Below are 1,153,433 nucleotides of genomic sequence, written 5' to 3'. Positions count from 1 at the left end.
AGATGGGGGACTTTCATGTGAGGATCACTCTTTATGAATACATTTAAAAAAATAAAATTAGGGGCAGCCCAATTTTGCTTAACAGTGGCTCAGCCATTAAGCGTCTGCCTTTGGCTCAGGTCATGATTCCAGGGTCGCTGGATCGAGCCCCGCATTGGGCTCTCTGCCCGGTGGGAAGCCTGCTTCAACCTCTCCACCCTCCTCCCCTGTATGTTCCCTTTCTTGTTGTCTCTTTCTCTGTCAAATAAATAAATAAAATCTCTAAAATAAATAAATAAATAAAATTAATATGCTTTAGAAAACCTAAATGACAGAGCAGTGTCCAAGGGAGAAAGCATGCCACCACTTCTCAATAATCTGTCAGCCTTCGCGTGTGCCACAGCTGACATCTGGCTTCCAGAAAAAAATAGATCAGGATTCTTCTGAACTCTCTCATTAGGTACACTGTCCCTCAGTTTATGTTTGTCTAATGTTTCCCTCATTGTTAAATAGGGGTTATGGGTTTTTAGAAGGAACGCCGTAGAAGTGAGGTGTCATTTTTGTCACATAATTTCAAAGGCACGTGTTATCAATGTGACTTACCACAGTGGATGTTAACCGGGATTACGTTGTGGATAGAAAGGGCTTTAGTACAGTTATTTTATGGTTTTAAGTTAATTTATTGGTGATTTCAGCTCTTAGGAATCAGCGTGAACAAGGGCTAAGTTTTTCGCATCGTAACCTTCAAGTGATGAGCCGGTATCAATAAACAAACGCAGGTCTGTGATTCTGGAAGATACCTTTGGCCACTTCTCTCTCTCTCTCACTCGCGCACTAGTGAGAGGGAGTCAGTTTTATTCTCTCTCACTCCTCTGAAGTTAGAGATGGCAGATAATTTCCCTAATACTCTTAGAGCCTATTTCCCTGCTGAAATTATCCGGGTTTCTTTTTAAGCCATCATTCTTCTCAGTGAAATGATTTAAGAAAATTGATCAATTCTTTCATTCAGGCTCAAGTGTCTGTGTGTGACTTCGCAGGCTGCAGCAGGCTGTAAATCAGGATTTCGGTGGGCGCCCTGCTTCTCCCCTGTTTTTAGAAAAGCCAGTTCTGATCTTGCTCGATTTTTAGGAAAAGCTCCGAGCTTGGGAAATACAACTGCGATTAATCCAGATAGGAACGAATCTCAAGTCCATCCTTCTGGCTTGGAGAGACCCTCTGGGGTACCATTCAGACCTTTTTACTGACATAAATTAACAAAGTGTCTTTGACCATGGAAAAGATAAAAGGAAATATACGAGTCTCGGTAGCTCGGTTAAGACTTACAGCACAACTACTCATCCTCTTAACAGAGCCACGGCGTGTTTGGGTACAGAAACGCTACCCTTGGGCTACTCCTTGATGGTCCGTGGAAAAGGTGAAGCGTGATGTGACGTCACACCCACAAATAGCAGAGAGTAACACGCTGGACCGGGCTTGGGTGCGTTTGGCTTATTTTTTGCTCCTGGTCCGCTGAGGATGTGATTCTCCCTTCCTCCCGTCTACTCTCCCTCCTCTCCTCAGGAGAACCTAGTCTGAAGAGTTACTGGAACACATGCGGGATATGGTGGAGCTCATGGGACTAAGGACAGGGTGCCAGTGGCTTCGGGAAGGAGGCACAGCCGGGGAGCTCCGGACCCACGGAGGGCTAACCTCTTTGGCCTGCTGTCGGAGGGCGACTCCGTGCGAGGGTGCATTTTGTGTGTTGACTTGGCGAGGCCGCCGCACCCAGATATTTGGTCAAACGTGATTCTTGATGTTTCTGTGAAGGTGGTTTTTCATTTTATTTTATCTTTTTAAAAAGATTTTATTTAGTTGAGAGAGAGAGCAGAGAGAGAGAGAGAGGGAGAGAGAGAGAGAGAGCACACACGAGTGGGGGTGAGGAGAAGGGCAGAGCTAGAGGGAGACGCAGACTCCCCGCTGAGCAGGGAGCCCGACATGGGGCTCGGTCCCAGGACTCCAATATCATGACCTGAGCATGACGGTTAGACAGTTAGACAGGCAGACAGTTAACCAGCTGACCCACCCAGGTGCCCGAAGTTGTTTTTAGAGGAGACTACCATTTAACTCAGTAAACTGAGTAAAGCAGATCACCCTCCATGATGTGGGTGGGCCTCATCCAACTAGTCGAAGCTTTAATGGAAAAAAGACTGATCTCCCAGGAGGAAGAGGGAATTTTGCCAACATACCACCTTCCAACTCAATCTGCAATTCATCCCTGGGTCTCTAGCCTGCTGGCCTAGCCTACAGATTTTGGACTCGTCAGCCACCATGACTGCACGTGCCAGTTCCTTAAAATAAATCTCTGCCTCTCTGTCTTTCTGTTTCTCTCGGTCTTGATCTATCATCTGTCTATCTATCCATCTATCTATCATCTCTCTATGGAGAGACAATGAGACATCCTACTAGTTCTATTTCTCTGGAGAACCTTGACTCATACCCTGAGCTACAACTGTTTTATTTTCCATCTCCGTTGGAGAACTGATTCAGAGAACAAGAAACATCCTTTGGTCTCAAGCTACTTTAACTCAGGTGCTATGTTTTCAAAGACCTTTCTGGGTATTGTTAAATAAGAAGGGGATAGAGCATTTCCAGCGCCACCAGCTAAATGAGGAGGCCTGTTAACTGACTAACCAGGCTGAGAAGAACTTAAGTAGCATTAGGTTTGACTATGCTCTGCTACCTCTTGTAAAATGTTACTGATCCTCTCTGACAGGTTTTTCCTGGAATTTGATGTCAAGAGATAGGAACACTCCTGTTTTCCATTGTTTATTCCTCGTGACTGTAACCCTTTAGCCCCATGCCTTCCATAACAGCAAGAATTGCATCAGGTTCTAAAGCTACCGCTTGCTGGGTATAGCATTATTATGCCTACAGTTAGTGACTCCAGCTGCAAAATGACCTCACTGGCCTTGTATCAGTTTAACCAACGACCATAGAATATATGTATCTTACATAAAATCTCTTGCTTGTCAGAAGATTCTCAGACCCTGGGGTCTAGTGTTTCTTCCTTGCACACTTACGAATTGCACATAAATTCAAAGCCCTGCCTCGAATGGATTCTTTACGCAACAAGAAGTCTCGCTCTGCATCCTTTTCTCCCGCCCCCGCTCCCCACCCTCTGCCTTGCTGTTTACCTCTGATACTGACGTCTGTCCCATCTCATCAAACCTAACGTTCATTGCAGGCTTTATCCATCAACTTCCCTAGGCTCTCTGCTTTTATCCCAGTCTCCCTGGGCTTCATTTCCAACTTCTCCAACTTTCACTGAGGTGGCTGGAGAACTGAGTGCTCCTTGAGACTCTAGGGAGCAAGCTGGGTCTGCTGAGGTAGCTGAGAGACAGAAAGGAGCCCTGTCCTTATCATCAACGCATGTGTTCATCCTGGGAGACAGATCCTTCCTAGGGTCCCTGTCCTGTTCCTACCATCCCAGGGGAAGCACTATTGGCTACCAGGCTCTGAGGGTCAATCTAGAAATCTCAAGACTAGTAAGTGATTTATTGCTTTTATAGACTTTATTTCACTCAATAACTATTTTTTAAAGATTTTATTTATTTATTTGACACAGAGAAAGAGATCACAAGTAGGCAGAGAGATAGGCAGAGAGAGGGGGAAGGAAGTAGGCTCCCCACTGAGCAGAGAACCCGATGTGGGGCTCGATCCCAGGACCCTGGGATCATGACCTGAGCCAAAGGCAAAGGCTTAACCCACTGAGCCACCCAGGCACCCCTCAACAACCATTTTTGAGGCCCTACCTGATACCAGGTACTTTTCTAGAAATTGGAGGTAAGGTCTCTGCTTTCTCAGAGCTTATGCTGTAGTCTATTAGAGGCTGAAACTGTGCATAGCGACAAGCAGCGGAGGTAGGCTTCCTCGTTCTCCTCGAAAACAGGCTGAAATGCTGAACAACTCTCCAGTTACTGAAGCTGTGCAATGTCAATATCCTGGGCTGTTTCTGAACAAATATTTCATAGAGGTCCTTGGGACACATTTTAAAAGACAAAATGCAGGTGTCATGTCATTTCTGGTTCTCTGTTCCTCTGTGGGTAAGATCCTTCAGGAAGAAACGCAGGCTGGGAGAGATTGTCTTGGTGTACCCCTTCCCCTTTCAAGCATTGTTTGTGCCCTGGGGTCTAGGGCGCCTCTGGTGGTAGGAGTCCTTCATCCTCCGCAGCAGGGATGGGCCAGCTGTGGCCAACAGACCAACCCCAGCCCACCAGCTGTTTCGTACATTAAGTTTTACTGAAACAAAACCACCCGCATTCATCTGTGTACTGTCTACGGCCACTCTCCTGCTACAGTGGCAAAGTTCAGATATGGTCTGGCTGGCAAAGCCTCAATATTCACTATTTGGCTCTTTCAGAAGGTCTGCAGACTCCTTCTCTAGAGCAGTGGTTCCCCAAGTGTGGTCCCTGTTCAGGAACATCGGCATCCCCCGAAGCCTTGTGAAGAAGTACACGTTCACATGCCCCGCCCCCTGCAAAATATACTCGGTCCGAGAGTTGGCTGGGGCCCAGCAACCTGTGCTTTAGTAAGCCTCCCAGGGGATCCTGATTTGAGCTAAAGCTTGAGAATCACCCAACATATGATTTTCCCCTATGATTTTAAGGAGCCATACATAACCTACCGGGTAGTCAAAGTCCAGCAGCAGTTTTCACATTTTTGGTCTCTCCCTATTTTTTCATGGGATCACTTAGGAAGGGAGCATCACACACTGAGATGCATTGGCTGAGGCATTTTAAGAGAAGCCATATCGAATGGCATTATGATTCAGAACAGTGTTCACGGCAAAGAGCATTAGCTGAGTTTATAACACTTTGGGGGGGCTAATATTTAGCTCATTGATTTATGAACATCACATCAATGTTCCTTTTAAAATTAAATCTCTTTAAATTAGTTTTTGATCACTGTTGAGGAGAAGATGCTGACTGATTGCTGGTAGCAATGCATGCTGACCATCATCCCAGGGGGACTGACTGCTGTGCGAGGCCCAAGAAGGGCATGCAGATGCCGCCCCTTCTTCCCCGCGGTACCAATACCCTGTGGTGCTGCTGACTCTTGCCCACTCTCGCCCTCCTCTGAAGAGGAAAAAACCCTGAGCCTGGGGCACATGGAGTTTATATGTTTGGGATTTCTGAAATGCAGGGACAATGATGAAATAGAAGGTACGAGCTGGGAGCCCTCGGCCCACTGCTCGGCATTTCTCTAGGAACAGGAATCAGTTACAGGCAGAAAAAATGTCATCTGACTCCCTTGAACTCGTGGCTGGTCTGACTCTGGTTTCCAGATGCTCAGACTTGAAGAACTTGACTTGAAGAGGAAGGCTCTTTCTCCATCTTCACTTCAGAGTCAGAAATTATGTTTATGAGCTTTTCCTTCCATTTAGATTATCTGTATCCACCTAACAGATGGGATGTTCATGGCCAGCCCCATGTTCTTTTGTTGTGTCATTAAACAAAAGAAATGAATGGAAGTGCTGTTCCAGGGGATTAGGTAGAAGTTCATTAAGGTGGTTTAAGAAACCTCCTGTCTCACGCCATTGACTCAACAGCCGCACATCTACTAATATTCTAGATGACAAGAGAGTTTGCAGGTCACACGTTCTCTACCTGGATGGTGATTGCCTATTTGGACTCAATATTATTTGCATGTGTTTATGATGAAGCATTTCATATATGTGTCCCCTGAATGCCTTTGTCAGAAATAGTAACATGTTAGTTCTCCTTTTTTGTTGATAATTTCTGTTTTGTTCTCAAATAGACCACAGGCTATTTTCTACTGCACACTTGGTAAACTACAACCTGTGAGTACAATTTTGCCTGATGTCTGTTGTGCGAATAAAGTTTTATCAGAACACAGCCTGGCCCGTTTGCTTACAAATTGCTTAATGCTACTTTTGTGCTATAATGGCAAGGTTGAGTGGCTGTTGCAGAGGTCATAGGGCCTTCTAAGCCAAAAAATATTTACTGTCTGATCCTTTGCAGTAAGTTTGCTGACCCTATAGAGTGCAGGGCGGGGAAAAAAAAGTACAAGCAAAGAGATTTGCCACCCAGTAAATATTTTGATAATGGACTGCTTTAGGATTTTCCATGATTTATTTTAAGCCTTTATTTCTTTTGTGTTTAGAAATATGACCCAGATCCTTCGAGGGAGTGCCATCTTTCCTACCGGTGACATGGTGATATGAGCTGTAAGGAAGAGTTTATGGTAGAACGGAGGAAGACGTTGTCCCAGAGCCATGCTGACATTCTTCTTTGGGTCAGAATATGGGAGGCAGCCTCCGAGATAATGCCCCCACCCCTTCCTCCTTGCGGTCATGTCCTTGTGTAAGCACGCTTCCCTTGACTGTAGGCTGGATCGGATGACTGGCTTCTAGGAAAGAATGTGGCAGAAGGGACGGATGTTGTTTCTGAGATTAGCTCATGAAAAGACCGTGACTTCTGTTTCCCATTCTCTCTTGCTCCCCTGGTTTGCTTACCTCTGGGAGAGCCGGCCCATGAAGCAGTCCTGTGAGGAGACCCGTAGGCAAGAGACTGGGCCCTGCCAACAACCACATGAGTGACCTGCAAGCTCAATCAGGGCCCCCACCCCAGATGAGAGCCCAGCCCTGTCCCACAGCTTGCCTGTAGCCTCCTGAGAGACGCTGAGCGGTAGGAGCCCAGCTTCGCCACCTTGGATCCCCACCCACAGAGACAGTGAGATAACAAATGATTGTTGTTTGAAGCCACTACATTTTGGGGGTAACTTGTGACGCAGCTATAGGTAACTATTACCAGGAAAGAAACACCAGAGCTGAATTAGGAAATGATACAACTTTGGGCGGATGTAACTTTTTCAGTCTGCTTTATTTAAGTTAAATGAAATTGGAAAACATTACACAGGTGTTGTGAAGATAAGATTCACGGCAGCCGCACTCTCAGTTTCGAAGAGGAAGATCACATTATTGATGTTATAAAAATCTCATGGAGACAGAAGAAAAGGGCAGTCTAGCCTCGATGAGGGCAACTGTGAGCAGTGAAGATTTAAGAGTTACAGCAGATCAGGGGCTTAGAGCATCCAACCTCATTAGCGGGGAAAGCTGGTGGGAAGCCCCTCATTAGCTGTGGGGACCCGCCCCCCAACTAGAGACAGCCAGGCTAGAGTCTCGATTCAGAACCTGGTTGGAACAGCTTCCCCTCAGGTGAGACTTCCAACGGACCGTCTCCTGACCATCTCCGTGTGGGTCTTTTTCATACTGCAAATGACCGGGTCAGAGGTTAAACAATTGCATGCTGACGCGCAGTTTGGAGCGAGCTGCATTCCTATGTTATCACGCCTTGACCTCTTCAAGGATGATGGGTTAGGTGTGTTTGCCTTCTCTCCCGGATTCCATTCCTCCAGGCTGGGCTGGAGCTGGAGGGGACGGTGGGTGAGATGGACAGCTCTCGGCATCCAGATCAGAAAGGCCTTTCGTGACCCGGAGGCCAGCTAATGTCAACTAACTGGGCTCCTGAGGTCCCTTCTGTAGCACAAGTCTCAGGGACAACATGCTTTAGCCTGGCTGCCGACGTGCCGGTCAGGTGGTTGGTTATGCAGGACACATCACAGAAACCCCACCCGTGCGATACAGCAGGTAAATGAGCGCTCCTTCCACGTGCGCTGCTATTTTCCATGGGGTCAGATGTCCCCATCTAGTAGCCTTCGTGTCCTGGTGTAGGTTAGCCTGCTGCTCTGGGGCCGGCCAGCCCGTGCAGGAGGGTGTCCACCGATCTTCACGCCCGGAGCTGATGCCACAGCTCCCGAGCGAAAATGGTTTTGATGTATCCGAACTGCCCAATATGTATCTAAACCAAGACGCCGGAAAAGTCTCAGTTTAGACAAAGCTACTAGTTCCTTCTTTGAACATGAACCTATGGCATATCACAAATACAATCTGGACTTGGTAAGAATCCGCACTTGGACCCGTAGGCATGCTGCGGGCCAGCCTGGGCGCTCTGGCCGCTCCCAGGACCCGTCGCGGTCCGGCAGAGGAGAGGTGAGCGGCCGGCGCTGACTGCCTGTGGCTGCCAGGGCTGGTCCTGCTGGGGCTGGTCCTGTTCCGCGGCTGTCCTGGGACCTTGTGGCTGCTCTGGGTCGGGTGGCAGCGGCGTCCGGGGATGCCGGGAGCCTGCCAGAGGGAACCGTGACCGCGGCAGAGGCAGGACCGTTGCTACGGCTACTGGTGTCTGGATGGAAGCCAATTTGGGCAAAGACAAATCCATTGGATTTATATTCTTTACCTTTTCTCACTTACGTTTGTGGACTCTGGAAATGAGGCTCCTTTCTGAATATGGACATATGCTTAGGACACAGGTGTGGACACATGGACACACACACACCTGTGGGCACACACACCTTTCCTTGTCATGCTTTGCCTTTTGTGGATGGCAGACAGAGCTGAAGAAAACTTTGAGGCTTGTCCAGCCAGAGGCTCTAAACCAAGCCTCTGCTCACTGTACCTTGGGCCTGTTTTCCAAAATGAAGATTTGGGGTCCTGTCTGGATCTGATTGAATCAAAGTGTCTGGTGGTGGGGCCCAGGAGTCTGTATGTATAACACAATACTGTTATATTGTATTACAATGTAACAGTACTGGTCACACCCCCTCCCCTGCTCACTCCCCCCCTTTCTCCTGTTGGGTGAGTGGGGACCTGTTTCGGTTTCCCAGCCCCTCAGGAACAAAGAACTGCAGACCAAGGGCTTAAACCACAGACATTTATTGCCTCCCAGTTCCGGAGGCTGGAAGTCTGCCGTGGGAAGGGAGAGTCTGCTCCAGGCTGCTCTCCGTGGCCGGCAAAGGCCATCTTCTCCCTACGTCTCTGCAAGCCCGTCTTCCATTTATGTGTGTCTGTGTCCACATTTCCCTTTTGATAAGGGCATGGGTCGTATTCGATTGGTCAGCCCCATGACCTTAGTTTAATCAGATTTACTTCTGTAAATCTTTACTTCTGTAAAGACTCTGTCTCCAAATAAAGTCCTAGTCTGAAATACCAGTGGTTAGAGCTCCAACACATCCTTTTCCGGGAGACACAATTCGACCCATAGCAGTACCCCTTCCCATAACAGATGACTATGTTGTGAACATCCCATGATACTAACACGATCAGAGCTAATGTTTTGGGGTGCTTACGACCTATGCTAAGTGCTTTACATATACTATTTATTTATTTATCTAAATTCAATTAGCCAACATACTCATTAGCCATCACTAGTTTCAGATGTAGGGTTCAATAACTTATCAGTTGTGTATAACAACCAGTATTTAATCTTAAACTTCATGGCTGACTTTAAAGATGTTGTTATGTTTCCCAATTTGGAGACAATGAAACTGAGGCTTATGGAAACTAGCTAACTGACCCAAGGCCCCACCAGCAGCAGACGGCAGCGGAGGAATCATGTCACACTGCATGCTTTTCTTCTGCTGTATGTTCGGTTGTCAGAGGTTCTAACTGTTGCCCAAGTCTCTGCTTTTTTTTTTTTTTTCAAGATTTTATTTATTTATTTGACAGAGAGAGAGAGATCACAAGCACGCAGAGAGAGGGGGAAGCAGGCTCTCTGGAGAGCCAGATGTGGGGCTCGATCCCAGGACCCTGAGATCATGACCTGAGCCGAAGGCATAGGCTTAAACCACTGAGCCACCCAGGTGCCCCCAAGTTTCTGCTTTGAGCCAGTATTTGCTCCTCTATGCCCTTGGTCTCATTCCTTTGTCCTTTTTTGGGGGCAGATGGACAGTATTCCTCTTCTTTGTTAGAAGCTTGTAGAAGGTTCTAGACCCTTCCAAGCATTCACTATTGTAAGGTACACACCCTGTTCTTTCCTGGGTGACACACCCCGAGTCCTCTGACCACGGTGGCTGCACGTCCTTGGACCTCTCCGGTTTGCTGATGTACCTTCAAGTGTTGTCTGCAGGGTAGCCTGAAACTGGGTTTGGACGCAGCCGTACTCCAAATGTTGGTTCATGCTCATCATACACAAAAATCTCCCAGCTACATGGGTTTAGTGTCTTCTCAAGACAGATGACATGCTGTTTCTGTCCCTTCTGTGGAAGTGTATCGGAATAGAGGCGAAGCACGCACTGCAAGCCAGAACTCAGTGCCCACTTCCTATCAGCTGAAAGAGTACATTCCCACTCTCTAGACCAGGGCAAAGTTAGAAACCAAGGCTTGCAAACCCTAGTGCTCGGGACAGAGCAAAGGACCCTTCTGTTAGGACCCTTCCCCACGTTTCCAACTCATGGGGCTGTGCCAATATCAAATATCCCCCCCCCCCTTAGATAGGCCTCTCACGGCGAGCAAGCCAGCAGCGAGGCTTGGTCCATGGTGTGCCGGTTTTCTCCCTGCCTCCATGACTGCGAGTCTCCTGTGTATCTGAAACCAGGAAGGACTTTCCTCTTCTCCGTCTTCCTGTCTTGCTTTAGCTCATGCTGTTGCCCTTTAGATAACTTCAGAGTTCGAGAGACGGTCATTGTCCCAGACTGGTGGTTTCCTGAACGACTACAGATGAGGCGGACAGAGACTCCGGCTCCAGCCCCTTTCCGTCCCTGGCTCCCCTTTGCTCCTGCTAAGGCCGAGAAAAGACCAAATGGCCATCCCATTTGGCTAAGATAAGATAAGAAGTCATTGCTCCTGCTGAGACAGAAGAAATAGACCAGATGCCTGTCCTGTTTGAATAAAAGAAGAAAAAGAAACCATCCCCGGGGTGATTTAACACTCTCCTGAGACACCTCCACGAACATTATACTGCCACATGAAAGGGCCATTTGGCCTTGAGAGACTGGTTAAGCATGAAAACACCCCGTTACCATCCCCCATTACCCGTAACCATAAAAACTCACTCCTAACCCTGTCCTGTGCTCAGCCTTCGGGAAGGAATCCCGCTGAGCCCACTGGCATTAATAAAGCCAAGTTTTCCCTGTTATCCCGTGTGGCGCTTGAGTTTCCTCGGTCGCTTCAGATTTTCTGCAACAAAGAGGTTGACATCACCACGTTGATTGTGGCCATACAGCCTGGCTGGTCTCCGTGTTTATTATGGGACAGGTGCCTGACCGCTAAGCCTTCCCTTCCTCACCGACAGGGATGGGCTCTGGTTCCAGGCATTGTTCTAGATCCTGGGGATCCTAGGGTTGAACAAGACAGACAAGGTTCCTGCTCTCAGGGACGTTCTAATGGTGGGTCACCTGGCGGCAAGCAAGAAAACCAACGAAGTGTGTTCAGTTGTGATAACAGCCGTGTTGAAAGTGGACAGGACAACAAGGCAGGTGCACACGTGCATGTGTCTGTACACGAGTGTATATCTGCGTGTGCACGTGTGCGCGTGAACCTCCTCCTCCCAGGTTCCTCCAGCACGAATCTTTCCAGTTTCTGGCTTAGGCGCCAGTAGCAGAGCTACATTCTCTTGACACACCTTTATGTCCCCCCTGGGTCACCTATGTCACCTCCCATCATTTGCCAGGTAAAGATCATGCAAAGTAAATTTTGAATTTACCCCAATAGTGGAATTCGAAGTAATTAAATATGCACTCAGCCATCTGAAAATTACAAGTGGTTCTTGCAGTGTTCTTGTTGAGTTGTGCGTGATTGTGGACCCTGGGTATGAAATGACCTGTTTGAAAACGCCTCTGTCACGTGAGCGTCAGTGGAAGCAAAGTGGGGCCTGGAGAAGCCGGGGCGTTGAGCGGGGGCTCCTCCTTCCTGTTTCTCCGCCCTCATCTCCTCGGTGAGGCCCGCTTCCCCCCGGAGCCCCTTCACCCGCGCCCCGCCCCTCCTTCCTTAGCATCCTCCTTCCACAGTTGAGGTAAACCATCTCATTCGTGAAGTGGGAGGCCCTGGCCTCGTTCAACAGGCCTCGCTAGCAGACGGAACGGCCTATCTCTTGGACAGTGGGGGGAGGGTATGGAGTGGCTCTGAGCACAGCCTCAGGTCCCTCTGAAATCTGACCCTGGGTTGGAGCGGTCCTCAAAGGAACCTCCCAGGCTGCTCCTGAGTGGCCTCTGGATGGGGTCAGGTTCCCTTGTGAGCCATTGCTGCTGCCTCCAAGTTTCTGCACACGTGTCCCCAAGCATGGGCTGAGGACGGCTAGGCTCCCTCTGCTGCAGTCCAGGACTGAAGCTACCATTTCCTTGGAGCTCTGCCCTGTGAGCTGGCCGCCTCCTTCCTGGCTTTCCCCCACTGGCTCCCTCCCTTTGTTGCCATCACAGAAGCTGGGGCTCCCCTTATTAACTTTCCTTTAGCCCCTGTTCTTCCCTCCCCCTGGGTAAAGGGTTCCAGCTCTCCAGAGCGCATTGCCTATGAACCTTCTGTCCAGGCCTCTGCCTGGGTTTCCCACCTACTCTGAGGCAGAGGTGCCTGGGGTCCATCATTCCTGCTGCTTTGGACTTCTGGCCAAAACTAAAGCAGGAAGTAGGAAATGGGAAGCAGGAAGCAGGAAGTGGAAAGCAGGAAGCAGTTATTTGTGCTGTTTCAAGTGTTCTTCCTCTGGGGTCCAAGAAACTTTAGCCTGCCCAGGGGCAAGGAGACGAGTGATGCAGAGAATCCTGCCCTTGGGGCTAACCTGTAGAGAACATTCAGGAAAATTGTTGACCAGGATGCTGATGTCAGCTACTAGAGAAATAACAGTGAGAAATTAGAAAAAAAAAAATACTGAGAACTCTTGTAGAGATAATTCCACTAACTGTTATTTGAATGAAATGCTTCTCGCCCAGACCTGTTTGTCACGGGGCAGATAAACACTCGTGTACATTTAAAAAAGTCTACTTAACTTGGAGGCAAGTTTTCTTCAGTTATAAATAGTCAAATCTCTCTCATACGTGTGCCACCGTCCTGGTGTGTTTGGGTAACACGGTCTAAGGAACCGTGCGAGAGACACTGACTCGAGAGAAAGCAATGACTGCAGAGTAGGAAACCCGCTGTGGACATTTTATCAAACGGGCTACTTGTGTTTCTTCTTTTCCAGAGTTGATGCATCATGGAAAAATTGAGCGCAAATGAAAACTTCCCATCATACAGGATTTCAAAGGTCCTTTAAGAGCTGTCTCTAAAGCATGCATTCTCAATGGAGCAACATTGTACTCAAGAGAGCGTGAAAATCAGACTCCTTTATTCAGTGTTTATGTAGATTTTTATGTGTAAAGCATAGATATACATTCAATACATGAATAAATATACAATATGTCTTTAATATTAAAATTTCATTGGGAGAGGGATTTGGGTAAAAATGTCTTAAAACATTTTAAAAGGCTCATTGTGGGATATGGAGAAAAAGGTTGAGAAACACTGTCCCAATGGGTACTTTTCGTATTCTTCTATTTTATAGTATTACCTTCTAATTAGTTTTTCAATAGAAAGGTTGATTTTCGTATCTTGAGCTTGCTTAAAGTCAGACAGATCTATTGAAAGTCTGTTCCTGCTAGAAGGCAACATTCATCCATCTTAGCCATTGTACAGCTGTCCCCAGGAGAGTCTTCTAGCTGGGAAATCTGCTATGCTATTATAAAATAATAAGGCTGCTTATTGTCCACAGCTCGTGGAAGCCGTCTCATTATTATTTTATGGTCAAATCTCTGGCGATAATAGTATTGATAATTACAATGCCATATTTCATCAAAGCAATCCATTGATTGTAAGATGTGCCATTAAAATCTGACACAGTCTGGGATGCTGAAGACTGTCACATGCACTGAAGAAATGTTAAAATGTGGGAAAATGTGCATATGAGGATCAATGAAGAGCAGAAATGATACCTGACAACCTCTGAGTCTTTCGCACATGCCTGGTTTCTCTCACTGAACACGTTCAATGGGGTGATGCCTATTACATGCTATGATACTTCTTCTTATCCCCATTTTTTATATGAGGACAACTGAGATTCAGAGAGGTTAAGTAACTTGCCCAGGGTTGCAGAGCTCCAAAATGTTGGAAGAAAGATAAACTCCAGGGCTCTTAGGCCTCAGCCTGCTGGTGAGCACTAGGCTGTATCTGCCTCTGCTTCTTTTCTACTCCCAGTTACCCCAAAAAGCAGGTGCACCTCAGGGACGCCTGGGTGGCTCAGTTGGTTGGGCGGCTGCCTTCAGCTCGGGTCATGATCCCAGCGTCCTGGGATCGAGTCCCACATCGGGCTCCTTGCTTGGCAGGGAGCCTGCTTCTCCCTCTGACCCTGCCTGCCGCTCTGTCTGCCTGTGTTCGCTCTCATTCTCTCTCTCTCTGACAAATAAATAAAATCTTTAAAAAAAAAAAAAAAAAAAAAAAAAAAGCAGGTGCACCTCAGTTCACTTAGCATACAACTTTCTAGAGAGGGCACAAAACGAGAAGCTTGTATTTTTCAAATTCATAAGGGGAATTTTATTTCTTAAAGAGGGGCTGTGGAAAGAATGCTTTGTTATGTAGTCTCCCCATGCCCTCCTAATCTGGTAGAAGGAGAATTTATCCTGAAGCCAGAAGGACGAGGGTCTGGTCCTCCCTCCTGCACATACCTGCAGCGGTAACGTGGCTCCAAGTTCACCTTTCTGGTGTGCTGGCATGAGTCTTGAAGCATCACAGATCCAGGCTCTCATAGTCACACAGATTCATTAATAAACTCCTGAGGATGAGATGTTAAACTCACACTCCTAATAGGTTTAGAGCTTACTGCTTGGAGGTTGCTGTCACGGGAGGTGTTCTATTTTTATCTCTCTCTTGCCTTTGTTCTGATTGCTATTCTGTAAAGGATCCTGGCCATCCAGAGTGTATCTAGTTCATTCGGCCGGGACACTTCCTTAATGGTATAGAGATAGCCAATTGCACAGTTTATATTGGCATTGAGAATTTTGCCTCCCTCAAGAATATTATAATCTTAACTTATTGTTTGAGGCTCCATTGCTTTTGGATAAATACGAAAATGTGTTTTCTCTTTCTCTATTCCAGTGGGCAGTTTTTCAAATGGACTGTAACAGAAGCTTCTCTGTTTGCATTGGGAGTCATCTCAGGTTTATATTCAGAAAACGGAATAAAAATGTGGGCAGCAAACAACTGAGCTAAAGCAGAGGAATGAAAAGAAGTTGTTTGACGAGGATTTGCAGAACAATGACACAGAACGTCTTTGCAGGAGGACTTGGAGGTTTCTTGGGAAGGTGGGCGTTTGTGTCTGCTCACCCCAGTCGTCATTCCCAAGGATTCTGAGGACCCCTCATCCCTCAAGAAAACTACATACAAAAGGCAGAGGATCCTTCCACACTGGCTTCACTTAGATTGGGGTGCACTTCCGTCAGTTCTTCTTTTCTGACTTATGTGCTGTTTGAAATTATTTAAACCAAACCCAAACAGACCAAAAAAATTTCCATAGAAGTTGTTGGCTCCTGGAGCTTACCCAGTAATATTTATTCTGCTAATCTCTGGACAGAAAAATGTCCTGCATTTATTAACTATACATTTTGCCAAACGCCGAAAGGAAGTTTTTATTTTTCCCCCTAATATTTCTCCATAGTATTGAGTTAGCTTGAGTAAGTATTGTCAAATGAACAAATAAAGTTTGGCCTGTAGTTGGGGAGGTGAGCTGTTTCCGTTCCTTCTTAGAGTTTGGTGTTATGGTCTTTGGGAAGGTAAGTTGTTCCTGTGATTCATACTGTTGCTTCCCTAGCAGCTGAGTGGCTGACAGGAGTCTATTAGAGCTGCTCATACTCTTGTCTCTCCCAACCTGGCTTTCAGCAATGTCATGTTGGTAGCTTGAAACCAGGCTCGAAGAAGTATTTACACCACAGAAATTGACACATCCTACAAACCAGGGCCTTCTCCCTACCCCTTTCCCACCCTGAGATCCTATTCTTAAATATTTGTGGTTCTCCAGTGTCTATGGCTGTTGAATCTTGGAGACAAACCCTAGAAGACACACTATAAATGTTGTCCAGGCCTATAAGAGACTTATTTTAGACCTAAAGACACCTATAGATTGAAAGTGAGGGGATGGAGAACCACCTATTATGCCAATGAATGTCAAAAGAAAGCCAGAATAGCAATACTTACATCAGATGAACTAGATTTTAAACCAAAGACAGTAACAAGAGATGAAGAAGGGTACTGTATCATGATAAATAGGACTATTCAACAAGAGGCTCTAACAATTGCAAATATTTATGCCCCTAACTTGCTAGCACCCAAATATATAAAACAATTAATACCAAAAATAAAGGAACTCATTGATAATATTAATAATACAATAATAGTAGGGGAATTTAATACCCCACTCACTGAAATGGACAGATCATCTAAGTAAATAATCAACCAGGAAACAATGGCTTTGAATGACACACAGGACCAGATGGACTGAACAGATATATTCAGAACATTTCATCCTAAAGGAGCAGAATACACATTCTTTTCAAGTGCACATGGGAAATTCTCCAGAATAGATCAATACTGGGTCACAAATCAGGTCTCAATAAGTGCAAAAAGATTGAGTTCATACTATGTGTATTTTCCAACCACAATGTTATGAAATGTGAAGCTAGCCACAAGAAAAAATTTGGAAAGACCACAAATACATGGAGGTTAAAGAATATTCTACTAAAGAATGAATGGGGCAGGGGAAGGGAGCGTGGGTGACTCAGTCAGGTAAGTGTCTGACTTTGGCTCAGGTCATGATTTCAGGGTCCTGTGATGGAACCCCACATTGAGCTCCATGCTCAGCTGGCATCTGCTTCTCCACCCGGCCCCTCCCACTTGTGCTCTCTCTCTCTCTCTCTTTCTTAAATCAATAAATAAAATCTTTAAAAAAACCAGAATGGATGGGTTTTAACTAGGAAATTAAAGAAAAAAATTTTAAAAAATACATGGAAACAAATGAGGGTGAAAACCAAAATAGTCCAAAACCTTTGGGATGCAGCAAAGTGGTCATAAGGGGGAAGTATCTAGCAATATGGGCCTACCTCAAGAAGCAAGAAAAATCTCAAATATACAATCTAAATTCACACCTAAAGGAGATAGAAAAGGAACAGCAAATTTAGCCTGAAGCCAGCAGAAGAAGGAAAATAATAAAAATTGGAGTAGAAATAAATGATGTAAAAACAACAACAAAAACCCTCCAGTAGAACAGATCAATGAAACTAGGAACTGGTTCTTTGAAAGAATTAATAAATCTGATAAATCCCTAGCCAGATTCATTGAAAAGAGAAAGAACCTAGATAAATAAAATTACAGATGAGAGAGGAGTGATCACAATCAACACCACAGAAATACAAATAATTATAAGAGTATATTATGGAAAATTATATGCCAACAAATTGGGCAATCTGGAAGAGATGGATAAATTCCTAGAAACATGAACTACCAAAACTGAAACAGGAAGAAATAGAAAATTTGAACAGACCCATAATCATCAAAGAAATTGAGTCAGTAATCAAAAATCTCCCAACAAGCAAAAGTCCAGGGCCAGATGGCTTCCCAGAGGGATTCTACCAAACATTTAAAGAAGAGTTCATATCTATTCTCAAGGCTATTCCAAAAGAACAGAAATGGAAGGAAAACTTCCAAACCCATTCTACAAGGCCAACATTACCTTGATTCCCAAACCAGATAAAGACCCTACTAAAAAGAATTACAGGCCAATATCCTTGATGAACATGAATGCAAAAATTCTTAATAAAATACTTGCAAATCTAATACAACAAACACTAAAAGAATCATTCATCACAATCAAGCGGAATTTATTTCTGGGCTGCAAGTGTAGTTTAAAATTTACAAATCAATCAATGTGATAAACCACATCAGTAAAACAAAGGATAAGAGCCATATGATTCTTTCAAGAGATGCAGAAAAAGCACTTGGCAAAGTAAAGCGTCATTTCTTGATAAAAACCCTCAACAAAGTAGTAATAGAAAAAACATCCCTCAAAGGCCATATATGAAAGACCCACAGCTAATATCTTCCTCTCTGGGGAAAAACTGAGAGCTTTTTCTCTATGGTTAGGAACAAGACAGGAATGTCCACTCTCACCATTACTGTTTCATATTGTACTGGAAGTCCTAGCCTTAGCAATCGGACAACAAAAGAAATAAAAGGCATCCAACTTGGCAAGGAAAAGTCAGACTTTCCCTATTCATAAATAATATTGCTATAAACATCACAACTCATGTACCCCTTCAAATCTGTATTTTTGTATCCTCTGGGTAAATACCTAGTAGCACAATTGCTGGGTAGTAGAGTAGCTCTATTTTTAACTTTTTGAGGACCCTCCATACTGTTCTCCAGAGTAGCTATACCGGATTGCGTTCCCACCAACAGTATAAGAGGGTTCCCCTTTATGATTTAAAGGGGGCACATGCTCCCTGATGTTTATAGCAGCATTATCAACAAGAGCCAAATTATGGAAAGAGTTCAAATGTCCATCAACTGATGAATGGATGAAGAAGATGTGGTGTACATATACAATGGACTATTACTCAGTCATAAAAAAGAATGAAATCTTGCCATTTGCAATAACATGGACAGAGCTAAAGAGTATAATGCTAAGTGAAATAAGTTGTCAGAGAAAGACAAATACCATATGATTTCACTTACATGTGGAATTTAAGAAACAAAACAGATGAACAAAGGGAAGGGAAGGAAAAATAAAAGAAGACATAAACAGAAAGGGAAACAAACCATGAGACACTCTTAACAAGAGAACACACTGAGGGTTGCTGGAGGGAGGTGGGTGGGGGATGGGCTAGACGGGTGATGGGCATTCAGGTGGGCGCTTGTGATGAGCACTGGGTGTTGTATGTAAGTGATGAATCACTGCATTCTACTCCTGAAACTAACATTCTTCTATATGTTAACTATCTGAAATTTAAATAAAAAGTTGAAACAAAAAAATAAAAAAAAGTTTTTTTCGTTGTTATTCAAATGAATATTACTTAAATTTAGTAACTGTAGGCTTAGACTGGAATATTTTGCTTCCTTCAGAAATATTTCTGTCACAATGATACTAGCCATAAATGAGTTATATTAAAAAGAAAAGCAGGAAAGAAAGTCACTGTGGAAGAAACTGGTCTGGGCTTTATCAGCAGATGAGTAAGCGGGGCATTCCTACTGCCACCTCCTCCATCAGTCACCTGGAAGTTGTTGCTGTACCTGTGTGTGTGAGCCTGTGTGTGTCTGTGTGTGTACATGTGTGCATTCATGCATGTGTGTTTGATTGACCCTGTGTGTGCACAAGTGTGTATTTGTGTGTGTGTGTGTGTGTGTGTGTGTGTATGTATGTACTTGTGTCCTAAGGCTCCTGCCAGCAAGCTCACAAAGCAGCCCCCACTGGATGGGGCTGGGCATTCATTAGCCAAGGCAAATAGCTGCTCGGGGCAGTACATGGCTTTGTGGGAGTGAGGAATGGCTCTCTAGGAGAATCGGGGATGGGGGCAACTCCCATCCCATTCTTCCTCTTCTCTTGCCTATTGCTCTTTCCTGTCTGTTAAACTTAACATTCAGGAAATGGTGGCCAGTGGGGAGGTTGGTGGGGTAGGACAGGCGGGAGCGCTAATGCTGCTTGTTTACTTGGCAAGATGGGCAGTTGTGGGCTGTCCATATGTCAGAGCCTTGGGGCTTGTCTAGAACCTTCCATCTGGGCTTCCTCTTCCTCCCCAGTGAAAACTAAGACGGAACCCAGGAACCTGTGGCCTTGTGCAGGTCTTGGTTGTTTTCTGGCCACTGTAGCTACTGTTTAGTCTATTAGGCCTGAGTGACCACCCAGAGTTAGAGATGTGGGTAGGAGCTGGGGCTTCTTCTCATGCCCCGAGGCTGGCTTGCTCCAGCCCCTCCATGTGCTTATGGTTTGGCTCTTTGCTCTACAGTCTTTACACAGGGATGCACTGGGGTACGTCCCATTTCCCTGTTGGGCAGACTGACGTCCCAAGACATGAAGTAACTTGCCCCAAATCTAACAGCCAGAAAGTAGCAGAAACATAGGTGAAAGCCAAAGTTCAAGTCGCATTTCTATTTTGTCTGGGGGCCAGAAGCAATTTTTTTTTTTTAGCTTATTTGCAGGTTTCTGATCTTAGACATGGTTCTCCCTTCAGCCCATTTTGTACATCAAGCCCAACCATCAGAATCCTTCCTTCCCAGGCCAACATGAGGATCTTGGTGTGGAATTCGTTATGCAAAGGTCTGCTTCACTGTGCGGCCTTTGCCTCTAGCTCCACCCCATGCCCCCAGCTTTGGTGGGAGACGGCCCCTTGTTGAGACTTGACAGACAAAGCTGCAGGAGGGTGTCCATCCCTTCATCCAGGCCATGTTCTACTGTGGGGGAAACTACAGCCGAGGGAGTGCAGAGATCTGCCCAAGGTAGAATGTGCTCCACCAGCTCAGCAAAGGCCCATCTTGCACCCTTGCCTCTACCTGAAAGTACAGAGTGGGCTCTGCTCGGGGTGGAGGGTGGGTGCATGGAACCCCTTGCAAGGTGACAGGGGATTATCTCTGCAGAAGAACCACAGGAATGCCTGAGAAGAGATGCAGAAATGGCCTGGTGCTTGATGGGGCTGCAGAAGCCACGTAAATGCGGGCGTTGTTGACGTGACCCCAAAACCAGTGACTGCTGGGGCACGAGCCTCTTGTCCTCCCCAGAGAGCCTAGACTTCACACAGCTAGGGCAGGGGCCAGCAAGAGATTTTTACCTCTGAGGCCATGTTCTGCAGAAAGTAGATGCTCCGAATGTGTGGTGACAGATGAAGAAGGCAAAGCAGGCATGTACAGCAATGAGCTTGACAGCTCATCGGTCCGGCTGCCTTCATTGGCTTATTTCCCCGGAAGCAGAGAATTACCGGCCAATATCCTGGATGCCGTTCTAATGACTCTGACCCTAGCAAGGATCAAATAGCGCCTATGGTTGTGTTCGTTTTCTTAACCGGAATTTCCTGTTTGTTTGAGCATGGCTGTCATCTTACTGCTTGCTAGTAAAAGCGAATATGCTAAAATTTTATAAGTTTATGAATTTCATAAATTTTTGATTTTTAGCATTGAGAGATGTCCATTTTTGGCCCACTTGTTCACTGTTCATGGATGTCACATTGAGTCTGATCTTTGGCATTCCATGAAGATTTTGACTATCGGTATTTAGATAATTACAAAAATATATTTAGAATGCTAAGTTTCAGATATTATATTTTTCTAATGGTTGATTTTAGCTTTGAGCAGAGGAATGTCAAGCCTTACCATACTGTATAGCTCCGAGGGGCCTGGCTGGAGATAATGATGTTCTCTGTGGAACACAAAGTGTAGACGAGAGCTTCCTTTTCTCTTTGCTCCAGGTAAAGAAGTTTTCTTGTGCAACACATCTCAGATGTACCTGACATCTGCTCCCTTCAAAAGTATGCTGAATAAAACTCAGTAAATCACAGCATAGTCCTTACTTTTAGATGTTGTGGGAATTACATGCAACAATGTGTGTAAAGCCATCTTCAAATGGTGAGCACAGGCTACTGGATATGTGAGTGTTCAAAACCTCTCAAATGGCATTGTCCCCAGGTGCTGACAGCCCTGACCTTGACCAAAGCCATTGATCTTGGTCTGCTCTTTAATTTCTAGGTGCAGGGACTGCCTTCCTCTCTCACGCAAAAATATTCCCTTGACCTCGCAGTCACCAGCCATGTCTCAAATGATGCTTTTCTAGTGGTCCTACTCTATGTGCATTAACAGGTCATGGGACCAACCTCTAATTATTTTGCACACGGTAGAATTAAGACAAACTTGTAAATGGTTTTTATCTCAGCTTTCAAAATTCAATGCATGGAATGGGCCTCAATTCCTTACCCCTCCTTTTTCCCAAGCCCTTTGTGAAGCGACTGCTTATCAAGGTGTGACATCTATTCCCCCACCCCTGCGTGTGGGCTGCCTTATGATGTGACTTGACCCAGAGACACAGTGGATGTGACAGGGTGACAGAGACATTGGGTCCTTCTGCTCCCTTTTCATGTTACTCTGTTTTGCCATAAGGACATGCCTAGGCTAGCCTGTTGGAGGACTGTCCCAGCCAAAGCCATCCCAGAGCAGCCCGTCCCCAGCCACCCTACCCACTGATCACAGACTCATGAGCATGCCAGGCCAAAAACAGCCTGCCCCAGATCCCTGGAACCACTAACTCAGAAATGACAAATGGTTGTAGTTTTAAGGCACTGGACTTTGGGGGCATTTTGTTACTCATCAGCAACTTACTGATATACTTGGATCATAAGTGTTTGGTACATGTTGCTGATATTTTCAGTTCAGATCAGCTCACCAAGGAAGTTCCGGGAGCTCCGCGTGAGCTCTCCTTCCTGTGTGGTTCTCCTGTCCGGTCGCCGTTTACCCCTGCTCTCTGTGCCAAGCGCCAGCTTCATACACAATGACCATCCTCCACTTCCTGCCTTTCATGTCCCTGTGTAGCACCCAAGAAAAAACACACCAAAGACCTTCTTCCTAGTAGAGCAAAGAGCAGAGTCTATCAAATTCCTGGGACCACGTTACATTTACATGACAAACACAAAGTGAAAGGTGACTCGTTTCCAAGCACTGGCCTTTGGCATCAGTTGAACCTTCTTCCCTGTCTTTTAAGTGTGGCGTGACATAGTCCTCATTCTCACGGTTGAGGGAAGACTGAGTAAATATCTGTGGAACAGAGTTGGGTTAGACGCAGAGATACTCCGTCTAGCTGGATTCGGATCCTCCCTGTACCAGCTAACTGCCAGTTCACCTTGGCCCAACCGGTCATCCTCTCTAAACGTGTTTCTCTTTCCATAAACTAGGAATAATTCCGTTTGCTCTCCTTATGTCATCCTTCACTGCAGGGATTAAATTAGACGACACGTGTGGAAATGCTTTGTAAACTATTAAGAACTGTGCTGTGCATTGTAAGGCATAGTTACAACGGCGACTATTTCAGGTCCGGCAGGGATCTTGGATCTGGGGAGCCTGGCAGAAAGCCCAGGGTTGCAGGGTGGAGAGGCCGAATTGCTTCTTTATCGGCAGATAAAGTAGGAAAAGCATTGTGACTTATATCAGAAAAGAAGCCTGGCAGACACTAAGAACATAGTCTGGAGAAAGCTGATGAGCCCACAGTTGGAATTCTGCATTGGGGTTTAGAAACACGAGCACCAGGATGCCGAAATCTTTGGAAGGAGTCCAGGGAAAAGCAACGGGAGTCACTCCAGAACAGAAGGCCCAGCTTGGGAGGGAGTCAGCATGAAATGTGTGAGCTTTGGCTACCAGGAATTTGTACTTTTTTCCCCAGGTTCTTCCAAGAGGAAGCTGTTTCCGGGATAGGTGACTGCTGGTGTATGGAGCCCGGCCCTGGGGACCTCTAGACTCCGCTCCTAATCTAGGTGGAGGAAACATGCGCCCTGTGAAGAGGAGCCAAACCCTTCCACATGGACCAAAGACGTTATACAGATTAGGGTCCTTTGGGCTGGAAGCCATGAATAAACTAACAACAAAATCAACTGGGACTCAGTTCACCCCGCCTGCTCTCCCTGCTATACTTGGTGGCTTGGCTTGTCCTGTTAGGCTGCCTTCCTTCACAGTTCAAAGAAGGTTGCTACAGTTCCAGCCATGCCACATGGATGGCAGCTGTGTCCTTTTTTATGAACAGTGAATAATTTCCCAGGTATTTCCCAGCAGATTCCCTCTCTCATGGCACTTGGCCATGACGGCAACCCTTCCATACTGTAAGCAGTCACCTACAAGGGGTATAAAATGGTAGTGACTGGCTTAGACCAATCAAGATTTATCATGGAACTGGAGAGAGAACCTGGTCCTTAGAAGAAGCACAGGGCCTTCTACCTCCTCAACACAGTTGAGAATCTGATGGCCAGTAAGGAGGGGAGGAGCTTCTGGGGGCATCAGCCAGGGATGTGACCCATGGACAAGGTTCCTCCAAGTGTGATCCATGACAGATAGGATGCTGTCAGTGCCACAGTGACCCCTAACATGTGTCTGGCAGTTACTCTACACTGGGAGAGGGCTAACAACTGTAGGGGTGTCATGCCATCTGCCCAAAGCCCCCTTGTAATGAGTTTTTTTGGGAGGGAGAGATGGAGGGACCTTTAGTAACTGAATCTCCTTGGGAGAGCTCAGGATTCACCTTCCTTATAGTCGTTGCGCTGTCCAAATAAGTGTTTTGTTGTGGTTCTGGTCAGTTTCAACTTCTTCTTCTGGAAGTTGACCTCACCTTTCACCACTATGATTTCTTCCCTGGGTTGTTTTCTGGGATGGCATCCTCAGCAGACGTACCTGCCTGGATGTCGGGGAGAGAGTCCAGCAATATGGAAAGCCAGCCAACGATGGGAAATCCTTTGAAGTTTCACGATTCATGGAAAATCCTTTGACGTTTCACAGTTATTGATTTTTTTAAATTTTTGTTTTTGATTTTTTGGATTGGTACACATAATTTTTATAAAATCCAAGCAAAACAGAAGTATTGTTAAAAGTAAGTTTGTCTTCCACCCTAGTTTGTGCCCAACTCTTCTCTCTCCCTATCCTGTTCCTGCCTTCCACACCCTCGCTCGCTCCCTCCGCATCTTCCTTCCTTCCTTCTTTCCTTCCTACTTACTGATGAGCTATTATATGCGAGGGTCCATGCCAGGTTCAGATCTACTCATGGCGGCTCATGGGGTTATCTTTGGTTCCTTACCACCCTCCCCAACAATTGATTTTCACAGAACTTCCCCAAGTCCTACCCCTTGGTCCACTCATTGCTCCTCACGGACACATTGTGCCAGCTCCCGGCAGCCTCCCGTGCTCCACGGCCTCGGTGCTCTGTTTTGTCTCCATCCTCTTTAAGGGAATTTTTTTACATAGACTGTGTCATGGGCTGAATTGTGTCCCACCTCCATGCACATGCTGAAGCCCCAACCCCTAGTGTCCTTAGGATGTGACTGTGTTTGAAAATAAGGCCTTGAAAGAGGTGGTTAAGTTAAACTGAGGCTGTTGGGGTGATCTTAATCTGACAGATCTGGTGTCCGTATGAGAAGAGTAGAGTAGGACACAGAGAGGGACACACAGGGAAGAACATGTGAGGAGACACAGGGAGAAGATGTCCATCTGTGGCTGGGGAAAGGCCAAGGAGGGAGACCTCAGGAGAAACCAACTCTGCCCACAGCTGAATCGTCAGGCCTCCAGAATGTGAGAAGGTTTCTGTTATTTGAGCCTACAGAAGTCCAAAAAAGGAGCACAGACTACATATAATCAAGTCCCTCACTTGTTCAAAAAGTTTTTTAATGGTCTCTAGTTTCTTAACATTAAAGCAAAATTCTTCTCCTACACCTTTAAGGGGTCTTATGACCCAGCGCTGACCTATCTTGGCTGTCTTCACTGGTTTCTATCCATCCTCCATGCTTTGCTCATACCAGATTGGCTTCCAAACAGTGGACACGGCCTGTGTCCCCCTGCTCTATTTGCACAGGTTGTCCCTCCATAGAAAATATGTTTGTATTTTCCAACCACGTCCCTCCCATTTCTAACTGTTGAAATCACGGCCATTCCTCAAGCCCAGCCTCAGTGTCTCCAGTGGGTCTCTCTTATCCACCCCTACATCACTTTGCAAATGTGGGAGCAAACGTGGCATCGTATTCTGCCCCACAGTCTACTGAGGTGGTTTTTGATTTACCTCCTATTTGACTGTAAAATTGTTGGGTGTAGGTTCTCCGTCCTGCTCATCTGCAGTCTCCAATCTAGGATGGTTAGACAAGTAGCATATTTTCACAAGTATGAGTGGAATTACAGTGACAGGCCAGATTAAAAAACTGGATCAAAATTAGGGCACAAACATGAAAACCATGTATATAAAAAAAATAAGAAATAAAAAAGACGGACTAAAATAGTGTCAATGTGGGGATAACCCAGAGGAAGGAGTGAAATCCTGGCACAGAGAAACCCAGACAGTAAAAGGACTGAGTTCCTTCTCCTAATATTGCAGCTGTGTTTTAAAACAGAGACGACTTAAGATAGAAGTTTAGAGGAATATTCTGGAATGTTTCCTGAAAGGAAAACCCTTGATCTCTAGAAACAACTCCCCAGTAACTTTGCTTTGGAAAGCTGGCTGGACGGAGGAGCTTCTAGATTCTTTGTACTCTGGAATGTACTCTGACTTGCCTTTGAGATGCATTGCTAAAACGTGCACAGTGGCATTCAGCGGGAAGCAGGCTTCCAAGAGAGAGCCTACGCCCTCACAACCATCCACTGCGCAAAGATGTGGAAACCATTTATAAATTGTAAGCGTGGGTTTGCCGGGACCTGCTAAACCACCATCAAAGTGAAGTGATGTATATAATCTCTCCTTCCCATGTGCTATTAGGGCTCTACTGGAGTGAGGAACCCAATCAATGTTAAAAAAAAAAAAAAAAGAAGCCAAAACACAAGAGTCCCACCCCACCCCCCAGACACTGGCAAAGTGAGAAAAAAATACCTTCCAGCTCCGTGGAATGGGTTGGCGGGGGGCGCTTTGTGTCCCTGGAACTTGCCCAGCGGTGTTGGATGTCTGGGGCTCACCCGTGTCCCAACTGTCAAAGCCATGAGGTTTCTGGGAGGAAGGGAGTCAAGCTGGAGACAATGGAGGGTGGGGGGCTGGGGGGGTGCAGTCCGGACCTGCCTCGATGGTGAGGTCGAGGTGGCGGTGAGGTGGCGGATGAGGTGGCGGGGGCGGCCAGAAAGATCTCCACCCACCCAGACACTGTAACTTCATTGCTGAGTGTAAAGTCAGGCTCCCTCCTCCGCTGGAGGCCAGCTTCAACCTGATCCCGTGGAAGGCTCTAGAGCCTGAGTCATGCCTCCCAGTTGGCTTCTTCTGAGGCAAGAAGGCCAGCCTCTCGTATTTCCATCTTTGGTCACTGATCACCAGTCTTGAGGGGGCCAGTGGTGGGGAACATCCGCTCAGACCACAGGGATCCTCAGGAGAAGAGGCAGGAGCGAGTTACTCTCTCTGTTTGTTTGCTAGCATTTTCATCAAAGAGACCGGAGGGCTTAAACAGCAGACATTTATTGTCTCCCGGTTCTGGAGGCCAGGAGTCTAAACCAAGGTATCTGCAGGATTGGTCTCTTCTGAGGGCAGTGAGGCAGGATCTAGATCTCTTCCAGGCTTTTGTCCGTGGCTTGCGTGCGACTGTCTTCCCCTGCTTTTCCTCATGTCCTCTTCCCTCTCTGTGTGTCTGTGCCCAGATCCCCCCTTTCCAGAGGACACCAGTCGTATGGGATTGGGACCACCCTAGTGACATTGTTTTAACTGGATTACCTCTGTAAGGACGCCATTTCCTATAAAGTCACAATATGAGCTCCTGGGGTTAGGAGTTCAACACAGGACTATTTTTGCAGGAAAGGGAAACACACAAAACACTGGCCAGCATTTTTTCAGCAGCAGGGGGTGGGAGCATCACCTGCCAGTAAGTAGGATCTGGGCAGGGCCCCCGGGCCCTACCCCACACGGAGCCCGGAAAGCAAGCTCCAGAGCTGGGTCCTTTCAGTTGTGCCCACTGGTTGCCCCCCTCGCACCTGCTCTGCAAATGCAGCAGCCTCTGTGGGTGATTCTAAAAAACACTAACAGCTGTTAAACACACAAACCTTAGCATGGGTTTGGTTTGGAAGAGCAGTTTTCTCTCCAAAGATACCAGGTGACTAAGAAGAAGTGTGGGGCGGTGTGTGTGGGTGGGTGGGTGGGGGATAGGGGAGGCAAAGGTGGGAAGAGAGGACAAGGCTTTTCGGACTCCCCAGGGTGCCTCGGGCCAGCTGAGGGGATCACGAAGCAGTCTGGTGCTCCTGCTCTGACGGGAAGGGACAATGAAAATCTGGGTCTGGGGAGAAACAGTGTCATTGTGGAGACGAAAATGTGGAAAGTTGAGGATCAACATTCGCAGTGGGATGGAGAGGGCTGGCCTCAACGGGACTCTGAGTACCAAGGCACCAGATCTCTCCCTCTGTGGGTAGAGCTGCCCAGCTCCCCAGTCCCACCCGTTGCTTGCGCCCTGGCTCTCCCTCTGGCTTCTGTCTTTGCCAGATCCCAGGGCGGTAACCGAGGAAGATGTTGGCAGCAGTCATGGGGATCCATGATGAAAGCTTTCTTATGGGCTTTGCTCAGTTCATAAACATGGGACCCCGGTAACCATGGCCACCTCAGAGGGTCTGAGGGAGGTTCTTGGGCACAGTGGGCACAAGCAGATTCTCATGGGCTCCTTACTTGATGTTGATCAGGTAGAAACGGCTTCCCTCATCTTTCAGGAGCAAAAGGAGCAGCATTTCTGATTGAAGACAGTCTTGGGGGTTTGATTTTTGCAGAGAAAAGATTCTCTTTGAGGGGGTCTTTCTCGGTTCCTATTTGGTGAAAAGGAGACCGTAGTGGATGGAGCATGTCGGGGCAAGCAAGGGAAAGGCCACCATCGGAGATGGGTCAATGTGGTACAAAGGTGCTCACAGCTATAACAGAGCTGGCCTCCCAACTTCAATTACATGTTAGGTGTTTAAAATAGGTAAAGAATATACGTGTGTATTGTACGTCATGTATCATCACCCCTGAACAAAAGTAACAGGAATGACTTTGTATCAGGAATGACTTAGGACCATTACATTCCTAGGTTGTGCTCCTTGCAGTTGCCCAGCCCCGTATGCATTACAGATGTGTGTTTCTTGTTCCTTTCAGTCAGGATGCTAACAAGGCACAGGGGCGGTATCTCTCCTAGGTCGGTGTCAATCCGCTGGGTTTCCCTGCAGTTCTTCCCCAGTGCCGCTGAGGATTTATCCTGGAGGTTCTCCAGCAGTCTGGCATTTGGGGACTCATCCTCCCTGGGACATTGAACAGGTCCCTCTGTCTGCTGTCCTTCCTGTGAAGTGGTAGGAGGGCGGAGGGCCAGATTCGGATTTGGTTTATTTGGCAAGTTTGCACCTGTGTGCTGGGTCTGTGAGCTCTTTTGTACCGGAAGTAAGCAAAAGTTCCCCGCTCCTTCTGGTGCTGGACACCGGGGAGGAAGAGTCTTCGTGTTTTTTTCTTTGACAACAAGTACAGCTGGAGGGCTGTGTGAAACAACCCTCAATTAACGAAACCCGTTACTTAATTAGAGCCTGTGAAAGGGTGAGGGTCTCACTCTTCACTCTTCATTTATTAGCTGGATTATTTCTATAAAGTAAAAGTTACCCCTTATCACTGATTTAATAACCCCAAGGGACTGTTCATTTAGGAATGGCAGGATAAATGCTTGATTTTTTTCTCTTTACTTACTGATTTTAATAATAATGACTTCCTAGATGTTTTTTTCAAAGACAGTCAACACTTTTTAAAAATATATCATTATGAACTAATGGGTTTAACCGCATTTCACATGTTTATTCCAATGTATTGATTGTCCTTATTGAAAATTGAATTTGGTTGTCTTTGACCAGGTTGGCCCCTGAATTTTTAAAATAGCTTTATTGAGATATATAATTCACATACTGTACAATTTATCCATTTAAAGGTTATAATTCAATGGTTTTTAGTATATTCAGAGTTGCCCAGCCATGGTTACAATCCAGTTTAGAACATTTTTGTCATCCCCAGAAGGAAGGCCTGTATCCACTGGCAATCACTCCCAATTTCCCTCCACCCGTGTCCTCCCTCACACCCCCAGATCTAGGCGACCACGTTTGACTTTTAGCCTCTATGGATAAGCCTAGTTTGGACAGTCCGTATAGACAGAATGATACAATATGTGGTCTTTGGTGCCTGGACTCTTCTACTTGGCAAAATGTTTTCGAAGTTCATTCATGCTGTAACAGGTTTCTATACTTTGTTTCCTTTTATTGCTCAATAATATTTCCTTCTCTGGATATCCACATTTCATTTTCCCACGCATCCCTTGATGGACGTTTGGGTTGTTTCCACTTGGACCCCAAGTTATTTTGCTAGAACCCTAGCAGTCCTTAATAGCTTCCTTGCTTTCCTGGTATGATAAGATGTTCGGACTCATCTCATACAATTCTGCTCTGTACCTATAAAAGCCCATTTTCCAAGGGGCACTTATTCTCTTACGAGGGAAAATTGATGTCAAGACCAAAATCTGGGTGCTGGAGATTTTTACTGCTGTTGGGCAGGTCACTGATTCTGAGACTTGCAGTACACAGAGATAGGAAATATTCTGTGTGCTTATTTGCTGTTTAAGATAAACTCTATCCAGAGTTCACGCTGAAACTTCCAATTCAAGTTTAGGGCCATGATGTTTTTCATTAGCCTCATCAATCTTACGTTCAGATCTATTCTTCGATGCTAAATTTCAGGATCCCAGTGACACCAATGCAATTAGTCATTTGCATTATCCCATAGCACACACATACACATTTCAAATCACAATATCAGCATATGCAGGAGCAATTTATTTCCTGAAAACACTTTAAGATTTGTTTGGAGTTATTTTTGCCTTAGAGAGTTGTCACTGGATTGTACAGCTGGGAATATTTTTAACAGCATATGGAATAGTTCCTTTATGTGGTTATACTATCTACCCAGCGTCATTTAAGTTCATTTGGTTCACTTTATTTTTGATTTGATTCTTAGGAATTGTAAGTTAATTTTATTTTGTAACTATGCTCTTAAGTCTAACAATAAGATTTAGTCAGAGACGTCTAGCGTTAATCTCTATCCCGTCTGTCCTCTTCCTTTTACAGGCAACCATAATTTTTTTTTAAATTTTAAGCGAATTCCTATATATATATTTATAGTACCCTTTTTTCTTAGAGTATCATATTTACTATTCTCCACCTTGCTTTTTCCATTTGATCATCCATCCTGGAGATCACTTCAGAATGGAAATCTTCCTGATTTAAATTTTTTTTTTTTTTAATAATCCAGAGTATCCTAGAGCATTATAGATCTACCTGGTTAATTCACTTTGCATCTAACTAATGGACAATTGACTTCCTCCAAGTTTTGCGCAATCTCACAAATAGTGCTGAAATGAATAAATAGAGTTTTCAAATTTTTGTCAGGGTATCATTGGGCTAGATCCTAGAAGTGGGATAGGTCGGGTAAAGGAGAAGCACAGATTGTCCGGTTTGGGAATTTTGCCTATACATTAACTCATTAGGGGTTGCAAAAGAGTGGTATTTCAGTTCCATCGTTCTTCATGTGTTAGTTGGGATGGTTCTGTAAAGAGAAAATTCCCTTTATCAGTTCTTTGATTATATTGAATGACAGTCCCTTTAGGGAAGGCAGGATAAATGCTTGATTCTTTCTCTTCGCTTGCGTTATTTTCCAGAATGAGTTGCTTCTCAGACATCCTCTAGGGAGGAACAGGGAAGACTTTTTGCTGGTAAGTGTCGTTATGAACATATAGATGTAACCATATCCGATGTGTTTCAATCCAATGGTATTTCAGTATAATTTCAATTTGCATTTCCCTTATTATAAGCAAGATTGAACATCCTTTTATCTAAGAGTCAGTCACATTTATTTTTCCACAAACTATCTATTTATACACCTAGAATACTTTTTGGTAGAGTTGTTGGCCACCCTCCACTTATTTTTAGAACCTCTTTATGCATTAGACTTATTGACTCGCTAATGTATCTCTGTGTGTATCATTTGTCTTTCCACTTGGCTTATGCTTTTTTTTTGGACATAAAATTTTTTCCTTTTATAATCAGATGAATCAGTCTGTTCACTTATTGCTTCTGGATTTTAAATCATAATTTAAAAAGTTTTATTCACTCTGGGGTTAAAAAGAAATTCACCCATCTTTTCTTCTAGAGTTCTGTGTTTTATTTTTTTAACATTTAAATAAACACCATTTGCAATTTATCCTGGTGTACAGCGTAAGTAGAGAATTTTCTCCCCCAGATGGCTCTGCAGTAATCCCAACACCATTTATGAAAAAGGCCATCTTTTCCCTGCTGTCTTAAGTTGTTGTCTTTATTGTATACTAAGTTTTCATATTCATGTGTGTCCGTTGCTGGATTTTCTATCCTGCATCATAATATTTATTCCAGCACCAATAGAAGGCCTTTATTTATTATTTATTTACTTATTTAAAAGAGGGAGAGCAAGTGGAGGAGGAGCAGAGGGAGAGGGACAAGGAAACCCTGAGCTGAGCGCAGAGCCAGACACGGGGCTCAACCCCAGGACCCCAAGATCATGACCTGAGCCAAAATCAAGAGTTGGTCCCTCAGCCAACTGAGCCACCCAGGCGCCCCTAGAATGGCTGTTAAATCATAGAAGCTTCATAGTGTGTTTTAAGATTGGATAGGCCCACCCTCCCCTCCCCCATTCCTGTTCTTTTTCAGAGTGGTCTGCTTGCTTCTTTGTTATTCTAGAATCAACTTCTCTCTCCAGAGGAAAAAAATCTGATAATTTTTCATATTTAAACCACATTAAATTTATACATTATTTGAATGACAACTGGTATCTTTTTTGATGCCAAATCTTCTATCCAAGCATGTAGAATGTCTTCCCCCTTGTTTGACACTATTTTTTGGTGTCTATTAGGAATGTTTTCTAGTTTTCTTCACATGGGTTTCGGACATTCTTTGGCTAGATTTATGTCTAAATATTTTCTTCTCTTTTTGCTATCATGAATGGGGTCTTCTTTTATATCCTCGTACTAGCGTTTGTTTATATGTAATGGGTATTTATTTTCCTTTGTTAATTAAACAAAACCACTACCTTACAAAATCTCTAATGGTCACAGTAGCTTTTCCTTTGATTCTTTTCAGTTTTCCAGATATGTAATTATGAAGTGAACTTTTTTATATTAACCACTCTGAGGAAATATTTGAAATCCAAACCCCTGAGCGAGTGCGGCTCTTATGAAGTATGTAAATGGAATTAAAATAATTCCCACAACTTGTTGGCAACCAGGAAAATTCTGCAAAAAAAGAAAATATAGCTTTTTAAATGTTCAAAACTGGCATCTTGACATTATAAAGTTGGCTTGGGCTTTGCAGAAATGCGGTTTTCCCCCCACTTCCTTGATGGCTCTACTCCAGTGGCTCTTCCTTCTCTCGGTCCTTTACCCCATTTTCTTACATAATAACGTGCATCCAGAAATGCTTTTCCTGCACAAACCCTTACAGGTTTCTCTCATGGCCCTTCAGCATGTCTCTGATTCCTTTTATTGGTCTCTCTCAATCTCCCTTTTAGTCTTACTCATTTATTTTCCACATTTTCTCCTTTATAATTCCATTGGCGAACACACTGGAGTGTAATTAGGACTCAACAAAAAAAATACATTTTCACCCAGGAAATGAGGTCTTAAAACTATTATATGAAAACTTTTTACTGTACATGCTTAAGGCTTTGTTCCTAGAAAGGCGGCTTTTTATGTGTAATGTAGACCACACAGTACATAATTTAGCTTATCCCACAGATCCTTGATGGTAAGAATAAAGGTGAAAAATCTCCATTTAGTTAGCAGCTCCCATGTGCCAGATATTGTGCTAGAAACTCATCTCTTCATTTAACAAATATTTTTTGAGTCCCAGGAACCATTCAAACTGCTGTGGATAAAGTGTGAATTCTCAGTCCTCACTGAGCTTACATTGTAGGAGGAAGACAGAAAATAAATGACACAAGTCAACAAGATACATAAGCTCTATCTTCGTTCTGCTCCTCCATGAAGGAAAGGTTGAGGCCAGGGTGGGAAGAATATTCTCATAGGGACATTGGCTTTTGCTTGGCATGAGGTGGGAAGCTGTTGGAGGGAGGTCTTAGAGCAGAGGGGTGACATTAATCTGACTTACGTTTTTCACAGGATTGTAACCTCCGTGCAAAGTCAGTGATTCAGGCCCCAGAAATGTGCTAATTTCCTGACGGTCACACAGGGAGAAGGTGGTAGAGCCAGGACGTGAAACCAGCCGCTCTCACTTGGAAGTCCTTGCTGTTTCTACCAAGGGTATTTCCTTCCAAATATTTTAGTTGCTATGTTTTTATTCTAAACATCCCATTAATGCCTCCTTTCAGGCCTGCATATTTTTGCTTGATGGAGAGTGAAGTGGTGTTAAGTCTGGGTTCTTTCACTCCTTCCAAAAGTCTTTTTTCACTTCCTGCCCTGTGTATGGCACCATAAATTCCGCTCGGAGACATAAATGAGGGGGAAGACAAGTCTCTACTCACACGATGTGTATAGAGAGCTATAAAGAGAAGACAGATTTGTATTTAAATTATTTAAATCCAGTGATTTTTATTTGGGAGGAGGTTCTCACTTGTTTCATATAATCACTAAAAGAAAATTGCCTTTTTTTTTTTTTTTTTTAAAGAAAAGCCTCATCTAAGAACTGGAAACAGACAAAATATAGGATTTCCTCTTCGATTTTGTAGCTTTTGACTTCCAGCTTGACTACTCAGTTAGTACATGAAAAGATGACTCCCCCACTTCTCAAGCCTAAGCCTCCACAAATCCAACTTGGGACCCGAAAACCCAGCTGTGCACCTGCTATGTCTCACCTCATTGCCAGGAATGAAGATTCAGCAACCCCTGCCCAACCGACAACGTTGCCAGGGACACCTGAGTCCAAGTAAAAAGCATCTCAGCAGTTGTGCAGCCACTGGAGCTGCTGGGGCAGAGCCCAAGTCAAAGCAAGAAGTTCCCTGGGCTGCCTTTGCCTCCCAACACCTCACTGGGGCTGCGGGGAAGAGCTTCCATCACAGCGGGCAAAGATGTTCAATATCAGAATCTGCCCTCTCTCTCTGATAAGAAGATGTGACAAGGCAAGTGTTGGACCAAATGACCGCTCTGTTTGCCTTCGGCCACTGTACCAGTGGTTTTCAGGACATAAATCTGTCAGCCCTTCCCCTGGCCTTCCTGCTGGAGACTCCAGAAAGCATTATGCTTTAGAGAACCGGCTCTGGGTATAGACTGAACATGCAAGGGGTTGAGGTCTGCTGCCCCTGCATTCTGTCTGGAAATTGCGCAATCTCCAAGAAATGATTCATAGAGTCATTCAGTTTTTTAAGGAAGTCATTCAATTTTTTAAGTGATCCACAGGAGCTCTATTTAGGTCTTGTGAAGTCCACAATGGGAAGCCAACAGAACTGTACCTGGGCCTCGTAGCTCATAAAATATTCCAGTTTAAAAAGTCCATCTGGATTCTGGTGGAGTTTGCCTCCTGTTCTGTGGAAACATGCACAATTTCTCTAGCTTTACAGATTAGAATACATCCATGACCTCTGCTGGAAACAAACAATAATCTCCATCTTTTCTAACTTTTTCTCAGATAGTGTGTCCTTTTAAGTGGGTCTTCACACTGGTTTCTTAGAGCTGTTAATTAATGTCCTATAGGCCTGGAGTCCTTTGCTTACCACAGCCGCTTCTTCCATGGTCATGCAAGTCATCTGGTCATCCGTATCTCTGTCTAGTCGAGGAATAAACATTTTTAAAATTTTTTATAAAGATTTTTATTTATTCATTTGATAGAGAGAGACACAGTGAGAGAGGGAACACAAGCATGGGGAGTGGGAGAGGGAGAAGCAGGCTTCCCGTTGAGCAGGGAGCCCCATGTGGGGCTGGATCCCAGGACCCTGGAACCACAACCTGAGCCGAAGGCAGCCTCTTAACCAACTGAGCCACCCAGACGCCCCTCAATGAATAAACATTTATTAAGAGCTTGTTACTTGGGGCGCCTGGGTGGCTCAGTGGGTTAAAGACTCTGCCTTCGGCTCCAGTCATGATCCCAGGGTCCTGGGATCGAACCCCACATCGGGCTTTCTGCTCAGCAGGGAGCCTGCTTCCTCCTCTCTCTCTCTGCCTGCCTCTCTGCCTACTTGTCATCTCTGTCTGTCAAATAAATAAATAAAATCTAAAAAAAAAAAAAGAGCTTATTACTTGCTGAGTGTGATGAAATCTGGTATCCATCCCTTCCCTTTGGGAAGCTGATGGTTCAAGGGATTCATACTTATACTATTTGCTTCTTTATTTGAGTGTCTTTGCTCTGGTAAGTCTACCAAACAGGAAGTCTTCCAAGCAACTATGTTTTTTTTACTCATCAAGTTTCCATACCTTAGAAATTCTCCAAGATTTGGCATTAGAAGTCTTTACAATCAGGAAGTCTTGATTTATTTGTATGGAAATATCTACTTAGTAATGGCGAATTTTCATTCCTCTTCCCCCAAACCAAAAAAGATAGAAATGATTTTTTTACGATTACTTTCAAGTTTTAAAAAAAGATTTTTTATTTATTTCATTGATAGAGAGTGAGAGAGAGAGCAGGAGCAGGGGGAGGGGTAGGGGGAGGAGGAGGGAGAAGCTGGTTCCCCACTGAGCAGGGAGACCAACGTGGGGCTCAGTCCCTGAATCTGGGATCATGACCTGAGCCAAAGGCAGACACTTAACTGACTGAGCCACCCAGGTATCCTTAAGTTTTTGTTTTTTTTTTAAAGTAAGTTGTTTGCTCAAGTTCCTCTTGGCTCCAAAAATAAAAGCAATATTAGCTTCACATTTTGAAATAAGTCTGAAGATAGGAGTGTTATAGTAACTAGTTGGAAATACACTTGAAGCATGCAGAATTGAGTCTGCCAAATAGTTTCACATTGATTATGAAAAAAATTAAATTTTTTAATGTGTAGCAATTGAATTTAGATGTGGATCTACCAAAGAGTATACAAGCATAAGAATTTGTTTTTTTCCAATTCTCATATCATTTCACTTTGTCATTAAAAATGTATTTTTACTGTCAATTCCCATTCAAATTAAATTGTGTGTGTGTGCAAACTGAGTATTTCAATGAAAGTGACATAATAGATTGTGGTACTAGAAGCATCATGAAGCTTGGGATGAAGGGTTTAATGGGGTTCACACTACATTATCCTTTCCAGTGAGAGGAGCCCCAGGGCTGCCCTGAACCAGCAAGCACTTTCAGATTTCCTATCCTGCTCCTCTGTGTGTGTCAGTGGCAGTGTAGTGATAGAAGACAGAGCAGAGGAGAATGAGATGCAGAAAGAGTTGAAAATGCCATCTCTGAAATGAGACTATGTCTTATAATCGATGTTTCTTAGATTTGTTGAAATACGGTTATCAGTGGCTGGAATGCAGAAGTCTTTTTAAAAAACATTTATTTTTTTATTTCAGAAAGAAAGAGAGTTGGGGGACCAAGGGGAAATGGAGAGAAAGATAAGCAAACTCCCTGTTGAGCAGGGAGCCTGACATGGGATTCTGTCCCAGAACTGAAACTGAGTCGGAGGCTCAACCGACTGAGCCGCCCAGGTGTCCTTTGAATACGGGAATCTTGATGCCGACCAGTGATCAAATGCAGCAGTGTCTGTCTCAGCTTGGAATTCCCACCGTCCCTAGCACAGTGTCTTATGCACCCACAGTAGGCTCTCAAGCATGCGTTATTAAAGACCCAGATTGAAGAGCTATGGCTGAAGAATGACCGGTTACTCTAGAGATTGGTGTTAGCTAATTTAACCCATACAAATAGAGGGCCATTTCTAGAGGACATTGATAGTCCCATTCAAATACTTTTATCTGTAAGTGGTCCTTCATGGACTAACCGATTATGGACTCGGTATCGAATGAAATGTACTCATGAACACGTTTCCACACTTCCCTAACTCTGAAAGTCTTCCTTCAAGTTTCCAGGGGATTCCCAGGTATGATGACTCCTGAGAAGCCAGTTGGTTTCTAGGACCACCCAGCAGGGAGAAAATACTTTGGATTCTACTGGACCCAAGGATGGAGAGAGATGGCTCCACAGGGTCATGAGGCCGCTTCCCCAAGCAAGCATTGTCTGCACGCCTCCCCTGTGTGCTGGGGATATAGCGGCGAGCAAGACAGATGACGCCTCCACTGTGACGGAACTGAAGTTCTGGAATGCACGTAAATGCTTCGTAATGGACATAAAGACCTTCGGGCACTACCCAGCACTGAGCGGGAATGCCAGGAATGTTAGCTGCTTTTCTTTCCAGGTAGAGCTCCCAAGCTAGAAATGGCAGTGAGGCCCTCACCCCCACATTCACGCTCTCATCTGGCTCTTCAACGTCCTGGCATTGTTTTCTTAGAGAAAACGCCTGCCTTGGTGCACTAGAGAAACACATGTGGTGGCTGCTGATGGGAGCCTGTCTGGAAGCAGCTGTGGCAGACGTCCTTAGACATATTAGTCTGAGAAAGTGTTCCCAGTCCTTTAAGAAAACCATTACTTGGCTCACTGCAAGCTAATTGCGTTTGTTCAGTCATTGTGAAATGGATGCAGACGGGATGAGGGAGCTAAGAAACATCCTACTGTGAAATCAGACATAAAGCCACTTGCTCAGGAGACACTGTTGCTTGGGATGAGCTTTTCACCGAGAAGTGGGAAATTGCTCGGTAAATTTCTTTTTTCTGCTCAAGCAACTCTTTTAATTAATTTTTACTGACCGACGCCCCCTTTAGCGCAAAAAAAGTGTGAGCGTATAAAAAACTGGGCTTGTTGACAGTGACTTACAGGTTAGAAGCTGAAGATGAGGGAGACAAATCTGTTCCTTTAAGTCTGGGACAAAGCTGTGCTGTGTTAGGCTCTCCAACTTTCATAACGGGCCACAATGGATGCACTGTTGTCTTATTATCTTATGAAGGCTGTGTGAGTATGAAAAGATCTTACTTTTTAAGTAAATACCATTGTGGGAGTAACAACCCAAACCCGAGAATCACGTATTAATGGGAAGAAGCACATAACATTTTGATAAAATACATGAGATCTATTTAAAGGAGACAGGTTAAAACTGTAGCATAGTGGGGCGCCTGGGTGGCTCAATCGATTAAACATCTGCCTTCAGCTCAGGTCATGATCCTGGAGGCCCGGGGATTGAGCCCTGCATCGGGCTCCCTGCTAAGCAGGGAGTCGGCTTCTCCCTCTGCCCTTCACCTAGCTCATGCTCCCCCCCCCCTCTTTACCTCTCTCAAATAAGTAAATAAAATCTTAAAAAGAAAACCGTAGCATAGTTTGTTCTGTCCCATAAAGGCATCTTACCTATTAGTTTGATCAAATGATGCTGTATTGTTCTGTTTTCACGAGTTACTTAACATAAAAGTGTAGTCTCATTTAGTAGCTTACTTCCCTGCTGTAGGAATTCTAAAAGGGTTTCAGAGTTTGGGCAGTGAAGTTAATCCTATCGGGGAGTAACTGTTCTAGAAAACTGTTGTTCACTAATCTTATCATATCCCTAGCCTGAAGAGAAATGTCCTATTGAAGCTTTAGATTATTGACTCAGGTTGCCCAGTGTCTGAGACACACAAGCTTATGAAGGTTATTAGAGAGGAGCAGGGTTAACAGCACGCAGCTGGGAGGGAATGATACAAAGACTTGGACTCTTGGGAAGAGAACCCCAACCCAACCTATCAGTTGGGGGGTCAACCAGTTGGCTAGTCAACCACATAGGTGAAGTTTGTCAAGGTTTCTCAAGGCTAGGCAGTGCATCCGAGCAGCAGCAGGGCAGGAACCTAGGTCTTCTGAATTAGTCAGGGCTGCCTCCACCTTTTAAAAAAATGTTATGGTCACGCCTCTTATACATCCTACAGGGCCTGTGATGAAGAAACATTCAGAAGCCTTGTTAATTTCCAAGTTTGTTTGTGGGACTGGTTTATGGACTATGTATTCTCTCTTCAGTGGTTTGGCTTCCAGCTCCAAATGGAAAGTAAGCAAAATTCCTATGTTAGGAACAGGGGATAAATGGGTTTGCATGGCTTCCTTAAGGTGCCAGACACTTCTATCAAGAAAAAAGGCTCTATTGTGAACGATGGTGTGACAGACATGAAGGTGTCGACATCTCTTCAAGATCTTGGCTTCACTTCCTTTGGGGTATACCCAGATATGGGATTGCTGGATTGTATGGTCATTCTATTTTTAATTTTTTAAGAGCAACATAGATGGCCATGGATGGCTTTGTGCTAAGGGAAATGTCAGAGAAAGATGATTACATATGGAATTTTAAAAAGCCAAACTTATAGAAACAGGGAGTAGAAATGGTGGTTACCAGGGGTGGGGGAGATGGGGAGATGTTGGCCAAAAGTACAAACTTTCAGTTAGAAGATGCATAAGTTCTGAAGATCTAATGCACAGCACTGTGTTTATAAATTTGAAAGTTGCTAAGAGAGTATATCTTAGATGTTCTGACTGCATAAAAGAACTAGCAATTATGTGATAAGATAGAGGTGTTAGCTAAGCCTGCAGTGGTAATCACATTGCCATGTATAAATGTATCAAATCAATACTTACATCAATTGTATCTTGATAAAGCTGGAAAAAGACTCTATACCACTTATGGCAGCATCTGGAAGGGTTGAGCCTAAGGCTCCTGTGGCTAGGGTAACTATCCATCCTGGTTTGCCTAGCATTGAGAAATTTTCCAGGAAACTGGAACTTCCCAGTGCTAAAACGGGGAAGGTTTTGGACATACTGGGGCTGGCAGCTCGCCCTGCCTGTGGCGGGAAGGAAATCTACATTTCGCACTGGGAATTCACACGCTCCCGCGCACACGTAAGATTCGAGGGTCTAACCCTGGCACGTTAACCAGGTAGTTAGCATCCTAGATACTGGATCACACAAAAAATAAAAAAGATCCTAAAAACACTGTAGCCAAAATTCTGTTCAAAGTTTGCAAATACACAAATGTCTGTTCTCTGTACCGTGATTTGAAAGTGATGAAGGTTTTCTAGGACTAACAGCATGAGACACAGAGCACCCAAGTTTCTGGAGCACAATTTTATCATTCTTGAAGCTTCTCAGAGTTTTAACGATTCAGTAAAGGAGACAGACTTTCCAAATTGCGGCGTGGCTAAAAATTCTTCCTTCCAGGGTAGCAAAGCCCATCTGTTTTTAAACTGTGCGGGAGCTGCTACCGCTTGACTAGGCTGTTGTTTTCCTCACAGTGCAGTTGTCTGAAGTGACCCTTCCCCTCCACTCCTGCTTCCCAGAGCGCAGTAACCATAACTACCTCTTATTTGGGAAAGTGCATGTGGGCTGCTCCTCTTCTTGATTAATACACGGAGTCAATATTTTTGCTGCATTTTATGGCGTCCCCCTGGGGGGCCAAGAGGCTTGAATATTCATGTTCTCCTCTCTCTTTCCCTTCTCTCCTGCTGGAAAACAGGGGACCCTAGACATTCTCTTTCTAGTAGAAGGGAGAAACTGGTGTTTAGAGGAAGCCTTGGCTGTTGTTTATTGATAAGATTTCTGGGCATACAACCTGCCGTGTCCACAGGCTCATTTATTACTGCAGTTCTCGAAATGAAGCAGAACACGGGAGAGTCAATGCTCAGTTGCTCGACTGTTTCGTGAAGAACACCTCCTCCTGAAATTTCAGCTTCCTTCTCGCTCTCTCTCTCTCTCTCTCTTTTTTTTTTCTGACTTACTGGTTTTCCTGCAGATCAGCCTCCCTTGATCTGGGCCGTGAACTTGTATCCCTTTTCTTTCCTACTCGTGCTCATGGACATTGGAAACATACCCAGCGTGAGGGGCTTTAAACGTCACAGGGAGGCTGAACCACTGCATCTAGAAGAGATTGCGGTGGGGGACGGTGTTCACAGGAATCATCAGATGCTGGAGTTAGAGTCTAAGGTTCATGCTCTTGTTACTCATGTGTTTCTGTTTTAGAGATTTCCTCCTTTTACTTTTAACCACTGTATTCAGAAGAAAAGTGAGAGACGTAAAATAAACTGAGAAGTGGAGTGGCCTTGGAAGGAGCAGAGAAAATGAGAGCGCCTGTGTCTCTGAACCCTGTGTCTCTGAATGTTGGGGTCTTCCCTTCTCTCTCTTGAGCTTCCTTATTTCCTTCCTCTTCACCTGGTAATCACAGCCCGCACTCGCTGCGGTGGGGGAGCCTCCGGCTTAGGTGGTGATGAGGGACCCTCCAGGCGACAGGATGGACAGGGAGCACGTGGAAGGGGTTCCGGAGATCCGGGCAGGTGAAGGGTGGGACTTGCCGGGAGAACCTGGATCATCTCATGGAGCAGATTTCCAGAAGGACATGCCTGCTGCACGGAGGCAAGTCCCCTGAGTGTGTCTGGGGGTGTGGGAGTCCAGTGACTGGAGAGCCAGCAAAGCAAGCCCCAGTCTAACAAAAACTCATACAACTAAACTCGTGGAGTTCTTACTGTTTATTCCCAGTTATCATGAAGCCCAAATATGGGTGTGGTGCATTAGATTTACCGTGCAGCAAATTCACTTTGCAGGGGACCGTTCTAATGTGTCTAGCTCCTGCGTGTATGGAAAAGCACACGAGTCTCCCAGATGGGTGGACCCCAGGGATGGTGGACTTCGCAGGCCCAGGGTCCACACGAGATTCTTCACACGCCCAGAACTGCACCCACATGTCCCGCCTCCCAAGCCTTTGGGTGGGAAGGGGGATTCAGAGAAAGGGAGGCCAGGGGGGTAGGGAAAAAGGGCAACGTTCCACATTCCCTCTTCTGACCCAAACACTTTCTGACTTTCTGAACTGACTAGCCAGGTTGTCCAAGGACACGGCTTAACAAGTGTTGGAAGAATATTCTTTTTGCACATCAAATCTCCACTCTTAGCTTCAGCCGAAACTCCATTTGTCTGGATTAGAGTAGACACAAAGATTTGTTACTGAACTATAACGGGAGACCATGAGTTGGTATAAAAGGTGTCACGCCAAGGTGCAAATGATGTAATCAGATCCATCATTTGGGGGAGAATGAGGCACTGCTTGGACAGAAAGGGGGAGAAAAGAAAAAGTGGAGGTGATAGGGATCTCAGTCAAACTTCAAGGATCCGGCTCTCTTCTCTTCCCCTGGCCTGCCTTATTGATGTTTAAGGCAAAAAGTGACCTTAAAGGCCAGCTGGTTCAATACAGTCATTTTACAAGTGAGGATCATGTGCCCCCAGAGGTCAATGCTTTGCCTAGGGTCATCGGGCCGGTCAATGTCAAAGTACACCAGAGAGCAGCGACCTTGACTGGCAGTCCTGTGCCCTTTCCACTGCAATATGTCATTTCCAATGTCCGTGAGGGCAAAGTAAACACCAGGGACCACATTCCCTGCCAAGGCTTTGCACAGAGGGTGGTCCCCTTTGCAGGGATGGAAGAGTGGTGGGTAATGAATTACCAGCTGTCCCTCAGCTACTTCTTCCCGAGAATCCTCCCCGGGACCCTGCACCATCTACAAGTCTGCTTGGGGCTTACTGTGGCCCTATTTGCAAACTTCATGATTTCAGTGTTCTCATTCTGGTCTAGAGTTGATATTTGGGGGATATTCGTTGTAGCTAGAATTTTTTTTTTCTTTAATTCCGATTTTGTCTGGACGGTTGTGTTCTGCCTATCCTCCCCATCTTTCCTATCTTCCTTCTTTCTAAGGTGTTCTGTTAGGTCCCATTGTTCAAACTCAGCCGGAATCTACCACTTCCCCCACACTCAACCCTGTCTGTGTTGAGAAGCAGTCTCGAAATAGGGCATCAAATGAATGCAGACCTGGGTACCACAGAGCACATGGAGAAGACGCCTTCTCAGGCCAATGCACACTCTTTGTCAAGTGATGGATGCCTCTGTCCGGGTCCTGAGGTGGCTGTCCCCTTGGCACTGTTTTATCACGTGACGGGAGGCAGTGAGCATACACTCTCCGGGCCTCAGGCTCTTCACTGAAGAGTGATAATAGCTCAGATATTTCTGTTCAGCTCAGTGTTGGGAAGTTAAAATGTAGGTAACAAAACAAGGTCACCCATTAAAAAGCGCTGTGCAAATACTAGATAGACACAGAACAGGGTCCTATGTGTTCCTGCTCTGAGAACCTCAAAGGTCTATGGAAAAACACTTAAATTTAACACAGATTTTATTTTAGAAAACAAGCTATTTCTTTTCTTTAAAGAATTCATGTTGTTAAAACAACAACAACAACAACAAAAAAAAACGAGATAGCCCATCCTTTCGGGCAAAGGAGAAAGGTTCTGTTTTATAATTCCCTAGTTATCCTCTGCCTCCTCCGAGTATAATTGAGTGCTATAATACTGTTCATTGCTCTCTGTTCCTCTGGGTGTTGCAGTGTATTGAGTGAATTGACAGAGTGCTAGGGAGTAGCCGGCCCCTTCACTGGGGTACAAATGAGAGGTTGAACAAGCTGCTTCACTGCCCGTTTGTTCCAGGGGCTCCCATTATGGGGCCATTTTGACGAGTCTGTCAAACCAGGGGCGTGGTGGAGCAGGCAGCTGCAATTCGTGCTTCAGAGACACATTCCCTTTCTGGATCCCCGTCCTCCAGGTTATTTCCATGTTGTAAGAGCATCACATGATTTCAGAGTTGGTAGAATCATCAGATGATGTCTGATCCACGTTCCTTTCAAGCCTACCGGATGGAGGTGGAGAGAGAGAGAGTGCAGAGTCCCGCGGAGACCACAAAGCTGCAGTCCTCACCCCTGAGCCCATCTCCTGACGGCGCTTTCATGGATTCAAGGACAGAGCTGTAGCCTTTAGTTTGGGGATATAGGAAAATACTCCGGAGTGGTGGTTCTCAATCAAGGGGCTTTTATTTTGACCCCCTTTACCTTCAGCAGATGATTGGCAATGTCTGGAGACATTTCTGCCGTGATTGCGTAGTCCTGCATCCTTGGATGTGGGGGTCCAAGGACAGGAATGTTGTTCGATATCCCACGGTGCCCAGGGCAGCCCCCACAAGAAAGCAGGAGCCAGCTCAAGATGCCAATGGTGCTGAGGCGGAGACACCCTGGTCTCGATGATCTCTTCACTCTGGAACTGGAAAGATTTTCACTCAAACCCTGGGTCTATATTCTCTGTCTTCCAAAGTAGGTTAACTAAGCGCTCTGTGACTCAGTTGCCTCATCTGTAAAAGGAGCACCGTCATAGTGCCTCTTGCATAGGATTGTCAGGAGGGCTACATAAAACACTGCACATAAAGCAGAGGAAGTGTCATGTGTTGGTGCTGAAGAACTGTTAACTAGGATAACGCGATGCCTGTTGATAAAATCAAGCTGCGCCCTGTCAACACCTGAAGGCACTCACAGCTTGGTAGGGCGGACGGATCCTTAAATTCTGTTTCCAGAACCCTGAAGGGAGGGGGCAGCCCAGTCAGCCTGGAAACGCTTGGAAGATGAGAATCGTCTCTTTCCCCTCCCTGTCCTCAGGATCTAGCGCAGGATCTCACGAACTGGTGAGCAAGTGAGTGAGTGAATGGAGGAATTAGGGAAGCTTCTAGAGAATGTGCTCTTTGCTTGAATTGGGTAACAGTAACATAAAACAAATAATAAATGCTAACATAAACAAGAAACCATGGGAATATTATCTATGTGTGAATTATCTGAGCGAGGGGAGATGGCAGTTTGGGCCAGGACCCAGTGCTCACAGAGCTCTGGCCTTGAGCTCCTCAGGGAGCGTCAGGTGCCCCAGCTGTGACCTTTCCACTCTTGAATTTTTACGGAGTGCACAAAGTTGAATCCAGAAAAATGCCTCTGTTCCTCTGGTCTTTAGCTGGTGACACGACAGCCATACGCTCGGGTCACCCAGCTCCTGGAGACTGATGGATTTAGGAATACATGCTTTTTGGAACCTAACCTGCTTTCAAGGACATGGCCCTTGGCTGGGCAGTTCACTGAGGCTGAAGATGTACTCGTGTGGGAGTTTGAGGGGTTAGGACCGGAAGAGAGGGCAGATGGTGAAGGCTTAGTTGCCAGCCCAGGGAGATTAAACTGGACCAGAGGGCTGGTGTTGTCCCGTTGCTCTGTATGAATCAGTGATGGCTAACATAGACTTGCATATGTCACGTAGCGATGGCTACCCTGTGGCTAAGCACTTCCTAAGTATTTGCTCCTTTAACCCACACAAGGACTTCACCAAGCAGGCATTATTTTTTGCCTTGATTCACAGAGGGGCCAACTGAGGCACAGGGGTTCAGTAGCAGCTGGTTAAGAAGTGGATCCAGGATTCGAGCTCTCACATTCTATTCCAGAGTTCATGCTCTGAATCCCTATGCTGTCCATGAATTTGGGAATAATGCCCAGTGCACATTAACAGGGCTCCTGTAGGCCATGGGGAGGGGCAGAAGAAAGGTTTGGGGCACTAGCATTGAGGCAGGGGTGGGGGGATGATGTGGGGAGGGAGTCCGGAGCAGTTATGGAACCACTGATCTTACGGGAAGGCGGCCCGAGGTGGAGGCAGGGGTCAAGGGTACTCTCCCGGCTTTCAGCAAAGAAGATCCTGGTTTGCTACTTTGATTGTATTTTTCTTACGGCTGAGAAGTTTAACGGCCAGGGTGAAAGTTCCTCGACATTTCAGTGGTGAAGGGATGGAGTCATCCCCAAGGGAAGCTGGCTTGGCGTCATCACGGCAATCTCTGCTCTGGCCTCGCTCTCGTGCAGCCCGTGCATCTACTTCAGCGACTGTGATGCTAAGGCCACCCGGGGCCAGGGGCAAATAGACCGAAGGAAGGACAGAAGTTGGCAGACGAGCCACTCCGTGGACACTCCCGTCACAGCAAGATGCCTACAGGCAGATCTTTTCAACATAGAGCTAGGATGTATTTTGGTCCTTGGCTTCTACTTATTAAAAACCCGTTTATTGTTCATGTGTGAATTATATGATTGAGTTCTTGACAAGCTAGGTTTACATTTTTATGATGCCAGATCTGTGGATGGTGTTGTTGAAGGTGCTTCTCTTGCTTTTTTGTTGATTAGAAAGTGATTCTTTGTGCAGATTCATTTTTTCTCATACTTTCTTGAGTTTCATGTCTCTTGCATATGTAATTCTTGAGGACATCAGCAACCTTTTCAGTATGAAGATTTCTGTACCTGATTTTCTCCGAGTTCCATTTATCGAGAAATCGATAGCCCTTTGTCTCTTTCCAGCATCTGCTTAAACTCTACGCCTCGCCTTCCATTCATCTGTTTAATTCTTTCACCACACCTCGTTTTTCCATGTTTATAGTTTAAAATATGTTTTAATATTTATTAATGAAAGCCCCTCCCCCTCACCTTTAAAAAATTTAATTACGAATGCTCATTCTGTTGGGCTTTCATATTTTCTATTTTTCATATTTTTATTGGTGTTATATATTATTTGTAAGAGCTATAGGTAGGTAGAGTGTAAGGATCTGATCCTATGGCTTGGGTATAGATGGATGAAGGAGCAGTTCGGGGAGCTCCCGGGTTCCTCACTTTGTCCCTAGGAGGAAGGTAGGACAGTTCCTAACAGAGAGCAGAAAGGAGACCAGTTTGGGGACTGGGTGGACCCAGAGGACTGGGGAGGAGGATGTGGGAACTTGGCTGGGGGACACAATGTAGTCAGTTTTAATATTTGCTAAATCATCCAAGAAGAAGGTTTTATTGGGGAGTCCTGGACAGACATCCAGGTTTGGGAGACCCCAGCATTCAGTGAAGCCCTGGGTTTGTATGGAATTCCTCGCCTGAGCACAGAGGGCTCCAGGGAAGGGCTCTGAGCAACACCTTGAAGAAGCCAGTGGACGAAAAGGATCTAAGGAAGTAGACTGAACACAGCTACGGAGAAAAGCAGGGAGAGGGTGGAGGCGCCAAAGCCCATGCAGGACAGAGGCTTAAGGTGTTGGCCAAACCTGCCTCCAGGACAGACGGGACAAGGAAGGAAGAAAGGCTGTTGTATTTAATAGCTCTGAGGCTTTGGTGGGGGCTTCAGGGGAGTGGTGAGCGCAGAAACAGGTTATCAGTGTTGCGGACAGAGGGGAGAAGGAAGAGAGACCCAGCTGGGAGTGAGGGGCAGGCGAGTCAGCCAGCCAGGCAGCCACCTAGACGCTGGCTGGATTATAAATGGAGGGCATTCCCATCTCCTGGGGCTCTTGGGTGATCAGTGCCTTCCGGACCGAAGTCCGCCTTCAGAAGGCTACTTTTCTGACATGGTCATTGCCACGCCAGCTTCCTTTTCCTTATTTTCAGCTCGCTGTGTCTTTCCATCCCATGCCTTTCAGCCCGTCCGTTACTATCTCATACGTTATATTACGTTAGAGTTTCTGCGCGGGCACGCGTCCGCTGGTCAAGTGCAACAGTCGAAATCTGGTAAGCTGATGGTCTCAAGACTCCTCTTACTTGACCTTTCCACAAATGTCAACAATATTTTCCATACTTACTCACTCCTTTATCATTGAAACACAGCCTGGGCGTCTGCGTGGGGAATGGGAAAAAATTATAGGCCTCCTAAGAGAAAGTAAATCTTTTCCATAAAGTGGCCTGACTACAGCATCCAAACACACACTCTTGATGTGGTTGAGAAATCCCAAGCTGAGAGATTAGTTTAAAACAGATGCCTGGGCAGCGAACCTTCGGGATGCTCAGCAAAACAAAGGGTAAGCCACTTGGCAGGGACATTTCCACAACCCAGAGAAGGTGGGAGTTGCATGGGAGATAAGCTCATGATTAAGTAAAATGCAGAACGCAGGGAAAGCGATCTTTTGCAATAGGTGCACTTGACTTTATCTTGCAGGAGTCTTGGAGAGCTTTTTTAATCTGAACTGCCGAGTTCTTAGCCAGTATCTTTCAAAATGTTATATCTGCCCCGTTTTCTCTATTTCTTCTTCTGAAACAATTTTCTAGACATATTGAACTTTCTCATTTTGTTCTTCATGAATCCTAATGATATATATATATATATGTAGTTTAAAATTCATTTTTTAAAAATTCACTTTTGTTAAAGTAATGTATGTACACTATTTAAAGCCAAATGGTTCTCTAAGACTTGTGACAACAGAGGGAAAAGTCCCTGCCTTACAGTAGATTCCAGCTTCCAAATGCAAGCATTTCTAACTCTTTTATTTCTTTCTTCGGATATTTGCCTCTGTATTGCTATAATACAATATCTAAACTGGAGGGAATGAGCTCTTTTTTTAAGAAAATTAATTTCTTTGATGTCTTTCTCTTCCTTCTACTATCTTTCAAGCTTGTCATGGAAGTTTTTCTTTCTACTGTCCTATTTTCATTTTCCAAGAAATTATTTTTTTCCCCCTGGTGTTTCCTTTTTGATTGGGTCCTGTTCTTGTTTAATGTACACGCTGTTTTCTCTTATAGCTCTGAGGATACTCGTTATAGTTGTGTTTTTTGTCTTTGCTTCTTCTTTTTCTAGTCTGCTTCTGCTCACTGCTTTCCTTTTCTCTTCCCTTCCTTAGCCTTCCCTACTCGTCCCTTCTTCCTCTCCTCTCCTTCCCTCTTCTTGACACACAGAGCTTCCAATTAACTTCGAAATTATGAGTCTTAAATATGAACCCAGCCCCAAATGACCAGATTATTAGAGGAGAGCATTTTTAAAAAAGTATTTTATTTATTCATTTGACAGACAGAGATCACAAGTAGGCAGAGAGGCAGTCAGAGAGAGAGGGGGAAGCAGGCTCCCCGCTGAGCAGAGAGCCCGATGTGGAGCTCGATCCCAGGACCCTGAGATCATGGCCTGAGCTGAAGGCAGAGGCTTTAACCCACTGAGCCACCCAGGCACCCCTGGAGGAAAGTATTTTATATAAAAAAGAGTAGTTGCTTTCTCTGAGGCTGCTCAGTTTCTCAAAGGGCACATCATGCACTTTCCCTTCTGAGGGGCAGACCTTGGCTGCCAGTTTTCAAACTCAAATGTGGGCAGGGGCCATCAGCCCATCTTGCAGTATACAGAATTTCACTTACTCCATTTATTAAACATGGTCTTTGCCAGAGGTTGAGCTGGGTTTTGCTGAGTCCAGAGTCTGTCTGGTTCAACTTTTCCAGAGAGTTTTCTGCTAAGGAATGAGAGGAAACTGGATCCCAACTTCTCTGATTCATTCTTCCTGCCAGTTCTATTTTGAGTTCTACACACACCCCTGCTCTCAGAGGTACCAGAGGCTTCACAGTGTGAACCAGCCTGCATTTGGGTTTTGCCACTGTTAGCTTAGATTTGAGCTTTCTCTGGACTAAATATTTATTACTCACATTTTAAAAAAAAGTTTTTATTTAAAATTCTGGTTAGTTAACATACAGTGTAATATTACTTCAGGTATACAACTTAGTGATTCAACATTACTCACATTTTATTACTGCATCTTCTCTCCCATTCCATTTGTCCTTTTGAGTTCCTGCTTTCTTTTACCACTATCACTGGAATGGAATTTTCAGAAAGCAGGGGTGATAAATGTTTATGTTAAAGCTGCCATTTTTAGCTAGAGATCCACTCTCCCTCCATTTCTGGAAAAGACCTCTTATCTCTCTTCTGCATTCTGGATAATTTGTCTAGATCCAGAGCTTTCAGTTGGTAAATTCTTTTTTTTTTCTTTTTTTAATTTATTTTTAAAATTTCTTTTCAGTGTTCCAGAATTCATTGTTTATGCATCTCACCCAGTGCTCCAAGCAATACGTGCCCTCCATAATACCCACCACCAGGCTCACCCAACCTTCCACCCCCTGCCCCTCCAAAACCCGCAGATTGTTTCTCAAGAGTCCACAGTCTGTCATGGTTCATCTCCCCCTCTGATTTCCCCCAACTCCCTTCTCCTCTCCATCTCCCCATATCCTCCATGTTATTTCTTATGCTGCACAAATAAGTGAAACTATATGATAATTGACTCTCTCTGCTTGACTTATTTCACTCAGCATAATCTCTTCCAGTCCCATCCATGCTGATACAAAAGTTGGGTATTCATCCTTTCTGATAGAGGCATAATACTCCATAGTATATATGGACCACATCTTGCTTATCCATTTGTCCATTGAAGGGCATCTTGGTTCTTTCCACAGTTTGGTGACTGTGGCCATTGCTACTATGAACACTGGGGTACAGATGGCCCTATTTTTCACTATGTCTGTATCTTTGGGGTAAATACCTAGTAGTGCAATTGCAGGATCATAGGGAAGCTCTATTTTTAATTTCTTAAGAAATCTCCACACTGTTTTCCAAAGTGGCTTCACCAACTTTCATTCCCACCAACAGGGTAAGAGGGTTCCCCTTTCTCCACATCCTCTCCAAAACACGTTCTTTACTGTCTTGTTAATTTTGGTCATTCTATCTGGTCTAAGGTGGTATCTCAATGTGGTATTAATTTGAATCTCCCTGATGGCTAGTGATGATGAACATTTTTTCATGTGTCTGTTAGCCATTTGTATGTCTTCATTGGAGAAGTGTCTGTTCATGTCTTCTGCCCATTTTTCGAAATGGTTATCTGTTTTGTGTGTTGAGTTTGAGGAGTTCTTTATAGATCCTGGATATCAGCCCTTTGTCTGTATTACCATTTGCAAATATCTTTTCCCATTCCGTGGATTTCCTCTTTGTTTTGTTGACTGTTTCCTTTGCTGTGCAGAAGCTTTTGATCTTGATGAAGTCCCACAAATTCATTTTTGTTTTTGTTTCCTTTGCCTTTGGAGACATATCTTGAAAGAAGTTGCTGTGGCTGATGTTGAAGAGGCTACTGCCTATGTTCTCTTCTATGATTCTGATGGATTCCTGCCTCACGTTGAGATGTTTTATCCATTTCAAGTTTATCTTTGTGTATGGTGTAAGAGAATGGTTGAGTTTCATTCTTCTACACATAGCTGTCCAATTTTCCCAGCACCATTTATTGAAGAGGCTACCTTTTTTTCCACTGTATATTTCTTCCTGCTTTGTTGAAGATTATTTGACCATAGAGTTGAGGGTCCATACTTGGGCTCTCTACTTTGTTCCACTGTTCTAGGTGTTTGTTTTTATGCCAGTACCATGCTGTCTTGGTGATCACAGCTTCGTAGTAAAGCTTGAAATATCTATGCAAAACCCACAGCGAATATCATCCTCAGTAGGAAAAAGCTGATAGCCTTCTCTTTGCAATCAGGAACAGGACAAGGATGCCCACTCTCATCACTCTTGTTCAACATAGTATTAGAAATCCTAGCAACAGCAATCAGACAAAAAAGAGAAATAAAAGGTATTCAAATTGACAACAAAGAAGTCACATTCTCTCTCTTCACAGATGACATGATACTTTATATGGAAAACCCAAAAGACTATACCCCCAAACTACTAGAACTCATTCAGCAATTCAGTAATGTGGCAGGATACAAAATCAATGTACAGAAATCAGTTGCTTTCTTATACACTAACAATGAAAATACAGAAAGGGAAGTTAGAGAATCGATTCCATTTACCATAGCACCAAGAACCATAAGATACCTGGGAATAAACCTAACCAGAGAGGTAAAGGATCTGTACTTGAGGAACTACAGAACATTCATGAAAGAAACTGAAGAAGACACAAAAAGATGGAAGACCATTCCATGCTCATGGATCAGAAGAATAAACATTGTTAAAATGCCTATACTGCCTAGAGCAATCTACACTTTCAAAGCCATTCTGATCAAAATTCCACTGGCATTTTTCAAAGAGCTGGAGCAAACAATCCTAAAATTTGTATGGAATCAGAAGAGATGCTGAATTGCTAAGGAAATGTTGAAAAAGAAAAACATAACTGTGGACATCTGTTGGTAAATTCTATCTTGAGTTTTATATCTGTAACCTGACCACTAACTTTTTAATTTTAATGGTCATGTTTTTATTTTCTTTTCACTTATTAGAAAATTCTACCTCTCTCCCCCCATGTTTTCTTGTGTTTTTCATTATGATTATTTTCTTCTATCTTTCACCTGTCTTCTCTTTTATCCTTTTAACAGATGTGCTTTATGATCTCTTTAAGACTTTTCTAATCTCTCAAGCTCTTGACTCTGCTACTTCTGATTTCTCTCTTTCTTTTCTTCTGCTTTCATGATTGCTGAATCACCATTATGGTGAACCAGGTCCTCCTCTGTTCTTTAATTTTTGACAATGAGCTCATCTTTAGTGGAGGTTTCTTTCTTTCCGTGGGAGGCCCAAGTGTCCTGAGTTATAAAAGAGCTCCTGCTGAGTGTCATCAGTTTGTTCCTGTGGGTAACCATGGAGTTCACTTGTCTGAGATTTTTGTTATTTGTTGAGATTCCTGTATTATTCAAATGGTTATATTTAGACCCCACATCTATGCCATGTACAAAACTACTGTTTTGGTTTTTCACTGGAGACTTTGATACTATTTTTCATTCAGATCCCTAGGTAGAGATAAGCCTTGCCACTTTCTATTTTTTTATTTAATTTTTTTTATTTATTTGAGAGAGAGAGAGAGAGAGCTTGTATGCTGTTGGGGGATGGCCAGAGGGAGAGGCAGAGAATCTCAAGCAGATTCATGCTGAGCATGGAGCCCATGCTTAGCCTGATGCAGGGCTTGGTCTCACAGCACTAAAATCATGACCTGAGCCAAAATCAAGAGTCAGACACTTAATTGATTGAGGTACCCTGGTGCCACAAGTCTTGCCACTTTCTTAGGCCAGGAGGAGAATATTTTTTATTGCCATTTTTGCTGGTTATTCAGGTATGGGCTTTCGGCTTCAACCTCCTGTTTCCATATTCTGTTTCTGATGCTGGCAGTGGGTTTCTGCAAGCTGCAGTTCCCCTCCACCATCTGGCTATCGTTCAACTTTTGTCAAAGGGGCTTCACAGAGAATAGAAGGCAGGAGGAGAGAGAAAATACTTCCTGTTTGCTCGCTGTTCCTGAAGCATCATTTTGGCAATGGTTCATCATTCCAGTGATCCAATGGTTCTAGCTTCTAGTTTCTTTTTCTACCACCAGTGCTAGTGTCACTCCAAGATACCACTATCAACTGGGTAGCACTTCTTCCTTTAACCTCTGGGTCTTAGGTCTGCAAGGATCCTCCTCCAAAATTCTAAGTTCTAATAACCCCACTTCTGGGCAAGAGTATATGGGTCCAGACCAATAACTATGTTAATTAAGCAGTTTCTAAGATGATCCCCAATCATCTCTGTCTTCTGATATTCATGGCCTTGTGTAATTCCTACCCTTTGAACATGAGCTGGACCTAACAAACAAGGAGAATGCCACAAAAATGATGAGATGCCATACCTGAGATTGGTTATAGAAAGATTTTGGCTTCTATCTTACTTCTCCTCTTTCCCTCTCTTGCCTTCTTGCTCTGTTGGAAGTAGGCTGGCATGTTTCAAGCTGCCTAAAGGGAGACCCAGGAATGAGGCCAATATCCAACAATAAACTGAGGTTCTCAAGCTAACAGTGTATGAGAAACTCAATCCTGCCAACAGTCACAAGAGTGAGCTTGGAAGCAGATCTGCCCCCACCTGACACTTCAGTTGCAGCTTTGTTGAGGGACCCTGAGTCAGAGGGCCCAAGGAAGCCACACCCAGATGCCTGACCTACAGAAACTGTGAGATAATAAATGTTTGTTGTTTTAAGCTAAGAGGTTTTGGGGAAATGTGTTAGACAGCCATACATAACTAATTCTACCTCATTTCTTTCTTTTTTTTTTTTATTTAAGTGTTTTATCTATTTGACAGAGAAAGACACAGAGAGAGAAGGAACACAAGCAAGGGGAGTGGGAGAGGGCGAAGCAGACTTCCCACCGAGCAGGAAGTCCGACTTGGGGCTTGATCCCAGGATCCTGGGACCACGACCTGAGATGAAGGCAGATGCTTAGCGACTGAGCCACCCAGGTGCCCCAATCTATCTCATTTCTGATAACAGAATAACTTTTTGAGGGAGCTGAAGAGCTCCAAAGGTGCTAGCACTTCCAGTTTTCTCTAAATGGAGAGGTCCCAAGGCCTCACTACCTCTCCCAATATGATAATCAGCACCCTGACCCTTAGGTGTTAGGGTTCATATTTAAGATCCACATACACAGCATCATGTCTCTGCAAGCTCCCACTTAGTTTCTGACAGCCTGGGAACATTTCTCTTATGTTTGAACTTAACAACGTACTTCAACATATTTTGTAATAACTACCCAGGAGTTTCTCTGCGTTTCAGGGAGAAATGGACATGCTCCTCAGTCCATTTCCCCTTGTTGCCTGAAGTCCAAGGTCAAGGAGAAGACGTTGGATTTTTACATATAAAATTGGGATGTCTTTGTATTTTAATTCTTAATATTTAAACAGACTGATCTTTACCAGTTGTTAAAATACAAACTCTAGTTCATAATATGAATGGCCTCCCAGGATGAACGCCATTAGGGCAATCTGGTGGCTTAATTGCTTCCTCCCTGATGACTTATGACTTGGAACAGCTACAAAAGTAGGGTATCCAAACAAATACTTGAAGGCCAAGGATAAAAAATGTTAATAATTAGTAACAGCTAGAAGCGAAGTTAATTCTCAGTGGGCCCATAATGCCAGCTATTTAATGTAAATTAACAAATGACATCTTAATGTAAAGAACTTGAAAGCTAATATTTTAATTTTCTATGTAAGATCAATAATTCAACAAACAATAATGTGTTAGAGGAAGGAATTTAAAACTAGAGTGATAACTTCATTTCAGAGATCAGTGAAATGCTATATGAAGTTTATATTTGTGGATCTAAAATTAGACCAGATTAAGCTTAGGTGCCACATGCATTGGAAAGAAGTCCTCGTAAAAATGAAAAGTGCCAGCAATAGCTGATCACAAAGTGATAAAATTGGTCTTATAATGCTAGATAATGAGGCAATCTCTTATTATTTTTTGAAAGATTATGAAGGATCATTCTGAATTAAAGTGGTGTTATTTTCAATTCTTGGGTCTTGTGCTTTAGGTGAAAGTTTAATAAATGAATAATGGACCAGAGTTTGAATTTTTGCACCAGGTTGCACTGGATGAATAACTGTGACTTGAAGTGCAAAGACACAACCCTGTATTCAGACTGGATCCTCCCTGTGGCCAGAAGTGGTGGTACTTTTGTGGCTGGTTTGTACAAGATGTTGAAAGAAACCACTCAAAGATGATAACTTCCATTTGTGAAGGACCCTGGCAGTTGACAAACATCTTCCCACATTTTCTCTCATTTGATCTTCTTCTTCTTCTTCTTTTTTTTTTTTTTTTGAGAGAGAGAGAGAGAGTGTGAGTGGGAGGGGCAGAGGGAGAGAGAATCTCAAGCAGGCTCCATGCTCAGCGTGGGGCTCCATCGTACACTGCACTGAGCTTCCGGCCCCATGTTAGACTTAATTCCATGACCCTGAGATCATGGCCTGAGCTGAAATCAAGAGTCAAAAACTGTTGACTGGCGGAGCCACCCAGATGCCCCTCATTGATCTTTAGAATAAGCCTGCATGGTTGGGTATTCTTAGCCTCATTTGATCAATGAAGGGATTGATAAATTATGATTTGCTTGGGGTCATATCACGCGCAAATGCAGAATTCCTCCCGGGACTTCAAGTGCATTACCATATTCTAAGTGGTTTTCAGGGCCCCTGGAATTACACTGTTTTTTTCAGGTCTGTCTGCATTTTGCTCTCTATAATGGCTGGCAAAGCCACGCAAGTGGTCTCCGTTATCATTCTTCAGTGTTTTGGAGTGTGTTCGCCCCCCAGCTATCTTAACATTTGCTTACTGTCTTTGATTTTGAATTATTTTTTATCAGACAGAATTCTAAGCAACTTCAGAGACAGTAGACTGTGAACACCTTTCGTGGTGAGCTCTGCCTTCCTCTTCTCTGGGTATTATTTTATCACTCTAGTTAAAGAAAGGAAAATTTTTTCTCAAAGTATATCCTGTATATAGAAAAATTTCACATGACAAACTGTTAACAATGGGGCATGCCCCAGTATTTGGCATTCTGAACAAGACACAGGAAGTTTCCCCAGAAACTCCTCCCTCCCAGGGCCTGATTTCTTTCACACACATTAGCTTTACCTACTTTCATACTTTGTGTATTGAAATCTCTCATGGCTGGCTTTGCTTGTTTTCTAGTATGTTTGAGAGGCTCATCCATGCTCTAGAACGTAGTTGTAGAAGATTTGTTTTCAGCGCTGCATAATATTCCATGGTGTGGACTTTATCATTTTATCACAGTGTTATTATTATTCTATGTAAAGTAATATCTTATAGTGGAGTCTCAAATAATAGACTAGAGAAATATTCTAGAATAGCCGTGTTCATCCATTCCACTTGACGGGCATTTGGGTGGTTTCCTGTTTGGGCTATTATTAATAGTCTTCACCTGAACATTCTAGAATGGGTTTAATGAAGAAAATGGTACACAGCTTTTTTTGACAAATATGACCCAAGTTTTGGATCCCTGACATTCCTCTACTGGCTTAAATAAAAAGATATAAAGAGTAGAATTTTCCATTTATGCATTTTATGTTAATAATTTAAATCATAATTTCCAGAAAGTTCAGATCCCTGATGGCAAACATACTTCATTTATGTAGACTTTGTTAGTTTAAAATTTATAATCATTCAGACTAGAACTCCACCGACATCTCTTTCATTGTGCAAACATTTTCTTCACAGGTAATGTCAATTAATATTTCAATATGAGAATATGAGAAGTATATTTCAGACTCAAGATCTAGTCGTCAGATATCTAGGAACTACATTTATTCTATTTTTAAAAATTAACATATAATATATTATTTGTTTCAGGGGTATAGGTCTATGATTTGTCAGTCTTACACAATTCCCAGTGCTCACCATAACACTTACCCTCCCCAGTGTCCATCCGCAGCCATCCCAACCCTCCTCCCCTCCTCCCCTCCAGCAACCCTCAATTAGTTTCCTGAGATTAACAGTCCCTTATGTGTCTCCCTCTCTGGTTTCATCTTGTTTCATTTTTCCCTCCCTTCCCCTATGATCCTCTGTCTTGTTTCTCAAATTCCTCACATCAGTGAGATCATATAATAATTGTCTTTCTCTGATTGACTTATTTCATTCAGCATAATACCCTCTAGTTCCATGCATGCTATTGAAAATGATTTCATTTTTTTGATGGCATAATATTCCATGGTATACATATACCACATCTTCTTTATCCATTCATCTGTTGATGGACGTCTAGGTTCTTTCCATAGTTTGGCTATTGTGGACATTGCTGCTATAAATTCGGGTGAATGTGCCCCTTCAGATAATTATGTTTGTATCTTTGGGGTAAATACTCAGTAGTGCAATTGCTAGGTCATGGCTCTATTTTCAACTTTTTGAGGAATCTCCATACTGTTTTCCAGAGTGGCTGTTCCAGCATCCATTCCCACGAACAGTGTAGGAGGGTTCCCCTTTCTCTGCATCCTCACCAACACCTGTCATTTCCTGACTTGTTAATTTTAGCTATTCTGACTGGTGTGAGGTGGTATCTCATTGAAGTTTTGATTTGTATTTCCCTGACGCCAAGTGATGTGGAGCACTTCTTCATGTGTTTGTTGGCCATTTAGATGTCTTTGCAAAATGTCTGTTCATGTCTTCCACCCATTACTTGATTGAATTATTTGTTCTTTGGGTGTTGAGTTTGAAAATTTCTTTATAGATTTTGGATACTAGTCCTTTATTTGATATGTCATTTGCGAATATCTTCTCCCATTCCGTGGGTTGCCTTTGTTTTGTTGACTGTTTCCTTTGCTGTGCAAAAGCTTTTGATCTTGATGAAGTCCCAATAGTTCATTTTTGCCCTTGCTTCCCTTGTCTTTGGCAATGTTTCTAGGAAGAAGTTGCTGTGGCTGAGGTCAAAGAGGTTGCTTGTGTTCTCCTCAAGGATTTTGATGGATTCCTTTCTCACATTGAGGTCTTTCATCCATTTTGAGTCTATTTTTGTGTGTAGTGTAAGGAAATGGACCAGTTTCATTCTTCTGCATGTGGCTGTCCATCTTTCCCAACACCATTTGTTAAAGATACTCTCTTTTTTTCATTGGACATTCTTTTCTGTTTTGTTGAAGATTACTTGATCATAGAGTTGAGTGTCCATTTCTGGGCTCTCTATTCTGTTCCCTTGGTCTATGTGTCTGTTTTTGTGGCAGTACCATACTGTCTTGATGATTACAGCTTTGTAATAGAGCTTGAAGTCTAGAATTATGATGCCACCTGCTTTGCTTTTCCTTTTCAACAATCCTGGCTATTCGAGGTCTTTCCTGGTTTCATACTAAATTTAGGGTTATTTGTCCTATTTCTTTGAAAAAAAGTTAATGGTATTTGATAGGGATTGCATTAAATGTGTAGATTGCTCTAAGTAGCACAGACATTTTCACAATATTTTTTCTTCCAATTCATGAGCATGGAACATTTTTCCATTTCTTTGTATCTTCCTCAATTTCTTTAACGAATATTCTATAGTTTTCTGAGTACAGATTCCTTGCCTCTTTGGTTAGATTTATTCCTAGGTATTTTATGGTTTTGGGTACAATTGTAAATGAGATTGACTCCTTAATTTCTCTTTCTTCTGTCTTGTTGTTGGTTTATAGAAAAGCAACTGATTTCTCAGCATTGATTTTTATATCCTGACACTTTACTGAATTCCTGTATAAGTTCTAGCAATTTTGGGGTGAAGTCTTCTCTCACTCTTTGAGAGATGATATGATACTCTATATGGAAAACCCAATAGAGACTACATTTAAATACATAACTTATAGGGTAATTGCAAACAGGTCTAATCTAGAAATAAAAGCAAGGTATCTCAGAAAATGTCCTTTATAATAATAAACTTTGTTAGTGGGTCTGAGTTGGCAGTACTTTATTTTTTTTTAAAAGATTTTATTTATTTATTTGACAGAGAGAGATCACAAGTAGGCAGAGGCAGGTGGGGGTGGGGGAGCTGCCTGCTGAGCAGAAAGCCCTTTGCTTTCTGGACCCTGGGATCATGACCTGAGCTGAAGGCAGAGGCTTTAACCCACTGAGCCACCCAGGCATCTCTGGCAGTACTTTCATATAGCTGACAATTTCTTTTATAAGTAATCTTACATTCTGTCATTTCAAATTATCTGATTTAGATGTGGCACTGTCCTAGAGTCATAAACACAGCATATGTAAGTAAGCACAGCATACTTATCAGCATGTAGAACTTTCCCCCAATTAATCAAGAAAGCATAGGTAATAAGGTACCCCTACGAGGTTGAAATAGTCATTGAGCAATTTGTGCATGGAAGGCACTGTGTAAACTGTGAAGAGCTCTGTTTGGGATAGTTATTTGTCATTATAAGATGTCTTCTTCTCTCCTGCCACCACATTCTTTTCTAAATGCTTCCTCCACAGAGTGACAAACATAGATTTCGGCCATTTCCAACATTTTCTCACCAAATACCAACCCCGCCCCCTCTTCTGTTTTTTCACCCTTTGTTATTACCCAGCTCCTTGGCTTAGCAGAGTTCTTTTTTTGACTAAGCCAGGCTCTCAATGCTTCTACCACCTCCTGAGAATAAAGCTTTCTCCATCTGCTACACAGTGAATTGGGAGAAGTGCTGATTCTGAAAAGTATCTTGTGCCCTGGGAGCACAGGGGAGAAGCATTAAAGTTGCTCCAGGAGGCAGGGGAGGGAGGTCATCCAGGAAGATATTTCCAGATAGAGTGATTTTTAGATCAAGAGCCTAGAGTGGGACGGAGGCCAGGGTGGCTAACTCGGTTAAGTGTCCGACTCTTGATCTCGGTTCAGGTCTTGATCTCAGGGTCAGGAGTTCGAGCCCCACGTTAGGTGCCATGCTGGGCATGGAGCCTACTTAAAAAAGAAAAAGGAAACAGAACCTGGAGAGTAGGTATACATGCAGTGGTGGTAGGGTACGAATTAGCCAGAATGCTTAGAGCAGAGAAGGCTGTGTTTCAGATACTCTAGATGAACCAGACAGGGATTCTCCCCTTTGGCAGCATCCTTGGAATGCCCTGGTACAGCAGTTATCTCTTGCCCCTGTAATGCTGTGTAACAAACAACCATACAACCACAGTGGTGTCCAACAGTGAGAGTTTGTTGCCCACACATCTGAGGTGGTTGGAGAGGTAACTCTGTGAGGTGTAGACATAGTAAAATTAATCATATTATTATAAATCTACATTCATAACCTGGAAATGCAAACCTTAAAGGAGGCACAGCAGGGGACTGGACTCCCAAACAGTTAAGCTCAAAGTCTGACTCACTATCTCTGGGAAGCATGGTTCTGGGTAAGGCATTTATATACCTCTTTATCCTCTTTGTAAAATGGGAATGATCATAATATTCACCTCATAGAACTTTTCATTTTTCTTTTTTTTAAAATTTATCTATTTTTGAGACAGAGAGAGTGAGCAGGGGAAGGGGCAGAGGCAGAAAGGGAGACAGAATGTCAAGCAGACTTCCAGCCGATCTCGGAGCTCGACTTGGGGCTTGATCTTGAGACCCCGAGATTGTGACCTAAATCAGAATCAAGAGTCTGGAGCTTAACCGACTGAGCCACCCCGGGGCCCCCATACAACTCTTCTGAAGGGTAACTTGAGATAAACCATGAAAAGGCTGGGCACAGCACCTAGTCTTTTGTTAGCACTCAGCAAGTTGTAGCCTGTGTTATATGCTGAGTTGGAGAGTGAAATTCTTAACTGTTCATTACTAACTTTTGGTCCGTAAGTTCTTTCAAACTTGGTTATTTAGCTTGGTCACTTAGAACAATACCAATAACATTCATATAGTGCATTAAAATTCATAAAGTGCTTTCATATACCTTCTTTGATCAACACTAATCTCGATAGTAAATAAGGATGAGAACGTTGAGGTTCAGAAATGTTAGGAGTTTCACACAAGGTTATTTAGCTAATACAGCTTGCAGATGGAATCCATCCCCTGGCTGGATTATAATCATGCTCCAGATGTTCAAATTAGAAGTTTAGAGAACACACTGCCATTCCCTTAATTCCCCGCAGAAGGCAGGATCACGCAACCTGGGCTATACCCTGACCGTCCCGTAAGACGTTGGCAGCTCAAAGGAGATAATATTTGGAGAATCACTTTCTACATTGTACTGTACTACGCATATTAATTGGAACAATGCAGTCCTTTTTGTTTAATAGAATGTTAACCTATTGATGTCATATGGCTCATATAGCAACTTTTAAGTTCTTAAAGTTTTGCAAAGAAATTTTGAAGTTTTGCACGTCAAGAAAGGTAGATGGTAGTAGTGACTTAAGTTGACGAGCATTTGTAATGACTAGTTTTCCTGGCTCACAGTATCCTTGCTGAACCATGACAAATGTGATTTACCACAGCCATTTTAGGTTACAGTCGGGGTACAGCCAACTAAAGACTCACATTTTAATAGAAAATGTCCTTGTCTTGGGCACCTGGGTGGCTCAGCTAGTTAAGTGGCTACCTTTGGCTCAGGTCATGATCCCAGGGTCCTGGGATCAAGCCCCAAATCAGACTCCCTGTTCAGTGGGGGGTCTGCTTCTCCCTCCCCCATGCTTTTGCTCTCTCTGTCTCTCTCAAACAAATAAATAAAATCTTAAAAAAAAAAAAAAAGAAAATTTTCTTGTCTTGTCTCTTCTTCCTTATTTCTCCCCTTTCTTTCTTGAATTACTGATGATGTGCATGTGTGTATGTGTGCATGTGAACGCGTACATCCTTCCCCTATCTCTGAATTCTAACCTCCCTGCATGTGGAAAGCCCAGTCCTGCCTGTCTTACCTCCCCTACCCTCTGTAGCCAGAAGGGATCTTTTCTTCCTACTGATGCCTGTCGTTTCTTACCAGAATGGCCCTCGTGGTACTTACCTGTCAGCACCAGGCAATCAGGAGGCACTGTATTTTTAGATAATAACCATCACAACAGCAAATTGTATTGAGCACTTAATTTGTACCAGATATTATTCTAAGCACCTTGCTTGAAAGAGTTCATTTAATCCTCAAAACACTCCATGAAGAAGACGATAATTTGCAAACACAAATGTTTTCACTCCTCAACAATATTTTATTTTGAGCCATAACTATGTTCTTTTGGGGTGGTGGATGCGGGGGGGTGGGGGCGATCAGTGAGCTGAAGTGTGGATGTCGCAGGCACAGGATAAATGTTAAGTGACAAATTTAACAAATTTGACCAGAGGAAGAAAACTTTCTCCATCTTTGCCATCCCCTTTCCTTGGCAACATGTTATTAAAATTTTTTTTCAAATATACAGAGAGGTGGGAAGAATAGTACAATAAGACGTAGATTCTAAGTTTGGTAATTTGCTAACATTGTATATGTAGAACTGCCATGTAATCTATGTGTATGTATGGCTTTGCTGAATCATTTATAAGTGAGTTGTTAATATCCTGACATCCTATTCCTAACGCTGCAGCAAGCACCTTCTTAAAATAAGGGCAACATCTTACATAACCACAGCACAGTCATCACACCTAAGAAAATCAACAATAAAATTGAATATGTCTTGTCTTTTTTCTCCATCCCTATTTGACTAATAAAAGACCATAAAGAAAAACATTTATATATACATTCTTTTAAATTTAAATTTTACTTAGTTAACAGACTATGCAATATTGGTTTCCAGAGTAGAAGTCAACGATTCTTCACTTACATAAACACCCAGGGCTCATCACAAGGGCCCTCCTGAATGCCCATCACCCGTCTAGCCCACCCCCCACCCACCTCCCTTCAGCAACCCTCAGTGTGTTCTCTATAGTTAAGAGTCTCTTAGGGTCAGTTTCCTGCCCTCTCCTCTCCCTCGCTGCTTCTGCTCCTTCCTTGTCTTCCTCCTCCTCCTCCTCCTTCTTTGAGAAAAATGTTTTGAATTTGAATTCTGACAATCTAGCATTCTATATTTTTTTGGTGATGTATAAATACTGTAGTTAGCCTTTCTTTTTACTTGGAAAGCATTTGCTACTCTGATGGGAAGAGAGACTAGTTTTTTAATAGTTTGAAAATTGGAACTCACTCTCTTCCTAAGGTAAATCGGAACATGCCCACATATGACTGGGAAAATTAAAACGGAAAATTATAGTTTCAGCCTCTATGGATCAGAACTCTGGATTTTTTCCCAAAAAGTCCAGCTTAATTTTGGGCTAATCAATAATTCACAGATGAAATCCCTCACCAAGAGATTTAACAGTTTAATAAAGAAAAAACTGTACACAGGTCCAAAATTTAACAGCTGATGCATGGGACTTCAACCTCCATTTTCAAGACTGTGCACCAGTAAAGATCCAGTTATATCAGTGAGCTAGTGACAGATCATGGCTTTCTTTTCCCATTTATGAAAGAAATCTCTGTTTTTGCTGACAACAGAAAAATGTAACTTTAAAAATCTTTAAAAAATAATGTTTATTTTTGCTTCTTTTATATTTTGCTTTTTGTTATATTTTGCTTTAACTTCGCTTCATATTTATTTCTTCCAAGCCAATTAGTGCTTCAAAAAAACTTTTTGTGTGGATAAAGTTTTCCAACATTCTAGATTTTCCTCCAAGTATTTGATGATACTTGATTTAGTTGCCTGACAATATTGCCATTAATGACAGGATTTTTAAAAAATTACTTTTTATAATAATGACTAATATTCACTTGTCTCTGACAGAGGTAATGTTTACTCCTTTAGTTTGAGGTTTGCAACCATGTTTGGTCATTTCCTCATTCTTGTGGAGAGAGGAAAATGTTAGGTAACATTTTATACACGGACATCCAGATGACCAAGAAATAGTCAATAATCATATTATGGTAGCATTGGAAGATGTATTAGTTTTGCTTTCGTGGAAAGGCTGAACCAGAGTGATGAGGGAACAGAAGGCTAGCTGAGGACAAAGCAGAAGCTGACACCCTACGACTCCCCCAGATGGGAAAAATGTGACATTCTTCAGGCACTACTGCTCTAAAGCTAAGGAAAGGAAAACAAATAGATTTGACCAGAGGAAGAAAACTTTCCCCATCAATAACCTAGCTTCCAGAAGGAAATGTAGATACAATTAAATGTCCTTATAGCCTATAGCCCATTGAGTGTAATGTTCCTCCAGGAAGCTCCCAACTATCTTCCTGTTAATACCTTGCTAGAGGGAAAAACATCCTTAACTTGACAACAGTAAGTCCTCAGGTATCCTGTGGGTCTTCTTTAACACATGGAAATCTTTTTAAAAACCTCCCTTCTCCTTATCTCTCCCAGCCCCATAGTTTGTAACTGTCCAGCCCTCACAACCTTGGGGCAGCCGCTCTTTTTGCTCCCTGTGTTTTAATAAATCACCATTTTGCATCAATGACATCTCAAGAATTCTTCCTTGGTTGTTGGCTCCAGACCTCACCCTACCAAACCCCACCTACCTTCCAACACCGCATCAATAGCAGAAGTGTTCCACAAGGGAATAATGACTTTTATGCTAAGATGCTACCATAAGACATGAATTTTAGGCAGTAGAGACTGGATTTTAAGTGTTCTTAAAATACCTGAAGAGGAATCAGGCTTTTTGGGTTGAATTGAGGACCTCCAACATGATATATTGAAGTACTAAGCCCCAATACCTCAGGATATGATCTTTTTTTAGAAAATGGGATTTTTTCAGAGGTAACCAAGTGAAAATAAGGTCATCAGGGTGGACCCCAATGAAAATAAGAAAGAGGAAATTTGGGATACAGAGATACACACAGGGTGAATGCCACGTGGAGATGAAGGCAGAGATCAGGGAGATGTGTCTACGAGCGAATGAGCATAAAAGATCGCCAGCAAACCACCAGGGACTCAGAGGGGTACATGGAACTGATGCTCTCCCCCAGCCCTTGAAGGAACCGGCCTTACTAACATCTTGATCTCAGACTTTGGCCCCCAAAACTGCAAGACAGTAAACGCCTGCTGTTTAAGCTGCCCAGCTGCGGTACCTGTTCCTGAAGTCCTGGAACAGGACTGATACCCAGGCCAAGTCCTTGAGCTGAAATGCACGAGAGTACGGGGTGTGTTTTTCCCTCCATGACTAGGTTACTTCTAATGTAGTAACCTACATTAGTTCTCTGAAATTGCCTTCAGAGAACTATAGTATTCCATATGTTTACTTAAGGAGCCTTTCCCTTGAGTTCTTTTTGGAGTTAAATTGATTGGCTCTTTTATTTTAAAGCAAATTCTATAGATATCCACATGGAAATTTAATTAGAGAACATAAGTGATTAGCTATTGACCAGTGTAATATTAGCAATGATTACATCTTTCTGCTTTGGGGTATTTTTGGTCCGCTCCACCTCTCCTTGTCTGGGAAGCATTCCTCAACCGCAGGACAATTTCTGTTCTTTCCACATCATGTGAGCGAAGCTGTGAACTCCGGCTAGGCCCACGGAGCTCTGATAAGAGCTCTTCATTTCTCTGGTCATGTGTTTAGTTCAGGGATGAGCATATAACCCATGCTAGACTAATCTGAGTGTTCCAACGGAACTTGCCAGCATGATCAGGAAAAATACTTTTTTTTTTTTTTTATTCATTAGGGTTTTTTTTTTTCATTTTAATTTTTTATTTTTTTATAAACATATATTTTTATCCCCAGGGGTACAGGTCTGTGAATCGCCAGGTTTACACACTTCACAGCACTCACCAAAGCACATACCCTCCCCAATGTCCATAACCCCACTCCCCTTCTCCCAACACCCCTCCCCCCAGCAACCCTCAGTTTGTTTTGTGAGATTAAGAGTCAATTATGGTTTGTCTCCCTCCCAATCCCATCTTGTTTCATTGATTCTTCTCCTACCCACTTAAGCCCCCATGTTGCATCACCACTTCCTCATATCAGGGAGATCATATGATAGTTGTCTTTCTCTGCTTGACTTATTTCGCTAAGCATGATACGCTCTAGTTCCATCCATGTGTTGCAAATGGCAAGATTTCATTTCTTTTGATGGCTGCATAGTATTCCATTGTGTATATATACCACATCTTCTTTATCCATTCATCTGTTGATGGACATCTAGGTTCTTTCCATAGTTTGGCTATTGTGGACATTGCTGCTATAAACATTTGGGCGCACGTGCCCCTTCGGATCACTACGTTTGTATCTTTAGGGTAAATACCCAGTAGTGCAATTGCTGGGTCATAGGGCAGTTCTATTTTCAACATTTTGAGGAACCTCCATGCTGTTTTCCAGAGCGGTTGCACCAGCTTGCATTCCCACCAACAGTGTAGGAGGGTTCCCCTTTCTCCGCATCCTCGCCAGCATCCGTCATTTCCTGACTTGTTGATTTTAGCCATTCTGACTGGTGTGAGGTGATATCTCATTGTGGTTTTGATTTGTATTTCTCTGACGCCGAGTGATATGGAGCACTTTTTCATGTGTTTGTTGGCCATCTGGAGGTCTTCTTTGCAGAAATGTCTGTTCATGTCCTCTGCCCATTTCTTGATTGGATTATTTGTTCTTTGGGTGTTGATTTTGCTAAGTTCTTTATAGATTTTGGACACTAGTCCTTTATCTGATATGTCGTTTGCAAATATCTTCTCCCATTCTGTCAGTTGTCTTTTGATTTTGTTAACTCTTTCCTTTGCTGTGCAAAAGCTTTTGATCTTGATGAAATCCCAATAGTTCATTTTTGCCCTTGCTTCCCTTGCCTTTGGCGATGTTCCTAGGAAGATGTTGCTGCGGCTGAGGTCGAAGAGGTTGCTGCCTGTGTTCTCCTCAAGGATTTTGATGGATTCCTTTAGCACATTGAGGTCCTTCATCCATTTTGAGTCTATTTTCGTGTGTGGTCTAAGAAAATGGTCCAATTTCATTTTTATGCATGTGGCTGTCCAATTTTCCCAACATCATTTATTGAAGAGGCTGCCTTTTTTCCATTGGACATTCTTTCCTGCTTTGTCGAAGATTAGTTGACCATAGAGTTGAGGGTCTATTTCTGGGCTCTCTATTCTGTTCCATTGATCTATGTGTCTGTTTTTGTGCCAGTACCATGCTGTCTTGATGATGACAGCTTTGTAATAGAGCTTGAAGTCTGGAATTGTGATGCCACCAACTTGGGCTTTCTTTTTCAATATCCCTTTGGCTACTCGAGGTCTTTTCTGGTTCCATATAAATTTTAGAATTATTTGTTCCATTTCTTTGAAAAAGATGGATGGTACTTTGGTAGGAATTGCATTAAATGTGTAGGTTGCTTTAGGTAGCATAGACATTTTCACAATATTTATTCTTCCAATCCAGGAGCATGGAACATTTTTCCATTTCTTTGTGTCTTCCTCAATTTCTTTCATGAGTACTTTATAGTTTTCTGAGTATAGATTCTGTGCCTCTTTGGTTAGGTTTATTCCAAGGTATCTTACGGTTTTGGGTGCAATTGTAAATGGGATTGACTCCTTAATTTCTCTTTCTTCTGTCTTGTTGTTGGTGTAGAGAAATGCAACTGATTTCTGTGCATTGATTTTCTATCCTGACACTTTCCTGAATTCCTGTACAAGTTCTAGCAGTTTTGGAGTGGAGTCTTTTGGGTTTTCCACATATAGTATCATATCATCTGCGAAGAGTGATAATTTGACTTCTTCTTTGCCAATTTGGATGCCTTTAATTTCCTTTTGTTGTCTGATTGCTAAGGCTAGGACTTCTAGTACTATGTTGAATAGCAGTGGTGATAATGGACATCCCTGCTGTGTTCCTGACCTTAGCGGAAAAGCTTTCAGTTTTTCTCCATTGAGAATGATATTTGCGGTGGGTTTTTCATAGATGGCTTTGATGATATTGAGGTATGTGCCCTCTATCCCTACACTTTGAAGAGTTTTGATCAGGAAGGGATGCTGTACTTTGTCAAATGCTTTTTCAGCATCTATTGAGAGTATCATATGGTCCTTGTTCTTTCTTTTATTGATGTGTTGTATCACATTGACTGATTTGCAGATGTTGAACCAACCTTGCAGCCCTGGAATAAATCCCACTTGGTCATGGTGAATAATCCTTTTAATGTACTGTTGAATCCTATTGGCTAGTATTTTGGTGAGAATTTTCGCATCTGTGTTCATCAAGGATATTGGTCTATAGCTCTCTTTTTTGATGGGATCCTTGTCTGGTTTTGGGATCAAGGTGATGCTGGCCTCATAAAATGAGTTTGGAAGTTTTCCTTCCATTTCTATTTTTTGGAACAGTTTCAGGAGAATAGGAATTAGTTCTTCTTTAAATGTTTGGTAGAATTCCCCCGGGAAGCCGTCTGGCCCTGGGCTTTTGTTTTTTTGGAGATTTTTAATGACTGTTTCAATCTCCTTACTGGTTATGGGTCTGTTCAGGCTTTCTATTTCCTCCTGGTTCAGTTGTGGTAGTTTATATGTTTCTAGGAATGCATCCATTTCTTCCAGATTGTCAAATTTGTTGGTGTAGAGTTGCTCATAGTATGTTCTTATAATAGTTTGTATTTCTTTGGTGTTAGTTGTGATCTCTCCTCTTTCATTCATGATTTTATTTATTTGGGTCCTTTCTCTTTTCTTTTTGATAAGTCTGGCCAGGGGTTTATCAATTTTATTAATTCTTTCAAAGAACCAGCTCTTAGTTTCATTGATTTGCTCTATTGTTTTTTTGGTTTCTATTTCATTGATTTCTGCTCTGATCTTTATGATTTCTCTTCTCCTGCTGGGCTTAGGGTTTCTTTCTTGTTCTTTCTCCAGCTCCTTTAGGTGTAGGGTTAGGTTGCGTACCTGAGACCTTTCTTGTTTCTTGAGAAAGGCTTGTACTGCTATATATTTTCCTCTCAGGACTGCCTTTGTTGTGTCCCACAGATTTTGAACCATTGTATTTTCATTATCATTTGAAAATTGTCATTTCATTATCATTAACACCAAACCAGCTCTACAGGAAATATTGAAAGGGGTCCTCTAAGCAAAGAGAGAGCCTAAAAGTGGTAGATCAGTAAGGAACAGAGACAATATACAGTAACAGTCACCTTACAGGCAATACAATGGCACTAAATTCATATCTCTCAATAGTTACCCTGAATGTTAATGGGCTAAATGCCCAATCAAAAGACACAGGGTATCAGAATGGATAAAAAAACAAAACCCATCTATATGTTGCCTCCAAGAAACTCATTTTAAGCCCGAAGACACCTCCAGATTTAAAGTGAGGGGGTGGAAAAGAATTTACCATGCTAATGGACATCAGAAGAAAGCAAGAGTGGCAATCCTTATATCAGATCAATTAGATTTTAAGCCAAAGACTATAATAAGAGATGAGGAAGGACACTATATCATACTCAAAGGGTCTGTCCAACAAGAAGATCTAACTATTTTAAATATCCATGCCCCCAATGTGGGAGCAGCCAACTATATAAACCAATTAATAACAAAATCAAAGAACACATCAACAATAATACAATAATAGTAGGGGACTTTAACACTCCCCTCACTGAAATGGACAGATCATCCAAGCAAAAGATCAGCAAGGAAATAAAGGCCTTAAACGACACACTGGACCAGATGGACATCACAGATATATTCAGAACATTTCATCCCAAAGCAACAGAATACACATTCTTCTCTAGTGCACATGGAACATTCTCCAGAATAGATCACATCCTCGGTCCTAAATCAGGACTCAATCGGTATCAAAAGATTGGGATCATTTCCTGCATATTTTCAGACCACAATGCTCTGAAGCTAGAACTCAACCACAAGAGGAAGTTTAGAAAGAACCCAAATACATGGAGACTAAACAGCATCCTTCTAAAGAGTGAATGGGTCATCCTTCTAAAGAGTGAAATTAAAGAATAATTGAAAAAAATCAAGGAAAAATACTCTTTTTAACAAGCATTGTAAGTCCTAATGTGAGTGCAGACGGGGATGGGATGTTTTAGGCTGGAGACCTCACTGAAAATTATGGAGCTAAGAGGGGACAGGAGATAGAGACTCAGTCAGAATTCTTACTCCCTGGATCAAACTAACTCAAAATCAGAAATATTCTTTTGATTTTCTATTTATATGAGCCTATAATGTTTCTTTTGTGTTTGAAGCCATTTTGGATTGGGTATTTGACCCTCACAATAGAAAGTTTCTGGATGATTCTGCAAAGTATAATTTTAGTTTTTGACCCCTATGGAAGTTTTGGAGAGTGTCTGTGCTGGAATGTTCTGGAGCATGGTGAGCCCTCAGTAAGATTTGATTCTGTTTTTTTTTTTTAGATTTTATTTATTTACTTGACAGAGAGAAATCACAAGTAGACAGAGAGGCAGGCAGAGAGAGAGGAAGGGAAGCAGGCTCCCCTCTGAGCAGAGAGCCCGACGCGGGACTCGATCCCAGGACCCTGAGATCACGACCCAAGCCGAAGGCAGCGGCCCAACCCACTGAGCCACCCAGGCGCCCCTGATTCTGTTTTTGATTCTACATTGTTAGAATAAAATTGATGTCTAAATTCATCAAAATGGGAGTGGGATGGTTTTCCTTATAATGTGGAATAATCACAGTCACAATTTACCAACGTCCTTGTGGTGGGTTGTGTTTTTCAACAGCTGTATGTATGCATATATGTCACCCCACAGACTATTACTACAATGCAATTGTCTGTCTTCCCACTGAGAGGTGAGTCTGGGTGAAGCTTGTCCCAGAACTTCTCCCGCCAAGAGAATATAGTGGAAGAGATGCTACATGACCTTTGAGACTCAGTCATAAAAAGGTTACGGGTTAGAGCGCATGGGTGGCTCAGTGGGTTAAGTCTCTGCCTTCGGCTCAGGTCATGATCCCAGGGTTCTGGGATCGAGCCCCGCATCGGGCTTTCTGCTCCACAGGGAGCCTGCTTCCTCCTCTCTCTCTCTCTGCCTGCCTCTCAGCCTACTTGTGATCTCTGTCTGTCAATAAATAAATATAATATTTTAAAAAAAAAAGGGTTACGGCTTTCACCTGGCGCTCTTTCATATGTTTGCCCATGGAAGTGAGTCACCATTCTGTGAGGAAGGCCAAACCAGGAGAAGAGAGGAGCCGGGCCCTCAGCCTCCCGCCAGCACCACCCACCAGACATTTGCGTGAACGAGGCTTTGCACTGCTCCAGCCCCCACCTTTGGGACCCCAGACGTCGTGGAGCAGAGATGAGTTGTAGCCACTGTGCCTCGTCAGAATTCCTGATCCCCTGAAGACATAACAAATGGTTGTTTTACACGAGGAAGGTTTAGGGTGGTTTATTACAGAGACATGGTGAGTGAGATCATCTGTGATGTGTCAGAATTCCTTTCCCCATATGTTTCTGGTCAGGATGAGCCCCCATAGAGATTATCCTGGAAGATTTGGCAAGGATGTGCGAAGTGACAGCCACATCTAACTCACACGTGCTGTCACTGATGGCTCATTGCTGTAAGGCTGATGTGGGGCCTGCATCTGCTCTTCTGGGCTAGTGTGTTCAGCTGCACAGTGATGGCACAGAGTTCTTCAGGACACCTGTTATCATTAAGGTTAGAGGCCATGAAGCTGACACCCAATGGGATCCAGTCTGTGCTGTGGGTTTCCTTTTACAGACCCTCCATTTGTCCCTCATGTGCGCAGTCACTTGCCTCTGGCTGTCACTCACAGTGGCCTGCACCTGTCCCCTGCTGATGTGAGTTTTGCTGAAGTCCTCGCTGATTTGAAAATCTGAATACATTTTAATGATGTGAACAAGCTTTGAGTACAAGCTGTGTCTGAGAAAATTTTCCCAAGTGTATACAAATAGATTTATATTCCCAGTGGACCTGGCAAATATTCATATTGAGGAAAATGCTCACTTGTTCATCTTTATTTCTTGGATGACTCTTCTCCCAACTTTTTAGGCCAAGGTGTCTTAGTCTGCTCAGGCTGCTCTATCCAAGTACCACAGACTGGGAGGCTTAAACAATAGACGTTTATTTCTCATAGTTCTGGAGGCTCGGGGTCCAAGATCAGGCTGCCAGTATGGCTGGTTCCTAGTGCGAGCCTGCCTCCCGGCTTGTAGACTGTCACCTTCTTGATGTGTCCTCACATGGCAGAGAGAAGACTCTGGTCTCTTCCTATTCTAATAAGACTCCAGCGTCATCATGGAGCCCCATCCTTACAACTTGATCTAATCCTAACTATCGTCTAAAGGCCCCGCCCTTCCACTGGGGAGTTAGCCTTCACCATATGAATTTGGGGGTACACAAAAATTCAGTTCATAAGACAAGATAAAATAAAATTCTATTAACCTATGAGGACTTCTCTTGCAGGATTTACATGTTTATTCATGGTTGAGTGTATTTGGAATTTGACAATCGAAAGTAGACTCTGCCTGCTATAAATGTACGGGGAAGGTCACACTAGAGAACGGTTGATCGTCTGCAGTTCCTTCATCGTCCCTGAGGCTGACTAAGTTGCCTTTCCATCATATGTATTTAGTTGTAAATACCATATGTATTTAAATATTGACAATACCATATGTATTTAGTTGTACATAATGGGGATCCCATCACATGCTGCGAAGCTTCCTCATGAAGAAAGAGGCTAAGAAAGCCAAGAGCACTAGTGGACAACGTGCTGATGATTCAGAGTGAAACATGGCCAACTTCCAAAGAAAAACAACCATATTCTCTGGTAGTGAAGGTGCCAAAGAGACATGTCCTTGCACAACCCACTATAATATATATTATATTCTTAGTTCCAGATTAGCAGCCTCATGGACACACTGAGAACATAAACCAAGTAGAATTACTCTTTGCTCCAGGAAAGGCCAGGGAAGGTGTCTAAGCACTGACACATTGGGATAAATTGTATATGGGCTATGCTCGCCTGGCTTCCATGGTGCCCCCTTCTGCTGGAACTGTTCATACCCATGATGGTATTACAAACCCCTCTAGCAACAAAGTTGGCTAGACCAGATTTAGAAATATGACCCAAGATGAGCCAAGAAAATTATTTTTTTCCTTGGAGTTTAGATTTTCATTTTCACTGAGAGATACTCAATCTATGTGTATTACTAGAATGATGTTATGGGATGAGTTATGTCCCCCCAAATTTATATATTGAAGTCTTAACCCCCAGTGTGGCTATATTTGGAGATAGGGCCTTTACAGACGTAGCTAAAGTTAAACTAGGTCATAAGGGTGGGGAATAATCTGATAAGACTGACGTTCTTATAAGAAAAAGAAGAGATAGCAGAGATGTCTTTGTGCCTGCGTGCACAGAGAAAAGGCTACTGAGGGCAGGGTGGGCAGGTGCCGGGTACAGTCTGAGGGCAGGCGGTGGCCTCACCAGAAACCATCCCATTGGCATCTTGATCTCAGATGTCCAGTCTCCAGAACTGTGAGGAATATGTTTGTTGTTTATAATCCAGGTGGTCTATGGTATTTTGTTACAACAGCCCAAGTGGACAGACAGACATTGGTTTGTAATACTTGTGACCACTGACATTAATCCAAAGAGCTCACCAAGCTCATACTCTTCGAGGACCCTTAACAAATGGAATGTTTCTCAGCCGCAGGACGGTCTGTCTGCATTGGCAGGAAAGGTAACCAAACTGTGTGCCATAATCTGAGACAGAATCCTGGAATGTGTTGGTTTGGCCCCCCAAATCCTCTCTTTGCCCTGTGCAATCACTGCCTCACCATTTTCAATGCTCTCTTTTGGGTCAAGTTTCCATAATGACTCTACGTGTTCGCCGATTGGCATCTTCCATCCTTGTGATTGGGGTGCCTGGGTGGCTCAGTAGCTTAAAGCCTCTGCCTTCTGCTCAGGTCATGATCCCAGGGTCCTGGGATCGAGCCCCACATCAGGCTCTCTGCTCAGCTGGGGGCCTGCTTTCCCTTCTCTCTCTCTCTGCCTGCCTCTCTGCCTGCTTGTGATCTCTCTGTCAAATAAATAAAATCTAAAAAAAAAAAAAAGAATGTAGCTTCCTGGTGGTCACAAGACACAAATCCTGCCCATCACGGCTAAAGAGATTCAATTCCCAGCCTTTCGTTGTCATCAGGGAAGCATACTTCCTTTTCTTGTTGGTGCACAGGTGACAAGATGATGGCACTGGAATCGTGGCAACTAGCTTGTGAGCACATGAGTCCTGAGTGAGGACTGAACATCAAGAGAGCAGAGCTGAGAAATCCAGAGACAGAAGCTCCATTTCAGTGAAATCATTTGAACCTGGATCAAATCATACCTGAAGCAAGAGCTCCCTCTGGATTCTTCAGTTCTATGAGCAAAAAAAAAATTCCTTTTCCTTTTCTTCAGTTGGTTTGAGTTAGGGTTTTCGTCACTTGCAGCAGAAAGTATCATAACTAACTAATACAGTTATTCAAAGTTAGATTTCAGGTGTCAGGCAATGTATAAACTAGGGGTGGGGTGCTGAGCTACAAACAGGTTCTAAAACTCTATTAGGCATGCTTTTCCCTTCGTTTGAAATCGTAAAACACTCTACTACTACATTCGATATGGCATATATCACCTATTGCCTTGGATTGCAATTATAGTTCTCATATGGTGGGTACAAATTTCACAACCATAAAACTCCGGTGTGCAGAAGTGTAACTTTCTTTATTGTTTTATAATTGAGCTTAATTTAGCTCACAAACCCTCATTTCTGCTAATGGCAGAGAACTTAATCTTGCTGATTCCAGGCAATTCTGTCAGTCCTTTTTTAAAACATGGTATCTTTTGGAGGGAGTACCTAGTTAATTCAGGATTCCTAATCCCTCATGCCTATCCCTTTTCCCTGGTGGTGCTCTATATCCTAGCAAGCGTGTTTAGGAGGCCAAGTAGTTGGTCTGGGAGTGACCTCTGACCTGACACAGACCTCTGTGATTGACCCAGCTGAGCTGGGCAGCCACTGCTGCTGGCTATGTCCACATCCAGCTCTCAGCTCAGTTTCTAGAAACTTGGCCATGCTGTCCATCCAGTCCCCAGCTTAGGCCCACAGGTCCCTGATTCCACAGCACAGTTGCCTCCCTGCATGCACGCCAGCTCTCAACTCAGCTCCTCACGACATCTCATTGCAACGCTGGAGGAACTTTGACTCCTCCACATCCTGCAGGAGTGAGAGAGACCAGCGGATGGGGATATCTCAGCATCTCACATTTTTAAGCCAGCTCTGCTCCCATTTCCAGGCCATGAGAACCACCCACGTGGTAAAGAACATGTGGGGAGTAGCTTCCCCTATTCTCAGATGTGCCCGCTCTGTGGTCCAGCTGCAAACCCATCGTGGGACAGGGGTAGTCTGATCTCAGGAGCAGGTCCAGAGCCTTCCCCTCCCCTCCTTGGCTTGCTCTCCTCTCCATGAGCTCCGCACCCAGCTCAGAAAGGGCTCTCTGTCCTCCCCTTGAGCTGCGGGTCAAGCTCTTCACTCTGGACACCCCAGGCTGGCTCGAGTAACATGAATAATAATAAAAACCCTTTTCTCTCTTACCTGTCTTGCTCTTACAGCAGAAACCTATTGCTTCCAAGACCAGCCTCTGTTCTTGATTTCTCCAGAAGTTCAGCTGAGAGCCCTCGATGGAGCGCCCTATGACTTGTTCTGGCTGCCTCCTTGGGACCAGCTCTTCCTGGCCCCTCGCAGCATGGTTCAGTAGAGGAAGGGCTGCAGGGCAAAAAAAGAAAAGAAAAGAAAAGAAAACCACAAAGCAGAGTTAACAGGAAGGAAAAGCACTCGGGGACTATTTCACAGCCCAGTCTGGCTCAGTGAGCACCGTGGCTGTTCGCCACCACGGAAGTATCCTGTCAGGCTGCCAGGGGACGTGGGACAATCATTGGCTGCCACTTGTGCTGGCACTTGGACACCTTGGCCAGGGCCAAGCCGCCCCCAGCGTACCGAGGAGCACAAGCAGCAGAAGGAGCTTACCGGGTTAGGCTCGCTGGCCTCCCCGTCATCCCTGCTCTTTCAGCTTCTGGAAGGCGGCCTCCGGATTTTCCAGTAGCAGCTTCCTGCTCAAGGAACTGACACTGGGTTTCCTGCAGAGTTGGCGTGGGGAGTGGTGGCCTTGGGGGCACTCCAAGTCATCCTCAGCGGATTGTGGGTTGTGTCCCCCGGAAGTTATGTTTTGGTTCCTGGCACCTGTGAAGGTGGCCTCATTTGGAAATTGAGTCTTTGCAGGTGTACATAGTTATTGATGGAGATGAGATGGCAGCAGCTTAGAGTGGCCTCTAAGTTCAATGACTAGTGTCCCTACAGGACAGGAAGAGACGCTCAGAGACATGAGAGGGAGAAGGTCCCGCAGTGACCAAGGCAGAGACAGGAGTGGTTTGTCCACAAGCCCAGGAGTGCCAAGTGTTTCTGGGGCCCCCAGAGAGTAGGCAGAAGTAAGCGGGATGCTCCCCTCCAGCCTTTGGAGGCAGCACGGTCCTGCCGACCCCTTCGTTTCAGACTTCTGGTCTCTCGACGGTGAGAGAGTAAGTTTCTGTTGTTTAAACAGAAACAACAGTTGGTGCTGCTTTGCTCCAGGAGCCCCAGGACAAGAACACACTCAGGACGCTCCCTCCCGCCCCACTTCCCTCTCCTCACTGCCAGGGTCGGATATTCCGAAAGCTGTGACATTTCAGGGACCCAGAGGAGGCCACATGGAGAACGGTCCCCAGCCTGATCCCCTTTAGTGCGCTGCTTCCCCCAGCTGCTCTGGGTCCCGGCGGCTGAAGGCTCGGGGCCGTTCTGCTCTCTGAAAATTGTCCTCCACAGAACAGAAGCTGTGGCTCTCACCCAGGGCGCTTCGCACCACCCCTGGAGGGAGGGACCATTCACAACTGCGCGACTGAGGTGGGGAGCAATGCTGCACCCCCTTGCCTCCAATGAGACTGGCTCTGTGGTGCTATTCCTGCCCCGGAGAGCTCACCCCAGCCCGACTGCCCTGGGGTCCGAGACCACCTCCCTGTTTGCTTCTGTGGCCCCTGTCCTGCTGCCCTCGCAGGCGTGGCTTTCAGGGAAGCGGACCCCAGACACCCGGCCATGACTCCGCAGGGGCACAGGCTTTCTTCCTGTGGCTCTATCCGGCACTGGGTAAGGCATGGCCCCGGGGCAGTGGTTCTCAAGCTGTGGCATCCACAGCGGGCACCTGGAGAGTCGCTTAGGTTTCCCAGTTTAACCCGAGATTCAGATTCAGAAAGTCTAGGGTGGAGCCCGGGAATCGGCATTTCCGTGACGCTCCCAGGGGCCACTGTGGTCGCTGTGGCTGCCGCTGATCAGGGACGGCCCTGGGAGACTCAGCGACCCAGGCCGTGTGGCTCGGTGGGGCAAGACGGACGGCCTGAGAAGGCAAGGGTACCAGGAGAGTTCGCAGCCTTTAGTTTGCACGTAGGAGTTGGGACATTGGGCAAAGGATGGGAAGCATCTGCGTGACGGGGTGACGGTTGGGGACGAGGTAGGGAAGCCTGTCCGGTGGGCTTTTGAGGGTTTGCGCCTGGGCTTGTGGCTCAGCCCTGGAGGAGCGAACAGCTGCGGGCAGAAGCTGAGGGTCTCCGTGAGGCCAGGGGGTCCCCCTAACAGCTCTATCGGGCAGGGGATACTAGGTTAGTTTAACCAAGAGGAGCTGGGCGTTCCCACGTGCGCCTGTGCCTCCGCGTGGGCGTGAGCACGCACGTGTGCGCACACACATACACACACATAAACACGGCAGCTCCCGGTGCGAAGGGGAACAGAGCCCCACCCAAGACGCACACACCCACACCCACACCCCCTACACACACACACGCACGCACGCCAGTCCCTCCCGTTTGAACGCCTCCTTCTGTGCAGCCGACTATTTTTGCACGGGGGCCCTCACATCTGCACTGGCGGCTCCTGGCCCTTGGGGGTTTGCTCTCTCCCACCTCGCTGTCCCGCCCAGCCAAGTCCAGGGTTTCATCTTGCTCTGCCTTTTCCCTGTCGATGACACAGAGGGAAGTTTTGGATCTTCCCGGCTTTTGTTGTTCTGTTCGCCTCTCTGATCATTGGCTTCGCGGCTACAGATGTTCCGCTTCACAGAGAGGGCATTTGAATGCCTCTGATTCTTTGTTCCCACGCGGGCCCGGGCCCCCCCACCTCTCGGCGGCCCACACATTGTCTGCCTGCCGGCAGGTGGCACACTGTCCACCCTTCTCGTTTCTATAACAGGTCCTAAGGGTGTGCTTCAAGCGCCAGTCCGTCGCTGGGTGTGCCTTTTCTCTCTCTGACAAATCACACAGAAGGGGCTTTAGGTTCAGAGGTTCAGTTAATCATATTCCTAATTCCGGCATATTCTCAGGGTCACTCTGAAAAGCTGCTCTTCCTCCGTCAACCCCCTCGCCACCCCCCACCTCTGTAGGTTCCTATTCTAATGTATTCCTAAGAGTTTGTATCCGCAGTGGATGCTGATGGCGCCCCACCTGGACCCCTTCCCAGGTGGAGTACCTGACCCCTTCCAGTTGAGTGCCGGCTGCTGGCAGCTGACGGCTCCAGCTGCCCCTCCTGAGTGCTGAGAGCCGCTCTCCGGGAACTTCCTGGCTGAGAGTTCCCACACCCCTGGGCTAGGGGGAGCCCCAGCCAATGACTGTCTGAAAAGGGGTACAGAAGGCCAGCCCCTTGCCTCAAGGGGGTGCCTGGTGCTCCAGACACCCCCATCAATCTTTCTAGACTTTTCCCAAGTCCATATCCTCACTGAGCTCCTTCCCCTGCTTGATTCTGCTTCTTTCCCCTCTTCTCCCAAAAGTCTCCATCAAAGCATCATATGCATCTGAATCCTGTCTTGGACTCTGCATCTAGGGACCCACATTAAGACAGTGTCCACACAGAATGTGGAGTGCTCTCTGTGTGTGTGTGTGTGTGTGTGTGTTCACATATCCGTGGGATTTGTCCTCTGGCCACCGTAGGAGAATTCTGACCACCTGGGAGGGGTGTGGTTGGTGAGGGGAGACCCCGGTATTGGGATGGCAGACCTTTCCTGTTGACTGTATGCTCCCGGGCATGTATGAGCCTCAGTTTCCTCATCTGTAAGATGGGGCAGTAATACCTCCTCACCAGCATGTTGCGAGGATTAAATAGGATGAAGATAGGGAAAAAAAGAGAAAGATGCTTCTTTTTGCCCTGTGCAGATTTCATCGTGTGTGCCCCCACATTTTAGCTTCCCCAGGGAGAAACAAACTTTGATTGCCTCTTCTTGCGCATGACCATAGGTGTGACCTCAGTGGACATCCTTGTACATGGCCCCTGGAACTTGTGTGATGATTTCTCTGGATAGACGGTTGGGAGTGGATCCTGAGCCCCAGGCACCTGCAGACTCATCTGTACAGAGTCTTACACGTTACTCCCTGGAGCTGCACTAGTCCCCCGAGAGCTTGGTGACACACGAATGGTCCTGTGTCCCCACATCTCTCCATCTCTTCCTTTCCTTTTTTTTTTTTTTTTTTTTTGCCATTTTATTGATGGTTTTCCATCATTACTTTGGGACTTTAACGTCTTGGCATGTGCTTGTGGCTATCAGTGCCTCCTCTTTTGGGAACCACCATGAACTTTTTTTTTTTTTTTTTAATTTAAGGAACTTTATTTATTCTAGACATTAATCTCATGTTGTTTTATACAGTGAAAGTATCTTCTTTGAGTGGGCCATCTGTCTCTTTTCCTTGTTTATGGCATCCTTCATTGAGCAGAAATCCTTAAGAGATTCTGCACTGTGCTTTCATTGTCATAAGGAGATTTTGACAAAATTGCTCACAAAATATTTCACCTGCCCTCTGTGGCAGCCCTCCAACCAGGACTTGGGCATGAATCCATAGGGACCTGTGTTAAGAGATGCTTGGAGTTACAGAGAACATTTTCACACAAAATCATGGACACTTTTTATGTTGATTCATAAATCAGCTTTTGCACCCTGGCCCTCTTCTCTATGAACCTGAGCTCTTTTTCTGGAGCTTTCTGGTCCCTCATGCATGGGGACCGCTGATGGACCACCCCTCTGAACCCTAGAGGTGCCTTGACTCACTTGAGCTGCACAGAAAACACATGTTAGCATGCTAAGCTGATCTCAGCACTACAACGTAAACAATATGAGTTTAATTCCTCGACAGACCCTCCTGAGAGGAACTTTTCATTTTTGTGCGTCTCAGTAGGTCCCCAGTCACACACTGTTGCTCTTATAGTAAACAAACAATATTATAGCAAACACCCAGGTGGATATGCCATGCTGAACAGCATGAACTATATTCCAAGGGTTGAGAAGAAAGGTTTTTCCTATTTCTTATTTTGCTTTGGGGGCTCCTAGTAGGATTTTGACAGACGCTGGTAGGTTGATGCTCCAAGGAAGGAGAATTGAGAGGATGACCATGGTTTCCTATGTAAATAATTACAAGACACCCACATACTAGGCTAGTGGGTAGTGGGCACAGACACTGGTACCTCTTGCTTAAACCTTGCTTACCCAAGGCTTAAACCTGAGAAGATCCCCGACTCTTACTCCTGAGTTACCACTTGCAGGGAAGAGAATAAGCAGGGGTCGTGGAATCTGGAGTCATGGAAAGGATCTTGTAGTAGCTACTCTTGACCAAAACGGCCAATGCATGTGATGGCTCCAGCCCGTTCACATAAGGCTTTCTTCTCCTCTTCCTTAGAACTTCTTTTTCACTTATGTTATCACCCATCCCACATTTCTGATCTCCAACGGACAACTGTCCCAGTACTCTCTTTCCTGGTGTGCTGCTGGGTACCTCGCTGTGTACTGACTATTGTGGAAAATCCATGTAAATGTCTGTTATCTGTTTTTTATATTCAAGACATTTTTGCTTGAAGGCAGGGATTTGATTACCCATATTAGAATAAAGTTTGAGTGATACTTACTAAGGAAAGTCTCTGTATCCTGGGATGCCCTTTTGTGGCTCAGATTCATCAGAAAGTTCACTGTCCTTGACTCAACGTGGAAGAGTGATACTTTTACACCAGCATGATGCTCTAAAAAGTGGGGTAGCAACCTTTTAGTTGTCTGGGCATAGTTTATGAGTTTCTTAAAGAGACAGAGAATTTTCACCCAACTAAACCATACACTAAGCTAATCTCAGGAATTTTACTTTTTATATTTTACTTAAGTAGTCTCCACGCCCAGCATGGAGCCCAATGTGGGGCTTGAACTCATGATCCTGAGATCAAGACTCAGATGTTTAACCTACTGAGCCACCCAGGCATCCCTGATCACAGGAATTTTTAATCTACCATTACTTGATGATTACAATTAGTAAGGGATAGAGCCTGGCAGAACTCTATTTTTTACAAAGCCACATTGATTTTTCCTCCACTTTTTAAAGTTGTTACAGACTAACTTGATAGTAATTCTCCTTTAAGGATCATTCTTAATAGAAAGTAAATTTACACATGTGACAAAAAGCCAGGCTACTAGGTATGCCTTGTAGTAATGACTGTTACTACTATGACTGTTACTACAGGACTTAAAAAGCCCTGTACCTTCCTTTAAAGGTAAAGGGAGAGTACAGGGCTTTTTAAGGTGAGGTCCACGGAAAAACCCAGGAGGCATGGCTAAAGTGCAGACTCCTGGGTCCTGGGTCTCCTGAATTGGGGTGATGTGGAGGTCCGTATTTTAGAAAACATCTCAGGTATAATTTGAGCACAATTAGATTAAACTGTATTCATTATCTACTGTCTTCCAGGTGTGCTCACGCCTTTCTCATTTAATTCCATAACTACTTTGCATGGAAGGTATTTCTAACCTTATTTCACAGGTCTGGCAAGTAATCCTGAGATTTTAGGAGGTGAAGCAGTTTTTCAAATCTCTGTTTATCCATCTACAGAGTGCTGGGCTCTAAGAATAAAATCTATAGAAGAGTTGGAAAGAAAAGAAGCAGTTGCTTTTTCAAGGCAAGAAGGAGTTTTAGGGCAGCGTTTCTCTCACCTGAAAAACTGAGGATTCTCTTAGTGAGAGCCTTGGTTTTAGTCTATATCAGTTAGGAGAGCCTCAGTTAGCTGCTGTAACAAATACTTTTCAGAATCCTGAGATCACAAGAGTTTATTTCTCACTCATGCTACGAGTCTACTGTGGTTTGTAGAACATTCTGCTCAACATACTCGTTCAGGGATCTGCTCAGTACGGTGTTGTGGTCTGGAATATTGCCAGTTGTGAGTGAGAAAAAAGAGCAAGCAGGAGGGTCTTGAACTGGCAATCACATGCTTCTGCCCAAAGCTGGCAATCATCACTTTGTTCAGACCCTATGGGTCAGAACCTGTCACATGGTCTTACCCATGTCCACAAGGGAGCCAGGAACCACAATCCCACCGTGTTCCCAGAAGCACTAATAACCACTCACGATCACCACAGAGTCCCTACCAGGGTAGGGACTAGGATGGAATAATGTGGCTGAGTTAAAATTTTAATATTTTATTCATCACAAATTCTTTTTTTATATTCATTTTTAAAAAGATTGCATTAAGACATTGTTTGTCTTCCTTACTAAGTTTTTTGGTAGCTTTATCAATTTTGTACCTGAGTCCCCTTCTTGCTATGCATTGAAGGAGGATTAAAAGTGTCAGGAATTTAACTGAAATTTTGTTTTCATGTTAGAGCCCTAGAGAAAAGCAATATTTAATGAGAGATATAGAAATAGCCAACATCTACATAAACACTGGCAACATCAAGAAGGAAAAAATAAGGAGACATACACTCTAACAGGACAGAGAAGGCACAAAGAGGGTCAGTTTGAGATTGAGATTCTTGAGGTTCATGCTGTCCAGGTTCCTTATTTTGTCAGCATTGTGTGCAGGAAACCTTTTGTGTTTAATTTCCCCAGTGACTTTCCAAGTATATTAAGAAGACAATTAAAACCTGTATCCCAGAACCACAAAGTTTTCAGTGACTGGTCTAAGGTTAATCAGTGAGAATTGAATGAAGCAGCTTGTTCAAGTAAAATTGATTGAAATCTTGATGAGCAAAAATGGAAATTTCGGCTGCCGGTCTTTTTTTCCCTTTCCTAAGAACACTGTTGTGTCAGATTTTTTAAAGTACTACTAGAATCTCGTGGAAGCTTTTGTAAGATGTCTTAGAAATTGATTTGGATAGAGACCTAGGATATTTACCATTTATGAAACTGTAAACATACAGCAATTTAACTTATTTTGATACTGGGTATGATTTTTCTTTTAGCCAATGTCTTCCAAATTTTGTACTTATGTGGATTTCATGTGGGTGTGAATCTATAAAATTGACCCAGATTCTCTCTCAGCAGTAGAATTGATCTTTTTTTTTCTATGTGCTTTGTAAAACATATCCATGAGCTTGCCTGATGAAATTGTGAAGAGAATTTCTTTAAAGACCTGAATTATTTGCTAAGTGATTTCTGCTTTGAGCATCAGTAGAATGTACATCTACCTATGGAGTCAAAGTGAGTGAATCTTCTTGACCATGACATTGCTTTGATCTTTGGTATCTTACGTTCTCTAGAAAACCCCAATATCCCTAGAGTGTCCCCATAATGGATGGGCTCACTACATAATTGCCTATGAAAATAAAATTCTCAACTTTTTGAGAAACTCTCTCTATAAGATTCTTGAAACACATTGTGTTAATCTCTGAAGAATGCTTTCGATATAAAGTTTTTTTTTTTTTTTAAGAAACTTGTTCATATGGTTCCCTTCTATATCTTCAAAGAAAGCCTTGGCAAACAAACTTACTATAGCTGGAGTCATTTATTGCTACATTAGTAAATCACAGCTAGTGGGCTAGCTTTTCCCCATTGCCTCCCTGGGGATAATTAGGGTCTTGGGGAGATGCATTAATATCTGCTCCCTGGGATCAGATTTACTAATAGGGATCCCTGTTGGCTCTTGGGGAAAGAGTCATTATATTGTAATGATAAGTACTACTCTAGAAGGTTATTCCAGGTGATGCAAGAGCATAAAAGAAAAGGTCCCCCACTTGGGTTACCAGTTATCAGAGAATGTATCAGTAGCATCTGGACAGGATTTTAAAAAATGGATAGGAGTTCTTCAGTAGGGAGCACCCCTTTCCAGCAATATGAGCTTGATGTCTGCAACCTTGCACTTCATAGCTGCTCATCTGAGACCTTCAGGCGATTACCCTCTGCCCCCTCCTCTGGGCACTTGACCTCCCTTGTCCATAAACAAAGATGGAAACACCTGGATGTTTCAGCTGCGCCCTAACCCCTGGGCCCCAAGAGCCAGTAGAAGAGCCAGTCTGCTGAAAGGTGCGATAATTCCTGAGGCATAACGTGTACTTCAAAGACCCCCTGGAATCAGGCTGAATTGGGGGCTTTAGCTGCAATTACATCTTGGCTTGGCTTGTCCTCCCTGGTGGGTTCCCTCCCGGCCCCCCCGTTATGAGTTTCTGTGGCAGCACCCCTCGATGAGTCACTCCTGCCTGAATCATTGGCTCAGTGTGTCCTAGCAGAACAGGAACTCTGGGGAGGGCTGCAGCAGCTGCATGTTCCAGAAATCATAAATACGACATCAGATGAATTTATACTGCGCGTGAAAACACTTTGTACACCAGAAAGTGTTTTACTATGTTAGCAATTATATTATGTTCTCCATATCTTCCAAAACAGGCCTGGAGAACTTCCTCAGCATCTCTTCCTCCTCCTGCTGCCCATCAGCACCTTGAATAACATTCCCTGTGGCTTGAGTGAACGGGGGAAGTGGGTGGGGGCAAGTAGAAGGAGATGGCTGAAATCCACGTGACAAATCGCTCCTTTACTCTCTTTGATTCATAGCTTTCACTTGGCCCATTGGAGCTTTTCCGGGGCTCATATCTTAGTACTTTGCTTACTACTGCAGAGTGATATGTTATAAACCCACCTCCTAAAGCCAATGAAAAGCAATTTCTCCAAGGTGGTTTTTTCCATTCTGTGAATATGAGGGTGGGGGTGGGGGAGGCAGTAAATCAGGAACTTTTCGTCTTAGATAGTTATTTTATCTTCTTGGCTCTGGCCTGTGGAGATCAGGGGCCAGAATCAGATAGCACTCCTCTACTCATTCTGGAGTCTTCTGCCACTTAGGAGACATCCTGGCTGCCATCACACGCGGCTGGGGTCTGGCCACTGGCTTGATTTAATGCTCTCCTTCGCTGTGGTGCATTTGCCCCAGGCTCAATCAGCCCCGAAAACCAGATCCTGTGCCAATCGGACAGCCTCCGCTTCAGAGATGTGAAGTCAATGGGAAAACCTCCATCAGGGTGATTTTCCTTCTATTCTGTTTATTTGGAAGAATTATCATCAAATTAGTGATCTGTTATAAGGGAAGGTAGATAGACACTCAGGCCATTGAGAGAATTTCCTTGGGTTTAAAATAACAGTTACTCAGTTTCCCTCCCCCTCCCCCCTCCCTCCCTCCTTTTGTCCTGTCCCCTCCCCTCCCTTGCCCCCTCCCTTCCTTCTTTCCTATTTTGGATTTCACTATAGCTTTATAATTTGTGTGAAGTTTCGCGTGAATTCAGAAGTGAATTTGTAAAAATTTAAAAAATCAATTGGAACCCCAACTCTGTAAACTCTTGCATAAAATCTCTGTGTCGCTGCTTCTCAGCCAGGAGGCAAGTGTGTTAAAGGCTCCGGGTTTTCAGCAGGGAGCGAGGGCTGGCCCCTCACTTGCAATCTGACTTTGAGTAAACTGAAGCCTCAGAATCTCGCTTTCTCAGATGGAAAGAGGAGATAATGATCCCTCCCGCAGGGGGCAGTGGAAAGGAAAGAGATCATGCTCTAGCAGGGAAACTCGCGCGTACTAAGCTTAATAAATGGTAGGCATTATTACTAGACAAACTTGCGTAAACAAAGAAGTTTGGGCTAGCATGGAAAGGGAAAGGAAAGGAAGGGAAAGGAAACTTTGGGGAAAAAATGGAATTTAAAATTGTAGTCTTGAAGAGGCACTGAAATGGCTTCTTTGAGTCTTGATAGGGAGAGATCAGCATATGTGGATGGGTTTGCCTGGGAGGGGTGGAGTTGGCCTCCAAGACCCTGCTCAGTGGGTGGTGATTACTCTGCCAGCCTCTAGCATGAAGGTGTGTGTGGGGGGGTCAACCATTCGGGGGTGCTGGAGAAATCCCCTCAGTGGACATGGATTCCCTTTTGCAATGCCCAGTTGAATTGCACCCCAAGGAAGGAGTCAACATTAACAACTGTTTTCTTCTTAAACACAGTCTTCTTCCAGTCCAGTTCCTCCTCCCTTTTTGTATCAGCCTCTAGTTCAGGGAACTATTTGAAAAATAGTCCTCCATGTTGCAGATAGAGTCAGCAGGTGCCCCTTGGAGCCTGTGGCATCTGAAAATGCAGGTTATGTGCTGTGTCCCTGTGTGGGGATTTAGGGTGACTCTTGATGTTTTGAGCTGGAGATGAGAACAATAAAGACCCAAGGCCTGGGATGATGAAAGGATGCGGGAGAAGGAGCTTTGTCCCAAGTGCAGAAGGTGCTTTGAAATTAAAACTCTTGCGCAAACACTGTTGACACGTGCATGTTCTGATCCTCATGGTGAATGCCACCAGGGTATTACTGCTGGAGTGAATGTCTTACTAAATCTCTCCTTCTTGAACCCCCACTTTATACACACCTCCCTGTTACACTTTTATAAAAATCAGAGCCTTTCCAGAAGGGAGTGCCTTGCAGACTCACATGGCCTTGTTCCTTAGGGAGAAATTTTCAAATGCTGAAATACGCATGAGAGAGAGAGAGAGAGAGAGAGAGTGGTGGGGCTGCAAGGGAGGACTGAAACATGAACCACAGAGAAAACAGTAAAAATTTACCACTGGAAAGTCTGGCTTTTTAAGCCTCTCCCTTTTCTAGATTCAACTTTTTAAAAGGAGAGGTTAAAAATGGTGCTTGAAAGGGAGAATCTACAAACTAAATCGGGAGGGAAATCCTAGAGCATGTATGCACCCCCCCCCCCCCCTTATTGTAGCTAAACCGATGTTTCGAGTAAGTGTGTGTGGGGATTGCATCTCGGGAGAGCCGCATGCAAAGGGAAATGATCGATTACAGCTAGTGTCACCAGCTGGACACTTCTTAGTACTCCTCAAATTGATTTATTCTATCAAATTAAGAGTAGCTTGAGGAATGCACACGGCTTAATTCACACCTATTTGAAAATTGCGCCACTTATTTTTCATTAGCTTAGAATGAAAAAGGTAATAAACCAAGGAGATCTCTGAGAACAGAGGTGATTTCAGCAGATATTTAAAAATGGCCTCATTAAGACCCACATTTATTAATGATCTACAGATGTTGGCCCAAGTTTGATCCTGAGTCATAGCATTTATGTATTGATTTATGAACTTGTGTTGGATTGTTTCCCGAACAGAGAAATTGTATTCAGAGGCAGAATTCAATCTTTGCATTTCAAAACTCTATCCAGAGTCCAGGAAATGTCAGTAGTGAAGGTAATGGGCCATACAGATAACGTCCCCATCATGGAGAAGCAGGCAGCATGATCTCATGCTAGCCTGGCCTTGTGAGTTTTCTTTACATCGGATACTTGGATTCTTCACACGGCAAGCCTTTGCCCACATATTTTTATTTAGAAAGCATGCATCTTGGCATTTGAAAATTTTATCTTATGTATTTTTTTATTTACTGAAAAATTATTGAACACAACAGAGTTGCAGGTGTATAACATAGAGATACGATATTTACATAGATATTTACATATGTTATAAAATGGTCACCATAGTAAGTTACCTTGTGTCACCATACAAAGTTGTTACAATGTTATTGACTATATTCCCTATGCTGTACATTACACGGCCATGTCTTATCTATTTTGTAACTGGAAGGTGGTACCTCTTAATCCCCTTCATGTAGTGTATCTATCATCTCTCCCACCTCCTCTCGGACCACCATCAGTTTATTCTCTGTTCTGTAAGTCTGTTTCTGTTTTGCGTTTTAGATTCCACGTAGAGGTGAATTTGTATCTTATTCATCTTTCTTGGTCTGTTTTACTCAGCATAATGCTCTCTGTGTCCATCTATGTTGTCACAGATGGGAAGATTTTATTATTTATTTATTTGAGCCAGGGGAGAAAGAGCAGCACAGTGCGGAGGGGCAGAGAGAGAAGGAGAGAGAATCTTAAGCGGACTCCCTGCTGAACCCAGAGCCCGATGCTGGCGCTCGATCCCAGGACCCTGAGATCACGACCTGAGCCAAAGTCAAGAGTCGGGTGCTTAACTAATTGCACCACCCAGGTGCCCCATGATTTCATTTTTATGGCTGAGTTATAGATATAAATACACTGCATATGACATCTTCTTTATGCACGCACCTATCAACAGACATTTAGATGGCTTCCGTAACTTGGCTATTGTAATTATGTGATGAGGGTAAGGGTACATATTCTTCATTTTGGGGGGTAAATACTTTTAGTAGATGTGGAATTGCTGGATCTCAGGGTAGTTCTTGTCTTAATTCCTTGAGGACACCCGCACTGTTTTCCACAGTGGCTGGACCATTGACATTCCTACCCACAGGACACGAGGGTTCCCCGTTGCTCCACATCTTCCCCGTCCCTTGTTCTTTCTTGTCCTTTTGATGCTAGCCCTTCTAACTGGTAGACAATCTTATGTATTAATTTCCTATGAATGTTGTGACAAATGACCATAAACTGGGTGGCTTCAAATGACACAGATTTATCCTCTCACAGTTTTAGAGGTCAGAAGTCTGTGGCGGTTTCAGTGGACTGTAATCAAAGGTTTGGCAGGACCACATGCCTCTGGGGGCTCTAGGCAGGAACCAGTTTCTTTGCCTTTTCCTGCTTCTAGTAGTCGCCTGCCTTCCATCTGCTTGCAACTCCTTCCTCCACTCAAAGGCAACGATCCAGTCCCTGCTCTGCCTTTAATTGCCTTGTCCTCGAGGACACTTCTTACGGAATACATGAGATTCACTTTAGAACCCATCCTGCTAACCCAGGTAATAACCTCCAGATCCAGATGTAATTTAATCACATCTGCAAAGTCACTTTTCCATAGAAGGTAACATCTGGAGATTTAGGAGTCAGGACTGCGTATCTTTGTGGTCATTATTCACCTTACCCCATCTTGTAATGCAAATTATTAAACTTGACCAGGGTCACCACTGTGTCCTTTTTTTAAAAAGTAGTTACAGAGCATTTTGCATTTCATTTAATTAAATCCTGTAAACTAAGAAAATATCATGCTCATGATAAAAAAAAAAAATCCAAACTGGGGCACCTGGGTGGCTCAGTTGGTTGAGCATCTGACTCTTGATCTCAGATCAGGTCTTGATCTCAGGGTCGTGGGTTAGAGCCCCCCACCGGGCTCCATACTGGGCATGGAGCCTACTTAAAAACAATCCACTCAGGACAAAAGATGTGCAATGAAAAGTGAGTGGGCCTTTCCAGACTAAGTTGACCTCAGTGGCCAGTTCGTTACCTTATTCCAGCCCCAGCCCCTTCCCCAGAGCTAACTGTAGTTACCTGTTTCTTCGGTGTCCTTCCAGAAATTTGCTACATTATACAATGTATATTTTTAACACCAATGAAAAATGTTATACATGTTGTTTCATACTTGAACTTTCTAGTTCCTTCATTTTGGCGCTCTTTCTGTATTAACCCATCCAGCTTTATAGCTTTTCTTTTGACTCTTGGGAGGTATTGCATTGAATGGATGTACCATAATTTGTTTAAATGTTCCCTCTTAAAAATATAAACATTTAGGTTGTTTCCAGATTCCCTTTGCCATTACAATGTAATCTCCATCATCATGTGTATATTTCTTTCATTGTATTCATCAGTATTTTATTACTCAATAGCATTCCATCGTATTGATATACTATAATTTGCTAATTTTTCTCCTGTTGATAGACATTTGATTGTTTCCAGTTTTTAGCTATTAGGAATGAAGTTGCTCCAAACAATGGGGTATAAATTTTTGTGTGAACGATTTTTACTTCTTTGGGTCACTATTAGGAATAAAATTGGTGGGTCATGGGGTTTATGTGTGGTCAACTTTAGTAGATCCTTTCAAGTTATTTTCCCAAGTGGCTTATAAATTTTCTTAAATAGCAGCACAGTGTGAGAATTCTAGTTGTTCCATGCTCTTGCCAACTCATGATGTTGATACCTTTTCCATATTAGCCATGCTGGAGGAGGCGCAAAATGATGTCACTGCACTTTCAATGTGCATTTCCCTGATTGTTAATGAGCTTAAGGGACTCTCCATATATTTATTGGCCATTTGGTCATCCTTTTAATGAATGAGTTGACTGTTCACATATTTTTCTTGTTGTTCTGTTGGTTTGCCTGTCCTGCTCTTATTTATTTGAAAGAGTACTTTACATATTCGGGAAACAACTTTAACAGATATATATATTGAAAATATTATTTTCCCTCTCTTTGGGCCCCTATTCACTCTCTTAATGGTGGTTTTTCATGAACAAAAAGTTCTCAATTTTAATCTATTCCAGTTTATCAAGTTTTTCCTTGATGGTCTGTGTGCTCTTGTGTAATTTTATCAAATCTTTGCCTGTTTCAAATTCAGAAGCACATTCTCTTATGTGATCATCCTTGCATATAATCACCTGGAATTGATGTTGTGTATGATGTGAGGGGATAAAATCCATTTTTTGAAAATATGACTCTTCAGTTGACCCAGCACTATTTATGAAAAGGATCATCTTTTCGTCATGACTCTGTAGTGTCACCTCTGTCATAAATCAAGGGAACGCATATCAATGGGACTATTCTGTGCTCTCTACGCTGTCTCACTGTATGTAATTTGATTTAGGAAAAATAAAGAATTGCGACCTTTCTTGCATGTGAGTTCTTTGGAGCAAATGTGTACCATTAGCATAACTCTGTCTTGGGCAGAAACTGCCTAACAAGTATTTTGAGTACTTTCGCTTATTCTCTTCAGTAAGATGTTTCAGTTAATGCTATATAATTCCCCTTCTTTTTCCTAGGTTTTTGGAAGGAATAAGCTAGTGACAGTTTTGGGGTCGAATGTCCTATGAGAGGTTCTGCTGGGGAGAAATGAGGGGTGGGCCCCTTTCTACAAGGGGGTTCCCGCTGTTGCAGGCTGCTGGCCTGTTCCACAGCATTCCTCTTGCTGTTAAGCCCCTGCCTGTTCCACCCTGCCTCCACATAACCCGGATCGATGTTTCTCCAAGCCACCTTCAGAACCCCATCTTGGCTTCACAGTGGTCTTTCCAGGCGTGTCTGCTGCACTGGGTCTCTACAAAGCTTATCTCCCAGTTCTGATACCTTCTAGAAAGCCTCTCTTAATCATACTGGCCCTTACTGATCTTTCTGTCTTCCGAACTCTACAGCTGCTCTTATTTCTGAATCACTTGTTTTGGCCTTTGGTATCATTACAAAATATTTCAAACATGTTTGTCTTGTCTCACAAGCTGGAAGCCCAGCTCTGCCGGAGGTCAAAGCCCCTCTCTTACTCAAAGCATTGCTTGATAAATATTTCATCCTTGATGGAAGGGAGTGTGGGCATGGAGGCAGCCTAGTAGAGGGCAACTTGGCTGGGTGCCAAGAAGCAGAAGGGCCACTGCTTTCAGGGCCCATCCTCCCGTGTTGGATACCTGGCCCTCCTAGGCGTCTCACTCTGACGTCAGCTGACTGAGAACTGCCCCAGACCCTCTCTCCCTGTTCCCAAATGCTTGAATCAGAAACACACCAGCATTCACAAGGACAAAATGGGGCATGACCGAGGGTGGGAGGTGACTCTGTGCGGAGTCAGAACTCCTTTTAGTGTTTTAGCAAAGCTGACAGTCTCCTTCTATCCGACAGCAAGCCTGCGACCAGGGAAGCCGTCAGCCACGGGGGCCGGGCCCACACCACCATCAGGCCGCATGCTCTGCGGAGACAAACCCGCACATCTGCCGGCTCTGGCTCTCCTTTCAGTGGCCGTGAAACAGGATCGCCCGGCCATGCATTCAACGTCATGTCCTGATTAACTGTGTGGGCAGGCAAAGCTGGTGAGTGCAGGTAAAGTGAGAAAAATACGCAAAGGTGTCCCGGTCGCGGGGGATTTGTGTCACTTGCTGCTGGCAGGTGTGTTTAGATGTTCATCCCTGGTTCTTGACGGTTGCTCTCCGCTTAACTTTCCCGAGGTTTCCAGCAGAACAGAAGGGGCGATCTACTGCAGTCGAGGTTCTCTTTTTAAAAACATTTTCTGAGACTTGTTTTTGAGAATATAACGATTGCCACCCCTGTCTCTTCTTGTTGATTTCTAGCAAGTGCACAGTGGAAAATAAAAGCCTTGGCTTGGTTTTGGGGAGCACCTGGGATCACACGTAGTCCTCTGTGTGCCGATGACGGGCTTGCTCTTGGCTGCGGGGACCTTCCAGGGAGTGCCCGTTCCCTCCTGGATCTCTCTGAAGTGGCAAACAGAGCCAAAGGGAGTCGAGTTACAGGGCACGGCACACCCTCAGGACTCAACAGTCTGAACGCAAACTCTCCCCAGTGTTCGCTGAGGACAGGGAAATCCCAGGCTGTGCATGGCTTTCCCATCTGGCCAGATGGGGTATGTGCCCCAGGGGGCAGGTTCCCCTAGAGGTGGTATGAGTGTGTGATCAGGAAAAATGGGCCCTCAGAGGCTGCCAGCCCCTAAAAGCCGGAAAGAGGGAGGTACTGTCTCTGGGTTCCTCACCCTGGCCCAAACCTGAGGCTTTTCCTGGTCCTGGCTCAGAGCCCAAGTCCCAGGCCAGGTCATACATGCCACATGTCCCCCGTACAAACTCCCCCAGAGTGCAGATGTGCTAACAGAATGTGCTCGGGGTGATTTTGAGACAGATCTGGTTATTTAGGATCTTTGGTTATAAAGCAAACACGGGAGGCTCCTGATAAGCACCCCCACTGAGACGGGAAGGTCGGATGGTGGAAGGTTCCTCAGTAACTTCTCTTGGGGTGCAGAAGCCAGGTTGCTCTCAGCAGCCATTCCCACGTGGGTGGAGGGCTCTGGCTCCCTGAAAGCGGCACCTTGTTGGCGCAGTGATGAGGCAGACCCCCATGTGTCGTGCAGCCCTTCCACCCGCAGGACCAGAGCTAGTTGAGATGCGCGGGGGGCAAGGGCAGGGTATTCGTAAAGTGTTTACAGTTAGGTCAAGGTAGGTCTTCCCACGCCAGAAAGGGAGAAGCTGATTGGCAAAATTTGTGATAGCATCATTCAGGCACTGCAAAACAGGAGTTTTGAACAAGGCTAAGAGAGTAAAATGATGTTCGATAACCCTGAAAAGAGTGATCTGTTTTTCTTTACTTACTTTTTTTTTTTTTTAAGACTTTATCTATATATTTTGGGAGAGTGAGTGTGAGCTCTAGCAGGGGGTGGAGAGGAGGGGGAGGGGGAGGGAGAGTCCAGCAGACCGCACTGAGCACGCAGCCTGAATGGGGCTCAACCCCGCCATCCTGAAATCACGGCCAGAGCTGAAATCAAGGGTTGGACGCTTAACTGACTGAGCCACCCAGGTGCCCCGAGTGATCTGTTTTTCTGAGAAAAGGCTTTCTACCCTGATGAGGGCTGGCTGTGTTTTATCGTTTGTGTATATAGGTTTTTAGGAAGTTCCTGCAACAAACAAGGAAGTAACTTGTAAACTGGTGTCCGTGGGCAAGAATATCTTGGAAAATAAAGTCATAATGAGAGTGTGGAATGGTGAAATCATGTCAGTGTATGTGGGAAGATGTGGGGGCTACAGATGGTTCTGGTTCTCACACGCTTTAGCTACAGCTTTAGGATCCAGGCGGAGGGAAGAGCTATTCCTCTGGTTCTTAGCCACATAAGAAGTATGGAGAAAGGAAGGAAAGACATTTCTCAAATGGGACACGGTGAGGAAGACAGTGGCCCTGTGCTGACAAAAGCTATTGTTTCTCTCAGGGCGCCCGAGGGCTCAGTCAGGTAAGAGGCCAACTCTTGATTTCTGCCTAGGTCATGATCTCAGAGTCATGAGGTCAACCCCTGCATCAGGCTCTGTGCTTAGCAAGGAGTCTGCTTGAGTGTCTCCCTCTCCCGCTGCCCCTCCCCTAGCCATGTGTGCACTCTCTTTCTAAAAACCAAACAAATAAACAAATAAATATAAAAACAACAACAACAACAAACTAATGTTTCTTTAAAGGAGAGGTATGAGGAAGATGGGCAAGAAAAGAACTTCTCTTGGATATCCACCATGTGACAGGCACTCTGCCTCATACTTTGCAATTTTTTACCATTTTAATCTTTACAGTAATCTCTTAAAATAAATATTATCCCTTTAATTGATTGGCAAAACTGTAACTTGAAAAAGGTAAGTAGCTTGCACAGACCAGGAAGGATGATGCCAGGGCAGGAACGAAGTCTGCGGACATCGGAGCCTGTGCTAGGCACCATGCTGCCACTAAGTGGCAGAAGAGAGCCTACTGTGGGCCATGCTCCTGCCGAGCGACCCCAGCATGGTGGCCAGCCTCCTCTTGCACATTCCTGCGGCCCTTGAGCGTTGGGCACGGATGTGAGCCTCGCTCTCCAGGTCCATTTGTCTGCTATTGCTTGTGCCACTCTTGAGGTGGGGTTTGCTTTTGGAACTTCAGTTGCAGTTCTCCACAAGTCACCCTGCCTCAAACCCTTTAGAAGCTCTTTATCGCTGGACAAAATCCAAGGTCCTTAGTACAACTTTGGATGGTAAAAGAGCCAGACAAGAGATATAGAAGTAAAGGGACCAAGTGGCATAAAGATCACTTTAAACTGAAAACTTTTGGTTTATAGCAGATGCAGAAAAAAAATCTTACCTGAACATCCCGTATCTGAGTATATAAGGGCTTCTTGGGAATTCGACGGCTTTACCCCCTCCTCCTGCCTTCCAGGGAGTCTACAGACAGAGAGGCGACTGACCTTTAGCACTTTAATATTTCAAGAACATTGTGTAAAAGGGTCCAGGATCAGAACCTCCTGTACTTTCCCACCGAGGCAGTGAGTTCCGTTTCCCCACCCACACACTGCCACGTGGACCTACAAACCCTTACCTCTGGCTGTTCACGGAGCCACTCCTTTCGAGCAACTTTTCTCCTTATAGTCTCTCTGTTGTCAATTACTTCCCAGGCTCCCAACTACTTGAACAGAAGTTGATACTGGAAAAGTTTTCTTCCCAACAGAAGGAAATGCAAAAGCTAATGGGATATCATTACGATGACAATATGTTTGTGCTGAGTTATAAAAACCCACAGAACTCGTATAAGTCGCGATGAAAGTGTCTGGCAAATCATCCTTTCCTGTACAAAACCTCATGTCTTGTTAGTCGTACCCTGCACTACCCTGGACCACTCATCATGCTGACTGCTGCTTAAACTCTACCTTTTCTTCTATTGATTCAAACCTTTTTTGCTTCTAAGAGATTTCCTTCTGGAAACATTTAAAGGGTTTATCGTGAAGTCCTCTGCATCTGTGTTGCCTTCTGCCAGACAGAATTAAACCCTCTTGTCTCTGTTCCTGTAACCGCGTGACCGTATAATTGCCCCATCTTTGTGTCTTTATCCAGCATCACCCATCCAATCAGCAACCTCTCCATTCCTTCACGGAGCCGCCGGCCCACCCGTTTTCCGTTCACCTGTGCGTCTCTTCATCCGCCTTCTGCCTGTACTTGGAAGAAATAATTTCTTTCAAAAAGCTATCTGTGTCTAGCCTGGATTTGATCTTTAAAGGGATCGGATTGATTTCATTTGTTCCCAGGCCAAAGATTAGAAAGCCAACTCCAGAAAACACCCCAAAAGTATAGCTCTTAATCCCATGTTGAATTTTATGTTGGATTGGTGGAACCCTCTTCAGAACCAGCTCTGGGTACTTGCCCCTTTGACCAAGGGAGGCGCAAAGATGGAAACGTTCTGCTTGAATTTGGGGTGAAGAATCCAAGAATCCTGGGTCCTGCTTCTCCTGACCTAGAGGAACCTCAGAATATGTGTGGGGGAGCCCAGCGCTGAGAGAACGAAGCCATCATTACATCCACGATTTTACCTTTAGGATGGTTGTGAATGTGGAGGGGCATGTATGTTTCATAATCATGTGTGTTTCGCCATGTATTCACCTTTTTTTGTGTTCTCAAGAGAAAATGGCCTCTGGTAAGAGAACAAAAGCTTTAGAAAGTGACACCAGGCAGTCGGACACAGAAAAAAAAAAATCCCACACACAAAGTTTGGACACTTTTAACTCATCATTCTTCTTCAGATGTGTTACATTGCAGAGATAAAAAGAACATGACATAGTTTTTGACTCTGCTCTAAAATTTTCTTTCTGGGAAGGGGCTCCCACTCTGTCTCCAAAGGTGACACGTTAATGACCATGTTCCTCATAAAACATTTGCCAGCTTCTGTTAACGCTTGTCAAACCAAAAAGATCTGGCCTCAGAATAGCACTAGAATTTCTGCCCGCCCCCTCCACCACCGACCGCCATTTCCAAGCTCCCTGTGGGAATTGGATGCTGGTGGTTATTATGAATTAAAGGCCTCATTTTCATAGCAACAATTTCAGCCTATATTAACAGATATCAATGTTTCTCTAAAAGGCAGGTGTTATTTGTTAAGGAATCAGCGTCTTCTCTGACTGTGGCACCCATTACTTAGAGCCTGCTAGTGGAGTGATGTATAGCTCATTTTCCCTCCTCAACTGAGGTTGGCCGTCTCACTATTTTGTTCATTACACATGAAGTGGGAGAAATGCACACTTCATTTTCTTTGTGGCCACTACCTTATTTTCCCTCTTTGGGCCTGAAGAGAACCAATAAACCTTCTATCTTCAAATTTTCAGAGGAGTGCTTTCCATCTAGCTGATTCTCAAATGCTTTTAAATGGAAAAAAGAACTGAAAACAGGCTGCTGTTTGGGTGATTTGCAAGCTCTCTGGAATTACTGTTTTTCTGCTTCACAGGCTCAGTGATTGACAGTGCCTTACCCTAGATAGACAACTAGTTGGCATAGGCTGAGGTGGCGTTGTTCAAAATTACTTGTCTTTTTTTTTTTTTTAAATGCCAGTTACTACTGAAGGAAAACTAGAATTAATTTTTCATGGGCCAGTGGTCTTGCACAGTCTGTGTACTGTGTACTGTGTACCTGGTGAGTTTATGGACTTTGCAAATGACATTTTCTCTCTCTCTCTCTCTCTCACACGATCCTTGGTTTCTCTGGAATTTGTTTTTCATGCTTTTAGCCCTTCCTTGTATCTGGCTTATTTTGATAAGAGCACATCACCTAGCCAACCTGGACTATGGTTTGCAGATGAGGTCCAGCGTTATAGTTAGCAACTGGTACATTGCACTGGAGCCCAAGTTTGCACAGAATCCCCTCTGCTCCCCGTGTTCAGGGTGAGAGGCCGCTGGCCTGAGGCCACTGCAGCCCATCATCCTTCCCTCTAGACCATGCTTTCTCAGCCTCGGCACTATTGACATTTGGCCTTGGATAATTCTTCCTTGTCAGGAGTTGTGCTGTCCTGTTCATTGTAGGGTGTTTAGCAGCATCACTGGCTTTTATTTACTGCTTCCTCAGTGGGTGAAAACCCAAAATGCCGCCAGACATTGCCAAACGTTCCCTGAGTGGGGAGGGGATTATTTCCACCGAAAGCCCAACTACAGATAGCCTGTTCCTGTGCTCCTTGAGTGGAGGGAAGTTCTCAGAGAGAGTCGGGATAAATGGAGGGAAGAAAATCAGGAAGATGGACTCTGGGGCACTACAGTGTCTGCTCAGAACGCAGATTAGTGACTTCACTGGTTGTCAGCCCTGGCTGCATGTTAAAATTCCCCAGAGAGATTTACACAATATGCATCGTCTGAGACCAGTCCCAAGATGCTAAATTAATTCACTTGAGGATGTGCCCTGCATCGGGGTGTTTTTTTCCTTAAGCTCCTTAGGTGACTAACATGTAGATGGTATTGAGAACCCAAGATGAGTACAGACAGAGGCCCACTGTGAAGGGGTGCTCAGCCCTATAGCCACCTGTGTTGGCTTTACATTTTGCTGCAACTAAAACCTGGACTCTGTAGGCTGCGCTACGGAGGTGACCACTTCACCTTTCTTGATAAATAGGCCACTCCCACCCAAGGGAGCGACCAAGCCCCATACGTGGCTCCCACACCTGCCCCCTTCCCTTCACTCAGGGTAAGGCATTCTGTTTGACAAATGTACACGCACTTACCTGCCTGCAAAGAAAGTGAAGGAGACCCTCTGAAGAATACAGAAGAAGCCCATTTATGATTGTATTGGGTCTGTTTTTCTCACTGGTTGAGGCTTTTTTATGATTAATTGAAAGACATCCCTGAGGGGGAACAAAATTGGCAAAGCACAGGATCACAGCTTTGACCTAAAGGATACTTGTTGAGAAAAATTCAAGGGAAAAAAGAAAGAAAGAAAGTCACAGGATAAAGAATAAACGAAAAGAAAAGGGATGGAGAGGAGGAGGATCTAATATGATGACTTGAAGGTATGTGATTCTGGGACATTTCAAGAAAACTTAGATTAGAAGAGAATGCAGAGAGACACCAACCAGGGCTTCCAGGCAAGCTGAAGAAGACACTTGGTTCCCATGAAGGAGAAAGACTTGAAGCTGACTCAGTTTGAACCAGAAGTCAAGTGAGGGTTACTGAGTCCAAAAGAGGGAAGGTCACCTCTTCCAAATGTCCCTAGGCAGGCAAAGGCAATCACTTCATTAGACCTAGAGGATGGGCTAAGGTTGGCTAGTGAACAAAGACTTGAACCTATGAGGAAGGTTGTTACCATTAAAGGTAGGGGACAATTAGAATCTCCTGGAAGGAAATTTTAGTGCCTTAAACTTGCTAAAGAAGAGGGACTGAATGAAAGCATCCTCTGTTGTGACATCTGTATGGATACTAACAAGTGTTTGATATTTCTCAGTCTGACAAGCTGAATATATGAGATGAATTGGATTACTAGGTCATATAAAGTGTAAATCTTCAAGCTCTGGGCATCTGATGTACTTTATGGCTAGAGCTAGAGAACTGTAAGAAGCAGGAAACCAGTGACAATGAGGGTGACAGGTAACCAGGCATGTCATCTATGATCATAAAAATACAGTGTTCTAATAAGTATTCAATTAATTCCAATAAAAATAAGAACAGAGAAACCAAAAATAGATGGAAAAAAACACAAGGCAAATAGTAAAATGGTAGACCTGAGTCTCACCATATAAAAAAGTACACTAAATATAAATGTACTAAGCATTCGAATTAAGAGGGATAGATTGGGGGCACCTGGGTGGCTCATTTGGTTGTGTCTGAGTCTTGATTCTGCCTCAGGTCATGATCTTGGAGTCCTGGGATTGAGCCCTGTGACAGGCTCCATGCTCAGTAGTCTCCTTGAGGATTCTCTCCCCGTCCCCTCTATGTCCCCCCTCCCCTGCCCCGGTCTCGGACTCTAACTCTCTCTCTCTCTCTCTCAAATAAATAAATAAATAAATAAATAAATCTTTTTAAAAATAGGGAAAGGTTGTCAGAAGAGAGAGAAAAAATAAAAACTCCACTCCAAAGTGAAAAATATGCTTTAAATGTAAACATAGAGATAGACTAAAGTAATGGGTATTAAAAGATGCACCATGTAAACAGCGTTAGAACACTGGGGTAGCTATATTAATGTCAGATAATAGACATCACAACAAAAGATATTACCAAGTTAAAGAGGGACATTTTGTAATGACGAAAGGTCAATTAATCAGAAATGTGTATGTCTCCAAACAATCATAAATGTATATGTCCAAATGACAGATCTTCAAAATAAAAATGCACATTATTAATTGAAAGCAAAAATTCTATCATGGTATTGTGAGATTCATAATGTATATAAATTTAATACATTTGATAACTTTATAGAGATTAATCTACCTGTAAGTTCTACCTGTAATTAATCTATTTGTAAGTTTGCAAGACTCTTTGTGTTTTGTTTAAAGTGGTATGGCATTAACAATAAGTAAGCTGTGAAAAGATAAAGATGTATGTTTTAATCCCTGTAAAAACTATTTAAAATGCAATAGATAGATTAAAATAGAATTCTAAAAAATACTTATTTTACATAGAAATATACACATATCCCCATTCTTCACTTACCTTTTGGTTTTGGAAGATGTATGTACCAAACTGTAAGAGAGGCCATCTTTCATGAAGTTAAGTGCTTTCTTAGTTTTTCTAATATAAAATATTTTCACAACTAGTTGTAATTTTGACCAATTATTACCTGTCATAAACTGTTGTTCTAATACAAGTGTTCTCCTTTCTGTAGTTAGTTTAGAAAGTCTTCACAGTGTGGTTTGTTCTGGTTTGTGAGTTTTATGGATATTTTTAAAAGTTCAAGCTAGTTAACATATAGTGTATTATTAGTTTCAGGGTGGAGTTTAGTGATTCATCAGTTGCATGTTTTGTGGATCTGGTGTTTGTTTGTTTGTTTGTTTGCCCCCGAGAAGGGTCCAGCTTTCATACCAGGCCTTAACAGAAAGTAACCCGGTCAAATTCTCACTTTCCTGGAGATCCTCATAAAAGTTCTTAGAATTCCGAGATTTCCTGGATAAGTTTTACTGGAGAGAAATCTAAGCAACATTAATATTCTTAGTATTTGTAAGGAAAAAGAGTCGTCAGAACCACTGGGGAACAAATTCTCTCACACATACAGAAATGATGTGATGCCATTGTATAATCGTGTCTCTGGATCTGGTGACCATTTCCATGAGCATTCTCCTGGGTGGTATATTATAATTCAATACGGGATGTGCACATGGAAATAAGAATTGGCATAAAAATGACTGTTACAGCTAAATATCAAATGAAAGGAACAACTAAGAGGTGACTGGAGTAAAATGAATGAGGAAGCACAACAGATAGGGAGGAGTCGGTGAGGTGTCTCAAGAGTAGCTAGCTTATGAAGACTGGACAGAATTTTAACAGAAGGAAATGGAGGAGGTGGAGAAAACAGTGTAATCGAAGATGTAGAAGGGTGAGCTCCAGTGATCCAGGCTCAGTAAACAAAAGGGTAACTCACAGGAAAGTGATCCAGGCTTAGTAAGCAATGGGACTGGATGAGCACATGGTGATAACTTCAGAGATTTGTGGGAGGTAAGGCCAGAGGGATGGGCCCATGTTCTGCAGTGGGGGGGTTCTGAATACTGAGTCTGGATTTTTTCTTTTTTTCCTTATCATAATTTGCTCCACTAAATAAGAAAATAGTATGTTTTTAGGCTGGACAGTGCCTTGTTTGGGGTTAGGCATTAGGAAGATAAATGTGTCACCAGTTTGTGTTGGAAGAATTAAAGTTGTGGGGGACTGAAAATGGAACTAAGGTTTTAATATCTGAGCTGGCTCCTCCTTTGTCCACATAGAAGTGTTTCCAAGCAATCAGTCTCCTTCCTCGCCTGCTTTCTTGAGGAGAGGACTTCCATCTTGAACAATGGAAACAAGAAGATTCAGAATGTCAGATGTGGGAGCCCACAGTGCATTGCAAGATGGTGATGAACGCTTAGGAAAGAGCCCAAACAGTCCGTTTCGGTGAAGGGATCCTTGAATCGTTGATTCCTAAAATCACACTTTCTTTGTCTACACAGTTGCTTCAATGCTGTTTGGCAGTAGACTGGGACTCCCCAAGGCTTCTTTCTTTCTTTCATTCACGAAGGTTTATGGAAACTTTCCACTGTATCAGGATTTGGGATATTCTATTTCATTTTTAAGCGTCCATTAGCTAAGATTATTATTATTATATACTTTATAATATATTCTGTAAAATCATTATTATCACTTCACTTTATTTGCGAGAAAACTGAGGGTAGGGATGTTAAGCAACTTTCTCAGTGTCCCACAGGCAAAACAAAGCTGAGATCTGGTTTTCAGTAACCTCTCTGGATAAATGAAATACTACACACAACACAGCTAACTATCTTCACTTATCAAGAAGTATCATGTCCCAGCTCTTTAGATACGATACATGTATTACGTCTCACAACAACTCCATTATTGGGTATTATCATTACACACTGAGGTGCAGAGAGAGGCAGGTTTACCTAACGGTTTTTTAACAGGCAACCGGTGAGTTGGGTTGAGCTCTCAGGAAATGGGAGAACAGAGTAGACACTGGAATTTGGGTCTGTCTCATCCCAAGCCCATGCGCGCAATGTGTTTGTACCCCTTCTAAAGGTCCTCTTCTCCTCAGTCATTCGTCTAAGGTCTCCAGAGCGCCCACAGAGTGCTAGCCACCTTATGCGTTACAACCTTTAATCCTGAATCCTGTGAGGCAGATACTCACCTTTCACAGAGTGAGAATCCAGGCCCCACAGCAGAGGTTACTCACCAGGATCACTGGCTAGGAAGTGACCATCGAGAAGATCAAAATCCAAGGGTGTCCGGTGAGAAATACTGCTCCCTACAAAATTCTGTCTTTCACGGGGAAGGTCCGTGCCTTCCCAGAGTCGTCCTCAGTCCGCCATCTTTTTTCCCCGCTGGACCAGGGGAGGAGGGGCTGCCAGTGGCAGACCCTCCCAGGGAGGCTTCCAGAGTAGCTCTGTCCCTCTCTCACTGAGAACGTTTAACGCTTCATGTGCCACGCTGTGTGCAAAAATATGAAATCTTTGAGATTAAAATTATAGCAACTAACTTGTGGGAAAATACAACATAATGTTCAGTAGGAAAAGTGGCCTTCAAGCAGGTCTGCCTAGAAATGGAAACACACATGCCCAGAATCTGGAGTGTAGTGCCCCAAAACGGAGAAGGGGTTGACACCCGGGAGATATGTTTTTGTAAAGAGGTGCCACCAGAGACACGTGGGAATGTTTTCTTTTCATGGGCTGCACTCTAGTTGATAAGGTGCTGTTATGAACTGAATTGTGTCACCCTTAAAAGTCATACTATGAAGCCCAGGGTCCCAACATGGCTGTATTCGGAATAGGGCTTTCCAGCAGGTAAGGAAGCCTAAATGAGGTCTTAGGATGCGGCCCTAATCCAGTATGGCTGGTGGCCTTCTAAGAAGAGGAAGAGACACCAGGGTTGCTGGCACAGGGACAAGACCATGTGAGGACACGGTGCTAAGATGTCCATCTGCATGCCAAGGAGAGCGGCCGCACAAGAAACCAAACCTGTCTGTGCTCTGAGCTTGGACTTCCGGCCTCCAGAACGATGAGAAATGAATTTCTGTTTCTATAACCAGCCTGTCTGTGCTGTTTGGTTGCGGCCGTCCGAGCTCACTAATACTGGGGCTCTGTGTGTTCTGTTTTTGCTGCTATTTCTTTCCTTTTCCTTTTTTCCTTTCTTTTTATTTAATTTATTTTCTTGTTTGCTGCTATTTCTAAGAGAGCATGCTCTTTCGCCTTCGTTCCTTTGCGCTCACCAAGTGTCGATGATGAATCCACTGCGATGTGGCTTACCACCTTTCACACCATTGTCTTCATAACCCACTTGTTCAGAAATATTCACAACTAGGGTCTGATTCTTGAAAGAGAAACTTCGTGATATCCCCGTATATGGACCCACAGGTAGACACCTGCTTCGACCTGCAGTTTCGATAGAGTGTGTTTTTGGTGTTGGCTTTTTTAATGGAATAATTGAGTCATTGATCTAGAGCAGAAAACCCAAGTGATTCAGAGTTCATTTTTTAAATATTAAAATCATTTTTATAACCACAAATGCACTCAAATCTCAGCTATTGAAATTCCCTGGCTTCTTAGAATACTGGAACATCCAAAAGCCCACTTACTGGCTATGTGATTGGGAGGAGGCATTCTGAGTTTCTCTGAAACCGCCTTTCTGAGCTAGGAAACAAATGCGTATATTGCAAGATTGTGATCAAGATGAGTGAAAATGTACGTGAAACGTTGGTGAAGAGTTAGGCTGGTGGGGGGTGTGGGGCCGATGCCTGCTGCTGTTGTCTTGAAAGAGCAGGAAATGAAGGGTTTTTCCAGGACGTAGGAACACATGGGAGCCGTCCGGGCTGAAAAGTCACGGGCCTGGGAAGCCTTCCCTGAGGGCTTTTTTGTGGAGCCGAGGAAAGCAGAAGTGAGCTTGGTTGAAGCTGCCTCTGGCGTCGCCCAGCTCGTCTGGCCAGAGTCACCGCGGTCAGGGCTGTTTCTTGTGTGATGATCTGGCTGGTCTGGGACCTGAGGCTAAGGGCTCAGCAGTTCCTGCAACTCCAAGTGAATAGCAAGGTTGATCCAGTGGGAGGTTCTCAAACAATCGCGCACTGAAGCAACGCCGTGCGGAATCCATTGTGTCGTTGAGGATGGATTTGGTTCTGCTCCAACTTTATCCGCTCAGGAAATGGGGGCAGAAGAGTCGGGACAGGCGCCTTTCCATCTGTTCCTACTGGTGACATGTTCTTTCACTGAGCCCATCCGCAATCTTGTAACACGAGGAATCATCTGGAAAGCTCACGTACAATACCAATGGCTGAGCCCTGCCCCAGGAGGACCTGCCTCCACGGGTCTGGGAGTCCACAGCTGAACAAGCACGCTGGTCCTTCTGGTCTGCAGTCAGGTTGGGGAACCACAGCTCAGGCCGACTGGAGAGATAATGAGCTCTCATTAGGTACACGGATGGCAAAGAACGCATTAACTAACTCATCTGCAACCTCTTTAGAAGACAGTCTTGTGCCAGGGAAAAGCTCTGAGGCCCTTCAGGAGTGGGCTAAGTTGGAGACCTCACTCGCTGTGTTCTGGGCAGTGCAGGAGGGACACACGGCGGACTGGAAGAGCTTTGTCAAGCCGCGCCAGTTAGGAGGGTTATCTGTGGGATACAGATGGTGAGGTTGTGAGGACGTCTGTGGTCCCTTCTAGATGCAATTCTCTGTGTCCGCTGCCATCCCCCGCACCCCCACGCCCCCAGCGGCCAGGGCAGGAGGAAATGTGAATTCTGGAAACGTTGCTCTCTGCGGTGTGTGGGCTGCGATGGAGCGTTGGGACCATCCTTCCAACTGTTCATTCTGGATGGAAATATGAGATAAGAGAATCCCTTTAAGAATAACTTAGGGGGGCGCCTGGGTGGCTCGGTGGGTTAAGCCGCTGCCTTTGGCTCAGGTCATGATCTCACGGTCCTGGGATCAAGCCCCGCATCGGGCTCTCTGCTCAGCGGGGAGCCTGCTTCCTCCTCTCTCTCTGCCTGCCTCTCTGCCTACTTGTGATCTCTCTCTGTCAAATAAATAAATAAATCTTAAAAAAAAAAAAGAATAACTTAGGAAATTCTCATTCAGAGAACAGTGACAATAATTCCCAATAGTAGAAGTGGTAATAAACAACTCCGTGTTTTCTGCCTCACTTTCTGTGCTGAGCTGCACAGCACCACCATGAGGCCATGAGGTATGATTTTGCTGGTTCCGGTAGTCTGCCCGCCTGCCGATGGCTCTCCATCCGGGCCCACGCCATGCCAGAAATGCTGCCATTAGATGTCCCGTGCTGCCAACGACACTGTCCACTAGTTCACTTAGGCACTGGGTCCGAGTCAGGCAGCAGAACCCCTGTGCTGGGGCCTCCTCTCCAGGCCTGACGCCCTACAGCCCACTTCCCGATCTCCACAAGCCACAGAAATATCCGGGGGTCCCAGCCTGAAGAATTCCCCTCATCTCTCGGGCTACTCCTGGCACCCGCAAATTGCCCACAACTCTGCCTCTTGATTCTATTTTGGAAACCCTGATTACCCCAAATTACACAGAGCAGAATCTGTATTTCTAGACTTCACCTCCTATCCCGAAACGAGTGGTTGAAAAGAAGTTTCTGAGGTGCTTGTCCCTCTGCTGGGCGGAGGGGGCGTCCACGTTGCACAGCAGCCTTATTTGCTTTGCAAGGAGACCAGCATGTTCTTATTCTATATAACACGCATTACACTCTCCCTCTCTTAACCGATTCTCCACACCTCCCACACACTGTCTTTTTATTTACTTTTTTAACCCAGAAGAATACCGTGTTCCCTGGTCTCCTCATATGCACGTTGGAGGAACAACAACACGCTGGCGGACGGAGGTGGCTATTAATATATTCTGGATAACAAGCACACAGCTCAACCCAAGGCTCCCTCAGGGAACTAGACGGCGTGGAAGAAATAATGCCGTGCTGGGGAGGTTGGGGGAGGAATAGCCCAGCTAACCCATCACACAAACATTAAAAATAAAATTAGAATAGATAGCCTATGATTCCTCAGCTAGGCAGAAGCCACAGAAATTGAAAATATTATTTCTAAGCGTTAATGGCTTGTCTCCAAAGAATGGCTTCTTTCTCCCATCTGATGGCAGCGTTCTTCCCAAAGGTCAGCCTCACGCTCGTCCAGAATCAAGATGTGCAGGGCCTCGGTTCTTCTCTGTCTGACCAAGGTGGGCCGTTTCATCAGCTTGGGGGTCGGAGGTGAATGATGAGGTCAGTTCCCAAGGCTCATCTGGGAAACTGGTGCTGGGGTGTTCTAGAATAGTCAGGATGGTTGAACTTAGAGTCGGGGTACAGAGTAGTAGTTCCTGTTGAAGTTTCTATAACGTGGTGGGCAGAGCCCAGGCCAGGGAGGCAACCTGCCTCATTACGAAGTCCAACCCTACCTCTTACTAGCATCTCTGAGTTGCATTACCTTTTGGTTCCTCAGTTTGCTCATCTGCAGAATGGGAGTCAGGTAGATGCTACTGTATAAATTTGTTGGGAGGCTTAGGGGAGTGGATGCATAGAAAGTCCCGAAAGAGCACGGAGCACAGAGGTGTCATGACTGTTGGTTGCTATCACTATGTTTACCGCTTTAGAAACCCATTGTACTGAGAAGCCACGTGGCTCGGTGGAAGGCGCTTTGGGGCAGCACACCGGGGTCTGCAGCCCAGTGTCTGCACTGCCCGGCTGTTCCGTGTGTGTGGAGTGCTTCCTGACCTTCTGGATCCCGTGTTGCCGATCTGCAAACTGGGAGCGCAGACGCCTGGCTTATGCACGATTTCTCTGGATTGTGGGGAAGATAACATTAAATGCAAAATGCCCATGATCTAGGCGGACCTAACAAAGTATAATTTCTCTACTCCCGATGTCTGATGTATCTTTCTTTCCTTCCTGTGAACTGGATCAAATCCAATTCGGGCATCAGACTGGATTGTAAATGGTCAGACACAGGGATGTTAACTCACTGGTGTGCACGACCGTCCAGCTCCCCGGACCCCGTATCCTCTGGATTATTAGCAATCTCATGAGTTTATCTGGAATCCTGTCTCAAATTTATGTTGCTGTCTCTGATATGACATGTATCCAGTATCCAAACTTCCCTGGTCACCATCGGACACCATGTATACGCACGTGCAGTATACTTTCTCCTCCATCTGGAGCGGAAACTGCATTTATTTCAGGGATTTTTGAGGCAGGGGCATAGGAGAGAGTCTGGCTAGAGATGGGAACTGACCCTTCTCCAGAGACGGGAAGAGGGTAGCCTATTTACAGCAGGCCCGCTGGCTGAGCCGAGCAAATGAGGGGGAAAAGCCACTCTCCTCCACTGACAGGACGCCTGCTCAGCGCAGGGGAGCAGGGTAAGTGTGGAGTCAGCCCGACCAGCGCTGTGCCGACAGAGGAGACTCGTGTTTATTTAGGAGCAGGTTGGCTTGAGTCCATCTGGTGAGAATGACCTACCCCACTAGAGCCGGCATTGTGACTTCTCTCTCATTCATCAGCTAATTCCTACAAGTGCTGTATCCTGGGCTAGTTTTTTTCCAAATACATCTTTTCTCCCCTTCCGTGAAATGGAGCAGAGTTGACAAGAAGTTCTGATAATACTCCCTGCACAATAAATCACTGTGTTGCTGAACTGCGTTCACTCAGCGTGGGGCACGAATGTGTTTCAAGGGAACCTCTCTCAAGACAAAGGGCACCAAGAGCTGTGGTTACAACTCAAACAGACGTGCCGACAGGGTTGTCTGGAGGCCGGTGCGGACGACCAGGCTGGCGGGAGCATTCCAGAACAGCCAGTGTGGCAGGACTGGACAGAGAGAGGGAGGAATCCTGTTGCTGCTTGTCCTTGGGAGAAGTGGAGGGATGGGCAGAGAAAAGAGAGCCTTTGGTGTCTGCTCATCCACTCATTCTTTCCCTGGCTCATCAGACCCGCCGACATCCTGCCGGCGCATGGCCCTGTGGGTGACCCGTGTTTGTAACCAGTGTCTGTCGGATGGGTCTGTCCTGACTGCTGCTGTCTTTGCTTTACCAGATGGTAATTATCGTCAGGACTGCCCCGTTAATAAAATCTTGTTGAGCACCCCCTATTTTCTAAGGACGTTGGAAAGTCCTGGAAGTACTTGTCCTCAAGAAATAGACAAACTGGGCGGGGCTAGGGGGAGGCACATAGCTGCTTAACTTTTTTCAGAAGCTTAAAATGGATAGAAGGGGAAGTAGCACCAAGCCCAGTGTTCGAAGAATCGAGGGAGGCTTTGAGACCAGACACAGAGAGTGGGACCATTGAGGAAGGAAAAGGGGGTGCAGAATCGTAAGAGTGTGGCCTGCTTGGGAAATGGCAGGGGTGTAGACTGGGTCAGCGTAGGGAACACCAGTGTGGCATGAGCTGTGTCTGGGAAAGTGACAGCATAAAGGAGTGTGAATTGATTCTTGTAATTCCCTTGATAAAATTTTAAGCAGTAAAGGATGAGGTGATATTTGCAACTTAGAAAAACCTCCAGCTTGAGACTAGAATAGCAGAAGGACAAGAGAGGGAGACCAGTAATGGAACACTAGTCATTCATCCATTCAGCGGATATTTTTTGGTTGGCGACCATGTATCAGGTGACAGCCTAGGTCCTGAGGATATGGTAGCGACCCAAACAGCTTACAACAAGAAAGTCCAGTTCCAATAAACAGACACGAAAATAAATAGATTTACAGATTGCGGCGAGTGCTTTGGGTGGAATTTCGTGTCACAGTCAAACATGAAGGGAGAGGAGCCCCACCTCAAGGGGTGGCCAAGGACGGCCTCCTTAGGCAGTGGCATTTATTTGGGGACCAAAGGGCGAGCAGGAATTCTCCTGGCTAGTCTGCAAAGCGCATCTGGAAGCAGGGAAATCTGCTGGGAAGCTGGTTCAGTTGTCCCTGGCAAGGAAGAGGCAGTAGCATTGGAAATGTGGGCAAGACCGCTGATCGATGTGTGCTTTGCAGATCAAGTTGGCAGAATCTTGGCAATCTGGGTGAGAAGAGATGAGGCTATGAATCCATTCAGTGGGGGGCAGCATGGACTTGAAAGAGGTTTAGAGAGGAAGAGGCAGAGGGCTTGATCATGGGTGGGATGGGCGGTGGGTTGTGAAGGGCAAAGGCTAGGATGCTTTATGGTTTTCTGGCTCTGTAACTTGGGTAGACAGAGGCGCGGTGAACCATAAAGAGGAATGGGACTTAACATTGTGTCAGTCCCAAGACGTGTCTGAGAAGCCCATGGCTTCTCCGGAGAGGTATGTCTGTCTGTCTGGTAGGCACACAAGACTTGGGTTGGACATTGTAGCCTATAGGAACCGAAGTATGAGGGTGAATGAGTTCACCCAGAATGTGAATAAGATTTGGGAGACACCAGGTGTCTAGAATGTGAACCAGTTCTGCGGTGCTAAGTGCAACCCTTTAATTGAATGTGAAGGTGAAAACAAGACAAGAATGGTGGAAAATTAATAATTACATCTTGATATTTTTCTTTATTTTCCAGTGACCCAAGCTTGGGGTACAGGCTTAATTTGATGCAAGTTCATCCTTTTTATTGAAAGACCATTATCTAATTAACAATGCTTTTCTCTGGGGATTGAGTTTAGGAAGAGAGGGTTGAGGGGAAAACGTTACTTCTAATGTTATAAAATTCTTTTTTTTCAATTTTGTGTTGCAGCAACCAAATTTATTTATTTCTTATATACACAAAAGAACCGAGTTCTTTGAAATACTCAGTTACAATAGATTGGGCTTCCCCTCAAAAAAAAAAAAAAATGCACCTGCCTTGAAGACTGAAACATGTCCCTCTTGCATAGACATTAATTCTTTTTAAAAAATTTTTAAATTTTTTTAATAAACATATCATGTATTATTAGCCCCAGGGACACAGGTCTGTGAATCACCAGGTTTACACACTTCACAGCACTCACCATAGCAGATACCCTCCCCAATGTCCATAACTCCATCACCCTCTCTCGACTCTTCCCCCACCAGCAACCCTCAGTTTATTTTGTGAGATTAAGAGAATAGACATTAATTCTTTTTTTTTTTTAAGATTTTATTTATTTATTTGACACAGAGAGAGAGAGGTCATAAGTAGGCAGAGCAGCAGGCAGAGACAGAGGGGAAGCAGGCTCCCTGCTGAGCAGAGAGCCCGATGCGGGGCTCGATCCCAGGACCCTGAGATCATGACCTGAGCCAAAGGCAGAGGCTTAACCCACTGAACCACCCAGGTGCCCCAAGACATTAATTCTTAAGGAAGGAAGGAAATGACTCCCCGATGGCATCATAGTTTTGATTCCTGAATTAGCTGCTGCAGGTGAGATCCAGTGACTTAGAGATGACGAGCAGTAAGGCCAGGATACTCCAGAGTCCTTGCCCAGAGCCTAGAACTTGTTCAGGGGCATCTCCTCATTCCAGAAACGTACTGAAATGTGTTCAGCATGTGGAGGACTTTCTCTGAGGTCACAGGTGGTAGAATTCTTTGGGTGGCAGTGGCTTGTGTGGAAGTAGAGGGGGAAGTAGGAACCCTCCAGTGACTATCCACACGACTCCACCTTATCTCAGACCCAGGGACATCTGCCGCTCATTGATGACACATTTCCCAATGGTCACTGTGCGTTGGAGTGGCTTGTTGAAAGACAGAAGAGCGCATGCCCGTGTGTGTAATGAATTCTTTCCTAGCGGAATCTGGAGAACCCTCAGATCTTTCCTTCTTTAATGGAGGATCATTGATTTGTTTATGACTCCGGGAAACTTCCCCACCAGACTCATTTCTCTGACTCGGCTCAGGTTGGTGGTTGTTTCCTTTTTTTGAGGGGGGGAGGGGTCAAGGATTGTTTTGATGATCTCATTCCTTCTACAAACTGAGGGAGAATATTCAAAGATTGTGGCTGATTACAGAGTTCCTTTTGTTATGGTTAACACTCAGTAACATTCTTAAAGAAAGACAAAATGTGCTAATGAGATTCTTTTAAAAAGAAAGATGAAAGGAGTTTTTGCAGACAGAAACTTGAGAGTTGGGTTTGCCCTTGAATAAAAGAGATAAAAGCAGCAGGTGGCCACTGGGCCAGATTCAACCGGAGTCCACAGTTCTCTGATGTGACTTAGTGGTGCTCTGTATTAGTTCAATTGCCTGTTTTATTCTTCTTAAGCAAAGAAAACTGACAGAAGCTGCTTTAAAAGAAGATCAGGGTAAGGAAAATGTGTTCATTCCCATGAAAGCCGTCTTTTCTTTTTGAGACCTCGACTTGTCCTGCGCCATCTTGCTGCACAGGCCATCCTGACTGGCCTTGAGGGTTAGCGGTGGGAGGAGCAACTGACAAGTTGAATGAGGCAAAAGAGAAACCAGGCAATTGGGTAACTGGTTTTTTTTTTTTTTTTTGTCATCTGTGCCTTCGATTTGTCATACCTCACATGTACGTTAATAGGTTGGCAGATCTCTACCGTCTGTGTAATAGCGCGCTGGAAAACAGGGGGAGAGAGGAAAAGTAAATCAAAGAAAATGTCCTTTTCTTCATCTTACAGAGAGATAATTTCACTCAAAATGACTTTTAGACATTTCTGAAACTATTTCAAATGAAGTCGGCTGCTAAGGAATGGCAGAAGTTGAATGTAGAAGACAGGGAAGGGAGGAAATTAGACGATTTTTTTTTTTAAAGATTTTATTTATTTATTTGAGAGATAGAGATCACAGTAGGCAGAGAGGCAGGCAGAGAGAGAGAGAGAGGAGGAAGCAGTCTCCCTGCCGAGCAGAGAGCCGGATGTGGGACTCAATCCCAGGACACTGAGATCATGACCTGAGCAGAAGGCAGAGGCTTAACCCACTGAGCCATCCAGGCGCCCAGATGATCTTTATTTTATGATTCCAAACAGGGGCTGAGGACCACGCCCTCACTCCTAAAACATGGGCAGCTCGTGTTGAACAAGGGCAACCAAATGAATAAAGCGTTGATCCCCTCTTTGATGATCCTGAATGACTGCCACCTTGCATGAGCCAGAGTGACAAAAACTTGCTCAGTCACACAGCTGGTGCTGGACATCTCAAGGTCTCAGGCTTAGGTAGTGAGTCACCAGACCAGGAAGTGAGTTCCATTCAGGGATGCAAACTCTTCTTGGGTGTCTCCTCTCTAGCAAGCAGTCTGTTGGATGCTGCAGATTCAGGTTTTCCTCCACACGTGGGTCTCTCTAGAGCCCATGAATTTTCCAAGGTAGAATCACTTGAATCCCTATTCTGCTCAGTTACAGGAAAATCCATTCCTCTCCCCAACAATATCTGAGAGGCCTTAGGAATGTCTTCGATGTTTCCCCATGTCTGGGGGTTGTCAGCTGCCAGCCGGCTCAGGAGCACGGTGTGATCCGCTCTGACCGAGATCTGCTCCAACCATGGTCTCCATTGGCTCTCCTGTAGCTTGCCTCCTTCTGCACTGACAGCTTCGTTCTGCCTACTGCTGCTTCCTCCATGTCTTCAAGTTCTTGTCCATTGTGAACTTTGGCCAGTTTTTCTTGAAGGTTTGGGTGCAGGTCACCCCACACACATGCCCCAGTGACAGTGGGCAACTACTGCTCCCTTCAAAGGAATTGCTGAACCCGCAACTCCTCTTTGAGTGGTTTTATCTCATGTTTCCCCGAAAGAAATGTCAATTACATGATATAACCCATCATCAGTGTTTCCCCAAGTGTATGAATTAACCTGAAATGACCCCATGGGTAGGATATCAGCCTGAATGGGTCTCAGCCAAGTCTATTTGTTTCCTTTCTGTTGACTCTCTCTCAGCTGCAGGTGAAACCCGGGCTGGTTCCTTCATTCCAGTGTCTCTGGGCTTGGAGTTCTCTCCCCCCAGGGGAGATTTCTTGAGCTGAAGCACTGATGTACACCGCCCTGCAGGACCAGTGATGGGTATCTCGGAGAAGTCTGAATCCACACAGAGGAGCAGTAAGATTTGCTGAGATTAAGTCCAACTAACATCACAAACATGTTCATCCCCAAAAAGAGCACTTGGGCCTCTCCCGGTAAAGCATGTGTGGTTGAGGACCTCACGGTGATAAGGCAACACGCTCTGCGTTTGCCTAGCCAAGGGATGTGTTGGGGTGGATTCCTTGGAATGAAGGGCTGCCCACCCTCACAAGCACATTCAAGTTGCACCCTTTCAGTCCTCTCATTTGAGTCTCAAGAGTTTCAACGATGACGACTTGTCAGTGTTTGCAAATGGCCAGCCCAGCCGTGAAACCCAGTAGTTTCCCACCCCACAGCACCTACCCATGCATCTGGTATGGAGCCTGATCTGCATGACTAAGTCATAGGTGCTGCCGTCTGGTGGCTCATGGACAAGGGGCTAGGGGGGTTCATGGGGTCCGCACAGTGCTGCCCGCTGAAGCGTTAGTTTCCAGCCCTCCAGCAGATATTGCCAAGTTCTCCTCCTCAAGCCCCTTTCTGTTTTGCTTTGTGGATCTTCAGACTAACAGCCCTTGTGGTCATGACCAAGTCTTGGTTGCTTCCCCATTGCCATCAGCCATGGCCAAGTCCTGATCCTGCCTGGGCATGTGGCCTTTGCTGCTGCTGGCACTGGCCCTGCTTTCCGTCTTGCCACTGTGCCACTGTGGCCACCTGTGCTGGACTGGACAGGACTGCCCCTTGCCCAACCCAAGATGCCTCTACTCTTCTAGGTTTTCCTTTACCTCCAGAAGAACAGGTTACAAAATGTCATCCTCCTCACTGTTTTAGTGTTTGCCCACTTGACTTCCCCGGAACTCGGGCGCCAGGGTGTTTGTGCCTGAGCCTGAGTAGGACAAATCTCACCCCATCCTTTCAGAGCTCTTGCTGCATTTATTTAGAGAATTAGGAAGATTGCCAGCACAGAGCCAAGCAGTAGTTCAGGCTCTTCCCATATTGTATGCCTCATGAGCCAACATATCAATTGCTGCCTCTTTCAAAGCATATTGCAGTCTTCTGTTTTTGGCAAGATTCTTGCCAGAGTTCTGTACCATCTCCAAACAGCTTCATGAATCACCTTGTGGCTTTGGTCCACAAAGCAGCACATGCTAATTGCTGCGTTCTATGGTAACTGTGGGGTACCGTATCTGAGATTTAGCTTGTATTTATGGTTCCAGAATAATTAATTTATGCAATTATTCATAAATTGCAGGAGGGCTTACTATAAATCTACTATAGACTAGGCCAAGTGGCAGGAGGGTGCAAACAGACCAGTTCACACTGAAATACGTGACACCACCTCTGCTTCCATCCTCACTAGCAGTGTGACCTCGGGAGGATCTTTTAAAGTATCTGGGCCTCAGTTTCCTCAGCAAAATGGAGATTAAAAGCACTTGTGATGGGACGCCTTGTTGGCTCAGCAGGAAGAGCATGACATTCTTCATCTTGGGGTTGTGAGTTCGAGTCCCATGTTGGGTGTAGAGATTAATGGGAAAAAATTAAAACACACACACACACACCCCTGTGATGTGTGCCTCCCTGAATTATTGGGCAGAGCAGGTTTGAGTCAACACCAGAGAGCAAAACTGGACTGAGTGAGGCAAAATGGCAGACTCTCAGCCTCGGGAGGGACTTCTTAACCACCCAGGGTGACTGTCAGAAGCATGTTGCTTCACCCTGCAGTGAGCTCTCATCCCTGCAGGCTCAGAGCAGCTGGGTCTTGGTGTGGATGCTGCAGTGAGACTGCAGAACTTGCCCTCATCCCGCAGGAGGCTGTGAAAAACAGCAGCTGAATTCGCAATGCACAGTGTTCTCAGTCTTTGACTGGGTGTCTTTTTAACTGCAGACATTCCTTGGGTACCTGCTATTTCCCAAGCCCTGTGTGGTCTTTCCAGAGGGACTGAACTGGTGAGGAGGGTGTTGTCCTTTTTGTCTTTGTGGTGAACACTCCCTGTGAGGAGATAGACACATATATGGCGCAAGGGAGTGAAAAAAGGCAAAGAAAATTACTGGGGGGTTGGGGACACCTGGAGTTCAAAGCTCTGGGTTTCCACTCTGGAGTATGGCCAATATAGTCTTCCACATTATTTTAGGGCCATGGTTTAGGGAAAGAAAGAGAATTTTACTAAGCCTAGGAGCAGGAAGAATATCGTAAGTGCCTAAGTGAGTGAGCTAGACAGGAAATATTATAATGCCATGTACTCAAATTTGGGGTGGATGGTCTGTATAAAATATTTTGGCCCTCAAGGTTTGACTTAAACTATTTTTTAAAAGATTTTATTTATTTATTTGACAGAGATCACAAGTAGGCAAAGAGGCAGGCAGGGAGAGAGGGGGAAGCAGGCATCCCGCTGAGCAGAGAGCCTGATGTGGGGCTCCATCCCAGGACCCCGGGATCATGACCTGAGCCGAAGGCAGAGGCTTTAACTCACTGAGCCACCCAGGTGCCCCTTAAACTATTTTTATTATAAAGCTACTTTAATAAAAACATAAAAGCAAGTATAATTTTTAAGAATTATAGAGTGGCACATTTATGAATTATATATATGAACTAAATTATGAAACCAATAATATTCACGTCTAATTTAATTTTCTTTGGTGGGTAATGTTTTCCTGAATCTAAATTGCTTACAGGGAACTTAAGAAAGCATTTATGATTCTTTCTTGTCAACTTGTCTGATGAATTTCCCCAAGATGGACCATCGGTTGAGTGACTGTCATTGTGGAAGGTCGACTACATGGTGATTAAAATCATGGGTGTGAAAGCCTCAGGTTGCCACTCAGGACTTAGTCAGCCTTGGACAAGTTGCTTAACTTCTCTGTTCCTTGCTGTCCTCAACTGCAAACTGATGGTGAAATTGTAAGGCTTACTTCTTATGGATTTAGTCAGAATTAAAGGATGTGAAGTATGTATGTGAATAAATAATTATACAAAGCACATGGAAGGGTGTCTGGCACAGAGCATTAAGCAAGTGCACTATTAGTATCAATTATGATTGTTTAAATATTCTTCTTAAATTAGGATCTTATTTTACATCCATGATATCTCGGTGAGCCAATTAATGAAAAAGTATCCCCAAATATAATGATGAAAAGTAAAGATACTAGGTAATGAAAAAAGTCATCATTGCATATTTGTCACTATGTCATTGCCAATGAATTGTCCCAAGAAGGTGAAACTGATCCCGTTCTGTCCCCATGCTTCTCTATTCAAACTACTGTAAAATCTCTGTGTGGTCTTCTGCCCAGGGATTTGTTCTTCCCTTGGCACAGATATCAACACAAGAACAGTTGCCCAGCCTCAGACCATGCAGTCCTACATCATCAACTTCCTTCACATAATGATACTTTTTAAGAGATAATAAATATATCAAGAACATAAGATTCTTATAGACTGTGGCTTTTATTTGAAATACACTCTTCCTGGAATTCAGGCAAAGAACAGAAAATGTTGTTTAGAGTTATTAGTCAAGGCTTTTGAAATATTGTTTAATTACCATTCAAAATGCTGAACACTATGCTAAGCCCTTTATAAATGGTATATATATATTTTTAAATCCTCAGAACCATCCTATGCTGGGGACATCTTTATGATGGGCAAACTGAGTTTTAAAGATTCATCTACCAAACGTCATTGAAGTAAGTGGAAGAACCAAGAATCTTCAGGTTAGTGGCCTGCGAAGCCACAACCATCACCCATCAGTCCAGCACCTCCCTTGGGAGGGACAGTGGGATGTTTCCCCTAGAGTGAGAGCTGGCCTGATTCTGGTTTTCAAGACTGCAGTGAACCTGTTTTCTCTGTCATACTTGGCCTTTGCCTACTAGTCATTGTGTTACCCCACAGCACAGGGCCCAAGAAAGCTGACCTCCCAAATTTGAATTAGAACAAAGGGAGAAGGAGAAGCTGATTATCTTAATGCAATTCTGAGCACATCCAATATTCATTCAGGCTTAAAGAGGTTCACAGTCAGTATTCTAGAAATACATGTTGAAAAGTGACAATGAACCTCCAATTACATGAAGCTTGGGTCTTATTATCATTTCTTGGAATTACTAAACAACAAGATAAAGATTTTTAGTGAATATTAACTGGCAAATTTACAAAATAATAATAGCCTTCATAATTACTGTTAACAAAGACTGTGTTGTAAAACAATATGAGGCCACTTTAAAACGTTAAGAATTGTTTACATCAATGTTTTTCTGCTACTGCACAGAACGTCGTTGTTCAGAATGTTCCACAGGTTAGCTTTGACCCTGTTGCTGTGGCTGAGATAATTGGATTTTTTTATGCCTCTGCCTGAAACTTTTGCAACCAATGGTTCCAGTTGGCCTCTACTCTCTTCCTCATGGCAGGAACTTGTCAAAAATAAGAAAGAAATATGACTGTGAACAGAGAAAGGAGATGTGTTATATTTATAAAATGGAATACTATTCAGGTATAAAAAAGAGTGAAATCTTGCCAATTTTGACAACATGGATGGACCTTGAAGGTATTATGCTAAGTGAAGTCAGCAGGTGGAGAAAGGTAAGTAGCAATGATTTCACTTTTATGTGGAATCTAAAAAAAGAAAAACAAAGAAACAAAGTAAAAGAAAAACAAACTTGTAGATAAAGAGAACAGACTCATGGTTACCAGAGGGAAAAGTAGTTGTGAGGTGGGTGAAGGGGACAACTGTGTGGTGATGGATGGCCGCTGAAGGTGGTGATAACTTTGTAGTGCACACAGATGTCGAATTATAAAGATGCACAGCTGAAACTAATTTTTTAAAATTGTGAGGGTTATTATTGTCACCTTTTAAAAATTCTACTGTAAAAAAGACTATTTGCACTTTAAAATATTTCCCCTGAAACCTCTTCATTAGTTTTCCTTTCTTAGCAAGAAAGTAGCTAGTCACTCTATGGTTCTGTGACCAGCTGAAAAACATTGTTAACCATACTGAGGTTGTCATAACTCGGATAAAAGACCGGCAATTTCTCTCCAGTCTGCTATCTTTAACTTGGGTAATTGTAACAGGAAGACTGAAGGAGGTGGTTTTATTTTATAAAAGGGAAGTCTGGAGAAGAAAAAAACCCAGTTTCCACAAATAAGACACACATCATAAGGTGAAGGTTGAATATGCCTTCAGTTTATACAGGAATGACTTTCTCTGTAGCATTTTCTCTGCACCCCACTCTGTGGGGTGTTTTAACTGCAGTTACACTGTAAGACAAGGTCACCTTTAGGTGTCATTCTTAAGGATAAAAAGACTATCACAGAAAGGAGAAAATTAAGGAACTGTCAGAGAAAGACTCCCCCACCCCCCACTGCAGAATACATGCTTTCCCTGGAGAGTTCTTTCATATTTTCAAGGAACTGACAATTCATAGGCTGTATAAATTGTTGCAGAACAGAAAGAACAAAGCTTCTCTCTTCTTTCCTGGTGTCATTTTGGCCCTGTCACCAATGGGGAGAACACAGTGGACTGCCTCCGAAATGTAGAAGCAAACACCCTCACTATGATGTGGGCAGATAAAACACAGCAGCATATTTAGAAAAAGAATGCCCAGAGATCAGGCTCCAGGGATGTAAGTATGGTTTAATATGAGAAAATCTATTAACATAGTATACCCTTTTAGTAGTTTATTTATATTATATGTGAAAAAAGGATGATATTTAACATGTATACCGGTCCCAGATTCTCATTAAAATGGATGACAAGCTGTCTTACTGTAAGATGTGAGATATGAAACAATAAATGATACACACATGTTACACACACACCAACCACATGCATGCGTGTAACATTTCAAACATATCAGCCACCCTCATACACACACTGTATCATGCATGTGTGAGCATCTTATACAACACATGTGACAAACACATGTATGTTTATACTGTATCACACATGTTGTAAAATGGTGTGTGAGCACATACCACAAAACATGCATAAAACACACATATGTGCATATCATAAGCATACCAATCACCTGTGTGAACACACCACATCACATACACTAGTGACGTGCATGTGATATTATACACATGGTAATCACAAAACATCTTCCTACAACACACCACCCACATGTGTGCTCATCATATTAGACACGCACATCAATCATGTGTGTACGCATCATACTTCAGGTTTAAATCAGCGTTCCATACCCGGGTAAGACAAAGGCAGTTAGTATTATCAGGTGATATGATCATCTACCTGGAAAATCCAATAAAATCTAGTGAAAAGCTCCTAGAAACAAGAGGAAACCCAAATAAACTTCCTGGTTACAAAACGAGGGTACAAAAACAACTTATAATTTAATTGACTTATAAATTAATATAATGTAGTTCAGACACACAGAACAGTATAAGAACATCTGTGTATCCACTGTCTGGCTTCAGAAATACAGCCCTGCTCTTGCCGTTGAAGCCTGTGTCTTCCCCACCAGTCACATCCTTCCCTCAGAGGTAATCCTTATTAGGAGTTTGATGTGTATCACTTTTGTGTAACTTTTAACACTTTTGTTAAATCTATCTGTATTCCTAAGTTCCTTACCGTTTGTATGATGCCTCCACAAGGTGACGTCTTATAGAAAGGGTTCTTTTTTGGTATGCTTGTGAGGTTCACTCGAGTTGCTTCATAGGCTTCTAGTATGCGCATTTCATTGCAATGTATTATTCCAGTGCATGAATACAGCTCTACTTAGCCCATTATTTGCTGTCATAAACATTCATGTACATGTTCTCTTTTTACAAATGCGAATGCTCCTATTGACCCCAGTGATCTAGCGTTTGCACCAAGAATTGGAGAGAAGTCCGGTATCTTCACTTTTTCTATACAGAGGTCAATTGTGCTGAATTCATGTTTGAATCACTGTATATACAAATACTCATTGTTTCACATCCTCTCTCAATCCCTTGTTTTGTTAACCATGTTTTTTACTCTATCATCAGTAAATAAGTAGAAAATATAATGGTGATAAAAGGTCTCATTCACAATAGCAGTGATACAATTCTTAGGAATAAGATCAACAAATCACACAGGATCTGTATGAAGAAAACTAAAACACTATTTATTTATAACACTATTTATTTATTTATTTATTTTCAGAAAGACAGAGAGGGAAGTGGGGGGAGGGAGAGAGAGGACCCCAAGCAGCCTCCACACCTAGTGTGGAGCCTGTAAGGAGACTGTATCTCACAACCCTGAGATCATGACCTGAGCTGGAACCAAGAGGCAGATGCTTAACTGACTGAGCCACCCTGATGCCCCCTCAAATAGTTCTTAAAAGACTGTAATCCAAGATTTGAATAAATAATGACAAATATATTTTCCTTCGCTGCAAAGATCGTAAATTAGAAAGATCACATTTTTATCTAAAATTTTCTATAAATTCAAATTTTAAAGTCATTTCCTCCTCAATTTTTTGAAAGAAGGTATTACAGTGGAAAATAGTAAGGAGGCTTCTCAAAAAGTTAAAAATAGAATTACTCTATAATCCAGTAATCACACTATTGGTTATTTACCCCCAATTATAAAAAACATTAATTCAAAGTTATATATACCCCTATATTTATAGTAGCATTATCTACAATAGTCAGATTGTAGATAATTGAAAAAGAGCCCAAGTGTCCGTCAAGAGATGAATGGATAAAGAAGATATGATATAGGGGCACCTGGGTGGCTCAGTGGGTTAAGCCGCTGCCTTCGGCTCAGGTCATGATCTCAGGGTCCTGGGATCGAGTCCCGCATCGGGCTGTCTGCTCAGCAGGGAGCCTGCTTCCTCCTCTCTCTCTGCCTGCCTCTCTGCCTACTTGTGACTTCTCTTTGTCAAATAAGTAAATAAAATCTTAAAAAAAAAAGAAGATATGATATATATACAAAATGGAATATTATTCAGCCATAAAGAATGAAATCTTGCCATTTGCAATAACATGGATGGAGCTAGAGGGCATAATGTTAAGTAAAATAAATAAATAAATCAGAGAAAGACATGATTTCACTCCTATGTGGAATTTAAGAAACAAGATAAATGAACAAAGGAGAAATAAAAAAAGAGAGAGAGACAGATCAAGAAATAAGTTCTTTTTTTAAAAAGAAATAAATTCTTAACTACAAAAAATGGACTGATGGTTACCAGAGGGGGGTAGGTGGGGGGATGGGTGAAATAGGTGATGGGGATTAGGAGTACACTCATCATGATGAACACTGAGTAATATAAGAATTTTTGAATCACTGTATGGTACACCTGAAAGTAATACTTTATGTTAACCAAACTGGAATTAAAATAAAAAAAAGTTAATAAAATTAAAAAAAAGAATATACATGAGAAAATAGCTATGATTTTTTTAAAGGAAGGAAGTGTGAGAGGGAGTAAAACTACTCCTACCAGATTATAAATTATTTTATTATGCATTTAAAAGAGTACATTGCTGATGCAAAAAGATTGATCAGTGAAGTGACTCTAGAAAAAGACTCAAATATACATGAAAAAAATGGCATTTCAAATATACTTTATAAACATTGCTTAGAAGTGTTGGCTAACAATTTAGAAATAAACAAATTTGGATCCTTACCTCACAATTTTTACACACACATGCACAAATGCATAATTCAGAGAACTGAACATTTTAATGCAAACAAAGAAAAAAGAATAAAATGATTAAAAGAAAACCTTCAGGGGTTCAAAACTAGAAGTCAACAAGGAGAAGATTTGACTATATCAAAATGGAAATCTTTAGTTCAATGATAAAACCTATGCATATAAAGACAAACAAAGAAAAATATTAATAAAGTTCAAACAAAGAGTTTCTATGGATATAAGAAAATACATGCCTCAATAGAAAAACAAGACCTCCACCCCAAAGAAACCAAGCCAAGTTCACAATTTATAAAAGAATTATAAAAATTTCAGTTATAAATATGTATTAAAACAATAATGAGATAACCAAAGATGGTTAAGTTATGGGAAGTCAGCAATATAAACTCACAACACAATCTTTGAAGAAAGTTTATATATGCTTAAAAAGTCCAAATGTGTACAGCCTTTGACACAGAAATTCTATTTCTAGACATTCTTCACCAGGGCAACCAAGATGGGAGGAAATGTGTGGGCAGCAGAGTGAGGTATATAAGAGTGGACACTGGGAGTCAACAGGCCTGGTCTGAATCCCAGCACATGACTTTCTAAGCCTTGGTCTCTTCATGAGTACAACAGATATGATTAACTTCATCTTACAGTTGTGAGGATTAAATGAAGCAATGCATGTTGAATGCTTAACAAAATACCCGGTGTATTATAAGTGCTCTATAAATTTTTGCTACTGTCATTGTCATTACGATTAAAGTCTATTCATATTGTACAGCCTTTCAGGCACTGAAATGATGAGGCAAAATTGACACAGGAAGATGTCTAAGATATACTATTAGGTGAAAATGCAATTTATAAATAGCATTTGTAATAAGAATAATTTTCTGAAATATATAAAGTCTTGTTACACCAGGATAAGGAATATTAGAGAGTAGACATTTGACATAAATACTAGAGAGTATGCATTTAGAGTTGTAAAAAAAAATTGAAGTAAAAAAAGGAGAAATAAAGAAAGGTATTTTATGACTATCTTAATGATAAGACCTAAAACTGTTGACAAATTTTATATTCTATTCTTTAAAAAGTTTAAAATAGAAGGACAACTAAGCTGTAAAATTTTAAAACAATGAGTACTAGAATGTATTGGCATAACTTTCCCTACAAAGTGTGTATGGATAAAAACTATTAGCGGCTTATTATGTGCACTTTGTAAACACAGAGGATACAGCAAACAGCTAACCAGATAAAGGCTTGCTTGGATCTCCTGTCTCGAGGGGATGACAGACAGGAGCAAATCACCCAACAAGCAGGTAAATGCTGCCAGGAGAATAGATCCAGGTGATGGTTATAGAAAATCCCTGGGAGAGAAAAGGGAAGGACTGTCTGATAGAGGAAGTTGAGAGGAGACCCACAGAAAGAGGGGGTTCTGGGCAGAGGGAAATGCTGGTGCAATGGGGGCCAGCGTTGATGCTAACATGTCTCAGGAGCAACACATCCCACATGGTTGGACCAGTGCGGGGACACTTGGAGGAAACATAATAAACTGAAAAGAGGGGGTCTGTGAGGGAGAAAAACCAAAAGAATGGTCACCTGGCCTCCAAGTGGAGGAAGTATCTCGGGAGGGAGGGAGAGATAACTTTGTGCCAAGAGATCAAGTAAATGAAGGCCTGAGAAAGACCGTTGGATTGGCAGCTTGGAAGTCACTGGATGAGGCCAGCTTCCCTGGAGAGGTGGTGAAGAAAGCTTTATTGCAATGAGAGAGGAAGTGGAGATAAGAGTAGACAATTCCTTTAAGGTGTTTTCCTAAAAAGAGGAACGGAGAAACAGACAGAATCTGGAGATACGAGTCATAAGACCAGGAAAGCATGCTTGGGGGAGGAGGGAGAAATAACACCATGTTTGAGTCGTGCTGATGGGAATGATCCAATAGAAGGAAGAAAATTGCTGACCTTGGGGAATAACACAGCTGGAGCCACATCGTAGAGCAGAAGGAAGGACTGGATCTAGGGCCCAGCATGGGCTAGCCTTAGCGGGGAGGATGGACAGTACACTTACCACATTTCTCACTCTGGCTGCACATTAGAATCACAGGGGGACTTTGAAAAACATCCACACTCAGACACAGTTCAGTTCAGTTCATTTAAATCAGCGCACTGATGTAATGAAATTTGGCACTTGTTGCCATAATTCTAGTTCCAGTTTAGAACCAATTTGTGTTTTATTTGAATATCCCACAACCAGTGAGAGACTGTCCAACAAACATTCTCGGTTGACAGGTAGTGTTATGAGGGAGGGAATCTCAATGAAGACCAGTTTCATAAGCGGTTGTTTCATGAGTTGATTTTTGTGGTTATTGTTAGGTATGGTATTTACTTTGTTTTTAAAATATTTTGATTATGAGGAATAAGGTAGTAAACTAGGAAAAATTATAAAATCTAGAAGGCAATGTTCTATATTAACATTAGTTTTTTTTTTTTCTGGATAGTAGTATTATTGGTCTTATTTACTTTCCACTTTTGCTAGCTTTTTCCATGAGCATATACAACTTTCATTGCCAGAATAAAACTCAAACAAATCTATTTTTATTAAAAAGAAAGAAGAAAGTATAGAAAACAGTATGGTAATTCCTCAAAAAATTAAAAATAGAATTACCATATGATTCAGCAATTCCACCTTTGGATATATAGCCAGAAGACTGAGAAACAGGGTCTCAAAGAGATATTTGTAAACCCATGTTCAGGGTAGTGTTATTATTCAGAACAGCCAAAAGGTGGAAGCAACCTAAAATGTCCAACAATGGATGAATGTATAGATAAAATATGGTCTATACACACAATGGAGTATTATTCAGCCTTAAAAAAGAAGGAAATTCTGACTCATACTACAACATGGATGAGCCTTGAGGACATTATGCTAAATGCAATCTTCCAGTCACAAAAGGACAAAGATTATATGATTCCACTCACAAGGTACCTACAGCAGTCAGACTCATAGAAACAAAGTAGAATTGTGGTTTCCACATTGAGATACCACCTTACACCAGTTAGAATGGCCAAAATTAAGAAGACAGTAAACAATGTGTGTTGGAGAGGATGTGGAGAAAGGGGAAACCTCTTACACTGTTGATGGGAATGCAAGTTGGTGCAGCCTCTTTGGAAAACAGTGTGGAGATTCCTTAAGAAATTAAAAATAGAGCTTCCCTATGATCCTGCAATTGCACTACTGGGTATTTACCCCAAAGATACAGATGTGGTGAAAAGAAGGACCATCTGTACCCCAATGTTCATAGCAGCAATGGCCACAGTTGCCAAACTCTGGAAAGAACCAAGATGCCCTTCAACAGACAAATGGATAGGGAAGATGTGGTCCATATACACTATGGAGTATTATGCCTCCATCAGAAAGGATGAATACCCAACTTTTGTAGCAACATGGGCAGGACTGGAAGAGATGATGCTGAGTGAAATAAGTCAAGCAGAAAGAGTCAATTATCATATGGTTTCACTTATTTGTGGAGCATAAGAAATAACACAGAGGACATGGGGAAATGGTGAGGGGAAGGGAGTTGAGGGAAATTGGAGGGGGAGATGAACCATGAGAGATGATGGACTCTGAGAAACAATCTGAGGGTTTTGAAGGGGCGGAGGGTGGGAAGTTGGGTGAGCCTGGTGGTGGGTATTATGGAGGGCACGTTTTGCATGGAGCACTGGGTGTGGTGCATAAACAATGAATTCTGGTACATTGAAAAGAAATTAAAAAAATAATAAATTAAAAAAAAAAGAATGGTGATTTCTAGGGTAAATGGAAAACTATTGTTTCATAGGTATTAACTCTCAGTTTACCAGGATGAAAAAGTTCTGGAGATTGCTTGCACAACAATGCAAATATAATTAATACTACCAAATTGTTCACTTAAAAATGGTTAAGATGGAGGGGCACCTGGGTGGCTCAGTCAACTGAGCATCTGCCTCTTGATTTTGGCTCAGGTCATGATCTCAGGGTCATGAGATTGAGCCCAGAGTGGGGCTCTGTGCTGAGTGTGTTTAAGGTTCTTTCTCTCTCCCTCTCCCTCCCACCCCTGCTCCCATTCATGCACACTCTCTTTCTTTATAAACCTGGTCAAGATGGTAAATTTTATGTTGTATATGTTCTACCACAATTATACATCTAAAAAAAGAAGAAGAAAGAAGGAGAATATTAGCTAGTTGTGTTTCTGGGAAGAACTGGAAAGGTCAAGTTGTCACTGGGACGAGGGGATTCTATAGACATCCTCTGAAGGTCTTTTCTAGTTTTGCTGATCTGTAAAATGTTAGAATACTTTTGTCATTCTTGAAGAGAATTCAATTAATGAAAGGAATTTTTTTCCTAGCATGATTTGTAACCTATATTTTGAGTTTAGGCCAAGAGCACTTCAAAAACCCTACATGGATGCAAGTTTTTAAAGGTTTGGCAAGTTCAGTCAGAAGAAAAAAAAATAGATTTTTTGGATTCATTTTCAATGTAATCTATTTTTCCAGTCTCTAGTGTACAGTGTGATTCATTTCAAAGGGGCTCTATTTCAGGCAATGTGGCTTTAAGCAGGACTTACATAAAATGAAGCCACTGCATCTAATTAATCATTCAGGAACCCAAACTTTGTAATTATGTGGCCAACCATTTCCAATCATGAGTCAGTTGTGAATCTAAATAGAATGGTTCACCCACTGCAATTACCTAAGTTCCTCTTATTGGAAGGTTGTAATTACTTTGACAGTGCTCATCACTGGCTCTCTTTCAACTTTTAGAGGATACTTCTCTTTGGATGTGCAGCCTTACTTCCAGCCTCTGCGGTCTGCTTGCTAACTCCATCATGGGTGGGGTGCGTCACCTCAGGACAGGAATCATGATGGGTCTTCTGGTCAGCCAGGAGTGTCAGCCTTCCCTGGCCCCCCATCATGGTACTTGGGAGTATGGACATTATTCAGCCACTGCTCTTGGAGAAGTACATTCTTAAGAGGCCACATCGCCAATGTGGTATATATATAGGACTTGTATATTACTTGGACATGAATAGCACAGTTGTGAATTACAGGTTTATGCTTATTTTCTTTTCTTAGTCAGTTATTGGAACTTCTAAAGTAATATAGATTCCTCATAAAAACTCCCAATAGTGTAAAAGAGTCTAAAGTCAAGCTGAAAATGCCCCCAACCTTCCTTCTGGCCCTACCCCGATTAATTGACAGTGAGATACATTTTCTTCCACACTCTTTTCTTTGCTCATACAAACATATGTTTGCATATTTTTTTTATGTTTTATTGTACTACATATGGTATTCATTAATTTACTCTTTTGACTTGACCACATCATAGGGATCTCCTATGAACTAGTGTGTCTCCCTAAAAATCATATGTAGAAACCCTAACCCCCAATGTGATGGTATTTGGAGATGATGCCTTTGGGAATAATCGGGTTTTGATGTCGGTTCTACCTTCATAATGGGATTCGTGCCCTTATAAGGAAATGAAGGAATCCTAGGTTTCTCTTTCCACTATGTGAGAAGGCAGCCATCTTTGAACCAGAAAGAGGATCTTCACTAAGAACCTGACCTTGATCTCAGACCTGACACTTTAGTCTTAGACCTCCAGCCTCCAGAATGGTGAGAAATTAATGTTTCTTGCCTTAACCCACCCAGTCTGTGGTATTGTCTTACAGCAGCCTGAGCAGACTGAGACAGCATCCTTGAAAATAATGGATGTTGTTGACCTTATTCTTAGCAGTTGCATAATAGCCATGGTTGGAGGCTCCCCAGTGCACTCAGTCATCCAGGTTTGGAAGGATATGTTGGTCATTTGCCATTCTGGACAAAGTTGTAACATCACCTCTTTGCCTACATTCCTGTACAGTGACTCTTTCATTTCTAACAGATAATGTCCAGGAGTGGCAATGCTGGCTCAAAGATATGTGTGTTTTTTACTTAAGAAAAAACTTGTATGTTCATTTTTAATCTTTTTGTTTCTTTTTGACAAATACCGTGGACTTGATGTGAGTAAATATAGACAAATTGAGGGCCTTCGTGGGAATAGAATCTCTCTTTGTGCAAGCTAATTGCCAAATATTTTCAAACATCATAGTAAAATTTCAGAAAATACAAAGCTCTGGGAGACATTAATACCCCTCACACACCTCAACATTTTTGCACCTAATAGTAATTTAACTGCTGGGCTACGAGAACTCTTATTGGGAGTTTACAGACGTGGAGAAAAGTGATGGATTGGTATGTATGCATAATGTAAAGAGGGTAATATTAATAACCTGGGCTGGCCTTCATCTGGGAGACACTGCTACAGCAGTTGAGGTATTTATGGCTGGTGTTTATTCTGATTAAGTGGTACCTCTGTTAATCTGCTTGTCAAATATTTTTAGTATCAGTGCTGAAAAGAATACCTTTTATTTATTTTAATAGAGCACAATAATCTCATGTAAAGCTTACACCTCAGATGGGAGGCACTGTTACGTTTTACAGATGGGGATGTTGAGGCACAGAGATTGTACAAGTTGCCCTAGTAGATGAGGCTGTTTGAGCACATGACCCTGAATGTGGAGCATGCATTGGAGCAATTAATAGATTTCACAGAGTAAAGTGACTTGGAAAGTTGTGTTTAGAGAGAGAGAGGGTATCCCAGGCATGGTCTGGACAAAGCCTCCATGCTGGCAAGGAGGATGTGCTATCTGGCTAGTCTCCTTCATGAGAAGACAAGGAGTCTTTAGGATTTGGCCCAAAGCTGCTTCTCTGAACTTGTTCCTCACCACCATGCTTCATGTTCTCTGGTCAGCCCAGCAGAACTGTAGATTTCACTACTCTGCCTCTATGCCTTTATACTTGAGTGTTAGTGGTCACCCTGGCCCTCTTTCTAGATCTGCAACTGCCTGCATCTTAGTGACCCTTCAAAGCATATTCAAAATTCAATATCCCTTTCAGAGCTCACTACTGTCCTCATAGCCAGAAATAAGAGCTCCCTCTTGGGGTCCCTTTGGTCTGTTGTTTGTCCTTCCACTAAAGCACTGATAATTTTCATCTTGAATTAGAGCAATCTGTGTGCATATTCATGGCCCTTATTCTGTTATAAGGTCCATCTTGCTCTTCGTATCATACATAGCATTAGGCCCTAGCACACACTGTATTCGTAACAATGCCCAATCTGAATAGTTCAGAGTAAAGACAAGTAAATTTTGAAAGAAAATCTTGGGCTTGAAATGAAAGGGTCAGTCCAAAAATCTTTGGACTTATGCAATAGTTACTGGGTGTCACTATTGATTTTTAACCAAAGTTAATAAATACAAATGTTAGCATAATTATTTGGATAGTGGGGTGAATCTAAGAAACAAAATTTTCTCCCTTAGAAGGAGTAGAGTAACAGGACTTGAGGAGATTGTTGTATTGGAAAGTACTTAGAATACATATAGTTCAGAGAGAGTTATGAGGAGGATTGGGTAGACGGACAGCTCTCTAGGCAGGAGGCAAAGACTCTCAGAAGTGGGCTGAGGAGAAGCCCTGGGGTGGCTCAGTTGGTTAAGCATCAAACTCTCGATCTCAGCTCAGGTCTCCATCTGAGGGTTGTAAGTTCAAGCCCCCCGCTGGGTTCCATGCTGGGTGTGGAGCCTACTTTAAAAAAAGAAAAGAAAAGAAAAAGAAGATGTGGGCTGGAAAGAGAAGAGATGGTGATGAGTTGAAGTCAAGATATAGGAAACTGTCATAGAGAAATTGGAACTGGGGAACAAAAGGGGAGAGGGAGAGAAATGTATTTCCCAATTTCCATGCTTTTCAAACTATGGCCTCCAACCCTTAGCATTGTGCAGAGACCTATGAAGTTACAGATAAATCTGACACATTTCTGGGGAGTTCATTTTGATCAAAGTTTGGGAAAAATACATTGTTATTCTATTACAGTCACAAATATCTTAGGAGCATGAAATCTTAACATAAAACACTAGACTACAAAAATTTTTATTTTAGGTTTGGGACCTTTTGTGCTCCAGACTCAGACTATCCGGGGTTATAAATTCACTTTGCTGCTGCTATAAGGATTTAATGGGAGCAGCATTTGGGAAGTGCTGTTCTGACCTTGGAGACCTCCAGGAGGAGATGTCTGCTACCCAGGGGAAAACTGGGGGGAAGGCAAAGACTGTAGAAGGATCTTTCCCCAAGGTAGGTGCGATATTGTGATTTATGAGAAATGTGTATTTGGTCAAGTCCCTTTCCTGACAAGAGTTCCTATAACCCTTGGAATTTCCCAAGTGATAATGGCAGTAAAGGTATGTTTTTTATGTTAATGAGGTGACTGCGGAGGCTTCTAGGTACCTAACAATCTGGACTTGTTGCCAGTGGATCCAAACACGTGATTAGAGAGTTGGAGATTGCCCTCCCATCCTAGACCTCTTGAGACACAAGAGGGGCTAGAGACTGAGTTCAGTCACTATTGGCTGATGATTTAATCAGCCGTGTCTCTATAATGAAGCCTTCGTAAAATCCCCAAAAGGGTAGGGTTGGGGGAGTTTCTGAGTTTGTGAACATGTGGAGATTCAGGGTGTGTGGCGTACCTGAAGAGGGCATGTAAGTTCCTTGTTCCTCCCCATACCTTGTGCTATGGATCTTTTCTACTTGGCTGTTCTTGAGTTATATCCTTTTATAACAAGCCAATAATCTAATAAGTAAGCTGGTTTCCCAAGTTCTGTGAGCCACTCTAGCAAATTGCTTGAACCCAAGGACAGGTCATGGAAACCTCTAAATCATAGACAGACTTGTGATTGGTCTCTGATTTGGGGAGTGGGGCATTCTCGTAGATCTGAACCCTCAACCTTGAGATCTGATGCTATCTCTAGGTGGATAAGGTCAGAATTGGGTTAATTGTTTGGTGCTATTGGAAAAAACACACATCAAAATGGGTCAAAACAGATCCTTGCCTGTTATACCTGTGTTTACATAAGCTTGTCAAGGATCGAGAGCAGCGTTCCTTTACTGAGTTTCTGCAAGTCTTATATATGAAGAATGAGCAGGCCCAATCCCTTCTACAATTCCTCATGTTTACTCCTCATGCATCAGTCATTCGATGAATATTCATTTAATCTCTAACATGCCAGGCACAGCCTGATTGACACATCAGCTTGGTTCTTTCCCTGAATGCCTTCCTGTCTTGTCTATACTGCTCCTCAGAGGTGCATCTAAGAGTAAGCCCCATCCTCAGATATAGTTTGGACAATTCATATTGGGAATGAACACTCACCTTCCATGTTCAGGACATATGACTTCCGTCTAGACAGGCTAATGCTGTGTTGACTTACAGGAGGCTGCCTCTTACTGTGATTTCACTGTTGATTTGTAAGTCTGGATATTTCCCCCACTTACTCCTGTGGATTTATGTCTTCTCCTGAATTTGAGCAATTGCTCTTTCGCAGAGTTGGAACTTATACTTATCTACATGACAGCTCTTTCCGAGGCCCAGTCGGTGGCCTTAACCTGATGTGGTCCCTTTGGGTCCTGACTTGGATGTCAGTCTATTTGCCTACACCCATGGGCTGATGGGCAGGTTTTGAGCTTCTGCCTCCCTGTGCAGGCCTAGTGAAAGGTAGTGAAAGCTGATGAGCTGAATAGGAAGCACACTAGAGTTAGAAACCTTGTTCTTTGGGGAACTTAGAGCACACTCAGTCCAAGCAGATTCTGTGCTTTCTCTCAGTGACAATGGGAATTGTTAGCTGTTTTGCTGGCAAAATATGTGGAGTGATTTCACTGTGAATTTTTGTGAGGACAATGAATTTTAGAAGGTTGTAGAGGAAACACTGATGAAATGTGTTATTTTACAGATGACTGACTCTAAACATGTTTGTGTGTTTTTTAAATTTAGTACAGGTTTAAATTAGTTCTTTATCTTCATTAAAAATTTTTATTCATTACGAAGAAATGAAAAGTTCTCTTAGGTTCAGAGAAAGCAAAATAAAGATCTCTGATATAGTCATTTATAGGCCTACTTCGTCTCTATTTTGGGCCTTCAGCAAGATATTAATAAGCAGCAGCTGACAAATATTCAGACAATTTTGCCTTATTATGTTGGGAGACTGGCACAACAGAAAGGGCGCCAGGAATAGGTAATATCAGTCAGCCACGTGATCCTGGACAAAACCCCCCAGACATCAGTTTCTCCGGTGGTTTCCTTGTCTATTTCATGGGGTTTTGGTGTGAATCAACATACTGGGTATAAAAGTACTTTGCAGACTGCAGTTTGCTCTTCCAATGCCAAGGAATACCTACCTTATTCAGAGCCCCCATGCCTTCACATGTGATTGACTCACAAGCTTACAAAAGAGCATTTTATTATTTTTTTTAATTTTTAAAAAATTTAATAGCTTCAACAACAATAGTTTTTTATTTAGTAGCTTCAACAATATTTTTCTTACTTTTAAAAAATAAACATATAATGTATTATTAGCCCCAGGGGTACAGGTCTGTGAATCGCCAGGTTTACACACTTCACAGCACTCACCATAGCACATATCCTCTCCAGTGTCCATAACCCCCCAACCCACTCCCTACCCCCCCCACCCTCAGTTTTTTTTGTGACATTAAGAGTCTCTTATGGTTTGTCTCCCTCCCGATCCCATCTAGTTTCATTTATTCTTTTCTACCCCCCAAAGCCCCCATGTTGCATCTCCACTTCCTCATATCAGGGAGATCATATGATAGTTGTCTTTCTCCAACTGACTTATGTCGCTAAGCATAATGCCCTCTAGTTCCATCCACATCGTTGCAAATGGCAAGATTTCATTTCCAAAAGAGCATTTTAAATGGATGACATATTCCACTCAGGTGATAGAAAAGAAGAAAATTCAAATTGAAGACAAAAAGGAGATTGGTAATTAGAAGGAAAATGTTAGAAGAATGAGCAATCAGAAGCTCTTGGATCAATCAGCTTATGGTGTCAGGAATCTGAAGGTTGGTATGTCTCTTTGATGACATTTCATCGAAACAAAAAGGAAGAGTATTGGTAGTCGGAATAATGGCCAAGCTTGGTGTTTCTCTTTTTGGTGCTCAAATAGACGCTGCTGTTTTCCCGCCCCTTTGAGCTTGGTTGGTTTATCTTCCCTACAGCTCATTAATTTAGCTTGCTTCTTCACTTCTCAATACTGAAACACCTATACAAGCCTTTAACAACCCAAGTGTTGCAAGGAAAAGGACGCGGAGGAAAGGGGATGAAGCGTAGGGTCAAGTAAACAAAGAACTAAAGCCGATACATAAAAATGATCACAGCGATGCTGGTGGTTTGTCTGTAGGCCTTTGGCTCCTGTTTTTCTGTTCAGAGTCTGTGTTTGTCCACATGCCATGAAGTGATTGAATATATGTCCCTAGGCCTTATGCTTTTCAACTAGGGAGACCCTGAGACTCCACGAGGACACAAAAGAAAAGCATATATCCAACCCAAACTGTGAAAGGTGTAATTTCAATGTGTGTTTCCCTTCCCTTAACTTCAGGGAAGATGGAAGAAAAGTGGGACAGATTGAACATAAATATACTCACAAAGCAAATGCCCATATCCCAACACATATCATATTTTGACAAGTTTTGTAGGCCTTAAGCTGTGAGATGTTTAAGGGTCTTGTTTTTCATTCTGTTGACTTTAATTAGGCCCACAAGTTGGACAATTTATTGCTATTATCACTATTATTTTTTTTAAAAGATTTTATTTATTTATTTGACAGACAGAGATCCCAAGTAGGCAGAGAGGCAGGCAGAGAGAGGGGAGGAAGCAGGCTCCCTGCTGAGCAGAGAGCCTGATTCAGGGCTTGATCCCAGGACCCTGAGATCATGACCTGAGCCGAAGGCAGAGGCTTAACCCACTGAGCCACCCAGGTGCCCCCACTATTATTTTTTAAAGCCAATATTCTTAATAGGTAAGTTTCCCCAAACTCACTCAGCTCAACTTCACAATATTTAAGAGAAGATACAAACATATTTTTGTGAAAAGTCAACAGTATGGCCATAATGAGATATAGTAGAACAGTAACATATAAAAGGTCCTTTAGAAAATGGCTCTTTCAGGGGCACCTGGGTGGCTCAGTGGGTTGAGCCGCTGCCTTCGGCTCAGGTCATGATCTCAGGGTCCTGGGATCGAGTCCCACTTTGGGCTCTCTACTCAGCAGGGAGCCTGCTTCCTCCTCTCTCTCTGCCTGCCTCTCTGCCTACTTGTGATCTCTGTCTGTCAAATAAATAAATAAAATCTTAAAAAAAAAAAAGAAAATGGCTTTTTCAGAAATTCATAAAACATTTGAAAATGAGCCAAAAGGTTTCAGACTGTGGAGAGAGTGGAAGATTGCTCAAAAGGATGCATTTCAGCATATTTTGGTAGATTTAAATGAAGGGGCCAGAAATTCCTGATCATTTGTCTTATTTGTCTGCTAGCTATTTTAATGAATGTTCTCAGCATTTATTTGGATTTCTGATTTCCTCACCAATCTGCCTGTTAAAGATGATATTTTTAAAGCAAAAGTTCATGTACATAGGGTACAGTGGTCAAATGTGGGAATGCATTACCTTGTCTTCACCCCCTCTCCCTTTTCCCCAAACTCTTAAGTCTTAGAGATTGTAAGTGCCTCTCCAGTGGGGCTCTAGAACACTACAGAATGTGTGGGGTATGTCTGAAGGGGCTCTTCTTGGCCAAGGAGATTTCAGGTCTTTTATGAAGCTACTTGGGGTTCCCAAAATACACATCCAGAGTCAGCATCAAAGAACATGGCTGGGTCTGGGAAGACATCAGTAAGATGTTTGGAATACCCCTGCCAAAATGTCTCACCCATCTGATTTGGCCCAAGGAGTTTATAGCTTCAGAACTTTAGTTCCAATTCAGTACCTTGCTGGCTCCTTGCTCAAGGAGAATGCTAGGGACAGCAATCAGTCATTGGCTGGATTTTGTTTCTTCTGTTTTTGAAATCTTCTGGCTTTTTTGTTTTCTTTGAAATTTCCTTTCTTGTGGTTTTGTTTTGTTTTCTGTGGGAACTATTTCTGTTCTTAATATTTACAGATGAAGACTTCTTGGATGCATGGACTTAATACATGATTACTTAACACCCCTCATGTTTTCCCAGTTGGAGCCACTGAGCAAGTTCTCCTGTGATGAAACATTTCAGGACTGTAACATGCCTTGTAACTAATTGCCACCTCATGCTGATACAGGATGGTGTGTAATTTCAATTTAAAGGACATTAATATGGAACAGAAACAATATCATTAGGAGGGAAATCCAGAGCATAAAATTTCTTCAGAACATATGAAAAAGAATTTAGCTTTACCACATTTTACATTCACATATTATGATGGCAGGGCTGACATAGACATGGGAGAAGAAAATTTACAGGCATCTCCTAAATAAGAAATAATCTAATTGTTAGTAAAAATGATAGGCCCCTGAAAGTATAGAGTCTGCTTACATGAGTTTGTAGATGCCTTCTGGAATCAGAAATGCCAAGAAGTTTTAGCTTTCTTTTCCCCTACCACATTTCTCGTCCTGTTGTTAATACATCTCTTTTTAGGGATACCAGTTGAGACCTACTGGTTTCTCTTGCCTTGAACAGGTGTTTGTCTTTATACCCACTTCTGGAAAGAGAGAGATAAGCAAAAACATTTGTAATTTGCTCTTTCAGACCTCAGAAGGTAGAAAGGCCTGTGGTCCTCTGAGGATGAGAGAAGGAATGGCTAGAGTCTCAGAAGGAAAGAACTCTTAGGAGGTGCCATGTCCTGGGGTTGATCATATTTTGCCAGCTCAAAGATCTTGGTTGGGGCAGTTGGTCAGAAAAAGAGAACTTCTATACAGCTGTTTGATTTTCCCTCTTTAGATGATACATGTAGGTAATTACTTCTTTCAATAAACAAGGATACAACTAGATTTTGGCTGAAGTAGCCAGTTGTCAGCATGGCGAGCTTGAAGGCTTCCTTCTGATCCTGTCTCCTCCTGTCTACTCACCACAGGCCCTTCAACTATTCCAGTTCTCCCCTTCTTGGGATAGGCAGTGATTTCCAACACCCCACTTGACATCTGAGTCATGTGGAGAGGATTTTTAAAAATATACTGGCATCTGGGTTCCACCCTGGAAATATTAAGTCAGAATATCTATGAATGGGCATAAGCATTTGATAATTTTTGAAGTGCTTCCAATGATTCTAATGTGCAGGGCTGAAAATTCAATTAATCTCTTCTTTTAAAAGGAAACATTTTCTGGCAGAGGAAATACATGATGTCACTGTAAGCCATCAAAATCATTGATGCCTTTGCTGGAAGCCTCTGGCAGGAGATGGGCCTAGGGCTCCTTAAGACAGGTGGTTGAGGTTGAGGAGAATTGTACAGGAAAAGTGAGAGAGAAAATGCCCATGATTCTGGGACATCAGGGGTCCTAGAAGACGAAGTTGAAAGTCAGGGCAGACAAGAAGGAAGATTTGAAAAGGGAGGGAGAAAAGGCCCATGGAAACACAATTCATTTATTTCACAGTTTTTCCAGGGCAACTAATTACTGGAATAGGAAGTGGGGGTACAGGGAGGGAGATTAATTTAGTACTTCCTTGGCTTGGAGGTCAGGTGATGTAATTCACTGTAGAGGCTGAAAAAGATATGGGCAAATAGTTATCTTCAAAATTTGTTTGACTGCAGGCATACCACCCAGGGAAAACCACCCAGGATCTTTTTTATTTTCAAGGGAATGAACAGTCATCATTAGTGTACTATAGGCCAGTAGGAAAAAAGAAATTTCTTTCTTACCTAAAATATAGGCCTGATAAAATTCTCTTTTGGGGTATGGTTCTCAATTTTACAGTTCTGAGTAGCTAAATCAACCATTCTCAGAGTAATTCAAGGCGGATTGGCAATTTATTTCGCAAAATATAACAGGGCTCCATTGTAACAGTAGGTTAAAATGAGGGGCTCTGTGGAACGTAGCTAGAAAAAATCATGAAGAGCAATCAAAGCAGCACTAAGCAAAAAGCTAAAATCTAAAGAGTCCTGCTCTCCTGATGAGAAGTTTTAGAAAATCAGGGATATTTCATTAATGTGGTTATTTGTAGATAATTTTTCTTTCCATTAATATCAATTCAATTAGTTCTTCATTTTATCCATTTATTTTCCCCAAAATATAGGCTAGGTCATTGAAAGTAGAATTTAAGGATGCCTGGCTTGTGTATTTATTTATTTTTTAAATTACTATCTCTGAAATTGGATGTGTCCTAAAATAAATAGGGCTCTTATTCAGAGAAGGAGGGTTGCTCTCCCAGGCCTTACCAATCTTCTCTTTCCTCCATGTTCAAGATCCACTGTGTCCAAAAGCTTCAACGTACTCTTCTAATTGACTCATCTCTGGTGGCAGCATTCCAGCATAAATGCTGAACTTCACTCCTCAGAGAATAACAGCTGCTGGGGTCTTGCCCTTTGTGCCGATACACCTCCCATTAGCTGGTCTTCACACCAGGTGCCATTGTGGAGCAGTCCTGGACTGATGTCCCCAAGTCCTGGAGGTGGAGAGAGCTAGATGACTGTCATAGAAGTTCTCAAGGCATGCGGTTGACCTCCTTTTTATATTTCAGAAATACTTTTCTATGCTGAAGTTTAAAAGCTTAGAATTCTCTTAATGTTGAACATATAGGATCTAATAGGTTGCCTGGGAGACCTCTCCTGTAGCCATCAGTTTCTGCTTGGACGCCATAACAGGAACCTTTCTCTTGCTGAGGCAGTCTGTCTGTTATTTTATAGTTAGAAGGTTTCCCCCCCAAACACACACATGTTATTGAGCATAAGAGGGGTTCCCAGGGGTGCCTGGGTGGCTCAGTCGGTTGAGCAACCAAATCTTGGTTTCAACTCAAGTTATGATCTTGGGGTCCTGAGATTGAGGCCTGCATCATGCTCGGCACTAAGTGTGGGGTCTGCTTGAGGTTCTCTCTATCTTTCTCTCTCTCTCTGCCCCTGCCTTCTCTCTAAAATAAGTAAATAAATCTTTAAAAAAAAAAAAAAAAAGAGGGACCCCAGTGTCCCAAGGCCTCTGGACTCCCAGGGAACCTCCCTCCTTGGAATCACCAAATACCCAGAATCTAGGACTTTATCTTGACTGACAGCAAGTGTCCTGTCCCTTTCTCAAATTCTTCTGAGGAACCCTGGGATTGTGCACATTCTTCTTGGTTCACTTCTCACTTCCTACTTCATAGGCCTGCTTCCAACCTCTTCTACCATTTTCCATGTACCATCTTGGTGTTTCTGTCCATGCTTGCAGCTCTCTTGGATTCATTCCATGTCACATTTGGACACTGACCATTTTTCAATTCCCAAAACACGGTACCATCCAGACAGTTGTAAAACTTTACCAAGTATCTGAGAATGACATAAGGGAATTAGCATGCTGGAAGGACCACTTGCCATGGCTTAGTACTCTAGTAGTACTCAGGCTCCTACCGGTTGTGCTCTTCATTGGTCCCCGTGTGCTGCCATTTTGCTGGGCCCAGCACTCCAGCTTAAATTTCACTTCATCATCTGCAACCCCTGAGTTCCAGAGGCCACAGCTACCGCTCGCTATCTCTCCCCCTACTTCCATTATAAGACTCTCTTAAAGATGTCTACAGTGAAGGTAGCTTTTCACATTAATAAGCAGAAAAATTAACATCTCTGTTTGAAGCATTGCATTTGGAATACATCCCAAAGCTGAAGGCTAGCACAAGGATGACAAATGGGTACTTGCCTTAAAATTACTTACAGAAATTACACTGGGAGCTCTTCCTATGGATAAATTCTATCTTTACCTTTAGAAGCACAGGAAGTACATTGCTGGCATTTTATCCCAGTTCAGGCTGTCAAAGGTTCAGAAACACTGGGGTCTGGTCACGGGCTTACCAACTGCAGGTTCTGTGTATTTTAATATTATGCTAATAATACTGATATTATATGTTAATATTAATCACTTATAATAGAATTAGATATAATTATATTAATATGTTACTATGCTATTAGATTCAATTAATGTCATTAAATTAATATTACATTAAAATTAAGGGAAACTAATTTTGACTTGAAATCCTCTTTCCATTATTTGCCACATTTGCTTCTAGTTTTGCCCAATGAAATTAAGATTCGATCAAGTCTAATCCCTTTTCTATGTTCAGATATGAAGAATAAACTCTTGTCTCTCCAAGTCTGTTCTTGAAGAAATTTAACCTCGATGGGAATGAAGGAGGGCACTTGTGGTGAGCACAGGGTGATGATGTATGGAAGAGTTGGACCACTATACTGTACACCTGAAACTAATACTACATTGTATATTGACAACTGGAATTTAAGCAAAAACTTGAAAAAAAAAAAAAGAAACTTAACCTCACGTTGTCACAGTTTTAGCATGGGCGTTAGGGCTATTTTATACTGTGATCATTAATCCAAAAAAATATAGAAATAGGCCAAATTAGGATTTAGGAATAAGCAGAATCTTAGAGGCGAGGTCATCTATTCTAGCTTCCAGCTTATTGGTATTCATGGTGTGCTTGAAAATGTAGAATTTTTTGTTTTGTTAAAAGAATTAAAGATCTATTTCCAGAAGAATTCCTCTGCAATCCTGTAAATGTTGTACTACAACCTTTATCTTTTAACTTTGCTAAAGGAAAAGAGAGATTTCCAAAGAATAGCTTAGTAAATGTTATCGCAGTGCTTTCACATGATTTTTAAATATTTGTTATTGGTACAATGTGAATTAAAGACTTTATGGTTTTTCTTAACTTAGAAAAAGCCTGTAGCTCCGTAGCTTATGTGAATGCACAATAAAGAGCATACACAATATAAAGTGATGACCATGGATTATTTGTACACGTTGCTTAATTTTTTTAAATCTGGGACTTTCTGGTTATTTTTTTGTGAGTGATTTTTAGTTAAATTTCACTGAGTTCAGAGATTACAGATTATATAATTTTAATAATTTGAATTTTGTTGAGATGTTCATTATAGCATAGCATATGAATATTTTTGGTAAGTATTTCTTATGCGTGTGCCAGAAAGTACATGAAGAGTGCCGTGTAGTGTAGTCTAGTTTATATGACAGTTACTTCATATTTGTTAATTGTGTTGTTTCTATCTTTGCATCCTTCCCCCACCATGTGTGCTATTATTTACTAAAAGACGTTGTTAAAATCTCTCACTGTGATTGCACATATGTGTATTTTTCTTTTCAGTTCTGCCAATTTTTGCTTTATATGCTGTGAAGGTATGTTATCAGGTATGTATTATTTTATTTGCTTTATCTAACTCATGGATTGACCTATTTCTCCTTAAAAAATGTTTCTTTTTACCTCTAGTCCTTCTTTTTGCTTTTTGGAAGTTGATTATTTTTCCTTCTCTAGCTGCTTTTAAGATTTTCTCATTGTCTTTGATTTTCAACTGCGATATACTTAAATAATTTTCTGTAGATTTTTATTGCTGAGTTTATATTATCTTTTAAATCTACAATTTGATTTCTTTTATCAATTCCAGAGCATTTTCATCCTTTACTTTTTTCAGATATTACTTCTGTCCCATTGTGTGTCTCCTCCATTTCTGAGATTCTGGGTATATATATGACAGGCCTTATCACTGTATTCCACAACTCTCACTATTCTTTTTTTATGTATCCTCTTTTTCCTCCTCTGGGCTTCAGGATGGACATTTTAAATGTTCCATATTCAAAATCATGACTACTCTTTCTGTCTGTTATTGAAACACATCTGTTATTGTTAATTTCAGTTATTGTATTTTTTGGTTCTAGAAATTTTATTGGATTTTTTGAATAGATTTCAGTCCTCTGGTGAGATTCTCCACATGGTCATCTGTTTTCTTGAAACCTAACAGTTAAAATTCAGGTCTCTTAATTTCCCTTAGCTTGGATCACCTGTGGGTATGTTTTTATTTTATTTTCTTCCCTTTGGCCTGCCTCTTGACATATCCTAGTTCTTGGTATATCTTCTAGTTTTTAATTGAACACTGGAAGTTCACATACATTCATAGATATTATGAGAAACTATTAGAGACTCTGAATGATGTTACCTTATTCTGGAGAAAGGTTTTTTGATGTGCAATGAGGGTAGGAGCATATCGTTTCTATCCAAATGGGGACTAAATTGATTATAGTCTGATGTCTTTGTAAGATCTAGTTTATTTCTAGTTTGCCCTTACTTCTAGGTATACTCCCTACAATATTTTCCAGGACCCCTCTAATTGGGCAGGGATTCATTCCTGAGTTTTACTTTCCCAATACCATCCAAGAGGCCTACCTAACTTCTTACCCTTTTGGAAGCTTTTTTTGTCATCTACCTTGTTTGGCCTGCACATCTTACATTGAGAGAGTGTTTAAAGGGAAAAGTAGCTGAGACTATTGTACTCAGTTGTCTTTACTCTCCTTCAGGATCTTGGTTTCTCAAGTACTGGTTCCTTTGGTAGGCCTGTGGTTCAAATCTTCTTCTTCCTCATATAGAGATACCAGTTGTTTGAATTTATGGTCCACCATAAATTCAGGATGATCTCATCTGAGATTCTTAATCACATCTGCAAAGAATCTACTTCCAAATAAAGGTCACATTCACAGGTACGTGGGGTTAGGATTTGAACATACCACTTTTGGGGATACTCTTCAATCCTATGCACTCACTTACACAAATGTGAAACAAATTATAGAACATCTATGTCAACAAATGTGTCAACATCCCATGCTCCACTGGAAGATCATGGTATATGCCTAAGAATTTTACCCTCCCTAGACCGTCTATAGCAACTTGAAAGTTGCTGATAGGAAATGCGCTGGACAATATTTAATTTCTTACCAAGCTTGGCTTAACTTAGAAGCTGGTTTCACATCAGCTGGAGGAACTTCTTTAGCCTCATCTAATGCCAACTCTGGTGGCTCCCCACGGTGCTGGATATGGTTTTACCACCTGCTGCATAAAGCAGTGATTTCATCTAAGAAGTAAATGTACTTGCAAGCCCCAGGCCTGGCTGAATGGCAAAACCCAACCTCCCACTCTACCTCTTATGAATGCCTACTGTTATGGGTTGAATCATGTCCTCCCAAATTCATATGTTGAGGACTTTACCTCTAGCTCCTCAGCATGTAACTTTCTTTGGAGACAAAGTCTATAGAGAGGCAATCATGTTAAAATTAGTCATTAGGGTCGGTTCTAATCCAATATGACTGGTGTCCTTATAAACAGAAGAAATATGGAGATAAACAAGCACATCGGGAGAATAAACGTTCTGTGAAAATGAAAGCAGAGATCAAAGTGATGTTTCTATGGGCCAAGAATCATGAAAGCTTATTATAAGAGAACCAGAAGTTCTGGGAGAGGCATGGGACAGATTCTTCCTTAGCCTGGATGACAGCTTGATCTTGGACATCAGGCCTCCAGGACTGTGAACATAAATTTATGTTATTTAAACCACTCAGTTTGTAATATTTGCTTATAGCAGCCCTAGGAAAGTAATCAGATGTACATTTCTCATTTTCAAGTTCTAGAGTAATGAATTTTCTCATTAGGATTGTATGGCAGAATAGTAAATTCAGAAATGTATAGACAGAGCTATATTTTCCACACTGTACATTTCTTAGTCATTCAGGTTTATTTTTCTTATATAGCAACAGGTTGTCATTGTTGATAAGATGCAAGGGATTTGCCAGGTGCTATTCTACCTCTGGTCACTGGAACATGTGGTTTGCCCATCTCCCCAGCAATAGAAGAAGTGAGAGAATGTCTACCCAGGCTCATAATGCTTTTGTAATTCTGGAGGTTAATAAATTACACTAGTTTTGAATAGAGACAATTTTGCACAGTTAATGCCATAGAATAGATTTCCAAAAACACTGCAAGGGTATCTCTTACTGCCAGTGGTAGGTTTGCCAGTAGAGAGATGAGTAATTAGAACAATCTAAGTCTTGCTGTTATTTATTGAAAATTGGATTTAGGCAAGGCTTGCAGTGCTTTATAGTTGCTTCCAGGAAAAAAAAAAAAAAAAGACAAAGTAAATGCAGTGTCTGTTTTGCTTTTAGGATTTTGGAATGGTGACCATGAAAAGACTCTCAGGTTAAGTTTTGTTTTGTTTCTCTTCCAGAAGACTTATCCAATAGTTACTTCACCACTTTGGAGTTAAAAAAGAACAAAAATATTTGGCCATACTGAAAAAGGTTTCTTTTTCTTTCTTTTCTTTCTTTCTTTCTTTTTTCTTTTCTTTTCTTTTTTTGGTCTATTTAGTTATGGATCCCAAACAAGTTTTGATACAGCAGTTTTACTTGATACTTAAAGGAAAACGATTTCCACATGTAAGAATTGTCTCAAACTTAACAGGGTAACACTCAACAAACAGGCACAGGAAATAACATTGGGACAAGATATTCACATGTGTTGTAATGACGTGCTTTCACATGGAGTCTTTGAAGTTCTCAGCACAAATCCTCTATCTGAACTTCCCTGAAGATCAATGAACAGTCTAAAGGAAAATAGCAGAGAAGACATTTTCAGATGCAGATTCCATTTTGTTTCTCAAAAAAATTTATTCTAGAATAATACCACTTTGTCAGGGTAATGCACCTGGCAATCCAAAAGTGGTCTTAAAGAAACATCTAATGTGAACCCAAAGAAAGGGAGATGTCAACTATTTTTAAATTTCTCTGAAAAATAAAGGGTTTATTACCAGTTATGATTTCCTTGATGAATGGCAAGCATGGTGGCAATAGGATGATGTATGATGAGAGTGAAGCCTATTCTTGGCTAAAAGGAGTAAGGACTGATGAAGAACTGTTATCTGCTGGCCCAATGTAACCAGACACAACACAGGAGAAAATGCAATGACTGAAATTATACTGCAATGCTAACAATTAATCATTATATAGATGGAAAGGAAATGGAGAAGAAAAATGGAAGGACAGGTTTCTGTTGTTCCTGGGTTATATCTTTAAATACAACCACCACAAAGAGAAGTGCACCTCCTTCACTGAAGGCTCTTGGGAGAAGCAGGGAAGGGAGTTCTCCAATTCCAATCTTACCAGAAAATTCCTCTTGCCAAGGGTAGCACTGTATGAACACAGCCAGCCCCCCATAGTTCTCATAAATAGGCACATTTCTCATCAAATCTGTAAGACACCAATAGTTTTAATATGCTTTCTTGGTGACTGCTCAAGGCTTTTGAAGGTGGGACCTCTGGAGCTCTCAAAAGCACAGTTCAACACACACTAACTCCTGAGTTCTCATAGTGGTTTCAAGGAAACAAATTTCAACCAAGATTGGGAGAGACTGTCATTGTATGGTTTCCTTTGAATACCAAATAGAACTGTTTTGATCATTTCAAACCAACCTGGATAGAAAGAAAAAAATGTACACATAAGCAGATAGTAATTGTTGTTTGGACTTGAATAAACATCGTACCCAACATGTGAAATAATGTATTTCTGTATGGATGGAATTAGAAGCTTCATGTTTCAAAGAGCTGCTCAGAAAACTCAAAATGAATAACCCAGTGACCCTGCTTTACATCTTTATTTTATGCTCTCCAGAGGAAAGAGTTTAAGGCATGTGTTCAAAACCCTGGTGTGGGAGCACCTGGGTGGCTCAGTCAGTTAAGCATTTGACTCTCAATTTCAGTTCAGGTCATCATCTCAGGGCTGTGAAATTGAGCCCCACATTGGGCTCCATGATTCTCCCTCCTTAAAGTAAATAAATAAATTGTAAAAAAGATTCCAAAAGCATTTCCAGACCTTTGTCCAAACATATATATTTAATAGAGCTGTCATCAAGGTCTATTTATTTTTCACTTAATATGATTATAAATATGTTGTGTATTTGGAGGTGGCCATCTAAATTGCATTTTTTAATTGGAGAAGAATATCTCTTTATGGTTAAATAATATTCCATTTTATGTATATATATGTGGTATATTTTTATGCATATTATGTATATATATATTATGTATATTGTGTATATGCATCTTCTTTATCTTTTCATCTAAAACAGATGCTTGGGCTGTCCATAATTTGGCACTATAAATAATGTTACAATAAACATAGGGGTGCTGGTACCCCTTTGAATTAGTGTTTGGTACTTTTTGGGTAAATACCCAATAGTGCCATCACTGAACTGTAGAGTAGTTTTATTTTTAACTGATAATATAGAGAATTGTTGAATCATTATATTGTATGCCTGAAACTAACATCACACTGTGTGTGAGCAGTGGAATTGAAATTGAAAAACAATAAATAAAAAACTAAGAGTATCTTATTGTGCAGATGAGCCATCACCTACTTAACCGAAGGAATGTCTTTGTGTTTTTCACCCCACCCACCTGTCTTTCTTCCCAGGGTTGATGATGCTTCAGAGAACAATGTCCCATGCATGTTCTATTCTCCTGCAGAAACACGTTCTTGGCTTGTCCTCTCTGCATGATGCAACAGGCATGGGTGTTTCTGGTGTTCTTTCTGCATGCTGCCTGTCACCCCTGGGTGACATTCTGGGCCCGTTAGCTATACTTTCATGGTGGCAAGGTTTACCATGTTGTCTGTCTTCTTTACGATAGCTCTGTGTTGGAATTTGTCCTTTATGCTCCTGTCTCTTACCATACCTCTTTTTCTCTACCTCCAGTTTGGAAAACCCGTTTGGTAAGTGTCTTGGAGTGACGGCTTTTTACCTCTCCAGCGACAGTGTTGCATCAAGAACAGGATGCCTGCAGGAACAGCGGGGTGGGGGGAGGCGGGGAGGGGGAGAAGAGCATTCCTGGGAATGTGCGATGTGATTGACATCCTCAGACTCCCTGTGGAATCTTCAGTAAAATCTCATCGCTCACTAACATCTGTTGTGGTTAATTTTATTTTTGAGGAATGTGAGCACTGAATACCTCTTGAGTTCAGATGACTTGGAGCTGGACAACAGCCATATCTACATCCGTGGCCACACCCTCAGCCTCAGGAGCCCCCGTCAGCCCACAACCAACACTCAGGCTCGGCAGTGCTGGCACTGTTGGAGACTCTGTATTTTGGATTTATCCTCACCCTCATGAAATCGTTTCCTTTCGTTCGTTCCTCTTTGTCCACACTTAGGTTCATCCTGCAGACATTCTGTTGAGTTCTTACTATGCGTTAAGTGCTGAAGGGATGATAAAGGGAGGTAATGTTTGTATTCTTCTTTACAGCTTAAAGTGCCGTCATGTGCATTAATCTCTTGGGTATGATATGAGCTCTGCTCAAAAGTAAATTAGGGTGACATAAGAAAAATGCCTTGTGTAACTGAAGTCGGGAGCTTGTGCCAAATGAAACGGTATGCAGTGGGGCAGGTGTTAACCTTATCATGAGAGCAGGGTTTTAAATAAGCAGAAGACAGTTCTTCAAAAAGGCAAAATGGATTAGACTTAATGCTTTGTATGAATGAAGGGATTCCAAATGAGTGGTCATGTGTTTTTTAATAGACCAAGAAAAAGACGCTATTCAGAAAAATAAAGAATTAAAATGACGGACAGCTTTACTTGCCTATTTTTGTCCTTTCCTAAATGTACTTCTTTATGGAGAAAAGAGTGATAATGACAACCCATGGAAGTGACAGGCACTTGGGGTCGAGGGGTTGCTCTGGGCCTGCCAGGAAAGCTTTTGTTTGCATTTGCTGCTCTGGCCTGCAGCTAAGCAAGTCTGTAATTTTAGCTCTTGAAATAGCATTCAGTTCAAGGTAAGTTACCAAAAAAAAAAAAAAAAAAAAAAAGAGAGAGAGAGAGAGAAGCATCTGTCTCTTCTGAATACATTCTGGTTTTGACAAACTTGTCTTCTCTATTTTGTGGTTCATATGGGCTCAGGCTTGCATGGGAGCCACATAAAAATCCTTGGATATTCACTCTGAAATTAAAGCTCTCAGGAAAAAATAATCCATGGGAAAACGAGGGCCATGGAATAAGATGTCTCTGTTTGGTGGTCCCTAGGATTCAAAAAAATACTTTTGGCACTGCAGCTGAGACAGAACATGTCAGGACACTCTATCGTGAGGCTATTTCTGTGTAGTTAGGAGGGTACTGTATTTCAGTTTGGGAATCATGAAATGCTGGTGGCTGGCTTCCAGACAGAACCTGGTGGCCATGGACGTTCCAAGGAGGGTTTGGAATTGCTCGGTGCCCTGGTAGTCCAAGAAAATCATCACAAACAGTTCTGGCAATTGGTAGAATACGCATCAAATTCAGAGAAATTGAGTCTGTTGAATATAAAAAAGGAGGAACAAAATCCACTCCTTTATGGAGGGGAGAACTCTTCCATTTACAACGTAAAGCGGATGGTCTGTGTGCCTTCTATGTAGACTGTTCCTCTTCCTGGTCCAGCTCACCAGCAAGGCGGATAGTTGGTTTATAGCCAACCTGAAGAGCAAAGGCCACAAGGTTTGCTTTGCTAAGTTGTCCCTCCTGTCACATATCTACACGACTGCATGACTGCAAAGCGAGGCTACCAGCTTCCTCCTTAGCATTTGTTCATGCTGGCAAAGCAACCAACACACACTTACTGAGAGTCAGTGATGCGCTAGACACCTTGCTAGGGTGACTGTGCTGCCCACAAAGGCCACAGTCCCCACCTTCATGGAGGGTACGGAGGGATCCACTTGTCTTGCCTATAATGGATGGTTCAACAGCTTCATTTTGTGCATTCATTTAAGGATGTGAAGGAGCAGACAAGAATACGAGGAGTGCCTAGTGGAGTGGGGGCTTCCCAGTGAGTGTGCCAATGCCAGCTGGCTGACAGGGGCACTGAGACACTGCCCTCCTCCCCTTATCAGTGGCTGGATGGGTCCCGGAGGGACCACAAGCAGGGTCTGGTCTCACTGGGCTCTCTTTCATCTCAATCCTCTCAGGACATGTCACCAGTCAAGTGTCATTTCTCTGTCACTGCAGAGAGTGTGGGAGGTTGGGAGGTTGGGAGGTACTGTGCAGAGGACTGATTCTGGGAGAAGATGATGGCTAATCCAAGACTTCAGTTTCAAGAAAGAAAATCTAGGCAGAGGCTAGAGCATAGGGTGGAGATCAGAGATCGGTCCTGTATGATGTCTAGGCAGCAGTCAGACTTTGATCCAGATCGAACGAAGGGGCAAGAATAAGACGGGAGGGTGGGAGATGTGCTGACAAGGGGATGAAGACCCTGATAAGGTGCTCGGACTTTCTAGCCAAGTCTGAGTGGCGTCACTGAAGGATCACAACCAGAGTGACCACTCAGGCTGGTCTGTTTCGGGGCGGAGAGGGAGGATAAGAACAGGCCAGCACGTGAGCTGAGTGAGCACACTGCAAGGTTCGAAAGGATCCAGGGCAAACGTGATCAAGGCCTCAACCAAGACAAAACAATTGTTAGTTAAACATCTTTTGCAAATTGCACAGTGAACCATAAAATCGGACTTTGAGATATGTTGGGGAAGAGCGCCTGTATGAATTGTAGATAAGATCTGTATCTACCAATTAGGGCAGTTGAACGTGTTATTGATTCTTTAATTTCAGGCCACAAAGAAATCACGACATGAAGTTAGAAGGTTTCAGGCTAAATTAAAAAAATCCCCTTCTTCCCCTCCCCCCTCCCCCTTCTCCTCCCCCTTCTCCTCCTCCTCCTCCTCCTCTTCCTCCTCCTTCCTTTCTTCTTCTTCATAAACAGTGGATTTGGCTCAACAGAGGAGAATGCTTCTCTAAAACCGCACAGAAAGTGTCTGATGTAGACACATCAGGGATAGGTAGGACAGTCAAACTAGAAGGAAAAAGGAGGGGGTGATCTCTGTGCTGCTTCTGTCCTTGGGAACTTTATTCCTCAAGTGTGATGGTTAATCCCATATCTGAGGATTTGTGCCTTCTTTCTCCTCACTCTCTGGTGTCGTGGCCGACTGCATGTTCCACATCCTCACTGAGACCCTGGACGCCACTGGCATGCAGACCTGTGGAATGATGTTACGTTAGGACTATTCTGGAACTTTTAGGCAAACCTAAGTCTTGGACAAAAGTGTATCTGCTTCTAAACCATACTGTAGTGGAATTTTATAGAGTCTTGGTGAATGCCTCAAATATATTAGTGTGAGGTTCCCTAGTTTGGTAGCATCTGGAGATTTTGTGACCAATGAAAGTGCCCAAACCAAAGATGATAGCACAAGAAGAGATGATTTGGTTTTATTTTGATATGAGAAGCCCTGTTCTCACTGAAATTGCTTAGAGCACGTGCTGGCATATTCTGCTCGGGAGGTCTTTAAGAACGGCACGGAGCCAGTTCCTGTGTGCACAGAGGCTAAAACAGGTCTCACCTAAAGAAGAGGAGTGGACCTCATGACCTCTTAGCTATTTTTCATCCTAAAATTTCTAATTTTTTAATGAACCTTTTATTCAGCCTAACACAGGATCCAACAGAATAAGGTTTTTGAGAATAAGCTTTTGAAATTAGTATGTTGGGTTATTGCTAGAAGCTCTTTGAGTAATGAAATGTTTTCTTTCAGGAGCTGGGAGTGAAACACTCACCAAGAGATTTCTTCCAGGCAAAGTCGCCACCTGTGACTATTGTTACTTACAGTCACTTGAAGGCTGTTGTAATTATTAACTAATTAGGAGGTGGAAAAGGAGACCTGTCATTTTCATTTTTCTCCAGGCACATAGCCCTCATCAATGTTGGCTGTTGGCATAGATAAAGAAGACTTCAGTTGGGTCTAAAATGGGGGCACATTTTGGAGGCAGATCAAATGGAGGTTTAGTCTCTTTGCCTTAAGAGTGATGTGTGTCATCTTTAAGTGAGCTTCGTGACCAGTGATGGGGTTTATAATCTCTCTGGAGCAAGAGGTAAGTGCTAACTAGGAGCAACTTTTGACATGAGCTTCACACAGTAGGCTGGGGGACGGGGAGGGAAGGGAAAGGATACATCACAGAGGGAACAAGCACATGGATGTAGGCTGTTGGATATTTATTCCTTCAACAAATATTTATCATGGTCAACTAGATGCCCGATCTCATCCTAACCTCTGGACACAGCAGCAATTAGAAGAACAAGTTCATACCTTTCTGGAGCTTCTTTTCAAATGAGAGTGCTCCAAGAATGTTAGTCAGTATGATGCATTTGGTACCAGACATGTGGGAGATACCTTGGGTTCAATGGTGAAGGGCCATCACAGGTTGGGTCAAGGAACTCAGGCTCCACTCAGGGAGCTCCCCTAGGAAATAGCTCCACGGCCCTGGCTTTGGTAGTCACCAAACCTGTAGTCGCTCCCTCCCAGTTATTTCTGGGAGCAAATCCCTTGAAACGGCTCTTAGGTGTCCACACAAGTTTTCAACAGCCATCCCCACACCAAATTTACCCAGTTTTGCCTTTCCTGTTATGGCTTGGGCTCACACTGCCCGTGGTAGAACCTATCATGTTCCTAGGGAAAATGTTGGCTCCACCATTCAATCCTTGCCAAGATGGGGTAAGAGGGCTCCAATCACTCCCGAAGTTTTCACTCATCAGGACATGCCCATTGGGCTGGTTTCCCAAGAAAACTGCCAGCTTTCTGCCCATATGAATTCTACCCTTACCATTCCAGAACGTGCCAGAGGGTTGTTAAGTGAGCATGTGTGTTTCAGCCTGAGGGCTTTCTCTTGGCTTCTCTGTGCAGGTCAGAAATTCTGTGAATAGGGGATCTAGGGGCACTTCTCAGCTGATGATGGATGGGAGTTGAGGACAAATACCTCGACTTCATTTTGACTTTGATATTTTGCTCTGTAAATTCTAGTTGCACTGGCTTCCTGGTGTGGACCCCTGGTCTTGTCAACTCAGGGAGACTGCTGGTTTTATTTAGGTGCCCTTTCCTGCAGACAGGAAGCTTTCTAGGCCATAACCTGGTGCCATTGTAGTGTTCTTCTCCTATAGTCCTGATCCTGAACTGCCTGTTGTGTTGTCCAGCTTTTCCGTTACTTAAGATCAACTTCATTCCTTATTACTCCATCATGGTTGAAAGTGGAAATCTCTAATGTCAGTGTTCAGTGAAGAAGCACAGTCTTCCTAACAAAGGTACTCTAACGACCGAATACCCAAGTGGGGCAACTGAGCTTTAACCTTTTATCTTCATCTTAAATGGAAGGAAATGGAAATGTTCATCTCAAATGAACAAACAAACAAGGAAGCCTCCGAAACAAACAGAAACAACTTGAAATGGATCAAAAACCTAAATATAATAGCTAAAACTGTAAAACCCTGAGAAGCAGCACAGGAGTAAATCTGCACAGCCTCGTGATAAGCAAAGATTTCTTAGAACACAAAAAGTGCTAATCACAAAATTAAAATACTGATCAATCTCATCAAATTAAAAAATTTGCTCTTCAAAAGACACTATTAAACAATGAAAAGATGAACTACAAATTTGGTAAAAATATTTTTGTGTATATACATAGCAAAGGACTTGCATCTAGCAAGTAAAAAAGCACTCTTATGACTCACTAACAAAAAGATGAACAACCCAATAAAATTAAGGTTAAATATTTCATTTGTCTCCTAAAAGGGGGAAAAAAATTGTAAGAGCCAGTAAAATCTGGCTGAAAAGCTCATGAAAAGCTGCTTGATATCATTATTCATTGGGGAAAAGCAAATTAAAACCACAGTGAGATACGACTGGTCCCCTACTAAAACGGCTAATATTTGAAACCGGATAATATCAAATGTTGGTGAGGATATGGGACAGTTGAGGCTCTCGGATATTTCTGGTGCGTGGGTACACCAGCAACCTCTGTAGAAAATAATTTGGCCATTTCTTATGAAGTTACTCACATGCTTACAATAGAACCCTGAAATTCTATTCCTAAGTGTTAGCCCCAAAGAAAAGAAAATATGTTCACCATCCCCCACCCCTCAAAAAACCTCTAGTATGCAATACTCATAAACGTTTAATTCTTAATGGTCCCAAACAGGAATCATGCCAAACGTCCATCAACAGGTGCATGGGGGAACAAATTGCAGTGTGTCCTGTCAATGGAATACTCCTCAGGGACAGCAAGAATGAAGTCTCCGGCATGCGTTAGAGAAAAACCAAAGTGGAGGCCACATCTTGAGTGCACCCCTAAGCCAGCCACCCCTAGCCACATCACCAAAACTTAAACTACGTGATTTCCCCAAAGTGCTGACTGATCGTCAACAAGACTTCGACTTTCTTCATGCCTTCATGACCTTGAAGCTTCTTCCCAGCCAATGGGCTGAGGTTTATGCTGTGTCATTGCCCCCAGAGGACTGTCAATTTCTGGTTGCCAGTCACAGTGGAAAAGCTCTACGCTTCTTCACTCAGGCTTTTTAAACTGAGTGGGAACCGAGAAAACACAGCTTTGTTGGTCTCTGTTTGGAGGTCTCCCTGTTTGCCAATCCTTGTTTCTCGAGCAACAAAATATTCTTATCAAATAGATCTTCTTCTGACACACGCACCAACGTGTGTGAGAGACAGTAGGCTGAGCAAAAGACACAAGAGGACATACTGTGCGATGTTATTTCTTGAAATTCTAGAACAGGCCAACGGATCTATCATGTCAGAAAGCAGATGGGTGGTTGCCTGGGGTTAAGGGTTAATGACAGATGGCTGGATTGCAAAAGAGCAAGATGGGACCTTAGGGAAAGTGATATTTTATATTTTGATTGCAGTGGTAATTACATGAGTGAATATATTTGTTGAAAGTACTCAACTGTACCCTTAGATGAGTACAAGTTTATTGTATATAAATTACACCTTAAAGTTAATGTAAAATTTTTGTAACCTCAGATATTTTTGTTTATTAAGAATAATTGTGATTTACATATTGTATGTTTACTACCAGTTAGATGCTAGGTACTTTCCATTAATTTGTTCCATACTGCATCTAAGAGGTAAACACTATTTTAAGTAAGTGCTTTAAGTAAGCACTAAGAGGTAAACACTATTATCATTCCCATTTTGTAGAGGGAAAAACTGAGGTTTCAAGACAGAAAGTAATGCAGGAAAGGACCTGATGTTACTGTAACATGGGTAGGAGGATATGAGCACATGTAACATGAGCACTATAACAGGATATGAGCACATGCTTTCTGCCTCTAAAGTCCTTTGACCCTAACCGTCCTATGAAAGAGCCCCCCCCTTTTTTTGTCACAAAGTTTGTAATATTGCTTCCTCAGTGAAATAAAAAATAACTCACCTCTTCAGTTTCCATGCTCTGGGGTGCTGGTTGGAACACCCCAACCATGCTGGAATTGGCCAGTCAGGCATGATGGACAAGTACCACTTGGTGAATTCATCCTGCTATGGACCCAGGGAGCTGGAGGAGCCACAATTCATGGCACCTGCAAGACCTATCAGGCAGAGAGGCTCAGATTTCCTTTACACCTGAATTGCCACATTCCCCTTAGTGATATCCTTCTTCACCTGTGGCCAAAGCTGCCTCAAAGTGGGGCCAGAACCAGACTCTTGTTCCGCTTGTAGGGACTGGAGTCTGTCTTTGCAGGCTCTGCTTCCTTCACTGAGCGCCCTGTAATGCATGAGCCTGCATGCAGTTCTCACCTTTGGGGAGACAGGACTAGATCTGGCACACTCTTCTCCCCGACCCTGACGCCTGCTTCTGATTCCACTGTCCCCATGATGGACCAGAGAGTAGTGATGTTCTGCAACCTGAAGACTGAGGTTACCCCCACCACCATCTTTGAGGAATTGAAGGGCACTTTGAGTTGAAATCAGGTTGGATGCAGAAAAAACTGTTACAGTTCTTGAACAACATCTCTATCTACTTAGTGGTCTGGTGTGCTGGCTTGGAGATTTTGGTAGACCATGAAGGGATGGTCCTTCTACAGTGTACCTTCTGGGTTCTAGAAGAGAAAATGGGATAGGAAGTATTGGACCCCTTGGGTGAGTTACAACATGACTGCAATAGCCCTGAGCTCCATGGGGGGAGAGGGGGATGTCTCAAAGAGGCTCAGGGACTAGAAAGAGAGGGTCACAACTTCTTTAGCAATGGCTAGGCTGCACAGGAATTGTGTATTCTCCCAAACCTATAAGTGCACCCTAAACCTGACTAAGTGAGAGACATGCAGAGGTATCTGGAAATGGAGATCCAAGAAGATTTGACACACTAATCAAATGTTCTTTGAACTCTTTCTCTACATCTACCTTAATTCCGACTCAAAGTACAATGTACTTGAAATATACTAAGAGAGAATGGCTTGTATGAGAATGTTGACTCAAACTCTGCTATTCCTCTCAAGGCAACATTCCCATGGGAAGATCCACATCACTTCCCTCTGCACTCCAGCTCCCAACCTTGTGACTCGTAGCACAGACAGTGATGGAAGAAGGATAGGAAATGAGGAAGGAATGAAGGAGTCAATAGGTACAAAAGCAAAGATCAAAAAGAGGAAGGAACAAAAGAAACCAGGTCTATGTAGGACTGAGGGAGACTGAAGAAGGCTACGGGTTTAAGAAGAACTCAGTTGTGGTCTCTTCCAGTCTCTCTTGAAAGGGGTCACAGATTTTCCTCATAGGTCCTTTTCCGAGCCACCCCTCCTATTCAAAACTCACTTTCTTTGGATCCTGTTCTTTTCTGGTTCCTCTTCTATGTGTTAAGTGAAGTGCATCACTCTCCTGCAATGGTAGAGGGAGAAGACAGGATTGCTAAAGAGCCTTGATTCAGCCTAATTAACAGGCCACTTCTGGTGGTTCTGTGTCTTTGTGTCAGCAGTTCTGAGTGTAGGTTGCTTTTCTCCCCAGGAGCTATTTTTTAATTAAGTTAAGATTGTCCACTGTCTCACTGTTGATTTTCATTTTTTTAATTGTGCCAGTCCTTCCTGTAAGCAACTTGAGAATATCCTCCTTTCGCATTTAAGGTGGCAGTAATTAGGTCCAGATTTGCTGAGCCTGTGGGAATCTTCCAGCCAAAGTCATCTTAATGGTGTTTTAATGTCTGAACTCTTCTGTGCTGATGTGTGAGGTTACCAACTGTGTCAAAGAAATGGCTTGGATGTCCTGGTGGTTATGGGAGTTTGGAACCATGCCCCCAAAGCATGGAAGGTTTGCGAGTTTTTCTTACTAACTGAGAAACAGTTAAACCACCAAACCTGTATCAGGATCCATAGTGCATTCATGTTTTTTTGGTCTCTTCATACTTGTTGAGATATTCTGGGGTAAATGCTTGTGTCAGGAGAAATAAAGATCTTATGGACGACAATATCTTGCATATCAAGAAACAATAAAAAATGGAATTTTTCAATGGTTTTTAATAGGAGATATGTTGTGTCTTCAAAGGAGAGGTTTGTGTCCTTCAAATAGAGACTGTAGTACTTGGGGCTTATTTGAGCAGACACTAATGAGATTTATTTATTACTTTAGAAAGTCTCCTAAAAGAATCTCATTCATAGAATGGAAGTTAGTTTTATTGATGTTACCTCCACACGTGATCTCTGAGAGACCGTATGAGTAAAATGGAAAATAAATAAAAAGAAATCAACCAAAGTGTTAAATCATCTTTTTTTTTTTTTTTTTCAGACTGTTACCTCTCTTGAAATCTTTCCTATTTTAGAGAACCAAGAACTGCTACCTGGCCAATTTGTCTGTCAGAGGATGCTCCTGTTACCCAAATTTTAGACACTTCACTTCCAATTAAACAGGACTAAAATCCTTTGCTGATTGTTTCCTTCATAAGTCAAAGTCTTTTCCAAGTGTGAGAATTTCTTTTTTTTTTTTTTAAGATTTTATTTATTTATTTGACAGAGAGAGATCCAAAGTAGGCAGAGAGGCAGACAGAGAGAAGGGAGGAAGCAGGCTCCCTGCTGAGCAGAGAGCCTGATTCGGGGCTCAATCCCAGGACCCTGAGATCATGACCTGAGCTGAAGGCAGAGGCTTTAACCCACTGGGCCACCCAGGCAACCCCAAGTATGAGAGTTTCTGAGCAGAGACCCATAATATTATTATTATTATTATTATTGTTATTATTATTATTATTATTTGTAACCAGTCCCTTATCTCAGTAACTTCCCTGCCTGAGAATTACACAGCACCACATGAATCGAGGACCCATTATGTACCAGGCATCATACCAAGAGCTCAAGACATCAGTATGCCCAGGCTGGAGCTCAAGTTGCCTTCTCTGTTGGAAACAGCAAAGCAAACTAATGATTACAATAGAGAGTGGGGAGGACATACGAGAAACACACAGTAGGTGCAACAGGAGGTGAGGAGAGGGGTCCAAATCAGATCATAGCATCAGAGAATCATTGCTAAAGGTGATGATATTTAGTCTGAACCTTGAGGGATGCCCGGGAGCTAAATGGCAATGTGCATTCCAGATGGAAAGGACAGCAGGTCATGAAGACTTTGCATAATGACCACTGATTGGGAAGGATGGAGGGACAGGGATGGGGAGGAAGTTGCAGGAGCTGCTACAGAGGAAACTGCTGATTGTGGAGGGTCTTGAAATTCAAGGTTTATGTTGAAAATTCCCAGAAAGGAATTGAAGAAGGAAGCGATATGCATGGATTTATGTCGCGGAAGGATAGATCTGGCCAAATTATAGGATACAGGTTGGGAAGGGGAACCATTTTAGAGAAAGGGAAGTCAATGAGGATGCTGTTTCAGAAATCCAAGGAAGAATAAGGGCTAAATAAAGGCAAAGACAGTGGAAGAACAAGAAAGTGTAGGACTGAGAAATACCAAGACAACTGAATAGGTAATTGATGTGGGCAGGGGTGAAGAGAAAGGGTTTAGAATGACTCCCACTGCTGCCTGGATGGTAGGACCATCCTGTGAGCTGGGGAATGGAGAGAAGGGGTGATTTACAAGGGGTTAGAGGGATGCAAATGAACATATATGTGAAAGAAATTCAGGGGAGAAGTTATGAAGGCAGACTTACATTTAAGTCTGGACCTTGGGGCATGGGTCTTGACTGGAGATATGGAGATACAGGTACTCAGCACTCGCTGATGGTTGGAATTATTGATTTATGAGAAGGGATGGCACCAATAAGAAAAGGAGAGTTTTGAGGATGAGCAATATTTAGGAAGCAAATGGAGGAAGAAGAATCCAAGGCAACACCAGGAAATGAGTTGTTGCGGAGTTACAGGGAGGACCAGGATTGTTCCAGAACTTCCATTTCTTTCTTTTTTTTTTTTTTTTTTAAAGATTTTATTTATTTGACAGAGAGAAATCACAAGTAGACAGAGAGGCAGGCAGAGAGAGAGAGGGAAGCAGGCTCCCCGCTGAGCAGAGAGCCCGATGCGGGACTCGATCCCAGGACCCTGAGATCATGACCTGAGCCGAAGGCAGCGGCTTAACCCACTGAGCCACCCAGGCGCCCCCAGAACTTCCATTTCATATCCCAGATGAATCCCTGTGGAGCTGCCGTGCTTCTCTTCACTACTGACAGCTATGTATCTTCTCCTTTTGTGAGCTCCTCAAGGACAATGGAAATATTTCCTTTTCACTATACAAGTCCTCAAATTTGGTTAACATTCTCTGTCATAATAGGCCCTGTCAATGACCTAGTGAGTATGTAGGTCTTCAATTCTATGCCTGAAGTCCACCTTCTTAGACTTGGGATATAATTAAAATTACCTTCTATAGTAACAGACTGCACAGGCACATTTCTGATCACCAAAAAATATTTTTAAAGAATGGTACACAGTTTAGGGAAACATTTTTTTTAAAGATTTTATTTATTTATTTGAGAGAGAGAGAGAGATACAAAAGACAGCACAAGCAGGGAGGAAAGGGAGAAGCAGGCTCCCTGCTGAGCAGGGAACCCAACACTGAGCTCCATCCCAGGAAAGTGAGATCATGACCTGAGCAGAAGGCCAGATGCTCAACTGACTGAGCTAGCCAGGTCCTCCTAGGGAAAATTTAAACAAATAAAGACATTCAGGTACAACTTACCAGAATGTACCTTAATACATCTCACCTTATTGTATAACTATTGTGAATCACAGTCTTATTTTGAAGATAGTTCTGTCCCTTTCAGAAAACTTACCCATTCCAATGTATTTAACTTGAACAGAGTGAGTTAAGTAAAATTCAAAATAGAGGTGGAAAAATATTTCCCACTGTTATGTAGTGTGCTTTAATGTACTCTAGGTAAATTATTAGTTAAATAGACATGCACAAGGGGTGCCTGTGTGGTTCAGTTGATTAAGTGGCTAACTCTTGATTTTGGCTCAGGACATGATTTCCCGGTCCTGGGATGGAGACTTGCATAGCATTCTGCGCTCATTTTGGGAGTCTGCATATGGATTCTCTCTCTCCTCTCCCTCTGCTCCTCCTTTGCTCTCTCTCTCTGAATTCTCTCTCTCAAGGAAATAAATAAATCTATAAGATAGGCACATACAAGAGGAAGTCTAGTGGGCCCGGAGGGCTAGAGTCTGCATTAGTTTCCTACTGATGTTATAACAGATTACTACAACCCCCAGTGGCTGAAAACATGACAAATTCCTGATCTAACAATTCTGAAAATCAGAAGCATGTAGTGAGCCTTATAGGGACCAAATGCATCAGTATCACTTTATTCTTTCTGGAGGCTTTAGGTAAGAATGCATTTCCTTTTCTAGCTTCTAGAGGCCACCTATATTCTCCATCTCTCTCTGCTTCTGCCTTCCACTTCTGCTCGCATCTTCTGTTCTTATTCAGTCATGTTAAGAGGACCTAAGCAGGAGTAATGATGCTATGCCTTCAATATTTCAAGAGAATATACAACCTGTACATGATAGCATGAACTCTCAAATCGGGATGAGTAATGAGACAAGATAGGCGAGGATAGGGGATCATAGAGGCCTGATGAATACCCCATTGTGCACTTGGCAGCCGGCATGACAAGTAGCACAATGCCACATCTCCACTGCAGTCCCAGAGCAAATGCATTTATTGATTTTTATGTTTAAAAATCTCATCTGTTCAAGTAGCATATTTAATGCTACAAGTACAACTGAAATAAGTTAAAACTCCAACACAGAAAGCAAGTCCTAAAATATCTTGAAAAAGAAGTAGGAAGTTGTATCACTATTTGCAAGTTGACTTCTCAGCTATCCATCCTGTTTCTCTCATTTCTCAGTAAACAGCATAAAAGCTCTGGTTCAGTTTAAGAGCAATCGCTCTTAAAATCACACAAAATCTTGTTGCTGGAGAAAATTCTTCCTGCGCTGATGATTATTTATCAGAGTTTCTATTGGAATGAGAAAGACCTTTGTCAATAAATATCTGGTTTTTTTAAAGTCATTTAAATCCAAGGACTTGGAGTTAATGAGATTGAAGTCCAAAAAGAGAGTTGCTGGTCCTCTTACCAATAAATATTTCTAGAACAAGGAAATGTCTATTTGTCTGTTATTCTCACAGAACAACACAAGATAAAGTGTTTCCCCACCTTCCCTTTCCTGCTCTTTAATTCTCACTCTCTCAGATGTCCAGATGTTATTATGTAGAGCCTCCCCTGGGCTTTCTCTTCCCCTCAATTCTCCTCCAGCACCTTCCATGAAGCTTTGAAGATCTTTGCTGGAGAGCAAAGTTGTCACATTCTTTCCCATTATCACACGTTTTGTAACCCAGTTCTAGTCAGTGTATCTTATTCTGTTATTCTTCCTGGAATGACTGGAAATATAATACCTTATCTAGGATTCTTTTTTTTAAAGATTTTTGAGAGAGAGAGGAAGAGAGAGCAAGTATGAACAGGGGGAGGTGCAGAGGGAGAGAGAGAATTCCAAGCAGACTTCATGCTGAGCCTGGAGCCCAACACGAGGCTCCATCTCACAATGGTGAGATCTTGCCCTGAGCCAAAATCAAGTCAGATGCTTAACTGCCTGAGCTACCCAAGACACCCCCAACTAGGATTCTTTCGAACACAGTTTCCTAGCATGTGATAACTGTCATATGAAAGATATGTTGAGTTGCCAAACAAACCTTGGAAATTCATGATGTACATTGGCACGTGTATCAGAATATCCTAAATAACAGAATATCCCAAATAACTTGCCTAATATTATTCATTTCTTTCCATCATATTGTTTAAAGAACCTGGGACACTCTGAGACCACACTTAAAAGAAAAGATCTTTAAAAATGAACTGTCTTCAAATCAAAACCACAATAAGATACCACCTCATGCCAGTCAGAATGGCTAAAATTAGCAAGTCAGGAAATGACAGATGCTGGTGAGGATGTGGAGAAAGGGGAACCTTCCTACACTGTTGGTGGGAATGAAAGCTGGGAAGCCACTCTGGAAAACAGCATGGAGGTTCCTCAAAATGTTAAAAATAGAACACTACTGGATATTGCACTCTTGGATATTTACCCTAGAGCTATAAATGTAGTGATCTGAAGGGGCACATGCACCATAATATTTATGGCAGCAATGTCCACAACAGCCAAACAATGGAAAGAATCTAGATGTTCATCAACAGAAGAATGGGTAAAGAAGATGTGGTATATATACAATGGAATACTATGCAGCCATCAGAAGAAATAAAATCTTGCCATTTGTGATGGCATGGATGGAACTAGAGGGTATTATGCTGAGCGAAGTAAGTTAATCAGAGAAAGACAATTATCATATCATCTCCCTGATATGAGGAAAAGAGAGACAATGTGGGGGGTTTGAGGGGTAGGGAAGGAAAAAAATGAAACAAGAAAGGAGACAAACCATGAGAGACTCTTAATCTCACAAAACAAACTGAGGGTTGCTGAGGGAGGGGGATAGGAAGAGGGTGGTTAGGTTATGGACACTGGGGAGGGTATGTGCTATGGTGAGTACTATGAAGTGTGTAAACCCGGTGATTAATAAACCTGTACCCCTTGGACTAATAATACATTATATGTTAATAAAAATTTAAAAAATTAAGAAAAATGAACTGTCTTCCTCAGTGACGAGCAGGCATTGAAGCATTTTGGGGAGAATCAGGGCAAAATGAGGCAGAAAAGTTACTTGTTTGGTGTATCAGTTAGGAGGATTTTAATAGCAAGTTTTGGAAAATACAACCCGAACTATATAATATACATTCATGTACTGAAAAACTTAAGAGTTAGACCCATTTCATGTGGGACCTGGCTCTACAATAACAAGTGATTTAAAAAAGTCAACTCAAAGTTAAGCCAGAAAAGGGGCAAGATTAGGTCATTTATTAAAAATCTCAAGGTGAGGCTTGGCTAAGGCATACTTCTCATCTTTTCTTTTCTTTCTTATTTTGGTAAGATTTTATTTATTTTTTTATTTATTTGAGAGAGAGAGAGAGAGAGAGAGTAAGAGAGCATAAGAAGGGGAGTGGCAGGCAGAGGGAGAAGCAGACTCCTCACTGAGCAGGGAGGCTGATGGGGGTGGGGCTCTATTTCAGGAACCCAAGATCATGGCCTGAGCTGAAGGTAGATACTTAACCAACTGAGCCACCCACGTGCCCCAGTCAAGTCATTCTAACATGGCCAGGAGAGTAAGGTTTCTCTTCACCTCTGGCTCCGACTTCTGGCACTTTGGTTTCATCCTCAGGACTCTGTGTGGTGATCTCTGCCAGCAACTGTCTTGAGTATCTTTCTTATTGCTAAAGAGCACTCAGGAAAAGTCTTCTTGCATTTCATTGGCTCTGATTAGATGATATGATCATTTCTAAGCCAATCACAGTGACCAGAGAGATACCATACTCTAGTTGGTCAACTCTGAGTCCTGGGACCTGGGCCTGGGCCACCTGCACCCAGTGCAAGCCATCAGAGGGTGGGAGAGAAAGTGGTATTACTGGAAGCAGAGTGAGTGGTTGCTTTGCGACCAGAACCCAACAAGTATCTAATGCACCGGAAAGGAAAACATTAGCCGGCATGTGTGTTTGTACGTATTTAAAGCAATTTAATTGTACAGATGAATACAAAGGGAAAATTCCCAGAGTGAATTAGCAGGTGGGTGCAGCAGATAGTCAAGATGCCTGCAGTTAGCAGAAAATGCTAGAGAAAGAAGTTTGTCCTTGGATATGGAGCGAAGGTTACCCTCTGAAAATAAGACCACCAAAAGCTTCCCTTATAGGCTATGAGTCACAGCTATGCTCCTTACTAGACTGCTTTCCTTAAGGGTTAAGGATGTCATCTTACTTTCTCCACTTAGCATAATGCTTGGTTTAGAAGGGCTGACGAGAAGACCATTTTAGACTGAATTAATGAATACATTTGAAAAAGTAGATTGAGGGATGATCTTTCTTTAGAAGTATGTCTTAAGATGCTCGGGAAACACCCATGTCCAGTCAAAAGGTGTACAGTTTTTGGACCACACTGTGCTAATGGAGGGAATCTCTAACCTAAAAGCTGTTTCCTAACATGTCTAAAGACTCTGAAAATAAGGGGATTAGTTTAGGAGGAGTCTAGGAAGGGAGAAAAAGGGCCAGAACTTTTCAGGATCAATGGGAGAAAGGCACTGTCCAACCTAACTCCATGCAACTGCCTTCTCTCCTGTATTTGTCCTACAAATTCAGGTCTAGACTTGGAGATTTCCTCTACTTATTCAATTCCGGTTTCCTCTCTGCCCCCTGGCAGTGTGATGATGTAATCACTGAGCTCACTTTGTTTCCTTTTTCTTGTGGACCATAAGCCTGTGAAGACCTTTGTCCAAACTCTTTGCATATATTTGGTCCAGTCTTCTAGGTATTTAAGATTAGGAGCAGGGGTGGTAATTCCAGACATTGTTACTCCTTCTTGGTCCTGGATATTTACAGTGGACTCACTGCATCTGGCTGGGAAGGAGGTTGGGCCTTAGGAGACACATGGAATAGGCAGAAGCAGCAGGGAAATCTGCCTATAGAATTCTGACCACTGGATGTCTTCCTCGGAGCTCTCCTGGTTCGCTGATGAATGCCTGTGGGTAAATGCGGGCCTTTGTCATTTTTTCTGGAGGAAAGCACTACTAAGAGAGATTTCCTTGGACTCAATCTAAGTCCAAGCCTTCTTAAGGCAGAAACCCAAACATTAGAACCTCGAGCAGGCTTTGAGGTAGCAGTGTAGACATGGGGCTTGAGTTCAACCGAACAGCCTCTGCCATGGGATGTTTCAGTTGGAAAGTGTGTAACCCAAGGAAGGAGGCTCTGGGCAGAATCCATCCTCCCAGATGAGAGGGTTGCACTGCTGTCTAACAAGGTCCCTCCTTGGTGCATAAGTTGCATGGGTAGACTGTGCCATCATAGGCATGTCCTCTGTGCCCGGAGTCAGCAGCAGAAGCAGGGGTTCCTCACCAGGCAGCTTGGTGGGTGGGTTTTAAGCATTGCATCCTGAGTCTTACCCACAATTCCATTTCACTAGTCCTCCCAACAGTCCTGCAAACACCTCCTATTTCTCCTCCAACGGCCAGAGTTGGCTACACTTATTTACAAAACTCATTGTCTTGATTGTATTATTATTTGACTGGGCAGTAGAATATTACCAAAGATGTACACAAAAAATTGGATATTGCTTTATCAAACAAAGGAAGGTCAAATTTAAATAGCTTCTTCCAAGTAGATCAGAGTCCTTACATACATGCGTATGTCATGGACTAATGCTGAAGATCAGAAAAAAGAGAAGGCATTACTTATTCTGCATCTTATCTCGTGCTCTTGTCAAATGTACGAATTTTTCTGTTTGAAATAAAACCTCTTGTTAGTCAGTGATTGTTATTGGATATTTCAATGACTGTGTCAGCACTATACAAATCATGTATTTTCTAAACAAGTTTCCAGGCTTCATCAACACTTCCATAGATGGACATTTGTAATCAAGGTATGGGACTGCTTCAGTTGACAAATGGCTTTCTCTAATAGGAGATTTGAAACAGCATCTGGTTTCATTAATTTTATAACTTCTCATTCCTTGACATTCAGAACATGTGCCCACTGCACTTGTAATTCATTCTTTTGAAAGATGAGCACACTTGGCATGGTGCAGAGATGAGGGCCATTTTTATGGATAAAGGCTCATCCTTTGAAGGCAGCATGGCTAGTGGTGGCTTATAATGGAAATCCTGACAGACTCTCAAGTGTGTCAACTCTGAGCCAGGATGCGAGTGGGGCAAGCAGGTCCCAGGAGTCAAGTAGACAAGATCTGGTCATGGAAGATAGGAAATGCTTTTTTAATAGAGTACCATTGACTTTTTCCTCTTTTTAACAGAAAATAGCCTATTTCTGGCCTGTAATCAAAAGCAAAACACTTGGAGTTTCTGGTGTGAAGTGCGTGGGCAGAAATATATATTCAAATATCTGAAAGGTATACTTCACTCACCCTCAGGAATGACTTGGTGAGATTTTTATGGACAGGTCAGAAGCTATGTTTGTTATGCAGAGCTTTGAAAGTGGGTGAGAGAGAATGAAAAAAAAAAAAAAACCACCAACAAGCAAATAAATGGATGGGCTGTGAATATGAGAAGTGAGGTGCTGAACTAGTGGTTGTTTACGCTTGCAGGAAATTGATGGTATTTTCAAAATCGTGTCTAAATTCAAAACCAAGGCATTGTAACAAGAATTGAACCCATCGTTGAGGTTTTGGTTATGTGAAAAACAAAACTGTAGGTATCAGAATAAATTCATGAGAAGGGATCTTAGATGTTTGTCTAGTACAGTAGTTTTATTTTGCCAATGGGGGGAGGACATGATAATTTTCAAACACTTTGTGTCTCCAGAACTTTCCATTCTTCCATGTACAATAAGTCATTCAGGAATGAGCATTTGACTCCATAACAACTATGGAGATGCCCCAAGACTTTTGCCATGGCTTCTTAGAGTTATTCTTGCTTAATGGATTTAAAGCTGAGAAGACAAACTTCCTAGAGTTTATTACAGCTGAACCTGGATATGACATCCAGGACAGGGGGAGACAGTGGAGAGATCCAGACAAACATGCCCATGATGACTTTATCTGGTCCCTGATTTGCTAACTGAAGCCTGGGTCAGGTTTTAAGTCCTGTGGATGCCGTTCAGGAGAGGGACACTCTCCCATATTTGGAGATTTAATATTATTGCTTAATGTAAAGCCTCAACCTGGAAGCCACTCCTTTCTTCCATGCAAGGAGCTATGGAGTCATGGAGACCAGCACTTTCCTTAATCATCTGTGCTTAGAGCTCAGGACAGCCAGCTTTGACATATGAAGGACCAAGGACACGTAGACCTGAAAAGTTTGCTTGTTATTTTTGGTGACTCTTAGCTTAGAGATGGTACCTTTGAAATCATAGCTGCTGCTTCTTTAATTCGTCCTCCAGGTGCCTAAAAGTCCGATCAATAATGAAGACTTGAAATGTCTTCAAACTTAATTTAGCATCTGGCCCGAAGAGGAGAATGCCAAGTCTGGGTCTTGTGGCAAGCCAAATTTGGAACAAAAACAGAAATGCTGAGATGTGCTCAGACACAAAATAGATTTACATGACTTGCTTCTTCTTCTTCTTCTTCTTCTTCATGTCACATTGCTGCCATCATCTGCTTGCTAATTGAGTTAACGTTGTCAAGTTTGATATGACACCAGGTCTATGGTGCCATCATTGGGCAAGGTTGTCAGAGCCCCTCTTTCAGCTCTTTCTAGTGTCAGCTTGATTTAATGACCTCTGGAATTCTTCTCATGAACTCCAAAGAGACAGGTAGTTCTATGTTTGACTTGCACTTGAAGGCTAATGGTGCAGATGCTGGAGAAAGAGCTTTGGGATCCTACTGGTTTTGGCACATGACAGTCAATCAGTGCCATATCTTCCCCAGAGAAGCCTCTCCCCTCTGTTAGTGTCGAGTGTCCTCTGCAAAAGCACCAAGGACCCCCCATCCCAAATTTGGCTTGGATATTGAGGTTGATGACTCCCATGCACCGAGAGAATTTGAGAGGCTTATTACTCACTCAAAGGTCTTCCAGGAAGAGCTGGGTAGGCACAAGCAGGCCAGGCTGACTGAGGCAGAGCAGAGGGAATGGGTTTGAAGCTTTCTTAATAAGTGGCTAAGGGCTGGGATTACAAAAAAATCTCCCAAGTATAGGAGATTTGAACTTCTCACTGTTTCAAAGGAGTGTGTGAGCTCAGGGTCTTCCCACTGCTCTGGAAGGGAGGGTATGACTGAAAAGGAGTCAGCAATGAAAGGTCAGGAAAAAGGTCAGACTCTCCCTTACTGTTAGATGTAATCTTTCCTAAACAAAGTATGTTAGTTTCCTGGGACTGCTGTTACAAATGATCACAACTGAGTGCCTTCCAACAACAGAATTGTATCCTTTTGGCGTTCTGGGGGCTAGAAGTCAGAAATCAAAGTGTGGGCAGGGTGGTTCCTCCTGGACGTTGGGAGAGAGGATTTATTCCAGGTCTCTTCTTAGCTTCTGGTGGCTGCTGGTGATGGATGGCATTCCTTGGCTTGTGTCCCTCCTGTCTCTGCTGGAACCCTTCCATGGATTCTTCTCTGTGCCCATCTTCTAAAAGGACATGCTTGGGGCACCTGGGTGTCTTGGTCTTTTTAAGCATCAGCCTTCAGCTCAGGTCATGATCCTAGGGTCCTGGGATAGAGCCCCACATTGGGCTCCCTGCTCAGTGGGAAGTCTGCTTCTCCTTCTCCCACTCCCCCTGCTTGTGTGCTTTCTCTGGCTGTGTCTCTCTCTTTCAAATAAATAAATGGAATCCTAAAAAAATAAAAAATAAAAAGACATGCTCTTTGGATTTGGGGCTTACCCTAATTCTGTATGACTTCATCTCCACCCTGACTTTTATTGTATCTCCAAATAAGGTCATATTCTGAACTTTCAGGGGCACTATTCAACTCAGTACACAAAGTTAAGGCACTTTGTTAGCAAATCTTAAAAATATCACATTCTTGATCACATTTATCACATGGCAAAACTTCTGCATCCCCAAATGGGACCAGAGAGAAGCTTCCCAGGCTCCTGGGGTTCCCAGGAAAGGCATGATCCTTGGAGAGGGCTGGGGGCTAACGGAAGGGTTTGCACAGAGGCAGATTGGAAGGAGCAAGGGAGAGATGGGGATGCCATTGGCTCAGCGCTCACCTAGGGCTGGGGATGGAGAGCATCGGGGAGCCTTCTGGCCTGGCTTCCCAGGAAGGACACGGACTGGGTCAGGGAATGCTGTGATGTTTGCAGAAGCGTCACGAAGCCCAGTTTGGAAAGCTGGCAGGATCCTCTGTCGCCTGCTGAGTGGCCTCAGGACGAACTGTCAGCCATGCCTTCAAATACAGTTCTCATGGTGAGTACCCCATCAATACTAAGACATGTTGCTTGAGGGCATGTTTCATTTTAGAATTTTCCAGAGGCTGATGGGCTTTATTGTTGCCACCTTTGATTCTCGTATTAGTCAGCTCGGGCTGCCATAGCCAAATAGCACAGACCAGAGGCTTAATGTATTTTCTCGAGTTCTGGAGGCTGGCATTTGGAGATGTCAGCAGGGTGGGTTTCTCTTGCGGCTTCTCTCCTTGGTTTGCAGATGACCATCTTCTCCCTGGGGGCTCACGTCAACCTCCTTCCTTGCTTGTCCATGTCCACGTTTCCTCTCATTTCAAGGACACCAGTCATAAGAAACAAGGTGGATTGGTGTCCACCTCGAGGATCTCATTTTAGCTTACTTACCTTTTTAACAATCCTATCTCCGAATACGGATACATTCTGAGATACTGGGGTTTGGGGCTTTAGTATACAAATGGCAGGCAGATTTCAGGGCAAAGCAATCTCTTTCACATCGCAGTGCTGAGTGAGCCCAATGTATCCTACCCCCTTCTTTGCTGACGTGCTTCTCTTATAGGAAGCTGTTCTCTTTCAAAGAAGCATTTAGACATGAGATGGTAGGACAATGAGGCAAAGCTAGAGTGAAGCCCCAGAATCAGGCCTCCAGTCAGAAAGCACAGGCCTGCGGGAACGGTGGGGGTGGGGGGTACCTCGGGGTGTTGTGAGACCAGCTTCTTGCCGTCTTCTCTTGGAGAACCAGGCTTGAGGGATCCCCTTGGGACACTTATGCCTCGACTTCTGCCCATACTGGGAACTTTCATCCACCTCTGCGGTCAGTAGACCAGACTGCAAATAAGCCGATTTCATGGCCTGAGCCTTAAAAATGGAAGGCTCCTCATTATAGTTAGGATTCCAGTTCTGAGCAGTATTTAATGCAAGCCATGTTTATCAACCCTATGCGGAGGGGATTCTTTCATAGATGATACATCATCACATTATATACTTTGAATATCTTAGAATTTTGTAAGTTACACATCAATAACACTTGAAAGAATTCAAATGCTGGACCTTTTGTTACACTTATGCAAGGGCTTCCCTTTTCTTCTACCTCCTGTTCCTTTTGTTTTATTTGCTTTAACTTATCCTACACCCCCACCTCAAGATGCATGAATATTAATTAAAATAAATACATTTAGCAACAGAAGACTTTCTTCTTTTTAACCATAAATTTAAGAACTGCCTCCTGTTCAGGGAGTCTGGAAGTATAGCACTATAGGAAATAAATGAGTTTATCCCTCTCCCCAAGAATTTAATATAAACTAGATTATTTTAGGCCCTTATTCTAGAAATCTAGGTATCAATACAACAAGAAGCTATTTTAAGACTATCTTTTACATGAACTCTATGATGGTAATATAGCAAAATCTTGATGTGATGGACTAACTAAAAGACATCCCCCCCATCCGCCCAGAGATATCCAGGTGCTAATCTTCAGAACTGGTGAATATGTGTCATATTCACACCTTACATGGCAAAACGGACTTTGCAGATGTAAGTTAAAGAGCTTGAGTCAGGAAGATTATCAGTGTCATCGAAAAGTTCCCTATAAGAGAAAAGAGGGTGGTGGAAGACAGAGAGACGGAGAGACAGAGAGGCAGAGAGAGAGGAAAGATTTGATGGAAGCTGCTACTTTGGGCTTTAGAGATGGTGCCATAGAAAACAGGAGGCTTGTAGTCATTGGAAAGAGCAAGGAAATGGATTTCCAATAACCACTGGTCCCTCCCATCCCCCAACACAAGAACACAACTCTGCCAAGCCATCGTGGACTTCTCACTTCTGGACCTAATAAATCCCTGTTGTTTTAAACCACTAAACACGTGACAGTTTGTTATAGCAGCTGTAGGAAACAAATACACTTGGGTAATTTATTTACCCGAAGCAGCCGTAAGTAACCGCGTAACATCATTGCTGGTATTGCAAGCAATGGCCACAACACCCTCAAGGCTGCAAACCCTGCTCTATTTATTGTTCTTAAATAAGAAATGTGGCATGTCATTTTCGTGGTTGCTTTCTCTTCTGTGGGCTGTTCCAGAATCCAAGGCTTACAAGCCCTACAGGGTGGATAGGCTCAGGCTGGGGACCTGTCCTTGTTCCACTGGCTGCTGGCCTGGAGCGATAGGGTGGAGGGGCAGGGAGGCGTTCCCTGGGCAACACTTTGCCCTCTCCTCTGCCAGTCCCTCTGTAACATGGAGCCTTTCCTGAATTCCTCTTCCCCTCCTGCCACCTGAAGCCTTTCCCTTCCTCGGTCCCCCACAGAGCCTGCAGCCAGGCTGACTGCTATACCCCCAGCCCAAGGTCTTCCAGCCATCACCCTCAGTTTGGCTTTTCCTTGCGGGGGCAGGGCATCTGATTTCTGGGGCAGAGCGTCTGACTTCCGGGGCAGGGAGTCTGACTTCCGGGGCAGGGAGTCTGACTTCCGGGGCAGGGAGTCTGACTTCCGGGGCAGGGAGTCTGATTTCCGGGGCAGGGCGTCTGCCCCATCCCTGCCGCTCCCCACTAGCTTGGGTCGTGGCCGCACTGCTCTCCACCTACCTAGTAGGGTTCTTCTCCTCCTTGCAGACCTGGCCCCTTAGAGACCCTGGTGTGTGTGTGTGTGTGGCAGGGGGTTATTCACAGCACTGCTTTCCTGGTTCCATCCATCTCCCAAGGAGTTTGGTATCGTGCCTCTCACATGGCAACTTCAGTAGAGGTTGGCTGAGTGAGTGAGTGTTAGCAACACACATTCGGGCTGCCCCTTTCTGGGATCATCGCAGGGCCGTGCAGGGGCTGCTGGCCTGTAACGCTCAGCTCGTAAGACCAGGTGGTAAAATTTTCGGGAATATGCAAGCCGGTTGTTAAATACAGCCATTATTAAGTTATCACATTACATAAACTTGGGGTTAAATGAATTATACTAAAGAATACAGGTAATAAAGGTAAGAAATAAAGGTAATAAATACTCAGTACCCTACACAGTATGATTATTTTTACTACATTTTATTGCCTGTGCTCTTGGAAGCTTTCTGCCACGTACGTCCATTTCATAACAGAGTTTACTGTACCCTGGAGACAATGTGTTGCTCTGTTACTGAGCACCACTTCCCGTTTCGCGTTCAGCGGCAGCAAATCGGCAATACGCAGTTGGTGGTGGTGTGTGCACTTACTTACAGACACTGACAGGTGCTCTAGATCAAGGAGGTCGGCTTCCCTCCCTCCCTCTCTCCCTCTTCCTTCCTTCCTTTCTGGGTTCCTCCCTCCATTCCTCCCTTCCTTCCTTTCTCTTTCTTTTATCTCTCCCTCTCCCAAGCCCCTTTCTTCTTGGCTCCATGTTTTTTATTTATTTTTTTTTTAAATTCATTTATTTATTTTAGAGCGGGAGATTGCACAAGCTGGGGGAGGGGCGGAGGGGAAAGGAATCTCAAGCCAACCCCACGTGGGGCTCGATCTCACCACCTGAGATAGGACCTGAGCTGAAATCAAGAGTCAGCCGCTTAAATGATGGAGCCGCCCAGCCACCCCTTGAAACTCCATTGTTAAACATTTACCACCATGCCATTGGTTATTAGCCGGATGTGATCTTTGCAAAAACTGCAAAATGGAAGCAGACCAGGTATTATCACCCCGATGTGCTACTAGGGAAATGGTGACCCAGAAGTTAACTAGTTTACACAAGTAGGGCTTCTGAGTCCTATTCCTGTTTATTTGCTATTATATATGTATATTTCTGCCACATCTATGATGATTGAGATTAATCAAGTAGTTGATTCTTGAATTTATTTAAAAAAATGTTTTATTTTTTATTTATTTATTTTTTATTAACATATAATGTATTATTTGCTTCAGGGATACAGGTCTGTGAGTGATCAGGTTTACACATTTCACAGCACTCACCATAGCACATACCCTCCCCAATGTCTATAACCCAGCCACCCTATCCCTCCCTGCACTCCCCAGCAACCCTCAGTTTGTTTCCCCAGATTAAGAGTCTTTTATGGTTTGTTTCCCTCCCTGGTCCCATCTTGTTTCATTTTTTCACTCCCTACCCCCACAACCCCCTGCCCTGCCTCTCAAATTCCTCATATTTGAGAGATGTTATGGTTATTGTTTTTCTCTGATTAGCATAATAATACCCTCTAGTTCCATCCATGTTGTTGCAAATAGCAAGATTTCAGGGTTTTTTTGATGGCTGCATAGTATTTTATTGTATCACATCTTCTTTATTTATTCATCTGTTGATGAACATCTAGGTTCTTTCCATAGTTTGTCTGTTGTGGGCATTGCTGCTATAAACATTCGAGTGCACGTGCCCCTTTGGATCACCACATTTCTATCTTTGGGGTAAATACCCGGTAGTGTGATTGCTGGGTCATGACTCTTGTTTTCAACTTTTTGAGGAACCTCCATACTGCTTTCCAGAGTGGCTACTCCAGCTTCCATTCCCACCAACAGTGTAGGAGGGTTCCCCTTTCTCTGCATTTTCACCAACACCTGTCATTTCCTGACTTGTTAATTTTAGCTATTCTGACTGGTGTGAGGTGGTATCTCATTGAAGTTTTGATTTGTATTTCCCTGATGCTAAGTGATGTGGAGCACTTTTTCATGTGTTTGTTGGCCATTTGGACGTCTTCTTTGCAGAATGTCTGTTCATGTCTTCCACCCATTTCTTGATTGGATTGTTTGTTCTTTGGGTGTTAAGTTTGAACAGTTCTTTATAGATTTTGGATATTACTCCTTAATCTGGTATGTCACTTGCAAATATCTTCTCCCATTCTGTCAGTTGTCTTTTCATTTTGTTGACTGTTTCCTTTGCTGTGCAAAAGCTTTTGATCTTGATGAAATCCCCATAGTTCATTTTTGCCCTTGCTTCTCTTGCCTTTAGTGTTGTTTCTAGGAAGAAGTTGCTGTGGTTGAGGTCGAAGAGGTTGCCTGTGTTTGCCTCAAGGATTTTGATGGAGTCCTGTCTCACATTGAGGTCTTTCAATCATTTTGAGTCTATTTTTGTGTGTGGTGCAAGGAAATGGTCCAGTTTCATTCTTCTGCATGTGGCTGTCCAACTTCCCAACACCATTTGTTGAAGAGACTGTCTTTTTTCCATTGGACATTCTTTCCCGCTTTTTTGTAGATTAGTTGACCATAGAGTTGAGTGTCCATTTCTGGGCTTTCTATTCTGTTCCCTTTGATCTATGTGTCTGTTTTTGTGCCCGTACCATATTGTCTTGATGATTACAGCTTTGTAATAGAGCTTGAAGTCTGGAATTGTGATGCCAATGACTTTGATTTTCGTTTTCAATGTTCCTATGGCTATGTGGGGTCTTTTATGGTTCCGTATAAATTTTACGATTCTTTGTTCCATTTCTTTGAAAAAAGATGATGGTATTTTGATAGGGATTGCATTAAATGTGTAGATCACTCTAGGTAGCACAGACTTTTTCACAATATTTGTTCTTCCAATCCATAAGCATGGACTATTTTTCCATTTCTTTGTATCTTCCTCAATTTCTTTCATGAGTATTCATTAGTTTTCTGAGTATATATTCTTTGCTTCTTTGGTTAGATTTATTCCTAGGTATCTTATGGTTTTGGGTACAGTTATAAATGGGATTGACTCCTTAATTTTTTTTTTCTTCTCTCTTGTTGTTGGTTTATAGAAAAGCAACTGATTTCTGAGCATTGATTTTATATCCTGACACTTTACTGAATTCCTGTACAAGTTCTAGCAGTTTTGAAGTGGAGTCTTTTGGGGTTTCCACATAAAGTATCATCTGCGAAGAGTGAGCATTTGACTTTTTCTTTGCTGATTCAGATGCCTTTTATTTCTTTTTGTTGTCTGACTGCTAAGGCTAGGACTTCTAGTACTATATTGAATAGCAGCGGTGATAGTGGAGAGCTCTGCCATATTCCTGACCTTAGGGGAAAAGCTCTCAGTTTTTCCCCATTGAGAATGATATTTGCTGTGGGTTTTTCATAGATGGCTTTGATATTGAGGTTTATACCCTCTATCCCTACACTGTGAAGAGTTTTGATCAAGAAAGAATGTTGTACTTTGTCAAATGCTTTTTCAACATCTATTGAGAATCTTATATGGTTCTTGTTCTTTTTTTTTTTTTAATTCATGTATTGTATCACATAGATTTGCAGATGTTGAACTAATCTTGCAGCCTAGGAATAAATCCCACTTGGTGGTGGTGAATAATCCTTTTAATGTACTGTTGGATCCTATTGGCTAGTATTTCAGTGAGAATTTTTGCATCTGTGTTCATCAAGGATATTGGTCTGCAATTCTCCTTTTTGATGGGGTCTTTGTCTGGTTTGGGGATCAGGTAATCCTGACCTCATAAAGTGAGTTTGGAAGTTTTCCTTCCACTTCTATTTTTTGGAAACAGTTTCAGGAGAATAGGTATTAATTCTTCTTTAAATGTTTGGTAGAATTCCCCTGGGAAGCCATTTGGCCCTGGGTTCTTGTTTGTTGGGAGATTTTTGATGACTGCTTCAATCTCCTTATGGTTATGGGTCTTTTCATGTTTTCTGTTTCTTCCTGGTTCAGTTTTGGTAGTTTATATGTCTCTAGGGATACATTCATTTCTTCCAAATTGTCAAATTTGCTGGTATATAGTTGCTCATAATATGTTCTTCTAATTGTTTGTATTTCTTTGATGTTGGCTGTGATCTCTCCTCTTTTATTCATGATTTCATTAATTTGGATCCTTTCTCTTTTCTTTTTGATAAGTGTGGCCAGGAGTTTATCAATCTTATTAATTCTTTCAAAGAACTGGCTCCTAGTTTCGTTGATTTGTTCTACTGTTCTTTTGATTCCTAGTTCATTGATTTCTGCTCTGATCTTTATTATTGCTCTTCTCCTGCTGGTGTTGGGCTTTCTTTGCTGTTCTTTCTCCAACTCCTTGAGGTGTAGGGTTAGGTTGTGTACTTGAAACCTTTCTTGTTTCTTGAGAAAGTCTTGTATCACTATATACTTTCCTCTTAGGACCGCCTTTGCTGTGTCCCAAAGATTTTGAACAGTTGTGTTTACATTTTCATTTGTTTCCATGAATTTAAAAAAAATTCTTCTTTAATTTCCTTGTTGATGCATTCATTCTTTAGTAGGATGTTCTGTAGCCTCCATGTACTTGAATTCTTTCCAACTTTCCTCTTATGATTGAGTTCTAGTTTCAATGCATTGTGGTCTGAAAATATGCAGGGAACAATCCCAATCATTTGGTATTGGTTGAGACCTGATTTGTGACCCAGGGTGTGATCTATTCTGGAGAATGTTCCATGTGCACTGGAGAAGAATGTGTATTCTGTTGTTTTGGGATGGAATGTTCTGAATATATCAGTGATATCTGTGATACACCATCTGGTCTGGTGTATCATTTAAAGCCTTTATTTCCTTGTCAATCTTTTGCTTAGATGATCTGTCCATTTCAGTGAGGAGGATGTTAAAGTTCCCTACTATTATTGTTGATGTGTTTCTTTGATTTTGTTATTAATTGGTTTATATAATTGGCTGCTCCCATCTTAGGGGCATAGATATTTAAAATTGTTTGATTTTCTTGTTGGACAGATCCTTTAAGTATGATATAGTGTCCTTCCTCATCCTTATTATAGACTTTGGCTTAAAATCTAAGTTTTCTGATATAAGGATTGCTACCCCAGCTTTCTTTTAATATCCATTAGCATTTTAAAGTGTTTTTCACACCCTCACTTTAAATGTGGAGGTGTCTTTGGATCTCAAATGAGATTCTTGCAGATAGCATATGAATGGGTCTTGTGGTTTTGTTTGTTTGTTTGTTTGTTTGTTTTTAAATCCATTCTGATACCCTGTGCCTTTTGATTGGGGCATTTAGCCCATTTACATTCAGGGTAACTTTTGAAAGATACGAATTTAGTGCCATTGTATTGCCTGTAAGATGACTACTACTGTATATTGTCTCTGTTCCTTTCTGGTCTGTTACTTTTAGGCTCTCTCTTTGCTTAGAGGTCCCCTTTCAATATTTCCTGTAGGGCTGGTTTGGTGTTTGCAAATTCTTCTAATTTTTGTTTGTCCTGGAAGATTTTTTTATCTCTCCTTCTATTTTTAATGATGACCTAGCTGGTATAGTATTCTTGACTGAATATTTTTCTCATTTAGTGCTCTGAATATATCATGCCAGTCCTTACTGGCCTGCCAGAGCCCTGTGGATAGGTCTGCTCCCAATCTAATATTTCTACCATTGTATGTTATAGACCTCTTGTCCTGAGCTGCTTTCAGGATTTTCTCTTTGTCATAAAGACTTGTCAGTTTTACTATTAGATGATGGGTGTTGACTTCTTTTTATTGATTTTGAGGGGGGTTCTTTGTGCCTCCTGGATTTTGATGCTTATTCCCTTAACAAATTAAGGAAATTATCTCCTATAATTTGTTCTAATATAACGTCTGCCCCCCTTCTCTCTTTCTTCTTCTTCCTCTAGGATCCCAATTATTCTAATATTGTTTTATCTGATGGTATCACTTATCTCTTGAATTCTCCCCTCGTGGTCCAGTAGTTGTTTATCTTTTTGTCACCTTCTTGATTCTCCATCCTTTGGTCTTCTATATCACTAATTTTCTCTTCTGCCTTATTTATCCTAGCAGTAAGAGCCTCCATTTAAAAACACTTTTACTAATTTTTATTTATTTTTTTAATGATTTTTTAAATTTACTTGACAGAGAGAGAGAGAGAGATATCATAAGTAGGCAGAGAGGCAGGTATAGAAAGGGGAGAAAGCAGGCTCCCCGCTGAGCTGAGAGCCCAATGTGGGGTTCGATACCGGGACCCTGAAATCATGACCTGAGCCGAAGGCAGAGGCTTAACCCACTGAGCCACCCAGGTGCCCTAAGCCTCCATTTTAGATTGCACCTAATTAATAGCTTTTTTGATTTCAACTTGGTTAGATTTTAGTTCTTTTATTTCTCCAGAAAGGGATTTTATTTCTCCAGGAAAGGATTTTCTAGTATCTTCCATGCTTTTTTTGAGCCCAGCTAGCACCTTGATAATCTTTATAATTGTCATTCTGAACTCTAGATCTGACGTTACTAATGTCCATATTGATTAGGTCTCTAGCCATCATTATTGCCTCTTGTCCTTTTTATTGAGGTAAGTTTTCCCACCTTGTCATTTTATACAGATAAGAATAGATGAATGAGAGAACAGAATATTAAAAGGGTAGCAACAACCCCAGAAAAATATATGCTAACCAAATCAGAAGAAACCCAAAACTGAGGGGAGGGTGGGGAGAAGGGGGGGGGAAATATATATATATATATATATATATATATACATATATATATATATATATATATATATATATATATGACTGGTAAATAGAACAGAGCCACACAGTTGATTTTGGCTATATTTTGGTCTGTTAGAAGAAACTGTCTCCCAAAATTTTAAATAAAGAAAAAGTTTATATATATATATATACACACACACACACACACACGCACACACACACACACACACACAATAAGGGTAAACATGATGAAGTGATGGAATATGACTGTAAAGATGAAAATTTAAAAAGATTCTAAAAAAGGAATTGATAAGAAGTTGGTTGAAGAAAGAAAAAAAAGGAAAGAATGTGATCAGGCTGGAGACTAAAACAAAACCATGCGCTAGATTTAGGGTATATTTTGATTTGTTGGAAGAAACTATATGCCAAAATTTTAAAGAAAGGAAACCTACGTGTATACAAAAAATAAGGTTAAATACAATGAAAAGATAGGATATGACTATAAAAAGGAAAATTTAAAAAGACTTTTTAAAAGGTATTGATAAGATAAAATAGTTTAAAATGTTAAAATAGGAAAGAGGAAAGTTTTTGAAAAATAGGATAAGAAAAAAATTAAAAAATTTTAACTTTGGAAGACTAAAGAATCATGGGGAAAAAGCCATGAATTCTATGTGTTGTATTCCCCTAGCTCAGAGTTCCACTGTTCTCCTTGATCGGTACTTGGTCTTGACTGGATATTCTTGCTGATCTTCAGGGGGAGGGGCTGGTTGCAGTGATTCTGAAATGTCTCTGCCTGAGGTGAAACTGCACCTCCCTTGCCAGGGGCCAGGTTAAGTAATCTTTTTGGGTCACTCTCAGAGCCCTGAACACTTTCCATAGAGCTTTGGAGGATGGGAATGAAGATGGTGGCCTCCCAATCTCCGGCCTGGATGAGCTGAGAGTTCAGGGTCCCACTCCTCAGTACACCCTCAGAGAAAAGCAGTCGATCCCTCCCATCTTCCTGGTCTCCACCTGCACTCTGCGCCCACCTGGCCTATGACAGCACTTCTATCTTGGTGCATGGACCTGTTTGGAGTCACCAAACCCAGTAGATTTCTGCCAAGTGCTCCCGTGCCACCCCTCCCAGAGGAGGAAGGAAGGAGTCTCTCTGGATCTGCCGCTTGTGTGGTCCCTTCTTGAAGGGCAGTGGCCCAACTGGGCCTCAGATCTCAGTGTTGTAAGGTAACCCTGAACTGAGAGCTCGCTCCTCGGCTTCCTGCTCTGGCTTCCCTGTTCTAATACCTGGCAGCTCTGCCACACTCAGACACCCCTAGTCTTTCTGTGTCCCCATGGGTCCTGAGATCACACTGTCCCTGTGAGGGCTCCAACCCCCCTTAGCCTCTGGAGTGATGTCCCTCAGTGGAGCAGAGTTCTAAAACTTCTGAATTTGTTCTCCACTGCTCCACTGCTTGTGGGGAGCCAGCCCCTCCCCAGTGGTCTTTCTTCCTGTATATCACCTTGGATTCACTTCTCCACTCGTCCTACCTTCCAGAAAGTGATTGGTTTTCTGTTCCTAGGATTGTTACTCTTCTTCTCTTCAGTCTCCTGTTGAGTTTGTAGGTGTTTAGAATGGTTTGATAACTATCTAGCTGAGCTCCTGGGACCCAATGATATTTTGATCTCCTACTCCTCTGCTATCTTGCTCCTCTCCTTCTCTTGAATTTATTTTCACTTTTTCTATAAAGCATTACTCCCTAGAAAAATAATGGCTGAAATTAAATTTGCATTTCAGATAACAATGAAAAAATTGTTTAGTGTAAGTATGTTCCAAATATTGTGTGGGACATATTAAAAAAATCATTGGCTGTTTTCTGGAAATTCAATTTTAACTGAATGCTCTGTAATTTTATTTGCTAAATTTGGGAACCCTAATTAAATACTACCTATGTATACATATTTACAAGATGGGAAGATTTCTTGCTATAGTCCAATTCAGTTTACAAAATCTGATCTTCTCTCCTACTTACTCTGGTCAGCTCTATCTTTCCAAATTTGCTAGGGTCAACATTAACAGCATACAATTGCTCAAGTTACTTAGTAACTGGGTTAGTGACTTTGAACCCCCAGTGAACTTCCACTTAAAAGGTACTGCCAATCTCGTTTCTGACTTTTTTTGGCATCTGTGGTACAACTTAAAACAAAATGGAGCCACTTAAAAACAGTTTCTCTTCCACTTCTGTCCATTCCATAACAGTTTACTGGACGTTTCTCCTAGGTTCTGACAGCACCCTGTCAATGCCACTTGGCATATGCTGGCGTAGGTCCTGTTATTGCCAGCTGTTGCTTTTTAAGTTTAAAAATTCTTGGGAAAACAAGCAATGCTTCCCTTCAGAATATTGTGTTTTGAGTGAATAGGAAATCTGTTTGGAAATCTTCCCTGAATGTATTAGGACCAGGGAAGTAGTTATCGGTGGACCCAGGGGAGCTCCTATCCTTGGGCACCTGGCAATTAAAAGATGAAGTCATTCATCTATATCAATGATTCATTTGCTGCAAAGGTTCTGGATGCTCTTTATCTTCAGAGGGTCCCAAGGACCAGTGTTCCTGAGCTCATCTCAGAAGTTGTGGGGCTGGGAATTGGGAAAAGGAAGGTGATAATTATGCTGTATTGATAATGGAAGGGGTGTCTGCTAGCATAAGAAGAAGTGGTAAAGTGCCATATAACTTGGAGACATTCCCGTTCTCAAAACTGTGCATTTCCAAAGACAGCCCAGTCCAGAGAAAAGCTGTGTCACTGCTCAGTACACCGGCCCTGTGCTCCTCCTCACCCTTCCAAGCCTTTAATCATCCTCCATTTGCTCTCTTTGTTATAGATCGTGAACATATGAAGAACATAATTGCTTAAAACCCCCAAGTCATCTGATATTGATAGTGTACTGAGGCAATGACATAAATGTCAAACCCATTCACAATTATGAATCTGTAGCCCGTTTTACTAGGGTTAAAAAATAAGATCTATTAGGACAATAGCTAGAAAAATTGTCTGTGGAATGCCTTTATGCTTACCAAAATTGATGCGTCAGTTTTTTTTATTATTAATTCTATTTTACTAAATTTTAGGATATGTAAGCTTTTATTCTAAGGAAATGGTGTTGGGAAAATTTAACTCTTTATCATGAGATTGCTTTCATCAGATCAGCCTTTGGTTACTTCCTATATGAGGGCAGGAGAAGAATCTCTAGAATGTGGATATGAGTGCTTAATGATTGCCTGTTGTGGAATATCTGGGGGATTTGGTGGTTCTCATGTGCTCTGAGAAGAGAACCAGGTTCTTTCTATATATCTACCCTGCCTTCCTCAGCTTTAACTTCAGCTTTTTCTGGGCCCCTCATGGTTGCAAGATGGCTGCCAGGAACAAGAGTCATCACATGCTTTCTTGCTCTCATTCAGCTGGAGGAAACACAAACCCAAGATCCAAACCCTTCCTTCTGACAAAATTACATGGCTCTTTTATCCCAATTTTGTGAGTTATAGTATTAATTTTTAACTACTTATAGTAAAACTTACTGCTTTTGCCATTAAGAAATCCTGATCAAAGTTTGAAAGGTAAAGTGTTATCAGTTTTGTAGAAGATTTTTTCAAAAAGCCAACAATCGTGTTTCCAATCTTGCATGCTCTTTCAGAATCTTGCCTCCCTCCCATATCAAGAGAAAGAATATATTTTCTCCCCCCTCCCTCAGGAACTGGGCAATATTTTGCTACTGCATTGACTAATAGAATGCATTTTGAATTTTGTGCTGGCTTCTTTCTCTTGGGACAGATTTTGGGCAACTTGAGACAATAGAGAAGTTTGACCCCATGAAGCATCTCTGCTGGGCAGGAATGAGGAGATAGTTCACAGAATGCCTGAGGGGCTGCAGCTCTTCCTGCCCCCAGCTGCTTGAGTTTTCTCAGCAGAAGTGCTAGATACTTAAGTGACTGAGCCTTTAAGTGGCTCCAACCCAGCGCACCTCTGTCGCTGATTCTGAGTGGAATGGAACTGAGCTGTCTTCATGGAGCCCCGTCCAGACTGCAAATTCTTGAACAAAGCATTTCTCTCTCTCTCTTTTTGAAAAACCACTAACTTTTGGAGTGGTTTATTTCAATTGTTCAATTGTTATGTGTGTGATTTGCAATTGTATCCTTCATAATTAAGAGTTAGTCATAGACATACACACAGTCAGTGGTATTGTGATAATTTTTCCATTCACGAAAAGTTAGTTCATGCAGTTCAAGTTCACTTTTCACATGGTCAGTGATTTGGGTTTAATTCCCATAATGACCAGTTCACATTTCTCTGCTCTGTGACTTAGCTGTGTGGTCATCTCATAGCTGTCTGCTCTTTAGTATGAGAGCATAAAGACAGGCAGCCATTTGGAAATGGGCGCCAGACTTCTCTGCTGAGTCGGTCACTAAGGGAGGCTGTGGTCATGGAATGGACATGCTCTCGAACTAGAATTTCTGAAAAAAAAAAGCATCTTGTTGGCTCCACGAAGTTCAGGTTTAAGCAGGTTGGAGCAGATGGAGGTGGGAGGGATATTAAGGACGAGCATCTGGAAGTGAAATCAATGGTAGCAGCAACTGACACGGGAGGCACTGGTTGTGTAGGATGTAAGGAGAACCAACACACTGTGGGATCAGCAGACAGACAGCCTTCCTCTTGGACTTTGGAGTCCCACTGCCTGAGACAAGGTGGGACTAGTGCTGGGTAAAGGATGGATCCTGGGGAATCAGGCTTTCCTCCACCTGTGGCCCCTTTGCTTCATGGACTCCTGATCCTATCTGAAGTCACTGCTGGAAGGTCACCTTTCTTCAAAGAGGCATCTTGGTATTATGGTCTTTAGTAGAAAAGCCTCAATTTTAAGTCCAGTAGCAAAATTTGCCAGCTACGTGATATCGCTGCATCTTACTCCCCTCATCTCAAAAACAGGGCAGGTTGTAATAAGACCCCACATAGTGGTAGTGGGTAGGACAAGCCAAATGACCATTAAAACACAGTGAAAGTGAGAAAATGCTGCGCGCAAGGAAGGGTTTGTTTTTAAACCATTTGTCTGAGCATGGGCCCTTGCTTTACAAGTTTCCAGTGCTATCCTGAAACAAGCCTTCATTCCATTTGTGACTGTCTCAGGCCAGAGTCTCATCACAATCAATAGCTCATTGCCAAGCTTCTCAGGCTTCTGCCCCCTTCCCCTGGTATTCACCCTCCCTAACCTGCTATTGGAACGACACACTTAGGCCCTGCATGGTCTCCAAATTACCATACTCAATGGCTTCTACTCAGTGGTCTTCCTCCTTGTCCTTCTCTGTGCTCACCAGTGACACTTTCTACTCTCTTCCTATGACATTCTCTCTGATTTTGACAACAGTGCACTGGTCTTGTTATCCCCAAACCCCACCTCCAATATGCTATTGTGTCCTTTGGCATCATGCTGGTTGCCCATGAACATTCACCAACCCCAGCATGCTTGCTTCTTTATATCCCCCTCTCTATGGATGCTCTATCCATGCCACTTTCCAACTCTCAACCCCGAACTGATGAGGCCTAATTCTGTGACTCTAGTTCAGAGTCCTGGCTGCATTCCCACTGTCTGCTGTGATGTTCTCCCTGGATCTACCATCAACCTCTGTAATATGTCGAAAATGGAGTGGATTTTCCTTGCCAAGAAGATCTTTCTTCCTTTTTGCCAGTGGGTCATCCACTGCTGGGCTTTTGATCACCCAAGCTCCAGTCTTAGAGGGATCATTGGGTTCTTCCATCACACCTCAAGTGGTCACCAAGTGCTAGGATTTTATATCTGCAACATTTCGTCTTAGTTTTATTCATTTTATCTGCCATTCTCCTAGCTCAGATTATTATGTTTTATGCATCACTGTTCTCAAACATCAATGTTCTTAAGAATCACCCAGGAATTTTATGAAAATGCAGATTCTGATGCAGAAAGGATGGAGTGGGACATTTCTGCTACGCTTCTGGGTGGTGTTGATGCCAGTCTTGATTATACCTTGAGAATAAGGTTCTAGATTATTCTAATCATGCAGAAGTGATCTCCTTATAGACCAGGGGTTCTGAAAGTATAGTCTCTAGACAAGTAATATCAACATCAACTTAGGAACTTGTCAGAAATTAAAATTCTCAGCCAGTCCCAGCCCTATTCAATCATATACTGAATGTTTGAACACATTGTTCAGATGTACTTTGGGTGATTCTGATGCCTCGTGTGAGGGCCACTGATCTAGACTTTACCTTTACAACCACCATGCACCCCCAGAAAGTCTGCAAAGATGCTGTGAAAAATCTTCAGAGTTTCTGTAATATGGCTTTCAGGAGCCTCAACTTTGTTTGCAGCCTGACCTCTCTCTCTCTCTCCCCAAGCTCCCCTTCTTCCTCATTTTAAAATTAATTTTGTTGCACGTTGTGCCCTGTCCATTTCCCTATACTTCCCACATCTTTTTGGCTCATGTTCTTCCAGAAATGCTTCCATTATTGCTCATCAGAAGTCTATCCATTCTTTAAGTTCTAGCCAAACACTGTCTTCTTTTTGTGGTGTTCTCAGGTCCCCCAGCTGGGAGTGCATCTTTGTGCTCAGTTGCAACAAGCATTGCACCGAAGCTGTGGTTCTAACTGGGGCTGCTTGAGCCTCCCAGGGGATATCTTGGTAGTATCTGGAGACAATTTTGATTGTCACAACTGCAGATGGTGATGTTATAGGCCTCCAGTGGGTCGAGGCCAGAGATGCTGGTAAGTATCTCACCCTGCCTCCCACCTTTCCCCCAAAAGATTATTCAACCCAAACCCCAGGAGCGCATTGGTGGAGAAATAAGTCTGGAGCATTATGTGTATCTTCTACCATCTCTCCCAATGGCTGTCAGCACACCCGGGGTGACAGGTCTCTCTTATGTATGCATGTTCTAATAGAGTACCAGGCACATCATCGAAGCATTTGTCTTCATTTTATTGAGGAACCAAGCAAGGACATACTGTGAAAAAGTGTTCAATGTGTGATGCTAATGTAGCCATTGTTGGAGTTCACGTCAAGAATTCCATTGTCTTAACAGTGGATTAAACTCTCAAGACCCCACTTTGACCATTTCCTAGTGTGCTTTATTGGTTTGCTTTTTTTTTTTTTAGCTCCTCCTTCCTCTGTGGCTGATAAGACAGTAGGTGCAGCCTGGTGGGTTGTTGTGGAACTGACGGAAGACACGGAGGTCAAGTGTCTGCCTTGCCAGACCTGAACTGGGTGTTTGTATTAGTTCTCTGGTTTGGAGAAGAATGTGAGGTCATCGCTTGGGAGCACAGTCATTGTTGTTTGTAAGTAACTGGAGGTCTTTGTCTCTCAACTTTGTAAGGCCAAGGATTGTCCCCACATCTCAGATCCTTCTTCTTGTTTAACTCTACATGTTACAAAACAGTATGTTGCCTTGAGAGGAGCTGATGTGCATAAAGTCTTCCAACGAGCTCTGTCCAAGGAATGGAGACCATCGCATTTTAATGAAGATCCTGACCTGAGAGCTGCCACTTTCCCTTTGAAGGGACCGAATCATCAGTTGAAAGGAAATTGATTCTCAAAGAGGAGCTGAAGTAAGTGGAAGAAACAAACCAAAGAAACTGAAATTTATTTTGCTATTGAATTTAACATTGCTTTTTTGATAAGAGCTGTTTTCTGTAATATATGAATCTTGCTAGTATGAAATGGGTCATCAGTGGTTAACCTTCACCTAGTTGGCACCAAGTGTGATGCGACATTCTATGTCACCCTATTTCTTATAAACCTGTTTGATATTTTATTGTCAAACTCCCAATTGATAATTTGGATTAAAGCATGATGTGTGGTATGAAACCTGAATCAATATTAAAAGATCTTATTTTTAAATATTAATATCAGTCGAGGTGGTAATAGTTTAAGTATTCCTTTCATCAGTCCCTGGTGATCAAAACTCTCAAGTGAAAAAAAAAAGGGTCTATTTTTCATACATAATGTGAAGATTTTACAACCTATTAAATGCATTGGGTGTATGTATATGGCCCACTACAGGGATTGAGAGGAAAAAATTTCTAGTTCCTTTTCTTCCTTACTTTTCACTGAAAAACACCATTCCCATCTCAGTAGAGAATTCAAGATCTGGAGGCTCTTGTAGACCCAAGAGGCAACTATTTGCAGGGGGCCAGGGGTGGGGTGGAGGTGTTGGACCTGGTCACTTTAGTACCATGTAAACAAAAACAAAAGTTTCTTGCCACTGCAGGCTTTTATCCAATACAGCCCTTGTTAGGAATAACAAATCACCAGCTGATCAACCTTTATTACCAAGGGAGCTTGTGGGGGCTTTAGGTCATTTTGCAATTTATGTGACATCTCATCTATCTGTCTAGGATCTGTCTACCTACCTATCTCTCATATATCTAGATCATCTATCACCTTCTATCAATCACTTCTCTCTATTTATTTGTGTGTATGTATATGTGTGTGGATGAAAATAAGAGGATTGCTTTGAATAACAGCAAAATTTTTCATTTTCTTCCTCCTACTTCTGCCTCTGAAGCCAGAGGCTCCCAGCTGAATTGGTCATCCCAGCCCCACACAATGTGCCATCAGAAGTATCATGGGCCGCAGAGGCATCTTTGGTCTTCCCAGGTCACAAATGCAGGGAAGGCGTGGACTCAAAATCATCAAGAAAACATGACATTTCTGCTAGAAGGACATTTTAGGACATGTAGTAATTCCCCTGTGCACAATCCAGCCAGGAAGGAGTCCCACTGTTTTCTTTTGGACAAGTTCAACGAGGTCATGCATGAGTCCTATCTGCCTTGATGAACTTCACTAGTTCATTCTATGACACGAATGAAGTGGACACGTTGTTCCCAGTGCTGTAGATTTCTCTCTCTCCATGGGGGCTGGAACATTCCTGTGAGGAACCCACCAAAACGTGGAGTCCTGGAGGAAACGATGCAACAAGCTCCAGCTTGCTGGTAATTTGTAGGAGAATTCATATGTAAATTTCCATCTCTTGCTCTATTCAGGGAAATTAGCTTTTTGTTTGCAAAAACACACATGAGCAAAAAATCTTTTGATTGTTGTTAAATTTGGGGAAGGAACCGCTGATTTTGGACTTAGAGCTGAATTAAGCTGTGTAGCGTGAAGGGGAGCAAGTTTTAAAGGAAGATGGCAGCCAATTTCTTTTGTTATTTAATTTTTATTTTTTCCAAGAACAGTTAACATTTACTTAGGCACCTATTGGCCTCAGTCACTTGCATCTAGAGAGCAAAGCTAATTTACCCACAGCCCGTGTTCTTTTAAATGGTTAGCCTTATTTCTTAGCTCTGTTAACCACTAGTCTAACATTAGCTTCAAGTTCAATTTTAATAATCTAATCCATAATGGTCCACTGCTCCCTGCCACATGAACAAAAAGTTTGGGGGTAATAAGGCGAGCAGTTTACATTTTCTGTTGATACTTCAAGTAATTGGCCCCAAAGTGAAATTATTGAGTTGGCCATGGTTTATTGTGTTCTGAGGGCATAAAACGTGGAAGGAAATGGACCTGTAGAAAGAGGTGGTATCCAAGAATGTGTGAAAGTGTGAAAATCCTATAACTTCACTTCAACTGGCCTAATATCCTGAGTCACTAGATGGTCAGAAAGTAGATGCAGTACAAGAGGAACAAACCGATGTACATTGATACCAAAAACCAGAAACAAAGCTTGTACAAGATGAACAGCGGATGAAATAGCTTCTATCAAAATAAAATCTCACACAGGTCCTTTTTACACATACGAGGACATACACACACCCACACGCGCACAGACACACAAGCAAGAATGTGTATTTTGTAAGATAGGTCCTTGGAAATAGACATTCTTAGCAAATATGGATGACAGATCAATTGTAATTTATTTTCTTTTAACACTGTATCATCATAAAGAAAACTGGTATAAATGAAAAAATCTATTTCAAATATCTACATCTAAAATTTTAGGCAGTGAAAAAGCACTTTGTTGACAAGGAGTGTGGAATGATGGATGTTAATTGTCAGAAACTGCTGAATGCCTTGTTTAGTTGCCACAAACAAATTCACAGATCAGAACGAACAATACTGCTAAATATTCCTTTTTTTCCCATTTTTTTTTTGTTAAAACATACTGGGAGAAAGAAAAGAGAAGAAAAACTGGAAATCCATACATCTTTCAAAAGTTTGAAATCGAAGCAATATTTAGAACCGTAGATGAGGAAACACTACGCATGGTAGAATATACACGATGCGTTTTTCTCCTTTAATCTGTAATGTACATCAAATACTTTACAACAATGCATTAACAAAAGGCAAGAAACGTCTTGCTGTACAGAGGAACCCCAATGCAACTTGAAGCCTAGAATCACAACGGATGAAGAGAGAAAACAAAGCGTGAGAAGCCGTCCCTCTAACGTGTGTGAACTACGCCGCCCCTTGTGCTTAACGGTACCCTTCACGCCCTACCACCCCGCCCGTCTCCTCTACTGCCTTCTGCCACGTTCAAGGCAAAGCACTTTTTTTTACACCCTACAGCTCCAACTAGAAAGGTGTTGTACAGTGTCCTGGTCAGGATCACTCCAGCTTCCTACTGACTTCCAAGCTAACGTTCGGTTCATTTAGCTTTCTAAAAGAGCTTGTAATAGGTCCTTACTGGTTATCACAGCCTTCCTACGGAACAGGCTTTAACAAACTAAATTTGCAGGGGGGAAAAGAAAAGCAATGTCTTGTGGTATGCATGCACATGCATTGTTCCCGGAGCGCCTCGCGCCGCCCGCTCCTCACACCCAGGAGTCGGGGGAGGCGGGGTAGTGGCTCGTTTCATAGTTCAGTTCACTGTAGGGACGGGCAGCTGAGTAGAAGTCGACATAGTTGCCGGTGGACTTGAGTCCCAGGTGCATGGTGTACTCACTGGCGGGAGGGCGATGGTGGACCTGGTCCTCGAAGAAGGACTCGTCGTAGTTTCTCGTGGAATTCTGAAATGGCTGGTAGGTCTCGTAGTCTTTCCTGCTGGGCTCCTGTGGGACTGGCTGTGCTGGAACCTGCACAGAAAAGAAGATCCACCTGGGCTGGTTCGCTCTCCCAGGACGCAGCCTCCCCATGCCCGAGGTGCTCAAGCCTCCCAGGAAGGCTGGGCCTCCACCCGCGCGACCGCCAGCACCGCGTGTCTGCAAACACTGCGAGCTGCTGATTGCCCTTCCTTCCAAAAGTTGGTTCCTGGGTCCACATGCCAGCATTCTTGCATAATCTTTATTAAAAATTATGATTATGCTAAAACAGACAGAACATGGAATTTGCCATTTCGACTGCTTTTAAATGGACAGTTTGGTGGCATTCAGTACATCTGCGGTGATGTGTGCCCATCACCAGTATCCGCTTCCAGATCTTTCATCACCTCACACAGAAACTTGACACCTATGGAACATAACTCACCACTTTCCCCTTGCTTCAGCCCGTGGAAGCTGTCATCCCGCATTCTGTCTCTGAACTTCACCACTCCAGACAACTCAGAGAAGTATTTAGTATGTGTCTTTTTGTGTCCAGCTTCTTTCCCTTACCATAATGTCCTCAAAGACCATCCACTTTGTAGCATGGGACAAGATTTCCTCCTTTCTTAAGGCTGAACAGTATTCCATTGTATCATTTCACTACATTTTGTTTATCTGTTCACCTGTTGATGGCCACTTGGGTTGTTTGCTCTGTTGGCTGTTGTGAATAATGCTATAATGAATGTGGGTACTCCGGTACCTGTTGGAGTCCCTGCTTTCAGTTTTGGGGGTATGTACTTAAAAGCGGCATTGCTGGACCCTTTGTTTTTTTATTATTAACATATAATGTATTATTATCCGCAGGGGTACAGGTCTGTGAGTCACCAGGTTTACACACTTCACAGCACTCACCATAGCACATGCCCTCCCCAATGTCCATAACCCAGCCACCCTCTCCCTAACCCCCTCCCCCCGGCAACCCTCAGTTTGTTCTGTGAGACTAAGAGTCTCTTATGGTTTTTCTGGACCCTTCGTTAATTCAGTGTTTAACTCTTCAAGGAATTGCAGAACTGACTTAAGCGCTGGACTTTTTGGCTACATAATCTGTTTTAAATGGAAGAGGACAGACTAGAAGCTGTAGAACACGAGGGGTTGGTTTTCCTTTCCTGCATTGCTTTCTTACACCTAGGCGCTGCAATCCCAGACAAAGAGACAATGAAGATTTACAAGGTCTAATGGTCACTTGGGGATCGTCCTGCCGGCGCAGTGGGCTGTGATCAATACCTCCCTGGAGGACGGAGGCTTCCCACTGGTAGGGCCATTCCATCACACTCACCTCAGTGAGCAGGGAGCGTGGCCTCAAAAGGATACGCAGAAAAGCACATGATGAAAAGAGGGCCTCCACTCCAAATATAACATACTCCGAAGGACTGACATGTTTCCCAACTTGGTTTAGTTAAGAATTGATTGAATTTGAGACTATTGTGGGATTATGAAGCTCTTGGTTGGCAGAAAGGGGCCTTCGGGATTCTACGGTGACCCTCAGCCCACCCCTACTCCTTGTTTTCCCTCTTGTCCTTTGCACATTGCTCTCTGATGTCAGGGGCCTTGAAAGGCTAAAGGGGTCACAGGAGCCTCTGAGATATGTATGGTCAAGTATTAGTTCCCTCTGCTTGGTTTTAAGGACAGTAAGACCAAGAGTGTTCATGGCTGACAATTAGCACTTACATGTGGGGGGTCTGGATATCCTCTGGGGTACTTTTTTTTTTTTTTTAAAGATTTTATTTATTTATTTGATACAGAGAGACAGAGAGGGAGGGAACACAAGCAGGGAAAGCGGAAGAGGGAGAAGCAGGCTCCCTGCTGAGTGGGGAAATGGATGTGGGGCTCGATCCCAGAACGCTGGCATCATGACCTGAGCCAAAGGCAGACACTTAACGACCAAGCCACTCAGGTGCCCCTGGGGTCCCTTTTTAAGCACCGAGCCTCTAACGTAAGCAGAACCACCCCCCCCCCCCCACCCTGCCCACAGCTAGATCATACAGTCATGCATGAAGCTCTGCTCATGGCAATAATTGGGGAAGAGGTCTGGTGTGAATGATGGAATGCTCCTAATGAAACACGATTTGATCAGCTCTGAGCAGATTCAGTAATTCCCTATTAATTTAACTAAGGCTTAGCATGGAAATGTCCTATAGAAATTGGTCCTAGTTAATAGGTAATGATTTGTAATTAGCACGTTGCCTGTAAATGAATGCTTCTAATGACCCGCACATAATTCTTCTCTCAAGTAAGTGAAACTCCCTCTTTTACATGTAATTGATTTACACTAGTAATTGACCTGTTCTTCAAAGAAGTGGTGAACTTCATCCTAGCTGCCCCCCACTATGTCCCACACTTCCAGTTAGCGGAGGGTGATGAGTGAGGTGTCAGGCCACCTGCAAAACATCTGTTAGCCGAGGAGCTTGGCCACGAGAGGGACATTTGGAATTAATCTTTAGCGTCTGTAATTAAACAAGACCAGGTATATGAAATTACTTGGCTAGGCTGAGGTGCCCTGTGCTGTTCTTTGAAGAGCTGGGTGCTATGCTGAACGGCACTCCAACAACGAGTTGCAGCTGAAGCAATGAGCATACAGAGGGCTGGAGCTGGGTGGTTTAGAAAAATCACATGGGAAGGAGCTAGTGTCTGCTGTGTTTCTCTGTCAGTGGGCACTATACCCAACACTTTAACAGATTCTTCTTATGTTTCTGACTATTTAAAGGTTAAACAATATGTAAGTATATATGTGTATATATATGTACATTTACTTATATGTTTGTATGTACGTATGTAAGCGCATCTGTCATCTGTATCTCCTTTCCTTCCTCCCTCTTTTCTCTATCTTCCTATCCAACCATCCGTCCATCCATCCATCCATCCATCCATCCATCTGTCTGCCCGTCCATCCATCCAATCCCCCCTTTATAGATGACAACACTGAAGCTCAGAGAGGTAAAGAAACTTGTCCAGGATGTCACAGCTAGTGGGGTTGTGAGATCGGGATTTGAACCCGTGTCTGGCCGACTCTGAAGTCCACATTCTCTCCACCACATGAGCACAGTTTCAGTGGAGCCAAACTGGCCGATCCTCAGGGGGCCAGCCTCACTGGGTTGACTCCAGGCTCTATAATAAGAAGGGAGGCCAGTGGACAAGGGAACCCCAGGAGAGCTCTCACTTCGCCGTGTCGGTCTCAGTGGCTGGGGGTGGGGAGGTCTGCCGGGGATATCACTTGCAGGCTCGTGGCTCTCCCCCACAGTGGCTGCTTCTTTCAGGCGTTTGCATGACATGTTTCAAATTTCTTAGTGTCACCATCTTCTCTCTGGTTGGTGGATGTCTTTAGGTTGGGCAAAAGCTTATTTTAATCTCTTACCTTGAGGAATTGCCTTTTCAGTTCCCCTGTATTGGTTGTAAAGTCTCATGCCAACCCCTTCTGAGGTTTAGTCCTGCAGCTCTGAGAGCGTGTGAGAGCAGACTCTCCAGAACTGGGTGACAGGTACCACTACTGTCTGGAGGGATTGAATTCACTCCCTGGCCTCCTGGTGTAGATGTTCACTGTGGATGTACATTTGCACTGTAGGAATGTTGGCTGTATTCAAAATTAGATAAAATGCTCTCAAATATAAGCCCTCCTTATGGAGGAGCTAAAAATAAATGCATTTTTAATGTTCCACTGTTCGCATAAAGCAGATTTCTATGAAGGAAGCAGAACAAGGTATAGCAGGGGTATATTCCGAATTTGCGTGTCTGCTGTGGTTCAGAGAAGCCCTGACACACCCAAGGAGCCTGAGGCTGTTGCCTGCTTTTGCCTTAAGGCAGCATCCTTTTTGGGGTCGGGGGTGCAACCAGCCAGCTCACGTAGGGATACTGGCTGGGGTCCATGTTCTTGGCGCTCGGTCCTATGACTCCTGCTCCCATAAAGTCATCGCTATTGAACTTTTTCCCCAATAGTTGGATGTTTAGTTTAAATTAGGAAGGACCCTGCCACTTCTCTACCCCTCACTACCCACATACAGAAAACTGTGTTTATTCCTCACTGGGTTTGCCTACAAACTGGACTGATCACTAGTACAGGAAAACAGCTGCCCATTACAGATCTTCAAACTTCACCATAGGCTGAAAGCTGAAGACTCAGGCTGTTAATAGACAATGAAAAAGTTCACGAGGTAAGGATTCATGGTTCTCAGAGTCTAGTCCCGAGACCAGCAGCTCAACATCACCTGGAAGCTTTTTAGAGATGCAAATTTCCTCATCTCTGGGGACAACTTTACCTGCCCTGCCCCCTTGGCAGTGAAACTGAGGACACCAACCAGGACCTTAAGATGCTGTTTGATGTAATAATTTGATGGTTGTCATCAAAACACCAAACCCCTTTATCTCTAGTTTATGAACACAAAATTCTGTTGCTAGATACGGTTATCTACATTATAACTAAGTGATAGATATAGTTGAACACGTTTTCTTTATAAGTAGGGGATAAACTAGTAGAAGGTCAGTTGGATTTTGGGGGGATTGAGGTAGTTAACTCTTAAAATGACTCCTGCAACCAGCTGATTGGAGACCTACAAACTGAGGACCATGAACCTTACTTCACACCCATGGCTGTTTCCTCTAGGAGTGCTGAGGCTCAGAACTCAATGAAAATGAGGCAGGAGTCCCAGGTGGTGTCACGGGCAGTGTTGCAGCTGAGTAGCTTCCTGGCTCCCTTTCCACTGCGTCATGGAAAGCCTGGCTCCCAGTTATTGCCCTGGACCCTCACTTGGCCACTGCATTCTGGGTTGGGGCCTCGTTCCCAGCTCTCACTGCCTTTGTCTCCTCTTGTATGCCTACCTCAAGCCTGTTTCCTTCAGTGCAATGCTTCTTCTTGGAGATGAGTTGCTGTCCAGCCTCCTCTATGAAGCTGGTCAGGCCCAGCTAGGGACCAAGTCAGCCAGGAGACGAGCCCTCAGCAGGCATCAAGCACTGAAATGGAATGGACCCTGGCACGCCCCTCCTGGTTAGATTGTTCAAGCTGGTCTTTTACTAGCTGTGAGGTTGGGAGGTCATTTTTAACCTGGGAAAGTGTCAAAAACGAAAGCATTCCATAAATCTAAAGTGTTGGCCCTGCCCACATGGCCAGAAAATCTAAATCATGAAGGCTGTGTACAAGGTTGTCTCTAGAACTGCCCAGCTGGAAGAGAACCACATCTCCTCCTCTTTCGAATGGTTAGGGTGGTCATACCTTCCAGATTCCCAGCAAGGAGGGCTAAAAGGAGGGCCAGAGTTGATTCCAGTAACCAACCAGAGTGGCCTGCAGTGTCATAAGGATTTACTTGGAACTTGTTTTAGGGAAAAACCAGATCTTTCAAATGGATATTTTTAAATGTTGCTTGATATTAGAGTGGGGTTAATAGTCCACTCATCTACTTCCCTCTGCTGGACTGCTCAGGGAATAATGATGGCCCTGAGCTATCACCTTGGAGCTCAGCTCAACAGGTGGCCTGCCAGGAGCATCTCCCCTGTGTTGACAAGGGGCGCCAAGCCTGAACTCCATCCAGGCCGGGCTTCCCAGCATTTGCCTGGGGCACCGTGGCCTTGACAATCCCCACTGAGTCTGAGTGCACTCTGGGGCACCCTGGGGAAAAGGCCACACTAGGTTGTGCTTACTCTCCCGGCAGGGATGCCATCTTAGCGCATTAATTTCAATTTGCTTAATTGTTCATCATAGGCTCAGGTAAAAAGAATGCGCCCCTTAGAGCCACTGGGGGACCATCTTATAAATCTAGATTGCAGGCAGTCTTAAGGAAACCAAAGTAAGCCATCCTGTAAGTTGCCAGGGACCTCTGGGCCACACCTGCGCATGTCTTCACTGCCAACGACAGTGGAATCCAGGGAGAGAAAGGCTGATACAGAATAAGCCAATTCTTGGGATGAGCTTCTCTCAACCTGCAGAGACTAAAGACTACTCCTACACTCTTGGATGCAAAGTCAGGGTCCAATCACATCCTGACCAATATCTTTAAGGGCTATAGACAATTCTCACTGTTCCTGGTATTTACTAAAAGATAAAGGTTGGTTTTCATAATTGAAATTGGCATTTCCCATACACTTTGTTCCCGTTTTCCTTTGTGTTTGAGCGGGCATGTTGATATGCAGATTGCTGCTGGCCACCCCTGGTGAGCACTTGTCTAGCACTCTTGCACTTATTTATTTATTCATTGACCTCTTTGCTTTTAGCAAAGACCAGAACTGAGGGAGGTGAAGTAGATGTTAGCAACGTGTCAGGCAGGCCATGGGGCCTGGGCTTTCACCAGGGGCTTGCAGACAACACCAGATGTCTTCCAGAGTGGCTGCGTATGGCCTGGAACATTCAAAGCAATGGCATCACCCCTCTACCTACTACCATTTCTCCTGTGGATGAGTGATCAGAAAAAAAGGTAATTTAAGGTCGAGGAGATACTCTCCATGTCCTCCTCCTTCCTCTCTTGGAAATGGTCCTACACAAGACACTCTATCTACTAGGGCAGGTCCCTTTCCTTTACAAAGACGCTGCCCAGCCAGGTGTTGAGAAAAACCCAGCACATTCCCCCCATGTTTACTGTCCTCTGGTCACTTTGATCAAACAAACAGCTTTCAGATGTACTTTCAGCCCAACTTTCCTGACACAAGGCGGGAATCTAGAGCATCTACAGCAGCCAGCTCTGGCGGTGGTTACCGGCAGCCAACAGTTACGAGGAATGCCTGTCTTCCTGTAGTGACCACTACAAGGGACAAACGAATGAAGTTATCAATCAATGAGGCAGCCGTGGCTGTGCTGCTTGCTTCTACAGCTCCCACAAAACCACAGAGAGAGAGAGAGAGAGAGAGAGAGAGAAAAAGAGCCTCCAGTGAATGCTTGCCAAAGAAGACAAACACACACACACACTTAGCCCAGTTCTTGAAGGGGCTACTCTTAGCATTCCTCAAACTGGAACATGTACACGAATCACCTAAATGTCTTGATGAAAGGCAACTCTGATGCTTTTGTTGCATCAGATAGATTAGGGGTAGGGGTCCGAGAAAAATCTCTTCCAACAAGCTCCTTTGGGGCACTGATGCTGCCAGTCTCCCCAACTAGACTGAGCAACAAGGCACTCCTCAATACACCCATTTAGTTGTTCACTCTTGAATGTGTCATCTCTATTTTATTAGTAACTATCACATGTAATGAATGCTTTCCTCCAAACAACACCTGGCTGGGTTACGGGAGCAAACGAATCCCTGTCTAGTAATCACACAACATTATCTAGAAACCAGACTCTTCCACTCATGTATTTGAGCTTTTTGTTTTGGATCATAGTAGACAACTTGCTTGCTACCACCCAATGAAGTGAGTGGCTGTAGTGAAATCAAAACCCATTTTTAAATTTGAAGCCATTCCAGTGACTGCCAGGACCCCACGCACACACGCTGTGGCAAATGTGAATGGGACAGCAGCAGGGAATGTTATTTTCTTTTTTCAGTCCTTTACGTAGGCTATGTAGGAGCTAATTTATTTTTTTTCCAATTCCAGGATATTTCACGCGAGTCAAAGGGGAAATGGACCCAAACGTGCCCGTCTCCTCTACCTGGTTATGTTTGATGTCTTCAGCGGGCGCACCATAGGAATTCCTGTACAAAGTTGAAATTCCAGTGTTTTGAGCTGAAAAGGGGGGAACAAAGAGGGAAAGAAAAAGTATTAGCAAAGAAGACAAGGTTTCAAGTGAGGAATAATGGGGATTGGGGCAAGTTCTTGCCCTAACAGAGCTTGGTTTCTCGGGGTGCATTCCAAGTGCCATGGCACGTGGGAGAATCCCTTGGCTCTGGACTCTTCATTTTATATGCAGATATAAGAAAGAAGAACAGTTAGGGGTTCTATCAAATCCCCATAGCCCGGGAGTCTCTTGCAGTCACGTTTAGACTGCACACAGGGTTGGGCCGGTCAGCAAACAGATGGGAAGCTTGCCAGGATTCTAGTCTCTTTCTCTGGTGAGAACCGGCGGCTAATAAAAGCTTGTCTCCCGCACGGAGGCATGCAGGCATCTTTATGAGCGACTTAGAGTTGAGCTGGAGAACGACAAGGATGAAATTTCTAATTTGGGCTCACAGAGTGCTTAATCATCACGCAGACAGTTCATTTCTCAAAGGCCCAAAGGCCGGGCAGGAAGCACCATCGGCATCTGTCCGGCACGCCTCGGGGGCTGCAGCTCTGGAACCCAGCTAGACACTGGGACAGGAGCCGCCCCCCCCCCCCCCCCCCCCCCCGCTCTTGAGACTGGCCTGCAGGTTAGCCAAAAGGAGGGAAGGTCTGCTCTGCTGGCCAGCAGCTTTCAAAGGCGCGGGCAGGGTTTGCCCCCTTCCTCCCCTACAATCTTCAGGTTCAGGCCGCAGGCCCAGAGGAAGGGCCCAGGATGCCACTCCCCTCGTAATCATTTTTATGATTAAAGAATGTTCTGGAAAGAACTAAGTGTCAGTGGGGGTATAAAACACTCCAGAAACTAAGAAAGCCTTATCTTTTGCTTCCAGTGTCTACGTAATGGTAAACTAGGATGACGCACCCTAACTACTTTCTTACAGACACAGTTCCTGGAGACACAAGGTCAGTAATATCGACCACTCCACCCATGACTATTAATTCAAGCACCTAACTCCTGTGCAGGAAAAGTCCTCTTGGAAATCTGTGCTTAAGAAAGTGAGAGCTGAGGGCCCATTCTGGATTTTAAAGGCCCCCCTGACATCTCCTCTGGTTGGGTGTGCGTAGCTCCTGTCTGCATTTTTCCTGGACCCCTGCCAGCTACAGACTCTTCCCTGACAGCCCACCGACCCTGCTCTTCCACCCTCGCCGTTCCCAGGAGCCAACCCATCTTGCTGGACAGACGGGATTAGGTCACTGCAGTGTCCTGCCAAGGTACGAGGCGCGGGATCGGGCCCGGATTGATATCCTGCAGGATCTCCCTCCCTTCTCTCGGCCGGGGAGTCCTAGCCACACTGGCCTCTTTCCTTGCTTGACCCGGGCCAGCCGGCCTTGCTTCCGGGATGTGGGTTTGCTGATCCTTCTCCCTGGAACTCATTTCCCACAGGTTCTGGATTGCCTCTCCCTGTTAGGGTTCAGTCTCTTGCTCAAGCTCCTGAGAGCAGCCCTGCCCACCTGGGATCCCGTGTCTTCGGAACCTGTTTATCTTCTCCATCATACACAACCTCACGTGGTACTACCTTGGTGGTGAGTTCGTTCTTTTGTCCACCTCACGTGGCACCTCCCTTCACCTACGACAGCAGATGTACTGGGACGTCAGAAATCGGTCTGTCCTGCCACCTTCACCAGTACATTTGGTCTGGGACAGCACCTGGCCTCGGCAGATGCTCACAGAGTCAGGGCTTTATTTGCTGAGGCAATGAGTGAAGCGTAACCCTGAGAATATATGTCCTCAGCACTGCCATGTGCTGATGAAAAATGTCATTGCAGGGTGAAATTTTGTGGTTTTCTCTTTTCTGTTACTTGGAACAAAATGCATTTTTTTATTTGCTGGAACATGCACTGTTAGACCCTTGTGCCCCTCTCTCTGTCTCCTTAGAAACTAAAGAGGCTTCTATTAGAAGTTCTTCCCTCCTGCCCTTTGGTCCACTTCACCTGTTTAAGAGAGGGTGTGTAGCCAATATTGAACTTGCGGCTTTTGCAAACACATGAAGCAGGTGTCTTCATGGACACTCTGCTCTTGTACGTCTGACCAAGAGGACACATGTAAGGAAATGCCTTTCTTCTTTTGTATAAGCCCCGATTTCCAACTGAATCAACACACGGAAGATGAGAATGGCTTTAATAAGGCATAAGAGAGACTGACACAAACGGGCTAGACCATTTGATGTAAAGGCATCTGGGAAGCTCAGATGGGAGGGCAAACTCCCCTGGGTGAATTTTAAAGTCAGGCCGTGTAGCTGCTGGGATCACACAGCCCTTCCCTGATGCAAGCTTCTGAACACGTAATGTTCCCGGGGAATCATGACCATGAGCAATAGCTCTCGTCAGCCTGCATGCCTGAATGAACAGCTGATTCTGGCCTTCTGAGGGCTCCACGATAGCAAGAGAACACTAAGGGGAGAAGGCATTTTGAAAGATTCTGTCTCAGCTAGATAATGAATCCAGAAGAGGTGAGTGGGGGAAGCCTGGCACAAAAAACCCAGGTGGATCTGCACGTCTAAGGGCTCAGTAGAGGAGATTCAAACCCAGCAAGAACCTGCTCTCCCTTTAAGCCGTCCCACATGGTGTTTTGAGGGTGAAGCTTCCCATGACTTTCCCATAGCTGAGGGAGCGTTTTCTTTGGGGGAAATGGTAGGACATCCTCTGATTTCTTAGAAACAAGGGAGACGGCAGTTTTCAGGTATTTTTCAATGTACTATATGGTAAGTGTCCTCCGGATATTTGTGAATGGTAACAAGTACTGCTCTTGATGTGGAGGACACGAGAAATCTGATGTGCATGTCAATGCTGAAATGATGGGCATGTGCAAAAGTGCCATGGAGCCGGAGCTGGCCATTCATCCTTTCCATTCCTGTGCGAGATGGGGGCTTCCACCGGTTAGCTGGGTGCTTATTCATGCCAGTGTGGAAGGTAGTAAGTAGACACCTCCTCCATCACCAACTCCTCCAGCACCAACTCTTCCTCCACCATCACCACTTCCTCCATCATCACTACTTCCACTATCACCACCTCGACCATCACCTCCTCCACCAATACCGCCGCTAACTTCTCCATTACCACCTCCTCCATCACCACATCTTCCACCACCTCTCCCATCATCACTGTCTCTTCCATCACCATAGCACCTCCTTCATCACCAACTCTACCTCCACCATTACCACCTTCACCATCTCCTCCATCACTTCCTCCACCACCAACACCTCTTCCATCACCTTCTTCACTATTACCTTCTTTATCTCCTCCATCACCACCTCTGCCATCACCTCCTCCACCATCACCAACTCTACCTCCACAGTCACCACCTTCACCATCTCCTCCATCATCATCACCATCTTTCACCATTACCTCCTCCATCATCACCGCTTCTATGTCCACATCGCCACCTTCACCTCCTCCATCACTTCCTCCATCACCACCTCCACCATCACCATCTCCACCTCTTCTGTCACCTCCTCCACTATCACCTTCTTCATCTCCTCCATCACCACCTTGACCATCACCTCCCCCACCCCACCAACTCTACCTCCACCATCACCACCTTCACCATCTCCTCCATCATCACCACCACCTTCTACCATCACCTCCTCCACCATCACCACTTCTACTTCCACATCACTGCCTTCACCTCCTCCATCACTTCCTCCGTCACCACCTCCACCATCGTCAGCTGCACCTCTTCTATCACCTCCTCTGCTATCACCTTCTCCAACTCCTCTATCACTTCCTCCACCATCACCACCTCTACCTCCACCATCATTTCCTTCACCCCCTCCATTATCTCCTCCACCTCCATCACTGCCTCCACCATCACCAACTCTACCTCCGCCATCACCACCTACACCATCTCCTCCATCATCACCGCCATCTTCTACCATCACCTCCTCCACTATCACCACTTCTACTTCCATGTCACCACCTCCTCCATTACCATCTCCACCATCTCCACCATCACCTCCACCATTCTACCACTACTTCCACCATCATCCCCAACTTCACTACCTCCACCACCAGCAACACCACCACCATCTCCACTATATCACCTCCACCACTACGATCACTACCACCAACACAGTAGATAATAACAACTGACTTTTGCACAGTACTCGTTGGCTTAAAGGGAACCTTACTGTATACACATATGTTCAATGTTTTTTCAGGCTTGCTAGGTGATCATTAGTGTAGTTTTGAATTCCTTTTTTTTTAATTGCTTTTTTAAAGTAAGTCAGAGCAAAGATGCTTAAGCCTCTTAAATAAGTGCAAAAAGTGACATATATCTGAATACTGGAATTATCAAGATCCCTGTCATTAAACTTCTAGAAACAGGTCAGATTTTATTTTTCAGTCATTATGTGTGCCTGGCATGATTATGTACCATTGGAACTATGCCAACAGAAACACTCCCACATTCAAAAGCCTTCTGAGTGATTTTACTGGGCAAGAGAGAAAAGTTACATAACAATTCAGTCAACTTCAGAATTGTTTTTGTAACTGTAGTCTCAACTGGCTATCCCAGAGTGCCAGCAATGTGGCTACTGGGGGCGATCATAATCGCAGAATGAATGAACTAAGGGAACTGGGTGTCACTACTCTAGAGTAACTGGTACAAATTAGATTCTCTGCTGAATGTGTTGACTCTAGGGACTCGGCATTCAGCTTCCCAGCTTCCTCTGTTCATGCTTGTCTACAATAGGGGCAACACTGAAGGCAGGAAAAACAGTGAATAAGAATAATAAGGTATGTTCTGTGTAATGAGTGCAGACGTGAGGCTGAGACATTCCCTGGGAGGTGTATACGTGGAGGGCAGAGTGCTGACCCTGGGGCTGTGCATCAGAAACGTCTTGTTTACTGTGCTTTTCTCTCTTGCAGTCATGCAGAGCTACCATGGAAAACACTGCCCTAGGGGTAAACACATTTACCATTAGAAAAATGTATCTTAAATGGCCTGGGACTGGAAAACATCTTAATAAATCATCCAATTTTTTTCTCTTCTGCTTCCCTGTAGGTCTACACCTAAATAATACTTGAGAAACTAAAACTTTTAAGATCCTCTTGATGCGAAGGTCTCAGTGTCTGTTCAGGATTATGGCCTTCATACTTCCCAGGTTCATGAACAGCCTCATCTGGCTATGTTCTGTTAAAACCCTATTCCTCATGGTCTATTTTCATGAGAGACCCACCCACACTTCCACGTGGCAGAGAAGGCAGTGGAATCCCTATTAGAGAGCCTGTTGGCTCTGAAAACTCGGCTTTCAAGGCATAACCCCCCTACACCAATACCCCCAAGTCCTGCTTCTTGGAGGAAGGGAGAAACTGGGGCAGGGGAAGTGTATGGAAAGCAAGGAGGGGATGATGAATGGGAACAAGGAGAGTCGCAGAGAACAGAAAGGAGTCAGGGGCAAGGCTGGTTATTAGAAAGGCTGGGCAGCGCATGTTGCATGGGTGGCAATGGGTACCGATTTTGGCCTTGCTGGAATCACAGTTGATGAGGAAGGAGAGACAAGGGGTATGACTGGGGTAGTGAAGGATGGAGGGCACAAGACCTCAACGCATCCATACAGAAACTGCGATTATTGGTTCTCATGAATCTCTTTGGTGGTCTGTCATGATAAAAGATGGGTTTCATGTCAAGAAGAGAAAATGTCTCAGCAGGAGTTCTGTGGGCCCTGGAATTCTTTTTTTTTTTTTTTTTGTTCTTTTCCCCTCGCTTCCCCTTCTGTTCTCATCCATTTTCCCTTCCTTCTATTCACGATGGCCAAGCTTGGCTACGGCGCACCCACCATCTTGAATCCTCCCCACTCCAGATTATGGCAGCTAAGAAGAGCTCTAGCGTGACTCCTCTTTCTAGTTTGAGGGAACATTATGAGCGGGGCAAGCAAGAAGGAAAGGGGGAGGTGAGAGGTGAAAGACAGAATGAAGTGTGCATAGAGAACATTTTCCCTCAGTTATTTTCAGGTATGAGATACTCCGCTTTTATTCCTCTGGCTTAATCTCCCTGCCCCCAATTCCTGAGACTCCTTGCTGTCAAGCTCTCAAGTGAGCTGCTAGCTGCTCAGTCCTGCTGAGCTGCTGAGCGTGACTTGTAGTCTCATGTCCCAGCCCTCGGCCCTGTCCCAGATCACGTCACCAGCTCTGAGGAGGAGAGGCACATACATGGTCACGCTCACCTGTCATGGTGTCTTTCCTGGAAGTGTGTTCTCCTGTAGTTCCGTGGTAAGTGGCATTGCTGCCAGTGGATTCATAGTCTGTTTTCCTTTCTTTGAGGCTGATCATTTCCCGAGGTGAAGCTGGGGCACTTGCTACATAAAGAAATCAAAAGGAAGACCTTCTGTGTCTCATTCCACAGCCCGGATAGCTTTCCGCAGAAAGAGCTAAGGTCACGAAGACACATGGCTCAACCTGTACCAGTGTGTGTACGCGGACCTGCTGGTTCTTTATTCTTTGGGCTCTTGTCTTTACCCCTTCCCGAACTCCTTGTCATTCGGTGCTTTGCAGTGAAGGGGGCACTCGGCTTGGGGGCTGGTAATTAAAGACTATCTCCTGGGGCCATCTTTCTTAGGAAGGTATTCTGATGGGGATATGACCTACCGAGTACGGGACAGTTTGAAGAATGAGATCAGACTTGTTTTCTTTATTTCTCTTTCTCTGCTCTGCTCTTCTCTTTCCCTCCCTTCCACTCTCCCCTTCTCCCCTTGCTTCTTTTCTTCCTTTTTTCCTTTGTAAAAATCAGATGTGTTTCAGAGGAGTTGTTACTGATTTTGGAGAATCCCTGATTAAAATAAATGCAGTCTTGCTTGAATACTGAGTGACCCAGAAACTGTCCTGAAGGAAGCCAGATGAACACCTAGGATGTTTTGTGGGGCTGAAGTCACCCAGCCCGCAAAGTTCAGCCCATGGTGCGGGCTGGGCAGGGCGTGCAAAGAGCTCGCTCCCCATTGAGCTGTCCCTGATGAATGTCCCCATCAATCTCTCTCCCCGACACCTTAGCACCCTGGCCACTTGCTGCCTTTTGCACCCGGGGAGGGAGCCCCATCTTCTCTTTAGGTCCCTGTCATTAAGTTTAGTATCTTCTATGAGCAAATCCCTATACTAGACACTGGGGAAAAGAAACATGAATCATGTCACTTTCTGAACTTGTGGAGGACAGGAAACGGACATGCAAATCAACAGAAGCGGGGGAGGAGGGGATGGACAGTAGTACACATTGTAGCCACGGCTGGCGAGAGGGAGCCTTTACCCATCCTTTCCTGAGAGGCAGCCTGCTGACTTCTCACACCTACTCAAACAAAATCCAGGCTCGCCATTCAGCTATCAAAACCCCGAGAGGTTCCCAAACCTGGCTTCCCGCTACAATTAAATCCTTGGAATACTTTAAAAAATACTGATACTTGAGCCCCACCCGGAACTAGCTGGATCAGAAGCTCGGGGTGTAAGTTTACTGGGAAGACAGAGAAGAAAAGGGCATTTGCTCCACATGACTGGACTGGGCTGTGTGTCCAGTTCGCACGTGTTCTCAGCACGTGGGCCGCTGGCTTTCGCTCACCGTGTCCACCCTCTACCACTCTCTCTCCTGTCCTCCGTTCTCTGTCACCCTCTCCTGGGACAGTCCTTTCCCTGACCCTGCTCCTTTGCTTCTATGCCCTCTTGCGTAAAGCTTAGCCTTTTACAAGTCGCCGCCAGGCCACCACGAAGGTACAATATTTTGGAGCCTCTTGACCAAAGCTTTCAAAATTAGCATCTAATAGAGTGCAGATGGTGGGGTTTATTAAAGTATGTCAAGTGTGTAATTACCTTTCAAGACCTCAAACACAGTGGTCCGAAAACTAAGATTACACTCCTGGAAAAAAATCAAATCACGCAAACAAGTGTTCACTTGGTGTCTTCGATGTGCCTCAGGAGGAAGGAGCAGGCAGTGCCCTTGCGGAATGGCTGCGGTAGCTCTTGGACCTCTGCCCCTTCTCCTTCCAGCACCTTCTGATCTACTGCGTCATTTCATCTCTCTAACACCGAGGTGTCGTAATAATTAGGGCTTTTAAAAAGACACCATCTTTGTGCTTCCCACACCCACTATGTTTTATCTTTTTAAAAATTTTATTTTATTTATTTATTTGACACAGAGAGGGAGATCACAAGGAGGCAGAGAGGCAGTCAGGGAGAGAGAGGAGGAAGCAGGCTCCCCCCCGAGCAGAGAGCCCGATGCGGGACTCGATCCCAGGACCCTGAGATCATGACCCGAGGTGAAGGCAGAGGCTTAACCCACTAAGCCACCCAGGTGCCCCTATCTTTTTAAGATGTATGGGGTAATAAACATGAAAGGTCACCCCTGTGCTTCCAAAGGTGGAAATTTCTTCGTCTCACGGTGGTGTCCGGTTCTTGTCTAGTGCAGAATGGAATGTTAGAAGCCGTTACACCACACTAGAAACAGAGGCTTTCCCGCGGCTGGGAGAGTCATTTATTTCAGTCAAATGTTCCCCATTCACGTCTGGTTTTCGTCATCATCCTGACAGTAAAGTGTGGTGTAAAGTTCAATGACCAGTGATCTCAAGGGTGGACGGGCACTCTCCTGCCATGCCCTCTGGGACCGGTTCCCCAGCAGACAGAGGGCAGCAAAGAGCAAGGAGAAACTCTTCTTAAGTAAAAACCTAGATAGTGGTGTGTGCGTACACGCGTGTGCGTGCACACACATGCACATGTATGTGTATATACATGCACACCTATCTAGGTATTTATATATTTATTTATTCATCTTTCCTTCTCACAACAAAACTCCAAGTGCAGAAATCAAAAGCTTGGTTTTTAGACTTACACTTGGAATAAAGACAGTGGAGACTATGCCACTTATATATTAAATGATGGGCTCCTACTTGGTCCTTAATTTTTTCCTTCATCTTAGGCATTATCTAATGTGACTGAAAAGGGTATAAAAATGAAGTATTTTTATAAGTAAATAAGAGTAGATAGTTGAAAATTCAAGCAATAGAAACAGGACAAAATTAGAAAAATATTCAACTGAGTGACTTAATAGTTCCAGGTGGTTGTGATAAGACTTTATCAAGGATTTATTGGCTGGTTTAAAGGTAATAATAGCAGGCTAATCAGGTTTGGAGTAGTAACGAAACCCTCAATGGGATATTTCAAATGTATGTCATTTTACAGCTGGAAAAGCATGCCCTTTCTCCCTCACTCTGTTATTCTAATTGCAATCAATACAATGCAACTCAAACTATTTTAAGTTGGAAAGTGTGCACAGAAAACCCTGATTTGCAAACATCTAACGCTATCTTCATTCTTGTTGTTTGATGAAGGCAGGCGCATGACATACATTTCGTGTGTGTAACACCTGTTAGAGATCTTTAGAAATCTGTTAGAAGGGCTGTGAGTCTGTATGAACACGACACAAAGTTACCACTGCTAGGAAAGGAAAAGGGACTCATTTGGTGTTTGTAGCCAATGTCCAACTGGGACGGCTCTCCTTCCGGGGGGGTCAGCCAGGGCTGGAGGGAGGGCCCTGGCACCAGGAGAAATGAGGACTGGCGGACTCTGGGCGTCTCTTACCTGAGCGGTTGTTGGGAGACACTCGCACAGGGGAGATGGAGGGCGTGCGGGAGGAGGAGTAGGGCCTTTGCCGATCCCTCTCGATGGTCGACGATGAGGCTACGAAGTGATACTGTGACCATCCGTCCTGCAATAGACCGCATATGCCCATTAAGTGGGGAAGGTAGAGTGATTCTTCATCCCCTGACATTTCGAAGTTCCCAACATCTGATTTTGTAAAACATTTCCACTGTCTGTCAAAAGCGATCATGGAGCCTGAGATCGCGGAGCCCTGCTTGATCTTCAAGGTGAGTGGAGAGGAGGGGTGTGACCTGAGACCCACCTCGCTCCCTCTAGACAGTCTGCCACGACGAAGCCTGCTTTTAAAGGGCTGGCTTTCCTTTCCAGATGCTGAATAAACAGACTCTTTATTTACATGAAAATACGGTGCTTAGAATGTGAGATGACCCTGAAACTGTCTATTCTTTATGGACCCGGGTCCAGCTCTGCCTGGCCCACTTCTCACGACCGTCACTGTGTATGCACACCCAGAGGGGTATGGCATGTTCTCTGGTTTAATCCAGAAACCGTATTTTTCACTTTAGAGTCCATACAGAATGTGTCTTACCAACTAATCCTCCATTAAGCCTTCTCTTTTATAAAGATTTTTAAAATTTATTCATTAGACATCAGACAGAGAGCGAGCGAGTGAGTGCACGAGCAGGAGGAAGGGTCAGCGAGAGAGGGAGAAGTGGGATCCTGACCTGAGCCGAAGGCAGATGCTTAACTGGCTGAGCCACCCAGGCACCCCTGGATTAAGCCTTCTAATATCTAGTAAATATGCAATAAGACACATATACTGGTTTTCATTTTAAAAACCAAAGACATACACTGTGGATCATTTCATGAATTTAGAAACCATAAAGAAGAAAAAAACTGTCAGTAGTTCCACCCTGCCCCAGAACTCCTGTTAACACGCCACAATAACTCCTTCCAGTGTTTTCTCCTTTTTAATTCAATTTATAGATATCAAAGTCAGATGTCAAATAGCAGTGACACTACCCCAAGGAAGAGAAGACTCGTCTGTCCCTTCATGCTCCCCCCCACACCATTCCTGCATCACAGAGGCAACCAGTGAAACTCTTCGGGCCTTTTTTTTTTTTTTCTGGTTATATTTAGACTTTTAAGAGACTCAACATTCTATTAAAGAATCATTGCAGGCAGAAATAGATGGAAGTTAATGAAGAACAAAATTCATACTCATTTCAGTATTTGTGTCTTTGTTTCTCTAATTCTGATTCTTATTCTGTTTGGCTGGTAGGATAAAGCCAAGGTTAGACGTTTGCTATTTTAAAGCTATTACTTAGCTCTTAATTGAGAATTTACTACAAGGCGATATTTTCTCAACAATCTCATGGGCTGGATGCCATTAGCATCCCATTTTACTGAGGCTTAGACAGTTAATAGGCCACCTAAAGTCAAACACTAGCAAGTAAAGAAATAGTGATACTGAAATGTGGCACACTTACAAGTACTTGAAGGTGAGCAGATCAAGGAATTCAGATCAGAAAATACTAGTGTTTTTAGATTATGGGATGTGGCAATGGACAACTTTGTAGCAGGGACCTGGAGGATGACAACGACCCAGATACCCAAGCCAAAGGAAGAGCAGATGAGAAGAGCAGATGTGCTATGCACAGATGAGAGCCATCGGAAGTCTCCATGGCTGAGGCGTGATCAAGGGGCACCAAGAAATCGAGAAGCCTTCCGAGTGTCTAGAAGAGTTTGGGGAGAGTAGAATAGAACCAGGGATACCAAGTAATAAGCTATTCCACTGGAGGAGGGAGACACAATCCTGGCTCGGATAGGGGCCGATGATGAGCTATGGGCAGATTTGGCATCTGTGTTGGAGGATTTGCTGATGACTTGGCTATTGGGTGAAGGAGAGAAGAATAAAGCTTTACCCCAGGCTTCTGGTGTGAACCACAGGAGACTGGAGTTGCCATTTCCTGAGATAAGGAATACTGGGAGAGAAATAGCTTTCGGTGGTGAAATCCATGCTGCCCTTTGGGACAAGATGGGTAGAGATGTCTATTTGGACATGAAAGAGAAGATACAGAATAAAGCAGAATCTGCAAATCGGGATTTCAGGAGCAATGTCAGGGCTGGAGATAACACTCTGGAGTTCAGCATAGAGATGTTATTGAGCGCAAGGGGAACGGAAAGAAACATGAATGAAAATAACGGCAAGCAGGAGATAGGTGGGCGAGCCCTGGGACACTCTAATATGTAAGGGGTGTGCAAAAGAAGACTCAGAGGAGCCTGAGAAGGGACAGAGAGAGCTGGAAGGAGGGCCAGGAGGGTGTGAGGTCAGGCAAGACAAGGAAAGCGGATGCGTGACGGAGACCAGCTGAACGACAGGCAGGACCGGGAACTGACCACCAGCCTGGGGAACATGTAAGCCATCATGACGGGACAAAAGTACTTTCTTTGGTCAGGCCGGCATATGTCTAACTCAGGTGGGCTCCAAAGATAGTGAAAATTGATGAACGGAAGAGTAAGATCCGGCCACTTTGACAGAGTTTTATTATTACAGAGAGTGGAGAAATGGGGCTTGGAGAGATTGAGTGACCAAGAGATGTCTTCAGAGATCACCTGGGAGATAGAGTGTTTCATTCGCCATTGGGAGTGACTCAACAGATAAGACCAAGGAGCTGGTGATGCCACAGAGGAAGCAAGCAGTTGCAGGAGGGAATTTCAGAGAGGACTGCTTGGAAGATTAGGGAACAAGGGGCTCGTGGACCATGAGAAGAGCACGTGGTCTGCTCGTGGACCAGAAGAAGGAGGACAGCTGGGCTGTGTGGGCGGGGGATTTGGTAGCAGGCAGATGAGGCCGTTCTCTTGTATTTTCTTGCATGTTCTCCAGGTGGGGTGAGAAGTGAGGTCATCTGCTGAGTGTGAGGAAGATTTGGAGATTAAGGAATAGGACGGAGGAAGGGAAAGGAGGAGGGGGACAGAGAAAGGAAGAAGAGAAGGTATGAAATGGTTCTTGGGAGGGGGCAAGGTGACCACAGCCCAGGGTCTAGTGGCCAGGGTGCCCAGTACAAGGAATTTAAAAAGAGACAGCAGGGCAGCATGTTGCTTGTTTTTCTCCAGCCAAGTTCAGCTACCCTGTGGCGGGTGGGGGTGGGTGGGTGGGTAGATGGACTTGGATGGGAGTGGTCAGGAAGTAGCTTGAAGGAGACGGGGACTGCAAACAGAATGCCATGGAAGCCCATGGAATCCAGCCAGGGATAGAAGCAAGGGAAGATGTTGGGGAAGAGACGGAGAATGAAAACTACATGGTGGGCTACAGATCCTAAAACCATCCCAGGCTGTTGGAGTGAGGGTACTTCATAGATGCTGGGGTGTCTCCAGGGGAGTGAGGTGGGAAATGAAACAGCTACCACAGGAGAGGGCAGCAGGGAGAGGGGGAGGGGGGCATGTGTTCAGGGACAGCCCAGTGTCAGAGTGAGAAGACGGGGGTGGGTGATGCATACGGGGCTTTTCCTGAGAGCAGACCATGGGTCAAAGAGGGAGACGAAGGCAGGTGCATGTGGGCAGGTAGGTCGAAGGCAGAAGGTAGAAGCGGGGAAGCAGGTAGAAGAAAGGTGGGGTATTGGGGCAGATTACTAGACATTCCCAAACTTTAAATGATGGTTCCAGTAACCATAGATGACTCAAGAGTCTTGACTGAGGTGATGAGGGTTGTAAGGCTTCAGTGCTCCTCAGGGAAAGGTGGGAGAGGGCACACTAAGGGCTAGGTGTGGGGACAGGAGGAGAAAATGTCTCCACGGGAATTCTGTGCCTTTCCCTTCAGTCCTCCATGGGTGGTGGCAAGCACGGGGAAGGAGCAGTCTTACAAAAGCATGTGCAGGATGGGGGCCATTTCAAAAGTGTATATGGGGGTGCCTGGGTGACTCAGATGGGTAAGCAGCTGCTTTCCGCTCAGGTCATGATTCCCAGGTTCTGGGATCGAGCCCCATGTCTGGCTCCCTGCTCAGTGGGGGAATCTGCTTCTCCCTCCTCTTCCTCTGCCTCTCCACCTGTTTATGCTCTGTTTCTGTTTTGCAAATGAATAAATAAAGTCTTAAAAAAACAAAACAAAAATAAAAACAAAAAATGTATATGCAGGGTGCTTGGGTGGCTCAGTCAGTTAAGCGTCTGCCTTCGGCTCAGGTCATGATCCCAGGATCCTGGGACCGAGCCCCGCACTGGGCTCCCTGATCAGTGGGGAGCCTGCTTCTCCCTCTCCCTCTCTCTGCTGCTTTCTCTCTCTCTGTCAAACAAATAAATAAAATCTTTTTAAAAAAAGTGTATGAGCATCCATTATTCATATCTGGGAACAACTTGAAAAATTATTTAAACAGGTGTTCTTTTCTTCTAAGGATAATGCTTGGTTGACCACAAAAAGTCCTTAAATATAACCAACAGAAGTGGATCATGTTAGGTTTGTCTCACAGTTTAGAAGATACACTCTGGGGTTCCAAGCAATGGCTCAGGAAACTGCTTTAATCAAAACCTTGGCTTCTTTAATCATGAATAAGTCATGACACGCCATATGTCATCAAGGGCAAAGTGTTTTCACGATAAGAACAGCAGCTAATACTTCATACGTTCTAAGACCAAAGGAGACTCTAGACATCAGTGCAGCATGACTCTAGGTTGGGTTTGGTTTTCTGTGGCGAGACAGCGATGGATGAGTCAGCATCTCTTACACACGTGATGGGAGACGTGTTTTGTTCAGCGGTTCGGATTCCGTGATGCTTCGATTACACCAGGACCATGCAAGTACTTCCATCTCTGGAAATGTCAGGAAGGTGAGTATAATACTAAAACTGCTTACCAAGGAAGAAACCCTTATAAGATGCACCAAAAAAATCCTTCATAATACCCAATTCCTAGCATACAAAGGCATGGCGGAGGGCGATCTTGCAGATGGTCTGTCTGTGAGGGATGGAATCAGCACATACTTGAGGATGATGTAGAGCATGTTTAGAGGCATCGAGAATGCCACCCCAGGTCTGACACCTCTGCACGCGGCCCTCGATTGTATGCATATGGACACAGAGACTTTAATGGAGGTGGGAAGGGGGAGTTTAGGGAACAGGGCCAAGTGGAAACCCAGTGAAAGTTCTTGAGAGCAGTTTTCTGAGCCACAGCAGGAGCCAGGAGAGGCAACCCGGCTCCTGCTTATGGCCATCTTCCCTGTCATTCCCTGTCGCGGAGCGAGAGGCACCATGATGGAAACATGGAACTCCCACATTGCTACTATGTTCAACAATGCCCAGGAGGGGCCCCGCACTTTTAATTCTGCGCTCGGAATTCCCCAGTGTTATGGAAAGCAGTGTATCCGATGCTAGACAGGAAAGTGCAGATCAATCAATAAGTTACACTGAATAATCAGTTACCTTGAGGATAAGTCTCAGGACCCTCCACATCTTTTCCTGCGTGAATTTTCTTGGCATTCAACTGAAAAATCCGCTTTGCTTTCCAAAGAAGAAGGGATATGAAGATACATTTTCCTTGGGAAGTTATTGCTAAGCTAACATTCCTTTTATCCAACTAGCCATGTACATACTCGTTAGCTAGCGACCTTGCAATCAATGCATTGTTCATTTACGTCCCATTGTCACTCAGGAAGGCTTGAAAGTGGTTTCCATAAATAAAGACAACTTGGGCACACTTTTTTTTTTTTTTTACATCATTTGTCTCTTTGATCCCTAAAAAGTTTAACTCACTGTAGACTAGAAGCGTTTTCCTGAATTTTTTTCTATCAGCTGCTCAACCCACTACCCCCTTCACTTTATCCCTTTGCCTTCTAGAGGTTCGATAAGAAACCTTGGGGAAGAAAAAACAGAATGAAGAATAGTCACAGCACCTGGGAGAGGGCTGTTAATCCTTAATATGGACGATAAGGGACCCCTTTAATATCTATCTTTCACCTCCAGCAGAATGACCGAGACCTTGGTGCCCTTCAGCTTAAGATCCAGCCAAGCTGTCAAAAATGTGATATGATATCTGCACCTCAAATTGGTTTTTATTTTTAACACATTAAACTTAAAACTGGAGGTTGTTAAATTGTTCCGAATAGATAGAGATAGAAATCCGAAAGAGAAGAGGAGTTCAAAGTCATTGAACTTTAAATTGCCACCAGGAATAATCTGATTTTCTTTATCTTCTCCTTTTACTGTCCTTCCAGCCCATTTCAGCTTCTGTGTTAAAGTTCCCAGCTTGCTTCTTTGAAACTGTATTATTCCCCAAAGCTACGACCCTCCGCGTCGGTGCGCTCAAGGGTCCAGGGGACGTGAGAATCAAGGTAGAGTTGTTCTTCACGGGCTCGAAACGGTTTGGTTTTCACCGTATGTCCACCTGCTGGGCACTCTGTTCTGTCCCTACGCATCTTCCCCTCAAGTACTGGAAGGTCTCCGAATGTGCAGCATTTTATGTTTTTGCCCATTCTGGAAACATCGCCAACAAGACTGTGCTACAGGAAAGACTTCCACGGGAAGATTTCAGAGGAAGGGACAGAGCGGCTTCCACACTGGTCCACATGAGGTTAGCGTGACACACACTTGCCCCGTGGCTTCTTACTCAGGAAAGTGCCAAGGGCACTGAGTGCAGATCAGCACGTGAATCTGTTAGGTCTGCGCACAGAGACGAGCCAGAGCTGCGGCCCAAGGCTGAAAACTGCCTTGACCTTGGGTGTCTCTGTGGGCAGAGGGCTGGGATGAGAAGGCCGCCAGGACTGTCAGCCCTTCTCCCCGGTCAACGTCAGTATCACGATTACTGGTGAGCTCTGCCTTGGTTTCTTCTTCATAAATCAAGGGCAAAAATAATCAGCTTGGAGACTTTTGAAAACAATAATTCCTGGGCCTCAGGCCCTGAGATCCTGTCCGGATTGTTCTGAGTTTCTGTTTTCAAAAGCCCCGGGGGTGATGTGACTGAAGAGCAGCGTGGAGAACCCCCGGCTTGGGGTCTCCGTGCACAGGCCGCTGTGCCCAACGAGAGTGCGTTTTCAAGTGCTAAATCCTAGGAGGCCCTCAAGGCTCTGAGTCCACTGGGCAGCGTCAGGTAAGGTGTTCTCAAGCTTGACTTCTGAGGAACAACAGTAGATCCCAACCTCCAAGCAGAGAGCTGCCACATACACACAGCCCTGGGCCCCAACCATCCCTGATGACCCAGCAACCACGGCCACGTGATTCAACGTCACACGTCCACACCTCTGATCAGGCAGCTCCGCCACCCCGCACCGCCCCTACCCTGCGGCCCCCGGTTGAATCTCACTTATCCTGCCCACTTCCGTGCTGCGTAAACAGGAAGCAGGCACTACATGCTCATTAAATCCCTACTGCTCAAGGGATCACGCCTGCCAGGTTCAGGGCAGCTTTGGCTGCATTTTTTTCCCCGCCCCCTGTGAACAAACCACTTGGAGACCACACTATAGACTACTGTAGTCGGCGAAGCACTGTTGGGCTTTATTTATTTCTGAAGCCCTGGTCCCTGGCACAATGCCTGCAACACAGAGATGCTCGATAAATTCTTGTTGGATCCAGTGATTTAAAATGCCTGCATTAATTACTGGAAAACAAATGATAATGTCATTGGCTTTGCAGCTGGCCTCGCAGTTCCTTTCCTCTATTGCCCCGTAACAAACGAAGGTGATCAGAACTTTATGATTTTTTTTTTTTTAGTCTTAGCTTTGAGTGACCTTGCCAGTATCATCTCCTGCTGTGGGCATATCTGTCTTTTATGACATGCTCACTGCTGCGCTGAACGCTGGCTCAGTTTAGGTAAAATGGTCCTTAAAAAAAAAAAAAGGGCCTCCGGCGTGTCTGCTCCATTCAACGGTAACATTTCCCTCAGCTGCTGCTGTTTCGGGGTGAGGAATTATGAAACTGCCTGCTCATTATGCAGTCTTGTAGATAATTTGAAACACAATCCTACCTGTCGCATCTGGCCCGATGGGCGCCGACCCCGCCGCAGCACGCACCCGAGCATGGATTGCACCGCCCATGTCTCCTGCTGTCCGCATCCTGCAGCTCCGACGACACCAGGCCCTCTCCACAGCTCAGGCCCCTTCCGTCCCCACAAATGCTAATCTTTCCCAGAGCCAGGAAGAAAGGGGAGAAGGGGAGAAGGGGCGAGCGCCTCCTGTTCTCCGTTAGCTTTGCTCTGATTTCTTTTGAAGCTGGACGCCCAAGTCCACGCCTAGTGCAGGAACGTGACTCTCCCCCCGCCCCCTCCAGAGACTGAAGGGCTGGTGTCTGAGTGGGTCCCCTATAGGGACAGTCCTGGCCTCGGAAGACGGACACCCAGAGTCACTGCCCCAGAAAGAAAGTGGGATGCAGGGCATGCCAACGGGGGGTGTGGGTGTAGTCTGGTAAGACGGAATGACGTGGAACCACGGGGAGTGTCCAGAGATTGACTGCCCCCCCAGCCCAAGTCCCCCAACCCGCACTGCCAGGAAGCATCCTGTCACCCAGCTGAGCCCCCATGCCCCCCGCCCCTATGCTGAATCAGAGCAGTGAGGCCCAGGACAGAAAGACACTGTCCTGAGGCAGAGGCAAGAGGAGGGAAAGGATGCGGGCAGAGGCTTCTGTGTCCGTACACTGGCGTTTACAGAGATGGGGGAGAGGCAGAGAAAACACCTCAGGGGCTGGCCAGAGGATTTGGTGATTACAGAGAGAGAAAGGGGTTAAATCCTCAGTCATGGACTTTAGGAGATGCCATGGGAGGAAATGGAGTTTCTCCTAAGTTCCCCTGTGGTCTCTGACCTCGGCAAGAGGGTGCTCTTTGGGGTGGAGGGTGACGGGGTTCCTGAATGTCCATTTAATGATACGTTACATGCGATGATCCCATTTACAGGTCCCTTTCCAAAGTGCTTCTGGAGGTTTTATCTTCTACGCTTAGGGTTCAGGGTTAACGAATCTTTTCTAATGCTAAGTGACATCTCTGACTGAGTCCCTCGGTATATGGTCATTGACGTTTTTCCTCCTTTTTGAAAACAGCTCCAGAACCTCCTTAATCTGGTGAGATTTTCTCTGCCTCTAGACAAGGATTTCTCAGTGGGCACACAGAGCCTATTCGATTCAGGAGTAACAAACACAAGTTTTTGGCGTTAGCTGTCCTTGAAGGCTCTCAGACCATAACGCCTGTCAATTCTAATTTGCTGTGAGTGACTTGAGATAGAAAGAAAGCATGGTAGAAATCCTTTGGGCTTTCAGCAACCCAAGCTCATCCACTCATTCAAACTCGAACTCTTAGAGCTTGTTAACCGCATTCACTAACGGGACTTCTTCATCAGGAACCTATTTTTCAGATGAAAGTCAAAACAAGACGTGTTGTGATCCTCTGAAAAAGGTAACCAGCTAAGATATTACGGCTCTCTTATGAAAAACCTGATTGCTCACAATTTGTGCTGGTTTTCTAGTCATTTTTCAGTGGACGAAACCTATTAATGTCATCACACATGAAGCAGAGAAAGAAGGGATTCCAGATTAGTGGTCCTTATGCAGACACACTTATTTCAGTAAAAGGTATTATGTAGAAAAAAAGCTGAAGTATCCACAGTCTGTGCGATTGAAACCGAAGCCAGATTTTTCCATGTCAGTGAAACTTCAGCTTCCCTTTGCTCTAATAAAACAAGCTTCCGCCTCTTTCTAAGGTGAAATGTTTGTTAAAGATTCATTAAAATGAATTCCTTCAACAATTCTACAGCAAAAGCTGGTAGAGTTAAATACTGAAGTGAAAACTTAAGGGCCAAGAGGGAGTATTTGCAGTTTAATACAGAAATAAATACCTCCTGGCGTACCAGTTGTTTTCATATTAGTTTGTTTCAGCTCTGGTGCTTCTAATGGAATTTAATTAAATTGATTCGGATGCTTAAAGGTACAGTAAATGTGGAGTCTTCCGTAGTACAGGTTCTCACCACTATCCGAAAGTTCGCTTTATGCCACTTTTCTCTTACGAAAAACCTATTTTGGTAACCTGTTTTCACTAACTGAAAGAAATCTGATGAGGATTTTGGCTTTTATGAAATGATAATTGTTCCTTTGCTTTTCGCGGTTTCACTTTGAACAGTTTCATAGGAGCATTCTACTTTCGGATCTGGGGGAAACTTGTACCATCTTTCAAAAAGCAAATACCACGTACATGCATTTCAGGAATTTAATTTACTGCCATGGGCCTAATTCTAAATCAGTATCACCAAGATTTGACAAGTTGCAAAGAAATGTATGTAATTTGGTCAAAGAAAGCATACCATTGTTAACTACCAGGAGTTAGCTGTAACCGAAGGAATGCGGAAAAAACACAAAGGAAATGGAATAAAGACCAATTTGGTCTTTTGTTTCCTGTTGTCACTTCTGAGGCCTTAAAACAAAGGCCTGGGGTGGATGATCTTTAAGAATGAATGCCCTTTGTGTTCTAGTTCGTGCCGCAGAGTTAAATTAGGGGCGAATAGAAGAAAGTCCAGTCTTTAGGTTTAATGAATCCAAACGGCTCACTTCTAGAATGCCCCACTCTGACATCTGAAAAGTCAAGTCTCTTATATCTGTACTCATCAGTGGTCAGTACGCTCAGAGCTCACCCGGGGCCTAACCTCGAGGTCGCCACATCCCACCCTACCTGAAAGCGCTGCAGACCATGGACAAGGAAGAAGAGTCACTGTGTGTGTCTTCTGCTAAGCTCCAGCTCTGGGGTAGTGGCCTTGTTGGAGTTATTTCAGAAGTAGGAATAAGTACCTGGAACTGTGCTGGGAATGCAGCTAGAGCAGAGGGAGGTAGGAAGGACTCCTGAGAGGGAGATGGCGGGGAGATGGACATTTAAAATGTGATCGCATCATGTTACATTTTCAGTAAGAGCCATGAAGAAAAAGTACACGTTAAGGAAAGGGCTCTTTCCCAGCCTTAGAGGATTGGAGAGAGGGAGATTTTCTTGAACCAGTGACAGTTAAACGGAGATGGAAAGAGCCAGGTTTGGTAGGAGAGGAGGGAAGGCATTTTTCTGTGCCCGGGCAGTGCAAAGGCCATGAGGTTGGCACAGCCTTGTGTCTGCCAGGAAGAACAAGGGAGACAGTGTGGCTGAAAGAAAGTGATTGAGGGGAGGGCAGAGGGAGGTGATCTTTAAGAGATGGGTAAGAGAGATACTGCAAGCTACTGAAGACTTTCAACCAGCACACTGACGAGGTTAGATTTGGACTTATCGAAGTGGATTCGGAATGGTTAATGGAAAAATAGATTGAAGATGGTAAAGTAGATTCCACAAAACCAATCAGGCAGTAATCGGACACGCACTCGTGACAGATGATGATGGAAATAAAGACAGGAGAGGTTCACTCCACAGGTCTTGGTGCAAAATATGGTGGAGATAAGGGAGGAAGATGTACACTTAGATAACTACTGGATTTCTGAAAAGAACCACCAGGTGGGCGAGGTGCTAGTGGCTGAGATGGGCAATGAAGCGAGAACAACGGATTCGGGGAAGGTCTGAAGAGCTGCTTGTTAGGTGTGTGCCCTGTCAGAACTTGTCATCCGCTGAAGTGGAGACATCACAGGTGTGACTCTAAATACAAGCTTTGAATTCAGGAGTGAAGACCATATAGAGGAATAGATGCAGATGCCATTGGCATTCAATTGTGTTCTAAGGGCATGGGAGCAGATGAGATCATCTACAGTAGAAGGTAGAACGTGGAAAACAAAGAAGCCTCAGGGAAGATTAGGAGTCTGTAAAACAACAACAACAACAAAACCTGAGGTGGAGGGTCTTGCAAGGTTGGAGAAAAACCAGGCTGGAAAGCATGGTGGCAGAAAGGCAGGTGGAGATCACATAAGGGAGCAGGATGTGGCCAGGACTGCTCACTGCTCTTCCAAATCCACTTCCTTTGTTCCCGGACACACATCTAGGCCCCATGTCCTGGCTTTCCTTGCAGCTGCATATGGCCATGTGATGGAGGTATCACCCATGGGACATGAGGGGATGGGGATGGGCCATCACCAGGTACAGTGGCGGACCTTACAGCAGGCAGTGGGGACTCTGGGCTCCTGAAAGTGCAGAGAAGAGCTGAGCTGCCCGCATGCACACCTGTCCAGATGGTTGCATGAGCAGGAAAATAATCTATCACGTGGCATCACTGCATGTTTAGGTCTGCTTGTTACAGCTGGAAGCCTTCCCTGATTAATATAGACAATGGAGCTAGTTGAACACTGCAATTAGGAGCAATTTCAACAGAGGCGTGGGGACAGGCATCATCATGTCAGACCTCAGGGGTTGAAGCATAAAATGGAAAGTGAGAACTCCAAATTTTCCAGAAACGTGTCCGTGATGCGCGGGGAATGTGAGGACAGGAAGTGGGAAGGTGGAAATGGAGGAGGATGTTCAGGAGAGGACATTTCTCGTTTTTAAGACAGAAGTACAAAGAGAATGTGTCCCCACAGAGCAGGAATGACCAGTGGGGGAGGCAGAAAAAACAAGAGGAAAATCAACACCGAAGAGTTCTCACTCAAAGAGGATAAGTCTTCAAAAAACCTGGATATTAAGTAAGAATTTTTTAAAAAATATTTTAGAATAGAACCAGAGAAAGATAAGCATAAAATAAAGCAACCAAGAAATAATGCATAAAAGTGCTAGTATGTATGTGGAAAGTTACTCCAATATGTAGATATTCACTTCTGTATTTCCAATACCTAAAATGGAGCTTAAGGTAGACGAGGTACTCAATAAACTTGTGTTGAATGAATGAAGTAATTAGGAATGGTCATTAAGAAGACGGCTCCAGTTTGTTTCCTATAGTTAAGAGTCTCTTATTGTTTGTCTCCCTCTCTGATTTCATCCTATTTTGTTTTTCCCTCCCTTCCCCAATTATCCTCTGTTTTGTTTCTTAAATTCCACACAAGTGAGATCATATGATAATTGCCTTTTTTTAATTGCCTTATTTCATTTAGCATAATACCCTCTAGTTCTACCCACGTACATCATTGCGGGAGAAGAGGGTTACTGGGGGGAGATGGGTAGGGGGATGGGGTTAACTGGGGGATGGGCATTCTGGAGGCCACGTGTTGTAATGAGCACTGGGTTTTCTATGCAACTGATGAATCACTGAACTCTACCTCTGAAATGAGTAATGCACTATATGTTAATTAAATGAATTTAAATAAAATACAATAAGCTAAACAAAGAAGATGGCTCCAAGAGGATTCGCATGCTATTATACAAAGAGGGAGAGACACTGGGGGTATGACAGTACAGACTGGGACAGAGGAAAAAAACTATTGGTGTGCATGTTGTATTTCTGATGCTGTGGGTTTCAGCCTCATCACAGGGGACTGTGGACAGCCCATTAGGGGCTCTGTACCTACCGCAGGTCAAGGAGCAACCACAGGACACATCTGAGGTGTATCCCCATCCTGTTTCCTCCTCACTTCTTCTCTGGGGCACCGCTCATGTACTTTCTACTGCTCAAGCAACAAAAAGAGTCTGAAAACCTACAGTTCTTCCTCACTCCCCCACCGAACTGGTCTCTCTGCATGGACTAAGGACACTCATGGACTTGGGACAGTTTTTATAATTGAAGTCAACTGGAGGTTACTGTAGGTGCATTTTCAATTAAATGAAAGCACTGGGGGATCTCTCAAGAATGTGGTTTTCATAAAAACTGATACCAAAAGGACCACTGGTGTTGGTGCCCACATCACGTGAATGTTGTAGATGTAAGCATCTCGGGGACCCTTTCTTTCATTTTTTCCCACTGTACAATAAAAGCTGTTTTTTCAGTCAGGCTCATTCCCAGCTCCCCCACAGGGAGATCTGACCACGTGATGAAGACCTGAGAGTATTTAAGCTCTGCCCTCCTCCGCTCTTTTCCTTTCCAGCTGCTTGTAGCATGGACAGAGTGCCGACCAATGCTGGAGAATGCACAGGATGGTGAGTACTGATAGAAGGAGCTAGAATCCCTGATCTGGGACATGTGACATCAGACCAGGACTGTTACACTCTTATGTGAGATAAAAGACAAAATAGAATCTGTGGGATTAGCACACGTCTCATTTCTGGATTCTACAAAATTGGGCTGAGGAAAAGTGAAAGAACTTGCAAGCGGGGAGAGCTTCCTTGGAGGTGGTCAGCACACTGGGTGTTCCTGATCTTCTCTCTCCTGAAGCATGAGAGTGAACTATCTATTCATCGTGACCATGAACTCTCTGGAGAGTGGGGGTTGCAGGGCCTGGTGTCTTCAGTGCCTCCTGGCAGGGGGACACACAGACTCTGTGGCAGGGGTGGACAGACCATGGAGCTCAAACACCTTCTGTTTCAGACCTATCCACCGCCTGGACCCCTTCCAAGGCCTGTGAAGAACTGTGTATTCCCAAAGTTTACTCTTCCTCTTCCAAAACTACCTGTGTGACAGGGGCACAAAATCTGCATCCCCCTGGCTCAGGCTGATGGAGAAATCAGAGTGGTAGCTGGAGAAGACAGCTCCAGAACAGGGGTTCTCAGTTGGGAGGTGGTACTTCTGAGCACACCATACCACTGCTCCCATGAAAGAAGGAACTAGAACATGAGCATCTCTTGAAAGCAGAGTGGAGCAATGTCAGGCTACAAAAGCACAGGGCAGGCTCAACTCTGCTCTCCTCTCCTCCACCTTCCCTCACAGAGCCTGGTGGGTGGGTGACATTGAGGCACAGTAAGAACAGCTTAGGTGAGGGTGGGGAGAGGGGAAGAAACCAAGCACACTCTTCCTGCTCAAGCAATGAAGGCTCACATAGACATTATGTTATCCCAACTACTGCTATCCACTGAGAAAGTGGAGTAGGGGGTGGCGGTAGTGGCATAGGTTACAGTTAATTGCTTCAAGTTCAAAACAAGAATACTTGTAGACTTACATCAAACTTTATGAGTTTTCTAGCCCCTGATTCAATCCTTTTGCCCTGCATTTTGTCTCTGGGGTATTTTCATAGGTTTTGGTATAAAATGTTATGGGTAAAGCCTTGTGGAAAAGTGGAGGCATGGAGGAAATGTTCAATTAGGGTGCTGTCTGCAGGATTGCCCAACGTGGAGATTCATCCCAGGAAGAGCTATAACTTAGTCACTTCTTGTTTAGCAACTGCCATGTGCATTGATTTCCACTTTTGCACAATTGATTTTTGCTTCTGTTCCCATTTGTGCCTTTGTTTTTGGACAGATATCATATGATGAGTGTCTGAGAAGTGTCTCAGAGAGGTCAGGGGACCTCATGAAGGAAGACCTCTTTGTCGATACAAACGTCAGCAAGCAAACACCTGGATTTATGGAGCAGACAGTACCAGGGCTGAGTTTAACCTCTGCCTTTTTGTTTTTTACCCCAACTTGACATTAAGTGATTTAGAACAGAAAGAACCCAAGGAGTTCCTATGATAAGTCTTCAGGACACCGGACTTGGGTTGTTTTAGAACCTGGCCAAACGTCCTTATGTCCTTCCAGTCATCTCATGGTGGAGAATTTTCCGGCACAGCAGAAAGATTAATGAATTCCTGGCAAGCAATTTCCTTGGTAAAATGACAGCTCTACATTCAGTGGTTTAATTTATGATCATAGAGGATTTATGGCTTCTCCAACAGCATCTTAGATACTCTCAAAGTGAAAACCTATTAATTCTCAAATGGCAACAGGCGAGAAGTCCTCTTTACCACAAAGCTTAAAGGTCAAAATTTTGAATTTTGACCAGGTGTGTTTTTTTCTTGACCGTCTTCCAGAACATCTGTCCAGGCCTCAGTGGGACCCAGTACCGATTTTTTTGTGTTCAGAAGATGGGGGTGATGGAAGGATAAGCATGAGCCAACGGCTTCCGTTTGTGGGCATCGAGACTGCGTGTCATGGCCTCTGAAAGAAGGCTGTGTCCACTCTCTCTACGGTTTTAGACATTGGAGGAAATCCGCAGGCATTCCTCACCTATCCATAATTACTTACTGATTTCTTGTTTTGTGAGTGCGGTGGTGGCAAGAGCCAAAGAAACTAATATAGTAGGGGTAAGAGAAGGGAGCCCCATGCGAGACAGGCTGTGAAGGGCATGACTCCACTCCTACCCAAGCTCATTAGTCACCGGCTGAACGGCGCGCACAACCTGAGAGTCTATCTTCTTGACAATAAAAGGAAGGAATTTAAAGATAGCTTTATGTTCTGCTTCTTTCATCCAAATGACAAGAATGAATACAATATCTCCATCCAGAGAAACGTGACCTAACTCGGTCTCAAGCCCAAGCAGCCTGACGTTCTTCGAGACACAAGCTCACTGTGAAAAACGCTGATGTTCTGGGTGGGGGCCGCTATAGGAGCACAGCTGTAAAACACTGGGCAAGGAACACTAGTGGAGAAGGCTTAGTTTGCTTTCTAACCCAGATTATCACCAGGAGTGTGATTCCAACATTTAATCTGGCTTTGATTTGACTGGAAAAATTGTGACTTCCTACTTACCAGTAGGGATGGCCCTACCCTTTCCAGGGTAACTTTGCAGGGTCTGTTTTAAGAGCCCCGCATGTTTTCTCAGCAGGAATCCAGGCAAAAGAAAGCAGATGAAAGAGCAGAAAGTCCTCTCCTTCCTGCTCTCCTTCTTTTAGTACCCAGTACTCAGAAGCATTTCCGCTGTGGTGCCCTGAGCCTTCCTGCTACCTTCCCTTCATCTCAGGACACGTCTGTGTCTCAGAGGACAGAGCAGGTCCGCTGAACCTGGAGATCCATGTCTCACTTAGTAATCACCCTGAGGAGGGTCCCCTGGCATCACACAGGATGGCCTGGGGTGACTCCAGGTTGCTACTGATGCTTTTCTCAGAACTCTCTGGGGTAGTCTTTATGGGGCCGCCTTTCCAGCTGAGACCGCCAAGACCCAGAGGCCAGCACGTGGTTCTGGAAGTGCAAGTAGACGCTGGAGAATAACAAGGACCTGCTGTGCTGAGCTGGAGCTCTAGGAATGAGTCCCACACAAGACCGATGTCATGGCAGGTGGCAGGGGACCACCTGGCTGACAACATGACCGAGGCACCAACCACAGCCAAGGTGGGAACTCATCGCCAGCCAGTAAAATGTCTGGGCTTGCTTGCTAGAATTCCTTATAAAGAGGTTATTTTGCCCCAATATGGGTGCCAACATGAAGATCTCATTTGCTTTTTTAATGATTAAATATTAATGTAATACTATTTCACTAGAATTGGAGAAAGATCTGGATCCAAAGCCTAAAAACAGTGTGCTAAAACCCATTCAAATCTGAGTCCCAGTGGTAAACAAGCTAAGGTTTTAAGTGATGGCTAAGTAAATAACACTTGAAAGCAAAACAGGCCAAATACATTTTAAAGCCAAATCCTGTTACTGAATTTTGTGTTCAGGAAGATTCCCCCAAATTGGTCTTAGACCTAATGCCTCATCAAGACCAATAAAACAATGATCTCTACTGGCTAGGAATGCAATAAATTCCAATTTTCTATGTCATTAAGCTGTGTGTTACATTCAAAACCTTCAGACACTGGCAGCCAAGAGGGGAATTAGAAGTTTGGAGAACAGAGTAATCGGAATAGTTCAAGTAAACTGAGAACTTCAATTTTTAAAAAAGTTAAGTCCTGTACTTTATTTTTGCCAGTGGGCCAGATATGATTTATTTCATTTTCTTTATTCCTATTTTCTAGCACATAGTAAAGCAGGCTCTTTCACGCCGTGTTTGCTCATTTTGCATGGAATTCAGAATTTTGCTCATTAGGAGTTGGTATTTTAATTGTACTAAGAGTTGGAGGCAAATTTCATTGCAATTTCTCTTAAGAAATGACTTGTAATAGAAGTTCATAATTCAAATCCTCCCACACTTAACATTTGAACCAAGGAAGAAAATTGTTTTCTATAATAGTACAAATAAATCCTACCTACATGTTAAATATTATAGCACATTCTGTGGTGACATTTTTTGCTGTAAGCTCATAATTCTATTCATAATGCTTAAAAACCATCCTTTACAAGTTTGAATTAAAACTTTTTTATTCATTCAAACAAATATACCTTCCCATCATTTTAGATTACTAAGGAATGACCTTAATGCAGCCCTGGTGAAGAGGTCAGGGAGATGATTTCCAGGGAGGGTAATACAAAACTATAGGAAAAATGAAGAAGATTAGGTGGGCAAGTAGGGTGCTGATTGGAGTACTGGTGGGGCAGACCATGGAGGGTGGTGGGGAAGGGGGAGGGAAACTGAACAGGGGACACAGAGATTCAGTATAGCTGGTGGGCAAATGTAGGTAGAAGGCCCGGGATAGGCTGGGGATGAGATGCTCCTGGAAGGTCTCATGGACTGTGTTGAGATGTTTGGACTCTGTCCTAAGGCAAAGGGAGCCATAGGAACGTATGGTCCCAAAGAGTCATTTAGTCAAATTTGCTTTTTAAAAAGCTCGCCCTGGCTGTCCTTGGGAGACTGGCCTGGAGAGGAGGGAGCCCGAAGGTGGTGAGTCCACTTAGGGGTCTGTGGCAATGATCCAGAGGAACAAAGCCCGCTTCCTGGCCATGACCATAGAGAGAAGTGGATGGAGGCAGACGTGTGGCACTGGATGCAGACACGTGAGGGAGAGGTGAGAGCCAGTGATGGTTCCCGAGTACGGGTTTAGGGGAAGGAGGTTGCAAGAAGAGGACTCGAACCCAGAGCCGTAGGCTGGTGTGAGATCTGGTTTTGTTCAAGGTGCTCTGGGGAATGTGAGTAAGTTATCCAACAGGTGGCCAGATATATAGAGAAACAGATTTGGGAGACTCGTAGAGGTGGGTGGTAACTGAAGCCAGGAGAGGAGGTCGTGTGTGAGATAAGAAAGGTCTAGATACAAAACCTGGGGGGATATCAACATTTGAGAATGAATGGGAAGATGAATCCAAGAAGGATGGAGAAGCAGCCATCAGACAATTTGAGGTAACTCAGGGGACAGTGATGTCCTAAGAGTCGCCTGAAGGCTATTTCTGTGAGTGAGGCGATTTTACTACATGGTGTTCAGACTAGAAACGTACAGGATCACAGCAGGACCTCTTATCAGGGAAACATGGCATGCTCTTGACTAAGTCAGACTGCTTATTGCAGTCCTAGATGTCTCTGTGATCCTCCCTAACATTAGCCTTTGGCACAGCTGACCCGCACACACACAGATTAGCACTATATGAATAGCACATAATTCTCTTCTAAAACCGTGGCAACTAGCATTGTCATTACTGGCCTTCTTATAAAAGCCTATGTAATCTGATTTACTTATACCCCTGGAGTGCAAGCCGGGCACTAGAGAGGTATCTACGGGTTGGCAAGAGAGAGGGTGGAGAAACCAAGGGGGAGAGAGCTGTGAAAATTTGGAAGCAATAATGATGATTGTGATGACAACAACAAAATGAAACCCCTGCCTCCAAATATCCAGCTCCCAGGGGACAGGATGGCAGAGAGCATTCGGCAGCCAAATGGCATGAGCGGTTTTCAGAACTAACAGCAAGAGCTCCCATTGGTACATGACTTTCCAGTTTACAGAGTTCTTTGATGATGACTACTGTCCCATCAGGCACAACCACCAATCCCACTGGGCCATGTGTCATGGCATTTACTTCATGACTGAGAAAAGCAAGGGACAGGGATGGGACCGCTGGGGAGATGCCCGCCATGTCCATGAAAGGATGTGCAGGGTCTCTGACACCCAGGCTGAAAGTTACAGACTGGCATGCAAAGCAGAAGGCAGGCATCAAAGAGGCCCCAGCCTCCCAAATCCATAGGGCTCTGAGGACATTCCAGATGCCCCAGCACATCTGTGAGCACTGACAGTGAGACCCAGTGAACCAAAAGTCTACCCACTGTCCATCAGCAGGAAGGCGCCACAGGCTGCCCGAAGTCAGTCCCTACCTGATAGGCAGGAAGCTTGCCTAGTTATGCTGTACGTTGAGTCTCTGGCCATTGATTCTAAGTCCTATGCTTTTTGTACTTCACCGGATCCTTCCGGCACTGACTTACTCTCAAGCCTCGTTAGCAGGTGAGTGCCTCACATCAGGGAAGCAGTTTCCCTCTCTTTCTTCTACTTGAGCTAAACTTGGAAGAGTATACTCATCCTGGGGTGCGACTTTTCAGAAAGGATCTGACAAACCCGCATGGGTGTAGCAAAACATGAGAGTCTCTGGTGAAGGTTGTGGAAATGCTGATATATTAGAACTGAGCATGTCGGGCCTGAACAGGGATGACCTCTTGGAGACAGAATGGCTACTTCAAATGCAGGAAGGCTATCACAGAGAAGAGAAATTAGGCTTTTCAGAATGGCACTGGAGGGCGGAAGCTGCTGATAGATTTTTACTTAATGCAAGTAAGAAGTTATGAATGACTACAGCCATCCTGAAATGGAATAATAGGCCTCATTAGACGGTGAATGCAATTTATATTAAATGTATTTGAACACAAGGAAATGACTATAGGAGCTGATACCACCTTCTTCTTTCAGTAAAGGAGCCACCTTCCTCCCGCCATAAAGTTCAGCAAGGATCCTGGCTGCCCACTCTTCCTGTCCTGCCTTGCAGCTGGGTGTGGTCATGTGACTGAGTTCTTGGTCCAGGGATGTGAGCAGAAGCCCAGAAAATTTTTGTATCACTTGCTTACAAGGACATAACTGGTCCTCACTTCTCCTTTCTCTCTCCTTGTGGGCTGGAATGAGAGATGAATGAGATAGGGAACTTTCCTACAAAGGCAAGGTTTTATATAAGGGTTTACAAACAATGATTTCTGTAATCTTATAATTCTATGTCTCCTTCTCCTTGATTTTTGTCTCCTTTCTCCCAAAACCAGCTCTCCCAACAGTTCTCAGCCTAATCAAACGTAAGCACCCCATTATATCAGTGACCTTATTTTCTTAAAGTACAGTTTCCCAAAAGTCAAGAACTGATGACCTCCAGTTTCTCTTCCATCCCTATATCAAGTCTCCTCCTAAGGGTCACCTTATTTTCCTTTAGAAAACAGTCTCTGGGATGATGCAGCTGAAAAAAAAAATTTTAAGGTTGTATTTGTGGTTATCCAAATTTAAGGACTCGTTAAAAAAAAAAAAAACAAGTGGTGATGAAATATGTGATAACATTCTTCTACAATTATATATTTTCCTTTGGGGAGAAAAGTCAGAAGTCCAAGCCTCCCTGAAATTGAAGGTTCAGACACCACAAATATGTTTTGCTCACCATGTCTCAGGAATCAAACATAATTTTGTATTGGTCAACACACCTGGTTGGAAGAATATTCTGATTTATTAAATGTGTCTCTCAAAGTAAAATAAAGTCATTGAGCTAATGAAATGAGATTCTGGCCACTGTGCCTGAGTCCTGGGAGGAAATTAGCTAGTGACAGATGGATCTTTAATTCTGTCCAATAGATATGCCATTTTCATTTCAATTTCTCTCTCCCTACTCAAGTTTTCCTCTTATGCATAATGCCCTTAAGCTTTATGCAACCTCCAATAATTCGTCGAGATTTTGCTCGGTAATTTTCCTACCCCTAATTCATTCAGCAAGTCTATAGAACATATTTCTGAAACTAATGAAGTTACCAGTAATTATTCCATACTTCATTTTTACCCACATTCGCTGCTTCCTTGTCTTAGGTTTTCCCTGAAACTATTCTTTCTTTAAGCCTATAATAGATGTTTAATAAACAGATTTGAAGCATAGAGAATTAAAAGATATGGATCAGAAGTTTTTTTCAATGATATGTAAATTGTCAAGAAAGAACAAAAAGGAAATCTATTTCCCCACTAATTAACAACAATTCATAAGGATGAATAAATTTGGTCTTCTTACCAAAAGATTTTTCAAAAAAGAAAAGCTTTTGAGAATTTTGATCTTCGCTATTATGATATTGAGCATAAAGGTCCTCATTTCATTTCACAACTGCATAATTTGGAAATTATTAAGAACGGCTCTTTCTCCACCTTTTTAAATCAAAGGTCAACTAAAAACATCACCATGGGTCCACTGAAAACATCAGCATCAGTTTCTCCAGATCATCCTCCTTGAACGTCCTCACAGGAAACACATTTTAAACCATCTTGAGCTCTTGATTTTTAGCTCCATTAAATTCCTGTCAACACATTCTTTTTCTTCATGAAAACAAAAAGACAATTACACTTTTGAACTCTACTACCAACCTAGAAAAAAAACTAAGATGGAAAACTCACACTACCATTCAACAAATAACTTGTGGAGTCTCTAAAAGCAGTTTCCCTTCAATGCACATAAGTAGGGTAAGGTGTATTTCAGCAAAGAACTGTTCAAGATCCAAGGGAAAGTGGAGCTTATTTGAGGCAGTAATATTTCTTCGAGTTTCTGGAGCCAGTGACTCAGAACAACCAGTTCCCTTCTCATTTATATCAAGTTCTTCTTGTCCAGCTGCCTGTTGAGCTGAAGGATCCTGCCCTGGGAGAGAATTCATTTGGCTCCTGGAGGAGTCCATGAAGGAACTAAGTAGGGACACTGGGATGCGATTTCAAGCAAAACAAAATGTGACTCAAAACATCTGAGAGAAGGGCTTATCCAAACATGCAAAATATTTAGAAAAGAATATAATCTATCTACAACACTCCCCGAACACTATATTTTGCCATCTCTGTCTCAACATAAACATACTTGCTCTTAACAAATGGGAGAATCTTGAAAGAGAAATATATAGGCTAAATTTGTTTAAAAAAAAAAAGGTGCAAAGTAATGAGAGCATAAGGGAAATAGAAAGGCCTAGGGGAAAGTCTAGAAAAAGACTCTAACTTAGTAGAACCCATTATTAAATATTTACTGTTTCCCACTGGGTTAGAAAAAGACAGATTTTCCCTCTGGCAAGACGGGTCTTACTCTCTGTGGTGTGAACCTTTTGCAGCATTCCCATATGCCCACCTCGAGACTCATAGGCAGAGGATGAAAGAAGCAGTGACTCTGGCTCCCTCTCCTCCTCCATGGAGGTGGCCAGGGGGCTGCAAGGAGGTGCTCTGGGCAGTTGGTGAGGAAGCCCAGGACCCTCTCCCAGACCTGCTTAGGTTTTCTACTCTCTACCAAGACCCAAGCCTACAGGGTGCTCCCTGTGACTAGGGATGCTCTCTATGCCTATCTGTTCCCTCAAATCTATCATGTGATTATGAGTCATTTAAACTACCCACATTTGCCAGTCTGATCACAATAAGAACAACTTCTGGATACACTTAAAAAAAGATTCTCCCCTTCTAACTGAAAAGAGTTACACACCCTTTATTTAGCATCCCTTGGAAATGAGGTATAGAATAAAAGTGTCTAGATGTGACATTTTTCCTTGATGATATTATTTTTAAACCATTTTGGAGATGAACATCCCTGTGAAATGTATAATATAAACTCCCTCCTGACTTCTGAGAGTGTGCTGGACAAATGCCAAGCTTCTTCCCCTAATATGCAGCCACCATCAGGAACATCAGCCCTCTCCCCATGTGTAGTGACTCAGTGAGGGTCAGGGCTAGGCACATAGGGCCGGCTCTCAGGTCTTCTCCTCCTTGTTCTTGGGCTATGATACTTCTCAGCTTCCTGAATTGCTATATATACACATATTTTTTCATCTTCTCTCCAACATTATTGCCAATGTCTATGCTCTTTTTTTTTTTTTTTTGCAAAATTACTCAGTTCATAAATTTTTAGTCTATTGTATAATATGGACACTGAGGAAAAGATGCTTATTTCCTTTTCCATAGGACAATCTAGGGTAAGACCCTGTGAGCATAGGTCTGTCCAATCCAGAAGATTCATGGATTTTAGTGTCTGTCCAGGGACCCTTAGTGACCCTCGCTTCTGCTTCTTCATTGATTGTCTTGCTTTAGTTGTGTTTCAGTTACTCAGATTGTTGGACAAGTCCTTTCCATATCTATGATGCACCTTGTTATGATCCAATACTGGATCTGTGGTCTCAGGACATGTGTGAACCATGAAGCAAGAAGGTAAGACAAACATTACCTTTTTGTAGAGACTCCTCAGATCTCGGTACTGCCACATGCTGTTTAGGACCTGAGATGCAGCCTTGACCACTTTTGGAGAGTGTCTGGAAAAGAAACAACAAGACATTTAAGGTAGTGAAGTGGGGCAGCTGGGCTTCAGATGGACGTTGACTCATCAGGAATTTACAAAATTTATAGGAATCATGTCCTGATGGCTTCTGGCTCTTTCCTTCTCAGTCAGGGGAGTGCAGGGGATGGTCTACTAGTCTGCAACCTTACTCTCCTCAACACACCTATGAGGGCAAGAGAGAGGAATGCATTCAATTTGGCAAAGGATTTTCCAAATGCAAAAGGAAGAGCAGAGCCTTGAGTCTGAATGCAGATGTAGTGGAACAGAAAGAAGAGAAAAACAGTGATCAGTAAGGGCCAGGGTCAGGTGTTTTAATTGCTATGTTGTGTAACATCTGTGTAGTAAAAAGAAAACAAAATATTCATTTTCTCAACTGAAGCAGGAGGGCATATAGAGTGTTGGCTCTACATGCCTGTGAGGTGATGGGGAACTGCTCTCCATTTGCCTGAGGGATGGACAGCAGAGGAAGAGGTGTGCACATCCTCTCTTATGCTTACACAGAGAAATGCATCTATAGATAAAGGATAGATAAAGGAACATCTATAGATAAAGCCCTGCGTGTAATTACAGTTCCTTCCTGTGGATCATGGGGAGAAACTAAAATCACATAAACCTTTGGACTAGTGGTACTTAGCATTTTCTCAAGTCATGGCTTTAAAATTGCTATGCAATGCTAGCTCAATATTTTGACTTTGGGGTCAGTGCCCATCTGTGTCTTAAAAAAGACATGAGGTCCGGGTAGTTGGGTTATGGACACTGGGGAGGGTATGTGATATGGTGAGTGCTGTGAAGTGTGTAAGTCTGACGGTTCATAAACCTGTACCCCTGGGGCAAATAATACATTATGCGTTAATAAAAATAATTAATAAAAAAAAGACATGAGGTCCATAAAGTAATGTTGATTTCATTTGATCAGATCCTTGGTTTGAACAGGGAAACTGTTAATTACCTGTAGATGCTCTATTCTAACTGCTCATTCCACAACCAGCAGCACAACTCTACTGGTTGCCAGTGACACCATGGCCTGTCTCAGGAGCTGGCATATTATTTTTCCTAAAGGGTCAGATAATAAATATCCTCCACTTTGGGGGGGCCATATGGTCTCAATCGCAGCTACTCAGCTCTGCAACTGTAGCATGAGGGGCATCATAAATAATATGTCAGTGAGTGGAGATGGCTGCATTCCCAGCAAATGTTATTTACATAGGTAGGAGGTGGGTGGGATTTGGACCCTGGGCCATAGATTGCTGATCCCCGGTCTATGTTTATGCTGATGCCTAGAATCAGGCAGGACATAACCATTCACAAGGACCCCAATGTAAAGTCCGCCCCTGACCAGTGCTGTGGCCGCCCAAGAACTCCCAGAAGGGAAAATCTGAATGGAGACCAAAAATGCCTTTGAAATAAAATGGCTTTTGAAATAGAAAGTGAGCAGATGGTGAGATGGAATGAGGTTGAGGTTGGATTCGAGAGCCAGACTAAGTGGCTGTTGTGAAGCTATGCACGTTGGATTGGAATTATACGATGTTAATAAATCGTCCATGATGTGTGTCTACATTCCTGGATCTTTGAGCTTGCAATTTAGACCAAGTAAGCTTAAGGTTCCTTCCTCCATCTACTTACTGGTCATGGTAACAATCATTCTTCCTATTTTTATTGCTGAGATGGAATTCAACTTGGCTGTGTTTGAAAATGCTAGTCATATCATGTATTTTTATTCATTCATTCATTCATTTATTACTTTTGGTTTTCTTTTTTTTAAATTTAAATTATCCAACATATAGTACATCACTACTTTCAGATGTAGTGTTCAACAAGTCACGCATTGTTGCATATATCATGTACTTTTAAAGGAAAAAAGAAAGTAAATTCCAAACATTTTTTCTCTATGAAAGATGAACTATATCTAAGTAACATATGTATTTTCCTTTACTAAAATGGATGGCCACTCAATGACTGTATAATTTATGCTAGTGTCATGCTCTAAATGTAGTATTAAATTCCTTTGATTTAAAGACAGACTTTTAGAGCTTTTCATGTTTGCAGCTGCAGGGACATGTTAATCTTATGTAATCGATGCTGAACAATGCTGTTATGTTTTGCTATATTTTATCACTGTTAGCTAGTTATTTATCCATGACAATAGTCAAGCAACTCTTGAGGAACATACATGAATATTCAGGTAGTGGTAAGGTAGTTGAGACATACTTAGTATGCAAAATTCCTTGAAAACAGTGTAATTTTTTGTTCTACTTCTTGCTTAGTTACAAAACAGAAAAAGACTATGAGTGTGTAATGAACACTCGGTTTTAACCTCTCAATTAAAATGCCAATATACTACAGTGTCATACTAGCATGTGAAGGTCAAACAAACATTGCTTTTTTTAGACTTTAAAAGTCCATCACTAGACTGGTACCATAGCAACTTCTGCTTGAACAACTATAACTGTTGACTGAAGGACTTGAACAATTGAGAGTTTCTAATGTGACAAGTGACTATAGCCGAAGCCACAATAAAACAGTTCCTTACTGACAAGTAACAGTTGAGAATGTTAACAGCTTCTCAGTCTTATGACAAAATACAGTGACACATTCAACACACTATTTCCTATATAATTTTTAAAATTAGAAAAAACACAAATGTACTTTTGAAATAAATGGATGTGACAGGATGTCCATAAATGTGTATTTAAAATGATGTGAAAAGAATAGTTTAAGTTATCAAGACATGAAAATGGTAGTATAAGATTCCTATAAGATCATAATATCAGGGGTGACTGAGGATATCAGTTGTTGCAATTGGTAATAGGTATTCACCCCAGTCCTGGTGGCTGTATTAGCAAGCTCCAGTTCAAACAGACTGTTACTGGCACCTCACTAGTCTGATTCATTAATAGCATGGCATGTTTAAGTTTGTGTATATTTAGAAATAAAACACACAAATGCATTAAAAATGGAGAATCACAGATAGGCACATTTTTCCCCCTGTGTTTTATCCTACTATCTGAAATTTTAAAATCATTAAACTTATGTCTGATAATAATTCTTTAAGGACATTTTAGGGAGCACATACTTGCAAGGATTTTGTAAATTAACTACAGCAAACTGCTATCCCTCCCTTTTCTAGTTATTAACTAATCTCCAGTTTCAAAAACTCTCTTTTCAAGAAAGAATTCCTATTTCACTGAAATGTGTCCAGAAGGCCTTGGGAATCTCGGTGACTCATGTCAACAAAATTGAATGAAGTGGTGAGTTTTATGTAAAGATTCAAAATAATTCTTCTGGATTCCTTTTAAGGCTGTTGAGAAGCAATAACAAATTGAAGTGTAGGCAGGAGTTGAGGCTATCTGCAGTTATAAAAACCTGTTTTGATCCTCAAATTAGTCATTATATACAAAAGAGTTAAGGGGTGCCTGGGTGGCCCAGTTGGTTGAGCACCAACTCTGGATTTCAGCTCAGGTTGTGATTTCAGGGTCATGGGATCAAGCCTTGTGTTGGGCTCTGCATGGATCATGGAGTCTGCTTGGGATTCTCTTTCTCTCTCTCCTTTGCTCCTACCCCTACTTTCTCTCCCCATGCCCCTCTGAAATAATAAATAAATAGATCCTGGAAAAAAGAGGCAAGCCACATCGAAGAATGGATGAGATAAGCAAGAGAACTGGGAAGATGCCTAACTCCACCCAATTCAACACTTTTCATTAAACTTGGTGTAAATCTTGACTATTAACATTGGGAAAAAAGGTCAAGCAGCAATGAGATGAAACATGTCACTATTCCTTAAAGAAACTTCCAGTCAAATCAGCAGACAGTTATGAGATCATCCATTGTGGAAGAAACTTCCCATTAACACTAATCAAGATTGGACAAGACATAATAGGACCATTTTCTGGATTGGTAATATGGATATATGCTCCTTCATGGATGGTTTCCTCAAATGACTTTTGAATTAGTTTCACCAAGTAATTTTCTTTTACCACAGGACTGATAAAAGCCTCTTTTCTCTTTAAGGCCCACTGAAGGATGTTTACTGCAGTAGCAATGCCCAAACAGGTGGAAGAAATTAACATATGCCAGACCATCCCTCAAACTCTCTAGTCTTACAGTTCAGAGAAAACAATCTTTGAATATCTCACCAATATGCACAAATATGTCAGAGCATTTCTGTGGACGATGGTTTCATTGCCTGTGTGTATTTGCTAACAAAAGCATTAACACATTAAGCTCTTAATGCTCAAAACAGGAAAGCACTTCATTAGAGATTCCAATGTTCTACTGAAGGTACGTGAAGAAGACAACCATGTGGTCTGCTGTCCATGTAGATCAGCCATTTATCTGATGTCCAACAGAACAACATATAATTCAAACCAACCTCCATCTTACACCATTATTACACGAGTCCAGTGGGCCTCCTCCACTTGATATCAAAAAGTTTTTGAATACTAATACTAAATTGCTGATTGAACCTAGTGGGAGGTATCAGGGTGCTTACATAGAAAGCTGAGACTTGGTAATATCCTGAATCAAATGAAATAATGTGAGAATTTCCAAAAAGTCTCAGAGCACCCCTGTCACAGCCTTGAACAAGAGAAGAAAAATTATTTGGCATTTAGATGTAAAGAAATGAGGGAGGCAGGGAATGAAAAGTCAAGAAGTAGCCTCTGATAACAAAAGGTTACCCTCTTAATCTCATTGATTACATTGAGGGATTTCTAGGAGGCAACATTTAATTAAGGTTTGTGAATGTTTCTGTAACACTGACAGCTTGCTGATATAAAGACACTCTGGCTGCTGTAGATATGTTTAGGTTGCATGTAGCAAGATACCATTGATTCTTACATCAAACTGGGGACAATTCCATTCTTGGAGGTGCAGATGCTTGGACACAGAGCCTTATCTCTCTTTATGCTACCTGCAAACAAGTCCTTCCTCACCACTGACCACTATGCTCAGAAAACTTCTATTCATTCTTTAAGATTTGATCATCACTTCTTCTAGGATATTATGATGGCCTTTTCCTCAGTTTTAGACTGGAAAGTATATGCATAGTGCCTCATTCAATTAAACAATTTGCCCCAAATGTACAGCTAACACAGGAGGATTTTGGGTCAGCACTGAGATCTCGCTGACTCCCCCCGACCGTTTGCTCCCCTCACTCTCCCTGCATGACTTGCTATGCACAGCTGAAGAAGCAAAGGGCAAAAGGATGTGGACCTGTCATCTATACTTGGACCTGCAGCCACAAAGGAACAGTAACCACAAAACACCTTCACATACTCACGTTAAGCTGGTTATCTAGTCCGTGTTGGAGGAACACACTAGTGTGTGCATGCTGGAATGTCAAGTCTCTCTTACCTTAGTAACACAGGAGTCACCAAGTCATGAGTTATTCATCAAATTGAAATTAGCAGGAAGATCAGCTTTCATCATGGGGCGGGAAGACTGGAAACCATATGCTATTTCCCTTCTCTTGATTATCAGAGACAAGTGTTTTCCAGGGACATTCAGTTGTGTTACCCACAACCAATGGGATGTTGAGCACACTTAGAACTAACTCTACCAATGCCAAATTCTACAGAGATACAAAGTCTGTCTTTGACTTACTTATCTCCTTTGCTTTTGGAGATGCCAACCAACTTCTCAATGCCGCCGGCATCCCGTAAGGCCTTGGCGTTCTCCATGTTCTTGGTGATCACTTCATGTAGGGTGCAGCAGACGGCTGTCACCGTGTCATCCGACATGGCCTTACTTGCCGCATTGTTGCTGTTGTTCCCACCTGGAAGCCTGTGGACGAGGTCTCGCATGGCATATTTGCCTTTGGGGGAAAAAAAAAAAAAGTCAAGGGAAGAGTTGAAATGAGGCCAAAATGGAGGAAGAGGGCAGAGAGGAGCGTAGGGGTAGGGGAAAAAAGAGGACATGGGAGGCCACATGAATGCAGTATTGTCCATTTCCCATCACTGAATATTCTCTGTTGGGTCTCTGTGAACACACACAGAGAACAGATATTCCTCACAGTGAATGTGTAGACTTTGGGGGCTAGATGGATGTAGGATGGAATTTCTGGGCAAGTTACATCATGCCTGTAAGCCTCAGCTTTTTAAAACCTGTAAAGCAAGAATAATAATGGTACTTATGTCACAAGGCTGTTCCAAAGATGAATTGAGTAAATGTGTGGACAGCATGTAACCCACGAGGATTACTGACATAACTTCAACATTACCTCGATGGGAACTATGTTGGGAGGTGAACTATTTAACAAGAAAGAGTCAAACCACAAACATGTGTAGTTCATGATCATATACATAACTCCTGAGTTCCGGCCCGGCCCGTATGAAACAAAGAGAAACATTTAAAGCAAGGGAGAGAGGTTTTCACAAATAATGTGTAGCTAGGTGTCCTTTGAACCAGGATAACCCAAGGAGCCGCCCGTCTCTTTGATGGGATTTATCGTATGGCTCTACCATATAACATTTACTCATTTGACACATTCCCCTTCGCATGAAAAACAAAGAAAATAATATCCAACTTTGCTTCCTTGACTTGCTTCATCATTATTAATCTTGCTACTCCCAGTGATAAAGGTACTTAAAATGACATCTTTATGGAGTACTTTTCGTTTACAAAGCATGTGGGGCATTACCAATAACCCTGCAAGACATTAATTCATCCCACCTGCAGCTTCCGATTCTGTTCCATTAATTTACTTCTGGAACTAAGTAAATGAGTGCCTGTAGCAAAGTTGGCTGTGCTTGAATTTTTCAGATGGAACTGGCATGTGTCCAAAGTTAAAGTCCTTTCTTGTCTCCCATCCCCCAATCGGACATGTTTAGCTAGCTCCTGAAAGCCATCTGAAAATGTTTTGCCTCCATACATGTCTCTAAAGGAGAGATTCATTGGCTGTCTAATCCTCTGGTGTGTGATGCCTAGGAAACGCACAGGGGAAGGCAGGGATATCTCCATTCCAGGCATTAATAAATAAAACAGACCCTTGTAATTTTGGTACCTGCTCTTACCCTATGTTTAGGTAGCTTATTTTAGCTGGGACAGAAAAAAATGCTGATGGCTAAATTACTGAAATAGGAAAGTATCTTCACTCAGTCTGACAAAAATGGTTTGCCTGAAAACTTCCCAATGTAGCCCCCCCCCCTTTTTTTCCCTAAAGACAATACTTAAAATGGTTTGGAGACGATCCTTTGTGCCTGGGCAGTCCTCTGAGCAGCTTGCTGTATTTGTTTATCATGAAATCACACTCAGCACTGGCTAAGAGTTTACTTTTGCTGAGCTCAGCATGTTGGGACATCATCCGTTCATTAACCTGCAGAGACTCTCTTGGGCAAACCTGAGTTCTATGGATGTGAGTAGATGGATGAATAGGGTCTTAAATTTTTTCTTCCTAAGGGGAGGGAGACAGAAAGGAAACAGAAAACTGTTTCAGTCACTATGCATCCGGGGGCATCCATGCTCCCAGTATGGTTTGTGACCCTGGACATCACTGAGGCTGAAAGCAAAAACGAAAAGAGGAAGAAGATTCAGCTGTAGCCTTCTTCAGTTTTTGTTGTTACTGCCATTTAAAAAATTATATCAGATAAATTTGAAGGTGTGGATTCATCCTGCATGTTTTCTGAATACATGAGTCGTGAATGAAATATGAGGTATTCTCATCGGGGGCACACGCAGCTGCTTCCCCCTCCCCCAGGTGGCCTCTCCGACTTGCCCCGGGGTGCCGTACTGGTGTGGAAAATGAGGAGTCACTGCTGTATATAACCGGTCATAACCCGTCAAGAAATCCTTTAGAATGATTTTATTTCTAATATTCCCAATAGAGTTCACTGACATTTTACTGGACAAGTGGAGATTTTTCATTTAGTCTCTTTATTAGCCTATTTGGAATGATACACTTTAATTTATATTTTTGACTATCCAACTGGAGAAACAAATCAAGCAAAAATTATTCCATAGAACAGAAGACCTCTAGACAAATTTTATTTATTCTTTTAAGGGCCTTCAATTCTGTTTCTGAGAAAAGCTGTCTTCTCGTACTAGAAATGGAATCCTATCTTCATGTGAAATTTGGGTAGCAAGAATAGCTTTTTTTTTCCTTGTGTTCATAAACTTGGAGGCTAATTGGATGGGAAAAAAAAGAAAACAGGAACACAGAATAATTACAGCCACCAGCGACCTTCTGTGGCAGGATAATGACAGGAGTCCAGGAAAGGGAGACATCAGGTTGGACTGGGCTTGCCACAGAAGGCTTGAAATAGGAAGTGAACATTCAGGATTTGTTCCACAGGTCAGGGGAGCCCCAAGATCTACAAAGAGAATTCTGGTGCCTCAAGAAGGAGAAAGTTTCAGGGGCACCTGGTGACTCTTGGTTTCAGTTTGGGTCATGATCTCAGGATCATGAGACCCATCTCCACGTTGGACTCCATGCTAGGCGTGGAATCTGCTTAAGATTCTCTCTCTCCCTCTGCCCCTCCCCACTCATGTGCTCTCTCCCAAAACACACACAAAAAAAAAAAAAAAAAAGAGAAGAAAGGTTTCAGAATAGAAAGACCGAAGTTTGGAGAAACACGTGGTCTTTTTCTTTACAATAAAATCCTCTGTCTCTGAACTTCTACTGAAATTGTAAGCATTATAATTCAAGATAATTTGTGCCCATAATTGTTCTATGTCACATACTTCCTTTGTTCCCTAAATTTCTAAACAATGGAAAGAGTGAAAAAGCCATTCTTGTTACTAACGAGGAATTTTGGCACCCACCACCCCAGCTTTCAAGCTTTTGGGTCTCTACAGTCTGAGAGTTCTTCAGAGGTAAAAGGAGTTCTCCCTCTTTAGAAACTAATTCCCTTTTTGTGCCACAGGGGTGATGAGGAAAAGTTCCAAGGTGGGTGAGTCCAACTGCAATTTTCACAGCCTAACACCGTGAAGGGGATCAAAAGGTTTTTGGTTTGGTTTGGTTTGAGAGAGAAATGAATTGAGGTAATTTCTTCCTGGGCTAAGGAGGAGATGGATGCCATCTCTTCAGGAACCACGAGGAGGAATGTTGGAGGTTCTGCACAGGTCCTGGGGCATCAAGGGCGCCGGAGCCCAGCAGCACCCATGTGGCACAATGGGACGCTGTGTGGAAGCAAGGAGATCACAAGCAGACAGGCCTCACCTTGAGATGGAGTCTGGCAGGAGGCAGAGGAGCTTCCTGTCTCAGGATGAACTGCTGAGGCCCACAGAAAGGCCCGTGGCACCAGCACCCACGGCAGACTGAACCACTCCCCCTTTTCTCTGGATTTAATTGGTTTAAAAACAAGTGAACAGTATGGCACAGACTGAAAGTCACAGAACGATTCATGCCATTTAACAGGCCACTGTAGTATATCAGGACAAATCAAGGACTTGTGACCACAGAGGTGGCCCAGGGTCAGGGGCAGGATAGCAGCCATGAAGCAGAACTGTAAGAGGAAACTGACAAGTGAAATGCTGGGGGTGATGGAGCCCAGAGGATTCAGGAGTCTCTAGCTGGGACAATGAGGTGGGTAGTGAAAAACCAAGCGCATTTTAGAATTTAATAATAATGGACAAGTGAGGTTTCTATTGTAATTATTCACGCACAAGAAAACCATGCAAAATGGGTTACCCTTGTATGAAAGAGTAGTACAACGATTCCCTTTAAGGCAAGAAGCTGCTCATCAAGTTCCAAAGACACCTAGATTTGTGCAAACAGAGTGGACACCTTAGCCTCCCCCCATTTGCAAGAAATATGCTCGCCATCATCCAATGTCAGGGAATAATACGTTAAAAAAAGATAAGCATGAGGCTCCCTCAGATTGAAACAACACAAAACAACTTCACCACCACCAGCACCACAACCCACCAACAGATCACTCTTGTTTTGCTTAAGTTCCCAATAGAAATATTTAGGTCCTTTCTTCTGAGTTACTTAGTCTCTGATGAAAATAACTTTACTTCTGATCTGCAAGACTGGTATGAGAACACCAGTGGAGATCCTGTCACTGTGGTCCTTGTGTGAACAATATATAGTATATCCTTCAATGACAGACTAACTGTAACCTTGGAACTCTGCTACCCTTTCCTCTGGGCACACGTGTGTGTGTGTGTTTGTGTGTGTGTGTGTGTGTATCCTTTAAATATTTGTACATAAGACTGGTTGAACCAGCTTTCTAAGTCCAGAACCTCTGGAAAATTGTAAATAACACTTATTTTCTCTTTATAATGCTTCTTTCTGGAGCCTTCTGTTTAAAGAGTCAGGCCCATGCAGGTACAGATGGCCTCAGGAGATCTAACCAACTGTGCTCCCCTAGAAAGACATGCTTAGCAGAGTTCTCATGCAGACAAGGGCTGGTGGAAATTTCGGGATGGTGCAACAGGGCTCTGCTTGCTGACTTCTTTTTTGTTTGTTTATGACTCTGTTTCTATTTCTAGTAGCCTATTTCTGGTATTGATTTGTGGGCCACCACTTAGTTTCCACATTGGTGGCAGTGATATTGAGTAATGGTTTGTGGTCTAACCACCTGAGCTCTGGAAGGTGGCAAAAAACAGAGAAGTCACTCTTTATGATTTTTGACTACTCTAAGTCCCTCATATAAGTGGAATCATAAGGTATATATCTTCACGTGACTGATTTATTTCACTTAATAAAATGTCCTCAAGCTTCATCCATATTGTAGCATATATCAAAATTTCTTTTCTTTTTAAGGCAGAATACCACTTGATTGTATAGCCCATTTTGCTTCTCCATTCATTAGCTAAGGACACTTGAGTTGCTACCTCATCTTAACTATTGTGAATAATGCTGCTGTGAAAATGGGTGTACACCTATCCTTTCACTTTCCATCTGTTTATGTCTTTATGTTAAGTAAAAGCTAGACAGGAGTGGTGGAAGGAACACCCCAAGGCAGAGTCTCAGAGTCCTTGCAGAGTCTGCAAGGGACTGAAAGAGACATGAACTGGAGGCAAGGATGGTGATCCACTATACACTGGAAGCCTAGGGACACAATATCGTGACTTTATGGTGTCCAAGACCCTGGAGGTGATGAACCAAAGAGCCACAGGTGTGGAGTATGCACTCTCCTCTTCCACCTAACCCCTAGACTCATTATAATACATTTGCATTGTGGGAACAGCCCTGGCAGTTGGAGAGATGGCGGAAGGCGGCCATGACAGTTCCTGTCAAACCTTGTAGGGTAGCAAAACTCTCCCTTCCAACCTGTGGGAGAAGTTTCCCAAATGACTGGAAATAGCTTCCACTAGAGACCACCCCACTGTTAAGTCACAGCTCCTGCCAGCCCAGAGAGATCCAAAAATATCTAATCCCAAAACAACCTAGGGGCCATTTCTACCTCATGGAACCTGTCCAGCACTCCTACTTTGAGAGTGTACTTTCACTTTAATAAACTGCTCTGTTCTTGCTGCTTTCCTTCTGGCTATCTTTATTTTGAGCACCAACACCCACAGAAATCAACCCCTGGGGACCTCAAGGATCAAGATCTCCAGCCATATAACAAAGACTCTCTCCCATAACATCTGGATCTAAAATGAGTCTCCTATAGACAGCATATAGTTGGATCATGTTTTTTAAATCCTACTTTATTCCAAATTGCAGGATTACTTTTGTTTGCATTCTCTTTTTGATTGGAGAGTTTAATCAATTTGTACTTAAATAATTTCTGGGGTGCCTGGTTGGCTCGTCAGTTGATCCATCTGACTCTTGTTTCCAGCTCAGGGTTATGAGATCTAGCCCCTCAGTGCAGAATCTGCTTAGAAGACTCCCTCTCTCTTTCTATATCCTTTCCCCTGCTCTCTGTCTCTCAAATAGATAAATAAATCTTTAAAAAATGGGGGAAAATTACTGACAAGGAGGGGCTTACTTGTGTTAGTTTGGTATTTGTTTTGTATATACCTTGCAGCTTTTTTTGTCCCTCATTTCCTGCATTCCTGTGTCTTTTGTGTTTATATGAATTTTTTTTTTTTTGGTAGTGAAATGTTTTAATTACCTTCTCATTTCCTTTCGTATATATTCTATAACTATTTTCACTGTGGTTACCATGGGGATTACAAATTAATATTCTAATGTTATAAAATTCCAATTTAAATTTATACCATCTTACTTCAATAGCATATAAAAACTCTGTTTATTTATAGCTTCATCCCCACCCTTATCAGTTCTGGATGTCACAGAATTCCATCTTTATAAATATCACATGTCTAAACACAAAAAATAATTGTTTTTTAAAAATGCATCTGTCTCTTCAATCACTCATAAAACACGGAAAATAAGAGTCACAAACTGTCATGACAATAGTACTTTTGTAATTACCCATGTATTTATCTTGACTGAGCTCTATTTTTCTTCATATGGTCCTAGTTACTTTATTCCAAATTGCAGGATTACTTTTGTTTGCAAGGAAGTTCTAGTGACAAACTCCCTCAGCTTTTATTTACCTGGAATATCTTTCTTTTTTCTGTACTTTTGTAATAGAGGATTCTTGATTGGCAGGTTTTTTTCCCCCCTCTCAGCACTTTGAAAATACAGCCCATTGCTTTGTGACCTCCAAAGCATCTGATGAGAAATGTGCTTAGAATCTTATTGAGATCTTTTTAAATGTAATGAGTCATTTCTCTTTTTTTTCTTCTCAAGATTTTCTCTGTCCTTGTCTTTGGACATTTTGGTTATGTGTCCCAGTGTAGGTCCCTTTGGTTTATCCTACTCAGAATTGGTTGAGCTTCTTAGATGTTTATATTCACATCTTTCATCAAATTTGGGAAATATTCAGGCATTATTTTGTCAAATAATCTGTCTGACCCTTTCTCTTTCTTTCCTTCTTCTGGGACTGACACAGTGTATATGTTGGTCTGCCTGATGGTGACTCACCGAGCCCTCAGACTCTGTTCACTTTTATTTTTTTTTCCTTCCTGTCCCTAGGACTTTATGATTTCAGCTGTCTTGTCTTCAAGTTCATGGATTCTTCTGCCCACTCAAATCTGCCTTAGAATCCCTCCAGTGAATTTTTCATATCAGTTACTGTCATTTTCAGCTCTTGAATTTCTTTTTTTTTTAAGCTTCCTTTAGGTTTTCTATCTCTTTAACTATATTTCCATTTTATTCAGACATCATTAGCTTGATTTTCTCTATATCACCTTTTAGTTCTTTGAGCATCTCTAAGATAGTTGTTTTAAAGTCTTTATCTAGTTGGTCTGCCATCTGGTCTTTTTCAGGGACAGTTATGTTGGTTTATTTTTTTTCCTTTGAATGAACCATACTTCCATTTCTTTGTATGCCTTATGATTATATGTGTGTATGTGTAATAGTAGATAGTGGAATCTAATAATGTAATTCTGTAAATCAGATTTATCTCCTTCCCCAAGTTTATTGTTGTTGTCTTTGGTTTTTGTTTTGTTTTTGATTTTGGTAGGCTATCTCTGTGCAGAGCATCAGCCTAAGGTATAAACTTAAGGTCTTCTCAGGTCTTTTCTAAACTTGTGCCTTTCTCTGGGCACATGCAGGACTGTTAATCTCCTTTGCCTATCCATTTGCTTTAGAATGTCCTAGTCTTTAAAGTCTGGTTCCCAAAAGGGGAGAAAAATCAAAGGGGAAGGGAGGGTGCCAACCCTTTAATTTCCCTAGAAGTCACCTCAGCAAGAGGGAAGGGGCTTGCAACAATGAGAGGTGTGCAAAAATGGCTCTTGTCCTCTTGTCTGCACTTCCATGACCAAAAGCAGCAGTGATCAGAATGCAGATCCCTGATATTTGGAGGACAGGGCTAATGCTTCCCACCCTGGTTCCCATCCGCTGCATGCAAGCTGCTCAGGAACACACACACAGCTGCCAGCCAAGTTGATCTGGGTGAGGGCTGATAGCTGACACTATGTTAAGAATTGAAATGGACCAAAATTAATCATCATTTACCCTCCAAGCTTTCCCTTGAAAGTCGCAAGCCTTCGTTAGACTCCAGAGTTCCAAAATATATCAGACACATTCTGCCAATCTGGGGAACCAGATACCTGTGCTTCCTGCTCTGCCATTTCACCAGAATCCCCTCCCCAGTCTGAAGTTACTTTTGATCAGTGGCGGAAGATATGAAAGCTGATCTCCAGGTGATTATATGTCTGTAGGTAAATGTGAAAAGAGCCTTTCCGCCTTACCAAAGGGAGGTTATTAGTCTTTTTACAATGCTCTGTCAATAGCCATAGCTCCTTCTGTAATGTGCCTGCACCTTTTCTTCCTTTTTGGAACTTCTGGAGCTGATGTGACATAAGAATGTCATTGTGTAACTATAAGGGTATTTAATATAAACACTTTATTATAAAAGAGGAGAAAACATACAAAAAAATCTGTATTTTAAAACTGATTTATGTGGCTTACAGACCAAGAAGTGAAACATTCAGGAGCATTGTTTGGTTACAGAAAAAGTTTGAATATTGCTCAGATGGGAAAATTCTGAACCAAGCTGCAGTTTCTTCTTGTTTTTACACACTAAGGACTTGTACTCATATCTTGTGTGTCCTGAGAACTCTTTCTTGAAACTGTCTTCCCCAAATCTTCACCCCACAGTCAAACTAATAAATATTAAAAAAAAAAAAAAGTCTTTTACATCTAAAACCATCTTAGGGTTTTCCTGGACTATTGTTGGGTAGTATCAAAGAGTTTTCTTCTTCACTTAATGAAGCAAAGGTGCTACAAATGCCATTCTTCAGGTTTTTATTTTATTTAATACTAGTGTGAAAGACGGCCTATTTACCAAGCTTCCAATACAAAAAGACCTGGCAACTAAGAACAAGAGAAACTCCACCTCCACTAAATCATGGAAAGTAATATGATTATGCCTCAGCCCTTATGAATCTTCCACTTTGGTTAAAAGCATGCTAATGGTCAACAAGCTTTTGAAAGAAAGATTCCATTTCTAGGTTTAAAAGAGACTTTTCAGTTGGTGGTAATCCTAACATAATCTCTACAGGATAGATCATGAGATCCCAGAGATTTTCAGTGCCTCATTGTTCATAATGTGTACTTAGATGCTAGCCACCAACCCCGTATAAAACTAAACTTGTCTCAATTTTGTTATTACTGGTTGTGATGAGTAATCAGAGCCATTCAGCCTTATCGTCAACAGGTGGGTTCTGATTTTCCCTCATGCCTGCCTGGAGACGCCTACCAGAGCCACATATCTATAATTGGGTCAGTTAGAAGAAACATCAAAATAGCCCGATTAAAGAACTCCAACAGGTACTATCAACACTTGAGGCAATAAATAAATAGGCTCTTGCCTACAGGTGCCCCTGTAAAGGTGGTATCATCACCACAGATGAACAACTCTCAGACTGTTAGAAGAGTCAGTCAGGATTTCCAGAACTCATTCACTTTGAAAGGCTGCTAACTAAGCCATGATCAAGAGAATGAGGATTAATTACTTAGGCTAACTGAAACAAATTTAATTGTGGCTGATGTTCTGTTTTGAATTAGGCATGTTACAAACGCTTCCTTTTTTCTATTTTCTCTATCTTTAATGCTTAATTTAATAGGTTATGTTTATAAAAACTAGATGGAACATTCTTTAAATGGAATCTTGTTCTAATTAATCCTTCCAAATTTAGAAAAACCTACATTAAAAATTCTTAAAATAGGTAAGATAATAAATTATCAGGAAAAGTTAATGATAATCCTGTAAATATAACAACACATGCTGACTGATCTTGTCAATGCAACTAACAATGGTAGTTAAATAATATAAAAAATGCCTTGACTAATCGATTTACTTTCTCTGACCCTAGGATTTCATGGACTGAACTAGAATCTATCCTCCTTTCTAGTAGAACATAATTGAAAAAAATCAAATCTGTATCCCTAACTATGCCATAGATGTCAGATTTAAAGGCAAATATAATTTAATTAGGCATGACAAGCCTATTAAAAACAAAAAAAAAAGTGCATTTCGTAGGTGGAATTAACGTCCACAACAACCTCCCAAACTTGGCTTGTGCTGTATGACTTAAGGAACCCTGTTCTCAGCTAGCGTGACCACAGCACTGAAAAGTTACAGCTCAGAGAGATGGAATAATCCGGGTTCTAGGGAGTGGGGGTGAAGACTCGCAGAATGGACTCTGCATTTTCCTTGCACAGAATGGAAAGTAGTTGTGGCCACACTAGCCCTCTTGTCTAATCCCCTTTCCCCAGAATGGGACCTGTTTATTTCCACCTCTGTCCCTTTGCTCCTGCTGGGTTAGAATAAATATTTAATGAGATGCATTGATTTTCTAAAAAATGAACCATAATGAACCTTCTTTTATGGATCTGCCAGTTGCTCTAATTGATTAAAGATTTATCCAAATAGAGAGAGCCAAGGTATAGAACAGGACCAGCTGGAGCCAAGGAACAAGTAGTGGGCTGTGAACAGAGGTTGAGACAAATTCTGGAAGGAACACAAAAATTCCTTATGCTTTTTTTCTAATAACTATGATTTTTAAAAAATACTGACTTACAACACATATAAGGACCAATTTCACATGCCAGTATTGGTAAGCAGTTGGTCTGAGAAAATGATTCAAATGATAATTCAGCCCTCCGAATGAAAATAAAAAAGCAGAATTTTATACATTTCTAGTGTATGGTGTGTAGTTCTCTCAAGAGTTATTACCTCCAAATAAATAACCTATTCCATCTGTTTGGAAGACAAAAAGAAGAATTGTACTTTTTAGCACCTTGAGATCTTATCCAGAGGATTTCACTGAATGAGATTCTGAGAAATTCTTATACTTGTTGAGAAGTAAGGTAATGACTAGAAATATGGACAAGGAGGTGGTTAAGATAAGCATATTTAATTTGTGTAAGAATTGCTCTAAAAATAAAAATGACAGTTAATTAAAAGGAAGTTTGCTGAAATGCCTTTTGAAGTAGAAATAAACTGATTTTTGAGAAATATTGAAAATGAGTCAAGTAACTGATAAGACACGTTATAACAGGACTTAAGTAATTTGATTAAATATTAAGCATGATTAATATTTAAGCATGATAGCCCCCCAATTTTTTTATCTCAATTCATTGTCTAATTTTAGCAGTAAGGACGTAAAGGTGAAAACTGAAACTCACTGATTCTTGCCTCAGGGGAGAAACCTTGGAGGACGTTTTATTTTTAGGTCAAGATTGTCATCCAATGAAGACCCAAGAACTCTCCCACGATGAAAATTTCAGAAGACAAGGGTGTGAGACAAGATGAGTTTGGCATTTTCATAAGCAAAGTTTGTTTTCAGGAACAGAAGCTGAAGGTAGTCCTCCTAGCTGACTTTAGCACACCGGAATCACAGTAATGCACTGATTAATGCAGATAATGATGGATTACAACACTTCTTTCACTTCGTGTTGCCTTCTCAAATTCATCAACCCCTCCGGCAAAATAAAAATTCGTTTCAATAAAGGTCACAAAGAAAGGAAGTCAGCTACAGGTTTGTTTGTTTGTTTCTTTTTAAATTTCCTCTTTGTGTTTATGGCAGTCTCTTTTTGATATACATTAAAATCTAACCCTTTTTTTCAGATTTTCTTCACATGCTACTGCTTATAGATTATATTCTAGAGTAGCTTATGTTTTTCAAGAAAAGTCTCATCTATTGTTTCCATTTCTGCTTTGCATCTCCCTAGAGGTATAACAAAGGCAGGTGCATTTCTAATTTATAGAGAAGACAAAGGCAGTCCAAAGAGATTAGAAAATGTGGGTAAGGTTACAGAGCTGTCTTCTGGGGTTGGTACCGCTCTATGGTTAGAAATACTTGGCTAGAAGCTCCTTGCTCGGACCGGCCCTCCTCCCTCCTGCCTCTGAACTCTTTCCACAGATATAATCTTCTTTTTTTAAAAAAAAGTTTTTATTTCGCTCAGCATAATCTCTTCCAGTCCTGTCCATGTTGCTACAAAAGTTGGGTATTCATCCTTTCTGATGGAGGCATAATACTCCATAGTGTATATGGACCACATCTTCCTTATCCATTCGTCCGTTGAAGGGCATCTTGGTTCTTTCCCCAGTTTGGCGACCGTGGCCATTGCTGCTATAAACATTGGGGTACAGATGGCCCTTCCTTTCGTTACATCTGTACCTTTAGGGTAAATACCCAGTAGTGCAATTGCAGGGTCATAGGGAAGCTCTATTTTTAATTTCTTGAGGAATCTCCACACTGTTCTCCAAAGTGGCTGCACCAACTTGCATTCCCACCAACAGTGTAAGAGGGTTCCCCTTTCTCCACATCCTCTTCAACACATGTTGTTTCCTGATTGCTAATTTTGGCCATTAGTTGACACACATTACATGACTTTCAGGTGTGCCATTAGGGATTAACAATGTATGTTATGCTGTGTCCATCATACGTGTATAGAGAGGTCTAATCATGTCACAGGTATAATCTTCGACCCCAAATGACACCTGCCCTGAGACTCATTGACTCTGTCATTCTACACACACTCATTGGAGTTGTGTCTAGTTAGCTAGCACACGTACCTGATCTTTCCAGCGATAACATAAACTGAGGACAGTGATCTGTAATAACACATTAACGGATGCATCAACAAATGATTTACATTTGCCTCTCCAATGTAAGAAGATGGACCAATTGTGCTCAGATGGATGAGAAATGGCTTCATACCTATCCTGCTTCTATTACCACCTCTATGACAGACCTTCGGAATCCTCGTGCTCCAGGACACTGTGTTCTAGAAAGGGTTTCTCTGTAGGGTTGCATGGGAAATGCAGTGCTTGACACTCAACTCAGTGGTTTACAATCTACACTAACAAAGTAAAGGCTCTGCCAGTCCTGCCGTTAGATAATTGAAGCCCCTACTGGATGTAATTTAAAGAGAGTTTCCCCCAATGTATCTGGAGAAGGAAATCTTTTTGCACCCGCCACTCATTCCCTTCCCAGAGAACTGGGGTGCTGGGGTTTCACCTGGGGTGGGCCTGCCAAATAAGGGCAGTGATGTTACTTTCCTGTTACTATGCTTACATATCACTGGTACCCCCAGATCTTCGGCTGCAAAGAAATCCCAGTTTCATAACAACTTGATTAATGTTGGTGAGATCAGAAGTAAAGAATTGCTCTGGTTACATAAAAGAGATGGCCGGGGAGAGACGACGTACAGTAGTGTATTTTAAAAGTATTGGCTAATAGGAGCAGCTCGCCCTGCACACACCTTATTCTTAACTGCATCCATCGTGTTCTGATTTCATACTCCCCCTACCTCCACACTTGTTCACAGAGGACTTCATAAACCGGAGAGATAAATGTCACAGAAGAAGAAGATACAGTTCTTCAGCTATAATTCACCTTCTCTCTCAACCAATGAGCTGCTTCTGGAGGAATTCCCTATACAGGTTCTCAAATAGAAGAGGTTCACGGATTGAAAGTCACTTAATTTTGTTTCCCAAGTTGGTTTTCTTCTTAGTACTGACATGCCAACCCAAGTGCTGATTTCCACTTGGCAATTCTAATTCTAATTTAAATTACTGAGCTGAGCTATGGAGGTCAATGGATCTTAAGGGGCTTTGGGTGATGGGTTCGCTAGGGTCTGACTTTGCTTATATGATCTACCTTCACAGCTGTAACAAACCTCAGACGACAAGAAACTCGAGGCAGCGGGGCTGTCTGGATCACAAGTCAGTCTATCCCTCTAACACACATCATGGGCTCTAAATTATATGCCCAGGCCTGAACATGTTCAAGATCTTATAAAATTCCTGCCTCGCTTATATTTAGGAGACAATGTCCTTCATTACACACATGAGGATTCAGAGCAGTCCTTACTAACGAAAGAAAGAATACTTCTGCTTTAAAAAAGCTTCTCATCATTTGTCCTCACATTGAGGTTGGTTCTTAATAGTATTAGTTTACAAAATCTCTGGGCCAGAGCTTATTTTCTAGTTTCTGTCTGTGGATTTTTTTTTTCCCAGAGTAAAGAAATGTGGCATGTTTTGAATTTTTATTGTGCACAGAATTCCAATTTCAAAAAGAACATCAGAACCCAAAGATATTGACAAATTATTTTAATAAAAATTGGTTTGTGTTTTAGCTATTTCTCTAAATTCCCTGGGTAGGGAAAACATTTCTCTGATGAATTGTAAAGATATCTTGGGCTATATAATATTGCTTGTTTTCCTTTATTAACTAACCATGGCAAACATTTCATATGGATTTCTGGCCTCTCTAATATACTCAGAATGCCAGTGTTCATATTGGAGGCTTATGTTTTGTGTATAAAACTAAAACTTAAAGTACTTATATTTTGATGAGTTTGAAAACTTTGGTGAGTGTGTCTGTCCTATACTGAAGCAACAGTAACTATGATGTGGATGATTCACAAGGCAATAAATAGAAATGAGACATGAACATAAAGAATTTTAAAAAGACAAAGAAGTTTTAAAGACAAAAACAAAAAACAAGGAGAAAGGAGTTGGGGGAAATTGGAAGGGGAGGTGAACCATGAGAGACTATGGACTCTGAAAAACAATCTCAGGGTTTTGAAGGGGCGGGGGGTGGGAGGTTGGGGGAACCAGGTGGTGGGTATTATAGAGGGCACGGATTGCATGGAGCACTGGGTGTGGTGAAAAAATAATGAATACTGTTATGCTGAAAATAAATAAAAAATAAATTAAAAACAAAAAACAAAAACAAACAAAAAACAAAAAATGAGCCTAGAAAACTGAAAGTGGACTAAATTTTGTTTCCGTGAATCTCAATCAAAATAATCAGTATTAGGGGTGCCTGGGTGGCTCAGTGGGTTAAAGCCTCTGCCTTCCACTCAGGTCATGGTCTCGGGGTCCTGGGATCGAGCCCCATATCGGACTCTCTGCTCAGCGGGGAGCCTGCTTCCTCCTGTCTCTCTCTGCCTCTCTGCCTACTTGTGATCTCTGTCTGTCAAATAAATACATAAAATCTTTAAAAAAATTTAAAAAATAAAAATAATTTTTTTTTAAAAAAAACCTCAATATTAGATCTGAACCCAGCTGCTGACATATTTATAGCAAGCAACATTTAATACTATAAAATTCTAGGAAAGGTTGGGGAGGGAAGCTGGATAGTCCTCTGGCAATTTCTTTATTGTTATGGGGTTTCATTTGCAGCAAAGGAGAAAGGTATGACATACAGAAGTGATTGCACAAAGGTTTTAAAAAAGCAAGAAACAATTTCACTCAGAGCTGCACCAGGTTGCCCTAAAGCCCAGCAAAGTGGCTGTTGTTCGAGTTTTAGGTTGCCCTAAAGCCCAGCAAAGTGGCTGACCCATGCTTCTAAGCATGTATGGGCTGTTAGCTTGTCACAGGTTTTGGAAACTCGAATGCGTATTCATCGCACACACTACGGTGCCCCGGCAAGGGAGAAAGGCTGTCATGTTCCTTTGAGAGGGATGGACTCACAGGCTGTACCATGGACAGCACCCTCCGCCTGGCAGGAATGTGATTTTCCTGGCCGGCGCCGCTCTCACTGCAGTGAGGTTTGGTGCCATGGGTCCATTCACTTGGTAGGGATGACTTCTTGGCAGTGTCACTTCTAAAACAGCGACATGAAGCACGCTCTGCAGACTCTGCCCAGGGACCCTGTTGAGCCTAATTCAGCCTGATCCAAAAGGATCGCCCAGGAGCCTACCACTAGTCTACACACAGTTTAATTATTGTAATTAAGGATCATGGTGAGCATCACCAAATCAAACCAAAACAATCGAAACCATGCAATTCTAAACCAAGTGTCAAACAAAAACAATGAGGAGTCTTCCCATTTTAAAAATGCTTTCTATGCACATTTTGTAATCTGTGATGAGCAGTCTCTGCTACCTTCTCTCCCAGTCTGTAGAAACTTCGAGTACGCTTCTAAGCATGTATGGGCTGTTAGCTTGTCTGGAAGCATGAAGATTAGAGGTGTGTGTTTGGCCTCACATAAGTCCGTGAAGCTACAGAGAGTTCTTCACAGCAACTGCTTTCCTTCCGGAGACAGATTGGGAAGGTCAAGACAGGAGTGGAATGACGGGGAGGGACTGGAATAAATAGTGATATTCAAGGACGGGGCCCGGATTCCTCTGGTGCATCTGCTCTTCCTCAAGGAAGTCAGGCTAGAGTACAACTTCAGAGGGTTTGGGGACTTCAGGGCAATGCCCACCTTGGCCACCGTCGGTGATACCTGGGCTCCCTGGGGCTTTTCTTCTTTCCTTTTCGTTAGTTTCTGTGATTGCTTTAACAAATCACCACAAATGGGGTGATTTTAAAAATAAGAAATTAGGGACACCTGGATGGCTCAGTTGGTTAAGAAACTGCCTTCGGCTCAGGTCATGATCCTGGAGTCCTGAGATCGAGTCCCTAATTGGGCTCCCAGCTCAGCAGGGAGTCTGCTTCTCCCTCTGACCCTCCCACTTCTCATGCTCTCTCTCTCTCTCATTCTTTCTCTCTCAAATAAATAAATAAAATCTTTAAAAAAAAACTAAAAATAAGAAATTAATTTTCCCACAGTTCTTGAGGACAGAAGTCTGAAATCAGGGTGTTAGCAGGGCCACACTCCTGAAAGCTCTTGGAGAGACTCCTTCCTGCCTCGAGTTCCTGGCGGCTCTGGCATTTCCTGACTTGGGGCAGCACGACTCCAGTCCCTGCCTCCATCTTCTCCGTGCATCTCGGCCAGCTCCAGTCTGCCTCTTAAAAGGATGCTTATCCTCAAAGTCAGGGCCCAGCTGGGGATTCCAGGAGGAGCTTATCTCAAAATCCTTAACTTAATGATATCTACAAAGACCCTTTTTCTAAATAAGGTCCCGTTCACATGCTCCAGGGATTTGAATGCAGGCATCTGTTTTGGAGCCACCATTCACCTCACTCTACCTTCCTTCCCTTCCCCAACCCTTCATTTTTCCTAATGAGTGTTCTTTTCCCTTTTCTGCATTCTCTCCTTTCCTTCTTCTCTTGAGTCAAAGACTCAGGCCTGCCATCCTTGCTGGTTTTAACCAGAGAAATTCAGTGGCTCACCCAGCCCTGGGGTGAAGAGAAGCTGATGGTTTACATGGTGTGGGATGGGGGTGAATTCAAGGTGGCATTGTGCCCCCTGACTCATCGTTGAAGTCCTGGGCCCCACTGTCTCAGAACTTGGCCTTATTTGGAAATCGGGTCTTTGCAGATGTTATTAAGGGAGGCCGTACTGAAGCAGGGCAGGTCTCTAATCCAATATAACTGGTGTCCTTATACAAAGGAGTAATGGGACACACACACACACACACACATTCCCATGTGAAGATGAAGGCAGAGAAGAGGAGATGCTTCTATAAGCCAAGGAATGTCCCAGATTGCCGGCAGACCACCAGAAGCTGGGGGAGACAAGGAACAGATTCTCCTGCAGAGGCTCAGAAGAAACCTGCCCAAATCATCTACCATGAAACAAGAAATACGTGCTGTTTAACCCACAAATTAGTGGGGCTTTGTTACGGCAGCCCTCGCAAACTGATACACTGTTCAATGACTTGTTGGCCCAAGTTTAGAATAGCAACTTTGAAGAAACCACAAGTAAAAGTTAACTGGCTTTTGTCTTCTTTGACAAATATTCACACGTCATCAGTCATAGGCAGTCCCATGTAATTTGTCATTCCACGTCGAGAACATTTGGGCATCTCCTTGAGTGACATCCCCACCTCCTGGGTCTCTAACATTAGCGTGTAAGACAAAATAACAAAAGTAAACAAACACTAGTTAAGTAAAAATGATGATGGATCAGCCCACACCATCGGCTGCAAACACTGCAGTCCTACGACTGGATTCTGCTTCATCCTAACGTGCTAAAAAGACAACTGGCTTTGCATTCCCCAGTGTCAATGACATATAGACCCAGCGCTGATGTGCTGGTGAGTTCAAGACAGAATTCTCTAGAAAGTCTTGAACAGCAACACAGAGCCCAGGAGTCTTCATAGGGATAATCTCCAATATTATTGGGAATAGAAAATAAAGTTTCAAATTCTGTCAAAATAAGTTACTCCTTTCAACAGTGTCTTCATGAATTTTTGGAGGGCTAACTAGACAGGTGTCATCACTGCTAACAGCTCTGCAGAGAAGGTGTAATTCTCTCAGGAAAGTGAGTGGTTAAGTAGGATCTCTCTATCTTGGAAATCAAAGACCACCAGCACGCAGAGCTCTGCATGCTTCAGAGAAACCAGGACGCACCTCTACCTGTCCAGGAAGGTGACGTCACAGGAAGGGGGCTGGGACGTTGATTCTGAAGGAACACGGGGAATAAGTCATGTAACACAAAGTCTCTGCCACCAACAGCAACGATAATAAAATTCTTTTGGGTTTTTCCATGTTTTTCTCCATTGCGCTGGGCTCTGGGTTTGGGACAAGGCAAGCAATTATCCACCAAGGTAGTTTCTTGTCTACCTGAGTGAGGGACAGAATATATACAGGTTTAGGGATGTGGAGAAATTGGAAAACATACATAAATACTATGACTTTGCTCACTCGGAGGTCCATAAAAACAGAAAGACCCATCGATGTCATTGTGTGATACTGTGGTAGGGGTCTGGATGTGCCCTAATAGATACAAATGAATTATGTCTTTGTCCTAGCCCAAGTGAACTGGGAGCAGGGCTGGGCATGCCACCCCTGCTGACCACATCCGTGGCTCTGGTTGCTTACCAGACAAAACACACGTTCCTTGGAGCCTCTGCAGGTCACGGGAGCCTGTCCCCTCCCACCAGGAGGCCCTGCTTATAATTTTGTGAATATCATACAGGAGTTCGGTGCTCGGGTTTAACTCCCTTTGTTCTTGTTTCCTGCACTGTGTGCCCCTTTGTCTGGTGAACTCCCAATTTTTCCAGGCTCAGCTCAGGGGTCATGTCATTTAGGCAAGTATTCCAATTTCTCCATCTTCTGAAGCTGCTTTAGCTGCCCCCTGCACCCCCAGGGCAGGCCTATTTCTAGCAGAATGTGAGGGTCTGTTCACCTCAGGCACCTCCTGGAGGCGAGGGATACAGGTGCATACCACCCGAGCTCCTAGCACCTGGGACAGGCCTGGACCAAGGTAGGCATTCATTCCACAAACACTGCACTAAGGGATGCATAATCCAATTTCTGCATCTGGAAAGTAGCCATGAACAAACCCACCAGAACCTCACACAGCCCTACCCAACCACAACCGCCACAAACACCAGCCAGGCCTCCCAAGACAGTATTTAAAACCGAAGCCCAAGCTATTCCCCAAGTGAAAGTAGCTGCTTGTTTTATTTTCATCATAAAAATCTTGCATGCATGTGTTTTTCAGTAACACATTTTGTTGCCTAGGAAACCAAAAGATTCTATGCAGAGTGAGAGAACCAGTTTGGAGATAACTGGCCACACAGTGTTTCTGGACCATTCTCTCACAGTGCAATCACCGGCCCCAGGAGGAACATCTTACTTTTGTGAGCTGCTGGGACTCCCCCGCCCTGCACATTTTCCGTGGTGAACCAGCAGGAACAGGGAGGCATGGAGTCTTGTGTGTGTGCAAGAGGACACAGCACCATCATTTGGAGGGGCCCACCTGTGCTTTTTCCAGATGAAGTCATCTGGCCTGCCAAGAGTCATGCTTTGATGGGTTTCCTGGTGGGGGTGCTTTTCTGAATCAGCAGAGGAAGTTAGGAAGCAATTTGTTATTGGGAAGAAATGGGATATTCGGGTTTCCAAGGCTTCTATGCAGACAACTGCGTAGGATCTGGAATTGGCTTCCTGCCCTTTGGCACCATTGATATTCTGCCCGTATCCTGCTTTGTTAAGGGGGCTGTCGGGCCATCCCATGCCCTGCGGAATGGTTAGCATCATCTCTGGCCTTTACTCACTAGATGCCAACTAGAAAACCCACTATACCAAGAAGAACTTTCTCCAGATGTTGCTGAACATCCCCCTGGGGTAAGGGGGCAAAACCGTCCCTCATTGTGAGGTAGGGCTCTAGAGATTCGCAGCAAGGTGCCACAACAATGTCCTACAGCCTGGGTGGCTCAGAAATAGACAACAGACATTTGTTCCTGGAAGACCAGGTGATGGTAAGTTCAAGATCAAGATACAGCAGATTAAGTTCCTGGAGTTCCAGGCTCATAGACAGCATTTTTCTCTGGTTGTGCTCCCTTAGCAGTTTCTCAGTGCCTGTGGGTCCTCGTCTTACAAAAGAGCACTAGTCCCATTATAACAGTCTCAACCTCATGATCTTCTCTAAACTTGATCACCTCACAAAGGCTCCGCCTCCAAATACTATCACACTGACGTTTAGAACTTCACCATATGAATTTTTTTTTTGGTGGTGGGGGGGGGACAGAAACATTTACACCAGGTAATGGCTAGAGACCGGTGGAGGGTAAGTCACTTTCTGAAAGTCACAGGACAGTTGTCGTCAGCAGCTGACAGGAGGACCCTCCCTGCTGACGTCTGCTCATGTCCATTCTCAACGTCTCACTCTGCCTCAATAACCTCGTAAGTCCCTGGGACTTCACGGCTCGTGGGCTTTGGGAGGCTTTCGTGCAATGAGAGGGGCAGACGAGGGGTGTGATTTGGTGTAACTGACATAACACAAGTTGCTTGTCACATTTCTCTCTCACTTGTCTGCAGAGTGCAATGGTGGGAACAGGCACGTGAGGGGAGAAAAAAGTCTACACAGACATTGGCACGGGTGGCGTACTAACTTTCAACCTGACAAATGAGGATGGAAGAGTTGTCAGAGGTGTTCTGAAGACTCCCTAGCTCACCAGCGGCAAGCAAACAGCCCCCTTCCCAGGGAGAGCCTGGGAGCACTTGAGCTGACATCACTGGAGAGCCATGTTTGCCATCTAGCAATGCATGGCAGATGTGGGTCTATTCCTCATCTACGAGGCTTCTCCATAGTCTTCCAAGTCCAGAAATACGTGCCATCCTCCCAGCCCCCAATCCAGCCCCTTGGGTCTCGTACGGATTCCATGAATAACTGGTTTCATTACTCTCTGTGTGAGAAAGTAACATAAAGAGTGTTTTTCCTTAAGGAGGAAATCACTTGCCATTTGCTATCTTCTAGGAGTCAGTCATTCTGATTAAATACCAGGTTTGGAAGGCATGAGCCATGTATTGTCTCAGGGAAGCTGCACGCGGGTTTTCTTGTGTGGTTACAAACAGCTGTTCACAGATGATAACAGAGATATTTCTAGGGCCGGACTCATCGCAGGGCCCAGAAAGTGTTCAATGAAAGAGTCTATCAGGTTGGATAAAGCAGCACTTGAATGATCTCTTCTTAGCAATTTGCTATTTAAACGGTTCACACTGTAGAATTCTGTATGTGTTTTTCAGGCCAAGAAATGTTAACTCCGCTCTTTACTCGTCCTTCCTTCCCTATCAATTTTCGATGTGTTTCCTTTTCCGACAAAGCCAGGTTCTTTCTCCACGCAGGTCTGCTGGTTCCTAGACCTTTTGACCACGAGCTCACAAACACTTCCAAGAAGGAAACACAGCATCCATCAGCTCAGGCCCCAGTGGAAAACAGATCCAAGGAGACATGGAGTTAGGTCAATCGTTCCCATTGGCCAGCTCCTAGTTCTTATACTTCCCGTGCTTTCCTTTACACTTCGTGCCCACTGTACAGACTGGCTTAGATACTTAATATCAGAGGGAGAAAAACCCAGAGTAGATAATTGATTCCAAATAACCTGGCTATGTTTAATTTTATTACAACTCTAACGAAAGACTAATTTATAGTAAAGTATAATTTAGAATCAGAGCTCTGTTACATTATAACTTCCCCACAGATCACCATGGAGAGACTGAATTTATGAACAGACAATGGCCAGACTGTGTAAAAAAACAGAACTTGGGGAGTGCCTGGGTGGCTCAGTGGGTTAAAGCCTCTGCCTTCGGCTCAGGTCATGATCCCAGGGTCCTGGGATCGAGCCCCGCATCCGGCTCTCTGCTCAGCAGGAAGCCTGCTTCCCCCTCCCTCTCTCTGCCTGCCTCTCTGCCTACTTGTGATCTCTGTCTGTCAAATAAATAAATAAAATCTTAAAAAACAAAACAAAACAAAACCACAAAACAAAAAACCAGAACTTGCTCCATAGCCTACAGCAGCCTGCCCCAGAAACCAGCCCCTAATCCTCAGTAAACTCAGGAAACCAGTCTGCTACAAGTCAGACTTTCAGGGACCTATCTCCAGTGACAATCTAGGAAGCTGAACAGTAAATGTATAATAATTGGCCCCAGATGGCCAGTACTTGATTAATAACTGTCAGGTTCCTTAATTTAGTGATCAGTTTTGGGTCAAGTAGAGAGAGCCAAATACGTGCCCCTAACTAAGCTCTTCTTATTAATCCTCCCTCTCTCCTGCCAACAGGCAGTTAGGACACAGCTGATCCTTCCCTTTTCTCGACTATGAAGCTTTCCATTCTGCTGCCTGCTTTGACTCTCTGCCAAATACAAGTAGGTCCTGTGGCTGACTCCCTTGCTAGAGGGAGCTCAGAACAGATAGGTTTTGCTTCTTCCTATTTGCTTGGTCTTTGTCTGTTTCCACATCTTCCTCTCCCCCTGCCACCACCAGCAAGAGAACGTGTGCATTTGTCTAGATTGGCTGGTGGCTTTGCTTCTCGTGGGTCTCAAGGACGCTCCTTACTGAGAGTTGCTGCCATCTCTCGGATGCAGCACAACATCTACCCATTGGCTAAGAGCACGGGTGGGCACCCACGGGGAGTAGGACCTGCAGAGAGGTACGCAAGCTCACTGACATTTAAGAGAATTCTGGATGGGGTACGAGCAATCAGCCATATGGCAGCTTGGCCAGGGCCATAAGCATGTAAAACATGGAGACGTGACTCCCTGGTCAATCCCACTAGTTAACTTCCGTGTTGGTAGTCAGTTAAGATGGACTGAGAACAGCCCTAAGTGGGAGGAGCTTTAATCACATCGTGAGCCACTGATTCAGTCCGTGCATTTGGACCTTCTTCTTTCGGCCTAATTCCAGGAGAAAACAAGTAATAGATTGAAAAATGTAGACATTTGACACTAATAAATAAGCCTGTAGGATATATGAAAGTGTTCTCCTAACTGGGAAGTTAGAACTGCTAGAGATTTTTCCCCCTGCTTTTTAAAGAAATAGATCTTTTAAAGCTATAGATCCTGTAATGTCTCTATGAATTTGAAGCACAGATACCAACTGTGTGTTCATTTGGCAGGTATTTATTGATAATCTGAGATTTTGTTTGCTCTGGGACTTATTCAACAGGCAAATAGTAATGACGTGTCGAGACCTATGGTCCCCCCGAAAGCACAAAAAAACTTCAAAATAAATTTTACTTAAAAATACTCCATTTCAGGGGTGCCTTGGTGGCTCAGTCATTAAGCGTCTGCCTCCAGATCGGGGCATGATCCCGGGGATCTGCTCGGCAGGAAGCCTGCTTCTCCCTCTCTCACTCACCCTGCTGTGTTCCCTCTCTTGCTGCGTCTCCTTCTGACAAATAAATAAATAAAAATCTTTTTAAAAAAATACTCAATTTCAACTTAAAGCTGTGAGTTTAATAAGTAATGCCACCCCATATTGTTTCCTTTCTGTGAACTCCAACAACACTTGAAGTGCGCGCTCTTATTCGCACATCTGTGACTATTTCGGTGTGGTCTGAAATGGGCTGGTGCTGGGTCCCCAGCTGAGTGACCCACTCCCTGAGAGCAGATATCCCTGGTCACACTTCACACACCAGTTTGGGAGGGAGTGATTGCGTGCGGGTAGAGAGCTGGGGACCTTGGAGCCCAAATCCTGTTAAAGTTAAATGCAAACGCATTTGGATCATCATAACTTTGTATCTTCGGTGCCTCTGTGAGTTGTGCATGCCACCTGGCTATCTGTCCATAATGAAACAGCAAAAGACGCATGTCTCCTTTTAGGCCATGGAGAACCGAAGCCCCCTCCCCCAACTACCTCCCCATCCCCCTACCTACATACAGCTTGGACCGGGAGGGGACACGCACAGACTCCTGTCCTCCCTGACAGCACCTTACTGTCTCACTGTCCTAACGAAGAGCACTATCCAAGAGAATCTTTTCTGGACAGATAACTTGACTGCTCAATCTGGAAACTTGTGGAAAGACCTATCGAGTCTTCAACTGAAAGCATCAACAGAGGCTTTGTACTCTGTCACTCTTCGAATTCCTGTTTCTACCACTCAGAAAGTCTTGGCATTGGAAGCCCCACCTTACATCCAACTTCAGACTCCCTGGAAACTCTGGTGGCCCCTCACCCCTCTCAGACATCGGCAAAGCTCCCTGAGTGATGTCTCCCCTCACCGTGTGCAGTAAACTCAGCTTCATTTTAGCACAGCCTGTGCCAATGATGCCTGGGGAACCGGCATGACATACCATTGACGACCACTTTTTTTCTCTAGAAATACAAGTTGATAAGAGCATTTGAGGCAACAAGCCTTTTGTGCTTGCCCTTCATTAGATATGCCATAAAAATGATTGTATAACACTTAAGGTTGGTATATTTTAATTAAGGAGGCATTATTTTGGTCTGTGCCTATGGCGTCTTTTCTCTGTTGATCTTCATGTTCTTAAATAAACAAGACTGGAATAGGGCAACAGCTAGTTTAGGTTCAGACTTAAACAGCCTCTCTTAAAGAGATGACTGCCTGTAGGCAGTTTACTCACAGTTTCAAAGAGAAATCAGAATAAGAAGAGGGTGAGAGACAGGAGCCACGGTAAGCTTACCTCCGGACCACCTGATCTCAGACGACTACTCACTTGGGTATCATTGGAAGCTTAAACTAAAGGTGCTTTCCTTTCGCCTTTTCTAATAATTTCTTTCTGGGCTTTGGTGTTTTTATAAGTGGAGGCAAGCTTATCAGAGAAGTTCCAGAGATGAGGGAGGAAAAAAAAACTTAAAAATGATGCCATAAGTAAAACAGGAATTGGGACATCTGTAGGAAGAGTCTGAACTCTTTGGTAGAAAGCAGAACATATTTAATACCGAAGAAGGAATTAGACCACACTAGATCATGCACTCAAATCCTTCCTCAGGATCCTTGTCTCAAAGGATTTGTCTAAAAAATGTACTTTTTACCTAAGGTGTTTCATTGTTCCCCACAGACACCATGAGAGGGCTATTTTTTTGGCACGCCATTTAGACAGTGCAGCCTTTGTGGCGTATTAAAGACAGACACAGTTACTGGAAGGAGGGAACCCCTTGACAAGGGTCCATGTATGAGGCCACAAATTATATTTGATCTTCTAGTTTGTGTTCATGCATCTGGATGTGTTTCAAGCGAGCTTGTTTTGGTAATTAACGCCTGGAGTTCTTGGCAGTTTCTTCCTCTTAAAATTAAGGAATAACAGAACGGGCTCCCTCTTTTTATCAAAGTCTGCACACGGGTAGGAGAATATAATTATAGGTATTTGGGATTCCGGCTCCTGTGTCATTTGCAGAAAGCTCATTATTGTCAATACTTCCTCTCACTGTTCTGTTATTTACCAGAGGGCTGCTGGGAAGAATAGAGAGATGATGCCCAAGCTTTAAAATTTTGGTGAAAAAAAGGAGTACATTTCTTATTGGGAAAAATGAAGCATCTGCGTAAACAAAGATGTGTGCTGCACTAAAACGAAAAACGTGCTACGGGAGAGAGTCCTCACCCTAACAGGCATGCAAACACATCACGCGGCACGTTCTTCACCCCCTTCTCATGGAACAGGGGCTCGGAACACGTGGGATCCTGCACGGAACCACGAGCAATCTAGGAAGGAGCCGAAGCAAGTAGGAAAGAAAGTGCTGTTAGAACTAGAACGAGTTCGTCCCGAGGCAGAGGAGGAACTACGAACGGTGAGGGTCGCCCTGTTCCTGGTGTTGTTCTAAGCGCTCCGTGTGTCTTCACTTACTTCTCGGGACAGCTCTATGGGGCCAACACAGTCCTCAGCTGCAGGAGGAAACCAAGGCAGAGGTACAGAACCTGCCCAAGGGACTCAAGCTGGAAAATGTACACCACCACCTGTCCCTGAGCCGGAAATAAAAGATAAGCCAAGGATAAAGATACCAAAAGGAATATCAGTGGGGCTCCTGGGTGGTTGAGTGTCTGACTCTTGATATCAACTCATGTCATGACCTCAGGGTTGTGAGATCGAGCCCTGTAATAGGCTGCTTGCTGAGAGAGGAGCCTGCTTGAGATTCTCTCTCTCTTCCCCTCCCCCTGCTCATGCTTCCTCTCTCTCTCACTAAAAAAAGTAGTTATATATATATATATTTATATATATATATATACACACACATTTTTAAAAGATTTTATTTATTTATTTGACAGATAGAGATCACAAGTAGGCAGAGAGGCAGGCGGAGAGAGAGGGGGAAGCAGAGTCCCCATTGAGCAGAGAGCCTGATGCTCAATCTGGGGCTCGATCCCAGATCCCTGGGATCATGATCTGAACCAAAGGCAGAGGCTTAACCCACTGAGCCACCCAGGCGCCCCAATAATATATTTTTTAATCATGTTATGTTAGTCACAAATGGTATGTCATCAGTTTTTGGTATTTAAAGTAATAATAATTAAAAATAAAATAAAAGGCATATCAGCTTAGCAAGGGAGCAGGTAAGAGACACACTTCCTCTTGCCTGCCTTGATTCCTTGCAAACCTTGCAAACATCACGTCCAGCTTGTTCTCAAAAACACCACTTGCCTTTTACCAGAGCTGCTGTACGTGAAGTTTTAGAGCCTTTTCTGTGTTAAAGCCGAAGGCTTGCTAGACAGGATAATCAACAAAACCCAACCCCTTCTAGAGGACTCAAGGCAGAGGTTTCTGCTCTGGGCATCATTTGTTTTTGTGTTTCATAATCCTATTCTTACGAAGAGCTGTGCGTGCCTTCCACGAAGCGGTCCCACACACCCGATGTCGATATGTATAGGAAGAGTAGTCACATTTTCATCCTCTAACTTTGCCCATTTATTTCTGGCTTCTTACTTCTGGTATCCTCTCCAGTGTTTAAGGACAGACCGAGAGCCTCGACATGCTTCCTCAGAACAACGCACAGGCTTCATGGCTGCTCAGTGCTCAGCTGAAACTCAACAGGGTGAATGGGCCTATTTTCTCCCTGCCAGGTGAATGCTTGCTTGGGGTCTGGCAAGACCTTACTCCTTTCTTTTACTCCACAGGCTTGACAGAGGCGGGGAAAGAGTAAAAGGGTCTGAGAAAAGGACAAAGTTAAGGACATTGGAACTGCAGCCATAAGGAAGGCTGAACAAGAACTCCCGAGGTCTCGAAGGGACCCAATGGAATGACATAAAGATTACTCTGAACTGGAGACAACTGAAACACAGCAGATGTAGAAAGAAGCCTTCTCTGAGCTCCCCTTATCTGAAGAAAGGCGGAGGTTGCTGAGAAGGAAGATGCCATAAATCTCTTTCTGGGAAGCTCCCCCCCCGCCCCCGCCCAAGAAGAAGCCTGGTTATTAGCACTGGGATGAGAAGTTGCATAAATAACCTTTATGGAAGTACCCTCCATCCGTGTCCCCTAGGAGTCCTATCGTCCCCCAATCTCCTTACTGAGCTGGTGTATAAACAGTTCCTCCGAGTGTTTCAGTGACATACTCGGATTACTGAATAGCTCACTTGCACGTGAATAAACTTCGATCTTTTTTCCTGTTAACTCGTCTATTGCCCGTGAACTCACCACTCGCCCTGCTCCCCCATCGCTACATCATTGGGACCCAAGTGGGCAGACAAAAGTTTTCCCCTCGACCACCAGAAGCCAGGAACTGGGCACGCACAGCTCCAAGTCCCTGGGTGTGTTTGAGGTAAGTTGTGCCTCGTGTGAGATGGCTGTGGCTAGGGAGGTGTGACGGGAGCCCCAGTGGGCAGGGCCACGAGCCACATGACCAGATGGGGAGGTTTCTGCAATACTGTTGGGTTTGAGCAGGTTTCCTGGCCGCAGAGAGAAGCGGGCTCTGTGGTCGCAGTCCACGCGGTGGTGTGGGATCTGAGATGCACCTGCTCAGTCCAACTGAGTTTCACGCTGGAACTCTGGACCATGGAGGAGAGAGACGTGGGTGTCTCCCACTACCGGGCCTTTGCTAGGTACGTATCTGAAGTAAAATTCGATGTGTGAACAGTGGCGGTCATTTCTGAGAACAAGCCCTTCCCATCTCAGGGCTATCTGTGAATCTCCTTCCGGGAACCTCAATGAACACCTGTCCCTGAGTCACAGCCCCCAACACGACGCCTTGAACGTGGTGGTCACTCAGCTTGTGTTCACTGAGTCAATGGACTTAGACTCTTCCTGGAGAAATACTGACAAAGGAGATAGAGAATAAATGAGTTTAAATAAATCCAGGGAAAAGATTGTAGCTGTAGTCCTCTGTTCAGTGTATAATGCAACCTGGGGCGGTTCTCATAACTTATTTCAGAATGACATCATCTCTCCTCCAAATTGCTTGTGTAATTTAAATTCATGGCTTCACTGCACAATCTTCATGGCACTTGACTTGAGTCTGTTGAAGGTGCTAATACTCGCTGTAAACAGTAATTCAGAGCTCAGTAAGAAACGCCCCAGGAAGAGTGGAAAGGGCCGTACGTGTTCATAAGCAGAAATGGCTGGCCTGGTGAGAATTAGCACAGTACAACAGATATGATGCCCAACCTTGACCGTGCATCAGAACTGCCTGCAGAGCTCTGAAAACAGAGTCAAGCTCGCTCAGGCTCCATGCCAGAGACGCAGACATGGGCTTCGGGGTCAGGTCAGGACGTGGATCATTCTGAAGATGTCTGAAGGCGAATTCCTGCTGAGCATTTTTCACTTCATCTCTGTGTGTGGAATCCCTGCCTTGTGTTCTATTGCTGTGACATATGCCTATTTATACAATTACGCGTGTCCTTTAGTCTGCATTCTAGAAAACTGCATGCCTTCGCCAACGTCCGTATTCTGGCTCGTGCCTCTAAGTGTAGGACAGCTCTCCCAAGGCTGGCCTGCTGGGTTTGAGAACCAGAAAGACTCTTCAGTCCTAAAGCAGCCAGGAAATGAGGGGAAGTGGGAAGAGGGAGTTGGGGGGTAGTGATCGCTTACCAGGGTGGGTTTGTGGACCATCCCAGAGCCGGGGCTCGGTCGGGAGTGAAAAGACATGAACAATCTTTGTTGGGACTATGAAGGCAGAACCAACATGATTTTCCAAGGCACACGAGTCACATACATCTCTGAAAATGTCCTGGGCCAAAAAAAAATCACTTTGCTTATAAAAATTCAGGTGGCATACAAAGACCCAGGGATACACAAGGTTAGGAAAACCATTCACCCATAGCCAACCAAAATTCCAATGAATGGAACAAAGTATTCAAGTCCTAGGAAAAAGTATCCCTGAAATTCTCTGGATCCAATTTCCGTATCTACACCTATGTCTGTATCTATATGCACATCAAGCCATAGAAGGGAGACTGTGATTTTGTGGAGCCATCCCTAAAACCAAAAAAGAAGAAGGAAGCAAAATATTTCTTCCTGCCGAACAAGGCGAGTTGGACTACAAGGTGTCTCGAATGGTCCTCTATCAATTAGATTTCCATCTCCTGCAAGCGTCCGCCTCACTGCAGGCTACTGTCACCTCTAAATGTTTGACAAAATTTCCTGCCAGGACCTGTGCACAGCTGAAAAATGGAAGATAAGTTGACGACCCCAGCGTTTGCACACATCGTGTCGAGGGGAGGGAGCTACCCCTGTCGCATTTATAAATATACTAGCAGCATTTCCCATAGAACATATTCCTGGGCTAAGTAACATGTAGAGCCCCGGAAACCATTCCTGCCACGTGGGGAACAGGAGGCAGGATGACTGGTACGCGGTTCTGTTCACAGGGATCCGTCAATTCCCAGAAGCCGCATAATAGGGTATGACTCCACATGCACACGTGACTTGAAGGATGAAGATTTCAGTAGTAAAATATGACCGGGCAGAGTAATGAGCCTCGGGAAAGAAAAGTAAAACAAATAATACCCGAGAAGAGAGTCTAGACCAGCGGATGGAAACCCAGGGTGCTCGTCAGTCTGAACGGGCCGACCTTGGTCCTACCCCTCCCCCCAGCCTTCTAATTTTCCCCCTGGGGGAGATGAACAGGCACCGTCGCCTCTCCTGTAGTGTAGGGACACGTGACTTACTCTCCTTCAACAAGGAAGACAAACGTAAGAGTGCTTCACAATATGACCTACAGATAATGTTAAAATTATTTGAACATATGTGGGTTTATATTTTTCAGTCGCACTCATGCAAAGAAAGAACATTATCTCTTGTCTGCTCTGTTCAAAGGAGAAGAAAAAAAAGAAGAATGAAATTATGTAAGAAACCTATCTTTGGTTAATGAGCCAAGAAATGCTTGTCTACCTGTGGCTAGGCATTTTATTTTCAGATGAGGCTTCCCGGAGCTGTTTCTGTATTTAGAGAATTGAAATAATTGGACTGTGACTTTAAATATCTTTTTTTTTTTATCACTGATGATGAACCAATTAATGTATCAGTCCTGAGCTTCAAACGTATATTTCCAACTCCGTATGAGGCATATTCCCTTTCATGTCCAACAGACATTTCAAACTTGCAGTCCAAAACCAAACTCTGGATTCTGCCAGCCAATCTCCTCTGTCCTTTTGCTGTTTACTATTATTATCCCTAGTTTGTACCCCATCCACCAAAAAATCCTATTGCTTCCACCTTCAAAATGCTTTCCACATGCTCTGCTACAGCTCTGGTGCAGGACAGCATGATCTCCTTCCCAGACTATGGAAATCAAGCTCCCACTGGCCTTCCCAAGATCTACAGTCTCCAACCAGCAGCCAGCCAGATAGGACTCCAAGTCTTGTAAATCCCACCACACTCTTCCCCTTGCCACAATCTTCAGCTTCTTTATCCAGGCTTAAAGGGATTTCTCCCTCACCACCCTCCTCTCCCACCTTTCCTGTCTCATTTGCTGATCGCAACAACGTTGACCTCACCATTGTTTCTGCTGCAGGTCAAGCTCCCTCCTGCAGCAGGCTTTTTGCTGTGGCTGTTCCCTTTCCCCAGGAAGCTCTTTTTCCAGATGGCTTAATGTCGGGCTTTAGTCCATCACTCAGGAGTTGCTGGATGTGACCTTGTAGAGGCACTCCTGACCACCGCCCGTCCTCACACTACATTCCCTTAGACTCGTTTGTTCACGTCCAGAGCACTTAGTTAATACTGCTAGCTTCTTCTGGAAGTTGTTTCTACTTCTAGAGGAACCACAAGCCCCACAGAGCAGATACTCAGAAGGTCTGTTGAGATCGGCACATAGGAGACATTCAACAACGATTGGTCAAATGAATGAATAAGGAGATAAATTAATTCTGCACGTGGAAGGCACTACACAAGGAACAAATTATGCTAACCTCTTGAAATATCCAGCTAGTTCTTATTTCAGTATCTTGGAGACTGTAATTAAACATCATATTAGATTTTTATGGTATGAGAACTGAATCGTGAAGCTTCTAGTCGAGAACTGGACTTCATGTTAATTAGTCCCCAGGAAGTTTTAAACATGCTATACTCATTGTCCCAATAATGATATTTTTATATGTAGATAAGAAATTACGGTCTAGCGTAAAATTCATACCTTAGTCTTAATTAGCTCCAAACGTAATCCTTAAATCTTGCCTGGTGCTTCTTACCACGCAGTTGGCTGCTTTTCTCAAGGCGGTAAGCTCCCTCTGGGGAACTGTGGCCCCAAACTGGTCCATGTAGAAACGGCTTGTGGAAACGCAGCTAACTCATCAAGAAGCACATCCTTCTACTACCGACCCACAGTCATGTGGGAACAATGCAGAGCTAGAGCTCCATCAGGGTCAGGCTACCTTGGGGCAGTCGCTCCAAACCGGGCCCTGTGCACCCCGTCATTTCATGAAGGCTTCCCAAGGGGATGCAAGATTTGGAATTTTCAGGGAGCCCATTCGCAGTTCCTCGGCTTCCCTACGCATGGTTACAGCAAGACCCATCTGCTTGAAGGCATGCCCACATGCACATGCACAGCCTCCCTTCCCTCTCCATGAGCAAAACCAAGTCAAATCTCTCTAGAGTGGCCAACATTTGCAGAGTCCAGATCCAGGCTGCTTGAAGAGTGCGAGCCTCTGGGTTGAGAAGGGAGCACTCTGATTGTGGGCAGCTCATCTTTTTCCCCAACAAGGCAGTCCCTGATTCTTTACCCTCTTCAACACTGAAGGAGAACTTAATAGAGTTGTCATTTGAGAGGTGATTAAAGGCAACTTCTGATGATTAATCCCAATGAGATTTTTGAAATTAAAATGTGTAAGAAGGTCCAAGAACCGAGTGATATTGCTATAGGGAAAGATCTTCTATTCCGTCCACCTTACACATGTGAGTGATGTTTCTCAGTATTTGAATCTATTTAAAAACTGAGAAATGATTGATACTGAATCTTGTTCATTCATGCAATAAGTAATCTTCATTTCTGACTCTGTGAATTGATTGGGATAAGGGGGTTCATCCATCCGGGGAAAAAATTTCCAATACGATTTTACTTTTTATATTAGAAATTTTAACCAAGATTTATTATACATGTTATTTTGATCAATTATATCCTGCTAATAACTATAGTAACGACTTAATCCATAAGACAATTTTAACTTAAAACCGAATACTATATAGACATTTTTAAAAATAAATTTTAATATATATATATATATATATATATATATATATATATATATCTTATTTGCAGAAAGAATGATCAATGAGAGACTTTTAAGCATAAATACATCAATCAGTGTAAAATTCTGGAGGAAATGTGGAGTGGTCACGTGCTTAAAGAGCAAAGGAATGATGTACAGTTTCTAACATTAATGAAGAACCTGTTCATACATTATTAAAAGGGATAATGGTGGATATTAAGCCACTACGGTATTCAGCTTTCTTAGCTAGATTCAGAAGAGGGATGCGTCAATTTTATTTTTAAAATGTCACACAGAAAACTACATCCTCGGCAACAGTTTAAACTTGAAAGTGTGAGGGAGCTAAACAGTCACTCCAAAGCCGTTTGAGAAAGTTCCCGCGCAAACAGTAAGTAGCAGACCCCTGACTCTCAAGAATTCTCGTAATGTTTCCAACTGCTTGATTTGATCAATAAAATGTCTCCTCCAGTCCGCGGCGATCAAACCCCCTGTCAGGCAGGGCGTCTACCGTCCTGGGTGGGAGCGTGGGAAGGCCAGACCCCGGAAACGCCAGTGGCATTAGGCAACAGAACAAAAGGACTTTAGAACTTCAGGGAACTGTACTTAAGAAATAGAATCTTTTGTATTTCAAGAAAGGTAAATGAATAAATGAATACCGGTGGATGGCTTTTGTTAAAAAAAAAAAAAAATTCTTAAATTTTCCTTAAGCAATTTAACAACAAAATAAACATCCTTTCCTAACCTAATGGAATCAAGGGCAGTCAGGCTGTCCCCAAAAGGCTCATAATGGTTGCACCGGGACTACGACAGTCATACTTGAGAGAATGAAGACGAATTGTTGATTCTTATAATTTGTTAAATTTCCGGATTTAAGAATTAAATAAAATCCCATATACTCTTTGGGAAAAAAGGGAGAGAGAGAGAGAGAGAGAGAACTTCAGGGAACATCAGAAAAAAGAGGAATGTAGTCCTTCCCCAGGCTTTTAAAGGAAGCCTAAGAGGAAGGCAGGGCCCATTTCATTCCCTTTCTGACCTCCTAGTAAATGTACCGGCTTGCTTCGGCCCAGTTACAGAGTTAATCTTATGCACAGATTTGAACCATCTTTTTTCTGTGTTTCAACTAAAGAATCTCACAGGTCTCTGAATTAAAAAAAAAAAAAAAAGAGAGAGAGAGAGAGAAAAGACTGAGCAAAGACTAGATAACAAGTATGATCTGTGAAAGGCCCCGAGCCTGGAGATTTCCAAACAACATGGAGGCTGGCTCCCACCATCCATGCGCAGAGAACCGGTAAGATGAGAAGACACAGCCATGAAAGGAAGCATGGCAGGTCCCAGAAGATGTGTGTCCATGATGGGCATGTCCATTCCACACACCTTTCCCTCCTTTCCCACTTCCTCCGCTCCCCTCACATTAAGTAGGAGATTACTGGAACGTGAGTCCTCTCTCCCAGAGGACAGGACTGCAGCCGGCCTGTAGCTGACCGAATTCCTACCCCAGGCCTGGGTCCACCTGACTTTGTCCATCCCATGAGTTAAAAATCTCTCACCAAAGCAGCACAGAAATGCAGTATTTTTTTCAAAAATTTAGCAGAATATTGAGAGAAAAATAATGAGTTCATCAAATTTTAGCAAAGTCCAGCTATATTTCAAAGCCCTTACTCCTTGTGAGACCAACCAACGGATTTGTTAGTCCAGCTAGCCTGGGGTTCTGTCTGTGTATGTTACGTCCGGTTTATTCCGGGCTTCAGGGAGCAGGCGGGCACAGGTTGACCGGTGGAGTACTGGTTCTACTTACTCCTGTCATTAATATTGTCTCTTGTCTGTGGTTTCCTCTTTTCCGCAGCACTGCTCTCCAGATATGGCTTCCATTCCAACACCCGCCAAAACCTTCCCTCTGTCTCTGCCTCGAGCCCGGCAGGCTCAGCTGGGGTTGCCTTTGGAACCAGTGGGAAACTGGAAAGCAGTGTTGTTGGCATGCCCCCCTAAACCAAGGTGGCAAAATGGCAAAGCACGACTCAGCTGGTCTGTCCCTTCCCATGTGCACCCAATGACTGTGGATGCAATGACATTTACCATGTGAGCTCACTCACCCATATAAGGGGCACTTTGTTACACGTTACACTTCATTGCTGGGTGCTTGGTATTCGTCGTTTGTTGCTCATAGATCCTTACTGTCCAGTTGGGTAGCATGGTCACATGCGTACCACTTAGAACAACAGACCCAGGGGAAGCCATCTGCTTTGCAATTCATGTTTTTGGCTAGCTCTCGCCCTCTGTTTCAAAGAAGGTACATTTTTCCCTATGATGATGCTTTAGAAACAACACCATTTTCCCTCATCAACAACTATCCTTGCCAATAGTCTTTCCCTACCTGACCTATTTTTATCCATCTGACCTCTTTTTTTTTTAAATTTTATTTGTTTATTTGACAGAGAGAGATCGCAAGTGGGCAGAGAGTCAGGCAGAGAGAGAGGGGGAAGCAGGCTCCCCGCTGAGCAGAGAGCCCCGATACGGGACTCAGTCCCAGGACCCTGAGATCAGGACCTGAGCCGAAGGCAGAGGCTTAACCTGCTAAGCCACTCAGACACCCCCATCCGACCTCTTTTTATCCCCGAACCTGGACCAATAGCGAGAGCTGGTGACAACAGAATGCAATTCCAGTACTGCTCTCCTGTACGTAAGTGAGGTGTCACAGAGGGAGGTGACACTCACACTGAGATGTTGAGTATCAGGTCAACTGAGGAAGCTCAGCGTGGCCAATGGAATTATTCCTTGGGTCTCCTCACTGCCTGCCACTCCTCAGTTGGGTGGATTAGCATCCTGCCCAAAGAGCAAAGGTCAAAACTTTGGTCCTCGAGGGAACCCGTACTTGTCCCCGTACCAGATGCAGCCTCCCACCAAACCCCAGAGAACCCTGCACCAACACACGCTGATGGCCAGGGTGGCGAAGGGGACCAGATGGAGAGGCGTCTGAGGAATCCTGTCACAACAGACTCAAAAGCAACTGAAAACACACACTGCCTAGCATCCCTCTGCGTGTCCCGGAGAACGCATTTTAAAAATCATTCAGGCATAAGGTATAAGGTAGCAGCCAAGAACGGTATATTTGGAAAGAGATAAGTAGCTTCAGTTCAAGAAAAATCGCTCTCAAAAAGGTAATCCTAATACTCTAGCGTTTTTGAAGGATGGTTGTGAGGCAGGATTACATCTCAAAATATGAATCTGTGTATTTCCTGTTTATTTTTCTTCTCCTTTGCTTTGCTTGCTAACATCCTTTTTTCTTTCTCAACCTACACACCTAGGCAGACACGATGTCAGAGGCCACAGACCTAAGTAGGACAGGGAACATCTGGATGCTGCTTCCAGGATCCGGGATTTCAGGTTCCAAAAATTAGCCAAGACTGGAGCTGGGGGCAGGGGGCGGTAGAGAGCAGCTCAGCGCCTCAGTCCTCTCAGCTAGCCATGCCCCAGGCATGCAGGGGCCTGGAGGGCAGGGAGCTCGGATGCCCTGAGTGAGTGAGGGTGACATCAAGGGAAAATCCTGCCCCCTGTCACAATTAAAAAAAAATTAGAAGGCATGCAATGTGGGGGGCTGGGCAGAGGGAGAGGGAGAGAGAGAACCTCAAGCAGTCTCCACACGCAGCACGGAACCTCAGCACGACCCTGAGATCATGACCTGAGCCGAAGCCAAGAGTCGGAGGCTTAGCCCACTGGGCCATCCAGGCAGCCCCCCGACATGAGAAAATCTGAGACCCTCCCTGTGGTCCTCTAAGTACTGACCTCTGTTGTCAGTGCTACCCTTTCATTCTACACTCATCCTCTTGATTACATCCGGCTTTAAGCATAAGCTTTATTAAGCGAAAAGGTAAAGTTAGAGCGTTTTGCCAAGCCGGAGAAGCTCATGATCTGTTCACCTAAGTATGGTATGAAAAATTATACTAAAACAAGGGAGTCCTAATGTCCACTGGACATTCCTGTGCTTTGTCTGACTCTAGATATCAATGCCATTAGTGGCACTGTTCCCTGAAATGGGCTGTTTCAAAGCCATTATTAATGACATAAAATACTGTAAGGGAAAGGTTGGAACAGAATAATTTCTGGAGAATAATTCTGTCCCAATCAAAGAAGTGGGATGTCTCGGAGAAAGATCCTTAGGGTTAAGCTCAATATTTCAAAATTGAAAGAAGACAGCTTGGCAGGAGGCCAGCAGGCTGCCTGATTTATGACGAGCTTTACTGGACTTTAGAGGAGTGGTTCTCAACCGTGGCTACTTATGACAATCCCCCAGGAAGCCTCACAATAAATGATCATACCTGGGCCTCTCTGGGGATGATGCCAACGTAAAACCGAGATGAAGAACCACAATCTCACAAAGTGCTTCTCATCTGCTTTGGCTGACTTAATAAAAGTAAGGCACGTAGCTCTATGTTTAGGGCTGTCGTGGTTGGTGGTGGTATGTTCAAGGTGAGGAAGGATGAGGGCAGGTAGGTCTCAACGGCCGAAGATGCTGCGGTACAGGTTAAAACTACAAACCGATTTTGAATAATTAGGAAAGTCTACACATGACCGCGGGAACTTGGTTTTTGAAACCACAATATACAACTTCAACCTATTATTCATTCAAATAAAAGTTAGTATCTATCAGATATCAAAATAACCCTATGGCCTTTGCTCTATAAAAGTTAGTCTGGAAAGCAGGGAGGGGTCACCCTTTCTTGTAAGAGGTGCGTCCCAGAACGTTCAGTCTGATTCTTGATGCTTGGCGTGAAATAAAGCTTTGCTTGACTTTAAAAAAAAAAACAAAAAACAAAAAAAAAACAAACCCTGTTCTGCAGGTGCTCCCAGCAAACGAGGATGATACTGTCCACATTCCTCTAGAGCTCCTGTTGTTAAAGAACAGTAACAGCATAACACCTGCCTGTGACTGCTGCCCCATTAACACAATGCAAGGCATTGTCCGGGCTTTCCAAAGCAGCAGAAAAGGAGGAAACAGAACAAGACGCTCTTGGTTCTAAAAAGCTATCATCTTGGCCAAGGAGATAGGTCAACTTAACTGGACGCATTATGCGTTACTACAGATCTTGGACATGGACTCCTTACGTGCTAAATTCGGGGGGTGCACAGATAACCACGAAAGAGTTCAAATGGGGCAAAAAAAAATTAAACGTAGAGTTCGGTGAAGTTTTGCGAAGGATGGCCGGGGAAGCCGATCTTGTCTTGGAAGACGGGTAGGGAGTGGAGGAAGTGGGGGGTGGGTGGGTGCGGGACTCAGAAGAGCTGGAGGGATGGAGACGGAGAGAGAAAAGTAACAGCGGGAACCCCTGGGAGTGTGCCCGACTGGAAGGGAAGCTGCGAACTTAGGAACAGCAAGTACGGGGATAAAGAGAGAAAGTGAGAGTAAAATGATCTGAAAAACGTAGGTAATGCAATGATTCAAGCAGCTGGCAGCTGAGCTCTCCAGCAGAACAGGGTGTGAAGGGAGAAGGAGGGATGAGGGGGAGAGAGACGGATCCTTTTAGAAAACCGAGCAAGGTGCTCAGCTTCTCAGAGCATCTACAGGTTAAATCCTGATCACATCTTGAAACACTTGAACTCAGGGGTGAAAACCGAATTTAACTAAAAGATGCAGCTAAGCTGAATTTGAAGTCCAGATATCGCTCAAATATATATTGGATTACCTCAGCCCTCCACCTTAGCAACCTGATAAAAGAAATGGGGTGTTCTTTTTTTTTTTGGAGGTGTGTACTATCTACCTTAGTCAATTCTAAGTCTTTAACACACAATGTCTGGCTTATATTAGGTAACAGATCACTCATAGGCAAAGAAGCAAGGAAATGTGACTCACAATTAAGAGAAAAGATAGCCAGTATAGACAAATCTACAAATAACCCAGAGAGTAGAATAAGCAGACAAGGACTTTATCGGAGCTATACATGCTATCTAGGGGAACATGGACAACGTACATGAAAAAAATGGATACATTCTGCAGAGAAATGGAAACCGTAACAAAGAGCTAAATGGGAATTCTAGAATTGGAACACACAGTATCAGAAATAGAGAATTTATATGATGGGCTTTATAGAAGATTGACCCAAGACAGTCTAGAGACAGAGTGGAGGAGAGAGAGTCAAAGGGAAAGAAGAAGGAAGAAAACCAGGAAAGTTTTGTCACAGAAACGATGACATACGAATACATCAAATGCTCCTGGAAATGTTGAGCAAGATCCAAAGAGAGACACGCCCACAAGAGAATGAATGGAGCCTCCTGGGGGGGGTGCTTAATAAAAATGGTTTATTGAAAAAAAAATCAGGTAGCTGAATTCATTTTGTGTCATTCACATTACAGAAACACTGAATTGTCCTCAGTTGGAGTGCTTGTCCAGAGCTCGAGGTGAACAGGCATGGGAGCCCAGGAAGGCTGAAGGGGGCAAAGTGCCCCAGGTGGGAAGCCACGGTGTACACTGGACCTGTCCTGCTATGGGTGAAACTCAAAGGCGAGATGCACAGGAATTACACAGAGAATTCAAGAAATTCCATGAAGAAATACAAAGAAGGCATTGTAATGCATTTACCGGGCTAAAGAAAAAGAAGGAAACAATCCCCAAAGTTTCTATCCATTTCTATCACTGGAAACAGGAAAGCAGGTAAAAGACTAGGGTTTGGGTTGATGATGACTTGAAAGCCCAAACTTTTGAGCTCCAAAGAGAGCAACATGGTGAGGCTAAATTGTGCTGGAATGTGATGGTGGGAGTCCTGTCTTGGGCAGAACTTCCCAATCGTGTCCTTGGCCTGGTGCACATAGAGGACAGAAGCCCTGCAACGTGCTGGGGGTAAAAGCTCTGTTGGACAAGAGCTATGCCCCATTGGAGGCCACAGATCAGGAGGATGGGGAGACCCAGGTACCCCCCAGACTTGCCTGGGCTGGAGGGCATCACAATTTCAACACACTTGTCACCCATTCCTGGTGCACATGGGAACTCTAGTCCGAAGGAGCAAGGAGAAGCCTTGCTCACCACAGTATTTCCACTGGTCACAGTAGCCAGTGGCCCTCTGTAACCATCTGCTGGCAAGAGAAGCCTGTGGGTCATCTCTCACACCTACAGTGCACTCTAACATTTTAGGAATAACAAGTTCATTCCTGAATGGACCTGACACTCACACAGACACTAGGTAGTATCAGTCTGTGGAGTTAATTAACTGTCAGTTAAAAAGTTGAACCCCACCATTCTCCATTTCATGGCTACAACTTTCCCTTCTGACGAGCAAATTAAGCCATTCAAGTCTCCATGTGAGGACCAGGGGGATTTTTTTGTCATTTGATCTCTCTTATACATCAAATACCCTCCCGTGCTGATGTTAGAGTATAAGGGACTCCTAAGTAAAAGCAACACGTTGCACATTTCTGTATGCCTGAGCCATCCTGGCTGGTAACGTGTCAAGTTCAGTCGCCCATTTTCAAGAATAAGGATGATAAAATTTGGTGCTCAAAGGATATTAGGTACTTCAGGAGGCAAGCCACTTATCCTTTAGGATTCTTCTCCAAAGCCTTTTATTTTATGTAACATTGTTCAAAGACACTAAAATGGACAAAACTGAATAAGGAAATGTCATTGTAAATTTGAGGGGGGGAAAAAAACCACTACCAGTCTTTTCCGATAGACAATAAATGAACTTTCATGAACTTTCTTGGTTGTAAGAGAAGAAATCTCTGAATTTCAACCAAGTTTCTTGAAATCAGGATATTTTGGCAAGGAGCCATTGGGAATGATTCTCTGCTTCCCCTCGCCTCTTACCAAGCATCCCTTTGATTTTAGTCTGACGGGATGAACAGATAAGTTTTTCTTCCCAAGCTTGATTCCTCTCTGCTCTATCAGCTTATGCCCCTTCACAGACTGCCCAGATGCTAGGGCGCTGAACCCCCAACCTCCATCTGCCTCCTGGGTTCCCAGACTCTTGCCCAGAGCTTGCTGTCTTCTACTTCCCAGAGATGGCTGGTCCACTGTTACAGTTTCTTTCTTCTTTTATTGCCTGAGATGCCCTCAAGGGCAGAACCACTGGTGCATTCAATATACAGTGCCTTTTCTTTAGCAGAACCCCTGCTATGGCTATCCTTGCCTACTGTGTAATTCTTCAACATCCACTGCAACAAATACAACAAAATATAAGGCCAAGTGGCTCAAAGAGTGTTCATTTTTAAGCTCTTATTAGGTAGTAAAAATAATTTCTTTCCACACGATTAAAACCTTTTTTTTTTTTTTTTGGAGGGGGTAAGGAGGAGAAGATGGTAGTCTACATAGAGAAGAAATACAATTTAAAAACCTTATCCTGCTAAAATCCCCTTTCCTTCTTTTAGATTCTCAAGATCTGGGGTATTTGAGGAGATCCATTTCATTTCTCATGCATTCTCTTCTTGAAAGCGTTCTTCTGAAACCGTTTGGCTAGGCATAAAATAAATACCTAACCCATCAGAGTAAAGTTAGGTGGATTTTATTACCTCTTTTCTTTGGGGTCCTGAAATTTGGATCAACTGGAAATTTCAGTCAAGTCTGCCTTTTCCCCGCATGGTGTAGTTCTAAGGGGGGAATCATTAAGTCTTGTTTAATAAAATAATTATCGGCTCTTCAATTTATTTACAACTCCCTTCCAAGCAATTCTTATCTGCCAGGCCCAGCCACCAAAATTCCCCAACAGGTGCCCAAAGTTAATTAGCGAAGAACCCATGGCTTAGCTGGAAACCAAGGCAGCATTCACGAGATTAGGTTCTTGGGTTTGTGGGGGCTCGCACATGAACCTAATCTGAAGATACCAAGGCTTGGCCAAAGCACACACTTTTCCTGCTGCCTAGATTTTGGCTTGTGAAATCAAGTTATTAAAGAGAGCCAGCAAAGAGTGCTCTGAAAATCACCTTGTCCGGGAAACCGGGCTTCTTTTTAAAATACTAATTGAAATTGCATGTGTTTTAATTAAAACAACATCTGCCAGGGTCTGAAGAAACACATTTTCGAAAGTAGAGAAGGTATGTTTCTAAAATGTCCTCAAAACTACTTAATAAAGTGAGCCTTACACACGCCCAGGAATGCAAATATCGCATGGCCTTCCAGTTGCATGGAGGTCTCCAGAGCTGCTGGTCTCTCCCTGGGCAAAGGTGGGATTCCCCAGGGTCAAGAACATGAGTAAAGAAGATGTCCTAAGCACTGGTGATGACTGACCTGTGAGATGGCTGTCCTCCAGAATGGGAGGCCCATATCCCAGAATGTTCCGCCATATGCACGATCTCTACATGAGATGAGAAACTAAACCACACACACACGCTCAAATTTCTTTTCTTTTTTTAAAGATGGAGAAGGGACGGGAGGGGCGGAGGGAAAGGGAGAAAGAGAACCTTAAACAGGCTCCAAGCTCAGCGCAGAGCCCAACGTGGGGCTCGATCCGGCGATCACAACCTGTGCCGAAATCAAGAGTTGGACGCTTAACCCACCGAGCCACCCAGGCGCCCCCTGCAACTTTAGCTGATGGGTGGGCCATACAGTTTTAGAGCCCACTGTTCTCTGGTTTTGCTAGGAGACACTATGGGTGCAAAGTAGTATTTTCAACACACGGGGGATAATGACCAAGATGTCTTTCACTCCTGGGCCAAAGAATTCAGACAAACTTTGAGGAACCACTTCCTGAGGAACGTCTGAAATGCCTCTTCTTGCAGATGGAGACCCTGCTTTAGGTATCTCTTTACTTCCCTCATAACCTTCTCTTGTGATTAGAGAACTGAGTAAAATTGTATCCCAAAGTTTGGATGAAGATCAGTACTGGCAGGTTGATGATTCCATGGATAGACATCTCAGGAAATTCAGCTGAGATCACTAAATAAAAGAAAATGTTTACAAAGCTATGCAACATTCAGGACAGTCCAGACATAATGAAGATATTTCCCCTTTTCTTTCAATTTCTTCAAAAGAGAATACACTGCTCCCTAGGTAACAATCTGGCATGGAGGAGGTCATTCTATTGACAGAGCTGACTATCCTTTTCTTTATTGAGGTGTTACTTTCACTTAAAAGGAAGTTTTTATGTTGTCCTTTAAATATAACCAGCAACAACTGTCTATAAAAGTCTTTACAGTGGTCGGATAAAATCTTTGACCTAAATATTTAAAACATTGTGGCAAGAAAAAAATAAAAAGCTAGGAAGGGAATTCCTCCAGTCCCTTGGCTCCTACTTTCCCAAATGAATGAAAAAGATAATCTGAAAACCCCAAAAGGGGAGAGAAAGAGCAATGCATTTACTACTTAAATAACAATTAACTCCCAGGTAAGAAACTACCCTTATTCTGTTCATGATTTCATTAGTGTGGGAAAGTACCCGCAGATATACCTGGAAATTTAGGTTCCTTTCATCTCCATCTCTCCTGGTGGTTACCTGTGTTTGGAGCCAGCAGACCCCTTTAAGGAGATTGTCCATTCCTGACTCTGGAGAGTCAAATTTTGTCTGATGTGCCCTCAGAACTTGGAACCGATGGACAGCATGTTGCTTAGACAGAAGCTCAGCTAGGTGATGGGGTGAGTAGAAGTTTAGCTGAATGAGAAAGATGGGTCTTGTAATATGAATGTGTGGGGCCATGAGTCAAAGAAACATTCTTATAGATCATTCCAGATGTGGTGACCCAACCATCCAAGTGATAATCAAGGGAAAGGGTCATGAAAAGCAGAGAGGGTAAGGTAAACCAGCGAAGGGCCAGGTTCATGAGGCAGTGGAAGGTCCCTCTCCTCAGTCCAAGGAGGGATTCGGGAGAGCAGGGAAGATGCTTCCAGATCGCCTGCCGGAAAATGGGGCAAGCGGCCACCGCCCGGGAAGAGAAGGGAGGGTGCTCCATTAGCTCTGCCAATGCGACCCGAAGGGGGTGCAGCCATTCTGCCAACACGAGCTTCTGGCGGTGATGAAGGCACACACACAAAACGTTACTGTTTCCTGCCCAATCTTCCCAGGAGGCAGCAGCATGACTTTGAGCTTGACAAGAGTCCTGGATTTCCGGGAGCATCTTAAGCTGTCTTTCCTTCTATTCCCTGGAAGCCGTGAGAAGCTGAAACAGACATTTCCCCTACCCCTTCCTCTCTCTATCTAGGAATCCCCAAACCTCCTCCAGATCATTCTTCAGAATAAATACCAGTGTTTTTTCACCCACCAGGGAATTAGTTCAGCAAATAGGTGCCAAGTCCCTGCTATGGGCACAGGAAAGTGTTAGCCAAGGCCCTGGAGGGCATAAAAATAAATATGGTACCCAACTCCTGTATCTTATCTCTTAAGGAGAAGATGATGCGCATATACACGAAAACCTAAAAGGCACCGCAAACATGAAATTACATGATAGAAATCTAAGATAAATTAAAAGGTTTCTTATTAGGTAGGTGCTACCCACTTCTGCTCTGAGTTCAAGGAGTAGACTACATTGGGAAGGCCACTCCGAGCTGAGCTTTGAATGGCAGGTGGGAGGTCCATTAGGGCCGAAGTGGGAATGATGGTACAAAATCTGGTGTGGCTGAGGGATTTATGAAAAAGCCTTGAGAAATAAGAGGCAGTATGGGGTGGCATGGGCAGGGCCTCAACAGGGCACAGAAGCATTTACAGACTAGATGATTCTGCCTGTTGGAAAGCCTGGCAGGGCCCATGCTATCTGCAGCAATGGTTCTGATGTAGTCTGGACTTTCTGGGCTGTCTAAAAACACAGCAAAACAAAACTACACATTCGATGAAATTACTCTCTTGAGGATTACTTTCCTTGGATGGATACCAATGGGAAAATGACCAATGCTTGCCAAGCGATGGCTCTCTCTCTCTCTCCTCTGGTGTTTGTATACACTTGCAATTTTTTTTATTGTTTGGAGTTTCATTTGTTTGTTAGCAGAGAAGGTGGAGATTTGGCTCAAATAAGTATCTGCCATCTTTATCAGGACTGGCAATGTGCTGAAATGGATGGCATTTTATTGTACTTGTTAAAGGCATATAATATTGTTTGCTCTTTTCACTGAAGCTAATTATTACCAGTCTTTATAAAAACCTCTCTGAGTGATGAAATAACCCTTCACTCAGAAGGATAATTAACATTTTTGTAAGGCGGCAAAGAAATGCATGCATGTGCCCTAATTTGGACGGTCGAACCACATCATTGAGAAGATCAAGAAGGTCTATCTGTTGAGACAGAAAGAAGTAGATGATACTTACTGCCCAATGGCAGAGACAGACACAGAGCCATGGAAACCCATATGAGAAGAGGACATTCTTTTTAGATGATCCTCATTAGAGCTGAGGAGTAAGAAGATGGTTGTTCAACAGTTTATTGGGAGTCTTCCCAATAACGGAATCCCGGAAGATGAACTGCGCCTTCACCAAAAGGTGGCAGCGGCCTCTCCCCCACCTTAACTAAGAGAACCATCTCCAAAGAGTTGCAATCCAAGTGGAAACACTAAACCAGTGATGGGGAAAACGCAGTTTCTTCCAAAACTGTGAGTGTCTGCGTACATCTAGCAAATTTTAGGAGGAAGATGAGCTAGTTTTTTTCATGATTTTCTTTATTAATATAAAATGCTTTTCTTTAATGTTTAATTGAATTTTCTTACTTAATGTTTTGCTGATTGTGGTTCACTTTAAAATGGTAGCCAGACAGGAAAAAATTTACTTTTGTTATTTATTCAGCAAAAATTTATGAAGTCATTACTATCGATCTAGGCACCCTTCTAAGTACATGAGTTACCCCAGTGAACCAACAAGCCTGAACTCCTGCCCTTGGTGGGCATACTTTCCAGTGGCAGGGAGATGGACAAAGAACAAGCAAAAGGAGTGCTATGCTATATATTAGGAGGTGATTGGTGCTGTGGAGAGAAGCAAAGTGAAGGGTGGCCAGAAACCGGAACATAAAGGCTGAGTGGGATGAGAATAGAGGCTCACAGACACTTGGAGAAAGAGGACTGCAGGCAGAGGCGTGGCCAGTTCAAAGGCCCTGAGGCAGGATTATGGCTCGCGTGATAAAGGAACTTCAGGGAACCAGTGACCGCAGCACATTAGTGACAGCAAGAGGGGAGATGGCGAGTGTGGAGGGGAACCAGAGAGCTGGGTCAAGTAGAGCCTTATCTGCCTGGCAAAGATTTCACTTAACCTGGGGTGGACAGAAGTCCTGTTTTGTGTTGAGAGTGGACAGTAGGAGGTGATGGCAAAGGCAGGGAGACTGGGCAGGTGCCAAGTTAATAACTAGATAGATGAGCGATGATGGGAGTTTGGGGGGAAAGTAACGAAGATGAGAAGTGGCAGGTTCGGGGAGAACGCAGAAGTGTGATCAGATCTGCTAACATTCTGGATATGGGGACTGAAGAGTTAAAGAGCGCTGCAAGGTGCCTAGTGTGGCCCACTGCAACGAGAAACCCGTTTGCTGTTGGGGGAAGACTGTGGAGGGACTGGGGTCGGAGGGGAAGTCAAGGAACTCAAGTCTGGAAATGTATCTGGGATGCCTGATGGACATCCAGCGGAGATGCTGGACAGACAGTTGGACCCAGAGGTGTGGGATTCACGCTACAGACATCCATCCGAGTCGTCAGAATATAGATGATCTTTAACACCCTGAAACCATAGGAGGTCATCAGAGCTTCGGGGGAGAAGAGATAGAAAAGAGAAGTCCAAGTTCAACTCTTTGTCATTGTTGCCGTTCTTTGTTCAAAGACACTGCAGCTTCCTTTTCAATATACAAAGTTCTGTGTGGCATTTCCTAAAAAAAATCACTATGTCGATACAGCATGTCAAGTAAAAGGTTGGCAGAGATCACGTTTCCTTTCTCCTAGGTAGAATAGAAAGGTGTGTGGTTGTTTTGTTTTGTGAAATTCTGCTTTTCTCATTCAAGAAAAAAGTTATTGATGCCATAAAGTCGGTGACTTGGATATTTTCCCTTCTATTTTTAAACAGCTGGCTCCCTTTCCTGTCTGGTGACATTTGATAGTAAAGGCTTAATTTAACAAGGGCAATATGGAGCTCCAAATGTTCCTGCCTCAGAGAGAGTACTAGATAACTGGTTTCTGAGAAAGAGATGCCTGCAAGCTAGAAAAGCAATCAATAGTTCCCTATTTTGTTATATTTTAATCCACCAAAAGAAATAAAACACACAAACGCACAATACCTAGTAGTTAGTATCCAGGCAGTAGACTGATTAGCTATTGATTTTTTTTCCCCTCTATTTTATACAGGAGCACCAGGATTTTATTGGAAGCCCCAGTTCTGTCCCGTCTGAAATGACCATGTAAGGAAAGGAAAAGCAGATACGGAGAAGGTAGACTTCTGAGTTAATGGCCTCGTTTAAATATATAAAACCCATGACAGTTTTTAAGCCATATTCGAACTAAGTATAAATATCAAATTGTGAGTTTATTTTTCAGGCCTTATCATATGCCGCGAACTTAAAAAATATCACTGCATTATTTGGACACAGATTGGAAGTCTGGTTTCCCTGTAAATAAATAAATGGATGAAGGTCTGCAAATGCTTTTGTTTTTCCTGGAGGATATGATGGGTATTATGAAACGGCAGGAAAAAGTAGCCGGTTTCCAGATCCCAGAGGGCTTAGAATGCCACGCTCAGGAGCAAGGACAGCAGAAGGACCCACGTATTTATGTGAAATCTGTGTATGAAGTTAGGACCCATGCTTGGTACTCCAACTGTCCCCAGAGTGGAATCTTGCCCCTTTGTCCATCCCAACCTGCTTCCTCCCTTCCCCCAGCCCAGAGGCTGCATAATGTGAATCTTTGGCATGGGGGGTGGTCCAGCTCCCTGCTTCTGGAACTCATATGACACCTGTTACCTGCAAGCAGGTTTTCCAGGCTTCATGCTGCACTGACCACAGACCCTACTGGAATCATCTCTTTAACCCCGGATGCCCCAGCAGGGGGACAAATGTCTGAGGAGGCTTGTACCTCTCCCTGGGCAGGCCCCTCTTTTGACCACTTCTCCAAGCATCCGTTGGCCTTGGCCCAGGATCTTCTCACCTGCAGAGGGAGGAGCCAGGAAGTCTCTCTGATTGGGCTCCTTCCACTCACATGAGACCCCATGAAGTCCTTGAACCCACTGCACGGCTCCCAGCTCCCCCACCAGGGGCTTCCTGCAGAAGCTGCTAGTAGCTGCTTGTTTGCTACTTCCTCCCTAAATATCCACACGATCCACTCTCGCCTCCTTCATGTCTTCGCTCAAATGTCACCTTTCCACAACTCCTATCTTGACCTTGACCTCCCACGTAAAATCACAAGCCCTAGGCTGAATGAATGAAGCCAGACACGAAAGCTCACATATTATGTGATTCCGTTTACATGAAAGATCCAGCATTGGGATGTCTGCAGAGACAGAAAGGGGACTGTGGCTTCCAGGGACTCGGAGGAGGGAAAATGCAGTGCCTCCTTAAGGGCTATAGGGTTTTCCTTAGGGTGAGGAAAATGTGTTAGAACTTGACCGATATGGCGGTTGTAGGACATCGTGCAAATGCTGAATACCATCAAGATGGTGCACCCCGAAGTGGTGAACGCAACGTTGGGTCGATTTCATCTCAATGAGAAACACTTGCAGCCTCACAACTATAGTTTCTTTTACCCTGTGGAAGGTTCTTAACTCGCACAGGGTTCATGTGTATGTTTTGTTTGTTGTACCTACCCCCCTCTCCCGAATGTGAACCCCACAAGGGCAAGGCTTCTGTCTGGCTCACTGATACACTCTCTGGGGCCAGAACAGGCCTGGACCAAAGTAGGTCACGGATAAATCTGTGTTGAATAAGTAGATGAATCCATGATCTCCTGAATGCTTCATTAATAAAATATCCTTCTTATTTCTTGAATACCGAATCAGAGGGAGTTGAGTCTTTTGAGATAGGTTTAGAGAGCCTGTATGGTCTAATCCATACTGAATCTTAAAACAGCGGTGGCGGGGGAGGGGTAGGAGGGAGGTATGGCCTGCATTCATTAGAATTCCAGTCCACCACATGGAAAGCAAACAACCCGACAGAGGTTTAGAGGCTCAGGACGGTGGTATCCAGTGCTGAGGATCGAGGTACCTTTCAGTTTGCAAGGACTAGGAATGTCAACAAACATCACCTTTTCCTCTACATTCCAAGGGATAAATCAGTGCATTGGATTTAAAGCAGACGGGACAGCTGGGAAAACGTGGCCTCTGATAAACGCACCATTTCTCCACATGCAGGTGTCCCGCCCATGGATTTGACCACATAGGCCCACCAGGAAATACTTTCTACTTAAAAATCTGAGATGTTGTGAATGTGGCGAGAACGTACCAATGAGCTCCTTGTTTCTGACGTCCAAGGCCATGTTCCGGAGGGCCGTGGCCACCGCGCACACCACCCGGTCGTTATCTATTCGAAGCAGCTCCACGAGGATGGGCAGGCCTTTCTCTTTTCGGACAGCAGCCCGGATATATACTGACCACTGCAACAAGACGGAAGGCAAAGACTTTAGACGCTGAGCAGGGAGAGAACCGATCAGCAAAAGCACATGTGGGTTTTCAGACTGCTGTTTACAGGAGCCGAGAAGGTTGTATTTCAAAGACCTCATGGTGGGATGGGTTCAATGTGGTAGGCACGTACTGAGATGTCTTAACTTTACTTTCTGCCTTCCGTACATGAGAGGTTTCCAGGTTAATCAGTTAACCGTGCATCATCTCTCTGCTGCCGGTGTCCACTGTCCTTGACTTTGCAAACCCTTTGCATGACGTATGCACTTGACCCTTTCGGATTTGGAGGTGGAAGACAGGAAGGGCCGGGTTTTGGTGGGAAGAGGAATAAAAAAGAACCCCAGAAATAGTAGAGAGTGATAAAAATTTGAGAGTAGATAACTCTTTTTTAAAGAAACTTGTGTCTGGAGGCGGGACATGCAGGTGAGTGGGCGACCATACTGCCGATACGTTGTTGGCTAAATAACACGAAGGACAGGAGTCAGAAAAAGGGAGGGGTGACAAGAAGTAAATACGACATTTAAAATTTTAAAATCAAGAGAAAAAATAGTAAGAGATTTTGAAGAAAACATTTAGATCAAAATATATTGTGTCTCGGGCCATCATTCAGCGTCCAATTTATAAGGTAAGACAATTTGTTTACAGTAAGACAATCTTTTTTGGACTGGGGTGGTTGGCTTTGATGGAACACATCTCCTCTTACTACGCAAGTATACTTGCATCAGCAGGATGATAAAGCATTCAGATCCGTTTAACGGAAGGCAGGCAGGCCCAGACTTCCTGGACATTTATATACATACTTTATACTACCGTCTGGTGTTCCAGAGAAGAGTGTGCACTATAGAAATCGAGCAGTAGAAGGGTTTCAGCCTGTTGCAGTTTCATTTACAATCTAAGAAAATGACATTCACGACATGAAGTTATGGAATCTTCTGTGGCAGAGTCCTCCAGAGGACCACGGAAGGCAGAGGCAAGTCCCCACCCCTCCCCCACCAGACCCCTCCATCCCCCTTCCCCATTGGGGCAGGCACCCCAGAGCTGGCTCTCACCTGTGGCAGGCAGGGAGCCCCCTCTGGCAGTGAACGTAGGGCATACGCCATGCCTGCCACATCCTCAGCCCAGCCCTGCATGAAATATGAGATTAAAAAAACACACAACTTCATCCTGTCCTACGTCAGAAGTCACATTCACATAGTTTCTTATCACCATCCACTCATGCTGTCTGTTTTTCTCCTGCCACCACTCTGTGCCTCAAGCTCTAGGAAACCTGAGGGGGTGGGGAAGCAGAGAGAATTCACTAAAGCAAGTCCTGCTTGCCAGGAACCATTTCCCAGCCCCTCTCTCAGGGAGCAAAGAAATCCATAGTCAGAAAGTCCTAGACATGGAAACTTCGGGGTTTGGAAGCTGCTTATTGGAATTTGGGTGTCTGGATGGGATCCCCCCTCTGAGGGAAGAAGGACCTTCATGAAAATAGTACAAAACCTCCTTTAGTGTCATTGGAAATTTCACTTCTAATTCGACATGCTGAGATATGAGTTTCATCCACTTCCTCCACTAACTGTGAACCTTCTTGTCTCCAGTGCATGCAAAAGACTAGAAACCTGAGCTTGTGCAGCCCACTCATGGTTGGTTCTCTTCCCTAAAACTAAGAAGGGAAGCGAATGGAAATCAGATATAGGGTCAGTGTCTACATATTGTAAGATGAACACCAAACATAAACTTTAATTCTGGGGAGATAGTCAGGACCTTTTAAGAGACCACAGGGAACATTCTTGATAAATTGAGCAGGCTGAATCATAAGCCCTAAGGGGACCCCTTTTGTAGTAACCCCCTACTCTAGGCCAGGGATGTTGGCTTGTACATCAGGGATGTCGTCTAGTCCCACAAGGCCTGGGGAGTTTGGCGTTAGTAGTCTTATTTTACAGATGAGGAAATCTATAAACAAACCTGTTAATAATCTGCCCACAGGGTAGATTGATTCTGGGCTTGTTACTCCACACCTGCTTCTCTTTATGATGGTAAGGATACTCCCTTCTTTGCCGTCACCTCTCTCTCGCCTCTACCTCTGTGCTCAGTCTCCCAGACATTGCCTTGTCCTCCCCACCTTCTTCCAAATGTAGACAGAGGGGAACAGGGCCATACTTGAAATGAGCCAAGAAAGGGAGGCTCTGGATTTATCTTCTTAGAAGTTTGGCTATTATATCCCTCCCAGATTGGGTGGAAAGATGACTTGGTGTTTGGAAAATAGTGACAATCCTTTAGCTTTCTGGGAAGTGATTTTAGTGTAACAAAAAATGTCTGTGTATGGCTGAAAATGTGTATGAAGTATGGATATGCCTTTTTGGAATGCAGAAATGGTCATTTTCTCCCTAAGATATGTTAGGTGATATGTTCTCCCTAAGGGAAAAGAGATAATCAGATAATGGATGTGATCTTATATTAGTGATACACAGACAGTAACTCTTATTTTGAAATATTTAGTTCTTTGGGTTTGCAGGTAGCACTGACTCTTGAGCAACACATGAATTAGGGATACTGGCCCCCTGTGTGGTCAAAAAATTTGCATAAAACTCTTGACTCCCCCCAAATTTCACAACTAATAGCCTGCTGTTGACCTGCAACCTTACCAATAATGTAAACAATAGATTAAAACATATTTTGTATGTCCTATGTATTTATACTATATTCTTCTTATAAAGTAAGCTAAAGAAAAGAGAATGTTATTTAGGAAACCATAAGGAAGAGAAACACATTTAGAGTACTGCTATATTTGTTGAAAAAAAAATTATGATTAAGTGGGCCTACACAGTTCAAACTCATATTGTTCAAGACCCAACTGTATATGGAAAATTCCCAATATTGGCTCAATTTGAGACAACTCAGAATAAATTATTTAAATTTCACACAAAGCATGTTGCAAGTTTCCACAAGTTTTCTTGACATGCAAATCTATGTAACAGTGATGGTTTCTAAGTAGTCTTGGAGTAGATCATGTGTAACCCATGCATGTAACTTACATGAAATCTAGCAAGGAGTAAAAGCCTACAGGGCCTGAGAGAGAAAAAGGTATTCAGGAAATGGGGACTGTTTCATAGGTGCATTGAATACAGAAACACAAAGCTCATATACAGGTTCTTCCAGAAGGGTAGTGATCTGCCTTGGAAAGCATGGCGGTCTTGGTGGTGGTAGAAAGGTATATGGGTTGCCAAGAGTTTTGCAATAGAAACAAAAGTAGGAGTATCACTGGCATAAAAATAGCTGAACAAGAGAGAAAAATGTATCGTAACTCATTGTGGTTGAGGTGGAAGTCTCTGGATGGAACCTCAACTTTCTCTAAGTGGAATGAGAACTGTGCACTGAGCACACTGCTCTAGAGGGAAGGGTGTGGACCGGGATAACTCTAAGAAAAATGGTCCATGAGCTGAAGAGAGGATGTTTTGTGATTCAGAAAGAGAAGAAGGAAGAGGGGAAGGAAGAAAAGGAGGAAGTGGAGGAGAAGAATGACAAAGGAAAGATGGAGGAGGAGGAAGAAGAAAAGGAAGAGGATCTTGTCCAGGAAAAAAGAGCAGAGACATGTTTCAAATTGTTCCCAGTGACATGTTTTCCTAGTGACGATCTCAGGAGAATTTTGAGCCCTCAGAATATTTAAGCAAAAACAAGTGTGACATTTTAAGCAATTGTCAGGTACTGCTCTAATGACTCTGTGTGATTTAACTCACTTATTTCCCATCTCAACCCTATGTGGTAGGCACTCCAGTTCCTTCTATCCATTACAGAGGAAAGGGAGCCACAGTGAGACTTCACAGCCTGTAGATGCTCAGTGAGGTCTCGAACCTAGAGGGCACTGTCCCAGACTTGGTGTGCTTGACCATCATTCTCATCTGCCTCTCAGAAAGGCAGGATAAGTTATACACATCTGCACTCATAGTTGATATAATCCTTACAAATGTACCCATTAATTTTGGCTTAATAATTGATGTTATTATTTTGGACTTGCAATAGCTGATTGGGCACACCTCGAAACTCCTAGGTTAAGAGCCTTCAAGTGCTGTCAGTGGAGCTCCTGGACATTTCAACCGAGCCTTGAGAAACAGCTTGCCCCAATTTAGCAGACCAAAAAAAGAAGTTGTCTATAACTGGAATTACAAAGAGAAAGGCCTTGTTTGTGTCAGGAAAGGATTGCTTTTATACATGTAATGGGACAGCAGTTCAAGCCACTAAAAGCTGTTTCTCCTCCTTGTTGCTCATAGCTCTTCCTGGAGAAAGGCTCCACCATTGTCTGGTCCAATGACAACTGCTGTTGTCAGGATGGGACAGAGCACAAAACAGTGAATGCTGAGTTTTTGTGTTTTTTTTGTATTTTTTTTTTTTTTTTTACAATTTGATTGATTGATTGATTCATTTAGAGAGTGTGAACAGGGGGAAAGGCAGAGGGAAAGTGAGAGAGACAGTCTCAAGAAGACTCCATGCTGAGCACAGAGCCGGACAGAGTGCTTGATCTCACCACCTTGAGATCATCATGTGAGTAGACATCAAGAGTTGGATGCTCAACCAACTGAACCACCCAGGTACTCCATGTGAAAGGTCTGGACAGTGCCTGCCAGGGTTAAGGAGTGGATGTGGCTGAATCTAGGGAAGCTTAATAGTTGGAGGGCCAAGTGTGGGCCAGGGCAGCACATTGGACCAGAGACAGCCCAATTACCTGTCATTATATCCCATCTGAGACCCCAACAGGACAAGGAAGTTTTTCCTGGATGAGAGGTGGCTTAGGACAAGAGATAACTCCACACTGAGAAATGGACACCCAATCCCTGTCCCTGAAGGAATATGCCTGCAAACATGCCCCCACTCCAAATTTAGCATCAACTACAAGGGACAGGAGTGGATGAAGCCTGATAGACATCAATACAGCCCAGTGTAAGCCTGAAGAGACTGAGAAATAGCTGCATACTCTTCAGTTTACCTAGAAATGTCTAGTTTGTTTTCTTCTTTTCCCTTTTTGTACTGGACAAAATGAGAGCTCAGAAATTAACCCAAAATAAAGTTACATGAATTTTTATATAATAATGTTCCTTGTTTTCCATACAGAGAGTTTGGTAATAAAGTGAAGTCAACAATTTCTAACCTTTCAGACTCCGTCAATCCAATGTGGATTCTCAGGAGCTTAATTCTTAAAGATTTTATTTATTTATTTATTTATTTACTTGTTTATTTATTTATTTGAGAGAGAGAGAGCACATGCATGTTGGAGGAAGGGACAGAGGGGGAGGAGAGAGAGAATTTCAAACAGACTCCCTGCTGAGCACAGAGCCCAACATGGGACTCAGTCTTATGACCCTGAGACCATGACCTGAGCTGAAACCACAAGTCAGACTCTTAATTGAATGAGCCGCACAGGTACATCTAGAACTTCACTTTTAAAATTCCCAGCCCATCCATAAACAGGAAAAAAATTTCTGCCTTGCTTAAGCTGATTTATGTTCCTAAAAGGAGATCAACACTAATATGTAATAAGCTTCTCCCTCTTAAAATCCCAATAATTTGCTAAATGACTGGGGATAGTGTTCTCTTTTCAGTACTAAATATTATATTTAGTGGCTGAACCCATGATAGGGCTAAACTTCTGAATTTGTTGATTAACACTTTTATTCATATTAAACATTAATACTTTTGATTAATATCTTACAAGGTCTCCTGCTTTAGAAGGATAGTCTGAGATTAAGTGGTTCTCTGTTGCTTGACTATTGTCCCATTGAATTCCCTACTCTTTTTCTTTTGATTGGTTAAAAAGCCTCATATTTTCAAACTAAACTCTTCCAAATGTTAATTTTACCTTTTAGAAGCATTTTAGCATTCTGTAGTGTCACAGGACCACAATGTGCTAAAATCCTACAGCTATAAAATGAGGAACACATTGCAATGAGTTTCACACAGATTACACAGGACTTTGAAATTTGTTTCTGAACTCGTTTATGATACCATGTTATTTACCATGGCATATCATTCTCATAGTAAGACAGCAGAAAGTACCAAAAAAGTTTTACTTATTCAATCTCATTTTAACTGTCAGCTTACTATAATAAGAATGTTCGAGATATTCAGAAATGGTGTGGCTTTTGCTGCACGCCTCACATTATTCTCTCCAGCGTGGATCTTTATCTGAACTACCATGTTCATCTAGGGCTGTGGTTGGATTTATGAAGCAACTGGGCAACTTTACCACGAGGCCCTTCACATGCTCGGTTCTGTTGCGGTGAACATAGGACTTAGGTGTCTGCTGTTTATGTATTTTATCTGTTACAGGATTACATGTTTTTGTTTTCAAAATACCTTTTAAAAAGTTATATCTGTAATGAGGAGGACTGGGGAAGAACTTCCTTGTGTCATTGCACCAAGTAAATCATTTTAGTAAGTAAAATTTTTAGTGACAGTAATGGCAGCTATTTTGTGTTTTGTTTCTTTGTGTTTTATTTTTTGTTTGTGTTTGTGTTTTGAAAATGTAAGTCAGGTTAGTACAAAAACTGAATTTTATTGCAAGTGTTTATGCAATGCTGAAAATATTAATGGCCAGGCAAGAGAACTTCCTGGGGGGAAAAGCATTTAGATATACTTTTGTCGTAGGAACAAGTAAAGAAGGTCAAGCTCAGGTAAAAGTGATGTGGGAAAAGCATTCATCCAACAAATCGCAACATGAACACTCTCTAACTCTCAAATCCTAATTCTCAAACTATCTCAAGGATCAGTAATTCTCAATGAAAAAAATGGACCTTTAAGAATGAACTTTTCTGAAAACAGAAAGGTGGTTTTTGTTTTGTTTTGTTTTGTTTTGGTAAGTGTTATTAAATATGTCTTCACTGTGTGCAAATGGCATTTAGAAATGCCTTCTGGGCAACAGAATGGCATGTCTGAGAGAAAGGATGCCACAGATCTTATTCTGAGACTCCTGTATGTTCTTTAGTGAGAGGGCTATGTAAATATCCCACGGATGAGGGGAGATAAACAAGAATGGGGGTTCAAATGAAACTGTCTACACCCCTGCTTTTTCAATAATGAGGAGGATTGACTGAGAAGTGCAGGTAAACTTGATTTTTTATTCAATGTCAGAAAATAAAAGTAATTTAATTGTTTTTCATCCTCACTTATTAGACCCCAACTCAGAAAGTCTTTTCTTTAATATATCCCTCCCTTTTTTCTTTTAATTATGGTACCTCATGGGGAGTGGGAGTTAACATCTCATATTTTCCCTTTGGAGCCAGAAAACATGTCATTCTGTGGATGTTACTCATAACCTGGGGGGACCATGCTGATATAAACACTTATGCAAATACAGGCATAGCTTTTATTGAAGCCCTGGGTAGTAAGGTAATGGGAGTACCATTGGTTTTTACTAGGATATTAAGTGTTTTATTTTGTAACATAAATTGAATATATTAGCAAATCTCTGTCCCTTGACAATGGAGAATTCTGCTTTTCTTGAATTTGGATTTAGACTACCTAATGCCTGAGAATTGTTGTTCATTGTCAGTGGTGTACGAGTGTATGGAAAGAATCTGTCTGCTGGAGGCTAGGAGCTAAGCCCAGATAATGAGAGAGGTGTGACCTTGACTCTTATAAGAGAATATTTCTGGTTGTGAATTTGTATTCTTTTTCTGCTTCCTGCTGGTAGATGATAACCACAAGTGTAGCCTTGGAAATCAATGTTAAAGATGGCAGAACAGCCATGAACGTAGGTGAATTAATTCATGGTGGGGAGCTTCCCTCTGCACACACCTGCCTTCACATGTTACATTAGAGAAAATAACTTCTGTCTTCTATTTTGTTTTAGTCCTTACATATTTAGGGTCTCTTTGCTATAGCCATTAGCATTATACATACACCCTTGTGTATATATTCTTATCATAGCATCAATAATGGTTTTTGAAAGTTTTGCTTTCATGGTTTTGTACTGGAAGGTATTAGGGGGAAGGTACCAAGTCAAACTCAGCTTCTTATGGCAATTGTCTTCCAGCTAACAGCTCATAGTTGGAGATGAAAGCATATTTAAGAGATGAAGGATAATATCGGGTTGATTTCTAGAATCCATGCTTATATTTAAGAATAGCATTCTCCACTGAAATGAACTATATAAAAAGAATCAAAGCCACTGAGATTTTTCATAGGGCCACAAGTTCTAACCACTTCTACAAAAATGTTGTTAGGGCTGGAAGTGATCACATGCTCCTTAATTAGTCTCTTCTAAAGCCAGACTAATCCTTGAATCTTGTGGTCCCTGTCTGTGGGGTTATAACCTGATGCAGAGATTATGAACACTTGCTTGTCCTCAGGACTGGAAGAAAAGAATACTGAGTGGCATATCCTGAGCCCCACACTTCTGATCATGCTGGGACAGTTAATCTGAAGTGTTTAAGTTCGAATCCCCTCTGCCCCAACTGCTCAGGTAATTAATAATGCCAGTTCCCAGATTAGCACATGTCTTAACCTGAGCTCAAATGGGGATTGTTTTTACAGATTGTTTTACAACTGCTGTAGGTCTAATATGTGCCCCAGGGGTTCTTTTAAGAACAGGCTGCACCTGTTCTTAAACACCAACCCAGAATCACCTTTATATGTAATGGGGCCCAGCAGATTCCATATGTTGCCTCCCTATCTTCTCACTGGCATAGTTGATTATGAGAAATCAGCTGTCACTCTTCTCTTTGTATGTACAAGTCTTTCCCCCTCCAGCTCCTTTTATACATATGTATGTATGTGTATGTATACACACACACACACACACACACACACACAATGTTTCTTAGTACACTTGACATACAATGTTATTCTCTGGCTGATTTTAGGATGCTCCCTTTACTACTGATTTTGAGCACTTTGAGTAAGATGTATCTTAGAGAAGCTTCTTCATGCTTCTTCCACTTGAGTTTCCTTGAGCTGCCCTGCTTGTATCTGTGAGTTTAAGGTTTTCATTACATTTGGGAATTTTTCAACTATTAAGACTCCAAATATTTTTTTCTGTTCTCTTTCTCCTTTCTCTCTCCTTTCTTTTGGGTATTTCAATTACACATATATCAGTCCACCTGACATGGCCAGTTGAGGTCACTGATGATTTGAGATTTCTTCTTTTTTCTCTGTGTTTTGTTTTGGGCAGTTTCTATTGAGTTCATTAATCTTTTCTTCTGCAATATCTAACCTGCCACTAATCTTTTCCCATGTGTTTTTCATTTCAGACATTGTATTTATAACTCTAGAAGTTTTATTTGATTCTTACTTATTTTCCATGTTCTAATTAACTTTTTGAGCATAAGAAATATAGTTACAGCAACTGCTTCTCTGCTAATGTTAATATCTGTGTCAGTTTTGAGTTGATTTCGAAATGATTAATTTTTCTCCTCATTATGAATTACATTATCTTCTCTATTGGCTTCTAAGGTTATTTTCAATAGATGCCAGACATTCTTAATTTTAATCTGTTGGGTGCTGCATATTTTTTGTATTCCTTTAGACATTTTTAAGCTTTGGTTAATTTACTTGGAAATGATTGCTATTTTTGGATCCTACTTCTAAGATTTGATAGAAAAGACTGGATCATATTTAGTCCAAGGCTAATTATACGCTCAGTGCTGGGAGGCAAGACCCTCCTGAGCACTCTACCCAGGGGCCCATGAATTACAAGGATTCCCTGTCTGGTTCTCAGGAAGGCACACTATACCCATCCCTACATGAATGCCAAGTTTCATTCTCTCTAACTACAGGAGGCTCTTTCTTCAGGTGTGGGCATTTCCCTCACATGCATGCATCCAAGAGTTGGTATTTCCCTCACATGCATGCATCCAAGAGTTCCCTGCAGAATATTTGAGGGGGATACTCTGCAGATCTCTAGGCTTCTCTCTGTGTGTGGTTTTCTCCTCTCTGGTACTCTGTCATGGGAACTCCAGTCACCTTCAGCTCCCCAGCTTCCCAGCCCCATCTCCTTAGCTCAGAGTCTGCCAAACTCCTCTGGAGTTTCCAGTCCTGGTGCCATGGTGGGCAAACTTGCTCAAGGCAGTGAGCTGGGGCAGTCAGAGGGCTCATCCTTGCTTGTTTTCTGATAATTGTTTCCAATGATCAGAGACAATTGCCTCTGTGTCTTAAAAACCATGGTTATATTTCCCTAGGTTATTTTATTGTTATTATTCTGCCATAAAGGGAGGAAAATCTGGACCTTGTTCCTCCATCTTGGCATCTTGCTGGAAGTAGGAGTCCCTCAGGTGTAGCTGTTTCTACAGCTTCAGAATGGAGTTCTAGAACTCACAGCTTTGGAGATCAGATTATTCGATGACAGTGATGAAAGTAATGCCCCAAACCGGGTTTATTACACATATGGCATTTACAGTAAAAGTGCAGTCCTTGCTATCAGGACTACTTACTGGGGTCTTGTGAGGAAGGCATCACTAAGTCATGTGTGATTAGGGTCAATGACTTGGTTATGACCTGGATTCTCTCCATTTCTTCTTTCTTAGGTTTGACCCATCCAAGTCCTGCTTCAGGTTGGTCATCATGTCCCACTTGGTGTGTTGTCTCTAGGAGCCTGCTGATTGGGCGGGGTCCTCAGATACCCTCTGTGTTTATTCTGACCCAATTTCTAACCCATTAGGGATCATGCTTCAGGGCTCGTTTTCACCATACTCTTTTAAAACTTTGGTTTTTTTTTATTTAAGCCTTATGTTTTATATCACACCATTAGGTAGAACAAAGACAACTGTCAAACTATGATTTCTACTTTTATTTGTTGCATTCCACTGATACCCTGTGGTTCTCGTCTATGGGATACTCCAACTGCTAAGCTACACTAAATTCATTGTCCTTCTCAAGGCTGTTACCCTGACTCTAGTCTCAAATTTCCCAGTTCTCTTATTTTTTATTCATATTGGCCACATGGCCAGAGATTCTGTTTCCTTCTACACTACATCTATGTTGCTATCATGTTATCTCATTAAATATTAACAGCTTAATATCCAAATGTCTCTTTATTCTATCTTATTTTAAAAGTAAATGGGCACAAGAATAGGTCCTTTGAAACTGGTCACATTTTAGCGGAAATTGGACTGTACAAAGATACCTAATATATCTGACTTAATAATAAATACAGATATATTTCTATAGTTCAAACTCTTAAGTTTTCACTAAGTTGAATTACAACAGAAATAACCCATAAGTGGTTTTTGAAAGAGCATTTACTCACATTTTGGAAATCTTTAAACTACTATATCCAATTGTTTTAAGATTCTGTGACAAACAAAATAATTGTACTGTACATAGGAAAAAAAGTAACTGAAGTCCATATTGGCCATGAAAAAAATACATTACTTTGCTTCTGCCATAATACCATTATGTTTTTCTGATGCTCATAAACCAAGTAATGAGTCTCCTAAAGTTTAAAAAGTATTTAAGACCATTATGAAGATCTAGTTTACTAGTCAATTTGTTGCAAGAAGAGTTTGCATGACCTTCCTATAAAGAAAAGTTATTGTTTCAGATGATGAGGTCTATAAAAAGCTGCTTCCATGTAAAATTCCGGTCTTTTACCTTCTCACATTTGTGCTTTTGTTTGGGTCATAAAAAGTTAAGTACACCAAAAAAAAAAAAAAAATGCCACTAAATTTCAACAGTCACTATAAAAATACATTCTTAGTACTCTAGATTTCAAATGATACCACTGTCCATATGAAACTTGGTGCTGTTTTGTGTCCTAAATCCATCTTTTAGTCATTCAAGATTTTTTCTTAAATAAAATAAATTTTTAAAAGGAAGGATTTCTCTGTTTGGTTTTTGTACAAGTTATTTTCGGTCTTTAAAAAATTATAATCATTTATCAATTTATAAACAATTTTTTAAAAAATTATAATGATTTGGCTTAATGATAACCTTCTTAAGTCATCCCTATGGATTATCTATCTTCCCTTTTCATTTATTTCCTTACCATTTAACATAGCATGTTAATAACATATACAATAAATGATGATAATGTGACTATTACTCATGCTTCTGTATTGTGTTTTGATAAGAAAACTCTTATGTAAATAAAATATATATATAACACTTATGTATATATATACACACACACACATATATGTAACTATATACAAATATTCTTTAACAACCCCTTGCCTGCCTGAGGACTATCTCACTTTTCTAGGGTTATTAGGATGGTGAATGCTTCTTATAGAGTAAGGTTGACAAAACTCTTGGCCCAACTTAATGACAATCCAATGGCCTATGGCATCCTGCTTCCATCTTTGCATCTAGTGCCATGATTGATCTGCAAGCTGTGACATGAAGCGGCCACAGTCTTTTCTGTCTAAAGAGGACCCATCTGAGACAATGAAGTGCTATAATTTGCTCAGGGTCACAGGGATCGGAAAAGGCAGAGACTGGGTTTGAATTGTGATTTGAATCAAAGCCTCTTAAATTTAGAGGGAGAGAAGATCTAAGGGTTAGTTCAAGGAAGTGATTCCCATTATTATCTTTCTCCTTGTCTTGCAAGGCCCTATTCTGGAATTCTGCCTGATGTGATTCTTCTTTTGAAGCTTTTCTCCAATTGAGAGCAAGAGATACCTTCCCTTCAAGGCTAACTCAACCTGAATTCTTTCAGGACAACATCAGGGACACCTATGGACAGACAGGAAAGGGATGATGATGTTCATTCCTAAGACTCTCAAAAGAAGGAATGCGCCCACACATACATCAGCAGCCAGCTCCTGGGAAGGGTTGTTAAGGGCTGGCCCTCAAGAGCTGTGATGTCCCAGGTGAGAAAGAAGGCAGTTCTGTAGCTGAGACCATAGCAGTGGAAACAGAATGATAAGTGAGAGGCTACATGAAGGCAGATGTTGGAAGCTCTAACAAGAAGAGAGGATACAACTGCATGACAATGCTGAGGGTAGTACGTGTGGTGCCTACGGTCCTAGCCTGAGAATTCTCCGCAGCCATGTGTCTTATTAACATTGTTTTGAAGAAAGTGAACTCTAGATAGTGATTTATGTATATCTTAAACCCCAGGCTTTGAATTAAATGAGTGAAAAATGGATGGCAGAGGCCCTTTGATAATTTCATTTCTTGATATTTTCTTCATATGACCTCATTCTAGATGGTTACACTTTTTTATGTGGTAAAATAAGTTAGCTCATGTAATGGCGAGTGACCAAACTCAAGAATTCTTTGCTAGGGTGAATCCTTTTCTACCCAAAATGAGGGTCATGGAAATTTTCTGTTAAAACCAATCAGGGATAGCCCATGTTTATAAGAATTCAGAGAAAAAGGCTCTCCTAATCTCCTTCCCCATTGTACATTTGCTTTAACATTCTGGCCAAAGAGACTTAGGAATACTATTCTTCTCTGTAAGCCCATGGGTTAAAAATGAAAGAGGTTCTTTTCCTTTGAGGAGAGGACCAACTACAACATTATAGGGATTCACATGGGTTTTGATACAAAATGCTTGGGTATTAGCTCTCGTAACAGTCAACAATAGAGCTTTGAAAAGCATCAACATGTCACAATCTCCCCTGAAAACAAAATAGCTCAGCTACATACCTAGAATGGAAAGTATATCACAGCATTTTCAATGACTATACTTACATCTATCCATCTATATTTTGTAGTGATTTTCAAGGACTCCTGAGCCCTTGAGAATTTTTAAAAGGGATACCTTTCTATGTCCAAGAGTCCAATGTAACTGGTCTTTCCCTAACATTCTCAAAGCCTGTATTGGAATTGCACATCTCAAAATTGGACGTCTAATCCTTTCTAAGGACGTGCTTATAACTCCAGATCTCTTCTTTACGGTAATGAACTAGTCATACCTTCCAGCTCCCTGCAGCCAAGTTCTGCAGGGCGCCTGCTGCCCCTTCCAGCGTGTCTGCGTTTGAGCACTCAGAGAGCAGTGTGAGGTAGGGTTTGACTATAGATGGGTGCCACAGCATCTGGATCCCTTTTGGTGGTTCTGCACAGTCTGGAAGAGGTCCTACTCCATCCCACTGGTGGAAGAAAAATAAGAGAGTAAACACCTTTAACATCGTTACACTTCCCAACTTTGTCTTCTGTAAATATAGACAAAAACAAAAGCAGGGTGTCATAACATTTGGTGAACATCTATGGCAGATAGGGTAAAGCCTTACTAGACCAAAACCAGGACATCCACACCTGCCCACCCAGAGCCTATGATGGAAAGTGGAATGTGGCAGAGCGTGTACATAAGTAACTGTAATTGACAGTAGAATAAATGTATAAGTTCTCTAAGAATGGTGCCAGCACATTTCTATAAAAGGAAGAAGAAATATGTTAATTTTGGTGGGCAGAATGGAGAGCATTAAACAACAAGGCAATGTATCTTACAGTTAGCATACTACTAGCATAACACGGTACACATTAATAATCAAATACCCTCACTTCTTAAACCTAAATACCAACTGATAAATTCTTATATATAACTTAAAAAATACCTATTTTTGTTTGCTTTTGCATTCTATCATTGCATTACAGGCATCAAACGGTTGTCAGAATGGACACAGAAGAGAAAATTGCTGTGGTTTATTAGATGCATTGACCTAGCTAAATACAAATTAGATCTTACAGCAGTTCTAATAGTTCAGTTTGCTCTGAATTGGATCTAATGGATAATAGGAGAACATGTAATTAAAAATTAATGCCAATAATTTAAAAACTATCGCTTATTGAGCAAGGGAGTATCAGTAGACCATTAAAATGATAGTTATGAAGACTACGCTGTAGCAATGCGGACAAATAATTATGATAAAAAGTGAAATGAATAAAGCAGGATGCAGAGTAGTGAGGGGTGTGGGCTTTATACCATGTAAAATGCACCAGGGAAACACGTATGACCATAAAATCTTCTTAACAAAATGGTTATGTCTTTCGTTTTTTCTACATTTCAAATTTTGTTACATTTTTATTTTTTTAAATGTTGTGATTCTGGGGGCGCCTGGGTTGCTCAGTGGGTTAAGCCTCTGCCTTCGTTTTGGGTCATGATCTCAGGGTCCTGGGATCGAGCCCCGCATTGGGCTCTCTGCTCAGCGGGGAGCCTGCTTCCCCTCTCTCTCTGCCTAGCTCTCTGCCTACTTGTGATCTCTCTCTCTCTCTGTCAAATAAATAAATAAAATCTTTACAAAAATAAAATAAAATGTTGTGATTCTGATCTACTTAAAAATAGTGATTCTTGGGGCACCTGGGTAGCTCAGTTGTTAAGCATCTGCCTTCGGCTCAGATTGTGATCCCAGGGTCCCCAGATAGAGCTCTGCCTGGGGCTCCCTGCTTGGTGACAAGCCTACTTCTCCCTCTCCCACTCCCCTGCTTGTGTTCCCTCTCTCACTGTATCTCTCTCTGTCAAATAAATAAATAATATCTTTAAAAAAAATAGTCTGATCTTTGATCACACATAGTCTTTGTCTTTTGGGAAAAATGGAGCCAACAAATATAATGAGGGTAGAAATGAAGCAAATTATATGTTCAGAAAAAATACTCCAACATTCACTGCTGAGAAAAATCATAGTAACACAAAATAATCCTTTATAATTCAGGACGGGAGCATCAAGTTATTTAACTGCTTATTTGTGTTTCTTAATGGTTACTTAAGATATAGTCTAAATGACATATACTAAACCTTCCTGCAGATATTCGTGTAGGTACATACACGTGCATGAGTGTGTTTGTGTATAAATACAAAAATTACAGCTATATTTCAAAATCTGTGTTTCTTGGTTCTGAAAATTTTACTGGACTATAGGCTTATTTCATCTTTGTAACATAAAAATGGAAGAGTTGATGAAAATGTAAAGTTACTTAACTATCACAAGTCATTTTCATTATTTATTATTATATATTCATTATATATATATTATATATATTCATTATATATATGATATATATTCATTATATTCATTATTTTCCATGAGAAAAATTAAAAACTCTCATCTTCTTTTTCTCATTTATGATACAACTTAAGGCCAAAGCTCAGAGATGAATATCCCATGGGCAGAGGTTGGACATACCACGAAAGGTCATTTTCTATGAGAGTGTCCCTCAATTTTAACTCTGTAACAAGGACACTCAAGATGGAGGAATCTGCTTGTTCTTTAAGCCCAAGCCACTTCAAACCATTCTGAAATGTCTTTGCACCTGCGCAAGCGTGAAACCAGCAGGTCCCTTTTAAATACAGAAAATAACAGAATGGGATGCGAACGGTCTTGTCACGTGGCTCCCTGCTCATGCGTGCAGCTGGGCTCACTACCCTGGATAAAGCAGGGCTAATGCTGGCTTGGCCAGGGAAAACAGCTTGGGTGTTGAATCTTTCTGCTGGCACAACAGGAGATGGTAAATTCTTTATTTTTTTTTCTTAAGATTTTACACTTATTTGAGAGAGAGAGAGTGAGCGCAAGTGCGCGCGCATGTGCGCATGAGCAGGGGGGCGGGGCAGAGGGAGAAGCAGACTCCCCGCTGAGCTGGGAGCCCTATGTGGGGCTCCATCCCAGGACCCTGAGATCATGACCTGAGCTGAAGGCAGATGCATAACCGACTCAGCCACCCAGGCGCCCTGGAAATGGGAAATTATTTCATGTGGGCTTTTCCCCATTATTTATATTACCATCTCCTTAAGATTTTAAAGCTATGGCGTTCATATAAAGATGTGATGATATTCAGAAAAATCAGACTATGCACTTAGAACTCAAGGGGATGACATTTCCGTCTCCTGCAGGGCGAGCTCCCTCAACAGCAGGAGTCGGGCAGAAGCGGTATTTGCACACTCATCACAGAACGTGAGGGCCGACTGGAAGAGCAGCAAGAAGCGGCTGTGTGTCATTTGCTGGGTTTCATCTTATTCTCCTTTCCTAACTTCTGCCCAATAAAATAGGATAATTGGTTGAATCAGTAGACAATTTTCTTCGGCTCTGACATGTGATCTATGTAGCTCTTAAATACCTTTCACTACGGTCCTTTCTTAATAGCTACAGAGAGAACCTGAAGGAAATAAAAGGAAAACTGATGTGAATACGGGTAATCTTTGATGGCACCTAGAAATGGAGTTCAAAGGGGAAGTCTCTGTTATTTTAGAACATTGATGGTACCCTGGTATGTCGATACTGGAGATGAAGAGTTATTTCAAAGCCAGTCAATGTATCTGGCCTTTATCTGGGTACATTATTTCCAACTTTTGCTGAGTTAATAGGGAAAGAATTATCAACTGTCCATGAAAAATAGATTTTCACCACCTATAAAAAGACCAGAAGTCTTCTCGAAGAGAGTGTTAGCATGCCCAACACTACATTGCCTGGAAAATCAACATCAATGGGACCCCAGGGTGCAGGTGACATCAGGATCTGACTTAGCTGGTAAAAATTCCACACATGCAAATTTCTAGTGCTAAGCTTCTTCTAGACTGAGGATCTATGAGAAGTCATGGGATCTGCAACTTTTTCAGCAAAGTAGACATATGCCATCTATAAATGTAAATATGAGATGCATGTATCCTAAAATTTGAAGTGAAGGGACCAGAGCTTTCTCAATTTCCATCTTTTAAGGGCACAGCAAGACAAGGTCATTTGTGAAACAGGAAGACAGCTCTCAACAGACACCAAATCTGTGAGCACCTTCATCTTGGCCTTCCAGCCTCCAGACCTGGGAGAAATAAATGTCTGTTTAAACCTCCCAGTCTGTACTGCTTTGTTATGGCAGCCTGAGCAGATGAAGGAGTAATCACGGTAAGCACTAAGGGAATTCGGCGTCATAGGGTCCTTGAGCACCTCCACTCACAGCCCTCTAGAATTCTCTCTGTTCTTAACTTCTCATCCAGATCTCAGGAAGCTTGGTTCAGGAATCTCCCCATGACCTACCTTTCACTTATTTTTTCCATTACTTACGTTTTAAAGGAGCTCTGTCCTTGACATGCCAATGCCCCCCTCGGGTAATCCCGTAGTCTTGTTTTGTTTATATCTTTGGTGATACATCCCTAAAAGCCAGTATAATACAGTAATTCTCCACGAAAGGATTTTATCATCCAAGGGGACAACTGACAATGTTGAGACATTGTGGATTGTCACAGCTGGAGGAAGGGGTACTACTGGCATCTAATGGGTAGAGGAATGCTGATAGAACCCTACAATGCACAGGACAGCCCCCACAACTGAGACTTATTCAGTTCAAAATGTCAAGAGTGACAAGGCTGAGAAACCCTGACCTAGTAGTATAAAACAGAGTATTTTTTTTAAAGATTTATTTATTTCTTCTAGAAAGAGAGAGAGGAGGAGGTGGGGCAGAGGGAGAGGGAGAGAGAGAATCCCAAAGAAACTCCCCACTGAATGCAAAGCTCCACGCAGGACTTGATCCCATGACCCTAAGACCATGACCTGCATCCAAATCAAGAGTCGAATGGCAAACCATCACAGCCACGCAGGCACAGAGTACTTATTAATGGCATGAAGCACTGAGTGGTAAAATGTCAATAAGGAAAGTAAATGGGAAGCCTATGTTGGAGTTTTAAGTCTGCAAAGTCACTCAAAGTAGAAGAACAGCATTTTTAGGTGATAGGCTATATTTCAGAGGAGACAAGCAGCGCAGGAGGAGAATCTCATTCATCCATGGGCAGTGACCAAGGAGAGTTGCTGCATAAACACGGGCGGCTGTGGCCTTGCCGCCTTGTGTGACTTGCTGCTTGGAGGACATGAAATCTCATGTCTTGAGTCACCAAGCTCGCGACATATGGTGACATGAAGGCACAGTGAGGTCAGCCGTGAGGAATGAGCAGCAGCTCAAATAAGCAGATGGTTGGTGAAGAAGTGGTATTAAGCAGTGAAGGAAAAAGCATGCTTACTAATAAAATGGAAACTGGAAGAAAGTCAACCCATGATATTAAGAAATGAGAACTTAGAAAGCACCAAGAATGCCATGAAGGGCAGATCCATCCATTACGGTAAATTGAATCAGCTGTCACCGCCACCCGGCGTGATTCAGACACAGTTTGGCTTACGTCCCCAGATTCATTTGGTCTCGAGAGTTCACTTTTAAGAATTTATCTTGGAAGAGCGATTAAGGGTGTGCGCAAGATTTAGCTACGCAAGTTTATTACAGTATAGTTAGTTAAAACTGGGAAGCAACCGCATTTTCTGATCGTCAGGGAGTGGTTCACACATCACGGTACAGCCCCGCAGTGCGATTCCTGGCAGCCCTCTCTCCATTCTGCCGGCGACAATTTGCTGGCAAGGAGAAAGGTCATGCTGAGTCACGGGATAAACTCTTGTATGACAATACGCAGAGTGAGACGAGTGGGTGTCACGCCCACACCTGTTCTCCCCATCCGTGCTGTGCCAAGGTGGGCGGCGGGGGCGGTCACTGAGGGCAAGTAATCAGGGGCTGCGCTGTTGGCAGAGAATTTGCCAACAGTGAAATAACTCAAAGCCAATTTTTCATTACCGTGCGCAGACGACTTTCAATAAATTCAGTAATAAAGGATTTCCCCTTCCAGGGACAGAGAGCTCTTGCTGCACTCCGAGGCATGCGACTGCATCCCCTTTCCCCTCAGTTAAGAGAACGCCCTGGGGTCATGGTGGGGCAACAAATATGCTACACTTCCTGCTCGTTTGCACTCCGGGTTTTAACATGACCCCATACAGACCATGGTGGGAAGGGGAAAGGTGCGGAAAAGGATACTTCCCCCTACCCTATCTTCTTTATGCCTTTCCTGCTCCTGGTCGATGGACGTGAAAAACCATCGTGGACCATCAGAAGGAGGAATTATCCCAAAGAGGAGAATACGCTAGATCTTAGAGCCACTGAAGACCACAGATCAGGGCTGCCATCCACCTTCACATTAGCAGGAAGGACACTTACCTACTCTCAGGACACTTAGCAACTCTAAGATTTTGGCTGTCTGACATGCGCCCTAATCCATACTCAGATCAATGTAGTCAACCTGTACTTTGAAGGGTTAAGCAAAGCTGTGCATAAATATGGAGAGAGAAGATGGGAAAAGATATCTGCCTGGTACAAATCGCAATTGTGGCTCTGTCTAGGAGGGGGTGGTAGAGGTTTGCGTATTCCTTTCCTCTTACAGCTTATTGCTATTTTACTCATATATAATTTTCATGTTCTATATTTGTGCATTTACATGCATGCTTATATTTGCTTATAATTAACATCCATTTTGTCCAAAATAAGGAGAAACTTCTTTAAAATTCTAATCTCCAGTGTGATTCAAAACAGCAAGAAAATTCACATGTGTGCCTTGGGATACTGATCACTGTTGAGTGTCGGGGTCTGGTTTCTGGGCCAACAGCAACCATAGGATGCTCACGCATTAGTGATACCAGATACAAAGTTCTGGGAGGAAACCTTTCGGGCAATGGGATTTCGTGGCATCTAATACGATTTAGGTGTCATGCGCTAACACCTTCAGAACAAGGCACAGTCAGAAGTATTACTTCTCCAGGAGAACCTTGAGATGCACCTGGACACACATGAATCCCAAGTCCTCAAATGACTGTCATGACACAGAATGCTTGTTATGTGTGGTGGTCCTTCTAGAGGCAGCAAGGTGACTAACATAATAAGATGCAGCACTGTATGAGAACCTGGGTAACAGTTTGAACCACAAATGGAAAAGAGAAGGTCTACAGAACATTCTGGGCCCACAGTGGCTGCTGGAGGTAAAGCGTCATCAAGAAAGAAATGGACGAGGTTGGAACAAGTCACAGCTGTGGACTTCTACTCGAAACACCTCCCCAGCAAAAGGTAGAGGGTGCCGTGAACCCCAAACTAAGTGTCACTCAGCATAGCTCATTCTGGGTGTTGGGCTAGAGGTCAATGATAGAATCGAGACTCACCCAGTCCCTCCCCTTAGCAGATCCCTTCTCCGTGGGAGTCAGCTACTAGAGCAGATCAGCACTAAAGGGGAAGTTCAATAAAACCAGGTGAAGGATTAGAGGATGAGTAACTCTTTACTTGGAAGAAGTCTTGGGCGGATGTAGGTGATGTTTTATTTGGTCTTAGAGGATTATCTTCCAAGTAGTGGAAGAAGGGAGTAGAAGGCCAGAAAGAGGAAAAGCATGTACAAAAGCTCAGAGGCTGGTCTATGGGACAAAGGACAGGCCAGGAAAGCATGCAGGTGGACAGCCCTGGTGGTTCTGCCAAGACATGTCCATTATCATGGAAAAAATAAGAGGGTATTAAAAGTGTTGTGCAGAATCCCATTACTATGCTTTTGCGTCTAAAATATCATGGTGATACGATAAATGGAACTTCCTGCTGTTCCATGCGTTTGGCATCCACAATGTAAGCAAGAAGTGGAAACAGCAATAATACTTACTCTTAAATTGAGCACAACTCACTGAACTGTGAAACAAAGATTATCAGGAGAGCCAAAGTCAACCATAGATGACCGAGTCATCTTCAAATTCTGACAGGTTTATGTCCTCACCCACATGGAGACACATATATCCACACAAACTACAACATTCAGAAGCGATACTCAAGCAGAAAAGAGAAGTTCTAGGTTCTAGTACATCTTATTTGTTTTGCTTTGTTTTTTCTTTTTTCTCAGCAGTTCCTCTGCACTGTCAAGTTCACACTGAGTGGGTCTTGAAGGCTCGGGTCTGCTCTGGCCAGCAGCCAGCAGTATTCTTGACCCTGAATTCACTTTGAGTACCACCAATCCCAGGATATCATCCCAGGAACCTTGGCCATATGCCAAATAGAGAAACAAAAGATGCTTATTTCTACAAAAGGTGGAAAAGTAAATGTAGCAATTTTGTCTGCTTGCATTTCCCTGGACCCCAATCTTCGTAATGCTGTCCCCATCCCTGCTGTGCCCAGTGCCTGGCACGGAGCCCTGCTAGAAGGCAGTGGAGACCCTGACAGGTGAGATGTGCCTCTTGGCATGTGACGTGTAGATGGTTTGGTGGGGTGGGGATGCGGTCAGCCTGAAAAGGGCTAGAGAGACAAGCAATTTCCTATAATTTGGCAACAGGCACTGAACACAGAGTCAGAAATTAATAAATTTGCAAAGCCATTTTGGATCAGAATACGATGCCCAGAAATGTTAAATCCTTCTACACTTGGGGGCTCGTAGTCAGATGGTTCCAGGATGATTCGATAGCAACCATTTCTTTCTTTAAAAAGAATATTTTATATATTTATTTGAGAGAGAGAGAGAGAGCCCACACGAGGAGGGAGGGAGAGTGACAAGCAGACTCCTCACTGAGCATAGAAACCCATGTTGGGCTCGATCCCACAGCCCTGAGATCATGACCTGAGCTGAAATCAAGAGTTGGATGCTTAACTGCCTGAGCTACCCAGGTGCCCTAATAGTAACCATTTCTTGAATTAAGAGCACAAAGGAAGCCTATTTTTGTATCATGTATTTTCTTGAATTATTCTAATTAAGAATCTAAAGGATAAAGTCTCTGAGATTTTTTATTGTAACTAAATCTGACCTTTATAGTCTCACAGCATTTTCCTCAGGTATAGAATTAACAATGCCAAAGGTAAGAATCAACATAAATTTCTGGGATACTGCAAGCTCCAGAGGCAATCATTAAACTAATTATGCTTTTTATCACTTTGACTTCCTGGTAAAACCTCTGGCTCCTCTGTCCTAGGAAGTATGTGTTGGGATTTGACAACCTCTCATCCTACAGAGCTCCATTCTTGGATACTTCTCTCTGGGCATCTTAAATTTAAGAGAAGAGAATGAATAAGCATACATTGACTTAATCAGTTCCTGTTTTCTAAAATATTATTTTCTAAATGGTATTTGAAAGGATTACAAATGTAATGCCTATTAGAAAATTCGTAAATACCCAAGTACAAAGAGAATCACCATCCTCGCTCTTTGATGTTACTGTGCTTTCTCTAGAAACACATAATATACATACAGATACAAATATATAAAAATATACCTATTTTATACTTGCATGTGACACACATATGGCAAAATCGGCCAGGTTTTACCAACATCCTAGCTATCGCTCTCTCTATATATTCTTGCTTTTCTGTTATTTTTCTTCATTTCACTTTGTAATATATAATTCTCTCCAATAACTAGATATTCTTTGAAAACCTGACTTTATGAGCAACAGAGACTCCAGAGAATGGATATCTGACCATCTTGAAAGCTGTAAACTTAGAACTTTCTGGAAGCTTCTAGGTGAGTTACATGGTCTGCAAGCACTGAAGGCAAAGATGGGGATGCTTTTTGTCCAGGACAGGCCTGGGGACATTTCCATTTCTCACCTTGCTGCAATCTGTTAACAGTGATGAATCAGGGCCTTGGTTCCTCCTCTCACTTGAGAGAGCTGACCTTTAATTTCTTTAGACTATTTGGAATGGCCACCTGCGTTCCCGAAGTGCAGAGCACATTCTCCCTGCTGAGACCCCAGGCTGGAGCAAGTGCCCATCCTTCCCAGCAAGTGGCGCCATCTAGATTTAGTTCTCTCCGGGGGACCAGTGGGGGGAGGCCAAGCAGTGTGCCGGTGTCACCCTATCTCAGTCCTCCATGTCCAGTGCTCTCCTCCCCATCTCCAGACCAGTCCGTGCTGCCTCCCTTCCATCGGTTTTAAATGCAAATGCTTTTTACTCTTGACTCTTTTTAAATATACTGAACTTGACAGACACGAAATGACTTGCAAACAGACATAGCTCCTATCTGTTTACATTAAAATTTTTCAGAAAGATATGTTTGTATTATATTAGAGCACAGTTTAGTCCTTTACAAAACTATCACTTGACTGAAACCATAAGTTTGAAGTTTCCTTATAAACAACAATATTCTACTGTATTTAAAAGTGGTTGTTTTGGCAGAACTTTCTAAGAGATCCTTTTTGTTTCCTTAAAAGAATATCATGAGAAAAAGATGGGATTAATGACCCTTATAAATCTTCACTTAGACTTTTGGCAAAAATAATAAAACTGCATTAATCTCTTCATCTTACTCAACTTAGAAAATAGCTCATCGATGTCATAAAATATGGCTCAAAATACAACATTCTAAGGTGGGAAGTTGTTCATTGTAAGATCCTATGGAAGCAGCTAACCAGCTTGGAAGGAGGGCTATCTTTTGGAGGGATGTCCATGAATATTCTCTTCTGACTCCTGACTTCTCTGGACCCAATCAATACCTAATCCCACCTATCACTTGAAGGGCTTCAGGCTGTGTGAGCATACCTTGCCAGTGTTGGAGAAAGGGCTGGGTGTTTGGGGCCGAATTTTACTGATGTGACACCAATGACTGGTGTGGGGGTCCTTGGAAGGACGGTCCTTAAAGTTCAAACAATAGACTGGAGAGAAAACCGTGAAATCAAGCTCAGTTTAAAGTTTTGCTTTTGTTTTTTTTAAAACCAGGGCTAACATGTTAGTACAATTTCCCAAATCTGCTTTCCAAAGTTATCTGGGCCTGTCCTGGAGATTCTGAGTCTGTAGGAGGTGGGTGAGACCCTGGGGGCTTATGATCACTGGACAGAGGGGGAAGAACCACATCCCTACCCATATGCTATTTTCAGTGTTTATTCTGCTCATTCACTTTCTGGGACGAAGCAGTGAAGGGTCAGAGCCCTCTGGGATACAGTAGTGCAGCACGAAACTGTGAGAAGGACCCATTATACCTTTGTTAGGCCATGTATCACTTCTCTGATATTGAAAGAGTTAGGAAGCCATCATGGTCTGGGTAGTGCCGGGAAGGAAGACTGAGGTATCTGACATTATTTGGTACAATGCCTGGCACATAGTAGACATTCAATAAATACCTGCTTGTTAACCATTGCATTCACCTGATGGGAGGTTTTTAAGTGGCTGAATTAGGAACTACGGCTCAAACCTTTCAGAAGACTCAGGGAGACAGTGGACACACAGCACTGATCCATGACGGGAGAGAAAGCAGGGTTGGGAGCTTCTCAGACTGGATGGTGACTATCAGAAAGGCAAATGGCATATGTATGTTTTAAATTAAAGGTGTGATTATGCTGGAACATACAGATCTAAAAATTGTAGATGTTCCTGGAGGAGCCCTCAGGGGCCACAAACAGCAAGAGGACTAGATCCTAAAAAATGCAAACACGAATGCATTCAAGTTATATTTAAGAATGGATTCCCACGAATCCTTACTCCAAACAACATAGCTTCCCTAATCCTTCCTCAGAGCAAAATGATTTTGAACATACTTTGAAAAATTATGTGCTGTGATCTGAACAGATACTTCTGCATATTTATGTTGAATTAAAAACCTGCCAGGAGAGAGTGTTGTGAGTTCTGTCCTGCTTTCTTATTTGTCGATACCTGAGGAGAGTCATATCTTGGGTCGGTAGGATCTTTAGTGGCTGGTATATGAACACAGTGTCCAGGGGAAGGTTGAACGCATGGTCATATGTCCAGGAAGGTTGGACCGGTGACCCCACTGTCCAGGCCACAGTAAAACAAGACAACCTCCGTAGCTGGAGTTTAGGGCTGGCAGCTACTACTCATACTATTCCTTTACCTGGGGGACCACTGGGTGAAAGCTTCTGCCTTCCAGAGGCTCCCAGGGTAAGGACTAGAGGCTGTCATGATTCTGCTAAGGCTGAGAGTAGCTGCCTACTGGCCTTTACTGCACTGCAGGCAGCCTATTTACGGCAGCTCGAGGTGAAGTCCATCCGTTTTGAAGAGATCTCTCCAGCTGGACAGCTTTGTGAATTTATCAGAATTGCGCCCCAAGGCCTAGCTCCTAATGTCATTCTGTTGGAGAATTGTGATTCTGAGCTCCCCCACTTGTAACATTAAGTGCAAGGTTACATACCAAAATGGTTCAAAACATGCAATGAACAATGTGTTAGGTTTTTGTGCATTTCTGCTCAGGTTCTCTTCTGACGTCACACCGACTGTGTGCATCTGTACCACCGGCCGGGCACCCCGCCTGTCCCTGGCAGGGTCTCCATCAGTGTGTGGACCAACACCCGAGGAACTCGTGCCCGGGGTAGACACTACAAGCTGGGATCTTAGAGCCTGCCTGGGACTCGTGAGACCTTTTCGAAGTTCCTGTCTGGGCTGGGCTGCGGGACAGGGGGGCAGCACGTGATGCTCCCCATCTGAACCATGAGAGCCCCACGGGAAAACTGTGCAGATGCGCGTGTGATTTTACCTCGCGTGGGAAGTATAGAGCCCCGTATCTGTCCGAGTGGAAGAAACAGTAATGCTGTCATTAGGGAAGGGGTCACTGCACGCCGCGGCGAGCCACCGGCATTACCTGATCTTGGGATTTCTTTTTCTTCTTCTTCTTGCCCCAGCACCCGGAACTCTCCGTGTCTTTGCCATTGGCCTCCCCACAGAGCAGCCCGTCCAGCTCATCCGTGCCCATGTGCTGTCCCTGAGACGTTTCTGCTGCCAGCCGGTATGACAGGTTCCTTAAAATGCACACACAGTTTTCAACGGTCTGGAGAACCCAAAAAAAGAAAAAGAAAAAAAAAAGGAAAAGAAACAGAGGAGGAATGAATAAAAACTAACCAGCACTCCTCTACCCAGGAAAGCACATCCCTGATTCTTTCTGGAGACATTAAGCTCCTGACTCCTGCAGGCTCCCTTGACAGCGATGGTGGAAAGAATTGAGAGAAGCCTGAGAAGGTCCTGAAAAGCTTTTCTTATCCATGCTAGTTACTTTTATAAACAGCTGTCATTGCTGACTGGAGTTCACCAGTGAGCGGTTAAGAATCCACAACATGGGAGAGGTCCCAGATATGGTGCACACATGCCCTGCTCCCCCCTGGGACTGGGGCTCAGATGGCATACTCACATGCCCGTCAGCTCGGGGAGGGAGACCCTAGTATTTCCCACCCACTAGGGTGCTTTCTGGGAGTAAAAGGAGATACGGATATAAAGCTGTGGGGTCCCAGGCAAACCGAGTGCCAGGATCACCGGGGGCATGAACGTTCCCACGCCCCTGGTTTGTTTGGAGACGGCTGGAGCTCCTGCTTTCCTAGTATGGGGCTCACCGGGTGCTTGAGGACACACACTGCGGGGCTGGACACCTGTAAGGCCCTTGATCTCCATGTGTTGGCTGTGTGACTTGGACAATATACCCATCATCGGACTCAGTAACTTCCTCTGTAAGATGGTCATAAGAGCACCCGTGTCTTGGCTTGCTGTGTGGACCAGGGGAGCCGAGTATGCATGAACCGTGCCCCCTGCCCCCAGGGTCCACATCCATGTCTGTGACCTGTGAAAAGGCTGGGTTGTGTGGCCAGGAGGAATGGAGGCTGCAGACAGAATGGTGGCTGTTCACCCGCTGACCTTCTGTTGGGGAGACTGTCCTGGATTATCCTGGTGGGCCCCTGAGGGTCCTATACGTGAGAGAGGGTGGCAGAGGAAGTGCGGTGAAGTGGTGGGAGAAGGTGTGACCTCCTTGCGGGATTTGAAGATGGCGGAAGGGACCACAGCCACAGCCAAGGAATTGTGGGCGCCTCTAGAAGTGGGAGAAGACGAGAGAACGGATTCTCCCCTGAGCTTCCAGAAGGAACGCAGCCCTAGCGACATATTGGTTTTAGCCCAGCAAGACCCACTGGGAACTCCTGAGCCATAAAACAGTAAGATAATCAGTTTGGGTTGTTTTAAGCCACCATGTTTCTGGCAACTTGCTAGAGCAGCAACAGGAAACCAACCCAGTGTTTACATATTGAGAAGTGCTCCTGGTTCGCAGTAAACACCATATGAGCCCTCAGACCAGAAACAGTGGTCTAGACGGCCCTGCTGGCAAATCTAGAACATAGGACCAGGGCCCACGAGTCTAGGTTTGAGGCCTGGCTCTGCCGTTTCAGGAGCTATGTGACCTTGGGGCCAAGTGCTTAATCTCTCTGTGCCTCCAGGTCCTTCCAAAGACCCTTCCTCTGAAATGCCATCACATGGGAGGTGAGGCTTCACACATGAACTTCGGATCAACCTTTTGACCTTTGTCCCACAACTGATGAACGGTGGGAAGAGTAAAAATATACCCAATTTAAAAAAAGTCCCAATGGGGAAAAAAATTGAACGGAGCTAAGTTTTATTTAAAAGCTTGCCAGTTTGGTTATGGCTTCTCAGGCTTCTGCCGTGTGCAGCAGCAAGTGAGACAGAGAGCATGGCTCCGTTTCACAGGTCAAGGGGACGAGGCCGCTGGTACAGAGGACCACCTCTGTCTGGTCCTGGGTCCAGCCTGGGGTGGGGGAGCGGGGGCCACACTGCTCTCCTCCCAGGACAGGAATCTGGGCCAATCTGTGTGTTTGCCTTGGCTACTGGGGGGCAGGACAATCAACCAGGAAAACTGGTTTCCAGGATCTGTCTCTGGAGCCTTTGCCATTCCAGATCTGTCTTGTCAGCTTTTTAAGGTTTCATGGCAGCTAATCCCACAGGCCTTGAGTCAACTTGATTTTCTATTTCAAGCATCCTCTCAGCATCAAAAAAGGAACCGGCATGAAAGCAGGTAAACACAGGACGATGCATGAAAGAGAGAAAAGTCTCTCCCTGAAAGGAAATGTTATGGCATAAGTCAGAACGATTTTTAAATCAGCTCAAACTGATTTTTCTTACATCAAAGACTTGGGAGAATCAACTTCTTTCTCAGCCTGCTGTTCGTCTTCCCCGGGGGCATCTCCGTGCCTCTGTTTAACAAATGACTACCGGGGAACACATCCACAGCCATTTCCAGAAATGCTTTATAATCTACCCGTGGCTGGGGGCCATGTGGGAGAAGCTGGAGGGGGAGAAGTGGGGGTGGCGGAGGGAGGGGGCTGCAGAGGAGAGGACAGGACGGGACGGGCGAGGGAGTCGCCGGGCCTGAGCTGCTCTCTCTAGCCAGGCCTGCCGTGGAAGGGTCACCCACTCGAGCTCTTCTCTCTATGGGAGTGGGGAAAGAGCACAGAAAAGCAAGGCGGCTACTGCCCTTCTCTGGGACACCAGGAGAAGGCACACGGCCCCTGGTGGCTCTGCTTTGGACATCCATTGCTGTCACCAGTGCTTTTAGCCGCTCCTCTGGGACACAAGCATCATTTTGACTCCTTATTTTCTATCACAAAGGGCTGATTTGGAAGTTGTCTGTGGATTGCACTACGGTAGGGTAACCCATTCAGCAAACAGTCCCAATTACAGGTGCTGAGCTGAGTTTGCATGGATTCTAGGCCCTTTAACACTGGCCTTTAAGAGAATGTGTGCTCCTTCCTCTTCTACCTTGTCCTTGTAAAAGCTAATATGGGACCAGGCAGAGGGCCAGGTGGGACACTGGGGGACCATAATATGTTAGACCTTCATGGAACGTTCTGGCCAGAAAGTCACTACTAAGTCACTTGGGACTTCTGGTCCATTCAGAAGCTGTAACGATCCTCTTCATCCTGAAGTTGGGGGTACCTGGGGACAGTCCCCAGTGAGCACGAGCGGGAGGTGACACACCCACACAAGCCTGGGTCTCCTGCAGCTTCATCAGAAATCACCGTGTCTTCTCCCTGCCGCCCTCAACACTCCAAGAGATTCCAGGTTCCTCCTTTGAATACAACGTGGACATTAAATGAGGGGGTCTCCCAGGGGCCCCAGGGGTCTAGCCGTCTACCACATCAGAAAAGAGGCGTGGGGATTCCCAGCACTTTGTTTCGGGACCATGCTTCCGAAGGCTACCTTCCCACCAGTGTTGGCCTGGGCACCTGGCCAAGGCAAGAGGCGGTGGAGTCCGATTTTATTTTCAACCCCAAGGTCCAGTCTTAAAGCTCTCTTTGTATCCATCCCAGTAGGAGTCTTCGGATCCCGATGCTGTAGTTTGTACTGTTCTGAATGTGGAGATCCTGGGCATGGCAGCCTTCCTGAATTACCTCCTGCAGCTCGTTTAAAGATCTTTGGTCTATTATGTTAACAAGCATCTGTAAATACTCAAGATATCTCGACTGGTCAAGTTTTTTTAGGGACTTAACTTTCTTATCAGCGATATTAAAAGTTCTAAAATGGCTATAAAGGGTGTTTACAAGTGGGGTTGATTAAATTTTAGTGCTTCATGTTCCGTCTTCGAAACCGGTAACACTTGCAGTCAGTTCACGGATGCTCGTGTAACTCGCCGGTGGTGACCGGATGGCAGACCGCGTTCATAACTGCAGCAGACTAGTACTCAGAGGGCTGGGGTTCCAGAAGGTGTGTGCACCCACGATGACAGGGAGGAGGGCTCGGCTATCAGCAATTGTCTCAATTTCTCAGCCATTCCACCGTGCAGGCAAGGTGGAGAACTGGGAAGTCTTTCCCCATGCCCGTTGGTAACGTAGGGGATAAAACCACTCTTACCTGTTCTTTACCTGACTTTGTAACTTAATTACGTTTCATTGTCTTCCTGATCAGAGTCCATTTCAAAGCTGTAGCTAATCTACCGATGTGGGCTCTCAGTCGAGGACACACAACCAGATGAACTTTTAAAGGAACGCAAATCTGAGAGCAGAGGGGGACCCTCCAAGTCAGAGGGCTGTGACGGCGTCTAGGCACATGGCTGGGGGTTTACACCAGGACGAGGTCTGTTCCCCTGGGGGACACTGGGCAATGGTCAGAAACACTTTTGTTTGACATCGCCGGGAAGGGAGATGCGATTGGCATCCAGCAGGGAGAACCAAGGTTGTTGCTCAACTTCTTACAAGGCACAGCCGGCCCCACAACATGGAATAACTTGGTCCCAAATGCCAAAATGTGGCTCTGGAGAAATTCTCATTGAGAATGTATCACATGGTTCACTTAAAAAGCATCAGTAAAGTCTGTGTTTATATCAGGATGTTATTCCTGACGATTTTAGATCGAATCAAAACCAAACAAAAGGCAAATGAAGGCAAAACAAAATAACCTCCCACAGTGGAAAAGCCCACCCAGTTCTATTCTGGTTTCTGACCTGAAACACTGACTAGATTCTGCGTGAACATGTGGACATTCCTATTCACTTAGATTGTGACCAAGGTTCTTCAGTCTTAAGGCATTTTTAAAATGGCATTCGATACAATTAACCAAAAAGCTAACTTGTAAGCAGAATTATTCAAAGCTCAGGTAGTTTTAATATTCCTGTCTCTTGAAAGCAGACTTTATAAACTAAAACTGGAAGCTTTTACACAGTGGATAATGTGGTGTGCAAATGTTTACACACTCATCTGGTTGGAGGAGCTCAGAACAATCCATGCTCCTATTCATTATTAATTGAGATGTAGGTATCTAATTCTAGGCTAGGATTAGAAGTCATCCAGAAAACGCTGGATTCCTGTGGGGAGAGTGAAGGCATTAAGCACAGCATTAGCTCTCCGCTGTTGTTAGCCATTGCTTAGTCCCTTGGGCATCTTTAGTCTCTAAGATGTTCAATCTATGCAAACACAACAAACCTTGCTGTCGATCTCGCTGCTCCCCAGCGCGGACTGGATCACGTAGAGCAGCGCGTCTGTGAGCCCGTCACATTCCCGCATCCTCCTGCGGGCCTCCTCTCCGGCTGAGCTAACATTCCTGCAAAGCAAAAAGCAGCGTCAGCGACCTCCGCGGGGGTCCCCCAGGGAACCTTCTTCCACTCCTGCCTCCATGTTTAACCAAGAACACAGCATGAACGAGGATGGCTGGCTGGCACCGATGCACCCTGGAACCGGCTGAATCTCGGGCATCTGCCGTACAGCTAGCGACAGGGGGAGACAGACTCCCGAACGTGTGATCTAGGATGGTCCCGTGACCAAGGAGGATGGAGACTCTTAGAAAGTCTTCGAGGTTTACTCCACTGACAGTGGAAGAGGGAAACCAGAAACTCTTTGACTCAAAGCCTTCTTCGTTGAGAAATGTGAAAGACTGTTTTCCAGAGTCAGGGCTCCCAACTTACTGGAATATTTTAGTGATCTGATTTCACCTGCCTCAATACACCTACCTCAGTCCCGCCAGCAGTAAACTTCTAGGATTTTATTCTAAGAACATAGGGAGGGTTTTCTGTGAAAATTTAAACAATGGGATGCCCATGGTGCCTTTGATGGGTGGGAGTCCACTTCCTATACCAGCGGACATTGAGCTTAAGCCAACAGAAGCGGGGGACAGTCAGGGAAGATGCAGTGGGGAAGCAGAGAGATCTCCTACCCCTACAGAAGACATGAGACAAGCCTCGTCAAGGGTTGGGGTGCTTTTAGTGACCCCCGCCACCTGAGAGCACATTTTCCCTCTCCTACCCAGGGGTAGGATTTGGCTCAGGTAGAGAACTTCTGCAGTCACTCACAGAAAACACAGCCTGTTGGAGGGATGCTGGAGGTGAGTTAAGAGAAGGTGCAAAGGGGTTGAAGGAATTTAGAGACCACGGGGAAGCGTGATCTCTCAAGAATGACCCAGCAGGGCAACGGCTCTCCAGCCTGGCTGGTAGCGGGATCACCTGGAGGAGACTGCCAGGCCCCACTGTGGGCTCTTGGGCGGAGCTGCAGAGCTTCCATTTGGTGATGCTGAGGTTGAGAACTACGGCCTGGACCCCGGCTCCAGGGAGAGGGTTCGGTCGGGGAGGGCGGCGCTCTTTGCTGACTGGTGGGTGCGGCCACGTGGCTGGACTCAAGAACCAGGCGCTGGGCAGAGCCTGCGGCAGACACTGACCAGCGTGAGTCTCCCGCCCACACTGTAACAGACACAAGTCTTCCCGTCTCGTTCTCAAAATGTCCTTCAAAGTTACACTTCATTCTGTTTTACGGATGAGAACACTGAGGCGCTGAGGGCGCCGAGGCAGTAAAGTGGAGCAGCTGGACCAGACCCCGGTCTCTGGAAGAGAGGAAGGCGAGGCCTTCAGGTTGACGCCCAGCGTGGACACACCACTTTTTTCAAGGAATGAAAGTAAAAGAGGCCGAAGGCTAAAATGCTAAATGCTAAAATGCTACCGAACATAAATGTTCTCTTCGATTATCTAGAAGGTTCTGCAGGATGTGTTTAAATAGGATCTCTCTGCATTCGAATGTAAGACTGGGAAAGGTTATTGAATTCAAATTAGTATTTTTGGCATTTGCTGATCTTAAAATATAAACAAAATTTCTCAGTTCCTTAGATAATATAACTGGGCAAACACTGATGGTATTTTTATGTAAAGTGTTATGACACCCCCTGGGGGGCCCACCCTCATTTCTGACAGGATGGGGAGGAAGGAAGAACTTCCCGCAGGAAGAAGCTGGAAAACTGTTGTTCTACGCTGGAAGGATGGCCTCTGTGAGAGAGCCTTTTTAGACCATTCCTCCTTGAGACGATTTTCGCCAGGTCGAGCATTGAGGCTGTCAGAGTAATAGGCTTGTCAGAGATTCAGACCTCTTTGGGCAGAAGAATGCTGGATGGCCACGTGCGCCTGTGTGTTTAAGTCTTGCCTCCGTACTTTGAGGGGGTCGTGTTTCCCATGACAGAATGATGGCATTCAGTCTTGAAAGTGCCTTAGGGGTAGCTCTGGACACCCCAGTCTAAAACCCCTCCTCCATGGCTGATGAGTCCTCAGTCTTTCTCCTGAGTAGCCTGACGGTCAGGACCGACCACAGCCTGGTTCACAAACACACTTGGAAGTGATCAGCCCATGTTCAGTGGTAATCAATGAACAGGTGGGCAACCGAGAGAAAAATCAGGAACTTACAACTCTGTCAACTTTACGAGTTGTGAATGTTAATCTGAGCAGTCTTCTTTATTCTGTTTGATTCTAGTCTAGTCACTTCCAAAATTAAAAAGTTATTACCTGTCTGCTATATTAAAATGTGCAGGATGTTGAGGGCGCCCAACTGGCCCCGATAGTGGAGCGGACAACTCAGTCTTGGTGCTGTGAGTTCGTTCGAGCCCCATGTTGGGTGTCAAGGTTACTTAACAATAACATCTTTAAAAAATGTGTAAGATACTGAGAAATGAGAAAGACTGGTAAGTTAGGGTCCCCGTAGAGAAGGAGAAATGAGGGCACACATGATGAAGTTCTAGAACCTAGGTGAGGTTCGGTGGGCTGAGGTCCAGAGCCGATGACCAAGAAAGAATTCTTGAGACATCTTTGGTGCAAAATGATGGTTTATTAAAGCACGGGGACAGGACCCGTGGGCAGGAAGAGCTGCTGCCCCGGGTTGTGAGGGATGGCAGGCTGTGTACCCTGCAGTTGGGGGAAGGGGAGGGGAAGGAAGGGTTCAGTGGAGTTTTCATATGCTAAAGAGGGCCTACAAGGTGCCAGGATGTCCGAGACCTACCTGAGGCCTTGCCCTTGCAGCTTGATCAATGTTGTCTTTAGACCAGCCATTAACATTAAGATAGTTGGGAGACTTTTTGGTGGGGTGTCACAATCCTGCTATCAATCGTCTTTGTTAGTGAGATTTAGGACATTTGTAAGCCAAGGGAGACTCCTGTCTTGCAGGATTGTGAGCTCTGCAAGTTAACTATTTGCTTATTGTTCATGGCAGTCAGGGCTGCCTGAGGGATGCCACACATATGATTGAGGGGGAGCGGATGGAGAGGGGGTGCAAGGCGCCAGCTTTTGCTTTGTCTTCAGCCAGCCTCGTGCTCCCTCATCACACACACATATACACACAAACGTATATGTGTAAACACACACAACATACATAAGTAAACACACACATACACACCCCCCTATGATACAGAGGGAAGGGGGGAGTTACCACAGCGTCTGCCGGTATGATGATGCTCAGTACATATTTTTAAACAGAATGAGGTACGCATGTGTCTTTTAATCAATGATGTCCCAGAAACCTTTGGGGTTGGGTTCACTTTTAAGCCACTATTCCTGAATGAGGAAACATATCAGAAGGTACCCCTGGCTTTATACTCTAAAGGGGAGGAGAGTTTCCTCTCTCTCCTTTCCCCCCACAAAACAGATCTACTATATTATACATGTTTCATTGGTTAACAATTTAAAAAACCAACTAACTTTGTGTATTGGTCACCGTAACAGTTAACTGTAATTATGGTCCTAAGTAAGTGACGATGAGCTAGTGTTCAACCTACAAAGTTCCTCCCTCCTGCTGCACTTAAAACCATCTTCTGCCCTTCTTGACGTCTGATGAGAAACTGGTACAGCAAAATTCCACACGTAAACATACCATCAAAACAAATACTTAACAGATCATTTATAAAAAGCACACAGACGGTACGATCGCTTTTCCTTAGAAATGATCTTCATAATCTTGATTGAATTGTCAGTTTACATGTTATTTGGAAATTTATGCCTAAAGTAGTTTCTACCATCTTTTTATCTAATTGATAAAAAAAGAAACAATTTATTTTTACTTCTTACAATTAAAAGATATAAAATCTCTTACGATCTCCTCTGTTCCAGTGTAACTTGTTAAACTGCTTCATTTTCCCTATCTTCGGTGCTGTTTGACATCTCGTTTCTCAGCTTCCGTCACTCACTGAGCTTATTAAGAACAAATTCAATATACGCCGCTCTCGTAGGATCCCAAGTGGCCCTTGTTCCCTAAGTTCAAAGGAATGAATGCTGCCTGGCACACGGAAGACCTCATCTTACGTGTCTCTACTTCTGATAGGAGGATATACACAGTCAAACTGCAGAGAAGACCCACGGATGAGGACTTTAGCAACGACTCCACTTGAAATCAGCCTCTCTTCTCCACACTGCCCTTGCTCTGTGACTCTTACTGGTCGCCCCTGACTTCAGATTAGAGTTATTTCAGCTGTGACCTTCTTGCTGCATGGGAACCTCTGGAGGGCAGAGAGCGTGTCGTTGTTGTCTGTATACCCAGGAGGTAGCTGAGTGCCCGACCCCAGCTAGCTGCTGGGGCAAGTTGGTTATAACATGTGCATTCGGCTCTTCCATTGGGCTGGAATTCCTGTGATGGATTTCCCTCTGCCCTCTGTACTCTTCGGATGATATCAGATGTCGGTTACATCAAGAATGTGGCTTCTTATGCTGTGGCGGTGCTCTGCCACTCCAGTCCCCACCCTGCATTACTCAGGTCAGACTCAATTTGGGAAGAAAGAAAAAAAAAAAAAAAGACAACTGAAAATAGCATGTGGTCTCTCAAGCCAGTATCATATCTCAAACTTAACCAGTCTAAGATATAAGCTTTCTTAGGACTGTTGACGATATCGATCACACGCACTGGAGAGCACTGCACCACGTTGCAGCTAGAGCCAGTCAGTTTCTCAGTTTCTCTTCCTGTGCTCTCTGCTACCTCCTTGCCTCTCCACTCCCCCGCTCCTTGGCCTTTATGATCTCCTCCACCTGGGGTCATCTCATACCAGGTCCATCCCCATCACCTTGACGCCTAGGTCCTTCCGGCCCATCTCTGGGCTGGGGCTCCCTGGGCTACTTAGTCTCATCTCACCAGCAGAGTCCAGATGTTGGGTCTCTGGGGCCCTGGGCTGAGCTTCTGAGACCACACACCAGTGTGAGGAGTGGGATGGGGTTGCCAGGATTTTCAGAGAGCAGAGCTCACACTGTTTCAAGAAATATGGGTGGTCCCAAGTCAAAGCTGAAATACAAAGTGACACACTCAAGAAGGCCTTGATGCCAACACAGCAGGGCCGGTGGGGGAGGGGCAGAATCCATCATGGATGACGGCACAGAGTAGACCAGGAGTGCCAGACCTGGGTCTGGGGATATGAGGGACTCCCAGGGGCTTGAGCCTCTGTACCCTCAACCACAGATAAGGAGAGTCTGTCTGGGGATCGGAGGCTGTGTCAACCCCCACCCGCCACCCCCAACAGCAATGCTTTCCTTCCTGCATCTCGGCCCACTGCCTTGGAGCAGTCATGCTCAAAGGTCTACAGTTGGTCCGACCTCTGCCTCGGCCCTTCACCCCCTCTTTGTTGTTCCAGGCACAAGCTTCTAGGACACCTGCAACACATGACGTTTGAGGCTGGTCCCCAGCGATGCGGGCAGCATCACTTCTTTTCTTTCTGCCCCTCGCTTCCTGCTGTACAGCACTTAGTAGGAACCAAGCGGATAATGAGGAAGTGCACGGTGCCCAGCTGTTCGCAGGCCTGCCTGCCTCCTTCCGGACCAGCAGCCGTTTCCCGAAGCCATGTGGCTACCTGGGAACATAGGCCAATGTCTGTGTGTCCGGGAACACTGTGGTTCTCACAAACAGGCCTCCCCAACGGACGATGTCCTGTGTGGAGGCTGAGAAGCCTGCTCAAGTTAGCTGGGCTCCTTGAGGGCCTAGTTTTTGGTATATTACCTAACACCAGACCTGTGCATAGCCCAGAAGTTCTCAAACCTCCACGGCACCCAAATCATCTCTGCAACTGGATTAAAACGGAGAAGCCCAGGTCCTTACCCTCTCAGCGTGCTCTCTTAGCTCTCTGGGTGACGCCCCGCACGCTGGAGCATGAGAACCTCTTGCTTCGCAGAAATCCAACAGCAGGAAATTGAAATATTTGTTAAATGACCATGTAACTGTCCACTGTGTGCTACATGATCCATAAACTCTTACAGATACTCCTAAAGGTTTCCTCTTCCTAACGGGGGCAGGGTTGGGTGGTGGGGGTGGGCACATGTCCCACGACGACGTATACATTTATTTTAATTTAAAATCAATTAATTAACATAAAGTGTGCTATTACTTTCAGTGGTAGAGTTTAGTGATTCATCAGCGGCATCCAACACCCAGGGCCCATCACAGCATGTCCCCTCCTTAACGCCCATCTCCCAGTTAGCCCATCCCCCACCTACCTCCCCTCCAGCAGCGATGCATTCAGACCGACTGTCATAGGGTCCCAACAGGCAGACTGTGAAAATCTTGGAACTAACTCTACATGTGTGAGGGGAAATCTAAGCAAAGCACAAATGTGCATCATCTCAACTTCCTGACCACGTGATGACCAAGGAACTCTGTAGCTTCTCATAAATGACCTGGTCTGAGTTAAGCATGAGAATGGGAAATAGTAGCAATCATGTTCAAGCCATGCTCCCATGAAGTAGGCTTGCTTTTGCTTTAGCTAAAAACACTCCATGTTAAAGAGATCCTTCCATCCACACATCTAAATCAGGAGTTGAGAACTTTTTCTGTAAGGAGCTGGAGAGTGAATATTTCAGGTTTGGGAATCCCATAGGTCTCTGTAACTTCTCTTCCTCCTCCTTCTTTTAAGAACCTTTTAAAAATTTAAGACCCACTCTTATCTACAGCCATACAAAATCATATCATGGGTGGGATTTGGCTCATGGGCCCTAGTTTGCCAACCCCTGACCGAGATTCTCATCGGAAGCCCCATTAGAGGATTCAGGAGGAGTCTCTGAAGCCCTGATACTATCCTCAAAATTTCATACCGTTTTATACAAATGCTACGTGCATGGGTTTTTGTTTGTTTTTGTTTTTTTCTGTGATAAAGGAATAGGACTTGCATTGTATTCTGAGGCTGGGACCCCGAAATCCCAAGAACCTCCAGTCAAAATCAGCAGTGCCCTTGGTCTGAGCAGAACATTGCTGTCCTAAATCTAGAACTCTAGCTTCAAGATTCAGACACATTTGTCTCCATGGGTAAATAGTAACTATGCCTTCTTCTGTCCTTCAAAAATCCCTGGGAAAGCTTGTGGGTGGGTTCCAAAATCACTGACCGAGAAACCCCAGATCTCTTCTTCCATGTGGGAAAGCCAAGTGTGCAGGGTTGGGGAGGAAGGGGTCTTCTGGCCAGTCAGCTGGGTCAACACAGCGACCCATGTCCAGCCCAACCACTCACTCCAGGTCAGTGGTTACAGGGTCCATGGGGACAGTGTGAGCCCTGCCAAGTCTCAGAGCAGCCACCACAGAGAAGGGGTGACCACCACAGAAAACATTAGAGTTCATCCTCTTCATCTATAGCTTCTCTGCAGAAAGACAGAGCTTATTTCCTTATTAATCAATAACTTCAACAAAAATGGATTCTCTCGTGCACCTGCCATGGTCTCATAGCTGGGGCTCCCCAGGTGTGAAGGCACGCGCCTTGCCTGGGTCTACTCATCTGTAATGTGCGGATGGGGATGTCTGAGTCACTAGCTCGTGCGGTGACACAGTCCAGTGCTCTGGACCTGGCACTGACTCTTCGCAGTAAATGTCAACCACTCCAGCTGCTTCTCACTCAGAGACATCCACACAAGAGCGAAAGAGACCCCCTACCTGGAACATGGACGGCAGGCACACGGAGAGGATAAGGGGCGAGCACAGAAGAGACTGGAAGGTTTCATGGCGACAGTGACAACCTCATTGTTTACATGTTCATCACTCATTTAAAAAAAAAAAATCTGAAACTATTGTAAAAGTATTCAAACAATGGGGAAAATAAATGAATAAAAGTGAACATCCTCACTCTTTTCTTCCCCTCTGTCCAAGGGAATCACAGGGACTCTGTGAGGTTTAACATTCAAGATTATTTTCTATTCCTGCAAATAAACTGTGTAGGTATGTTTTTGCTTTTCACCATAGTGGCGCATCAGACACCTTGCTTGATTTTATCCCGTATTTTCTTTTAAAGAGAGAGAGAGAAAGAAGCAGGTGTATGGCAAGGAGAGAGGGAGAAACTCATGCAGGCTTCATGCTCAGTGTGGAGCTCGACATGGAGCTTAGTCTCATGATCTTGAGGTCATGACCTGAGCCAAAACCAAGAGCTGGATGCTTACCTGACTGAGCCATCCAGGCACCCCTTCTTTTATCCTTTAAAAGCCTATCTCTGCCTCTTTTCATGACTGTACCTACCTATTTACTCTATTCAAAGAATGACTTTGGATATTCCATGTATAAATATTTCATAACTTATAATTTAAGAAATGATTACCCTATTAAAAGACATCCAAGTCATCTTTAATTTTTGGCCATAATAAGTAACATTGAACAGAGATTTGGAGGAGTTATGGGTTTTGTGAGATGGACCCTATGGAACCAGAAGAAAGGATAACAGATCAATTAGTTCAAAGCAACAAACCAATCCACTTGGACCAGGTACTGACACTGCTCTACAAGGCCAAATCTTGGGATAGAAAGAAAAGAATGACTGGCCCTTGTCCTTCAGAGTTCACAGTCTGGCAGGGAAGCAGACACATCTCTGGTGTGCCAGGATCTTGTCCACGTGAAACCAGCGGTAGGAAGACATGGGAACCAATCTCCCTTGGAAATGATGCCTGGGTGTGCTTAGAAAATAAACCTTGGCTGAGATGGATGGAAGTCTTACTACTCAGCTTTAAGTTGTAGTTAAAAATCTTTGCTGAGGTTGTACTTCTGTAAATTTGGATATCAACTGTTTTCCTTAGCATCTGTAGAGCATGCCATGGGTTGGATTTAAGAAGGCAGAGTACAGTAATGAGTTCTTAGCAAGAAAGCATTGTATGCATACTTAGTGGAATGGACCTTGAATTTGAAGGGCAAGATGTAAACGACACAGGCTCAGGGGCAGTTTCCAGTGAACAGCCTGTGTTAATACCAACCAAGTACATCCATGATGTGTGGGGGCTCCAGGCCACTCTTGGCATGGGCAGAGGGAGGACGCGTCGGGAGAGGTGGCAGTCTGTGCAACTGCCAGTTCCAGCATGTGCATCTCCATCTTCACTAAGCCTGGCACGGTAAGCCAGCCCTTGTGCGTAGCAAATCCACAGACTCCTGCTTCACCAGGGTCAATCTTCCTGATGCTCTTTGCCTAAACCACATGACTGGTGCTGAGTCCTTTTTGACCTCCAGCTATCAAGAGGGAACCAAAGCAAGGTTCCCCTCACCTGCCTGGTGAATTCAAGTCATTCAAGAGGCTCTTCCAGTGTTGCCGTTTTCTGATGTGGTACCCTGAGTGCGGAGCCATGGATGCCAGAAGAGACATCCCTGGCCTTGAAACTTCACGGGGTTGTGCTGGGCTGGATTTCCAAACTTGGAACCAGTTCTCTATTTTATTTTCCATTTCTCCCCCTCTGGAACTGGCATGTCTCTAATTATCATCCTATGCCTGTCCCACCAGCGCTTGTTGGGAGAGATTAGCTGTTCTTTTGGTATAATGGCCCCCAGAAGATGTTTATGTCCTAATGCCTGGAATGGAGGGCATGAAAGGTATGGATTTTACAATAGGGAGATTCCCCCTGGATGATCCCCATGGACCCAAGGAGCATTAAGAACGGGGTGCATTCTCTGGGTGGAGCTGGTGCGATGCAGTAGAAGGGAAAGTCAGAGAGAGCTCAGGCATGAAGGATTCAACTCCCCATGGCTGGCTGTGACCCGGAGGGGGCCATGTGCCAGGCTGAGAGAGAGGCTGCTAGCTCTCAGCTGACAGCCTACAAGGAAACAGGGACTGTGATCCCACAGCCAGAAGGAATTAAGTTCTGGCCACAACCTGAAGAAGCTTGGACAAATCTCCCAAGAGCCATTAGTGAGGAACGCAACCCTGCCGACCCCTTGATCTTAAATTGGTGAGGATGGTGTCGGTCTTCTAACTCACAGGAACCATAGTATATGAAGTCTGTGTCGTCCTAAGTCATTAAGTTTGTGGTCATTTGTTACAGCAGCAGTTGGAAACTAGTACAGTACCTTTTGCTTGTTTTACTCAAGAGTAAATGAAAATCTTCTTGACACATGCCTATGCATTTCACAGCCCAGCCTTTCCCTGGAAAACGGCTTATCTGTCGTGGACGCACACAAGTTTTGAGAACGTATTTCCAGATGACCAAAAAAAAAAAAAAAAAGTATTGTTTTGATCAAGACCAAAATGCTACCTATATGAGGTTCAAAATTCTTCCTCGGGGCATGTGTGTAGGAGACACCGTGAGCTGGTGGCACATGCAGCATCTGTCCTTAATGACGCTGGGCCAGGTGATGCTCTAGCTACCTCCAAATGCTCTACATCGGAAACATGGGTGTGATGTGATGATGCATGTTTTGAGACAAAAGTACATTAGCTTTCGGGCCACCTGAGTGGCTCAGTGGGTTAAGCCTCTGCCTTTGCCTCAGGTCATGGTCTCTCGGTCCTGGGCTCGAGCCCCACATTGGGCTCTCTAATCAGCAGGGAGCCTGCTCCCCCCTCTCTCTCTGCTTGCCTCTCTGCCTACTTGTGATCTTGCTCTCTGCCAAGTAAATAAATAAAATATTTTTTTTTTTTTAAAGTACATTGCTTTCATTGGTTTTGCCCTCTCCCTGATCTGATCAGCCCTGAGGGAGCTACCAGATATGCGGGCATCGGCTGGGACCAGACAGCTTTCCTGCTTGGTCGCTACCTTTCACTCCTGCCAGCCGTCTTCCTATAAAGGGGCTCCGACTTCTATAGGAAGACTTCACAGCTTCCGGGGAACAGAGTGGGCAGCGGGTGGTAGTCTATTCTGGGGGGATAATGAGCACGCTGGATTATAAGGGAGAGGAACAGGCGATGTCCTAGCTCTGCTAGAGTGAAGTCTCTGGCGGGGACTCATCATTTGAGTGAATTCCTGGAGCATTATCGGAAATGCCCACCTTAAGTACCCATCGATATGAATAGTCCGGGTTTCCTCTGCTGTGCCAAAGTAGAGGGCTCCCAGGAAATCTCCCACAAGTGGATGTGTAAAGCAAAGAAGCAATTACCATTAATTTATATGGATACGATTTGGGGGCCATCCCAGACCCCCAAATCTCCTCTCTTAGGCTCTCCTGACACCTGAGGGCACACGGCTAACAGATGCACAAAGTGCTTGGACATAAAGCCCAGATGCTCACGTGCTCACAGACATTGTTCAAAGCTCTGGGGGCTGGACGCGGAGATGCTGGGCATGGTGCAGAGAAGGAGCTAGGCGGGACCCTTGTCCCTGCTCTGGGTGTCCTGCCTCTACCCCAGGTCTCTGCAAAACCAACACACAACGCTCTTTTTGCTTTTCACATTTTTTCTGTAAAAGCAAAAATCCTCTTTGGAATTCTTTTTGTTTGTGAAAACAGCTCCTCATGCAGGTTTGTTTGTTTTGTTTTGTTTCGTCATTGGTAAAAGCAAAGTGGTCTAATGCATACTTTCGAAAACTGAGGAACCCCGTTTTAGGATGAGCCACACCTCTGAACGTTTTGATTGGGTACAAATAACAAAGCTGAATTTACCTGAAAAGCTCTTGAGTTCTCTTTACACATATGGGTTTCCTTAGCGGGCACTTGATCACAGCCAAGTCAGAACAATTTCCAGAGAAATAAATCCCCTTCCCCTTTTTTAAAAAAGATTAGCACAGTCTTGCTTGAGGATTCCTGCTATGCACCTTCTTGTCTCTCTCAAGGAGGGCGATTTCTTTATAAATCCGGACAGTGATGGCTTGGTAGTTGCTTTGTTGAGCTGCAGGGACAGAACGCTTCAGTGGCCTAAAGACCAACTACCTACCAGGCTGGCCGTGAACTCGGCTCCCGAGGGGCCCTCGGAGCAGTGGTCCCTACATGCACACACCCCACCCACCCTCTTAAGTGGAAATCAGCAGAGAGAGATGGATGAACTCCTCCTTTGTTGGCTATTCAACACTGCCCCCCTTTTAAGAATACCTAGATCCGTGCCTTCTGGAGCTAGCCATGCATCGGGCACATTGTTCCAAAGCAGCCCAGAGTGGAACCAAAAATACCCGAATTAAAAGATGCCTTGTGTCTGGCAAGTACTACCTAGGGTTTTAGCTTCATGATTTCAATTAAAATTGATGGACGCCACAGAGTTAACTGCTCTATGAAATGTCTGCTGCGAGTTTCCCATCGGGCTAAATTACAAGGAAATCACAGGGAAAAAGAAGTGAGTGTTGCGTGGCTAAGGCCGTTAACTGTGAACCTAATTGTGCCTGCGGTCCTCTGTGCTCGGAGAACATCACTGTTGTTTCCTAACTTGCAGGACTTAGGAGCGAGCTGTGCACACCGTGCCTCAAATCTGGAGTTACCTAGACCACGCATCAAGTCTGGAGCCCTGCCATGTGCCCAAGCGTCTGAGCCAATGTCCAGCTACCCCAATTCCGCTGATGCCCCAAACAGCTCCCTTTGGCATGTTGGTGGCAGGCCCTTTGTGCTGACTCAGAACCAGGGAGCATCTCTGCTCCCTTCTGCAAGCCCCACATCCAACCTCAGTCCTGGTACCTCTGTCTGCCATTGAGGGGGCTTTCAGTCAGAGGTAGGTACCACACCTTCAGCAGGCATCCCCCCCGAAACAAAACCATGGGCCAGCCATGGCCTGATTACAGATGCAACAGCAAAGAGAAAATATCGTGGTTAAATGCAAATGAAGTTTAAAAATGAATAATAACACAGTGTTGTCTTCCCTTTTCTGCTAGGCTAAATTATTCCTTATCAACCCAGACACAAATGAAAATACGTCACAAAACCTGAGCTTTAAAAATGTATGCAATAGGGACGCCTGGGTGGCTCAGTCAGTTAACAGTCTGCCTTTGGCTCAGGTCAGGGTCCCAGGGTTCCAGGATCGAGTCCCGCATCGGGCTCCTCACTCAGCAGGGAGCCTGCTTTCCCCTCTGCCTTCTGCTCCCCCTGCTTGTGCACTTTCTCTCTCTGGCAAATAAGTAAATAAAATCTTAAAAAAATAAAATAAAAATACATGTGATAAATTAATATGCTAGGGAATGCTGCAAACGAGAAAGGTAACATTCAATTCACCAATGGACGGTTTCCAGGAAAATGAGCCTTGTAGCTACATAAGTAATGACCCATCCTGAGGCCAGCCATTTCCTGGTATTTTCAGACCTTTGTCTTCTAAGAAATAGGAGAACAAACCTGACTAATAAGGGATTACAGGTAATTGGCTACTTGCCTTTTAAATGTCAGATTGTGGGTTTGAAGACTTTCATGATTTGGCCTTATGTTCTGGATTATTAATAGCTATTATTAGAGTAACCCTTCAAACCTCATTTCAATTCATCATCTAATTCCCTATATGCACTCATGTAATCTTTCAATTTATTTACTTGCAGGAAATTTTAACAAATCATACTTCAAAGACTTATTAAAGCCAGGAATGAATGTGATTTCTGAAAGTTCACTTATCTAGATGATGAGTTGTCCTCAAGGTGTATTTCTCATGTTCGTGATTGCTTTGATCACTCACTGATACCTCGTTGGGCACCAATAATAACAACCCCTGATCCGAAAGTATCTTCGGAGGAAAGAAGTGCATTCCCTCTGCTTCTCCCTCAGTCTTGCTCCTTGCAATTCCCCAGCCCCTCCCTCGTAGCCTTTTATTTTGGGTGTTTACTGAGTGTTTACTGGGCTGATCCCAGTAGCATTTCTCCCAACTGACTGCTCAAGGTCCTTGCCCAGCACAGAAGGATGAGTGATCGGAACAGACTGCCACAGGACAAGAAAGAAAGAAGAGGAAATTCCTATCATTCCCTTGCTCCAGGCTGGTCCCCCGTCATCCATCTCTGTGGGGTTTTTTTTTTTTTTTTTTTGGCTTTTTAAATTTCTTCTTTGGAAAAAGTCCCCTGAAATTTGTGGCCACGATGCTAATAAAAATAGTCCCTGGGTCAAAACAGCAGAAGCCTCGTGAGCAAAAGGGAAGGAAAGAATGAAAAATTAAAACCACCTTTCTTTGAATCTCTTAGAAATGCTTCCATCTTTCCTAACTGCAGTCCTGGGAACTTAGAATTTTTGACGGCTCACTTAGTAGTTTTTTATTTGGACCAAAGAACAGGATTAAAAAAAAAAATCCATACTCCAATTACTTAGGCCAGAGATCACTGTAGTTCGAGCTAGATGAAACAAACAAAGCCAACCTTTGGCACAAGATGAATTAAAGCTACAGAGGGTATCTGTGGACAGCTCTGTTCTCTCCTTGTTTTGAAAAGAAAATATCTAGCGTGGGGGTGCTGGGTGACCAGACAGGAAACTGTAAGAATCCCTATCAAGTTCTTTAAGAAAAAAATACACAGAAAACTCCATAAAACTAAGATCACTCAGGCTTTTTATTTTCTGAAAGGGAGAAGAGTATACATTTATTCCTAATTATTGAAATATATTTTTACATTCTGGAGGAAAGTTCCAGAAGACTTATGGAAAGAAAGTGTGTGCCAGTTTCTGCAAGAAGCAGCAGCTTAGGCACTAGTCTGAACTGCAATTTAGGAATAAGTGGAAAAGTCAAAGCTGTCTGAAGAGTCTCTGTGTTTTAAAGCCAGGGCTGCTTAGCACCTAGGAATCTATCTTTACTCGTCTGCCTCCATTGTTGTCGTGACTGGACTTTTTCTTCTTTGTGGCAGAAGGGAGAATTTGAAAGATGTCCCTTTGAGTTTCCTGCTCTGGGGTTGTGGAGTCAAGCACTCATGTCGGCACTGCTGTGAGGGGGCTTCGTGGATGGCATTAGGTTCTAATCACTGACCTTAAGGATAGGGAAATGATCCTGCATTACCGGGGGTCCCTGTGTCATCACATGAGTCCTTAAAAGCAGAAGAGTCAGTCCAAGACATGTGGCTGAAGAGGGAGCAGAGTGATGAGGGAAGGTGAGGGGAGAGGGCCTGAAACCCCGACATTGCTGGCTCTGTAGGATGCTGGAAGGAACCACAGGGAATGTGGAGGCTACCAGAAGCTGAGAGCAGCCCCGAGACAGCAGCCAACCAGGAAATGCAGTCCTTCGTCTACAGCCACAAGAAACTCAATCTGGCCAACCTTCCTGAAGAAGCCAGCAAGCAGATTCTCCCCAGAGCTTCCTGCTGGCAGAGACCCTGACTCTGAACTTGGGAGACCAGCCACGCCCCCCGCATTTCCGGTGCACACCGCTGTGAGACGTGAGCTGTTCCAGCCCATCGAGTGTGGGGCACGCCATGTGCCTGTGCCCAGGAGACCAGAAAGTCTCACTGTAAAATTTTCCATCAAAGCTTGTTTTTAATATTTCTACTAAAGTATTTCCAAACCTTCAGATACACTTTCTGCACCTTCAAATGAAGATGTTTTTAGATGCTCTGAGAAACAAGAGAAAATGTGGTCATTAGGCCTTTTGGCTGCCTCTTGTTGCCGATATGTTGACTGCCATGGGCTTCTCCCCGACTCCGGGTAACCTAAGAATGACTGTTCTTGGTTTACTACAACCAGATGGCTAGCGCTTAACACAAGTGTAGGCTAACGGCACCACTGGGTGCACAATTTCCTTTTACTGCTTTAGCTGCGGAGGGAGTAAGGTTTCAAACATGTAAGAATTATAATACTGCACAGGGAGGTCACCTAACAAGGACGTTTCGAGGAGCCTCACGGCATCATTAAAACCAGGTCACAAGTTGGCCATGAAGAGTTTAGCTTCATTGTTTATCCTCGTCACACTAAGTAAGTGCTGGGATAAAAGCTTTCTTGCCTGCTGTGGGACCGGGGTTACTCTCTTTGATGTTGAGCAAGTGTTAAAGATTGCGTTTAAAAACTGTGTACTTATCCCACTCAGTGGACACATCGAGACTAAGCAGAAGCCAAAAGGGAAGGCCTGTGTCTCCACCATTGCCCCAGGGTGCATGGGTCCTGCTGGCTTCTCAGCTCTTTGTGAGTGATAACGGTTTCTGAAGCTCTGGAACAGACCACAGAAAATGAGTTCCTGGGGGAAGTGTCGAGGCACCCATGCACCATGAAAATTATTTGGAAGATACAGTCCGGAAACGCCAGGTTTTTCTGAAGCTCATCTTAATACAATTACTCTTATAATTTGTCCTTTTATGCGTGCTGATATGGAAAGGTGGGAAGGTCTGTTCATCAGTAAAGAAAACACAGTTTTGGAAAAGATGGAGTAGAACGATTCGATTTTTGTACAAAATAGAAGCAGAAAGAGGATTCTTATCGAGTATGCAAACTGCTATCAGGCCAGTGGGTCTGCTGATCAAATCCACCATTTCCAATAATTCACTATTTCCCTAAAATTCCCCCCAGAGATACAATGTACTATTTTAGTTTTAATCACAAATACTCACCATAGAGTGTTTGCGACAGAATGTGCTAAAAATCTAACCTGGAGTGTTGGTTTACCTAAATGCCAAAAAAACTGAACTGCTGTGGTCTTAGGACATGGTGTCCACTTGTGCCACGCGGTCACATAAGGGGGACACGGGCCGGTGCCTGGCGCTCTCCCAGCAGTGCTGGCCACTCACCATGCGGTGAGACGCTGTGGGCAGCAGGTCAAGCAGTTACAGCCAGTCAGTCTCTAAATGAGTGCTGGTTAGCTTTTTTGGTTTGGTTTCAATGCTGAATTTCTCTCCCCATGGAGTCCCTGAATTATCCAGGGGATGACCAGAATGGGAGTGACAGTGAGGGGGACAAGGGATCTTCACACAGCATAGCTGTGGTCATAGCGATCTGGAGAAGTGAATAAGAAGGTAATTAAAAGGCAAAAAGAGATGAGAGTGAAATGGAGGAAAAGAAAAAGAGTGCTAACTGAAACTGCTTTGGGACTTTCCTTTAAAGGCTATTTTGCTCTGCTTCCAGACACTTTGATTGACTTGCTGGACAAATACTCCATCTTTCTCGCACACCTGCATCCACTCAGCTGTCACACGCGGGCAGCTCCGACCACAAAGCATCTCCAGAAGCATCCCATGGCTACTGACAGGTCTATACCACCACGTCCTGTTTCTTCCTTGGGTCCCTGTGCTTCTGCCCTCAACCCCCATCCCCCTAGGAAAGCTCCTGTGATTCTTCTAAACTGTGCATCACAGCACCAGCCCTCTACCCTAAGACGTTCCATCTCACTCAGACTCCATCTCCCGAGCACAGCACATGCCCAGCACATGCTTCCTCTTGTTCACTTGGCCGTCTACACATCCTTCCACGTCTTTTTCAGAGGAAGCCTCTCCCTGTCCCCCTGAGCAGGTTACCATGTCCTGTGCTCAGTAAAGGTCCACGGGCATATCTCACCGCCCCCCCACCCCCGTGTCCCTTGCTCACTGCCCGCCAGCATTCTGCGCTCAGATCACAGGGCATCACGCTGCTGGGGGGAGGAGTGAGAGGACCGGCAGTTGGCCGGCAAGAAGGCAAGCCGAGGGGTGAATGGGCAGCCAAGCAAATGGGCAAAGTGAGGGCAAACTCAAATCAGGGGGAGGCGGAATCAGGCAGATGGGACCGAGGCCAGCAGTCTGCACTGGGGAGCCCAGGCTGGCAGCAGGCAGCCCTCGATGGTCCCACATTTTCATCCAAGGCCAATCTTGGTCTGTGCCAAATCAATATGCACGGTTGCCTGTGATTGATTTATTTGCTTGTCAGAGAGATGAAAACTTGCTAGAATGCAAGGAGACAGAAGGACTAAGGGACACGAACAGACTCTTGCCACTGTAGGAACTATAGGGCGCCTGCGTGGCTCAGTGGGTTAAGCCTCTGCCTTCAGCTCAGGTCATGGTCTCAGGGTCCTGGGATCAAGTCCCACATAGGGCTCTCTGCTCGGCAGGGAGCCCGCTTCCTCCTCTCTCTCTCTCTGCCTGCCTCTCTGCCTACTTGTGTGATCTCTCTCTGTCAAATAAATAAATAATATCTTTAAAAAAATTAAAATTAAAAGAAAAAGAAGGAAATATAATTCAAAGCCAGCAACAGAACGAGCCTTCCACTTTCTGCTCCTTCTCCAGCCCTACTCCACAAGAGTTCACAGACGGAGCAGATGCTATTCTCATCTCAAACATGTTAAAGGAATTTCAAGCAAGAGACTCTGCGGTTGAAAGCAGTGGGGATTCTGGAGGAGCCTGGGGAGAAGGATAGAACAGTGGGAAGAACATACCAGAGATACTGCCACATCCTACCTTAGCAGGTCCTGATTTGCACAATATAGAGTTCACGCATACTGGCATTCACTTGTAAAGAATGGAAGTATCTTATACTCCAAAAGACCGTCCAGGGGAGTAGAAAAGCTTTTTGGTGTTCAATTTTAACTCTGTTACTATCAGCCTGGCCTGGGGCAGCATATGAGTATTTCTGAGCCTCAGTTTCTCCATCTGTAAAGTGGGCTAATGCTTTGGAAGGATCAGATGAGGCCAAGTCTGTGCAGTCCGTAGGAGCCAGACCTACGGCCATCCACTGCCTTTCCCCCAGACATCTGCTCACTGATACCTGAGCAAAGGAGAGAGGGACCTATTTTAACAAAGAGAAAATGAGAACTAAGCACAAGAAGATTCTAGTGTAGTGCACAGGAGGACTACTAGATTAGTTTTTGGAAGAGGAGAGCCTTTTTTCCTGGCTTTGTTTTTCCATGACTCTCTCCAGCATTTCTACTCCCCTTTCCACATGCTTTCCCCCCTGTATGAGTCTGCTCAGGCTGCTTTAGTAACACGGTAGCACAAACTGAGTGGCCTGAGCAACAGAAGTTATTCTCTCCTGGTTTGGAGAAGCAAAGTCAAGATATTAGCACGACTGGTTTCTTCTGAGGTCATGAGAACCTGTTCCCTGCTCCCCTTGGCTTCCTGGGGTTTGCTAACCATCTTTGTTTGATGTTCTTTGGCTTGGAGAAGCGTCCCTCTCAGCTCTGCCTTCACCTATGTGTGGTATCCTGCTGTGTGTGTCTCTGGGTCCGAATTTCCCCTTTCAATAGGGACACCAGTCATCTTGGATGAGAGCCCACCCGAATGACCTCATCTAATGTACATCTGATGTACAATGACCTATTTCCAAATAAGTCATATTCAGAAGTACTGGGAGTTAAGACTTCAATACATGAATTTTGTGGGGGAGGATTACAAAATTTAACCCATAACGGCCCCCAGCAGAGCGACTGTGTGACTGGCAGGTGACAAAGCTCTGCCATCCCCTGGTTGAGATTTCTCACTTGGTGGAGTTAACCCACCAACAGACCGGCCCAGGACTGGGAGGCAATGATGTAGGCTGTGTGCGTCAGCTCTTCAGATCTCGACTTTTCCATGGGGTCAGTCCCCTGGTCTACACCGACAATCTACACAGTGCCATCCGCAGGCCCTGAGCCTGCCTCTCGGCTGAAGATAAGAAGGCAGGATCTGCACTCAGCCTTCTCGGAGGTAAACGACCTGTCTGGCTTCCATCCACCAGTTTTGTCTTCCTTTTCATTTTGTTCTGAGAAAAGGGTTATGTTTATTGGGCCCTCATGTCCTAACAGAAGCCCTCAAGGAGGTATCAGTGAGACAACAGAGGCTCAGGGCACCTTACAAAGGCCTGTGGCCAGACATTCTTCCGCCTCCTGTCCAAGTCCAGACTGCGAATGGGAGCCTCATTTTTCCCACTCAGATGTGCTGGCTGCTGCTTCCTCTAAGGAGCCGCCTGTTACCCTCCTTGTGTCTTGGGGCAGGAGGGATTGAGTGAGTGAGGGTCAGGGTTCTTACAGGTAACCAACACAGAAGATGTGGAACCTTGGGGCTCATCCTTTTGGGGTGAAGAAATGAAAGCGCTAGGTACATGCGTCATGTGCCATGGCTCAGATCTCCTTCTACCCTTTTAGGCTGTAAGTATCATGTCTTATTCGTGTTTTCTTCCCTGGTACCTGGTAGAGTCCTGGGCATGTAACAGAAAGTCACTGTATGTTTGTGTGGTGTAAGAGACGCCGTCCATTTTACCAGCAGGTTGATTTAGCACCAGACCAAGGAGGAGATGACGCAATGGTTGTGGCTATTCTCATTGTTTAGAACAGGGCAGACTGGCTGCAGGGTTTGGTGCTCACGGGCTGACTCTGAGGCCCATGATGCCATCGGGCTGCACTCCATCTGGATTCTGAGAGCCCAGGCCTGAATCCGGTTCATGACTCCCCACTGCGGGCTCTGGGACAAATTGCTCAACCTCTCCCGGTTTCAGGTTCTTCTTATTTTTTAAAATTGGGGAGAAAAAAGCCATAATAACCTCTAATTTATAAAGCTGTTATGAAAATCAGATGCTGATTGGCGGTATTAAAGGGTTTTTGTCCGCATTTATTATTTGACTGTGCTGATAAATCAAGAGTCCAAGAGCATCTTCAGACGAGGTCGACGACGGACTCGGTATCATGGGAACCAAGGGCACTACAAGCAGAGTTCAAGGACAGAACCCACCTCATGGGCCTCCGACGACTGTCCAAGAAAAAAGAGTTTCTGCTGTCGATGGTGACACACATGGAGGCGGGGGCTGTATTTAGCAGAAACATCACAGACACGCATGCCGGAAAACAAGCAGGCATGGGGCTGTAACCAGGAGATGGGTCTCAAGTGGGCACTGGAGCTCATGCACAGTATACAGGTTATCTGTGTGACTGGGGGGGTCTTACTCGTCACTGGGAGTTTCCTTGCTTTGGTGAAGGTTAGCACAGGACAGTTACGAGGCACGCTGGGAAGGCAGCCGGGGAAGGGCTGCTCACTGGTTCTCATCGACTCCCTCATTCAAGACCTGGTTCTCGGGGTGGAAGGTGGGGGGGGTGGCGGGCACAGGGTGCCTACTGCTGTTTAGGGCTGAATAAGCCGGGCTGAATAAGCCAGGCTGATAAAGAGCTAATCTCATGAGAATGTAGCTCTCTGGCCTTAAACACACAAGCACATAGGCAAGGACGTCACCCCAGATCGTCAGAAGGTCATGTGAAAAGTTCAGAACGCTTTGTAAAGACATTGGGGAAGGACTAATTTGTATGGTAGGAGAAGGTGTTGTGGAAAGTCTCTCTGGATAGGACACTTTTAAGTTGAGATCTAGGTAAAGGGGAGAGGAGAGAGTCCTCTAGGTGTCAGAAATCACATGGGAAGGTCCTGAGGTAGCAAAGATCCAAGTGGACAGGGCAATGAAAAGAAGGCCAGTATTGCAAATACAAGGGCAGAGGGGCTCAGCACAGGGCTGGCGACTCAGAGGATCTGGCCAGCTTTGACCACAAGCTGCAATGAGTAGACATCAATCCTTAGAATTTCAAAGCAAACCTGCAACGTTCATACAGTACCTTTCTTCTAAGCACTCATGCAGAGTGATATAAAGACAAATGGCCTTAATAATCTAACAGCTAGAGAGAAAACTTGCCTGACATAAAAAGACAAAGAAGAGGCAAATAATTTGAGACAAAGAAAATAATCTAGGCTGCAAGGGAAACAAAAGCAAAAATAAACTATTGGGACCTCATCAAGATAAAAAGCTTCTGCACAGGAAAGAAAACAGTCTACAAAACTAAAAGGCAGCCTACAGAATGGGAGGAGATATTTGCAAATGACATATCTGATAAAGGGTTATTAGTATCCAAAATATATAAAGAACTTATCTAACTCAACACCCCAAAAACAAATTATCCAGTTAAGAAATGGGCAGAAGATACAAACATTTTTCCAAAGACCTCCAGCTGGCCAAGAGACACATGAAAAGTTGCTCAACATCACGCATCATCAGGGAAATGCAAATCAAAACCACAATGAAGTATCACCTTACACCAGTCAGAATGGCTAAAATTAACAAGACAGGGAACAACAGATGTTGGCGCGGATGTGGAGAAAGGGGAACCCTCCTACACTGTTGGGAATGCAAATTGGGGCCACTACTCTGGAAAATAGCATGGAGGTTCCTCAAGAAGTTAAAAATAGAGCTACCCTACAACCCAGCAATTGCACGAGTAGGTATTTACCCAAAGGATTCTAAAATACTGATTCAAATGGTCACTTGCACCCTGATGTATACAGCAGAATAATCTATAATAGCCAAATTATGGAAAGAGCCCAAATGTCCATTGGCTGACGAATGGACAAAGAAGATATGGTATACATACAATGGAGAATTAGTCATAAAAGAGAATGAAATCTTACCATTTGTAAAGACATGAATGGATCTAGAGAGTATCATGCTAAGCAAAATAAGTTATTCAGACAAAGAAAAATATCGCATGATTTCACTCATATGTGGAATATTTTTTATAACTATATTTTGAAGATTCTATTTATTTGAGAGAGAGAGAAAGAGAATGAGTAGGAGAAGGGGCAGAGGCAAAAGGAGAGGCAGAAAATCTCAAGCAGATTCCACGCTGAACATGGAGCCTGACATGGGGTTTGATCTCATGACCCTGAGATCATGACCTGAGCCGAAACCAAGACTTGGACACACTTAAAAAATTATTTAATTTAATTTAATTTAATTTATTTAGGGGCGTGAGCACAAGTGGGGGAGGGGCGGAGGGAGAGGGAGAAGCAGACTTTCCGCTGAGCAGGGAGCCCCACCTGAGGCTCAATCCCCGGGCCCTGGGATCATGACCTGAGCTGAAGGCAGATGCTTAAGTGACTGAGCCACCCAGGCGCCCCACTCCTATGTGGAATTTAAGAAACAAAACAGAAGAACATAGGGGAAGGGAAGGAAAAATAAAATGAGATAAAAACAGAGAGGGAGACAAACCATGGAGAGTCTTAACCACAGACAACACACTGAGGTTGATCGAGGGAGGTGGGCAGGGGATGGGCTAGACGGGGGATGGGCATTCAGGAGGGCAGTCGGTGTGACGAGCACCGAGTGCTGTGTGTGGGTGAGGAGTCACTGGCTTCTGCTCCTGAAACCAGGGCTGTGCCCTATGTTAACTAAGTGGAATTGACATTGAAAGGAAGGAAGGAAGGAAGAGGGGGAGGGAGGGAGAAAATAATTGAGGCCAGAAAACATAACAGAGAGAGATGCACAAAATTGAGCAAGTCCTATGAAAAAGAGTCTGTTCCTCAAAAGTCCTGGATTGAGGAGCCGTGTGATTCAGCAGCGCTGCTCCTAAGGGCGTCCTCTCACCCCAGAGAACTGAAGACAGGGACCCAGACCCCTATATGTACATACCTGCCAACAGCAGCCCTCGTCACGGTAGACAAGGGGGGGACACAGGCCAAATGTCCACCGGCGCGTGAATGCATAAGCAAAATGTACTCCGTCCATACAATGGCATATTATTCTGCTCTAAAAAGGAATCCCCATCACAGGTGAACCTTGAAGGTGTTATGCTAAGTGAAAGAAGCCAGTCACCAAAGGCCCTATAGCCCGTGACTTCATTTCAGTGTAATATGCAGAATGACGTCATTTCAGAACGTAGACGGGTGGCTGTCAGGGCCCGAAGGAGGGTGCGTGGGGAGGGACTGCTTAATACATGCAGAATTTCCTTTTGGGGAGATGAAAAAATTCTGGAACTAGATAGAATGGGCAGCCCTACGTCATGAATGTACTAAAAGCCTCCGAACTGTTCACTTTTAAATGGTGTATTTATGTTACGTGCATTGTGTCTGAAATTTTTTTAAATGAAAGAAAGAAAAAAAGAATAGGGGGGAAATGCCAGGGATCTGGGGGCTCCCATGAGCGTCAGACAGAAGGGGACCCTTGGGTAGAAGGACACGTTTTTGCTGCCAGACTGACCTGTGGGTCAGGTTAATCTGATTTTTGTGGTTCATTGCGTGTCTTGGCCTTTGGCTTCACTTGAGTTAAAGCCTTCAGAGTGTCAAAAGTTTCTAAAGGAGGAAGCTTCTAGGCCCTGGAAGGTGAGAGCTAAGGGATTCCCTTTCTCCAACAGGGTTCTTGTCCTTCCCTGACACCCACAGCTTTGCCTTTCTGAGCTACAGCGCTACCTCCCCCACCTCCTCTGAAGGTGTCCCTCTAAGCCTGCAGGGGATCCTGGCTGGGTGCTTGAAAGGAAACAATAGGACAATCTGTTTCAATTATCTCTCCTCAAATAGGAATGAGCCCTGAAAATGGTAATAAACCCCAGCACCAGCTCCTTTATGAGCTCTTACTGAGGCTCTGGGCTGAGGACACTCGGGCCCCATCTAGATTTGGGAGGCTTTAGCCTCTTAATCCATTTCCAATGCTTAGGAGTGACAGGGGTCAAGGACAAATGACATTTAATCTCGTTTGCTAGTCAGGATGACAGTGCTGCCTGCAGAAGAGAAAGTAAGGTTCCTTTCTGCTCTAGGAAGACACTTCTTGGTGCTGCTCTCTTAGATGCTAAGGAGAAGGACCCTTCACGTCCTGTCAAGATTCAAAGCAAAGGACAAAACCAGTTTTCTCCAAAACGTATGAGCACTCATTCCATGAAAGAGACCATCAACCACGCTTCCTGGCAGGCCTTAAAAGGACATAATTTTTTGTTTTGTTTTTTTTTTTTTTGTACCTGAAATAATCATTTTTTTTTTTTTTTTTCTGCAGTAAGGCTCATTGGCTCTGACCACTTGACCCAAACTTGTACCAAACAGAGCTCTTGGAGCAGTGGGTACCAATCACAGCGATGATGCTTTCACTTAGCAGAAGACCTGTCTGTTTATAAAAATTAACCTGTAATGACCAATTATATTGTTGGTCCAAAATCAGGTCAGGGCCAGTGTAACCCTGGGAAGAACAGCAGTCTGGACACAAAAGTCCAAGACAGAACTATGCTGGAGAATGATGAGGGATAATGAATCAGCTGGCCTCTTCCTGAGCACTGCCACTCTCACGTCAAATCTCGGTGCTAATGCAGCTACTTCCTGGTAATCAGTTACCTTAAGAGAAATGCAATTCGTTGTTGGGATTCATTAGCTCCAGTCAGTGCTCTTGGCTCGGGATCTCCCTTGCTGGTTGAGAGCGTATTGATTTGGAATAAGGATGTATCTGTACCTCCACGGGATAACAGTGAAGGGCAGAGGGTTAATCTGAAGTCTTGACATGTCTGTCCTTTTATTTAAGCAGACTGAAAACCTGAAAAAAGAATTTATGATGTGGACAGAAAACCACCATATCCTAAAAATCAAGCGTTGAAGGCTGTCAATCCATTAGCACATGGAGGCGCTTACTAACGTCTGCTTCTCTTGCTTCAGTCTTGCGGAGGCAAGAAAATGTAGACAAAGCATGAAATCTACGTAGGGCTGCCCTCCCTTTGGCTCTTCTCTGCCTTAGGAAAACATGTGAGTTCATACTTCCAGAATCTTCTGCCAGCTCAGAACAAGGATAAGAATGAAGAAATGATGATTCTTACATTTTGTAGCTTCCCCAATTTCTTGGTTTCTAGAACAAGCAACTTGCTAGGAGGTGGTGAAGATCCCGCCACAGACGGGTGACCAGGAGCTCTACGATTTCATGCAGGGGACCATGGGGTGCTTCTATTCACCCCACCTGCAACTCTGCTTCCTGTGATCCCCCCACCCTGCCATAGCTCTCTGAGTCAGAGACCCCGCCTGTCACCCCCACTGTCATAGCTCTGAAGGGAAGGGCGATGGGGAGGAACTCAGGGAACAGGCCACCCCGCTCAGCCTCGACCCACAGCTGCCCATCAAATGCCCTGAAGCAAACAGTCATGGACTGGCTCTAAATGCTGGCTCGGTGACAGGAGGAAGCCACTACCCCGGAAAATGGTGCCAGGGAGAAGAGGATGGCGATTCAAGCCTGCTCTTCCAGAGTAGGATGAGTAGGAAGAGAAGGAAGAGCAGGAAGAGTCCCTTGGTCAACTAAAAGACAAGGGAAACTTACTTCAGATATTCTTGTTCAACAAAGGATCACCTAGACTCAAGAAAAAGAGTTGAGAAGTTGGCTGTGGGAGCAGATCTGTGCACCTGGAATTCCCAGGATGAAGGGTAGGAGGCTTGATCTCCGCACCAGTTCTTTGGAGAACGCGATGCATGGCTCTCACCGGTTATGTTTCCCTTTCCTCCAAGAGGAATCGTAACTGCAAGCTGAGGTCTTTGTTACTGCCACCTGGTGTGGGCTAGCTTCCACGCACGTTCTGTGGCTTCTCCTGTGAGTTGTCCTCATCTCTTTGGTGGTGGTGTCACAACTCTGGCAAACACTGGCTTTATTTATTTTAAAATAAGTGCCACTTTGAAAAGGGAAAGGAGAAATGGTGTTGAAAATAGATACGTTAAAATACTGGAAAGGAGTAGCCTGTAAGTGAAACTGTTTGGTGAGCTCTTTCTTCTTCAATTTGTGGATAATAGACTTGTTCTTTGCTTCTTCTCCAGGGAAGCTGCTTCTGATGCAATGTAATATAATTTGGGAGGGCAGCGGGAGGAAAAATTATATTTTTAATATCAGGAAGTTATGAAGGATCTGAAGAATGATCCAACTCTTGCAATTTGCTTTCTATTTATCAGGGAGTTAACACCCTACAACCCCATGTTTTATAGGGATAAATATTAAACACCATTGTCTACCGATTGGGGATTAACTAAGCTTTTTTATTTAATCTTTTTCTAAAGGAAGTAATTTGTTCATACTAATGGAAAGATCTGAATATTCATATTCTAATAGGAAGAATGACTACTCATACTGAAGAGATAAAATTTAACATTTGCTTGTCCTTTTAAAAGGAGCCCATATTTGCAATCAAATTATAGAATAAATAATTCAAAACAAGTTTTAGTTAGATCCTGCAAATTTTCATAATTAAGTAGATCAAATTTTGCAGAAATACGTTGTGGAAACTTTAAGAAGGAATAACCTGATAGGGTATCTTATATTAAAAATGAATATTTAAGGTGAAATCATTGTAGTCTCACTTCTTCTAGCTTAGGGAAACAAAACAATGTTTGGGGAGAAATGATCCCTATTACTATTTCATGGAACATAAGATATGAGAATGCAAAATCCTGAAGAGAGGGAAAGCTTTAAGACTACAAGATGTAGCAGCAAATCAATTAACAGTAAACAGCTTTGTATATATAAAGAAAGAATCTGTTAGAGAGAGGTAGGTTAGCCATAGAAATGCTGAAAAAAAAAATAAAAAAAGAAGATAGCCTTCTGAGGCATTATTTAAGAGAGACCCACTCCACTCTTTCCAGTTCTGGGGCGGCCTAATGGGACTTAGATGCAATCAGGTTGTCTCAATGACATTATGCATTGCTTTCAGCAGCAAACTCCACAGACTGTGTCTACCTGTTCTTCATCACAGCCCCCAAGCTTACCACAGGGCCAAGCACGTGCTAAGGACTCAAAGGAATAGACGCTGAGAGTGAAGTTCCAGCCAACGTAACTAACTCCTCTGGTTTGGATTCTATAATACCAAGCAACTTTCTGATTATATAGTGACTTCTTCCTGGCTCGCCTCTAGAGAATGAAAGCACTGGGAAAGGAGTAGGCTTATGTAATGTCCATAAAAATGCACCCACTCAAATCTCTCACTGCAGGAGCATTGCTGACTGAGGGTCCAGCTTCCTTGCTTTGTGATTTGTCACTATGTTTGCCTTCATGTTCCAGTTTCGCTCCCCAGGGTGCTCCCAGCCGGTGACCCAGCTCAGCAGCACTACAGGATAAACCTGGTTCTGGGAGATGCAGGACTTCTTAGAAGAGACCTGGGCCCAAGAACTCTCCAATGGTCTTGCCGAGCTCCCTGAGAGCCTAAGAGAGCTTCACCCAACCAACCAACATTCCTTCCTTCTTTTCTGCTCCCCTGCACTTGGGGGCAGACCTGCTGCATCATAGTTGAAGGCTCTTCCAGGCCCTCTGGTTGCCTCCCATTTTCCTTTCCAGTGTTGCTCTTAATTAAATACCTTGCATGGACTCATAATTCTGTCTTGGTGTCTTCTTCTCTTAAGATCTGCTCCCTAGTCTCAGTGTAAAGAAACGTAGCTGGTCTTGGGCTGCTCCTGGTCCCTGCCTAATGGTACGTGGTGGAGTGGGAGGAATGCAGCTGAGGCATCACACAAGCCAGGATGTCTATCACCTTCCCTTTGCTTCCTAACTGTATGACTTGGGTCAAGCTACTCTTATCCTTCTAAGCATCAGCTTCTTGATCTATAAAATGGGATAGGGAATCCTACGTCACTAGATTATAGGGACAACTGTATCAAACAGCATTTCACAGGTGCTAAACCAAAGCTAATTTCCTCCTGATGCTATTGCAGCTTTAAGGCCCAGTTTCTGACCAGGCAAGGCCAAAGGCCAGGCCTTAGAGCCTGTGGTATTCAAGGGTAGTGTCCCACTTGGGGACTCGTCATTCGGAGATCCCAACTTGGAGACTTGTAAGAAGAGATCAGGGCACAGGGGCACATAAGGAAGACCATGTGAGGTCATGGTAAGAAGATGGCCTTCTGCAAACCAAGGAGAGAGGCCTCTGAAAACCAGCCCCGCTGATATGTTGATCTTAGACTTCTAAATTCCAGAATTGTGAGAAAATACATTTCTGCTGTTTAAGCCACCCAGTCTGTGGTATTTTATTAATTACAGTCCTAGGAAATTAATAAAGGATTAACCTCTTAAAACCCATTAATAGAATACAGACCTAGTATAATAAACTGCTAGAGTATAAACTGTCCCAACTGGGTGGCATGGAGTGAGCTAGAAGCTTGGAGTGCTCCCTGGGAGACCAAAGCCCTTGTTACCAAGGGAGCTTCTGAGATGGGCAGCCCAACTGTCCTCTCTCTCTCTTTTTTTTTTTAAGATTTTATTTATTTATTTGACAGAGAGAGATTACAAGTAGCCAGAGAGGCAGGCAGTGTAAGAGGGGGGAAGCAGGCTCGCCGCCGAGCAGAGAGCCTGATGTGGGGCTTGACCCCAGGACCCCAGGATCATGATCCGAGCCGAAGGCAGAGACTTTAACCTACTGAGCCACCCAGGCGCCCCCCAACTGTCCTCTCTAATGGGACCCTAAGATCACCTACTCCTTCTGCCACTCCCCATTCCCCAACTCTGTTCCCTTCCTCCAAAGAGGACCTTCAATGCTGAGTCATGACTCAAGAAAACTATTCACTCTGCATCCATAACAGGCACAGTGATCAAAAGTAGAGAGCTGCACAGGTGAGGAATATTATCTGCTTTAGGGCCAGGTGTGGGGAAACCAAGTGTGAGTGAGTGAGTGGTTCTCCTCTGCTTACAGCATCCACACAGATTAGGTCAGTCCCATTTTAACTGCCTGGATAAAGAGTGCTCAGTTCAGCAGCAACACAAGACTGGGATAAATCCAGAACTCATTATATGGGACTTAAAAAAAAAAAACCTTTTTAAAATATATATTTTTTAAAACTATATGCCCTATGATGAAGTAGGTCAGAAAGTGAAAGACAGATACCATACGAGTGCACTTACAAGTGGAATCTAAACAAACAAGCAAACAAAAAGAGAAGAAGCCACCAGCCCATACATACAGAGAACAAACAGGTGGTTGCTAGAGGGCAGGGTGTGGGGGATGGGCAGAACGGCTGAAGAAGCGTGGGAGAGGCTTTCGGTTATGGCATGAATGAGTCACGGCACCAAAACAGGTTATTTTAATGGTTGAATAATACCGGCAACCAACTGAACTTAACATACAAGTGATAATAATTCCTCCTCTTACCTGTGGCTAATGTGGGAGGTAGACCAGATAAAATAAACATCCCTGGAGCTTCCCGGCTGGAGTGCCATCATTGCTGGTATTACTTTATGAACGGGTTTTCTCAAGGTCACTCCAGAATTAGTGGCTCCGTGGGACCAAATGCTCATCCATTATATGGGTTAAAATGACTAATTGAGGGTTTGAGTTTAATTATACTCATAAGCAAAGGCACAGTGCAGCTCCTTTGATGGGCTTAATAACATTCTCGTGCACGCAAGATAGATGGAAAAATTAGGGTTGTATATTGTTGTCCTTCACGACAAGATGCTGAAGTGGGAATAGAATAATAAAAATAAATAAATGAGTCAGCGGCTCTAGGAAATGAGCTGTGGAAGTTAGCAAAGCCAGCTTTTTGCAAATACTCTGGCTGGAGAGAGAGTCCTAAGCACGCATGACTCAACGGGACACGGCCATACAGTAACAGATTGGAGTTGTCTGACTGAGCTGGCAGATGAAATGGTAAAAAGGGATACTCAGCAAGGCTTCACCTACAGTTCACTCTGAAGTTAGGATAACGGCAACGACAGGGATCCTTAAGATATTGATTTGGGCTATTTTAAATGGGAAACACAGTCATGTTTCATGCAAACTCTAGAAAGCATTCATTCTGCACTCAGCTCCAGGAGCCAGCTTCCTGAGATGATCCTGCCATCGTGTCGTGAGCCCTGCTCAAGAGCCCAGAATGACTTTGGCTGTCCAGAGCATCACATAGAGCCACGAAACTTTCAGAAGGTAAAGACTGGAGGAAATAGGACGTGGGTTCATAAATAGAAGTAGAAAACCTAGAAACCAGGTCCACATGTGGGGAGATCCTTATTCAACTGCTACTCAGTAGAGAGGCTTCAGGGGAATCTCCCTGGGCTGAGGCAGCCACCCCTGGGCTCACAGAACCCGATCCCGTGCAAGGGACGTTTGACCTTGCACCCGAGCTGTGGAGGACCATGGCCTAGAGAAGAAAAACAACACTCCCTATCTGGGTGGTTTGTTCCTGGGCTGAACACGGGTTTGGGAGGGGCACCTCCTCTCAGTTATTGGCAGTTTTTTCCCCTCCTCCTGCTGTGTTTCCTGGTGGCTTGCTGGCTTTGAAGGCCCTCCTCTGGCCTACTTCCTAGGGTGACTGTAGGAGGTTCCTAGGGCTGCTGGAATAACATACCATAAATGGGGTGGGTGAGGGCTAAAGAAACAGAAACTTACTCTGAGAGTTGAGAGATGAGAAGTCCAAAATCAAGGTTGTCAGCAGGGTCACGCCTCCACTGAGGCCTCTGGAGAAGACTCCTTCTCTGCATTTTCTTAGCTTCTAGTGGCTTTCCGTAATTCCCGGATATCCCTAGGCTTATCCCTGCCTCACTCCGATCTCTGCCTCTGACTTCACGTGGCCCTCTCCTGAGTGGGTATGATGTCGTCTTCTAAGGACACCATCCATTAGATTTGGGCCCGCTGTAAGTCAGTATTATGTCATCTTAATTTAAATAATTTGATCTGCAAAGACCCTATTTCTTTTTTTTTTTTTTAAGATTTTATTTATTTGAGAGACAGAGACAGAGATAGTGAGAGAGAACGTAAGTGGGGAGGAGAGGGAAAAGCAGGCTCCTCCCTGAGCAGGGAGCCCGATACAGGACTCGATCCCAGGACCCTGAGATCATGACCTGAGCTGAAGGCAGATGCTTAACCAACTGTACCACCCAGGCATCCCCGACCCTATTTCTAAATAGGTCACAGTCTGAGGTTCCTGGTAGAGATAAATTTGGGGGGGCACTTAATTAACCCATTCCAATGATCTCAGCCTAAAGAGCTTGTCCACAGGCTGAGCCAGGCTGACCTTCCCTGTTCAGCAATCAGGCTGTGGTTGGTCAATATGTATTCCGGTTGAGGGTGATTACTTTGGACAAAAGTTAGGGAAAGTATTTGATTATACGTTGTGAATCATGAATACAGAATTGAATTTCCTTCAAGGTCTGACTTGCCTGATTGAGGCAAAGGACAGTAGTGTCCTGGAGGACTCTAATCATAGGGTTGAGGAAAAAGAACTAACCCAGTAACTTCATGGATACTTCCGGCCTAAGCCTTATCTAACATTCTATCGCATTCATTTTAGGCCATATTTTAAAATGGCTTTTATTAAAAAATTAAAGCTTAAATTGCACAGCACTGGGGCAACGACAAACACTGGAAAAGAGGAAGGGATGAGGAAGAAGGGGAGTGCAGGTGTGCGTCAGGGGTGGGCACTTCCTTCCAAGAAGGAAGCTTGCAGAGAGGAAGCCCACCGTGCACTAACCGCCATCGGCTGTATTTTCTGCTGGCCCCACCTGTCACTACCACCTGGAACCCCACCATCCAGCCACCATCATTCTTACCAACTCACTCTGCCAAAAAATGTAAAAGGGTTTTTGTTTGTTTGTTTTTTTGTTTTTTTTTTCCATTTTTATCCTTTCCTCAGTGACAGATAGATACTTTAGGAACAAATAGAGATTCGCTTTTGAAAAATTCCATTTCCTACCCCAAAATGAATTTTAAATGGAAAAGGATGAAGGGCATTAACTTTTCATTTTCTATTCTATATGTGCTTAAATGCAATATGTCAACATGATATGACATCTTTCCATGAAGATTTACCAGGCTTTTTTAGAGAAGGCAAAGGCAAGAGTCTCTTCTCTTTGGAACACTCCTCATGAGTGTGCCCTGTGACCGAGGGGAGGGGACAGTACCACCATCGGTTTTGGTACAACATCATTGCCAAAGAGAAGGTTTGGGAAACTGGACAGAGTTTAGTAAGACTGTCTGGAATTATCCAAAGGTTGGACAGCATTAACGTTCCAGATTTTAGCTTAGGAAGGCTTAGGCTTTTTATCTAACTTAAATTTCCCTCTGATAAGCTTTTGAACATTTATGAGTGGTACAATTTGCATTTATAATATTTTTTTTCATTCTGAAAGATGAAAAGGTGATCTCTTTTAGAATAGTAATTGCTGAAATTCTTAACCTCGGCTTCCCACCCTGAAGCGACACAAACAAGTTTGAATCCTGCTAGAAACAAAAATTTAGAATGATTGTCTCCATTAGTGAGAAGCTACCAGAAGATCTTACTGGAGCTGAAAGCCACCTGGGGTAGGAAATACCACCCCGGGAAAAGAGTGGAGACATCAGTGAGAGAGAATTAAGTGATCAGTAAGAGAATAGGAGTCTGAGTACTGGAAAAATAACATCAACTTTATTATCCAGGGTATATTAAAATATAGCCTTATCTTTAAAAAAAAAAAAAAAGCATCCATTGCTCTGACTAATTGTCTAAATTAGGATTTAAGGTGGAGGTGGAGAGAAGGGACTGACGTGGGGCTCCTGACTAACTCTCCAGGGTGCCTCCCACTCCAGACTTGAGCCCTTCGGAGAGAAGCCTGGGGAGGAAGAAAGGAGGAGGAGGGGGGAGACAGTTGGCAACTTAAGCCAACTCAGATGGATGCCGGCTGAGCGGATGCTGCTTAGGAGCTGTTGAGAAGCAAAGTAAAGGAGCCAACACGAAGAGGAGTGGGTCCATCCACCAGTTGGGTGGTTGGTTGAGTTGCTCCAAGAACAGATCGGTTCCTGTCACCTCACAGGGCACTGTATTTCCTCTCCGTGTGGAAACAGGGAGGAATGTTCTGGACCAGGAGTCAGGATGCAAGTTCAAGTACTGGCTTCCCAACCGACTAACCATGAGCTATTAAACATAAAATAAATATAAGAATAAGCAATGTATTCGAAGCAGAAATTTCTGGTCCTTGGAAGAGAGGGATTTTAGGAATCAAAATATTTCTTTGATTTTATTTGAAAATCTTGTCTCAATTGACAATGCATAAAAGTTGTTAATAAACATCTTGTTGCCTCGTCAAACCTTGGAATGAATGAACACACGAACACACACACACACACACACACACACACACGGACAGACACACGCAACAGCTCCAATTCTCCAATTTCTCTAGAATTCATGGGAAAGGAGACTTTCCATTCCAACTCAATATTAATGAAAATATCACCCAAGGACAGCTAATGGAATTAAATTTAACTGATACCTAACATATCAAAAATATTTAAATAGTGACTCATGTACATTGCTACTTGTAATTTTTTAAATTCCAAGTGTTATTTGATATTGAATGGTAATGAGTAAATCACAGTCTCAAAATAAATTTATAAAATGTATAATTATGACAAGGATTCAATTATATGAAATTCCTGATTCTTAAAGGCTGTGGAGGATTTCTAGAAGTTGAAATATGTAAAAGTAAATACTTGAAAAGAATTTTAATACAACCGGATGTCCTCAACAATAACACCTTAGCTTTTAAAAATGGTTCCCTTTTTTATTCCCAATAAGGAATAAGATCTAAAAAAGGAAGAGAATAAGAAATACTGTGTGCATATTTTATATTATTTTTTTGAAGAGTACTCATTTTCTTTGCCTTCACAGTAAAATACCCAGAAACCACATGAAAGGAAGTGACTTGTTTGCCCTTTGTGACACTTAACGTGGTTTGTACCAACTTAGTCACCATTCTTTCCAGAGTCATCTGTTGAATTCCTTACACACCCATGAGCAGGCAGATCTGTTTTGTAGACCAAAAGCAGCTTCTTGTCAGTTACCAGCTAAACACGTTTCTGAATCATATACTTAGCGCTCTAGCCAGAGTTCATGGGATTTGATGGAGGTGGTCATGACACATTCAAAAAGAATGAGAACATGCAAATGTGGCATTTTATACAATTTAGGCAACTTTCAAAATCAAAGCTATAAATTAATAATCTGGATCAAAGTATGCAAAGGTTATACGGACTCACTATATCCTTTTGCGCACAAACTCACCATATCAGTATATACAATATACATTTAGTAAATGAAAAAGGACAGTTGCTGTGATTTTTTTTTTCTTTAAGAAGCATGAAAGCACCAAATTCTTTCTAAATATTTTGATAGAAGAAAATGTTCCTTGCAAGGTACAAGCTCGGATCCAGTTTATAAATTCAGACAATCTGGTTGTTAATTTATATTTTAAGGAGTGTATTCAAATCATTTCTCCAGTTCTGGGAGGACTTTTGCTGGGACTTGTTTTTTCCTGCCTCCCAGGTCCCTCCAGGGAACAGAGAAGACTCTCAGCAAATGCTCGTGGATACCACTGTTGCAAGGCAGGAGCAGCACAAGAAGTAATATCTTTAATGTAAATAAAGAGCTAAGCTTTCTTGGAAAAATCAAGAATGTATATAACCTCAAAACTTACAATCTAGAAACTTCCATCATGATAAAAAAACATTTGTGACTGTTCCGGTGTGTTGCCAACACCAAGTATTAGTAGAAATTTCTGGAAACTTTGTATCCACTAAATATATGGCAAATGCCATTTAGCCCTTTCCCAAGGCTATTTTCTTCCTCTGGGTTCAACCTGCTTATTATCACTGTGGAATGATTTGCAAACACATTCAAACAAGAGGAGAAATTATTCTTTCTTTCTGTAGAAGGGCAGAAAGTCAACGGATTAAGGCGGAAGTTAAGTATTCACCATTCACCATATACTGTTGGATTTTGTTTTGCCAATCACAAGGCAACTCAGAACTAAGAGATAAAACCCTAAACCTGGTTGCACCTTAACTAAGGAAAGCCAACTTGGCTACATGAAACTCTTTCTAAATGAGATGTCTCCCTTTTTTGCTTCCTATGTTGTGGTTGCTGCTGGCCACATTCAGCAGCTGAAGCCAAGCATCTATCTGTGTGGGTGAACAGAGAGGGACAGAGATTCAGTCTGATCTGACCTACCTTTGCTCTAGGTCACGTCCAGATGCTAAACTCAGCCAGACGACCTGCCAGGTGGACCCATGAACCTCCTCGGTCTAACTTCTTCATCTGATTTTTCATCAAATAGTGCTGAATGTACACTCTTAATGGCAGTGGCCTACCTCCATTAGGCAAACATCTTGAATGTGTAATTATGTATCATTGCATAATGTAATGACATTACATAATGATAATTACTGTATCATTCAGAGAGAATTTTAACTGACAGAGTTAACCAGGTCTTTACTGACCATACTTCTACAATTGATTCTGAGGTACTTTTCCCATGATTAGGAACAACAGACCATTTTCTTTTCCCTGCCCTCCCCCGCTCCCTTTTTGTCTTCCTCCCTCCTTCCCCTCCCGACTACAAGTCGAAGATGCTCAGAAGGGGGGAAAAAAAACCCTACTATAATAATTACAAATAACTGAACTAGAAAAATCAGGTATAAAAAAGCGAGAAGGGCCTACAGTTTTAGCTTTGGAAGGAGTTACAATTTTTCTGGTGGGGCAGGAGGTTTCTGAAGGATAACAGAATGTAAGAGGTTATAAAATAAATGTCGGAACAGGGAGTTTTGGAGAACTGTAAATTTGGCTTATGGTAAAGCTTTGCCATAGAAATCATGTCCAGAGATCATTATTTCATGACCTTGAGGAAAAGCAAAATCGTTAGAGGATTTCCCACTTCTGTCTGAGAATGCACGTCGATATTTAGGGAGGCAGACTCACTTTATCTCCCTCTATGTACGCACATTTACACAAACACACCCCTCCTCTCAAGACCAGAGGTTGGGAGCATTGCTATAAATATTCATGAGATAATTATTATTAATGTCACCAAGGTGATTTTGTTCCTCCTCAGGAGAGACTGGTTTTGCACCTAGAAACCAATCAACTGTAGGAGAAATGACAGCTTTGAGGCAGCCCAGCTAAAACAATCCTGTACATTTTATGTTTGAAATATAGATTATCTGACTGGGTGTTCTTCAGTCACCCTTTTGCCCTCAACTCATCATTAAGTTTATCCAGCAGAGATTTCCAGCTTTGGTAAAAAATACAGCATCCCTGGGAACACTGTTCCAGAGATGGGAAAAACTGTACCTTGATGATTACGTTCTTTTCTAAGAGCAAAAATTAAACAGAAGTAAAGATGACTCTAAGACATCTCCAGAGATTTCTGGGGGATGATTTTTGTAAAAACACATTGAGAGAGAATGAGAACATATTTGCTACTCTTATTATTTAAAGAAAACATTTCGTACAATAGGCTTTATTAAAAAGTTATCTCTAAGCAATTATACATTCTGGCAGTCACACAGAAAATATTTTAAAAATAAAAAACAAAACTAACAAAGATAGTTAATTAGATCCCCATGTGTATACATAGACTCTCCCAACCAGTTGGCCTGCCTGGATATTCTATAGGCATAATATAATACAACATGAGAAATTAATGCAAGCTATTGTCTTTAAAAAACCATTTTTGGTGGGAATGAAATGTTGATTTTTTGCTGCAGACCCAAGAAAACATGTTAAGTAAGTCAAAATATTATAGCGGAAGATGCCTACCCCTCCTTCATTCCTCCTTAGAAATGGTTTTTGCTAAGTTCTTATCCTCTATTACCACTCAACGCTCATCCTTCTGGGACCGTCTGATCCTCCGTGAAACGGCAGTTGAAGTTATAGAAACAGAAAGCGAATGACAGAGGGAGGAGGCTGCCAGGATGGGACTCACCTTAGGCATCCAGTGGCATTTCGCAGCACCTGTGAGGAATGCAGCTGTATCTTCCGATCATCCTGAAGAGGCGAATTCTCCCAGCCAGAATGCGGGATAATCACGGCGTTGGTCAACACCGCCAGAGTGTCCTGGATGATTGGCATTTTGAGTGCGTCGCAAGATGAGAGGTTCCAAAGGACTCCTGCAAGACACACAGACACAGAGCTTTGGGATGGCCACACTTCTCCTCTCCAAAGGGTTTTCCCTCATCAAGTTAACAGCATGGGCAGGACGGACGAACAGAGCGAGAGTACATGCCCTAGAGCATACCCTTAATTTTAAGACACCTGTGAGAATCCATGGAGGGGCACCGTGAAAATCTGACAAGCGGGCAGAGGACTTGTGTTATGATTGTCTTGGTCCCATCCTGATGAGTAACAAGGTTGAACTCTGATCTGAATGGACCAGCCAGACTTCTGTTTACCATTAATATAATGGGGCCAAGTATCCAAAATCTAACCAAGATGGTTAGAGCTGTGAAAGTTCTCTAAGCTACAAACCAGTAGGACATCTTAGTTTTATCCTAGACTTCAGTATGCACATACGGACATTCTGATGGACTTGGCCTCCATTCAAAACCAGCCACCATGACATGGGACCTTAGGAACATCCAGGACCAGGTCTGATGACAACGGGATCAACAAGCAATTTAAATTTACTGTCACTTGTGACAGCTTTGTCAGTTCTTCTCAAAAAGCAATGCTCATGGAAGACCTGGAGATTGGTCTTGCTGATGTAACTTGAGGACCTAGAGCAGTAGGAAGTGGAGGGCACGTCTGCAGTGGACAGACTATAGCAGTCATTAATGTAGGCCGAGTAAAAGCAAAAGTCTTAGGTTGGGTGGAATTTTTTAGGCTTTTATATATTTTTAAACAAAACCTTAAAATGGGATTAAGTTTAGAAAAGGTCATCAATATTGCATAGAAGTGATAATATTTGAAAATGCTTTTAAAGTATTTATTGTTATTGTTCAAAACGAACACATACAGGTAAAAGAAAAAGAATCATATTTGACTTTTTTATGCAAGAAAGACTGTATTGTCTCTCAAGATTAATCTAAACAGACATCATCACTCCAAATACTGAGAATAAAATATCATAGCTGTCTTTGGAAACACAACTTCCACGTTACTTGTTTATTAATAAGCTTTCAATAAATTTTAAGACAAGATTATGTTTTATCTACTGTGTTATGAATTGAACAAAAAGAACACAGGTATTTCTGAAATTTATTAGTATTTTTCATGGAATATATTGAACTTATCAAGGGCATTAATCATATTAATCTGAAAGCTGATAATGTTGGGCTGTTAATCACTGAAAAGACAGTTTTAAATCAGTTCTATAAAAATGTGACAAATCTTAGAGACAAAATCTTTTTTTTTTAAGATTTTATTTACTTATTTATTAGAGAGAGAGAGAGAGTACAAGCAGGGGGAACGACAGGCAGAGAGAAAGAGAAGCAGGCTGTCCACTGAACAAGGAGCCTGATCCTTGGGATCATGACCTGAGCCAAAGGCAGATCCTTAACCAACCAGCCATCCTGAGACAAACTATTTTCAACTTTCTTTCAAAATAACATTTGCTAGGAATTTTATTGAGGTAAATGCAAGGGAAATAAAATGGTTTTGGTGCCCAGTATATATAAATCAGTCCTTTACTATAGGGGGTTGGCTTGATGGCAAATGCTGCCTGCTTGTTTTTGTAAATAAAGATTTATTAGAACATGCTCTCCCTATTTATTTACATACTGTCTTTGGCTTATAAGGGAAGAATTGAATATTTGTGACAGGAATGTATGACCCACGAAGCCTAAACAATTTATCATCTGGCCCTTTACAGAAAGGATTTTTCCCACCTTGCGTTAGCATATAGACCGTTTTCTAGAAACTTCTGTGTGCAGGTTTGCATTGCCACTAGTATTGTAAATTTGGGACATAAAAAATGCTCCATTGTACACAGAAAGTACCCCCAGATATATCCTGATGCAGATGGATTTGAAATGCTAGCAATATTATCATATACATTTATCTTGTTTTAAATGATATGTAGAGCTGTGTATTCATTCTATTAAGAAATATTTTATTAATTTTAGATAATCAAAATACATTGATCTGCAATATTTCAAAAACTTTTTCTAATAAAAAAGATTTGCAAACTGAAAAGCACATTACAATGAAATTAATATCTACCCCAGATTTGAGGATAACTTTCCAAAGTATCACATTCAAGGGTTTATGTCTGTTCTTCTAAGTATACAATGCATGCATACACACAGAATATTAAAATTTCTTCATTCTGAAATCCTGACTTGAAAACTCCAACCCATGAAAACTGAGGCATGTAGGTGCACCTGGGGCTCTCAGACGGTTAAGCCACTGCCTTCAGCTCAGATCATGATCCCAGGGTCCTGGGACGGAGTCCCGTGTTGGACTCCCTGCTCAGTGGGGAGTTTGCTTATCCCTCGGCTCATGATCTCTCTCTCTCAAATAAATAAATAACATCTTAAAAAAAGAAAATTGGGGCATGCAAATGTTCTAAAATATGGGTGATATGTTTTGCTGTAAAATTCCTCAAAAAACTAAATAGTAAGGAGAAATTTTTGCATTTTTACATGCAATGATTTTAAAAGAATCTAAAGGCATTCTGTGATAATAAAACAATTTTTGCTGTTTTATTTTTTTAATTAGAGAGAGAGTGAACGAGTGAGTATGGCAGTGGGGAGTGAGGGCAAAGGGAAAGGGAGAAATAGAATCTTCAGCTGAATTCCCACTGAGCATGGAGCCCAGTGCGGGGCTTGATCTCAGCACCCTGAGCCGAAATCAGGAGTCCAGACCCTTAACAGACTGGATGCCCCTACTAATTTCTAAAAATCAGAAAAAAAGATCAGGAAAGGGGAAAATCAAAGGAAATGGAATGGCCTAATCTAATACCTGATAAGAAGTGAACAGATGGAAAGGAGATGGTCCAAGATAGCTCTTTACTGGGCTCTTCTCTCCATTACTTTCCTCATTACTCATCAATTAGTGTAACCTCACTCCGAACCGAGCATGGTCAGAAGTCTCCTACTCCCCGTTCATTGTGCCTTTCCAGGCTGACTTCCTCTGTGTTTTATGTGCCAGAGAGCTTATCACAGTGCTTGACCCTGTGCTGGAACTTTCTAGAATAATTCACTTCTGCAACCCCGAAGTGCTTCCTGACCCAGGAGAGCTGCAATGGACCTCTAACCAGAGGCAGCTTTTATCACCTCTGCTTGGGTGACAACTTGGTCAAGTGGAGGTCATGTGGCAGAATTTCTTTCGGGGGGAATTCAGACAACCAGCTGCAGGGAGCCCTCAAATCTTGGGGTTTTGTATAGATTATCTGGACACAGAGGCAAGCTTGCGTGCAGAACCACAAGTCTCCGGAGGCACTGGAGATACAAGCTGACACGTCGGCAGAAGTCAAAAGTAGGTAACAGCCAGGAATTCTGTAGCGACAGCTACAGACAGACACACACTCATACACCCTCACATACAGATATGCACACCTACACACAAACACACACCCATTAGTCCTGGCAGACGGGAGAGAGATTAGTGAGAAAAATGGCCATATCTGGGCATTCTCTATAAAGAAATGAAAAATGATCAGCTCACATTTCTTTATTCCTTCCTCTTTCTTCTGTGCTGGTTCAACATTTTTGCTATTCTCACTTTTGACATCCCCTGCTCCTGGTGGAGCTCAGTCCTTCTCCCTGTGACTGGGCACTGGACGGAAAGACTTGCTCTAATCAATAGAATATGGTGGAGATGCCAGTGGGTGGCTTCTTCTTCTTCTTCTTCTTCTTCTTTTTTTTTCTTTTTAATTTTATTTATTTATTTGATAGAGAGAGAAAAAGCCCTAGAAGGGGGAGGGCCCAAGGGAGAAGCAGGCTCCCCGTCGAGCTGGGAGGCTGACTCGGCTCGAGCCCGGGACCCCAGGATCATGACCCAAGCTGAAGGCAGTCGCCCAACCAACTGAGCCACCCAGGCACCCAGGTGGGTGACTTCTGAGATCGGGTCACAGAGCAGGTGCTGTGGCTTCCTCCAAGCCCTGTCTCGGATTGCTTGTTGAGGGGGAATCTGCCCTCATGCTGCGGAGCTTCAAGCGCCAGCCAAGGGAAGACCTCCTTGATTGTGGGAACTCCAGCTAAGCCTTCAGACGCCGCAGCCCCCTTGAAAGACGCCGAGCCAGAACCACCCAGATTTGTCCGTCCCGGACTCCTGACACTCAGGCACTGGACGGGACCCCTTCTCCTCCCTCTCCTTTCTCTTTGTCTCTGGACTCATTCCCCCCACCCCCTCCACAACAATTATTTCCTAGTTACCCCTGTCATTACAACTTAGATCCACTTGCCCTCTTTCCTCTTCATAAAGTGTACCGTGAGAGAGCGGAAGATCTGGGAAGGAGGATCCGGCTAAACACTGCAACCAAATAAAAAATGCATTTTAATTTAGATTATAAGTGATGAATTATTTTTACTACCGTGCTGCTGAAGGGAGAGCGCTGAGTGATTAACTTTTAAAAATGTATCCATCTTCATGTTTGCAATTTATTAAATGGCCACTTTCTGGAATGTGGAATAATCGTGTTTTATTTTACCACAGACTTAGGGCTTCAAACAACACATATTTATTATCTTACAATTCTGCAAGCCTGAAGTCTAAAATAAATCAGCAGGGGGGTGCTCCTGGAGGCTCTAAGAGAACTTCCTTGTCTTTTTTAACTCCTTCTGTTTTTTTTTTTAAGATTTTATTTATTGATTTGAGAGAGACAGACAGTACAAGCAGGAGTGGGGGGAAGGGGCAGAAGAAGAGTGGGGGGAGGGGCAGAGAGGGGGAGGGCAGAGGGAGAGTGGGAGGAGGGGGCAGAGGGATAGTAGGGAAGAGGGGGAGGGGGCAGAGGGATAGTGGAGGGGTGGGGCAGAGGGAGAGTAGGAGGAGGGGCAGAGGGAGAGGGAGAGGCAGATTCCCTACTGAGCAGGAAGCCCAGACAGGGGGCTTGATCCCAGAACCCTGAGATCATGACCTAAGCTGAAGGCAGAGCCCTGTCTTTTTTTACTTCCTTTTTTTTTTTTTTAAAGATATATTTATTTATTTGACACACACAGAGAGAGAGAAAGAGAGAGAGAGAGAGATCACAAGCAGGCAGAGAGAGAGGGGGAAGCAGGCTCTCCACTGAGCAGAGAGCCCTATGTGGGGCTCGATCCCAGGAGCCTGAGATCATGACCTGAGCTGAAGGCAGAGACTTAACCCACTGAGCCACCCAGGCGCCCCTCTTTTTTGACTTCTAAAGGCTTGCCCACGCTTTGTCTTGAGGACCATCTCACCCTGACCTCAGCATCCATTATCATTATTCCCTTTCTGGACTCTGATGCCCCTGCCTCCCTGCTGTAAGGATACTTGTGATCTCACTGAGCCTACCTGGGTAATCCAGGATAATCTCTCCATCTCAAGATCCTTTAATCCCATCTGCAAAGCCCCTTTTACTATCTAAGATAGCATTCACAGACTCTGAGAATTAAGACACGGACACCTTTAGGGAGCCAATATTCAATACCATACAACCTGTTAAAAATACTGCTATGCTTCAAATAAAATTAAACATCTTATTATAGCTTCATGGCCAGGCATTCCCCTACATCTCCAGATTCATCTTGAATCATTCATTCATTTATTCACTCCATGCATAGGAAGGATCTAGGTCCCAGGCTCTGTTTGATGCTGTGGTTACATTACTGAATAAAACAAAAAGTTCTTTATCCTCAGGGTCCTTCCATTGTTGTAGTAGTCCTTCTACTGTAGCCAAAATGGCCATATTTCTTCTCCTTGAACATATAAGCTCATCTGTAGTTCAGATCTCTTAGATTTACTGCCCTCTTAGCCTGGAACATTCTTCTCCAGACCTTTCCAAGGCTGATTGTTATTTCTGCTCACATGTGCCTTACCTGTGCAAAACTCAGAGAGGTTTTCTGGATCATTCTAAACTACTTCCCTAGACGCTTGCTATCAGATAGGAGTATTTTAATTTTCCTATTGTCCATTATTTTTTATTATTTGATCTTCTGCCCTTTGCTCACTGTTCTTCCCCACAAAAAGGTCCCAGCCAAGACATGAAAGCAAGGCGTCTGAATGTTCATAGTATATAGAGCACATATAGCACACAGAATATGGTGTGACACATAGCAGGTGCTCACCAAACAGGTGCTAAATAAACACAACTCAATAACTAGACGATCGACCCTTATAAGATGACATGTGCTCCAAGCATTGTACGCTCCTTAAGTACTACAGTGCAGCAAAATGAAGTCATGAGTTAAAGAAATAAAGTAGCAGACGTTACAAGTAATAAATCCAAATGAGAATACAAAATGTTACTTCAATGAGATTATAACCCTTGACTCTATGGAAATTCTACTTTTAGCTAGTAGAGAAAAATTTATATCACTAGAAAACATTAGTCAATTTAGCACTAGAAGGCTTATCTCTAATGCTTCATCTGGACAATTATCTTCTATGAACTTCCTGATAATTCTAAATTAGCCAAGGTAGTACTAAATTCCAATTTGTGGAAAAAATGGAATACACTCAGTTGACAGTAGTATTTATTATCCATGATAACTACTTCATTTATTCTTATCTGAAAGTAACATAAAGAAGGTTTAGTATTTTTGTCGATGGTCACTAGAAAATTTCAATTTACCCCATGAAAATATGCTAATTTCTTTGAGATTAAAATCTCCAATAAAATTGTTTTATAGCCTCTTTCCTTTAATTATATGTATTCAATAGCTTTCCCTTACAGTATAAGATTATTACTGCTCCAAATAAAATTTTGACAGTAGGTTCAGTTGAGAAGACATTTAAATAACTAATTATGTATACTAAATATATTTAAAATACAGTTTATTTTTATTTCAGGCACAGGGTGGCTCTTTTCCTTGAGGTTATCCATATTCATGAGCAGTAATTGGTTTATTAAAATTTCTTTAATAAAATCTTAATTACTTTCATTGGATCCCTTACTTTATTTTAATCGAAGGTAATTGTGGGGTTTTTTTTTCTTCCTAAAAGAGGTACAGGATATCCTTAAAAAAAACTCAGTTTGACAAAAAATGTATTTTAATAATCTTAAGTCTTAAATCATGACAAAAGCAAACATTGCATGTGGCTATGCAAGTCTTTCATGTGACCCCTCATTTGCTTTTAATTTTTAGACCTAAAACATAATCCCTAAACATGGGTATGGCTCAAACCAAAGACAAGCTGTACTGAATTCTTTTTCAATAAATGCTTTAAACATTTTTAATTCATCAGCTAATTAAAAATTAACTTTATGTATTTGTGAATATTTATTTTCAAATGAATCCGTCATTCATCTTATGCTGAGAGTGAAAATTTTATGCACCTGGAGAAGGGAGAGAAGACAGAAGAATGGGGGCAAATGAGTTCTGGACTTCCTCTATCACCACCTGTTCACACTAGGAGTCCTGGGTGTGTGGAGGGTGGATGATTGAAATCCGGAGGCCCATGACACCGTGTCTACACTTGTTCTATGCTGTGTGCATGAGTGTGTGCATGTGTGCACGCAGGTACCTATGTGTGTGCATCTGAGTCTTTGGCGACATCATAGAAACACTTACAACTATCCCTGTCTTGACCCTCAAGGTGTGGTTCTGAATTAGGACTGTCTTGAAAGTCCTCCCAGATGGTATATGGGGTAGCCTCAACAAGATTTGCATACCACCCTCATTTAATATTTTTAAAAATAAAACCACTGACCTTAAGTCAATGATAAACTTTACCAAAATGTTGCTATAACAACAGGTAGTTCAAAGTAAAAAAAGCAACTAGCGAGACTACATCACACTAAAAAGCTTCTGCACAGCACAAAAAGAAAAGGAAAAAAAAAATAAAGGCCACTAAGGAATGGGTGAAAATATTTGCAAACCATATATCAAGCCAGGGGGTATAGCCAAAGTATGTAAGAAACCCCTACAACTCAGTAACAAAAAATAATTTGAATATATATGGGCAGAGGAACAAAATAGATATTTTTCAAAAGAAGACATCCAATGGCCAACAGGTACATGAAAAGATACTTGACATGACTCTTCAAATCAAAATCACAGTGTGATCTCACCTCATACCTGTTAGAATGGCTAGTATCAAAAAGACAAGAGGTAAGGGTTGGTGAAGATGTGGGGAAGAGGGAACCCTTATTCACAGCTGGGGGGAATGTAAATTAGTGGGGTCATTATGGAAGACAGTATGGAGGGTCCTCAAAAGGTTAAAAATAGAAATACCATAGTATCCAGCAATCCCATTTCTGGGTACATATCCAAAAGAAATGAAAACAGGATACAGAAAAGATATCTACACTTCTCTTTTTTTATTTTTATTTTTTAAAAGATTTTACTTATTTATCTGATAGGGAGGGAGAGAGATCACAAGTAGTAGAGAGGCAGGCAGAGGGGGTGGGGGAGGCAGGCTTTCTGCTGAGCAGAGAGCCCAATGAGGGGCTCAATCCCAGGACCCTGAGATCATGACCTGAGCTGAAGGCAGAGGCTGAATTCACTGAGCCACCCAGGCGCCCCTACATTTCTCTCTTTATTGCAGCATTGCTCACAATAGCTGCAATATAAAAACAACCCTAGCCTCTGTCAGTGGATGAATGGATAAAGAAGATGGGGCATATATATATGGAATATTACGTGGCCACAGGAAAGAAGGTGATCCTGCCATTTGTGACAACATGGATGGACTTTGAGAACATTATGTGAAATGAAATAAGCCAGAGAAAGACAAATATCCCATGATATCACATGTAGAATCTAAAAAGCCACACTTACAAAAACAGAGTGGAATGGTAATCATCAGGAGCTGGGAGATGGGAGAATGAAGATATTGTTTAAGGGCATAAAAAGGCAGCGAGCAAATAAGTAAGTTCTGGGGATCTGATACACAGCTTCGTGATCATACACAGCAATACTGTATTATAAACTTTAAAGTTGCTAAGAGATTAGCTCTCTCTCTCTCTTTTTTTTTTTTGAAGATTTTATTTACTTATTTGACAGAGAGAGAGAGAGCACAAGCAGGGGGAGCAGCAGCACAGTGAGAGAGAGAAGCAGACTTCCTGCAGAGCAGGGAGCCCGATGTGGGGCTTGATCTCAGGACCCTGGGATTATGACCTGAGCCGAAGGCAAACACCTAACCGACTGAGCCACCCATCGAAGGGACTAGATTTTAACTGTTCCCACCACAAAAGAGAAATGATAGTTATGTCCCATGACAGGTGCGTTAGCTAACACTAAGGTAGTAATGCTGTTACAATATACAAATGTATTTAATCAACACCTTATGCACTTTAAACTTACACAATGCATTATGTGAATTATATCTCAAAAAGAATAAAAATTATTTTTTAAAAATGTGCTATGTGAATGCTACCTTGGGAAGAGTAATTGAGGAAGTGGATGTGACAGTCATTCTGTTATGCGTATGGAAAAGTGTTTTAAAACACATGTAATAAAGGTGGTTGTAACAGTACTATAGAGAAGAATTTAAACACTTAGTGTCACACATCATAGGAAATCTTCTAAGTACTTGTATATATTATTGTTTTAGAAAATTAGGATTGGATGCTGGATAGTGTGACAGAACCTTTGTGGATTTTATCAATGGAATTTCAGTATTTCTGGGATCTACATGGGCAAAAAAAATTCTTTGTCAAGATTGGAGGCTTTGTCTTCCTTTTTTTTTTTTGTTTTTAAGATTTTGTTTATTTATTTGACAGACAGAGACCACAAGTAGGCAGAGAGGCAGGCAGAGAGAGAGAGGAGGGAGCAGGCTCCCCGCTAAGCAGAGAGCGCAATGCGGGGCTCGTTCCCAGGACCCAGGGACCATGCCCCAAGCCGAAGGTAGAGGCTTTAACCCACTGAGCCACCCAGGCGCCCCGGAAGCTTTTTCTTACTTTTGCACACCTTCCCCCAAGAGCAATCCATTTTTTGATGCTAAGTGATTCCTACCACCTAATTTATAAAGAACTTAAATTTAGGCCATGAAAAATGATTTTAAAAATTAAAAGAAGATGGGTAATTCCTTAGGCCAAAACTCCTTAGGTTTTCTTTCCAGAGTTCCAGGGGTTGGCCGGCCGGAACAAATGACCTCTGAGTTCTCCTCTTTAATATTCCAGGAGAAGAAACTGCAGTGACCACAGTGCTTAGGTGAAGGTTAATCCTTTTAGAATTCAACTCACCCAATCTTTCTGAGTTGAGAGTCTCACAGAGGTGGTGTGGAGATGGGAGAGTGCTGCAGAGGCTCGTAACTGTGGGGGGGGAGTAGGCAGAAGAACTGGATTGTCAGACTCAATAACCATCAACTGTCACCCTACGATTGCCACTGACGGCTTCTAGCTCCAATACAGAATTCTTTTTAAAAGCATCCCACGTGCGTTAAATGCTGAGAATCAAGCAGAATTATCCTTGCTTATTTTCAAAATAGGAACAGCATTTGGTTAACTCCAGAATGGATGAAGAGTGAGCTGTTTCTCATATTAGCAAGTAAATCAGATCCGCTTTTACAAAGGAGACAAATTCTGGTTTGAGTGGGTTAACATTAACATCTGCCAGGGCCCTGCTGAGAGGTTCTAATTCCTGAAGTTCTAAAACAATCCGGTTATTGACAAAGCCATGGATGTTGAGGTGCTGTCTTGTTCCAAAACTAAAATGTTCCCAGGAGCACTCTGCTGTTCAAATTTGAGCACCAGCGGTGCACACTTATCCCACTATAGATTAGTACAGGCAAGAGGCCCATATTCATTTAAATTTTTTATGAATAATTTAAGAAATGATCTTCACTGGTTTCAGAGCAACTAATTTTGATGAAGACAAGGCAGTTTTATAGTCAAAAGATGGGGACTTTTTTTGGAGAAAGAATCAAAACTTAGGTGTGTCTGTGAATCTCTTTCCATTTCAAGTTGAATGCTGTAGATTTAAGTTTTTGGAATTACAGTAAATGTTTACAATAAAGGAATAACCAGTCAGATTTGAGTCACAGAAATGAGGCTTATCTTCAGCTGAGGCAAGGCAGTGCAACTCGTGTCTAAGAAGGTAGAGCTCTTCCCACGGTATTTTATTTTTTTTTAAAGATTTTATTTATTTGACAGAGAGAGAGATCCCAAGGAGGCAGAGAGGCAGGCAGAGAGAGAGGAGGAAGCAGGCTCCCTGCTGAGCAGAGAGCCCGATGCGGGACTCAATCCCAGGACCCTGAGATCATGACCTGAGCCTAAGGCAGCGGCTTAACCCACTGAGCCACCCAGGCGCCCTTCCCACGGTATTTTAATTTTAAGTAAATTTCAGTTGAAAATAATTTGGAGGTGAAGGGTACCAAAATATTCCATCCCCAAATACAGTTCATTGGCATATGGATAATTTTGAGCCAAAGATCACTGAGCCCCAACCACCAGGTAGAAAAAACTCTCCAGTCTGCACAAGTCGTCCTTTTGTAAAGGAAATTTACATTTATGAAGGAAATTTCCATTTGTCAAGATGTCTCCCTCTTTCGTACCAGGAAGAGGAGGACTCTTAAGGACTCTTACTAATGAAGAAAGCACCAACTTAAATCAGTAAACAAACATAAGCATGCAACCTTGTTTGACCATACTCTTCTTAATCACCTTTCCATAACTTCTCTCCCCCTCCCTGAAGCCCCAAGCCCTTTTTCCTTTGTTTAGCCGATGCTCTATAAGCACAAGCTCTAACCACCTCTTTGAGCTACCCATCACTGGGTGCTCCCGCATGTATGTGCCCTATGCGTGTTAAGAGACTTCTGTTTTCCTCTGGCTAATCTGTCTTCTGCCTGTATAAATGACAGGACCTCTGCTTGAGAACCCAAGAGAGTTAGAGGGAAAAAAGATATATTTTCCTCCTCTCCAGGATGTCAACGTCTGTTACTTACAACCTGTGAAAGTCATGCATTCATGCTAGAACACAGCATTTTGTAAATGAACCACAGAATTCTTTATTGTTCAATTCCCAAGAGATGAAGAGTTAGGAATATAAAATTGGGCTTGCTTGAAACTAGAGTCTCCCTCAATGACCTTGGGTAAGCCAGACCTTGAAAACAATGTCACCAAAGTAGCCATGCTGAGTTTTACAATCTCTGGAACCTGGCCCTGGGCCTCTTTTTCTAAAAATGACTGCAGTTAAAGAATATGTCCTTTTATCTGACAACTGTCATAGTCTTCTGTGTAGTAATAAAGACGATTTCTTATACTTTGGTTGTGTAGTTTTGTATAGTCCAAATCACACGTATTAAAGTAAGTTAAGTTTGCCTTTGCCTCTTTCAAAAATGATTGAGGAAGGGAGGGAGGGAGGAAGTGCGAAAAAAGATGGGGATCAGAGAGGGAGAGGAAGAGAAACATTCAGAGACAATCAGCTCCATGAGATAATGATTTTTAAGAATGTGGGAGGTGAAAGCACCCTAATTTCGGGCCCTGGGTTAAATGATATGGAGACAGACTAATCCAACTGCTTGCTCCAGAAAACATGTGCCTCTGGAATTCAGACTGTAAACTTATCAGCTTGCTTATCAAGAATAATAGTTTGCTTATCAAAACCCCTGTCTCCCCACACCACCAGTCCAGAGCCATTATGTTATAAACTCTGCCCAATCCCAGTTATTTCCAACCTGGGAATACCCAGCTTAAAAACACCCAGCCAAGGACTACGGCCTTATAAATAGGCTCCCTAATTTTCCTCTCACAAGATAGTATTCTCCAGTACTATAGTAAATCCAATAAACTTAGCTTTGCTTGATCTATAGGATTTTCTGGTGGTCTTTGGAGGAGATGACAGTTGGTAAACCACGCATATTACTCAAAATGAGTAGTTAAGCTAATTTCATCTTTAATAAACACAGAGCCTGGCAAATTCCTGAACCTGCAGGGTATCCACTGACCATAAGGTCATGACTTTATTTGTGTGGATGACCATGGGTATTATGCTGTTTTTACCTGTATTAAGTACCATAACCTATAAGTTACAAAGCCCTACATGTTTCTTGGTAAGTCCCCACGTTGCCATTCTAAACGCTCTGGTCTTAGAGTGAGTAGGCAAATATGAGATCATAGAACCTTGCACAAAGATAAGGATGGCTATCTCCTTGAGGTTTTCTTTATTTCTATATCCTCCCCACTCCTCCTGCCAGGAGTCAGAAAAAGACTCAAACCGAATTGTGGGAGCATCCTTAGCTAAGAATCACTGCAAAGAAGATACCTAGGGGCACTCTTCTATATTGGGGCCATTTTAAAGTGCAGCCTTGGTTCCTATGGTTCTCACCAAGAAGCTGCCTTGATGAAAACTGGTGGCAGAGTGAGAAGAACAGGAGTTGGGAATCATACTGGAGGTTTAATTCAGCTTTCACATCATCGGGATTAAAGAGAGCTCAGTTCCCAGTGGGCTACTGAATGAAAGAATATGGAATGAATGACATTATCAAGTCATGATGATGTTCACGTACAGGGATCTCAGATTTTCAGAGTGTGACTGAACCCGGCATCCAAAATAAAAGCACAATGAGAAAAAAGAAAGAAAGAAAGAAAGAAAGAAAGAAAAATAGCCAAATATACCTAACAGTTTTGAGTTCTTGTTATACACCAGAATTTTTGCTATCATCTTGCATGTATTAATTCATGTAAACCTTCGACACTTTCCATTTTACAGATGAAGAAACTGAGACACAGAGTGGTGAATCGCTCATCTAAGGTCATTGCCCATGGAGGTGAAAGTGAAGGTCAGCAGTCTGGCCATGATGCACAGGAACAATCAGACAGATGTCAGGCACGTCAGTCTGCTACTTGAAATGGGAGAGAGGAGAAGTGGTTTGCAGTCCTTTGAAGCACGACACACATGAACACAAGAGAATGTTCAGCCTTTCATCTTCCACCGGTTTCTTTTTAGCCTCAGGTCATGTAGCTTGAGAAATTTTAAGAAGTCATTTGGGTTCATAGAATGAAGAATATTCCACTTTGAAACAACTTTTGCAAATGATTTCTCTAGCAAACCTTAGTTCTGTTGACCTCTACTAAAAATTTGCAGCTATAATCGTCCATGGAGAAAATACTGAACAAAACCCAGACTGAGATGAAGGGCAGTTTTAAAACAAATCCTTTCTGTATCTACCGCACTAATTTTAAAACAAGGTCTTATTTTCCATTAAATCAAAACTGTTTCATACTGCTGCCCCATCATAACAATACCAATGGTAATCACAAGTCCTCATTTACTGAACCATTACCATGTCACATGCATTGTTTTATTAATTCCTTACCCCAATCCTGGGAGAGAGGTATTGCTATTGATTTCATTTTACAGGTTCGTAACTCAAGATTTAAGAGGTTACAAAACCCTCCCAAGGACAGGTAACACACAAGAGAGAAAGAGCTAGGATATAAATATAGGCTCTCATTGTCCAAATTATCTTGCCTTTCAGAGACACTCTATTCTGAGGTTATTTTTCATGGAAAATATGATGACAGTGGATAAGAACATTAAGACTCAACTATTATCTCTGCTGACCATTCTCAGGTTTGTATTTCTGAGTTGCATTTCTAGAACTCCATATAAATACCATCTGTAATTTGTTACTGCATATTTTCCTCCAAACATATTTCCTTCCCCCTCATAGTCCCCATGCTAATCTTCTACCCAAATTAGAGATTTGGGGAAACTTCCATTTCCTTGTGCCATTTCTATGATTTTAATTTTTCAGCAGATATTCTGTGAATGCTTATGAAAACAAAAGACTGCTACGCATGCTGGGTAATATACTGTGAATGAAGCAGAGTCTACCTGGGGAGAGAGGAGAGACAAAGCATGCCTTTGTCCAGTGAAAAGTGAAACTCACATGACTGGGTTGTGTATGACAAAATCCACCAACAGTCAGAAAAGATGTACCACGAGAATTCACGTAACAAGAGATCACCAAGGGAAGGGAGCTCAGAAGTCTAACCTGGAAGAGGGGAGGGTCTTTGGTTGGCCCTTGAAGGATGAGAATAATTAGACATGGAACGGGGGTGAGGCGTCCAAGGATCCAGAAAGAGAGAGAGAGCACAAAGACTTATAGGAATGAAGATAGGCTTAATGTCCACAGGATCAGCTGTATAGTAGATGCCCACTAGTAAGTTAATTGAGTAAAAAAAAATGCATTTCTCAACAGTCAGAAGGAAATATCATTTGGGCAATCATCGTCTTACACCAGAATGGTAGTTTTCCTATCCACCATGCAAAAATACGAATGTGTAGGCACCATCTCTAGGGATTCTGGTGTAAGTGGTCTAAGTGGGCCCTGCCACTAGCATTTTTAATTTAATTTTTTTGTTTGTTTGTTTTTTTGTTTTGTTTTGTTTTGTTAGACTAGCAAGGTAAAGAACCAGTGGAAGTTATCACATCTCAGCTATGGAGAACTTCACTGAATTCATCAATATCACCTTCTTGCACTGTGACTTCTTTGTGAAGAACCCAGAAAAACTACCTGTTTTGACAGAAGGGAGTGATTAGTGAGCTCCTGACGTCAGATTTTGTGCTCTGATGTCATCATGACATGGTCATGATGACCCAACTACTTCACTCAGTCCTTTAGTTGTTCATTGATTTGATCATTCATCTGTTCAGTAAACAGAATATTCTTTGTCTAGTAGAACACTTTCAAGCCTTAGAGAGAGTAAGCCAGCCCGGAATTCAATTCCACAAATCCTTGGTGATTTTGGTGAAACTCCTCTGCACAGCTGGGCAGAGAGTAGGCAAAGGGGCAGGGGTCTCAGGTCTCGAAGGAACTTTCATGGGACTGCTGAGATCAGGACAGCAAATCTCTCATAAAAGTTAAATCAGGCAGAGAGAACAGCCTAATTAGGAAGTACAAGAAAGGTCTGCATGGCCAGATAGGGTGAGGGGTGGTGGAATGGACACATTACTTGTTCCCTCTGTGCTTAGCTGGATTTTCAGCAAGGAAGAACTTAAAACTTCAAGAGTGGGTCGTAGACACTATGCTTTAGCCTCAAGGGAACCCCTTGTGCTTTTGTTTCTAGGTTTCTTAAGAAAACTGATGTTCAATTATGAATTCAAGGCATTTGATTTTTCCAGTTTCCTACCAACTCCCATTGCTTTTTTTTTTTTTAAGGTTTTATTTATCAATTTGATATATAGAGAAAGACAGCAGGAGCACAAGCAGGGGAGCAGCAGAGGGAGAGAGGGAAGCAGGCTCCCCAGTAAGCAGGGAGCCCTAAGCAGGGATCAATCCCAGGGCGCTGAGATCATGACTTGAGCTGAAGGCAGATGCTTAAGCGATTAAGTCCCTCAGGCACCCCTATCTTTGCTCTTAAAAAACAAAACAACCCCCCCCCCAAACCCAACTGTGCCCCTGGGCTGAGTGTTCTAGGCACCCAAGCCCTCTGGCTTGCAGCTGGGTTCAGCCAAAGGCAGAATTGCTGGTAGAGCACGAGGAGCGAGTGCTGGGACGTGTCTGCTCCCCTGCTCCCCATCCTCACGTAGGCCCATAGGGCTGAGGCCTTTTGTGGGTACAGCACCCCATCTCCATGGCTCCTGACTGCTGGAAATACTGCTTCCTCTTCACTGCTTCCGCCGGTGATAGTCACTAGCTGCCTGGCCACCCGTGGCTTGGTCCCTTGACTCGTCCACACCTTGGAAAAAAGGACCTTCATTAAATTCTCTCCAGCATCCTAGCTGAGTGTGTCTTACATGTCCTGCTGGAACCCTGATTAAAGTGGGTGAGCAGGGGACACAGCCTAAGAAGGGCCTCAGATGCCTTGGCCAGAAATTTCTGTTTTTATCAGTAAGTGCAGTGGGGTAAACCATCACAACATATTTTATTATGTTTCATTCCATCCTGGAGCATCCACGGCGCTAAAAAACAAAGTATAAGACACATTTCCAACTAGTTACAAAGAGAGCTTTAAAAACAACAACAACAAAACTTTTCCTAAATTAAGAGGATATTTACATAACCTACAATAAACCATTTTAAAGCGCACCAATCCACACCATTGTACATTTACTAGAATGTGCAACCATCTCTCCTCCTCTAGTTCCAAAATATTTCCATCACCCCAAAAAGGGTGATTGGTTTTTAAAGATACCATTCCGGTGGAATGAGGGAAGAAGTGAGCTGACCGGGGAGAAGACCAGCGGTCTGCAGAGAGGGAGGTAACCATGTATGACACAGAGCCTTTGGCCGGGCTAGATGGACTGGAGGGGCTGGATGGAGGGCTAGGGCAGAAATCGGGGATTGCACTTTGGGATGTGCTGACTTTGAGATGCCAGTTAGCCAGTGGCAATGTCAAGAGGCAGCTGGATGCTCGAGTCTGGGCACAGGAGAGAGAGAAAGACAGAGAGAGCAAGAGCAAGAGCGAGAGAGAGAGAAATTTAGAGCCCTCTGCATTTAGAGGGCCTTCAGAGCTGCGGGATGGGAAGTCACAGAAACAGAATTCCAATAAAAACCCAAAAGCCCAGGGCTGGACCTTCAAGAGTCTGATGCTGAAGGCGGATTGGCATAAAGAAGAAAAGTGCTATAAAAATTTAGGCTGCACAAACTGTTTACCTTGAGAAACAGGGCTCCTCTTCCGTCTGGGCTGACACCTTCCTGTTAGTCCCTGAAGTTTGTTTGTTTGTTTGTTTGTTTGTTTATATCACGGGTAATCAGAAAGGTTAAGTTCTCCTTTTCTTATGCACATTCACGAAATGCCTCCCTGCGGTTCTCATTTAAAAGCATCTGTTTTAGGCCCATCAAGGGGTTGATTGAGGACAAAGGAAAAGGAGTTATGGCTGATGTTACAGGCTGTATTCAGTGACTATAAGCAGAATGAACAAAAGGAGGGGATGAAATCACTTATTTTAGGTATTTCTGGAATCAAAGCAGCAGCAACAGAACCAGAGCAGCGGCAAAGCATGCATGATGGCAAAGCCTCTATTATGATTGCAATGTAAAGTGTAATAAGATTTTCAGAAAACAATTTAGGAAAAGTGACAATCTTGCTTATTTAAATGCTAGGTGACATTCAGCATTGCTCCTTCAGGTAAAATTACAAAATTGATAAAATGACTTTTACAGAGATTATTGAATATGCGGAACACATGTAATGCATTTATCTGTTGACTAACCCTCAGGTTAGTATAAAAACTACATTGTTTCCTGAGAACTGAAGGCGACTTTTACTTAGTCATTATGCCAAAAGTGTGGAATTTGTAGGTTTGACTTCAAACCATATTTTACAATGCATCTGTTTTGGGTTTTTTTGACATTAACAATTTCTCTGTGTAGATACAGAGTTAAAAAAAACTCCCTTTCAAATTATATAGTTAATTTTTATCAAATTTTAAGTTTCCCTAAATGTCTGTTCTGGTGTATATTTGAAAATTCCCTGAGATGCTAATAGTATTATTTTTTCAGATTATAAAATTAACACGTGATAACCTTAAAATCTTCAGTCTGTATAAAAGGAACAAAAAAGTTAAAAAAAAAAAAGGAAAAAATAAATCCACCCAAAGAACACGTTTTTGTACATCTCTCTAGGCTTATCATACACTGATGTGTGTCATTTTACAGAAACAGACCCACAGGACACTTGTTTAATTTGCTTTCGGCATTCAACAGATGCTAAGGGTATTTTTTGATATCAACAAATATCTAGCCAAATTAATTTTTAATGTGTGGTCATGTTCTGTTTGATGAACTATTTTATCCAGTCTTGGACTGATATATATTTAGGTTGTATCTAATTGTCTTGCCAACATCAGCTCTTACTGGGTGCCAGAGAATGTTTTAAATGCTTTCCATTAATTTATTTGCTCTGGAGGTCTTCAGTATAAATTCCTAAAACTTGAATTGCTGGGTAAGGAGTCTGCATTTTTAATATTGAGGCACATTGCCAAAATGTTTTCCAGGAAGAACTCACGACTTTCATCAACAAGATGGTTTTGTGGTCCCCAGCCAAGGCTGCTCGCCATCTTTGGAGACTGAATGCCAAACATGGTGCCTCCTTCCCATTGGCATTCCTTTTAATTAAACTTCTTTTTGTGAGCATATTAGCTGCTTGCCTGTTGTTTTCTGAAATGCCAGTTCATATTTTTTGTTATTATTTTATTCCCCAGTTGGGTCATGCATGGGAATAAACAGATAATAAAGCTACTAAAAGTTGCCAAGTTAGGAAGACCCTAAAGAATTCAGAAGTTATCTGAACCAGTACTGATGCCTACAAGCATCTACGCTTTTTGTGACTCTTTGTCTGCTGACACCTACATTCCACTTTTAATGACGTCTTCTAATTAATTTGTTTCCTAGGACTAATCTTGTCTTTTAAAATCCAGGTGACAGTTGTCTTTACTATTTCCCACCTTTACCTGTTCTCTTGGTAGGAGCAAACTTAAGCAATTATAAACAGTGTATATAAAGGTTTTGGAAACCTGTAGCTGACAGACATATACATTGTTGACAACGGATACTAACATTTACACAGTTTCAAAGGCAAACTCTGTTCCCTGTTGCCAGAGTCTGAGAGCATAAAGCTCTATCCGTCCACTTCAGTAAGTATATCCATCCCACTGTGTTTGTTGATTGAGGGCAGTAACATGGATAGGGTTGAAGAGCAGGATAAACTCACTCAAGGCATGAGCTCCTACTTATCTATCTAGTAATTTTCACCCCTCTCTCCAACCACACTACTGCAAAAGCCCAGTTTCCTTAGCTTGCAATAATGGGAACTCATCTGAACTGGATTCTGTTTTCATGATTCTGAAGCATTATTTCCAGTCTGAAACACCATAATACCCTACCTGTTCTCACCACTTTTGTTTATCCTAAACCAGGCTATTTATTCCAATCCATCGTGTCATTGCTGTCAGATTAATGTTCCCACCCCACAGTAGGGATCATGTCCTACTCAACAACCATTTGTTTCTCCCCATAACCAACAGCTATAAGAACAAATGACACCACTGAGAGCAAATGACATAATCAAAGACTAAGTTAGTAGAATCCGCTGATAAGTTTTTCAAATAAGTTTGTTATATAACTCTTACTAAGAGAAAGGATAATAATATTAAAGTATAACTTCTCTTCTGGGTCTGAGCCAATGAGGTCTGGGCACCCATTCCTCTGGCTGAACATTATAAACTGATGGACTTTGTAACACCTATAAAAATGCTATATTATATCCCGTAGCTAACCTCAACAAATTCCAAAACACTTCGATTTTCAGTGAGGACTATTCAAGTTGAAGTTAGGGTTCCAAGCAGACAGTGGGTTGTAGATATTCTGTACCTTACACTTAAGGGAAATCCTTGTGCTTTTGTTCCTAAGTGTCTAAATAGGAAAACTGATATTCAATTAAAAACTAAAGGTATTTGATCTTTGGGTTCTTACCAATTCTATATCTACAACATTGTGATACCCAACGAGCTATCTATAGTCAGGACTCACACTGTTATTTTAAAAAATAGCAAAAAATTCTTGGTTTACTCAAGAATCTAAGGCACTATTTATTTGAGACTCTAGAGTTTCTCAATAGAAAAATTAAATCAAAACATATCTACCCACGCGTGTAGAAAATAAATGTACAAGTAATTATGACAGCTTTTACCTATCAACTCATAGAGAGTAGAAAAAAAATATTTAGGGGGAGTAAGAGTTTGAGGGACATCATTTCTTTTGGTCTTGTTTGGAGCTATTAGATCTATGATATGCCTTCATTAAGTGACATACAATTAATTATTAGGTAGAAATGCTTATATCTTCCATTAAAATTCTGAAAAATATCTTGCAAAAACAATCTTTGTGATCTTTGAAATTGAGTTGTTCTTCATGGCAATAATTAGCACTGTCAATGATTCCTTTAGTTGAGTTATCATTTGTGATGAGAGTACACATTAGTTGAAAAGTATCTTCAACTCGGGTATAGGAAAATATGTATCAGTTAATTTGAAAACTCTGTTGTTTATATCAGATAAATGCAGATAAGGTAACATCAATTCCTGGTAGCTACTGGTATGATGGTAGTGAAGGTGTCGATGGTGGCGGAAGTGGTGATGCTGGTGATGATGTTGGTGATGACGGTGGTGGTAGAAATGGTAGAGGTGGCGGAATGGCAGTGTTTGTAGAGGTGAAGGTAATAAAGGAGAAAAGGAAGAGTTGAAAAAGACAAAAAGAAAATGTCCTTGAATTCAAGATAGGTTCCTACTGTTGGAGAAGGAAAAGTGATCCTTCTTTGCCCATTCTGAGCCTTGCAATCACGTTCTGGCATCTGCACGGCAATGTTAACACCTGCCCCCAGGACAACTCACATAAGCTCTCGTTATGAAATCGGAGATGGATGAGCAGTCAGTGAACAGGCACATCAGCCGCTGTTGTCATCCTCTCTCTCAGTAAGCAGAAAGGGAACGCGGCAATGGTCGCTAGCTGCTTGTCTGAGTAGGTGTGAGGTCTGGATATTATATAGGCAGCTCAATAAATAAGAGGGAAACTGGAACAGAGTTTCTCACAGCTTAATCCAGGAGAAATTTACTGAACTTCGTCTATGTGCTGGGTTGAGCATCACCGTGACAGAGATGACCATGACACTGTCCCTGCCCTTGATGAGCTTATGGGTGAATATTTGTGGTAGAGGGAGTTGACACCCAATCTCTGTTACATAGCGTGAATGGGAAATCTGCCATATCGATGCTGGAGGGGGAGTATGATTAATATGCCTCCTGCTGAAAGATGTACCAAGAAAATGAAGGGGAGAGCAAATGAAGAAGCCTAAAGTATTTGAAATGAGGGAAGTCAGTACAGCCTAGAATTTTACTATTTTTAGAAGTGTCTGTAAAATTAGAAAATTATAGTATATAAAATTTTATCACTAAAATTTATTAGACCCAGAGGAATCATATTTAATCATTTCTACCTGGAGTTTACCAATTTTGGGTACAACAAAGATAAATACACTATAGATCTTATATTTAAATTTATCTGCTAGAAAGATCTCTTAAAAAAGAAAGACCTGTGTCTTACTTATCCTCTGAAACTCCAAAGCTACAATATTTCATAGCTCAAAAATTCTTATTTTAAATTTCTTTTCATTGAGATGACATTTTATATTTATTTATTAATCATGGAGTTGGTGTATTTGGTAATAAGCCTTTTTTTAATGGCTTGATTAAATTTTCTCATTCAGAAGGCCACATTTCCCTGCATGCTTAAATGTTTCAAGATAAATCACATAAATATTTCTTTTTAGAGATAAAAGCAGAGCAGTACATTATATTACCTAAGATAAGGCTATCACTTAAAATATGAGTTATGCCTTTAAATATATGTATTTCCATATAGAACACTGACAATCTATGATACCTCCAATTACTTTCATGAAGGGATTTTTATTATAAGAGATGTCGTGTTTAGAAATCACACTCTGATCTTTAAATTTGAGCTCTGGGGACCTTTCACCTAGTTCACATCCTTTCATTAAAAGTTTAAAGTATTCCTCAAATAAGTAAGCCTGGATGACTTCTAACTTTACACACACACACACACACACACACACACACACACACAGAGTTGGAGAAAGCACATATCTGTATTCTAAATGGATTCTGTTTAAACCAGGAACAAGGAAACACTTTTGGCTTGGGACAGGTGATGTTAGTCCTTGGATGTTTCCGCCTCAACCCCATGTGGGGCCATGACTGTCCTTTTCACTTGCCAGGAATAATGAACTCAGTAAGGGTTCTGTTCTTGGAGGAAAAAATTCAGAACACTGACCTCGTTGGAAGGAAGGCTGAGCCTAGGGCACTGATTTTGTTACTAGCAAAGGAAGTAGGAAAATGTGGGCTGAACTTGTTACTTTGCAGATAGAATTATAGGTTGATTGTTAAAGCATTAAAAGAAAAAGAGATAATGGTTGAGAACTCACTTATAAATGTTACATCTTAAACCATAAATGACGCTCATGCATCTCCTGTATTATAGTGTCTGTATCACGGTGCCCCCAAGGAGGTGGGCTGGTTCCCAAGCCTCTAGTCCCTTCTCTGTCTTTACCTGAGAGCTCAGCTTGGGCAGCACCGCTGGCTGGAATCTGAGCTGATCCCTGCTTCCACGGCTGGGTTCAGACAGGACTGAGGACTCCCGGCAGCCCGAAGGTCTGGGGCTGGCAGAGGCTGGCAGGATGCAGGCCCGGGGTCCTGGGGAAGGCTCGAGCCCTGTGCACTGTGGGGATCTGGACTTAACTGGGCAGGTCAGGAGAGCTCGGCAGTGACTGACAGGTTGGGTGGGGAAGCCCTCCAGGAGAGAGCTGGTTTGAGTGAACACCAGGTCCCGTGAACACAGCGCAGTGATGTGAAATACGGACTTGGGACCTGGATGGGAGCTGCTACTTGACTCTGTCTCTAGCCCAATGACATAGAAAGGCACAGAGGTAAAGAGGAAAAGGCTCTTTTTGTAATGCCCGGGGTATAAGAAGTGCTGTTGAGGGATTCCAGAACAACCCATAATGCAAAGGGCAGTGGGCCGTGCTTCTCTCTGGGTTGCACACCGCCTCCTAGCTCTAGCCTCCTGGGGGCTCAAGGCAGACACTTGTGGCAGCACTCTGCCCAGCGAGCCGCAGGTGACACTGTGACAACCAGCAGAGCAGGACAGGCCATGCTCAGGGGAGCAGCGCTTGGTGACCAGCAGGGAAAGCTGCAAAACCCAGCTGGGGCACAGTGCAGATTCCTGCCAAGTCAGTGTGTATCACGCAGATACACCAAAGGAAAGCTGGGGACAGCAGTCCTCCTAACGTGGAACTGTGCCCGGGAGGGAGGCAGACGAGACTGTGTGAGGAATGCACGTGTGTGCCAAACCCAGGGGCTACGTGCCTGTTGTGCATGTGTAAGCCCACCGGTGTGCCAGTGAATGTTTGGGCCCACGTGTGTTCCATGGGAATACCTGCATGTGCACGCCGCGCTCTTTTATTTACTGGAGGGGGAAGGTGGTTGGGAGACAGCTGGCATTTAAATAGATTTACCTGCAGTCTCTTTATTTCCCCCATCTGTGCCCAGGAAATCTGATTCCTCCACAACCCACAACCCTCAAAACCGCGACAGGAAGGGATAGCCCTCCACTGACCACCCCTCAGCTCTTACTGCTGGTGATCTCTCGCAAGGATTCAGTGGTATTTGTAGAAAACAAGCAATGGCCAAAGAAGCTGGCGGGAGTTGGAGAGGAGAGACAATGCCAAGGGTAGCTGTGGGCCGGAGTCCTTGCAAATTTCACACGTCAGGCAGACTTTTGGTGGGCTAATGATTTTTTAAAAAGTAATTTGCATAGATATAGCTGTTTCCATAGCAACTCAGAGAGTGTTACATTTAGCAGAGCTACCTAGAGATGCTGAGACGACTCCCTGGAGGTTAAGGGACTTTTAATAAGACCCTGGTGGAGGTTCATCAGCAAACTGTACAGAGCAATTCCTTTCCTTTCACTGACGGTGTGCCTTCCTTAATCAGACTTGCTTGCTTGTGGGAGAGTGCCCATCCTGGGGTCACGTGATCACTTCTTCCTTTGCAATCCCATTTTCACTGGGTTCAAGTTATAAATACTTAGTTGGGCTCAATGTGAAGTTTATACATGACAATAAAATTTCACATCTGTGTTTGCACACTCCAATAGCTAAGTTAATAGCAAGGGCAGTTTTGCAGAAAATTATTAAATTGATAAACTGCTTGAAAATCCTAAATGATCCATGTTCGTCTCATAACCACAACTGTATGTTAAATACAAATTTCTACTTCCTGTTAATTTAACAAAACATTAAGAAGTCTACTGAAAGTGGCATGGAAAGTAAAGCAAATTAACACTGTCCTGCTTATGAATGTTCTTAATGACAGTTACATGTGATGGGTGTTAAATGTGATTACTTGTATCCAAAAACACCTCCAGGGTCACCAGCAAAAAAAAACCTTCTACACATACCCTGTCTGAGAAAGATACCCCCAAGTTGAGACTCCAGTGCCAAAGAAAAGCAAATGCATTTTGTTTTCTTCTCTCTTTTTTTAAGTCTCTTTTCTTTCATTGTTGTGAGCAAGCTTGGAACTCATATAAAATTAAACATCTGCTCCATCCAGACTATAAAATCACTTAAAAAGATGCCAAAATCCTTAACCAAATATTAGCAAACTGAATCCAACATTACATTAAAAGAAATAATTTATCACGACCTAGTGGGATTTATTCCAGGGATGCAAGGGTAGTTCAATAATCACAAATCAATCAATGTGATACATCATGTCAATAGGAGAAAGAACAAAAACTGTGCATCATCTCAATAGATGCAGAAAAAGCATGTCAGAGTCATTCATGTTTTATCATGTCATTCATGATAAAAACTCTCATTAAAGGAGGTTGACAGAGAACATACTCAACATAGTGAAGGCCATCTATGAAGACCCCACAGCTAACATCATACTCAATGGTAAAAAATCAAGAGCTTTTCCTCTAAGATCAGGAATAAGACAAGGATGTCCACTCTCACCACTTTTATTTAACATAGTACTGGAAGTCCTAACTGTAGCAATCAAATTAGAAAAAAAGGAAAAATGTACCTGGATTGGTAAAGAAGAAGTAAAACTTTCACTATTTGTAGATGACATGTTACCATATAAAGAAAACCCTGAAGACTCCATCAAAAAAGCACTAGAACTGATAAATGAATTTGGTCAAGACACAGAATACAAAATTATTATATAGAAATCTCTTACATTTCTATACACTAATAATGAAGTACAGAAATTTAGAAAAACAATTCCATGTACAATTGCACCAAAAAGAATAAAATACCTAGGAATAAACTTAACCAAAGTGGTCAAAGACCTGTACTCCAAAAGCTATAAAACACTGATGAACAAAATTGAAGATGACACAAACAAGTGGAAAGATATTCCATGCTCATGGGTTGGAAGAAATAATATTGTTAAAATGTCTATACTACCCCAAGCAATCTACAGATTTAAGCAATCCCTGTGAAAGGAACAAGTGCATTTTTCAAAGAACTAGAACCAATGATCCTAAAATGTATATGAAACTGCAAAAGATCCTGAAAAAACAAGGCAGTCTTGAGAAAGAAGAACAAAGTGGAAGGTATCTCAATAGTAGATTTCAGGATACACTACATACAAAGCCAGGGTGATCAAAACAGGATGAAGCTGGAACAACAGACCCAGATCAATGGGACAGAATAGAGAGAAGTAAAGCCATGCTTATATGATCAGCTAATCTATGAAAAAGGAGGCAAGAATATATAGTGGGGGAAAACACAGACTCTTCAACAAATGCAAAAGAATGAAATAGGACCACTTTCTTAAACCATACACAAAAATAAAATCAGAGTGGATTAGAAACCTAAAGCCATAAAACTCCTAGAAGAAAACATAGGCAGTAATTTCTCTGACTTTGGTCATAGGAATGTTTTTCTAGATAGGAGTCTCCTCAGGCATGGGAAACAAAAGCAAAAAAAAAAAAAAAAAAAAAAAAAAAAAGTACACTAAATAAAAAGCTTTTGCATAGCAGAGGAAGCCATCAACAAAACAATAAGGAAACCTACTGAATGGGAGAAGGTATTTGCAGATGATCTATCTGATGAAAGGTTAATATCCAAAACATATAAAAAGTTTATACAACTCAACACCTCCCAAAATAAATAATCTGATTTAAAAATGGGCCATGGCCCTAAATGAATATTTTTCCCAAGAAGACATGCAGATGGTCAGCAGACAAATAAAAAGATGTTCAACATCATTAATCCTTAGGGAAATACAAATCAAAACCATAATGAAATATTACCTCACACATGTCAGGATGGCTAGAATCAAAAAGACAAGAAACAACAGATGTTGGCGAGGATGCAGAGAAAGGGGGGGACACTCTTGCACTGTCGGTGAGAATGCAAGCTGGTGCAGCCACTATGGAAATGAGTGTGGAGGTTCCTTAAAAAATTGAAAATAGAATTACCATACTATCCAGTAATTCCCCTACTAGCTGTTTACCCAATGAATATGAAAACCCTAATTCAAAAGGATATATGCACCCCTATGTTTACTGTATCATTCATTATTCACAATAACCAAGATAGGGAAGCAACCCAAGTGTCCATCCATGTCTCTCTCTCTCTCTCTCTCTCTCTCTCTCTCTCTCTCTCTCACACACACACACACACACGCTGGATTATTACTCAGCCATAAAAAGAACGAACTCTTGCCATTTGCAGCAACAGGGATGGACGTAGAGGGTATGACACTAAGTGAAACAGGCCAGATAAAGCCGAATACAATCTGATTTCACTCATACGTGCAATTTAACAAGCGACACAAAGAAAAAAAGACACAAAATACAGACTCTTAAATACAGAGAACAAATGGGTGGTTGCCAGAGGGGAGGTGGGTGGGGGATGGGTGAAACAGGTGATGGGGATCAGAGAGCGCTCATTCTGACGAGCCTGAGTAAAGCATAGAAATGGGGAGTCACGTATTACACACTTGAACCTAATATAACACTGTATGTCAATTGGTACTTCAATTTAAAGAACAACAAAACTTTAAAAAAATAAACATTTGCTCCATCCAGCCTAAAAAGTCACTTAAAAAACAAAAGCCCCTATAGTTAATACTGAAGGCTTCTTTTTATTACTAAAAGTGATTTCTGACTGCTTTGTAATCACCATTTCCCAGCCTTAGATTTCTGAGCATTTAACTGTCTCTCACTAACTTTTGAGAGAGCGAATTTTGAGGGAAGAATAAAATATGGAAGTTAATGTCTTTCAATCTAAAAAAGAAAAATCTCAACATAAAATGTGAGGAATGGAAGTAGACTCTTTGTGCTGATACTAAATGAATGTCAAGTGTGGTTAAGTATTAAATAGATCTGGAATCCAGATTGGAGTCCATGGCTATTTTTAAATTAAGTAACTGCAAAGATAGGCTTCAGCAGGTATATTTGTGAACAGAGCAGGTATGACATTTAAAAATGGAATTGAGTTTATGAATTAAAATCCATTTTCACACACACACACACATACACAAAAGATCCAACAGGCATGAAAGCCAAATGGAGTGTCCGGCGAGTGGCACTTTGAGCCGATGTGTATCATTATTTTAAGTACTAAATGTGTTTGTTAAGGAACTGCTATATGTGGAGTGTTGAATACCGCTTGCTCAAGTTTCTATCTTTTTAAAATTAGTCGAAAAAATTCCCAGACTTTGAAGTCGGACAACTGTCATTTGTGTAGTAAGTTCATTCTGGCTCACTATGGTGAATTAATAGCGTGGGACCCAGGGACTATCTCTGGTAAGAGTTGTGTGAAGCAGATCAAGTTGTGCAGATGATTATAAAGCACCGTCCCCATGACTGCTTTCCCCAAAAAGTCGCTTGGCTTCATCAAGGGTATTAGATTAAAAGGCAAATAGGGATGGAGAGAGAAGACCAGAACTGTCTGAAGCCGGCAGCATTCAAGGAAGGTTAGCAACAGCAGATATGCAGAAGGTGCCTACTTTGTGTGGGAGCATGTGGGCAAGACTGCACATGCTTCCTCACACATGCACAGGAGTGACACAACTGAACTCATTCTTACAAAATGAGGAGCGATTCTGTAATATATTTTATTATCCTGCTATCATTATCTGAAAGCCAAACTCAACGTCCATCTTTAAAACCCACTATAAATATTAATTTCTTCATTAAGCCTTTCTTCCTTTCTTGATCTCCTTGACTGAGAGTTCTCTTTCCTCCTTGAAGCTCTCCTGGCCCTTTCTCAGGGCTTACTTTGTAGGACAGCTATCCATGTGTAGCCTCTCTCAGACTTGACTGACAACTCCTTGGGGAAGGAGCTTATGGAGACATCAGTTCTCTGTTTTATTACCTTCCCTCCACTCTCCATGTAGTGTTGCTTGGACATATACTGGGGAACACAGGAAAGAACGGAGATGGACAGGGAGGCCGGCTCCTCAGGACAACTTCCTTCTTTCTCTGGTGTCGGTTTCTATGGTGCAAGTCCCTGAGCTCGGAAATCATTTCATAGAGATTCTTCTTCTTAGCCCTCCCTTGGGAGGGTACCGCCAGGATGGCGCCTAGCTTTCTGGGAAGGCAAAACCGCCCTGGGTCATGATGGGCAGCCCACTGGGAGACGGAGTCCCTAAGGGAACATAGGTTAGCACACGCAGAGCAAGACGGCACCTTCTCCCCCAGCAGGCTGAGTTTCATCCTCTAAGGGACAACCAGCAAGTTATGTTGAACACTTCACTGGGAATAACAAATAAAAACATCTGTTGAAAAGGCAGCCAGGTGTTGGGCAGGGGATGCACGCATTCTTTAATTCTCCCCTTTCCTCCAGGATCCAGTGGGGATTTCCATGTTGTGTTCATTAACACTAGTTAATGTAATTTTTGTGATAATTGTAGAGCAAATAGAGCAAACTCTCAAATATAATTAGGGAAAAGTGTTTCTAATTAACTTGTAACTCGTGAGTCGCAAAGTAGAGCCACAAATCAGTTCTGCATTGTCAGACCTAACAAGTCAAATTCGCTGTACATTTCCATCCGGGCAAATAAACAGAACAAAACAAAACGCCCCTGGCAATACTTGCCTTTGAACCTCTACAACGTTTGGGCAGGCTCTGAAACTTAATTGTAGGGAAGCCCAGGTACGTTTCACACCATCGGCACCCGTGATCGCACAGCTGGGTGATGAAAGCAGACTCAGGGGGCCCGGGAACATCCAGCATTTACCTGGGCAGCGTGCCAGACAGCGTGTGGCAATGAGTGCGTGGAGGTTCTAGTGAAACCCCAGTGGCTTTTGCAGGGAAGGAGAGAAGCGAGTTGCAAGCCCCGCCCCAGTCCACAGCATCATCAGTAACCGCTGCTTAGTGGGCAGCAAGGCAGGGGACTGTCACAGGCCACTACTGCTATTCTGTTAGAAGTCACTTCTCTTTCTCTCTCTCCCATGAGCAAGCAAGCACACAGAAATAAGCAGTAACCTCGAATTCATTCTACTCTGCAGAAGTGACACACGAGCCAGAAGTTTTCTTGGGATAATCTGGCTACCGTCAGCAACAAGTGAGGGTGACATCTCTCCAAACATACCTGCACTTCCCTACCCCCGCCACTCTGCTGCTCGAGGAGGCTAATTGTTGGCTTGGAGAGAGCAGAAAGCGATGTTCCTCCAACAGGCATGATCATGAAAACTGCAGAGGGGCTTGTAAAATATATGGATTCCCGGGCTATTATCTTAGAGATTTGGGGTCCAGAAATCTTTATTTGACTGCGGGAGCTGGGAAATCATTGGTATAAAGCGAACGGGTTTTGAGAACAGAGGACTAGGGAAGGTACTGCATTTCAGCTGTGACACGGAGACCAAGAACAAGTTAAATCCCGCCTCAGGGGTCACCTGGGCGGATGGATCCAGGGCACCTAGCGCAATGAGTGAGTATTCAGGATTATTTGCTTATCCCTTCTTGAAATACAGGAATGCAGAGAATATCTTGATTTTCAGATTAAGCACCCTGGGGAGCAATGAGAACATCAAAAGAGGAAATAATGTAACATATCAGCTCTGTAAACAGCTACTGGTATCCTACACTGGGCTCGATCCCAGGGCTCTGAGACCCTGACCCAAGGTGAAATCGAGAGTCAGACACTCAACTGACTGAGCCACCCAGGTGCCCCACTTTCTCATCCCCATAACCTGCTCCATTTTTCATCCTAGTACTTGCCACTCCCTGAAATTATTGGTTTATTGTCTCTGTTGTCCCTCATAACATAAGCCCTCCCATTCCACAAGGGTTCTGTTAATAGATATTAAAATTACGCTCAAAGTTTCGATACAGTCCACCTCTTTCCATGAAATGCGGGACCCTCCCAAACATGCCTTTCTTTCTCCCTTCCTCCACCTGGCTCCCTGGAACACAGGCACCAGCATCCTGGCCCTTAAGAGGAGTGCCATACCCTATGGTAGGGCTATGGTCTATGGCTACAGATTACCTGGGTATTCACCAATCATCTGTAGCCCAAGCACCTAACCTCACTGCCACACAGTAGATGCTCAACATACATTTGTTTGATGAATGAATTAGACTTAAAGCCTACAGAGTGGTTTTAAACTCTGGAATGAAGAATGGTGTGAGCGGGAAGTCAGTGGTGTGAATTTTCTAATTTGATTACACTTGGCCTGGCTGGGGAAGAAATGAGGAATAGAAGTGGTACTCTGCGTAGGGTTTTAAGTCTTCCCATTTGCTTTTGGATCTAACTGGGCTACCTGCTATAGAGAGAAAACCTTCTAATGGTTAAAATGACCATTTAGAGGAGACAAGAGCAGACATCTCTGCAAAGAATGTGTGATAGGGAGCTGGTTAGGAAGTGAGTTGGGGTCAAGAGGCAGACCCGCTGCAGAAAACCGTCTCTTCTTCCCTTCAGTGGGGCGCTGCTGAATGCTCCTTCCCCAGGCGTGCTGTTTCCAGACTGTGGGTGGAGCACTATTTGTGGGCTGTTTCCAGACTGTGGGTGGAGCACTATTCGTGGAGCATCTTCACTCCTTCTTCCCCTGCAAGGAGGAGGAACTTGCAGAGCGTGGCTTTGGCTCAGTTCTGTCTGTCCTTCCTTCTCTTTGGAATGAGTGGCCAGAGGAAACTCTGGTTCCCACGGTCTTCTTGGGAATGTGTCCAGCAGGGCAGGTAGAGGAAGAGAAAGCCCTCCTTGACCCAGCTGCTGCCTGTGGGATGGTGGACACCTCTACCTAATCCTGGGCCTCAGGATTAACCGACCCACTTGGCCAACAGGCCTAGAGCCTGGCCTCCAACCTGACTTCCAAGAGTAATGAGTTGATAATGTGGCTTTCCTCTTCATTTTTGTTCAGAACTTGGTGTGGAATAGGGCACAGGAGAGGGTTCTATAAACTATGACCTAAGAGCTAGCTTTTGCTTTTCTACAGAGTTTTATTGAGACCTAGCTATGACTCATTTTGTATGTACGGTCTATAGCTGTTTTCACCCAATATAGGTAGAATCAAGTAGTTGTAGCAGAGACCCTATAGCTTGCAAGCTAAAACAGTTATCATCCGGCCTTTCACAGGAAAAGTTTGACAACTCCTACTCTGGAATCTAGAGAAAGTTGGAAAGGCGTGTTGTTGCCAGAGCAATGTGTTCAGGGTTGGAAGCAAAGGAAAAAGTAAAGGAAGGCAGGACTCAGTGCCATTAAACACTGCTCTCCTGAAGACAAAACAAAACAAAAAACAACAACAACAACAAAAAACCAAAACAAACAAAAAAGCCCACCAAAAAAAACCCCAAAAACAACAACAAAAAAACCCCAAAAAGACAAAACAACAGAGTCCAAATGCAGAAGCAGAGCCAGCCAGCTCAGTTGAGCTTCTGTGAAACTTGTAGCAGAGCGACAGAGGGAAATTGAGCACAGAAGTACCTCCAGTGGAAGCGGCAGAAAGGGCTGACAGAAGATCTGATCCTGGGGCCTGGAACGTGGACAAGCAGGGAGACTGGAGTGGCACAGAGCAGATGTGCTCCTAGATGCCCCAGCTGCTATTGAGGGCGACTCTGCAGGTTTGTTGACGGAAAGAAGTCACCTCAGTAAGAGCCGGTGTGGGGGTCTGTAGTGTGTCACCCTAGCTGAGGTGGAGCTACACCTTCCTGAATTCTCTTCCTGGTTTCTGGGATAAGGATGTTCACAGGAGAAATCTGCAGGCCATGTGGCAAGTGCTAGGGAAGAAGCAGGCGCTGGACTCTAACAGCTGTAGGTAGGTCCAGGGCACCAGGCCCTACCACAGGCTGGGGAACAGTCATGGGTCGGTCGGCCGCCTCACCTTCTCCGGGTGGGACAATGGCAGCCAGAGAGCGGTCAGCTCCCCACACTTCTTAAACAGCTTCCCCCATGTCCTGGGCCAGGAGCATGTGGAACTCTGTGGCCAAAGGAGCCAGCTTCTGTGTTTCTCTCTGCAGCCAATATGCAGCCAATGAGAGGCAGAAGAGAGTACCTGTCTATCCCCATGGATGCCTGCTGGTCCTTGCTCTCTCCTGCTTCCTATCCAGCTTGTCTTCCTGATCTCTGCCTCCTGGCCTATGTCAACTTCCCGCTCAAGGAAGGTGAAGGCTTCCTTGGACTACTTTATCAGCTCCTACATGGTGCCAGGTCTCAGCTTGATAATAAGTCCCTTTACCCAACCACCTATACTACTCATGCTTTTCTAGTCAAAGCCCCATTGAGATGCCTAGTCATGGGATTGCTTCCACTGCCAGGAACTAAATGTTGCAAGATGGCAGCAAATGTTTCCAATTCCATGGGTAGACTCATCTTCCCTTCAACTGGTAAATACATAGTAACAAAAGTAACCTTTTGCTGGGATTTTATCTCCTCATTCATTTTAAGTTCACCAATGGTGGATTCTAGAAGCCAGGCACCACCGGACTGACCCCTCCTAACTGATTAAATCCCAAAACATCTCTAATTCCTCATCTTCCCTCAAATACAGTGGTTGGCAGAATAATGGTCCTCTAAAAATGTCCCTGTCTTAATCTCCAGAACCTGTGAGTATGTGACCTTTTACTGAAGATGTGATTAATTTAAGATGGGAGGATTATCCTAAAGATTCTCCCGGATTATCCAGATGGGCCCACAGAGGTCCTTAAAAGCAGAGAACGACTCCTGGTGTTAAGTCAGAGGGAAATGTACCTATGGAAATAGAGATGTAATGCTGCCACCTTTGAAGACAGTGGAAGTGGGTCTCCAGTCAAGGAATGTGGGCAGCTCTATGAGCTGGAAGAGGCAAGGACCATACCCTACAGTCTCCAGAAAGGAAAACAGCTGTGTTGACATCCTAATTTTAGCCCAGTGAGACTTATGTTGGACTTCTAACCTCCAGAACTAGAAGGTGATGAACTTGCACTGTTTTACGTGGCTAGATTTAAAAAAATATGTTGTAGCAGAAATACATGACCACAGCAGACTTCAGTGAGTGGCTGTCATGGCCTTGGGGTACACATCTGTGTCTGGGATAATACATACACATCTGTGTCTGGCTTAAAATGGCTTCTTTTCTATGGTGATGGGCATGGACCAGGGTTCACACCTGGGTTAGATGGGTAGCAGTTGACACTGAAGTAAAGTTTCTGTTAAGGCCTGGAAAGTACCTCAACAATTCCTGCATAAGGTAGTCCTAGGCTACCTAAAGAGGGAAGAAGGACAGAGAAACTTCTGACAGAGGCTGTGCAGAAGAGAAAAGCTGAGGAGGATGATTTTCATACTTGAGTTAACTTAAGAAGTGTGGACTTTGAACTTTAACACACAAGGGCAAGACATATTGATTTGTAGGCTTTAATTCCTTTGAAGTTTTTGGACTTCAACATAAAGTGGGTTGAAACTTTGATTTTTAATTTCTCTTTAGGAATTCAATATTTGGTGGGGTTTGTATTAGCACTTGAGGCATCTCTACATTGTTGACATTTCATTATTGAAATGTCTCTATTCAGTTTTATCTCTGGGATGCTGTTTAATCTTATGGCAGAACCTCTGATATGCTATGATGGTCAACATGGCTGGACATTATTTGGGATATAAAATAAATCTGGGATTTAATTTTATACTTTGGGAACACAGTGGCCCTGAATTTGATTTAAATGGTGTGCTATCCTGACCTATTTCAGCACCTCTTAATATAATATATGAAAAACTCACTAGGAGTCCCAGGTGATCTCCAAAAAGCTCAGGAAGGTAGAGGAGATGCTCCCTTGACAAAATGCTTACCTCCTGCTTTGGAGAGATGAGCCATGCTTGTAGGTGATCACAGAAAAAGGGATAACAGGAAACAGACTAAAAGATGCCAGTAGGGAAAAATGCTTCCCCTCTCTTCCACGGTCTCTTTCCATGAAGGGTGTTTAGTTAACGTTACACCCTAGACTTCCTTCGAAACAGTGAACTCACTTGGCTAACAGACCTAAAGGAATGCCTCCAACTTGGCTTCTAGTCAGTAAGAGAGGCCATGCTTAATAATATTTACACTTTGTGGTATCTGTGAAACTGTTCAGAATTCATGCAGGGAAGAGATTATTAATAGGAACATTATGGAACAAAGAAGAGAATGGAAGGAGCAATCCAGCAGATGAGATACTGTATTTCCGTAATATGTAAAACAGATGGAGGTGAGCTGGCTGGTGAAGTGGTAGTAGAAGGCGGCACAGCCCAGGATAAACATAGAGGGGCCTCCATCCCAGTGATCCAAGGAGGTGGCTGACTGTCTTAATGGAACCTAAAGGAGATTCTTCCTTGGAGAAGACAGGCATAGGGGATGTAGAAATGAGAAGGGGGACTATCAAAGGGTGATTGATTGAAAGGAAGCAGTTGCCCACCTTCTCATTCTCCACTCCTGCCTGTGCATGGAGAATGCCCTGCCCTCTCACTATCCACTCCTACCCAGGTGGAAAGAACACCTGGCAACCAGAAAATGATTGACCCCTCCCTATAGGCCAGACATATAAACAACCCAGAAGACTATTCTCCAAAGAGACTGTCCCCACTAGGGAGAACAGAAATGATATTGTGGATATCTGAGCCTAAGAGAAAAGCTCTCCTCCTCATGAAGATACTTGAAGGGCTCCCCATTACAATAGCTCATAACTACCTGCTCATCTGAAGCCAAGCTCACAGTTAATAAGTTTCATTGATGTGCACAGAGCTCAACTCTCTACTCTTTCTGTTTTAAAAATAAGCAGAGATTTCATCCTTTTTAATCACTGATATTCCATTGTGTGTGTGTGTATACACTCTATTATGTGTGTGTGTGTGTGTATGTATATGTATGTATGTGTGTGTGTGTAGTTTCTATAATCTGAAAGTTCATTGAGTATATAACATCACTCAAGTAGTATTGTTCCTTAAAATATATGGTTTTGTAAACTTATATGTAGAAGCATATAGGAATAGCAATGTGTTCAACTGCTTGAAGTTATACTATGTATAAACCTTCACTGAAGTAAAAACCTCTTTCATTAAAAAAAAAAAGAACAGAACTGAGGGTCTTTCCACATTTAAAGCATGCCAAATCAATGAGAAAGACTCCCATAAAAACAAACAGGAAGAAATGATACCCGAGAAAGGTGAGATGATTTATGATAAATGGAAAACAAACCTTGGTTCTAAATAATATCCTTAGAGAAATGCAAGAATAGTGTACATTCATAAAATAAGAATAGACGTTATAAAAAATAACACAAAAGAGAGTTCTTAGAATTAAAATAATGATCTATTAATATTAATAACAGTAATATCTCCCTAGATCCCTGCAAACAAAACAAAACAAAACAAAACAAAACCCTCATTGATAGGTTGAGAGAAATTTTGGATACTGGAGAACTCTCTCATGGTAAAAAGACAAAGGGCTCCAAATCATATATGAAGATACGAGAGTCAAAGTCCAAGAGGTTCAAAATCTGCCTATCAACAATTCTAAAAAGAGAGTAGAGAAAATGAATCAATTAAAAAAAATGATAGTATTCTGGCAGTGAAGGTTATGACTCTTTAAAATGGAAATATACAATTCCAGGAAATTTTTAAAAAGCACAAACCTAGATACCTCATCATATACTTTTATATATCAGGGATAAAATTAAGTTGTAGAAAATAGTCCTCAGAAAAATTTCTATCCAGTCATATCTAATAAATATCAATCATGTATGAGGATTTAATACTGACATACTCAGAATTTCATCTCCTAAGCACTTCAGTCAATTACTTAATATGTGAAATTTACATATTTCAGAATAAACCAAGAGAGAGGAGGGCCTGGAATCTAGGAGACAGATGCCCCAACTCTGGAAAGCAATGCAACAGTTGCAATCATTGAATTCTACTCCCAAAATAGAGGATTCTGCTCCTGAGATTTTTGGAAAACCAGGGAACTGATGACCAAAATCACAGACAAAGTTGAGTTGGTAGGCATTGTAAACGATGAAGGATCTGTAAGATATGATCCTAGAAATGACTCCTTTGACAAGAATCATCACTTTAGACCCACTGGGAAATAAATGTGATGGCTGGGTAAAGCAAAAGCTACTCTCTGGCTTTCAACTTTTGAAAGTTGAGCTTTCAAATTTCAAATTGAGCTACAGAAAACCTTGGAAGACCAACTATGATTATAGAATAGATTGCAAATATATTCAAACTTGACAATGTAGAAGACAAGTATGATGACAGAGATTGTGAAGAAGGGTGAAGATGTAGAACACTAATATTCTTATCTTATAAAATGGGTGATGAGATAATGTCTTTATTAGATGCAAAGGACAGAAAGCTGAACTTTGATGTACTGATGCATTTGCTAAAGATAATGATCCCAGGGGCGCCTGGGTGGCTCAGTGGGTTGGGCCGCTGCCTTCGGCTCGGGTCATGATCTCGGGGTGCTGGGATCGAGTCCCGCATCGGGCTCTCTGCTCAGCGGGGAGCCTGTTTCCCCCCTCTCTCTGTGCTTGCCTCTCTGCCTACTTGTGATCTCTCTCTGTCAAATAAATAAATAAATTAAATCTTTAAAAAAAAAAAAAAAGATAATGATCCCACCATTTTGGAAAGTAGAAGGCATGAGTGGTGAATATGTGAAAAATCCTTCTCCATCACAGTGGAAAGTCAGTAAGAAAAGCCCATGATAATTGATTTACATAGAGTGAAATAAGCATAGTATTTAAAGACATGGAGTAACTATGAGAAAACTCAAAAACAAAGCAAAAGCTGAGGCCTGAAAGCTTCTGAGGGACTGGGAGTGTCTAATACTAGAGGACAAATGAAGCAGGGGACTATTGTTTTCTTATAAGCATCTTTATACAATTTCATCTTTTTTTTTTAAATTTTATCTATTTATTTGACAGAGAGGGAGAGAAAGAGCATAAGCAGGGGGAGGAGCAGAGGGAGAACAGGCTCCCTGCTGAGCAGAGAGCCTGATGCAGGGCTCAATCTCAGGGCCCCGGGATCATCATCTGAGTTGAAGGCAGGCCCTTAACCAACGGAGCCACCCAGGGGCCCCGATTTCATCTTTGACCATATACAGCCATTACTTTGATTGAAAATATGAAAATGCATTTAATTATCATCTTTCCCACTTCCAATTCTTCACAAGTAAATACTTTAAAAAAGATGCATTAAGAAATCAGGCCAACTGATTTCTAGACCAACTCTTAAGCCCTCATGGTTCTACACTTATCTGTACTGCTTTATCTCCTTGACCAACAAGTGTGTCTGCACACATCTGGAAAAAGATGAAGGACCTTTGGATCTGGGTATATATTAGTTTCCTAGGGTTGCCATAACAAAGTACCATCGATTGAGTGTCCAAAACAACAGAAACTTACTGTCACAGTTCTGGACGCTAGAAGTCAAAGATCAAGATGACACCAGGATTTGTTCCTTGCAAGACTGTGAGGAGAATTTGCTCCTTGCCTCTTTCCTGGCTTCTGGTGTTTTCAGGCAAGCTGTGGCCTTCTTTGCCTCAAGGAAACATTACCCCATCTCTGCCTTCATGCTCACATGTCTTTCTCCTTGTGTGTAGCTGTGTCAAAAATTTCTTCTTTTTGTAAGGACACCAGCTATATCAGATTAAGAGCCCACCCTACTCTAGTATCCTAACTTCACTTATTACATCTGAGTCACATTTTGAGGGGCTATGGATTAAGGCTCCAATATATGAAGTTGGGGGGCATGTAATTCAACTTAGACTTGGAAATTAAATTAACTGACCTAATGCTAGTAAGTAAAATAGTTAAACTGAGGCCTGTCTCTTTAATTAAAAGGACATTTGATGTACAAAATGCAAGAATATACTCTGCTCTTGGAGAATCAGAACTCTTAAGGACCCTTGCTTTCAACAGAAATAAAAGTTACTTATTAAGTTTTATGGTTTAATAAAAAGTGGTTTATTATGATTTGTAAGGCATTCTGAAATCTTTAGTTGGGCACTTCAAAATTTAGGTTGATTATTTCCATATTTAGAGAGAGAAAAATTATATTAGTCAAGCCCAAAGGACATGCAGCATTTGTAACCAAAGTTTATTTGCTTAGGATGTTTCGAGTAATGGCTAGCATATAATAGTTTCAACTGGATTTAAATAAAATTCTGATCATCATCTCATAGTAATTATTGCACAGGAAGAAAATTATTTATTGCAAGGCCTACCAGGCAGAAGTAAAATACATTTTGCTGTGAATAGATACTGCGTGCAAACAGGCAGATTTTTTTTTAAGTGTGCGTGCTTATGTGTTGAATGTAAATGCATGTAAAGAGCTAAATTTCTACATTTTATTATAGTTCAAACAGTTTGCCAAGGCATACTCAGTAAATAATTTAAAGCTCTGCAGGAACATTTCTTTCTTTTAGTCTTTTATTGTTTATAATTTGGTTCTACAACCGTCTGGTTATATAGCCTAGGTCTAATCTAAAATCTCATTTAGAAACATGCTTTATTATTTTTTAAAAATCACTAACATTGTTCTTTTTGATATCTGTTTATAAGACATCGTGGTTTGTAAATATCTAAAAGAGGAATTCAAAGGGTACTTCACCCTCCCTTCCCCTATATATATATATATATATACAGATTTTTTAAAAAAAGATTTTTATTTATTTATTTGACAGAGAGAGATCACAAGTAGGCAGAGAGGCAGGCAGAGAGAGAGGGGGAAGCAGGCTCCCTGCTGAGCAGAGAGCCTGATATGGGGCTCGATCCCAGGACCCTGGGATCATGACCTGAGCAGAAAGCAGAGGCTTTAACCCACTGAGCCACCCAGGCATCCCTATATATATAGATTTTTAACACACATTGATTTTCATGCATTTGCTGGTATTCAGGGTGGAGAAGGTAGAAGCGTAAGCTCCCTTGTACTGAGGGGTCTGTCACATACTGAGTCCTTAGTCCTTGCTGGACTCTCTCTTAGGTCTGCTGCAGAATTACAATGGAAGTAAAGGGGATAGTTGTTTCACTTAAATCAATGCTTTATTAATGCATGCATGCATATCTAACCTAATTCCGAAAAGGCTTTGAGAAGTGTCCCTGTGACAAAGTGACAACAGCAGTGAAGAGAGGCTTTTTACTCTTAGGGCTACATCCTCCAGAGCCATCATGAGCGTCGGTGCTCATCTAATTAAGTTCCTAAAATGTAGACACGTGTGTCAGCAACAGCCCTTTTCACATTTAGCTGCCAGCAAGGCATGGGTGGGGCAATTTCCAACAGCGCCACCGAGCATCCCACTGGGCTCTGGCAGAAGCATCATGTGGGTCCGCTGGACATCAGCACTGCCCGTGCAGATGTCCACGGATGAGCACACACCGGACACCCGCAGAAAGTCCAAAGCACATGAAAAATTAAGGATGAATGGACAGTGTGAGCTTAGCGTAGCAAAGCATTTACCAGACTTGGGGGGAGACCAGAGTCTCAGAGGAGGAGTGGAAAGAGAATGACAGATAAGACAAATGGAGGATTTGATGTCCTCGAGGTTAAATCAGTTAGCTGTACTAAAATGCTGGATTCCCAAAGCTCCCCCGGAGCCAACGGAATCAAGGCTTTCATAGCTCACTCGGGCAGAGGAGGGCTGGGCTGGTGCTGAAGGTGAACATGACCCTCTAAGACTCTTTGAGGTGAATTCATTTGCCTCATTTTGCTTTTGCTCAGGCAGCGAGCAGTCAGCCTTGGCTCGATCTGCATCATTCATGCCACGTCTACACAGAAGTTAGCAGAACCAGTTTCCAGGCACCCTCGGATTTCTGCCAGCACGGGAGTTACGAAGGCTTTATTGCTACGGACTAGCACGTGGTGGGTTCTCATGTCCTTTTCTAGAGCGGAGGGTCGGCTAAGGTGCTTACCATGTTTCAATAGTGCCCACCACGGCAACTCCAGAAACCATGAGCTTCAACCCACTGAAATGTTTTAACAACTTGTGTCTTTGAAAAACTTAAACTTCATGCTCGGAGTGCAGCCGTGCGCAATGAGACCGTGCCTCTGGAATGGCATAAAACCTCTACTCAAGTAGCAGGGACTGCCTCCCTGGAGCCAGTCAGCGCAGTGGTTTGGACGGAGTCATGACAGAAGTCAGGAGGGGACGCGGAATGAGTCTTGGCCACTGGCACATGCTGACGCAAAAGCAGTGGGTCACCACGCGACAATGGGCAGGAGCCTTCGTTTTTCCCCCGAGGAGCAGGAGAAAGAGCGTGTGTGCCCTGTCTGTATGTCGAGTACTCCGCCATCCGCATAGCCAAACGTGCGTGGGAGACGGTGCTCCTCTAGTTCTGTGGGCCTCAGGCACCCACTGACGAGGCCTTCACGCACAGAAACACCACAGTGGATGTTTTCCATCGCACACATGGAGGCCTTTCTCTCAGTCGGAAAGTAGGGAAGGGGTCTCCTAACCCTAATGGTAGCATGTACTTTCAATTATTTACATCACCCCCCGAACTATCCTATAATCATAATACGTACATAACAATAGTTTTGCCTTAACAGATCCATATTAGTTTGGTGTGAAACATCACTTTAGTAACACTGTAACCTTAACTAATTTTTTTTTTCTACAAAGACAATTCTCCACTTAGAGAAATGTAAAAAAGAAAGCAAAAGGAAAGTAATTGGGGTCTAGTTCTAATTTAGCTAAAAGTGGAAAGAGATGTGACAATAATCGTAAAGAGTGTAAATTTAAGAAAACAGACTGCACCTGGGAGATTGCATCTCAGCCTGAACAAGTATTTAGGACTCTCAGCTTGCGTAATGTGTTTTCTTAAAAAATAACAAGATCCCGTGTATCTCATAAGCATAGCTTCAAGAAAGTTATGGGATCAAGACAGAAGACCAGTGGCAACGTGACAAATTAAGCGATCCTTTTTTGAGAATCAGTCTTGCAACCCACGGGCCAAACACTTAAAGGGGAACGTCGATGAACGAAAAACCAAATGTGACGTCAAACGACAGTGTGGATAACCGAGAAGAGTACTCTAGCCCTTACTGAGGCCGCTCACGCTGCGAGCCCTCTAGCGAGTAAAAGTGCGCATGTAGAAGGGTAGGGACAAGAGGGAAAGCTAATGTTTACACGTTATTCCAATGTTCATACAGATGCCAGGAAAGGTACAGCTGAATGCTTCCCTGTTCTCACTCATCAGATCCTCATGGCGTCCTGAGGTGCCAGTGATCTCTACTTTACAACACTCAAGAGCTCTGTGTTCCCAGAAAGGCTTGCTGTCCTGTTCACGTTGGAAAAATTCCCTCCATGTAAATATGTAAATATAGACTATAAACATATATGCAAATATAGTATATGAACATAATATGTATGTACATATATAATACATAAATATATATGTATGTGAGAGAAATTCCATATGTAATGTGTACGTAACATGTAATATGTATGTAATATGTAATCCTATAACCTAGGGACTTCTAGTAGGCATAAATATGTTTTTCAAGAAATTAGGTGTTAAGTATGATGAGATCACATTCTTAATCACATTATAAACCAGAAAATACACCTTACTAATAACAACTCACATATCTTATCCTTTTATCAATTCTTATTTAATGCCATTTTCATGATCACCTCTGGGTGTTGTACGGTGCTGGGCTACTTCTAAATCAAGTGACAAAACTGAAACCAGGTCATAGAATTTTAGAAGGGTTATGTTGGCTGCATTCTAACAATCCCACTTGGTCGATCCATAGGTATTAAATCAGATAGCCTTTTATTCTCTCGTTCAGCTCATGTGTATTGGGACTGCCCATGGTAGCAGCCCCCCTGGGAAGCCCTGCAACCACCATCCTCGGGCAGCATGTTTGTTACCATGTTGCATCAAGGAGACTTTATCTTGGGAGGCAGGTGTGCTGTTAATAAGGACTCTAACCTGTGACCAGCTCCCGGATCTCCAGGTCGGTGGTCTTGCGGAGTAACCTCACCAGCGCTGGGATGCCACCGCAGTTTTTGAGGGCAATTTTGTTATCATCGTTGGCCTTCCCATACACCAAGTTTCTCAAGGCTCCGCAGGCACTACGGTGGACTTCTGTCATCCGATGGTCCAGCAGGTCCACCAGGAGCTGGATGCCTCCTTGTCTCCTTATCTGCAAGAGCACAGGAAACAACTTTGGCCTTAGAGAGGAAGCTTGCAGCATTTAGACCCAAACAGGTTTTTCGTACGGAGCCGTGGCTACAATTAATGTCAATGAACTGACTTAGAGCACACAAAGGAAAAAGGAAAACCAACCAGTGTTCTCCTTAGATTTGATTGCCTTCACATGCTTTCATAGCCTACTGATCACATTTCAAACATATCTCCTTTCAAGTCACAGATTTTGAAAAGGTGATTTTCACTCAAAAGAGAGGTCTTGGACATTTCTCTCTATTAAATATGGCCCATATTCATGGCATGAGGCAGACGGAGGAGCAAGAGAAGCTTCTCGCTCCTGGGACTTATTAAATTTAACCACTGTCTTAAAGGGCTGTGGGACTGAAGTACAGCATGTTAAAACTATGCTTAATCAGAACATTCTCCCAACATTTTAAAGAAACCAGAAGCTGAAGAGAAACTGGAAAAACCAACACAAGGATTTTCATCTAAGAAGCCCAGGAAGGTAAGACAGTCACAATGACAGACCACTAAGACCAACGCATGTTATGCTTAACTCAGGTATCTGCTTAATACCAAAATATCACATTAAATTTTGATGTTCCTTTTATCCATAACAGTTTTGATTTTTCAAAATAAGCAAAGGAAAAAAAAACACCACCTTGCAATATGTCCTTAGATAAGTCTTCTCTTTGCTGTCCTTTAATGCTTAGACCAATTTTTAAATTAAAATGGAAAACCAATGGGCTAGTTACCGTATTGACCATTTCATGGAGCTTTCATTAGCAAAGCTGTATCTGAACATTTATTATTTATATGGAAAAAAAATAACATGATTCATTCAGTAATAGCATCTTCATTTTTTTAACTTCCATGTCCCCCAGGGATTGAAAAATTATGGTTTGTAAAAAAAAAAAAATTATGGTTTATGGCAAATGGTTATAATTTGGCACTTTCCCTACTTAGTTTTCTTATCACAGAAAACTCATTCATCCCACAGATGTGCTGGACACATGGCTACATCCCCACCCTTTTAAAGGTGCGAAAATATGACTTTCTCTGTGAAGTTACTCCAACCACACTATTTAAAACTGAATCCTGAGCCAGACCCTCATCCCAGGCCGACATTCTTGTTTGACCGTAATCTGTTAGAGAATTCATCATATCCCATATCTATCATATCCCTGCCCTAACTTCTTTATTATGTTCATTGTCATTGACTCTTGGCTGGAATGTGTGTTCTTGGAGGGCAAGTCTGTTTTTGTTCACGCCCAGATCTCTATCCCAATCCCAAGAGCAGTGCCAATCCCATAGCAGATGTTGAACAAAAATTCTTTGAGTGAATGGAGAGGGAGACTCTTTTACCAGTGACAGTCAAGTTTCTAAGATTCGTTGGAACTTGGCTTTTCAAAATCAAGTGATCTCTGTCTTTTCAGGAGCACCACCCCCTTTTGCGAATGGCTAGGACCGTCTCCAGGTGGCTACTGCAGCACTTCCCACGCCAGTCTCCAGATAAAACGGGGGCCTGCATCATCCACGTGACGTGGGCCATCTGAGAATTCAGATTCTGCTTGTAGGACTGACTTTCATCCATCCCCAAAATGAAAGAGAGAAAGCTGAAGCTCTCACAGAATTCCTGGGCTGAGTCCCTGACTTGGAGAACATGAATATGGCGTTTCACGTATCTCACGGCCCGTGGGAAGGACCAGGGATGGAAGAGGGAAGGACAGACAGCAGGACAGGAGGACAGGGCCGTGGAGGAGGACATTAGCTTTGTGAGGTGTCAGCACAGCCTGTGATGGTGAGTGCACGCTGGGAAAGTGGCTACGGGTGTTACTGGGTCCATTAAAAAAAAGTGAGAAAGAAGCAGAGAACAACTTTTCCCCAATGTAGAGTTTCACCAGTGTTTGCTTGGCATCCACTCAAGAGGGATGCAGTCTGTGGTCATTATACATGTGTCCCATACATGTATCTAGGTTGTAATCACACCCCCACTAGGGTAATACTTCCGAAAGGATGTTCTACTTGTACAGAAGTTTAAACTGTAAGTGTCGTTTTCTCTCTGCGTGTGTATTTACATGTGTATGCTTTACTCAAAACTGTTTGGGTTTGGGGTACCTGGGTGGCTCAGTGGGTTAAGCCGCTGCCTTCAGCTCGGGTCATGGTCTCAGGGTCCTGGGATCGAGCCCCACATCGGGCTCTCTGCTCAGCAGGGAGCCTGCTTCCTCCCTCTCACTCTGCCTGCCTCTCTGCCTACTTGTGATCCCTGTCTGTCAAATAAATAAATTAATTAAAAAAAAAACTGTTTGGGTTTAATGATCTCCATAACGATGAGGCCATTAAAAAAGAGGCAAAGAAGCCATTTTTCAGTTCACTGATTGGTTATACATTAAAAGCAGATGGTGTAGTAAGTCAATCAATCTATCTTATCTGTATCTGTATATTTAGCTATATTGTATACTACAATTAGTATCCCCAGTTTATAACTTATTTTCCCATTCACACATGACTTAATGCATTAAGCTATTAAAATATTATTTCAAAGCATTAAAGGAAAAATGAATTCAAAACAAATGCAGTATCAATTCTTAATGGTACAATGTGAACCAAACACACAGTGTTTTCTGTGTGAGCCTAGTTAATGTCATACATCTAAAATTACAATGAAATCTTGAGTTTTATTTTAATCTATTTAGAGAAACACAACTAAGATGATAAGCTTATTTTGGGGGGCATCACCGGACCATATATATATTTTTTCATATATATATAACTATAGTTTTCTTGGGTTGAATTTTACCTAAGAATTTAGGAATCCTAAAGCCAAACCTGAACGAGAACTGAGTTCATAGACATGAAAGGTGATGGTCAGGCGGCTGGTCCTGCCACCTCCTGCTGCCCCCGCCATCCTAAAAGGATCAGGGAGAAAGGCGACAGGTGGGCTCTCAGGTCCCTTGCAGGGTCTCTATCCATGGCAGGACTTCCAGGCGCTGTGGGTTGCTGTGGGTGGGTGCGGACGCTGTCCTCTGTGCCTCCCCACTGCTTTGCTTTTCTCCTGGACCATGCCTCCCATTAACTTCTCCCTGCTCCCAGTTCTTCTTGTCTCTCCTTATAACGAACCCTAAACTCTTAAAAGACTCCAAAGAAACCTATGTTAAACATTAATGTGGTACAACTTCTCTTTGAAAAATGATCAGGGGAAACTCTTTTCTTTGAAATGACACCTTTACTCCCACTAACTGGCCAGCGATCTCTTTTTCATTTATGCTCCCCACTGGGCACTCCACACCCAGCTGGTAGGGCTTGTGGTCTAGTCCACACGCTATCATTCCAGGCGAGTTCCCCCTTTCTCTCCTCATCAACTTCATGCAAAGTGCTTCAAAAGTCGACATCTAATATTTATTAAAACAATGCTAATCCAATGTCATATAATATCAGATCTAATATATGTAAAATCAAATAAAATGCACGCACAAGAAGAACATCTGCAGATGGTAGTAAGTTAGTAAATATTTATCAGACAAATGGAAGAATAGTGTGGTTGGCTGTCATGTTCGTTTCCTTCTCCCTGTTATTTTTACTACTTTAAATAGACATTATTTTTAGAGCAGTTTCACATTCACAGCAAAACTGTGCAAAAAGTACAGAGAGTTTACATATTCCACTTTTCCCACCCATACACAGCCTCCTGCATTATCCCATGTACTGAGTGGTACATTGGTTACAGATGAGGACACGTCATAGTCATCCCAAGTCCACGGTCTCCAGGACTTCACTCTCCAAGTTGTGCAATCTCTGGGTCTTGAAAAAATATATAATGGCACGTATCCAGCATTATAGTATCATACAGAATAATTCCGCTGCCCTGAAATGCTCTGTGCCCTCCTAGTCATCCCTTTCTTCCCCTAACCCCTGGAAACCACTGATGATGTTTTTCTCCCATGGTTTGCCTTTTCCAGAATATCACAGAGTAGGAATCACGTAGTATCTACCCTTACAGAGTGGCTTCTTTAACCGAGTACTACGTATTTAAGATTTCCTCATGTCTTTTCGTGGCCTGATGGCTCATTTCTTTTTAGCATTGAATGATATTCCTTGGTGTGGATGTGGTGCACTTTATATATCCATTAATCCACTAAAGGACAGCGTGGTTGCTTCCAAGTTTGGGCGATCATGAATAAAGCTGCTATACATAATCATTTGCGTGTTTTTGTATAGACCTAAGTTTTCAGATCCTTTTTGTCAATATCAAGGAGCACAACTGCTGAATTGTATAGTTAGAGCATGTTTAGTTTAGTAAAAAAACTGCCAGTCTTCCACAGTAGTTGCCCCATTTTGCATTCCTACCAGAAATTAATGAAAGTTCTTGTTGCTTTACCTCTTTGTCAGCATTTAGGTTTGCTAGGTTTTTTTGTTTGTTTTGTTTTGTTTTGCTTTTGGCCATTCTAATAGTTCGTAGTGGTATTTCATTGTGTTTCCTTCTCTTTTAAAACTGACTTGTGTGGGCGCCTGGGTCGCTCAGTCATTGGGCGTCTGCCTTTAGCTCAGGTCATGATCCCGGGGTCCTGGGATCGAGCTCCACAATGGGCTCCCTGCTTGGTGGGAAGCCTGCTTCTCCCTTTCCCATCCCCCCTGCTTGTGTTCTCTCTCTCACTATGTCTTTAACAAATAAAAAAATTTAAAAAAACTGACTTGCAATTCAGATTTGCTTACATTAATACCAATGACTGAATAAAAACCAGCAATGTTGAAATATACATAGGCAAAACATGGCTTGAATTAGATCTGGAATGAACAAATTTCCTATCTGCTACTGTTCTGAACTGGATAGACTCAAGGAATGACCGGAGAGGCCTTTTCATATATAACTGGAGTAGACAACCACAAATTCGTTAACTGAATGATCCTTGATCGATGGTCCACTTCAGTCAGCGGCTCCTAAGTGAGCAGCTCACACTGATTTGTATGCCTTGCTGTGAACTTCAGGTACCGAGATTGAGAGAGTGGTCTCCTAGAAGTAAGGAAGATGGAAGCTGATGAACCCCACAGCAGGAGAAATAAAAAGATCAACCAATCAAACAAAGCAAAAACGATGCCCTTCTGCCTGTCCTTTCAGGTCATTTAGAGAGAGAGCATTCTTCAACTTGACACAGACAGTCTCTTGGGGATGAAGGCTGGGATGCGTGGGCACAGCGCATCAGTGAAGCTCACCCAGCTCGTATCGGGGGACAGTGACAGTGGCCTCCACACCCTTGCCGTACAGGAACCCCCCGTTTTCATAATTTAAACTCTGGAACGAAAAGTATCTAAAAATCATTCAAGAGTAAGATGCAGGGGTTTTCTTCCTTATCTTTTCATGATGAGCTAGAATATATACAAGCCTTTTAAATCAGGAAACAAACGGATGGGCAGTTAAATACAAGAAAAATGCAGGTAATGCAATATCACCTGCTGCACAAATAATGGGCCCTTGCCACTTGAAGAACTTGTTACTCTTACCATTATCTGCATTTATTTGAATAAAATGTATTTACCAATGAATTAGCTATTATCCTTAAATTGATAACAACATCGAGGAATAATCTATCCAATCAGAGCAGTGTTTGCGAGCTCATGGCAGTCTTCATACAATGATGATGATGATGATGATGATGGACAGTGGGTAACAAAGTACTTTACCAGGAAATAGAACTCCTCTTGGGGGGTAACTATTTTCATTTAGAGAAATGCTAGGAAGAGTTGCTTTGAGGATAGTGAGACCCACAGGGCATGGGTTACAGGTGTTCTTGACAATAAGAGGCTCCTCACTTACTCTGCATCTGAAATGAGTAGGAATTTGGACCTAGGGAGGAGAAGGAAGAGGCTGGAGGAGTCTATGTTTTTAACCTACAGGTTATGAAATAAGATCCTTAAATAGCTAAGGACCTGGGTAAACATTTCTGTACCTCTCAGGGATCTACCTGGTGTTAAAGTGGGTATGTCTTTGGGTTTCTGGTTTAGTGTTAAGAGAAACTAAGCTGGATCTGTAAATTTTAATAATGGGCTGCGGGATTAGTAATGTAGAGCACCTCCTCTCACGTTACTAATTAGTAAGCAATCAATTCACAGTGTTTGCAAGAGGGTTCACGGAAAGCTGACTGAAAACAGGTACTTTGGATCCAGTGATTTTAGTCAATTCTTAAGTAACTGTTATTTTTCAGTGGTGTTGGTTGAAACAATAAAAAATAGATATAGCTGTTTTCTGTTCCCTATTGGTATTTAAAAATTAAAAATCTTCTCTGCTTAAGAAACTACTGAAAGATACAAAGTTGGTGGATGTGAAGCCAGAGGCTGGACCAGAGGTAACTGAAACTCACTTTTCCATTTTAATGTAGAAACTGCAAAGTTATCAGCTCGTAAAAAACCATTTTACCTCAGTGAATTCCACCCCTTGCCATTGGAGTAAAGCCAGTTAACGGGTCAGTGTTTCCACACAGTCTGAGCTGATGTGCGTACCTATAGTTTCCACCAAGCAACCCAGAAGGACAACTGATAAAGGCCAAAGTCTTTTTTAGTTTTTGTTTGCTTGTTTTTGTTTGTGTGTTTTTTTTTTAAGATTTTATTCATTTATTTGACAGACAGAGATCACAAATAGGCAGAGAGGCAGGCAGAGAGAGAGGGGGGAGGCAGGCTCCCCGCCAAGCAGAGAGCCCGATGTGGGGCTTGATCCCAGGAACCTCGGATCACGACCCGAGCCAAAGGCAGAGGCTTTAACCCACTGAGCCACCCACATACCCCCCTTTTTAGTTTTAAGGTAGAAATTGTTTTGGGGAATTCTGAGAGAAAATATATCTCTCTAGTTGTGAAAAATGATCTGCTTTCTCCATTCCATAGGTGAATCAAGATGGATTATGTTTCTTTTAAATTACGTGTTAGAGAGCACATGTACTGCAGTGTTTGGAGGGGGATGCTGGCTTTGAGGCGGGAGCAACAAAGTTCACATCATTCTCCCTCTCTTCAGCTGGTGTCCCCTAAGGCACGTTACTTAAATGTCTACAAAACATGAGGAAAATGTGAACCTGTCTCATGGGTTGTTTTCAGGAGTCAATGAAACTTCAAATGTGAATTATTTAACAAAGAGCTCAACAAATATTATCTGTCAAGGAACTACCCACCATATTAACTCGTTAATGGGTATTCCTAATTGACTTATTGCCTGGTCAATATATGAATTAGCTTAGTAATATAATGATATATAACGTATGATAGAGTCAGTTCCGAGTTATAGCTTTATAAATTTTATTTAGTGTGTAGACTGTTTATTATCTGATAGGTCATTAATCTCATCTGGTGTATAACTAATGAGATTAAATAAGGAATATATTTATTCTAGAATGAATTGCAGTCATTCTATTGTCATTTAAAAAATATCAAAAGGTACTCCATTAATATTGTACCCATGACCTATTTTGCTAGGTTTATTTCCAAGGAAGTACAGGAGTGAATTAATCTGTATCTTTAAAAAGAACAGAAGTGCAGTGGTTTCTCTTGCTATGGTAAATTTACTGATTAAAAAAAAAAGGCACTGAAAAATAATTCTGAAGTGATACTAATTGGAAAAAAAAAAAGAAAACCCTTTTCTGAAATACAGAGAGAATTATTAAGCAAAGAGAGAATTATTAAGCAAAGAGAGAGGAAGACCATGTTTTGATTTAACATGTTAGTTTCTAATAAACAAATTTAAAAATGCAACTTGTAGCAAATGATGCAACTGGTAACAAAAGATCTAACTGGTAACAAATTAAATGACTAGGAAGGTTCTGGTCTCATGTAGATCTCCCAGGTGATACTCATGTGTCCTGATGTAGAGTGTGGAGGGAATTGGGCCTCATCTCCATCTACATCTAGCAGAAAGCTATTTGGGTTTTGAACATATGGAAAAGATGAAGAAGTCTGCAAATACATTGTTACTGTTGTTTCATGTTCCCTTATTCTTCCCAGTGCAAAGACCTCCACGTTCGAGAATCTTTGTCACCTGACAGATTTCCAAACCCAGCTCCCACCCCATTCAACACGTCCTCAGACGGCACTGAGGACCATCACCAAGGCAACTGCCTACACCTCTAACAACAGGAACATCTTGAAGGGCGATTCTGGACATTTTTCCTTTTTTAGTATCCTCAATTTTAAAGAAGTAGCTGATATTGTATTTGGTTATGGATTTGGTAACAAGTTCCTGGTTAAAGAAAACCATTTCTCATGAAAATCTCTGAAATGATCTATTTTATAGCAATTCAACATTTCCACTTCTCATGACCCTCATGATACCATTCTCTAAAGACATAAAGGAAAGAGAAGAAAGACCTTTATTTTGGTCTCAGTGTGAATCATGATTCCACACAGTGATGCATTTTACAGGACACCAAAAAATAAAACAAAAACCAAAATCAAAAAGCAAAAAACAAAAAAACAACCAAATTGCCTGAAATACCACAAACATTACTTTTCCCACAGTCCTCGGCCTTATCCATCCCCCTTTTTGCTAACTGATCACGAACAGTGAAGTTTTCTAGACATCTCCCTGAGAATGAAGTACAGTTTGTCTACACGGATGAACACTGAAAATCCTGCTGCCCACCAAAGAGGCCAGCATGGAGGCCAAAGAGCCTCAGAACTTTCCATCCAGTGGCCAAGCTGACATGCCGCATCCCAACTAGATTCTCAGAACAGCTGCGTGCCAAAGGCCAGCTTCTACACTCCTTTTCAAGAGCACCCTGGAAAGGCCCCCACTTTTCTTTTCATCATCTTTTTTTTTTTTTTTTTAACAAGAAAGAATTTCAAGTGATTCCATACATTCCTTTTCTGAAGACCCCACTCAGACACATTCATCATGTTTCTAAGAAGTCTAATGGCTTCTGTTATCTGGCGTAATGTTTGTGCTGTCCTTGTAGGTACGGAATACAGTATCGCAGTGACAGTCACAGAGAATGCCTGCCATAAGAGTCTCCCTTACTACAGTCTGGATTGAATTCAGTCAATCTATTTGCGAATGACAAAGTTACAGTCATACATTGTTCCACATCTCAAAGAGAATTTTAGGTGAACACATCAATTCTGAAAATGCAAACCATGTAAGGCAATTATTTGGAAATTATTAAAATATCTTAGAATGTGCACATCAGAAGCCCACATATATCACCCCCAAAACTTTCCCTGTTGTAGTGATGAGGTAGTCCCTCATTGGATAACGTTTACGGAGCACTTAGTCTGTCGGGAGGCGGATGAGATGAATGAAACCCCTCCTTCAAAGGAGCCCACATACCTGGAGAGGAATCAGAAGTAAAGGAACCAACCAATGGGACCATGTCAGTAGTGAAGAACAGAGGCAGCTTTATCTGGAGAAGGACTTCGTAATTTTCTATCTATAATGTGGATCCTTAAAGATGATCCACCACAATGTATAAGGTTTAAGCTCCTCAAAGACCGGGATCTTCTCCAGCGATTAGAACAATAAAGAAGAGAGAGCAGAAGAAAAGGATGGGGTGTGTGGAGTGGTGTGAAGGTGGTGGGTCAGGGTACCATGGTCAGGGGACATTCAGACACAGACCAAAGGCCATGAGGGAGTGACAGCAAGTCCCGAGAAAGTGTAAGGACAACTAGGTGGCTAGAGTGCGGTGAAGGAGAGAGGAGGTGAGAGGGACTGCCGGGCAGAGCAGCGCTGGGTCTGGCGGGGGCTTTTAGCTGCTGTAAGGGCATTGGGTTGACCCTGAGGAAGATGAGACCAAGAGGGGTGACCGAACACACTTGTTTAAAGACACCTGTAAGTGCCATGTGGAAAGAAGATGGTCGGGATCCAAAGGCAGAAGCAGGGACACCAGGTAGAGGCCTGAGATGGTCCAGGGGCAAGAAACATAGTAGCTTTGGATGGGACTGATGGGAGTCTGAGTGCTAAGAAGTGGTCAAATTCTAGCTCTGTTTTGCAGGTAGGGAACAAAATATAACTGGAAGCATCGTGATTGACTAAGACTGTTGGCCTTTAATTTTAATAAACAAGTGTGTTGATAATCATCACATAGTAGTTTTTATTTGACTGACAGATGGCAAAGCATTTATGAAAGACACAGCCTCTCATTTAAATTTCCATTTCATTGGCATTATAAAAGGACACATTTAAAACATTGCTATTCTTTTGTTACTGCAAAATGGAAAATAACACCTGTCTAAAATATAAAATTATGCTAAATATAGACATAGAAAAATTATTTGTATCTTAGATAGCCTATGGTTGTAACAAATAATAAGTATTAAAGTAAATGTAATACATTTCTCCAAAAGGAGTTATAATAGATAAGTAGAGAAAACTTTCCTATGCATTTATTTCAAAATTAAATACCTACATTTTTGAACCTTTAAACTGTACCAAGTAAGACCTTCATTGTACATCTAAAATTGTATGGAATATAATATTTGCTTAAGTGTTTTCTTGCCATGCAAATGTCTTTTTTATTTTAGGTTATGAAGTTACCTGTATGTATGTTCTGAAGTTGTATCTGTTCATACACTCTTCTGCGGTAGTAATAGCCAGTATTTACTGGACTAAAGGCTGATCGAGGAAAGAATTTCAGTCTAGTTCAGCTCAACTGATACTTAGTAATAAGCATTGTTCTGTGTTCCTTGAGGATCTCAAGGACTAATAAGTGAGAAACTCACAGGAACAAATAAGGTGAAATATAACAAATAAGGTTTTTTACAAAGCCCACAAGAAGGGCATGGAAACCAGCCCCCTTGAGAAGTGAGAGTGGGCTAAATAATTAGTTCAGAAGACATAACAGTTGAACTGATTCTAAGAAGTTTGAAAACTGGTGGACCATACAGTTAGAACATGATTAAACTCTAAAATGTTTGAGATGCAATGGGTCCATGCTTCTTACGGTGGGATATGTGTACAGTATGGCTGGGGGAAAAGAATAAGCATCAGTACATTGGATGGTGGGACAACTTCTTTGTCCTTAAGTTTACCCAAAGACTAGGGGTATGTGGGTAGAAACATTGTTATTCTTTTTATAATTGGATGTAGATACTTTATGAAATAGAATATAAGATTTATGGGATTTTATTTATTTATTCATTCATTTATTCATCCAAAGCTCTTATTTATTTAGAGAGTGTGTATATGTGTGTGTGAGCAGAGAGAGGGCAGAGGAAGAAGGAGAGAGAGAAACTCAAGCAGACTCCCCGCTGAGCACACAGCCCCATGCGGGGCTCAATCTCAGGAACTTGAGATCATGACCAGAGCAGAAATCATGAGTCAGAAGCCTGACCGACTGAGTCACCCTGGCACCTCAAGATTTATGGGATTTTAAAGAAAAAAGCACAGAATTGAAGAGAATGTTTGCAGAAAGCTTCTTTGGCCGGTCGTCCAGAATTCCTGTAGCCTGTATGGATGAGGGCTCTGAAGATGGACCCGCACGAGAGGCTGGAGAAGACAAGAGTCAGAGAATGGTGTCTCCCTGCATCGAGCCTCTCCTGGAGGCAGGATGCAGGAAGTGCTGTGGGATGCCAGAAGAGGCCAGACTGAGGCTGGCAAGGAGCACCATGTAACAGGAAATATTGGAGGGGACAGGACGCCAGGATCCACTCATAGTTTCTGAGCAGGAGAATGAGATAGGAAGTTGTAATGAGGCAAGAGAATTAATTTGAGAGACATTCAAAGGAAGACATTTGGGTAGTAGAGAAGTGTATCCTATATAGGAAACATTCTCGACCATTTTCCCGGCACTGGGGAATTCATGAATAGTTTGACACACCTATGCCGTTTTCCACAACTTTGGGTCATTTGTTTAAATTTACTTTGTTTTTCTTATTCAAACAGCTCTGTGCTCTGAGTCCCCGCAAGGTGACTGGAGAAGCCCATCTTGTGATTCTCCAGTTAGCTCTCCCCATGGAACCAGTGGGTGGAGGCTGTAGGGGATCCTAGAAGCTGAGTAGAAGGGAAAAACAGAGGTCCCCGCACTCAGAGCTCCCTAGAGCTCCCCCCAGTCGTCCATCAGATGCAACCACTGTGACCAGCTCTTTTGAGCATCCACAAACTGGAACATGTCAACCTTATTTTCTCACATATTTCTACGGAACACAAAGAAAGCTGTTACCAGGGAAATCCGTCTGCAACACGGCATCTTGAAATCTGAGTTATTGGGTGATACTTTTCAGCTGATTAAATGTTATTCACTTTTCATTTTGTCCATCAGCCCAAGCAGAACATTTCTATGACACTTGGATCTTGGCATAATAAGAAAATACACTTGTTTTTGGTGCATCTGTGACCTCTGAATTTTAAAAAATTATGTTCTAAGAAATCCCATCAAGGGCAGTGCAATGTATCCTGAACCTCTGTGTCATCCTTGATGGAGATGGAGAATTGGATATTCTAGGTATCACATGGGCGCTTATCTCAGAAATTCTCTCTTGGTGATTTTAGTAAGAGAGTAGTACTAAATCACATATGTCTCTACATTTACACATCTACATCTGCACATACATTAAAATAAGATACGTATGTAACAATAAATAATGTATGCATAAATAAATATACATATGATAACATAATAAGTGTGTATAAATAGTGTACTGCCTATGTATATATTCAAGAGAGAAAGTAGTTCAGAAAGTCTCCTCTTCCTTCTCCCATAAAAATGTGATTCACTCACTTCTTTCAATAATTTTATTCCAATTTACACTGTGTAGTAATGATAATTTTTTTAAAGATTTTATTTACTTATAGTAATGATAATTTTCTTTTTCTTATAACTCCTGGAGACTTGTGGGTTTGGAGGACCTACCCTGTTGATATTCTATCTTCCAATAAATAGCTACAGAGATTGAAGGAGATCGTTCTTTCTTTTTTTTTTTTTTTTAAGATTTTATTTATTTATTTGACAGAGAGAGATATCACAAGCAGACAGAGAGGCAGGCAGAGAGAGAGGGGGGCACACGCAGGCTCCCTGCTGAGTCCCAGTGTGGGGCTCGATCCCAGGCCCCTGGGACCATGACCCAAGCTGAAGGCAGAATTTAACCCACTGAGTGACCCAGGTGCCCCAGGAGACTGTTATTTCTTTACATTAATAATTTCAGTTCAAATATCTGCAGTCCTGGCATATACCAGATTAGAAGGCTGGCATCCCAATTACAAATAATAAATACTCTGATTTTACTCTATTTTCAGATGTTAGCTCTCAGCAGAGTTTCTCACTTAGATTCGTTTAAAAAATCTCTAACATGGAAAGCCTGCGTGGCCTAGCCAGTTAAGCAACTGCCTCTTGGTTTTGGCTCAGGTCATGATGGCAGGATCCTGGAGCCCTGCATCAGGGTCTCCGCTCAGCAGGGAGTCTGCTTGAGGCCTTCTCTCCCTCTCCCTCTGCCCCTCCCCACCCTCGCTAAAAGAAATAAACCTTAAAAAAAACTTCAACATATGAAATTCCCGACTTAAAACATTCAAGTTTCTGTATTTTATTTATCATTTTCTAATTATGCATTTAAAAACTACTGAATACATACATGCTTTGGTTTGCATTTTTAATTGTTTAGTAACTTTCAAATGAATTATGTGTATTTTTGCGTAAAATTTTTCCAGATAAAAGGAAGGCGATAATTATAATTTTGAGGGTTTTTTTTTAAAGATTTTGTTTATTTATTTGACAGAGAGATAGAGAACACAAGGAGGAAGAGAGGCAGGCAGAGAGAGAGGAGGAAGCAGGCTCCCTGCTGAGCAGAGAGCTCAATGTGGGACTCGATCTCAGGACCCTGGGATCATGACCTGAGCCGAAGGCAGATGGTAACCCACTGAGCCCACCTAGGTGCCCCTACACTTTCAGTTTTTTATAGGCTGGTAGAGGCAGGGGACTTAGGGAATAATTTCATTTTGTTTTAAAATTCTGCACACATAGTAAGCAGAATCATTTATTTGTTTTTAAACATATGTGTTTTAAATCTGTATAAAACAGGTTTTGTAACACCATGTCACTTCTGCTCAAAATCTCCTAATGAGGGGCACCTGGGTGGCTCAGATGGTTAAGCCTTAGGTTCAGGTCATGGTCTCCAGGTCCTGGGATTGAGCCCTTACTTGGGCTCCCAATTCAGTGGGGAGTCTGTCTCTCTCTCTCTCCCTCTGCCTCTCCCCCTGCTTATGCTCTGTCTCTCTCTCTCTCTCTCTCTCAAATGAATAATAAAATCTTTTTTTAAAACTCTCCTAATGACCCCATCACATGGAGGAGATCATTAACCTTGGCCTTTGGTCCTATGTGACCAGTCTCTGTCCTCTTTCTGCTTCCACTGCTCATCAGTCTTTCTTATCCACTTTTGGTTTCTGTTCCTCCGGCTTCTGGAATTTCCTTAGTGGCCAGATGTGTTCTGCCAGACTCCACAGAATGGCCTCCTTTCTATCATTCCAGTGTCCACTCCACCTGATTAACAATCAAAAGTAGCCCATCCACCCCGCAGCTCATTTCCTCTGCTGCTGGTCTACCTCCCTTTCTCAGTATTCCTCCTTCGCTCCCATTTGCCCCTTGATATATTTCACACACTTGGCTGTTGATTTCTGCCCCGCCCCACCTAGAGGGATGTATGCATGGTGAGAGCAGAGATCTTGTCTAATTTGCTCACCGCTGAATGTCCAGGGTCAAGAGGAGTACATGGTACGCAGCAGGTGTACCATGTATGGCACATATTATTTTTTGACAGAAAGCTGTTTTGATCATAAACTTCAAAATTGCCCTTCAATAGATGAATGGATAAGGAAGATGTGGTCCATATATACTATGGAGTATTAAGCCTCCATCAGAAATGATGAACACCCAACTTTTGTATCAACATGGACGGGTCTGGAGGAGATTATGCTGAGTGAAATAAGTCAAGCAGAGAGAGTCAATTATCATATGGTTTCACTTATTTGTGGAGCATAACAAATAACATGGAAGACATTGGGAGAAGGAGAGGAGAAGTGATTTGGGGGAAATTGGAGGGGAGATGAGCCATGAGAGACTATGGACTCTGAGGAACTAACTGAGGATTTTGGAGGGGAGATGGGTGGAGGGTTGGGTGAGCCTGGTGGTGGGTCTTATGGAGGATACGGATTGCATGGAGCACTGGGTGTGGCGCATAAACAATGAATCTTGGAACACTGAAAAAATAAAATAAAATAAAAAATAAAATTTTGAAATAAAGCCGATTTTCACAGTCTACCCTTTAGAAAAAATGTCATGTGCCAAGCAAATTAATACTTCAGCACAAAGATTTCTGGTGCCAAAGAAGAGATCAGACGCCTTAGAATATTATACGGCTATAAATAGGACACTAGTTCAGCAAACATTATACACATTTTAAAGTGTTTTTCTTATAACTGTATCTTTTTATTTCATGAAGTGAGAGTAATTTTTCCCACAAGTGAAAGCCAACACTACAAACAAAACGCTTCAGCATTCTTTACACCTGCATCTTGTTTACAGGGGCCAATGCTGAATACATTAGCTAATTATAGATATGCAGATGGCTTGTTTTCCTTAATGCAAAAAAGATATAAAACCATGTGAAACAGTGTGGCGCTCAGGCCCACAGTTGAATATCCAATTTCCATTAGGTGAACTTGGGCTCAGTGGTAGAGAAACAGATAAAAGTCAGTACAATGAGGAAGATTATTCATAATTCAAAATCTTCACATTCTGCTGTCACTCTTCAGGGTTTATGACACTAAAATGAAAAAAAAATCTAAATTGCAAAACAAATTATCATCTAGAGATTCATTTCTTATTGCAGAAAAATTAAATCTAGATCCTGGAGACTAGCAGAAAGGGGGGAAACATTAGCTTGGAAAACTCTTAAAGATAATATAGAAAAACAGTGTGATATTTATTAATATGGATATCCATGCTTGCAGGGGTGGGGAAATAGCAAATTTGAATGAGGAAATTATGATTTACTTTGAAAATTTTGAAAGGAGGTTTTCATGAGAGTTGGTGTTCTCCCAACATCTGACCAGCACACTTGCTATCGAGGCCAGCTGGGCATCAGGATGAAATGGACCTGTGAGACAAAGCCAACCAACTAGACAACAGAAAAAGTCCTAATGTGGCAGGTTGCACCCTGGATAGTTGACCCTGTCTGTATGAGTCATGAATGACTCACTATCACCAGCCCCTTTTCAAGAGATCATTGGAGAAAATACAACCTAGGAAGACATGCTCTGGTGTTGTGGTTCTGATTTCTGTTCTCTTCTATAAACAAGGTTGGAAGGAAACAGCCTTCCAAAGGTGTTCCCTTCATTGTTTCTTGCTCTTTTCTGCTAGTCTTATTACTGCTGGACTTGCTCCGATAAGGACTCCTAGGCTGGGATCTCTTCTGTAGAGAATGAAGCCCCACAAGAGATAAAGCAGGAGAATCTCAGGTCTGAGGGATCCTCTTCATGCCTCTGGTGGACATCTCTGGAATAACCAAGCTTGAGAGTGTTCCTAAAGCAAATCCCTGACCCAGACTCTCTTATGTCCATGTTTTCTGATATTCTCCAAGGTCTAACAGGGATCTTGGGTTTCAAATAACTCTCAGAGATGCAAGCAATCTCTGCTAGCAAACCACTGGTTGCCTTTCTAAAACAAAATACCTGATGATGGAAACTCAGTCGGTATGTTCAGTCAAGGCTGTTTTCTGTTGCCACTACTGGCTTTTGCCATGAATTCAAACCTCTTTGAGCATCTGTCAGTGTTTGGGTAAAGCAGCTTGTGGGTCTTAGGCATTCAGGATTATACTCAACTCTTACCAAATGAAGATCTAAAGAAGTCTTTGCTCTTTGGGATCATCTTCAAAAGTGACTTTCTTTATTTTTCTTTTTTTCCTTTCTTTTTAATCCCCCCCCCCTTTTTTTTTCCCTAAATGGGACTTAATAATATCCCATATAAGCTATGACTTCTCCAGGACCCAAGGAGTTCTACCAAATATTATATTTCTTATTCATTTCAGGGGGGCATGTGGGGGAATATTTTTCATCATTTGGGAAAGATCTCCAATTCTTGAAATTTTCCTTGTCGGGTTATCCCTTATAATTCTGCAGAATTTATAAGCCAGTCTCATTTTGTCATGAATCCAGGCCAGCTCCAGTCTTGTCAGCCCATTGTTTTATAAGCCCAGTAATCACTAATCATCAAAGCTGTAGATTAGAGTATCTTTTATATTGGTAAGCTTGAGTCCCTTTATATGAGTTCTGGTCATAGGTAAGGGCAGTAACATATCCTTGTCTGAGAACTGTTCAAATAGATTACATGGTCTTCCAGGGAGAGGCAAATCAAGATCGACTTCCTCTCAGACCTGGGATTGGAAAAAATTCTAATTTTTTGATTCCATATCAATGGATTGATTCCAGATCAATGACAGCACCAAAATCTCTAGTGCCTATCGAGCTTCCTCATTAGCCTGAACTATACTGGATACTGTCAGTGCCAGTGGGAGAGCCATTCTGTTTAGACCCTGATAATCTATAAAGCCAACCTAGAAAAGCTAACTGCTTTGGTCAAATAAGTCTTTCATATAAGGAGGCGTTGTGGGCCAGGGTACCAGTCTCTACTGCCCCCATTGTTAATGCAGAAATTGCCAGAACCTCTCCAAGAAATCTCTCTTGGTTTAGTTTTGAGATGTTGGCTCTTGGCTGGCTGAGGGGCTCTCATGACTTTACACAATCTCAACTGGCTTAATGGCACATTTTTACCACAGCTGTTCCCCTCATGTGTTACGGGAGCATAAAGTCGCTGTGTCTGTTCCTGTGCTCTGTCTGAGCCAGTGGTATGAAAAGTTACCTTTTGTTTTTAAAACAGCTACCTTCCCATTCACTTTTCAAACAACCTCCAATTCTTTAGTTCAATGGCCAGGTAAGATCGTATTGATGAAGCTCAGAAACGATGGTTTCCCAGCCTCTTGCCAATCAAGTGAGGCTCAGCCTATGGCCTCAACTCTTCTGCTGGGAATGTGACAAGAGTAACCTCCCCTCCCTGCGGTGGGGTCACCTGGTCACCAGGTCCTCCTCACCCCTCCTCACACCATGATTCCTGCCACTCGCATCTGCCCTTCCTGCTACGGCAAGAGTTGAATCCAGGTCTTTTTCCAAGATGACCGCGTCTCATCTCTCTCTCCGCCTCCACCAGGATCTTTTCCAGATCAATGAAGTTAAACATAAACACACGACATTTTCTAGATGCTGCAAGAGAGGGAAGAACACCTATTCTGATTTTTTTTTCCTTCCGAGACATTGAAGTTTATCTTATCAGTGGACAAGGACTTATGCGGTAGGCTAAATAATTTCCCTCAGGCAAAGATGTGAAAATCCCTGAAACCTGTGACTATATTACATATAAAGCCCCCACAGAGCAGAAGGGCCTTAGCCGCTGCAATTAAATTAAAGAATTGGAGACGCAAGATTATTCTGGATTATCTGTGTGGGCCCAGTGTAATCCCAACAGTCCTTACAGGAGGGTCAGGGTCAGAGAAAGGACATGTGATGACGGAAGCAGAAGTTGGAATAACATTAAAAAGATGGACATCCTGAGGGTTTTGAAGGGGCAGGGGGGTGGGTGGGTGGGAGGTTGGGGGTATTAAGGAGGGTACGTATTACATGGAGCACTGGGTGTGGTACAAAAACAATGAATACTGTTATGCTGAAAAGATTAAAAAAAAAAAAAAAAGGTGGAGGAAGAAGCCACAGAGCCACGGAGTATAGGCAGCCTCTAGAAGCTGGAAGAGCAAGGAAACCAGTTCTCCATATAGGGCTCTACAGCACAGACCCTACAGGGCTCTATAGCACAGCCCCACTCACACCCTGACTCCAGACCAGGGAAACGATTTCAGATTTCTGACCTCTGAAGAGTAAGATCATAGCGTTCTGTTGTCGTAAGCCACCAAGTCTGCAGTGAGGTGTTACAGGGGCCAGAGGAAGCTAATATAACTAATATAACCCATATTCAACGGTTTTGCCATTTCTTTCTTTAATGACCTTACAAACAGCTCCCTAATCCAATCTATTCTAGGCTGCCTTGCCTTATTTTTGCCCATCTTTTCCAGGGCTGTGATTCCTCATTTTCTCATGGCTGCTTAGGCCAGTTTAACCCACTTGCCCCCTCCTTAAGGTTAAGTCTGGATAGAGGGCCTTCGCTTTCTCTAGGACATCTTCAACTAGTCACAAAATTAAGAAATATGTGGGTCTGCTTAGAGAGGTCTTCCTAAATCACCCTACAATCCACTATCTGAGTCAAAAAGATATTCACTCCCATTTGATTTGGGGCAGGGTCACAGATTGATCAAGTTGGCCTCCATTCTCAATACGGCCATTCCTTAGGGGCAGTGATGGGGCTGGAGAGAATACAGATGATTCCACCTGTTGGGGTAAGTTGCACATACCACAGTTTTTACCCAGCCCACAGGGGCAGGGCCTTGGATTGGATGCAAAAGCATACAGCAGCATAGCTGCCACCTGTGACTACTACTTCTTCCATCAAACTCTGATATCGCCACTATTCACTGGAGATAGTCTTTGATTCACCATCTCAAAATCCCTGGCAATAATTTTTAACTGAATCTTTGACCATATTCATTGGAAGAATTGCCCAGTTCTTTTGCCTTCAAACCTCTACAGTCCCACATCCATGGCCCTCTGGTCATGCCTAATAATGACAGGTGAGAGTAAAGGAAGGCAGATTACTGTTTAAAGAGAACATTCTATCCAGAGGCAAGTTCACCCATCCCATCTCTGACTCACCTGTCTGCAATGTAGATACTGACATGCTAAGTTGAGTTTTCATATTTTTTGTATGTCAGATTTTATTTCCTTGTTAAATAAACATCAGATATCCCTGCTTGTCTGGTAAGAGTCAAGCAAGCAATCCTTTTTCTTTGGATTATTACTTCTATACAACATAATGTTGCAAACCACTCACAATCAGGGGATAAAGGACATATTCCCCTGAAAGTTGTTTTCCTTTATAGATACAAGGTTGTCTGGTCTCACACTAAGAAGATGACATCACAGAATCCTCTCCTTTCCTTCCAGTTTCCACGTTTGCCCAAAAGCACCTTAACAGAGTCTGGAGTCTGTGTATCAATTCCACTCGACACTTAACCTACATGGTCGGCAGGAATAGTGGTGTGTGTTCCCCCATAAGAAACTGGAAGGCTGGGGAGCTTAGCAAAAGTCCCTACCTACTAGAGGTGAGACAAGTTCTTCTGCTTTGGACAGCTAAGTTTCTCTGTAAATCAAAGTACATGGCAAGGGATGTGAGCCTAAATGATGCAAGTGCTGTTCCCAAGACCTTTTTGGGCATGCCAAACAAGCTTCGGGGCCAAGATTCCAGAAATGTGCTTGTAAGAGGAACTGAGAAATGGGAGAGCCAGGCAGCTGGATCCAGTAGCAAAGCCTTACTGGTTAGGAAGAGGGATCATTCTAGACAGAACATGGTTTTTAACTCTTGGATCTGTCTCCCTTGGAGCCTTACCTGGACCATACAAAATGTGGAGGTTATAAGTAAAATAAATGGTCTCTGCTTTATTTTGGTGTGTGTGTGTGTGTGTGTGTGTGTGTGTGTGTGTGTGTGTGTGTGTGTTTTGGTTCATATGAAAAAACACAAACATTAAATCAGGAGTGGTACAGAGATGTTCTCACCATTTTGGATATTCTTAGGCTTTCAAGATCACATGCACCATATGAGTGAGGGTTGATGCAAGGGTAAAATGGTACCCATTAGAAAGGGCAATGGTGCCTGGGAAAGGTGGTAGAGTTTGGTGAAATCGTGTGATAGAGTGTCAGGTGTGCTTGGCAGGCTGAGCCAGGAGGTAGCAACTGGTTTGCTTATGGGCACCATCATTGCCTCCATGGGTATGAGCTCTCTTCACTATGCAGCACTCATCAGCAGCAAGAGAGGAAAGGAATATTATTGCCTCGCGTACCAGAGTTGATAGGTGTGTTTCTGAACAGAGATGCCTTCTAGGAGACCACCGGAAAGATCTAGTTGTATATGCGGTGGCGCCAGGGATGATTCTGGAATATCTTTATCGGCAGAAGGGATAGCCAGTGAACAGGAATTCAGATTCACCCTTTACTAAAAGAACGTTGATGGAATTTTAGAGTCTCTGTTGATAGAGTTCTTTCTCCTGTGATCAGATTTCAGTATCTCCTTGAATAGGATGGGGGTTATTCCAGCCTGCGAACAGGGGACCCAGTTCTTACCCTCCTCCCTGGCTCCATCTTGCTTCTCCCTGGGAGTCCCTGGATGGCTCCACCCTGAAGGGAGAACTCGACGAGACAATCTGAGGGAAGCTCTCTGCTCAAATGTACAAACCACTATTTTACCATTTGCCAATGTGACATTATTTGTGTCTTCAAGATGGAAATGAAAAATAGAAGGGTGACATTTATGAGGGAAACATTTTATTCCCTGTATGACTATTATCACCTGTGAAAGCAGTAAAAAAAAAAAAAACTCTGTGAAACATCAAAATCAGGTATGTTTGCATTATAAATAAAAGAACAGAAGGACAGCTGGGAATATAAGTCTCTTCTTCCCTAGTGGACCAGAATAGAGAGAAACTGGCTCAAAAGCTGTAAGTGGTAGAACCAGAAAGGACAGCGGGGAAAGCAGAATTAAATGAAGGGAGTGGCAGGGCATCCGTGAAGTCTGGGGGGGGGTGGCCAGCGGGATTTGTGGGTGATGCACTGAGGCGCTTCCATGCCTCACGTGGTTGATTTTCTGGTCTCCAGTTTCTGGCCTTCATCCCCAGTCCCTCTTCATTCAGTCCACTTCATAGAGTCTCTCAAACCTTACCCACGCCTACCAAAAATGGCACTGTCATGGTCTCCCTGCTCTCTCTTGTCTGCTTCTGTCCTCCTTGGGCCCCTGCCCCAGATGGCAGATTCCATATCCCGTGGTTTGCGACAAGGATGGTCTCCATTCTAACTCCAGAACACACGGGGACTGTGTGGGGATCACTGGCTTCTAAGCAGTAAAGCACTAGAGATGAGTTCCTACCATTCCGACTGGAACACTTTTTGCTTCCGCCCATGAATACAAAGAGACTGGGTATTATGGTGTTATTCACCAACTGCTATAGTCCAAGGATGCTTTGGGTTAATGAGGCTTTTGTGAGCTGTCCCGGGGAGCCTGGTCTTCTTATATACCACTGTTTCTAAGGAAAATACATTGTCAATTGTAGGATTGTTTCTTTCAAGCAGTCTTTGGAAACTGAAGACAGCCTGTATAGGTACAAAAGAAATGCAGAAATCTTTCCATACATAAAATTAAATATGAATAACAAAAGACTTAATACCTACTCAGTGTTTTACTTTTTATTCAAGAGGCAAATTAATTACAAAGGACTGTAAATACAGGAGAGCAATCTGAATTTTGAAGGGCTCTTAACAAAATAAATGTTTTTTTTTTTTCTTTGACTTATATTAGAGGTTTGGTTAAAAAGTGCACTGGAGTTACCAAAAAGGAACAGTCATCATATAGTGATCACCTACAGCTTTTCTTGAAACATCTGTAATAATGAAGTGTCCCTAATAGGGAAGAGATATGGCAAAACACATATGGGAGAGTTTGGGTGTAAAGACATTATTTCTTCCAATAAGAATCTGATTTTGAGTGACTGAAATGTGGGTGATTAGAAATTTGCCTACACTTAAGTCGACTGAGGCTCTAACTCAAGTCAGGGGGTTCTTATCCTCCATGGTATCGTGCTCCAGTGGTGTTAAACACTTCCAAGATGGCGCACGCAAACACAAAGGGAGTGTGTCATCAACACACTCGTAAATGCCACCACTGCGGGGAGATCATAAGCTTTGGATTTAGATACAAATGGAAAAATAGCCTTGGTGAAGTTAAAAAAGTGGCCAGAGGCTCTTGGAGGGCAGGTGCAAGGTCATTTACTGAGACTGGATCAATGCCCCAGAGATTATGAACATACAGGAAAGCCCAGAGCTGCCATGAAATCTGGAGAGGGAGAAGTGCGTACATTATAATCCATGTCTGCACAGACATGATGTGCAGGGTTGTTCTTATGTTGTTCCTATCAGTGTTCTGACAAAATTTCTCTCTAGTCTGTGTGCCAGGAAAACCTGGAGACTGGAAGGGAAAAATCAAAAAAAGGACTACAGATCAACAAGACCCCTCTTCCTTGGTTCAACAGTTGAGAAATTTCTCATTCGGAACGCTAATCGGCAAATCACCAGCCCTGAGAAGCCAAGAGTCAGCAGGAGGACAGAGGTCTGAGACCTCTCCTAGGAGTGAAAAAGAGGAAGCTACCGTAACAGTGAAGGTAAGCTGAGGTTGAGCTGAGGTTGAGGTCATCCTGGACTATGCCCCTGAAGGAAGGATTGGCACTTCAGCTATAGGTCTTCTCTAAAACACGACACAAGAGATGCCATTCAGAAATGTGCCAAGAAAAGAAAGGCATAGTGAGCACCCCTAGGTTAGATCCTGGTCCCCTACCTGCTCTATACATGAACGGACTGGCATTTAGATGGGTTATTTGTTTCCTTCATTAATTACTGGAAAGAATATGAACCATTTTGGCTGGAGGGTGGGGGTGGATGAGAAGATAAGCTGCTAAAATAGCAGGAGAGCATGACCCAAAGATCAAATAAAGTAAAAACAACCCAACATGAATTTTAGGAAACTTCAGGCATTAGGAAAAACACCTGCTACATCACTGCTCCCAAGTCATGACCCACTTTTGGAGCCTGCTCTCTGACTCATCACCGTCTTGCAAAGACAACCTTCTGTACCTGGTGGTTGTAATCAGGACTCTCGCTGTAGGCTGGTTACACTTCAACACATCGGTCTGATTTCTCAACTTTCATTCACTTTTGTTTATGAAAATAGTCTCACTCCGGTTATAAAGAATGAAGCCTGTCCATCTTTACAACCTCCATCTTTGCCCCTCCCCCCCCTCCTCTACATGGCACTCTCCCTAAGGGCTGGACCCAGTTCCAGCTTCCTGGCTCACTTCCCACCTTCTTCTTGCCTCCTTGTTCTTTCTCTTTTGCTGTCAGAGGGTGGGGAGAAGGGAGAAAAGAGGTTTCTTCATATAAAATTGGGCTCCAAGACTGTCTTGCCTGTGTGCCCCACACTTACAGAATTGGGGCAGCAGGTGGTTCTTGCTCCCTTTGCACATTCTGATGCTGTCTCTTCTCTCCTGTCATGGTTGGTTTTCCTCGAAGGGACCTTAAACTTGAGGAAATAGGGTTCTTGCTCATTAGATATGACGGAACCTCTGTGCTCTATCTCCCCTTGCTCTGGTGTCACTGGGTCATTCGCCAGCTCGGAAGCTGAGTGGGTAGACAGGTTAGGAATGAGAGGTGAGTCTTCCTTTTTGCTGCCACCTACAAACTATCGCCTGTTCCTGTCCTATGTCCAGTCTTTTCCCAACATCTTTTCCTTCTGTCTCCCACGTCTCTTGTGAAACTTCTCAATGGAAGTGGCCATTAAACCAGTGAGGTCCCTGTGGCTGGCGTCTCCCAGCAAGAATTGGGCTCTCTTTCAACTGGATTCTGGTAATGATCAACTTACTTCCCTGCAGGGAGCTATACCTACTGAGGTGTCTACTGACTGACCTCTGGGGCTAGGAGAAGGCACTTATCTAGTGTATAACACAGAGCTGTCACGCTGATGTCTGACGGCCCTGACAATCAGGAGGAGAGACTTTGTCAGAGAAAGCCTCAGTCTCCTCAACACTTGGAGAAAGTCACCAAGGTCAGGACAAACTTCCGGACAGTTGACAGATGCCATGACAGGCAGAGGTTTAGGAGGAGGGTGAAAAGCTAAAAGGGGCAAGAGATGGAGCTGGCAGGGCAGAGAGAGAGAAGCGTGAAATGTGGAAGAAAGAAAGGTACATGGCAGGGAGTGACAGAGGGCCACCAAGCTCCAGACATCTTTGCCGTGTCATCAAGTCCTATTTTCCTTGAAATAAAGAAGGTCGCTGCTTTCCCACATTTTGATGTCTCTGGATGCCTTCGTCTCTGCTTCTCCCCACATATTCCAAAAACACTGTACTTCTGACTTGGCTCCCACAGCATGGGGACCTAGGCATCCGGTTGATGTATACCTCTACGCGATCCTATCTGCCCTCCTTAGCTGTAAGTCTGTCTTGGCCCATTAGCACTACTGCCCACTTACGATCCTCCACTGAGGCTGACTCATGGCCCTTTCCACCAGAAGCACTGGCCCAATAACTCATGATTCAACCACTTCTATCACTTTCTATGTGTGAAAAGCCAAACCCATGTGAAAATGAAAAACATATATATTGGGTTGTCTTCATTCATTCAGGCATGGATCATATACCACCTCTCCTGTGTTCATAAAAGCTGAAATCCCTGAAAAACCTTAACTTCTCCATGGCCACCTGCTTCCTGGGACCCAGAGCCCATCTTCCCCCTCCCACTGGTATGCACAGCTGGTACCAGTCCGCATTCTTCCTCCTTCTGCTATGATGATAATGAAACATAGCAAGATCCCAAAGCACTTTGGAAATAGGTCTTAGAGCCACCGCCTCCTTCCTTCTCTTAATTCAGGCCTATCACCTGTCATCCAGAAATTTCCAGCTGGTTGTAGAGACAGGACACTACTGCTTTCCCAGTCTTTCTTCTTTATGCCACTGTCATTCCAAATGCTTCCATGTCCTCTCAAAAGCTACCCAGATTTCCTTCAGACCTAATAAGCCACTTGGTTTTTATCACAATTTCTTAATCACTTTGAGATCACTACAAGAGGCTGCCTGAGGTCCCACCTTCCTCCTTTTCTGACAGCTCCTTCGAAGCACCCGGGCAGTCCTACCCACCTCATTTGTCCACTCACCTTCTCCTGATCCTTCATATCACCAGCTACCACCTTCGATGACCATTTAGTGCATTCTTTCTTGAAATGTGCTACTTTCTCAACCACTTGGCTAAAAAACAGGTCCAGATTTCTCCTTGTTGGTGACAAGGCCTTTGGCTTGCAAGGTTTCCATGATCAAACCCTGGATGCTGACTTCTATGATCTGATCTTCTACCCCTCTTTCTAGGTTCCATCCACACTCCTGGTTACTCTTTGTTATGGGTTGGATTACGCCACCTAAATGAGAGGTTAATCCTAACTCCCCATACCTGTGAATGGGACTTATCTGGAAATAGAGACACAGACTTGTATACAGAGGAGATCCTATCATGTCAGAGGAAGAGCCTGGAGGGATGCAGCTAGAAGTCAAGGAACACTAAGGACTGAGGGCCTTCACCAGAAGCTGGAAGAGGCAAGGGAGTATTGATTCTACCCAGATCTCAGAGGGAGCCTTGCCCTGCCCATACCTTGATCTTTGGCTTCTGGCCTCCAGAATTATGAGAGAATAAATCTGTGTTGTTTTAAGTTACCCTGTTTGTGGTTCTTTGTTACAGCAGCTGCAAGAAACTAATGCACTCTTGCTACGCAAGCAAGCACACTCTTGCCTTGGGCGTGTGGAGAACTAAGTCCATTGTTTTTTCTCCCTTTCTCTCTCTCAGCCTTCAGGCACTGCTCTGACCCTGTTTCCCGGAGACACGTTCCCAACCACCTCATGGAAGATAGCAGTTGTCCCTCCCTCCCCATCCCCATCACCCTTTGCCCTCACCCCTGTGCTGTGCTTTCTCTGTGACGGCATCTGATGCAGCACGGGTTTCTGTCTCTGTGTGCTTGTCTCACCACTGCTCACCTAAGTCTAGCACATTCACTGCTGTCATGTCAGGAAGAGAGCCCGGAATGGGACAGCTGATTTGTGAATATCTGTCAAGTGCACATACTCATAAATTCCACCTTCATCTAATAGCAGCGTATTAAGCATTTGGACCTGTTTCTGTGTTCTGCTCTGTTGGCATACAGAAACACTTTTTGGATTCTAATTTCCTAAAGGCCTGTGGCTGAGTCTACTTGTTTAGACAGTGGCTCAGCGGAGGCCCACACACAGCATGTGCTTCCAGTGTCTTTAGTTGACAAAAGCAGATTTCAAAACGTGAATGATAAAAATACACGTAAAGCAGCATACATAAACCATTCTGTCTCGTTTTACATTTACCGGTTTGGAAGAGATTGCCTTAATTTATATTTTCAACATAGACTAACAATAACCCGCCTTCCTTAAGCAATTACTCTGGTTGGCAGCCTGTGTGCTTTTTCTCTGGAGTGTTGTGGGTTCTCCATGTCATTTGATGGCGTGGGAGTCTGAGGCTCAGACAGGTAAAGAAACTAGCCCAAGATCCCAGAGCCACGGAGCAGAAGAGCCGGGTTCAGGGGCAGGCAGCCCGGCTCCAGAGCCCACGCCGTATACTCAGTGGTTCACTGTCTACTCACATCTAGCAACTAATAGAGGCTCTGTCTTCAACAATGCAGAACAATTTATGATGAAGAAAAGAGAAGAAATGGCTCAAAGGTAACCAGCTGAAAAGATGGATAGCACCTTCTCTCCAACTATATGAGGTAGAAAGAACCAAGATCAAATAGAAATTACGAAGCTCTTTAAGTGTAATAGACAGGAACAAGTCAAATTTTTCTTAACATATGGAATGTTCTAAATCATTCTGAATAAAATAAAAATTACGGGGAAGGGGGATCCTATGCATATATACGGAAACAAATTCTGGGGTACCTTGGGGGCACAGTTGGTTGGGCATCCGACTCTTGGTTTTGGCTTAGGTTTAGGTTTAGGTCGTGACCTCTGGGTCCTCGGATAGAGCACTGCGCTCAGCGTGGAACTGTCTCCCCATCCCCCCTTTGCTCCTACCCCCATCCCTCATTCTCTCTCTAGAAGAAGGAGAAGGAGTGAAGAGAAGAGAAAGGAAAAAGGAAAAGAAAACCTAATCTCTGTTATCATCACTCAGGAAAGATAGTGCTAATTTGGAAAACAGATTAATGTAAATGGTATAAAAATGTTGCAAATACATGGACATGTACACACACACACACACACACACACACACACACACACACACACACGGACTCCCAAGGACTGATATTCTTAAATCCAAGCCCTCTTCTGTTAATTCTAAGTGGATATGGCTTAGGCTACATTTTTCTGGGATCTTCTAATTTAAAATTCAGTGTAATCACTGTAGGAAGCAGGGCGCTTTCTCTGACTGCCCAGGCTTGATTTTGAGCCTTTTGTTAACATGCTGGGGTGGGGGGTGTTCCCTTGTGCTTAACACAGGGTGTCATATTACCTGGTTTAAACTGTCTGTCCTGTAGGTTTTAGATTCCTTCAAAATAGGATCTGGGTATGCCTGGGTGGCTCTGGTGGGGTTAAGCTTCTGCGTTCAGCTCAGGTCAGGATCTTGGAGTCCTGGGAGCCAGCTTGGCATCAGGGAGCAGGGGGCCTGCTTCTCCTTCTCCCTCTGCACCATTCCTCACATGCTCTCTCTCTAATAAATAAATAAAATCCTTTAAAAAGTAGCATCTATAGGTGCGCCTGGGTGGCTCAGTGGGTTAAGCCACTGCCTTCGGCTCGGGTCATGATCTCAGGGTCCTGGGATCGAGTCCTGCATCGGGCTCTCTGCTCAGCAGGGAGCCTGCTTCCTCCTCTCTCTCTCTGCCTACTTGTGATCTCTCTCTGTCAAATAAATAAATAAAATCTTTAAAAAAAAAAAAAAAGTAGCATCTATATATTATTAGTATTCGGTTCCCCTACTAACTCAAAACAGGATTTGGTAAATTCCTTTATTTCCCCACTGGAAATGAACACGCCCCTTCTTTAAAAACAACAAATTAAAAAAGCTTCACTGGTGTCAGGATGCTAAGGAGACTCCCCAGAGTTAAGCCCGGAGTTAGGAGAGTAAAATCAGTAGTGGTTTCCTCGAGCAATCGTGCTGATCACTGCAATGTGAAAGTTTACTGCGTGAGATTTTCGAACACTTTGGCTGCAAATTTGGTAGTCAAAGCCAATTTAATAAACTTCTCCTATAAGAAGAGGTGATCTGGTCAAAACCCTAAAAATCCTTCATCAGCAGGGGTCAGCGGTCCCCTCCATCACAGACAAGTGGACACAGTCAGTTCATAACAAAGTCCTACAATACAGTTCCAGTTCTGTTGAACCGGCACGTTGTTTAAAGGAATGGTCCTCTGCTCAAAAGAAAATACATTTAAAAACTGTTTGAAATTTTTAAATTTTTATTAAGTTAATTTTAAAATTCCATTAAATGTCACATCTTAGTTTATTTTTTAATTATTAAAAAACATTTTACTTATTTATTTGAGAGAGAGAGTGTGCAATAGACGGCACAAGCAGGGGGAGGGGCAGAGGGAGAGGGAGAAGCAGGCTCCCTGCTGAGCTCGATCCCAGGACCCCGAGATCATGACCTGACCCAAAGGCAGATGCTTCACTGACGGAACTATCCAGGCACTCCTGTCAGTTTATTATAAAGTAAATTAAAATAGCTAAGATTTTGAATTTTAAGGAGAATCTTCTTCTCACTTGAAATTGTAAAAATACGTTAAAAAAAAATTTCTAGGAGACAAATGAACTTGAATGCTGCCATACAGCGTGTGTCTCATGATCTTTTTCTGTGTGTGATTTTTCATGTGTGAGGTTGGAGTGCCCACCTGTGCGCCATTCTTAGTCGCACACGGGCAGAACATAAACAAACTCAAAGCATTATAATCCATGAGAGGTACCTGGGATTCCCCCCAAATCAATGGGTATTCTTAATATTCCTAGCTGAGGAATTCCCAGAAAGAATGAAGAAAGGATTTATGAAAAATGCTAAGAGATTATCATCATGTAGGCACTTCCTAAATGATGCTGGTGGGACATACATGTGAGCAAGTTTTATTTTGTTTTGTTTTGTGTTTGAGTGTTTGGGGGTTTTGTTTGTTTTGTTTTTCTCCAAATTTTTTGTGTCTCACAAGTCTGTAGGTGATGTAAAGCTCAATGGATTGTGACGTTCCCAGCCATGTAGGAGACAGTGTAGTAGCAGACATAGTTCAGATATTACCACACCCATCGGGGCCACTGAGGTCTCTGCCCTGAAGCAGGAGGACACCCAAATATCCTCAGGGGTCCGTAATAATGAGTGGTACAAACTCAGTGTGTTTGCGGGAACAGCCCAGACCCTATCCTTACCCCTTCCCCTTCCCCAGGCCTCGTTAGTGGTCCTCAACTGCTTTTGTTCTGGTCTCATCTCAGTCTGGCTCGGAGCTCTTTGAGGAATATCTGCTTGTCTCATTTGTAACTGAATGTTCCGGCTTGGGTCCGTGCACCCCGTGTGCGCAGACCCCCCAGTCACGGGTGGTTGCCCAACTGGCCCAACCCAGATCTCTCCCCTCGACTCCACCTGCTCCTGGGGGGCTGTGGCCAATCCGCGTTCACCAGACCCAGGGGAAAAGTTAGGGACGGGGCTTTCACCTGCTGATGTACGGAAGTGAATTCTCAACTCTGTACCTATGAGATCAGGCATCACTTGGAGCAGAACTGAATTTCTTAGCTTCATTACGTGAAAACCATACAAAGCCCTGTAATGAGGAATGTCGAAAGGCATGATTTATGACCCTCCACATAGAGGAGATTTAATTCTGCCTTTTGTCCAATGGTCTATCCATTGTGTGAGTAAAGTCAATACCAATAATGAAATGTAGGCTGAAGAGCTAAATCAATTCAATAAAATGCAATTGGAAGGCTAGGAGCCAGAGCACACCGGCAAGGCGAGTGCCGTAGGATTAGTATCTGAACAACAGGTAATTACAAAAATCAATACCTGTGTATGAAAACATGACAGGCAGCCATCCTTCACGAAGGGAGAACCATCCCGAATGGTTTGGGGCCTGAATTGGGATGAGAACGCAAGACACAACTGTGCCAAGTCCCGATCAGGGGTAATGTGTGTGTAAGTATGCGTGTGTGAGTTTGTGTGTGTGTCTATACGCGACTGAGTTCCCCACGTGACTGAAGGAGCAAGAAAGGGAATCTCCAGATGGCTCACTTGGTGTTTTATTTAGGTGTGTGCTGGATGCCGGGGGGTTCACTGGGTGAAGCGTCTGCCTTTGGCTCAGGTCGTGGTCCTGGGGTCCTGGGATCCAGCCCCGCGTTGGGCTCCCTGCTCAGCAGGGATCTACTTCTCCCTCTTCCCCTGCCCCCCGACCCCACTCTGCTTTCTCTCTCTCCCAAATAAATAAATAAATAAATAATCTTTACTTAGACGTGTGCACCGTCCCTGTCCCTTTGGCTTATCTTTGCCAACTTCACTCTCCTTCTACCCACGTGGTCTCAAGTGAGCTCAGTCCCACACCATTCTTCCTGACTTTCTCATCCGAGCCTCCCAGGGGTCAGGACAAGATTACCATGAGGCCCTGGCTGTGTCTGGAGCCCTCGGGGAGCGGGGCTGAGCAGTGAAGGGCTGACCTCCATGAGATGAGCCACTGCTGGAAGATGCTGGCTGCTGCAGGACCCTCCCGGCAGCCTTGAAGACACCCATGGCAAAGGAAATCAGAAAAATAAACACTTGTGCCCACACAGACATACAATACAATAACTGGTATTTTAAATACAGTAAAAGAAAGGAACTTAAGGTGAACATAAAAAAAGATACAAAGTAACTGGAATGTTCTGTGTTCCTGGCCAAAAAAGAACACGAATGGGGGAATGAATATGGGAGCACTAAGTGGTCTGCATACATTAAGTTGTGTAGTTCGCACAAAGACTTCACAACAGAGGTTTCAGTCTATTTTGAGAACTGAGAGGACAATCAGCTTGTTCAAGAACTGAGAGGCACAGCTGGTGAGTGGGGAAGCAGGTCTGCGAGACATGTCTGTGTGACAGGGACTCCGGGCCAATCACTCCCCCACCCCCCTCCGCTGCTCCTTGTCTTGTCCATCCCAGGGACCGACCGATGCCCAAGTCCACAGCCAGCCACTGGGTGTCCCTGCCAATGAGAGGCTTCAAGGCCAGTCCAAGGATCATGGAGACAGAGCCAGCGGGACCAGTGACTTCACAACGTCTATACTGTCTAACCGACTACATGACTCTTGATAATAAAGATTCAGACTCTGTGTTGAGATGTTTGGCTTCTGACAACTTTCAAGAAGTTTAAACTTTCCCTCTGCCTACATCTGAGCGAGGTGATAAGAAAGCTCAAGTCTTCCTCCTTTGGCCTCAGTAGGAAGTTCAAACCACCTCAGTACCGAGCCACACGGGAGAACCCTCACCCTGGCTCCACCCCCTCATCATCATAAAAACCCAAGCCAACTTTCTTTCTGGCTCTCAAGTCAATTTCAGTCCTGCTTGGGAGCCCTCCCACCGCCCAGACCACTCCAACAAGCCTCATTATGTGAGTAATCCATACTCACATACTCAATCCTTTTCATACTTTATGGCTGTATGCATGGTGGCCACAGTCTTGACTTCAGAACCATGTTCTCACTTTGGTGGGAGTCTCACAATACTCTTGGATCCAACCTGATGCTAATCATAGACTCAAATGCTTCTGTGGCCTTTCAAGAAGCCCTTGAGGTTGTGACCTTGCAAAAATGATGGTATGTAATCCCCTAATCAGAAATCTGTCTGGCACATTGAGTGGCGATTCTGTTTTCTATTAAAGGCACAGAAGGACTGAGAAAATTTCCATCTGGGACAGAAGCTATGTAACCTTAATTTATTTTTAGACCATTTTATATAATTGTGAAAGCAGTTTCTGACCTTTTAAATGCATCTTAGATAAATAATATTTTTCTTTATCTCCACGTTGGCACCGCTGACCTTTGGGACTGGAGGATTCTTTGTCGTGGGTGCTGCCCTGTGCATGTGAACTTTAGGGTGTTCCAGAGGCCCTAACCCGGCCCACCGCAGCCCTCACCAATCATGACAACCGTCAGTGTTTCCAGATGTTGTCAGCTGGGCAAAAATCACACCTGAATGAGAACCACTGCCCTATATTCAATCCACAAAGACAGGTATACTTTTCTGGTAAGCCCTCTGAGTCCCAGTGGAAGACAGACAGAAACGATGAAAAGCTGTTAGGCTATTTCTACCCCAGTGCAAGCAAGCAACATCTATAATAAATTGCAATTTTATCTCCAAAGATCTTCTTTCCACTCTTAAACTAATTTCAACTCATCCTCAAAATTGCTTCCATGCTATGGAGATGACTCTTTATAGCATAGCAAATCTTTTTAAAAAATTGATTATTCAGCAGCTTGTATGCAAACACTTGTCCCTTGTCTAAAAAAATCAGAGTTAGCTATGCTGACCACTTTGCTTTTCCAGAAGCATCATGCAGCAAAATTATACAAAATATTCCAAGTACCAAAGCACGTGAACAATTGTTTACATAATGGGCACAGACAATATGCTCATTCATGGACCACATATATCCATATTACACTCACTAGTACTTTTGTAAATGGCTCAAAATTCTTGATTATAGCACAAAGCTTGTTTATGGCCTAAAGTTCTCCTCCTCTAAGTGAGTTTTCCAGGAAGGACAGATGATACCATAGGTTGATTGTAGTAATCTTGTAAAGTAAGATTGCTTTGTATTTCTTGAAGATTTCAAGGCAGAGATAACTCCAGAGATGGAATCAGCAGGAGGGAGGCAAATCCCACAGAAAGTCTAGTGTTAATGCTCACAGGGACCTTGGGTCACCTACTCCTCAGTATTCAAATATTTAAAAAGAAGACTGTATGTATACACATGCCAATTAATTAGAGAGAAATTGCCATTTCAGTTTTAAATATGGATCTAAACTTTGGAAACAGAGCTTGAGTTTTCCTTCTTCTTTCCCCTTTCAACACTACTCTGTAAGACCTCGGGGATGATGAGTCTGCCACCAGGCATGTCTGAATCCAATGAGTGCTTACCTCAGCTTTAATTTTATTGTCTCCAAAGCACAGGTGTTGTAAGTAGGCTGCAGCATTAGACTGGACCGAAGGAAACTGGTGTTGGAGCATCTGAATCACTTCCGGCAGTTCCGGGTCTCTCCATCCAAATTCTCTGAACAAGAGGAAGGCAGGAGAACATGAGAGAGGAATCTTCCCATGGTGTTAACACACCATTAACCCATTTACAAAATGCACTTAAGAGTCTATGAGAAACTATTTCACAAATGGTGGTTCTGGTCTTCTTACACACATATCCACCGAAAGCACTGGAAATGACTTCTGTAAGTAGATGGCTTAGAAGTGTATATGTGTATAAACATATGTATCATATGTAGAATATATATACATATATATATACACACACTTACATATGAACTCTTCAATATATCAATTAAAGTTACATGTTTACAAAGATTACCAAAAAAAGTGACTTAAAGTGTCACATGATTTTATTAATATATACATTTTTTATTGGGGCCTAAATGGAGAATTTACAAGGTCTTCTTAATTTCCTAATATATGATTTCAATGGTCTGATTCAGGTACAGCATTTAGCTAAATTACCAGACCAAAGAATATATAACTGGATGGGTCCAAACCAAAATCTTGTGATAGCACTTGACACCATCTTTATTATTTTTATGATTAGTATTGTTGCTGATGTTTTCATAATCTCTTCTAGAAAAATAAACAGATTCCATAATCAATTCTCTCAGGATAAAATGAGAGCAACAGGAAGATGTCATAAAAGGAAATTCAAGAATTAGATCTATCCATACAATGTTAATCATCAGTTTTTTGCATTACACAGTCTTCTCCTGTATTTCCCTTTTCACATCTGAGCTACTCCAAGAAGCTGGTTGTTTATTTAATGTAACAAATACGCTCTGAGACCTTTAAGTCCATCCTAAAACACAAGATTGATGGTACCATTATGCAAAGGAATACTTTTTATGAAATAAATCAGCTCAGCCCTCTAGAACACGGAGGTAACCAGGCCAACTGTAGGGATTCCATTCCTGTAGCAAGGAACCAATTTTTAACAGAGAAATAAAAAAGCAACCTCTGAGACCACAGATAAAAACTTGACCCACATGCCACAGAAGGGTACTATTTATCCAACGGAGAGGGCGGGAGAGAAATGAGATGGCTTTACAATAACCACTCTACTCCTGGAAAAACAACTTAAAAGCGTACATCCTGTTGATACCAGGTCAGTGCTGTCATCTGAGAAGAGAAGTCATGAAAAATGGGGCAGAGAAGGAACAGACAAAGGTTAAAAGTGTCCTCATAGATTCTAACCTGTTCTCTTTATCTTCCCTTTATCACAACTAGCAGAGGTTGTCAAGCAAACCTTGAATCACACTAGCACTGCCTTTACGGGCTCTGAAGACAATAGGCAATAGGACTCCTTTGGATTTGGCTCAGTTTTTATTGGAGAAAAACAGCATTCAACTGAATGTGCATTAAGTATTTAATAAACTCATGTAACATTTTAGACAGCCACACATATTCTCCAAAAGACATAAAGTACAGTAGTATCTCCGCTACAAGATATCCACAAGTGATTGCTGATAGTAGTAGGCAAACTACTGAAACTTTTTAACTATGTGATCAAAGTAAAAAAACAATTATGGATTGAAACACAGGAAGCCTCTTCTTCTTTTTAATTTAATTTCCTTCTCTTGTATGATCTAAACCACCTTGGCAACATCAAGATAGCACAGTCCCTCTGCTTAGAAGAGCAGCCAACTGAAATTTTATTCTTTGTTCAAATAAAATAAAAATCTACAGAAACCTACAAATTCAGATTAGCAGTGTCATATAGACCCTTGATGGCTAAGATGAATTCAGGTGAGCCTGTGCTATCGGAAAGTGATTAGCAAAGAATTCATTTCAGCCTGTTTTATTAACCAGATAATAACCTCTCTATTTGGTTTAAATTTTTTAAAAAGATTTTATCTATTTATTTGAGAGAGAGGAGAGAGAGAGCAGGAGAGGAGAGAATGTCAGAGGGAGAAGCAGACCCTCCCCCCCAACCCCCGCCCGCCACGGAGCCGGGAGCCCCATGTAGGGCTTGATCCCGGGATACCGTGACCTTGACCTGAGCTGAAAGCAGTCGCTTAACCAGCTGAGTCCCCCAGGCGCCCTGCTCTATTAGGCTTATATGGCATATATCAATAGTGTCTTTCGAACAAGAGCTCTAGTCTTTGGGACAGAACGGATGCACGCCCATGGGTTCATCTGTGGAAAGGTATAAATATACACGTGTGCACATACACACACACACAGCCCCATACACACACACAGATGAACTTTCTAAAGAATCATGTGTCCAGGAGGGGTCTAAGCTCTTCATTTTGGTCAAAAGCAAGGCTGTTGTCAGCCTCCGCTTGTAACTTCCGGAATCCCAGACATCCCCGCTACCCTACCACTGTCTCCCCAAACCTATTCCTCACCTCCCACCACGCTGACCAAGCCAGTCACCTCCCACCCACCCTTCTTCCTCTCGAAGGCCTCTAAATAGGCAAAAACCCAAACCTCACCGCACCACATCCCTGCCTCAGACCCTTCCCTGGTTCTTAGTGTCGTTGGCATGAAGACCAGCTCTTCCCCCGGCTCGCCGGCCATTGCTGGAGCTGCCACCTCCCACCTCACCAGCCTTGTGTTCCCTGGGCTCCCTGCACGGGCCACACTGGCTGACAACTGGGTGGTCTCCCCCACGTCTGCTCCTGCCACCTGGAATGGTCTTGGCCCCGGGGGCCTCTCACTCAAATGCAGAGCCTTGGGTTCTTTGTGATTTCCTCAGCAAAGCCCTCCGGGAGTCCCTTCCACACAGTCCTGGTGGGAGTGCCCTGGCTGTGTTGTGGTCTGTGACCAAGCACTACCCCCTCTCCGCCCTGTGGTAAGTTCCAGGAGGCCAGGGCCACAACTTTCTGGTCATGTTGGTTAACTAGCACATAAGGTAGCCCTGGAACAAAACGAAGATGACATACATGGGCTCTGAAGGAATAAAGGCACAAAGGAATGAGGGAAGAAAGCATCTTGGCAGGGACAGTGTTACCTCTGTTCTACTCAGGTCATTTCCCCGGCCAACTGGTCATTCTGGAATGTTCTCCCTTCCTCCGACACGCCTCTACACACACACACACACACACACACACACACACACACACACACACACACCCCGTTGTTCTCCATGTTGCCCATCTGAGCAATCTTTTCTATGTATCAGTCTCATATCTCTGTGTCTCCATCAGCTTCCCATTACACCTAGGAAAACAGCGGACTCCTCCGTGGGGCCTGGGAAGACCACACAGAGGACTCTTCCCTCTTCTGAGTTGCCAGCCCAACCTCCCCACAGAGTGTCCTTCCTATTGAGAATGGTACTTCCGTCCCCCTCTCGAGAACCTGGTTCTTCAGGGAGGCTTTCTCCTTGGGTCTTTGCCTGGTGTTCTCTCGTCTCTATTAGGTCACAGGTCATATGTCTTGGAGGGCAGCTCCCAGAAACTTCCAGCCAAGCAAGGCTGACCCCCGGAGTCACCTTACCTACTGCCCTATTTTATCCACAATACTCAGGACTGTGAAATTCTCTTCCATTACTTTTGTGACTACGTCCCACCCCCACACTCTCTCTGTTGTAAGCTCCACGGGAAAATGATTTTTCCCACAGTGTGAAGGAATACCTGGAGCCACCATGTCCTGATCGAGTGAAAGTGCGGCTCCGGGGCGGGGGTCCCCTGGGACCAAGTGAAGGGGGCAAGAGAGGTCAGAAAGCCAGGTAAAGACCGAAGACAACAGTGAGTTAGTGTTTAAAATGACTGGATGTCTCCCAGCCAAAACCAGCTTTCCAGGAATTGGGCCGGAGTGGGTGGTACGTCCAGGACATTTGCTTCTGCATTCCCCGGCCTCAGCCACGGCAGTGGGTACGGTCGAAGAGGATACTAATGTTTCCAAATGTTCTCTTCAGTTTCACAAGAGAGATGCTGAAGGAGCACCCCTCCCCCCAAAGTTTAGGGAACGATTCATATTGAAGGCTCTTTTTCTGGAATGGTTTTTTTTTTCACTTCGATGAGATTGTTTGGATTTTTTTTGTTGCTCATGGGGAGAGACTCCAGGGAAAGAACTAGAGGCCCAGAGGAAATAAAACATTCATCTCATTTGGGCCAGAGTTTGGTATACAATATGATTTCTTCACATCAGGTCTTGATGCTCAAGGATTTGTAAGACAAGCTCGGGAAAAGGCAAATACCAACAAAGGAGCAGTGCGGGTGGACACATGGGGTCGTGGAGGCGTTGGCGGATTTGGGAAAGGTGTGTGCTCAGTCTGGCTGGGCATGGCTAAGAACAGGCTGTGGGGAGGAGGGCTGACTGGGAGAGGGGACGCTGAGCAAAGGCGAAAGCAAGTCCGGGATGAGATCATAAAGGGCCTTTCATTCAGATACAAACATTCTGGCTCTGGTCTGTAGTCAGGATTGTGAAGAAGAAAGCTAAGAAATACTAGGTTTGTTTGGGCTTATGGAACAGCCAGAAAAATCACCTTAAGTAATAATGGGAGCGCACTAAACGTCAGTTGCCATGGTTCCCTGTTCGCACCTTTAACTCTTTCATCCTTAAGTAGTCTTATGTGGTTTATTTTCATTTTACAGAGGACTAAATTTGACTCACAGATGGTACAAACTTAAGTGGTGGAGACGAAATAACACTAGCAGTCTGCTTTCAAATAGATAAATTTAACCCCAAAACTATGTTGCCTGGTGGGATCACTGCCGTGAAATAATGTCTAACCAGGGGAATTTTTAAAGACAGTGTCTCAAAAAGAAACATGTTTAATATTCTTTTTTTTAAAGATTTTATTTATTTGACAGAAATCACAAGTAGGCAGAGAAGAGGCAGAGAGAGAGAGGAGGAAGCAGGCTCTGCTGAGCAGAGCGCCCAACGCGGGGCTTGAACCCAGGACCCTGGGATCATGACCTGAGCTGAAGGCAGAGGTTTTAACCCACTGAGCCACCCAGGCGCTCCCAAAAGAAATATGTTTAAAAAAGTGTCCACAGGAGCATTTGGCAATGCTTGGTGACAATTTCAGTTGTCACTACTGAACTGGAAGATACTCTTGGCATGCGGAGGGGAGAAGTCAGGAATCCTGTTCAACAGCTGACCATGGACGGGATGACCGTCCCCAACAAAGACTTATCTGTCTCCAAACTGTCATGAGAGCCAGGCTTGAGAAACTCTGGTCTAAACACGGACTGGATCTGGCCCCTCGTGCTGAGTAAGCATGTTGTAAGTCTTTCATTCCTTGATTTTAGTAGAATGGACCCAGGATTTGGTGTCAAAATTAACTGAGAAAGCATTTAGAACTTGAACATCTGACTTTCTCCCTTCTAGCCCATAAATACAAGAGAGCCCCCCAGTGCTTGCTGGTCTTGATTTCCATGGATCGAATACAGCAAATAACACCACCTATTTCATGGGATATGGTCTTAAATGACACATGAACTAATAAATGTGAAAGTGGTTGGTAAGGTATTGACAGCTGGAAATATACTAGAGATAGTTACCCTAAGACCGCTTTAAAGGAAATTCATCTGCATTTTGGAAATTTATATAATACAATTTAATTTTTTCAAAATAACCATTTACTGATGGTGTTTATTGATACTTACTTGAAGGAAGATAAGGATAAAGACAGACACTACTTTAGCTTGTCGTAAAAACTGTTAATGCAAAGGTGCCATTTTGAAATGATTTTTTTCCCCCCAATCGCCCTCCAGCGGCAGAGTACCCTGGTGGGCAAAAGTTCTTTGGATGCAGTCAGGATTGGTTCCAATCCTGCTCTACCATGAACTCTCTCTGTAGCCTTGGGCCCCTCCCCTCTGTGTCTGATTTGCTGCAGAATCTCCACTGGCCGGCATGTTCTTTGTTTGGAGTAAATGTTCATTGGGTCCATCTCTCATAATGATGTAATAATTCCAACCACAGAGGATTGATAGGATGATCAGAAATATTATACATGAACTCCTTAGAGCAATGTTGGGCATGCAGTGTGGACCCTTGAGAAAAGTCCAGTATTATAGACAACTAGAAGAAGAAGAGAAGAACAAGAAATAAGAACCCTCTACCATTTTCTACCGGAGCAAACACATAATTCTCTCGTTTGTGACTGGGCTTCACTTTCGAAATGTTAATGGAACTGGAGAATATGCAAATGTAACCTTTTCTCCATTAAAACTTGTCACATAGACCAACAATATTGTGACAAAATCCTCACTCTTATATGGACTATCTGAGTTGTTAAAATTATAAGCACTCAGCTTAGAGCTAAATAGCAAACAGTTTGAAATCGGTTTCTATGATAGGCTGGCAGAGAAACTGAAAAGTTGATACACTGTTGCAACATTTTAGCAAGTTTACCTCTGCACTGAAAAGAGCCCCTGGACAACCAGAGTCTTTGGGAGTTCAAGATTTGATTTTCTAGCAAAAATCAGAGGCACATGCTTCAACTTGGTTCTTAGTGTTGGAGGGTCATGACTCACATTCATTGTAGATTCAATAATTTCCACTGGGACGTGGCTGTCTGGACATTGCTTAAAGGTAGGAAAATCCCTGCCATTTATAAACTTTGGAACTCTAACCAAAAGTTTTAAAGACCCTATTGGCTTGAACTTTTGCATCCAGAGCTGTGAGACCAACTGTCTTGTTTTCGATTTAGGTCTTGATGATAAGGTTGGGGGAGTGGAGCTGGTGGTCTGAAGAAAGTCAGATAGGTGGAAATGTTTACAACAAAATGGAGATATTTTAATTGTTGTTGACAAAGGAGATCTTATACAGCGAGAAACACATGGAAGCATCAAAGCCTTCATCCTCGCTCCTGGATATTAGACAGCACACACTAAAAGCTGCCCTCTGTGGTTTATCAAATCTAAACAACACATCTTAGCTTTTAAATAAACAGCAGCTTTGGAATTCGGACTATCTAGAAAACAAGCTCAATCGCTTTAGTTTTTAGGAAAAAATGGCTCTCCCCAAGCTTTACATTTGGGGAACGTATAATTCCCCAAATGGCATCATAAGCATTAGTTCACTCAACCATGATTTCTCGACTTTTCTCCGCACGGAGCAGCCACAATACAGCTTGTAGACATGTTCGGCTCCCAGGGACTGGATTCCCTCGGGAACCTCCCAGCCAGCTCTTCCCCCGTGGGGGCGATCCTCTTTTATCTAAGATCTGTATGACTAATTATACCTTCTCTTTTCACGCACTATTGAGGCAACTCACACAAATCATCTATGATGATATCATAAAACATAAGAAAAATCAAGTACAAAAAGAGGGAGAAATCAAATGTTGGGAGCACAAGGTCAGCATACCTGCTTGTTTCAAATTTGACTCTTTCCTTACAAGTAGGCCTGCCATCAGCAGAGAAGTTCATGGGGAGAGAAGGGGCCATTCCTGTAGTTAAGTGGGACCACAGGATCCCACTGCTTCCTGCACAGGGAGATCAGGAAGGAAGACTCTTGGACTCCTTATACTTGTCTCCGTATCTGTGGCTGGTCTCCGGTTAGGATACCATGGTAGGCTGATTAAGGGCCCCCAAGGGTCCCGGGTTTTCATCCCCGCAACCTGTGAAATGCTACCTTATTTGGCAACATGGACTTTGCATAGACTAAGAAGGCGACACACCATTGAAATCAACTATGTTGTTGTCTGGAAGGACTGAGGCAGGGCCCACGAGCCGCAAAATGTAAGCAGCGCAGTTCCAGGAGGAAAAGGCAAGGTCAATAATTTCTAGAACCTCAGGATGCAGCAAGGCCCTACTGACCTGCTGATGACGGCCCAGGGAACCTGATTACAGCCTTCTGGCCTTCAGGACCGTGAGAGGATCGGTGTGTGTTATTGTAAATCATTAACTTTCTGTTAATTTGTTACAGCCCCAGGAAACCAGACGCAGACGTGGCCTTTCTAAGCTGACAGGAGACCATGTGGCTGGCGAGACTCCAGCAAGGCGGAGGGAGCTGTCCGAGTCATCCCAAGAGGCACCACCTCCAACTCCTGCCTCTGGGAGTCCTCCCTGTGATCGGGGTTGGCCCGGGATATACTCTGACTTACCAACCACCGTCTCTCGGTTGTATGTTTGAATCTGCCACCTCTCTGACCTGTGGCTTATTTCTAGAAGCCTGAGCAGCCCTCACTTCCCACCATATTCCTACAGGCTGCCTGGCTTCCGGCTCTGTCCAAGGATTCGGCTCTAAACCACTCACTCTCCAGCCCTTGTTCGCGGAGGGGCCACCGTGCACCCAGCTGTTGGAGATCCAATACTGAACATGGTGAAAGTTCCAGTCCTTGGAAACGATTTTCTTATGGAGATTGGCAATTTACTAAATGCAAAATATATTATTTGTCATATAGCGTTAAGCATGTGTTGGGTTGAATAGTGTCCGCTCAACAATTCACGTCCACATGGGACTTCGGAAAGGAACCTTATTTGAAGTAGTCTTTACAGATGTAATTACGTATCACGAGGAGATCTTACTAGATGAGGACAGACCCTCAATCCAATGACAGAGTCCTTATATGACACGTAAGAGGACACAGAGAGACACAGGGAGGAGAAAGCAATGTCCAGACAGATGCAGGAACTGGCGTGATGTGGCTCTAAGCCAGCAGGTGCCAAGGGTTGTCCAGCGCCACATGAAGCAAGGAGGCATGGACATTCTCTCCTTCAGAGTCTCTGGAAGGAGCCAACTCTGTGGACACCTTGACTCGACTTCTGATCTCCTCAACTGTTAGAGAATTAATTTCTGTTTCAAGCCACCTTGTTTGTTGTATTTTGTCACAGCAGCCACAGGACACTAATACAAGCGTAAGGGGAAAAATAAAGCAGACAGAGGCAATACTGGTATATGCATGCTCGTGCCCCAAGCTACGACCCATGTGCTAGGTGGGGGTTGTTACTGTGACTACTTTGGCTATGGATCAGCTCCTTGAGAAGCTGACCCTGGAGGTGGTCCTGGGTGGAAGGAATGTTCCAGAACGGGAAAAGAGTGACAAGACCCTCAGGCAGGAATGTGTGGGGCATGTCAGACAGGAGGTGAGAGGCCCTTAAATAAGTCGTAGCCGAGCAATGGGCTTTTTCTCAGAGTTCAGTTGATTAGGACCAAGGGGGGAAACAATGAGAAATGATTAGCCATAATTTATGCTATTATTTATCATTTTAAATCTCACGTATTTTAAGTACCAGGGAATTTCTGCTTCTATTAAGGGCCTCGATATTCTAATAGTCTGTTAGATTGCAAAGAATATTATCAATTACATTGTAATACCTATTCAGTATCAATAAAATTCAAAACACTATTTTTTATCTGTGAACACAACTAGACTTTTTCAATAAAATATGTTCCACAATGAAAAATCAACTTCCTACATATGAGCATTTAGCTGTGTAATTCTAACAGGCTGTGTATGGTGGTAATAGCCCAAGGGAACAAAGGACAAATTAGTACCATAAACTTTTCCTTGTAAGCCATAATGACTTTACGGAAAATGTTTATATTCTATGCCTATGTACCCATTTTAAAACTAATAGCCTGCAATACTTCCTAGAAAAATCACCTGGACCTGTGAACTTCCAGTGGGAACACAGGGAGGGATCTGATGCTCCCAGTCCAGGTGAGGAGTGGGTGAGTCTAGGTTTCTAGAGCAACGGTGTTTACTTTGTCAATACTGGCAGCGATCAGGATTTTGCCCCACCATTAGATTAGGAATTTAAGAAAAAGCCAGAAAGGCCTTGATCACCCTCAAAAAGTTTTATTATAGAGCACCTGGGTGGCTCAGTGGGTTAAAGCCTCTGCCTTCGGCTCAGGTCTTGATTCCAGGGTCCTGGGATCGAGCCCCGCATCGGGCTCTCTGCTCAGCAGGGAGCCCGCTTCCCATCCTCTCTCTCTGCCTGCCTCTCTGCCTACTTGTGATCTCTGTCAAATAAATAAATAAAATCTTAAAAAAAAGTTTTATTATATGTATTAAAGGAAACATAATATTTAATAAAATTAAAAATGACCTAAAAATATACTGTGCCTAAATCATAGAACATAGCACGCTTTCTTATAAATTAGGTAATGATATCATCTGACAGTTCTCTAGGAAAAAAAAATCTTTAAAAAGGAGCTTTTAATGATTCTTATGAAAAATTCTGAACTTCTGATAAAAGCCATAATTATACCGGTAAACACATTCTATAAGCCAGAACACCATCTGCAAAGACCGCATGCTAGGCTCCATGATTCTGGAAGTGAGAAACAGTCCCACGGCACCTATCTCGGAGTCTTAGGAAGGAAGCTGTGAGTATATATTTGAGGAGTGATTGCTAAGCGGAGTCCAGCGGTGGTATCTAGTGATACTTGTTGTTGGTTTTGGTCCTGCAAATGCTGGTAGCATGTTTCACACACACAATTTCATCTTTGTCACCTCAGTTCAGTCCTCCAAAGAATGACAACTCAATTTATTGGAGATAACACTGAACAGAGGTACTTTCTTTAAAGAAAATCTCAAAAGAATCTAACAAAATTTGGTCCAGAAGAGGTACCAAGTGCGAAAGATGTTTGAAGATATTCTTTAAAATGAAGTAACAAATCATCTGAAAATATTACCCATGTTTTGTCACCTTCATGAGTATTTAAGAATTCTTTTTATGAATCAGGAAAAGCTTTAGGTCCTGGGGATAGGAATATTGACTCCTGACCTCAAATTGTTTATAATTTAGCAGAGAAGACAGATTCTAAGTAAGCAATAACCATACATCAAATAAAAGATGTAATTCAAAAAATGCCAGAACTGGGGCACTTGGGCGGTTCAGTCAGTAAAGCATCTAATTCTTGATTTTGGCTCAAGTCACGATCTCAGGGTCGTGAGATGGAACCCCGCATTGGGCTGGGTGTGGAGCCTGCTTGGGATTCCCCCATCCCTCTCTCCTGACTTCCCCACTCTCTCTCTCTAGGAAAAAAAAAAAAAAAAAAGCCACAGCTGCTTTTAAAGCCCTTCTGACTGTCTTCTTTCCTTATGCATTTTTATTTGCTTTTCTTTACACTTCAGAACCGTAAGGGACTTCAGCTAGCATCTCCCATGCTTATTGTGTAGACTGAGAAACTCAGGTCAGACTATTTGGTGACCTGACCAAGGTCACAAGCTGATTAGTGCATGGGACCTTGTCAATTATCAAGGTTCAAAGCTTATTCACAGTTACATTTGGCCAAGATACCGCCTCCATCAGTCTGCTCAGCAATGCACACAGACTTTAGTTCCAAATCTTGATTTTTGCATCTGGACTATAACAGTGGGCAATAACGTGGGAGCAGACTTATCTAACAGAGAAAGTATGTTATTTAAGAAGGAAGAAGACCCTTATTCTAATGGCCTAATGGATTAATTTCCTGATAAGCACAGAGTCATGTGGTAAAAGGGAAAGGTATTCAAGAAAGGTAAGCTTTTTTAAAAAAAATTTTTAAACTTAATTGATTGACTGATTGATTTATTGATTGATTGAAGTAATCTCTATACACAATGTGGGGCTCAAACTCTCTGTCCCAAGATCAAGAGTCACAAGCTCTAAGGACTGAGCCAGCCAGGCACCCCAGGAAGGGTAAACTTTAAAAATCACGTCAGTAGCCATGTCAACGTGATCCAACCAAGACCATCAGGTTCACACCTGGGGTTGAACAACATTGGCCTTATTGTTCCTAACAACAAGAAAGAACACTTCCCCCACCCCCTACCCCAAACGGAACTGCAGGGTATTTCCATAAGATGGTGTTAGAGCAGATTTAGGGAATCTGGGCTTGCATTAGCCACTTTGGGGCAGGAGTTGGTTCTGGATTGGTTGCTGTTGGATGTGACCCAGTATCTTCAATCTAGGAAGGAAGACTAAAGCAAGGCTCCAACTGTGATTGGTGAAGAAGGAGCCGTCATGCCAGTCACACGTCCCAGTCAGCCTGGATGTGATGTGGACAACATTCATGTTTGGTCCGTGTTCAGACCTGACTAAGGAGGGGTCTTGATTTTGCCTTGACCCATCATCGTTAGTGTGGCCTTGTGTGATCCTGGTGTTCTGTGAAATTGTTTCTGTTCAAAAGAACACTCGGGCCAGCTGTGGGTGCCGGGCCAGCTCCTGGCTCCCAGCGGCTGCCCAGTCAGCAGACCCAGGGGGTCTCAGAAAAGGAAGCGAAGGTGCCAGAGCTCAATCTTCCTTTCCGCCTCTGGAGCAGTGGCATTCTGGGGGTCAGAGCAGCGTTGTTGAACCCTGTCAACGTGATGCCAGAACCACACGTGAGAAGGCAAGAGAAGAGAAGGAGCCAGTTGCTTTGTCCCCATGAAGCCACACCCTGGCTACCTCTTTTTTTTTTTTTTTCTTTTTTGTATACTTGGCTGGTTATTTTAAAATTTCAGAGACAGCAAGTCTGACACTCGTATGTAAGTACTGATAAGTGACTCTGTGGGTTGCATCTCTTTGCATTTTTCTATTGTTGTTTCTGCTGAAATGCATCAGGAATGGGAGGGAAGCTTTTGGGCATAGTCGCTGTTTAGCTGCCAGAGAAGAAAAAAACCAAGTGGTCAACTCCAAACAATTAGTCACCAGCGCCTATGTCAAAGCACAAGCCAAACACACCTAGGCAGGTTTGCTTCAATTTGCCCTTAGAGGAAGCATAAAGAAGCTATGAATAAACTTGGGCACAGTCTTCATACTAGAAAAAGTGAAGTACAGTGTCCAGTGGCCATTCACACGTATTTCTCGTGTCTAGACATTAAATCCAAAGGCATCCCATGTACAGGCATTTTCTTTTGCCATATTTCACTTTACTATTGTGTCTGGATTTTCCTAAATATAAAATGTGGAGGGGATACATACATATTTACCCTGCATTTTGAATAAGATAACCAACAAAGGAGTTTCATTGGTAGTCCCTGCAGGTCATGGGTAAAAGAATACGGACAGAGCAGCTGTATACCACTACCGTGGGAGATTCTGTATCTGTGCAACTGAATGCATTAGCAAGCTTCTTTTTAAAGTGCCATCATTAAAAAATAAAAGAGAGAGAGAGAGAGAGAGATGGTATTCATTTCCAGATAACAGTATCCCATTACCTTTAATTTCTATCCATTGATAAAGTCTTAGACTTGGCTTTTATTACCTCTGTGTCTGCCTACCTCTCAGCAGAATGGCTGTGATTAATTTGAAAATTAATTGAAAAGTTTGCAGTGAGGTTAAAGATATTTTCTGTTATGGCTGCCATAGACGTTTATAATTTAAAACGGGCAGGATGGCTGACAGGGCTGATGGAATATGTCAGATTACTGGAAAAAAGAGCAAGGGGCAGATAAGTTTAGTCTTATTTATGCAAACAATAAAAGCGCCACAACATTTCTTTTATCTTTTTCACTAATGAAGAATTATGAGTTCTTCATTAAGCATTTCTTTATTTCCTAGCAGAACGTTTTAAGTTCCATCCACAGCTGTGAACTGAAGCCACAAGGAAACAAATCACTTGGATCTTGAAGAATGCTCATTTAATATCTAATTGTTGAGCACATTTATGTTTTTGTCGTAGGAAAGGACGGAATACAGAAACTGGGCAGAGACTGACTTGATGTAACTGGAGAGGCTCCCAAACCTGCTTGGCTCATGGGGTCCTCTATAAGTAGTTCGTGATGCTCTGGATGGAAGGTCTGCACGGTTATGACGTCATCAAAAGGAACACTGGCAGAACAGAATTTTGAAACTGTCACTGACTCAAGCTCATGTTTCTGTTGGTGTCCAAAGACAGAGACTCTCTGGAGGAGCCCCTCTGAGTTTGCCTGGTTGTCCTGGGCTACCTTGGTATGTGGTTTGGGAACAGTGGCAAATGAAGGTCCTTCCCCATGTTAACGGCTGGAGGTTTTATCTTGTAAGATTTAAATTCAGATTTCAATGAAGCGAAACAGTAGTTAGGTTCAGTGAACATAAATTCTGGTCATTTGGGAAAAGGTTGTTCCTCCTTTGTAACAGTTGTTCTTTTGGTAAGTGTTTGGAAAGGTAGTGTTTTAGGACTTTTAAGGACCTAAATTAAAGCATTCTTAATGGTTCCTTACCTAGTTAACAAATGCTTACAATGGAATTCAGGGACGGCACCAGCATATAGCTTGCCTTCTCTCTCTCTCTCTCTCTTTTACCTTAGCAAGAGTCCAGTAGGATGGAATGTGATGTTCTCGACAAAAGTACCCCGTCTTGGTGGCAAGCACAATTACTGAAAACACTGACTACATCTGGTGTGCCCTTCACCGTCTGAAATGACTGTCAAGGTCTTCCTTCTTGAACTTAATTTTAAGGGACCTCTCTCATACCCACTTCCAGCCTTTTCTCCCGGGTTTGTGGGGCTCTACGGCCTTAGATCACAGAGAAAGAGGTCGCGTAAGAAACACGAGGCCCACAGAAAGCAAACAAGTTCAGTGATGTGAAGACTGTTCTCAGGTGAACGTGATAGGCACTCTAGATTGACTGGCACTGGAATTACAGATGTATTAATGGGACTTTACGATAAGCACTGACCTGACTTTCGTTAGGACGAGGAGAAGTCAACATGGTGGGAGCTCCCACTTTTCCGGCGAGTCCTCTGTGCCCCCCACAGCCCTGGGGGTCTCGCCCGCTTCACACCCACCACATTCCGCCCAAGGGTGGTCGCATCAGATCCCATCAGATCCCCTATTCTGTGGCACAGAAGCCTTAGAAACTTGCCCGAGATCGCAGAGACAATCAAGGGATGGAGACAGAGACAATCAAGGCATGGAGACAGAACTAACATTCGAGCAGACTCACTTTGAAACCCACCTTCCCTACCAAGAGGCGGCACTGTCCAACCAAACACCTTTCATTATCATTTACAAATAACTAGAAGCTAGAATGCACATCTATCCCTCAGAAATTTCATCAGAAGATAAAATCCATTTAATTTAGCACCAACCCCACGTCGATTATGTATGTCTCAAGGGCAATGGCTTTCTGTCTTTAAATCAGAGCTTGGGGGCGCCTGGGTGGCTCAGTGGTTAAAGCCTCTGCCTTCAGCTCAGGTCATGATCCCAGGGTCCTGGGATCGAGCCCCGCATTGGGCTCTGTGCTCAGCGGGGAGCCTGTTCCCCCCCTCTCTCTGTCTGCCTCTCTGCCTACTTGTGATCTCTCTCTCTCAAATAAATAAATAAAATCTTAATAAATCAGAGCTTGTATCTTTTGAAAATTATCAGTGAGACACAGAAACATTTTATGCCGCTGACTTTGTGAAGCAATGACATTATGTTTAAGCAAACATCTCTCTTATGTTTTGTCCATTTACAGCTTCACGCAACCTCATTCCAAGGATTCCAGGGCCCAGAGTCAGGTGGTGGAACAGCGAAGGAATGGGTCTTACCTGGAGAAAGACCAACGTTTCCCATCAGCTCTTAAACACGATCCTTCTCCTTTCTTTCCTGACCTGGTCTCTGAATTTTACTTGCTCCCACATGGGGCGCATTCCTCCCAATTCCTTCCAAACGTATTAGGTTCTGCATTTCTCTGGCTTTTGCAAGTCACATAGGATTCATTCAATTAATGACTATGATGTCAAATACAATTGGCCGTCTGGAGGTTTATGTCTGTAAAGATTTATTCTGCTTGAAGTGCAATAAATAACACCGTCCGGATAGAAAACATTTTCTTAATTTGTGTTATTCTACTAACCTTAGTGTTTTCCTCTTTAAAGTTTTCCATAGGGATTTGCTATGCCAATCAAAATCTGCTGGTTGGAATTAAAAACAGGTATTTTCTTTAAACAAGGTCTGGTCTAAAACACTTATCTTTCCATATCTTCAGTGTGTTCACATTATATTCATCTGTATTTATTGGTGTCATATATTACCTCGTCCCAAAACTATTTAATATTTTCTATCAAGATCCCCCAATGGGGCGCCTGCGTGGCTCAGTGGGTTAAGCCGCTGCCTTCGGCTCAGGTCATGATCTCAGGGTCCTGGGATCGAGTCCCGTATCGGGCTCTCTGCTTAGCAGGGAGCCTGCTTCCTCCTCTCTCTCTCTGCCTACTTGTAATCTCTCTCTGTCAAATAAATAAATAAAATCTTAAAAAAAAAAAAAATCCCCCAATGGCCAGCAAAATGCCTTCCATTGAAAGGATCTGGGAAATGACGCCTGTATAAATCGGATAAGCTAAAACTCTGACTGGGTTTATAAAATTTACATACAGTAACCAACTTTAATATACAGAGTAACAGGGACACCTGGGTGGCTCAGTGGGTTAAAGCCTTTGCCTTTGGCTCAGGTCATGATCTCAGGGTCCTAGAATCGAGCCCCACAACAGGCTCTCTGCTCAGCAGAGTAATTACAGAGTAATAAGCCTTTTTCATCATTCTATAAACATTGATGGGCAATTAAGTTTTCTTCCCCATGACTCTGTGAGGCAGGGCCCGTGATTATCTCGACTTCATAGGTGAGGAGACTGTGGTTCAGAGAACTTGAGAGACCTGCCCAGTTTGTTGGAAGGAAGATGGAGGGTCACCTTGGGTTTCAAGGAGTCCATAGCCTGCTCTGGCTGCAGGAAGCAGAGCCCCTTCCTTCCATGGCTGTGGTTCTCAGGGATGGTTAAGGAAGGCGGACTCTGCGTGGGCACAAGGGAGGAATTTAATCATACAGAGTGCACTGAACGCTGTCCTCTTTGCCATAACAGAATTGAGCACACTTGAACTTCCTGGTGCTCTTCAGAGAGAATCTGACTTTAAGTATCAGAGGTGTAGACTAAGCTCAGAGGCAAGATCTCCAGGAAGGTTCTCTTCCACTAAGGTCATGGAAAGCGTGTATTTCCTTAAGCTGCAAAATCATTCAGCTTTATTCTATGCAGGTAGTTACAAAAATAAGCAAGCAGAGATTTGGTCTAGTTTTTTTTTTTTTTTTTTTTAAACTTCAAGTAGAAGTGTGTAAGATTTAAAAATATTTCCTGAGTTAGGAAAAGCAGGTATCATCCCCCTTTGCAGGTTTGAACGTAATTGGTTAAAATGTTGGTTAAAACACAACACACATTCTGGTAGTCCAGACAGAAACTGCAGAAGGCACCATCCTAGGTGGGAAACAGGCCAGCCCGGCTGAGCATCTCCATTTCAGAGTTGAGGCGGGTGGCTTGGGTTGCTGTTACCCCTCCGAATTGGTATTCTGCTCCTTTCTTGACTGGTTTTTTGGTTGGTTTGGTTGGTTGGCTGGTTGCTGAGTTTGCGAAGTTCTTTATTCTGGATGACACCGGAACTAGAGGTTTATGGATACGTTTTAAACACCTTCCCTTCCTCTCCGCTGATGTGTGCCATCTCTGAGCTCTCCTACGTATGCCTTGATCTATTTCTGTTCTGAGTCTTTGCAGTATCTGAGACTTTACACTTACTGCCTATTGTGTGATTCAGTACTTCCTTGAGGGTTAAATAGAAGATGGGAAAGAGGCCTGAATGAACAGTGGGGGGAGGGGATGAAACACAACCTTACTTTCTGGGGAATGTGCCCTTGTCCCAATGGCAGCAAGGACTCCCAGGCTCCTTTTTGCTACTGGTGGGCCTCTTGCTACTGCCGGACATTGTTCCCAGAAAGAAAATGCGTATTTGCTGGTTTCACACACAACCCCACCAGAGCTTTCGGGAGGCAAGTGTGAGACAAAGTAGCATCTTTGGATCCTGGCCTTTATTAGTGTTTGTTGTGCAGCTAGGGAGGAATCATGTATTTTTGGGAAAAGATTCTTGGAAGGAAAATTGCCATATTATAACCTAAAGAAAAATTGAACCTTGTCTCTTTTTCTCTGAAATGCAAAATCCATAAAGTTGTCGAGAACATAAAAGTGACCCAGCCTGGGTGGACGGGGACAGAAGGAAGGACGGACACTGTCATCTCGGGAGACCATAAATACGTGTACGGGCCTGTTCTTCAGCAGGTGTTGGGGAAAATGACACTGCAAATCAAAGAATAATATCCCAGTTCTTCCCTCTCGCTGACCATGCTGCATGCAATCAGACACGGGAACTGCGAACTCGATTTCCAAGGCAGTCTTGTCGCCGGAGCCACACCCCACAGACTCATTACCTCTTGCTTTGAAAACTGTGATATTTCCTAATGGGCTCTGTCTCTCTCTCTCCAGGCTGGAGAAACCACCGGCCCCCAGTTTATCCCGCATACCACCACTGCTGCGATGCTTCTAAAGCAAACTAGACTGTCTTACTGACCTTCTAGAAACTCTACATTGTACGCGGTGCCTCACAGAAAACCGTGCTCCAGGACAGCCCCGTGTGCCGCCCCCTCCTTCCTCTGCTTCCTTCTGCACTGCGTGTACGTCCCTACACAGGTCGGTCACTTCCTCCATTGCTCACGTGGGCCATTTCCCATCTGCTGAAATGCTCTCCTGCTTGACAATTAGGACCTTAAAAGCTCTTTCCCAGTGACAAAGTAGTTGATAATATCCATAGGTGATATTGGAATGGGAACACAGATACTGATGCTATCATCCGCGGGGCACAGCATTCTGGAGAAAATACTGTCTAGTTCTTGGCACTAGGGAAATTTCCCAGGCTTCTTCTGTGGTGAGCCAGCAGAACATGTAGCACTGCTCCTGCTGAAATTTCACATGGATCTGTTTAATTGGTTGATGATGGCTTTCTCCACTAGGGAAGTGGATTCTGGGGACAGGAGTCATGCCATGCTCAACTCATTTTAATGTTCCCTCTGGCTTGCAGACTGGCTTATTTTACTGTCAGGTGCTCAGTGAGCAGATGAAACGATTCCAGGATAAAACCATTTCAAAGATAAAAGCAGGGGCGCCTGGGTGGCTCAGTAGGTTAAGCCGCAGCCTTCAGCTCAGGTCATGATCTCAGGTCCTGGGATCGAGTCCCGCGTCGGGCTCTCTGCTTGGCAGGGAGCCTGCTTCCCTCTCTCTCTCTCTCTGCCTGCCTCTCCATCTACTTGTGATTTCTCTCTGTCAAATAAATAAATAAAATCTTAAAAAAAAAAAAAAGATAAAAGCAATAACAAGAATAGAAAGTACAGATTGTTTATGCCAATATCATGTAAGGGCTAACTTGATAGTTATTTGCTCTCTTGTCTACTGTCCCTCCCTGACCTCATTCATTCACTCATTTGCTCCCTGAGTATTTAGTGAGTGTCAATGAAGCATTTTTCGCTATAGTGAGGAACGGTCCTAGAAGTTTCCATCTGCAAAGTTGAGGGTGGCGTTAAGAGAGAAGAGACACACAAGTAAGACAGGGTCTCTCATCCTTGGGGCTAGTGACATTTTGGATAATCTCTCTAACTAGACACCAATAGCATCTCCCTTCCAGTTCTGACAACCAAAAAATGTCTCCAGATACGGCTCCATATCCCCAGTGGGTAGGGGCCCAAATCACCCCCCTGCTGAGAACCACCGGTAAGGGGACTATTTCTGATGGTACCACAGAAAGCTCACAGGCAGACCAATCTTTTTGGTCCCATTAATGGGCCTCTGCTGAGTTCTCTTCTGCTGATAAGGCTGCCAAAAGGCAGAGTAGTTTTCCTGAAAGGATTCCAGTGAGTTCCTGGTCTAGAACCGTGAACATGAAAGAAAGACAGGCGCGGGTGTAGAGTGGTTCCCTCTTGCTACCTGTGTGTCGGGTACAGAAGTGACTGAGAGGGGTCAGCCCGGCGTGAGGTTTGGAGGACCCCAGGCCACCTGGTGGCGGGTGGAGTGTGATATTCCAGAAGGTCATTAGGCACCCTAGTGCAGCCTGCTGGTTGACAAGCCTTCCAGGGCACGTCATGCCTTCTTCGTGCTGATAAAACTGTAGGAGAACAGATGACTATTTTATGCCAGTTGCTCACACGTCGCTCTGCAGTCAGCGCACATATTTGCAAGAAGCAGTGTCTGGGAATCCCTGTACTAAATGACTCTTCTCATGTATTTTAACGTCTTTGTCATTCTCCTATTACCCCACCACATGCTTTTCGATCACAGAGTAGAGCTGGCGGAGCATTTTCAGTCCTTACATTCCTGGGGAGAGTAATGCTCTTCCCCTGATCTGGCATCTCAATCCAACTTAGATTTCACTGGAAGTCAGATCCTTTCAGAGCTGCTTCCACGAGCACTGTGGCGGCAGGAAGCCAGCCCCATACCTCAGGCTTAATAGATTTTTCTCTAATAAACCCCAGACATCAGAGCAGCGCAAAACCCTTCCCATCAGGGAACCCAGCATATGTTGCATTGTAACAAGGTCCACCGGCTAGGCAGGCGACAGACATGCAGGGCGGCGGGGCTGGAGAGCCGGCAGAGCAAGAACATTTGGAGGGGCTGGCTTGGACCCTGCTCTCCTCTCCCTTCTCCCCAGAAACACAGTGGATTCCATCTGGTCACCCCAAACCCCTCTAAAACATTGACTTGTCAACACTGCACGATGAGCTTATGCTCAGACACCAGGTGGGGAAGCAAATTATTCAAGGTCACACAGGAAAACCTTAAAGAAGCTCGGAAAAGGCTTGCGTGTTGCAATTCCTCCTCCAAGGCAAGAGAATCTGGTAATCATTAATTCCTTAGGGAAATAAAATGAGCCAATCGCGGTAAGTATCACTTTGCCTGCTCTTTTCACTGTCATGTGCATGTGCCCACACATGCACACCTTTTTTTTTTTTTAATTGAATAATTTACAAGAAGCATTACATTTTTTCAGCTTTGGAGGAAATCACTGCATCTGAGATACCCAGAAGGTAGAAAGAAGGAAGGTCATCTTTACCATGACTAGGAGAAATGGCCAACATGCTTCTAAAGTTCGGGAAATTAAAAACACACTACCACCACCCCAAGAATTTTAGATCATATTTAAAAACATTCCTATGTCGATACTTTGTAAAGTTTTGACTGAGGTGTATTTAAACAGAAACATTCTGTACATTCGCTATAATTTTCATTTATTCTTTTTCTTCTACTGATCTTTCCCAGAAAGATCATACAGAAGATTGGCCAGTGAGAAGATTCTTGGGTCCCTGTCCCGCTCTTCATGTATCGCACTATACGAACTAGTGTGTCTTTTTTATAGACGTTGTGATGGTTAGTTTCAAATGTCAATTTGATGAGGTGACACTACCCAGTTATTGAATCAAACACTAGTCTAGGTGTTGCCTTGAAGGTATTGTGTAGATGTGGTTAACACTGACAGTCCAGTTGACTTAAAGGGAAGGAGATTATCTTCCAAATGTAAATGGGCTTCCTCCAAGCACTGGAAGGTTCATAAGAGTAAATGTGAGCTTTCCTGAGGAAATTCTGCAGCATGAACTCCTGCCTACGATTCCAGCCCACCAGCCTGTCCTACAGATTGAAGAACTTGCTAAGCCCCATGACTGCACGAGATAATTCCTGAAAATCGCTCCATGTATGTACATATACGTATATATACATACACATGTATACCCATTTGCATACCTATACAAACTGACACACACACACATACTTGTATACAGATGTATAATATAAAAGAACGAACGAAGAGAAACTCAGAGCCCTCTATTGAAGCTCTTGAATGGTGGCTCTGTCCGGTAGAACAGGAAGTCAAAGAAGCCTCCAGCTCCTTCCCAGCACAGTCCTCACACCTCTTCCTCACGTCAAGAGCTGGAGTCCGTTCCCATGAATCCAGCTGGGCTAAGGGATTTGCCTGAACTAACAGAGGCCTCGAGGCTTCCACCTCAGGCTCATGGGACGTTCACTCGGCAACTGTCCCCCTTGAACCCAAGCCACATGGAGTACGCGTTCCTGTCAGGTGTCCCAGCCACCAGCGCCAATGGCCTGCATAATGGTGCACCATCTCAGAGGCCTGGGGGCCGCCGAATGGGCCGCCCCAGAACAGGCTGCCTTGACCTAGGGTTATTTGATCTGATTATTTCTGAGAGACTGCAGATGCAGGAGAAGCTCTGAAAACAGAGTAGAAGTTACCCGTTGGTGAAGGGAAGTTTCTCTTTTTAAGTTCCCTTCTCTGTACCAGGAAGAGAGGATGATTGTAAGTTACAAGACATTTGCCAACAGAGGAGACAGGGGCTTAAATCCGCATCACAAACCTTCCCCTTGCTTACCATGCTTTCCTGGTACCCTCCCCCAGCTTCCCGAGCTCTTCTCCCCACACCCCTCCTCTAGCCTTATCCTCAGCTGGAGATGGTCGGTGACACTGGGGCTCGGGCCATCTTGGGGAGTGAGGATTCCTGCGTTTCTTCCACGAGTATACATGTTAATAAACTTAGTTGTTTTTCTCTTGTTGATCTATCTTTTATTATGGGGTAGGAAGCGTGTGTCAGCCAAAAACTCAGAAGGGGAACGGGAACATGACCGTTTTTTGCCGCCTCTGTCCCGTCCGATAAGGCCCTTACAGGACTGCGGTCCTGCCGGCTTCCTACATATCCTGTGAGGACACCAAAGTGAGGATGACCCAGCCAAGCCCCAAGGACCCAGAGAACGAAGACGTTGTAACACCTTGTTGTGGGAAGCCAGCAGATTTTGAGGGGATGGTTGTATGGGAATAAATCACTAGAGCCCGTAGGAAGAGCTTTCTTACATTGTTCTTCAGTCCTCTGCAGGTGTTTCAGCCAAGGACACGCTTCACACTAATTAATGAAAACACCCACGCGACAAGAATTCTGAAAATACCCAGAAAGCAATGTGTCCAAATGCTGTAGTGATGTTGTCAAATTCTTTCCCACCAGACAACAGCGATAGGTCTCCGAAGAAGCATGTGAGACACTCTGTTGTTAAGAACACCCAGGCCGGTGTTGAATGGTTCTCGCTCATCTGCGTTAAGACTGTGGCCGAGCAGGGAGCTCACCTCTGATGATTTTTGATAATATTTTAAAAGGGGTAAACACATTGTACTGCATATTTTAAAATTTTTTCGTATATTATGATGTTCTGATGTCTCAAACACTTTCTGGCTGGGGAGAGACTCCTCCTTCGTGGGAGGGCTGGCTCCTTCTTAGAGAAAGCAAACCAACCCAAGGCCATACCTCCTCTGTCTGAGTTGTCTACCCCAGGATATTAATTTTAAGGCAGTATTCCTCTACCTCATCATCCCAGGGCCAGGTATCAGGAAGCCAGAGACTTAGGACCCACTGGAATTGCTCAAACTCGCCGGTCCTATAAACTGTTCACCCTGCCCTGCTTAACTTTCCCATAGGAACCTCAATAAAGGTGTTACAAAACCCCCCACAGCTCCAAAATGGAGTCATCAACCTGGGGCTTAGAATCTAACCAAACTGTAGTTTTGATTTCTTCCAGAAATGCAGTCTTAACAGGTGAGAGGAATTTCTGGTCCGCACCAGTGAGGTAATCTGTCACATGGGCCCTCTCTATCCTCCAAGGGACGACGACAAGGCATTCCACCGAAGGAGACCCCCAAACTTCCCCACAGGGAAGTGACCTCACCTCACACAATCCTTTACGTTTCTTTTGCTAACTGTCGCACCCTGTTTCTGTCTATACAATCCTTCCATGTCCTACAGCTCCGGAGAACTCCTTTCTGCTCGCTAGGGGTGATGCCGCCCAATGTATGAATTGTTTAAGAAGCCCAATTTAATCTTTGAATTTAGTTGGTTGAATGTCATTTTCTAACACAGGCCATGGCCCGAGTGCTATGCTCCCCTACCCGTCTTCTGCTTCCTGACCACTCTGGTTTCTCCCACATGGACCCCGTACGGTGTGGAGGGCCTCCCGTCCCCAGGACCTGGGATTATAATAAACTTTGTTTTCCCGAGCCTCTCCTCGGTGTCCTCTGTGGCCACGTCTGACTAAATATTTCGGAAAAGAATACAAAACACTCTTTTAAGCCACTTGGAAATTGCCCTAAAATACAGATACTGCAAATACCACTTCCCTCATCTCTGCCGCGCTCTGGCCCTGGGCTACACTGGGTTGTTTCACTGCAAAATGAGATGGCTCTTCCCTGGGAGGTGTGCTCATGTCTAATATTTACTGTCTGAAGCGCCGTAGTTAGGAGCAAAGAGTAGAAAACAAAGATCAGAATGAGAAGAAAACAGAGCAAGAATACAAATGTGTTTTAAACAGACTCACTCAGGCAGAGGTTAAAAGTTACACAGTGATACTTCCTGGTGGTGAGACTCTGTGGAAGGTCTGGTTCAGAAGACGCTGTTAAATAACATGTTCCCAACATAATGTATAAAATAATTATACATTATAATGTATAATGTTAAAAAAATACAAAGCCTCAAGTGTAGACTCTATGCAAATCGATACAATAATTTTTCTGAAATATAAAAATATTTTCAAATGCCATGTAATTTACATTTTTGTATAAAAAGAGGGCAGTCAATAATCTGAAAAACAGGCAAGGTGACAAATAAAGATTTTGACGTTACTGGTGACTGTTAGGGAAGTAATATTAAATTCGGTGTTAGCAAGACGTATAACGGATGAGTTAGTAGGCAAAGAATTAGTCTGTGCAAAGGTTATTAAATCACTCTGATATTTCTCTAATAACAACTCGCCCAAGACTAGGACTCTAGATATTTTAACTGTCACTGGCTCACACGTCTTGGAAAGAAGGGTCTTGCTCTGTATGTGAGTTGATGCAGGGGGTGGGGGGAGGGTGCATTTTCCGTGGGACACCCAGCCACAATCATGCACTTGCCTGTGTGTACTTGTACTTCACCTTGGCCCAGAAGGGATTCAAGGTGGTTTCTTTCTCTCTGACAAAAAGTTTAAAAATTACTAAAATGAAGGTTCTGAATATAGAGACAAAGTGACCCATTACACGTTAGAAACAGGGTAATGGGGGGGTGCTTGGGTGGCTTAGTTGGCTAAGGTCGTGACCTTGGGATCCTGGGATCCAGCCCTCCCCACAAGTCTCCTGCTCAGCAGGGCATCTTCTCCCTCTGCCCCTCCCCCCATTCCATTCATGTGTGTGCCCGTGCGTGCACACATTCTCTCTCTCTCTCTCAAGTAAATTTAAAAAAAAAGGAAGAAAGTAACAGGGCCATGGGTGTGCATTCTCTCCTGGCCTTTGGGTATACAGGCCAGGTCTCTTGGTTTTGCCCCAAAGTGGGAAAAGCAGGCGGGCGTGAGCTTCTTTATATTCTGGGAATTCCCTCCACCAAACCTGCCGATGGAATAATTCGTTATTTGTAGCATGCTGACACTGAGCTGAGGCCCTGGCCAGCTACCCGGTGTCCTCCCGGTGGTGTTCGACGGAGACTGACAAACACTAGTTATAAAATCCACCGCTGAAAAGGCAGTGAACTCTCCCAAGGACAGAATCACTCAGCATTTTTATTTGGCTTCCAGATATTAAGACAGCCTCTCAGGATCCCGCTGAACAAACCAAGGGACATTTGTTTCCTCTCTCTGGACAGCAGGACTCCCTAAGGGCCAATCCTCTGGGCTTCTGAGGTCGATGCAGAAAGCTGGGAGCGGGGGCGCCTGGGTGTCTCAGTGGGTTAAAGCCTCTGCCTTCGGCTCAGGTCATGATCCCAGGGTGCTGGGATCGAGCCCCACGTCGGGCTCTCTGCTCAGAGGGGAGCCTGCTTCCCCCTCCCCCTCTGCCTGCCTCTCTGCCTTCTTGTGATTTCTCTCTCTTTGTCAAATAAATAAATAAAATCTAAAAAAAAAAAAAAAAATTTAAAAAAAGAAAGCAAGCAACCAAGCAAGCAAGCTGGGAGCCCCCAGCAGGCTTTGGTCTTTCCAGCCCACAACTAGTATTGGTAAATGGGAAAGAAAGGAAAAGCAGTGTGGAATCCACTGGATTTTGTAGCTCTATCAGCGAGTTAATGCGCTCACAATTTCCCCTCCTAAAAGTCAGCTTGAAGTTGAAATACTAGGATGGCAGGCCTTAAAACAACTTAGGGACTCCCCAGACCAGCACAGTAGACAAGTACTTAACATAAAAGGCTTACATCAAAGGCCCAAGTTAACCAAATTTTCTGAAATTCATTGAAAAATCACTCTGTGTCACTGTACAGATTCTCGGTGTTGATAAAAGTTACCTCTCGTTTTGCAGGCAGAGGTAGCACTGAGGAAACACACCTTACTGCCAGACTTCCGAAATTTTAGCTGCGAGGATCTAATGACCAACTTTGTCCTCATGTGACCCCAGCATCATGGCCATCTGTCTCCGACTGCGGGAGCCGATCGCTTTGGAACAAAAGACACAGGACTACCAGTTGAACTTACTTGATTCTAAGTAAAAAGAACTTATTTTCCGAATGCAGCTTTAGTTGAGCACCGCCAATCACATCGGGACGACGGGTCCCTGGCCTCGTTTTCATAATGATCATAAGCGTCCACAGAAGCGCAAATAAAGAATAAGGAATTAACTTCACAAATGCGCTTGGAAGAGGACATAAAGGTGCAGAGTGTCCCTGCATTTAACTCTCTGCTGTAATAAATGCCACAGACAAACAGAGTTAAATGGGTTAATTAGTCGCCCGCGGCTGTTTTAATTGGGGTGTTGAAAATCTGCGATAAAGCGGTCGGAGAATTCTCATTGGCGGGTACCTGCGCTTTCATGGGACGGTCCGCCTGGGACGACGGCGTCTCTAAATCATCGCATAACTGATCACCTCTCTTCTTCCTTTACTTCTCATAATTAGCTGCACACTATTAAATTAATGCACATTTATCTACAACAATTCACTTCAGCCTGCAAAGAATCTTTCTAGTCCATAATTACACCCCAGCTTAATGAGCATCATTTCCACTGCACATATTTTAATAAAGAAGCTGCCATCATGGGTTGGCTTCCCATGTCGAAACTCTTCCTGGAAACACCACAAGGAGAGACAAATGCTTCCTACTCGTGAATTGCCACAAATGCACGCGGATGATCGGAAGTCTACTTTCGATGAATGAGAATGTTGGAAAGGGCATGTCTCTTGAGCAAAGGATGTGGGGGACGCTCCCACACCCCCACTGTCCAGAGGGCATGAACATCAGGGGCCTCCCCGTCCATCATTACCCAGGCCGGGTTGACAGGTCAGTTGTGCCATGTAGTACTGGAGGGTTGACCTCATTAGTCTTTAAGTGTCTAGCCCGAGGTATGAAAACATCTACAATTTATTTGGGATCTGTACCCCCAGGGAATGGCCTTTTGAGTGCCTCAAATCCTGCCACCACTAGATGTCATAAGTTATTAACTGGGACACTGATACATGAGACCTTTTAGAGATTTTTATTAACTTGAAAGATCTTAAGCAACTAGGACCTTTCTCCAAAGCTCCCTTGTGGGAGACCAACTAACTGACAGTAAGAGAGAGCCTTCCTACTGGCTTGCCACCGAAATGGCAAACACTTAGCAGTGCGACTTAATGGGACTAAACACATTTTCCAAGTATTGTAAATCTGTCCTAAGAATAATAAAAATCATCTGATTTAAAGGAAAATAAACAGTTCTAGTAGGTCATTATATTTTGCATAAACATTTAACCATTACGATGATTTCACAAAAAAGTTCTGCCCATGTCTTTGGTTTAACATTTTAACCAAGCAAGCCCTTCATTGGTTCTGTTTGTTATTCTGAGGAAAGAACAAGGCATTTGCTTGCTCTGAGTTTGCAACTTAGAAAAGGAAGAAACAGCATCCTAACAACGGTTAAGAAAATGAGCCTTGATGGGAGTGAGAAATGGCCACTGTTGGGCAGAAAAATATAAAATAAGAGAACAACAAAGGAAGCAGATTATCACACCAATGGCAGCAAAACCCAAGGAAACATGGCTTGGGATGTGCTCCCAGAAACGGCAGGAGGTGGGATTCACGGATGCTGCGTGAAATGGGGGCTTTTAGACATGCCTGATGTCAGTGTTCTTCTCGACAGTTCAGGTATTCCATGAGACACAGGACATGTGTCTCCTATCTCAAATATTTCTGTATTTCCTTTTCTAGATGTATATCCGAAACTTAAAGCCAAAAAAATTCTGAGTAAATTTAGAGTCATTTCAGTAAAGTCCCTAATCAATTCCCTCCATCACCAAAGGTACAATTTGAAATGAACAATGAAGGCATATAAAGCATTATCACACTATTTACACTAAATGGAATAAAAATTATATAATGAAGGCTCATTTATATTGTCACAGTATGCATTTTTCCATAGTGTCAGCTTTCAACCATTTAGAACTCATGTGTCTTGTGTGAAGAGTTACTTAGATTTGTACTTATTTCTTTGAAATGATGGGTTAGTTTCTTTTTTGGAAATAGGATTTCTGTAACAGTGAGTAAGGTGCCTATTGACATTTTCCACCTTCATACTGTTCCAAAGCTTTTCCAGTAGTATTCTTACAGGTGTCTGAAGATGTGTGGGATGTTAGATAACAGAACTGGCCTGAATTCATTTTGATCATGGCATTAATGCTCACTCTGTGTCTTTTCTTTTATGAAACTGTTTCATTAAAAAAATATATAACACAGCTAAGGGTGTGGCGTGTGAAGGCAACCTGTCTTGGGTTGAGCTCAGGTCCTTCACTTAATGGCTGTGAGACCATGAGCAAGGTACAGGGACTTAATTTGCTCACCTTCAAAGTGGGGGTATGCCAGAATGTAGCCTACAGGCATGCAGAGGAGTGAAGGAGGTATAGCCGGGAAAGGCCTTAGAACGATTCCTACCCCAGCAAGCAATGCTGATTCACTCACCTTTCCTTGTTCCCAAGCCTTGACAGATATAAGAAAAGGACTTCATAACACTTTGGGGCCCTTATATCTGAAAAAATTTGAAATCCATTATGTGCTATAAGGGGAATGTTGGAAAAGTGTTTTCTCCAATTTACTGATCTTGATCAAAATAGACAGTCTTCCATTTGGAAAGGGCACACTGTTTCTTCACTTAAGAATTTCGACCTAAATATACGTTATGTCCATACCTCATATTTAACTGAGCCACAGCACATATTTATCTTATAGTATTGTAAAAGGATCAAAGGATCAGACATAGTTTTGTGTGTTTCATACAAAGGAACCAGTGCTCTGATCTCAACAATGACTATATGCATACGAAGTTCACAATATATGTTTGCCATTAATGTAAATACTTAAAAAAAGTGCCTCTTTTTGAAATTGCTGCCAGAGTCCTCTCTAGACTTGCCCTTTGGAACCCTGCAGAATGATTTTTACAGGAGTAAGCCCTCCCCTTCAGAATACGGAGGACACCATCAATATTTACATTCACAGAACAGAAACTAAGAGGCAGAAACCTTCAAAAACTACAGAATACAAAAATTATACTAGTGATTGTAAATTATAAACCACGGAGCCTTGAACTTCAAGATTATGTTAATGTTGGGAATGTTAATCTCATAACAATTATTTTTCAAAAGGTGCCATGTTTGGAAAACATGGACATTCACAAACATTTTATTTCTCCCCCCCTGAATTCTAAGTCACAAATTCTTCACAATGAACTTGAATAAAATTTATATCTAAACCTTCAATTTTGAGTTTACCTTCCATGAATGCTGGAATGTACTGGAATTTGTTCTTACTGGAATGTACTAGAATTTGTTCCCTAATATGGGGCTCTTTTTTTTTTTACAAACAAAAAAAGTACTAGTATGGTAGGATTTTTGCCACTATGTTACTTCTTGGTTACTTCTAAAGTTCTAGCAAGCAACTACTAATTTATACACCCAGAGACCCACATGGTAAGTAATGTATTTACATGTAGTTAATATACATTAGCTAAAAACGAATGATGAAATATCATGCATAATAGTTTTGCAACTTGTCAGGTATATTACCGTATTTTTAAAAGCCCTCTTTTTGTATACATTCAAAGGAAAACAATATGGTAATAAAATAAATCCAGCCATTGTGACATTTAAACTGTGAGAATTCTCATGTTTGTGCAGTGTCAGATTTCTGGCTGGCTGGATTTTTATTCAATAGGGAGACAAGAGATTATGGACTGTTCATAAAAAATACAAGATCCCTGCTTTAACACGTGGTAACTTTGAAAGCCGTATCAGGGAGGGATCAAGTTCTTTTCTCTCTAAATCAGTGTCTTATATTCTACTTCTAGACTTTTCTTGGTTGGCATTATTGGATGATGGCAATCCAATTCCCAGACTTGTTACTGCAAGAAAGTTTAAAATAGCAGATGAGAAACCTTCGGTAACCAGCAGATAGAAAAAGCTAACCAAGTAATAGTTTGTGTGAATGCCATGTGGAGCCAAACATAAAAATATTTATCTCAAATTGTATGATACATTTCCAGGAAGCAATCTACTAATTATAATGCTCTAGCACTTGGCAATAAAATATAAAATATCTACAGGAATAAAAGGAACATGTGAATCATTGTCGTCCCTAGGACTCTAGCACCGCTTTTCCAAAGTTTTTAGCAATGAGCCACAATATGAGATATTTCTACTGTAATTCAGTTCTCACAGACCCAAGCACATGCACAAATATATGTATAGTGAAGAGGGAAAGAAAGGTGTCCTTACTGCGGCTGATGACTTTTGAAAGATGTCCTTTTCTGATCTGTTCTATTCTACTCTGTTCTATTCCATTAAATTCTTTTCAAAACACAGGTCTTGACAAACAAAAGCATTTTACTATCCACTGATGTGTCACAATCTGCACTTTAAAAAATCTCATATGTACGTAACAAAATTTACTTATTTATTACACATATGTACAATTATATGTGTATGTAATACTTATATACACACATGTATATGCGAGTGTATGTATATAGCTATGCATATATATTAATATAAGAGAGCTAGATAATCATGCATACTCACTTATCACATATAAAATTTTGTATATCAAATATAAACTGTTTGACAATTTGCATAAAATTACCTTTAAAGGCTAAAGTTAGACTGGGGGAGAAAGCTTTTATTTTTAAAATTGTTTCATTTAAACTCTTGCTTCACTCAACCTTTCTCCCTTTCCTGTTCTCCATACACATGATCTACTTTTCAGAGACACGTGAAGATGATGAGGATAACCGTGTATTATTGGTAAAACTGTCCACTTTTATCTGGACACTCATCTTGGTTCTCAGGTGGGCCCACTGCCCTTCTGAAATATTTTATATTCAAATGAAGAAGGAAAGGTTGTCTTAGATTATCCCTGGGGAAAGATCATGTTGTCCCTTTGGGCATCTGCAACTTTGGCTCCGATTACCAGGTGCGTCCTTACCAAGGACTGGCTCAATGAGAAACGAATGAGAGGCTGAAATACAGAGACAGAGAAAAAAGACTTCATTCTGAGAATTGGACCATGCCACTCAATCTAAGAAGAAAACAACTTTTACTTGAGGGAAAGGGATAAATTTAGTTGTTTTCAGAATGCAAGCTGAAATATTACAAAACTAATTTTCTTTGCAGCTATGATTCCCATTCACTAATAAAGATAAGTGGTTATCACTTTTAAAAATATCAATTCCTGACAAATAAATAGAGGAGGAGTTTAGACTATTTTTGTGCTAAAATTTATGCTTTAAATCAGAAAATGCAGCAATGTGAGATTACTGTCCTGACAGAAATATGTTATTTCTTCATCTGATCATTCACCATCTACAGTAGAAAACACTCCACAAACACTCAAAATATTTTATACCCATCAATTATGATGTAATTTATTAGCATCCACCTGCTGGAGGTGTTTGATAATGTTCCTCTGTCAGCATCCAGATTTTATTTCATTGTTTTAATATGTTATTTTGGAAAAGGTAAATACTTGTCAGTGTTTTGCATATATTTAAAAATATATTATGAAAATGTATCTTAGGTGCACACACACGCACACAAACCTAGCACTCCTTTTCCAAAACAGCAAACCAAATTTCCTTACTGTAGGAATTGTAATTAGTCTATTCTATTTTGTTTTATCCATCGTTCCTTTTAGATGCTGGTCAATACCCTCTCAACTGATTTTACTACTCACTCATGGGAGGTCCCCAGTGGGAAAACAGAATTGTGCTAATTCAGTCAGGCCACAGACTCATGAATTCTATCTATGAGACAAAACACATCTCATAAAAATACTGTAGAAATTCATTTTAATCACTGACTCAAAGGGCTACCTTACTAAAACATAGTCAGACAAAGAATCTACCTTTGTATCTCAGGGAAGAATACTAGAATTATACATGTGAGTACAAAAAAATCAGTAATATATTAGAGCAGGGTCAGCCCTGGGCCAAATCTCAGCCACCTTATGCTTTTGCGTGGCTTATAAGGTAAAAATGATTTTTTACAAATGAACATTTACAGTAGATTTGATGACAGGGAACACTAATTTTGAACCCAGATTAGGCAAAATGTTGTCTCTCCCAAATAACCCCATTCTTTCTGAAAAGCCCATATTATAAACATTATTAATGTTTGATTATTGTATTTTAGAATTCATTAATAATAATTTTGCAGTAGCTACCTATTATTCACTAACTGCCTTTTGCCCATAAAGCCTAAAACATTGACCACATAACCCTTAACAGAAGGTCTGCCAACCCACGCATTCATTAAAGCATCATTTTAAACTCGCTACAATTACGAATAAGGACACCTGTCAGCTCAGGTTGTGATCTGGTTGCAACCCTAACCGCACGCAGGAGATAAACACAGTGGGTGTGTGATTGACAGTCACCTACAGGAACCTCCCTCCTTGCTTCAGGTGCAAAACTGTCCCCTTGATTCCTGGGAGAGCTGTTCCTCTAAAGATGAGTCCTTCTCTTTCACCAAGGAAGCCAGATGCCTTTGTTAAAAATAACTCTGCTTTTTATTTTATTAAGAGCCATAAGCTCAGTGGAAAATTGGGCTTCTCATTCAATGAAATTGCTTTTCACCTAATTCCCACAGTGTGATGGGAAGGTGTGCCAAACTGTAGTGGGAGACATCCGACTTAATAAGCATCTCTCAGGAACATGAGTAGCTCCTGTCTGCCTTGCGACGGCTATGGCGTTCTGAGTAACTGCCACTTTGGGGCACAGATAAATGGGATTATTGCACAACCTTGAATCTATTACGTTTAAGAAGTCCTCCTTGTTTTTAGGCTGACACAACACAGCATGGTTTAGCTCTCTGTGTATATTTTCCACTAGAAAAATAAGTTTTACCCCATTCTGATACACAGTGTGTTTATCTAAGAAAGTGGTTTTGGCTGTTTGGAAGTTGAGACTTTTGAATTTAACATGAGAAACACATAATTTGAATGAATACATGGATATTCTGGGGAACTGTTTTCTGCTTTCGATTTTTACCAGGTTTTACCTCCCTCTTTCACTATCCCTGCTTCTTCTCTCTCCTTTCCCACTGCCATAAGACTTCTCTCTAGAACATGCTTAGGAAACAATAATCCCCACCAGTGTTCACCACTAGTTCTCTTGTTAACTAGGGGATGAGCCAATATTACCTTTCTGGTATAATCATGATGGTTTTACTTATCCGGTAGACAATATTTTACACATTTTTGGAAATCTTACTTAATTTTCACAGGACATATATTAATCAAAGCCTTGTTCTTAAAGCTTTTGGGTTAATGGGGGGCAATGTGTATGACTGCTTTGGCCCCTTTTAAAACTTTTGTTGGGGCGCCGGGGTGGCTCAGTCGGTTAAACATCTGGCTCTTGATTTCAGCTCAGGTCGTGACCTCAGGGCTGTCTGCACTGGGCGTGGAACCTACTTAAAAAATATATGCATAAAATTTTTGTGGGAATGTGTGTCTGCTCTAGCTATAAACAATAACTTTTTCTTGTGAAACTATCAGCTTATTAAATCCCCATTTTAGGTGAACACGCAGTAAAATAAATAGCATTCATCAGTAAAAATGTTAAACAAGCCTAAGGTAGAAAAAAATGTTCAGTATCAAATTGCAAACATATTTTGGAGAGTAATTAGAAAACAAATATGCAGAAAGAAATAAAACAATTTCCACAAAAAGCTGGCTGATTAAAAAAAAAGACAGTAATAAAGCATGTTAAGAATTTCCCTGAAACAAGGTTTATTTAATACACTCTTGCCACATAGATTAAATAATATATGAGCTATCTGGAAGTAGATTATAAATTCAAACAATCAAGTCTAATAATGATTATTTTCCCCTTGAATACATGTTATAGCTCATTGTTGTTCTGAAGCCTCTGATGAAAATAATGTTGTTGGTTTTTTCTCCAAGCAAAGATTATTTCTGTTTGCCAAAGACTTTCATTTCAAGGACAAAGCATGAGGCAAAGCTAGAACCACAGATGTAAAAGAAAATCTAAAAAAACCAAAACCAAAACAAAACAATAAAATTTCTTTGCCTATACAGCTAATGCACACTTCAAAAATCACTCTTTTGGAAAAAAAAAAAAAGACGTTTTGGGCTTCAGTGGCATTGGTCCTCTCAGGGCATTTCAGCACCACGAGCGATGTGAGCTACATAAACAGTCTCACACAGAGTGAGGCGAGAGGAGGAACAGATCTCCTCCACTGGGCTTTGTAAGCACCACTGCAAGTGTTTTACCTATAAATCCCTCCCCGTAATCCTCCCACAAGGCTATGAGACAGAGGCTAATATTAACTCACTTTACAGATGGAGAAACTGAGGCACAAATGCACAAGTAAGGGACCCCAGGTCATGCAGCTAGCAAATAGCAGAGCAAAGATTCAAAGCCTGACTCTTATTTTTGTTTTTAAGTCATCTCTATGCCCAATATGGGGCTCAAATTCATAACCCTGAGATCAAGGGGCTCATGCCCCACTAATTGAGTCAGGTGTCCCGAAACCCTGACTCTTGACAGAGCACCATATCTTGACTGGTGCCCCGGATCAGTAAGAGCTTTAGTGGTGAAGTCAGTACAGAGCCAGGCTCCTGACTCTCGCTCTATTTTCATGTTGCAAGCTTGTGAGAAGAACATACTGAGACAGGAATGGGACAAAGGTACTGGGTTCAAATTCTGCCTCCATTGATTCTTAGCTGTGTGCTGGCCTTTTTTATGCACATGTCCTGCTTCTCAGTGCCCCTGACTATAAGACAGGTAATATGTAATCCATCCGTCTGGGCTGCCCTACTAATGAGTGGTTCCCCTTGATTCCAGTGAGATTCCAGGGTTTTAATCGAGTTAGATGGTTAACGAACATCATTTCCTGCCTCACATCCCATATCTTCAACTCTCCTCTGTTCCCCGCTTGTTTATACACTCCTACAGCTCTATATTCAAGGGAAACAATCATTCGAAACAACCAGAATTAAAGTTTGACATGACTTCAAATTAATCAGGATTCTATTTTGTGCCGATCCATGAGGGAATGCACTGAACAAAATGTATTTCTTCAAAAGACATTTTACTAATTGTGTTTTCTAGTCGATTTAATGTCAGCAAGAGAAACATACAATTTGTAGATTGCTGGATATCTGATTTTAATTCCCAAGTCATCCATTATTTGTGCATGATCTAAAAAATACAATTGAAGAATGGTCTCCATTGTTTTCTTTGAAACTGAAACAGCTTTATTTATCTATATTATTATTTTAACTGAAGTGACTTTTCAAAACAAAAAATAATGATAGACCCCCAAAATAAATCCCATCCCAAATTACACAATTACATGTAGTGGGGTGCAAAGTGCCTCCCTCCGATATATATTTCCAAGTCCTAATGTCCAGTACCTGTGAATGTGACGTTACTTGAAATTGGGTCTTTGCAGAGGTAACTAAACTCAGGGTCTCAAGATGAAATCATCTTGGATGATCTTGGGCCCTCAAGCCAAGGACTGGTGTCCTTGTAAGAGAAAGGAAGGGGAATCTGGACAGAAAGATACACAGAGGAAGAGGGACATGAAGATGGGGGCAGAGCTAAGAGTGAGGCAGCCACACGCTAAGGAACACCTGGGACCATGGGGATCTGGAAGAGGAAGGATCCTTTCCTAGAGCCCTCGGAGGGAGGGAGGCCCCTCTGACACCTTGGTTTCAGATCTCTGGCCTCCACAATGTGAGAAAAAAAAAATGTGTTACTTTAAGCCACAGATGGCAATTTGTTACAGCAGCCCTAGGATGTTAATGTACTATGTTTTTGAAAAGGAAGAGAAAAGCAATGCTGAAAATCCTTTTTAATGTAAGAACAACTTGAAAGTACCCCCCTGCCTTTTGTTTTCCTTTCTAGACCAATGAGAACAAAGATTTTTAAAAAATAATACTAAAAGCACAGTCTAAGCACAGCTCAAAAGAAATTCTAATTCTCTAGCATTATTCAAGAAAATGGAAGCCTTTAAAACTATCAATTTTATTAAGAACAGACATTACTGTTTTTTTTTTTTCTGATTTTATAATGTCTTTCTTTAAAGAAGAGGAAGTAACTGACCTGGAAGAGAAAACATTCTCTTCTCACTTGTTAATTAGAGAAAAAACAAAAGAACTACAGGGTATCTTTGGTCCAAGAAACTACACAGGGCAGCTTCCAGATACTGCTTTAGGCGCCATGAAGCTGTCCTGGTCCTCTCTGCTTCCTTGCTTCTGATTCAGGGGACAGTGGCTCCCAGGCACACACTCTTTTTTTTTTAAAGATTTTATTTATTTATTTGACAGAGAGAGTTCACAAGCAGGCAGAGAGGCAGGCAGACAGAGAGAGGAGGAAGCAGGCTCCCCGCTGAGCAGAGAGCCCGATGCGGGGCTCGATCCCAGGACCCTGGGATCATGACCTGAGCCGAAGGCAGCGGCTTAACCCACTGAGCCACCCAGGCGCCCCATCAGGCACACACTCTTTATGAGACTCCCTAGGCCACCAATTCTCTTCTCCCTCTCAGCAAACTCTCACATCCTCCTTTGTGCTGCAAAGTCACTGTCCTCCCTTCTCTGTCTCTTTTCTTATTAACTTCACCTCCACACCAATGTCTCTGTTCTGCATCAGCATCTTCTCATGAAGGCCCCACATCTCACACCAAGCTTCCTGTGAACTCAGGTGTCTCTGTGCCACTGGCCCTGGACACATTCACATTCGTATGGGTGACATACGAAGCCAGAGCTGCTTCTCAGTGGTCAGTCTACTCAACCTCTTGGCAACACTAAGGAGGGTCCCCTCTCAAGTGTCTGTCTCTAGACAATCTTCAACTCCTCCTGCCTCCGAGTGCTCACAGGGCCTATTTCCTTTTCTGTCATTCATCCATTCAACAAACAGTCATGTAGCACCTAGAAGTGCCAGGCACGGGACAAAGAAAAGAAGTCCTTTCACCATGGAACTCACATTCTGTGATGGCCCAAGCAACAGGAAGGATAAAAATATGCTTGGTTGTCCTAAGTGCTCAAGGGAATGAGCAGGGAGAGATGGGAAAAGGCATTCTAGTATCCAGAGGGACTTTGACAAGGAGGGGACACAGGAGAAAGGTTATGGCTACTGTCATGAGAGGGGATGGGAGCCCAGCCGAAGTAGGGGTAAATACATGTCCAATCGCTGTAACGCAGATGGTGATTAAAGCCTTCACTCCATGTGAAAACACCAGGGAAATAGGGAAGATGGACAGAGAAGAGGCCAAGTGCTGTGCCGGGGCTTCCCTTAACTGAGCGACCTTCTCCAGAGGTCTCTCTATGCAACTTCTGGGGGCCCACCCTTTGCTGCTGTCCTGCTCATGGGCCCCTGCTGTTTCCTGGACCGGTTTTCTCTCATTGCTCATCTTCTAAATGACAGCAGCCCCAAGCTCATCCTGGTCTCTCTCTTCCTCACCTTCATCCACTCCCATGGGCTCCTATCCTGTCCCATGACTTCAGCCACACTAGGGTGCAGACAAGGTGACAATATAATTTGGGGTCAAAACTGGGGAAAAGGCAGACATCGGACTGTCTTGGGCATATGAGAACGTACGTTTGCTTGATTCTATGTGCCATCTTCCTGAATTAACTACCACGGCTTAGATGTCTATGATGTTGCAAACTTAACATGACCAAACTACGGCGGTGACATCACCTCCAGAACTACTCCTCTTACCATCTTCAGTATCTCAGTTAATGACTACTCCATTATGCAGAACCATGGGCTGAGAGCCTACATGGACCTGTCCATGAAGTCTGCGCCTCACCAGCAAAATATATCTATAATCTGACCTCTCATTACTTCCACCCTGTACCACACTGGCCTGAGCCACCATCCTCTGTCCCAGATTATGGCAACAGCCTTTCTGCTCATCTCCCTGCTCTGAATCTTGCTCCTGAGTCCACTTTCAAGAAAGCAGCCAGAGTGATCCGTCTCAGAGCTAAGATCCTGCCACTCTCATGCTCAACCCCTCTGCTGCTTCCCCATCTCTCTTGGAGGAAAAGTCGAGGTCCACACCTCAACCACACTCAATGTAAAATCTGATGCCCTCAATGATATCATTAATTTCTGCTTTTTTCTTTCTCATCCATACAAGCAGCATTCATTGTGAATTTCAGAGTACTTATAATCCAGCCATCTCTTATGGCAAATAAAAAGGAATACTGGCCAGGAGGGGTTAATATTGATTTACCCAAAGCAGGCCAGATATCAATTACTGCACTCCAGCTGCCATAACAAAGTACCTTGGACTCAATGACTTAAATAACAGATGTAATCTGTCACAGTTCTGGAGGCTACAAGTCTAAGATCAGGCACCAGCATGATTCAGTTTTGGGGAGAGCTCTTTTCCTGACTTGCAGACAGTTGCCTTCTTGCTGTGACCTCACACTGCAGAGAGAAAGAGAGAGAGAGAGAGAGAGAGAGCGAGCACGCTCTGACATCTCTTCCTCTTTTAAGGTTTTTAAAAAAATTTATTTGACAGAGATCTCAAGTAGGCAGAGAGGCAGGCAGAGAGATAGGAGGAAGGAGGCTCCCCACTGAGCAGAGAGCCTGATGCGGGGCCTGATCCCAGAACTCTGGGATCATGACCTGAGCTAAAGGCAGAGGCTTAACCCACTGAACCACCCAGGCACCCCTCTCTTCCTCTTCTAAAGAACACCTGGTCTATCAGATCAGGGCTTTGCCCTAATGACCTCATTAACCTAATCTAACCACCTGTTTAAAGGCTTGGTCTCCAAATACAGTCACTTGGAGGAGGTTAGGGCTTCAACACATGAATTTTGAGGAGGCACAATTCAGACCATAGCAAGAAATTCTCTACTTGCCCATCTCTCTTCCACAGTCCATTGCAATCCCTAGATGTCTTCCAGTTGTGTTCCTTGGGCTTCTTCTTCCCCCAGTTCCCCCGAAAATTTCCCTCCATGAAATTAACCAGCCCAGTCTCTTCCTTCCACCCCTTGATCCCTTCCACAGTGCGTCTTCAGCGACCTGGGTACAACAATGAGCAAACATGGAAGGGGTGTGGATAGCAGCGGCTGGAGAGAGGCTCATTCCTGACCAGGTGGGAGCACATGCAACAGCTTGCATTGTCCAAAAAGTGATGGCAAAAGAAGAGGAAGAAGAAGAAGAAACCAAAACAACAACAACAAAAAAGAGGATTTATCATCTTTGAAATAGTAGGTAACATGTTCACCACACACAAAATTATCAAGGTAAATCAGAATTAGTGGACTTGTAGCTAGCCAACTGCCACTACCCACCCCCAAACCCGAAATATATCAAACATTATAACTTTTTGGCCTTATAATAGCGGCTCTTTGGTCCTTGGGGGAAATGTTTTCTTCACCTTTCAGAAATAATTACACAAGCCCAGTAAATTCCAGAGAAGATAAGCTAGAGAGTAAAAGGAAAGGTCATGTATGTTTACACTGCAGACTGAAAGAGGCTTGGGTAAGCCATGTATTAGAAGTTCATGACATCCATCAGCTTTTATAAAATGTTCTTTTAACTGACTGACACTGTTATCCCCATGAAAGATGTGACTGCTACTGAAACCAGACGATGCTAGGACAAAGTATTCTATGAAGCAATAGGAAATGAATGGCCAATAGCGAAAACTTGAAGGATTCCAAGAATAAAGTCAATGTTTGGAGACTGGATCTGTTTTCCAATCATGTGTATCGGTATTGTAAGGGCTTCCATAACAAAATCCTACAGACTGGATGGCTTACACAAGTTTTCTCATGGTTCTGGAGGCCGAAAGCCAAGACCAAGGTGTCAGCAGGACTGGTTTCTTTGGAGCCTCTCCTTGGCTTGCAGATGGTTGACCTCTTGTTGTGTTCTCACGTGGTCATTCTTCTGGGCATGCCCATCCCTGGAGCCTCTCTTCTGTTCAAATATCCTCTGATAAGGACACCAGCCATATTGGATTAGGGTCCACTAATGACCTCATTTAAACTTAATCACCCTTTTTAAAACCCATGTCCAAAGGCAGTCACATTCTGAGGGACTGGGTGTTAAGGCCTCCAAGTGTGAACTTTGTGGGTATACATTCAGTCCAAAAAACTGCTCCAAAACTTAGTAGGTTAAAACAACAATCATTTATTTTATGTAAAAGTCCTAAATGGGCAGAGCTCAGAAGGGACAGCTCCCCTCTGTCCCAGGCTGTTTAACGTGGGGCCACTTAGCTGGATTGGACCCGGTAAGTTAGTGTGGCTGGGTCAGTTGTGCACTAGATGTGTGTGGGAGGGCTGTGGGTTAGGGATCTTAGGGCCTAACAGCACCATCAGCCCATATCTTATGAGCACAAAAGGAGGCAATTCAAGCCTCTTGCCTGATGATTCTAACCCTTCTACCCCAGCACCCAGAGGAGGGACTGGCTTGAAGCAGAGGCTAAACAAATACTGATTTTTTTAAAAAGAGAGTTAATTTTTTAGATCAGTTTTAGGTTTACAGCAAAATTGAGTAGAAGGTATGGAAATTTCCTATATACTCCCTGCCCCCACACATGCATAGCCATTATGAACACCCTCATCAGAGCGGTACACTTGTTACAAATGATAAACCTACCCTGGGACACCACGATCACCTGAAGTTCAAGGTTTACACTAGGGTTCACTCTTGGTTGGGGCGCCTGGGTGGCTCAGCTGTTGAGGCACCTGTCTTCGGCTCAGGTTGTGGTCCCGGGCTCCCTGCTCAGTGGGGAGTCTGCTTTTCCTTTTCCCCCTCCTCCTTCTTGTGTTCTCTTTCTCTCTCAAATAATAAATTAGAATCTTCAAAAAAAGGGTTCATTCTTGGTTATGTACAGTCTGTGGGTTTGGACAAATGTAGAATGATAGGTATTCACAATTACAGTATTTTATAAAATAATTTCATTTCCCTAAATATACTGGTTTTTAAAGCACCAAAGAGGAGGTACTTAACAGTGAGCCTCAAAGGGTTGAACACGGATACCTTTTCTCACTGGAAAGAAATATCTGCTCTTGGGGCTGGTTTGGTCTAGAGAATCATGTGTCCCTTCACAAAGCCTTTTTGGAAAGCACTGATAAAAAGTGGTTCTGATAGGCTGCAAGCCCCCACTGATTTCTGTGGCCGCTGTTTACGGACAAACGACACAGCCACTGCCGGTGAGCGCCCAGACACACACACTGTTAAGGTGTAACTGTTGTGTATTTCCTAAGCACTGGGAATGAACATTTACTTAGGTCACCCAGGTGGGTATGATTTCCACCTCTTTTTCCAGTCAATTAATTAGGATAAAACTAGGCTTTCATAAGTAAACTCAAGTCCTGCACTTAATATTTACATAACGATGAACCATGAGTAAATGTAATACTTACAAATTATTACTGTTCCATCTTTGTTATATGGGTTTATCCACAACCTTAACCAACAACAATTCACGTCTCTGCTCCTGTGCCATCCACATATCATACAGCTTGGCAGGGAACCGTTACTTGTAACTCAGAAAACCATGTTAAATATTGCCCCCATCGAGCATTCCCTTTTCCTCAGATCTTTTCAAGATCAAAGAGTGTTCACTGAAGGCCCTAGAGGCACCGCAGCAAGCTCACCTCATTGAGTCCGCAGATGCTGGCCCTAAAACCTTCCCCAAACGCTGCGACCTTTACAACCATCACTGGCTCTTCTAGCAGCCCTTCTTCTTAGCCAGGTTTATTGGAGAAATTCTGAGCAATTTCTTTTAACCAGACTGCTTAATCCATTAGTTAACTTTTAGAAAAATCCTGTGTTTTTAGTAAAGATACGGTATGGATTTTGTTCCCTTCTTGCACTGGAGCTGTAATAACTTGCCTGTGCCAAGTGTACAGATCAAGAAACTCTCGGTATTGCCTTCTGTAGAAAGAGAGTTAGCAAACCAAAGAGCAGTACCTGCTTCCTGCCGCTGTGCACATGGGAGGCAAAAGGGAGAGGGGTAGCAATACATGTGGAACCCAAAGAGGCCAATTTAAAGAAATACATCTGAGGTGGCTTATTAATTTCTAAAAGAAGAAGAGGCAGAAGAAGGAGGAGGAGGAGGAGGAGGAGGAGGGGGAGGAGGGGGAGTTGGAGGAGATTTAGAAGAATTAAAAAAGAAGAAGAGGGGGCGGGGGAGGAGAGTGGGGGAAGCCTGCCTCTCTCACTGGCTGGCTGAGGCAGGGTGACAGCAGAAACTAGGACTGGGCTGCCTTTGTGTCCCAAAGAGGAAGAGGAGGAGGGGAAGGGAAAGGAGGGAAGGGGGTGAGGAGGAGGAGGAGGCCGAGGAGGAGGAGGAGGAGGAGGCCGAGGAGGAGAATTAAATCAGGTATAAAAAAAGTTCGGTACTGAGTTGATTTCTACCAAACTAAGGAAAATGAATGCCTCAGACTAACCTGGCAGTTAGATAATACTGGCCTCATGCACCTGTTCACCTCCTCTGGTTAGTACAGAACTGTGTTCTGTTGGTTTCCATCAAGTTTTGGGAACACAGGCTATTGGGACACTTTACCGTAAAACTCTTCCTCTAACATGGACGCAGTCAGTCTGCCCAGAAAACCCCACAGGTTCCCACCGCAGCGCACAGCACAAAAGCCGGGTCTGCGCCCCCTTCCCCCACCGCTGTGGGTAATGCCAGTGGGATGGTGTCCAACAGGTGGTGTGGGAGTTCTTCGGCCTCACAGAGAGCATGTGGTACATGGTAGCCCTTTGTAGTGTTTGATGGTAGGAAGAGGCAGCACAGAGCCTTTACTACCAGTGCTGGCTGAGGGCATGCGTGCCATAGAAGGGGTATGGGCCAGGGGGTCTGGGGCAGGCCACAGCGGTGCAGGCCAGAGGGGATGGTGCAGGCTGGGTGGGTGGGTGTGGGCCAAGGAGGGTGTAGGCTGTGTGGATGTGGGCCCCAAGGTTGGGGGTCGGGTGAGGGTATGTGGATCAGGGAGCTGGTGCAGGCTGCAGGGGTGCGGACCAAGGGTGGTGTGGGCCGAGAGGGGTGCAAGCTGTGCAGGTAGGGGTCACAAGGTAGGGGTGGGGCAGGTTGGGGGGCAGAGGGCTCAAAGGGGCTGATGCGGGCCACAGGGGTATAGGCCAAGGCAGGGAGCAGGCCAGGTATAGGTATGCCGGCCTCTGTGAGGTTGCACAGGAAGGCTTCCCTCTCAGGCTCCAGCAGACAGGCACACATGTGCCCTTGGTGGCAATGCTGCCTCTCTCACTGGCTGGCTGAGGCGGGGTGACAGCAGAAACTAGGACTGGGCTGCCTTGTGTCACAAGCATCTCTAGACCGTCAGAGACTCTCCTTGATGGAGCTCAAGTCCATCTACTCTGAGTCCTTTCTCAGGTAGGCCTTGACCTTGGCCGAGTCGGTTTTGGCAAGAAGCCTATCCTCAGCTTGGAGAGAATACCTCACCCTTGATATCTGATCAAATTCCTCCTCTCCACACCCTACCAGGTGAGATTTGAGCACCCTGGTTGCCCTCTGCAAGGATCCTGCCATGTCAGTTTGGCAGGAAGCTCTCTACCCTAGGTTCCTGCTCTTAGGAAACTTCTGTTCCCTGACCTCAGCCCCACTCCTTGGCAATCCCCACTCAGGCGTCTGTACTCAGAATGGAGCTGGGTTCTACACTTGGGCCTCTCTTCCCCTATTGCAATCTTTTCTGGATACTTGCTGCTTTAACTACAGTCCAGAGTTGGTTCTCTCTGACAGACCCCAGTCTAAAAGCCCTTCTGAACAAGAGCACAGAAAGGACAAAGCTCACGGGTACCACATACTTATTAAACATCCACACATGTACAACCTTCTGAGTCCCCCCGCCCAATCAGGGAGGAATGCCTGAGTGGTTTCCCCATTCCAGACTTCACCTGTCTCTCTCCTCTGAACTTCAAAACATGACTTCGAAAAAGGAAGTACTCTTCACACTGGTGTTTCCCTTTATTGTTAGAGCATGTGACTGGAAGGAGAAATTAAATTGGGCCTAAACACCCTACTGATGTGTAAAGAAGCTGCTGGTACGTGTGGATTAAATCAGAAGATGCCAACTGAGAATGAGCTCGTAAGAATCAGAATTGGAAAGCCATATAATGTGTGATAATAGTTTTGGTCTGATTCTTTTATTAAATGAAATCTGTATTGTTTCTAATACTCCTCTAGGATGCCTTTTACCTCCTCTCTTTGCAATGTATTCTTATGAGTGTCGTTATTATTTAATTTTAGGGTAATTTGCATTGGCCATCCCTGACTTTTAGGAAATACTGGAAGATAGGTACTTAGAGCATTAAGGAAAGGAGCTCACGTTACATCCTTTGTACAATGTATGCTCCAACGTGTTTTGGGTTTCAAAGAAGAGTTTTTGAAGTGAAGATATTAGTCTGACAGCCGAAGCGTAGTGTATTTGTTAAAAGAGCTCTGACAGGGAAAAAAAAAAAAAAAGCCCAACTCTTAAATTTGGAATTTTAAAGAAAACCTTGGTTTTGTAAATCAAACACAAGTCTGGTTTAGAGAAGCTACCAAGAGCCACAGGAGTGGGAGGAACAGGCTGCAGGTGGGAGGGAGGAGACCAGAACTCCCTCCGGACCAGGGACAAGAGTTCTGGAAAAGGCTGGAGGAGAAGAGCAAGAGTACATGGATGCTAGTGTGCAGCGCTAGTCTGCATTTTCTGCCCCCTTTAAGTTTAGGGACCCAAACAGCAGGGGGTTTTCCCTCCTCCCTTCAGAGAGCAGGCAGGTGGTCACTCTGAAACAATGGGCGTGTCAGTAGGAGAACTAAATAAAAGAGAACCCCTGCTCCTTGCTCCAGCTCCCTCCTCTCCTTCCAACCTGGGTCCTCCTCAGGTTCTATGAGCCCTGGGGCTTTCCTGTTCACCATAGGAATGAAGAAGGAGTTGAAGATTGGAAGCAGGCAGGGGTGTATCACATATGTATTAAACCCAAGGTCATTTTAAAAATAATCAAGGATGGGACATCTAGGTGGCTCAGTGGGTTAAAGCTTTTGCCTTCAGCCCAGGTCATGATCTCAGGGTCCTGGGATCGAGCCCAGCATCGGGCTCTTGCTCAGTGGGGAGCCTGCTTCCTCTTCTCTCTGCCTGCCTCTCTGCCTACTTGTGATCTCTGTCTGTCAAATAAATAAAATCTTAAAATGATCAAAGATCACATCTTAATATAAGTGTGTATAAGATAGCATAGTTGGATATAGATAAATAATGATGGTGCATTATAAAGGAAAAAGTAATATTACAAATTAAAGTAAAGGTGCTGAAAAAACGTTTTTCTAGGAAGTGATTTTCATATGAAAGAAGAAAAATTAGATCCCCACCTCACACCATACCCAACCAGAAGTTCAAGATACATTAGAGAACAAATCTGAAGGATTAAATCTTAAATATTCTGATAAGAAAATAAAGGAGGAGGATATGATGAATTTAGCAAAGGGTGTGATTTCTTAAAAACAATTCTGACAATGGTATTAGTCTTATTTTGAAGATTCAGTGAAGCTACAGACAATAAAGATTAGATTTGAACAGTTTCACATGACTAGTAGATTTGGGATCCTCATCCAGGGGCCTGATTCCAGTGCTAGTAAAATGGGAAAGGGTATAAAACAGGCAACTCACAGACAACGGACAATTTTGAACACATGCTAGACTCTGGGGATAACTGGGGAAATGAAAACTGAAACAGAGAACTGGAACATTGAGGGGCAAAGATTTAAAAGGCCGACAATCGCAAGTGTTGGCACATATGGAATGAAAAAGAACTGCTGTAATCTGATAGCAGAGTGAAAATTGGCACAACCATTTAGATAACAACAACCTCCTAAATTTGAAGTTGCACATCCCTCTGGCCCAGGGATTTTGATGCCCCACATTTATTCAAGGACAGTCATTATTTGCTAAATATCCATCAAGAAGAGCATGGAAACCATCTAAACATCTATCAAGAAACTGATAAAAGCACTGTGGTCTGTGCATGCAGTGGAATACTATACAGCAGAGAAAATGCATGAAATCTGCATACACACACAGCCACGGGGATGTTCAATCAAAATAGGAAGTTTCATGTGGATCTGTGTCTCCAGCTATACCCACACTGATGTAATATGATGCTGTATGGTTAACTTTATGTGTCAACTTGGCTAAGCCATGATACTCAAATATCTGGTTGAACATTATTCTAGATGTTTCTGCAAACTTTTTTTTTTTTTTTAGGTGAGATTAATATTCAAGCCAGTAGACACTGAGTAAAGCAGAGTGTTCTTCAGAATGTGGCCGGGGCTCATCTAATTAGATGACGGCATGATTAAGAAGACCGACATTTTGGGAAGAAGAGGGACTTCTGCCAGCAGACTTCCCCTGGCCTCAAACTGTAACTCTTTCCTGGGTCTACAGCCTACATAATTTCCAGGCTAATCCCGCTTACTTGGGTCTTGCCAACACTTCACAAATGCATGAACCAGTCCCTAAAATAAAGAGTTCTTCTCTCTTTCGCCAGACACCCTGTTGGTTCTGCTTCTTGGAAGAAGCCCAACATGGAGAGATGCTGAAGATGTAAATGTGTGAAATGCACAAAGTAGTAAATGGGCACATGCAGGTGTGAATGACATAGTAAGATGGTTTCCTGCTTAACTGACAGTGTGCATAAAGACAGCTGTCGGGCAGGGCTTAAAAAGTCCTATTAACATGAAAAAAGGGCTGGGGGACAGACTAAGATAATTCTGAGAGTTACATCTAAAGTGACCTTCATTTTTTTTAAGAAAGTGAGTATGCTTCACTTTCTAGTATAAGAAGCTGAGTCGATTTTCCTCAATTAGAATTTGAATCACTGGACCAGCTCCAAAGACTATACCAAAGTGTTAGATCAGAATAAAAACTCCGTATCAGTCAGTTGTACAATAAATGCAAATGACCCATTTTCCTCAGGCTGTCATATTTTATTTTTATTTTGCAACAGATAATAATTTATATTCTGATGCGTATTAAAATGTACAATGTGTTCTTTCATTATGAATTAGAGAAAAATATGCTGTACTGATTTTTGGACCATATCAGACATCATTCAGGTATGACAAATAATTCAGTGCATTCTAAGTTATTAGGCTATTGTCAGCAGAGCCATGGCTGCAAGTTGTTTTTTTCTTTTTGCATAAAATATTATGGCAATAATTTCAGGGGATGTGGCATGGAGACCACCTGCTCTGTATTTAAGGTCCTATGAGATCAGGATTCACAAAGCGACACAAACACTAAATGACGTGGCTATACTGAAAATCATCTATGTTCGTGTTCTTCTTTTGTACAGAAACAGCTCATGAAAGATTTTCTAGTGTGCTTTCAAGTAATTTCCTTAAAGATGACTGGGGAGAAACAATGGCTAATAAATTTTAATACCACGTGGGTTATGTTACTAAAATTCTAATTAAAATCCTTGTGATGTTAATCAGTCTTTCTTTGTGTGTTGTGTGAGCCTTCGTGTGTTAACTATGATACAGGCTGGCAGCCATCAGATACTTATTAACTTTATCATGAATCGGCGCAGTGGGCTTGGCGGTGTACGGATCTTCTGGCCTACATAGTTCCGCAGGCCACAAGCACTGGACGGATTCAGAGAGGTAGCCCAGCATTTAAGGTACCACAGACGTAAGCTAATTGATGTTCATTATGGAAATGAAACTGCCCGGAAGGCCAAAAGGGACTGAGGGTTAAGAATTAGCTTTTTAAAGGAACTATGGAACAGTGGCTAGGGCAATTTGGATGCTATCATATTTCAGGTTGATTACATGCGATCACGCAATGAACGCAGATGTAAAACTACAGCAGGGTCTATGCTGTAAGGTAGAAGGACTACTTGGGAATGTCAAGGTGCCATGACTTCACCCGCTGCTAAAGGTAGAAATGTCCCTGTCACTTGCCCGGCCCTGTGCTAGGTTCTGGGGACACGGCTAAATAAGACACAGACCCTGCCTTCCAGCACGATGCTGCCTGGTGGGGACAGAAAGGCAGAGACGGCCCTTCGGTCTAGAAGTAATGGGCTCCTAAACCGTCACCTTCATGGCACAGGAAGAAAAAGAACGAGCAGATCAGCTGTCTCTTCCAAAACAGAACCCTTATTTTGACGATCGGGGATCCAAGCCGAAGGCCAAATGCTGATTTTTACACCTATGACAGACATCCGTGTAAGACGTCAGCTTGAGTTTCAGGAAACATGAAGGTTAATGGGTTAACCAAACTCCCCTGCTTCTCCATTATCTGCATATAAGGAACGAACCAATCTGTCTAAAAAAGTGAGCTCTGGACAACTCTGCATGACACGTATTTGTTTATAAACCTGAAAAGTCTGTAATTGGGATTGTGCACTTCTAAATTCCTCCCAGGAAGAAGAAAACATTAAAGCTTAAGCAAGAGCAGAGGCAGGTTCTAAGGCACTAAATCTTCCTACATTTACGAAAACACTTTTGTCTGAGTCCTCATTTCAGGAGACAAGCCTGATAGATGAGTGTTCTGGGAAAGCCCATCTGAACACGGCCTCTGCTGCAGGAGGGACACGGGCCCCCGGTGCTTTATCCTGCCTGTCGGCAGCTCGCAGAATTTCCAGGCTGCCTTTACTACTGGATTCCTGACGTGATCAGTGATGAGAAGCTGAGGATGTAAATGAACCTTTATGTTGAGCATTCTTCAAAGAAAAATAAATAATTCAAATGAGATAGAAAAAATGGCTTTTCTGTAGAAAACAAATAATTTCCACTTGTAAATACAGTTTTCAACACCACAAAACAAGGGCACTCAAGGGAAGAGCAGATAAATTCGTTTCACGAAAGAAGAATATGCCAAAAAATCTGTAAACTACAATTTGCTGTGGTGGCGGGAGAAGGGGGCAGTGGAAGGCACACGCTGTGTTGGGACTCAGGGTCCTGACTGCCCTCTGACCATTCTTATTTTACTAGGTCAAAAGTGCCCAAGCCCCCATTGTGGGACAGATGTTCTCGGTGCCATGGGGGGAACAGTAGAAGATTTGGTGCCTCATGGTCTCCTCTGATTTCAGCTTCCATTGCAGGGGACACTTCCCTGGGAGCTCAGAGGAGCACGTGGGCAGCTGCCATGGTCTTGGAGCTTTGTGCTGAGGGCCTTCAGCAAACCACGCAGCCCCCTTGCTAGGGGCACACACAGTCCCGAAGTGCAGGAAGTTAACGCTCCCAGGCAACCTGCAGCCTCTGGAAGCTGGTGGTAAACACCCCATGGCCCTCGCCACCACCCCCGAGTCACCACGACCACAGGCACTGCTCATGCTGCTGAGAACGACTAGCAGATCGGGCCCTCACTCCACGCCTTTGGCAGTGACCTTGATGGTGGACGCTTAGGCTAGTCTTCCCTCCTTCCTTGTCTCACTCACCCCTGCTTTCTGGGATCACCTCCTAAAGACATGACCTGCACCCAAATTCTTGGCTCAGGTTCTGCTATCACGGGTCCAGACTTAGGACAGAGCTTCAGAGGAGAGACTATCAACAAACCCATGAGGCTGCCCGGTGAAAGGGTGGTCACAGAGGAGAAGAGAGGACGGGCCCCACCATGGAAGCAGGGGGAATCACGGCCCAAGAGGTAAGGAGATGTCAGCCTGCAGGGGTGAGGGTTCCCCGCGGTCAGACCATCAGCCCGGACTCCTCAGAGTCCTGATGTCTGACAAGCAGCTAACTGGTCCGCTGACCACAGTTCCGCTGGGGCTCTGGCCACAGGACCTAGCTGCCATTTTTTCCCCCACGACTTTTTCCCTGCAACCTATGGTAAAAAAGTACATTTTGCTTGACAACCAGAGGCACACGCATGTGCATTCATATACCTATGTTTATCTGAATTTACTAGATAGTTATTGGATACCTAAACGAACAAAAGGGTCACAAAACTTGACTCCTCCTCCATGAGCTACAATCTGGCGTTCCCCATCTGCTAGAATCTCTCTCTCAGCACTCACTATGTTTCACGAAACTGATTTCACGACCGTAACTTAATTGAAATCTGCAGTTTAAAAATCACTAGACTAGCCATCCTGGGAACTTGAAGAGCCCATACCTCCTCTCTGTGTCTCCCCATCTTCCATGGCAAATGACAAAGTGGACACGAATGACGGTGGGAGCCCTCCCTGCCTCTCAGACACTTTTGTGATTCTATGTCAAGTTCACGATAAAATATCAGATCCTACGCTCCATATTCCCTTACTGTTCACAGCTAACAGAAGACAATTTAAGTAAAAGACTGTGTGTCTTGTTATTTTTTTCATAAAACTTACTAAGACGGTGTCTGCCCTCTCAGTAATATCCTAGTTTCATATTCAGAGTCCGACTATGCATTAAACGTCAAAGAGTTGCAGAACTATTGCTTCAATTCGATTTCTTTATCCCTTATTGACTTGAGCATTGTTTCCCCTTCCAATTGTCAGCTCTGTTCCTTATACTGCATTCTTCTTGCTCTGTGGCCCCAGGAGTGACCATAAGCCTTTACGCGCAGTGGCCCTTGCGCAGCTGGCGCCCACCCACCCGTCTGGGATCCAGCCTACTCCACCCATCCCCTGCCACCGTTGGATCCCACAGCTGGGGCGGTGCGGGTGCGCAAGATGGAAGCTGTTTCATTCTTCTTAGTATGCAGAGCACCGAACACAGCACCTGACCCCATCCTGCAAGGGATCAGCAAATGTCCACAACAGGTACAAAATACATTCTCCCTCTTGTATTTTCCATCAGATGGTCATAGACGTCCATACCCTGACCTCGGGTTCTGATGCTGTTTCTCCACGACAGAGCAACGGTTTAGTAGCCCAGATGAAAACACTGTGCATTTTTTAATTAGACGGCCAATTACCAAAGGAAGCTTGGCTAAAAGAGTAGCAGTGGAGAACTGAGGGAAGTCATTCATAGTCTACTGACAACAGAGCCGCTCCTCACCATCGAAGCCATGCTCTGCTCACGGGCACCGATGCTTTCTCCCACAGCTCCAGTTCCCGAGGCCTTGTTTGGATCAGTCAAAATCCTATAGAGGCAAGTGGCGATAACATGTGGAGAAAACGCAGCAAGCAACAACAGCAGCAGTTCCACCGGAACCCATGCGTGTCCATGACCTACGAAGAGCAGGCTCAGAAGAAGCCCTACGGTCCCTCTTTCCTGCTCTAGTCTCTGCTTCTCCCATCTCTGCAAGGCCACTCTGGGCTCCCGCTCCCCAGCCCTCACCACTGGAGATAAATGCAGACCATCTTCTTTGGTTCCAAGCCCGAAAGGGAAGGGCTCTTGGGGACTCTGCCTGGGTGAGGTGTTGAATCCTGGTGGGGTCATGACCTGGACTGACCCCAGAGCATGGGATACAACCATGGGTCACCTCTGGAAAATCACCATGACCATATGGCCTCTAAAAATGGCCACAGTCATTAAAACCACGTGGAGAGACTATGGAGAAACATGAATTTTCAGAAGGAAAAGAGCTGCTACTTTGGACACATGAACCCAAGGAGGTCTACTGCACGCTCCTAGAGAACATCTTTACTTTTACATCCATAATATTAATTTGTAGCAATTTTCCTCTACTCAGAGCAATGATTCACTGTTGCAAAATAAGTCTCTTTAAGTAAGTTAAATTTGCATCCTGACTCTTAAATTGTGTGTGTGTGTGCTTTGAGTGAGTTCCACACCCAACATGGTGCTTGAACTCACAACCCTGTGACCAAGAGTTGCGTGTCTTACTCCCTGCGCTGACTGGGCACCCCCTGTGCCTTAAGCTGCATTTTTAAGCTATAGGAGAACCAAATAGGTTTTTAATTTTGTTGAGAACTACGTGTGAGCTGTGCAGCTGGGAGCTCATCCTGCAAGAGGAGCTACGCGGAAAACACCCGTGGGGGTGTCTTCCCAGCACCTGCAATCTGCTCCCAGTCACAGGCAATGCTTTTCGCACTCACCTTCCAGCTCAACAAGAAAAATCATGGCTTGCCTTTCACCATTTCTACTTCCACCATGTTTTATTCCTTTCAATAACCATCACTTTCACACTGAGAATGTTTGATCCATATACAAATGACCTCATCTGAGTAAATACCTCTAATTTCACCATGTCCGATGAATAAATAATCCTGAATACAACTATCATTAACTTCAGAGAGGACCTTTAAAAAACTATAAAAGGAGTATATAAAAGGATATCTTTCATTGAGAACATCTGTGTTTCCCATTTTCAGTCCTTTTGCATGATCTCTGAAGTCGACCTGGTGCTTTGGTCTGAGTCTCATGCTCAGATCCCTCTTTTACTTTAAGAGATGAATCAGCATCTGGGTCTTTTTAAAAAAGATCCTTATGGTTTTAACAGAAAGCAATCTTAGTTGTTTTTTTTTCCCTTCATAGAGCAAAGCGGGATACACGGGGCCCCGAACAAGGGACAGGGGACAGCAGTTGGTTTTGTGAAGTTTAATTAAACTGTTGATTTTAGCCGAGTCCTAGAGAATTAACATTTCACCTGCACGAGAGTCTTGACAGATTAAGCTACTGGGAAGAGAGAAGCGGGATACCTGCAGAACAGCTCAGATCAAGTAAGCGGAGATTAACCATCTGCAGGCAACGGTGATGTTTCCTGGCTGGGGTCACGTGTTCTCCTGACACTCTGCGACTGCTCCTGACCCGGGTTCACCACAGTTTCGAGATTAGTCCCCTGGCACTTGCTGCCAGCTGAGACGAGCCGTCGAACCCTGAGAGCCACTTCTTCCCACAAATCCTCCCCCCTCCCAACCCCCCCCCCCGTTTTTTCTATCCAGCCATACCACATTTTCCCCTTGTCCTAGGCTACAAATCCTGTTGTCGACTGTGACTGTCCTCTCCCTGTTATGTTGTCCCCACACAGCGTCATGATTTCCTTCCACGGATTTTGTCCTAACCACTGCCCCGAGCTGTATCCTTCTTGTGGGTGAAGCTCATCCTCTTCTGAGCTCCCCGTCCCAGTGCCCCCCGCTTCTGGTCCATGACACGGTTATTTCCGGATTGCTCTTCCACAAACATTGCCTAGCACATGCCGGTTTTCTGCTCAAAGCCCTCAACAGTTTTCCACTGCCTTTAGGAAAAAAAAACCCAAATATTAAAAGACCCTGGTCCTCCTCTACCTGCTCCAACCTGTCTCTACAGATGAATCTCTTGAATTCCCTGGTGGCTACTGTCAGATGAGTCTATTCATTTTTTTTCCCCCAAAACATCTCTAGTTTTATGAATTGTCAGCTTCCCAAACCTCTTCAATACCGGATAACTTGGGACAAAATTACCTGAACACCTGGTACAAAACAGGCAGCAGATCAACGTCTGTGGGCGGAGTGAAAACACGTGTATGTGACATACAGGGAAAACATTTCTTTTCTGACGACTGACAAAACCATATCTTAATCCCATGTTTCCCCCCTGGTTTGAAGTTACAATTTTTACTTGATATGCCAACCGGATACACAAACTTTCCCTAAATTAAAAAAAAAAATATGCACACCCTGACTCCTGTTCCCTGCAGCCACACAGACCCTGCTTCCCCCTTTTCAAGTCCTCTCTTGGTTGCTGGCCACATGACTTATCTTTCCAGCTGTCCAAACCAGAAACCTCAGAATTAGTTCCAACTTCTCCTACTCTCCATTTAGAGTTGTCTGCATTATAACAGAACAACAAAACAACAGAAAAAAAAAAATCTTACAATTCCTGAGGGTCTGCTAAAGGTTATGGGTTGAGTTGTAACCCTCCAAAATGCAGATGTTGAAGTCCTGACCCCCAGTCCTTCAGAAGGTGCCCTTATGGGAAACAGAGGCATCGCAAGAATAATTAGTTAAGACGAGGAGTCATCCTGGAGCAGGGTGGGCCCCACACCCAATATGCCTGGGGTCCTTCTAATAATGGGGCAGTTCAGGGAAAGAATGTCGCGTGCAATTTGGGGTTTGCTGTCATAAGCCAAGGAACTACCAGAACTCCTTGAGACACCTGCCTCAGATCCTTGCTGAGCACCTTCAGGAGGAGCGTGACCTTGTCAACACCTTGACTGCAGACTTCCAGCTTCCAGAACTGTGAGTCAGTCAGTGTATTTCCATCGGATAAGCCACTCAGTTTGTGGTCCTTAGCTTTGGCAGCCTGAGCAAACTCATAAGCTAAGTGCCGGCTAAGGGGCCAACACCCTTATTAGCCCTCTAGTCACTGAATGCTCAGAGTAGCTATGGAGTCATCTAGAGTTGGGGGTTCATACAGGGATTAGCCCATGTTAACGCTGTGAAAACAAGCCTTAAAAAAATGGAGTACTGAGTCCAACATCACCCAGATAATAAACAGCAGCACAAACCAAAACGTCCATCACCCTAAAACCCAAGTTCATAACCACTCCAGTCATTTCCTCTGAAGAACCTGTCCTCACACCTTTCCAGACTGGGACAAGGTCACACCGTTGGCTCCCGCACCATTCCTGTGGGCTCCTCTGCAGAGTTCAAGATATCGCTTAGGCACACTCTATGAAAAGAGAAACTTGCGTAAAATAATTCATTTTCTTTTAGACGAGACCATGTTTACAAAACGTCCCAAAGGACCTTATTTTTATCTAATTTATCCAATGTGTTATTTAAAATAAAATGACTCATAAACAAATCTAACATGCTTGGCTGCACATTTAGAACTATTTATTTTATAACGCAAGCAAAGTATTACCATCGCTCGAAGAAATTAAAATTGTAGATCACGCTGTGTACAAATAAAAATTAAGTTCTGAAAACATTTCCAAGTTTGTATTTACTCTTAACATGTAGAATACAGCTGAATGGAAAAATAGCCAATGGTTCAAACAACTCCTTGCTATTCGTAGGAATTCTGTAAACTGCACGCAGAATGTAAACTGCCATTTTCTTTAAGCATTAAGCAAAGTAAACACCACGATCCAAGAAATGGGTGGTGTGTATATATATATATATATATATATATAGGCAGTGTTGTCAGTTGTTCTATAAAATTCTCCTTGTATCCAAAGCAGTCATGGAATGGCACAGACCGGGGGTAATCTAGAGCACAAGTTCTTAAAGTTTGGTCCAGGAACCCCCAGACTCCTTCTGGACATCTGCATGGCTAAGATGCTTTTTATAATGATACTAAGATGTTATGTGCGCTTTCAATTTTGTTGATGTGGGCACAGAAGTTGTGGCTGGAACTGCTGGCATCTTAGAAGGGAGTGAGACAGTGAGATCAAACTGCTCTCTGGCCAGTACACGCTGCACTGTCACACACCCACCCTTTAAAAAAAAAAAAAAAAAAAGGCCAGTTCCAATTAAGAATGTCCTTGACACAGCAGTAAAAATTATTAATTTTATTAAAGCTTGGCCCTTGATTGCACATCTTTTTAATATTCTGGGTGATAAAATGCAAACACACATAAAGCGCTTCTGTCTTCCAGGCTTCTCCTAGAAGACGGAAGAGTACTCACGTGCGTGTTGAGTTGTGAAATGAACTACCTGCCTTTTCAGGCGGCACTAATTTTACTTGAGAGACTGACAGAGAGGGGCGCCTGGAAGCTCCGTCGGTTTAGCGTCTGCCTTCAGCTCAGGTTGTGATCCCAGGGTCCTGGGATCAAGTCCTGCATCGGACTCCTCCTCGCTCAACAGGGAGCCTGCTTCCCCCTCTGCATCTCTCCCCGCATACTTCCCCCAGCCCGGCTTGTGCTCTCTCTCTCTTTCTCTTCCCCACTGTCAAATGAATAAATAAAATCTTAGGAAAAAAAAAGACGGACAAACTATGGTCATTTAGGCTTGGGGATTTGCAGGCATTTTCTTAAGGACAATGGTGGGCAAAGTGAACTTCTCACTTTTAGGAAAATGACTGACAAAATGCGCTGCCAGGGCTAGTTTCAACTTTCGTGAAAAGCGTGAGAAGGTGGGAAAGCCTACATTTAAAAATCTCTCGGTACTTGAAGACCTTCTGATGAGATTGTTGGTAACAATGACAAATCTGACTTTATAGAGTGAATATAAAGATATAACATATAATGAAATACATCAACATGTAGAAAATCTGTGTAACTCAGCACAATGTTTGCTGATATCACCCAAGGGTAAAAGATCTCTTCAAAGCATTCAAAATCTATTCAAGACCGAGCAACTGATTTTAAGCCCCAAACCTCAGAAAGTTCGCTGCTATATTTTTAAGTTGTTTATTTCAACGAAGCTTTACGAATCTACAGCTTAGTTTTGTGTCATATAAAAAAGATGCACAATTACCCAAAAAGCTATGAAAGTACTCCTCCTTTCTTGTCCAAGAACGAGTGTGCATAAGGTCAGATTTTCTTCATAGACTTCAAAGAAAATATTTTACAACAGGCTGAACAAAGAAGCAGATAAAAGAACACAGTTGTCCTCCATTAAGCTAGACAGGAGAGATCTGCAAAGTTATAAAAGAATGCTGTATTTGGAAAGACAGTTATTTTATTTTTATTAATTTTAATTGAAATCTATTTGACACACAGCTTTGTTAGTTTCAGGTTTACGACACAGTGATTGGATACGTTGGTATTTTTGCTAAGCTCATGACTGTAGCTACCATCAAAATAGTTATCTTAAATGAAATATTTGTATCACTAGGTAATGGGTTTGTTCTTATGACTCTAAAAGTAATTCTTCATGAATATATTAAATTAAGCGGTTAAGCACTTTTCAATTGTGCAGTAAATACAGATAGATGTGACTCATCTAGACAGAAGACCTGCGATCTCCTGTCACTGTTAAGCATGTAAGGGGAAGGGAGGGTGGGAGACCAAGGAGTTTAAGGACCTCAGTCCCGGGGGATGTGAGTGGGAGGGGCAGGGACAAGGAAATGACAGGCCCAAGTGGGCATGAGTCTGGATTTCACCCCCGGATGCAGAAATTTATTCCACCTGCTGTCATCTAAAAATGTCCCAAGGATCACATTTTTAGTTATTCTCACCTCAAGATTCACAGTGATAATTGAGAGTAAATGAAAACTCCACTGTCCTCGTGTTAACAATACCAATTAGTGCCTTACCCACTGGACAAGTTAGCTAATCAAGTGCCTCGGCAATGGGCACAGCCCTATAGTGTTCCCTGTCTTCACTTTCTCCAAGTGACACTGCATTTCTTTTTTCTTTCTTTCTTTTTTTTTTTTTTAAGATTTTTATTTATTCATTTGACAGAGATCACAAGCAGGCAGAAAGGCAGGCAGAGAGAGAATAGGAAGCAGACTCCCCGCCGAGCAGAAAGCCCAACATGGGGCTTGATCCAAGAACCCTGAGATCATGACCCTAGTCAAAGGCAGAGGCTTAACCCACTGAGCCACCCAGGCACCCCATGACACAGCATTTCAAAGCCCACAAATTTTACATAAGGATCTAGGCCACTGTTATCACCCCCAGTCATCAAGACGTCATGCCTTGCCGACGTGTGACAATTTTTACATTATAATGAAATCCTCAGGAAATGGATAGCTGTCTTTTGCTTCACAATTACACACTGTAGCTTGGAAATTAATGTGTATGTCTGGAAAGTAAAATTCCTTTTCTCCTAAACCCTTCATGCTTTGCTTTAAAAAAAAAATGTCTAAGTAATTGGATTATCACTCATTGAGTTTTGTCTCTCATTGAGCTAGTCCTATTAATTCTGTGATCCTGGTTTCTGGCAGTCGTATCTACAAACATGTTCCTTAAAAGGAACTTCTCCCTTGCTTAGGTGCCACGGGGACAGTTAGCACTGAAGGTGTGCTTCACGGCACGGACTATTACCTTGAACCCAAACTTCATCCCATGGTCTAGATGATGCTCAGTGGGTTATACGTGCATCTGGGTCTCAGTTTTCTTAGCTGCAAAATGGAGCTCATGATCCACTGATCCACTTCACAGTGTTTGGTGAGAATTACGATGAGTTGCATCTGGTTAACCCTTGAGAACAGTGCCTGGTGTTTGGTCACTTACTAGAATCCACGTGGTAAATGCATTTACTTGGGTCATCTTCCTCTCACGATGGCACAGGAACTCATACGGTACAAATGTATACATGCTAACCCTGGGTATGAGTTGAGAGTCTTCTCAGTGAATTGTTCTATTAGTGAACAAAATGATAGCAACACATTTAAGCCAGCTCCCCACCAACTCTTTTAAGTCTCTTTCTACTTGTCTCTTTTCTGAACTGATTATCTAGAGTTGGACCTTGAACAATGTTGGGGCTAGGGGCGCCAACCTCCACCGTTGGAAACCCATGCCTAATTTCTGACTTCACCAGAAACTTAACTGCTAATAGCCTACTGCTGACTAGAAGTCTTACCCGTCACATAAACAATCAATTAACACTTATTTTGTAAGTTATATGTGTCATATACTGTAGTCTCACAATAAAGGAAGCCAGAGAAAATGCTATTGAGAAAATCACAAGGAAAATACACTTATAGTCCCATACTCTGTTTATCGAAAAAAAAAATCTGCCTAGAAGTGGACGTGCGCAGCTCAAACCCAGGTTGTTCAAGGGCCAACTGCATTCTGTTTACCCACTGGTTCCCAGGGTTTGGACTTTTCTGCATCAACTTGTCTAAAGGTACCATTTCATTATTCAACTTAGGAAAGCCTCGCTACTGCTTGTGTATTTAGCATTTGCAAGCATATTCCAAGCTCTTCTAACGTATTTGGTCTCAACAGGCTAAGACCTTGATACCGTCATCCCCATTCTGCAGTGGGAGAAAATGAAGGCAAGCTTCAAGTAGCAGAATGGAGCCAGAACATGAGTTTTTTTTTTTTTTTACACTCCCAATTCCACATAAACCAAGGAAGCATGGTGGGTCCATTGTGTACCTGAAATTCAAATATGCCTGGATGCCCAGAATTTTATCTGGCATTCTTCGCCCTACCCTGCTCTCTGCTGGGCAGCCCCTCTTTTGAGATGCCCGACCCCTGTCCCATCCTCACAAGGGGCAGGCCTGGAGATGGACAGCAGGAAAGGATGCTGTCCTCAGAGAGGAGGGTCAGCAACAAAGTGTCACCGTGAGGTCACAGAGAGAAAAAGATGCTGGTGGGCCAGGAGAAGAAGACACTCAACAGGAACTCACATCTTAGTATACGGACCTCCCATACCTGCTCCTTTAGCGAGGGTCCAGCAAACAGAAACTACTTTGGCCCTCTCAACCAGAGCGGCCAAAGAAAACACAACAGATTCCTAAGCACGTGGTTCCAAGGTTATGTGGGGACTATGGACCACGGAGGGTTTGTATCATTTTTAAAAATCTAACACGAACAACCACCAGCAGCCCATTTTGAAAGGAATCCCTCAAATTTATGATCTTCCCCTCTTTTTGTTCTTCTTCAACACCTCAAAAAATATAAAGCATTTCTTTTCCCTTAAGAGTCATTGAGACAGAAGAAATGATACTTCTAAACCCTTACTCTTTGCTCAGCACTATAATAAAGGACAGTTTGCAGAAGAACAGCGAGTGGGTGAAAACACGTTTAATCCTAAAGTGTACATTTTTAATATTAAAATCCCATCCATGTCCCTTGGAAGCCTTACCCTTTTCTGCCCCCCTTGTACCCGAGGGAAAAAGCAAAGATTCTGTTTTGGAAACTCAACTGTCCTAGATTTTTCTATCATCTCTCTATGGAAATGACACTTCTCCTGGAACACGCTGACCGCTTACTGACCTGTTATGTTCTATTGTCTTGGCTTCAACGTGAATGACAGAACGTGTCCCCAGGCAAACTGGTCAAATCAGAGGAGGGCAGGGAAGATTCTAAGTCGGAATGTGGGAGCTGGATCCTTAGAGAATTTGTGGCTGGGACTTGTATGGCAAATTTGATCATTGTTGAATCAGAAATCTACATGAAATTGACTTTCCTTGGCTTGCTTGACTGGCTTTGGCTTTGTAATTAATTGATATCTGTTCTCCATCCTTTTGGGAAAATATCTTTCCCAAAGACTGGCTCGTCTCCTCTACCCTGAGAGAGTGAAGGGACGGGGTCGTATTTCTCAGAGTAAGTGGTGGATCCTAGCAGCTGGGGATGACTGTCAGCCCTAATCAGAGGGAAAACCACTCCCTGGAGATGGCTGTTCTTCCCCTGGAGAGAGCCCCCCTGGGCTCCCCTTGGTTGAAATCTTGGAGGTACATTTGCTTGTTTCAACAGAAGGCATTGTTTTCATATACCCCATAGCCCCTGCTTGTGCTACGTATCTATATGGGGCCATGGGAGAGAAAGGAAGGTGCACGCACTTCTAGAGGGCAATGCTAGAGGTACGTGATATATCCTATAAACACTGAATGTGGGCAAAAGAAGCTCACGGCTTCAGGATACTCAGAGAAAGGCTGCAGAGGAAAGCAAAGGTTCCCCAGGTGCTCAGTGATTTTTCCACCTGCTCTCTATGGACATTGAAGAAGACACCATGCTACAGAGTCACCAGGCCAGCACGAATGTGGTCTCTGCATCCTAGCTCTGTGAAGCCGCTTCAAGCTATTGATAGCAGCAGGTGGAAGATCTGGGCAAATGCAGGAGGTAAACTCGTCCAGCTTATGCTACCTGTTCCATAAGGCATCAGCTGGCAACGATATAGAAAGGAGTCAGGAAGGCTGTTCTCGATGCAAACCCCTACCCCCCTTTCTCTGCCCCAGTGAGTTGTCTTCGAGTGTCCACACCCACAGCGATGGCTGCTTTGAGCCCTGGTTGAATGCACTGTCTTCATCACTCTATCTTCAGTGGGTGGTGCTGATTACTGTTTCCTTTGTGTCTTTCCTCTTTAAGACGGTGAACATCTTGAAGCCATTGGAATGTTCCAGAAACTTCCTTTCTTTTCCATGCAATGCTTAGTATAGTGTCTGGTATTCAGCAGGTTTTCAAAAATACAGCTGATCTGAACTTTAGTCTGGTATTAGGGATATAAACTGGGACTGGTGTGGGTAAAGAGACTACAGGTCTCCTCACGGTGGGGTTACGTTGTGATAAACCCATCATAAATTGAAAGTCCTGTAAACTGAAAATACGTTTAATACACCTTACCTACTACACTACTGTAGCTTAGCCCAGCCTACCGTAAAGGTTCTCAGAACACTTCTGTCAGCCTTACGTTCTTTGGGCAAAATCCTCTAACAGAAAGCCTATTTTAAAATTTTTTTAAATTTTTAATTTTTTAATTAACATATAATAGATGATGTGTTTCAGGGGTAGAGGTCCGTGACTCATCAGTCTTACACAATTCACAGCACTCACCATAGCACATACCACCCTCCAAAGTCCATCACCCAGCCAACCCATCCCTCACACCCCCTCCCCTCCAACAACCCTCAGTTTGTTTCCTGAGATTAAGAGTCTCTCATGGTATGTCTCCCTCTCTGGTTTCATCTTGTTTCATTTCTTCCTCTCTGCCCCTCTGATCCTCTGTCTTGTTTCTCAAGTTCCCACTTATCAGTGAGATCATATGATAATTGTCTTTCTCTGATTGACTTACTTCACTTAGTGTAAATACTACATGAAAAAGTCTTCAGCATCACTCGGCATCAGGGAAATACAAATCAAAACCACAGTGAGATACCACCTCACACCGGTCAGAATGGCTAAAATTAACAAGTCAGGAAAGGACAGATGTGGATGAGATTGTGGAGAAAGGGGAACCGTCCTACACTGTTGGTGGGAATGCAAGCTGGTGCTACCACTCTGGAAAACTGTGGAGCTTCCTCAAAAAGGTGAAAATGAGGATAAAATTACTCTTTTTGATGGTTGTTGGCAGGACTGAAGGAGATAATAGAGATAATGGTACCTGATCTACTGGTCATTGAGGATTAATACTTTATTAAAATACTTTGTGAAATGTTGAATGGGCAATTTTGGATTTTTTTTTTTTTTTTTGAATTGGTCTTTCTCCCACGGGCACGTGCACACACAGACGCGGTCAGCTGCCCTGCACACACCCCACTCCTTGCCACACAGGCTTGTCTTCCCTCTCGAGTCCCTCAAGGATGCTCAGCAGTGCTTCCCTTCCCCAGATAAATTGAGGATTTTGTGGATCTAAACTTATATAATAATTTTGGGTCCTGCTATAAAAAATATAAAACTGCAAATACAAGACTGGGCTTCTGGAAGGGATATTTACTTACAACGAGAACAGTGGCAAGAAGTAGCAACGGGAGGGAGGGTTCCTTGCAAGGGAGGGGCAGGGGTCTCAGCTCTAACACTACCCCTCACTCCCCCTTTCTTCCAACCCTGCCTTCTCCCTCCTTCCCCCACCCCCGTCCTTCAACCATTAGGATCTTGGAAGGTGCACTTGTTGCCTCTTGTCCACTGAGGTCAGAAATCAGATCCTCTTTTTCAACACGTTTCATGCATCCAACCAATCTCTCCGTCTGCATTTCCCATCAGCCCAAATGGTGAGGATTAGAACTGAGCTTGAGTTGGGGACCCCCCGTCTCCCTAGTTCCTTGCAGTATGCGGGAACTATGTGTTTGTCAAGCGAATGAATGAACGAATGAATGAGTCTCCGCATTCTGCGCACTGAGCCGCAGTCGGCGGTTCCGCAAGCATCTCCGGTCCCTGGGTTTGCCTGCCCTGGCCGCCTCCTTCCCTCACATCTTTGCTCCCTCTCAGAGCTGATTTAACACAGGTGAGCAGCTCTTGCTACAGACAAGGCATTGTCCTAAGCCCGTTTCCAACACTGCTTCTTTTCATCTTCATGATGGCTCAATGGGGCGGGTCCCAGTGTTATCATCTCTACCGGACAGAGGAGGCACCTGGAACATACAGCATTTGCGTAGATGCGCCGGGATCACGCAGCAAGGGAGGAGTAGAGCCAGGAGTGCGATGACGGCATCTAGTCTCTGGCACCTGTGCTGGTCCCCCGTCTCCCTCCTGTGCTCCCTCCTTCCTTCTGGAGTCGAGGGTGGCCGCTCCAGCTCTCAGGCTAACCCTGAATGAGCGTCTCATGTGTGTCCGCATGTCACCTACTGCACACGTGGGAAGGCCGTTGGGTAGACACCTGCTGGCCCAGTCAGGGCACTGAGAAAAGGCCACTGGGGCTGCCCCCCAATGCACGGGAGGCAGGAGTACATGACACCGGGGCGAGAAGGGAGGCGGGCAGGCAAACAAACCCGCAGTCCGATGGGGCGTTTTGGGGACGGTGTCAGGCCTGATCTTAAAGGTAAGGGCAGACTACGATGGTCTGCGTGGGGGAGGGGCACGCTGACCTCCATAACAGAAAAAGGAACGTTCCATCTGCTGGGAGAAGAACGGGGGGAAGGGACTGAGCCCGAAGTGTGGCTAGGAGGCTGTCACAGGGGCACAGGCGGGGGCGTGTGTGTGTGAGCTGACACGGAGGTGCGGCCGGCCGCGGATGAATGGACGCACGCGACAGCTGGAGGGAGCGCCGGACACACGACAGTTCTCCATCGACAGGTGCGCGGACTAAAGAAGGGGCTCTCGGCCTCATCTCCTCCTCCTTTCATCCGCGCTGCTGGATTTCTACTTCTACAGTGTGGCTGAGAGCACCCTGCCTGCAAGATAACGTCCGTATTTCCCAGAATGAGGGTCTCCCAAACCTCGGCACTGTCCTCCAGCTTCCCAGTCCTTCCCTGTCACGGCCACGCCATGGGCAGCCCTCCTCGAAGCAGCGCTTGGCCGCCGCCCCCGACCAGCTCCCTCACTCCGTGTCTGCTGGGACTACTGTCCCTCCGCTCGCCGGCCCCGTCTACTCACCCTTCCAGGCTGGTTGGAAATGTCTGACCTGGAGCCGCTCTCATCCCCCGGTCTCCTCTTTCCCCAGCAGCATATTTTCTCAAGAGCTTACAGACTGATGAGGAAAGGCACTGGGACATTGCAACCAGTCTCATAAAATGAGTGTGAGAATGCAACGCGTACAGTTATCATATTCTCTATTTTTTTCTGCCCTCCTTTTCTGCAACAGATCAGAGGCTGAGTCAATGTTCCATCAGTGATGTTAGGGCATCTTTTCGGAGGGCTATTAGGAAAATGGGCTCCTTGAGCCAGCATGGGGCGGATTCAGGAAGGTCTGTTTTCCCAGCGTCATTTTCTAATTGAAAATGTACCAGAATCATCATCTCATCTGTTGGATTAAGACTCAAGCTATTTGTCATTCAGTTGCCTTGGAAACAGAAGGAATTTAGCTTTCTTGATCTGCTATCTTTTGGGAATGTACAGTTCACCTTGGGCCCTGGAAGGCAAGGCCCGGCTCCCTTTAAAATGGGTGGGTATGTTTTACATCCACCGCAAACACAGGGCTGGGGGGTGCCTTGAACGTTTACCTTGTTGCTGAGTCAAATGCCAAAATATCTCAAAGGTTTTGACTTGCATTGTGGCAAAGGAAAGGCATGGAGAACCAAGTCTGATCTTCAGTTCATACTGTCCGGTCTTCTGTCCTTAGTGACAACTCCCACACTCAGCCTTGAAATCGAAGACTGCCACCTTCACTGGGGATGCGTTTCCCTTTCGAGTGCCACTCCAGGAGGGGGCTCACGGTCTGAGTGTGGGCTCACCTCTGAAGCCTAGAAGCAGAGCTTTGACCAGTGGCTGGGACATGTGCACGGACGCGACCGCGGTCCCCTGGAGGCGGCCACAGGGTAGTTAAATGAGGCCACTTTGTTCAAAGTGGGATCTCGAAGCCCCTTTTCTGAACTGCCTTCCGGAGTCCTCTATCGGGGCCCTGGATCAAATGAGTCTTCACGGCTAGAGGAATTCTTTGCACATCCTACACTCAGTGTTTTCCTGCCTTGCTCTCCCTGCTTTCACGTCAGTAATGAAGTGAGAGATCAGAGGCCTCTACCCCCAATCACACCCAAACCACAAAGGGCCATGTCTGTGCGTGCCTGTGTGTGCACGTGTGTGTTCATGGGCAGAGAACACAAAGGAAAGAGGCCAACTGGTGGGGGCAACCTGCTGGAGGGGGGAGCCCTCTTATTCCCAGCATGAGACAGACCACGTGAGGCCCACTTTTGGAACAGAGGTATTGCCACAAATAAAAAATAAATAAATAAATAAATAAATAAATAAGTAAATAAAAAGGGGCCAAGAGGCTGAGGAAAGCTCAACTAGTTGCATAATGTCTGTGTTTTTAAGTTTGTTCTTACTGACAACAATTTGTATTATATTAATTCATTATTTAAGAGGATGGTTTTATGCTCATTTTAAACTACTGTTCGCTCACTAAACAATTGTCTAGGGGGAAAAAACCAAAAAAACCAATGTGATTCCATAGAAGACATGAGTAGTTTGATTTGCTTATATAAAAAAAAATGTGAATTATAAAAGACTTTTCAGAATAAAGAAAATGTATTCCTCTTAAGTACATTCATTACACTGGATCCAGAGCGCCGCCTATTAAAAGCCTTGTTTTAATTACTGTACAGATGTGTAATTAGCGTTTTAAATTGTATGTCTAAGCAACATTACCCTCTGCTTAGATTACAATCACATTTCCTTTTTTTTTTTTTTTTTAAGAAAGCTGTCAGTCTACTGAGTTTACAAACCTACTGCTAACTTACCACATACTGGTTTAGAAGCAGGGGTCGGCCAACTTACTTTAGAGTGCTGGACTGTAAGCACCTTAGGCTTTGCAAGACAGTCTCTCACAATTACTCCTTCCTCTGGGGTATAAGAGTAGCTGACAGCAATACATACACGAATGAAGGGGGCTGTGTTACAATAAAACTTTATTTAAACCTTTTTTTAAAAAAACAGGTTGTAGGCTGGACCTGACCTGTGGTCTGCACTTTGCTAATCCTGATTTAGGGAAAGCAGGCTCTCTTGTCCCCGGGATCTTTTCAGCACAAACTTAAAATCAGTGGTGACGTGTGATGTGAAGTCTGTTTCTTTTATAAAAAGAGGTGTTGGTTTCACTCTTATTTTGAAAAATAAATATAGCTTCATTCAAGACAGAAATAATCAGAAGGAATCAATATTGACGCTGATCCCAGCATCAACAATTGCTTAGACTTTTCCATTTGGATGTACACGTGTGTTCGTAACGCTCTTTATTAACAAATACTCGAGCCCTTCCAATGCGCTTACGACCTGTGCTGGGGAGAGGCTGGAACAAACTCCATCAAACTAAGTCCTCCTGAGGCTCCTGCTCCGGAGGAGTCCGAATGCTTTCACTGCCTTGTTCGCTGTAACCCCGGCACTGAGCCAGGCCCGGGGCCCAGGAGGTGTTCGAAACATCTTTGTTGGCTGACTGAATCGCTACCTCCTATCTGACACCTCTGAAGTGAATCCTTTTCTTCCCCTCAAACTTAATTTCTCCTTCTGCCTTCATTGCTTCTATTTATAACATTGTTTTCTCAGGTTTAAAACCCCGAAGTCATCTTTTGTGACAGCTCACGGATTCATCCCTTCACTCCGTCCTACACGTTCTAATCACTGTAATCTTCCTACAACTCGGTTCTGATTCTGTCAGTCCTCGCTCATAACGCCTGCGGAGTCAGCCTGTACTTTCACAAGCAAAGCCCACTGTTCTTCCATGTGGAAAGCACCCACGGGGCCCAGACTCCCCTGTCCTCTCTCTCTCTTTCGGACTTTCCCCTGTTGGTCCCAGCCGGGTCCCTCTCACAGCTCTCCTACCCTGTGACACACACGCGTGCGCGTACACACACACACACACACACTGAAATCCTCCCTCACTACCCTGGACGACCTGCCTTTTTCACAGACTTGGAGGATTTGGTAAGTGAATTTCATCTCCATTTCAAAACACCAATAGGACCAAGTTCGCCCACCTCCTCCGTGGAGACTGACCATGTCCTGTTAGCACCTGGGATTTACAGCTCCTTTGCCCTTGTCACTTGCCACCGCGGCAGGCTGAAATCTACACACTGTTGATCCTCGGTGCAGAAACGTGACTCCCTTTTCCCTCTGAACAAGCTCCCATTTGTCCCAGAGCTGCGTCTGCTGGGCCTGAAACTTTCTTCCATTTTGTTCAGAGTCTAGTGCTTTTCCTGTTAGAGTCGACTCTGTCCCCAGGAGGAAAACGCTCTGTTGTTGAGAGCGTCTTTTCCCCAAGCAGAACCGGGGTCATCGGCAAGCCCCGAGTGCCATAGTGCTCAGGTCAAGGGCAGTCCAAGGCCCGAGCAATAAGGTCCACACCCCTCTCAGCCCTTCTGGTCCTGAGACCCTCTTCCGAGCCTCTGACCCTCTGGGCCCTTCTGCAGGAATGCTGTGGAAACATCTGAAGTCCCAAAGGCTGAGGGCAAGTGGAAGTCTCCTGCTGCCGTGCTGCTTTCCTACACCGCGGCTTGGGTCCCCCCCAGAATTCCACATGGGAACAGTCACCAACCCCTTCCTGGAGTTTTCATGTCTCCTACCGCCCTGGCTGAAGCTCAGGGAGGGGGTTACGGGGGGAGCAAACAGCAAGCAAACCCCAAACTCATCCCGTCTGAATCTCTCAACTCTCTGATTCTTGTTCCATCTTTACATTTCTTTTGAAAATTCACAAAATCTGCTCTTGGGTTCTCTCTGGATTCCTGCCTGCTCTCTGGTCCATCTCCAAGCTGTGGTGTGGGGACCCCATGGGTCTTTGCCCACCTATATCACAGCCTGGCTTTTTAAAAGCGAGGAGTCTTGCTGGCATACCCAAACCCACCAACTATTTTTAAATGTCGGTTTGACACTTAAAGCTAAGCAATGATTTCCCCTCATTCTGCCCCCCCCCCTTAAGAAACAAATAACTTGGCCATCCAGGGGGAGGAGGCTACCAGTGTGTGCCTTGCAAGGCTGCTAGATAAATGCAGGACAGGACACCCAGTTAAACATGAATTTCAGGGGCGCCTGGGTGGCTTAGTGGGTTAAAGCCTCTGCCTTTGGCTCAGATCATGATCCCAGGGTCCTGGGATCAAGCCCCCCATCGGGCTCTCTGCTTAGTGGGGAGCCTGCTTCCTCCTCTCTCTGCCTGTCTCTCTACCTACTTGTGATCTCCATCTGTCAAATAAATAAATAAATAAAATTGTTACAAAATGTGAATTTCAGATAAACAACGGATTGATTTCTAGTGTAAGTATGTCCAAAGTATTGCACAGATCACTGCTTATCTGAAATTTAGATTTAACTAGAGAGTACATATTTTAAAGGATTAACACAAATAACTATTAATTCTAATTTCCCAGTTTCTCAGTTGCGGTCACAATGAGAACCCTGAGTAAAAACAGCCATCTCGGGCGCCTGGGTGGTTCAGTGGGTTAAGCCGCTGCCTTCGGCTCAGGTCATGATCTCAGGGTCCTGGGATTGAGTCCCCCATCGGGCTCTCTGCTCAGCTGGGAGCCTGCTTCCTCCTCCCTCTTTCTGCCTGCCTCTCTGCCTACTTGTGATCTCTCTCTGTCAAATAAATAAATAAAATTTAAAAAAACAAAACAACAACAACAAAAAAACCCAGCCATCTCCAGTAGCTGATGCTCACTGGGAATGAGTTTCATGTTTTCAAAATTATGGTCCTCTTTATACCACATTGAACTATTAAAAAGTAGAGTAGATAAAGGGACGATCCCATGCGGCAATCTCTTTAATGGAGGAGTATAGTTTTCCGCTATCACTTTACTAATTTAAGGACGATGCAATTATTTTATACTCATGATTCTAAAATATTAATTTATAAATAATTATATACTGTTGAATTTGTTTTGCATTTTGCTTTCATCACAAAAATGGATATCAAGACAGTTTTTATTCTATAATTCTCATTGGTAGCACAACCTCAGAGTGACTGAGAAATTAGAATTGATGCTATTTTCATTTAAAAGTATTTTTAATATGCAAATATATGAAGATATACATTTATAGCAAACACAGAAAACTCAGGGAGTAATGGGTTTTTGTAGCTGAGCAATGAAAATACACAGCTTTTGAACTTTTCCTCTTTCCCCATCTGTTCTCAGCCCATGCACCTGCCCTGCTCCTTGATCACCAGCTTCCTGGGTTTTCCTCAGTGAGAGAACAAGAGCAGTCCCCCTCTCTTCAGCAGACTGTCCGACCCTACTACATCTGTACTCATCTGCTCAGCCATTTCTTCCATTAAAATGGATAAAGTGTCCCAGTTTCCTTTTATTCCACTAAACCCATCCCTTCTCCCTGATGCAAGGACCATACCTTTTAATCCTGCTTCTGGGGGCATTCCCACCAACATTAAAATATGCTGTAAGGGGCGCCTGGGGGGCACTCAGTGGGTTAAGCCTCTGCCTTTGGCTCAGGTCATGATCCCAGGGTCGTGGGATCGAGCCCCACATTGGGTTCTCTGCTCAGCAGGAAGCTTGCTTCCCCTGCTCTCTCTCTCTGCCTGCCCCTCTGCCTACTTGTGACCTCTCTCTCTGTCAAATAAAAATATAAAATCTTTTTTTAAAAAGTGCTGTAAAATATCTTACTTGCAATAAAACACAGCAAGAAAATATATACACACAGACATACAAACCCTCTTGACCCCATGCCTCCTTGTAGATACTGTCCCATTTTCTTTTCTTTGCCCTCATTTAGAGCAGAATTCCTAGAAATGTCCATGAGGATAACGGCATCAATCATTACAGCAAACACCTATATGATGCCAGGCACTGTTCTAAGTGTTTTGCATATATTAACTTAATTATTCCACGTGGAAATCCTCTAAGTGATCATAATGAAGGGCTGTTATTATCCTCATTTTAGATCTGACCAAACTGAATCACAAAGAGGTGAAATGACTAGTCCAAGGTCATGCCAGCCAGGACCCAGATGAGCTGAGGACGGCACTAAGGGGGCTCACATGCTCTCAACAGCACACTCTACTGCGTTTCTGAATTTTATAATCACTTGATGTCTGTGCTCCTCATCTAGATTTTGGTGAATCCAAGAAATGGGAGTTTTAGCACCTCATGCTCTCTCCCCTCCATAACCCATGCTGCAAAATCAAACGGTTGATATTTTATAATTAAAAAAGAAAGAAAAAAACAAACAAACAAACAAACAAAAAATTCAAAAGGTCGATCCTTGGTCCTCATCATACTGGTCTTGCCAGCAGCATGTGGCACTTAGGATTACTTCCTCCTCCCTTAGCTACTTTTTTCTCTTGCCTTTCAGAACACAGCACTCTCCTAGGTCTCCTCCTTCACTCTGGACACCTCCTCGGGGTTTTCTTGGTTGGATTCTCTTCTCAAAACTTTTACAAGCTGAGAACTGGCTCTGGCACATCCTCTCTTGCTTGTCAAGAGAGTCTCGAGTCTGTTGGGATTGACATGCTGATGACTCACCACGTTTTTTCTCCCCAGCCAACCTACCCCCGAGCTCCAATTTCACACCTCCACTTAGATACAAAGTGGCATCTCAAAATGGACAAGCCCCAAACTGCTTCCACACGTCTGCTGTCCCTGCCTTCCAACCTGCAGATCTCCTGGAATTTCCCATCTCAGCAAGCAGAACTCTTGCTCTTCTCAGCCACTCAGGACAAAACCCACTCCAGTGGTAACATCTTGCCTTCTCCCTTTTTCTAAAACCCCAAATTCATGTCATCGGCAAATCCTATGGGTTCCACCTTCAATAAACTAGTTCAGATCTACCAGTCAGGTTTGTGCCTCAGGACTCTTGCACTCCCTCTCCCTCCAGCTCTAAGACGCTTCCCCAGACACCTGTTGGATGATACCACCTCTTATTTGGGTCTCTATTCAAATGTCACTTCCACGGAAAGGCTTTCCCCCACCACCCTGTGAGAAGTAGCAAACTTCTTCGTTCTCAATCTCCTGGTCCCAGTTTACTTCCTTCAGAACATTCTCTCTACCTGTATTTCTTTGTTTAATGTCGCTTTCCCCAGACACTATAATGTGAGCTCCAGCAGAACAGAAACTGTGTCTATTTCCAAATACCTGGAACAAAGCCAAGTCCATGGTTGATGCTTGATAAGCATCTGTCAAATACAGTTAAATACTTACACCGTGATTCTCTGTGATAAACCATATTTTTAGGAGTATACAAAATAGGGGTGCCTGGGTGGCTTAGTGGGTTAAAGCCTCTGCCTTCATTCAGCTCAGGTCATGATCTCGGGGTCCTGGGATCGAATCCCGCATTGGGCTCTCTGCTTGGTGGGGAGCCTGCTTCTTCCTCCTCTCTCTCTCTCTCTGCCTGCCTCTCTGCCTACTTGTGATCTCTGTCAAATAAATAAATAAAATATTTTTTAAAAGAGTATGCAAAAAAATCCTGAGGAATTAAAATGTATTTTCAATAGACATGCCATTTAAAAGTAATCCTTCCAAGCCATTCACAAATTATTTTTGTGTGACAAATCACAGATTAAGTCCACTGCTATATTTAATTTCTCATTATTTCAATTTTCTTCAATTGATCAGAATATTTTAGTATATCATATTTTACTCAGCATGGCTAGTGTGTGTCCTATTTCCACAAAGCCATCAGGTCTGCGGCCCCACAAACAGAAGCCACATGTGTGTGCGCGCACACGCACACACACACACACACACACACACACACACTCGCACTGAGCGGATCCTTCAGGGCACTCACAAATCGCCTTTGAAATGGCCTGCGCTGTTCTGCATGGAGTTGATATTCAAGCCCCATAGTCACAGGCATCACTAAATCACCTTCAACTGGCATGGTCAGTCCACTTACAAGAGAAGCAAATCTCAAAAGGAAGCTACATTCAAGGTCAAATACAATATTTTATGTGACTCTTTTTTCTTTGGTTTTGTAAATTCAGTTGACAGGTTTGGGCAGGAATAGAGTTTTTTGGAGGGATATTAATATATTTCACTTCTGCTCCCATGAGAAAAGTTGCTTCATTTTTTGTTTGTTTGTATTTTTGCCAGGTTTTTTGTTTATCTAAATATTGTTGCCCTCACATAAACTAGTGACTGAGTTAAGACTTTAAAAAACCTCCGTGGGTGGAAAAAACAGTACACAACACTGAACGTTTAATCAGCCCAAGAAATGAAACGGAAAATTATCTCGAGGTGAAACTAAAAAAAGGCAATCTTTGATCTTCTGAAATTCTGAAAAGTGGCATCAGTTCTGAAGATGAAAGAAACAGAACTTAACACAGTTTCATGCAATCTGTCTTTTAGCTTGATGAAATGAAGATGCCTTCTAAGTCTCATGCAGTAAAAGATATCTCCCATGTGAAAAGTCGTATCTAATATCCCTTTTTCCCCCTCAAATAAATGCAGGGATCAACAATGCATCCTAAAAATCATTTGTGTTATTTTCCTAACACATGTAACATAAAACTAAAATGGGAATGTGTCCACCACGAAGCAAAAGAGAATTAAAACACTTTAAACTATCCAAAAAATAGACATAAAAATGGATAATATTTTTAAAATTGGGATTTTCTACAATGTCTGTTGCTGCATTAAAAAGAGTAAAAAAGGTATTTACTCTTCCATTTTGGTCACTTGCAGATGTATATGATAATAAAGGCTGTTACTTCAAATCAGCATTGCACTTTATAGAAGGCCTACTATGCTCCCCATGGTGGAGGCCGGCCCAGCTGTCATCTGGTTTACCACCCTGCTTTGCCCAGAGGACAGGGACTTCTGGAGACATCTTTAAAGGCTTAAGCAACAATTGTCAAGCCAGAGACAACTGCTAGGGTTTACTGCTCATCGTACAATCTTTCCCATCATGCCTGCACATACTGCCATTTAAGAACATCCTGGGATACTGCAAAAGACATCCAGAATTATGGCCTTATCACCACAAGACATTTTGATAATGATGTAATAAAAATAGGAGGTTGGGATTAGGAGAAGTTCGTAAAACCGGTAAAGGAATACAGCTGAAAGAGAAATGATAGGAAGCGTGAGGTCACAGACTGTCTTGCTGCAAAGATGGTAGAAAAATCCCAACTCCCGCCCCTCCCGATACACAAGCACTGGGTTAGGACGGGGTCATAGGTTAAGAGATTCTAAACAGGGAAGGTTGGCTCGTGGCACTGTCCTCGCATGTCTGATGGGAAAGCAGAGGCCAGCTTCCAGATTCCAACCCCATTTCTACACTCTCTGTCTCTGTCTCTCTCTCTGTCTGTCTCTCTCTCTCTCTCTCTCTCACACACACACACACACACACACACACACACACACACACACACACACACACACACTGCGCCCCCTGGTGGCACCCGTCCTGCCCTCCCCCACCCCTTCTGCATCTCCCATAGCAGATAACTTGTGCTTCCTCCGTGGTGCATCACACCTTTTGAGGGAAACTCATTGTGAGCCTGACTTAGGAATCATCCTTCCTCGTGCCGTTAGCTCCAGAATGTCTCCCCCACCTCCCAAGCTCATTAACGCTCCTGCCCAAACTCCCAGAGCAGCCGTGCTTAGCATTTTCACAGCGTGTATTACAGGACCGAAACTGGAGATCTGTCATTTCCCACAGACATCCCGAAGTTTCTTGAAGATGTGGATACATCTTACTCATCTCTGTAATTTTAATGTTACCACAGTATTTGCTGCAGAAAATCTCTTGACATAATGAAGGCGTAGTTGCATAATAATATTATATAATAAGCACTTGTGAATTGCTTCCAAAAAAGATTGGCGACAGACATAAATACATTATCCCACATGAGAGTTTCATTGAAGTGTCATTTGTGTATATATAAAGGCGGCAGAGTTACACTGGGGTGATTAATGTTTTCAGTATTGTAAGGAATCACTCAATGATATGTATTTTGAGTGGCCTCGCGAATGCATTTACTATGTAAGCTCTTTTCATTTTGACAGCTATAGGATAAAAAGGTATTTTAATATAAGCAAGAGACTTAAAAATGTGCATGGTAGAAGACAAAATTTATATTCAAAGTCCAAATAAGTTTCTATCAAAGTATGAGTGTTCTCCTTTGGCTGGAGACAAAGCACATGTACATTTTTTTTTTTTTTGAGTGAATGAAGTACTTTAAAAATCTCCTCTGTGAACCCACTCTGTGTATGTGCCTACTCTTCTGCCCCAAGAGAAGGCTACAGAGTATTCTGTTAAAAGGGTTACTTGTACAGTTACAAATTAGAGGACACAAAGTAACACAGTCTTTAGTTTTGTGGCCAGAAGTTGACAATTTTTGTCCCTGGTATAGTTTATTTCACGGATATGGGAGGCACCCTCTTAGCACAGGTGATTTATTTCTGATTTCTTTTTCACACACAGACTCTTAAATTCAAAGCCTCTCCAAAGTCATTGAGTCACATGACCCATGAAGGCAAACTAATAGCCAGGGAAGAATCACTCTGCCAGGTGCAAGAAGCAGGAAGCAGGAAGCAGGTAACCGACTAGGCTGTCCTCCCCTCCACCCGGCCGCAGTCGGGGCGTTTAGAATGGATCCGTCCCCCTCGTTTCTGAACTCGCCCTCCAGGAAGAAAACTTCCCGTCCTGGCAACTCACTGAGAGCCTCGGATAAGGCTCCCGGTTGATACTTTCACTTCATGTGATTCATCCAAATATTTCATGCTTTGTGTTTGCGTGTCCTTACCTTTAAGAGAGTTTGAGAGGATGAGAGACAAGAAGGAAAGTTCTCTTTCAGATTCAAATATTTTAAGATAGCTCTCGGTTTCTCTTCTGTAGGAGAAGGAACGGTTTCAAGAAGGGGTCTCTTGCTGGCTTGGACTTTGAGGGTGGTCCTCTCACACACCATGGTGAATTTGGGGAAGAGAATCATGAGTTCTCCATACTGTTCTATTGTTAAGAAAGTATGAAGGTTGTCAAATGAAAGATTGAGGAAAGTGATGTGCCAAAGAACCTATAAGGCTGCCTGTACCATTGGTAAATGGATCCAGACAGGGGCAAGAAAGAAGTTCTTAGGGAAGACCATGTTAGTTTAAAGAATATAATGTTGACTCTTGGATGGTCACACTTGATGACCACCACTTGATGCCTCCTCCACACTTTTTCTTACACATAAGAAACTTTTTCAAGGGCTTTTTTGAAATAAACATATGGCATACCTATGAACATCTCCTAATGTTTGAATCGAATTACTTCGTTAAAAACCTAAATTGTATTAGTTTGTCATCATGCAATCTCAATAAAAATATGATGGTTGTTAATGGTCCATCTTTTCAATGTGCTGACCAACATTCCTTTTTTTTTTTTTTAAAGAGAGTGCAAGCACATGAGCAGGGGAGGGGCAGAGGGAGAAGCAGGCTCCCCGCTGAGCAGGAAGCCCAATGTGGGACTTGATCCCAGGACCCTGAGATCATGACCTGAGCCGAAGGCAGATGCCTAACTGACTGAGTCACCCAGGCGCCCCTTTTGACCAACGCTCTTAGTATTTTCCAGAATTTTTTTCCCTAAAAGAGAAATCTCAACCATACTGGTCTCTTGTCTCCAGAATCAATCTTTGTGCATGTTTGTGTAAAAACTGGGCATTTGCCGAGTCTCTGTTCCTTTGGAACATCTTCTTTGTGCTTCAAGATTTCTCAAATCCTGTAAGGCTCTGGGTTTTTCTCTTTCTTCTTCCGTTCTCCCTTCCCTCAGACACAACTGCAGATTTCGGCAGCCCCTCCAGGGGGAGCACAGAGAGAGGCAAAAGAGATTATACTTGAAATTGGAAGCTGGTTTGAATCTTCCAGAAGGAAAAGAAGGGGTGGGCAAGAGGACTACGGAGAGGTGAGCTTGGGAAAAAGTCATGCTGTAAGGACATGTCACCTCACGTAACGGCAGTATGCTGGACCACGTGGCAGACGGGTCGGGGAAGCCGGGGGTGGGGGGGGCAGGGTTAGACGCTTGGATGGGACATAGTTTTATTTCAGAGTGCGGATTAACTCTGTAGGTGACAAAGCATGAGTGGAAGCTCCCAAGAAGGCGAATGCCACAGTCAAGTTAGTTTTGAAGATGGTGTTTCTGGTGTGGCGTGGCGGCGGGGGGGGATGCCTCAAACTGAGTGAGATGGGGCGTGTGGGACCAGGTGAGAGGCTTCGCATCCTTCTGGGTAAGTGATAAGTGATGACAAGGGGCAGTGGGAGTGGACCAGGACCTCTGGAGATATTGCAGAGATAAAGTCCATGGCCAGTGTTGTCGTTTGTGAGGAGGAGGAGGAGGAGGATTTGACCACCACGCTGAGGTTTTTAGCTTAGGAAGTGGAAGGCTACATAGGGTGCAGACACAAGGAATCAGAACAGATTTTGGGTCTTTAGAGATGAAATATGATGCTTTCTAAGTGCCTGGAGCAATTATCCAGTAAGCGCAAATCTAGCACTCGGGAGAGGGGCTGGCACTGGGGACAGAACCTGGCAGGTGGGCTTTGGTAACAGCAAGAAGCACGTGGCAGCACAGAAACCTGACTAGCAAGGATCAAGGTCCAAGAACAGGATTCCAGCCCCCAGAAAGGAATGACGCCCGAGATGCTGCAGAAGCACCTTGCCTTACGGGCGCTGAGATGTGCTGTTGTGTTTTCAAGGTGTGGCTCAGGCCCAGGGAAACATGCCGTCACCTGGTTATTGGAAGTAAGGGATAAAATGGAAATTGACAATGCAGAAAAGGCCAGGTCCTAGGTGACAGGTGGCCCCGCGTGATGCTGGGTCCTTGCAATATGAGGACGAGGATCTTAGATATTTTCTGACTCAGGACTAGACAGACACAGGGTCTGCAGGAGGCTAAACCTCCCAGTAGGAGGCAGATTAATGCTGGAAGCATTTTACAGGTAATCTTCCCGCATCAGGTTGAAATCCTACAGGATAATACCAACATGCAACACTCACTCCCTGCATAGGGTCCAACCTTTTCTAAGTGACAGCCTGCCCGTCGTTCTCTGCCACTTGAAACAGCATACGAACTGTATAGAGCATATATTAAAAAGCAACTGCATGCCCTTTTCTGTTGTTACAACTTACTGAAGAGACTTTTCCCATCAACTGCAATGATCACAGAAAGAAAGCGTTCTCTCCACAGGCATTAACAGTCTAGGAAGGATTTGGGACTGTTTCCCTATGCTTCTCTTTTTTCTCACAACGATGAGAAAACTCAAATGGTGGCTCTCCTAACAGGGCTGGGGGCACATCAGGTTACTGGCAGGGGAGAATTCTGGCTTTCTTGAAAAGATGCAATGCCCCACACTTCTCGGCCCGAGGGCAGCCTGCCACTGCTGTGCCCATGGAGAGGGTAACAGGATGGGGAGACTATAGTTGGCCCATTGTTTAAAAAGAAATCCACACATCCTCATGTGCTGTGTATTAATTGAAAGAAACCATTTGTTTTGCGGCTAAAATAGTTTGCTTCTGAAATTTGCTACGAAATGGGTGCTGATTTCTCAGAAAACTGGGGCCAAGTTTAATTTTTTCAGCTTTCAAACTAACACATGATCCTTTTTTTCTAAAGAGTGAAAGCCTTAAATGGAAATCAAAGTCTGAGGCACAAGAACTCACCCTCTTTGCCTGAACTAGTGTTTAACAAGAGCCGACACTAGGCATTTCCTTTCTTCTGAGAAACTGGTTCAGGGGTCAAGTCTAATGGAAGTCTTCAGAAGTTTTATTTTCCTTTGCAGGCTTAATGAAAGGCTCTGAGCTTGACCCAGTAAAATTGAGATTATGAAGCACTCTCTGTTGTTGAAGAAACCTCCACGGTCTTTCTCTTTAAAATAACCATCTATTGGAGATTAAAAGAGAGCACCTTGATATTTCACTGGAACAACACATAGGGGAGCCTGGGTGGCTGAGTCCTTAAACATCTGTCTGCGGCTCCGGTCGTGATCCTGGGGTCCTGGGATCAAGGCCCGTAGTCAGGCTCCCTGCTCAGCGGGAAGCCTGCTTCTCCCTCTCCCATTATCCCCCCGCCCCCCGCGCTGTGTCCCCTCTCTTGCTGTGTCTCTCTCTCTCTGTCAAATAAATAAATAAAATCTTAAAAAACAAACAAAAACCAACACATAAACACATCCGCCCTACCCAGATGACCTCTATCCTTTATTTCCTATGCCCATGAGCGTCTAACTGTGAATTTCTTCTTTTGCTTTGAGTCACTATGGTGTTGTCAGGACACAGCTGATCAAAACAGGGGGTTACTGATGCATACAAAATCTGATAGGTTGCTATTAAACATGAAACACCATTTTATGGAAATGCATCCCTTAATGAGATGGATGTGGGGTTTTAAAAATTAAGTTTATGAATCCACAAGTGAATATTGTTTTGCTAGAATGAGACAGGTCAGCACTAATCTTTCTATTGCCGGCTTTTATAGATGCAAGGGTGGAGAAACTTGGTTCATAGAAATGAGCCATGAGGCTCTGAATGAGAAGGTTGGCCTTTATTTGTAGAGAAGGTGATGAGAAACCGTGAGAGCTGAGGGTACAAGGCAGAATGGGTAAAGAGCCGATAGATGTTGGCGAAAAATGAGTGTCTTGAAATTGGTTGCCTTGGAATGTTCAGTGAACTCACCGCAGGGACACGCCATCTCAGCCTGAAAGCCAACGGCCCAGAATTGGGGGATACGACTGCAATTTCAAAGCCCAGAAAGCAACATGATTAGAGAGAAGAAACTACCGCTTCCTTCCAGGTGAGTCTTTCTCTCTCTTCCCTCCCAAGGGCTCTGATTAGCCGTGTGGCCCCACCCTGCAGGGCCCCACGCTCCCTAATAGCTAAACCCCAGATTCTTCACTGGGGGGATGCAACCTCTGCAACCGTATGTGAGAAATATTAAGGCGCTTTCTTAATGAGGCAGAAAGAAAGTACTTGGACGGCACTGACCTTCTGATTGGGGCTCCTGAAACTTCAACGTGACATGCATATAGCTTATTAAAGTGAAGATTCTGGGCAGTAGGTCTTGGATTCTACATTTTTTTTTTCCTATTTCTAAGTACATTTCTTTCTTTCTTTTTCTTTTTTTTTTTTTTAATTTCTTTTCAGCATAACAGTATTCATTGGTTTTGCACCACACCCAGTGCTCCATGCAATCCGTGCCCTCTCTAATACCTACCACCTGGTTCCCCCAATTCCCACCCCTCACCCCTTCAAACCCCTCAGATTGTTTTTCAGAGTCCATAGTCTCTCATGGTTCACCTCCCCTTCCAATTTCTCTCAACTCCCTTCTCCTCTTCATCTCCCCTTGTCCTCTATGCTATTTGTTATGCTCCACAAATAAGTGAAACCATATGATAATTGACTCTCTCTGCTTGACTTATTTCACTCAGCATCATCTCTTCCAGTCCCGTCCATGTTGCTACAAAAGTTGGGTATTCGTCCTTTCTGATGGAGGCATCATACTCCATAGTGTATATGGACCACATCTTCCTTATCCATTCATCCGTTGAAGGGCATCTTGGTTCTTTTAAGATTTTATTTATTTATTTGACAGACAGAGATTACAAGTAGCCAGAGAGGTAGGCAGAGAGAGGAAGGGAAGCATGCTCCCTGCTGGGCAGAGAGCCGGGGGGCTTGATCCCAAGTCCCTGGGATCATGACCTGATCTGAAGTCAAAAGCTTTAACCCACTGAGCCACTCAGGCGGCCCGGATTCTACATTTTTAAGAGCTCCACACTGCACTGTGAGGCTGGGGCGTCCTCTGGGATGTGCTTCGGCTACTGAGAAGGGTCTTGAATCAGTCCCCATGCCAGAGAGGTGTGCAAGGCTGAGCGTGCCTGGTGTGCCCACCTGGTTTGTACGGAAGCACTCACAGAGACACCATCAAAGCTCTTCCTGGCTCGCGACGGAGCACAAAGAGCTATGACTGTGTTGAGGGATCGCAGGCTCGAAGGAGAAGCATCGACTGAAGTGCGTCAGGGACCCGATGTGGCTGAACATTGCATTAGATCTGACAGAGGTCAAGGGCAAAGAGAGGGGAAAGATCAAGGCTCTGAGCAAGTCTGAGCAACAGTGGCAGGATCTGTTCCGAGGACCTCTGCTCGCGGAGACAGGTTCAGCAGGAGGAAAAAGGAGACATTACGGGGATCTGGCTATGGATGGGGGAGGGGCAGAAATGCTGATTATCTTTGAAAGACAAACTGAAAATTTTGACGTTTTAACGTGGGCTGCAGCCTCTCATTATTCCAATACTCAGATAATAAATGACCAAAAGAAAATGCTCCCCGAAAAGAGTCTGTGAAAACAATCTACGAGACAGTGATGACATAAGTCATGTTACATCTCACGCTTTAGACGCCGTGGTTACATGAATAAAGTCAGTCTCCATGTTCTGACAGAAAGCACCAGCAAGACAAATTATGTGAATAAAAGAAAATTGCCTAATGATAAAGATGTAATACAATTATTGTAAAAATAAAAAATAAGGGGAATCGATCCCGGTGGAGAATTTAAGAAAAAGTAGGTGATATTTTCATAAATCTATACTGTGATTTGTAAAAAGTGAGTTTACATTTTGCTGCTCATGTTATCAACTGTATTGGACACCTGTGTTCCTAAATTCAGAATTCTGAGCAAATACAAGAAAACTCAAAATCTGCAAAAGTCAAATGATCCTATCATGGCACCAATTTTACCATAATAATAAAAAGCCCATTCGTAAGGTCAGATATGACTAGCACCTTAATGTCAAGGCTTGATTTCTAACTTCTGCAATAAAGCAGATGTGGTATTTGTGAAAAGTTTCTCACTATAGATTAGTGATGCAGATCTTAATGTGCACAGAAATCATCTGGCGTCTTATTAAAATACAGATCCCTCTGCGGTATGTACACTTCTAACCAGCACCAAGGTCCTGGACCACACTTTAGATGGCAAAGCTCTACAGAAGATGCTAGAAAGTTTCACCACAGCCTGAACATTTCTTTTCTCCCAATTCTGGAAACCAGGAATCCAAGGTTGAGGTGTCGGTGGGTTTGGTTTCTTCCAAGGCTTTTCTTTCCTCGGCTTGCAGATGGCTACCTCCTCACTTTGTCCCCACGTGGTCCTTTCTCTTAGAAGAACACCAGTCAGTCATACTAGAGTAGGACCCCAACCCGATGGCCTCCTTTTAATGCAATCATCTCTTCAGTGAACTCCTCTCTCCAATATGGTTACATTCTGAGGCCTTGGGGGTTGGGACTTCAACATTTGAATGGGGTTGGGGGGGGATACCTACTTTATTCTAAAACAACCATCCTGAGCAAGTTTGATTTCAAGGTACTGCAGAGTGACCCGCAATTGGAGAGAGGTGCAGAGAGAAGATGGGCAGAAGGGCAGAAGCTGGGACAGGAGCGTCCCTGGCAGTGAGTGCTGAGACACACGAAGGAGAGGAGAAAAGAGATCCGGGAAAGCAGAGACGGGGAAGAAAGACCCCACACCGCAAAGCCCTGTGCGAGGGCCCAGCGAACACGTCCTGGTGCCCTGCTCAGAGTTCCTGCTGTGGCCCCAAAGCAGCTTTTGTATCCGTCTCCGTGATGTGTTTTTCAATGAGACCTGCTGGCTGGGGCTGTGGCGGCAGCTTCCTGTGTCTTCCACAGCCCTCTAGAAGCTTACAAGCTCCTATTGACTGCGATCACCACAGCGCAGTTTTATTTGTAGCAGTTTGTGAGCTCTCATGTTGGGGAATGAGCTCATGTTGCATGTTACATACAAGCACTTCAGTAGACGGCTTGGACAATCTGCACATGCCATGCCAAGGTATGGGGGGTCCTGCTATATGTTGCAAGCTTTGCCTTCATTTTTATTAAAGCAACAGGAGCTCCTTTCTAATGGGTAACAGTGGAAGGGTTGGCAGCTACTTAAACAGAGCAGGTCGAACATGTGTGTGTGTATGTGTGTGTGTGCGTACACACATGCATGCATGTTCATGCTCTGTGCGCTGCAAAGCAGACACGCCCAGCGTCTGCACATTCCTCCTGATGGCCACTTCTACAATATCACCAATATTGCCTGGTACTTTGAAGCTGATTTACAGCAAATTTAAATCTGCTAATGTTCTAGTAATCTTCAAAACAAAGCACAGCAAATACATTGCGAGGCCCCCTACAGAAACATTTTGGTTTATCTAAAAGAGCCCATGTTTTATATTTTCTTCTTTACTGTCAGAAGCCCTTTTATTGTGGCGTAGATGTTAATTGCCACTTATCTTAATGAGTTCTTTTCTAATATAAAATGGCCTGGCTTGAAATATAGCAGACTTCTTTGTCAAAAACAGATAGGGACAGGAATACTATTGGTTCTTGGGAGAAACAGGACGTTTTTTCCATGCTGCTTTCTTTATGTTGGTTGAAGGCTTCCCGATTTAGGGCCTCTGAGGTGTGAGTTACTGCCTTCATTTTCAGTGCAAGAGGAAATTAACCCCAGTAAAAGTCATGAAATAGAACTTGGGCTCTGAAAGGAAAAAACACAGTAGGAGAGCCTGAGGTTATTACAATAGAATTATGCAGGAGCTCGTAGAATGAGTTACTAAGGGCAATTTTTAATAAAACGTAGCAGATAGTTTTCATTTAAATTTGATTTAGTTTTAAGTTTATATGATTTTAAATGACATAATCTCCTCCTTCTTTACTAGCTAATATTGCCAGCTCATCTCCTATCCGAAAGTTTCTAGCATCCAGAATGCTGCTGCCAGGCTGGCTGTTGATACTCAACAGAAACTTGTTGAACAGAAGAATAAATGAATGAAAATATTTAAAACTGATCACCACAAAGCACTAGTTCTCAATAATGTTAACAATTATTTTTATTCTATGGAATAATATTGTGTCAGCTCATTGAAAAAAGTACTTCACATTCATTATTTTAACAAAGTCTGATAGCTGATATATTAGGTAACGTTTATGTTATTTAATCATAAGAAAATGTGGACAAGAGATTAAATAAAATGTAGGTAACATATTTGGCAAATAATAAATGGGGTAGGATGCGGTGTATGTTCCACTTAAAAATGGGCTTGAGAGAACAGATAAAGAAGATGTGGTACACACACACACACACACACACACACACACACACACACGTACAGGCACACACGATGGAATATTACTGAGCCATCAGAAAGGACATGGATGGAACTGGAGGGTGTTATGCTGAGTGAAGTAAATCAACCAGAGAAAGCTGATTATCCTATGGTTTCACTCCCATGTGGAACATAAGAGACAGCACAGAGGACCATAAGGGAAGAGAGGGAAAACGGAACAGGAAGAAGTCAGAGAGGGAGACAAACCATGAGAGACTCTTAACTCTAGGAAAGAAACTGAGGGTTGCAGGAGGGGTGATGGGGTAACTGGGGACGGGCATTAAGGAGGGCACGGGATGGGGTGAGCACTGGCTGTTACAGGCAACTGACGAATTGTGGAACACTACATCTGAAACTAATTGATGTACTATGCATTGGTGAATTTAATTTAAATTTTAAAAATAAAAAAATATATGTTAAAAATGGGCCTGAGAGCCCCTAAAGTAGTGGAGGGCACTAAGGATGTTTTGTTTTTATTTTAAAGGCTATTTATTTATTTATTTACTTATTTCAGAGAGAGAAAGAGAGCGTGCATGTGAACAGGAGGAGGGATGGGGGAGAGAGAATCTCAAGCAGACTCTCTGCTGAGCGCGGAGCCTGGTCCCGGGGCTCCATGGATCCCAGGACCCTGAGCTCAGGACCGGAGCTGAACTCGAGACCGGGATGCCTAACTGACTGAGCTGCCCCGGAGCTGCGGGAAGGGGCTGTTTTGAAAGCAGTCATGTTCAAGGTCCCCAGGGCCACTGCAGCTCGGTGTTCCTCCCTGTGCCCCCCCCCCCGCTGTCACTCTGAATGGCCTTAGTTTCCGGATAGCAGGAGTGCCGCCCGCACAGCCTTTAGTTGGCTCTTAGCTTTCTCCATTTCCTTTTCGCTCTTTTGGTTGTGGCGAGGTGTACATATAATTCAGCATTTCGACCATTTTAAGCACAGAGTTCGGTGGCATTAAGGACCTTCCCATTTCTGTGCAGCCGTCACCACCGTCCACCTCCAGAATGTTTTGCATCATTCCAAACAAAACTCCGTACTCATTAAACATGAACTCACCATTTCCCCTTCCTCCTAGGCCCTGGGAGCCTTGATCCTAATTTCTGTCTCAGTTATTTTGAGGACTCTGAGTACCTCCTGTGTGAAATTATGCAGCATCTGTCCATTTGTGACTGGCTTCCCTGGCATGATGTCATTAGGTTTTATCCGCACTGGAGACTGGGGCAGAATTTCTCTTTCTTGAGGCTGACGGATACTGTGCTGCACGTGTACGTACCCACTCATGTTGATGGAGGCTTTTAGGTTGTTTCCGCTTTCTAGCTCTTTTTTCTTTTTCTTTCTTTTTTTTTTTTTTTTTAAAGATTTTATTTATTAATTTGACAGAGAAAAATCACAAGTAGACAGAGAGGCAGCCAGAGAGAGAGAGAGAGGGAAGCAGGCTCTCTGCTGAGCAGAGAGCCCGATGAGGGACTCGATCCCAGGACTCTGAGATCATGACCTGAGCCGAAGGCAGCGGCTTAACCCACTGAGCCACCCAGGCGCCCCTGGCTCTTTTTTCTTTTAACAATTTTATTTACTTGAGAGAGAGCAAGAGACAGTGAAAGGACTAGTGGGGGGAGGGGCATAGGGAGAAGCAGGCTCCCCGCGGGGGCAGAGAGGCCGACTCGGGGCTGGATCCCAGGATCCTGGGATCATGACCTGAGGCGAAGGCAGACGCTTAACTGACTGAGTCACCCGGCGCCCCTGGCTTGTTTCTCTTAAACAAGAAAGGGAAAAGGGAGTTTCACACGAGATGCTGGGAGGAAAGCAGACTTTGGTGAGATGACCAGTCCCTTTAGGCATAACGTATCATCCCATAATTCAGTAGTTAAAAATGAGAATTATTTATGATCTCACAGTTTCTTTGTCAGGAGTTCCAGACAAGGAACAGCGGGGGGGATGGGTCTTTGCTCCACGATGTCTAGGATCTAAGCCGGAAGCCCAAAGGCATGAGGGCACGGGCAGTCACGTGCTTGGAAGGAAACTCACGCACATGGCGGGCAGCTTGGTTCCCCTCCACAGGGGCCTCTCCGCAGGGCTGCTTAAATGCCTCAGGACATTGAACTGGCTTCCCTACCCACAGAAGTCACACACCGTCACTCCTGCGGGATGCTGCCGGCTTGGATTCAGTGCGGGAGGGGACCACACGAAGGTGTGAGCCACCAGGAGATGGGGGTCACTGGGCGCTGGTTACCACAAACCTTATTTCTGTTCATTCCAGAGATGGTGCTAGCTACCTGGAGATTTTTCAGAAATGATGATTTTAGCATACTACTGCAGCTTTGAAATATGTGAAAATATTCAGAAGAAATACCTTCATTCTAGTCATTCATTTGTGCAGCAAATATACTCAGAGTAGTACCTATAGTAAAGTAAGGCAAAGAGCCAGGATCTCTGTCCTACCTTCACTGGGAGGTACGTGAGTATCTTGAGCTAATTTTATACTGCTCATGTGTTCAGAGAAGTGATTTCTTTCTCACTGCGGCTTATAAGCCACTGATTGTCAAACATATATTTACAAACCACTTTGGTTTTTTAAATAAGGCCCATTTTATTTGATTGAGAACACCATCCTATATTCTAAGGTTATTCGTGTTGGCTTTTCCTACGTATTAAGCAGTGGTTGGAGGAGACCATTCACAAAGTAGGAGACGGGCCACTCTACAGTGGTACCCCGCAGCTCTTTTGAAATGGAACTAGCGTACAAATTCCAAAAATGTTGGGGATCACTGTACCAGGTTTCAAAGTTGACAGGAAACATCCTGGTCTCATCGCGACATCCTTCAGGAGAGAGAGGCTGAGGGGAGAATGAGGCCCTCGCACGAGGGGCCGGCCTGCAAATATCTGGCCCAGAGTTTTCTTGGTACAGTGGGTTCCTCTCTCAAGAGGATCCCAAAACACGTGGCCCAAGGGCCATGTTTTAGGATGAAATTTTAAGTGAGGACACACATTTCATCTCATTCAATGAGATGCACTTTAGCATGTATTGTGTATTGCAAGAGCGTTTCCTCCTGAATTTCCCACTCGGTTTCTTTCTTGTCCTTCTCCTCTTCGGGCTTCCTCCTCTCTGTCCTCCTACTCTTCCGAATAGAATGACTCGGTTCTAGAACATACTTGGTTCAGCAATCCAGCTCAGACGGTGGAACGTGATCACCAGCCCATAAAAGAATTTAGGTTACTAGACTTGTCAAGCCGGAATGTATCAGGAGAAGCGGAAATTTCAGCTTCAAATGTATCTTTCTTACTATAAAATGCTAATTTTATCTCTATCGATGTCAGTACCCCCAAATTAATGAGCACTATTAGCTGCAAAATATCTCAAGAAGCAACGAAAATTAATTCCCATTAGTTACAAAGTGGCAGACAACTACCACCTGCCTTGTAAGACAATAAAGTTCCGATGCTCCCTTTTTGTCCTCGATGAAATGTTTAAAGTCAGATGGTGAAGAAAGGTAACTTGAGGCATTATGAAAAGGGGCGCCTGGGTGGCTCAGTGGGTTAAAGTCTCTGCCTTAGGCTCAGGTCATGATCTCAAGGTCCTGGTATCAAGCCCCACATTGGGCTCTCTGCTCAGCAGGGAGCCTGCTTCTCTTCCTCTCTCTCTGCCTGCCTGTCTGCCTACTTGTGATCTCTGTCTGTCAAACGAATAAATAAAATTTAAAAAAAGACATCATGAAAAAATATTAAAACTGGTTTGTACATGAAATGACCAAAGGGGATTTCAGATTTTGCATGCAGTGGAGTCAACAAGGAAGGCTTTGAGGATTGATTAATTGAGATACGCTGAAAGTGAAATAGGGTTTGCACAGTTATAGCAGGATAAGTTGGAGATTTAAAAAAGGGGAGGGGGTTTCTTTGAATTAAGAACGAGTTGAATTCTACCAAACATTTAAAGAAGAAATAATTCCTATTCTCCTGAAACTGTTCCAAAAAATAGAAATGGAAGGAAAGCTTCCAAACTCATTTTATGAGGCCAGCATCACCTTGATCCCAAAACCAGACGAGGATCCCATCAAAAAAGAGAATTACAGACTAACATCCTTGATAAACACAGATGCGATTCTCACCAAAATACTAGCCAATAGGATCTAACAGTACATTAAAAGGATTATTCACCATGACCAAGTGGGATTTATTCCAGGGCTGTAAGGTTGGTTCAACATCCACAAATCAATGTGATATAATACATTAATAAAAGAAAGAACAAGAACCATATGATACTCTCAATCGATGCTGAAAAAGCATTTGACAAAGTATAGCATCCCTTCCTGATCAAAACTCTTCAAAGTGTAGGGATAGAGGGCACATACCTCAATATTATCAAAGTCATCTATGAAAAACCCACCGCAAATACCATTCTCAATGGAGAAAAACTGAAAGCTTTTCCGCTAAGGTCAGGAACACAGCAGGGATGTCCTTTATCACCACTGTTATTCAACATAGTAATAGAAGTTCTAGCCTCAGCAATCAGACAACAAAAAGAAATCAAAGGCATCCAAATCGGCAAAGAAGTCAAACTATCACTCTTTGCAGATGATATGATACTATATGTCGAAAACCCAAATGACTCCACTCCAAAACTGCTAGAACTCATACAGGAACTCAGTAAAGTGTCAGTATATAAAATCAATGCACATAAATCAGTTGCATTTCTTTACACCAACAACAAGACAGAAGAAAGAGACATTAAGGAGTCAATCCCATTTACAATTGTACCCAAAACCATAAGATACCTAGGAATGAACCTAACCAAAGAGGCAAAGAATCTATACTCAGAAAACTATAAAGTACTCATGAAAGAAATTGAGGAAGACACAAAGAAATGGAAAAATGTTTCATGCTCATGGATTGGAAGAACAAATATTGTGAAAATGTCTATGCTACCTAAAGCAATCTACACATTTAATGCAATCCCTATCAAAATCCCACCCATTTTTTTTTCAAAGAAATGGAACAAATAATGCTAAAATTTATATGGAACCAGAAAAGACCTCGAATAGCCAAAGGAATATTGAAAAAGAAAGCCAAAGTTGGTGGCATCACAATTCCGGACTTCAAGCTCTATTACAAAGCTGTCATCATCAAGACAGTATGGTACTGGCACAAAAACAGACACATAGATCCATGGAACATAATAGAGAGCCCAGAAATAGACCCTCAACTCTATGGTCAACTAATCTTTGACAAATCAGGAAAGAAAGTCCAATGGAAAAAAGACAACCTCTTCAACAAATGGTGTTGGGAAAATTGGACAGCCACTTGCAGAAAAATGAAACTGGACCATTTCCTTACACCACACATGAAAACAGACTCAAAATGGATGAAGGATCTCAATGTGAGAAAGGAATCCATCAAAATTCTTGAGGAGAACACAGGCAGCAACCTCTCTGACTTCAGCCGCAGCAACTTCTTCCTAGGAACATCACCAAAGGCAAGGGAAGCAAGGGCAAAAATGAACTACTGGGACTTCATCAAGATCAAAAGCTTTTGCACAGCAAAAGAAACAGTTAACAAAACCAAAAGACAACTGAGAGAATGGGAGAAGATATTTGCAAATGACATATCAGATAAAGGACTAGCATCCAAAATCTATAAAGAGCTTAGCAAACTCAACACCCAAAGAACAAGAAATCAAGAAATGGGCAGAGGACTTGAACAGACATTTCTGCAAAGAAGACATCCAGATGGCCAACAGACACATGAAAAATTGCTCCACATCCCTCGGCATCAGGGAAATACAAATCAAAACCACAAAGAGATACCACCTCACACCAGTCAGAATGGCTAAAATTAACAAGTCAGGAAAGGCCAGATGTTGACGAGGATGCGGAGAAAGGGGAACCCTCCTACACTGTTGGTGGGAATGCAAGCTGGTGCAACCACTCTGGAAAATACCATGGAGGTTCCTCAAAAAAGTTGAAAATAGAGCTACCCCATGACCCCGCAATTGCACTACTGGATATTTACACTAAAGATACAAACGCAGTGATCCGAAGGGGCACATGCACCTGAATGTTTATAGCAGCAATGTCCACAATAGCCAAACTATGGAAAGAACCTAGATGTCCATCAACAGATGAGTGGATAAAGAAGATGTGGTAAATATCTACAATGGAATACTATGCAGCCATTAGAAGAAATGAAATCTTGCCATTTGCGACAACATGGATGGAACTAGAGGGTATACACTTAGCAAAATAAGTCAATCAGAGAAAGACAACTATCATATGATCTCCCTGATATGAGGAAGTGGAGATGCAACATGCGGGGCTTGGGGGGTAGGAAAAGAATAAATGAAACAAGATGGGATCAGGAGGGAGACAAACCATAAGTGACTCTTAATCTCACAAAACAAACTGAGGGTTGCTGGGGGGAGGGGGGTTGGGAGAGGGAGGTGGGGTTATGGACTTTGGTGGGGTGTGTGCTATGGTGAGTGCTGTGAAGTGTGTAAACCTGGCGATTCACAAACCTGTACTCCTGGGGCTAAAAATACATTATATGTTCATAAAAAAATTTAAAAAGTACACACACACACACAAGAATGAGTTGAGTTCTCTGAGAAGCACAGAGCACTTTAAATGATGAGTAATTCCAAAAGGTTGAGCTTAGCCTCATGCATGCCTATTACATACATACACAAACAACCAGAATGCATTTTTCAAGGTTCTTATAGCTACTCTGATGGATCCATATTTCGGCAAAAGAAACAATCTTGAGTTTCTCTGGTTCTGTGAATTTATAGTTTCCATTTTTAATACTCTATCGACATTGATATCAACAATGGACTATCAATGGCATATTCCATTCCATCGGTTCTGAAGAATGGGATATGATATTCCAAAGAATGGAATATTTTTAGAATGACTTAAAAAAAAGTGGTAAAACAAAATAATAGCAAAGCCTGGGACCGAGAGAGCAGACCCACGACGGATAGATAGGAAGGAAAATCAGTTCCTTGTTATTGTGTGTCTTTTGTCACAGTAACAATGGTGTATGCTTATGGAAATTCTGTTAGTCTTATCTCTGGATAGATATGTGCAGAGCCAATAAACAGATAATTTGTACATATACACATGTCCTATGTGTGTATGTGTATACACACATAAACTTTATCTACCTGTATCTACAGACATACACAGAATCCATGTGTACCCAGACCCATAATCTATCCAGCATAACTGGGAGTACCAGTACCCTCCCCAGAGCAGAGGATGATAGTCCTTGAGAAATGACTGACTAACTGGGCTAACTCCATCACTCTCATCTCTTGGTTTCTCTTAATGGGTCGGGGCTCTTCCCATCAGAGCCAGCTCCAGAGAGACTGGCCAGGGGCCAGGGGGCGGGGGGAGGGGGCGGCAGAAAACTTCACAGAGAAGAATATATATAATAGCTTTCATTCCCATTTGCTGGCTCTAGCTAGCTTGGGTTTGGCTTTTTGACCCAAACGAGGAAGGGACCTCCAGAACGCATGTGGGCTGCTTTAGAGAGATGGGTTTCCCAGACTCTCATACACCCGGAGGCCTGGCTACTGGGTGGGGCCCCACAGGTGGTCAGCTCTCATGGCAGGGTGTCGGCTGCCTGCTGATCCTTGAACTTGGGGCAGAGTCTGTTTCACCAAAAGCACGTGGAGGGAGAGGAAAGAAGCGGTTGGTTCTCAAGAGTCAAGCCTGTACGCCAGAAAAGCACGAAACAGACTTCCGCCACCACAACTGATGAGCTCTCTGTTAAGGATGAACTCGTTAGTACTCTGGGCACAGCTGCTCGTTGGTCACGACTGCCGGTGTTTCATCCCTCTTTACCGCGCAGTGTCACGGAGGGCCCTGGCCGGAAGGTGCTTCGGTATAAACGAGGTAGGGGTGCGGTACTAGAAATGAGCTGCTGTTGTAAAAATGCAGCTGTTAACTTCTACAAGTGGTTTTTAAGACAGGAGGCAAAATGAGTATTCTGGGCGGTGGGAAAATCAATACTGGCACACGCCAAGTACTGTGCGGGAACATTGCTTTCCTTTAAACTGATAAAAGGGATCCCGAAAAGGAGACTTTTGTAAAATAAACAAACAAAAAAAATCCTTCTGCAGTGGAATCTGCCCTCCCATCTTCCAATTCTGTTTCCTGCTACAAGGGCCGGGCTCTCAATTACTCCTAGCCGCCTGGCTCTGGGCTCACCGGACCCCTTCCAGCCTGGCCTCCCAGCTCCTGGGCCTCCCCCGTCCTTCCAACCAGACAGCCCGTCTCTCTGCCCTCCACCATGTTTCCATCTTCTGATGTCCTGATGACGGGGGTGGGGGACAGAGGGCCCGGGGGGGGGGGCTGGGGGCTGAGGCAGGAAGTCTGCCTTACTGAGGCAGCTGACCATGGGCCCCTCCCCATATGAGGAATGATTCCAAAGGTGCTAGAGTCAACACATCTTACCTCACAGCTTTATGAGGAAGGCACTTTTGTTATTTCTGTTTTACCTACAAGGATGCTAAGGGCAGAACCCATGAGCGTCACTCCCAGAATGGCAACTTGCTGCAAATCCCTTTCCCTGTGTGGGCTGTGCTTTACCCAGGAGGAGAGTGGGTGGTTTCCTTCTTAAAAGGAGCCCCACACCCAGGGCCCCTCTGCAGCTGTTGGGGTGTGTTGGCCCAAGTGAAGTTTTGGATGATATTATCTGGCTTGAAAACAGCTCTCACAACATGGCACTCAAGCATGCCCCAAAGCCAAGAAAAGAGCTCGGCTCACCCATCTCTACTCCTGCAGCGGTGAACACCCACCATCTGAAGCCGTGACAGCAGAGGTGACACACTCAGACCTTCCACATCCGGCCATATTGCTCTTTCCGAAGAAAGGGTCTTTCTGATGAAGACCATGAGCCAACCCAAAAAAATTCTGTTTTACCTTTAACATAGCCTGTCTTAAGTTCTAGCTTTGGCGTACAACTATTGTAGAGGGTAAAGAGTGTAAGTGTGCACGAAAGCACGTGTCATTCGTTGAAGAAGGTCCCTCCCCGGCCCCCCAGAATCCATGTCTCTGTGGAAGCTCAGAAGGTGACTTTCTCTGAGAACGGGGTTTTGGTGGATATAAGGAAGCAGAGGCCACGCTGCGTTGGTGACGATGAACACGATGACGGGCGTCATTACAGGACATGGAGAGGAGGCCGGGAGAGAGAGGAGACCGGGTGTGAGGACTGGACAGAGATGGAGGGATGCTGCCCCGACCCAGGGGACAGCCAGGTCTGCAAGTTGCTAGACTGTCCCCTGGGGCCTGGGGTCCATGCCAACACCTTGGTTTTGGACTTTTGCCCTCGAGAACCACGAGAGAATGAGTTTTTGTTGGTGCGAGCACTCCGTTTGTGACAAATTTGTGAAGGCAGCCACGGGAAATTCATACATTGTATTTATAGTTTCTAAGGAACAAATCCACATTGGGGATGCAAGCAAATTTTCCATTCTGATTGGGAGGGTGGATGGTAATACTCAGAGATAGTTTCTTACCGGAGCCTCTATACCCCCAACCCACCCACGGCCTGAGAGCTTCAAATGGGCCCTGCCCCTCCATCATCAGCAGCCCCCTTTCCTTTCCAACTCTTATCTCTGTCTCAAAACTTCCTACCACATTTATGTAAATATCACCTCTTGCTCAAGGTTTGTGCCAAACACTCAGTTTCTCCAACACGCTTCTCTAATTGTGTCTGTCTTATTTACCCAGGGCATTGCAGTCATTTCTAGATATGCCTTTCTCTCTCGTGTAACTTTGAAAGCTCCTTAAAAAATGAAGCTGTTTTCATGCTGTCCCTACACCTCCAGAGCTCATCTTAGAATGGATGGGTGACTACGGGATGGATCCTAGAATGGATCACTGGAAAGTCACCTAGAGCACAGGTGCCTTCCGATAGACGTGGAGGGAGGGGTCCAAGGAATGAGAGCTACAAGGTTCTCCCCTTGGGCCAGCTCCAGCCGTGTCTTAATAAAACCTTGCTGAGGACATACATGTGTGTCTTCCTTACTTCCAAGGGCCATGGAGCAGTGCATTATAGTAGTTATACTGTGTAACAAAATTGGGACCCAGAGATTTCTGAAGTATCGAATAATGTAATCACCCAACAAGAAGTAAAAGTAAAGCCCTCAGTTAAGTTAAAAAGAAAATTAAAAATTCAAGGTTAAGTATCATTAATTCATAGCTTTGCAGAATTCACAGGTGAAAAGACTGCATTTTATTTCATTGTAAAGTTAATACTGATATCAATATTCATGGAAGTTATAAACATAGGGTTTGAATTCGGACAGGCCTGAATTCATTTTCTAGCTCTCTGAGCCTTAGTTTCCTTATATGTAGAATGGGCACTATAAAGATTCATATCATAGGGATTTAGGGATAATTAGATTAAATAATGAGTGTTTAAAAAGTTTAATGTTGTTTTACAGTCAATTAATCTTCAATAAAGCAGGAAAGGATACGCAATGGGAAAAAGACAGTCTCTTCAACAAATGGTGTTGGGAAAATCAGACAGCAACACGCAGAGGAATGAAACTGGAGCACTCTTACACCATACATACAAATAAATTCAAAATGGATTAAAAACCTAAATGTGAGATCTAAAACCATAAAAATCCTATATGAGAACACAACTTCTAGATGAGAGCAGCAACTTCTCTGGCACTGGCCATAGCAACTTTATTCTAGCTATGTCTCCTGATACAAGAGAAACAAAACCAAAAGTAAACTATCGGAAATTCAGCCAAATAGAAAGCCTTTGCCTAGTGAAGGAAATGATTGACAAAACCCAAATACAAAACCTGAAGAACTGGAGAAGATATCTGCAAGTGACATATCTGATAAAGGGCTAGTATACAAAATACATAAGGAATTTATAAAACTTAACACCCAAAAAACAAATAATCCAATATAAAATGGCAGAAGACATGAACAGACATTTCTTCAAAGAAGACATCCAGATGGCCAACAGACACATGGAAACATGCTACACAGCACTGAGCATCAGGAAAATGCAAATCAAACATGCAATGAGCTGTCACCTCCCACCAGTCTGAAAGACTAAAATCAGCAACACAAAAAACGACAGGTGTTGGCGAGGATGTGGAGAAAGTGGAACCCTCTTACACTGTTGGTGGGAATGCAAGCTGGTGCAGCCACTGTGGAAAACAGTATGGAGGTTCCTCAAAAAGTTAAAAATTGAGTTACCCCATGATCCGGCAATTGCACTGCTGGGTATTTAGCCAAAGAATACAAAAATACAAATTCAAAGGGATACATGCACCCTGATGTTTACAGCAGGATTATCACCAATAGCCAAGTTATGGAAGCAGCCCAAGTGTCCATCAATTATGACCATTCATCAAAAAGATGTGGTGTATGTATATGCAATGGAATATTACTCAGCCATAAAAAGTGAAACCTTGGCATTTGCAAGGACATGGATACAGCTAGAGAGTATACTACAAAGAAAAAGAAGTGAGTTAGAGAAAGAAAAATACCACATCTCAGTCATATATGGAACTCAAGAAACAAAGGAAATGAGCAAAGGAGAAAAAAGAGAGAGAGGCAAACCAAGAAACCGATTCTTAACTATACAGAACAAACAGATGGTTACCAAAAGGGAGGCGGATGGGGGGAGGCAGCAAATAGGTGACGGGGACAAAGGAGGGCGCTTGTGATGAGCCCTGGGTGACGCCCGGAAGTGCCGAGTCACCATAATGCACACCGGAAGCTAATAGTGCCCTGTGTGTTAACTAACTGGAATGTAAACAAACTAACTGGAATTTTAAACAAAAACTTAAATAAAATCAAATAAATATTCAAAAAATGTTTAATGTTGTGTATAAAATATATTGCTTATTTTTAAAATCATGGTTATCGTCGTCACGGCCACCAACATCATTCTCATCTCACTCCCAAGGAAACGTAGTAGGAGCCTAGGTTGCCCCGAGGGAACCCTCGCTCCCTTCCTGCACTTCTGGGGACGCAGGAGCCGACCAGCAAGGCCACTGCACGACTCCCCGACGAGGGTCCCGGAAATGACTGCTCAGGGAGGAGACACAATGAGCACAGGGACAGCAGGCCTGGGTCCTGCAGAGGGGCTGGAACTGGCCTCGAGGGGTGTCCTGGAGAAAAGGGGTAGGCGTATTCTCACATGATTTCCAAGGTCAGGAAGAAGATCAGGGTGTGAGCTTAGAAGAGGTGCCGATTTTATGTCAATATAAAATTAATTTACAAGGCTCGAGTTCCTCAAAGAATTAATAAGATGCTTTCAAGACATGGTGAGTGGCCTGTGGCGAGAGGCATTCAGGCCAGCTGATAAGCTTGCTTTTAGTCTCACTGAGCAAATGGCTTCCAAGTGCTCTTTACCCTCTGATGGTCTTGGACTTGTGAATCCTGCATTTTCCCCCGGTTAGATGAAAGATTACAGAGCAGTCAAAGTGAAAACTGAGCTCCCCAGAGATCTCACCATTCAGGAGAACTGGACAATGAAAAAACCAGGTAACTGCTTCACTAGAAACACTTCGGCCATATTGCTTCCGTTACATAATAATGCTTTAAACTTTAAGAAAGTTTTAAAAAATATTTTTCAAATCTTCACCTTTTATAAAACATTGTTGTGGTATATTTTGTTTCCTGTATGTTTGGTTTCGTAATGGGTAATGGAGAGACGGTATCTGGAAAACAGTCTTAATCTAGGCTTACCCACTGACGAGATATTTATAAGCAGGCTTATTTAATAACATTTACTAATACAACACCCAATAGTAAAATAACTTCAGTAACATCTTAAATTAACCGATAAAATAGAGTCAAAATGCAATTAGGCAATTCCTTAGAAAATGCATATTTTAATATTATTGTTCAAATATTGTGACTTGAAACAAAAGATTCTATGGACTACCAATCTGATGGCATCAACAGAAAGGCGGTTACAAATCTGGGCCCCAGCTTGGCACTGAAGATGTGTATCTCTGCTACGTTGAATAACACAGAGAAGATGGAGTTTAACTTTAAAACATGTGTATAATCAGTCGGATCCTTCTAGCACATTTGCAGAATCGCTAGGGATGGTATACATCAGGAGCTACAGTCATCTTGGAACGTGATGAATTGAACAGGATTAAGAGACGCTATTCCTGTTGCGATCCACAACCTACATTAAGTTCTGTCAGTGAATGTCTAAGTCCTAACTTTCCTTTCATAGACAAGCACATTTATAGTACTTTCATTTTTTTATTTTTATTTTTTTAAGATTTTATTTATTTACTTACTTATGTAGAGAGAAGGCGTGTGCCAGGATGAGGAGGGGCACAGGGAGCAGCAGAGAGAGAGAGAGAATCCCAAATACATTCTGTGCAGAGCATAGAACTCAGTGCAGGGCTCGATTCCAGGACCCTGATATCATGACCTGAGCCGAAATCGATGTTAAGATTTATATGTGACCTAGATGTCTAATAACAATAGCTGAGAAAATTCAGCATTTGGTAGAGCATTGAAAATATATTAGCTGTGTCAACAATGCTTAGGAAATTCACATTTCATGGAAAATAACATGTAATTCAAAAATAAAAACTTCTTGACAAATGTTGCAAAATTTATATATATATGTATACATATGGAAATTTCCTCAGTCGTGGCTGACTTTAAAAAGGAAATTAGATTTTATCATCTCTGCATAAAAAGGTATCTGTGCATTCTTTCTTGGAGCACACCATGGGGGCAGCCTAAAAGCAAAAAGACCTAAGTTTTGCCACAGTATATGACTGAGGCAAGCAAGCGAGGAAAAATCCAAGCTTTTAGAATCAATTTTTTACATCTTGTGGCCTAGATGAATTAAGAGCTAATGAAGTCTCTTGTTTCAAGTCTAATGACTGAAATGGGGTTATCTTTTTTTAACTTAATTTTATATATTTATTTGACAGAAAGAGACACAGTGAGAGAGGGAACAGAAGCAGGGGGACTGGGAGAGGGGGAAGCAGGCATCCCGTCTAGCAGGGAGCCTGATGTGGGGCTTGATCCCAGGACCCTGGGATCACGACCTGAGCCGAAGGCAGATGCTTAACAACTGAGTCACCCAGGCGCCCCTGAAATGCGGTTATCTTGATCTCAAAATCTTATGTTAAAAGACACTACTTTCTAGAAAACTTCTCATCAAGTAATACTAAAATTCTTCCATAGAGAAAACACACAGGTCTGCAGTAAGATGTATAAGGCGGGTATTAGCAAAGAAAGTCAAAGAAATCAAAAATAAGACAAAGAACCCAGACCCAATAAGCAATTAGCAGAGCAAGGAGAGAGATTTAGGCAACCTGTACCATTTCCTTTATCACTCCAAACTCCTACACACGCCCATACCATCATTCACTCACCCTCTGAAAAAAAAAAATAATATTTTAAAAAGATGGGAGTCTATTCCTTCATTTTCCTTTTTTTTTTTTTAATAAAAAAAATGAAACTGTTCATGCCAATGCATGGTGCTGTGTCCTAAGAGTGCGGGTTCTCGCCCGCACACCCACCTGCTGGCAGCGTGATCGCCAATGCCATTTGCCACGAGGGTTCTCCGTTTATTTAAATCACGAAACCTATCCACTTCCTTCCTCAAAGGAGAATTACATCAAAGAGGTAAGTAAAGGTACTTTGAGAATTACAATGTGCTAGAAACATATGTTCGAAATAGCAGAGGCTTAGATGGTCTGGTATTTAATGATAAATAAAACAACAAATTCTCTTTAAAATCGGAAGCTTGAAAGAAGCGTAAAGACTGTAAAAGTGTAAATCATAAGTCCTAATGCTAAAATAAACAATTTTGAACCCCAGAGGTTAAACCTATTAGCTCTGGTATTGGTCACCTCATAACAATCAAAATTCATTATCCAATGGAAGACACAAAAATCTTCTCGTAAAAGAAGCATTAGATTTTGGACTTGAATTTTAGATTTGAAATGTTTGTCAATTAAACCTGAACAGGTTGGCATATTCCCCTATTTTAAGACAACTCTTATGGCTTTATTTTATTTTAAACCCCATCCATTTTGTGTGATGCTGGATGATTAGTTCCTTTTGCACTAATTAAGTCACAACAGAACCACAACAGCTCTGGTTGTACAGATATGGTTCCCTTTTGTTGATATTTCTGAGCTTAAGATGGTGGTATGATTCTTTTTTTCAGATTTAACACATATTTAAGGCTAATGACTAGCGTTCCTGAAAACAAGAATGAATTTGTAATTCATATAGTGCAACGACCTGCATATACATTTTGCACATACAAAGAAGTAATAGCCAATATTCTCTTATTTATGGTAACATTTTTTACTGGTTATCCTGTTTTGTTTGATAGTAGGCACGCAGTAAGTATAATTGTTATAATCTGTAACTTAAAAAGGTAAGAGAGCTATGACAATTCACTAAAAGAAGAAAAAAAGTTACCAAAATGAAAGTAATATGAAATGGGAAGGATACAGCATTTAATAAAATAAAATGCACTTAATATACAGTACAAAATAAAGACACTGAGCTGTGGCTTGAGAAACAAATAAATTTGGCCTCTTATTAAACCAAATTCCCCTAATAGGAAAATGTAAAACCTTTCCATCGGAGATAAAATGTTTGTCCTCATTTAAACAGAAAATGTTAAATACAACAAGGCCAATTTCATTATGTATTTTTCTATTTAGCGATTTCTGTGTTTCCTATTCCTTTATTTCTATAGGTTTCCAGGAGCATGTAGAGAAAAATTACTTAAAAATAGACTGCTGAGGTGTTATCTGAAGAACATTCTATCCACATGAGCCGAAAGTACTTAAGGATTTGGGGCAGACTTCAGGACCTTTGAAACTGAAAAACCTGGATAAGCAGATACTACACAATGTAAATGCAGGTATGCTTCTTATTTCCAGGAGTTAAGATTGAGTATTTGCTACAATTTATTTTTATAATAATGGAGGTTTCACCGAATATAGTATGTAACACGGACCCTCCAAGCCAGTTTGAATAATGCTGAAGTAGCTATCTCAAAAACAAAACAAAACAAAACAAAACAAAAAAAAAACACCAACCATAAAACGGTCCCATTCAGCCTTTTATGTTTGTAGGAGGGATTTCTTTTCACAAAATAATCTATGAAACCCAATACAATATACACATACTCGTGTGCTCTATCAGAGAAAATTCCTTGAGACGAATTTTAAGTATCCTACCAGAGCCAAGTGACATGCCCGGCTATAAAGAAATACCAAAAATCTGACATGTGTATAATATTCACAGATGCAGATATATATTTATGGGACTCTATCAGCATAAATCAAATGGCTATGAATAAAACATCATTTAACCAATTCCAACTTCACGAGCAGAGCGCCGTTAAATTTCTCACCCCTGCGGGAGAAAAGCAAGCCAAGAGAAACACAGCCCGGTGAGAAGAATTTCTTTGACACATTCGGCCCAAGTTTTTATCAACACCCAAACTCCTTCAACCTCACGTTTACTTTCAGACATAGAAGAATACAGGTAATCGGATTTTCTAAACTTTCCATTTTCGGTATAACCTGGAAGATGGACCACTTGACACTCAGATACCGGGAAACACACATGCACGGGGACAAAGCGTGGTCCTGCTGGGACAAGCGAGCGCCCAGACGGTGCCACCTGAAGTCAGGTGACGTAAGCCCCCAATCCTCGATCTTCACTCTACACAAGAGAACCGCACCCCATCTTCTCAAAGAGCTCCTATCTCCGGCACCTGCTGATGCTCCGACCAAAGGGCCACAGAAGATACTAGAGGTCCACGATCCATGCCCCTACTCCAGACCAAACCAAAGATTATAGAACCCAACGTTCTATAACCTTATAAGGCGTCAACACTTTCACGCGCTCAGCCAGTGACCCAAAGGCCACAATGGGACGTCAATGAAATAACGCCGGAACAGTACCAGGCTGGACAAGCGCTTTAGGCATCACGGTCGGGAAAAGAAAAGGTTTGGTACCCACCTGGGATCTTTCTGAATGCTATCGATGGACGGGGATCTGGCCAAGGTGCCTTCGGGCGGGAGGGCAGGGCCGGATTTGCTGTACGGAGACTCGACGGAGGGACAATACTGCAGCTGTCGGTAGGGGTCGGCGTAATTGGAGGCTGGGCCGGCGGCGTAGCTGGCCCTCTGGAAGGTGGCCGCGGCGGCGTTCTGGGGACCATGCTGGCTGCCTGTGCGCTGCAAGGGGATGGAGTCGACACCGGGGGAAGATGGGGCTACGACAGGAAAGTAGGGACAAAGTAAAAAATTGAGGACCTGCTCACAGAAATGGTTAACCAGGTCTAGGCAGGGGGGGAAATTACACACATAAGATAAAAAAGGGGGGGGGGGAAGGTTTGGAAGAATAAAAAAAAAAATCTGTCATATTTGAACCAATACATTCAGTGTGATCCAGGACCGTGATCACCAGCACACTGTCCCAGATAGAAGCCTCTCGGCGGCCGGGAAGATGCACCCCTGTGTGTTCACTGTTGACCAACACCCCAGAGAAGCTTTGTTCATCTCACACGTAAGCTCCGCGGAAGACACAAACCCAGAGGATCCCTGGAAATCTTTTACGAGGGGTCACGGAGAGATGGTTCTTTGTTGTGCAAGTGGAGAAAATGCAGGAAGTGTGATTGTTCAGGTGATGTTACATTAGTTTTATTAAGAGTGTAAAACAAACTCAGTAATGTGGTTAATTTTCCCGAATAAAAGGGAAAGAAAACCACACGCATGGGGGTGGAGGGTGCGAGGGAGAGGCAAATCTCTCATTTCCACAATTAGTCCCGGGGCGTTAAACACGGGACTGTTCTCGCTCCTGGAAAGCGGCTCCCCCGAGATGTTCACGGCCCTCTCCCTCGACTCAAGCTGTCAGGGTAACAGATTCCGTGAAGGGCCGGCATGCTGGAGAAGGCAAAGAACCGCCCAGCAGCAACGCAGACCAACGAAGGAGCCGGCGTGCCTTTTCCAGAAGTAGGTGCATCTTTTCAAAACGTCTGCATTGTTTTGAGAAGATTTTGTGCATCAGTGGCTAAAGTCAGTTTGACCAGTTTCCAAACTGCACTTCAATTCTGTTTGCTGCGTGGATTCTCTCCAGTTCGTTTCACGGCATTCTTTGTATCTGATTCTCAAAAATATTTGACATCAAGGTGTAATGCACATAAACAAGGGAAAGATGTTTTTCTTGTTAATGGCATGTGACCAGTTTTGGATTGTTGCAATAATGGCGAGCCAGGCCCGATCCTAGACAGTACGATGGCTTCCTGGCACCGCAGACCAGAAGACAGCCAAAAGGCAGCCAGTGTTTGCGTGCAGCTGTTTACACCATGGGGGCTCTGTTATAGAAGAAGGTTTCAATTATAAGTCAAACCTCTCAACTCTGACTTCCTGAACGCTTAGGATGACAGTAAAGCTTATTTTGTCCCCTGTCACTTTAGGGGATGTATGCCAAATCAAACACATCCAAAATGATGTCACACTGAGCAAACAATTTTTAAAAGAAATTAAGGAAACTGTGTCAAATAACAAAAAGGTTGTAAGGTGAACTGGAGGAAAACATTCTCAGGCTGAGAACTGAGTTTTAATGAAGAGGTCAAGGCTTCTCATTGCCAACAAACAGAAATACTTAACCTTACAATAACCCAGATTAGGAGACGAGCCACTGTCACAAGGTGAAGTGTAGAAGGATACTCGGGAAAAACTTTCTAAACAAAAAATATACATATATTCCGAGAAGCAGTCTTCGAAATGACGAAGACGGTCCTGATGGATTCGGTTTCAAAATGATCACACGAGACGATGAACATTAAGTTTGGAAAGAAAAAATGTGTCTTGCTTCATTTGCAATTTCTGGAAGAGTTATATTTTCTCCAAAATAGTACAAACATGTGTAATTAAAATTCAAGTCTTAAAAATTTATGAACAACGTACTTTATATTACAGTGACAGGGGCTGAGAATTTAGGCCAGGCATAACCTTGCTTTTGGAAGAACAAATGCACAGGGGCAAATAAAATTTCATTTTCTAGAGGAGTTGTGACAAGCTAGGCAGCAAATCCAGGGCAAAAGGGGAAAACCAAATACACGTGATAGTTTCCAGATAAATGCTTTTTTTTTTTTCCTTCAGGAAAGTAATACCTACATTCAAGCTTGCCAAAAATGGTTCCTAATATCAGAAAAGAAACCCTTTTCTATATGAAAGTGCTGATCATTACTTCAGTAAGTACGATTAACCGGAAAAGAGGACAACACAGCAGAGATCAGGAAATAATATTGAAATCTTAGGGAAAAAAAGTACTTGTTAAAAAAATAGTATAGATAGGGAGAACCAATTGACTAGCCATGCCCAAAAACTCTCAAGGGACCTTAAACCGAAAAAGAATATTATGAGAGTTGCAAAAAAGACACTCCCAACAGCAAAGGCTCTATGAACACTGGATTCAAATGGGAAAGCAGGCTGTGAGATGCGGTTTATCAAGCAAAACCAGGAAGGCGACATCCCAGTAGAGGAGGAGAAAGACAAGGTGGAGGTGAGTTTATGAGTAGTGGTAGGCTCGTCTGTGTGCTTCCCTTCGGCCCATTTGGGGTCAGGCTTCTGTAGTTAGCATATTGGGTTCCCATCCAAGCCTTCTGGGCAATTCTTGGGATAGGATGAGTGAGTTATTGAGTTTTGTAAGCTCCAGCTTCCTAACTACGGCACAAAGAGAGCAAAACGGCCTCTGGGACCATTATTTGCTTTAAAGACACACGAGAGGCATTAAGCATCTCATGCGCAGAAAGTGTTGAACAAAGGAGCTCTGGCTGTTTTTACTATCAACAATGTCGAAATCAGCTAACATTAGAAAAAGAGAGTGTCCACACTGTACTGGGGTGAAGACCCTTGCTACTGGCTATCAGAGTGCAGAGCTCCTGCTAGGGCTTCTTTCCCTCCAACAACCCTATATGAGAGTGAACATGTCATTCACACTTCACAGATGGGAAACTGAGGCACGGAACGATTATGTAACTTGCCCGAGTTTGTGTCGTATATAGTTAGAGAAGGGATTCAAGCCCTCGCACCCTGCTTCCAGAGTTGATACTTTTAGCCACCACTGTACACTGGACCGAGGCTTAAAACTTTCAAACGGCAAGTAGTTCATGAACTACTTGCGTTGTGAGAAGATTTATAAGAGGCTTAAAATTAAGGGAAGTGTCTGCTAGAGGCACATAGGAGAAGTGGGTTTATAACAGGAATTAACATGAATATTATATTGAAGAATTGTTAAAAATGAGTGTTAATTTTCACCATTTCTTCCTTATGTTGAATTTACTGGGAAAGGCAGAAAAATATTGAGAAAAATTCTTTACACCGAAAAATCTAACTTTGTTCATTTCCAGAAAAATCAAAAAATAGGGATACCTATTGTTATATTATTTTTAAAGCAGTTTGAATCTTAGTTTCGTCACTGGTATCACTATATTAACAAAAAAGAGGGTGGACTATGAAATCTAAGGTGGGTGAACAAGTTCCAAAAAGATCTTAACAGAAAATCACAATCGCCTTTGTGGTCCTTGATAAATGGCACTACCGAAGGATCATTCCTGAATCCACACGTTAAACTTTTAAGTCACTCTAAGCAGGATACCTGATGAGAATTTAAAAACATAAAATTAGAATTCACACTGGTCCTGCTGAATTAAAAAAAAAAAAAAAAAAGGAAGAGACTGATCAGTGCAACAAAAATAACGTAAAATGGCAGTATAAACGGGGAGAAAACCGCCCCATATTCAAGTGCAGGTCATGGGAGCATCTTGAAAATGTGCGCGAATCTAAGAGATCTCAGACCAGCCATGTGTCATGTAACAAGACAGTGTCATATTTTTTTTTTTTTAAGGGTGACACAGGAAAATGACTTAACATTATACAGTAAATTCTCCCTTTGTGCCCTGAGCGTGGCTCAGCAAACCACTGCTATCCATTGGTATGGCTAAGCAGATACTGGCCACATTATTAAAGACTTCCCTGGACACGACGCTTCCTGGATTTCTGTCTGGTTACACATTTTCTCTTATTTGAGCTTCACAGCTCAGCTGGCCAGCTCACCCATGTTACAGGATGGCTCAATTCCACGGAATCTTCCACTGAGGTGGAAGGAGCTTCGTCAGCTCTTTAAACACCTCCCACCTGCTCTGCAAACAGCCCCTTCTCCTCTCAAGAAGCTCTTAGCGCTCGCCGAACCATGCTGCTGGTCTCTTTGGGGAGATTTTAAAAGCAGCCTCTTCAGCAGCTGACTTGATACTTCACCTGACATCTATGCGGTTCACGAAATTACCTGTTTTCCTTAGAGCTACACAAATAAAGGTCTACTGTACAAGGTGGGGGGTGTTTTATTTGTTATATTCGCTTGAAAGAGGGGACGAGGATGCTGCTTAATACATCAGGCTTTCTACTTTGATGATGATGGATGGTTACATCCATTCTTCACTGACAATCAAAATAAAATGTAAGAATCTGGCACATGAAGAAACTTAGGGGGGATATAAGGTAGGGTTCAACCAAAAAGAAAAAAAAAACACTAATTTTTGTTTTTGTCTTACTTATCTTTGCTTTTCTGTGTATTTGCATATACGGAGGTAGGAAAACCTAAATTATGTTTCTACTCATTATATAAATAGAAAATGAGCACACAATAAGCCAATTAAACAGTATTTCCTCAGTACGCTCAGAAAGTGAGGATGGCTTAGGTCCAACAGGTCCAAGAACTTGGCCATGAACTCTCTTAAGGAGAGTTCAAGTCTGTTATTTTAGGACTCAGGGGCCCCGGGCACTCAAGTCACTCTACCTCCAGCAGTATTATTATCTAGGACTGATTGTGAACATCTTCCAATTTTCTGCCCTGTGCACAAGCTGACCCATGCTAAACTCAGAGGGAAAATAGTCCAGGGTAAATTTAACGGAATCTTTTTATCTTCATTTAACACCATTTTAACTTCAATTTATAGGTCACATACAGTGTTAGATGAGTCAGGTGTATGATACAGTGATCAACACTTCTATACATTACTCAGATCTCAGTATTAACACCACCGTTTAACTTCATCAATGGTCACCTTTGTGGGAAGAGGCGTTGCAGAATTTTTGGTGGTTACAGAATCATTATGATTGGTGTGGATGTGGATGTTTCTGGATTTTGCCAATGAACAGTTTCTACGGCAAACACGATGCCTTCCTTCGGCTGAGCTCAATCACACTTTTTATGTACAACACTTTAGGTGGCCTGATACAAGAAAGCATCTGGAAGCTTCTCCTGGCTTTAAGACGATATTTATCATTGGGTTCATTAAAAATTTCCAATTGGCTAATAACGTGCCCCTGACTTTCTAGACTTAAAAAAAAAAAGGCAAAACAAAACAAAACAAAACAAAAACAAGAGGTTTTGGAGGATCTAATTTGACTGCTCTACGGGGATGCAATCATTTTTACAGTTTGAAGTAAAAGCATTTAAGAAGTAATAAATGCTAATATTCCACGTTTTTGTGGACCCTAATGATGATTTTCATGGAAAATGTTGTTTATATGTTACTGAACAATAGTAGTAAAATTTTATGGATAGGAAGAGTCTATGAAATGCCTCTGTAACTTTATGAAGCACTGGCTGCTGTTGCAGAAAATTCAGTTTTTTAAAAATATCTTCTCCATACGTGCAAATTTTTCATCACATTCTTCTTTTTCTTTTTCAGTTGTAGCATTTGTCATCCTCAAAGATATTTAGATTTTCTCCTTGCAATATACCTTTGATTGTTCTTTCTTAAAAACAAACTGACATGTTCATCGCAGAAAGCTTGTTTTCTCCACTCACTTAGAAACCAATTCATCCCAAAGTGAATTCCTGTGACTATCAGTCCAGCAAACACTGGCCATTTTCATTAGGTTAGAAAGATGGGTTTTGGGGGGAGGAAGGGAGTGTCAGAGTCAAGCATCTGTATTAATCACTGACTCCTAAGTTGACAGTTATTGGTATGTTCGAGTTTGAAACAAAAATTCATGTTAGTTTCTGCTTAATAGACTCCACCATCAGCAAGCTCAAGAAGATACCATATTCCTTGTCTGGCTCTGCCTCTTATTATATAAGCTCCAGTTTTGACAAGTCTTATCCCAGATGAAAGGTATGTTTTATTTAAACAGACATCCAAGTTAAAAGTGTGCCTCTTTAAATTTTCATCATGCCAGAAAGTAAAGCGTCAGATGCTGGGTAGAGATCCCGCAAGAGCAAGTGGGCATATTCCTGCCACCATCGGGCTCACTGGCCTGCCTTTTCTGCTGTAGCTCACACAATTCCACCTCCCTGCACATGGAGGGGACATTGATGGTGGCCTCCCCTCCCTCATTTCCTGGCTCCTCAAGAAATGAGGGACTGTCACGTCTGGTGAGGAGATGCTCTCTGGGGCGCCCCGCTGAGCCGATAACGCTGCTGATTCAGGAAGTGACTCTTTTACCTGCTCAGAGGCTGCTGGATCTCTGGGGCCGCGACGCTGGCTTCTCTCTCAATCCTGTCCTCAGGCATGCGGGCAGCGGCTCTGCGTGCCCTCTGCCTTCCTACCAGAGCATGTCTGGGCCACCCCCAAAGCCTGCTCCCTTCTGCTGGAGGTAGGTGGGAGAAAAGGTCTGTATTTCTCATCTCACAAAGGCCGGGGGCGCAGAAGCATGAAGTGTCGGTGTCAGGAGCAGAAGACCCTCTTCAGAGGCCAGGATCCCTGGCCCAGCCCTGCCCGTTCTGCGGAATGAAGTACTACAGATTTCCAGCTGAGTACTGGACCAAGTTTGTATGTTTCACCTCCCAAAGGCTGGAGCAGAAGAGAGGCCCGAAGCAGGAATGTAGCACCCGATTCCCTCACATGTACGTAAGCACACGTGTGTAAGACCTCTCACCACGTGGTTAGGTAGCTTTTTGGTTTGAGAAAGCCCAGAGGGCCTTTCGGCACACCCAAAGGCGGATCGTTGTCTTTGTATGAGTTGGTGTCTGAGATTTGAATCGGTCTTTCAGTAAGTAACAGGGGTGAGTGGCTGCTCTGGCGGCCCAGGAGACAAGGAGGAGGCAGGCAGAGAGGAGGAAGCATGAGGACGGTGGCGGGCTGAGTCTGAGGGGGGAGAGCTAACGAAGGCATCTCCCGGTGCACCCCCTTTGGCGGGGAAGACTAGGAAGCTTTAACAGGTCTCAGTTTCAACGCCTGCAGCTGTGTCCCGAGTGTCTCCAAGTAGCCATCTCCCCGTGTCTCCCAGCTCTATCACTGAGGACAGCCTTCATGGTGTTTGGGTAAGGGAGACGCAGGGATAGGGTCAGCACAGGGCCAGGCAGGGCAGGGAAAGGAGAGAGGCCATAGAGCCGAGAACAGTGCCCGGGAACCAGAGCCAGCGGGGAGCACAGCCGCGGCGCCGAATGACCAAGGGCCGATGCGGATGAAGAAAGCGCACCTGCCAAGCCTCTGCTTGCTGCCGGATAACAGCGGAGCGTGGCTTTGGGCCAGGGTGGGGCGTGGGGAGGTTACCTAAGGCACAACCAGGAGTTATGGGTTATCTGGGAATTAAAAGATACTATGTATTGTTTAGTGTTTTTATTCACACTTTGTCTTCAGCTTCATCTGGAATGTTCTAACCCGTAAGATATTACCTTCCATTTAATTTTCCTTATGTCCATGTTCCATGACGGAACGAGACTGAATGGGCTTGAGGACAAGGAGTAAGTAGAAGCTTCTTTGGCTCTGCCCGTGTATCTAGCACATGGTGAGTCTTCAACAGGTACTATTTGATTGACAGGATACAAAAACCACAATGAACATGGATGGGTATTCATTTTCTTTTTAAATGATGACTTTAATACACACAGTTCCAACCAAGATGGCTGTTAAGAGTCCAGGACCCGGGGCAGGACGGCCTGCATGTGCAGGTTTGAAGACGGGCTCCACATAAGCTGTGTGGCCTTGAGAAGAGGACCCCGTATTGCTTGCCTCCGTGTTCTGTAAGGTGAGCGTCCTATCAGTACCTCCTTTAAGGGGTGGTTCTGAGGATCTGTAAACACATTCAAAGAATGTGGAACAGTTCCCGGAAGCAGCGCCACGCTCTGTGCTCTGTCTTCCTGTCTCGCCCGCTCCATATTATGGCGCCATCTTGTAATTTCTTAATTTTTTTAGGCAAGTCCATTTGTCTTCCTTCCTGAGTCTTGAACAAGACTTGAACAAGAGCAAGCGACCTTCAGCCCCTTGGCTTACTCTCCTTGAGGTATCATCTGAAAGTGCTTGAGGGGTCAAACTGAAGAGAATCCAGTCAGTGTCCTGCTACCCAAGGGCTAAGACAGGAGACGGGTGGCTCGAGCCACCTCAGCCATGGATGTGAGCCAGAAGTCAGTGGCCCTTAATACTTCAAGTCTACCAGGTCTGTAAGAACCTGTCCTCTCCTCCAAAGAAACCGGGGTATCGGCTTTGGCCCCAGAAGCCTCTTAAAGTTCTGCATCAGAGGTCTCGAGTGTGTGGTGTGTACAATACTGGATGTGGAATACGGGAAAACAATCTTAGAAAGTTCCTTGATATTTAATTCTGTTAAATATTTAATTCTGTTAATTCTGACTTTTACTAAATATAATTTGATAATATTATCTAAGACCTGTGTAATTTACAAGGAAAGGGTATACCCCCATGTTAACAGCATATTCTCGAACATGTGGGTTCTGGGTTCTGATAGAGAGAGTTTCTGGGGTTGCGGGGTTAGCTAAGAAAGTGTAAGGATGTGAAATAAAATACATTAAGTGTAGAAACAGTGAGTAACCTGAGCTGGTGAAGAGAGAGAACTTGTGGCTTTATACTTGGGAGCTGGAGAGAGGCGGTTTCTCTCCACCTGTCACCCCATCCATTCATGCATTTCTGGAAATTTCCCTATGATTACATAAATCAGCAGATGTCCTCAAAAATGCCTCAAGTTCAAAAGGGCAGGCTGGGGTGGGGTCTTAGATATCCGGATGTCATAACCTCAGCAGCTCACTGCTGGGGCAGAGATTACTGTTACTGAGAAAACTCGGGCGAACAAATCTTCTCGGATACGCTTAGAGGACCTGCTGCCTTCCCTCATAGGAAGGATGAAGCCCTTGTTCTTTCATTCAGTGCCGTGCTCTGCTGATGGCTTAGAGCAAGGGTCGGCAAACTTTTCCAGAGAGTAAACATTCTCAGCTTTACCAACCATATGGTCTCTGTCACAACTACACCTCAGCTGTGATGGCCTGGAAGCAGCTAGAAATGATACGGGCACAAATGGGAGTGGCTGCGTTCCAGGAACTTTATTTATAGACGCTGCAATTTGCATTTCCTATAACTTCTCCACCTCAGAAGATATTACCCGTCTTTCATCCATAAACCGTTTAACAAGGTAGTAATCATCTTTAGCCCCTTAGCCCATGAGCAGGATTCAGACAGAAGGTCCAGCCGGGTTTGGCCCAGAGCTGGAGTTTTCAGACCCCGGGCTCAGAGAAAACACCAGTTTTCTTTTGTTTTAATTGGTTTTTAAAGTGTGAACATCCCATGTCATTAATGGGACATAGAAGAATGAAATACTTTTTTTCTTAGTGTAGACAAATTTTTGCAAAACTCCCAAGTTTATTAAGAAAAGAATTCTAAGAGCCTATGAATACAGGAGAGAGAAATGAACATAATCCCCTCTGTGGTCAGTGTCTTCGCAAATCACAGACTGAGCATCGCTGAGGTTATCTCTGTCTCTTGTAAGGGGTGCGTGGACATAAAACCACCTTTGTTACTAATATGTGGCCAGCTCAACATTAAAACAGCCCAACCTCAGACAGGAGTGGTTCTAGCAGGCCAAAGGATGAGAGAATTCTGACAGAAGAATAAATGGGTATTCTTTTGCATCTGAACCAAGATACATATTATTAACATTAGATGGCATTTATGATGTCAAAAATGAAAGAAAGCATTTTGTGCCTTTCTTCTTATGATGCAGTAAAACACTGAAATGTACATATCAATAATCAACCATAAAAGCAACTTCGTTGGCCTGAATTTCAAAACGTGTAATTTAGTATCATAATGCAGTTAACAAAATTGCTATGCTCTGCTTTGTGGTTACTGGAAGTTGCCACAGTCTGAAGATGCAGGGAGGTGTGTGCCAAGTTCTGGAGCAAAGCTTCAGTTTTCCCATGCCTGGGGCCCTGTTCCAGGGTAATACGGGTCATTTGAAGTGAGGGACAGAGCTCTGCTGTGTGCAAACCGGCAGCATCATATTTTCTAAGTTTACTTAGCCATGGGAGGCTTTGTAATAAGTGTAGTTCTCAACATCTTAATTATATCAATTTTGTAGTTAGATGAAGGCTCTCTAGCACATTTAATCATGACATTTGACTGGTTATTTTGCAAATGGCTACATATTCTGGAAAACACTTGCCTTTCTTCACGCAGCCTGTGGCTGTGCTCAATTCAAAATATATATTTAACCCAGGAGAGCCCTGTGGTTGATTGAATCATAGGCAACTGTCAATATTCAACTTTTAAATAATAATTCCATCTGATTCCACCTGATAGCGTCTACGAAGTAAATTCTCAGTTGGCCCTACAAGACATGCTTCATTTTTAGTAAATACGGTTTCCCCAAGCTTGCCAGCTAGGGAGGCTATTGTTAAAGAACATTTAGATGCCTTAGGCACATGACTTTTATATCCTGTGTAATGACGAGGCGTTGTTGCAGTACTTAAATTCATTAAATATGTGGATGATGACATACAAAACATCAGCACTCTTTCTTTCAGTGTGCCTGTTAGACAACAGAAGCATACAGCCCTCATTAAACTTCTTCCATTTAAAATATCTTCAGGTAGCTAAACGAGTCGTCCTTGGTTTCTCTTTATCATCCCAGACGTTAGTGATAGAAGCAGACCATATGCTTGTGAGCAGAGAGGGCACGGATGTGGACGGACACACACACACACACACACACACAGCTCTTTCATGGGGTCCCGAGCAGCCTCCCATGTCCCCGCCCCTATGGTCGGGCCACCCAGAGGTGTCTTGAATACACACCTGTGCTCGTGCGGTACGTGCCCGTGTGTGCTGGCGGCAGAGGGTCCCCCTGGCTCTGGCTGAGACTCCTCATAGGGGGCTTCTGGTAGACGCGGTCCTCATAGATGGGGTCTATGTGGTGCTCCGGGGACTGCAGAGCCCGAAGCTCCGGGCCCAGGTGGCCGTGCTGGCTGCTGTACGAGGCCCGCGACCCAGCTGAAAGAAATTAACAGGCGACATTGAGCCCCGACCGACATCCAAACAGAACTCGCTTTAGCAAAGCCATATTTGAATTTTTTTTTTTTTGCACAGAAATGTTGAAATCTGCAGAAAATCAAATGAATAACATGAAATGGCAGCAATATGTCGAGCTAATCGGCTTATCGGCATCACCCAGCTGCCTCGCTCGGCTCCCAAACCTGATCTCCCTATAAGGATGGTAATGATTCCGAGATAAAACCACCCTGCACAGGGCCGGGGAGACATGGCTTGTCTCGGCCTACCGAACGTGGCTGGCTTCCTCACTAAAGGAACTGGGCGGACCAGTCAAACCTAAAATCTTCTTATTATCCCAGAGCCCTTGTACCTTCAAGTTTGCAGCAGAAATGATAATTTGAAAGGATGACCCAATGAATAAGCTATGACGGCAAGCCATCCTGATGGTGTTCCTGAAAAGTGAAGCAGAATTTCTTCTCGTCAGCAGTTTCCTCCTGGAGAATGAATGGACTGAAATATCCTGACCTACAATGGCCTAATTCCCTGAGAGAAGCAGAGTTTAAAGGAACAGACACGCAAGTCCCATTTTTACTCTTACTCGCCGCCAAACCGAAGCGCCTGCATGTACTTTACCCTCCTCTGAAAAAGGCACAAAGGGCCGTCCCTAACTGGTTTAATTCGTAAGTTGAGGCTACATGCCCCTGGCCTGGTAGTCTTTGTAAATCGTTATCCGTGTCACTTCGTTGCATTGTACGGGGAGAGGTGTCACTTCGAAGTGATGCTGGGGGCCAGGGAGCTTCTGCAGACATGAGCAAAGAGCATTCCGGGAGGGCTAAGAGTCTGACCTGATACCCAGGCAGGAAGACGTTGACTGAGAGCCAGTATTTTCCCCTAGGTACTGTCAGAATCAGAGGAGCCGAAGTGCCCAGAGAATGTTCTCCACCGGGCCAGCTGGGCCGGAGGACACCGAGGGACCAGGAAGGATGTGGGGCAGCAAGCAGAGATGGTTATCGAATGATGGTGAGCAGAGAGCACACACAAGAACCCAGGGCGGCTAAGAGCTGGTGCTAGGAAAGACCCTTCGGCTAAGTCTTCAAAGCTGAGATCCAGAAGGCATGCTGGGATTGAACTGCCACCTGCCTCTGAACGGCCCAAATTCGGAGCTGTCGCTTCCAGTCTGAAGCAATGGGGTTGTGGAATTCCTTGATGTCGCTGGTGTCTGCGGGCAGCTCTGTCTCTGTGAGCTGGTCCAAGGCTTTCCCTAGTGACCACATCAGCGTCAAATTCCTCAATGCTCAGCGACTGCCCTGCTTCCTTGGGATCATGTGACCCCAAGGATTTTAATACTCTCACTGAGAATTTCTGAGGAAAAACCCATTTGAGAGTTCTGAAGTTGCTGGCAGAGAAATCCATTTCAACCATAGGTTTTACACAGGTTGTTTAAATAAACAAAACAGAGCACGTCTGAATGACTGAGAGTGCTGGGAATTCTACGAATTCAGTGTTAATAAAAATTACTGAATGTTTTGAGGAAAGGGAAGGAATAGAGCTAGCAAGTTCCTTACCTTCCCGTTTCCTAGTAATTAAATAAGTTCTGATTTAAACAGCATTCAGATGAATGATAGATTCAAAATAACTGTTTTGCATAATTAGGTTCATTGCATCTGATTTATCAAATGCCAACATCACACTGAATATTATCTCGTGTTCATAGTTTCCAGGAATATATTTAAGGATGGGATGCCTTGAGTTCCTGCTGTCAATTCTTCTTTCTTCTGGAGGGTTTGATAATATTGCCAAAGACTTAACGAGTGTAAAAGCAAGGAAACAGTCATTATATCCAAATGTTGTAGAGTTAAATGAAAGTTATCCATCACTGGTAGATTTAGAATTGTAACTTTATCACCATTCTTTGACTCTAAGTCTCTAAAAACACCCAAAATAAGCAACCAAAGGATCAGATGATCTTCTGAAGGGTGGCGTGATCTGAGGGCCATGTGAAAATCTTCTATTATAAGCATTAACTGCACTTGAGGAAATCTACATTAGAACCACGAATCAGACATTAATGACCAAGGGTCCCAGGCAAGGAGCAAGAATCTTTTTTTTTTTTTTTTAAAGATTTTATTTATTTGACAGACAGAGATCACAAGTAGGCAGAGAGGCAGGCAGAGAGAGGAGGAAGCAGGCTCCCCACAGAGCAAAGAGTCCGATGCGGGGCTCGATCCCAGGACGCTGAGATCACGACCTGAGCCGAAGGCAGAGGCTTTAACCCACTGAGCCACCCAGGCGCCCCAAGGAGCAAGAATCTTAAAGTTTACCTTAGCGTTGCTTTTTAATGGGTGATTGCAAAAATCTCAGGAAAGAAGTCCAAAGGGCAAAGAAAGATTGAAATGTCCAAGAAGAGGTGTGATCCTTTTTAGAAAGCATAAATTAAATCTGCAAATTAAAGCTTGCAAACATTTGCTGATCCGGGAGGAAGCCAGCAACAGATCTGCAGGGAGTCCTTGACACGGGAGATGATCATGGAGCCGGAAGGGCTTGTCTCATTCCTCCACACCGCACCTTCCTGGGGTCAGTCTGGCAGGCACTGTTTTCTTCTGACCAGGAATATGAAACCTTTATCACTTCTAGACTGATGTACACATTTCTACATGCTGAATTTTATATGTGTTGTTCCTATGCACCGGTTAATCCTTACCAATCAATAGATTCATTCACTCAATACATATTGGCCCGGTGTCTGGGGAACCTCAAGAAATGGATTATGCCCGGATGCCTGACACAAACAAGGTCCCTGGCCTTGAAAACAAGTCATTCCACTCAAGGAGGTGCAGAGATAAAGGTATGGAAAATAAGTAGGGTAAGGGGAGAACAGAGTGTTGGTGGGGGACTACTATTTTGATAAGGGGGCCAAAAAAAGTTCCTTTTGCTTATCTGGCATTTCAGCAGAAAACTTCACCAGGCCAGAGAAAGAGCCATAGTGGAGGAAGACCCACGTGTTTCTCAGAGAGAATCAGCAGCACGAGCAAAGGCCCTCTGTAGGAGATTCATTTCATGGTATTTACAGAAGTGATCTTATTAGGACCTACTTAATCCATATTGTCTTTAAAAAGAAACACAGTTAGTGTATGGACACTTCGTGAGTTCAGACAACAACTGGTTGCATGAGCTGAACAGATTTTCTTTTTAACTCAATTTCACAATCCCAGCAACCATATGAGCAAGAGGAGTCAAAATATTCGATGGAAGATCACACCTGGGAAGCGTATGAGAACTGTACAACCCAGAATTCAGCCCAAATTTTACACACACACACACACACACACACAGTCTTTGAATCTTCATTCCTTGGAACATGATTAATTCTCAAATCTTCATTTGGTTCCCCAAGAATCATCTGGGGAAAACCCTTTGAAAGACTGATTCGTGGACACAACCCCATTAGATTCAGACTTGGTCCCTCTGAGCAGGTAGAGGCAATGTGTGTTTAATGGGCAACACCTCACTTCATGATTCTGAGAGATGCCTGTTCTAGATAAACTAGGGAGAGAAGATATAGGCATATTTAAAAGAGAGAGAAATAGCTAATATGTTGCAACACTCAATTTATCATTTCTTGCTTTTTCCAAATAATATAATTTACTACTACATTATACGAATTCCTTTACTGGACAGAACGGAAGAAGTGCATTCGGATTTCCGTTGGGATCCATTTGTGTTCTTCTATCTCCGTACTATCTAATTTATTCCTCTTTCATGTGAATTCACTTGCTCTTGCAAAGAAAAAAGCGTCTGCATGTTTTCATTTGGATATATTAATACGAGGCTCTTAAGGACATACTGCCAGTGGTCTCTTCTCTTCCAATCTGGGAGCCAGCTGCAGGAGCTCACTGGCAAAGACATGGAAGGAGAAAATAAAGACTTAAATGACCCAAAGTTCAGCTGGCCGGAGCAAGCCGACTCAACATGAGTGTGAACCGGAGGCGAGACAGGGTTTTCATTTCTGAGATAAAGAACTATGTTCAGAAAAAGAGCTATGAGCTTCCTGGGCTATGCAGGAAAGTCCAAAGTAAAATCTCAGCATTTGGTTTTCCTAAAATTTGTGAATCTAGTTCATACATCGATGTTTATTAGTGAAACTGCATCTCGGAAGGGCAGAATAGAAATTCCAAAGAGAGCTGTGGTTTCTGGAATGGGAAGAGATTTTCCCCTCGCAGATCGCCACCGCATCTCTTCCTTATCCAAATACTGATCTCAGGGATATGACCCCTGACGGCACATTGACATCCCTGAGTGACGAGGCCAGGCAGCTTGGCCCATGCAGGCAAAAGGCCTGCGCTCTTGGGTAGTTTATGGTCCTGGAAGAGTTATTCTGTGGATTCTGAAACTCTTAAAAATTCTGGCTTGGTGTTTCGTCATGATGAAACTCAAGAGGGGAAAATGATACCAAGAAATAAGCACTTTTAGAAATAAAAAGCAATTTTGGTTAACAGTTCAGTATTATAAATGTGCGCTAAGTAAATTGCTGAAAGATACAAGTATTACATCCCAGATCTGAGGGATGCCTTGCCATAATAAAGACTTAGCTTGTTTAATTCTTGGTTTTTGCTTTTGATGTAAATCAAAATTCCAAAACCTACTCCCTACCTTCATGCTAATTCAAAAGTTAATTTCAGTATTTAAAGAAGCCCCAAAAGATTTCCTATGTACCTCAAGTTACATCCATGTGCTACATTTCATTTGCAAATGATCGTTAGTTCAGTGAATTAGTTTGACATCTTATCGTAAGTTGTTGCAAATGTTAAAATATATGAAGACACTTCCTATACCGGCTATGAGCCATATTTCAGACAGACGTCTGGAAGGGAGACTATTAATTCATATAAACTGAATGATAAAATCTGCATTGGAACCTAATAATTTCAACGTAAGAGGCCATCTGATGATATAAATTGATTCTGTGGAAAGTCTGTTTTGGAAAGCTTTGGAAGATGCCCTCCTGTTTCATCGACTTCATAAATCCTACATTTTCATATATTATGGAAACTTTGCTACTATCACAAATGACTTAAATGCTCATGCGGTTTCTGACAAGGTATAAAGCACAGCATTTGTTCCAGTCACTTTATGATGGGCTTTCTAACTTAATGTAATTATGAAATCTCCCCACACCTCTTACCAAATACTGTAATCTATTGTGACCCCAGTATTTTCCATGGAGAATAACTTAAAAGTGAAAATCACTTGGCCAGGAAGCAGCAATACAGGTGCCCATGGGAGTTGGTCCCCTATAATAGCAGGTGTCCGTCATTCTTGGATTTCCTCTCCAACCAAGAGCATCTCTTCCCAAGCTGTGAGAAAAACAGGCTTCTTTTGTCTAATTCCTTTCGTGACAGGCTGTTGTGTGGAAAGTAGCAAGACAGTAGTCACGGGGTATAATGAGTGATGTCTGATATCTCTGCATACTTAGGGTGGCCTGTTTCTCTGTTTATTTGCAGTCGTGGCTTCTGTGCCAGCAGTGGAGAGAATGGAGTACTATGCAAAACCCACACCCAGCTCCAAGTTAAAGAAGAGCCTGCGGAAACACACTTGTCTAAGATGGGGACCAGTACCAGTGACACACAGCAGCTAAATATGGTGGATTGGCACCTGTCCTCGTTTCTGGCTTTTATTTCAGGGTAAAAAGTAGCTCCAAATGAAATAGCCATATATTTCAGGGCTTCTCCGAACGCCATCGTCATGGGTCTCCTGATTAAAATTTTGGTTCTGACTCAGTGGCAGTTGGGGAGGCCCTGAGGTTCTGCATTTCTAACAAGTTCTCTGGCAATGCTGGTGGTGCTAGTCTGCAGACCATCTTTTGAGGAGACAGGGCAACCTAGTTTAGCTGTGGACACATTATCTTGATGGCTAGAGGAGTTCAACTTCGGCATCCTTCTGCAGCCATATGGTTTCTGATTTTTCCCTGCCTTAGGAAGCAAGCACGAGTGTCTCAACAACGGTGCAGGTGCAAGGTGTAGCCAGATGATGGACCCTGGAACCTGGCTTCAGCGTGTGGCTGTGCTGGCTGCTACACGTGGGTGTCGTACTGGCTGCCTTGGTTTGCCTTGGCTGGGGTCAGCCTTCCCCATGTGGGATGCTGCAGAGTGACTGATCTTAGCTCTAGGTGCCCAAGGCCCAGACACTAAGGGACGTGTAAAAGGCTTTGTGAGAAGGCTAGCTTTTAAGGAAAAAGACAAAAAAAATCTTTCCTGCAGAGGGCAGACTTTTTGGATCTGGGTGGGCTGGAGTGTGTTTGCTGCTTTGCTATGCTTCCCGGTGGATTCTGGGGAAGCGGATGTCTAGGTTCCCTGCCTGCCACAGTGCATGCCTATGTACGGGTTCGTTTCGGTGCTTCTCAACCCTGGGGGGACACACGGGGCGTCCACCTGGAAGGCTTTTTAACAGTATTGCTGCCGGGGATCCACGCCAGACTACTGAAGTAGGACCTGAGGGGATAAGCCCAGGGACTGGAAGGGCTCAAACCCTTCCTAGGTGTCTCTAGGAAGGGCTCTAGCTCTCGATGGTCAGGGTCAGAGCTGGTAGATTTGGGGCCAGATTTGGGGTCTTGAAGAATGCATGTCAAGATCTGGTCTTCAGCAGAGTCCGTAAGGCTGGAGATTTAAAACATTCATAGAAGTATCCATTCTTGAATGTGGCAGGAGGGAGTAACCCCTCTGGGAGGGAGGTGGAGTTTCTGAACTTTGCAGGAAGGCCACCCCCCTGCCAAGTTCACAGACTACAGACATGCACACCCCGCAGGGCATTTCCTGCCTCTCCCATTCCTCTCACTTCTGTGGGTCCTCAGAAAATGTCTTTCGGTTGAACGCTCTGTGATGCCTGGGCAGGGACACTGGGGCTAGTGGTTGCCGGATTTCCTACCTCCGGTGAGCGAGGGGCCCTTGCAGTGACAATCACAAATCCTGTGAACACTGAGAAATCTTTCTGACAGTAACCTCACTGTAACCACAACGATCCCAGTAAGAGACGTTCCCGAAGAAGCTGATAGAATGACACCCAGAAACACTCCACCTGGACACCTCAAGTCCTCAGCAGACACATAGCAGATAAGAAATTAGCAGGGGTGAATTGTGAATTGTTAACACCTTTGTATAGAAGGGCAAGGTAATTTGCCTTCAGACTTGTAATTAAAGTCTTCTGACATTAACTTGTAAACAAGTTTAATCTGTGAATGCTAATTTTACCCCGAAGGGGGTCTCCTGTTTAAAATTTGCATCTAACTCCATCTCCACCCTGAGAGTGAAAGCCCTGTTCTGGGTGGAACTGACAGCAGCCTGGCCACACTGCTACCTATTGTCCTAATTAACTAGTGATGCGGAGCGGTCTATGATTTGGTGCTTTATTAATTAGTCACTTGCCAGAGTTTTTAATGGCCAGTCTCATATTCACATAGATGCTCTTCTCTATCAACAAGGCAGATAAAATTCAATGAGTGTCATTTTATATCTCGACAGCTGCTTCTCAATACCCCATCAGTGCAATACACGAACAGTACATCTGTGGTCTGGCTTCAGGACCTAATTACTATGGGTAACGATGGATATTTCCATGGAAAGGAGCCAAAACAAGGTGCTCCTGACCCATCTTTTTTTGTCGAGATGCAAAGCAGGACAGACATACCAACTTTGGCTTCTAAAGACCACAAGTCTTCAGAACTGAAGCAGAGTTTTCATTGTTTGTTGTATGTGCCCATTGAAGGGCACAGGAGGAACTCTCAATGCACAGACAAGGAGAAAGGCTTTATCAGACAAAAGTGGGCTTAAGTAGTTGTCTTCATTAAGTGGTTTAAATATTTTGTAATGTACATGAACTAAGGTGTTTAGCATCTCAGCATCTCAAACTCAGGTCTTTTTTTTTTTTTTTTTTTTTTTTTTTTTTTTTTTTTTAAATCAGATTGAATTAGCTATAGCACAGAGAGGCTGTACAAATTCCTTTCCAGAGATTATTTAGCTTTTATAATACAAAGTTAAAATGTATTCTCCCTGTATCATTCTCCTACTCCTTTATGTATCTGACTAACCCACAAAGAGGCTCTGCTGATAATTCCAGAAGAAGATACCATTGACTTTCAACATAATTTATGGGTGGGTGGGGTGCAAGTAGACTGCTTCACAGATTACTCATGCTCTATATTTACATTTCTAAAATCCCTTGAATCAACACTTTATTTAATTTTCATCATTTTACTTGACATAATATTTGGCATGTAAGAAGAGAGTCTGAGAAGAGATGTTCTGTTGTGTAATAAATAGTTTTTAGGAGGATTAAAAATTTTCCTTGATTCTTTTCTGGTTAAAGGCTTAATAATTGTGTGTTTTAGAATCTAATCAGTAACTACATTCTATATGCATAATTATCACTGGAATACCATTCCATTTATTAAAAAATTAATTCCCCCATACAAGGCAACTCTGATGAGACCTCTGTGTAGTTATAATTCTCCCAACCTATTTCTCACCCATTCTCTCTTTATCCAAAGAAGTTACGACTGCACCACCAATTCGTATGGTTCGGTAGTGATGTAGGTAATGCTTTCCCAGCAAAGAAATCGATCTGTGTTGACTCATGCAGTGCAAAACAAATACTACGTATTTGCTAGAAGGCTGTCAAGGTGACGGGGGCTGTGTGTGGTCATGTCAACAATGACCAACTAATTGGCTCAGTCATGGAGGGACCGTAGTATGATATGCTTCTAACCAGCTGAGCGTATGAGCGTAAGACCCCAGTACCTGTGTGTGTGTGTGTGTGTGTGTGTGTGTGTGTGTATTTTCTTCATTCTAAAGAGAAAAGTATACAGACTTCCCTTTTCTGCATCAGCTATTAAAGGGAAGCTTATCTTGTAAAGGAGGTTTTGACTTTATCGCATTGTCAGTCCATTCTAGGGGAGCTAAAAGGCTGAAGTCAGAAACACCAGGAAATGCAGACAACATCTGAGATTCATTGTGGGCAAGGGACCTCTGTAATGGCATAACACCTGTGTGCCCAGACACCATCTAGGAAGCCCAACAGGACAAAAATCAACGCTATCAGATTTATTTGAAGATACTTACAGAGCAAGCAGAAATCTGAGGGACCACTAAAGTCTACTCAACCAAAATAATTAATAGTTTTCTTTGGGTTCCCTTTGCTGCCAAGTTTCTCTAACTGCAGGATCCTAGCCGGGTCCTCAGTATACAGACCCCACAGAATAGGCGTAATCGGTTTTTATGATCTCTTCTCGTGAGCCATGTACAGAGCTGTTTGCTCTATAAGTCGGCCTGTGACATTCCACGGAATGCTGTCCTTGCCTCTGTGAAGGCAGCAACCACAGCCTAAAAGATCCAGGAGGCCACTTTCTAAAGAGTTGGGAAGCTCAGAGATGAGGAAACACTTTATCTTAAAGATGTTTGAGAGGCATTGAACTGAGTCTCCCTGGCAGCTGTTGGTACGTTTTTAACGGCTCACTCATTCTGAGAACTTGGAACTGCTGTGCTCCTCTCTATGCTAAGAACGACTTCCGGTTAGCAGTGGGATGTAACCCTTGCACCGGACAGTGGTCAGTCAGAAATATCTGTGGAAGGGTTCCTGGGGGGGGCTCAGTCAGTAGAGCACATGATCCTTGATCTTGAGGTTGTAAGTTCGAGCCCCACGTTGGGTGGAAAGGTCACTTAAAACTAAAATCTTGAGAAATGTATTTGTTGAATACCTACTAGAAGAGGCTTGCTGAGGAGTTCTGAAATATGCAGGGGTCTCATTAGCTTCCCTCGGAGAGCCCATATGCCCACGATTCAAACGCTCTGCCTGGACTGCAAGATAATTCAGGGGATTTTCTGCTTCGTATCAAAATCAGTTCTTTGGCAACACCCAGCACCACAATATATACATACAGACCCGTTTGGGATCAGGCTTTAGAGATTCCAGATATTTCCTGTTAGTTATTCCACAAGAAATGCACAATGTTACATGTATCTATAAATACATAAGAGTATTTATAGTATGTAAATATATAAGTATATAAATAGTAATTTTTTTCCTACTTTTAATATGTAAAATATGATTAGCAAAAATGGTAGATATTAGAACATATATACATGAAGTAAATACGGGGCAAATTCTTAACAACTACAAAATGCACCTTAGTTAAATACAGTGGCAGGAGGGATTTTGATGTAGCCTTGGCTGCAAACTGACTGCGTTTTGAGAGATGTTTAAGTTATTAATTATTTAAGGCTATTTGTATACCTACTAAAATAGCTGGTCTCCACATAATCCCGGTTGCTTAGATAAAAAGAAAATAAATATTGAAAAGCATCGTGTTTATTAAGGTAGACCTCTCCGTTAACATGCACCATCCAACTGGTGCTCCCATGTGAGGTGAGTGGCGAGCACGGATGTCCGTTTGCTCAAGTTAACCGACACTTGGAACCTAAAAGGAGTAATCAATGAAAACTGACCCAGGAATATTTTACCTCCATTGTCCTGCTGACTTGAAGTTCAGCAGCACGGAGCCTGGAGAGCAGGAGAAACCCCTCACCCCCGGTGGGACATCCGCCAGGCTCTCCCCACGGCTGAGTCCTGGGGACTCCGCTGGGAAAGCACGGTGGGCGTGGCCAAGAGCGACCGGTACACCTGTTTCTGGCTTCCAGACCTAATTACTCCGTGTGCGTCTCCACACATAGTCTCCTCACGTTCTGTCGTTCCCCTCCCTGATGGCACAGTATATCTCAAAGCAGCTGCCCGGGAGACAGCCGTTTCTGCTTGCCACCTCTCGGATCTGCAGCGCTGAGGAAGCGAGACGGATTCTCAGGGATCAGGACCAGCAACGCTTCTGGTGGCACACAGCCTGGCCCGGCTCGCAAAGACGGAGAAGGGAAGTGCCCGTGCGCTGGTCCATTTCAGAGGTGGGGGGAGCAGAACTGGTCCCATTTTAATCCGCTTCTCTTCAAACGTCTCCCACACCCTCACCCTTCCTCCAATCAGTGTCTCAAATGTCCACGTGCAGGCTTCTGGGATCCTTGACCTCAAGCGAAAAGAAGCTTACAGGGCCTTCCAGATAATTTATACTTTCAAAAAATGTCTCATGACCCCTTATTTAAAAAAAATAAATAATAAATAAATAAATAAGTGAGGGCACCTGGGCAGCTCAGTCAGTTAAGCAGCCACCTTTGGCTCAGGTCATGATCTCAGGGTCCTGGGGTCAAGTCCAGCATCACGTTCCCTGCTCAGTGGAGAGTCTACTCCTCCCTCTGCCCTTCCTCCTGCTCATGCTTTTTCTCTCTCAAATAGATAGATAGATAGATAAATAAAATTTTCAGAAAAATGATAAAAAATTTTTTTTTTTAAGTGGGATAAAGAAATCCTTCTCAGGAAAGCTGTCATTAGCTCCCCAATACCTCCCCAGTGGGGTTAGACCTTCTCCGAGGGAATGCAGGAGAACAGACCCTGGACAGTGTGCAGCCGGCATGCCGTCAGTGCCCAAGCCTGACCTTAAAGCCACCAGGACTCATGCACCACTGGGCAGTTCACTCATAACTGAGACCCGACCCTCCCAAGCTATAGGTCTCTTGTGTTTGCATCTGTCACAGTGGTGTTCTGTTCAGCCCAACCTCAGATGCTGCCTCCACCAAGAATTGTTTCCTTTCCTGATCTCCCCATCAGGATGTGCCTTTCGGGATGCTCCAGGCCTTGGGCCTCTCCCCTAGCTCGTATCACAAGGACATAGCATAAGCTACTCTGGAACTAATGGCACTCCCACCCTCCTTCCAGTCCTAAAAGACCCCTGAAATGATCACTTCCATCTTATTTACATCTGACATTCCAGTAGAGCTTGGCTGGTGCCATGGTTGTCCACAGTAACAATAGTTAAAATCCACTGAGTCCTTTAATGTGGGCGTGTTAATGAACAAGTGGTAGGAAGCGCTCCATCTTATATGATCCTTGTGATGTCTTGTGTAATTGTCACAGGACTGTTATCCGCACTGAAGGATACACAATCTCAGAGAGGGCCCATTTTGTTCCCCAAACAGGCCAAGCATGGTTTCACCTCAGGACCTTTGCAGTAGCTGTTCCCTCTGCCTGGGCCATTCCTCCCCAGATACGCACAGAGGTGCCTATCTCATTGTTTCAAGGGTTTGCTCAATACACCCTATCATGGAGAGCTTCCCACCTGCCCAACCCTCCGACATCCCTACTCTTTTTCCCCATGACTCTTCATACTATAGGATATCCGACCCACAGTAGACCATATCTCCAAGAGGACAGGGCCTTTGGCCTCTGTTGTTTACAGATGTGTGTCCACCACCTAGAACACTCAGCACAAAACAGGCGCTCAGGAAAGACTTGTTGAACTGAACCCAACTCTCTAAGGTAACTGATGGAACCAACTAGTAACCAGGCAGACACACACACGTCTACCTGGCCTCAACCATGCTCTTAACCATCGCCTCCTGGATTTGTAGAACCCAAAGCAATGCATGAACAATTCTTCCTCCCTCATCTGCAATTATACTCATTATTCTTCCTCATTCTTTTACTCGTTCAGCCCTCAGATACTAAAATTACCCAGACTCTTTGGGACTTAGGCCAACATTCACAACCGTCAACATGTACGTGGCAGGTCCCACCTTTCCTTGTTGCGAGCTTACTGCCCAGCTATGTACCCCCCTTGCCCCCCCGCCGAGACTTCTCCGCACCACCCTGCTGGTCAGCATGCGCAGTTTCCTGGGCACCGTGCTCTCGCGTTTTATGCCCTTATTTCACCTGGGACACAGCCACCGAATGCTGCAGCTTTCTAGGAAAGGGGCATAGGAAATCCATTTTATCGGTACCAGCAAGACTGAAAATCTTTGATTCTGCCTTTAGGTGGATAATTTAGATGGGTAAATCTAGGTATAGATTTCAGGTTAAAAATAACTTTCGCTCAGAACTTTGAGGGCATCACCTGCTTGGTCTTTACCCCTCCCCCTCCACAGTGTTGCTAATGCAAATCTGGAGGGGGCATCTGTTCTATTTGCTTCCAGTGGCCTTAGGGTGCTTATGCTGGGGCTTTGAAATTTCATGGCATAGAATGGGAAAATGTCCTATTCTGAGCAGGAGAGCATTTCCTATGAAGGTACAGGTCCCTCGGCCCTGAGGAACGGTGGCCATGTTACTTCTTGGGTAGCCTGCTTCCCTCCATTCTCTTTCTGGGGCTCCAGTGTTAGATTCTTGACTGTGTCTCGTGCACATTATCATTGCATTACTCTCAGAGCTTCTGTCTCCTTCCCTATATGGCTACCTTCTGAGGACTCCATTTCCTTGACTATTTCCCCACTCGTTCTATCAAAGGTTTTATTTGGGAAGCGATATTTTTGCAGCCTATAAAGATTTTCTTGTTCTTTGATCCTCTCATGCATCAGCCAGTTCTTATTTAACAAACACAAAATCTTCTTAAATCCTTCTCAGTACCGATTCTAAAGTTTTTCCTTGTTTCCTTTAATCTCTTTTATTCTGTAAATTATGTGTTTCTTCTGAGAGGTGGTTCATTTTCCTATTTCTTTTTTTTCATGTCACTAATTCTTCCCAACTCCTCAGCAATCCCTACTAATTTATCATATTTGAGAAAGAAAAACCAGGCCATTGTTTCTCCTACTACAACATAAGTGCAAGTATTCCCCACTAAACAACCCTGAGTTAGAATTCATGACAGGGAGGGTTGGAATCCTTCCTTGAGCATGAGAGGGTGAAGGGCAGCGCAGGCTTCTTCCAGCACACCGCCTACGTGCCTGTGTAATACAAACTTCATCCAGGCCACCCGCAGCCAAGCCAGAGCCTAACTTTCCCAGTTTGTCCAGTTTCTTCAGGAGACCACGCCTGCGCTTCCTCTTGGCCGCAGGGTCGCCATCTTGGTAGCAGAGAGGATATGGGAGTGGGAGGAAGAAGCTGACTTCAAGTTGGGTCAAGCACCGACTTTCAGTGAATCTTTCCATCTTTAGCCCCATGTCTCTCCCCAGATCCCAGCTCAACTCTGACAACGGAGCCTGTCTAAGAACTCACAGAAGACCGGCATGATGACAGAGCTGATTCTTGGGAGAAAATTCTATGTTTTAATTGCTCATCACGCCTGTCTATTTTGCTTTCTAGAAAATTTATGGCCTGCTGGCCCCTGTGTTTTTGTCTCTCTTAGGGCTTACCCATTGCAATTTTGTACTTTTCTTTTTTCTGAGGGTCTGGACAGAGGGGAGCCCAATGCATGGACAGAGTGTGCCATCCTGAACCACCGTCCAAGACTCAGTCTCATTTTTTAATTTATACTTTCCTAGTTAAATTAAAGCATGATCAAAGTCATATAAGTGTCGCTGATACTGGAAAGGCTTTGTTAGAATTCTACATAAAGTTGTCACTTTCCTACAAAGGTACAAAAAAGACCTGTTGGCCCCACTTTAACTAACAAGGCTGCCATGGGGTAGGAAGGGAAGGGAAGTATTAGTTTCTGTGCATCAAAAGAAAAGCCATCAGGTAGGCCTTCTGGGCCACCCAGCATCCCAAACACTTAGTTCCAGGTCCAGCCACTAACTTGTTATAATGGGATGCTAATGACCGTATCCCTTGCTGCCAGTTTGGTGTGGACGTAGAGAGGTCGGAAATCAGATGCCAAAACAAGAGTGACTTTATGAAGACTGTCTGATTACCATTTCTGTCCATCCTGGGCTCTAGGAAGATGGAGGCAGGGATCCACAAGTACAGAGGACATTTGCTGAAGACATTTTTGTCTCCGTGCTCTCCGAGGGAAAGCGTGGAAACAGTGGGCTTCCACGAGACCACTGGGGTGTGAGTTCCCTGCTTGTAAAAGCAGGTTCCAGAACTCTAAAGGCCAAACAGCTGACTGAACAATCACTTTGTTGGCAGAGGCAGGGGAAGATGGTTGGGAGGCAGGAGAGAGACTCTATTATGTACTCGTCTAGAACACAGCCGGGACTGGGGCTGAGCTTGGAGATCCAGAACTTCTGAGGAAGAAGCTGGGCCTGAGGGGCATGGCCAGCAGGGAATGCCCTAGAACTTCTGAGACTGGGTAGGAGATCCCAGGGAGGTCTATTTCCAATCCCACCCCCCCAGGAAGTACTGGTTGAAAATTAGCCTTTGCCGCTCCTGAAAGAAGATTAAAGTGTTGACTTATATCACAGGCTGATCGCATTCAAGTTAGTAAACCTAAACTAAAAATTTTTGTTTTACTTACAGGTAAGCAGAAAGTTCACGAAAACTGATGGAGTGACTATCAGGGAAAGATCACCTCCGGGAAATGCGACTGAAAGGAGCAGCGACCGCCAGACACTGTGCTGCATTCGGCCCACGCCCCCAGGGTTGTGTGTTAAACAAACTTGCTTAGTATTTGGGTAGAATTCCAGTTTCCTCTGAAACCTGACAGCAGAACCTGCAAAGCTTTTACATGGAATTGGGTGGGGCTTCTCCCTTTCTTACAACAGGTGCACCCGGCATCATTAACAAGTCGAAGAATGGAGTGGAAATCACCAAATATGTGGCATTTGGGATCTCTATCTAGTATGTGATACTCTAAATACTCAGTTTAAGTCCACTTGGCAGAGGTCAGAGATGGACGTGCCTTGATCAAACTCTTGTCCCTATGAAGCCAATTTTGACTGTAATCATTGGTTAAGAATTTGCCTTTAATTCATCTCATTTTTTGCCTGAAAATAAGCATCTGAGGTTTGACTTAACTTTAATATGTATTTACAACTAAGATTTCTCCTTCTAATAGGATTAATTTTACTCCAAAGCAGAAAATGAAAGGCTCACGCTGTTTCCTTTACAAAAGAGAACAAAAAAATACATACTGGTAAAGTCATATTGAACGGGATATTGACACATTGTTGAGATATTTTTTGCTTTCTTTAAAGTCGCTAGTTACTTAAATAAGTTAAAAACTGGCACTGTATTTCAATATTCTTGGTGTTTCTCTTTGATAACAAAAAAATATACTACCTCTACTCCTGTATCATGCATGCTTAAGAGTTTAGAGAAGCTGGACTCAAAGTGATCTAGGTTCAAATCACATCCCCCTCACTTCGAAGCCAAGTAAGTCCAGGCAAGGAATTTCTCACTGAAAAGCCTCAGTTTCCAAATCTGTAGGATGCGGCAAAAATCACACCTTCCTCCTTAAGCTGTTGGAAACCACATGAGATACAGTTTGCAAAGTGTCCGACACAATGCCTGGCATGTAGCAAAGGCCTTATACGGCAGTATAGGGTTTTTAAAAACATACTTTTATTCATCATGCCCAAAGGGAATAAATTTAACTCTTAAACTCTCAAAAAGAAAAAAAAAATTAAGCCACCTATCTGTCAAGGGAGAAATGTAAGAACTAGTTATGCCGTTTATTTCTCTGTCAAGGGAGCAATGTAAGAACTAGTTATGCGTTTACTTCTCTGTCGAGGGAGCAATGTAAGAACTAGTTATGCATTTATTTAGCTTTCTTCCTCTACCAGTTGTAAGTCGCGATTGCTGAACAGCCACGTTCCAAAACAGGTGTGTGGAGGGAGTGGGGGGTGGGGCAGGAGGAATTTCTACAACTAGCCCCAGGAGCAGGGATGGGCTACTCCAATGCCTTCCCAAGTGTTTCCCTGCCTGCTTTTTGTAAATCTACCCTCCACTCAGTCCCCAGAATGGAATTTTTAACGTGCAAACAGGATCATGTCAGCTGTCTGAGGGAGGGACCCAATCACACGCCTTTTACTACTCTACTCATCTCTTCTACTCTCTACTCTTTCCCCCTCCCCTGCACCCTTTCCCCCATGACCTCTGCCATCCATTTCTGGCACAGGAAACCCTGATCTGCTGGAACTCTCTACCCACCCCCCTCTCACCCCCCCCCCACCTTCTCTACTCTTGGACTTGACTCCAGCTACCATTCCGCACTAGTTCCGTCTACACCACTCAGCCCTGGAGCTACCACGTCAAGGAGGCGTCCACAGCCCACATCTGACACCACTGTAAGATGTCCCTGCAGGAGGTTCCCCCAGAACCCACATCTACCGCATCTCAGCATGGGGGTAAGACTGTCCATTCATGTATCTGTTCTGAAACCAGGTCTGTTGAGGGCAAAGATGATCTGTCACCCATCTCTGTCTGTCCAACACAGACACGGATATGTTCTCAGACTCAACGATCTCTGTGTCTGAAGCAAAAATGAAGGACTTCTTTGGTACACACCCAAGTTAGTATGGCGGTATTATTAAATGAAACGAATTGACTTTTACTGAGGCCGGTAGTATGCTAGTACCTTCTACATGTTACATTATTTGTGTCTAAATTAGACAAATAGATACTACTCTGACCCCCCCAGATGGCAGAAAAACTTCAAGAGGGTGTGTTATGCACACCCTGGACAAGGCAGAGAGGGGTTTCCACTCGGGCACCATTGTATGATGAAAAGACATACCAAGGAGGAAGAGAAGGAGGTAGAAAGAAAATATTTTAAGACGTCTTCACATCCTGATGACCTAACAGCTGAGAAAGCACACTTTTCTAGGATTAATCTGAGTTTGGTGTTTTCCAAGAGCTGGAACTCCCAGATTTCTGCCCACACTTTATAAAGTTCGGCCACTGGGAAGATCTAGTGGAAAATGGCAGGGAATGTTCTTTACCAAGTGCCCCTACGACTGATGGTTTGAAATCCTCAGACAGAACCTTGAATCTCTGGAGAGGATTGCGCTAAGCAATAAAAACTGCTGGAAAGAGTATGCACATTTTTTTAGTCTCCAGTTTTCCTCTTCCCCCCGTTTTGTGGACCAGCCCCCACCCCATCCCCCATCCGGGAGGACTGCCCCACCCCCCATCCCCACCCCCCATCCGCCATCCGGGAGGACTCCCCCACCATCCTTCACTGAAACTCTTCCACAAAGTCACTGAACGGTCTTCCTTTGCCTTGACTTCTTAATCGCACTCGACATAGTATCCTGATCTTCTGCCCCGAGACGCTCTTCTCTTGGCTTCTCAGAAACGACACTGACCTACACTTCAGCTTATGTCTTACTTTTGCTGCCTCCTTCTCAACTCCCAGACCTTTGCATCTGTGGGGCCAGTCAGTTCGGTCCGTGGACCTCTTCTCTCTACGCTTTCTCCCTGGGCGATCTCCTGCAGCTCCATGGTCTTCAATACCATCCACCTGCTTACGGCTGGCTCCCTTGTGTCAGTCTCTAGCCTGGGCTTCATCCCTGAACTCTGACCTACGAATCCAGTTGTCTAAGTTCACGTATATTTTGAGTCTGTTGGACAGACAGCCCGTGTTCAAAACCAAGATCTTCATACTTACCAGCACCGCCTCTCGTCCAACTACATCCTCTAGCAGGCCCCACCTCAGCCCACAGGGACTCTGCTCTGGGTGTTGCGTCTGTGAGACAGTCTAGCCTGTGAGACCATCTGGTCAGCTCTACTGTATAGATGAGGCCGAATACTTCTTTTTATAACCTCCCTTGGTACCATCCTGACCCAAGTCATAATTCTCTCCTGCTTACATTTCCTGCCATAACCCCCTACTGGTAATCTGGCTTCTGCTCTCCATCCCTTACAATGGATTCTCCACAGCAGCCTGAGAGACGCTGTTAGAAACGAAGTCAGCTTGTGTCACTCCGCTGCTCAGGTCCTCAATGGCTCCCGCGGACTCGGCACAGCCGGCCACCTCAAGTGCTCAACAAGACTTCGAGGCTCTCCCTCTCACTCCCACCCGGCGGCTCGGCTGGCTGACCTCATGTCACTTCTTTGCCCTCCTTCTGTCTGATCCACCCCCACTGGACTCTTTGCTCTTCTGCAAACATATCAACATAGCCTGCCTTTACCAGCCTTCGAACTTGCTAGTCCTTCTGTTCAGCATGCGGTTCCCCAGGTATTAATATGGTCAGCTCCCTCACTTCCTTCATGACGGACTCAAAAGTCACCTTCTCATTACAGCGTTCCCTGGCCGCTCTACCAAAACTACTTATCTTGCTGATTTTCTGTCTTCTCTATTTGAAATGAGGCCAAGCAGTTGGGTTGGTATCGGTCACTGCCGTATCCCCAGGGTCTGCATCAGTGCCGGAACGCAAGAGGTGCTGAATTGTTATTAAATGAATGAACTCATTCAATAGTGAAAGTCACTTTCTAGCCCATATTTGTACTTTGTAGTTATCAGTGACCAATCTCCAAAATCACAACCCCGAACACCCAAAAGCTATTTTTCAGCCTTGACTTCAATCGTGCTTTCGATTAGCAAACTAGGTGGCCCCAACCTTTCCGATGCCTGGAATGGTATCAGGCACACAAATTAGGGGTGGGGTCCCCAAGCTACACTCTTCCGGATTTCTTGCAAATGTTAGAGTCTGTCCCCAGACCTTTCCTGGGGCAATAGGATCTTCTGCCACTCAAGAATGTATGCGGAGTTACAGAGTAATTTTAAACTCAAAAACCATCAGCAGCAATTTGCATGAGAAAAACCTTTAAATGCATATTTAAAAGAATGCATTTGGAACAAATAACTCAAACATTAAAGCGTTCATTGTAGCTCTAAAATTAAGAATCCTCCATGGCACGTTGATTTTTTTTTTCCCCTACCAGGTCGCATGATGAAATATGGTCAGAAAATCTGAGGAACACCTGAAAGTGCAGAGACAAGAGAAGGCACAAAGAATTGTGGGGAGCTCGGGGAAGTGCTCCTCTCTCTGGCCAGCACCTTCCTATCCCCAAACACACACACCCCGACATCAAACTCTCAAACACTCATTCAAGATTTTACAGAGGGTAAGTGATTTTCACCACATATTTACTTTTAAAACCTCTTCCTAAATTCAGTGCTGTAAAGAGCAGTGAGGCTTTCCTTCTGGCCCATTCACACTCCCCAAACCCTCCAACAGACCCATACTCCGTATTTGCACAAAGACAATTGAGGGGAGCAAGCACGTGGTCAGGACATATAATCAGCTGGGGAAAGAGCTGGAAGCTAAACTCTTGGTTTCTTTCTCCAGGTTTGCGCAGGAAATGAAATGGCTGTTGGCAAGCCACAGGGCCCTCTGGGACTCAGGATCTGCCCCCTGTGGCCACTGAGAAGGGCAAGGAGGGCGGTTTCAGTCCCCTACAAGCTCTGAGGTTGGCTCCCCACTCCTTGCCTGATCTAGTAACTTATTTTACAAGTGTATGAAACAGTGCTTCCAAACTTACATACACAAAGTTTCCCTGCGTGGCTCCTAGCCACCTGTGCCATCCAGACTGCTAATCCCCAGTCCTTAACTTTGGTTCAGCCCCTGGGTCGGCATTAATGATCAGCTACCTCCAAAACTCTGTCTGAGAGAGAATATTTCCATTTCAGTAAAACACAGCTAGCTTAATTTGGCGGCAGTGGAATTCCAGCCTGCATCCTGTTACAACACGCTGGTCCACACTGGCAATTACTCTGCTGAATTACAGCAGCCTTTGGACACCTGCCTCTTGTATGCAACAAGTTCCTTTTTTTTTTTTTTTAATCCTATTTATCTTCAGTCATCTATTTATGTCAAGAAAGGAAACATATGAGCACAGCATCTGTTACTAGAGTGACACAATTACCAAATACTTTCATAAGAGGAAAAAAAAATCAACAATAAATCTGGGTTCGTTGTCAGGTGCTTTAGGAGACAAAACATTAGTCTTTCAATCACAGTGGCTTGCTTGAGCGGAGCAGATGGTGATACCAGCAGAGAATCCCCAGCACAGCCTGGTATTTGATGGTCATAAGGACCACAGAAATGTCACCTCTTCCCAACTGGCAGAGAAAAGCAGGTTTCTTATCACAAACGCAGCCCAGCCCAACCCCTTCTTCCCTTAGTAAGCAGGAAACAAGTTCAAGGACTTCCTCATGGTTACTTTCCCCCCTTGTTGGAAACTATGTAAATGCAACGGGTATGGGGGAGTCCTTTGCTTCTCCCAGTAACTAAATTTAGACAAAATATTTTTAAAATTTTTGAAGAAATTAGAGCCATAACAAAGTAGTACCAATTCAAGGCAATGAATCGTTGGTTACTTTTTCACTACTCTGCAAATCTATGTAAACTGAATGGCTGCTTTGGGAAAACTCGCCCATTTTTCTACAAGGGCATGTGGGTAACTACAGGTGATCACAGAGATTCTGCAGTTTTTATTTGCTTTGCTCTTCTTCTGGATATCATCAACAGGTCTGCGTGGGTCTTTGTTAAACTTAATTTTATGGATGTCTTAGACTTCGGATTGGGGCACGAGAGAGAGACTGAGAGGCGGAGAGCCGTTAGTTTGAGACTGCGTTACTTCCCAAAGAAGTAACTGGCATGTTTTAGTCTAGACACTAACGTAGCCTGGGGACGCCCTGGCTCTCCCCACGTCCCGCGGATGCGGCACCCCGGCCCGCAGACACGCCCAGCTCGAGAGCGGCTCAGGGCCCGCGGCCCGCGGCGTCCCGCACGCTCCCCTGCGGAGCGCCCGGGTTGCGTCCCACCCCCCCCCACCGCCTCCCCCCGTCCCCGCGGGCGAAGCCGCGCAAAGTGCCCGGCGAGCGGGTTACCTGCCAGGCTGCCCGGCCTCTGGAGGGTGGCCGTGGCATACAGCTCCTGCGAGTGCTTGCTGTACTGCTCGGACGCGTGGACCAGGCGCTTGGTGGGCGACAGGGTGGCGTACGTGCCGATGGTGGAGCTCAGCTGGTGGATGGGCGAGGAGGAGATGGTGGACTGCACGGTGGGGGGCGAGGTCACGCGGATCGGGGACAGGCCGGCCGAGGACACCACGATGTTGATGGGCGAGCTGGTGCTGTAGGACTTGGCCAGGCGGCTGGGCGACTGCTTGGGCGAGGAGCCGCGCGGCGCGGCGTAGGCGGCGCCCTCGGGGGCCGAGCCGCCGCGCTGCAGCTTGGTGGGCGAGCCGCCCTGCGGCGCGGCCAGCGGGGAGCCCCCGCGCGGCGGCGCGGGCAGCGTGGAGCTGGAGTAGTAGAGCGCGGCGGCGGCGGCGGCGGCGGCGGCGGGCGGCGCGTCGGGCAGGTGGAAGGCGCTGCCCAGGCTGGGCGCGAACGGCTCCCGCGGCGGCGGCGGCGGCGGCGGCGCGGGCTCGGGCCCCGCCAGGTGCGCCGCGCGGCTCGTGGTGCCCTGTGCGCGGGAGAGGAGAGGACACGCGCGCTCAGCCAGCGGGAAGCAAAGCCCCCCGCCTCCTCCCCTCTCCGCCCCCCGCAACCTTTTCCCGCGCCGCCCCCCTCCCCCAGGCCGGGGTTGGGGGGCACCTCGGGCGCTCGGCGGCACCGCGCGCGGGAGCGGGACGCGACCTTCTCGCGCCCGGGCTCTTCCGCCAGGAGGGACCCCTGGCCGGCCCGGGCCGGCGACAGCGGCGCGGGAATCACGTCTGGGAGCGGGACAGTGTTCTAAGGCGTTTCTGGACTAGCAGAGGCATCGCAATAGGCACCTCAAGGTTTTAAAAGGCCACCCCTAGGGCTATGGGGATCTGCTTGAAGGCAGTCAGGATCCATCCGCTCGTTCTGATGAGACTTCGAGGCGCCAAATCCCCCGCCCCACCCCCACGGTCATGTCACTGGATACAGTGTCGACCTCCAAAATGGGCTAAGTTGCATACTTATCTGGAGAACATCAAGAATAACCTACTTCCCAGAGTTTATTCTGTTGCTATTGTCGTGGTGATTCTTCTTTTTGGACCAGAAAGGTTAAAAGGAGGGGAAAATACCAAGTGAAAATAAATACCCTTGGTCTTAAATTATTAAAAAAAAAAAAAAAAAAGGCATTTCTAGAGGAATCAGAGCAATTGCAAATAAAAGACTAAAAAAGCTTCCCTTTTCTAGATTTTAACGGTGGGCAACAAATCTTTCGGCATCTCTCTCTCTCTCTCTCTAGCTGGCTTTTAAGAGCCCCCTGCAGCTGTGTCTTCAAACTGAAAGCCAGTTGCCTCTCATTTATTTACAAGAACACAAAAGACAAGAAGGGCTGGGGTGGACTGGAGAGGCGGCTGGAGGGGAAAGCACTTTCCTTGAATCTTGTCCAGAGACAAATTTGCATCCGAATGAAAACACTGCTTTGTCAGCCACTCCTGGGCAGGAGGTCTGGGGTCTTCCAGGCTTTCCCGGAGGAGCAGAAAGGTTTTTGAGAGCAGGCTGGTGTGAAAAGCGGGTAGGATTGGGCGCTGAGAGAGAGAAACTGGGAAGGAAGGTTTTGAAATTAGGGGTGGGAACGGAGTGGGAAGGAGGCAGTGGGTCAGGTGGCGGGAAGGGGGCGAGAGACGCAACAGATGCCGTCCATTAAAAGTTTCAGCGCTGCCTCTCCACCCGTTTTGGAATGACCATTGGCAAACGAACAGCCTGGGCACCGCCATCAGCACACACAGCGCATTCCAAATGTTATCTGGATGTCTGGTTCATGGGAAGATCCAAGGGAGTTAGTCGAGTAAAATAAAAATCCTTTATTAAGGGCAGTGGGATAAGAGGAGGTAGAGTGTCGAAAGGCTGTGCGTGTGCATGTTGTATGCATTGTATGGGACATGTGTATTCTACCTATTTGTGTATATTTTATATAAGTGCACTGACAAAGATTCTCTCTAGTCATGCTCCTTTGAACTCTCTACTCCATTAGCCCCTGGTTTGGGGAGTTTCTGTGCTCATCTCTGAGTTACCTGGTTTTAGCAAGAATCTCGCTGAGTCGGTTTACCCAGAGACCCCTGTGTTCTGCTGGGGGATCACCCTGCAGGTCCCACCTGGTTCCTCATGCTCCCTCCACCCGCCCCAACTATCAGGTGCCTTCTCAGCAAGAATCCTGTGACACAGATTTAATCAGAGCCCCCTGCCCAGATGTTTCCCCTTAGCAATTTTCTCCCCATTGACTCTACCCTGCCCCTTGGCCACAAATCCCACTTTTCCTTGTTGAAGTAAGGATAGAGCCTAGTTCATTACTGAGGTCTCTTTTCTTCTACTAGGGAATTTTTTTTTTTCCCCTGAATAAAATCTGTGTTCACCACTTTACTGTCCAGCTCTAGTTTCCCTTTAACACCACTGAAGCAATTAGTTTGAATTTAACATTAGGAGTGAAAGGAAAATGGAAATACCAAAGCTTCATTCACTAAGGTGTCTCCAGACACTACAGTAAGGCCTGACTCATGGTAGAGGTACCACGGATATTTGCAGAATAAAGGAACAGTTAATAAGGCCAGTCCCAAGTCTTTGGCAATGGGGCTGGGTTTATGTGAGGATTATATGGGTGGAGAAGCTTGATAGAACCTGTGAGCTCCTCCTGAGCCCTGAGATATCTTCCGGCATCCACCAGAGTCGTCAGAAGGGAGCTGCTTACTTCCAATGCTGCTTCCATCCCTGTAGAAGTTCTGAGCAAGAAATGCACAGGCCAGGCTTCTCGAACCTGACTGTGTATTATCATGAGTGGGGAGCTTTTTTAAAAAAATCTCAGTATCCAAGCTATACCTTAGCCATTCACACAATCTCTGGAGGTGGGACTCAGGAGCAGGCTTTTAGGAAGCTCTCCAGGTGATTCCCATGTGCAACCACATAGGCAAACAAGTTCTCCCTAGAGCACTGGTTTTCCGAGTGTGGTCCCACCACAGTCAGCACCAGGCCACCCTAACTGAATCGGAGGCTCTGGGACAGGGGCCCAGGGGCTGTTTTAACAATTCTGAAGGTGGTTGCTAGTTTAAAGCCCCGGTCTAGAAGATCTAGATCTGATGCAGGGGTCTGGAGAGAGCCCGAGAGCCTGCGTTTCTAACAACCTCCCCAGGGAGGCGGATGGGGGTGACGGAGAACCACCACCATAGCAACAGACAGGGATCTTCTTCCTTCACTTTTCTCCTGAAGCTCTCCTGGGGCCTGAGCTACATTCCGCTGTGCAAAACCCAGCTGACAAGTAGCAGAAAAGCCTACGATAGGAAGTTTCTCTAAACCTTTCCCGCAGGAGCAGAAGGAGGAGAGAGAACCCCAGAGGCTCTAAGGAGAGTCCCCTGCTTATAACGGGACAAATATTTTGTGTTAATGGCTTGGAAATGGACCATTCATGATAACCCTATGTGACATTAATGATGCCATTACCAAGTTGCATGATTTCTAATACAACAAATACTAAAGTATACTTATTAGTATGTGTATCAGTATACAAATACTAAACTATACTAAAGTATATATATATAATATAAATTAAAGCAATGCCATGTAGAACTCTAGGATTTAAACATTAGAATGATGGGGGTCCTAGGAAAACCGCTGAACAACCTGGGCACACATTTAATTTCCCTTTCAGTCTGTTAGAACACCTAGTCTCAGGAGCGCTAAATGCTAAATATTATTGTCTCCAAAGAGTCCTTAATAGCCTCCAATGCTGTGGAAGTTTTGAGAACTGCCATATCGGCTCCCGGTATTTTGACAGGCTCTAGCAGCCAGTTCAGAAATCTTTTAAATATTGTAGGATCTTGGTGACATTTTGCCATTTTTTACATGAAAAAAAAATTAAGACACAAGAAATAAAAATTTTTACAAGCTCTTTAAGATTGTTCGAAGTGTTTTATATCTGCACTGCCCAGTATGGTAGCCAGTAGACACAGGACCCTACTGGGTTCTTAAAAATGGCATTGGATTTTAACACATATTTTAATTAATTTGAACTTCAATAGCGGCTGGGCCACCTTACTGGACTGTCATATAAGCTCCTTTGCTGTTTATAGTAAATAACATAGGGGTGTTAGGCTCCCTTCGGATGGAGTCATAAAGGCCCAGGAACTATTCTTTGGTTACAAAGAGAATTCCGTTATTACAGCTTCAGTTGGACAAAAGGAGTACTCTTTGGGGAGCTTGTTTCCACTCTTGTGTTTGTTTTGTTCCATTATGTAATTTTATTTAGCAACTCTTAACTAGTTAAGGATACAAAATCCATGCCTCAGTCCTAGGCTTATTACTACCTAGGTCATTGGGTTAAAAAGAATATAAACAGATTTTAACATGGATAAAATGTCACCCACTTTACTGTCATAGAAGCTCAATTCTACCTTAAAAGTATGTTAACACTGTAAAACTGTAAGTCTAATTTTAAAGGTAGAGTTCCAAAACTTAAACAAAACAAAACAAAACAAAAACAACAACATCAACCAAAAACTAATTACTATATACCTTCTTCCCTAAGGTTATCTGGAAATGCAATAAGAAGTGAAATAATCTTTTTATGATGGGACCCTTAACATAATATAAAAATTCCTACATATTTGGAGCAGATCGCCCCCTAATACTCTTGTCCTTTGAGAAGGACAAATTCTTTTTTCTTTTTTTAAGATTTTATTTATTTATTTGACAGACAGAGATCACAAGCAGGCAGAGAGGCAGGCAGAGAGAGAAGGAAGCAGGCTCCATGCCGAGCAGAGAGCCCGATGTGGGGTTCGATCCCAGGACCCTGAGATCATGACCTGAGCCGAAGGCAGAGGCTTAAACCACTGAGCCACCCAGATGCCCTAAGAAGGACAATTTCTGTTGGTATTTTCATTCTCAGCTCTGTGAACAGACCCACACAAAGGGCTACTTTGTTTTTCCTAACCCCTCCAAAATGGGACGCTCACCTATGTGAAATTAACAAGGAAGTAGAACATTGTCAAGTAAACACTTTGATTAAATAGTTTCCAATAGGCTGACTTTGGTGTAAGCTAAATGTCTTGCCTTCCTTACTTCTCATTGTAGAAATTTATCAAGAGAAAAAAGAAACATTCTAGTTCCAATGGATACTTTATATATATTATATCTCAAGTTAAAAAAAAAAAAGTAGGGATTTAAAAAAAATGAGCACCTGGGTGGCTCAGTCGTTAAGTGACTGCCTTCAGCTCAGGTTACAATTCCAGGGTCCCGGGATCCAGCCCTACACTGGGCTCCATGCTCAGCGGGAAGCCTGTTTCGCCCTCTCCCATTCCCCGTGCTGTGCTCCCACTCACTGTCTCTCTCTGTCAGATAAATAAAAATCTTCTTTTTTTTTTTTTTAAGATTTATTTATTTATTTATTTGACAGAGAGAGATCACAAGTAGGCAGAGAGGCAGGCAGAGAGAGAGAGAGAGGAGGAAGCAGGCTCCCTGCTGAGCAGAGAGCCCGATGCGGGACTCGATCCCAGGACCCTGAGATCATGACCTGAGCCAAAGGCAGTGGTTTTACCCACTGAGCCACCCAGGCGCCCCCTAAATAAAAATCTTTTAAAAAAAAGGAGATATGAACAATACATATAGCTTATCAAAGCTCTTATAAATTAGATATTTCATTTGCTTAAAATTTTACATATAAGTTTTAGTTGGGGCAGATCCAGAACACATTACAGTTGTGATTTGTCATAATTTGTACAGAATAATTTCAGGCCTACAATTATGACATTGTTCTTTTCTGGAAGTCTGAGCCCCTGAAAATACGGCGGTCTCGGACCAGAACGTGGCTTTGGTCTCAACACCGAGCACAGTTGCTTCCTCAGCCCTTCACATTTTATCTTCTGTCCAGAGATGGGCATGGAGCGACATGGGGGAAAAATGCCCCAAACTCAGAAACTTAATGTTCATTCTTTGGAGACCTGTCAGTGACAGAAACAAACAAAAAGACACAAAAACAACAACTAACAAACAAAACCAACCCACAAAAACAAAAACAAAAACAAACCAAAACAACAACAACAAAAAAAACACCACAACTCAACAAAGGCCTGCTATGCTGCAGCCAGTTAACAAAAGACTTGACAGCTCAGGCTGTCTCGGGAACCTTGACTTTAGATCATGAGTAAGCCGTGTCACCGTGGTAAGCACCACATTTTATAAAGCAAGTCCATGATTTATGGGCAGCCCTCGTGAAGATGCATTTAGACCTGCCAAGTTTCCCGGAATTGTCAGCAAGGTCCCCAACTCTGGGTCAGGAGGAATATTTGCCCAGAATGCCAGGCAGCCAGGCCCACGCTGTCAGGAATGGGCAACGGGACACCCTGTCCTGAGGCTTCCCCGAGGGAGCCTGATGACGTGGGGTCAGCTGTCTGTTCCCCTCCAGCTGTCTCATCGTTTTCATATTCCTGGGATTACCATCAGACGGGTGAGCCTAGTCATTCCTGGCGCAGAGATTGCTGGTTGTGGAGGCTAAGGAGGTCCTGGGCAAAAACAATGCCACGAGAGGCAAAGCCAGAAAGCGCATTTCCAAGGAAGGCAGAGGCAACAGGGCGAGTCCGGCCAGGCGTGGAAGAGCAGTGACTGGGGAGGTGACACTGATTGGGGGAGCAAGGGGCTGGGCAGCTGTCTCCGGGAATGCAGCTAAGAAAATAAAAGCGAAGACGGGAGAATATTTGTCCGATGAGTTAAGAAGCCTGATAGTACTTAACTACTGAAAAACTGGATGTGGTTTTAAGATGACATCTTTGAAGAAATACATTTCTAAACCAGGACAAGCTGGTAACCTGATTTAGAAATACTGGCTACATGCTGTTGGTTAAAACATCTGAGAGCATGTAGAACTTTCCTAGAGTGAGTCTGCACACTCAGGGGGACAGAGTCCTTTATTCTGACAACTTGGAAATGAAGAGAAATCACGCCTCCAAATGCCAAACCGTCTCATTTAGGTATTGTCTGAAATGCTCCTATAACACAACACAATCAAAATGGCTCTACATTCCCAGGTAAGTTTTGTGCCCTTGAACTCACCCTCTGGGATGAAATGTACTTGCTTGAACACTACAATCATTGCCCACCCCCCACTCCCCCGTTTTGGTATCTTCTCTTTTGAAATTAACTTTAAAAGGAATGCCACTCTTTAAAATAAGTCCCAAGGTAGAAAATCCTTGCACCGTGAGAAAGGTTTGATTTTGGAAATAGCCAAATAAAATAAAGAGCCTTGTCCAGCAATTTCCCCAAGGAGCACTGGTTTTGGGAAAAACTAACATGAAACACAAAGAGACAGCTTCCGTTCACAGTTCAGGCTATCCCTGGAGTCATCAGTGCTGGATGAAGACAGAAGGGCAGGGTTTACCTGGCAGTGACCTTGTACTAGTACTGAAAGGTAGTGCCCAGAGCAAAGTAAACTTAATTGAAAAACCAAGGAGTCTGGATGGAATTCCTTCCCCAGAAGAGAACAATTCAATTAAAAGGGCCATAAGCGCTATAATCTTTGAGATAAAAATGGAGACCACTCGCACTGCTTTCTTTTCAGACGAGGCTCCCACGATTAGAGAGAGAGTGGGAGGGAGCAGAGGCACTTGCAAACCTCTCAGCCCTTCACTGCAGTGAGAAGGAGGGAACAGTGCACCTATTTTCTCAGGGTTTCCCAGTCACTAGTACAAACCGGGTGGTTCCGATTTTTACATCCTGGGGGATGGTTTTTCCTACGCTGTGCCCTCCCTTTAATAAAGGTATGATTAGGGTCGTTATCAATAAATATTCAGAAGATGATGTCATATGGCCATTAAAAGGCTCTACCAATGGAGGGGCGCCTGGGTGGTTCGGTAGGTTAAGTGTCTGACTCTTGATTTCGGCTCAGGTCACGATCTCAGGGTCCTGGGATTGAGCCCTGCGGTGGGGTCCGGGGGGTGGTCCCTGCTCAGTGGGGAGTCTCCTTGAGATTCTCTCTCTTCCTCTCCCTCTGCTCCTCCTGCCCCCTGCTCACAAGCTCCCCCAGCAAATAAATAAATCCTTCTAAAAAAAAAAGCCTCTACCAGTGGAAAAAACAAACAGACAAAAACAGAGACATGTCTTATATAAATTTATCTTAAAGAATATATAAGGAGGGGATTTCTGGGTGGCAACTTTTTCTAAAAAACTAAATAAGCCTTGGCAAAAATATACTACAGAAAATTTTTATTTCAGCTAGAGGTTCATTCAGTATTTGCTTTAAGAAGCCAAATATTTGCTTAGAGGAAGAACTGCTCTAGTACAATAAACACATACCCTCCCTGCCATGAGAGATGTTTCAATTACTGAAGCCAGATTATAGATATTTATACTGAAAGCAGAAAATGGAGGGGGAGGATTTTAAAGCAGAGTAATGAGGAAGGATTTCTTTCTTCTTCTTTTTTTTTTTTTAAGATTATTTATTTACTTATTTGACAGAGATCACAAGTAGGCAGAGGCAGGCAGAGAGAGAGGAAAGGAAGCAGGCTCCCGGCTGAGCAGAGAGCCCGATGCGGGACTTGATCCCAGGACCCTGAGATCATGATCTGAGCCGACGGCAGAGGCTTTAACCCACTGAGCTACCCAGGCGCCCCAGAAAGGATTTCTAATAGTGGTCACCTGAAAACTATCTTAAAAACAAAGGAACCGCCCGTTTCCCACAAACATGCTAAGAAAACTATACAAAATGGCATGATTTCTCCTCTGAATGCTTGGTACAGTATATATTCTATACTAAATACGTTCCTGTGATTTTGTGTTTTCCAAGTTCACTGGTGACTTCACTGCTCCTAAATGTTAACAAGCAACAACTTCGCTCATAATTAAGCAAACCAGAGCGCTGTCACCCCACATGTCTGTATGGCCCTTTCCATTCAACGGCCAATACAGAGATGTTTATTGGGGATTTGTTCCTCCTGTGCACCATGTGGATCTCTGTCCACCAAGCCACCATCCACAGAACTCTCCATCACCTTGACCTTCACAATGACCTGACACGAAACTGCACCACTTAAGTGATGATCCAAATTCAACGAACGCCCGGCCATGAGCACCAGGGAGCAGACGATGTATTTATAATGATGATATAGTTTAAATGAGCACTTTTAAGACATAAAAGTCAATGCCACATTCAAAAAGTAGGCCAGATCGAAAAGAAACGGCAAAGTTCCTTCTAAAAAAGTTTACTGCTTTTGTAGGCTCACCACTGTTATCCAGTTTTATTTTGCAAAATTATCATATAATTCTTCATTCTGGTAACAAGCAGGCATCTTCTGGGATTATAAATGTGCACACACTTACTTTCATTCTGCTGAAGGACATGAGAGTGGTTTTAAAATCTGTAGGCTCCCTACAGGCGCTCCCTTTCGTATCTCTCACGTATTTGGTTTCTTTGCGGGAAGAAGTGCCTGGTGAGACTACCGCATGTGTGCACAGGGGGAGAGACCAGCGTTTCTCGAGGGACTCCTCTATGCCTAAAGTCTTGTATTCGGCATTTCATACAACCCTTGGAAATGGTATGTGAGCAGAAGCAGGCAGGGCTGGAGAGGGGCCGGCTTCTCGGTCTGCTCCCCGCCCCCCACCTCTGCGGCGGGAAAATACAGAATAAGGCTGGGGCTGGAGGAGCCTGATGAGCACTTGGGGAACCCCGGGCCAGTTATTTGCCACGTGGAGATCAGCTGGGTCTGCTTTCTGCTCCTGCATCGAGGCCATCTGAGGGGAAGAAACCCCGATGTGACTAAATTTAGGACGTTACCTCTGCTAGAATAGAATGATGCTTTCAACCCCCAAGTCAGGCCATGCTGCGCCTCCTCCAGGAAAAGACAAGACCCTCACAATAACCCACAGGGAGTCCCATCCCTTCGAAAATTCCTGCGCCCAACTTTAGCCACCTTGGCCTCCTTGCAAAATGTTCTATCAGGGGCGCCTGGGGGGCTCAGTGGGGTAAAGCCTCTGCCTTCGGCTCAGGTCATGATCTCAGGGTCCTGGGATCGAGCCCCGCATCAGGCTCTCTGCTCAGCAGAGAGCCTGCTTCCTCCTCTCTCTCTGTGCCTGCCTCTCTGCCTGCTTGTGATCTCTGTCTGTCAAATAAATAAATAGAATCTTTAAAAAAAATGTTCTGTCAACATGCCAGGCCACCTCATCCGGGAGCCGCTGCATTCGCTGTCCCTAGGACAGCCCCACACCCGCTGGTTGTCTCTCTGCCTTCAGCTCTTTCCCAGCTGTTACCTTCTGGACAAGGCCCCCCAGGCCACACCCCGTCCCGCACCTTGGATCCTCCTTACCCTGTTCTGCCTCATCTCCTCCTCAAAGACATCATCGCTTTCTGACGAGCTATGTAATTTACTTATTCCCGGAGTCGGTTTTCTGAGTTTCCATGGCTGCTGCTAGAATTAGGGTTCCTTGAGGGTGGGGACCGCGTCCCTTTTCTTGACTTCTTTATCCTGAACCCACGACAGCTCACGGTGTGCAACAAACACAGGGAGCATCTTGGATACATTAAAGAATAACCCACAGAGGCACAGAAGTACCTGGAAAAGCAGCTCGCCTTTAATTGTGGGACCTCACAAGAGTCACAGAAAGGCCAAGGTTAACTGGGACGGAGAGAAGGAGGGGTGATCTGCGCAGCGTATCTGAGGCTGGGGCACGGAGCTTGCAGGGTTGGGGAATGAGTAACCATAAATTGTCTCATGTTACTTCCCCAAAAGGCTTTGGGGTCTGATGGGAAGAGTCTTACCTTCTGTGTCTTCCTGCCCTATGTACTCAACTTAGAGTCTGAGGAGAATGTCTTTCAATGATTTTAGTTTGGGTAACAACAAAGAATTAATATATTATTGCACCCTCTATGCCTCATAATTTTACCTGCGGACAGATATGATAGGGCAATTGGCCTCCTGTAGACCCTGGTGATAATTATTCCACAAATATTTATTATGTTGAATAAACTAGAGTATTTTTTAGTTGAAATTAGAATCTTTCAACATGCATGATACTCCTTTGAAATTGCATTCTGACATGATTTATGAGCCAGACAGAAAACCATTTGCTTTCCTTTAGAATTACACATATTTTTTAGACTAAAAAAAAAAAAAAAAGAAATATTTTTGTGTTGATTGATTATTGACCTTATTAACTTGGTCTGGCATCGGTTGGCAATCATTTGAATTTCCCTAGCCCTTTTGGCGCTTTCTAACTACAAGATATTCTAAAAATTAATCCAGCCTTGAAGAAATGACCTTTCACACCACTCCGAATATTGAAAAGAACGTGTCACGGGGCTCAGCAAAACCACTGGAATAGAGGGGTTCCACGATGATCTGAACAAAGGAGATGTTACCAGGATGGGAAGCGGCCTCCCTACTTTCAAGGTACAATGCTAGATGCAGAAGAAACATACTGGTTTACTTGCTCAGCCCTTCTCTGACGTTATTGGGAAGTCACAGTGCCTATGGGGTGTTCCATAAAACGTGCCTTTCATCCAGCAGCACGTGAAAGCTAACAGTAAATCACGGTACCGACATCTACCACTTCGTAAAATAAACAGTATTTACATATTCGCCAACAGCCTCAATCCTGTTCATCGAGTGGATTGGAACAACCCCCTGCTTTAAAGGTTCAGACTTCTCCATCCCATCACCTGCCACAGTAAACGAACACACCAGTCACTCTCGCCTCGAACTTACGTTATCACCTTGAACGTGAACATTTATAGATGTCTCCAAACTATTAACTCTGATGCCTTCAAATACAGAGCTTTGATATCTTTACAACTTTGTTACACTTTCTGATTAAACTTTAAAACAGACTTTTAATGTGAGGCCCCATCCTGTCCTTCTGAGCCTCTACTGTTTCCTTCCCGTGTTAATCAGCGGATGACAGGATTAGCTCCAAGAAGAGCTCCTGCCACACGGAAGGAGATAAGCCGCCATATTGCTTGCCCACATTTATAGACCTGTTAATAGGTTTGAGCTGCTGACGAATTCAATTAAAACGGTCAATAGTAAAAAGGAAACCTATGAAACATGGCCAGAATCACTAGACTTCAACTCAGTCAAGATTTTGTGCCCATTTTCACTACTGCTGCCGTAAAATGGCATGGGACAACGTCTCTACATGTGATAAGCCTGAGTCCCCCCATCTCTAAGGTGTAGAAGCTAATACGGCCCCGTTGTGGAGAATAAGAGGATGCATGTAAAACAGGTTACATCTTCATGCTCAGTAAATGGTAGCTATTCATTGTATAAGAAAGCTTTGCTTTAACAGTCAGCCATACAGAGCTATGTATGAACCGAGCTTACAAGATGCTCACAGATGAGTTGGTAAGTTAACTGATTTTTCATTTTATATTGACATTTCTATTTTCCATGGTGCTCAGCTATGGGAATACAGATTTTTAAAATATTTGATTCAATGTTTTCCACTCAAATTACCAGAGTCTTAGATATTTATGGGGAAAAATAAAAAGAAGCCAAACATGAGTAATAAGGGAGTTCAAGATTTAAAAAAAACAAAGTAGAAGTTTATTGTTTTACTACTTATATGTCTTAGAAGTTCTAGAACACTGGTAAAAGCCCAAATCATAGCTTTCAGAGGTTAATTTGAATATAAAATATTTATTTCTGCCTGTGGTCTGTTGGACCTAGAAGTATAGCCAGATACAAGGAAAAATGAAGGGCTATGACCCACATGTATGCTTACAAAGAATTCAAAATCATGTATGTTCTGCCACAACCAGTGTATCATGGTCAAAGAGTCCATATAGATGGGAAGAAAAATATTTCCTTTCAAGAATGGGAGCTTTTGGGGTACCTGGGTGGCTCAGTGGGTTAAGCCTCTGCCTTCGGCTCAGGTCATGGTTTTGGGGTCCTGGGATCGAGCCCTGCATCAGGCTCTCTGCTCAGCGGGGGAGCCTGCTTCCCTCTCTCTCTCTCTCTCTCTGCCTGCCTCTCTGCCTACTTGTGATCTCTCTCTCTCTCTGTCAAATAAATAAATAATAAAAATCTTTAAAAAAAAGGGAGTTTTTGAGAAAAAAGAATATAAACCTACAGAATGAAATCATACAGCTTCCATTTCATCTTTTAATAAAATAGATTGAAAAAAATCTGACGGTATTTCCTATGCTAATAACACCCAATATTTCAAACATCATATAGTGTTCTGTCAAGAAGCAATAAAGACTATTTTGTGTTTATGATAAATGCATGTTTACTTGTACCTACAATATTTTTCTAATAAATTAAAAACCAGTTTTGGGTATTCCCTCAAATACCCTTTCACATTTCTTTCAGGGAGGTAGAACGGACCAGTGCTTTTAAAGAACAGTGATCCTGGATCTGGGAAACAGTAGAGATCCAGGGGCCGCCTCTGTGTATGTGACCTGCCCTCGTGACTTGGGGACCATCGCTCTCCAGCCCCACACACCTCCATTCTCCATCCAAACAGATGCATCGCCTGAGCCAGGGCCCATACTGGACCACAACAAGGGATCAGGCCATTCTGCTCCGTGGAATGTATTATTTACCACTCCCTTTTAGTCACATACCCTATGGCTTGGCATCACAGGAAGATAAAAGTTAGAACACCACAGATGGACAAGAGTGTTGCTTGAAGAAGGTGCTCAGGTTTTTAGTACCTTGCAGAGGCAAACATTTAATAATTGAAATGCACTGAGACCTTTCAGTGTATGCTTCACTTGTGCCCATGTCACCTAAACTAAGCATCTCCCGGTGACTGAGTGAGCTATGCCATTCCTAGCTCATCTTACCCCCTACCTGTCTGCAGACATTTCTTAGGGGCCATGGAGAGGGCCAGGGGCTGCTGATAAAGGATCAAAACATCCCTGCCCTCAAGTAGCTTTTAGTTTAATTGGAAAGATTCTTGGATGCCTAGTCACAATAAACTGGTGACAGAGACGGGTGGGTCTGGTTGTTCTAGGAGCCCGGACGGGGATTGAGGCTGGGGCAGGGTTCCTGGGAGAGGGATTATGCATTAATGCAGAAAGTATGAAATGCAGCTCATTAGCTGGAAGAGATACTTTCAGGGTTGTGGGTTCTTCATCCCAGGAGCAAAAATGCAGAGATTAAAGTAAATTTAAAATAGCTGAAAAAACAACATAGCCCGCCGATCAATATATTAATTCTGGTCGGTCAATCCAATACAGCCTGCGTGCCCAAATTAGCATGCAAACAACATTTACATCTTTCTTGAAAAAAAAAAAAAATTCGGGTTCGTAGCTACTTCTTTTCACCAAGATCTGATCTCAACGGCACCTGATAAATCTGTGTTCCGAAACCACAGGAGTAAGGGCACAATGCCAGGAACATCTCAAAAACCCACTCAGCAAAGGGTAACAACTTCTAAACCCCTATCAGTTATCTTCAGAAGAGTTCTGCATACTTGATTAGCCATTAATACCATGGTCCTTGATGCGACGAGGCCCCCAAATTATGTCATGCTTATTATTTTATTTTATTTTTCCAGGAGAAAAAACTTTGTTCCTGGTGCCCTCACAAACTCATAATGCACGTCGTCGTTAAGCCACGCAGAGACACAGGAACAGTAACCAGACACACATTAACGGAGATCCGTAGGTACAAGGTGGTGCAGCGCGAGCGATACCCAGAAACTCCTGGAGAAAAGATCTACAGTTCAGTGTTACTCGATCAGCTTATTTTATTATTCATTTCCTTCACTCACAGCCCTGAAGGCATCTCTCCTAAGTTCCAAGTTCCGGGGCATGCCTAAGAAAGGCAGGAGGGAACCCCCGCCGGCTCGCAGCAGCCCCTGCTCCCCTACCGGCTCCCTAGGAGCCCACGGACACCCCCATCCCCACACGTACCTGGCTGAAGGTCTGGCCCGCACCTCGGGCTTGCGTGCTGCGGGCGGGGAGCTGCGAAGGGGCTGTCTCACTCAGGGCCAGGGTCTGGTTGCTATGGTAGCTGGCCGGATACTGGAAGGACCCTTCAGGTTTGGAATTGAGCTGAAGTGCACTCTGGGAGAGCAGGCTGGGCCCTGCATTGAAAGTCATTTAGAGCAGTAAGTGACAGCCTCAGTGAAGCAGAAATGACATGTATTATTTATTGAGAGTAGCCTAGAATTATCACACGCACACGATTCCAGCCATCTATGCTTTGAATTCTGAGAACTAAAATGACCATATAATTTGACTCCGGCTCTTAAATGAGATTTTTTTTTGGCGGTTTAAAAGTTCTCAAAAAGAGTAGATTTTTTTTTTCCCCCAAATGATCTCATCCTGACCTACATAGAGACATTTCTTTTGAGACAAATTGGTTAATCCCAGTAGTTATTTCTGGATTACACAGTATCAGAAACATTTGAAATAATTCCAAAGTATATCTTTTGGTTCACATTAATTGTATTAATATAATTATATCTCCTACTTAATTATCAGGATGCTAAAACATGCGAAACCTTCCCACCGGTGGCAGATTGTATTGTATAGTGATGTAATACCTCAGTGCCTGAAGGGTACACAGTGTTTAAAATATTAATAGGTCTTCAAACAATGGAGAATTCACCCTGATTTCACATGATATCTGACGGCTGGTTATCTTTGCCATCACAGCAGTGCACAGTAGGAGAACAATGAGAAGATACAGTGTTAAAGCTGGTGCTGTTAATGTGAGTGACGGAGAAATGAGATCCAGTGCCTGGCCGTACTATTTAATTATGTTGTTTAAGAGGCTGTGCTGGATCTTCTTCCATTCTGTTTAGATGGGATCCTCACAAAAGTTTGCCCATTGTCTTTTTAAGCAAATTTCTTTAATCTCATTTCCTACTCACTATGGGGGTTCAGAGAAGGAGGAAGCGTGTATGCACTTGCTATATCCCCTTGTGTGGCTGGAGAGGGGTCTGGGGCGAGTACAGGGAGTTGGGCAGGAAGGACTCGGCAACCCAAGTTTCTCGTGCTCTCTTAACCATAGTGAGGCCGCTTCTTTTTTGAAAGAGCATAATTATATACACATCGACTATTGTATAATCATTAGCCCATCCTTAATTTCCCTTGTTGGCTGGGAACCAGAGTATCATTAGACCATAGTATTATTTCTAATCAATGTGGGCAAATTTCAAGTTCCTTACGTCTTTCTTCTCAAGACTATAACATGGCTTTCTTTCCAATGAGACCACAGACTCAACATGCAATAGCCCTTTCCTTTTTTATATTAAAATAAGGCTTCTTCCTTAAAAAGCATCAGTTCCTGTAGCCATGGCCATTTAAGAACTTCCCCCACCTTCCCTCTAATTCCCTGGTGAGGCTTCTGAACAATGCAAACATACATTCTCACCATTAGATACTGAATAATAAGCCAATTAACCAACACAGGTAAGACCGGGTATTTTGAAATCTGGAAAAAAGTCAAGCAAGGATATAAAAATGTTCCCATCCCGTCCCAGTTTCATCATGAAGAGCATAACAAAAGTACAATTGCAATCCTTTTTCGTGTAATTTAGAAAATAGAGTCCGAAGCAAATAGTGTATAACAGATGGTGAAGTTTGCAATAGCCTGCAAAAAATCATTGAATCCATACTGATAGTATTATAGGCCTAATCACCAGAAATACGACGTCACTATGAGGAGTGCAGTCAAAGTTCCATTGTGGTTGCCAGAACATATTGTCCCCACTGCTGCTGGGGAAACTTCGAGGTGCAGAGACAGAGTCAAGAGACCCAGGCGAGGGCCAGGCTGAGAGAGAGGAGAGCCTGTGTGAGGAAGAGGAGCCGGGGGGACGTGGGCAGGGCCAGAGGGGGACACTGCAAGGAGGAGGAAGAAGAGGGAGGTACTGGGGAAGCAGGAACAAACTGTGGCCAAAGACCTTCCCCTTGGTCGCTACCCTCCTGAAGATCACAGCCCGGTGGAGGCGAGTGGGCGCTCCTGAAAGAGCAAAGGCCCTTTAAAGTCACGGGTCACCACTCTACCTGACAATGGGCAGCTTCCCACTGAGACTTCCTTGGGCTGCTTCCTTCTCCTCCGAGGTAATGGCTTTCCCTGGCCATGCCCCCTCCCCTGTGACAGCACATCTCCAGGGTGGTGAAAGTTCAAACAGATTCAACAGTGCGCAGAACTTTGGAAATGTCAGTAAAATGAAATCAAATAAAGCAAAATCTTTGGCTTCTTCTAAATAGTTGGACATAATATTTTAAAAAAACATTTACTTTGATAAATAAATATTAATAATTACTAATCAACATATTATATAATTATATATTATGGATAATGTATTATGTATAAGTAATATAAATATTTATTTATTTATTTGAAAGAGCGCAAAAGAAAGAGCGAGAGCATGTGCACGCAGAAGCAGTGAGGAGGGACAGAGAGGGAGAAGCAGGCTCCCCGCTGAGCAGAGAGCCTGATGTAGGACTCCATCCCAGGGCCCCAGGATCATGACCTGAGCGGAAGGCAGATGCTTAACCAACTGAGCCACCCAGGCGCCCCAGTAATGGGACATAATCTATAAAGCAAGAGAACCGTGGGTCCTGCTTATTTGTCTTTTAAGAAGACTCTATGTCTTTGCTCTGATGAACTTTCTAGCCTCTGTAGTTAGCAAGTCCAACAATTTTGTAAATTCCAACTAGATTCATAAAATTATCACGAAACCTGCAAATGCTTTCCATGCAGGACCTTAAGGTGGGAATTTAAAGTCCCTTTTCAAGGGCATTTCAATTAAAAAGGCGATTTATGTGCTCCTGAAACATACACCATGAAATAATCAGGTCGGCTCATCTTTTACAGACTCAGTCGTGTATTTGATCCGTACTCAACGAAAACAAGCCGAGATTCGCTATCTCATTACTTCGTTCACACATCTCAAGCGTGAGACCTAGATGCAGTCTGACACAGGTAATTGCAACAATGAGCGATGTATCATAATATTACAGCACTGACATGTCACCCGGCAAGGGCGAAACCGTCAGGACAACAGCCGAAACAGTGTGTGCCTTTTTGAATGATTTCCATTGCTCACTAGGGTTTCAGATGAACAGCATTTATTCATTCCAATTTTAGGGAGCAAAGTTATGTGAGAATATGAAAAAGGTTAAAATTATAGGATAATCCTTAATTACTTTATAATGGAAGTCAAATTTACATATAACTAACTCTTGATGACCTTTATTAACATTACTGTGCATTGAGGTAGAAAATACAAATTTTCCAGAGGTTTCGAAAGCGCTTACAGTCTTGGGCTTTAAATTATGGTGTGTTTTTTTTTCCCCCTCTCCGGAACTTTTGACTTTCCATCAAATCTTGGCTAGAGGCTTGGGCCAGAGGTAATATCAGACCACAGTCGTGAGGAGACGAAGCGTATCTCCTGGGGGACGAGGGTGGTGGAAGAGGGTTTTTTAAGTTGCGGAGAGAAGAGCCTGGGCTTTCAGATTCCGTGTAGGGAAACTGAATGTTGCCTTTAGTGTAATTAATTGTTCCAGAAGAAACCTGAACTGTGAGCAGCAGTGGATCACCACGTTCTACCACGGCACCGAAAGCAAGTTACCCTCTGGTGTGAGTACGCCTCCGGGGCGCTGCCTGTGATCTCTGCTCATTCTGGCCCCTCCCCATTATGGGACAGTCCTCAAAGCTGAGCCCAGGGATCTGCTCGATAGGACTCAGTCCAAGGGCACCAGGAAGAAGAGACGAAACAATTGTCCGATAAACAGATAAAATTCAAGACAGTACGTGTCCTTGATCTGATCAAGACACAATAGTTCCAGCTGGACAGAGCGGAGAACGTCGAAGGGCATGACAGAGTCGAGGGGCATAAAACAAGCCAGGGACCCCAGGAAGATACCTGCGGCCATGTCTCTTTTGTGTAATGTCAGTATCTCCATAATATCTCAGTGTCTCCAACATCATCAATTGACTAGAAACCACAGAGCAACTTGTAAAAAAAAAAAAAAATTCTCCTTGAGTCATTTTCATGATTTCTCAGAAATGCAAAGAGAAGCGTGGAGAGGCTGAGTGGTTGGTCAGCCAGTGTCATACCCTTGGAAAAAATGAAAATGAGGCTCGAATCCTCATGTTCTATCCCCAAGTCCAGGAGCAGCTGCTGTTTGCCATCCAAGCAGCATGAAGTCCTAGACACAGACCACACAGACCGATACTTTAAGGTTGAAAAATACTCCCCTAAAGAGAAGCGAATTTGTTTACAGGAGAAATCTTCATGTCCCAGGCTGCGGTACTTCTCCAATGAACCTCTCCTTAGAGACTCTGGTTATTGGCTGGGGAAGCTTGCTGTCCATCATCAATGGGACAGAGGTCAGCCTCAACAGGTAGAAAGCTTGAAAGGCTAATTGTCTACATAAAAATTCAGACTCACAGATCGTATTAGCGTGTATATACGCTATAATATATCGTTTCTTCCTAACTGAGCTAGAAATTCGAGTTTTCATGATGATACACTCTTACTGTTTGCACAGATTTAAAAAGACTACTTCTGGAATTGCTAATCCATGCCTGCTTTAACGAAATATTGGTCCCAGAAAACAGTGAACCTTCATTCAACTATGGATGAAGTTTTGCAATAACGTTTTGCGTCTTGCAATAACGTGGAAAAGGCCAGAAGCCTACAGTATGGCATTGCTAAGTCACTCTGTAGGCCACAGAATCCAGGACTAGGACTCAGTAGCCCTCTGTGTTTATGAAACGGACACGATGAGTACGGAGAAGGGCCCATGATACCAGCTGACCTTCCTTGGGTACTTGCTAAGTTCTAGGAACTGTCCAGAGCAGCTGATATCTGTTAGCTCACCGCATCTTCACAAAGGCCCAGTGAAGAAGGTGCCACCATCCCCCTTTATGTCAACGGGACTGAGGGTCGCACCAACTGAGACCAAACAGTGGGCTGCGAGCAAGCCAGGTGTCTGGCATCAGAGCACGTGTTCTTAACCACACACTGTCATTCTGCCTCCGCAAATTTTAATCTTGGCAAATTTGAGCACCTAATGAGATAATGGATGTGAAAGCGCTTGGAAAACTATAAACTGCTTTACAAATGTCAGTTTTTAGTATTAGTATCTAATTATCTAATTACATAGCCACATGGTCTGATCATAATAAAACCTTGATTGGGATTTGTTTGTCCTGAAAACCTTATTACAGTTCGGTCCCATATATCACTTAACATTCTCCTGCAATACCTCATGAGCTTTCACTTTATAAATGAGACATTCGAGACATAGATCATTAAAATGGCCTGTTTAAAATTAAAAACAAACCCGAACAAAACCTGGTTGTCTAAGCCAAGAGACAAGAAAGCAAATGTTCTCTCTGTCCCCTCAGCCTGAGATCCCTTTCTCTTTCAACCTTAAAGCTCATCCTTAAAGAGCCGTTTAAATGCCACCTCCTCCATGCAGCCTCCCTGATGCCTGAAAGCTCCAAGAAAATCCACCTTACCCCCACCATGCTGCTATAACCTTCTGAACAGACCAGACTCAGAGGAATCTGAGTGACTTATCAGAGATTTGTACAGTATTACACAGCAACAGGTTCTCCAGAAAGAGGGTAATAGGATGCAAGCAGAATTCTGAACATTTACAATGAAGGCAGCAGGGCTCTATGCAGATAAGGGAAAGATTAGGACCAGGGACTTCCTGCAGCACGAGGAGAAAGGAAACTCTTGGTAACTGAGCACATCTTAACTGGTAGCTACTTTAGGAAGGGGGAGAGAGGCACACAGTTAAGAGACATCTTAAAAGAAAAGTTCAAGGGGACTTAGTGACTAAGTGGGCAGGAGTGAAGGAGAGCCACTGTTTGGCTAATTGCGAGCACTGCCCTGGGAGCTTGGGAGGCTCCTCAGAAAACCCCACAGACAGGATCCCCTTGTCATCATCAGGCACATGCCTTCTCTTTCTACAAGTTAACGTTAAGATGATTGACTGGGACTTGCTAACTCTGGCCACCTTTAGTTGAGCACCTGTCCCAGAACCCAGCAAATATTCACAAACGAGAGTGGGAAAGCAGGAACTCTCAACGATGCGACATTCCCCAGAAGGAAAACTGGTGTAGGTTGTGGCCTTGTTTTGGAGCAAGATGGGCTTACTTTTTACATTACAGAGTTGGAGGAGATGGCGGGGATTTACATAGCTAGAAAGGGCTTGATTTCAATACTGGCTCAAACATCACCCGACAAACCGAATCTTCCTAGGTCTTGTGTAATTTCCAAGATCCAAGTTTGATTATGTGAAAGCGACGATTTAGGACAGAGATGTAGCTACCAAAGTCACCAATAGTGGGCGCTGAAGCCGCAAGAATCAGACCGGGAGTCCAAGGGGTGGTTAAGTTACCGATTTAATTCCAAAGGATCATTTTTACCATGAAAGAGAAAAGTGCTACTAAGAGGAATGCACTAAGATAAACTATTAGAATCAGGCAATGCCTCAAACAGGGACTCCATGAAGGTTTTGTTGAGGCTGTTAGTTCAGGATTATCAAAGGAATAATAAACACGCAAACTGGGGGACACTCCCAGGACTGGACCCCTGACTGGCAGCTCTGTTTAGATGTGCATTTGGCAGGAAATTTAGAAACATTTACTCTTAGGTAAAATCAATTCTGTCAAAATGATACAGAAACTTATCTGTATGTAGACCGTGAGAAATACTGCCGACGAGATTCACATTCATCTGTAACTGACAGAGTCTGCGTTCATTTCCATGCTCTTGCTAACCAGTATCTGTGGAAGGTTAAGAATGATTTGAAGGTTGGGATGCGTGGGGGGTTCAGTCCATCGAGTGGCTGCCTTTGGTTCAGGTCATGATCCCAGGGTCCTGGGATGGAGCCCCCCAGTTAGGGTCCTTGCTCAGCAGGGAGTCTGCCTCTCCCTCTCCCTCTGCCTGCGGCTTCCCATACTTGTGCTCTCTCTCTCTTTTCACTCTGAACAAATATATAAATAAAATCTTTTTTTTTTTTTAATTTAAATAATGATTTGAAGGTTGGGGTGCCTGGGTGGCTCAGTCGGTTAAGCATCTGACTCTTGATTTTGGCTCAGGTCATGATCTCAAGGTCGTGAGATCCAGCCCTGTGTCAGGCTCCACACTGGGCATGAAGCCCACTTGGGATTCTCTCCCTCCCCCTCTGCCCCACCCATCATTATGCACACGCTCTATGTCTGAAAAAAAAAAAAAAAAACCGATTTGAAGGTTATGTATTACTGTGCTTTAAATGAGAGTAAATTTTTATGTGGCACCCGGGTGGCTCAGTGGGTTAAAGCCTCTGCCTTCAGCTCAGGTCATGATCTCAGGGTCCTGGGAGCCCCACTTCAGGCTCTCTGCTCAGCAAGGAACCTGCTTCCCACCTCCCGCCCCCACCTGCCTCTCTGCCTACTTGTGATCTCTCTGTCAAATAAATAAATAAAACTTAAAAAAAAATGAGAGTAAATTTTTAGAGCAACATCAAATAAACAGAAAAAGAAAATCTTTTTTTTATAGAAAATATTGCATTAGAATAAAGGAAGTAGTTGGTGGAAATTATATATACATACACAAATGGGCTTTAGAGATCACAAAATCAATAAGAAAAGTTGTCAATGAGAAAAGTTGTCAGATTACCAAATTGATTTTAATAAACTCAAAGCACTTTAGTCATACCTAATTACACAAGTAAAAATATTGACTTTTGTTTATTTTTAAAAAATTATTTATTTACTTGAGAAACAGTAAGCAAGCAAGTGGGGGGATGGGCAGAGGGAGAGAATCTTCAAGCAGACTCCCCACTGAGCAGGGAGACCAATACAGGGCTTGATCTCACAACCCACGAGATCAGGACCCGAGTCAAAACAAAGAGTCAATTTCGTAAATGACTGAGCCACCCAGGCACCCCTTGACTTTTGCTTAAATGGGACTACTAATCACTTCCATTTATAGAGGCCATTTCTCCTTATGGCTTCCGGATAAATTTGTCAGCTTAAACTTACTTGGAATAAGAGGTGCTTGGTGGTGTTAAACTGGTTATTTTCTTCTAATCTTCATTAGTAACTTTAACAGCTCTTAAGTAGGAGTTTCACCAAAGAATTTCACTGAAAATAGTGGTTAAGTCCATCCACCATCCCTAAAATCAACGGAGGGAAAAAGCTCGAGAGGCTTGTTATGCAAGGCAGCTCCGAGTGACGCGTCTGTTCCATGGGCAGGTGTGTCTCTAGCCTTCATTTCTAAGTCTGTCTGCAGAATATTAATTTTGTCTGGTCACCAGCTTTCCATGTGTAATGCTTTATGTGAAAATTAAAACTCTAGTGGTCCCAGGATTAGAGAAGTACTCATTTAGTTTTTAAGCTGATTTAGATTCAGTCAGGGCTATTGGCTTAATTAGTAGGCTTTTTCAAGTTTGACTATTGTATATGGATAAATAGAAGTTCGTTACTGCATTCACACTATGCAATAACTCACTTAGTTTCTTTACAGCTGTATACAATAGAGGGAAATGAACAAAACGACATTTGTCACAAAATGAACTTCAAATGTATAACTTTAGTTTAAAATGTATAGCTCAAGAATTTTATTATGCATGGGAGTTTACATGATGTTATAATCACAGAAGAGCATTTTTTATAGCTCATTACAATTTCCAACTATTTCCTTGTAAACTTTTATCTTCAGAGTATTTACCATTTAAAAAATTAATGTAGCACAGACAGGAAGAGCATCATTCATATTTCTTCATAAATTAATTGTCCAAAGATAGTAGATTCATATTTCTTGTTATCAATAATTGTGAAAAGAAATAGAAAAATCAGTTCAGAAGAAAATAGAATTTAAAAGCTAAATCCTGAAAACACTGTAATTTGTGGAATACACTGACTTTAAGAACCAGCATTTTATTTGCCACAAATCCCAGATGTTTTCTTAGAAATCTGCGTGGCTTGCCTGCGCATTTTTTCAGGTCCCTGTTCCTGACGTCCCTTCACACAGACATCCTCCTGGCCCCTTTGATTATACTCTCAAAACTGGAGCTCACGTAGCACTTCCATGCTCTTAAAAATCACTGAGGACCACAAAGAGCTTTTATTTATATGGGTGGTATAGAACACTATTTACTGCTTTAAAAATGAAAAATGTTTAAAAAACAGATGGCAATGCGGTGCCTGGGTGGCTCAGTGGGTTAAGCCTCTGCCTTCGGCTCAGGTCATGATCTCAGGGTCTTGGGATGGAGCCCCGCATCAGGCTCTCTGCTCAGCAGGGAGCCTGCTTCCCCCCTCCCCTCTCTCTGTCTGCCTCTCTGCCTGCTTGTGATCTCTCTCTGTGTCAAATAAGTAAATAAAATTAAAAAAAAAAAGATTAAAAAACAGATGGCAATAATGCCATCACCAAAATGGAGATTCTGGAAAGCTCCACTGACTCTGCTCTTATGAGACTTTCTTACTCTCAGGTGTGATAATGACCATGGAAAGGCAAGTAATGGTCGTAGGATTACTGTGGAAATTTATCCCTTTGCAGGTCCTCTGAAAGGGTCTCAGGACACCGCAGGATTCCCAAGTAAACACTGAGAACCCTATTCTACGCCGTCTCTTACTGAGTTGTCATCGCTTACAGCAATCGTTTACTTGGCCTTGTAGTGTTCACATTGCTTGATTTCAGCCTTCTCTGCCTAGCATGCACATGCCACAAGGGCAGAGACTCTTTGTGGTGCTCTGAATAAGTATTTAATACGTACATTTAAAAATGAATGACTGTAACGCCAACCTGTGCTTGCCGTGATACAATATAACCCCAGCATGTTAAAAGCTGATTACATCAGTTGCAGTTGAAATGACTTGTTTGATCATGGCCCGTGTTAGTGCTGGAACTTCTGTGGGAATCCCACAAGACGTCTCCACTAGGTATTACCAGGATACCCCTTCTTCCACTGTCCCCTGAGAAAAAGTGTGCTGGTTCTGACTTTCTCATGGGAGCTTTCAGCCTCTCTGCCTCTTCTTGACTTTTTGACTTTTGTTTAAATGGAACTACTAATCACTTCCATTTATAGTGGTCAGTTCTTCCTTATGGCTTCCGGATAAATTTGTCAGCTTAAACTTACTTGGAATAAGAGGTACACATGCGAGTTTTCTCATACTCAAACGGGTTCTGATACTTTCCTCACTTTCAGTGGCTTTTGTTTGATCCTCATATTCGTGTTCTGGGTACCTGAGGTGCCTTGACAATTTCAAAACCCAATTTTTTTTTAAATTAAAAATTTCCATCAGGCTTTAAACTTTGTGTTTGATTCCAGGATACCCTATAAACACAGGTGGAAATCATGGGGTTTTTGTTTTGTTGTTTTGTTTTATTTAAGTAGGCTCCACGCATAGCACAGAGCCCAAGTCAGAGCTTGAACTCAACCCTGAGATCAAGACCTGAGTTGAAACCAAGAGCTGGATGCTTAACCGACTGAGCCACCCAGGCGCCCAGAGAATGATGTTTTAATGAGAAATTTGTTTCATGTTCTCCCTTGCCTCAGGGATGGGGAAGGAACACTTGGTACTTTATGCCTGTCTCTCCCTTCACTTCCCACATTTGCTTCTCTGGAAAAAATATAACTTGCCTTTACTTATTTATTTATTTATTTAGTTAGTTAGTTATGGTCTTGCATTCGTCTATATTCTTTTTAAGATACAGGCAATTAAACGTTTGAGAACTCTATATACGCTGTATAAAATTTTAAATCCCCTCCTTCCACAGGAGAACACTGGAAGAGTCCAGAGATTTTTTTACACATCTCTGCGATAGAAGGAAATCAAAGAAAAAGAAATTGAACGTTAGCTGAAATCCAGGTAGAGGTAGTATCCAGAAGGGACATTACTTATAGCAGCTAGGAGGCTATTCCTACGTCCTGTGTGCCACCCGGGTGTTTTCCCTTGACTTTTGCTCGTGTCTTCCATTTCTGCTGCTGTTGACTCCCTAGGGGCCCTACAACACCAGAGGTAGTGGAGGCAGTTAGCGTGAGTGAATTCTGAGAGGAAACGAATGGACGCACATAGTATCTAAGGACAATTTTAGACTTGGAACCATGACAAACTTCTGGAAAGGGGATTGTCTCATTTGCATTTCAAAATCCAAAGTGATTTCATAGGAAATGAGCAATCCAAGGATGAACTCAACTCACTTGAATAAATGCATTTCCAGGGAAAGAATTGGGGTCTCCAGAGTCCAGATGAAAGTCTTCAACCACAGGTAGAATGGGGGGTGGGAGCATCAGGACTTAAACCCAGGGCTTCCGACTCCAAGGTGCGATGGGTAACCTTGTACCCCTCCCCAGAAGCTCTAAGTTGGGTTTAACTAAGGATTAGTTTCCACCATCACAGGAAATAAAAGAAACCAGTTCTCTTCCCTGAGCATATCAATACTTCTAGCACAAGCTCAATATATTTATCATTTTGATTATTTTAATTATTATAAAAACCGTATACTCTTAAACCACTTTGGCTTACTAGGAATTATGAAAATATTCACTTCATAAGGATGGCTCTTACCTTTACTATTATTACTGAATAAGAATATATTGAGTCATACTTCCAGCATCATAGTAACTTGATCCCTCAACAATTTTCTCACTACATAACAATTAAGTGTAATCACAGCAATTAAATAAAAATGACAGATTGTAAATCAACAGTAAATAATACATTCACCTCTGTCCAACTACATATGATTATTCTATTTATATTCTATCTGCTCAGAACAGTAACCTACAAGATTCTTGATATTTTTGAATATATTATGATTTGAAACCTCAGAACAACATTCCTTTTTCTTTTTAACCATAACATTCAGAATATATTAAGTTTCTAAGTTTTTCTTTTTTCTTTTTCCTCCTAAATGCTGAGAATTTTGAGAACATGGTAAAATTTTAATTTGTCAATATGCTACAGAGAGAAATAATAACTATTTCAAAATACAATATTTAAATACAATATTTAAGCAAATTAACATTGTCTACAAACATGTAAGTCATTTTCTCCCAAGTTGTCCACTCTATTTCTGATTTTGGTTGGCAAATATTTTTGTTAATGTTGGGGTAAGATATATCACCCTATCTCTGAGGTTCTATCTCCCAAGATGCATGGATTAAAAAAGGTGCTTAGTCCATGGTAGTTCAGGTCAAGCTATATATTATGTAAGAACCTAATGGCCCTGAGCTTCTATCAGTAATTTTTCCCCCCAAGGAAAGCAATAAAAATTCTCCCAGTGACTCTGTGACATGTATTTGTTAGAACTGAAATTACACATCCGGCAGCCACGAAATAGTGGCAGGGTGGCAAAGTTGTACACATGATTTACATACTGTTTAGGATAGCACTTTTTAAAAAATGCAAAGTGTTAGAAAACACGGATAAGTACATGAACTATAGTCAATATAGGAGAGCAGTTACTGCTTGCCTTAGGGTCAAGAGGATGGATTTACTAAGCTTCACATTTATTTTAATCAGACTTTAATCAGAATGAAAAATAACAAAAGCCTTTAAACATGGCAAATTCAACACTGCGGGCTTGGGGGTTGAGACTGGTCGTCCAGTCCCTTTCAAGGGTTTTAGACTGTGTTTAGTGCTGTTCTGAGAGAGGGCTAAGAGCCTGGCTCTCAAGGGCCCGTGTGTCGGGTACAGTTCAACATGACCCATCTCATGTCGTTTCCGGGAAGGAACCCATCGAGTTATCACCATAACGGGGGACTCAGAATCTGACGGGCTCACACTCATTATATGAGATGTGTCAGAAAGTCACTACCTATGTGTTCAGTTGATACAACAAGAGTGTCAACATGGTCTGCTGTTCCACTGCTTAATGGGAAGCTGTGCTGATTATTTGCTTTGCTCCCCACAGTCTTCTCTGACCTTGTCTCCACATACACTGTCTCATGGGGTCCCCTGCTCTTTGGTTTAGGATTGAATTTGGCCAAGAAGGGGCACGACGGCGTCAGAAGGTTGGAGGACAAGGTTGGGACACTTCCTCTTCTGCTCCTGCCTGCCTCTTCGCTCTGCCTGGACTATACCCTGGACTTTTCCTTCAGCACCAACGGTGGTAAGGGCTTCCCTCTGTGGCTGCGACCCGAGGACCTCCCCAGACATGTCTCTTCCCTTAATCTTGCCCACCCCTTTGTCAATAGCCCCGGAATTAACGTCCCTTCAGTGTAACTCTTTTGAGTAGACTCTATTTGCCAGCTGGGTACAAATACAAAAGCAATTGAGACTTTCATTTTATGACCATCTAAACAATTAAAATTAGTCATAATTGATCCCTGAAATGATAGTTCCCCGCGCAGTATTTTTAAATGAACCTCCTAAATTTTACTCAATTAGTTCAGTCTCAAAGTGACCCTGGAAATGTTAAGAACAAAGGTATCGTAAGAATAACAATATTCCGCATCTCACTGTGGTTTAGATCCTTTGGCATAAAATTTGTGGGTGGTGATTTTATCACCTGTTTTTTGTTTTGTTTGCTTTGTTACTTTTCTTAACTCAAACGAGGAGGCAGGGGCCTACAAGAAAAATAATCAGCTAAAATCCGTCAAAAAGATAACCCAGTACATAATAAAACGAATTAACTAATCTTTCCGAAAGACAAAAATTCAACAGTTGCCAAATACATTCCAAAAAAAAAAACCAAGAACCAAAAAACAAAAAACAAAAAAAATACCCTACTGGAGTATTTAATGTTCCTGTATCAAAGGTATGTCTTTTGTAAATAATTTTTGAACATGTATTACAGGAAAACAAAACTGTACACTAAAAATTCATTCCATGTCTCTCACACATAGCACAGTGTCTCAATTAGGAAAGCTCAGGATTATTAGTTGATTTGAAGTTATTTAAAAGTTCATAGATTTATTCCTTTTCTCCTTATATTTATCTCTTCTACTCTTTTGCTTTATCTCCACATTACTTATTTTTTTAATTTATTTGTTTTTTAAAAGATTTTATTTATTTATTTGACAGAGAGAGAGATCACAAGTAGGCATAGAGGCAGGCAGAGAGAGGGAGGGGGAAGCAGGCTCCCTGCTGAGCAGAGAGCCCAATGCAGGGCTCCATCCCAGGTCCCTGAGATCATGACCTGAGCCAAAGGCAGAGCCTTAACCCACTGAGCCACCCAGGTGTCCCTCCACATTGCTTTTATTATTCCCATCTTCCTAGCTTCTTTTGGCCTATTTAGCTATTTTTAAGGTTTTCCCCCAATGAGTACAACATTCCTTTACCTTGTCTTTATTTTTAATAATAAAGTTAAGATTTATTCTGAGTGCAGTTTTTTCCCCATACCCTTATGTTTTCATGATTAAATATTGCTACTTAATTTGCTTTTTAAATAGCATGTAATTTTCTGTTTTATTGCTATTTTGATTCAGTAGATCCAAAATTATGTTTCTTAATTTCAATGTGAATATATTTTACCATTTTATTTACCTTTCCTTTTACTGGACTATTATTACAGAATGCGGCCTCTCTACAGTTTTCAATTTTTAGGATTCTCTTTACTGCCCAATAGCTGATCAGGTTTTATAGACATCCTCTGGGGCACACCTGCGTGGCTCAGTCCTTAAGCATCTGCCTTCGACTCAAGTCATGATCTCAGGGTCCTGCGATTGAGCCCCACATCAGGCTCTCTGCTTGGCAGGAAGCCTTCTTCACCCTCTCCACTTCCCCTGCCTGTGTCCCCCCTCTTGCTGTGTCTCTCTCTATCAAATAAATAAATAAAATCTTCAAAAAAATAAATAAGTATCTCCTGTATAACATGTATAACAAATATGTATTATCATTCAGTGGATTTAACTTTTTATTTTTTTAAAGATCTTATTTATTTATTTGACAGACAGAGACCACAAGTAGGCAGAGAGGCAGGCAGAGAGGAAGGGGGAAGCAGGCTCCCCGCTGAGCAGAGAGCCTGATGCAGGGCTGGATCTCAGGACCCTGAGATCAAGACCTGAGCTAAAGGTAGATGCTTAACCCACTGAGCCACCCAGGCACCCCTAACTTTTTAAATATATCTGTTACATTGGTTTGTTAATTATTTATTTCAATTTTATGCATCTTTTTCTTCTAGTATTCTGTCTGATTCTGAGACATGTGCATGACATGTTCACAATAGAATTTTTTTTTAACCGATTTCTCCTTTCGTTCTCAATAATTTTTTTCTAATATCCAGCACTATATTGTTTGGTACATCATGTTCACTTTTTAGTGTGTCTTTAAAAGTTAAGACATTTTCACTTAAATAATTCTTTTTGGACCCTGCTTAGGGCTTCTGCATTAAATTCCACTTCATCTCACAAATTCTTCCCAGTCCCAGTTCGTGTTTGTGGTATTTGCTGTTGCGACTTTGCTCCTGTAACTTCAACATTTATTTCATTAATACAAGTGTGTCCCTTATAAACATAATTATTTTATCTTTGTTTATTACAAACTTGCCTTTTTATCCTTTTTAAAGAATTGAGTGTGCTCACCTATTTGTTCCTTCCATATTAACTGATTTGTCTCTTATTTTACTTTTTCCTTCTTTTTTCTGCACCTTCTGGCTATTGAAGCTTATCCCCTCTCCTAAACTCACAATAGAATATGCTTATCTATTATTATAGGAAAAATGTAATATCTGATATCACCCCTGCTCCCAAGGCACATTTTATTTTACCTTTGCTTTCTTTACTTGAACAAAGTGAGTATGTATGTATATTATTATATTATTATTATTAATTATTAATTAAGTATATTAAGTATATTAATTAAGTATAACTCTAACTGCACCTACCCCTAAAAGGAGATATATTTATTGACTCTGAAAGATAAATAATAATTCTACATTTTTAAATATAAAATGCAGAGGACAAGGATACTTACAAATCATGCATCTTATTTTAGGAGTTCTATTGAGGGAACACCTATAGGTTTAAATACAGTTAGATACTCAAAATGATGTTATCCTAAAAGTAGTGGTATTATAAAAATCATAGAGAAAGTGAATTAATGTGTAAATTTAATGGTTTCAAGACCAATGTTATCTTATTCTTACATCTTCCTTTTAAATAACAAACCTTGGTGGGTATTCAAGGAAATTTTATTTTTTTAAATGAAAAAATAAAATGCTCCAGTGAGTTCTGGTGTAGAAAATGATTGGGGTAATATATGTTTTAATGATTTAATTTTTGGCTTTTTGAGGGATTTTATTAAACTAAGTCAAGAGAATTTTATGATTTATTAAAGTGAAGCTCGTTTCAATTCATAGCACTTTTATTCCTATGCCTCAACCACTATGGTTGAAAAATATATGATTAGGAGGAGATGAATAAATTTTTAAATATTCTGCCGAGGTTAATATGCAATGTAAGATGGCCACATATAGAAATATAGCATAATACTAAGTATTTAGTACTGCATATATTATATTGAGTTCTTCTATTTTGTTATATAATTGTCATACTGTTAAGATCTCTACCAAAAATGATCTGTGTAAGTAATGCATTCGTGGTTAATTTTAAAGCAGACACTGTATTGATTAAACAAATATATGGTGATAGTCTCAAAACATGCCAAAAAGGAGATCAGAGTATTGGTGAGAACACCACTATGTCAGTAATTGGTGAGAGATCTAGGAGCCAATTACTGATTTAAGAGAGCCCGTAATTAATGTGAATTGGGGTGGAGTAATGTGGGGAGGAATTAGGGGACAGTGGAGTGAAATTAATAAAACAAGTATAAACACAGGCTGAGGTCCCATTAGATATGACTCATTGTGTCAATTATATGAGAATAAAGAACATTCTTATATTTTAATTGTCTTCAAGCATAATTATCCCTTGACTTACTTTCACCTGTTGAATAATCCTGTGGGTCAAGTATTCCTGATTCCTGCAGTGATCGGATACAGGAGTCCACCAGCTCAAGACCTGTTGTAAGCTCGTCTTCGATGTCTTTTTGACCATCTGAAATACAGTATTTTTAAGTGATGAATGAACACACGATATTGTTATTCGTAAAGCTTTAGGCTACTCTTTAATAACAAAAAGTATCGTAACCAAAAACATTTCCTCCGTGAAGTCCTCATTACATTTCACACTGTAATTCTTGGTTGACCAGTAGCAAAAGCCAAGGCCAGCCAATTCCATGTATTCAGGAAAAACATAAAAGTTTCTAGGGAATTTAGGGAACTTAACTCTTGGAAATCATGAGCTATCACAACATCATTTAATTTTAGTGTTGTGGGGTTATCGTGTCCATTTTTAACAGTCTTTTCCTAAAGTTCACAAGGAAATCCATCAATAAAGACACAATGTAGAAATAAGTGTAAGTTTCATCAAAGAACCGTGCCTTACCTTGTGACTGCCAGTGAAACTGCTCTTCTGCTGAACTGTAAAAAAGAGAATACACAGGTATAATGCACTGGTTAGAAACCAAGGCCTATAAGACACAGAAGTGCATTAGAGTAATAATACACTACTAGCTCCAAGGCGTGACTTTTTTAAATTACTTAATTATTAATCTTTACTGAGAAAAGAGATTCTGTTCTGATGCAATCTTAACTTTAATCCATTTAATATATATCTCTTTTATCACAGGTACTAGCATGTTATAAACGGACACCATTCTGTAATTTTCAGAGAGTTGCTAGCTCCCCCTCCCCCTTTTTTTTTTTCCACAAAGCCCAACCTATTCTACTCATCCCTTACAATAGCTTCTCTCAAATGCTGTTATGCTGTTCTACCCAATTTTAGTTACTTTAAAATATGAGGCTGACTAGTTTCCTGTAGACATTGTCAGGTAGTCTGGGAATGATATAGCCTCCTTGTTCATTACAAAGAAGATATGATAAATGTATACCTTTTTTCAGACATTTCGCACGAGCAGTTCCTTTCAGCGGATTATTAGTTTAAGTGAGGTAATTTAAACATTTTAACACTTTACCACCCAGTGAATATACAGTTCCCCAAATCTCACTTTACCAACACATCTGATACAATGACATAGGTAGAAAGGGTGGTTCATATACATGATACGCCAAAGACACTACCCAGGGTTCATCTATGGAGACAACGTAGGTAACTTTTGAATGATTTATTAAATAATTAAATTTAAATTTAAAATTTCTAAATATGCATGACTCTTTCATTATATATACAAATACTTTCCACATGCCCCCTTTTCATATGTCAATAATTGGTAAGAAATCCAGACAGGTATCATTTTGAGAATGATTTTCTACACTCATTTCACTGAAACCTTTACTCTGATCAAGAGCTTCTGTGAATAGCTCGTCAGTTCCACAACAGCAAGTGGATTTGAGACCTTTAATCTCTACCTCAGAGACGGCTTCTGAATACATTTACAGAGGGACAAGGAAAAGGGAATTCTGGAATAAATCAGTGTTTGAAAAAGTTATGACTGATATACACGAACACAAGGATCATCCTTTAAGGGACAAGTGACTTTTACAGGGTATCTTTCTCCTCAACCAATCCATTTTAGCAAACTGGGAAATGGTTTCACCATGGTGAAAACTATAGACAGGACTGATACATGAAATGATGACTTTACAAATTCAATCCATCGTAACTTCTTCTTGTATCAAAAAGGTATGAGTTACATAGTGATAATACAGAACTACAAAGTTTCACACTTAAAGCAGAAATGTAATCCAAAAGTCAATATTTTAAGAATTGCATGCACGGTCGGTTAGTAAGAGGCATTTTAAACAGGAATAGAAAATGCTTTCATATTCGTAGTAGGCTGAATGGTGCCTCTCACCCCCAAAAGACAGGATCACGTTAAATCTCTGGAAACCGTGTGTGGCTACTTATTGGAAAAATCCTATTTGCAGGTGTAATTAAGTTAAAGATCTTCAGATGAGATCATCCCAGATCCCATGATAACTGTCCTTCTAAGAGATAGAAATGGAGAAAGACACAGAAGAGAAGGTTATAGGAAAGTAGAAACAGAGATTGGAGTTCTGCATCTATAAGCCAAGACATGGCTGGAACCATCAAAGAATTTCTAGAGCCATCAGAACCTGGAAGAAATAAGGAATGCTCCTCCCCACCTCCCGAACCTTCACAGGGAACACAGCCCTGCTGACACCTTGATTTTGAACTCCCAGCCTCCAACATTGGGAGACTACATTGTTGTTGTTGTTGTTGTTTTAAGCCACTCAGCTGTGGTAATTTGTTATGGCAGCCCCGGGAAACTGATACAATAGTTTTCTGATACGATACAAATGGTCGCTCCTTCCACCCTCCAGGATTCACTACTGTCTCTAAGCTGCTACACTCCTTTGGCCAGCACAGCCCTTCACAAAGGACGGACTGTATACCTTGGCTCCACTAATTCCCGTCAACCACAATGCTCTTCTGACAGATGGCGGATAAAGGGTTATTGGTGTTGAATGATTTGACCACATGGATCCCAAGTTGCTCAACAGCGACTTAAATGAACCTGTCCCACTGCAAAGCTCATGCTCCTAGCTCACCATAAAAAGGCATGGAGGGGGACACACTCCAGTGACTTTCCACCTCAAGCCACAAGAGGAAGTCAACGGAAGACGCTGCACTCGCCACTCCTCTCCTTTCTGGCACATGGAAGAGCGCACTTCATGCCCGCTGCGCGCAGAGGGGGCCATGTTAAGGCCTGTGAGAGGAAGTGACAAGTGCCACTTCCTGCCCCAAGCACAGAAGGGCAGGCGTGAGAGCCTCCCTCTCTCTTTCTCTCCCGATCCCCGCTGAGATGGGTCCCTGAGTAGGAGGAAGGAAGACGCCTGCCAGCCCCGGGAAGGCACAGCATGAGTGAGAAATAAAGCACTGTTGTGTGAAAACTCTTGCGCTGGAGGGGGGTTTGTTTCTGTAGACTGAATGTCACACTGAGTAATACAGAACTGTGGCAGTATTTGAAGCTGTAAGGTATTTCTTGCTTCTCTGCCTTCCATTTCCACAGTGTTGCGTAGGGAGAGAGTGTCCGGGGTCACTCTCACACAAATAAGGCGGTGTGACAGCTTTTAGTCATCTTGTGAGATGTATCTGCTCGTCCGCAATAATGGGTGATTTTATGTGTAAGACTACACATCCCGGTTTTATATAATATTTACTTTTTTGCTCATCTCTTTCAAAAGGGTTTCAATTTTATGATGCAACAGAAACAAGAAGAGATATTTTGTATCACGACTGAAAGAATGCCATTCCCAGTGACTATGAAACTAGCCTCTCAAAGCACAGGAACCTTCCTTTTGGCCAGATAAAGAGCATTAATCATTTAAAAGGTTTCCTGATTCCTTTAGCACAGTTAAAATGCATTAAAAGTATGACTGATCAGAGAAAATTGAAGTCCCAAGAGAAACCCGGTTTGGATTTTATTTCCATTAAGTGCATGCTTTATTCACTCTGTTAGGGGAATTGTATATCTTGTGCAATTGTATATCTTATACATTTGATTCCTTCTGTTAAAAACTGCTTTTGGATGGATGATTTTTAAAAAAGCAAACAAACTATCTACTCATCCGATAAATACAGACTATGCCTGTATCCCACACATTCTTATTTCAGCTGTTTAGGAATTACTCATGGTGAACTTTCTCCCAATTGTATTGTTCAATTTAGTATAATGTAAAAGTTATTTTTGAAGCAGCTGTAACTTCTATGCATGTTACATTTTAGAAAATAAAATTTGCTTTGCTATCAGAATGCTGTTTCTTGAAATAGAAGTAATCTGTAAAGAATTAAATTTAATAAAGTAGAGATATAATTTAGGGTAGTCAGTATGTATTTAAACATAACTATGTACAATTTCCAGAACCCAATTATTATGAAAAAAAAGCATATTTATAACAAAGACTACATAACTTTTAACTTTTAAACATATACATATATATGTGGGTAAATCAGTAGTGCTAGGGAAGAGTTATATTAAATATAAATATATTAAATATATTTAATAAATATAATATATTAAAAGCACAAATCCTGGGTCACCTGTGCACAAATCCTGGGGCACCTGGGTGGCTCAGTTGGTTACGTGTCTGCCTTTGGCTCAGGTCATGATCTCGGGGTCCTGAGATCGAGGCCCCCATCAGGCTCCCTGCTCAGTGGGGAGCCTGCTTCTCCCTCTTCCTCTGCCTCTCCCCCCTCCTTGTTCATGCTTTCTCTCTCTCACTTGCTCTCTAAGTAAATAAATTAAATCTTTTTTTTTAAAAGTGCAAATCCTGATATCTAACACTTAGATTGTTCTCAGTCTAAACCAGGCAATATTCTGAGACAGATATACTGCTTTCTCATTTTATAGCTAATGAAACTGAAATAAAAAGATCTTCAAGAACTTGGTGGGGGGTCCGACCTGCAGGAAGCAGTGGACGCGGGATTATGACCCTGGATGTCCTGTTCTAGAGGCTGCATTTGAAACTACCATTCTATTCATACATCTGGTGACATCAAAATTAAGCTCCTATGTGAGGAAAACAAAAAAAATAAACGTAAAACCACAAACCAAGTTGAAAAAACTTGCCATGTCCCGGGGAGAAGACATTTGCAATGCATGTAACTTACAGAGGGTTAGCTTCGGGAACATTAAAATAACTCCTACAGATCATTTTAAGATAAAGATTAAAGGTCAAATAGAAGAGAGATGCATAAATTTACATATAGCTGATGCATAGAAGATAAAAATCAATAAGCAATGGTCACTGAACACATTAAAAGATACTCAAACCTATTACCCATCGAAAGAATAAAAACTACACTGACAGCAATTCTTTATTTTCCACAGGCTTCAAACAATGAGAAAGTCGGACAGTATTCTGTGTTGGAAAGGATGTGGGGCAATAAGAACTCTCACACATTGCACGTGAAAGAGTCAATCAGTCACTTGAGTGACCAATGAGTCAATAGTTGGTAATGACTTATATGCAGAGGCTGGGTCACTCGGTAATTCTGCTTGTTGGCAGAGTTTCCATGGAAACACATACCCCTATGCTCGGGACACCTGGACAAGTCAGTGCACGCCCACGTGTTGGCAGTAGCAAAACCATGGCAACAACCTAAGAGATCAGTAATGGGGAATGGACAAATAAAATAATATGATTGCATGCATATAAAACATGTATATGGGATCAACACTATTCAGCAGTTAAATTAGCCAAAACCATAATGTATCAATATAGGTCTCAAAAGCAAAATATAGAGTGGAAAATGCAAATTTCACACATGTATTGCCTGATTCCAATCATGTGAATTTTAAAAACACTGACTAAACAATATTGTATATATACACACATATGTATATACACACACACACACACACATATATATATATATGTATATATATACACAAAGATTTTTTTTTTTAGCTTAAACTAGTTTTTCAACTATCTATCATCAAGGGAAATCATATAAATACAGATTAAAACGATACACCAAAATTCATTATGAGGGTAGCTCTAAGGAAGAAAGAGAATTTCTTCTAAAGGGAATTTCTCTTTTATCCTTCATGTTTTGCCTCATGAAAAATGAGGGAAAACATTAACATTCATTTAGGAATGCCTTAGGTCCTTGGAATAGGAAACCATCATGATTCTTACATTTATGTTTAGTTAAATGCTTAGTTAAATGTTTAGTTAAATGCTTAGGTAACTCCTTGTAACTCAGTTCTACACAATATTCCCATCACTGTTAGAATCACTCACAGTTGAAATTCAAATAATGCCAAAAAGAAAAAAAAAATCTGAAAGAGGTTAAGTCCAAATAATAGAGGGAAAGAAAGGATTTAGAGCTCAAATTATTTTTCTCTCCATTTTTCAGGCGATAAAAGTGACAGGATCACCTTTGCTATTTTGATATGAGCTCAAACATTTCAAGCAAGCAACCAGTAACTTTCAAATTCTGCGGGTATGATGTTGGGGAAAAACCAGTTCAAACCAAAGCATAACCTCTGAGATCCTCGAGAAGTGATTTTCACCCTCATCGTCTCCAGCAGGACAGTCTCCACATCCACCTCCAGGCTACGTCTAATAAATAAATAAATAAACAAACAGATGATCGTTCAGAGAATTCGCTTCATGTCAGGAAAAGACACGAAGGCACGCAGTCCCAGAGCTTGACCGTCTGTCATGAACTGGTGCAAATATCTTTCCTGATTTCCTTTTTCAGCATTCCGATGCCCAGAGAGCATCAGTCCCTACACTGTGGCATGTGGCCTATCATTGCTCACAATCTGATTAAAAATGAAATAAAGGTAAGGAACTATGAGGGTTTTGTTGTTGGTTTTCTTTCAAGTTAAGCAATGTACCTAAAACAGAAGCCAGAGAAACTAGCATGAAGGGAATGGTTTCAGAACTAATATTTAGCCTGCAGGAACCTACGGCCTTACGTTTACGATGTCTGAGTGACCTAAAATTATACTCTACTGTAAAATACTTCCTCGTATACAGTTTTGCATGCAGACACATCACAAGAAGGGCACTGGTTTGCAAGACAGAATATCCTTGGTCCAAATTCCCATTACTGCGGAAATGTCACGTATTCGGTGAGAACGTTGAGAAGGGGTAGCCCGAGGACCTGGGTGGTTGGCAGCTGCTGCCTTTTTAGCTCAGTGCACTGTACCCAGACCATATTTGTCAGGCTTGGTGAGTAACTCTGCTTCCCCGAGAATTTCCTGAGCGACTGATTTCTCTTCAGTCTACTGCCTCGTGGTCGCTATCTGTATCATGGTATATTCCCAAATGAATGTCCTAATCTCTCCGCCATGCAACTGGCATGTTGATTTCTTTCTTAGATCTTACAACCTCTTTCTGCTTTACCTACTCTCATTAGAAATATATTTTACAGCTATTATAAAAATGTTTATAGAGCTACAACAGATAGCCAGAGGGCCACAGAGCTCCCAAACCAGGAGAGTTCAATAAATTAGTTTGTATCAAGTGATGTATTTATCAGGTGAACAGGGTCTGGCAGGTCTTGAGCAAATATGGAATTTTACATATCGTTAGAGTGGTGTTTATGGCTTGTAGGTTATGACTTACCTGTAGGTTATTTAATCTACATTAAAAATGAACTAAAAAAATTTTACTATATTAAAATAAATTGTAAATTATTTTATCTTTTGGAGCCACCGCAGTCTGTCATGGGAAGGTTGGAATGGGGGACAGACACGGGGAAAGGGAACAGTGGGCATTAAGAAGATACCCAGGCATGGTGGCATCTATGCCCAGGCTGTCAGTCACAGCCAGTCCTGGAGAAAAGGGAAACAAAGTCATCACACATTCTTGGTGAGTGCCCGAAGTGGCTTTGGGTGTACGGAACAGGGAACGCAGTGTCAGCTCCTCGAAACTCTAGTCCGATGGGGGTGTGGGGGACCAGTACTCAAAGCTGGGAGAACCTTCCCATGAAAAAGTGTGTTTAAGGCATTTCTGCGTACAGGTGCATAGGACCAGGAGCATGGCACTCAATCTCTTTAAGCCTCAGTTTTCCCATTTATAAAATGGAGATTTACTAGACTTTCCCATAGGGAGCTTATGAAAACTCATGTACGTAAAACCCACAGCACAGTGCGGGAGCATAGGAGGCATTAATATAAACAAAAAGGAAGCTGCCAGTATCACATGCAGAGCAGAAGGCTAGGAGCACAGTCAACTAGGAACTGAACGTTCGATAGGTCCATCACATGAAATTCAACTTGTCCGGGCTGAGGACCAATAAATACCATCACAGCAGTGCATGGTAAGCTTTGCACAATTTAAATTGTCCACCTTTTCTTTTCTTTTTTTTTTCCCCTACACTAACACTGTAAAGAAAAAAGGCAGTCTCTGATTTCCACGGAAAGATGATTCACTTAATTTTGATTCACATAATTTTGCCCGTCAGCCCTGTACTGAATTTCTCTGCGGGCACTTGGTCCTGTATTTGCCACAGTTAAAAACAAAAGAAAAGAAAAGAAAACAAAACAAAACAAAAACCACAAAAAACCCTGAAAGTCCATTTGTTATTTTCAAAACCTTGGAAGAAAATAAATCAGACCCAAGTGGCTATTATTAATTTCTTCTTAGTTTGAGGCAGGGGAAATTCACATTCCTAAGTTAATTTTGCTCGAGTTGGGGACTAACAAATGATGGAAACAACCCAGAGAGGCTCCCATGCCGGAGCCAGGACCCACGGGGGTCTCAACGTTTATCACAGAGTTCCGCGACAATGTCAGGTTTGTGCACTGGCCAGCCAGAGCCACACAACAGGGAACGACCGAGGATTGTTTTGTTTTAATTCCTTCAAAAATATGCACTAACAGTTTCTGGCAACTGCAAAGAATCAGCCCTCGGCTCAACACCCTAAACGCGCTATCTACACAAAGTCAAGCTCTCACCATGGGAAAGGCGTACTTTAAAGTTTCTCTCCTTCGCATGCTTTTCTAGTTTTGGAGTAAATTGTAGTTATGCCACAAGAGACTGATTGTGTATGGAGTTCTATCTCAGAAGAAGGAACAATTGGTAAATTATAAACTAGAAAATTCTCGCGTTATATGCTTCCCCTCTGTGGTTTTTCTGGGAGATTTCTCATGCCTGAGTTAGATAGCTTTTTAAATGCTTACACTAGCACATGAGAATTTTGAAGGAGTTGAAGCAAAGTTTCTGAATGCCAGCCATGTTAGACAATAAAGTTATCAGAATACTTTTGTCTGTGAGCATTCCATAAACCGGGAGGTAGTACTGTCCCTGTAGATGACCAGGGACACTATTAATTAAATAACTCTGAGACCTTGTAATATTTGGAAATGTCTTCCAAACTACCAGAAACTGAATCGTTTATGCAGTTTATGTGCTAAGTGTATACCTCTATTGAATTACACGTTGCCACAGCCCACGGCTCGATCTTTGGTGAATCTCAGGGCTTCGTTTCCGGAGCCTGAGAATGAACAGAGAGCTCAGTGGCCATTTTGCACTTTGATCATTAATAACTGATTCTGTAGGCAGGAGAAGAAGATAAGAGTAGTGGCTTTATTTGCTGAGAGGTGGTACGTATGTGAAAGTTCTCAGGTGTTCCAAAATTTAGTCTTTATATTCAATCTTCCAAAATTATCTCTGCTGTTAGGGTCCGATCCATGAAGGGAGCTCCTTAGCATTGGGGACATCTCTGGACAATAGGAGGGGTCAAGTTTATGTTTTCTTAGCTTCTTGGGGTCCTGTATGAGATTGTGTGTGGGGGGATGTCCCTCACTCCTCTGTTCCTCTAAAATTCAATGATTTGGGGTGCCTGGGTGGCTCAGTCAGTTAAGCATCTGCCTTAGACTCAGGTCATAATCCAGGACCATGGGAGGGAGCCCCACATTTGGCTCCCTGCTCATTGAGGGGGCTGCTTCTCCCTCTTCTGCCTGCCATTCCCCCTGCTTGTGCTCTCTTTCTGTCAAATAAAGAAATAAGATCTTTAAAAAATAAATAAATAAAATGCCCTGATTTTCTTCAGCCTTCCTTCTTCATAGGTGTGTTGTCTATTGCAGATATGTCAAACCTTGGGTATTGAATTTGACTGAAAGTGATACAATTTTATTATTATAAGAGAAGCTAACACCTCTTAGGTATTTAATGGAAATTTATACAAATAACCATTGCCTCTTTCACAGAAAAGAGAAGTCTGAATCTTTTGTTTTCTGTCTTCGAGTAACAACAGATGATTTGTAAAAATAAGTTTCAATTTCAGTGTCCTTATGGAGCAGAAATCATGTAATGTTCATGAACAACTCTCAAGGCATTCTGGAGCTTTCACTTCCTACGAGCAGCAGTGGGGTTTGAAGCCATTTGAAGTTCAGTTCAAACGTGAATGGGTACACAAATGTCGATAGTTTATTCATAAACGCCCCAAACTAGAAACAAGCAAGTGCTCTACGACAGGTGAAGGGCTGACCAAGCTAATACATCCATACCAAGGAGGAGGAGGCGGCGATAAAAAGAAGTGGATTACTGACAGATGTATCAACAGCAGTGTGGAGGGGTATGAAGGGAATTCTGCTGAGTGAAAAAGAGAAAAAAACATTCTTGAAATAACAAAATTATAGAACTAAAGACTAAATCAGTGGTTGCCAGGGTTCCGGGCTGGAGGGTGAGTGTGGGTGTGACTCCAAAGGGTAAGAGGAAGACTTATGGTGCTGGAATCACCCTCCATTTCGTGGTGGTGCTTACACAAAGCTTCGATGGGATCAGGCTGCACTGAACTACACACACACACACACACACACGAATGCAGGTAATTAACACGGAGGAAATACAGGATTGAATGTCAGTGTCCTGGTTGTGATATTGTATTCCACAGTCACACCATTGATGCTGTGAGAACTGGGAGAAGTTACAGGATATGTCCCTGTGTATTTCATTTTGGAATTACCCATGACTCTATAATCCTTTCAAAATAAAAAAGTTAAAAAAAAATAGTAGGGTAGGGTTTGGTATGCTTTCTTTTCTCTTCCCTGAACTGTCTTCTCTACACGCAATATGCCATTCATTTATTCCCATGAATCATTAAGCCAGAATTCAAAGAACATTGGGAAGAGTGGAGTAAAGGGAACGGAAGGAAGGAACAAAGACAGAAGGAAGAAATAAGGAAAAAAAAAAGGAAAGAAACCACAGCGAACTTCTGATTATCCTTTTTGTTCTTCGCTCTGGGTAGGCAGAACTCAAGCGACTCTGCCCTGGGCTCTTTTCTGCTTTGTTCTGTGAATGAAGGCATTATCCCTGGCGCAGAATATCCCAATCATCCTGCCCACTGCCAATCAGAGGGAAGGGATGGTGCTGCTTCTGAATGAAAATTCATCCATTATATCCAAGCTCCCTGCTCATCAGGACCCTGTGTTCGCTTCCACTGCCATATGTTTTGGGGGAAAATTAAAAATAGTACTTTTGGCTTACAATACTAGAGCAAAATACAAGTCTGAGTGCATTCTATGTGAGTCCAAGAGACGTTGTCTGATACAATTCATTGGCTCTCTGCAAACGTGTTCATTAAAGTTAGGCTTGCACCTGGCAGACACGTTCCCGCTCCGCCTGCTAATTCACAGGGGAGCCGCCCCAGCCCCAATCTGCTTCCGCAACCCCCTACCCGCTATCCCGACTCCTGAAAATTGGTTTCCTTGGTTACCTCTGTGTGCTGCTCTCCATATTTATGGTGGTGGTGGGAGGAAATCATACATTAAGAGTTGCCTTCTTTCTACTATCTGATGCTTGAGACCGAAATGCTGGATCGGCCTCCGTATCTTCTCCCCATCTTCCCGCCACAGGGCGCCTTTATTTGTCCTGAGTCTTTTTAAGAAAGAATGAGCATTTCAACGTGAGAGCTCACGAAACAATTGTACTGCCTGCCAAACGTATAAAACCGGTTTAAAATCCATGAATTGGAATATCTATTAATGTTCTTAAGACATTTAAAGCGTTTTCTTCCCGCAAATTGTTTTTGAGGTCCTTAGCATCTACCTATCCATGCTCCATGTAAAGGTGCCTTGAAACCCGCTCCCTTTACGGCTGCTATCGTTGGAGCTGTTGTGTTCTCTTTCCTGGAGCCAAGAGGAGTTCTGTGTCTGAAGGGTAGGTGTAGCGTCCCATCGACAACCATTTTTTCCTTGATCAGACTTCAGTCAGGCTCCTGTGAGCTCTCTTTAGGACTAGGTCCCGTCATGGGTTCTTACATCCTTCCTTGCAGAGCCTAGTTCTAGCAAGAATCCTGCTGAGTCAGATTAACCAGAAAGCCCCACGCTTGATGTCTGACGGCCCTCCATCCAGCCTCTATCGTTCCCCAGGTGATGTCTGCTCACCTAGCTTGCCTTCAGCATGAATCTTGTTAAGTCAGGTAGGCAGAATCCCCCTGCCCCCGCTTGTTCCTGATGGTTCCTCTGAGTAACTTTCCATCCTCTGACCCCCGCCCTGCTCCTTGGCTTTAAATTTCCTATTTTTCCCTGTAGTATTCGGAGTTGGGTGCCATCTTTTCCCCCTACTGCAAACCCCACTGTAGCAGCCCCCCACCTCGAATAAAGTCTGCCATACTCTTCTTTACAAATATCACTAACTTTTTCATTACCACCACAGACTCCCCACAGCCCGAGGGGAACACGCAGAGTCATATCCCTCTGTATCCTCAGTCTCCTCCTAGGTTCTGAGATAACATTACCGGGGTGGGCTTCATGGGCGGAAGACCTTGCCGTGGTCCCAGATTACAACCATCCCACACTCAGAGGGGCCGCGTGTTTTGCCAGTGGAACATTTGGAACATGTGCATGAGTGGGGTGGACATGCACAACGTGTGTGTCATTCTGCTCTGGGCTGTCTCATTCACAAACTGCTTGTAATGTCCTATGGGACCCGTGACGTGTTGTGGGAGCTACGTAAGATTCAAGGTGAGTCCCAGGTAAGCATGTTATGGTTATGACAGAGTAAGCAGGCATGCTGACTGCCTGAAAAGGCCATGCTCACTCTTCCAACCAGAACTTGCTTTGAAAGAAGGCAATGATGTTCTAAGAACCATGTACAATCACGGAACCCTATCACATCCTTTCTTACTCACGCTACTCTCCTATGTCTGCCAACTATTTATGCTGAAAATGATGACCGAAAAGGAAAGGAAAAGATAGGCCAACCCAGAGTTCTATTTCCTCTCAGTCCTTCCTTACTGTTCAGTAAGACAATGTTGGTAGAATGTGTGTATACTGAAAAGTGGAAAAAAAAAAAAAACAACAGGTAAATTTGTGTGGTGTTTCCACTGATCTGCTAAGAACGAAGTACGTATGCATCTATGGGCTATGAAATAGTAATTGTATCATTTCAGTGATTCTGCATACAAATTCAGCACTCCCATCTTTGCATATAAATCTGGCACTGCTCTATATAGAGATAAACGGTAAAATCTGTGCCAATAGTTTAAATTTTTAATTTTTCTTTACTTAGAATGACATTACATAGTAAATTAAACACATCAGGACACGGGGTGGGGAGGGAGAGAGATAGAGAGAGAGAGAGAGAGAGAGAATGCATGGGAGAAAGGAAAAAGCTTTCATATCTTTTTAGTACTTTTAATGGCAGTCCACCCCCTGATTTTTAAACAATAACCTCCGTGTTTTCATTCTGACTGATTGTTGCAGATTATCTAACCGGCTTTAACATGAGCTACCGCCAACTGCTATTGTGGGGATTAAATGAAAACACACATGAAAGTCCTAGGCACAAAGAGAATATCAACGAGTCCTTTGCTCTCTCTCCCTCAGTTCACTCCACCCAACTAATTCTTTCCCATTCTACGCCTGCTGTCTTCTCTTGATCCCGTCAGTTATCCGCCATGTCTCTGAAATCACATCCTTTTTTTTTTTTTAAAAGATTTTATTTATTTATTTCACAGACAGAGATCACAAGTAGGCAGAGAGGCAGGCAGAGAGAGAGGAAGGGAAGCAGGCTCCCCGCTGAGCAGAGAGCCCGATGCGGGACTCGATCCCAGGACCCTGAGATCATGACCCGAGCCGAAGGCAGCGGCTTAACCCACTGAGCCACCCAGGCGCCCTTTGAAATCACATCCTTAAGCAGAAAGTGGATCGTGGAAATCCCTAGTTCAAAAGCCTTCAGGGTTTCCCATTGCCTGGAACTCAGGCTTCTCTGCATTAACTGCTTGGTCTGTGAGGACTCCCCTGACCCACTCTGAGGACCCATCCTCAGCTACCTGCATTAGATGTCCAGGCTGACTGAGGTTCTACATCGTCTCAGATCCCAGAGCAGCCTTACCCCTCATCAAAACGCACTACAATGACTATTTATTTATTTGAGAGAGAGAGAGAGAGCAAGGGGGGAGGGGTATAGGGAGAAGCAGACTCCCCGCTGAGCAGAGAGCCTGACATGGGGCTCGATCCCAGGACCCCTGGGATCATGACCTGTGCTGAAGGCAGACACTTAACTCACTGAGCCACCCAGGCACCCCCAATGACTTGCTTTTAATACCTCGCTAGACTGCAAGCTCCCTGAGGACAAGAAACCAAACAGGATTCATCTCTGTATTCCACAGTATAAAGCTCCTGGCGTTCATCAAGCATTTGTTTGTGAAGGAAGATCAACACAGTTAGTACAAGTCAAGACTTCCACTTCAGATTCTGAGTGTCCTTTTATTTGTTTCACTGAATTTTCTCTTCTTTAGAAAGGCATAGTGAAGAAAAGGGACTAAAACACTTTTATTATACTTCTGACATAAAACATCAGAGGAATAAAATAATCTCCTGAGTGAGTGTTTCGATTTGTACGACCACGACTGGAATAAACACTAGCGCTAATCAGCTGCTGTCAGTTACCCTATGTATGAAATTATCAAAGCATGTCTTTCTGTAAAATGAAGCTTTCATTATATTTGTATATACCTAAATTTACATACTACCATTTTTTTTCTTAAGTTCAATATATATCTGGATTCAAGAGAAGGCTGCAACGGGCAAAATTATTCCTCTGGAGGGTTAGGAAAAATCTATATTTTCAAGTAGCACTACATCTTATACCACTGTGTAATAATCCTTTTCTTAATTGTTAAATTCTGTTCATCCTATGGACTTGAGCAAACTAATTTTCCTCTTCTTAATTAAGCCTATGATCATATTTCATTCACTCAAGCTTCCTGCTAAATGAAACACTGTTTTCATTTATAAATGTTCTATGATGTGTTCCTAGTGGTTTCTAATTGGGGACAATTATACACAGATAAATCAGAACTCGTCAGGGCAGTTGTCATGACTATGTCTCTGTCCTACTTCGGAGGCTACATGTTGGTTTAAGGCAATAGGGCAAATCAGGACTCCAGAGGGAGCCTTGATGGAGAAGATCAGGAAATTCACAGGCAGTGAGGACATCCTTCATTTCTAATTTGTTGGTTTAATCCGGCTAGAGAGGAACTGACAAAATCTTCATCACCTAATGTGCTTAATGGTCTAAATGAAATGAGTTGGTGGTGTTGGTTTAGCCTCTATGGGACCCATTTCTAAGTCACAGGAGCCCCTGATAAATTACTCTAATGAGCCCCTCTCGCAGAAAATGCAACACAGAAACTAGACATTGGCATTTTGTATCGATTTTTCCAAAAGCCTTAAAAAGGTGAATGAAGCAGGGCATCTGGTGGCTTCGTTGGTTAAATGTCTGTCTCTTGGTTTCTGCTCAGGTAATGATCTCAGGATCGTGAGATCGCGCCCTCTGCTCGCCGTGGAGTCTGCTTGGGATTCTTGCCCTTTTCTCCTCCCCTCGGCTCTCCCCCTGTGCACTCTCTCTCCGCTTTCTCTCTCTCTCTAATGAATGACTTGAATGAATGCATGAATACGTAGATAAATAAAATCTTTAAAAAAAAAAAAAAGTGTAAGGATGAGAGTCCAGAAAAATGGGTTATCACCTCCCTTGCGGGTCATTGTCAATGCAGAGGAAAATTATACCCAATCAGAGTAGAGATTTTCTTCATTTTCTTCTCCTATTCAAAAAGAAAGAACTACAAAAACAAATGTAATTTTTTAATATTTGTAATTGGTGGTGTTTATCTGCATATTCACTACTGAAAAGTAAAGTGACTTTCTTTTTTTACTAATATGAGTTAATATAAAAAAACACAAAAAGAAGTAAAATGTTGGGATGGAGGATAAAATATAATAAACTCATTCCTCCCAGAGTCAGGGAAGACATATTTCTCTTGCTTTGTTTTAATTTTTTTTTTCTTTTTCTTTATGAGAGAGGAGAGCATGTGTACTCAGAGCATGAGGAGAGGGCAGGGCAGAGGGATAGAGACAATCTTTTTTTTTTTTATTTTTAATTAGCATATAATGTATTATTAGCCCTAGAGGTACAGGTTTGTGAATTGCCAGGTTTACACATTTCACAGCACTCACCATAGCACATACCTTCCCCAAGGTCCATAGCCCCGCCCCCTTCTGCCGATCCCCCTCCCCCAGGGCAACCCTCAGTTTGTTTTGTGAGATTAAAAGGCTCTTATGGTTTGTCTCCCTCCAGATCCCATCTTGTTTCATTTATTCTTTTCCAACCCCCCACACCCTCCACATTGCCTCTCAACTTCCTCATGTCAAGGAGATCATATGATAATTGTCTTTCAGATAGAGAGAATCTTAAGCAGTCTCCATGCCCAGCGTGGAGTTGGACAGCGGTGGCGGGGGCTCAAACTCACAACCCTGAGATCTTAACCTGAGCTGAAATCAGGAGTTGGATGCTTAACCGACTGAGCCACTCAGGCACCATTTTCTCTTGCTTTATTGTTTAAGTAGTTAAAAATAGTTTAAGTAAAGGTGGTGTGATTTTTTTTCATACAGGCTGAAAGTCAAAACAAGAAAAAAATCATACTCCTTTTCCTCTTTTTTGACATTCAACATTTAAGAAAATACCAAAAATCAAATTCTCCCAAACTTAGAATTTTATTTAATTTATGCACTATCCTGGGAAATGACTTTCTTTTCCCCAAAGTGACTGGACAAGCCAGATTCAGAACATCAATTTAGAAAACTGACAAAACCATTTTTCTGTATTTCGCCATCAACGACTCAGACCTCCTCTCCCATTAACATAAGTACACACGCACACCCATATATACACGCATTCACAGACACGCCCCACCACGACCACCGAGAGTAAAAACTTTCTTTCTGTCTGAATTTGGAAGTTAAGAAAGTATTCTGTGTCAGAGAACAGAGAACAGAAATGCCCGTATTTTACCCTAGGCATAAGATAGGAAAATGGAAATTTTAGAATGACATCTGGCCATTTGTAACGGCATGGAAAGAGCTAGAGAGTAGCACGCTTGAGAAAGACAAATGTCATATGATTTCACTCATATGTGGAATTTGAAAAAAAACAAAACAAGTAAAGGGGAAAAAAAAACCCAGAAAGAAACAAATCAAAAAATGGACTCTGGGGCCACCTGGGTGGCTCAGTGGGTTAAGCCTCTGCCTTTGGCTCAGGTCATGATCTCAGGGTCCTGGGATCAAGCCCCACATCAGGCTCCCTGCTCAGTGGGGAGCCTGCTTCCCCCTCTCTCTCTGCTTGCCTCTCTGCCTACTTGTGATCTTGATCTCTCTCTCTCTGTCAAATAAATAAAAAAAAAAAAAGAAAAAGAAATAGACTCTGAACTCTAGAGAACAGATGGTCACCAGAGAGGAGGTGGGTGGGGATAATGGGTGACATGGGTGATGGGGCAGAAGGAGGGTACTGGTGATAAACAGCGGGTGACACAAGGAAGTGCTGAAGCACTATACTGTACACCTGAAACTAATAGAGCACTGTATGTTAATTATCTGGAATTTAAATAAAAAACTTTCAAAAATTAGAAAAATAAAATGAAGTAAGTAGAGGGGTCATATTTTTCTTCTCCTTTCCAGAGAACCACTCAAGAACTGCACCCTGTCATGTCCTAAATTTGGGCTGTGTATTTCACGGGGATTGAACAGTTGAACGTGCCTGGGTCCTTGAAAGATATCCTCATTACTTGAAAAAATAGTAATAAATATACACTGCCTTTGGAGAATTGGTCAGTAGAAACAGCTTTATATAACATGAAACAGTATTAGGCAGCTCTTCTTTACGGACGTTACGTCATTTCAGAGAGGGTTTTTGCAGAATTTCTTCTTCTCTTTCTGAGCCCTCTTTTGGTGAAAAGTGTGTACACTGCTCGCCTCCCCCAATCTTGCGCTCTGCAGGCTGAGGTAAAATGACAAAGAGCTCTCGAAGAGAATTCACGTTGAAAAGCACTGTAAGTCCATAGAGAGGGCAAGCTCTTAGCTCTTGGACTGATACCCAGCAGCACCCGTGTTAACAGCTAATCCTCATTAAACAAGTCTAGCAAGTTAAACTAGATATACTTATGTCAGGAATGCATGTGAGGAGCACAGTTACCCACAAATTCTGCCACTTCATTCACTGAGAAGGGGGGGTCGCTTTCTACCCTTTTCCTTGATTCTGGACTGGCCATGACCTGCTGAGACAATGAAAATGCAGCAGAATCATTAAAACGATGCTTTGTAAATTTCAGCTCAAGTCATGCTCTGGAATTGAGCCTGAGCCTGGCTCTGTGCTCAATGGGAAATCTACTTCAGGATTCTCTCTCTCCACCTCTGCCCTCCCTTCCAGCTCAATTGTGCTCTCTCTCCCTCTCCCACTCTCTCTAAAATAAATAAATATTGAAAAAAGAAACACAGGGTGAAACCTTTAACTAGCCGCTTGGTTATACCCTGGAGTAAATTGATCTTCTATTTTATTTCATTCCTTAGTGAATTAAAGTGAATACACACCTATTATGCTCCAAACCATGAGTTTCTGGAATTGAGATTCTTAAAGAAGTGAAATGTTTAGGGGCGCCTGGGTGGCTCAGTGGGTTAAGCCGCTGCCTTCGGCTCAGGTCATGATCTCAGGGTCCTGGGATCGAGTCCCGCATCGGGCTCTCTGCTCAGCAGGGAGCCTGCTTCCCTCTCTCTCTCTCTGCCTGCCTCTCCATCTACTTGTGATTTCTCTCTGTCAAATAAATAAATAAAATCTTTAAAAAAAAAAAAATTAAAAAAAAAAAAAGTGAAATGTTTAGGGCCTGTGACGTTGAGAAAAAATACACTTTGCCACGGAAATGATGTATAAAACTATAAATTAATAGTAGGTAACACAGAGTGTTACAAGCTAAGATACACTGGGCATAAGATGGCAAAGACTTTGTTAAAAAATGAAGTGAATTTCACCAAGAAAGATATCTGGGTAGAAACGTGATTTGAGCCTGATCTTGCAAGAAATGATGAGAGAGAACTGAATGGGAGAATGGAGGAGAATCCCATGGGAATATGGACATGACAGATTTCTAATAGGAACTAAAGATGAAAGAAAAATAAAAATCAATAACTTATTTAAGTCAGTTAAACTTTTCTAGAAAACACTATAGCTAAGCTCTGCAGAATGTAATTCGGCCAGAGAAATGTTTCTTCCCTTGCAGGGGTGTGGTGAAAAGCTGGGATGGGGGTGGGGAGCATAATTTAGACTAAATGGTGATATTTGGGGGCGCCTGTTTGGCTCAGTTGGGTGAGCGTGTGACTCCTGCAACTCAGGCAGCTTCTTACAAAACCAAACAAACACCTACCCAATGATCCGGTGATATCAATCCTGGATATCTTCCCCAGAAATACAAAACATACATATTACAAAAAGACTTGTACAAGAATGTTCTTGTCAGCTTTTTAATAATAGTCCCAAACTGAAAGAACCCAAATGCTCACCAAGAGGAGAATGGATAAGTAATCTGTGTCCTATTTATAAAGGAATGCTGCTAAATGGTAAACAAAAACACTATTCATATATTCAAAAGCAGGATGAATCCGAAAGCTTCATGTTTAAAAAAAAAAAAAAGACAGCAAATGACATATACCCTTGTTTCCATTTAATATGGAATTCTCAAGTAGGCAAAACTAGTGTATGGCAGGAAAAACCCAAAACAACAATAGTTGCCTATGAGAGAGCAGGGGTGAGGTTTGCAGGGAAGGGGCACAGAGCAGCTTCCTGGGTGACGGGCAATGTCTTTATCTTGTTGGAGGTTTGGGTTACCCACTTTTTTCCTTTATTAAACCTTGTTGAATGGTGCATTTGAGATTTGTGCATTTCCTCATATGAAAGTTTTACTTCAAAGGGGAAAAGTAGGAACTGGGGGAAAATATCAAAATCTAGTTATTGATAGGCAGGTTGAAGTTTCTGGGAGGGCCGTGTATTGATGTCTGTGACTTGTTTTTGAAATGCATCAACAAATAACATTCGTCATGTAACAAACAGTATTTGTTATATAACAAATAGCTTACCCTGGAGTGGCCCAGAGATGAATTCATATGTGATTAATCAAGTGGATCAAACTGTTGGTGGAGGTAGATGGTGGGTATACGGACATTCACCGTAAAATTCTTCCAACTTTTCTGTTTAGCTTTTTCTTTTCCTTCCTTCTCTCTCTCTCTCTTCTTTTCTTCCTTCCGTCCTTCCTTTTCCTCCCTCCCTCCCTTTCTCTCTCTTTCTCTTTCTTCCTGTCTTGCTTTCTCTCTCTCTCTCTCTTTCTTTCTCGTATCTCAAGCAGGCTCCCCGACATGGGACTTAATCTCACGACCCTGAGATCATGACCTGAGCAGAAATCAAGAATCAGACACTTAACTGACTGAGCCACCCAGGTGCCCTGTGTGTTTAGTTTGTCTCTCCCCTGCCCCCCACCCCCAAATGAAATGCTGGAAAACAATGACCTAGAGCAGTAGCAATTGGGGAAAGAATGCATTCCATATTCCTGGCTCAAAAATGTTGTCCGTACACGTGATTGGAAAAAGCAAATTCCCCACGTAAGGAGCATAGATAACCGGCTCTAACTAGGTAACTGTATAGACAATAGAGCGTGGGCAGGTACCACATATATACAATCGATAACTGACAACATGCTTGAGATGGTCTTTCTCCAATACTCAACTAAAATGATACAGAAATGTCTGAGTTACTCAGTGTGATAAGAATGCCTGTATTGATTGATCTTCCAGTTAGGGGCTAGCAAACATCTTCTGTAAAGGGGAGCTGTGTTAGGCTTTGTGGGCAGTAAGGTCTCTGTCGCAGTTACTCACCCGCGGTACACAGGTGCAGGAGCTTTTAAAGACAACACCCGAACTAACAGGCCTGAGTTCTCATAAAACTTTATTTATAAAAACAGGCAGCAAGCCAGATTTGGCCTGCTGTTTTATTGGTTCGGCCTGTTCTATTGAAGGAGTATGCATTGAATTACTGTGTGACCCCACATCACAGATTTTGCAGTATTTATAGGGTGAATATTGGTTTCAGGTCATACACTCAGCTAGAAGGTCAATCGACCTTATAATTTTTAAGTCTTGTAATTCAAATAACTTTAAGGATGGAAGAATTTCTTTTTTTTTTTTTAAGACTTTATTTATTTATTTGACAGGCAGAGATCACAAGTAGTCAGGGAGGCAGGCAGAGAGAGAGAGAGGAGGAACAGGATCCCCGCTGAGCAGAGAGCCCGATGTGGGGCTCTATCCCAGGACCCTGGGATCATGACCTGAGCCGAAGGCAGAGGCTTTAACCCACTGAGCCACCCAGGGGCCCAAGGATGGAAGAATTTCTTACAGGACTTTTTTTCTGGGCCAGGTTTGCTCTGGAGAGCAGGTCTTACTCTCCAATTCAGTGGGGGTGAAATGTTCCCATTTCCTAGCTCCCTGAGTGAAGCCAAACACTTCCAAGACACAGTTCCCTCCTTACACTGCCAGTGACTTGTAGGTACAGGACAAATAGACAACAGGTGAATGGGAGAAAAATTCACTTGTTATAAAGACCTTTCTATATAGAGCTATCTGAGTTGAATTTTATTCTAGAGAGTGAGAAAGCTCACCCTCCCTGGAAGTAATCAAGGAAAAGAAAATATTCTGCAGTCAGGCATGTTTATTAGAGCAATGCCTCAGTGAGAAAGACTAAACCCAGAATCTGACGTATAATGTCAAAAGTGACAAATGCAATTTCTATTGGAAGAGAGAAAATCAGATTGTACAGAACATACTTACTAACAGGGCCTTGTGACTCACTGTGAACACCATTTAAAAAATATTTTTTTTCCCTATACCTACTTTTTCTTTATCTAGAATTCAGCAGATTGCAATGGTCAGTTCTTCTCCAAAAGTGTTCATTAAATTCGCTTTAGGTTTGATGAGTTCACAGAAAAGAATGAAACATTTGTAAACCATCTGTCCCTTTATCTCAGATCAAAGATCACAATAGAAGCTATTTTATTTAGAAAATGGAATTTGACAAAATCTCACGTGTTTTTTGTGGACGCTTCCAAAATGACACAAACGCTTTTAAACTCTTTTAGTTTCCTGGTATCGACTCCCTTATAAATTGAAATATAAGAGTAATAGAAATTAAATACCTATAGCACCTCAATTAATTGACATTGTATTTTATTTTAGGTCATTACTCATGACTTCAAATGTTAAATTACAATTGGAAATGATGGATATCTAGAAATACGGGTTAGCCTACCACACTAAACCTATGCATATTTGAAGCCATATATTTTCTTAATAGTTTAAAATAAAACCACCACTTTTTAAGAAATGTTCTGGAGTGCCTACTGGAAATACTGAAACACCCTAAAAACCCAACAATGCACTTGTCATTGTATGCAAGAGCAAAACTGGCTGAATTATTAGGTATTTTAGCCCTTCAAAGACTGAGCCATAAGCTGCTTATGTTCGTTTTATTGAACGTTGGGTTTGGGGAGCCCTGTGTGTTCACGACAGCAACTCTCCACTTTTTGCATAAGAAATCAAATGGACTCAAGAGATTCATGATCATGTGGCTCGATCTCCATGTGCCTCATCTGGGTATCCTCTGTGCCAGGCACCGGAGACAGGAGAGGACAATCAGCAGTCGCGTCCTCGAGGTGCACTGGATTCAGTGGTGAAGACAGGCTTGCGGTGGGCGCCAAGACTAAGACCCCGGGCATCAGAAGCTCAGTGATGGGAAGGATTGCGTGTGAAGGAGGAGACTGCGGAATACCCAAAGGAGACATGGTGTGGGAGCCAGACTGCCCAGGCTGAGGAGGATTCTGAGAAACAAAGAGTGGAAGTGGGATTTGGGGGTAGGCGGGTTGGGTGCAGTGGGAAAGAGAGTTTGAGGATGACTAAGGACATGAGTGTGAACCCAAGGGTAGCAAAGACCCTATCCTGGTAGCCTGGAGCAAAGGAGGGTACCTTCCAGAAGGAAAAGAAGGGATATAGTAAGAGATGGCCCCAGATGATAAGCTGAAGTCCATTTGTGAGTGACCCCAACTGCAAATATTCGGCACTTATTCTGGAAAAACTTGGGCGCCCTTGGAAGTTTCTGAGTAATAGAATGGCCCGATTAAAGAAGATGGTGGGAAGAATGTCCCACAAGCATCTTCACACAAGTGTAGCTTTGTTGGAGGTAGTGGGTCTCAAACACAGCACCTGGGTGGCTCCCTGTAGGTTCAGTACAGGCTGTGGGGCAGGGTCTCAGCTCCACAATCTCAGGGTGTGTGTGCAGTTGGCGTGACAATCCTGGAGGACCCCACGGCCCAGCTACACCTGATGCTAATGAGTTTTGGCTGGGGAGGAACACTGAGAGGATCTCAAAGGTACCCCCCAAGTAGCCAGCTGCCTACGGTTGTTCTAGTTGTGCAAAACTGGGAGAATGGAGTCTGGATCCTCAAAGGGCTCCTGGTATGGTAAAGTCAATCTCATCAAACATATACAACTACAAAAATACTTTAAGGATTTTTTTTTTCCCAGTTCATTCGCTCATTCATTCAATCAACAGATATGTATCAGTGTCCACAATGTACCAGGGGCTCCTTTGGAGACTGGGGATTCAGGGAGCGAATGTACAAGGAGTCGCCATTGTGAGTATAGAATTGATATGGGGGATAGGGTGTGCTGTCTGGGAGAGGTTCCAGGAGGAGTTAGGGAGTTTCCAAGTTCTCATATATGAACTTCTACACGTGGTGTTGAGAAAAACATATGATTCTATGTTAAAAATGTGTGCATAATTTCACAATCACCCTGGACAAAAGAGTCTGAGTTATATGGTTTAAAGAATGTAAGAAGAAGCAAACTATCAAGAATTGAACACAACAGTTAGTCTTACTGATCTATAGTCTAGGAAGGGAGAATGTTTGGATAGTCTCATACAAGATGAACGATTTCTTGGCATTATCACCGACGTCCCTACTCCATAGCCCAGTTGAGATCAGATGATTTAATCAATGTCTAGGAAAACATGATTTAGTTCTTTCCAAAAGACATGCTTCAATTTTAACTTCATAAGAAATACAGCACATAGTCCTGCTTAAGGGATATGCCTCTTTTATGAAAGTCTAATCTACAAGTAATTCTTCTTTTTAGTGTTGATTCCTTTCCCCAGAGGAAATGAACATAGCTGCTAAAAAGTGATTGCACCTTAAAGTTACACATGTTCAAGGACTTAAAATAGTTTCAAATGAAATATCCAGGGTTGACTTTGAGATGTAAATCACACCACCGTGATTGGTGTGTATCTACAAATAGCAGCAGACAGGCCTTTTCCAAGTATGGAATTGACCTGGTAGAAAAAGCAAGCAACCCCATATGAGGTCTCAATTCCTATGCTAGCCAAGCCTTAGTGGCAAAACACAGGTTTCTTGGGTCTCTGCGACCAGCCCCACATTTTCATAATGTTGAACTTCAAAGTGAGGTCATATGATGTTTTTTCCAACCACCGTTCAGTATACTTAAATTGGCATCAAATCATTTCTTGGGGATTATTGCAGACGGCCTGGAGGACTCCTTGGAGATGGCGGGGACAGAGAATCCCATAGACTGTTCCAGTTGCAGAGAGGAGCCAAGTTCTGTCCATGAGTTAGCTAGAAGCTCTGTGGCACCCGCATTAGCTGAAAAGAAGAAGTCAAACACTCTTTCCCTTTTATTTCTTTAAGATTTTGTTCATGGGCTCCATGGAAGAAGATGGGATAACTGAAGAGTGAATAGTTTATGGTATGGTCCAAACTGGGACATCTTTTGGGAGAGAAAGATTGCGGGGGAGGGGATGTCTATCAACAGTTATACCAGGACGACTGCCATAAACCATACAGTTCTCAGCAAACCGGTATTTCAAAGATTTCATTGTTAATATTGAAGTAAAAATAGTATCTGGAGGATTATTTGCTCAATGTAATATTTTCCCCTTCATTTCTACATATCCTCTCATTAATTTTAATGCATCCTAAATAGTGACTTGGCAAGGATTCTAGTAGATGGAGAAGTGCTGTTCACTGCATCAAAATTCTCTGCAATCAGCGTTGCATCTCATCTCAAACTTAAAAATAAATTGGGTAGATTCTTATTCTCCTCAAGCTCAATTTCTACTTTCTTAGTCACCTAGCAGCTTTAACTGTGATATGTTACGATCCTAGGGTGCAGGTTTTAAAAACTATTTAATAAGACAGGCAATTTACCTTGGGAATATTGGAACTCTTCTGAAAAGCTCTGAGCAAATAAGATGTTTTTCCGAATTCTTATGTACTATTATTGGATAAGAACATGTTGACTCTTGGAAATCCCCAAATGAGAACTACTGAGAAATAATCTAGCCTTGTGATCAGAAAGTGAGAACACTAACGTGTATTTTGATTTGCAACTAGTATTTGGAAATGCTCACAATACCAACATTATAAAATATAGGTACCTATATTCAATGTGAGAACAATGTTAGAGGGCCAATATGTATATCTTTGCCTATTTATGATAAAGTACACCTTAGGGAAAGATATACAGATGTATTCCCTCCAAAAATTAAAATTTAACTTCCAGATAGTATGGATAAAGTTATTCCTGAAGCTCTATTACATAGAAATTTGTCAATATACACTTTGTAACTAAGTATACTGTAGCTTTCACATGCTGAGCACATTCATATACAAATACAATGTGGATAGAATCATGTAAAGGGAGGGACGCCTGGGTGGCTCAGTGGGTTAAAGCCTCTGCCTTCAGCTCGGGTCATGACCAGGGTCCTGGGATCGAGCCCCATGACAGGCTCTCTGCTCAGCAGGGAGCCTGCTTCCCCCTCTCTCTCTGCCTGCCTCTCTGCCTACTTGTGATCTCTGTCTGTCAAATAAATAAACAAAAATCTCAAAAAAAAAAAAAAAGAATCATGTAAAGGGAGATTATAAATTAGCCCATGATTGTTTTTCATGAAAAGATAAACTTTATAGGAAATATCCATACTTGTTAGAAACACAGAATTTTGGAATCAGAAGACTGTTTTCATTCATACCAAGAATTGAAAACCCAATTATTATCATTACATAGACTTCTTTTTTAAGGGTGGTACTTTTTTTTTTTTTTAAGATTTTATTTATTTATTTAACAGAGAGAGACAGTGAGAGAGGGAACACAAGCAGGGGGAGTGGGAGAGGGAGAAGCAGGCTTCCCACTGAGCAGGGAGCCTGATGTGGGTCTCAATCCCAGGACCCCAGGATCATGACGTGAGTTGAAGGAAGACAGTTAAGAACTGAGTCACCCAGGCGCCCCAAGGGTGGTACTTTCGCTCTGAGGCAAAGTTTTAAAAAATACTACACTAGGATCATGTCTGGTAATCACTTTTGTTACTGTAATCTGTCATAACATTAATAACTAATAAACTAGGGACATTTTATAATTTTTCTTTCAACCACGTATAATCTTGCAACATATAATTTCAGTTGCATACAACAGAGTTGATACAAATGGAAAAACTACTTAGCAAGTCATTTTATTATTGAGCTCATTATATTTACAATTAAAACAAGGAAAATTGTTCAGATCTCCAATGAGGGATGGGCATCATCTCAAACTGAACTCAGGGATGGTGCTGGGCAAAAGCTCATCTCCATTATCATGTCTGGAGGAAAGTCTATCAGTCAAACTGTCTTCTCCCTTAATCATCAGTTAATGTGACTATTAACAAGATATTTTCTCCAATATGTGCTTCCATTAGCATAATTCTGGGCCCTAATTACCTTATGCTTTTTTTCATCTTTAAATATCTGACACAAAAATTGCAGTAGCAAATAGGCCCATGCAGTTTTCTAATCTAGTTTTTTCCCAAACTTGTCAGGGATGACGTACTTTTATGTACCTTTGAATCCAGGTTCTTTTGATTATTTCTCAAGATTTTTTTTTTAAAGAAATAAAAGTACTACATATGTACGGTAAAAATTCAGAAATTCAGTAAAGGTTAAAAAAAAATCACTCTTAGTCCTGTAAGTCAGGGACAATCATTATGGATGTTTCATTGCATATATTTCTTTTTTTATTTTATGCTTTATATAATTTATTTTTATTGATTTATATTTTTATATATATATGTTTATTTATTTATTTATTTTTAAAAGATTTTATTTATTTATTTGACAGAGAGAAATCACAAGTAGATGGAGAGGCAGGCAGAGAGAGAGAGGGAAGCAGGCTCCCTGCTGAGCAGAGAGCCCGACGCAGGACTCGATCCCAGGACCCTGAGATCATGACCTGAGCCGAAGGCAGCGGCTTAACCCACTGAGCCACCCAGGCGTCCCTATGTTTATTTATTTTTAAGATTATTTATTTATTTGACGAGAGTACAAGCAGAGGGAAGGGGCAGGCCAAGGGAGAGGGAGAAGTAGAATCCCTGCGGAACGGGGAGCCCGATGGCAGGGCTGGATCCCAGGACCCCGGAATCAATACCAGAGCTAAAGGCAGAAGCTTAATCAACTGAGCCACCCAGGTGCCTCTATATATTTATTTTTATTTTATATTTATTTTTTATTTTATATTTTCTATAGATACTTATTTTTTATTTTTCAAAATTAAAATCATACTACTGTGTTTTTTATTTACTTGCCACCTTTATCAGCATTTCTCCCTGTCTTTATTCCCTGAAGAAATAATTTATAATGGCTACATATCAAGCCACATGGATATACTGTCACATTTAAAATTTACCTCACTTTTGATCATTTAGTTTATTCCCAATTTACTTTGGTTAAATGTTTATTTTAATAGATGTTATAGCTATACCATTATATATATGAATGCATATATATTGCTGTAATAAATATCTTTATAACATTTTGATTATTGTCTTTGAGTAGATTTCTAGAAGTGGCATTGTAGGGACAAACAATAAAACTGTTTTAGTACTCTGAATTTTATAAATTCCTTTCAAAAACAGTGTTTATAACTAGTTTGGTAAAGTTCAAGTATTAATCATATAGAGCTTTTTAAACAAGTCTGAATTTAATATTAAGATTTAATTATATGGTCAAATACAAACTGGAAATTTTCAATAAATCAACTTCCTAATTTCATAAATATATGAATAATGAGAACAATAAATTACATATAGACTAAGTTCAAGCATACTGAAATGTTGAAAAACTACTCTGCCCTTTATAAACCACAAATAAATCAACTTTTTGTTACCCCTATTTTCCTCAGGAGAATTATAAAAGCAATTCTCCCAAATATTAAATCTCTGCATGTTTATATATAATTGGTTTATTTTGTTTTGTTCTGATCAAATTCAGCTGAATTTACCAAAAGAATAACTAGATTTTTTCAGTGACTTATTGTTCCTTTCTTACAATAATGCTTTTATGTAAACATTTGGCATTGAACCATTAAGTGTTCAATCTTTTCTGGTTTTACAATTGTACATAAGCATCTCAAATCTGCATCTAGATTTTATGGAAATGTAAAAACTCCATCAAGCTCATCTTTTGTTTAACAATAGCATAATTTTTCTTTCTTTTCTTTTCATTTTTTTTTTAAGATTTTTTATTTATTCATTTGAGAGAGAGAGAGAGCAAGAGAGTATGAGCACGAGTGGGAAGGGCAGAGGGAGGGGGAGAAATAGGGTCCCCGCTGTGCAGGGAGCCCAACACAGGGCTCGATCCCAGGACCATGAGATCATGACCTGAGCCAAAGGCAGAGGCTTAACACACTGAGCCACCCAGGTGCCCCAATTTTTCTTTATTTTAATGAAAAGATATCCATGCAGTATTTTACTGTATCTTCCGAGGAAAAAAATCATGAAAACCGATTACTTATCTATCAAATGGATACATTTTATACAGGTACCAGTATCTCCATTACTTAGAATGGAGAAACAGAACATGGGTATGTTATCAAAAAGTTGGGCACTGGTATTTTTTCTCTAACTCATTTTTTTTGGTAAAAAAAAGTATATAGATACAGATACAGGTATATGTCAGATAGACTGACATATTAGAATTCCTTGTGCACACCCAAAAGCAGTATCTAATTAATTTGCTGGAGATTTGGCTTTAGTGGCTCAATATTATGAAAACACAATCAACAACAACACTGAATAAGCACAGAAAATCAACTGTGTCAATACTGATTGGAAACATATGACAGGATGGCTAAAGAATTATTCATTTACTCTCTGTAGAAGAAGGAAGAGTGAGTTTGAAGAAACTCAAAGATTTCCTTATGGGGAGTACCCCAAGCAGTTTTGGGAAATGTGTTTTTCTTTGCAAAAGGCTTTCTTGGTGCCCGAGAGGCAAATATAGGGTAAATTCAGATGTGTTGTCTTTTGGCTTTTAACTTATATCATTCATGAAATTTAGGAAAAGAATCAGCATGATAGTTGAAGAGTAATATATTCCATCTCATGGGACTGTGACCACAATACACACCGGAAATATTTATCCAAAGAACAAATTGGCTTATAGCCACATTCTACCTCAAATACAACTGAGGAAAAGCCATAGACATGACCCAAGGAAAATGCACTGGTATGATGACATTGTGTACAATGAAGGCCACTTATGTGTTAAAAAACAAATCCAGTCTTGGATTTCAGTCTCCAAATATATATATATGCGTCTTTATACAAGCAATTGTAGGGAGATACCGTTAATTGAGATTTTCTAGTTAAAAATTCTCTTCGAAATTCTATCTTTATTTTCCTCTCTATTTTGATTTGTAGTTTGTTACTTGCCTTTACATTCTCTTATACACTGTTAACTCTAAGACAGACTAAACCAAACGTGACATTTACCAACACTCCAAACAATGAGAAAACCTTACTCTAGAAGAAGCATTTTTCATTTGAAATCACATACAATCAGGCTCAAATTCAATCTGTGCTTTCTCAACAGTGCTAAGAAATAACTTGAGTAAGATTTTTAAACACAGTGTGAGTTTCAGATATTTTTTCCAAGACAGAATTATAGTATCAACCTTATTAGGTGAGCATAATTAAAAAGTATGTATTGGATAAACATTTGTTTCCTTCTACTTAATTCATTTATTCCACACTGACACCAACTGTTTATTGGCTGCTTAACAATGGCATGACTTCATTTACACATATGGATAAATATAGTGATTAATTACTTTCCATCACTGCTGTGCAGAATATTGGCTTTGTTTAACTCAGCTCGGAAACAGTAACTAGAAAAAGCTAACTGGTCTACTCCGACACTGACTTAATGCCAGATTTCAGGAGGATTAAGACACTTCCAAGCAGATAACAGACAACTCAAAAACTGGTCTAACGCACTGTGGAAGTGATATGGGTCCTATGTAAATCACTGGGCTATAGGAGACTTAGTATTGCCTGATAACTTTTGGGACTGATGTGGACAATACACAAAGCATTTTCTCTCCTTCAGAACTATATACACAAAAAAATGTTCACAAGAAACATGATTTTTCCTGCAATTGCCTTAAATGACTGAAGGAAAAAAACAGGAGAGAATTGTGGATCCTCATGTAGACAAAGCGATTCTCTAAATCACTGCTCAATGAAATGTCCAGGGTATCCCAAATTCAGCTGCACCGAGGCACCAAGGTCTATGCCGAGAACAATGAGGAAAGGAGGAAGTGTGAGATGGGACCAGTCCGTGCATCAGGAACAGTAGTTACAAGTAACTGACCAGCTCTGGGAATGTGATCGCTTGTAGGGCTCTTGCTCTTACCCTCTGGGACGTGGGGAGATCAAAGCATGGGCAAAGCCTTGATCTGCCCTGAGGTCCTGTGGACAGTGCTGGTACTCAGGGGCAGGGATCAGGTAGGGATGGGAGGGTTGTGTGTGTGTGAACAATGTGAGGAATTGCCCAGCAGGGATGTGCTCATGGTCAAGAACTGCCTTCAGCTCTGAGTGAGTATGAGGGTCTGTTTGTCCCATAAAGCTAAGAGGGAACGATTTCTTCTGGCTGATATAACAAAGTATCACAAACTGGGTGTCTGAATAACAATAGAAATGTATTTTCTCAGAGTTCTGGAGGCTAGAAATCTTAAGTCAAGTTATCAGAAGCACAGCTTCTCTCTGAAGACTCTAGAGAGGGATCCTATTTTTTTTTTTTTTCTCTAGTTTCTCGTTTTTGCTGGCGATCCTTGGCATTCTTTGGCTTAGTGAGGCATCACTCCAATCTCTGCCTCTCGTCACCACACATTATTTTCTTCTTCATGTGTATGTGTCCAAATGTCCCTCTTCTCATAAACGCGTCAGGCATGTTGGGTGATGGCCTGCCCTATTGGAGTATGACCTCATCCTAACTTGACTACGTCTGCCAGGATCCTATTTCCAAATGAGGCAACACACAGTTTCTGGGGTTTAGGACTTCAACATATCTTTTGGGGAGGACATGCCTGAACCCATAACAGAAACTAAATGGCAGGCTGACTCTCCTTCCATCGGTGAGAGTCCTGGGGTCCCAGAGAGGCTTCCTCTAGGTGCCTTAGCAGGGTCAGGCAACCTGGCTTTGCCACACAGTTTGCTTTTCTTCACCCATTCCTAAGATCCCTATCCTGATGATAACCAAATAACAGGATTGAACTCCAGTGAACGAAAAGAAAAAAACCAAAAAAACAAAAAACAAAAAACCCCCACAGTATTAGCAAAGGCCCACTTAAGGGTCCCTTGAGGTTATAGGGGGGAGAATTTTGTCCAAAGTAATTAAACAGGGTTGGTAAGGTAGAGGTGCTGGAAAACAGAATTTAAAACAAGAAAGTGAGCATTCTACAATACATATAGGTTATTTGCTAGGCAGTAAATTCTATAAATAAAAATAAGAAAACCAGTTTTCTGAAATAAAATGTCAGTTTGAAATGCAGTCTTCAACAATTAAATGTAAATGTAACTATTTCAATGGACATTTGGGCACAGGCATAAAATGGCAGGGATCACATACCAAAGTGAGGCACACACACGGAAACAAAAACAAAAACAAAAACAACACAAATTGAGATACAAACTCAGATGCCAATTTTGAATGGACCCAGTTCCGTGACTTGCAATCTTTACGATGCTAACAAGTACGCCAGTCCTTCTCTCAGGTGTAGGGGAGGACTGAGGTTTCGTGCCCAGCGGGGTTAAGATCAGTCATGCAGCATCGTCTGGCCAACGGCATGGGGTGGGGGTGTTGTTTGCTACAAGAAGAAGCTTTACAAGCCGGTATACGACTTGTCATGCTCAGAGTCCTTCTAGAAGACGCTTCTGCACGCCTCAAGCATGAAGAGACTGTGCAGGTAAACAGGGGACTCATCATCTAACTCTGAACTGGAAAACTTAAAAAAGGCAAGAAGTAGGTTGCCTGTCTGCTGACGGGTGGTCTGAAGGCGAGGTGACAGCAGAGAAGTTGAGCTGTACTTTGCAGGACTGGTTGGGAAAGAGATGTGGATTCCTCGAGCCTGATGTGGGTTATAAAAGCGAGTCAGGGATGAGAGGCATCTTAAGAGGTTGACCTCCACAGAGAGAGGCAAGAGGTTGCAGGAGAGCTCCTTGGTGTCCCTTCCTCCCTGTTCCCCACGTAGCCACACGCCCTGCCCCCCCCACCTCTGTGGGGCTCCATAACTCCCCTCCCAGACAGCCAGCAGAAAACCCTTCCTACAGGACACCTTGTCTAGAAGGACAGCAAATAGCTATGCTTGTGAATGAAGTTTTGATTATGAGAATTCGTATTCTCAGTATCAAATGAGACTAAGTTTTAAAAATTAAAGTAACTTTTAAAACCACTTATTAACCAAATAGTCAAAAAAGTTAACCACCAGTATGGCTTGGGCACTAATCACTGAGAGCAACCACTGTCAAGGTCGGAGCAGAGCCCTTGGGTTCCGGGGTGTGTCTTCTCGCTGCTGCGCTGGAAAGAAGGGCAGGTTACAGGGGAGGCATTGGGGGGCCCGTCACTGGCTGGTGGCTGGGGGAGGTGTACTCAGGGCAGACAGCTGCTATCAACCCAAAGAGAAGTACACATATATTTTCACCAGCCACTTGGCTGACAAGGGCTGTGTTAAAAACAGGGGCCAAAGAAAGAGTTCTCCCACTGAATACATTTTAAAGGGATAGTGAGAACAAAATAAAATTGCCTGTGACTGTGTTCCAGAAATCCTGACTCTCTGGTTATTTATGTAAACTAAGTAAGCCACTTAGAGAGTACCCGATACACACAATTGTATCATATTCAATTCTCCTGATGACAAAGTCAGGGAGGGAGGAGGCAGAATCTTCTTAATGGTGGGGTACAAGGTGATGGAGGGACGCCTGGATGGTTGAGTTGGTTAAGCTTCCAACTCTTGATTTCAACTCACATCATGATCCCAAGACCATGGGATCCAGCCTCACTTTGGGTTCTGCGCTCAGCAGGGAGCCTGCTTGAGCTTCTCTCTCCCTCTTTCGTTGCCCCCCCCCGCCACTGCCTGTGCTTGCATACTCTCTCTCTCTAAAATAAATCTTAAAAAAAAAAAAAAAGGTGATGGATTAGTCCCTGTGTGGAATCACAAAATAAAATAAAATTATATCCTAACTGTGCACATTCAAAGATTAGCCACGCTGCTCAACTGTTATTGCTGATAAACGTGTTTATACCAAATGATTCATAATAGCTAACAATAATGTGGAACTCCAATAGTGATTGATATGGGATCTAGTATACCATCAGTCTGAACACTCAGTTTTTGGATTTATGTGTGAAGTCAATTAAATGATTAGTTGGAATTATTTTAAAATTTAGTTTTTTAAAAAAAATCAGTAGGCAACAGATGGGCCACATCCATCCTTAAACATGAACCAAGAAAAAAAAAAATAAGACCATATTATAATATTTCAAACACTTCAGAGGGTTAGGTTTGACTGCTTTGTTAGCATTTTATTAGTGTGTTTAATTTTGCTTTGTTTTGTTTTTCTTAAATAAAAAAGAATTAGGTAGTGATGCAAGTAAAAGAATCTAATTTAAAATTAGATATAAAAATGCAAGTAAAAGAATCTAATTTAATTTTAAGTTCTTACTTCCTATACTAACACCTCATTGAAAGGTAGAAAATACCCTTGTCTTGCCTAACACATAATTTTTTAATCCTAGAACTTGGGTTCTGATGCTAATAAATCCCAAAGAATGAAAAAGAACAATAAAATTGTCTAGGTTTCTAAACTTTTCATTGAAAGTTAATTTTAATCAAAACACAAAGGATTCATTGTTACTGCTTAGGGTGAGGCCAAATAAGTGTTTTGGATGCTGTTATAAAAATGCATTTGTTTATTTTAAAGTTACTTACAGATATAATACAATTACTTATGAGAGAAACCTAAGCTTTTGTCTCATGAGCATTTCATTGTCCTTGTATTTGAAAGCAAATTAATTGATCAACTGTTTCAAACGAATAGTGAATTCACAGAAGAATTCAGCATCTTTAGGCTTTGTCAATGAGCTCATGTGGCTGTAGCTAGCATTCCAGCCAAAAACCACATTGTTATTGGCTGTTGTGATGCCAATAAGGTTTGGATCAGCCCTCATCAGGAAGCTCTTTCTAGCTCTCATCAAATGTGGGTAAACAGCAGGCGGCCTTATAAAAGCCAGAAGCCATCTGAGTGTCAGGGTGGAAAAGGGGGTAGTGTATTGAGAGGATAAAGACAGCAGGGAACACAAAAGCAGACTCTGAGATCACCTGGACCCTAATGTAATGACTTCACTGAGTCACAATCAGCTCTGATGGTCACTTCAAGAAGGTGAAATATTAATTTGTTGTGTTGGTTTCCCTGTTACTTGCAGCTGAAACCATCCTAACTGATGGGCTACTGTTATTATTCTTTTTTCAGATGTTCCGTTGTTCTATAGAAGATTGTATTGCTTCATTAATAACTTTATATTTAATAAATTATATTATTTATTGTTGGGATACCTATTAACTGTAACGCTTACTAGAATACACTTTCCTCAATAGTAAAGATAGTTTCTTTTTTAAGTTTCTATTTAAATTCCAGTTCGTTAAGATACAGTGTAATGCTAGTTTCAGGTGTATAATACAGTGATTCAACACTTCCATACCACACCCAGGGCTCATCACTACACGTGCCTTCCTTCATTCCCATCATTTATTTCACCCATCCCCCACCCACCTCCCCCTGGTAACCATCAGTTTGTTCTCTGGAGTTAAGGGTCTTTTTCTTGGTTTGCCTCTCTCTCTCTATTTTTTTCCTTTGCTGTTTTGTTTTGTTTCTCAAATTCTACATATGTGTGAAATCAGACTGTATTTGTCTTTCTCTGACTGACTTATTTCACTTAGCATAAAACTCAGTAGCTCTATCCATGTTGTTGCAAATGGCAAGATTCCATTTTTATGGCTGACTAATATTCCACTGTATTCACATACCACTTCTCCTATACAAATTCATCAGCTGATGGACACGTGGGCTGCTTCATACTTTGGCTAGTTGCTATTCACATTGGGGTGCATGTATCTCACTGAATTAGCATTTTTGTATTGGGGGGTGAATAACTAGTAGTGCAGTTGCTGGACTGTAGGGTGGTTGTATTTTTAACTCTCTGAGGAAATTTCTCACTGTTTTCCAGTGTGGCTGCACCAGTTTGCATTCCCACCAATAATGCAAGAGGGTTCTTCTCCACATTCTCACCAACACCTGTTGTTTGGTGTGTTGTTGATTTTCGTTGTAGATTCTGACAGGTGTGAGGTGATATCTCCTTGTAGTTCTGATTGGTATTTCCCTAATGATCAGTGATATTGAGCATCTTTTCATGTGTCTGTTTGCATCTTTTTTGGAAAAGTGTTCAAGTTTCCTGCCCATCTTTTGAATCGGATTGTTCATCTTTTGGGTATTGAGTTTTATATGTTCTTTACATATTTTGGATACCATCCCCTTATCAGATACGTCATTTGTGAATATCTTCTCCCATTCCACAGGTTGCCTTTCAGGTGCATCCATTGTTTTCTTTGCTGCGCAGTTTTTTATTTCGATGAAGAGAGTAAAGATAGTTTGTGTTGTTCACTGCTCTAGCCCCAATATCTACCACCCCCTCTGGCCAACTGACACTCAGTAAATGTTGACTGAACATAAGACAGCTTCTGTTGGATCCAATGAATTTAGCGTCATTCCAAGGAACTCATTATCTTCACAGTTGCCAGATAGTATGACATAAGGTCTTACTCCAAGAGATCTGGAAAGAGCCCTTCCTTTCACGTAAATCGCAAAAGCTGAGTGGCAGAAAATCCCTTCTCAGAATTAATCAGGGGCTGGTTAGTCTACACTGGACTGTGCATCTCACATACTCACACTCCTTGCCTTCTGCAGCTCTTGGCTTCAGCACCTCTCTCAACCTACGTGCCATTTTTATAAAATGAGTCACTTCTTACATTTCTGTAACATGTATTATAAATGTCACCAGCAAGATTCCTTCCTTGGGCCAGTCACTATACATGTCATCTGGACCAGTCAAAAGTGCCGCTGGCAAGTCCTGTCACAAAACGTACAGAAGACGTTGTTCTGCTTATTACCCTACAATACTCTAGGATTAAAGGCTGGGCTGCACTGTCGGGACCTGCTATGGAACAGTCATGCCTCCCGTGATGGTGTCCCTGGGCAACAATTAGAGCTCTTCAAAATAGCTGACACTGCTGGAGAGAGGCGTATCGTCAATAATCACATCCATCCATCCATCCATCCAGCATGTTAGTATAGGGAAGGGAAGCCACCGGGCCCTCCCATCTGCTCCACTAACCCCAGTGCACGGCGGGTTTCTTCATGGGACCTTGTATTATCATATCTTCAAGGCAAAACATGGCTTTCTGGAAAGAGACCGGTTCAAATTTAGAAATATGTTCCAAAGTAGCAATTTTATGAACAAGTTCCTTCATATTTGGGGGGCAAAAAATGTCTTTATTTATCGATATTAGAGAGAGAATTCTGTTCAGGCTTTGCCCTTTCTTCAGATTATCAAATCAATCCATGCTATTGTTGAAGTTTTAGGAATAATAAGTTTACAGGTAAGATAAAAATTAATTTCAGAGATAAAGATATAAATATACAATTATACTAATATACAACCTAAGTAGAGATATCCCGTTCATCAAGAGTGTATTATAATTGGCCTATATGGTATTGTTCCTTAACATTATTGTCAACATTTTTTCTGATATCATCATATTGAAAATCAATGGTTGCATAATGCTGTAATCAATGGATGCATTATAATTTTTTAACTACTCACCTCTTATTGGAGGGATGGTTTTATATATTTTTAAAATATAAATCAATTTCGAATTGATGTTTGCAAACTGAATTAAATGACACTGTGGTTGTAATCTTTTTTTTTTTTAAATTAATTTTTTTATTTTTTTTATAAACATATATTTTTATCCCCAGGGGTACAGGTCTGTGAATCACCAGGTTTACACACTTCACAGCACTCACCAAAGCACATACCCTCCCCAATGTCCATAATCCCACCCCCTTCTCCCAAACCCCCTCCCCCCAGCAACCCTCAGTTTGTTTTGTAATCATTTTTAAGGGTGTTGTACATATTGCCACTTCTTTAGAAGAAAAATTGAGACAATTTTCTCTCCTTGCCTGTAGTTTATGAATGTTATGGAGGTCACTGCACCCAAGTTAGCACGGAGTATTTCAAAGTATGCATTTCTCAATTTTGTAGGTAAGACTGGTGTATCTTCTTGTCTCGATCTGGACTGCTAAGGCAGAATATAAGTGCTGGATGGTGGATGAACAATAGAAATTTATTATTTTTCATAGTTCTGGAGGCTGGAAATAAAAACCTGGGGTGCCGGCACGATCTGGTTCTGGTTGCACAGGGACCTCTTGCAGCCTTAGTTGATAGAGAGAAAGCAAGAGCTCTACGGTCCTTTTTTAAGGGCCCTGATCCCATGCATGCCGGCTCCCCTTCCTGACCTAATCATCTCCTAAAGGCTCTACCTCCCAGTACCATCCCACTAGAGTCAGGATTTCAATCTGTAAGCTTTGAGGGACCCACATGTTCAGTTGGTAAACACTTCTTTTAATTATGGTTTCTTTGATTTTCAAGAATTTGACCCCATTGTAATTGTAATTTACAATTTACAATTGTATTGTAAATATTTACTCTTTTCATGGTGATTACATGCTCATGTCCTTTGCATACATTTCTATTAGGATTTTTGAATTTTTCTGCAATTATTTATAAGTATTCTTCCTTTATTAAATATACTAATAATCCATTATTCTTTTTTCAAATGCCTAACATCTATTTTTTTAATAAATGATTTTTTGAAAGGTTTTATTTATTTATTTGACGGAGAGAGAGATCACAAGTAGGCAGAGAGGCAGGCAGAGAGAGAGGGGGAGGCAGGATCCCCGCTGAGCAGAGAGCCCGATGAGGGCTCGATCCCAGGACCCTGAGATCATGACCTGAGCTGAAGGCAGAGGGGCACCCCCTAACATCAGTCTTAATAGACTAGTTTCATTGCTACAAGTTGTCATACAGGGTAGACATATGAAGAAAATATAACAGTGGTCTTTAATACAAAGAATAATTTATTGTTGCAAAAATTCTGGGGTTTAAAGAAGCTTTAAAAAAAAAAAAACAACTTTAGGACCAGAGTGTCTTTTATGATAGAGAGAGGTTTGTGCATAGGATACCGACACATTTCTGGCTTAGAAATCTACCTTTAAAGTGTAATAGCCATAGCTTTAATGTATGTAAGACTTTAACCTGATCCAAAAAAATAAAAATAAAAAGGCACTGTTGCTCTTCTAGTACAAAAGCCACATTTAATGTAAGAATGGAAGGCTAGAGACGTTATATCTTCCCAACATCATCCTCTTTTGTGGCAGAGCTACAGCTAGAACCAAGTGCTTTAGAAACATCCCAGTACAGTGTATTCTTCTCCCCCAGTTGTGCATGGCAGAGCCACGTACAGGCCTTGTATTCTTTGAAAATTTTCCATCACAATTATCTTAGGGTTAGTAGTACTACAAGAGCATCAGACTAAGACTAAATTCTAATGATGTATTATTTCTCGTGAAAGACATTTTCAACTCATTTTTCTATAGTGCTTACGTTAATGATCTAATATGTTTGCCTAAATCCCATAATACGTCTATTTTAAATTTGAAACAGAAAATTGATTAAGACTTATTCAGATTAAACAGCACACGTAACTAACACAATCTTTCATTAAAAAAATAAGTCTAATGGCATATCCTTCCACTTAGGATTATCCTTTAGTTACTTATGTGCAAATAAATACAACTGGCAACCACAGTATTCCAAAGATTGCTTTCGTCTGTTGTTTGTCCCAATAGTGATACTTTCCATGGTGATTACAAGGATAATTTCAGGCATATTCTGTAAATGCTAAAGCTAAGGATGCTTCGGGAAGAAACGTGAATGGATTAGCTTATTTCAGTGATGTTACATGTTTGTGTGGGGAGGAGGTATTGCGTGCCCCTGGGCTAAGCTCCCAACGCTGGCATGGATGGGATGAAAGGCCGGGCTATAGAACATCAATAAAAAGAGCAAATGGAATTCAATATTTTCTTTTTTTTTTTAACTTAGTCTTTCAACTATTATGGTTGATACGGTTTTATTGTAAGTGTCTGAATTAATGAAGAGAATATATTGGTAAACAGAAATGCATTTCATGCTCTACAAAGGGAAATTGAGTTGCTTTGGAAAAATATAACCCCAAATTTTTTTTATAAAAGTTATGATTTTTCTTTTGCTTTTAAGCTATAATTTTTCTTAAAAAAAAAAGTCCCCTAAACAAAAAACAAATGAGATTTAACCTTTTAAAAATGCCAAGGAGGGGTGTCTGGGTGGCTCAGTGGGTTAAGCCTCTGCCTTCGGCTCAGGTCATGATCCCAGGGTTCTGGGATCAGGCCCCGCATCGGGCTCTCTGCTCAGCAGGGAGCCTGCCTCCCCCTCTCTCACTGCCTGCCTCTCTGCCTACCTGTAATCTCTGTCAATAAATAAAATCTTTAAAAAAATAAAAGATAAAAATGCCAAGGAATCTCAAGTTTCTCAGAAGTGCAATTATTTTAGGTTATATAATTTTAATAACATCACATATATATATATGTGTTTTATATATATCTGACTGTAAACCCTGATAATTAGGGAGGAGCTGGGAAATTACTGTAAAGTTGGTCCTTTCCCCAAGAAATTCACTTTCTACAATCAACTGTTAAGGAAACTTCAAGGCTTTGTTTTGGGTTCTAGTAACAAATACCATGATTTAACAATATCTGTTTTTTTTTAAAGCAACATACATATAGATATTCATGATGGTATGAGATTTCTCAAAGACCTATTTGTTCTCTTTTCATTCTCTGTAGCCTGTTACACCAACAAGCATGTTGACCTGTATCCAGACAATGTATATAATATCAGTTGGTTTCAGGAAGAGAAAAAGAAAGCTCAAAGGAGAAACCTAAACTTGTTTTGAAATAGCTCATTTGGGGCACCTGGGTGGCTCAGTGGGTTAAAGCCTCTGCCTTTGGCTCAGGTCATGATCTCAGGGTCCTGGAATCGAGCCTCGAATCGGGCTCTCTGCTCAGCGGGGAGCCTGCTTTCTCCTCTCTCTCTGCCTGCCTCTCTGCCTACTTGTGATTTCTCTCTCTCTGTCAAATAAATAAAAAAATCTTAAAAAAAATTGCTCATTTAACTGAAAATCTAAGAATTTTGTGGCTTAAAACACACAAGCTATGGGCATATACTTGTTTGAGCTGCACATGTTTGAACTCCATCATCATACATGTGTATTACATGGATCAACTTTGGGTTGAAGAAAGAAACTCCCGAAGAAGGAATTCGCATGAGTGGCTCCTACTCGTCGACAGCCAGCCATGATGAGTCCCTGCCTGTTTCAGGTGCTCCCACATATGCAACTGGAATTCCTTCAACTACCCTGAAAAGCCGGTGACCTCATCCCCACTTTACAGGCTGGGGAACCAAAGGGATTTGCCAAAGGCTATGGAGCTAGAAAGTGACAAAGGAAGCTGGAGTTTAAAACAAGATGCCAGGGACATCAGAACTTCTGCCCTCCCCACCGTGTCTCTCTCCTCAAAAAGCCACTTCTCACAAGAGACACAACCACTCGACTAATAAGCCTTCAACCCAGTCATGAGGTAATGCGTCGTGTCTGGGATCGCTAATAACAAAGGCTGATTTCCGCCACTAAAGACCGTCTTCCTAAAACCGTCCTCAGTATTGGCAGAGCTATAAGCTGCCCCAACTGTTCTGCACAGCATCTGAGCTCTCTTTGGAGAAAGGACACTGCAGGAAGGTGAAACTGTGTCATTTCTGGGTTTCCTGAGGACCCGACGGCAGTTTCTTTCTCTTTGCCCTGCACAGCTTCCATCACTGGCTGATTCGTCCCTGCTTATTGTAAATTATGTGCAGTTTGAACGAAAAAGATAAGACTCAGAATATCAGGGAGCACAAGACTTACTGATGATCAACAGGAGAGTCTTCCGTCTAGGCAACGTTCTATTCCGGTTCTAGGATAGCAGTGAAAGAATATACACCCCAGTATTTCCAGCCATGGGGTACTTACTCCTCCCCTCGAAAAGGAACACCTCTTTAAAAACAAATCCAAGGGGTGCCTTGGTGGCTCTGTTGGTTAAGCGTCTGACTTTGGCTCAAGTCGTGATCTCGGGTTCCATGGATCAAGGTGGGCGTTGGGATCCCCACTCAGCAGGGCGTCTGCTTGTCCTTCACCCTCCGCACCTCCCCCAACTCCTGCTCAGTCTCTCTCCCCCTCTCACACTTTCTCTCTCCCTCTCTCTCTCTCTCAAATAAATAAATAAAATTACTAAATAATTCAAAATTACATTTGTGTAATTAAAGCATTTTGGTGGGGAGCCCGGGAGGCCCAGTCGGTTAAAGCCTCTACCTTCAGCTCAGGTCATGATCCCAGGGTCCTAGGATTGAGCCCCACATCGTGCTCTCTGCTCTGTGGGGAGCCTGCTTCCCCCCGCCCCGCCCGCCTCTCTGCCTAGTTGTGGTATCTCTCTGTCCATAAATAAATAAATAAATAAATAGCATTTTGTTTTTCATTAGGTAAAGATATAACACAATTCCCCCCTTTCTTCCCTCCCCTCAGGCTTGTACTCTTCCTTGTGAAGACCACTGTATTGGTTTCTGCTAGATTTATATTACTCTGCTTGAAAGTCATTTTCTATAGAATGATACCTAATTTTCTTTAATAAATGGACATACGATCGTTTCACGGCTTCTGGAGCACTGTTCTAAATAGAAATTTACCTAACCAGCGTTAACACTTTATAGGGTTTAACACATTGAAAAGGAACCTGAGGCCAAATTAACCATTTATCCATTTATTTATTTTAATTAATTAATTAACTAATTACTTATTTTTAGAGAGAGAGCATGCACAAGTGGGGTGAGGAGGAAAGGCAAGAGGGAGAGGGAGAGACAGAATCTAAGCAGGGTCCACGCCCCGTGCAGATCCCGACACTGACTGGGACTTGATTTCATGATCCTGAGATCATGACCTGAGTTGAAATCAAGAGTTAGACACTTAACTGACTGAGCCACCCAGGTACGCCCCCCAATTAGCTGGTTAGTAGCAAATTATTTACTTTATTCTTCTCCACATAGGTTAACCCATATTCTCTGTAACAAGTCTTAGATGACATTAGGATTCAACTTACAAAAATCTAATAAAATATGATTAGCATAATATTTGTTTTGTTTTCACTCATTCAAAATCAATTTTGTGTGCAAATCAGATGTAATCTTGGTTTACAAAAATCTTCTGATTTCTCCGTAGGTACTCTTAAGATACAATGTAGGAGAACATCTAGAACAGAGAGTTTTGTGGTTTTTCTGTGTGTCTTGATTTTTTTTTCTTATTTTTTTTTTTTGAGGAGTCTTTCAGATTCTTTCTTATGAATGGAACACTTCTGAGTATGCATTTTGTTCAGTTTGCAATGAGGATACATCCTGAGAAACCCAACATAAGTTGAAAGTAAAGAGCAAAATGCATTTTAATACACTTCACCTACTGAATGCCATAGCTTAGCCTATCCTACCTTAAATGTGCTCAGAACACTCACATTAGTCTACTGTTGAGCAAAATCATCAAACAGGAAGCCCAATTTATAACAAAGTATTGATTCACGTAGTTTGTTGAAAATGAAAAAACAGAACGGCTGTGTGGGGACAGATGAGTGTCAGCGTACAGATTGTTGATCCCTGTGACTCCTCTCTCCTGGGTCGCACCACAAGAGAGGACCAGACACCACACTGTGCGCCTGAGAAAAGCTCCAAAGTATGGTAAGAAGAAGTATGGTTTCTACTGAATGTGTATTGCTTTCGTACCATCAGAAAATCACAGATTGAACCATCGTAAGTTGGGGACCGTCTGTATTAGAAAACTGAACGTTGGCAGATAAACTCCCATTTTGCATCATGACATTGAAGGTGGAAGTGCTGAACTCGTTCTAGGTCTAGGCTGAACAGGATAGACAGGAACCATTCAAACGTGGGTAGTAAAAAGGGCCGAGTGCAAGACTAAAGTATGGAATTGAAGTCAATCGTAAAAGCTGCTTTACTGAGAGGAAGACGGGAGGGGAGATTAAATTGGAATTATTTTCTGTTTGCTTCTAAGGTGAAGCATCATGCAAATGACCTCATTTGTTTTGCCAGCTAGAGTGATAAAAACAGTTTTCTGGACCCCCTTCTAATTTTTTTCTAGTTTGCCTTATTGTGGGACACACGTGTTAGAACCACGGTCCTCCTGTTAGTGAAAAGAGTTTACCCAAACCCCATATATTTGTGTGAAACACAATGCCTCCCTCAGACCCGGCACACCCCTACCCTCTCGCGATGAGCTTGATCTTGATTTAGATTTCCAAGCATCCATGGGGAATTTCAAATTAAATGGCAGGAGGTGACCTTTAAAGTCTCTTTTCTGAGACAGTGTAGAAAGTTCTGTGGGTCTCATTCCCTCCCCCCTCCTCCTTTTTACCTTTCCGTTTTTGATGTGTTGGTTTAAAAATCAATCATTTTGTCACTCAAGAAGTGATCCTACATTTCTAACAGGAGAGAAAGAAGGGCATTGGAAAGGATGACTTTTTACTTTAAGAGATGGTAACGAATCCTTATCAAGGAAGGCTTGTTCTGCTGAGAATTGAAGTGATCACAGGTAAGAGGGATTTAACATTTTGCTTTCCATCAAAACCAAGCCTGCTTGTTGAGGCATCTCTGAGACACAACACAAGACTACTTAGGCTCTTACCTTCTGCTGGCATAAATCTTCCCCACTGGCAATGAGAAGTTTGTTTCTTTCTTTATTGTGTATCTATGTATCTATCTATTCATTTTAAGTGGAATCTTTTATATTGCAAGAGAATAAATACCACTAAATCAATATAACTAAAGGCAATGGAACTTTCATATATTCTTATGAGTGAGTCTTTGGCCAGCGTCGCATCTATGAGCCTGAATATCGCATGTCAGATTTTACCCGCTTGGGTACAAGCACAGTGATTGCCATCACTCATCTAGGATCTAATTCAATCATCTGGGTAATAGATTTTAATGGGTTCTACAACTTCTTGATGTGCCCCAAGGGAGGGATTGTGTTTGGTTTTCCTCCCTGCATCAAGGAGAAAGTGTTGATTTAACCCATGTGTAAAAGCTTGCTCTGTAAGACAGGGTGTGGTGGCCATTTAACAGAGATCCATTTTAGCGAAACCCTCAAGTTTTTAGGAGTATTCTATTCATAGCAACAGGAAGTTCTGCACAGATTATAATCTCACACCAGTGGCTACACACAGGTGCCGTGACCCAGCAGAGAGCTAGATCCCATGTAAGTAGAGAAAATGCTTCTCATGCACTTAGTTGCACACTTGTTCATTTGACCCCAGTACTTGGGAAGGCGGCTTCAAATACGTTCTGTTATTTAAAAATGTTACAGCAATTTGTCTTTTCCAAAAATATCCAGAGTTAGAGGTCTAGGAACAATTTTGTACAGATGATCTCAAGGCACAGTTTTCTAGAAGCAGAACTGCTATATATATCGGGTGCACAATGGGGAAACAATATTAATTCACCACGTGATATTTGCATGACAATTGACATGTCATCACATTAATTCGTGACACCTTCTGTAGGCTCATCTGCATTTTTAAGAGCAGAAGAAGTGGCAACATTTTGTTCAAGGTCACAGAAAGAGTGCTGGTGCCAGGATTCTTGACTCTACAGTTGGCATTCTTTCCAAACAGTCTTCTGGGGAAATGGGTTGTTCACTGATTCCTATTGGTAAAGGACAGGTAATGTACCTGTGCCTCCTAAGGGGGGGAGCTTGACTGTCCCCAAATGCAAGCATGTTTGGCTGCCTTTCTATTCGTGCACAGGATGTGGTTTCATAGAATCCATACCAGGCTCTTGTCATCATTCTGGGTGACTCCAAGACCCAAGAACATGGCTCCTTGTCTGTCTCCAGTGCTGGGATGCATGCTTCTACTCCATTTCAGCTGCCTACTGGAGTCGACTGTTACCTCTCTATGACCCTTTATGTTCCCAACTCCCTTAGAAACTCAACAATCATACGAACTGATGAGAGACAAGACAGCACAGTGTTACTCACATGGGCTCTAGAATCTGGCCCCTGGGCTTTGGACCAGTTCCAGTTTTGTAACTGTCTAGCAGGGCAAGTTTCCACAACATGGGAAGGGAATGGTCCCCAAAGAGCTGTTCCAATTAAATGAGTTAATACGTGTAAAAAGCCAAAGAGTCTGACATTCACTTGGGCTTAAAGAATAGCATCTTACTACGTCCTTCAACTTTTGACCTTCATTCTATTCTCTTCAGTCTTCACTAATATGTTTAACTCAAAAAAAAAAAAAAATCCCTGAGAATTTGCTTACTTCAAAGGTCAAAAATGTGACTGTGGACTTTTGAGAGAATGGCAGAGCGTCTCTGTGGAAATCTTTTGGGTAACTTCTGCAAGAGTTGTTCCATATCTCAACATTGATGCCCAGAGGGAGGCGGAGATGGAGTTTTATACATATAGCGTTGGAAGCAAAGTCCTAAATAGCTGTTGGACTCTGATAGAAGAAAACTGGGGACACCGTAATCTCTGAAAATATGAGCAGGAGTGAGTTGTCCTAAAGTTCAAGTCCACACAAGCATCCTGATGTGGGATTTCCAGGCAGATCTGTGAATGTGAAATCCCCTTCGTGAAAACTTCCAGTCTCTGAGCAGAAACAGATGAACAGATTGGGAAGGAACCAGAGAAAGAGAGCACATCCTGCCTCTCTAGTTCATTATTTCTTGACTGGGACCAGGGGGGAAAAAAAGTGCACCGCAAGACCTTAATAGACGCTCCCTGAGGTGGCCAGGTGTACTTGGAAAATACCAGAGGTTCTACTTTCCTGTTGGCGATTCAGAAAGCTCATTGACATATTGAAATCTCTTAGAAGCCCTGCCGCAAAGTAGTGGGTTTAACTGTTTAAGGCCGATCCTCCTGTTCCCAACTTTTATTTATCTTATTTTCGTCTTACCTCCCCTCCTATCTTGGAGACTGGATTTGAGATTGTCACTGCGGAGAAGATAAAGTAAAACGATGGGATAGAAGACCGGGTTAAAGCATTTCCCAGGGTGCGCAATTCTAGAAACTTCAGCTTTGCAGAGAGATCATTTGGAATGAGGGAGTCATATGTGTAATGCAAGAACTCTGGGTTTCTCGATTCCTAAAACCAGCTCTTCACCCGGATGAGCAGCAGGTGAACCCCCTTAACTGTTCCGTCTCACTTCATTCGTCAGAAAGGCAGAGATGATAGCGCTAGTCTCACTCGTGGATTTGTTATGAGGAAAAGATAATAAGTGGGGAATGAAATGAAGCTACCCGGACCCTGCTTGGCAGAGGGCTTGACGCAGTCACCGGCTGTTCCGAGTTCTGTCTCCATGCCTGTGGTTTTACTCTGCAGGTTACAGAGTTACAAAATTTAAACTCTAGAGTGAAAAATGCTGGGGGGTTGAAGAGGACACTGTCTTCAAAACAGGACAAGCAGTCCTAGACTGTCACTGAAATCTCTTCTCCCTAAACCGCGTCAGTCTCAAGTTTTCCACTTCCTGTGGTAAGGAGTCCCCTCAGTACTAACACCCCGGCACGGGAAGTTCACCTTCACGGCCATTGAGGGAAAAGTGCTGCTTCACCTCACCAGCTACAATGTATTAAAGATAAATATATTCATCCTTTTGGTCCTTCCTAAAAGTCAAGAAGAGCCAAACAAGTAAGGTGGTAGACTTAACACGGTCCGCCTTCCACGTGTTTTGTCAGCATTCGCCACTAACTACCTCAGCCCTCAGAAAGGAAAATGTTTCCAGAGAGATCTTTCATTTCTCTAACAGACAGGAGAAGCGCCTCTTCTCCACAGATCGCGAATTCCCAAACTTGCGGGAAGATATTACGAGATAGCTCACTGAGAACTTCAGAACAAATGACAATAAAAGCTTTTGAATGTAATTTCTAGCCTACCTAGAAGACATGTTTTCCTCGCCTGGCACAGACCCCATGGTCTGTGTACCAAGAAGAGGTCCAATGGTCAACACCTCCAGCAATTTGATAAAGTGACTCTTCTTCGATTGCAAAATTCATGCTTGGAATTTTGATGGAGCTGAGCTGTTCTCAAACAATGTTTACCCATCGTTTTCGTCGTTTTGACAAGATCACCCAACTGGAATGGACAGAGCTCTTGGGCCCCTTTGACAACAGATTTAATGGTCTTACTTCTGGGCCTTTCTGCTGCCAACAGTCCTTCTGTAAATACTCAGAGGAGGCCTCCCACATAGGTGAGACCCTGGCATTCCTCACTCAGTGTGATAAAGGTCTCCTACCTCACTGAGAGCACAGGGCTAGCCCAGGAAACAATAACTCCAGGAAATAATACCTCAGGAAGGATCGGAATATAGATGACCTAATGAAGAAACTCAATGGAAAATATGCAAAGAACAAAGCTCTGAGTTTATGTCTAATATTTGTTATCTGTTTCCTTAATTGTCAATTTCTGAATTTGATTTACATTAGAATAACCTGAGTGTTGACATATGAGATTCCACTCAGATGTTGATATTGAGATGTTTGTGTATAAGGACCCCAAATCTTCACCTTCTGTCGTTTTTCCACTATGTTGTTCCCATTAATTAATTACCATTCTACCCCCAAAGGTGACTCTTCTGAATTTTTCTACCTATTCATGGATCTGCCCCCTCCTTCAGGCCATTCCTGCAGGCTGCTCTCCTTCAAGTGCCTCAGGGCCTTTGCACTTCCTACCCTCAATATATTATCCTCAGACACAGCTCATTCTTTCTTCTTCCTGATGGCTCTGTACAAATATAATTTTACCTCAGCTATTATATATAAAATGGCACCCATCACTTCACTCTTTCCTCCCTTGTTCTGTTTTATTGTTTTTTTTATGGTTCTCCATTTTCTTTCTCCCCTCACTATGTGAGAATTTCGTCAAGGTGGAGACTTCGCTTGTTTTTGTTTACTGCTAAATCTCATGCCCCTGGAAGTGTGTGGAACAAAAGTATTACTAAATAAATACATGTTGAGTGGATCAACATGGATAAATAAGTGAAACATTTTCAGATCTCTTCTGCACATGCTCTTGGATATGCACAGAGAACACACAAGGTACAACAGTTCCAACCTCAGCCCCAAACCAGCCATTGTACAGGAAATGGAGACTAAACCTAAAAATAGACCCAAGGAATGTGAAACACGTTGGGTGGGCAGGAAGTCCAATAAGACCGAGTGAGAGATTTCTCATCAACCTCCCAGCTACTAGAACGAGGTATATCTCCAGCTGATCTAGCTTCAAGAACTCTCTGATTGACTTTTCCTTGGTGTGAACTAAGCCCAGAGACAACAGGTCAGGGTCACTGGGTAATCAGTTACTCCTGTCCCCTCAATAAGACTGACTTAACTCATGTTGACCATGTTCTCGCTCTAATGAGCAAGCATTATACAACCACTGAATTTCAAAGCTGGAATGGATCACTGAGCCAACGCTCCTCATAAACAAGGAAACAATAGAGTGACATTTCAAAAAAATTCAAACGTTTGCAGTCAAGGTTTGGGAAAATTATTTTTCAAGAAATAATTTTTCAAGAAATAATTTTAGATCAGAAAGAGACAAGGACCAATACGTTGCTTCTAAGAGATACTCTGTAGCACCCATGTACATTCTGGGAAAGCTTAAAAATTTAACAATACAATTTTTTATCATTAAAAAGTAATATTAGTAACACCTTTAATTGTTATTTGATACCCAGTTTATATGGAGTCATGTGGTCTGAACTGAACAAAAAGTGACAGAGGAAAATAAGGGTAGAGGGGACAGACATCTTAGGGTGTGACCCATCCCTAGGGGTGTCTTATGCCCATTTGGGCTGCTGTACCAAACACCACAGACTAGATGGCTTATAAACAATGTTGATTTTCCCCTGTTCTGGAGGCTGGAAGTCTTCAGTCAGGGGGCTGGCCCGGTTGGGTGAGGAACCTCTTCCAGGTCCCAGATGTCTCACTGTATCCTCACATGGCGGAGACGGTGAAGGACCTCTGTGGGTCGCTTACAAGAGCACTAATCCCATCCTGAAGGCTCCACCTTTGTGAACTCATCCACTGCCAAAGGCCTCACCTCCTCATACCACCATACTGGGAGTTAAAATCTCAACACAAGAATTTGGGGGACAAGGGCAAAAACACTCAGATCGTAGCAGGGGGTTTTGAGATCTCCACGGAAGATCCCTGGGATTTGGCCTTGCTAATGAACAACGGCCCATCTTTTTCATTATAACCCAGGGACCTATCTAAGCTCACTTCTGCGAGTCGGATGTGCCCACACATACTTGAGAGCGTGGTTCCTGGCCCAGAGCAAAGAGCTGAGGATTCGAGAGACTGCAGTTTTAGAAGTCAAGGTTATTTATACCTCACTTCCAGGGACCTCACAGGCAGAGGACTTGGGTAATCTTTCAGGCATGGCCTGACTTCTCGACATCGAGGTTGGATTTGATCTACTGAAAAGCAGTCACACCTGCCAGACATTTCTTCTCAACTTGAGTCCTGACCTTGGTCTCTCCTGGTGTCCCTGCTCTTCAGCGCGCATCTCCTGCCATGGCCGTGGACACTTGTTCGCAATTTGTGACGCTGGACTTCAGTTTTAGGGTATTATAGGCTCACTTATGGAAGAAATATTCTACTGACTTTTTTTCTTCAGAATAACAAACTGGATTGAAATAGGCTATAATAAGGAAAAAATATCAACACAAAAACTAAACCTGAAAACTTAAGAAGTAGGAACACCTGGGTAGCTCAGTTGATTAAGCATCTGCCTTCACCTCAGGTCATGATCGCAGGGTCCTGGGATTGAGCCCTACATGGGGCTCCCTATTCAGCAGGAAGCCTGCTTCTCCCTCTTCCTCTGCCCCTCCCGCTGCGTGCTCACTGTCTCTCTCTCTCAAATAAATACAGCGTTTTAAAAAAAGAAGAAGTAAAGTTATAAACATAAGTGGGAAATAAACTCTATTTTTAGGGTCTCGGAAAGTAACTTTTACATTGTAGGTTTTTTGTTTGAATAATTAAAGATGTCAACAAATATACGAGCTGCCTCAATTCCAAACTATATGTTTCTTAACTTTACTCTACAGCAAATAAACGGTCATAGCGTAAAGAGACAGGCAAAAGGACAACACAGCTAAGCGCCCGAAACTGCCTCTGTCCCATTTGGACCTCGGGTGGATGCTCTCCTTCCCTGCATTTGCATACTTCTCAGCCTTGATACCAAGTGTGGACTATCCATCAATCTTAGTTCTACATTTAAAACTCATTAAAAATCTGTTTGTCATTCCTCTCAGAGATTAATCGCACAAGTCCAACATAATAGCTTTGCCAATTTAAGTGCTCCCGCTTCAACATTTCATTTCAAGTGTACTGTAATTATATTATATTGCTTCTGGCCAAGTTAGAAAATGTATTCAAATAATAATCCTATTTTGGGTATAGGGTACACTGTTAGGACTATTTCTCATGTTAATTATGCACAAAATTTGAAAATGTACTTATAAGTGTGTACTGAGGTAAGATAATCTGTCTGTCTATCTACCTATCCATCCATCCATCCATCCATCTCTTAAATTGTGCAGTAAATACCTATAAATCCATAAGGAGGGCTAATTATTTATTCTTTGGGTGTTTTGGCTTTTTGTACAACCATTTTTGTATCTTTCACTTGTGTTTTTAATAAAAAATTTACACCAGAGACTTCAGACTTATGAACATGTGTGTCGTGGGAACCTGGGTCCCAGTTATGTGTTTTGACCCAGGTTCCCAGCTATGTGTTTTGAGGAATCACTTGTGGTGACTCAGTCCTAGCAGGGAGAAGAAAGCACTTTCTGGCATCATTTTCCACTTTCTCAACTTTTGACTGACTCTTTGCCAGGATTTAATGAGAGCACAAACCCCCGGCCATAGTGGTACCACATACCCAAAAAGGCATAAACGCATGTGTTTTCAATATAAAATATATGTATTTTAAGGACCTTTTTTGTCATGCAAAACCCAAGCACTATCTCAATTTCTATTATTATTATTATTATTAATGAAGTAGAAAGCAGGGGAGGCAAGTGTTTATGAACTACAGGTCCAGCTAAACTTTGGCAGTTGGGAAAGTGAATCTGTAAATGAGAGAGACAGATTTCTGGCTTTCTTTTCCATTCTCAACAGATCTGTGAGGCAGGCTCTATAGAGACTGGCAAAATGTGTTCATTTAGAAGCAATTTTAGTTATGTTGATTTAACTTTTGTTAACTAGTAGTGACTGAGAACTAAAATTCACTTTTGAGATTGCATCTAAATGGCATGATTTAAAAACTAAACTGTAAACACGGTTGTTTCATTCACCAGCTGTTTATTGCCCCCCCCCCTCAGGTGCCTAGGCCTCTAGATATGTTTAGGGAAATTCAGTCGTTAACCAAACAGACAAAAATGTCTACTTCTGTAGTTGAGAGAGGACCTTAGATGGAATAAACAAGTAAAAAAGTATATAGTATGTTGGAAGGTGAGAAAGAGGAAGCAGGGTTATGTAGGGTAAGTGTTCAGATCTGAATAAAGTCTTAGGAGGGCTTCACCAAGCAGGTGTTAAGAGGGAGCAGGTGATGAGATATGGAAAGAGAGTCCCAGGTAGAGGAAAGAGCATCTTCAACGTCTCCCAGGGGAGACAGCACCCCAAGGGCTGTGTGCGACCCGCCCCGGCAACGGCTGACATCCGAAGGTAAGCTCAGTTCTAACTGGGACTTGGACATTTAATCTGAGTATCCTGAGAAGCAAGAAGTCCTTGACCAAAGGAGTCAAACAAGAGGACGTGAGCTTTGAAGGATCACACCGACTCTTGTGTTCAGAATGGACCGTGGGCTTGCTGGAGCTGGGAGGCCAGTCCTGGCCCAAAGGCAACTTTGGGCTGTGATCCAGGTGTGATAGGGCAGTGGGCCAGTCGGGTGAGGAGGTGATGAGAAGCGGATGATCCCGCTAGATGATGAAGGTAAGGGCACAGGATTGGCTGCTGGGTAGAATATGGGGTTTAAGGGACAAAAGGAGCTGAGACAGACCCACATTCTTTAAGAACGAAAATGCTACAAATATTCAATCACGGTTTTGATACAGGCTTTCAGTCACGGTGGCTATCTTTACTACAAATACCAAACATGGAAGAGGAAATGCCTTCTCTAGCCACCTTGAGTATAGGTAGAGATCTGCAAATGATTTTTCCTCATGTGCCTTGTTTTTTCCAAATTAGAAGGATACTTCTCTCTTCTTCCCCTCCCCCATTTTTTTCTTCAGACTTCATGATCACCATAACCATTTTTTGTCTTTTGGAAGACACATTTTTCTTAAATAATGACATTAAAAGGGACTGAAAACATTTTAAATTCTCACAAAATCACTGTTCACATTGTTATTAATATGCCTAACTTTTCCCATTAAGTGTATTACAATATATTCCAAAAACTCACATGCTTTCACTATATATACTCCTTCAGAGTTTTTCTAGAAATAATACAAAACATCCAAAACTGGATTTTTTTTTTTTTGCATTCTCTTCCTGTCCAGGTTGTTACTTTCACAGTTAAGAGGTTGCTGTCAATGACTGTGAATGAAAATGCATAAGTTTTAGCAAATGGGAAAAACAGGAAACATGATAAATGCAGCAACTGTACACATGGGCATCCTCATAATCCCTGTCCCAATTTTGAAACCAAAGGACTAAGCGGACAAAAGTGAGACAGCTTTCCTGTCACCTTTATTTTTGCCAAACTGACTCGAAGGAAGATCACGTTTGACTGTGCGGTTCCTGATGCATAATTATTTCTGCTGCAAGCTCCTGAAAACCTCACAGCCATCATGCAACATCTGTTTCCCCTTCCAAATGGTTTGGGCCCTAAAAATATTAAAACCAATTAAGGTGGTTAAATAAATTTAGCAGGCTGGTCTGGTTTAGCCTCTCCAAAAATACTGGCGAGAAGATGACCAAATCCATCTGGAGTTTTTTTTTTTTTTTTTTTTTTAATTATTCCTTGGGAATTTCATTATAAAAATGTGGGTGCTGCCATAGCCCAGGCTGGCTTCCTCATGCAGAAAGCAGAGACAGGAGTCAGCGTCAATCCGCAGGTGCAGATGGTCATTTTTGGAAAAGCTTCCCGAATGGCCGACTTCATGGAAACAGATGACGAGTACAACTAAAATGGAGTTTATGGGACTTTTATTTTCTAATTTATAAAGCTAAAGCAATGCTTAAAAACCGACTGCTCTCTCCTGAAGCCATTCATCTGGAAGGTACTCATTCAGAAGAGTTACGTTGAGTTCCAGACCTTCTATCAGTATCTTGAAACTCATCTGTCGGTTTACTGAGTTCCTTTGGATCTCCTGCCTTTGGAAAAAAGATTGAAGAAAATATGGCAAAACATACTAGCTAGTGTCTTCCAAATTCTATAATCAAATCAACACTAGGTTATGACACATCTCATTTTGAGGAAAATCTATGTGTAAAAAAATACTAAGAATAATACATAATTTAACCTTCTCTCTTCTCCTTCTCTGAAGATTCAAGTATTGTCAGCTACCCCCTTCCATCCTAACTTGATGTTCTTAAAAAAAAAAAATGCATCTAAAAAGGACAGTAAAGAATCACTTGCTGAAGAGAGTCTCTATCTCTAGACTCCCGAGATACTGGGGAGGTGACAGAACGTCCAAGGCCCCTGTTAGCGGTGGTTCTGTGAGGCCATCGGTATGAAAGTTACTGGTGTCTCCTCATCTACTTCCCCTCCCCCCTCCCACCCAATTGATTCTTTGTGACAAGCTCCTTTTGGGGGGAAATGATGTTCTATGTGGTCAGGTTTCTGCCCCTGCATGTACAGGAGCAGGGATGCTCCACAAGTGGAATTAACAATGAAAGAGAACTGTGCCATGCCAATCTTTTCAGGGTACCAGGCATCCTGAGTGTGGTCTAGAAGCAGACTCTGGACACAGCAGGGGTACAGAACTTGGAATAGGGTCCTGCTGCCCAGGACCAGAATTTCCTTGCTCACAAGGAGATTGATGGATGCCATGCAAAGAGTGTGGAAGCTGATCCAGAAGGCTCGTGCCCACACCGCTGTCCAGATGTGCAGCAAGAGTCCATGGAGCTGCACAGGCTGCCAACTCCGTCAAGAGAGTGAGGACAGCTACACCCTCCCAAGCTTGCCTGTCTCTACTCTGGACACGACAGGCCAGACCTACCCTGTGAGCACTTCGTCCCCAACCTTCCCCTTTCGGGGTGGTTTCTGCTTGGCGTGGCTTGATTTGGAAGGAGCTGGCCCTGAGATGCCCCTCTCTCCTTCTTCCATGTTGGCGTTAGTCTCGGTACATGTCCAAGGTCCTGACATTTAGGATGTGTCTGGAGTGAGGGGCTATTGGCTTCAGGCCTGCCCCTGCCCCGAATATTCATGAGCATAAAACATTTTTCAACATGTTCTGGGTTTTGAAATATAATTTTGCTTGTTTTCTCTATGTTATGTATGTATAAAAATAAATGAACAAGTACTTTTTACTAGATTTTCTGTAAAAATATGTTTGGGTTCTTGGTAATATCTTTCTACGTAAAGAAAATTCAATGTCATTTGAACAGTGATTATTGGACATTTAATCTTAGTATTAAGGGTAGAAACTCTTAAAACAAATTCTGACCAGTTAGCTGTATTGTGCAACTAACATTTCATTTTTTTAGATATGCAGAAGTATTTCAAACCTTTAATAAGTGTCTTTAAACATCTACCATATGCATAGTACTTTTATGGGGCATAAACATGAGTAAGCACACCTATTTTTATATTTAGTTTATAAAAAGAAAAGGATAAAAAGTGCATCTTAGGGACACCTGGGTGGCTCAGTGGGTTAAGCATCTGCCTTTGTCCACATCATGATTTCAGGGTCCTGGGATCAAGTCCCGCATGGGCTCCTTGATCTGTGGGGAGTCTGCTTCTCCCTCTCCCTCTGCCCCTGCTCATGTGCTTTCTCTTCCTCTCACAAATGAATAAATCTAATCTTTATAAAAATGTGTGTTATAGCTTTTAGTGAGGCTATGTTATTCCTCCTCTTTTAACTAATGTATTTGTTAGTTTCTTCTTTTATTCATATTAGAGAGTTAAAACTGTTTCGGTGTAAAATGCCAAGCTGGGATCATTATTCTAATCGATACCAAGGAATGGCAAAAGCAGTGGAGAATAAGAATAAACGGCACAAGTAATGATAAAAGAAAACTAGTCTTGTGATCAGGGTGTCAGGTATCCTGGCAGCAAGGTGGTCCCCAGTGCACAAAAGAGGGAATTTTGGGAATGTGACAGGTTATGGGATCCTTCGGAATCAGAGTTCCTCAATATCAGTCAGATCTTCTAGCTGATGGAGAAAAGGACGAGAGGAGAAAAGGGATTTTTTGTGTGTCAGCATAAAATGGAAATTCATTGAGTTGAACAAGAAGTCCATTTATGACACTTTGGATTTAAAAAGGGGATCATACAGGGGCCAGCAAGCACGTGGTGAAAAGAGAACCCTTATCTATTATTTGCGGGAATGTAAGTCAGGCAACCAACTATGGAAAACAGTATGGAGGTTTCTCGCAAAATTAAAAATAGACCTACATACGATCCAGCAACCCTACTTCTGGGTATGTTTCCAGAGGAAAAGAAAACAGGATTCCAAAGAGGTATCTGATGTTTATCACGTTATTTCACATCAGCCAAGATATGGAAATGACCCAAATGCCCATCAATGGATGAATGGATAAAAAAGATGTGGTACATTAAGAGTACAGAATATGAGTTGGGTATGAGAAAGGAGGCTATCCTTTCATTTGTGACAACATGGATGGACCTTGAGCACATTATGCTAAGCTAGAAAGGGAAGACAGAGAAAGACAGTACTCTATCTATGATCTCATATCTATGTATAAATGATATCTATGATCTCATTTATACGGGGAATCTACTACAGGCAAACCTGTAAAAAACAGAGAGTAAAATGGCGATTTTACCAGGGAATAGGGTGTCTGGGTAAGAGTACGGTGTTTAAGGTACAAACTTGTAAAAAGTAGTAGGTAAGCTATGGAGAACTATTGCACAGTGTAATGAATATACCCAATAATTCTGTACTTTAATTGTGTAATGTGAGAAATATCCCTACACGGGCAATCATGTTACAACACACTCATCTACCAAAATAACACCCAATATACTTTCAACTTATACAATGTTATACGTTAAATTTATTCAGTAAAAATAAATAAATGAATGAGATTATGAGGTACTTTTCAACCAACAAAAACTCAGGATAAAAATCTGGGGAAAGAATGAAACCATCTCAACGGCTCCATGGATGCATAAACCACAGAAAGCAGGGACCCATAAGAACCCAGCAAATTTTCAAGTCAGTGTCTAGATGCAGTTTCCAAGATGTTTGTCACACCCTTGACCCCTATTCTGAAATGCCCAGTGGGTGTGTTGACAATACTGGGGTTACTCAAACATTCCCATGAGACTTTAATTTTAGTGACTATACTTCCTCATTTCTAGAAATTCTATGTGGTCCTTTTTCAATTTTTATACTTTCTTATTTCATTGTTGCTTTAAGTTTGCTCTAGTAACTCAGATTCCTGGCTTGCTAATCATTCTGTTTGTTGAAATCCCTGACTCCTTCCCGGTGACTCCCACGTCTCGTCACTTGACATTTTTAACTCTGAGCTCACGTTCAACAGCGCTTTCTCTTTCTTTCCCGTGAGAGTCTTGCATGATCTGCTTTGTGGAAGGGCCTTCCAGAGAAGTGTTACAACGCCTACGTTGGGACCTGAGGGCTCTGGGCAAGCTCTTCAGTTTAATCTTTTCAGCTTGGGTTTCTGCACGACACACAGGATGTTAATGCAGACGCTACCCTCCAAGCAGTCTAGAGTTTGGGTCTCTCAAGGGAGAGTGTTTCCCCCACCAAAGTGCCCTGGGTGGACAGGCCACCCTGTTGATTCCAAACCAGTGGCCAGACAGCTTTTAGCTCCTTCCAGAGATGGGGCTGGACTTTGAGTCTCAGGCTTTGTGTTGAGATGTTCGAGCTCCCTCCTAATCCAGGCTAAAATGGTGTCCTTCTCTCTGGGTGGGCACTTAGTCTGTCTGGGCTTCTCTAACAAAGCATTATAGACCGACAGGCTTACAAACAAGAGAAAATTAGTTCTCACAGTTCTGAAGGCTGAAAGTCTGAGATCAGGGTGCCAGACTGGCTGGATTCTGGTGAGAACCGTCTTCTTGGCTTACAAGACGGCCCCCTCCTCATTGTAGCCTCACCTGGCAGAAGGAGTGAAGGGGCTCCTGGGGTCTCTTTTATAAGGGCATTATGCCATTCATAAGGCTCCGCACTTGTGATCTTATCTCCTCCCAAAGACCCTTCCTCCAAGTACGGTCACATTGGGGATTAAGTTCTAACATATGATTTTGGAGAGGGGAACACAGACATTCATGGGGGTAGAGCATCTGGTCCTCTTCCCTCTCGGTTTATACCTGGATCTTAAACTCAGAGCCTTGATTTGAAGTTCCACTGGCTTTGATTTTTCCATTTTTGGGGCCTGGGGGTATTCTTTTCTTTCCTTGGAGATAAGCTATGTATTAATTTTTGGGTCATATTTTATTGATGACTTCTAAGCGTTTCTAGTATGCAGAAAGAAGGCCAGTTGACATCAGTGCAGTCAGCCATGTTGTCAGAAGCTGGATGACTCAATATTGAAGCAAGTCACTAAACCCGGATCCTCTTAATTCACTTTCGGCCCAGAAAGGTGTAATGTTGCTGCAATTATGGGAGTAACAGGGGACAGAAACCTGGATGCATTTTCAGAGACGTCAGTCAAGCAACTGACAGCCCGTTACAGAAAGAGATGATCTCATCACTGTGGCTGACAAAAGGCAGCTTCTAAGTCCTGTGTGGTTCAGACCAGAAAACCTGCAGTCCAGTTCCAGGAGATGTTCTCCGCCTTTGCAGAGTTCAAGCCTGCCTTCCCCACTGGATGTTTTTTGGTAGTGTTGGAAATACAACCTTAGACCATTTTCTCTTCTTTTGTAAACGTTTCCCAACATTCTGTTTTCAACTTGAAAACCACCAGGGTAGACCTTCCCCCTCCTTTAACCAACCCACCCCATTTCATCAGGGATTGAGTGCTGTTAACTCCAATGCTTTATTGTCTTGCCTCATGCCTCTTCCTCATTCTTGCTTCTGTTGCTTTGGTGCAGGGACTCAGCATTCTCTCGCCTAGCTTTCTAAGGTCTCCTACTTGATCTACTGCTCCTTCTGCACACAAGCCTTCGGAGGGCTTCTAGAATTCACATTTTATGACTCAGCCCTTCTGGGGCTCCCAAAGACAATCAAAATATATTCTAACTTGCTTAGTACAGCGTAAAATGATCCTGTTATCCTACTCCAATCTTGTCCCCACTAATTTACTAGACTATATATTTTAGAACAATCTTAGCTTTACAGAAAAACTAGGAAAATAGTATAGAGTTCCCATATACCCCACATTCAGTTTTTCCCCTTTTATAAATATTTTATATAGTATGGCATATTTAGCACAATTATTAAACCAATATAGGTATGCTATCACTAACTAAGATTTCCTTAGTTTTTATCTAATATCCTTTTTCTGTCCCAGGAACCTATCTACCAGGACTGTACAGTTAGTTGTCATGTCTCCTTAAGCTCCTCTTGGACAGTTTCACAGACTTTTTTTTTTTTTTCGTCTTTGACAATTTTTGACAGTTTTCTTGAGTGGTAGTAAGACATTTTATAAAATATCCCATTATTAGGATTTGACTTACTTTTTCTCATGATAAGACTGGGATTATGGGTTCAGGGAGGCAGACCACAGAGGTAAAGTGGTAAGTTCATCACATCACAACAAGGGTATGTGCATGACTGAGCACGATGGACACTGACCTTGACCACCCGGCTGAGGCAATGTTTGTTTGTTTTTTCCCCCTTTCAGGATTCTGGGTGCACTGACCTGTACAGCTCACACGCTGGTTCATGGCATTCACTTAAGAAGGATTTCAACAAGATCGCTCTTCTGTTCCATTTTATTTTATTACTTTTTTCCCTGCTCCTCTATCCCCATACACTCTAATGTATTAAACAGATAACCATCTTTTCATCTCTCTGCTTATTAGAGAAAAGGTAGTGTTTTTGCATATATAACTTTAAAAACACATGCATGCGATACTACACTTAAAAAACTTAAAACAACATTATGTTTTGAGAACATTATTTCGGGTGACTGCTTAACAGTCCTTCGGGCTCATCGACTATATTTTCTTTCATCTATGATTCAAGTAACGGAACCAGCATGCTTCTAGCCTCGGAGTCCACACCCAACGCTACAGTTAATGCCGGGCTTGAGTCTCTTTATGGTTCCATGGGGCGAATTTCTCCCTTGTATATACCCCCAGCTGGATAATCTCGGTGCTGGGGCCATACCTGTTCCCATAAACTGTTTGCCCCCATGTCCTGGCCAGGATTTCATATGATTTGACTTTTGAACCTTTCCCATGTTGATAGTTATAAGTGGACCATCCTTCTTGTTTTAATTTCTATTTCTGATTCTTGCTGTATCGGGGTTCCTGTATCCCATGGCCAGTCAAGCTGACACATAAAATCAACCACATCAATTAGTGAGACCTCACTTACTTTACAGGTCTTGGCATATGTTTTCCTCCTATTGTGAACAGTCTCCCATTAGCCTTTGTCCCTTTGTATTGTGTGTGTTTGTGTGTGTGAATTTTTGCTCTTCTAGCGGCTGTAAGAAACTTCTTGGTGTACTCTGGATGTGACTCTTTCCAACAGTTTTACATGTTGACATCTACCTTGTCCCAGCTGTCACCTTTGTTTATGATGTTCTTACTTAAACCAGTAATCTTTTATTTTGATGTAGTCCAATACGTCAAATTCTCTACTCAGGTTTTGGCCTTTGGGTATCTTGTTTGAGAAATACTTATCTTCCTCATGGTCACCAATATACTTTCCAGATCATGAAATTATAGGACTTGATATTGAGATGAAACGAATTCCTCCCCATGTAGTGAGCCGATTTCCAACATCCAGCCTATGATTCATGATGCTAAGATCACCAAATGCATGGTTTCCTTAAGAACCCAGGTCTGATACTGAATTCTAGTTTGTTTGCTGAGTTATATGCCTCATCACTCATGAATATTCATCACAGTCGATGCAGGCCCTAATAAAAACATACTTAACATTAAGTTACAGTTAAATGGACTTAGGTTCATTCCTCTTCTCCTTAGATCCATACTTTACTTGCCTTTTAAGATCCAGTCTCTGTGTGAGTCCTCCCCAATTATGCCTGTTAATTTAATTGTTTAACTCACTGCAAGTTCAAGGACCCTGACCCCTCTTTAACACTGAACCCAGGAAAGTTTGAGAAGCAGAGAGGAAAGGGCAAGGATTCTGACCTCACACATCTGGGTTAAATCTTTACCACTGACGAGCTCCATGACCGCAGGCAGATAACCTCGTGCATCAAGCTATGGTCTCCTTATCACATGGGGCACAATAAAACAAGAGAATTATCTAGCATTTATTGCACACCTTCCGTGTAGCAATGGGAAGTAGCCAAGATAACCTTCATTTTATAGATAAGAATTGGAAGCTTGTCCAAATGTGCACAGCTAATAAGTAAGCGGGAAGGTCGGGACTTGATCCCAGGATATCTAAATAGATGACGCCTGCGCTTCTACTGTTATCTTGTATTCCCTTGTTCGGACTGTGGGGAGAGGCCAGGTACGCCTATGAGGTGTCGACTTTAATGATCGGGAATTATTATCTGCCCAACTCCTGAACTACGGACTAGAGACAAAGTATCTCACAGCCTCCGCTGGTCCCGGTGGCTTTGTGACAGCCACCATCGATGGAACATTCTACACGGGGGGAATAAGAAATTCACTGTCTTTAACTGAAAAAAAGCATGAAAAAAATAACAGCCCCCTGGAAGCGAGGGCTGAAAATTTTTGCAAAGCCCTATCCTAAGCATTCAGATGCTTTTCTTCACTTCATATCATTTGGATGTGGCAGATACTGATTTCCCTGAAAACTGAGATTGGGCTTGGTTAAAAGAATCCTCCTGATTATACAGCTAGGAGGGCAGAACCAAGCTTTGACCCAGATTTCTCAGTCACCAAATCCTTCTTTCTAATTTAACTACTACTTGGTTCAAAATCGATAATCTGAATACTTATTAATTTTCTAACTTATAATCTAGTGTTCTATTTTCTTTTTATAACACCTTATTACACATTTTTCTAGTCTAAGAAATAAAACTAAACACAGGTTTAATTTTCCATTAAACACGTTTCCCTACTGCATTAAAACATTTCTTCCATTTTTTTTTCTTTAGGAAGAAACTGATTACACTCAGAATGCTGTTCCTTCCTACTGTCTTTAAAACAGTGATGCTATCAACGTCTGTAAATAACACATTCCAGGAAGAGAATATTGCTTTTGATAAAGGTATTTACCGACAATAAATACTAAACAAATCGAGAGCACATGCTACTAATTAGTGTACCCCTCTCTATCTGACAGACACATACTGACTGTGACTTTTAAAAGCTCAGACAGTTCATTCTAGAAAGGCCAAGAACTGGTCCATAAATACTGTGCCAAAATCATTCTGAGAAAAATTGATATGGGAACTTCCTGTCATTGTAAAGATTTAATTTCCAAGTAGGAGTTACCAGGGCCCAAAAAAATAAATATCACTGTCAAGAAGAAAAGGAATTAGATCGAATATAGAATTAGTTCCAAAGTAAAGTTACAAGAGCCTGGAATTTGGCTCTTGTATTTAAATATTTAAATATTAAATATTTATTTAAATATTTAATTTATTTAAATTAATTTAAACGTTAAAATTGTTGAAGTGCATAGTCTCTATGTCTGGTTCCATTTTGTCCATAATACAGGCTGGTAAAAGCACGTGTCTTCCTGTTACCATATGTAAAACATTTTAGCTTTTAATATGTTTTCAGAGGCAAACACTATAATATCTAAAGATATCCCTAAAACCTGTTTAATTTCTTGCTTTAAAAATTAAGTGCGAACAAAGCAAAGTGTCACAGTGTGAGGCTCTCTTTTTACATAAGGACTTACTCATCCTCAGGTGTTTGTGTTTTTTTTAGGGTAGATTTTCTTTTCATTCTTATGCTTGTTGAAAACACTGAACTTAACAGAACCCTTACTAACATGCTAATTCTTACTTCACAATAGATGGGATAACCAGCAGTATATTTCAACAGAATTATCTCATGCTTTGCCACTGCTTTGTATAATATTCTTGGCACCAGTATCACAGTTCTAATTATTTTAGCTTTTTGCTATTATAGTGAAGGGAAATTTTATCTCTCATTACAGTTTTCCTGATTTTTTTCAGTTTCACCCATTCATTTTCCCAGATAAACCTCAGATTAATGTTTCTTTCCTATCTTCTTGACTCATCCCTAATGAATTGTTTAACTGGAATTGTATTAATCCATAAGTGTACTCTGGGAGAATTGACATCTTTTCAGTGTTCATGTGTATTGATTTTGTACACTTCTGCACTGAGATTCCAAACATTTTCAGTTAAAATAACTTCTAAGAATATTACAGTTTCATTGCTCCTAAATTTGAGATCTTGTACTGTTAAATTTTCCTAACATAGTAGCCATAACTATACATAGTTATGGCTACTATTGATTTTTATATTATAGTCTATTTTCTAATTTGGAAACATGTACAGTGTGAAAGTGTTAGACTGACCGGAAATTATGTGACATCAAGTTCAGTACAGAGAGTGAAATGGATAAAACCAAAAGGTTTCTCAGTCATGGGACGCCTGGGTGGCTCAGTTGGTTAAGCAGCTGCCTTCGGCTCAGGTCATGATCCCAGCATCCTGGGATCGAGTCCCACATCGGGCTCCTTGCTCCGCAGGGAGCCTGCTTCTCCCTCTGACGCTGCCTTCCACTCTGTCTGCCTGTGCTCGCTCTCGCTCGCTCTCTCTGACAAATAAATAAAATCTAAAAAAAAAAAAAAAAAAAAAAAGGTTTCTCAGTCTCCATGAAGACAAGAGACCTTTAGTGCTTAAGCTTTGGTACTGTTGCCTGTACTCAAAATTTAGTGGCAAGTCAAAATCTCCAGCAGAAAATACAAAACAGATTGCCAGAACTCAAGAAATAAAATAATGGGATTCATATCATAGCCGGATTTTTTGAGTAAAGGACTTAAGAAAAAGGGATGACAATTACAATCTCAGAGATTTTATGGCATCCGACAGAAGCCAGCCAGCGGCAGGGGAGGGGAGAATAGAGCAAATGCAAAATCAATAAGAAGCAAATGTGACTTGTAGCATCTTCTAGCTCACTCTGGTATTGAATGTCCACATGGTTTATTGTAAGTAATAAGCTTTCTCTAGACCAAGTAATAACAATATGAGCAACACCTGGCATCCCAAGGGCATCTTATCATTTGAGAAGGGGATACTGAATTTTGAATGGAGTGGCATTGCTGGTGGCCTCCTTCCAAAGGAGGGAGCCCAAGCAAGTTTACTCTTACTGCCCTGAGAAGAAATCACTGGTACACTCAAGGTGTGGGTGGTGGGGGCCGGTGCGGGGTGTGGGGCGAGGGAGGGCTGCGGATGGCTTCATCAGCACTGCAGGGAAGACATTCATATCAAGGGACAGTGAAAAGGACAACTGTGGATAAGAGGACAAGCTATGCTGCTGTTCCGGTGGGCACGCTGGTGCCAGGCATTGTGCTGGTCCTAGTGCAGGGACAGGGTGGGACATAGCCCTGTCCCTCATAGATTTTCTCATAGATTTTAAGCTCCTGCACACACACGTGACCAAATCTGACTGCAATTAGAGAGCTCTTTCTTCCTTGGTAAGTAACAAATGAGCATTAAGAAAACCATCCACGCTGCTTGGAGGACAGGGAAGACAAACAACATATGCAAAGATGATCATTTGGTTTACACTGACATTTGCCTATAGGAAAACTCTGAACCTTTGCAACTGTAGGTTTTTACATTCTGTGAAATTAGAAAAACAACAACAATCCAGCATGGTTTGTATGGGTAAGACTTCAATCAGCTATTTAGATAATAATTATTTATTTATTTAACAGTTCAAGTAATTACAAGCTCCTACACCACGCACTGTGTCTTCCTCTCCCATCTTCCCCAAATGAGCAAGATTTATAAGGATGTTCCAGTGTATTAGGAGGAACATAAAAGCACTTAAATATTGTCACTCAAAAAACATTTTTGTAACACTAAGAATCAAGTTTCAAAAATGATCCTGGGAGAACCCAGAAGGAAGAGAAGGTAAGAGTTGCTTGGATGTTATGGACTGAATGCTTGTGTCCATCCCCACATTCATATATCGAACCCCCTCCCTGTAACCTCAAAGACAACTGTCACCAGAGTCAGACTATCCCCACTCCCTGACTCAAACTCAGAGCCTTCAGAACCATGAGAAATAAATTTCTCTTGTTTGTAAGCCACCCACTCTTAAGGCGCTTTGTTGTAGTCGCCCAAACAGAGTAAGACAGAAATTGATGAGATGAGATGAGAATCAAAAATGCACCTTAGGCCGCCCACGGAGTGGGAGAAGATATTTGCAAATGGCAGTACAGACAAAAGGTTGATATCCAGGATCTATAATGAACTCCTCAAACTCATCAACACACACAAAACAGACAATCTTATCAAAAAATGGGCAGAAGATATGGACAGACACTTCTCCAATAAAGACATACAAATGGCTATCAGACACATGAAAAAATGTTCATCATCACTAGCCCTCAGGGAGATTCAAATTAAAACTACATTGAGATATCACCTTACACCAGTTAGAATGGCCAAAATTAGCAAGACAGGAAACAACATGTGTTGGAGAGGATGTGGAGAAAGGGGAACCCTCTTCCACTGTTGGTGGGAATGCAAGTTGGTGCAGCCTCTTTGGAGAACAGTGTGGAGATTCCTCAAGAAATTAAAAATAGAACTTCCCTATGACCCTGCCATTGCACTCCTGGGTATTTAACCCAAAGATACAGATGTAGTGAAAAGAAGGGCCATCTGTACCCCAATGTTTATAGCAGCAATGGCCACGGTCGCCAAACTGTGGAAGGAACCAAGATGCCCTTCAACAGATGAATGGATAACTAAGATGTGGTCCATATACACTATGGAGTATTATGCCTCCATCAGAAAGGACGAATACCCAACTTTTGTTGCAACATGGACGGGACTGGAAGAGATTATGCTGAGTGAAATAAGTCAAACAGAGAGATTCAATTATCATATGGTTTCACTTATTTGTGGAGCATAACAAAAACCATGGAGGACATGGGGAGTTAGAGAGAAGGGGGTTGGGGTAAATTGGAAGGGGAGGTGAATCATAAGAGACTATAGACTCTGAAAAACAATCTGAGGGGTTTGAAGTGGCGGGGGTTTGGAAGGTCGGGGTATCAGGTGGTGGGTATTATAGAGGGCATGGATTGCATGGAGCACTGGGTGTGGTGAAAAAATAATGATACCGTTATGCTGAAAATAAATAAATGAAAAAATAAAATAAAATAAAATAAAATAAGATAAAACATTTAAAAAAAAAGAAGAAAAAAAATGCACCTTAGGGGTGCCTGGGTGGCTCAGTTGTTAAACATCAGCCTTTGGCTCAGGTCGTGATCCCAGGGTCCTGGGATCGAGCCCCGCATCGGGCTCCCTGCTCAGTGGGGCGCCTGCTTCTCCCTCTCCCTCTGTTGCTCTGCCTGCTTGTGCTCTCTTGCTTTCTCTGTCAAATAAATAAATAAAATCTTAAAAAAAAATGCACCTTAGTGGAGGTAGGACTCGACCTTGGCCTTGGAACCAGGGCAGCTTTCAAGAGAGGTGGGGACTAGAGGTTTTCCTAGAGAGCAAATCAGAGAGAGGGCACCAACAGGGAAGGCACCTGGCATACGTCTGCTAAAAATATCATGGGCTGGTTTGAAGTAGCACCGTGGATACTGGATGGAAAAATAGTTTTCTCTTATGACATATCTTTGAAGACCATGATAATGGCAATTTCTTGGTTTTGAAGTCATTATATGAGTTCCTACTGAGACCCTGAGATTAAGTCTCGCTAGTTCAACAAGTTGCCTATGGCTGTGTCCCAGGTCTTGTCTGCATTATTACAAATTACCTTCCAGAGTGTCCTTGAAGGGTCCTCTCACCAGCTCTGCACGCTAGAGCCATGCTTCTGTGCCAACTTGCTGCCACCCATTTTTGCATTTGCCTAGCAAAGCTGAGGTGTGATCAACAAAGCTATGCGGCCTCCACAAAGAGAACTTCTGGAACCACCACTCAGACATCTATGGAAGGTCTTTAAGGTACAGGTTGTAGATTCCGCCGTGATTCCGGTACTACCATCATCCTCCCTCCGCACTGCAAAGAAGCCAGTTTACCCTCTGAGCTTTGTCTCCCATAGGTAGCCTGCAAACTGGCAGAAAGGGAGAGCTTAGCATTGACAAGACGTGTTTTTTGTCTTTCGTTTTTTTTTTGGTCCCATAAGACCAAGGGGCTAAATGACTTGTTAAAGCTTGCCTGAGAAACCACATTGCCAAAAATTAAATTCCAGCCACTCAAGGAGTTGCATGCCCAATTCTTACTGTCTTCTATCCTAAAGGCGAGAAGTGAACAACCGAGGGCATAAAAATGTCCCGTTAGGGTTCCAGGGTACTTTCTACAGGCCTCATTTGGATGTGCAGAATGCTTGGTTAGACTCTCGCTTTCAGGGGTTTAGGGGAAGCACACTATGAAGAGTGAATGCTGATCAAGACAGAAGGAACAGCCGGACTTTGATGTGTTAAGATTTCCCAAGGCCAGAGAGGCAAACTGAGAACCCGAGACACAGAAACCTGAGCAGTGGAACTTGTAATATGACGCAGAGGGTCAACAGATAGGTGGAAGCAGAACAGTGAAATCTTTCTATTCTCCCACTTTCTATATTTAAACCCAGAATGGCTTTGGGCATCTTATGTCCTATATTCACATAAAGGAAAGAAATAGATGACTTTATGTGGCTCGACCTGGATGGACTCAAACCAGATGATTCAGGAAACTAATTAACTTGGAAAATCCACTTAAGGACTTGTAACTCTATCAATAGTCTTACATTATTAATGACTTTCCAGAGTTTCAGGATCTCTTTCAATTCCCGCTTGACCATTCTACGCTCAGCTATAATTACCAATAAGAGTTACTGCTTGGACCATTTACTGGGTGCCAAGCGACATGATGTGTAAGTTCCATGCACAATTGCACTCAAACTTCTCAATGATAACTCAAGGCAGGTATCATTACCCAAGTTTCTCAGGCGAGCCAGGAGAGGGTTCAGATGGGTAAGGAAAGTCTCCGGCGATCCCACGGCCAGATGGAGGAAAACGCAAACACGATCTCGGCTGATTCCACACCATTTTCACACATTCAAAACCACACACTTCCACGTGGCTAATGAGCTTTCTAGTCACAGCTTTTCCCACATTTCTTCCTCTGTAAATAATAACAGTACAGGGATATGGCTGGAGGATGTTGTCTCTGGATAGAGCAAGAGATACTAAACTCACAAGGTCATTATTGGAATTAAAGGAATGCATAGTCCAATTTACTTTAGAAATGTGAAGTGCTATTATAAATGTAAGGTTTGAACACTACAGTAAAAAAATAAATAACAATAGAGAGTTTTATACTGTTGAAGTAATAGTTTTATTGTTAGAGTTTATTTCTATGCTTGCCTTGTCCTGCCAACTAAATTATAACATTGTGTAGGAACGGAATGGGTCTTAGTTAATTCTGAATGGCCTGAAATGAAATTTGCCTCTTTTTGTGTAAGGGTATCTTAACAAAGAACATTGGGAGAGTCACACTGAAGAACAGTTGACTAGGGAAATAATTGGCCTTCAGTGATATTTTTCCCTGACTTGGCTGGAGTAAGTTGAATGTCAAGAAGAATGAGACTGCGTTGAATGAGTTTTGTGTGGACTCGGTCTCATGGCTTTACAAGCAGATCTTTGATATCTCATTGTTTTATTAGCAGGTCATGATTTATACCACAATTATGATGATAATTAACTCCCGGGAACCATTTCTCACTCTCAGCTCTGCCGGACCTGTTCTTTGAAAGGCAAGTGGTGTCGTCGCTGTTAGTGTAACAATTTGACAAGTCTGAGAGGGTCATCTGAGGTGGAGCAGACAGACACCTATTCTGAAGGCAGACTCAACCCAAGGGAAAATGTTGATGGTTTGAATCCACATTACCTATATTGACAATACCGAGTTTACTTTTCCACTATGGTTATTATGGTCTGTGAGGAATTTCTTCTCATTAGGCTATGCCTTTCACTTTTTCTTTAGGATATCTGGGTGGGAACGAAAATGAAAACTTTGGTAAAATACAGGACCACTGGCAATTGGCACCTGTATTCTTGTGCTGCCTAATTTCGGGGGATTTGAATCAAGCAAATAAATATGATTCCTGTCAAATAGCGAGACATTATATATTAAATCTTCCAGTTTGAGGTACTAGAATTAACTTAGATAAACTCAGTCAGCAATATATATATATATATATATATATATATATATATATATATATATATATACTGTTGTCTGTCCTATCTCTCTGGCAGTTTCTCAATCTGAGGTTTCTAGCCCCAATACACTATATATATATATCTCTATATATCTATCTTCAGTAAAAATTAACATATTTGTTCTTAATAAGTCTACTAGAATTATTTTCCATCTCCTGCCTACCCAAGACACTCACAGTAGGGATGCATGAATGTGGGTGTGCATATTCTGTTTTCTTCTACTTCAGAGAAGACTGTGGTTTCTGTTCATTTTCTCCCAGCCGATTTTATCCATCTGTATCCATTTTATCATGGGCCCGCTGTCCTTGCTGTGCGTGGGGACCTCTGAATTCCATCTCTAGTTTACCAAAGCCGTTATCAGGACACAGCTGATTGAATGTGAGATCCTGCATTTTACCCATGGCTTTGGACGTGTCCACGTGCCCTGCACTTCCATGGACGGCTGTCCTTCCCCGAGTGACAGCTGTGAAAAATCTGGCGGTGTGGCACTGGGAAGATGGAAATTGCTGGAGCGGTGGCTCTTTAACCTTTTAAGCACCGTGTCTTTGGAGCACTTTGTCAAAACAGATCATACCAGACACATCTGTTCATTTATTTGAACCAGAGAAAACAGACTTTCTTTTAAGATCTTCTTAAATCAGGCACACTGCTGTTGCCTGATTACTTCCCAGAGGTCCACACCAGTGTTCCCCTTGACAGGCTGAACTCCCCCTTGGCCTGTGATAATTCTGCATTTTCCTCCCAGGTCCCTTGAAGTTTGCACTGGTCTTTGAGTACTCAGCTCCCTGAAAGCAATGGCAGTCATCACTTTGGCATTTCACTGTGAACTTGGAAGTGCTTCACATTTGGATCTGCTTAGCCGAAATCAGAACATCAAGAAAGGCACAAGTGGTTAGACCCATAGCTCAGAGATGGTGAGTGGAAGAAACTCTATGTTCTATGTGTATCTCACTTTGAATCTTGCTGCTGTCCTCACAAACTTAACAGGAACAGCATTTTAGAAAACACTAAAGGATATTCTATTACACTAAATACCAGGGAAGGAAGCAAACACAGAATTTTAATTCATCACTGAGAGTCTGAGCAACTTCGGGTAGGGCAGTCATCTCTTCATGGTTTAAGATTTCCACCAGCAAAGTAAAGACCATCTTAAGCTTTGTATCTCCTGGGCTGTCATTTCAAGGAACAGATTATCAAGCTTTCTTCTCCCACATGCTACTCCCCTGATGTAAGTTAGGTGCTTGGACAACTCCCTTCAGACTCGCAGTGTGTCATGTCTAATGCTGACTCAGTAATAGCTCTTCATTCTGATGAAACTACGTAGATACGGTTCTGTTAAATAAACCTAAAATAAAATGTGCCTTTTCTATGATACAGAAGTATCTGTGTGTGTTTGTACGTACGTATAGCTAGACAGATTAATCATATAAAAGACAACCTGGAAGAGAAGGAGTTATGCAGAGCCCCACGCACATGTGTGGAGTAGGCTGTCTAGAAGACTGGTGAAGGGGAAGCTGTTGCTGTCAGGGAAACCCTCCACACTGGCAGAAGCCACACACCGGAGGAAGGCAGGCGACGGACTAGGGCTGTTATTTTTTCCAACTAATAGAAAGGGAGATCAAGGGAGAGATCAGACAACCAGCACCATTGTGCTGAGTCACGCTGTCTGAGGCGAAAGGAGAAATAAGCCCTTGGACCCATTCATCAAGATACACTCTCATATTTTGAAGCAAATAGTAAAAGTTAATAAAAGTTCTACAGTGGGGGCATCTGGGTGGCTCAGTAAGTTAAGCGTCTACCTTAGGTTCAGGTCATGAGCTCAGGGTCCTGGGATCAAACCCCATGTGGGGCTTCCTGCTCTGTGGGGAGTCTGCTTCTCCTTCTCCCTCTGCCTCTCCCCCTGCTTGTGCTCCCTCGCTCTCTCTCTCTCTCTCTCAAATGAATAAATAAAATCTTTCAAAAAAAAGTTCTACAGTGAAAAAGCAGGACTATAAATCCCCATGCTTCCTAATTTGCATGCCTTTGTCAACCCTCATAAACCTACCAGCTGACTCTCGAGGACACGATAACAGAAAGGTGCACTCTAACGCAGGGTTGTCTAACATGCAAATGCCTGTTTTTATTTAAAAATCTCTTTATGTTATTGATTATGGCTTGCTTGCCTTAATTTGAATTTCTTTTTTTTGTTTTAAAGTAGGCTCCACGCCCAGCATGGAGCCCAATTCAGGGCTTGAACTCATGACCCTGAGCTGAAATAAAGGGCCGAATGCTTCACCAACTGAGCCACCCAGGCCCCCCACTTGAATTGGATTTTTATAAATATTGCCTTAAAATAGTATTTGTCTTGATTAACTGTGACTTGCACCCCCTACCCCCTATGTTGCACGCCTTTGGGTAGTTTCTCGCGTGTTTTACCCTAATCCCCATTTTCAGCCAGAATTAAGAAAATAGTAGTAATAAAATAAAAAGAGCTAAATAGCAATTATCTGGGTGCTTCAAACATAGGAAGCCTGACTCCTCTGCATTTTAACAGCCACATTTGTGTGGACAGGGTTGGGTTATGAAATGTATGACTTTCTGCGGTCATAGACAGACAAGCTGTGGAGTCACAGGCCAAAGGAGACCAGAATCAGACACTGGAATCACGGACACAAAGCAGCCTCTGTAAGTCGCAGGAAGCACTGTCTGGAAAGATTTTAATTATGGTATTTCTTTGTGAATTCCTTTGCATAGTCTTTTGACTATAAGTGGTTAAGTCTAGTACACAGCTTCAAGGGCTAGGGGAAGTGCCTGACCCCCCTGGGTCTGAGGAACATGGCTTTGTACCAGTTCAAAAGGTATTAGGAAGTCAAACTCTCTCCCATCTCTTAAGTCTAGACTCATTCATGAAATTGGTTCTGCTCTGGCCTCTATGGCACTGTCCTCAAGACATTAGGAGTCAGCATTGTATGGTTTCCAGGGCCCATCATCTGCATACTGTCTGTCCCATCGCTCTGGCAGCTTCTCAGTCTGGGGTTTCTACCTCCAATACACTATGTCTCTATGGATAGGCATATAGGGAACAAGAAGGCCCCTTTGTGAAATGCACCCCCCTATACACAACATTGGAATGATAAGGTATTTTGAACACCTACCACAAGAATGCTTAAGATTCAATGAAGACAGAGTTTCCCATAAGCACTCACTTACTCATTCATGAAACGTAGAATAACTGGGTGCCTTTTACGTGTCAGACACTAATCTAGGTACTGTGAACGAAGCAATGAGTAAAAGGACCAAAATCCCTGCCCTCAAGGTGCTAACACTGTAGTGAGAAAAGACTATCAATAAATAGATCTATCACTAGAGCAGATAGTGAATCAGGCAGAGAAGGACTAGAGGGGAAAATGAAACAGGAATTTGGGAGAAGGTAGAGATGGCTTGGGGTGGGCCAATGTTATCGGAGGTTGGTAGGTTACAAAAAATCGTCTCACTGAGAAGGTGACATTTGAAGAAGGACTTGAAAAAGGTGAGAGAGTGAGTATAAAAGTAGGGCGCTGGAGAGAAATTTCTAGCAAATGCAAGGTCCTGATGTTGGAGCCTGGCTGGAAAATGGATTATCTGCAGAAGACCCAGGTGCTGAAACAAAGGAAGGTGGGGTGGATGGTGGGGAGTTGGGGGGGAAGGATGGGGGCGGGGGCAGGGCCAGGGAGGAGAGATGGAGAAGGTCAGGTGGTAACAGGCAGAGGGAGAAAGCAGAATCATGTATGAGGATCTTTTAGGCCATCATAAGGCCATGGACTTTTCCCTGAGATGAGAAACCATAGAGAGATGTTGGTCAGAGGAGCGAAATAGATGGACATGTTTCAGGCTCCTCTGGCTGTTAGTGTGTAATGAGTTTGCTCAGGGACAAAGGTGTAAACAGATGGAGGAGAGTGGCACCCGGCACTAAGATGGCAGCGATAAGCAGAAAGAATGATCTGAATTCTGGATAATTTTTGAGATTAGAGCCAATGAGTTTAATAAATTAAACACTTGTTGTGATAAAAAGCAAGAATCAAGGATAACACCTGAGTTTCCATCTCCGAGCAGCTGCAAGTACAGAATTGTTATTTTCTAGCTGGGAGAAGATGGTGCGGAAAGAATAGGTTTGCCATGGGTGAGATGGAAAGTTCACTTTTGGGAATGGTGAGAGGCCTAGGAGACATCCAAGCAGCCAGGAGAGTTCACAGCTTGGAGTTCAGGAAATGTGGAGTTCAAAAGAAAATTCTGGGCTATTTGGAGTTCAAGGGAGAATCTGAGCTGGAGATAGATATTTGGCAGTTGGCAGAGAGCAGATGGCATTTAAAGTTGGAGTGGACCCAACTGGAAGACATGGTTCATTGTGCTGCTCGGTGTTTTAAAAAGAGAATCTGTGTGCTGTTAGATGGAGCATGTAACCCCTGATTTTCCATGCTCGACATCACTCTCTTTTGCTTTCTACCTTTTCTACTTCACTCAGGCATGATGCTGGGGGTTCCCCCTAAGCTCCTCAAGACAGTCTTGCTCTTACGGTTCAGCAATACATGTTCTTGGCATGGAGTTAATTCTCAGTAAATGTCTGGCAAATGAATGGTTTCTCATGTAGAAAATTGAAAGTACCCAACAGAGATTAAAAGAAAGTCAACTCCTAGGAGTGCACAGGAAGACCAGAAAGAGAGGCAGGAAACAGTCTCAGGAGAAAGAATTGTACCAGAATGGACCTCTCACTCGCAGGCTGACCCAGAGGAAGGAACACTGGATTGTTAATATGAGTAACTCACAGGAACTGAGAATGGTAGTTAACACATGGGCACAGAACGAGAGACCAGAATCAGTCTGGGTCAACATGGTGGCATTCCCCACTGGCTCTCTCCAGAGAGATTTCCTGTTGCATCTCAACCACACTTTCCATGGTCTAGCCGTCAAAGTGTGGGCCATTCCATGTCCCACACATACACTGAGTCCTTGTGCATCTCTTCGGCTTTGCCTTTTCTCTTGTTCATTCATTTCCTCTATTGTTCAACCTGTGGACTCTCACTCAGTGTTCGAAGTCCCCCCAGGAGCTGCGTCTCTGTGGCAACCTGCGCCATCCACACCCCTGACAAACTTCAGAACCTGTCCCATGGTGTTGTGTGCAGAGGTGACACTGGGTCTAGCATGGTGGTTTGGCTCACATAGACCTGAGGCAGGAGTACAAAGCCTCTGTAGGAGCTAGTAAATGTGTGCTGCATTTAATGTAAGACAGAATCTGGAAGCAGAAAGCTGAGAAATAAAGGTCAGACTTTCATGGGAACGCGCTCTATCCAAAGAGAACCAAGAGTGACTCATTGTGAAAGCCAGACTCTATACCCTGGAGAGCACAGTACATGGATCTCTACGGTGCCAAGATGATGTCACCTTAGACGAACTCTGTCCTGTCCCCATGTTTGACTGGTCTTTATTTTTGAACTTCATCTTCACAAAGCAATTTTTTATTATTAATTTAACTTTTCTTACAGGAAACATAAAATGATCACCTTTGATGGAGGATACATAATTTGGTGACAAATATATTCTCCATTTCTAGAAGGCAACGTTGAAGGCATTTGAGCTACGGTTTAAAAATTAGCTTCCTGACTTTGGTTAGTATAGCAGAGTTCCCCAGAGTCTACTGATGTTTGGCAAATGGATAAAATGTACTATGCCAGCAAAATTAAGAATCATAACCTGAGAAATAAGTGAGGGGAAAAAAAAGAGTAAGACGGTTCTAGAATTCAATTAATCAGACAGTGTACTGCCTGCCTCCTCTGTAGGTTACAAGTTTCAGGGGATTCAACATAAATATAAAATGCTCAAGATTCTTATAATCTAATTCAGAACATTAAAATTGATGGATGTGGACTAGCAGGTCAGCCGATTCACGTGTTAGGGGATATGCTACCAAAGAGATATGAGAGCAGTTCAAGAAACTGTATATTATTGTGACCTGTACTTTAGAGACCTACACTTAGAGAGGAAGTAGGTAAGCTGTAAAGGTCAAATTGGAGTCAATGACAGACCTGAACTTTAAACCCTGATTTGCCTCTAGGTTATAGGTTTGTTCCTCACCGTGACTTCAGTTTACTGAACTTCCAGTTTACCGAGAAATTTCCTCTCTCAGATACTTTATTTATCCATTGTAATTCTACATATTCTCTCCTGTTGTTTTAACTATTCGAGAGCACAGAGAATGAAGAGAGTATCCAGAGGTATTACATGGAGCAAGAACTCGTAGAAACCAAATAAAAATTATTTGTGAAGAACAAAGATTCTAGTTCAAACAGTAGCAAACCAAATGGAGCCGTTTATAACATGAAAAGCACAATGTCAACTGGAAGTGCTCACACAGAGTCAGCAATCTTGACTGGTGTAGACCAGGGGTATCTCACCCTCTCTTAGAGGGTCTACCAACACTTTCTAAACAAGGTGTGATATGAAAAATACAAATATAACACTGTATGGCAACTCTATTGGAATTAGAATTTTAAAAAAGAAAAAAATACAAAACTCTTACTATTTACACTTGAGTTTATCATATCCCTAGGAGAATTTAAAGTATCAACTGGAAAAAAACTTTAATGGCTACCTCTCCAAAAAGAAAAAAGAAAGTCAGTTTAATGGTAGGTTATGACATATACACCAAATCAGTAAGTTTTCTATATGCTGGCAAAAACACAACTTCATGCACATTACTGGGTGTGGGGGGTGGATTTACCACAGTACGAAATTTCAAAATGTCTAGAAATAGATGTAAGAGAAAGGTATAAGTAAGAAATATACAGTTAAACTCTCAAATTTCAATGAAGAAGAAGAAAAAACAAAAAGGAAAGATTTAACACAACTAGAAAAAAAATTATATTCCTAAAAAGAGATAATATTTTTTTAAATGTCACTAACTAGAATATGTATATTCAATGCAATCTCCTGTAACTCTACTTGGACCCTTTCTTTACTTGAAAAGTCAAGTCTGAATTCATCTGAAAGAATGCCTGCAAACCTCAGCAAACTAGTTTTTTGGAGAAAAAATAAAAGCCCTATCACAGTTATCAGAATATACTCCCAAATGACGATAAGTCAAGTAGCTTGTTACAAGTTCAGATGTAGACATACATATTAATAGGGAAACAACCATGTAAACAAAAGAACACATAGCATATAAACATTTAGAAGATGATATTATTTAGTAAATAAAATTTTAGGAATACTATATGCTCATTTTGGGAAAACAAAACAGAATGAAACATGGATCTCTGTCTCATATGATATTAAAAATAACCCCAAATAAGAAAATAAATAACTATGAAAGCAACTGAATAAATACGAGCCCCTTATTTTTATTTTATAAGATCTTTCTAAGCAAGATGCAATAGGCAGAAGTTATAAAGCAGAGTAAATTAAGATTTCCCTAAGTCCAAGGATACCACAAACAATTCAAAATACGAAAGACTAAAAGAAGCAAAAGACATATGCCGGGTCACCTGGGTGGCTCAGTGGGTTAAGTCTCTGCTCTGGTCATGATCTCAGGGTTCTGAGATGGAGCCCCATATCGGGATCTCTGCTCAGCAGGGAGCCTGGTTCCCCCTCTCTCTGCCTGCCTCTCGCCTACTTGTGAATTCTGTCAAATAAATAAATAAAATCGTAAAAAGTAAAAAGACATATGCCAAGTGGAACGATGGTCAAAACATACGAGCAGGCAACTCAGTGAAGAGGAATTAGAAATTCCTTACAGACAGATGGAAACGTGTTCATTCTGGGCAGTGATCAAGGAAATGAAAGTTTATCTAAGAATGCGCTATCCCTGATTGATAACATCCAGCCTTCACCGCGTGGCAGAAGGTGGGCACTCACACAATAGTGGGTGAAACTGGCAGAACCTTTTGGGAAATCAATGTGTCAGTAAACACAGAAGAGAAAAAAAAAAGTGCCGTGTACTTAATGATCCAGAAATTCCTCGCCTAGGAAGCCAAGAAAGAAAGAAAGAAAGAAAGAAGGGAGAAGGAGGGAAGAAATAAAGGCAGGGCACGAGAGAAGGAAAGAGGGCAGGGGGGAAGAAAGGGAGGGAGAGAAAATGCGGAGGAATCCGAGGGAGTTAGGGAGGGAAAAAGAGGCTGGGAGGTGGTAAAGGAGGGAGAGAATGAGGGAGAGAAGAGCAATTCAACGACCATCATTAGTTCTTCCCCGGTGATGCCAAACCTAAAGAGTCTCTCAGTATCACTCCCATGTGAAACTATCCTTTAAAGATTTAAATATTTACTTCTGAGAGAGAGAGAGAAGAGGGAGACAGAGAGAATCCCAAGCCGACTCCCCACTGAATGTGGAGTCCAACCTGAGGCTCGATCCCAGGACCCTGACATCAGGACCTGAGCTGAAATCCCAAGTCCAAGAGGCTTAACCCACTGCACGACCCAGGTACCCTGAAACTACCTTTTTATCATCTCTAATTTGAGAAAATTGTACCAAAGCTATATACCAAATAATTTAAAACTAAATATGAATAATCAACTATTTGTTAGTTATTTTTTCCGACTTGTTGCTTATTAGAAATTTTCAATAGAGTTTATAATGCTCGTAGTTTATTTGGGTCTCCCATCCAAGTACTAACCAGGCCCGATCCCTGCTTAGCTTCCAAGATCAGATGAGATAGGGCGAGCTCAGGGTGGTATGGCCATAGACTCATGGTTTATTTGGAAGCAATTGAAACACATAGTAATAACCTGAAGCTTTGGATAACATGTAAAATTGCTCAATTATTTTAATGTCTATACTTATGTTCCCATAAAAGTAATTCTTTACTTGGTTCAGTGAAAATATGAAACCATTTAAACATTTTTATTCTCTTGTATGTTAATAAGAGTTTTTTTTTTCTTTATTGAAATATCCAGGGCGCCTGGGTGGCCCATTGGGTTAAGCCTCTGCTTTCAGCTCAGGTCATGATCCCAGGGTCCTGGGATGGAGTCCTGCATCGGGCTCTCTGCTCAGCAGGGAGCCTGCTTCCCCCTCTCTCTCTGCCTGCCTCTCTGCCTTCTTCTGATCTCTCACTTTCTGTCAAATAAATAAATAAAATTTAAAAAATATCAATGACTGAACATGGGATAGAGGATATAAATGGTCATGTCAGAAATAATTCAAGATAGATAAAACCAAGGCAAAACATTTATTTGAATTCCTTCTTACCTATACATGTAGTTTTTAATTTGTAAAATGTGAAGTAGGTTTCTCTTGCCCATTTTGCACTTTAGAGTTTGCCTTTAAAACACACTCTGACAAAGACACAATTTATTTTAAACAGAATAACGTTTTCTTTCTTCTTTTTTTTTTTTTTTTCAGAACCAAAGTACTATTTTACTGTACACTTTAAAATCTGACTATATGGGCTCTTTCTTTTAATCTTTTCTTTTCTACTACATATAATCTAAAAAGCTAGTTACCAAAAAATAATGACCTGCTCAGTATCTCTTAGATTTCAGTCAATTTTCTTGGCTGTCTTTGAACACACACACACACACACACACACGCACGCACGCGCGTGTGCGCGCATGCACAGACACAATGGGCTTAAATTATTCTGTTTTTCCATTTAATGGCTCTTAAGCCACACTATCCATGAAATTATGGATCTGACATGTTAGTTACGTCTTTACCTACGGAAATAAATGTATAACTGTTCAAATAAAAATGCTCACCCGTGAGCCACCTGCAGCCATCCCAGATGGCACCGCCCCACCCCCGCCACTTACAAAGTCCTGCCTGAGCTGCGGTTCCTTCTCTTTCACAAAGATGATAAAGAACATGTTAACCAAAAATATAATTTCATTACGTATTTTTTAAGTTTCTGAAACTGCACTTGATTTGACCTTTTCCATATGTGACTTTAGCTTTTAAGCCGCTTAGATAGAAATATGCTAACCATGATTTTAAAAACATTTTTAAAGGGGTGCCTGGCTGCCTCACTCAGTAGAACATTTGACACTTGATCTCGGGGTCATGGGTTTGAGCCCCCCCATCGGGAGCAGAGTTTTCTTAAAAAGTTTTTTAATTGCCATATAATAAAAACAGGATTTTTTTCTTGTGGTGTATAGTTTTGTGAAATTGAGCAGATCTATAGATTCATGTCATCTGGATACAGAACAGCTTCATCATCCTAAAAACCTTACTCATGAAATCTCTTTGTACACTCCTTCCCCCTGCCCACAACACCTGGTCATCACTGATCCGTTTTCCATCTTCGGGACATTGTCTTTGGAGAATGTTATGCAAATAGTTATACACTTGTAATCTTTTCTGACTGGCTTTTTCTCCCTTGGCCATGTCTTTGGATTCATTCAAGTTGTTACATGTATCAGGGGTTGTTTTTCACTGCTGGGGAGTACTTCCTGGTGTGGACAATCAAAAGTTGAAGTGTTTGCCCACTTAAAGTCATTTGGGTTGTTTCCATCTTTTAACTATCACAAATCAAGTGGGAAAGAACACTCATATACTGTCTTGGTATAAATATACATTTTCAATTCTCTAGGGTAAATGCCCAGAAATTTGATCATGGATCTTATGGAAAATATGTGTTTACCCTTTATAAGAAACTGACAAATGGTTTTCCAGAGTCGGTAGCATTTTGTATTCCTTTCTGTAGAGTTTAAGAGGTCTGGGTCCTCTACATTCTCAGAACCTAGTACTGCCAGGGTTTAAAAAAATATATTAAATTTTAGCCGTTCTGGTAAGCAAGCAGCACTATCTCATTACAGCTTTCAACGGCATCCCCCCCACCCCGCTCCCGTGGTTCATGATGTTGGGTGTTCCCCCCTGGGCTGACTTGCCATCCTTCTGTCTTCCTGGGTGAGGTGTCCACTCAATGCCTCCCTGGACCATTTTACTTTACGTGCTAGAGATACTTCTTCTGTAGATAAAATGTATAGGCTATAAAAATACGGCCGGATAGGGTAATCTATTTGAATTTCTTATGTTGTCAACTCATCTTCCTTTTATAAATTCAATAAATCATGGAATAGGGATAAATATGTGAACAGCGGAGCCTTCGAACACACAGTTTAACTTCCTTTGAGTGGAATGGAAGCAGGACAGGTCGGGAGGTGCGTTCCGGATAATGTAACCAAATGTGCGGGAAGAACAAAGCTAATGGGCAACGAGGAAGTGACTGGCACACGGCGGCCTGCACAACTTTTACATTCGCATAAATTTATTCTCTGTGCTTGCTCGCTGAGGTGTCCTAACACACATTCCATTGTTATTTGTTTTATTTATAGTTTTTTATACTAGGTTTGTTATCAAGAAAGCATTTTTATCATCTGCAGGCCCAGCTGTGTATGAAATGACAAGGCAGTGAGCGCAGGGAAGGCAGGCTCTGCAAATCCCGCTCTAGGTTTACTGTGCGGCGGCCAATGCCTTCTGGCGCCACCTGCTCTAGTAATGGCTCAGATTCATTTTCTAGAAAGTGCTCCCCAGCCAGCCCAGTATCAACCCTAGGCCACGCTGAAGGTGTGTCAAATCCCCGATGTGGATTCATGCTAGGGGTGGTTGAGGGAATCTCAAAACGTAAAGCAAATCCTATACTTCTGGTTAGGGTCTCCCTTCCTGTCTTTATCGTGTTAATACTTGACTTTTTGCTACTTAGAGCTGCGACAGCATTTTTAAAACCTCTGGTCTACCAGGGTTTCAAAATTCCCATATGAAAAACATAATGATGCACCTGCATTTTTGAGACAAGATATTCACAAAGAATGGGACAACCATGCCCAGTTGTGCTTCATCTATTAAAAATGATAATACATTTTGAGAAATATGTTGAGTTTTACCCCTTATGTGCTCTTTATAAACCATAAACATAAAAACAAAATACAAATTTAGCTTCCATCACTTTCATTTCTTTCCTAGCTTTTAAAATTAAATGCACATTTATCACACATTCACTCTTGGGCAAGTATGGACTAGGTACTAAACAAAAGATCTAAGAGATCCATGAAATGCCAGACAATTTTAACAAAGAATACATATCTTAAGTCTTGTCATTTAAAATTTTCTATTCCAATTCTTGTGCCTGACAACAAATGGTAGCTGTAGAATGAAAAAAAAAAAAAACAAGAAATAGAACATATACATGTATGGATATACACACACACAGAGTTAAAAAAAATTCTTTTCATTGCTTAGATAATTTGCAACCTCACATTGTCAAATGTTAATAAACATACCAGGAGACATGACCACAGTTAACCACAAGTCTTGAATAATTTTTAGAAAATTCCCTCCTTGAAATAAAATAAGCAAAAGAACACATAAAAAAGAGATACTGTTTATGATAAAAACTGTAACCATTAAGAAATCAAAGAGTAAGACAAATGTGACTATAATTACTAGATTTTTGAAAAAGTAGAAAAGGTGAATTTTTTTAAAAGCCTGAAACTTTTTAAATTCCACAGAACTACACAATCACAGCAATCATTTCTATCTAGGACTCACCTGCTCTATACTAGGAGGACTCCATTTTCACGTAAATGGCAGGATTTGGAATGTGCAGTGGGATGGACCATTTATTATAAGAAGGGCAAGCGGATCAATAGCACAGAGTGTGAATCAGGCACTGTTTCAAGTACTTTCCCTATACTGTGCTATCCAATCATCTCCAAAACACTAGGAGGTAGGCACCATTATTAAGACCAGCCTCAATGTATGGATGGGCAAGCTTGAGGCATAGAGAGGTCCAAGAGCTTTTTTGGGTTCACAGAATCAGGAGGGAGCAGAGAGCTGGCATTCCAACCCAGGCACTGTGGCTGCAGAGTCCACAATCATCACACTTCCCCACAGAAATGCAGAACATGCTCCTAGAAAGAACAGATGTTGCTCCTACAGTGGCTGCTCTAAAAAGATGGAAGGCTCTCTTGAAGCGTCATCACAACAACACCCTCCTTTTTGCAAGCACTCTGGTTCCCTGACAGAGTGGTGGAGACCCTTGAAGCAGTTGCTAATGTCCAAATGGAGAGATGCTGAAGTGACAAGTCGGATTTCCGAGCAGCTACCCAGTCAGTGTTTTAAATAACATATTTGAGACAGAATCTAGGAGCTCAGCAACTACTTGTGATGCACTTTCTAATTATCATCGAACATTTGGTTCTCTCTAGACACTCTGCTGTCACCAAAACACTGCTATTTCATGCATGAGAACTTGCTTAGCAAAAATATTTTCAAAAAGAACAAGGACAGCTGTCAAAAATGATCATAACCTTTGCAATGTGAGGAATCATGAAATAAGCTGTTGAGTACTTTTATGTGTGAAATGGAAACTGGGTATACCAGTTGGCTATTTACCTCCAGCTAGTTTCTAGACTAGTGTTCTTCCCATTACAGAATGTATCCATTCTTCATTTCTTATTGTCTCAGTGCCAGGAAAGTTTCAATAACGGTGGAGGTGTGCTTTACACATATTTGTAAGTCTGTGTAAATACCAGAAAATATATATACCCATATGTCGATATGCTTATACATATGCCCTCTGTGGACTGATTCTCAGATATTTATATCCAGATTTTCTCTTACCTGCCCCCCCCCGCTTTTTGTTGTTGTTAAAAAAAAAAGTAATGGATTGGGGATGCCTGGATGGCTCAGTGGGTTAGGCCGCTGCCTTCGGCTCAGGTCACGATCCCGGGGTCCTGGGATCGAGTTCCACATCGGGCTCCTTGTTCGGCAGGGAGCCTGCTTCTCTCTCTGCCTCTGCCTGCCACTTTGCCTGCTTGTGCACACTCTATCTCTGACAAATAAATAAATAAAAACCTTTTTTTAAAAAAAGTAATGGATTAACATACAATATAATACAATGACATGAAAGGTATGCTTTCACTCACACAATTACTCATACAATTACTGGGTTTTAATGAATGACTTCTATGACTTTACCATTTGCATCCTGATGTGCCATTTGGAAAACAAAAGGGTTGGAACAAGTCAGTGCCTTTGTGCCTGAGGTCAGCAGAGCCCCTGGTTTCCTGTCTCAAGAGGGAGCTGGCTGCAGAGGGAGAGCTGAGACAATAGGTTTCCCACCCAGCAAGCAACTAGACCTTCATCTCGTTGGGCTAAGTTTTAGACTGAACTACTGAAGAAGGTCTCACTAAAAATTTCAGATGGAAACATATGTGAAAATCTCCAATCTTTAAACAGAAGCGAAAACCTGATCTTCAAGGCCTCTTGGAGCTATACATTTTTGTCATTTAATCCTTTAAAGTGACAAACTGATGTTAGAATTTATTGTGATGGTAATCAGAATGTCATCTTGACTCTCTATACATTCGTGCAAAACACAGAAAAGTATAGTATTGTTGCTTTAATGGAGCTGACAATCGAATTGTCTACAAGTCATGTATTTATATCTATCTATCACTTATATATCAGAGCAAGACTTTGACAGGGGTTGTTGCCTTGCTTAGTTTAATTTAGGTTAACTTTAAGCACTCAAAAGTAATGAAATTCCATTAAACAGAATGATAATCCTCAGACTTTATTTTATGGGAATCAATGAGGTTTTACATAAGTCATACTACAAAGAAGAAAACTATTGTTTTAAGAAAAATTCTGGATTTGGCTTTGCTAATTTTCTCTGTAAATTCTCAGTATATGTGAAAGGCTAAGGATCTGAAAAAGGTTAATCTAGCTAGGGTAGACACAGAATTGTAGCTGGGTTAACTTAGAATCCTGAATGTCTGAGTTATTTTGAAAAACAAATTTAAGCTTGACTTTGAGTGGGTGTCAATATCACAGTGATTAAAACCTTTTATGAAGAAGTCTGGTAGAATTTGTGCTTAAAGAAAAATATTTAAAGAACTGTTAATTCAGTGTCCCTCCCTCAGGAACAAAAGACCTATTTGTGATTCTTTTTTTTTTTTTTTTAAGATTTTATTTATTTATTTGACAGAGATCTACAAGTAGGCAGAGAGGCAGGGAGAGAGAGAGAGGAGGAAGCAGGCTCCCCACTGAGCAGAGAGCCCGATGTGGGGCTCGATCCCAGGACCCTGGGATCATGACCCAAGCTGAAGGCAGAGGCTTTAACCCACTGAGCCACCCAGGCACTCCTGTGATTCTTTTTTTTTTTTTTTAAGAGTTTATTTCTTTATTAGAGAGATCCAGAGAGCACAAGCTATATGTAGTGGGGAGGAAGGGGGAGTGGGGGAAAGGGAGAAGCCAGGCTCCATGCTGAGCAGAGAGCCTTATGCAGGGCTCAGTCTGATCCCAGGACCCTAGACCCTGGAAGCTGAAGGCAATCACTTAACTGAATGAGCCACCCAGATGCCCTGTATTTGTGATTCTTACAAATATATTACATTTCATAATATCCTGGTAAGGAAGATTCTAAACCTTCCATTACTAATGATTAGGTCACCCCAAGATTTTCTGACTCTGAAGAAGGAATGGGTGTGTTGCTGCATAATTCACAAATGATGGACCATTTGGCTAAAGAGAAGGACCAGTCTTCATTGGAAACAAACATTTTTTGAAGCTCCATTTTTATCAATAGCTATTATTGCATTTATCTGTTTTTTTTTGGCAAAGGAGGGGGGCTTTCTGATCTATAAATGCCTATTATAACTTGGCTCAAATCTATATGAGTGGTATTTTTAAAAAATGTTGATATGAAATAAAAATATAAATAATTTTCAAAGAGGTGCTGCCACCTTTTGGTTGCTCTTCCGAGAAGCACACAGTCATTCCTGAAAGCTCGAAGTCATGAGAAATGCTTAGTGAGAGACTGGAACACACAAGCATCGTCTGTTACGCCAGGACTTCTTATTGGGACGACCCCCGCGATCTTTGGTAGGTTTCAGGAAGATTCACGGATATGAAACAATTTTTCCAAACATTAACAGGGAGGTAGAAAAGATCCATTTCAGAAGGGGAGAAATGTCCCCTATTTTATTGAGGTTCAGACAAATTAATACTATACCTATGATCACGATCGAGGCAATAAAAAATAATTTTTATCATCTAGAGCAGAAAAGATGTCTTCTTATCATTTCTGTTCTCAACACTCTGTTTAGACTTCTGTCCCATCTATTACTAATTTCACTCTCTAAATGCAATAGGGGCCAAGTCTCTCTTCTCTGCTTTTCTTATAAACTCTTTAAAATCTCTTTCGTTCTCCCCAAATTAATTTGCCTTTGGGCTGAAGGAACAGACATGCTTAAGAAAATAATTTACCCACTGTAGTAACTGCAGTTGTTGTCTGATCAATAATTATACTAAGAGGAGGCCCCACGCTTTTACAACAACTTCACTTCACTAACTCTGTCTTGAAATTGAAAACCTTTTTCAGCCAAATGATTATCTTTTATTCATCAAAATATTTTAACAAGTTGAAATATTATTCGTGGTTTACTGACTGTCAATTATTTCACTTTAAAAACCAGGCAGTTGTCTTAAGAGATAGTCAGTAGCGTCACTGATAAGTCACATCATCCATCCCTTAAACTAATTATTTAGTTAGTTTAAATAACTTCCATCCCTTAAACTAATTATTTATTCAAGTCAAACACATCACATACCAAAGATTTAAACTAGAGAGTTTCCAAAATGCACCTGCAGTTTAAAGAAAGTGGGTCCAGATTGTGAGCAACAGACTGCTTCCAAAGGACTCAAGGAAACAGAGACTTAAGTGAGTTTTGCAACAGGAACTCATCCAAGTTCTACCTCTGCTGTCCCTTACAGGTGACTGAGGGGACACACAGTGCCCGTTCCCCAGCTCCTTCTTTGCCCTGACTCCCCACACCTACTCCATGGCTCCCATAGCCCAGCAGTTCCAAAGATTCTTTCTCCCAAGGGGCACCACAAGGCCAGTAGTGTTTTAAGCCATTGCCTATGAGGCTATCACAACTCCTCTCCTCGCCCATATCCTTCGTCCTAGGCTCTTCCTCGTTAATTTACTTTCCCAGGGTGCTGTAGCATGATTATTCTGCACTGAGAGAGGACCATGAAACAATTCCCAGAATGCCTCCGCACTGATACCTCCTTACCTGGATAGAAAAATAGCCACGACTATTTTTTAAATTTATGTATCTATTGTTGCTGTAAGGAAGGAAAAAAACAATGGGGACCATGAAGTTCATGTGTTAACCTCAGGACTATGGGGAAGAAAGAGACCGCAGAACAAGCAGGCCAGCTGTCTTCTCTGTCAGATACATACTGTGCACCCCCCAAACCCAACCCCAACCTCAACTCCCGCCCCCCATCATCAAACCATTCGTGTAAGAAATGTCACACTGAGAACACATCGGTTTTTATCCTTGGACTGACCCAGGTCCACGTTTTATTGTAAGATTTCTTCCCGAGGCTGGGACACTCGGAGCTGCGCTTTGGTCTCCTGGAGCAGAGGGCAGGGCTGTCCCCTGGCAAGCAGCTGCTTGTTCTGCAGTATTCCTCAAGAAAATGCAGTCAGGGCTTTCAGAGGCTCCCCCCCATCTTGGTCCCCAAGTCGGGAGCTTGGCTGGAATGCTGCATACCTAACTGTTGAACTTGGGAGAGGACTGTGTCACTGGGGAGGACAGAGAATTCCCTCTTATTATCAGTCAAGGGAGCGCGCCACGAAGAGAAGCCCCTTGTTTATGCTCTGCATTCCAAAGGTCCTTTATTCAGCCAGTGGTTTTGAATCCCAAATTTGTTTTCCCATAGAAATGGTAGGACACACGACCCCTAGTTCCACACTCCACTCATAATATTGCTTTCCTCTGGAACCTCCGCGCACTCACTGTTTGGTTACACAATGCAGGAGGTGTGACAGCCTTTCTACAATGCTGGTAACAGGGAATGAGTGAGGTCCTAACTTCACACCCAGGGTAAGAGAAAGACAGCGCCCCCTCCTGGACTCCCGGACTTGACCGCCTCTCCCCTTGGGCAAGGAGCTCTGCATGCACCATTCCACTACTCCTCAAACCCAAGGTCAGACTGAGGGAACGTTCTGTAGGGCTCACAGGCACGAAGAACTCAGGTTGTGTGAAAAGGACAGAGGTCTAGGTACGACTACAGCTGGGGTTCACACTCATGCTGGTCTGTCTGCGTGTCTCCAAACATATAAACTCAGTACATCTGAAAAGAGGAATCCCCCACTCCAGGATTCTGTTCTCAATCATTCATCTGACAGCTCTCTCCCTGAATTCCAGGCTGGGTGCTTCAGACGCAACGGGGAACAAAGATGTCACTTCTGCAACAATGACACTTTGTTGGAAATTGCTGGGAAGGGTGGGTGTGATCACAAAAGAGCTATGTGAAATAATTAGGGGCTTCAAAGGAAGGGGCCCAGTATTCTGAGCATCATGGAGGCATATTAGATTGGGTAGTGGGTGAAGACCACTTCAGGAGTAATACTTAAGCTGCGATAAGAAAGGTAAGTAGACTTCTCTGTGGCAAAGAATCAGGGGTAAAGTGGTAGAGACAGTATGAGCAAAGGTCCTGAGGCACCAAGGTGCATTTTGGAGAACTGCATGACCCACCTGGAGGTGGAGAATGAAGGAAGAGTAACAGGGGAGAGTTTGCAAAAAGAGGCAGGGCCCAGGAGCACCTGCATGGCACAGCTGGTTAAGATGTCCTACTCTTGATTTCAGTTCAAGTCATGACCTCAGAGCCATGAGACTGAGCCCTGTGCTGGTCTGCACTGGGCGTGGAATGTGCTTAATATTATCTCTTTCCCTTTGCCCCCAAAACGCCTTTCCCTATCCCCCCAACCCTGTTCTCTCTCTCTCTTTCAAAAAAAAAAAAAAAAGAGACAGGCTGAGAAAAGGAGTATTATAAAACGGAAGAAGAATTTTATATTAGGAAATAAAAGATAGGTGACCCACACTGGAGCCAGGGGCTTTATTCATTGGACACTGATTTGTATGCATGACTTACCCATAAATCTAGCGTTTCTAAGTCAGAAATAACCCATAAATTGAGCAAGAAAATTAACAACACACTTGCATAATATTGTAAGGAAATGGTTTTGTGATACATTGGATTAACTCTCAGCTAATCTGTACTCCGCCCCTCCCCGCGGCGCTGGAACAGGCTTCTGTGCCCCGCAAACCTGGGGCCCGGCCAAGCAACCTGATGCCGCCAGGAGGAAGGGAGTGCAAGTGACGTGGGCGTCAGGGGTTCTGGCTGCCCACCGGGAGACGTCCATGCCCCTTCCTCCTCTGCCCACGATGGCAGCACAGCGACCCAATCTGAGCCCTGCCTGCAGCCTCGAGGGAAGCCCAGCCAATAACCCTCGTTCAGGAGTGACGAGCACAATTCTGAGTTTGCAAACAAATGCTTGGAGTGATAAGCCACTGATCTGGAGGCTGGTTTATTATGCAATTTTGTTGCAGCACCAGCTAATGCAAAGTTTTGACACTAAAAATTGTTCTCTCTACTGCCCTCGCCCCCCCTCCCAAAACATGTACTTACGCACTTGCAAACACACAGGCACACATGTGCACACGCACACGGGCACGCTCAGGTGTGATCCCGCTCTGGTACATCACCAGGCTTGACAACAGCAAGAAGAAAGAGGCAGATAATGTAATGGCCAGGAGCCGACACAGCACGCGAGCCACAGTGTTCATGCTAACAACAGAGTGATGGCTGGTTGGGAATGACTTTGTAACTGATCGGAACCAGACTGATGTCACGGACTGCACTGCTCTAGGCTTCATAAAAACCCATTATGTTACTGCAAAATTACTTTTTTAAAGAAAGGTAAAACACTAATAACCAGCAATGGCATAAAAGAAATGCACTGAGGAGTTAGCACATGAGTGATCTAAGTTCCCAGCTTAGTGAAATCTCAGACTTTACCTAGCGCGTTTCTTTCTTTACAGCCAGTAAGATCGCTCCCTTGTGTATAGGTGGGTGTTTTTTGTTTGTTTGTCTGTTTTTTTGTTGTTGTTTTGTTATGGGGGATTTTAACATATAATGTTTCCCACTTCTTAAGGATTTTCTTTAAGCAGATCTTTTAACAGTGTGTTTTGGCTACAAAGACTCCAGGATGACACTGAAAGGTATCTAAAAGGGAGAAAATTGCATTGATAGATGTGGCCATTGTGTTAATGGTTCAACCAGCGTAAGACCTCGATGCGATTTTTTTTCTTTAATACATCTAATGGCTCTTAAGCATTCTCATAGCCTAAAAATTTAAATACATTAAAATGCAGACTTCAAGAAATCTCGAGTCCTTTCCACTGTGCAGGAAGTTCTTAAAATAGCGCCATTAAAAATCTTCTTAGATAGACAGGTTTATAAGATTTAGAGCTGACACAGGCTTTAGAACTCCTGTAATCTAGTGTATCTCAGATTTTGTGGATCACGAATACCTTTGAGAAGCTAGTGAAATTTATGAACTATCTCGCCAGAAAAAAATTTTCAAATCAAAATCTGGTATAGCCATGCAGGGAGTGCAGATCATTTTGAAACCCGTCTGTGATCTCCAGAACAACAGCTCTGGTCTTGCCTTCCTTCATTCCGGATGAGAAGCCTTATCCCCCTCTTATGCATCTGATTGCTCACTTCCCTGCAGGCTCAGTGGTGGCAGAAAGCAAGGTGACAGGCTGGGTTACTGCAGGACTACTCTGTATCCGTTGGCATCTGGTTTATTTCAAACTTTCATACTCATTTAAAGAGAAGCTTCCAGGGCTTCAATATATCCATAGTGCCGTTCTCAATCATTGTCAACATTTTTGCCCCCCCGCTGCGTCTATTCCTCCTCCCTCACTTTTTTGGCTAAAATATTTTAAATAAATCCCAGGTGTCCTACTATTTCATCCATGAAAACTGCAATGCACATTCCTACAGGATAAGGATATGCCATCATTTTAATTAGCAGATATTCCCAGGTCAATTAGTAAAAATCCTCCATTTCGTCTACTAAATTCATATTAAAATTTCCCTTACCTTGAATAGTTTTTTTTTTTTTAACAGCTGGTTTGTTCAAATTGGAATCCAAAAAGTGTGCATACTTAATTTGCTTTTTATATCTTGGAAGTCTCTTCTATTTAACAGTTCCTTACTTATCCTTTTATTGATTTGTTTCTAAAACGAGTTAACAAATTTTTTTTTGAGATTTTTTATTTGTTTATTTGACAGAGAAAGAGATCACAAGTAGTGAGAGAGGCAGGCAGAGGGAGAGAGGGGGAAGCAGGCTCCCCACTGAGCAGAGAGCCTGATGTGGGACTCGATCCTAGGACCTTGAGATCATGACCTGAGCCGAAGGCAGAGGCTTAACCCACTGAGCCACATAGGTGCCCCCAACTTTTTTTCCTAAAGAAAAAACATCTTCCACATTCTGGGTTTGAACATTAATTCCCTTATCCTATCAGTGAATTTGTTCGTCCATCTTATGCGGCCTTAAAATTGGAGAATTCAAGAAAGCTGATCTTTCTTTTTTGTTCTATTACATTTGATGTAAAAAGAGTGCAGAGTCTGTGAGAATTCCCTCATTCTGTGGAGAGCAGGATCAATGGAAGACGTATTTTTATCTTTCAATCTGACCTTCCCTCATCTGTTCCATAATATGAGCTGTTTCATTATTTCACTGATTTATTTCTCTTTTAAGGAACAAGCCCGTTTTGATAAAGAGACTCTCCTTTTCCATCATTTGTTCCTTTTCTAAATAGCAGGTAGGCTATAATAAAGCCTATTCTAAATCCTGCACCGAGACGACAGCACAAACCCTAACGAATGGCAAGGCCCCAAATATCGGTCGAAGCTGATCAGAAATAAATTTCATTTATCACTCAAAATAACAGTACATCAATCATTATAATATCTAATCAATTCATGGATGAAGGTAAACAAACCCTCCACAACCCATCACAACATAAACCAAAATATTCTCTGTATTGGCAAAGGACTAAGAATTCTCTTTCCTATTCATTATCGCAGACAGTTTCAGCTTCTAGAGAATTTTGTTCTTATCGGGTGCTCTAAAACTGGTAATCCAAAACAAACGAACAACAATAACAAAAATAACCAGTCAAAAATCTGACGGCTCAAAATATAACAGCTTAGCAAGAGGAAATAAGCATCTCAGTCAATTTCACATCTCGTGGTTGCAGGGAAGGTGACCGTTCCGTGGAATTATCCCCCGTCGGTCACTGCACATACTGATTGGAGCTTACTACCCCAGTAGTTACATATTCTAAAATATGTATTGAACACCAGACTGTGAAATATGCAATGTCATATATTTTGAAGTAGATGATGATTTTATCTGGAGATCATAAATAGAATTCATTTTTGGTACCCTTTCAGGCACAGTCAAAATTTGCTAGTGGCAGAAAACTAAAGATGATGATGATGGTGATGATGACGATGATGATTTATATAGACAAACCCTAATGAGCCCTGATGTGAAAGTCGCATTAGGCAGAACATAGCATGTCAGCAGTCAATGCCTTTTAATTTGCAATTAATCAACAACTGCCTGGTAACATCTGTTCTATTGAATTTCTTTCTTTCTTTTTTTTTTTTTTTAACTTTTTGTGCCTCTCAAGTGTATTTTGATACTCCTAGAAAGGAAGGACTACTCTAGCAGTCGCTTAAGAGTTATCTTCTAGTAAACAACTTGTGAAATCTCTTTGGTTACAAGCTCAGCTAACACTACAAAAGCAAGAAAAGGCATAGCTCTTGTCCCCAACACACTTGCTTCTCTGCATTCTTCTTCAACCCATTCCTGAGAGCTGAGGGGAAGCCCCAGAGCTTTGTGTGCTCCAAGGACAAGGTGGGAGCTTCCAAGATTGTTTCTCTCCAGATAGAACCCATACTGGCCCAGAAGAGAATGACACCTCATTGTGTCCTGGCAAGAGCTCCCACTCCTGGCCAATGGAGAGTGATAGCCCAGTCTCTTACCTGACCAAGGACCACCCAAGCTTGCCCAAAGTAGGAGTTACTAAAGCCCTGTCTCTGAATACTGAGAGGGCCTTATAGCATAATTTGAAGCCACTTTTACACTCATAGGTTCAATATAATTCAACAATTATTAAGCAGCTACTATGCGCCAGGCATCTTTTTTTTTTTTTTTTAGGTGCTTGCCATCGTTGAGTGTTTGTGCTAAACCAACTGATAAGTTTTTTCAAAGAAGCAAAGCTCAGTCTAGTGGGGGGAACAGAATCCTGGAAAACCCACAATGCATGTTTAGCTCTAGCTGATGGTTGCTTTGATTTGGGAGCTGGAAGACAGGGATTTAATATCAGTTGTGCTGGTTGTGGAACATAAGCAATGGCTAGGCTAGTTACTTAGCTACCACAGTGAGTGCTGAAGAACATTCATGTCTGTGGATTACTTCTAAATAAGAAATAGATGATAAATGGGGCGCCTGGGTGGCTCAGGGGGTTAAAGCCTCTGCCTTCGGCTCAGGTCATGATCCCAGGATCCTAGGATCGAGTCCCACATTGGGCTCTCTGCTCTGCAGGGAACCTACTTCCTCCTCTCTCTCTCTCTCTCTGCCTGCCTCTCTGCCTACTTGTGATCTCTGTCAAATAAATAAATAAAATCTTAAAAAAAAAAGAAATAGATGATAAATATATAAATTATGTGCGTCCACAGTAAGACACACACATAACTTCCATCCTTGCTTTCCATACCCACCACAAGAGCACTGCCTGCCACACTACCACCATCCATTTTGAAAAAACCCCAGGGATAACCTCTGTTTGCTTCTACTTCTGTACACATCAGTCAGCACAAAAAGCCCGGACACTCTGAGTCCACCACCAGCAAATAGATCACCATCCTCACAGGTCTTTGCAGAGCCTTGACTAAATCCATCTTCTACCCTTGCCAACAGCTGAAACCCTTCCACTGTGTTCTCCTCCACTATATATTCATGGAAAGATGAAGCTTTTGGGGAAGCTCCCCTTCCCCAAAGAGGTGTGATAGAGAAAACATCATCAAAGAGAGAACCTTGAAATATGGGTAGAAATTTTACAGTCAGAAATGGACGCCAAGAGTATTTCACACCACAGAAATAAGATGAATGGAGTACTGGAGATGCAAAAGCCGATGCTGGTGTACGATTTGGCCTTCGACATCAAATCTGAGCTCTAATGAAAGCTTCATGATGTCCTTTGTCAATGTACGAAAATGTCATTGTCATCTAAATCATTATATTCACATTAGAAACAGTATCAATGAATGAAACTGTACATGGCAGTAGAAAGAAGGCTAAAAATTGCAGCCAGGGCATACTGATAGCTCCATAGGGGTCAGACTACGTCACCCCTTGGCATCTTTGGATTGCCATCTGTCCCTCCAGCAATCACAGACAGCTTGCAAATATATACGCCATGCAGATAGCCTATTATACCTCCTGTACTATTAACTGTCTGAACAAGGTAAGAAATATTTTCACGCTTAATAAGACTTGCAAGTTTTAGTTCCTTGGTATATATTACTCCAATAAGAACTATGACTGTAAGCTCTTTATTTCTTTTGGGCTATCACACTTAGTTTGGGAATACTGCCTCAGTTGAAAGATCAGTTGCCTAGGTGGCCCCAGATGTCACAGGTGACTTCTTTGAGGTTTACGTATTATTACTTTAAATTTTTGCTTTTTTATTTTGGATGAATTTCTTTAGCTGTCAATCATGGTAGTATGTTTTCAAAAATAAGCCAATAAAATGCATAATAATAAAAAATTAAAATATGCATCTTTATTAGGGATTCAAATTGTGTAAGGAGACACCTGCAACTTATGACATTGTTTGTATTCAAAAGCAACAGGTCTGTGCAGGTATATTAAACTCCCACAAAGACGGCTTTAGTCATGAGGGTGAAAACACAAAAAGCATTCACCCAAACTCCAGGCAAGCCAGAGAGAGCTGACCATCTCAACATATTTTGGCAGTTAGATAGGGCACTATTTTTCTTTCTGTAAATTGGCTTATCCATACTTATACCCTCCACAATGTCTTGTACTTGCCCTTTGATGACTATTTTTGGAGCAAAAAAGGATGTTATAAATAAATAGGAGGTAGGAAAAAAAATATCTAAACCTAAGTATTTTCTCCTGCAGCTCCTTTTCCAGTCTCTGATCTTGGGCGTGGTTACCATTCAGAGAGGAGTGCAACATGGAAATCACTCACAGAGAAAAGATTCTGCCTGAATTAAATCAGTATTTCCATTTAAATGACTTTGCTATTACCTCCTCCTAAAAGATAATTGTCAAAGCATAAAAGATATGAATGAGAATGAAAAGAGAACCATTGTATTTATAATGGCCATTCTCTAGAAGTGGAACCAAAATTTTGGATACTATTTGTAACTTGTGCACGTGAATCAGAGAACTACAAAAAGTGCAAATGGAGCATTGGACTCTTTCTTTCATCGACCCCACCCCCAAATCTATTTCTTGGATGACATCATCGGCAAGTGGTCTCTTCCCTCCTCCTTTTCTCCTCCAACTCCTCCTCTTTCTCCTCTGTCTTCTTTCTCTTCCTAGTCTGCATCTTTTTACTATGTTAATTACTCACATCATAATTTTAGAAGTCCTTTAATATCATAAAAGAAGATAATTTCACCTATTAAAATGTCCAGTCTGTTTGAAGAGTCTAAATTCTTAAATATATAAAACATTTCATCCAGTCTCTTCCCACGTGAGGACCTTGCCTCAGTCGGGGAGGCTGCTGTGGTGAAGTGAGGGGCGTCTGACACCTCTTTGATTTCCCTGCCTTGCATCTCTTTCCCTTTATGCCCCAAACTTACAGGGTGAGGCTTCCCACCCTGTCAGGGTCGATGTGGGTGGGAAGGGGTTGAACACTGCAGTGGGGAGAGTGTGACGTGAGGAGCAACGTGGGGGCCCTGCCTTGATGCTCTCCCATGGGGATGGCTCTTGGCAGCTGATTTCTTCCCCTGTGGGAGAGAAGTTCCCCAGAGAACATCAGATGGCCACTGTCTGGACGTGGGGCCTGGGCAACATCTCCCTGCTATTCCCCCACTAAGATCCACCCCCAAACTCAGCCTTAGCACATGACAGTGTTTTTGCAGACTTGTTGGCTGAGGTGTCCTGCTCCTGGCAAGTGTCTTGAGTGGGATTCCCTTCAAAACAGACCCAGTTCCCACCCTCTGGGGCCACATCTGGCCTTCTTTTTACGCTGTAGTCTGTAGTCTGAAGAGCTCTTTCTCTCCCATCTCCCTCTGCTCTGCTATTGTGAGCCACACAGCCTGTTTCCTGCCTGGTGGCTGCGATAGTTTTGAGTCATCCTATAACTGGTGAAATATTTCTTTGGAAAGAGACTTGTGTTTTTTGTTTGTTTGTTTTCTTCAGCGCTCTTCTCTTATATTAACTGAGATGGTTTAATAACAAAGCCAATAAAAATGATTCCAATTATTAAAACATATTGCATGGAGCACTGGGTGTTATACATAAATAACGAATCTTGGAACACTACATCAAATACTAATGATGTATTCTGTGGTGACTAACATAACACAGTAAAAAATAAATAAATAAAACAGCAACAGTTCCAGAATGATTCTTCATCTCACAAAAATCATTCAAGATCCAGGCTTGAAAAGGTGGAATCTTAGCACGTTAAGCATATTGATTTGGTTTTTAGGCCTCTGTTCTCTTGTTTACCAGACGGCTGCCTCAGTTCCAGCCATCTCGTGTAGATACAGAATGTCTGGACAATGAAGGGCCCGTCCTCTAGTAATTTCTTTGTATTAGCAAGGAAAACTCTTTCCGAAACTCCTTCCCCCCCGGAGACGAGGATTTGATCCCATGTTGAGGAGGAACAGAGTTCCCATAATTGTACTAAACCCATAAATGTACAGTGGTTTACTCCTTTCCATGAGCACATGGAAGGGCAAACGTTTGAAGAAAATCTGTATTTATCAACGAGGAAGAAGGGAGGCAACTACTAGTGTCCTCTGGGCTTGATCAGATTACTCTGAATTATTACTATATATACTCTGAATTATATCTGAATTATTCAGATAACTTTTTTAAAAAAACCTTTAAATTCCCTACCCCAGCCCCCATCTTTGTTCATGTTAAACTGTTTTTGACAGAAGAGGGGACTTCATGAAATGATGCTATTCTAAGCACCTTCATCACAGTGCGGGCCGAACTTTGAAAATCACTAGGATCTATAATTCGTATTAGGTTTTCCTGATTTTGTCATTTATCAAATGTTTCTGACTAATGAGCTCTCTTTTAGTATTGTTGGGGCTAATGGGGCCAAAGATGGTGACTGGAACGTCCAGGTAACTTCGTTGCTATCTGTGGTTTGGTCCTTCTGAGACTCCTAGAACGTCAACTCAAATCATCACCTTCCAGGCCCATTTCCTCATCTTCTCTGTCATTTCCATCTTGCCCATCAACCTGCCTGTCTTAATTTTTATGTACTGGGAACCTAATAGTTCCTCTTCTGCTGAAATCAGCTGGTGTTAATTTTCATATAATTGCCCTTGCTCTGGTCAAGGTTCTGGCCCTGCAACTTCATTGCGAAGCATGGGGCTTCCTCTGTTGTCTTCATTGCTGCTGCTGACCCCCTCTGCTATGCTGTTCCTCTTCCACTTACCTGCAAGAGGGTAATTTCTCAGAAGGCTCCAGACAACAGCTCTGGATTCCTTTCCAATGCCAGATTGCCATTTTGATCCCATGGGCTCTCTCATTATCCAAATAACAGAGCCAATATAGTTATTTCTCTTTTTTTCCCCTTTTCATTTTATTTTTAAATTATTTTTTATTAATTTTTAAATTTTAATTCCAGTATAGTTAACATGCAGTGTTCTATTAATTTTTGTGTACAATACAGTAATTCAACAATTCTATCCATTAGTCAGTACTCATCACGGTGTGTATCTTTAATGCCCTTCACCTATTTTACCCATTCCCACCCTCCTCCCCTCTGGTAACCATCAGTTTGTTCTCTTTGTTAAGAATCTGTTTCTTGGTTTGTTTTCCTGTTTTTTGCTTTTTGTCTTTTCCTTGGTTTATTTGCTTTGTTCTTAAATTCCACACGAGTAAAATCATATGGTATTTGTCTTTCTCTGACTTATTTTGCTTAGCATTATGCCCTCTAGCTCCATCCAATTTGTTGCATGTAGCAAGATTTCATTCTTTTTATGGCTGAGTAATATTCCATTGCACATACATCACAACTTCTTTATCCATTCATCTATTGATGGATATTTGGGTTGCTCTCATAATTTGGTTATTGTAAATTGCAATACAAATAGGAGTGTATGTATTCCTTTGAATTAATGTTTGTTTTTCTTTCTTTCTTTTTTTCTCCCGGTAAATACCTAGTAGTACAATTACTGGATCATAGGGTACTTCCTTTTTTAAATTTTTGAGGACTCTCCATATCATTTTTCGTAGTGGCTGCATTAGTTTGCATTCCTGACAACAGTGTGTGAGGGGCCCTATTGCTCTAGAATTTCCCCAACACTTGTTGTTTCTTGTGTATTTTATTTTAGCCATTCTTAACAGTGTGAGATGATAGCTCATTGTAGTTTTTATTTGCATATCCTTGATGATGATTGATCACCAAAAGATGATGCATCTGTTGGTCAACTGGATGTCTTCTTTGGAAAAATGTCTGTTCAAGTCTTATGCCCTTTTTAAATTTGGATTATGTGTTTTTTGGGTGTTGAGTTCTAACAGTTCTTTAAATGTACTGGATACTAACCCTTTATCCAATATGTCATTTGCAAATATCTTCTCCCATTTCATAGGCTGCCTTTTACTTTTGTTGATTGTTTCCTTTGCTTTGGAGAAACTTTTCATTTTAATGTAGTCCCAATAGATTATTTTTGTTTTGTTTCCCTTGACTCAGGAGATATATCTAGAAAAATGTGCCGCATCCCATGTAAGAGACATCACTGCCTTTGCTCTTTGCTAGGATTTTTATGGTTTCAGACCTCACATGTAGGTCTTTAATTCAGTTTCTATTTATATTTGTGCATGGCATTAAGACAGTGGTCTTGTTTCAGTCTTTTGCATGTAGCTGTCCAGTTTTTCCCATACCATTTGTTGAAGAGACTTTTTCCCATTGGATATGGGAAGACTAGTTGACCATACAATTGTGGGTTTATTTCTAGGTTTACTGTTCTGTTCTATTATCTAACTATCTATTTTTGTGCGAGTACCATTGTGTTTTGATTATTACAACTTTGTAACATAACTTGAAGTCTGGAATGGTGATACCTCCAGATGTGTGCTTGTATGTGTGTGTGCTTTCAAGACTGCTTTGGCTATTCAAGGTCTTTTGTCGGTCCACACAAATTTTAGGCTTGTTGTTCCAGTTCTGTGAAAATGTTGTTGGTATTTCGGTAAGGGTTATATTAAATGTGTAGATTGCTTTGGGTAGTATAGACATTTTAATAATACTGGTTCTTCTAATCCTTAAGCATAGAACATGTTTCCATTTCTTTGTGTTGTCTTCAATTTCTTTCATCAATGTTTTATAGTTTTCAGAGTATAGGCCTCCCACCACTTTGGTTAAGTTTATTCCTAGGTACTCTATTATTTTTCAAGCAATCATAAGTGGGATTTTTTCCTTTAATTTCTCTTTCTTCTGCCTCATAATTATTGTATAGAAATGCAACAGATTTCTGTACATTAATTTTGTATCCTGCAACTTTATTGAATTCTTTTATCAGTTCTATTAGGTTTTTGGTGAAGTCTGCCAGGTTTTCCATGTATATTATCCTATCATCTGCAAATAATGACTTTTACTTCTTCTTTACCAATTTGGATGTCTTTTGTTTCTTTCTTCTTGTCTGGTTGCTGTGGTTAGGACTTCTAGTACTATTTTGAATGGAAGTGGTAAGAGTGGACATCCTTGTCTTGTTCCTGACCTTACGAGAAAAGCTCTTAGTTTTTTTATCATTGAGTATGATGTGCCTTGTGGGTTTTTCATAGATAGCCTTCATTATGTTGAGGTATGTTCCCTCTAAACCTACTTTGTTGACATTTTTATCATAAATTGATGTACTTGGTCAAGTGTTTTTTTTCTGCTTCTATTCAAATGACCATATGGTTTTTATCCTTTCTCTTAGTGATGCAATGTATCACACACTGACTGATTTGGGAATACTGAACCATGCTTGCATCTCAGGAATAAATCCCAGTTGACTGGTAAATGATTTTTGTAATTTATTATTGGATTATTGGATTCACTTTGCTAGTATTTTGTTGAGGATTTTTACATCTGTGTTTACCAGATATAATGGCTTATTGTTCTTTTTTTGTGTGTGGTGTTTTTATCTGGCTTTGGTATCAGGATAATGCTGGCCTCAAAGAATGAGTTTGGAAGTTTTTCTGTCTCTTTTATTTTTTTGGAATAGTTTGAAAAAACACTCTAGGGGAATTGATGTTTTAATGAAAACTAGGTTTAATGCTCTGGAAGAGCATTATTAAAAATTGTTGAATTACTTGTGAGAAAGAAAATGGCAGAAGATGGAAAGAATTAAAAAAAAAAAACAGTCAAGAAAGTATCTATATTCAGGTAACTCTAAATCCCCTTCTCTCTAAAGAAAGCAGAACTGGAGGGGCACCTGGGTGACTCAGTTGGTTAAGCATCTGCCTTCAGCTCAGGTCATGATCCTGGAGTCCCGGGATCAAGTCCCACATCAGGGCCCCAGCTCCATGGGGAGTCTGCTTCTCCTTCTGACCTTCTCTCCTCTCATGTTCTCTCTTACTCTCTCTCTCTCAAAAAAATAAAGTCTTAAAAAAAAAAAAAAAAAAGAAAGCAGAACTTGGGGGCAGATGCTGTATTTCTAAGGCTGTGTGGTGAAGAAATGCAAAAAGCAGGCCCACATGTGAAGTGAAGGTCTGGCTCCTCAACAAAAAGTTAGCAATGAAATCAACATTTACACAGTTCATGTTAACAGGTTTAATGTTCACATGTGTCCTATTTATGATTTTCTGTTTGAACCAGCTTTTGCAGTTGCCTGACCACCTACCCCCCCATTGCTGACTTTGTAACAATAGAGCGTGTCCATTATCATAATGTTCCCTTACCTCAACTTGTAGAGTCAGAAAACAAAAGGAAAACAAAAGCAAATCAAAATAAAACAAAAATCAGAGGCAGAACACAAAACAAAATCCCTTCTCAATTTGACTTCTCCCTTAAGGCATCCTCCTATATCTGTTTTTTGTTGCTCATGCTTGGAATTCTTACGTATGTTAGTCTATTATGTCTCCTTGAAGGTCACTGTGGGCTGGGGTCCACAGGTGTAAACACCATCAAATTAAAACTCAACAGCTTCTCACAATCTTCTTTCATCATGTTATTTTCTGGAGTACTGAAAGATGCCCACCATTTTCCCTATTTGTTTTCCCTCTTCTTCCCTCTTGTTCAGTGATGCCTTTATTGACCCAACTTGCCAACATGCTTTGCTTTATCCTCTTCTTCTCCTTCTGCTTTCAAGTCTTTGATTCATGCGTCTTACTTCAGCTCACACTTTTAGGGTGGTGCCAACGGTGTCTGGGTGTCCCCAGCTCAGAGCAGCACACATGGCCATGGCCACTGGCAGGGGACCAAAAAACGCTGTGAATAAATGGCTAACTTTCAATTCTATTTCAATTCTGACATTTCTCCAGGCTCCCAATGTACATACTGTGGGCTAGCACAGGGCAGTGGCCAATGGGGTGGGCTACAAGGTCAGACTTTGGCTCCAACGCTAGCAAGTTGTGTGGCTCTGAGAAACTTACTCAACTAAGACTCTCTTCCATTATCTAGGTCCCATTAGTGAATAATAAAATATCAGAGATCATTAAAAATGATAAACATTATGCTATAAAAAAGATGATGACCGTCAAGTACCCAGCTCCAAGAAAACCCTCCATAAATGGTAACTTGTATAACTGCTGATCAGATACCACCTCACTGATGTCACCTTTAATTTGGCCAAAACTTAATCCATTACCTTAAATTCAAAGTGTTTCTCCTCCCCAGTGCCCCACTTTAGTAACAAAATGACCACAGCTTTAGTTACTGAGACCAACAATCAATTTCTGAGTCTTTTTCTACTTCCTAAACAATCCTCACATCCAATCAGTTGCCAAATCCTTCCCACCATCCCCTGCAATACCTAAAAATTACCTAAAAAAAATACCTAAAGCTAAGCTGTGTTCCTTATTTTCACATAGGCACCGACCTACTTTGGCCTCTCATCATCTTTCATCTGTACCCCTGCAGTGGGCTCCTCACTGAGATATTGTACATGGACTGCCTTGCAGAGTACTGGCCCATCATAGTTCTCCTTTATTTCTAAAATACCCTTATAGGGTTGCCAATTATGTTCCTACACAATAGCGTCTTTAAATGGCTCAGAAACTTTCAGTGGCTCTTTACTTACTGAGGAACCAAATCCAGGCTTCTAAGCGCCAAATGATCTGATGTCACCCCATTGCAGGCAGGCACCTGTGCGGCCCTGCATGTGGCTCCTTCCCACGTCTCCAGTACTCGAGTCACTGGGTTCCCTTGGCATAAATAGGCTTTGCTTCCATTTCTGACCATGAAAAGTCCTAACTATATTTCAAGATGTGTCACTTTCCTGATGTTTTCCCTAATAAGTTTTTTTTTGGTATTAAGAGTTTTGTTCTCCATTCCATGATATTTCCTCATAATTATCATAAAAGATGTATTTTCTGTATTTAATAATTATTGTATTTTTATTCATATATAAAATATCTATACAAGTTAATACCAAACTGAACGATAAGCACCACAGAAATTTTTCAAAAGTAGTTTTAAGCATAGAAATTTGAGGAGGGGTGACTGGGTGGTTCAGTTGGTTAAACATCCGACTGGTGATATTGGTGCAGCTTATGACCCCAGGTGGTGGGACTGAGTCTTGTGGAGGCAGGCTGCCATGCTCAGTGCAGTCTGCTTGAGACTGTCTCTCCCTCTCCCTCTGCCCCTTCCTCTGCTGGTGTATGTGCGTGCCCTCTCTCTCAAATAAATTAATCTTTGAAAAATCAAGAGATACATAGATATACAGACTTATCTACCTCTTCTAATAAACCACATTCTCATTACAGATTTTACTTATCTTGATTTTACTTAAATCAAGATAAGTAAATCTTGGTGGATGGGTTAAAAAATAAATGAATAAATGGTTGAAAGTATTCCACTATATATAAATGTAATCCTAAGTAATGGTATTTTGAAATGTGTTGTAAAATGTATGGCAGGAAGTACCCAAAAAAGGTGTGAGCCAGCACTGGCTCATTTATTATGTCTTCTTATAATTTAAACCTTTTGTTGAAAAGTCAAGATCAGACTTCCACTGAGTCTGACTTAGGCTCACTTTGTACTAGATTACTCACATATTCCTGCTACAGGCAAAAGGCATGAAGCAATGCCTATTAGAGAATTATCCTATGTCCTTTCATCTCTCCACTTGGGACATCCACTGTCTTAGGACTTTCAGTCCTGCTGGGTTTGTGATAGTTTCTTCCACTCTGTATAAGCCCTTCAGGTACTTAGTCTAGAGATGGTCCATGAGGCAATTTTATTTGACCTTTCCTTTAGGTATAGACCCTTGCTTTTCCATACTGCATTTGTAGGACATGCAAACTGTGTCAACTCAAATTTTCAGAGACCAAATTCTCTCCGAGAACTTGATATTCTTTCCTTAGCAGATATGTGGAATCTATTGACATGATCTAAGTCTCTGGTGAGAATATCAACAGCCTGGTATTACAGAATAGTCTCTCTATCATATACAACATAGGACAAGTAGATTAGAAACCACTCTGAGGGGGCACCTGGGTGGCTCAGTGGGTTAAGCTTCTGCCTTCGGCTCAGGTCATGATCTCAGGGTCCTGGAATCAAGCCCCACATCAGGCTCTCTGCTCAGCGGGGAGCCTGCTTCCCCCCTCCCTCTCTGCCTGCCTCTCTGCCTACTTGTGATCTCTGTCAAATAAATAAATAAAATCTTAAAAAAAAATAAAAAGAAAAAAGAAACCACTCTGAGAAGAGAAAAGTAAGCAACGCTTTGATTATTTGTTTACCAAAAGCCATGTAGACAAGAAGCGTCAAAATTCTCATTTTGATCCCTGCAGAAGAATGGTCTAACTTTCATTTGTATCCGTCGTTCAGAAAATATTCAATACATGATTAAAGTATATGGATACAAATACATGTACATGGGTAGATTTTCTATTTCTAGCCATTCTCTTTATGGATACCAACATACGATGAGGTCTGCAAGGTGCTGCCAGAGAACTACGAACTTTCAATACCCATTTCACACAAGAGTCTTTTAAAGCCATCTCCAACCTACTCTCAGGCTCCTCTCACCATGCTTCATTGCACCTTTATTTTAGTATTCACCACCTCATTATGCATTAATCATCTGACTCTCCACTCCCAGAACACTTGAGTGTGTACAGGATGAAAACAGCTTATATTTTACCTAAGTCTATGTTCTGCTGTTATTAAAATCCCCACCACAGACTCATCTGTACTGAAATGTCTGTGGAATGACTACCCCAAAAAGGAAGGGCTTGATTTCATTTAAATGACTGCACTCCAAGTTGGAAAATAACTGCTTATTCTGTATCCTGACAATTGTTCCAGAACCCTCAAATGGCTGATTCATATTTGTGGCACATGCTGGACACCTGTGGAAGATGCAGTCCTTTTCCTGCTGTGACTAACTCATATCCTGAGCTAATGGATGTTCTGTTGGGGAAAGGGTCTCAAAATATTCCAACCTGGAACAGTATTGTTTGAAGTATGGCAGGTCCCACATTTTATACTAACTGACAAACGAAATCTGACTTTGCACTGAGATTCTATCTTTGAGGAGGACATCGCTTTGGGGAGCTCTTTTGGTCATGCAGATGGACGGTAGGCAGGTAAGAACCTTGTAGGTACTTCAGTTGAGGACTTTAAGTGTTGTTTAGTAATATGGACTGAGTATATTTTTAGGATGATACCTATGCAGAGGATGAAAGTGCTCTATGCTTGTGATAGATGTCCATAATTGGTGCAAAGAGTTCTAAAAAAATCTCGGTTGAAGGTATAGAGTGAGTTGGGTAATGAGGGTGGCCTGATCCTTTCCTGAACTCGTCTTAAACAAAAACCTATGACCAGAAATTGGACTGAGTTTGGATATTAGATATTAGATATTAGATATTAGATAGTTGGAGACCCAGGAGGTTAAGACAATAAGCTAAATGGAAAATCTCTTTGTATATTGTGATGGTCTTTTCAATGAACTGAATACTTATGTCTCTCCCAGATTCATATGTTGAAATCTTAACCCCCAATGTGATGGTACTTGAGGGGGGCCTCTGAGAGGTGAATTAGACCATGAGGGTGGAGCCCTCCTGAATGGGATTAGTGCCCTTAACAGGAGACCCAAGGAAGCTCACTCCCCCTCTCTCTGCCATGAGAATAAAAAAAGAAGTTGGCCATCTATGAACCAGGAAGAGGTGTCTCACCAGAAACCAACCATGATGGCTCTCTAATCTTGGACTTTGAGTCTTTAAAATTATGAGAAATGAATTTCTGTTTTTTCATAAGTCACATGGTCTGTGGTGCTTTGTTCCAGAGGCCCAAAGGGATCGAGAACACTCCTATCTAGGCTACCGCGTCTAGCATGTTCCTTGTGGGGTGGGGTGGGGTGGGGATTCACTCAGAGAAGTGAATGTCCTCCACCAGAGGCAGAAAAGGAACTGAGTTTTTACATGGGGAAGGGATTTCTTCTTCCTCCTTGACACAGGGGCAGTGCCAGACAGATTCAGGGGAGTGGCAAAGAGGCACATGGTGCATTCCCCTTCCCCCACCCTATGAGGCTGCTGAGAAGACTGCATAGGCTCCCAGCCAGCCAGAAGACTGCTTCTGAGAGCGGGTATATGCCCTTCCTCATGGGATTTCCCAACACTTTATAACAATCAGTGCTCTGGGAACTTGAAAGCGGGGCTTCTGATTGTAACCTGGAGTCACCCAGATGACACATTTCTGGGCATTATCAGCAGCAACAGTGGCCTGGAGACAGGAGGAGTCCAAGGGCTAGCCCGGGAGGACACGGTCCACAGCCCAGGCAGGGAGGTCCCATGTGCAATGCTCCGGAGGACTTAGGGTCCCTGAGTGGGCTGACCTTCAGCAGGTGAGGATATGGAAATTCTTAAATGGCAGGATGCTTTGGACATATAACACAGTGGAATTCTATGTTGTCATCATTAGCTATGGAGGAAGGTGACATTATTTACTGTTTCTCTTTGTCCTGAGGTCCTCAATTTTATATCATGGCTGTTAGGACTAGAAGTATCTTAAGTATGTGAAATAATATTTACCGTCTCTGAAGAGTTATTCTAGGGAAATAATTCAGCTACTGGAAATGGCTGGTTTCTCTGTCCAGAAAAACTATGCTTTTAAAGATTTCTTTTTTTCTAGGGGATAACCTACAGGTCTGTTTTGTAGCTAAGGGTCTCTCTTCTACATACACATTTAAATACAAAGCTTTAGGCTGATGTGGGACCTGACTTTTCTCTTTGCACTTAGTTGATTGTCTGGTAAGCAAACAATCACCAGGGTCCTGGGACTTCAGATTGAAACAACAGATGGAGAGCTGAAGAGGAAACTGTTTCCCTCCTGCTTCTACTATGATAATACAAAGGAGAAAATTGGTTTTCTTTAACGTGATCCCAAACACCATATATCAACACATTATCAAGTGAAAAAAATCTCTTTTATGTTGCACTCTGAAAAAGTTTTAATATTAATACAGAAATGAAAAAAAAAAACACCACTTTGAGTTATAAAAGAAAAATAAACGTAAATAAAAAATTTCTCCAGGATGCAGCACAGTGTCCAAGTTGTCTTTAAAACTACATAACAGGTAATATTATTAGAATTGAAGAGAATCACTAGAAATATCATTTTGGGGGGTGACTTTAATGTGGTATTAACAAGTTTGGCTTTTGACATAGATAATATTTTTATGGCTTTGATTTTCTTTAAGGACAAAAAATCAACTGGCTGCTTTAAAACACAAAAGGGCACTATGAAAATCAAGTAACTAAGTGTTAATAAGAAAGACCTCATTTCCAGTAGGTCGGTATTCCAAAGGCCAGTATTCTCTTGGTTTCCCTAAGGCATCCCATCAGGGAACAGGTTTGAGTTTTATTAGCTCAAGAAAACAATTCTCTGTAAATACAAGCATTTAGACTCGTAAAAGGTGCTTATAAAAACAGACAGAGGATGCCAGAAATTACACACGTTCTGGAACTATAAACACACACACACACACACACACACACACACACACACACACACTATTTAAAAAGGCATCCCACAGGATATTTTATAACATTTATCTAGCTCAAAACAGCTTTATTTTTAGCCTATTCTTCCCATCTAAGGGTAGACTTTGGGGAAAAGAAAGTAAATAATGGAAAAAAGTAATGAAAGTTTGAGGCTTAAAGACTAGACCTAAGAGGAGCTTGGAAGCAGGAGAATATTTATAAATTATAGGGTAGAGAATATTTATTATTACAGGGTGGAAAATTTGAGAGATAGGGAAAGGGGGTAACAAAGATGTCCACATAAAATATGAGGTAAACAAATAGATGTTAAATTAATTAAACAAGGAGGCTATTATACTGAGGTGTCATTTGACTAATCTTGAATACCATGGTGGCTTACATAAGCCAACCAACACCTAAGCCCAAAAATGCCAAAAGATTTTCAAATCAAAATGCTAAGGAAAACCAATCACAAACAGCCAACAAAGCTTTAAGGTATAGCCAAGTGATAGTTTTCTTCCATTTTTCCTTCCCAGTGACTGATGTCAGTAGAGTGTTACTAACCACTTCCAATATGGCGCTGCCCTAATGGAACGGATTTTCACTCAAACTTTTAAATTTCTTAATATGCCTTGGTTTATCCTTTAACATTAGAAATTAGTGTTCTATTTTTTTTATGTACAACACATAGAATCTCTTTAGTAGGAAAAATCATCAAAGTAGATCTAATAATCCCTTTACACTTATTTAAGCAAAAACATTTAAATTTTAGCACAGATACAGGTATCATCCCAAACAGGCATTACTGGGAAGTATGTTTAAAATTTTCGCCTTCTCGGGGCACCTGGGTGGCTCAGTGGGTTAAAGCCTCTACCTTTGGCTCAGGTCATGGTCCCAGGATCCTGGGATCGAGCCCCACATTGGGCTCTTTGCTCAGCAGGGAGCCTGCTTCCCTCTCTCCCTCTGCCTGTCTCTCTGCCTACTTGTGATCTCTGTCTGTCAAATAAATAAGTAAAATCTTAAAAAAAAATTTTTTTTCACCTTCTCTAGAGGGGTTCCCTCTCCTACCAGACCAGAAATGCTTATTGCAATTTTTAGGAACAGAATCAAAGCTTCACAAGTTACAAGAAAGAGAATTAAAAAAAAAACACACACAAAAACACATTTTGCCTTAAGACTGTAGCTGGGTTATGGACATTGGAGAGGTATATGCTATGGGAGTACAGTGAAATGTGTAAGCCTGATGATTCACAGATCTGTACCCCTGAAGCAAATAATACATCATATGTTAATTTAAAATAAATAATTAATTAGTTAAAAAGACTGTCATCTTTGTTACTTTAGTGCAGTCTTTGATAAGAACATGGAACTCACCAAAGAGCTGGTTAAAAATGCTGTCTCTCAGAGTCCATCCCCAAACCAGTCACACAAAATCTGCATCTAGCAAGATCCTTGGTTCCCATGATCCTGAGTTTATGAAGCACTCATGTAAACAACTGTTCTAAGAACTGTGTTTGTTTAGGTGTCGGTTATGACAACTTGCCTTGTGGTTATGCTTATGTAACTGGATAACCTTCGTTTGTACTTTTCTTTCATTAATTATTACCAGGACTCTCACTACTGTACATAGTATTTGTGATGGGCATTAAAAACTATGTAAGAATCAGAACTCAAAGGAGAGAAAAAGTAAATAGCCTCACGTTAAAATGCATTTGACTAGAAATTCTGTCTCCAGCTTTCATCATCTTATCATGAAAGAGGAACACGTAGCCGAGTCTCTACAAGACAACACAGGAAACTTTGATAATGTGGTGCTCTGTCCACGAATCTGAACTTTATGATAATAAGGCCTTACTCAGTGAAAGCCCTTGGCATTTCACGTTGTCTTGCTGAGAGGTGATTGGAGTTATTCTTTAAAGGAGTCATTACTCGCAGCCCTTCTGTCATGTTTTCTCAGAAAATGTTAAAGGTCATTTCACTTTCTTAAGAAAAAATATCTAACATTTAATGAGTCACAGACATATCATTCTATTTGGTTTCTATTTGTAGTAGGCAAAGATCAAAACCAAAGTTTTAACCCAGGATGTGTCAGGAGATTAGAATAACTGAGCCAGAGCCATGTCTGGCAAGAAGATTCAAGATGGCAGGAATCGCACACCACCGCCAAAGTTGTCTTAAGGAGGAAGTGTAGGCTAGCAAAGGTGAGCGTTGGATCCAAGGATGGATGGGAATGGAGAGCCAAGATAAAATCTCTGGCTTCAAGGATTTCCCATTTAATTAAATTTCCTCCAAATTCACGGGTTGATGAACAAGCCCATTTGTGGACAGTTAATGGATGAATCATCTAATTTCTAGAAATTCAGTGGACACCTGAATCTTGTGCCAAATAATTATTTCATCTTCCATTTTTCTCCTGTCCATTAATTTCCCCTTTACATACTAAGAACTGAGCTTGAGGCTGGAGTACTGAAAAATTTAAAAAAAAAAAAAAAAAAAGACATCTTAAGAAATCCTCCCCCATTTAGAACTCTGGTGTCCCATAAGCTTCTGCCCTTGGTCACATTTATTCTCATTCCATAGGATTTTCTCGTGGGTATTATATATCACCTCTGTATTGCTGATACTTAGCTCTTCATTTTAAAATTTCACCTCACTTCTGAGCTCCAGATTCATACTTCTGAATGCCTCTGGACATTACCAAGGAATAGTTTTGAAGTCAGCTCAAAATCATCAAGGCAAATACATTTTACATCCTCATGAAGCAGATTTTCTTCCTGAAATTCAATTCTCTTTTAATGGAATGATGATGCCTTACATTCAAACATAAGCACAGAAGCATTCTGGATTTATCTCACCTCTCACTTATTCCCCAACCAGGGTTGGCTTCAAGGACACATGACCCCATGCAGGTGCACAGAATCTTATGCTTGGTTTAATCTCAATCTTATGCTTGGTTGTCACCTTAAAAGTCCTCATAATTTTCTAACCACACACACCACATATTCATTTTGAATTGGGCCCTGTAAGTTATATGGCAATCTATCTCCCAATCCTATAGAGTCTGTCCTTAGTCCTGCTTCCCTATAATCTGCCTCTATATGTTTTAGGTAGAATTATTGCCCTAAATCAAATCTGGGCAGTTAGTATCTCCATTATTACACTTTTTAAAGGCAAAAATTCTGCTATCAATTTTCCTAAAGAATAAAGGTAAAATAGGTGTCTTTGGACCTTGACTGCCATGAGGTTGCCGGCATAAATCCCCGTGCGTCTCTCCCTCCACCCACGTTAGCTTTCATGCGTTTGTGTCAGTATCACAAGGACCTGAAGTCACTTCCTCCATTCCGTAACTGACAAACTTTACTCATCCTTCATGGTTCAAGTTTACTGACATGGTGCATGGGCCTTCCTTTGCCTTTCATCACCTCTCCAGATGGTCCCACACCCTGCACGCAGGTCAAGATAGTGACATGGGAAGTGATTACCGGCTGATTTACAGAGGACCCCAGGGGGAAGGAGTATAGCTCTCTCCCAGTCCTTGGTTTCTCCTGGCATCGTGATGATGAGAAAGTGTCAGACAACATGAGCGTTTAGTTCGTTAGCGAAATCGTTGGCTTTCACCCAAGGCAGCGGGAGAAAAAAACAAACTGCATGTTCCCTCAAGTGCAGAAAGCTAGAATTTTCAGTTAAATCCCCAGTCCTTCCTTTCTTCACTTCATTCTTCCTTGCACCACAAAACTCATGTGTCTTCCTTTCCAGAACACCCTGATGGCTGCGCTAACTCATCCACTTTTGTTCATGGTCTACTTCATTTTCACGGCTGCTTTTCTTCACCAAGCTGCTGGTCTCACAAGAAGCCGGATTGCCAGGCATTCAGGGAGGGGGTACACAGGACACATGCAGACCCGTGTCAGGAGGAGGTAGCCCACTAGGTTACACTCCAGCTGTGTGCATGCCTTAGTTTATCTCTTTGTGGCTACAGGTCTGACAATCCACAAAAATGCCCTCTCCTTTTCCCCTTCTCTCTGTGAGGATCCAGGGGCCGAACACGTGCACCTGAATTCATGACGTGACGCAATGCTTGTTCTACAAACTGGTCCCGAACTAAAAACAAATGGTGAAATCCTTGACAACATGGGCTATTTCAACATGTCTGCTATTTCTGAATCTTTTCACATCTATTTCAGAAAATAGGCTGCAAAATGTTTGGTCAGTGTGATGCAGAAAGGATTAGCATTTACCTACATTCTTGGGTCTCTATCTTAGATACTTAACTGCACTCAGTTTTTCGGCATCTCACCATTTCACTTAAAAGTTATGATTTTTGCAATGGAATTAGAAACCATCTCTACTAGAGAAAAGACTGAAGATGAGTAAAAATATATAACTGAACATCACCAAACAGGTATCAATGATTGAAACATCTTTTTGGACTTGATTTTCTAGCAATTTAGTTCTAGAAGTTTCTTTGTCGTAAGGATTTATTTACTTGTGAAAGAGAAAGTGAGAGAGCGCGTGCACTCATGGGTGGGGGTGGGGAGGAGGGAGAGAGAGAACCCACAAGCAGGTTCCCCAGTGAGCGCAGAGACAGATGTGGGGCTGGAGCCCATAGTGGGGCTTGATCCCATGACCCTGAGCTCACCACATGAGCTGGAACCAAGAATCAGTGACTTAACCGACTGAGCCATTCAGGCGCCCCAGTTCTATAGTTTTTTAAATTGTATCAGTTATATCCTAATTTCCAAATGTGTCTAACTATAAGTGGAACCATTCACTGGACATTTATTAAGTTCACACCAACTATTTTGCTTGGTCCAGAGACACGTGACTCAGTAATCTAAAAAAGGGAGAGATATATTAACAAATAAATTGTACAACAATAGAAAGTGTGTATAGGTATCAAACGTGCTAGAGACAAACATGCCACTGACCCAGCAATTTCATTTGCAGGCACTGATAATAAAGAAGTAACTTAAGAAATGAACCAGTACTTGGCTGTAATAGTTTTGATAGATTTGATAGAGTCTATTAGATAGAAATCGATTTGATTTGATTTGAAAAGATTTGGAATAAAACCTACTACATGGCTATCCAAGCAAGATAATCCAGCCTCTAAAAACGATGTATCCATACGTCTTGTTCGGGGAAGAAGTGAGTTGTGTTCTTTCCTTGATGGCTGGCTGTATTCCCATGGTGGGTTTTGAGTTACTAACATGTTTAAGACTATGAACACAATACAAATATTTAAAAATCATTTTCTCTATATATAATTGCATAACACATTTCAAGCATGATCAGTTGTCAAGTTTATTGTACTGTGTCCTTTCAACTGTCTACAATATAAAAATTTCCTCATCTTTAAATGTCACAGCGTGACCTCAAAAAACAATGCTGCATGAATGTACAGTGACAGTTGCGCATGGGAGTTGGCATTTTAGGCACATGCACAGGAAATATTAAAACAAACCTCTAAAGTAGCCATTTGCTTAGACGCTGATCTCCCTTCTGCATGAGTTGCAAAAGCACACCACGCTCCTCAAAAAGTCAAATGCAATGGTATTTCTATGGAATTCATTCAAATACTTTTTGCATTGCAGCAATGAAAAGAATGTGTTCTAATGGTTGTGTCACATAATGTGAACAGAAATCAATCAAATTTCCCTAAAAGCATGGCAAGCAAACAAACAAAACCGTGCATCTCATTAATTCCCACTAATAAAACCAATTCCCTCATGAAAGGGGGCTGTTTCCCTGTACAGAAGCATCATGGTCATCACACCCTGGAAGTGTGTTTTCTCAGCATGGGGAATACTGCAGTGCTTTTCCTCAAATATTAGTCCATTTATTTTCCTTGTATAATAAAAGTGACACTGGAAGCTTAATGATGTGAAACCCTGCAGACGAAATGAAGCTACTATCCTCTTTCTGCTGACAAGACCACAGTAATGCAATGTGAAAAATTAGAAAAGAGAGGACTAGAGTCTCGGATGGAAATTCAGCGTATGATGCATCTTAACCAGCAGGGGCTCCACATCAGTAGGTAGTACACAGAAGTGTATGGAGTTATTTAGTTGATGGGTTAAGAAGTTTCAAGATGTTTATTATCAAGGGACAAACTAGGTTGAGTTATACTACATTTCTGTACCATAACATACCTTGGATTTGCTTTTATCTTTTAATCCTGGATGTAAAAGCAAAATAAAAATATGCAATTGCGTAATTTTTATAGCACTACAGAATTTGTCTTCTTATGAACATGGCGCCACACTGGGCTTTAAAATAACACGCTTGTGAATTTCAGCAGAAGTGCATGTGTTAATTACATGGGAAATCTAAATATTCAAAGGTAAAATTTTTAGTAAGAAGGCTGTAAAATACTTATAAAATCTATAATGAAGTCTTTTAGTATGTTTATCGAAAACTTACTAGTTTGACTCAACTCAAAAATATTTACTTATGAAGTACAGTAATTTCATTATTATTAAATAAAGTTAGGAAGAGTAACTGTATTTTCAGAGTCTTCACCAATATATATCTATATAAATAATCACATCTTAAATCATCCCTAAAATCAAGAACAACACAAGGATGTCCACTGTTACTGCTTCTACTCAACATGGATGAAGAACAGGGAAATTAGGCAAGAGAAAGAAACAAAAGGCATCTAGATGAGAAAGGAATAAATAAGACTGTGGCTGTTCACAGATAATATCATCTTGCATAAAGAAAATTCTAGGAATCTACAAAACAACGTCTAGAACTGATAAGTTCAGCAAGGTTGTAAAACACACGATCAATGTACAAAAATCATTCACATTTCTAAACAGTAGCAATGAATGATTTCAAAAGGAAGTTAAGAACAAAATCCCACTTACGACAGCATCAAAAAATAGGAATAAATATAACAAAAGAAAGGCAAAAGTGAAAATGAAAAAAATTGCTGAAGGAAATCAAAGAAGATAAAAATAAATGCAAAGACACACCATGTTTACAGAATGGAAATTTTAATATTGTTAAGATGGCAATACTCCCAAAATTAATCAGTAGTTACAACACAATCTCAGCTCTTTTTTTTTTTCTTTTTTTGCAGAAATCCATAAGCAAATCCTAAAATTCACATGAAAAGAACAGGACAGGAATAGTCAAACAGTCAAAAAAGAACAAATGTGGAGAATTTATGCTTCCCAACTTCTGAACTTCTATAAGACTACAGTATTCATAACAATGACATACTGACATAAAGGTAGATGTATAAATAAATAGAAAAATAAGTCTTTGGGCAAACAGACAGCCAGATTGAAAAGAATGAAGTTGGTCTTCTTCCTTCATACTGAGTAAAAATTAACACATAATAGATCATAGACCTATGTGTAACAGCTAAAACTATGTAACTTTTAGAAGAAAATGCAGGAGTAAATCTTCAAGACTTTGGGTTAGGAAATGGTTTCTTAGATATTGCATCCAACATACGAGCAACAAAAGTTAAGCTAGATAATTGGACCTTACCAAAATTAAAAATATTTGTGCCTCAAAGATCTCCATTAAGAATGTAAAATAACAAGACATAAAGTGGGAGGAAATGTGTGCAAATCAACAGTATGAAGACCACTCAATTGAAAAATGGATATAAGTGGCACCTGGGTGGCTCAGTAGGTTAAGCCTCCGCCTTTGGCTCAGGTCACGATCACAGAGTCCTGGGATCGAGCCCTGCATGGGGCTCTCTGGTCAGGAAAGAGCCTGGTTCCCTCTATCTCTCTCCTTGCCTCTCTGCCTACATGTGCTCTCTCTCTCTGTGTCAAATAAATAAATAAAATCTTCAAAAAAATTTTTAAAGAAAAATGAACATAAAATCTAGGTAGACATTTCTACAGAAAAGATATACAAATGGCCAATAAGCCCATGAAGAGTTTCTCAACACTATTAGTCATTTAGGAAATGCAAGTCAAAACCACCATGAGATACTACTTCATATCTATTAAAATGGCTGAAATAAAATCAAAAGATACTAACAAGTGTTGGCAAGAATGCTGAGACATCTGAACCTTTCTTTGTTGTTTCTCGGAATATAAAATGGTACTTTCACTTTGGAAAACTGTCTGATAGGTCCTCAAATTATTCAATATAAAGTGAGCATATGATCCAACGATTCCAGTCCTCTGACTCTCCTATGATAAAGGAAAGAACAGCCCCACATAAAACTTGGTGGAATGTTCCTGTAGCGATACTCAGAAGAGCCGAAGGTTGGAGACCAACCAAATGCCCATCACCTGATGAATGGGAAACAAAGAGGTATGGTCTAGCCACCTAATGGAGTCTTATTCAGCCATAAACAGGAACGAAGTACTCATATGTGTACAAAATAAATGAACTTTGAAAACATTATGCTAACTTAAAGAAGTTCGTTCTAAAAAGATCACACATTGTATAAGTCTTTGGGCAAACAGACAGCCAGATTGAAAAGAATGAAGTTGGACATCTTCCTTCATAGTGAGTAAAAATTAACACACAATAGATCATAGACCTATGTGTAACAGCTAAAAGTACGTAACGTTTAGAAGAGTTATATAAAAGGTTTGGAAGAGGCAAATACATAGAGACCCAAAGCAGCTCTGGGGGCCAAGGGGGGGAGGAAAAGAGAAGGAGAGGTGATAGGTAATAGGTCCAACATTTCCTGGGGGGTTAATGAAGGTGTTCTAATATTCATGATGATAATTACACAACTGTGGGAATATACTAAAACTCACTGAAACGTCCATTTTTAAGCACAGATTTTATGGCATGTGAACTTAATCTCCACAAAGCTCTTATTAAAAAAATCATCTTCACAGCCATAGAACCACTTCCTCTTTGGCATGGAGGAGCGGCTAGAGTTGAAATTCTCATTTTCTGCTCATTGAAAAACGGTGTAAATTGAGCCAGCGATGTTTTGGCTGCCATTAGGAAGCATTTAGAATGAAGACTAACTACTTGCACAATGTTGTGAGCTGTGTTTGACATTTTCCTGCTTGCACAGAATCAATCTAATTATGCAGATGCCTCACTAGAGACGGAAGTGCCACGCTGATCGTCAGAGGGCCTTGCTTTTAATCATTTGTCCGACTACCGAACGATCACGCCAAGGAACTTAACCCGGCCATGGGAAAAGGGGGGATTTTCTTTTACCATTCCTACCTCGAAAAGGTGTTATGAATTTAAAATATGATCGACTTAGTGGCATGGCCCCCTTACATAAACACAGTAGCTGCTGTTGTTAATGGGGGGAGCTATCTCAGTGGGCCCCGTGCACATCGTCACTACCACCTAAAGTGAAGCTTTCATATGAAATACATATTTCTTGGGCAAGTATATTACCATAGCTACTTTGGAATATCAAAAGGAATGACAACATTCCAAATACCAAGAAGTTCACATTTCTGAATACGCAGGACACACACCGTATGTAAGTGCCACAGGAAACGTGGCAAGGGCACACTGCCAAATTCCCAGTACAAACTGTGCTCAAACCATGAGATTATTCTGCTAGCCTATCTACTTTAACTATTCTAAGGTGTATACTTCACAAATAAATCTAAGGAGAAATATAAGTAAGTCAAGCCTTGACATCATCCTTATGGAGGGAAATTTCTTGCATGTAAAATCAAGTTAAGGCAATTCTCAGTATGGCTAAAAAGTCTTCTCTCCAAGATAGAGTAATGATACTTCCGTGTTACTTAAGTTAACTTTAAGATAATATAATATCACTCCAAAACATCTACTGGTTTTTCTTCGATTTTTTTTTTTTCTGTGCCCCTTTCCTCTACCTCCAAACACACATGCAAATATAATTAAAAGAAAAAAAGAGGGGCGCCTGGGTGGCTCAGGGAGTTAAAGCCTCTGCCTTTAGCTCAGGTCATGATTTCAGGGTCCTGGGATTGAGCCCGCATCGGGCACTCTGCTCTGCGGGGAGCCTGCTTTCTCCTTTCTCTCTGCCTGCCTCTCTGCCTACTTGTGATCTCTGCCTGTCAAATAAATAAATAAAATCTTAAAAAAAAAAAAAAAAGAAAGCAAAAAAGAAAGGGACATCTGGGTGGCTCACTCATTAAGCATCTGACTTTGGCTCAGGTCATGATCCCAGGGTCCTGGGATCAAGCCCCGCAGCCCTGCATCGGGCTCTCCTGCTTCTCCCTCTCCCACTCCCCCTGCTTGTGTTCTCTCTCTCACTGTATCTCTCTCTGTCAAATAAAGAAAATCTTCAAAAAAAATCTTCAAAAAAAAAAAAAAAGAAGATATTTAGTTCCCTGCATCCTTCCTTAATAGGGCTTATTAAAATCATTGTGTGGATGAAGTCGCTGAGGCTGGGTCAGTCTAGGCAATTAGGCCATTGCAACAAGGTTCATAAACAGTGGAGAAAGAATTCAGCTCAGCATAATCTGATAGACCACACGTTTGATTTGTCCATTCTTTTTTTTTTTTTTAAAGATTTTGTTCATTTATTTGACAGACAGAGATCACAAGTAGGCAGAGAGGCAGGCAGAGAGAGAGGAGGAAGCAGGCTCCCTGCTGAACAGAGAGTCTGACGTGGGGCTCGATCCCAGGACCCTGGGATCATGACCTGAGCCGAAGTCAGAAGCTTTAACCCACTGAGCCACCCAGGTGCCCTATGATTTGTCCATTCTTAATGGCAACCATTTCCTGCTTCTTCTTACAGCAAAACTTTTCAAAAAGGCGCTACTGCCTTAGGTGGTCCATTCTTGGCCTTTCCCACGCTCCCCATCTCACTGAAATTGATCTTGACCAGGTCCTAATGACTTCCATGTTAGCATTTCCAACAGTTAGCAGTCCTGATTTATCGTCCGTCTTTAAAGCAGTATTGAACATGCCTGACAGATCCGTCCTGAAATCCTCTCTTCTTGGCAGTTGTGACTTAAAGGCTCGAATGGTTTACTTTTCATTCCCTTTTGTGGGCTCCTTTCTTTGGCTTCACTGTTAAATCTTAGAATGCTACATTCCTAGACCACTGGCACCTTGACTTCTGCATCTGTCCTTTCAGAGGTTAGACACAAGACAGTGTTTGAAATTACCTGGATTTTATTTCCTTGCTTACTGGTTTACTGTCTCCCCACGCCAGTACATAAGCACCGTGAGTCACAAGGGAAGGATGTAGCGGGTGTTTTCCGGAGGGAAGCACGGGTGGATGGGAGGATGCGTGGAAGGCGGGAGGGAGACAGGAAGGAAGGGAGTGTGAGACAGACATAAACTTTAATCCCCTCTTCCTGGGAAAACTGGGACCTGACAGGTAAGGAGGGGCTGTGGACTGAGGACCTTTTCTGAGAAAGCTTAGTGCTGGCTGTCCTCACTTTGCCTCCCACTGCATTCCATTTGGTAGGCCAATCTACATCAGAATTGTTGACTCCAAGTATTCTCATGGCCCTGACCCTACTGAATCCTAGGATCAACTAAATTAAAGAGAAGGGCCAGGCGATGCTAGCTGTGAGTATAAATCCTGCACAGGACAACTAAATCACGCTGGATTTAACCACCATCTCATCGAGCAGGGATCCCAAAATTCACAGAGGCAGAGTGAGATGAACGTGATCAAGCTCATGGTAGCAGGGCCCCTTTAACAGGTGTTTCTGAGAAGCCCACAGTTGAGCATCTGGCCGTGATTTCAGTCACAGCAGCTTGTCACGCAGAGGACTCTAGGAGGCCTCATTTAGTTTCCTTTGAGTCCTGGCTGATGCTGGGTAGACTGACCTAAAATTGTGGCCCTTGTAGTTTTGACTGGCTTCATCCAGTGCCAACTCATCAGCCACCACGCCTCTGGACTTCCCTGGTCGTATGGGCAGCCCTGATCTCCACTGATCCTCAGCGCTCTGGGGGGGAAGCTGTGCTATTTCATCCGCCATATGCCGGGGCTCAACACCTAGCAGTCTGCGATAAACAGACTTAATGCAGTCAGGATTTCTGTCTAGGAGAAATGCTAACGATGGTAACGATGTGCATTTCACCATGGAACGGTGTGATTGTATCAACCCAAAGAAATAAAGGAAAAGGAATTATAACGTTGTGCGATTTGGTTTATAGTTTACTTAATGTAATTTTCATTGTTTTCCTATTTTCTGTATTTTCTATTTCAATTCATGGAGAAGGAGACGTATGCTACTTTGAATGCTCAAGCAGATGATGTACTTACTGCCACTTTGAAATACAATAAATATTTATATCAAGGGAAAATTGGGCTTTCCAGAAAAAGGAGACAAAGGCTTTTCTTTCAAAATTAAAATGGCCATACATTTTTTAGTGTTATTTACTTTCCCGCAGTATTTTTAACTTTGTCCTGCATGCCCCCCCAGAATCTCAATGCCAAATAAATCCTATCTTAACATCACGTTGCCTACCAGAAGACTCTTCTTTCTAACTGAGCCTTCCGTGATTATGCCTGAGCAATTTATTTAATCTACCTAAGCCTCTGTTTCTTCCCTGTCATTCTTATAATGGAATAAGGGTTTTCCTGAAGACGAATGAAAGAATCCAGGTCAGGCATTCAGCCCAGTGCTTAACTCACAGTAAATGCTCAGTCCATGGCCATCATCATCCTCTCTACCATCACCACTCGACACATATCTTCTTCTTCTTCTAAAGATTTATTTATTTATTTTAGAGAGAGTGGGAGGGACAGAGCACGAACAGGAGGGGCCGAGGGAGAGAGAATCTCAAGCAGACTCCCAACCGAGCGTGGAGCTAGACGCGGGACTCGACCTCACGACCCAGAGATCACTATCTGAGCGGAAACCAAGAATCAGATGCTTAACCGACTGCACCGCCGAGGCGTCTCACCATTCAGCACATACTTAATCAACACTTACTATGAACTTCCTTAGCATTCTTCAAAGGAGCCGGTCACATATTACCAGTAATCTGGTTGCGACAGTCTATGGAAGAAATTAGGTATTCAGTAAATGGACTTTGTACATGAGTTTTGGTCATGATTCATTCGCTTTGTAGTTCCACTGAGGCAAAGATCATGTTGCATCCCTTCTGAGGCAGGGCATAGTGTTGGGGACAGAAAATACAATGGATCTCACTGAATGAATGGCGCATAGCCAATGTGAAACATCCATTAGGGAATGATGAAGAAAGCGACATATTCCATTACAATGACAAGTGACACTGGATCCACTCCCAATAAGAATAATTTATAAAGTCTCCTTTTTTGCCCTATACTGATAACTGATTACATGTATAAAGGATGCTGCTATAACCTGAAGTCTTTCCAGTTGTATGAGATGAGTTTACATGGCAATGTTAAGGTGAGTGTACTGCTGGCTCATAATACTGGCATCAAGACTGTGAAAATTAAAAAAAAAAAATTAAATATTAAATGGATAGGTAAATGTTAAAGAAAGTCGTCTCTTTATCATTGTCATTCAAACAGAGTTTTGATTCTGTGTGTGTTGGAATAAAGATTATAAAATTTGCATGACAGACTGAGGGAGGTATAATTTATTACTCCATCTCCAAACTATGTGGTTGGAGAGAAAGGGCTCTGGGTAGGAAGTTCTAGGAATTCATCTGTAGAGTCTTGACTTCATAATTTTGGATAAGTCACCTCATATCCAGGAATTCATTTTCTTCTGAAACCTGTCAGTGACTTCCAATTATAAAACCCCCAGTTTCCAATAATAACCATCATTATAATCTGGTGTTTTGCTAGCATCACCCTCTGGAAGCACTTGCCACAGACTACAATCAACTCTCTTCTCCATCTTAGAATTCAACATTCTATCCAGGCTCTGTCTGCAGGGAGACCATATCAAATCAGCACTCACCACGAGGATTCCCTGCAGCCGGCCAAGTCCTTCTCCGTGTGAATGAGATTCTCATGCAGTCTAAAGATACCATTAACCCGTACTTCCAGATGATTCCCGCCACCACCTACTTGTGACAAGATGGCCGACAGAGTCAGAGCAGGTATCAGATGGCATTATCCAGGACTAATTATATCCTGTTTCTCCACAGACACAGGCACAGGCACCACTCTTGGATGATAAAGGTGCAGGCAGAAATTTCTCAGCATAAGAACGCAATAAATACTATTGTAATGTAGAGAAATGCACATACATTTTAATTACTTTAAAAATCAAGTTTCTGTGGAAAAGCTATGACATTTTCAAGGTACATGGTCCAACCTCTCTGATATGAGGAAGTTACAGTGGCGCTATCAGGATTGATGATACGCAGTGACCGGCATGTCACTTGCTATGAACATGTAGCTTCAAAAAACACAACTGGTACTAATTTCACTTAATCCACAAATGCTAGTTCTGTTCAAAAGTAAACAGACAACACAATTATGAAGGATGACACACGTTTTCCCCCAAATTTGCCCTAGCTCTAAAGCAAATCATTCTACAGTATCTGAATGGTGTTAATTTCAAATCACGTAAGATTGTTTTTTAAGGGGCTTATTTATGGTTTCTATTTGGAGTTGTTTCTATGCCTTTGAAAAATAATTTCCCAGTAGACATAAATGTATAGAGTATATCTTGGAGATATAATTATATAACCATCAATCCCTCAACAATTAATGATCCTTACCCTTACTACCCAACACAGGATATTTCAACCCACTATTTCTATTTTAACACTCTATTTCAAGGTAATTCCAAACCTACAAAAGGGCATTTCTCAGCCATTCACAGATTTTGTGGTTCGGGTGCCGAGAACCGCAGACTACAAATCCACATATCTTGAGAGAGGAACCAGTGACAATTCCAGGCCATCTACCAAGGGGCTGTAATGAGAAGAATGGACGGGTCCATTCTCTGGTGTCTGAAAAGATCCAGTGTGTAGAAGGCGTCCCGCCTCGGTGGGCTACACACTCTCTCCACCTCCATGGCCAACCCGCACCTGCTCTCTGTCTCTCCATCTGCCTCTTTCTCTCCTCTCTCCCTCTCTTTCTCCGTCTGTCTGTCTGTAGGCTCCTTCCTCCTCCCCCTCCCCCTTTCTCTCCACTATCCGGCTGGAATGTTTCCTCTTCACTTACCCAAATCCTACCCACTTTCCCATGGCTAGGACCACGGACTCAGCTCTAGATCGGCTGTCCTTGGACAAGGTCGGCACACACTGCCTCCCCTTGTTGTGAACGGAGGGTCCAGATCGCCTGCGCTGAGCATGTCCCTTTTCACCAGGCTCACCGGCTGCACACAGGCCAGGCCTACACCCATGCCCCAGAGTCCGGGGGCTTTCATCTCTGTTATTGTCACAGTGATTCTCCAGCAAATTAATGCCCTGGTTATACAAGGTCAGCCATGTTTAAAAAGTGATCCTCATCAATCACGACAGGCAGAGACTTTAAATCAGTGGAGGGCTAGCTCCTTTGGTAACTGTCTCAGATAAAGCAAAGATGACAGACAGGAGAAGCTGAAAAGCCCCGTTAGAGATTCCGAACTCTAACCCCTTCCCTGCCCTGGCATCCCGCCCTGCACGAACCCCGGTCAGGGTCCTCACCTTCCCACAGTCCCTCTGCCTGACCCGCTACTAGTTCAGGAACTCAGTCACAACGCCTGCCCTTTCACCTTCTAACAAAACCAAGTCATTTTAATGCTTTTTTTGACTTATTCCACCCAGATTTCCACCCAAACACGCTAAGGCATTAAACAAAAAGTATTCTTGCTGTGAGCTGTGGAATGCAAAGCTTTTGTTCTCTGGCTCACAGAATTTCAAGCCTCAGCAAACAGAGGGTTTTTATTGTTGTTCTGGGTCTAGAAGGACCAGCGAAATGACCCTACAGTCCTTGAGGCTTTAGTAAGGCTGGGTTGGTGGGGAGCCAACAGTGCTGTGGCAGGTGTGGAGAATCCTGGGCACAAGTGTCTCTTCTACAAAGCCCTCTCCAGAGGATTTTAGGCAATTTTAGGCAGACTGGTCCTAGAGGTGAATTGGGGGTAGCTGGGGGGTGGGGAGTATAGCTTCTGTCTGTTTTCTTAAGTTTCTCTCCCAGGTTGGGGGGGGGGGGTTCTTTTCTCAACAAAGCAGCTACACACTTGAGCAAAATTATTGCCCATAACATAATAAACATAGCACAGACATTCTCTGATGGCAATACACACTAGAACTTGAATCGTACATCAAATTATGTGTGCAGAATCAATTCATTTTGCAAACCTATCTCTGTTTCCCGTCCTGTGAAGGGAGCAGAGGAACAAACAAGCAAGACGGCCATGGTTGTCTTTTTGCCTACATCCTCTCTAGGCTGTGTTCCTTGATCCGTGGCTGACAATGCCGAGAATTCTCTAAATGATATTATTTGACACAGGGTTTAAACAGGATATGTAACTGATTGTAATCTAGAAAAAAGCAGGATGTCTAATGAAGCTAGAAGTGGTTTCTGTGCTTATCGTAAGATGACCTTTGCCCAGGGAGACTGAGGAACCCACTGATGGTCCCAACTTCCTTGTGAGAGATACATTAGTGACAGTGACGACCTTCATGCTTTTTAGTTACAGTCAAACATCTACAAGATAGAATGGTGTATCAAAGGAGATTTTTCAAACTCGGCCCAAGTTGTAGCACTTAGAGCACAATTACCAATGTGAGTTGTTTACCGGATGATCGCTTCTCAGTGACTGCTGAATTACCAGCCGGAAACTGCCTCTCCAGATCTCCCCCGGCGCCAGGTGGCTCCTGCCGACACGTGCGATATTTCGGAGTGAAATCGACACACAGCACAAATGGATTCCCTGTCTTTTTGAACTGGGGAGAAAGATTTTCAAATTAAAAACCTACATTGTATTTGATTTTCCCCAAGAATTTAGGAAGAGGTTCAGCTTGAAAATTTTGATTTAAGATCCCAGGCTTTGTAGAAAAGGTCACCCCAAATTCTGTCACCTCACTATGAGGGACCAGAAAGATCAAGAGCTGGAGGGACAGCAGTACGGTCACGAGCTGCGTGTGTCTCCAAAGACTTGTCCAGAGCGACCAGCAGCTGCCTGCTGCTTGGGTGGGAAAAGGCCTGACGGTCAGACGCCGCTCTGGGCAATTGGCACACAGGCTGCAAAAGGCTGTGCCTTCCGGTGAAATCAACCAGCCGTACTCCCTCTAGCTCGCCATACACCATGCTCTCCGAACAGAGCTCCCCCTTCATACACGCTAGAGCTGAGTCCTCAAAAACAGCTCTGCTCCTCAGGAACTATGGTCATCCCTGTTTCATCCATAAGAAAACTAAGGTACAAAGGTACACACAGAAATACCATTTGAGAGGCGCTTCGGTGGCATTGCTGGTGGGGCGACTGACTCTTGGTTTAGGCCAGGTTGTGATCTCCAGGTCGTGAGATCGTCCCTGTCCCTTTCCCCAGGCTCACTCTCTGTCTCTCTCGAAACATGAATCTTTTTAGAAAAAGAAATACCATTTGAACTAGCAATTGCCACTTGTAGGTATACTCAAATAAAAAGAACAACAAAAAAAAGGAGTGCAGAGACTCAAACCGATACTTGTACACCTATGTTCATGGAGACTAAGTTATTCACAGTAGCCAATAGGTAGAAACAATGCAAACATTCATCAACAGGTGGCCAGATAAACAAAATGTGGTCTTTTCAGGGAATGGAATATTATTCAGCCTGAAAAAGGAATGCTATTCTGATATATGCTACAACCATGGGTGAACCTTGAAGAAATCATGTTAAATGAAATAAGTAAGTCACAGAAAGACAGATATATAATTCCATTTACATGAGGTACCTAGAAGAGTCAAATTCATAGAGATTGAAAGTAGAATAGAGATTACTAAGGCTAGGGGAGAGCAGAATAGGGAATTGTTATGTAATGGGCACAGAGCTTCAGTTTTAAAGGATGAGAATGTTCTAGAAATGGAGAAGGGTGTGAGTGTACTTAATGAAACTGAATTGTACTCTCTAACATGTTTGCGTGGCAAGTTTTAGTTATGTCTATCTTCCCACAATAGAATAAAAGAAAGAAGACAACTAGTGCACCCAGAGGTAGAACGTTATGCTCCCGTCATTAGGTTGTAGAGGGCAGAGCTTGGGCTGGAGCTCAGGCAGCCTGGTGCCAGAGGTCATGTTCTTAGACACGAACCTACCGGACTCCCCCATCTGCCCCAGGTCTGTCATCAGTGCTGGCTATGGGATGGACTGAGAGACACACACAAGGCACAGGCGGCCGGCTACCACTCACAATGGTACACCTGCCCAGCCTCGACTAAAATTGAAAAGAATGCCTGCAAGTATGGCCTTGGTTCCTGTCCTTGGCTCTCACCCTCCTTCCCACCCACCTCTAAGGTCTTTCTGAACTTGTCTTACTTCAGCTAATACCCTAAATCTGCAGGTTCTAAAGATGACCTTCCTTATTTATTGCATGTTTCACTTAAAATCAGTAGGAACTCTGATGGAGTCAGGGGCCATTCCACCAACACCTCCTTCTACGATACTCCACTATGCATCTGTGGGACATTCTAATGTGTTCCGTTAGTTATAGTTTGTCATCAAGAACTCTGTCACTGGATGACATTCTTCTAAGCCACCACGTCCCCCTGTTTAACATATCATGTAAGCTTGTCTTCTAAATCTCACTGTATTCTCTTAAACAAGAGAGGATGACCTTATGCTTTGTGTTTCCTGAGGCAGTTAGGGGAACAGTGGACACAGAAACACACACTCAACATTTGCATTAGGAATGTCTTCCTAACAGGTGCCCTAGGGCGTCGTGTAGATAGTCACCACAGTTTATGACGTGGTTACCAACAGAATTCTCTAAAAGTAAACAAACTAGGATAATATCATAACATAGTAATATTAACAGATAATGGTTAAAAAAAAAAAAAAACAACTCAGGGATGCCTGGGTGGCTCAGTCAGTTAAGCCACTGCCTTCAGCTCAGGTCATGATCCCAGGATTCTGGAATCGAGTCCCACGTTGGGCTCCCTGCTCAGCAGGAAGCCTTCTTCTCTCTCTCTCTGCCTCTGCCTGCCATTCTACCTGCTTGTGCGCTCTCTCTCTCTCTCTCTGACAAATAAATAAATAAAATCTTTAAAAAAAAGAATAAAAAAAAAAAACCCCACTCACTGGGGGCATACATACAAAGAAAGGCACATGTAATAGCTCCCAGGGGACTTATCAATCACTATCATTTTCACAATTGGTCTCTAAACCCAGGCATCTCATCCAGGGCTCAGGAAGAATGGATGTATTGTTACTCCTGCAACTGTACTCGGTGTCAAATGACAACATCATCCATCAAGGAGGCATCCCTGATAAATTCAAGCCCAGCCTGCCTTGGGCTGTATGCACAAAGGCTTTCTGCAACGCGCAGATTATTCTCCGAGTCTCAAAGCCTTGCTCTTACAGAGTGATTTGCCAGCTTTCCATCTGTATACTTACTTTGGGTTCATCAGGGGAAACACAGCAACCCAAGAAATGCGGAGTTGTTATTCCCAATAGTTCATTTGAAAAATGAAATTTCTGATTCAGTACATTCAGGAGTTAGTCCTCCACGTTTGGAGATTTTAGAAAGTCAAAGTAATTGACTCTGCTGACGCTAGCAGCCACACGAGGCCACCTCCCCGCTGATGATAAGAAGGGTCCTCATGGCCCCACCAGTCTCAGGGCAGATCAGGACTGACAGAAGGCAATGCCTGCCACATCTGAGTGTCATCTCCTATCCAGCAGGTACGTCCATGCTCACTTCCTGTAGGGTCCTAGGGTTTGGCACCAGTGTATAGCTGGACAGAGCTAGCAGAAGGCTAGCCGAGGACAAAGTACATGCTGACTCCCTGCGACCTCCCCATTCCCCCAGCTCCTGGGTGGGATGTGTGTGACGTTCTTCCGGGGAACCTTCTTCACGTTAGGGTTTTGCTACAGGGAAAACCAACCCCAGCTTGATAACGGCAAGGCCTCCAGGATCCCGAGGGTTTTCCTTATGCAAGTCCTCTTGGACACCTCCCTTTGTCCTTAACCTCCCCCGCCCCCATCATATATACTCAATTGCTCCTCACAACCGCTTTGTTGCTCTTTCTGCCCACAGGTCTTGCCCCTGTGCTTTAATAAAACCACCGTTTAGCACCAAAGACGCCTCAAGAATTCGTTCTTGGCCGTCGGCTCTGGGCCTCTGGACCTTACCCACCAAACCTCACCTACATTCCAAAACTACATCACAACTCTATCACTACGTAGAGTATGCCTTTGGCTTCCGGAGACACAACTGGGTTTCTGATCCTCGGACAAGAGGGAGGCAGCAGACCTGTGCTGACATCAACATCAGAGAAGGGATGAAAGCATTTGAGAAGAGAAACCTCAGGCTCGCCCTCTGCTAATCTGGGCAGAGAGGTGCTTGCTGTAAATGGCGATGCAGAAAAGAAGGAAGGATGCCTGGCCATATCTGCAGTCACCGGCTGAGAGATCTGGAGAAGGAAGGGTTGCCTCTCTGCGTCCCAAAGCAGACGGAAATCAAGGCTTGACTTGTTTCCATTCATTTCCATTCTAGGGCCTTTCCAAGTGAAAGTGGGAATGTTAATTATGAACACACCATCAAAGGAGGGAATGATGCTTAGCCTGAATATTCTATCAGGTGTGTAAAAACAGATTTTTTTTTTTTTTAAAGGAGATATCGTTACATTTGAGAATGCTAGCAAACTATCTCATTTCTGTTAAAAAAAACAAATGCTCTGTAAAGGCCAAAGTCTTCTTTCAATGAAGTGCATTTCATTTGTAGATATTTTAAAAAAAGGAGATAAAAAAGAAGGGAAATTCTTCTATAGTTCATAAATAAAAAATATACACTATGGTTCTACATAATTCCAGCCAACTCTGATCTATTTTTAACTCTGCCTTGGTGCTCAAGAGAAACTTACAGAGAAAAAATGCTTCAATAAAAAGCAATATCCTCACGGGAGCATAATCAAATAAAGCTTAGTTTGGAAGCCGGTTTTGTAGTCTCCTAAATACTAAGCATGCAATGGATTTACCAGATCTTTAGCAAAACCATGAATATGAATGGGGACTTCTGAGTTAACCCAAGATTATGCAGATAGCTCCAGCTTTATTCAGAGCAAAATTTCAAATAGATTCAGAAATATTTTCATAAAAAAGGGTGGTAAAGAGATTAATGGTATTTTCAAACAATCTAAAATTGCAGATTTGAAAGATCTGGCTTTGGTTTATTGTCTTTAAAAGCGCCCAGAACAATATGCACTTAGGTATCTAGAACATAATTATCAAAATCCTTTTGTTCTGATAACTCCATCAATCCTATATTATTTAGAAATAGTAATTTATCTTGAAAATTACACACTATCTGCTGTAATTCTCCTTTTTAAAGTTAAACTCTAAGCTACACTGCACCTTGGGGTCCCCTTAGTTTTAGATACCAAAATGTTTCTACTAAATGGGCATCCTAGATTCTCCTAGACTACAATAGTTCTTTTAGTTTTAACTTCCTGAGTGCCCACCACAAAGTTTTCTTTATCAAAGCAGTGGGCACGATTCCAGCTTGGAAGGACACGTGAGATGGGAATTCTAGAATGGCTCGTAATATCTTAAAGACGTGCTATCTATACCAGTTGAAAGACTGAAGGATTCTTTTGATCAATATCAGTATCAGGCGTTTAGAAATGGGTGCGAGATAAATAATCCTGTTGCCACACATCTCACATGGTTTAAGGTAATCCAGTTTTAGACCCAATTTGGCCTCATATTCAAGCATCAGTTGCCCAGGAGACACAGAAGTCACAAAGCCTGTGTCTGTGGCTTGGGGGAGTATCCCCTTCTTTGCTTTCAGGCCTGGGGGTCACCACTTCCCAGGAGAGAGAGATTCACTGCAAGACTGACACAGCAGCATTCCTGTGGCAGAGATGGCCATTGTCCAAATGAGCCCAAGAGACCGAATCCTCAGGAGCTGGGGAAGTGTGGGATCCACAGGGCTTCAGATCTCAAGCCCTGAGCCCTGAGCCCTGCATTCCAAGGTCTACAGTGAACAGTTTTCCAGAATCTGACACCCCCGGCACAAAGTGGTAGCATGTGTATTTTGACCTTCCTCATCTCATCCATGACTACCTGTCTCCAGCACCCCTTTTCTATCAGCAAAATCCATTATTATGGTACCCATATTTGGTATCCATATTTGGAGGGCCTGGTGACTGACCATTCCTAGATTAGGCACTCCTGATTGGGGTTCTTAATTGCTAATTACCCAAACCTAGGGTGAAAAACTAAGTTAACTTGCAAACACACACAATCAGCACCCTGCTTACACTGAAGTCACTTTAAGATAAATTAGTCTACAGACAATATAATGCATGGCTTTCTCTCCTGCAAACAATGAAAATAATATCCTGCAGACATAACCATCATTACTGGCTTACTCCAGCCGGAGGAGGAGAAGGGATGGAAAACATTGGTACCTTGTTGGAACAGTACGTTCTACTTTTACAAAAAGGGATCAATCCAGGGGGGCTCGGTCTAGGATGGATGACAGAACTGTGTCCAAAAGAGCAAGGCTGGCCACGGAAAATGGGAGTAGGGCCCTGGCAGCAGTGTAGGAACAAAGGCAACAAGAGGGGGACTAAATAAACTCATCAAATCTAGGTGGGTAGGGAAGGGGAAGTGAGGGCCAACAGAGTGAACTCAAACAGTCAGGGTGAGCCATGGTTATGGTGGATTCTTTTTTACCATCAAGTAGTAAATATTAATTATTAAACTGAGATAACCCAGAAAAAAAAAGAATAAAATAAAAACCAAACGAAGACAACACTCATCAGTTTAGCCATTTTTAAAAAGCAATTTCTACACCCAACATGGAGCTCGAACATGACCTCAAGACCAAGAGTTGCATGCCCTCCTAAGTGGGCCAGCCAGGTGCCCCGACATTTATCATTTTGAGATGTGCTTTTCCAGTCTTTTTTTCCTATGAATATTTTACACAGTTGACTTATTGAACATAGAAATATTCTGTTGTTTTCACCAAAGATTACAACCAGTATCATTTAATGGTGATTTTGGTCACTGATTTGGCTTGTCTGCTAAATAAACCAGTGACATTACTGTCAAACAGAACTGACTGTAGTAGGTTCCCCAGTGCTCTGCCCAGATGCCCTGTAGGAAGGACCTGTTCTACTCTCCCAGCTGCTGGGAAAGTAGCTGCCAGATCGCGCTCCACTGTCGGGCCCCCCCCGCCCCAGTGGGAGTTCAACTGCCCCCCAGTGGGAGTCCAACTGCAGTCCAGCTCTCTTCCTTTCTGCGTCCCCTGGCTGGCTGACCACGGGGATCTACGGTTCAGCCCTCTTGCCCCAAGTAAGCCCTACAGCTCCCCCCTAGGCTGATCAGGGCCTTGGATGTGGCTGTACCACAGCCAACTTCTCCATCTGCCCAGTTCTTTTTCCTTCCCTTCCCCACCTTTCCCTTGCCCCCTGCAGCCCGGACACCAGCAGCTCCCCCAGTACGCCTCTTCCATGTTACCCTTCATACTGGAGTCAGCCTCCCAGGGAACCCAACCCGAAAGATACGCATTTATTAGAAAAACAAGATTTTTAATCTCCAACTATTTTGGGGATAGCATTCAACAAGACAATTCCAATTTTTAAATTTCAAAAGACTCTTTTAAAATCAAAAAGATTTATAGAACTTTGATCTATACACCAAACTTTTATTAAGTTACTAAGCATCTACTATAGAGAATCCACCTTCCGAGATACTGAAAATGCATATTCCTTGCCTGTAGAGTCTATGGAGATTACTGGTGTGGGGTGTGTGTGTGTGTGTTTGTGTGTTGTGTGGCACACCATGTGTGTTCTAGGCGCATATGTGAGGTGAAGTGAGTAGTCTATAAAGGACAGAACAATTTAAAAAATGGGATGAAATTGGTGAAATGAACAGGAAGAAAAGTACTGTATAAAAATATTTCATTCTATCATTCCAAATAATTTCTAGAGTCTCACAAAACAAAAGAAAATCAAGAAGGGGCTTGAGGAAAATGAATATCTAGCTCAAGAAATAAAACTACAAGTAATATTTCACAAAATAAATTTTTAGGTTATCAAGAAAGAATCTGAGGCTGAAGCGAAAGATATCCTCCAGCCCCGCAAGGTTTGCTTTTTTCTCCACTGATGGGAAAAAAAAAAAAAAAGAAGAAGAAGGGGGATGGAAAAGCTTTTGAAGTAGTCATTTCGCACAAAAGGAGTATGTAATTCAGAGGAAAAGAGGAAATTATGTTAGCAATTAATGCCTCTTTATGAAATGATAAGGCAATTAGTAGAAACTTTAACACCAGCCACTAGTGTTTACAAGAAGTGGCAGCCCCAGGGGGCTGAGAAGAGGAAAGGCGGAAATCCAAGTTCACAAAGACACTTGGAGCTAAGAGGAGTCAAAAAGAGCTCACGTTCACATGCATAATAGGTCACCTATCTTTTCTAAAATATTGAATTACATTAATTTTTGCATCAAATGTAAGACTTTTAATACCTAGATAGACAAGCATCTTTAATAGGAAACACATGATAGGGAGCGCTCATATTTCTGAGTCATCAGTTAATGGCCTAATAAGATAAATCATGCTCAGGGTGGGTTCTAGGGGGACTTGGCTTCAGTGATTCCTTCCACCTGGGGTAGGACTCGGTGGCCTATAGCTACCCCAGGGAAAACACGTTTTCCTGGCAGATCCATCAGGAATCATGGGTAAAAGCCAGTGGCTCCGAAGGTGGTGAGCACTCTTTGGCCTTGACCGCATCTCAGAGGTCTAGGAGGAGCCAGGAGGCCGAGAAGCACCTTTACAGTTAAGCCTTGACACCCAACACAACTCCCCTCTCCCCGGTGGCCTTGAACTTCCTCTACTGTGCAAAGACCTCCCCTTCCCACCGCCACACCCTCTCCTAAGGCAGTTCCTCTACTTTGGCTTCATGGAGATATTAGTGTTACCGATGGCAACTTCGCTCACACTCGGCTGTGTGTTCACATTACCCCAGATTTGACTCTCTGGGTCTAACAAGCTCCTGAGGGATGATATTCCTGGGCCTGGCACCTCCATTTGAGGTGGGGTTAGCAGTCTGGACTGTAGGGACAGGAGGTTTGCACATCATTACAGAGACATCCAGGAATTCACACTGGGACCAAGAAGGAAAGCATTCACAGCATGCTGGCTTCTGCACAACAGTGAATTTTACAGGATCATTTTTACCCAAACAGGCCTCTCCCTTACACTGTGCTCCAAATCAATGCCACCCTTTTTTCGCAAATGCAGGAGTGCAAAAACAGCCTTTGCCTCCCATTGTTTCCAGTCTGCAAACCAGTTCATTTTCCTTAGTTAATTCGATGAGTACTGATCATCTTTGGAAAAACTGAAAATCCCAAGGTTTTTGCATATAACCGTGGACATCCAAAGTTTCCCCAGTTTTTGGCAGGGTAACAGTGCATTTCATAGAATAGGAGGCAGAGATCCTCACGGGTTCTAACAACCATTTAAAATATGAGTCTCAGGCTCCTTGTGCAAAAATGGAAGCAAGACCTCCCTGTTTAGAAGGTCATTATCAGAATAAAGTGAGTTGAAGTATGGGGACGTGTTCGTGAACTAAAGATTCTAAGAAACTCATAAGCTGGCTTTTCCTCGAAGACTTCTGTGACAACTGATTCTCTTCTTTCGTTACTGAAGTTAATAATAGTAATAATAATAATAATAATAATAATAGTAAAATTGCATTTACTTCTAATGGAACATTAGTTAATTTATACTGATTTAAGATGCAACAGGAATTCTAATAAAATGATTTCGCTAAACTATATTACCTTGTCCAAGAACCGGCCTACAATACGGTATAAAATGTTTTTCAAAGTACCCCAAACACCCCACGCTCTAGTGTGCATGTCAGCACTATGGTATATTTTCTTCTCAAATTTGTTTGTTTCCTGTACATATTTATCCCTATAGGTAGCATCATGCTGAGTGTAAAATTTCTTGCCCTCCTTTCTTTACTCTTCATGATAACATGAGCATTTTCTACAGGTGTAATCTTGTGAGAAGCAGCTTTTTTCCTTGTTTATTCCTTGAATATTTATAGATATTTATAGATTGAAAGAAAACGAAAAGCATTACTGTGTCTGTAATCTCACAGAATATTATAAAATGGTATCTCCATGCTTGACATATCTCAGAAAAACGCAACTGGTGACATATGAAAAATGTGGAGTGGGAAAATCACACAATTAGTAAAATATATAGAAGGGTTAAATTACAAAGACATTTTTCTCCAGGTATTACAAGCGTAAGCTCTGGACCTCTATTCCTGGGTTCGAATGCTAGGTCTGCTACTTACTGTTTGGGGAATTTAGAAAAGCATCCTTCACTCTATGACATTCTAATTCCCCATTACTACATAAAATGGGCCAAAAACCACAACCTTCCGGGTGATCTTGCTGTAAGAATGAAATGCAATTGTATACGTAAAACGCTTCAAGAGCCCTTGATCCTTAGTAAGCACTCTTATAATAAATATCAGCCCTTATTATTTCAAAACACATTTAATAGTATAAAGGAGTGGTTCTCAAACTGTGGCTCCCAGACCCACAGTACTGGCATCAGCTGGGAACTTAGAAATACGAATTCTTGGACCTGATCTGAGATCCACGGAATCAGAAATTGAAGGGTGGGCAGAGCAATCAATCTTTAATCAGCTCTCCAGGTCATTCGGATCCAGTCTCAAGATTGCAAACTACTGGGATAAAGGCAGAAGAGATCATTGGCCCTTTTAATTGATAGGAATTTCCAATGGATTTCTGGCTTTGTTTTAGGCATTAATTAATTTGAGATGGTGAGGGACAGCCTGGTTAACAGCTGTAAAGCACTACTTTGGGACGACCCAATTACCTTTAACGTTAGTTCATGATCTTTATGATACCTAGGCATGGTAAAACAAAATCTGTCCTTAGATTAAGTATTATAAAAATAATGCTGAAATTATCGTTTTTGGTGTGACTCTATACAAAACGAAGAGCAAATATTGGAACTAAAAATCTTATTTTAATCAAAAAACATGGGGTTGACTAGAACTTACATACATTGTACAATGCAGAGTGTTGAAAATCTATTCATTCTTGGACATTATGTGATTCTTTTGAGTTGGGCATTAACATCCTACAGAGTAGGTACCCTAAAAATGTTATTTCTCTTTTATTCTGTTTTGACATAGAAAAGGAAAGTAATAACCAAGTGATAATATGTACATTCAGGTTGGGGGAATGGACACGGCCTTACAGGGTGAGGTTCAGAAGGAGGTACACTTCCTAAGAGCAAGAACAGGATGAGAATATATACTTAAAGCATTAACAGTAGTAGCTTTAGTAAACAGGATTACGGAAAGCGTATCTTAACATCCTACATAAAAATAAAGAAGAAGAAAACTGTAAAATACATACTCATAAGCTTTTAAAAACATTTCTTCCTTACACTCTCCTGGAAAATAATATTATATAGAGTGTGGGATCAGAAGTGCTACCGTTGAGCTCATTAATCGCCAACTTAAGATTCTCTAAGTTCATCTACAATGTTCCTAAGACATTCTAAAGCAACTCAAGAGCCCATCTACCATTTGGACTAAATCCAAAGAAACTCTACTTGCATGAGAACCATTTCGGAACAGATTACCCCTTCCTGTTCTGGTTTATTCCAAGCAGCAACGTGGCAGTGCGTCCAGACACCCGTGCCTTCCCTGGGCTGAGCCGACTGACCACAGCCTTGATTTCAACAAGCAGCAGAATTAGTCTCCAATTATATTAGAATCCTTTAGAAGTCAGGATTTTAATCTAACAGGCAAAGGAATAAAAATGCACTGGGTTTCTGCAGGGCACTTGGCAAAGCATACAAATTATGCCTATTGTGTCATAATTTGCCATCGACAAGCAAGGCTCATCCAACTTAAACTCCTTCCAACACTTTCATCAACCTAATAGTTTGCTCATTTAACCAAAGGCCACTAGCCTTATTAGTATTCTTAGCATATCAAAGAAAGGAAGGCTGTATAAACAGGGCAAAGAGATTTATTATAATAATTTTTCTCCTTGATCTTAATTTCCAAGATTAATCGCTGCCATTAATGGTGCTGCTTCTGCTATTTTCCTCACACGTTCTGGATGCAAAGAAAACCAGTCACGTGGCAGCTGAGCAACATGATTCTATATTCTATCTTTACTCTGTGACATTCTATTTGAGATATAGACGCTTAATGAAGAGAAATGCAAGTAATCTATTTCCTGTGTCTTGTTAGTTACTTTTTTGTGAAAAGTCTTTCCTAATCAGACTGGCTGGGAACACTTAGGCCTGTGCGTTCTGTTTTGTAGAGCTCTCCAAAAATTCACAGGATGTTCTCTTTAATGAGAAAGCTCTCAGAACAATCATCAATAGTTTTCCAGGAGGCTAATCGGGTTTTCACCTGGCTGCCTATAATGTCAGCTAAATGGAATCCAAAAGTCACAGATAATTCTTATGGAAATCATGTGTAGCATGTACCCTCCTTTTTTTAAGCCCCGAAGTTATTATTAAGATGGATTAAAGTTACTGCCATTGACATGAATCGTTGCTTCCTAAGTGTGTTCTTCACCGCAGATGCATACTTCAGGTCACGTCAACTTGCGAGAGTCCAGTGCCTCTTGCTGTCCTTTGCTCAGGTTGTGGGGGCGTTCGAAGATGGAAATGTTGGGGTGCCTGCTCTGCAGGTGCGCAGTGGTGCAGAAATGAGATGCGAGCTTCGTCAAACATTGTGGACCTGGAAAGACTGTTCTTTGACTTGGATGCTACTCCAGGTTGGAGGCTACAGCAGTCACCTGTTGAGTGTCCCCAAGCTTGAGTCCTTACCCGTTCCTGGGGACTGATGCCTCGGGAAAGAGGCCAGGCCACGTTCTGCCTTACTGGTTTGGTTCCCCAAGTCCTTCCCACACTCCTGGCAGCAGCAGGCGCTCAGCCCCAAGGAAGCACTGTCTCCATCCTCTTCTGGCCACCTCTTTTAACTTGCCCTAGACAAGTGGTTTAGAGATTTCCGAGTCCCTCTGTGCTGTTGCTGTTTTGGGGACCATCAGTGTAGCTTCCCGGTCTAGACAAGCAAGTCATTCAGTTGCAAGAATGGTCTCCCTGTAATGTTGAAAAAATCGGCATGCCATGGGTGATGCCAATGGCCGGTGGAATTCACAGCCCTTCTTCAGCCAATCCTATCACATCAACATCTGCGGGGACATTCCCGGCACGGTGACTTGCTAGTCTCTCGACCGAGATCTTTCTCACATAGACCGAACTGCGGGAAATTGTTATGGTTGTAGGTCAAGAGGCTGGTTAAAAGCAATTTCACATGTTTGACCTCATACTGCTCCAAATCTCCTCCCTATGTAATGTGGCTCCATTTCCAGCGAACTGCTTTCCAGTCTGCGGTGCCCCTGCTCACTTCAGCTACTGGAAATCTCTCCCTTAGCCTAAGTCCCTCTTCAGAGCACTTTCAGGTTGTCAGCACAGCTCTTTGGGACCCGTACCTCGTCACTAGGCTGTGGAGTGTAGATCCTCCTTAGGGCTGCACCCCTTCCACTTCAGCTTTGTACCTTACAGACCCCCTTGCTCCTTGTAAGTAAGTTGCTTTATAATTATTTGCCAGAGTCGTGGAGAACCGCAATTATGACCCAACTTGCGGTCATAATGCCCATGTTCAAATCCCCAATGTAATTCTTTCCTACTGGTTTACCCTTACCTGCAAATGGAAATAATAATACCTTATCCTTGCCTTGTAGTTTGGTGTGAGAATTAATACATTAACAGCATGTGCTCAGAACAGGCAAGGGTTGAATGGATACAAGTTGCTATTATTATTATTATCACTGCTATTATTTCAAAATGACCAATGCTGCAAAGAGTCTCTTGCAGACTCGGGGTCTAGTCCTTTCGTGGAGATACGTGAGAGAGAGCTCAATCACAAAACAGGAAGCTGCTGGTCTGATCTGAAACACAGTGTGCCCAGCAGTGACATCTTTAGCAAAGGGTCAAGGCTGCTTTAGATCAGGAGCAGGAGCCCATGTCGCTGGCTGCACGAGGATTCCGCTGGGGCAACTCCAAAGCTGTGGGTCCCTAGCCTCCTTCCCAGCCCAATGAAATCTGACTCCCTGAGGCTGGGGTCCTGGAATCAGGGTTTTTAAAAGCTTCCCAAGTGGTCCTAATAGCAAAGCCAGGACCGAGAACTGCTGACTCCTGGGGTCACACATGTGTTATTTGCAGTCGTCTGGGATAATGGTAAATAACCGTAAGGAAAAGTTATTCAATTAGAAGTTCCTTCTCAAGGTTATCATGCCCAATCAGGAAAGTATCACCATTCCTGTTTCTTTTATTTCCTCAAACCTTGGCCACCACCATGAAAGGACGTCAAGGAAGAGGACATATTTGCTAAATTAAACTCAGTGACTGAAACTCCGTGACGAGATTTGAGAGGTCAGGGAAAGAGTGTAACTAAGCTTCGAGCTTTACAGAATTACAAACAGGTTTACACTTTTCTAGAAAGAGCTGGAAATAAAGGGCAGGAGATTGTTTTCCCCCATTGGATGAGGGAGCGTTTGGCTATGCTGCCTACACCCAACCGATTCTACTATTTGACTACAGTAAACATTTCTCAGGGTACTTGAACCCAAGTGCATATCAGGCCCCAGCAGCTGAGTTTCATTTGAGACAAATTTCCGGATCCTCATGAACCGTATCTGTCCATTTTTGTCACTTATCAATACCCTTAGAAGTCTTTTTAGACCTTTCCATCAGCCATCCCTCCAACCCACCCACTGCAATTTTAAGACGTAAGAGATACTGTATAACTGGTTTTGTTTTTTTGGTCTTTGGAGGACAATAAGGCCCTATTATATCTATCCTTGTTTGGCCCTCCCCAACAGAAAATCTTTTTTGCCCCTCCGTTAAAGGACGCGTGCTGTAGTTTCAACGGCTCCATCAGCTGCGAGCGTGAGCTGTCAGAGGCTGCTTCAGAGGAAACCCAAGAGGATGCTCTCCTGTCTCAGAATCAGTAAATACAACCAATAATGGACTGTGTCAGATTCTAAGTCCTCACCCCGTGTCATGCTGCAGGGACCCACTGTCTGGGCAAAGCCACCTCTGACTGAGGGGCAGGGACATAGATGGGAAGTCTAGGTATTCATTGTTTCAAACGTCCTTTTAACTAACATTCCAGATTTTCTGCTTCTTTTCTGAGTAAACGCTCAGAAGAAGGGTTTTGAGCATGAATTTGGTTTACTTTTAAGATAAATGAGGGGCACCTGGGTGGCTCAGTGGGTTGAAGCCGCTGCCTTCCACTCAGGTCATGATCCCAGAGTTCTGGGATGGAGCCCCGCATCGGGCTCTCTGCTCCTCAGGGAGCCTGCTTCCTCCTCTTTCTCTGCCTGCCTCTCTGTCTACTTGTGATCTCTGTCTGTCAAATAAATAAAATAAAAATCTTTAAAAAAAAAAAGATAAATGACTTGACCATTGCAACTGCCAACCTAAGTTGGCGATATAGAGCCACTAAACAGGCAAAATGCTTTATTGCTCTCCCTGACAACTTTTGTTTACATTGTGCTTCACTATTTAAAAATGCGTTTGTGTGTATTAACTTCTCTAAATAATGGGAAGGTAGTGAAATGGTTGGGTATTTAATAATAAACTTAAGAAGGCATATAATCCAGTCAAGTTTTTATAATTATACTTGCAAAAGAAATGAAAAAGTCGCTGTACAACTCTTAACTCGGGCAATTTATCAATACACTTAAAAAGGCACACCTTCCATTTTTACGCTTTAAATGCGCGAATCAAAACCCCACGCCTCTTCCAGAACATCACAAAGCCTCATCTACAGGAACATAAGGAAACCTCATCCTCCCTCCGACCTATGTGGGTCCTGCAAATCCTGATGGAAAGAAAAGAGAGGCAAAACATTTGGGGTGGGGCACGGAATGTCCCTGTGCCTCATTTCTGATTTCCTGCACTCATTTATGAAGATTGGATTTTCACACCCAAATTCGGGAGAAGCAAGATCCGTGATCGTCTGGCACCTGCAGAACTCAGTAAGAACGGATACATCTCCTCTGGGCTCTGGGGCTGCCAGCCGGTACGGCGAGTCCGTGGAATTGACTTTTGCAGGCGAGACTGTACTGTCAACGTCTGTGGGAATCGCTGAGTTCTCTTCAGGCCTGACTTCGAAAACTACGCAGGGACAGTCCCTAAATGGGCAGGGTCCTCTTTTCATTTTCTACGTTGATTAAGTCTGTCCACATTCCAGGCTTGTAGAAATGCTTCTTTATGTTGAAATAGAAAGGAGTTGACGAGAAAGGTGATGAGATGCGCTTTCCCCCCAAGGTAAATGTTCTCCACACACACAAGCATCTCCTGATGTCAGGAAGACAAGGCCGTCTGGCGGGTAGTCCTTTAGGGCAGAGGTACTTCTTTTAACTGAATCCTTACAACTAAAATCCGGCTCCCCATTTCTTGTACAACTCGTGTTTGTAATCACTAAATAGTTTGAGGATCTGTTATGGTCCCATCTTGCTTTATTTTGTGGCGTTTTACTCGTCCACTGATAAAGTGATGGAAGATGTCAACGGCTGTCACTTAAAGCCACAGGTGGGAATGAAGCCGTCAAAACAAGTGTGGCTCGCGTGCTTGATCAGGTCAGTCTCAGCACCAAGGAGAACCGTGAGCATTGCAAACCAGAAGCATCCTGTGCCTCGGTGTTTGAGGCCATTCTTACCATGCGTGATGCTCTCTCCACACTCGGGCGATCATTTGGCTTGAGGTGGTCTTCAGTCAATAGGGGTTCCCACACTTGGCTGAAGAAATTACACACCTTCCTTGGAAGACCACACTTCAACCTCAGACTTTAAATAATTCCCACACAGCGGCTGCCAGGAACATAAATCCACACTCAGAAAGTCTCAAACACAAGAGAAAATAAGTCCCTGGGAGCCAGATTTATTGGAAACACGAAGCAGGATAGAATTCATGAAGAATGAAGATAATGGGATTGTCAGACTCAGAATATGAAAACAAGCATGTTTAATATATTTAGAGATATAAAGGGGACTTTGAAATGAATAGTTAGAAAAGATCATCTGATATTTCAAGACAAATTTGAGTAAGGACAAACTGAACTAGTAGAAGTGATAATACAGCTTAAAGAAGCATTTTAGACATAGACTAATGGGAGTCTCTGATAGGATCAGAAATGGTACAACTACTTTGGAAATAGTTTGGCATTCTCTTCAATAGTAAAATGTACACCTGCTATAGGACCCAGCCATTCCTCATGTATTTACCCAAATGAAGAGAAAGTATATGTCATGCAAAGACTCGTACATCAGAATTGTTTATAGCAGCCTCATTTGTAGATGGCAAAACTGCAAACAACCCAAGTGTCCAGCGAGAGGTGAATGAAATCACAAATGGCGACCTATTCAAGCAAAGGGATAATACTCAGCAATGAAGAGAAATGCAGTATTGGTAACCCCAACAGTTAAAATTTTATAGTTCTTTACAATGAAATACTTAGCAAATTAAGAATTAATAGGAATGAACTTAGATAAAATGAGTCTATTAAGAAAAACTACATTAGACACAGAAGAACACAGCAACTTCATTCATAGCAATATACACCAGAGAGATTTAAAAATAATATATGTATGCATAAAAACTTTTTAAAAAAATATTTTAGTTATTTATTTGACAGACAGAGATCACAAGTAGGCAGAAAGGCAGGCAGAGAGAGAGGAGGAAGCAGGCTCCCCGCCGAACAGAGAGACCAATGCGGGGCCCGATCCCAGGACCCTGAGATCATGACCTGAGCCGAAGCCAGAGGCTTTAACCCACTGAGTCACCCAGGTGCCCCTGCATGAAAACTTTTATATGAATGTTCATAATGTCCCCAAATAGGAAGAATCTGAATGTCCAACTACTGATCAATGAACAAATAAGGCATGCTACAGCCATACCATGGACTCTTCTTGGGCGATAAAAAAATGAAGGACTGATACAGGGAACAGATGGGTGAACTGTGACAGTATTACGCTAACTCAAAGCGCTCATCATAAAAGATTTCATATTACATGATTCCATTTATAGGGCATGTTCAGAAAAGGTAAATATGTAAAGCTGGGGAACTTTTGGGGGGTGATGACAACATTCAAAAATTGATGTGGTGATGGTTGCTAGACTATAAATACCCGAAAGCCATGAAATCTTACACTTCAAAGGAATGACCTGAATGGTATGTGGTTTACATCTCAATAAACTTGTTGTTTTAAAAAACCTCCCAGCAGTTCTTACAGTGAGAGAGATGAAAGGAATCCCATTCACTGGAAAAGGCTGCCTTCTCTCCCCCACTTCTCACCAGTACAAAAAGAAAATAAAACGAAGTGAAAGTTAAAAGATTTTAAAAGGAGAGAACACAGCAATCTTCAAAGGTTACTCACAAAAACCCTCAAGAAATCTACAAATTACAGAAGTAGTTAAAAGACTTGATCGAGTTTTCTTAGTATTCAATCAGTATAGAAAAATCAATTGCACTTCCATATAAAAAAGAAACTTTTAGAAGATGCACCCTGTTAAAAAAAATAATGTTTCTGCGAGCGACAAAAACTCTAAGGAGCTCAGAATAAGTGAAACAAAGAACAGTGCAAGGACTTGAAGACACGTGCATAAACGTCAATGAAAGATGATAAACAACATGGGCTGACATCAAGTTCACAGACAGGAAGCCTCAAAATAATCCAGCTGTAAATCTCCCTCCATCTCCCCAGAAGTACACCATACATAGGTGCAGATTTGACACGTGATAGAAATGACACAGTAAGTTATAAGATAAAGGACATTCTGCTCAATATAACTACTGAGACAGTCATTTACATGGAAAAAAAGAAAATCAAATTTCTACCTTCTGTCATGTCAAAAAAAATCAGCTACAAATGAATTAAAGGCTTTAATGTGAAATGATGAAACTTTATAATTAAATTAAATCACAGGAAATTACCTTGATGCTGTCTTAGGAGGTAAGATTCCTCAAACAAGATTCCAAAAAGCAGAAATCGTAAAACACAGTGATCAACCCTAACAACACCAAGGAAGCCCTTCTGTGCACCCGAGGACACCAGAAGGAGTGAAGAAACACAATCCGGGAGAACTTGGTTGAAGCGCATGCAAGTAACAAAGGATTAATTTCTGAATATACTGAGAATTAAAGGAACTAAGAAAAAATGAAAAACACCATTAGAATAATGTGCAAAAGACACGGATCTATGTTTAATGGAAGAATAAACACGAATAGCTAATAAATGTGTAAAAAACTCTATCAGTGTGGAAGTCAGCAAGATGCCAACTTCAAACCCACCCCATCTGTGACAACAGGACAAAGGAAAACTTGGGAAATAGCAGGTTTTGCTGCGTAAATGGAGAGTTGGACCATTCGCTGTTGATGGGAATGTACACTGGCTCAGCCACTTCTCAAAGCTCTTTGGCATTATGGAGGAATTTAAAGATGTGCAAATCGTACAAGTTGCCTACGCTATCTCTGTGCACGTCCAGGAGAAACACTTGCATCCCTACACTATGAGTCCATATGATTATGTCCCATAGTATTCCATATATGTATATATATATATATACCACATCTTCTTTATTCATTCATCTGTGATGAACATACTATGCAGCCATCAAAAAAAAAAAATGGAACTAGAGGGTATTATGCTAAGCAAAATAGGTCAATCAGAGAAAGACAATTATCATATGATCTCCCTGATATGAGGAATTTGAGAAACAAGACAGAGGATCATAGGGGAAGGGAGGGGAAAATGAAACAAGATGAAGCCAGAGAGGGGAGACAAACCATAAGAGACTCTTAATCTCAGGAAACAAACTGAAGATTGTTGGGGGGGGGGGGGAAGGATAGGGTTGCTGGATGATGGACATTGGGGCGAGGGTGTGTGCTACGGTGAGCGCTGTGAATTGTGTAAGACTTATGAATCACAGACCTGTGCCCCTGAAACAAATAATATGTTGTATGTTAATAAAAAATACATAGTTAAATTTAAAAAATAATAATTATGTTCCAAGCCATATGTTTCTGAAAGCAAAGCTTGCAAAGTGTGCAAATGTTCTGCTCAAGACCAAGGAGAGATGAGTTACGGCACAGCCGCAGGGTGAACTAGGAGGCCTCAGTGAAAACAGTGTATAAGTCCCAAGCATCTCATATCAACATGGATAAATCTGAACAAAGGTTAAAAAAAGCAAAGTTGAGTTAAAAAAGGCAAGTTGCAAAAAAATATGTAACCTTCTTGTGCAAGAATCAAAAACAATCAAGCCAAATAATATTTTGCAGGTTTGCATGCAGACACATGGGGAATTATAAAGAAATCCAAGGGAATGAATAGACACACAATGCAGGCCAGTGATTCTGTCTGAGACAGCACGAGAGGCGGAGAGAGAAAGGCAAGAAGAGTCTCCAAAATCTATCAGTCAATTTCTACTTCCTCCGTAGAGATTTGTGGCACTCTTTAAATCCTGCACTAAAAAATACCCTAGATGCTCAAATTGTATATGTCACATATTTCATTATACCGATATATGCCACCTTCTTGAAATATAAGATTTGTTTCTGAACATTTTATCTGTGTAACAATCTTCAAAAACTTCTCTTCATTTCATAACTAAAGTTCTGTTAAGAGACTGGTAACTTTGGGGGCCCCTGGGTGGCTCAGTCAGGTAAGCGGCCGACTCTTGATTTCAGCGCAGGTCAGGATCTCAGGGTCCTGGGAGCGAGCCCCGTGTCGGGCTCCCCACTCAATGGGGGGTCTGCTCTGGAACTCCCCCTTTTCCCCCTGCCTCTCCCTCTGCTCACACCGGCACACACTCTCTCTCTCAGATAAAGAAAAAAAAATCTTTAAAAAAATTCTAACTTAAAAAAAATAGGCCATCAATCCATTTTAACAGAGTACTTTCATTTGGAAGTATCTTATCATTGTGCTCAATTAGCATCTCAGAGTTTTATTTTATTTTATTTTTTTAACTTTTCTCACTGAAAATGAAAGAATTCTCCCTGGGAATAATAATGCAAGTTAAATCTTCTGTGAAAAATGGCGAATCAAATCCCTTGACAGAAACACTACTAGCTCCTTTATATCTTACTTCTTAAAATTCCCTTTTTTGAAGTTTTTAATATTTATTTAAAAACTTTCAAATATTCTACGGAGCATTACTTCTTCATTAGTTTATTATTCCTTTGTTCTGACTCCATGAGTTGCACACGAAACTAAGTTCTGATTAATTTTCTCCCGCTGGAATGCTAGTTCATTATCCAAATATAATAAGTATTTGAAATGGTCAGATTTAAGCCTAAAATACACCTCTGTATCCCCACCCCAATGAGTAACTTAAATAGAATTGAGCAAATTTAATTCTCTCTCTTGAATCTGGGTCTTGCATTTGCTGTGTTATCTTAGTACTAAATGGCTGGTCGCGTACATAAAGGTGAGTTTGACCCACGTTTTGTTTTAGACGCTAAAGAGAGCAACAGCTTTAACCAGGGAAAGATCTGGTTATCATCCGTACTACGTCAAGTTACATCCTTCAGGTAGCATGAAGAATGGAGGCGATCTGACAACAGGCAATTTGCTTTCCTCATCCTGGGCTATACTCTCAGTGTCAAGTACAATATATCACGTGTATTGAGTCCACGATTTATACAGAACGAATGGGAGGACGGAACGGACGGACAGAATGAGATCGTGAGCTCCATCCTTTCATAACAGACAACTTCACAAATTCATGTCCCTATATGGTTGTCCTTATGTTGTTGACTCTGGCCACCGACGCACATAGCCATGGGCAATTCATCTCTGAATTAGCAACCAGACACGCAGACATCGGAACGCCATTAGTTTCCACAAACCCTTAAAGACCCTCGATGTTTTAATAAAAATGCTAAAAATTCCAATGTTCAGGTAACATCGAAGATTTTTTCTATTCTCACCTTCGTCTCGTTTTGTACCAGGCTGCAAAGGCAGTAAGCAAAGTTCATTAATAGTGGAACGCGGTTTCTCAAAATTATAATGACCTAGAACAACTATCCACCTGAGGGTCGATAGAGTTTCCAGAGATGATGAGACCATGTCCTGACCACCGATATTTCAGTGTGTTATGCTCTTATTATCACATACATATCCCTCACACATTAATTTAAGAACATCACTTTACTGTGGTGTTCTCCGGCAGAGCCCGACAATAGTTGAAATGTTGTTTTCAGTTAATTTGATATCATCATAATCGCCCCCTAAACAAACAAAAAAGAAGAGAAGGTATAAATAGCATTTCTCTGTGAAAATGAGGCTATTTCCTATTTGTGTATATGACAAGTGGGTCATAACTGCAGTGCTTACACAAAATAATAAATTAATAGGAAGAGAACGAACTCTCACATACTGAATGCTTGGCTCAGTGGCAAACACTACACTAATTGCTTTAAACCTATTTTCACCTTTAATCTTCACTCCAAACCTCTCCCCAATTTACCTATAGATAAATGGGGCATCTAGAGGACATTTCCCAATGTCACATGGGTCACAATATGCAGAGCTGAGATCCAGATCCAAAACCTACTGGTTCCACACTACACCGCGGGCATCACCACCCTACGCCACCTGCTTCAATTGCTGCTTCAATGTCTGTGGGGCATTTGTGATGTGATGGGAACACATGAGTTTCAAAAGACAGAATGAGACCCTTTACCTTAAATGAAGAGTGTCAAAAATGACAAAGTTCTCACAGGTGGATCCCGTCACTCACACATTAGAGAGAAAAGGTTAATTGCTAAATTTTGGCGTAGAGATGGCAGTCAATTCCTTAGATCTTTTCCATAAAATCTTGCTGAGAGTTACATTTGCAAATGTGTGCGGAAGACTAAGCAACAATGTATGACAATTTTTAAACTTCCTCCGCTCTTGAGGTACTAAGTACACAGATGTTTGGGAAGACTGGGGCTTATGAATACAGCTTTACTGTCAACAAACAGGCAACATCTTTGCTGCCTGCTGCTAACACAGCAATCTCTTAAATTTAAAATTCTATGATACTTTCTCCTGGATAAAGAGGAATTAGAATATATTCACATTCCAAGAAGTAAAAAAAAAAATCAAAGATTGCTTCTTGCAAATGGGCACTGCTTGGAACAGAAGTGAAGCCCAGTGTTGGTTTAGCCTTCCAAATGTTTACATTAAAAAAAAAAAGTAATAATTTCACAATTCTATTCTGCCTCCTTTGACACAGTGCTACACTATAAAACTACCCCCATGGCCACCTCCTGTTCTCTTCACGCATCAACATATCTTATCATGTTTCACCTGCTTATATAACGCTCTTTTGTGTTTGAGAGTAAGCCCCTGGAGGCCAGGAGCCTTGTCATACTCGTATTTGAAGCATAAAGAGGGCTTAAACCTGTTAGGCCTTTAGAATTAACCTATAAGCATTTTTTCCCATGAGACCAATGATGATGGCTTAAAAGGACCACTCCCCATCACCTCTCAGTGTGGGACCCTCTGTTCTGGTTTCCTAGCTTCACCATAGTTTTTAGCCAAACTAGAAAACACCAAAAGCATCTGAGGCAGTTTATACGTTGTATGCAGATAAACTTCTTTTAGACTGTGCTTTCCCAAATGTAAAATCCATGACTTGGCCTAAGTGGAGATGCTTATAATGAAAAAACGACTTCCACGGATATACAGACATCTGTCTGCCTTCCTCTGAAGCACCAGATCTATCTGGTACCATCTTGCTATCCTCATTCCTTAATTAGATCTGTTATTCAAGCTCACATAATGTCACCATCTTAAAACAGTCCGATGTGACCCACTGCCCGCAGTGGAAGGTGCCAATGGGACGAAGAGCACAGAAGTGGGGAGGATGAGCGACTCCATGCTTCCGCTTCACAGGGAGGAAACAGCGGCCCAGGAAACCCACATGACCTTCTCGAGGCAACTCTTGAATGTGATAGTTCCAAGACCACGGATATCCTCAAATACACACCACAACGCTTTTCCTGCGCTCTCTCCACTGCCTTTCCATCCTACTGATTGGAACATACAATGTTCATGATGGGCAGCGAGCTGCTGCCATCCCAGTAATGACCACGGAACATCTTTCTTCTTAAGTGAATCGAATGCTCATTGTTATTTTGTCCCCTGAAATATCACTGGTTGCCAATGCCCTGAAAAGAGCATGAACAATTATAAACAAAAAAAGTGGGCAAAAGCTCTTGAACACTCAGCATCTGAGCAAAGGCAGAAGGACACGTCAATGCCTTCATCAACGGGCACTTCTACCTCTCATCATATTCAACAGCCAGAGAACGTACTAAGCGTGCATGTTCTGGTCAATGCTGGTCTGAAAAAATATCCATTCAAAGAGTCACTGGCTTCCAGATCATAATTGATTGAGCACTTCCTGTCACCGGTGGTGTTACTGCATTTCTGTTCTTCACTTTCCAACCACACCATAGCCCAAGTCTCAGCTCCAGCTCCAGCAGGAGGCCCAGTGACCCCGTAAATTGTGCTCTGAGAAAGGTGTCTTCCACTCTGATGTGGCAGTCTCTGTGACGCTGTCTTGTCTATAAAAGGAAGGAAGCAAATGTGGCGCTACCTTGACACGCCACTTTAGCCCATCGTGAGAGGAACCATTCTTTAGCCCATCGTGAGAGGAACCACTCTTTAGCTCATCGTGAGAGGAACCATTCTTTAGCCCATCGTGAGAGGAACCATTCTTTAGCCCATCGTGAGAGGAACCATTCTTTAGCTCATTGTGAGAGGAACCATTCTATTAGCTTTGGTAGAAAAATTAAGAAAGAGACTCCACAAAAAGATTACCTGTTTATTCATCAAGAAGGAAAAATATATAGGATTCGCTAGTAACAATGTGCGAGGTGATGCGTACTTACATTTCTCATTTAATCTTGGCAAAATTACAGAAAAGTGTTAGCTCCACTACTGTAGATTTTTTAAAAAGTGAAATTCGGGGCAATTAGCAAACCCAGGCAACATCTAAAAACACAGTGATGGGATACAGCTCTAAACTATGAAACTGCCATTTCATCTTTTAGATCCATGAGTTAAAGAAAATGATAAGGATGACAGAAAATACAAAGAATATTCTAGACTGAATTTGTAAAGATTTTCGATTCTGTACCAATCAGAATTTTCAATTGTAAAATTAGTTTTCCCAAGATATCCTTTACAATACAAAACCTCTAAATAAAATTTATTATATTGTTTTTGTTTTTGTTTTTTAAGATTTTTATTTATTTGAGAGAGAGAGAGAGAGAACATGAGCAGGGAGAAGGGCAGCGGGAGAGGGAGAAGCTGAGTCCCCAATGAGCAGGGAACGCAATCACAGGACCTCGGGACCCCAGGACCCTGGGATCAAGATCTAATCCAAAGCCAGACACTTAACCAACGGAGACACCCAGGCACTCTTGGTATATTGTTTTTAGGTGTAAAGTTAACATTAGTTTTTCAATATGTCATTTTGGAAAGAAATCAGGTTTCAAAATTGATTCAAAAGTGTTAAATACAGTAGTTGCTGTAAGAAATACAGTAAATAATTATAAATACTAGGTACTGACCCGTTTTTAGGACCTACATCAAATCCGCAGGATCGCTGAAGATCTGTTGTCCTGCAGACATCTAGCAAACCCTGTTTAGTAAGTACTATAGCCTGAACATTTGTGTCTCTCCCAGTCTTGTATTTGATGTTGAAATCTTATGCTCTCAGTGATGGTATTTGGAGGTGGGGCCTCTGGGACGTGATTGGGTTACGGGGTGGAGTTTTCATTAATGGAATTCCTGCCTTCATAAAGGAGGCCTCTTAGAGCTCCCCCACCCCTTGTGCCAAATGAGGACACAGCACAAAGAGAGCTGTCTGTGAACCCAGAACCAGGACCTCATCAGATACCAAATCTGCTGTGCCCTTGACCTTGGATTTCCCAGCTCCAGAAGCATGAGATAGAAATTCATGTTGTTTATAAGCTACTCAGTCTATGGTACTCTGCTAAAGCAACCTGAAAGACTAAGACAATACAACTAGCATTTTATAAACATAAATATTAGTATAATTTGTCCATTGGCAATTTGCAAGAGAATGCTGAACAGTCTGGATATAATTAAAAGCAATAATAACATATGTGATTAATACTCTTTACCTCATTTGTGTAAGAATGGGTCTCAGAAATATATTCAGATGAAGGAATTCAAAATACCCGTAATCGCTGGGGTCGGGGTTGGGGGTAGAGAGAAAATAAGCACAAAATCAGTCCAAAATGTTTGTATCTCTAGGATGAGAATGGACTGGAGACATGTAGATAGTTATTTAGAACATACATAATTTACAAGGTAATTTAAGACTGAATAACAGCATAATTTACAACATAATTTAAGACTGAATAGCAGAAAGGTGTATTAACATGTGTACTTGGGGAGTAAAAACACCTGGGTTCAAAAATCAGTGCCTGGTCCTAGCTGTTGGATGCTGGGAGAGTGAATTTCCCTCTCTGAATCTCAGTGTTGTTATCTACAGCTCAAAGTAAATTGCATGATCTATGTAAATCTATAAAAATTGCTCAAAAATACTACCATTATTGTTATTAAAGTTAGGGCACCTGGGTGGCTTAGTCGGTTAAGTGGCTGCCTTCAGCTCAGGTCATGATTCCAGAATCCTGGGATGGAGTCCTGCATCGGGCTCCCAGCTCAGCAGGGAGCCTGCTTCTCCCTCTCCTGCCTACTCCTGCTTTCTCTGGCTCTCTCTCTCTCTCTCAACTAAATAAATGAGACCTTTAAAAGAATTATTATTAAAGTTATCACTGTTATCATCATCTTCCCGAGAAGAGAGTAAAAAGACAAGACTAAGTCAACACCATGCATAGAGTACATCAAACCAACGGGGCCTGGAATACAGAGTACTATTCTCATGTGAGAACTAACTAGAATGAATACTGAAATGTGATATTCTGTGATATTCTGATCTGGTAAGTTCAGTATAATATAAACCATTCGATACATGAGATACATATTATATATATCTGGAATATATAGAGATAGAAATCCTTATAGCTTAACAAGACTGGTGCTTTTTCCAAAGCAAGAGCAATGAAAGTAACAACAGTAAGAGAAATCCTACATATCCACTCTTTCATTCCTACATTCATCGAGTGCCAGTTAGCACAAGCTGGCCAAGACTTCGGCATATCCTCCTAGTCTTTGCCCTCCAGGAATTACTGAGAGGCTAGGATAGCATCTGCTTCTACTTCTAGTGGCTGAGAAAGCTCAGAAATTCTCACTACAGGTGAGCAGGAGGTAGCAGCTTTAAGCCACGTTGTGCATTGTCTTACTGGATCAGGAAATTCACAGGACACCAGGGTGCCATCTAGAAGTGGATCAGCACAGTGGACTTGGACTCTAGGCTAGATTATAAGAAAATGGAAAGATGGGAAAGGCTGGTTCTCTTTTAAAGAAGCAATGACTGTAAGTGTCCCCAATCTTTCTGGAGTAGAGACCTGAGCAGAAATGGGATGGTTTGCATGGCGATGATTCCAGAGGGCCCGGAAAGTGGTCTAGAATATTCTTCTTAATTTATGCAGGAAAAAAGAGACTATAGCAGGAAATCCTAAAGGAATAATGCTAGCATTAAGAGGAAAGGCTAGGAAAATGGGGAAAAAAAAAATAAGGGGAAAGATGGTAGTGCAGGGATTAAGAAGAGAACAAGCATTACAAAGGGACCTGAGAAAACTGGGAGCATTTTCGAGGTAGATTTCTGCTCTGGAATTTAGTTTGGAAGGAAACAGAGAAACACTTTTTTTTTTTTTTTAAAGAAATTAGCAATGAAAAAGAAAAACCTCGAAAGTATGTCTATAGTCCCTGTATTTTTTTCTGTTTTTATATGAAAAGGACATTCTAAAAAAATTAGAAAATACCACTGCAATGTTAATTCTATTACCAACTCAATAAATTAAATGTCCTGTTCAAATAAATCACTAGGCTTTACTGGAGGAGTAGTACTTCAGCTATGTGAGAAATGCTTATATCCTAGCATGGAAACTAATAAAAATGGTATTTAATGAAAAAATAAAATTCTTAAAAAAGCAATTAAAACTGATTCAATGTTATTTTTCCTCCTTCTAGCAAACATGTATTCACCAGCATAAGTATCTAGAATCCTATGGCTTTGAGTGACTGTTACCTTGGGCTAAGTGACTTCATCTGGAAATGTGTGTATGTGTAGAAATATCTACATAATAAAAAAATTCATTTGAAAAACATTTTAAAGTAATTACTTAATTATTTAAGCTATGTGGTTTCCAAAATGAAATACTTTGGCAAATTTATTCCTTCTTTATCTTAAAACAGTAAGTGTGAGTACTTGTTTAAATATCCTATCCTGCAGGATAATAAAAAAATGCACATGTTTTACTTATAATTATATTCATATATGATTTAATTCCTTAAGAAAGTTCAATGATCATGCTTTTAAATAAATACATTTCATTCTGACAAAAAGTATGTGATTACTTGACTAATGTTTCTTCACCTCTCACTAATTTAACCAGAAATCAACATTTTCTCTGAAATAAGCCTAAATTCTTTGTAAGTGTGCACAAGATTTTTAGACTCTGTTTATAGAATTGCTGGCACTTCAGCTCACAGAAGTTAGTTAATAAAGAGAATGACCTTTGGTAACATGTACTACATTAATTCCTTCTGCATCTACTCTCCCCAATATGGCAGGCTTGTGTGAAAACTTGTTTGCAAGAAATTCAAAAATTCATCTGTGGGGAAAAAAGAGTATCATCTTATATAGAGCAAGCAGTTTATATTACATATTATGTTTTATCTTTTTAAGTATATTCAACTCCAGTCAGAGTCTTGGCTATCCATATTATAAAAATGGTGAGGCTAAAGATGACAGCTTTATTTGGTAGTCCTATCCCGCAGTAAATAATGACTCTACTCCACAGTCAAACACCTCTATTTCATAGAATCAAAGCCACAGATGATTTTGACACGCCAATCCAAACACATACATACATACATAAAAAAATTAAAAAGGGCCATGCATATTAAACTTTTGAATGAAATATTGATGGTCATAGAATAAGGTTTATTTTTCTGAAAACATCTGTAATTCAACTTATTGTAGTATATATCTAGCACAACCAGTTGAAAAGCATCGTACACATTTTTCTATTGCCCTATCACCAATTACCCCCAACTGAGTAGCTTAAAGCAATGTCCTTTTTTTTTTTTTTTAAACTAACGGTTTTGTAAGTTTTGTAAAATTCAGGTGTGTAGCATGGTTGGATTCTCTGTTACCATCTGAGTTTCTGCTGGGCTACTTTTCTTTTTTGAGGTTCAAGAGAATAATCATTCAGGCTGTGAGATGAATTCAGTTCCTTTTGGTTACAGCATCAAGTTCCTCTTCTTCTTGTTGGCTGTCAGTCAGGGACATTCTCAGAAGCCATAGGAATTGCGAATCACATAGCTCCTCCACCTTTAAAGCTGGTAATGGAGAATTTCTTACGTGGCAAATCTCTCTGGCTTTGGATTTTTGACTTCCTTTGTTTCTGAGCTTGAGACCATTGTTATAAAACACCATCATCATCATCATCAGGGTTTCTGAGAGTCAGGCTTTTAAGGCCATAAGTCAGGTCGTAAGATAGGTCTAATTGTGATTTGAGCTCAGGATCTCTGCCATTGTGCTCTTGCTGCCCGTCGGAATCAGGAATTTGATGGGTCATCTACTTTGATGTCCTTAAATTCTCAGTAGCACTCTAGAAAATCCCCTTACATTCTTTGAGTGAAGGTTAAACATTCTGCAACAGGGAACTCCTGGAAGGGTCAATACAGTCTCATCCCCAACGTTCTGATAAGTTCTAATGACCCGCAGGCAGGGGACACCTGGTCTAATTTGGACGGATCAAGAAGACATTCACAAAGATGTGAGCCCTGGCTGGGTAACTGGATCCACAGGAGGAGGTGACCAAGTGAAAGAAGGAAGACATTCTAGACAGAAGGGATCACATGGTTAGTGCCTGGAGACGGGAAAGAGCGGTGTGGCTATGGAAGTGGCAAAGAGTCCTTCAAGGACATGGTTTTGCTCTATGTAGTATGCAGCTCAATCACACCCCACATGGGGGACAGATCTGGACAGACTGCAGGCAGAAGGATAAGCTAGAATGTTACTAGAGTCTGCAGAGAATATGGCCAAGGCGTAGGCATATACAAGTCCTCAGACCATGGGACAGAGAAGAGCAGTGCATGGCCCCCAGCCTTAGAGGGAAAGGCTGGCTTATAGCGCTGCCAGACCAAGAGCGTGCACAGGCCGAGACCTGAGTGATGGGCAGAGCCACGTAATCCCAGCTGGCCAGGGGGTGAGAGTGAGCTACTAAGCAAGGGGATCTGATCATGACCGTAAATAAAGGGCATCACCTGGATGAGTAATGTCACTGACTCAGGTCTGGCTGGTTCTGAGGAATCCGGGAGAAAGGATGGAACCACACTTTCTCATGGGAAGAGAGCAGGTTCCAACAGCATGGAAAGGATTGGGCTGGAAACAGTGAGGAAAGCCAAGATAGGAAGGATATAAGGCACATGGTGGGTCCGCAGGTGCCAGAAGAAGCACCAGTAATTCCTCTGTAGAAGAACAGTAACACTTAACCCGCTCAATGATCTGAATTCTGGAAGCCTCAGTGGATGTTTAGCAAAGTCTGTGAAGAGTCAGAGAGGCAACCATGTTCCTATTTGTGCTACGTGTGTCCTGGCTGCCTGGATGAAGGGGCTGACGAGCTGTGACGCCGGTAGCTCCTGCCTCCCCTTCTCCAACCTCTCCATGTTCTCACGTGTCCACTCGTGGACTATTACACTGTAGACTGCTACAACTGCACACTAATAAAAGTTGTTCAAAGAATTTCAAAGGTCAATGTGATGGCCAGGAAGAAGGTCTTAGGAATCAGATAGAGAATTTCCTATCATCAGTAAAAGGCAGGCAAACACTAAACTCTATTTACTAGCCATTTTTACCACTTACATTAAAAAGTCTGAAAGACACTTGATTTTCTTTCATTTCCTCTAAGAAGCTCTCTTTTCCCCTCCCTAGTATCCCTAAGAATTAGGAAACAGCATCTAAAGTATCAAAGGCGTCTTTACCTGTTCTCCCTTTTCAAAAAAATTTATATTCTATTTTTAAAATTTTTAAAAATATTCCTTTTGATGTGCTAACTAGGTTAGTCTATTGTGCTTAATAAAGACTGGAATTTCCAAAGAAGCATTTCTGAAGCCAAGCAAACAACTAGGCTATGATAAATAAAGGAACAGTGGAAGCTATGTATTAGACTTTCCTCCAGTGAATTATCAGTAAATTGCTTGTATTATTCAAGTACAGATTCATACATTAGAGATTTCCAATATACAAAATAATCAGGCTTAATGAAAACTGACATCATATAGCTATCTGACAAGGAGAAATAATTAGGTAGTGTCATGTGCACTTAGCACTATAATTTACTACTTTTTTTTTTTTTTAACCCAGGATTATTGTGTATCATGGGCTGAGAGCCAGGGGTACAGGATAAAGAATAAAGAATCAAAAGTTGTCGGGGCTAGGGCGCCTGGGTGGCTCAGTGGGTTAAGCCACTGCCTTCAGCTCAGGTCATGATCTCAGGGTCCTGGGATCGAGTCCCACATCAGGCTCTCTGCTCAGCAGGGAGCCTGCTTCCCTCTCTCTCTCTCTGTCTGCCTCTCCGTCTACTTGTGATTTCTCTCTGTCAAATAAATAAATAAATAAATAAAATCTTAAAAAAAAAAAGTTGTCGGGGCTAATTCTTCTGTCTACGTCTGTAGCTCAACGTGGGTTCCATTCAAGATACCTTGGGTGGAAAGAAGATACCTAAGGAAAGAAATCAATTCAATCAAATCAAATGAGGGAGGAGGAAAGTTCTTAAGAATTAAAACTTAAAAAAAAAAAAAAAGTTCTTAAGAATTAAAAGAATTAAAAAAAAAGGTAGTCTCATAGAGGCAACCTGTGAAATGCAGCCAGGTCGAATGGGAAGTGAGCTAGCATGTTTATCCTTTAGGAACAACATGGCCTCTCTGCTGGGCTACTATCTCTCACCACAGTCCCCTCAACTGGCTCATAACCCACACAGCCACCATCTCCTACGCCTGCCATCAGATGTCACCCATTTTAGGACACTTATCTCACCTTCTCAAGAGTAAGACCAATTTCTTACAAGTCCGTCACGGGATGAATCAGATTATTTGTTTCTGACCCAATCAGAAGTTGGAAATTGAAGCACAGGATGTAATATTGTCCCCTAGACCTGTGCCGAGCTGGGGCTGGGGAGGCAAGGAGATGAAATGAAATAAAAGATGTACAGTGTGCAAAAATATCAAACAGAAAGGTAGAAATAAGAATGGAAAAGGTAATCTGACCAATAGAGAAACAGTGGGTTTCAAAGTAAAATAGATGTCGATTCAGTGGTGTGTGTGGACCTAGGAACCTAACAGTCTTAGCTTCTCAGGAAGTAGAAAAAAAACCTCACATTTAACCAAAAGCATTTAAAATTTAAAAAAAAAAAAAAGAATCAGATGGGGGTGGGGGAGGTGTATAATCTGTGTCCTGGATTTCAGAAGTATTTAAGACCCAATCTGCACACTGGTCTTATTCCAAAATGTGGTTACAATTTGGCTATTACAAATTCTTAATACTTTTTCTTCAAAAAATTGATGTTCAGTTAGCCAGCGTATAGTAAGGAAGGGCACTTGTGATGAGCACTGGACGTTTTATGTATGTGACGAATCACTAAATTCTACTCCTGAAATCAATATTCCACTATATGTTAACTAGAATTTAAATAAAAATTTGAAAAAGGAAAAAAAAAGCTCTTCAAATATGTCGAACCACATGGAATGAATCAAATACTCATTTATAAACCTTATTTTTCTCCTTGCCTCAGTCTTACCATCTTTAACCAGTCAATCTTCTGAAAACAATTTCGAGGAAACCCAATGCACTTTTTTGTTCTGTTTTGGTTTGGTTTGGTTTTGGTCCATTCTCTTTTGGTTAATTTGGGTGTTTGGCCAGTCTGTTTGAGGAATCACAGCTACTTATAACCTAGGTACTTGGGTGCAGAGGTAGATATACTCCCGCGGGTCCAAAATAATGTTTTGTAATAGAAAATGATATTCTGTCCAAGCAGGCTAGTCTAACAAGAGTACAATGATATCCATGTAGATTCACCATTGTTAAGGAAAAAAAGGAACAATGTTTAAAAGACTGATGGCAAGTGACTCGAATAGGAAACATTCTGACTACAATTGCACTCTTACCATGATAAAATATGTTAGAGCAAAAGATACAAGGACATTTTTAATTCTTTTGTCACAGCAGGTGGCTAAGAGACTCATGCTCCTCTCTGAGCACAGTGGCCATGGTCCAACCTCCATCTATGAGAGGCCACGTGACTTGTTTGCACCAATGGATTGTACGTGCAGTGATGCAATGGACAAAACAACTGACAGTGAGGTCATAGGGGATGGCAGAGCCCTCAAAAGAGAAGCTGGTCCTTAATAACTGTGGGAGGGAAAGCAGAGAAGCAGCCCCCTGACTACCATCCACTACCTCTACCTGTTGCATGAATGAGACACAGCTATTAAGTTACTATACTGTTGACCTGCCACAGCAAGTTTCCTTCAAGAAGACAACTCCCTTAAAATGTGAACCTCAAAAACACGACATAGAACAAGATAACAGGAAAGTACAATGCATCACTGAAAATGACAGTTGTGTAACTTTGTTTCACACAACACACACACACACACACACACACACACACACACACACACACATTTTTAACATGAAAACATGGTCCTAGAGTTGATAATTTACTTTGTGGTCCAGTGACTATGTTTTGTTTTTAAACATTTTCAGACCTCAAACCAACCCCTCATTGAATAATTATTCTGTCTATGAATTCAAAATATTTTTACCCAGGAGAATTGCATGCGTGGCTGATACTTGAGGCACAATTTTGCAACTTAGTATCACACGGAAGCAAACGAGACAGGTGACATCGAAACGTTCTCTTTCATTTCAGGAACCTACACCTCTGGCTCATTTAGAAAAAAAAAACAAACAAAAAACGGAACTGAGAGACTGCGATATGGCATCTCCTGATTTTCCAGAGAGTTGACTCAATGCAAAGCCTTCCTTTGTGCAAAATTACACATAATTTGCATTCAGGGCAGGTGTTAATTTTGTTAAAAAGAGTTTCAAGTACAAATCAGGCCATTTTGGACACCTTTTGAACATCTTAAATCAGATTGGTTATAATTCCCTTCCAACGTCTCACTGAATGTTCCAAATCCACTGCCAGGTTTGTAAGGAGAAGATAAACACCACCATTTCCTTTCCCTGGCAGCTCCCAACCCAGAAGTGTACGGAGGCAGGGTGCCCAGTACCTGATGCTGCTCATGCTGCCCGTCTCTGATCCAAGCTTGCATCGCTCCAGCTGGCTGGCGACGATCTGGCGTTCTGCCTCCAGCTCTCGGGTCAGTCTCTCAAACTGTAATTCCTGAAATAAAGTCACCAAAAAGATTAATTCTATCATCCACTTGTAACGTGGAATTCACATCAAAATGACGTGCTGGTCAAAGGGGAAAAATGACATTTGCCGAGATGCTGAATTTGAGAAGCCGGGGATGTCACTGTGAAATCCAAGAGGGATTTGCACTTCAGACGGATCTGAGTATGTGTCAGAGTCCTGGGGTCTGCTGGCTGGTCTGCTGGCTGGCTGGTAAGTGATTTAATCTTGGTAAGTATCAACTTCATCATCTGTAAAATGGGTTGACAATACTTATTTCCTAACGTCGGGGCAAGGATTTAATGAGGCACCGACCATGAAAAATCAGGCTGGACTATTTGGCAGATGGCCAGCACCTGACAGATATTAATTCTCCTCCATTGAAATTGTAACATGCAGTAAAATGTTAAAAGAAACAGCTTTTCTATCATTTGGAATACTGTGTTTAATCCCCATAGGCCTTCTAGCTGCCTCTCTCTACTAATTCGAACCTAACATTACTTGTTACATATTGTTGACTGAAGAGAAATCACGCTTAAACTTCTGCTTCTGTAGGCTTTAAATTTCAGCAGAATGGGAATGATCTGATCCTCGATAGCCTAATTGCTAAGTGAATATCCTTTGAGATATTTGCTGTATCACCTTAAAACAACCCAATTAAACCAATGAAGAATGCTTCTACAAATCTGCCTGATCCTGTTAATGGATCAACGTTAATGAAGAATAATTCAATCAGTATGTCAAGTATTTTAGCTGTTCCAGTTATAGGACTTTTGTACCACATTTTAATCTTTGTCTTATTTTTCCATGCACTTAAGTATTTTAATAAACATACTTATAGCAAAGCAAGTATTTAAAAAAATATATTTTATTAATTTATTTGAGAGAGAGAGAGAGAATGAGAGAGAAAGGGAGCATGAGAGGAGAGAGGCTAGAGGGAGACTGCCCTGGGAGTGACCTAGGCTGAAGGCAGTTGCTTAACCAACTGAGCCACCCACGCACCCCCAAAGCATGTATTTTAACTAAAAAAATTCAGAAGAAGTTTTTGCAACATAAGCAAACTACATTTGATTTCTTTAAAAAACAAATTACTGGGGCGCCTGGGTGGCTCAGTGAGTTAAAGCCTCTGCCTTCAGCTCAGGTCATGATCCCAGGGTCCTGGGATCGAGCCCCGCATCGGGCTCTCTGCTCAGCAGGGAGCCTGCTTCCTCCTCTCTCTCTGCTTGCCTCTCTGCCTACTTGTGATCTCTGTCTGCCAAATAAATAAATAAAATTTAAAATAATAATAATAAAAAAAAAACAAATTACCTGCACAGTTTTGTCTGGGGTATGGGAAAACAAAAATGCTGGAAAATACTGACAATACAGGTCAGTGTGGGGTAATGAAAACTCCTAACATTGCAAAGATTTGTCTTCCCAGGAAAGAGGAGTTGATTGTTTTTGCTATCCTGAGACACTCTTGGGTGATAACCTTTAAAAAGTAGGATACGGTGTGTCCTCTACATATATTAAAAATTCCCCTGTTCTTTTCCACAAGAGCAGATTTCTTTTCTGTTAACATTATTTTGGGGAACTAAGTAAAAAACACTTTAAAAGGGGACCCGGGATGGCTCAGTCAGTTAAGTATCTGCCTTTAGCTCAGGTCACGATCCTGGAGTCCCAGGACGGAGTCCCACGTCAGGCTTCCTGCTGGGGGGGAGTCTGGTTCTCCCTCTCTCTCTGCTTCTCCCCCTATTCATGCACTCTCTCTCGTTCACACACTCTCTCTTTCAAATAAAAATATTAAAAAAAGAAACATGTTACCCATGAGAGCTAAACTTTTCCCTTTCAAGTTCTAAAACTAAGGAAGCACGTTGTTGTGGGAGCTCACATCTTTATCCTTACATACTCTGAAGGACAGCAAAGATTATTTGTAAGGAAGAAATACCAACACCTCTGTCAGAATGCATGTTGTGCCCCTAATCTCTGTTTCTTCTTTCAGCAAGTTCTACAGCTTTTTTTTTTTTTTTTTGGCAGCTCCTTTCCACAAAAATATGCAGGTTCTAAAAGATTTTCATGTCTAGGCTTTATATTTTATCTAGAATCTGTCCTAACAGAAAACCAAGCTATCCCTTTAGAACGGTATCACCTTAAAAACAATATTCAAAGATCATATAGAATTCCTCAGAAGTAGATGGAAAGTCATTACGTGTGTGGGTGTGGTCTCACTGCACGTTTCCTCTGCATCAGGGTTAGGGAGGGAGGTGCGGAGACACCCTCATGCAAGCTGCCTTCCAAACCCCGAGTCACAATTTTCAGGCTCCTTATCACTTTGCGTAGATCCGCATTTCCATCTGGCATCCCTCCTCTGTCTGAGAGACTTCCTTTCATGTTTCCTGGAATGTGGTTCTTTCGGCGATGAATTCTCTCAGCTTTACGTGCCTAACAACACTATTTTGCCCTCATTTTTGAAAGATGTTTTGTCCTCTTGTTTATTGTTTCTGACAAAAAAAAACACACCATGGTAGTCATGTATTTGTTTGTCTATACAGTGGTTTTTTTTTTCTCTGCCTCCATTTAAGATTTTCTCTTTATCCCTGGTGAACAACCTGATGACAACGTTCCCTACTATAGTTTTCCACATTTCTTATGCTTGGGGTTCACTGGGTTTCCTGGATCTGTGGATTTCTTTTCCTTTAGATCTGGAAAGCGTTTAGTCATTGATTCCTCAAACTGTTTCCCTTTTCCCCACTAAAATGCCTCCTTCAGTGACTACAATTACATACATATTAGGTCACTTGGAATAGCCCGACAGCTCAGGGATTCTTTGCCCATTTTGAAGGTTCTTTTTTATCCCCTCACTCTGTGTTTCATTTTGGATAGCAGCGTCCGTTGGTGTCGAGTTAATCACTCTTGCCCCCTGCAGTATCTGACCCACTCTTAATCTTGTCGAGTATATTTTTATCTCAGACATTGATCAATCAAACACCTCTAGAAGTTTCACCTGGGTCTCTTTTATATCTTCCATGTCCCCCACCTTATGAACACAGGCAACATACACACAAAAACTATTTTAACGTCCCGACTAGCTAACGTTAGCATCTGGCTCAGTCTCAGCCGACTGATTTTTCCCCTCAGTACGGGCCCTGTATCTGCTCCTCCTCACGTATGGTGATATCAGTTCGGTTGAACATAAAACATCTTGAGTTTTACCTTATGGTGCTCTGGGTATCTTCATATTCCTACAGATGTTTTAAGTTCTGTTCTGGGGCACAGTTTCTTGGATGCAATTTGGTACACTTGGGTCTTGCATTTCAGATTTGTTTTGGGGAGAGAGAGCAGCATTTTGTCCTCGGCAAATTCCTCTACTTTACTTAGCGGGATCCTTCTAAGTACTCCGTGTCCAACGGATTCTGGGTTTTCCAGTTAGGCTGGTAGGTGCAGGCACATACTTCTGGCCCCTGGTTGGTAGTGTTTCCTCCCATCCTTTCAAATGGTTCGTTCCCTGCCCCCCACGACCTCCTTACAGACTCAGGATGCTCAGGTCTCAGATGACGGTAGAAGTGGATCCTCTGTAGATTTCAAGGGTTCTCCTTCTGAGCAGCGACCACCCTTCTTGTATTTTACCCCAAACTTTCTAGTCCCTTTTCCTCCCTGGCTGTCAGTGCTGTCTCCCCAGTGCAGGGAGTCCCCTGGACTCTGTAGGTCTGCTTTTCTACACTGTTGTAGCTGGGGAAATGGTAGGCTCACCTTATTTGATTTGTGTCTCTTAGAAACCACTTTCTTCACTCCTCAAAGTTCAGAGTCTTGAAAGCTGTTGTTTCATATTGTCTGTATGTGTTGCTGTTTCAGATGGGAAGGTACCGGCAGGCTCCTGTTACTCTATCTGAGCTGAAACCTGGAAGGTTTTTAGGAATTCACAATTTTCCTTCCTGTTTGATGTATAAAAGGATATTTTCTGCTATATTTAAAAACTCATATTAAATGAACTACTAACCAGACAAATACTTAAGCTTTTACATGTTCTCTTCAATGTTACTCACTAGTACAGGATTAAAAACAAACAGCTACTTTTGTGTGACTTGCTTGTTTTATTTATTATGATGACTTAACTGTACTGACATTTTCTTTATTAAGGAAATAGGTATTAGTATGTTCCCTTTTAAAAATAGCCACTCAATAAATGTTTACTTTGTCATCCTGTATATGAACCAAGAAAGTAATTAAGTGAATTTTCCCCTGTGCTTCACTGAGTAATACATAGTAAATGTCAAAGTCCTCAAGGAGAAAGAAAGTTTCTCTTCTTCATCTAAAATCTTGTATTTTATTCATATATAACAACACAAAACATAAAAATAAAATGGTAAATAAGTTTTTATTGAGTACTCACTATTGAGTGCCTAGTTTTTAGGACCATATATAAGGCAGAAATTTTCCCTGCTGTGTTGCCAATGTATCTAGTGTCTAGAGCAGTCTTGGCACATAGTAGCTGTTCAATCAATATCTGTTAACTATATACATCTTCATGGACCCAAGTGCTCTACATGTATTACCTTGTATATTCATAATAACACTGCTATTTCCTAGGTTTTTTTTTTTTTTCCTTACTTTACAAAAATGTTAAGGTGAAAGGCTTAGCCTTGGGGAAGAAAGAAATTCTTCCTTCAAAATAACAAGGAGAATGAGATAAAGGATGTTGTTTAGGAGGTCTGGACAGACAGAAGGGGTAGCATTAAAGAAGTTAATGAATATTCGTTGGACTAAATCTTCCCTATATTTTCAATTCTTTTGTTTTAGAGGCCATGGAAGTCCATTAACATAGAGGACATGTGATGCCAATATAAACTATCAATTTCATTCATACTCAGATTAAGACCTGTTATTTAAAGAATTTTTATTTCTTCGAACTCTAGAGACCAGGATCTGAAATGCCTTCTGCTTTTTTGCTCACATTATAGTCGTTTCCTACTTTAGCCCAACTCAAGGGTCTAAAGGCTTATGGAGAGCGCTGTTCTCACCATAATATATCATAGGTTGGGAACTCTCAGGACCTATTATGCTTGGAATCAGAAACTGACCTTAGAATTGGGAGGTAGAAGAGCTGCAACTGTTCTCAAACTCAGAGATGTGTGTGGCCTAACAGCACCCACAAAATCACCTAGGGCATCATCACAACAATGATCGAGCTTCCGCTCCACTGTGGCTACGGAAGCTGTGGTGTAGGCGGAAAGACGACATTCTCCAGTTCTGACTCAGTTTGACGTCTGGAGGGAAGACTGACCTCTCAGAATTGAATAATTCCCTGGGTTTCTTAGAGACTTTGAGGTAGAACATTCATGAGACAAATGTTGCTAATAAGGCCAAGAGGTACCCAAGAAATCAACTGGAAAAATAAAAGTATGTGGATAAATTTCATGAAATTTGTAATACCAGTTACAAGTGAATATGTGTTACTAAATTAAGTCAGTGGAGGGGAGAACTTAAGGAAAGATAAGAAGAGTGAAGAAAGGGGCACCTGGGCAGCACAGTTGGTTGGGTGTCCAGTGTGGTTTTAGCTCAGGTGATCTTGGGGTCGTGAGATCAAGCCCACCTCAACGCCACGTTCAGTGTGGAGTTTGCTTGACACGTTCTCTCCCTCTCCCTCTCCCTAACAGCATGTGTGTTTTCTTTCTCGCTCTCAAATAAACAAATAAATCTTAAACAAAAAAAACAAAAAAAAAAGGAGAGTAAAGAAATGTCTTTGGAAATTTTGGATATGGAGTGTAGAAGGAACAAAAGAAGCTTAAATAAATAAACAAATAAATAAATAAATAGGAGAATCATGGCAAGGCAATGACCACGGCATGGTCTTCTCCTGGGAAGCTTCAGTGCGGAAGTGGTGGTGTAAATGGAGCTCTAAGAAGTGAAGACACCAGAAACACAGGAAACAAAAGCACAAATAGATAAGCGGGATTACATCAAACTAAAAAGCTTCCTTTTCTTCTAACAGAGGAAACAGCCATCAGAGTGGAAAGGCAACCTACAGAATATAAAAGGAACTCATACAACTCAGTACAAAAAAAAAAATGGACAAAGTACTTGAATTGACATTTCTCCTAACAAGACATACAAGTGGCCAACACGTATGTAAAAAGATGCTCAATATCACTAATCAAGGAAATACAAATCAAAACCATAATGAGATATATCCCCATCACACCTGTTAGAGTGGCTGTTCTCAAAGGAAACAAAAGATAACAAGTACTGACAAGGATGTAGAGAAATCAAATGCCTACACGCTGTTGGTATGAATGCAAACTGGTGCGGTCACTATGGAAAACAGTGAGGAGGTTCCTTAAAATAGTAATAATAGAATTACCATGTGATCCCGGAATCCCACTCCTGGGTGTATACCCGCAAGAACTAAAACTGGGATCTAGAAGAAATATCTGCACTTGTGTTCACTGCAGCACTAGTTTCCTTTTGTTTTAAAGAGGAAGAGGGAGGGGAGGGTGAGGCTCAGGAAGAGGAGGGAGAGAGAGAGGGAGAGAGAATGCCAAGCAGGTGCCACACCCAGTGCAGAGCCCAACGTGGGACTCGATCTCACAACCCTGAGATTATGACCGGAACTGAAATGAAGAATCAGACACTTACCCGACTGAGCCACCAGGCGCCCCTTCTGCAGCAGTATTCACAATAGCCAACACATGCTGCCGTTCAAATGTACAACAGACAGCTGCATAACGAAAACATGGTAGATAGACCCTTACAATGGAATATTATTTACCCTCAGAAAAGAAGGAATTTGCACCATCCACTTCAACATGGATAGACCTGGAAAAACATTTTACCAACTCAAAGATGTCAGGTGCAGAGGAGAAAAGGCACAAGACTCCATTTATCTGAAGTGTGTGAAAGAGTCAAGCAGAAGAGAGAACGGTGGTGGCCGGGGGCTTGGGAGTGGGGGAAAGAGAAAGTTGTTCAGTGGGTATAAAGTTTCAGTTATACAAGGCAAACAAGTTCTAGGGATCGGCCAGGCAACATGGTGCCTACAATTAACAATACAATGTGGTGTGCTTAAAAATTTGTTAAGATGGTATATCTCACATTAAATGTTCTTATCACCAAAGAATGAATAAATAAATAAAAGTGTCCTAAACTTTTGGAGAGGATGGATATGTTTATTACCTTCATTGTGGTGATATCATGGGTGCATGCATATGTTCAAACTCATCAAATTGTGTCTATTAAAAATAGACAGTTTATTTTATATCAATTATGCATAAATAAAATTGTGCCCCAAAATGTGATGCAGAAACTGTTCAGAGAAATTGGGACTTCATGGGAATTAACAATAGGGTGTGGATTAAGAAGACATCCTTTGGTAAGGGAAGTTGGAAGAAAAAGCAAAGTAGTGAGAGAGAAAATAAATCTCCCCACTATGTGGAAATTATCTTGTTTTAGAGAAAAAGTTTTATAAAAGTAACAGATAAATGATACCAAAGTTCATTAAAATTTACTAAGAGCCAAATCTAAGGATATTCACTCCTAGAATAGCACATCATTGAGTCACATAACACACAAGGATTTTAAGAAAAATTATCATATAGTTTCATAACTTTTTCCTAAAGAGCCTAAATTAACAATTAATAATTAATTCAGCTTAATTAAATGTAGTTTATTAAGTGTTTTTAAAAGGATAAAAGCATATAAAGACTCTTGAGGGGGCTTAGCTAACTCAGTGTGAAAACTGAAATCAGAAAACATACAGTTTTATTAATTCCATCAATAAATAATTTACTTAACATTGTGAAATCGCACCAGTGGGGACTATACAAGCTGGGTTTGAGAAAGTGGAAAAGTTTTAGACTGAATAATGAATTCAGTAAGTATGGATTTGCCACAATTTCACAAATACGAGAAGATGGAAAAGAAACTGGACGGATGTGGGGTGTGGAGAAGACAGATGAGCTTCTAGGCAGTGGAAGACATTTTCTACAGAGTAGATCTGACTGCTAGAATCCAGTGACTTAAGATTCAAACTGACTATACCAACCCCATGTCATGGGAATGTGGACTCAGCACATGTCCTGAAACACAGTCTCGGGCATCAAAACTTTTGTCAACCTCATCTCCTGTAGAGGTAAAAACTAGGGGACCAGCACCTACTCAGACACAAAATGGCGGTGCTGGGCAGTCTCGTGTGTGCAACAGAATGGTGGCAGGCGAGGAGAAGAAATGCAATGGCATTTGGAAGGTCTGACCATGTTAGTGAAGGCCCCAGGGTTCTCTCTCTCTTGCTCTCTTTTTTAAAGATTTTATTTATTTATTTGACAGAGAGAGAGAGATCACAAGTAGGCAGAGAGGCAGGCAGAAAGAGAGGGGGAAGCAGGCCCTGCACTGAGCAGAGTGCCCAATGTGGGCCTCAATCCCAGGACCCTGAGATTATGACCTGAGCCAAAAGCAGAGGCTTAACCCAGTGAGCCACCCAGGTGCCCCTCCGGGGTTCTCTTAAATGAGGTCTCAAAGAAGGCCTGTTAGGTTAACCTAGATGAGAATAAAAAACCTACTAATGAGCAACAGGTCTACCTTCCTTTAATGGCCAGCTGCTGTCATCTCTACTTCTCAGGAGTGTCTAAGGCTATTACCTGTGATCCAATGATAATCAGTTTACATTTTTGTTCTTGCAATTTTTGTATTCCATTACAATGTTCTCTTCAAGGGTCTATGTCCTTCCTAGACTGTGAGTTTCTTAAGCAAGAGACTAGGTCCGATGTCATCATTTTATCTGTTAGCAAAATGCCTGATATACAGTTGGAACTAGGTAAGTGATGAATAAATGACCCAAGATTCTGGTTTCAAGCTTCCTGGAATGAAACAGCCAAACTGCTTGTCACAAAATAATTTTTCTCAAAATAGGTATTTCATGATCATAAATGAATCTGAGAAAACTTCCATAGGACTTCAAAAAAATCAGCAGTTCTATAAAATGTCTCCATCATATGTTATTCTTAGAATTCAGTAGGCTCATTGATTGTAATAAAAATGTGCAATCCTTAGTTGAAAGAGCTGTTAAAGGTTTATCTAGGTGATATTTCTTTTGCTTAAACTTTGTTTTGCCTTTTTTTTCTTTCTAGTCAGTTCGTCTTTGATTTTATACACATATAAAATATATAATTTATATATTATATATAATTATACATAATTATATATAATTATACATATCACATATATTATATAATACACAAATGAATATGTGATATAAAAATATAAAAATTATATACAGAAAGAGAATCTAATGGCTGCTGTATTTCTATCTGTATAAGGAAAGTAATTGTCATTGCTGTTTTCAAATCAATCTGTATATATACAAATAGAAATGGGTAAAATATTTGTCAAGTTTCTTCTTCAGAGTCAAGCACATTTAACTCCTTTTTCTGATTTGTATAACCATATCTCTATTAATTTTCCAATATTATTTCTTAAGCTTTCAGTTATAGGCATCATCGATTAATTTCCCATAGTGGAAGATGAGGATTTCACTTTATTTCCCCCTCCGCCATCGTGTGTAGACACTTCTCTGTGTTCCCCATCCAACTAGACTTTGATGTTTGGTAGAACAATATCACAATGTGCACGGTTCATACGATGACTTTTTTTTAACATAAATATACATTTTGTTTTCTCTAAATGAGTGGCTTGTCTTTTTTGTTACTGTTGTTTGTTCTGCTGCCTATGTACTTGTCATGAATCAAAACCAAAACTTCCCTTGAGATATATAAACTTCTCCCAATAAATCAAACACAAGAAATAATGTACCAGTTCCTTCTATTGAAGAAATCTATTCTGGTGTCTTCCAATCTGCTCTGGTCAGGCCGTTTTACCCAGCTATCGTCGTGGACCCTCTCTTTATCTCCATCCTGGAGATTTCCTTCGTCCTTCTCTTACATGGGTTTCCTCTTTCTAGATCTGCTGCTTTCTTCATTTTCCTACTTTATTTCCTTTTTGGGTAGAAAAATGCCTTTCTAGAGAGAAAGAGAGTGGGAGGCCGTTTTTTGAGACCTTGCATATCTGATAAATTTTAATTCTACTCTCAAACTTGGTTCTAAGGCTGGATACAGAAGAAGAGAATTCTAGGTTGGAAATAATTTTCCATTAGAGTTTTGAGCTAGTGCTTCATTATCTCCTGTCTTCCAGGTGTTGCTGTTGAAAAGTGTGAAACATTCTGAATTTTTATCTTTTTGTGTGAAATCTGCTTTCATTCCTCCCCAGAAAACGTGTATCTTTTCTTAGTCCCTAGTGTTCTAAAATTTTATTGTGATATGTCTTGATATAAATCTATTTTTAGACATCTTCAGAACCGTTAGTGGGAACTTTCAATCCAGAAACTTACATTATTCAGTTCTAGGCTATTCCGTAATACTACTGAAAACTTTTTCATGTTTTTATCCCTTCTTAAAAAATTCTTTCTTTTTTTTAAACTCTTCAGATGTAAGATCTATATCAGTCGCGTAGGCTTCTTATTTAAAGTTTTTCTCTTTTAGCTGCCCATTTCTTTTATGATTCACTTTTAATTTCTGAAAAGGATCCTCAATTTAATCATATAAGTCTCTAACAAGTGGTTGGTTCGTTCATGTAATTATACTTTAAATTTCTAAAACCTACTTTTCTGTTCTCTGAATAGTCCTTTCCATTATCATCCAGTATTTATTTTATGTGAAATCAACTTTTTTTCTCTCTCTGTGATATTAATGTTATGTTTTCTTCTCTTTGCATAGTTCCTGTTTTGTGAGGATTTTCAGTTTATTTTAGACTCTGTCTTTCATGTTATAGGCTTTCGAACATATCAAGGTCTCCAGTGGGCTACTTCTATTTGAGTGGGAATTCAGAGAGCTGATCAGACTCTTGGTGAGTAGAGCTGGTAAGCTGTGCTCTTCTAGGAAAAGCGCTGCATGATTCTTCCATGCAGAACTCCAGAAGAGGCTCTCTCAAGCTCCAGCTTTGAGTTTGAACATGTGTTTGCCCCTATTCTGAAAACCGTGTATGGGTAGAGGCTGGGGGCAAGGTGAAAGGGAGAACCTCAAAATTTAGTAAGTAAAATTTCACTTACTCCCCCTACCAACTTCCAATACCCACTTTAATGCTATTCCTTGTACCTCTGAGTTAAGAGACTCTAATTTCATCATCTTCAGATAATTCACCTCTAGTCTTTGCCAGTGTTGGGTGGGAACAATCTGTCTAGCTGTGTATGATAGGGTCATAATTTAGGGGCTGATTGATATTTAAACAGATTTGCAAACAATCTCCTGTTTGCAAGCTAGACTTTATGCCCCATATGCCCACTCCCACAAACATCTGCAAGACTTTCCTTATAAATTGGTTTATGCTCTTTTCTTCTCTACTGCTTAGGACTTATTTTCTTAGATATGATAAATTATTTACCACCCTGTCTATGTACCCTATTTTAGCAGTTAAAGATTTTTCATGCTTTAATACCTCTGGGTTTACTCTCTCTTAAACTGATATGACTTACATTGGATAGTATGCTATAGTTTAATTAGAAGTACTTGTTGCTTTCTCCAAGGGTACATGAAGTAATTCTGAGTTGATGGCCATGCAAACATGGTGACATATCATTCTGTATTTATCCATTCTCTAAGTTGGTGGTGTTATCCCTTTTAAAAACTCTCATTGCCATTTTGGTGAGGGAGCAGATATTAAGAAAGAGTTCAATTTACCTTCTTTCCCTGTAGGTCAGTTCATTTTTCTAAAAGAAATTAGAAACCTCAGAGCAAAGGAGTAAGAGTGAACCTAAAATGCCCTTGGCCTTTGTACCTAACCATTTGCTGAAAGGCTTGAGCAAGAGTGTTTTACGTTGTACCAGTTGGTCTTCCTACTTCCCCTCAAGCATGACCGTGTCCCAAACCAGGTGCTAATACCTGGTTCTCAGAAGCACCAATGCCAACACAATCGTTCTAGCTCTCTATAAAATGAGAGAAGGGAAGATCACCGCTCTCTCTTCAGGCTCTAGGATGCAGTAATTTCCAGGACTGTACTTTTCTGTCTTCTGGCTGGAGTCCTTTTTCAAAAAGGATGAAAGACCAGTTTTCCACTGTGGAGATGACTTTTTGCTTCCTAGTGCCCCGCATCTCTGCATCCATCAAGAATGTGTGCCGTCAGATAATCCTAGGTGACCTTTTGTCCCACACCACCTTTAAATCCCATTCCACATGAGTGAGTTGACTTCATAGCCACACACTCCTGGCAATGTTAATTTCATCCCCTTGAGACACGTTCTGAAGCCAAATCGAAGGGAAGGTGGCACAAATGACAGGCTAATGATAGGAAGCTCACAGCAAAGTGTCCAACAAATCTGGAAGGAACAAAGCCATGATGTCAGGATGGAATGGAACAAATCAATGTCAACTGTAAGGCTGTGTAGACCTCACTGATGAGTTGAAAACTATGGCAAAGAACTGTCTGCGAAAGTTTACAGAACTGACAGATTAATGTTTTAAACAACCACAGTGTCATTCTGGGTCATCTAGCAAGACAGCAGATGACAGGAATCAGCACCCTGAAGCAGAATCATAGGCACCTTTCCAGAATGGTTTCAATAAAATAAAAATATAAAGAAACACCTCTTTCTGACCAACTCATTCAGTCTGTAGGATTCTATTGGCTTTGTTCTAACATGTTATTTTACCAAATGCTTTGTTATCCAAATAAAGCATGTTTATCGCAGTTTACTTAATTCTTCTACATGACAGGACTCCATGAAATAAAGAAGGCCATAGTTCTTGGTAGTTTAAAATGATGTAAAAATTCACTGGGTTTCATAAAAAAAATTAGCGATACTATTATGGACTCTTAACTATATCCTGATAATCTCTAGATTTTTTTTTTTAAGAGAGAGAGAGAGAGAGAGAGAGAGAACATGCTCTTATGAGCAGGGGTAGGGGAGGGCAGAGAGGGGAGAGAGAGAATCTTAAGTAGGCTCCACACTCAGCATGGAGCCCAACGTGGGGCTCCATCTCATGACCCTGAGATCATGTTCTGAACCAAAATTAAGAGTTGGAAACTCAACCGACCAAGTGAGCTACCCAGGCACCTTTAGCACTTTTTAAATGCCCAGTACAGAACCCAGAGCTACAGAATAAAAATTTATAGGTAATGAGGTCCTGACCCATACATCTTAAAAAGTTTCTACTAGTGATTGTAATGCCCATATCTGCTTGGGAATGACCATCCTATGTATGATAGTAGCACATAAAACAACATCCAATATTTTAAGTATTTACCTACCATGTATCATATTCCCTTAAGTGCTTTACATGCGTTAATTTTTCATTCCTCACACTGATCCAGTAAAATACTTCATTGTCTGAGACATCTCAACCTTAAAGATATTAAGTAGCTTCCCCAAAGATTAGATGGGAGTAGAACTCAAAGGCTAGCTCTAACTGTTCAGAACTCCATTGCCTCAAAAATCTAGCATTATTCAGGCTCATTGCTTTATTGGAGGCTATAGAATCAGGAATAACAGAAACTTCCTTAATGAGGAATGATTGTAGCTTACCATTTTATGCTCTCTCTTTTTAGTTTTCCTTGCTTTTGTAGAAATAAAATATTGGAATTATTATGTCCAACCACTGGAAGAATTATACTCATTGTACTGTTCACATGCACACTAAACTGAAATATATCCTTCTAATAATAATCCTTAACTTGAAGAGAGCCAATGTGAAACTCCAAAACACCCAGTGAGGCCAATGGGGATGGGGAAAGTTATGCTCAAACGTCCTTGCCTATGTTTACAACACAGTGACAAAAGCAGCCTTCCAGTATGTATTTAAGGGTGAAAGAGAAGTACTAAAACTCTAGACTCTGCCAAGATCAGTGACTTGCATTTCCTCCAATGGATTTTTGCATGTGCTCATTCTGGGCCCACTGCTCCAAATATCCATTTCCTCCTCCCCACTCTTCCCCTGTTCTTAAGTTTGGGAAAAGTGCTTTTGACTTTCAGTTTTATGGTGTTGAATCTCAACGTTTACTTAATTACCATCTGTTCTGTATGAGTACATTCTTGGCCTCAAGCTCACTCCTGACACACGACAAGAACCGACCACCACTCTCATTGCACAGCAATGCTTTACTGAATTCACTTAATTACCTGTTTGAGTTCTCTCTTGGAACATAAATGTCTTGATGGCAGGGGTCATGCCTTTATGTGATCACCTTCCTCTCACCTAATATATAGTACATTCAATAAATGATGAATGGATTGATGGATGAATGATGTAATACATGACCTCAAAAAATACAGTTTGGGTCAATATGAGCAAGTGTATGGACATAGAGCCAACTCACTCAGGTGTCTGACAAAATGTAAAAGATGAGTTTAAGTGATTTTGTGGTATTTCCAATGCTAAATTTCTATATTTTTCCATGAGTTGTGCTTGTACATTCACTCTCTCTCTCTCATATTATATATCTTTTGTATAACTAACTGAAGTATAGAAAAAGATTTATTACAATAATTCTATTTAGGACAGAAATGTTTGATTGACAAAGGGCCAGTATTTATCCTTTCTCAATCCATGCTTTTGTGGAAGTTAAACAGCTAGACATTCATTCTAGGGGAATAATTCTTTATGAGCTCATTATCACACACCAGCAGTATTTTAAGTGACCTACTGTTAGTATTTTACTTCGTTGGCTTCTCCTTTCTTCCTGAAACAACTTCTTCTTATGGTTTTCAATACACTCTTCTCCTGCCTTCCTCCCCACCTCTCTGGCTGCCCTTACTCAATATTGATGTCTCCTATTCTTTTAAGCTACTCTTTCATTGGGATTTTTAAAGATTTCTACTTTCTTAGACTTTTTCTAAATAATCTCATCAATCTCCACAGCTTCAATAACCAATAATGGTGTACATACAAATGGCCACTGACATCCACTCTGGAAAACCCAGAGGTTCATGTCCCAAACTGACATTACAGACAATCTGCAAACCTGTTCACACCCTGTTGTTTTCCTAACTCAGTCAACAGTGCTCTCATTTACCCAAGTTACCTAATCCCCAAATGTGTTTATGATTCTGCACTTAGTCCTCTCCAGCCATACACAATAAATCATTAAACACCACTGTGATATTATAATTTATAATAAGAAATACATATATTAATTTTTCAACCCCATTTCTGTGAAAGTGAAAACCTACTTTCACAGAGTTCCTCAAACTCTTACATGTCCTAAGGGGTAAGAATGACATCGTGTCTTTTTTTTTATGTTAATGAAAATTCAAATTTTGAACCACACCAGAAAATGGGAGTTGGTTGCCAGGAGAACCAACAATGTAACTGGAGGGTAGGAATTTTCAGCCCCAAACTCTGGAGCCTCTAGAAAGGGAAGAGGGGCTGGATATTGTGTTTAATCATCAATGGTCAATGAGCTGATCAATTGTGCCTAGGTAATGAAGTCTCCATAAAAACCCAAATGATGGGGTTCAAAGAGCTTCCAGGTTGGTGAACATGTGGAAATTTCGGGAGAATGATGCACTCAAAGAGAACACGAAGCTCTTGACCCTCTTTCCCCACACTTTGCCCTGCTCTGTTTGCTAGCCATGTCCTTTTAATAATCAAGCAGTAATACAGTAAGTAAAATGCTTCTTTGAGTTCTGCAAGCATCTGTAGGAAAATAACTGAACCCAATCTATAGTTGGTCAATTCATTAGAAGTACAGGTGACAACCAGGACTTGGCCCTGGCATCTGAAATGGGTGAGGCAGAGGGAGGGGCAATCTTGGAGGACTGAGTAGTTAGCCTGTGGGATACGCTGCTGTCTCTGGGTAGAAAGTGTCATAATTTAAAGACAGTCAGGTAGTGATAGATGATTGCTTAGTGTGGGAGGAAAACCCATACTGGAATTGAGTGTGGAGTTGTAACCACCAAGTCTATTCTCCAATCTGTCCATTACCCTCCATGGTTACCACTCCAATTCTAACCACCAGTACCTCTTGCCTGGAGACCTGAACACATTTTCCTAATTAGAGTGTCTGCCCCTGTTCATAACTGCTTTCAGTCTGTTCTCCATAACGTAGCCAAAAGTCATCCTTAAAAAAATTAACACATGTGATTCTCTTATTAAAGTACTTAGAAAATTGCAGTGACTCTTAATTTCCTAAGAATAAAAATTAATAGTTATTAACATCTAACCTTTCAATGGCTTAACAGTCTATAACAGTAAAGGAAATATTTATTGCCACAAGCATCATGATATCTCTATTAAGCCTTGATATTGAATTGAATGTGTTGAAATAATCTGATTGGTGGTCATATTTTTTTGGTTTATAGAGACACAGGCTTTTGCAAGTTATTACAGTATTAGTAATTTGAAATTACAGACATGATTTAAAATAATTAACAAAAACTGAATCTTCTCAACAGATTTTCTTCCAAACTTTACTAGTGTTTAGTTACAATTAAACAACATGTATATGCTAATTACCACCAAATTACTTACATGTTCAAAGATATTATTACTTTTGTTTGGCCACCAAGAAAAGAAAGTAGCACTTTTCAGAGCAGGAAAGAGCACACTCTGATTTTGCAAAAAGCTTCAGTAGATTCTTGCTTTCTATTGGCTTAGCCCCCAAAAGTTCTCTTGCCAAACTAAAAAATTTACATAAAAAAACCCTCAATTATAAAATTGCCATTTTCATATATTGTTACGCTGTAACATTTCCATGGTAGAATAATGGGTTTTCCCATGATTTACCATCTTCCTAACATAAAATTCTCTAGTGAAGTTTACTGGTAGCTCTTTGAGTTGAGTGTCTATCAGTATTTCAGGACAAGGAGATGTCTTAAGTCTCTTCAGTGGCACCAATGTTCCATCAAGTTCTCTCATTAGATCCCTAGAAATACAAGTTGGTCCCAAATAGTATGGTGACAGTGCTGCTTAATATCTCTTCGTACCACAATATCAGATTTCTATGGTATATAAATGAAATGCAAGAGGAAAACTGCCTTCTCACTAACACCAACCATAGATGGGGATGGAGCCATCAATACTTGCTTGCCTGCCCACAAACCATAGGTCTCAATTATTTTGGAGTTACTATTTTTATGATGTTGAATTCCAAGGCAAAAACAGTGCTACCATTTTTCAACCAGATTTCTAATACCACCCACAGAGTGGGTGCCAAATAAGTGTTTACAGAATGAATGAATAAAGTAACAGTAGGGCAGCTGATATTAATGGGCAAAGTGTTGTGCAAGGTGCTGGATGACAGAGAGAGGAAAAGACATGGGTACAAAACTGGTTCAGGTGTGGATCCTGTGACAGTTAACTTTATGTGTCAACCAGACTGGGCTAAGAGATACCCAGGTCACTGGTAAACATCATTTCTTGGGATGTCTGTAAAAGTATTTCTGGAGGACTTTGGCATTTGAATGTTAGTAGGTTAAGACGATCACTCTTATCAATGCTGTGGGCATCACTCCATCAATTGAGAGCTTGAACAGAACAAAAGGTGGAGGAAGGGCAAATTTTTTCTCTCTGTGGAAGCTGGGACATCCATCTTCTCTTGCCCCCAGTCACTGGCACTCTTGATTGTCTAGACCTTTGGACTTGGACCAGAGCTTACACCATGGACTCCCCTCATTCTCAGATATTTGAGTTTGGACTGCAATTACATCGGCTCTCGTGGAGCACGAAACTTCTAGGTTGTAGGACTTCCAAGATCCGTATTCTGACCCCATAATAAATCTCTTTCTAAATAGCTCTATATACCCTCTTGCTTTTGTCACTCTGGAGACCCCTGATAGAGATCTTGTTGATAGATTTAAGTCTAGTAAAGGAGTTGACATCTGTGTAGCACTAAGTAGAATACAAAGTAAAATGCTAAATTGTGATGAGACGGATATGAATGAATTTCAAGGGCAACATCCAATTAGGGAAGATGGGAGAGAGTGGGGAGAAGGAATTCAAGGATAATGATCCATGCACAAGGTGGCACCTGGGGTGGGAAATGAGAGGTTACTATTTGACCATGTGAATAGAGGAAAAGCATTACAAATGGAAGAAACAGCATGATTTAAAGCACAGAATTAGACAAATATTGACTGTGTGTGTAAGTGCTTCAGGGAGTAATTAGAGTACAGTTTGATTGGAATGTAGGACCAGATAGAATACTAAGCAAATTACGTTGGAAGTTTTGACTTCAGTAACAGGTTGATACTCAACAATGATCCTGATTTTCCTCATTCATTAAATGTGATGCACCGCTTCATCTCTTTCCATACTGCAACTAAGAAACCCTCTGAAATGTTACTGAATTCTTTTGATAAGAAAATAATATCTTCTAACTGGGTGGTTTTTTTGTTTGTTTTGTTTTGTTTTTTAACATGTGAAGGTCTTTAGTTAACATGGATCCTATGCGACATCACAAGGACATCGTCCTACTAGGATGATAGTTTGCCTGTCCCTAAATTCCCGTCTACTACAGAGCTTCTTCGTAATCAGGTGGACACAGGAAAGTCCTCTGGCACTGTGGACACACACAGCTATTGGCTCCTACAACCAAAGAAACAGTCTCATTTCTCTTCCGCTTCATTTATACTGTTGACATCTCTTTCCCGTGATTTAGTGTGTGTGTGTGTGTGTGTGTGTGTGTGTGCATGTACCTTTCAGAGTTCCTGTTCCTCATTGCCTCCAGAGTGGTTTTTAATTGCTAATGCCACATCTACTGCTGATTGAGGGGCCTGAGGTTACCAGAGGGCTGGTATCAGGTAAGAGGGAGTTATTATTACAATTGTACTCTAATAGTGTACCAATTTTACTCTTTGTATAATAACAGCTGTATTGTTACTGTAATTATTTTCTCTTCAAATGGCCCAGGGAAGAATATAGGATATGAAATATAATCCTTTTGTGCAAAGAGGCAACTAGCAATCAGAGAGGTTAAGTGAATAATTCAAGACTGCTCAGGTAGTGCCAAAGCAGAGATAATAACAACAGTGAGAACTAGCCCAGTGGTCTGCCCTGTTCTTGGTTAAGTTACAGAATATGCATCTGTAGGTCAACTCTTGTTTTACATTTTTTCACTGCAAAGGTAGTGACATATGCAAAACATTTTTATATTAACTTCTTGCAATCCAAATGGCACATGACAGGATCTGAATCTACTTCTCATTTCTTATAATACCATGCCTTCAATTAAAAAAATATCCTCTTTACTTAAGTAGCTTCATGTCCTGAACATTTCAGTGTGGTCCATTTCTGGATCAACTTCAAAAGACTGAATTCAGACCTATCTTCAAGCTCTGGAAATTCAGTTTCTTCTCCTTTTATTTCTTTTTTGAAATTCCTCTGCTGGGAATAAATTAAGTTCAGTCTAACCAGGAATATATCCATATTTGCATCCTGAAAATCAAGCAAGAACTTGCAGGAACATAGCATTGATGAATGTATCACTGTTGAGGTAGTTCTTATACAATGAAGCAAAATGAACTGTCGCCAATAAATCCCTTCCATGGTCATCACCCTTCCATATCTCCCCAATATGGGGAAGTGTCTTAATGGATGTGCATGATGAAGTTTGCAAGCTTATTTTCAGTCATAAAGAATAGTGTACCAGATGCTCCTGGTACACTGAATTTGTCACACTGTAGACAAGCTAATATCATTATGTGAGACCACAGGGGAAAAAATAAAAGATTCACATTTAATCCATATTAACTACCAGGAGACCCATCAAGGCAGTTGGGCTAGCTCATGATACAGCAGCTTCTAGCAAATTAGCAGCCCATAACAACTTAGTTATAATGAGCTGCAAGATCTTACACCATAAGCTCAACTCCATTAAAGTGAATTCAAGTACATGAATTCATGTACAGAGTATAACCTTAACATCTGTCTGTGCTTAGCCAATATTTTGTTTATGCCTTTTTAGGAACAGCCAAATTATCTTTGTGTCCCCTGAAACTGGGGACTGTAATTTCCATCAGGTGCAGTTTTTACCTGATGGAGAGGGCAGAGCTAATGAATACCAGCGTTCCTGGCTGCTGAACCAGGCAGCAAGCCGCTAGGATTCCGGCAGCTGTTGGGCACGTATTAGGTCCGTTTTCTCCCAAACACTTTTCCCTGGCTATTCAAGTGGGAAAAGCAGTAGTCCAGACAGAAATAAAATAGTCAACAAGACATGCATATTTAATAAATACTGCAGAACTTGAATTTAGTTAAGAAAAATGAATTATATCCTACTAAAGGCAGCATGGAGAACCTTCCCATTTTGATAAACTTGGGCCATTATTTTCCTAGAAAAACAATGTTCTCCTTCTTTTTCCTACTCCCATTCTGTCTTATGTGTTTATTTACAAATTACAGTGACTGCCCATTAATATAACCTAAGATTAAATTAGCCTTCATAACTTTGCCAAATAGTTTCCTGATTTGAAATTTGAATTAAACTAAGCCTTTAGTGCTTTTATCCTAAACTGCTACAAAACCAGACTTCCATACATGTTAGATCTCTGCGTTTGATACCTTTGAGCCCACAGACAAGGGTAGACATGTCTTCAAATTTTCAACTTTTTGTTTTATCTCATATTTTTTCAGGATCTTAGACTTTTCTTGAAATCTAATTCTGTACAAAATGTATGCATATTTTATTAGCCTCGAAAACCTACAAATTCTATAAGCTTGCTCTGAAGACATCAGCCCAGCCCAATTCTTTGATTACAGCTTTGAAAAGAAAGTACATAGCTCAGTGCTTTCCCACCAGTCTCCCTTCCTGTTGATAACTATCAACTAAACAGTGAATCCAAAGGGATATATAAGTGCATACATGCCTGGTACAAGTTGCTGGCATACAAAGATCAACATAAGCCTTGGATAGTCTTCTAGTACCTAGATGCAACGCACTATGATCTCGACATTGTCTCATTGGCCCCCTAGGTGCAGAATGCCTGGAGGTAATTACGTGCTCATTTACAAATTAGGAACAATCATTCGTGACTGCATGATCATCTTTATCAACGATCTCAAATCTGGTTATAATCAAGACAGGAGGGTCCTACAAGGACAGACGGCTGAGCTGGAACAAACACTCCTATTTCTCATATCTCAGCTTCTGAATCTGAATGATTGTTAACTTCCTGACACTGCTGAGCCGTGCAGCTCAGTCATAGCAACACTGCTCTGAAGCGGGGTGCACAAGGCAATTCCCTGGGGTAGGAGAAGTACAGGTGTGAACTTATATTTTAAACTCTTGTTGTCACCTCTCTCACCTCTATGATATTTTTATTGTATTTTGTAACACATGAATTTTTATACAGTCGTACATTTACATCACGTACAAATAAACAGACATACAATGGATGTTCTTGCTCGAAAGTGTAACCGATTAGAGGAGTGAATTAGCAAAGGCTGAAGGTCCCTGGGTGAGAGACACACACACAGGCTCGTCCAGGGACCGGGATGAGAGCCCATCTTAGTTAATCTTTGCTCCCCAGCTAAAAGTTGTACCCCTACCTCGGCACCAGGAAGCCCCTACAGGAGAGATAATAAAATCCTATTCATTTGGAAGGGATCACAGAGCTGAAGACTCTAATTTTGCAGGTAAGGAAACTCAGGTGCAGAGGGATTAAGTAAGTAGAGATAGCAGCTTCACAGCCCTTCCAGAACACACCAGGGAAAGGAAAGAAAATGAAATAAAATTAATACCAGAGTTGGAGCTGATTCCACTCAATAGCTCTTTCTCAAAATATATCCCAATAAAGAAGTAAACACACAAACAAACCAAAAATCAAAAGCAACAACAGAAAAAGAAGAGTTGGGAGGTGGCCTCACCTACCACCATCTTTGGCAGCACACTCAGGCTGACCGACTTTCCGTGACCCCACCATGCACAGCGCAGCAGCGCCAGGCCTGGACTTTCTGACCATCAGCTGCATGGCTTAGGGTAACACCTCCTCACTTGAAACCCCTTTAGAATTCTGCCTTCAAAAGCCGCGAACATCCACATTGTTCTAAGATGAATAACACATTACCAAAAATAACAAAATGCTTATAGCCCAGGAGTAGCCACTGATCATCCTGAGCTGGTGAAATGGTGTTTCATGGACGGAGGAAGAAGTTACCATATGAAGTTCTGCTTCGTGAATGACATCCCAGTGCACCTGTGCCAAGGTGATGAGGGTCACTCTTCTGATGGAGAGAAAGTTATGCACCTAGTATGCCCACATTTTCTTAGAGTCCTACGATTGGAGCACACGGGGGTCAGCATATAAATCTCAGCCTCTGGCCCCCAGGCCCATATTTTTTCCTGCTACCCCATAGCTAAGAGGCCTGTTTCATACCTGGTTAGATACACTATGAATTCTGTCTCCACTGAAAGCACATATTCTCAAAGTCACCCCAAGGCATCAACATCCCCTATAGACAAGGATGGTAATAAACTTGTTGACCTGGCTTCCTTTTAAGAATGAGAGTAAAGAGAAAGTTCTCACGGAGCACTGCCCAGGACAAACTTGTCGGGTCTCACTGGGTTGGGCAGAGCCTCTAGGTCACCATAAGGAACTCCACTCCCACCCTGTAGTTCTTTTGAAGGGAGGGGGAGTAAGAGTAACAGCAGTTGGTCCTCTGGGACCTGGCCCCCGGAAGGGCAGCACCACAGAGGCAGTGGTCTTGTGGTTCCTCATTCCTAGCGTTGAGGACAGGGACTGGCAAGTAGGAGAGGCTCAGTCAATAGTGCTATATAATAACTATGTTATGCCATTTAATTTAAAACCGCCTTAGGAGATGCTCTAGACATATCAGCATCTGCGGGCTTATCGCATGGGGTCACAAGGGTGCACAATCAGCCACGCCACACAATGGTTGCAGATGAGAGCAGTGAGGGGAGAAGGAAACTGAGGAAAGGAGGGGATATCGCCAGATCGGGTGTAGAGTCCTTTCCCCTCCGTCTGCCTCGGTCTCTGTGTCTCGCTCTCTCTCTCTCCCTCCTGCGCATGAACAAATACAGCATGGCAGAGAGTAGGACTGGAAAAATATGAGATTATGATCAACCAGATACCACTGACCCCTTCAATCTCTTATTACTTTGAACCCACGAGTTTCCGCTGTGGCAGCTGGGACTCCCCCAATCTCTATCCTGCCCCCCCCCAATTCTGGGCAGGGAACGCTCGGCTCCACCTCGAACTTGTCTTCCCACCCTCCTCACTCACAGCCAGTTTTTGCATCTGTAAGATCAGACAGGGGGTTCTCAAATACCCCTGGGTCCATCCAGCAGTCCTCTAGGGGCCCTCTTAGAATTGCACATGTGCAGCCCAGCCTCTGAGATTCTGGGTCAAGAAGCTGCCTGTACAATCCGTGCTCGAGCTGATTCAGAGAAAGGTACTCCTAGCACACCATTCCCAATCCCTGAGCTCCAGGCCCTGCAGGATTCTGCATGAGCGCGCTGCTGAGCAGGTCCATCTGTGGACAGTAACAGGGAGAAGAGCCCGGAGCACCAGGCGAGAGGCGACCAGCAGAGAAACCCAAGGAGAGGGATGCCATGCAGGGATGGGGGCTCTACAAAAAGGCAAAAATCAACACGGAATCTAAGTGAAATGTTTAACCTCAACAATGCCATTGGATGGAGGATAAAGGGGAGAGAGCTACGGAGTTAAGCAGATACGGACTCAAAGTCTTGCACAGTTTTCTTCTGTGATCTCAGACATACCACGTGATGAAATAATTACTCCTCTTAATGTTTCTCATCTATAGTCCAGGGACAATATCTTCCACATAAGGGTTTTGTGAGGATTGAATGAGATGTTTTAAGCAGATTCTAGCTGCGTTCAGTAAGTCTATCAGTGATTACTTCAGAGCAATAACAAATAAAAGGCCCAGGTGTAAAATATTTATTTTTTATTTTTTAAGATTTATTTATTTATTTGAGAAAGAGAACGTGCGCATGAGTTAGGGGAGGGGCAGAGGAGGGACAGAGGGAGAGAATCCTCAAGCAGACTTCCCACCGAGTGTGGAGCTCAATGTGGCCTTGATCTTAGGACCCTGAGAGCATGATCTGAACTGAAACGAAGAGTCAGACCTCAACCAACTGAGCTACCAGGTGTCCTAGGTTTATACATTTTTATTTTCATTTTTTAAAAATATTTATTTATTGGAGAGAGATAGTTCGTGAGCAGGGGGAGGGGAAGAGAGACAAAGAGAGGGAATCTCAAGCAGACTCCCTAGTGAGCGTGAAGTCCTAGTGAAGTCCTGTGTAGGGCTAGATCCCCCGACCCTGAGATTATGACCTAAGCTGAAATCAAGAGTCGGATGTTTAACTGACGGAACTACCCAGGTGCCCCAGGTTTACACATTTTTAAGCAAAAGAATTCAAAGTTCTTATTTAAGGTCATATGCCTAGAAATTAGGTAAGTCCCTACAAGGGAAATGTATGGCATTTGGCAGTATTTATACACTATATCTGCCAAGTAGAAGCCAGAATATGCCAGAGTCCACAAACTAATGTCCAGTCCGCAGCAGCATGAGGGCCAACAACAAAACGGCCCAACAACCCCTGGGCCTATGCATGTAGCCACAGCCCCACAGCTCACTCAAAGTGTCCCTCTATAAACCTTTGTCATCTTCCCCTCCATATTTATGGTTTCTGTTTTCTGGCGGAAGTGCTGTGTGATCAGGCGGGTGCAGCTGAGCCCCAACCTTAACACCCACATTTAACTGCTCTTCCGTTTCAACACTGAATATAGTCTCTCTCACAGAAACTCTATTTAAACGTTGACGGAAATTACCAGAAGCTGGTTCAGAAGAGCACGCCGGCATGAAATGAGCTGAAGCTGAAATTCACAAAGAAGGAATGTGTGAATGATGTGGAAGCCATGCAGCAAAAAATCCTATTTGGAATTACCCTCATGGGAGGCCCAGGAAGCCAACTATTACCCTTACATGCTACCAGCAGCTGAGACCTAAGGAAACACAAAGGTTCCAACAACCATCTCTTTGCTTCATACAGAAATAAGGAGACAACTGACCAATGCTTATGATTAGTTTTTCATCTTTAAAAATGAGTCAGTAGTATTGGAAGCCACAGAGGAACTCAACACGTTCATTCCTCGAGGAAGTAACTCTCATATTTAAAAAAAAAATATTTGCACGCTGGAGAAGGTTACTGTGCAATTAGCCGCACTGTAATGTTTATTAAATTCTTAGAGCTTGTGAAGTTTATTTTTAAAACTCTAAGTGCTAAGTTTAATTAAACTTGTCAAAGGTAAGAACAACGTGACAGGGTAGAGGCGGGTGACTAGCGGCACAACAGGCAAACCTGTGCTCACCGTTGTGATGCGCTCCAGGTGAGCCAACGTCACGTATGGCCACAGCATGAGACTCCGCCATGGATGTAATTTCTATGGATTGGTAATTCTCAGGATCCTCAAAATGCATTCTGACTTTTGAGCAGAACTTCATTTAACAGAACTGCTGACTGAATATGAGCACATAAATAATCCAGGTCACAGTGTCTCTTTTCTCATCTTGATGAACATTACGAGCACAAAGAAATAGATGATACTGTATTTTAAAGATTGTGTGTAATTCTTTGCGTGTTCCTTACAAAATGCTTTGGAAAATATGCAGATACATCACAGAACCTCAGAGACAGTGGAGCACCACAGTAGAAGCCAACACAGTTTACAGTGGAAGCAACAGATGGCTACTGAAGCACAAGGTACCGGTCAAGTTTCCACAGCTAGAGGCGGGGACACCCCGGGCTTTCTCACTACGAATCTATCTGATGCCACTGACCACGGAATAGAAGGGAAATTCTCAACGCCTCTTCTGTGATACTTGGCTGAGTGTTGGGACACAATCAATTATGAGCACAAGTCTTGTATCTGACCACTTTCTCTCACACTTATGTTAGAATATTGGCTTGCCAGTGATAAATTAGAATATTTTCTACTTTGTTTTTACAATCCGCAAAAACAACAACATAGTAGAACACTGTTTGGCACCAGACATCTATACTTAGTTCTTCATTTTTCCCTTCCATAAATAAGGCAAGCATGGGTGTAGGGGCTGGAAATCCCTCAGTAAAAAATAAAACAGACAAAAATCCCTGCCCTCGTAAAGTTTATATTCTGGCAGAAAAATGGAGATAGAATGAGATGGACCAGTGCATTACTTAGAGCACTGCCTGTGGCAAAGGCGCTGGAGAAAAACAATGCGGCCGGGGCCGGGGGTGGGGGGGGTGCTGGGTGACTCAGTGCGTTAAGCCCCTGCCTTAGGCTCAGGTCACGATCCCAGGGTCCTGGGATTGAGCCCCGCATCGGGCTCTCTGCTCAGTGGGGAGTCTGCTTCCTCCTCTCTCTCTGCCTGCCTCTCTGCCTACTTATAATAGTCAAATAAATAAATAAAATTTAAAAACAAAAGCAATATGGGGAGGTCATTTCAATACGGTGATCAAGACTGGACTCATCGACAAGGTGACCTCTGTGGGAGGGACACAGAGGGGAGGGGGCGTGTGCCTATCTAGGCTGGATTAGGGCTGAGGGGCTGCTGCACTGTTTTCAGCAGAGAAAAATGCCAAATGAAAGGCCACATGCCGGGAGCATGTTCTACGAAAAGCAAAGTGTCTGCTATGCTGAGGAAGGGGCATGAGAGGGAAGACTTAGGAAATGTGGGGGAGACAGGGTGGTGGGGCACTGCATCAGGGGGCTTCAGAGACTGCGTAGCTTTGACCTGGACTCTATATGATGGCATGTATGTTTTCAAAGACATTCTCTAGCTGCTATTTAGAAACTATCCTTATAGTCACTGTTCAGCAGTTACATTGTGCACGTCCCTTAACCGTTCTGCATCTCAGGCTGGCAGGACTAATGGCCGTATTTGAAGGCCCCGTATAGCGCATGGCACTGCGGCACCCTCTCCTCGGCCATGACTCTGCTAAAACAGGTGTTCCACTCATCATAGTTAGGAGTTCTCACATCTGTACCCAGACCAGACTTTTCAGTTCATGGACTCCAGGGAATACCTCTTTCCATTCTGGTGTGTGGCATACAGTATTTAGTATATGGGAGGGCCTCAACAAGGACTTGCTGAAAGTAAGGTAAGACAAGACAGAAGAATTACAAAAGAGCTCTAACTCAGAATTCACATGTTAACAAGCTTCTCATAGAAACACAAACACAAAGCCTTGTTCCTAAACCATTTGAACTGGAACTTTTGGTCAAACGGATTAGCTGTAATTTTGTGATCTATCAATGTAATCCTGAGTTGGGCCAATCCTGGAATTGTCTGGGAATGTGTGTGTATATATATATATATATTTTTTTTTTCACAATTAAAACTATTCTTCTCAATTGTGTGCATAAAACTTATGAGTAAATAGTCCAGGAGACATTTTGCAATTTGGCCTTTGAATAGCCTCAAAGTGCATATTTCTTTAAAATCACGTTTTGTTTGATCTCTGCTTATGGTTTAGGATGGCCCCTGAAGGAAATGATTTACTAAGTTGTCAGATGCATTCGCATCATATAAATACCAGGATCAAAAAACAAATTTAAAAATAGTTTAAATTTTCTTCCCATATAAAATATTTCTGTTTAACCAATGTGAAGTAATGGCAACCACACCACGGAGTTGGGTAACTTGTTATTTGTTTAAAAACTATTTGGGTCACCCGCATATACTGTGCCCTCTGGTTTGACAATCTGATGTCTCTTGAATCCATGACATTAGTTCCACAAAGGGTGAGTGCCTAGACACTGTATTCTCCAAGTGAAGCTTCGTGGCCATTTACCTTTACATGTAGGCAGTGTTACTAAATAACGATCAAGGCATGGGAAACATTTTCAAAGGTCAAAGTTTTCTTTAGTATCTCTTCTCAGCGAATACCCTTGAGTTTTGCCTCCATCACTTAAAAATGAAAAGATTTCTTAGCTTTAATATGATCAAAATAAAATTTTATATTTTAACATTTTAAATAATGAAATAATTAAATAAATAATTAATAATGAAATAATGACTAAGAGGTGCTCCCAGAGTATTTTCAAGTCTTCAAGTCTTTGTCGGGTTCTCTAAAATAACTCATACCTATGCAAGTCAATTAAAATATTGAAACACGTGCCAGAACATGCACCTGATAAAAATAAAAAATTTCTTCATGTCAACTTAGTCATTATTTGCCCTCAGCATCTGAGCTACAAATTCATTCAAATTTCAAATAACATTAATCAAATAGAAATTCTATCTTGTGATTGTCACAGTTAAGTTGGAAATCATTCTGTCACTCTTACCAACCATTTGAAAACACTAAAAATAAAAACCTAAAGATTTCGAGTCCTCATTCCATTTTACTTACAATGCTACAGAGTACGCCTATCTCATAAATATACAGCAATCTAACAGACAATTCCCAGAGACTGCCACCTGTTAAATCCCCCAGCTTTTGGAAATCAATTTGTTTTTTCATCCTGTTGAGTACACAAATATTTTCCAAACTCAAGCGGCGAAAGAGGTGAAATCTATGAAGTCTTTGTAAATTTGGGTCAATGATTCTCTCAATGAGTTATGTGAATAAAAGCAATCTGGAAACGCTTGTATGGTAAAGGTTTTCTGTAATTATGGGATTTGTGCATCTCATTTACACCATTTAGAATGATCAAAACATGCAATTATTGCATTCCAATTCTAATACAACGCTCATCACTGAGAACCAAGTACTCTGTTAAGATACGGAATGCAATGCAACAAGTTAGCTGTCCAATACACTGAATTTTTACTTTACACAGTGACACTGGCTGGATGATGTTTATGCCTTTACTACTTTCAACAACTAATTTCTTCCTGAGTGAGGTTCTCTATTTAATTGTGTGTGTGTCGGGGGGGGGGGGGTGGCGGGAAGCAGCCCACAATTTCCAAGTCAACTTTTAATTACTTAATTCTCAATTACAAATAGTTATTGACATGGCTAACTGTAACTTTCATGAAATCCAAAGGATGTATCTACGACACACCAACTTTTACTACAGAGAATTACCAAGCAGTTATAATGCTTGGCTAAGAGAGAAATGGCACATGGATCCTTACCACAGCGTCCTGTTGAATTCGGTCACTTGGCTTTTAGGATTTCAACATTAATACACTGAAAAAACTGACTGGCAACCCTGAGACCAGAAACAAAGTCCCCCCCGGGGTTTTCCACCCATAACTCCCAACCTACTGCTTAAAACTTTAGCTACAAATCATCACACAAACATCATCAAGAGTGAAAGCATCGAAAAGACAAATGTGTCCCATTTTCACTTTGTTTCTCTTTTACCTGGGGCGACCAGTGGTCCTTAAATACTGGAGACTGCGGTCCAGGCCAACAAGTGGACTAGTCACAAAGATGAAGGGTGACTTTCCCCTCCTTCCCGGCAGCGGTTCCAGACGCTCCCCCCAACTGTTCCTCCCTCCCCGAACCGGAGCTGAAAGGAACCCCAGAGAAGCTCAAAAATCACGAAGGGAGTGGAAGACCGGTCTCAAAAAAGTCAGGATGCCAAATTATCATAGTTTAATTTCTTCTTTCACTCGCCAAACAGTTGCAGAGAAAGCAAAGCAAGACACATCAGAAACACCACAAGCCTAGTGGTAGCGGTCTTAGAAGAGAAAAGAATTGAGTTCAGCCAGGCACAAAGGTCTCCATGGCAACGGTGAATTTAGACCCCCATCGGCATTATTTATGCAACATTTCATCACAAAAGGACCCTCCCACTAGCCTGCTTAGCAAATTCTAGTTTTCTGATTTTCCGTTCCTTTGCCCTAAATCTGTATCTGGATCCTTAGCTATCCGTGCCACAACGTTAAGGCGGGGAAAAAAGGGAGAGGAAAAAAAGCAGAAAAAAAAAAACCCCATAGAATCATAAAATTAGTCTCAGACTGAATCTAGACTTTGTTTCCTTGGTGAATTCAAAGGCAAAGAGATAGATTCGAGATTGCTTAGAGTTCATACTCAAAGCTGGTCTAGTTTTTTTTCAAAGGGACAGTTTGAAAAACGTAAGTTTATTCAAATTATTTATTTTTGAAAGGAGATCGCAACTCGAAAGAAATATAAAATATGGCAAACTCTAGCACACCTGAAGGCTTACAGGAAAGAGAACTTGTCCAGATGCTGACTTTAAAGCTAAATTTCATATGCTAATATCCACCCCCACCCACTCCCAGCCATTGCACTACCTCAAAAAACTCCTTTGAGCCTTTCACTTGATTCTACTCTAGCCACGATTTCTATGTATTTTAAAGACATTTTTATCAGCTGTGTGTCCAATGGACCATAGGTCCACATTTTATAATTAGATGATCTAGGGTAACTTATTTAAAACAGACTTAGCACCCCAATGTAATGACGTACTATATTAACAAGATGTTAACCACTGAAGGAGTACTTTCTTCAATTCTAAAACAATATACAACTATAATTGTTAAGATCATTCTTGATGATGTTGAAAGGAAATGTTGGGAGTCCTCATCTGAGAAGAATCATCTTTGGCGTTAGCTCAAATAAGAGCTAAAGAAGGTGACTTTTAAAAACTAGTTTTTGATTATTTTTAAAACAGCATAATCTTCTTATTAAAAATTTAAACTTCTTACTTTCATAAAGGGCAGCTCTGATCCCACACCCTCCATACACCAATCATTTTTAATATAGTTGTATGTCTAGACCTAAATCATGCACTTTGATCTTAGTCTTGATTGACTCAATGTTGTCCTTAACACAGTTTGCAAGGATGGCTCACGGATGCTGGTATTTTCTGTCAGTACATATTTGATAAGATTTTCTGTTGGGTGCAACATAGGCAAATATCCATACCTCCTGGGGGCATTGTTCTCCCAAAACTGGGTGTTCCTGGTGCCTCTGGAAACACCATTGACCTTCATTGACCTTCATGAGGATGCACCCTAACTTGCACAACACATGGCCTTATGTAGATGGTTATACAATTTTTGTGAATACATCATTCAGATAACCTCTGACACTGAAAACTGAAGAAGAGAATTAAAAAGCAGACTAACATGACTCTCTTTTAAGAAAAGACTTCTCCAAGCAAGAACAACCACCACCCACATGTTGGTTCCCAGTTTTCTCTCTTCCACATCTATCATCTTTTTTTGTTGCTTTTTTTGTCTTTTTACCCCTCTCTTCTGTTCCATCTCCTCATGCCAGTTCTCTTTATTTCTGCAACATGGATGCTTCTCCATGACCTGGATGTGGTTTCATTGAAGCGGTGGCTTTACGTTTTCATATTTTTCCATCAATGTTGCCCACTCTTATTATTTCTTTCCTGACGTCTTTGTCTTATCATTTCTTTGATTTCATTTTTTTCCATGATTCTAACTTTCTTCAGGCTATAAAAACATTACGGCTAATGTTCTCTTATATTACTTGGGGGTAATATAATTTTCCTGGAGTTACACTTTCTCTGCATTTTGTATATGACTGGTATGTTACTTTCTCCTCTTTCTGATTTCTTTTTTTCCTACTTTTTTTTGTGACAGTGTCAATCTACTGTCTTATATTTAAAATCTTCAGTTTATTACTTCCTTGGGAATTATGACAATATACCTTGTCTTGGCTTTTGCTTAATCACAGATTGAGGAGAAGGGTGTGGAGTGTGAGTGAAGTGAAGGTTAAAGATGCAATGCTTGTAACATCTCCCATATCAACATGATTCTCTCTTGTTGGAGCTTGTCCTCCACAGGACTTCCTGTTCCTCTGTGTCCCCTCATGTCTTCAGAGCTCAGTGTTTCAGGGAAGGTCTCTGAGTCATGGCCGTTTCTTCTCTGCTTCTCTTCTTCACTCCCACCCTTCCATATTTCCCTCCTTCCTTCATCTTTTTTAAAACTGAAATTTGTACAATGTATGATATCTGAAAAGTGATAGTTACATTCTGTGTCCCTCCTTTATATGAATTTGTGGCCAGTTCTGTTCCTACTATAATTGTAAATGGAACTATATTACTAATGTATTGCATTTTTGTTGATTTTGCTTTTTCCAGAAAAGCAATAGAATAAACTAAATGTTGTGGAATGGCCATAATTAATAGTTTAAACTAAATTCTAAAAAGGCCTAAATATGTGTCTTTCACAAAATTCAACAGTATTCATAATTGCAAAAAACATCTCTGCAAACTAGGCATAGAGAGGAATCCCTTAAATATGATAATGAAAAAAAACCTTCCTAAAAATTACAGAGTTAAATATTGAAAACGTTTTTTAGAGATGTTATTCACTGCTATCATCACTCTATTTAACATTGCACTAAAGGTCTTCAACAATAAAGTCAAAACAAAAAGCCAATTTATAAACACATCAATTTTTTTTCTGGTATCAACAATAAAGACATTAAACAACAATAACATTGACAAATAGCAGAGAAAAATATCCAATATCTAGAAATAAATCCATGTGAAGGTAATATAAGACCTCCTGTCTAAACACTATACAACACTATTGAAATTAAAGCAGACCCAAATGATGGTATTGCAGAAATATACCATGCTATGGTTGATAGATTAAGTATTGTAAAGATTTCAACTTCCTTGGGTTAACTGAAAGGTTTAATAATACTCTAATCCAAACCTGGATTTTTTTCTGGGCTCGGAGGGGCTGAGATAGTAGATAGTGGATTCTAAAATTTACATGAGGGCGTCTGGAGGACAGCTGGTTAAGAGACTGCCTTCAGCTCAGGTCATGATCCTGGAATCCCATGATTGATTCCCATATTGAACTCTCTGCTCAGCAGAGAGTCTGCTTCTCCCTCTGACCTTCTCCCCTCTCATGCTTTTTCTCTCTCACATAAACAAAACCTTAAAAAATAAATAAAATAAAATTTACATGAAAATGCAAAGGGCCGGGACGCCTGGGTGGCTCAGTTGGCTAAGCAGCTGCCTTCGACTCGGGTCATGATCCCAGCATCCTGGGATGGAGTCCCACATCAGGCTCCTTGCTAGGCAGGGAGCCTGCTTCTCCCTCTGCCTCTGCCTGCCATTCTGTCTGCCTGTGCGCTCTCTCTCTCTTTAACAAACAAATAAATAAAATCTTAAAAAAAAAAAAGAAAAAGAAAAAGAAAATAAAAAGGGCCAAGAAGAGCAAGTGGTCTTGAAAAAAAGAAACAAATCTAGAGACTGATTGAACCTGTGAGATAAGAGGGCACATTAAAAAGCAGTAGCAGTTAAGACCACAGGACATCCATATAAGAAGAATCCCACAGAACTTAGATCAGGAGAGATTATTACACCAAATCACATTTTTATCTAATTTATGAGAACCATGGAAGTGCCACAGAGTGGGAAGATGGTACTTACAGCTGGGTATCTATCTGGTGAAAAACGCACCTTGACTCCATCTCAAAAAATATACAAAAATCAATGCCATATGGAGCATTAGTCTAGAGGTGAAAGATTAAACAGTAAAGCTCTGAGAGTAAAACAGGGAACACATGAATGGCCTTAAAGAAACCACGGCTTCCTTATGCAGGCTGCAAAAGTGCTAGCCTTAAGAGAAATTAAAAAGGTATAAACTGGGCTATAGTGAAATTGGAAAATGCTGCTTATCAAGATGCCTTCAAGAAAGTGAAGGGGCACTAGTGGGAAAAAATATTCTCATTCTTTACGTGTGTCTGTATTTATCTATATCTCTATACCATCATCAAAAGTCCCAAATGCAGTATATGATAGGCAACCTAATATTAAGAAGCTCAAAATACGTCAGCAAGCACTTCACAGGAGAGGCTATCCACATAGGCAATAAACAAATAAAAACATGATCAACTTTATTACTCATAAGGGATACGAAATTTAAGATGCCCATGGAATACCATTAAAATGGCAAGGAACACCAATAGAATGGTTAAAGCAAAAAAGAGAGGAGACAAAGTGCCAAAAACTGACAAATATCAGGTGTTACCAGAATTTTCACAGACTGTGAGTGGAAATGTAAGACAGCAAAATTAATCTGATGGCTTTCAATCTCTTCTACAGCTCTTCATGTGCATCCTCTGTGTCTCAGAAATTCTATTTCTAAACAGAGCTACCGTACGACCCAGCAATTGCACGACTGGGTATTTAGCCTAAAGATACAAGCGTAGTGATCCCAAGGGGCACATGCACCCAAATGTTTATAGCAGCAATGTCCACAATAGCCATACTATGGAAAGAACCTAGATGTCCATCAACAGATGAATAGATAAAGAAGATTTGGTATATATACACAATGGAATACTATGCAGCCATCAAAAGAAATGAACTCTAGCCTTTTGCAACAATGTGGATGGAACTACAGGGTATTATGCTTAGTGAAATAAGTCAATTGGAGAAAGACAGCTTTCATATGATCTCCTTGAAATGAGGAAGTGGAGATGCAACATGAGGGGCTTGGGGGGTAGGAAAAGAATAAATGAAACAAGATGGGATCGGGAGGGAGACAAACCATGAGAGACTCTTAATCTCACAAAACAAACTGAGGGTTGCTGGGGGTGGGGGGAGGGGGGGTTATGGGCATTGGGGAGGGTATGTGCTATGGTGAGTGCTGTGAAATGTGTAAACCTGTCGATTCACAGACCTGTACCCCTGGGGCTAATAATACATTATATGTTAATTAAAAAAAATTAAAAAGGAAGAAATTCTATTTCTAGGTATACACTCAACCGAAAGGTGACCATAAGCACACCAGAGATATCTGCTCTGATGCTCATACCAGCAATATTCAAGTCAGCCCGAAATGGACACGACTAACACGCCCCGGAACAAGAATAAATGTAGTATGGCCTCTGGGCACAATGAGATACTAATCAGCAAAAAAATATGAACCAATAACCAAACACAGTATATAGCTGAGTCTTACACACATGACCTTGAGCAAGCTGTACTTCATGATGCATGCACTTTTCTGATTGTTTATTATTCTTAAGAAACAAAGTCCTAAATTATTTTCAGTCCTAGATATCAGACATGAATGAAAACAGGGACATTATTTACCTATTAACATTCTTGAGTCTAAAATAAAATACCATTTCAAACTCATGGGTTTCCAGCAATATTCTTACCAATTTATTTAAAAATGAAAATATAAACTTTTTAAGTCTTACAAAATAAAAGCAAAACTAAAGAATGAAGAAGGACTCACTATTTGTTGCAGTCTCATCAGTTTTAAAATAATTCACTATGTTGTGCCCTTCTACACAAATGATCTAATTTCTTGGGCCAAAAAGAAAGAAACTGCATTATAATACTCCAAGAATTTTGATGTTCTGGCCACTTTTGTTTACTAATACTGACAGCAAAATAAAAGAATAAGTAGCACTAATTAATATAGGAAAGCTTTAATATTATAAACAGTGACAGATTTTGTAGTGATTTCCAAGTAAATATAATACAAATAGTTTTACGCTTTCTGTAAAACTATCTTTAGAAGAAGTTTTGTTTTGTTTTGTTTTAAAGACTTGACTCTTTCCTAAAATTCTGGCTTTTTACTTTCTCAGAATCCGCATTCCAGTATAAAACTCTGTAATTCTATTTATTATCCCTCCGGACTCTAAGGTATAAAATTACAAATGACTGACAGCCAAATTACCAAGTTTGCCTTTCAAGGGGATGGTGAGGTTTTAGCACAAAGATCTTTCTGCAATTAAATAGTTGCCAGGAGTAATATTTTTAGGGCCAGCTCAGCTTTTTTTCATTTGTAGTCTGCAGTTATCTCGGCTGCCCGTGGCCAGAATGGATGGCAGGACATATTAGGGGAAAGAGGAGAAAAGAAAGAGGAAGCAACTCAAACAAACAATGCCGGCCTTTTGCCTAGGGCCCTGGTAGTGACAGCTACTTGGATGAACTTGAAACTCCGGGCTTCCTGCTGTTTCTCAACCATCGCTACCTGGTGTCACACACACTCAGAAGTAGGACACTGGGGACTGGAGGCTGGAAATGCATGACATCATAGACAAGCTCATGATCGCGAATCAGTGTAAATTTGACCTCTGTAACTAGGAATGTAGGCTATATATACTAAATCCCCTAATAAAATATATCGTGTTCATTATTTGTCCTACTGGGATATAACCCTCGAGTTATTTGGGACCTTTCACACTGGGCAAGTCACATGTCTTCCTTCACTCTGTGCCTTAAGTTAGAGCTCATGCAATGAGGGATTAAGAAGACCAGAGGATTTTCAGGGGCAGTGCTCTATCCTGGCATGAAATTAATTTCACTGTATTCAAAGCACTCCTGGTTTCTCAAATAGGACACACAGTTGACCATCCGGGAAAGGTTCAGCAAGCCCTTTGGCATTCCTAATGTTGTCCAACTATCAATCCATGAAATCTGTCTGAATTTATATTTTTTGCATAAACAAAGCTTGGAGACAGGAATCCCCAGCTACTGAATGCACAACCGCAAAGACTCCAAAAGAAATGAATTTAGACCATGATTTTTAATGCATTAATTAATTAGAGGTGGAAACACATCTGTTCTATAGAACAGTCCTAAAATGCCACAGTGTGTCAGTTTTACTATGAATATATGCACTTTCTAAGTAATATGAATAATAACAAGCCCAGAATTCTCATTTTTAAATGCAGAGTTCCCATTTTTAAAGTGGTCTCTCACCTTTCTTTCTCTCTCTCTCTCTTCTCTCTCTCTCTCTCTCTCTCTCTCTCTCTCGCTCACACACACACACACACCCCCCTTGGAAGAACGCAACATTTTAAATTACAAAAAAGAGTCTTTTTATGGCAGAATGGACGTCTATCATGTTTTACCCTTTACCATATCTCAAGCGCATATTTAAGACATTCTCTTCTAAGAAATAACTCAATTTATCTGACTACTGAGACCACTGTACCTTAATCTCCCAGTATTAAAAGTAGCATTTGTTGCGATTTTTTTGCATAATTAGCTTCCGTCTTTAGTCGATATTCTCCAACATTTATGTAAAGTGGTGATCATGAATAATACTGTGTCAAAACAGAGTGGGCCCTGTTTCTTGGGCGGACTTGGGTATTACATCATTGCCCTAGGCTGAGGTGCCCAAGGAATACCAACAAGAAAACGCACATGACTAAGCATTTTAAGTTCTTCCCACAATGTGTTTGGCTAAGACGCTACCCAAAGAGAATACTTTAAAAATATTTCTTTGCAATAAATAAATAAATAATAAATAAGTAAAATAAGGTTCAAAGACATTGGAGGGGTACATTTCAACAAAGGAATAAATTCTTGCAATTATGCACTTCAATATTTCAAATCAGAATTTTATAGACATTTTGGTGTAATTTTTCCCTGTAGGATACATTCTCCCTGGGTATTAGCACACGTTCTTACCTTTAACCTGGAAAATTCTGGATTCTCTAACTTAAGATTTAAGTTGTATCTTGGAAAGTTAAGATACAAAGGCCAACGGTCTCTATCATGGGGCTAGGGATTACACACGGGAGAATTGGCTCAATATTCTCAGTATTTCCACAATTCCAGGAGGCTAGTGTCCTCTGTGCTCTTTGTTTGCTAGTTAGTGTTTGTTGTTGTTTTATTTTAACTGGAACACTTCAATTTTGGTCAGCATTCTTTCATGAGTTGTAGTATATTTTATGTTCCATTTCTTCATTACTACCTAAGAACAATCTCTAAAGTCATTGTTTGTCCTATGGTGGGATTGGATGCCTGTGGAGCAGGGGAGGAAGCTGGCTTAAACGAGTCCAGGCTGACCTTTGCCAAAAGGACCTTGCTTGTGGAGATTATAACATTTCATATTAAACTGATGAGAATCACAACAGAATCAGTGCCTTGTCATTTGTTGAAATAATACACTATCTTCTGAAAATTTTGAAGACTCTTCTACAAGATGTTTTGAATACGTTGCTATTTCTGAGGGTTGCCTAAATACTAGGATCAAAAAAGGAGGCCCTGACTGTATTCTACAATTTCAGCTGGTTCTAGAATGGATATGGTGTTTTTTGAAGTAAGTGTTTGTCAGGATGCCTATAAGCTTTGCTTATACTTCTCTAAAGCTCCTAAATTCCAAGGTTTCTCTCTTCATAACAGCAACCAATCTGGCATGAAATGGTTCCCTGACACTGAAAAACTGAGGCTCATCTCACTCTGTCAATAAACGTTATGTTCTCTCATTCTTGCTTGAATTTCAAAATTTGGCCTCCAAAAATATGTTTCCCTCAATCCACAACTGGACTGTGGAATAGTAAAAAATAATAATAATGTGAAAGAGACCAGCTGGCATTTTCTTGGGTAGGTAACTCACCACTGAATAACAAGAACTCACTTTCAACACCCGTGAACCTGCCTTTGTCCATATACTCGAGTGAGGAGGCTAGCTGGCTTTTTTGTTGTACCAAAATGGCAGCTTAAGCATAGAGTGGAATCTTGCAATTGCTTCTGCACACTCAAATGGAGCAAGTTGCTATCTCATTTTAAAGATGAGAAGAGACATTTGGAATTAAATAATTCCATTAAGATGAAGTACTGTGCCCCAAATCACACAGATTTTAAGTATTAGAACCTGCATTGGAATGTAGGTTCCAATGGAAAGTTTAACTTCAGAACTTGTGTTCTTGGGGTACCTGGGTGGTTCAGTTGGTTAAGGGTCCGACTCTTGATTTCAGCTCCAGTCATGATCAAGGGTCCTGGGACCCAGCCTTGCACTGGGCTCCATGCTCTAGGGGAGTCTGCTTTTTGGTCTCTCTCTCCCTCTGCCTCTCTTCCTGCTCACATGCTCTCTCTCCTTCTCTCTCAAATGAATAATAAACCTTAAAGAAAAAAAAAAGTACTTGTGTTCTTAACCCCTGGAGATCCCTATAACATTACAAGGTTTTAAGTTTGTCTTTTGGGGTCATGTGGCACAGCCATAGCACCATCATGTTCTGAGAGGGTTTGAATAGCTCTGAAGAATCAGAACCTCCCCCGCCCCACTTCCTACCAAGAAAGGAAGTTCTGATGAAAAACACTAGTTTCCCAAAATTCGTCCAGGTTCCTAGGGGGGCCAGCATCCCGGGGCTGCCCCAAGTCTACTCGATCTACTAAGTAATCCCTGACCAACTATGGTTGTGCCTATCATTTTAAAGGTCATTAAGGTTGATATTGTATATAGACATTTAAAGATTCTTTTATCTGCTTGGGGAGCCTGTGTAGCTCAGTCGGCTAAGCATCTTCTCTAGATTTCAGCTCAGGTGATGATCTCAGAGTTGTGAGATCAAGCTCCACATTAGGCTCTGCACTCACCATGGTGTCTGCCTGGGATTCTCTCTCTCCCTCTGCCCTTCCTCCAAGGTTTCTCTCTAAAAATAAATAAACACATTTTTTAAAAAATTCTTTATCTGCTTACATTTGAATGAATTAGTTGTGCTTCCTTAAATAAAAGGAGACAGATATCACTTCCCCCTTTACTAAGACTCCTATATGAAGGTTTACAAGTTGATGGGAGAGAGGAATCTTCTATTACTTAGACTTTTAACACAAGAATTGAAGACCAAGTTGGGAAAATTGGACAGCCATATGCAGAAAAATGAAACTGGACCATTTCCTTATGCCATACACAAAAATAGACTCAAAATGGATGAAGGACCTCAACGTGAGAAAGGAATCCATCAAAATCCTTGAGGAGAACACAGGCAGCAACCTCTTTGACCTCAGCCGCAGCAACTTCTTCCTAAGAACATCGCCAAAGGCAAGGGAAGCAAGGGCAAAAATGAACTATTGGACTTCATCAAGATCAAAAGCTTTTGCACAGCAAAGGAAACAGTTAACAAAACCAAAAGACAACTGACAGAATGGGAGAAGATATTTGCAAATGACATATCAGATAAAGGGCTAGTATCCAAAATCTATAAAGATCTTAGCAAACTCAACAGCCAAAAAACAAATAATCCAATCAAGAAATGGGCAGAGCACATGAACAGACATTTCTGCAAAGAAGACACCAGATGGCCAACAGACACGAAAAAATGCTCCACATCACTCGGCATCAGGGAAATACAAATCAAAACCACAATGAGATACCAATTCACACCAGTCAGAATGGCTAAAATTAACAAGTCAGAAAATGACAGATGCTGGCGAGGATGCAGGGAAAGGGGAACCTTCCTACACTGTTGGTGGGAATGCAAGCTGGTGCAACCACTCTGGAAAACAGCATGGAGGTTCCTCAAAAAAGTTGAAAATAGAGCTACCCTATGACCCAACAATTGCGCTACTGGGTATTTACCCTAAAGATACAAATGTAGGGATACGAAGGGGCACGTGCACCCAAATGTTTATGGCAGCAATGTCCACAATAGCCAAACTATGGAAAGAACCTAGATGTCCGTCAACAGATGAATGGATAAAGAAGATGTGGTATATATATACAATGGGATACTATGCAGCCATCAAAAGAAATGAAATCTTGCCATTTGTGACAACATGGATGGAACTAGAGGGTATTATGTTTAGCGAAATATGTCAATTGGAGAAAGACAACTATCACATGATCTCCCTGATATGAGGAAGTGGAGATGCAACATGGGGGGGTTGGGGGGTAGGAAAAGAATAAATGAAACAAGATGGGATCGGGAGGGAGACAAACCATAAGAAACTCTTAATCTCAAAAAATAAACTGAGGGTTGCTGGGGGGAGGGGGGTCGGGAGAGCGTGGTGGGGTTATGGACATTGGGGAGGGTATGTGCTTTGGTGAGTGCTGTGAAGTGTGTAAACCTGGTGATTCACAGACCTGTACCCCTGGGGCTAATAATATATTTTATGTTTATATAAAAAAAAGTAAATTAAAAAGAAAAAAGAATTGAAGATCAAGAGCTGAAGAAATATATCTTTTGTCACTATGACAATTGTACAGGACTTACTCAAAACATTTTACCAATAAGTGGCAGTTAATATTCATTAAGGACTGTCTTATAAACATCAAAAGTAAGTACAGTGCTTACAACAGAAACAAAAATGTATGGAACAATGTGCTTTAGTAGATCATGAGGACACAGTGATATTTACTAGAAAATGGATAGAAACAAAGGTTAAAAAAGAGAGGTTAACTTTCATGGCAAGTTCTTCCTCAAGCGGACATTTTATTTCTAGTAGATCTTGGGGGGAGTTTGCGTCTTCTCGAACTTTTTTTAGGTGTCAACATCTTTACATATACTAATTTAATGACATTTTAAATTTTTCATTATCCCTGATAAATGAAATCCTGAACTTGCCAACAGTAGTTATTACCAAAAACAGCTTCCCCCCCACCCCAAGGTGATATGGATGGCTGGCAAAGGATTTTGGTTTTGCCTTTTTTTGTTTTTTTTATTTCCACTAGTTCCTAAAATCCAAAATGGTTAGAAATTCTACTTATCTATGAGGACAATGTGTACCAATGTTGAGATACATGCCTGGGAGTGCAATTCAGTGATGAATCTGGGCAATGGAAAGGGATTCATGAAATATAATTGAGGGGCACCTGGGTGGCTCAGTTGGTTAAGTGTCTGTCTTCGGCTCAGGTCATGATCTCAGGGTCCTGGGATCGAGTCCTGCTTCAGGCTCCCCGCTCAGTGGGGAGCCTATTTCTCCCTCTCCCTTTGCCCTTCTCCCCAGTTGTGCTCTCTCTCCTCTCTCTCTCTCTCTAAAATAAATAAAAAAATCTTTTTTTTTAAGAACTATAATTTAGACTTTCCACTAGGGTTCATAGGGCACAGGGTTTATTATTTTCGTGATGAGAAATGACACTTGGGTATGGCTATCCAATTTATTAAACTTACTGTATAGCAGGGGACCTGATAGGTATAAATTTCTTCTGATATTCTGATGACATTCTATTACCATTAAATTGATACTTTAAGTACATGCTACCATATTCCAAAGTTAAGAGGTAGCTCAAAATTCATCATTGTACCTACTTTCAGGAAATCTCAAATACTGGGACCGTAAATGTTTGTTATCCAATTCTGAAGCACAGATGTAAATATGAATCTAAAGGGAAAAAAAAAAGACTTGTGACTGAGATACATGACTCAAACTTCCAGTTTTCTATCTCCCACCTCTATTTTCCTCACTGGCATTGTTGGGTGCCCAAGACAATCACTGCAGTATTTATGGACTTAGAGAATTACTATTACATTAGAATATTAGTATGTGGGCACAGTATTGGGGGGTGTGTGTGTGTGCGTGTGTGTGTGCGTGATTTAAATCAGCATGTGAAAAGCATTTTTTGCTACCTAAATTTTAAGCAACTATAAAAAAATCCATGTATAAAAGTACTGAATATTTTCTACAGTTATATTAAGTACATTGTGCATATTTTATTTTTCTAGCTTGAGAAAATATGTTGACAATTGACCCAATATGTGTGCATATCTTTTAAAAGGAAGAGGAGCACAGCAAATTGTATTTCAAAATTATTGGGCAGAACATTTCCAGACAATGATGTTAGTAATGAAAGGTTTGATCTGGAAGGAAATGTCAGCAATTAATTCAGTGGTAACAGCAAAGAAGTGGAAGGTAATGAGAGTATTGGTGATAAGAATGCACTAAGGAACCACACTGTGAAGGCATCCATGAACTCCTGTCTCCTGGGGAGACTGAGCACTGGCAGACAAACAGGAAAGTAAATGGAAAAAATTGAAAGAATTCTAAATCCAACAAATACCACAAATCAGCTTGTGTAAAGCAGCAAGGACATTTCTCCAGGGTCATACAGTATGTAGAAATAGCGTTGATTATCTCATCCCTGACATGAAAAAATGACTGAGGAACACGAACTTTGTATCTACATGGATGGACAGGCAGACAAGAACATGCATACATACATTTCATATGCATGTAGTGTTGAGCAATACACTACTTGAGACAATAGGAAAACCCTAGTTTTACACATATTTTGCTTTTTAGGGCACCTAGGTGGCTCAGTGGGTTAAGCCTTTGCCTTCGGCTCAGGTCATGGTCTCAGGGTCCTGGGATCAAGCCCCACATCGGGCTCTCTGCTCAGCAGGGAGCCTGCTCCTCCCCAGCCTGCCTCTCTGCTTGCTTGTGATCTCTTTCTCAAATAAGTAAAATCTTAAAAAAGATTTTTTTATAGCAGTAATTTTCTTTTCTTTCCTTTTTCTCCTGTTTTGACCTACTTGGCATTATCAGATTCCACTCCTCAACTTTTTGCACAGAATCTTTCTTACAATACTATGGAGAATGGTATATTCCTAGTGATGAATTTTATTTTCTTCTGCAGAAAATGTCTTTGAAAGGAAGAGCCATCATAATAAGCTATAAATAATTGGAACAGATTTAATTCAGCTCATTAAAAAATAAAATGTAGATCTCTAAATTCTAATTTGATCTGTTTGAAAACGCTTAGTCATTGTAAGGCTATTGAAATTATTTTATTAGATTTAATTGTTAATATTTGTTTGTTCACTTCTCACAACTCATTAAGATTTTAATAACTCATACTTCCTAAATGAGAAAATATGTCCTAATGATAACCACATAAACATCTATTGCCTTATATTCTACAAAATGGTTTTACATAAATTATCACTTTTGATCTTAATAATCTTTCAACTAGATATTAATATCTAAAACCAGAAAGATGTTGTGAATTTAATAACAGAAAGCTAATTTATATCAAAGTTCTTATTTGGGAAGTTAACTTATTAGCAAACTAATCACAAAAAAGTGCTCAGGCTCATATTAAAATATACTCAGGTAAAGAAAGCACTTAGTGCTATGTTTCAAAACATTTGCCTGAACCCCTTCACCTCTCTTCTCCCCTAATCCCCAGCTCTCTAGATGGTTTTTCCAATGGCAAACAGTGACCTACCCCTGCCAAGCTATCCTCTGGTTCCTAAAGCTTAAGCAGGCAGGAACTTTCCTGAAAGGGTGTAATCAAAGCTGTGAGATTCCATTTCTCTCCCTCTGGAAATGAATGATAGAATTCCTTTTTTGATTTATTTTATTATTATAAAATATGCCATCATAATTTAATTTTGACAGTGAAAATGGCTCACCACAATATCTTACATCACCACTTCGATATTAATATTATCATAATGAGGAAAGTATCGGTAGTGATATATCAGACATTTGTCTTGTCACTGTGTGCACCACGAATAACTCCACGATTTCTGTCATCTGGGAAGAGGTGAGAATCCGAAGCAACACGAATGAGGATTTGTTTTCTGGCAAGTTCCCTGTAGACGTGTGTCAGTATGCATAATAAACACAATAACATTAGATAGCATGATTCAAACACCTCCTTGGCAGTCACAGCAAGAAACAAGGGCACTGCCCTCTGGCCATGGAGACCAGAGCATCTCATCCAGTGTCTGTCCAGATGGACATGCTGAGTCAGTGGGGGCACTAATGGAGTCACCTTACAGCATTCAGGTTTGAAAGAGGCAGAAACCAAGAGACAGCGTCTCTTTAAATACTAAAAACACCACCAAAATCAACAATCTAGCATACTGTTTTCCATTTTTCAAGCTAATAATATTAATGTGTAGTGGTAGATTGAAGCCATCCTTCTAGAATTCTCCTGTGCTAGTGGCAGCCTAAAATCAATGAGGGGATACATTCAGTTCATTTCAACACAGTGAGATGACTTATTAAACTATTTTGATAACTACAATATAAATTACTCATTTGTTAATTTAAAAGTAAAGATGCTTCTTGGGTCATTCTCTACTATACTTCAGAGTCAAGAAGAATTTCAAAGAGGGTCATTCACAATGAGCTACTTAATAACTACCCAACAAACTTTTGACCCTATATGCCTTTACCCCCAAAACCTAACATGAACTCACCATCAATATATAAGCCTAAATGTCATAGTTTCATAAACCTACTGAACATACTGTCACCCGCATTTAACATATTAATAAAATGGTCGCCTACTTTTACAAAACGAAAGTTGTCAATTCTAGTTTCCAAAATAGAGTCCAAGTATATACATTTAACAAGAACATACCATGAAACAAACATACATTTTGAAATACTATGGTTACAGAGGCTGGTAGGTTTCAATTTTATTATCCCTTCTTGATGTTACTGTCGGGACTTCGTGTGCAGCACTAGAACTCCTGAAAAACCCAGAGTGGTCTTAAGTAACCAAGATTATTCTGCCACACACTGTTGGGAAGGACTGGAGGCCCCAGAGGAGTCCAGAGTAAATGGCTAATTACAGAGGTACTGCATTTTTCTTGATTATCATGCTCCTGCAACATAAAATGTAAAACCCAGGAAGATGATTTTCCCTAAAAGCAAAAAGCTATGTAGATGGACAGAGGTTGAATATTGCAGCAAAGTCTACCCCATTCATGTCAACGCAAATGGTGGGTATTTATCCTTTCTGATGGCTGAGTAATGCTTACTCCCCCCTTCGGCAAACAGTATTTATTCTCCTGCCCCTTGCTCCGACATTCTCTAGATTTCCAAATTTAGTTCTTCCTTTCTGTCCTAAAAAACCTGGAGCCAACCTTCTCTAGATGGGTACAATGCTCTAATGTTACCTGGACCCCAATTAAGCATTCATTTCCCAAATCCAAGAAAGAACCTGGTTAAAATAGTCACTTAGTTTTATCACATCAAGCAGGAAATGAAGTGAGGCATTTATAACCCTACGTCCACCAGTGGAGCGATGACAGGGAGATTTTCATGAGCATTTTTGGTCAGCTTTTTAGCTTGGAGTTCTACATTCATTCCTCCAAGGATTAGGAAATGTATAATGGCAAGTATAGAAGCCACAGTTGGGTTTGGGTCCCAAGAAGAAAGAACTAGAATCCCTGCCTCCTCCTAGGATCCTGGTGAAGTAGAGAAAGGATCAAGGAGCCTTAGATGCTCACCCCAAACCCTTCAGCACATCATCTTTTTCCGACCTCCCTTCCTTATTGCCCCGGGAAAGTTTCCTGTAACCGGGCCTCACATTATCAGCTATATAACTTAATGTCTGTTGGTGATAAAAGTGACAAAGAGAAACATAAAACCGGAACACGAAAAGGATATATACTCACTTTTGGGAAAAAAAAAAAAAAAACAGTTGAATAATTTATTTACCTGTGCTTCAAGGAAGTTGGAATAAATCCCAATGCTGGTATGATTGAGAAAGGAATTTGGGCCAATGGCTCAGAGTTCTAGTTAAGCACCGGGTTTCCTTGGGTTACTCAATTTGTCTTAAATGACATTCCTTTATTTATAAAACTAGAATAAGATTTGTTCACCATAGTTCAATGAAAGGTTATAGAAATACAACGAAACTAAAGCCACAAGTTTTGGGGGGTTGCAGCCGTGTCTAATATATTCCTCATGGTGTCTCGAGGAGGATCTCATCAGGGGGAGTTCTTTCCACAGTTCAGAGAAGAGGCTACCAAGCAGAGTGACGCCCTCAGAACAGACAGGAATGTGCTATGGAATAAATGTATACATAAGAAAGTAATTTAGATTGTACAGGGGCAGAAACATTTAGAATGATCACAATGTCAGTGTATTCTAGGAGCTGAAGATTCAATGCTGAAGAAAAGAGACTGGATATTACAAGAGTCACAGACTATTAACATGCATAATAAATGAAAAAGATGGCTTCTCACGGTGATAAGTGATATGAAGAAAATAAAATTGTCCGATGAAGTGATCAGGCCTTCAGAGGCACAAACAGAGACTTGGAAGACCATTTTAAGGTTTTCACTGGATTCTGAAGAAAGCCAGTGGAGGGATGTTAGTGACCTTATCTGACAGGTATTTCTTCAAAAGGATTTAATACAATATGCTAAAAAGATTTATCATATTATGCTAATAGATATGTTACATTTAAGGTGAAACTACCTTGAAAAACACAAGCTATAAAGAAATAATCCTGCTTGGATCTGGTAAAACATACAAGTCACGCGGGGTATTGAGTGAGGACAATATGGTAACAGTCCAGGAACAGTAATGGTGGCTGGGAATATGGTAATAGTGGTAGAGGAAGAAAAGCAAACAAATGTCCTAAGTGGAGCTAAAAGGACATGTGGCAGTTAACAGGTAGGGGCATGGTAGTGACAGGGATTAGGGGCCCCTCCCCCTGCCCCCAATTCCTGTCCCCTGATTATTCAATCAAACCTTGAAAAAGTTCTATTTTGGAGAAACTTTGAAGAAGAATTAAGGTTATACAGGAGTTGACCTAAAAATACACAGACTATTCTGGATTATCCAGGTTGGCTCAACTTAATCACATGAGCCCTTAAAAGCCCAGAATTTTCTCTGGATTGAGTCTGAGAGATAAGGCAGAAGAAGCAAGAGATGAGGCAGAAAAGGAGGTCAGGGAGTTTCAAAGGCACCATTGCTGGCTGTGAGGATGGAAGAAGACAGCCTGAGCCACGGAACACTCATGGACGGATCCTGGACGCTAGAATGACGGGTGGCCACCGACCAGCAAAGAAATGGAAACTTCAACCCTACAAACCATGCAGAACTGAATTTATCCAACAACCACAAATAAACTGGGAAGTAGATTCTCCCCCAGGACCTCCAGGAAGGAATACAGCCCTGCTGACGCATTGATTTTAGCCCAGTGAACTCTATGTCAGACTTCTGAGACAGTGACATAAATAAATGGCATCATCTCAAGCTATTCAGTGGTGATAATTTGTTACAGCAGCAATATGCAATGAACACAGTCATGGAACAGATATTGGATGGGAAGAAAGAAAAGGGACACGTGAGGATGACTCAGCTCTTTGGGCGGGGAAGGGGAATGGAGGGATCATTTACCGAGTTGGAGAGGAATGATGGAAGAGCATTTGAGGAAGGGGACAGAACACAAAAATCTCGTTTTGAACATCTTAAGTTTGAGGTGGCTGTCATTCATCCAGTTGGAGGTGACAAGATGGCAGGCAGAAAGACAAATTTGGAGCTCAGAGAAGTGGTCAGGGCCAGAGATGTAAACTGGCTTCATAAATGTGTCATAAAACTATAAAGGGGGCTACATATGCGCCCTAGGGATATACATAGATAGAGACAGAATATCTTCAGGATTTGTTCATAAACAATGTCTAAGCGAAAATAGGAATGTTACAAAGGAAAGAAGGTTACATACTTTTGTGGGTTGAATTATATCTCACTCCCCCCCACACCCCCCAAAAAGATACACTGGCATCATAATCCCCAGAACATGTGAATGTGACCATAATTGGAGAAGGGATCTTCAGAGATATAAACAAATTCAAATGAAGCCAGAATGGTGGTTGGTCCCTAATCCAAAATGACCGCAGTCATTATAAAAAGGGGAGATTTGGATAGAGACATCAGCGCAGAGGAACATCACCAAAGATCAAAGGCAGATATCAGGGTGATGCTTGCACAAGCCAGGGAACACCAAAGATTTCTGCAGAGCCCCAGGAGCCAGGGGAAAGCACAGAACAGGTCTTCTCGGAAGGAAACAATACCTTGATTGTCAACTTTTAGCCTCCAGAAGAAAGAGACAATAAATTTCTGTTGTGTAAGCCACTGGTTTATGGTCCTTTGTTAAAGCAGCCCTAACTAAGTCACACACATAATATTGCGAAGTTGACCCCAGACAACCGTACAGATATATTTTGAGGAGTTATGGTTTCCATATTTGGCGCATATAATATTACCACCCCTTTTAAAATAAAAGAGGAAAATATATCAAGGAAAAATGGTCTATTATAATAATTGTAACAGCAATCACCCAATTTTAATTATTCAATTTTTTAAAAACCAATGAACACATATAAATTCACTGAGAAGCTAAAATTTCTTTTATTAGATATTAAAATTGATTGCAATTCAATTGCCACAACTTATAAGTATTTGAATATTAATTCTCCATGAAAAATTATGGAAAGAAAAGTGCTCAAAAGTCTTAGTTGTGAACCCACTTCTCCATATTTTTTCTATTTATTCAAATACAGTTTTATTTAACTTAGACCTGTGTTAAAAATGTCAAACTGTCAACGTCCCAAGTGGAAGAAACTGAAAACTTGGGCTGAATGTCTATGAACACAGCAGGTATCAAACCCCCTCCAACTTTAAAAGAAGCATGCCTTCTGTTATAAGCAGAAATTTATACATAATGAGGTCCCATACAAGGAATATGCTTAAAGTTGACACTGTGCATTATGAGAAATTCTCAAGCTCATTAACAACCATAAAAAAAGAACCCAAGGAAAACTACTCATAAAATATAGCACTTGTGAATTTTATCAACAATTTGCAACAAACCTAGAAATAGAAGCTGCCAGTTTAATGTATTATGCTAAATAAAATGTGAACCTATCCAGAGGAATGGAAGCTATGAAGAGTCCCGGGTAAATTTTGAAAAACTATGATTCATAAAAACCCAGAAAACAACATGACTGGAAAGAGCAAATTAATACAGTGTTATCGCACCCAGGCCCAAGGCATTAAACATCATCTATATGCTGATGATTCCCAATGCTTTCATCTCCAGCTCTGCCCTCCCCACTGAGCTCTAGACAGATCTAGTCAACCGCCTACTTTCCATTTCCACTGGGTATTCACTCACCAGATTTCTCTGAGTTCACACGACCGGAAGAGAACTTTTTAAAATTTCTCCTATTATCCCCATCCCATCACACTCCCAAACTTTCCTTATCTCTGTAAATGGGGCTGTCATTGATCCAGTCCCTGGGGAGAAAAACATAGAAGAGATTCTGGGCCAGTCTCTTTACCCTATACCCCATGAAAATACACTGGTGAGTTTCTGTAGGTTGTTTTCTCCTGTAATCTACATCCTGAACTCCACCACCTCACATCACCCCTACTGAGGCCACCCAGTCCATCATCCCTAGCGTGCACTTTTGCGGTAGCATCTCTCTCGGTTTTCCTCCTTCTTTTCTTGCCCCATCCCCTCTGCCTTCAGAATCTTATTTTCCAGAGCATCCAGGGTTTTTCCAATTTTTAATCACATTTCATTCTTTTGCTTAACATTTTCAAATAGTCTTCCCATGAAATCATCACCATCACCATCTCATTCAGAGAGAACCCGGATTTGATTTCTGTCTACTTCCCTGACTTATCTGCTTCCTCTCTTCCCCTTTTCACTAAGCTCCAAACATGTGGCATTGGTCTTCCTCAGAGCCCTGAACCTGGGCCGTCAGTCTGGACCATTCTTTCCCCAGGCCCTCCCCTGGCTACTCCCTGCTCTTCTCCAAGTAACACAGACATTGCTCATCCAGAGAAGGCTCTCCTCAGCTAATCTTGACTAGCTGTTCCCTGCTCACTCTTCATTTCGTTGCCCCATGTGCTTGATTTTCTTCATACCCTGAACCACGACCTGAAATCATATATATTACTTATTTTTTATCTTTGGTGGTTGTTTTTTGCCTTCATGTTTATTGTCTGTCTCCCCCAGTAAGTCACTATAGTTTAGTTTTTGTTTACTTTCCACAGAATATGAAGGGGTTTTCCTTTTTGATGAATATTCTGAGAATTTTGAATAGATGACCTAAGCTTATAGCTATTTTTGTTTTCTAGTTTGTGCTCTTTAAGAGATTAATTTCTTTCCAAATCAGTGGATCTCAGTTGACCCTCTGTCACTATGACAGTCTTAACCTGAGTGAGAATTATTACTCCTTCACTGACATCCTAATGGGAGAATGACCTCTCTCGAACTTCTGGGAGAGCGACAGTCTATTATACAGTACCAATAATTTCAAAACTTATTTTTTGACCCAGTAGAGATAGACAATGCCTCATACTGAACAATGAAATGAGAGGAAGGAATGCCTTGTCTATGGGTCTGACTGTGTTTGAGTCCTGGGAAGATGTCTCTAAACAAAACCTGGCCCAAGTGTCCTTAAATTTGAAACCAGATTCCAAGGGGAGGTTTGAACTGAGAGACCCACACCCTCACTCCCAGGGTTAGGATCTTGACCTCATAACCTAGTCAGAATAAACTTCCTGCATTTGGCCAGATTCTTACTAACCTCTTATCATCACAATTTCTTCCTAACAAAATCACTTTGAGAATCTTGTAACCTACAAAACGACCTCTTTTAAACATGAGGAGAAATTTAGAAGTGATTTATTTGACAGCAATTTGGTTTTAGTCCTAGTATTTGTTATGTTGATTTATGATAACAATAGAAGCACTAATGACAAAGAGTTTTATGGCTAGTTCTGGACACAAAGTCCTCCATTAGCTGGCCATACACCGCACTCCCTCTAAATGCACACACGAAGTTGCCAGGCCATTCCACCGGAGGGCAGGTGAGTAATTCCCAGCCAGCCCAAGGAAAGTAATGACCTTCATAGGTGGGTCCTAAGTAAAAATCCAATGCCTTGTTTAGGTTGGGAAGAACAAACATTTTAAGGAAATGACATTCAAATCTTCATCTTGTTTTCTGTAGTATATGTTAAAATACTAAGGATTTCAAACTGTTTAGTTGAAAAGATGAGCTGAACATTTTTATTTATAAAAATGGCGGAACATTCCAAAATACTTGAAAAGATCAGCTGGGCATCATCAGATGTGATATTCACCACATCCCCATGAAGTGCCTGGGATCTCAACAGCATTTCCCTTTCAGAGAAGAGAAACACACCTAAAGAAATGGAGTCTCCTGGGTTTATAAACCACTACAGCTTAATGCCAGGGGGCTATGTTGATTTTTACTTTCAGTCCAGGACACCCATCCCCCATGAAGACACTTTCCTTCCTCTGCATATGAAAGCAAACCCCTTGGGTTCTAGCTAATGATCCGTAACTTTTGAACAATAGAACATTACTATCATAAATGCTGCCTGAACCAATCAGAGTAAAAATATGTTGATCATCCAGAGTTCTATATATCTGAGAGAATGATAAATTCATGTTTTTAATATGAATGACACAGTACAGATTCGGCTCTACTGTTGGCTGGTTGAGCTTTAGCTGCATACGTGTTTAGGGAAAACTCTACTGCAAGCTATAAAAGAAGTTCCTGTCTGCTGAAATAAGACATTTAAGGCAAATAAACTAGAGGTAGACTAGAATTTGACCCTGAAAGTTAGGATACAAATCTAGGGTCTAAACTGATAGAAAAATCCTCTCTAACAACCAAAGGGGTCAATTCTATCTTCAAAGTTTCATATTAAGCAAGATTTAGGACTAAAATTGTTAGCCTGCACTTAATCATGGAGTCTATATATTTCTGATGAGGGACAGAAGCAGAAAAATGTTCACCTTTAACCCAGAAGGCTGACCTATATCCTGAATGGTTTCGATAAGGATCAGATATGTGCTGGTGGTTACATTCTTCAAGGGCGCGCACGTGTCATTCATTGTGAGGATCAAGCTGAATGATAAGCACCAGAGAAATCTTGTGAGTAGTTTTGCAAGTAGAAATTTGAAGAAAACATTTATGATCTAATACTCCCCGGTTGAGCAGTGAGCACAGAACCACCAGCTTCGTCCAGCAAAACTGCAGCTCTTTCTGACCAGGGGTCCTGTCCTTGTGCTACTTAAAATTAACTAAGTTGTACCGTACAGCATCTCAAGAGTTCTTTCTTGACTGTCACATTCAGTGATCCTACAGCACCTCCATTTCATACAATGCGTATCAGGATACAATGATAAAAGTGTTCTCGGACCCAGAACAGAGGAGGTGGACACCTCGACCAGCTCTTCTCTTCCTGGGCCCTCTCTAGCACCCAGACCCTGAGCACCTAGCGTGTCTCCACGAAGACACATCACTCACAGGAACACCCAGTCCTGCTTTGCAGGCCTTGCAGGGTCAGTTTCTTCAACTGGAATCCCTTGACAAGCCGCTCCCCTTGCCAGTTTGGCAAGCATTAGCTCTTGTCTAGTTCAAGGGCTAGTGGCCATAAGGAGACCGCCTTGGTCCTCCCAAGGAAAGGGATCGCCCCATGCTCACATGGCAGATGTCCCATTGTGACTCTCACTCCACTGTATGATAAACATGGGTCTCTAACCGCCAGTCCCCTCCAAACTCAGTGTTCTTTGAGGGCGAGGATGGTATCTTATTTCTAGTTGTGTTCTTAATACAAATCAAGGATCAAGGAATATCTGATCAAGGAATATCTGACATTAAAGGAAAAACACATCCTTTTTATTTCTATTGACACAGTTCCCGATACTAGGCATTCTCCAAGACTAGACTATAAAGGAAATTCACAAAATGTGAAGATAACAGAGCTTTCTATCTAACAATGCGTACATAAGAACAGTCATGGTAGGAAACCTAAATTCCAGAGACGGGGCACTCCGTCTATCACCTGAATGGTGTTGACCTTGGGCAGAAAAAGATGTGATTTTATAAAATGAACCCTTGAAAGTAAAACTTTCTGTTTGAATACAAATCTTATCTTTCAGTATATTATTACTCAATCCTTCTCAATTAGAAATTTTGTCTTTACAGAAACCAAAATTTCCAGAAGGAATAGTTAATCATCTTTAAAAAGTTATATTAAACAATTCAGTATCTTGAAATATACTTAAATTACTAATGACATAAACAAGCAGATTTATGCCAAGATATGCTGAATCTTAGCTACACATGTTTCTGTTTCTTCAAGCTACATGTCAGTAAATCTGAATGTAAAGTTCAACTGTTCATAGCAAGCATGGCTTTAAAGAGGTTATAATGCTTAATAATCTTCTATTTCTAAAAATAAAACCAAATATAACAAAACTTCTAGCATTCTCTAAGGGTCAACTAGCAAAAACTTATATAAAATCCCGTATTTAACAGAGTCACAGAATTTCCGTCCTGGGTTTGCCATCAGTTTCCTGAACACAACTTTTCCCTCTCCACCCAATGAAGCTGTCAATGAGCTACGTGTGGAAGGTGGTACCAATCTGCTTCTTTGTGACATTTTCTAATAAATTTTTGCCAATGTCAAGTTTTCTTAATCAAAATCCATTTTGCTTTGGAGTTGTTTTTATTTAAATGTCAACATGGCATTCACATAGCAATTATCCTGTTAACAGTAGCTCACACAAGGGATGAAATTATGGATCAACTTGCTTCTTTCCCACAGTTGTGTAGACGTTTCCGTATGTGTGTTTACATCTGTGTCATTTTTTGAAGCTTAAATTAAAATAATCTTTCTGAAGTCCTTCTTATTAAAATTTCTTAATGACATTTATGAAAAATATAAGTAAACCCTGATGCTTCCTTCAAAATGATAAGAAAATATCATGAAGACCACCATGCTATACAGAATCCAAAAGAGAAAAGTGCTGCTAGGAGCCAAGTAGCTAGATGAACCTGAGTTCCAATCTGGGCATTCAAAGATACCATAACTGACATGTTCTGAACTTAATTTTTATGTATTAATCCGATCTTTCTGTTTCAGGAAATTAACTGCTTCCGAACTGAATTCAATACTAGCAGACACACATTTCCCAGAAATAACCATATGTACATAGCCCAAGGAACCAAGCCCTGAAGTCTTAATTCACATCACCCCTTTCCCACCAGCATTCCTATCCTCCTCAGCCTGGGGACGGTGAGGAGATTAGGTTAGACCTTATTCTGTGTTTCCACAACCTTCAGTGCCATCTATCTTCATAGCAACTACCCAGGGTAGCAATACCGTGGCTGGCCCATCTCTGACCCACCAACAGGATCCCCATTTCCACTTTATTAGATTTATCAATTCCTTCAAGTCTTGTTCATCTTTGCACCTACAGCAGTTCACCGGACTGTACTTTAAATGCACATGAATTTATGGAGACAAAAACAAAATGCGTACCAGTCGGAAAAGTTTGACTACATTGATAAAAAGTTTAGAACATTTCTTGCTTGATGATGTACCTTTTTCCCCATATGTTTGTTGTAGAGGAAACCGTAATTACGTTGAAGGTAAATTCCTTCATACTGTGTGTACAATTATCCTTCTGATTATTTGCATGCCACTCACACTTTTAGTGAATTTATACTGATTGCCTATTATGCAGTGACTATGTTTAACAGATTAAATAAAATATCCTTAATTTACAAAAGTACATAATGACATTTGGAAAGGTTAAAAATTGTGCGTGAGCTATGACTTCCGGTGAGTCTGAAGGACCGAGATTCCAAACAGAAAATTCTGTTGATGCTAACGCTCTATTTTTAACTCTGTACCAAATACCACTTCCCTTTTTTCCTAACAAATGAATGATTTCCACTTCAGTCTATCAAGATTAGGAAACCCAAGTGACGCAGAACACATGAATCGACAGAAGCTCTTCTGTTGCTGAGAGGAACACGATTCATAGAGCCACTCGGGCCAACAATTTGGCATTAACTTCTTGAGACAAACTCCTGCACATACAATGATGAAAAACTCCTGGAAAAAGGTAAAGCCAAGGACATATACAAGACTCTTCTTGGTAGTATTGTTCATAGGAGCCAAAACTTAGAAACAACCCCAGTGCTCATCAAGAGAAACCGGAGGGAATTGTGGTCCCGTTACATCACAGAATATTCTAAGGGAAGTGAATTCAATGAGGTACAGTGGGTCACAGCACATAGATACCTAAATCTGAGTTTCATCATTTTGTGGGGTGGCGGTAACATAGGGTTACATAGGGTTAAAAGTTTAGATGAGGGAGGCGGAAGAGGCCTGGCACTGATACCAGTGTGACCTTGGAAAAATCTGGTAACCTCTTTGTCTTCAATTTCCTCATCTCTAAAGGATGGACAATGATACCTGGCTCAGAAGATCATTGTGAGAACATTAAGAGTATAACTGTACAGAGCAATTGGAATGGGCAATGTCATTGGGTATGTGCTTCCCTCACTATTTACACCATTTACTAGGATACAGTAGGATCTGAACAAGAATTCAAATAGCAGTTCATGTTCATTAAACACACGTAGAAGAGATCAGATCTATTTCTTACAGCATTAACCAGAATTTGTTGTATTTAACATACTAAATAGTTTGGATATAAGCTTATTTAACCGGAACAAGAGCAGCAACAATTAAACACTGAAGGGCAATATTTACTATTATGTGTCCTAAGTCACTTAAAAAAAAAACAAATAGGCACTCAACAGAAAGCATTTTCTAGTCCTAATTGGATTAATATTTAAAATACTCTCTATTCTTAACAATAACGTAAGGTCACTCATTGAAAAAGCAATTTAGCATGACTATAATTTTTTTTAAGATTTTGTTTATTTAATTAAGACAGAGAAAAAGCACATGCAGGGAGGGGGAGAGGCAGAGGGAGAAGCAGGCTGTCTGCTGAGCAGGGAGCCCAGCACGGGGTTGGATCCCAGAACCCTGAGATCATGACCTGAGCTAAAGGCAGACACTTCACCGACCGAGACACCCAGATGCCCCATGACTGCAAATTTTTAAGTTAAATACTGAAATTAGAAATGACAAAGATATTTCTCAGAAATATATTTTAAAAATTCCAACTGGAGTAAATGAAAACCGAGCCCCAGAGAAATTAACAAATAATACAAAAAAATCACGTGAGTTGCAGATAGGGCAGTAACTGAAAAGTGTATGTTCTGACTGCTAGTTGGTTTTCTTTATCGTATGTCATATAAACTCATTTTAAACAAATATATATATCTGGGAATATAGCTGTGCAAGCTAATCATGAGACCACCGACCTTGTGCCCTATGATGGAGAGCCATGAGGCTGACGGGCAGAGGAATCAAGGTCCTGGAGGAGAGAGACAACCTTGCAGATATCTCCGGGAGGAGCTTCTTAGCTGTCTAGCCCAGCCTACCGAAGACCCCGAGGTGGGACTCTATCTGAAGGGTTTGAGGAGCACCACATTCACTTGGAGATCTAACCGCCTCCCCAACCCCTACCCTCTCCAAACTCACCTCTACTATCAAAAGATGATTCACTCAGCAACAATTTCTTCCTTCTCTGGACTTCAAAATCTACCTGGGTCTTTAGACAGCCTCCCTCCTTCCCTCCTACAGCCAAGACTTGTTCCTCCCTCTCTCTGGATTGTGTTCTCCTTTCTGCTGACCACCTCTAGGGCCTGGCTGACTGAGTTAACCCTATCTTTTCTTTCATGTCTAATTGCCTTCTCGCCATTGGACCCTTCTTTCCCTACCAAAATGCTCACTTTTCACGATTATCTTTAACCTTCTTCTTCTTCTTCTCCTTTTTTTTTTTTTTTTTTTTTTGTTGTTGTTGTTGTTGTTGCTGTTAAAATACACTTTGTATTACAGGGGCACCTGGGTGGTTCAGTGGATTAACCCTCTGCCTTCAGCTCAGGTCATGATCTCAGGTATTGGGATGGAGCCCTGTGTTGGGCTCTCTGCTCAGGGGAGAGCCTGCTTCTCCCTCTTTCTCTGCCTGCCTCTCTGCTTACTTGTCATCTTTGTCTGTCAAATAAATAAATAAAATCTTTAAAAAAATAAAAAGCAAAACACTTTCCACTACAACTTTTGTCAAGCAACAAAAAATATTTCCTTGTATTCCTCTCATCCATCCCTATCTTAGTCCACTGCAAAAATTATCCACCACTGTTACTCCACAGAAACCCTTTGTTGACCATGACCAATGGTTTTCTAATTCCCAAGTGTGGCTGTCTTCTTAGACACTTAAGTACACGTCTGCTGTACCTGACTGTTGATGACTCATCCTTCTAGACACAGTTCACACACCTTGGCCTTGACGTTAATACTATCCTACTTTCTACCGCTATACTCTTTATTTTTGCCGATTCTCATCCCTTCCCGATTCCCTTTAAACACAGGCATTCTTTTCAGTGCTGCCTACAAGAACCAATTCTTCTTCATATATTTTTTCCCATTATTTTGTCTGTTCCCGAAACATCATTAGTCATATCTATGTGTATCAGCCTTCTGATCATTCCTTGTCCTCAATATTCTATAAAATCCCAGGAATATATTTCCAATCATCTACTACCTCCATGGATAACCAAAGGGTTACTGAAAATCATGTTCTTAACAATGTGTTTCTTCCTTACACAAATGTTCCTATTTCTAGCTTCCCTACCCTGGTTCATAACATTACATTCTTCTTGTCACCCAGGCTAAAAACCGTGATGTTAGCTTTGACTCTTCTCGATCATTTGCCTCCTACATTTATTTCCAAGTTCAAGAGGGTCTGTCAAATATGACCCTTCATTTACCTCTAGTGACACCGTCTTCATTATTTCTCACCCCTGCCGAGATCTTCCCGGGCATTTCTCACTCGCTGGATTCATTCTCATCTCATTTAACACCTACAAGGTGCTTTATATCACAGGCCCTAAACTTGATTCATCTTTTGCCATCTAGGCTGCCATGTCTTAGCTTATCCATCATTCATCCATCATTTATGGAGTATGTATAAGAATATTTTGATAAGACTTCTTTGATAAGAATATTTTTCATGTGATCACTCAACAGACATTTACAGGGCAGCTGCTATACTAGGTTGTTTTTTTAGACCAGGAGCACATTACTATATGAATATGAATAAAATGGGACTCTTGACCTTAGTTCTTCTGTGTGCTGCCTGCAGAATGTGAGCCATTTCCCAAACTGTCTGCTAGGAAACAGTATTCCCACAAGTGGTATGGGGAAATAATGCTGGCACATATTGGGCCAAAGTTAAACAAAGGTCTTCATTATACAATTCTCAGAACCATGAATATGCTGATGGACACTGTAAACTTCCTAGAAAGGGTTTTGAGGTATAGAACCACTGACTTATTATCCCAGACAAAAGTTTCCATCCCTTGGCACCTAGGAACAACTCAGACTTGTAGAGTAGTTATGACTATCCCCACTTTATGGATAGGAAAACTAATGTTAGCACAAGTTTTGTAATATTAGTAATATTAGTAATATTCTGTAAAATGACGGCTAATGTATCGGCCTAAAGTTTTTTCTCCCTTTTTTGGGCATATATTTAGGATTTTTACAACTTACTCTATATCTCTGTCTTCTTTCCTGCCCTTCTCTAATTAAGCCTATCAGGTTTTCTTTGTCCTAGTCATATATGATCACGCCAGGTACTTAAGTATTTTTGTTTTAAAAATTTTATTTATTTATTTGACATAGGGAGACAGCGAGAGAGGGAACACAAGCAGGGGAGTGGGAGAAGGAGAAGGAGAAGGAGGTTCCTCACTGAGCAGGGAGCCCAGTGCAGGGCTTGATCCAGGGACCCGGGGATCATGACCTGAGCCGAAGGCAGACACTTAACCGAATGAGCCACACGGGCGCCCCCCAGGTACTTAAGTTTTGATGTTCATTTCATATCATTTGAAAAATAGTAAAGCATGTTCTCTACCAATTACAGCTCAACAATCCCTTATATAATACCCTGGGACCTAGATGTATTTCTGAATTAAGAATTGTTGAATATAAAGATATTTCTCTCTCTCTCTCTCTCTCTCTATATATATACGTATATATATATATATACATATATATGTATGTGTGTGTCTATATATATAGTGTATGTGTGTGTCTATATATATATACATATACATACACATACACATATGTATATGTATATACACATATATATACATATATACATACATATATATACATATACATATACATACACATATGTATATGTATATATATACATATATATATAGACACACACATACACAATGGGGTCAAGGAGAAGCCCTCAGAATCAACACATTTAAGTTTCCACAAAGATATGTGCAACCCCTCACATTTACCATTATTAATACCATGATATGTAGCCTCATGTTAGTTTAGGTTATGTTTGGATTCAAATAGTCAGAAGCACTTCTTTCCCCAACGCCTTGTTAACAGTATACTGCTAATTGTTTCAGGAAAATATATTCATAAAACAGCATTCACCATATATCTACATCCACACACACCCCTTATAGGTTTTGAACTTAAGTGATAATACATGAAATTTGGTAGAAATACTACTTAAACCTCTCACTTTTTCCATATTCTGACCATCTGAGATGTTAACAAGAAAAAAAAAATCTTGATCAGTGGCACAATTTACAAAAGGTAGTTTTCTTAATAATCAAATCATTCTAGCCTGTTCTAGTTAAAAGGAGCATTACAATCATCACCCAAAGTTCCTCTTAGGAATTGGATGAACCTCCACTCAAATATATTTGCCATCATTTGCACCCATGTTTTTTTCAACACGTTATTTTACCAATAACCAATACCAAATTTACCAATGTTATTTTTTTCGTGAACAGAATCAGTTCTAGGACACATATTATTGATTAACTGGAAACTATTTTTATGCTTCCCTCCAACTTCTTCTTCATAAACTATATAACTTCAGGAGATGTTTAAATCCACATAAGAATTTGGCAAAATTAATAAGACAAGCATTTTTATTTTTATTTTTAAGATTTTATTTATTTATTTGACAGAGAGAGAGATCACAAGTAGGCAGAGAGGCAGAGAGAGAGGGGGAGGCAGGTTCCCCACTGAGCAGAGAGCCTGATGCAAGGCTCCATCCCAGGACCCTGAGATCAGGGCCAGAGCCGAAAGCAGAAGGTTAACCCATTGAGCCACCCAGGCGCCCTGTAGATAAGCATTTTTAAAAAGCCAATATTTTCTTTCTGGGGTTTTCTGGGGTATAGCTTGTTTGATAAGCACTACAGTCTTTATATGAAAAATGAAAACAATTCAAAATAGACTCTCAGTGTATTTTCCTCCCTTTGCCTTGCCCTGTGTGTGGTCCAAAACTATAGCTGATTTGTGGTCCTGGTGGGTTTTTCATTATTTAGCCTTTTTTAATCTCATGCTCAAGAGTCCTCCTGATCAGAACCTGTCTGCTCTCTCGACGTGGTTCCTAATTAATATATTTTAAATTTCTGAACTTGTTTCGGTGATGGCAGAGAAGTTTAGGGAGACATTCCAAACAGAGGGTGTAAGCGTTTTGGCTTAAGCAGGTATATAAAAGGACACTGTTCAGAATATCCACACATAGCTGGGAACTTCTAATTCGTTCCCTTAGCGAGAATCAGAATCCTTCTCCATTAACGACTGGTGCCATCTGTTGGTGCTCAAGGAATGGGCGTCTGAATCCCTGGTGATTTGGGTATTTCACAGAAGAAAAATCACATGACTCATCTTACATATGAATTTTGAAGTTATCATCGCACTATCCTTCCCAACGTCTTACATTTCTACACTGTCTTACATGGTGGGACTCATTTCCTGTTGCTGCATTGTATTTGGTGGCATTACTCATTTCTGGTTTATATTAATTTGAATTTGAGGCCAAACATGGAGCTTTTTATTTGTTTCTAAAAACGTTTTCAAGAATTGTCTAAAATAATGTATCAAACACATATGGATGTCAACAACAACAAAAGTTTAATCAATGGTGTTTTGCATTTCTAGATTTTTAAAAATCTTATAAATCACAGATAAAATCTCTGAAAATCGAAACGTCTGTGTCTGTGTTATTATTGTCATTCCTCCCGAGAGTATTATGTATCACCGGGGGATTAATCAGGCCTTTTTATTTTCTGTATTTCTGACACTTGGACATCTTAGTGCCTTTCAGACTTTGGAAAGACTGCCTCTCCCAGGGCTAGCCAATTCCTAGAGATAGTAAACAACTCTCCCTGGAAGATGCCTTTCATATGAAAATGAACTAGTCCTGGGCCCACAACCCTAAGGTCTCTTCTATCAAGCTCTCTTGATCAGGTCTGAAATTCTTTTGCCTTAATTACCCAGCAGCTGCAAACCAGACAATTTGGGACATACCCTACCCCCAGAAACCTAAGGACATTATTCTAGAAGCTAGCCAATCCATAACATGCATACCCTGACTACTGGGCTCCTTACCACAGAAACCACAACAAAGGCTCTTGCCCACATTTGCCAGATCCCTCTGCATCCTAACAGATCCTGGCCTTTCCCTGCAAGGCAATTCCTGGTGTGGAACATGACCTCCTCCGAGGAACAATCTGAAGTGTGAGTTACTATGTCTTCAATGGCAGACAACTCCTCATCTGCTGAGCTTATCAGACCTGAATAATAACCAAACCTACACTTGAAAACAATAGGTCATTGGGGCCATGTCTTAGTATCTGTTGCTGAGTCCCATGCTTGTAACCCACCACATCCCACACCCTCTGGATCTGGATCCCAAAGCTGCTTTTCCTAATAGCCGCTGACACGGAGCCTGGTGGCTCTGATACTCCCCTGCTCGCATTTGCTGATGCCAAAAGCCTGCATTTGGGGCTCCGGCATATGAACCCCAATTATGACCCCCATGTAGCTATTTATGGCTATTGAAAACACGACTATCAGCCAGTATTTGGGCCACTTGAAATGGCCACATGCCAGGGGTAAAGAGCTGTAGGTCCCGGTTCACCGTCATTTATTCAAGTCCGCATGTACTTCCTCAGACACGATCACATGTGTGCACAGTCACGTTTCTTTCTAAGCTAATTCTACTATATGCAAACACGTAAAATCAATATTAGGTAAATTATATAAAATAAATATCAGATTTCTGACTACCGTATTTGCACTTCTTAGAAAGTAACTTTGATATATATACATACACACACACACACACACACACACACACACATACACAAACAGAGATACATACACACACATTAGTGGATAGTTACAGGTAATTATATTTTGGCAGTGGAAAAAGATCTGTTCCGCAAAACTTTCCAGTTGGTTCTGTTTACATGAAGTTCCGCCGGCCCTCTTGCCCTGTTCCATGACCACCTTGAGGCACCTTCCCATCCCTTATCCCAAAGCCTCTGGGATTTGCACATACAATCTACAAACAAATATATTCCTTCTAAATGAAATGTTCATCATCATTTCAAGATAAAACTAAATTCAGATTTTTTTCAAAGGGATACCTTAAAATCCAGCAGTCTTTAAATAGGAGTGATGTGGCCTCAAATCCTGGATTTAAATTATCATGCTCACTTAGTGAGAAGAGAAAAGAACACCTGTGTCTTCTTACAGATTTACCAATTATTACCCAAAATCCTGGCAAGGAATAATGTAACCCGTTCCTCAAGCTCTAAATATCCTTTAAAATTATGGTTTTTTTTAAATATAGGAATTTACATTGAATAGATTGTTTCCCAATGAAAGATTTACCTTAAATGAAGAACAGAAATTAAATGAACTTATTTTCTTACCAACACAAAATATGATGACTGTATCATTATTCAGGATAAAAGACTAGCCAGCTTCATGTAAAACATTAACAGAAAGCAAATATAGCTAAGCAATTTTGTGGTTAACATAAGCATGAGATAGAGTTGACTATTTTCTTGAAAAGAATCCTTGTCTAAAATAGACAAGTCGGTTATATTCAGGACAGCTCACAAACTGAACCGTTTATGTTGATACGGTTTTGTTCCAATCATTCTAAATGGCACAATTGATTGAACTGACCCTGTAGCTACAATGGCTAAAATGAGAATACTGCCTATGGCTCTTTCTAGTGCTTTCTAGAAAGACATGGCCTTGACAGAAGCAACACTGTCCGCATAAAAGCATGGATCTGAAAGCTTCCCCACCTTCATACAACAGTAGCTTCTTAAGCATTTATATATACTCGATCCTTCAAAATGGAGTTGAGACAGTTATATCAGGGGAGGAAAAAAAAAACTCTAAAGGGATAAAAGCAAACTAGTAAATAACACTGGTACCTTTCACATTAGTTTCAAAATGATTAAAACAGGCACCTACTCCAAAACATGTAAGATTTCCACTTCTTAAAACCTTTATTTTCTCATTATTGATATTTTTAGTCTACTGTAATTATGTCCTTCAAAGTAACATTAACAAAATGACAGGTTTATTTTTGGCTTCATAAGGATAATATTTACTGGCAAGTTGCTCCAACTGAATGAGAATAAGAAAATTTAAATTACTCTGTTGGTCTTTGAAAACTTTCCAGTGGAAATATTCCTTGTTCCATACAGTGAATGAGGCTTTTGACCTTTGGGAAGACTGCTCTTTATTTTCTAGAGGAAAATATCAAATTAGGGGAAGCATACATTCATGAATTTGCACTGGGTTATTTTTATTTAATTGTAGAAGTAAAGAAGTGAAAATGGCATGTGATCTTACACGCACAAAGTATTTGCTATGTGCTGGATCCTGAGGGTTTGTAGGTAAGATCCCCTTGAATCTTCAGAATAGCTCTTTCCTTTTTGCAGACAAAGATGCTAACATTCAGAAAGTTTACATGTCTTTGTTTTTAATTTCATGAATTAATGCTTATTAAACCTCTAAATGTGTTTGGCACAATTCTGTATCATGGGGATAACAAAGCAAGAAAGACAAATGGTCCCTACCTTCAGGAAACTTACATTTTTTTGGAAGGCACGGATTCACAGTTAAATACAGTTTTTAAGTTACACATTAGAATAACTTTAGGGAGAAAGTCATTAAGTCACTGTGATCCAGATTAAGAAGAGAATTTATTCTAAAAAGTTTTTTGAGGAGTTAGCATTTAAACTGAGTTTTAAAGGGCACCTGGTGTGGCTCCCTGGGTTAAGCCTCTGCTTTCAGCTCAGGTCATGATTCCAGAGTCCTGGGATCAAGCCCCGCACTGGGCTCTCTGCTCAGCAGGGAGCCTACTTCCTCCTCTCTCTCTCTCTCTGCCTGCCTCTCTGACTACTTGTGACCTCTGTCTGTCAAACAAGTAAATAAAATCTTTAAAAATAAATAAATAAATAAACTGAATTTTAAAAGATGAGACAGCGTGAATATAATGCCTATTTCCACCAGTTTAAAACTGGGTTAGTCCTCTTGCTGCAAAATCATGTATACTTGTATGTGTGTGCACGTGTGTGTACGTGCACATGCGTGTGCCCATGTGCACTAGGATAATATGGATGAGATTTATAATAAGAATTGAAATTAAGGATGAATTAAAAAAAAAAAACCTGGACCTCAAGAGACTCAAAGAAAATATAATAAGGTATAACACAAAGCATATACATTCAGAATATAATGTGATCAGTTAGGTAGGAATGGTATGGAAGAATACGTTGCTAACAATTCTTAAGAGAAAAGATTATGTCTTTACCAAGACTGAACCTTCGGCAATATGGGAGCTCCTGGTTATTTACTTATTGTAGAGAAACAGCTCACGTCAAATGGCTTATTGAGAAGGAAAAGGCACAAATATAAAATGTCTCTCTACGGAAAATTAAAAATATTGAATAATTCTGCTGTTTTCATTCCCATAAGACAACATGGAATTCCTTTTAATAGCTGGTGACAACAGTGCCATTTTATTCATTGACAGTAATTAGTCCAAATATACTGTGTAGGTTGTATTTTGTTAGAGATTTTATTTCAGATGTGATTTTCTTAAAATGCAAAACTAAAAGGAGAGTTGAATGGAAAAGCAATATTTAGGAAAAAATTATTAAGAATTTTTTTAAAGGGTTTTTTGGTGTGTGTGTGTGATCTTGGTTTATAAGATATTAGGAAAATAAAATAAAGCATAAGATTCTTCTCCCGTTCAGGAAATTAATGGTAAGAATTCCATGACAGCTCCTTTGCATCCTCCCAAGTGTTCCAAATTTTTACCAAAAAGGTTCCAAAGTGAAACTTGCTGATGTAACTAAAATTTTACCTATCAATTTGCACTCATTCAACAGATATTTATTTACAGTCTACTTTATGCCAGATGCTATACTTGAACATGCATGAAATACGACAACTTATGGTTTATAATTTAGAAGCATCCAACTGTGAAACAAAACCAAAAAATTCCAGGAACAACAAAAAACCAAAATTACAATAAACTTCAGCAAAAATAGATTGTATGTAGCATCCAGGGAAATGGCCACATGGCTGAAATTGTTAGAACATAAAAAGAGATAAAAATGTTTAATCAGTGACATTTTACAAAACAGCTATGAATCTAAGTTTTAGTCTTCATGGGGAAGGGCCTTTGACCTCAAAAATTCATTCTAACAGCTTTCTTAATAGAATGATTGCGGAAAGCATGTTAGTGTAAAACTTTGATAAGAGACCCCATCACATGGTCAACTGATTCTCAACAAAGGAAGGGCTCAGCACATTCAGTAGGGAAAGGACACCATTTCTAATAAGTGGTGCTAGAACAACTAAATAACCATATTCAAAGATTAAAAAAAAAAAGGGAAATAAATCTCTACCTTATTTCACACCATTTAAAAAACTTAATTTGATATGAATCTTAGAGTTAATGTAAAACCAAAAACTATAAAGCATCTACCAGAAAATATGAGAAAATTTTTGTGACTGTGGGTCATACAAACATTTCTTTAAAATGACATCTACCGGGGCGCTGGGGTGGCTCCATCTGTTCAATGCCTCACTCTTAGTTTCAGCTCAGGTCATGATCTCAGGGTCATGAGATCAAGCCCCACAACAGGCTCCATGCTCAATGTGGAGTCTGCTTGTCCCTTTCCCTCTGCTCCTCTGTTCTCTCTCTCTTTCATAAAATAAATAAAAATCTCAAAAAAAATATAATGACATATGCAAATGAAATATACAATAAAAGTAAGCATATATTGAAATTCATCAAAATTACAAATTTCGCTCTTCAAAAAACACTTAAAAAACTGAAAAGGGGAGCTGCAGACTGGAACATACATCTGATATAAGATTTGTTTCCAAAATATATAAAGAACTCTTAAGAGTCAATAATAATATTAAAACAACTTGATTAAAGAGATGGGCAAATGATTTGAATGAGTACTTTAAAAGATAAACTATATGGATGATAAATATGCATATTAAAAGATTCACAGCATATTTAGTCCCTAAACAAATGCAAATTAAAGTCTCAGTGAGGTATCCTAACAAATCTCTAGAATTGTTAAAAATGGAAAAGTCTGATAAGACCAAGTGTTGGCGAGGACTTGGAGCAACTGAAGCTCTCAGACTTACAGTGCGAAAGCAAGAAGGAAGAGTTACTTTAGAAGTCAGTTTGGTGGATTCCTAAAAATATTAAAATAAAATAAAATAAAACAATTAAAAATGCACATAGCATATGGCATAGCCACTCTACCTCTGGGTTTCTACCCAAGGGAATGAGAACTTGTACCTAAGTGTTCATAACAGCTCCATTATTCATAATTCACAAAAAATGGACATATCTGGTGATTGGATAAACAAATACAAAAAAATACTATCCCAAGAAAAGAAAAAGGATACAACACTGATATACTCAGGAACATAGATGTATTGGGCTAACTAAAAGAAATCAGACACAAAAGACCAATACTCTATGAGTGCATGCATACAAAATTTCAGGAAAGGCACAAGTAGAGTGACAGGAACTAGATCAATGGTTGCCAGGGGTGAGAGGCTGAAGGCAGAGGCGACTGATCACCAAGGGTCACGAGGAAACTTTCCAGAGCGGTGGCAAGGTTTCCTAGGCAGCTTGGGCTGGCAGTCACAGGACTGAACACATGAGTTAAAAACTCGTGGAATTACACTCTTAAAATCGGGTAGTTTAAGATTGTGTAAATTATACCTCCATAAAGCCAACAAAAAATTTCAATCCTGTGTTTGCTAAGAGTTTAGATACAGACTATAAATTAATTTTTAAACCTTAACTAAAATTACTAACATACTCTTTTCACTCCAAATACATATTCCAGAGGAGCCCAAGGAAGGCAGCTGAGCACATTCAGAGTAAAACACTGTCATTTGTGTAAACACTGTCAGGATCATTGAAATTCTGCTACTGCCGAAGAAAGGAGGGCGATATGAAAGTCAACGCAGCTTTCTTCAGCCACAGAGAATACGAGGGAAGGAGAAAAGTACTAGCAGACGAGGAACAAGTCTCCTTGAAGTAACTGCCCCAGATTCATATTCCAGGTACAGCACGGAAAGAGATGACTGCGATCTATGCTGACCGCCTCGGACTCAGCTAGACTCATCCCCGATGCAAAGTCACAGGTGTCAGAAGTCAGAAAATAATAACACAGAGCAATGCGAAGCCAAAGGATCTAATCTTTTTTTAATATTCTGCTAACTAGTATAGAATGACATTATCAGTCTCTTTAAGACTAGGTGCAAAGTACTAGTATATCAGATACCTAATACGAAATAAACCTATTCTGAATAAACCACTTCCATAATGGAAATGCAATGCTGCTAGAATCCAAGAATGGTTATGGAGCTTCCCTTTGCAAGCACAGCAAAGGGACATTCCCTCCACCCACATCCTTCCTTCTATGGCAAAACCAACCTGTCTGCCTTCCCTCAAACACTCAGCGGTGTTTACCTCTCACTCCACTTGATTGCATATTTCAGGCTGATTGCTTGCTGTGGCCTCCTGATCACCTCATTTAAAGTTTTTAATTGCATTGTCTTGAAAGTGAACACTATAGCATGTGTGATATTTAGTAATGAGGTAAGAACTAAAATGTGAGCTTACAGGTAAGTCATTTGCATAATTCATTGAGATGATATAAAACACCATCATATTAGGAATGTACACATTGCTAATTACAAAATTATATCCCATCAACCAACACAAATTGAAGAGTCAGGGTGTTTAAGTCACTTAACAAGTTGTTAAGTGGTTGGGTCTTGGAATGTGTTTTCAGTTTTGCTAAACTCTCTGACTTTGTCTCTGGTGGCTGCCACTGTGTAATTAATGTTCTCTCTTTAGAGGAGCAAAGGCAGCAAGATGAACACTACCTCAGGTACGAAAGGCTATGACGTCATGTATTCCACCCACAAAAATACACTGGTGCGTGCTTTCCATTTGCTCTAGCCTTTGCGTTAAGTTTTTCAAGCAAATAGCAAAGTAGAAGTATGAGACATACACACACTCACACCACTGCTTTAATCTATATGCTTTAATCTAAGTTTAAAAAAAAAAAAAACTGGGTCCAATTGTTCTTCCTCCTTATTTGGTGTGTTGCAGGCTCTTTCACTATTTCTGCTAAGCTAGGAACCTGCTTCATCTATTTTTAGCTTCCAGGTAGAGGAGAGACAGTGAATAAAATTTGGGTTAATTTGCAGAGGTGTTCAGAAAGCGTTTGAAAAATTACTGGTGATCGCTAGGCTCCAAAACTGGGTCATGAAGAGCAAGTCCCATAAGGCAGATCTTCTGTCTTTTTGATAGATTTGTTAGCTCTGGAAGGGCTAGGGAACTGTGTGAAAACAGTGCTTCTGGACATTAGTCAAGCATCTGTGAAGACTATTTGTAGTATCCTGCAATGCTTTTCTAACTCTCGTCATTTCTAATCATTCTTCAAGACCCATCCAGATGTTGCCGACACTGCGAAGCAGACCCTAGTTAATCCAGGTAGAGCCACCAGCAGCTGCTCTGCGGTCCCATGGCACAAATGTTCTCTACTGTGCCCTTTTGCTACGTGCAAATCATAGGCTTTTAACAATTTGTCTGAGCACTAGGCTCCTCTACTAGAACATGATTCAGAAGATGACATGGGTTTGGCTTGCACTAAAGTATCAATAAATACTTAAGGAGAGCTGTAGATGAAGTCCTGCAGCCCCCAAAAAGAAAGTTTACTACGGGTAACAGTAGATAGATACTTAATGAGAACATGGAAAGAGTATTTACGACTTCAAATGACAAGGAGTTAGCTAACAGTGTCCAATTAACTTCCTTACTTAATTCCTGATTTCGATAGGGTGGGCATTACTTGGATGACATAAGAAATCAATGAGTTTTCACCATGCTGCAAAAAAAAAAAAAAAAAAGTTAAATCCTAGAAGGTGAAATTTACTCAGGATAAGTATAAAAACATAGTTTCAGGCAAAAATATTTTATAGTCCCGGATCAAGACACTGAAGCTTAACATCATAACACAAAGACCACAATTCATGGGAAATATTCATTGAGTGTTGCTCTGCATCGGCTGAAGGACAAGCACTTTAAGAGTTTCCCTTGGCTCAGTCCACATAGCAGAGCATAAGGCAGCAATAGCAGAACCTGCAGTGAAAAGATGTGGCACTTGGAACTGGGAGGGCTTAAGTCATCTGCCCAGCGTAACACAAATAACATGCAAAATGACATATTGCAACACCTTTGGCTCTCTGCCCATAAAGCCCACTCTCTTGACCAACATGCTGTATTGGTTCTCAAGGAGGTCTAGGTGTGGTAGGTCCCTCAAAATATTAATAAGACTTGATGTTGCCTTAATAGATGTGCTATATCCAGGTTATGGAGGCTGGTTATTCTTCATTACTTTTTATACTTTAGAGAGGGGAGAAGGGCAGAGGGAAAGGGGTAAAAAGAATCTCAGGCAGACTCGCTGCTAGGCTTGATGTTCCAATGTGGGCTCGATCTCACAACTCTGAGATCATGACCGAAGCCTCAATCAAGAGTCAGACGCTTAACCAGCTAAGCCAACCAGGCGCCCCACATTTTCTACTTCTTATAAAATTATGGTTGTTCAAATTACATCTCCAGGGTGGTAAAGGGCCCAATGGTTACAACTTTCAAGAAGACTTAAGAGGACTTGACCTCCATCTTGAAATGTCCAGAAACCTGTCATTTACAAATTGGACTTTTACTTTTTTGCATGTCTCCAGAAGATGAAACAAGAGCTGATGGGAAAAACCATTTATCAACTGCAAGTATCCAGAAACAGGCAGGGAATTCCTCTACACAGGAGAATGTTCATTTGAAGGGTGGATGATGCCAGTTAAGGGAGCTGGATCGGACCAGCAATTTGACCTGGTGATCCCAAAGTTCCTTTCCCATTCTGAGTATCCACAATTCTACAGCCACCAATCACCAAGGAAGCAGAATAAGTGAAAATGCTAAAACTATTATTTGAAAATGCAATGTCAATATTTTTGAAAAAATGCATATCAAGCATTTGTTTGAATTACTACACATTACACATCCACTGCATAACCTGGAAAAGTGAAAAATTCATATGAGAGTCAAACAGCCTGAAGCCAATAAAGACACAGAAGGAGATGGGACAGATCTGTTGGGTGCATAGTCTAACAGCTGTTCTCCACAGGTGGTTCAGAAACCTCCCACAGCTGTTCAAGTTCTCCAAGGGTGCTCACAACACTAAAAGTGATCCTGGGATTTGTTTAGAAATTATGTAAGTCTTTCCACCTCTAAAACAGAACAGTTTGAACTTAGCAAGTAAAAAACCAGCAGCAATTAGGAGAGATTCTAACATAGTGACCAAGCACCAAGGAATTAGTAGCTGATTTGCTCATTTACAGTATTACCCATTTTATGGTGTGTTTGTAAGCACACATTGTTTATATCTGAACACTCACTCAACTCTTAATATGTACTTTATAATATATGGTTTACTATATGGTTGGTCCCCAAATCAAACAGGCTATGAGACGCAATGCCTTAATTTAATTGTTGAGAAAATTAATTAATTAATTAATTAAAATTAATTGACAGTTAACCTCACTTTTTCATAGAAGAAAAATTGGAAATGTAATTGTGTGATTCCCCCCGCCCCCAGTTAAACTCTTCCTGTTGGTCTATGAAACATCGCTCTTTTCCACATGGTTGCTTTTGTTCGTGTATGTGTTTGTGTGTGTGTGTGTGTGTGTGTGCGTGTGTGTGTTTGCTCTGGTTATACTCCCCTTCAGTTCAGTTCAATCCTTGTTCCCTCATAGTAACTCAGCGAAGGATATTTGATATAGTCCTTCTAATCCATTCTCTATGTGGCTGTCTCCTTATATTTGTATCTTTAAAAAAGATACATTGTGTCTTTTAACTACAGTGGTTTCCCTTTTGTCACCCAACATTATGCTTCTGAGTATCTGTGCTTGTACAGAGATTTAATTCAATACTCTGGGTTCAGGGTTCTCCATGAATCATGCTTCACTGATCTATTCCCTGGATCTCTCCAAACCCTGCTATGATCAGTGCCTGTTGCATGTCTCCTTGTGAGCCAGGAGAATGTCCCTGGTAACGTACTGGAGGGTGCAGTGTAGGACACTGGTGACATGCAGACCCCATGGCATCTAGCTCAGACCCCTGGCTTCTGAGGGGGCTGACCAGCACATCCACTGGCCAGGTCTACAGGTGGGATTCGGTTTCCCAAACTTCTGATGGCACTTGGTAGCATGTGACTTTTGCAAAACTGACTGGTAATCTTTTTCTTTAATTATATGCACAAATTACTAACAAGGACTTCCAATTTCGACTTCTTCAACTTACCTGTTGACTTGCTTTGTCCATTTTCCTACTAGAATAAACTCTTCCAACTAAAACTTTATTCAGGGGCATCTGGATGGTTCAGTTGGTTATGCACCCGCCTTCCGCTCAGGTCATGATCCCAGGGTCCTGGGATGGAGCCCCACATCAGGCTCCTTGCTCAGCAGGGAGTCTGCTTCTCCCTCTCCCTCTGCCCCCTCCATCCCCTCCTCGCTTGTGCTCTCTGCTCTCTCTCCTGATCTCTCTCAAATAAATAAATAAAATACAATTTTATTTATACCATTTCCTCGTATATTCTAGACATTGTTTCTCTTCTGGTAAATCATCATGTGTTCTTTCAGTCGCCTATCTCATACACTTGTTAACCTTCCGACATTGTCTGTCACTGAATAGAAATATTCATTCTGGGGGGGGGTAGGCTGTGTAGCTCAGCTGGTTAAGCATCTGACTCTTGGGTTTGGTTCAGGTCATGTTCTCATGGGTTGTGCGACTGTGTCCCACACTGGGCTCCACATTGGGTTCCTAATTCAGTGGGCAATCTCCTTGATAGATTCTCTCCCTAAAACGGAAATATTAGTTCTGATGCAGCCTTATCTCTCCCTAATAAGGAAATACTAGTTTTTATTTTATGTTTTATTATATAATTTAACTTAATTATATATATCTAATATATATTACTTAATATATAATATATTATTTGATATATATATTATTCTCTCCCTAATAAGGAAATATTAGTTCTGATACAGTCTTACGTCAACTGGTTCTCTGGTGATTCTTTTTTTTTTAAGTCTGTTCAAGAAAGTATTTCCTATCCTGACATCATTAAGATACACACTAACATTTTATTCTATAATTTTATAGGATTTTCTCTCACAATTAATGTTTAAGACATCAGAAGTTTTATATGTTCTGCTTTTATAGTAAGCCAAGTCTCCTTGCAAGTTATACTACTTTGATCACATACCAAAGGCACATATATTCATGGAAATCTTTCTGGAATCCTCTGCAGCAGTGAGCTGTCTGTATTTTCCTGAACAAGTATATATGGATTTATTATTATGAAATTTATCTTATTATATGGTAAAGGGAGGCCTTACTATTTTAATTATATATTGAAAATAAGATACTTAATTTTAAAATATTCCACTCTATATTTCACAACATCAAATGGAAGCATTAATTTCTTGACAATATTCCAGGTAGATGAAGGAATGCATTATTAGGTTACCACAAAGACATCCACATATTACCATGGATAAAGACGTTCACCATGTTTACACTGAAGCATAAACACTGATTTTTAATATAAAAGGAAGTTTTATATGGTTCAAAGTTCCATTCAACTAAAATCTGATGCCAAGTCACAGTTTTCTCATTTCTAAAATAAAGGAATGGACAAGATGATATTGAAGGTCTGTTTAATCTCTAAAATTTTTATGAGCCTATAAAAATCATCCAAATAGAAATTTTAGTGAAAAAAAAATAGGTAATTTCCCTGTTTCTATTTCTAGAGAAATTTCCTAGAAGGGAGTAGGATTGCCTCATGCATTCACCTTCATGCCTGTCTCAAACATAAGATCGTATGCAGACCATCTGAAGATACAGAAGAATATCCTTCATTTCCAAATATGTCACTTAAAAATTAAAAGAAAAAACCAATATAGGACATGAAATTGCAAGTAAAATTAATGCCTACTAATATAACACGCTTTAAGACTGAAGATGAGCAATTTAATAAAATATGAGCTAAAAGGATTAGACATGCTTCATCAAACAAAAATGGCATTTCTAAATTTGGCATTGCCCAAATATGTCCTTAAGAATCAATTTTATGAAAAAAAAAATCAATTTTATGGGGGCGCTTGGGTGTCTCAGTTGGTTAAGCATCTGCCTTCGGTTCAGGTCATTATCCAAGGGTCCTGGAATGGAGCCCCACATTGCGCTCCCTGCTCAGCAGGGAGTCTGCTTCTCCCTCTCCCTCTTCTTGCTCTGCCTACTTGTGCTCTCTCTCTCTCTCTCTCTGTCAAATAAATAAATACAATCTTAAAATAAAAAGAATTAATTTTATGTAAGGGTAAAAAGATACTTTCCTATGTCTAAACATTATAGAACATTAAATTGAAATATTTCTTTGTGTGATCTTGAAGAGAATGGTATATCATTTTTAGTACCTATTGTTATTTAAATAATATTATATGTAATATCACTTAAGATCATATTGGTAACTTACAATTATACCAATTTCCCATTAGACCAAATTTAGTTTCTTCATATACTTTAGAGGATATCTATTGTAGTTTCCAAAAATGTAAAAGATGTTACTTCAGGGCATTAAAGTAACCATTTCATTATCACAATGTTAAAAGAGGCAACATTACACACTCCCAAGAATGGCTGCAATAAAGACAGATAATAACGAATGTTGTCTGAGATGTGGAAAAACTGTAACTTTCATACTTCACTCGTGGATGACTGAAGAATGACACAGTCATTTTGGAAAACAGTTTGACCGTTTCTTAAAAATTAAACATAAACTCACCGTACCCAGAAATTATACTTCTGTGAACACAGCCATGAAAAATGAAAATTTATGTCTACACAAAGATGTGCATGCAAATGTTCACAGAACCATTATTCATAATAAACCAAAACTGGAAATAATATAAATGCTCATTAACTGGCAAATGGTTAAAAAATAATGTGGAAAATCTTTAGAATGGAATATTAGTCAGCAATTAAAAAGAGTGAACTACTGATACATGCTAAAACTTGGCCAAATCTCAAAAGTATTATGACAAATGGTAGAGGCCAGAGGCAAAAGATTACATATGGCACAATGCCATTTTTATGAACTGTTTAGGAAAGGCCTTGAAGTTATAGAGTCAGAAAGCAGAGCAGTGATTCCCTAAAACTGAGGCTGGGAACAGGAATTAACTTGAAAAGGGCATGAAGGAACTTTTTAGGGCAATGGAGAGTCTAAAATCGGATGGTAGTAGAGAAGCACTTCCAAGAATGGAGGAATGAAGAATTCCAGGAGCCCCTTCCCCAGTGAAACAAACAACTGGTGACAGTGACTTTTAAAAATCAACAATCATTTAATATAAAGTCTCTGGAAATTGTCTTAGAGGCATATGACAGGGAGCATGGGTGGCTCAGTTGGTTAGGCAACTGCCTTCGGCTCAGGTCATGATCCTGGAGTCCCAGGATCGAGTCCTGCACTGGGCTCCCAGCTCCATGGGGAGTCTGCTTCTCCCTCTGACCTTTTCCCGTCTCATGCTTGCTCTCTCTCTTTCTCTCTCTCTCATAAATAAAAAAATAAATAAATATCTTTTTTAAAAAAAGGCATATCACAAATGGAGAAACATTTGCTTGAGATCATCAACTAAATCTTGGGGAAGAGAGGATCTGCAGCATCTGAACCATAGCACACTCCCCTCCTTCCAGATAAGTCTGACGGAAGCTCTACTCTGAATGCCTGGGGCAAAAACCACAGTCCTCCCTCTCTCATCACCTCCATGTCCAAGGCCATGTTTTCTTTCCTGGAAGAGTGAAATGCCAGCGTTATTTATCCCCACACCTGATTCTTGCAGAATCTCTATCTCAGGCAAATGTGACCAGGGTGCCAGGAGCAGTCTTCCTTCACCTAGTTCAATTTGTAGGGTGGAAGCTCTATTCTACATGGAACAAGTTGCCAATGTTTGGCTCTGACTGGTCTTGTCCCAGCTCGCTTATAATAAGGAGGAGGTGCCATATTGGGAGAGGCAAGTTGAGAAGAAGAAGAACTTCCATCCCAGTGTAGCACTGCTCTCACAGAGTAGCAGTATCACTCCAGAATTTTTCCACTCTCCTAGCCCCCACCTCCAGAGCTTTGGTGCAGATGTTCTGCACAAAGGGAGACACAGGTATAAGAACAAGAGAGCTCCTGTGTTCTCCCTAAAGGGATTGCCTATATTTGAAACAGAGCATGGAGAAGTTCAAGCCTAAGGGCTTACTGAAAACAATGAAGATCTTGGTGGAGAGCAATTAAGAGAAGGCTGGCCGTTCCATGACAGCAATAAATAATGTGGTAGAACACCTTGAACTTTGCCAGAGAGAATCCAGGAAAGAGAGAGCTAGGAAGACACTTCCTGGGGTTGAAGCAAATCTCAAAGTCTAGGGAAACCAAAGAAAGTCAACCACAATGTGAGGGTGAAATGTGCACATGTCTAAGGAGGCCGTTTCTGGGGAATAATATCAGATGCTAAAAAGGGGAAACATAACACAAGCATTAACAAGCAAACAAAAGAAACAACAAATCTAGGTGTGGGGGGGTGAGGGGGAGCAGTATCCAGAATGACTGAACTGTATTACTTAAAATGTCAACAGAAAAGCTATGAGACATACAAAGAAACAGGGAACCATACAAAGGAGGAAGAAAGCAGACACTGGGAAACTGCAGCGAGTCCAGAGGGTAGATTGTGCAGACAAAGATTTCACAGCAGCTGGTACAAACATGTCCAAAGAACTAAAGGAAACCGTGCTTAAAGGATAAAAGGAATGTATGGCTAATGACTAATCAAACACAGAATATCAATACATATAAATTATCAAAGAGGACCAAGTGTAAATTCTTGAGTTGAAAAGTACAGTCAGTGAAATCAAAGATTCACTAGAAGAATTCCATGCTAGATGGGGTTGGCAGAAGCAAGATGCAGTAAACTTGAAGACAGACCAATAAAAATGACACAACCCAAGATTCAGGAGAAGACGGAATGCAGAAACATGAACAAGGAATGTTCCCCTCAGAGAATTGGGGAACACCATTACGCATTCCACCCTACATGTAAAGGGAGTACCAGAAGGACAGGAGAGATAAAATGAAATAGAAAAACAAACAAACAAACAAATAATTATTTTAAACTTTTTCAGAGTCAATGAAAAACACTGATCTGCAAATCCAAGCAGTTCAATAAACAAGTAGGGTAAACTCAAAGAGATTCATACCCAGAAACATCATAGTTGTAATATTTAAAGACAAAGACAATAAGAAGTCTTGAAAACAGCAAGAGGAACTATGACTTCCTATTTATAAGGAAGATTAACCAATAAAATGAACAGCTGACTTCTCAACCTGAAACAATGGAGGCAAGAAAGAAGTGACGTGAAATATTCCAAGTATGGGAAGGAAGGAAAAAAAACAAAAACAAAACAAAAAAACCCTCACAAGTAAGTATCTTATATCCAGCAAAACCATTTTTCAAAGTTGAAAGTCAAATAAAGACATTCTTAAATAAATGAAAACTGAGAGATTTGTTGCCAGCACACCCCCTTGCAAGAAATACTAAGGAAAATTCTTCAGGATAAAAGCAGATGACACTGGATATTAATGTGAATCAAAATTTAAAAAGAAATCAAAGAACTTCCATTCAAGGAGTTATGTACTTGTAAAAGTGTAAATGCTTATTTCTTCCTTGTTCTTCTTTTAATTGACTTTAAAAGCAACTGCATAAAACAATATGTATATCTTTGCAATACTGCTAATACAGCATATACAAACATAGTCTACTTGACAAAAACAGCACAACAGACGAAGACAGAGGAATGCATTATTAGAGTAACAAATGACACTAGAGGGGTGCCTGGGTGGCTCAGTTGTTAAGTGTCTACCTTGGGCTTGGGTCATGGTCCCACAGTCCTGGGATTGAGCCCCTCATGGGACTCATTGCCTGTTAGGATGCCTACTTCTCTTTCTCCCACTCCCCCTTGCTTATGTTCCTGCTCTCACTGTTTCTCTCTCTCTGTCAAATAAGTAAATAAAATCTTAAAAAAAGAAAGAAGGAAAGAAAGAAAAGAAATGACACTAGATGGTATACTGAATACTCAGAAACAAATAATGAGAACCAGAAATTGTTTTAAAAAAATTAATATGACAAATTCTGTAAGCATCTTCATGTTTTCTTTTCTTCTAAAGACATAAATTGTATAAAGTATGTTTATAACAACACATTGTTGGTTTGGTGGTGGACTGTAGAACAATATGAGCACAAAAAATGGGAAAAGGGAAATGAGCTATATAAGAGTAACTTTTCTACAATTTACTAGAATTAAGTCAGTATAAATCTCATAAGTTAATCCTATATTTCCTTTTAAAATATTCACTTATTTATTTGCCAGAGAGAGAGAGCACAAGCAGGGGAATGGGCAGAGGCAGAGGGAGAAACAGGGAGCCTGATGTGGGGCTTGATCCCAGCACCCCAGAATCATGACTTGAGCTGAAGGCAGATGCTTAACCAACTGAACCACCCAGGCATCCCTTATTGTATATTTCAGCTATACAGCAATCGCTAAGAAAATATTTTTTTCAAAAGTAGTAAGGGCACGCCTGGGTGGCTCAGTTGAGTTAAGTGTCTTCCTTCAGCTCAGATCATGGTCCCAGGGTCCTGGGATGGACCTCCATGTTGGGCTTCCTGTGTAGTGGGGAGTCTGCTTCTCTTCTTCCCCATACCACCACTTGTATGCTATCTTGTTCTCCCTTTGTCAAATAAGTAAATAAAGTATTTAAAAATAAATACATAAATAAGTAGTAAGATAATCATTACAGAAATTAAAATGCTACACTAGGAAATATTAGCTTAAGGCAAGAGGAAGTGGGGAAGATTAACAGGAGAATGAAAAAAGACATGAGACACAGAGAAAACAAACCAAAATAAAAAACACAGCAGATATCAACACAACTCCAACAAACTGAATAGATATGAAGTCCAATCCAATCAAAAGACAAAGATGATCATACTGGAGAAAACAAAAACAAGATCCAACTATATGCTGCCCAGAGGGACATCCTTTTAATTGAAAGATACAAAGAGATTAAAAGCAAATGGATGTGAAAAAGGTCTACTGTACAAACAGGGGAAAAGAGAGGCAATCCCAATACCAGACAAAATAGGCTTTCAACAACAAAGGTTACTAGAGATAAAATGGGGCATTTTTAATGAGAAAGGGTCAATTCATCTGGAAGATCTAAAATTTCCAAAAACATGTAGCTAACAACAGAGCCCCCAAAAGACACAAAGGAAAAACACAGAATTGAAAACAGACAGAAAAGTCAGCAATATTGGTTGAAGGCATCAATATCCCACTTTGGGTAGTGGATAGACTAACTTGATAGAAATATAGAGCAGAGGCGCTCCTGGGTGGCTCAGTGGGTTAAAGCCTCTGTCTTTGGCTCAGGTCATGATCCCAGCGTCCTGGGATTGAGCCCCGCATCCTACTCTCTGCACAGCAGGGAGCCTGCTTCCCCCACTCCTCTGCCTGCCTCTCTGTCTACTTGTGATCTCTTTCTCTGTCAAATAAATAAAAATAAAATCTTAAAAAAAAAAAAGGAGGAAATATAGAACAGAACTGTGAGTCCAAAAACAAACCTGTACATTTATGGTTAGCACTGGAATTCCTTATAAGACACTCTCCTGTTAGCTACAGACTTTCTTCAAGAATTTTAGTCTGATTGCATAACTGTCTAGTTAGGTTAGCTTATTAAAAACAGTGTCTTTCAGCTAAAGTTCTGTCCATTTTTTAAAACTCTTCATTGGGAATCAAATAATTTCCTTTTTTTAATGAGGGCTGGATCTGAGGCTCTGTAACTTTCAGTAGATACAGCTGTAGCCCCCCCCCTTTTTTTTTTTAGATTTATTTGTTTATTTGAGAAAGTGCACGTGCACAAGTGTAGGGGGGAGGGCAGAGGGAGAGGAAGAGAAAGAATCTTAAGTGAGGAGCCAGATGCGGGGCTCGATCTCAGGACCCTAAGATCATGACCTAAGCCGAAATCATGATGTTGGACACCTATCTGACTGAGCCACCCAGGCGCCCCTGTAGTCCATCTTATTATACCTGATCTATCTCTTGAGTGGGCCTACGGGAAGAGAAAGATGTTTCTTCATGAGGCCGTCATTCAGAGTGGGTAATTATTTGTAAAGCACATGAATCATTTCCCCATGATAGTGGAAAGATGGCTATCCCCTCTGTGCTGGTGTTCATGGCACATCCAGCAACCTGAGAAACGTCTTTGTGTAAGTTGGCGGATGCTGAGAGCTCACAAGGGACACGGTACCAGGCCCTGGGCATGCCTTGTGACATTGGCTATGTTCTTAGTCCAATATCCGGCTGTTACAATCAGGCTTGTGTTTCTGTCCCACACAGCTTCCGTGCTTCCTTTCCTAACTCTTGGGATCCATCTTCTCTACCTTAAAGAAACCATACACTCACCAAAAGGAGGTAATATTACCTTAAAAAAAAAAAAATCTGGGTGCATATTTTTCCAGTGCATTCTCTTAGCCTCAGTGGAACTAGGGCTCCTACACACAACCACAGAGCGGGTGGGCTGCCTCCCCTTCTTGAAGACTCAGGAACTTCACAACTGATTCTCTTGTGAATTTACATTTCAGGACACTGGGGAGCAGAAACCAGAGAAGCATCTTTCCCTTTGGTTCCATAGAGATGTGAAGGGCATGCATGAGCTCTTGTGTTGCTTCTCAGTCTGTGCGCTTCTACTCTAACTCTTTCTCTGGAGGGAGGAGAGATGACCAACCAGGGATCCTTCAAAAGAGAATCTGAGTTCTCAACACACAGGTTGCTGTTTCAATGCAATCCTACACTGAATTATGAAAGATAAGGAAAGTTGAATATTTTACTGTTTTCAGTAGGTGGTAGTCAAACACAGGATACAATGAAATGGTCCTGAAAGTATGTGACAAGTGGCAAGAAGGTTGAGGGTGGAATTACAGGGCATTTAGTATTTAAGGGAAAACTGGAAGAAAATAGGCCAGTGATGGAAATGAGAGGAATCTTGGGAAAGGAAGGAGAAGAGCCATGATGCTAGAAAAGCCGGGGTGAAAAGCAGTTTCCTAAGTGTTCAGCCCACAGTATCAGATGCCTTCAAAAGGTCAAAAGTCAAAAAACTAGAAGAGGCTATTATTTTGGTAGTCTGGATGAGGAACCTTTTGAGCAATTTTAATGTCATACCATGGGCGGAAGACAAAGCCAACAGGTTAAGAGATCAATAGAAAATGAGGAATTAGAGGCAAGAGTACTCAGCATCCCTTCAAGCCATGTGGTGGTGACAGCAAGGAAGGGACAGTTTGAAAAGGGGAAAAAAAAATAAGCAAAGCCTTTTTTCCCTTGTAAATTTAAAATGGATGGAATGATTTTGGCACGTTTTTAGGCAAAAAATACGGAAGGGGGCAGGCAGCTATTAAAGCTTTGAGAAGGAAATAGGTTATGAAGCAAGATTCACAAGAAAATGGAACAAAAAGCAGGGGGGTAGTGGGCTTCCATGTTATCTTTAGAGAGAAGAAAGCACCGTCACTGAGAGGGTGACAACAGGACTGCAAAGTGAGAAGCTGGAGTCGTAGGTTCATCTCCTCCGAGAGGAGCTGGGGGGCTAGGAAGCTTATGGGAGACGGACTATGGAGGAGAGAAGTAAGGCTCATGAGGAACTGTGCTTATTATTTCCTGAGATCATTTCACGGGAGTTTTGGGGGACCAGTTGTGATTGGAAAAGAGAGAAATTCATAATTTCTGAGGGCTTGTTGGGGACAGGACATTTCTATTATTAACTTCCATGGCTTTCCAAATTGCTCTGGATTCCTTTTCAGAATCACCACAACTTCCCAGCCACAGCCCAACACTCGATACGCACGTTACTTCCACTGTTCATGGTTTTGTTTTTATGATTGTACTACAGGAAATTGGTCCCTTGAATCCCTCACAGGAAAGAGGATACTCTTTCTCTCATCATGTAGATTGGCCATTTTTTTTTTTTTTTTTAAACTGCATGATTTCAGGCCTCCTGTCGGTCTGGCTTTGCAGACACACTGCCCAGGACTGAAGCCTCCCTGGGTCCTGCCAGGGGATCAGCCCTCACCCCACGCTGCCCCTCCATGCCAGCTCCGTTTGGCAAAGGATAGGACCTTCTCTTCTCTCTACATCACATCATAAATCATAGCTCTCCTGTTAATCTGAAGTCTTCTAGGAATGGGTTCAACTCCTCATGTTCTGAAGCCCTTCCAGCATTAGGAGCTGAATCCCCACTCATTCATGACGCAGCTGTCACTTTAGGGGAGTTTTCGAGGGGACGAAGGAAGAATGAGAAAAATCTGCCTCTTAAATGAACACTACAGATAGTCCTTTGAAAATAACCTACTTAGCATGTATATTATATTTCCAATAGAAATTAAACAGCACATACGCATACACAGAAACACACAGACACACACCAGATCAACCTGTGTAGGAGCTGGCTACGGAATATTTTATAGCTGTAGCACCTGGCTGACTTGTCGGTAGAGCACATGACTCATCATCTCAAGGTCATGAGTTCAAGCCCCACAATGGTTGTGGGGCTTACTTTAAAAAAATATATATATATACTTTATAGCTGTAACTACCGCCAATCTCAAACCTATTCTTGCCCCAGGGTACTTCTACAGAAAATACCAGCTTTGTCTTCCCCTTCGTCCTATTCTGGGATAAATTTTGTGAAGGAGGACAGTGCTTTGCTATATCCATCTAGCTCCTGAAGTCCTCGGTAATTATAGAAATAAGCCTTTTACTAAAAAAAGAATATAGACTTGTGGTGGGAGAAGTTGTACAAATGACAACTATGCACCAATAAGAGGGCTTTAAGATCATGCGGGCCACTTTCAGTTGAGTATTTCTAGCCCCTGTTGATTATTTCCCATCTTTGAGTACAACTTGGCAAGCTACCTCTACTGCCTGGAATAGTGGAACACTGTTAATCAAAGAAAATCAGGTCCAATGTTCAAGTCTGGAAGACACTTCTGAAACATTATAAAGTGTGTCATCTTGGGAACCAGCTGGAGTGCAACCATTTGGAGCAGATCTATTCCTCAATATGCGCAGAGAGTAAGCCTAAGACGTGCGCACTGGTGTTGAGCGGAGCGTGAAGAAAGAGCACCGGAGACCCCATAAATATCAAGCAATGACCTTCTGTTGGGGAGTTGGAGGCAGTTCTTCACGTGGGCTTCTCTGCATTCAGAATTTATTTCTCTGGGTTCCAAGGTACAGGTGCGTTGTCGTAAGAATAAATAATATCATGATCCAGAAAACCAGGGGGAAAAGAGGGTAACCAGCACAAAAAAAGGAGTTATTACCTCAGATAAGTGGCAAATTCTAAATAGTAAGACAGCCATTTCATTTAGTGGCTGTGAAGTTTTTAAAAGAGAAGTAACACCTTTGAAATGCAATCATGACCTTGGAAAATATTTAGTTAATTTCGTCTATTTCTTTTTTATTTAAGATTTTATTTATTTATTTGTCAGGCAGAAAGAGAGAGCGTGAGTGAGCATATAAGCAGGAAGAGGGAGAAGCAGACTCCCCACTGAGAAAGGAGGCCGATGTGGGACTCAATCCCAGGACCCTGGGATCATGACCTAAGCTGAAGGCAGGCACTTAATGGACTGAGTCACCCAGGCGCCCCTTCTTCTTCTCCTTCTCCTCCTCTGTCTTCTTCTTCTTTTTTAATCCAAGATTTATTTACTTGAGAGAGAGAAAAGCAGACACCCTACTGAGCACAGAGCCCAAGGCAGGGCTCGATCCCACAACCCTGAGATTATCCTGAACTGAAATCAAGAGTTGAACACTGAACCGACTAAGCTACCCAGGCACACCTAATTCTATTTCTAAATACCCACTGAGTTTTATTTAAATAACTAATATAAAGTGTATTAAACAGAGTTCTTGTCAATGAACCATTTTAATAGAACATATAACTCGTGAGTAAAGAGCTATACTAAAAACCCATGTTGGTAACAGCCTTTCTGGAAAAAAAAAAAAAAATGACTACAAATGCCCCATGGTAGTGGAGAGGCTGGCTTTTGCTCAAACTCCAGAAACACTTTTATCTTGAGAATATGTAAATCAATACCTCACACATAATTTTCTCCCAATGATTTTTTCTGCAAAATGTTATATGACAAGTTGCTCCTTTTTGAATTGCTTCTTACTTGTTTATCAAAATATCTTAGTATACAATTCCACCTCCTTGGTCTCAGAACCATGTTACTGAGAAGGACACTGGCATACACAAAGTACTCGGCATATCAATTTCTAACTCACTGAGTGCCAGTCCTTATTTTGAAAATTATCATGACTCTTATATTTAATAGCAAAAAAAGATATACTTGACTCTCTCTGCTTGACTTATTTCACTCAGCATAATCTCTTCCAGTCCCGTCCATGTTGCTACAAAAGTTGGGTGAAATTGGAAGGGGAGGTGAACCATGAGAGACTATGGACTCTGAAAAACAATCTGAGGGTTTTGAAGGGACGGGGGGTGGGAGGTTGGGGTACCAGGTGGTGGGTATTATAGAGGGCACGGATTGCATGGAGCACGGGGTGTGGTGCAAAAATAATGAATACTGTTATGCTGGAAATAAAAAAATAAAAAAATAAAAAAATAAATAAATAAATAAATAAAAAGATATACTTTAAAAACCAGCGATCAATCTAGTCACCAAATAATAACTGCTTATAATATCTACACATTTATGTTTTTAAAAATTACTATTTATGAGGCGCCTGGGTGGTTCAGTGGCTTAAAGCCTCTGCCTTTAGCTCAGGCCATGATCTCAGTGTCCTGGGATCGAGGCCCTCATCCGGCTCTCGGTTCAGCAGGGAGCCTGCCTCCCCCACCTCTCTGCCTGCTTCTCTGCCTGCTTGTGATCTCTGTCTGTCAGATAAATAAATAAACTCTTTAAAAAATTATTTATGATTTAGTTTTCACATGTGCTTGGGTTTCTCCTTCCTCCATTCAAAACCTATTACGGAATTACTGAAACGTGTTATCTTGAAACCGAGGGAGACCCACGGATCATCTCATCCATATATAGCCTTACTTTATAAGTAAGACCATCGGGGCTCAGAAAAGTAATGTAACTTGGATACAGGTTTACTCTGCTCAAGAAAAGTATGCCTCATAACAAGTCAAATACAAATCTAATGTAAAGAACTCGTCTCTAGAGTCTTTGAATTTAATGAGAAAAGATAATGGCCTTGTTTCCCGCCCCCAAATGAAATAGTTTCAGATTTATTTAAGTTTTGTTAAAACATTCTTAGAGCTTTAGATGAGTTGAGCCAGATGAAGGGGTGCAGGTTTCCTGTTACTAGCTACCCCTCCGGGAGTTACTGGCTTGTGCCCTCGCCTGGGTACAGCAGCTTCTTCTCCCGGAGCTACAATGTATACACCCCCAGACAGTGATCGGTTCCCAAACATTCTGCCCAGGGCTCTTGCATTGGAAAACTCAGCTCCTCAGAAAGCTAGCAATACTAACTTGAGGTATTTCCTTTTATGTTTGCTCATCTTTGTTTATGCCTTAGTTTGACTTTCACTTAAAAAAAAAATTAGCCAGAAGCACTAAGCATTAGTCTAAGCAATCACCGCTACTCCAGTGATAGACTGGGTGTCTCGGTTCTCCTCCTGAGCTCTACACAAGCCCTTCAAGTATCTGGTGTTCATTTTGTTCTCTGGTTCTTGAAAGTCCCTTTGAATCCTAAATATGCTCCTTGGAAAAGTTAACAAGCGCACACCAGCTATCCCTGTAACTGAATAGAAGCATGGGCTCCCACTGGTTCCAACTATGGAAGAAGGCTAGTTTCCCCTTGCTTTATAAGAAAAAGGAAAAATTACCCTGATTTATTTAAATAGCCTTCTGGTCTTGGCCACAAGTGAGTGTGGATACCTGCAAAACCAAAGAGACAGACCGTCTCGATATAAACCATTTTAATCACTGATTTTCAAGAAAGGCAATTCTGTCTCCAAGCGACATTTACAACATCTAGAGACATTTCTGGTTGCCCAGACTGGATGAGGAAGGGGCTACCTAGCCATTCCGTCATCAAAGGGTCAGAAGCCAATGACACAGAGGACGCCAAGCTCAACAAAGAATTAACCTGTCGAAGATATCAATAGTGCTAAGGGCTAGAACCTTGATCCAAATTCTTGCTATTCAGATTGCTGTCCTCTGGCAGCTTTGCCCTCCTCCAGGAGCTTATTGGAAACCTGAGCCCCATCGATCTACACAAAGACGGCCAGGTGATTCAGGTAGACCGTCAAATGTGAGCAGCACAGATTACACCACACTTAGACAATCCTCAAGTGTTCTAAAATATCATCTGTCCAATAGAAAACCCTTAAGTTAATAACAGGCTCACTGTTCCAGCATCCTGTCTCTACTTCAACGGTACAGTTATTACCAGTAATTCCACTGGATATTACATTGTTACATATAAAAGGAAAAAAAAAACCCATTGCTCAATAATATGGAAAACTATATAAGGAGGACTTAAGTGCACTGGAACATCTAATAGGATAATGCACCTTAAGAATCTGTCAGAAAAGGCTATCATATGTACCATTTCTCCAAATAATTTAACTACGGGATCTATTTTTCCTCAGAGCCTTTAATAAGTCTAAGTTATCACAGAAGACAATTTCCTTCTCTCAGCATAGGAACTAGAGAGGAAATGATTAAAGTTTAGACCTCTCTCAACAGAGTCTTGAAGTAGTTATTACCTGAGACACATGTGGCTTCAACAAAAGGCAAAGCCCACAGCCTGCTTTGACAATGAGTCTGACTGAAATCCCGTAGAACCTCAGCAAGTGAAAAATGTTGCCAAGTCTGTGCCCGAGTAGAATCACACAGAGGTGATTTCTTACACACAAAAATCTTAAAAGATCCAGAAAAATCTCTTGGGCACTGTTGTATGTTGAAAGGACGAAGTTCAAGCCTAAAGACGAATTCTCTTCATTTGGAAATCTTATTAAAAAAATACATGCTTCCCTAACATTACCTGACTGCTTTAGTGATGGTACCCTTCCTGTAATACGCAATAAGAAAAAAAAAATCTTGAACAAGCACTCTTTGGGAACAAACAAATCGTGAAACAGAGGGAAAAAACATACGTAAGTAATTCAGTGTCACTGGTGACTTTACTGTACACATAAATTACATGCGGTCACAGACCATCTCTTTTCCTTACTCATTATATTAAGTTATTTGAGATTCACTTAATGAATAGAATTGCCATGCTGTGGATAGCTTTGGACAACCACAACCAACCCCAACCTTAGCAATTAACAACCCTTGGGGTTCCAACAGGTTCCAATCCCTGACATTTAAGGTAGATACCTAGAAACAGACACAGTGTTACATTATCAAGGGAAGAGCTGTAGCTTTCTAACTGCGATTAAGAGTGAAGAGACAGGATTCGGAGTCACGCATATGCGGGTTCAGTCCTGCTTCCTCAGGAAGGCCTGCGAATTCTCCAGGCCTCCCATCCCCGTGACCATGCTCGGAAGGGCCGCGTCTTCCTCTTCACACCCTTGTGAGCACTGTGACACCAGGCATATGACACGTGGAAAGCAGAGCACAGGGGTTTGTTTATAATACGGCACCATTCTGCCAGCAGTTACTACTGTTTCATTTAATATTTCCATTTTTAAAAAAGATTTTATTAATTTATTTGAGAGAGAGTAGTGTGATTGAGACGGAGAGGAGAAGCTCAGAGGGAGAAGCAGACTCCCCACTTAGCAGGGAACCTGGTGTGGGGCTCGATCCCAGGGTCCAGAGGATCATGAAGTGAGCCAAAGGCAGGCACTTAACCGACTGAGCCACCCAGTGCCCCAGTATTTCCGCCTTTAAGGCTGTCAAGCTACTCAGACACCATTGGGTAAAGAATAGCCATTTCAGTTTATCAAAGTCATTCTCTCACACAGAGCTTCTGAAGGAGACGTGAGCCTGATCACCTCTGTCAATCGCTGCTGTGATTAAGGACTAACGGGCCCAATCAATTCTGCGGATCAGTGGAGGGATAAACCCCAGAGCCACACTTCGCTGAGAGGGGCGCTCATTCAAGAACAATGCCAACAACAAAAAACAAAAACAAAAATTTAAAAAAAAAAAAAAATTCAAGGGTTTACCATGAACTCACAATGGTGAGTTCAAGGTGTTGGGGAGAGGCTTTCCGAGAGGTCACCATGAAGGCTACCCCGAGTACAGAATTTTGGCAAAGGTGATCACCTCTCATGCTCGCCTGTGAAATTACAGGACGGTTTTGTTTCCCTGACACCACAAAATCGTCAGACAGGTGCATTTTAGTTCTCTCCTACATTTTGCTCTCATGTCTGTAACACGAGAGTTAAATGCACACACAGGAAACTTCACTGACCTGGGAACAAGGAAAACAACACCCCATGGTCGGTTCTTCTGCCAGAGCCCAGGTGCCTCCCATCAGAAAGGCACTTAATCTCTTTCCGCATCTGTCTCCTCGTCAGAACAAGAGCAAAAGGAAATCTTCACTTTCGCCTTGCTCTCAAGGTGGTCAAAAGAATTCATTTAGGGTCTACGAAACAATTTATGTATTTAAAAAAGATGATGTTGTTCAATGATGCTGTCACATTCCCCAAAGCCTCTTCCTAATGCTGCATAACAGGATCACATCCTTCTCCCAGAAGGCTTCAGGTGAATATTGTTGTTGTTCTCAGTGAATATTATATTGTACCTGTTGGGCCTGATGTGTAAAACCAGGGAAATGGTTTTTTAACATTGAAAAAAAGGCACAAAATTGTGGAAGCAATAATGTACCCCAGTGCCACAGAGTAAAACATTGAGAGGAAGACGTTCAACAAATACTGACTGAGGGGCGCCTGGGTGGCTCAGTCGGTGAAGCGTCTGCCTTCAGCTCAGGTCATGACCTCCAGGTCCTGGGATCGAGCCCCGCATCAAGGCTCCCAGCTCAACGGGGAGTCTGCCTCACTTCCTCCCTCTGCCCCTCCCCTTGCCTGTGCACTCTCTGTCTCTCAGTCTTTCCAATAAATATATAAAATCTTTAAAAAAATACTGTTTGAGCGTTTATTATGTGCTGATCCTGCCCAGAAGTTTGGACTACATCAGTGAGGGAAACATACAAACCCCTTGCCATCATGGAACCTAGATTCTAGTAGCAGGAGACAGAAAATAAATAATAATTACTGTAATAAATCACAAATTATATATTCTCTTGGAAGCTGCCAATCGTGTATTTTAAACAAGAATAGTAGAGTGTGAGAGACAGAGAGGTTGCACATGTAAGCAGGCTGGTCCAAGTAGTGTCCCTGGGAAGGTGACCTGGAACAAAGAGTTGGAAGAGGGAGGAAGCCAGTTATCTAGGCTTCTGACGGAGGTGTGCTCTGGGAAGAGCAAGAAGCAGTGCAAAGGCCCTGAGGTAGAACAAAACTGGTCTGCACTTGTGTGTACAGGACAGGTGCTGGAATTAGGTATAGTGAGCGAGGATGAGGGGCTGGGAGGTGAAGGCCAAGAGGTGACAGGAGGCCAGCTGCCCCTGTCAGGACTAAAAGGAGAGAGGAGGCAGGGTGCCCGGGCAGAGCACTAGGGCACCGGCAATAAGGGTGTGTGGACTCAGTATATGCTTTTGTTTCTAGAGGAATTTTGTAACGGTCCAGACAGTCTGAACTTGCGTTGGTGAACGCTAGGTCTCCAATCCCTCCTGGAACTATAGAGTCCTACATTTAGATTAAGTCAGAATGATACAGTTACCATAATGGCAAAGAAACCAATCTTGAGTTACATTCAGAAGCGCTTTGCATTTTTTTTATAATTCAAATTTAAAAGAGCAGAGCAGATTGCAAACCAGGAGGCGTAATGTTTTGTGTATATGTGAAAATTTCAGGTCATACATGCAACATTTTACTTGTGTTTCAATAACCACTTTACAATAGAAAATGTTTCAATTGTTATTTCTTTTAGATTTATTTACTTGAGCGGGGAGGGAGAAAGAGATAGGGAGCGTAAGCAGGAGGGAGACACAAGCAGAGGGAGAGGGAGTCTCAGGCAGACTCCGCCATGAGCTCAATCTCATGAACCTGAGATCACAACCTGAGCTGAAACCAGAAGTCAGCCACTTAACCAACTGTGCCACCCCGGTGCCCCTTCAACTGTTATTCTTATATAACTGCAACTTCTCACTGAATTGTAATGTTGCTCATTACCCTGACATACCAAAAAACTGTTTGTTTGTTTTTTTTTTTATGGTGCACCTTTTTATTTTTTTATTATTTTTTTTAAAAGTAGGCTCCACATGCAGCATGGAGCTCAACTCAGGGCTTGAACCCATGACCTTGAGATTAAGACCTGAGCTTAGATCAAGAGTTGGGTGCTTAGGCGAGGGAGCCACTGATGTGTCTCTCCAATTTTTTCCAAAAGTTGTTCTAATGTACTAAGAAATATTGAGCTCTTGCTTATTTCCTTTTTCCACTGTAATATTTGCTTTTATCAGCTTGAACATGCATACGAAGTACAACGAAATTTCATTTTCATCTCTTCTTCTTCAGGTCATTATATCCATTTGATTTCATACTTATTATTGAAGATAAATTTTTGCATGGAGAAGGGAATGTTAAAAAATGACCCATTCCAGTTGTCAAATCCACCCGGCAGGCTAATGACTGGAAGCAGGCCCTTGGTTTCCTTTCCCAAATATTCAGTGCACGAAGTACAATAAAATCACTTAGTCTGGAGGCCGACTTCATTACTTTTGGCCACAGTGGGAAAGTTTCATTAATAGCCGAATCAATAAATGAGTCAATAAGAAAAAGTGAAAACAACATAGATAACAGACAGTGGGAGCCTGATAGGAGCCCTCATGCCAGACGCAGGACACAGGAACCGCACTGTCCCCTGATCTGTATTTATGGCAATAAACTGATCTGTTTACTTGCTTTCAGTAGCTAGAACGGTTTTAGGCAAACAATTGTAATTCTTATTTCTAACTACAGTAATAATTAAATCATGTGAATGATACCCAGCAATGTATTTTTTTTTTAATTCTGGTTTTACAAAAGCATCATGACAGAGAAAATCAATAATGATTGTCCGTCACACGATCGATGACTTTGCCTTTTCATGTATGCAATTAACAACTGATGCTCATCGCCTATGAGTCAAACTGAGAATAAGTATTAAACACATTTGAATGAATACTTTTGGAATATACACCTGAGAGAAGTAATTTTGTTTGATGGCAGAAACCTAGTAGATGTTTTTGAACCACCACATAGCAAACTTTTTATGTTTTCTGATATAAAAACTTTCAGACATAATGATTCCTTCCACATATGTATTATATGATCCAACAGAATACAAAACAGGCTATATAACACAAAACTGTTATACCAGAAATTTTGTTCATTGTCAAAGTACTTTTTTAAAAGATGAGATAGTAACATCATTTTCTGTAGTTATTTATGATGAATTAATTCATACCTTGACCATTATTTACTTGGGTATTTGAATATGTCAATAATCATCATAGCCTACACGCAAAATGGGACTCTCTTTGGTGCAATAATTAAGAGTTAATAACACTTTCAGACACATTTCCTGTATTATTTGTGCACTTTTGGGTGTTTCCTTTTAAAAAAAGGAAAATAAAAATTTGAGCTTACGATCATCTAAGTATTAACTTCTTACTGCAAAATATTCAGAAAAATAAACACTATTAAAAGGAAAATAACCATTATATCATCTGAAAAGGCACAATGGATAGCGGACTGTGGACAAGTTCATTTGTATTTTCATTTACTATCTCTTAAAAACTAATAATTTTCAAATTAAAAAATGGTATGCAGTCAGAAAAAGACAAATACCGTATGATTTCACTCAGATGTGGAATTTAAGAAACAAAACAAAAAAGCAAAGGGCAAAAAATAAGAGAAAGAGAGAGACAAAGCAAGAAACAGACTCTTAACTACAGAAAACAAGCCGGGGTGATGGGGGAAGGTGGGCAGGGAGATGCAGGAAACAGGTGATGGGGACCAGAGAGAGCACGTGTGAGAAGCACCAGGTGTTGTATGAAGTGTTGAATCGCTGTATTGTACAGCTGAAACTGATAGCACACTGTATGTTAACTAACTAGAATTTAAAATAGATTTTAAAATGGTATCATACTATTTATTTAGTTGATGATTGGTTGTGGGGGGGGTGGGCAGATTTTACACCAAAAGCAAAGGCAACAGAAGCAAAAACAAATGAGTGGGACTACATCAACCTAAGAAGCTTCTGCACAGTAAAAGAAGTCACCAACAAACTGAAAAACACCCTCTTGAACGAGAGAAAATATTCACAAATGCTATGTCTAACAAGAGATTAATATCTAAAATATATAAGGAACTCAAACAATTCAAGAGTTAAAATACAACCAATCTGATCTAAAAATGGGCAGAAGCTCTGAACAGATATTTCCAAAGAATATATATTCAAAGAACAGGCACATGAAAACATGTTCAACTAATGAAAAACGATGTTCATTAGGGCAATCTAAGTCAAAACCACAATGAGCTATCACCTTATACCTGTTTGAACGGCTAGGATCAAAGTAAGATATCTCTTATTTAAAGTATTGGCAAGGTGTAGAGAAAAGGGAGCCCTTCTACACTATTGGTTGGAATATAAATTGGTGCAACTATGATGGAAAACAGTAAGGACACTGCTCAAAAAATTAAAAGTAGAATTATCATATAATCCAGCAAATCTACTTCTAGATATTTATCCAAAGAAAATGAAAATACTAAGTAGAAAAGATAAAGCACCACCCCACTACTTTCACTGCAGTATTATTTACAACAGCTAAGACATGGAAACAACTTAAATGTCCACTCGGCGACAAATGGATAAAGAAAATGTGGTGTGTGTGTGTGTATGTGTGTGAATGAGTGTATATATACATTTAACATCATATATGTGTCATACCATATATATCACGTGTCATACACTTATGCATATATAATATGAATATATGCATAATGGAATATGTAAATGATACTCCATATGTAATATTGGAATATATATTCTAATACACACACATACGCAAATCAAATATAATTCAACTATAAAAAAGAATGAAAATCTTGCCACTTGCCAACAACATGGGTGGAACTTGAGAGCATTATGCTAAGTAAAATATGTTACAGAAAGACAATGATCTCACTTACACATGGTATCTAAAAAACCAAACTCATAGATAATAGAGGACAGACTGATTCTTGTCAGAGGCAAGGGCTGGGGGGCAATGGGCAAAATGGAAGTCAAAAGTTATAAATTTCCAGGGGCGCCTGGGTGGCTCAGTTGGTTAAGCATCTGCCTTTAGCTTAGGTCATGATCTCAGGGTCTTGAGATGAAGCACTGAGTCTGAGGCCCTGCTCAGCTGAGAGTCTGCTTCTCCCTCTCCCTCTGCCCGCCCCTGCCCTGCTCATGTGCACACACTCTCTCTCAAATAAATAAAATCTTTTTTTTTTAAAGGTACAAATTTCCAGTTATAAAATAAATAATTCATGAGGAAGTAATGTAGAGCATGGCGACTATAGTTTACAAAACTGTACTGCATATTTGAAAGTTGCTAAGAAAGTAGATCTTAAAAGCTCTCATCACAAAAAAATTGTAACTGTGTGTAAGTGATGGATGTTAACTAGGCTTATTGTGGTGATCATTTTGCAATATATACAAACATCAAATTATTACAATGCACACCTGAAACTAACATAATGCTATAGGTCAATTATAACTCAATTTTTTAAAAATAAATAACATAAAACGATTTCTTTTTACTGCATGTAAACTATACATCAATAAATTGATTTAAAAAGATAAAAAACAAATACAAAGAAAAAAATTACATCCGTTAGACTGCAATTTCAAAATAAAAGCAGTGTTTATACGATAAACAAACTGAAATCATGGGGGAAAGAGCATATCTTCCACAGTTCTTGTCCATATGCATAAATACAGAACACAACTCTTATGGCTGCACAGTATTCCATTGCAGAGATATACTCTGTTTTACTTCACCAGTTGGCTGTGATTAATCTTATTCTCTTCCTGCCCTTGTCCTCATATCTCTTTTTCTCACTTCCTATCCTCTCCCTCTTACCTTTTCAGCATGATTAAAGTGGCCTGGGCACTTACCATGTTATATCCAGCTTCTGTGTTCAGCTTTACCTGTATCATCACAGCCCCCCTCCGAACTCTCTGAGCGATCATTATCAGTGCACCCATAGAAATTGCCCAAAGTCATCAAGAACAATAGCAAAGCTGAGATCCACATTCAGAAGGCTCAGTTTCTAGAGCTAGTCTTTTACCACCTCACCGTGAAAGATCCTGAAACACACCTTTTTCAGTGTGTGGCATTATGCTTTTGCCTGAACATTTCTTTAGAAAAAGTTCCCATCAATGGCTCTACTCATAACGTTCATTTAAAAATTCTGATTCATACTTTCAAACTCTCTTCAATTAACCTTCTACCAAAAACGCATGGAAATGCCTAGTTTTCCACTTCTTAAGACCCAATATTGCTTATTCAATATTTTACAATGTTTTTGTTTAATTCGTCTTTTAGTTCCTCTTCTGCTAAGGAAGAATCCTCTTTCCTAACTCCTGCTTCCTAGGCATGTGAGAGGACCGAGCCTTCTGACGCAGCCATCTTGAGGACGTCTGAGGACAGTGAGTCTCCCAAAGCTGCCAGTCCTGCTCCTGCAGTCACAACTCCCAACTGCAAAGGTACAAACTGCTCCAGCGGGCTGGCCCTCCGCGCTCAGGAAACTGTTGACACTTGGGGACTCTTCAGTCCTCAAGCACCTGGGGCACTCTCCTCCTTTCTCTCCTAATACGCCTCATAGTATTTCCAGGACAATGAAGCAGCCGCGTTTGCGCTGGGCACCAAGTCTCTAGAGGATCCTCACAGAAAGACTTCCCCTCTCCTGTATTCTGTTCCCTTCCAGCCTCCTATTCATCCGGGACCGCCAGTGCATTCTGTCGAATAAAACTGTTCTTGTACTTATGCGGCATTTGACCCACAACGGCGGTCCCTGTCCCATCACTCTTTCTGCTCATCCAGCAAACTCTAGTGCTATTCACACCTGTCCTTCCTTAGCTGCACCCCAGGCTGTATTAAAAACAAACAAACAAACAAACCAAAAAGCCTCAGCTGGCTTTTTTCAGGTACCTCCCACCTCCCAGCCTCTTTGTCAATTTTCCTTTCGTTACCAGCCCAGCAAAATACCCAACTGCCTCTTTCATCTCTGAGTTCCACCAACAAGATTTCTGCTGGAAAAACAGCCTATGCTGCGTGGAGTCCAACCCCAATTCCACTGACCGTCCTTCTATGCCCCTAGTCCCCCAGCCCCCCAACTGCTCCAGCCGCCCGAGTCTGGCACCTTGCACACTACTCTGCTGACAGAGCCTTCACACCAGCCAACTGTGTGTCACCTGCCCTATACAAGTGAGATCCTCTCCCACTGCTGTCCATGACACCCACCCTCCCAGCGTTCTCCTTGTATGATTTTCCCCTTTTCTCACATCACTTTCTGGGTTTCTTTGTCCCATACTAAAGAAGAAACCGCAGACTCAAAATGGAGTCACTTGTGCTAAGCCCACCTCACCAAGACTGAACACCTAACCTAACTGAAGTTTCAGTCTGTCCCAGAATGTAAGCTTAGTCAGTCAGTCTGGAATGTTCTGGTTAGCACCAGGAAGGTAATCCACTGGACAGATCCCTGTGTTTACCCAAAGCAAGTTGACTTTGCCTGAAATAATCCATTCCGTGCTAGTAACTTCTTTGCCCCCTTCCTATTGCCTATAAATGTTTTCCATTTTGTACAACTCATCAGAGCTCCTTCCTATCTTTCAGGTAGGATGCTGCCCAATTCATGAGTTGTTGAATAAAGGCAATAAGATCTTCATAAATTGTTGAATTCATGAGTTGTTGAATAAAGACAGTAAGATCTTCAAACTTTTCTCAGTTGAATGTTTTAACACCCATAACTGTTGGTAATTCCCCACAGTGTTGCAATAGGACCTGTGCTAACTCTGTACTCTGTCCCTTGACAATCTTTTCCATGTTTTCCATCACTGTTTGCTTACTTGATGATACCACAGTTTCACACATCCAGCAAGATCCTGCTCCTGATTCTCAGCCCATATATCTAATTGTTTATTTTCCTATTTCCTTAGAAATCCAGCTCTCTACCTTCAACACTTGGATAAAATAGATTCCTGTTCACAAACAGACATAGCTCTTGGCTATTTCTTAATTTAAAACAAAAACAAAAAAGATTTATTTTAGAGAAAGAGAGCGTGCCGAAGCGGAAGGAACAGACAGAGTGGGAGAGCAAATCTCAAGCAGACTCCATGTTGAGTGCACAGACTGACGTGGGGCTCGATTTCAGGACCCTGAGATCGGAACCTGCTCTGAAACCATGAGTCAGATGCTTAACCAACTGAGTCACCCAGGCATCCCTCTTACTTAACTTTAGATCTTATCCTAGATACTGTTTTCTATGGAAGCCTTCTACAAGTGCAAATCTAGGTTAAGAGCCTTCTTATCCTAGAGCACTCTGGACTTCTAACACGTAGCACACTGTATTATACTTTCTATACAATTTTCAGTCTCTTCAGTTGACTGTAAACTGGCCTCACGAGGACAGAGAAAACACTAATTTTTTCCACTACTGTATTTACAGCACTGCACAGTGCACACAGCAGGGTTCATATCACTGAGATTAACTGAACGGAATGGAATTAAATTCTGCCTGGGTTCTCTCTCTAAATATAGGCCACCAAAGCTGGGTTGTTTTGACTTGCCCTGTTAATCTCTGTGTCTCAGCGGTCACTTTTTAAGGATGTTTGCTCAAATATCTTCCACAAAAGCCACTTTCTCCAAGGTTATCAACTCTTGCTAATTGATGCCAATGAAGCCACTGACCCATCCATTTTTCAGAGGAGAGGAATCTTCAGATCCATCTGGGTTCCGTTTAACACCTCACCACAATTTGAAAAGTCTTTCCCATGATTACCAACCCCCCCACAAGTTTATTTAGTTGTATTTAAGCATTTTGAAATCATCTATTGATCTGGAATTTGTGTTCCTAGAATCTAACTATATATATAAAATTATATATAGAATTATATATAGCTATAGACTACATGTAGCTACATTCTATGTATGGTTACATTGTACATGTATAGTTACATTCTTTCTGTATATAGCTACATTTTATATATAGTTATATTCTACATATAGTCACATGATATATACATATGACATATGTCTCTGTGTGTGTGCATGTATCTCCCAATTGGTTAGTTATTCCAGTACTAATTATTGGGCCCTTCATATATTCTCCAACAACTGAAAATTTCAACTCAACTAAATAGTAAAATCTCCTAGTGCCTTGGAGGGGAGTGTGGATGGCAGAAGCAGATCCCTAGGTCTAATCCCACTCTGACACTCGATACACTTCGGGCAGGTCACTTAACCCCCTGTGCCTCAGTAATTCAGGGGGAACAATACTCACTACTTTTAGGGTTAATTTACATGTAAAATGCTTAAAGCAGTACTGATATAAAGCAATATCCTGTGTATTAATCACTGTCTTCTGTTTTTATCTTCAGCTCCATTCAGCTTTTCATTATGTAACCTGTGCCACACAGTTCTAACTGTTATGGAAGGGTAACATATTTTCATGTCCAGGAGAATAATCTCCCTTCTCACCCCACTTCCTCTTATTAAAAAACAAACAAACAAACAAACAAACACTTTGCAATGTTTGTGCAACCTTTTTTTCGTAAAATTTATTTCCCAAACATACTGGTAACAACAGTTCCCTATTACTTATGACTTGCTTTTTATGAGTCAGTATAGGCTTTCTGGACACAAAGATAATCAAATTTAATCAGATGAGGTATCATGATTAAATTTGCTTTTTAGATCAGAAGAATAAAAAATGGAACCATTAAGTAAGGAACTCAGGACACCTGATTCTTAAATATGTACCCTGTATGACTACAGTGCATGGCTTCTTTCATATAAACGTTTGTAGAAACTGGGCTCTGATTTAGATTAAATTAACATATTTATTTGGGGAGAACTGACAGTGTTGAATACTAAGACCTTCTATTCAATATTATGATTTTTCTTTATCTAATTATTTATGTTCTTCCTTAAAGTTTTATAGTATTAATATAACTAATAATTATAGAGACCATATAGCATTAGCTTTATTGTTATCATTTTCATTTCACAGAAAGGCACAGTGATGTCTTCTTAAATTAAGTGACTTCATATCATAGAGCTGTTGAGTGGCAAAGCTGACATTTTTACTATACTTAGCGGGCTCCAAAACCCATCACTTTTGATCACTAACCTCTCAGCTATTGTTCAAATCACAGATGAAGTATATTTTACCTCTTCATATACCATTGATATTAGTGACTGGGGACTTTTCTCCTTCCATTTGTGTTTTGTTATTGCTAGTGTACAGGAAAGTGTTTATTGGTTTTTGTATATTATTCTGCCATCCTGTTGAAAAATGATAAATCAGTTAATTACCCTAGGTTATTTAGGAAGCTTATGCCTCCATCAAAATAAATTTAGATTTTGTTTCTCAATAACAAAAACTTACCACTTTCATGCTCTTTTTTAAAAAATGTTTTGGTTGGTACTTCTTGGACAATTTTTTTGTTCCTGAACAATTTTAACTAGATTCTGTATTAGACACACCTATACCTGTTTTATATTCCACTTCACTTGGGATGCCTCTAGTAAGAGAGGTTCTGCAATTTTTTTCCCCCATGTGGGTACTGTCTAACCTGTTAAGGACACACTGGGCACTGAGAGTCTTACATTCAGTCACTGATTATCATTCGCTAGACCTTTTATTATGAAACAGTACAACAGCTCCCCCCACCCAACCCCACATCCTGCAAAATAGGGCTCTAAGCCATTCAATTGAGAAGACAGCTATATATTACCCATAGAGTTCTGGTTGCCACACTATGTTGCACAATTTGTATTTGTAAATAAAAGCGGAAGTGTGAGGGAGGGTTTATGCATCTTATGCCTGTCATGATTAATCCTTCCAAGTTCACTTAAAAGCATTTCACGATAAATTATACTAATTGGTACTTTAAAGAAAGACATGCACTGTTCAGCTCAAGGTCATGTACTTATTGAAATAAATCATAATTCACATGGCAGAAAGCTTTGCTATATCCATTGATTATTTTCATCAGGGCTTAGGAATCAAATGAGATCAATCCAAGCACATTAGAAGCAACCCTAAGTAGCTTTCGTACATTTCATATATGGTTACCCAGGAAGTAAACATGACACACACTTATGGTTTCAGTAATTGAAATGGCTGCTAATGTGGCTCCAAGGCTTCTAAGTTTCTGGGTTTTGTTTTGTCTCCCCCCGGCCCTTGAGTGATGACACACACACTCACTGGTTTTTAATATGGGAGGTACTAAGTCAATGATCTTTGACTTATATTTATCGCAGCACTGTTAAGGTTGTTGCTGCTACAGGTTCCTCTTTGATTTAGTTTTTAAAAAATCATTTTAGCTTTTTAAAGGAGCTCTGAATCATTCCCTTCCAAATCTTCAGGTATAAACTTAGATATAATTACAGAAAAGACAAACACCTATAAATTGGCATGAGAGCATTGTGGTCAAAGAAGACCTAAATCTCAAGCAAGATGAATCCAGAACTTTTTAATCTACATTTATGTATGCCTGTTCAGTTTTAATCCATACACGTTACACAGAAACATAATCCATAAGTAGTTTTAGGTCTCTGCTCTTTTCCATAATTCCGTTTGCAGTATTACCCTTTGCAATAACATTATAAAACATCCAAGAAATAAGAGGAGTGTGGGACTTCAGACTTTCCTTCTACACTTGCTGGTGAAAACCTCCACCTTTGATTAGTGAATCCGACACCGTCTCTGCTTCTCTACTCTCTGCTGAGCACTGCCAGAGGAAAATCCATACTAATGTGGATGATGGCCACTACGCAACCCAAATTTTGGTCTTCAGAATATTTGTTATAGGTGTTTTGTTTCCTGGATTCCCCGTCTCGGTCATCACAAAGGTTTTTCCAAGCCTACATCATGCTCTCCTGGCCAGCAAAGCCATCAGCTCCCCATTTCAAAGGATGATTTTTACTCCTACTGACCCATGAACGGTGGAAACCTAGGAAAAGCCTTCCATCTCTCTCCAGTCCAGATGAACTTGAAAGCTGAGCTTCCTAAGATACACTACACTACACTACACTACACTAAATTCATCACTGAATTTAAATATGTAATCATAGTGACAAAAAGAAGAATGAGAACGTAGTTCATTCCAATGATTCGGAGATGCACACTTTGCCACACTCTAACATCTCTGAAACCAGAATGCATCACAGAGCCAGCAGCTTCTTACAGTCCTTTTTAGGCAGATAGATGGTGGTCATGGTGCTATTCTCAAGCCCAGCACACGTGGGAAAGGGGCCCCTCTGTTTCACTCAAAGCGCTCTTGAAGGACTTTGAGGAAGGAATAGCAGTTCTGGCTGTTGTCTGAAAACCTTCCAGTGACATATTCTGCTGAGATCAAGAAAACAAAACTCGCAGAATGTGTCACAACAGCTCAAAAGACAATCACAGGAGCAACTGGGAAACACTTCTTAAAAAGATTCTGAGTCCTCACCACTTCTGTGTCCTTGAGAATGGTAGTGTGCAGAAAACCGATGCCGATGACACACGCATCAAAAGTGAGTCAGAAGAGAAAGACTGTGGAAAAGTTTTGGGAACCCTTAACCAACTTATTGAACTTCGGCTTTCATTTTTTAAAAAATGTGCAATAATACCTTCCATTCTTGAAGAATGCACACCATGACAATGAAGAACGTATGTCGAGACGAGTCTAAAAAGACCTTTTCCAAAAGATATAAAGTGAAAAAAAAATCTAAAAAATTAAATACCTTAAAAATAAAAATAAAAATAAAAAACTTGGTGTCCTAGTTTTCCTTCCTCTCCACCTCCCTCCTACCCCGCCTCCCTAGTTCCCTAGTTCCCTTCCTTTTCTTTTCTTCTTCCTTCCTTCTTTCTCCCTTTCATCCTGTCTCTCTTAGTGGGACACAAAATAATGGTGTGTCTTAATTTTCAGGTGTCTCAGATTTTGGCAATACTTTAAATGGTATCTGTGATTCTGACACTTAGTCACATGCAGTGATAATTAGTCTAAAGACTGACAATACAAAAAGCCATTTTTCAGGTTACTCTATTTTTCACAAGTATATTTTAAATGCCTTTATTTTTACTGCTGTACTAATCAAAATATTTTAGAAGTCCTTTTGACAAGGCTCTTGCTCTTAAATTCAAATACTCACAGATTTAACGTTCTATATTTTAAGTGACATAAAAATCTGGGTTGTTTCTGATTAACTCTATGACTTTTGTCATATAGACGCTTATAATTATCTTTTTTTTTTAAAGATTTTATTTATTTATCTGACAGACAGAGATCACAAGTAGGCAAAGAGGAAGGCAGAGAGAGAGAGAGGAGGAAGCAGGCTCTCCGCTGAGCAGAGAGCCCGATGCAGGGCTCGATCCCAGGACCCTGGGATCATGACCTGAGCCGAAGGCAGAGGCTTTAACCCACAGAGCCACCCAGGCGCCCCTATAATTATCTTTAAAGTAGGTGAAAATCATCTTCTCAGAATCATCATCCAGGAGAATGTTGGTTATTGTTATTACTAAGGAAAAATTTTTATTTCTTCAAAAAATTATTATCCATCTTTCCTCTAGTCATTATACAACACTTATTTTCTGGTCTATAACCACAAATTATAGTAAACTTCCTCTTCAAGTTTTATAAAGATTGTGAAACTTATTTCTTTTCCTCAAGTGAAAATAACAATATTTACTAAAAATATCTTGTACGTATGGTATGGGTGTTCACACTGACCTGTCTTCACTATATGAATTTGGTCTAACTCCTTCCACAGATGACAAAGAATATAATGACTGGAAGTGAAGGTCAAGACAAAGAGCAAAAAGAAGAAACAAATAAATATGCATTCAGAAAAGCTTGTGCCAACACCATGGGTACTGCGGTAGTTTGATGGGGATGGTGCATTCTGAGTTCATCTACCATTCTAAGCTGGATCAGAAGGAGTCAAGTCAACTTACTGACAACCAGCAAGAAACCAGAATCCATTACTGGAGAGCCTTTATTGCCTGTCTCCCTCTTCTCACCTGGATTGCTGTATCCAGTGAGAAACTGACTAAACTGAAAAACCCTGACACCCTTCATCTTTGTCAAGGTTCTAAAAACATTATAGTCAATGTCTTAAAGTCACTTAAGCCCTCTGGCTCCATGCACTTAGCTTGTAAACTCTCCATAAATGACTGTTGATTTGCTGACGGGAGGAAGTGACAAATTAGTGAATTAAAAATTTACACTGCTCCCTATGAATACATTTCCTGACAGTTGGCATTCCTGGATGCTAAGTGTTTCAAAAACAAGTATAGAAATTGAAATTTTATAAACTGAGGTTCTGTGTAATAAAAACAAGTCACATTTTTAGTTAGTTTATAAAGGATAACCAAAAAGTACTTTAAGATCTGTAATAAATTAGATATTATAAAATGATGAGCATTTAGGAATCATTTAACATTTCAATAAAAAGTTTTAAAAATTCACTTCAGTAGATAGTACACAGATGGTAGGGTTTGTTTGTTTCTTTTCCAAATATTCTTAATATAGTACATGCTATTAGAATGGATCCTTTATTCCTATAGAAGTGTAGGTGTGGACTACACATACCCAGGCACAATTCTCATGTTTCCTAGTGCATTGTAGCTCTCAGTGTTAGTGTGTATATTACCACAACAGCTCCAGCCGGCAAACCTCCAGGACTGGAACAAGAACTAGGTCAGGAAACATGGGAACCAGGGCTTGTGAGGCCTGTTCGGGGGATTCTCCCTAAATGGGTGTAGTGGTGCCTCCAAAATATCAAGCTTAAGACATGAAAAGACCAAATGAAGCTTGGGTTATGGCCATGATATTATGTTAAGGCTTGGTTTCAGGGCTTTCTTCTCTCTCTCTTTCTCTAATGTTTGTTTCTTCTCTTTGGTTTTGACTCTGTACTTTGTTCCAGTTTCTCTTCTCACCCCACGGTTTCGCCTTTCTGGAACTGAACTAAATGTTCCATTCCTTGAATGCGTCGCTCTTTGTTTTCCTGGGGTCCTTCCATCTAGCCCCTTGCCAGAAACACTCTTCACTCAGGTATTACCTTGAACCAGATGCAAATGTCATTCCTACATGTCAAAAGCAACGGAATCTCAGCAATACTGTAAGGCCCTTACAGTAATAAGGTCTCAGCTTAGAGCCCCCCCACCCATCCACCCCAACCAGAACATTCTCCCATTCTGCTTCTTTCAAACTTATGTAGTATTTGATACCTGCCTGGATTTTTGTAAGTTATTTATTCAGTTGTCTGGCTTGCACTTTAATTGTGAGTGCCTTAAAGTCATGAGCCGTATTTTATTAGACATCATTGTTATCCTTTCCTTTGAAATTGTGTATTTGAGTACAGTTGACACACCAGGTTACACTAGTTTCAGGAGGACACTCTCTTTCAGGGGTACAGCATGGTGTTCTGACATCTCTCTGCTGGGCTCACTACAAGCGTAGCTGCTATCACCATCCAGCACCGCGACGGTATCAATGACTACACTCTCCCATCATCCACCTCTTATTCTGTAACTGGAAGTCTGTATCTCTATCACCCATTTCACCCATGTCCAACCCCCATCCCCTCTAGCAATCATCAATTGATTATCTGTATTTATAATCTGATTCTGTTTTTTGTTTCCTTATTCACTCATTTTTTTTAGATTCCACATACAAGTGAAATTTGTATCACATACATACATACATACATACATACAAGTGATATTTGTCTTTCATTGTCTGACTTATTTCACTTAGCATATTACCCTCCATGTTATCACAAATGACAAGATTTCATCTCTTTTTTTGGCTGCATAATCCTCCATTCTAATTCCATTATAATTCATCAATAGATGAATGGATAGGGATGTGGTATATATTTATCTATTGATGGACACTTGGGTGGCTTCCATATGATAGCTCTTGTAAATCATACTGCAATAAACACAAAGGTGCATATATCTTTTTGAATTAATGTTTTCATTTTCTTTTGATAATTACCCAGTAGTGGAATTATTTGATCACATGATATTTCTATTTTTAATTCTTTAAGGAACTTCCATATCGTTTTTCACAGTAGCTGCACCGATCTACATTTTCACAAACAGTGCACAAGCACTCCTTCTTCTCCACATCTTTGCCAACATTTGTTGGATCTTGTCTTTTTGATTTTAGCCATTATGACAGGTGTAAGGTGCTAACTGTTGTGGCTTTAATCTGCATTTCCCCAATGATTAGTGATGTTGAGCATCTTTTCATGTGTATGTTGGCCATCTGTACATCTTCGTTGGTAAAATATCTATTTGGGTCTTCTGTCCACTTTTTAATCAAATTGTTTGGGTTTTTTGGTGTTGAGTTGCATAAGTTCTTTGTTATTCTTAATGCCTAGGAACATTTTATTGAGTATTTTATTTTATTGAGAAGGTAATATTTCCATATTTGTCAAATGAATGTTGAGGACTAAATTCTAATAATAAATTGATTCACTGAATAGAATCATTCAAAATGAAAACAGCCTTAAACCCTAAGATAATATTTTTTCTTCTTAAATTCTACAACTCTGAGCACAATGCCTGGTTTAATTATTTTCTCTTGAATGTACAGGTTTATCATGAACTTTAAGAGGTATATATTTATATCTGCAAATATATCACTTATACAAATAGTTGTAAGGCACCATAATTTCTGATAGTTATATGAATGTACACATATGATCTAGGGTAATTCCTGGAGAGGCCATCTGAAGTGGGCTTGGAAGACTGGTAAAATTTAAATGGGAGGGAAAAAAATTAAAAAGAACAGGACAAAAATGCAGAGAAGGGGAGTTCAAGGGTATTTTTTCTCATTTCTTCTCTACCCCCCAGGTCAAATTGTATTTATTAAGTATATTTTTAAAAAAAAAACTTGAGATAAAATTTCCCTAAAGTGAAATGCACGTATCTTAAGTATCCAACTTGATCGGTTCTTAAATACATACAACTATGTAATTCACACTTGAATTAAAATAAAGAACATTTCTATCACCTGTAGAAGTGTCCTCATGCCGCTTTGCATACAGCCCTCAACCACTATCTAATTTCATGCAGTATAATACAGTTGTGCTTGCTTTCAAACTTTGTACAATGGAATCATAAATAAATTGTGTCCAACATTTTTTGCTCAGCAAAATGATTTTATGAGATTCATTTATGTTGTCATATGTTTCAGAAATCTATATTTTTAATTGATGGGCAATAGTCCATTTTATGACTCTACCACAATGTGCTTAACTCTCACAGGTATTTTTGTTATTTTCAGCCCAGGACTATTATCATAAAGTTACTATGACATCCTAGTGCCACTATCTCTTTAGTCCCATGTTTCCATTTCTTTGGGTAAATATCTAGGAGTAGAATCGCTGGGCCATATGGTAGCTACATGTATGGTTATGTTTATTACAAACTACCAAAATTTTCTTCAAAATGATTATATTGCAACTTCTAATGTATGAAAAGTCTAGTTGCTGTACTATCTGTATCGTAAGATAATAAAATTACCATAGGAAAGAATTTCTTACAGAGAACAGAAGAGCTCTAAGATATAAATTCTTAAAAAGCTAATTTTTTTTTTTTTTGAGAGAGAGAGCGAGTGCAAGAGAGTGTGAGTTGGGGGAAACAGCAGAGGTAGAGGGGGAGAGAGAATCTTAACCATGCTCAAAGCCCAGGGTCTGTGCTCAGCACAGAGCCCTATGCAAGGCTAATTTCATGAGCCTGAGATCATGACCTGACCCCAAATCACCAGCCAGACACTTAACTGACTGAGCCACCCAGACATCCCTAGATTTTATTAATATTTTAAAATATGCATATTAAAAGACACTATTGGGAAAATCATAGAAAAGCACAGAAACCTAATACTATTAGCTTTTTCTTTTCAATCTATTATTCATCTTGAGTTTATGTTTGTGTGTTGTGTGAGGTATGGTCAAGTCAATTTTTTTCCTATACAAATATCTGATTTTTCCTTCTCCATCTGTCACAGATTTTCCTGTCATCATCAAAATACCTTGGTGTCTTTTTTGAAAACCAATTGACAATGAAGGTAAAGTGGATTTCTCAACTTCCTGGTGTTCCACTGATACATCACCTTTCCAACAATACCACATGCATTGTTCAAACCTTCAGGATGCAGGGCACCTGGGTGGCTCAGTGGGTTATGCCGCTGCCTTCGGCTCAGGTCATGATCTCGGGGTCCCGGGATTGAGTCCCGCATCGGGCTCTCTACTCAGCAGGGAGCCTGCTTCCTCCTCTCTCTCTCTCTGCCTGCCTCTCTGGCTACTTGTGATCTCTCTCTGTCAAACCTTCAGGATGCATACTGAGTTTTCATTTACTTGTATTAGTTACTAAGAAAGGGATTTTGAAATCTGCAACTATATTTTCTATTTCTCCTTTTAGTTCTATCAGGTTTTGTTTCATGTATTTTGAAGTTCTGCTATTGTGTGTATACACATTAAGATTGTTAAATCTTTCTGTATCTATGTAAAGATATCCTTTATCTCTATTAATTCTTATCTCTTCAAAACCTACTTTGTCAATTATTAACCAATTATTTAAATTAGTGATCTGTCACCAGCTTTTTTATGCTGACTGCTTGCATTATAAAACTTTTTCAGTTTTATTTTAAAGATCTCTGGCATTATAGTTCAGGAACAGCTCTTGAAGGCAGCATGCTCTTTAGTCTTACATTTACCCAATCTGACAGTTTCTATCCTTAAAATGGAATGTTTAGTCCATTTATACTTAATATAATTCTTAATAACGTTGGATTTAATCTTCCATATTTCTATATTTTTCTATTTTTTGATGATTAATGGTAGTAAGTGTGAGTTGTGTTGTGTCCCAATAAATATGGTGTGTCTTCCAATGGACAGTTGAATTACAATCAGAATGTCTTGATTCTCTCCATGTGGTTCCTGGTACAGAGTTCCTAAAACCCTTAGAACTACTTCAGTGGTAAGGGTGATAGAAGTGTCTACTGTTCTAAGGAAGTAACCTATGCTCTTAGGTACCTTCAGGAGATTGGTTGGTTATCAGAAAGACTAAGTCTTGATAGGAGCTTGGAATTTTATCCCCAGTCCCATATATGGGGATGGGGGAAATGGAGCAGGGGCGAGGTGTCAAAGATTGAGTTAATCAACAGTAGCCAAAGATTTAGTCAATGATGCCTATGTAATGAACCCTCAACAAAATTCTCTGAAGCCCTAAATGATGGGATTCAGAAAGCTTCTGGGGTGGTGAACACAGTGAGGTGCTGGGAAGGTGATGCAGGCCAAGAGGGCATGAAAGTCCTTCATATCCCACTTCATACCTTGCCCTACACATCTCTTCCATTTTGCTGATCCTCAGTTGCATTCTTTTTATTAAACCAGTAACAGTAAACAAAGTGTTTTCCTGACTTTTGTAAATCATTTGAACAAATTATGAGATCTGAGAAGGGGGTTATGGGAATCAAAATATTTATAGTTAGCTGGCTACCAGTACCGGTGGCTCCTGGGGCTTGTGAATGGCATCTGAAGTGAAGAGCAGACTTGTTGGACTGAGTCTTTAATTTGTAGGGTCTATGTCAACTCTGGGTTATTAGTGTCAGAACTGAATTACTGAACACCCAGTTGGCATCCAGAGAATCAGAGAATTGGTAGCTGGGGTTAGAAAACACCCCAGAGGGTGCCTGGGTGGCTCAGTGGGTTAAGTCGCTGCCTTCAGCTCAGATCATGATCTCAGGGTCCTGGGAGCGAGTCCTGCATCGAGCTCTCTGCTCAGCAGGGAGCCTGCTTCCCTCTCTCTCTCTCTGCCTCCCTCTCTGTCTACTTGTGATCTCTGTCAAATAAATAAATAAAATCTTAAAAAAAAAAAACACACCCCAGAGTCAGGCCAGATGTTATGATTTGATAGTGCCAACACATTCCATTCTTCTCTTTAAGACTAGATTATCAGACTGACTCTCGGCTGTGATTCTTACTTCCAAATGTGGCTTTTGTGTGGTCTCAAAGGAATGTTCCAAGTGCTCAGCATGGCTGTTTCCTTCTGGATGGACCAGGACTCCAGCATCACTCAGTACCACATGACCTCAGATATTTCCATTCAGCTCTGAGTTTCATAGCAGCTGTTCTATTGAGAGCCTTTTAGAGTCTCACTCACCCTCTGCATGAGGGGCCAGCACATGCAAATTTTATATTTTCCTCCTCTCCGATTACCCGGCTGTTCAAATTCCAGCAGTACCAAACCTTGATGTCTGCTTCTTCACTCAGAGAAATGGCCACATTCTCTCCTTGTGGCAGTGTTGGTTGGAAAAACCACTCCTAGGCAGAAAGTTGGGACAAACAGGAGTCTCACCTCATACTCAAGATTCAAGTCATTTGTTCTGTTCTGTGAGAAATGCCACTAGAATTTTGATAGGGATACCTCTGTATCTGTAGACTGCCCTGAGAAATATAGACATCTTAATAATATTAATTCAATCTATGAGCATAAAATACATTTTCACTTATTTGGGTCTTTTCAATTTCTTGCTTGAATGTCTTATAGTTTTCAATGTACAGGTCATTCACCTTTTGGTTAAATACATTTTTACATATTTTAATCTTTTTGATGGAATTGTAAATGTACTTGTTTTCTGTATACTGATTTTGTATCCTGCAAAATTATTCAATTCATTTATTAGTTCTCACAGTTTCTGTAGGGGCGTCTTTAAGGTTTTCTATATACAGTATCATGCCATCTGCAGATGGTGTCAGTTTTACCACTTCTTTTCCAAGTCGAATTACTTTTATTTCTTTTTCTTGCCTAATTGCCATGGCTAGGACTGTGTCCACCCAAGGATGCAAGAGTGGCATCCTTGTCTTGTTCCTGGTTTTAGTTATTATGTTCCTGATCACCAGGGACTATGACGTTCACTATCAGTTTCTCACTTATGCCCTTTATTGTGCTGAGATCCCTCAATATTCACTTTGGTGAATATTTTTATCATATGTGGTTGTTAAGTTTCCAGACAATAAGCTCCTTTCGATTTTGCTTGTCTGGAAAACTCTTTTTTTTTTTTTTATTTAAATTCAATTATCCAACTAATAGTACATCATTAGTTTCAGGTGTAGTGTTCAATAAGTTATCATTTGGGTATGAAACCCAGTGCTCATCATATCACATGCCATTCTTGATGCCCATCACCCAATTCCTCCATCCCCCTACCCACCTCCTCTCCAGCAACCCTCTGTGTGCTTCCTATAATTAAGAGTCTCTCATGGTTTTTCTCCCTCTTGGGATAATATCCCATTTGTTTCCCTCCCTTCCCCTATGGTCTTCTGCCCTGTTTTATATTCCACATATGAGTAAAACCATATGATAACTGTCTTTAACTCTCCTTCAATTCTGAATAACAGCTTTGCAAGACCAAGTATTCTAGTTTGAAAGTTTTCTGTTTGTCTGTTTGTTTGTTTCCATTTTTTCCTTTCAGAACTTTGACTGTATCATGCTACTCCTTTTTGGCCTACAAAGTTTCAGCTGAAAAATCAGCTAATAGTCTTGGGGGATTCCCTTTATACATAACAGACTGTTTTTCTCTTCTTGCTTTTTTCAAGATTCTATCTTCATATTTAAATTTTGACATTTTAATTATAATGGATCTAGGTATGGATCTCATTGGGTTCATTTTATTTAGAATTCTCTTGTGTTTCATGGACCTAGATGTTTGTTTCCTTCCCCAGGATTAGAACATTATCAACCATTATTTCATTAGATAAGTTGCAAGTCCCCTTTTCTTTCTCTTCTCCTTCTGGGACCCCTCTAATGAGAATGTTATCTGCTGGTCTGTTCTCCTAGGTATTTTAAAATAATCTTCACTTTCTATTTTTTATTTTTTTCTATATTTTATTTTTCTATATTTTTATTTATTTATATTATGTAGAATATATATTTATATTTTATAAATATTTATTTATATGTCTATATTTATTTTTTCCTATATATTTCCTATATATTATTTCTATTTATTTACTTGACAGAGAGGGAGATCCCAAGTAGACAGTGAGGCAGGCAGAAAGAGAAGTGGAAGCAGGCTCCCCACTGAGCAGATAGCCCAATAAAGGGCTTGATCCCAGGACCCTGAGATCATGACCTGAACTGAAGGCAGGGGCTTTACTGAGCCACCCCAGCACCCCAAGATAGCTTCACTTTTTACAATTACTTTTTTCTTCTTGCTGTTCTGTTTGAGTGAGTTCCATTGCCTTGTCTTCCAGGTCACTGACTGTTCTGCTTTATCAAGTCTGCTGTTAAACCTCTCTAGTGTATTTTTCAGTATAGCTATTGTATTCCTCACCTCTGTGACTTTGGTTTGGTAGTTCCTTACAGTTTTATCTTTTCACTGAAGTTATCCCTATTTTCATTCATTCTTCTCTTGAGTTCATTGTGTACATTTTGGACATTATTTTGAACTCTTTGCCAGATAAATTACTTATCTCTGTTTCATCAAGGTCTTTTTATAAGGTTTTTGTCTTATTCTTTCATTTGAAACACATTCCTTTGCTTCTTCATTTTGCCTGACTCTCTGTGTTTGCTTCTATGTATTAGGTGAAACAGCTACCTTTCCCAGTCATGAAGAAATGGCCTTGTGTAGGAGATGAACCTTGTTCAACCTTGCCCTCTCACACCTTTGGGATTCTCTAAGTAGTCTGACTTATGCTTGAGAGGCCCCAATTGTTGAGGGCGTGCCAGGACCTGTCAAGGTTCCAAAGGATTAACCTCAGTCAGTGCCCAGTTTCAGGCTGACTGGAAGCCAGATCCTCAGGTGGCAGCGTTTAACATATGTAAATATACAATTGTAGACCCTCCAGACCTCCAGACCAGATCTGGATTTGTTGCCTGGGAGACAGCAGCAAGAATTAGGGCTTTGGACAAGTGTATAAACTTCTTTCTAGGAATTACCAGTGAGCGGTAGTGAAGCCAAGGTAGAGCACAAGACGGCACTTCCCTTCCTATGGCTCCTTAGATTGCCTCTGTAGTATCTGGTTGTGCATTAAACCTGAATCCTGTCCTAGCAAGGCCTGTGATGCACATTAGAGGTGGGATACTCCCTCAGCTTTGGTCCTGTAGAAGAGTGTTGGGGAGGGGCATACCCATTGCTTTAGCAAGTCTCTTTCCATGCCCATCCACCTGTGCTAGAAAGGTAAAGGGAGAGAGCAAAACTGGCATTCACCAGAATCTCTGTCTCTGAAGAAAGTCCCAGCTGGTCCCTGCCCCTTGTATACATACTTTCAGATTAGCAAATAAATCTCCTTCACATATAATCCAGTCACCTCTCAAACTGCTGCCTTGTGCTGGGTCCTGCTGAGATATATCAGTCTATATGAAAGCCCCTAGATAGAAATATTTCAGATCTCCACAGCCCCTGAGAACTCTTGGTATGAACCCCAATGGTTTCCAAAGCCATATGTTTGGGGGGGTCTCATCTCTTCTGTGCAGATCTCAAGAGCTGGGGCGCCTGATATGGGGCATGAACACCTCACTCCTTAAGGAGAAGTTCAGGATTCACGACATCCCTCCCTATTGTGTGTCACTGCATGAGGGTGGGCTTTTTTGCAAGTCCACATCCTTATCTCTCCTACCTGTCTCCATGCCGGCCTTTTTATCCCTTGTTGTGGAAGCTGTTCAGCTAGTTTTAAGTTATTTTTCAGTGGGAACTGTTCCATATGTAGCTGTAAATCTGCTGTGCCCATGAGTGGGGGGTAGTTCAGGGTCTTCCTGTGTGGCCATCTTGGACCACTTCCCATTTCAAAATTATTTTTATGTGTTGTGAGAAATATGCAAACAGGAGAATTTTATAAAAGCACATATCTAAATTTGCCAGCAAACTTTTCTTTGCCAGGCTATTAAGAAAGTCAGTCATTATGGATACTAAAAATGGAAAGAAAGCTGTTTACCCTCACTTTAGAAAGCAATTACTTCCTTCTGATTAGAAAGACCAAATAAGAAAGAATTTTAGATTTTTAGTTCAGAAATGCAAAAAACATACTTGTTCTTTTTCTTATTACCTTCTGGAGACAGAAATAAGTTCAGAGTGAAAGGTAAGTCCTTCTAACTGATGTAGGTAATAAGAAAAGCAAATTAAGGCTTTTATTTTAATTCATCCTACAGGCCTAAACATGATTACTAGACAATTGCTTAGATAAAAGCCATCACCAAACAAATAAATTAACCAAAATATTTCCTGTCTAGATCCACTTCAGAAGGAAAACATTGGAATATTATGTCAAGATTTTATTAAGGCAGGAGTTAAAGGGAGTTATAGAAGTGAGGAAGGCACTTACTGGTACTTAGCTATTTTTAAGATTTTCATTTTAAAGTAATGTCTCAAATTCGGTTCTTAATTAAGGCAAGACTCAAACACACACCCCTCAAGTCACTGCAGATGGCCTTCCATGCATTTGGACTCTCTGGAAATAGAATGATCATGACATTACAGAAAATGTGTCTAGATAATTGATTTGAAATAAAAACTTAAAAAAATATATTATCCTAATGTTCTCCACTACCCTAATGTTCTCTGTAAATTAATCTATAATAAAAAGAGAATCCCATTTTCCCAGTAAAGAGAAAATATTAAACTTGAAATTGTGTTTCCATTCCCATTTGCAACTGATATTTTAATACATACAACTTGTCAATGTATGCAATGGAAAATAGAGTCAAATTAACAAGTGAGTTGCTTAACAGGTAGGGTGAAGATATTACTGGAAGAAAAGATATCTATTCCTAGAAAATAAAATGATCTTCTTCTTTATTATGACAATCAGAGGAACTATGAAAATAAGATATTCTCCTAATTCCATGAATAAATATTACCTTTGCATATGTATAAATGTATTTTCAATTAACACAGGATAAAAATTCTCCTTAATTAATTACCATCCTAAAATATTATATTCTAGTGTCATATTTATAAATGGGAGGGTAATAAAGCTGAGTTTTATACTTGTACACCTTAAAACATGCATATTCAATCCAAGGAGTCTTTATAAATCAAAGTTTATTTCTAATAAAATAATCCAGAAAAGGAGTCAGAATTTGACCAAGGAAGAATAACAAAATAATTATAAGATACTAGATATATAGAATAATAATATTTTAAAATACTCTTTATTTTACCAGTACATTCATGGCTAATACAATTAAATAACTTAAGTTATTATGTCCTTGAATTAAATTAGTTTGTGGAATTAATTTTAATGATGGTAGAAAGGATTTGATTGGCCTCATTCCAAAGAAGCATTTCTTAGTGAGCCAAGACGGTAGAAACCATCTCAAGACCAGATGCCATTCCTTCTTCAGATTCCATTTGCTGCCAACATATCTCAAAGCAACAGAGTAGTTAATTAAAAAGATTTAGTCTTGAAATTCATTGAGATCTGGCCTCAGTCAAAGTTGCTAATGAAAATGCTCTTCCTTAATAATAGAAATTGGTTGCTAACACTAATATCTTTATTCAAAATGTCATATGTCTATCAAATACTCAAGTATATATCATTATCAAAACAGCATTTGAAGAAAAGATCACTTCTTTTTCATACTTTGAGAAAAACTGAAAAAGAACTCTCATGACCGACTGTGTTAAGGAAATATTCAAAAATAAAAACAGATACCTTCCCTTAAATTTCATAACATAAACTCATGAATGAATTAACAAAAATTATCACTGAAAAACATTTGCTCATTTTCTGGGTCTCAGATGGCTGAGATCATTTTCAACCAAATAATCAGCTCTAATTCATTTGACTTGCTATTTCCCCCAATGGATACTTATCGGGCAAAACTGGAATTGACAACATAGTTTCCCATTCTCCACAGAATGAACTGCTCCAAAAGATCTTGTTCGGGGAGTAAATTATGAAGTCTCCCTTCATAGTAGGATTAATTCTTAAGTATGGACTGAAAGCAAACGAATTGCATTGTGAACTCCCTGCTTTAAGGAGAAACCCCAGGTAAAGGAATGGGTCCTGTGGTTGAGGAACCACTGAGGTGTTTATATTTGCTGTCACTTAGTTTTCTGACATGCAAGGTGCTGGCCCTCTTTAGATGATGAGGGGGAGGGTGAACTGGAAATTAACGACCCCAACCAGAGTTCCTCTGAATAACTAATGTCTTCATTGAGTTTGTATTTCTGACTGTGCATCTTGTATGTTAGTCTAGGGTTCAGTAGTGAAATTCCGTGGCTCACAGAGATGATAATGAGTAGTGAGAAATGGATGGGACATTAGCCTGTGAATCTCAGCTTCACCCCGTAGCAGATATAAGATGGTGAGCAAGCTACTCAGGGCGGCTTCCTTGCTGGAACTGGGCTTAATGACAGCGATATTAAAGCACTATTGTACAGGCTGATACGGATGGTTCTGCATAGCACACAATCAGTCACTTAATAAACACAGAACTCCTGAGACCTATGTGTAATTCTTATTACACTTCCACAAATAGCATTTGGCTGAATTTAGGTATTTTGCTGGAGGGGAAAGTAGACTACATGATTTAAGAGCTTTTTCTCTTTTCACTAAGTGATTTAAGGGCTTTCTTTCTTTTCTGGAGTTACAATTTGGTTTTATATTTTAATGCTATATGTGTTATTACATGGTTATTACCTGGATACTTTTAACATTCCGTAATGAAAGATGTACATAACTGCACTTTTGTTAAATAAAAAGTATCAACTTCTTCTTTTCTCTAGCTTAATACTGATGCAAAGTTGAGAACTGAGTAAAAAGTGTAGTCAGGGACCAGCTACGTGGCAAGAGGACTCTTGGCAAGTCAGTCCCCTCAACCTCACTGCCTAACCTTGGCTGAGTCCCTTTGCTTTGTCCTTCCAAACAGACCAGTTACACTCCTGCTTCACAAATACAATGTCATGCTGAAGATTTAACAGCTTAACTACATCAGAAGAAAATAAAATGCAGCATATTTTCTTAACCACCACTTAGAAATCACACGTATTACCAGCAAAAAAATATAAACAATTTCCAAAGATCTGAGCTCTTCACCAAATGTGTATGCAGTGACCATATGATGATTAAATTTACTTCAAGCACTGAATTTGTACTAGAGAAGGATGCAGATGAAAGATGACAGGTAAGTCTCAAACCTAAGGTTTAGGGAGATAAAGCCATGTACACAAATTGCAACCTGAGATAAAACTATAGCCTCCAGCTCCAGCTGCACAGTTCGTGCACTGCCAAAAAAGCAGATGGAAGAAGAGATAATGAGAGACTGAAATCTGACCCTCACTACATTGGCTGAACTATGCACCCTGGTCTAGGGCTATGTCTTTCTAGAAGAAACATCTAGAATCAGTGGGCTTTTATCTGCCCAGAGGCGAAGACAAACCTTACAAGGTCCAGAATGGAACAAGTACTTTAAGAAAATGATAAAGACTAAGAACTGCTTTTGCCTGGAAAGATCACCATACCCTTCTACCCTTTGGAGAGGAAGTTTTATAAGGAATTTTCGTAAGTGGAATTATTTCAATAGTCAGAGATTACAAAGTAAACAGAGTTTTTCCCAGATTAAGCTGGAGGAATATGTTTAGGTAAAAATAAAAGTGCACTGTAATGCAATCATAAAAAATCATAAATGAGTGTGCCTCATTATTGAAATTGTTCTCTTTTGCATCTGAGCAGCAGAGACAGAGACTCTGGCAAGGCCTGCTCCTGCCTTAACAAAAGAAGGAAAGCACTGAGGAATCTTATACTCTTTTGTGATGTAAAAATGAATGAATTCTTCTTCCCTTCCCACTGAAGAGAGAATCGCATTTCTATGAAACTGATAGGAAGTCCACAAATCTGGGATGAACAGAAAGCTGCATCTTCTCTCACATTTTAGTTGATTATATCACAGGTTATACAATCAGGAAGCCTAGGACTTGTGTTCTGAGAACACATCACTCCTTCCAGATTTTCCAGAAAAATCTGGAACTTATGCAGTCCGTAGGTAGGATCAGTCTGATTTTCCCACTGTAAATAGGAAGCCACTGGAGAACAGAACCTACTTGCTGCTGGTCTTTACTGCCTGTAGTTGTCTCTCTAACTATATATTTAACTCTCTGTTTATAGATATAGTTCTCACTATATAGAGAGATACAGATATAAATGTCACTGTATCACAAATGCATGTCTGTGGCTTTGCAGTCTTGTTTTTTTTTTTTTTTTAAAGCTGCTTCAAACATTAAGCACAGACTTACTTCAAATTACAGTAAATAATTATGCAGATGCTTTCATTTTTATGAGTTAAAATTAACTTGGGATGCTGTTGCTTTACGTTTGGGAATTGAGTCTAGTCTTCATTTTCTCATATTTTAAAATCTTCTGATGGCTGTGTTTTATTGTTCTGGAGGTTTCGTAATAGCCTCCAGCCAGAAGCGTCAAGAATTCAAGTTGATATCAGCATGCTGATTTACTTATTCAATATTAGGAATTTAGCTGATGTTTACATTAAAAGCGAAGTGATACTTTAAGCAGGACATTATTCATAACTTCAGACAGAGAGAGAATGAAATATAAAATGAAATATATATATATATAATTTTGATGTTAGTTGGAGGCTCTATCAATTGATCAACACAAATCCTAAATCAGAACCACAGAAAGGGAAAGTGAAGTGTCCTGAGCCTGGCTCAGGAGGGAGGTTTTTGATTCCTGTTTCTCAGACCATGATTATGACGGAATAAGTTCAAGATCTGGGGAAGAACAATTCAACTTAAGTCACATTGGCCAGATCTGAACATATTCATTCCCATTAAAAAAAAAAAATAAATCCATATTTATTTCAGAGGTTTGGGAAACAGATATGAACATCCAATTACCAGAACAAGTCATCTGTACATTAAAATGTGTAAAGGACTCCTTAAGTCCCAAACAACCGTACAATTTGGTTAAGTCTGGGTGTTGACTCTTTCTGGGTCTTTTGAATACCAAATATAAGGCACACCCGTAGATTTTAAAGTGGAATAATATCTACAGCTTTTTCTTAATGAAAACCATTAGCTTCTTCCAAATTTAAAGTGGGTTTTTAAGAGGGTCTATGGGATACAACATGGGTCAAGTTTCATTAAGTTCTTTATAAGGAAAGCAGAATTTTTGAGTTGATTCAAATATTCAAAGTAAGACTGCAGATGGAACTCTTCTGTACCACAGCAAACTGAAGGAAATAGAGCATTTACTAAAAAAAGAAGGAAGAGGAGGAGGAGGGGGAGGAGCCCTTGATCTTCCACACTCCTACTTGAAATGGGAAATAAACCAATCAGGTAAAATGAAGTGTAGCAGGAGAGAAACTTTCCACAGTACCCGCCCTGGCCCGTGTTTTAATTTTGTTATCCCATTTTGGAAGCATCCCCTGGCATGGCCAAGAGACACTTATCTAAATAAAACCTGCGTTCGCCAGGCAAGTACCGACATTTTGGATCCAAGGGAGTGGGACGGACAGAAGGGAGGGAAACCAGCGGTCGGAGCACAGGGGAGATGCCATTCCTCGGTCCTCCAGAAGCCCGACTTTCTCTCCCCGCCTCCAATCTGTATCTCTCTGCATCTTTTCCTTCCTTCCTCGCTTGGATTTCACATGTTGGTCCAAATCATAGGTGACCCTGACAGATTTCTAACGAGATGGATTTTTAAGAGACCGTTGAAGTAGCAACAACCAAAACTTCTACTTGTGAATGAGATATCGTAAACCCACTAAATATGAATTAAAAAAAAAAAAAAAAAGAATGGAAGTCCTACGTACATGTAACATTTTCCAAGTGCTTCCATACAATTCCCCCTTTTCTCTCTGACACCTTTCTGGTATAAGCACAGCTTTATACAGCAGCTTGCTTTCGAAAGAGACAGGCTTTGCTAGATGGGACCAGGAAGTGCACATCATGGCTTAATATTGTCACTGTTGCTGTGTTCCTCTCAAGTGGGTCACAGTTACTGAGGAGAGAGGTGGGGAATTCTTAGAGAGTCGTAAAATACGGCAGTGAAATAAATGTTTTGCACACCCTCAGCAACATCAATCCTGAGGGTTTAGAGCCCAACTGATGGGGGACAGGCGTTGAAGAGGAGAGTGGGAAGAAATGCTGTGCTTAGATCAGCAGTAGGGAGCCAGACACCGCGAGTGGAGGAGTGTTTATGGATGATGTAAATCTCTGAAGTTTTAGGACAGCAATTAGAGGACTACACTGTCCACATAGTCCTGCGGTGCTCATCGAAGGGAAAGAAAACAAGATCTACATCTCTCAAGTCTCTCTGAGCTAGCGGAGGCTTTTCGTACCTGAAAAAACATTCAGTCCCAAATGAATCCGTGCCCTATTTTATCTTTCTGTCATAGAACTTTTATCCTAGCATTAGAAGGCTCCCGAGCCAGTCTTCAGTGGAATAGATAAATTGTACTTAATGTTCTCAAGGTTTCCTATTAATAGTTTTCTACTGATTTTCTACTATTCTGTTTTTCTTGACTTCTGATCCTTAATCCCAAAACCTTTCTTAGGAAATGTACTACTCTGATTAATACTGAATCTGGTTCCCTTTTGTGTAAATTAATATAAAACCAGTAAATGATACTAAGTTTACCAGACATTTCACTTTCTCCAAATTACCTCTTTCTCTCTAAAAAATCATTCGAAACTGGGTGCTCAGTTACTTGCTTCCACTGTAAACCAGTCTTCGTTTCTCTACCAGCTTGCCTAGCTGATGCTGGTCTTTCTTTTCTATTTGCAGTGATTTTCCAGTAGAGCAACATCCCACAGACTCTACAGTGATTGCCATTCCCGAGAAGCACAGGTTAATATGAAGACACATCAAGACACAGAAAAGGAAATGGATTTGAGTAGAAATACTTAGAACTCTGGTGTACAATAATGTATTTAAGAAATGTGGGCAGTTAAAAAATGTACATGCAGTCTTATGCAAATCCATGTATTCAAGTTTGGTTTTTGTTTTGTTTTTTTCCTTCTGCTACTGCTGTTCACAAATATGAAAGAGAACATTCTACTTGGATTAAAGGTAGTTTCCTCACAAAACATGTACATTTCACAGGTGCTGACATTATCAACCTTTCTAAATATTTTTTTTTTAAGATTTTATTTGTTTGAGAGACAGGGAGAGTGAGAGAGAGAGCATGAGAGGGCAGGTCAGAGGGAGAAGCGGACTCCCCATGAGCTGGGAGCCTGATGCAGGACTCGATCCCACGACTCCAGGATCATGACCTGACCCCAAAGCAGTGGCTTAACCAACTGGAGCCACCCAGGCACCCCATTATTGACCTTTCTAACACAAAATCCAGATCTGGGGCAAAGGGCAAGTTAATCTGAACCAGGAAGCTTTGAGCAGGACACTGCAGGGGCCTCACTGGCTTCGAAATGGATTTCTGTCCTTTTCTACCCTTTGAAAATATTACTCTGGCCCAACATCCCAGAAATAAGTAATAAACTAAAAAGAGGGGAAAGATACCTTTATCAGAGCAGGAAAAACATCCACTGTACCCCAGATCCTTGGAGAACAACAAATATCACATCAGCACTTTGACGGTAAACACTCTTGAGCCAATCAGGAATGTCAGGATTCCCTTCACAATCAGGAAAATAATCAGGATAGATATTTTAGAAAATGAATGTATCAGATCAATCCTCGCTAGGCCGGCTGGGAGTTGCCTACTGCTCTGGCAGGAACACGCATTCGCTTGCTAATCAAATAGCTGCCTCTTAACAAATCCATTATCTATCAAGAGGAGACCGGGTTTTCCAAGTGGTGACTTCAGAACCTCACAACTGTATTTTACAATAATAGAATTGGCAAGAGCTGATGGAACTCTGCTGAGCCGCGTTAAAATAAAACTCCCCAACCAGCAATCCTTCATCTGGACAGCTCAGAAGGCCACGGTGCACATGGTGGAGGCTTTGAAAGGTTTCAAATGAAATAAGGAGGATTTGTTAATGCTCTAACAATTACCAGCCTAGGTTAGGAAATTAAATATTATTAAGGCAGAGCCCTCCAGCTCTACCGACCACGGATATGAGCAAGTGGATTATGTTTAACACGAGCTTTCGTGTCCTTAGCAACTGCCCCGCACATTAATGTGGCTAAAACAGTGCAAACCATGCCGACCACGGGAAGAAGGAAGGCTCTTCTTCCTTTGGTAAAAAGTAGCACTATTTTAAAGACTGTGGCAAGTGACAGCTTAATTAATGAAGAAACTAAAAATTTCTTTTTTAAGATTTTATTTATTTGCCAGAGAGAAAGAGAGACAGAGCGCAAGCAGGAGGAGCAGCAGGCAGAGGGAGAAGCAGGCTCCCCGCTGGGCAGGGAGCACGATGTGGGACTCGATCCCAGGACCCTGGGATCATGAGCTGAGCTGAAGGCAAAGGCTTAAGACGAGCCACCCCGGCATCCCAAGAAGAAAGGAAAATGTACTGGCTCGCGGAAACCGGAGGTGCAGAGTCCATGTGTTACTGGCACAGCTGGCTCCAGGACAGACGTGCGGGTGCAACCCTCCTCCTTGCCCACAGTCCCTGCCGCCCATCTCTTCCCTTGAGCAGCCGGTGCTGAAATACCTTTACTCTACGGACACTCCACACAGTGGCAAGACGTTCACCAATGCTCCCGGGATTACGTCACTCTAAAAGTTTGGGATCCCAGAGGAAGAGACTGGGTGGTTAATAAGCAACATAAATTCATGTCTCCCAGTTCTGGAGTCCGGGATGTCCAAGATCAAGGTGGCGGCACGGTCAGGCTCTAGTGAGAGCCCTCGTCCTGATGCAAGCTGCCGCCTTCCTGATGGGTCTGCACATGATGGAGGGGCCGAGGGATCCCCATGGAGACTCCTCTAGGGGCACTAATCCCACGCACAGGGACTCCATCTCATGGCCCACTCACCTTCCCAAAGGCTCCCTCTCCAAACGCTGCCACACTGGGTCCTGGCCTGCTGACCCACGAGTCACCTCCGCACCCTTGAAGACTAGAATCATCCATCCTGACAGACCTTCACAAAGAGGTTGCACAAACACTCTATTTCTCCTACAGACAAATTAAGTTTTCAGCCAATTTAGATAGTATTTTTTTAGGACCTAACGAGGGCCAGGCCTCGTGCTCAGCCCTACGAAACCGGGAACACGGGAATGAAAACTGAGGCTGCTTCCCGTTCTCGTCACAAGGAAAGAACTGTAATGGATTACTGTCTCATTTTAATACCATCTTTAGGTTCATTATTCTGGATTATATTATTAGCAGGTTTCTCTGTAAAAACTCTGAAGTCAGGGGCTTCTTATCCAGGTGGGATCTCTCTCTCTCTCGGGAACTGTATCTCCTAGAGCTCCTAACCTTCCATTACATCACTGTGGCTCCTACTTCCGGCGTATCTCTAAGATGCTTTCTTTGTTTCTATTCTCTCTGCTACTAACCTTCTTCTTCGTCTAGTTATCTCTAACCTAGAGACTGATCCGAAACCGCACTGTTTTCCTGCCTCCAACCTCTCTCTAAAACAAGTGCACACTATACAATGCATCAAGGTTTGCTTTCAAGGCGGAGCTCCATCATTTCATTCCCTGGTCAAAAACTTGGGTGATTTTTCACAGGCTACTGAACCACGTGAAAACTGGCTCTCTGTCAGTCAAGACCCTGTCATCTGGCCCAGCCCTCCTTACCAAACTCAGATCACTGGCTTAATTTCAATGAATTCCAGCGCATTCAACACTCAGGGTAAACTAGGCCTTTTCCCAAATGCACGTCACACTTTCCGTCATCCTTCCCTCAGGAGAGCTCCTTCTGGTGCCTGAATTTCCCTCAAATCATGTCTGTGCATCCAAACGCCATGTGTCCTTCTATGCCCCCTTTAAATGGCAGACTTTCTAATAAGCCTTTTCTGATCGAACAGGATATCCCTCTTCCTTCCCTTGCACCAGAACAGCACATTCTTTGTACCTCAATTATGACCCATTTAGCTTGTCTATAATTATGCATATTTTTTACTTTGAGATTATAAGGTCTTTGATGCCAAAAACTGTCTTCTCTCTATAGATTGCATCATGGCTAGAAATTTTGCTTGATGCCTTATCTGCTGTTGCTGCTGTCCTAAGCTAGCACATAAACTAGCACAGGGGCTTGACACACTCGTGCTGGAGGTTGTTAGCTCAAAAGCAGCTGCAGTGAGCTAATGTCAAAGTACCAGCAGAGCTAGTCCTGTCCCTAGATGAGTCTCGAGATGAGGCTAGCCCAGTCTCTAGATGAGGCTCTAGCTCCCTGGCTTGCTTGTTTCTATAGGTCACCTGCATTCCTTGGCTCGCGGCCCTTCCTCTGTGTCTCTGGCAGCCATGCCGTGTGTTCCCTCCGTGAGTACGCTGCCTTCCTCTTATAGCTCTCCCCCGCCTCCCCCCTAATAAACACGTTCTGTGATAATCCAGATAATCTAGGATAATCTCCTATCTCAAGACCTTTAATCACATCCATAAAAGTTCTTTGGACATATAAACCAATATTCATGGTCCGGAGAGTGAGGATGTGGATACCCAGAGGGGCGGGGAGTGGCGGGGGGGCTACCACACTCTGTAATGATTTGTTGAATTAGACCTCATAATATTTCTGACACATAGTATTCTGGACACTGGTGAAACAGGAAAGTCCAGGTCCTACCCTCATAGATTTTTGCATTCCAGTGAGGGAGGGAGAAATTCAACAACTATATATTAATTTAATTACATTGTGATGAGTGTTCTTAAGTGCAATTACTTAAGGATTCCGAAAAGAACATAATCCAAGTCCAGGCATACCTTGGAGATATCGTGGGTTAAGTGGGTTAATCCAGACCACCACAACAGAGCAAATTTTGCAATAAAGCAAGACAAATAAATTTTTTGGTTTCTCTTAAAACTTATGTTTATACTATACTATAATCTATTAACTGTGCAGTACCATTATGTATTTTAAAAATGTACCTTTTTAAAAAAAAATTATTTATTTATTTGTCAGAGAGAGAATGTACCAGCAGGGGGAGAGACAGGCAGAGGAAGAAAAAGGCTCCCCCCTGAGCGAGGAGCCCGAAGCGGGGCTCGATCCCAGGACCCTGGGATCAGGACCTGAGTCGAAGGCAGATGCTTAACCGACTGAGCCGCCCAGGTATCCCTAAAAAATGGACCTTTAATAAAAAATATTTTATTGCTAAAAATTGCTAACCATCAGTTGAGTTTCCAGTGCATTCTAACTGCTGATCACCACGACAATACAATAATAATGAAAAGATGTGAAACATCACAGGGACTACCAAACGTGGCACAGAGACATGAAGTGAACAAATGCTGTTGGAAAAATGGTGTCAACAGACTCACTAGACACAGCATTGCCACAAAAATTGTCACAAATTTGTAGAAAACACAATTGCCTGTGAGGCACGATGAAGGGTACAGGACTTATTCTGGAGTTCAGAGAAAGTTCCTTTTGGAGGAGAGAGCAGGGTTTGAAGTGTGATAGAAAGGAAACATGGGATTATTAGGGCAATGGGAGAGTGAGGGAGAAGGGTCCAGACAAAGGAAACAGGGAAACATCCTGAGACATAAAGACCATGGTGTGCCACGCAACAACGGTGAGGAGCTCAGAGCGGGAAAAGTGAGGCAGTGGCAGGAAACAAGTCTGAGGTGCCAAAGCAGGGATTCCCTAATGCAAGAACCTAGGGTTGTACTTAGGCTTTTTGCTCTTTATCCCTAGAGCAGTGGCTTTCAACTAGAGTGATTTTACCACAATTCCCCCAACACTGTCCCTCCCCACCCTAGCGCATTTGGTGGAATGGAGACATTTTGGGCTGTCAGAACTGTGCTATTGACCCCACTCTTCGTGGGTAGAGGCCAGAGATGATGCAAACACCCTCACTGCACAGGACAGAACAACAGAGTCGTCTGGCTTGACCACCAATAGTGCTGAGTTTAAGAGACCCTATCTTAAAATAGCTACAACATGCTCTTCAAACAACCAAAGTACTGAAGCTCCTACAAGGAAAGTGGGGAAGAGAGCAAGAAGGGATGCAGAGATGTCCAACAGGGAGGGATGTCAAACTCCAGGAGGACAGGGCCACATGACGGCACAGATGAGCGTGGTGGCTACGGAGGTGGTAAGTGTGGGCACAGTCAAGAAACGCCATGAGCAAAAACCAACAGCCTTGCTCAACAAGGGCCACACGGGGCAAGGAAAGACAAGGTTCCGAGAATGACTCCCACCGTATAAGTTTTTGAAACTGGGGAGGTACAGATACCGTTCGCTGGCGAGGGCAATGCTCACGGAGGACACCACAGTTTCAGTTTTGGACACGTGAGGTGCCTGAGAAACAATAAAGACTTAAAGGGAGTAGGAAAGGCTGGGCTGTTGATGCAACTGAGATGCTGGTAAAGGACAGGAATGGGCTCATCTCAGAAGGGCAGGGTCAGGGGCAAACAAAGTTTCCAACCAAGCCTTATGCAAATCATTCCACATTTAAAGGTTAGGGAGGGAAGACTAAGCCAACCAAGGAAACAGAGAGAAGAGCCAGAGGGGTTACGAGGAAACTCAGAGAAAAAGAATGACTTGTACTCAACAAGGAAGCATATTTCAAGAAGGATGGAGTGTTCTATAGCATAGAAGAAAGTCTGCAGATGAAGTAAGACGGGAATGGAACCACGTCCATGGCTGATGCTCACGAAGTATTCAGATGAATGAATCTACGCCGTTGCAGACTTCAGACCTTAACAAAATCTCGGCTTTTTTTTATTATTTTTTAATCAAAAGCTTGTATCAAAAGCATTGACTTGGAAGTCCTGCCTTTTTTGGCGACCTTTTTCTTTCTTGGCTTGCCTTCATTCCCTCTTCCCCCTAACTTTATTGAGATATAATTGACTTACGACATGGTGTGAGTTTCAGGTGCACCCTGTGTTGACTGGATACATTTATGTATTGCAAAATGATTACCTTCATAGCTTTAGCTCACATCTGCCTCCCATCACATAATTACCATTTCTTTTTTGTGATGAGAACATTTAAGATCTACTCTCTTAGCACCTTTCAAATATACGGTATAGTATTATTAACTGTAATTACTATGCTGTACAATAGATCCCCAGAACTCATTCATCTTAGAGTTGGACGTTTGTGCCTTTGGACCAACATCTCCCCTTTCCCCCACGCCACAGCACCTGGCAACCACCACGGTAGCCTCTGTTTCTGTGCTTCTGGCTTCGTAAGATTCCACATGGAGGTCAGATCACACAGTACCGCTTTGGTTTCTCAAACAAACCTGATCTTTCTACCTTTTCCACGTGCTTCTACCCTGCACCTGCTAAAGGACTCCCTGAGCCATCCTGGCTCTTCAGGAAACAAAACATTCTCATTCCGTTTCCAACAGGGAAAGTTAATGAAGGAAGAATAAATGCAACAGAAAGCATAAGACTAATTTATTTGCACAAGCCAACAATTTTCCATTACTACACAGTAATCATAATTATAGAGTCATTTATCACAAGGTAATTACCATTGACCATTCCACGTAGATACATGTTATAATTTGATGCATAATTCCTTAAAGCGAGTCTGCTTATGCTTGTCGGAAAGGCCGATCTTGCCAGCTACCTGCAAGGGTACTAATTACCTGTTGTGAAAATCGACTGACCTATCAGGAAGGGGTTAATTTTTCTCAGCAGCATTCCCATGGCCGCTGTGTGAAGTCATTATCACAATTTAGTAGGAAACAGACAAGCTGTCTACATCTGAAATGACTGCAACAGCTTGCTGCCCTTCTGTGCAGGTAAGTGCTCTGTCTGTTCTCCCCCGGGGTCCCTGGGAACAGCACACAGCCTAGCTCTGACTTCCTGCCACTGAGTCACAGCACAAAGTCGTGTCACATCTGAATGCTCTCCGGTTTTGGTGGAGAAGACCCACAGAGGCCGCCCTCTGGCTTAGCATGGGGCGGCTGTTTATTCTCTTCCTAGACAGTCAGATCTTCACATGAAAGTTATCCTCTGCACCCGAAGAAGCTCTGCGCTCTTCTGCTCGGCTGGGGACAGTATCTATTAGAACCAAGAGATGGGGGAAAGATGACAGAGACAGGCCCAGGTGTTAAGGCTGTCCTTGCCACCCCGCACCCCCACCCCCGCCCCGCATACGATAGTCCTTGGAGGAGCCAAAAACAACTGGCCCAGCAGCATTTGCACATTGGAGCAGTGACCTCTGGATATGCTGTCAGAGTGTGAGGACGCCAAGGCCGGAGGGTGAACAAGGGGGTGCCGGAGGTGCTGGAGGATGAAAAAGACCCCACGGGATGTATACTGGAGGGATTTTCGTGTGTGTATGAGACTCACACAAAAAACGAGGGTCCTCCTTTTATTTCCTTCTCAAGAATCCTTTTGCTATATTTACTAAGGTCAGCAATTTGGGTGTCATGTAAGTCCGAACACCTTTCACAAGAAACGGAAGGTGAACAGTACAAGGAGACGGTTCTTGGACCCAGGGCACCCCTGAAATTCCTCAACAGCTAAAATGCACCAGAACTGTGTCATGTGCAGGAAATACACAGGGGCCTTGTTCTTGGATAGAAATGCAACAAAGTCTAAAAAAAGAAAATGGGGCCCCTGGGTGGCTCAGTTGGTTAAGAAATGCAATGAAGAACCAGATTCTGAAGCTCAGTATGTTGGCAGGTGGCCTGAGGTCCGAATGGGATTTATTTATTTTAAAGATTTTATTTATTCATTTGAGAGAGATCACAAGCAGGCAGAGAGGCAGGCAAGGAGAGAGAGGAGGAAGCAGGCTCCCCGCTGAGCAGAGAGCCCGATGCGGGGCTTGATCCCAGGACCCTGGGAACATGACCCAAGGTGAAGGCAGAGGTTTAACCCACTGAGCCACCCAGGCGCCCCCCGAATGGGATTTAAAAATAACCCCCAACACTGGGGCGCCTGGGTGGCTCAGTGGGTTAAAAATAACCCCCAGCACAACCCCGCCAACTTGAAATAGCACCATAATAAACACCTATCAATGAGGAAGAAAAGGAAGGGGGGGAATTAAAATTTACAGAGAAAATGCATTGAAAATGTAATGATTGAATAAGGAGTGCTAGTAAATTTCCCAAAGCAGAATACACAGCCCCACAACACAATTTAAAACACATTCCCACATAATTTATCTGCCAGTCAGTCATGCTATGATTTATAATGTCACCCTACAATGTCTTATGGATTAGTTTGCAATGCTAACCGGTCACGTGCTAATGGGTCACCTAATTCGCTTTGACATACCTTACTTGACCTTCGCTGTGTATCACTTAGGAATCCACAGACACATAATGGAGACTCAAGACACTTAAAAATTCTTTTAAATGCAATGTATTAAACAGAATATCAAGTTTTCATGTCAAAATGTGAACTCTAGGGTGCCTGGGTGGCTCAGTCAGTGAAGCATCTGCCTTCGGCTCAGGTCATGATCTCAGGGTCCTGGGATCGAGTTCCACGTGAGGTTCCCTGCTCGGGGGAAACTGCTTCTCCCTCATCTCTGCCCTTCCCCCTGCTCTTTCTCTCATGGTCTCAAATCAATAAATAAAATCTTTAAAAAAGAACATGAACTCTAAAGAGAGGATAAGAAATTTACAAAGGACAATTTTAAATATTATGAGCACTGTACAAACAGCAGAACAGGAACAGGCTTCATATACTCTTGAGATTTACCTACTCCTTGGTCACTGATTTCAACCTTGATTTATAACCCATCATAAAGCCATCAATAGAATATTTAAAATCTAGTATAAAGACAATGGTATTTTTCCCCAAAAACCCATGTCTATCCTTTTAGTGGTTCCTAGGACAACTGAAGTTAATGGTCCACAAATTACTGAAAACTGCTTTGCATTTGCATGATACTTTGCCAATTATGAGTGTTCTTCCTCTCTTTTCTACAAGGCTGTTCTTCATAGAGTGCTCAAAGGGAGAATGAGCATGTATCTTCTTAAATTTTTCATTGAGGGTAAATATGTGCCAGGAAGTAGAAGTGTGCAGAAGACAGATCAGCTTAACGAGCTTCAGTGACTTTCCCATCTCTCTCCTTCAAAAAGCTTGAAATCACCGAGGGTAAACTAGAACTCTCTGTTGAGACCCCACGGAGAAACAACACACAGAGCTCTGGGCAGCATAACAGCGCATTTCCATTATGATGACTGACTGACAGACTCGGGAGTGACTCGAGGTCAAAGCCCCAATCACTACTTCCCACGTCTGCCTCCGTTGCCTCAAGTGTTGCATGAAGGGTTTGGGGGAAATAAACTCTCTGCTCTCAGGGGGTCTCACATGTTATGACTGTCCAAGTGTTAGGGCTGCATGATTTCAGAGAAAGACAGGTCTAGGGAGAGAAGGGCTTTTCAGGCAATCCCACCGCTTTCAGAGATAAGCTGTTATCTTAGAGTCTGTGAGTGATGTCAATAGAACTGGAATACTCAGGGAGAAAGATCTCCCCGCCCCTCGAAAGGTCAAGACGGCTTTCAAAACCACAGTTAAAGATCACTATACTGATCAACATATCAGGAGGAGTGCCTAACAACTTCTTTACACATTCACAGTTTTAATTTTGCTAAATGAATCACCAGAACCAAAGGAAAGAATGAAGACTGGAGAAGAACCCCCAGGAAACAACCTAACAAACTACATAAAGAAAAAAAAAGGAGGAACAAATGTGTTAGGTTTATCATAAATGTCCAGATAAAATACAATCAACGTATGCTATTAAAAGGCTTGATGCTGCAGAGTATGACAATACCCTAGTACTCTTTTACTGTAGTACTCTTAGCACCGTCCATTGGTTGTACCTCTCATTACTGTAGCTCAGAACATCACTCTGGTAAGGCACTTACCTGTGCTTTTCAAGATTTTTATGTGAATTATCTCCTTATTGAACTGCCTTACAGATAGGAAAATGGTCTATATTTCTGAAACCCCTTGAACTTCCTTTCTTAAAACACTTGCTGCTCTCTACAGTTCAACAAGGAGGAACAGAGAATGACCCATTCCTCCCCCCTCCTCCCTATTAACTGATGACCGACTGATTACTCTCATGAAACCATCATTAGACCATGGTGTGTAACTTATTGCTGTCATCTTATTAGTGATAGAACCCAATAAAAGTGCCATTCTGTGGTTCTAAAACAATCTAGTTCAGTAATTCCATATGGTTTAACATAAGTGCATTATTATTTTTAGAAAAGCAGATTGTGGGGCACCTGGGTGGCTCAGTGGGTTAAAGACTCTGCCACCAGCTCAGGTCACTATCCCAGCCTGGGATCAAGCCCCGTATCAGGCTTTCTGCTCAGTTGGGAGCCTGCTTCCTCCCCCGCCCTCTCTCTCTCTCTCTGCCTGCTTGTGATCTCTGTCAAGTAAATTAAAAAAATCTTAAAAAAAAAAAAAAAAACTTTAAAAAAAAAAGAGGAAAAAGAAAAGCAGAGTGTTACAAAAACCAGAAGATAGTATACAGGAATACCAATCCCACACTGACCCCTCAGACATGTTTCTTCACTGAACTAGGAGTCACTTATTCAAACATGGGAGCCGATGAAGTGTATGTGCCAAGTGGTGAGCGTGGGGCCCAGAATGACTGGAAGAACACATGGGCAGCCCAAACTGGTTCAGTTTCATTAAAAATGAAGTTAAAATGGCAGCTATCATAATACACACAGGGACAGCTCACAATCTCACCCCTCATAGCTTTCTTACAATAGATTTATAATAACTTGAGCTTTCTAGTTACTCCAGTACTAGGTCATATTTGAATGCATGTCAACTATCAGACAAGGAACATAATGGCCTCCTAGTTGGTACAATATAGACTCTGGGTTTTTGATTATTCAAATAAATTCTCACTACGTCTTAAATGACTAAACAAAGATCATATTCTTAAATTCAACATTTACTTCCTAATATAGAAACTTTAAAGACAGCAAGCTTTGCACGTAGACCCTGAAAGGTTTTTGTAGGTTAAATTACATCAATAAATAATACAATAATCACTTTAATGATGATACCAATCCTATTACTAAATGCTATTTGAAGAACACTTGCAATATTATTGATCTGTTCCCAGAAACTCTATAAACATAATCTCATGTAATTCCCACACATCAAACCTTCACCAGCATTATTTTCCCTAGTTTGAAGATGAAATCAGGCACTGAAAGTATTTATCATTAGATTACCATCCTCCCTAAAAAGAAGTCCCCTTAACATTTACATCCATTATGTAAATTAGCTTAAAATTTTTTTTTTTGATTACATGAAGGACTGCACTTTGGAAAATTCTGTGAAATATAATAAAGTATGTAATAAGAGACCATCTTGCCAGGCGAGACAAAAGAACTTACCACCAGCAGGCCACTGCATTGGTTGTTGTCGACAGTGTGCATTTACATTTAGAGATCTTTCTTTTCCAGGCAGAATTAGGAAAACAGACTTTGGGAGGGGTGAGCTGTTCACAGGTGGCAGAGAAGGAGGGTGTGCTGTTAAATTATAATAACAATGATGATGCTATCATCACTAAGGAATAAACTATATTTACTTCTATGTGGGCCATATTCAGAGGGCTCTCCTAGGAGCAATTGTGAACTCCAGACAGGATTCACAGAGCTCGTATCTCTGGCTCCTCCTCAAGAGGCAGCTACAGCTAGTGAATTGTGTGAAGGTGATACATTCCAAAATGTTAGCACTCTCGCCGATGTCACAACACAGTTTATTGTTGGAAGTAATGTGTATATACTATTTAATATTATGTAATAACATTATATATAATCCAGTAATATGCATTTTTATTTTTTTAGTATAAAGAAAGCAGAAGACTTAGTCCAAAAGGTAAGAAAGTGGCACTTCTCGTCTTCCATCCATCCTAGAAATGTGCCATCTGACTCTCTCCCATCTGCTCTGCATACGTACTTCACACCCTGCAGTCCATTTTGCCTTCCAACCTCTCACTCCATTTCCACTGCCATTCACCTACTTTAGTTTTTTTTGTTACTTTTTTTGCCTACACGGCTCTGATAACTTCCCAGCTGGCATCCCAAAGGCAATACTGATTTGTTCTTCGCCCTGTAGCCAGCCGGCATCGTCTTCCTAAAACTCAAGCCTGATCGCATCACCCCCAGCTCAGCATCCTTCAATAACTGTCACGTATAAAAACCAGACTGCGTCACGAAGCCAACAAAGGGCCTCCTGCTGCTGCACCAGTCTCAATTCCTGGCACCAGCTACCCACTCACCACCCCGATCACAGCGAGCTGCAGGAGCACCCCAAATATGCCATATTTTTTTTTTTCCTTTCCAGATTTAAGGGTAAAGATTCAGCATACTGGCTCAGCAGCAGTCTACTAAGCTTCAAAACCTACTTCTACCACTCACCAGCTGAGGCGTGGGCAAGCTTCTGTGCCTCAGAGCACCATGGTTTCTGCTGCAACATGAAGGAGGTAATTAGACGTAGCTCACAGCTCAGCTCTACGGATCAAGTGAGAGAATGCACATACAGCCGTCCACACCATGAGTGGCTCATGCATTGGTACTGCAGGTCCCTCTTCTGAAGAGCTAAGCATGCATTCTACTTCATGCTGGGAACTCTGTTAACAGGTTTGGGGGGAGGCACCCACAAAGCACACATTCCAGTATAGACGGATATTTTGCTTCCAGATAGTCTGGAAATAAAAACTACCATGAAGAAAACTAAAGCAGGGCTAGCCAGGAGTGCTATTTTAGGCAAAGCAGGCAGGGAGGACTTTCTAGAGAATGTGGCCTTTGATCAGAGACATGAAGGAGACAAGAAGGTGAACCACAGGGACGTCCGGGGAGGAGAACTGAGGCGGGAAAGAGAGTAAAGCGAAGACAATGAGATGGAACGTGGCTGGCAAGTCTGGGGCGCGGCAGGCACACCAGCGAGGCTGAAGTCCTGTGTGCCTGGGTGAGTGTCAGAATGAAATCAGAGAAAGGCTGTGGTCAGGCAGGGCGTGCTGTGGTTTGAGGGCCAGGTTACGGATGCCGTTTTTATTCTACTGCTAGATACGATCCCTTAACCATTCTGGGAAATTTCAGCTCAATCTTCCAGACTGGGAGGGAAGCCCGCTGTCTCTGCTTTCAGGGCACACCTGGTACCTCCACTTGGGCACATACAATGGCAGCCCCCCAGCTCCACCGCCACACAGGGCCTAGTCATTCATCTCAGTATCCCCAGTGATTTGTGGGGTGCACACAAGCATGCAGGGGACAGGTCAACGAAGAATGAATCAACTTTCAAGAAAGAAATGAATCAGAAGACCCATGAAAAGAGCGGATGCCATAGTGAGATGGTTATACCACAGAAGATTCCGAAGACAGAGATGGAACAGAAGCGCATGTCTCCTGCCGTCATCGGGTTCGGATTTTCAGCTCGATCAGCAGTGAGGTTCAGAGACACTAGATGACTCTGCTAAAATTATTTTGTTTTATAATTTTCAAAATTCTTGCATGTATTATTTAAATCTGCCTCAAAAAGAACCCTATGTATTCTGATTTAAGTATCTCCATTTTCCAAATAAGAAAGTGGAGCTCTCCCCTCCCCCGCTCAAAACAAGCCGCTAATGGCAGGCTCAGTCCTGTAACTAGAAAGCCACGACCTATGAGGGGGGCCCTGCTGCTCCTATGGAAGAACACAGCTTCTTCAGACCAGAGAGTGTGGCAGAGGGTCAGAGCAGAACCAAGCTGAGGGGAGGCACAAACACCCCCGACAACAGACTGACAAGACAACCAAGACTTGTGCTGGGGGTGGGGTGGCGGGTGGCAGCAGGGAGGAGGGACCAAGAGGGAGATCATCACCAGGAAGTGAGTCCATCCTGCACTCACTAATCACACACGGAGACCGTGAGGACCACAAAACAAGCAGTGCTGCCAGGAGCTGCCAAGATGACTCAATTTACTCCAGAGTTACTAGCGGCGGTGTATAGTCTCCAAACCCCATTTTATTATATTGTATTTTCATCAACTTCTGATGCGTATGAAGCAGGACCATCTGTAGTATATAATGCAGATCAGCCATTGCACCTGTCCAATGTTCATGAACACTGTGCTCGGATCCAAGAGAGACTCTGTGTCTACTACCTATGGGATTCTGGAACATGCAAGTGGGGACTACGCTAAAGCTTTGTTACAGGATGAATTAAATGTCAGAACGCTGAAAACAATGAAGTGTTCTATGAAGATAAGAGTTAGTAAAAAATCTCCTCCCTGTATATCTGTGGATGGTGTTGTGTTCAAGTTGTGTGATATTTGGGGTGCCTGGTGGCTCAGTCAGTTAAACATCTGACCCTTCAATTTCTGCTCAGGTTATGATGTCAGGGCCCTGAGATCAGAGCCCCTAGTGGGCTCCATGGTGAGCACAGAGTCTGCTTGTCTTTCTCCCTCCCCCTTTGGCCCTCCCCCCTTAAATAAATAAATAAAATCTTTTTAAAAAAAATTATGTGATATTTTACTAAGTTTTTAATTTATTATAAAATGTTTATTGAAGCTCTTTTTCTACCGTCTAAATAACTATCAACACTTAAAACCAGAAATATACTCCACTCTACGTTCATATCTTAATGTTGCCTTTGAGTAAATACATCAGTTTGTGAATGTCATTGCAGAAAACAGTGAGACTTACATTTTTCCCCTGCCTGTAATGTGCCACAATTGCATGTGGCTAATAATCACTGTATTACCAACAGTCTGACAGGGATGTTATCCAGCAATACTATGTCTACATTTTTATTATGGTGATATCATAACAGTTGACAAGGAGAAGTTATAAGAGTTTGTGATCATAAAGAAATAAGGGAACAGTTACATCAAATTATCTGGAAAGCTAAAGGAAAGAAATGTATTTCCTCCCACTTGCTATGAGGATGACTGAGCCTATCATTTCTCTTCAACAGTATATACTGTAAGATAGCGAAGTTCCCTTGTCACAGTAGTCTTACGATCCCTGGCTTCAGTCTAGGATAACAAATGAACGATGTGAACGAATCACCATTTTTCTTCTTTCCCACACAAAATCATGAAAATATTTAGCACCACTTGCACCTCAGTGGGGGGAAACTTATAACCTGAGTATAAGTTTTAAAAGTTTATCATTCCTAGCTGAGCAATTTTCAAATTGCCGCCATTGTAGAATGACTTAAATGAAAATGACAAAGTCAAAGAAAATTGCACTTTGATGGGGAAGTAAAAGCCATGCCAGGAGTGAGCTGGAGGGGAACGGAATCCGATGTGTCAGCTCCAAATTGTGTTACGGTTGACAAATATTTACACAGCAACACCACAAGCCTAAAAGTACAACTGAACGTTAAAAAATCTGTCAGACAAGGTTACAAATGAATAAGGAAGCACATTTATGGAAAATTGCATGGCCCTCCTGTGCTGTTTCATCTTTAGAGGAACACAGAGCAGTGAAACCAAGTACAAAAGCACACATTACTCACTCACTCCAGCAAAAGGGGCTCTGCCTTAAGAAACCTCAACTCTGTACTGCCTTTCTTTCCAAAACACTACACTTGATCATTGACACTGCTCTAGGCACTATGGGTTAACACAAAATTAATAACTCCACGTAGGACAATCACAGCTTACTAATCTGAAAACATGATGGAAAGAAAATGTGCCCTTTAGTTTACAAGGTGTAAGGATTCTGACCATAACAACAGCTGCACGAATTGGATATACATATTTTTTAAAAAATCCATGGGACAGGGGGTCGCCATAAGATTAGGACAAAGGAATGTGCATCAAGTAAATATCAGGAAAGAAATGGTATGTCTAGCTAACACATCAGAATGTGGTCTTTAGTGTGAGCTTTGAAAGGCATAGTTTGCCCAAACACATGAACCCTGGACAGAAGCTCAATGTTTTGAAAAGTGGCTTTCATCCTCAAGATACACAGTTCAGATACAAATTTTATTGATTTTGAAGGAAATTTGAAGCATATAATGAAAAACGTGAGAAATATTTTGGTTCCGAATCATGCAACTGTATTTTTCTGTAAATGTTCTCAGCGCCCTCTTCTACATTCTAAGTTAACATTTACTTCAAAGTGGTTCTCCACAAGCTAAAGCTTACGTAGCTAATAATAATTTTATATATGGTGAAACTTCGACTAAAAACAATGTTCACTCTACCTAATATCTCAAAGGTAGTGCAGTTGCCTTGCTTGACCTCAGCTGGGAATGCGCATGTCCGAGAGCTAAAACCATCTGTCCCTGTGCAGCAAGTCCCATGAGTGACTGCGAAGGACAGGTGAACATGAACTTGGGAGCTGCAAATAAACTTAGCACGTAGACAAATTCACAAATATGGAATCTGCAAGTAATAAGGATTGACTATGTATCTAACAGGAGATACAAGACACTCCTATAAGGATTACATTTTCTAATTTTGTTTCTCTTCCCCTCTTCCCCCCTTCCTTTGTTCAACAGTATCCTGAATACTGTTTTTCCCAATCACTGTCTGCCACCTTTTCTTACCATCTTCAACATATTTGGTGGAGCAACCATCCAAAAGATACTGTATACAGCACATCACTTTGAAAGATCTTACCTACAAAGGCCTGGCCTTAAATGGATATTACTGGGTTGCGTAACAGTTAGAAGAGCCTGAACTATGTTAGATGAGGTTGAGTAAATAGAAAGTTGATAGAAAATCACTAGCTTCAATCCGAGATATAGGAGGTTATAATCATAAAAAGGTCAGGTCAGGAAGAGGCAGCCCAGAAGAAGAGATCGCACACGGCTGGCTTAAGTAGTATGTTATTAAAAATGTCAATTCTGTCAAATCCTGTCACATTGCTTATTGTTCAAGACAAACGTCTAGCAACTGGCCTTATTGTTCGAGACAAATGTCTAGCAACTGGCCTTAGAGGAAATTAATACCCTATCATAATCTACCCAAGCTATTGTTCAGCGGCAAGCAATGAGGGGAAAAGATTTCATTGTCTTGATAGCACTGTGTCCTGTGTATTGGTTTAGGACTTTCCTCTCTCTCTTTTGTTTTTCCTTCTTTTATAATGGAAGGGATAAGTAACAAGCAATTAAGAGACACTGTCCTATTTAAATATAACAATGCTTTCCCATCTCTTGAGAAAAACTGGAGTATTTTCATACCCTAACTATGGCACACTCATGTTTACTTCACTGATGAAGAAGACTATGCAAACTTCCTTTTACTTAGCTTTGGCATCAGTCTGATGTCCTATAGTATTACGCAGTCTTGTTATTTTAAAACTGATGCAAGCTTATTTACAATAAGTATAGGTTTATTTAGGTAATAAATACAGAGAAGTAAAATTCTGTTTTCTATAAGCCCTTAATCTGCTCCATTTCTTTCTCATAATAAACCTATGTAATACTATATACACATGTATCAAATATTAAAGCTGATCACATTACATAGTTTTGCATTGCTTCTTAACATGTAATGCATGAATGTTGTTCATTGTTACTAAACAGTCTTCCAAAATGGTTCACATTGCTTATGATGGGTTAATCATTTAAGCTTTTGTAACATTTATTACAAGTATTTTTAGAAGTATTTGTTTTTAATTTATTTTATTTGAGAGAGAGAGAGAGTCTCTTGCGCAGGGGGAGGGGCAGAAGGAGAGGGAGACAAGCAGACTCCCCACTGAGCTGATCCAGAGGTGGGGGGTGGGGAGGGAGGATTGTTCCCAGGCCCCTGAGATCATGACCTGAGCCAAAATCAGGAGTCAGACACTAAACTACTGAGCTACCTAGATGCCCCTAGTATTGTTATACTTTTTATAGATATCTATAGCTTATGTTAAATATTAGGCACGGATAGCCCATTGTTAGGGTAAGCCAGGATCAACAAACTCTGTAAAGGGATAACAGTAAGTAATTTTGGATTCCTGGGTCACCAGGTTTCCATCCCAACAACTCACCTCCACCATGGCAATGCCAAAGTTGAGATACACGTGCACAAATGTGAACGTTCTGTGTTCCAACAAAACTTTGCTGACAGATGCTAAAACTTGAATTTTATAAAATGTTCATGTCAAAATAGATTGGTTCCCCCACCCCAGCACCACTTAAAAATGTGAAAAATCATTCTCCACCCACAGACCATAAGAAAACAGGCAGTAGCTAGGTCTGGCCCACGGGCCATGGTTTGTAGATTCCTAGTGTAAGCCACAGTGCCAAGTGAGTCCAGTGCCCTAATCAGGATTTTAAGTTCCAGCAACTGGTCACCTCCCTTTCCAAGGAGAATCCCCTCCCTCCAGAGGAAGACGACCATCAGCATTTGAGCTCTCCTTACATCTGATTAACAGGAGCTATTTTCAATCATTTGAACCAGAATGAGTTTTCGTGGGTAAAATGAGTGGTATTCAGAGCCAGCTTACTCCAGTTTGAGCTCCTGCAGACCCTAAGGAAGGAATTACACACCAACCAGCAGGAAGGGCTGGTATTTAGCTACTCACATGGTTGTATCCGTGCATTTTAGCTAAAGATCAACCCTGTCTGATAGGATTCTATCTGATCTCATAGTTGGATACTCTTTTGTACCTGCTTGAGGATCAATGTTTGCTTTAGGAACGTCTGCAGGCATAGCAGACTTTGTTCTGAGCATCGCTTTCACTTTAGGCTGTTCTATTGATGTTATCAGGAAGGGGGAAAAAAAAAGAAAGAAAGAAAGAAAAAATTGAGCCTCAGCAACATGGTTTAATTTAATTTGCGAAAGTCTGATCCCAGTTCACAGTCCTTCGAAAGTTACTTGCTGATGTTCTCCTATGCGGCACGAATAGCTGGGAACGTAAGAGTGGTCCCTGCCTTGTTATTAGAGAAGAGGGAATAAAAAATAAGCAATTAGAATGCACCGAGAATGCTCTTCTATTTTATAAGATGGTAACAACGTACTGTGATAATCATGTGGCAGGCACTGTCCTCAGTGCATGACGTATCTCAACCCATTTAAAACCTCAACTTTATCAGATAAGTCATCTCTGATATGATTCCCTCCTTTTAAGTGAGGAAACTGAGCAACAGAGGGATTACAGAATCTCTTGATGTGCTCTAATCTTAAAGTGGTAGTTTGGGGTTCTACCGCGTAATTTGAAGCCGAGTTTGTGCTCTTAATCTCTGTACTTTTCGAGTGTGGTGGAGCAGTTTTGGGGTGGGGCGAGGGGGTGACTTGCTGGGCTGCCAGGGAAGGCCTCTCCCAGGAGGGATAACTTAACTGAAGCCTGGGGAGGCAATCACCCATGACAAAAAGGCAAGCATTCCAAACAGAGCTCTTCTGACAGCCTGAGTCTGGAAGGCCACTTCTCTTTTCCTGGAAAGAAGGGAAGCTGACATGACTGGGACTCGGAAAGCCATGGTTAGGAACTCGCCTTTTATTCTAAGACAATGGAAAGTCACGGCAAGGTTGAAAGCAGGAGACATACAGGTCAGATTTTATTTTTAAATGCCTCTTGGTTGCTACATATCAATTGATCATAAGGGGCGCCTGGGTTGTTCAGTGAGCTAAGCCTCTGCCTTCGGCTCAGGTCGTGGTCTCAGGGTCTGGAATTGAGCCCCACATCGGGCTCTCTGCTCAGCGGGGAGCCTGCTTCCCCTTCTCTCTCTGCCTGCCTCTCTGCCTACTTGTGATCTCTGTCTCTCTCTGTCAAATAAGTAAAATAAAAATCTTTGAAAAAAAAAGAAAGAAATTGATCATGAGGGTTGGGGAGGAGAGTGTAAAAGGTGAGGTGAGCCAGGGGTTGCTGAAGATCAGAAACAAGAGTTTAAACCAGGGTAAATGCTGAGGTTAGAAAGAAAGAAACCACCACAATGTATTTAAGAAAGTTTAAAAGCTCCCAAGCAATGCTCCTCAACCGAACCCTCCATGAAATCTACTTGATGCTGAGGATAAATAATTGTATTTCTCATATTAAAGTAATGCATTATTCTAAACTAAATTACACACTTGCTTTTTGTCTTGAGGTTACACCTCTCTCTCCACAGAGCACTGGAAATGAATAAGGGACTGGATTTTAATACGAACAAATTCCTCTTTCTTATCCTACTGAGCCAGACATAAATTCATTTAAAACATCACAAAAACAATGGAGCTAGTATCCCAATAAAGCTTAAAATAAGAACTGTCAGATATAATCTATTATGCAGATTATTTATTTTTGGAAAACTGAAGCTTTAGAGAATTTATAAATATATTCTATCATTTATTCTAAACTATAAATGTTATAATTATTCAAGCATAATTTATAACAATAGATATATTTCCCATCTTTTATCCTTTGCCACAGTATTATTCTGTGCTATTATAAAATGCGATTAAAATATATTACAATTGATGCTTTAGTTAACTACATATATGTCTGTGTGTTTATAGATATATAATATGCATGTACATAATTATAACTTGCTAGCTAGCTAATTATTCTTTTACTTTTTATTTTTTAAGACCTAATTTTTTTTGGAAGTGGTTTTAGACTTACAACAAAGTAGGGGCCCACAGACGTACCATGACCCCACTGCCCCCACACATGCAGAGCTTCCTTCATTGTCAACATCACTCACCAAGATGGAACATTTTTTTTCTGCCAAATATGGACCTACACTGACATGTCATAAGCACGCAAACTCTATAGTTTGCACTAAATAGTTGACCCTTGGGTTTTTATTCATTGTAATATTATCACACAAAGTATTTTTCACTACCCTAAAGAGCCTCTGCGCTCTGACTAGTTAACTCTCCCTGACCTCTGGCCCAGACAAACACTGAACTTTTTACTGTCCACACAGTTTCACTTTTTCCAGAATGTTACCTAGTTAAATCATACGGTAGGTAGCCTTTCAGGCTGGCTTCTTTCACTTAGTAATATTAAATTTCCTCCATGTCTTTTTAAAGCTTGATAACTCAGTTCTTTTTTTGGTGCTGAATGAGATTCCATTGTCTGGATGAATCACCGTCCATTTGTCCATTCACCTACTGAAGGACAGCTTGGTTGCTTCCAAGTGTTGGCCAATTATGACTAAAGCTGCTATAAACATCCATGTGCAGTTTTCTGTCAGGACTTAAGTTTTCAGCTCTTTTGGAGAAATACCAGGGAGTGTGATTGCTGGATCCTATGGTAAGAGTATCTTTAGTTTAGTAAAGAAACACCAAAATGTATTCCAAAGTGGCAGCACCATTTTGGATTCCCACCAACAATGCCTGAGGACTCCTCAGACATTGACATCCCTGTCAGCTTTGTCAGGGTTCCAGAACCAGGGCAATACAGTGGGGTGTTAGTGGCATATGAGCTTTCCTGATGACACAAGAAGTGCTGCGTCTTTTCATATGTTTATATTCTGTGTACATATTTTCTTTGTGTGAGAAACGGGTGTCTGTTAAGGTCTTTGGTGCACTTTTTAAGGATTGTTTGTTCTCTTATTGTTGAGTTTTAAGAGTTCTTTATGTATTTTGGGTAACAGTCCTTTATCATGATGTGTTTTTCACAAATATTTTCTCCCAGTCTATGGCCGGTCTTCAAATTCTTTTTTTTTTTTTTTTAAGATTTTATTTATTTATTTGACAGACAGAGATCACAAGTAGGTAGAGAGGCAGCAGAGAGAGAGAGAGGAAGGGAAGCAGGCTCCTTGCTGAGCAGAGAGCCCGATGCGGGGCTCGATCCCAGGACTCTGAGACCATAACCTGAGCCAAAGGCAGAGGCTTAACCCACTGAGCCATCCAGGCACCCCTTCAAATTCTTTTGATATTGTCCTTTGTAGAGCAGAAGTTTTAAGTTTTAATGAAGTCCACCCGATCAATGATTTCTTTTATGGATCATGTCTTTGGTTTTGTATCTTAAAAGACATTGTATACCCAAGGTCATATAGGTTTTCTCCTACATTATCTTCTAGGAGTTTTATAGTTTTGCATTTTATATGTAGGTCTATAACCCATTTTAAGTTGCTTTTTGCAACTTAAGGGTGTAAGGCTGGTATCTAGATTTACCTTTTTGCATGCATGCCCAATTGTTCCAGTGCCATTTGTCGACGAGACGGTCTTTGTGATCCCTTTATTCCTTTGCCAAAGATCAATTGACTGCATTTATGAGGATGTAGTTCTGGACTCTCTATCCTGTTCCATTGATCTACTTGTCTATTTTTTTCATCAACACCACACCACCTTGATTACTGCAGTTTTATAGTGAGTCTTGAGGTCTAAGTTTGTCCCTTAGTATTGTGTTGGCTATTCTTGTCTTTTGCATCTCCATACAAACTTTAGAATCATTTCATTGATATCCACAAAATGACTTGTTGGGATTTCGATGGAGATTGCACTGGATCTACACATCAATTTGGGAAGAACTGACCTCTAAATGATACTGAGTTTTCCTATCCATAGACATGTAACATCTCTCCATTTATTTAGTCCTTCTCTGATTTTGTTCATTAGTTTGTAGTTTTCCTCATAGAGATCCTGTACCTATTTTCTTAGAATTATACCTAAGTCTTTTGTTTTTCCCTGATGCTAATGTGCATGGTATTGTGTTTTCAATATCAAAGTCCACATGTTTATTGTTAATATATAGGAAAGCAACTGATGTTTGTATATTAATTTTTGTATGCTGCAATTCTGCTATAATCACTTATTAGTTTCAGAACATTTCTGTAAACTCATTTGGATTTTCTATATAGATGACCATGTCATCCCTGAATAAAGACAGTTCTGTCTTTCCCTTCCCAATCTGTAACCCTCATATTTTCTTTTCTTGATTTATTGCATTAGCAAGAAATTCCAACATGATATTGAAACTGACTTTTCTACCTATATTGATATTATCATGGAGCTTTTCTTTTTTAGCCCGTTGACATGATAAATTACATTAATTTATTTTTAAATATTGATTGAACCAGCTTTGCATACTTAGTCATGGTCTGTAATTCTTATAAACATTTTGGGATGCAATTTGCTAATATTTTGTTGAGAATTTTTGCATCTATGTTCATGAGAGATACTGGTCTGCAGTTTTCTTGGAATGTCTTTGTCTGGTTATGGCATCTGTGTAATGCTGGCCTAATAGAATGATTTAGAAAGTATTGCATCTGCTTCCATCCTCTGGAAGAGATTGTAGAGAATGACTATAAATTTTTCCTTAAGAGTTTGGTGGAACTCACCAATGAGCTCTTATAGGCTCAGGACTTTCTTTTATGGAATGCTCTTAGTTATTGATTGACTTCTTTAATAGACATATGCCTATTCAGATCACCTCTCTCATCTGTGCGAGTTTTAGCAGACTGTGTGTCATTTCAACCGAGTTATCAAATTTGTCGGCATCAAGTTGTTCATAGTATTCCTTTACAATCCTTTCAATTTCCAGGGGCTCTATAGTGATATCTCTTCTTTCATTTTTGTTATTAGTCATTCATGTCTTCTCTCTTTTTATTTTAGCCTGACTAGAGGTTTATCCATTTTATTGGTCTTTCAAAGAACTAGTTTTTGGTTCACTAATTTTCTCTATTCATTTCCCATTTTTAATTTCATTGATTACTGTTCTAATTCTTATTATTCTTTTACTTCTGCTTACTTTTGATTTATTTTGATCTTCTTACTTTAGAAACTTAATTTATTTTAGATCCCTATATGCATAATATACATATATGCATAGTAGATGCATATAATGTTGTAAATTTCCCTCTAAGTACTACTTTCATGGCGTCCCATTAAATACAGCACATTGTCTTCATTTTCATTTATAGTTCATTTAGTTAAAATTTTAGTTAAAAATATTTAAAATTTTCTTGAGATTTATTTTTTGACCCACTCGTAATTTAGAAGTATATAATTGTTCTTTTAAAAAGAGAGCAATCTTTTTAAGGTTGGCACTAATTGATGTCAATATTTGTTAAATGAGTGAGTATCTGTGGAACAGTTTGTTCCATTCAATCATAATATTAAGCGCTGAGACAGCAGGGTCAGGTTTATAGTTCAGAAACATCACTGCCATTCTGTGGATACTTTAGAACAAATCAAAGTAGAGGACAAGAACCCACTGAAAAACAACGTGGAGAATAAGGAGTCACAGAAGCATGAACTAAGTGGAGGTAGGGATGGAGGAGGGCAGATGTTAAAGATGTAAGAAGGACGAATCAGTAATGTAGCACTGTGTGAAATGAAGGAACAAGTGTGGCATGGCCCTGGGCCTTCTGCTTGAGAATCAGGAGGATGTCTGAGTCATCTAAGGACTTAAAGTGAGGACAAGAGGAGGTTGGGGACAAGGGAGAAATGAGATTAGTTACAGGTGTGCTAAGTTTAAGATGTTCTTAGAGCATGAGCAGTTGAGTGAAAAAGTCTAAATCACTGAAGAGTATTGGGTCACACTTGCAAATTTTCAGCAATGTAAGTGAAAACAGGGAGAAAGGTAACATTCTTCAAAGATACAATGAGAAGGACAGAAAAGGGCCAAGATGAAAGAACAAAACGAGAAGGAGGAGTCTCCAAAAAATACTTTGGACCACTTCCTCTTCCTCTTATTGCTATCTCTTTAAATTCTTGCCACATGGACATATGAATAGTCCATGAGCTTCTTCCCAAAAATGAAAATACTTGCTTAAGGAAATTTTAATTGTTTTTTTTTTTTGCAAAATTACAAATTATAATGGTGAGCACGAAGTGAGCACAACACACCAGACTATAAATTTAATCACATTCCTAGAGTGGTTTTCCCTTGTGGTACAACCTCGTTCTTCAGAGCAGCAGAGGCAGTTGAGTGCTTTGTAGAAGCTCCATTTTTACTGGTCCTGGAGGCTTTGTCCAAATCCAAATCACACAGGTGTTGGGTTTTAAAATGTGTGTGTGTGTGTGTGTGTGTGTGTTTAACATCATACCAATATCTACTGAAAGTTAAGTTCTGATTCAAAGATTTAGTTTTTTAAAAGGATGTCCCCGTGACCTTAGGAGATTACTGTTATGGGATGAATGACATAAAAAGCCAAACCTCTGGTTTAGTAAATGTACCTGGAAGACCACCCATGGTGAAAATACACCACACGGTGAACGCTCATTTGTGAGCTTTCAGTGTGCACTCCACAGCTGCGTTCTGTGGCATCCTCTTGGACTGGCATTGTTTTTCCTGTCACCTATCCACTCACTGGGGCCAAAGGTCAACAAAGTTGAAGATTATTTTCAGATCTCAGGAATTCTAGAAAATCCAACAGTGCCAGAAAGATGAAGAAAAGAAGATCCCAAAATAGAGTCCAGTTGAACAACTGAGCTAAAGACAGAGAAACAAGTGATCTACTTGAAATGAGAGGGTCAGGGCTGTGTTGTAAACTTATTCTGCTTAGAGAATACTTAAGAAGTTGGTGAAAACAGAATCTGCAAATTCAGCATTACTCTAAAAAGATCTTTGTTTCACAGATGTCATACATTACCAAATGGCAGTTGTTTTATTAAACAAATATTCATTTTGGATAAATATTCTGTGATGACCTGAGACCATTCTGCACTGGATAATCTTCTGTGGTGTCTAACTAAATTGTCCAAAATCTGAAAGAGGGCTTTTAAAAAAATCAGGGGGCCCCAGGTAAAGATTTCTCCTTTTTGTGTGAAGGTACAGCAGACTTTCTGAGTTTCCATTTCTTTAAGAGGAACTAAGATATCATGAGGAAATCTCCTAAGAGGAGCCCCCAGGACAATGACAACATCTAGGAACCTTCCATGTAAAGAATTCCATCATCACTGGATATCAGAGACAATGGCTACATTTCAGCCAGTATGCTGGATAGATACAGGGAACTGATAGCCAACCATGCAAGATAAAAATTGTAAAGTATAGATAAATCCAAACTAAACTTTATAGACAGCCCAATGATAATATCAAAATCAGTCAACAGACATCTTGCACAAAGTGATTATACAAATATCTCAATGAATTTTTATGTATTGGATACATATCTTTATTTAACTTTGAGCTGAACTGTTGAAACTACGCTAGGAAATAAAGAATTATTATTGGTAAGTTTTATATATGACTGTATATAAATCCTTAAGATATATGACCATAAGTATTTGTTATCTGCATAATTTTTCATCCGAGATGTAAAAATAATGATGAGAAAATATTTAATGATTTTATCATTAAAGGGTTATGCTGGGTTATGCTGCAATCAAAATACCCTAGAAATTTTAATGGCTTAACTCCACAAGAGTTTAATGAGAATTAATTTTGCAGTGCCCTCTCACTGGGTCTCTAGTAATGGCAACATGACACAAGCAAAGCTCTTTGGCTGTTGGGTTTGTCCTCTCTTGAGCCTCAACATTGTGTGAGTATAAGCAAGGACCAGCCTACAGAATAATAAAACACAGTGAGTGGAACCTGGGTGCCCAGTTGCCCCGGGTGACATCGAGCTGCACCCAAACATGTGCCTGCATACAATAGCAATCAGCAGAACTGAGCTAACCACCTCAGTGCTGTAGACAATAAATGCTTCACTGAGATTTTGTGGTCGTTGTTACACAGGGTTACTGCGGTAATGGGTAATTAATACAGTTATCAACCCCTGATATCTGACTGTAGTTTCTAGTTGATTTCCCTGTTTTGAAGGACACTATTTAAAATCAAGCCTACAATAGATGCCAGCTCCCCCAATCCACAGCCCCAGAATCACACAGAACACATGACGGAAGTGTTCAGAGAGTACGTGTTTCATTGTGTTTCCTGCCAACAAAAAGGCGCATGTCAAGGCCAGTCATTCTTCTTGACCCACTTCTGTTCTTTCCCACATCATGTAGTGCTACTGACCCACTCGAAGTGCCCGTCTTCTCTTCCTCCTTCTACACACAACTGCAACGGCACGGACAGGATGTCACCATCCCTCAACCAGTTTCCAAAGCTCAGAGACTGCTTCATTGGGTCATGGGGGTAGAAATCTCAGGGGAAGGCCTTGTCTGGCTTTTTTGCCTAGATGTGAATGCACTCCCTTTAGATGGGGGAACTTCCATTCTGTACTCTTCCAGAAAAATGGGGTTGTTAACTCAGTTTCTTTCTCTCTACTCAGAGGTACTGAGTTCCTCCTTTTCATGGGATGTTTCCTCCATTGCTCCTGGCTCTCATCTCTGCAGATACAAACCAGTCCTGACTACAGGACCCCACACTGGGCCAAAGAGCCAAGTGCCTTATTTAACGTGGAGAAGAGCCTCAGTACCTGATCATGTCGACTTTGGTAATCAGTTTCCCTGACACACAGATGCTTCAATGTTAGCTCCCCAAAACATGGCAATAGGAGAAACTTGAACTAGGAAATTCTAGGATAAAGCATTCAGGAACCACAAGAGCAAATTCCTATAGGTTCAGGTAGGTAAAGCACACTAACACACAGTGGGCTGGTTGGAACTGGAATTACATAAAATCCACAAGCTCCATTCAAAGTGGTAAGAGCTAAAAAGCTCTAGTCAATCCTTCCCAAGAATAATGTGGTTTGACACTTACAAATTTTCCAAAGAAATAAAAAATATGTAATTGGTAACCATTTTTTGTTTGTTTGTTTTAATCTTAACATGGTCCAAACAAAGTTTATAATCAGGCTACAGTTTTGGTAACTTTGAGTCTGGAGATGGCAACCATTGAGGTCTGATTTACTTGGTGCATTTTTTCACCAGGAAAACAGTGTCTTTACAATCAGGAAATCTATGAGGTACCTGAACCACGCTATTTACTGAGAGCAACATACTCCCATCTTGCCCTTAAATGGGTTTTGTAAAGTAAGAGTGCAACCCGGAGGCACTCACAGGCTACACAGGCAAATCTGTGTTGTCTCTGTAGATTGACATCTACTACCAACATCAAGTGTATCCTGAAATAATATATTAATTTTCATTCTAATGTTTATTAAGAAAATGCTATACTTGAGGTATTCCTCTACTTGTCTCAAGGATTTAGAGTGAAAGAAAACATCATCTCTACTACTATCATCAAGGAGCAGACAGATAATTTCATAGGAGTATTGAATGAATGAATGAATGAATGAATGAATGAATGACTTAATTAATATGACATTCAGTCTTTCAGGTCTAATACAGGCAATTTTTTAAAGGACTGGAATCAATCATTTATCTGCACATCTAGTGTATTTGCCAAAGAATAAAAATTTGGAATAAATATGCAAAATACACATTGCTCATCAGAACCAAGTGTCTGTTCAGAACCAATGAGTAACTGAGATACTTAAGAAGCAGCAAAGGACGATTATTCTCAAGGGAGAAAATTAAAAGAATTATATCTTGTCTAAGGGGTTGTCATAGAATCTTAAAAGGCAATATAGTGTCTTAGTACATGTACTGGCCTCTTCATCTCAAGGCATCCCTAGGCCACAGTCCCCCAATTTTTGCATCTTTCATGAGGAAGATATAAAAGGAGAAAGGAAATGACTTTTGAATCAGAAATTTGAACATGCTGTTTTAATAGCAAAGACTAGGAGACTAGATGTAGTCAAACTCCTTTGAAATTAATTATCTAAGAAGCCTCAATAGTGCTTCTCCTATCAATCTTGTTCGGGCTTGACCTCAAAGGACCACCAACAAAGGTGTGAAGACAGCTCACACTTCAGAACAATTCCATACATGGCCTTGGCTGACATTCACTTCATGAAGATTAATTAAGAAGTCTTCTCAGAGTACAGATGCCTACCTAATGAGAACTAAAGTGACACATACCATTTTTCACTCAGGTCAAGAGACAGATGACAGAGAATAGCAGATGGTTAACTTTAACATGGACCTGAGGAAAATATGAGTGAGTGCCTCTGCGTCCTCCCTTGGTAGGAAGTTGGAGACGCTTCAGTCACACAGAGGGATTCTGGACCAGGCCGTGAGCATCAGGATACAGATCAAATTCTGGTTCCCAGACAACAGCAAACATTAGTGGGGGTCATTTACGTTTGGAACTGAATGTGTTGCTCCTAAAGGAGTCCATTCATATTAGCTCTAATGGATGTAACCTTTAATCCAAATGCACTTAAGCTCACACTGAAACAAATATATATTCAGCTTGTTCCTTTGGCGACCTTCTATCCAGCCTGACTACGATATGGATCTTGGTGGCTTAAGCTGAGGCTCAGAGTTAGGAAAAGGAGGAAAGCTGCCTAATAAAAATATATTTATTTACTTGGCTCCTTTTCTGTGAAACCTGCTGAAAATGAAAGGAAACAATTAATATAACCACATGTAACAAAAAGAGAAAATTTCATAAAAATGCAAACCTAATGAAACTCAACATAGGATACCCAAACCCAACGTGTTTCTCTCCAGAGCTAGCTCAGCAAAAGGTAGCTTTCTCTGGAATTAAGTGAGAGAATCTTCAGTGTATCACTGAATGGTCCATTTTCTGCAATTAAACTAGAGACATTGTCTCGAGATGAAGCTAGACGGGAGAAGAGAGAAAAGAGCTGCGAGCATTTGAAAAGTTGAAATTTGTCATTGGTACAGGAATAAATTGTCCCCAGATAGCCAATCGGTGCCTACGAGAAGCAAATACCACACTACCCCTCTGCCAGGATGCTGGGTTCCTTAGCCTCCCATCCAAGGATGATACAGATTGCATATGGAGAATGTATCTGAGTGGTATTCTGGCCAAAACTACTTCCATCACCCAGTGCCATTCTTGAGCTAAACATGGGTCAGACTCTATCCAAAGAAAATAATTATTAGACAAAGAAAAGATGAAGCAATATAAAATGAAAATGCAAAAGGCAGAGGAGAGAAACAATTCAGTAAGCTCCAAAACCATATGTAGCCAGATCCCATTTGTGTAAAAATATATGCATATGTGGGCATATAAAAATAGTAATATTTGGGATGAGACATCTGAAAATCTAACCAGTACATATCTGAGCTGTGAGACAGAAAAAGAAATGTGAAGCTTCTACTCTTTACTTTTTAATTGATCTAGGTACATTCTGATTCTCTTGAAATACCTTTTTTTTTTTTAAAAAAAAAGTCTGAGTTGAGGTTGTCTCCAGAGAGAGTAGACGTCTCTCCAGGCAAACAGTGAAATGAGGTGTCAAACTTGAAACTTGACTCTATTCATCCCCTGTTAAACCCTCATCCTCTGTGCTCGGCACTTCCCTCCTCCTGACACAGCTCCCAGTCCCACCTTTCCCCATTTCCCAACAACTTCCACCATGCCCAGAACTGATTCTCTAGGGTAACCAGTGAACCCCTCGCTCTTCTCCCTGTGACTGTAATCAACAGACTTTAGGGTGCCGACAATGATGTCTGTCTCCCCGTGTCCACACTTTTATGTAATCCTCCCCTGTTGAGCATGGGCAGAACCTGTGACTTATTTCTAAGCAAAAGTATATGGCAAAGTAAAGCCATGTCCCACTACATTATTTAAGAGTCTACCTTACTAACAGTTTCACTTGAGATACCGCTGGCTGGCTTGATGAGATAAGCAGCTGAAATGGGGCAGCCCACGTGGCTAGAGACTGAAATCTCAAGAATCCATGGGTAGGCTCTGATTGCTGAGATCAGCCTCCAGCCTCGAACCAGTAAGTAGGCTGGGCCCTCAGACTCACAGGTGCAAGGAAATGAATTCTGCTATAACGTGACTGAACATAAAAGCAGGTTCTTCCTCAGTTGAGCCTTCAGATGAGAGCCCAAATCAGCCCCCACTCTGATTGCAGCAACGTAGAATCCTGAGCAGAGGACCCCGCTAACCTTCATCCAGACTTGTGACCCACAGAAACTGGGAAATCATGTGTGTGTTCAAAAACAAAATAAAAATGAAACCCTAAAACCATGTCCATTCGTGTGACTTGCGTCTTGGTGGTAAATCATAGGCAGCTGAGGGAATGGGGATGCGAAGGGTTTCTCAAGACCTGTGTTCTCCAAACATGTTTCAGAAGTTATGTTGACGGAGGTAAAATTTGCATTCAGTTAAATTCACCCTTCTTAGTATAAAACTTAAGAAATTTTTGACAAAATCCATCTTTCTTAGGTATAAGATTTTAAAATTTTCGACAAAGGTAGAGTTGTATATGTACCACCACAATCAAGATACAGAATGCTTTTCTTCCTCCAAAGAGTATCTTCCTGCCCATTTGTCACATCCCCTCCTGACTCCCAGATATCCACAAATATGATTTTTGTCCATAGTTTTGTCTTTTTGTGCATGTCTTATAAGTGGAATCCTATACTATGTAGCTTTGTAAGTGTGTCTTCTTTCACTAATGCTTTTGAGGTTCATCCAGTTGCTGCATGGATGGATGATTAGGTCTTGTTTTTTTTCTGAATGTGCTCACCGGGGATGGCACTAGAATAAGAAGGTAAAAAGTAGGCATCCCATCACGGTCACTTGTGACAACTCGTGACTTCAGAAACAGATCAGGCCTGCTAGACTTTTCCTCCTCTTGATGTATATACACCCAATGAAGTCCCGCAGAAAATCTCCCTGTCCCCACACAGGAGGGAGGATGGCCCCCCTCTCATTTCTGCCTTCTTAATCTCCAGAAAGCGATCCAGCTGGTAAAAACCTCCAACAAATTCAAAGTATAGATGAAAAGGAATCTAGAAAAGGTATTTTTAAGTTTTCATTCTCTGTAGTCCAGCAGGATATCCCTTTCTCTTTTCTTTACGTCCACCTCAAATGTGGGCCACTGCCCCAAACCGGGAACAAAGGGCAGGTGACTTCCACTGTATATACTAAATGGCAGAAGTTCAATTACTTTTAATCCACAGGATCTGAACCTTGGGACCTTGTTGGAGGGCAAAAGTTGCACTCTTGCTGGCACTGACAGTCCCCACCCTGTGAGCTGGCTGGAGTGTCAAAGTTCTAGGCCTGTCCAGGGATTAAGAAACGAAAACACCACCAGCCTCCAGCCGAACAGGTGAGACCTGACTGCAGGGCCCCCTGGTGCTCTAGATGTTGCACCAGAGGCTCTGCAGGTGTGAGCAGGTGCCAGTGCGCCCACATCGCAGGCTGCAGCAGATGCTCTCAACATTCCTCCGTCCATCTGCAGGAGCCCCAGAGCCTCGGCCCTGCAGTAGCTACCGAGCTCTGATACAAGCTGTTGTTAGCAGGGAGCTCTGGCAAGAGAACTGGTCAGATCAGCAAGTTCCTCTCCACAGCGGAAAAACAACTTGAAGCTCATCTCTGTTGAAGGCACAGGCTAACGGTGGAACTACAGGGTTGACAACGTCCATCAGTGGACATGCACACAATGGAATGTTATTCAGTAATGAGAAGTAAGGAAACCCTGCCCTTTGCAACAACATGGACTTTCAGGACATGATGCTACAGGAAATAAGCCAAAGAAAGACAAGTGCTTCATGATATTACTTATACGTGGAATTAAAAACAAACAAACAAATAAATACTTCTAACTCATAGAAACAAGAGAGTGGAGAAGTTACCAAAGGCGTGGAGGTGGGGGGAAAAAGAGGTTGGTAAGAGAACATAAATTTTCAGATAAAAGATATATAATGCCTAAGACCTAGTGTAAAACACAGTGAGTACAGTCGGTCGCACTGCTTAAAAGGGGGACAAATACTGGAATCTGAATTTCAGTCTGTCAGTTAGGAGTTCTGTGATTTGTTTATGGGCACATCATTTAACATGTCTGAGTCACAGTTTTTATTTTATTTTATTTTACATATTTTATTCATTTCCTTGAGAGAAAAAGAGAGAGAGTGAGCAAGGGCATGAGAGACAGCATGAGCAAGGGAAGGGTAGACGGAGAGGGAGAAGCAGACTCCCTGCTGAGCAGAGAGCCTGAAGGGGGCTCCATCCCAGGACCTCATGACCTGAGCGAAAGGCAGACACTGAACCGTCTGAGCCACCCAGCCACCTCTGAGTCAGTTTTTTTTTTTTTAATATTTTATTTATTTATTTGACAGAGAGAGAGAGAGATCACAAGTAGGCAGAGAGGCAGGCAGAGACGGGGGTGGGGGGTGGGGAAGCAGGCTCCCCACTGAGCAGAGAGCCCCATGCGGGGCTCGATCCCAGGACCCTGAGATCATGACCTGAGCTGAAGGCAGAGGCTTTACCCCACTGAGCCACCCAGGCACCCCTCTGAGTCAGTTTTTAATTTGGAAAATGGATATAAGGCTAATGTGAGGACATAAGGAGTCAATTTATGGGAAATAACTTCGTAAACTTCAAAGCTTATTACAAAACTTACCAACTGTTTTGCTAAGCGTGGAAGTTATAAATGTTGGTACAAAATAATTAAAGAAAATAATTTTTCCGCCTTTATACAACATCACAATTTATTGTTTATATTTTTATATTAACAGATCTATATGAACAAAAGTGAGTTAGAGTTTTAATATAATATAATATTTCTAAATTCAGAGCTAGAACTTCTGGATCCTCATCCTCTGCATAATATGAATTAATTTCTTACTGAAAATGAGTCATCATGTGATTAAATGATTCAGCTACGATCACTTTGGCCTTGACTCTCCAAGAAAAGAGAAGTAGACAATCATAGGCACTTTGAAGTAAATAAACTATTAAGGAGGAGGGGAAAATAAAAAGACAGAAATAAATATTTCTAAGAACTTTCTAACTCTAAACTTCTGTATTTCGCTAGAAGGACATTAATTATGACACTAAATCATAACTCATAAATGTCCAGAGGAAATATATTAACTATTAAAAATATGTTTTAAAAGGTGATTTTTTGTTTTGTTTAGTTTAACCTTAGCTGTGTAGATTCATCAGCGGTAAAATGTGAAAACAGCAAGTGGAACATAATCGGCTGTATTTCATTTTTAGAATAATATAAAATGTGCTCCACTTATTAAGGAAGGAAAGCCATTAAACATTACCAAAGGAGGCGGAAAAGGTCTCCCACAGTGAGAGGCTTTAAGAAAAGATTACATCCTGCTGCAAGGGTTTAATTGTGGCTCTCCCCAGACATCACAGAGATTTGAGTATTTCTAATAATTACAACACTCACATGACTCTTATTCACTTACTGTTGTATTTGCTAGGATGTGTACATCCATACAATCTGAGTAACAATGTCTAAAAGCTAGAGGCTTATTTTTCTTGCATGACGAGTCTGGAGGAGTTTGGTCCCGGTGTGGCTGTGGTGTGGCTCAAGGATGCTCAAGAACCAGGCTCCTTCTTTCCTGATGCTTCCCCATCCTATCCTGGCCAGCTAAGCCAGTACCATGAGCGGCTAGTGTAGTTCAAGGCATTGGTCCACATTTGAGGTGGGGATGATGGGGGAAGGGCAGGGCATCCACCATTTTCAGGAGAGCAAGAACTGTCTCAAAAAGCTTAGGAGGTTTCTGCTCTTCTCGGCCAGATCTGTGCCTCAGTGCACACGTGCCTACAGAAGAGGCTGGAAGGTAAAATTTAGCTTTCCTGTTTTTATAGCAGAAGTGGGGAAGGGAGAAGGTGGTCGAACCTGGCCGGTCTGCAGTGTCTGGAGGAGACTTTACAAGTTCAAAGTGCTTTTAGAGTCACTACTCTTTAAGGACATCAGCAGTTGGAGATAACTCCCAGGCCCAGTTATACAGAGACGTGAATTACCTCTTACTCAACGATTACTGATGCTGGGAAAATTCTCAGCCACACTGTGACATACTATGTGTGTTTCTTAGTACAATTTAATCATGTAAAAGCCTCTCTTCTCTCTGATCTGCTAAGATGCTTGTCAAAGCGTCAGATAAAATAGGATGATGAACTAATACTGTCTTCTAAAATTGTACACAATAATGCCAAGCACTTTCTGAGTGATTTTAATTTATTTTTTTCCTGCTTACTAAGAACGTACGGTGAACTGCAGAAATGAGTACAAAGTTAAAAGTTATGCAGAAAGCAAAAAATCACAGCACAAGGAGAGTTGCTCCCATCATGTCTGAAACGGTAGACAAAGTATTCAGGTCATGCAAAAAGAATGCAAATAATGTTGTAAGAATAAGATGGACTATTTTTAATGCAGAAACTTTTTGTAAAGAACTAATATTTTAATATTTAAACTCATATTTTGTTAGTTAAAGCATCCTATAATGAAACTGTCATCTATATTTTAAAAATAATAAATATGCTCATTTCAATGAAATTAAGTGGAGATACCAAAAAAAAACATATTGATAGATTATTACCAAGAGGTTATTTATGAAAACGCCTGTAGTGTTTCACTCAATATCCATGAGGGCTACGTATTCTGTGACATACGGAATATAAAAACATTTTCGTTTTAGGGATTTAGCTAAACCCATAGGGATCTTGCTCTTCGGTTAAGAGGAAGAGATACACAGATAATTCTGATACCCTTCAGAAAGTGCTAAGGGTCCCAAGAGAGGTGTAGGCAAATGAAAGATGATTATTCCTTGGGGAGACTTTACAGATGCAGGAACAATTAATTTGGATCCTGAATTGTTTTGCTTTGTCTCCGTTTCCTAAATCACATGAAGGTTTAACCCAGAAGGATGCCCTAGCTCCTGCCTGTGACTGTCCACATCCAACCCGTGAGCAAATCCTGATGCCTTCAGCTCTCCCATATCCCTCTCCATTCCCCGGGCTACTTTCTTCGGTTAGGCTCTCATTTTCTCTCTGTTGGAGCTTTGTGAAAGCTCTTAACCTCTTGACATGATTCTCAACAAAGCTGCTCGGGCCATTGTTTTCCTAAAGGATAATCTGATTATAGAATCTCCCTGCTTTAAAACCAATGACCACCACCATCACCACCATATCACCACTTCTAAATGTGATTTTTCACTGCAAAACAGAATCAAAACTCCTGTTTGAACTCACTTTCTTTCTCTATTACTAGGGAAGTAGCCCAGTTTTCAGTTGGAGTGATCGAAAGGATGGCCCAGAAGACTAAGACACAAAAATGGGTGAGTGGAGATCCCAAGCCCTCTATCACTGGGTGAGTAGATCTTCCTGGTCCTCATGCAGTTCCACAGTGGCATTGTCTGTCCCAGAACTTCCCTGATGCCAAGAGCAAACTCCCCACAATTACTGCTGGCAACTTCAAAGGGAAGCTTGCGCTCTGGGGGCTGCAAGTTTTATCCTTAGACTGCCAATCTGGGAGCTCGCTTCACTGCCTCTATTCTGGGGACCAGACACTGCAACTTTAATGACTAGACAATGACAAGAAGACAGGGTTTTGGGGGAAACTTTCATAGTCGACCGATTTTACTTCAAGGGGATGTTACCCCTCAGAAACACATACGGCTTTATTGTTTCTAACAGATTCACTTACACGTAAAAGTAATAAACTTTCTCTCAAATACTATTGTTAGGATTATTTCTTTGATTTTAGCACAGCCATATGAAAGAAAGCCCTAATCTTGCTGATCTGGATGGTGACTAGAGGGGAAACAATTTAGGGAGGTATGTAGGCTGCTTTTTTTTCCTCTTCTACCTTTACTTTTTGCTTCTACTGTATCTTCAAGACCCAGATTCCGTGATGGCACACTCCCTTCTCCACCCGTCCAGGCTACGTCTCACTATCCCCTTTCTGTGCTATCATACAACCCATTTCTCAGAGTTTTTCATTTCACAGAGTTATCAGTCATTACAGTCTTTGTTGCTCTACTATTTATACTTCTTGAAAGAGGCACAAGTTTTCATTCACTTTCCCAGTTCTGCCATATAATAGCTGGATACATGTTTGTTGATTGGGTGAAACTATATATGATTGAATGAAAAAAAAAAAACAGATAAATTTTCTCAAGACCCTACTGGAGGGGTCACTCATTATCCTTCTTCCTACGTGATGTAAGTGATCTCATGTATCAAGTTTCTTACGAAGCTCCTCAGCCGATGTTCTCAAAATCCTATCCCAATAAATCTGCAGAGCTTAGAAGGGTTAAGTCTAATATTCACTGGGTAGTGTCTTCCACCATTCTAAAGAACTTATGCTCCAGCTTTGAGATACGAATCCAGGACTATGTCTATGGGAAAAGCTAAATACTTCTTGGAAGTTACTAAAAATGGAGTTGATGGTTAAATAGTTGTGAAAGAGCCTACGCCAGTTTTTCTGTGATCTCACATATAGCAAATTAAAATAAAATAAAATAACCCAACATGAAAAGTGTCTATACTTTCTCCTTCATTGACTTACAAAGAGAATTCCTCAATGGTAAATCTGGGAAAGAGGAACTGACAAAGATCAATCACAAGCTCCATGCACCTAAGATGTCTTAGCCTGCTCCTTCCTTCAGCCTTAGCCTGCTCCCTGGTTCAGCAAGTACGGGAGAAGTTCAGCACGGAACCATCACAGTACCCACATGAGCGGACAGAGGATTAGGGTTGAGCTAAGTATTAACATTAAAGTTGTGCTAAATTACTCTTACTCTTTGTCATGGAAACACAAAACACAGTGCAACCCGATTCCCTGTCTCTTAACTTCAAAGAAACATATGAAGGAAAATGAGCTGTAATCACCCTATATTCCACATTATCTCACAGGTAGTATTCTTGTGTCTTCCAATGTCTTTCTCACTGACTTAGTTCTTAAAGGAGTATCACTGAGATTTACATTCTTCTTACCAATGACCAGTCCTATTTTGATGACACTGGCTTTCATTTCATTGGCAAAGTCCCAATTTTAACTCATAGGCTACTTTTATTACATGCAACTTACACGTGCAAATGCATCTGCCAGTTTCATTTGGTTTAATACCAGGTAATACTGCATAAATGTTCAGGCTTCACTATTGCCTTTTAAAATAAAAAAATAAGCAGATATTCTTGGGCTAATATCACATAAAAATAATAGCTAGTATCAGGGCTCTAGGTGGCTCAGTTGGTGAAGTGTTTGCCTTTGGCTCAAGTCATGATCTCAGGGTCCTGGAATCAAGCCCCACCTCTGGCTCCGTACTCAGTGGGGTGCCTGCTTCTCCCTCTCCCTCTGCCTTTCCCCTCCCCTCGTGCTTTCTCTTTCTCTCTCTCAAATAAATAAATAAAATCTTTTTTAAAGAAGCAAATATTTATTTTGTGTTTACTATATATCATGCACAGTTGTAAGCTCCTTTCATATATTAACTTCAAAATTCTCACAGCCCTAAGGTGTGGGCAGTAGTATTAACTCTAACAGATAAGGAAAAAGAAGCACAGAGAAGTTAAATAATGTAATAAAATATCCTTCACAACAGTTTCAGTTATAGAGAACCTTTACATCTTAAGCATTCATGCTTTGCCACATACCAGCCACATGGCATTAGGTCAGTTAGCTTACCTCATTAGACCTCAGTTCATTCCCAGGTCAGACAGGCTTCATGATTGGAGATGCCTCCTTGTGGACAGGACTAAGATACCGTGTGTGGCACAGGTACCTGGCTCAGTGCAAGCCCTCCACGACTTTTAGTGATTATTATTATTTTTTTTTTTAAACATTTTATTTATTTATTTGAGAGAGAGACAGTGGGAGAGAGCACGAATGAGCGGAAGGTCAGAGGGAGAAGCAGACTCCCCATGGAGCTGGGAGCTCAACGTGGGACTCGATCCCAGGACTCCAGGATCATGACCTGAGCCGAAGGCAGTTGCTTAACCAACTGAGCCACCCAGGTGTCCTAGTGAATATTATTATTACCAGGAATTCAAACACTGACTTCTCATCTTGGATCTAGAGCTTCTGTTGCCTGCATTGTTGGAGAAGACACTTAAACCCTGTGCTTCTCCAGTTTCTTCACCTGGAGAGTGAGATGGGCTAATGTCCCCTGCCAACCATATCATGGAGGGCAAGATCAAATCAATGTTTGCTGAAGTTGTCAGTAAACTATAAATTACACTCATACGAACTATCTTTTTTAAGTCACTTGGAGAGAAATTACTTTGACCTTTTATTCGGCAACTACCAGTTCAGAAAGTTGGAGGGACCTGAAGCTCACATCACTAAATGTTTTCACCATATATATAATTTGAGATATATATATATAATGGTAGATAATTTTTTAAAAACGTATCGAGGAATTTTTCAACAAAGCAACTCTCAGAGATTTTCCTGAGATATAGGCCCATCTCTCCACAGTTTCATAGCCCTGTTTCTACAATTATGGATGAAACTCGATAAATTTAGTGCTCTCAGTAACAACACCAAGACATCAAGAAAACATTGAAATGTTTTTAGTGTTTGTTCTTAATTTGCTACAGGACAGAGCAATGTTAAGATAAAAATCACTTTTGGGCGCCTGGGTGGCTCAGTGGGTTAAGCCGCTGCCTTCGGCTCAGGTCATGATCTCAGGGTCCTGGGATCGAGTCCCGCATCGGGCTCTCTGCTCAGCAGGGAGCCTGCTTCCCTCTCTCTCTCTCTGCCTACCTCTCTACCTACTTGTGATCTCTGTCTGTCAAATAAATAAATAAAATCTTAAAAAAAAAAAAAAAGATAAAAATCACTTTATGGGGCGCCTGGGTGGCTCAGTCAAAGCATCTTGACTCTTGATTTCAGCTCAGGTCATGATGTGAGGGTCACAAGATCAAGCCCCACACTGGGGTCCACTCTGAGCATGGAGCCCACTTGGGATATTCTCTCTCCTTCTCCCTCTGCCCCTCTCACCCCTATCTTAAAAACAAAACAAAACAAAACTTTATAAAGATAATTTAAATAAAAATAATACAGTATGAATAAAGGTTAAATTCTAAATAAATATATTCTCTTATTTATTTGAAACTCATTTTTCAATGATGCTGAGTAAATGGATATAATTTAAATATTTTTATAAATGTGGGATATAAGGATTGCTTTTGCATACAGCAAACAGAATCAAATAACACTAAACAGTCACTCATTCTAGAAATTGGAATTTAGGAACTTTGCATAATTATCTCACTTGGTGGCTTAAAATGGGCTTAAAAAAACCAAAAATACTAGTTTGGGAAGGAAAGTTTGTATAAGATCAATTTTTTAAAATTTAATTATATGGGAAAACTGGAGAAATGGTAGTAAATGGCAGTGTATGAAAGTAGGGTTATTTCTGGATAATAAATTCTTCTATATGAGCCTAGGAATCATACTAAAGCTAAAGTGATTATTCCATTTGTTACAAAAATGGTGTGTGCATCGTGTTGCTAATTGGAAAGAAGAGACAAATGAGAACTTCAGAAATTTATATTTATGAAAAATAATATTGGATATGACCAGACAGAAAAAGTAAACAGTATTTCATTTTCTTATCTTAGGATGAGAGAAATGAACTAGAATGAGCAATTTCACCAACACCATTTGTTGTTGTTATTATTACTACTACTGTTTACTAGACAAGTTGGCTTTCAAATGATTTATTCTTTGGGGTGATATTTTGCCTCTGATGCATAAAATATGCAAATATGTGCATACATGAAGCAGTTCATCTCTTACCACTTCCACTAGGAAGATGAGACTTCTAGATCAACAACCTAAGTATCATTGCAGTATTTAAAAATCAGCTCCATTTCCAAGGGGGAAAATATACAACTTAACATAGAGGTACGATTCTCCATCTTTCTTGGGGTACAAATGATAAGAATATGTGGATGGATTTTATGACTGAAATAAGTGGTTTACTGAACTCAGTCATTGACACTGAACCTTGCCATCTCGACCTGCTCTCCTGGAAGTAGGGCAGGGGAGACCCGGCGGCACCGTGGGAATTCTGAGTTACACCCACTCAAATCCTTCAGTCTGAAACAAGGCTGTAGCTCTGACAGCAAGTTAAATATTAGCTTAATTGTAAATTACCCTCTATATTTAATTTCCTTGTGTGGGGAGGTCATGCTTGTTGTGAGTGATGGCTTAATTTATTTTTAAGGAGAACCTGAAAGATTTTTCTTGTGACTGTATCTGAAAACAAAGTGAATAATTTTGACTGGAGGAGTGTTCTTTGTGGAAGTAAAATTGATAGAATATGAGAAAGGGAAACCCCAGCAAAAATTGACTGGAATCAATCTTCCAGACAAAGAAACAAATGCGTGAATAAATCTTAAAATGTTTTTTATCTTCCTAGGAAAAATGACATTTTTAACAAAAACCTCTGAATTTTTCTGAAGATCCTAGTCTGAATTTCAGTCTCTCAGATTCGATAATACCTTACTCAGGCAAGTGACAAAGCATAACATTCGATGCCTTGATGGCCCACTTCATTTATGCACATTTGTAGGGCAGCATGGAAATGAACCTGCTTCAAAGGCGAGGCAATGAAGTTTGAATCCCTCTCTGAAATATAATAGACTCTGAGCGAGTTACAAAATCACTCACGGTCTCATCCCCCTCTTAACATGTGGATAATATAATCTTCCTCACATGTAAATTGTAAGGACTCCAGAAAATAAAGAATAAAACTCACTAGTTTTAATCATGGCATGTAAATCTTAGCTATTACTATTACAATTATATGATTAGGAGCAACAATAGTAGCTATGTAAAAATAAAATATCTTGGGTTTTTGGGAGACAGAATTTGTCTTACATTGAATTTCTCTCCACTGTTTTAAGTCCAGGACTGATTTTTTTCTTTTTTTCCTTAAGAAAAAGCAAGGGCCCAATTGAATATCCAGTACTCTCTGGGTAACAGTTTACTGCTATGCACAGACTCCTCCTTTCCTCATTTTACAGAAGAATATCACCAGAGACTGCCAAAGGCTTTACTGACATCATAAAGCAATACATCTTCAGAATGTCACTGCTCCCCTCTGTATCACAATCTACTTCTTTAAAAAAAGAAAAATTAAAACAAACAGTCATGCTGTAATGGTTTCCTGTGAGTAAACCTTGACTAGTTCCTGGTGTTGACATTTTTACAAGTCTTCCCAAGTAGCGGACTTAAACAGCTAACTCACCAACCCTCCTGTTGGTCGATTGTGTCTTTTCACCCAAGGAAAAGGCCCTGTGACCAACTACAGAGGGCTGTGTCCGCGTCAGCGCTGCACGTGGACAGCACATTTCTCCATTCTGCTCTTTACCAGAAACTCAGTTCTTAAGGTCTTGCCAGAAGTCAACATTGTGGAATGTTTCAACTCATAAACAGTTTTTTAAAACCACGTTATATATGGCATGATAGAGAGAAAAAGACAAAAACAAACAAACAAACAAACAAAAACCCATAGTCTGCCTTTAAAAAGTTTACCCATCAATTCCCAAGTACATGATTTAGCCAGGATTCATTTGGTTATAAGCGACAGAAGTTCAAGTTGAACAAGTTGAAGCAAAAAACAATGACCTCCCTGCACCCCCACAAAGAAGTGATTTATAGAATGATCCTGAAATATCTTACTGAATTTTTCAAGTAACTGAACCAAGCATCTGTCTTTCTTCACAGGTCAGAAAAGAAGGCTTCCAATTATCCAAATTTCCTTTGTCAGACCATCAGACACTACTCAATATGTGTTGCTGGGACAAAAAGACCCAGAGAAATGGGCTGATGTGTCCACATCTGTTCAGGTCACTTACTCCAAGGCCATCAAATCTCCATGGACAGCAGAAACACTGGGTACCTGGGCCTGTGCACAGAGTAGGGGTTAGGGTGAGCCTGCCAGGACCCCCAAGGTATCTCATATCTTGTAGTATACTTCTAGATTACTATATACCAGGCCTGAAGTGACACTGCATCATTATAAAGTCATAATGCTTAAAACAAATGTAAATCCTAAGCAAAAAAAAAAAGAATAGCAATTTAGTCATGCACAAAGCTAATTAGTTTAAATAATAAAACCATAACTGAGGGAAGTTAACAAGGTGAAAATGTAATTTCTCACTCATTCCTTTATGTACACAATATAAAAAGGTAAAATTCAAGCAAATACCCAGACATATCACATTAGTATGAATAAAGAAGATAATTTACTCAGGTTAAAGTATTTATAATTAAATGTGAGGGATTATTGCTACTGAAATATTCACATCATGAGCTTGCAATTTTTGACTCTATCTAAATATATTAAATTTTGTCTTACTATTTTCTCTTTATATACAATTCTAAACCATTGCTATCCATTCATGCATTCATTCATTCATTCAATCTAAAGTTAAATCACCACCAGTAATGAAAGTGGAAAGTATTGGAGTCTTGACAGTAGGAATTCTGTTATCAAATAGAAATCTTTGGAAAAGGCAAGTAAGTTCCACTAAACTATTAACACTTTTTAAAACAGTCCAAAAACCTGAATAAAATGGGTAGGTTCATTTCACTTACATAAAATAGTCTAATAGCAAAGAACTCCTGGAATGGATTTTATACAATCAAATCAACTTTGGTGGTTAAGAATCAAATTTATTACTATTGTTAGTCATTTCATTAATTGACAAAATAATTTCATTTTAAAAATCATAACCACTGCACAAAAAGTAGCTTCCATATCCCAGTCATTATGGAAGGCCCTTCCTATAGTATACAAAAGGAACATACATCAAAGGGACACAGAAGTACTTCCCATACAATAATTCAAATAGTGACAAATGTCCTTGAATTTTAATTAGGACTACCTGGAGTATCCTATTTCATTTTGTGAGAACCCCAACTCGCCCAAGATTTATGAAAACCCTGAGGCCTAATGATCTTCTAGTCATCTTTGGCTCTAAGCTCCTACACTTTTTTTTTTTTTTTTAAGATTTTATTTATTTATTTGTCAGAGAGAGAGCAAGAGCGAAAGAGTAAATGAGCACAAACAGGGGAGCAGAAGGCATAGGGAGAAGCAGACTCCCTGCTGAGCAGGGAGCCTGATGCAGGATCGATCCCAGGACCTTGGGATCATAACCTGAACCGAAGGCAGACACTTGACTGACTGAGCCACCCAGTGTCCAGCTCCTACGTGTCTATAGGAAAGACCTCTCTCTTCTCTCAGTTACAGCAATTGGCCCAGGAGCAGACCAAGATGAGAATACACCACTTGGTTTCTTTGATGTCACCCAGACTCCTTAATGTCATTGACCTGCACTGGGGCATGCCTGCATGCTAGCGGTTTCAGAAGATTTTAAAACACAGCAATACAAACGACACGATTATCAAGGGTTCTAGACCCATTTGTTTTTTATTGCTTTATAAAGGGTTTAATTATAAAGAAAAGTGACAGAGAAAAATGATCTATATATTCTCCTAAAAGTTGAAATTTAATATAATTAAGTGTAATTAGGAGCTTCAAATTACCTCTCGACTTTCCTCAGCATTACATTTACACAAGATCACAGGTAATAATCTGACAGTAAATAAAACTCTAAAGGTTCTTTTGTTATTGTTTGTCCTCATCCAAGTATCTTCTTCTCTGACAAGTTTATAATTAACCAGAGAAAAACCCAGATTTACCTTTGGGTTTCATGAATTCATCCAAAGTTTGGGATTGCATACATGTTTAATTGCCAAAGAAAGACTGGTGAAGAACTGTTCATCGGGCTGATAAAAACTAATTAAGGAACAGGACACCTGGGTGGCTCAGTGGGGTAAGCCTCTGCCTTCTGCTCAGGTCATGATCCCAGGGTCCTGGGACTGAGCCCCGAATTGGGCTCTCTGCTCAGTGGGGAGCCTGCTTCCCTCCCTCTCTCTGGTTGCCTCTCTGCCTACTTGTGATCTTTCTCTATGTCAAATAAATAAATAAAATCTTAAAAAAAAAAAAAAAACTAACTAAGGAGCATAGATTTCCATAGAATAATAGATGTATTAACTAATGTAATTTGTGTTATAATTCACATACATTCCATCGGAACTTTGAGAGATAACTATCTGCATTTTAGTAGATAATCAAACTTAGTTTTGGAGAGACATTATATACCTTAACCAAGGATATTCAATAAGAAAATGCTGGAGGAATCTGAATCAAATCTACTGATGCCAAACATATCACTTTTCCCATCATACCAAATATTGGCCCAAATCCCATATCCACTTATGAATAAATCCTTAAAATAAGATGACACACTTTACCTTCAGAAGCCACTACTAGTTTACCCTGTGCCATGGCAGAAGCTCTGATAATTTAACTTGTCCCTGAAACTGGAAGAAACATTTTCTGTCTAGTAATGCCTACTGCCTTTTCCCCAAATTATCAAAGGTTCACCAAATATCTTAGCTCAAGTTGTTAACTGGACTCATTATGAAGACAATAATTTCTAATACTACATAATAATAATATGTTGAAAGACACCAAATATTTAAAAATTTAGAGAAATTAACATCTCAGACAATTGAGAAAGGACTCTTAGCAGGTATTAAAAATCTGCATATATTTTAAGTATGCCTATATTTTACAAATAATTTGCAATATTTATCTTTAGTAATTGAATATTAAAATAGATTTTATTTACTAACAAGTTAAATGTCAAACTTCAAAGATATTTAACATTTGGAGGAGACTTGAGTCCACTTAGTTAAACTTTTTATCCAGTGTAAGTCCCTGACAGATAGTCAATCAGATTATCCTTAATTCTATTGACTAAAGATTCACTATTTCTTTCTTTGAATTTTTAGGCTGCTCTTCTATTTGTTTTTTATTGTTGTTAGGTAATGTTAACAGTACATAGCCGTTCCAACTTTTCATATCCTAGTATTGCAGGATTGTCATATCTTAGTTTCATATATATCTAGGGCATCCTATGAAAAGGCAATGAATAAAGCTGGCAGTAAAAGGCCCCTCAGTCCCATCCAAGGCTGCAGGCATCAGATACCAGTCCATTTATGGGCAGCCATGTACCTTTCTGGGCTGCCACACCCTGGTCAAAAGGTCTGCCACTGAACGTTGTTACTGAATTTCCTGAGGAGACAGAAAGAAGTAAAGAGTTGTGCTTTTCAGTACTTTTCAAAATCTGTCATTTGCCAGCATCACTGAGAACATTTCTTCCATGTTTGCAAATGTCTACCTTTTGAACCCATCCCCATGGGAGACTTACTCATTAGTCTTAGCAATATGAACCCCAAGTCTGATGCTTTGGACCTCCAAATATTTCAAGAGTTACTTAACTCATTGAGTTATTCCTTCACAGCTTAAAGTTGTCCAAGTTTGCAACTAAGTATCACTTCTGACACAAAACTGAAACCCGCCCCCCCCAATTTCGGTCCTTTATCCTATTCTCTTCTCAGTTGAGTAATACCTAACTGATAGAAATTTTCTCCTCCATAATATTTCAAGGCAACTCTCTCCATCCTCCTTCGCAGCCTACCCTATACCACCACAGTTCGCAAACCAAATACCAATGACTCTTCTACCTGACACTTACACAGCTTGGCTTTTAGACTCCTCACAGGCCTTGGTAAGCTGCCCCAGGAAAGCTGGGGCTTACAACAACTCGTGTTTAGGAGCTTACTTTTCTATTGCATAAACACACTGCTAAATATTTTTAAATATAATATTTAAATATTTTTTTTTGTTGAGCCTAGAGTTATCATATGACCTAGCATTTCCATTCCTAGGTATTTACCCAAAAGAAAAGAAAAATGCAAAAATAGATACAACGAGCCATAGCAATTTTATTCCCAAGAACCAAAAAGGCAGAAACAACCTCAAAGGCCACCAACATAGGAACGGTTAAATGAAATGAGATACAACCATACAATGGGATATCATTTGGAAATAAAAAGGAATGACATAATGATGTACACTGCAAAATGGATGAACCCTGAAACATGAGAAGTGAAAGAAGTCATTCACAAAAGACTGTACACTTACGATTTTGTTTCTATGAAATGGCCAGAATAGAAAAATCTATAGAGACAGAAATTAGATTAGTTGTCTCCCGGGGCTGTGAGGTTTGGGGGGAATGAGGAATGACTATTAAAGGGTGCAGGATTTATTTCTGAGGGTACAAAAGTGTATCAAAATTAGGCTGTGGTCATGGTTGCGGAACTCCGGATATACTGGGATATACTGAAAACCCCTGAAATGGGTGAAGCGTATGGCACATGAATTATATTTCCATAAGCGTATTTTTTAAGAGTAACTTCAAGATGTATAGAATCACTAAACTTAGAAGCAGATTAAGGTGCAGGAGTGGTCTAAGACAACTGAGTTTTTATGAGCACGAGTCAGTTATCTGCTGCTGTGTAGCAAACCACCTGGAAACTTAGTGGCTTAAAACTACAACAGTCATTTATCTTGGTCATCAGTCTCCAAACGTCAGTGAGAACCAACTGTCTTTGCCCCACATGACATCCATTGGAAACTCTTGACTGGGGACCGTCAACGGCTCAGCCAGCACATTGCGTCTGGTGTCCGCTGGGAGCTCAGATGGTGCTGTGTGCCCACGCACTGAGTGTCTCTCCATGTAGCCACACTTCCTGCATGTGCCTGGTTTCCAAGAATGAGTGTGGCAAGAGAATCAGAAGGTAAACTGTGTGTTGTGCCTAAGTCTCAAAAGTCCCACAGTATCACTTTTGCCACAGGCACAAGCCCACCTAATGCGAGGGAGAGGGAATTACAGAACCTGCCTACGAACAGGGAAGTGTCACACTCACATCAGAACAAAGAAGGTCAACAGATGGGAAATAACACTGTAGCCACTTTTCAACAAAGCAATCTGCCCCAGGGGTGCCAACTGGCTCAGTCAGATAAGCCTGGGGCTCTTGATTGAGGCTCAGGTCATGATCTCAGGGTTCTGGGATTTAGCCCTGCATCCGGCTGCATACTCAGCACAGAATCTGTTTGAGGATTCTCTCCCTCTCCCTCTGCCCCTCTGTCCCATTCTCTTTCTCTATCGCAAATAAATCAATCTTTTTTTTTTTAAGGTTTTATTTATTTATTTATTTATTTGACAGATAGAGATCGGAAATAGGCAGAGAAGCGGGAAGAGAGAAAGGGGGAAGCAGGCTCCCTGCTGGGCAGAGAGCCTGATGCGGGGCTCGATCCCAGGACCCTGGGATCATGACCTGAGCCAAAGGCAGAGGCTTTAACCCACTGAGCCACCCAGGAGCCCCAATAAATAAATCTTTTAAAAATAACAACAAACAACCTGCCACAGGAAATATTTTGGTAAATATATTGCCAAAATCACCTGTTTCAATCCACCATGCAGCAATGTTTTTATCGGATCTATATTTCTAACAAAAATAACATGTTCGGGGGGTCTGGGTGGTTCAGTCGGTTGAGTAATGGATGCTTCATTTCAGCTCAGGTCTGGATCTTGGTGTCCTGGGATCAAGCCCTGCATGGGGTTCTGCACTCAGCGCAGTGTCTGCTTGAGATTCCTCCCTCCTCCCTCTCCCTCTGCTCCTCCCCCGACTCACATGCACTCTCTCTCTAAAATAAATGGATAAATAAAAATTTTTTAAAAATCATAAAAAACAACCTGTTCACTTCCTGTGTTGACATAGAAGTGTACTTAAATTTTATGTTTTAGCGCAATAGCTTTCATTAACTGGCTGTTTTAAGACACCATCTTCACCTTGTAGAGCTTTCCCCTAAGAAAATGTTGCTAAATAAACCCTCAAATGAGCTGAAGACTTAATACAAGATGTGCTACAATAGCACTTATAATTATTCAACAGAAATCCTTATAACATTTTTATATGAAGACTCTGTTTCCTGTAACCTGGAGATAAGGCTGGCATTACTCCCTTATAAAGTTATGGAGAAGTAAGCTCCCTCTGTGTCCAGAAACTTCCATATAAATATGCTCAAAATATATCTTATGCTACTATGTTTTTAAAAAAAAAAAAGGCAACAACAGCAAACACAACTCCACAAATATAAAACACTTATGGCATACCGCCATTATATATATAAATGAACAGCTACTACAGAAAAACTTCAAAATCCACAATAATTCAATTTTTAATACTACAATGTTAAAAGCTTCACCCCGTACAAATATGTGAAAAATTTCCCAAGCACAAAGGAAAACAAGATAAGCAAATAATAATAAGCACACATTGAACTGTTCTAAACTCTGGGGGAACGTATGTTTTCAAAGAACACTTAAAAATCATTGAAAGAAAAAGGAGAAATCATTGGAAGAAATATCTTTTAAAAAATGATAAATTTGGGATAGCTGCATATAAACAAAAGGAAGTGGATATGTATGTGTTTTTTATATGTGAAGTTGCCGATTCATGTACTAATAGGGAGTGTTTTGTTTTGGGTTAAAATAAGACACACAGTCTAGCTCAAGAAAAGAAAGACGTCTGGTTATCTATTTTATTAATGAAGGATATGTTTAAGTTAATATCCCTCATCTTAAATTGAATATATGACATTCCACTTGATTAAATGAGTTTCAATTTGGGTTGTTTACAGAAGAAATTGCAATTAGGGAACTTGGGATTCATCAAAGTGAATAGCTAATTCTGAAATGAGATGCAGGAAGCTCAAAGGGGAAGACACAAACCCAACACGACCATGAAAATAAAGGTAAAGAATATGAGCAATGCAACAATGGAGGTAAGACTTTGTACCACACAACTAAAGCTTTTTATGATGATTAAGCAGAACATTCACTTTTTAGCTGAAATGAAACAGAAAAACACAGTAAGTTCCTTAGTGAACTCATACCCTCAACACAAATACTTTGGACTCCCGTTCTGTGTCTGACACTATTCTGGGGGGCCAGCAATGCAACAGTAAGGAAGGGAGACCCAGCCACAGACCTGCTCCACAGTTTAATTAATTAGGTGTTTTTCAGAAAAAGAATTATAATTTTTAGTAATTATCACTGTTACTGTTATCATCACTATTTTTATAGTAGGAGTACGTGTGTGATTCTAAAATATTTCATTTCCATTAAGTCAAGTGACAACAGTGTGAGAAGGGTTTCCAGTATCAGGTTTCACACAATCCAGAAAAGCTCCCAGGATGGTGATCTCTTATCTTGGGTCTCCATAAAGACAGAGTCATCATACTGCTGCAGTGTTATTAAAGCCAAATGTTTTTGGAAGGCATTCCCAGGGAGGGCTGAGATGCTGTTCCTGTTACGGGCAGAGTTCCCAAAATAGAAAGAATTTACAATCTAGATTATTAATTTTAAGAATAAATTGCCTCTGGCTTTTGACAGGAGGTCTGCAGCAGGTAATTGCAGGCTTCTGACAAGTATTTAGAGTATGTGGTATCATTTATTAAAAGTGTCTCTATTAGCTAACGGGTAGGCTCAGTACGAAGCTGATTTTTTGTCTGCATAGAGGTGATGGGTACGAGTGCTGACCTACAGGGTTCCAAGTGTACTCTAAGAACTTGGAATCAACTCAGAGAGTTAAACACCCCTGTTTGACACCTCAGAGTTCTACTTCCCAAAATAGAACAGACTTGCCTGCAATTATGAAAGAATCTTGGATTGAATTTTGCAGAACTTTAAGTTTCCATTTTGAACATAAAACTTCTTCATCGAGCAGACCTTCTAGGATGTGCAAGCTGCAAACTCACCCCCAGGTAACTAAATTTACTGAGGGGCTGAATGTAGCTACTTAGTATTGGCTACGAAATGCTGAGGATGACCTGTCCAGAGAGACTTCTGTTCGTTTGTTTTTTGTATTTTAATATTGAGCCCTTCCCTCTCCTAGTAATTAGGCAAGTGGCCAGCTACTTCTGAGACCATAAGCAGAATGGAAAGTCAGAACTTGACATCAAAGAGAAAGATGCTGATCTTTCCTTTTTTTTTTTTTTTTTTTTTTTCCTTTAACGGCAGCAGGCCATAGAGCCAGCTCATTTAGAGACTGGGACATGAACTTGCACATTTCCTTTAATGACCGCGGTGAGTGATGGCAGCTTGAACACGATGGACGCGCTGCTACGGGCATGTTTACCTGCATCGCTGAAGCATGCTGGAGAGAAATTCCCACCATGCCACTGACTCTCGGAAACAGAACATCCAATGGAAACAATGTTGTGGCAGTCAGCTCACGGTACCCCTTTTCTACCCCACTTCCTCTACAGACATGAACTAACAGTGAGGTGTGTAAGTTCCTAGAATTCTTTTTGTTTAGACTCTCATTAATGATTCCTTCAGATGCCAAAATTTAATTGGAGATCAAATTGATAGGAACTTATCTGCCTCTCTTTTCCTCTCTTTTCCTAGGAGCTTACACAGGCAGGGACATCAATGAACTTGACATCAGCAAACCTTGTTCATAAAGAAATGTTTCTCTTGTGAAAAATATTAGACAATATATTGAAGCCTATTATTAAATTATGAGAGAGTGTAGTTTAGTGAAAAGAGCACTGGATTCAGAATAAAATAGGCTAATTTTCTCATTTAACTTCTGTGGTAATTTCTTATATGGCTTTAGGTAAATAAACTAAATTTTTTTTTAAAGTTTGAGTTTCTTTGGTCATAAACAGAAGATACTGAATAAAAGTCATTATTTAATTATATTTCTGATGAAATAAGTTTTACTTAGTTTGCAGAAATAGGTCATGTATATTTTATAAGAATAGTAACATTCTAAGGAAATTTAGTATCTAACCTTTTTAAAACCATTTTTGTTATTTTGAGATACTATTTAATAATGTTTCCTCTGTCCTATAGTATTTTGTATGTTTGTCTTCACTATCTCTACCATATTTGGTATAGTTATTTTGAATACTAAACATGTTTTCCCTATTTATTCCCTCTAGTACATTCTACTTGTCAATTTCCTACTCTGTGCAAACCCTGTGCACGGGCACTGACGATTATACCCCTGGAGCTCCTGCTTCATATGTCCTGCCCATGGCTCTTATCAGTAACTAATTATGACATATTTTCCCAGTGAGTTTGTAAGGGTCTTTAAACTCTTTCTCAAAACTTTGCTCCAGGCAACTCCTGTCAAAGCAGGCCCAATGATGTATGTGCAAGGAAGTACGACATGTCATTTTTGTTTCATTCTGAGAAAATTGAATCAACTTAACAGATCAACAAGGATAGAAAAGTTCAATAAAATTATAATGCTAAATAACTCACAGTGTATCTACATATGTAGCCATTAAAAAAGGTTTTAATATAATAGTGATAAGAAAAAATACTCTTGATATAGTAGTATTAAGTGCACAAAGAAGTATAAAATATTTATAAAGGAAAATAAAGATTTTGTACAAATAATTATATATTCATATAAAAATCTTAGAAGGAACTCTTTCCAAATATTTGCCACAACCTCTAGCTGCCATATTACTTTTAAATAAAATTTTTATCTTCATTCCTTACTGAGTTCTTAGACATTTTCACAATGCGCATAAAATTACTTTGTAATGGAAAAATTTGTAGAAATTTTCAAACTATATTTAAAAGAATATTTTAATAACATATTTAATATTATGTGTAATATTTAATATAATATATTTAATATCATTTAAAGAAATATGATTTCATATATGACTTTTTTTTTAGAATTCTATTTATTTATTTGACAGAGAGAGAGACTTCGAGAGAGGGAACACAAGCAGGAGGAATGGGAGAGAGAGAAGCACGCTTCCTGCTGAGTAGGGAGCCCAATGCAGGGCTGGATCCCAGCACCCTGGGATCATAAGCTGAGCAGAAGGCAGACACTTAATGACTAAGCCACCCCAGCATTCCCATATAAGAATATTTAGCAATGAACTCTAATGCTAAATATAAAAAAGGCACTAGAAATGCACTCTTAGGTCATGTTACAAAACCCCACATATGAAAATCTCATCTTCTAATTTAGCATATAAAAGCTAAGCCCATTTTTATTTTTTCCATCATAGCCTCCAGTCCCTAGAAAACCCAACTCCTAATAGCTTCAAAGAGAAGACAGCAGACAGCATTCAAGTGAACTAATTCTTGGAATAGAATTTGGGGTGATTAAAAAGGTGAATAAGTATACATGTATCTTGAGAAGACTTACAAAGTCAATTTTTAAGAAAAAATTAAGTTTTAGGAAAAAATTCAAAATAACTTAGAGGCAAGAACGGAGTAAGTATAAAAAGCATGGCGGGTGAGGGGAAGAAGGGAGGGAGACGGTCCATCCACAATTAGAGAATTCTTCACTCATCACTAGAACTCCTGGCACTAATTCCAAGATCTTTCACAAGCGGCTTAGGATCCTTATTGCCCCTTTATCTGTAGTTTCCAGTCATCACCTCTGCGGTGCAAAAGATCCGGAATCCACAAAGAAACACAGATGCTTCAATCAAACCCACGAGATTCCATCACTCTGCGGCCTCCTGATCACTCCCTTTCCTTCCAACTTGGAGCTCCTCGGTTCTACACACACCACTGTGTTTCTGTCTTTGTTTTGCTGCCAGTCTAAAGACCCAGTTTGGTCAGTCATCTGCACCTTGTCTGTGTATGGGATCTCTACAAAGCTTTCTGATCCTTATTGACTCTGAGATCTACCCTTCCTTGTTCCAAACCACACCTTCCACCAACACCCAGCTCTACAGACTCCGAGCTTACACCTTCCTATCTCAGTCCACCTCTCGAAAAAGGCCCCCACAGTTCCCACCCTAGTTCATGTTCTAACAATGAAAGGAAGGGAAACACTACATGCTTTTCTTCCATGAAAAAAAAAAAGAAAGATATTCAAGGATTTATTTTAAGAAATAAACTCAAAAATCATCAAGCAATTCTTATTTCAATTTTAATATACAGAAAGAGTTCAACTTGTGGTACTACAATAAATATAATTCTTTTTTCTCTGACTAAATGAATATAAAGTTCACTAGTCTTTGCAGATAATCCCTCCCTATCTTCTTGACCTTTCCTAAAGGTGATTTAATTTCTTCTTTTTCATGGCTGGTAATTTTGTCATTACTTTCATGAAATGCTTTTCCAAGACATAGTTTGGAAACTGATTAATAGTTATAGGTCATTTTCCACATGGCATTATCAGAAACTATTGTTGCACATTACAGTGGCAATAATAATGCTGAAAGATGTGGCAATGACATGTGACACTGGAAGAAGACTAATTAAAGGAGCATTTTATAATATGCTCCTTCCCAATCAAATTCTTTCTATACAGAACTAATGAAACTTAAACATTATAAATTTAGAAGCTATATAAAAATAAAGGTACACTATCTTCACCATGAGCTGATGTAAATTATCAAGTTTTCTTTAGATTTTATGTAAGATGAATTTATAAAAATGCTTTCTTAATGCTTTCACATGATATAACATATGTAAAGTACTCTGTGCAGTAGTTTTGCCCATAGTGGGAGCTCAGAAATGCCTTTACTCCTATTTTCCTTTATTAAGTATAATAAGAGAAGTGATTAAAAGCAAGAAAATTTCTATTTTATTACCTAGAAGTCATTGATGGTTTAAAAAATGGTACCCAAAAATTCTTCTAAAATCAAGAACTTGACTGCAATCCTCATGCAATGTAGGGAACAAGAGAAGTTACTGTAGCAATAGAGTGTCGAGGGTTATAAATACTATCAACTTAAGGAATGTTTTTATCAATCTATAGCACCTGGAGTTTTTAAGTAAATGGACTAGAGAATTTTCTTAAAATTTCATCTTTGATTTTAAAAAATATTTTATATATAAGTGTGACATATTTTTAACTTCATTGCTAAATAGTTGAAGGCAAACTTCAAATCTATGTATCTATCACCCAGGGAAACATAGTCCTATGCACATAGTTGACATCTGATAATAATTTGAAGGCAAACTTCAAATCTATGTATCTATCACCCAGGGAAACATAGTCCTATGCACATAGTTGACATCTGACAATCTGATAACATAGTCCTATGCACATAGTTGACATCTACCAAACAAATACAATGAAATGACATATTTGCATACAGTGTTATATGCCTAGAAATTTCTATTTAATGTATTCACTAATAAATGTACTTTGGGGACCCAAATTAATAAAATCATGAATGAAAGAGAAGAGATCACGACCAACACCAAGGAAATACAAACAATTTTAAGAACATATTATGAGCAATTATATGCCAACAAATTAGGCAATCTGGAAGAAATGGATGCATTCCTAGAAATGTATAAACTACCAAAACTGAAACAGGAAGAAATAGAAAAGGTGAACAGACCCATAACAAGCAAAGAAATTGAAGCAGTCATCAAAAATCTTGCAACAAACAAGAGCCCATGGCTGAATGTCTTCCCAGGGGAACTTTACCAAACATTTAAAGAAGAATTATTAACTAGTCTTTGGAAGCTGTTTCAAAAAAACAGAAATGGAAAGAAAATTTCCTTACTCATTCTATGAGGCCAGCATTACTTTGATCCCAAAACCAGACAAAGACTTCACTAAAAAGGAAAACTATAGACTGATATATCCCTGATGAACATGAATGCAAAAATTCTCACCAAGATATTAGCCAATAGGATCCAACAGTACTTTAAAAAGGATTAGTCACCAGAGCTGTAATCATCAAGACAGTATGATACTGGCACAAAAACAGACACATAGATCAATGGAAGAAAACAGAGAACCCAGAATTGACCCTCAACTCTCTGGTCAACTAATTTTCAACAAAACAGGAAAGAACATCCAATGGAAAAAGGACAGCCTCTTCAACAAGTGGTGCTGGGAAAATTGGATAGCCATATACAGAAGAATGAAAGTGGAACATTTCCTTAAATCATACACAAAAATAAACTCAAAATTGGTGAAAGACCTAAATGTGAGACACGAATCCATCAAAATCCTAGAGGAAAACACAGGCCGTGACCTCTTTGCCCTTAGCCACAGCAACTTCTTGCTAGACACATCTCCAAAGGCAGGGGAAACAAAAGCAAAAATGAACTATCGAGACTTCATCAAGATAAAAAGCTTCTGCACAGCAAAGGAAGCAGCCAACAAAACTAAAGGCAACCTATTTACCCCAAAAATACAGATGCAGTGAAAAGAAGGAACATGTGTACCCCAATGTTCATAGCAGCAATGGCCACAGTTGCCAAACTCTGGAAAGAGCCAAGATGCCCTTCAAATGGATAAAGAAGATATGGTCCATATATACATTGGAATATTATGCCTCCATCAGAAAGGATGAATACCCAACTTTTGTATCAACGTGGATGGGACTAGAGGAGATTATGCTGAGTGAAATAAGTCAAGCAGAGAGAGTCAATTATCATATGGTTTCACTTACTTGTGAAGCATAAGGAATAACATGGAGGACATTAGGAGAAGGAAAGGAAAAGTGAATTGGGGGAAATCAGAGGGGGAGACAAACCATGAGAGACTGTGGACTCTGAGAAACAAACTGAAGGTTTTGGAGGGGAGAGGAGTGGAAGGTTGGGAGAGCCTAGGGGGTACTGAGGAGGGCCTGTATTGCAGGGAGCAGTGGGTGTGGTGCATAAACAATGAATCTTGGAACACTGAAAAAATAAAATAAATAAATAAATAAATAAATAAATAGAAGGCAACCTATGGAATGGGAGAAGATATGTGCAAATGACATATCAGATAAAGGACTAATATCCAAGATCTATAAAGAACTTAAGAAACTCAACACCCAAAACCAAATAATCCAGTCAAGAAACAGGCAGACAACATGAACAGATATTTCTCCAAAGAAGACATACAAATGGCTAACAGACACTAAAATAAATGCTCAAAATCACATGGCATCAGGGGAATGCAAATCAAAACCACAGTAAGATACCACCTCACATCAGTCTGAATGGCTAAAATTAACAAGTCAGAAAATAGTAAAGGTTGGCGAGGATGCGGAGAAAGGGGAACCCTCCTACACTGTTGGTGGGAATGCAAGCTGGTGCAGCCACTCTGGAAAACAGCATGGAGGTTCCTCAAAAAGTTGAAAATAGCGCTACCCTACAACTCAGCAATTGCATTACTAGGTATTTATCACAAAGATACAAATGTAATGATCTGAAGGGACACGGGCAACCCAGTGTTTATAACAGCAATGTCCACAATAGATAAACTACGGAAAGAGCCATGCTGACCACAGACAGATGAGTGGATAAAGAAGATGTGGTACAGATACACACAATGGAATACTATTCAGCCATCAGAAAGGATGAATACTTATCATTTACATTGACTTGGATGGAACTGAGTGAAATAAGTCAATCGGAGAAAGACAAATATCATATGGTTTTACTCGCATGTGGAATATAAGAAACGGTGCAAAGGACCATAAGCAAAAGGAGGGAAAACTGAACGGGAAGTAAGCAGAGAGAGAGAGACAAACCGTGAGAGACTCTTAACCATAGGAACAAACTGCGGCTTGCTGGAGCAGAGGTGGGTGGGGGGATGGGATAATTGGGTGATGGACTGTAGGACGGCATGTGATGTGATGAGCATTGGGTGGTTGTATGCAACTGATGAGTTATTGACGTGTACATCTGAAACTAACGATGTTTTATACATTAGCTAATTGAATTTAAATAAAAATAAATAAATAAATAAATAAATAAAGGAACTCTGCTGGTAGAATCATTACCCAAAAAATGCATTTATCTGGGCCACAATAATTTATAAATGTCACTAAACCATATGAGCTCTAAAGTTTTCTTAAAATGCCCCATAATTTTTCTAGCTTATGTAAGAAGATTGCTTAGATGCCAATTTTAGAAATATACAATGATCAAACCAAACAATGGTCAACTGAAGGGGAAGAAATATTATTATGAAATAAATATTTTTTAGGAAAGTCGTTTTCTTAAGAGCAAAAGAGCACCACATTGATTTAAGACAAAAATACAGACAAGGGTACACAATGTGAGAGACCATAAATTCCTGTCTCGAAGTGCAGACCAACATTGTAACAGTGAAAACAATGAAAACACACGAGTGAAGATCAGGATGCGCGCTCCCACACCCCCCACAAGCCGACTTCAGTGTGCTTCTCGCAGGCACGTGGCAACATCAGGGTCCCCTCCCCACCGAGGGCGACTGGAGGGCTTCACTGCTCATCACCACTGTTCTGGCCTCATCATCACTCACCACTTCCTTTCACAAAGTCAACAAGGTTTCTCTCTCCTTCCTCATTTTGATCTCATCTCCCAGAGGGATAACCTAGGTCTCAACATTAACAGTAATTGCTTTTAAATTCTGGATTTTAAGCACAGATCTCCCAAGCTATCACAATCGATACACAGGCACTGTGAATGCGCTGTCCCTACCAAGTTTTCTTTGACCTACTTCCACGCCCTTTCAATTCCAAGACCCATCATTATAAACACTGTCTTGCATCCCTCACCTTCAATCTCTCCCCCTTCACCTCTGCTCAGCCCAGCTCACCTCAGACTCCCAATAGGTCCAACTCAAACAAGCTGACTGTGCCCATCTGATGAGAGGGGTAGAGTTTCCAACACCAAGCCGCTTGCGGACCTAAGACCATGTACTTTTTTGCCTCTCTCCCATTCTCCTGGATGAACTGTCTTTGTCCCAAAAGCCACTCTCTCCACTGATACCCTGGGTCCCATTTGCTCTCAACTACTTGGTGACTTTTCCCCCCCAAAATTATTCCTCCTTTCTAGAACATCATTAAATTCTCTTTCTATGGGTCACTGTCATCATCATAGGGATATCTCCCATCCTTAAAATAGAATCCCTTCACCATTTTTGCCCCTTTAAGCCACCCCATCTTATCGGCGGCTGTTTGTAATGAATAGTTTCAATCACCCCTCTTAGTTATTTATCCAAATCATGTGACCAGAGTCACCACATGCCTGACCTCCATCCTCCCCTCCTCTGCTGGTGAAAGACACTCACAGGAGAGGAAAAAGGAATTAGGTTCTTCTCTCTTAATGGTAACTTGGAAGTGAGACAGATATGTCTGAAATTCAGAAAATTACCTGAAGAATGTAACATAAATCATGGTTCTATTTCTGTTGATATAAAAGTGTAAAATTCACCAGTTAAAAAGCAATCAAGATGGGAAATTAGAACAAAGAAAAAAAATCAACAAACACCTTTTCATTGAGCAAGCCATGGTTGCTGGTTTTAAGGACTCTAGGACTCGGTTTACAAATATCTCAGTCACACCATACATATCAGGCTGATGCGTTTCATGACTTAGGGCTTGTCATAAATTAAGTTCATTCTGTGGTTATAAACCAGAATTTATTTCTATGCAATGTTAACTGCCTGCCTAAAAACTTAAGTTCTTAGTCATAACAATTTATTTCAATAAACTATCAAACTGAGTTTTCTTTATACATGTACTTCCTTTATTACCCTCTATTGTACTTTGCATATATAAAGTGCTCAATACATTTAATGCATGAGTAAATAAATTATCCAACCTATTACTTGGCAGTTAGCTCAGAATATATGCCTCTTGTGATAGAAAATGACTTCTCTCCCACAGAGTTGGTACCCAAGAAGACAGGACCAGGGTAGGACATAAGAGTGATGCCTTAAAATTTCTTCCTTGAACTCCTCTATCTTAAGAAATGGAATTTTTAGTCAAAAAAAGCTACTTCTCATTAGCACCTAAAAAGGACCAGGCAAGCAATATTCAGATGAGAAGATTTATAAATATATTATGTATATAATCATTAAAAATCATAAAAGATATTAACTTTTAAAGTTGCTTTTCTTTCATCATAGCTATTTTTTTTTTTCAAATACATTTAACTTAGCTTTAGTTCCATAGATAGTAGTCTAGACCTCAGGAAAAGAGATGATGGAAACCTTAAGAATAGTTTTGGACAAAATCTCTGGGGAAGGAAAATATTGCTTGTCTGCAGTAGGCTACTCCATTGACGCCCAGGGACATACCTACTCGTTGATTTTGCCTTTACCTGGGCAGATGCTGCCCACAAAACCTGATGCCTGGGCCTCTAATGCAGGTGCCTCAAGCTGCTCTACTCCGTTTCCGGAACAGGCTTTCATGCCTGCTCATGTTAGTTACCAGCCCCAAGGAATCTCACCTTTCCAACCCAAAATTGGACAATGGACCTATTCTGATTAAAAGAAAAAAACTCTTCACAGTAAGTTTTTATTAAATTCTCATCAACGATTTGGGGAGGCCATTTTATTCACAGTAATGTATTTTTGCTGTAAGCAGCTCATCCACTCTTTCAACTACAGATAAAGCTATCTCAGCTCACGTGGTATTTCCCATTATCCAAATCCAACTGGTAGGTATTCCAGTCTCCCAGTTCTTTCTCCCATTTTGGACTGTCTTCCCTGTCCTCTATACCCTCTGCCCACTCCTACTTCCATCTAATTCTATGCATGTACAGTAACCAATGTTAACAGTTTGATTTATTTTCTCCTACACTTGTCTAGATGTTTATAAACATGGTAAACAACACAAAATATTTATTATTGTCATTTAAAAACAGGATAATATAAATTTTTCAAAGGTGTAATACATAGCTCTAACTCATTTGTATTAATAACTACATACGAAGGATATAGCTTTATGTGAAAGATATATATTTTTTTCAATTCTTCATCAATCAACATTGTTCTCCTTTTTTTCTATCCAAGATAATTTTGAAGTAAACATCCATATACATAAAATCTTATGGTCGAAATAACCCATTTCTATACTACATATGTCTAAGCATGACTAATCAAAGGTTACTGAACACTGTTAATGCCAGTTCATAGCAATATACATTTTAAACAAAGATTACAGCACTGCACATTCTCATATGGAAAGACAAAGAATGTGCATTTCCTCAAACTTTAGTTAGATTATAATATATACTATTTTTTTAAGGCTTGTCTATTTGGTAGAACAAAGAAAATCGTATTTTCATCTTGAATTTTATATCTCTGACTAGTAGAGTGGAAAACATTTCCATATAGTCATTGGTTTTTTGCATTTTTCTTCAGCAAACTGTTCACATTTTTTGCCTAGTTTTCTATTCTGTTATTTTGCTTTTTTCATTTTTTTCCCATCAACATTAGGAAGCATTAATATATTAATTATATCAACACTTTGTCATATTTGGCACATATTTTCTCTTGGCCTATTTTTTTCTACCATTTTATGTTGAATATGTCCTTGTGATTCTGAACCCTCAGTTATGTCCTACAGAGAGAGCATTCTTTCCACTTTGGGCCAACTGGACACTACAGTGTTGAGAATCGTAAGATAAAATCTATTAAAATTTCCTTGTAACTCTCATAGATTTATGCTCCCACACGATCTTTAAAATAGTTTGATCCAGTTTGCCAAAGAAACAATCAGCCACAAGATCTTATTACAACAGCCTAAAGTTTTTATCTAAATTTGGGAGAGTAACATTATCACGATAACCACGCTTTTCTACACAGGATCATAGTACGCTTTGTTATTTATTCTTAATTACTTTATGTCTTTTGAAAAAAATGTTACAGTTGTCATCAGATAGGTCTTGTCATTTTCTTATTAAATTTATTCCTCCTGTCTTACATTTTGTCCGTAGTCTAAAGTTAGTGGCCCAGCAAGACTTCTAGATATATGAGAAAGAAACCATGCCGTAAACCAACTTGAACACGGGGTATCTGGAGTGCGGGAACTGGCGCGGATCTTTGCTCCTTCCTTCTATCTCCCCTCAAACGTAATCAGCCAACATGCATGAGTGGGTTTCTGGAAGCAAACTAATCCAGCGATACAGCCTGTTCCCTACTTACTGACCATTTTCACAAACCAGATTATCCAGTGGCTCTATTCGGCTTTCCTTTGTGTCCCTCCTTAGCAGCCCACTTCCCTCCCTGGTGACAAACATTTGACTGACAGCATCATTGATCCCCTTGTCAGTGGATCCTCCCTCAGCTTCTCTGATGATAGCCTGACCGGTGCTGTTGCTTATTCACACCCTCGAGTCATATAACCCCACACACAGGATGATTTCTTAATTTTTTTTAAATTAGGATTTATATTCCGGCACATGCTAAAAGAAGTGAAAAATAAAAATCTTGATTTTCCAGCTTTCTTTGATTATTTACCGTAACCTTTTAGTTACAAGAAACACGACTTTTAAGAAAATTGGTTTTTAAATCCAAGACTTCAGATTTTACTTACTTAGCCATTTATAAGGCCAAAGTAATGTTGGAGGAAGAACTACTCAGACTGCAATTCATTTTATAGGGAAAATTCTAAAATGCATTCTTCCAGAACTATCTCAGAAACACTAGAAAGACCAATTTTCCTTGACCCAACATAGTATTCATCTGCTCTCACCATACCAATTTTTTATACTTCTGGATTTATTTTGTTTGTTGATTAGACTTTCTTTTTTCTTTTTTTTTTTTTTAGACTTTATATTTCCTAAAGACCAATTATTTGGCCTAATACCTAGAACTGTACTAAATGTCAGGTCCATCACCAAATCTACCAAAACTTCACCAGTAGGGATTTCTGACTATTAAGTGTTCTTTCCCCGGTATGGAATATTTTTCAAGGAAAACTGCCTAAATCATGAATAAAAACATAGTCAAAAGCAATTATAGTCCCATTTTAGTATTTTTATAAGAAATACCAACATTCTGCGAGAAAATAATGATTTCCTTCCATCATCACTGACTCATCCTTGTTCATCTGCAAGAACAACTTCTCGTACATTCCCATAAGTAGGTCACAAAAGTGGAATGTGTCTACCTGTTCTTTGACCGAGGCGAGGATGGCAGAGGTGGTTTCTGTTTCGGAGCCATCCCCATTAGAGGTGGTCAGGCCAGGGCTCAGGGAGCTGGTCTTCTCGGAGGTTGACGAAGGCTGGTCTGGGACAGGCATAGCTCCTGCAATGCAAAAGAACATGCTTAATGCAACAGGATGTGGCCACTGCACCCAGACGTAACTATCAGGCAACTTTCAGCAGTACTCTTTAGAAAAAATGAAAATCATGAACTACATAGAAAGCAAGTGACGTCATTACAGAACAGGAAACAATACAAGTAAACAGAATGGCTTCTCCTCTATCAACTCAAACAAATTACAGGATCTACGCACAACTCTGTATTTTATATTTGAGATAAGTGGGAGAAGAGATAATAAGAAGTAAAAGGCACATAAGATAATGAGAAAGAGTAAAGAAATGAAGAAGTACCGAGTCTAAAAAAAAAAAGGCCAGTTGAACTACCATTTTACTGCAGCCCAATTCATAAATGAACAGACAGATACAGCTTAAAAACAGCATCCCAAAAGTTATTTTTTTTCTTATTCTCAAACAAGACCAGTAAGACCAAAGTACTTGATACAAATATTACCTAGTGATGCTTATCAGCAGAGGAAATAATAATTAACGGAGGACAATTTTTACCAGGGCTCTACAAAATCACTCTTCAAAAAAAGTCTGGGAGGAAAAAAAAAAAGTTGTTTTTTTGCCTAAAGCTATCATATTACATGTCCCTCCAGGAACCGGACTTATGTGAATGTTAAAAACTATTTCCTACTATACTGTAACTGGGCAGTCTGGGTTTTACAGTAAGCAACATAACTTCCATAGGAACCCCAGTGCTGTGATACATTTGTTAATAGTTAATAATTTAGGGCGATGCTAATTGAAAAGGGTTCTATTCTAGAATTGTCCTTAAAATATATGAAAAGACTGGTCATCTAATTTTCTCATTGGACATTCCAACTTAGTTTTGATTTGTTTTTGTCTTTTAGATAGTTGTTTTAATAATATTACCAAAGAGGATTAGAATAGCATTGGAAAGATAAATCTGTTACAAACAGAATTTATAGGAGGGTTGGGGAAAATGGTATTAGTAAGCAGGATGTGAGCAAAGAGTAAAGATCAAATTAAACATAGTATAGCAAAATGCAACCTTGGCTAAAAAACAGAAGGTATTTTAGGATATGGATACCAACAGGATGAAAGAAAGTGATTTAAATAATTATGGTGCTGGGGTTGGGAAGACAGGAAGAAAGTACAGTTTCATATTCAACTTGCTTTCATATGCAGTATTTGATCAAGGTCGTAATTACAAGGATTTAGATAAACAGATTAACAAATGGTGTGCCAGGTAACACAGTCTTAAAGCCAAGCCCTTCTAATTGGGAAAGGTTTTAGAGATGGGGGTTAGGAGGACAAGGACAGAAAGCAAGAAGAACAGAAAGACAGTCTTGGGAGCAGCGCCTCCCCCCTTCCCAACCCTGCCTCTCCACTTGTATCTATGTCAGTGGCTTCCAAAGGAGACTCTCTCTACTACGCAAGGACAGCCTGAAGCCATGAAAGGAGTCTTGCAGGTTTTCAGTCATTACTTTCACTTTCATGTTTCTAAATTTTATTGGGCCCATGTGAATCCAAATTCTGGACGAGTATTCTGGACAACCTGTTTTCTGACAAAGAAACTATCTACGGTCCCAAAGTTATTTATATAATTGGGCCTAGATCTCAGGTTTTCTCCCTTTTTATTTCTATTTTAGAGTCCTTTGATGTGTCAGCCTATTTCTTATAATCTGGGCTGCTGCCTCATAAATGCTTAGTCTATATGCCAATTTTTATAAAATGTTATTTTTTAATAGAATGAGCATAACCTGTCATAATAAAATACGGGATTTAATACGCAATGAATCAAGGCATATCCTTGGGCACTGGACAACTCCGACCCACACACGCTAAGAAAAGAGAAAGTCTGTTTATCTACCCCCCTTTCTCCTTATGCAGTAACAAAACAAAAGTGAATGCTTCAGGGCTTAGCCCACCGTACGGAGCTGCCACTACACCCAAGGCAACCTCTGTGAGTGAACGGAAGTGACTTGGAATAATTCCCAGGCCTCGTAATTTTTCACGTCCAGACTTAACTCAACCATTGGCCATCCCTGTGTATGAATGGGTCAGACGGCCCAACTTCCACTGCCATTGTCTGAGCTCACAGCACAAGGAGAGAAGGAGAACCACGTGAAGGCCACCAGAAGCAAGCCGTGGGCTGCCCAATGGTAAGTGTGGAAAGCTGGAAGCTTTCCGACTTTGCAAGAAACGGTGAAGTACTTTAGTTTTCATTAGAACGAATCCATTAAAATTTATAGTTGATCCGTGTTAAATCCAGGAAATAGGGAAAACGTAGGGAGACGAAAGAAAAAAAAAAGAAGAAGAGCAATCCTCAGTAATTCTGGCAGATATTTACTTAGGTATTTGGTATAGGTTTCTCTGATGGGATTTTTTTTTTTTTTTCTGATTTAACTCATTCTATATAGTAAGATTTACATGATGGAGTACTACGAGGTAGTACTTTTTTTTTTTAATTTTTGTTCAGCAACATATCATGAACTTTTTTTTTTTGAGAGAGAGAGAGAGTGTGCGTAGGAGCGGACGGAGGGGCAGAGGAAGAGAGAGATGCAGACTCCCCACTGAGCAGGGAGCCCACCAACCAACGGGGGCTTGATCCCAGGACCCCAGGATCGTGACCTGAGCTGAAGGCAGACGCTTCACTGACTGAGCCACCCAGGCGCCCCAGCATGAATTATTTCTTATGTCAACAAAAATTATTCCATAGTTTAAAAACATAATGAAGTGCTCACTTAGGCAGTGCATATACTAAAAATGTAATGAGTATCTAGTATTCACAATGCGTCATAATTGACATTATCTTTTATCATTTTTATCCCGTTTTTATGGGGACATTTTCAATAAATTCCTAGATGTGGTGTTGGTGGAATGAGGAAGTGGTGCGTGGACTCTGAGAGCCCAAAGAAACTGTCCTGCCGCCAGGCTGGTTCACCACACGGGACCATCAGCACTGCCCTGAGAAGTTCCCTCCCCACCCTATTAACAACACCGGCCCTCAGGATCCTCTCCTGCTTCCCCAATTCTATATAGAAGAATTCATCCCTTTGCTTTTGGATCTCTTTGGCAAGGAGCAGAGCAGATGTTTTCCTGCAGATTCTCACATCTCTTCATTCTCTTTATACAGCTACGGGTAAGAAGTCTTTCTCCCGCGAATAGGTGCTAATCTGCTAATTCCTGAGCTGGAATTTGGATTTGGTAATACCGACACGCTCAGAAGCAGGAGCAGCTGTACCGACTCTTCCCTCTACCCCGGATCGCCCCTGCCCCAAATCTGTACACTCAAACCCAAACGCTCAATATCACTGCATTTGGATATGGGGCCTTTCGGGAGGTAATTAAGGTTAAGTGCCTAGATCAGGGTGGGATTTAGAAGGCTGTTGCCCTTACAAAGAGAGGAAAAGACTCTTTCCATCCTTCCTCCAAGGACACAGAGAGAAGCTGGCCACCACAAAGAGTGTTCTCAGCAAAAGCACACCAATCCGGCACTTTGATCTTGGACTTCTGGGCCTCCAGAACTGTGAGAAAAGACATTCCTGCTGTTTAAGCCCCTCTGGGTGTGGCTTCCTACTATGGCAGCCTGGGAAGTCTACTGTAAGAAGGGCTGGGCTGGTCTCAGCTTCCCCGTGAGGCAAGTACAGGGGGGCCGGAGACCCGACGGTAGCAAGATGCAGCCTGGGGGCCGGCGTTCTGTCCCACCCAGCGCCCTGCTGACTCCTGCATCGGAGATGAAACACAGTTTCAGAGAAAGGCATGAGCTGCTGCAAGTCAGCAACCAGGAAAAATGAAGGCTTATACGCGGGTTGTGCCCCACCGATGTGAAGTAAGCCTGCAGGACAAATGTTCTCTTAAGAACCTCCCCTAGTGCTTTCACAGACGATGCGGTAAGACATTAGAGAAGTTGGCTGGTATGATGCTAATAGCAAAGGCAGGGAGCCCCCCAAACACAGAGTGTCCTTCTCAATTTGAACTCTTATGTCTGTATGTGAGAAGATTTCATGAGGTCCAAATAAATATTCTAAACCTTTATTTCCCAAACCTGAGTGAATCACTGTAAACTTACATTATACTTGGTAACATTTTAAAATCTTAAGTGCGTTTTAAAAGACCAAACTCTCTTTCTTGCTCCCAATTCAAGGGCTGCATTCAATGCTATATTTTATGAACTTCCATCGCACAAAAAAGAAAGTGCAATTCTTATTTTATATTTTATAATTCAAATTTGTTCCTTCTTTGGCCACTTCTGCCCAGCAATGGATGGCTTTGCTGGAGATCATCAAGAACACATGACAATCAGTTAACCCCAGAGCTGGACCCGGGCCATTGGAGGCTCCCTACTCCCCACTCTGTCCTTGGGATGTGTGTGGGTTTGCCTTCCCCACTTTCAGAAGCTGCTCTAAGAATATAGCCTTGAGGTAGAAATGTGGGGTTGAGGTTATCCATACTGGGTATATGACTGAACCCGGTTAAAGCCTGTGTAAACTTTTTTTTTTTTTTTTTAATTTTATTTATTTATTTGACAGAGAGAGAGATCACAAGTAGGCAGACAGGCAGCCAGAGAGAGAGGAAGAAGCAGGCTCCCTGCTGAGCAGAGAGCCCGATGCAGGGCTCAATCCCAGAACCCTGAGATCATGACCTGAGCCGAAGGCAGAGGCTTAACTCACTGAGCCATCCAGGAGCCCCCCATGTAAACTTTTAAGATTCCGCCCAGTGGCTGCGGAACCACCCAAGCTGAACCTTGTCAATAAGTTCACCTACTTATTCAACCTGCCGCCTACCAATCTAGAGTGGTCTCTGCTTCTTTCTTCAGTCTCTCCCTGCCCTCTGAATATGGAGGTCAGTTTGCAAACCAACAGACTTTGATATCGGGTGGCCAAAGTCCATTAACTGATGGACTCTGGTGTCACACAATCACCCAATTCAATGAGCTACCTAGCATTCTCCTGTCACCATTACTTTGGTCTCCTCCTCCTCTCTAATTCAGTGATAAGCTCCTCCTTCAGCCCTGAGGAGGTCTTTCCCCTCTTGAAGTCTTTCTTCCTCCCAATCCATAACCCATAATAACCTCCTATCCTTTCAACTGTCTTCTCATTGTGTTACGCCCAGACCCTCATGCTCTGCTGTCACAGAGACCTGCTTCTTTCTTCTCCCAGGTGAGCAGGTCCCACCTACTTCAAAGCCCAGGATCTCCAAATCCCTTGCATACTACAGGACTCAATAAATATTTGATTAGCTAGACTTGCATTGTCTAATATGGTAGCCTCTAGCAACACATGGCTATTTATATCTCAATAACATTAAAAAGCCAGTTTATTAGTTGCACTACTCACATTTCAAGTGCTCAATGGCCACATGTGGCCAGGGGCTACTGTACTGGATAATTACAAATGTAGCAATGTACAATTTGTACACTGTACTTCTACATGTATTTCTACATACAATGTAGAAATGTACAAATGTGCAAATGTAGAAAATCTTCATCATTGCAGAAAGGTCTATCGATCTATAACCAATAGTCTATTCCCGGATGTAATCTTTCATCTGCGGCTTTATTCTTTGGCAGTAGGTCATGAAAAGGGGTCAGATCATAAATAGATTTTGAAGGACGAACTGTCAGGATTACTAATAGGTATGCATGTGGTAGTAAGGCAAAGAGAGAAGAGTCCAGACGATTTCAGGGTTCAGTCTAAGTGACTGGCCATTAGCCAAAATGTTGACACTGAGTAAAACCTATTTCGGGTGATGGAAGATGACCTCACATGCAAACTTAGAGCCCAAAACACATCTCTCTGTGATTCTTCTTTGCCGTTAAATTCTTGGCCGGTGAGACCAGCTCAAGTCAGAAGCTACACTCTGATATGAATTAGGCAACATAAAGATTGATGACTTCTAAACACTGCATATCACATCTTTTTTCCCCCTTTTCCTTTTCTTTAGGCACGTCCATTTTTATCTTTTTCTTTAGAGTTGCTAGAAACTCCTAGAACTCTCTTCATCTTCCTTCAGCTTTCGCCAATGGCTTCCGCGCAGACTCTCAGACATGAACTTCCTTGACTCTCACACCAAACTAACAAACCCCACGTGTGTGTGGCCACATCTAGAGTTATTTCCTTCCCTCGTGGATCCGCCCTCTTCAAGACAGTGCCCCTCCCTGTTCGTGAGCCCATGATCTAAAACACAAACATATTAGTGCAATAGACTGACTTTAGGCTTTACCTCATCATTGGGCATCCCTTTCATAATTTTCCATTATGGTTGCATGCAAGTGAGTAAAGAAACTGGCCATTAGAATACCTCAGACATTACTGTCATATATACACATGTACATATATGCACACATATATGTACATATCATATACATATGTATATGTAGACATATATAACACACACACATACATTTATGTGTCCAATTCAATGTTTTAACATTGAATATAATTGAACATATGGAATTTTTATAACCTTCCACTCACTCTACAGGTGATATGAGTAAGCTTATGATCTTGTGAAACTGCAGAAACAACATAAGCATATTATTAATACTACGTTGCAGGGAGGGTGCAGATTTGTATAAATTAGTGACGTGAAAAACAACAGCAAACACCTCATTTGTGTAATCACTCTGGTCTCCAAAACTGCAATTCTGTATTTGCAGCTAGGATGTCGTGAATATCAAAACCCAACAATAGGCAGAGGAACAGACACAGCATCGTTGTCTCCCAGATGCTCTCTTCACACATCAAAGTATATCCATCTTTATTTCTTCCTTTTACAGAGAAATTTAAAATTACAGCTTGTCCTAATGATATGCAGACTATAATAATTGATAGCTGTCAAAATTCAGTATAATTAGAGCAAAAGCTCAGTTTGTCTTGGTCTGTGTTCGATGCCCCACATCTAGCTCAGTCTCTACTATACAGCAGCCGTTAATAAATATTTGTTGAGATAATATATGAACTGTTAGTGTAAAATCAATAATGGTCGCTTAGCAGAGCATGTAACATTAAGTAAAATGGGCTTGGCATTAGGAGCATTTCTCTGAATGGTATTTGTTATGACACCTTTTAATTTCAATTCAGGAAAGCCGCTCTTTTGAAACCTGATGGGGACTGCTGTATGGCTTGTTCTCAGCCGAATGCCCAAGAAGGTACATACCCTTGGGCTGCTGGCTCCTTGCGTTGGGGCATCAGTCAGACAAGGATCTGAGGTTGCTGGGACTCAATGCTGGCAACTCACAACTTACAATCAGATCCTGGCAATATTTATGGAAAGCACCATGCAAGGAAGTTTTGAGTCATATTTAGAATATGCAACTCCAAGACAAAGCCAGGAGGCAGACACGTGCCCAGTCCTATCTGACAGTTCGGTGGTGAGGGAAGAGATGTTACTCACAGGATCAGAGACATGAGGTCACATGCAGCTGTGCGGGAAGATATGATGACTGGGAGGAGAGACGTGGGATCTGAGAGTCAGAGTCTCACGTCAAACACAAGGGGATGATGGTTCTACGTGTGCTCAGAGATGCGGGAACGGTAGAAAGTCCAACACAACCAGTGCGTCAGGAGATCCACTTCGTGCTGTTGCATGAGCTGTCAATCGTTGCGGGGGGAATGGGACCAACCTAAACATCACCACAGACTTAAGGCCCACCTGAATGTTATTCTCAGTGACATACATTGTGTCTGGACATAAAGAGGAAGGCTCTGTAGAGACTGCAGAGCGAGAAGGAAGAGGAGAGGTCATGTTCGGCGCAGACGCATCAACAGCCGAGTTCTAACAAAATGAGGTCAGTGAGGACAGGAGAGGGTCCTCTGGTGTCTCACGGTCTTGTCCCCTAAAGCATGATCTCGGGCATTTTCATCGACGCCATTATGACAATATATATGACATTAAGTCAACAGCTCATCGATCTTAAGATGTATGAAAAGCTGAGGCTTTTGGAAAAGGAGCCAGCAGGGGATGGTGAGTAGCTGCCCCTCCTGCCCCGGCCGTGCTTAGAACCTGAAGGTGGAACCGGGGTGCATACTGTGTCCCCCTCGAGCTGAGGTCAGATCCCAACGGGTAAGATACTAATAGTGGGATCTCACCTGACAGCGATCGGGTACCCAAACCCGAGTGACGGGAACAGCTGAGAGAAGACAGTGGCTCGACTGGTCGACTTTGGAAAGGCAGAGGATTACTGGCAGAGAGAAAAGAATCAGAATTAATCTATAAAGTGAGGTGAGAAGGGCAGGAAAGGCAGCACTGCGGCTGGCGTTCAGGGAACGTCGGCGCGAGCCTGGAAACACGGAGCGGGAGGGCGATGCGGGCAGTGGCTCTGCGGCTGGGACTTCATAATGCTTTCATTTGCAAGTGACAGAAAATCCATCCCAAATGGCTTCAAGGAAAAGGGGAGCAACAGTCACATTAAGAAGCATCCCAATTTCAAAAACATTAAAAGATTTTTAAGATCCCGGAAGACGTATGATCATTACAGTTCATCATGATAAAGGCACAGCCTGAGGAAGGTTCACGTTACAAAGGTAACAGGGAGGAAAGAAGGGTTTGATGTTGTTCAATTGCTTAAAGAGACTGCAGAGAAGAAGAAATGCAGGTGTGGGACGATGAGAATAGAAATATTCAAATTAATGACTGTGGGTAACGTACAATGTTAAAGTAGGAACATATCTGGATGAAATTAATGATGATGACAAAACACAATATAAAGTTTGGGGGCTCGTCATCCCTGAGAATCAGGGGCCCACTTCCAAAATCAATGACCATCCTAGCTCCTCAGACACAACAAGGCTGTTTTCACCAGCCAGTCGCAAGGGTTTGCTAAGCTGGAGGGACATTTCTCCTTATGCCAGAGAAGGGAAGTCCGAGATTCTGCAGTTACAGATCCATCACAGTTTAACAGTAAGCTGAAGGGAAACGGAAGCGGGCACAATACCTTAAATGTTGGCTCCCCCTGAATAAGAGGAAAAGTTCTAAGACATTCAATAATAAAGAGGCTCAGCGGTCGACTGACTATTGTTCTGGCTGAAACTTCAAAGAAGCGTGCTTAGCACAGCTCCCAGGACAGCGCTGGTCACACACAGTGACTGCCCAGAACACACTGTCACTGCCAAACACCCCAGCCCTGGAGTCCCCCCCACCCAATCCCCACAGCTTCGGCAGCCTCGCCACCATCTCCAACCCTGTGTCTTCGCAAGAAGCTCAACGACCGTGTCCAAGCCTGCAGGTGAGAAAGTGCACCCCTCAGACATTCTCCCTAACAGACGATACTGGAAACGAAAATGCAGATTTCCATTTTATGTTCTACCACTTAATCACAATGACATGACAAAAATCTGGCACCCAAAAAAAATCATGCTCAAAAGCCAGTCCACAACGATTATACTATCATGAACGACCAACGCTGATTGTCACCATCTATGAAACAGGAAGTCCCCAAATGCTGGCCCCACGCTGGCGTCTAACATGGTCTCAATTCCTCGTACTTGGAAGTGTCCATTCAAATTACGGCAATTTGCCCAGCATATTGATTCCAGATACATATCTGCCACTTGACAGTTTCTCAAGATGTCAGACCTCAACCACACGTTGTTTTGTTTAGCTTTTCCCAGAAGTACTATCAGTGGGCAGTCAGGGACAAAATCTTGCACTGTAAGGATCTGCATTCCTTAGAAAACATGTTTAATCCAACGAAGCAGGGAAACTGCCCATCAGTGTTTTAAATTTAATTCTAGAACAGAGCTTCAACGACTCCTACGCAACTTCACTTGCTATCACAGACTAAGAAATCTTCTAAATAAATGTCTCTACTAGCCTTTTAGGAAAAAAAAATACAGAAAACAAAAACTGAATAGAGTCATAATAATTTTTGATAGTTACCAGGATATGTTGACATTTTTATGCACACATAAGAAATTTGGAAGTTTTAAGTGATGTAGTTAGCTTACTACAACCTACTCTTCAGGGAAAAGGTAAAGCTTTGATTAGAGAGTAAATCTAAATCATGTGTGTAAAGAGGTTTCATCGCACTGGTGAAGGTTACATAGCAAGGAACCTCTCTTACATTTCGGAATATATATTTATTAAATACACCTTGGGAATTCAAATATGTCAGTATGTGATCGATAAATAATTTTAAATAGATGAATGATTAGATATTATGAAAAAATGACTATCAATCCCTAGCTCTGTTTTTTGTGGCCAATTTGTTTCCTGTCTCACTGGTTTCTATGAGTGAAGCATTTTTTGATGCCACATATAGGTGATAGTGTATCATATCTGTCTTTCTCTATCTGACCTATTTCACTTAAATAATGTCTTTAAGCTTTATTCATGTTGTCAGAAATGACAGGATTCCCTTCTATCCCATGGCTGAATGTATTTTACACACACATGCACACACACACACCACATTTTCTCCACCCACTCCTCCAAGTGTCCACTGATGGACACTGAAGTTGTTTGCATATCTTGGCTCCTGGAAGTTATGCTGCAATGAATGTGGGAGTGATCTCTCCTCAAGATTCTAATTTCATTTTCTTTCAAAATATACTCATAAGTGAAACTGCTGGGTCATACGGTAGTTCTATTTTTAATCTTTGGAAAAACTTCCATAATGTTTTCCATAGTGGCTACATGAATTTACATTCCCAGCAACAGCACATAAAGGTTCCCTTTTCTCCACATCTTTGCCAACATTTGTTATCCCTTATCTTTTCGATGATGGTCCTTCTAACAACGCGAGGGTTTGGTTTGCATTTCTCTGATGACTAACGATGCTGGCACCTTTTCATGTACCTGATGGCCATTTGTATGTCTTCTTTGGAAAAATGTGTAGCTAGTTCTTCTGTCCATCAAATGACATTTTAAACTATAGAATTCATCAGACAAGGGGCATCTCTGTGGCTTAGTCGGTTATGTGTCTGCCTTCAGCTCAGGTCATGGTCCCAGTGTCCTGGGACTGACCCCCACATCTGGTTTTCTGCTCAGTGGGAAGCCTGCTTCTCCCTCTCCCTTTGCCTCTCCCCTGTGCTCATGGTGTTTCTTGCTTGTTCTCTATCTCAAATAAATAAATAAAATCTAAAGAAAAAAAAACAAAAACACACAAGAATCCATCAGACAAGAAGCTGATTCCAACGGCAAAGAAACACGAGTCATCTTTTACTCTGTGACTTGCCAAGTGAATGTTATGCTTCCCTTATAGCACGTTATTCATTTTACTGCAATTGTAAATAAAAATCTTCCGGTCCATCGTAGAGAAAAAGGAATTACACTAACTTCATTTTACAAGTGGACAACAATGATTCTTGGAAAAAATAAAAATAGCAAATCCAGTTTCTGAAGGCAGAAGTCAACAGTGGTCAAGGATTTTCACCTGAATGTCTGACATTTTGTCATGTATTATTATTTTTTTTGTTAACATATAATTATCATTTGTTTCAGGGGTACAGGTCATATATTATTTTGATTAAACCTCGGGATTCTCAGTGTTTGAATGTAACAGTTATTTTACATTGCAAATCTGACTATAAAACAACACCCATGAGTTTCAGGAAAGGGTTTTTTTGGGTAATTTGGCTGCATCACTAAGATACTAATTACTTTTGAGATCTTAAAAAGAGGGAGCCTTGTTTCTAAGGCATCCTGATGCCAACATCTTTTTTCTGTGTTGTGAAGTCCATCACCCCTTAGATCAAGCTTATTCTGATCTCTGAAGGCAATTTTCAATAAAGTTGTCTGAAAAGAAACTTCTCTATGTTTCCAATTATCCTACATAATCATATCATATTTTAAATCTCAGATATGAGTAAATAGGTCTGTTTGTAATGATATCATATTCTCGATCTAAAAACAGTAATATTTATCATTTTCAAGTCCATGTGCATCATGTTTCTACTTTATTTTTTAAAATTATTTCTTTCACAATTTAATTATTATTCTAACTTTGAGAAAAAGTCTCTTTCCAGCACTGGGCTTCCCACCTCCCACTTTCTTCTTTCTCCTTTTTCTAAATATTCACAACATCTCCCACAAGCAGCAGGCACCACTCTCTAATACACAAGTCGTTCCTTAAGGAGAGGTCGAATATTTTAATATTTAGTTATAAAATTAGTCAAGTATAAGAGTTCAGATATATAAATCAACTTGAAGAAAATAAGCATAACTCTTGTATAAAGAAACAGGCTTTGTGTCCAGACAGAAAAATAGAATTTCTGCCAATTAAGTAGGAAATTCCTACTTTTTAATGTGTCAGTATTTTGGTGTTGTTATTGATCTTTCTGGATGGAGAGGTCCAAAAGTAAGTTGGATTATAATCTATTTTCTCATGTGTCTATTTTGTTGATAAACTTTTGTGATCTCTAAAAGATGAAATTTCAATTAATTAAGGATATTATTATTTTAAAAGGAGAAAAAAGTTTTAAAGATCTAATATAAAAACCTTAGTGGGGTGCCTAGGTAGCTCACTCAGTTAAACCACCAGCTCAGCTCAGGTCATGATCTTAGGGTTGGGCTCCAGGCTCAGTACAGAGTCTGCTTGAGGTTCTGTCCATCTCTCTCCCTCTGCCCCCATCCCTGCTCACTCCATAAATAAACAAATAAATAAATAAATAAATAAATAAATAAATAAAATCTTCTTTAAAAGATGAAACAAAAACAAAACAAAAAAAACCCCTTAGCAACCTGCAGGGATTATTAAAAACACTTGAGATTGAGTTTTTTTTAATACAAAAGTTCAAGGGTCTTAAGAAAATAATACTCAAAGATATATCAACATGATATTTGACAAAAATCTCAATTATCTAAACACTGTTTAAGTATATTAAATTTGGTGTTTTACCTTTCTTCCAATTAAGTATTTCTTAGGTGAAAAATAATAAAAAATGGAGAACTGTGTCATACCAGTTTTCACAGGTGTACAAAAGAACAGTATCTACGAATATATGGTTGTAACAAATCAGGTATTAGCTATGGCAGCATATTTAAAAATTTAAGTTACAACTGAGCAAATATTTTTTACAAGGCAATATAATAATATTAATTATGTACTTCCTATGCGATCTTCTAGGCTCTTAAGCATCACTAACACAACTAATACAACTTTGTGCTGCACTTCTATTATTATCCCCATTTTGCAGGTAATGAAACAGGTCCAGAGAGGTGAACTTCCCCTAAGTAACAGGGGAAGAACTACTGTTTAAAGCCACACAGTCTGTGCTTCTCAATCACTATGTGCTGCTCATCTGTAGAACATCTTTTTATACTGATACCATTTTAGAAAATAATTCATTAATTTAAAAATATTTTACTGACCGAAATGTGGGCCAGGCTCAGTACTAGGCATTGAGTTTAGGATGCAAATGATAAATAGGAAGACGAAGAGGAGTCTCGGGGAAAATAATGAGTATAGAAGTTAGATCTAAAGTGTCCCTCTTTATGTGGCAAATATACACAACGGAATATTACTCAGCCATAAAGAAGAGTGAGCTCTTGCCATTTGCAACAGCGTGGCTGGATCTGTAGGGTCTAATGCTAAGTGAAATAAGTCAGTCAGAGAAACAAAAATGTCATAGGATTTCACTCACATGTAAAATTTAAGAAACAAAACAAATGAACAAAGGAAAAAGAGACCAAAAAACCCAGACTCTTAAATACAGAGAACAGACTGGTGGTTGCCGGAGGGGAGGTAGGTAGAGGAATGGGTGAGACAGATAGAGGGGATTAACAGGTACAAGCTTCAGTTACAACATAAATAAGCCACGGATATGAAAGGTACAGAATAGACGATAGACAGATGAAGAATGTAATAACCTTGTTAGGTAACAGATATGACTATTCTTTTGAGGGTAAGCACGGAGCAATGGATAGAATGGCTGAGCCATTATGTTGTACACCTAAAACAAATGTAACACTGCATGTTAATTATACCTCAATAAAAAAAGAAAAAAACACAAAAATAAATAAAATGTGGATTTGTGAAAACAGGGAAGTTGGTGAGTCGGGATGCCTTCAGAAGGCTTATTTTGGTGTCCAGGGCCGATGACAATGACCAGCATGCATTCAGAAGCTATTTTAAGCGGCTCCATTTTGTCCTATCCTGACTGGCTCCCACTGCACCTGTGGTCACCTGTCCACTCCACAAGGCCCTCCTTGTGACTGGGGCCTTCCTGCCCTCACCAGAAGCTAGCTACGGTGTCTCCAAATCCATTCATTCGAGTTTAACTTGTGATTATATTATTTAATTATACATATTTAAACCAAAAAGATATAAATTGCATCAAGAATAATTTTTTTTTCTTTAACACTTTGTGAAACTCCTTTACAGTAACCCATTTTTTTTTTAAGATTTTATTTATTTTTTAGAGAGAGAGAGAGAGAGAAAGCATGATCAGGAGGGAGGGGCAGAGGGAAAAGGACAAGCAGACTCCCTTCTGAGTGGGGAGCTGGATGTGGGACTCAATCCCAGGACCAACGGATCATGACCAGAGCCAGAGGCAGACACTTAACCTTAGACTGAGCCACCCAGGTGCCCCCCAATAACCCATTTTAAAAAGCTATGGTATTAATTGTAGATGAGATGATTACAAAGGGCTAGGGAAAAATTATAAACACATAGAAGATTTCTTTCTTCAAAATGCTTCTCAGATGTCTTAGAGATTCCCTCCTTACTTTAAAGAAATGGAAAGGGGAAATCCTGGAGGATACAAGGAGGACAGACTAGGGTAGGGAAGGACACTCTAAGAAAGTTTTCTTATCGCTCTGACACGCAGACCCATATTTAAATCAATGATCCAGGTTCTATAAGGTTAGTGAACACTGGTACAATTAAATTGAAACCAAGTGAATACAGCTTTAAATAGTTTTTTAAAAAATGATTCCCTATTTTAAATGATTTCTCTTTACTGACTGTTCTCAATCTGTTGATTAAAAGAGTTTTTACCAACCAGTGTCTCAGTACTTATTGGTTGAATGAGTGAATGAATGAATGAATGAATGAGTAGTAAGTAAATTGATCAATGGATCATTCTTAACCCATCCTCTCTGCCATGTGATTATTTAGTTGGTCTTCACATTGTATGAGCATTTGCTTTGCCTGGAATCATTTACGTACTGGATCAATTAGTCATTTATTAACTTAATTAAGAAACAAGAGGCTACTGAGACTTGATGTCAGGAATTCCACCAAAGAAAACGATGCCGGATTTTGAAAGAACCTTTTGTTTTCCCTGGTCTCCGCCTCTGGTCCCTCCTGACTTTATGTCTGCTCATGGCATTGCATGAGGCAATGCCGACTGATAGCCTGCTTTTATGAAACAGTAAGTACTCTAAGCACGATGTTAAATTTAAATTATACAAGTGACTGAATTTCAATTTAGAATAACAAATCTACACATCATCTTATTGGAAAATCATTATCTAATTTCTGTGTACCACACATATAATTTGCACAATTGAGAAAAAATGTCTCTCAATTAACTGTTTTAAAAAAACAAAACAAAACAAAAAAACCTCTCTGAACTTTGAACACAGGATTAAAGTCCCATTGATATACTGAATGAATTAAACAAAACAGGGTGAAGATAATTAATCAAAAATTAATTTATAGGGATGCCTGGGTGGCTCAGTCAGGGAAGCATCTGCCTTTGGCTCAGATGATGATCCCAAGGTTCTGGGAGTGAGTCCCATGTTGGACTCCCTACTCAGCCGGGAGCCTGCTTCTCCCTCTGCTTGCTGCTCCCCATGCTTGGGTTCATTCTCTGTCTTTCTGACAAATAAATAAATAAAATCTTTAAAAAGAGTAATTGTAGATTTTATTTTTAAGAGTATACAATACTGAGTCATGCTTTAATCACTGGATAGGTAACTAGAGAAAACCGAAAATGAAGTATGGAATCTCAATCTTACATATTTGAATTTGTATCATACCGCACAGATACATAAAGTCAAGTTATTAGAGTCATGACATAATGACTTAGGAACAACCAACCTCGGATGATGAGCTTTGTCTGAATACAAGAAACTGCTTTTTACCTCACTAAGCTGCCTTTTCAACATGTACAGGGTCTGAAACCCAGGTCTCCAACAGACAGTTTTATATCCGTCCCCATCCCCACCAAAAAAAAGAAAACTATAGCTCATACTGGTCACCAAGAAATCCTCCAATTTAAAATTTAAATTGACCACATGACTTGACATCATAGGCAAATTCAGAAAACTGGACTCTCCCAAGATTAGAAAAATGTGGGAACTAAGACATCTAGAGACGGACTCAAAAAGGGAGGTAAGTGGTTCTGGTCAAGTCAGTAACAGGAGAAACGCTGTTATCTACACGCATATGTGACTTCTTCTTCTTTTTTTTTTGTGGTGAAAAAAATTATATTTAAAGTTAGCCACCTGGACTCAGTTTAGATGATCCCGATTTTGTTGGCGACATCAAAACATCATAGTCAGGGAGCAGTCGAACGTCTGCCTTCTTCTCTACATAAGGCCTGATCAAGGTGTTGACCTTGGCCACATCAATGTCCTAGAGCTTCTTCACAGTCCGTCTGATCTGGTGCTTGTTGCCCTTGACATCCACAATGAACACAAGTGTTCTGCTGTCTTCTGTTTTCTTCATGGCTGACTCAGTAGGTGGGGGGAATTTGACAACAGCCAGTGATCAAGCTTGTTTGTCCTGGGGGTGCTCTTTCGAGGCTATTTGGGCTGCCTTCGGAGATGCAGAGTCTTGGGTTGTTGGAACACAGGTGCGCTGCAGATCTTCTCTTTCTTGTGACTGTGGATGCCTTTTAGCACCACTTTCTTGGCCTTCAAAGCCTTTGCTTTGGCTCCGGCTTTGAGAGGGGCAGGGGCCTCCCTCTTAGCTTTCAGCACCATCTTCAAAAAAGGGATCACATATGTGACTTCTAATATGTTTCATGCTTTTAAACATTAAGATAAAATGCACCTTTAAAAATGAAAACAGGTATACTTGTCTCTGTTGGGATAGCTCGGTGAAATCTCAATTTCACATCCCCAATTCTGGAGCCCTCTGGAACGAGGACATCCATTCTACACGTTCTTCTTGGCACGTGGCAAAAGTACGGAGGCATAGGAGCAGCCCTTGAGGAAGCAGCCCAAGGGAGAGCCAGGACTCTTCACAGATAAATTTTATAAATGGGAGAGTAATGAGGCATATAGGAATTAAGTAACATTTTCAAGGTCAGACCCTGAGACTTTAATAGAGCAGAGAATGAAACCATAAGTTTTGGCTATTAGATACATACTGTAATGTCCAGAGTAAGCTCCCAGTCTTCCACTCTTGCACAATGAACCAAAAGGCAGTATCCGACCTGATACAACCCTCGTAAGTGCAATACGAAACACTTGCTTATCCAAGACATGAAATGATCCAAAAAAGAATTATTTTAAGAAGTAAATGGAAGACGAAATGAAGGTGCATTACTATTTCCAAATGACAGCTTGCTTTAAGATAAATGACAGTGTTCAAACGTGTTTCTCCTTTGCTTGCTTTTATTCCTGTACTTTGCAATGACCTTGTGAGTTTAATGTAGGGTATCGGAAATTACGAGTCCAGCAGTCCTGGAATGACCAGGAGCAAGTCCATACAGGAAATAGAGTCAACTCCAGACACTGCCCTGTGTCCCGTTCTCTCCTGCTTATCTGTGAATCTGAAATCACACCTTTGGATTTGCGAAAGGAGGGGAATTCATCAACTGAACCATGTCTAGACAACTGTTCTTAACCTAGGGTACAGAAGCCCTTTCTACTGGCTGTTAGTAAAGACTCATAAAAGGCAACAGAAATGAGAGAAATGTACTTCCTAGAGCTATTATGCTCTGCCCCATTGCCCAAGCTAAAGCAATCATATGCAAACAAGTAAACTGATTAAAAATCCTTTAGACCATTTCATTGCTGGAGGGTAGCTGTTCTGTACAAGTTATTTGGCTTATTAGCGTCCCAACGATCTATGGGTCAAAGGACTACAGCAACTTTTTTGTAGAAGAAACAGAAGGAATGCTGACTTAGCTTTAATTGTCTGCTGAACTTGGCCAATTGCCGTTACAAAAGCTTCCAAAGTGAGAAATAAAGTAGAAGGCAATGACTTACTTGAGTGCTATTTTTTCATAATGGCAAATTTACTCACCTAACTTCAGACATCCTCACTGCAAGAATAAACATATTTAGAATGTACTTTTGGTGCTAAAAATAAACAAACACAATGATCTTTAACATGTGTGATGAAAATCTATTCTCTTTGTCTCTTTAGCCCTTCTCTCTGCTTTTGTTAACTGAATTTTGATTTTCCTAGAGGGAATTATCCATCTTAGGTTGTGTAAAATTCCCTGGGTTCAAAATCAAGGGTTCCCACCGATGGTAAGTGAAATAATGGTCCCCAAAACGGCCCACGTTCCAATTCCCCTGAACTTGTGAGTATGTTACATTACCTGGCAAAGGGATCCATGAAGATGGATGTTAAGTTGCCTTTCATTGGTCAGATTATCCTGCGTCACCTTAGTGAACCCAGTATAATCACAAGGATCCTTATTAATGGAAGAGGGATGCAGGAAAGTTAGAGTCAAAGAAGAGATAGAACTATAGAAAAAGATGAAATGATGTGACTGCTGGCTTTGAGGATGTGAGGGGGCCACAAGGCATGGGATATGGGTAGCTTCTAGAAGTAGAAAAGGCAAGGAAATGGATTCTCTTCTAGGAGCCTCCAGAGCCAACGGAGCTCTATCAACACTTCCATTTTAGACTCCGGACTTCCAGAATTACAGAATATTAAATTTGTGTTGGTTTCAGCCATGAAATTTGTGGTAATTTGTTACAGCAGACATAAGAAACTAACATACTACATGCTTTTCTGGCCAATTGTGGGAATGTCTCCAATCTAATGGGCTCCGCTTGGGGTAGAAAGAATAGAAAACAGTTGAGTTTTATGCTGTCACTGGGGTCACTCTAAAGTCACTGTGTACTAGTCCCTGATGCTTATATTTCTGGAGTTCTCCTCAATCCTGACCTTCTTAAACACTGGCTTTTGGACGTTTCCTTTTCTTTTAGGGCATCTCATACAAATTCCAACAAATGCTTCCTTTCTTAAAATAAACCAGTGGTTCTTTGACTTGCAATCAATGATCCTAACGCCTTTCATTCAATCAGCTGCTTAACCTGGTTGTAGCAATACCACTGGTTGACGGTGCAATGGCAAATGTATTTTTCCAAGGGCCAGACACTGTTCTAGGCACTAAGGCTCAAGAAGTCAACAAGAAAAGTGCTTACCATCTAGTAACCAACATGGCAGATCCAATTCATATAAATAAAAGTCATATTCATACTAAGGAAAATATGTCCTGATAAAAATCAAGGAATATCATGTAACTGGCAGAAACCAAGACTGTAAGTTTCTCAAGATTCTTTCAGTCCTGAGGATGGATCCTCAAGAAGTGAGTCACTAAATCTCTCTTCAGGGCGGGCTGGTCCTTCTCACCTCCCTTCCTTCTTTCCTTTCTCCAATTTCCTCTTGCAGCCGGCCTTCTTGGAGCCCCTATTTTATGCATGGAGCACAGGGACTAGTAGGCAGAGAAGCAAAGTCAAAAGATCTTGGGAGTTGGCAAGGTCAGCTCATCTGAAGGGAGGTGGCAAGGTCAAGAGCCTACCTGGGGAACAGGACACTGAGTCCTGCAGGAGAGGCAGAAGTCAGGCTGAGGGAGGGTAGAGAGGAGGGAGCTCCATTCGTGGGGACCATGTAGGCTGGTGTGGGACAGTCATACATAAGTTTTTAAGCTACCAAAGCAGTCAGAAAAGTAGAGCAAAGGCCCAAAGAAAGGAATCTTAGGAAATATGACTGGAAAGAAAGGACGGTCCAGGCCACAGAGGGTCTTGCGTCCACAATTTTGAGCTGGCACTCTATAGATACCTTAAAGAAACTGGCGATGAGTAAGAGGATCTTATACATGGAGCAATGACCTTTGAGGTCAGATTTTAATATTCTGAAAACCGTATGCTAAAGACAGCCTAAAGATGACATTGACAAAAGGCACAGGATTGCGGGAGAGCCCAGTTATAAGACTACCGCAGTCACCTGTGTGTACAAAGGGTTTGAATGAGATAGAAAGAAGGCGAAAGATGGGAGACTGCAGGAATCGACACCAAGAAACCCATTTTGATGAACACGAGTTTTCTCCAAATTGAGTCAAAACTACTTAGTGATTTAAATAATTTATCAACAATCAGTTATTAAAATATTTCAATGAAAAACAATTACTCAAATAGTACAGCGTTATCTATACACTTTATTAGAACAGCTCCATTATACGTGGTGGCTTTTACACAATTTCTTAATAACTAGAGGCGCAATAGAAGACAGAAACGAAAGCTTGAATTTTCCAAAAGACGCACCATGAAGCCAGAACTGGAAGATTCGATTTTGGGAAATCCCACAGTGCATACACCAGGCATTTTAAAAATTTCCCTCCTATCATGAGAACTCATACATGATTTTTATTCTATTACACTTAATTTGAATAACTAATAAATATTTACAGGTACTTCTGTATTCAATATGTCACAGGCTGGCTAAGGAATGCACATCCCATAGGGAAAAAAACTGGAAAGCATTACATAGGGATAATTATGCAAGTTAAAGAATAATAGTAGTAGTGGCCAGAGCTCCTTGATGTTGAATGGGAAGCCTGGGGACGATTTAATTGACCCTCAGTTCAGACCAGGATGCTGTTGGAAGCCCCCTACAAGTCATGGAGGAAAGCTGTTTAGTCCTGTCACCCATGGACTGATATGCTATAAATTCTACTTCTCCTCTCCTCGCTTTTTCAAGTACGGTAACATAAAATCAAAGTCTAGCCTGTATTTTGGGGCAACATCTGTTAGTCAGCTAGTAGCATGCACCAATGGTGAGAAGACCAAGAAACTGACCAGTCTCTAGCATGCAGTTGTGGCCAGGAGTGTGGTGTCTCACTGTAAGCCTAACTCAGCTCTAGGGCTGCCCTGCCATTCAACTCTGGAGGTTATCACCCACATTGTTATCTGGGTGCTCACTATTCATGTAGTCCGCATTCCTGCAGCACTGGTTATCGCATGAAACCAAATGAAATCAGCTCTGTAACAAGACTTTATAAGCACATCTGAGAAGCACAGATGTAGATGACTAGCATCCTCTAGAGTTGTACAGTGTACATCCTGTGCAGCTGTATATGGCAGCCCCCAAATAACCACTATTCCAAAACTACTTTAATGGCAGGAAAACCACTGGCTACACAATGTCTGCTAATTCTGTTAAGACTGCAGGTGTGAGAGTGTGTGTGTGCTGTGACTGTGCCTTTGTCTGTGCCTTTGTCTGTTCATATACACCCAATGAATTTCTCCAACTCTGCTGACAAAAATGCAGAGCTTGTGCCTGAGCACCTCTGCCTCTAAGACAAAAGACTACCAAGTATATGCTACACTCAAGAGATGATTTAGAAATAAGCCACAAATAAGAATTATATCCCCACTGCAGAGTGAGTCAGATGAATGCCCGTTTTTATCTTACTGTCTTTTGGTAAACCTCCAAGCTGTTTTTAGCCTCTCTTTATGTAATCCTGAAAATGGATTCCTAGAGGATGCAAATCAAAGCAGCCTGCCATAAAGTACAATTCTCCCTGAGTCTGCACTAGTTTCCCAGTGCCCAGGCACTGACGATCACTTTGGTAGGCGTCCTGAAGGCAGAGTGAAAGCAAGCTTACTTGGCAGACATCAGATAAACCACACTGTGCTTTCTGTTTACACAGTCTTTGTTGCTGAACCTCCACCTCCTTCATCGTACATTCTTTGGATAATATTTGTCTAATTAAGAAAAGAGAGAAACATATAACAAATACAGATACAGATATTGTACATAATAACCCACAGTGTTACTGGTCAATGAGAGGAACATTCCAATAATGTTTCGCTAAATTCTTAACTAAAATACAAAAATTCTAGATTGAAATTACAGATTCCTTTGTTTCTATTAACAACCCAAAATGGAAGTGGACATGACTTGTCGTACCAATTTTCTTTTTTCTAATTACAGTACAAAACATGAAAACCTCTTGCACGAAGCCCCACAAAGCAACAAACTAGGTTTTCTATGGCCTCTTAGTCAATTGCCTTTCTAACGGCAACTGTACCGTATTATGCATGCACTATACTAAATCACGGGCAGCGAGCGCCATCCGGAAGGCCCCTTCTCAACCAGAATGTTAGTAAAGAGCCAGGAACCTGGGGCCCTAAGAATATCCAAAGCTCATAGAACCAATGCGTGACTAAGCTACACCCGAACCCTGGCTGCTTGACTGGGCATCCAGGGTTCTCAGCAGCACACACCACCCTGCATTTGCAAACACACCCCATCTCCAGCTGACGGACAGAAACTCCCTGCACTCGCTTCTGAGGACAAACTAGCACCAGGTATGAATCACTGAGACGCTCCCAAGAGGAAGAGACGATGGCTAAAGGTCCTGATTCCCTCATCTTTGGGATCCTGCCTGGGTGCTTTCTCTGTCTTTCCAACATTCAGAGAATTCAGTGATAGAAGGCTGCAGGGAGTTATTCTGCCCAGATTTATGTTTCTGCAGGAAAATGCTCACTCAGCTACCATAATAAAGTCAATTTCTCTTAAAGGGGAAGAAAGAACATTTTCTGTGCTTCCACTTTCACACATAATGGATGCATTTCCCCTTTGAATAAAGTCAGTGGGTCTCAAACATCCATATGCAGCAGAGTCACAGGGGACCTTGGTAAAAGTGTAGAATTCTGGGCAGCACACCAGAAAATCAGATTTATAAATTCTGGAGTTCCTTCAGGGATCCAGGCCTGGGTCACCGAAGGAACCATTTGCCCTGAACCTTGCTTCGAAAACCCAGACAGAAACTGCAGTGAGGCTGTCTCCACGGCAACTTTTTGGGGGCCAGTGGTGGTACGCAGAGTATCTTCTTGAAGGCTGACGTCAACCAATCCCAATAGTATGAAAAGTAAATGACACGGGTAACACGCTTTATAATGAACTACAATAACAGCATATCAAGAGAAGACTGTCCTGTCATATTTATGACTGCAAAGCTAAATCCTTAAAGGATCTCACTTTAATAGGGTCTCTACATAATCACACAATGTACTTCAAGTATACGTTACACAGAAATATTAAAATACCATGAGGCATAGCATTCTTCTAAAACTTAAAGTGGAAACTTATTTTATTAATCATTTCACAAAGTATCTATTTGCCATAGCACTGAAGTAGATACATAATTCCCTAGAATCTGAAATTTATTAATAAAAATTTAAATATTAACTGAGATGGTACCTAGAGATATGGCACACAAACAGCATCTATGTGTCAATTCACACACAAGTAAAATACACACCCCAGGATAAGGCATTCAGTTGAAATCATTACCTCATAAATGATTGATAATTATATTTTCAAATTCCAGTAATAAGATGATTTGGCCATTCATAAATATGTATAATTTCTCTGTACCAACACTGTCGACACGTAATTTGTTTTCCAACCCTACTGATTTTCTCCAGGCAGATGTATCATTTCCCAATTATGAAATTAAACATTCGATTTGAAAATATGTTGGCAGTCTAATTCCAGGTTTAATAACTTTCTGTACATTTTTAGGACTCTATTCTGCTAGAACTCAGGGGAAACGATGAAATTCTAAATAGCTAAAAACTTTAAAGAACATAATCAGCCTGCAGAAACTGTTCAAGGAAACTACCACCACAGGTTAAATTGTTCAGAACACCCTGCCCTTGCAGAGTTGACGAAGTCTTTGGAGAGGAGAAGCCACAGTGCTCAGTTCGGTAGGAAGAAACAGAGCCTGCTCGGTGTTACGGAGCTCCTCCCAGCGGCATCCAGACTTAGGGAGGCAGAGATGCACTGAATCCTCATCTCCATATTCTTCAAAGCAGAGAACTAGTATTTGTGGAATAAGAGTGCAACCTATTATTATAATCTTAATCCGTATGCTTGGTAATGAACTAATACTACATGAAATAAAGCAGAATTGGAATATACGAGGATCTTGAAAACTCAGGGAAGACTCAGATTTAGTGGGTCAGGTGTTTGGCAAAAAATAAATATATAAATAACAAAAAGACTGCTCCATATGGTAGATGCACATTTTTAATTTGGTTGAGTATTTCCCAATAATCAAGGAATTACTCGTGTGTGCGCCGTGATCCGCAGGGAGTGGGAAGAAAGTGACATGTTCTTCTTGGAGCACGCTGCATCCCTTCCCCAAAGTCAACTGGCGGGCCATGGACACCTGCCACAGACACAGCCTGACCCAGGATTATGCATCTGGGGGTTACCCAGATCTTTCTCCAATGGCCGCAGCTCTAAGACTGCAGAGCCTGAGAGGAATGACTACTTGAATCTCCAGTCATGTAGACCAGATAGGCAGAGAGATGGAAGGAGAGATGAGGGGAGACAGAGAGAGAGAGAGAGAAAGAATAAGAAAGAGACAGAGAGAGAGAACACGGCAAGTGCCCAAAAAGGAGCAGAGAGGTGACTAGTTTCATTTGCTTCCTGACAAAGTCACATTCCTCCTCTTGGATAAGGAGAGACCCAGCTGCCTCCTCATAAAACAAAACAAGAACCTGTTCTTTTCTTAAACATGTATGAGCTGGATTCTAATCAAATATCCCTACTAATATACTCAAAATTATGATTATAAAATCACTATGATATATGTATATATTAAAAACACATGTATATGTAATTAGAAGCTTTACAATATAGAAAGGAAAGGGAGTCTCAACTTCTTATCATCTTGGAAGCGACTACATTTTTCATACATCCATATCTTTAGCATTATTTTTTAGAATTCACACAAACTTTAAAAACAATCTCATTTCGAAGGACAACAGAAAACAGAAAATACAAATCAGCAATGCAATTTTAAAAAGAGTAGAGTTAAAATACTTAAAACAACACCACCATTTAAAGAAAACCAGCATTAATATGTGGAAATACATATATATATATATATATATATATATATATATATATATATATAGTCTGATAATGTTTAAAACTACACACAAACTATAGCTACTTAGTAACATATAGTCTTCAATTAGTATCTTTCCCTGACCCCTTCTATATTAGTAATCACCTGAAGCGGTGTCACTGCAATGACTCAATCACATCTAATTGGCTGACGTATTATAATTACCTACTCCATCTGCTTTATTGAATATTTAAATTGCCTCTAATTTTCCACTATTAAAAGAGGGTGCTACAGAAACCTTTGTTGTCTTATCTACTTTCTTAAATAAATTATTTGAGAAGGGATTACTGCTTCAAGCCATGTACCATTTCAGGGCTTTTGAGACATATTGAAAAATTTCACTTTAGGCAGGTTGTTGGATTTACGGACTCAGGAGGCCTATCAGAATGCCAAGCTGGGTCCCAGGGCTTTTTGGTCAAGTCTGCTGATCTGGAGAACAAATTGTTACATTATACTTTAATTACGAGGGCAAATGAATATTTTCTTAAACATATTTATTTCTTATTTTATAATTCGCTCATTCACGGTCCTTCCCCATTTTTCTACCATCATGACAGTCGTTTTCTTACAGATTGTTCCTTATATTGGAGAAAGATGAACTTTCTAAGTAGTTGTGTATCAAGTTTTTTTTTTTTTTTCTGTCTGTCACAGACAGTGTATTTCACAATGATTTTGCTATTTAGAAATTTGAAGTTTGTTTGATTGGTTGGTTGTTTTTTGTTTTTGTTTTTTCTTTTGGTGGGCAGCAAAGCAAGGTTTATTGAGCGATAGCAAAGTGTTAGTACAAAACTCTGGCCAAGGAAGTGACCTGAGAGGGTTGCCCTAGAAACCTGAAATAAGATAAATTTAAAATAAAATAAATTATATTTAAATTTTTTAATCTTTATTCAAACTTTGACTTTTTTTGTGATTTCTACATTTCATTTTCCAATATTCTCCTAATATTTCTAAAGTATTATTTTTTGACTTAAAATTGTATCTCTACTGAATTCATTTTGATAAAGAATATAAAGTCAAGTGGTAGGCTTTTTGTCTCAGCTTTCTGGTGGTAGAATTAATAATAATAATAATAAAAATAAAATAATAATAACATAAAATTTAGATAAGTGTTCTTGACTTGGGGTTCAAGGGCTTACAGTAAACTCTGAATATTTTCAATTGCCTCTGAAAAGTTGTATACCTATGCATTTGTAAATTTCTTTTTAAAAGATTTTTATTTATTTATTTATTTGATAGAGAGAGTGAGAGAGAGCATGAGAGGGGAGAAGGTCAGAGGGAGAAGCAGACTCCCCGTGGAGCTGGGAGCCCAATGCGGGACTTGATCCCAGGACTCCAGGATCATGACCTGAACTGAAGGCAGTCGTTTAACCAATTGAGCCACCCAGGTGCCCCTGCATTTGTAAATTTTACTAAGAAGTCTCAAACTTACATAAAACTCTCAAAGAGGTATATAAACTATATGGTAAAGAAATTTGCCTGAAAGAGTAAAATATAGATTAAACACACAGCAGTTCTTTTCTTTTAAACGGTGGTAAATTCCTTTTAATTTTCAAAGGACAGATACGGTTGTCTGATCTTTTGGTCACTGAATCCTCTGGTTAAATGAAATGTTGCACAAAGTTCAACAGATAACAGCAAAGGTCTGTAAGACCAGGAATCGGAGCACCTAGAAATCTGCAGCAGAATTTTAAAATACTGTATTCGAATATGGTTCTAGGGGGTGAAATACATGTCATGAATTCATCTTCTACCTCTTTCAATAGACGTTTTCAGAATGACTGATCATAACTCAAGTTCGCCACGGCCTCAGAATCTGAAATAAATTAGGTAGTGGGCCAGCTGAGGAAGACGCACCCTTGCCTCCAGGAGCTGACTATGAGATGACCCCAGTCCTCATCCTCTGTCGGACTCTGGCATGAACGCCAAGTTGGGAGTGAGAGTATCACAGAGGGAGCTTCTGAGAACCGAGACTGCCCACCATGAAACCGACCTCGAAGAGTAGCGTCAGCCACTCGAGCACCACCCCCTTTCTCTCGAAAGTCTGCTAGAGTTCACGACCCCATTTTAGAATGTCACAGGAAAAACAATGCATCCTCATGTACAATTAACTATGTCTGCAAGCCCACACAAATGCAATGATTTCTTTCAAGCAGTATAATTCCATTCTTTTTAGGGTTCATATTTTGTGCACTACCAATATTACTCAAAACAGTTAGTTTTTTCCTAAGGAACAGCATAGCCATGTGACTTAGAAACTCTTGCAATACAGACTTACTACACCGAGTGCAGCCTTGGCCCCAGGTGCTATTTAAAGACCGAGTTTTGACAATTTTATTTAGCTTTATGGCTAGTTTTCACATATGAGGACCTAAATAAAGGACCAGAGGAAAAACATGCAAATTCATACCCATCAGTTTTAAAAGGAAATCATTATGGAGAAGCCATTAAATTCTTTTTTTTTTTTTTTAACACCAGAGAACAAACAATAGGGTTGATCCGTACACATTATCTTTTCAGTTTTGCATTTTTTGTTCTAAACAATTTGCTAGAGGAGATAAAATACCGAATAAGTTGTCAAGCAAGAAGAGATAGTACATTAATCTGCAGGATTGAAACTGGTTATCAAAACTACTGAGCAGAAGGAAATTTAAGTATTGTTAAAAAAACAACAACTGAATAAACCTTAATGATACTATGTCATTTATTATTCAATAAAGACACAGAACAGTTTATTGGAATATATTTCAAGTCTAAATCAATTTGCTCCTTTGTAGACAGAGAACAAAACAACACTGGTTTTGCCTGAATCACTGGTTTATGTGTTGGCCATATCGACGAGTAATCATTTATATTGTCACTTGAGAAATGGAAATAATATATAACTAGTCTTGATTGAAGGAATGTACTCACTCTTTTAGCTGTAGTATACTGGTCCATTTTATCTTACACTCTTTTTCTGAATATAGAAGAGACAATCCCTAATAATGACTTCAAATGCTGGCGCTTTTCTGACTACAACATTGTTACGCTGGAAATGCAGTCACCAGCACTTCACTTCTTTTTTGTTAAACTTTTTTTTTTTTAAGATTTTATTTATTTATTTGAGAGAGTGAGCGAGAGAGAAAGCACACAAGCAGGGGGAGCGGCAGAAGGAGAAGCAGGCTCGCCGCTGAGTGGGGAGCCGGCTGTGGGGCTTGATCCCAGGAACCCGGATCATGACCTGAGCTGAAGGCAGACACTTAACTGACTGAGCCACCCAGCGCCCCTACCAGTACGTCACTTCTTACACCCAAATCCATTCCAGCTCACCTTCTGCCCTTTAAAATGCACATCTTGTCTGCCTATTAGGTAGTAGTCAGAAAGGGCTTCTATCAAAGACAGCGAAAGAAAGAGGACGGTGAGGACACGTGTGAGGACCAAACACCATTTTAAAGGGTGGAGAAAGTGTCATTTTCACCACACCGTCTTTTCAGGAATTATTCCACCATTTTTACTTCACATAAGAAAAGAGAACAGAAATTTGGTGGGCAATTAGAAGAGGAAAAAAGATATATCCTAAATGGATATATCCTAAAAGATGTATCCTAAATCCTTAGCAATCAGGAAGGAACTTGGACATTTGCATTGGAGAAAATAGAACACAAAATCCTCCTGTGCCATGTCTTAGCTGTAGGACCTTGGATAAGTCCTGGAACATAAACATCCATTTCCTCATCTGTAAAACTGAGAGAACACGAAGTACTCTCCTGAGCTGAGATGGGATGAGATAAACCACGCAGGAGGGTTTAGATTATCATACTGGTGAGCTCTCGATAGCCATTTTGAGGGTCCCTCCATGGCATTTCCCCCAGCTCTCTTCCTATCTGATATCACTCTCTCATGGAAAATATGGCCCCATGGAAGATTTGTAACTTGTGATATTTTACCTAATGAGTTGCTATGGATAGTACCACAAGCAGAGCTTGGCCTTTTCCATTCCTACAGAATGTCACGAGGGCTTTGCGTTGTTCTCCTGTCAGAAGCCCTGGTTTCCAGAACGGACTAGGGATGGAGCATGTGTCCGAAGCCTTCGTGTCTTGAGTAGTAGACTCCAAAAGTTATATCAACCTGGAACATCTGTAGATAGGGGCTTTGCATATATTCTTTTAAAGATCCATTTATTTATTTTGAGAGACAGAGTGCGTGTGCAGGGGGAGGGGCAGAAAGAGAGGGAGAGAGAATCGCAAGCCGACACCTCACTGAGCATGGACTCCTATGTCATGACCCTGAGATCATGATCTTAGCCAAAATTAAGAGTTGGACACTGAATGGACTGGGCCATCCAGGTGCCCCAGGTCGTTGCATATATATTGAAGTTTGGATAAAGTCATCCTGGATTGGGGTGTGAGCGAATCCAATGACTGGCGTCCTTCATTAGAGGAAAATCTAGACACAGACACAGAGAGAGAAGAAAGCCGTTTGACGATGGGGGCAGAGACTGCAAGATGCTGCCAGAAGCCAGGGAACACCAAGGATTACCCACAACCAGCTAAAGCAGGAAAGGTCAAGGAAGGGGTCTTCCCCAGAGCCTTGAGAGGGAGAATGTCTGGCCCTTCTGACACGTTCATTGAGGACTTGTAGCCTACAGAACTGAGAGAGATTCCATTTCTATTGCTTTAAGATATTCCACTTGCGGGAGGACTGGTTACAGACACCTTAGGAAGCAAAGACACCAGGGCAGTTGAAAAGGTCCCCAAATCTTGCTCTTGCCGTGGTCATAAGAATGCAAGGCAGAGCATAGAGGGAAAAACATCCCCCTCCTCAGCCAGCTAGCAATAAAAAGGCGGTTGAAAACACTAGGAATCAAAATCGTCACCTTCCGTTCTCCCGACAATGTATTTTAGAGAATATTTTCTGCTTATTTAATTCCTAACCCTAAGCCTCTGCTGAGCATGCAAATACTTCTGCAGAAACAGAGTTGGGGAGAAGTAACAGATGCAGTCTGGGAGACCCTAAAATGGCTAGCATAATTCGAACACATACTATGTGAGAGGCTTGTTCATGTATCACTTTTATCCACAGAATCAGAAATGTAATATCTGAAATCCCCATCATTTCCTAGATGGGAAAACTATGACTTAGAAAGATTAGTTAACATACTCAACTTCACTAGGGCTGAGGAGTGACCAAACTGGGACTTCCCACAAAATATACCTGATTGTGGCTATGACGTGACACTTTATCCCACGGAGATGATCCCAAGGTAATCAAATAGGAAAAAAAAAATTCATGTGCCTTTAAAAAGTGGGTGTGGGGAGGCAAAATCTTGAACACCAGAAGATAGAGATTTTTTATTTTTAAACATTTTCTAGTTTTAAGTCCTTAATGATAATGGTCATGATAATTGAATAATTAAGAACTAGAAGGCATTCCATAATAAAAAATTAGGTAGGTTATATTACTAGCCATTAGTGCTTCCAATAAAAACAGTATATAAAACCTACATTGTCAAAAAGGATAATCCAGGGATGATTACTGGTTAAAAAGCATTCCTCTTCATTAAGTAAGTCTCAATAAATATGTAACACTCATGACATATATAGGTGTGCTATAATTTTATTTCAAACACTTAATTGTATAAGCACATCTTTACTTTCAATTACTCTGCTTTAATACTCAATGAATTGTTTAAATAAATTACCATAATAGACCTTCACATGAGCAAAGAGTCAAGAAACATCTCTTGGCATGTGAATTTGCCTCTCAGCTACACATGAATCACCTCTCTTTTCAATAACAGGACTTCTGTACACAATTATTTTAAACAATAGCCATCTATCATTAATCCAAAGATGGCATTTTGCCCATAACTAGATAATCAGTTCATTGACTATTGATTACAAAACACTTCTTGAGTCAAGTTTACCTTGGCATTTCATATGTCAATGTTCAAATCACTGAATTTGCTGAGAAGCGATATTTATATTCCTAGTTCCCATTCATTTGATTCTCTTCAGTTAATGAGATTCACTTGGTTCGTGCTTCCAGCCCTGGACCAAGTTCTGAGACAAGGAAAATGGAGCTGGTTCCCTGGCCAGGGCTGGGCCAAAGCTTCACGGCTGAATCTGAGACAGGAGTAGCTACAAAAACTGTGGAAGGACAGGCTTCTCCCACACATCTTGGGGACTCTGCATGAAATACAGAACTCCATGCTTGGTCAGAAGAAACAATAGACGTCCTCTATAGCAAAAGGATCCTGCATCCAATATTTTCATTCCAGTTCTCAAAGGTGACTTGTACCAGAATTCACCTTAAACCCTTGGTGAAAAAACAGGCCCTGGCTTTCTCAATGACCTCAGGCTCGCGTTTACTCTTCATTAGTTCTCCTAGAGGATTCTGATTCTGATGTACCTAAGGATTTGAGAACTACTGGTCCACACTATAAATTTAAGTTTCAGCACCTAACATTTGGTTTTAAGGAGGTCCTAGAATAAAAGAATTTCAGAGTTCAAAGATCTTAATGGTGGTTACTTGCACTATTTTAACCAGCCATAAATCAAATGTAGCTTTTAACTTTGGAATCAAACTCTCCAGGCCCAGGGGTGGCTCAATCAGTTAAGCGTCTGACTCTTGGTTTCAGCTCAGGTCATGATCTCAGGGTTGTGGGACCGAGCCCCAGATTGGGCTCCACACTCAGTGGGGAGTTGGCTTGAGGTTTCTCTCTCCTTGTGCCCCTGTGCTCACACCACCTCTCTCTCAAATAAGCAAATCTTAAAAACAAACAAACAAACAAAAACTCCAGACCCAAGTGAATCCTCCAGGTGATTCTGAGCAGCAAGCACAGCCCCAAGGGATCAAAGTCAACATCAATAGAAATAAGTCATGCTGACAGGAAGTAACCTAATGGGAATGGCACTCCATCCGTGGTCTTCCTTCCAAACCCCATAACCTCAGTTGAATCATGATAAAAACTTCAGAAAAACCCCAATGGAGGGATATTCTAAAAAATACCTGGCTGGCACTCCCTAAAACTGTCACAGTCATCAATGGTCATCAAAAATAAGGAAAGTCAGAGAAACCGCACTACCAAGAGGAGACTGAGAGACAGAAATACTCTATCTAATATGATATCCTGGATGGGACCCCAGAACATAAACACAATATTGGGAAAAAAAAACTGAAGAAAACTGAATAAACAATGGACTTTAGTTAGTAATAATGTACCAATGTTGATTCACTGATTGCGACAAATGAAATATAAGAATGTAAGATGTTAATCATAAGAAAAATTGAATGCAAAGCACATGGAAACTCTCTGTACTGTTTTCTCACAGTCACAGTTCTGTAAATCTACAAGTGTTCTAAAATAAGAAAGTTTACTTTAAAAAAGGCTAAAAAATAAAAAATCAGTCAAAGCAAAAAAAATTTGACTTTTTTGGATACATCATTTAATTTCTTTTTTAAGCTTACAACATGAAAAACACTCAATCTCCTCTCTTTTCATGGAAAGAAAGGCCCTTTTGAAGTCTGAATGTCAGATCGGATGGCAACATCACTGGGGTGTCTAGATGGGTCAGTTAGTTAAACATCTGACTCTTGACTTTGGTTCAGGTCATGATCTCAGGGTTGGAGATGGAGCCCTGCATCAGGCTCCACGCTCAGTGGGGGCACCTGCTGGAGGTTCTCTCCCTCCCCACCCTCTGCCCCTCCCCCACCTCCAAAATAAAAAAGTAAATCTTAAAAAAAAGGGGGGCAACATCATCTTCATGCATGGTCCGTGTTGTAAGGTACATCTGTGAGCTTACATTTTAGTTAATTGTAAGAGGTGTGGGAAATTAAACATCAAACTGTGAAACAGATTGAGTGCAGATCAATTCTGGACTTATATGATTTTTTTTTTTTTTACCATACTTTTTATTGCCTTACACCCTAATCCAACAGCTATCTTTGTATTCTCACCTTCTAGCATTTACGGTAGCTCTCTCCCAGAAACAATGGCTTTCACTTTGCCTTCCTGTTCCATTGATTTATATGCTGTTTAGCTAAAATTACCTACTCATGTAACCCAACAGGACAAACAAGCCCTCAGGGGAGAATGCTAAGCAGCTTCCCTGAGACCCAGCACCTGGAAGCTGCTGACATTAGTCCATATATAATATGGGTTATAACTTCAGTTATGAGTTACTAAGACCCAACGAGTCACATAGATGGAGGTCAGCTATTATCACAGCTTCTCCCAGACTTAAAATATCTTCTTTGGTTATATGAGGAACCACCACTTGCTGATATTTCAATATCAAATGGTTTTATTTTTTCAGTAACATCTACCTGCTGTGATTTGTCAATCTTCCCATTCCTGCTGGGTAGCAGATTTCCTTGAAAATAGCTTAAGTTTATTAAACTTTTAGTGACTTTTGGTTAATAAAGCACTCTAATTTCACTTAATAGGACTTAATACTTGTCAATTTTAAGGCTCCAACATCATTCTCAAGTTAATCTCCCTCTCTCTAGAATATGAAGGGTGGAAGCTATGCCCCATAACCTATCTCGTCTCTCTTTTCCTCCTCTAGGATTTGGGAAAGGATAAAGAAGGATAAAGAAAAAGAGGGAGCCTTCATGTGACTTTCCCCATTAAGAAGGATGTCTCCTTCCTGGAAAGGGCCCCTATTCATTAAGCTCGGGGAAAGATAAAGCTCTCCTATACCATGTGAGAGAGAGCATCTGCTTCGGCATCAGTAGACCCTTGGAATCAGGGCCAGCTCCTCCAGATGACACCCTCTAGGCCTTCAAGTTCCATGTGTGGGAACAGAATACCAGAAGGTTCACTGGGGACCTGAGAGCTTCCACCTCATCGGCCCCCTGCAGCTCAGTTTGGAGCCCCAAGGCACAGGCTGGACCTAGCTTTCATACCCCCCAAAACCCAGAAACTCAATGCAATGCCAGCCATTCATGACCCTTCTTCCCCCTACTCAACTTCAGCAAGCCTGGGGAAGGAGATGTGGCTGTCCACTGTATGCTAGCATTCCCTGCTCTGCCAGTGATTATCATGATGACCTCAGGAAGAGAACACCCTCCAGCCTTCCCAAAGGCTGCCTTCTGCCTAGAGAAGACAGGAGGATTGCCTCAGCTCACACGGCTCTGCCCCCAAAAGCCACTAGGCATCCTCCCTTTGCCCTGGAGGAGTGCCAAGGCTTTGTTGGCCATTCTATAAAATAGCACCTCCCATCACCCCTAAGTGAGAGCCCACAACTAGCAAACCTGTGAAGGTAGAATGTGAGTGAATCCATGGACCCCCAATCCCCCAATCCAGAGAAAACCCCAGCAAACACACCTACCCCCACTTATACACACAAGCTGTCAAGGTAGCCAACAAGAGGAGGCATGAGAAGGTTGGGAGAGGATGACATGGGCTTTTCCATGGAACAATAAAGGTTGCACAAAAAGTTGAAACCAGAGATGTTTGAAGCAGGTGGTGCCTTTCCTCCCTGTGACTTCACCAAGGCCAGCACTGCGAGAAGATAGGCCAGTGGTGTCACCAGTGACTCGAGGAGCCCACCCCACCTGGCCAGTCATTTCCAAGTGGGTGGAGAACAAGGACAGTGAGGTACCTGGGGCCATGGATTTCTACGAGAATTTCTTTAATCAAAAGAGAGCTCACCATTTCCTTCAAATTCAAAGGTTATAACCTCCTTAATCTTGTTGCAAGCCAACTAGTTTGTTTTGTTTTTTTTTTTTCAATGAAATACACTGATAATGTTTTCCATACAGGTGTGGAAGAGAAGAAGTACATCCATTGCAGTCACGAGGTGTTGTAGGAATATTATGTCAATGTTCCCAGCAAGCAGGTAAGACAGAACAGGCATCTCATTTCTGTTCTGAGGGGCAGGAACCTCACAGAACCACTGGTGAACTCCAACCCATTGAATTTTAAGAAGTCCATTGCCTTTCCGCTTTCAGGCTGCCCTTTTCCACCACATCATTCTAATGTACCAATTCCCCACGTGATCACTTCCCGAGTATTGACAGTTTAACCAAAGCCACAACGGAAGACTGAGAAATCCCAAGGAAGGCGAGGAAAGCGGAGAAATGGACCCCCAGTCCTGCCCTCAGGCAGCTTATAATCCCCTGCTGAGAATCCCTCTTCCCCAAGGTTTCACTTTTGCTTTTTATTGCACTTCCTCTTTTTGCAGTGAATTTTACAGCTGGAGGAGTATTTGATCAAACCGCAGGGTGCCTTCTGAATATAATCTATGTTAAGACGGGTTTTGAAATGAAGAGAGGCATCTAAGAGCAAACATCTGCTTTTCTCTAAAATCTGTTTAACAGATAATTTACACAATAGATAACTTTCACAGGTTTACAACTGATTTCTCTTCTGTCCTTAAAAAAAACAAAATTTATTTGCAATTTTTTTCCCTTTGAATTTCTCCCCACTGAATCACACTTACAGTGCATCTGATCATAACAGCATAGAATTGGTACACGCAACTCCCTCTACTTTCTAAATGCTTGTTGTTCAACAGAAGGTGCTACAAGAGTCCCCCCTTATCCGTGGGGGTTACATTCTAAGACCCCCAGTGGATGCCTAAAACCACAGCAGTATCAAAACCTATATATACTATGGTTTTCTTCCTACACATACATCCCTACCGAGGTCATGGTGAACATTCTGTAGAGCATCTCTCATCACCCTAGCAAACCTGTGAAGGTAGAATGTGAGGGAACACACGGAGGCGCAGTAAGGAATTAACAACAAGAACTAATACAGTAGAGTGATTACAACAATATTCTGTAATAGACGTTTTGGGACTGTGGTCTCTCTATCTCTCAAAGTACCTTACTGTACTGCACTCGCAGGTCTTCTTGTGATCCTGAGGGATGAGAAAATGCCTACATGATGAGATGAAGCGAGGAGAGGGACACGGGCATTACAATCACAGGATGAAGCTACCAGTGATTACGAAAAGAAAAAAAAATGTGAATTTGCTGTATTTAGAACTTCCTTTTCAGGAAATGACACTGAAGACTAAACTTAAACCACACACTCATGAGGTCAAAAAAAATGACTACAGCAGAGTCCCCTAAACTCCCCATCCATTACACCTTATGTCTGCATGGAGACATGAAATCAAGAGTGTATATAGGTGTGTTTTTCATATAGGTTCATGCTTTATTACCTACTGCTGGACTATTTTAATAATGATTACATACCATCAGAGACATTTCCAAAAGAATCATTTGCTTGGTCCTAATTTAACCTTTTTTTAATTTTTGGACTCTCCAGGGTCACCATGAAAAGCTCAATATCTTCACATATTTTGTTATCATAGTTCATTATATTAAGAATGTATTTCTCTCCTATGTGCTGATCTTTCTTCTGATTACACCCAATTCCCCAACACCTATGATGTTAATATTTTAGGGGGCTGAGAAAATCATGCTTCTGTTAATGCCTAACTTTAGAACCAAGGAAGAGACTGATGCAAGATTCTGGAAAATGGACATCATAACATTCAGTTAGTGCTAGTCTAGTGGACTTTGGAGAATGTGCCCGACAGCTGTGGGCCAGAAGGAACGCTAATACTGAATAATGCTAATAACACACACAGCCAGACCAACTGAGGCTCTCTGGGGCCAACTTAGTGAATTATGAAGCAGGGCAATGGAGAGGTAGATCCCAAAGAGGAGAGAGATGTGGGATCAGGCATGTTCAGTTCTTTCTCCCAGTCTTCCCATTCACCCAAGGGAGGATTAGAGAAGTAGCTGAGAGAAGTCAGGGAGATTTCTCTAGTTGGTGTGCCTTCCTGTGGCAAAAGAAAGCCAAGCAGAAAGTTTCTCCTCCACTGCATACACATATTAAGTATACTGAACACCAGGTCATGGTCTTGATCTCCAGTAGTAACGGCCAAATATGCACTACTATTTCATCTAGGCAGCTCTTCCCATTTGCCACCTGCAATAATGTCTTCTGCTCTATTTCTAAAAAAATCCATTATCCTGCCTACTGCTCAGGAAATTCCTAGTTTCCTTCCCAGGGCCACCAGGGGGAGTGAAGACCCTGGGTACCAGTGCCATAGTCCCAGTCCCAGGACTTCCTGGGTGATGGCTCTCCATGACATGCTGGTGGGGAGAACACTTCAGCAGAGAAGCTAGAAGAGCAAAGGAAGAGGTTTGGAAAACCACTTAGACAGCAAGGCATTACAGCCGCATTCAGTAGACGGAATACATACCATATCCACAGACCTACGGTTGTGTAGAAAAACAGCTTACAGAAATCACTGGGGGAAATGTAGACTTTCTTTGGAGATCAGTGAACAAATATGGAGCTGATTAACATTCATTGTTGCCTTGCTGAAAAAGACATAACCTCGGGCAAAATGATGACAAGAGTTGACAATGGGCAGAAGACATGAACAGACATTTCTCCAAAGAAGGCATCCAGATGGCCAACAGACATGTGAAAAGATGCTCAACATCACTCACCATCAGGGTAATACAACTCAAAACTACAATGGGGTATCATCTCACACCTGTCAGAATGGCTAAAGTCAACAACACAAGAAACAACAGGTGTTGGCGAGGATGTGGAGAAAGAGAAACCCTCTTTCACTGTTAGCGGGAATGCAAACTGGTGCAGCAACTCTGGAAAACCGTGTGGAAGTTTCTCAGAAAGTTAAAATAGAGCTACTCAATAATGCAGCAAGTGCACTACTAGGTATTTACCCAAAGGATACAAAAATACTAGTTCAAGGGTTGCATGCATCCTGATGTAGATAGCCAGATTATCTACAGTAGCCAAATTATGGAAATAGCCCAAGTGCCCATCAACTGATGAATAGATAAGGAAGATGCTGCGTATATATACACAGTGGAATATTACTCAGCCATAAAAAATGAAATCTTGCCATTGGCAATGACATGGATGGAGCTAGAGAGCATAATGCTAAGCAAGATAAGTCAGTCAGAGAAAGACAAACACCCTATGATTTCACTCCTATGTGGAATCTACTAAATAAAGGTATAAAAGAACAGAGTGGAGGCAAACCAAGGAACGGACTCTTAACTGGAGAGAACAAACTAATGGTTCCCAGAGGCAAGGTGGGTGGAGGTAGGGGGGAAATGGGTGATTGGGATTAAGGAGAGTGCTTGTCATAATGAACACCAGGCAATGCATGGAAGTGTTGAGTCATTATATCGTACCCTGAAACTAATATAACACTGCATGTTAACCAACTGAAAACAAAAGAAACACTTAAAAAAAAAAAAAAAAAAGAACTGACACACTCAGAAACGTACAGGACATCAAACAAATGTTCGTGGAAGTCAAAGGCTATTTAGCCACCAGAGTCACACTAAGAAATAGGTTCCCTAGTTATGACATTTCTCATCTCATCTGTAATTGATCTAACTATGCAAAGCATTTGTGAAGTTTACTTTTTCTTCTTAGTAGGCTGGATTGGGAGCATTTTAACATTTTTAATTAACAGAAAGGATTACTAGAACTCCATTTAAAAATTTTGACTGTTTATATTAGAAATCATTGGATTTAGTACAAATTCCCATCACTTAATAAAGGGCTCTCAGTGTGTATGGGGGGGGGGTGCAACCATGTTGTATGCATGCCTGAATGACAGGGACTCTAGTTTGAAGATGAGTTAGGAAAGATTATTTCAAGGAAGATTATTTTTTGCGTGATCTTTTATGTTTCAGTAAAGAAGAGTGAAAGCACATCCTAAAATGCAGTTGTATTTTGCTCTGGGAATATTTCCACTTCCCATTCCTACTGAGAATGTGTTCAATCTTAATGTACTTTTACATTGAACTATAAAGAATTAATATTTATTGACAGGGCTCTGATTAATGACTAATTTCCCAAGGAATACACAGTATATACTCATGTGTACAACTTCAAGCACACTGCTTTTGAAGAAGATATGTTGGAAATGCAGTGATAATTTGTCTTGTTTGAACCATATTTTAAAATATTTTCAAGAGGATTTCTTATGGCCACATCTAATTTTTTTTAATGGAAGTATAGTTGATATACAGTATTACATTAGTCTGAGGTGTACATCATAGTGACTTGATCTTTGTATACATTGTGAAATGATCGTCTCAGTAAGTCCAGTTACCATCTGTCACCACATAAAGTTAATACGATATTATTGATTATATTTCCCATGCTGTACATTACATGCCCTTGGATTATTTATTTTATAACTGGAAGTTTGTATTTCTTGCTGCACCCATCCCCCCCACTTCTCTCTTCACCTCTACTCTGGCTATCAATTAATCTGCTCTCTTTATCTCTGAGTCTGGTTTTTCTTGGTTTTGATCGTTAGATTCCAAATGCAAGTGAAATCAGGTGGTATTTGTCTTTCTTGGACTTATTTTACTTGGCATAATACCCTCTAGATCCAACCATGTTACTGCAAGAAGATATCATTCTGTTTCATGGTTGAGTAATATTCCATTGTATATATACACCACCTCTTCTTTATCCATTCATTTGTCTATGAACACTTAAATTGTTTCCATATCTTAGCCAACATAAATAATACTGTAATGGCCATAGGGGTGCTTAAGTATTTTTGAATTACCATTTTTATTTTTCTTAATAGATACCCAGGAATGGAATTACTGGATCATACAACAGTTCTATTTTTAGGTGGGATTGTTTTTTCATTTTTCTTTAAATTTTTATTTAAATTCCAGTTAGTTAACATACAGTGTAACTTACTGGTGTAGAATTAAGTCACTGAGGAGCCTCCATACTGGTCTCTATAGTGCCTATACCAACTGATATTGTTTCCAGTGTACACAAGGACTCCCTTTCCTCCACATCCTTACCAACACTTGCTATAACTTATCTTTTTCATAACAGCCCCTCTGACAGGTATAAGGCGACCCCTTTTTGGTTTGATCTACATTTCCCTGATGATTAGGGATGTTGAGTACCTTTTCATGTGCCTATTGGCTGTCTATATTTGTTCTCTGGAAAAGTGTCTATTTGGATCCTCCACTCACTGTTTAGTCAACTTGTTTTTTTCTTGAGTTGTTAGTATTCCTTATATATTTTGAATATCAACCCCCACTGATATCTACAACTAACTTCTACCATTTGGTTAGTTGCCTTTTTTTAAGTTTTTATTTAAATTGAAGTTACTTAACATACAATGTAATATTAGTTTCAGGTGTACAGTATAGTGATTCAATGCTTCTGTACCACACCTGGGGCTTATCACAGCAAATGCAATTCTTAAACACTTATTTTATCCATTCCCCTATCCACCTCCCCTTTGGTCACCATCAGATTATTCTCTACAGTTAAGAGTTCGTTTGTCTCCACTCTTCTTTTATACCTTTGTTTTGTTTCTTAAATTGCACATAAGTGAAATCATATGGTGTTCATCTTTCTCTGACTGACTTATTTTGCTTAGCATTATACTTTCTAGCTCCATCTGTGTCATTACAAATGGCAAATTTCATTCTTTTTATGGCTGAGAAATACTCCATTGTGTTTATGTACACAGCATCTTCCTTATCGATTTGTAAATTGATGGGCACTTGGGCTATTTCCATAATTTGGCTATTGTAGATAATGTGGCTATCTACATCAGGGTGCATGCATTCCTTGAACTAGTAGGTTTTCCCCCAGATTATTTATTTATTTATTTATTTATTTATTTATTTATTTATTTGACAGACATAGATCACAAGTAGGCAGAGAGGCAGGCAGAGAGAGGAGGAAGCAGGCTCCCTGCTGAGCAGAGAACCTGATATGGAACTCGTTCCCAGGATCCTGGAATCATGACTTGAGCTGAAGGCAGAGACTTTAACCCACTGAGCCACCCAAGAGCCCCTGAACTAGTATTGTTGTATCCTTTGGGTAAATACCTAGTAATGCAATTGGTAGGTCAAAAGGTAGCTCTATTTTTAACTTTTTGAGAGCCCTCCATACTGCCATCAAGAGTGGCAGCCCCAGTTTGCATTCCCACTAAGAACACATGAGGGTTCTCCTTTCCCCACATCCTCACCAACACCCACTTTTTAGGTTGTTGACTTTAGCCATTCTGACAGGTGTGAGGTGATATCTCATTGTAATTGTGAGTTATATATTCCTAATGATGAGTGATGTTGGATATCTTTTCACAGGTCTGTTGGTCATCTGGATGTCTTCTTTAGAGAAATGTCTGTTCATGACTTCTGCCCATTTCTAACTGGACTATTCATTTTTTGAGTATTCAGTTTTATAAGTTTTTTATATATTTCAGATACTAACCCTTTATCACATATGTCATTTTCAAATATCTTCTCTGATTCCCTAGGTGGCCTTTTAGTTTTGTTGATTGCTTCCTTTGCTGTGTAGAAATTCTTTTTAATGAAGTCCCAATAGTTTGTTTTTGTTGTTGCTTCCTTAGCCTCAGGAGACCTATCTAGAAAGAAACTGCTACAGAGATACCAAAGAGGTTACTATACTGCCTATGTTCTCCTCTAGGATTTTTATGATTTCAAGGCTCACATTTAGGTCTTTAATTCATTTTCAATTTTTTGTTGTTGTTGTTGAAATAGGAATATGATCCAGTTTCATTCTTTTCCATGTTGCTGTCCAGTTTTCCCAACATGATTTGTTGAAGAAAGAGACTGTCTTTATCCCATTGGATATTCTTTCCTCCTTTGTTGAAGATCAATTGATTATAAAGCTCTGATAAAAAAAAATTTGAAGATAATACAAAGAAACAGAAAAACATTCCATGTTCATGGATTGGAAGAACAAATACTATCAAAATGGTTATATTATCCAAAGCAATCCACATATATAATGCCATCCCTATCAAAATACCAAGAATATTTTTCAGCTAGAGCTAGAACAAACAATCCTAAAATTTTACAGTACCACTAAAGAAGAGCCAATGGAACTTTGAAAAAGAAAAGCAAAGCGGGAGGCATCACACTTCTGGACTTCAAGTTTTATTACAAAGCTCTAGTGATCAGAAGAGTACAGTACTGGCACAAAAATAGACACACAGATCAACAGAACAGAACAGAACAGAAAATCCAGAAAGGATCCCAAAACTGTTGATTTCCTTCACTATGAGAAGCTTTTTAGTTCCATGTATTTCCATTTGTTTATTTTTGCTTTTGCTGCCCTTGCCTTTGGAGTCAGATGCAAAACAAAAGAAAAAATCATTAAGATGGAGAAGTTTACAGCCTAAGTTTTCTTTTAGGAGTTTTATCATTTCAGGTCTTACATTCAAGCCTTTAATCAATTTCAAGTTAATTTTTGTAGGTGATGTAAGATGGTGGCCCAGTTTCATTCTTTTCTTTGTAGCTGCCCAATTTTCTCAGCACCATTTAATGAGAGACTTTTTCTCCCCATTGTGTATTCTTGGCTTCTTTATCACAACTAACTGAGCACCTATACATGGGTTTTTTCCTAGCCTTTCTATTGTGTTCCATTGACCTATGTGTCTGTATTTATGCCAATACCATACTGTTTTGATTACTTCAGCTTTGTAGCATAGTTTGAAATCTGAGACCATGGTTCCTCTTTGTTCTTCATTCTCAAGATTGCTTTGTCGATTTGGGATCTTCGTGGTTTCAAGCAAATTTTAGATACATTTGTTCTATCCTATGAAAAATGCCTTTGGAAGATTGATAGGGATTCTTCTGAATCTGTAGATTGCTTTGTGTAATATACATATCTTAACAGTATTAATTTTCCAATTCATGAGCAAGGAATATCTTTCCATTTATTTGTGTCTTCCTTAGTTACTTTCACCAATGTCTCATAGTTTTCAGTGTACAAGTCTTTCACCTTCTCGGTTAAATTTGTCCTAGATATTTTATTCTTTTTGATGCAACTGAATACAGTATTGTTTCCTTGATTTCTCTAAATATTTTGTTATTAGTGTATAGGAACACAACAGACTCTTGTATATTAATTTTGTATCCTGCAACTGTACTGAATTCATTTATTATTTCTAACAGTTTTTTTGGTGGTCTTCAGGTTTTTCTATACATAGTAACATGTCATCTATAACTAGTGACAGTTTTATCTCTTTCTTTCCAATGTGAATGAAAGTCTTTTATTTCTTTTTCTTGCCTACTTGCTGTACCTAGGACTTCCAACAGAAAAAAAGTGAAGAGAGTGGGCATGCTTACCTTATTAATGATCTTAGAGGAAAAGATTTTAGCTTTTCACCCTTGAGTATATTAGCTGTTGGTTTGTCATACGTGGTTTTTATTATGTTGAAGATAACTTCCCTCTATAACTATTTTGTTGAGAGGTTTGAAATCATAAATAGATTTCAAATTTTGTCAAACTTTTTTTCTGCATATATCAAGATGATCATATGATTTTCATCCTTCATTTTGTTAATGTGGTATATTACTTTGATTGATTTGCAGAAATAAACCATCCTTCCCTCCCTGATATAAATCCCACTTGATTGTGGTATATACAATCCTTTTAATATATTGTTGAATTCAGTTTGCTGACATTTGGTTGAGGATTCTTACTTCTATGCAAATCAAGGATACTGACCTACAATTTTCTTTCTTTTTGTGTGGTGTTTTTGTCTAGTTCTGGTACAAGCGTTAAAATTGGATTCATAAAATGAGTTAGAAGCATTCCCTCCTCTTCTGGGTGCCTGGGTGGCTCAGATGATTAGGTGACTGCCTTCTGCTGGGGTCATGACCCCAGGGTCCTGAGCTTGAGTCCCACATCAGGCTCCCTGCTCCTTGGGGAGCCTGCTTCTCCTTCTGCCTCTGCCTTTCTCCCTCTCTCTCTGTCTCTCATGAATAAATAAATAGAATCTTAAAAAGAAGAAGAAGAAGAAGCTTTCCCTCCTTTCAATTTTTTGGAATAGTTTGAGTACAGGTGTTAAATTTTTGAATGTTTGGTGGAATTCACCAATGAACCCATCTGGTCCTGGACTTTTGTTTGTTGGGAGGTTTTTGATTGCTGACTCAATCTCTTTCATAGTAATCAGTCTATTCAGACTTTCTATTTCTTCATGATTCAGTCTTGTACAGATTGTACATCTTTAGGAATTTACCATTTCTTCTAGATTGTCCAATTGTTGGCATACAATTGTTCACATTAGTCTTTTATAATCCTTTGTATATCTGTGTTATCACTTGTAACTTCACTTTCTTTTCTGATTTTGTTTACTTGAAACTTCTTTCTTTGGTGAATCTAGCTGGAAGTTTGTCAATTTTTTACCTTTTCAAAAAAACCAGCTCTTAATCTTGCTGATCTTTTCTATTGTCTTTTTAGTCTTGATTTCATTTATTTCCACTCTGATCTTTATTATCTCCTTCCTTCTTGTAACTTTAAGCTTCATTTTTTTTCTTCTTTTTTTAGTTCCTTTAAGTGTAAAGTTAGAGTTTTTGAGATTTTTCTTAATTCTGGAGGTAGGCCTGTATTGCTAAATATCCCTCTAAGAACCACTTCTGCTGCATTCCAGATTCCATTAAGTTGCATTTCTGTTTTCACTTCTTTCTGGGTTATTTTTGTTTTTTAGTTTCTTCTTTTATTTCTTCAGTAACCTCATTGTTTTGAATTTGAGAGTTGTTTTCTGACCTACCATGTGATCTATCATGGAGAATGTTCTATGAGCCACATCTAATTTTTAACTACTAACTGTAGTTAGTTTTGCTCAAAGATCATCTACTTTTAAACCAATTTAAATTTTAAATAACAAGGTATTCAGAATTTCCACAATCTGGTTATCAATGTAATTCCTCTACATTAAATTAACCTTACAGCTTTATGTTCAAGACAATGCTAAGAATCCTTAGTACTCTATTCAAATTGACAAGAGCACTGCCTTCGGTATAGCAGATATCTACTGAAATAGATAAACATCACTGTAGGAAGGCCTTGCAACATCAAAAGAATATTAAACAACGACACTTTATACACAGATATCTCAGCCCCTCAAAATTAACTGATCTTGTTAAAAAAAAAAAAAAAAATCTAGTGCCTGAGCTCTAACCTAAAGTACTGATTCAGTAGTCTTGGACTTGGGCCCCAGACAATTCTGACACATAGCCAGGGCTGAGAACCATTAATTTATAATTTAGTAATAAAAATTTTCCTAAAACCAAGAGGATTCCTCAGCTGCTGACAGGCTTTCTACCATAGCAAAGTAAACTGTAGTAATTTTCCCTCAATACTGTACTGTTTCACGTTTTCCTGCTTTTGCTTCTTCCTAGAATATCCCCTGTTTCCACATGGCCAATATTACTTCTGCTGAAAATGTTCCTTAATTCCTTTCTCCTCCTGGCTAGTCACATAAGCCATATGGCCTCAGGCTCTCCCCAGCACTTGTATACTGTTTTGTATTAACTTGTTTTCTCCCTAGTTCACCAGTTCTTTGAGGGAATTACATTCTGTTCATCTGAGGTATTTGTGTTTGCTGAAAATGTGAATGAAATAAGCTTTGTGTTAAATGATTATTACATTCTATAGCAAATGCACAGGAAACAAGATGTTCTGTAAGTCCTAAGAGGTGACCCTGGTTGTTGTGAGTCAGCTCCTTGAACTAGACTTAATGACAGGACAGCGATGCCCTTTCTACAACTTCCATTTAGTAATCCAAAATGATAGATGCATGAGTAGGATTAGGCAAGGAGAGTAAAAGGCAGCTTTGGGGAGACTAAATTCAGAATTATAGGGCTTAGCTTCAAAGAGGGTAGCAGACAGGAGCTGAAAAGCAAAGGAGGAAACCATGCAGCAGTCAGAGACAGAGTGCTCCTTTTTGCACATACTTGATAATTTATATTTGTAATTGGCCAATGTCAATTGTTATTAAGGAATATTTTGCTAGACTTGAGGTAGTAATTTTTATTTCCACTCCTGTCACTCAGTTGTCCAGTTGTTTCATGTTACTATTTTGAAGCAAATGGGTCCAAATTCCAATAAAATTGTTTGAGTAATCAAAAATGTTCAGAATGTTGATTTTTCAGGACTTGTTAAGTAAGCAAATAAGCAAAAAAATACACAAAGGCTTACATGATTTTGGCAACAAAATCACGTCGTGATTAATCACACATTCCAAGCTCTTTCAAACATTCAAAATGCTCTTTCTAGAGCATAATTCATTTATAAAAGCAGTTAACTTGCTCTTTACTTTTAAAGGCAAACTTTATCCACTTTTTAAAATGGGTTTTCTTTCCTAATATGTTTTCAAAAGTGCAGCATACTGTGGAGAGCCACCTGTCATCACAGGAAAATTTGAAAGCTTTTTATTCCATAAATTTGAAGTTTACAACCTTTTCCATTAGTGATAGTTTAACCTGTTCACATTTATCTGAAATAATCTTTTTAACTGTAGTAGCCATTATGAATTATCAAGTTTCAATAATATTAAAAGAACATCTTCTATGACACCATTTAAACTGAATACATTGAAGGCAATGTACAACCACTGAGGCACATTATTCCATTATAGAATTCCAACTCCTTCAGATTATATGTGCACTACTGATTTCATAGGCCGTCGGATGTATAGAACAAGCAAAGGTCCCTGCATCAATCCATACTTAAAACTAATAAAGTTTTATTATTCCTTGTTTTGGAGTGTCAAAACTGTACATTTAAGCAATATAACTAATACATTCTCCACAAGCCCAACATGTACTTTACGGTATGGGCATAGCCCAATTTGGAAATCATGACAGATATGGCCCACTTGGCAATGATGGTTCTGCTTGGTTTGCACTGTCTAGTCATTCCTAGGAAGGCTTTTTGTAGTTGTTCATTTTAATGCTCATATATCATATGGAATACTTTTTCTTTTGTAACAAATGGAATCATTTGAGATAAAACTGAAGTTTTATCTGAACCACTTATATAAATGGCTGACTTCCATGTCCTGCTCTGTAGCTTGCATTGTTGACAACAATATATCTTGGGTATGGCAAGGCATATAGATCTAGCCCATATTTTCTTAATTGTAGAGTAGTATCCCAACAGCACAACCAAGAGTTGTTGTCCGATTTTGACAGCTGGATCACCAGGAACATCGGCTAAAAGCCAGAAACACGGCATTTCTAACCTCGTCCCAGATGATAATGATGCCACTAGAGTGGAGAAACACTTCCTTAATCATTGATCTAGAAAGCTGCTGGAGAATGAGGAATGTGGATGTCAAATTTAATTTTTTTAAAGATTTACTTACTAATATTAGAAAGAAAGAAGAGAGTAGGCAGTGGAGGGGAAGATGGAGGGGGAGAGAGAGTCCCAAGCAGACTCCATGCTGAGTGCGAAGCCCAGTGCAGGGCTGGATCTCATGACCCTGAGATCACCCTGAGTTGAAAAAAAGAGTCCGACGCACAACCGATGGCACCACCCAGGCACTCCCGCAAATGTCAAATTTAAAATATTGCCAAAGTGCCCTCCCAAATGGCTATTCTATACTTTGAGTCCCAGAGTTCCCACACTTAACAGCTAATCTTTATATCATCCAACATCAATTAATGCCAACTTGATGCCTGGAAAACTATATCCTTCTAATTTGTACTTTATGAATGTAAGCAAGGTTGAACATGTCTTCTTGTGCATACTGTCCATTTGTGTTTTCTTTTCCATTCCTCTTCACATTTTATGATGTTTTATTAGTATATGTGACTTCTGAATATTCACTCATGGGAGTTCTTAAAATATTCATGGTATTTATGCTTTGCTTTTATAAGTATGTCCCTCCATTAGATTTTTTTTAGTCAAAAATTTATTTTCTTAGAGCAGTTTTAGGTTCCCAGTAAAAGTGAGAGAAAAGTATAGAGATTTCCCATATACTCCTTGCTCTATAACAGGCGTTCCTCCATTATCAAGGTCCCCCACCAAAGTAGTACATTTGTTACAATGGTTGAATCTATATTGACACATCATTAACACCCAAAGTCCATAGTTGACCTTACAGTTCACTCTTGGTGCTATAAATTCACCGGGTTCTGACCAATATGTAATTATATGTACCCATTATTATGATATCATACAAAGTGTTTTCACTGTCCTCTGAGTCCTCAACGCTCCGCTTATTCATTCCTCCCCCCTCACTGTCTCCCTGGCAATCACTGATCATTTGACTGTCCCCATAGTTTGCCTTTCCCATAACATCACAGGGATGGAATTATTCAGTATGTTGCCTTTTCAGACTGGCTTCTTTTACTTAACGATATACATTCATGCTTGCTCCATGTCTTTTTATGGCTCAACAGCTCATTTCTTTTTAGTGTTGGATAATGTTCATTGACTGAATGGACACAGTTTATCTATTCATCTACTGAGGGACATCTTGGTTGCTTCCAAGTTTTATCAATTATGAATGAAACTGCTTCCAACAACTGTGTACAGGTTTTTTGTGTGGACATAAATTTTCACCTCCTTTGTGTAAACATCAGGGAGCACAGTTGTTAGATCCTATGGTAAGAGCGTACTGAGTTCGGTAAGAAACCACCAAACTGTCCTCGAAAGTGGCTGTACCATTTCTGCATTCCCAACAACAACAAAAAAAGAGTTCTTTTTCTACATCTTCATCAAAATTTAGGGTTACAATATTTTTGATTTTGGCCATTCTAGTAGATGTGTAATGGGATCTCATTGTTGCTTTAATTTGCGTATTCTTTGACTTTAAAAAAAAAGATTTATTTTAGAGAAAGAAAGAAAGAGAGAGAGAACACAAGTGGACGCAATCAAGGAAAGGGGCAGAAGGAGAGAAAGGGAATCTCTAACACACTCTCTCCTTGGGCATGGAGCCTGATGTGGGACTTGATCCCAGAACCCTGAGATCATGACCCAAACCAAAATCAAGAGTCAGATGCTTAATCAACTGAGCCACCCACTTGCCCTATCCCTTGATTTTTAACCTTAACTATGAAGACTTTTCTTCTGCAGAAGTTTTAAGGATTAATATGCTCAAATTTCTCAAACTTTATTTTGTTGTCCATAAAGACATTAAACATGCAAAGTTAATAAACATTTTCATTACCTTACCTAATTTTTAAAGATTTTTTTAAAAATTTATTCTTTTGACAGAGATCACAAGTAGGCAGAGAGGCAGGCACAGAGAGAGAGAGAAGGAAACAGGCTCTCTGCTGAGCAGAGAGCCCGATGCAGGGCTCAATTCCAGGACTCTGGGATCATGACCTGAGCCCAAGGCAGAGGCTTTAATCCACTGAGCCACCCAGGCACCCCGACCTTACCTAATTTTTAGGCTCTTAAAATACCTAGACCTTTACTCAACTCAGAATTTGTTTATGGTGTGCAGACAGAAATTTAATTTTACTTTTTTTTCATATAGACAGCCAATGATATAACATTCACATGACAGCACTAACTGAAAAATCTTTTCCGTCTATCCCTCGCAAATATGAAATTCTCATACATGTAGGAGTCTATTTCTACTCCTTGTATTATTGTTTTAAGAACTTAAGGTAATTCATGTTAAAAAAAAAAAAAAAAAAAAAAAAAACAGGGGCTCCTGGGTGGCTCAGTGGGTTAAAGCCTCTGCCTTCAGCTCAGGTTATGATCCCAGGGTCCTGGGATCAAGTCCCGCATCAGGCTCTCTGATCAACAGGGAGCCTGCTTCCTCCCCTCTCTCTCTTAGCCTGCCTCTCTGCCTACTTGAGATCTCTGTCTGTCAAATAAATAAATTAAATCTTTAAAAAAATAAATAAATAAAAATAAAATATAAATTTAAAACAAGCATAAGGCTTGTGCATGCTGTCTTAGCATTACTATAATGATCGCCGTAATCATCTGCATTGTTTTGCTTATTTACTTTTACATGTGATTTTTCTGAATCAATTTTTTTTCCACTACTGAAAAATCTTACTGCAGTTTTTGAGTGAAAGAGCATTAAATGTATATATTGGGAGGCATTCCTTCCTTCATATGCAAGGCTTCAATCGTGAGCCTTCTCATTCATGAGCTCAATATATATATCTCTTTCCTCTGGTCATTTTGGCTTGTATAAAATTTAGTATTTTTCTCCCAAGACATTTTGCATACTTTTGCTAGAATTTCACTCTATGTATCTATCATTTTATTGCTTTTATAGATGGGATTGCATTTCTTTTCATATTTTCTGGTCATTTATGGCTGATACACAAGAAAGCTATGGCTTTTTGTTTGAGATTGGATCTGAGTATCTTAGTGGACGCAGTCTATGAGTTATAAGAGCTTGTCAGTTATTCCCTTGTGTATTTTGGGTGTATAATTGTGAAGTCTACAAATAATTGCAAGTCTCTTGTTTCTCTCCCTCTTTTATCCCCTATGTTTAGGATTGGTTAATATCTCAAGTATAATTTTGGAACATTAAAAGTAAAATAAGGCATGAAGTTGGAAGTGTTTTTAATATTGCACTCCTAAATATGATATTTCTTATTGGAAACTCTTTGAGAAATTAAAGAATGTCTGTCTCTACTATGTTTTGCTAAGACAGGACTTTTAGGAATTTGTATTTATTTTTTCCCATTTTATTTTATTTTATTTCTTTCCAGTGTTCCAGCATTCATTGTTTATGTACCACACCCAGTGCTCCATGCAATACGTGCTTTCCTTAATGCCTACCACCAGGCTCACCCAACCCCTCATTCCCCTCCCCCACAAAAACCTCAGTTTCTTTCTCAGAGTCCACAGTCTTCCATGGCTTGTATTTTTTTTTTATTTATTTTTTCATTTAAGCCTAGGTGACACACAAAGTCACGCTGGTTTCAGGTGCACATCATAGTGATTCAACATCTCTGTATGGTATACTAAACCCTCTCCAACTATCTAGCTATCATCTGTCATCACACAGTACTTGTACCGTATCATTGACTATATTCCCTATGTTCTAACTTTTATGCCTGTAATTTATTTATTCCATAGCTGAAAACTGTAAGAGAATTCTCCTTTAATTATGATAGGGTATTTTTAATATATTTTGGGCATCTGTGGAGATGGTCATAGGCTTTTCTTATGATTAATATTAATATACTAGGTTTCATTAATTTTTTGATGTTAAGCCATCCTTGCATATCTGAAATAAAACTCACTTTGGATATGATTATTTTATATTTATATGATTAAATTTTATTTAGGATTTTTGCTCCAATGCTTAAAAATGAAGCTGAACTATAATTTTATTTACTGTTTTTCATTTCTGGTATGGGTATTGGGGTCCCATATTGCTTATTAAAAAATAAACTATCGTTGGTTAACCAACTCAAGTTACATTGTAACTGGCTCATGGGCCTTCTCATTCTCCCCCACCCAGACTGTGTTTCACCCACTTAGTGACCACCGTATTCTTATCACTGCCTGTTCAAAGAACATTTTAATATGCAGCCCAGAAGGCCTCTGGTTTGAATGGCAATGTCACACAGGTACAGATCCGATGTGGTCTATTACTGCTACGTGGACTGAGATCCACATTCTCCTCTGTAAAGTGGATGGATATACCTATTTGGAATACTGCTATAAGGGGTGAGTAGTTAACTCTCAGAGTGTCTGATATATACAAGGTTTTCTACAAATAATGGCAATCTTGGTTTTTTGATGAATTTAGACATATATAGACAATTTTCTTTCAATATGATAATCTTGATCTTTGCATGTCGAGTGATGCACAGGGTTGACACAGGAAATGCACAAATATCACTCATAAAAAAAGCTTCCTGGTAGTCTTATGAGAATAAACTGGTGCTAGAAAACAGATTCAGATCCTAGGGCAGTGGAGGGAATGAAAATCGTGTGATAGGGCCAACAGCCCAAGTAGGCAATTATTCTGGACTGAATTGTGTACCCCACAAAGTATATGTTGGGAACTTATCCCTTCCAGAACTTGTGAATGTGGCCTTATTTAGAAAGAGGATATTGGCAGATGTAATTAGCTAAGATGAGGACTGGAGTAAGGGAGGCTTTTAATCCCATGTGATTGGTGTCCTTATAAAAAAAGGAAAGATGATGTAAACACTGCGGCACACAAAGAGAACACCAGGTGATGACAGAGGCAGAGACCAGAGTGATGGGTCTATAGCCAAGGAACACATGGGGCTACCAGAAGCTACAAGAGAAAAGAAAGGATCCTTCTTTAGAACTTCAGAGGGAGCCTGTGCCAAAACCTCTTTACAGACTTCAGTCTGCAGAAATCTAAGATAATAAACTTCTGTTGTTTTAAGTCATATAGCTGCAGTTACTTTTAATGGTACCCCAGGGATGTCTTGTGGATCAGAATCAGGGAATAACTTGGAGATCCAGGCTGTCAATGGAATAAACCAAGAGGAAGAAGGCACAACATAGGCAACAAAAAATGCTGATTCTCAATCAAATGTGATCTGAGCAAGACAAAAATAGGAACATGATCTGACCGGAGCACCGAGCAGAACAAAAGGGGAATGGCTAGAAGGGGGACAAAGAATACAACCATTTATGCCATAATGGCAAAATGTAGTCAAGAGTAACTAAAATTGTATCCGATGTTCATTAATTCACTTGGTAACTCGTTTAATTTTAAAGGCTAGACTATATTTGATAATGTGTTTAACAAACATTGCCAAAGAAACACAACTTCTTAGGGCACCGTGACCTTCAACAGGTCATAATCTCCAAGCCAACTCTGCCACAAACATGGTACACAAAAAAGCATCTCAGGCACTGGGACTCTCTTGCCTTGTCACTCCCCTTTGTCCCATCAATTCATTATTGCCAAAGTTTCCAATCTGTAATTTCTTGGGTAGTGTCAATCCCAACCTCCAGAATTTCATCCTTCTCATCACTCCCTATTTTATAATTGATCATGAAAGCGAAATCGATCATCAGTATATCTGATGGGACACTCCAGAGAAGCCAAATGCAGTCACGCTGGGTTCACTCTGGCCAAGCGGGATCAAAGATGGGCGCTGCGTGCCAAGAGCGTGGGTGACTGCATTTCATGTTCTACAAATAGAATTAATTGACTTGCTCTCCAAGTCATATGACAGAGAGATTCTACATCTGGGAATGAAACCAGAATTTCTCACCATCAGTTTTCTCTGGATCATGTGGTCTCAAAGTTTTTATTCTCCAGTGATCATCAATTTAAATGAGAGAAGCCCTGCCAAACCCAGCGCTCGAATTGCATAGTTAGGAAGAACTGATAATAATTATTGCACGGTTCTACCCTCCAAAATCGCAGGACAATGCCAATCAATTCAAATACCAAGATTCAATGTTCTTGAAAACATACATGCGTATCTTTTTTAATTGTCTAAATGTATAGGTATTGCAAATCCATTATTAATGATTATTAGCACAAAACTGGTATCATCAAATTAGTTCTGACATGTATTTCGCTTTCCATTTTCAAATGATTCAAAAATATTGGTTAACTCAGTGAAAACACAAATATTTTATTATTACATGGTATGCAACTCTATGGGAGAGGAAAAAGTCCTGAGACACTTCTTCTCTGTATATTTCTGTACAAGCGTGAAAGCTTTCAGAAATTTAAATATAATTACAGCAGGGGTCTAAGAGGAAGCATATCAAGGCCAATGAATTGAGTATTCAAGATATTATTCATGCTTGACATGGCTTTTTATAAAATTCTCACTTCTTGTCGCCTGGAATTTTGCTTATTCTTTCTTTTAATTATCAAATTCCATGGTTACTTCCACCAATAAAACAGCAATGTCCTCTTAAAAGAAGAATATTCTAGCAGGACACAATGCTGCTTTTGTGCTTCCATTTCCTCATTCCCTCAGGAAAGCTTCCTGGCCAGATCCCATTCACAGCCAATAAACTCTTGCCAACCAAGACTTGAAATGATAAACTAACTCAGGGATAAAATGCACAAGCTACATTTATGGGGGGGGGGGGGGCAGGGAAGAAGGCCACATTTGCAGAACTCTTTAACACATATCATGATTAACCCATGATGCACTTTAAGAAAAATTATAAATGCTTTGGATAGTTAAAAATCATTTTATGCAATCAATATATTTTTTTCCCCACACAGTCAGTTACTGATACAAATTTCCAGAGACAGAGAATTAGACAACAATTTTGAGATTTCTTGTTTCATTGGGGTTGGGGATCCTTGGTCCTCACTCTAAACACACTCTTCACCAGGACTCATGGAAAGCGGTCTCTACGGGCCTCACATCTGAATGTGCCTGTCCACTCGCTCCTTGTAGTCTCTCCTTTCCCGTCAATGGCAAATTCCATTTTTCTAGTTGCCCAGTCCGAAAAACCCAGACTCATTCTTACTTCACACACAGTATTGGTTATGGGTTACATCATATCCCTCTCCCAAATTCAGATGTTGAGTTCCTCACTGCCAATCCCTTAGAATGTGGCCTTATCTGGAAAGAAGGGCAAGTGCAGATGTAATTAGTTCAGACGAGGTCATACTAGAGTAGCGTGAGTCTCCAATCCAGTGTGACTGGGGTCCTTACAGAAAGGACCTAGACACACACACTCACCCGGGGACAATGCCAGGTGAACACTGGAATAATTCTGCCACCAGCCAAGGAACTTCCAGCAGCTGGGAGAGAAGCCTGGGGCAGATCCTTCCTGATAACTTCAGAGGGAGCACAGCCCTGCTGACAGCTTGATTTCAGACTTCTAACTTCCAAAAAATAAAGGGCCATTGTTTGAAGTCACCTAGTATGTGGCACTTCGCTCCAGGTGCCCAGCAAACCAAGAGTATTCCATCCATCAGCCAAACCTACTGGCTCCACTTTCTCGTAAAATTACTTGCAAATGTTTCTTCAACCCGTACAGTGATTCCTAGATGTTACTTCCATTGAAGGAATTTTCACTGAAATAGTATCAGTTTCACCTTGACTCCAGTACTTTTTCTAAACTGACAGATCAGAAATGTGACAAAAGTTGGGAAGCTTATTGTCTTATAGCCTCTGCCCTCACTGGCGGACCACAGGGAAGCCTGTCCTTCCACGGCCGGTCAGCACCCAAGGCGATCCCACCTTCGGGAGACTGTGCTTTCATGAGCCCACCCAGGACCCTACTCGACCTTATTTACAGCCAAGTTTTCAATATTAATTGTTTTCCAAAGAGTTTTCCTTCTCAAACAGGAATGAGCAAACAAGCCCAATAAAGTCCTCAAAGTTATTAAGCACTATTACTTCTCGCTTTAATACATTCATTGGATTTTTTTTTTAAATCAGTCTGTTGGGATTTTAGTAACTGAGCTAAACAGGAAAAAAAACCAGTTTGTGAACCAGAAAAACAACAGCTATGGACACAAGGCACGGAGTAATTAGGTGCTAAATTGTGCACATAGATGTTATGTGCTAACACAGATCAGAGAAGCCTAGATCTATGAGAGTATGCCAGAGGACTCGAGTCTTGCTGTGTGAGGATGTATTTCTCTCTTTGGTTTGCTTTGACATCTGTAGACTCATCCCTGTTCGGAATATCTTAAAAGTATTTAGAATTAATTACAATATGGAAGCAAGTATTTAAACATCTTTTCCACAAGGGATGCTGATTTTTCAACAGGATGGGAAGATGATAAATGGTAAACCAGTAGGGAGAGCAAGAATTATAAACACCAGTCATTTACAAAATTAGATTTTATCCCATTTTCTCCAGTGTATGCATGATTGACAGGAAAGGAAATAAATGTTAGGACCCAAGCAGGTGGGTTTTCCCTCTCTGTGTGGCCCCTAAGTCATTCTGGGTAAAGAATATCTACTTGGGGGCACCTGGGTGGCTCAGTGGGTTAAGCATCTGCCTTCGGCTCAGGTCATGATCTCAGGGTCCTGAGATCGAGCCCCACGTCGGGCTCTCTGCTTAGCAGGGAGTCTGCTTCCCCTCTCCCTCTGCCTGCTTTTCTGCCTACTTGTGATCTCTCTCTGTCAAATAAATAAATAAAATCTTTAAAAAAAAAAAAAAAAAACAAGAATATCTACTTGGGTGTCCTTTTGCATGTGTAAATGCTTAAACGTCTGTATTCATGATTACAGAATCAATGCAGGAAAATTCATGTCTTTAGTCCCAGAGAAAACAAATTCACTATTATTCTCTTTCCAAACACGGTATTTCATATATTTCAGCAGTCTCATGTTTGCTCACATATTTTTGACTTCCCTCCTTTCACAAACTCATTCAACTGGGTGCAAAAAACAAAAAAAAACAAATAGTCTTCAAAATAAATATTCACTTATTCTTTCATTAAGTCGTTCAGTTTGGAAGCAAACCCAGAGTGATTCTACTGTGCTAGACAACGCCCCACAGGCTGTGATCCCAGGGTGCCCACATATACCTAATGCCCACCGTTCTGGGAAATTTGACAGAGATAACGAATGTGAAGGCCATCTTTAGAGAGTCAAAGAAGATCTCTGGAGGAAGTGACATTTAAGCTGTACACTGAAGAGAACAATAGAGTCACCGAAGTAACAGGTGAGGAAACAAACCAAAGGGAAGGAATGCAAGTCCGGAAGCAAAGCTTTCCATGTTTGAAGTGGATGCGATTGTATCCAAGAACAATGAGAAGCCCCTGAAAATGTGGGCAGCATCTAGGATCTAGAAAAGACAGGGAACTACATTGCCCACTAGAGCTTCCAGAAAATAATGCAGACATTAACGAACTTCTCTAAATATTTCAAATGCTTATTTTCTTTTATATTAGAATCCTTCTGTTTCAGTGAAAACCACTAGTCTGTGTGTGTGTGTGTGTGTGTGTGTGTGTGTGTGTGTGTAAACTCACACCACCTCTTTTAATTACATTTTCTACAAATACAGAGGATTTATATGGTTGCAAACATCTTTCTGCATTAAGTTTTAGCTGAAAAGTTTTGCTTTAAAAGGTTTTGCATTAAAAACATACTGGATACATTCAATGCAGCATATAAAATACGGTATAAATCACAGAATATATTCATACCTCTGACAGTATAAATAATTGCTATTTTAATCTGCAGAATTTAAAGGAGGTAATAGGCAATTTCAGTCATAGATAAGAATGCTGTCTCAAAAATCAGAAATACCTGAGGTTAATTCTTGCTTTTCCAATATTTTTTTTCCCTTACTGAGTGTTGAGTAAGTTAACCTCTATAAACCTCAATTTACTCATTTGCAAATCTTCAATGGATTACAATTTATTTGTAAATCTGAATAATAATGTAAAACTATTACAAGGGAGCATTTCTAAGTAATATAAATTATAAAATATATTACCCTAAATATTAAATTAAATAGGAAATTAGGCTTATGATTCAATATTTTCATGAAACAATTCATCTTAAATGTGTGCACTAATTAGAATATCACTGACAAATATGGGCAATAGAAATTTGTATGGAGATTAAAATAGCACATGAGCAGGCTAGCATATAGATTATATGTGCAGAAGGATGTGGATAAGCTATTTATTTTAAAGTATTTTAAAGAATTTAAAGATTTCAGAGAATTTTAGATTTTAGAGAATAGCTCAGAGGAAGAGAACAAATGAAAAATAGGTATGACATTTCACGCTCATGGGTTGGAAGAACAAATATTGTTAAAATGTCTATACTATCCAAAGCAATCTACAGATTTAATGCAATCTCTATCAAAATCTAAATAGAATAGAATTTTTCACAGAACTAGAGCAAACAACTCAAAAATTTGTACGGAACCACAGAAGACCCTGCCTGAGTAGACAAAGCAACCTTGAAAAAAAAAGCAAAGCTGGTGGTGGTGGTGGGTATTATGGAGGGCACGTATTACATGGAGCACTGGGTGTGGTGCATAAATAATGAATTCTGGAACACTGAAAAGAAATAAAATAAGAAAAGAAAAGCAGGAGGCATCACAATTCCAGACTTCAAGTTATATTACAAAACTGTAGTAATCAAAACAGAATAGTACTGACACATAAACAGACTCATAGATCAACGGAACAGAATAAAATGCCCAGAAATAAACTCATGGTGATATGGTCAATTAATCTTTGACAAAGGAGGCAAGACTGTGCAATGGGAAAAAATTTCTTCAATAAATGGTATTGGGAAAACGAACAGCTACATGCAAAAGAATGAAACTGGACTATATTCTTACACCATACACAAAAATAAACTCAAAATGGATTAAAGTCCTAAATGTGAGATCTAAAACCATGAAAATCCCAGAAGAAAAAAACAGGCAGTAATTTCTCTGACACTGGCAGTAGCAACATCTTTCTAGATATGATTCCTGAGGCAAGGGAAGCCAAAGTAAAAATAAACTATTGGGTGGGCTGCCTGGGTGACTCGTCTGATCCTTGGTTTCAGCTGAGGTCCTAATCTCAGGGTCAGGAGATGAAGTCCCTTATCAGGCTCTGGGCTCAGTGTGGAACTGACCTGGAATTCTCTCTCCCTTCCCCTCTACTTTTCTCCCCATTCTCTTTCAAATAAATAAATAAAACCTTTAAAAAAATAAAACAAACTCTTGGGACTCCACCAAAATAAATACCTTCTACACAGCAAAGGAAACAACCTACCAAATGGGAGAAGATATTTACAAATGACATATCCTGTAAGGGGTTAGTGTCCAAAATATATAAAGAACTTACAAAATTCCACATCCTCCAAAAAAACAAATAATCTAATTAAAAACGGGCAAAAGACACAAACAGACATGTCTCCAGAGAAGACATCCAGATGGGCAACAGACACATGGAAATGTTCAATGTCAGTTATCATCAGGGAAATGCAAATCAAAACCACAATGAAATATTATGTCACACCTGTCAGAATGGCAAAAATCAAACATTCAAGACACAACAAGTGATGGAGAGGATGTGGAGAGAAGGGGCCCTCCTGCTCTGCTGGTAGGAATGCAAACTGGCACAGCCACTGTGGAAGACACTATGGAGGTTCCTCAAAAAAATTAAAAACAGAACTTTCGTGTGATCCAGTAATTGCACTACTGGGTATGTACCCAAAGAAATAGAAAGCACTAATTAGAAGGATAAATGCACCCCCTGGTTTACAGCAGGATTATCAACAAGAGCCAAACGATGGAAGCAGCGCCAAGTGTCCACGGACAGACGAATGGATAACGAAGATGTGGGGGCGGGTATATATATATATATTTTTAATGGAACATTATTCAGCCATACAAAAGAATGAAACTTGCTGTTTCCAATAACCTAGATGGATCTAGAGAGTATAATGCTAAGTGAAATAAGCCAGTTAGAGAACAACAAATACCATTTGATCTTACTCATATATGTAATTTAAGAAACAAAACAAACAAAAGAAAAAAGAGAGAGAGAGAGAGATGAACCAAAAAAAAAAAAAAAATAGTTCTCTTAACTATAGAGAATAATCACATGGTTACCAGAAGGGATGTAGGCAGGGGGTGGGTGAAATGGCCGAAGGGAATTAAGAGTACACTTATCGCAGGGCACTGCGTGGCACAGTCAGTTAAGCGTCTGACGCTTGGTTTCGGTTCAGGTCATGGTCTCAGGGGCTGGGATGATCACCCCCCATCAGGCTCCGAGATCAATGACGAGTCTGCTTCAGGATTCTCTCTCTCCCTCTGTCCCTTCCTTTCATGCTCTCACTCTCTCTAATAAGGAAATCTTTTTAAAAAATATTTTAGAAAGAAAATAAATAGAAACACACTTTTCTTAAATAAAATTCAACACAAGTAGGCTTCAGCTTATGGTAGATAGTTCCGAAAAGCTGGACAACACATTTTCAAACTTCCTCATATTTTAGAAATGCATTGCCACAGAAAATTAAGCTTATCTTCCAAAAAGTTTTTTAAAACTGATGTACTATTAAACCACTGAAAACAAACTTTCTCCTAAAATAGAAATAAAGCATTCAAACCTGAGTTTGTTAGTATCCCCTCATGCATCTTCCTTTTATCAATGTTCCCTAAGGAACTTAGCACTACACATATTGAAACTATTACTGCACATTTCAAGGTATTACATTCATAGTAAAGATGCAATTCTTCCCTAAAGAAGTAAGCCTGGGTTTCAACGCAATTCACGTTTTAAGATTTCAGTGTGTGACGTCTCCATTATGTTTCACTTTCCTAAACAAAGGCATTAATAATTTTATCATTATTATTAGGAGGATACTTTAATAGCAACTACAATAACGAGTTCTTGGATTAGCTAAATGTGTGCTACAGGTAAATGTGTTCCAAGGAATTCGGAGATGAATGAGCTCATGTAGTTTGGAACAGAAATGTTATGCACAGAAGAAACGGGCCTGCTTCAGAGCCTTCATTCATGCAGTCAAGAAATATTTCCTGAGCACATACAGCTTTTCTCCAAGGCACATAATCAGAGAACAGTAGAACAGAGAACAGTAAACCTGCATACGAATACAAATAATATGATCACCAGAAAAAAACAAACAAAAGAGCACACATATTTTCAAATAAAATCTCTTCAATGTCCACTGGATGAAAGTTTATTACGGATCAGTGCATATTTTCGTCACTGTGAATGAGCTGTCTTCCCTTCCTCCACAGACAAAGCCTCATACTAAGTCACCACATGACCCCAGAGTGGATCATGCAGAAGAAGTTGTGTGCTTGTTTTATGCCACTATTAATCCCTCTAGGGACTGTCTGAGTCCGTTCCGGCTGCTGTACGGGAATTCTGCACACAGAGTGGCTTAAACAAACACTGACGTCTCACAGTTCTGGAGGCTCCAAGTCCCAGACCCAGGGGCAGCGGACCCGGCGTCTGGAGAAAGCCTGCTTCCTGGTCTGGGTGTTCTGCTGTTTCTCACACAGTGGAGAGCGAAGAGCAGTTGAGATCTCTCTGACGAAGGCACCGGTCCCTCTCAGGAGGGCTCTGTCCAGGGTCTCCATCTAATCCCAACCACCACCCAAAGGCTCCACCTCCACATACCACCATCCTGGGGAAACAGGGTTCCAACACAGGCATGGGGGCGGGGGGCGTAAACATTCAGTCCATAAGGGAAGCACATTGAATGTTCACCTTTTTCTTTTCCTTATGAGCATTAATGTTGAGCATTAACATTTCAGATACGGCTAAATTATGGTTTGGTCTGTTAAGTATTTCACCCGCAGATGCGCAGATGCACATATAATGAATGGTGTCTTCATAAAAGCAGCCCAGATCACCGACTGTCATCATTCCTACATTTCCACCACAACACCACAGCCTCCCACTCAAGAATAAAAGTGGTCCTGAATCTGTGGAAAAACATTTAGGTAAATTTTTCATTTTTATAATATCAGTAAAATAACGCTGGAATATATATATATGTAAATACGCATGGCTGTATACATTCTTATGCCATATACTAAAGTTCTCCTAATGTTTGTAAATTGTATGAAAAATTCTCTTTGTCCTGGTTTGTTTTTATTTTTTATTTTTTGGACTCTATAACATCTCTCCAATTGAAAACCCAAATTCCTCTTTTCACCCTGGAAATACTCAGCAATTAGTCTGTGACATATGTTCTGTCACTTTGGAAACCAGTATAACCAGTTTAGACTTCTGTGCATCTGTCACATACTTGTTCTATCTCTTTAATGTTTCCCCATATTTCCCAGGTGTATCATGATTTTATCTTCTACCTCATTGATTTAGCTTCCCATTCTGGGTTTCTAGCTTTAATTTCTTCTTCTTTTTTTTTTTTTTTAAGATTTTATTTGTTTCTTGGACAGACAGAGAAAGAGAGGGCATGAATGAGCACAAGCAGTGGGGAGCAGCAGAGGGAGAGGGAGAAGCAGGCTCCCCAATGATCAGGGAGCTCCACTCAGGGCTCAGTCCCCAGACCCCAGGATCATGTTGTTTACATTTATGCCATGACCATAAACAACACTGATGATGTTGTTTATGTGCTACTGATATTTTATCATAAAACCATGTCCTAACAGTATTGGTAGTAATGGATGCTACTTATGCGGCACTTAAATTGTGCCAGTCAAGGTATGGTTTGCAGAGGAAGAAAATGAGGCTGAGAGAGTTTATATAATTTACTCCAAGTCATAGAATGAACAGCAAAGCAGCGATTCAGACTCATATCAAAACACTGCATACATTTTTTACTACCCCAAACTCATTCATAAATTATTTCCAAGAGGGACAGACCAGGGTGGTAAGACTTTGATATTAAAGAATGTTGGACTGGCCACACACTCAGCTACTTAGTAAGACAACTGAATTCATTTGTCTTATCCTCAGTAACATGTTCCCCAAAATTTGAGTAATAATATCAACTTCATGGGCTATTGAGATGACTTAATGATATAAAGTATATGAGAAAAGCCTGAAACATGTTAGATGCTGAGTAAATGTTGAATGGAATTTAAATCTTCAAATAATGACTCACGTAACAGAGTGTCAGTGAGGGCTCTCTCTATGCGGCCACCTATTAACAAATACGGAATTCCTGAGCAGAGCTGAAGGCAAAAACGACTCAATGTGGTATGACATAAAAGTATCTGGGCTTCTAATGATACTGGATACTATCTGTGTGGTTAAAATCTTAATGACATACAACACCTGGAGACATGCACTTCAAAATTCAATCTAGCTAGGACACAATAAGTACTGGAATCATAGTATTAAGGATGTTAAGACGTTACTGAGGCTGATGATCTGATTAACAGAACTAACAAGGAAAGAAGTGACCAGCGTGATTTCCTCAGTGTATCCATCCACACATCAGATACTTGCTATGGCCCTGCTGTGCCCCAGACACTCTGCTGTGTATCCAGGTTACGGTGGAGAAAATGGCATATCCTTCATCACCTAAAGAAGCTTTTATGACTGTATTTTCACTTCTCTCTTCTTCAATATATGAAATGATTGATAAAAATGGAATAAACTGAGATAATCAGGCAGAAACAGCAGAAGAGCATTGTCACAATACCTTCGGCTAATAGGAAGCCTGATGGTTCTTACTTAAAATTGAGTACTATATTTATAGCTCAAAAATAAAGGAGTATCCACTTTATGGCATTTATAAATCATAAGACACATTTTGGAATTCCCTTCTCGTACTTTCCTGACTCTTAGAAAATACGGTCCTTGACGAGGAGTAACACGCTAATTACCTAATGAGGAAGACCAGTGCTTGTGACTGTTTCTCAGGAGGGTGTTCTTTGTATCCACCAGTGCTAAAAAGAAAGAAGGTATTTAAGAACCTAATTTCCTACAGAAATAATATATGGTTTAGACACTTTCAAGGGTGTTCTTCCGTAATTATCTTTTACTATTTTATCTTCCAGAATGAACACATTCTTTCATTGTTGTTGTTCTCTGCATTACACCGCACACTGGCAAAATGTCTTGGTAGCTGATAGGTACCAGTTAAGCCTGGAGCTTTTGTACAAGTTTGCACAGTGGTTTTATTTTCTGAGCCAATACAGAACAAATGTAATAATGAGCAAACTCTTGCTCACCTAGGGTGAGGAACAGCGATAACTGCATTTACTAAGAACAAAGCATTGAATCGATGATACAGTTGCTTTGGATCTCTTGTAAATCTCACATCTGTTTTTCACTCTGTGTTTAATAACAAAACCCAGGCTTTCGCTCAGTTGTGAACAACCTAATTTGAGGAGGGACAGAGATATCTAAGCTCAGTGCTAGCCCTACCTATGATAATGCAGCAATTATAGTTTCCATTTGTGCAGGGCTTCTGGGGGGACATTGTATCTAAAAGCATTTGAAATGAGAATGGCTGGCACATTCCAGGTACATAATTGGGTTCTCTCCATAGGCAGCAATTATTTTTTGGCTTTTTTGGTTTTCACATCTGCTTATAGACCCTTAACTGTATTGTACACTTAGAAGTGAAACTTATATTCTAAACTAGCACTTCCCTATTGTCAAAACTAAAAGCAGTCCCACAACATCAAATCACTAAACAATAATCAGTTATTTTGGGCTGAACATAGTGTTCTAAATAATGAAAATATATTTTATAAAAAATTTTGAAAAAAAATAAGCAATTCCATGAGTGATTATAGAATATATGTAAAATACAGAAAAAGCATCAAAAAAAGGAAAATAATCCTGACCGTCATGAGATGTGAATGTGTTGATGTTTTAACACCTTTTTTCCAAACTCATCTCTACACCCATATGTGTCTGATATTGGAATACTATATAAATAGCTTTATTTACTGTTTATTAAAGTGCATATATTTTACCAGGTTGGATACAACCCAAATGTGATTTTAATAGTGCATGGTAGTCCACTATACGGCTCTATCCTAACTTATTTAACAACATCCTATGGTTAGTTATTTGGATGATTTTACTTTTTATTGTTAATTGTATTGTGACAAATATCACTTATCAAATATGCATTCATTCACCTCACAACCTTTGAGTGCTTGGTATACATAATTTCATAATAAATGCGATCTCTGCTCTCAAAAACTTACAGTGCAGGGGCTTTGATTTGCCCTGAAGGAGCAAATACGAGGGACCTTGACACATTTCAAGATACTCAGAACATATACAGGAGGAAGATGCAATTTTAATATACAGAAGGTTTATAAAGAAGGCTATGGGTTCACACAAGGCTTTTAGTCAAATTAAGACATCCCGACATTCACAGAACAAAGTGCCATTGAGCCAATTAACTTTGTGTTTCTGAAAGAGTATTTTGGTTCCAAGAGAGAAAAGGACCTAAAAAGTACAAGACTGAATAACCAGGCTGTTGCCATCATCCAGTTACTGACTGGGGACTGAGTGACATTTCAGAGGTGGGCTCAGCAGGACTTCTTGGTGACTCAGTGGTTGAGGGGTGAGAGCAAGAGCCACCCACCTGAAAGCTACTGAAACATGATGGAAATAAGCCTTTTCTGTTGCATGTGCCTCCCGCAGCTCATTTTCCAGGGGGCCGCTGGCTGTCCTTGTCGGGTGTCCTTCCAGTATGAGGTGAGCTCATTTCCCACTCTACAACCTGTTTCTGTTGCAGAGATCTCAGGGCTCATACAATTTTACACCAGCCGTCCCAGAATTCTACATTTTATGGCCAGTGTCCACCCTTCCCCAGACCCGATCCTGCTCTATTTTTCTTACACTTTTTTTTCCTGCTCCAATCTAATCCATTAAAAAAAAAAAATCTTAGCAAATTTTAATTGCTAATTTTTACGCCGAAGAGTCTAGTGACTTCTCCACTTTTTCAAAGTCTTCCTACTTTCTGGGGTAAGTCTGACCAAGACTCTGATTCAGGGACTTCTAGAGAGATGCTATTTCAAGTAAAAGCCATAGCTCCTTTTAAAAAAGACATTACAAATTAGAACAAAAATGACATGGGACTACACTTCTATTAGAATGGCTTAAAAATTAATAAATACCAGTTTCTTTTAGAGATACAGAACATTCATTGCTGATGGGAATGTAAAATAGTTTAGTCGCTATGGAAGACAATTTGGCAACGACATACAGTCTTCCTACACTATCCAGCAATTACATTCTTGGTTACCTCCGCTAAGGATTTGAAAACATGTCCAATCATCACATTGTATACGTTAAATTTATACGGTGTTACATGTCAACTGTATCTCAGCAGAGCTGGGGGGAAGCCTGCATGGCAATGTTTAAAACATGTCCAATCATCCCACTGAATACATTAAATTTCTAAGAGGTTATATGTGTCAGCTGTATCTCAGGACGGCTGCAATGAACAGCCTCATTCGTTGTTACCCAAGCTGGAAACAACCAAAGTTTCCTTCAGTAGGTGAATGAACAAACAAACTGGGTATCCACAGAGTGAAACATTGTTCATCAATAAAAAGAAAATGAGCTGCAATGCCATGAAAAGAGATGGGTGAATGCTTATTGTTACAGGAAAGAAAGCCAGTCTGGAAAGGCTACAGATTTTGACTCGAAATACTGACAGTCCCAACTTACAACAGTTCAACTTACAATTTTTACACTTTACAATGGTGCAAAAGCAATATGGATTCAGAAGAAACCATACTTCGAATAAGGAATTTTGACCGTTTCCCAAGCTATCATGCTGGACAGTGGCAGCAAGCCAGCCACGTGATCACGAGGTTCAACAACGGATACACTGACAACCATCTGTACCCAACCATTCTCCTTCTCACTGTCAGTAGAGCATCCAGTAAATGACACGCGACAGCCCGAACTGCGCTACCAATAGGCTTTTCGTTCAATGGTCTTGCCCCGCTTGCCCCGCTGTAGGGTAACGGAAGTATTCCGAGCACGGTTAAGGTAGGACAGGCTAAGCTTGATCAGCAGAGCAAGTGAATTAAAATGCATTTTCAACTGAGGATATTTTGAACTCAGGATGGGTTTATTGGGATGGGACCCCATCATAAGTTGAAGAAGACCTATATATGATATTTGTTAAAGCAAAAATATAGGGATGAAAATGAAATCAGTGGTTGCCAAGGCTTCTGAGGAAGGAAAACAGGGCTCAACAGTGCAATTCAAGGGATATCTTAAAGCGTTTCCTCTATGAAACTGTGATGGTGGAGACGTGATAATACCGATTTTTTTTACAAACCCACAGAACTTCACAGCACAAGAGGGATGCTTAGTCTGTGCAAGGTTTAAAACTCATTGAGGAGATCAGGGAATCTAAGAGCGGAATGCAGAATGTGACAAAGCAATCTACCGGTGTTACAGATGTGGGGTAACCTCACTGAAGGCGGCAGGGTAGAGACACTGTGACCTCAGTAACTTTGGAAGTGAGTGGAGACTGCAGGACTAGAGAGAAAATTGTTTGTCCCGAAGCACTGTAATCTAGCTGTTGTTTTCCATAGGGCTACGGGCTGACAATTCTGCTCCTGCTGGAAATGTAAACTGTAATTGAACAATTAAGTAAATGGATGGCAGGTGGTTTGGAGGATTTCTCATATTTGGAGTGGGAAGTTACACATAAGCAAGGGGAGGACGTAGAAGGATGGGAGCGTGGTAAGTAAAGAAGTCGAGTTGTAGACACAAAGGGACTAATGCATAGTTTCATATTGATACAGACTGTTACATAAGGAAACAATTATAGACAAGTATACATACTCCACATACACACATATCCACACAGACTTTCTGGCCCAGTCCGCAGAAAGGGCCTAAAGCTAGGGGACCCCGGGAGCACTGAGCACACACCCCTGGGAGCACTGAGCACACACCCCCGGGAGCACTGAGCACACACCCCCGGGAGGACTGAGCACACACCCCCGGGAGCACTGAGCACACACCATTCTCTGGTGAAAGGAAGGGGGTTTCTCTGGAGATAGGACTGATTCTAAAGACTGCAGCAGGGACAGGAGAAGATGAGCCTGGAACTTCCTGTAGCCCTGGAAAATAAAGAAGTGCTCAAAAATACTGACGGCCACCAATGTTGCCCAGCATTCCTTCGACAACCATGGTACTGAGGTTACCAAATCCAGAGGAATGGGACTACCAAACAACCCGCAGTTCGGAGTTGTGTTCTACATGGAGAATGGACTGGAAACCCAGGAAAGTGCAGGCTTCCTCTCTAATACGTTAGAATTGTCAGCCGCGTGATCACTGTAGATTTGCATGTGCGAAGCCAAGTGTAAAGCATTTCGTGTTTCCCCTCGGGACTCAGTCTGCAGCTGGCACACACCAAGACCCGGGGAGCAAAGACATATCAGTACTGTCTGCATATTCCCATGGACTGACTTAACCAAAAGGAAATGCATGCCTTGTTTTTCCTATCAAATATGGATTAAGCCGGCCATTATTATTAGAACTGTGAAGCCTATAAATTGCCTTGTATTATTCATGGTTTTGTCTGAGTAGGTTATATCCTGCTTTCTATAGTGGTTCTCACCCTTATGTTTCACTTTGGTACAAAAGAAAAATAGGAATCACAGCAGAAATTCACATCAGATGTGGGGTACCGTGCTATATAAGAATTTAGATGGGAAGGCATAAGCACTGCGGTCTGAAAATAAATCCCACTTCTCTGTCCAAAGAGATTCTAGAAACACGTGGCCACTCTCCTCCCTTTCCCTACGCTACTGCACCACATTAAACATCATAGATTTAAAATATAATGTGCAGACTTGCAGTTACTGGAGCATAACTTAACATACTTCATTCACTTATTTCTAAGCATTTCCTGAACACCCACCACCTGGCAGGCCATGGGCCAGGAGCCGAGAACCCCTCCCTCCAGAGATGGAAACCGCTATATGCTCAGAGTTTACGGTCTAGTGGGGCACAGAGATACCAACAGGCAAGAACAGCACAGAGCAGTAAGTCCTAAGATCAGTCACTGCTTAAACTAGCCCTAACCCTCACTGGGAATTCCTCAGTTTAGAATCGGATCCCCTCAGGACTTCTCTGCAGCTCTGGGCCTTCAAACAGTTTCAGGCCAACTGCTGTGTGGCGCTTTCCAGAGCTACCAGAAGTTGAGTTCCGTTACAACTAGGCACATTCTTAATAGTTTCCCCTCCTCGCTGGTCTCACATTCCCCACCACCGCAGACTCACCTGCACTGGTTTCGTCTCTCTATTACAGGCAGTAACGCTCAGGAAGATGTCAGTCACAGCAGTTTCCAGCAGAGTTAGCAACAGGAACCAACATCTCTGCATTTCCCTAACCAGAGTGACATTTCTTACACCTGCTCATGACGCCATCGCTTTCTTGAGAGGACCAGTTCTTAACCTGCATCTTTTACAGTCTCCCTACTTGGTTATCTGTATCTTTGGAATTGGATGTGTTTCCAAGTTCATGTGCTTTTGGCTTTAGAAACATGCATCTACCATTTTTATCTACCACTCCCAGCAACGTCTGGACCTGTTCGTATTTCTGAGCTAAAACGCTGAGTATTCACATTAAGTGGTATAAACAATGGCTATATTTAACTGTGCATCAGTCCACGTGAGATGCTGTCCCTAATGACTTTTCCATGAGCACATGAAAGAACATGTGGTTTTCAGAGCCTTGTGCGTCTCCAAATTACAGGGAAGGTACAAAGAACTTGCACCTGTCACACCAGTTGGCCCATGAACGATCACCTACACATGCCAAATCTGACAGTGAGATTTCTTAACATGATTTCACTCTTCTTCAGTTATTTATTCCAACCCTTCTGAACATGGATCCACTGGACCACAGTTTATAAACATTTCAGCAGAACTGATTCGTACTGAAATATAAAGCATATTTTCATCACAACATTCACATGGCCAGAAGCTCAGTGGTTACAAATCACATTGTAAGTATTATCACAAAAGACACTGAAAGCAGGAAGGAGAGTACTGATGACCGCCAATAAAACATCTGAAAAGATTCAAAGAGCCACTAATGGCCCAAGTCCAGTAAGAAGGGAAAGCTGTCAGAATGATCACCACTGAGATTGCTTGGGAACACGTCAATCTGCGGTTTTCATAGAAGGAGGATTTCCAGAACGTAACTTCCTGGGAATGATGCGGTTGAGAACTGAGCTAATTTCTAAATGTTGACGCAAAGTGTGAAAGCACAAACTTCTGGTGATCAGACGGGAAATCTGGATGTTTCCATGATCAGGTTTTTAACTATGGCGACCTTACTCTAAGCCTCTTACCACAACTGAGTTCTAAACGGGTTATTCACTTATTCTAGCATTCCATGGAATCATATCACTTTCAAAGTGATGGAAAGCCATACATAACACAATCAAACATAAAACATGAATTTCTCGGGACAGTCTAAATTTTAAAAATATATGTGTGTCACACAATAAACTGGCAGGATTCAAACTTAGTCATCTTTTCTGAGACTCTGTACTGAGAAGGTTATTTCAAAAATCAAGGAGCATGCTCCTAATTTCATTACCTAACCGTGAATTGACTCAACTCTTCCCGTGAAAGCACGAATCTAAGAAAAGATGAAGAGCGAGCCAAGACAGAAATGCATCTGTTATGCCAGGGGAAGGAGGCACAAGGAACTGAGGCAGGGTAGACTCAGGTCTCCAACTTGAAGTGACATTTTGTCATCATCACCAAATATTGACTTATCCCTAGGGGTACACAAGGATAAAGCAGACTCTGTTCTACACCAACATACAGGAATGGGTCATAGCTCACTGAAGGCTCACAGTTCAGTTGGGAAGAACCAAAACCAACTGTAAACAATTAATGGCCTCTTTCATCAAACGCACAGTGTGATCAATATTGGTTGAAGAGCACAGGCTTTGAGGGAAGTCACTGTCTTCGAGGGCGGGGAGGAACGTGCACTAATTCTCTATGGAATGGTAGAACTTAAGAAACAATATCAACTATAAACACTGGCATTAATGATGCAGTAAATGAATCAAAGAAAGTATCAGTCTCCGAAGAAAAAGCATGGAATCTGACAGTACCCTACTTAAGTACCGAGAATATCATGCGCCCAGAGAAACTTGGCATCCTAAATACAAGAACCAAATATAACACCACATGCACCCAAGTGGAACTTCATATTCTTTACTCCATGAAATATTTGCATATAATATACTATGCTTTATACAGAAAATCCATATCTAGTATCCAGCACACTAGTCTTAAATGGTATTATGTACATTTCCTGAGCATTTGCTAAAGCTGCCAACTAAGCGATCATGTTAATTTGAGTTAAATTGCTAAGATTATGACATAAGCTTAAAAAGCAATTAAGAATAAGTATGACACTGATGATGAAAAAGAAGAAAGGCCCTCATTAAGGATGGTTGTGGAGTCTGGGATGATATTCATAATTTTTTCAGGGATTTACTATAGTAAATTAATTTTTAGCTTAATTTTGAAAAGCAATCTGATAAATTATAAGAAATGCCAAGCCACTGCCTGAAGCAATGTTTTGAAAATTAAATGTGCATTGCATTAAATTTTTAAATGTGGATTGCTACTTTTAACAAATGTTGATTTCTAAATTAAAAATGAGCATTTTTTTCATTTACTATCAAATATAATTTGCAATTACATCAATTGTGTTGTGTCAGAAAAATCATTAACGTGAAAAACAACTTTGTTTCTAATGCTTATTACAAGGCACGATTGTAATTTGGAGAGCAACCAAATTACTAGTGTGTTTATGTGGGTGTATGTGTGTATACAGGTAGGCTATTGATTAAAATGAAAAGCAATGAACCTCTTAAATCAGCTAATTAAGTACTGTCATACCACTTTAAATGTGAGCCTAAAATCCTAGGGTAAATGAGCCAGCACCTGGAGTCGGTACTCCAGGACCTATTTTTAAAGAAAGACATACTTTGTGACATGCGGCGGTAAAAACGGCTCTTAGATCTACATGCACAGCATGCTATTTTGTGTGGATCATCTGGTCTTTACCATAGTGTCTGTTGAGTTAGATGTACTCATTATACATTAAAAGCCATAAGAAATCATCTTAAAAATGAAAAGTCTGCATTTAAAAGACATTACTAGGAACATATGAGGATTTTATATTCAACCAACAAATATTTGCTGGATTTCCTAGGAACTGGGCACCCTAGGGATCTGGAACATGGAGGAAACTGAACACCAGGTACAAACTTTCTCACACAGTGGACAGCTAAGCTCAAATCTGACCTTGGCCTTCTGACCGCATATGCCATGCTCTCTCCACCGCACAACAAGGCTGCTTAACTGACAACCCCGTAGACAGCGTTGACTACAGAGAAGGTAGTTAGAGATTGCTTGGGGAGCTTTCAGCACAATCGCCAATGCTGGGTTTAGGGGGTCGGTATGATTGCTGGTAGGATTTGGCCATTTTATCGTCATCCTGATTGCACATATGCAGCACAAATGACTAATCCTGGACTAGGTTTTGTTTTTTTAAAGACCGTCATGAAATAAGATGATGTATTAACACAAATAAATGTAATAGACTATCAAAAGTTCTCTTCGCCTAAGTCGAGATGTCAGGTGGCAAATGTTCCCATTTTGTGCTTTTAAAAACTAGATCCACCCAATTTCAATGTGCATTAGACAGGGTCCAACTGACTCCTAGTTTTATACTAGGCATTGCTTCAGAGCTGAAAGGTCAATTAAGTTTCTGATCCATTTTCATTTTGGCACTTAAAGACAAAGGGGAATAAGTATTCATGAATTCTCCCATCTGAATAATGAGAGAGTCTGATTAGTAAAATCACATATAATTTAAGGCTTGACAGCTCCGCTTCTTTCTAGACACTGGATCTATAGGTTAGCTGTCTGTTATGGGCTGTTTGTGCCTCCCAAATCTCCAACCCAAATTTATATGTTGATCCTTAACCCATGGTGGCTGTATTCGGAGGAAAGCAAGAGGTAAGATTAAATGAGGTCCTAAGAATGGGGCCCTGATCCAACAGGATCAGTGTCCTTAATGGAACAGATACCAGACAGCCAGCTCACGTGTGCTCACTCACTCTCATGCTTTCTCTCTCTCTCTCTCTCTCACGCACTCTCTCTCTCTCACACTCTCTCTCCCTCTCTGCTCCCATGCACTCAGGAAAGGCTATGTGAGGACATGAAAAGAAGGCTGCCATCTACAAGTCCAGAAGAGAGTCCCCACCAGGAACTGGGTTGACCAGAACCTTGATCTTGGACATCCACCCTCCAGAACTTGGACAAAAGAAATTTTTCTGGGTGAAACACCCCATCTGTGGTATTCTGTTAGAGCAGCCAGAGTCACCTAACATACTGTGTCCTTGGAGGAACAGAAGAAGACGAGGAACAGCATGAGAAGGGGCAGCCTCAGAAAGATGCATGGGTGCTTTTCTATTCCTTTATCTTCTTTAAAATCTTCAGTGAAATGGCCATCCTCATAAACTTGAAGGGCTGCTGCAATGTAATAAAGGCTATGTGGTAATGTATCTATACTCGATATATTTACTAGACACCTACCAAATGGAAGCACTATTACAATCAAATGTTCAGAACAATCCAATATCCCTACCCTCTGTGGAGCGTATCTTCTACAGGAGAGAAGTGAGCAGTAAACACTGAAATAAACCAGTACATTAGGGATGTCCAGCTGTGTAGGAGAAACCAAGCAGGGAAAGAGAATTGGAATTGCTGGGTGGGATGTTGCTCTCTTAAATGGAGTGGAGCAAGATGTCCTCCCTGATGAGATCACTAGCATCTGAATAAAGATGAGAAGGTACCTGAGGGGCAAGAATCAAATTAATTACATTAATTAGAACTGCATATCATTATCATTACTGTGTATTTGCAATCCTTGCAATTCCAGCCCCATTTCTATTCTTAGGTTCTATTAGAACGTTTCTTGATTCTGTGAAAAACATATTCTTCAGTTTGGAGGTGAGTTTGGAAAGAGACCAAATTCCCTCTGCCCTTCCATAACTGCAAGCCTAGAACCTATCCTGAGGCTGACATGGGCCGTATTTATTTTTCCAGTTTCCTATTTCACATTCTCCCCATGAGTAGACACTGTAGGGTTCTCTCCGGTATTTATTCCTTTCCTCATCCATTTTTCAGAGGCCATGGCTTTTGTGTTGAATTGACTTGATCACCACACTGTGACAAAACTGAAGTAGTAACTGGTCAGTAAACCAGGTCTAAGCTGATCCAAGCAGGTCATTTCACCGACCTCAGTGACCAACTCACATGTGGGCAAAACTTAAGACAGAAAAATAAAAGCAAAGCTGAGTAACTTTTGTTTGGTGATCAAGAAAAAGGAGGTCCCTTTCTGCAGTAGATATATTTAGAAATGTGGCATTCAGAACTGTTGCAGCCTTTGTTTTCTGATAACGGAAGATGCCTGGAATCAAGCTTCCTCTTAGGAGAGGAAAAGGGAAGGTGATCACATAGACACGTTATGGAGCCCTGATCAAACCATGCTTGAACCCACAATACCGGTAGAATTTTCAGACATGTCAAACAATTAATTCCTAGGATTACTTAATTCTGTATGGAGTTTTTCTCGTTTTATAGGGCCAAAGCAACCTGAAACTGCCATCTCCCCACTCCAAACAAACAAACAAACAAACAAATAAATAAATAAATACTTTTTTTTTTTTTAGAAAGTTACACACACACTCAGATACACATCTTAATAAAAGCCTTACAACTGGCTTTTTTAGAATTTCATTTGTACTACATTCTTCTAGAATAAAATGAAATAGCATAGCTCTGCCCTAGCCACGCAAGTCCTGGAATGTCTTCATAATCTGAAATATCCTTTTTACTTATCATTTTCACTGCTTGAATAACTATCATACCCCACCACTTGTTACAGAAGTATACTCAACTAGTTCTGCTGTCAGTTGGGTCTTGTATGAACTGACATGCTTATTTAAATACTTCCCTAGCAACTGATATTTTTAGTGATACATATACCTACCTCATTTTATGTCAGCATCCACTTTCTAGAATAGTCCACATCTGTTTTAGAACAATCATTTAAATAAGTGTTTTAATCAAAATGTTAACAAGGCTTTAAAATGAAGCTATAATTTGCATGCTTTCCCACAAGTCACTGATGGGCACACTTATTCACTGTTCTAGGTAAATCCTGTAATAATTTGAATAATTATCTGAAAAATATAATCTATTACAGCTACCATAAAATTGCTAATAGAATTAAGTTACTGTCAAAATTTTTGGATCTTTTAATTTATGCTTGCTATGTACCTAAATTTTTTTCATCATCTATGTATTTTATTTATTTTGTATATCTATGATTCCGGCATATGTCACTTTAACACTGATGAAATTCAACCATTTCAAAGTTCAGTTAGGTGCTACCTAGAACACTTAACATCAAGCCAATTCAAATTTTAAAATGTGTGTAAAATGTGTCTACAGTTTGAAACAGAATGCATTACTGTGTACCTACAGAGAACAACCAGAAATCTCATATGTAAGAGTGAAGACATCTCGATGGCCCAGTGGACACACATTTAATTAAAAGACATGGTAGACGATAGTAGTTCAAGTCCATGTGGGTGGACTATCACTGATGGGTATATTAACACTATAATGGATGGCTAATTTAAACAGTTCTATAACAGTAAGGCAGATCTGTCTAAAATTTATCTTAAAGTTTGCAAGCAATAGTGACAGCACTGTAGGTTCCTGGGATGGAGAACAGCATAGTACATGTGGAAAAGCGAAGTAAATGGCACTCGGCCAGGTGAAAAGAGGAAGTTAAACAGCAAACGATGAGCTACTGCTGGTCAAGGCTAAGCTACTTTGAATAATATCCAAGCTGTAGTTTTAATGTGCCAACGTCAAGGATCTTGCTTGAAATCCCCAGGTCTCATTCTAAAAAGGACTCTGCAATGCAGCCCAAATACAGAATGTTCTCCACTTGATCAAAATAAAGTAAAATATCAGATGAAAGTACAGCAGCAATACTACTCTAATTCTGGCTGAGAGATTACAATGTAAATTTATATGCAAGATTTCTAAACCAGATAAGTAAGCTGGTGTTTCCACTATCACGGTCATCGGCAGCAAAGCCATAATAGACCAGGATGGACTTAAGAGCAGATTTATATTATAAAAAGTGAACATGTTAAAAAAAAAAAAAGTAAACATGATTGGAGAACTTATTTTTGAGCTCCTCCTCTCTCATTTTACAGGACTGTCACTAATGAGAATTGTGTGGATGCCAGGATCCTACTTGCTAAAGGAATTATGTCTGTGAGTTATATATAAAAACCCAAATCCCTACAAAATGAACCTTCATGAAGAGAGGACAGGTATCACCAAGGAGTGATATACAGCCAGATGTAGAAAGGACACGAACACGGCCATGAATGAAATGAAAATGAAGCTTAAATTAATTCAAAATCATAGAAAAACATGAAGTTTCTGTACCAATGAATTAAAATTAACATTTAATGTTAATTAAAACCAAATCAAGTATGCCATTCAGGTAAAGGGCTTGTGCCAGCAATCTGTTAATACACAGGACAAAGAATGGAGCTCTTCCTGGTCCCTGGGCATTTCGGGAAAAGCGCAGAGCAGGTCTTCTAGGGAGAGCAGCTGAGAAGAGTAGCCATCCGCCTCCTCCAAGACTAGCTACGGGTTGGGGTGTGCTAACTTTGGGAGAGCAGAGAGGAAGTCTCCCCTCCTATACCTGCCACGAATGGGGTCTCCAAGATAGCCCCTGGGATTTGAGGGAGTATCCGAAAAGAGAGCCAGCTTCTCACTGTCCCCTGCAGGCCAGCTGAGCTGCTGGGGCCCTGGAGCAACACCCTGGTACTCACATGCAAAGGGCTCTGAGGGCCTGGCAGGTGTCCCGGGGCCTGTGGGCCACCCATGCACCTGGGGGCTGGCACATGTCTCCTGTCTGGAGAAATGTGCAAACATACATGGCGTGGAGCAGCCATCGTAGCCAGGGTGAGGAGAGAGAGCAAGACCAGATTAAGTCTGTTCGTCCTTTCTTTGATGAGAAAAGTGTGAGGTTCCCATCAGCTTCCTGAAGGAAACCAAAGTTAACGAGCCTGTGCCTTTCGGAGGCCTCTTGCCCCACAGGCTGAGCACTGAGGCAAGGAGACGACAGAAATAAGATATGCCCAGGGGTCTTCGGCGCACAGAGGAGCTTAGCGAGAGCAGAGACTCCCGGGAGTTCATGAGTGTGTCTCCATGAGAACTCCAGGGATTAGGGGCTCAGGCACAGCTAGCACTGGGGATGCTGGCCGGACCAAAAGCCCGCAACTGGCCGCCATCCATACAGCTGCACCGCCCCTCAGGCCTTCCCCTGGTCCCAGCAGTGCAGAAGCCAAGAGCACAGAGAGTGAGAAGAAGAGCAGACAGCAGGCTGACCTGGTGATTCACCAATGACTCCAGCCCACTGGTCAGGGGAGGGGGGAGATCTGACCTGTAGCTATGATGGAAGTTCAGAATCAAGCCAGACTTAAAACATGAAAATCGTGTGCCGTTATTAAAATCAGCTTCTGGGGTGCCTGGATGGCTCAGTCAGTTAAGCACCTACTTTTGGCTCAGGTCATGATCTCATGGTCCTGGGATCGAGCCCCACACCAGGCTCCCTGCTCAGTGGGGAGCCTGCTCCTCCCTCTCCTCTGCCACTCCCCCTGCTTGTGCTCTCTTGTTCTATCAAACAAATAAATAAAATCTTTTAAAAAAATGTTTAAATAAAAAAATAAAATAAAATCAGACAGCTTCTCTATCTGAAAGGGACCAGGAGTCTCCATGCTATGTCTCCACAGAGAGGTTATGCATCATTTGCATTCTTAACCTCAAATCCTGTCTGGTTGAAATGGCAAGAAAGTACTGGAATAAGCAAGAGTAACAAAATAAGAGTGGACCCCAGAATGTGTGTGAGTGATGCACATCAGAAAGGGAAGGCTCATATGCAGCTAAAAGTGAGCCTTAACTGTGAGTACACACACGGTCCACTTCCAAATGAAGCTGCCAGTGATTTCGTACAGAGGGGCTTCTCTCCTCAGCAGGTAACTGTAGACGAGCAGGTGAAGAGCAGAGGGAAAGAGATACAATTTGTTTCCAAGAGCTATTTTTCTGTTTTATTTTTTCCGTACAGAGGCTTATGGAGGAGCGTAAGTATTTTCCCTCCTCGTGGACGGTTGGTTGCTCGTGGGCAAGGGCTTTGCACCCCTCGGACAGCCTACTTCAAACGACATCCATACAGCAGGCGTTCCATAAATATTTAACTAATAGTGGTAAACCGGGCTTTGTGAATATGAGAGGGAGGGGGAAAAAGGAATACAGAATTTTAAAGAAACTAAAATATGTCTTTATTTTAATGGAAGAAAAAGAACTGCAATACCTCAAGTAATTTTCTTTCCCAATACTTTTGGGGAATTATCTGATTTCTAGGGAGTCCAGGAGCGTTCAGGATTCTGCAGCAATGAGACAGCAACTAACAACTTTTTACTACTCTCTTCTCCATTAGAGTCTTCCTGAAGACACACTGAGGAGGGGGGAAAGGTGAAGCAAAGAATTCAAGACGGGGGGCACCTGGGTGTCTCAGTCGGTTAGGCGCCCAGCTCAGGTCATGATTTCAGGATCCTGAGATCCAGTCCTGTACTGGGCTCCACGCTCAGCAGAGAGTCTGCTTCTGTCCCCGCTCCCCCCGCCTCTCCCTCCCCTTCTTGCGCTCTCTCTCTCTCTAAAATAAATAAATAAATCCTTAAAAAATAAAACAATTCAAAAGGATTTCCCTTGTTTCCTATGGACTTGGGGTATATCCATGTAACCCACTGCCTACAGTTTTTAGCACATTACAATAAATATACTTTAAATAATTTAACTACAGAAAGGACAAAGAAAATTATTGGAGTGATGTATTCACACGTGGCAGCCTAAAAACATGTATATCTCTTATTTCTCCATAACTATTTTTATTTTCCTGAGCTGAAGCCATCAGTTGGCAGAAAATTAAATTTTACTGTAATGAGGTGACTACAGCCAGATTAAATAATTTAAATAGTCGAATGCAGCCTTCACCTGTATGTCTATAATCAATACTCAGTATTTCAGGGTCTGCTGTTTCCCTGTTCCTTCCCAAGATGGTGCCCAGTTGGTATGTGACTTGGGTACAAGGAGAGGGACATGGACTCTCTGAACGCTCCGACGGTCCCCGCTCCGGGCTGTTCATCCGCTGGAGAGCTGAAGGTTGCTGGTGCTCTCCCTCGGCATTCTGTCGGGTTTTGCTACAGAAGCTGGACACTGGGGACACTTTAGAGTCTCTTCTCAGTCTCCCAAGAGGAGGGGTTAATTCACCTTCCCTACAGACTCAGGTAAATCAACAGGTGTTCTCAATCCTCTCAAGGTTTGGAGGAAGCCGGACCAAAGCAATCTTTGGTGCCTCCTCGGCTCCCTGGCCCCTTTGCCTGGCCTTGGCAACACCTCCGGCAAACTGTCGAGAAGAGTCTCAGCAGACCTGTCGTGGCAGCCTCTGACTGGCGCCCTGCAGTGGGGATCTCACGGCCGCACAGCAGAGCTGTATACAAGCCTGCACTCTGAAAAGAGCCTCACGATGTGCTTTCATGAGACTGCTCTTATAGGCAGCATGCAAAGCCAGTGCTTTTCTTTTTTATTTTTTAAGATTTTATTTATTTATTTGACAGACAGAGATCACAAGTAGGCAGAGAGGCAGGCAGAGAGAGAGGGGGAAAGCAGGCTCCCTGCTGAGCAAAGAGCCCGATATGGGGCTCCATCCCAGGACCCTGAGATCATGACCTGAGCTGAAGGCAAAGGCTTAACCCACTGAACCACCCAGGTGCCCCGCCAGCTCTTTTCTTATTGCTAAAGAAAGAGTCCTCAATAGGCCTCAGCCTTTGGCTTTCTCGGACATTTATCTGATATGCCTCCTTCCTTCAGGAATTCTGGTTGGAAGAAGGGACACAGGACCACAAGTGGCTGCCTGCTCCCTCTACCTTTGCCTCCCCTCTTTCCTACCTACGCCCACCAAGGCAGAAAATGTGAGCTCCCACCTTCTCATGTGATGCAGACTCAGACATGACTCTCTACCGTCTAACCTGCCCATTCTGGTTATTGATATGTCACAGGGGATTAAACACATGGGAAGTCCTTTTATGTCTTTGCATCCCACGGCATTCATGACTCTGTCATGATAAAAGGTCAAGAAAGTCAACTTGAAAGCTAAAACTGATTCTCCATGCGAGGTAATAATATCTGATATCTCCTTCCCTAGAACTATAAATCTTAATGTCCAAACAGAAGACTAGTGGAATGGAACAAGTCTGCAGGTAGAAGTTAAAATGCATTGGGAGCTTGGGTGGCGCACAGTTAAGTGTTTGACTTTTGATTTCATCTCAGGTTGTGATCTCATGGGTTATGGGACTGAACCCTGGATGCTTAAGGTCTTCTCTCTCCCTCTGCCCTTCCCCCTAATAAAAACAAACTTAGGGGTGCCTGGATGGCTCAGTGGGTTAAAGCCTCTGCCTTCGGCTCAGGTCATGATCTCAGGATCCTGGGATCGAGCCCCACACCAGGCTCTCTGCTCAGCAGGGAGCCTGCTTCCTCCTCCCTCTCTGCCTGTTTTTATTTGACAGACAGAGATCACTGTCTGTTAAATAAATAAATAAAATCTTTTAAAAAAAAAAAACCTTAAATTAAAATGCATTACTTTTATATTTGTAAACTATTATCCATATGACATTCGTTCTGTCCCAAAATTAATAATAGCACAGCCTGTATTTACAAAATGCCACAGTACATTAGTTTAACGACAATAGTCTCAACTAAGATGTGCTCATAAAGGACTTCAGATATTCAAATGAAATTGTCTTGGCCATCTCCTTTCCTACACACAAGATTTAGTTTCTCAATTTACAGAATTGCTCCCATTTGGATTTTTTCTAAATTAATGTGCTTTGATATAAAGCCTTCTGGGAATGGGGCATTCATGAAGATAGTTGCTGTATTTCTATTAAACAATTTGAGGAAATTACTCAAAACTTCAGACACTAGATGAGGTGGGTTTTAAAGGATGCGCACTCTCTGAACTTGCACTAAATGCCAGGTTGAGTTCATTTGTGAGCTATTTGGCAATAGTCTGACGGCCCCAGGATCACCACAGTAACAGAAATTATCCTCCATGGTAAATTAAGCTTTCAGAGGGATTTACAACTCACAAATAAACCACCTTTTACTGGACAAAATACTAAGGTCTGTGATATTCCCTAACGATGTTTTCCATGTATTACAAAAACAAAATCTCTATTTATACCTTTAAGTCATATGAGATTTTTTGTGGATAATAAAATTTTGGCCAGTTGTCAAAATACTGTTCTCTATTATTTTCATATGTAACATATAAAAACATATCTAACGTATAAAAAAAATATGTAACATATAAACTAAAGGCCGGGAATTCCTTTGTTGGAACTTATTGAATGGGGGGCACCTGGCTGGCTCAATCAGTAGAGCATGTAAGACTCTTATCTTGGAGTTGCATGTTCGAGCCCCATATTAGATGTAGAGATTACTTAAAAATCTTAAAGAGAGAGAGAGAGAGAGAGAGAGATACACAGGACTTAACTTATTGAATGGGACACTTAAGTTTATTCATGCCATTTTATATAACTTTTACCTGACAAAGAACCATAAGGAAATACTAAGTTCTACTTGATAGTATGCAACTAACATTAAAGACTAGTTGACAAATATTAAAATATATAGTGAATATAGTATACTTAAATCCACAACTATTTTTCCTTATTGTAAGTTACTTTATTATTTCACTTTGTCTCCATTGACCATAACAAATCTTAGAAAAGATTATGCCTGAATTAAACTGCCTCTTTTTCTATACATGCCTCTTTTTGTATATATGGTAAAAACACATAAGATCTACTTGCAAATTTCAAATATATCTGTTTATTAACTATAGTCCCCATTCTAGATATACACATCTCGGGCACCTACTCAGCTTGTAACTGAATGTTGGTAGCCTCTGACCTGCCTCTCTCCCTCCTGCCAGCCAGCCTCTGGTAACCACGGTTCTATTCTCACTTCCTTTGAGTTCAGCTTGTTTAGATTGCACGTATAAGTGAGATCATAACAGTATTTGACTTTCTGTGCTGGATTCTTTCCCCTAGTATAATGTCCTCGAGGCTCATCCATGTTGCTACAAATGGCAAGACTTTCCTATTTTTTAAGACTTAATATTTAAGTATGTGTGTATATACATTTTTTTCACATTTTCTTTACTCATCTGTTGATCGACACTTGCTGTTTCCGTATCTTAGTTACTGTGAATAACGTTGCAATGAATATGAGAATGGAGATATCTCCTCAAGGTACTGATTTCATTTCCTTTGCCTATAAAACCAGAAGTGGAACCACTAGATCATATGGTAGTTTCATTTTTAGTTTTTTGAGAACCCCTCATGCTGCTTCCCATAGGGGCTGTGCCAAAGTACATTCCCAGCAGCTGTGAACAGAGGTTCCCCTTCTCCACATCCTCACCAACACCTGTTTCCTTTTGAATTTTGGATAATAACATATGTAATCACAACAGATGGTAGGTTATATCACATGGTGGTTTTGATTTACATTCCTCTGATAATTAGTGATTCTTAGCATCTTTTCATGTACCTGTGGCAAAAATGTATATTCAGGTGCTTAACCATTTTCTAATTGGATTTGGATTTTTGTGTTTATTTGTTTGTTCATTTATTTTGCTATTGAGTTGATAAGCTCCTTATACATTTGGGCTATTGGCCCCCTATTAGATATATGGTTGTACTTTCATTCTCTTAATAGTTTCCTTTGCTAGACAAAATTTTTTAGAGTGATACAGTCTCACTTGTTTATTTTTGCTTGTGTGGCATGTGTTTTTGTATCACATACAAAAAGTCATTGTCAAGTCAATGTCAAAAATCTTCCTCCCTATGTGTTCTTTTAGGAGTTTAACGGTTTCAGGTCTTAAACTCAAATCTTTAATCCATTTGAGTTGATCTTCACATAGGGTGTAAAATGAGGTCCAATTCATCCATTGGCATTCAGATATCCAGTTTTCCCATCACCTTTTATTGAAGAGATTGTCCTTTCCACATTGTGTTTTCTTGACACTTCCATCAAAGATTCGTTGACTTTTTAAGTGTGAGTTTATTTCTGGGCTATTTTGTTCCATTGGTCTACTCATCTGTTTCTATGCCAGTACCACACTGTTCTGATTACTATAGGTTTTGTTTTGATTAACATATAATGTATTATTTGTTTCAGTGGTACAGGTCCATGAATCACCAGTCTTACACAATTCACAGCACTCACCATAGCATATACGCCCCCACAATGTCCATAACCCAGCCACCCTATCCCTACCCCCCCACACCCCAGCAACCCTCAGTTTGTTTCCTGAGATTAAGAGTCTCTATGGTTTGTCTCCTTCCCAATCCCATCTTGTTTCATTTTTTTCCCTCCTTACCTCCATGACCCCCTGCCCTGCCTCTCAAATTCCTCATATCAGAGAGATCATACAATAATTGTCTTTCTCTGATTGACTTATTTCACTTAGCATAATACCCTCTAGTTCCATCCACGTCATTGTAAATGGCAAGGTTTCATTTTTATGGCTGCATAGTATTCCACTGTATATATGTATCACATCTTCTTTATCCATTCATCTGTGGATGGACATCTAGATTCTTTCAATGGTTTGGCTATTGTGGACATTGCTGCCATAAACATCCAGGTGCATGTGCCCCTTCAGATCACTACATTTGTATCTTTAGGGTAAATACCCAGTAGTGCCTTTGCTGAGTTACAGGATAGCTCTATTTTGAGGAATCTACATACTGTTTTCCAGAATGACTGCACCAGCTTGCATTCCCACCAACAGTGTATGAGGGTTTCCCTTTCTCTGCATCCTCACCTACATCTATTGTTTCCTGACTTGTTAATTTTAGGCATTCTGACTGGTGTGAGGTCATATCTCACTATAGTTTTGATTTGTATTTCGCTGATACCGAGTGACGTTGAGCACTTTTTCATGTGTCTGTTGGCCATTTGGATGTCTTCTCTGCAGAAATGTCTGTTCATGTTTTCTGCCCATTTCTTGATTGGATTATCTATTCTTTGGGTACTGAGACTGATACATTTTTTTGCAGATTTTGGATACTAGCTTTTTATCTGATAAGTCATTTGTAAATATCTTCTCCTATTCTGTCAGTTGTCTTTTGGTTTTGTTGACTGATTCCTTTGCTATGCAAAAACTTTGATCTTGATGAAGTCCCAATAGCTCGATTTTGCTCTGGCTTCCCTTGCCTTTGGTGAAGTTGTTGCAGCTGAGGTCGAAGAGGTTGCTACCTGTGTTCTCCTCAAGGATTTTGATGGATTCCTTTGTCACATTGTGGTCTTTCATCCATTTGGAGTCTATTTTGGGGTGTAGTGTAAGGAAATGATCCCGTTTCACTCTTCTGCATGTGGCTGTCCAATTTTCCCAATACCATTTGTTGAAGAGACTTTTATCCATTGGACATTCTTTCCTACTTTGTCAAAGATTAGTTGACCATAGAGCTCAGGGTCCATTTCTGGGCTCTCTATTCTGTTCCACTGATCTATGTGTCTGTTTTTGTGCCAGTACCACACTGTCTTAATGATTATGGGTTTGTAATAGAACTTGAAGTCTGGAATTGTGATACCATTAACTTTGGCTTTCTTTTTCAATATTCTTCTGGCTATTGGGGGTCTTTTCTGATTCCATATAAATTTTAGGATTATTTGTCCCATTTCTTTGAAAAAAATTGATGGTATTTTGATAGAGATTGCATTAAATGTGTAGATTGCTTTAGGTAGCGTAAACATTTTCACAATATTTGTTCTTCCAATCCATAAGCATGGAATAGTTTGAAATCAGATAATGTGATGCCTCCCTCTTTGTCTTTCTTCTCAAGATTCCTTTGGCTGTTTAGAGTCTTTCATGGTCCCACTCAAATTTCAGGATGTTTTTCTGTGTTTGCAAAAAATGCAACTGGGATTCCTATAGGGATTACGCTGAAATTGTATATCACTTTGGATAGTATGGACATGTTAACAATATTAAATCTGAATATATGACCACAGTGATGGATTTCTGGAAGCTTTGTAGAAGCTCCAGAAAGATACTCCTTTGTAGATCACAATTCAGTAGCTAATAGTCATTTAAATTCTATTTTCACTTAAATACAACTTTAAGTAAACCAAGTGTCCCCAAATAAGAAAACAACAAATTGAGTTTACTAAGGGTGAGCTAAGAGTTTTTCCTCAATAGGAAGGATTCTTCATTCTTTAAGTAATGATATACGGAAATCTGATAAACCCATTCACGTAGCACCTAAGGTATATCAGTACTACATTAAGTGTTTTATATTCATTATTTTATGTAAACTTTAAAAACTAGCAAATAGGATGCCACCATTATCTCCATTTAAAGAGAAGAAATGAGTCTCAGAGATGTGTAGTAACTGGCAGAAAGAGAACTGGAATAAAATCATACCTTGCCCTCTATGTTATACCTCTTCCATTAAGTTCCTAATAACTGTCTAGATCTGAATCTCTAACACCATGTTTTGGAAGGATGTCATAAATTATGGTACAATTTGAACTGAGAAGAAATTTGGCTGAGAACAAATTCTGGTGACATGATAAAAAAAATGATGAACAATGTTTGACTGTCAAATTCCTCAAAGCAACTTAATTCTGGGATAAAGAATTATAGTCTAATGAAAGATTCAAACAATACCTGGTTTGTGTAAAAAATGATCAATTTCAGTACAGTAGACGGCCTCTATGATAGGCCCCACACTCCAGTATTCATGGCCTTGTGTAAATCCTGCCCTCTGAATAACTTTCCTCTAACCAACAACATGCAACATGGATATGCTGTCATTTCCATGAGTAGGCTCAAGATTGTGAATCTGTATTGCTACTTGACTCTCCACTGATTCTTTGCTTGCACACAGTGATGAAGGAAGCTGCCATATTAGGGAGGCCAACATGCCAAGGAACTGAGGGAATTCACTGGCCAAAAACCAATGAGGATCTGAAGACCTCAATCTGCCACTTGGAAGAAATTCAATTCTACGAAGAACTAATGATTGAGAATGGATGTGCATCCTTCCCCCGTCAACCCTTCAGATGAAACTGCAGATCATGATTCAGGTCTTGTGAAAGACAGTGAAGCAGAACACCCATCTAAGCCATGCCCAATTCCTTACCCACGGAAAGCATAAGATGATGAATATATAGTGCTGTAAGCTGCTAAGTTTGCACTTTTTGTTATAAAACAGTAGATGATACATGCAATATTGCTGTTAAACAATTCAATTATTTTAACTGATAATTATTTTTAATTCTCACCATGAATCCATATTAAGCATAATTTTAATACTTGTATCACAATTCAAATATATTTCAAACTAAATTAATGGGGATTATGTTCAGAAGTAAAAGATTGATTAATATGGGAAGGATTAAAGTGCTACACATGGTGAAGATTTCAAACTTTGATGCTTAGTGCCCTCCAAAAGGAAGATGAAAAGATCAAATTGAGGAAAACCACTAATGAAGCATGCAATTTTCCCCCAATTACTGTGTTTTTTAGTTTAGGCTGAGTTACATTAGGAGGATTATTACAGTCAGTCAGGAATTTTATTGACTCAATTTTATTCTCAAATATTTTCAAAGAAAAATACCTCCTTATTTATTTTTTAGCTTATTTCTAAAGCATTTCAGCCATGGTTACTGAAACACACTAGTAGCCTGCCCAAATTATTAATCACCGAGGACATTTTCATATCTGAAGAGAATAAAAATGAAAGTATAAGAACCAGTCATTGTAAAACCACTGAATTTTTTAGTTATTATATGGCTTATTTTCATTAAACAAATTAAAGTTATATGTTTACATGATAAAAATTTCATAAGGTAGAATAATATTCCCATACCAGTGATAAATTTGGATGAAGGCATAACTTATAATAAAATACAAAATGTTTCTAGGCTATTTGGTACTACTTTAGTGCTGTATTATATGATGGTACTTCAAGTTAAATCTTTGGTAGAAATTATGAATGACGTCCAGGAAATGTTTCCATGAACAGTGTAATACAGCATGTGAGGCACTTCTAAATACCAAATTCCAAAGAGTACAACGTGATGCTGTCACCAGCATCCTCATCACAGATTTCTTTATCACTATGGATACAACATGAGCATAAAGTTAAAGTGGAATAAAAACAGTTCTGCACTCTTAAGCACTTTTCACAATAACATCAATAGCAAAAAATAATAAAAACAGTACTGGCAATTTGTATAAATTTTGCTATCACCAAAAAGAAAATTACTAAGCCATCAAGCATTCCTCTTCCAACCTGAACACCCTGCAGAACAAGCTAAATGTGGAGTTTCTCTGCTTGACACATTGACAGAAAGGCATTGGCAAGTTGTGTGCTTGTATTGCTTGACTATCTACCTGTTTTAGAGAGTTAATTAGTGAGTTATAATTATTATCTCTAAGTATGGCAAGTAGGACAAAATGGTTTAAATAATGCTTAAAAATTTTTAAAACCCTGATTTTGTTGATAGAGAAGTATACATGAAAGGTGTTTAAAGCTGCTGCACCAGAGAAATTTAAAATATGTCAGGTTGGCTTGGTGGAGAGTTCAGAACAGATTAAGGTAGGGAAAGAAGGTCTGTAACTTCAAGGAAGAAGTTACACTGCCCTTAGACACAGGGGAAAAAGGCATGTTTGGGTGATAAATACATTTCATTGTAAGTTTCAGCAGTCTTATAAAATATGTATAATGTCACCATTATATATAGATAGAGATTTTAGAAAACATATACATTTGGAATTTCAGAAAACATATTCATAAATATTGATAAAAATTTTTAAATTAAAAAATATTATTAGACAGATGTTCTTGTCACCAGGTCCCTCAGGATCCATCCAGACTGGAACGGAAATGAGTGATACATAAGTATGATTTCTGCCAATAGGAAGTCACTCCGTAAACGTCCTTGGTACCAGTTAAAAATTCAGTCAACAGGCACAGAACACAGCCCTCATCCCCAGACTTGTTTCACACAGTACGCAAAAACACTGCAGAAGGTCAGCAAATGCTTTCACTCTGGGTTGGATGGAAGGGTGGGGGGTGGCAGCAGCAGAAACAAAAAGTGTCTCTTTGAGGAGGAAGAGAAGAGGTAACCCTCTATCCTACCAACTGCAGGAAGCAGATGATGAAAAAAGCACCTGACCAAATTCAACATCGTAATAAAAATTTTCTGCAGACTTAGAAGGGGAACAATCTCAGTCTGACAAAGATCTAGAAAAAAGCCTATAGCTAAAATCACCCTGAATAATTAAAGACTTGATGATTTCCCCTAAGAGTGAATGCACAGTAAGAATGAGAGTGCCGAGGTGGCTCAGTAGGTTAAGCATCTGCCTTCAGCTCAGGTCGTGATCTCAGGGTCCTGGGATCGAGCCCCACATCAGGCTCTCTGCTCAGCAGGGAGTCTGCTTGTCTGCTTCTGCATCTCCCTTTCTCCTTCCCCTCCCCCAATTCATACTCTCTCTCACACACTATCTCAAATAAACAAATAAAATCTTTTTAAGGGGCGCCTGGGTGGCTCAGTGGGTTAGAGCCTCTGCCTTTGGCTCGGGTCATGGTCCCAGGGTCCTGGGATCAAGCCCCATGTTGGGCTCTCTGCTCAGGGGGAGCCTGCTTCCCTTCCTCTCTCTATCTACCTCTCTGTCTGTCAAATGAATAAATAAATTCTTTAAAAAAAAATCTTTTTAAAAAAGAATCTACACTCTTACCACTTTTACTTAACTTTGCACTGGAGAGTCTAGCAAGTAAAATACAGAAGAAAAATAAGTAAGAGATACATTGTTTCAAAAGACAGAAACAGTAATTACTCAAAGACAACATAATCGGTTATGTACTGATTCCCAAAGAAACTACATAAAGCTTATTAGAATTAGTAAATTGCTTAGCAAAAGAGCAGGACTCCACTTATTATAGAAATATTATATATATATATATATATATATATATATATATATATAGCAATGAACAATTGGAAATTGAAATTTAAAATTCCATTTATAATATCCAAGCATATGAAATATATAGGGATAAACATTATAAAATAATTTCAAGATTTATGTAGTGAAAATTATAAAGCAATAATGTGGGAAATTTTTTATCTTTGTTTAAGATTTTATTTATTTGAGAGAGAGCGAGAGCAGAGAGAGAGTGAGAGGGAAAAGAAGACTTCTTGCTGAGCAGAGAGACCAATGCAGAGTTCAATCCCAGGACTCCGAGGTCATGTCCTGAGCTGAAGGTAGACACTTAAACTTCTGAGCTACCCAGGTGCCCTACATGAGAAATTTTTTTTAAAAAGTATTTTTTTTCATGGATTGGAAAACACAGTATTATATTTCTCCAAATTAATCTGTAAATTCAATGCAATAGTAATAAAAATTTCAGCAGTTGTGGCTATAGAAATTGACGGGTTGACACAAAATTTTGCACGGTAAAGGGAAAGATCAAGATAAATAAAAATTTTTTTTTGAAAAAGAAGAGTAATGTTGGAGGACTTACACTATCTCATTTAGGTGAAGCTCAAATAATTAGGGCCATGTCTTTTTGACATAAGAACAAAAACACAGAATGAGTGACTAGAAGAGAATTCAGATATATGCTCATTCATATATGTGGGTCAATTGCTTTTTGACAAATATGCTGACAAAATTCACTGGAGATCGGGAAGTCTTCTCAACAGCTGATGCTGAAACCACACATACTGTTAAATATATGCATAAAAAGAATCTCACACCATATATAAAAACATCAATTTAAAAGGATCACAAACCTACTGTAAAACTTAATGTGTAAAAAATCCTAGAAGAAGGGTGCGCCTGGGTGGCTCAGTGGGTTAAGCCTCTGCCTTCGGCTCAGGTCATGATCTCAGGGTCCTTGGATCGAGCCCCGCATTGGGCTCTCTGCTCGGCGGGGAACCTGCTTCCCCCTCTCCCTGTGCCTGCCTCTCTGCCTACTTGTGATTTTTCTCTCTCTCTCTCTGTCAAATAAATAAATAAAATTTTTAAAAAAATCCTAGAAGAAAATATATGAGAAAATCTTTATAGCCTGAGTTAGACAAAGATTCCAAACAAATGACATGAAAGGTAAGAGAAAAATTAAAAAAACAGAACTCCGTTAAAATATATATGTTGCATTCTGAGATATACTGTCAAGAACATGAAGAACAAGAAGGTATTTCCAAAATACATAACTGATAAAAGACTTGCATCCAGGAGACAGAAGCTCTTACTGCTGGAAAGCAGAACAACAGAACAAATAAACTGGCAAAAGATTTGAACCGACACTTGACCGAAAAAGCAATCAGTGCCGAGGGCAACATCAGTAGCTATTAGGGAAATACAAAGTAAACCCACAGTGAAATCCCACTACCTACTTACTAAAATGGATAAAACAGAAATAAACTGAAACCACAGAGTGCTGACGAGGATGTAAAGAAATGGAAATCTTCATACACTGCTGGTGGGAATGGAAAAGTGCACAGCAATTTTGGAAGAGTTTGCTGTTTTGTTTGTTTGTTTGTTTTTTAATTAAAACACACTTAAGCATGTGAACCAAAAATCCCACTCCTTGGCATCTATGTACTCAAGAAAGGAAAACAGGTGTCTGGTACCTGTATGCAAAAGTTTAGAGCGAATGTATCCATAATAGTTAAGAACTGGAAACAACGTGTAAGTCCATGAACTAGTGCGTGAGTAGACAAACTGTGACTACATCCATCAGAATACTAGGCAGCAATTTTGTGTTACACTCTTGGTATAAGATACAACATGGGAGAACTCAAATACTTTATGCTGAGTGAAAGAAGGCAGACATGAAAGGTTATATGTACACAGCATGAATCTCTTCCAGGACACTTTGAAAAGGGCAAAATTGCAGGAAAAGAAATCAGATGAGGTCGCCAGGGGTTAGAGATCGGGGGCGGGGGGGTGACTCCAATGGGACAAGACAGAGTTTTGCGGAATGATAACTGGTTCCTATCTGACTGTGGGTCGAGGCTATAAGACCATACACATTTGTCAAAACTCACTAGATTTAAACCTAAAACTATGAGGCTTATAGTATGTATATCATACACCACATCCTTAATGTATCGTGAAACAAACTTGAATTTTAAAAAATATTAATCACATGACAGATCAAAAGGACGATGTCAGCACCAACTAAACATCTGTGGGAGAGACAGAGAAGCCTGGAGGAGAGAAAGGAGAGTTCCTCTCCAAGCAGCAGGGAGTTGCCTGAGGTAAAATCTAAGAAAAAGAGGAATAAAATAAGGGAATGAAGATGTGAAGAAATGGAAATCTGGGGAATAAAATAAGGCACAGTGACCAAAAAACTGCCAATTTTAATATGTGCACCACCAAAATGCTTGCAAAAATACTGAGATGGTCCCCTTAGTAAAGCTATGCATTTGAAAACAAATGATTTACAAAATAACACCGTGATCTCTCCCTCTGCTTCTCTCTCGCCCACGTCACTCAGGCTTACTCTTCCCTACAACACCTGTGAGCCCCAGTATCTACGGAGTTTTCCCGAGCCTTCTCATTTTTCTTCCCTGGGTAACATGAGAAGCCAAAACAAGTAACTGTCCAGGGCTGATTTCTGAATATGAAGACCCCCAGTGACCGGGAAGGCCTCAGTTAAACCAGAAAACACGAACCCTTGTATCTTACGGGACCTGGGGTTGGATACCATTGCGAGTGACCTCTCATCACATGACACAGAAAGAAATTCTGACTCCCACTCTGGAGCCACAAATACAGCGGGCAAGAACCCCCAAATCTCCTCATTTCATAGGTCTTTCAACCGTCCCACTCACAGAATCGGCTCAGCACAGCGGGCACACTACACATAACAAATGCCAATTTACTATCAGTAATTGGGAAGAATAAAAAGACAACACCACCACTGGAAGATAAATTAATTTACCTGTTTAAAATAATTCATTTCCAGCCAACTGCTCTGACAGAATATCTAATAGGGGCTCATTTAAATTAAATTCAGTTAATCTAATATTTAAGATAGAAACCAGTGAAGAAAAGCTCACGGACTTACGTAGAAGTAAAACCAAAACCAGTTGCTAGAATGTCTGCAGCACTTCCTCCTTGCATTGTCCCTCTTAATGAGTGGAGAATTTTTCTGGGATTATTTGTCATGAATACAGAGCATCTCACACCACAGGTTCTCAGGAAACAGTGTATGAACTGCATCTGTTCGTGGAGCAGGGGGTCTTGTCAGGAGTGTTACGAGATGTTTCTTTAGATGATCCTGACTGCATGATTTTCACTTTCACAAGTCACATACCATTTTTGTCAATTGTAATTCAACTATAAATACACTACACATATGTATATATACATACGTGCATATTACATATGTAAATATTCTACACACACACACACACACACACACACACACACACACTACACTGTTTCTGTGATTTCAGCAAAGTTCAGAAATTCACGGCTGTGGGTTTCCCCCGAAGAATCCTTATCTCCTCTGTAGAGTAAGTTTTTGTGTAACTTCTGCCATTAGTCCACATTCTCCTTTTTAGATATCACATTTTTAAAAAACTAACAGGCAGTAAAAATTAACTTTTTATGTACAGTTCTAGCAATTCTAACACACGTATAAGTTTGTGTGGCCGCCACCACCCATAATAAAGACAAAGAGCTTATGGACCACCCAATAAACGCCCTCGTCCCTTGGTCGAACCCCCTTCTCTCTCACCCTTAACCACTGGCCCCCACTGACCTGTTCTCCGTCAGGGTTTTATCCTCTCATAAATTCCACAGAAATGGAGCCAGACAACAGGTAGCCTTTGAAGACTGGCTTCTTTCTCAAAGGCTTTTTAAATTGTAAATATGCAGTAGGGACATTTTTTCCCAGTGATCCAATATTTGAGGAACAAAACTGATAACACCTCATGACCTTAGCGCTTTTATGGAATTTTGAGCAAATCCAGTTTTTCATGTTTTGCTTTAACCAGCACATGAGCAGGGAGGGAAGGCTGGCCACTAGAAGAGGGGGCAATCCGGACTCTCAACGCAGAGCCGAACAGTTAGACCACCGACCTCGCTGCTGGGTTTTATGTAACTGGAACTGCCCATGTTTCCTCAGTTTTGTTTTTGTTTTTGCTTTTGTTTTTCTTAGTACAGGGATCTTTGGGGACCAATCAGATCCTAGAGACAAGAAGTAGGAAGTTTTTGTTTCTGCTTTTCTCAAAGAATTTTTCATCATTCCTCGAATCTGTTTTTCAGCTCAAAGACTCAAGAACATGGTCTAGGAGGAGAAAATAATGTACACAAATTCTGGTCACAAATATCCTCAGAGTCTAGTTGGTTACTGGCATTTGGGGTCATATTTTGAGAAGAAATCCATTCTGAAAACCGTCAAATGTATATACGTTTGCTCTTAGTCAGAATTCCAGGCCCTCTGCTCGTGGGCATTACATGGCCACTGTCCGACCAGCTGTCCCCACCTTCAGCCCCCGGGACACAAGCAGGCACTTCCTGCTCTTCCTGACCCCGGTCCCTCACCGAGTAGGGGACAGTTTCACACGCAGCTTCTGTCCTCAAAACACCACTTGTGTTCCTGGTGCTTCCTCTCCTCTGAATCCTGCCATCCCCTCTCAGAGCACCCGCACTGCCCGCCACCCCAGACGGAGCCTCGTGTCTCCGCCTCCATCCCCTCCCCTCAGAGGAGCCTCGGGATTCTCCGCAACTCAGGCCTTTGCTTCCACCAACATCATTGATTCCTGGGATTCGCTCATGGCTCTGGAGATTCCTCTTCTGCCAGCTCCACACTTTTACATTCCCCTGGCTGCCCTTGCAGGATTTTGAAGACAGTAGGCACCTTTATTTTGCATTTTCTCTGCCAGGTATGGGGGAAAACCTGTCCCAGAGTAATGGGTCTCAGACAGGCGTGTATGGGAGTCGGCAGGGGATTTGGTAAAAATGCAGAGACCCAGGCCCTCTACATGAACATCTGCCTTTTTTTTACCATTTACCAGCTCTTCCAGCAAAGATTCTGATACATGGGGAAGTGTGAAGGAGCCTCCAATGGATCTGGGGTACTATGATTAAGCTGCCTCAGAAAGTTTAGAATAAATGACGACTTAAGTCCTATGTTGTAGAATAAAAATCGGGCCCTAGAACAGACTGACCCAACTCATGCCCCACTTCCTGAGCCGATCTTGAAATGTTGTTTATTTTTAACATTCTTTGCTGGAATGAGATAGCAATATTAAATATTATATTGTATCCATTTAGGAGATATACTTTTTCACCCTTTCATGTCTTTGATTCGGGATTATGCCTTAAAACGTGCATCTTAAAAATGTTCGTCAGCATCTTTTCTGCCATGTTAGCACCAAATAGTGCATCTTAAAAGTAAACATTTAAAAATATGAAAATCCTACTCCAACCCAAGGCTGAAAGCCACAAGCCAATTAATATTACAGAAATAAGGTAGCAGAATGACACAATATTAAAAGATCTGATTTAATTCAGTCCAAAATATTTACCTATGAAAGCCTAAGAGAAGAACCGATAACATGGTGGTCTAGTCTCTATTCCCCTGGAGAAGTGGTCTTTCCTTCCAAGGGTCAACGTGGTCTGTTAGGAGCCCGCAAGGGTGGGGCGTGGACCACATTCCAGTTCTGGATTTCTCAACTTATGGTCACCAAACTCAGGTTCCTCATGAGAACCTTTCATGAAACAGTGTTCCAGAGTGGTCTACTTGTGTCACAAACTACTCCAGATTAGGTGGTATAAATCAAGGATGATTTTTTAAAATTATTACTATCTATCATGGCTCCAAGGGTTACTTGGGCTCAACTAGGTAGGGCTCATTAACGCAGGTTCTTAGAGGGGGCTGCAGTCAGATCTTGAGTGACGGTGTCTAGAAGTCTCTCACAGATCTGATGCCCAGAGTGGGAAGACATACTTTTATGGAGGTGGAACATTTGGACTCCCAGGGCACCTCTCTCAATCTGTGCGGCCTATTCATGAGGTCTCTCCAAGAAGCTGTCTTCAGGCTGTCAGATATCTAACATGTAGGCTCAAGGCTCCAAAGGGGGATGTCTCCAGGGAAAGGGAAAGAAAGAGAGATAAAGAAGCACAGAGAGCTGGAAAGCTCTTTGCAATCTAACCTAGGTAGTGATGATTCTGCTGCAACGTATTGGTGAAACTGAGTCACTAAAGCCGGTCTCTATTCAAGAGAAAAACAACTAAATTTGTGGTTATGTTTTAAAACTGACACAAAGAGAGGAATTTTACTTATTTATGCATGTTTGTTTATTTCAAGTTTTTACTTAAATTCTGGTTAGGTAACATACAGTGTAATATTGGTTTGAGGAGCAGAATGTAGTGACTTATCACTACATTACAACACCCAGGGCTCAACACGAGCGCCCTCCTTAACATCCATCCCCGATCTCGGCCCATCCCCCACCCACCGCCCCTCCAGCAACCCTCAGTGTGTCCTCTATGGTTAAGAGTCTCCTACAGTTTGCCTTCCTCTCTTAATCTTCTCCTTCCCCTATGTCCATCTGTTCATTTGTTTCTTAAATTCCACATATAAGTGAAATCACATGGTATTTGTCTTTCGCTGACTGTTCCGCTTAGCATAATATAGTCTAGCTCCGTTCACATTGCAAATGGCAAGATTTCATTCTTTTTTGATGGCTGAGTAATAGTCCGCTGTGTGTACATGCCACATCTCCACCCATTCCTCAGTTGATGGACATTTGGGAAAGAGGAATTTTAAATACAAGTTATCATTCTCTGAACACTAAGGTCAAGTCTTCTACTTTAAATAATCTCTACTGGGAAAATGAACCACTGAAAAATCTGATATCTTTATTCTTTAGAAAGTTAAAAAACTTACTGCAGTTTTTTTCTTTTTCTTTTTTTAAATTCACATATAATGCATTGTTTGTTTCAGGGGTACAGGTCTGTGATTACTGCAATATTTTTGATTAGTAGGAAAAAATAACTACATGTAAGTGTTCTGCTGAGACAAACAGAACTCTAAACAACCCAAAAGAAACAATCAAAAACCCAGAACTCACAGATACACAATGCATGTCTTTCCTAAACACCCACCTGGTCAACGCAAAAACCTCTCAACAATATTGCTTAAAAATCATAAGTGTTGGAGCACCTGGGTGGCTCAGTGGGTTAAAGCCTCTGTCTCTGGCTCGGGTCATGATCCCAGGGTCCTGGGATCGAGCCCCGCATCGGGCTCTCTGCTCAGCAGGGAGCCTGCTTCCCCCTCTATCTCTGCCTGCCTCTCTGCCTACTTCTGATCTCTCTGTCAAATAGATAAATAAAATCTTAAAAAAAAAAATCATAAGTGTTTACAAAATATTCATTGTTTACTACCATGTGTTGAAGATCATTATATAAGATTGTATAATACTGTGTAAGATCATGATTGTATGTGACCATTATGAAAGGAGAGGTGTGCCTCGAAAGTAATTATCTCAGCTTGCTGGGTGGTTTTATTTCTTATCTATGTACGGCATCCAGAGAAGTGTGAGGCCCACTGACTTGAATGGTCAAAACAATAAATATGCTCTATGTGCTTGATAATTTTCAAAGAAGCAAACATTATGTGGGCAGCTCATTCATTCAAAACTGATTCAGACTCGGTTTTAAAGACTTGAAGATACGGCTTCAAATGCTACAAACTGGACCCATCAAAATAATTCTGTGTCACTTCACTTTACTTAAGAATCATGGGTGTCTGTGCATAGGAAGCCAGACTGTTATGTATAAAGAGTCTTCAGAGGTGGTATTCTGAGGTTAATATTCAGTAGGAAATGGGCAAAAGGGGAAATGATAGGTTTAATAGGCGTTGATGTCAATAAAAAATATATTCAACTTTAAGACAAGAAACAGCCAAAATCTGTTCATCCATGTGCTATGGATGAAAATGATTCAGAAACTTTGCTTTTTAAATGTATATACCTGGGGCCCCTGGGTGGCTCAGTCGGTTAAGCCTCTGCCTTTGGCTCAGGTCATGATCCCAGGGTCCTGGGATCGAGCCCCACATTGAGCTCCTGGTTCAGTGGAGAGCCTGCTTCTCCCACTCCCTCTCCCTGCTGCTCTGCCTACTTGCGCTATCTCCCTGTCAAATAAATAAATTAAATTTTAAATAAATAAATGTACATACCTATCCCAACAGGTAGCCACTGACAAGTTTTAAGAATTTTCTCATCATCCTAGAGAAATATTTAAGATATTTTCATGTTAATGGTATTAATATAACAAACCTTATTTTAAGCACCATCCTGAAATACATGATTTTATTGAATTCTCACTACAAACCCATTAGGCCAATGATACCCTCTCACTTTTAGATCTGAGAAACCTACTCCAGAAATCACCCAATTTTCGATGAACGCTCACAGAATCATTTCAACTCCTCACAACAAACAACAATGAAAGAAAAGGCAAAATAACCTTGCAACACGGGACCTTCACCCTCTCATTTCTTGCTAGTTCATTTCAGAAACCCATTTCTTCTCATACCAGTTCCTTCTCAAATTTCAACGTGACCGTCAGCCTTATAGGACACCTGACTCCCAGGTTAGCAGTAATTCATCCCAGACAAAATAAGAACAAGAAAATGAGACCATGCACACCCCAGCCCCAGAAGCTACTATGGTGAAAGGATGAACTAAACCTAGAATGTGGTTCACTGAGTTTAGGCCTTGACTTGATTAAATCAGAAAAATATTTTCACACCACACGGTAGGCTCCAGGACAAAGGAAGTAAAATAATTAATGGCTGTCCTCTTGGAGTTTCCATGCTAGAGGCCGAGGCAGACAGACAAGTCACAGTGGTGAAAAATGAAATGAAGGAGAGCAAGCTGGGTAGACCCTGGCAGAAGAGGCCTCACGGCGGGGAGCAGGGGTGGTGACATTTCAGCAGGAGACATTACTTATTATGGCTTGACTTGAAACTGGCCTACTTCCCTGGACAAATCACATACCTTCTTTATGTCCAAGGTTCCTGATCTGTAAAATTAGGGATTGGCCGAGAATGGCATTTAATGGACCTTCAAACACTGAAGTTCTATGACTGGGAGACTTTTTATTCAGAAGTAAGCCTTACAGTGAACAGTTTACGCCACTGGCTAATCCAAAGACCCTCTGATTCCAGTGGAACCAAGATATCGGTCTATCACCATGCTATACTCCCTTGTGAATCTTTCCCCTCTAGAAGCAAGGTCTCCTCCTCTTTAATCTAAGAAGTTGTTCAAATAGTAAATACCCTTATTCAATAGACACAATAGTTCTTCTTTTCTTTCTTCACATCCCATGACCTAGTTATAACTGGAAGCTTATGCCTTTTGGCCCCCTTCCTCATTTTACCCACCTCCGGTCCCCCACTTCTTGCAACCATCAACCTGTTCTCCGTATCTACAAGCTTGGTTTGGGGGATGGTTTTTCTCTTCCAGATCCCACATATAAGTGAGATCATACAGTCTTTTTCTCTGACTTATTTCACTTAACATAACGTCCTGAAGGCCATACCATCATAAACACCAGATTTTCAATTTTCATGGTTCAATATTCCACTGTATGTAGATAGCACATCTTCTTTACCCATTCATCCATCAGTAGACACTTAGGTTGCTTCCATCTTTGTTATTGTAAATAATTCTGCAATAAGCATAGGGGTGTATACATCTTTTCAAATCAGTGTTTTCATTTTCCTTGGATAAATACCCAGTAGTAGAATTATTAGATCATATGGTAGTTCTATTTTTAATTCTTTTAAAAAAAATTCCATAATGTTTTCCATGGTGGCTGCACCAATTTAAATTCCCACCAATAGTGTGCAGGGTTCCCCTTTCTCCTTATCATCACCAACACTTGTTATTCCTTGTCTTTTTGATAACAGCCAATCTAATATGTACGAGGTAACATCTCACTGTAGTTTTAATTTGCATTTCCTGGATGATTAGTGATATTGAGCATCTTTTCATATACCTGCTGGCCATCTGTATTCTTCTTTGGAAAAATGTCTCACCAGATCTTCTGCCTATTGTTGAATTGTACTGTTTGGGCTTTTGTTTTGGTTTTGGTTTTGGTTTTGGTTTTGTTTTGCTCTTGATTTGTAGGAGTTCTTTATAAATTTTGGATATTAACACCTTATCAGATATACAATTTGCAAATTTTTTTTCCCATTCAATAGAATGCCTTTTCATTTTGTCCACCAAATCCTTTGCTGTGCAGAAGCTTTTTAGTTTGATGTAGTCCCATTTGTTTTCATTGCCGTTGCTTTTGGAATCCAATTCAAAAAATCATTGCTATGACTGATATCAGCGAGCTTACCACCTGTGTTTTCTTCTAAGAGTCTTATTGTTTCCAGCCTTACATTCAAGTCTTCAATCAATTTTGAATTAATTTTTGTATGGTGTAAGACAGGGGTCCAGTTTCTTTCTTTTGCATATGACTATCCAATCTTCCCAGCACCATTTACTGAAGAAACACCATAGACACAATATTTCTGAACACTATACAAGAATTTTCAGGATTCCACATTGGCTTGTTAATGAGACAGAAATATCTAATTTGGTAAACTATTTACTCTCAAAATTCTTATAATCTGAAAAATACTAATGATATCAATTACAATGAAGTCATGAATCAATTTCAATGCAGCCCCTGACCTTTTTTTTTTTTTTTTTTTTTTATGACATGAAGGATGATACTAAGAAAATGGTATCAGGAGCAGGGATTATATAAAAAGAGGAGGTTATTCTGAATTCATCAATCAAGGAACTAGGATCCACAGTGACCTCGTAAGCCCAGTTTGATGGGCTGAATCTAGTAAAATATACCAATGAGTACAAATGCAAAATTCTATCAAAGGAATAGCAAATCAAGTAAACAAGAATGGCAAAAAGAAGCTTGGTAGCAATACACACAAAGAAAATTTCTTTACAGATTGCAGCAGTAGTAAATATAAGTTGGAATAACCAATAATAACAGGTTCCCCCAAACAATCACCCAAGGTTCTTGCTACTTAAAGTGTTGTCCCTGGGCCAGCTATGTATCAGTATTACTTGGTAGCTGGTTTGAAATGCAGACTCTTGGAATCCATTCCAACGTTCACAGTCAGACTCTGGAGATTAAAAAGATTCCCAGGTGATTCTGCATGCACCACCCCAGGCTCTCCACCAGGTCAGACCAAGTGAGTCTCTAGCCTATAGAGACCACACCTGCATTATAAGAATACCACCAATTCGATGAAGATCAGTTAGACCATGACAGGAGACAAGCAAAAACCTCTAAAACCAACAAGACTATTCAAATGCACCCGGAATGTTTAGTTCAGAAAGTGCTATTCATTACATGGCAGCCACTAGCCAGCAACATGTCTTTAGCACTTAAAATGAAGCTAGTCTGAATTAATATGTTCTGTAAGTGTAAAACACATCCCTGAGTGCAAAAACTTAGTTAAAAAAAGATCGTGAAGTATCTCTTTAATAGTTGCTTATATTTAATATGTTGAAATAGTACATTGGATGTGTTAGTTTAATTTAAATTCAAAATTAATTTCACCTGTTTCTACTTGCATTTTTTAAATGTATTTTTTATTTATTTTCAGCATAACAGTATTCATTATTTTTTCACCACACCCAGTGCTCCATGCAATCCATGCCCTCTCTAATACCCACCACCTGGTACCCCAACCTTCCACCCCCCGCCCCTTCAAAACCCTCAGATTGTTGTCCACAGTCCATAGTCTATTTGCATTATTTAACGAGGCTACTGGAAAAATTGTAAATAGCCTGTGTGGTTCCCATTTTACTTCTACTGAACAGTACTTCTTTGGAGACAACCCCAGGAGGCAGGTAGTTCTTTTCAGAATATGGAGTACCACTGTATGGGAGAAATATTAATTTGGCTCAGTCTGAAACCAAGGATTACAACCAGCCCTTAACGTTGTTACAGGATCAAGGGCAGACAAAGGATCTTCTCTTTTTCCAAAATGCCCGGTAGGAATGTCATCACTCTCGCAGATTCATCACTGAATCGAAGAGTCATGAAAGGGTTGCATTTCTTGTCTTACAGAAGAATCTGAAAATATGGCAATGAAAAAGAAACAAGAAAACCCAACTACCTATCAAAAAATACTATCTCATGAGCAGTTCCCAATACACTCTTCTTCTCCAGAGAAAAATTACAGCAGTTCATTTTATTTTCTCTTTGGAGAATGATTGGTGGGGTGGAAGTCCAGGCAATAACATGAGCAGAAGAAATGACATCCCTGATTGCAGATGAACACTTTCCTGAAGATGCCACTTACCCTTGCTAAATGTCCTCATGGACAAATTACACATCATCTATTAGAACAAAGATCACTATGTTGAGACTGTCAAAGTATCCAGCCAGCCTGCTTCAGTATTGCAGAAGGAAAAAATAAATAAGTTAATCTTCTCTGAGTCCACAGTACTGATCCCAACAACATATAATCAAGACTGACAAGAAAGTTTAGCAAAAAAAAAATCTATCTCACCATTATGCTATTGCAGATAACAGCAAAGAAAATAACTGATACTGATTCCAATGTAAGGAGACAAAATTGGGGTTCACATTTCACTAGTCCTGAGTAGTTCATCTTCTGGATGCCCCTTAAAAATGCTGAATGATGGGGCACCTGTGTGGCTCAGTCATTAAGCATCTGCCTTCGGCTCAGGTCATGATCCCAGGATCCCGGGATCAAGCCCCACATCGGGCTCTCTGCTCTTCATGAGGCCTGCTTTTCCCTCTCCCACTCCCCCTACTTGTGTTCCCTCTCTTGTTGTGTCTTACTGTCAAATAAATAAATAAAATCTTTTAAAAAATTGACGAATGATGATTTGTGGCCCTAAAAGATGGACTCTGATCCTATGTGGATCAACAAAATCTCAAAAAGTGAATTTTTTCAAGGGTCATTTGGTTGGTTTTAAAGGAACCAGTTTTTGAAGGCAAAATAAGAGAATATATTATTTGATCTGATACAGAGAATCTGAAGAGTAGTTTGATCTATTTCAAACTATGAAACATCTCTAACCCAAAGTGGTTCATACACTGCTGTCTCATTTACATTTAGAATCTAGAGAACTCCATTTGAGTCCTAGCTCTCATCATGGTCAAATTACTAAGCTTTTCATCTGCTCAGAGTTTAATGAGGGCACTGACGTTGTACTGCCTTCTCCCCTTGGCTCTAACTTTACCTATTTCTACATAAATGGAGAGGGGGGAAAAAAAACAAGACTTCTTATTTAACCAGAGAAAACCCACATTTATCTAAATAAAACCTAGGTGATATTTAAGAACATCCTTATAGAAATATTTTTAATACATATTTCTAAGAAGGATGTGTAATGGTTCCCCGAAGACTTTTTAAAATTTATAAAGCCATCTATCTTGAATGCATTACGAATCCTCCTAAGGAGTGGATAGCCTGAAATACATGCGCGCACGCACACACGCACAACATTTCGTGCCAGATTTTAAAGTCTAATAACGCAACTCCTGAAGCAAATTAGGATTTGCATTTGCAGATTCCCATTAAAATGAAAGCAATCTCCCAGCTATAATTATTTCACTCATTCTGAAAATTGGGAAATCTGTTTTAGCATAAAGTAGCATAACCTAGAATGTCTATATCACTTTGTTTTTAATTGTAGAACTGATGGATTCATGGAGCACCTGTTGTTTACTTTAATCTCAGCTATTTTAGACATCCCATGTTTACCCTGTTGCCAGCTTTCTGATGCATTGATGGTTCTTTAAGAAAAAAAAAAAAATCCCAGGAGCTAAGCCATTTTTCTTATTAATCATTATATTCCCCTAAGAAACTACTTTCCCACCAGTAAACCTCATGTATGGTTAAGTCTTACTGGTGTCTCACTCAAGCTGCATGCTGTGTCTCCAAGTTTGCATGTCACAAGGCTTACTGTAAGTATGAGTAGGCAGGTGAGATGAGATAAGGAAGCTATTCTATACCTGAGTGCCCAGGGGGCTACTGCCTTGGCAAACCAGAGCTGGAATATGTTCAAACCAGAACTGGATCATCTAATGGGGCACGGCAAAGACCTGACTCTCCAACGGTTTGATGGCGAAGGATGTGCCAAGGAGTCACTGTTGTGCGAGGAAAGCTGTGCCAAGATGGAAACCAGCTTTCTGTCCCAACTTTTTGTGCATGAAATAACCAGGGGTGTCAACCCTGGTCTTACTACCACTCTAATTATGACCTGCCCGTCAACCTTAAAAATCAGGGCCTTAACATGTCTTTGAAAAGGGTAACTGCTGCCTTGCTTATCTGTAGCACAATGCTACAATTTAGTAGGTACCTAATAAATATTTGTTCGGTGAGTGAAAACAACAGTCACCATCCACTCCATGGGACACTTAGGGACTGAACTCCGCATCTCCACCGCAAATTCCTACATTGGTATCCTAACCTTCAGTACCTCAGCATGAGACCTCATATGGAAAGAGGGTCACTGCAGATATAGTTAGTTAAGACAAGGTCATTATGGAGTAGGGTGAGCCTTTAATGCGATGTGACTGGGGTCCTCCAAAAAGGAATGCCATTAGAACAGGCGTGCATACACAGAGAACGTCACGTGACAGTGAAGGCAGGTATGGGGGTGAGGTAGTAGAAGCAAAGGAAAGCCAAAGACTGCCAGCATCCGCAGAAGTCAGACGAGGTGTGGAATAGATTCTCCCTCATAACGCTCAAAGGACACCTGGATCTCAGACTTCTAGCCTCCAGAATTGTGAGGTAATAAATTTGTTATTTAAGCCACCCAGTCTGTATGATTGTTACAGAAGCCCTATAACACTAATACGAACAAATACAGTAATGAATACAACCTATGACTTGACACTTAGAAATATGGAAAATTTAAATATGAATAAATTCAGTAGAATATGAAAGCAAGAAGAAATTTAAGGGGTGTTTACCTCTATATTTAATGTTTAGATGCCTAAAAATTGCATTGAGTCTATATTTAGATAAGCATAAACAGATGATCCACTAAATTAAATGAGAACATCTAGAACATGAAGCCTTCTGAAAAAAGAAACTTCATTTTGTACATTTACACATTTCCCACTACCTAAAATACAGCCTACCAACATTATGGCCATAAACAATAATGATTTGTTTAATGAATGAATGAATGGCTAATACAGAGAAGTATAATTCAAAATACAGTGGCAGATAGGGGAACATGCTTAATAAAATGCTAAGAACCAAACTAGAAATAGGTTTATATAAAAAGCAACTATTTCTTTTACCATTCCTCCTTGAAGAATTTTGTGATTTTTTTTTAAATCAAGTATGTCAGTCACTAAAAAAGAAATCCTAGTAGAAAAATTAGAAATACACCATATGCTGTCAGCTTGAGAAAAAATACAAGTACAATGACAAAAAAATGCTTAACATTTCAAAGAACGGTTTATCAAATTTTTGCCTCATGCTGTGCAGAAGGCAAAATTGCTATGTCTTTAAGGGAGACTTAGAAATAAACAATGTGGAAATAGTTACTGAAGATTTTAAATGCAAAGCATAACTATGTCAACATATCTATAAGTACCTTCCTCAATGAATTACCTGTGCATTACAAGTGATATAATAAAAAGCAACTTTCAATAACAATATTAATTATATTAAAAGTGAGCTGTTGTGAAGAATTCTGTTATTTAATAATTATCTTTAATATATTTTAAGATACCAAAAAGAGAATTTAAGATTCTTTTAGTGAACTTTTCTATACTTCTAAACATAATTGTTACAGATTTCATCCTGTACAAGACAAAATTTTGCCTTCTGTCCTTTCTACCTTTAATTTCTTTTGGTCAAAGATGAAAGGTAAAATTATTCACCAAAGTGCTCCCTTGTGTTCAAACTCTGTCAGGCTCAATGAGAGGAAAAACCATGACATAGTCTAAAATTGCATGTCTTAAATAGAGAAAAAGAGGACCTCTAATTTTAAATACATGTATTGTAAGTGCCATTAAACACAGATAATATACAACTAGTCTAACTGTTTTTAAATTTGTAGCAATTACAGATATAAATTTTAAAATTATAAAACAAAACACAATAACTATAATTTAAGTTCATAGCATCAGCACAGTGTGTTTGAAGATGCTGTTTAGGAAAATAAATTACTGCCAACATCATCACACTATGTGAATATTTGACCGCGAGGGGGTCAGTGCCCCTAACCCCCATGTTGTTCAAGGGTCAATTCTGTGTGTGTGTGTGTGTGTGTGTGTGTGTGTGTGTGTGTGTGTGTTTTGTTTCTCAGGAGAACCCTAATACTTTTACCAATGACAACGTACACCTTTAAGGATAAAATAATAACAAACAGTGAGATACATGGTTATCATGGAACAGATTTATTATTATTTAAATGCCATCAAAAAGATCTTGGCTCAAACACTGCCTTTCAGGAAAAGGAAAGTCTCTACATGATTGAAAGAAATGGTGCTCTGTATCCTCAGCTCCAGTTATTTCTTAAAGGAATTTCCTAACTGTACTCTGGGGCCTGACGGTAAATTGGTTTCATCCATCCACAGTCAACAGGACCAGTTGGTGCCCTGCTGCCTTGTTAATCAACACGGAGCCTGAGTGGTGATCCCACTTTTAAAGTCATTCAACAGAGTCTAACCAGGACCTGCTCACAGAAGTGGTGTGTTCTGCTTGTAGTACTGAATCAACCAGCAATAGTGTTTGTGTTTCTGGGAATTTCCTTGGCCTACATGTTGCTGCCAAGTCTTCATTTTGGCAGTGGACAACACCATTTGTGATGTTGGTAAACACAGTATGTTTCATAGGGTGCTGATCATAAAAGTAATCTCAAAAATCTAAGTCTTCATACACAGAAGCCGAACCAGAACAAGGTATTTATATTTTAATCAGTGGTACATAATTGGTTAGGACAGAGGGCAGCTGAACGCATTCCGTGATTTCCAGAAAGAGCAACTCAATATTTTCAGTATGACTCTTAGTCAGGCCGTCATAACACGACTTCTCTCACCTCAAGTCAGCCATAAGCCTCCTTTCCCTCCCCCTCTCTGGCGGCTCTCCCTCTCCACATGAAGAACGAGCTTGTATACCTTGACCTTGCTCCCTCCTTAACTGTATCCAATATTATTCTTTGTTTGTTCACCCTTTCCTTTACCTCTTTGATTCATTAGCATTCAGTCATTAACTACATACTTTGCAGTGCCCCCCAAGAGCAATGGCCCCAGGCTCAGCCCAAGAATGTCACCCAGCAACTAACCTCAATATGCTCCCTGTAAAACCATTCATTATAATCAAAGGTGATTATAATTATAAAAGTCCAAAAGGCATTAAAAAGAAAAGTGCATTCCTCAAGCTAGGGGGGAAAAAAAATGGAATCCTTGTTGAACAGTAACAGACAACGCTTGATCCGTACGATCCTGAACCATTATTTTCCTCCCTCCGCTGTGCTGATGCTATGAATGGTTCCTCTCAACCATTACTTCCTCACGGTCCCTTGACACTAAGTGATGGTCTAATGGCAATAAAGAATGATAGCAAGAATCAATAGAGAACTGAGAAGCCCATGTGAGAAACGTCATTGAGTAACATGGGGCATTTCCAGGTATACCAGCAATAAGCAGTAAAAAGGGCTGAGAGCTCATTGTCCTAAAGGGGCCTGCAACAGTATCTCGGCTCAGAGAAGCTATGGGAGGAGGTCAACATACCCTGGGGTTGTACAACATAATCAAGCTCAAAAATGTACACTTACTGAAAAGATACTGTACATTTAAATTTTAAAACCTTCAACATTGTTGCTTAAATGGAGTTTGAAAACCGTATTTCTCAGATCTCGGAATTGCACTGCCCTCTCTGGAAACAGCTCATGGGATACCTCTGAAACACAGGCAGATAGGAAACATAATGGAGGGCTACAAAACATGTATTGTGATTCCTTGTTCACAAAAGACTCAATTAATTATTCATCAGAAAGAAAAGTGGCAGCTGGAAATGAACAGGAAACGGATTGGATCATATGTCTGCCCTTTCGTGCCCCTTCATGGATGAAGGTCCCTATGATCTTTCCGAGAGTCCCTGCCATGTGTCTCCTTCCTTTTCCTTCTTTATCTCATCTGTTTTTCTATACCTTTCTTGCAAAGTCTTTTTTTTTTTTTCTTTTTGAAACTTTTCCTTTTTAAACGTACTCTTCTAAGAATTGAACATCATCAAATCACTTTCCAACCTAGGAAACCTAATCAAAGCATCTCAAAATTGAGAACTGAGTCAACTTCTTGAAGGATCCACTTGTGCCCCAACCTCTCCCAGAGTCTCCCCTTCCACCGGAGACCCCGCACACAGTTCGCGCTCCCCTCACTCCACTACAACTGCTTTGGTAGGGGTCTCAGTGACCATCCTTTTGCTAAACTCATGGCAATTCTCAGCACTGCCTTCTTTACAGTGTTTTCAGGTCTCTTTACCATCAAAGTCTTGGCTAATCTTATCTGGCTTCACGGACATCATACTCCACTGATTTTCCTCCTACTTCACTGGCATTCATTACCTCCTCTCCCTGACCCCGGACCCCCTAACAATACCTGTCTCAGGGCTCGTGCGTCCTACACCCTCTTCTCTATTGCACTCACCTCCTTGAAGATCTCATCCTGGGGGCATTAAATAGCAACAGATGATGGAGAATCTCGGGTCACCATATCCAGCCAGGACCCCATGCCAACCCACCCCCATCTTCGCAACACTGACATTTGGATGCCAAGAGGCATCCAAAGGGAACTCAAGGCTGATCTCTTAAGCCTATCGACCTCTCAAACCTGTTCCACCCACATTCTCCTTTTTTTCTTTCAGTGCCAACTCCATCCTTCACAACTGTGCAGGTCAAAGTCTTGGGAATCACTCTTGACGCAGCTTTTTCTCTCTCACCTTACACCCAATCCATCAGGTAATTCCCTTGCCTCAATCTCCCAGATCTATCTAGCTGGTCTCCTCTCACACCTCTACTGCTCTCTGTCCTGTCTGAGTGCCCATCATCATTCCCTTGGTTTGATACAGTCTCCACTGTAGATCCCTACACTCTATTTTTTATAGAGTACCAGACTAGGTCTACATCAGATCATGCCAATCCTTATTTCAACACCTTCAATGGCATATGGGCCCTAGGAAATCTGCGCGAGCATCAGTTCTCTAAAGCATTCCCCTGGTATTCTCCTCAAGGCCATATCTTCCTGCCATTCCTAAAACCCACTCCTATATGTGGCCCTTTGTCCTGCCATGGCTCTCTGCGCCTGGACCAGTCTTCTCCAAACCAGTTCCATGGGTAAGCCCCTCACCAACTGGACTTCTTGCTTAACTGCCCCTCTGCCTAACTACCCAATGACATCCGCCTCCACCTTTCTTCCCTGCATGGCTTTACTTTTATTTTCTGCAACACCTGTCAGCTTCTAACATATAATAAATTTACTCATTTATGTTCACTACTTATTACTGTCTCCCACCAGCATGGTATAAACACCACAGTAACAGCTGTCTTTGTGTTTTGTTTGCTAATATATTCTATGCACCTAGTAGAATGCCTAGCTTAAACAAGAGGCTCAATAAACACTTGTTGGATAGGCGAATACTCAAAAATCTAACCTAAATATTATACTCAATACTTACAAAACCTCACTTAAAATTTGCAAAATTCAATGTAAATTCCATTTAATACAAGCTCCTAATATGTAGTGAAATTAATACTGAACTGAGAATTAAAGTCCCAGAGCTGAGGCTGGGTCCCAATTCTTGCGACTTGGTGTTGAAGAATTTCTTCAAACTCCCTGAGACTCAGTTCCTTTTCTGTAAAACCAGGGTAATGTCTCATGGCTTCTTGTTGTTGCTTTTATGCTTACGACCAAATACGATGATGCATGTAAAACTGTAAAATCAAAAGTGCAAGATCATATGATAAGAGGACCCACCATTCCTTTCTGAACTGGGCCATTTGCTGTGTGCTGTCATTTTTTATAAAGCAAGTGATAAAAATATACCATAATTGTAGTGTACCGTTACACTCACAGACCAAAATAAATCTGATTAAGACACAGGCCCTTAAAGAGTGATGGTTAACAAGGTTTTCCCATCAAGCATAAAAATCCTGATGCCCAGAAGGCAAACTTAAACCAGGGACTAACTGGAGATGCTGAAAGGATTTGTGAAGTAGGCATCAAGGCCCAGGACAAAAACAGGTTTTTTTGTTTTTGTTTTATCTAGAGAGAGACCAGAGGACAGTGGTGAAGGGCCCAGACCCCGGAGCCAGACTTCCTGTGTTCAAGCCCTGGTTCGCCCACCTTCGCCGTGTATACGGCCTCACACCGACCCCCTCACTGCCTCACTTCGGGAAAATGAAGACAACCCTTAGAATTAAATGAGCGACTCCCTGTGCGACACTTAGACAACCTGTGCTCACCAGAACTTCTGGGCAAACAAGCAGAGGTGAACCAACAAAACCCAGTTCGGTACAGGCATCCAGCAGATTAAAGCATTCTCCCTGCCAATTAAGTGAAGGCCAGTGGTGAGGCAGTGGGGAAGCCCCTTCTCTCGTGAGGTGGAAAGTCAAAACCTAAAGGCAAGGGGGTCTATGAAATACAAATCAATGCCAATGTTTCACTCGAACTTTGAGGTTTTCCACGGAGCAAGCGTCCTCTGGCTCAGAAGCTTAGCATGGAGGTACCCACACCCGCTAACGTGTCAGACACACATTCTTGGCCCTTAGTCCCAACTAACTGAATCAGAAACTATGGGTCTGGGACCCAGCAGTCTGAATTATAAGAAGCCCCCAGATCCTGGGGGCATGAGCCAAAGCTGGAGAACCACAGCCCTCAGCCATCAACTCCCAAGGGAGAAAAGAGACTGATGGAGAATCGAACTTGACTCTTCAGTGCTTTAGGGAAGGGATGAATTGAGAGTGATTGCAAGAAAAGATCTTTAGAAAACACTGAGGGAATACAGGGTTCGCTGAGAAACAGCATCTGGTTTGGTAGCGCACAACACCTTCAACTCACAAGGATCTGCCCAGCAGTAACTACGGGAGCCACCACGCTAAAGGAGGAGAGACAGAAAGGGTAGCACACAGACCTCGACCCCCGGGCGTCTGTAAGATGAGGTATTCAGACCCAGGAAGACTAAGAAAAAAATACAAAGATGAACATAGCTCCTGCTGTGACAAGGAAAAAAGTGAGCCCCGTCCCGGAAGAGGACACAAGCAACGGCAGCGGGTCAGGGGTGGCGGCAGGAAGGGGGGTCACGCGGGATGCTGCTGGGAACGAGGCTGGACACGTAACTGGGACTTGAGAGTCACCCCAAGGGACTGGTCTCCACTACCTTCTCTGGACAGTTACTGAGGTTATGAAAAAGGCTGTTTCCCGACATCCACCAAACCTGGCTGGGGTGGGAGTCAGCAGCGATTTAAGTCCCAGAGAGGAGAGAGGCCAAAGAGAGTCCAGAAGAGCGGGCCACCGTCCCGGGAAGAGAGGGGTAGAGCACGCAACGGGAGTAAAAGCTGCAAAGCACAGTTAGGATAGAGCATAACAGAGCAGCAGTGACTGGATCTGCAGAATGAATCAGGGGAGTCGAATCCAGCCCCGGGTTGAAAGAAGTACACCCCAAGACATGTCTCCCTTCAACTCGTACGTGGCATGGGATATGATGCACTTACTGAGAATGTGGCTGAAGCTGAGCTCGTGTAACATACTCAGAAGGAATGTCTGGAGGTGGTACATTCGAGCTTTATAAGGGAAGTGACCAGCAACGAGGAACAAAACCCAAACCACAGCACTTTAGGGGGGCAAACCAAAATGCAAACGTGGTGATGGAAATCCCGTTCATGTTATATGAGACCATTTATTCCCAAATCGATCAAATTCCCAAACAATCTGCTTACAGAGTGATGATCACTCAGTGAGTAAAGAGACATTGATGTCCAATTTCTTGATAGGAGAACACACATTTTTAAAACTTCACACCCTTCATTTGAGAGTTGTACTTTAAAAAACACTCCCATACTATGGACATCGGGGCTGAATTCCTAAATACTAAAGCTCATTCTAATGTTAAAAGCACCAGTTTTCATGTCAGTGTTTTCTACTCTCCTATGACGAAATCTTGTACAAGAAAACAGATACAGAAAAGAGCCTTCCAACGGCGTGGGGCCCAGGATAATAAGGACGGGCCGGCCATACCCAGGTATACGACTGTGTCAAAGCTGTTTGTGGGGAATGTGTGGCACATTCAAAGGCACTGAGGCACACCCAGTCTGTGTGAGAAACAAGGAAACGCAGAGTGTGGCGGGGACCCAGCTGCCAAAGGGGCCATGTCCTTGTCAACCATGGTGAAGACACTCTTCATGGTACACAGAATTGCCAAGGAGAGTGATATGATCTGACCACCCTCTGCCAATGAGTTTTATGCTTATGTTCTAATGAATAATGCAAATCTTGTCATCTGGACCCAGAATAATATAAAAAGCTCTTGACTCATAAGGGTGTCTTTGATCTCCGGGATCAATGAGCAGAAGAGCTAATATACATTAAGTATGGGTTAACCTACTTAGTGTCATATTCAATAAATTTGAGCTAAGCTACATATGTGCCTATTTAATCACTACCTGGGCTATTAATGAAAAAATATCATCTCCATGTAAGAGAAATTATGCCTGTCTGCCCTCTTACGTGTTTTGAGATAGTACATGAACATGTAGGAAAAGGAGGGACACACAATACAACTTATTACGATTTCAACACAAACCTTCCAACCGGGATCCACAAAAGGCTGACAAGGCCAGCTCTTGGCGGTCAGCACAGTGCTGATAGGGAGAGAGAGACTTTCCTGCTGGAAATCTGCACAGTCGGTTCTGTGGGAACACCTGTTTTATGGGCCCACAGCAAGTCTGGGACTCAGAGCGTGTACTTGGTGGCTGGGCTGATTCCCTCCAAACGACTGTGATGGAACGAAATCACAGTGCGGCTCAAATCCAGCTTTATACTAGGTTTGCCCGTGCTTGTTTCTCACGCTTGTCTCCAGGTTTAACGTGACCTTAGTTACATCCCTCAAAGTTCTTCTTAGACACGAAAACAACTCTCAACTCTAACAACACATAAACAGGTGGCATGGCTGGTTCTATTGAATACTTCCTTATAAGGATTAAAGATACAAAGAAACCCAGATCCACAGTTTTAGAGACAGTTAAATGCCCAGTTGATAGGAGTGGGGTAAGAAGGCAGAGGGTGGGGTGACCTTGACAACATGAAGTGTTTGTTGAGTGAATAAACCCAGAACTGCTGTTTCCAAGTGTAAGGTTATGATAGAAGGGATAAAATACCAATATTTGTCCTATTTTTCTGATCTTACCTACTCACATCTCTACTCTACATGAATCGTGAATCCCACTTACTGATCATTTTTCATGGATGTTTACCCTTAGCTCCAAGGCATTCATTATTCTGTGCCTGTCCGCCCTTCTTGTTACCAACTTAATCAAATAATAAAAGTAGCAGGAGAAACAAGGAGTGCTAATAATTTCAATAACCTTAGGTACATCACCCCAGGGTTAAGTGCTTTACATGTATTATCTCATTTATTAGAAAACCCTAAGGAAGCGGGCTCTGTGACGTTCCACAGTGAAGGGTGTCTCCAAGGTGGCAAAGCTAACAGTCTGGGAATCCAACCTGACCCTAGACTTGGACCCACTCCAATAGCATCCGTCTCCTTCAGGACTGTCTGCTAAAACCCAGCCCGAGCTCCTTCCCTGTAGGGAATCTTCCCTTTCCTTTAACCACTGACTTCTCTTTCCATCCATGAGCGACGCAGCTCACTTCTGTGCCACAGCGGTCACACCGAACACATCACACCCAGTCCTGCAACTCACACCAACTCTACGCAGGCTAAGATCCACGTGCAGACCTCCAGACAGCAAGAGGTCTGGAAAAACAGAACACAACCAGATGTACTAAACAACCACAATGCCCGTAGTAATTAAGACATCCGCGCTTCCATCACCAGACCCAGCGCCCATGAAGATACTGCAGGAAGAGTGGATTCCCGGTTCTTGGGAGGAAACACGGAATGGCACGACCTGGCCCTCCTGAATCCCTACGGGCCCTGGAGGGCTGTGTTGGTCACCTGCCTGCATCTCACTGGCCTTCTGCCAATTTAGGGAAGGGTCCAAGTTTTCTCTTAGAGTCCTCACGCATACTCTCTCCAGAACTCTCCATCTTTTGATGATTATGTTCCTCGTGCTTCTTTCCCCCCTGAGCCTTCTTCTCATCAAGACACCTGCCTCCCCCTACCAAGTATCACACAGGCAGGTGGCGTATGTATTTTGTATTAAGCACCCTGTCCTCAATACCGACTCTTACCACAGTATAAGCACAGGGTAGAGACCACCAGAAATAGGCAAACAGATTTTCCCCAAGTCCTTCCTTCCTTTATCTGCCATATTTACAAGGGAACTAGCACATAAGGAGGAAAAAAAAAAAAACAATCTAGTTTGAATTGTTGCTCTAGGTTTACACAAATGTCAACTATACATTGGTTCATCATATAAATCACCATCAACCAGGTTAAGTCTCTAAAAATACCCATGGCTCGATCAGATCATGCTACAATAAAACATGTAAAAACTCAACAATTTTACTGGCCAGTAAATTTGAAGTTCCAAGTCTGGACTCTGCTTTGTCTGTCCTGGGTTTCTAATCTGCCAGGAAAAGCCAGAGCAACAGTGATTCAATCAGTATCTCAGCATTTCCACTTCAATTTCCCATGAAAACAGAAATTGCAGAAGTACTGAGAATGAAAAAATTGCTACTTCTTGCAACCAATTCTGGCTCTAAATCTGATTTTTTTTAAAAAAGCAGTTCTCTTACCCTATTATACTTGCTCACTCACAGTGGAATTAACTGGCAAGTGATTTCATTAAGTATTCTAGAGCAAGGTGATGCTTTTGAATCATTAGTGAACATGAATGTATAGATGGTGTATTTGTAATAAAACACAAAGTTTTGGAGGGTTTTTTTGTTTGTTTGTTTTTTAAATACGAATGGATTGTAACCATGACTTACTGGCTATACAACTATTTTAATCTCATGTTCAATTCTTCTGGTAAGAAGTGTTACATATTCTAAGCAAAACAGCACTCGCACTCACTGCTGTGAAACTCCTTTTACAGATTTACTAATATTTTCACCGCTAGTCAATTCTGTAATCACATTTGTTTGGTAACTCCCTTTTTAGTACATTTTAGAGCTCAATTGTGAATGCTATGGTTTTAAAATCATACTTGGTAACATTTCAAAAGATATGTTTAACACAGAGGTTTATAACTAATTCCCTATTAGAGCTAAGTACTTTTAAGCTCATCTGTAAATTTTACTGTTCTAGAATCTTAATTGGATTTCTGGTGATTACATCCAAAATTCCATAATGCACATAAGATGTGTTCCAGTTACAAAATAGGAAAAAGCAAAAAACATACACAGAACTTCACTGCTTGTAACAATTACATCCTAAGGAAATCAGAGGTTGCTTTGTTATTGATTTTTGTAACAAGTACTATAATTTATTTTATAACACATTTATAAATAGGCTAAATCAAGTAATTTGGAAACCAATTAGAACTTTTAATTTATTTTATTTTAGTTCAAGCAGTGACCTCAGCTACTGTGATGTGGCATTTAAATGCATGGGTCCTGAAGACTGGAAAATCTCCACTAATCCAAAATCTCACATAAAACATGACATCATCTTATAAGTTTTTAAGTACAGAGCATAGCAATGAGTCTGCCTAAATTGTCATTTATATTTTACTACCACAGTAGAATTTTTCTCTCCAAAAAAATGAGGTTTCTTTTTGCTGCTGAAGAACTAAGATTCTTCAGAAACCTCTCTATTGCAAAACACAATCGAACTAGCATTATTTAAGAGCAGTATTCTAAAAGGTACTGGAACTTTCTTACTATTACCGCTCTCTTAGCTATAAACCCATAGAAAACTACTTGAATGGAAACCACACACAAACACACACACATTTTCAACACACACGCCGTCCACTTCCATATCGACAAAATATGATTACCAAATAGATATTCTCAGGCTTCATTTTATGTTCCCCTGAGACCTCCATGCTCTACTCCAGACTTCTGTAACCTACTCCCTCCTGGACATCTCCACCTCGATGTCTGATACACTGCTGTCACATAACATGTCATAACACAACATAATAACATAACAAAAGGGATCTACTGCCAATTTCACTCTCTCCCATCTCATTGGATGGCAACCCCATCGATCTTTTGGTTGCTGTGTCATCTTCAACCCCTCTGTTTCTTACACCCTTGTGCAACTGGCCAGCAAGTCCTCTGACCTTCAGAACATATCCCAAATATGATCACTTCTCTCCCCAACCGTGCACCATCTTCCAAACCAGCATCTCTCATCTGGATCCCACAAGACCCTCTCTACTGAGCGCCCTGCTTCCACCATGGCCCCCATATGATTTTGCAGGGCAATCAGAGAATTCTTTCCAAATGTGAATTGAATCACGTCCCTTCTCTACTCCAAACTCAGCAGAGTGGAAGCCCAAAGTGCACTCATGGTGGTCTGCAGAACCGCTGCGTTGGTCCTCCCGTTGCCAGACTGGTGTCATGACTACACGTCCTCATTTTACCCTTCTTGTCTGCAGCCACAATGGGCCTCCTTGTTATTCCTTGAGTACATTAGGCATTCTGGCATCTTGGGACCTCATCAGCTGTCTCCTTGATTTTCCTTCACCCTGATATCCACAAGGCCAATGTCTCCACTTTCCTGAAACTTCAGGTCAAATGATACCTTCTCATTGCAGCCGACCTTGACGACCCTATTTAGAATTTCAGATAATGCATGTTATCTTTTTTTTTTTTAAAGATTTTATTTATTTATTTATTTATTTGACAGAGAGAGAGATCACAAGCAGGCAGAGAGGCAGGCAGAGAGAGAGGAGGAAGCAGGCTCCCTGCTGAGCAGAGAGCCCAATGCGGGACTCGATCCCAGGACCCTCAGATCATGGCCTGGGCCGAAGGCAGCGGCTTAACCCACGGAGCCACCCAGGCGCCCCTAATGCACCTTATCTTTTAATACCCAAACCCTCTGATCTTGTTCTATGTTTTTTCATAGCATTTATCACTTTCTATAATTAAGTGAAATGGGATTAAACAGAAATAAAAATTAAGATTTCATCCAAACGCTGATATAATCAAATACCCACATTTATATCACAAAACCATGGACTGACTGTTATAAAACTTTTCTCAGAGAGTCTTCTATTTTAGCTAAGATAAACTAGTAAATATGAAGGTATTTCATATTTGCTAAGGTAATTCATGTTTGCTATGGTATTTTAAGGACCGTTGGTTACATTTCGAAGAGGTTTCCTTTTGAATAATGGAATCTGTCCAAGTATTCACTAACGTGACCTTTTCCTACTTTGAAGGCTTTATGGTTCTGAAATAAACTTATATTCCATCTCTTCAAAGAGCTCACCCTGAAAGCACATTGGTAAAGTGGGGCATGAGGAAATTGAAGACATTTCTTAACATTAGTACAAAAGAGGGCTGCCTGGGTGGCTCACCCGGTTAAGCATCTGACTTCAATGCAGGTCATGATCTTGGGGTCCTGGGATGGGCCTGGGTGGCCTCCCTTCCTCAGTGGGAAGTCTGCTTGACCCTCTCCCCCTGCTCCTCCCCCCAACTGTGTACTCTCTGCCTGTCTCCTTCTCTCTTTCTCAAATAAATAAGTCTTTTTAAAAATCAGTACAAAATAGAAGTTTTAGCATGCTACCTTAAAATCCTAAGTAGGTGACATTTTGAAGAGTCACTAAAAAATAGTCATTTTACTGCCACTTCCTCTTCTTTCTAACCCCCCACCTCTTCCCTCAAAAAGGAGTTTTCGTTTTATCATGATCATTAGAACATTGTACCTTATTTATACTTCAACCTATTTCTTTTGACACATAACCAACTCCTCCATTTTTTGCTTCCTGACCATTTTCAAACTCCCTTGTATTTATTGTTAATCCATTTTTGAATAAATATAAGGTGACACAAGCAAGGGCAGTATTGTATGTCAAAATGAAATACAAATGACACAGATTGAGTATGTGTAAGATAAAAATAAAAAGTTTTCTGTATCCATTTGGTAGAAAGTTTAGGGCTAAAATAAAGCATAAAGATTCGTGAGACTTTGAGACTCCGTGGGACAGATCAGATGTGACTAGGAGACTCCATAGTGTCCCACACTCCCCATTTCAGCCGTGCGACCTGATCACATCTATTTTCTCATATTTCATTTAACCCCTGAACTTATATGAAAATGTTCACGTTTGAATCATGTCTTCCTAATAGAGTTGAAAGCTTTCTCTTAAAGAGAACAAATGTTATATTGATGTTCACACACATTCTCCAAAGTACCCCACACAGTGTGATGCAAAGGCATATTCAATAAAACTCTTGATTGCCAAACAATTGCTGTTTCCTAGCATAAATGATATATCTTGAAAAATATGCTCTTTCACGACTAGAGGGTTATAGATCTCAAAGGGTTTTCTTCAATGGGCATAAATCAAATTAGAGGGCCAGATACATCACAATAGGATCCCATATAATATAGCCTCCCCAGCCTCCAAACCAATTATCTTTGATTGGTAAAAACATGACACGGACGGATGCTACTAGGACAATGAAATTATTAATAACTTCCAGCAGTAAACTCAATTATTAGGACAACAGGTGCTTGTGTGTGTGCTAAATGGTCAAAGCAGGAGGGAAGAGAGGCTCTTCATTTCAGTGCTGATTTTTACGAAAATAGTAAGATCTGAGCACTGGAAGCTCAACCTAACAACTGCTCAGTAAATACTAATGTACTATAAGTACATAATCAGTATAAAATTGTCATCTCCAGCCACACTTTGCTGCTTCTATCAAAACGCCACTTCTGTCCAAACTGAATATGAGAATATCATAATCACATTTTTAAAGGCAGTATATTATATAAAAGATAGTACACAATGAAAGAAAGTCAGAGTTATGCTTGTCTGAGACAAAGGGATGGATTTACACCTCTAAATTCCAGACTTCCCTTCAACATTCTCTTCGAAATAGGTATGAAAGGTATCTGAGATCAGCAGAAGTATACCTAAAGCTAACATCCACTTACCTAAGGTTTACTTTCTGGTCCACCTAAAACATATTTCAGTTCTTGCCTTGATTGGGGCCTTCTCTCTAGGTTCACTATAAATGGATTGTGAATATTGGCTATTTTTTATGGCATTGCTCAGGTCAGCATCTCCACTTCCTAATTACACCTTGACATCATTTGTCTTTATCATTCAGAGAAAGACACTCCTCCCACATGAGAGGTATGGTTCCGAGAGCTGACCCAGGGCCACCCCCAGCGAGGGCCTTCACTGACCTCTAATTCAAGGAAAGAAGGTTTAATTCAGAGAGACAAATAGTCATTTAAGTTTAAAGGCAGACAAATGATGCTGCTCTTCTAAAAAACGCCTATTGCAGCAATTTCATAGAAATCATCATCATGCTACCAAGAAATCTGGAAGCCTCACCAAACAGGCAGTTCTGTTTATTCTGGCATTCTGGGTATTTCCTAATCCCTGAACATGACTCACTTCAAACAGATACAATAATCTTGTAACTAAGAAGAGTCAGAAGTTTCTACAAAGTGTCATCTTCTCTGGAGCCATAGTTGTCTGGCAGGATTGGGACTGGCACTCAGGAGGCCTTCCAAGACCCCCTGTGTAGCCATGACAGCCTCCAGGAGAGTTCTTCAACCACAGGGCCGCTAACAGTATAGATCAGATAACTCTCTGTTGTAGCAGCTCTCCTGTGGGTAGAAGGATCAAGTAGCATCCCCAGGCCCTAAAAACCAGATGCCAGGAACACCACCAACCCAACCCCCAGCTGTGGCAAGCAGAATGTCTCCAGTCAGTACTTACTAACCCCTGGGGGCAAAATCATCCCCAGGTCAGAACCAGTGGTCTACAATGCTTTGCTAATCTGTCCAGTCCCAATTACTGGTATTAATCTGAAAAATGGAGAATAGGAGATGGCAAAAAGCATATTCACAATGTTTCTGTCAAGACAGATTCTCTATTGTTCTGAACTTCCTCTATTTTTATTTTATTTTGTTTTGTTTTGTAGCTCATCTGCTACTAGGCTAAAGAGATTTCCAAGAGCTGAGAAGGGAAGAACTATCTGGTTTGAAAAAGGAGGGTAATTTACCAATAAAACCAGAAAGAGAAAAGAGAGAAAGAGGAAGAGAGGGGGTATAATCATTAACTTCTTTAACCTTCAACAAACTAAATAAATTCCTGATATAATTAAGATAAACAGTTTATTAATAGAGGCCAGCAAAGGACTTAGAAGTTCACTTACAAGTTAAATCTCTGTGGGAGACAGAACAAAAGTCCTCAGAAATGTCTACATCCTAATCGCTGGAACCTGTGAATATTTTATGTCACATGCAAAAAACAAAAAAAAAGAGTTAAAGTTGAAGACAGAATTAAGGTTGCTAATCAGCTGACTTGGAAATAGGGAAATTATCCTGAATCATCTCAAAGTGATCACCAGGGTCCTGAAAAAGAAACAAGGAAGCAGGAAAGGAAGTTGAAGGTGAGTGGCATGAGGACTCAGCCTATTGTCGCTGGCTCTGAAGCCGGAGCAAGGAGCCCCAAGCCAAGGAATGTGGTGGCCTCAAAAAGCCAGAAGAAGCAAGACATGGATTTCTCCCCTAGAGCCTCCAAAAAGAAACAAGGCGCTGCAGACACTTTCATTTTAGCCCAGGGAGACCCACGTCGGATTTCTCACTTCTGGAACTGTAAGAGGATGGATTTGTGTTGCTTTAAGCCACACAAGTTACGGTAATTTGTTACAAAAGCAACAGAAAACAAACACAGTCAGCTGTAACTGATACGGCATGCAAGGACACGGGCCTTGGCTCACAGCAAAGCCTGAGCTGGTGACCTCTCTGGCATTTACAGAAATTGTACAGTGGAAGATGCCCGTATTTGACGGCCATCTAAATGGGGATATGGGTCAAAGTCAATCATATTCGAAAATCAGGAGGCCCTAGCTGATCTCTACAATACAGGAAATTAAAAAGCAAAAGCATCTCAGAGACCCATTGGGAGAATTTAAGGACATTTTACATAGAAATGTCCAGCACAGTGCTTGGCACATCCTAAGTGCTAAATACATGTTTATCGTGGACATTCTATGGCATTTTCCCTGTGGACAAATAGAAAAGCTTTTGCCACAATGGAATAATATTTCCTGTCCTGGCCTAATAGCGAGTTATGCTACCACTCATGAAAAATGCACAGCGAGAGGGAGAAATCACGTGCCGTTAGGCCTCTCTTAGAATCTTTAGAATGATCAATAACGGCGTGCCATTCTGTGTGGTCCCGATCAATACATGATTCCAGTCATCATGAACTCACTCCCAGTCTCTGCCTCCCTGACACCTTATCAGGAGCAGTAGATAAGCTGTAACAATTTTTCTGGATATCTGCAAGCGCATCTATCATTGTGACAAATGGATGATACGGCATTGTATGTTCTCTACCCGGCCTCGTTTTAATATCACAAGTCTGTATGTAATATCACAGGACGCTGATCCCAGCTCTCTTCAATGCCTTCTGGACTGCCAAGGCGTGATGACCTTGCCGAGAATATCCAGCTGGTCGGCTCATGCAAGATATCTGGTGGAGCCACGGATCGTTTCAACAAGTTGAGTTATTCCGGAGAAGAATGAACTTGCTGGAGACTGCAGTGCTAATTTTACATCATGTTGATGCTAGCCAGGAAAACTGCCCTTTGCTCAGACTTTTCAGGAAAAAGTCCAATAATTATTTGAGGCAAGAAATAATTGCTGGTTTTGTTTTTATTTGGGGAAAGAAAATACAGAATCACGGAAAACATTACAGATGAAGAAGAACATCTCAGATTATTATAATCAGCCAATCAGAACTTTAATGAGTTGTTTAAGATTTTCTCTCTCTCAGGGCGCCTGGGTGGCTCAGTTAGTTAAGAGTCCGAATCTTTTTTTTTTTTTTAATATTTTATTTATTTATTTGACAGAGAGAGGGAGATCACAAGTAGGCAGAGAGAGGTGGAAGCAGGTTTCCTACTGAGCAGAGAGTCCAATGCGGGGCTCAATCCCAGGACCCTGAGATCATGACCTGAGCTGAAGGTAGATGTCCAACTTACTGAGCCCCCAGGTGCCCCAAGTATCCGAATCTTGATTTGGGCTCAGGTCATGATCTCAGGGTCGTGAGATCAAGTCCTGTGTCAATGAGCTCCGGTCTCAGTGGGGAGTCTGCCTGAGATTCTTCCTCTCTCTCTGCCCCTCCCCCTGCTCCTGCTCTTGCTCTTGCTGGCTGTCTCTTAAATAAATAAATCTTAAAAAAAAAAAAAAAAAAAAAGATTTTTCTCTTTCTCCTCCATAGAGATGACAATTCTATTCCATTAATAAGATGCTCTGTCACCCTGGCAGAAACATGAACAATCATCACCTTTGGAATTACTTTGTATTACAGCTTTGAGTAACGTGAAAACCCAATCACTTTTGCCCTTCGTGACAGACAGAAAGACTCCTCGTGGACTCATTCAGTCAACAACAGCACCTGTGCAGGTCTCAAAGAGTCAGACACGGACCCCCCCCCACATCACCCAGAAAATCAGGAGCAGAGCCGTGATCCTAAGACGTGAACTTTCACAGGTCAATCAATATACCTATTACAATTTCAACTTACATTGTAGTGACAGAAGATACTCTACACTTTATAAATTCTAAGAATATATTAAAAATAGTGTTTGAATCTACGCAGCACTGGACATCTAAAATTTCTTCTTTCATGATCTACCCCAATCAGATTCTCTCCCCCAACCGTCATGGGACGGGCGCAATGTGAGGGCCTTGGTGCCATCTTTAATCAACCCAGAAAAACCAGCTGTTCCAGAGGAGCAGCAGCACAGACACAGTCCTGAGGTGGGGACTGGCTCTGAGACTCACAATCACATGAGACCTCTCTTGAGTCACTTCGCCATCACTATCCTTTTCTTCTCATCGATACCGTAAGGGTAGCCTCCATTCGCACAGGATTTCCAGCTCCATTTGAAAAGCCTGCCGCGCTCACATTTATGACACATGCTTAGGATAAGCCCTATTTTAGTTCAGTTTTCACCAAGAAATGGAAAGTAGGACTCATGTCAAGGCCTCCCATGCTAGTGTGCACCACCACAGACAAGTGGGTGCAGGGGAAGTGGAATGCGGGTACAGCGCTCCAGCCTGAACGAGGACGGATGCCCACTGCAGGCGCAGCCACAGTAATAAGTCAGGTCTGAGCAGCAGGTGTTGTGGGCCTGCAGCCTCTCTCCCTGGGATGCAGCTTGATGATCACATTGACGACCACTAAGATCTGAAGCTGGACTGCTCGTCAAGCCCGCGTGTGTCCCACTGTGATCGGTGTTGGCGGGGATTCCCACCTCAGAGCACTCTCGGGTGGGAAACACTCATGACAGGACAGAGCTGCCATGACACCTCCTAATAGTAGATGAAATCCAGACCAACTAAATGAAGCAAACTAACGGCCTCTAAGGTTAGATGATGAGATATTCAGAATCAAGACCATTTATCTGTTCTTCAGAAGTATCCAATCTAATAATAATGACAACAAAATTCAAAAATGGGAAAAGGGGGGTACCTGGGTGGCTCAGTGGGTTAAAGCCTCTGCCTTCGGCTCAGGTCATGGTCTCAGGGTCCTGGGATTGAGCCCCACATCGGGCTCTCTGCTCAGCGGGGAGCCCACTACCCCTCCCTCTGCCTGCCTCTCTGCCTACTCATGATCTCTGTCAAATAAATAAAGAAAATCTTTTTTAAAAAATGGGAAAAGACATGAACAAACATTTCTGTAAAAGAAACTATACAGATGGCCAAGAAGCACATAAAAACATGGCCAATGTCATTAGTGATTAGGGAGATGCAAATCAAAACCACAATGAGATACCATTTCATATCCATCAGGATGGCTATAATTTTTAAAAATGGACAGTAAGTGTTGGTGAGAATTCTAATTCATATACAAATTGGCCTATGGGACTGTAAAATGGTACAGCTACCACGTTAAACACCCAAAATAACAGAAAGCGAGGACTCAAGAAGATAGACCCATGTTCACAGCGGCACTATTCCCAACAGCCAAAAGGTGCAAAGAACCCATCCATCAGTAGATGAATGTATAAACAAAATATGGTCTATATGTGCAACGGCATATGAGTCACCTACAAAAAGGGATGGATTTCTGAGGCATGCCACAGCACAGATGAGCCCGGAAAGCATCATGTGAAAGGAAATAGGTCAGACAAAAAGCACAAACACCATAAGATTCAACTTAAAGGAGGCATCCACAATAGCCAAATTCATAGAGACAGAAAGTTGAATGAATGATTGCCCCCCGTGGCAGGGAGAGACGGGGGTGGGGGGGTGGGGGCAGAAGGAGTTACTGTTTTATGGGTCCATAACTTCTACTTGCAAGGAGGAAAAGTTCTGGAAATGGACAGTTATGATAGTCCTACAACATTGCGAATATACACGATGCCACTTAACTATACGTTTAAAAATACTTTAAACGGTAGATTTTATAGTCTATATATTTTGCCACAATAGAAAAGTATTTTTAAAAAGCATCTTGCCCAAGAGGTGCACCTGAGAGTGAAGACACAAAGCAATCAGGCTAAACACAAGCATATTCCCTCTTCTAGCACCTGAAGGGGGCACAGAAGTATGAGGAAAAAAAATAAGGAAAAAAAAATAAGAAGAAAGCAGGAAATTGGTTTAATTACCTGGCAGAGCAGCTAATCCTTTGGGGGATGAAAACCTCAAGATGTCTGGCCTGTGAGAACACTGGGGAGACCTTGATGGGCCACAATAACCACCCGGCAAACACATGCAGGGTGACTGGAACAGGAAAAGCCGCCATGTTGGAACCTGCTGCATCCCCCAGAAGAGCCTCATGGAGGGCCAGTGGGGGAGCGTGGGGCTGCTAAGGGGCAGGGAGGAGGGGGTCCACAGGAAGCCCCATTAATCTACATCTTGGTTCTCATCCATGGGTGATGTCTCTACCCAGGAGACACGTAGCAAGCTCTAGAGACAAAACAGTTGGGCACAAGGGCAGGGTGGGGTGCTAGTGGCACCTAGTGGGGGGAAGCCAGCGCTGCCACCCAGCCCCGCACAGGGCCCAGGACACCCCGTGCCATGAGGTGTTTCCGGGCTCACAGGAACATCAGCGCTGAGATGGCGACACCCTGCTCCATGTGAAAAGGGGACCCTTCTCGGTGCTCATTTCTCTCAGTGAGGACAGAAAGACCGCAGTTCTCAAGACCTCTCTGCAGGCAGAGTCGCCGACCAGGAATATGCTTCTGCAAAGGTCCCTGACTTAAATATTAGCTTGATGACAAATAGAAAGTTCCCGAAGCTCAATGCCCTGTAAAAAGGAAGTGCTAAAAATGCATGAAGGGTGCTAAGCTTGCTTTTTCAAGGCAGTGCAAGAAAAATCTGTCACCTCCACATCTCTGGGAGAAGCAGAGGATGTTTTTCCCTGCCTGTTGCTCCCTCCCCCTGTGCTGACTCAATCCAGTCACGCAGAGCTGGCCCCAGGACATGCTTGTGCAAGAGCTGGCAGGAAAATGAAAGCTGGTACCAAGAGGGAAAGCCACACATTCCAAGTCAGGTACAAAGGCAGAATTTATGATTGACTGGTCAAGACAGAACTCCCTAACATCAATTAGTGGGAAATGAACCCTCCCTGGAGACCCAACAATGAGGTTTCCATCTAAGTCACCCACAACGTGCTTAAAGTTTGCATGGCCCCACAAAATGCGTCTGTTGAAATCCCAGCCCTCAATGTGCTAGTACTTGGAGATGGGACCTTTGGGCAGTGATCAGGCCATGACAGTGGAAGCCTCACAGAGGGGACTTATGAAGAAACCCCAGAGAACTCCCTCACCCCTTCTGCTACATGAGGACACAGCAAGAAAACAACCATCTAGGAACCAGGAAACTGGCTCTCACCCGGCACTGGATCTACGGGCATCTTGATCTGAAACTTCCCAGCCTCCGGGACTGTGAGAGATAAATGTCTGCAGCTTGAGCCCTGTGCCCTGTGGTAGTTCGTCACAGCAACTGAAAACACCACCTCCCGTGTTTCCGTGGCTTGTGCCCCAGGTTCTTCATCTGTACGATGGACAAAAATGGTGCCTACCTCACAGGTCGCTGGGGGAGTTCAAGGAGCTAATGATGTCGATGACCACAAATGATGCCTGGCACATCAAAAGCCCTCCATGTGTAATAATAAAATAAAGATTGTGAATACCACTTAATGCTAGAGGCAGCCGACTACACCGTTTTAGAAACAAGGAATGTGAAGCCCCGAAAAGTTGAATGCGACGCCCAAGGTCCCACAGATTATTTGCAGCCAATATTAACATGAAAATGCTGGGCAGTCAGAAACCGAACAGTCCACACCACACTCAAAGTATTCTTGCCAAGAAGGAAAAGAATATTTGAAAATCTGGGGGAAAGAAAAATTTTAACATTAAAAATATTCTTCACTTTGCATCAAAAATATTAATATTGCATGTAATAGACAAGCAGAGTTAAGTCCACAGTAATCTGAAACAATAAACTTATCAACATCAAACCAGTATCTCTAGTTTTATGGCCAAATAATAGCCTCTATTGTCAAACCTCGGAGTGAAGTGGTTGTGACACTAGAAAGTGATAAGACTAGACCAAGTTAGTCATTTGATTGTAGTGTTGGTTTCATGACTGTGACATTTACATTCAAAACCTTCAAACAGCTCATTCCCTGTATCACTTTGAAGCAAACCTACACAAAATGAATTCAATATGGTCTCATTTCATGGATTCCCTTCTTTCTGTTTACTGTTTCGTTTTTTTCAGGATCACTAGATTTACAACGAACTATTTCTTTACAGAAAAGAAAAAGATGGAGAAATCTTTAGAAACTTAACTGACAGTTTATCTTATCAACTGTACCAAAGACAGACTTTCTGGCACCCTCTAGAGGCTTTACTTGTGTGTCTACATGATCTCCACAGACTGTGTGGTCCCTCCTTGCGATGTTAATATCTTAGTAATTTAAAACGAAGCAACTCTTCACAATGCACTTTGAGCATCAAGATGAGTTAAAATAAGAGACATTTATGCTAAGAGTTTTCACTTGAAAATTCCTACTCCATTACTGGGAAGGAGAAATGATTAAACATTTTGGGGAAGGGTGGGTAAAGAGCCTTCCTCTCAATAACCCCTATAAATTTATCTTTAAAGGTGAACTGAGGGGCGCCTGGGTGGCTCAGTGGGTTGGGCTGTTGCCTTCGGCTCAGGTCATGATCTCAGGGTCCTGGGATCGAGCCCCGCATCGGGCTCTCTGCTCAGCAGGGAGCCTGCTTCCTCCTCTCTTTCTGCCTGCTTGTGATCTCTCTCTGTCAAATAAATAAATAAAACCTTTTAAAAATAAATAAATAAATAAATAAAGGCGGATTGAGTCACTGGAGATTTTATGGACTAGATATGAATTTACCGCTTTATCACAAAGTTAAAATCCATATGAACATGTTGCATGTAAGTCACCTTCCCATTCTCAACCAATCGAGAGAGACCAGAGAGAATGAAAAATACAGCCCCTGTCTTACTGCTGCTAGAGCCCACAGTCACCTTGGATGGGAAGCCACAGCCAGCCCCTCCACAACTTCCAGCAACTGGGCAAGGATCGGGAAAGAGGCTACCCCTGTGACACCCACTCGAGAAGAAGGCGAGGAGAAGGAGAACATGAGCAGTCTGGCAGCCGCCTTGTGTACTGACTTCAACAAATCTCGGTCCACCCCTAGAAGGACCAGCAGGTGAGACGCCCCTGCTGCTGGCAAGGGAGAATTGCAGGCAATAGAATGAACACAGGAGAACATCTACTATTACCTCCTCCAGGGGAGCACAGGTGATGGGAAAACCAACATGGACTTAAGATATTCTTCCTTTTTTGAGCTGGAACAAACAAGCCTAAAGTTTGTATGGAACCAGAAGAGACCCTGAATTGCTAAGAAAATGTTGAAAAAGAAAAACAAAACTGGGGAAAGGTAGGTAAAGAGGCTTTATGTTGCCTGATTTCAAGCTTTACTACAATGCTGTGATCACCAAGACAGCACGGTACTGGCACAAAATCAGACACATAGACCAGTGGAAAAGAGTAGAGAGCCCAGATATGGACCCGCAACTCTATGGTCAAATAATCTTCGACAAAGCAGGGAAAATATCTAGTGGAAAAAAGACAGCCTCTTCAATAAATGGTGCTGGGAAAATTGGACAGCTAGATGTAGAAGAATAAAACTTGACCATTCTCTTACACCATATACAAAGATAAACTCAAAATGGATAAAAGACCTCAACGGAGGCAGGAATCTATTAAAATCATAGAGAAGTACATAGGCAGTAACCTCTTCGACATCGGCCACAGCAACTTCTTTCAAGATATGTCTCCAAATGCAAAGAAAGCAAAAGCGAAATGAACTTTTGGGACTTCATCAAGATCAAAGGCTTCTGCACAGCAAAGGAAACAGTCAACAAAACAAAGAGGCAACCCACGGAATGGGAGAAGGTATTCGCAAAAGACAGTACAAAGGGCTGATATCTGAGATCTATAAAGAACTCCTCAAACTCAACACACACAATACAGATAATCACATCAAAAAATGGGCAGAAGACATGAACAGACACTTCTCCAAAGAAGGCATATAAATGGCTAACGGACACATGAAAAAATGCTCATCATCAGTAGCCATCAGTGAGATTCAAATCAAAACCAGGTTGAGATACCACCTTACACCAGTTAGAATGGCCAAAATTAACAAGACAGTTAACAACATGTGTTGGAGAGGATGTGGGAAAAAGGGGAACCCTCTTACACTGTTGGTGGGAATGCAAGTTGGTGCAGCCACTTTGGAAAACAGTGTGGAGATTCCTTAAGAAATTAAAAATAGAGCTTCCCTATGACCCTGCAATTGCACTACTGGGTATTTACCTCAAAGACACTAATGTAGTGAAAAGAAGGGCCCTCTGTACCCCAATGTTCATAGCAGCAATGGCCACAGTCACCAAACTCTGGAAAGAGCCAAGATGCCCTTCAACAGATGAATGGATAAAGAACATGCAGTCCATATACACTATGGAGTATTATGTCTCCATCAGAAAGGATGAATTCCCAGCTTTTGTATCAACATGGATGGGACTGGAGGAGATTATGTTGAGAGAAATAAGTCAAGCAGACAGAGTCAATTATCATATGTTCTCATATGGAGCATAAGGAATAACATGGAGGATGTGGGCAGATGGACAGGAGAAGTGGGTTGGGGAAAATCAGAGGGGGAGACAAACCATGGGAGACTGTGGACTCTGAGAAACAAACTGAGGGTTTTGGAGGGGAGGGGGGTGGGAGGTTGGGTGAGCCTGGAGGTGGGTATTAAGGAGGGCACGGATTGCATGGAGCACTGGGTGGTGCATAAACAATGAATCTTGGAACACTGAAAAAAATAAAATGAAATAAAAGATATTCTTCCTTTTATAAGCTACTTATTTACAGATTTCTAGAGAAATACTTAACAAATTTTTATGGAAGAGTATGAAGGTGTTTTATTATTTTTAAGAGTATATATGTTATATGTGGAGAAAAACCTATGGTAACAGTAACTAGTCTTAAATTTGATAGCTAGTCCTAAATTTGATAACTAGTCTTAAATTTGTCCTTCAAATTAAATTTTTAAACAAGAATTTAATACGATAATTGTTTTAAATTATGATATATACGAAAATTATTTTCTTTTCTATATCTCATGTGCTTTTCTTTAACAAGATATTAGCTTCGTGTTCGCTAACCTTCAAGGTGCTTGCTTTTAACCCGTGTTGGTTATCGCTCATCTTACCTTCCCTGCCGCACCCTCCAGCATTTTGTGAGGACACAAGACTCTTCTCTTTGCAGGGAAACTCTGCCATAATTGAAGTGTAAGACCGACGTAAAAGATCCCGCATTTCTCATTTCATTTGACAGTGCTATTTTCTTCTAAATTGTAAAAATCAGACTTCTTGCATTTTCATTTTTGCTAACATTATCTGGGTCCCAAAGAGAACAACTTTGGTATTTTTTCCCTACTTGTGGGAAAAGGATTCTAAGTTTGGTTAAATTATCATGTTGTGTACAAACATATAAGTTTTCCATTCTGATGACAATCCTATCATGACTGACATAGATTTTCAAGATCTGCTAGTCAGCGGGGAATGCAATGTTGAGCATTTTACAGACTTGCTTTAAGAGGAAAGAGGGGGCGGGGAAAGCAAACTTTGGAATTCATTAACCATACACTAAACCCCTATCCTATTTCTAAGTTATAATAGCAACTTTTAAGGATAAAATCCTCTCCTTCTTATGACCTCTTTGTGAGAAATTCATCATAACCCTCACAAGACACAAAAACATGGTATTAATATCAAATGTCATTGAGCCAATGACGTATAATAACATTTACTTTAGGAAATTAGCACCACAATCCCTCACCCAGATAATCTGTACTAAATCAAGATAAATCAAGTCACTAATTTTCAAAGGGAAGTATAACCCAGACACCCTTAAAGTTAGATTATGTAAAAAAAATGTATGTTCTGGTGATTAAGTAGATACTTTTAAACAAGTTTGAAAAAATTATCAAATTCCAAAGAGGTTTGCATAAGTGGAAAACAAAATATTTTTAACCTCTTACACGATTCTTGGCTTTATCTTTAATTTCGGTAATGTGGAAATAATTTTCCTATAGAACTGCTAAATCTTTACCCATTTAGAAACAAAGGTTTCCACATTGTGAAATCATTCTGACAGAAACCTAATGTTCTACTAAGTTTCCAACACTCGACAGACACTAGCTATTAGTCTATTGTTGTCTCAAGTTCTCCAGCTTCACAAATACACCCTTTACCCTGAACCCTCAAATGTCACTTCCTAAGCCCCTAAATTCACCATTGAACTTGTCCAAGGGCACTGCTTCTTGTGGCTGTTGCACTAAGAATACACAACTCAACCAAAAATCCTGAGAGCTTTGCAGAGAAAAAACATGCCAGAACACCTCAGCAACGGAATTAGTGAATTGAACAGACCTGAGTTTTACTAGAATCACTAGCACATTGAGTTTCCAATCCATGAACATTAGCAAGAAAGCAATCGAGATCATCAAAGCCAAATGCTGGCTCTCCGCCAGGTATGTTTTTGCTTCCACAATGGTCTTAAGGGAGCATACTTGATAAAAAATTGAACAGACCAAATCTTAAGGTATATGAATTCTCCATTTTTATAACAGCCATATCATGAATAGTGTTGTATAAAATATTTAACTCGGTGCTATTCCTACAAAGAAGTAGGAGACAAGATAGGCAAGAGTTTGCTATTTCTATTCCCCTGAAAGAACAGAAAGACTATGTCACGTGCATAATTATATATTTATAAATATATGGATTTGTGAATTTATTGATTGCATACATAATCTTTCAACAAGGTAACTTGGATTGCAAATGCGTTTCACAGGAAGAATCCACTTAAAAATCTAAAAGGTTAACACTTAATCACAGAGCTGAAATCAAGAGAATCATATTCCTTCAACAAACTGTGTGCATGTGGGTGTGTAAATACAAACACACACACGTTAAAATGCACATAAAGATTTAAACAAAACAGAAAGATAACATCGCATGGAAAGTAAAGCTGAGAGAAATAGTCCAAAGGCCAAATTTGGATAAAAGGTGTTCTGAAAAACATTCCGTACACTCATGAGCATTTGCTAATGCTGCGGACTGAACAAGCGTTCAAAGCCAGCACTGCTTTACTTCACACTTTTTCCATCTTAACTGGCATTGAGTTACAAACATTTTCTCAAATTTCTTACAGTGTCTCAAAGTTAACTTTGAATTATCACTATAAATCAAGCATGAAAGAAATAAGCCATACTTAACATGCTGATATTTTACCCAGAAAACTTGTTGAAATAGCTTCAAAGTTTTGATAGTTCATCCTTAGTTAATGTAAACATCTATATTCTCTGCAAACAACTTGTAAATGTTTCCTCTTCTTTTCTAATCCCTTGCTTCTTTTGTCTTTTCTTGTCTTATTGTGATATCTGTGGTCTAAGAAGTGGTGAGAGCAAATATACTTTTGTTTTTGCGATTAAAATGATACTATGAACCTAGGATTTCAGTATTACTTAAGTGAAGAATATACTTTAAGTCTGAGTTTACTACAGATTATTAATTACGACCTCATTTTGGAAACGTGCTATTTTTTAAACCAATTGAAAGTTTCGCTGGTCCCTCCTCCATCTGTTAATATTGGGAATTACAGGAATTGCTGGCTGGCTCCTCCCCTCTGCCCTCAGAACCACCCCTGCACCTTCCTGACTCTGCCCAGCACCCCGGCTTGCCCCGCCGGCAGTGTTCCCAGCATCTGTAAGCGCAGGCTTCCAGCTGAGTTCAGCCACTGGGAGGCCCTGCCAAGAGGCTGACTGGAAGGAAGGAGGGAAGAGACAGAATCTCATGCTTCCTTCCCCTCGCCTCCAGCAGCCTCTCTGACAGCGGCTGCATTCCCTCCCGTGGCTTGACGTCCGGCTGGATGGTCCTCCATCCCCCTGGAAATTCCAGGCCTTGGACCCTCCTGGCACTGCCTTCTCTCAAGGCCACTGCTTCTCAATTTCGGAACTACTGACCTTTTGGGGCCAGGTGGTTCTTTGTTACGTGGGCTGTCCTGCCCCTCATGAAATGTTCAGCAGCATCCCCGGCCCCCATCTACTAGATGCACGAGCGCCTCCCACCCAGCCATGACAACTGAAATGTCTCCAAAGATTGCTAAGTGTCTCCTGCTGGGGAAGAGGGATGGCAGGGTCCCTGGTTGAACACGATGGACCTAGGCTAATGGGACTCATGCTCCTTGAGGCTCAGTCTTTAGGTTACTTCCCTGCCTCCTTATTTGACTTCTCGACTTTTCTCTCAGCTATGTACCCATTCTCCTATATCAAATCCCCTCCGTCGTATATACGTAAGTGGTGTGTGACTGATAAAACAAACTCCTAGCGCGGAAGCATACTGAGGAATGACTATAGTATGTATTTTTATAATAGCTGGCTTGTATCTGCTTTCTTTCACTTCGCTCGTTGCCTTTTTCCCCTAATTTCTTAAAATGAACCCTTAGCTCATTAATTATCAATTATTCTTCTTTTCTAATATGTGCATTAAATGCACATACCACACTAGGCTACACTCTTTGAATTTGCTATTTGCTGTTTTAATTGACATTCAGTTACATTTTCCAAAATGTATTATTATGTCTCAAAGTCAACATTTGAAAATAATTTTGAATTATCATTATAAATCAAGCATATAAGACATAAACCATATTTAATTTGTAAAAGAAGCAGATATCAAAAGATACAGTAATAGTTTTTAAGCTGTATCACCAATATTCAAATATGTTTGTAGATCATCTCCAATGTTTAAAGTGTCTATTATTAAGCAGCTTTTATTTCATATTGCTGCCCAATCTGCAGGTGGAAAATAAAAGGTTTGGGAAGAAAAATCCTCACTTCCAATAAAAATAATTATGATTTTCTTCATCATCATTATCATCATATTCTCTTGAGAGTATCACTGATCTTTAAGACAAAGACATTAGACAATCAAATGAGAAGGACTAATGCTTTTTTGCATTTAAGAAAAGGTGCTATAGGAAAAGGCAAGAAAAATACAATTTCACATTATAAACATCAAATTAGAATAAAATGACATATAAATCCACTTAATAACTAAAAATATGGAAGCGCCAAAGAGCAGCATGTAAACTTCTGCATCTTTCTGTGTGGTGGAATCACATAAATGAATCTTGCGTATAAGAAACAAAATACTGGGGGCGCCTGGGTGGCTCAGTGGGTTAAAGGCTCTGCCTTTGGCTCGGGTCATGATCCCAGGGTCCTGCGATCGAGCCCCGCATCGGGCTCTCTGCTCAGCAGGGAGCCTGCTTCCCCCTCTCTCTCTGCCTGCCTCTCTGCCTACTTGTGATCTCTGTCAAATAAATAAATAAAATCTTAAAAAAAAAAAAAGAAAACTATCTTCTACCCAAGGTTTCTTCTTTTAAAAGTGCCTTATAGACCAGCTTAACATGTTACTTTACACACACACAGAGGCACACACAAAGGAATAGAAATTTTGGAAAAAGAGACACTCAAAAATGCCATTACATTTTTTCTGAATTGTTTTTCATTTTTTACTTGAAAAGCTACATCAATGTGTATTAATAAACATTGTATAACCGTTATTAAAAAAACTATTATTATAAATATTATCGATTTTCCTCAGTTCTCTTCCCTAAAGGATTTCTTCTCTGCCTTCTGTGTTCTCTCTCCACACCACTATGTGTATTTCTTGTAAAAGGTTGCTCGTTTGTCTCGGGATGAGCTCCCCGGAGAAAAGGTCGGGTCCAAGCAGGGCAGGATTCATTGCCATCCGAGAAACAGAAGGAATTTGTACTTCTGTTCACCTCGCATCACCAGGGTAGAGCGATGCTTCGAGAAGACAGAAGCAGCACATGTTTGGCAGTGTTCCACCACCCAGATCTCAAATAGTACAATTCCACCAGGAACCTCCTCCCACGCTTGTAACCCTGCAAAAGTGGCAAGAACTTATTTGCAGAACCCTGAGCTGAAGTCTGCAGTCCGAAAACCACTGACCGGGGCATGCGGTGTCTACATCTTTCCCAAATTATTATTTCATTAGAGCCTGGCAGTCTGCTCCATGGGAGCCGCTGCCGGGCCCTGGGCCTCCCTCCGAGCTCCTCAAACGTCCTCGGACGCCAGCAGAGATCACCAGCCCGCGGGGGCCGGAGCCAGGGCGTGCAGCGCGCCCTTCTGCAAGGTGTGAGCAGAGACGGGCCCGCTGGGAGCTTCGCCACGAGCCTGGAGGTCTCAAATTAATAACGTTTCTCGGTCTTGTCTCCGCAATGACCCGGGAAGCTTCTTCCAGGGCTCTTCAAGGCCTCCTCCCTCTTCGATGGCCTCGGCCAGCTCCAGCCACCCGGCCCCGCTCCGCGGAGCCGCCTGCCCAGCCGCCTGCGGTTTCCATGGAGACGGAGCCGCCCGGAGGGGCGCGCCAGACGGAAGCCGAGGGAGGGAGGGTGGACCCTGACCGCCCCACCGCCGACTCCTGGGGTCCTCCGGACGGACAGGGGCGCAGGCAAGGACAGCGGGGCCCGGGCAAGGACAGGGCGGCAGTACACAACAGAAAACAACCGGAGATGAGAGAAGAGAGACATTGAAAACGGGCAAGTGTCCCCGCTGTTCCCACCAAAATGAAATGTAAAAATCAGGTCTCCAAGTTTATTTTTAAAAAGAACTATATATACATACATTTGCATAGACATATATATGTGCGTGTGCATATGTATGTATATATAGGAAGAGTTTGATCTGCCTTCTCTTAACATGTGGGAATAGCATTTCCAGAAACGTTCATTTTCATGGAAATATTGAAAAACAGCAAGGCCACTTTGGAGTATGCTACGATTTCATCTAAGCGCATTATCATAATATTTATTCCCAATCATGACTCATGCCCTATTCTGGGCCATTAATGAGACTTTGACATTTTTCTTTCTTTTATACAAATTGTTCGGTTTTTATTTTATGTACCAGAATTCCGAAGCAAAATTTGTTTTCCCAATAAAAACTGTAGGCTCATGAATAACTACTAAAATTAAAGTATTTCTAAGCTGTCCAACCCTCCTTCAAAGACCCCAATATTTTTTTTCCGTGCTGTATGGAGGGCTGCTCACCAGTATCCCAGTTCTCCATGTCCTCGGGCATATGGTAGGCGAGCTTCCCTCAGCAGCGAAACTTGAGCACGGCCACACCACTCCTTCTGGCTGATAATAGGGGGCTGAGTGATAGGTGACTCAATTTTCCACTCCTGTCTCCCTACCTCTGTGATCACGGAAGAATCCACTAAGATGATGATCCCGGATCCTGGAGTGCCTCGGACCATCCAAGCCCCCACTCTCACCTTTCACCAACCCAAGCTGAAGATGTACCAACTTTTACTCTTTTTAAACTGCTGAAATTTGGCTGCTGTCTGTTAAAGCAGCATAACTGAGTTTATCCTAATGAATACACAATCTCCTTACTCAATCATAAAATTTTTAATACATTATGCTCATTTGTATGATACGCCCAGAGGATTAGGACAGATTCTTTCTTCAAGGTCAATGTCCGACAAGTTAACAGATGATTACTATAAAAGACAAAATATGAAATCGTCCGTTATGAATGAAAAGCCAAAGAGTTCACTTCGGGTTAAGGTTAAGACTAAATGGCTTAGCACAAGAAAATGGATTTAAGACAGTGACACTGAAGGGTGCATGGATGATGGCTCAGTCAGTGAAGTGAAGTGTCCAACTCTTGATTTCTGCTCAGGTCATGATCTCAGGGTCATGAGATCCAGCCCCGTGTCGGGCTCTGCACTGAGCATGGAGCCTCCTTGGGATTCTTCTTCTCCCTCTCTCTCCGCCCCACCCCCCAACTCCTGCATGCACTCTCTCTTGCTTGCTCTCTCTCTTAAAAAAACAAACAACAACAACAAAAACATAACGATGTTGAAGAATTAGGAAACCCAAAAGAAGGTCTTCTATCACAAGAAAAGTGTTGGGAGTCCGAAACATATATTAAAAGCTCAAGAACATTGATAATTATTATTTTCAATATTATTAAAGCAAGAGAACTGAAGGTCTTGTCATGCCCAACAGATTGCACACAGGTAGGTCCAGCTGAATTTGAATTGCAGGAAAATAACAAGTGTTTTTTTAGCATAAGTGTGCCCCACGCAATATCTAAGACATATTTATTATGAAAACAAAACAAAACTATTGATTACCAGCAATTCGTATTTTACTAGGCATCCTGTATTTTCACTTGGTAAATCAGGCAACTCTAACGCTAGGTACAAAGGTACATCCTGAGGATTGTGTAGGTTGTGTAAGAGGACCAGGGACAAGGCCTTAAAGTTATCAGTAAGACAATTCATAAAATGAATATTTGTTACATTTGTTTCTGGTTTTGTAAATGGAAGGAAGCAAAGATTCCCTGTTAAAATATTTTCATTTGTTAAAGTATTTTCAAAACAAATGACAATGCCCTTAGCTCCTATAAAAGCCATAAACTAAACAAAATATATTAAGGAAGAAATTTTGCAAATTTTGTATTACCTATATCTTATAGCTGTAAGCCATTATTGAATAAAAAGGTTTTTAATTTATTTTTTTTTGGTAATTTTGAGACATTCCCTCCCTTACTTCACCTTAACCATAAATCCACAACATTGGTGATAAAAAATATTTTTGTGCTGATTTGCTATTTAATAGTTAATAAATCAATTTGAATTAACAATTTCAAGATATTAGGATATCATCCAAGCCTATTAAAAGAAAACAGATCATCCTTTCCTTTACTGAAGTCTTTGAGCAGGCATTTAAAAAATGAACAGTGTTAAAAGTCAGATTTGAAAAACAGCCATTATGTTTTAGGATCATTTTAGGTTTACAGAAAATTGCAGAAATGGTAGGGAGAATCCCACATTTCCCCTATTTCCCCTATTATGAACATCTTACATGAGCATATCTGTTACAACTAATGAGCCAGTGTTGATACATTATTATTAACTAAAGCCCATACTTTATTCAGATTTACTTAATTTTTACCTAATGTCCTTTCAGGATTCCAGGATCCCATCCAGGACACCACACCAAATTTGTTCTTAACGTCTCCTTGGGCTCCTCTTGGCTCTGACCAGGTCTCAAATTTTCCCCGTTTTTGATGACCTTGAAAGTTCTAAGGAATACTGAGCTACATATTTTGTACAACATACCTCATTTGGGATTTGCCTGATATTTTTCATGTGATTAGACTGGAACTATCAGATCTGGGGAAGAAGTCACAAAAGACAATCGCCATTTTCAAACCATCACATCACGGGTATCAGATGGATTTTTTTAATTGACAATTTTTATAAACTGCTTACTTATAGTCTTAGAAACTAAATTGTATTTTAATGCCCTCAATTCAGTATTACCAGCATATCCAGTTTGAAGAAAACATTTGGACAAGACTCAGGAGCTTCAATTATATAAATCAATGACATTTTCATATGAATTCTAGCATAACTTAGAATGATCATGTCACATTTTAAAGTTCAAGAACAAAATAATCATTGAAACTTAGAAAAGAGTCTCGTGAAAATATTAGAACATTAATTTTTGTTTTCCTTTAAATCAATCAATCAATCCTATATAGCTTAAAAAAAACAAAATTATAAGCTTAGAGCTAAGCTAAACAAAACAACAAAAACAAGAACAACAAAAAACCCAGAGGAGACTGAATCAATGATGAAGATAACAGTAACTGTCTATGGCAGAAAGTGACAGACTGCATCCCACTCCCTAGGGCCAAACACACCAGCTGACAGTTCTGTAAGTTTCTCAGGGATTTAAGTTAATTCTTTCTAGCCCTGCCAACTTTAATCCAATCAGCGGTTTCCCCCATGACCCAAGAGTTGGCACATCTCCCTGAGTACTTGAAAACACAAGAGAATTTGAATCTCTTATTTGTTATTAACCTACTAAATGGTGAATGGCAGAAGGAAAAAGTATACACGTTACTTTGCAATTATTAATTAGCACCTCGATTTAATGAGATTAATGATTGGGTTTCAACTGCCATTTTTGTAGGTCAACAAAAGTTGCATGTCCGCAATTTCACATGGTTCTCAAGGATACAGCCATGTAGGCCTGGATTTCCCAGAATGACTCATAAACGAAAACCTTCTCAAGGCATGTACTGCCCTTGGGACACAAGCAGGTGAAGGTACCACTTCTCTCCTTGAATAAGATTCAAAACCAAGAGCTGAAATTATTAGCATGCTGAATGTCAACAGCCAAACATGTGAGAAAGAGATGGAATGCCTCTTCCACTGAGCTCCTGAGGAGACCAGCATCTGAACATGCACCCAGATGACACCTTTTGGTTACACACTGCCAAATTTCTCCCCAAGACTAAATTATGTCAATTACTTTCAGATGATTTATGAACCAATTCAAAAGCTAAAGGAGCAGACAGATGCAGCCAATACAATAACAAATAATTTAATCCATATTTTTGCTTAAATGGGTAACAACAATATAAAATAAACAAAATAGTCCTGTTAGTTAAGAGAAATCTCCTCAATCTAATGATACTAGTTTAATAACTTTAAGCTAATTTTCTATGTGGAGGCTTTATATTTTTCAAAGACATAATTTAACTAAAGACATAGCTAATTTAAATTAAAAGAGGATTTCATGATAGCAGAGTCCAAATGTGAGATATAAAAGTTTAGAAAAGCAAAAACTTATTTTTCTGTTAATGTTAACTCCAAGTTACAGGCATTTCCCATATGAGATGAAATAAAAGTAAGTATGCAGTCATGAAAAAAATCACTCTTGAAGTCACATAAATTGGCTTCTGATATTTTAATATGTTCATGACACATTAACATATATTCTTTATTAAGTCACAGAATTTCTAACATAGATCATTCAAGGGCTTATGCTAAGAGCACCATTTAGATAATGTTGTCATAATTTTAAAATAATTTACTTTTTTTTCAGTTGACAATGTTCCAAATCCTAGAATGTATCTTCAATTTAAATATAACAGGGAATATAATATAAATTCACCTTGAGAAAATAAATCTACTTCTGATAATCCTATATGACCACTTTTCCCATTTTTGCCTACGTTCATCAATACTTTCTCTTAAGATAATGTCTTAACAAATGAGTATCCTAAAAGTTCTCTAAATCCATCATTTCCCTGTGTTTCCTATTCTCTGCTTTCTCTAAGATGATGAATATTATTCAAGGAAAAAGTAAACTTTGCACATGTCTATTCTTTTGTTCTAGAAGTAAGTTTAATGTCCTCGTGCAACAGAATTCCTGGCATATTTATATTCCGTTTACTAGGAGATAATCTGCCTTTGAGAAACAGCCTGCTACACTTGAGAATGCCAGGAAATCACATGACAGCGGACCTGGTAGGTGAAAGCATTATATTAGATCCGCACATGGAAACGCATCAGCTCTTCCTAACTAGTCATCACTTTGGTCTCTGTCACTCGTTCAGTGATAGATGATCTATCTTCTATCTTGTCTTCCTGTTTTAACATATATCTGTGATATGATTCAATGATTACTGCATATTAAAAATTTATCCTACATAAGATATCTATTTGAAGCCAGGGAGGCATTAATCCTGGTCAGTTCCTACTTTTACCACATCAGTATAAGATGAATTTCAAAGTCTTTTTAATGACCAACCTTCAAAGAGGTTGCATGCTAATGGGGAAAGACAGGAAAATGAACTTGCAAACTGATAAGTAAATGAGAAAATTTCCAATTCTCTTACACGTTAGGAAGAAAATAAAACAGGGTATTTATCAGGTGAGAAACCTAAGGGAGGATGAGCTTTAGCGAGATGCGCAGGAGAGACAGAGAGACAGCCACCGTGGCTGCCACAAAACAAACCAATGGGAGAGGAAGTAGGTCAGGTAAGACAGGAAGGAGCTGAACTTTGATCTGTGTGTGCCATTGCCAGGGTTCGAAGCAAAGGCCAGATACAAGTGAATACAGAGGGAACTCTCAGCTGTTGTGGAGATGAACTTCATCTATTTTTCTAAAAGATTTTATTTATTTATTTGAGAGAGTGAGATGGCGAGAGAGAGCACAAGAGGGGGTGGGGAAAGGGAGAAGCAGGCTCCCTGCTGAGCAGGGAGCCTGACACGGGGCTCGACCCCAGGACCCTGGGATCACGACCTGAGCTGAAGACAGCCACCCAACGGAATGAGCCACCCAGGTACCCGTGGTGAAGAACCTCAAAGAAGCACAGGAAAGGCTGGCCAGCCAGGAGTCCGCTACAGAAATCTTGGTGAGGCGGGTGAGGGCTGGGATCCGCATTTTCAAGAGTGAAGGTGATAAGAAGTGACAGGTTCAACAAAGGTGAGGAACATCCATGTAATTTTTAAAAAATATTATTTAAAAAAGACTTTTGGAATACTGTATGCTAATCAATATGGAAATTTGTACCCAGGTATTCTGTCTAGCGTACTGTTCCGTGTGTCACATTCTATAATTTATAAATCAAAGAAAAACACTTAAAGTGAACTAAAAAAAATCTTTAAAATGCCTTAAATAATGACTCAGATCATCAGTCGGTGATTCCCATTCCCTCAGGTTCTACTGCAATATCCAACACCTCAAACCCGCCACCCCGAATCTGGGCCTTCCTGGGCATAGGGACCTTGCTGGCTTTACCCTGTGGTCGCCGGTATGGGTGGCAAGTTTGCGTCCCCACAAAATGCATATGTTGAAGCCCTACTCTTTTAATGGGATGATATTTGGAGCTGGGGATTGGGAGGCAATTAGGGTTAGATTAGGTCATGAGATGAGGTCCTCCTGAAGGGATTAGAGAGCTTAAGAGAAGAGGAAGAGAGAACGAGACACGGACCAAAAAATGCCATGTGAGGACACCGAAAGACAGGGGTCATCTACAAGCCAGAAGCGAGCTCTCCCAGGACCCGCGTTCAGTGCGCAGCGAACAAGACTGCCCCCTGCAGGCTTTTCACATAGCCAAGTCCTCCCACCGTCGCAGCAGACAAGCCATTGGACATTTTCCCTAACTTCTGTGACTGAGGGGAACACGGCACCTTCTTACATTTGGATTTAGGTAACATTTATGGCCACTGCGCATGGCCCCCTGTCCTCTGCTCAGGGCTACGGAGCAGCCCAGAGACCCGCTGCCCAAATGTTCTACCATCTTCTCCTGGGGCGGCACAAGCAGCTTCACAAATTCTGACATGACGATGGGCTCTCTAATTCCGTGCACGTCCACACGTCACAACACCTGAACGCTCACGCTGCATCTGTACTTTTTAGCTTAACGCGTGCAGGCAGCTTAGCGTCTTAACAGGCCGATGGCCAAGTTTCCCCACACGCCACCGGTACCAACGCCAAGTGCTGGGCGCCCCCCGCGTGCACCAGGATGACCCGCCTGGCCACACTGTCCTGCCTCCTAACGGATGTCCAAGCAGTCCAACCAGTGACCCCCAACTTCAGAGACACGTGAGCGGCAAACGCAGGGGTGACATCGCTCTGCCGACAGGAAAACCAGAAGTGGAAACTCTGGAATGACTCTGACAGTATACAGGCAGCTCTTGACTGTAAACCACGGGCACACGTATTGAAAACTAATCAGATACACCCAAGAGGAAAGAGAAGGATCCCTCACAGACCACAAAGCGCTTCGCTCTAAAAAGTAAGAGGAAGAAAAAGCAAGGGCATCAAACAGTGGGAGAAGCTGAAAATAACTCTGAGGTCAAAAGCATCTTCTTCGGGTCAGAGCTAAATAAAAAAATAGATAAATAAAATTTTAAAGAAAAAAAAAAAAAAAAAAAAACCCTCTAGCCACCAAATCCTGAATCCCCACATCTCAACCAGCTCCCATGACAAGTAACGGGCAAGGAACAGCATGTATATTTCAACTCAGATGACTACCACCTAAGGAGCCTCTGAGAACAAGCAAAAATGACACAACCTACTACTGGTTCTAAAATCTGTTCCATTGTTTTCAAAATTCTCAGCCACACTTTCAAAAGATAAAACGTGGGGAAGCACTTGTAATGACTAACGTGCTATGAAGCTCAAAGGACTAGCTTTGCTTCTATTTCCTCCCACACCCCGTTCAGCTCAAGATAGCACCTCGGGTCAGGCTGTCACCCTGCTCTCCCCCTGCGCTCCCCCCGCACCCCCCGCAGCTCTCTCACCTGCCATTCTGGAGGTCGAACCACTGAGAGAAAACGCATATTCGGAGGAGTCACCAGGAAGCCACATAAACGCGTAGTATTCCACCGTGAAAATGTAAAGTCTTTATGTGCAGCACTGAAAGCTCTTGAGTCTTAGTTGCAATTACAGAATACATTTTAACAGGGTTGGCACACATGTGGGGGAAGGATTTTGCAGAAATGACAGGAAATAAGGGGGTGTGGCAACCTGAGCTTGAAACCCAGGTTTGAGCAGGACTGGAGAAAATGGCTCGACCACCCAAAGGGGGGCAGATCATCTGGGCCTAGAGGAACCTGCCATTTGCTACTCTTTAAAACATATTTGCGGGGCACCTGGGTGGCTCAGTGGGTTAGAGCCTCTGCTTTCGGCTCAGGTCATGATCTCAGGTCCTGGGATCGAACTCCACATCGGGCTCTCTGCTTGGCAGGGAGCCTGCTTCCTCCTCTCTCTCTCTGCCTGCCTCTCTCTGTCAAATAAATAAATAAGATCTTAAAAAAAATAAATAAATAAAGATTTAAAACATATTTGCTTCTTCAGAATTTATACTCAGCCCAGTCTGTCCACGGATGGATTCCTCCATGCCCAGTTGGCCGGCCCATCAAAAACTCCAGTGGCCAAAACTAGTTTAAGCTTCCTGCTCCTTCTCACTGCTTAAAATTTCCACACTTCTTGTCAGGGGTTACTAACCGCTTACCCCTCTATCAGAGGTTACCAGAACCAGATGTCTCCACCATCTGTATTTGTGGGTGAAGGAGGGATGTCACCTAAGACCAAGTTCCCCCAAGGGTCAGTTTCCTCTTCCCCCAAATCCTCTTACACTCTGTTTTGTTCAGGGGTTCACATGTACAAGCTATGAGCACCCCAGGAACTTCCAACTGCTACCCCAAGAAACAAAGAATCACTAAAATTCATCATGCAACCTGCATGACTAAAATAATTTTAATAATTAAAATAATTAAAAAGCTAAATTAAGAGAGAGAGAGAGAGATCTGTGTCTGCAGTTACTACAGGCACAAGCAAAACCATCATTAGCCTCTCAGCCTGAGTCCCTAAAACTTTACTCCTCACTGAGCAACACACTCACTGAGGGGTTACCAAGTTCCCTTCGGCACTTCCTTCAAAAGTTCGGAGAACGGGGAACAAATTAAGGCTTTTTTCATAACTTTACACATGATTTCTTCCTATTGGCAGCCTACAGTTAGAGTGATAAGAATTCTCTGAAATCTTGTTCAAAGTATTTAAGGAAATATGCTCAAAAAATGGAAGCCAGCTACAGTTCACACTTCTAAAACTGTTCTGATAAAGCCTTCCAGGCGCCAGACTCGGCAGCCCACCAGGAGAAAAAATAATATTCTGGGGACATTTCTACAGACTTCAATCTCTGAGGAACAATAGGGCTTCATTTTTACTACTCTTTTAAGCAGCACATATCTGTGCAAAAAAAGAAAAAAAAATAAGAGAGAACATTTTTGGAGCCAATTTGGTATGACACAATTTTTGAAGTGGTATAAGGCAATAGCAGGAATTACTTCCAGGGATGGATAAAAGAGAAATCCTCCTCTAAGGGATACCCGATGGCATGGAATGTAGCCGTATCTTCGCAACCATTAGGGGATTAAGCATTTCATAACCACATAATGGAGGTCAGAGATTTAGTTTTACAGACAAGAAAATCTTTTGACTCCAGCCTATCAAAAAAAAAAAACCAAAAAAAAACCCCCAAAAAACAAAAAAAACCCTGATTTTGAGACACAACACAAATTTCAGGGAATCTACTTCATACGTAAATGTTTGTTATGCTGATGCTTCCCAAAGCCCTTCTGCATTTGTGATTGTCATATCACATCCACAAAAATACTGTAAGTGTTGGCTGACCTTAAGGGGCAAATGACAAAATAGGTCCAGGTATAAGGTCACAAGAGAAAGCAACTGATTCCATAATCTGGATCCCAGAATTCAGAATCCTAAGTCAGCATTCCCTCCAGAATGCCACAGTGGCCCAGTACCCAAAATGCACCAAAAGCAACTAAACAAACCCTTGTTTATGAACAGTTCTGACAATGAAAACAAGATTGGAGGGGCGCCTGGTTGGCTCAGTAGGTTAAGCCTCTGCCTTCGGCTCAGGTCATGATCTCAGGGTCCTGGGACTGAGTCCCACATTGGGTTCTCTGCTCAGCAGGGAACCTGCTTCCCCCTCTTCTCAGCTGGCCTCTCTGCCTACTTGTGACCTCTCTCTGTCAAATAAATAAAATCTTAAAAAAAAAAAAAAAGAAAGAAAAGAAAAGAAAACAAGACTGAATGTATGGTCCATCATGATTCATGGAGTAATCACTATACACCAATTAATATCCTAGGATTTGAGGATCAATGATAAAAAGACAGATGACCAGTCTGGAGTTGGGCGGAAAGACGCATGGTCCTATGTGACCAGAGAGAAAGGAACATGATGTACTTAGGGGGCACACATAGGATATGATATAGAAATATACATATAGGGAAACCTGTGTGGCCCATTCAGTTAACCATGTGCCTCTTGATTTCAGCGCAGGCCATGATCTCAGTGTCCTGGGATCAAAGCTCCGCATGGGGCTCTATGCTCAGCGGGGAGTCTGCTTCAGAACTCTCTCTTCTCCCACTGCCCCCTGCTCACTCTCTCCTTTCCCTCTCTAAAATAAATACTCTTCTTAAGAAAAGATATGTATGTATATATGTGTGTGTGTGTGTGTGTGTGTGTGTGTGTGTATATATATATCTGTGGGATCTGTGAAATAGAAAATCACATATTTGCCTAAGAAGGACATCCTAACTTACTCTTCCCAAACAGGCTGAAACACCCTTGGGCGCCGCCACCTGGAGGACGGTCATAGCACACACAGCTTCTACCCGTGAGCCCCAGGGTGGGGCAAAGAGCTGGCCTGTCACGTTTAGGTCCCTGAGCCCATACAGGCATGTAATTATGCTTCATGTGGAGGAAGCAAAGGCCAGAATTAGGGAAAAAGATAAGTCATCTTTATTGTTTAACAGTAGAAATAGTTAATAAGGTATTTGAGATTCACAAATATACTAAGTTCTTTGTTGTATAGTTGAGGTCCACGTCTCTTTTTTTAATAAGATTTTTTCTTACTTATTTTAGAGAGAAAGAGCATGTGTGTGTGCCGTGGGGGAGGGGAAGAGGTGGAGGGAGAGGCAGAGACTTTCAAGGACTCGGTGCTAAGCACTGAGCCTGACACGGGGCTCGATCTCGCAACCTTGAGCTCATGACCTGGGCTGAAACCAAAAGTCAGAGGCATAACTGACTGAGACCCCAGGCACCCGAAGATCCACAGTGTCTTAACCTGCCTTCAGAACAACCTGAAAACACAGGAGTTATCTCCCCATTATCAATATTGACACTTAATAGTAACTTACCCACTTGCTTAAAAAAAAAATAGACAAGATATGGACTCAGTCAAGTCAGGACATGACTATTAAATACTCCCTCCACCATTTGCTCCATTGCCGTATTCACTACTGGTACACACAAAGTCAGGGAGCAAGCAAATGTTCTCTTAAAGAGGACCCCTCTTCCCCCAGGAAAAAAGGAACACATTTAACTATAAGCTTCAGAATTATGTTTTTAAAATAAGAATAAAACGAGGAATAAACTGATAAAACATGGCAAAGGGTAATACAACTACCTTAGACAAATAATATAAATCAGTAAGAAATGAGACAAAAATGAATTGAGAAATATGCAGAAGATACAAAAAGATAATTTACAAAGAATTACGAGAGTATCATAAACTTATATAAGATTTAACCTCAGCCATATTCATAGAGAAGAAAATTAAATCACAGGAAAAGACAATTTTCCCCCTAACTGGAATGTGTTGCCTGGGTTTTGTCTTTTTTTTTTAATTATAATACCCAGTTGTTGAAATCACGGGGAATCTGGCACACTCCTCTCTCGCTGAAGGAAATGTAAATTATATAACCTTTCTGCAGGACAAATTGACAACATATATCAACAGCCTTGATAACATCCATGTGTATGAAGTAACCTACCAAAAATAGCCTGATGAAAACTATTTAGCTTTAATCACAGCATCATATATCCCACCAAAAAATGAAAATGCCACCAATCTCCCAAAATAGAAAGTTATTTAAGTAAATGATGTTAAGTAAAGGTATGGAAAACAGACACTAAAAATGAATGCAAATTATATGAAAAAAGCCACTTTACATGTTAAACAGTAACAAAACAGAATATGAGGAATCTTCTGAATTTAAAAATGTATATGGATTAGCATTTCTACTAAAAATAGAGTCATTTCTGTGACTTGAGATCATGCATGAACTTTAGCTTCCTTTCATCACTCCTGTATTTTCAAATTTCTAATGATCATGCATTACTTTTGAAAACAAAAAAAGAATAAAACATTATTCAAAAAAGAGAAAATATTTCACTAATACACTGCACAATTCTCAGGAAGACACCAACTTGCTAAACCAACTCAGTACATCTCTTAATTTAAAAACAGAGAAAATCAAGTTGTAGCACTGAACAGGATATATGTAATGTACACTCAAAGGATATATGTTGTTAATTTCAGCCAGGCATTCAGATAATTAATGAAATTCTTCCCAAAGCAGAAATATAATGTTCTTTCCAAAATGTAAAGGCATGCTTTTTTTTTTTTTCCTGTGTAATGGTGTAACACATAACAACAATTGTGTTTTTGATGGACAGATAATAAACAAAGAGCAAAACACTTGAAACTTTGTCATTAGCACTATGTTATTGTGTTTGTATGGGTGTATCTATGGGTATGTGTGCTGGGTATCATATTCAGTACAATTTTCTGCTTACCCTTCTTCACCTCCAGTATCATGAACACTTCCCAATTTCTTGGAAGAGATAACCCCTACCTGTGTAATGTCACTTTGGATAGAGGCGACTTACTCTTTTTATGCACCTATGGTGGCACTGAACATTATTACTCTTCTGCAACCCAACTCAATCCAAAGAGTTTGATACATACACTACAAGCCCCAAGCTCCCTGCGCCACCTTTCTCGACCTGGGTAAACATGACATGAATTCTACTGTTTCTGAAACTTTTCAGATGATGCCCATTTCACCGTTCTGCTTTTCTGGAGCTCTGCTCCGCCTCCTTATCCAGCGACCCAAAAAAACAAAAACCAAATAAAAATTTAAAAACCACAACAGAGTCAGCACCAGAGAGGACTGTGTTAGAGACAAGAGACTGGATTTTGGTTTTCTTAAATTTGGGAGACTTGGTTTGCTGCCAAAGAAGTTACTCTTCCTGGAAATTAAATTATTGCATTTCTGAAAGTAAAGACTGCTAGGTTACTCTAATGTTTGAGAGTCCAAACAAAATATTTGAGAGAGAAGAATAAAATTTATTTTAAGAAGTGAGCTTTTTTAAGGTTGAGTAGTCATGCTCGGAGTCAAATAATACACCACGTTCACTTAAAAATTCACTTTTTTCTTCTTTCCTGATGGTGTCCATTTTTGCTCCTATTAAAAGTTTAAACAATAAATACCAACCAAACTCTAATTATCTACACTGGGACGCTGTAGATAATAGCTCGCATGAATCGTTATTCATATATGGTTTGGGAAGTCGGATTATGACACTGTCCCTTTTATGCCCAATTCTCACCACTTACAAGGCCATCCAATTACTGACAAAGTCTAACGTGAAGAGTAGGGAGGGAACACGGAGAATGAATTATTTTAAAGTTGGCAATACATAAATCAGCTGACTTTCCTGGACCATACTCTCTATAAATCAACCAGACATTAGACACTCTCCTGATAATTCCGGATATAGTGTCAAAATACCATAAAATATTTAAGGAGTTCAACTTCTAAGCAAAATATGTGGAAGCTATTATATCCAGAAATCTACAACCAGAATTCTTTATAAACCATGTCATCAGTGAGGAACACTTCTTGCCTACTTCTGATATTTTTCCAGGTAAAGGGAACTTAATTCATGTGACACTCTGGCCTCTCTCCAACCCTTCACTTTCTCTGTTTCTGAAAAATAAAGGAAGCATCTTGGCTAGTTCCTTCCTTCCTCTCTCTAGAGATCTTCCTGCCTGCAGAGAGGCAAGGCTAGACTCTAGGGCTCAGAGACAGCTCTGTCCCTGTGGGGAGAGAGGATGGGAGAAGGCCAAGGTCCTGGGTTGTCATCTGGCCTCACACCCAGCTACATCTAATCAAAACTGATCATTTCACCCATAGTGGCTACTCCTTTACTTCTTTTTCTTTCAAAATACCAACTTTTTTCAGAAACCGTAAGGGTCCTGGGATGCTACTTACTGGGTTTCCTAAGGACACCCCAAATCCACATTTTGGCACATTTTATAATTTAACATAAATGTATGCCTTTTTGGTGATTTATGTTGTTTCACATTTAAAAGAAAAAAGATTACAATAAGCATTGTAAGATTACTTGAAACCTCCAAACCAAAAGAATAAGCTATATAAAACATGTATACAAAATGCATTTCCAATATACCTACTGTACCAACTTTTGAAAGACAGTTATGATCATCACAGCTACTAAGCCAAAAAAAAAAAAAATGTTATTAAGAAAACTCTAGCCCTTACCTACGCAGGATAAATGTATTAGCTAATTTCAATAATAGAATTAAATTCTACCTATTCTTCATCATCTAATGCTACAAATTAAGCATCCCACTCAGTAATACGTTATCATGTGAAAGATGTAGAAATTTTGACACTTATATTTATTTAACCAAACATAATTGGCTCACCAATTACTTTGAGCCAAAAAACAGAAAGGTCTTTTATTATAACACGTATTTTACTCTGGTAACTTATAATTGGCACTTCCCACAACAACACATAAATTTGAATATAAATAACCATATTTATTGTCAAAATGTTTTTCTGGCTTAAGATAAATTAGTCTCTTGTTACATAGGTCACATTTTGTAACAAATTCTAAGATACATCCAAATGTTATTTTTGTAAGAATTATGTTGCTAAAGATCATGCTTCTCCTTTGTAGGAGCTGGGCATGTTCAAACCCAGAGGAGCTGGCACTTTACTGAAAGTACTCAGAGGGAGGTAACAAGTGAAAATTATCATGTGTTGTCCAAAAGGTACCAGTGCACATACTTTTATTTCAAAAGTTGATTTTAATAGGGGGAGTGAATCTTCTCTTTAAGGTTTCTTTCTTTTTTGTTACAATGATATTATGATGGGATTTGTTCCCCGTTCCCAACAGAGCACATGTTTAAAATGTGATCTCATAGAAAGAGAGGTCATGTTTCTTCAACTCTCTATGACATTGTTTGTACGAATCTTGTAGAAAATTTTCTATTAATCGGGTGAATGATATAACACTAACAGAGAACATCAAGGTTTTATAATTTCTGACGCTTTGATTAGAATCTTTTTCATTTTTTTTTAAGATTTTATTTATTTATTTGAGAGAGAGAGTATAGAAAGAGAGAGAGAGCACAAGCTGGGGGAGAGGCAGAGGGAGAGGGAGAAGCAGACTCCCCAATGAGTACGGAGCCCAAAGCAGAGCTCCATCCCAAGAACCTGGGATGACCTGAGCCGAAGGCAGATGCTTCACTGACTGAGCCACCCAGGTACCCCTAGAATCTTTTTTTTTTTTAATAATGGTGGTGGGAGATATAGCTGGCTTTTCTTTTAGCTTAACTAATATATATTTTAAAGTGTAAAGGACTGGTATGCTGTAGACCAGAAAACTCAATATAGTTTATGCAAACCTACATAATAAAATAATATTACAATAGGAATAGGGAAAGAATATATCCATTTAATAGCTTTTGTTAGAGAGGGTGGAGACCTGTATAACATTTAGTAATACACAAATGAAGTATAAGTATCTTTCTTAATAAACAGATATATATCTCCTGTGTTTGCATAAATGTTTATAATTTACAAGTCACTTATGCTTTTATTTACTTTATCCTGAGATCAATCTCTTCAGATATTCTGTCCTTTCCTTTTGTACCCATTTTACAGCTGAAAAAAAAAAAAACAAACTGAGCTTAAGTCTAAGTATAACGTAAATGGTCAAGAACACAGCTAAAAACAGACACAGTTGGGATCCACCCAAAGCCAGAGCTCGCTCCACACATCTGACTGCACCTATGCAAAGCAGAATCCCAAATAACATTGCACTATAATATAAACAAGTCTCTTTATTTTAGATATGTATTTTATATATAATATAGAGTTTATACATTATACAAACACACACACACATACACATATAAATAATCTTTGTAGGTCGAAGCTCAACTTCTTCCTCTAGAAATATATTTCTGACATGAAATGACAATTAATGGAATAATAAGTTCCAATAGATGTAATTCATCTTGCACATAACTTCTCAGGAACCTCACCAAGGGATACACGTGAACATGTGTCTAAGATGAAATGCTTCTAGAAAGTACTGTTTGCAATTTGTCAAAAACTAATTGATATAGAGTATAACTTCAATATCCTAATATAGCTAAGACATTTCCTACAAATCAATTAACTGTGATATGGAGCTTGAGATCATACTTAACAGCTATATGATCAAAAGATAAACAATTGGAAGTGTCATCACTACACATTTTTGTTATGAGTCTTAACATTTTTAATGGACTAAAAAGCACAGTACGATAAAATATTTCAGTGAGTTTCCTGTGTCAGAGGCACTGTTTGTGAACATAATTAGATTCATGAAACCCAACCAGGCAACGTATTAATCAGTGGGTTAGACTGGCAGACAATGTGATAGAAGCTATTTATCTATGACACATTTAATATTTTACATTAATACAAAAAGCTGTGGCTTTGGCATATAATCAGATAAACCTGAAGCCAGCAACAAGTATCGTGAACTGTTCCCACTCAAATTAACTTTTCACCACATCCACATAATACTTATCACAAAGCCATCGAAGTCCTGAGAACACCTTTGGAATATGGATGATGAAAACCATCATGGATGCCAACAAAGAAGTTGGCTTGAAAAGGTATTTCTAACCTGTGAATCAGCCATTAAAGACCCCTTGTACCACACCTTCTGTGACAATACTGGACTTAAGAATATCTGCCTGAGTTCTCTTGGTATTCACGCTCTGAATGGTCATTCAGAAGGAACTCATTCTCTGAATTCCGTGGTCCAGTTGAAATACTCGCAACTTTGTGGCATCTTCTAAAGATAAAAATATTAAAAAAAAAAAAACAAAAACCTTTCAGGAAGAGCATACTAGCATCACTAATTCCCCACCACAGAAGTAAAAATGTTTCCACAGAGAAACAATCATAAATGACTGTCCAAACCTTCTGTGGATAGTCATGAGAAAAAGAAGAAGGAAAAAAAAAAAAATTTGGCAGTTCGCAATGCAACAGTTTCCACTTTAGTCCAACGGGTTTGTTACAACCAGATACACTGGTCCACAGAAAGTATAGCTGACTTCAGGGACAAATTGCAAAAAATGATTTTAAATGTAGCTTTACTGTTTTTGTACATAAGGAAAACCTGATCAAATTACAGAACTCACCAACAACCCCACCTAAATGTATACCATATCAAAGAGAATTTGATAAAGCACCACGGGAAGTTACAAGTTCTATAATATTTTCAGGAGAGCCCTGCATATTCAACTGTATGTCAAAACTAATGTTATATTTGAGAATACGATTAACTTCATTTTTAAGTTTAAAGATCATTATGAAAGTGACATTATCCTTAGAAATTTTTAAACAAAACTATAAATTGCCGTTTCCTACTAATTTCATTGGAATTTCATTTTCTTCCCAATGAACCATTTCCCTGGGAGAAAGTCTTGGCTTGCATTCTACTGCGGAAGATGTGGAGTTGATGGAAATATTGTAATTTGACAGTGCATGACTTTTATTACAAACAATGAAAACATTAGTGACATCTATAATGATTAGGTTGTACAACTACACAAACATTCACCAAATTAAATAACTCCTTTCCGCGAGACTATGACAATTTCATTAGAGCAACAACCTCATGTGCTTACTACAATTGCCATTCAATCAGGTAGTATCACTTTCAATCCACAATATACCATAAAACTCACATACACAACACATGTAGCTTTCTCCATGCTCTTCGGCGGTTCTCTGCACACAAACCTAAGCACGGAACAACATCTACTAGTCCTTTAAGAGTCATGTTTAAAAGTGAACAGCAGACTGAAAAAGGAAAAAAAAAAGAAAGAAAGAAAGAAAAGGAGCGTCTCCCTCACTTTGTGCTTCTTTTTGAAAGAAATTTTATATTAAAACAAAGCAGCGAGCACAACAACGTGTTCAAAGGGCTCTTGGGGAGTTTTTCTAGATGTGGATAAGGTGGAACTAACACAGTAGAACACACAGAGCTAACCACACCGTTCAGCCGGCTCCAGCCCTATGCAGCTTGCCAGTCCTTTCTGCAACGCTGAGACTTGCTAGTTGTATAATTACAGGCCTTCCCAATTTCACCATCTAACTCGGAATACAAGCGTCTTCATTCAAGTCCTGAGATCCTGTGCCCCACAGAGCAGTACGGATGCCACTTAACATTTTCCCCTGAAACATTAAACATGGATTCTGTGTGTGGCAAAGAATTTAAGGTGGTTTAAAGCATCCAGTCCCTATTTGAGGATGCCTGCTCACTCTCCCAGAATGAGCCCCCTAAATCACGCATAGGTTCATCCCTGTAATTCCACATGAGTCATATCAAACACTTCTCCCTGGGATTTTAGAAGTGGTGCAGCTTGAAAGCCTTGGAGGCCGGTAGGTGAATTACTAACTGCAAAGGAGACGGACTGGGCTACCACCGGACTCGGAGCTAGAGGGAAAGATGCACAATGAGAGAACTCTTCGTACTTTGACCACCTCCCTATTTTCATGGAAGTCGGTGCAGAAAATTGCAAGCATCTTAAATATTGGTCACATAGTTCCGAAAAGTGAAAATCTATGCATGTCGGGCCCGGCCAGCAGGCTTATAACATATCCCTTTTCTACACCAACGTATTTGCTTGATAACATTAGGCATGCATGTTAACAACACCTTTCAGGGCCAAAACAAATCAGATCAGTTCAACCAAAGCACACAAGGGGAACAAAACATCTTGGACCCACAACCTGCCCCTCTTTTCTGCACATCACACACCCTTCACTTCCCCTCCATTTACATCTCAACACAACTTTAGGCATTTTGGAAGTAGCTGTTCTTTGTTGGAAACACACACATAGACACACACACACATACACACACACACCCCCAAATCCCTAAGACTGTTTTCCTACCACAGGACCAAGGAGGCTGCACCACCTCTCCAGTGACTTAATTCCGAACGTAGTGGCTCGAACCAGCTGAGCAGCAATCGATGAAAACACATTACACACCAGAATAAGAGGAAGGTCGGCGAAAAAGAAAAACAGCTTTGCTTTCAGCCATTAATTACCGATCACCCAAATATCGCATCGCAATCTCCCACACACATGCACAAGCGTTCCAAACCTGGGTTTCAGGCGGCGCTTTCCAGAGCCTCGCTATCTATTGTCAGGACGCAGAAGCCCCCGAAACCTGTGAATCGAGCTGAAAAGGCTTCCTCTGAAACCGCTAAATATAGACCAAAGGGGCTCTGGGTCTGGCAAGCAGCGGGAGACCGAAGAAACGGCCATGGACGCATATGACTAAGTATTTCCATTTTGTTCTAGCCAAACATCGTAATGACATTGAACATAAGGGCAAAAGACTAGAGGGAAGTCCTCCCCACCCCCACCCCGTCTTCTCGGTATATTAGGGACGTCATGAAGGCAACGGGTATGTTCTTGAAGGTGGCGGGGAGCAGTATTGTTGGTGTTGCCCTATATACGCCTCCGCCGGGGGAGAGGGGTGGCGGGGAGGGGGAGCACGCCAGAAGCCACTTGCTAACCGCTCCGAGAAAGGCACTAACCCCGGTCCCCATTCCAAGCAGAGCTGTCTTCCGAGAGGGGACAGGGCGCGATCGCAGTCCTCCCCCGGCTGGCAGGAGCGCGCGGCGGCCGCCAGCCGGCCGGGAGCAGAGGACCAACCCCCAGCGGCGGCGGCGAGGAGGAGGAGGGCGAGGAGGAGGACGGCGCCGAGGAGGAGGATGCGCCTGGCCCCGGCAGCCGAGCGAAAGCAACTCACCCAACGGCGCGGCGCCCGACTGCTTCCTGGAGAACATGCACCCGCCACCGGCGACAGCTCCTCAGTCCGGGAAAAGGCGTGCGCGCCGCCGCCCGGCTTCAGGGCAAGGTCCTGACCTTGCCCAACTGCAGCATCTTCCGCTTTTGTTGTCTGAGCGCGGCCGCGGGACGGGCGATCCTGGCGGGGAGCAGGGGTGAGCGCCGCGGGGGAGAGGCGGCTCCCGACGCGAGTGCGCGGCGCCCGGCCCGGCGGCCCCTCCGAGCGCGGCGAGCGCAGCGCCCCCTGCCCGGCTCCGCGGGCTCCGCGGGCTGCACGGGCTCCGGGCTCCGGGCTCCTCCAGGCTCCTCGGGGCTCCGGGCGCCGCCGCCGCCGCCGCCGCCGCCGCCGCCCCACGCGCCCGCCGCTCCGCTCGGCCGGCTGCCGCCGCGGGCGCGAGCCTGGGGCCGCCGCGGCGCCCGGCGCCGAGCGCTCCCGTGCTGCGCCCCGCGCGTGGCCCGCGCCACCTGTGCCGCCGCCGCCGCCGCCGCCGAGGGCGAGGCTCCTCCCGCGGCGCGCGGCAGCCTCAGCCTCCACCTATGCCTCGGCGGCCGGCTCGGGCGCCCGGCTAGTGAGGCAGCGTCCGCCCCGCCGCCCAAACCTGCCCTGGGTGCCGAGCATGCCCAGTGCCGCCGCGACCGCGCGGCGCTTCGCCGTGCGCATTCCACTTCTCCTGGTTTTCGCGGCAGCAGCGGCAGCAGCAGCAGGGGAGAGGGGAGGAGGCCGCGGGCTGGGAGAGGGCCGAGCATCCTCGCGAACGCACCGCCTGGCCTCGAGATGGGTGGATGCTCGCCACCCGCAGAAAGCTGGAAGGGACCCGGGGAAGGCCTGGAACCCCGGGGAGGGAGGGGGCCGGTGCGAGGAGCTGACCGTTTATTGTGTGGGGCAGATGCCAGCCTGCAAACAAAGGGGCAAGGGTGGCGGGGGTTCTAGAACAGCCTGGGAGTGCGTTGGGGGAGGTAGGGGGCAGGCTGAGCGTGCATACCCCTGGGTGGAGGTGAGCGTTCTGAAATCCTGCAGTTCTAGAGCACGGAGGGCAGGACACCCGTCTGCGCGCTTCCCCACCAGCGCCGGCCCAGTTTTGGTCACCTCCAACACTTAGATGAGGCATGTTTTCGCAGATGGACAGACTTTCTTCTTAAACAAAATCCCTCTGGTTTTGAATCTGGAATGTGCAATGTGCGTCAACTTACTGCGAGAAGGACCTTTGTCCGCTCTGGCACTAGAGTAGATGGCCACGACAAGTTCAACTCCTCTCGCGCCCCATCTTGTGTCTTCCTACTTCTGCACCTCCTCTTCCTCCTCGTCCCCCTTTCCCAGGCTAAAATGGAAACCTGCACCTGTTCCTTTTGCACAGTTTTCCTATAGATCCTGCATTGCTCTCTCCACTTTCAGACTGGTTTCCTGATCACCGCAGGGCTTGACAGCTCATTGACCATTGAGACTTCTCTTTGCCTCTTGCTTTGAAATAAAGCAAGCAGAATCACCGTGATGAACGGTGAAAGAATTGCTAGAAAACAAGACCCATGTCAAGTGCCAAGGAAGTCCTCTGGGCCTTCACCCGTGTCCCTGTTTCAGAAATCACGACAGGGCTCTCCCCTACTGCCTTCGGAAGACTTGGGCGGGGGAGGGCAACCGTCCCGGGGGGGGGGGGGCTCTTCCTACTAATTATTAAGCCCCAGCTCACTACCCCTGACCCTGTAGATCTCAGAAGGTCTGAGATTGCGATCTCCACTCCAGCCGCCCCAGAACTGGTCCGGGAGACACAGATAAGCATGAAAGAATACAGGAAATTGTAATCAGAGGGATTTGGGGACTTATTATTGTCCCTAACAAAGTGCTTCTCTTTTGTGTCAGAAGAGATTACCCAAGAAAGTTAAATGACTTGAATATTTATCCAGGGCTATTCTCTGTTAAACTCTGATTTGAAGTAAAAGCAAAGGAAAAAAAGTTTTAGGCAGGTTAAATAGGTAGAAATAAATGCAAGGAGCAGCGTATTAAGACGGGACTTTTGACGACAGTGCAAATGTTCCTTTTTAATCTCTGAACCCCAGGACAGGGGGGTGTATATACAGGCGCCGTGTCACCTCCAGAGGTAGTGCTCTGGCCAGGCTCCAAGTTTTAAAGCCGGCTCCATATTAAAGACTCCTGAACCCTGTGAGAGAAGACACTGCAGGGCTGTTTTTCAGCAGGTGTTAAACTACATTTTTTATTTCAGTCCTCAGAAAGGCAGTTCAATTACTGTGGAGTACTTGGTACAAGACAAATTAGCAGCCTCTGTATCCATTAGGCCACATTATATTTTAAAGGATGTTCTGGGCTCACCTTACCCTCAGTCAGATTTTTTTCGGGGGTGGGGGGGGAGGGATTGGTTTTTTACCTGTCCTCTTCCTCTTCACGTCTTTTAATTCAAGAAGTCATGGTGGGGGGAGGTGTTAAGAGGAGGTTAGTTATACTTGGAAGTACGTGCATTGTTATCATCCACGGGAAATATGTATATATATATATATATATATATATATATATATATATGCCTATATAGATCTAAGAAAACAATTTTGTTAAGTTTCTTAGAGTTATTTCTTGAAATGGAATGGTGAATCCTTTCCACTAGCCGTAGTCCTTGGAAACCACCCACAGGCAGTCCCAATACACTTCCTTAGAGCGGGGGTGAGGGGGATATTTAAGAAGGGTGGTGATGCCCTGAACTACTTTGATTTGCTCTGTGCCCAACTTCACTGGAACATTTATGATTTCTATTCATCTAAAACAATTCGTAACTTAAGATACTATTAAATGCACAATTAGATAATACTGATATATAAGGTAAAATTATTATGTGTAGCGGCAGGTCTTGGAACGACTCACTGCTGCCATCTTTTGCCTCCTGCTTCTGAAAGTTCGCATACAAAGGAACATTTGGAATTCCCCAATTCACTTGGAGACCAGAAAATTATTAGCTTATTACATTCAAATTAGAGCACTCAGCACTAAATGAGAAATCTTTATTGTGTTTTTTCTGTTTATGTATCAAAAGAGTTATAGGATATAAAACTCCTATCTAAATAGTAAGCACCATATCTCTTGGTTTTTCAAATCACTTACCAAAATTTGGTCAGGCAGGCCTGACTAAAGCCACAGGGGCCAGTGACCACCAAGTGCTCACTGCACATGAGCCCTGCTCTGGGAACAGAGTAGATGGTTTTCATATGGAACTTTGATTTAATTTTTAAGCATGAAACCCCATAATTCAAAATTTTTATAAATGCACATATTCTATTTTATAGTTCAAAATATGCAAATTTTAGGAGAGTGAAATGTTTGAAAGCAATTTAAATACAGTACGATATTTTGTTGTTGAGGTTCAAATAAAAAGATAATACTTCTGTCTTTTTAAAGGGAAGTACGTATTGATAAACAAATGGAAATTTCTTAACTTGGGAAATTAACTATGTGAGTGATTGCTGTTGCTATCCAGCATTTAAATAGGGAACGTAATGACATGCTTTCAAAACTGACAAGTTTGAATTTTAAATCAAATTCATAAGAATTTCTTCAGAATTGGGGCGCCTGGGTGGCTCAGTGGGTTAAGCCTCTGCCTTTGGCTCAGGTCATGATCCCAGGGTCCTGGGATTGAGCCCCGCATCTGGTTCTCTGCTCAGCAGGGAGCCTGCTTCCTCCTCTCTCTGCCAACCTCTCTGCCTACTTGCGATCTCTGTCAAATAAATAAATAAAATCTTAAAAAAAAAATAAAAAAGAGTCTCTTATTAAAAAAAAGAGAGAATTTTTTCAGAAGTAATGTCATTGTGGAACACCCTGGTGGCTCAGTTGGTTGAGTGTCCACCTTAGGCTCAGGTCATGATTCTAGGGTCCTGGGATGGAGTCCCTCATTGGGCTTCCTGCTGAGTGGGGAGCCTGCTTCTCTCTCTGTCTGTTGCTCCCCCTGCTCCTGCTCTCTCTCTGACAAATAAATAAATAAAATCTTTTAAAAAAATTTTGAAAAGAAGTAATGTCATTGTAAACATTATATAGACGTATTTGGGGGCTAGTAAACACTATTGCTGATCATGAATTGTTATGGACAATGGTACTCTGATTTTAAAGGCTTTCAAAGTAGTTAACTGATTTGACTTAACCATTTTGGTTAAGATCAATGTGTGGGTCATTTCACGACTTGATGAGCAACTTCCCACTTTCACATGAACTGCTTTTTACTACTGGTGCCCCTCAGGACGACATTACTCATGTATTCATTCATTTATCAGCAGATGTTTGAATGCCTACTGTGGTTCAGAAACCACACAAAATTTGGAGACTCAATAGCAAACAATAGACAGAATGACAGATCCCTGTCCTTGGAGAATTTATAATTTGGGGTCATAGGATAAGAAGAAGAGGAAGCACACTGAGGAGGTAACTACACCCAAATGTTATTTCTTTCTGATTGTCTCTTTGCTTTGGGACATTGATGATTCTTCTGTTCAATTCCTTTTCCTCAATATTTTCTTATTGTTTTTTGTCTCTTCAAGGGATTTTGTTTTTCATGCCAGGACAGAGGTAGTATGGTGAGGGGATAAGCCCTCAAGGCAGGAGCAGAGCTAGGAGAAGGGCAGAGAGGGTGTTGTGAGAGCCGGAGTCCTTGGAGATACAACGGAAGCAGGAGTCAGACGGAAAGAAGGAGTCGGGCACCAGTGAGGTGTCCCGTGGAGGACTCTACTTGTTTCAAAAATCATAAGCTGGTACCAAAACAACTAAATTCAATGTAGACTGGTCAGGCATAGTGAAGGTCAAGCATTATTGACCAAAACCGGACAGTGGGTCAGAAGGCTAAGTCGACAGGCATCGACAAATGGCACATACAGAAAGAAGACATCAAACGATGGAGCTGGGCACAGAATCTTGGTAACAAATATTAGTATCAAGAAGAAGGAAACTTTATGCTATGATTTAACGTGTCGGCAATGTTTATAGACTTAATGAGCTTCTTCCAGTGAATGAAGAAACTGACTCCCCAGATTGACTGACTTGAGGCCTCTGGACAGGAATAGGAAGAAGAAACTGCAGAAAAGGAGATCCAAAGCATGGAACAGGGGAGTTCCTATCAAATGCATCCATTCTTTCTAGATCAATTCTAAGGCAGAGCTGATTTAGTATTAAATTCATCAACAAAATTTCAATTTTTACACCAAACATCTAGGTTAATGATTCTTAATGGAATCATTACTGCCTATTTAGGAAGTATTTTAGAAATGTGTGAAAAAGTATTTTTTTTAATCGTCACTAACATTTAGTGCCCACAAGCCATGCCTTCTAAACACTCTGCATTATGGGACAATCCTCCAGGAGGAAGAACTGCTCGAATCCTTCCTGACTTTCAAAGGTAACGCAGTTATCCGCTAGCATTAAGAACCTATTCAGAAGTACATAAGCCTGCAACGTTATTCCATTTTACATGTTTACAAGAAGTATTTTAGCATGGAAATGCCATGAAGATATAAATTACGGAAAGATTTAACCTTGTTTAGATCAGAAGTTGACCAACTCTTGTTCGTAAAATTCAGAGCAACATATCACCCAAAGAACACTCCCCTATTAGTCTGTTGTTAATACCATTACCATCACAATGATGCTACACACAGGCGCAAGGATAGCTTTTCTTTTTTTTCTTTTTTAAAGATTTATTTATTTATTTGACAGACAGAGATCACAAGTAGGCAGAGAGGCAGGCAGAGAGAGAGGAGGAAGCAGGCTCCCCGCTGAGCAGAGAGCCCTATGCGGGCTGGATCCCAGGACCCCAGGATCATGACCTGAGCCACCCAGGCACTCTAAGGTTGCCTTTTCTAGTCTAGTTGTGGCCAAGAAGAAAAACATAATCTTTTATTTTAAATAAATTTCCTTTATTCTTTTCTTTCTTTCTTTTTTTTTTTTTTTTTTCATTTCTTCCTTATCTTTAGGTTGGGTATATTATAGTTCTTTAAAAACCAGTTAAACCTCTTAGGATAGCAAAATGGGCAGTATATGATATCTGTTATAAAAGTGGGGCACTGTGTTTCAGTAGGTTTAAGAATGAAGCACCTAAATGATTCACTTAAGAAGATCGATAGTATATGTTATGATCACTTACACTGTAGCTCCAAGAAGAAAAACTGGTTTTATTAAGAAAAGTTTAGATCCCATCTCCCGAGTCTTTAGAATCAGGTAGACTGTAAAAAATAATAATTAATCATGTATACAAGTCTCAAAACCTGTCTACACACATAGGATGAATCCACAAATTAATGCTGATTTTTTCCCTCAGTCTTACAAACTCAGATTGAGCTTCTTCCCTTAGTTCTAAATATTTGTCCACATCACCAGCTTATTGTGCTGTTTTGCTTTAGAACTTTGATTTGGCTTTTCAGATTCATTTATCCACTACTTTCTCAATTCATTCTTCTGATTAAGCTGAAATGTTTTTGATTAAAGCCCAAATCACTGCTGATTGCCATTCCAATGTCTACCCTCCATATCTCCCTTTTGTACAAGACCCAAATTTTGTCCCAAGCTGCACGTGACCAGCTATGAAACACTTACTTCCCAGCCTCTCTTGCTGCTCTTGTGTAATCGGTCACACAAACGTGAAGGTCTGAGGAAGGCTTCAGAGAACCATTTGCTTTTGTGAAAGGGATGCTCCCCACTCCTGCTCACTCCTTCCTTCTTCCTATATTCTGAAATGCACATTGCAGGCTGGACTTGAACTTGCCGCATTGCAAATAGGAATTGCCCTTAAGAGTAAGAGCCACAGGGGTGCCTGGGTGGATCGGTCATTAAGCGTCTGCCTTCGGCTCAGGTCATGATCCTGGGGTCCTGGGATCGGGTCCCACATCGGCCTCCCTGCTCAGTTGGGAGCCTGCTTCTCATTCTCCCCTTCTCTCTGCCTACTCATGCTCTCTGTCTTTCTCTCTTACACTCTCTCTCCCCTGAATAAATAAAATATTTAAAACTAAATAAATAAATAAAATTCTTAAATTTCCTGTTTTCTTACCTATAAGGTAAGCAAAATCCTTTCTCTCAGACTTGTGAGAACTCAGAGTTGTGAGAAATCGTGAATGAATCTAGGATTTAAAAAAAAAAAAAAAATGGCACCATGCCTGGCACACAATGAGCAATTCACAACTTCTGGCTACTATTAGGAATGACATTAAAACGCCCTCTTACTTCTGTTTTCCCTCTCCTGCTATACCGAACCACTCACATTATCTGATTGCACATTTCTTATTCAGTCATCAAGACTGAGGCAATACCACATTGCCTACGAATACTTTTCGTATTCATTTTTTCCTAACAAGCACCAACAAATTACTTTCACATGCAAATAATTATATCTTACAGACTAATGATGAGAGTTGACACCGATCTTCATTTTGTACAGTGGTTTTGATTATTGTTCTCACTGAGTTTTCTGGAATTCACAGACACATAGTATCCACACCAAGTCAAGTGGCTTTCTTAGCTGTCATACCTCCTGATGGTATATTTCTTTACATGCTTTGTAAAGCATACTGTTTCATAAGTCCGCTGTTTACCCTGTATGGCTGCTCTACACAATTTATCCATTTCATTTATCTGTTGATAATAAAGTTACCAAATAACTCCTATATCCTCTGACTTTTTCGGTGTACATGGAATATGTACATGACCAGATATATTTTGTGTTTCTTACAATCACATTCATTTTATTTTCATCTTTTCAGTAGTGTCAGTGTAGAAGGACTTCTTAAGGAATCTTCCAAATAATTGAATATTATGTCTGTGTAAGTAATTGGATGATCATTTAGTTTTGCTTATTGTAAAAGTAATAAATTCTCAATCTTAAATAAATTAGAAAATGCAGAAAATGATGAAAAAATATGATCTCATCATCCAGAACATTATAATCCACAAATGCACATCCTCTTATTCAGTTAAAATTATATTTCTGTGAATTTCCCATTCCATTTTTCATGACTCCACTTCCTTTTCTAAGGTTAGATCATTCTTTATATAGCCAATTTTCCATTTTATACAGTTTGGCTCATATTACATAATTTCTCCCATGATAAATAAAGGCTTAATGAAGTTTATTTTCTCAAATTATTTGACATTATATACATCTCAATTGAAAAATAGACCAGACTCCTACTTCTGGGTAGAATGGAATAGCTTGTGGCAGCCCAATGCTTCTGTTAAAAACAATTAGGATTCTTGAACAAAAAACCAAAAATATTTCTCTAACGTATCAGAAACGTGCTGAAGCAGAAAGGACTAGAGGAGCCAAGATTCCAGACAGAAGAGGATGCGGACCTTGAACTGATGTTATGTATCTCCTCTTTCCTGGGGAACCTTTGCCAACTTGGGAAGCAGTGAAAGAGGCTGAGTTTTGACTCTTTTCCTGGGCAGAGGGCCACTGTTTGAGACACAGATGCTAGTGGAGGTCTTGTTGGTCTCATAGGGCTTCAGATTGAAGCTTGAGTAAGATACCAGTGGGAAGGGAGGAGCAGAGAACTGAACCTGATCCATGGTTGGTTTTCCTTTCAACATTTTGCTCATTTCTGAAGCTATACAGGGCTAAAAAGCTGAGCAAAAGAGCCTCTGAAAATCAGAATACAATTTTAACAGTCTTGCTATACAGAGAAGAAAAGAATTTGCATTCAGGACCTTCATGAGTAGTGGCCTTGGGAAACCCAACAGGTTTTCAGTTAAAATCCCTAGAAGCTTGTCCCCTAAGAGCGGGGGGACAGAGATGGGTGGACATTTGTCAATTACTACAGACTCAGCTCCATTCAGCTCAGTCCTTGATTGGATTAGAGATAACCAGGTCATCATGTACCTAACAAGAAAAATGAACCCTTTCAGGCAAACTTCCATAATTTTTTACTGTGCAGGGTCCAACATAAAATTTGTTATGTGGGGACAGGAACAAATGACCAACCAAAAAATATATAATAGAAACAGACCCACAGGTAATTCAGCTATTGGAATTAGCATATACTTAACATATAGAAAGCAGTAATAATAGGACCAAGAGAGTATAAAAATGTAGGAAGAGAGAGGAGAAAAGAGAGATTGGAGAAATTCACCTGAAAACTGGAATCTATGAGAAATAATCCACTGGGAATTACAGAATTTAAAAATATAACTGAAGTTAATTTTAGTAATAAGTTTCCGTTAGCCCATTATACACAAAATATTGAATTCACAGGTAACATTTTACAAAGCCAACCATATGCTGGATTATAAAGCAAGCCATAGCAAGCTTGAAATGATTGAAGTCATTCAGAATAAATTCTCAGGGAAAAGTGGAATTAAATCAGAATTGAAAAATTACAGGCGCCGGGGGGTGCTCAGTTGGGGAAGCATCTGACTCTTGGTTTCGGCTCAGGTCATGATCTCAGGGTTGTGGGACTGAGCCTTGTGGTGGACTTCCACGCTGAGTATGAAGCCTGCTTAAGATTCTCTTTCTCCCTCTGCCCCTCCCCCCTTTTCTCTCTCTCTCTCTTTCTCCATCTCTAAAACATAGTAATAATAATAAATAACAAAAAGAAATAGAAAATAGGAACTTCATATTGCTAGGAACTTAATTTATGCTATTTCAAAATAAATCGACTTAAGAAAGTTGAATTATTTTCACATAAGTGATTAACAACATATATATACATATATATAAACCTATTGCATACAATCAACACAGTTTTTAAAATATCTATAAAATCTATTGCGCCATGTACAAAATATGGGAAACACAAGTCGCAGCCATTGAACAACATCCAGTGTAAGGGTACTAACCTTGAGAGAGAGGAGGCACACAAAATTTTATGTAGATTTTCTCCCTGGGAACATTTTCTGGGATACAGTGCACTTATATAGAGTGCAAGAAAGAACAGTAGTTTAACTAGACAAAGAAGGAAGAGATTAGAGTTTGGGGTTATGAAAGTGACTGGGACTTAGGAGAGAAGGTACTGGAGAAGCAGCAGCCATGGAGAGAGAGATCAAGAAGTTTACACAGAGATCCCCTTTGGGTCTCCACCATGACGCCATAAGAAACGAGGCAGAGAATAGCTACTGGGAGACAGGGAGCTGATTAAGTCTGGAATGTCCTCAGTACTATGGAGAGTTTGGTGGTCAGGCCCAGCCAGGGTGGAGAATCTTTACGAACAAGTCAAAGATTGAGTTGAGATCTCAGAAAGGCCATCTGGATAGATTGTATAGACTGAATTGTGTTCCATCAAAATTCGTATGTTGAAATTCTAACCCTCAGTGTGATTATATTTAAAGATAGAGCCTTGAAAGAAATCATTTAGATTAAGTGAGGTCATAAGAATGGGGCCTTAATCTAACAGGACCGGTGTCCTTAGAGGAAGAAAAAGAGTCACCAGGCATGTGTGCACACAGAGCAGAGGCCATGTGAGGACACAGTGAGACAATGGCCATCTGTGAACCAAGGAGAGAGAGCTCAGAGAAACCTACCCTTCCAACACCTTGACCTTGGACTTCCAGCCTCCAGAATTATGAGGAAAAAATTTTTCTGTTGTTTAAGCTGCCCAGTCTGTGGGATTTTGTGTGGCAACCCTAGCAAACTAATACAAAAATCTAGCCACACTTTAGGGTTGATGGCTACAACCTAGAAATACAGTGAAAACAAAACAAAACAAAACTGTAATAGCTTTCTTTAAAGAAAGCCTAAAACAAGGCCTGACAGATCAATGTATTCCTTTGGTACTTTACTGTCTGCCAACATAAAACTCAATTCTTTTTGAGGAAAAATAATGTAACTATGTCTTCTTAAAATATTATCTGAAAATTTCAGAATATAATAAAAAATGCATTAGGTATTTAGCCTACTGGAGGCTAAAAACAAAGATACAACTATACCAAAATTAAAGGATGGAAAGAGATATATCATGCCAAAGGTAAGCAAAAGAATGTTGGAATGTCTATCTTAGTATCAGATTCTTAAAAAAACTTTAAAGGAAAAAGAAATTGCTGAGATAAAGGGGGACATTTCATGATGATAAAAAGAATTGGAGTAAGTGTTATGCCTTTTGTTGTAAGTTTGGTGAAAGAGGAAATTTGGAAAGGGCATAGAGAAGGAAAATCTCTTCTTATATCACTGTCATGTTATAGCGGATATAAATCCTAGGGGAAAAAAGCATATATGGAAATTGATTATAGAGAAAGTGACATCCTTAAACTGAATGGTGCCCTAGGTAAGTCAGTGTGTATCACCAACAGTAAGAGGATCCCAGGTAGGACTTTACTGGTTTAGCCAGGGAGTTCCCATAGTCTTTTCTAAGGTCACGCTTCTTAAGCTGGTTGGTGGGTAGATGCATGTTTATTACTTTATTCTTCCTAATTTATGAATAAGTTACATATAGATTTAATCTTAAAATCATTGATTATGTGTGTGGTTATGGTATCTTTATAATACCTATATATAAATGTGTAAAATACATAAGATATGAAAAAATTCATATTCATCAAAAAGAATTTTATACTGAGATACAAAACAATTAAGACAGCTTTGCAAGGCCAATATTCCCCTATCAAATTTGCTGAACCTTCTTCCCTTACCATTCGGGATAGGTTAGGATGGAGAAATGCACATGAACTGCATATTATAACAATTTTAGTGACTAGTTTGCAATATATGTCAAGATTTGGAAAAACATTCCAAACTTCATCTATGTAAAGCAAAATCTGTGAAAGCCCCCTTTTCCTTTTATTCCGCAAAGCACGGGAAACAGTTCAGCCTTTCTTTAAGAACCCAGAGTGATAATATATGTTAATGCGTTAGGATGCTACAATGGTCTCAGGAATCTCAGGAGGCCCTGCACTGAATGACCTTGGCCTCTGACCTTTTAGCCATATCCAAGCAAGAGCTTATCCCTATTGGCCTGAGTGCCTTCATTTTCATACTACATGCCTGTGTCTGCGCACACACGCACCAACAAGGCAAAATCATGATCCCTATCTCCTTTTGTAACAGAATCCCTGCACTAGTAGAGATCAGGAAGCTTCCTTAGGACTTTCCTGCCTTTCTTTTTACAGGACACAGAATAAAACGTTTTGTAAACCACTTCCACACAAAAAAAGTATGAAAGATACCGAGCAGTTTGACTTTGCTGTGAAATGGATTTGTAGGGTTGTTTCGTGCATAGACGTCAACCTGAAAAGAGGCCTCCTAGGGATTTGTGAGTGGCCTTGCCTTGTGTGATACTTATAGCTGATAAATTTAAACGAAGGCATAGAAACCATAGCATCAGGTTGGCCACACAAGGAAAGAAAGTCAAAGAACAGGAAGGTAGAGCAGGGACTCTCAAAACCTATTTCAGATCATGAACACAGTGTTCTAAAATTAACAAACTGAAATTCAGTGAAGAGAAACGTGAAATCCCTTCCTTAGGTTAAAACAATAGCATGAATAAGTTCTTGCTTGGAAGGCAGATCCTACACCGTGATCCCCTGTACAAGGGCTGCGCTCACTGCTCCTAGTGTTCATGGGACCCGTTGCTTCCTATCCCATTCGATCCATAGAGTGAAATTTCCTTCCAGTGCCTTGAAGGGGAGGTTAAGTTTCCTAACTATTGGAAGCTGCCCCTAGTGCCTTCACAGATGACCATCAGTGACTCCAGCTAATCTAATGCCCCACTTTCGTGGAAAGCTAGCTTCATCTAATTAAGCACCAGTTACAGTCTTCTGTGCCCATCAGTCCTCTGACACCACCCAGAACCCTATGTAGAGTCATCTTGTTGGTGACACTCGGGACTGCCATCCCTGGTCTACACCTAAAATCCAAGCTCACTGGTGACTTGGCTTCTCATTAATTGTACCCTCTCATAATTTAGTGTACTCTTCTGGAATTTTCAACTTAGCACAATTAAACCCTCCTATATCATTATTTTTAAACCAGTTTTAATATTATTATTAAAATTCATTAATTTATACCAATTTTTAAGAGACTTTTCAGGTTGACATGTATACATTAGGTTTTGTAATTCTCACACTTTTCAATTGATGTGATTCTGCTCCATCAAGCATAAAGTACTTTTGTTCATCAGCATTGCTGAACTACCAGTAAATAGTTACTAAATTCTTGGAAATAACTAGAAATACTTGGAAATAACTTGGAAATAGTAAATTCTTTGGGGAAAACTTCAGTTTTATCAACTTTAATAAGTAAATCAACTGTAGCTATTATACTAAAATAGGAATAATCAACCAAATTGTACTTATGCTTATTTAATTCAGTCTCCTCTATTTATTATATATTTTTTCTTTTAAAGATTATTTATTTATTTATTTATTTGACAGAGAGAGATCACAAGTAGGCAGAGAGGCAGGCAGAGAGAGAGGAAGGGAAGCAGGCTCCCTGCTGAGCAGAGAGCCTGATGTGGGACTCGATCCCAGGCCCCTGAGATCATGACCTGAGCCGAAGGCAGTGGCTTAACACACTGAGCCACCCAGGCACCCCTATTTATTATATTTTTTTAAAGATTTTATTTATTTATTTAGAGAGAGCACTAGTGAGGGTCGGGGTAGAGGGGAAAGGAAAGAGAGAATCCCAAGCAGATTCTGCCCTGAGTGTGGAGTCCACTGTGGGACTCAATGCCACAATTCTGAGATCATGACCTAAGCCTCAATCAAAACTCAGACACCCAACCAACTGAGCCATCCAGGTGCCCATAATTCAGTCCATATTGAAAAAAAAGTAATTTTCATTTAAAGCTAAAATCTTTTTTAAGCTCTCAGCAAAATTTAACAATAGGTCATTAATATGCCTTTTACTTAGAAACTTTGTATTTCTGGATAAAGTTTTGTTGGAATTTTAATTTCCTTAATTCATCAAAAAGTTTTTGACCCTAGATTTTTAAATTTTGATTCCGTGTGCCTAATATACCAAACAGTACAGTTCCTTCATCTATTTTTAGTGTGTTCACCTCTGTGTTTCTAAATAAGGCCCTCATTTACTAATTCTGGGTTTGTTCAAGTTGGCTACCACCTACCAATTGTTTGCAATGACACTAGGGTCTTGGCTGTCTCTCAACCATCCCTCTCCAATTTCACTTCCTTGGACCATTAATTCACTCATTCATTCATCAGCTCATCACAGAGTTACTAAATACCAATTCAGTGACGGGCCATGTTCTAGAAACTGAGGATATGGCAATATGAGTTCTCTCATACAAAGGGTATTTTGGAGGGAGAGAAAGACAGTTAACACAGAAATTCATTTTTCCATATGATATCACCAGTTTGTAAGTGATAAGGTCTCTGAGGAGAAATAGAGAAGGAAATGGTGCTCAAGATGAAAAGAGTCCTGCTTTTGAAGGACCATTCAGGAGACACTTCTCTTAGTAGATGACATCTGAACGCAGATTTGAATACAGTCAGAGAAAAAGTTTTGTATCAGGTTATGTGTATCTGCCTAGAAGCAGAGAGCACAGCAACAGTAAAGCCTTAAGAAAGAGGGTTCATAGTAAATATAAAGAATGGCAGGGTGGGGGGCACCTAGGTAGCTCAGTCATTAGACCTGCCTTCAGCCCAGGGTCCTGGGATCAAGACCCGCATAGGGATACCTGCTCAGCTGGAAGGCTGCTTCTCCCTCTCCCACTCCTCCTGCTTATGTTCCCTTTCTCTCTGTCTTTGTCAAATAAATAAATAAAACCTAAAAAAAAAAAAAAAAAAAAAAGAATGGCAGAGGCCCCCTGGGTGGCTCAGTAGTTAAGCATCTGACTTCAGCTCAGGTCATGATCCCTGGGTTCTGGGACTGAGCCCCACATTGGGCTCCTTGCTCAGTGGGAAGTCTGCTTCTCCCTCTCCTGCTACCCACTACCTCTTCCCCTGCTCATGCATGCTCTCTCTCTCTCTCTTTCGAATAAATAAATAAAATCTTTAAAAAAAAAAAAAAAAGAAAGAGAAAGAGAAAAGTGGCAAGAAAGCCACTGTGGCAGCAAGGGGTGAGATAAGGAACAATATTAAGTCATGGAAAGGGGGAATTCATTGAGAGGACGGGGCCACCGGTTGTCCCATGAGCTGGACGGAACAGTTAGAGGCTCCTCACATTATCCCCTCTCTTGGAATGTAAGCTTGGCCCACCATTCCCATACTAGGAAGCGTTTCAAAGATGCAGCCTGGAGAGAGGATGCTGTTACGACCATATGGACTGAATAGATAAGCAAACACAGCTACGACCTCTCCTTAAACTTTTATGATTCTGGTGAGCAAGTGTGGAGATCTACTTGTCTTGGGCCCCCGAGACAGACAGGCATCCTAAGTAAGTTCCTTTGCTTGTTAAACCTGTCATCCACCCACCTGGAGTGGCCCGCCTTTTCCTTTGGTTTTTCCCTGCCTTCCACGTATGGGGGCAAGGTTCAGATTTTACTCTTCAGCACGCCATTAGTGTCCTCATAAGAAGCAGCCAGGGAGCCAGCTCTCTTCCTGCCATATGAGAACACAGTGAGAAGACAGTCATCCATAAACCAGGAAGAGGACACTCACGAGGGACACAAATATGTTGGCACCTTGATCTTGGACTTCCAGCCTAAAGAAGTGTGAAAAATGAATGCCTATTTTTAAGCTCTCTAAACTACAATAATTTGATATCGTAGCCCAAGCTGACTAAGACAGTGGCCATATTTCATCTATTCCTTGTGTTGTAGCAGTAGATTGGACCTTAAAACTCTTCCTTCTGTGAGGAAAGAATGTAAACTAAACTGAATAAATTTTGGGCCCAAGAGCAAGAGACAGCAAAGGGCTGGAATCCTGCTGTGGGTTCGGTAAGGTGATGCTCCTTTGGGACCATACGGTATTTCCAGTCATCGTCTGGGGCTGATGGTAACGTGGGGGAAGCACTGTCACTGGGAAACAATTCTCCAAGAATCTTCACATATTTCTGCACAATCAAGGCTTTCTAAGTTACTGGTGACCTGGCTTAAAGGATGGTTGAATGGAAAACATGATTCGGAAGTTAGAGATTTTGTATTGTCCCGAGTCATTTGCTTACATTTCAAGTTAGAGACTTTCTCCTCTTCTCCCTGGAGACTTTTTAGACTCTAAAGCCAGAGTCTGTCTCTCTCTCTTTCTGGAGAGATGTGGTGGGATAGCTGCCGATATATGTTTTGAGTTTTATAACTTTGAAGTTTCTGCGTGTGCAGGTAGTATCTGCTAATACTGCGTCACCCTGGGGGCATAGGAGTCCAGCTCTAAGATAGCTTTCATTTCATTCCTTTCATTTCTTGTCAAGTTAAATAAATATAGGTATAAAAACATAACAAATTCATATGATAATTCATCTGAATTAAAATGCCTCCAAAACACCAACCTTTGAATCTTGAAGACAAATTCAATTTGGCTCATCTGGATGGACAGTGACGAGTGGTCATTGAGGACCATCTTCAAGGCTAAATACTTATGATATATTCATTGGACCTCGGGAATAGGTTGGGATTAGTCTAATAAGTTATCACTGTTCTTTCTCTTCCAGAGATCATGGGCAAAACGTACCTGGAAACATCCAGCAGATTGGAAAATGAAGTGTACAGAATGTGTAGGAATCAGTCAACATGATGACAGTCTATGACAAGTCCATGTACATTACAAGACTTTTGGGAAAGGCTTGTTTGGTATATGGTATGGACTGAATTGTGCTGTACCCCCCAGTGCCACAAATTCATATGTTGAAATCCTAAACCCAGCCCCTCCAAAGGTGGCTAAATGTGAACATAGGAGGAGGTAATTAAAGTTAAAATGAGGTCATTAAGCTGGGCCCCAGTCCAATATGACTGGTGTCCTTATAAGAAGAAGAGATTAGAACACAAACATACATAAAGGAGAGATACCATGTGAAGGCACAGAGAGAAGATGACCATCTATAAGATAGGCAGAAAGACTTCAGAAGAATACAACCTTACTGGCATCTTGGTCTCAGACATCCAGCCTCTAGAACTATGAGAAATACATATCTGTTGTTTAAGTCACCCAGTCTGTAGTAGATGGTGATGGCAGTCTTAGTAAACTAGTACAGTATATATGAGAATACATTGTACAGAGATCTATTCATGTTCTCTCCGTCATTGGTCATTAACCCCTAAAGAAAGAACATGGGATTCTGTACATGGTGCACAGCACAGTTTGGGACCACTTACACAAGGCAGGGCATCTCTGGATGATGGGAACTGCATGTGATTTTTTTTTTAAAGATTTTATTTATTTATTTGACAGAGAGAGAGAGATCACATGCAGGCAGAGAGGCAGGCAGAGAGAGAGGGAGACGCAGACTCCCCACTGTGCAGAGAGCCCGACATGGGGCTCAATCCCAGGACCCTGAGATCATGACCTGAGCCGAAGACAGTGACTTAACCCACTGAGCCACCCAGGCGCCCCTGCATGTGATTTTTTATGTAAGAATATTCCCCATACAGATTATATTGAAGCCTATCCTTCATCCAACTGAAATATTCTGATAAACCCCTGAGATTTAGAACAGATTCTGTTGGGAATCTTGCCCAAAGGGAAGTGCTTCAGTTCTGTCAAGCTGAATCTTGACTCAGTGTGTTTCCTTCTCCATTTGCAGTGAAATGCAGAATTTGCAGAGCAATGGCTCCTAGGGAGAACCCCATTAACAAATGCTATTTGGCATAACAAAGTCGAAACTGTTGGGAAAGCCAGGTAATGACGCACATGTCTTTATAATTTGGGGCACGGTAATTTCACTTTTATGTAAGAGAAAAATGGATTCATAAATCCCACAAATGGTTACATGATGTACAGAAAGTTAGAGTAATGGTGATATCCAAATAGAACTCTATAGAGGAAAACGGAGCTTTTAGCGATCAGGTAATGTGCTGAGGGAAGATAGCGAACTAAAGGAGGATCCAAATTAGAAAACAGAACGTTACCAACAACCACGGATCATACCGTAACATCATGAAACAACAGCCTGCCTAAATTCTCTAATTAGTTCTAATGGTTGCTTGTGGATTTTTCCTTTGGACTTTCTAAGTAGTCAATTGTATTGTTAACAAATAATCAGTTTGGTGTCTTCCCTTTTGAATTCGTATACATCTTTTCAAATCTCATTGCACTGAATTTCAACACTTCTAAGTTTTTGCATTAAACTATAATATTCTGTATGAGATTTTCCTATCAGATTTTGCATTGCAGGCATGCCTGGGTTGCTCCGTCGGTTAAGCATCATGACCTTCTGCTTAGGTCATGATCCCACAGTCCTGAGATCAAGCCCCACAGCAGCTCCCTGCTTGGTTGGAGAGCCTGTTTCTCCCCCTGCCTGCTGCTCCCCTTGCTTGTACTCTCTCTCTCTCTCTCTCTCTCTGTCAAATAAACAAATAAAATCTTAAAAAAAAAAAAAAAAAAGATTTGCATTACAAATCTGTAATGCAAAATGTAATTACAGGGTCACAATTTCTCCTGTCCTTTGTCATCATTTCTCTTTGTGTAGAATGTCTTTCCTCAACTTGATCTGCTCCTCCTGATTTGGTTGTCCAGGCCAATACTCCCATTTCTTTAGGATCCAGGACAAAGTTCTATTTTGTTTTTTTTCTTGGCAAAGTGCTTCTTGCTGTCTTCAGGAAAATTCTGTTTAATTTGTTAATTTTAAAAATTAAAAATGTTAACTAATATTCTCAGCCATATGCTCCATGTGTTTATGTTTGTGTTCCTAGAAACCAGAAAATTCCCTGAATGCAATAATGAACAGCCTACCTATACTTGTTGAGTGAGGGTAGAGAAGAATTGTTGTATAGTGTTGCATTACTGCCTTACACATTGTTGGGAGGAAGGGCACGATGCTCAGGGTAACTGGGTACGTAGGTGGTAGATTTTCCACTTCATGGCAAGCAGGACTTTGAAACATGACCTTGTTCTTTTGTATTGTTTTGTTTCGTTTCTCTTTAGAGCTTGAAAAATAAAACTCTTGGGTTTTCAGAGTTGAAAGAGGAACAAAAAAAGCCTATGCATTCTCTAGTAACATCCTCCTCACACTTTTTTTCTACAAAATTATTTTAAAGAAACTTCAACCTAAAAATTTTTTTAAAGATCCTATTTATTTATTTATTTATTTGTCAGAGAGAGAGCACAAACAGGGTGAGGGGCAGTAGGAGAAGCAGGCTCCTTGCTGAGTAAGGAGACCTGATCCCAGGACCCCAGGATCACAACCTGAGCCAAAGACAGACGCTTAACCCACTGGGCCACTCAGGCATCCTGAAACTTTCCTCTTTAAACCTTACTCATATCTGGGCCCATGAATAATTACAGAGCAAAGAAATACTGTTTAGACCATGGCTAAGCAGAGTGGCTGCTTATAAGACTAATAATGCCTCTAAGACGAACCTGTAGGTGAATTGGTTCTAGTGCCTTGCATTGGAAAGGGTTTTGTTTCCAGGCTACACTGAAGATCGGGCACATTGCTAACATGCCCAGAACCATTATTTTGAAGATACTGGAGTCAGGCAACTTATTGACAAAGTTCCTGTTTGTGAGCAAAGGGGAGTGTATTTATGGCATCCAAACTCAACAGTCCGCTAATGTAGGAGGAGAACTTGTGATGCTATCCCTTATCTTGGAGGCAGTATTATCCAGAAGCCTGACCCCATGTGCAGATGCAGTTTTTAACACCAATTCTCTATAATTTGGAAAACGGCTTTTGCAGTCTTCACCCATATGAAATATGACCCTCCTGCCTTGAAATATTATGAGCCGCCAGAGTAAACACCATATGGGTTACCAAGATGATTTAGGACAGAGTTGTGCTCCTATATAATCCTGGAAGTTAGATTTTTCTTTGAGCTAACAAATTTTTCCAAATGACTGTGTGAAAATTCATAGATCTGTACTCCCAAAAGTAATTTTACTGAGTGTAAATTATATCTTAATAGAAAAAAAAGAGAGTTAAATATATTTGAGAAAATATCAATATTCACAACACAGTAATAAAACTACAGCTTACCTATTCAGGGATTTTCTAATATTTACGAATGTTACTCCTAGTTTCAGTGTGTAACACATCTGCTAACTCTCCTAACCATCAAAGTCAATGGCCTCTGCCCCAACAGTGACTCCTTGTAGTGGGTAAACGGTGTCTCCTAAGCATTCGCATCATCTGGAAGTTCAGAATGAGACTTTATCTGGAAATAGTCTTTGCGCACTCTAAGCAACGAATTTAGGGTGAGGTCAGGCCGGGTTAGGGCGGGTCCTAAATTCAATGGCTGTTGCCCTTATAAGAGGAAAGGGCACCCAAACATGCACAAGGGGGAGGGCCGTGGGAAGACAGAGGGAGAGTCAGCGAGACACAGTTGCAAGCTGGGCACTGCGCGCGGCCATCAGAAGCTGGCAGAGGCAAGGAGAGATCCTTCCTTAGAGCCTTCAGAGGAAGCAAGGCCCTGCGGACATCTCGAGCCCACACTTCCAGACTCCACAATTGTGAGAGGCTACTTGCCTCTGACTTTAATTTGTCGTGGCAAAGGGAGGAAATGACTGCATCTCTCTTCGTCCCCAAAGAGCCTGGAGACAGCGACAGTCGGCTGTGGCTGCTGGTGGAAGTGATCTCCTTTGGGGACCAGGGTTTCTAAGCCTGAAGAGTCCACCGTTAAGGGGACAGAAAGCACAATTTGCAAGCCGAGACTACCCTGTTTTTACGCTTTTTTACTCCTTGGTTCCTGACACATGTTTCCTTCTTCCCAGGGACGCAGCAGTATATAAAAGCCTTTGACTTGAGTCTAGACCACGTCCTGGGAGAGTAGCACCCATCCTTGGGACCTGCCACCTCGGGGCTGGTAGTCCATCAGTCCAGCCGACCCGACCGCTCTGGGGCGATAAGCCTGGTCAATACCACGAAAATGGCCCTCTTGCCTCACCTCCTTTGCTACAAAGTGGATCCCGCTCTGTTACGTGGGATCTCAGGTGGTGACAGGGTACGACTGCCTGAGGCCCAGTGAGGATGCCCCCCCCACCAAATCACAGAAATGAACCATATATATTAGAGTGGCTTTTGCACTAATTACAATTTGCATAGAAATAATATGATTTTTACTAAACCCATTTCCAATGACCTTTGACCAAAAGGTAAGTCAGTTATATTATGACTTTCTTTTGTCTTATTATATTGTGCCTACGTTTATGTCCCCTTCTGGGACCCACTATTAGGCCAGGGTTTTATCCGGTCACTGCGCATGGAGGACACTCTACTCTCTGCGCGGGAAATGAAAACTGCTCTAATTCAAGGCAGCCAACATTCATTCAGGAGGAAGGGTGTGGGTGGGATGGGGAACCGTCCCTGTTAAAAGTTTTACCACTTTAGAACATAAAATCGGTTGCATCAGGTCTCGTCTTCTGTAGAGCCACTTGTCACAATATTTGTGGCTTGAAACAACAGGAACCCGTCACTGACCTGTTGGCGATTCCGCAGGCGAGGGGGTGAAGTAGACTCAGAGGAGGACGGCTCATCCCCTCTCCAGGCGTGAAGTCTCTGATGGAAGAAGGTAAGGCGTGGCTGGGACAATCTGAGGCTTATTCACTCAGGTTCGACCCTGGCTGTTGGCTGGCGCGGACAGCTGGGACATCTGCACGGTCCCTCCCTGTGGTTTGGGTTTCCTCACACGCTGGTGGTTGGTTCTTGAAGGGAGACTCCGGAAGAGAGACAGTGCGCATGAGCATGCGCATGCGCGGGAGCGGGGCGCGGCTGTGCTCTTGAATGACCTTGCCTCAGAAGGAAATTAGCTTCACTTCCGTGGTCTTCTTCAGTGGGGTCCGAAGAAGTGTTGCGGGAGGAGTAGACGGCTCTTGGCTCTCACCTGTGGGAGGAGTGCCTGTCCCACTTTGGAACAGCTGTGGGATAGAAACCATTTTTGTGGCCCTTTTGGAAAATCCACTGGTACCAAAGCGATGACAGAACCCACTTCAGCTTGCCTTTGCTGGGTACCTGAACTTGGACCGTTTTAAGCGCCTTTCTCGTGGGATCCTGGTAGCACCTCCATGGCAGAAATACCGCCATCCATTTTGCCGCTGCATTTAGGCAGCATCCCATGTAACGACACACTTACATAAAAGTACCCGAAGTTGCCAAGCAAGAAAATTATCCAAAGGCTCTCCAAGCCTCTTACCTAAGGCTGATAACAGGAGCCGTTGGACTTTCAGCGCTCCCCAATTCCTGTTCACACCGTAGGAGACAGGACAAAGATATTGCAAGTGTGTTTTGGATCAAACCTTACTCTTTTCTTGTTTATTTTAGATTGACATTTTTATTAAATCCAATATATGTGTGTGTGGCTGTGATTGTGTCCATGATTTTTTTTTTTTTTTGAAAGGAAGAGAGGTTGAATTAAAAATCACTGTTTTGTCAGGATTGCCATTAAACTGACTTTTTTTTTATCACTCTGATTAAAGTGTTTGTTGCCTGAGGAAAATTAGTTTTTAATTTCACATGATTATCCTAAAATGTCTTATCTAAAAAGGATATTATAAATCATTTGGGTAAACCCCATTATTTTGCATCTGAAACCTAAAGAAGAAAAGTTATTTGTCCAAGGTCAAAAGTTAGGAAGAAACCTCAGACCCAAGGTTATGCTTTAATTATAATTTATTTTTAACTAAAAAGAAAAAAAAAGATAATGCAAGTATGCTTTAAGAATACCACACCAATACTGACACATATCCCATTATTGATATAGATCTACTCTTGAATAATAGAGGTCACTTGTTGAATAAAATCTGCCATCAGCTGAAAAGATTATGCAAAAAATTAAAATTTGGTCATAATGGTAGAAGGTTATTATGAAAATAATAATAATTTGCTGTTAATAGTACAAATTTCAGCCTAAAATTTCATGCCTCCACATCATATTCAGAAACCAAAATATCACCAGAAGTTCTGTAAATAAGTGGTTTAAATTGGCTGGTCTAAATTTGCTGAAGAAAGGAAAGTGCATGGGTAAACAGATATTTCTGAATATTGGCAACAGCTTTACAGAAGCCAGTTTGTCTTGATTATCAAGCAGCAATTGCGTAGACATTTTTTCCATATCAGATATTATTTATCTTTGCAAATACCATGTTTTCTATAAGACACAGAAACTTCAAATGGTCATTTTCATTGCCCATCATTTATTTTTATTTTTTTTTAAGAATTTATTTATTCGAGAGCGAGAGAGCACAGAGGGAGGGACAGAGGAAGAGGAAGAAGCAGTTCCCCTCTGAGAGCAGGGAGCCTGACGCTCCATTTCAGGACCCTGATCATGACCTGACCCAAAGGCAGATGCTTAACCCACTGAGCCACCCAGGCACCCCATCATTGCCCATCATTTAAAAAGCAAAATAAGGGCACATCAATTAAAATTCTGAACAATAAGCAATGTACAAAACAACTAAAAATGTATATACTTCATACATACACATATGGAATAATAGTGAACATTATTGATAATTTCATCAATAGCAGTTTTGCAAGACTAACATTATTTTAAAAATTCAAAATTAATCATCTTCATGAAAATACCTTCTTTGTCTTATTTATTTATTCCAATTTTCTTGAGATGTCAACAAATAAAAATTGTATGTATTTAAGTAAATGCTGATGTAGGTTTATGAATACTACTGTATCAGCATGTGTGAAAGTCTCATTAATAAGATAATCAGCACATAGTTAGAATGTGTAGATGGCTACTAGATATAGTCTTGATGTTGTGTGATCCATAAAAGGGAAAATTCACAACTTTGGTTTATGTATAATGACCCAAAACTTCTTAGGTTTTGTAATGAACTGAACTGTGACCTCCTCATACATATGTTGAGGCCCTAACCTCCCATGTGATAGTAATTAGAGATAGGGTCTCAGGGAGGTAATTAAGGTTAGATGACATCATGAGTGAGGGTCTTGAACTGATGGGATCCATGTCCTTATAAGAGGAGGACACACTAGAGTTCTCTCCATCTCTCTCTCTCTCTCTCTCTCTCTCACAGGTGCACACCCACATGTGACCAACAGAAAGGCCAGGAGAGGTCACAGCAAGAAGGCAGCTGTCTATATGTCGGTAAAAGAGCTCTCACCAGAAACCAAAGTCTCCGAACCATGATCTGGGACTCCCAGTCTCCGGAATTGAAGAAACTATGTTTCTGTTGTTTAAGCACCCAAACTCTGGGATTTTGTTATGGCAGCCAGAGCAGAAAATATAGATTTCTTCCAGACCAATCAGAATAAGTGAGCAATTGGACGAATAATCTCTCACTTATGGGGCAAGTATCAGTCCCCGTTCTTCAAGCATAATTTTCTCATACTTAGAATTCATGAATTCCATTCCTATATTATGTAACAATAACTGGGAAGATATGAATTGAGTTTTGAAGTAGGAAAATAGAGTCAAAGTGGGTGGTGAACAGAAATGGAGTTGTGTAGAACACCATGAGAGAGACGAAGCTGAGTTAAAAGCATCAGTGACTTGGATTTGCATTTTCAACTAACAGGTAAGTGAAAGGATTTAAAAGAGGGAATCATTTGAAAACCTGCCCATTGTTGCTGAAAATTTAACTTGAATGGGATCCTTATATAATTTGTTTATTGACCTGCTGTCTGATGTGGTGAATTTATTAACATAGTAATGCACCTTAACTAACTCCTCACCTGTAGTCTAACCCTTGCTAGTTCCAAGGATTCCTTGTCCTCAGCAGACAATACTCGCCAAGTGGGGCTTGGCAGCCGCTGACAGACAAGCTCCGAGGTGAGGTGAGGCGGGCTGTCCTTCCCTCAGCCTTTGCCGTGCTATGGCTTCTCTGGAGCTAATGGATTCTGATGTTATTCCACAGCCGATGGGCAGGCTGGTCTTTCTCAGCCAGCGAAGCGTGTGAGCAGGAATGGATTGTGGCAGGAGAAAGAAAACAGGGGCATCATTGTTGACTAATACCAAACACACAGGTAGCTTAAAAGAATAAGAAAGTCTTCAATGTCACAAAATTGTTATTTTCACTGAAATGAGGAATAAGGGAAATTTGAAGTTGAGATATTGTTTAGGTGACTAAAGTTAGGAATTGTGCTTTTAACTTAATATTTAAAAAAAAATCACAAACTATAAATGCCAGGCCTGTAAGTCTATTTTGGGTGTAAAGAAACATCAGATAAACACATTTGTTGTTAATGGATATGACTCTATTTATAATTAAATTCCATTGACGACTCTTCTATTCCTGTGGTCTCATAAGACAGCCCATTACACCCACGGGTACCACTCCCCCACACATGGTGTACACACTCAGACATTGTTTGTGTGCAGTAAGTAATAACAGAATTACCGTAGGATCTAGCAACTAAATCCAGAGGCCTAAGACTCTAGGAAAGGAGACCCACTCTTGGGTATCCAAGAGAAATGAAACTACGTATCTACACAAAAACCTGTATAGAAATATTCACAACAGCATTTGTCATAATAATTTAAACAGTGGAAATAGCCAATGCCCATCAAGTGACAAACAAAATGTAGTCTACATAGACAACAGAATAGTATTCAGCAATAGAGGGAGTGAAGTGCAACAAGCCCGTCGTGAAAGACCACATGTTGTATGATACCATTTATTTAAAAAGGAAAAAATGGACAAATCCAGAAAGAAAAATGTAAACTAGTGGCTGCTTGAAGTGGGAACTTGGGTGTAGGGAAGGGCAATGCAAAGGGACTGCTACAACGGTTTTTTGTTTTTTTTTTTTTTTTGAGGTGATGAAATTTTTGTTAAATATTGAAAACCATTGAATTGTATACTTTAATGGGTATATCTTACAGTTGGTCAATTATAGCTCAATAAAGCTACAAAAATAGGTTAAGGGCGCCTGAATGGATGTATCCGTTAAGCACCCAACTCTTGATTTTGGCTCAGGTCATGACCTCAGAGTCTTGGGATCGAGCCCCCTATGGGGTTCCGAGCTCTGTGAGAAATCTGCTAGAGATTCTTTCTCTCCACACTTCGCCCGCACTTCCTCTCTAAAATAAATAAATAAATCTTAAAAAATACATGTAGTATAACCCCCTGGCCGCACAAGTACACCTCAGTGGCCCTGTAGGAAAACAGGATTGGTATCTACTCCCTTATATTAACCCTTCTTTTCTATGTCTGCATTTCCCAAAGAGCGGCTTCTTCCCAGTGAATATTCATAAGATAGAGATCCACATCCTCCCAAGTGCAGCCTTTTTTTCTTTTTTAATTTTAAGAATTGTTTTTTATTATGTTCTGTTAGTCACCATACAGAATTTCAGTTTTTGTTGTAGTGTTCCGTGATTCATTGTTTGTGCACCACACCCAGGGCTCCGTGCAATCCGTGCCCTCTCCTCTATCCTCCCATCCCCCGGCTACCTTCCCTTCTAAAACCTTCGGTTGGTTTCCCGGAGCCCATAGTCTCTCATGGTTCCCCTCCCACTCAGATTCCCCCCCTCCATTTTTCCCTTCCTTTTCCTAATGTCCTCCATGCTATTCCTTATGATCCACGAATAAGTGAAACCGTAAGGTAATTGACTTTCTCTACTTGACTTATTTCATTTAGCATCATGACCTCCAGGCCCATCGATGAGTGCAGCCTGGGCCAGGGCTCGAGCTGTTTCCCCAAGGACAACACCCTCTCCCCCGAGAGAGGCAGTACGAATTTCTAACACAGGTCTCTAAGTAACAGAATGAAAGGGAGCACAGAAAGAAGCTATGTTGCAAAATTGGAAACCATTGTGGCTTTCTATCAACAATTATAATGATGGAATTACTTACTGAAATTTCAAAATTATTTCTGTAAGCTACGATTGCACTATGCTTAATGATTCTCCTGAACCAATGGGAGAGCAAATGGACCACTTATAATTAAAAGAAAAATCCTGTCCCCATGTCGGGGGATGTTTATGTTGAAATTGAAAGTGTCACAGCACACTTTTAGGAATTTAATATGGCAATTAAATTATATTTTGTGTTTCTTCTGTAACAGGTGCTATTTAAAGCAAACAACATGCATTAATATTCAGTAATTCAAGGAAAAATTAAATTATTTGCTTCATTGGCATAAGGAGAAATTATCTTGTGACTTTGTTACTATTTATAAAGATAGCTCACAGTTTTAATACAAATAAAAAGTTGGCAACTGGAAAGTAACTTTAGAAAAGATCTGCCTGTGTGTGCACATATGGATGTGTGTTTTATTTATTTTTTTAGAAAGATTTTTATTCATTTATTTGGCGGGGGGAATACAAGCCGGGGGAGGGGCAGAGGGAGAAGCAGACTCCCTCCTGAGCAGGCAGCCGGTTGGGAGACCCAATCCCGGGACTCCAGGATCATGACCTGAATAGATCTAGATGTCTTATCCACTAAGCCACGCAGGCCCGTGTGTATGTGTTTTAAATAATGGAGAAATTAAACGAGTTTCGTTTTGGAGACCAGAAAGCCTCAGGGTCACTGGAACCATTAAGCAAATGTTGAAACAAATACAAATGCCTGTTTTCTTAGATCCATTTTGTCAGGATCTTTCTTTTTAAACCTGAAATAAACTAGAACGAACTAGTCTAAGAAATGACAGATGTTCCAATTCTCAATGAGCCTTTTAACACCTGTGGTTAACAAAGTTATTCAAACTGAACGTAACATTCCTGATTTTTGTAATACTTCATCTAACTTCCCTGTTTCTGTGAGGCGTAGATTAAATTACACAAATAAATAGGCTTCACAATAGAGACTTCAAATATTACCTTTAATTCTACTATTCCCCAGGCCAAAATCTGGACTCAACTACGTAGACCTGATGCATGACCACAACTTAGTAAAAAATTTTTGCTGGAGTTTAGTGTCCTCATTTTTTAGAGAATAACAGTAGTATTACGTCATCATATCATGCTAGGAGGATCCCATGACTGGAATGCTTTAAACAGTGCGTCATGTTAAGTGCACGTTAAGTTGTACAAAAATTATCAGTATCGTTCTTGAGTCATTTTCAAGGAATGATTTACCAGATCCTAAGGTGTTTATCACCTTTTATATGCCGACCATATAAATTAGCTTGGGAATAAAGATTTCCAGATGACCAAAACTTGGTGAAAATCTGGAAGATCATATTTTGCATTCATATATTTGAACTTGATGTAAAAGTGAGAATTAGATCACATTTAATGATTTAAAAATTATTGTGTAAGGAAATTTTTTTTTAATGGACTTAAGTATACTTTGCATTAGTTGAAAAAAATTCAACCCGGAGAAGAAAAGCTGCTGAATTCTGGTATCATCTGATCTTACCATGGCATAATATAAATTACCATGGAAGGAAACACAATCAACAGGAACACTTAGAACAAATCATAAACGAGTTAGTATTGTCCTTTTGCTCTCAATTCTATAGCAAATATGATTACTAAAAGCAAAGGAAATGTTTGACACAGACTTTTGTTATTAACATGGATACTAAACCAAGGTTTATAAAACTACGACAGGTTTTAGATAGATTTTTTTTTCACATGAAATTTATTTTTGGGTTTTATGCAATTTTATGCTTCTAATATACTTTGATAAAATAGTCACAATAACTAAAAATGAGCATTAAGTGATACAGTACCTTTTGGAAGAGGTTTCTGCAACCTTTAATACCAGTGAACAATGAATGATAAAAATATACACCTATAATAATGCCCACTGGGTCACTAGCAAGGTACAAGTTTATTTTGATAAATAAAATTTTAATATCCACATGGTAATTGTTATAAATCCATATTTAAAGTTAGTTCATTACGATAGAGATGATAGTTTTCAGATATCATTATGCTAGGGTTTTTTGGCAGAAATATGTCTGACTCCCCCTTATCTTTAATACCTGATTAGGAAACATTCACCTGAGGGTCGTTTTTTTCCTTTGTACGAGCTTCCCGCGCTGATTGAAGCCCCTGTCCTTTTGAAATCCTTGGTGAAGAGCTCATCATTTGAACCAAGGTGGTTGTGTAGGTTGCAAAAACCTAATGAATGGGTCAGCAGTGAGAATCACAGGTTGCCAAGTGGTAGAAAGTTTGTAGGAAAACGTGCTGGTAGCGTCAGTTAGGAAGGGTGTTGTTTTGGCTTAGGCCCATTGCTTGTGTTGTGTTAAGGCCCCTTTATCCCCAGTTCTTCGTTTTCAGATGGAAAAACAACAACAACAACAACAACAGAGGCCTAGAGAAGGATGGAATTTTCCCAGAGACAAGGAGGTACTTAGGAGCACCTGCGTGGTTCAGGCAGTGTCCACCTTAGGTTCAAGTCATGATCCCAGGTCTTGGGATACAGCTCAGCAGGGAGCCTGCTTCTCCCTCTGCCCCAGCTTCTCCGCCCCTGCTCATGCTCTCTCTCTCTCTCTCTCTCTCTCTCAAATAAATAAAAGCTTCTAAACATTTTTTTGAAAAAGAAGGTATTTAGTGAGAGTTCTTTGGGTCCTGCTCCAATGTAGTGTCTTTTCGCTACAGCATCTTATAAAAACCTAAGGCCTATGATTCGAATAAATCCTGGAGAAGTACAGGGAGGTCAAACCACTAGCTGCTTTAGTTCCTCGTAGGGGAAACAGGATTGAGGCAAAGGGAATTAATGTGACATTAATTTTTATATTACATGTATATTATAAATTATACCTACTTTTATATTGTAATACATCATAAGTTATGTAAATTTAATGCATTCTACAAGATGTTAAAATAAGTATATTATATATTACAATATATAATATATTATATATTATATACAATTATAAATTTTATGTTACATTATAAAATAATTATAAAATTATATTACATTATATTATAAAATATGAGGGATCTGAACAGAATAAAGACTTCTTGAGTAGCATGCAAAAAGATGCATAGAACGGATAAACATTGGTGATCCAATAAATCAAGACCTTCATGTGTATGCAGATTAGCATGGAATGGAACCAAACTGAATTGCTGAATCAAATAATTTCGTTTTAATCTTACAGGTTTTTCACATGGCTAAAAAATTAAAAATAGTTTTTAAAAAGATTCCTTTATTTGTTATTTATAGCCTACATTTTTCCAAAAACAATTGATTGCAGAAACGTAAGAGTACCTCCAGTTAGTGATACAGAGCATAAAAACCCAGGGAGGAATGCTGGGATTCGGAGATGGAATGCAATGACATTAAGCACGGTACCATATGCTTGAGAGGACTCTAGCCAGACTGTTTGGGTGCAAATCTTGTCACCGGCTATGAGCAGCATGAAGCGGGACACATTTAAGCTATCTTCACCTCAGAAAAGGAGGCTAATAATAGCAACTCTCTCAGAGGGGCTTGTGAGGACGAAATGAATCTCTACACACATACATTCACAGACTTACACCCATCTACACAGCCATTTGCCCCCCCTTTCTCTTCCTTCATTAAGTTTTTAATTTTAACTCCGGTAGAGTTAACATACCGTGTTATACTGGCTCAGGGGACGATACAGGGGTTCCACGCTCCCACGCGTCCCCCGGCGCAGGCCTCCTTCGTCCCATCACCTGGCCCCGCACTTGCTCCCCCCCTGGTAACCATCAGCGTGTTCTCTAGAGTTAAGAGTCTGTTTCTTGGTTTCTCTCTCTCTCTTTTCTCCTTTTTCTCACTTGTTTTCCTCCTTAAATTCCACCTATGAGTGAAACCATATGGAATTGGTCTTTCTCTGACTTGTTTTGTTTTTCTCTAGCTCCATCCATGGAGTTGCAAATGGCAGGATTTCTTTCTTTTTTTATGGCTGAATAATAGTCCATTCCAATATTCCATTATATATATTATACATATAAAATATATACCTTTATTAAATCTTTATTCATCTATCAATAGACACACTTCCATAATTAGGCTATTGTAAATAATTCTGCAGCAAACATATTAAAGCATGTAACCCTTTAAATTAGTGGTTTTGTATTTGGGGGGTAAATACCTAACAGTGTGATTACTGGATTGTAGGGTAGCTCTATTTTTAACTTTTTGAGGAAACTCCATATCGTTTCCCACAGTGGCTGCACCCATCTGCATTCCCACCAACAGTGCACAAGGGTTCCTGTTCTCCACATCCTCACTAACACTGGCTTCTTGACACACACCCACATTTTATAGTGTTTATGGCCATCCTGAAAATGCACCTGGTGTTACTTTGCTAGGGATGCCATGCCAAAATAGCACAATCTGAGGGACTTAGACTAACAAGTTTATTCCTCACAGTTTGGGAGACTGGAAGTCTAGGACCAAGGTGTCAACCAGTTAGGTTTCTCCTGCCGCTCTCTCCTTATTTGTGGATGGCTTCCTTCTCCCTGTGCCCCGACATCCTGTTCCTCTGTTCGTGCACATCCCCAAGTATCTCTTCTTTTTTTTTTATAAGGACACCAGTTGCATAGGATTAGGGCCTCATCTTATTGGCCTCGTTGTAGCTTAATTACTTTTCTAAAGGTGCTGTCTCCAAACACGTGACATTTTAAGTTCTGGGAATTCAAAATTCAACGTGAATTTTGTCAGGACACAATTTAGCCCATAACAAACCACTTGGATTTCCTGCTTTGTGGAGCATCATTGGTCAAAGGCCCAAGCAGCTGCACTCTGAAATCCAAAATGCATTCACTCCGAGGCTATACTTCCCACATGGGGCTCCTCCTGGCAGGGATGCTGAAGGCCATCATTTCAAGACTACATTTCCTAGTACAGGCTTGGCATAGTCTAAGTCCTCGGTCCCTCTTTTCCTCCCTCCCTGCCTTCCTCCTCCTTTGCATCCTGGCTTCCTGCGTTCCTTCAGAGGGGCCAGTCCACTCTCTAAGAACTCTCCCAGCCAGATCCAGGTCTCTTGTTATGTTCCTACATAGGTGTTCCCCCCCCCCCCTTAAATCTCCTACATATCTAATCCCATTCTGTCTCCTGCCTCTCAGAGGGTCTAGACTAATTCATTGCATAAAAAGATGCGTGACCCATGGTACCCCTGCTGCCTTTGGCAGAGACTCAGAGCTGGGGATGGACATAGGAAAGCCAGAGGAAAATAGGGAGAGGCTGATTGGAGGTGTGGGCATGGTGTAGCTGGAGGCTAGCTAACTAGAAATGATTGACTCTGAGTTGGAAATGGAAGGAAACAGTAGGGAAACTGGCAGATATTAAACACACCCTGAATGTTCTAAGTGCTTCAGAGGGGAATGGCTTGGCTTCCTGGTCTGCTAGCTGCAGAGATTGTGGGTCCGAGTACTAGTGTTATATAGGGAACAGTCACTGTCTCTTGGTATAACCCAATATTCATTTGTATATTCAAATCTCAGCCCTCCCCTTAAGGTTACTCTCTTCAGCTTGCAAGCAGCTGACCAGTTCAGGGAAGGCTAGAGATCTAGATCTTTACTGCTTGTGGGCTGTCCAGTTGTCTCACTAGTCAACTGTATCTTGAGATTTGCTTGATCTTTTTGCTGTTACACCATCGTGGTGATCACCTGTTGAGAGAGGAACCACACAGAAGAACTTAAGATTCTGGGATAGAATGCAACAGATCAGCATCAGAACCACTATGACAAAAATATTGTGGAAGACGCCGAGATGCCCTTCAACAGATGAAAAGAAAAAGAAGATGTGGCTCATATATACAATGGAATACTACCCATGAGAAAGAATGAATACCCAACTTTTACATCAATATGGATGGGACTGGAGGAGATTATGCTGAGTGAAATAAGTCAAGCAGAGAAAGACAATTACCATATGGTTTCACTTATATATGGGACATGATGAATAGCATGGAGGAGATTAGGAGGGGGGGTATTGGAGGGAAAGATGAACTATGAGAGACTATGGACTCAGAAACCAAGGGTTTTAGAGGAGAGGTTGGGGGGGGTGGTTTAGCCCAGGGATGGGTATTAAGGAGGGCACATATTGCATGGAGCACTGGGGGTTATAAACAAACAATGAATCCTGGAACACTACTACATCAAAAACTAATGTTGTATTGTCTGGTGACAAACATAACATAATAAAAAAAATTTTTAAATATGAACAAATACCATTTGTCTGTAAGATCATTAACCCCAATCGCCAAACCCCAATCAAGAGAACAAATCCTGCAGAGAGCCAGACAGCATTATCCTTAAAGTGATGGGTAGCCTGTTTAACCTCTCCGTTTCATTGATCCAAACACAACAAAAACATCAACAACGGCACAGAAGCCACCATGAATGACTGGCCAACAAGAAATCTAGAACAATGTAATTATCTATCATGACTTCTGCCAACTAGTTGAGACTTATCTATATTCCATCTATGGCAAAAAGGGTTATCATCAATAACATTTGCCAAAGTTAGTAGTAAATTTCCCACACCCCTACTGGGAACACTGCTCTGATCATTCACATAAACAATGAATCAGTGTTTCTCCCAGACAGAGTGCCTGAATAATCAAATATAGCCTTATTTTGCAACTCATGTCTGAGTTGGGTTCTCCAGCCTTGGTTATTTATGGACTCAGTGTCTCCGTGTACAGATAAATCTTGAAATACTATCTTAAGTGCAGGAGGTGTTAGTCTGAGAAAAATAGGTCCAGGCATTTTGGACACAAAGGAAATAGCATTTGGTAGGAGCACATGGATACCCAGGAAAAAAAGATATATATTATACAAGGTCAGAACGAAGGCCTTACATTAGTTGGTTACAGTTGGATCTCCATTAATGCCTTTTAGATGACAAGTAAGGGTAAATAAATGAACGTAATAATTTGTTCTTCTTCTGGTTATAGATAGATTTGTGTAAAGTCATTGGTCCATGGAGGTGCAAGTAGAAATGTCATCAATTGTAACTCTCTGCGGCCTCATTTGATGGCAATTTTATCTCGGTGATCGCTGGCTCATTGTGGTGTAAAACGAGGGCAGTGAATCTCTGAGAATCTTCGGTGTGGGATCCCCTACTGGAATGGTCTCCCAGGTGTGTGGAATTCCTTATTGATTCTTTGATTGTAATATGTGAACCTAAAGACTGACTCCCTGGAATTTCAATGCTGTATTGTACCGAATGACTAAGAGTGACAGGCTGGGCTTCAGTCCCAACTCCTCCTCCTCCTCTAGGCAGCACTATCAGGGCTATGATTTGAAGAAGTCAGAGATGTAGTGAATATAGGAGAAAAGACAAGAGCAGACTCGTCAGGGGAATGAAACCTGAAGATAGAGCAGGATTTGAGAGGTGGCATAACTCAAAAGGAAGAGTGTAGACTAGGTGGAGGGCAAAACGAAAAAAATACAGCAACTAAAACAAATTCAAACCCCACAGAGAATGGAAGGTGGATAAAATCCATCTGAAGGTGTTTAAAGATTACTTTCTTTCAGTTTTAAGAGAAATTTTTGTCTGATGTCTCTTCCAGTCTATGAAACTTTGTGGCTGAAGATTATGAAGAGGCTCTTTAGGAAGATGATGCTGTTGGTTGATTGGACCGGGTATAGTACATGAGTCTCTTGCAGTGTTCTGCTATGTCTTCATGTAGCGGGAAAGACCCTAGTATTGCAGGTGAAATCCCTGAGGTCACTGGCCTTCTCGTTACCAGTTCGTAGGGAGATAACTGATGGGACTCCAAGAAACTGAGCCGTGTGGCGGTAGAGGCTAACGGGATTTCGTTTGGAGGAGGAGCTCTGACAGCATTACCAGGTTTCTGAAAGCATTACCAGTTCCGAGGTAAGGATGTAACTTGTTCCTTCAACCTTTTCAAAAGATTGTGGTAAATAAAGGCAATGTCATTTTTGAGAAAGTGTTTAGGTCTCATAGGGTTCTTTTTAATGGGTCCTATGAAGTGTGTCTCAGTCACGTGATGTAAAAGTTGGCATGCCTCTGGTTGGAAGCAAAATTCAGCAACTTTTTAGTAACTATAATAACTGTAGGTCTTCAGAAATGAAAATTTTCAACCAATCCTGAAAATAGATACATAATTGCTAAAATATATTTTTATATTTACACACATTTTCCCATGGAGAATAGAACCTGAATAAAAATCCCCTGGAAGGTGTACAAAGGGACCTTGAATCTTTGGTCGCTGGCCATGTGTTTGTCTCCTTTACAGTTACACTGCTGCCAGGTCACACATGCCATGAAAATAACCTCAGCTGTCTTTCTAAAGTTTCTCCACGAACATTGACTAAAGATCACAATCAATCTGTCTGTACCATGAGCAGTTTCATGGAGAAATTTAACCAATATCCACTTGAAATCATCTGATACTACCAACCATCTACCTTGGCAGAGCCAGAAATTATCTGAGTACATGGTGCAACCAGATTATTTCAATTCTTCTTTTTCAAAGTCAAAGACTAAGCATCGCATTTTGTAATGACCTCTTTGAATCTCTCCAGTGATTTTCCTTCGAGGTGTTATATAGAATAAAGTTGGCTAGGAGCACCTGTGGGGATCAGTTGGTTATCTTCTGCCTTCAGTTCAGGTCATGATACCTAGGTCTTGGAATGGAGTTCCAAATCAGGCTCCATGCTCAGTAGGGAGTCTGCTACTACTTCTCCCTCTGCCCCTCCCTCTGCTCATGCTCTCTCTCTGTCTCTCTTTCTTAAAAAAAGAAGAGGAAGAAGAACCTTGATTAAGACTCCTATTTGATGTAGTGATCTGCTAGAGAATTTCTTTAGCGTCCATACTATCATTTACATGGGTCTGTATCTTTCAACAGTCTAGAGAGCTGTAGTCAGCTCTCTAGAAGTAGGAGTGCATGAATGTTCCTTAAATTGCAGATCATTTTTACTTTTGAAGGGGTCTCCAGCTAAGGAGAAACCCTGTTGTTTCCAGAAGCATACTTGCTGTCAGTATGTATATGGACTCTCCAGACTGGCTGGTTGAGAAGCTCTAGCGAGTGCGATAAGTTCTTCCATCTGGGCTGCTTTTACTTCAGGTAGAGGTCTATATTCTAAAGGACAACGTAAGTTAGAGATAGCATATCCTGCTTGATTACCTTCAGTTTCAATGTTGAGGTATGATCCATCAACAAATAATATTAGGTCAGGTTTCCCAATGAGAATCTCTAATTCTCACCTGATTGAGGTACCAAAAGTTCCCTAACTGATGAAAAATAACCCTCAGTTTCATCTTCTTCAGGCAGGGAGCGGATTCAGGGTATCATCCAGGTGAATAGCCATGTGGGAGGGAGAAAGTAACACCATCTTACAGAGCTACTTAGCTAGCTGAGAAGTGTTACATGTTCTCAGTTAGTTATCCGACAACCATGGGATCAAGTGTGGAGCCTACAACTAGTTCCAGAGAGTTACTAGCCAGTTTTTCATCTGCAGCTCTTTCCCAAAAATGACAAGGATAAGCCTTCACAACTGAGTTAAAGATAAGGCTGTAGTAACTGATGAGTTTTTGATGGTTCCCATAAACCACCAAAAGGGAAAAAAAGCTATTCCAAATCAGTCATGCACAAATAGACACAAAAAGTGTTTTGTAGTTAGGAAACCTTTGAAGAAACTTCTTCGGGTTCCAGAAGACCTGTCCATGTTTTTTTGTCCCGAAGCAGGGGTTCTCTTACTGGGGACATAGTCAATTCATAGAGATGTATTGCAGCCTCAGAAAATCATTGGCCCCCAACATCTGCAATATCCAGATAAGCCTAGAAATCCTCCCACTTGTCCTTTTGTAAGAGCTGAAGAAGTGTTAATGGTCTCTATTCTTTTTTTTTTTTTTTTAAAGTCAGACTGCCATGTGCAGCCCCTCATTTGGAGTCTTGGAAGTTTGACTCCGCTGCGTTCTCCTACAAATGTTCTTGAGAGCTTGTTTGAAGGTTCTAGCAGGGGAGTGCAGCTACTTGTATACCCTTGATGGAATAAAAGTCTTCTCTGGTCCTCTCCTCTATTGGGGAAGGTCATCTTCTTAGACCGAGCGCAGCTTCGGGAGGGACACACATGGAGCCGTGAAGGAGGAAGGTGACAGCTGCTTAGGCAGTCAGATCAGCCAAATCAACCTTTGCTGATCAATGGTGTTACAGATGTCACAGCCAGATCGCTCTCACATCCAAATAGTCTTTATTCTATCAAAACTGAATGGATTTTTTTTTTCTCCCCATAGAAAGGTCATCACCTAAATAATGGACTGTAAAATTGGTAAAATTGTGATTTATTTTTTGCAACATTATTTCTTTTTTCATCTAAGTCTGAGACCAAGTAAACTGGCATCACTTTTACAGGCTTCTTTCTTCTTTCAGCATAGTGGGAGACCTTCTACATATTGTACCAGAACCAATTCACAAAGGAAATTTAGATCTCTTATGTCTTGATTGCGGATCTGGGAAAAATAAGAGGGGCCTTTAGTGATCCTATGGAATATAATTACCTGGGTATATTGTTATCTTTACCCAGTGAAGCCCAAAAGGTCTTCATGGTACTGATACAAAGGCATATTGAAAAAGGCACAACCCACTGCAATGAAATAAGTGGCTCGAAAGGAATTGGTGGTATTTGGGTTAGATATCACTGGGAAGTGAGGGATGACAGTATTGTTGATGCTTCTGATTGAACAAATCAATATCTTCACTCTTTCTTTCTTTTTTTTTTTTCCAACTGGTAAGACAATCTTTATTCCAGTCTCTTCTATTACAATATTGTAAGTATCTAGAGTATAGTTGAAGAGCTCAACACAAAGAGAGCAGATTGCAGACCTGGTGCTGACTTACCATGTTGGTGCAGACTTGACAAGCCATGAACAGCAAGACACCAAGAGATTCTATAGGTCCTACCCCTTTTTAAAGGCTGGGGTCCAAGAATAAGTAGTGCAGATCATTTCTCCAGGAAAGCCCAGAAAAAAACAAAGTCCACCCAAATTAAAAAAAAAAAAAAGTAGACAAAAACAAAAAAAAGTTATTTATTCAGAGCTTGCTGGAGCAAAGAGCCACCATCACTTGGATTTGGCAGAAACTCAAGGGCAAGCAGGGGAATGGGAAAGATTTATAATGAGAAAAGGCAGACATCAGGTATGCTCTAATTGGGGATGGCTGGATGGGGAAGTGGAGGCAGGTTGACTAGAAGTGGGGCATTGCCTATGATCAGCAGGGTAACATATTTGTTTTCTCTGATTGGTCGCAAGTTGGAAGTAGTCACAAGAATAAGAAAGCTGGTAGTCAGTGACCAGGGTCCACTCTTTCTGGGTCGAATGTTCCAGGAGTTGGTGTTTGGCTTTCTGAGCTGATTTCTGTAGAGTCTGTGACACAGAGTTCTATTGTCATACATGACCTGGCCACTGTCCATTTGTATAATTAGCCTCTCAGTCATTGTTATGAGAAACATTATCATGAAGATATTATGTTGCTAAGAAAGAAATTTTTTGCAAAGAAAGAAGCAAATATTGGAGCAGAAATTTTGAAGCATGCATTGACTCCTCTTAATTTGCCCTGTAACAACGTACAAAAAATTCTTGGCACAGGTTGAGGAATAATCAAATATCATAAATATGTTTGGAAAGTCTGGCCTATAAAGACCTCTCAAAAGTAAATATTATGCATCTCTGATATCCAGGAGTTCAGCCTGGAAGAACCATAATCCGTATGGTTACAGGGTAACTGTAACTTGCTATAAATTCCCTTGTAATAATTCTCCTTGACAGGAAGGGTATCTTTGGTCTGCCTTGTCTTTCATTCCATATGTCTCATTCAAAGTCTCCTTATAGCATGGTTTCACATCTCTCTATGTAAAATTTAAATTCATGGTCATCTATTGTGACAGAAATGTGCTCACACTCCTAAAATTTAGATGCATGTCTTACTGATCTTCATTCTTGGGTGTTCCATCTGAAATTGCCACCTTTCCACATTTCTTTTCTTGTATGTCTGATTCCTTTTCCAAATCTTTCAGTCATTCAGTTCCCAAGACGTGGGGGCACCATGGATTCCTACCCCTACCTCCCCTACTCCTGATCAGTCAGTGCTTAGGTGCAACTAAGCCTACCTTTAAAACTATCTTAAATCTGTTTCTTCTTCTTACTTTCTCTGACATTTCTCTAATTTAAGTTCTCACTCAACTTCAGGTAGGAGAGCGCTCTCCCACGTCCCAGCCATTCTGTCTGATTCAATGTAACCACTACCAGCAGGTTAAATTTTCCTTAATGCTAGATCTGATCATTTAACTCTTCTATTGAACACTTTCACTTACTTCCTTTATTAGTCAGAGTAAACCCCAAACTTCCTAGCTCTGTAGTGCCCTGCATTCTTCATCATCACCTAATACTTCTTCTTTCCTGTTTATGAGCTCCTATGACTCTTAACCTGGGTCTCCCTTGTTAATTTAAATGCTCAGCTCCATGTGAAAGATACTGATGCACATGTCCAATTTTTCTTGTTGAAGAGGAAGATTTATGAGCACCATATCCATTTCTGTCTCATCTTTTCTTCTTTACAGAATCTGGGAAAATGAATAGTACTTGTTAAACAATACAAAATGAATAATTGTGTCAATAAACATTAGCAGATATGTAGGAATAATTAAAAATTCAGTGATAGTGGCAAATTAAACTTTGATAAATGTTATGATTGTGGCAAAATTATATTCTCTGATATCATAGTAGTTAATTTCTATAAAGATATTGAACAGAGTTTGAATTTAAGATGAATCTTGAATGAATGATAGTAATTTCTACACAGGAAAAAGGGAAAACACAGTGTTAGTGAGAGGATGAAACTTCAGGAAATTTTTGGTGTTCAGTTATAATGATTATGTTAGGTAAGGTAAATGGAAAGATAATGAAAAATCTTGATTATCGTTGAATAAGCCCCTTATTTCTCTCCCCTTGCATTGTTTCCTTTGAAAGTACACGGGGTGTGGTGCAAAAATAATGAATACTGTTACGCTGGAAAAAAAAAAAAAAAAAGCCATCAAAAAAAAAAAAAAAAAGAAAGTACTGAATATGGGTATAGAAAAAAAAAACACAATAAACTGTGGAGAATAATGTCTGAATTAAGTGATGTAATAATTCAAACATGTAATTTAAATCGAAATATTTTGTACTACATGTGATAAACATTAGTAATTAAAGTTGTAAAAATAACTTGAACTCTGCAGTGATGGAAAGAGAGTAAAGCAGGATCTAAAATATGTTTCTTCCTGACCTAAGTTCAGGAAGGAAGTAAAAACTTATTTATTGTGGAGAGTATTGTAAGCAAAAGCTTCTAAGTTAGAGCTTTAAGTTCTTGCTGATGAGATCTGTATTTTACTTTGGTATAAACAAAATACATAAGCAAGATTGGCCCCATCTTCTTTCATCTTTATTTTAGTAATGTTGTAAAGGATTCTTTAACTTTTGGGTCACCAGAATATTCCTTGGTAAAACAAATGGGCAAGCTGGATATTACCATGAAAATAAGAGAATCTTCAGCCTTCCTAACAATGCTTGCTTTCTCATGTGTGCTATAAACCATTGTTACTGTGCCCTGTAATGATTTTGAATGCGGCTGGCTCAAGGGAGACATGAGAAGCCAGTTGGATCAATATCTGGAGAGGAAGCTCTTGGGTAAAAACAAAATGTATAGCTGTGATATCTGGGATTGTTTTTCCATCTTGGGAATTTTTAACTAGTGGGATTACATTTCAGGAAATGTGGAAATAGCTATGACTCACATGAACTCAGACAGCATTCACCCAGATGGCTCAATTTATTTTATGAAAATGTAGTCACTTTTTCTAGAGGTAAGAAATGGTGGTAAGCAATCATTCTCACCTTTGTCCCAAGGTGGGTCAAGTAATAGAGCATATCAGGAGAACAGAGCAATCTTTTGGCCTCTGTCCACCAAAGGATACCATGTTATTTACCACCAGACACCTATTGGCTTGAGAATTGTAGCTATGCAGCCTTAAGATTGATGTCTCAATACTTTTTCATAATAGCCTGGAACAAAGAGGTGTACAAGTCTTAGGGATGCCTTTCCACCCTGCCCTGGATCAGAAAATGCATTGGCATAAATTTTATTTGTCCAGATATCTTTGAGATTCCCCCAGAAAGGATAAAAGTCAGATGAAATGTTCCTTTTTTTATTAAATGTTCCCTGGCTACTCCAGCCAGGAGTGATTTAAGTGGCTATAACTGTCCAGCATGGTTTGCCCCACTTATAGGACGTTAATCACATCTCACCTTGAAGTCATTACCTGTCGGACCTCCTCACTAAATCTCTTGGCGGGTAGAGTTCTGCTTTTAACTTCGAGGGTACTGTAGCCCCTGTCCACAAGACTGCTGCGCACATAATAGGCACTTCCCTATATTGTCTATGCATGGATTATCAAATCTTAATTTTTACCGTTTCTCTCACGACGTTCCAGAATACCACTTCTAGTGATAGAATCAGTCCGCGTTTGGCCATCTATCTTGTGGTGTGCATTTTCGGAATGGTTTTATTAATTTTACATATTTGCTTGAATATTCCGAGACAACCTATCTTGAGAGTGCTATCTTTATTTCACGACTGGCCGTTACTGAGCTGTCTTTACCCTGGATGGCTAGTCCCCTAAGGCTGAAGTGTTGGGGCGCTCATGTGTTTAAAGGTCCAAGATCATGAACGATCCTCAGAGGGAAAATAGGGTAATGGACCAATAATTGCAGCTGATTGCGAAAATAGATTTTCACCCTTTCATGAGATAAAAGGGAGTGTTGTTTAATTGCTGTAAATGTGTCCTATCCCTTCAGGAATTGGATTCAGAAGATATTGCAGCATTACACCTGGGAATCTAAATATGGTTTTGTACTGATTGCTGACTATTATTTTTAGATCTCTGTAACCTCTTGTCTTCATGTGTTACTGTATGAATACTCTGGAACAATGATAATAATACCACGGAACAATCCCATTAATTCCATTAATGTCATGCCAGTATTTGTGAAAGGGGTCGGTATGGTTCATGCACCTAAAATTTCATTTTAAAGAAAGGTCACATAGTCTGTTATGCATAAAAGGAGTTATCAAACAAATTAATGAGACAGAAGCAATGTTTATTTTAATGGTCCATCTATTATTGTATGAAGCCTTAATAAAAAACAACGGTACAATCCATGGAAAGTGAATCTGGCAAATGAGTTTCTTACACAGTGGCAATACTAAAAAAAATAATTTTATAGACATTGACACTATTTTATAGAAAGCTCAGAATAAAATTTCTCTCTAAGAGATTTAAGTTGTAATTCTTACTTGAATACTTAGTTATTTGCTTTCCTTTTCCGGCAATTTTTCCCTGTCTTATTTTTTTTCCATCTCTGACATTAGACAATCTACATTATCATTTCAAGGATGTTTGAGATATAGTTTACTTTATGAAAGGTAAACAGTATAAAACAAATTATTGTGATTATTCTCACTGACACTTATCAATTGACGCTTAACCAAAATAGCAAGGACTGCATTGGTAGGCCATATTTTATCATGGAATGATGAAGCAAACATTGTACTAGAACTTTATTGTGTTTCAATCTCTTAATAGTTGTCCAGATGCAAGTTCAAGTCACTTAATGTTTCTATGCTTCAGTTTTCCTACCAATAAAATGATGGTTTCAGATTATTTTGAGGGAATATCTGTGGTGTTTATGTGTGAATATGTGTCCATGGGATATTGTGATTTATCAGGAATATGTATTGGTCTTTGACTACAGTCCCTGGCTCACAGTTCCCAAAACTGTGGAATCTCCTTGGAAGAGATCTTCCAAAACCCTTGGACTGTCCTAAAGGTCCAGAGCAGTTAAATATGCCTTTTGATGTGTTAATGAGGTGACTTCTGCCCCTGAAGATGGGGGCTGGTTATCTAGAGAACCAACCAAGTGGTTACTGGTTGGAAACTTCAATCCCAACCCCCTGACATCCGGGGAAGGGAAAGGTCTGGACATTGAATCAATCACCTCCAGTTAGTCAATCAATGGAATCAATCATATCTATGTAATGAAACCTCCATAAATAAGGACGAGTTTGGAGAGCTTCCTGGTTGGTGAACATGTGAAGTTCCGGGGAGAGTGGCATGTTCAGAAAGGCCATGGGAGCTGCATGTCCTTTCCCCAGACCTTGCCCTGTGCACCTCTTTCAGCTGGCTGTTCCTGAGTTCTAGCCTTTTGTAATAAACCAGTAATCTAGTAAGTAGAATCTTTCTCTGTGTTCTGTGAGTCACTCTAGCAAATCAATTGAACTCGAGGAGGACGTCTTGGGTATCTCCAAACCGTAGCCGTTCTGTCTCTTTTGGGGCTGGGAATCCAGAGTGGCAGGAGGGGACAGTCTCGCAGGAATGAGCCCTTCACCTGTGGGGTTGGATGCATCTCTGGGTAGAAAGGGTCAGAACTGACTTAAATCGTAGGACACCAAGCTAGTGTCCATGAACTGCTTGTTGTGTTGAATTGGGTTCAGAAACCCTTTTAGTAGGTGTCTTAATAAACAATCGAAGCTGATAACAAATCATTAACTAGGTTACAACATTAGCTGAAAAGACGATTCTTAGAAAACTTCAACCTGCTGTTGAAATAAACCAGTAAAAAGTGTTTTAAAACAGATATGAGAGAAATTCTTGTCTTTGCAGGCAAAGAACAGTTTCTGTCTAAGGGCCCCATTTAAAATGTCAGAAATATTTAGTTAGAGTCATTTCTGAAAGCCATTCATGCGTTTTATATATGGCTCTGAATCCATTTCCATCGTGTTATTTCCTCCCTCTTAAGAGATCAGGGTATTTAAGTATTTTTTTCCTGCAAATATTATTAAAGATAAAATTCCAGTACTGTTATTTTCACATATTTTTATATGGGAAAATTTACAGAACTTAGATAATTCACAGAAAAGTAAACAATCCCAACTGATGATTTGCAGTACAGTGTTAAATTTATGAAGAATGGGAGTCTAGGGCTCCTGGGTGGCTCAGTGGGTTAAGCTGCTGCCTTTGGCTCAGGTGATGATCTCAGGGTCCTGGGATCGAGTCCCACATCGGGCTCTCTGCTCAGCAGGGGGCCTGCTTCCCTTCCTCTCTCTCTGCCTGCTTCTCTGCCTACTTGTGATCTCTGTCTGTCAAATAAATAAATAAAATCTTTAAAAAAAAAAAAGAATGGGAGTCTAGATATCACAAAATTTCCCTGTAAAATATGTCATTTTTTTCTGCATGGAAGTCAGGATTCATTTTATTTTGGTGATTTCACCTTTGGCATCTAATTAGGTGGGAAAATACTTTTCACTTACTCCTCCCCCCTTTCATAATAAGGGGCGTGTAAGGCTGTGTGTTAAATTTCATTGAAACGGAAAGGGAAGATTACTTACGAAGAGCCTGGGGCAGAGATATCAGACACTTGCAAGCCTGATGCTATCTGGTACTCAGATTAAATTCTTGCCCATGAAACCCTGCACAGAGTTTTTTTTTTCCCCCATAGCTTTCCTTCTATTGCAACTGCTCAAAAGAAGGAAACAAATATATAAATCTCACACCCAAACTCTCAATAGAAAAACAACACTCTACCACCTCTATTTCATTCCTTTCCACAAAAGAAGCATGAGGGAAAACACTAAAAATCTAAAAATCTAAGTTTTATGCTCTTGTGGTTAGTTTTTTCTCCCCCGATTTTTTCTTTAAAATTTCGTCTTAAAAATACCTTGTGAGAAGAATATTTCTATGTTGTGCCAGAGTTTTCACGTCTGAGAGACCACCAAGGAGCCAAGCACCGATGCAATCACACGAAGGTTCATTTGATGAGTTTAAGCTTGGGCCCAAGTATACCCGACACAGCGGAGTAGGGACTTGGACCCCGAAGTGACATGCTTAAGCTCGGGCCCAAGTATACTCCATGCAGTGCAGTAGGGACTTGGACCCCGAGCTTAGTTAATGCAGGGGTATTTATGGGTTCCTGTTACTAAAGCAGGGTGGGGCTTCCTGGGACTAAAGTAAAATAAGGAAAGTTCAGCCCTTGGGCACAGGGGTCTGAGATGGCTGTACTTATGCTAAGGCTAAACCTGAGGTGGGATGGCCTTGATTTTTCTCGGCCTCCACATCTAAGGTTTAGATTTGAATGAAATTATGGAGAAAATTAACTATATAATTGATTGATGGAGGTTTCATACTTAATTTTTTCCCCCAGAAAATAGGCTTAAAATATGAACTTACGAAGAGAGAAGAATACGTCTCCTAGCATCTTTAGAGAAAAGCATGGAGTTAGTCTTTTTTTCCACAGTGGATAAAAAGATCAATTAACTCACAATCACTGAAGCAGCATACGTTTTGGAAACAGTCTTTTCCGTATTTCAAAATATTGATTTCTGTTTTTGAATTGATTTTCTTAGTTGCTGGCCAGTCACATAAAGATTGTGAAACCCAAACAACTGGACAGTACAGATGTGAATCCGGGGTGCGGTCTTAGGAAACTGACTACCAGTCTCCTGTTAGGAGATGGTGAACATACACCATACCATACATTACCACTTCGTTCCAGGCAGTTAACCAAAGTAAAATTGTTATCATTTCAGAATGTTTGATATTCCGTTAACACATTTTTGCTATTTTTATTAGAGATATCTACTTATTAAAAACATTTTTTTCTTAATATCACCAAAACATACCATTACTCCACATTTTAAGTGATGTGACTAGTCCTTTTTTCACAAAGTTTATATTCTATTTATTTTATATTTCTCAATTTCCATCTCAGCTTATCCATCGGAAATATTTATATATTTACTCTTATACTGGTCTCCATACTGTTGTTGTGCAAAAAACGGTGTCATTAAAATAAGAATGCCTGCCCTTGGGTTTTATTAGACCATTTTAGCTTGACCAAGTTACAGACTTTTTTTTTTTAAAGATTTTATTTATTTATTTGACAGAGATGGAGATCACAAGTAGGCAGAGAGGCAGGCAGAGAGAGAGAGGGGAAACAGGCTCCCTTCTGAGCAGAGAGCCCAATGCGGGGCTCGATCTCAGGCCCCTGAGATCATGACCTGAGCTGAAGGCAGAGGCTTAACCCACTGAGCCACCCAGGTGCCCCTAGACTATCACGTTTTAAAATTAGAATTGTTAATGTCTTGGGGTGCCTGGGTGGCTCAGTGGGTTAAAGTCTCTGACCTCCGCTCGGGTCATGATCCCAGAGTCCTGGGATCGAGCCCACATTGGGCTCTCTGCTCAGAGGGGGCCTGCTTCCTCCTCTCTCTGCCTGCTTCTCTGCCTACTTGTGATCTCTGTCAAATGAATAAATAAAATCTTAAAAAAAAAAAGAATTGTTAATGTCTTTGTTAATATTATGGCTTTAGCATTTTATTTTTTTAAAAAAATCCCAGGTTTATATTACTATAATTTTGCACAGACATGAGAGGATTCATAAATGGTCCTTAAAATACAAGAGTACTGAGATAAAGCACCATTTTTTAAGATAACATGAATGAAACTGTTTTTCACTTTCTTCATGCAAAGATTCTGTGAAGATTCTCTCCTGAATTTTCACAAGATTCATCTGCTTCAGAAACACCTAGAGATATAGTAGTCCATCGCTTTTTAATATAACTTCAATTTGATTGTAATAGTTTTCAATTAATATTTCAGATACTTATATGCTCCCCTTTGAATGAGTTCCGTATCATTGTGATGGTTCCAAACCTCAGCCGACTCCACTGGCTTGTGCTACACTGGAGGGCAGTGTCACTATTTCTGGCACACAAATTGTTCTGATTTTTAAGATTTATGAAAATACCTTACAATATTTTCCTGCTGCTGTAATAAAAAGGTCACATATATCAGATAAAATACAATTGATCGTAGGTATCAGATGATCACGAGAGAATATTGCTCATTTCTTTCTTTTCTTGAGAAAACCAAAATTCTCTCTGAATTAAAAATCACATCCGAGGACTATAAAACCAATAAGGTAAATATAAGTGTGGCCAATTCTATATGTTAAGTATGCATGATTTTTGTACACTTAGCTCTCATTATTGTTATGGGTGATCTATGAAGAAATAATAAATTACTTAAGAAGAAGTTTTACTTTTCACAGCCTCAAAAATAATATTCAAGTTCTGAGTAGACACTTTTCCAAAGCAGACCTATAGATGGCTGACAGATAACATGAAAAGATGCTCAATATCAGTGATCATCAGGGAAGAGAAATCAAAAGTGCAGTGAGATCCCCCCTCACACCTGTCAGAATGGCTGTCATCAAAATGATAAGAAAAAAAGTGCTAGCGGGATGTGTAGCAAAGAAAACACTTGTGCACTGTTGGTGGGAAATTGGTGCAGCCACTATGGAAAACCATATGAATTCTCAAAAAATTAAAAACAGGGTTCACTTGGGTGGCTCATTCAGTTAAGTGTGTGACTCACGGTTTTGGCTCAGATCATGATCTCAGGGTCGTGAGATCGAGTCCCACACTGGGCTCTGCCCTCAGCATGAGTCTGCTTGAGATTTTTCTCTCTCTGCCTCTGCCCCTTCGTCTGCTTGTATTCTCTAAACAAACAAACAAAAAAATAATAAAAATCTAAAAAAAAAATAAAAATAGAACTAACTTCTGATCTACAAATTCCACTGCTGGATATTATCCAAAGGAAATAAAAACATCAATTCAAAACATATACGCTCCCCTATATTCATTGCAGCATTATTTATAATAGCCAAGATATGGAAACCATCTAACTGTCCATTAATAGATGAATGGATAAAGATGCAGTATATATGTATATAATGGGATTTTTTGGCTATAAAAAATAATGAAATCTTGCTGTTTGTAATGACATGGAGACCTTAAATGCACTGTGCTGAGCAAAATAAGTCACACAGAGACAGACAAATACCATATGATCTCACTTATATGTGGAATCTATACAGTAAGACCTAAAGTCCCCAAACAAACAAACAAAACCCCAAGCTCCTTGATAGAGAGAACAAACTAGTGGCTGTCAGAGGTGGGAGTGGGTGATGGTGAAATAGGTCAAGGGGGTCAAAATGTACAAACTTTAAAGTAAATAAGTCATGGGAAAGTAATGTACACGATGATGACTATAGTTAGTAATACTGTATTGAATATTTGAACGTTGCTAAGAGAGCAAATCTTAAAAGTTGTCATCATAAGAAAAATATTTTGTAACTATATGGTGATTGATGTTAGCTAGACTTATTGTGGTGATCATTTCACAATATATACAAATATTGAAACATGTCGTACACCTGAAACTAATACAATGTTATATGTCAATTATACTTCCATTAAAAATAATATTTACATGATTAGGAAAACTGAACATAAAAAGAAAATTAGTAAACCATTATGTCTTTTGTAGATTTTGAGTATTTGAAACTAAGGAACTCTTGTACAAGTCAACATCAATTTATTATTTAGGGAAGAAGCACATTAAGGCACTACCAGGGGAAGATGTCAAAGGAATCTTAAAAAGTCACTTATGCGAATACAGAAGTCAAATATCCCAACTCTTTTGGGAGTATTTTGAGTATTTGCCATTCTGAACATTTTTTAAAAGAGTTAGTGTTTGAGAGACTTCTTTGTTCAAAAATTTTGATGCCATAATGGTGAAGAGTGAATTTGTTCTCTTCACAAAAAATCAGAAACACACTATAAAGACTATTCTTTTCAAAGTTGTGAAAAACTGGTTTTAAATAATTTGAAAATCCCCTGGCTTAACACACATTAAATGTTCATGATCCCTTGGTGTGAAGAGCTGCATTAATGTTCATATATATAAGTAAATGTATATCCATACAAACTTTGTTTTCTATTATATTAAATTTTAGTCTAAAATCATGAATTTTGTTTTTGTTAGAATTGCAAGTATATAAAACTGTAGAAACCCCATATCCAATGAAAAGGTTCCTGATTTTCATTAAAACATTTAATGGACTGTTGAAAACTGGGGATGTCAATGGTCTAAGACCACATAAATATTTGCTGTTTTTTTCTTTATAGTTCATTTATTTCAGTTGGTATTGTTCCTTATTGTTTGAGATTAACCAGTCAAATAGGACATTTATTTCTCTTTATTTGGCTGAAAAATTGTGTAAGGGATAGCAGGAATAGCGAATGAGGAGCCATTTTCTCAGGAAGGATCTCTTACAGCAACGGTCTGCAGACTTCAGCAAGTCCTGCTGGTGAAGGAGCCTCATGGGATTTTATCTGTCCTTCAGTCACCCCCAAAGCTTCCATTAGCTGAACCCGGAGTTCTCTCTTAATCATCCAGAGGGGGGAAAATATGAATGGCAATATTGGAATTGACTTGACTTTAGATATTTGAATTCCAGAATGCATAATTTTAGTCCAAGTTGACGTTTGACTTAAGAATATCACAGTTCCAGGGTACCTGGCTGGCTCAGTTGATAGAGCACATGACCTTTAATCTCGGGGTCATGAATTCAAACCCTATGTCGGGCATAAAGCCTACTCAAGAAAAAGTCACAATTCAGTAAGCACAGGTTCTTTCTGCAGCAAAACAAATAAGCATACTTTGGTTTCAATGAAGTGTGAACACATAAAGATTTAAACAAATAATTAAATGAGCAAAAATCAATGGCGATTCTAAGATAATGTAGTTTAAAATGACACTCAGCAGAGGTGAAGAATTTCTCATTGGGTTCCTTCAGGAAGCACTCCGCAAAAATTTGTTGACCTGGAGAGAAAAGACCCACCCCGAAGTCTTGTCCCCGCCAAACTGGCTCCCTTTGGACCGTGTCCTTTTAAACCAATGCATAACAGCCACTCTATATATTTTCTGTGAAAATTGTAGCTAACACCTAAGTACTTAGGACTGGTGAGATTTTGTTCATTAAGTGTGGAATTCAGTTTGGAGAAAAGTGTTTTGTTTTGTTTTGTTTTGTTTTGTTTTTGGAGAGAAGGCTGAGAAGCCCTGCAGAGCAGTAGCCAACCCCACAGCAGGCATAACCTGGGAAAATCTATGGTTTTGGAGTTTCGTTAAAACACACACACACACACACACACACACACACACACACACACACACAGAAAAAACAAAACAAAACATTAAAACGAGGAGTTAAGAATTGCAGACACACTACATTTATGCTGGAGATAAACCCAGCATCGTGAGAGATGTCAGTCTGATCTGGGGATTTGCTGAAATCGCGTCTGAAAGACAACTGAAATTAACGCCTGTGGGCTGGCCTGTCAGCAGGAAATGTATTGCAGTCTTTGGGCTGTTTTTTTGTTTTTTGTTTTTGTTTTTGTTTTTTTTTAAGATTTTATTTATTGATTTGACAGAGAGCATGTGTGTGAGAGAGTGCCAGCAGGGATGGGGGAAGGGCAGAAGGAGAGGGAGAATCAGAGTCCCCGATGAGCAGGGAGCCTGGTGACTTGGGGCTCCATCCCAGGACCCAAGATCATGACCTGAACAGAAGTCAGACACTTAGACGACTGAGCTACCCAGGTGCCCTTGGGCTGCTTTTAAGATCCTTTAGCTAAAATCAAAAGCTTCTGCACAGCAAAGGAAACAGTCAACAAAACAAAGAGGCAACCCACAGAATGGGAGAAGATATTTGCAAATGACAATACAGACAAAAGGTTGATATCCAGGATGTATAATGAACTCCTCAAGCTCAACACACACGAAACAGGCAAACATATCAAAAAATAAGCAGAAGATATGAACAGACACTTCTCCAATCAAGACATACAAATGGCTACCAGACACATGAAAAAATGTTCATCATCACTAACCCTCAGGGAGATTCAAATTAAAACCACATTGAGATATCACCTTACACCAGTTAGAATGGCCAAAATTAACAAAACAGGAAACAACATGTGTTGGAGAGGATGTGGAGAAAGGGGAACCCTCTTACACTGTTGGTGGGAATGCAAGTTGGTGCAGCCTCTTTGGAGAACAGTGTGGAGATTCCTCAAGAAATTAAAAATAGAACTTCCCTATGACCCTTCCATTGCACTCCTGGGTATTTACCCCAAAGATACAGATGTCGTGAAAAGAAGGGCCATCTGTACCCCAATGTTTATAGCAGCAATGGCCACGGTCGCCAAACTGGGGAAAGAACCAAGATGCCCTTCAACGGACGAATGGATAAGGAAGATGTGGTCCATATACACTATGGAGTATTATGCCTCCATCAGAAAGGATGAATACCCAACTTTTGTAGCAACATGGACGGGACTGGAAGAGATGATGCTGAGTGAAATAAGTCAAGCAGAGAGAGTCAACTATCATATGGTTTCACTTATTCGTGGAGCATAACAAATATCATGGAGGACAAGGGGTCTTAGAGAGGAGAAGGGAGTTGGGGTAAATTGGAAGGGGAGGTGAATCATGAGAGACTATGGACTCTGAAAAACAACTGAGGGGTTTGAAGTGGCAGGGGGGTGGGAGGTTGGGGTACCAGGTGGTGGGTATTATAGAGGGCACAGATTGCATGGAGCGCTGGGTGTGGTAAAAAAATAATGAATACTGTTTTTCTGAAAATAAATAAATTAATTTAATTAAAAAAAAAGATCCTTTAGCCATGCCACTTATAAATTAACTAACATACTTCTTATTTACATTTGTATATTCACTATAATTAGACAATATCTAACCTGTTACCTTTGGAGTACTACTTTTTTTCAACCTTAGCGCATACTTGATTTTCTAAGAGCAAACACAATTAAAATGTTTTGATACTAGCCTCAAAAACTTACATTATAGGCTTGTTCAAGGTATGCAGCTTGATTTTGTAAAAGACATTTTCTAATTCTAAGATCCCAGGAGAGTACACATTTTTTTTTTAAGATTTTATTTATTTATTTGACAGAGAGAAATCACAAGTAGGCAGAAAGGCAGTCAGAGAGAGAGAGAGGAGGAAGCAGGCTCCCTGCCAAACAGAGAGCCCGATGTGGGACTGGATCCCAGGACCCTGAGATCATGACCTGAGCGGAAGGCAGAGGCTTAACCCACTGAGCCACCCAGGTGCCCCAGGATAGTACAAATTTTGATGTCAAATTCATCTGTATTTACATTTGGACTTCATAATTTCTTCCGTGGGAGTTCTGTTCATCATTTGCTAAGATTTACACTTAGGTATCTTCTACTTTATGCTGTTCTATGGATGAGATTTTTATTTTATTAAACAAATTTTCGAATTGTTACAGTTGATTCATAGAATGCTGCCTGTTGTTACATATTGATCTTATAAGCTGCAGCCCCTTTGAAACATAGGATTGATTCTGTTTGCCTCTAGTACTTTCCTGAATAAACGTATTTTCTCTTAATGATAATGGTTTTATTTTTTTCTTTCCAGTTTCCAATATTTTATCAATTTAAAAATGTTATTGTATAGGATAATCTTTATTTCTTCTCATATTTATACTATTGGCCACAGTCGTCACTATTGTTTTGTTTCTGACTTCAAAATAAATGTTTCCAACATTTTCCCTTTAAACACGATTTTGGCTATGGATTTTAATGAATATACTTATTGTCATAAGGAAGTGCTTCGGTTTCTTAGTAATTTGCAACTGCTCATAAATGGGTGTTGTCTTTCCAAGTAATTTCCCTATCTCTTATGGGGTTTTTATTATGATATTTTCATGAGTTTTTTCTATTTAATGTGTTATTACGATTAACTGTTTTAATAGATTGCGAAATGTTTAGTTACCTCTGCCTTCCTGGCATAAACCTAACTTGTTCAGATCATTTTTCAAGGTAAAAAGTGCATTGTTGAATGTAGCTTCCTGATTTTGTGTTTCTTGAAAACATTTATACATGAATCTGACTATAATATGTGAATTTATATCTGCTTTTCTTCTCGAAAGATTTTTGATTGGTTATCTCATCTGTTCTCTTCTATTGTTTGATTTCAAAGAAATAACCATGGGAATTTGTATTGATCTTACTAAATTTTTTTTTAATTTTTTTGCCATTTTCTGCTTAATCTTTACTAATTCATTCCTCACATTTTTCTCAGGCTTAGTTGAGTTCTGCTTCTAACTTTGTTTTAGAGAGAGAGAGAGAGCACACAAGCAGAGGGAGAGAAGAGAGCATGAGAGAGCATTACAGAGGGGAGGGGCAGACAATGAGGGAGAAGCAGACCTCTGCTGAGCAGGGAGCCTGGAAGGGGACATGACCCCAGGACCGTAGGACAACCTGAGCTGAAGGCAGATGCTTAACCAACTGAGCCACACAGATGCTCTGTTTTATTAATTTTAAAGCAACAGCTTTCTACTTACCGTGTTTAACTGAAAAACTATAAATGGACTTTCAAGTGCATATTATGTCATTTAATTAATACCTTAAAGGTTTTTCTCTCACATATTACTTTAAACTTCAAATTGAGTCAGCATGTAAATAATCAGTATTTACATAATTCATAGATGTTAATTTAAATTTATAAAAATTACACCCAATTATATTATTTTGCATACAAAAATGGCTTTAATTTGTAATCATTTATTGGTTTCCAGGAATGTATAATTCTCATTTTGCAATTATCAAAATCATAGGGCATTTTATTTACTTTCCAGGAAGCTAGAGTAGAGCCTGATTTCAATCATGTTCAATATTGTTTATAGTGAAGTCATTTTATTGTTTTTTTTTTTTTAAGATTTTATTTATTTATTTGACAGACAGAGATCACAAGTAGGCAGAGAGACAGGCAGAGAGAGAGAGAGAGAGAGAGAGGAAGAAGCAGGCTTCCCACCAAGCAGAGAGCCCCGATGCGGGGTTGGATCCCAGGACCTGGGATCATGACCTGAGCCGAAGGCAGAGGCTTTAACCCCTGAGCCTCCCAAGTGCCCCCATTTTACTGTTTTGATACCTGAATATCCGTGGGAAAAAGATAAGAGATCATGACTTCTATTGGAAGAAAATAATAATAATGATTAAAATTTTAGTGACTTCTACAACATTTTTATATCTGAAGGTAAAGTTACAATTTAAGGTTACCTGTTTCAAATAACGTTAAATCCTTGCATATATTCTATATATTTAGAAAGATGTGCAATCATCTATTTTTAAATTTTAATTTTATGTAGGTTGTATTATCTTTACTTATGTTGAGTTACAATTTGAAATAATTCAGGCCCAGCTTGAGAATTAAACATTAAGGGACAGTTGAAGCTCTTCTCTCTACTTACAGATAACCAGATCCTACCTTTGCTGTCAGTTTTTCATAGATGTTTATTTTTTGCATATATTAAAACTTTATAAATTTTTCTACATTCTATCATTTATCCTCTCAAATTATGTTTATTAAAGGGAGTGCATGTGGCTTCAAAATATTAACTTTCGGCATATGTTATTATTTTGCAAGAATACAACATATTTTATTATCCATTCATCTGCCGACGAGCACTAATATTGTTTCTGATATTTTCCAAAGATGAGAAACCCTTACGAGCATTTGTATACATGCCACTAATGACTGAGACATTCTTTAGGACATACCAATGTCCAGAATTTCTGAGGTTATTGTGAATGAGCATTTAAAAATTTCTTGATATTGTTAAACTGGCTCTCAAAGATCAGGTATCTGCTAATACTCCCAACAGCTGACATAGAGATCTGATTGCCTGTATCCTCACTGACACATGGAATCTTTGGCCATCTCTTTAGCATTAAATTATTACGTTTCTCTAGTTTGGACCTGTCTTTGGTTCCTGAGGGGTGGAACAACTTTTCAAATGTTTCTCAGCCATTTGGATTTCCTCTCTGTGAACTGACCAATGAATATTTTGTCCATTTTTTTTTTCCTATTGGACTGTTTATTGTTCTATATTTAGGAGTTCTTTATTATTTCGAGAAATAAATTACTGGTGGAAGTATGCATTACAAATATCTTAGTCTGAAAGTTCCCTTTTTGAAAGAGGACGTTGGCTGCCTCCATTTTGACCTTGAACTTCCTAGTTGGGTTCTCCTTTCCAGCTGGTGCCTCCACTCAGGTAGAAGACCCTGAGGGCAAAGCATCCCTGCCTGGCATCCCGGATGGCTGCAGGGACTGCCCAGAGCCAGCAAGATTCCTTCTGCGATTGACTCCAAGACAATGATCCATTTAACCTTCTCTGCCGACCTGCACGGACCCACGCACTTTTGCTCCGTATTTTCCTTATATAAACCTGCAAGTATTTTCCACACTTGGGCCATCTTCCCGGTGTTGTTTGTTGATGTTGGACTTACTGAGATCAATTCCTTTCTTGTTTCACCACTGCTCATTTCTCTGCCTTTAGATTTTGTCAGTGGAGAGTGGCCAAATGTGGTCTGTTTGGGGTCCCAGAGTCAGGCGCTCTTACAAGCAGGCTACATTTTTATATTTTTAAAGAGTCTTTTCAGGCAAAGTTGTTTTTAATTTTATTGTTATTGTTCATGTTTTGCCTGTGTCTTCTTAAAAAAAAAATTCCTATCTAAAGGCCACAAAAATATTATCCAGATCCTGATTTTTTCAGAAGTTTGTCTATAATTATGAATGGATTTGTGCTTGGCTGATAACAGATGATAGTATCCAATCTGTGCATATGGCAACCTTTCAAGTTACTACTTTTTTTTTTTAATTTTTTGAAAGATTTATTTTTTTCATGGAGAGAGAGAAAGTTTGCACAGCAGCGGGGTGGGGGTTAGGGGCAGAGGGAGAAGGAGAGAGAGAATCCTCAAGCAGACTTTCCAATGAGGGTGGAGCCTGATGTTGGACTCTGTTCCAGCGCCCTGAGATCATGACCTGAGTAGAAACAAGGAATTAGCAGCTCAGTCAATGGAAACACCCAGGTACTTTTTAAAATGTGTGATTTATGTCCATAAGATGCATGCAGACCTTTTGTTATGTCTATTCATAGTTATTTTATGTTTTATTGCTGTCATAAGTGGCATTTAAAAATTATTTTTAGGGGTGTCTAGGTGGCTAAGTTATTAAGTGTCTGCCTTCGGCTTAGGTCATGATCCCGGAGTCCTTGGGATCGAGCCCTGCATCGGGCTCCCTGCTCAGCAGGAAGCGTGCTTCTCCCTCTCTCACCAACCCCTGCTTGTGTTCTCTCTCTCGCCGCCTCTTTCTGTCAAAGAAACAAATAAAATATTTATAAGTAAATATTTTATTTATTTACAAATAAATAAATAAGTAATTTCTAGGCGTGCCTGGGTGGCTTTGTTGGTCAAGTGTCCAAGTCTTGGTTTTACCTCAGGTCATTATCTCAGGGTCATGAGATTGAGCTCCCGCATCGGGCTCCACACTCAGCAGGGAGTCCACTTGAGATTCTTTCTCTCCCTCTCCCTCTTCGCGCAACGTGCACCCTCTCTCTCTCTGTCTCAAAATAAATCTTTAAAAATTATCTCTATATTTGTTCTAAAAAATTAAATCATACTTTTCTAATTAATCTGTTATTACTTTTAGTATATTTATCTTTTAACCAATAGCCTTGCTCAGTTTTCTTATTATTTTTAGAAACTTGCATTTTCTGTGTAGATGGTTTTATAGTGAAGCATCGAGAAATAATGGTAATTTGTTACACCAGTTTCATTTTCCTTACTTTTATTTCATTCCATTTTTCCCTTTAATTCCATTTCTTTGCATCTTAAGAACATCTTGAATCAAAGTGGTGTTAATGGGTACTTTCAAGTTTTTTTTTTTTTTTAAAGATTTTATTTATTTATTTATTTGTAAGAGACAGAGGGAGAGAGAGCAAGCGAGCACAGGCAGACAAAGAGGCAGGCAGAGGCAGAGGGAGAAGCAGGCTCCCCGCCGAGCAAGGAGCCCGATGTGGGACTCGATCCCAGGACCCTGGGATCATGACCTGAGCCGAAGGCAGCTGCTTAACCAACTGAGCCACCCAGGCATCCCGGTACTTTCAAGTTTTAAATGTATTTCTTCTGAACTTCTATCCCTCCTTATTTTTATGTTGTTTTCAGCAGAAACCATATATAGAGATGAGATTATACCAGCAGAGACACTGTCCGTTTGATTTAAATGTGCAGAGCAGGTGACACAAGATGAAGGCAGCCTGTTGGGCTTCTTGGATTCTACGAAACAGGACCAAATCTACTTGGTTGTGAAATGCACTATTCCTTGGAAAAATAGAAGAATGACGCCTAATTGGTTCACAGATAATCGGGCTATTTCCAGTCTGAGCCCAGTGGGGAGGGTTGGTGCCCACCAAGTGTGGGACTTCCTCTCTGGTTTGAGGATACAGGGAGCCTGGAGGTCTCTACCCAGTGCCTCAGGGGCAAGGCCCACAGAGAGAGACACAGCGAGGCACACCGTTGAGGTGAAAGGTCTGCATGGGCTACATAGAGCCATGGGGGGTTGCTGTCACCTTGGAGGGCCTGTATGACAGACACTGAACCAAACAGGTTTATTCTTGAGCCTTAAGATCTAAAGCAATCCAGTTTGCCTTGCTCTATTCTGGACTTGCTTAGAGCCCACAGCCCCTTCCTTCTTTCCTACTTCTCCATTCTGGAATGGGAAGTTCTATCCCTCGTCTGTGTTTGGAAGCACATAGCTTGTCTGTTTTCATAGGTTCATAAATAGAGAATAATTTTAACTCGAATGAATGATACCTGGGGTCTCCCCCATATCTGATGTAGATGATACTTTTAAATAAGCTCCATGCCCAACATGGGGCTTGAACTCACAACCCTGAGATCAAGAGTTCCAAACTCGACCAACTGAGCCACCCAGGTGTCCCTGATTTGATGATATTCAGATGAGATTTTGGACTTTCAACCTTAGAGTTCATGCTGGAATGACTTACGGGTCATAGCAAACATTTGCTCAATTTTTCACAACTTCAGTAAGGTAGTATTTTTTAAAAACATTTTTCACTTTTATTTTTAAAAACATTTCCACATTTTGCATTTATTTATTTATTTATTTATTATATTGTGCTCTTATTTTCTGGAGTTTCGTCTATGGGAACCCTATATGGCCACACTAGAATGTGTTCCTCCAAGAGGCCTGTTTGACTCTCCAAGCACAAAGGGCATTACAGCCTCTACCAGGTATTGAGACTTTTGTGAGATCTTGCATAGGGCAAGGAAATCTCTAAGATTCTAGAGGTTAAAAAAAAATGTCTTATCTCCTTTTCTGGAAAGTTGACTTCTTTTTCTTCCTATAACCTGTCCTTTCACTGAGGGTGCCATTCCTTAAAACATCAACTTTTGTGGGGTTCCAATTCCAAGCCCTCATTCTGCAAGCCCAAAGATATGTCACCTACACTTGGAGGCACCTGAGTTTCAGCCTTTTAATTATGAAGTCACAGAATGGCTGCAGTAACAACACCCTCAGTTTCCCACTTCTTGTTCTACTTCCTACACATTTTTGGTACATGATAGTTTATTCTACTTCATTAGCTCTGCAGTTAAACTCACGTTTGAACGTACCATCTAGCATGTCAGGACACGGTTTTTCTGGAAAGGATTTTCTGGATTATGTCACCTGATAGACACATTACTAGAAATAGGAGTTCTACATTATATTTATGAAGGAAGACTATTTTACATTAAAACACTAGAGCCGATTAAAATTCAAAGTTAGTTTTAGGGGCTTCTGGCTGTCTCAGTCCACAGAACATGCAACTTTTGATCTCGGGGTTGTAAGTTCGATTCCTACATTCGATGTAGAGATTAATTTAAAAAAGGTAAACGTTAGTGTTAAATCGATAGCAACATAATATGAGGAAAACACTTTGATATGTTTTACTGTTTTTACCTAGTACTATTTTTCTTCAAGGTGCATGAGTGTTGGTCATATGCCTACTTCATTATCCCTTATACATTAGCTATCAAATGAATCTTTGAAAATGTTATCCTTAGAAGAAAATAAGAGAAATTCATTGCATATAATTTGGAATTTACAGAAAAAATATTATAAAATTTTAAAAAATATCTGTAAATTATTTAATTATGTTCTGTCTTTTGACTCTTTTGCTGAAGACTTCAGGTCTATGTATTTTTATGTTGCTAAATTCAATCAGTCCTTTTATTAATTAATTGAATCTGTCCCTTAGTTGTTAAGAATGTTCCATAAATGAAAGAAAAATTTAAGTGTAAGTAAACTGTAAATTTCTACTAGGTCTCATACACCTGTCACCAGGTAAACACACACAATCTATCAGAGTTAAGTCTAGGTAGGGATTGTCCAGAAGTAGGAAGAGTTTCAGACCTTTTTTTTTGTTTTGTTATTGCAGTGCTGCTGAAAATAGTTGTTTTTTTTTTTTTAAACATATACCATCCTACACTTCTGTCTGTAGCTATATCCACTAGACAGGTTGCCAAATTTCAATGTTTGGCATTCTAAAATGTGCTTGTATTTATTTTTATAAAACCCTTATCAAAATACCATGTATAAAAATATAAATCTAAATAAAGCATGGTGCTTATTATTAATTTAAAAAGCAAAACCTGTATTTTAGAATAAAAATGGATAGCTAAAGTATAGCATTTCTCCAGGCTTTTTTTTTTATTATTATTATATGGATTTTGCCCCAAATGCCAGCACTGTCTAAACACGTTATATTTAACCATTGTTTTAACCTGACTGAGCCTAAAATAGGAAAAATGGCTGCGAAGGAACTTACCTAAGCGAGACTTCCTGTAGCTCAGCAGTGCACCGCAATTCCGAAACCACTTTTCATGTCAGATGGTTTGAGGTGCCCCAAACTTCATTCTTCCACTTTATCTGGATATGAAGATTTAATTCCATGAGGCGCCTCTTGGGCGTCTTTGACAAAGAGGAGCAAGTAGTGGACCCTTTTGGACCCCCAGGCGGAGGTGCTGGGGAAGATGTTTCAGGAGAGCTTTTCCAGGGGTGGGACTCACCGCGAGGGGGGAGAGCACCCCAGGGGCTCTGCGTGGGAGCGAGTCCTGCGCACGTGCAGGTGAGCAAGAGGGCGCCTCCAAAAAGGCCAGAGAGGTTCGCAGCAGGGGCCTCTGCCAAGTTAGGGTACAGCCTGGGCTTGCACATGCGTCTACCCTCGGCCCCTCCTCCCTCCCTCCTGGTGGCTCTGGCAGGAAGGCACCGGTGCCCCAGGGGAAGTGGAGAGGAGAGGGAAAGGAGCTAGCTTTGGGGCTTTGGGGAGAGGGAAGGCTCCTTGCTCTTCCCACTCCGCTGCGGAAGCTCCCGAGACTTCCAGACAAGAGAGAGGGAGTTGCAAACGGAAAGATGGTGGAATTAGCTCAGTATGACTTTGGAGTGTGGATTTTATTTCAGAAACAACCGTGTGGTTTGTCCGCAAATGACCTGAGACCTTTTCATTATCTGTGAGTGACAGGAGAAGTTATGAAGACCTGTTTGAGTTTTTAATCCAAGACAGGAAGACAGCCTGCATTAGAGGTTGAAGAAACAGTAAAAAAAAAAAAAAAAAAAAAAAAAAAAAAAAATATATATATATATATATATATATATAATTGATGGCGCACTATTGAGTAAAGCGTTTTCAATAAATAGTTAATATAGTGCTCTGCCTTTAACTTGAAAATCTTGGAGATCAGTCATACAGGTCTTTCTCATTAAAGAACAAAACAAAAGCTTTGTATGATGTTACATGAAATATCATCGATTATTCAACGCTTGTTTTTGGCTTTTGCTGTACAAGCCATACTACAATTGACTAACTCATTGATTCAACAAAAACGTCTGTGCCAGGCCCTTCTAGGACGTTGGCATGGAATAAACCCAACCCCTCTGCTCAGGGAGTTTCTGCTCTCAGGAAATAAACATCCTTAGGGTGTTGTGGAGAATAGACAAAAACTTCCTAGCAGGTAAACTGTTGAAAGAACCAGTACGTGCTTTTAAAATTCTGCTAGATAATGTTAAATTGTCCTCCAAAATGGTCACCCCTGTTGGCAAATTAATCGGCCATGTAAGGGAGGGCCCGTTTCCCAGCAGCTCAGACACGCTTTGATTTATGATCTTTTTTAGCCTTGGCCAGGTTGATTTCTAAAACCAGCATCTCCACGTTAGTTTGATTTGCATTTGTTTTATTTATTTGTTGCATTTATGAATATGGACATCATTTCACAATTGATTTGCTGCTTAATTCTTCCATAATCTACCTGTTCATAGCCTGTACTCCTGCATTTATCTTCTATCTGGCTGCTAATTGTTTTTCTTATAGTCTTTCCTTTCTTCTTGATTGTTTTCCATATTTTCTGTTTTTATTATTTATTTATTTATTTTCTAAAAAGATTTTATTTATTTATTTATTTATTTGACAGGCAGACACAGACACACACACACACACACACACACACACACACACAGCAAGAGAGGGAAACACAAGCAGGGGGAGTGGGAGAGGGAGAAGTAGGCTTCCTCCTGAGCGGGGAGCCAGCCTGACTGGGGGTGGGGTGGGGTGGGGTTGGATTCCAGGACCCTGGGATCATGATCTGAGCAGGAGGCAGATGCTAGACAACTGAGCCACCCAGGCGCCCCTCTGTTTTTATTTTTGATTTTCAGTCCAGCTCTGAAAGGCTTTCTCCCCCTCATGTTTATAAATACTTTTTGTAATTATGGTTAATTTTACAAGTCTAAATCCTGTAGTAACTGATCTGTTTTTGTCCTTTCTAAACAGCAAGTGTGCATTTTCCAATCACCATGAAATAATCATGCCCCACTGATTTGAATAGCATTTTTCTCATATTCTCAGTTTCCCTGTGTCTGAGTTTGTTTCTACTGCATGCTTCTTCTCTTACCGAGTTCTGCATGTATTTGTTGTAGCCTCATCATACAGTTTCCAAAATAAGGCCATTTTCAAACTTCCTGATTTTGAAATAAATGCACACATACAAAAAAGTTCCGAAGACTTTTACCCATTTTTCCTAAATGTTAAAAATCTTACGTAACCGTAGTGCAATTAATAACACTAGGAAGATTAACCTTGAGGTAGTGCTTTCAACTCCTCTATAGATTTTATTTAAGTTTCGACCATTGATCCATTTACATCCACTCAGTGGTGCAGATTCTTTTATTTATTTATTTATTATTATTATTTTTTTAAAATAAATATATAATGTATTTTTATCCGCAGGGGTACAGGTCTGTGAATCGCCAGGTTTACACACTTCACAGCACTCACCATAGCACACACCCTCCCCAGTGTCCATCACCCCACCCCGCCTCCCAACAGTGGTGCAGATTCTTATCATGGATCCTGTCTTGCCTTTACTTGTCCTGTCTCCTGAGTGCCTCTCAGTGTAACACTTCTTCCCTTTCTTTGTCTTCCATGATCTTGACACATTTGTAGAGTTTGTTAATTGTAGGACGTTTCTCCATTCCTATTTGTTTGATATTTTCTTATAATTAAATTCAGTTGATGCATTTTGGGCGTGAATGCCACAAAGCGATATGTACCCTTCTCGTGGTATGATATCAGGAAGAACACAATGTCACTGCCTCATTACTGATTGCCTTTGGTTGCTTGGCGGTGTCTGTCGAGTTTAACCACTCTAACAAAATTGGTTTTTTCTTTCTAATTGGTAAAGATCTGTGGGGTAATACTTTGAGACTATGTAAATATCCCAACTCCCACAATACTTTAACTCAACAATTATTGGCATCCATTGTTGGCCGCAATAAATATTACTTCAGCATTTGTCAAATGGCAGTATTTTAACAGAATTGTGTGAAATTTAGAAAGTATTAATGTCTTTATTATGTTGAAACAACCAATCCAAGAGCTACCCATACTCTTCTAAAGTCAACTTTTATCCTTTGTCATACGTGTCAAAAGTTTTCCTTACTTACATTTTGTACATTTCTTCTTAGCGTTGATATTCCCTTTTGGTTTTGTCAATGGGGTTAACTCTACCTTTGCACCTCCTAACCGGTTATTGTTTGTATGTATGATTTCTAGCGATTTCTATATGTTAATTTTTATAAACTGCCACCTTATTAAATTCTTTGTTTTTAATTTAGTTTTATCTTTTGTTCTCTAGAATTGTCTTCTCTTGGGTTTTAACTATAAAACAGTGAATAGAAGTTGTTTTATTTCTCCATTGGTGATTCTTATGCTTCTAATGGGTTTCTCCATTAGAAGATGCGGTATGGTGGGGGAAGGGCACAGTCTTGTAGGACTGAGCCCTTAACATATGAGATCTGATGCTGCCTCTGGACAGATAGCATCAGATTTGGTTTAATTCTCAGACACCCTGATGGTGTCTAAGAATTGCTTGGTGCTGTGTGGGGGCAACTCCTTCCCCTTGCACTGGAATTAGGTGTAGGAATCCAGAAGGAGGTAGTGTCAGTAGATAGGTCTTATGTTATATTTGCTGTTTCTGTCTCTATGAGATGTGACATATTTGCCTTTTACTGTTTTTCTACCTGGGTTAACTGCATTTAATGACATTCTTTAACCACTATTTCTTGTACAACAATAATTACCATATATTTTATTGCCTCTTTCTTCCTTACTTCTGCTCTTAATTTTGTTTCTGTTATTACTATCCTGTCAGAACGTGTTGCTATAGTAGCCAGTATCTCACCATTATATCTCTCTGTTTTAATCTTACCTACAGATAAATTAAATTGCTCACTATTAGGCCTTTTGCAGAAGTTTCTTTGTTACATTGTGGTTGGAAGAAGCTCCTTATCTAGTGGATTCCTCAAGAGGGGCTCATGGGTGTAGAATTCTTTTATGTTTCAAATAGTTTCTCTGTAGCCAATGGTGTACTGGATAATCAGTTTAAACTCTGCCAACACCAATCATAATTATTTCAAAACAACTTATGTAACCTGTGGATTTTGCGCTCAGAAACCTGTATTCCCTACTCATAATTCAGAACTGAATTTTTATTTCAGTCCATTTTGTGTCCTCTGGATTGTAATCCTGAACACTCCTAAAGAAGTGTTTTGGTTGCTTTCCAGGAAAAAAAAAAAAGTTTTTCTGTAGCCTTGGATTTTAAAAAATGTCTATATTTGAATGGAGTAAGACAAACATGAAATCTACCCTCAACAAATTTTTACGTGTGAAGTTCTGTGTTGTTACCAAAAGCACAATGTTGTACAACAAGTATTCAGAAATCACTCATCTTCCGTAACACAAACTTTATATTCCTTGAGCAACAACTCCACGTTTCCCCAGCAGTGGAGAAAGGGATAGATAATCTTCCCTGATAAGGGTAATTTGATATAAAAGTTGATTTGGGAATCTAGCATTATTTGGGGCTTATATAAATTTGGCTCATGGATAACTCAGATTTGAGCGGCTAATTCATATACTCAAACTGTCAGGAAACACCTTGATATCTTTTCTCAACTTTAAAAGTGGAATTTTAGTTTGAAAAATACTTGACAGTCTCATGTTCTGAAAAACTTACCAGTGTTCAAAAAAAAATGTCAACCACTTTTCCTTGTATCTGCAATAGACTGCTAGAAGGAAAAAGTTATGAACTTTTAGATCTGTCATCCGTACAATTTACTTGTGTTTTATTGGCTTAAAAAAACCTGCTAGGCAGCAATTGCCCAAATACACATTTCAAATTTAATTATTTGTCAAAGCAACTTTGCAAAAAATGTTATTTTTGAACATCATCCAAAACCTTCTGTCTAAAATATATTTCTCTTGAAATTTAATTGATATAAAGACAAATATGGGTACATTTTGCAGAATAATATGCAAAGAGAAAGAAAAGATATTTAGGTTGATGAAATAAGAGAATAAACAATTGGCAAAAATGTAGACTTCCACCTTAAATTGTCTTTAAAATAACCCTCAAATACTTTTCTAGAATTTCGTTCCAATCCTTTCCACATAAAATGAACTAGATTTTATCACAATACTAATGTGGTACACTTGAGCATTGTCTTAAAATCATAAGTGCATTAGTGTCTTATTTTTTTGTCCAATTGACCTCATACACTTACTTATAAATAAATCATCTAATACTTTGAATAGTTTAAAAATTTTTTTTGGTCCCCGTGGAGCTAAGTCCCCTCTGCCTCAGTGTGGACATGCTGCATGAATGCAACTTAAACCTTTCATGGGTTAGGGGTGCCTGGATGGCTCAGTTGGTGGAACGTGGGACTCTTGATCTCAGGGTCCCGAGTTCAAGTCCCATGTTGGGTGTAGAGCCTACTTTAACAACAACAACAACAATAACAAAAAGGTAGGAAAAGAAAAAAAGTAAACACACACATGCACACACATTAACACATGCCCTTATATTTTGGGTTTCTTTGTTACTGGAGGATCAATGTAGCCTTCCCTGATTACTGCAGCTTCTAAATTTTCCTTGACCTTTCCTATGGCAACTTGCTAACCCTAACCTAGGTACCCGGAAGTGGAGCTTCTGGATCAAAGATATGTATAGTCTAGGTTCTACTCATTGCTAGACTACTTTGAGACAAAAGATGTAGGAATTTATTGTCACAAAATCAACAAAACACCCCAGTATAAAATGTGGCTCATTTACTCAGTGAACTATTAATGCCCCTACAAAAAGGAAAGGTGTAGATCAGTTCTCAAATGTTTTGTCTCAGCATTTCTTTATCTTTTTTAAACTTCTGGAAAGCCTGAAAAGCTTTCATTTATGGGTTGTGGCTATCAGTATTTACCATAAAAACAAATAATACTGAGGAACCATTAAAATTAGTATGTACTAATTCATTAAAAAAATTTAAATTACAGGGACACCTGGGTGGCTCAGTCTCTTCAGCGTCCATCTTTGGCTCTGGTCATGATCCCAAGGTCCTGGGATTGAGCCCTGCTTGGGCTCCCTGCTCAGTGGGGGTCTACTTCTCCCTCTTCCTTTCTCCCTATTTCTCTGCTCCCCTCCCACCACTCAGGTCCTCTCTCTGTCTCAAACAAATAAATAAATAAAATCTTAAATTTTTTTAAATTAAAAAAGTTAAACAATGATAGTAAGGTACTTAAAAATAATAGTAAGCCCATCACAAAAATGATAATAAATATTGTTAAGATAAACAATATATTTATAGAAAAGAACTATTTTTTTTTTTTCAAAATGAAAAATAACAGCAAGAAGAGTGGCATTATTTTCACTTTTTTTGTTTGCTTGTTTGTTTTCATTTTGGAAATCTCTTTAATGTCTGACATAATAGAAGACACCTGGACAGTGATAACTGCCTCTGCATTCAGTCTGTTGTGACATCACACCTTACGTAGCTTTCGGAAAAGTCCACTTGTGAGAGGATGAGAGTAAAGGAAGCAAGTAAAGTCTTTGTATTATTATGAAAATATTTTTGATTTTGCTGTCAACCACCCACAGAAATATTAATTTAGATTATTAGCTTTGAACTTGGGGGATTGGCCAAGCTGCAATAAATGAATAAACAATCCTCAGAGGTAAATAAAAAAAATAATTAAATATATATATTTGAATCATTTATAGTATATTGTCATATATGTGTACACACATATATATTAATGTGTGTATATATGTGTGTGTATGTGTGTCACAGTAATACGTACTGTTAAAATATCCAAAAGGGCAACATTACTACACAGATGCTTATATTTGTATAAGATTATTTTAACTCCGGAAAATCTTTAGGGAGAACTTGCCACAGGAGGTAATGTCCATTATGTGGATAGATTAATTTCTGTTGCTGCATAACAAATGACCACAAATGAAATGGCTTAAAGCAACACCCATTTATCATTTCATTGTCTGGAAGTCAAAAGTCTAACACAATGTGAGTTGGTTCTCTGCTCTGTGGCTATCTCAAGGTTAAAATCAAAATGTTGGCTAAGTTAAGTTCTCATTGGGAGGCTCTGGAGAATATCTGCTTTAAAGCTCATTCTGGTTTTTGGA

General features: G+C 41.7%; 1 protein-coding gene and 2 long non-coding RNA genes across 6 annotated transcripts; 2 read left to right on the top strand and 1 right to left on the bottom strand.

Annotated features, from left to right (window-relative positions):
• Positions 1 to 185,538: 185,538 nt before the first annotated feature.
• On the bottom strand, positions 185,539 to 1,086,906 carry CTNND2 (catenin delta 2). Of its 4 annotated transcripts, none has more exons than XM_032337744.1 (23): positions 1,086,751 to 1,086,906; positions 932,837 to 932,973; positions 751,209 to 751,321; positions 594,728 to 594,762; positions 594,221 to 594,337; positions 577,289 to 577,461; positions 562,372 to 562,945; positions 540,603 to 540,797; positions 529,529 to 529,784; positions 429,468 to 429,600; positions 395,400 to 395,613; positions 352,401 to 352,584; positions 315,183 to 315,300; positions 310,076 to 310,261; positions 297,660 to 297,833; positions 284,877 to 284,951; positions 283,652 to 283,802; positions 234,328 to 234,538; positions 228,616 to 228,700; positions 204,640 to 204,766; positions 201,252 to 201,383; positions 194,981 to 195,054; positions 185,539 to 187,409 (listed from the first exon to the last, which is right to left on the bottom strand). In XM_032337744.1, exons 1-23 carry the CDS (start codon positions 1,086,785 to 1,086,787, stop codon positions 187,149 to 187,151), a joined length of 3,762 nt encoding a protein of 1,253 aa, XP_032193635.1. In that variant the 5' UTR covers positions 1,086,788 to 1,086,906; the 3' UTR covers positions 185,539 to 187,148. The 4 variants fall into 4 exon arrangements, with proteins under 4 accessions (XP_032193635.1, XP_032193639.1, XP_032193636.1 ...); XM_032337748.1 differs by lacking the exon at positions 1,086,751 to 1,086,906 and adding an exon at positions 1,086,536 to 1,086,735; XM_032337745.1 differs by lacking the exon at positions 284,877 to 284,951.
• LOC116587070 lies at positions 443,254 to 445,197 on the top strand. The gene is made up of 2 exons (XR_004284294.1): positions 443,254 to 443,356; positions 444,845 to 445,197. It is a non-coding gene; the product is annotated as an uncharacterized LOC116587070 (long non-coding RNA).
• Positions 727,063 to 744,966, top strand: LOC116587071. Its single transcript, XR_004284295.1, has 3 exons — positions 727,063 to 727,139; positions 731,601 to 731,826; positions 744,876 to 744,966. It is a non-coding gene; the product is annotated as an uncharacterized LOC116587071 (long non-coding RNA).
• Positions 1,086,907 to 1,153,433: the final 66,527 nt, after the last annotated feature.

This window comes from Mustela erminea, chromosome 3 (genome assembly GCF_009829155.1).
Source record: "Mustela erminea isolate mMusErm1 chromosome 3, mMusErm1.Pri, whole genome shotgun sequence".
In the NCBI taxonomy this organism is placed as follows: Eukaryota; Metazoa; Chordata; class Mammalia; order Carnivora; family Mustelidae; genus Mustela; species Mustela erminea.
Note: the sequence above shows the minus strand (reverse complement) of the source record. Positions and strands in the feature narration are given on the sequence as shown.

Bases quoted from the DNA above. Each gene is read 5' to 3' on its own strand.
- CTNND2 (XM_032337744.1), bottom strand. From the start codon at position 1,086,787: ATGTTCTCCAGGAAGCAGTCGGGCGCCGCGCCGTTGG. The intron at 932,974-1,086,750 runs GTGAGTTGCTTT...TTTGCATTGCAG, and splicing joins GTCGGGCGCCGCGCCGTTGG to GAGCTATGCCTGTCCCAGAC. The intron at 540,798-562,371 runs GTAACCCGCTCG...AATTTCTTTCAG, and splicing joins GAGGCCGGGCAGCCTGGCAG to CTGGGTCGCGGGCCTCGTAC.